This window comes from Ambystoma mexicanum, chromosome 5p, assembly GCF_040938575.1.
Source record: "Ambystoma mexicanum isolate Mex_15411 chromosome 5p, UKY_AmexF1_1, whole genome shotgun sequence".
NCBI lineage: Eukaryota > Metazoa > Chordata > Amphibia > Caudata > Ambystomatidae > Ambystoma > Ambystoma mexicanum.
In genome coordinates, this window is record NC_090930.1 from 311929326 (window position 1) to 313082758 (window position 1153433).

Sequence of the window (1153433 nt, forward strand, 5' to 3'; positions counted from 1 at the left end):
AGCATCTAACCCAAAGACAGGAGAAGCCTGCATGTGCCCAGCTGGAATACACAGTGGATGCATACGGGAGCCACACAAAGCACCACACTGTTAAAAAAAAAAGGCCATGTGTGGACCGGTGGGGGGAGGCCACCCAGGAGGGAAGGAGGGATGAGGTAGAGGGTGCACCCCAACACCCACATGCGTGGATGTTGAGAAAAAAACAAAAATACCTCCATGGGCTCATGGCCTGCACGGCTATGCTACAGTGGGAGAACTGCCGTCGCTGTCACCACCCTCTGGTGGTACATCAGAAGGTGGCCGTGATATGGGAGGCAGCCCACGCAAAGCCCTGGCATGCTCCTCCATGGCAGCAAGCATGCGGGTGTGAAAGGTTTGGTTCTGCAGGATGATGGTACGGAGATCCCCATGCAGCACCTCACGGGTAGCACGCATTTCTGCCTGCATGTCCTCGCGTGATGCCCGGATCTCCTGACGGGTTGCTTGGAGCTCAGCTGAGAGTGTGCGTGTCAGCTGCTCCAGTTGCTCTTCTGCCCCTGTACTCCAGGACACCTCAAGTTCACCCAGAGTATCTCTGAGGGACCTGTGTTCTAACCTGAGGGCTTCCCTGTGGGCCTGTGACTCTACAGATATGTCTCAAGTCCAGCCCGTCGGTCCCTGTCGGACGCCAACATGTCCTCCCTGTGTGAGTGGCAAATCGAGTCTGTTGCCTGCTGCTGGAGCTCCATCTGCCTTTCAGGGGGGAGAATGGAAGTGGCCACCTTATCCATTGCCTGAGCCATCATTTCACACAATGCCCCCTGTTGTGCTGCTATAGTGTAGATGGAGTTTTCCCACACAGTATTGCCTGGTGGCGCACAGCCACTGCGTTGGCGGGCACCACACCTGATTGTGGCAAGGCGATGTGCACTTTGTTGTGCTGGCACTGCCTGAGGCTGCAGGACTGCATTCCTCCTTTGATCTGCTGGCCCAGGAACAGGAGCAAATATTGTGGAGTGTGACCCTGAATCTGTAACCGCCACAGGCGGACTTTCCAACACTGAAATCCCCATAGAGGGGTCTACCCCGGTGCAGGTGGGTTGGACAGAACAGCATCCCTGCCAGAAACACTCACCTGCGACGGCACATATGTCTCAATGTCCGATTCAGCACCTGATTCATAGAGGTCTCCCGAGGTGTACCCAGAGACACCTGTGGACAGCATGGTCTGTAGGAGAAATGGGTTTTCACCCACCACCAACCAACATCCTCCACTGGTGCCCGGTTGTGGCTGTGAGTCCTCCTGGGTCTGCACCATCTCCCCCTCCTCAACAGCATCAAGTGCCTCATCATCTGCAAAAACATGAAAGATAACAAATGGAAACAGGCATGAACACCATAGCACACACACATAGGCCTGACGATGCAGAGATCCAGTACATAAATGACACATGTCCCACATGACAATAACTCTGGCATGCATGCACTGTCAATGATTTTGAAGGGGAGTCAAAAAGCACACACTGATGACTGCAAGATGGAAAACCAACATATGTGCTGCATGCTGGATTGCACTGGCGTCAAACATTAGCCTGTGAGTAGTATGGACAATCCACATACTTGACACATGCCAGCACACAGACGGCACGTACCATAGCCATGGCAGATTTGACAAGGACACCCAGATGGTAGCAAATCAGTACTGTCACCCGTCCATGTGAGATGGACATCATGAAATAAAACATGTAAATAAGAGTGAGAAAACACGCATGTGCCACACGCTGCAACAAAGCCAGTGTTCACTGATGCAGTGATGGCAGGCACATGGATACATCAATGGTTGGGCACTTCGACATGAGAGGATACAATTCTCATGTTCAACATTCAAACAGGGCCCCAAAATGATAGTGTGCAGGCCATGTGTAGGTGCACATTACTCAATCAGCCTGATTCTAGAAATGTTTCCCCAAATAAGTCCAGAAATGTGGCCCATTGTGTGGTGTAATCTATGACAGAAGTATGTCACATTTGGGACAGTAGGCCACAAAAATGTCTGGTAAATATGCTAATCATTTCATCAGTCAGTCTGAATGAAGAGGAAAAGAGTATGAACAATTTTGTGGCAAGAGGACAGCTGAAGGCCAAGTGGATTAATTATGAGCAAAAAGTGAACTATGTTCAGAAGGGATACTGTGAAAGGGAAACACAAGGCCGGGGAATGTGTTTGAGGGACCACATGGGAGCCCCAAAGCAGTCATGACTAGACAGCCTCACCTGGCACTCAATCAGAACACATCACCCAAGCAACATACACATGGATTGCACACACATGCACGGTCACTCACCGGACATTGCTTCAAGATCTGGTAGGTTTCCCACGCCTTGGATCTGATCCTCTGGATGAAGCCTCCAGCGACAGACTCATGTTCAGTGAGTTCTTCCTCCACTGGTGGAGACCCACTGCCAGTCATCAGAGTAGAGGCTTGATTTGAAGCCAGCTTGTTCTTTGCTCTGCGTTTCAGGTCATTCCAGCGCTTAGAGCAATCATCAGCTATGCGCTTCACAAATCCAAGGGAACTAATGTGGTCCGCGATGGTCTGCCAGTGGGCCCTACATTGAGCAGTCATAGTCTTGCACCCTGCAGGCACCACCATTTCGCGGCTATGGTCCGACACATTGCCCACAAGTGCATCTAGTTCGGCGTCATTGAAACTAGGTTTCCTTGATGTGCCGGAGTGTGTAGCCGTGTCTGGGGTCCCAGCCTGTACTGCAAGGGCACCTTCTTCTTCTTGGAAGGTGGTGCGGACCCTGAGTGGCTTACACCACTCTGGTTGCTAGGGGCAGAAGTGCAGGTGGACTGGGCACTGGAATTTTCCAAAGGCACGATGACCAAAGGTCTCACTGCAGGCATTGACCTCGGTGTGATGGACTTGGACCGACACTGTCCCGGCTGGGAGACTCAGAGCTGGGGTGGATTGAGCTGCAGCTGCCCCTGCAGCCTCCTCACCCTGGCTACTTGGGGCAGCAGATGACATTGTTGCCCCAGATCCACGTGGCCTGGTGACAGCAACTTTCACTGCCACACGTGGCTTAGACTTGGTGACACAGAAGTCAGCCTGGGAGTCATCCTGTGCTGGTTCTGTTGACAATATGGGCCAGTTTAACAAGGGCTGAGCTGGGATGGTGTCAGCTACATTTCCCTGAACCATTGGGGGGTAGAGGGGGCATAGGTGTCCCTGATTGGTCCTCCACAAACTGGCCTCTTGGGCCACTCTGCACATCCTGGCCACGTCACCTACCGTGCCCACCTCTTTAACCTCAGCCACCTTTGCCTCCCTTACTGCTTGGTCGCCTCCCAACCATGGCACTGATGTTGTTGTGCGAATGGGAGTTGCAGTAAACAATTGTCCTGGGCAATTGGGGTGAAAGGGGTAGGGTACTAGATGGAATTCGTACCCTAGTGCTCTAGCAAGGCTGTCTGTGACCCCTGGGGGAAGATGACGGGTCACGCAATGCACAGGCAACTCGAAAACAATATTTAACGTACATGCAACCCGTGGTAGACCACATGCATGGAAAAATGACCCCGCAGTATGATGTGGCACCCAGAAACACAAAAATAAGCAGATGCGTGATACACGCAGCCTACAATGACCTCTGAAGGGGAACGCGACACACGGAGGCCCCCACAGTTGGAATATACGTGCGGGACTCACTGTCTGCCTGAAAAAGAACGTGAAAAAGACGCGTGTGTGCGTGTTGGCAACACCCCGGCCAAAAGAAGAATTGAACGCTGTCTGAGTAAACAGGGAGTATGAACTGGAACCGCTGTGAAGTAATCGTGTGTGAACCGACAAGAAGTACAAGAATCACCCGCTCGCTCTCCACAAAAGGCACGTACAAGAAAATGGCGTCCTACGCGTACCTTTTGAGCCAGCCCACACGTGCAACGTCTCTTACACGCGTACGCGCTAAGGCCCTTTCCTCCAATTGCACGCAGTGACACCCGGACGTGCAGTTTTTGCACGTGTACAATCAACATGCACCCGTGTTGAGGGAAACACCCTTGCGTGTCATGTCACAGACGCGCTTACATGCTAAGGGCCTTTGCTCGAATTACACGCTGACGTGCAGATTTTTCACGTGCCAAATCACTCCGTATCAAGCTGGCCAAGCGACAACACATGGAAGACCACACTCCTGCCCAAAAGGCCATTTACCTGCCGCCCAGAGCCCCGAGCACGCTCCCACCTGCCATCTTCTGCTGCCTGCCTGCCTGCTGCCCACGTGCCCTGCTATTTGGTGCCTGCACATCAGCCATCTGCAGGGGTCCAGCTGCTGTGTCCACCCCTGCTGGAACTGATGACTCCCAACTGGGATACCATCACTCCACAGCCCAGCCCCAGGACCCAGTTGCCCACCCACACCTGCCTCGGGGGTCGCCATGTCGGGGCAAACACCATCCGAGACCACTGGCGACCCCCAGCCAGAGAGGCAGAGGGCTACCAGCTTCACCGATGAGCAAGTTGGTATCCTGGTGGAGCAAGTTCTGGGGCATTATGACGGGAGAGGATCTGGGAGGACGTAGTGGTTGCCATCAAGGAGGAGGGGGTGGCAACCCGCGACATCAAGCACGTCCGGAAGCGCTGGGAGGACTTCAGGTCCAGGACCCTCAGCAAGGCCCGGCGCCTCTTGAAGGCAGAGGATGCAGGGGGGGGTCAGCCTGAGGAACATCCAGATGAGGGTCCTGGAGCACATAAGCCCAGCGCTCCACGTCCAGATCCTTCAGAGGCAGACCCGTCTGGAGTTGAGCGGTAAGTGGCCATGCATTGCTGTGTGAAACAGGGCATGTTGCAGTGTGCTGGTAGTCAGCTACTTGCCTGTATGTGTGACATAGGCCATGTATGGATGTGTGTGTGCAGGGACATCATGGTAATGCATGTGAGACCAGTCATGCGTGAACCACATGGATGGTGCATGTGTTCCAATGCAACATGGGGAGCAGCATGCGGAATGCACACATGAATGCATGTCTGTCTCTGTTCTTGGACATGGATGGGGTGTGAGAGATGGGTGCTGCTCTCATGTACATGTATGCTGTACATGTCTGTGTGTCTGAGTAGCGTGTGTGTGACTTTGAAAGGCCATGGATGCATGACACATGTCCGTGACGATGTGTTGATTCACTTATGCAGTCTAGTCATCCTTGTATCCACTGTGTCAGTGGTGTTCGAGCCCTGATGCATGACCCTCCGGTGATGTGTGTGCATGGGATCAGTATGAGCCATGATGCATGTGAGTTTGAAGCCAACATTTATGTCAATAGAGGCCCTTGTACATGGATGCTGATGTTGATTGTATGCGCCGTGCCTGTTTCTGCATGTGTGTTGCCTGCATTGACCCATGTGTTGTGGAGGCACAGGATGGAAGTGACGTTTGACAGTGCCACTCATGTGTTATTGCTTCCTGTCTAGGGGACTATTGTACAGTACCCTGATGCTTGTGTTCTATGTCTCCCTCTACGCAGCGTCGAGTGAAGAAGAGGGCGGAGACGGCGCTGTGGAGCAAAGTGGCAGGGATGCCTCCACCAGGCGCCGACGCAAGGCCCAGCCACACTCCCAGGAATTGCCATCATATGGGAGCGAGGGGCTTGCAATGGCGGAAGACGGTGCGGAGCCATCCAGGTTAGTGGTCTCCACAGAGGAGGAGGAGGCCACTACTGAGCCGCACATGGGGCCTGGTGGGGGTAGTACCACTGGTGCAAGTGGTGCAGCCCAGGGCCAGGGGCAGGAGGCAGCACAGGTCGCCGCGGTGGGGCCTGTGCATGTCACTGTCCCTGACCCTGTGACTGCACCACCATGCACCAGCAGTGATGCCCCATCCCAGGCCCGTCCGCAGGTAGGGGGGAGGCCCATGTCATCTGGCACTCCACTACCTGCGGACGAGGAGACCCATGACCGTATGGGATCCGTCCTGACTGGTGTCGCATTGCGCACGCATGTCATTCGTGATGACATGCGTGCTTCCTGGGGGGACCACGCACGCCATCACGAGGAGCTGCGTGGCAACGTGGCCCAGTTGGGAGAGGCCCTGGTTGGAGGGTTCCTACATTTGTCGAGCACTCTGGCGGCCCTCTCCTCCTCTGTGGAGACTATGCGCCAGTCGTTCTCCCTGCCGTCTTCCGGCCCAGATTCCACCAGAGCCCCCTGTGGACCTGGCCTGACCAACGCAGCCAGCTTGGTGGAGATCACATCCCTGCCACAGTCGGGAGTCGGAGGTCTAGCAGGGGTGGACACCCCACCAACTGGAGACCAGCAAATGGAGGATGTACCGGCATCATCAGGCAGGGCACATGGACAGCAGCAGTAGGCTCAAAGTGGGAGCGATGATGGCTCGGGGCCATCAACATCAGAGGGGCAGGCATCGGCCGGAGGGCAGGTGGACCCTGGAATGGGAGTGTCTTCCGTGTGGCAGCGGTTGGGCCAGCGGATAGATGCAGTCAGGGCAGAGTTCTCCATGCGCAGGGCGTTGAGGCGGGCTGAGTGCCTCGAGGCAACTTGCAGGGAGTTGGAACAGGCCATGACTGCATCCCTGCGAGACCTCGGGGCCAGGGCAGAGGCCCGCCTCTGGGACATCGACATGGAGTTTGATGATGCCCTGGGCCGGTATATCATAGAGTCAGCCATAGGACTTGCACGCCACCATTGTATATAGTTAGTTAGTGTTAGGTTTCCTTTCTGTTTTTATTTCTTTTGGGGCGCTTGGACAATGCCCCACCTTTTTGTATATAGTTCTTCATTAGGTAGTGTTTTTTGTAGGTTTCATTTCAATGGTTGGGCTCATGGACCATGGATTTGTACTTTGTAAATAGTTATTCACTGGATTTCTCTTCTTATTTTTTATTTTTCCATGGAGCAATGGTTTTATCTTCTTTTTTCACTTTGGATTTGTTTTGCTGGACTGACACTTTGGACACATGCTTTTGGATTGATTTGGATTCTGCTTTCCTACATTTTTATTTTATATTTTGGACATGCAGCTTTTTAATCATTATTTACATTCTTGTGTGTTTCATTTAATTCCCTTGCTTTTGTGTTTAATACATTTTTATTTCCTACTTCAATGTGTGGTATTCTCTCTTTGGTTTCATGCATGTCACAATGTGTGTTTTCTCAATCACATGCACCCATTGTGTGGGTGTGACGGAAATGTGTTGATGTGCATACTTGCCATTTGGGATGTATCATGTGATGGGGATTTCATTGTGGGGTGGATGTAATAGCTGGTTGTGTTTTTGGACTGGGGTGGCGTGGGGTGTGATTTGGGTGGCCATATGGCCCATGATTGTGGATCGTCATGATATGTTGGGGGGACATGAGTCGGGGCCTGCTGGCAGGTGCCTGTCACTGCTGGGTGGGTGAGTGGGGGCGGGGACATGAGTCGGGGCCTGCTGGCAGGTGCCTGTCACTGCTGGGTGGGTGAGTGGGTGGGGGACATGGGTCGGGGCCTAGTGGCAGGTGCATGTCACTGCTGGGTGGGTGGGTGGGTGAGTGGGTGTGGGGACATGAGTCGGGGCCTGCTGACAGGTGCCTGTCACTGCCGGGTGGGTGAGTGGGTGGGGGGACATGAGTCGGGGCCTGCTGGTAGGTGCCTGTCACTGCTCGGTAGGTGGGTGGGTGGGGTGACATGAGTCGGTGCCTGCTGGCAGGTGCCTGTCACTGCTGGGTGGGTGGGTGAGTGTGTGGGGGGACATGAGTCGGGGCCTGCTGGCAGGTGCCTGTCACTGCTGGGTGGGTGGAGGTGCAGGGGGACATGTGTCGGTGCTCACTTGTGCATGGTGACATGTGGGCTGGCTGGAGGGCATGGCCACGGTGGATGGGGGGCTGCCAATGGGGCAATGCCAGGGGTGCAGGGTAGTCCCCTGTGTTGTGAAATACACGTATCCCGCTCGCACAAGGCCTATCGCGTGCGAGTCTCCCCGCGCACCCACGAAATACACGTACCCCGCTCGCACAAGGCCTATCGCGTGTGATTCTCCCTGCGCACCCCTTGGAATACACGTACCCCGCTCGCACAAGGCCTATCGCATATGATTCTCCCCGCGCACCCCTCAGAATACACGTACCCCGCTCCCCAAGGCCTATTGCGTGTGAATATCCCTACGTACCCCGCTAGCACAAGCCCTATCGCGTGTGATACTTCATGCACACCCACGAAATACACGTACCCCGCTCGCACAAGGCCTATCGCGTGTGATTCTCCCCATGCACCCCTCGGAATACACGTACCCCACTCCCCAAGGCCTATCGCGTGTGATTCTCCCTGTGCCCCCCTCGGAATACACGTTCCCCACTAGCCCAAGCCCTATCGCGTGTGATACTTCACGCGCACCCCCGAAATACACGTACCCTGCTCGCACAAGGCCCATCGCGTGTGATTCTCCCCGTGCACCCCTTGGAATACACGTACCCCGCTCCCCAAGGCCTATCGAGTATGTTTCTCCCCGCGCACCCCTTGGAATTCACGTACCCCGCTAGCCCAAGCCCTATCGCGTGTGATACTTCACGGCACCCCCGAAATACACGTACCCCGCTAGCACAAGGCCTATCACGTGTGATTCTCCCCACGCACCCCTCGGGATACACGTAGCCCGCTAGCACAAGGCCTATCGTGTGTGATACTTCACGTGCACCCCCGAAATACATGTACCCCGCTCGCCCAACGCCTATCGCGTGTGAAACTTCCCATGCACCTCCCAAATGCACTGTCCTGGCCCTGTGAACTGGTGCAGGGTTAGCGCGGCCCTTTGCGCTGCATTGGGGATTTCAATGCCTTATCCTTGCGCAAGGGGCGTTCTTGGGGCATAACTGGCGCTGCGGGATGTTCTCTGCGCCAGCGCTCAAAATGGCTTTGATATTCCATGGATACGCGGTGCGCCAGAATGCTGTTTAGTGCACCCGGCTGGCGCACGCTGGCGCACGCTAGCTCTCTGTGCTGCTCGCGTGCGCTGCCTCTGTGCTGAAATTTATGAATTACCCTGAGAATGTGAGAATTATCTCTAGCGTGAGAACACAAGCAATTTAGGTCAATGCCTTTCAGGCAGATGCTGGCTATGAAATGTAACAGCCAAATGATTCACGTTTTACCTTTGGACAGATAGCTATATAATAAGTTTTGTACATGTAATGAACCAAGAACAAAAACACTGTGTTGTATGCTATATTTGAGATCAGAATCTTAACGTCATAGTTAGACTAAGGTCATAAAATTTGACAGGGAAATAATTATCAGTAATAAAGTAAGGAAATAATTATCTTCTGACTGTTGCAACGATAGGCACATACGAAAAGGTTTACATGAGCAATGAAGCAAGGTTCATGATAAACATTGTGATTAGTTTGTTTGTTTGCTACGTAGATTACATGTTAATGATTCCTTCTGTAATTTTATAAGATAAGCGCCCAGGAAAGGGGCATGTTGCCCAAAAACACATGACGACTTGACTTTGATTTTTGACAATCATATCTGGAATATTTAATGATTGGATGGGTAAATTAAAAATGAAAAGACCTGTTAAGAGTATAATTTGATTTATGTGCTGAAAGTAACTTTTTTTGTAATTTGACAATCGTGTTCTAGGGCTGAAAGGTCGCCTGGTGATGAAACATAGTCCTAATGATAATTTGCTCTGCAAAAATCAGTGAAAGAATACATTATCCACCAGTGGGTGGGAATAACATTGCTGTTGTTTCAGTTGCTTGCATATCTATGGTTTATAATAATATATGTCGCGGCGAGCACCACAAACTCAATTGCTTCTAGACACTGCATTCTCAACAAAAAGACCAAGATAAAGGACAACAGAGTGAATAAAATATCGAAAAAAACATCAAATATACAGGAAATGGAGTAAGGGAAAGGGAGAAAAGTAGAGGAGGGAGAGGTTGAACAGGAACTAGGTAGACTGTCAGACACATAAACAAAAAAAGAGCCCAATCAGTGGGCCCTCCCGCCCCCTGCACAACTTGCTGCCAATATTGTGAATATTGAATGATATAAGATATTGGTTGTATTTGAAATATATGAACGCCATTTTTTTAAAGTGACTAGTGTGTTCTTTTCAATAAGTTTTCCTAGCCAGTATTCTGGCATCAAGGTGTGCAGGGGACGAGAGGGCCCATAGATTGGACTCTTTTTTTGTTTATATATCTACTGCTTTGTGTCAGGGCAGTTAGTCCTCACCTGCACCAAAGCTTTACTAAATCATCATATTTAATAGGTCTCGTTGAAGTGGTCAACTGATTGAGTGCACTGCAATGCCTGTCATTGTTTCTAGATTATATCTCTGCTTGTCAGTGTGACACACTTTAATTACACTAGCACTTCCTATAGAATGTCATTCTCTAGATTGAATTATCTCACTGAGAAACATGCCACAACTCTAGCCTTTTCAGCACAGTTGGCGACTAGAATTTTGACCCTAATTGGGTAAGTCACAAGACCACTTGATAATAAAGAGGGTCCTGACAAATTCATATCCAAATTAGAGAGGACCATAAGAAGAGAGATCTCACAGAAACTACACGCCACCACATTGGTTGAATATTACAAATCACATAAGATACCCTGCGGTCTTAGAGTCTATCTAGGACCAACTCTGTGCAAAGAGAGGGTTGATTTTGTCAAGAAATTGGACCACATACTCAATAAGTGTTCACTGGATTTGATACTTCTTACCACTGAAGAATAAGCCAAATCTGTTAAATCCATTGACACTGAAATAACAAATATTAAAACACCACTGAGTACATTCAAATCTGAGGCAGAGCTTAAAACTGTCCTAGAAGACATCAATTCCAAACGTGGATCATATCAACAGGATGTAGAACAGAGGAAGATAACATTTAAAAGGAACACTTTCGACTATATGGATGATATAGTGTACATCTGGCAGGAATACTACCTGAAAATATCATAGAACATATTCCGCCATCCAAGATCCAGTGTATTTAGCTGGGACAATAGAAGCAATAATAGTTCTGAGGAAAATGTTCAATCTGCAAGTTCGGATAGTTACACCCACAATTACAGGGACACCCTCGACTGCAACATTAGGAGCAGGATCATTAGGTGGAATCACCTCCTGATTAGACCAGATGCTATCCCATTTTTAGGAAGAAAAAACAAGGAGAGGAAACAAGAAAAACCAGACAAAGAAACAAATAGTCCATATGGACAACATTGTGGTGAACATATCCTCTAAATCCCTAATAGACGGTCAGATCGCTGTTCTGAACAGAGATCTGTCCTTTGTTCAAACATCTAATACTACGCTCTTTGAAGAGAAGGTCAACCTGCACAAATTCCTTTGTAAAATCTGTCTAAAACTCTTTTTCGACACACATCCACCTGTGGAAGAAGGATCGACATGTTTTGATGTTCTGGCGGTGCGCCCGAAGAGTAATTCTGATCCAGCCATTCAGAATCCAGCTTTGAATATGTTTGAAAAGAAGATGCTGATGGAATTTGATAAAATTAGCTATCAGAAGAAAACGCCCTGTAATATCAGAAAGAGGTAATTATTACAGGTTGAGAGATTGGCTAGTGGTGAATATCTCACAATCAAACTAGTGGATAAAGGGGGAGCAATAGTTAAAATGGACTCCACATACTACCACGAGTGCTGCTTACAATTCTTAAGAGATAAATCAACATACATCAGGCTAGACCATGACCTGATTCAAGAAATCAAGGGGTTAATACAAACTGTTATAGAGATAGCCTTAGAGATTGACTGGTTCAGTGAATAAACAAGAAGATTCCTCATTAATCTCTTCCCGGTCACTCAGGTCTTTTACAGCCTTCTGAAAATACACAAACACAAAACAGACCCACCACTTACACTGATAGTGGCAGGCATTGAAAGTGTCTTTGATCCACTGGCAATCTATGTGGACAGAATACTGCAACCTTTAGTACAAAAAATACCTATCTTTATACAGGACACAAGAGACTTTCTAAAAAGAATTGATACCATTGACAATCTTCATCAGGATCATATCCTGTTCTCATTAGATTTCAGCAGCATGTATACATTGATTCCCCATAATGAGGGCATTGAAGCCATATAATGGATGCTCCTGAATTCAGACAATGCACGAAGGAAAAAAATATTCATTATTGAACTCATCACCATCATTTTGTTTAATAATTATTTCAGATATCAAGAAACATTTTTTGCGCAGGCATCAAGCACCTTTGTAGTGTAGGCAATGGGCCCAGCATATGAAAACATCTTTATGTATTGGTTTTAAAAGATGTTAATTTTATATAATCCTCGGTGGTTGGACAAACTCATCATCTGGAAGCGTCATATTGATGATACTTTCTGGCATTTGGACGGGGAACAAACAAGAACTGACAACCTTTTTTGATCATATAAGCTCAGTAAAGTCTCATATTAAATTCACCTTGGAAAACGGAGAACCTACACTACATTTCTTGGATGTTGAGTTAATGATTACAGGCAATAAAATAGCCACAACCTTGTATCAGAAACCTACAGATGTAAACAACTTACTTGAGTATGCCAGTTTTCACACTAGAGCAATGACAAAAAGTCTTCCGTACAGTCAAATGCTGAGATTGAAGAGGATTATTTCTGAACCTGAAATATTTGTCACAGAATGCTCTCATTTGAAGGACTGGTTCAAGAAAAGAGGTTACCTGCAGGGGGTATTGAGAGAAGCAGTTCTGAGAACAGACCACATCTCAAGGGAGTCTTTGTTGGAACCAAAGCACAGAGAAGCAGACACTCCCCTTCTATATGTCTTTAAATACTCACAACAGAGTTTCCAGATTGATAGGACTTCCTTCACCATGACCCTCAACTATTTAAAATATTCCCAAAAGAACCCATGATGGCTTACAAACATGGTACTAACTTCAGGGATAAGCTGGTGGTTCAAGCGAAAAAAAACTCTGAGAGACAGACAAATGTAACAATGTGATGAAAGGCCACACAATTAGACACCCACACATGGGTGTGACACAATTAGACACCCACACATGCACAGTGTGTCAAATGTCTGTTTCCAAACTATTTTACTTGTGAATATGAATATCCCAAACAGACATTTGACACACTGTGCATTGCAACATTTCTATCAATACACATGTATATGCCCCGAATGGGATCCTCCATGTGTTTATCAATGAGAAGCACCTTGGTCATTCCTGTATTGGGGGACCACTAACGATTTTGACTAGTCAGCAGATGTTAGGAGATGAGGGGAACATTTCGTCCCTCTTTTGAGCTGACAAAGACATCACGTTATAGAGTGCATCACCATTTAAAGGTTGGGACACAGACACAGATCCTGGTTGAAGAGCGATCATTGACATAATTGAGTAGAGATGCAATGGCCAGGACCAGCAGTTCAGTCTCTTAAAGATGGCCAAGGGATTTCAGGTCGATCATCATGAGAATGGGAACAGTCCTTTCATTATTCATGTGACATGGACGTGTAACAGATTTCTGAAATCTCTCTTTTGCCACTGGAACCTTCCCATCCTTCCTTAAGCACTCCATTGTGCACCCCCTTCTTAAGAAGCCTTCTGCTGATCCTTCCTCTATAGGAAACTATCGCCCGATCTTTCCTGTGCAAACTCATGTCAAAGCTAGCCATCCCCTAGCTTAATCTCCATACTGAATATGTTGGTTATCTCCATGACCACCAGTCTGGCTTCAAAGCCGACATAAGCACGGAAACTGCTCTCCTGAATACCTGGGAAGACTTGCTCTCCAATATTGACTCTAACCTTCCTTCTGTCCTCATTCTCCTTTATTAAGGGCCAATGAATTTAGTGCCATGCACATTTTAATTTCATTGAAGACTTTGTTGACCACCAGTACATCATCCAAATATATACCTGTCAGCTCGAATAGGACATGGGTGTCATCAGCATAATTTGCGTATTGGACACCCAATCCATCCATGAGATCGAGTAAAGGCTTGGAATAAATATTGAAGAGCGGGGGGACAAACATGAGCCCTGTGTGACTCCACAGGTCAGGGAGATGGATGAGGCTTGAGCATTCTCTGCGGTCAAGGTTCTAGGGCCCAAGAATGATGTGATCCATGAAGAGGCCTTTTCGGAGCATTTGGTGATGGATTTTAGCCTGTCACAGAGCAAATTATGATTCACAAGATCACGCAGCAGAGAGGTACAGCAGCATAAGTAACGCAGCATGACCCTTCTCGATTACCCCTGTGATGTTGGATTTAAGGTCAAGAAGTACTGTCTCCATTCCGTGATTTGGTCTAAAGCCCGATTGATCGGGGTTGAGAATGTTATTTTCTTCCACCAATGTTTGTAAATTCAAATATGCTACTCTATCTATAATCTTCAGCAGGTAAGGCACGTTGGTGATTGCTACTGCTGGATCAAGGGTGATCTTTTTAAAGAGTGGAGTTACCCAAACATCCTTCAAGGTGGTGGGAACAATGCCTTTCTCAAGGGAGGCATTGACCAACTTAGTGATCCAAGGGATCAAAGTGTCCAGAGAGCCTTTCAGAATGCCAGCAGGACATGAATCTCCTAAACAGGAAGTAGACTTAAGTTTCATAACAATCTCGAGAACCTCTGTTTCTGAGCAGCTGTGAAAATCAAATTTAGTGGGTGTCGCAAGATTATCCAGAATTATGGTGTTATGATTATCTTGACCTGTTTTAGTGGAACGACAGGCTTGATGGTTTGCAATGGTCATCTGGTGGACAATGATTTTGTTCTGGAATTCATCTTGTATAAACTGACACCACACAGTCTTTAATAATAGGTGCAAATGGTGATGTGTGGCTCTCAAAGTCTTTGAGCATTTTGAAGAGTTCATTGGAGCTAGATTTGGCGTTCTCAATGTGAGAGTGATATGTTTTTGTTTTTGCTTTAGTAATTGCATGTTTATAGGGGTGCACAGATCTTGTATATTTCTCTAAAGTGAGGGGACAGGGGTTCTTTCGCCAATCTCATTCCAAGGCTCTTTTTACTTTCATATCTTCAAGGATATTATCACCAAACCATGATTTATTGATGGTTTCAGAATTAACTTTCTTTTGCTTCTCGTGGGCTAGGGTGTCGATAGTGGCCTTGATGGCTGATGAAAGATGAGATGCTAAATCGGGGGTGTTCTTGAAAATGTCTATAGTGCCCAACTTATTTGAAAGTAGAGTGGAGAAAGCATCCAATGAGATATTTTTGGTGTTCCTGCATGTAATCGTAGTTCTTATATTGCTGTCCAATCTAGCAGGGGGAATAGGTAGCAGGACAAAAAGTTTGACCAAGTAGTGATCGGACCAGGGACAGGCCTGAATATCTATTGCTTTGCTTTGCAGATTATGGGATAGAATCCAGTCTAGAATGTGTTATTGGTCCTCGGCTGGGGCTTCCCTCTGGAACAGCCTCCCTTCCTCTCTCAAACTTGAGCAGGATCACCTGAGGTTCCAGAAGCAACTCAAGACCTTCCGTTTCGCTTCTGCTTTCTTTCTCCCTCTCCCTTGCTGATGTCCATGTCTGCTGCGCATACTGGTTACCTTGCACCCACTGAACTTACGGGACCAGGCTCTTGCAAAACCGGTTGCCCTTGCACTGCCTCCGGCCCTCCCAACCACTTAAGGGACTGTATCTGCAACTCTACAATCTCCTGATTCTCTGCACTTATGAGCCATCTCCCGGCTGCACTTACTAGTAAACTTGCACTCCCCCTCCCCTTTCCCCCCTGGCACTTTCCCCCTGCTAGCCCCCCTCACTTGCATGATCTGAATGACACAAGGCCTAGTAAGATCATTGTTTTGTCCTCCTTCTGTCCTCCCTTCCTTGTCTTGTCACACCTAGAAACACTTGTGTACATGCGCGTTATAAATGAATGACCAAATCATATCATAACAGTATGTCATCACGATGCACAGCACTTCGTTGCTGTTGCTTCCGAGATGCACAGAGTTTATGCTTAGCGGGTTTGGTGAACAATTCTTACCACCGATCCACAGTGTTCCAGGTAAGAGAGAGACACAATTATTATTCCTTATTTAGACAAGGGGATTGACCTGATACCTGAGAGTAATAATGCACAAACTTTACTATATTGTAGAACTTGGATTATCGATCTCTATTGAGAATAAAAGGAGAGGGTGTATCCTGCCGCTTAACCATCATGAACATACGCTCGCTCATGCTTACCTCTGTATTTCAGTGGTCCTGGAGACTAGAGGTCGAGCCAAGTCACGCTAGTGACTACTGAGTCACGGAAGCAATTGCTTGATTGGTGTCCATTGCCAAGTCTTTGGCAATAGGTATGTTATTCACAAACCCTTGTGTTACACAATTAGGAGCCTAGATGTGGTACTTGGTGCACATATGAGTTAGAAATTGGAGTGTTTTAACATACACCATGTATCACTAGATGGCACAAGTCTAATCAGATGACACTTGGTTTGAACCACGGGTATTGAGGGGATTGTGGAACATTTTATTCAAAATGGTATCTTGGTTTATATGGAATGCCAGTGACTGTGAACCAATGGATGACTCTGGTGGTGGCACATTCGTCTATAAACCCTTGGCATGTTGGTTTGATTATAAATAGCTGATGTGGTGGTGACAATTGAAATACTTGTACACAATAATTACATTGAAGACATTATTTTCTGTTTATTATCTACATCTTAGCTCCTGAAGAAGGGGGTTTAATCCCTGAAACACATTGAGCATCAACTGAATTACTGTATCTAACACCAATTGTGAAGATTGAATGATATAAGATATTGGTTGTATTTCAAATATATGAACACAATGTTTTTGAAGTGACTAGTGTGTTCTGTTCTATAACTTTCCCTAGCCAGTATTATGGCACCAAGATGTGCAGGGGATGGGAGGGTCCATAGATTGGGGTCCTTTTTTGTTTATATGTCTACTGCTTTGTGTCAGGGTTGTTATTCCTCCCCTGCCCCCAAGCTTTACCAAAATCACCATATTTAATAGGTCTCGTTGAAGTGGTCAACTGATTGAGTGCACTGTAATTCCTTACGTTGGGCCTCATTACAACAGTGGGGGTACAGTGATAACGGCGCCCGTAGTGCTGTCGTTATCACTGTACCGCCACATTATGAGTTCTGCTTGCGGGTGCCGCTCTGCACGCCTGGTCAGACAAGGCGTGCAGAGCGACACTCACGTGCAGAACTGGATGGTAGCAACGGTACCGTTATGAACGGTACCGCTGCTTCCATCCTCCCCATTCCCATTGAGCCCTATATGGGATCAAATGGGAATGGGGACGTACCTGCTCTGGGTCCCGTGAAAGGGGAATTACCGGGCCTGCCAAGGTCGGAATGGCCCGGTAATTCCCCTTTCGCGGGACCCGGACCTCAGTTTGGGGGTAGTTATGCCGGTATAAACGGCATGGCTACCTCCAACCTCGTAATGAGGCCCATTGTTTCTAGGCTGTCAAACACAACAAGAAGTATAGCTCTTTCACTGGCAATAGATATCTTACAAAAGTTTTGTCTTGAGAGCCAGTTTAAAATCCAGGACAGATTTGGAAGCTCCCAGGTTCAGTGGTGTCATGCTCCAAAGGCTAGCACCAAGAACCAAAGAATGTTTGTCATCCTGACAATTAGATGATGGGGACCACAAGTATATTGAAGTCCTGAGATCTCAGAGGGTCTTCCCCTGTAGGTTTTCGTGTTGTTCTGCCATTGACACATTTAAGCATGAAATACAGAATTTTTAAGTGCTTTGTTAAGTGAACAGGGAGCCAGGTTAAGCTTCTGATCAAAGTGGAATGTTTTTTGTATTCCAAAGATAAGAGGAGTGACTCCGATTTCCATTCTTCTGAGTTTCTGGAGTTGATGGACGGGAAGGCTGATATAAAGGCAATACCATAATCCAGACAAGAGTTGGTTAATGCACCCACAACACGTTGGATCTTTAGAAGGGATGCTAGGAAGGAGCAAGCCTACCTTAACCTAAAAGCAATGTGCAATTGAATGGCATGCCTTCTACTGCCATCATTAGCAGATTTGTCAAGCAAGAGACTCTTCAGTCATTTTGTGATCAATCTGACGCCACGTTGGTGGATTGTGCAAATACTCACATATATTTCAATGCCTCATCTGCAAAAATGATCTGTCTGATAGCAAAGCAATTTTCTTTTAGAGAGGCACACATTTCATCCTGAAATAAATAAACCATGCAGGCACATAGCCAGATTAACAGGATTGACCTGATTCCCACCCTAGTCGTGCATTTTGATTCCAATTTCTACAACATTACCTACTTGTTACAAATTTGGGATGGGAAATTGTATAAACACTGTATTTTGTGATGTAGCGTTCAGCATATCCCTGGTCTTTCCACTAGATCTCCTTCCAGGATGCAGCTGCCTTTTGATCTTTGCAACCCAATAACATAACGAGGTGATATGCCATGAGGTGGCCAGCTGGCCCTGTAGGTAACGGCCCGCTACCCACGTTAAGGGCTTAAGCACAGCAAGGGTCCCTTAATGAGGGTGGTGGTGCTGTTAACAAAAAGGTTGGCATACCGCTGGGGGGCGTATCGCCATTAGAAGCTGTGTAGTTCCGGACACGGGTGCTAGGGGTGTCTTTTTTTTTTTTTTTTAAGAAACATACAGTACTGCTGCCAGCGGAGGTTGTTTAACAACAGGAAACCGGCCTCCACTGACAGCTGCACTGACCGTTGCCAGGCCATGGAAGAAATATACGTTTATTTGTGTTTTCTGTTTTTAAAGAATGACACCATTAGCAACACTGTAGGAAACTACACAGGTGCTAAGTGGTGAAGGGTGAGCCCGGAAGGAAAAGGGGTGCTGGCCACCCAGACTACTCAGAACGCAGGCTTGCACTAGGGAAAACAGTCCCCGTTCCGAGAATCCCGATGTACAGCAGTCCCTTCCAGGGTGCCACTAGTAAACAGTAAGGCGCCAGTTCTCCTTTTCACTCGTTCGCACTAGAGCTTGACACATTTTCTCCCCCGGTCCATCAATTTAATGGTCAATGACATTTATTGACCATCTCTGTTGGTGCTAATAGTAATGAGCAGGCAAACAAAAGGGAATCCTGGGAACACAATTCGGCGCAAGAAAACTCTATTTGCGATTGTAGTTTGCATCATTTGGCTAACAAAATATAGTAGAATGTGCGTCTACACCTACTACATTTTAAAGGTAGTTGCTGAGTTCTATAAAAGACGGCACTATGCAACTTACGGTTCAGGTATGGCATTAGACATAGAACACACGTCTTCTGTAAGCTAGTAACATTAATGCTTAAAGGTATGCCACTAATGACTCCGTCATCATTAACAGCCGCCTGACTCTTCAAAGGTGGATGTCATTCTCCCCGACTATTGGACCATGTTCAAGAACTTTGCCATTTATTGGGCTCTGTTGCATATAATTCAGTAAGCATGAACAATGTGCTCGTGGACTAGTTTACATAAGTACATCGAATGAATGTGTCTGTTCGTTCCTCGCGTCTCGGGAGGATAGCTCAGGGGCAACGTGCTCACCTTGGAAGCAAGACAACATGGAGCACCACAGGTTTGATCCCCGGGCCCGCGCTTAGAAACCTCAGGGTATTAAGCGCATTATAAATACCCTATCATATCATATCATGCTCCGTACCCATTTCTGGCAGCGCTTGAATACAACAGTTATTAAGCATCTTTTTTTGTGAGAGTAGTAACTTGTGATAGATCAAACCAAACATGTTTTCATTTTGTGGAAGCCATTTTCTGAACATTCCTTGGGGAAATATATGCCACAAACATTGTCTTATGGCTTTCTAGCTTCATTATAGAGCAATAAACAGAACCCTAACTGCTGATCATGCCTATTATGTTACAATATAAACACCATAGGCCTTCTGTAAATAGGGTCCGGTCGTTTGCATATAGAGAGGCATTGATCACCCATTTGCAGCCGGCTTGCCTTGTTCATCAAGTAATTATAAAACACTTCTATTAAACAGTAGAGACCAATGTTCTCATGTTTCTCGCTAAAAGTCCTCGAGTCATGATAGTGTGCTTTTATAAAGTCCCATAACATATAATAATGTATTATAATTTTTTTTTACAATGAACATTGATAGAAGGCTGTCTAAATCCACTTATTAGAGATGTCCCAGTCACAGAAGCTGCAGGATTACACTGCTATGAAGTATTGCTTCAGGAAAAGGTCCAAGCTCTACGGGGTAAACACCCTTTCAGGTGTATGGCCACCAGACCCAGAACAATATCCAGTGGCCCTTATATGGACACTGGGTACACCTGAGTAAGGTTTGGAAGGCACCAATAAAGAACACGCTGTTTCCCAATGCAGAGGGTGTACCACTTAAAAGCTTCATAGCGCACAACCCCATTAAACATTCATCCGTACCGTAAATTGACTAGTTTGACCTTAATGAAGCACAGCGTCACACAGAATGGGGCTATATGATAGTTCTGCAAAGGGCTTCTAAATTGCTATATAATCACAAATACCCTTTCCCAATAATAATGACAATAATAATAATAATAATAATAATAGTAATAATTCCTGAACACATTGATATCTAGGTCGTACAATGCACAATACTTCAGACTAGGGCACTGTACATTGAACACAAACATTTCACAAAGAGGAAAATAATTTTGAGGGATTCTGTTGTAAGCAACCGTGAAACAGGATACATAACTCAAAATCATGGACTAGTGCTACTTTATAAGAATTTCATAACAACATTTAGGACACCTGGTTTTCAGGTTAACCAATCAATGGAAGATTTTTCCCTCCATTTCCTCTAGTTCCTCCGTCATGGGTCTCTCCTCAGCTACATCTGGTCCACAGTTTCACAGTAAACAAGGGGCGCAATGTTAACATAACATCCTTCCTCCTTGTTCCTCTTCCCTGATTTGATCACACGCTCTGCCATATAATACCTTTAAGTTTCTTTCTGTCTGCCCTGTGGATTCTCCGTAAGGTTTGTGCCTCGGTTTATCTTAGTATAATTTCTCTTTGATTCTTCCCTATTCCCCCCCCTTCCGTGGAGAATCGCTCTCTCTCCTATCAATCTACTGGCGTTTTGGCTGCCTCAGGTAAGCCAGTGCCCTTCATTGCTAGTGGCAGAAAATGTTTAATGACACATATTCCCAGTAGGCAATATTTATGCTACGCAAACCATTTAAAGAAATGTAATGGAAAATAAAAGGAGAATAAGAACAGCTTGAGCATCTGGCAGACTGATTCGAATCAGCCTCTCAAGGTTGCTCTCTCTTTTCAAAGTTGGACGCATGCTATTTCCTGTTATTTTGTTCAACTGACCAGATCTGTTTAAAAGCCCCTGTACATTTCAATCAAACTATGTGCTTTCCATTTAAGCTGTTTTCGGTTATTGCAGTTTGCATTAAAACATGATTACAATAATAGAGCACCACCAGAGAAAGTTGAACCCAGCTGACAAGTCTGCTCCCTATTTTCAAAGTCCTCGTACTTTCTTGCCCACTCCTAGTGCTTTCACACACCATGGTATATTAGTATGCACGCAGTGCCATCATCGGAGGCCATCTAGCGCTCCTGCTGCAGAGCATTGGTTAATGTAAAGTGTTGAGTGTGACTAAACCTTGTACATTGCCAGTGCGGTTCAGTCTAGTGCCACACCATGGAGACAGAAGGGAGCAGAACTCAGCTTACTATTAGGTGTATTGGCAATACGGGTAAAGACATACATGCTGTGATGGTGACTTCCTAAGATACAGGTAGCTTCATTTGGCAAAGGGCTCCTCACGAGTTTGCTTAATCCCAAGTAATGTATTATCTTTGAACAGTGAAGGCAGCGTGGGTCTTCTTGATGATGAGGAGCCTGTGCCCAGAGCGAGGTTTATAGCTGCAAGATGATTTGCTGCTGTTGACGCACTGCTCTTCCTTCCCTTTGCAATATGTTGAACTGTAGCCAGAAGCTGCTTAGCACAAGCCTGCAGAGGAGCCTGGTAAGTGGTGAAGAATAGACTGCCCAGAAAGTCAAACAGCATTGCACTTATCCTACAGACACTGGCTTTGTCCCCTTGGACATACTTTCCTACAGCTATTCTGGGCCATTTCTTCTTGATAATTGTGAAATACGTCACCAGAGCAGCTGCATTCAATATTGAAGCCACCTACTCCACCAACTGTTACTGGGAACCTTTACCCACGTCTACCAACATACTGAGGTGAGACAGGTTAAAACCTGTACAAATTATGCTGATTTCCCACCTTGTTTTTGTAGTGTCAACATAAAGGGATTGTGGCTGTCAAATAAGGCAAGCTTCCTAACCCATTGTTGCTGTGTAGATCCCTGACAACATTCGCCTGTGCTGTTTCTTCACACATGACCCCATGCAATGTTGTCCTTTGATGCCCCTGTATATACCCACATTATCTGCCTATGTGGTGCTCCCTCCTCACCAACGTCTTCTCCGTCAAACCATGATCTGTGCAGCTTTCATGGCCCTTCTCCATATGCGTCTCCATCACACAGCCATTCATCCACTGTCTTACATGGCTAAAGGCTAACAGTCTCTGAATGCAGTCACTGATGCAGGCTTTCACTCATTAAAGGATAGTTCCGGGACTTTTTTTTTATTGTCCCTACGGTTCGGCCATGTGTTTTTAAGCATAACTCGGTAGATCGTAGAAAACTTTCCTATGGACCTTACCCGACTTTTCGTCCATTAACGCACTCGAAATCAGCCGCCATTTTCTGATAATCCTATCATTTCCGCCCATCGCCCTGGCTCACTTGCTTTTGCGGCACTAAATCAAATCCCCCGCCCCTGAAAAAGACTTTATCAAAACATTCATATTCCCCGCCTCTATCCGTGACGTGACTGTGCTGCGTAGGCAAACGCGCCCAGGCGTCTTCTACGCGACTCCACACAGAACCCGGAAACCAACACAGATCAGCTCACAACACAGCGCGCCACAATTCGCAATATGAAACTGTACTTTTAAATCAAACCGCAAGATTGTAAATTTGGTAAAGTACATTTATTTGACATCAAATGTTTAGAGAATATTCAGCGATTTGCATTTTTATTTGCTCAGGTTCCAAAAAGTTCGTTTTGAGGCATGCGATGTTCCTTTGCTGTACACAGGGTCTTAGATCATCTCACAATACAGCGCCACAATTCGGAATATGAAACTGTGTTTTAAAAGCAAACTGCAAGATTGTACATTTGGCAAAGTACATTTATTGGACATCAAATGTTTAGAGAATATTCAGCGATTTTCATTTTTCTTTGCTCTCGATCCAAAATAGTTCGTGTTGAGGCAAGCGATGTTCGTGTGCAGTACACAGGGTGTTGGTTTACGATAACATAAGCTCTTCGGTCGCACTGATAATCGCATGGCTGTTCCAACAACGAGGCACTAGGCCACCACAACGGTCTGTATGTTGCATCTAGCCATTAGTACCGCGTAAGGGCATACTTGTACTTGGCGATCGTCCCATAAAATGGTCAGGGTGGTAACGTTGTTCACGCGGAGAAGCAACTGGCGGTTATGAAAGCCATCCGCCGGTGTCTGGTACTCGTGACACAGACAATAATGGGTGAAGTACCTGTTTGAAAAACATAAAAAATGAAATTAGTCTCACCATCAGATCTTTATTAAAATTATTCATTTTATATATTCGGTCGGTAAATTATTTCATAGCTAGGACAGTGCAACTGGGTTTTAAACGTCAAGTGGGGGCTGTAGGATACTGAGACAGTCCCCCAGTGCAGGGGTTGACAGGGAGTGCAGGTGGAGAGTGGAAGGGCCCAGGACCGAGATCGCAGACAGTGGACCAGTTGTAGCAGGGGAGAGGGAGAGAGAAAGCAGAAGCAAAGAGGAAGGTTTTGAGGTGCTTCCGTAAAAGGAGACGGTTCTCCCCAAGATAGTGCGCGGTACAAAACAATATGCCACATAGAACGAACAAGTCCAACTTAACCCGTCTTTAAAGCTACTGTATAGTAATTAAATTGCGGTATAAACTCATCTAAAGAGTTACTTACATTATATTTGCATTTTCCATTGTGTCTGTGCGTAGGGCAGTCCCGAAATACCACTCCTTCTATGCAGACGTTATTTCTTCTAATGAACGAACATGAAATGGCTTTCGTTTCTGAAATTATATTCATTATCGTTTCTTACGTGGTCCCGGCCTGTCAAGGTCAAATAACAATAGAACCTTATACTGAGTCGTGGGCCATTCTGGCACCCTAGAAAAAATCAAAGCAGCTGACCTTCACTTTGAACGAGCACACATTCCTAGTTAGCTACATTCAGTGTAAGGCCGTCTCACAGGACTTGAAATTTACACTCCATCTTTGCATTTTGTCTGCGTGCTTTGCAGCCCCACAGAACCATAAATACGTAGACATTCTATATTTTTTGAAAAATGATTTATATTACTGTTTGGTTTAATTTAATGCGCAAATGAACAAGGGTGGAGAGACACATTGCATGTACACTGAGCAATCACTTTTATTTACACAATACATAGCTACACATATTCAATGGGCCTGCGACATGAGGAGACTCGAGAGAACAGACAATCAAATTACAATCATTTAAACCGTGATGTGTATTTCTCAATGAGTTCTTCTTTAGGTGGACATGGAACAGAGGCAATGTTGGGTGGCAATGCAGTTGTCCCCTGCACAGGTTCGTTCACAACTCCATTTATGTGCCTATCTAGGACGTCAACAATAAGTTTCTCAATAAACTCATATTGCATATCCTCAAACACTGGTTTGATCACCCATTGTTTACTTCTTTTAGTGAAGGCCTTATTGTAGCGAAGCGTCCCTAAAGTTCCGGTCGTCCTACTTTGTTGACGGCCAACATTATGGTTATGTGCCAAGACCGCTAAAAGAGTCCGATTTATCATGCCCTCCATGCCAAAATGCAATCGTTTTGGCCTGTACTTTAGGCACATATTGTGGAACACCTCCAAATCTCCTGTGTGGCAGAATTCCGTGAGTCCCCTCAAAGCTTTTGTTATAGTTTTATCAAATACAATCTTTTCAATGGCTTTGTGAGTGGGTGATGAAGGAATCAACCACTTCTTCTTCCGTGCCTCCTCTGTGGACAAATGGCCATGTTCGCAATTGTGGAAATGTTGGTTCGTGTTCCATCGGTGAACGTTCGTACAGTGTGGCATTACTGACCGCCATTTTTCCAGTAGAATTTCCAACGACCCTCCACATGTTTTTGAGCTCCACCAAAGATGGTTGCTGATTGACTTGGACCACTGTGAAATACCTTGCAATTGTTTTTTTTTACCTGCAGCCGACAATTTTTTATTGATTGATTTTGCAAGATGCCAAACGTCAAATTGGTGATTTATATTTTTGTACTGTTCTCTCATTGTCTTGGCAATTGAAACGTGTCTGTCCGTGGCTATCAGGTCGATCACCATTCCCCGCGATTGTAGTTCTTGCAATGATGCTACAAAGCCAACTTTCTCCATGGCCACTGAGGATGTACTTTGTGACACCTGCACGACCACCGAACTCACAATTTTCTTACTTTCCATGTCCTGAAAGTGGTAGGTGCAGTACTTGGCTGAAAATCCTGGGCTGTCGCACTGTCCATCACCGGCTAGCCTGAACCGTTTGCCCGCGAATGTACTATCAATAGACATTTTTTCCATTCTCCAAGCTTCGCTAATGGCTGGAAATAGATAATCGGTTTGGTATTTGTAGAACTGAGTTTTCGCAATGAAATGGATTCCCACAAACTGAAAGAAAGACTCTAATTTTTTAAAACTTGAACCACTAAAAAGTGCAGCCGCTGCACAAAGTAGATTGCCTGCTGGCAGTTGTCCCAGCATAGGTTGTGCAGACCATGAGAAAGGATGATATTTTGTACAGGTGGCATGTATTTTAAGGTTAGTGCCTCGAATTGCACGAGTCACATTAATGAATGGCTCCTCTCATACTTCCCCACCAACCGAATGCCCACATTTCATCCGAATAATAATATCAATCAAACAACTATCGAATACAATGAATTTGGCCTCTTTCCTTATACTGTCACTCTGCATCCCAGCTGGTTCGGCCTGTAACGTTGAGGACATGTCACTCACATGAAAGGTAGAATCTCTGATATCGTCTTCAGCTATGTTCAGTGATATTGATGGTGTTTCATTGTCGTCCACTTCATTCTCTTCCATTGCAACATCTGTTCCTTCTCCGGAGATGGGTGAATAAAACAATTTCTTCAACTTTCTCACGGTCTTAGTTTTTGCGGGTGTGGATTCTGTGAATTGATCTCCGACTGCATCCGAACTACCAGGAGGACATTCACTATCAATGGCTGGTGGTGGTATAGCTCCGTTGTCAATCACTTCATATTCTTCCCATTGGCACGATGCATCTCCAGTCTCAAGTCCCTGCCAAAAGGTTTGACAAGCAACATCTCTCGTTCGCTTCACTGTCTGTGTAGATCTAGTTCGTACACCCACTCGCAACTAGAGGACAGATTGGAAAAGGGATGTTCAGTTTAAACACAACTTACAGTATTGAACTATTAACAGTGAAAAACAACATAATATAGTGACCAGGACACTAACCTTCTTTTGCTTTCTTTTCTTTGAAACTTTCTTGCCTCGAACTTCAACATCAGGACGCTGTTGCTCCGACTCGTGTGTGCATGTCTCGACTTCCTCTTGCGCTGCAACGACTATATTTTCATGATAAGCACATCCATCACGCACTGACGCTCCATCGACTCCCTGAAACATAGAACTTTCATTAGTATGTATAATAATATCGAAAACACAAAATGTACTTGGGGACCAATACCCACGTACATCTCAATAGCAAAACACGAATGAACGCTTTGTGTAGAACATTCAAACGACAATTATTCACGCATTGTTGATCTAGTTAGATGGAACTGTCAAGATCCATACCTCGGGCTCCTCATAGACTTCCATTGATGATATTATTGAAGATGATGCTTCAGTGACTCCCTGAAACACAGTAATTGCATTAGTATGGTTTTCTATTTTGATAAAAAGAACAGAAACTTTGTGCAGGCGTGAACGGCTCATCTAAATAGACCTGCACAAATGATCAGTTGTCTAAAATAAATAATGGATATGTAAATATGATTCGATTTGCTCGATCGTTGGAAGTGTCACCACCCAGAGATCTGCATCAACTACTAGGGGTGATGTTCTTGTAGAAGAAGCTCCGTCATCTCCCTGAAACATAGTACTTGCGTTAATAAAGAAGGAAGTATAGCGGATGTAATCACGTCATATGATTTCGCTTGATTGAACTGTCAGTATCCATACCTCGAAATGCATAAGAACATCAAGGGACGATGTAACTGCGGTGCACACTTCTGCAAGCTGTTGCGCCGACCCGTAACTGCACGCTCCCCCTTCTTCTTGGACTAATGCTCCATCGACTCCCTGAAACATAGGACTTTCATTAGTAATGAACACAATATTGAAAAAAGAAGACAAATAGGAGGGCGACGACAGAAGGACATATCAATGGCTAAAAACGAAAGAAACATTGTGTGTAACAATCACGCTACAAGAATGCAAGATCTGATGATCTCCATCGATGGAACTGTCCTGAAACGTACCTCGAGCATCTGAGTGACATCAACGGTAGTCGTCAATACGTTGGACTCCTCAGCATCTCCCTGAAAGACAGTACTTGAATTATTTTGGATAACAATAATTATAACTGAAAACAAAGACTAGAGGACGAGTACAAGGGTGTACCATTAGGTAAAATAATTACACGATAAATTAAAACTATTGATTTACATGCCTAAAACAAGTCAGTGGCAGAATAGCCAAGTAAGATTACCCGATAGGCGCTTGAAGTGGCTGATGACTGCAATAACGACACGGATGGAGAATCTTCCGCCTTCATATTGAGTGGATACATAAATGGGGAAATTATTGTTAGCTAATGCTACACACTACCGCAAGGCCGAGAGATAAATACGTAAACTTGACTCACCAGTGGAGGGATGTGGACGAATAGAGTGGGAATAGCGGTTGAGAGCAATTTTCGCCTCGCTCGCGGTGTGTTCTTCTTTATTAGCAATGATGTGGAGTACATGTCAGAGGTAAAGTGCCTGCTGCAGATGCGGTATCGATCACCCCTCTTGTCCGCAAAGACTTCTAGGACTCTACTTTCAAGCTCAGAGGGTGGATATCCGCAATATCGGACCCATTCTCTTATCTGATCTATTGTCTTAGGGAAAACATGCATTATAGTACCTTCAGATTTATTATGGGTCTTCGAAGGGCAACCGCCAATGGAACAGGCAGGCATTGTGGAAAGTTCTGAAAAGTAAAGATCAACAATTCTCTATGAATATCAATGTGTTAAAAAATTAAATGACACATCAAAGGTTCAATGCAAGGTATGTTTTGGTTCTTGGAACTATACAAGTTATTCACATGCGGATAAGTATTTGAATAACTTTAAAAAAATAGAAAAATAATTTGACTAAACTCAGAACATGTGACTAGTTCCTTGCATGTACTGTCTTGAACGAAAAGAAATTGGACGCAAAATGAGTATGGTACATGGCCTTACCTTGACGAGCAAACAGTTAGATGCAGGGATCAGAGTAGTTTCTTGTCGTAGAACAGGGAGCAGTTCACAGGTTGCAAACTGAGGAGTTTCCTCGAAGTGGTCACGGAAGTTCACAGAGACGAAGAGCAGATAACCAGCACCTTCACGGGTTGACTAGCAAAGCGCAAAGAAGTTCTCATTAGAAATATGAAGTGGGTTATAAAGAATTCGAAACAGGGGTGTGTTTGTGAATGAATGACGTGTATATGCCGTGGCATTATGCGGTTTGCAGGGGGCCGTCCAGCGTGAGGGGGGATGCTTGGCAGGAGACATGGGGTCTGGAGGTATACATGGGAACAACAACCCATGCTCTATAGACCACTTTGAAGTGTACATGGTCTTTGGCACCTCTTGGCCTTTATCGCTCCCTGACAGCTCCACTTGGCAGCACAAGTACCCCGGTGCGAACTGCCTTTGATAGGGCGGGGGGTGGATTGGGGCGGTGGTCGTGCAGACAAGACACAGGAAGACTCGTGAATGGAGACACACTTATGTGGATTGCAGGGGGCCGTCCAGCGTGAGGGGGGATGCTTGGCAGGAGACACGGGGTCTGGCGGTAGACATGGGAACAACAACCCATGCTCTATAGACCACTTTGAAGTGTACATGGTCTTTGGCACCTCTTGGCCTTTATCGCTCCCTGACAGCTCCACTTGGCAGCACAAGTACCCCGGTGCGAACTGCCTTTGATAGGGCGGGGGGTGGATTGGGGCGGTGGTCGTGCAGACAAGACTCGTTTGCCGCAGGGCCTCACCAAGGAGAGGCCATCTAACTGCATGTAAGAGGCAGGCTGCAGGATCTAGTACATGGAAGGCAGGGGGGTGAGTTTATAAATACCTCACCCTCCCAGGAGAATATATGGGTGCAGTTCACCCTGGAGACCCTGGATGCCTAGGCAGTTAGTCAGCAGCAGGCTGGCCTGTGGTGGCAAGGCGGCACGGGCCAAAGGGGGTCATCTCTGTACCCGGTGCCCAAAAGGATTATTTATTATGATCAACCATATTGATTATTTACCTATAACCATGTTTTGTATCAATAAAATCCAACGGCCTTCCTTTTATTGCCAACGCTTGAACAAAGTGGTGTGGTAAGTATTTTTGGGGTCGGAGGCAAGGCCGGGAGGCTTGATGCCAACCCGCAAAATAACATATGTATGTCTGCTGCATATGGGTTCAACGGTTATGTGGATTGAAGGTGGGCGGCCAGCGTGAGGGAGGATGCTGGCCGGAGACATGTGGTGTGACAAGACAAGGCACAGGAAGACTATTCAATGGAGACACACTAGATTCATTTAAAAAATCAAAACAACCATTGTTAAAATATATGTTGGGTTTTATTTTAGATCTTAATTTCAATTGAACATAAATAATAAACATTACACATTGTAAAGTTGCGGTTGCAGCACATCCAGGGAAAATCCGCGGTATTGTCCACTGTCGCTGGGGAAATGTTGTCTAATGGCAAGTACCGCACAGGCAGGTATTACTCTCCGAACGCGGTGTCCGAGCCTCCCGTGAAGCCACCAAGTGAAGCAACGATAGGCCACCAGCCTGTACCACCTGTGAAAATGAAAGATGCAAACTGTATTAAAATGACAACTTTCTTATCACTGTCGATTCAGGTAAAAAATGTCATTCTGCTTTGAAAAAAATTCTATCTAGAAAATGCACAACATGGAACCAATTTACATGCATTCGAATGATGAGACGACCATGAAATAGTAGTGGCATCACTGACATCACAACCAGAGTATACTTACTCGTTACTCGGATTACGCGGACGAACAGTGCCGCAAAGTTCGTGCATAAGCACCATCATCATCCTCAACACGGTCCGTGAGAGGCAGGCTTCCCTGAACTCTGGCAGCTCGGTGATGCATTGCAGACTTGGCTCGCCTTCCGAAATGTAGGCCAGGCATCCCGAGTTTTCTCGGCAGCAGCAGTTCTCCTCCTCAGTTGGCATTAGCTCGCACCGATTGCACGTGCACCAGGTGGAGACGCCGTCCATGCGACATGGTCCAGGCTCTTCATCCGTTGACTGGTCCTCCCAACTGCCGTCCGAATCCCCATCGTTTTCGCGTGCTTGCCTTTCCAGTAGTTCTTCCTCGGTGTACTCGGGCTCGTACATATACGGCATTATTGTAGCCATTGTGTGGTAAAGAAAGTAAAATAATTTACAGAGATGGTACAGGTGTTCACAAGGCCGAGAAGCGGCGAAGGTAGCTGACCAGAGCACAGAAACGAGTCACAGAATACTCAAAGTAACACAGAGAGAGTAATGGAATCGAAAATCTGCTGCTGTGTGTTGTGAAACGGTGTGTTTATACTTATTGAGGAAAGAGGCGTCCTGCCATTTCCATGGCGACACGTCATTAGCTGAGGCGCAGCGATTGTTGACACAAAACGTGCTTTGGCGTTGGGAAATGGGCGGTACGCGTCTGCTGATGTCAGGCTCAGGGGCGGGGGATTTGATTTAGTGCCGCAAAAGCAGGTGAGCCAGGGCGATGGGGGGAAATGATAGGATTATCAGAAAATGGCGGCTGATTTCGAGTGCGTTAATGGACGAAAAGTCGGGTAAGGTCCATAGGAAAGTTTTCTATGATCTACCGAGTTATGCTTAAAAACACATGGCCGAACCGTAGGGACAATAAAAAAAAAGTCCCGGAACTATCCTTTAACTTACACACACTGCAAAACAGACATACTGACCCAAACAAACAACCCACTGTATGTAAAGAGACAGCCTGTGTGAAAATAAGGAAATATTGAAAGAAACTGAGCTAATGTAATTCCAGGGTTAGTAGAAATTCCAGTTGATGAGTTCATGTTGGGAAAGGTATTCTTTCTGCTGCTTTCTTTCGTTAAACATCAATGAGACACCCACATCTTTTGCTATTGTTTATAACCTGTTCTGACTTTTGGAGGCAAGTGAAGTCTTTTTACTTCTCTTGTGCTGCTAAGCTCATCTGTTATGGGGGCACTTAGCAGTCATTATTTTTTATTCATTTTATTTATTCATTTATAGGGCACCAAAAAGCCTGCAGGCATCAGGGTGATAAAAAAAACCCCAAAGACAATAAAAAGACGAGACAAGCTGAATTTAGAGCAGCGAATGGAAGAGCAGAAATCTCAGTGGAAGAGTCAGGTTTTCAGTCGTCTGCGGAAAGACAGGTGATCCTTCAATAGTCTCAGGTCTAATGGAAGAGAGTTCAATATTTTTGCAGCAAGAATGGGGAAGGATCTTCCTAGCCTGTTGGCAAGACTGAAATTTGGGTTTTTAACCGATGCTAATGCAGAAGACCGTAGCTCTCTTGGTGGCTGTTAGGGATGGACCACGTTTGTAATGTAGGTTGGAGAGGTGCCGTATAAAGATTTATGGACAAGTATTGCTGCCTTAAAATGTAGACAACCAGTAATAGGGAGCCAGCGTACGTCCTGCCGACTACGGGTGATGTGGTCTCTCCTGGACTTCCCCATAACGATGCAAAGAGCGTTGTTCTGTATATTTTGCAGATCTGGTATGTTTTTTTGCGAGCACCAATCAGGAGGGTGTTAACATAGTCAAAACTAGACAGAATATTGCCCGGGTGACCGCTGAGGAGTTGGACTCTGATAAAAGATGGTAGGAGCAGCTTTTTACTGTCTGATTGACATGGGTTTTAGAGCTGAGGAGGGAATCAAGGTGAAAACCTAAGGTTTTAACTCTCTTGGAAACTGAGATACAACAGTCATGGAAGGAGAAAGACTGGTATCTGTGGTCGAGTTTAAGTCAGGCACGAGCGGAGCCCAATATCATCAACTCAGTCTTGTTCCCGTTAAGGCACATCCAGTTGGAATTCATCCAGCTTGCAATGTGGCTATAGATGGATTGCACACTGTAGGTCTCAAGATCATAGTCCCCCAAAAGGTTGAGAACTAGCTGAGTATCATCAGCGTAGTTAGTGAAAAACACCTTTAGCTCAGCTAAGAGGTCATAGAGGGCCTTGATGTACAGGTTGAGGAGCACAGCAGATATACAAACCTGCTGTGGAACACCACAGTTAATCGAGGTCTGTGTGGAGGTGGCATCACCCCAACAAACTCTGGAAGTACGGTAAGATGGGAAGGGCTCCACCTACGTGATGGTGTAGAGGCTACGTATTCCAGTGTCTTTCAAGGGGATGAGGAGGCGGTCATGATCCAGAAGATCAAACGCTGCCGAAAGATCTAACAATATGAGCATTCCTGTGTTGCCCTCATCTTTAATATTCAACATGTGAGTCTGAAGATCTAAAAGGGTGGTTTCAGTACTAAAGGACGTCAAAAGGCAGATTGTCTAAAGTGTAGGATGTTAGATGATTCTACAAAAAACTGGAATTGAATGGTGTCACTTTTATCCAGTATTTTTAACAAAAAGTTGCATTTCACAATGGGCCTCAAGTTGAATGGATCTTTGGGATCAAGGGCAGGTTTTTGTGCCAGCAGTGTAATGGGGACATTTTGATGGATTCCGGAACATGCCTGCTAGAAAACAAGGAAATTACAAATCTGACCAAAAAAGGAGCAAATCTTTGTGGTCAAGAATTAGGTTAGGTGGAACTGTATTTTCTGGGCAGTGAGAGGGACGTAGAGTAAATAGTGTGTGGATCACGTCAGGAATGGTAATAGGAGAGAAGCTAAATTCAACATATCTCTCCTTGGATGCACCATTGGGGATAGGAATTGAATTAGTCATATCCTTAGTTCAAGTTTGAACTTTGAGCAGGCTTTGTCCACTGTTGCCTTGAAGGCTTGTTGAGTTTTGAGAAAATCCTGGTCCATTGGGGGAGAAAGGAGTGGATAGAGTACTTGGCTTCTTCAAGGAGTTTATGATTTCAAATAATATCTTAGGATTGCTATTTGCCTCCTCGATCTGCTTGTTGTAAAAATTATTTTTTGCATCACAGATTGCTAATTTATATACTTTGTATAAAGTTTTCCAGGTACTTTTATTTGTTTCTGTGGGGGTATTGCAGCCATTATACCCCAGTGTTCCTTTTGTTCTTCTTCACTGAGCAGAGATCTTGTGTATTCCATATCTGGTGGGTACATTGTCTCTTACCAATGTATTCCTGATTGGGGCCACTCTGTCAAGCATAGTGTCCAGAGTTTGGTTAAAGGTATCAACAGGGATGCTTGGGGGGTCTGAGTCTAAGGTAGAAGTCATGATCGAGATCAGGCAATCTTTCAAGTCATTGGTAGTGACTTTTTTAAAGTTGCGATTTGTTACTGTGTTAGCTGGGTTTTTGCCTTTTGGAAGCGGGCTTTGGAGGTGAATTTGGAAAACTATCGAGTGATGGTCCGACCAGATACACGGTCAATCTGTACTGATAGGTTCCTAGCTCAAATGTATTCACTTTGTCATGAGTATGTGCGTTATTGATTGCAAAGTAGTCAGTGTTGTTCAGACCTGTTTGAAGTCTGGCTTGTCCCTTTCACTATCAGTGCAGGAGAACTCCGTTCTCCATTGTAAAATTCTCTGTTTATTTTTTCTCCACATACAACGTTAATGTGAAGTGCGGTAGAGACACTTTGTGTCTCTATAACATTGTTATTTGCATCTTTATGGTTACTTGCATGATGTGTTCAGGATGGAATGGTGACAGCGGATACTTTTCTACCATTTTCATTCTCATTATCGTGCACTTTGGATTTTACTGCTTAATGTCAAATGGAGTACCTGTGATGAATCGACTTCTGCCTTGCAGGAGTACAAGGATGAACAGAGGCTAATGTGCCTACTCAAGCCCCACATTTCTACAAACCAAGAGCCAACACAATCATAAAAGTAAAACAAGCACAGTTAAGAGATATACCTCCTTTGCCTTTTGTGGTAATGTTGGATGAGGGAAGGCTATAATCTCAAGAGGGGTGAGCATGTCGTTCAGTAGCAACCCCAACAGAGAATTCTAACAGTTCAAAATAAAAGAAAGTCCAATCAACGTTCTATAAAAATATATACTTTAATCAAACACACTATGTAAAATAATAACACGAATGAAGAATACCAAAGGGAGCTCTGGAGGTTGCTGCTGATTCGAACAGTGCCGAACATGTTTGAATCACGGCTCAAAATGGTTTGACAGTGAAAACACAGGGATCCTTGCTTTTCTGGTCTGCAGGTGATTTAAGGCTTAAACTGGGGATTCAGGGACAAGAGGGGTTTTTGTTCTCATGCTCCCAAACTGGGACAAGCTTGTATACAACTGCAGGGTTCCAGCTGCACAGTGGAGTCATGGGTACCGCTGTGGCTGGCATAGAGGCAGGTCTTGTTCCAGCAGTAGGTCACCTCCAATGGTTTCTGGGGGTGATTAGGGAACAGAGGGGCTAGAGCTCTCTTCTGCTTTGGAACACCTGCCTTCACCTTACAACTGGAGGACTCGGGAAAAGACTGCTCACCCAGCATGGTCAAACTAAATATTCTCAAGTGATAATACAGAGATGCTTTAAGATGATTCAAATAAGTGATGGGAGACCCCTTCTTTTAAAGGTAAAAGTCAGCAGGTGATGGAACTAAATCTAGCCTGCCTTAGTGGTCCAATCCAGGCTCTTGAAATGAGTGGACTTTGCCCTTCTTGTATAACACCCATTGTGTTTTGCTGTAGAGGAAGTGGAGGGGACAGTAAGGAGAGAGAGATGCATAGAGAAACAAGATAGTGGAAGTCTTCCCCCACGGTATAAATTCTACTCTAAACACAATCATCTCACTAAGTATAAGGCCTTTATAAATGCAGCCCTCTGATGTGAGGCTGCTCCCTTTGTATGGGTGTACTCCTTTGATGCTTGGACCCAGGGCAGCTGGCTGTTGTGCTGGTGTCCCTGAAGGAGTGTGTCACCTGCCCTTACAAAGTGACCAAAGAAGAGGAATGGCCATTCAGATAGCTGTCATGTCATTTGGCAGGCTGAACCTGTCTGGCCAGAATACACATCTTTTTTAAAAAAAAATATTAAAAATGTGTAGGCTAGTTACCTAGCCTTTTACATATTTACTACATCTACATACAATTCATTTCATATACTTTTTTTCTTCCTCTAAAAAAAAAGTTATAAAACCAGTATAAAACAATCCATTATTCAAATTTAATATTTTTTCTTTTAAAATGCAGTATTCTCCTAACATATACACAAGTACAGATCTGAACCCACAAACCCAAAACAATTACACTTATTGTTTATTTTCTATAGCTTCTCAATTTCCATCACTCTGCATCAATGGCAATATTTTTTCCAAAACATGAAATGCTGCAGCCGTTATTACCAATCATTCTGCAGCATACAAAGTCAACCAAGATAGTCGGAGCAGAATCGTGCAAATCCTTTATCATAATATACTGCTAAACATCTGCAGCCTGTCAAGAAGTGCCCGTAATTTCGAGAACCGGGAGAAGATTTAGCCTCATTTGCAGGATAAACCGATGTAAATCCGGTCGGCACATCTTTGTCAGGTGGCTATGTGGAATGCCAGGTTCAAATCCCTGATGAACAAACTCATGATATCGTCTTTTCTTAGTAAACTCATCAATAGATCTCCTGCAGTCTCATGCTGCTGATTTAACTTTAGGTTTTTGGAGAAACCAACCTGGGTTTTCCAGTTCATTCTCAGACAGACCCATGGCCTCCAGGTGATCCCTTAGTGTGCTTACTAATAACAAATGGGCTATATTGGCTTCTTTACTCCGAACATAGTGCTCAAATTCTACTTGTGTAGTGGAGTAATGGGCAGAACCCATGTCTTTAATTTTTAATAGCCACTTGCACCAAGCAACTTTCCATTTAGTGTGTAGTGACATAACCCCCAATTCCAAACTAAGAGCAGCCACATACACATTCTGAGGGAGGCCCAGTATAGATCTCGATAGTTTACCATCAAGTTTGCATACCCATTTAACCACCTGCTCAGGCAGTGTTTGAAGACCGTACATAATACAGGATATAATAGATTTACTGTATAGCTCCCAATATGCATCAATTGAATTCCCTGCCACCCCTGAAAAAAAGTTCTTTACCACCTGCCAATTCCTCATAACTTTAGTTACTACACACTTTTTACCACACCCAATACTATGGACAGCGGAAAAGGGGAGGCCCAGGCATATGTAGTTATCCACTGTCTCTAATCTATCAGCACCCACGCACCATACGTATTGGATGTTTCTTTTTCACTTACAATATATTTGGAGTGTCTTTGACTTAGCCTGATTTTAGCTGGTTCTCAATGTAATACTCAAGAAGAGCATTGAATGTTCGTTGAAGGCCTAAGGGAGTCTGGTCCAACAGGACCAGATCGTCTGTGTAAGAAATCCAGATGGTTGGCACACCTCCATTGCATGAATAGAAAATGTCGGCATGGTCTTAAGGCATTATCTAAATCGGCCATGTAGAGGTTAAAAAGCAGGGGTGCAAAAACACACCCCTGCTTTAAGCCACTGTTGGGATTCATGGCTGATGTCAAGGTGCCCTCCTGGTCAATTCTAACCCTGAGCGTTGTATCCCTATAAAGGGCTTTACTGTAATACAGCAATTGATGGTCAATGACCCATTTTGTAGTTTCCCAACTTTTCTAGTTTCCTCCATAACTGAGACCTAGAAACACAGTCAAAGGCGACAGTGTAGTTGACAAAGGTAGAGGGATTCATCACTGCCGCCGTAAGTATCTGCAAAGAACTGTAGACACCACATAGCATGGACCGTTGAGTGCCCTTTTCGAAAACCAAATTGGTGTGGTTAAAGTAGCTGTCTCCTGTCCATCCACTCGGTCAATGCCTACAAAACAATGATGGTGAAAAATCTTGCTACTGGTGTCTAGCATTGCCAGTAATTGGTAATTGCTAGCTACAGCATATTCCCCTTTCTTATTAAAGGGCCTACCGTAGCGGCCCTGTAGTTATGGTTAAGTTGTTCAACTCATAGGAAGAGCACTTTTTGGGCAGCTTACATCCTTGATATCCCTGGACGAATTCTTACCAAACTTTGCAAACATAGTATAATACCCCCTCTGAATTTTTCTTACAAGTTTGGTGAGGTTTCATCAAGGGGGGACAAAGTTGTAGGGAGGTCCCAAAATCGTTTTTTTTCCATAGACGCAAGGGGAAAAACACTTGGCTCACGTCTACAGCCCAAACCACTAGACGGATTTTCACCAGATTGGCGGCAGGAGTGGTGGCTTGGTCCCGAAAGCGTGCTTTTGTAAATTTGGTGTAAATCCGGCAAATATTTTTTTTTAAAACGGGCCAAAATTAGGTATAAAAATGTGTGATATCTGGGTTCGGTCTGCAGACTCACTTCCCTGTTCAGTCCGTGTGACTGGTTCAGAAGGCGATGTGATGTCCGCGGACATCAGGCGCGCCTGCTGTTTAGATGGTGAAATGCGTGAAATGCGTCAGATTTTTGGTAGCACCGATTAAGTTGGATTCGTGGACATCCGCTGGTGTCCACAGACAACGCAGTAAAAACCAATTAAAAAACAAAACATTGCACTTGTCAAACTCATCAAACAAACTCTGGGGATATAGGGGGTGATGAGGATGGGATGGGATATCGCTGTAAGAAGCCAAAACAGGCGTTTTTCACCCCCAAAGTCCGTAAACAGGTGGGTACACTCCTGTGATATTTGCAAACACTTCAGATGTTCGGGGACATCTATGCCTATTTCTGCATTACTGGGTTGGTGAAAAGCAGTTTTTGGATGGCTTATAACTTTGGTGCCACTCAATGAAACTGCATGACATTTTGGAATTTTTTTCTAGACCTGATTCTAAATGGTTTAGCAAAGGGTGGATCTGTTTTGTCAAGTGGTAACATAATTAGAGGGGGGGTCCCAAAATATTGTAAAGGCTTTTAAATGTGGTGCCATTTGACGAATCTGCACAAAATTAGGGATAGCAATTCACAATCTGTATATAAATGTTTGTGCACAGTTTGGTGGGATTCTGTCAAGAGGGGGCAGAAGAAGGGGGGGGTCGCAAAATATTGTAAAGGCTTACAAATATGGTGCCATTTGACAAATCCACACAAATGTTTGCAAAAAGATTTTAGATCTAGATATACATGTATTTGTAAAGTTTAGTGGGATTTTGTCGAGAGGGGGCTAATTTAGAGGGGGGTCTCGACATTTTTAGATGGCTTATAACTTTGCTGCTGTTTGACGAATGTGGACAAACGTTTTCAGAAAGATTATAGACCCAACATTGAATGTCTGTGTAAAGTCTGAATGGATTTGGTCAAGTGACGGCTAAGTTATATGACTATTGTATGTACATACATTTTGACAGTTTTGAAAAAATAAAACATCGACAGATTTCCAGCAAACTTGTGTAAGGAGCATTGGCAAGGGCCTTAAAGCATGGTTTTGCAAATGTGCCTGTGTTTTATTTTTTGACTAGTGTCAAAATGTAGATACAAAAATTAGTGATATACCTTTGGTGACTGAGGTATAGCCTGTGGTCATGGGCAGTGGCCAGATTTTCTGCGTCATGGCATAAGGTCATGACCTGGACAATCTGGCTACTGGCCATGACCACGAGGGATGACAAATGGGGTTAAAGTGGCCATGTCCACCTGAGACCGGCTATGTGGTAAAGTTATTTGAAAGTGGTATAGGTTTGAAAAGGAAAAAAACATGTTCTCGTGGTGCTATGGTGATAGGGTTCTCTCTTCGCCTTATGCAGACTGCCATGCCAAGGGAAGAGGGGATCTGTACGGAGCCCCACCTCTCGTTTCAATGGTGGCCATCTTGGAAAAGGATTTTCCTTCCTACAGCGGGACGGTGTAGGAAGAAGAAAAATCCTTTTTTTTTAGAACCCCATGTTCCCGCCTTGGGATCCCGGTGTGCTAATGGCTTTGATCCCCCATTGCAGGGGCTGGAATGGGGGATAACATTCCAGAGCCCTCATTATCCACACTCACTTTGCTTGGGCCGATAACTTGGGCTGCCGGGATGTTATCCCCCGTTCCAGTGCCTCGAATGGGGGATGAAAGCCACATTATTCCCATTAGCATTACACAAAATGCTAATGAAAATCTTGTTGAGTCTATGTATTTTACTGAGAAATGAAAAGTTGATGGAGTCTATGCATTTTTTTTACTTCTATTTTTTAACTGTGAAAGGTGGTTCCTAAAGGGACCTTTCTTTTGTTGTTTTTTGATGTATTTTCTTTTGCAGGAGATGTTGGAATGTAAGATGGGGAGGGAAATGAGGGAAGAGGCACCAAGCACTAATATGGAGGGGCAAGTGGACAGGGGAAGATGTTGAGCGTGTGTTACTTCTAAGGTAGGGGGCAGTGTTTCTCATGCTCCTTGATTACAGCTTCAAAACCACTTTGAAATTGCTTCCCCCTGCAGAGTGGTGTGTTGCAGTATATGCAGAGGATTGTTGTCTTCGAAAGATATGTATCAACAGCCTCTTTTATTGCTTTCTAGGTAGCTGGTGGGATTTTGTGTCCCACAGAATTAGGCTGTGTGGTTACAGTATTGGTTGAGGAAGATGAGGTGGAGGAAGAGAGCATACTACTTGCTAAGAAAGGAACAACCTTTCCAAGAGCATTGCAGTGGTTGGATTTGTTATGCTGGTGCATAGAGATGGTCCCATAGGTTTATTGTCCAGGTAGTCCACAAATGATTACAAAGTTGGACTCGGTGCATTTCACTTTGGTAGCTTTAGCCTTTGGTACATTCCTAACAGTAGTAAAGAACTGCCCCACCCATGATTCTCTTTTAGTGCTAGAGGGAGGCACTTCCTATGCCTCATTTTCTTGGTCCTCTTCAATGTCTTTAGAAGTACTGCAGTTTTTATGTTGTTTAGGCCCTCCAGCTGGTGGTGCTGCTGGCTCTTGGGGAGGAGGGATGGCAATAGCGGATCCCATTTTCAAGCTAAATAACAGTTTTGCTAATATTCTGCTAAGTATGTGCTTTGTATTAGATTTGTAATGGATAATTAATAAAAATAGGTGTAGGAGCTGTGCAAGGGTAAATCTTGAGCTTGAAAGTTCCTAGATCAGAAAATGTCATCGAAGCATGGACCCGATCGCCAAGTGTGGGCGCGTTTGCAGAGACATCATCATGCCGCGCGCAAGTGCATGGTCACGTGGCACTGTCCGGAAGGTCTGCAACGACGTCAGCTGTTCACGGATGTCGACAACCCAAAAACAGTGGAAAAAGTTGCAGAAATTGTACAGAAGTGTTAAAAATTATGCTAGATGGTGGGAAATGGCAGAGTTTTAAGGTGAAACTTTGTAAATTGGACAAAAATGTTGCTATATTGGTAAGTAGTATATTAATACGTTGTAGGAAAATAGCAAGCACCAGTAAAAACCCATGAAAGTCACTGAAAATATGTTGTTAAAGGGACGTTATGGTTAAGTTACACTAATAAAAACCTATGAAATTCAATAAAAAAGCTTTGTTAAAGGGACTTTATGGTTACAAGTAAAACCAAAAAAACCTCAGAAATTCGCCAGTTATGGTAAGATAAGCAACCATAACTTGCACCACCTCCGTGCATTGCTAAGAGTAACACCCAGGACATGAAAGATGACATCACACATGTCATTGATGACATTACTGATGTATACACATGCGAAATTAATTTTGATGGAAAGTCCATACAACGGGTTGTGTTTATTTACAATTTATTTTATTAGGTTTTGAAAAACACAATATACAACATTTGCTTTTCAGTTGAAACATACCAACATCTTAAGCCCACAACCCACCCCTCCCATCTCTCCAACATACCAACATGAAGTCATTAAACCAAGTTTTCAATTTTTTCCCCTCCCCCCTCCTTCCTTCCCCTGGAACGTTGTCCCCTCGCATTGATAGGCTTGTTTCCCTGTTCATGTCCTCTATATTAGAGAGCATGATCTAAGTAAGCACATTCAGAGTTGCTAACTGTCCACTCTGTAACAATTGTGGAAATGGTATTGTTTTTTGATGGCCCTCAGGCTGTAGTTCTCTCCGATATGGGCATTACAATGTATCATAGCTGTACACGCAAGGGTAAATCAACTTTCATGTCTCTTCAGATGGTTCATGTGAGGTAGTGGCAATATATTAATTCACAAAGTCGCTCCACAGTGTTTCATATTGTGCAGCCTTCCCGTGGAAGGATGCTGTGATTCTCTCCATTACACAAATACATGTGGTGATAGTGATCAATTATTTCTTACTCGGAAGCGATTCAGCCTTCCACCTAATCACCAGGCATGCCCTCACCGCCAGGAGGAGCGGGGCCACTATTCCAGTTAACCTTCTCGTCTCACCATCACACTCTTCCAAGCCACATAGGATTAAGAGGGGTGATACCTCCCGGATGATCCCATCAACCTGCTTAATCCACCCGAGGACCTCATCCCAATACACCTACACCTGGGGGCACCCCCACCACATATGCCAGTAGATAGCCTTCTCCCCACACTGACGACAGCACATGGGACTCGTTGACTGAAACATTTTAGATAGTCTATCAGGGTCAAACTGCCACCTGTGGAGAAGTTTGATGGCATGCAACTTGTACTGAGCCGCTATGGATGTCTGGGAGGCCCCTCTGCAGATCCTCCTCCATTATTCTGTGTCTAATTCCAATTCCAAGTCCCGCTCCCATCATTCCCTCAGTCGAACTGTGGACCACTTCCCTGCCTCTATCAGTACTCTATACATGGCAGAGATCAAAGTTTTGGTTTCTGTCGTAGTATCAAGCAATTTCTCAAACGGGGTAAGGACCCGCCGTATCTGCCCCTTCCATTCTCTCCTCGTGAGGACCCCCTTAAGTTGCAGGAAGGAGAAAACTGATATTGTGTGTATCCCCAGAGATTCCTCATTTTCGAGGATCGTAAAGATTTGCCCCCCACTCCAGAGCTGCCCCACCCTTTCAAGTCCTGCCTCGAACCATGCCTGGAACCGGCTGAGGTTAGAGATCTCTTCACGGACTCCCAGGGCCCATATATGGCTCAGAGGAGATTGCCAAGTGGTTATTCCTCTCATATCCACCCCTTCCTTCCATGTCCCCCATAACGTGACCAATATTGGGAGGTTCCGGAGCCTTCTGAGCAATCTGTCTCTCGGGACCCATAACCACTCTGAAACGTTGGCCGGTGCCAGATTGTGATTATCGAGATCCACCCACTGCAACTCCATCTGCCCTCTCAGGTGGGAGTCCATAACCCTTAGTTGGAATATTTTTTGAGGTCAGGAAGACTCACTCCCCCCTTCTCCTTAGGCAGGACAAGGGTATCATAGGCTATCGTTTCTTTTTTCCCCTGCCATAAGAACTTTAGGATGGCTTTTTTGGTTTCTCTAAAGAATGTCTCCGAATGTTGTAAAGGAAGCATTTGGAACGGATAGAGGAATCTAGGGAGGCACACAATCTTGACTGTGTTGGGTCTCCCGATCCATGAGATCATGAGGTTCCGCCATTTGTTTAAATCTGCGTGCAAACTGGATATAAGGCTAGTAGCGGAGGGTAGCACCGCCGATCTCAAGGCCAAGAGTGGTTAATCTATTGGTGGTTTCTGGGTTAAGGTCTCGTAGTGGAAATAATATTGATTTGGATCGGTTGATTTTAAAACCCCAAAGTGCTCCGTAACTCTCTATCAATTGTATCGTCTTTGGTATTGACGTCATGGGATTTTTTATATTCAGGAGGATATCGTCAGCGTAAAGGGCCACCTTATATTCCTTCCCATTCACCTGCAGGCCCTCAACCTGCCGAACCATTCTAAGCGTCTGAGCAAGGGGCTCTAGGGAAAGTGCAAACAATATCACAGAGAGGGGGCACCCCTCTCTTGTGCCTCTCTCCAGATTGAACCACCTCGAGTACTCAGAATTGGCAACTACTGATGCCTTCGGCAAAGTATATACTGCCTTGACCCCTTTCCTAAATGTGGGACCAGCACCACCTCTAGGAAGCCCCATTCCAATCTCCTTACTTGTAATTGGGGCATCTAATAATTCTATGTCCTCATAAGGGAGCCGTGGCATGTCCACCCCTTGCAAGTATTGGCCTATTTCCGTTTGTTCCCGTGATGTTTCAGACTTGTATAACCTCTCATAGAACTTTGCAAACGCCTCTAAGATTTCCTTCGTGTCTGTTGTTAATGCACCCCCCTCCCTTTCTATGCTGGGAATCACTCGTTCAGCACGTTGCACTCTTGGTCTAGCCGCAAATAGGGCATCTGCCTTGTCTCCCGTTTTGTAGTGTTTTTGATTTAGGAAATGAAGCTTGCGAACAATCTGGGCCTCCTCCAGGAGCCAGAGCTCTTCTCTTTTCTGCCTAGCTGTTACGCTCACCTGGTTCCCACAGGGGTGTCGGGCGGAACTGGACAGCCACGGTCTCCACCAACGTGATGCGTAGTGCAGAGATGACTGACTGGACTGGCCCACCTATCTTCGTCTGCTTGACCCGTAGAAGTTGTCTCCTAAAGGCAGAGAAAGGGAATTAGCCACCCGTGGAGTTGAGTAATAGCCCCTCTCTGCGTCCCCGTTTATCACAACTGATATTCCCGTTCACAAAGCTCACCTTATAGTTTTGAATGATGAGCTCTCCATCCTGCGAGGAATGCTGGGGCGCGTTGATGGCCAGTTACTTCACTGGCTTGAGGATATTGGAAGAGTTCTAGACAAATCTTGGCTCCAAAACTCCTGGCGAAGGGCCGTAAGTATATAATTCTAAAGAGTTAAAAAATGTCTGAATAATCACTCTTGTCCAATTCCTTTGTTTATCTTGCAGCTTAGACCCAAAAGAAGATAGTTCTGTGGCAGCTGAAAGCGTTCAGGTAAGAGTCTGTGCTATCCCACACTGTCCGTTAAATGATGCCAAAGTTTAACTCGCTGCTGTCTCTTTTCTTATAGGTGCGGTGTAAGAAGATTTGGCGTGCTGGTGAATAATACCTCCGGCGGTAAAATCAGGTAAGTATATGGTGGCAAGAGATTGTCCTTATTTGTTTCCCCCTCGGCTCACCTTGTTGTTTTCTTGTCCCCCTTAGGTGCTGGAATGCGGCAACTTAATGATGGAGACAGCTGCTGGCGATGCACCGTGTTTAAAATAAAGTCTTTTTCTCGTTCAAAGGTGCGATGAATCCGGAATCAGGTAAGAAATCCAATAATGTTCTTCTTCTAACCTTTCTTCTTCTTTCCCTTCTTTCTAGGCGCTCTGGACTCGAGGGGGGCATGGCACGAGGCTGGATGCTGACTGCAGGCACGGTGAGCGTTACGCTGCAGGATGCAGAATAACGCGAAGCGTGTGCTGCCCTTCGGGCGTGGTTTAAATAGCCTCCAAAGTAGTCCCAGGTAAGTATTCCTCCACAACCATCCCAGAGTAACAAAATAGTTCCTAGGTAAAGTAGTCCCTTCCAAGCCTCACATGGGCTTGGATCTCTTGCAGCATGGTCTGCATCAGGTAAGTTTTAACATATGAGCCTGGCGCCTATGGCGCCAGGACTGTTCCCCCATACGAGCCTGGTGCCATAGACACCAGGACTGTACCCATATAGCTCCTAACAAGGGTTGCTGGGCTTTCTCTGGTTAACATGATGCTTGCTTCCGGGGTTGCTGGACTTGGTCTGGATGCCCGGGGGTAGGCATCATGACACTAGCTTAAGCTACCTTTTCTGCTCGGTCCACGTTGGACTCACGGGCAGCAGCGTCTAGCTGTGCAACGTTCTCTCTCAGTCCGTTCTCTATGAGTGCCCTTTCTCGCTTCTTACTCGCCCCTTCCCTAATCAATATCCCCGTCCATGTCGCCTTGCCAGCTTTCCAAACTGTTCTCTTGGTTACCTCCCCCCTATCATTGAGTTCAAAGTATTCCTCTATCCCTTTCTTCATTTCCTCACGGAAGACATGATCTTTCCACAACATCTCATTACAGTGCCATTTCGCTCCCCTATGTGGTAAAGTTTGGAGATTCACATTGACAGTAACCATATCGTGATCAGATCATGAAATTGGAACTATTTCTGAAGCCGTTGCAACTTGGCCCATTCCCTCAGAAAGGTATAGATAATCTATTCTGGTGTAGTGGAGTGGGTTGCCGAATAGAAAGTGTATCCCACCTCGTTTGGGTGCAATACTTGCTAGATGTCCTGCAGACCATATGTCCACATCAGCTCCACTACCCCTGGTCGACCACTATCCACGGATTCACGTGATTCTGGGTTACTGGACTTCCTGTCCAGCTCATGGTCTGGCCTAGTATTATGTGGCCCTTGGCCTCTAGCATCATCTTTGGAATTGTACGCTGTAAAAACCCTGTATTTGGAGCATAGAGTGTAGCAAATGTGCACATTCTATCACATACCTTCCCCACAATCACAAGAGCCCTCCCCTCTGTATCTGCCCACACCTTGGTCTCTTCCAACTTCAACCCCCTCTTCACTAGTATTCCCACCCCACTTTCCGCAGAGGGCCGGAGCCCCAATACTCTGTTCCCAGTCTGGAGTGCAGGACCTTGCGCTCTTCCTCCTGCATGTACTTAGTCTTTTGGAGGAAGAGCACATCCCATCATGTCCTCTTAAACTCCCTACAAACCAGTGATCGCTTTGTGGGCGAGTTCAATCCCTTTAAGTTGAGCATGCCCACTCTGAAAGGTCCACCCCTCAGGAAATCAAGTGTTGTTGCCATTTCTTATTACTTGTATGTACCATTCGCACAGTAAACCCACGCTGTTATCTTTTTCATTTTTTTCTCAATGCCCACAACCTAACTCTGGGGGGGTCTGTTGCTTTTCCCTCCCCCTCTCACCTTTCCCCCTCCCCCACCCTTCCCTCTCGGAGTCCGATCCCATCAGGTCATCTGCACCAGGCCTGTCTCGGACCACAGCGGGGACTGCACTCCTGGCTGCCTAAATTCATAATGTTCAACTTAACCTGGAGCCCCAACTACCCCCCCACCCTCAATAATCTTGTAACAAGTCAAGTCTATTAGAGAATGCCTCGCACTTAACACTATAGGTTGTGCCCTGGACAGGCTCATTCCTCCTTCAAGATCACGCCCTCCGAACAACGTCTCACATGGCTGCATATGTCTATTGTTAAATCTCACCTAGCTGTGGAACTGGTATTTCGGCACTCTTGGTGTGCCACCTCCAATATCTCCTGTCTGCCTCTCCAAGGTCATCTGATATTCTATTCATGTGTGCAAGTCCTCGCTCCCAGGGCACACATGCTATTATCCATTTAGTGTTCCATGTCTGGGGATGTGTTCATCCTTCTGGATTTCCTCGACCCAGGAATCTGTCTGCGTTTTGGGCCTTTGATTCGCCATTCTCTATCATCTGCCCTTCTATCTTCACCGTTTGCTTCCTCTCCTTGTGTGCCTAGTAGATCGGTTGTACAGCTCTGGATATCTCTCTCAGATTTGAGTCTAATCGTGCTCCCTTCCCATTCAAATGTTAGTGAGAAGGATTATCCCCAACGGTATCCTTCTCCTTCAGCCATTTAGTGAGCGGGACACATTTTCTTCTCATTGCCAGTTTGAGGGCCGACAGATCTTGGTAGATCGACACCCTTGCTGTATCAAAGAAGATCTGTGTTCTACGCTTGGCCTTCTCCAGGACCCTGGCTTTATCTGCGTAATTGTGGAACCATGCCAAGAACGTCTTCGTTCCACCCATAGTGCCCCTGGCTTTGTGTATACGATCTATTTTAGCTCATCAATGGAATCGTCCTCAAACAGGATCTTCATCAGCGTATGCAATGTCCTTTTTATGTCTAGATCCGTTTCACCTTCCCGTTCCGGGATATCAAAAATACATATGTTGTTACGTCGCTCGTGCTTCTCCAAATCGTCCACTTTGAAGAGGAATTCCTCTTCTCTAGCGTCAATATCCGCGATTCTTTCATCTATTTGAGATTCCAGTGTGCCAAGAGAGGATTGGTTATGTTCGACCTCCTCAAGTCTATTCTCCATCTTGTCTATTCTTTGTGTTATTTTGTCGACTTTCCCACCAATGTCGGCTCTCATACTTTTCATTTCATTCAGTAGGTCCGCGACATCTGCCTTGGTTGCAGCCGCGTCCGCTCCCTGGGTCACCATTCTGGTGTTCAAGGAACTGATCGTATGTAAGCTGTGTGGCGAGAATCTGTCTGGTGTGAGTTGCACCCTGATGTCCATAAGATCGTGGCACTGGGCACTTCAACTGACTGGTCTCGTTATGATATGTCTTTCTTCCAAATCGTGTGTTGTCTAGAAGGGTGTGTAGCTGCCCCTAGTGGAGAAGAGGGCACACGCCCCGATAGTGGGGGCCCAACCTTCTCGTAGATGAGGTTTAAAGTTCAGAGATTCGTGTGGAATGTCCCACGTCGCCTCAGGGTCCAATTCCGTGTCCGCTGGGTGCGCATGTTCTTGAGGAGGGAACATGCACTGCTACGCAGGGGCCAAACCCTCTCACACCTTTTTGTGGTAGAGGCTGAATTGAATGCACACCAAGGCTCGACTCTTTCCATTTTTTCTGATGCTCAGTTCCTTTCCTATATGGTCTTCTACAACCGTTAGATTCCGATCATACACCCCGGGGGCAGATAGTACCTCCTTTGGGTATACCTATGGGTGGTTTGTGCCATATAGCAATATCAAGTGGAGTGCTAGGGTGTGGGGAGATCTTCCTTTGGCACCCCCTGCATTGCCACTATATATGTGCATGGGATCGTGAGCATCCACTGCTTTGTAACACTTTTCTCCTGTGCTCTGAATAACCAGTACCTCAGAGCAAGAGGGGCGTTGCTACATAGCCCACAGTATCTACTGATGCTTTCAGAATGATTCCAGGGATTAAAACAGTCTCAAAGCACTCTAACTAGGTGCGAATCTGCATGTGGGGTCATCATAAACTCTGCCCCCTATTATGTGTGTTTTAGCGCCATCCTCATCCGCCATGCGCACAAGTTTCACACTTGTCTGCACGCTCTGTTGCTGATGTGGTGTGGTTAGCAGGTGGCACTTGTTGCAACAAATAGTCTCGTAGGTAGAGGGGCACACCTAAATTACTGTGGGGTAAGATGTACCGTTTGGGTAGGTGTGTGGTTAGCCATGTCTCCTTAAACTCTAGCACCTTTCTCCTCCTCAGTGCAACTTCTCTGATGTTCACCTCCCCCCTCGGTTTTACTTGTAACCATAGTGTCCCTTTAATAAAGCTTTTTCATTGAATGAACTGGTATGAGAATTGAGGTACGCCAATTATCTGGTATGACCCCTGTACTAAAAATGTTTTTTGTACAAAATTACTGCAGATTTGACCAAAAAATGGGATTTCTCTTCAACACTATATTTGCCAAACCGTCCGGCCCAGGTGCCCGGTACGATTTTAGACTCACAATAATGTTTGTTACTGTTAGTTCAAGCGCCTCACTGTTCAGATCCCGCAGGCCAGATTTAAAATGTTCTCTGTTGAGGAGTACAATGTAGAATCCCAGTACAGTTCATCAATATGGATTAACCATTGAGCTTCTGAGATTCCAAAAGTCTCCTTAGGAGCGGTGGTGGCAAGATGCAAGCCATTCGATTGAAAAAGGCTGAAGACCATCTTCTAATTGGAAGAGGCCATACCATACTTATGTCCTTGTAACTAATTCTTAAAGTTGGTACGTAAAGACGCTATCAATGCCGTTTTCTCCCCAAGTTTATGACCATCCTGCTGTTTAATTTGGTCAATACCCCTACTGAGAGCTCTTCTTCCCTATGTATTTCTCTTTCAAATAAAGGACGTGTGCTCCTCCTCATTAACAGAGGAGAATTCCTGCATTGAGAATGGGGCTAGACCATTTCCAGTAATGCGTATAAGTTATTATGACATATACCAAGTAAAAGCTCAACTGCGCTTTCTTGAAATTCCAATAATGTATTCAGCTTTTCAATATTACATTCCAAGCATACTATTCTATTGCCAAAGGCAAAAAGTACACCTTCGGCCGTAAGAATATTTATTTTACTAAAAACCTCCATACCAAAGGATACACACAATTTTGAGTGATCACTAAGTGTGGTCTCCCTGATATTGAAGTTTACTATCCGAGACTGCAAAATTCTGGTGACAAAAATACTGTCTAAGCAATAAGAACTTTCTCCACTATGCCTAGTTTTAGCTGCCACCAGTGAGTCAATTTCACTAGGAAAAAGGGGAGCCAGATGAAATTCTTCTAGCATGTTCAACCATTTCCTGCCTTTATTTAGCAGGCTACTATGATGCGTTTTCCCTTTAAATATAGCATTTGTAGTGTTATTAATTTCACACTCTAATAGCCATTCATCCAGTGCTGTTAGACAAAGTCTCCGCCCACCAATGTCTCCCCACAAGACTCAGACTGTTGCCACTTCTCTATTATTTTTTAATCTTAATTCCCATCATCAGGTCTTGGGTACCATCCAGGGGCGGGGGGGGGGGGCATATACATTCAAAATTAATATACAACTGTTCCTCCTTGGGAGGTTCATAATCTCAACATCCATGCAGTAATCCCAATCCCTTTCCATGTCCACTTGACGGGTTTCAATATAGCATCTGATTCCAATACATAAACCTCCCCTAGGCCGACCCACCTGCCGTTTTACTGCCGGCTGAAAGAAGGTTTTGTATCCATCTAGTATAACATCAGAAAGGAGCCATGTCTCCTGGAGGAGAAATAAATGAGCCCAGCACAGTTCCCTTAATCCCTCTTCATTGGCTGTGTATGATTTGAAGCCTTGTGTTTTTCAAGAAAAAACTGTCCATTTGGGTAGAATCCCAGCATTTCAGGACCTGGCCGAGCCACTTAATGTCAACAACCCTCTTTCCATTTGTGACTCCACCGCCCGCCCCCGGACCTTTGCTTGTAGATTTGGTTCTTATGGGTCCCATCACTTTCTAGGTGCTTATAACTTTTCTTTTTTCCAAACATAGTGTACGGAAAGGTTGAAGACTGCTCAATAGATGTTTCCAAAGTTTTACGAATTTGCAATCCAAACCCCAGTAACTTGTCTGCAAATCACAGCAACCGCTCCACTGTCAAGGGTGATACAAATGTCACCACCGCCCAATTTGTTGAACTATAATATTTCGGAAAATTCACAAACTCAATATCTTTAGAAGTCATTAACTTGAGTTTCCGAAATTTGATGAAATATATGCATCAAATTACTTTGATTTAGTAAAGGGCGACTGGCCGTGGTGTTCAATTCCTCTATTCTGATGGTCTGGCTGAGAGTGCTGACACCTTGGGATGTAGGTATATCTGTTTCATAATTCAAACTAGATGTGATAAATTGCTGCATGGGCTGTTGTAATAGCCCAGGCCCCTTTGGATGGCGTGATTCTGCAGTGGTCGCTTCCATTTGACCTCTTTCACTCAAATTAACTCCTATATTTGTCAGAGTTGTGTTAATGTGGTATTACACACGCCAGAGCTGTTAACCTCAGGGGCATTTAAATGCTTTTCAGACATTGTCACTAAATAGCATTGCACTCCAACACAAGTCACAGTTGGTGTGTCATTGTTCACAGCCTTTCACTATTCCTAGCCGCTTGCTTTCTTTCCTTCTTATTCAGCTTGGTTGTTCTTACAGGTTCTGGCACCAGCAGCCATTTATCTAGTGGGCCCACTTGCAAAGGTGCCGACTGAGTATCTTTGGGTGCCATGGGTAAATATTGTTTTCCTACTTGATGTTCACCCTCCTTGCTATTGTTCACAACTGGTGTGTTAGGAAGGGTGTCCCTCAATTTACCACCTTTCTCAGGTACAACAATCCTCTGTAGGTTTGTTCTTTTTCTTCTTATCTGCTTCCGTTTACCTGCTTGCAATGGAATACAAGCCCCCTCCCATTGGTGAAAGGGAGGTATCACTCTGCACCCCTGACAGTCGTGTTAACGAAGGATGGGTGTTCATCATGCTAGAATCACTTAAGCAATAAGCCCCGAGAAGGGGGTGCATTACCAATTCAGGTAATGCCCCGGGACCCATAGTAACAGGCCAAAGTAAAGTGAAGACCTTAACAAAGGCCCCGGGGCATCACCTGAAGTGGTAATGCCCCCCCTGTGAGGGGCTTATCGCTATTAGTACCCCAGCCCATAAGACTGGGGTATTAAATGCATTTTCTTTATGTTGCTAAACGCTGTGGCTTTTCTCAACAGAAAAAAAAGAAATGCGCCAAGGATGTGCCAATGTAGTCCGTTGTCCAATTCCATGGCTGCCACTGTAAAAAGTACAAAAAAGTTTTTTAAAAATGGCTTTCATGTAAAGGAGGAAGGGACTACATGCAGTCCATTCTCCCTTTCCATGGCGTCAATTAAAAAAATATGAAAAAATGAAACCAAAAAATGGCCGCCATGGAAAGGCAAGAAGGGACTTCACGTAGTCCCCTTTTCCTTTCCATGGTGGCGAGTCGCAGATTGGGAGTGGACGCGTTGGGAACAGAAGCGTTGCTAGCGCGTCGGCTCCCAAAGATGAGCAAAAAAGCAGGTAAATTGGGGCCTGGGGGTTGGGAATGGAAATCTGTGAAGTGTGAGTGGGGAAGGGAAGGGGAGCAGAGCACTTACCTGATCCCCCAGCAGGGGAAGATGGCGGCCTCCATCCTTGAGGAGGCTTCGGGCAGGGGCATTACCATGTGGTAATATCCCCATTACGAGCCTCCTCATTGGCTGGGAGTCCACCACAGCCCACCCCCCACTGGGTACTAATAAGAAATAGGACCTCCTCTGGGTCTCCCTCTCCATCCTATGCCAGCTTGTCCAGGTTTAATTCTTTAGGGGCACTATTAAGTAAAATGATATCTACAACCCTGACCAGTATATTTTTTATGTCCCTTTGTTCGCTGGCCAATGTGACACACATGCCAAAAAACGCATATAATTTAACCGTGATTGCGTTCAAAGTTGGTGCTTGGGTGGAGTCCTCTATGACCGTATTGTGGTGTCTTGGACTCTCAGTAGAGTCTGTGGTACATGAGTCAGTGTTTTCATTAGGCCTGCCTGCTATGGCAACCAAATCAGGAATCGCTGATGAGTTAGTGCCAGGTGGTGATCCCACCCTCTCCACTGATAAACCCTTGCATCCAAGTGAATTTATTCTCAAATTCAAGCACAAGTTGAGCAATGAATTATCATTGTCAACAGTGTTGCTCGCCTGCAGGGAGCTAGCCGCTGGTGGTACAATTGTAGAAAGTGCAGTGGACGAATCCATTTGCCATGGCGCCGGGGTGAAAAGATTTGGTACTTTGCTCATTCTTTGGGCTTCTCACAGACACACTTTCTTCATTACAAGTGGGATTTATAATCTAAGCTGTTCTTGAAGTGGACTCTAGTTTGAGCTCTGTGTAATATCCAGGACCACCCATGACTGCCGGGGATTTTGTTTAGACATACTCAAGAGCTCCTGTTTGCCCCGGCTGTGTAGGGCATATGCCTTTGGTAATGGTGGCTTCGGTCCCTTCCGCTTCTGCATCCCATTTACAATTTCAGTAATTTACTAGGCTTAAAAGAGATGCACAGCGCTGCTTGCCCCTAACGGGCACAGTAGTGTAAATAGACAGCTAGCAGGCAAAGAGCTTCCTGGCTTACCGATTTTGTAAAAGGAGTTAGCAGCTCCACCTCCTCAGTAACAGCAACAATGGCAGAGTTACTACTCAGCCTCCAGTCTCAGACAGCGTATCACACAGGCACCGCAGACCACTGTTCACCCTAGAAGTGCCTGAGACCCAGCAGTCAATGGTCTACCAGCTGATAGTCACTTAACAGACACTTCACAGGTTTTTTTTAGAAAGCGTGAAGAATCATACAACTGCAACTAATAGCTCGTGACCTGTTTAGCTTTGACCCAAAACAGTGAGAGCCCATACTAATGTGGAAACCGAGGAAGACTGCTTTAACCCTAATTAGGGTACTTGAAGGAACTCACCACCAAGCTCTTTTCAGCTTATCACACCTGCTTCTAGGGTGCCTAACAAGTCAGTCACTGGTGACAGCTAGGCAGGTACTGAGGGTAGGTAAACAGCAAGCCCACACGCCCAAATGCCAGCTGACAATTACCTGCACCCAGACTGCTAGGAGGTTAGGCACCTCGTTACAGGTTATCGCTGAGCACAATTCACATCCTCCTCCCATCTCAGCTCTGCTCACTGCTCCATTCCTGCTACGTGCACGCTGCACTGTTTCTAACCTTCACCTTCACTGTGCACTGTACACGCTGTAAACAGTGAGGAACCCGCCAGAACAGAGCAGGACACACAGGGAATCCGACCTCAGGTCAACACAAAGTACACATGGCTCCAGCCACCAGCCACCAGCGTTTGCTGCGAGAATTCCAAAGGATTAGAGGAAATGACCAAGCAGTGCACAAGACGCACGAGTCAGTCAAGCCGCACCAGGGCGGTACAGAGTCAACAAATATAGCACTGATCTGCTTCCGACAGACTCGATCGACAATGTTAGGCAGTATCAAAGACGAATGATTTGAACATGGATTTCTATTAATTTTATGATCTATTGTGTGTAATTGACGAATAAAATATGTATATATTTCACTTTACCTAACCAAATCTATCCCCTCTTGTATGCATATAGAAGTCGAATCTTCCAGCTGATTCCTTTGACATTAGCATTTGCCCGCTAATATAGAAAAAATATACCTACAATATCACCCACCCTGTGTTGCTACTCATTTATCGACCTCAGAAGGATGAAAATCTGAATCGAGGTGTTTAATAACAGACTAATTCAGTGGCTCACCCCCTGAAGTGTGCCTTAAATAAACCTTTAATGAGTCTAGCAATTATTGTATAGAATTCCAGAAAGACACATTATTTGGTATTCCTATTCTTTCTTATTTAGCGTCACTGCTGAAAGTGTTAGACTTGTGGAACCCCTGTTAATTTTATTTTAAAAGGCCTGAACAAGAAAGCCAGCCACTACAGAAGCAAAGAGCCACATGCCCAGGAGCTTGCATTTAAACAAAGAATCAAGGTAGACCACACGGGTATCAAGGGCGACCTGCGACACCTGGCGACCCCTAAATGACATCCCAGATCCCTGTGAACAGATTCTGAGAGCCATCCTATTCTGGTGAACAGGTGTAGGCGCTAATGTCTAGCCAAACTCTATTTGGGTAGTGTGACTAAGCAGTAAGGCTTATACGTAGGTAGTGTGGAGAGTGGGCAAGGGTTAAGTTAAACACACACAGAGCACTCAAATAATACAAGTTAAGCAGAGTGTATAAATATACTGTTATTTATTTCAACCTTAGGCAAGCTCTTTCCAATTAAACATCACTGATGGGTAACACACTAACACATTCACTACTATCATATACGCATTCACTTTGGTGTGTTCTGCTAAGAGCACAGATGCTTTGCTTTTAGAATACAGTTAGATTAGTTGCAGAGTACTGTAGGACAGCAAAGCAAGTGAAGAAAGTAACCCGGCGCATAATCATGAGTTAGGGAAGAAATATGTTGAAAATAAAGAAGTAAAAAATATATAAACTAGTCAATAGACCTTACGCCGTTGCCTGGCTAGAAAGGAGGTGCCATAGTGCCTTAGAACCACAAGTCCCAATGCATTTCTTTTCAGAAGGCTACGATTCTCTTTAAGAGTCTAAACAAGTGCTGGCAAAACCAACAGGCAGTGTGTAAGGGTCTCAAAGTTAGAAAATAATTGATAAAAGGTTCTCAGCAGAGCCTCCCCCAATCCACATCACACTGTAGGCGATTCCCAGGGGAGAATCCTTGACCAGAACTCCACTCATCACAATCAGGCAAGTGAGGGGTAGGTTAGGGAAATTATGCCCATTGAAATCTATGGAGGTAGGTGGGTAGGAGCAGCTCTATATGCTTACACACTTTACTCCGATTCACTGTAGATGCTCCTGAAATTGCTGGGCCCCCTTTCCTTGTTCATTGATTCAGATGAAGGAAGTCCTAGGGTCTCAGGTGCAGAGGTCACTTTTGGCATGGTTTTGGGTCCGGCTAGTCAGCAGTTCTGACTCTGATGGATCAGTTCTGGCACCGGACAGTTGGATACCTCTACTGGACTGTAGAAAGGAGCACCACTCCAGCAACTACCTCAGAAGATGCCAAGGACATGATGCAGGTGGTGATAAATGATGGCCCCTCAGAAGAAATGGTAGAAGTTTAACCTTGTGGTGGAAATAAAGAAACTGGTCCTTTTGTGCCCCTCTATGTGGTGGAGAGCTGCACGTGCAGGAGTATCCTTGTTGTTTCATAAGGCAAGGATCTGCGGAGACCCAAGCCTCAACTCGGTATGACAACCAATGCAGCAATGTTCCCAACAAATAAGCTGGTAAAGCCCACAAGATGGTTCCAGGACACTTCCATGGGCAAGGTCCTCAAGTAGGGGTCGAGACTGGTTGTTCCCACCAGTCCAGGGGTCAAAGCACCAAATAAAGCCTTCTGGAGATCAGTAAAGGAGCAGGACTTTGCAAGGACAGTTGATGAAAGCGATGCTGGCTCGCATCCAAAGACGTGTTCTCGGTCTTCAGCAGGATTCTCCTTTCATTATGGGTCCAATCTATTTAATGGTGCCAGGAATCCCCCTCTTCTCCGGGTTTTGAGATGGATGTGCTTCAGAACCCACCACAGGAAGAAAGCCAAAATGCACGATCGACAAGGGACCGGCAAAAACCTTGTGACACAACCATTTTAGAGTGTATGGTACTGTGATGAATTGTCAGCTGGAAAGGGTGTCAAATCTCTGGCTTTTTTTATTTTTATTAAATAATACAATTATGCGGGTAATTCCATCTCTGTAAGGGTAATCTGCTGATCAGATCCCCCTTTCAAATGCTCCATGCCAAAGGCATAGTGTGCATCTGTGTCCGGCAGCATCAGTATCCTGATTTGCAGAACCTTTTCTACCAAAGGCACAGAGCAGGCTCAGCGGTCACAGCGACCCATTTGACAGCTGTCGTGACAGACAGGTTTCTGCAGCACAGGAGCTGAATTTAAGATACGCACCCCTGTACCAAAACTATGATGATCATAGGTAGCACAGACTGGTGGCCAACTCTAAATATAAGTTAAGGCATCGTTGATGGCACTACTTATGATAATTTCCAGTACCTCCAATTTGATATCACACATGTCGCTCCTGTGAGCCAAGTTCAGTTGTAAATTGTTTTGTGGTGAAGTGTGGCTAAGTGCAGTCCTGCATTATTTTTCAGATGAATGGTGACTACTGTGGAGAAGTGCACCCCTAAGTGGAGACTCTGAGCTGTGGGAGAAAGCTAGTTTTAGAGCCTATCTACATCCTTGTATATTCAAAAAAGTACTAAAAAGAGGTCAGAGAGGCTCCACCATGCTTAAAAACTCGGTGCTGCCATGAAGTGCTGCAAAGTATGGCTAAGTGCAGTCCTGCAGGTGGCCGTGGGTCATCTGTTATCATTGGATGTGATTTGTATGGTGTATTGTAAGCACCTCAACAGCTTGGTAGAATGTAGCTATACCCCATGAAACAAATTGGCCTAGGGGCACACATATTCTCCTACACATGACTCACGGCCGCGAGAATGCAAACTCGGAAACCACCCTCCTTGCTCCGCACATTACACTGATCTCTCACATCCCCTGCACCTGCATTAGAATGCAGCTAACCTGTGAAAACCACTCTGGCTGCTCACATACCAACTGATCTGGACCGTGGTCCCCGAGGGCGTTCAACCAACAGTGCTTTGAGATCATACAAATGGCACATAAAAAGTTATACAAATGCACTATAACATAACATAGAGAGGGGTGGTGTGGCTGTCTGCGTGGTCAGATCTGCCCTGTTTGGTAGTCTTTTAATGGCATGTTGATGGTGGTGTAATCTTTGATGTACATGCACAGTAAACTACCTTTTCTAAAAATGATCACAGGTGTCCTATGTCTGCCTGTCTGGGGTCATCACTTTTGCTTTAACTTTGCGGTGGTGGGGCTTAATGCCTTTGTTACAGAATATATGCCCATAAAACATTAATTTCTTTTTTCAAACTCGCACCTGTCAGGATTTAGTATTAGTCCTGCTTTCATCCGTGCTTTGTACCTTTTATTTAGTGCAAAATTGAGTTCCTCCTGAGTTTTGCCGAATACCTGGATGTTATCACTGTAGTTGAGACATTTTGGTATGTGTCTGTTTACTTTCCTCTATGCTTCCTGAAATACCCCAGTGTCTTATGACACTCTAAAATGGAGCCTTTTGTATGTAATCCAGGGTGAGTTGAGAATGTTGTGATACTTCTTGACTCTTTCACTAGCTCTAGTTGGTGATATAGTTAGCTCGAATCTGGATCTGAAAATATGTCTTCTCTATCCAGGTAGCCAATCATATTGTTCATAAGAGGGCTACAGTGTCTTTGCCTTCTATTGCTGCGTTGCTTGTCACCAGTCTACGCATATGCAATTTTCCCTCTCTGTTTTCTTTTGTACTACCACAATGTGTGAAACTCATGCACCAGTTCTATTACATCTTGCTCTGTGAGAGCTTGTGTTTTTTCTACTTAGAACAGCAGATGCATGGGCACTCTTCTGCAATATTGGGATTACAGTTGCGGTTGATTCAATGATGTGAGGACCACCAGTGTCTCTCATAGTGGGTTCTAGTATGTCGAAATTTAACAATGCTGCTCCCATTTTCAAAGCTTTTGCTCTTCCTAGATACCTGCTTCCTTGCATCTCACTAGTAAGTACATCTTTTTTTCCTACAATTGTCCTTGTTTTGTAGTGTATGGTAACAGTTAATCAGCCTATGTTTTTCATCATTGAGCCTCATTACGAGTTTGGAGGTAACATGCCCTTAATAAGGGCATGGCTACCCCCAAACCCGGGTCCGGGTCCCGCAAAAGGGGACTTACCGGGCCATTCCGACCTTGGAGGGCCTGGTAAATCCCTTTCGCGGGACCCGGACCCGATACGTCCCCATTCCTATTTGAGCCCCCATAGGGCTCAATGGGAATGGAGAGGATGGCAACAATGGCCCCGTTGATAACAGGGCCGTTGCTGCCATCCGGTAATGCTTATGGGTGCCGCTCTGCACGCCTGGTCTGACCAGGCGTTCCAGGGCGGCACCCGCGAGCATACTTGGAATGTTGCGGCGAGGTAACAACGGCACCGGTAGCACTACCAGCGCTGTTGTTGCCTTACTGCAACACCCCAAATGAGGCCCATTGTCTTGGTCGGCAACATGGGTGGTGGGTTCTTCAATTTTTTCACATTCAGAGATGCAGATGATGTTTATTGTGGACCCAGGATAAATCATACATTTGGTATTGTATATATATATATACAATACCAAATGTATGATACAAAGCTACATATTGTAGCTTTGTATATGGATGGGGACTTTGGAGCATCAGCATCATTGCTAAGGGGGTTAGTGGTATATTTGTAAGTTTGTGCTATGAGGTCTCCACCAAGATGCCTCTGTCTTCTCCTGCATCATCGTCTTCTTCGTTCTTGGATATGTTTTCATTGTGATCATTGTCTTGTTATGTTAACCTCATTTATATAGTGCACAAACACTCAGGGACAACACGGTGGTAGCTCTAAGAAAGCCCTTTCTGCATTCTTTAGTATCATCTCATCTTCTGAATCTTCTCAATGTTGTGAATACATCTTTTCCTTAGCGAAGTGGACGACTAAGCCACTATTCTCTATTATCTTGTTGCAAATGTGTCCACAGATTTTCCTTGTAGTTGAAAAGCTGCGTTAATGTTTATCATTCATAGTTACTTTTCTCTTTAGGGATCAAGCTATTTCTCCAAGCATTCCTTTAGGCCTCTGTATGTTTTCACCATGTCTGCCAGAAATGTGTCAAACAGGTCTTCTACATTTCCCTCTACTAGATTTATGTGTAGCATTCTGCAAAATATGCTCGAGTAATCGTTTCAATTCTCTGTATTCATTTTTCTATTTGGGCCTTTGGGCTTGGGATTCCAAAATGTCAAAAGGGGAAAAGGCAGGAGTCTGCATAATGACAAAAGATCCTTGTTTTCAGAGTCAACATTTTCGTTTGTGCTTGTATGTTTGTGGGAAGTTCTGTGCACTTAACTTTCTTCACTCCCATTGTTTACTTTGGTTTTCTATTAACTGTCATGATGTCTATATATTTCTTTGTTTCTATATGTATTAGTTTATGTTACAAATATAGTCCAATATCCAATTATGTATATATATATATATAATATATATATATTACACGGCCCGTGGTAGAGGCCGTGTAGTTATGGTTAAGGTGCTAAATCCATAGGAAGACCTCTTTTTGGGCAGCTTGTAACTTCGCTCCCCCCGGACGAATCCTCACCAAACTTTGCAAAGAAAGTATATGGCCCACTCTGAATTTTTATGGTAAGTTTGGTGAGGTTACTTCAAGGGGGGGGGCAAAGTTCTAGGGGGTCCCAAAATATTAATTTTTTCCATAGACTGAAAAGAAAAGAAAATGCTCATGCCTATAGCTCAAACCGATGGACGGATTTTCATCAAATTTGTGGCAGGAGCAGTGGCTTGGTCCCAAAAGCATGCTTTTGTAAATTTGGTGAAAATATGTCCAGTACTTTTAAAAGAAATGGGCAAAATGTAGGTAAAATAAAATCTGTGATATCTGGGTCCGCTCCACGGACTCACTTTCCTGTTCGCTCCACTGATAGGACTCTGATTGGCTAGAAAGGCACCGTCATGTCCGCTGACATATAACATGCTCACCGATTGGCTGGAGTGAAGCGTGAGGTGTGTCACATTTTCCTGATGCACCTGCCATGTTGGATCCACGGATATCCGTGGACAGCGTGGCTTCAAACAGAACCGAAATCCAATTTTGGGCAGTGTGTTCACCAGGAAGAGTGGATGGAGAGGGTGGTGCGGGAGAGAAACATGGGTCAAATGTTGCATTTGTTTAGGTGGAAGAAGAATGTGCTGTGATCGCGGTGTCCGTGGACACCACGGTGGTCTGCGGACAACAGCACCACTGGGCAGATTGTTGGGTATTTTACTATATTATGATGTATTGCTTTTGGGTAGTTAGTAGAGTATTGGGTAGAGAGGGCATGCATTGAATAGTTTGTGTATTGGCTGCAATTACTGTCTTAGTATGTCAAATGAAGTGGATAGGGCTTGTTGTTATGTTTTTGGGTTGTGGTAAGTGGGCAGGTGTTTGCTTGCATGGCTGTGTTATTCTGCAGTGGTTGTGGCCAGGGCCTAGAGTCCTTTGCCACAACTGCCTTTCAGTAATTCAGAGGGAGGTAGTTTTGCTGTTTTTGGTTGAAGGCGTATTATTGCAAGATAAATTGTTGGAGTGGTTTTGGCAGTGGGAATATTTCCAAGTTTTTATTTATAGCACGTGAAGGTATTTGGTTGTTGTGAAGGTTTGCAGTTCAGTATCTGCAAAGTATTGAGGGGTTAGTGATTTCGTATTTGTTTTCTGCTGTAAGATACAAACCTAATTGGAACCACTGGGATTACTCGTTGTCTTCTATTTTGTACATTATGTCTCTAGTTTTTGTGTTCTTTTTATATAAAGTTCTGCGGCATCACACACACACACACACATGGTTTGGTACTTTAGCATTTCTTTTTTGTATGTGTGTATTAGTAGGTTGACATCTGCAAGGTTGTTGCTACTCTGTTCTAAAGATATTGAATTTTGTAAGTGGGTTTCACTTCCAAAATATTTGCTTTGGATGTGCTCTATTTCTTCGAGTAGTTCTTTTGCTGTACCATGTAGAAGAATGTTATTTAAATGGTCCAGTGCTAAAACAGGGCGTTTTGCATAGTACAGTTTATGAACAAGATTTTGTACAGTTGGTGTGTTTCTAACATTTTGATACAGTGGAAGGATCTTTTGCAAGTGGGTCCAGAAATGCAGGCTAAAGAATGTCCTCGTAGTCCTGTGTATTTGCGCACTGGACAGGAGTCTATAGTTTGTAATATTTGAATTTTTAATTTGTCTTTGCCTTTCACATAGTGATTGAGGAACTAGCGTAAAGATGTGAAAGATTTTTTGCGCATGTTACACATTGATGTTCACGGCCATTTGTAGACTGGACGTATTGGTTCGGTGGAATGGAGAGTTGATGCTAAGTTTGCTGGGGATCTTTTTTTGAGCAGAGATTCTTGTTCCATGATTGTATTGTTAACCTTTTCATACCCTCGTCCACTGCTATGTATGGCAATTGGGTTTGTTTGCTTTTGTTTGTATGCGTCTTCATTGAATTATATGGCTCTGTGCTGGTGGTTTGATTCCACTCACCTTCACAGATGTTTGCAAAGCTATCTTTGTTGATATTCCATCTGTTGCGAAGTACTTGTTCTGGTTTAGTAATTAGTTTTGTAAGTGGTTTCATTCTGTTTAAAACAAATATAAATAATTTCCTTTTGAGAAGGATTGCACTGTCAATGAGAGCTTCCAGGATTAGTTTTCTGCTGTAGGTTTTAAGGGTTCAGCATTATTTGTCCCCTGTTTTCATAAGGTTCTGAAGGACTATGTGGTTTAACAGTTTGGCTTAGTGACTGTATTAGCTGTTTTCTTTGAACTTTTTGTACAAATTCTGCTAGAGGCGGATTCCTATTTTGTTTCCTTCTAGTTTTATCTGCTCTATTTCTGTGTTGCTTTCTACGGAGTTGCTTTTTGGTAGGCATTCTTTGGTGTATGTAGGAGAAAAAAAGAAAGGGTGGGTTGGGAGGTTGTGCAATGTATATGTGCACTGTGCGTGAGTGTGTGAGTATGAGGGTAGGCATACATGTAGAGATGTGTGATTGTGGAATGGGCTGTTACTTCAGGTTGGGAAGACTGTACTCATATCTGTGTGTTACTATACTGGTGTTTAGATGATAATACAAAGTGTGCACCTGCTGAGGTGCAATCAGTAATACTGAATCAAATGCTGTAGGGTTAATACAATTGTGTGTCCTACAAAACAAGAACACTGCACTGTCTGAGTAACAGTCAGAACATGGATGCAAAAAGTAAGTTTCTTCTGGGTTCTGTTTTGTACTTGAGATGCCAATGGCTTTGAGGAGTGTGGGCTTCACTGCAATTGTGAAAGAAGGAAGTTAGTACATATGTGTGTTAGTGGCACAGTAATTTCACTTGAAGAACAGGTTAGTTAAATTTGCAGAAGTAGTTTTTGCCAGGAAGAGGTACTGTAAATGTTTAATTGCAGAGGTTTGTATATGGATGGGGACTTTGGAGCATCAGCATCATTGTTAAGGGGGTTAGTGGTATATTTGTAAGTTTGTGCTATGAGGTTCACTTTTGAAAGTGTATGTGTTGCTGTTGCACTATTTAGTGTGGAAATGGATTAGTGGAAGTTGTAGTAGGGCAAGAAAAAAGCTTGGAAAGATGTACCAATTGAAAAGGAGAATGTTTTTGTGTGTGTAATTCCATTAATGTTTCTGCATGCAGATGCTTGCTACATGAGTGGAGGAAACCTTTCAATTCTTTGATTTATTTATCCACATTTCAAATGGCACTGTTCTGAATGTACACATGTATTTGTTTGGTTTTGCAAGACTGGTACGTTCTGTTAATTGTGGAAAGTATGTACTTGCCAAGGTTTGCCAACATAATGCAGTTTCCCTTCTCTGCGTACATTCTGGGTATTTTACATAGGACCTGTCACTTCATCTTGCTTTAAACATGATTCCAATATGATTTACTTTTTTCATGTGTAAATAGATCAGAGAGAGTGGTGATGAAATGGAAATATGAAGTTTGAAACAATTATTCATGTAGGCATTAAAAGAAAAGTTTTTAAGCACACAGCTTTGTAAGTAAGTGCCACTTGATGTTAGGAGATGGGACAAATGAATGTATGATTATTTAGTAGATTATGGAAGGTAAGTGGCATGCACTCTGTTCAAATGCATGCAATGTATGTACTTGCAATGCTTTGGTAAGATACAAGCTAGTTTCCTCTTCTGTGTGCATTTATCGGATGTGTTAAGGGGGAAGTGGTTGTGAAAATGATAGAAGGAAATAAGAGAATAACAGTTTGCACATTAGAATGAGTGATATGGGTAAATGAAAACTTGGAAAGCACACGGCTTTTTAAGTGACACTTGATGATAGGAGATAGGAGAAATGACAGTATGCATTTTTTGTAGGTTAGGTACCCTGTTCAAATGCATTTATAAAAGAGTTGCAAATGTACTGTACACACAATATTCATACCTGTAGTTCGTGTCAATGCATGTAGATGTGGATGAATCTGGAAGCAGAAATCCTGGAGGGTTTTACAGTAGTTTTTGATGTAGGTGCATTGCAATCACAGGAGACTTGTACTCAGAGTGATGAACAGTACATCTAAAGTACTGAACTGTGATGACAGAGTTAGATGTAGTGTTCTTGGATATGATTGGTGGATGCTTGTGTGACTGCTTAACAGCAGCCAATGAGGGAGTGGTGCAGAGAGTGAAGTGGAAAGGGAAGAAGGGCTGCCACTGTGTTAAGGGTCCGCGGACACCGCGGTAGTCCGTGGACAGGATGTGCCACATCTGGGGCTTCTCAGTATGCCTGGCATGGATATGGAAGTGGGGGATTAGCCAATCAGGTGTTGAGGGTGTGGTTTATAGGGAGAGAGGGTAATTCTTTTTTTCATTGATGTGTGTAGTGAAGATGGCTGTGGTTGGAGAAATGGAGAGAGTGACTGTGTGGATGGTGGGAGATAGTTTTATAAGAAATCTGCAGATGTATGCAGAGATATGTGGCATTTCTGCCAATCTCAGATTGGAGGGAGTGGAGGCTCCATGGTGTAATGTGCCAGGGAGAAATCTGCAAGGTGTACTTACACTTTGTAAAACTATGGCTGTTTTCAATAGTCCAGATGTCTTGGTGGTTAGTTGTGAAGAAATGTTTTTGGGGTATGTAAGTGCAATAACTTTGCAGGGTGACCTGAAGCAGTTCCTGAAGGCATTAATGCACCTCTTTACATGTGCAAAGATCATCTTTTCCCAAATACCACCTTAGGCTGCATGGGTGAGTCACAGTATCTTCAATCCTCAACAAGACATATGAAGGTGTCTTCTTAATCAAGGGATATCTTCTTTTGTGTGTGCTGTTGGGATGTCATAATTCCAAAATGAGAACCTTTTCGAGGATGGTGCAAGTTACTTTTTTTGTGATGGCATTACTTTGATGGATTGTGGTAATAAATCCTTTCTTAGTAATATTCAAAATTCCATCAGTAGGTTGTTGTGAAGATATGTAGATTGCATTTAGTAGTTGTAGCAGAAAACATCTGAAAAGGTCCACAAAAAAAATACACTTTTCAGAGCCACCACCAAAGAGGAAATGTGCTACTCTGGTTGCAATTTCTGTCCCCACCCTCACACATTGCACAATATGTCCGCGGGCACCGCAGTAGTCTGCGGAATGCACGTGCCCCATTCAGGGATTTTGAGGCTGACAGGCATGGAAATGGAACTCTGCAGGCCAGGGGATTGGTCACTGGTTGTGATGTGTAAGGAGAGACTTTGGCAGAAGGTCTGTTTGCTGAGAGGAGAGCAGATGGCTATGGCTGTGTCTTTCAGGAGGCAGAGTGTCTGCATTTTGGAGACTCATGGATAAATTGGTTGGAGGTGCACGCAGAGCACTGTGGAGTGGTTGCACATCTTGGATTCAATCATGTGGAAGTCCACTGGTATGGAGTGCACAGAATGAAGTGGCTGGATTTGGTTCCTCTTTGTGCCACTTTGATGACACACCGTCATCCAGACATTATTATTATTCATTTTGGAGGGAAAAGTTTAGGACATGTTACTGGAATCTCCTTACAATTTGCAATGAAAGAGGGACTTGGGAAAGTCATGGACATGTTTCCAAACTCCCAAGTAATTTTTTCTTGTATTGCGCAGAGACAAATGTGGCTGCGTTCTTCTTCATTTGGTCCGCAAATGGAGAAAGCGAGGCGCAATGTCAACAAGGCTGTTTGCACTTTTTTGAGAGATGTTGGCATGTCCTCTTTCAACAATGAAAATATTATGTTTCGTAGCACAAACATTTTTCACAGAGATGGAGTCCATCTTACTGATGCTGGCAATCAGATCTTTCTGCGAAATATCCAAAATGCATTGCAGCCCTTTTTGCAAGTATAGCAACCATTTTTTCAGTAGGTGTCGGACACTTTTGAAACACAAAAAAAAACTACAAAAAGGCTCTTTTAAGAGCCGCCACTTCCCCCTGGAGAAAAGTGCAATGTTTTTGATAGCGCACCACCCACAAAATGTTAAAAGCCCACGGACTGTCCGTGGACTTCGCAGGTTGCACGGGGGCCTGCACTAATTTATTGGCACTTCTATTTTTGAACTGTGAAAGGTGGCTCTGAAATGAGCCTTTATAGTATTCTTTTTTTTTAGACATGACACATAAGGAAAGGAAGGGAAGGGAAGGTATGGGAGGGGCACCAACCACAGGGATAAGAAAGGACAAGTGTGGGAGGAAGATGTTGGGTGGGCCTCACTTGGGTAGAGGGCCCTTTTTCTCATGCTCCCGGACCAAAGCCTTCAAAGTACTCCAAAATGGTTCCGCCCTGCAGAGTACCGCATCGCAGTACAGGCACAATACAGTGGCCCTCGGAAGGTAAGGGTCTACTGCGTCAAGTAAGGCCTGAAAGGCTGGTTCATGAATGAGCTGCCCAATAGGAGGGTCTCTTGTGGTGGCAGGAGCAGATTCGGAGGAAAACACTGAACATGTTCAAAAAGCACCAAATAAATACATTGCATTTAATAATAAATAACAAGTAGAAACGGTATATGTAAGACACCAACCATACACTGAAATAGCGTTTGCAACATAATGGAATATACCAAAACAAAATAAATGTGCCTCCAACAGAATTACCTCACAGAAACTGCACAGCAAAAAGCAAGAGCATACCTACACAGCAGTAACACCAAAGGTTTTTAAGAAACCAGTAAGTACACTACATTTATTTCATATATTTATCAACTTTCTGTATTAGATACACTAAAACATTTTTTTTTTTTAACACAGAAATGTCCAGTACTTTGGAATGGCTAGAAGAAAATTGCCCACAAGATGAAATGAGTAAAGACAGTGATACTAATGGTAGACACAACATTTCTCTATATAAGCCAATTAATAACCATTACTTTATGTGTACTTAACACATTTTGTTTTAACAGACCATACAAAAACTACAAATAATATACCAAGAGAGACATTAGAAAATACACTGCAATGAACGGAACTAAACATGGATATGTTAATGAAAAATGTCATTCTTATAAAACAGTTTGTGGAGGACCACATTAAAAAAACATTAACTATCACCGTCCCACATGTACCTGTTCCCCCTCTCCATGTCCCAGTCAACTATCCCAAACCCTTCTTAGCAAGAAAAACGTCATGATGGGACTTCCATCCCTTCCTCCCCTCCCATACATCATGTCCAAACCCCTAATTCCCCTGTATTTGTTTCAGTTTCTGCTTCCCCCTCTCTTACGCAATTTCTATACTGTTATACAATAATACAATTTTAAGTGTGTTCTTACAAAATGCCTGTGTCTTATTTTTTAAAAAAAGGCAGTTAGGGGGTGCGCCTATGGTGCGGGTGTCCGGGATGTCCGCAATTAACCAAAATTGGGTGTCCTAAGGACAATATACCTGTTCCTACTGTTCATAATTAAAATGGGGGTGTCCTTAGAACACACAAGATGTCCGCCTGTCTGTAATTAACCAAAATGGGGGTGTCCTATGGACACTACAGCTGTTCGTACTGTTTGTAATTAAAATGGTGGTGTCCTTAGAACACACAAGATGTTCGCCTGTCTGTAATTAACCAAAATGGGGGTGTCCTAAGAACACTATACCTGTTCGCACTGTCCGTAGTTAAAATGAGGGTCTCCGCAGGACACCAAATCTGTCCGCATGTCCGTAACTATTCAAATTAGGGTGTCCTAAGAACACCCCCCCTGTCTGTAATGTCCACAACCAGAATGAATATATCTGTAGAACACATATCCCATCCGCTTGTCCGCAAATTTGTGACGCACATTTATTTTATTCAGGGACTTCAACACTGTTTGTAGAACACCCGCACACATGCGCACCACACCCTTGGGTCCTACGAACATCGCGCCTGTCTGTAACCGTCTGCCACATGTGTGTCTCACTTTTAATTAGTTTGGGGCCCTGAACACTGTCCGTAGAACACCCACATGCATGCGCACAACCGACCCCGCACATTTGTTGTCCTACGGTCAGCCGTCCCATTCGCGAACGTGTCCGCGATGTCATCATGTAACCAAACCCACTCTGAGCGTGTGTCCTTATTTGCGGACACTGTCTGGGCCCCTGAACATTTAAAAAGTTATTTTTTGAGCAATCCAAGGTATTTTCCAGTAAATGTTCACCACTGCACATGTCCTAGACAATGTCCCTGGTGATCTACATACTTTTTGGAACTTTTTGAACCCTTTCTTGGTGTTCGATCTGTCCGCAGACAGCACGGGTGTCCGCGGAGCACGCACCTATAAAAGGCCACACCCCAGAGCTCATCCTCATTCTGTCTTTCTACTACTGCAGATTGACCTGCTTTTGCTTCTTTTGCTGCTCTTGCTGCTTTTGCTTCAGCTAACCTGATGGCATCCATGGCTGCTGCTGGTGCTACTGCTGTCTCAGCACCACCCCCAACCCCTCCACCACCACCACCTCCCCAAGGGCCTGCAGAGGGGAGCAGGCGTGAGGAGGTAGATGAGGATGAAGCGGATGAAGAGAATGAGGTAGTGGATGTCCCTACTACTAACACTCATTGTGAGTCTTGGGTGTAGAGGTTATTTACCACTCTTGATGGAAAGCCAAAAGCTTGTGCGAACAAGGTGATCTGCACTCAGTGCCGCATGGTGCTGAGTTGTGGCAAGCCTGGTTCGTATAGCTATGGTACTACATCAATGAAGTGACACCTAAGGTCGTTCCACGGTGGGGCTATTCGTAAGGTTGTACCTTGTGATAAACGTAGTAGGTTGAGTTCATCTGCAGCATCCTCTGTTTCCGCTCATGCCACCACAAGAGACACTCCTGTGGGACAGCACATCCCTCCAGCTGCCTCACAGGCCATTCATGATGCTGCTGACCCTTACCTTTCGAGGGTCACAATATTGTGCATGTACTGCGACGCAGTACTCTGCAGGGGGAGAACCTTCGGAGTGCTTTCAAGACTGCTGTCAAGGAGCATGAGAAGGGCTGCCCACTACCTTAATAAGGCCCACCCTATATCTTCCTCTCTCCACCTGCCCTTTCTTATCCCCGTGGTTGGTGTCCCTTCCGTACCCTCCTTTCCCCTCCTTTCCTTGTGTGTTGTGTTTAAAAAAAACGAAAGAAATATAAAACACCAACCCCCCCCAAAAAGGCTCTTTTCAGAGCCACCTTTCACAGTTCAAAAATAGAAGTGACAAATAAATAGTGCAGCGCCCTGTGCATTTTTTAGAAGTCTGCGGACAGTCTGCAGATATTTCATTTTTTTGGGGGTACTGCCCTATAAGAACCATTGCACTTTTCTATGGGAGGAAGTGGTGGCTCTGAAAAGAGCCTTTTTTTGGTGTTTTGTTGTGTTTCAAAAACTTCAAATGGTCAACTCCTACTGCAAAATGGATTGCTGTAATTCCAAAAAAGGTTGCAATGCATTTTACTTATATCGCAGAAAAATCTGATTGTCGGCATAAGTAAGATGTTCTCCATCTCTGAAAAAAATGTGTGTACTACAAAACATAATGTTTTCATTCCGAAAAGAGGACATACCAAAATCTCTCAAAAAGACACAAAGAGCCTTGTTAACATTGCGCCTTGCTTTCTCCATTTGTGGACCAAATGAAAAAGAACGCAGCCACATTTGTCTCTGCACAATACGGGAAAAAATTACTCTGGAGTTTGGATAAATGTCCATGACTTTCCCAAGTCCTTCTTTCATTGCAAATTGCAAAGAGATTCCAGACACATGTCCTAAACTATTCCCTCCACAATGAATAGTAATAATGTCTGGATGACGTTGTTTCACCAAAGTAGCACAGAGAGGTACCAAATACAGCCACTTCATTCCACGCACTCCATGCCAGTGCACTTCCACATGAGGGTATCCAAGATGTGCAGCCACTCCACAGCAATCTGCAAGCACCTCCAACCAATTTATCTATGAATCTCCCAAAATCCAAACAATCTGCTCTCTGAAACACACAGCCATAGCTGACAAACTCTCTCCTTACACAGCACACCCAGTAAACCTTATTGACCAATCCCTTGCTCTGCCCAGTCTCATTTGCATGCCCCTCACCCTCAAATTCCCTGTATGTAATACATGCTGTCTGCGGAAAAACGCAGTGTTCGCAGACAAATCGTAAAATCTGAGAGTGGGGAATGAAAATATAAATAGTGTGCCCCATTTCCCCTTTGAGGTTAGCTCTGAAAAGAGCTTTTGTTTGTTTTTTTTGAAGATGCTTCAGAAACACCTTTTATTTTGTATTGTTTTATTTATTTTCCTCCAGAAATCTTCACATTAGCTTCTCCAAAGCAATCCCTATGTTCCAAAAGAGCATGGCATTTCCCATAAAAGATAAAGACATGCCATCTTCTTTAAAATAAATAACATTACCAGAATCAATGTTCTCATTATTACAAAAGAATATGCCAGCTCTAAGCATGAAAGCAAACATGCCTCGGTTGATTGCACACCTAGCAATATTTTGCTGAGGACAAAAAACAGAACTTTTGTCCTATATTGCCCTAGGTACTAAACCAGAAAAAATAACCTTGGCATTTGGAAGTATTTTCATTACTGCCTGAAACAAGTGTTCCAGATCTTCCAACACAGTAGGGGCACTGACATAGCCCAAATGCAAAGCACCACAGTGCAAAACAACTACATGTGGACTGTTCACCCTACCCATGTCTCCAGAAACTTGTACAATTCCCTGCACATTGAAACCAGGAACAGTGCTCCACACCACCTCCACTCCTTTAACATCAAAATTGATTGCCACATTCCTACATTTAGCATACTGCTCCAAACCATCCAAAAACATATCTCCAACCACCAACACCCTGACTTTCTCCACCTCTGCCATATTCACTACACACAGCCTCTTTCAAAACAAACCACAACCTCAACACCTGATTGGCTGATCCCTACAGTCCTATTTCCATACCAGATATGTTGAGAAGTCCCGTATGTGGCACGCCCTGTCCGCGGACAGCCATGGTGTCCGCGGAGCACGTAACACTGGGGAAGCCCTTCTACCCTTTCCACTTCACTCTCTGCACCATTTCCTCATTGGCTACTGTTAAGCAGTCACACAACCATCCACCAATCACATCCAGGAACTCTACATCTAACTCCATCATCACAGATCAGCACTTTAGATGTACTATTGATCACTCTCAGTACAATTGGGCTGTGACTGTAAAGGACTTACAGCAACAACTACTATAAAACTCCCCAAGATTTCTACTTGCAGATTCATGCACATCCACATACATGAACACAGACTACAGGTATGAATATTTTCTACTCAGTACCTGTACAGCTCTTCTAGGAATACATATAAACAGAGTAACTGCCACTTACCCTGTATAAACTGTAAAATGAACTTACTGTAATTTCTCCCAAGTGTCACTTGCAAACCTGTCTGCTCTCCAAATTTCTGCTTTCACGCACAGCTATCTAAAAATGTTTTATTTCATATTAATAGATGGGAGAAATAACAGTATAATTGTGGAAAAAGGCTGTGTATTGTGCTATAGAATTACACACAGCCAGGATGAGTACATGCATCTTCTTTCATGCACACAGACAGACAATATCATTAGAAAGGCTCCCAGATGAAACAACACCACTGCCTCTACATCATATCCTTCTTCTTTATTATGCAATAGCTTTAGAACATACTAGCAACTAATGTACAAATAGCAAACTTCTATTACACACATACAAAAAAGAAATACTAAAGTTTAAAACTACAACCGCTGAAGTATCAAACCATGTGTGTGTGTGTGTTGCCGCAGGACTTTCTATAAAAGTAGCACAAAAACAATAGACATAATGCACAAAATAGAACACAATGAAGATTCCAAATGGTTCCAATTAGCTCTCTACCTTATGGCAGAAAACAAATACGAAATTACTGATCCCTTAATACTTTGCAGTTACTGCACTGCAAAACTTGACAACAACCAAAATCTTTCATGTGCTATCACAAATAACTTTGAATTATTTTCACTACCAAAACCCCTGTAACAACTCAATTTGTATGAGAGCATCATAATTCAAACAGTGCAACTAAAAATAGCAGAATTACCTCCCTTTGAATTAGTGAAAGGCATTCGTGGCAAAGTAGTTTATTTACCATTACATTTTAAAGAAAATGTACACACTCTATGAGTGCAACGGCCAATAGATCAATCTTTAATTGTCTTAGTAAATGGCGTACCTACAAAAGGACAAAACAAAAGAATTTGCCAACAACTTGTGGACTTACATAAAGTTAAAGCCCTGCAATATCTAAAAGACAGTATTGAATACTACAAAGAAATTAAGATTGAAGAAAACCTGAGAGAAACCATTGAAATAATTCAAGAGTCACCAGAAACTGGTCAATTGCAACTTCTAAATCCTGCTACAGAAACCAACATTTTAGACCATTATACAATTCATTCTTTACACTCTAAAGACACTATAGATGATGCACTGGAAACGTACCAAATTCGACAAGCAAAAGGATCTCCATTCAGCAAATGGGAAAAAAGTATAGAAGCACAGGCCTTTCCTCTACTCTTTCCTACTGGAAAAGGAGGAAGGTACGATGATAGACCCACACAGATAACAACATCAGAATCTCGCTCTTTACTAATGTATTCTGACGACCCCAGATTCAGACAAAACGTGGAATACATATTCCACCTTCTCTTTGAAAGTGAACTAGCAACTCTATGCTACGGAGTGGCACACACATTAAAATCAGGTACCCATTTTCAAAATATGTCAGCTACGCAATTATTACAAAAAGTGCAGGAAAAAGATGAGGTTTTACAGTCAAGTATTACAAATCTTTTAGCAAACATGCGTGGTAAAAAAAGAATACTGGTTCTGACGTCACAGAGATGTACTCTGTATGATAAGAAACCATGGCCCACCCACTTGGTTTATTACATTAAGTTGTGCTGAATATGCATGGGAAGATTTACAGGATTTCCTACGCATAGCAAACAAAAACAAAACAAACATAGATATAAAAACACCAGGAGAACTCTGCTCTCTAGATCCTGTAAATGTATCAAGATATTTCCATCATCGCTTCATTGCTATGCTACACTTTATTTGTAATAAGACTGTTCCTACCCTCAGAGAAGTTCAACACTTCTTTTGGAGTAAAGAATACCAAGCCAGAGGAGCACCATACATCTACATGCTATTATGGATTAAAGATCCCCCTAAATTTGGTCAGGACAGTGATGCCACTGTTTTTCAGTTCATCCAAAAATATGTCACTTGTGAAATCCCTTCACAAACAACACATAGTGACCTTCATGTACACATTTTATATTTTCAAAGATACAAATGTGGGAAATATTGTTGTCGCAAATATAAAAACAAAGGGAAATACTACACCAAATGCTGCTTTGTTTTCCCTAGACCAGTTTCAACAACAGGTCAAGTAAACAACTTCATGTCCCCAGTCAGACATAGTGTCAAAGGTAAATCACCTAAGAAGACATATTACATAAAAAGAACAGAAGAATCAACATACATCAATGATTACAATGCAATCATTGCCCTCCTATGGAATGCAAACATAGATGTGCAGTACATTGCAGACAATTCCACTGCAGTTGCACGATACGTCACAGCCTACTTAACCAAAACAGAGAACACAGAGCTTCAGGACCTCTGGAATGATATATAATCTGAAAAAACACTATCAAAGAAATTGTACAGCTTAGTCATAAAAATGCTCTCTCATAGAAAATGTGGCTGCTATGAAGCTGCAGACCCTTTAACCGGTACTGCCTTGTATGGAAAATCTGACAATATAGTATGGCTAAGTCTTGGTCCTGCTAAATCTAGAAAAAGAGTTCTCAAATCATATGAGGATATAGAATCAATAGCCAAAAATGATCCCAACAGCCAAGACATTTTGAAAAACAATTTACTGGACACATGCTACCCAAACAGGAGTACCACTTTGGAAACCATGTGTCTCTACCACATAGCCCAAAACTTCACATACAAAAATAATATTAAACCAGATGAAAAGAAAGGTAATTAAAGTAGCAAATTGTGAAGGCAGCTTAGTGAAACTTAGCAAGCACAGCTTAATTAATCATATCAAATTGTTGTTAAAAACTCCTCAACATAAAGAACCGTATTACATGTCCCTGCTACAACTTTTTAAACCATGGAGAAAAGAAGAAGAGTTACTGGATACGTATGACTCCTATGAAGACGCTTTCAAAGCAAATGAAAGCACTATAACAGACGTAATCTTTACACAGTACCAAACAATGTTGCACAATGAACAGCAACACGAAGAAGAACTCCAGGCTCAACTACAGTGGACACTCCCGACAGTAGTCAACCTTCTGTAACAAGAAGCCAAGAACCACTTGGACAGCCACTAATAGAAAATGAGGCAGAATTAGCTATGACAGAAGTAGAAAACATGATGTGTCAGTATGAACAAGCTACAGAAGACTTCGCTGTACTGAAATCACAACTGAACAATGAACAGCGTAGCATTTTCCAAGAAGTAACAAAATAAATTAAACATGGTGTGCAACATGAAAATAAAAACTGTACCTCCCAAGACTACAAACCTATACTGCTATACGTGAGTGGTCAAGCTGGTTCAGGCAAAACATTCTTAATCAAAATCACCAGCAAGTTCATTCCAACAATTGACAAAGAACTGTCAGCTGTTGTTGGAATGCCCCACAGGTTTAGCTGCCTACAACATGGGCGGTGTCACTGTACACCGATTACTACTCCTTCCAGTAGAACAACAAAACAGATTATACTATTACAAACTTTCTACAGAAGCTGCAATGGAACTACGCAGAGTTTTGAAACAAATGAAAATGCTGCTAATAGATGAGGTGAGCATGGTCTCCAACCTAATGTTGGCTTTGATTCACCTCAGATTACAAGAGGTACTCAAAACAGACTACGAAGAGCTCTTTGGAGGAAAACACATTATTGTTTTCAGAGATTTTCTTCAATTGACACCAGTGAAAGGTGAATCTATTTTTAAAACCTTAGGGCACAAACTATGCCGTAAAGCTCTTGGCAGCCTAGGAAATGTCCACATTTGGCAACATTTCCAATACAGAGAACTAATGGAAAACATGAGCCAGTCTGCAGACCTCACATACGCCAACATTTTAAAAAGTATTAGAGTTGGTATGCTATCTCAAGAAGCATAATCAATATTAAAAAGGAGGCACATCAATGCACTCTCTGGTCATAACTCATGTGCAACTGATGTCATGGAACAATGAGCACACAAAAATGTCAGTTGTATGTCCTTGATGCCAACTCTTGCAAGCTGTTCAAAATTCAATGAAACAATGTTGAAAAAAGAAATGCAACCAATCATTGAAATTTGCTCCACAGAAACTGGATGTATATGGTATGACAATAACCATGTGTCAACAAGCCACAACAAGACGAAATACCTTAGAAAACTCTATCTCCAACACAACTGGTTTGGAGAAAATATTAAAATGATCTTTAAACTGTAGAGTATTCCTTAAACGTAACCTTGATGTGGAGCAAGGACTAGTTAATGGAACATTTGGTACAGTTGTTGGCTTTCAAACATACCCACGTGACAACAACATTCAGTTTGTCAATATTCTCTTTGAAAGGATAGGACGCTCAACAGCCCGCTTCCTTCTTTTCAAAGACATGCATGTACGCAGAGAACAATTTTCACTAACTCTAGCATATGCAGTTACCATTCACAAATCACAAGGTCTTACCCTAGATAAAACATTGATAGATAGCACAGTTGTTAAAGAAGGCATGAGCTATGTAGCACTATCATGCTTACGTACACTTGACGGGCTATTTCTAATCAACTTTGATGCAAGTGAAGTAAATGCTGATATTCCTTGCATTCTAGAATACAATAGACTGCGTTCACTCTACACCCCCATCTAAAAACCTATCCTGTTCCGCAAAAAGCACAACATTGTAAAAGAAAACTACTTCAAACTGAAACGATACAGGATCTCACTGCAATTCCTCCAAAGAAAGTAAAAGAAGCTAATACTTCATCAAGTACCACAACCAAAGAAGAATCAACTGCTCAAAGTAACTCAACTACTTCTACAAAGAAGCAACACATATACTCTGAACAAATGACTTCAACACAGAATGGTCAGGTCCATTCAAATTTTCAAATCCAACTGGTGTAAATTGCTACGCAAATGTAGAAATAAATATTCTATTCCATTTGCCACCAATTATTGACAACATTTACTTACACAGTACAGACCAATTGTGTTTGCAAATGTTAGTCCTTCATAGAAATGAAACCAACAATCCTGACAACACTTACAGTGTTCATGGAATAAGACAAGAATTGGACTACTGTGCTGGAATGGTCAAATTCACTATAAACTCACAAGAATATCCACAAGAATTTCTGATGTACTTACTACAAGTACTGGAAAACAAAAACATACCTATAAATGAAATCTTCTAGATTTCATACATGTGGAAACATACATGCACTCTTTGCAGCCATGTGGCACAGGAACAAGTCCCTAATGAACACTTTGTGTATGTTTCCATACCTAACTGTGAATCCATTCCATTTCAGCAACTTGTACAAAATGCAAACCATGGCAGATTATGTACTACCTGCAATTCAGATAATCACTCCACCTTACAAATACAAACACATAGTAAATACGTAATAGTAATGCTTTTACGTTACAATGGATTCACACATGGTCAAGTATCACTTGGTAAGAAAACCTTCACAACAATAGGTATAATCTACCATGCAGGAGCCTCAACCAATGCAGGTCACTACACTACATATATAAAAAAGAATTGTGGATGGTTTGATCGTAATGATACTACCATTACTGTAAAACAGAGATTACCAGCAAATCTTGTGAACGCTTACTCAATATTCTTAAAACCAAAATTTAATACGTAATCTGTGTATGAACATAAGCAAAACCTCAACTTTAAAACTATGCACAGTTAGAATATGCCAACATGTATCTAACTGCTCCAAGATTCTGCAACATCCAAACAGATAAATAAATAACACTAAAATGTGACAAGAAATAAACAGTTACAATGCGCCAACAGGTATCTAACTGCCCCAAGATTCTGCAACAACCCAACAGATAGATGAATAGCATACAAGTAGAAATAAACAATTAAGAATACACCAACAGGTATCTAACTGTACCAAAAATCTGCAACAAGCCAACAGATAGAGGATTAGCAAGAAACAAGAAGTAAACACTAAAACAATTAAAGAAATATAGTGTACCACAACATAGAAGGTTTTTGTTTTAATCCAGCATCGATTTTTTTTCCCACAGACCCAATGATTTAAAAAACAAACACAGAAACTAAGCAAATTGATCAGTAAACTGGTTTGAACTATAGTACTTTTAAAGTACTAAATATGAGGGTAAAAAAATACAGAAATTTCTAATATGCAATGCATTAACTCATTATGAATTACCTACACTAACATATGATCTTTTCTTTTATCACAGAGATCGAAAAAGAATGTCTGGTGGAATTACCCATGTCATGAAATAACTGCATACAACCACAAAAAAGTCAACCAGTAAGTATTTAATAAATGGACTCACAAATACTGCTGCATAACACACCCATTCAAGCAAACATCTAACCATACACCACAATCCAAAATGTTTACTTCCAAGGGTATCTTATGCTGCAGTGCTTGTTACATACTCTACACTCTTAACTGCCTAGCCTAGCCAAAACTTCACATACAAACTCTACAAATGAAACAGTACACAAACTTTTGGGTTGTGGATATTTGATGGATGTTCGATTCTATGGGTGTGTTATGCTGCTGTGGTTGTGGCCAGGGCCTAGAGTCGGCCTTCGGCCATGCACCCAAGACTCTAGGCCCTGGCCACAACCACTGCAGCATAACACACCCATGCTACCAAACATTTTGACTCTGGTATGTGGGATGCTTATAAGGAATATTAATTACAATCAATGCTCTACTAACAACCCAAAACCAACATCATACTAAAGTAAAATATCTAGTAGTGCGCCCAGCATTTAGTATTTCCGCGGACATCGCAAACACATCAGAGGCACCTGCCACCTAAACAAATACACCATTTGACCCATCTCTTACCCCCCCATCTCCACCAAGCACTCCTACACACCAACACACTCCCCGAAATTGCATTGTTCCTCTGTTCTCCGCCACACTGTCCGCGGATGTCCGTGGATCCAAGATGGTGGGCGCATCAAAACAATGTGACGCACTTTATGCCTCACCTCAGCCAATCAGCGAACACGTTGCGTGTCCGCCGACATGATGCAAGCTGATTAACCAATCGTGTCCTGTCCGCAGAGCAAACAGGGAAATGTGACAGCGCAGTGGACATAGATATCACTAATTTTTTTAGACCTACTTTTTGGTCGTTTTAAAAAAAATGACTGGATGGATTTCCACCAAATTTACAAAAGCACGCTTTTGGGACCAAGCCACTGCTCCTGCCGCACATTTGGTGAAAATCCATCCAGCGGTTTGAGCTGTAAGCGTGAGCAAAGTTTTTTCCCCATTCACTCTATGGGAAAAAAATACATTTTGGGACCCCCCTATAACTTTGACCCCCCCCCCGGACCAAACCTCACCAAACTTCAGAGTGGAGCATATACCTTTTTTGCAATGTTTGGTATGGATTGGTCCAGGGGGAGCGAAGTTATAAGCCACCCAAAAAAAGCTCTTCATATGAGATGAGCAACTTAACCATAACTACATGGCCGCTACCTCAGGCCTGCGGTAGCGACCGTGTAGTTATGGTTAAGTTGCGAAACCCATAGGAAGAGCACTTATTGGGCAGCTTATAACTTTGCTCCCCCTTGACAAATCATCCTCACCAATCTTTGCAGAATAAACATATGGCCCGATCCAAAATGTATTGGTAAGTTTGGTGAGGTTTCATCAAGGGGGGGCAAAGTTATAGGGGGGTCTCAAAACAGCCCAAACCGCTGGATGGATTTTCACCAAATTTCTGCCAGGAGCGGCGGCTTGCTCCCGAAAGTGTGCTGTTGTAAATTTGGTGAAAACCTGTCCAGTCATTTTTTTTTAAAACATGCAAAATGTAGGTACCGCAGACCCATTTCCCTGTTCGTTCCGTGGACAGGCATACGATTGGCCTAGAGTGTGATGTGATGTCGCAGACATCGGATGCACCCATTGATTCGATGGTGTAAAGCATGAAGTGCGTCAAATTTTTGGAAACGGCCACCATGTTCAATTCGCGGACATCCGCCGGTGTCCGCGGACACTGCGGCAGAAACATATAAAAAAACACAACATTGCACTAGTCAAACTTATCAAACAATCTATGGAAAGGTGAAGGGTGATGAGGATGGGATGGGATATGGCCATAAGAAGCCAACAAATTGGTGTCTGTCACCTCGCAAGTCCACGAACAGTCTGGATGTTTGAGAGGGATGGGGCAGTCCTGTGGTGTTCTCAAACACTTCAGATGTTCGGGGACATCTGGGCCTATTTCTGCATTACAGGGTTGGTGAAAAGCAATTCTTGCATGGCTCATAACTTTGGCACCACTCAATGAAAGTTCATGGTTTTGGAATTCTATTCTAGACCTGATTCTGAAAGGTACTGCAAAGTTTGGTGGGATTCTGTCAAGAGGGGGCAAAATTAGAGAGGGGTCCCAAAATATTGTAAAGGCTCATACATGTCGTGCCATTTGACGAATCTGCACAAAGGTTTGCAAAATGATTTTAAATCTAGATATACATGTTGTTGCAAAGATTGGTGCAATTCTGTCAAGAGGGGCAAAATTAGATGAGGGTCCAAAATATTGTAAAGGCTTATAAATGTGGTGCCCTTTGACGAATCTGCACAAAAGTTTGCCAAACGATTTTAAATCTAGATATAAATGTTTTTGTAAAGTTTGGTGGGATTTTCTCAAGACGGGGCTAAATTAGAGGGGGGGTCTCAACATTTTTAGATGGCTTATAACATTGTTGCAGTTTGACGAATGTGTATAAAGGTTTTTTGAAAGATTATAGACCCAACCTTGAATGCTTGTGTAAATTCTGAATGGATTTGTTCAAGTTGGTCGGCTAAGTTATATGACTATTGCATGTACATACATTTTGACACTTTTGAAAAAATAAAACATGGGCAGATTTCAAGCAAACTCGTGTAAGGAGCATTGGCAAGGACCTGAAGGCATGGTTTTGCAAATTTGCTGTTTTTTGTTTTTTGACAAGTGTCATAATGTAGGTACAGAAAATTGTGATACACCTTTGGTGACAGAGGTATAGCTCGTGGCCATGGGTAGTGGCCAGATTGTCTTGGTCATGGTATAAGGTCATGACACGGACAATCTGGCTACTGGCCATGACCGCGAGGGACGGAAAATGGGGTTAAAGTGGCAATGTCCACTTGGGATCGGCTATGTGGTATAGTAATTTGAAGTGGTATAGGTTTGAAAGGGAAAAAATGTGCTTGTGGTTATATGGTCAAAGGGTTCTGTCTTAGCCTTCTACAGGCTGCCATGGAAAGGGAAGAGGGGCTCTGTATGGAGCCCCACCTTCCCTTTCCATGCTGGCCATCTTGGAAAGGATTTTCCTTCCTTCAGCGAGATGCCGCATGCGTCCTGCTCTAGGAAGAAAAATCAATTTTTTAGCACCCCGGGTTCCCGCTTTGGGACCTGGGGTGCTAAGGGCCTTTATTCCCTATCACAGGGCCTGGAATGGAGGATAATGGTCTGGAGCCCTCGTTATTTATTTATAATGCGCTGAAGCCCGCAGGCATCAGGGCGCACACAAACACACTTCGCTTGGGCCGGTAACTTGGGCTGCCGGGCTGTTATCCGATGAACGCCACATTATTCCCATTAGCATAAGACAAAATGCTCATGGAAATGTTGGAAACACTTATTGAGTCTATGCACTTTACTGAGAAATGTGAAGTAGATGTTCTATGTTTTAACTGTGACAGGTGGTTCCTAAAACAACCTTCTTTTGGTTAAAAAAAAATGTTTGCAGGAGAGGTTTGAACATAAGGTGGGGAGGGAAATGAGGGAAGAGGCACCAAACACTAATATGGAGGGGCAGATGGACAGGTGAAGAGGTTGTGCATGTGTTACTTCTAAGGTAGTGGGCAGTGTTTCTCGTGCACTTTGAAATTGCTTCCCCCTGCAGAGTGGTGTGTTGAAGTATATAGATCAACAGGCTCTTTTATTGCTTGCAAGGTAGCTGGTGAGATTTTCTGTCCCACAGAAGTAGGCTCTGTGGTTACAGAATTGATTGAGGAAAATGATGTCGTGGAAGACAGGCTACTACTTGCTAAGAAAGTAACAATCTTTCTGAGAGCATTGCGGTGGATGGATTTGTTGTGGCGGCGCGTGGAGGTGGTCCCGCACGAGTAATGTACAGGTAGTCCGCGACTGAGTCCAAAGTTACTCTTAATGCAGTTCACTTTTGTAGCTTTAGCCTTTGGTACATTCCCAACAGTGGTAAAGAATGGTCACTCCCACGATTCTCTCTGGGTGCTAGAGGTAGGCACTTCCTTTACCTCATCTGCTTGGTTCTCTTCACTGTCTTTGGAAATACTACACTTTTTTGTTGTGTGGGTTGTTCAGCTGATGGTGGTGGTGGCTCTTGGGGAGGAGGGATGCAATAGCAGATGCCATTTGTTAGATAAATGGCAGTTTTGCTACTATTCTTCCAAGTATGTGCTTTGTACTAGATTGTTAATGGATAATGAGCAAGAATAGGTGTAGGAGCTGTGCAAGGGTACATTTTGAGCTTGAAAGTTCCTAAATCAGTAGAAAATGCAGTGCCGAACTGGCCTTGAAGCAAGGACCCAAACGTGAAGTGCAAACACGTTCATGAACACGTCATCATGCCGCGCACAAGTGCATGGTCATGTGGCACTGCCCGGAAGGTCCGCAATGACATATGCGGATGTCAACGGAAGCAAAAACAGTGGAAAGGTATAAAAGTGTTAGAAATGATGCTAAAAGGTGGGAAATGGTAGAGTTTTAAGGTGAAACTCTGTAAAGTGTACAAAAATGTTGCTATATTGGGGTAAGTATGATATTAGTAAGTTGTAAGAAAATAGCATGCACTGGTAAAAACCCATGACATTCTCTAAAAAAACTTTGTTAAGGAGACCTTATAGCTAAGTTGCACCAATAAAAACCTATAAAATTCACTCACAAAACTTGTTTAAAGGGACGCTTTGGTTAAGTTGTACTAATAAAACCTATCAAGTTCAATGAAAGAACTTTGTTAAAGGGACGTTATGTTAAGTTGCACTAATAAAAACCTATGAAATTCAATGAAATCAGTGATGTCATCAATGACATTTGTGATGTCATCTTTGATGTCCTGGGTGTTATTCTTAGCAGTGCACGGTGGTGGCACGTGGTATGGTTGCTTAGCTTAGCAAAAACAAAGAGGTGACGCCTGGAAGGTTTAGAATGAATCTTAACCTCTGGCATTGCTCTCGGAAACCCTCCAGACCATCGTTCTTCACCTGCCAAGCCATTACAGAAGGGGAAGACCGTATGCAAACCAGGCTTGGCCCCACCCCAAAAGGGGCAGTCCAGCCCAAACTGCTAGGTCACATCCCTTCTGCACGAGACCACAAGCATCCCCAAACATGTTTCAGCCTTGCTGCACCTCATCAGTGAGGAGTAGCTTGGGTCTCTAGGCCCAGCAGGCACAGGACCCACGTGTGAGCATCCCTGTCCAACTCGGGGTGACATCACAAAAACAAAGAGATGATGGTTTGAAGGTATAAAATGAATCTCAATTTCTGCCATTGCTCTGGGCAACCTTCCAGACCACCGTTCTTTGCCTGCTAAGGCATTACAGAAGGGCAAAGACCATATGCAAATCAGGGTTGGTCCTACCGGAAAAGGGGCAGTCCAGCCGAACTGCTAGGTCACATCCCTTCTGCACAAGACCACAAGCATCTCCAAACATGTTTCAGCCTTGTTGGGTCTCTTCAGTGAGGAGTAGCTTGGGTCTCTAGGCCCAGCAGGCACCGGACCCACCACGTCTGGGCATACCCCTCCCACTCAGGGTGACAAAGCAAAAACAAAGAAGTAATGGCTGGAAAGTATAGAATGAATCTTAACCTCTGGCATTGCTCTGGGCAACCCTCCAGGTCATCGTTCATCGCCTGCCAAGCCATTACAGAAGAGGAAGACCATATGCAAATCGGGCCTGGCTCCACCCCAAGGAGTAGCCATTTCTTGAAGATGACAGCCTTGAGCTCTTTCCTGAAATGTGAAAGTGAGGGGTGGGTCTGGTGTTGAACAAATCTCCTTTCTTAAACACAAGCAAGCAGTTATTTTCATGAAAGGAAACAGTGCAGAAATTGTAGTATTTTGTTGTAAATGTAAAGATAGTGACAAGAATTGTGGTCTAACGTGGTGGATTTGATACTGTAAAACAAGGAGAACGGTTACCAAATCCTGGCTTCTCTTCTTAACCAAACTGTGTGATCCTAGACACATTTTATGTTCGTCTAGGTCTTATTTTTCTTCACGAGATAAATAATTTATTCCAAAAATGCTGCACTATGGCACCAGAAAGTCCACTGCTCTACTATGTCCATTCTAGGCCCTTTTTGAGATTCTTGACTACAGTGCCATTTGCTCTTTAATCTGCCAAGTGTCAGAGGGCATGTGTGACCCAGTGACACAATGCTGTTTCTGTGTGAATGAGCCTACGCTTCACATGTGTTGGAAACATCTGGACATATGACGCTATCTGAAGCTAACCTGACATAACATGGCTGTATCTGGGTGACAGAAGCTGCATTTGGGCTTCTGAGCCTTTACCTTGCATATGATGACTATACATAGCGCATGAGGCTTTGCATGGGATAAAATGACACTACTTGAGTATACAAGGCTTCATTTAGAATATTATTTCACATATTATGACTCGCCTGGCATGTGAGGCTTTAACCGTCCTCAGATTAAAGTAACTGGCCATATAAGGCTGCAATGGCAAAAGAAAGCACTTGCTTGGCCTCTGATAGTTCTGCTGGGTGTGCTCCTGGCATATAATAACAGCACCCATGGCATATTGAGGGAGGACTATAGTAAATATATGGATGGAAACTAAAAGACCATCCACTGGCTCAAGATTCATGACACTTAACAACCTCATGCTCTCTCGCTGCCCTGACACTCCACCACTATGATTGTAAATATGTATACTTAGGTTGCCAACTGATCAGTGCAGTTACCTTGTCACTTGACAACCGATGTATTGTATATAGTATCGCCTATGTTGTATATTTCTGTAACCCATGCCTCTTCGGCGAGCGTTGTTTCTTTTTGGCGGGTCCAGCATTGTAACCCCGGCTGGACTTCATTACCCTGTATGTAACCAAGCTTTGCAATCCTCTTGTTGCCTCTGCGCCTTGCCACCCCTGTGGAGTTAGGTGCGCAATATAAATAAATAAATACAAAAAATAAAAGAGCCTCTTGTCTGCTTTAAACTGCTGAGCTTCAATCAAGTCTATGCAAAAAGGGCGAGCATACTCGATCTTAGCACTTAAGGGGTTAATACTTTTTGCAATGTTCTTAATCTTACACTTATTGCAGGTATTGTTATAATTTGTGATTTACCTAGGCATTCCGTGATGTTATCATCAGAGTGAAAGGTCATGTCATGACACTTTGTGATGTCATCAACAATGTGATGTCTCTTTCGCTACTCTGGCATTTTAGTGACTTGAGATAGCTGGTGTTTGTGGTTCCCTTCCTTCCATCATTTCGAGGCACCGGAAGGGGTTCCAGGTGACAGAGGCCATCCCTCTTTGTCTCAGCCTGCCCAAGGCACACGTGTGAACCACATTGTGTTTTTACGTTCCACTTTCTACCTTGTATTTTTTCTGCTCCCTTGTGCGAAGCTGGGCATTGTTCTTGTTATCTAAAACCAAAAAATAAACACATTAACACATTTTATGCATATCTATGTGCAGCTGCGATTTTTACAGGTTGAGCAGCTCCAGTCGAAAAAATCATCCAGCGTCAGCTATGTGTTGTGACCAGGGGCATGAACAGAGCCGTGCGAATCTGAACCAGTTTCCCATGACCTCAGCTTCCCAAACACAGCCGCAGAATCAGTCGCTGGGACGTAATGCGTTTGGAAGGCTTCTGAATGTATGACTCGATACAGTACAGTCGCACTGTGCCAGTGCCTCGTGGTTTAAAAAAAATCAGGAGTCACTAAACACAATATAAAGCATTTAACAAAGTCCCCTTAGCCTAAAATACAAACACGTAGATCGCAGCTACTTCAGAGAAGAAAAGTTCTTAAAACACACATTTCCACAAAACGAAAATGCTGATCCTAAATCAATCATATTGTATATAAAGAAAGAATGCGATTCGCTTGCCTTGCTGAGCTCTCACTGTAATTGCTAACCTTCTGCAACTCCAGGGTCTGAAATCATGAACGCTTTAAAACCTTAGACTGCGTAGAAATCTCCCGCTCCAAGAAAATGATGGTGGGAGAGGTTTCATGTTTTCAAAAGCAGATATGGCAGAGGAAATTCTTCAGAACAAAAAAATGAGGCTTTCACGTACAAACTAACCCCGGATTGGACTTCTGTCTGTTAGCTAAAGTGAAAGATAATATTTACTTTGGAATTGTGTTGTAAAAATCCAAAAAGCATTTGAGAACACGCAGTTTGGTATCCTTTTATACGGTCAGTGCGCATTTGCTCATGGGAGTGCATGCCACCGCGCGTGGAACCCGAAGAACTGAGCTCATGCTCCAGGCATTCTCACAGGATGGCGTGGGGGAGGGGTGCTTGGGATGCATTCTCCCAGTCGCCGGGCTGCATCTACATAAAGTCCATGTTATCATAGAAGAAAAATGTAAGAATTCCAGGAAGCGGTGGAAGCTGTTATGGTGAACTCTTGCAAGGGCAAATCAGCCCACCTCGTGCACGGCGACGGACACTACCAGAACCAATGGAAACAGGAGTTATCATTTTCCCTATTTGCAATGAAGTGCAGTGGCTTTTGCACACAAGAGCTGGTTTTCCAAAGCCTCAAAAGAGACCAGGCCACTGGAATGAAATTAAAGAATGGTTTTCCAAAAGCCGGGGCACCTGCGCCTGGTTCCTTCCTTGATGTCGCAGCAGGGCGAGCAGCACAGGCGTTGCCAGGTTTATCTAACTAGTGGGGCCTGAAGCTAATGTAGCTGGGCCCACAGCAGTGACATTAACATCTGTAAATGCCCACAGAGTGCTGCTGAGTGGTCATTTAGAGATTTTGGGTGGGCCGCGCCCTCTCAGGCCCTACCCTATCTATGCCTCTGGCGAGCAAGTGGGTATGTTTACACTTTGCAGCGTGCTACTGTGACAAATTGACTACTGCCCTGCAGGAGTACAAGGATGAGTATAGGCTAAAACGTCCACTCGGCCCTCACACCTCTACAAACCAAGAGCCAAAACACTCAGAAAGGTAAAACAGGCACAGGCAAGAGATATACCTCCTTCGCCTTTTGTGGTAACGTGGGCTGAGTGAAGGCTCTTAAGAAGGTTGTGAATGTGGTTCAGTAGCAACCCAAAAAGCAAAGTATAACAGTCCTAAATAAAGGAATGCCCAATCAATTTTGCAGAGGCATTATTTCATTGAACATGCGGGGGACATCCACGCAACGCCGAATTTCTTTATTTCTTTTTTTTACAAGGGGAGCAGGGGATATCCCTGCAGCCCATCCCCATACATAATGTCACCATATATAATGCCGCCAACGGCCTTGCCCAGCGACATTATGTATGGGGACATTATTTATGGGGACATTATTACCTGATACTGCTTATATTTAAAGTTGTATGTGCCTCCATGACAGCATCTTCAGAGTTACATATTACTAGAAAAGTACATATATTCCATAGATACAGGCAATGTTAATAGTCAACATAGTGCATTGCCATCTACAGTATAAGCAGTATGTCCCGTTGTGGCTATAACTGCACAAAGCTATTGGATTTGCAAATGTTTATCATGGGAAGTTTTCCTACAAGTGCTTCTGTATGCTGTGTGGCATGTGTCTGCTGGTCTATGTGCTTCTAGGCAGGTCTCCTTGCAATCGTCATGTCTGCGTATATACACGTGCTGCACCGCTCCAGGGATCAATGTCTGTTTTGTGTGTGCATTATTGGGGCTGTGTGCATGGTCATTGTTGAGTGAGTCATTGGTGTGTGTTCACCCATTCTCTGCCTATCACTGTCATGTGCTTGTCAACCTTACGTTGCACTCACTTTTATCATGTCCACCTCGAAATCTGTTACACTCTCCAGTTCAATGATGGGCAGCATCTTCTGTTCCCAGGTTATTCAGATGACTGTGTCAGGTCCCCCTTTGTCAGTGCTGTAATTTACCTCTTGGGTCTTTGAAATCTGCTTGTGCAGTGAATGCTCCAGATCATTAGAGCATTTCAGAGGTCTTCCTTGTCCCATGAAAGGGTGTACAGTGTATTGACAGATGCTAAAATGATGGCCCACTTGTCCCTCTTCTTATGACAAGTGATTGTATGGGTCTCTGATCCTAGGATCCATTCCTCCACAGCCATCACCTTCTTAGTTAGCTATGGGATTTCTGGCTGTAGATGTGTGCTCTGGACTGTTACAGATCCATCTCTTTGGCCGGAATTTTGTGGCCTGCTTGGTGTTTCTCTCATGCAGGTGGACATACTGGCATGGAGCCAGTGGGTGTAAGTCCAATAACAGAAGAGGTCTATCATCACTTCTGTGAGCTTACAGTCCAGTGCTGGAGTCCAGAGGAGATCGATACATTTTGACATTGATACCTTGATTTTGGGCAAGGATATCCCAATGGATGATTTGTCCAATGATAAAAATAAATGGATGTCCAGAGGGGCACTGACGGCTAAGAGGATGATTCTAAGAAATTGGAAGTCTATGATTCGCCTACATGTTGACACTTAGGTGGAGATAATGCGTAAGGTCTCACTTAGGCAAGGAGCCATTTATAGAACTCAGAGGGAGCATGAAATGTATGATGATATTTGGTGCAGGTTTTAGGAAATGATTATTATGTTTAAAATTTGAGGAGGAGGAATGGTGGGGACATTCGGGAATATTCTGTTTGTACAATGCCATTTGTTACTATAGTTTGTCTGTACTATAAATATGTAAATAAAATAAAAAGTCCAGTTCTCTGCCGACATCACTTCTGACTCTAAGATAACATGGAGACTGCTTCAATCTAAAGCGAGAGATGTGATGTCCAAAAGATAATGTTTATGCAAGATTTCAGCCTGTTACTCATAACCATGAGAAAGAGGATGCACCTGATAGATGCGGGTAACTGTTTGTGCACCCGAGAGACATCTTTCAATAAGTAAAAGGAAGCACCACAAACTATCATCATTTTCAGGTCCTTTAAGTACAGGCCTCCAGATAAGGTGCATACAAGGCTTTTTATGCATGAAAATATTGTAAATACGATGGCTTTATTATTTTCCTGTGCACATTTACGCACAAGTTTGAGCAAAGGGCACTGCAAAGGTCAGGTTACTTGACAGAAACCAGAACGCTTCTTTTGATTTTTATCTATATGGTTTTAATTGCAAGCCATGGAGAAAAGCTACATTGTGTGCATCCCTAGCTACTTAAACAAAATCAATCCTGTGTGCCAAAAGGAACACATGCAAGGTGTGTATCAACCCCCGCCGCAAAACAGGCCATCACAATCCCTGGTATGTCACCCAAACCCTCCCAACCCACATCACCCTTGTCTGCCACACCATGACATGGCATGCAATAGCAAAAGGCCAACACATGACCAATAAGATACGAAGTGACATGTCATAAATGAAAATTGGCATGAGACAATGATGCCTGACATGGAATCAGATGAAATGACTGACCAACAACCTCCCACACATACAAAGTCAGGCACAAATGCTTCCCACCAGTCGTAGCATGAACACAACACTGAATGCCTGTTCACATGCACATTGGGCATGGCAAAATCCCTACTCACGAATCCGTGTGCTGTGTGTGAGCATCACATGAAAATGACAAATCTAATCAATAACCAAATGACGCATGTACAGGATACCCAAATGGTAATAGATCATGTGCTGCAGGGACACAGCGGGCCCGAGAATGCAATCTGTGTGCACCTGTGGCCATGGAAGGGTGATTGTATGTGTGGTGGATCATTGTGCAACTGTGTGTGTCAATAGGGACATGCACTCAATATATGCATGTGAAATAAAGTGACCCTCAGTGTCCAGTACACATCACATGTGAACATTGCCCATGTGAACACCCCAGCATGTCAAACCACACCAATCCCCTGACACCTGAAAATTAAAGACAACACAGGAACAGGCATTGACCAGCACAACACATCATGTACATAGTACCCAACAATTACAATGTCAGAGTCCCCAAAACACTGTAGCCCAAGCCAACTGTCCAACAACAAAAGGCCCTCCCTCATTTACACATCACTGTGACCTTCTGAACAACTGTGTCTGTGGTATGTAGCCTTCTTCCTTCAAGTCTACCTGGCTAAAGGATCACCCTACCCCTTGGTCTCCATGTTCCAGCTTGCGTGTAAATAGGGTCCAGCCCCCTCAGAGGCCACCTTGACTGGTAAAAATACCAAATCGCAGAGAACTCCAAGGAGCCAAACCCACAAACCAGGGAAAAAACCTGTAGGCACCAAAAAACCCAGGAAGAGTTTCCAGTAGATGACTTGAAGTAGCAGGAAATGTCAAAGCACATGTACAATCACAATGATAGAACAACCAAGGTAGCACAGTTGAACAATGGTCCTACAGGATGGGTACCATTTACGGTACATAACATACAATGAGGATGCAACAAATGATGGGTAGTGTCACAGCTCCGGTGTCCAGGTGCAGGAGTGGCACAAACCAACCACCCCCTGCGTGGTCTGGGTGCCTGCAAGGTCAAACTTACACAGGCCGGTGAGACCCCAGCGGGGAAGGAGGGTCAGGGATATGTTGTTTGGACAGGCATTGGTATGCAGGATAACCGGAAAGAGGGGCAGGAGTGGGGAGTCGGATTGGCAAGGGAAAGCAGTCAAAATACATGAAACTACTATTCACAATAACACATGCACAATCTGAGAAAACATGTTCATCATGCACATTGTACCAAATGAGTCAAATGCAAGCCAAAGCGAGACTTATATCTGGGGTGACTGCTGGCCTCCTGCATGCGCACTCTCAGGTCTGGTAACAGGAGCAGTTCAATGCTGCAAAGAGAGCATGAGTTACTAATCTGAACAACACACACACACAACACCATCCATGCCCCAAAGTAAGTGACTCCTCCACAAACAAACACTCCTGTCAGCTGCTTTGTACCCATACATTAGCTTGGCCCCCTCATGCTTCATACACTGTCAATGCAGTAAGGCAGGCGCATGTGGGCACCCGGGAAATGGAAGACCAATGTGTCAAGAATCACACATGATACAATGGTCCCTGAGTGAGCTGCTACACGCGTATAGAGAGGTGCAACTTCAGTACAAGTTGTGTTCTGGCAGCTGCAGATTTCAATAGGTAGTGCAGGTGGCAATTTGCACATGCAAATGATATGCACTGCACACGAGTCTGTGCCTCGCAGGGTGTCCCCGTGCGCTGTATCAGTTTCTGGCTAGGAACGCTACTGCCCTAATAACTCCGCTTCAATGGAGCAGGGTGCACTCGAGGATATGTTCGATGGCCCCTGCGTGTGCCCCTGACAACTTGTAAAGCCACTTTGCATTTGGCCCTCAATGCATTTCAGCTGTACTGTGCGCTTCTCCAACAATGCCTGGCAAAGCACCCCAGAACTGGTGCTACTTAGCATGCATGTGCAAGTGGCCTGGTGGAAGTCTGGCTGCGGTGTGGGCCCTTGTGCTGCTCACCTTGCCTGGAGCTCCTGGAAACATGTCTGCTTCTGTCAGACGTCTGAGCACAAGCCCTGTGCTTCTGCTTGCGCACACATGCACACGTCTGCAGCACTGAACGTGGCCAGTCATCAGGATTACTCGTCCCTGTGTCTGCTGGCAAAGGTAGTGTGGAGGCTCATTTTCCTGCAGAAAGGGCATAAAAGATATTAATAAGGCTTGAAAGTTCCCTGTGTGTGTGTCTTCATGCTGGTTATCACTGGGCCAGGTTACAGACCTACATCCAAACTCCTCCCACCATCAGTGTGACATTGACAGGCCAAGGGTGCAGGCTACTGTGTACAGCATGAAGGGCATGAAGCACATACACAAGCAAGAAAATAACATACTTCACAATCCACATCAATTAATGGAGACATCAATCACGTACTCACCCAAATTGATTACAGACATGGGGTGGATAAAACGCTACAAATCCCCACTAGGGGTGTTAACAAAAGTAGTACAGCAGCAGACAGGCCACAGTTATGATGAAAGTCCAAAGCCCTTGTGTAAATGTTTGTTACACAAACCATCCTAGCAAGCCCATGGATAAGGGAAGCAGGAGTGGCCTATGTGAGTCAGGACCCCAAGCTGCAAACACATACAGACAAGCTTGAAGGGCCCAGCTGGAACAGACAGTGGATGCTTTCAAAAGCCACAAAGCACCACACCGTCACATCAATGCACAATGGACAAACAATATTAAACTACATTAATTAATTAAACTAACAATGAACAACCTACATAACATCATTAAAATAACTATCAAATAGTCAATATAAACTAACTAAACTAAAATCAAAAATCAAAAATGGCCACATACGACCCGGGGGGAGGCACTGAGGAGGTGGGAGGTACAGGGTGCACCTCAACACCCACATGCGATGATGTTGAGACAAAAAAAACCCCTCCATGGACTCAACGCCTGCACAGCCCGACCTGTGTGGGAGATATCTAGTTGTCCGAGTCAGCCTCTTCCTGGAAAGGTTGACATGGCACAGGAGCTTGGCCATGCCTAGGTGCAGCTTGCCCCTCGTCGGCAGCAAGTCTGCCGGACGGGTGAGCCTGGTTCTGTGCGGCGAATACACGTAGGTCAGCATGCAGAACCTCCCGTGATACACGTGCTTCCTCTTGAAAGGTAACACGTGTAACACAGAGTTCTTCCTGCGTGGCCTGGCTGGACAACTGATGCACCTCCCGGCAAGCATGTAGCTCAGCCGAGATGGTACGCTCAAGCTTCCAAACCTCTCCTCTGACCGCACCCTCTGGGACATCAAGAGGACACCCAGAGTGGATCTGAGGGACTCGTACTCAGCCCTCAGGGCCTCCATGTGTGCCTCTGCGTGAGCAGCAATTGCTTGACGCAAAGACAACATTTCAGCCTGGCATGCCCTGTCTGAGGCCGCCATGCCCAGCCTGAGCGAGCGGGCCGTGGACTGTGCCGCCCGCTGCTGGAGAAGCACCTGCCTAGCAGGGGGGAGCACGGATTGGGCTACATGCTCCATGCTCACAGCAATGTTTTCCATTGCTGCCCCCTGGCGTTCTTAATTGGCAGTTATGTCTTGCTCCCACTCAGTATACCTCGGTGGCGCGTGGCCACCGCGATCCTGGGCTTGACACCTGCGGGTCCCAAGGACCGGCCATCCTTGTTGGGTTGGCACTACCCGCGGCTGCAGGACTACATTGCCCCATCGACGTGATGTCCCAGGCACATCAGTGACTGGTTGGGAGGGTGACCCTGTGTCCCAATCCACCACAGGCGGAGGTCCCACCACCGTCTGGCCCCTCAGTGCAGGTGTTGTGGACAGAAGAGCGTCCACATCAGAATCACTCACCCCTGACAAATGGACCTGATGCACATACAACTCGACATGGACGTCAGAGTGGTCATCTGGGCTGGACTCATTGCCAACCATAGACAAGATGGTCTGTAACACATGAGGGTTCTTGTGGTGTACCACCCCACGACCCCCACTTGTGCTGGGTTGCTGTTGTGATAACAACCCTGTGCCTGGCATGACAACACCATCCTCTGGCTCCATTGCGTCATCATCTGAAAAGTGGAGAAAAATAACATCATTACACATGTCAGAATCACATACCACACACACACATAGACATCACACAGACAGCCAACACATCAAGCAGACATGTCAGACACAACTGAGAACCTGCCATGCATGCAAGGCCACTTTGACATGTCATCAGTGAGTAGGCATGTAGAACGGTGTAACACGACTAAGAAGTGGGTTGTTTGTTTGTTTGTTTGTTTTATTCACTTTTTGTGCGCGCCAGACCCAGGGGTAGCAGGGCACATTGGCAAGAAAATGCAAAACTTGATGCAGTGCAGTACACGTATCTAAATGAACAAGTGCATCATGATGTGCATCAATATATGTGAAGGCAGTGCAAGGGCAAGTTCAGGCATCATGTGAAATGTGCATGCAATGGGTTGCATGGCTACAAGCAAACCACCCCTCTCCCTAAGTGGAAATGTGGGGATGGCTTGCATGGTATCAAAAGGATGACCAGAGACCTGTGCATTGGCAGACAGTGTTGACTAGCATCAATTGCATCATCTGAGTCAACTGCCAACACAGCAGATGATGATGGGACAGTAAGCAGGACACATGATGAACCCTCAGTAGTACACCCATGTGTGCAGAAGACACTACACCAGTTGGACAGAGTCAGTGGGCCTGAAACAGGGTGAGGCCTGTGCCCCACACAGACTGTCACACCCTAAACATGTGTGGGATGCAGGACTGAGCCAGAGCGGGCATGGGAAGGCTGATGAAATGCCATGAAATGTAGGTCTCCCTGGACACGTACTACAATGATCATCCAGTCAAGGACACATAGGGGCATTCATGGAATGCACATGGAGCATGAATGGGCACTCATGTCTCTGCGGAGCATCTGCCATCTGCACAGTCCAAGTGAGACAGCCTGCATGAAGGACAGAGGATGTACCCCACTGCATGTGTCTGGCTGGTTGGCTGGTGGAAGTTTGCATGTACACAGGAGGCTTGAACAGGGCATTGCATCACGGCAAAATGATGCACACCAGTGCAATGGTGAAATTGGGTTGCAGGGGGGTGGAGGGGCAAGGGAGCATGCCCACGTGGAGTACCCACATGCTGGCAGAGGACACATGCACGTCAGTCATGCAGTGACATAGTCCCAGTGCTGAGAGCAAGGACACCTCAGGCTACATGCAGAAGGCCAGTGAGCTGGAACATGGACTGGAGGGGGATCCGGGTGACTAGCATGTGAGGAGGGTGCAAGTGTGATGATGAGGAGAGTCCCCGTCTGCTCTATATGTCCACTATGCTGCACAGCAGGCATGCATCAGTGAAGCATTGCATGACTTGCACATGACAACCATGTACACATGACATGTAGTGCCAGTCATGCACAACACATCACACAAGTAAAACACACATGGCCTCGACAAACACGCAACAACACTCACTGGACTGGGCATCAAAGTCCTGCACCTCTCCCACTCCTTCGACCAATTCTGGTGGTATGAACTCTGCAACGAGTGACTCGTGCGGAGTGAGGCCTTCCTCCTCAGGTGCCGGCCCACTGCCAGTCACCAAAGTAATGCTGTAATTTGAGGCACGCTTTTCCTTAGCGCTGCGTTTGAGGTCATTCCAATGCTTTTTGCACTCTTGCGCCGTGCGCACCTCATGGCCGAATGCACTCACATGTTCCGCAACTTGCTTCCAGTGGGTATCACGATGGGCAGCCGTAGTTTGACAATTCGGCCCCACTAGCATGTCACGGTTGTGGTCCCGCACGAAGTCCACGAGGAAGTCCAGTTCCTGCTTGCAGAAAGGCTTCTTCCTCGATGTGCCGGAGGACGTAGCTGTGTCTGGGGTCCCAGCCTGTACTGCAGGTGCAACCTTCCTCCTCTTGGACGCTTGTCCGGACCCTGGCTGACAAATGCCGCCCTGATCAGTATGGGCAGTGGCGCTGGTAGAATGAGCCGAGGGAGTTGCAGGTGGAACATGGAGTGAAGCCCTGACTTGCGTCAGTGGCTGCTGGGTGCCCTGGAATGGACCCTGCGCAGCAACAGCCACTGTGCCAGGGTCATTGACCGGGACTGTCCTGGTTGGTAGACTCAAAACCGGGGTGTTGTCGGCTGCATCTGCCCCTGCACTTGCCAACACCCAGCTGGTCGGGGCAGCAGATGACATTGCTGCCCCAGGGACACTTGCCTCGGTCAGGGCAGCCCTGCATGCACCTACGGTGTGCCTCCTGACCACCTGGGATTCTGTCATGGACTCTTCAAGTGCCAACGCAGCCTGCGCTGGCAGACCCTGAGCCTGGGTGGTGGTGTTCACAGCTGCACCTGCAGCTACCACTACCCTTGGGCCCGTGGCAGTCGATGAAACGGACTGCGGGGTCACATGGGCGCCAGTGTCAGATGCAAGAACGACATCTCCTGTAGCCGCAGGGGGTGGTGGCATGACTGCAACAACACGTGGCACATTGTGCTGAGCTGCTGCACCCCTGCCTCTTCCCCCTCTGCAGCCACCCTGGACACCCTGGAGTCCCCCTACTCCCTGGTCACCCGGCCACGTCCCTGACAACGCCCACCACGTGGAGTACGCCCAGCTGAGGCACCCCTCACCTTTCGTGGTCTCCCAGCCATGGCAAAAATGGAGAATGCCGGCACAGAGAGTAGTGCCAATGGGAGGTGTACACGACAATAGTCCTGGGCAATTGGGGTGAAGGTCGTGGGATACAAGATGTTAACAGCACCCCTACACCTGCAAGGCTGTATGTGACCCCTGTGATAAAGTGACGGGTCACGCAATGCTCAGGCACAAAAAAACTGCAGTAAAACCATGCACGCAACCCCCGGTAGCCCACGTGTGTGGAATTAACCTCCCGCAGTACGCGGTGGCACCCAGGGACACGAAAAACACGCACGCGTTGGATACGCAGGCTACTATGACCTCAAAAATGGGTACGCGATACACAGGGGCACTCGCAGTGGGAAAAATAGCATGCGCAACTCACCGTCAGACTAGTGTGATAATGAAAAACACGCGTAGCCAATACCCCCGCCAAAAGAAGAGATACGTCCTTGATCCGCTGTGAAGTTGTGATGGTGCATGAAACAACACGAAGTAGCAGCAAACACATCGGTCTCCACGAAAGGCATGTACAGCAAACTGCTGGCCCCGCTCACCTTTAACCTGTGCTGAGGGAAACGCTCGTTCATGTCACGTCACTTACGCGCTTAGGCTATTTCCTCGGATTACGCGCGTTAACACGCAGACGTGCTGTTTTTTCACGTGCTGAATCACTATGCACCCGTCACGAGTGAAACGCCCATGCGCGTAATGTCACAGACGCGCTAAGGGCCTTTCCTCGAATTACACGCTGACGTGCAGTTTTTTCACATGCCAAATCACTCCGTATCAAGCTGGCCACGCGACAACACACGGAAGACCACGCTCCTGCCTAGAAGGCCATTTTCCTGCCACCCATAGCCCCGAGCACGCTCCCACCTGCCATCTGGTGCTGCCTGCCTGCTGCCCACGTGCCCTGCTATTTAGTGCCTGAAGATCAGCCATCTGCAGGGGTCCAGTTGCTGTGTCCATCCCTGCTGGAACAGAAGACTCCCGACTGGTATACCATCGCTCCACAGCCCAGCCCCAGGACCCAGTTGCCCACCCACACATGCCTCGGGGGTCACCATGTCGGGGAAAACACCATCAGAGACCACTGGAGACCCCCAGCCAGTGAGGCAGAGGGCTACCAGCTTCAGCGATAAGGAAATAGGTATCCTGGTGGAGCAAGTTCTGGGACATTATGATGCCCTCTTCACACCATCGTGTGCCGACAAGGAAGGACGGCAGAGGATCTGGGAGGACGTAGTGGTTGCCATCAACGTGGAGGGGGTGGCAACCCGCCACATCAAACATGTCCGGAAGCGCTGGGAGGACTTCTGGTCCAGGACCCTCAGCAAGGCCTGGCGCCTCTTAAAGGCAGAGGATGCAGAGGGGTGCCGGGTCAGCCTGACCACCATCCAGATGAGGGTCCTGGAATGCAGAAACCCAGAGTTCCACGTCCAGATCCTTCAGAGGCAGACCCATCAGAAGTTGAGCGGTAAGTGGCCATGCATTGCTGTGTTAAACAGGGCATGTTGCAGTGTGCTGGTAGTCAGCTACTTGCCTGTATGTGTGGCATAGGCCATGTATGGATGTGTGTGTGCAGGGGCATCATGGTGCTGTATGTGAGACCAGTCATGCATGAGCCACATGGATGGTGCATGTGTTGCAATGCAACATGGGGAGCAGCATGCGGAATGCACCCATGAATGCATGCCTGTCTCTGTTCTTGGACATGGATGGGGTGTGAGAGATGGGTGCTGCTGTCATGGACATGTAAGGTGTTCATGTCTGTGTGTCTGAGTAGTGTGTGTGTGACTTTGAAACACCATGGATGCATGACACATGTCCGTGATGATGTGTTGATTCACTGATGCAGTCTAGTCATCCATGTATCCACTGTATCTGTGGTGTACGAGGCCAGATGCATAAGCCTCCAGTGATGTGTATGTATGGGATCAGTATGACCCATGATGCATGTGAGTTTGAAGACAACATTTATGTCAATAGAGGCCCTTGTACATGGATGCTAATGTTGATTGCATGCGCCGTGCCTGTTTCTGCATGTGCGTTGCCTGCATTGACCCATGTGTTGTGGAGGGACAGGATAGAAGTGACGTTTGACAGTGCCACTCATGTGCTATTGCTTCCTGTCTAGGGGACTATTGTACAGTACCCTGATGCTTGTGTTCTATGTCTCCCTCTACACAACGTCGAGTGAAGAAGAGGGCGGAGACGGTGCTGTGGAGCAAAGTGGCAGGGATGCCTCCACTGGCCGGTGACGCAAGGCCCAGCCACCCTCCCAGGAATTACCATCATCCGGGAGCGAGGGGACTGGTGCCGCGTCTGCCACTACAGCTGCAGTAGAAGGGCCGGGTGAGCCCCCACAGAGACTTGCGATGGCAGAAGACGGTGCAGAGCCATCCAGGTTGGTGGTCTACACAGAGGAGGAGGAGGCCGCTATTGAGCCGCACATGGGGCCTGGTGGGGGTGGTACCACTGGTGCAAGTGGTACAGTCCAGGGCCAAGGGCAGGAGGCAGCGCAGGTCACCGCAGAGGGGCCTGTGCATGTCACTGTCCCTGGCCCTCTGACTGCACCACCATGCACCAGCAGGGATGCCCCGTCCCAGGCCCGTCCGCAGGTAGCGGGGAGGCCCACGCCATCTGGCACTCCAATACCTGCGGACGAGGAGACCCATGACCGTATGGGTCCGTCCTGATTGGTGTCGCGTTGCGCACACGTGACATTCGTGATGATGTGTGTGCTTCCTGGGGGGACCATGCACGCCATCATGAAGAGCTGCGTGGCAACGTGACACAGTTGGGAGGGGCCCTGTTCGGAGGATTCCTACATTTGTCGAGCACTCTGGCGGCCCTCTCCTCCTCTGTGGAGACTATGCGCCAGTCGTTCTCCCTGCCGTCTTCCGGCCCAGATTCCACCAGGGCCCCATGTTGAACTGGCCCGACCAACGCAGCCAGCTTGGTGGAGATCACATCCCTGGCACAGTCGGGAGTTGGAAGTCCAGCAGGGGTGGACACTCCACCAACTGGAGACCAGCAGCTGGAGGATGTGCCGGCATCATCGGGCAGGGCACATGGACAGCAGCAGCAGGCTCAAGGTGGGAGCGATGATGGCTCAGGGCCATCAACATCAGAGGGGCAGGCAGTCCCTGGAATGGGAGTGTCTTCCGTGTGGCAGCAGTTGGGCCAGCGGATAGATGCGGAGCAGTGGCGGGCAGAAGAGGCACGACTCACTATGTTCAGGGTGGAGTTCTCCATGCGCAGGGCGTTGAGGCGGGCTGAGTGCCTTGAGGCAACTCGCAGGGAGTTGGAACAGGCCATGACTGCATCCCTGCGAGACCTCTGGGCCAGGGGAGAGGCCCACCTCCGGGATATCGACATGGAGTTCGATGATGCCCTGGCCCGGGACATCACAGAGTGAGCCATAGGACTTGCACGCCGCCATTGTATATAGTTAATTAGTGTTAGGTTTCTTTTCTGTTTTTATTTCTTTTGGGGCGGTTGGACAATGCCCCACCTTTTTGTATATAGTTGTTAATTAGGTAGGGTATTTTGTAGGTTTCCTTTCAATGGTTGGGCTCATGGACCTTGGATTTGTACTTTGTATATAGTTCGGATTTCACTTCTATTTTTGTTTTGTTCCATGGATCAATGGTTTTGTCTTATTTTTTCACTTTGAATTTGTTTTGACGGACAGACACTTTGGACCCATGTGCTTTTGGATTGATTTTGATTCTGCTTTCACACATTTTTATTTTATATTTTGGACATGCAGCTTTTTCTTAATTATTTCCATTATTGTGTGTTTCATTTCATTCCCTTGCTTTTGTCTTTAATACATTTTTATTTCATACTTCAATGTGTGGTATTCTCTCTTTGGTTTCATGCATGTCACGATGTGTGTTTTCTCAATCACATGCACCTGTTGTGTGTGTGTGACGGAAATGTGTTGGTGTGCATACTTGCTGTTTGGGATGTATCATGTGATGGGGATTTCAATGTGGGGTGGATGTAATACTTGGTTGTGTGTTTGGACTGGGGTGGCATGGGGTGTGATTTGGGTGGCCATAAGGCCCATGATTGTGGATCGTGATGACGTGTTGGGGGGGGACATGAGTCGGGGCCTGCTGGCAGGTGCCTGTCACTGCTGTGTGGGTGAGTGGGTGGAGGTACATGAGTCGGGGCCTGCTGGCAGGTGCCTGTCACTGCTGGGTGGGTGAGTGGGTGGGGGGACATGAGTCGGGGCCTGCTGGCAGGTGCCTGTCACTGCTGGGTGGGTGAGTGGGTGGGGGGACATGAGTCAGGGCCTGCTGGCAGATGCCTGTCACTGTTGGGTGGGTGGGGGTGCAGGGACATGAGTCGGGGCCTGCTGGCAGGTGCCTGTCACTGCTGGGTGGGGGTGCAGGGGGACATGTGTCAGTGCTCACTTGTCCATGGTGACATGTGGGCTAGCTTGGGGGCATGGCCAGGGTGGATGGGCTACCTGCGGGGCATGGCCAGGGGTGCAGGGTAGTACCCTGTGTTGTGGGCTGCCTGCAGGGCCTGGGGAGGGGTGAGAGGGCACACCTGGGAGGACACACACTGCCAATTTGCATTGGGGCACTCCAGGAATACATGTAACCCTCCCGCGGCAGCGAAAACGCATGTAAAACTCCCCACGCGCCCCTCTGAATACACGTACCCCGCTCGGCCAAGGCCTATGCCGTGTAAAACGTCACACGCAGCCCTGAAATACACGTACTCCTCTCGCACAAGGCCTATTGTGTGTAAAACACCCCATGCACCCCCAGAATACATGCACCCCTCCCACAGCAGCGAAAACACGTGTAAAACTTCCCGCGCACCCCTCTGAATAAACGTATCTATCCCGCATCAGCGAAAACGCATGTAAAACTCCCCACGCATCCCTCTGAATACATGTACCACGCTTGGCCAAGGCATATCACCTGTAAATCGTCCCACGCACCCCCAAAATACACGTACCCCGCTCGCACAAGGCCTATCGCGTGTAAAACATCCCGCGCACCACTAGAATGCACGTACCCGTCCCACGGCAGCGAAAACGCATGTTACACTCCCCGTGCACCCCACAGAATACACGTATTGTACACTGTATTGTATTCAACTTGAAAATAGTGCATGACTTTACATATGTATCTGGATCTAGATTGGAACAGTTAGTCCCAACTTCAGGAATTTGTGTCATATGACTACATATCATGAGTTGATATTTTGGTCACAGTAAGAATCACCTGCCTAATCTTGTATAAACCATTTTTGTCGGCTGTGATCACGTGACCTCTTTGTAAAATAAATAAATCACAGGTTTAAGCTTGTGTTAATCAGGATAATGGAAAAGAGCATGCTTGTACCTGGACCTCCAGTAGACGACATTGCTAGTTTTTTCAGATACATTAAAGTCACAGATGAACAAAAGCTTCATATTTTGCTGTGACCAAAATATTTAATCAATTGAAAATCCATAACTTTATAGGTAAAGATGCTTGGAACCTTAAATCCATTGTTATTGGTAGATGCAAAATATATGTTTAGCAAATATAAGATTCACCTGTTTTATTATTATAAAAGTATAAAAACCTATGAAAAACCTGTAACTCCCCAAATACGTATGCCACCGACTTAAGTAATATATCTTGGTGTGCAGGGCAACACACACAGCCCAATGATGTTCAGTTTATTAAATTATCACATTTGTGTCAACGGTCATGGGAATAAACAAAACAGCTATCTACAAGACAATGGGTCATTTTCCCCTCCCACCTTTATTTCAATTCATAAGATCAGGAGGCACATTCCATCCGAACTTTTCAAGTCACAAGATTTGGATTGAATAGCCCCTAGCTGTAGGTCTCAAGATTAGGTGAGGGGTTTTGGATTATAAAAGAGATTGCACATAGATGGGAGATTATTAATATTAAGCAAATGAGATGGCTGGCTGGAGTGACATCAACTGGGAGAGCTGGGATTTCCATAGAGATTTCAGAGAGATGGTCCCAAGTCTAAGGAGAGCAGCAGTCCATATGGGAACCTGGCCACAGAAAACTTGCAGATCTTGCTGATTGAGGAAATTCAAACTGTCTAGGCTGATTCCCAAAAATAGAAAGTAACATTAGAAATGTAAGTGCTCAAAGCCCCAAATGTAAATCCAGATTGCCTTATAGTGTTGTCCCTGGTAGTTCCCTGGAATTCGGTGGTAAAGTAACTGAAATGGGATGCTAATTTTGCAGAGACTCTGGTGCAGTATGAGATAATATGTATTGTGTTTTCTACTGCAGTTAAGTGCAAAGTGAGATTTCATTTCCACACAACTCAATGGATTATTTTATTGAGATGCACAATTTGAAAATTACAACATTTTGTGCAGCTTAAATGCATTTGTATTTGTTGAATGATACCCCCCAAAATAAATAAATAAATAAATGTTAATATCGTGCTTCATGCCAAAATCCAGCTAATACATTCAGGACTGGGTGTCACACCCATGATGCTTTGCATTGTCTTGCTTCCAAGACAAGTGCGTTGCCCCAAGGCTATCCTGTGGGCTCAAATTAAAACAGAATCTGTGTGTCCCACTGGAATAGTTGTTGATTCAGGCCATGCGGCAGTCATGAAGCTAAATAACCTGACAAGATATTATTTATAATTGGTTGCCAGTGGGAGACAGTCACAAAAAGTGTTGTGGATGAGGTCTAGCCTAGAGGAGTTATTTCTATTCACTGAAAACCATGTAAATGGAAAACCCACGCCACCCCTTATTCTGAACTGCACAGAGGGATTCATGTGTTAATTGATAGGGTAAGGGTGCTTAAATCATTTGAAGCCACTTGTTGGGGAAGCTGAGATGCTATGGTTTACACGTTATCATGTTCATATTGTAAACTGCATCCACATGTTGGTAAGCCTTCTACCACATTTATTCAAGGAGCTGTACATTTTATAATTGTGTTTTGATTGTGTAAATGATGGGTGTTATTGTGAAAAATAAAAACTGTATTATGATGTGTTTGTAAATGTTGTTTCATGCCTCATTTTGAAATGATTTTGTAAACTTAAGGTTTGTGAGAGATATATATTGACATACAGAAGTGCAATTAGAATGTCCAATATTATTTTAGTTTGATAAATATTTAGAAACAATCATAGAAGGAGTGATTGTGTGTGAATGTTTTGGCAATAGTGAGATTTAAGGAGGAAGGCCAATGTCTTGTTTGTAGATTATCTGCCTGTGGTTGAGAATCATGCAGGCATGACTTTTTCATTTTTCCAAAAAAAGCTGTCTGTGATTGTGTAATATTGTGATGACATCCCTGGAATAAGCCCAGAGACCACCTTTATTTGGATTTGACATTCATTTCTTTAAATACATTCGAGTTTGCAGACCACTGTCTCTTTCTTACCCGGAATTGTAGGGTGGGATTATATCAAGGTGTCCGACTAATGTAAGAGTCATACACTACCAGGAAAACATCATACATGCTGGCATACAATGCGACGCAGGAAAGGTGGGTGGGTTGGCATTGGCAAGTTTCCCTGGCGTACATGTGTCCTTTGTTGTATAGCACATCACCTTTCTGCTATTTCGATGTGCATGCCATCGTATATAGTGGCTTGCTAGCCTGCAAGGATGGCTGACGGTGGTTCCTTGCGTCTGCAATGGTCGGCATTTCAACTACCACACTCTAAATGAGGGAAAATGTTGCAACATTAATCCACCCCTAAAACATAATCCCATTAAGGGATAACATGTAACCATGTGACTGAATTAATAACATCCATTGACTACTAACAGCACATCACATCTCAAGCTTACAAAAGTTATAAATTCAATAATACAAACATCTATTGTTCACATTAAGCAAATACCATAGAAAGAAAAACACGCTAAGCAAAAAACATTTAATGACGATACACTTCTAATATTCACTTCAGAAACAATACACACAATTACAGCATTCACAATATTAACCAGTTTAGCCGAGTCCATCATTTTTCAATCAATATCAACCAATGTTGTAACACATCCTCTTATGAACAGCTTCATATTAATACAAAATTGATAACTACTAATTACTCTGTTTGCTTAAAACCAGAAAGCCAACTGCAGCAATAAATGACAATTCACACCATATGTGCAAAACTATTAAATTACAACAAAGAGGATGGATAGTGTACATTGGCTTTTACAACATTTCTAGAATTAGCTTACATGCTAATTTTAACCTTGCATTTAAAAAAATAAATTCTTACATTATATTTCAACATCAACATCTGTTGTTCACATTAAGCAAATTACATAGAGAATAAAGCATTGACAAAAACGAATGCATTGTTTTCTATGTGATAACCTTTTGCTAATAGTAGCCTTCTTATTTTTCACAAAACCTTTTCTTACAATTACATATGTGTTTGGGTGTGTGTTTGTGTGTTTGTGTGTGCGCCTGTGCATGTCTCTGAAGTTGTTTCTTGCAAAGGCAGTGGTAGTAGCTCTCTACTGATGGTAGGTTGGCTTTTCTAATATAAAGATAATTGTGGGTGGCTTCTAATGACAAATGTGCACAAAACCTTCCAGGAGTAAAGTAAAAGCCTGCTTCGAAAGATTTCTGAAAGTTACTTTCAGTAGGGAAAGGTTATAGTGAGGGTCCTAAGATGTAACACATCCCATTAAAAGTTCCATAGTGAATCTTTGTACTTATGTAGCACAAAAAGCACTGGGCAGATTAACACTAAGCTTTACCTAGTAGCTGCTGTATGGACCAACTTTAATTCTTCACTTGGTTTGGTGAGAATCCATCCATAGGTTTAAAAAATAAAATAAAATTATAGTGGGCCCAACAAATGATTGAATAGTCCATTCAATAAAGGGCTACAATTCTTAAAGTTTACCGTGCCAAAGTTGCCTCTTTTTCAGGTTACGTACGGGGTGGCTATAAAGGACTGGGATTACACCCTAAAATTACAAGACACAAAAATATGTTTTTCAAAAATCTGTTAGGCCTTCCACTCTGCACCCATCTTAGTAGCACACATAGAACGGGTAATTAATTATATTTACGATCTAGTGAGATCATGCTTATTATCCTAGTGTTTTTTTTGGGCAAATCCACAATATGCTCTAAAAAAAATATAATTGACACTGTGAAGAAAGGCAATAGATTTCATCTATCTCTTGGCTAACCCATATTCGAAGATAATAATGACAGGTTAATATCTCCTACCTTTGTGATACTCACACACCTTAGATGAAGGGCTTCATATTGAGTTTTAATGTATTAGTGGTGCTAATACATCGAAAAAAAATTAGCGTTATCATGACAGTAACTGTGCCATTTCCACATAACAATGAGTTTCCATGATTCCCTCTTGCTTGGTCTCATTGCACTGTATTATCGAATAGAGGTTTTTTCACCGTTGTTAAGACCGCCATTTTTTGGTTCTAGTAACAAAATGCACATGCAGGCAATTTTACTGTTTATGTTATGTTATGTTATGTTGATTCATATGGTGCACCGATCTTAGGCACTCATATGGCTGCGCAAAAAAATGGACAGGGTTGGTTAGCGAGGGAAGAATTTTAGGATAGTCCCAGAACCAGAAGAAACTGGTGTCTGTTTGTGTTGGCTTGCAGATGGTAGGTTGGGTGCATTGGCTTGTTGTATACGTATGGGTAAGGTCCGATGCCTGGGATATTTCTTGTGTGGCTGTTTAGTGTGTTGGGGTGTGTCTGTGTGTTTTATGCAAAGATTGTTGGTATTTAGGGTTGTGTACACTGGCTTGCTGTATCCATACGGGTAGGTCCAGTGCCTGGAAGGTTTCTATTTGATTGTATTTTATGTTGGGGTGTGCATGTGTGTTTTATGTGTAGATTGGCAGTTGTTTAAGGTTGTGCGCACCGGCTTGTTGTGTCCATACTGGTGGGGTCCAGTGCCTGGGTTTGTTTGTTGTAAGTGTGTGTTGCTTGTATTAGGGCATAGGTTGGCTAGCCCAGTAGGTGTGTTTGTGTTTGGGTGGTGTGTTTGAGGAAGTAGAAGTAGGGTGGTTAGTGCTTAGGCTACTCGATAACTTCTTCTATGTGGCTTATCTACACAGTCCAATATGTTGTGACAAATTACTAATCTCCATTATTCTATCTAATCGTGATGCATGCTTAATCTTCTCAATTAAATCTGAAGTGACCCATGGCTAAACTTCACAATACTATCTAAGTGTGATGCATGGTTAATCTGCTCAATTCTATCTGAATGGGACGCCTGGCTAAACTTCACAATTCTAAGTGTGATGCATGGAGAATCTCTCCAATGCACCATCCATAAGGCTGTCTGGGGCCTGGGACCCCTCTACCTTCAACTCTCTCTCACTAAATACTCTCCTTCCAGATCACTTCAATCTTCTTGCTCCAATTCTCTGCTGATCAAATGCTTTTTCAAGCAGACAGCTGGGGGCAGATCTCTCTTCTCGGCTGGCTCCCTTCTCTGGAACAGTCTCCCCCTCTCTCTCTGTCTTGAACCAGATGTCCTCAAGTTCCACAAACAACTCAAGACCTTTCTCTTTTTCTCCTACTTTCATCTCTCCCTCCCATGTTAACTATCCCCCCAGCTGCTGAAATTGCTGGCCTGGTCCCTCAAGAGTCCAATAGGGTCCTGGCCATCTGCCCAATTGCCAACAGCATCCACCCCCCCCCCCTGCACTGCCCTCCGGGCCCACACCTACCACTTGAGTGATTCATTTCAGGCCTGCACTTACCAGATGGGCGTTAGACCTTCCTCTTGGGATTGGGATATCTCCACCCATGCACTTACCTGATGCCTCCTCAACAGGCAACTCTGACACCCCCCCCGGGGGACCCGTTAGCTCTTACCTCCGCCCTCCCCTTTCTTTTTTCTCTGCACTTGCACATTCCAAATGTCACAAGGCCTAGTAGGACTGCTGTTTGTTTGTTTCCTTATTTATTAATTGTCATTTCCATTGTTTATTTGTTCCCTTGGTCCCTTCCCTTTTGCCTTGTGGCACTTTGAAACACTGGGCCTCATTATGACTCCGGTGGTAGCCTTGCTGGTAAAAATGGCACTGCTGCCGCCAGAGTAAAAAATGTTTTCCGGTGCCTGGCAATGGGGAATACCGGGGCATTACAGCCCCGGCGGTCCCGGTAATTCCCCATTGCCAGGCGCCGGAAAGAATTACTCCCCATTCCCATTGAGTTCCATAGGACTCAATAGGAATGGGGAGGATGGTAGCAACGGCACCATTCATGATGGTGCCCGTGCTACCGTCAAAGTCTGCGAGCGTGTGCCATTTCACCCGCCAGGTCAAACCTGGTGGGCGGAAAGGCACCCGCTCACAGAACTCAGAGCATGCCGTCCGGTTACAACGGTGCCAGTAGCTTACTGGTTTTGTTGTTACCGGACCGGCATACTCATAATGAGGTCCACTATCTTGCTTTATTGGTGCCATATAATTAACCAATACATAAAATAAATAAAAAATACATTCAATCTCAATGGACGCCTGGCTAATCTTCACAATTTTATCTAAGGGTGCTGCATGGTTAATCTTCACAGATTTATCTAGAAGTGAGGCATGGTTAAACTTCACAATTCTGTCTAGTTGTGACACATGGTTAATCTTCTCAATTCTATCTGAATGGGACGTGCAACTAATCTTCACAATTCTATCTAAGTCAGATACATGGCTAAACTTCACAATTCTCTCTGAGTGTGATGCATGGTTAATCCTTGCAGAGCTATCTAAAAGTGATGTCTGGTTAAATTTCACAATTCTATCTAGGTATGATGCATGGCTACTCTTCACAATTCTATCAAAGTCGGACACCTGGCTAAACGTCACAATTCTATCTAAGTGTGATGCATGCGTAATCTTCATAATTTAATCTAATTGTGACGCATGGTTAATCTTCACATTTTACTCTAGGTGTGACACATGACTAAACTTCACAATTCTATCTGGTTGGGACAGGTGGCTAAAATTAATAATTCTATCTAAGTGTGATGCCTGGCTAAACTTAACAATTCTATCTAAGTGTGACACATGGCTACATTTCACAATTCTATCTTAGTGTGATACATGGCTAAACTTCACAATTCTATCTGGATGGGACGCGTGGCTAACATTTACAGTTCTAAGTGTGACTCATGGCTAAACTTCACAATTCTATCTAAGTGTGATGCATGTCTAAACTTCACAATTCAATATGGATGGGACGCGTGGCTAAAAATCACAATTCACTCTAAATGTGGCTCATGGTTAAACTTCACCTGGACAGAGGGTGAATTCCTAAATTGGAAGCGCAAAAGTAAATGTGAAACAGCTAGATTTGAGATATCCCAATAGAAGGGGAATGCCTAAGTATGGGACGCAACAGTTAAATAAAACCACCTAAAGGTTGGATAAATGGCAGTGATTGGAATACTGTTTACTAGCAGGCTAATTTTGGTATGCTAGGTTATGTAGGTAAGAAGAGTGGCAGGGCTTATTGGAATACATTGTCAGTCGCTGCTGGTTGATGATTGGCTGCTGGCTTTGTCAATGCAAACATGGGCAAACACGGACTGGAGCTGCTTCTTTGGGAGCTGCCCTTTGCCTTTGGGCCCTCATCCGAAGGGGATGCACGGGCCGTAGCTGCCTGGGGGCTGCTCTCAAAAGGGTTACTCGGGCCAATCAGGGTTTGGGGGCGGGCGGCGACAGGGAAGAGGAAGTGGGTCAAGGTGCCTCCTGGGATAGGGCTAGTGCACAAAGGGACACATGACTGCCTCAGCCAATTGCTAAAGGGCTGGGTGGGGAAAGTAAAAAAGCCCTGTGCTTGGCTGCCTGGCTGCCAAATGAAGTAGTAAGGTAAGAACTGAAGTATCAATCACCTTCACTGAAATTGCCAGCTTGAAGCTTGAGGGAAGAGCTCCTGGTCTCTGAGGGGTGGTGGTAAAACTCAGGGTAAGTCAGTGTACTCATCCGGTCAACCCAAGTCCCACTCCCACAGTGGCAAGGCACTAGTACATTGCCACTGCCAGAGGAGGACTTGCACACCCACACAACAACACACAATTGTACTGGCAAATTACAGGGTGTACCTTTCCAGATAATCTACCCAATAAGCCATAGCCTCAAGATCTCCACCCCTAATTGTATCCAGTGTTTGGTCTTAACCCTGAGAGTTCTTCTGGAGAGGGGCCACCTACCCGTAACAGACTCACCTTCTAGGACCATACTGGAGTGTGAACAAGGGTAGCTGTGCCTCATTGCTCACCTTAGAGACTGGTCCAACTCAGAGCCTCATTTTAGAGTGTGCTACTTGCCTGTTATTGCCAGAGGGGGGACCCATCCATCTGCATACATGACACCCCCCCACTGGGTCTGTTGACTCCTTGGTCCAAAACTGTGTCCCTGACTGGGGTCTCCCACACAGACTCTCACATTTTGGCCAGCCTTCAACTTCCATAGTTTTCTGGTACCTGTGCCTCGGATAGAGAACCGGGTCTAGGTCCATAATCACCTGAAGAGCACCTTAATGCCTGCACATTCTCTGCCCAAACTCACCCTGTTTCGGTATCCTGTACTTTTCCCCTCTGTCTATTTACCATCTGTCCATACTCCCTCTTTTAGAATCTACAGCCCAGTCCCAGAAAAGAGGAGTTCCTGCCCTGAGAGCTGTCTTCTATACCTCTGCGTGGCTGCCAGATCCAGTAGTAAGATAAGAACTGAAGTATCAGTCACGTGCACTGATATTGCCGACTTGTAGCTTGAGGGGAGGGCTACCAGTCTATGGGGTGGTGGTGACACTCAGGGTAGGTCAGTATACCCATCCAATCAACTCAGGCCACACTCCCACGGTGGCATGGTGCTGGTCTACTGTCACCATCAGAGGAGGTCAGGCACACCCACCCAACATCACACAATTGTACTGGAAAATGGTAGGGTGTAGCTTTCCAGATAATCTATCCAACTAGCCATAGCCTCAAGGTCTCCACCCCTAATTCTATCAGGTGTTCAGTTTTAACCCTGAGAGTTCCTCTGGCGAGGGGGGTCACCTACCGATAACAAAATCACTTTCTAGGCCTATACTGAAGGGCGAACAAGGCGAGCTGTGGCTCATTGCTCACCTTTGAAACTGGTCCACCTGGGAGTCTCATTTAGGGTATGCTACCTGTCATTTAATTTAGTGTACTAGTACCAGGGCCTCCTAGTGTATACCAAACTCATCTCCTAGACACTCACTAGGAATGAACAAGGCTAGTAGAGGGCCCAACCTTACCCACTTACCGAGTTTGATTGTGTCCATATCCTGATATGAGAGCCGTCTATTTCTTGAGGACCACGAGAGTTGGCCTTAGAGATCTTCCTTGCCTGGAACTCTTTTGTGTGGAGTGCCTGACCTACCTGCCTGCATGAATCGGATCATTTTTCAAGGGACGCCTTGGAATTGCACCGGAAACCTCTTTTGGAAGTGGACCAGTAGCTTGGCATCACTGCGCTCCTATAGTGTAATAGTTTATCACCCAACCTCTTCCCTAGTTGAGCGCCTGTGTGTGTGCATCTGTGAGTGCCTGTGAGCCATTGTGAGTGTGCTAGAGTAATCCTGGTTGACAGACTTGAATAGTAGGGGCTGACCTATGCCCTGTAGTGATTTAGTATTTGTCAGGAAATGTTACCCCAGTCATAGATGTGACCCCTGCCGGTTCACAGTGTTACCCCGGTAACCCCTATTACCCCAGAGGATGTCCTAAACATTTTTGGGCTTGCTCCCCCACCCAGCTATTGTGCTCACTTGCCAGTCTTGTCCCTTGGAGTTGTACCCCTGATGCTTCAGCCCCTGTACTATCTGAACCGGACAAGACTGCCCTCTAGATCAGTAATCCCTATTGTGTAGCTCACAAGCAATATGATGCTTTCCTGACCCTAAAATGTTGCTTGCCAGTTGCTCTAGGCCATTGTGTGAAGGCTAAGAAGGACATTCAGGGATGAGACATCAAAGGCAGTGTACCCTGAGTCAGAATTTAGCGTGAAGGCTAGCCTATCAGCCTGCTCTATTTGACAGGCATGCCATAATGTTAGTTGTTGAAGAATTAGCTGTGGGGGCACCAATAGAGAGGTCTGTGTGGTGGGGCAGGCCACATGGGTGCAGGGAGCAAGGGGGTGGCTATGGAAATGTATCTCTTGGGACTTCAGATCAGACGCTCTGCAATGATTGAAGAAAACCTGAAGCACAGAAACTAGGCTACCCTGGCCATCCATGTGAATACCCATTGTACTGCTCTGTAATAAGAAGTAAAAACTACTCCCCACTAAACCCATCCTTATTGAGACAGTCACTATCTTAGCATTCAAAGGTTTCTATGCCACTTGGAGCTCTGGTACACTATGAGGTGCATCGCTGGCTGAATCAAGTACACAATCTACGAAGATAATGATGCTGCCAACTGAGCTTTCCCCTGCTGCACTAAGGTAGACAGTAAAGGGGTTAGTTGCCGAATAGTATGAAAATAAGTACACAAATAAGTGACTTGAATGTCCAACTGTCAAGGAAGTTCCAATAAGCTTCTTTTATACATGTATGATTTTCGTTTGTTGCCAAAATGCAATCCTTTGGACCAAAATGTTCCACACTAATTGCATAATCTTTGTGAAGACATTTTCATTTTCTGATTCTTCTTTCCAGCTTGGAAGTGCATTAATGGGAAAAATAATCAAACCAAATGCCCATGTTTGTGTTTTGGTGACAATTGCCAACTTCTGTGCCTTTATACAGCTGGTACCTGCATATTGGACAAATACGTGGCATGTAAGCTCAAACTTTCCTTCTTAAACAATTTTCTTATGCCAATATGTTACATGTAAAGTTTGTGTTTGCGGGCCCCATGCGTCTTAATTTGTACTAATGTTACATACTACTTGTATTGCAGTGCCTGGTGGGAAAATTCACATTGTATGATGCTTTGCTTATCTGTCACGTGTCTAACAGACTACTATGGGGAATTGGTTCCAAATTGTGCACAATTAATTAGTTTGGCTACCAATTTCAATTCACTTAAATTACTGAAAATAATTTCTTAGTGACATAGTAATTCTTTTTACTTTAGTATAGCGTTTCTTGCTAGATTCTTCCTGCTTCTAAATTCTTTAAGAACGGATATTACCCAATGTAATGTACTGAATTCATCAACCTCGAGCAATGAATGGCTAAGTCGACCCTGTCAAAGGTTTGAACTTGCGAAGTGCAGGTTAACCCCATGTCAAGGGAGTGCATTTAACAAGTGAAATATACAACCATAAACATATAATGTGTACAATATGAAGGAAAAAAAGCCACCCCTTCTGTAAAGTGGTCTTCAAAATTTCCAATTTGTGAACAATGTTACTGCCCCACTAGCATGCTTAAAAATGCACCACTTACACCTATATTTCCCATGAGATTGCTTGGGGAACGAGTACTCAAACCCATCACAACATTTTTTTTTATTTCTAATCACTTGTCTTCATAACAGACCCAGAGTGCTTTAAAAAGCACTATTTTCCGCTAGATTGCTTAGGTGGAAGACTCTCCCCTCACACAACGCCTTGTTGAAATGATCTTTAAATTCTGCCATATTTTGTCCAGTGTTCTCCTAAAAATGCACAATTTTCCCCTAGAGATCCTGACAATCCCTTTGGAGGAATGGGCAGGGCAGCACCAAAATAAGCCTTTATATTTTGGAGTAAATGCTACTGTTGAAACGTGCTCAAAACACATTTGCCATTAAATCGCTTGAATATTTCCTGGGAGAGAACTCCAAGCACTCAAATATTTTGTTACATTCAGCAATGTTTTTGAATAATTTTGCTGGCCTAGTGCCTAGAAATGCTCATTCTTCCACTTAATTTACTAAAGATTGTATTTCTACACCAATTTAATGTCAAATTATGTTTAAGGCCATTATGAATTGTCTGGCGAGGCTCACGCCTGGATGAGATTACTGTTGTCTCGGGAGGATAGCTCAGGGTCAACACACTTGCTTTGGAAGCAAGACGATGTAGAGGAACTGAGGCTTGATCCCCGGGTCCGTGCTTAGAAACCTCTGGGTATTAAGCATGTTATAAATAACCAATTACAGTTACAGTTAATTACTGATAATCAACAGTGCTATTACCAGTATTGCGCTTAGTACAGTTATGATTTGTTCCAATAATTTTACCACTGACTGAATGCTGATAAATTACATCAAATTACTGAAGTTGCTCACCATTTCATCTAACACTCAAATGTTGCTCATTCTTAGCAAACGGTTGGGGACCCCTGCTCTAGATGGTGCACACACCCTATGGAGGCCAGTATGGGGCTTCTAGAGGTCAACATGGATTTAACAGGGGAGGGAGAGGAAGAGGAGGAATCATTCACCAGTCCCAAATTCCCCCTCTGAACTCCCACTACTGGGACAATCGGAAGCCTAGGTATATGCCTCAGAATGTACCAAGCCAGTATCCACCCCCAGCCCGGTGCCCATCCCAGTGCGCTGTTGCGAGTTCTGTTTCCCTGGCCCATTCTCCCCCTTTCACCAGTGCAAGATCCTGTAGCAAAACTTAAACCATTGCTACACACACTGCAGGCTACCTTAGAGACGAAATAAAACACAAACATCTGATAAAACAGAAAGGAAGAATGGGGAGCTACAAGCTGGCAAACGTGTGCGCACAGACAGGACTAAGATGTCCAGGCGCGCTGCCCCTTGCCCTCATGTACTGGAGAGGTATGCCCAACCTTATGCCGGACTCACTCCCTTTGAGAACATGATGACAAGACCGATGCCCCTGACGGTTGCAGCTCCTCCCTCTGTGAACAGGTTGCTTTTAGCACAGACTAATGATTCAGTTCTGGCATACTTCAAACACCTTACTTCATTCATAAGATACATCTGCAGCTAGGTCAGTGGGGCACAACCTGTGCCAGGCCAGCAAAAATTACATTTAGGGCAGGGGGGGGAGCTAGGACCCTGCACCGCAAAGCATGGACTATTTTTCCCAAAATCTGCCCTAACCCCACCTCAGAAAACCTGCCGGAATGGGAACAGCCTATCTTTGCTTGGCATAAGGAAGTGACCTGTGTTCGGAAAACTGCATTGCCTGAACTGTGATATTCTCATTTTTTGAAATTTAGTTTTAATTTTTCTAGAATCACTTTTCTATTTTGATGATTTTGCAATTTGATTTTGGTATTTTGATACTTTAATTGTTTTTTATATTTCAAATGTTAATTTTCATATTTGTATTTTTGAAATTTGGATATTTTTGGATTTTGATATTTTTTTAATTTAATATTTGTATTTTGATTTTTGTATGTGGATAATTTTAATTTTGATATTTTGATTTGTGGTTTTTGATTTTTGCATTTTGATATTTTTTATTTTTTTTAATATATATATTTTTTTTAAATGTGGGGGGATTGTCTGACATTTGATATCTCTTTGGAAGATGACATTTTGTGAGTTGAGATGTTTGGATACAGTGTACCCAGCTCACTTTGTTTTAACTGTATTTTATTTTACATTTCTGTTCCAGCGTACCAGCCTCGCATTTCATCTTTCGTTATTGCACTATGCCATTCTCCTGCCTTTTGCACCAGTTTGTCTTTCAAGCTTGCTTTATTGTGAGAGCTCTGCTTTCCCCTGGATCTAGTGAACTTTTTATCTGTTCCCCGATGGTCTTGAAGGACAGAGAGGCTCTGACACATCTGTACCAACTGGGTGTTCTTGCTCTCTGTGGGTCCATAAAGCCAATCCTTAAATGTTCAACATCAGCCAATTTATGCTTGCTCTGCTGCTGCTGCTCCTACCTCCTGCATTGACAGACTACCAAGAGAACTCTTTCCTCTAGATCTGCCATTCGGCAGCCCATGAACTCAATCAAACCAACTGGTGGGTCTGTGCCCATATGCCTCCTAATCACGGCACCCAGTTCCCACTCCAGGTATGTTGATAACTGCCAGTGTCTCCTCTGCCATCCCAGGAAGCCCTGTGTTTTCCTGGAAAAAATAGGCACTAACTGTGTAGTACAAGGCCAACTTCCCTGTGTGTATCAAGGGAGAAAGAGAAGGATGCGCAGAAGATGTAGGGACCACCACCAGATGCCAGTCCATGGTGCTCTGGTCGCATGGATGCCCCTGGTTATAAAGAAACTGGAACAATGCAGCCCCACCTCATACCATACATTACCTGCCGGGTACGAAAACTGTCCTTACCTTAGTGCAACAGACACCTGAAGACCTCTTCTGGAACTGAGGCAACAAGGACTAAAAGCAGCTATCTGAACAGAACTTCAGCTATGCCCTGGGCCACATGAGGCCCACCATCAAATGCCTGTGTTTTACAAAAAGTCCATGAACACCTATACTCCTTTGATAGATGCACAGCAGTATGGCACCGCCCCAGATTTGTGTAATGAGAGTATGTTGCGCTGTATATCAGGACATTCTGAAAGTGGTGGCAAATGAGGTTGCTGCCTCACTGGGAACACTGGCCCAAATACAGAGGTAGTTGAAAAAATGGGCTCAATAACGACATCCTGAAATTCACTTCCCATAGAAGAGTGGGTCCACTTATTGGATCAGAGCAGTTTGTGTATTTGGTCCAGACTCCTCTGATAAAATCTTTGATGGTGCAACTCCTATCACATCACTTGGTGCCACCCGGATACATCCAAAGATTTTCTGGATGAAATAAGAGACTGCTTCAGCTACATCTGGTCAAGGAATGCCTTTATAGGGCCTGTATGCTGCTCTGGGGTTGCTTGCACTAACTATCATCTGCATACTGCTCTGGTGACTCATATCAAAGTGTTGCCAGACCCCTGAGCTTTTATCCCTCTCATTTCCTGGAATCCGGACTCCTTAAACAAAGAACTTTACACACTGTCCCAGATTGAGGAGTAACGCTGGTCCCCGGCCTAGTTGATACGAGCGCTTTTGGGACCAGAGTGGGCTGTAATGAGTGTTCACGGGTGGATACCTGTGTTTCACAAATAGGCCATTTGTTGCATGTTGCTGTATTTTAATGTACTGCATGTCACTTGGTGCATTTTAATGTAGTGCATGATTTTTCATTTCCACAAATGTATTTTCAAATCACAGTGTATATGACTGCACCTGCATTTCAATGTATTGCATGACTTTTCATTCCCCACTGTTTTTTTCATCTTGTAGGGGGGAAGTGACAGCTTTGGAGGGGCACCTCTGCCTGCATGTGCCCTCCTATATGCTGCCATCTCAGTCCCCTTCATCCTTGGACCCTGTAGGCAGGCCCTTCAGGGGTGGAGCAACAGCCTTATAAGTGGACAGAGAACCAGGGCTTGCTCTCTTTTTTGGCAGCAGTGCTGGACATGTGGGGGGTGGAGGGTAGGGGAGCTACAGAGACCCTTAGCAGGTGCACATCTCTCAGTCTGACCTATTCACTTTCCATCCCATTGTGCCCCTTCCTCCCCAACCTACTCTCCTCCGCCCCAGCCTCTCTCTGCCTCTCTCTCTTTATCTCTCTCTGTTTATCTCTCTGTCTCTCTCTTTCTCTGTCTGTCTCTTTCTCTCTGTCTCTCCCCACACTCTCTCCCTGTGCCACTCACTCTCTCTCTCTCTCTGCCACTCTCTCATGCTGTGTCATTCACTCTCTCGGTGCACTCCCTCTCTCTCCATTTCTCTCCCTCTCCATCCCTCTCTATTCTTCTCTCTTCCTCTCTTCTCCCTCTGGGTGTGCCTAGCCAGTATTCCTGCCATCAATGCCCCTCCTTGTGCCCGCAGCCCGGTGCAGACAATCATCCATGTCTAGTGTACCTACCTTACTCTGCTGGCAATGAGCCTACTTCCATGTCTGTAATAAATCTATTTCCTGATTTATGCAAATACGTTGGTGCCTTCTTTTGTGTTCCCACTTTCTTGGGTAGACTGCCTGTTATTGTGAGGGGGGACCCAGCCTACATAAACAACACACACCTCACAGGGTTTTGTTAATTAACATGTGACGCATCTTAGTCCTCAATAAAGTGAAGACACGTGGTGTTTTTCGGAAAGCATCATTGGGTGCAGATGCCCACATTAATATCATATAAAACTCCCAATATCATCTGAGCTCAAGCCATTCCTCTCAGAACAAAACTTTATTCAACTAGTTTGTGCCACTATACTCTCAAGAATACTTTGCTGCAATGCCCTATTAGGGGTGTAAGTAAATTCTGTATCCAGAAGCTGCAAGTAGTTTAGAATGATACCATTCACATGGCTAAAGGTCTCTCGTGCAAAACTTACGTTTTAGAAATCAGGAAAGAGCTACATTGGCTACCCGTGGCTGCCACAGTGCAGTTTAAGATAATCACCCTGAAACATAAATGTGTTTATGGTAAAGCTCCTGTATCCCTCATGGTTAGATTGACAGATATGAGCCCAAAAGAGTCTTACAGTCCACCAATACTAGCCTCCTTTATTGTCCCAGAATTAGACGGGTCAATGGAAATGGCAGATCTTTCTCCGTACTGACCACTTCTGCCTGGAACTCCATGCCATTGAACCTCTGCCAGGAAAGCAATTTGCTTTAATTTCGGAAGCTTCTGAAAACTTTCTTATTCAAATAGTTGTTCTTTTTCAAATAGTTCTTTCTGCTGGGCACTTACTGCTTTGTCTCTTCTTTGACGTTTTGTCTCAAGTGTTTGTGTGTGCTCTGATGCCTGCTGGTTTTTGGCACTTAACAAATAAATACATATAATAACAAATAAAATACCTCATACTGTAAAGATAATTAATGCAGCAGCCTGAAACATGGCATAACAATTTTGCTTTACAGTGTAATTTGTGTGTGGTCTAACATAAATAAAATGCAGCACCCTTTTGTTGAACAAAGGAAATTGACCTGTACTGCACTCTTTATCTCTGAGATCCATGCACACTTTCCATTTCTAGCAATATTCTAGAACAACAAACATTTAATGAAATACTATTTCCAGCTTATAATGAAAAACCTTTTTCCTTTGCCCCTATGCAGTGAAAATGTCCCACTTTCCTTTCAAGTTGGAGTTCCTTGCACACTTTATATAGAGGAGAATGTTTTTAAGTAAGCCATTTTCACTTTGTTTAACAATATAGGCACATTTCTGCATAGCGCAGACCCAGAGAGTCAGTTTACAATTTTGAACCCCTTCTACTTTCATGTAGGGTTTGGGGAATGTTGAACAATTTCGAATTTCATTTTTAAATGCACCTTTGCCCTTTAGGGGATTTTTGGGGTTGTCACAAGGTTAATAGGTGATCCAAAGCTACTTTAACAACTATATCATTATCTGCACTGAGAGAGATATAAGAGATTTTGAATTTGCCTGAGATCGCACGCGTCCTTTCACTATGTTGGAATTAATACAATTATTAAGTAATAAGAAAATGTTAGGGATGTACTTCTGTATGCCCACCATATTAAGGCCCATATAGGGAGAATATATTAATTCCAATATATCCTCACCAATAGTTTTTTCTGTTGAAGCAATGCACTTACTTTGCATCTCTTTGGGTTTGTGTGCAGCAAATGTCATCAGGCATCTTGGGTCATCTCATGAGAAGCAGGTGGCATGGTTCTGGATGAATATCGAAGACCTTCTGTCTGCCTCTCCTGGTCTCTGTCATGGATGGCCTCAGGCTCTGCCCTGCTGTGTACCTCTCCTGGTCAATATCATGGATGGCCCCCATCCCTTCTCCTGCTTTTCTCTCTCGATTTTAGTTCCAACTTTCCTCCTGGAAATGTTAGTTCTCCCTGCTTTCCATTGCGTATCCAGGTTTACACCCTCCTAGTCACACCTCATAATATTTAAATTAGGATGTTCCAGCTCATTGGCTAATGATCTAATGATTTAAATTACACATCTATTGCTCTCCCCCTTCACAAGGCCTAGGCCGTTCCCACAAATTGGTAATCAGTGCTCCAGGGCCCATTTCTGGGAGTTCTTGCTCCACCCATCTGGAATTGCATTTCTGAAGAACACAAATATGAAGTTAAAACTCTACAACATGGCATTTTTCTCCAATTTTCCACTAATGGCCACAACCCAGATATTTTTAAATTGCTCTGATAATACAGATTACAATGACCTGTGTCTGATGTCAATCATAGTTCAGCTTATAACCTAGAATCCCATTACATTCTCTTAGTTATATGCATACTTTTAGCTGAATTAAATAGCATATTTGTATCCCCAAATCCTGTAGCGATAGTGCTCTTCATGTGTTTTCCAAATACCTATGAACCATCTCTGTATCTATTACAGTTCACCAGTTTATGAGCAAAATATAATTTCCCATAGAATCCTATTACATTCTCTTAATTATATGCATACTTATATGCATATTTGTGTTCCCAAACCCTGTAGCGAGGCCTGATCATCTCATCTGTTGGCATAGTCTGCAATAAAGCATCTTAACATTCTTCCAAGGCTAATTACCTGAACATGTGTTTCCTTATCTCCTGGTGCAGAGGGGTATAACTCTGGTCCCTTGGGATCATGTTATCTCCTGTTGCATGTAAAATTGTCAGCCATCCCATGACCCCACCACAAACTGAATTACATTTTTTGTATTTTAGAAAGTTCTGGATCAATGGGCTGCAGTTTTGTTTACTCACTGTTTATCCTATCACACCAATAAACCCCTTTCGCAGGTCTATGCTCTGTCCCCTTCCTGGCTCTGCTGAGCATCGAAGGAGTTTGACCAAATGGAGAGGTGAAGGACTGTTTGACCTTCGTGAGCTGATGGGTGAAGATGTCCCTTTGCTTAAACACAGGTATACATAACCTCTTATGAAAAGAACACAGTGCTTTTGAATTCTGCATTTTTATTTCTTTACATGAGGCCTGCTTCAATCTCTTGCATTATATGGTGCCTTTGAATAACTATGGCAATGGGGTAGCATCTTTAATATGTTAATTGTTCAATCAAAGATGCAGAATACACCACATACTTCTCCTTGGCAGCTCTCTATTTTGGCAAAGCTGCACTTTAGTGCATCAGTCACATGTACTGGGAAGTAAGCCTGAAGCCTTTCAGCCTTGTCACTTGAACACAGGGCTCAGTGAGCTTTCCATATTTCTGCCCTTTGGCCAGCATCTTAGCCTGATGCATTTCACTTATATACTGGGGCTGAAAATAGCCCATAAGCTTCTCCCCCGGTTCTTCTTCTTACGCTGGAACTACTGTGAAAAGTCAGGGGGAGTGTTTTTTTTATTTTTTCACTCCAGTCACAAGCCTTTCTCCATTCCTCTCGAGCGAGAATGGTCAATTATCTATTTATCATTTGGGAGTAGGTAATCTGACTTCCATCCATTCCTGGATTTCCATCACTATTTCTTTGCTTTCCAGGTTTCCTTTCCATTTTTCTTTCCTTTCCAGGTTTCCAGGGTCCTCTTTGGACCTTCTAAAGAGAGGAGTAAAAAGAATTGTTAAGAATTTATGTTTAAACATCATTTCCCTGGATAAACATTTTATATAATTGGAGACACATTTTCTCTGTAACATCTTAAATACAAGACAAAATACAATTTTCATTTTTTTAACACTTCTTGATCTCTATCGTATCTTTCATTCCTCAGATGGTTCCTCAGCTCTAACTTCTGCGGGCTCCGCAATTACTCTTAAAACTAGTCTGGGATGACATCTTTTTAACTTCAAAATGGACCCACTTCTCTTCTATCTGTTCTCTTTTTGGGATCAGGATCTTATAGACAACATGTAATATTGTATCTAATATATCAAAACTGCAGCACCAAGATGGAAGGAATTTTCGTGTGGTTCCTCTAAAAGTTATAGAGATAGGGGGTCATTATGACCCTGGCAGTAGCCGTGCCGGAGTCATGAATTCACTGGCACCCAGCAATGGGGACGTACCGGGGCATTACAGCCCCGGCGGACCCGGTACATCCCCATTGCATGAATGGTGCCGTTGCATCCATCGAGGTCTGCTCGCGGCTGCTGGTCCGCCCACCAGGTCAGACCTGGCGGCCAGAAAGGCACCCACTAGTAGAACTCGTAGTTTGCCGGTCCGGTAACAACGGTGCCAGTAGCTTACCAGCACCGTTGTTACCGGACCGGCAAACTTGTTATGAGGCCCATAGACCTTTTCACCTACCTCATACTCCTTTTTCGTGGTCTTCAACTCATAGTATGACTTGATCCCTACAGCTGACTTTTCTAATTTGTGCTGGGCATAATCAAAAGCATGCTGGAGGTGCTTTCTTTGGTTGTCAATATACACATGAGTGGTGGAAACATTTATCGGAACTTGATGGTGAGTTCTAAGAGCAGATGCTGAGATAACACCATTTTTCATCAGTTCAAATGGAGACATTTTGGTTACAGAAGAAGGTGTAGACCTATGGGTCATCAGGACAAGAGGGAATTGTATGTCCCACTGGGTCCAGAGTTAGCCACAGACTTCTTTAGTATACTCACAATGGCCTTATTGTATCTCTAAACACTTCCTCTCAATGTCAGGCGGTAAACTATGAAGAGTTTTCTTTTTACCCCTAGAAACTCCCACATCTTGGTCATTACATCACTGTTAAAATTACTCCCTCTATCCGACTCAATCATTTGCGGAAGGCTGAAACGAGAGAATATGTGGTTGATCATTAGCGCAGCAGCTGTCTCTGATTTACAATTTGGGGCTGGAAGACACTCTACCCTCTTTGCAAATAGGCATGTTACCATCAACATATACTTATTTCCTCTACAGGAGTGAATCACTGGCCTTATGAAATCAACTTGCAAATCTCACCAAGGCAGTGTCTCCTGTAGGGGAGCCTGATGTGTGGGAGAACCTGGTTGAAATTGAGCCACACACCCTTTTAGATATGTATTGAAGTGTTGCCCAATATGTAGCCCTTATGCAAATGTCCAATGTCTTGTGAAAACTCCTTTGAGTCAGTGATTATCAGCAATTCTTTGAATTGGTGGTGTACTGCAGTGAGGGTGGCTTGATATATGGCCATCAACTCTGTCATCTGACTACTTAGGGGTCCTATTTGGTAACCAGCAGGGGGTATAATTTACCAATGCAGACCCAATGCCAGCGACTAGCTCTTTTCCCCCCATTGTTGACAACATGGTAGGAACACCCGTCCACATAGAATGTGGGTATCCTCTGCCAAGTGTCTTCTTGATAGACCTTGTGTGGGGATGCTAGGTATGCCTTCAGATTGACTTTTGTCACTAAACCTTCATCCATGAGACAGTTTTCTTGTATTAGCCATACCTGACCTCCACAGGAAAACCTTGCATGGACAGAATCCAGGAAGTAATTCTGGAACTAGATACATTCCCAGCCCCTATTTTGTCACTTTGTAAATATTGCAAGGGTTGGTGCATAGTCTATGCAATGATGTGCTCCCCCTGGATAAATGGGTTGTGGGTTTTCAATGCACATAAAATATGCCTTTCCACAATCATTGCATTTCTTCAAGAGATAACTTTTTCACTTGGATGCTTTGGTACTTAGAATACGTTTCCAGATGGCAGCATTTTCTACCATGGCTCCTGGATGCATTGGTACTTTTATTACATTTCCAAGCATACAGTTCTAGTCCTCTGTTTCTCTCACAATGGGCCCCATCAGAAGTCCCGCGGTAACCCTTAAAAGCGGCGGTAACAGTAATTGTTCCTCCAATACCACTCCTCTGGATCATGAGCTGGCACACATACCGCTGACTGTAAAAGCAGCCTGTGATATTACAGCTGGCGCAAATACGGTCAGCGCTATTACAGCGTCCACATAAGGCGCAAACACAGCCGCATCACAAGTCCATCCTTGGCAGTATTAGCACCGACAACCAGTGCAAATACTACTAATAACATAGGGCAGTTACCTCCAGCATCCAGCTGCAGGTAATGCACATACAATAAGCCTTTCCACAATCATTGCATTTCTTCAAGAGATAACTTTTTCACTTGGAAGCTTTGGTACTTAGAATACGTTTCCAGATGGCAGCATTTTCTACCATGGCTCCTGGATTTTTCGGTACTTTTATTACATTTCCGAGCATACAGTTCCAGTCCTCCGTTTCTCTCACAATGGGCCCCATCACAAGTCCAGCGGTAACACTTAAAAGGGGCAGTAACAGTAATTGTTCCTCTAATACCACTCCTCCGGATCATAAGCCGGCACAAATACCGCTCACTGTAAAAGCAGCCAGTGATATTACAGCTGGCGCAAATACAGTCAGCGCTATTACAGCATCCACATGAGGCGCAAACACAGCCGCATCACAAGTCCATCCTTGGCGGTATTAGCACCAAAAACCAGCGCAAATACTACCAGTAACATGTCACAGTTACCTGCAGCATCCAGCTGCAGGTAAATTAACACATGTGCCTGAAATTAAGCCACAGAGGATTCCAAACCATCCCAGAGAGCTACATAAGGCACACCCCTAACCAAAACACTGTTTCCAACACCATGATGCCACTAGCCATTGTGAGCTGGGAGAGGCAGCTGCTCATGCTGTGCCTGGAAAAAGAGAGGCAGGTTAAACAGCCAGAACACAAGGCATACCGGGGGGAAGGGAGGAGGAGTAGGAGAGCCCAAGCAAGACTTGCACTGATCCCTTGGGTTAGGCCCTCACCCTGGATCCTCACCAGCAGCCAGTTGGTCACCCTGTACCACCTCAAAAGGGAGACCATACCAGAGCTGCCTACCACAATACAGGATGGATCAATATCCGGACAGCTGTGCCCCCACTGCTGAAGCCATTGTCCATCCTACAATTCCTTGGAACTGGCACCTTCCAGAACCCTGCGGCCATGATGCATGGCATGGCACAACCCACATTTTGTGCAGTGTTGGGCCAGGTGCTTGAAGCCCTCCTGCAGCAAGTGCAATGCCACATCCCACTGCCTAATACCCCAGCCCAGCTCAATGCCATGAAAGCACAGGTCTATGCCATTGCCCAAATCCTAATTGCAATCACTGCGCTTGAGTGTACCCATGTTGCACTGGTGGCACCCCAGGAGCATGAAGCAGTGTACTGAAACCACAAGTATTACCACTCGCTGAATGTGCAGGTGTCCTGCGACCACAATATGTCCATCACCCACTGCTGTGCCCGCTACCCTGATCTTACCCACAATGCCATGGTCCTACAGAACAGCACACTGCCGGGATACATGGAGAGGCACAGAGGACAACCTACCTGGACAGTGGGTGAGTTGAAAAGAGAGTACTCATGCTCTGCGAAGCACAGGTCCAAATGGCGGGGAGGGTGCAAATAACTAGGCAAAAGATGGCATGACAAGTGAATGCAAATATCTATACTTCACCTCCTCCCGCACCAACATCATATCACAGGCCATGGAGCATGCACATATTAGACTAACCTGCATGGAGAAGCACAACAACCACCCTGCCAATACCACAGCTATGTTCCGATGTGCGGCCAGCCTACAATGCCAACCCATTGGCACCAGATGCACAGGGAGGGCCCATGCGGAACTTGGCATACCGCAGGCACGGAGGAAATACACTGACACATGTCAGCCACCATGTCCGCAGCACATGTCATCGACATACCCCTAACGTAACATATTCTTCAAGGTGACAGGGTGCATGTGCAGCACCAACAATGCATGGCACAAGTCACGCTGCATGTACAGACATGGAATTGGCCCATGCCATGGAATGAAGTCCCCTCCCACCACCAGCTCCTTAGCACACAATCCCCCCTCTTCCCTCCCACGACCATCTCCCTGGGACACAATTCCCCCTCGCACCACCAACTCCCCGGCACACAATCCCCCCACCACCAACTCCCCGGCAAATAAAAACCACCAGCTCCTTAGCACACAGTCCCCCCTCTTCCCTCCCACCACCATCTCCCTGGGACGCAATCTCCCCTCCCCCCTCCAACCTCCAGGCATAGCCACTTATGGTGGCCATTGACCCAGTGTCATTCACTGCCGGGGTCTCTCCCCCCATGCCGACCCCATGTGATTTCCGGTGCAGTAGTCGCTGTGACTGTTGTCATCGTGTGCCCTGCTGTTACCCCTCTGTGAGTGTGGTGGAGGTGGATGGAACAGACTCCGCCACCAGGTTCTGCTGCCACTGCAACTTATTACTTGCCGTATGGCTTCTGCTAGGACAGAGACACCCTCTGTCATGTCAAGGACATTTTGCCCATAGAGTGTCAGTGCGGACAAGTTTACACTGATCTCTGCCCTGTTCCACACCATCTGACGCACTACCCTGCTGGTGGTCACCTGAATACTGTGGATGCAGAGTGAGTGTACCTGATCGCTTCCATCTTGCACTACCTGTGCTCTATCACATCGAGCCTTTGCAGCAGCGCGCTGACAGATGGTCTAGGCTGTCTGGGTGTGGGGCGCTGCACTGGGCCACAGCTGTAAGCAGGTGAGCCAGGTAATGGGGTGTCCACCTCCAGCTTCAGTGTGGACATGCGCTGGCGGTGCAGAGGACTACCTAGGGAGTGTGGACCTGATGCTGGTAGTGACTCCGGCTTGGTGTCCCCCTGTGGCTCCTCTGTCGCCCTGGATGCAGGTGATGCCTCTGTGTCCATGCCTACAGCTGCTGGTGTTGCCACAGGGCCTGCGGTGCCACTGGCAGGTTTGGCCTTGCTGGCTGCAGGTGTTGCACGGCTGTCTATGCTCCATGGCGAGGACGGTGTGCACCTTCATGGGGTGGTGGTTGCAGACCTCAAGGGCCATGTATGGCCACTCCTTAATGGGCCTGTGATGTGCTCCTCCTCATCTGAGGCCTCTGGTGATGTGTGAGTGACTGTAGGGGACATAGGAATTGTTATCAGGTATGGTTCACCAATGTGTGTTGCCATGCAAGTCACAATTGCAATGGAGCAGAGTGTGACCCCCACACAAATGGGTAGATGGGCATGGTTGGCCCTGGGAGGATGCATGTTTCACAAGCATCATGGGGTTGCCTGTGGCGATGGATGTGTGATATCAATGGCCTGTTGATCATTGGCATGTTTGTGTAGGGCAGGGTGTCCATGCTGGGCTGGCTTATGTCTGACGAGCATGCTCTTGGACCGTCATCGCCCCACATCCCGTCCCTGGGTGGCACTGACATGGTGAGGTTGGGCGGTGGCTTATTCAATGACACTCTCATGGCTCCATGGGACAATGCTGCTCTGTCATAAGGGCTATACTGTAGTGCATAGAGATTGTCAGCCTGTGTGTGGGACATGTACTTCCCTGTGGCTTGTCTCACGTGACCTCATGGGGCAGGCCTACTGGGACAGCTTCTTGCTGCAATGATAGCTGCACAGTGTTATGGTAATTCATGCTGTCACAGGGTGCACCAGTAGGAGTGTGGTGTGCATAGCATTTGTTTTTATCACGTGCCTGCCCTTCCGGCTGCTGTGACGCTCAGGGGTGCTTTCGTGCCATGCCCCATGGCTGATGTGGATGCCGGCTGATGTTCCAACTCGTCCCTCTGCCCCTCAGCATGCTCAGCTTTGGGGTATGCTGACTTGTGTCCCTGTCCACTGGGGCTTCCAATGCTGGGTTGTCATTTATGCATGCATTTGGGGGAGGTCATTCGCCTCCTGCCTCCTCTCTTCTGACTCCCACCTCTGCACCGCTGACTCCCCCAATCCCCTCGAGGTCCAGCACTGTGTTGCATTTCTCCTCCCAAGTGGTGAGTGCCAGTGGCTCAGCAGTGCCTCCTCCTGTCACCAGGGACACCCGGCGGTGTTGGGACAGCAGGACCAGCTCCTTAACCCTCAGGTCATTCCACCTTTAATGGCAGTTCTCACCAACATGTGGTACACTGGCAACTGCTGTGACCTTCGGGCGATGTTGTTCCATATTGCTGTTTGCCGCTGCCCACTGGTCTTTCTTTGCCTTGCTCCATACAGCTCCTCACAGTGGGCCACTACCTCATTTGTGAGCACCACAGGCTCACCCTCGCAAAATGTTGACTTTCTGAGGCGATATTCAGGCCCTCTTGCCTCTTAGCCTCTCCTGAGGCATTTTTGGACAGTTTTCAGTGCTGGATGGCTGCAGGAAGTGGAGATATTTAATAGATTGTGTTTTCAAAATGGCCACCTTGATGCGACCTGTTCTGGCGCTGGTGCAATTTCCGCCGGCACTAACAGCGCCGGCGTCGTCGGCAGTAGTAGTATTAGTGCCGGTTTTCTAGCGGCAGCCTTTATTTTGGCAAAATTACCACTAGGCGCTAATAGCGTTACCATCAGAGTTGGGGGTGCGTGCACGCCAGGTTGTGATGCAGCACTGAAATCACAGCACAACCCGCCGGTATTTGCGCTGAGTTGTAATTGTGCTGATTTACCACCAAACTTGTGATGAGTCCCATTAATCCCTTGGAGGTTTTGGTACTTTTACTGCATTTTCAAAAATGCATTGCCAGTCTGCTGTTTTGCTCATAATTGGTCACATTACAGCCCTGGTAGATTTTATTGGTGGATTACCACAAACAGTAATTTCCATTATCACTGGTGGAAATCTGAGAGCACCACCTCATTACAAGCATTTCAATAAACCTGTATACAATGTGTTTCCCCTTCCATATTCCCATCCTCCTGTCGATGTTGCAAAAGTATTATGTACAGTAGTGGCTCATACCACCACTGTGATTAGTGGTCCCTAGTGGATGTCTTTGCATTTGGTAAGACTTGCACCTCCCTTTACATCAGGAAAATAAATCAGTGGAATTTTTAAAATACTTACCTCCACCTCTAGTTTGGAGGTACACGTTACTGGTATTACTGGTATTACAAGGTAGTAGTCCTACTAATAATTAGGCGGTAGTCACTACTATTGGTAAATATCAACATACGTAATATGGTGGGTGCTAAAACATCCTATTAATAGTGCCTGTTTTAGTGCTACCACCATTGTCTCTTGGATGCTTTGGTACTTTTACTTTGTTTCCCAGACTGCAGCATCAGGCCTTTTTTTCTCTACCAATTTCTTTTTAATGCTTTGGCATATTTCCTATGTTTTTGATGATCAAATGTTAGGCCAATCTTTCTCCCACACTGTTTTTTGGACACTTTGCTACTAACACTACATTTCCCAAATGGAAGCATCAGACATATTTTCTTCTTGGTTATCAGTGCTATGGGATCACCAACTTCCATAATGCATTGTCAACTGGCTCACCCACAGTCCTGGTGGCATACACTATGGTAGTATGACTCCATAGCTCAAATGTCATTTCTTTTACAAAGAGTTCTCTCTTAGATGCAAATGCTAGCAGAGAATCCAGCTCACAAAATTGTGCACATTACTTGCCATACACCGTTTTGTTTGCTCTGTCCGCAGTGCTATGTATTAGTCCAAATCCCAGAATTCAGCATGTCACTTGTTTTATGTCACTTGTTTTATGTCACTTGTTTTACACAATCATGTTCTCTCTATGGTCAATTCGGGAGTTTTAATCAATCTCTCATGATGCAACATGTTGCATGTCAGTCATTTCAGCACGTATTTACTTAGGGCCTCATTACACGGATGGCAGTGAACCATGGCGCTAAAATACCGGCACCACCTTGGTGGAAAGGGGAATTACCGCCCTATTCCAAGGTTGGCGGGGCGGTAATTCCCCCTTCCACCATTGCCCTTCCCCATTCCCATTTTTGCCCCATAGGGCTCTATGGGAATGGGGAAGGCGCTAATTACAGTACCGCAAATTGCGGTACCGTAATTAGATCCCTGGTCCCTTTGCGGGTTGGTTTTTACCGCCTGCAAAAAGCAGGTGTTAAATTCCCCAACCCGCAAAGGGACCTCGTAGTAAGGCGGTAAGGGTTTACCGGTACTGGTAAAATACCGGTACCGGTAAACCCTTACCGCCTACCGTGTAATGAGGCCCTTAGTCTGCCTCTAGTTTTTTGGCAGTTTCCTCAGCAGATTGGTAGCAAATTGTCCTTATTCCGGGTTTCGTCCGGCTTCACCCAAGCTTCGTGGATCCCCAAAAAGCTGTTCTTCTTCCTGTCTCTGTGTGACTGTACCCCAGCTTCTTGTTGTCACAGTGGCTTTGTTCAAGCTCACAGAGAGTTCCCTCCATCCTGCCTCGACGCTGCTTTCTGCAAGCCTAAGGTCTCACAGCAGGTTTCTTACCTCCTTCCTGCACAATTGCATTTAAATGTCGGGTTCTCACAACAGGTTGTTCTAAATCCTACCCCTGCACAAATCTACCCTAGCTTCTCTATCTCACAACGGGCATGTTCACGCTCTGTGAACTCAGAGTGGGTTTCTCGTCTTAACTCTGTGCAGCTTTGCTCAAGATTCTTACAGTAAATGTCTCTCCTTCACTCTGCTCAAGCTCATGGACCACAGGTTTCTCTCTGCATGGTTTCCCTCAGGGGAGTTGCTAGGTCTGGAAAAGACCCGGGGTTAAGCTGATGTCGGTACTGTTGGGACTGGGGGCTAGCTAGTCTTTTGGCTGTAGCTCCTGAGATTCTATCCGGGGCTACAACCAAAAGATCAGGGGCTATAAGCCCCTTAGCCCCCCCCTAGCAACGCCTCTGGTTTCCCTCAAGCTTCTCACAGAGGGTTACATTCCTTGTCAGTTCACGTCTCTGCTATAGCTGCTTGGACTCACGACAGGTCTCTTATCTTGGCTTCACTAAATCTCTGTGGACTTGCAGTATGTTGCACTTCTTCCCCGTCCTAGGGTTTTTCCATCATTCCAAGAGTCAAACTAACTGTTTCCTTCTGGATCAAGTCTCTGCCCCCAGCCCAGGCGTATCACTCATTTTCTTTTTTTTTATATATCAAACTACATGCTGACCCTCTGCTTCTAACTGTAGGACCTGGTATCGGACACGTGCTGCATGGTACCATCTTGTTTCCAGCCCTGAGTTATCCTCCCGGTCCATTTATTTTGATGCACTGTCTTTTATATTTGGTGGGTGATTTGTATAGCGCAGCAGACATCCATACGTATATTGGCACTGTAAAATCAGAGATTAGTCAGAACATACAAGCATGTTGCAAACTAGTAACACTAGCTACAATATTGAGAATTGGAAAGTCTTAAGATTCTTTCTGAATCTAAGGTGATTAGCTTATTCCTGAAGCGATTTTAGGAGTGAGTTTCATTGCTTTTCTGCCAAGAACATGAACATCGTCATACTGTTTCTTTCTTTTAATTTGGGGATAGTCAACAAGGCCAATCCCAATGTGGTTCACAAGTGTTAGGTTGAGATCTCTGATCAAGAATGAGGTTAATACAGTATTATAAACAGTTGTATTAGCCAAGCAAACTGATTTAAATAGGATCCTTTTATGAACAGGGGGCCAGTGCAGAGCCCTACGTCCAGCTGATATGTGATCAGATGTATTCAGCTTCAGTATAAGGTGGGCAGCAGTGTTCTACACCCTCTGCAGCTGAACAACTAATTTAGACTGTGCACTCGGATAGATAATGTTGCAGAAAACTAGTCTTGCTGATATAAAAGCATTGATCACTATAGCCTAATGTGGAAAGGGCAAGTATGATAGGACATATATTAATTTCTTTAGAGGATAGAAACAGTGTTTACTGCTAAAGAAATCTGTGGCTCAAGCGTTACATCTGAATCAATCAGAATTCCCAGATTTCTTCCTACTTGTGAAGAAAGTGGACAAAGACTGACATCTTCAGCCTAAAAAGCACTATCCCATGATTTAGTGGTTCCATTGACCACAAGAACATCTGTTTCAATAGGATTATTTTTTAAATTAATTATTGGCCATCCATAGTTTAGTCTTTCACAAGAAATGTCAAAATTTTTTAACTTTAGCATTCCTCTCCCAAGTTAGTTTTTTTACGAATGATTGGGTGTCATCAACTTAATTTAAAACGTAAAGCCCACTTTTACGTATCAAGGAGGCCAGGGGTGTAATGTACAGATTAAATAGTAAATTGATGCGCTCACTGCAAACCCCACATGCAAGAGATTTATCACAGGACATATATTGGAACTATATTGGTCCGCTCAATTTTCTGTTGTGATGGATGGATGTAAACCAGTGTAGCACCTGATTTCTGAAACCAGCATACGTCTGTCTGCCCAAAATGGGAGCATGATCTATGTTAACAACGGCTGCTGATGGATTTAACACTATAAAGGGCACTGGTACCACCAGCTGCTGCTTTTCCTTTTAATTGATCCAGGATTGCCGTGGTGATGTGTTCAGTGCTACAGGCAGATCTAAAACCTAGTTGGGCTTGATGTAGAAACTAAAGGTCCCACAAAAGGTCAGGTCTAAGACATTATTACCCTTATTGAACTGTTTTGAAAGAAAACTCTTTTTGAGAAATGGTGGTATAGCTACTATGGTTCTTTGGATTCAGAGAGGGGCTTTTCAATATTAGGCTTATTTTATTAGTCTTCCAGTGATTTGGTGCAAAGCCAGTGAATGGCAAAATATTGAATGAGGGCAGTATTTCATTGTAATAGATAGGATATATTTCTTTGGCTACTTTTGGAGGTAAAATATCCAGAGGGGGAAACTGAACACTTAGCAGTGGAAATTCATTTATTCACCATTACTGGGGAATGTTTCTCAAAGGAATTCAACAATTTCTCCTGTTGTTCCCTAGCCATCAGCATTGAACGTTGTCCCTTTTTAGGTTAGTACTTTGTTCCAGCATTAAAGGTTTTCTAATTGTCATGATCTTTTCCAGTTAGAAGTCAGATAGGGTGTCCACAACCACTTGTGATGGTAAAAATTTGGAAATTGGAGCTCTTGTCATAAATTTCAGTGTTAACTGCATGGCAGAGCCTAACCTACACCCCAAAGGTGGCCTCAATGTGCACCTGGGGCTGTGGCATGTTTTATGGTAGAATATAGTGCTGTACCTAAAGCAATTCCCTGGGAAAAGTTGGGACTCTGTGCTTTAGTGCAAGTGATTCTACAACCCCTCAGCACCTGACAGCATACTATTTAAGCCATAAGCCTTGAGCCGGGGGGCATTACCACTTCAGGTAATGCCCCGGGGCCCATAGTTGTAGGCCCAAGTGAAGCATTTGTTTTTCTGTTCTGAAATGCTCAAGCGTTTTGGAACAGAAAGAAAATGGCCGCCGGGGAAGGGAAATCTAAGCCCATTTTCCCTTTCCATGGCAGCCATTGAAAATAATTGAAAAAAGTAAAAAAACAAAATAGCTGCCATGGAAAGGGTGAAGCCATTAAAAAATGGGGAAAAAGTAAACAAAAAATATGGCTGCCCTGGAAAGGACAGAAGGGACTACGTGCAGTCCCTCGTTCTTTTCCATGATGGCTGTTGCAGATCGGAAGCAGACGCGCTGGGGACAGCACTGTTGCCAGCACGTCCGCTCCCAAAATGGACAGAAAAGAAGGTAAGTGGGGATAGGAGGTCTGGGAGGGAATTCTGTGGATGAGGAGGGAAAGACGTACATCATTTCACAGTGAGGGGAGAAGACGGCTGTGTGAGAAACTTGAATGTGTCTCACCACTAGTCCCCGGGGATCTGTGATCCAGGTGGCCAGCATATGGCCATCGCTATTGGATCCAGTTCTTGGGGGTGGACCAGTGCAGGAGGATCACATGTATGAGGGGTCTTCTGGGAGTGGAAGTGGGACACCGAAGGGTGAGACGCAGTATACCCTTTCCTGTAACACCTTTTCTCCATCTTACCCAGTAGGATACCTGGAAGCTTAGCCCCCCCTTTTCCGACATGAACACTTTCCAACAGACAATTTGTGATTGAACGGACTAACACCAGAGCTGTATGCCTGACATGTCCTAACACCCTGGTCAGGCAAAGTCAGGCAATTACTAATCACTACACACACCTGACTCCCATCACACCTCCCCACAGGAATAAAAGGCGAAGCACGAAACCACACTCTGAGCGCAGAAAAGCACAGGAGGAAGCAGCAATTCCAAGGTGGCGATTTAACATGATGAGTAAGCTGGCGAGACCGGAGAGGGTTGCAAGGAGGGAAGTACACATGAACTCTAGAAACTGCTACTTTTACAAGCTTTGGAAAGTGAGAAGCCTAAGACTGGCAACTGAAGCTGAGCAAGCCTACGCTGTGCATCAAAAGTATCCGGGGCACTCCAATGTCGATAACCAAGGCCGGGAGGAGCAATTGCCACTGTGGTACTGTCCTTCAATCCTTCAAGAAAGCGGCGCAAGTAGAAGCAGCACAGCCTGTGAGTCGGAGAAACCGATACGAAATCAGCTTGTGTTTGAACCAAGGTTGCAAGCAGCAACATTCTATGAATAAATCCACAAAGGACAGTGTTTGAAGCTCATGTGATGAGGGGCGTGAACAGGTGAAAACTAAAGGAGTGAATGTTCTCGGAAAAAGCCAAATCAGATACCGTTTAGAGAGTGGTCCTGTGCCACGTGGGTGCTCATTCCAAGGTCTCTTTTAGGTATCCAACTGAATGGCAACTGCATTGTAAGAAAGGAACTTTGTATCAAAGTGATCCTGCGACAGCTCACGCTAAACCCTGTGCACATTCAAAATTCTTCAATAAGTATAAAGTGAACTGCAATTGGTCCAAGCCCGGCTGAGGGAGATTAATTGAATGTGTAGAAGGGATAAGAGACCGGCTGAGGGGGAGCAGGGGTGAATAGTGAGTCACCTGAGGAGGATTATTTTTGGAATCTTAAAATAAAAGGATCTGAGCCCGGTTGAGGGGGATTCAGGGAGAGACACCCCAACTCATATAATTATAAGAAGAAAGGAACTTTCTATTTTGTACATCAGGCCCTCCAAATCAAGAGACTTTGATGGAAAAGAGACTTGCGCATAGACAGCCCTGATGCTGGAATTGGAACTGTATCCTCGTGTCAAGGAAGCCAGAGTTTGTGCTTGGCTCTAGTGAACCGCCTTGCCCAGTTGTGAAAACGTGGGCAAGGGAGGCCAATGGCCAGAATATCCTGACTTTTCATTTTGTGAACACTTCTTTCTTTTTCATGAACATTACCCCACACTATTTGTAAAGTAGCAGTAAGGATTGGCCATAGTTTTTGTTTTAGTATAGGCCCTTTTCTTTTGACAAGACTCCACTAGGATGCATTATTATTATTTTATGGTCATAACCTGCTCCCATCTGTAGATTTAAGTTTAGAGAGGCGTTTCTTACTCTCTTGTGAAAGCTCAATAAACACCCTTGAACTGTGGTCACTTGTGTCTGTCTTACTTCAATACCATGCCTTCCTTACAGCTGCCAGACCTGAGGAGGCTCAGGGCGGCAGGATTACCGCCTGGTATCGCCCGTGTTCTGACCTCCCCATTGGCTGGGATGCCGCCTCCTCCTTGCCCCCTCGCTGAGTACTTATGGACAGCAATATTAGCATGGATTGATCTCTAAAGTGTCTCTGCACAAATACATTTTACCTTTGTGTATATAATAAACCTTAGATGCTATCAACATCTTCCTTCACAGTTTTATCACTAAACCAACCTGCATTTAAACTTGTGATATAGTGTTGTTTATACTCACAAATAGAAACATATTAAGAATGCTCTCACTCTCTTTAGAACTTATGTATATTTATTCTCTATAAGAGATGATATATGATCAATAAAATGAGTTCAGCCAAATACTATTCAGTTCCCAATAGTAGCAATCAAATAGTTGAGTCAATATCTTGTATTCTATTTTTCTAATCACTTCAAAATGTTAAAACTACCAACAGCCAATGGAGAATGTGCGTGTAGCCATTGTGGCACAGTAACACTTTAAATCATACACACAATTGTGATGCTGTGGATTGGCTAGCCATGGGAGAGGTGAGGTTAAACAGACCAGTCTTTGAATTAACCCTTTGTTGGAAAGGGTTGGAAAATCTGTGTCAAAATTGAATGGCATTTGTGGGCAGTTAACTAAGAACAACCTAAAAGCAATATAATACAGCCATAGATGAAAAGATAACAGCTAAAGCATTTGAAATCCTTGTATAAGGATTCCTCTTGTGCTTTTTTTGTGCTTTGATGGATCCGCTTATACTGTGGAAGTACAAGGGCCAACACCGTTTATGTTTGCATACTGTGCCAAAACTCAGTACCACAATAATTATTATTCTTATTAGTATCAGGACATTTATTGAGCATGGACCTGGCTGCAGGAAGCAATAGAGTGCTTTACAAATCATAGGGAAGAGGACACAGAGAAGCAGAGATACAAGCGATGAGGTAGCTAACAAAGGGGTGGAGGGAGGATGGGCAATTTGGCAGAAAGGAATCTACAAGCAAACAGGGGCGGACACATGGGTGAGCAGATTACCCAGTTTCAGGTTAGGTTGGGAGCAGAGGTAATGTTGGCTTAGGCGTTAGGGAGGAGCCCTTGCTTGAAGAGGAGGTCTAGAGCTGCTTCCTCAAATGAAAAAGTGAGGGGAAGAGTCTGCTGTTGATGGAGAGGAGGTTTCAGAGTCTGGTGGCATAAACAAGGAAGGCCTCTCTCTTGGTTCTTTCCTTACTGCAATGTGGATTTCAGGTCGGCACATATCCTTACCTCTGGTAGATTGTAGGTCTCCAGAAATGCTGAGTTTATCAATGTAGTAACCTGGGGACATCAGGGCTACGCCTTGTAGATGAGGCAGCAGGTTTTGAAGAGGATACATGCGTGCTGCAGGTGTCAGTATTTGATTAGGGTGGGTTTGATGTGGTGGAATTTGTATGAGCCATGCTGCAACATACATATAGGACACATGTCAGGGGTGCCAGAGGGGGAGCAGATCAACCAGTCTCAGGTTAGTTAGGGGATGGATGGTATGTGGACCTAAGTGTAAGGGAAGAGCCATTCCTTGATGAGGAGGGTCTTGAACTCCTTCCTGAAATGTTAAAGTCAAATGGGAGGAGTCTGCTGTTGAGGGGAGGTGGTTCCATAGTCTGTGAGCGTACACAACGAAGGCCCATCGTCTGGTTCTTTCTTTACTGCACTGCAGAGTTTTAGTGGATCATAGGCTTCTAGAGATGGTGTGTTTCTCAGTGAGGTAACTTGGGGACTTCAGGGCGACAACCTTGTACATGATGCAGCAGGATTTGAAGAGGATACACGCTTCCAGCGAGAACCTGTGTTTGACGAGGGTCGGTGTGATGTTGTGGAATTTGCAGAGTCCTTTAATGAGTCATGCTGCAGCATGTTGTACACATCTCAGGGGTGCCAGTGTAGTCACTGGAAGGACTTCTAAAAGGGCATTTTTATCATTAAAAATCTTTGGTAGTCATTGTGGTTAATGTTTATTTGGGGATGGGGACTGATTGCCTTTATTACATATGTTTTTGTTACTGCAATGCAGATAGATCAAAGAAGGAAAACATAAATAAAGAAGTAGACCCATCCAATGCCCATTGAAAATAAACCTAAGAAATTAACTCTGCAAAGCCTTTCCAAAGCTGGGAAAATAATCCTCAAATCGTGCCCTACTAATCGGGGGAAATAGGTCCTATAGTCTCATACCTGCATGTGCTATATACATCCATTTATTGACTCCAGAAGCTAGGTCTGTGTTTGTTTGAGACTACTACTACAAAGAAAGGATAAAAATTAAAATCACATTTAATTTCTTTGTAATGTTGATAGAAGCAACAATTGGATGTCGACCTTCTCAACCATGGGCAAACGATGGGTCCATGGGAGAAACTAAAACCACAGCCAAGAAATATAAATGCCTAGAAACTCTGAAACAAAAAAAAACAGCATCCGGAGAATGGCAAATATGGCAAATATAGTCCTGCAATACTTTCCCAATGTACCACTAACTCCCCCAAAAAGTCTAAGTAAACAGTTTAAACCAATGTCACCACATGCATTTCTCTGGTTTTCATTTTCTGCTGGAATCACACGCCCTCATTGTGCACTAAACCTGGCAGAAACATTTTGGTTGGTTGTCCTACATGTTGCACTTCCTCAAACACACCGGAATCTAAATGGTGACCCTCAAACTAGAATGAAGTATAAATGTACAGAGCTGTATACGCTAGACCTGCTCCATGGCTAAGTACTGACTGGGCAGGATGAGCAGGTTTGACAGTTCACAATAACATACACTGTAAACATTGGAGCAAGAATCAGTGTGCAGGTTGGACAGTCAATAGGTCAGTAGCTAGAAAGGGGTATACGTTGGGATACTACTGATGTGCAAAGGTGTTTGTGGGCAGGAGAACCATGCTTATGGCACATCCACATGTTCATACTGTGCACCATAAGTCAAACATTTAAAAACATATACATATACAATGAGAATGTAGAACCATAGCATCCTAAATGGCCATGGACAAATTGAAGTGGAAGTAGTGCGAGGGCAAAAACAGAGTCCAAGCACAGGTAGAGTTTCCACAGAGTGTTTAAAATGTTATGGAAGGGATTGGACTACATTGCCGGCAGCTGGACGTATTATGAAGGCCATTTGTGTGTATACATTAAAACCACCAAGTACGTCAATTGACTTTCCTAAATGAAGGGGTCAATAAAGAAGCTAAACAAATTTGCAAAGACAGACATTGAGGTACAAGATGTCAGTTACATGTCCAAGGCAGTCCATATGCAAGTCTCTGTGAAACACAGTAAGCTCAGCGTTTCACCAGGACAGGGAAAGTTGAAAGGCTAACTCAACAAAAATACATCATAGTATCTCTTACTTGTGTAACCATGGAACAGAAAAATATATGTTGCAAAAATGGGTAACAATGGTTTATTTTCATGTGTATTCTTTTGTATTTATAGAGCGCATATGCCTAAGTGATTTACAAAAGAGAATCACAGTAAAATAAAAATTAGATATAAGCTCATAACACATGGGTAAGTTCTAGACAGGCGACAAAAGAAGATGTGACTTAAGAAGTGAGCAGAACAAAGATAGGGAAGAGGAAGAATGAATAGAAAGAGGGAACACATTCCAACATTTTGAAGCAAGAAGAGAAATGGCTCCATGACACTTAGTCTGGCTTTAGAGCATCCAGAGGCACGGAAACTGCTCTCCTGAAACTCTGTGAAGACCTATTTTCAAACCTTGACACTAACTCTCCCTCTTTCCTCATTCTCCTTGACCTCTCCTCTGCCTTTGACATGGTAAACCACAACATCCTGATCGCACGTCTCTGTGACACGCTGTGAATCACAGGTCAGGCTCTTGCATGGGTAACCTCCTTTCCCTCCCACCGCCCATCCCAGGTGGAACTCTGAGCCTTTCTCTCGACTATCGCTCTCTCAACTTGTGGCACTCCACAGGGATCTAACCTATCCCCTTGGTATTTCAACATCTATATGGTTGCCTTGGCATGTGTGATTGCCACTTTCACCTCTAACTTCCAGTGCTGCGCGGACGAGATGCAACTATCTTTCAGGCTACCCTCAGCTGTCTTCTCCTCCACTCTCATATCTGACTGTCTGTCTGCTATTCAGTCATGGTGTGTTGCAAACAACCTCTGCCTCAATGCCAGTAAGACTGAGATCGATCGCACTGGGACCCATGCTCACGCTGTCCCACCCTCACTCTGGCTGGCCTCCCTTGGCACTGCGCCCACACCCCCTGCAAGGCTAAAAACCTTGGGGTCATCTTCGACTCCACTCTCTTCTTCTCTCACATTTCAGACATCTCTAAAAGGTCTATCTGTCAGTTAAAGCTCCTCAGAAGTACTCTACCTTGTCTCACCTTCCCCCAGCAGCTCACTGTATCCAAAGCCCTGGTTCTCCCTAGGCAGGACTACTGCAACAGCCTCTTCCTCAACCTCACTACTTCTACCTTGCGCCCTCTGCAACTGATCCAGAACAGAACTGCAAGACTTATCCTTGGCCTCAAGCCCAGGGACCGCATCTCTCCGGTGCTGAAATCCCTTCACTGGCTCACCGTGGCTGCAAGGATCAAGTTCAAGACCCTCTGCATTGCCCACAAGGCTTTCGGGGGCCTGGGTCCTACCTACCTACAACGCTGCCTCCCTAAATACTGTCCCTCATGAGCCCTCCGCACATCTACCTCCAACCTTCTGTGAGTGAGCCGATTCTCCAAGCAGAGATTTGGAGGGAGATCCTTATCCTCAGCTGTTGTGCCTCCCTCTGGAACAGCCTCCCTGCCACCCTCCATCTTGAGCCTGATCTTCTTAAGTTCCATAAACTCAAGACCTTCCGCTTCTACTCTTCCTTCTCTCTCCCTCTACCCTCCTAACCTAGTTCTGTGCACTTTCCCACTCTCCCTCCTCTTGCCTACAGCTTGCTGAATGGATTCCTGGTATACCTCAGGGTCTCACAGGTCACGAAAACCCCCAACAGTACTCTCTCGCACTTGTCTCAGGGCCCTACACCCCACCCACCCTTACTGCACTTTAGAAATTACACTAGAGTGTGGCTCTCTCTGCACTTACCCCAGTCTCTACTGACTGGGTGCACTTGTACCTACCCCTCCCTGTGACCATCTGTGAACTTGCACGATCCCAATGCACTGCATCTGGAGATCCTCTGTCTGTTCTCCCTTGTCTTCACCCCAAAATGCACTTGGTAAAACTGCAGAATCGCCGTTCAGGCGTATTTGCTGTGCCTCAACTGTTAAATGTATTATATGCACTTACTCTGCCTTTGCAGACTATTATTGTCTCAGAAGTTCATGGGCTCTGAGCGACCGTTTGTTTTTCCCTATGTTACCACCCTCCTGGAGCGCTTTGAAACACTTGTCTGTGTATAGGCGCTTCATTAATAAACATTACCATACCATTACCAAAAGGAGTGAAAACAAGAATGTGGGAGTGCAGTTTGGGCACAGCAAGTAAGAAGAGGGATTCAGAATGTACAGGAGGGAGCAGATAGTACAAAGAAATAAAAGCAGCAAGATAGGGGGAGTAAGGCTATTAAGGCGCTTGAACACCAAGCAAATAAATTGGAAGGATACATAATTTAAGGAAAAGCCAAGATAATGAAAGGAAGGAGTAGGAGATGAAAGTGTGGGAAGTAAGATGCTTTGATTTATGATGTCATGTTTAATGTACTGGGTGTTAGTCTGAACAGTGCATGGTAGGGTCCAAGTTATGGCTACATACCTTACCATAGCTGGCGAATTTATTTGGTTATTAGATTTTGCCTTGCAACCATAACGTCCCTGCAACAAAGATTTTTCACTGGATTTCACTGGTTTTTGTTAGAGGTATTTTAACCATAATGTGCATTTAACAAAGTGTTCCTCTGAATTTCACACACCTTTCTTATAGCAACTTAACCATAATTTCCATGGACGTACCGGGGTTCAGGTGAAATAAATAGTACCCAAACACACAGGAAGAAATTCTATTGTGTATTTTGTCTATGATATATTATTTAGAACATATATTATATATTATATTATATTATCTCTTACCTTAAGTTTGGAAATAAAAATAATGTTTTACAAATGACAACACAATATTTTGGATTGTACCTTATATTGAACTAAACTCTGCACTAGGTGAAAACAATTCACTTCAACGCCTGACAGGTACTGAAACACAATATTTTCTTAAGTGAACAAATCTCATTCCAAGCATTCACTAAGTACAACTATTTTAATGAATTAAACATTCGTTTTTCATTGTATGTATAAACAAACATGTAAGCTTATGTATATTTTATGCTTCAAAATTTAGAACAACATCAACAAGACAGTGAAGAAAATCATGTAGAAGAAATAGAAGAAAAGTTAGAATCAGCAAATATTGAACATAGATTAGAAAATAAAGCAAATCATGTGAATCTACTGTGTCTGCATCCGAATGAAGCTAAAAATCAACTTGAAGAATTATGTAAATATGTGAAAAATCATGAAATTAGAAAATATTCTGCTTGTGGCTACAGCCTGAAGTGCTGGACTGGATTACTACAAACCTGAACAAGGAGCTTCAGCAAGGACCTGAAAGCATCTGTCTTGCGTTTTATTTTTCCAAAGTGTCCAAATGTAAGTACACAAAATAGTGATTTAACTTTGGTGCATGGACAGGAGGCCTGGCCTTGTCAAGGACGAATGCCTACTCTGATTTACTTATTGGCGCATGTGATATGGGCGAGGCTCTAACTTTCAATGCAAAAAAGAATTCTGCTTGTGGCTACATCCCGGAGTGCTGGACAGGATTGCAGCAAATGTACGCGAGGAGCATCAGCAAGGACCTGAATGCATGCTTTTGCAAATCTGTCCTGTGTTTTCCTTTTTTTGAAAGTGTCAAAAATTAAGCCCTCGGCAAGGACAAATGTCTACTCTGATTTGCCTATAGGAAATGCGGCATGGCCGAAGCCCATGACCCATGGATTGTGGAGACTGATCATGCAAGCCATGCGCACTGGCCATTGGTCACATTATGAGGGTATAGTGGGCACTGAACTAGGATGCAGGGTAGGTGTAATGGATAGCGTGGGGTAGTTTGGTGGGGATGGGGTCATGGTCGAGCCTCATGCCCTAGGCAATTCAACCATGGCTTGCATACCCAGCATGCGCTGCTGATAACTCCACACATCAGTATGCATTGGAAAACATTTGTTTGTTAAAGGAGGTTTACAGTTCTTTCATATATGTTAAAAGATAAATTATTAATAACTTATATACAGTGATGTAACATCATGAACATTTTTCACTCCTAAAAACCTATGAAATTCAGTGAAAAACATTGTTAAAGCAACGTTATGGTTAAGTTGCATTAATAAAAACCTATGAAATTCAATGAAAAAACTTTGTTAAAGGGACTTTATTGCTAAGTTGCACTAATAAAAACCTATGAAATTCTGTGAAAAAAAATGTTAAAGTGATGTTATGGTTACAAGTAAAACCAAAAACCCCTAGAAATTCAGCAGTTATGGTAAGCTAAGCAACCATAACTCACACCACCACCGTGAACTGCTATGACTAACACCTAGGACATCAAAGATGTCATCACAAATGTCACTGATGACATCACTGATGACATCACTGATGACATCACATGTGAAATTAAATTTGATGAAACGTCTCTACAAGGGGTTGTGTTTATAATGTTGGTAACAAGATGTCAGGGGTGATTGGGAGACTTATCATGAACTACTTAATGTATCAAAGAATGTACTCATCTAAACAAAATATTACATTGGAGTGTTGTTGTTAATACAGGAACCTAATCACACATACAAATAGGCAATGGCTGCAGCATGCACCAAAGAAGTACGATATCTTTAATCTGGTTATTTTGGATAGTGAAATAATGAATGCTACTTTATCAGAGTTTTGAGTAATGTTAAACATGGAATAAATAGCTAATAATTCAAGACTTACTACACACTTGTGTTAGTACAAACAACACATATGAAGAACCACTTTATTTCAAAGTGATTTTGAAGCTTTAATCAAGGAGCATGAGAAACACTGCCCCCTACCTTATATGTAACACACATGCAACATCTTGCCCTGTCCACCTGCCCCTCCATATTAATGCTTGGTGCCTCTTCCCTCATTTCCTGCAACAACAAAAAAAAAGATAAACAAGAAAAAAAGGTTCCTTCAGGAACCACCTTTCACAGTAAATAAATAGAACTAAAAAAAGTACATAGACTCAATAAGATTTTCCAACATTTCCATTAGCATTTTGTGGTTTGCTAATATGAATAATGTGGCGTTCATCCCCCGTTGCAGGAAATGGAACGGGGAATAACAGCCCGCCAGCACAGGTTATCGGCCCAAGCGAAGCAAGGGCAGATAACGAGGGCTCTGGACTGTTATCCCCCGTTTCAGCCCCTGCAATGAGGGATGAAGGCCATTGGCACCCCGGGTTGCCAAAGCGGTAACCCGGGGTGCTAAAAAAAAAGGATTTTTCTTCCTACACCAGGACGCGCTGCACCATGGAAAGGGAAGGCAGGGCTCTTTTTCCCTTTCAAACCTATCACAATTTTGAAAGACTTGACCACATAGCTGGTCCCTTGTTGACATGGCCACTTTGTCCCCATTGGTCGTCCCTCGTGGTCATGGCCAGTATCCAGATTGTCTGGGTCACGACCTTATGCCCAGACAATCTGGCCACTGCCCATGGCCACAGGCTATACCTCAGTCACCAAAGGTAAATTACTATTTTTTGTACCTACATTATGACACTTGTCAAAAAATAAAACAAAGACACATTTGCAAAACCATGCTTTCAGGTCCTTGCCAACGCTCCTTACACAAGTTTGCTGGAAATCCGCCCATGTTGTATTTTTTCAAAAGTGTCAAAATGTACATACATACAATAGTCATATAACTTAGCCCCCCACTTGAAGAAATCCATTCAGACTTTGCACAAACATTCAAGGTTGGGTCTATAATCTTTCTGGAAACATTTATCCACATTCGTCAAATGGAAAAAAAGGTACAAGCCATCTAAAAAAGTTGAGACCTTGCCTAATTTTGCCCCCTCTTTACAAAATCCCACCAAACTATCTAGATCTTAAATCGTTTAAATTGTTTTGTAAACTTTTGTGCAGATTTGTCAAATGGCACCATATTTATAAGCATTTGCAATATTTTGGGACCCCCCTCTAATTTTGTTGCCTCTTTTCAAAACAGCACCACACTTTGCAAAACCATTAATTATTAGATCTAGAATGAAATTCCAAAATTTCATGCACCTTCATTTAGTGGCGCTATAGTTATAAGACATCCAAAAACTGCTTTTCACCAACCATCTAATGCACAAATAAGTATAGATGCCCCCGAACTACTAAGATGTTTACAGACATTACAGGACTTCCCTGGACTGTTCACGGCCACCGGGGAAGAAAAAAAACACCAGTTCTTTGGCTTTTTAAGGCCAAATCCCACCCCATCCTCATCACCCGTGAAATCCCCAGACTATAGTTTCTTTAGTTTGACCAGTGCAATGTTGTGTTTTTTAATATGTTTTTACCATGATGTTTGGGGACAACAGGTGCTGTTCGCGAATCAAACATGGTGGACCTTTCCTTGGACACCATGGGCAAGTTCCATCAGTAAGCTTTATTCCTGTTACATTGACTTCCTTTAAGATGACAAAGGGCCTCATTACGACTCAGGCGGTAAGGGTTTTACGGCGGCGTAAACAGCGCCGACCCTTACCGCCTGAGTACGAGGTCCCTTAGCGCCATGGCGGATTTAACACCTGCTTTTAGCAGGTGTTAAAATCCATGGCGCTAAGGGACCATGGAGTTAATTACGCCACCGTAATTTACGGTGGCGTAATTAACGCCTTCCCCACTCCCATTATGCCCTATTGGGCAAAAATGGGAATGGGGAAGGGTAAATGGGGATTGGGGACTTACCGCCCCGCCAACCTCGGAATGGGGCGGTAAGTCCGCCAACCACCATGGCGTAAACGTAGTTTACGCCATGGTGGTAAAGTCACGGCCCAGGCGGTAACTTACCGCCTGGGTCGTAATGAGGCCCAAAGTATGAACCACTGGCTTCCATCACCCAGGTAGGAGCTCTCCAACTGACTGTCTGTGGAACCTTCACTACAAGCATTCCTTCACTCACACCTAAACATTCTCTCAGACATACCAACATTCTCTCATGCATTGAAAATAACCTGCATTCAGACCAAGCACAATACAACACCAAAAACTTGACGCACCTCACGATTTTCACCATCCAATCAGTGGGCGTGCCCTAAGTCCGCGGACCCCACGTTGTCCTCTGGACCAATCCGAGGCCCGTCCAAGGACCGAACAGGGAAGTGAGTCTGCAAATCGAACCCAGATATCACTAATTTCTTTTTACCTACTTTTTGGCCATTTAAAAAAGAAAATACTGGATGGATTTAGACAAAATTTACAAAAGCATGCTTGCAGGACCAAGCCGCCACTCCTGCTGCAAATTTGGTGAAAATCCATTCAGCTGTTTGGGCTATAGGCATTGGTAAAACATTTTTTCCATTGCATCTATGGGAAAAACCACACATTTTGGGACCCCCCCCTTCAAACCTCACCAAATTTCACAAAATCCATCTGGCTGAGCCATATACCTTTTTATGCAAAGTTTTGTGAGGATTCATTCAAGGGGGGCAACGTTATAAGCCACCTAAAAAGTGTTCTTCCTATGGGTTGAGCAACTTAACCATAACTACGGGGCCGCTACTGAAGTCCCTGTAATATATAATCTTTATGTTCATGGATATATAAAAAAAAAACTATTATTTTAAGTACATTTACGTAAAATCCCAATTTGGTGTCCTTACTCCCAGTCTGTGGACAGAAAACAATATATAGAGCTCTTACATTCCAAAGTACATAAAGAGTCACACATTTAAATTCACTATTAACAACATGTCATCAAAAACTAAGATCTTCAGGTCTGAACTTTAAATACAAGTAACAAACATTCAATTGTCGGTCACCCGTCCAGTTTTATGATGTCCGTTGTCAACAGACATCTCCGACCGGGCCGGTGATAGTTCGTAAATACACGCAATGTTTTCTGCACCATGACCCACTTTTAATTAGTTAATGGACGTCAACTCAGAGCCACGGTCAAGTTGAATTCTGTAATCAACATCACTGTGGGTGCACAGACATTCGAGAAGGGCGTGACCTTGTGGCGGACATCATGGCACATTTCGTAATTGATTCACAAATGTCAACATGGAGCCATGTTCACGTTGACTAGTCCAGTTGGCGTCACAGGGCTTGATGACATTTTGCAAACAGCGTGATTTGGTCAAGGACACAATGAGGCACTTTTAATTGGTTTGCAAATGTGAATGTGGAGCTGCAGTCCCGTTATTGTGTCCAGTTGATGTTACTGTGGTCACACTGACAATCGCAAATGCATGACATGGTTGTGGATAACCGCAAATGCTATAACGTAACCATACCTGTACAACATGAAGATATGTCTGCGGTTCATGTCCATGCTATGTGATCAGATATGAATTACATTTAGCTCATACCCTATCAACTCTTAAGTTCCACATTTGCTCTTCCACTACTGCTACTACCATTCCCTGTTTGTTTTTCTGTGTACTTTGTACACATTTCCTGCCTTTTTCAGGCCTCTGAAGTCAGCAGAAAGTGAAAAGTGACCATGGACAGCATCTCCAGGGGCACCAACCAATTTCTTCTAGTCATTCAAAATCTGACCCTCAGCTGGAAAAACCAACTTTGGGGAGTTCTGCAGTTCTACACCAATGGCATTTGTCAGGGGCCATCACCAACACCACCACCACACCGAGGACCTAGAGGAGGGAACAAAAGGGGGCAGCAAAGTGCGTAATAGTAGGAAGATGATGACATGGGGAAGTCCCTGAGACTTCCAACGGTCATAAATCATCTTGAATATAGTGATTCTTCGGAGGAGTGACAACATCTCAGGCTGCCTGCGTGCGCTGCTTGGAGTGTGGAGTCACACTCAGTCATGGCCAGAAGGGGCAGTGCTCTTTTGGCACAACATCATGTGCCACCACACCCATACTTTTCATCCACCCATCCTCAGAAAGGCAATTCCTTTTTACAATGCATTGAATCACCTCCTCCACATTTCCATACACCTCCGCCACTGTCCATACATGTACCATTTCAGCTAGACAGAGGTTTCATGTATATATTGTGACACACCAAATTGCAGAGTGGAGCAATTCCACAGTGCCTTTGAGGCGGCTGTGAAGGTACATGAGAAGAATTGCCCCCTTCCCTAGTATCCATCAGCCGTGCCCTATCTGTTGCCTTCTCTATCTGCCCCTCCCTTTGTTTTCCAGTGTTGGGTCCCCACATTCCCTGTCCTGCAAAAAAAGAAAAGAACCACGTGGAAATGTCTACAGACAACAATCAAAAAACGGAGAAAGGAAGCTGTATCAACACAACAGTTTTTTTTTACTCTTTCAAGTTGGCTCTTAAACTTTGTTATAAACATCTAAACAGGGTTACAGTTTCTCATTATGTATGGGTGTTTTGGCAATGGCATTTGTTCACCAAAAATAATTCACTGAATTCTGAATGTTGTACAAAAAGAAGCTAATTTCCAAGATTTGTTAAATATACTCTATCTTTTCTAAAACTATCCACTGCATCATGTCGAATGTCATTTTTTTCATTCCAAAAGAAATGCTCAGACAACTTTATTCACATTTCACCTGGCTTTTTCAATTTGTAGACAAAATAGTTTGTCTTTGTGTAATTCATAAAATAAATTAACGTGGTTTGTGGAAAAAGAGGAAGCAGGCATATAAATGTAGTTGTAGTTTTAGGGCAAACTGCAAAGATATTGCAGTTACATACCCTAAATGATTACCTCCGCAATGAACATTACTCATTTGTAGATTTTTGCAATTCACCATATCCTGACACATAGGTAACAGTTGATTCCACTTCATACCTAAAACTCCATGCCCTAACACATACAATTTGTCAAAATCTAGATTATGTGAGATACCAGGTTGCTTTGCATACATCTCCAACCAATAAACCCAGGCATCTCCTGGGATTCAAAATGTCTTCTTGTTCAGCTACATGCTGTTGGGTATTTTGTGTAGATTTGGGGCCTAACAGTATTTTCTTACCGCCAAAAATAAAAGTAATTTAGCAATAATCACTCCTTACATTTAGATTGGGTTGGTATTATGGTAGTATAGTGGTGAGCATTATTTCAGTACACAGATATATTTAGTTGGTATACCTTTTGTTGGTGGTTGTCGGTGGTATTTCTGGTGAGCATAATTCCTTTGTTTTATATGTGGCCCCAATATCCAAGAACCCCTTATTTTTGTTTAGATTGTTTGTGTGATCACTAGAGAGACCTCAGGCCTACATTTCAGAAACACCACATTTTCATATGGAGTGCCACCTTGGGTTGTTCTCACTGATTTATCTACACCAGCGAGTTAAACATGTGGTATATCATTGATTTATTTACATTAGTGAACTATATCCAGAAGTCTCTCTTTCTGCTGACTCATTTACCTCCAGCAGAGTATGTTGTTATGTTCCATTCAGAAGCCACACACACACTTATACACTGCTTAAAACTCTTACCCATATTGCCAGTACTATAATGGTAGATGCACTAAGAAAAGAGAAAAGCAAAAATACACTACACATCTGATTTCATATATTTTTGTGTATTATAAACAATTGCATTTCAATACCATATTATTACCCTTTTTACAGAAATAAATGGGAATTGCACAGCAACAGCATTATCTGTAACAAAATGAGAAGAGATGCAGCAAGAGAATATTCAATTTGCAACATTAGACATGTTGATTAAATCCAGGAATTTCCTCTTCTACTCTGCCTGAATAGGTTTCGCACACACACACACCGCCCCCGCACTCTGCAAGATAATTACCAAGCTTGTTCAGAATGCAAATTCCTCAGGCTGGTCGCCTTCTGGAAATGGCTCAGTGCTCCCTATCAAATCACCCCAGCGAGGACGTGCATCTGCCGTCACTCAAGCCAGGGCTTATTGACTGGAATTTCCCAGCCTGTGCAGCAGTGCACTGGGACCTTCTTCTCAATCAGGAAACTCCCCAGCCACACCAGCCAAGTCTTTCTCCGAGCTGTGCAAAATGTCTTCTAACTTTCTTTTCCGCCGAGATTCTTCAGAAAAGCTCTGTTACAGCCTACAAAACGAGTTCAACCAATAAAATTCTATCATGTCCTACCCCCCTTCTCTTGAACAATGGCTTGGTTTATACAGTTTAGAAACTGTATCTACTCATTTCCTGGCACATATTTTGCATCCTGCAAATACTGTGGACAGAGCACAGAGAGAGAAAAAAATAAAAATAAATCTGCACACAGGCTAGTGTGAGTTTCAGCCTGCCTCATTTTGCACTGGAGAACACATTACAATATTAAAAGTTGAAATTATGTTAGTACTGTTAATGGTGTTAATTCATTAATTCTCTAATGTGTCTCCTGCAACATAGGCATTTCAGATGAGAAAAGAAAAAAAAAATGTGCATTTTACATGTAAAAAAAAATGTTTGCATTTTAGATGTAGAAATTGTTTTTGACTGAATAGCCTGTCTTCATACACATATCCATATCACACTGGCAACACATGCCTTGCTGTACCACAATATAGCAATGCATTAAACCCATGCAGTGGCGCTGCATAAAAATGCTAAATAAAATAGTCTTACATATTCCCTCCTTTTTTAAAAAAAAATTCGGCTATAATCCAAGCCAATTGGGGAAAAAAAAACAACTTGCTCTTTTTCTTCTTTTAAACTGTATCAAATCAACAAAATCAATATTCGCATGTAAAAATGAAAATTGAAAAAACCACTGTTCAATCAACACAATATCAAAATTCATCTTTGGGTCCCTCAGTTCCTTCCCAATGGAAGTGTCCATAGTCCAGTGCTTCAATTTTATACTTGAAGTCAATCATAAAACAATAAAATAAAACAAATAGCTAAAACAAAGAATTAACATAACAGATTAAAATAATTAATTAAAATAATAAATACGTGGAACTCCATATGCCAGAACACTTGTCTGCCTCTGATATGTCCCGACCAGCGATGTCACATCATTTGGTTAATTCGGGGACTCTTTCATCTTCCATTCTTGGATCCTTTTTCCATAGGAGTCATCTCTTTTGGCATTCCGGTTATTTTGTCTTCATCTCCACCCGGAGGCAGGCATCATTTGATCTTCATCCAGGGGACTCCAGGACTCCATCGTCTCCCGTGGCCTCCGGTCCCGGAACCTCCGACTAAATTATGTTAATATTCTAAATCAAATAGAAAAGAAACAAATTATATAGCACAATACTAATTTCACCCTTTTGCCAAAAATAAAACATGCTTTGTAAAACATTTTGCCCTTTTTCTTTCGCCTTCTAAAATTAAGCACAGGTTAAAAAGAAAACAATCATACATAAAACAGCATTCAATATTTAATACATTTTCATTCTGCACACCAACTCCATAAACTTCAGCTTCTCATTTATTTTTTTTTATTTTTTTTTTTCATATATACATATATTACAGTGTTTATGTGCCATTATAATAATGAACCATCTTTATTTAACTTCTCTGTCGCTACCTTCTGTCTGGACCCACTTATTTCACTTTTTATGTTCAAGGGACTTTATCTGTTTCTACACGCTCAAGGCGTTTAACTTCATGTCTAGGATGACATGGCTTAATCTGATTCACATGCACAAACTGTTCTGTTGCTGTTTCACCTTCAGTCTTTATAAACTACAGGTGAGATTTTATCTATAATTCGGAATGGCCCCTGCCAGGCTGCTAGGAATTTGGAATGTTTCTGTTTACTTTTTCCAAAATGAAATTTATACACCTGATCCCCTACACAATATTCCTTTACTGTTGACTTTTTATCATAATATGATTTGGCACTGTCAGCATCTCTTTCTAGATTTCTCTGTACAAAAGCAAATGCATGTTCAATGTATTCATGAACTGTGGATGCACTCACAAGTGTCTGCTCATGTGTTCTGTATAGCAGGTGTTGTGGCAACACCATTTTCCTACCTGTCAAGACCTCATGGGGGCTAATACCTGTTGCTTTGGCAGGAGTTGATCTGATTGCCATCAAAACCAAAGGTAAACGTAAATCCCAGCTGGAACCTGCTTCTGCCACAAATTTCTTTAATATGTCCATAACAGACCTATTGCCCCGTTCAACTCCACCTGAAGAAGCCGCCCGATATGCAATATGTAGTTTTCTTTTCACACCCAGTATTTGCCATACCTTACTCATTAGAGCACTAGTGAAATGACTTCCTCTGTCTGATTCAATTCTTTGAGGTAACCGGACCTTGAAAACACATGATTCACTAATAATGTGGCTGCTGTTTGCGCACTACAATCTGGTGCAGGAATATACTCAATCCATTTCGACATCAAACACACCACACTTAAAATGTAACGGTTCCCTCTGCTCGACCTCTTCACAGGCCCTACATAGGGCCTCATCACGACCCAGGCGGTAAGTTACCGCCTGGGCCGTGACTTTACCACCATGGCGTAAACTACGTTTACGCCATGGTGGTTGGCGGACTTACTGCCCCATTCCGACCTTGGCGGGGCGGTAAGTCCCCAATCCCCATTTACCCTTCCCCATTCCCATTTTTGCCCCATAGGGCATAATGGGAGTGGGGAAGGCGTTAATTACGCCACCGTAAATTACGGTGGCGTAATTAACTCCATGGTCCCTTAGCGCCATGGATTTTAACACCTGCTAAAAGCAGGTGTTAAATTCGCCATGGCGCTAAGGGACCTCGTACTCAGGCGGTAAGGGTCGGCGCTGTTTACGGCGCCGTAAACCCCTTACCGCCTGGGTCGTAATGAGGCCCACTGTCTATTTGCAAATCTGACCATGGAAGAGTTAGGCCTCTTTTCATTAATGGGGCTCTATGCATTGGTGAAGCAGGTTTAAATTGGGCGCATACTAGACATCCTCTAGTATATAATTCTATATCTTGGGTCATATGTGGCCAATAAGCATAATCTTTTAGTATTTCCAATGTTGTCTGTGAACCTCTGTGGCCTGCAGTTATAGCATCATGGGCATGGTGTAGCATTAACCCTCTGAATGAAAGGGGTATCGCCCATTGTATCTGTCCTGTTGTGGACTCTCTAACCATGAGTGCATCCTGTAATCTAATTCGTTTTTTATTTTTTAATAGCACCCTCAATTCTTCTTTTCCCACACAAATCCTGGTCTGGTGTATTGTAACTCCATTGTACCACTGGTTGCTCTGTCTCCTTTGGTGCTTTAGAACATGTTACTGCATCAATCTGTATTTCACCCAGTAAATGTTCAAAAGGTAGTAATTCTCCCATCACAGCCCCAATTTTAGCCAGGTGATCTGCCTTATCATTTCCCTCCTTATCCTCTCCTGGAGTTTTTAAATGCCCACAAATTTTTCTCTAGTATATTGTCAAATCATTTTCTGACACCAATCTATCTATGGCTTGTATCATTTTCCCATGTTTAAGTGGCTTTTTGTTGTATGTAATGATGCCTCTCTCTTTCCAGCCAGGTAAATATTCCACGAAACTATTTCGTGCATAGTCAGAATCAGTCACTAGGACAATTTCACTGAATTTATTATCAACTGCAGTAGCAATTGCTTTATAAATGGCTGCCAATTCCGCTACTTGACTGCTCCTAGCTCCAATTCTCATCCCTATGCTGGCAATGCCTTCACATTTCAACCAGACATTTCCTATTCCTGACACTAATTGTTTATTACTGTCATTTTCAATGTGAAAAGCACAACCATCAACATATACAGTTTGCAACTCCTTGCATTTCTTTTCATCAAAAGCTTTGTGTGATGATTGTTCAAATTCCTGTAAATTAGGTTCCACTTCTAGTTCGTTTGATACTTGTTCAGCTGCAAAGTCATGTACATCTGCTAAACCCTGAGCGATTGGGCTCTTTTTATTTTGTCCATATCTCATTTCTACAGGAAAACCCTGTAATGCCAGCGTCCATGAAGTGATTCTGGACTGCGCTAGATTACCTGACTTAATTCTTTTACTCTCTAAAAATTGCAAAGGTTGATGATTTGTTTCAATAATCACCTTTTCTCCTTGAACAATGGGGCGGAAATGCTGTAGCGCCCACACAGTGGTTAATAGGGCCATTTCACATTCATTAAATTTCATTTCAACTTGGGAAAATGCCTTACTTGCATAGGCAATGGTTTTGTGATTCAAATTATGTTTTTGCGATAATACTGCTGACATACAATGTTCAGAGAAACCTATTTCTATAAAGAAATCCCTATCCTTTAGGGGGTATGCTAAACATGGTGCCTTTACAAGACATTCCCTCAGTTTGGCTACTGCCTCAGGCTGCTCTTTCTCCCATTTCCAGGGCATATTTATTTTTAGCAGTTTAGTCAATGGTTGAGTGATTTCAGCATAATTTTCAATGAACTTTCTGTTATAGCCTGTCATTCCTAATAAACTTTTCACCCCTTTCACAATTTTAGGGTCTTTTAGTTTTTGTATGGCCTCTATTTTCTTCTTTTGTGGATTTAGTCCATGTTCAGTTACTTCATGGCCTAGAAAATTAACTTTTTTCTTGCACCATTGTGCTTTTTGTAAAGATACTTTGGCGCCTGCTTTCTGCAATTGGCCAAGAACATGTCTTATTTTATCAAAATGGTTTTTCAAGCTTTCATTTTTTATCAGGACATCATCCACATAAACTATGGTTCCTCTTTCCGCTGCATCAGGCATGGCCTTCCTCAAAAATATTCCAAATTCACTCCCACTTTTAACTTACCCAAACAGAGTTCTAACCCATGCGTATTAAGTCCTGTCAAATGTAAAGGAAAATAAATTCTGTATCTCCTCTGCCAATGGCACGCACCAATATCCAGAGGTGAGATCTAATGTGGTAAACACTTTTGAACCATGTACCTGAGCTAGGCCCTGATCAATGAATGGCAGTGGCCATCTGGTCATTGGTACTCTTTTATTTAACTCCCTCAAATCTGCACATAGCCGCCATTGACCATTTGGCTTTAACACACCTAAAATAGGTGTATTGGATGTGCTATGGATAGGCCTGATGATTCCCTGCGATTCTAAATTTTTAATAATCTCTGCCAATGATTCTAAACATGCCAGCGGTAGTCTATACTGGCGTACAGATACTGGACTTCTGCTACACCCTTCCGGAAGTGTGGCCACATGTAAATTAGTTAGCCCGCAATCATAAGCGTCTTTTGCAAATACATCTTTAAATTCCATAAATATCTTCCTCAATTCATTTCTATCCTCATCGTTGTCACACGCATCTGCTAATAAGATCTGCTCCTCTACCATTTTGGAAAATTCTGGAAAATGTTCTGGTAGGGGAATCTCGGCGCTTTCCTCTAGCTGTATGGCTGTGCCTCTTTGTAAAGCTGCCACTTTTACATGTTTTGGCATGTCAGCTTCCATTTCAATGGGCTGATTTTCCATTTCATTTTCACTTAAGTCAAATGTTATACAATTCTCTTGATAACAGCACACTGTCTCACTTGAATCATAAGGGTACACAGAATGAATTTTAAATATTCCTTTGTGCTGAGAGTCCAGGTATTCTGGCAACTCACCCTTGGCATCTACATACTTTTCAGGGATATTTCCAATCACCATGTTATTTAGATCTGCAGTATAATGTGATTTTTGTATGGCAATTCCTAATGGGGAATTTTCCTCTAAATGAATATCTTGGCAACTTTTATTATTAATCATAATTTTTACAGACCCTTCACCAATATCTATCATTGGAATGTATTCATAATCCAGGCCTTGCTGTTTTATGGATTCATTCAGGCACACAAATGCATCAGAATCTTTCCTCTGCTGTCCATTTTTGCATTTCAGTGTTATTGCAAACTGTTTGGTAAATGCAGGGATAATAGTATCTTTCCTCATTTGTAATTCAATTGCATAAGGGACCAGTTGTGCACAGTGATAAGCCCTTCTTTTGTCTTCAAATTCAGGTACCGGCCCACCTAGGAGTGACCATATTTTTGATTAAGCAAATCTAACACCATACACATTCTGTGCATGATGTCATTGCCCATGTAAAAGTCATTTTGTGCTCCACTCACTATCCATACATTATGGTAAATTGTTTTCTGCCCAATACTAATTTTTAGCATGCATCTTCCTGCAATTCGGTTTTAAAAGTCTGGACTGTCCAACCCAGAAACATACTGGTTTTTAATCCTTAATTTCGGGATCTCCTCCCTCTCCATTATTTTTTGCAACAATTTCTCATTAATGAAGCTCCTTTCCTGTTCAAGCACTAAAGTGGCTTTTATTGTTTTAAAACAGTCACTTATACCCCCATGAACCCATGGTTGCTCATCTTCCATGTGTATTTCAGCAAGAGTGGTAATGTGTTTTTCTGAACCTACTTTGGGAGCAGTATCCTGTTTGCATGTCTTTTCCTTTAAATAAAAACGTAAGGTGTGCTCATCTATGGCAGTCTGCCATTTTTGCCTTGGGTCCAAGTATATTTGTACAGGTAGTTTTTCATTGTCGCTCTGCATTTTGTCTTGACACATTAATATAACAGTGACACTAGGTATGCAACTATTCTGGAGATATACTTCCACTACATCATTTGTTTTGGCAACGGTGTGACATTCATTTATGTTGCTGTTTTGTGATTTTAGTTTCTTAGGTCTCAATGGTTTTTTGGTTAAGGACCACAGCACTCCATTTACCCCATCTATGAGAGGAGACAATCTTTTCAGACAATCTGTCCCCATCAGAAATGGAATTTCCCAAAGAGATGTGATTAATACCTCTTGTTTCATTCTGTGTTTTCCTATTTTTATGTCAACCTCAGTTATACCTATAATGGGCACCTCCTCCCCGTTAAAGTTATGCACTGGACCTTGATTTTCCTTCACCGTGATCTGATTCTGTGGGGATCTCCCTTCATTGATACTCTTTACCATCTCCTTAGACATAATTGTGGCCTGTGCGCCAGTGGTAATCATTGCAAATGTTTGGCATTTTTCTTCTAAAGTGATGGGAGCATAATACCTGTCTTAAACTTCCTCTAACACACATAAGAAGTGTGAATTCTTACTGATTTCGGGGCTCACCTTTCTCAGGCCTTTTTCACTTTTTGCTAAACACATTGGTAAATGGAAAGACATGTTTCCCTCCTTTTTGTCCATTTTTGCGCAATAGATTTTATTCATTTCTCCATGTTCAGAGGTTTTTTGGAGTGTGGCCACTGTTCGCCTATCCATCCAGGTATCATCAGGGGCCACATTACAACCTTCCAACTGAACATGTGTAACAACATCATTCAGCAATCTGTCATTGTTTAATTCTGTGCATTTGTGATCATTTAGTGTGGTACCAGCCCTTTCAGCCTCTTCAAAAATATGTGGCTCAAAGAATTCTTCAGGTGATTGACCTGTACCCTCCTTTTGAGTATTTCCTTTTTCTGCCTGTGTTTGGTCATTGTTCTGAGTGTCCAGGGAAGAAATTATAGCATCCCCACTTACTCCCTGTTTACTGGTATTCCCCATGCATGAGTCATTTTTCTTAAATCTGTCTCTTTGTTCTTTTGGAGTTTCAGGTTTTCTTATTTCATTTGTACAAATCTTCAATGTTTAATTTAGCTCTAGGTTAAACCGTACCTCTCTTTCAGAAGTATTTGCACTTTCTGTTACATGTTCACTTACTGGCATTTTCATTTTTAAATCATTAGACATCTCAGAGTCATTATGCGGAATTACATCAGAGCAATCTGTCTTTTCCGCGCTGTAGGTATCCTGAGTACTTAGTCACTTTTCAGAAGCTCCCCGGTCATTGCTATCGCCATCTGCCCCCTCCTTTGATGGCTGTTTTTGTACTGTACAGAGCCTTCCTATTTGTTCAGTCAACATCTTCACTTGGGCCTCGAGACACTGGAATCTTTCCATCTCTCTAGAATCCTCTCTCTGTGGCCTAGATCGATATTGGTTGTTTTCTCCCTGATTGGATCTATTCTGATACCTCTCAGGTGAGTGATTTCTATTGGGATGGTTTCTGAACTCTTGATTCATTTGTGGAGGGCAGCGGGGTGCGCCCATCCTTTGATTATAGTCCCCTGGTGGGGAATCATTGTACTGCCGTGGGGTGTAATTCATGTTCTGTCTCATGTCCTGTCTCTCAAGTTGTGGGTACTGGCTCCTATGTTGATTCCCATTATCAGCAAATCGATCCACATATCGGGGTCTATCCTGATTACCATATATCATGGTGTTGTGATCAAATTTGCTCTGTGTCCCCAATGTCTGGTAGGGACCATCATTTCTTTGATCTTGATTTTGCCTCTGGTTATTGTTCATATTGGACATATCAGGCTGATAGCCTGCCCGGGGCCTATCTCCTAAATACCTAGGGCTGATGTAGCTCTCCCTAATTACTAGGATCATGTGATTGAAACATTGGTGCAGAGTGTGATGACCTTTGTTGATTAAACCTTTGTTCAGTTGCCGAATTCATTTTACCTAGACTTTGAGCAGATTCAAGGGACATTTTGGCTGACCTGATTTCCATCACTGTTGCTGAGAGTTCTTTAGATTTAGGTCTAGTATCTTTCATTTTATCACTTTCTCTACCCTGACAATAGAGTACCTCATATAGTTTTGTGCTTTGATGCACAATCCACTCAAGGGACTTGTCACGATCAAATTCATGGACCAATTGAGATATGATGTCTTTCTGTAGCCCATAGAAGTAGGCAGTTTTAAATTCATTAGAATTGGGGTCAGAAGATACATCAAAGCGAGAAAATGCTCTTTTTAAATCTTGTAAAAACTGGCGAGGGGATGTATTAGGCCCAGCAGTGATTGTGTAAGCAACTTTATTTACCTCCTGTAATGACTGGAAAGGAGAAAAATGACGCCTAATTTCTTTTTCAAACTCCGCCCATGTCATATTCTGCTGTTCATTTAATCCCCTTATGATGCTGGCCGTCGGAGCATCTAAAGTTAAATGAAAATACTGCCTGTACTGTTCCTTAGGGATCTGGACCGCTTCTAAGTGATCCTCAATGCAGCATTCCCCTCCTTTTTTAAATGGTTTGATCAGGGCTTTGATAGATTTCATTATCTTTATGGGGCTACTGGTTGCAATGCATGGAATTGCACTACCTGGTGACTCAACCCTAGTTCCAGGTGTATGGGATTGGTGGCGGCCCCCAATGGGAGTATAAAATCCCCCAAGGCCGCTGCAACCAAGTTCAGTCACCGGCCCAGTCACTGGAGCACTAGCTCTTTGGGTAGAAATAGAATTCACCTCCACTCCATTGAATGTGGTACCCTGCCGCCTCTCCTGGGACCTGGGAATGCACATTTGCTGTTCTAAGTCCTTACACTTTTTAAGGAGCCTATTTGCTTCATTTTGTAAATAGTTGTTTTCATCACTCATTCTATTAATTACCTCCTGCATGTCACACATTTGCATTTGGCATTCATTACATTCCGTATTTCGCTTGTCTCTTTCTTGAAGCATTTTAATCACCTGTTGTTCTACATTTTGGAGGTCACTTTCTTTTTCAAAATTTTCTTTTTGTAAAACTTGCATCTCTGAAACCACCTCATCTCAATCTTGTCTAATGTGGTCCACTAATGCTTTTAAGTGTACCAATTCTTGCTCACTGTCCTCAAACTGTTTCTTGCTTTTGGACAATTGAGCATCAAAATCTCTGCATTTTAATTGCATGTCTTTTTGGCATACATCCAACTCTGTTCTTAACATTTCCTCTTTCTTACTTACCCCATCTAAGTCAGTCTTTAACCTGTTAATTAGCTGGGTATCATTTTCCTGCATTCGCAGGGACATATTCAAAATAAACCAGATCTTGGCGCATAGCCGTATTAGACAATCTTTCTCTGCATTTTTATCGGCTGCATTCAATAACCTTGAAAGGCAGACCTGAATTATGCTGCCTTCTGCAAAAATATTGTCTAGTTTTTCTTTCTGCACCTCACCCTGAATGCGGTCATGCCATTCTGAGGTACTATTCGATGACCACGTCCCATGTGCAAATATCTTTGCCTCTAAAAATTGCACTAGGTCTGAGAATGTGGTTTCCCTTTGTGTCATTCTGAAATTCGTTTTTAGTGACACACTGCTATTATGAAATGGATTCCCTTTTATGTACAGATGGCAGTGTGAGGCATACTTGCCACGCCCAGTAGGTGCTCTGTGATCACTTTCCCGGCCTGCAACGCACCTTAAATATGTTGGGTATTTTGTGTAGATTTGGGGCCTAACGGTATTTTCTTACCGCCAAAAATAAAAGTAATTTAGCAATAATCACTCCTTACATTTAGATTGGGTTGGTATTATGGTAGTATAGTGGTGAGCATTATTTCAGTACACAGATATATTTAGTTGGTAAACCTTTTGTTGGTGGTTGTCGGTGGTATTTCTGGTGAGCATAATTCCTTTGTTTTATATGTGGCCCCAATATCCAAGAACCCCTTATTTTTGTTTAGATTGTTTGTGTGATCACTAGAGAGACCTCAGGCCTACATTTCAGAAACACCACATTTTCATATGGAGTGCCACCTTGGGCTGTTCTCACTGATTTATCTACACCAGCGAGTTAAACATGTGGTATATCATTAATTTATTTACATTAGTGAACTATATCCAGAAGTCTCTCTTTCTGCTGACTCATTTACCTCCAGCAGACTATGTTGTTATGTTCCATTCAGAAGCCACACACACACTTATACACTGCTTAAAACTCTTCCCCATATTGCCAGTGCTATAATGGTAGATGCACTAAGAAAAGAGAAAAACAAAAATACACTACACATCTGATTTCATACATTTTTGTGTATTATAAACAATTGCATTTCAACACCATCTTACCCTTTTTAAAGAAATAAATGGGAATTCCACAGCAACAGCATTATCTGTAACAAAATGAGAAGAGATGCAGCAGGAGAATATTCAATTTGCAACATTAGACATGTTGATTAAATCCAGGAATTTCCTCTTCTACTCTGCCTGAATAGGTTTCGCACACACACACACCGCCCCCGCACTCTGCAAGATAATTACCAAGCTTGTTCTGAATGCGAATTCCTCAGGCTGGTTGCCTTCTGCAAATGGCTCAGTGCTCCCTCTCAAATCACCCCAGCGAGGACGTGCATCTGCCGTCACTCAAGCCAGGGCTTATTGACTGGAATTTCCCAGCCTGTGCAGCAGTGCACTGGGACCTTCTTCTCAATCAGGAAACTCCCCAGCCACACCAGCCAAGTCTTTCTCCGAGCTGTGCAAAATGTCTTCTAACTTTCTTTCCCCCGGAGATTCTTCAGAAAAGCTCTGTTACAGCCTACAAAACGAGTTCAACCAATAAAATTCTATCATGTCCTACCCTCCTTCTCTTGAGCAATGGCTTGGTTTATACAGTTTAGAAACTGTATCTACTCATTTCCTGGCGCATATTTTGCATTCTGCAAATACTGTGGACAGAGCACAGAGAGAGAAAAAAAAAATAATCTGGACACAGTCTAGTGTGAGTTTCAGCCTGCCTCATTTTGCACTGGAGAACACATCACAATATAAAAAGTTAAAATTATGTTAGTACTGTTAATGGTGTTAATTCATTAATTCTCTAATGTGTCTCCTGCAACATAGGCATTTCAGATGAGAAAAGAAAAAAAAATGTGCATTTTACATGTAAAAAAAATTGTTTGCATTTTAGATGTAGAAATTGTTTTTGACTGAATAGCCTGTCTTCATATACATATCCATATTGCACTGGCAACACATGCCTTGCTGTACCACAATATAGCAATGCATTAAACCCATGCAGTGGCACTGCATAAAAATGCTAAATAAAATAGTCTTACAATGCTTTCTGCAATGCAGACACTGAATGAAGCACTTGGTACCCTGTCTTTTCCAGTAGAACTCCTTCCCTGCAAACAGAATGCTTGATTGGGTGAGTCCCCTGATGCCTGCCAACTTCCACGATGTCCAACGCAACAGGACATGCGATCCACCCGCGAACAACCACATGTGTCCGTGGATATCAAGCGAGGGGCACAGAGCATCCCTTCTTCTCTGTTTACCCTTATTTGTGTAATACACTCAGATTTGCTTTATTCAAGCAGTCACAGAGGCTTCTAACAATCACATACACACACCCTACATCTAACCTCCTCACCTCAGCACAACAGTCCAGATGTATCTTTCAACTCTGAGAGTGCATTTGTGCTCTGATTCAGGGCCTGCTCTATCACAATATCACAGTAATTTCAACTATAAAAAGAAATCTGTGCTGCAAAACCTGATTGCCTGCAGCACTGATCCCAACTTTAGAAAACCTTAGAAAAACTGTCATGTATGAAACATTTCTTAAAATGTTGCCAAGTTAACAACATTCTGTCTTTTACATTCCCATGGAAACAGAAGATTACACTTGTAATATAACCAACAAATCAACTTCCTTTCTTTCGCAAAAATATATATTACAGTTTAGCTAATATAAGTATACTTTGCATTAAACTAATCCGTTTTCAGCCTCATAAAACTATCCATTAATAATATACTCATTGCCACATTTCCCCCTCCCTGATCCCATTATTGTAGTCATATTATTTTGCATCACCCCCACACCCTTCTTCCTCATCCCAGTACACTGGGGTTCTGCAACCAGTGACTCTCCAGCTGTTTTGGACTACAGCTCCCACTACTGACATCTAGAGAGTTAAAGGTTGCTTGTTCCTGCCATACACACTACTAATCTATATCATTACCTCCACATCCCTCTTCCTCGTTGCAGTACTCACTATGAATTCATAAACCCTTGTTGCTCATCCTAATACACCAATAGTAATAAACAAAATCCCTCAATTGCTTCTACATCCCTCTTCCTTGTCCCAGCCCCCAGTCATAATCCATTTAATTAGCCCAACATCCCTCTTCCTTTTCCCAGTATTCAATACTCATCAAATGTGGTACCCAATTCCTCTTTCACATCCCATTGTGCAATCACAATCATTACAATTACCCTTTCATTCCTCTTCCTTGTCCCAGACCAAAAATGTAGTTCATGGCATTGCCCATGTTTACTTCTTCCTCACTCTAATACACAATTCTAGTCAATATCATTACCCAAACACCCTCTCCTTCATCGCATAACCCAATAATAATATCTATCATCATCCCCACACCCTTCATACTCATCCCAGTACACTAACAATCATCCATATCATTACCTCAACATGTCCCTTACTTGCTCACCCCAGTACCCAATAGTAATCCATATGCTTACCTCGACATTCCTCTTACTCATCTCAGTACCCAATACTAATACATATCATTACTCCCACATTCCATTTCCTTTTGCTAGCATCCAATAGTTATCCATTTTGTTACCCCTACATTCATCTTCCTTATCCCATTACACAATGACAATCATTATCATTACCTCTACATCTGTCTTCTACATCCCAGTACCCAAATGGTAATTAATGTCATCATACCTACATAACTTTTCCTCACCCCAATACAATATACTAATCAATGTCATTACCCGACATCCCTCTTCATTGTCACTGTGCCCAATTGTAATATATATCATCATGCCTTCACCCCTGTTACTCATCCCAATACACCAATAGGAATAAATGCCATTTTCCCTCAATCAAACTCTTTCTCATTATCTTTACATACCTCTTGCTTGACATTGTTCTGAGTCATAATCCATGTCATTACCCTAACCTCTATCTTTCTTGTCCCAGTACTTAATAGACCTCCATTTCATTAACCCTCACATTCATCTTCCTTGTCCCATTACACAACCAGAGGCCTTACCATTACCCCTTCATCTATCTTCCTTGTCCCGGTACCAAACAGTAGTTCATGCCATTACCCATTTATACCACTTCCTCACCCTAGTACACAATACTAATCAAAATCTTTACCCAAAAACCCTTGTTGTTGTTAAAGTAACAAATGATAATAATGATCAATATAATCATCCCTACACCCCTCTTCTTCATCCATATCATTATCTCGAACTCCCTCTTCCTCATCCCAGTGCCCAATAGTCACCCATATAATCCTCATGTAGTATCCAATATCAATCCATGTCTTCATTTTCTCCAGCAAATACAAACCAATGCCTAATAAAGCTCAACTCTGTAGAAAACAAGGAACACATCAGGCAGGTGAAAACAAGGGAGAGTCAGAAACTCGCCCTTCACTAAAAGAATGCATATGCAACATACAAGTAAGAGAACAAGTAACTCTGTTGTTGCAAAGTCTAACCACATTAAGCACAAACAAAACTGTTATTCCTCCACCTCCATCAAAAAAGAAAAGTGAGCAAGTACCTTCTAAAACTATTTCAACAGAAAATGTACCACCAACAAATATAGCTGTCAAGGAAACCATATCTTCTGCTGTCAATGTAGTCCCATTAAAACACTATAAAATTATATTTTACAAGACATTTTACATTGTAGAGACCTAAGCAATCTCATAAAAAATCTAAAAAGTATGTGTTATGATTGGTTTCCTTACTTGGCAAAGGCATGGTGTGTGAATGCATGATGTGATGCCATGAATGGAATTCCATGTGAGTGACTGGAATGTTTGGGGTTGAATGTGATTCCACCCAGGACAGTGGGAAGATGTAGCCTGGGTGGTGGGAGCCAGTTGGCTCCCATCTGTACTTTCTATCTCCTGATGTACCTGATGTCACTTGATCAACCTTGTATTGTGATTAAAGTAACCCGTTCATCATACCTGTTGCCTACCAGAGTATCCTTCACAGTTGAATGTAACAACTGGCATTGAGTCACACAATACCTCCACTGGATATGGGTTGGTTGACCTAAAAAACCTGACCTACTGCCGATTTGACCAAATATTTCTGGTCGAATTTTATTTTACCAACTGCAGAGGGAGACCCCCAGCAACCTCCACTAATGTCAGGGGAGACCCCTATGTATCCCCCAACTTCCCACCACCTCATCCCATTGCTTTACTCCACCCCACAACAATCTATTAAAATGTACCATTTGACCTACTAAATTCGACCAAAAAGGTGAGTTCAAATTGGAGTAAGTCAAGGTGGCATTAGGCCAACTATGCCAGTACCCTTCCAACCACCACTGCCACTGGTGGGTCACCAGACTATCATGCTGGAGTGCTACCTGCCCCACATTGACGCAGTGGAATAGTTCCATACTTTTTACTGCCACACAGGAAGACACAAGCCCCACTGCATTCAAAATCAAACACTAGCAAATGCCTCCATCCAGTACCACAACACACAGTGTATCCAGTACCACCACACACAGTGTTGGATGCGTCACTCACCTCACGTGAAAACACTTCCATCCAGCATACCACCAGGAAACGCCTTTTAACACTGGACAGTCTGCAAATGCGCAGACCACACAAACACCTCTCTCCATCCAGCAAACGCTGCAGCCACTGCCGCCTTTTACCACTGGATGCGCCACAAAACATACATTCCAATGTGTGGAGGCGTCCACACCACCCAAGGTGTGCCAACCACACCATTCACCACAATATCGTCTATGGTACATACTAACAGCCATAAGACAATCACACACAATCTTTATTGCATGTGCTCCACTAGGCTCCTAAAGTTGCATGTCGCCATTCTAAGGCAAATGAAACAAGAGAAAACATAAAACCAGTAAAACTAACAGTTCGAACATGCTACACCATAGGACATTGTTCAGCTGAAAATTCACTTACCTATGCATTGTTCTGCTATGAGTCCACAAAGTTATGAGTCCCCCAAAAAATCCTGGAATTCCTCAAACAGTTAATTCTAACACATTCATTTTACTACATTACAACCACTAGCATACTTCTCCCAACTTGCACCTAAATTCCTCTGAACATCCTTGCAGACGGCTTGGGTGGTGGGAGCAGGTGGGCTCCTCTCTGTACTTCCCATATCCTGATGTACCTGATGTCACCTGATCAACCTTATAATGTGATTAAAGTAATCTGTTCATCATATCTGCTGCCTACCAGAGCATTCTTCACATTTGAATGTAATAACTGGCAACAAGCTGGTCTTTGTAGAGGACCCAGGTGAACTCAGAGGAAGAAGTCACAAGGTACCTGTGAGAGAGAGAGTGAGGAGATTAGACTGCTGCAGAGCGATGTAGGAGTGGGGCCTCTGAATTGTAAAGGTGAGACTCTACATTTCAAAGGTTAGGTTCTTCACTTTAGCATGCACATGTCAGCATGGGTTTGAATTTAAATAGGTGCACAGGGGGTGAAACTCATTTCTGGACTCAAGAGTGTGAGTCTTAGGCAGAATTAAATAGATGCCAGTGCACAGTGCACATGCTTGTAATTTTCCCTTTGCTTCACGATGATATTTCAATTGTCTGAGCTGCACTTTAAACATAATACTAATATAAATTAACATACTAATTTAACCCAACCCCAGGTAACATGGAACTGAATCCCTTAATAACATTTAGTGCAAATGAGTCCATGATGAAATAAGCTGAATGCAGATATGGAAAATGCTTGATGCTTTGGAAATGGGAAATTAAACATGCAGGCTGAATATGCGCTGAGTGATAAACTAAAAAAAAAAGTGAAGATCCATTCTATTGAAAACAGGGCATTGTATTAGAGCAGGAAGCTCAGGGAGAGATGTATCTTTTGCTCTCCAGCAATGAAATCGTATGCCATTTCAGGGGAATTATCTGCTCAAGGGGAGGTGTTTCCCTTGAGTGACAAGGGGATTTGATAAAAAGGGTATTGAGAGGGAATAGTTGTCATTCATCTTTGGGCACTGGGAGATGAAGCAACAGATTACTGTCTAGAGATGGAATTCAGTGCTGGCAGGCTGTCTGATGCTGAAGCAGTCCTTATTTGAGTGACCCTGGGCGAGGCAGGCGGAAAGATTCGGTAAGATCTCCATGCCAAACTGAATCAAAAATACTGCCAACATATCTAGGTAAATATGAAGTTAAGTGAGGTGCTGCTGTTTTGAATGAGATCAGGTAGTCAAGATTAAGTAGGTCACTTAATTTTAGATGCTGTCCATTTTTAACATGCATGTAATCCTGTGTTTATGTTTTGCAAAGTCTCATGTGTTTTTTTAAAAGTGGATTTCTTATGCTAAATTCCACAATGCCAAGGACAGTTGGAAAGTCTTAGCGATGATAAAGCGCTAAAACCTACTGCACTCTGACATACAATGTCGGCAGCATAAGTGTCATTCTGTGTAAATTGCATATTTCTATTTTACAATAAAAAACAGATTCTAAAGAAACTTTTAGTTTCTTTATATTAATTCTGCATTCAGTCCTTTTTATTCGATATACACAGAGACAGGTGCGCAGTAAGAGATATCTCAAAGTAAAGTATCTGCTGTGTGCTGTTTATTTAGAGAGATTGAATGAATGTGCAGTATTTCAATCGGATGCTTTACAAATGTAGTGTGGTATTGTACATAATGTACCACAAGTAGGCATGTTTCAAAATCAGTTTGTTATACTACTATTTTAGTTATTGTCAGAAAAACTGCATAGTTCAGCAGTTGACCCACATAAATATGTACATTTTTGCAAAACCCTACATAAGGTACCACAAGTAGGCATGAGCCATTCATCCAGTGTGTATCACGTCCAGTATTATGCTTTTTATTAGTGACCCTGATAAAAACAATTATTAGGCAATATTCTGAAATGATTCTCACCATGATAAAAATACCCCAACGAGTTACCACAATACATTACCAATAATCATAAAATAACACCATAATAAAAAAAATACCATGAAGTAATAGATATAACCCCAACATATATCCAACAGGGAGCAGGAGGACAGAGATATGAAGGGGGATCCACTGCCCCCACTGTTGTCCCACCACCCAGGGAGAGAAAGAAGGGCACAAAATGTACGCCAGAAGAATTGGGGCCCCAAGACTGTGTAAAGGGACATTGGACCGAGAGTGTCCCTGTGCTTCAGGAAAGAGAGAGAGGCCCTGCTCCTCCAGTCTGGTAGAGGTCCTGTGACTGCACCCTGGGTGAAACAGGACAACATCCCAGGAGAGAGAAGTGGAAGTAAAGTCAGAGCGAAGATGCTTTTGTGTACCTATCTCCCATCTAAGTACTTATGCTTACGGATATGGAGAAAATTGGCAAGGGAGCCAACGCAGCACAGTACACTTATCAGCTGGTGGAGTTATTGGGAATGCCCTCAGAGCAGCTGTTGCGAGTTCTGGGCTGCTTTGCTGGTAAGGATGGCATCCCATTGCCAGAACCATTCTGATGCTGGCAATGATAACCACTGCGGCAGTTGCCATGGTGGAGATCCGCACCCAGCATAGGTGAGCCTTTGAATTGTGACATCATCTGGTTGCTGGGTATGCTGATAATGAAAGATTGCAAGCTCTTGAGCGCTATCCAAGTGCTTGCATCAGCTCGATGAGTTAGCCTTCCCCATATAGAAAAGGATCCCTGGGCCTGATACATGCGTGAAGTGGTCACTTTGTGCCCAGCCCTTGAAGCGTCCTGTCCGAGATTCATGGAGAAGGATGAAAGCAATATACTTAATGGATTTATCAGTTTTGTTTTACACTGTGCCCTGGTGACGAATTGTTTGGCATGAGAATAACTGCCTTTTCGCTTGGAATTTTTGCCAACATTGAACTTTGGTGTTGGTTATAATTATAATAATTGGTTAATTAGGATGCATATCTAGAGGTTTTTAAGCATGGACCCGGGGATCAAACCTGTGTTACTCTGCATCCTCTTGCTTCCAAGGTGAGTGTGTTGCCCCTGAACTATCCTCCCGAGACTATTGAGGCTATGACTCTGAGTAATCGGTTATCCTGCAGAGTGTCTGTTACCTGGAAGTGGCAGGCTCAGGTGTCGTACTTGCGTGTAATGTAATGACTAATGACACCTGCATCACCATTTAATGTATTAAGAACGGTTGACACCTGTTGCGTTTTGTTTTGACTGTGGGGTTATACTTTAGATTTCTGACTCTGCATGATTGCATTTTTTCTTTTTGTTTTTTTAGTAATGTTTCTAGGGATTTCAGTGTGTGTTGAGCTGCAGCAGAAATGATGCAACATGAACTTTGAGGTGTTATCCTGTAATATGTCCTTTTCATGCTAATGTTTTCAAGTTACCGATTTGCTTATTGACATGTACTGTGCTTGTTGGTGCAAGTTGTACAAGTGCATCATTCACTTGCATTTCAATGTAAATGGTTGCTCGTGAATGTAATGAGGTTGTGCATGCTTATATATGCATATTTTCGTGTGAACATGCTAGAAGTACCAGTTTTGAGGATTTGCAGGTGTGAAGCTACAAGTTGCCACATGGACTTATTGCTTCGTTTTTTACAGTAGATGCTGCCAGTGAGTGAACTCAGGGCTGCGTTCATGTACCATAGCTATGTTTAGAATATTGTAGTTCTAATATCTTGTGGAATTGCAGCAATTTAATTTGCGAAGAAAGCAACATGGACTCTTAGCAGTAAAGTATATATTTAGCTAGCACAAATGCTATACGGGTTATGTTTTGCTAATCTTGAATATATAAATAGTAATGTTATTGTCTGTAGCGCAGTACATCCTGTCTTGGATGTGTAGTGATGAATTGTGGTGTATGGTGAGCGCTTGTCTTGATATCTTCAACTGGTTGTGGGTAGGGACCTTCCCACAGTTGTGTGAGTATGCATGTGTCATTTGGTATGTAGTCACACCCTTATGTGTTTTATTGAGTACCCTGTGAAAGCACGACTTTATCTGCTGGGTGGTGTGACTTTATTGTACAGGTATGGTTTGCATGGTTGCTGTGTTTTGCCTGCGTATGGCAGTGGCCAGTGGAAAAACACTGCATTTGTGGTTGCAGGTCGAGATTGGTTTTGTTTGTGCCGAGCCCCATATAGGATTATCTCATTCTATCCAAAATTTGTATTTTTTGGTTTTCTGGAATCATCCTGGATCCTCATTCAGATAATAATTAGGCTTTTAGGCTTTTATATAGCGCTACAAACCCTCAGGTATCCGAGCGCTGCTTATTATTACCCACGGTGTGTGGTGCTCATTTATCGACCTCGGAAGGATGAAAGGCTGAGTTTGGCCCCGCCGGGATTCGAACCTGCGTTAACAGGCTCTGCACGGGTGTCAAAGCTCTACTCGCTGTGCCACTTGACCGGCTAGATGATTCTGGAGTACTTGTCAACTCTCACCATCTCTTCTTGACGATGCTCAGCTGGTATGGTTATGGGCAGTGTTGTCAGCTGAGTTTGACATAAGAGGCTCAGAGTGGCCAACACTCTTGGATTTGGTTGATTGGGCGTTTCTTAACCAAGCTGGTTTTACTGTGCAGTTTAGTTGACAGACTGCCGGGTGTTGAGTGTGTGTCAGATGAGAATGATGGAACAACAAAAATGAACCGGGGCGAAATGAGATCAGAACATCTGTACACATTTAAACAATACCAAGTCTTGTAAAAAAATATATATATTTATTTATAAGCAATTTACACAAATATTTATTGTTCTCAACATCCACATTTAAACACCACCATTCATTCCATCATTCATTCACAATCTCACTATACATGTCAATATTCCACACTTGTGGTACTAAGACCACCTAGAACCAATATATTAACATAAATTTCAACACCTCTTGGTGATTACAGTAAGTGTTAATACAAAAAAAAATAGCATATTGCTTATTTGCTGTAACTCAACATATGTTTCAGTTGTCACAATAGGCCCCTAATTCAAGCCGGTAAATATAAGCAACCTTCTTCAGGAGACGGATGGTTCTGTTGCAACCACTCTGAAATGTGTCCTTAACAGTCCTGTCCACCAACAGAAACAATCAGGGTTTATCAGCATTTATTGTTTTCATGCACGTAATAGGGTTAGGTAATTCATCCTTCACGCTGCATTGTTTCCCCAGATTTATCAAACAAACATTATTTGGTTCATGAAAAAAAGAAAAAAAGAAAAAAAGAAAAAAAGAAAAAAAGAAAAAAATGCTTTACAAAATGTTGTACACATGGAAGGACTACATGGCCCAGAAGTCTCTGGGAACTGGGGCTCAAGAGTCCTTTCACCATGTTGATGGCGTATTTGAGGAAGCTACGCCCAGGAACCAGCGCGAAATTTGGAGTGTGCGCAGGACAAGAGAGAAGGAACCCAGGGTAAGTAAAATGTGCGTGTGTGTTTGAGTGTTTAAATTCACACAGTTTGTTTGAGGTTTTGAAGAGAGGGAGAGCGCGAGGGTAAACTCGACCCTTTCAATTCCATTTCTGCTGACAATCAGCGTGCACAGCGCATGCGAATAGATGCGGGATGTGTCTTCTTTTCCCTTTTTCACGCATATAGAGGTGTTTGAACAGCCATGGAGCCCAGCTAAGGCAGCAGCCCAGTTAAGGCTGCAGTTGTGTGTTTTCCATCAGCATTATAAGCTGTTTGGCAGTCACTGTGCACACCGACCCATTATTATTATTATTATTTTTAGGGTCAGAAAAGCCTAATATGATAGTGGGGTCGTTATAGACCTCCAGCATGATTGAACAAAGGTTCATGAAGGGAATTTTTATCATCTGTTTCCTCCACAAAACTTTATGTAGGGAGGGGCAGGGGAGTGAGACAGCAGCATTAACAAAACTGTGACAATGTTCTGAGTTAGTTAGATATATGAGCATGACGTTTCGTTCCATGTATCCTTTCAGGAACATTGAACTGGAATCACAGCGCAGTGAGAAAAAACTGGGGTACCAGAATAAGAGTATATCTGGACTCGGCCACATGAGGTGAGGCGAATTGATAGGAGGTTTTGATTACCTCCAGTGTTGTCAAGATGAAAATATTTGAGTATTGAGTCTCTGTGTTGCATTTCAGGCGAGAACAGGAATTTTTCCTCTTTGGATTTATTGACTAAAGACGCAAGACACCCCCATACCTGAATTTTTGATCAGGTAAGATAGTGTGTCCATACCATATATATAATGGTGTATTGTTTATAGGGCAGGCTTACTAAGATGCTTTGTCCTCCTCTTACATTGCAGTATAGGCGCAGAGTTATCTAGCACCACTGCAGGATTTAGTCCATCGTTGACACGCGTCTCCATTATTTCACGTGGAGGTGAGTGTCAATCTGTATACACATAAACTGAGATATACACACAAGATATATCTGTGTCTAAACAAATAAGTGATCGGAATTCTGATGTTATGTATATTGTTTGTTTGTAGATTGAGGTTTGATGACATCCTCCACCTTTTGACATTTCGGAGTGGTTGCAACAGAACCATCCATCTCCTGAAGAAGGTTGCTTATATTGACCGGCTTGAATTAGGGGCCTATTGTGACGACCGAAACATATGTTGAGTTACAGCAAATAAGCAATATGCTATTTGTTTTTGTATTAACACTTACTGTAATCACCAAGAGGTGTTGAAATGTATGTTAATATATTGGTTCTAGGTGGTCTTAGTACCACAAGTGTGGAATATTGACATGTATAGTGAAATTGTGAATGAATGATGGAATGAATGGTGGTGTTTAAATGTGAATGTTGAGAACAATAAATATTTGTGTAAATTGCTTATAAATAAATATATATTTTTTTGACAAGACTTGGTATTGTTTAAATGTGTACAGATGTTCTGATCTCATTTCGCCCAGTTTCATTTTTGTTGTTCCATTATATTTAGCCTGTAGAACCTGTGGCAGTAAGGCAATCCCTATTTCGAAACTCTAGGTGAGAATGTTGTCCATTGTATGCTTGTGGTTAAGTAAGCATCCCGCTTGTGTGTCATCTGGTTGGAATGGTCTGTGATTAGGGGTGCCTTTCTACAGGTGTCACAGGGCACGTGCCAGCTCATTCTAGGGGTAGTTTATGCTCAGGAGTGGCAGCCCTAAGGTTTGCCTGTGGCAGTGGTGTACAGAAAGTGTTTTGGTTGTGGATGATGGTTATGAGTGTAGTTTGTTTGTCCAATGTGATGCAGGTAGTGCTCCAGCTTGGTAGGCTGGAGACCCGCCGGTGACAGTGGTGGAAGGTGTTGGTGATGACTTGGTGGTTGTGGTTTGTTGGAATGTTGGTGTGGTGCCGCTGAATGTATGTTAGTTACGCCTGGTTGGACAACCATTTCTCCTGCTGGTTGAGTAGATGTGCATGTGTCAGGTATACATGTGATTGTGGTGTGTGTGCCGGGCTGTCTTGCTGAAAAGGTATGTCTTGTTGTGGTGAAACAGAAGGAGGTGTGTTATGATTGGTTTTCCTTACTCGGTCCCTGTTCTTCAAAGGCATGGTGTGTGAATGCATGGTGTGATGTCATGAATGGAATGCCATGTGAGTGACTGGAATATTTGGGGATGAATGTGATTCCACCCAGGGCAGTTGGAAGATGTAGACTGGGTAGTGGGAGCAAGTGGGCTCCCCTCTGTACTTCCTATCTCCTGATGTACCTGATGTCACCTGATCAACCTTGTAACATAGTTAAAGTAACCTGTTCATCCTACCTGCTGCCTACCAGAGTATCCTTCACATTTGAATGTAATAACATGTTCTTCATTTATAAATTACCAAAGAAAACTGGTCCTAGAGGCACTTATTGACAGAGCATTCAAACTAACAACAAAACTATATTGGTTTTGAACAGAATGAAACCATTAATAAAATGTATTAAAAAATGTAAAACAAAACTTCACAATGTCAACATAGATAACTTTTGCAACATCTTTGCTTGTATCACACCAGTGGCATACATCTGAAAGCAAACACATCAAATTTTCTTAGGTACATATGGAGGAGGCAATCTGGCAATCTAAAAAAAAACTAATGTTAAAATGGAAGCCAGAAGCAGTATCAAGATTCTACAAAGCATTCTGTAAAAGCACCTTTCATCACATGAAATTGTTAGCAACACACCATTCTACAATGCTCACCCCTGTGCATACATTATACAGTGCTAAGAGTTCCACTCTAGAATTACAAACACTCAATGACAGTCTGCTAACTGGAACAGCACAAGAAGTGCTGCAACAAATAGAATACATACTAAGTAAAATATTTTTAACTGACATAGAAGTACAAAATACAACTTCAAAGTAGAAAGTAGAAACCAGCAATTTTCAACCACTACCCTTCTTTCAAACACATACTAAAAACAAATAGCAAAGTATCAAAGCTTCAAGCTGAAATTCCAGATAAAGAATGTGTCTGTTTTCTCAGAACTTTCTCAAAGTAAAGTACGAAAACAATAGATGTGTTCTACAAAATTGAAGAAAATCAGGAATCACAATGGTTCCAATTGGTCTTGTATCTAATAGCAGAGAATAAATACAAGAGAACAGATCCTTTAATACTTTGCACATACTGTAATAATAAGCTTCATGATAACCAAATGCTTTCTTGAGCTATCAATCATAACTATATTTTCCACTTCCAAATGCTCTCCAATATCTGAATCTATATAGGAATATCACAATTCAAACAGTACATCCATTCCAAGCTATAATACATCTGCACCCCAAGACTGCCAAATTGCCTCCATCCGGTTTACTTAAAGACATTTGTAAGAAGATAGTATACGTACCATTTTTATTATTTATTGTTTTCATGTTTTGCTTTTGTAGTGTGCTTTAGACAGAATAAACTGCATCCAAGTGCAGATGTAACCGGTTGAGGCAAAGTCGTGAAATACAAATAGGTGCTGGTTCAATCCTTAATAGGAAACCCTATTAGATGAACACATGTCTCATCAGTCTTTCTGAAAAAGACTGAGGAACTAATCCATGCATGGATTAAAAAATTAGGCAAAGGGTCTTGAGCTCAATTCTCTGTTTGACAGGAAGCCAATTGAGAGACCATCTTTAGGGGCAAGATCGTGGCTATTTTAGGAGCTTTAAAAATGAGTCTTACTGCCAAGTCTGTGTCCGCTGAATTCACGGCACTTGTCTGTCAGGGATGCCTGCTAGCAATGCATTGCCATAGTTTCATTTAGAATTAATCAACGATACGACCACTGTAGCATGGTCTTGCTGTGGAGCAAAAGGAAAGGCAAGGCACAAGAGACAAAGGGAATTAAACGCTACCTGCAACTTGGCTCCCACTAGATGTTCACTCCCAGAGTTAGACTGCCATATATAAGCCAGGTTTTTGACCTTTGAAGTGAATGTCAGACAGGAGCCCAGGAAGGGGGGTGGCAGACATTTAGATTGATCTGCCAAAAGATGTTTTGGTCCCAGCACAATCACCTCTGTCTTGGAGGGATTCAACTGAAATCAATGTGTCGACATCCAGTGACCTAACTCATCTAGACATTGTGGTACTTTGTCTAGTTACTCTACTGATTTGTTGACTCTGACATAGATCTGGGTATCATCAGCATACACATGAAAGCTCACATCGGATTTCCTGAAGATACCCATCAGTGGCTGTAAATATAAGTTAAATAATAAAGGGGAAAGTGAGGATCCCTGAGGGACTCTGCAAGGTATTACATCTGAAAGGTGCCCTCTAGTTTAACTCGCTGAGCCTGGTTAGAGAGAAATTACCTAAACCATTGTAGTGCATGGACTGAAACTCCTCCCACTGATGCCAATCGAGACAGGAGGATCCCATGATCCACTGTGTCGAAGGCCACAGAGAGGTCAAGCATCACTAGTACGGATAATTCACCACTATCAGCTGCTTTTGAGATGTCTTCCCAGACTTCTAGCAAGTCAGTTTCAGTTCAATGAGCTAGGTGAAAACCGTACTGAAATTTATGAAGTAGTGGATGTTTTTCCACATGTGTCTGGAGCTGGCAAGTTACAACTTTTTCTAGAATTTTGGCTGGCCAAGAAAGGTCAACCAATGGTCTGTAATTCTGCAGGTCGTACGTATCAAGCAAAGTATTTTTTAATAATGGAGAGACAGTTGATCATTTTAATTTTGGGGAAACATTACCTTGATATAAGGAGTGGTTAATGAACACTGTAACAAATGGGGCAATAGCCATGGAATGTGTTTCTGTTACGCAAGCACACATGGCAACCATTAGACGTAACTGAAAATGTTGAACCACTATGAGTATGAGTAGGATGACCAGCGCAGCAATCTTTGATTGTACTAGTTAATGGTGTGTCAACAGCTAGTTGACTTAAACAAAGTTCAAGAAGCCTTAGAGTATCTCAGACAGAACAATGACTACTAAAATGATACAATCATAGAAGATCGTTTAAAAGAAACAACAGAAATATATGAAGAGTCACCACAAACAAATCAATTTGAACATGCTGATCCTTGCAATATGGACAACATTTTTGATTAGTGCACTATCCACCAACTACATTCCAAAGACACCATGGGAAAAGAGTTTCAACCACACTGTTTTCCCATACTCTTCCCTACAACAAAAGGAGGAAGACATGATGAAAGATAAATGAAAATCAGTGCATTAGGGTATAATGTATTCTGAAGATCCAAAATATCACCCAAAAATGTAATACGTTTTCCATCATTTGTTTGACAGTGAACGAGCAACACTGCACTACAGAGTTTCACACGCACACTCAAAACTCTAACCCAATTTACGAACATGTCTACTGAACTACTTCAGAAGATAAAAAATGGAGCGTTGAAATTAAGTATTACACATCTATTGGCAAATGCATGTTGCACAAAAGAATACTAGCTCTGACATCACGCTAATGTTCATTGCATGTTAAGGAATACAGCTCCCCCGCCCCACACATGGCTCATTATGGTAAGTTGTTCAGAATATGCATGGGATGACTTACATGACTTCCTAAGGACTTGAAATGAAAATAAAGAAATAATAGACATAGGAAGCACAGGAGAACTCTGTTCTCCAGATCCTATAAATATTTTGAGCTACTTTCACCATTGCTTTATTGTCATGATTTGATTTGATTTGATTTGAACTATTTATGAAGAGCACAAGGACGAGCCAAATCGTATAGAGGCACAGGTGGTAACAAGGAAGGCGATGACTACAAAGCATTAGTCAAAAAGAGCAATTAATCGTGAAAAGCCTAAGGTCAATGTTAATAGGCAAGGTGTCTACTGTACCCATTATTTAAAGAGAAAGAATTTCAGGGCTCTGTGAAACTGCTGGAAAGAATCTAAGGACCTAATTTCTCGATGGATGCTGTTCCAAAACTTTGGACCATAGACAGCAAACCTTCTGTCACCCATGGTGATACACCGATAACACGGATATTTAACAACAGTTGATCTCTTGAGCGTAACTGCCTAGAAAGATGATATCGACTGAGTGTGTCCGCTAAATAAGCTGGAGCAAGTCCCTTCAAGTTAACATATGGCAAACAAGCAATCTTGAATTCGATCCTATCTTTGACTGCCAACCAATGTAGAGTACGGTGTGCAGTTGAGACATGGCCATAACTATTTAGACCACAAATTAGTCTGACCACTGCGTTCTGAGTCTTTTGCAGTCCCTGCCATTGTTTTGCAGGAATTCCAGCAAGGAGGCTATTGCAGTAGTCTAAGTGTGAATTCACCAGATACCCCACTACTACAGCATGGTCACAACTTGGTACATATGGCAATGCTTGCCCCAACATACATAGAGAGTAAAAGTCTGCCTGGACCCTCGCACTAACCTGGCTCTCACTGCCAAGATTATTTTGCCAAATACAGCCAAGATTTTTTATCTTGGTGGGAAATTTAACATCAGTCCCCAGACAATGGAAATCCTTTTTCCTGCCATGAGAAGATGTTTTGGCCCAAACAGGGCAATCTCAGTCTTAGTTGGATTCAATTGCAACGAATTTGGCAAAATGCAATGGCTGTCTTTCTCTAAACATTGATTAACCCTAACAAAGGTATGTTCAGCATCTTCGATTTTGATGAAGACCTGGGTGTCCTCGGCATAAAAATGGAAATTAATCCAATGACTCCTCAGGATATTCATCAATTGCGGCAGGTAAAGATGAAAAAATAAAGGGGAAAGGGAGGAACCCTGTGGAACCCGACAGATAATATCAGTGGGGTCTGAAAGAAACCCCCCAAATTTCACCTGCTGATGTCGATCTGACAAAAAAGAGGCAAACCATTTCAAGTCATGATCTGAGACTTTAGCAATCTCTTTCAGGTGGCTAAGCAATATGGAATGATCCACTGTGTCAACAGCCGCGGAGAGATCCAACATTATCTATACTGAGAGATCTCCATTATCTGCGACCTTCAACAAGTCATCCTGCACTGCTAAGAGGGCTGTCTCACTCCCAAACCGTGCTCTGAATCCCGACTGAAATGGGTCCAACTCCCTTTTAACAAAGCTATTTCATTGGTTGACAACAACCTTCTCCAGTAATTTGCCTGGTGTCAGCAATCGGCTGGTAGTTCTGCAGAACAGATGTATCCAGATTCGACTTTTTCAAAAGATGCGTGATAAGGGTTTTCTTAAGATCCCGAGGCACAGAGCTTTGCTCTAATGATATCTTAATAAAATCTGTCATGAAGGGGCGATCTCCAAAGCTAGAAATTTGATGCACAATCTGGCAGTGTAAGTAAGCAATGATGGTGGGTTTAAGCTGAGCTATCAGTGCCGATACTTCATCCTCTGTTACCGGTTTAAAGGGCACTGAGCACTCCAAAGCCACCAGACACCCAAAGGAATCCTGCCCTACAGGATCTGGGCCCTTATCAGAAGATTGGAGACTCGAAAGAATATTACTTTTAATCTTTTCTATTTTCTCTTTAAAAATAGGTTACATACATTAGCCTGCCTTAAGGATGGCCCCATAGAGGAGAATGTACACCTTGGGTGACAAAGATTTGAAATGACTGAAAAGAGCTCTCTAGGATGGTTCCTCGCAGTATCAATATTTGCATGAAAGAGGACAGAGTTAGCTTGAAAAATTGTCTGCTTACACAGTTTTAATGTATCTTAAGTATTGGTCTCTCCTCATCTCCACTCAGCTGCTCTACATTGTATCTATAAGGGTAATAGATCCTGAGTAAACCATGATTTAGATTTTCTTGATTTTGCGGTTTTAAATGGTGCAACTACAGAGCAGAAATTACCTGAAATGGTAGTGCTGCATGCAAAGAATTTGCCACATTGCAACTTTGGAGCAACGGTTGCTAGAGCTCGCTGTACTGCCACGACCACAATATTTGCTAAATCCTTAGCTCTGCGAGCTAACGCTTTAGAAATGTCGATAGGTGGCCGTTGCTTCTCTACAACATGCTTTAGCATAAAGAAACGGGCATAGTGACCTGACCACTGAACTGGCATTGTATTCATTAAAGTTACCATGTTCCCTGTGACAATAAGGCACCTATGCAGTGGCCCTTTATATTGGAGGAGGAGGTGGCCCGTAGATATAGGCTATGATTATCAGTAATCTCCTTTAGTTCCTTGGCATCCAAATTGGTTGTATCATCCAACCATATATTAAAATGCAGCCGGAGTTGCATTTTTACCGGTACCCGCGGATGTGCAAGAACCGGGTTATGCCGAGTTCGGCGGACCCGGTAATTGCCCATTTGCGGGTGCCGGCAATGAGGGACTCCCCATCCCCATTCGGCCCTATAGGGCCGAATGGGAATGGGACGTTGGATGCACCGGCACCTTTGAGAATCCTGCCGGTGCATCAGACGTGCAGTGCTCGTTGGTGCCGCTCTGCCCGCCAGGTCAGACCTGGCGGGCTGACAGGCACTTGCGAACACAGCTCATAATATGGCAGTCCGGGAACTATGGTACCGGCATGCTTACCAGTATAGTAGTCCCCGGACCACCATGATTATAATGAGGCCCTATGTCTTTATATTTACTTTCAGTTATAAGGAGAAATAGGTCCGGCTAAAAAAGCTTTGGCTGGGTCCAGAGGTCTGTAACCAAAGATGATTTTGAGGGAGCAGGAGGGGGTAGTCCAACTGACCAACTGGCCAACCTGTGACACCCCATCCCACTAGAGTAAATCTAAGTGACAGATCCGCAGTGAGGACCTATAAATCACTGCTATACCTCCCCCTGGTACAAATGCTATGCATGATGCTTCGGAGCTGTTTGTAAACCAGGTTGCTGTTACAAGTAAAATCTCCAAAGCGTGCTCGTCAATAAGCTCTTGGAGTTTGTGCCATGAGCAACAGCCGATGTGGCATTGATCAAGACAGCCTTAATAGTTCTACTCGCAACAGGTGGTAAGGGCTGACCTTGATCCAGTCTCAAAATCACCAGTGCACGCAATTTATTAAGCGCACAGAGCAAAAACAAACCTTTGTCATTATTCAAGGCCCGTAGAGCTAATCTCTAATATTGATAAAACATAGTAAGTGCAGCACAATTAAACAGAGGACTTAAATAAATACCTTAGCTCAGTCAGGAGAAAGATCTAAATCCACACCAGCAGCGTATCTGGCTGATGGCAGACACAGGCCGCAAATAGGCAAAACAGGCGGTGCATCAGCACAAAGCGCTGCTGCAGTCCTGTTATGCCTGCAGCATGGTTTGTTGACGCCACAAGCTGTGCGCCCGCCCGTCCGGCTGGAAAATTAAGTCCCAGACCATGTCAGAAATGCCAACAGAAAGCGTTTACAATGGAAAAATGAACTTCAAGCACCACTGAACGCTAATTGTAGAAAGTTCCCTGAGCAACTTTGTAAGAAAAATCAACCTGCTTTTCTCAAGTTATTAAAATAAATCTAGCACTTCAATTTAAAATGCAAATTTTAATATCCTCCTTTTCCCAAACACTAGTGATATGATGATCAACTCAGCACAACAAACAACGTTACTCTTTATCTGAAATAAAAAAATACCCCCCACTTGGAGAAGTACAACACTAATTTTGGAGCTAACGCTTTAGAAATGTCGATAGGTGGCCGTTGCTTCTCTACAACATGCTTTAGCATAAAAAAACGGGCATAGTGACCTGACCACTGAACTGGCATTGTATTTATTAAAGTTACCATGTTCCCCGTGACAATAAGGCACCTATGCAGTGGCCCTTTATATTGGAGGAGGAGGTGGCCCGTAGATATAGGCTATGATTATCAGTAATCTCCTATAGTTCCTTGGCATCCAAATTGGTTGTATCATCCAACCATATATTAAAATGCAGCCGGAGTTGCATTTTTACTGGTACCCGCGGATGTGCAAGAACCGGGTCATGCCGAGTTCGGCGGACCCGGTAATTGCCCATTTGCGGGCAATTACTTGGAGAAGTACAACACTAATTTTGGAGAAAGGAATACTGTGGATGTGGGTGGCAGGCAACAATGGGGAAGGCTATATGGGAGACCCCAGGCAGAGCCACAGTTTTGGCCCAAGAAATTAACGGACCATGTTGAGGGTACATTGGGCATGTGGACTGGGTTACCCAATCTGGCAATAACAGGCAGGCTACATTGAAAAGTGGGAACACAAATGAAGGCACCAACATCTTTGCAGAAATCAGGAACAGATTTATTACAGGAAGAGAAGTAGATTCATTGCTATCTGAGTAAGTTAGTCACACTGGACACAGATGATTGTCTGCACAGGGCTGCGGGCACAATGTGGGGTATTGGTGGCAGGCATACTAGCTAGGCACACCCATTGGCATGGGTATCCAGGGCGCCTGGGGAGTACCCTTGGATGCAGGGGGGAGAAGGGAGCCCAAGGAAATCACTACATTGGCTAAGAATAGAGAAAATAATTGTCTTCAAATCTATGACAAGTGTACATAGATGTCAATATGGTACGGCCCCTATGTTTAGAAAGATTTCTCTAAGATCAGAAGACCAGGACTGGTTGAATGTGCCACGTTTTAATCGTGTAAAAGGCATGGGGAAATCCTTCCTGGTACAAGCAGTGCAATGTTGGAACAAGCTGCCTTTGTCCCTTCGGCTGGAAAACAAATACCAGACTTTTAAGAGTCAACTTAAAACCTATCTGTTTAAATAGGTTTTTTATTTCCTTTTTTTGTCATTCTGGAAGTATGGTCTAAATTTATTACCATCAGAAATCTTTTGAATGTTTGTCTCGTAGGCCGTCTTTGTTTTTGTGTTTCACGCGCCCTGATCCCTGCGGGCTTTTGGCACGATATAAGCACACAAACATAAACATAACAGGAACATAAACAAGGGCAGAAGGGAAGGGTTGGAGCGGAGTGGGGAAGCAGCTGGGAAAGAAGAAAGAGGGAGAGAGAGAGAGAGAGAAGGTCTGGGGAGAGGGGAGGGAGAAGAAAAATGGGCAGCTGTGGAGTGATGAGAGGGAGAGAGTGGGAAGTGAAGGGGACATAATCGGTGGGCAAATAGTGGGAGAAAGGGCAGCAAGAGATGGTGAGGGTGGAGAAAAGAGGGGAAAGAAAGAGAGAAAGGAAGACAGAGAGAGAAAGCAAGAGTGAGAGAGGCAGAGAGAGAGGCACAGAGAGAGAGGTGCAGAGAGAAAAAGAGCCACCGAGAGAGAGGGGCAGAGAGAGAGAGGAAGAGAGAGAGGCAGAGAGAGAGAGGTACAGAGAGAGAGAAGTACAGAGAGAGAGGCACAAAGAAAGGCACAGAGAGAGAGAAGCAGGGGGAAGCAGAGGGACCAGGAGGCATACTATTGGAAAGGTAGAGCACGTTGGATGAGGGGAAAAGAGGAAGAATGGAGAAGGGAAGACAGGAAGAAGGTACCCAATGAAAAGGGCCTCCTCAGCTTCTCTGCCCCCGCACCCATCAGCACACCACCAGCAACCAAAAGAAAAGAGAGACCCCTGCCCTCCCTCCAAATGCTTATGTGAGGGGTTTGCTTCCACCCACTCCAGAGCCAGACCCACTACCCACCCCCATGATGTTTGGTGATATGAGAAACCAGAGGGTAATAACATACAAGTGTCCCTCCACAGTCTGCCCCCAACCATTCCCACAACAGGGGAGAACTAGTTTCTGTGTGCTTCCCAGTGAAGATGGAAATTACAGGGGCCAGCGGGTACACATTCTCAGGTAATTACAGGGAGGAGGACAAGTGTTCCTCCAGAGCCCGCCCCTGCCCATTCCCACAACAGTGGACAACTAGTTTCGGTGTGTTTCCCAGGGAAGGATTAGATGGAAATTACAGGGTGGAAGTGGGCAGGCCAGATTGTTAGCTCAGGAAGAGATGTAATTTACAAGCCATAGGTTGTAGATTGCACTTGCTGAAAATGTTGGTTACTGGGAGGAATGTAATCCCCTTGTCAGTGGCTGTAAGGTGTTTACTAAGCTGGGAATAGGTTTAACAACAGGGTTAACTGTATTTTGAAGGGAGTGGAGTCCTTTCCCAAGTATGGAGGAATTCCACAAATCCCCACACATACCACAGGTGCAGGGGATACAGGGTGGACTAAACACAATGGCAGGAATTCAGTACAGGTCCACATAGGAAGGCGGGTCACATGCACAGACACACTAACGACACAGGCAATTGTAGGTAATGTCCAGTGTGCCAGAAAACAAGCAACTATCCAGATTATAACATAAAGTACAAAACCTAGTAGGCAGGCAATGTTGGGACCAAGTACAGTGATGCATTTGTGCACTAACCAAATACAGATTCATCGGCAGGGAAAGAGAAATATAGAGTCACATAAAGTCAATAAACCAAGTACAGTGTAACATTCATAGGCAAGGAAAAGGAAATATGTTGTCACAAAGAGTGAAAAATGGTAAATACATTTGGGAAAATGCAATATATTGGTAAAATGAAAGAAATACAGACAACCCACAAGTGACACATATGTGTAGCACAGGTCAAAGCTGTCAGGGGTCCACACAAGGAGACTGTCATTTCCACTATACCAGTCTAAATGAGTACCACATATTTACATGATTTTGTGGATAGAAAATGCTCCCACAGTTGGCCATGACAGTGATGACACTGTTTTACAATTTATTGAAAAGCACATTGTCTGTGAAATCCCAACAGAAGACATAAATAATGACGTACAGACTCAAAACATAAATTTCCAATAACATAAGTGTGGCAAATACTGCCAAAGTAAGTCAATACAGAAACAAAGGAGAAAAAAACTGGTCTAGTGAGTCCAAAACTCACTAAATGTTGTTTTGGACTCACTAGACCAGTTTGTACCAATGGTCAAGTAAATAGTTTCATGTCTTCTGTAAGAAACAGAATAAAAGGCAAATGTACCCAAAACAAATATGACATTAAAAGAGATGAAGCATCCAAGTATTTTAATTATTACAATTCTATCATAGTACTCTATTAGAATGCTTATATAGACACTGAATACATTGAAGACAATTCAACTTCAGTTGCAAGATATGTCACAGCTTATCACATCAAAGCTGAGAAAACTGGTCGAAAAGACATATTGAACAGCATTGGTATTAAATGGCTGTCACATAGAGAGTGCGGGTCATACAAAGCTGTAGATTGTTTAACATTTACAGCCTTGTATGGGAAATCATAAAACATTGGGCCTCATTACGACCCAGGGGTTGGACCATGGTGCTAATAGCACCATGGTCCATGCCGGTAATTTACCGACTCCGCCATGGCGGAATGGGGAATTACCACCCCATTCCGAGGTTGGCGGGGCCGTAATTCCCCATGCCGCCATGGCCCTTCCCCATTCCCATTTTTGCCCATTAGGGCTCAATGGGAATGGGGAAGGCGCTAATTACGGCACCGTAAATTATGGTGCCGTAATTAGCTCCTAGGTCCCTTTGCGGGTTGGTTTTATAATGCCTGCTAAAAGCAGGCGTTAAAGTGCAACCCGCAAAGGGACCTCGTAATCAGGCGTTAAGGGTTTAACAGCGCCAACACCTTTTACGGCGCCGTTAACCCCTTAACGCCTGGGTTGTAATGAGGCCCATTGTCTTGCTCAACCTAGAGCAAGCTTCATTGTGAAAAAGAATACTAAAATCCTACCAAGACATTGAATTTATTGTTACAGAATGTTCCAACAGCCGAGACATCTAAACAAATTATCTTATTGATACATACAACCCAAACAGAAGTCCTGCTGTAAAAAATGTGTTTGTATGAAATAGCACAAAACTACAGATACAAATATAATGTCATGGCAAATGAACTAACTGGGAAATATTCAGTATTAAATAGTGTAGCAACTCTACGAAGACTTTAAAAACCTAGTCTAACCATGTAAAATTATGCTTTAAATCTAGGCAACATAGAGAATTCTATTATATGGCCATATTAAACTATTCAGACCTTGGAGAAAAGAGGAAGAAGTGTTGGCTGACCGTGATGCATTTGAAGCGTCTTTCTAAGCAAGTGAATGCATCATAACAAATAAACATTTTAAACAATACAAATACATTTTAGATAATGAACATCAGCAAGAACAAGAAATAGAAAGAGAAATTGATAACGAAACTCCCAAAGGGAGTCATCATCTCTTACTGGTAGCTAGGAGCCAATCAGAGAACCACTCTTCAAACTGAAGCAGAAATACCAATGACTGAAGTAGAATAGAAAACAACATGCACCAATGGAAGCAATCTGAAGATTTGCCAGTGCAAAAATCACAGTTAAATGATTAACAACTCACCCTTCACCTAGAAGTCATTAATAAAAAGAAAACAAGTAATTATAATAATTGCAAACCTCTGCTCTTGTATGTAAGTGGTGAACATGTTCCTGGCAAACTCTTTTTAATTACAACAATTTGTAAATCTTTGGAAAAAAAACAAATAACCTTTCAGCTATTAGAAAAGCCTCCACAGGTCTAGCTGCTTACAACAGTGAAGGTGTGACTTTACACTGACTACTACTCCTCCCAGTTGAGCACCAAAACAAATGAAAATGTAGCCAATTGGCCGCAGAATCTGTATTTAAAGTATGCTGAATTCTGCGACAAACGAAAGTCCTTCTAATTGATGAAGTAAGCATGGTTTCTAACCTAATGCTTGCTTCAATTCACTTAAGAATGCAAGAAGCACTTAAGACTGGATACTAAGAACCATTTGGACCAAAACATGTCATTGGCTCTCATTATGAGGTTGCCTGTAGGCCGCCCGTAGTACCAACGGCCTACTGGCAACCTCGGCTTACCGTTTCCACCACCCGATATACCAGTAAAACAAGGATATTACGGGCAGTGGTAGAACGGTAAGTTCCCATTCCTGTGGAGTCCTGCACTCCACAGGAATGGGAATGCTGAAGCACCAGCACTGTTTGTAATATTGCTAGTGCTTCAGTGATGCATCTGCTGGTAGGGGCCTGAACTACGGGCAGGTCAGGCCTGCCAGTAGTTCACAGACCCTACCGGCAGACTCTGAGTGAGCCGGTCTGGAAAATGTGACAGTAACGTTGTTATTGCCATCTTATTTGCAGACCGGCCCACTCCTAATGAGGGGGCATTATCTTTGGAGTACTCTTACAGTTAACACCAGTCAACAGCCAACCCATATTCAAAACATTAGATTACAAAGAATGCCATCCAACACTCTGCAGAATAGGCAACGTTAATGTATGGAGTCACTTTCGCCCAACAACTTGTACAAAATATGCGTCAGTCTGCAGAACCGATATGCTCAATTCAGGAGCATAAGAATTGCTGTGCTTACTGAACAAAGAAAATCATCCCTAAAACATAGACTGTTAGATGAACTGTATGGACAAAACACATCAGCCACTGATGTAATGGAGCAATTAACACAGCAAAATCAACAATGCATATGATTAATCGAAAAACCCTTGCAATCTGTGCCCAATTCAGCGAAACATTGCTCAAAAAGGAAAAGCAGCCCATAATCCACATCAGTTGCAGAGACAAACTAGAAGTGCATGGCATGAGACTCTCTATGTGTCAACAAGAAACAGCAGGCATAAATAACCTAGATCAATCTATATCAAACACAGCTGGTTTGGAAAAAGTATTAACTCTCTGCCTAAGCTGCAGGGTGATGCTAAAACACAATCTTGACATAGAGCAAGGTTTAGATAATGAAGCCATTGGAGGAGTTGTTGGTTTGCAAACATATCCAAACAAAAATAATATCAATTTTTCCTCATCAACTTTGAGAAACTTAAATAAACTAAAAAACATCCCTACACCATCTTTACTTCTTTTAAGGATATGTATGTATGCAGAAAATTATCCTTTCTCTCTCTTGCATACACTGTTACAATTCACAAGTCACAAGGTGTAACTCTTGACCATGCAGTAGTAGATGTTGACAGCACAATCTTCAAAGAAGGTATGAGTTACTTAAAACTTTCATGTCTTTTTACACTCACTGGTCTATGCTTACTAAAACTGATGTAAACAAAGTCAAAGTTGACATTCCTTGCATCCTTGAATACAACAGACCATGTGCACTGTACACTCCACACTTGTATAAGTACTTGCAAAAAGAAAACCTTTAAAGAGGCAACTAATACAAAAGGAAACTGAATCAGATCGCCCCATAATCTCTTTTTTGTTTTGCAACTACATGAAATCTACCACATGATAAATTCTCTCATCCTTTTAAATGTTACGCCCCCAAGAACGCCCTCGCGCAAGGAAAAGCCATCAAAATTCCCAATTCAGCGCAAAGGGCTGCGCTAATCCTGGACTAGTATACAGGGCTGGCAAACAGCAAAAGCCAAGCGGAGAACGTGTATTACTGGGGTGCGCGGGAAGTTCCACACGCGATTTCAGCAGGGTACGTGCATTTCTGGGGTGCGGGGAAGTTTAACACGCGATTACAGCAGGGTACATGTATAACAGGGGTGCGCGGGAAGTTCCACACATGATTTCAGCAGGGTACGTGTATTTCTGGGGTGCGGGGAAGTTCTACATGCGATTTCAGCAGGGTACGTGTATTACAGGGGTGCGCGGGAAGTTCCACACGTGATTTCAGCAGGGTACGTGTATTTATGGGGTGCGGGGAAGTTTTACATGCAATTTCAGCAGGGTACGTGTATTACAGGGGTGCGCGGGAAGTTCCACACACGATTTCAGCAGGGTACGTGTATTTCTGGGGTGTGGGGAAGTTTTAAACGCAATTTCAGCAGGGTACGTGTATTTCGGGGGTGCGGGGAAGTTTTACACGCGATTTCAGCAGGGTACGTGTATTACAGGGGTGCGCGGGAAGTTCCACAAGCGATTTCAGCAGGGTACGTGTATATCTGGGGTGCGGGGAAGTTTTACACGCTATTTCAGCAGGGTACGTGTATTACAGGGGTGTGCGGGAAGTTCCACAAGCGATTTCAGCAGGGTACGTGTATTACTGGGGTGCACAGGAAGTTCCACACGCGATTTCAGCAGGGTACTGTATTACTGGGGTGCGGGCAAGTTTCACACGCGATAGGCCCTGTGAGAGTGAGGTATGTGTATTTCGGGGTGCAGGGGAGTCCTACACGTGAATTGGCAGTGTGGGTCCTCCCAGGTGTTCCCTCTACACACTCAGGCAAACCACACCACAGGGGACTACCCTGCACCCCTGGTCATGTCCCGCCGGCAGCCCATCCACCATGGGCATGCCCCCCCAGCCAAGCCACATGTCACCTTGCACTAGTGATCACCAACGCATTACCCCCTTGCACCCCCACCCCACAGCAGTGCAGGGCACCTGCCAGCAGGCCCACACTCATGTCCCCCAGCACCCCCACCCCCCAAACAGTGCAGGGTACCTGCCAGCAGGCCCCCACTCATGTTCCCTTGCACCCCCACCCCCCAAGCAGTGCAGGGCAACTGCCAGCAGGCCCCCACTCATGTCCCCTTGCACCCACACCCCCCAGCACTGAAGGGCACCTGCCAGCAGGCCACCACTCATGTCCCCTTGCACCCCCACCCCCAGCAGTGCAGGGCACCTGCCAGCAGGCCCCCACTCATGTCCCACTCATCTCCCCTTGCACCCCCACCCCGCAGCACTGAGGGGCACCTGCCAACAGGCCCCCACACATGTCCCCTGCACCCCCACCCCCAAGCAGTGCGGGGCACCTGCCAGCAAGCCCCCACTTATGTCCCACTCATGTCCCCGTGCACCCCCACCCCCCAGCAGTGCGGGGCACCTGCCAACAGGCCCCCACACATGTCCCCTTACACACCCACCCCCCAGCAGTGCAGGGCACCTGCCAGCAGGCCCCCACTCATGTCCCATTGCACCCCCACCCCCCAGCACTGAGGGGCACCTGCCAACAGGCCCCCACACATGTCCCCTGCACCCCCACCCCCCAGCAGTGTGGGGCACCTGCCAGCAGGCCCCGACACATGTTCCCCAGCCAACACGTCATCACAATCTAGATCCCTGGCCCTTATGGCCAGCATCCACATGCCAAAGACCCACCCAAGTATTGCATCCACCCACATAGAAATGCAAATTACATGATACAACCCCAATGGCAAGTATGTAAATTAACATATGTCCGTCACACACACACAATGGGTGCAAGTGAATGTCAAAACCCATATCATGACATGCATGAAACCAATGAGATGATACCACAAATGGAAGTATAAAATAATATATATTAAAGATAACATGAACGCAAATCAAATTAAACACACAACAATGGGAATAACAAAAGAAATGGTCCATGTCCGATAAATTATGAAAATCAAGAAAACATAAGCAAAAGAAATCCAAAAAGAAATGTTGTCCAAAGTCACAGTTCAAAAAATCAAATGCAAGGGAAAATAAAAAACCATTGCTCCATGGTGAACACAAAAAAAATACCAAAAAAGATGAATCCAATGTAAAACTCTGTACAATTGAAGAATCCAGGGTCCATGAGCCCAACTTAAGAAATGAAACCTTCCAAAAACTACTACCTAATAAAAAAAACTATATACAAAAATGTGGTCCATTGTCCAAGCGGTCCAAAATAAAGAAAAAACCAAAGGAAACCTAATACTAACTAACTATTTACAAGGGCAGCGAGCAAGTCCAATGGCTCACATGTTGATGTTCCGGGCCAGGGCATCATCAAACTCCTGCTTGATGTCCCGAAGGCAGTCCTCTTCCATGGCCCCGAGGGTTCACAGGGACGATGACATTTGGAACTCCAGATCCCTGCGAATGGCCTTGAGGCACTCGGCCCGCCTCAGGGCCCTACGCATGGAGTTATCCGCCCTGACCATCGTGAGCCGTGCCACTTCTGCCCGCTGCCGCTCCGCATCTATCGCAAGGCCCAACCGCTGCCACACGGAAGACACTTCCCGTCCAGGGTCCTCCTGCCTTCCGGCCGATGCCTGCCCCTCCGATGTTGATGGCCCCAAGCCATCATTGCTCCCACCTACAGCCTGCTCCTGCTGCTGCTGCTGCTGTCCATGTGCCCTGTCCGATGGTGCCTGCACATCCTCCATCTGCTGGTCTCCAGTTGTGGTGTCCACCCCTGCTGGACCGCCAACTCCTGATTGTGGCAGGGATGGGATCTCCACCAAGCTGGCTGTGTTGGTCAGGCCAGGTCCACAGGGGGCCCTGGTGGAATCTGGGCCGGAAGACGATGTGGAGAACGACCGGCGCATAGCCTCGACAGAGGAGGAGAGGTCCGCCAGAGTGTGCGTCACATGTAGGAACCCACAACCAGGGCCCCTCCCAGCAGTGCCACGTCACGACGCTGCTCTTCGTGATGGCGTGCATTCTCCGGCCAGGAAGAACGCACGTCATTACGAATGACACGCGTGCGCAACGCGACACCCACCAGGACAAATCCCATATGGTAGCGGGACCCATCGCCCGCAGGTAGTGGAGAAGCAGGTGAAATGGCACTCTCCACTACCTGCGTACAGGCCTGGGACGGGGCCTCCCTGCTGGTGCATGATAGTGTAGTCACAGGGTCAAGGACAGCAACATGCACAGGCCCCTCCGCGGTGACCTGTGCTGCCTCCTGACCCTGGCCCTGGACTGCACCACTTGCACCAGTGGTACTACCCCCACCAGGCCCCATGTGCGGCTCAGTAGCAGGCTCCTCCTCCTCTGTGGAGACCACCAACCTGGATGTCTCCACACCGTCTTCCGCCATTGGAAGCCCCTGTGGGGGCTCACCCGGCCCTTCCGCCACATCCGTTGTGGCAGACGCAGCACCAGCCCCCTTGCTCCCGGATGATGCTAATTCCTGGGAGGGTGGCTGGGCCTTGCGTTGCTGCCCAGTGGAGGCATCCCCGCCGCTTGGCTCCACAGCGCCGTTTCCACCCTCTTCTTCACTTGACGCTGCGTAGAGGGAGACATAGAACACAAGCATCAGGGTACAGTACAAAATACCCTAGACAGGAAGCAATAACACATGAGTGGCACTGTCAAATGTCACTTCCATCCTGTCATTCCACAACACATGGGTGAATGCACACAACACACATGCAGAAACAGTACTGGCGCCTGCAATCAACATCAACATCCATTTAGAAGGGCCCCTGTAAACCAAGATGTTGCCTTCAAAGTCACATGCATCCATGGCGTTTCAAAGTCACACACACTTCTCAGGCACACACACACACATGTGCACCATACATGTACATGACATCAGCACCCATTCCTCACCCCCCCTCCATGTCCAGGAACAGAGACAGCCATGCTTTCATGTGTGCATTCCACATAGAGCTCCCCATGTTGCATTAAAACACATGCACCAACCATGTGGTTTACACATAACTGGTCTCACATGCATGACCATGATGTCCCTGCACACACACATCCATACATGGCCTATGTCACACATACAGGCAAGCATCAGACTACTATCACACTGCAACATGCCCTGTTTCACACAGCAATGCTTGGCCACTTACCGGTCAACTCCAGACGGGTCTGCCTCCGAAGGATCTGGGCATGGAGCACTGGGCCTACGCGTTCCAGGACCCTCATCTGGATGGTACTCAGGCATGCCCGGCCCCCCTCCGCCAGGCGCCGGGCCTTGTGGAGGGTCCTGGACCTGAAGTCCTCCCAGCGCTTCTTGACGTGCTTGATGTCGCGGGTTGTCACCGCCTCCGCGTTGATGGCAACCACTACGTCGTCCCAGATCCTCTCCCGTTCTTCCTTGTTGGCCGTGATGTTCCGAAGAGGGCATCATAATGGATAGATGGGTAAAAAATAGGAGGATGAGCGTGGTTTGTCCCTGTTGTCATGGAACTTGTGTGGGAGCTCTAATCTAAGGGCGTGGAATGGAGCACTTGATTGTGATTCTCGTCCAGGGATCTGCTTGGTCCAAGAAACTATGATTATGGGTGAGGTAGTTCTGGAAGAGTTTGACTCTTATTATCAGCCGGCATCAAGGGGGCAACTAGGACGTCCAGCTGGGGGTCTGGCGATCCTGATTGATAAAAAGCTGAAACTGATCTCCCATCTGCTGTGGGCTGATGAGGCTTTACTGGTTGTGGAAATGTCAAGCACGGAATCCCGATTTCAAGATTTTATTGTTATTAATTTGTATTGGAATCAGGTGGTGACTTCCTTTGAAACCCTAACAGATCGCATAAATTCCTTTTTGAAGAGATCATTAGGACCAAAGCAAACTTGAACGTGATTATAGGGGGTGACTTTAATGCCACTTGTATAGATGATCTTACGGCAGATACTCATTGTAAATCTGACTCTAGAAAGAAATCATATGCGAATGGTGTAAGGTGGGTGGAGTTTCTTATGCTTTGGGACATTCAGTTGATTCCGTTCAAGGCAGGACCTTATCATCATACATGGGCACGAGGTCTCTATACTTCAACGATTGACTATTTCTTTGTCTCCACAGGATGGTTACATCTAGTTGATCCAATTTTGATTGTTAATCTTTTTAAAGGGGATCATTTAGCCCTGAAAACTAAATTGAAGTTGGAAACATTATGTCTTGATGTGGAGCCCAACTTAAGGGCCATTGCCCATGATCGGGCTGGGTTATCAATCAAGTGGACCTCTAGAAGATGTCAATCATGTAGTGCTGCAATTCTAGAGGACCCGTTGATTAAAGCGAGTGTTGAGAGTAAAGGTGTTATGTGTGTGTGGCAAGAGGTCCAGAATTCCATTAGAATAGCGGTGCATATGTCAAACTTGAAGGCAGCGTCTGAGTGCAGGCATCCCCCTAAACACCAACACCAATATAGTCAAAAAATTGTCGATCTAAGGAAAGAAAAACGGTATCGAATCAGAAAATTAGGTTTCTGCAAACAGATTGACAGTGATTACGCGGAGACTAAGGCGGAGATTAATAAATGCTATAAATCCCAAATAAAACGGCTGAAATATGAGCTGTTCAATATTAAGAATCAGAATCTCATGGCTGTTTTAATTTCTAAAAACGCTAGGAATTTATGGGTGACTATGCGCACCCTATTTGGCACAGCCGAGCAGATTGAGGAATCAGCTATCTCCGCTGTTTCCTGGGCAAATCATATCAGAGTAAAATTTGCTATGCCTACTCAATTTATATTAGAGGAGAGATCGTCATTTCGTCCCATTTTCCAGGGTTGTCCTTGGTCTAATGAGGAAATACATCTGGCCATCACAAAATCTAAGTGGTCGCGAGCACCAGGACCAGATGGCATTCCGCCATGTCTTATCAAGCTTAATCCGGAAATGTGGGCGGCATTATTTAAAATCAAATTTGACGCTATTTATTATCTTGGGCACATCCCCGCTTCCTGGTGCTCTGCGATAATTATTCCAATTTATAAAAAGGGGCCAATGACTGACCCTGGGAACTTCAGGCCAATTGCTCTTATGGATGCCTCGGCTAAGATCTTTACAAATCTCCTACTACAAGCCATTAACCAATATATTAATCAGTCTAACCTACTATCTAAATTCCAAACTGGCTTTCGACGATTCATGGGCTGCCAGCTCAACGCAACTATTATTGCCCATTTGTACCAGCAAACCAAAATAGACAAGGCGGGTTGTGTTTACATGGCAGCCTTGGACCTTACTGCTGCGGTTGATTCAGTAATCAGAGAGCTACTTTGGAATAAATTGATTAAATTTGGTTTCTCATCCCAGTTAGTTTCAATCATAGCGGCACTGCACCACCATACAACATATCGCATCCGACTTACCAAGGCTGGTGTACTCACCGAACCCATTCGGACTGAGATCGGACTGAAACAGGGCTGCAATCTTGCTGCAGTCCTGTTCAACCTCTACTTATTGGATTTAGACGATCAATGACAAGAGGCAGTGATATTTCCTGGAAAATTGGGTATTATTGCATTGAACTGGCTAAGTTTTGCAGATGATTTACTGTTTTTCGATAGGACCCCCTATGGATTACAGATTAAATTGAACCTTTTCCATACCTTTGCATGCAAACATAATTTAACGATTAATACGGAGAAATCCTTTATTATTACATTCAATGAAGGACGTCAAAAAATTAAAAATTTTACATGGTCGATTGATTGCTGTGCGATTCCGAGGGCCCCATCCATGCGTTATTTGGGTTATCATCTGGCATGCAGTAATTCCTGTGAGAACTGGAAGTTGGTTTTAACCAAAAAAGCCCAATCGCTGACTGCACAGCTTAAACTGGTGTACAATCGCCTTGGGAAATTTTCAATGATACCAATGCTTACTTTTTACCTACAAAAGATCGAACCAATCTTGTTATATGCATTGGATCTTTGTTTATACAAGATGGATGATATTGTGGATACTATCCAGGGGAAAATGTTAAAAAAGGTTCTGGGTCTTGCAATGTCCATACCAAATGCTATTGTTTGCCATGAGTTGGGAATCCTACCACTATCAGTTAAATGGCATTGGCGAATGCTAACCAACTATGGGAAAATGCTGGCTCCTCCTAAGAATTCATTGTATGAAGAGCTTGCAATAATGACTGAGAAGGGGCATCCTCGGTCGATCTTGATAATTAAGAATAGGATGGAACAATTCCTTTCAGATGCTATGATTTCACATGAGGAGTTGGTATTGGGGTTACCATCATGTAAGACTAAATACTGCAGATACCACTGGTGTCTGTTGACTGAAAAGATTCAGGGGTATCAAACTTACACTGAATACGCGAAATTTATAGGACAATGGGGATTTCGCCCAAGGTATCAGATCGTGTTTCCATGCAATATTGTAAGAAGGATCTACCTAAGATTTCGTCTGAATCAGATGCTTACTAATGAAAAGATTATGTCTTGGCAAAAGTATAAAAATAATGCATTGAGAGGATTATGTAGATTCTGCCAATTACCGGATATAGTTGAATCCTTGAAGCACCTTACTGTATATTGCAGGTATTTCGAAGTGGAGCGAAAACGATGCTTTACCACCCACCTCTATACTGAGACGAGCATGATTAGGGAATCGCTTTGGCAACGATGTATGTGGGGAAGAAGTATAACACTTATCATCTGTTTAACAAACTTCCTTGTTATCATTGAACGGGAATTAGCCGGGAAAAACGATCAGTTGGTGTAATGTATGTATTGTCTGGTACTGTCACTACTTTGGATACTGTGGTAATATGCGGGTGCTCAATATTCCTGCTGAAATGTTAAATGTATGATATTTTCGATTTTAGGTTAATGATTTAACGGGATTGCAAAGGATTTGTAGATATTTTAAATTGCAACTCATATTAGAATGTGATTTTTGTAAAGGTTAAATAAACCATAAACAAATAAATAAATTCCCCAGGACATGCTCCACCAGGACACCAACTTCGGTGGCAGTGAAGCTGGTGGCCCTCTGCCTCTCTGGCTGGGGGTTGCCAGTGGTGCCAGATGGAGATGTGCCCGACATGGCAACCCCAGAGGCAGGAGTGGGTGGGCAACTGGGTCCTGGGGCTGGGCTGTGGAGCAATGGAATCCCAGTCGGGAGTCTTCTGTTCCAGCAGGGGTGGACACAGCAACTGGACCCCTGCAGATGGCTGACGTGCAGGCACCAAATAGCAGGGCACGTGGGCAGCAAGCAGACGGCAGCAGCAGATTGCTGGTGGGAGCGTGCTCGGGGCTCTGGGGGGCAGGAAAATGGCCTTCTGGGCAGGAGCGTGGTCTTCTGTGTGTGTACGCGTGGCCAGCTTGATACGGAGTGATTTGGCACAAGAAAATCTTGCACGTCAGCGTGTAATTCGAGGAAAGGCCCTTAGCGTGTAAGCGCGTCAGCACACAAACGCAATATCATTGGATCAAAGGCCCTTAGCGCCTAAGCGCATCTGTGACGTATTGTGCACGGGCGTTGTCCTTTCGCGTGTAAAACTTGCTGCGCGCCCCTGAAATTCACGTACTCCCTCGACCAGGGCCCTTTTGCGTGTGAAACTTCATGCGAACCTCGTAATACACGTACCCTGCTGAAATCGCGGGTAAAACTTCACGTGAACCCCAGGAATACACGTACCCTGCTGAAATCACGAGTGAAACTTCACTCGAACCCCGTAATACACGTGCCCTGCTGACATCGCGGGTGAAACTTCACGCAAACCCCAGGAATACACGTACTCTGCTGAAATCGCGGGTGAAACTTCACGCGAACCCCGTAATACACGTACCCTGCTGAAATCGCGGGTGAAACTTCACGCGTACCCCAGGAATACACGTACCCTGCTCGCTCACACAGGGCCAATATTCCTGGGGTTTGCGTGAAGTTTCACACGCGATAGGCCATGTGCGAGTGGGGTAGGTGTATTACTGGTGTTCGCGGGAAGTTTCACCCGCGATAGGCCCTGTGCGAGTGGGGTACATGTATTTCAGGGGTTCGCGGGAAGTTTCACACACGATTTAGCTGTCAGAGCGGGGTACGTGAATTTCAGGGGTGCACGGGGAGTCCTACACGTGAATTGGCAGTGTGGGTCCTCCCAGGTGTTCCCTCTACACCCTCCACGGCCCCTGCAGGCAGACCACACCACAGGAGACTACCCCGCACCCCTGGTCATGTCCCGCAGGCAGCCCATCCACCATGGCCATGCACCCCAGACAAGCCACCTGTCCGCTTGCACCACTGATCACCAACTCATGTCCCCCTGCACGCCCACCCCCCCAGCAGTCAGGGGCACCTGCCAGCAGGCCCCCACTCATGTCCCACACATGTCCCCTGTGATGCTGGAAATGCATTGGAGGGACAGGGCCTCCCTGTCCTTGTCCTGTAGTCCTTTTTCATATTGTGTACTGTGTTGTTTTCTGCCCAGGAGTCCATGTGGGACTCCTGGCAGTGCAGCTCTACCTAGTTTTGGTTTGGTGTACAGACCCATGGGATACCTTTATGGCACCCATGGGTGGGGGTACAACCCTGTGCCCCTAGTGTATGTTTTTGGGCACCTGTGGGTGGCCCACAGAGCAGGGTAGGGGCTGGTGGCAGCTCCATGCTGAATTTGACAGGTGCTCTGGGTGTCCCCATTTTGGGATACCCAGGCCCTGCCATTGGGATCAGTTGATTCCTGATAGGAAACAAGATGGCCCCTGTGGCCTCTTGCTTTCTATTGCCTGTTACCTTGTTTTCCCAAAGTCCAGGGAAGCCCTGACTCTGTCCCTTCCCCCTGACTGGCTGTTGGGTGGAAGTTCCATATATGGTGTTGTTGTGAAGGCCCAGCTAGACTGACTGGAGCCTTCCCAGTGAATGTATGTTGTGGGTACCTCCTGTGGGTGGGACCTGGGTGAATGGAGTGTGTTACCAATATACACTCCTTGTTGTGGTTGTCTGGTTTCTGGCATGAGAGACAAAGACTGAGACAGCCCTGCCCGAAACTGGCCTGAATGCAGTGTGTAGTGTTGAATGGCTGGGTACTTGTCCCAATCCACATTCCTTGTTGTGAGTGTCTGAAAGGGAGGAGTGTGGCCTGAATGCACTGTGTGCCTGATTGGCTGACTGCCTGCATGAATGCCCTTCTGCATGATTGGCTGCTGAGTGTGTGCCAGCAGTGTGGATGAGAGACAGAATAGTATATCTGGGGACCTCTCACCACTGGTAATTGTTCAGAAGCGTTCTGGAGCTGAGTCTCCACTCTAACAGTAACTGGAACTGCTGATTCTCGACGTCCAGCTGGAAGAAGAAGACTTGCTGCTGCATTTGCTTTGACCGATCCGAAGGCTGCCGAAATCGTCGAAGACTGACCCGAGAGAGGACCTGGTAAGGCGCCCTCTTCCCGTGCTCCGAGGGACCATCGAGCACCGCTCCATCTTCGCCGAAGCGCCCTGTAAGTCAGACCCTCGAAAGGCTGCCGACCCGAGACGGGACCGCCGAGGAGATCGAAGTGAAGCACCCGGACATCGCCGCTGTCGAAGTCCATTGCCGTCGACCAGGGTTCGCAGGTTTGTGTAACCGCTGGAGGCCCGTCGAAGTTGTGTTGCCCAGCCGTGGGGACCACTTGACGCCGTGCCGCCGACGACCGGAGCCACCCGCTCCTTTGCCTAAGAACATTCGAATCGAAGGACTCCCTCGCCCGCATCGTTGACCGCTTTGTCCTGCCGGAGAAAGTCGAGGATGACCAACGCGCCGAGGAGAAACCTGCCGGTGGGTTTCCCGCCACCCAAAGACCACAAAGACTCGAACGACTCGACGCCCTTGCTGGGCCCCCGTCTCCACAATCTTTGCGGTCCAGAACAATTGTCATCGAGGTGCCCCGCACGCCTCTTCCTTGCAGGACGCCGACGCTCCGACGCCTGCGAGCACCGCTTGGATCGAAGCTGCCGCCTCATCGACGCCGTTCTACCCTGTTTGTTGTCGGATGTTCGACGCCCCGTGTCTGCCGCTTGAAAGGGAAGGCATTCAAGAAGGGCCGTCGATTCCCTGACGCCGAACGCTGAGTTCCTCGACGGACGTTGGGCGCCCTGTGTCTCTCGCTTGAAAGGGAAGGCATTCAAGAAGGGCAGTCGATTCCCCGCCGCCGAACGCCGAGTTCCTCGACGCTCCTCGACGCCTCTCGACGATCCGTGACTCCTGCTTGAAAGGGGGTCGCTCAAGAAGGATCTGTCGACGCCTCTTCGAAGAACTCGACTCCACCAGGTACATTGGGGGGGGTAAAAACATTATAGGAGGGAATAAGACTTGCAGAACAATATATGGACTGGGCTTGTGCTATATCTTTATTTTACAGGTTGCCCAGGTGGGGGGATCTCCACACAGAACTGTGTCTAGTGGTAGGGGTCAGTATTCTGCCTATTGTTCAACCATCTTATTTTCTCTCCTCTCTCTATTGCTGGTTTCCCTCTATTGATCTGTGTGACATTGTTACAGTATTGTTGATGCACTTTAAGGAGATCTAATACAGAGGGTGGTACCACTTTAGAATTGTATATATTTGCCATTGTTGATTTTCCTAAGTACAAAGTGAGTTATTATAATAAGTGTACATAACCTTGAATATTGATTATATAAAGACTGTGTTCTAACCAATACAGTGTGTGGACATTCCTTTGTGGGGGCTTGGGGACTACACTGTACTTAAGAACCAGCCTGCATCACCTCCTGAGAAGCTAGGCCTTGATTGCTCGACCATAGCTACCGAATAGAGAATCTAGGCTGGGGTCCTCTGTGCCTCCCCTCTACAATATAGAGAGCAGAAGTACAGACCACCCCCTACCGGTCCTTTACATCCCCCAGCACCCCCACACCCCAGCAGTGCAGGGCACCTGCCAGCAGGCCCCCACTCATGTCCCCTTGCAGCCCCACCCCCCAGCAGTGCAGGGCACCTGCCAGCAGGCCCCCACTCATGTCCCCTTGCACCCCCACCCCCCAGCAGTGCAGGGCACCTGCCAGCAGGCCCCCACTCATGTCCCACTCATGTCCCCCAGCACCCCCACCCCTCAGCAGTGCAGGGCACCTGCCAGCAGGCCCCCACTCATGTCCCACTCATGTCCCCCAGCACCCCACCCCCCAGCAGTCAGGGGCACCTGCCAGCAGGCCCCCACTCATGTCCCCCAGCACCCCCACCCTCCAGCAGTGCAGGGCACCTGCCAGCAGGCCCCCACTCATGTCCCCTTGCAGCCCCACCCACCAGCAGTACAGGCCACCTGCCAGCAGGCCCCCACTCATGTCCCACTCATGTCCCCCTGCACCCCCACACCCCAGCAGTCAGGGGCACCTGCCAGCAGGCCCCCACTCATGTCCCACTCATGTCCCCTTGCACCCCCACCCCCAGCAGTTCAGGGCACCTGCCAGCAGGCCCCCACTAATGTCCCACTCATGCCCCCCTGCACCCCCACCCCCCAGCAGTGCAGGGCACCTGCCAGCAGGCCCCCACTCATGTCCCCTTGCACCCTGACCCCCCAGCAGTGCAGGGCACCTGCCAGCAGGCTCCCACTCATGTCCCACTCATGTTCCCCAGCACCGCCACCCCGCAGCAGTGCAGGGCACCTGCCAGCAGGCCCCCACTCATGTCCCCTTGCAGACCCACCCCCCAGCAGTGCAGGACACCTGCCAGCAGGCCCCCACTCATGTCCCACTCATGTCCCCCAGCACCCCCATCCCCCAGCAGTGCAGGGCACCTGCCAGCAGGCCCCCACTCATGTCCCCCAGCACCCCCACCCCCCAGCAGTGCAGAGCACCTGCCAGCAGGCCCCCACTCATGTCCCCTTGCAGACCCACCCCCCAGCAGTGCAGGGCACCTGCCAGAAGGCCCCCACTTATGTCCACTTGCAGCCCCACCCCCAGCAGTGCAGGGCACCTGCCAGCAGGCCCCCACTCATGTCCCACTCATGTCCCCTTGCAGCCCCACCCCCCAGCGGTGCAGGGCACCTGCCAGCAGGCCCCCACTCATGTCCCACTCATGTCCCCCAGCACCCCCACCCCCAGTAGTGCAGGGCACCTGCCAGCAGGCCCCCACTCATGTCCCCTTGCAGCCCCACCCCCCAGCAGTGCAGGGCACCTGCCAGCAGGCCCCCACTCATGCCCCACTCATGTCGCTCTGCACCCCCACCCCCCAGCAGTCAGGGGCACCTGCCAGCAGGCCCCCACTCATGTCCCACTCATGTCCCCTTGCACCCCCAACCCCCAGCAGTGCAGGGCACCTGCCAGCAGGCCCCGACACATGTCCCCCAGCCAACAAGTCATCACAATCTAGATCCCTGGCCCTTATGGCCAGCCTCCACATGCCAAAGACCCACCCAAGTATTGCATCCACCCACATAGAAATGCCAATTACGTGATACAACCCCAATGGCAAGTATGTAAATGAACACATGTCCGTCACACACACACAATGGGTGCAAGTAAATGTCAAAACCCATATCATGACATGCATGAAACCAATGAGATAATACCACACATCGAAGTATGAAAAAATGTATTAAAAGCAACATGAATGGAATTAAAATCAAACAAACAACAATGGGAATAAAAAAAGAAAAGCTGCATGTCCATAAAATAATGAAAAACAAGAAATCATAATCCAAAGGAAAGGTGTCCAAAGTCACAGTCCAACGAAGCAAATCCAAGGGAAAAACAAATCCATTGCTCCATGGGGAAATCAAAAAAAAAAAAGTTGAATCCAATAGTGAACTATATACAGATGAACAATCCAGAGTCCATGATCCCAACTGAAGAAATGAAACCTATCAATAATACTACATAATGAAAAACTATATACAGAAACGTGGTGCATTGTCCAAGCGCAACCAAAATAAATAAAAAACCAAAGGAAACCTAACACTATCTAACTATTTACAAGGGCAGCGGGCAAGTCCAACGGCTCACATGTTGATGTCCCGGGCCAGGGCATCATCGAACTCCTGCTCGATGTCCCGGAGGCGGTCCTCTTGCATTGCCCCGAGGGTTCTCAGGGACGATGACATCTGGAACTCAAGGTCCCTGCGAATGGCCTCTAGGCACTCGGCCAGCCTCAGGGCCCTACGTATGGAGTTCTCCGCCCTGACCATCGTGAGCCGTGCCTCTTCCGCCCGCTGCCGCTCCGTATCTATCGCATGGCCCAACCGCTGCAGCATGGAAGACACTTCCCGTCTAGGGTCCTCCTGCCCTCTGGCCGATGCCTGCCCCTCCGATGAAGGCCCTGAGCCATCATGGCTCCCACCTTGTTGCTGCTGCTGCTCTGCCTCTGCCCGTGCCCTGGCTCTTGCTGCCTGCACATCCTACTCTGGCTGGGGTGCAGTTGTTGAGGTGGCCACCCCTGCTGGACGTCCGACTCCCGACTGTGGCAGGGATGTGTCCTCCACCAGCCTGGCCGCAGGGTCAGAGACAGCTCCACAGGGCACCCAGGTGACACATGGGTGGGAAGATGGCACGGAGGACGACTGGCGCATAAGGGGTTCAGTTGAGGAGGGGGTCGGAACAAGGTCCAGAAAACAGAGGAATCCGGCCCTGGTGAGCTGTCCCAGTGGGTCAACGCGGTCAACGAGCCATGCGAGAAGACGTGCAGTCTCCTCATGAAAAGACTGCAGGACAGCTCGCATGGCACGTTGACGCAACGCCACCCCACCCAGGACAGGCTCAACCCGGTGCCGGATAGCCACATCCGCAGGGAGAGGAAGGCCAGTTGGTGTAAGCCAATCCCCTCCCTGAGAACGGGTCTGGACGTAGGTATCCCTGCTGGTGCAAGATGATGCAGTCACAGGATCGGGGACAGGATTACACACAGGCATCTCTGCGGCGGCCTGTGCTGCCTCCTGTCCCTGCCCCTGCACTGCACCACTAGCACCAGTGGAATCACCACCTCCAGACCCCGTCTCTGTCCCTTGCATGGCCTCCTCCTCCACCAAACCCCCACCAACCTGGATGACTCCGTGCCATCTTCTTCCGTCGGGCCCTGTGGGGTCTCAGCTGCCCCTTTGGCTGCCGAGGAGTCCAACTCCATCCTCCGCCTCTTGGACCTCCCCTCGGCAGCTGCGACCTGGGACGCGGCACCGGACTCCTCACTCCCCAACGAGATGACAACCTGGGAGGGGAGCCGGGCCTTGCATCTCCGGCTGGTGGTGCGATCCCTGCCGCTGTGCTCCACAGCACCTTCTCCGCCCTCTTCATCAGTTGACGCTGCAGACAGGGAGACATAGGAGACAGGCATCTGGGCACTGTACAATGGACTCATACCCACATGACAGTTGTACATGAGTGTCATTGTCAAACTTCAGACATGGCATCACAATCCCCAACACACATGTCATTGCAACTCACACACATGAGCTATTCCACAGCCATATCGCAACAGCCAGCACCATCCATACACATACAACAGCATGAGCAGCCAAAGGTGAGCCAGACATCACATGAAACACAGGGAGTGCACTAGACATGCACACACGCCACCACAATTTCATGCATGTGTACACCTCCGCCAACTGTCGCAGTGATGAGATTGGCATCCATGTCACACTGGCAATCAGTCTTCTACATATCAGTCTCACATGCATCCATGTTGCATCACTGTTGCACCCATGTCAAATACACACACATGCACATGTACAAGGTGCAGATACATGCAGCTGGAACCAACATCCATGTGTGACACCACAACCATGCCAACTTACATACACAGTAATCCAAACATGTGTGCTCACACATCTGCATTTGGCCTACATGCTTACCCACACATATACCATCCATGTGTCTCACACATGAAAGGACTTGCATGTGTCAGCCTCACAGCCCTGTACATACCCATCCATACATGGCCCTACAAAACCACATGTACAACCTGCACACTACTGGCACACCACCACACGCACAGCTTCCAATCAGTATGCATGTACACTTACCGCTCGACTCCAGACGGGTCTGCCTCTCAAGGACCTGGACGTGGAGCGCTGGGCGTATGCGTTCCAGTTCCCTCATCTGATGTTCCGACAGGGGGCCCCGGGGCACCTTAGCATCCGCTGCCTTCAAGAGGCGCCGGGCCTTGTTGAGGGTCCTGGACCTGAAGTCCTCCCAGCGCTTCTTGACATGTTGGAAGTCGCAGACTGCCACCCCCTCCGCATTGATGGCAGTCACGATGTCCGTCCAGATCCGAGTCCGTCCTTCCTTGTCGGCGGCCGAACTTCCGAAGAGGGCATCATACTGCCCCAGGACTTGCTCCACCAGGACACCAACTTCGGTGGCAGTGAAGCTGGTGGCCCTCTGCCTCTCTGGCTGGGGGTTGCCAGTGGTGCCAGATGGTGTAGTGCCCGACATGGCAACCCCAGAGGCAGGTGTGGGTGGGCAGCTGGATCCTGTGGCTGGGCTGCGGAGCGATGGAATAGCAGTCGGGAGTCTTCGGTTCCAGCAGGGGTGGTCACAGCAACAGCACCCCGGGCTGATGTGCAGGCAGCAAATGGCAGGGCACATGGGCAGCAGGCAAACAGGCAGCAGCAGATGGCAGGTGGGAGCGTGCTCGGGGCTCTGAGGGGCAGTAATTCGGCCTTCTGGGCAGGAGCGTGGTCTTCCATGTGTGAACGCGTGGCCAGCTTGATACGGAGTGATTTGGCATGTGAAAATCTTGCACGTCAGCGTGTAATTCGAGGAAAGGCCCTTAGCGCGTAAGCGCATCAGCGTACGTACGCGATTTCATTGGACCAAAGTCCCTTAGCACGTAAGCGTGTATGTGACTTGACACACGCGGGTGTTTCCCTCATAGCATGTGATGACAGAGCACATATGGAAAAGCTGCACGTCCGAGTGTCAGCGCGTGTAATTGGAGGAAAGGACGCGTACACGCGTAAGTGACGTGTACGTTTGGGCCGGTTTAAAAGGTACGTGTAGAACGCCATTTTCTTATACGTGCTTTTTGTGGAGAGCGAGTGGGTGAATTCTGTACTTCTTGTCGGTTCACACGTGATTACTTCACAGCGTTTCAAGTTCGTACTCCCTGTTACCTCTGACAGCTTTCATTTTTCTACTTTTTTTGGGCCTGTTTCCTCAAACAGTGTTCACTTCTCCTTTTGTCCTGTCTCCTCAGACAGCATACAATTCTTCTTTTGGCGGGGGTGTTGCCAACGCGCACACGTGCATATTTTTCACGTTCTTATTCCAGGCAGACGGTGAGTTCCGCACGTACTTAGCAACTGTGCTTGCCCCGTGTGTCGCGTTCCCCTTCAGAGGTCATTGTAGGCTGCGTGTATTACGCGTACGCTTATTTTTGTGTTTCTGGGTGCCACAGCGTAGTGCGGGTTCATTTTTCCACGCACGTGGTCTACGAGGGGTTGCGTGCACGTTTATTTTTGTTTTTGGGCTGCCTGTGCGTTGCGTGACCCGTCATCTTCCCCCAGGGGTCACAGACAGCCTTGTTAGAGCACTAGGGTACGAATTCCATCTAGTACCCTACCCATTTGACTCCCAATTGCCCAGGACAATAGTTTACTGCTCCTCCCATATGCAAAACAACATCAGTGCCATGGTTGGGAGGTGACCAAGCGGTAAGGGAGGCAAAGGTGGCCTACCTTCAAAAGGTGGATGTGGTGGGCGCGGTAGGGGACGTGGCCAGGATTTGCAGGGTGCCCCTAGACCCCCGTGTGTGGAGGACCAATCAGGGACGCCTATGCTCCCCCCCATGGTTGAGGGAAACGCGGCTGAGACCATCCCAGCTCAGCCCCTGTTGGACCAGCCCATTGTGGCTCCTGATCTGGCACAGGATGACTCCCTGGCTGACTTCCAGGTCAGCAAGTCTAGGCCACGTGTGGCGGTGCAAGTTGCCACCAAGGCACGTGGATCTGGGGAAGCTATGTCATCTGCTGACCCAAGTATGCAGGGTGGTGAGGCTGCAGGGGCAGCTGCAGCTCCATCCGCCCCAGCTCTGACTCTCCCAGCCAGAACAGTGTCGGTCCTGGACCATCATACTGATGTTCCCCCTGCCAACATCACACTTCAGACAATGCCTGCACCAAGTCCTATGGTCAATGTGCATTCGCACACTCCAACAACCGAGTCCACTGGTGATTCTGCCCCTACTGACCAGAGCGGCGTTAGCCACTCTGGCTCCGCTCCACCTTCTAAAAAGAGGAAGAAGGGTGCTCTGGCGCGACAGGCTGAGACCCCAGGCACGGCTACACACTCTGGCACGTCAAGGAAGCCTTGCTTTAATGACGCGGAGCTTAATGCACTTGTGAGCTATGTGTCGCAACATAGCCACAAAATGGTGGTGACTGCAGGGTCCAAGACCATACCTGGTCAACGTAAGGCACACTGGCAGACCATCGCCGACCACATAAGTGCCCTTGGATTTGTGAGGTGCTCAGCTGATGATTGCTACAAGCGGTGGAACGACCTGAAACGCAGAGCAAAGGACAGGCTGGCCTCAAATCATGCCGCTACTCTGGTGACTGGCGGTGGGTCTACACAAGAGGACAACAAACTCACTGGACATGAGTCTGTTGCTGGGACCTTCGTCACAGAGGAACAGATTCGAGGTGTGGGAGAACTACCTGATTACGAAGCATTGTCCGGTGAGTGTCCATGCGTGTGTGTGTAGTGCATGTGTATGTATTTTGGGTGACGGGTTCTGATTGAGTGCCAGGTGAGGGTGTGTACTCCAGAGTGTTATGGGTCACCCATTTCCTTCCTCACATGGGATCACGTGCCTTGTGTTTGGCTATGACTGCATCCCTTCTGCCCACAGTATCCTATTAGGTCCACAATTGTGCAGTTGACCTTGTACTGCCATCTTGCAACTACATTGGTCAGAATTTGTAAGTGTGCCTTCAGGATAATATTTTCCACTCTCCCCTTTTTTGCTAGACATTTATCAACCATATTGTGACATATGTGATATGCTTCGGTCATTGTTTACTGGCCACACTGGGGCAATGCTTTACCTGGTTATGTACACAATGAGACCATTCAGGCTGATGGAGTATTGGCCAGCACAAATGTTTAGATGAGTGCCTGTTTGCATGTGGAAAATGACAGATGTTTCCTGCGATGTCAATCTGAGGAAAAATAGATCAGCCAACTATTACTGTATTCTTGTACCTTGCATGTGTTGCAGTGAGTGGCACATGTGTACTTAGTCCCAGTATGCAGCATTTTTTATGTCATCATGTCCATCTCACATGGATGGGTGACAGTACTCAATCACTGACATATGGCTGTACTTGTCAAATGTACCATGGCTATGCTAAATGCCATCTGTGTGCTGCCATGTGTCATGTATGTGTATTGGACATGCCACTCACAGGCCAATGTGTGATGGCAGTGCTACCCAGCATGCGGCAAATGTGTTGCTCTCCCATATTGCTGTCATCAGTGTCTGCCTTTCGCCTCCCCTTACTACTCAGTGACAGTGCAGACATGGGAGGGTTATAGCCATGTGGGACATGTGTGAATCATGTACTGGTTCTGTAGCTTGACAGGCCTATTTGTGTGCTATGGTGCTAATGCCTGTTTCCATTTTTTCTCTTTCATGTTTTTGCAGGGGATGACGCTCTTGATGCAGTTGAGGTTGAGGAGATGGTGCAGACCCAGGAGGAATCCCAGGCACGACTGGGCACCAGCGGGGGACGTGGTGTGGTGGTGGGTGAGAACCCAATCCTCCTGCAGACCATACTTTCCAGGGGTGTCTCTGGGTGCACCTCCCCAGACCTCTATTCAGGTGCTGATTCGGATGATGAGACCTATATGCCGTCACAGGTAAGTGTTTCTGGCAGGGATTCTGTTCTGGCCAACCCACCTGCACCAGGGGTAGATCCCTCTATGGGGATGTCAGTGTTGGTAGAGGCGCCTTTGGCGGTTACGGATGCCGGGTCACACTCCACAGCATCCGATCCTGTTCCTGGGCCAGCAGATCAGAGGGGGGATGCAGTCATGCAGCCTCAGGCGGTGCCAGCACAGCAAGGTGCACATCGCCTTGCCCCAAACAGGTGTGGTGCCCGTCGATGCGGTGGCCGTACGCCACCAGGCAATAGCGTATGGGAGAACTCCATGCACGCTATGGCAACCCAACAGTGAGCATCAGTTGAAATGATGGCTCAGGCAATGGAGAGGGTGGCCACTTCCATTATCCCCCCTGAAAGGCAGATGGAGCAACTACAGCCGGCAACAGACTCCATTTGCCAATCACACCGGGAAGACATGTTTGCGTCCAACAGGGACCGATGGGAGGCACTGGAGACTCTGCGCCAATCCATCTCAATAGAGTCCCAGGCCCACAAGGAAGCCCTGAGTGAAGAACTCCATAACCTCAGGCAGACTCTTCTTGAACTTGAGACTTCCGCTAATTTTAGGGCAGAACAGCGACTGGAGCACCTCACAAGTACACTCTCAGCTGAGATGCGGGCAACTCGGGAGGAGATCCGGGCATCGCGTCAGGTGTTGCATGGGTATCTCAGCACTATAATCCTCCAGAACGAGACCTTCCACACCCGCATGCTTGCTGCCATGGAGGACCATACCAGGGCTTTGCGTGGGCTGCCTCCCATAGCACCACCACCTCCTGATGCAGCAGCAGAGGGTCATGAGGGCGACGGCAGCAATTCTCCCACATTGGCATAGCCGTGCAGGCCATGAGCCCATGGAGGTGTTTTTTTTCCCCAACATCCACACAGGTGGCTGTTGGTGCGCACCCTGTCCTCGGACCTCCTGGGTGCCCCCCCCCGGCCACCACATGGCCATTTTTGATTTTTGATTTTTGATTTTTAAAAAAAATAATTTGACAGTGTGTTGCCTTGTGTGGCTCCCCTGGGCATCCACTGTATTCCGGCTGGGCACATGCAGGCTTGTCCTGAGTTTGGGTTAGATGCTTGGGTTCATGAGACACACACCCCTCCTGCTTCCCGTTTCCATGGGCTTGCAAAGGGTGTGACCAAGTGAAAGTGATGTACACAGTGACGTTGGGCTCCCTTGAGCTGTGTGGGCAGTCTGTAGTCAATACTGTGTCGACATTCCTTGTGTATATTGTTGTTGTATTGTACACTGCATGGTGTATTAATGTATGATTTTGCTTCCATGTCTCCCTCTGAATTTGCAGGTTAATTCCTCATGTCTTCACAAGGCCGTCTACTTTGGAGATGGAGGTCATGTTGTATGCAGTACACAGACCAGTTTTGAAGGCTGCAAGACTACAGTTTGAAGGGGGCGATGTGGTGGCATATTCACGTTGTATGACTATGACTACTTTAACTTAGTACCGTCATGTTTTAGAAAGGTTTGAACTTGTCTAGATGCATTGTTTAGTTGGTAAGTATTTGGTCATGTGTGTTGTTAGTCCAACATTACTAGGAGCATATTGTGTGTGGCCAGTTTCCATTAGTGACACTGTACTTTGTGACACTTGTGTCAGGTTTTTGGGATTGCTTTGTTTGCTCTCACATAGCATGACATGCCATGGTGTGTTGGGTGGCGGTGCTGGCGAGGGGTTGGGTGACATGGCACTGTTCTCATGTTGTATTTTTCAAGGGGGTCATGCATTTAGCAGCATATGTGTCTTTTGATGACACAGCATTGGTGGTGTTTCTGTAGGTAGGGATGCACACATTGTGACACTTCCAGGTGACCAATCTCAGGATGGTATGGATGTGACAGTTGACTGTCCCTCATGTCATCATCATTGATTGTCAGCTGGTATGTGGCAGGGCTGTGTGCACTCCACAGGGGTGTGATTCTAAGTGAAGTAATTAGCCACCAGCTGTGTTCGGGCTGCCTCATCCCGTGCCCTTTCCCCTCCCATGCGCATCAGGCGTGCATGTGGTTGGGGATGTGGGGGCACCACCATGTCCACCGGCAGGCCCCAGCGTGTTGAAATGTTGTGCAGGACACATGCTGCCACTATGATCCTGCACACTACTGTGGGAGCGTATAACAGCTGCCCACCAGAACAGTCAAGGGAGCGAAAGCGTGACTTGAGCACTCCGAATGTGCGCTCCACTATGCCCCGGGTTGCAATATGGGCTGTGTTGTATCTTACCTCGGGTGGTGTGGTGGGGTTCCGAATTGGCGTCATCATGTGGGTGCTCAGAGGGTAGGCATTGTCCCCTGGGGAGGTGGTGATGGGTATCATTAGTGGGGTTGTGACATTATTCAGTATCTGGCATGCATGCATGTGCTGTGGCATTTATACTCACCAAGCAGCCATGTATCGCCATGCCACCCAGCTTCTAGGTCCCGGTTTAGGGTTGACATTCTGTAAATGAAACTGTCGTGGGTGGATCCTGGATAGTTGGCATATACTGAAGTGATGATTCCCTTGGCATCACATACTACCTGCACGTTGATGGAATGCCAGTGCTTGCGGTTTCTATAGATGTGCTCTGATTCCCTGGGGGGACGTAGGGCCACATGGGTGCAATCAATGGCACCGAGGACTTTGGGGAATTGTGCCACCCCGTAGAAATCCTGGACAACAGCCTGCCTTTCTGCAGGTGTTCTGGGCAGGTATATGAGCCTGCGGACTGATGGGCGTGCAGTCATGATGGCCAAGACCTGGTGTAGGCAGCGTGACTGTGTGGCCTGTGACACCCCCCCACACTATGGCACTTGTACGCTGAAATGATCCGGTGGCCAAAAAGTGCAGTACATTGAGGACCTTCTCCAGGGGGTGAGTGCTTGGGAGCAGAGGGTGGGTGAGGTGAGGTCATCCTCCCACTCACTGACCAGGTCGAGTATTATGTGAGGTGGAAACCTGTACCTCCCATACACCTGGTCATCAGGCATGCCAAAAAGGCTGGTTCTGGGTGTGAAAATTCTGGGCCTGACTATCCTCCTCCTCCTGCGGTATTCCACGATCACTGCTGCTAGGAACGGCATGTTCATCCTGGAGTCTGAGCTTGCTTGTTGTTTGCGTGCACTTTTATGCTGCGCGGGTCCACGTACGCCTGCTTCCTGCTGGCGTAAGTGTATCCGGATTAGCCCGTCTTTTTTGGCAAGTGCGTGTGGGCGTTCCGTGCATTTGCCTCCTGTACTTCCCCGCCCACCCCAGATTTACACGTACCCCGCTTGCACAGGCCCAATCACGTGTAAAACTTCACACGAGCCCAACTTCCCGCGAGCCCAACTTCCCGCGAGCCCCTGAAGTACACGTACCTCGCTCGCCCAGGCACAATCGCGTGTGAAACTTCCCACGCACCCACGAAATACACGCTATTGTTGACATAGCGGGTGTCCGTGTTTGTCGCGTACCCCTTTGCACGTCATTTGTCCTGGAGGGCCACCGTATGGGAAATTCATCAGAGCTGTATATACGTGCTTTTTGATAGCGCACATTTTTTTAATGTGCAAGGACACTATCGCCTGCCTTCGTGTGGCGGACATGTGTTGATGTACATAGTTGACTTTGGATTTGTGTCATGGAATCGCCATTTCACTGCTGGGGGGTGGGGGTGCTGGGGGACATGAGTGGAGGCCTGCTGGCAGGTGCCCCTGACTGCTGGGGGGTGGGGGTGCAGGGGGACATGAGTGGGACATGAGTGGGGGCCTGCTGGCAGGTGCCCCTGATGGCTGGGGGATGGGGGTGCAATGGGACATGAGTGGGGGCCTGCTGGCAGGTGCCCCTGACTGCTGGGGGGTGGGGGTGCTGGGGGACATGAGTGGGGGCCTGCTGGCAGGTGCCCCTGACTGCTGGGGGGTGGGGGTGCAGGGGGACATGAGTGGGACATGAGTGGGGGCCTGCTGGCAGGTGCCCCTGACTGCTGGGGGTGGGGGTGCAGGGGGACATGAGTGGGACATGAGTGGGGGCCTGCTGGCAGGTGCCCCTGACTGCTGGGAGGTGAGGGTGCTGGGGGAAATGAGTGGGACATGTGTGGGGGCCTGCTGGCAGGTGCCCCTGACTGCTGGGGGGTGGGGGTGCAGGGGGACATGAGTGGGACATGAGTGGGGGCCTGCTGGCAGGTGCCCCTGACTGCTGGGGGGTGGGGGTGCAAGGGGACATGAGTGTGGGCCTGCTGGCAGGTGCCCCTGACTGCTGGGGGGTGGGGGTGCTGGGGGACATGAGTGGGGGCCTGCTGGCAGGTGCCCCTGACAGCCTGGGGGGTGGGGGTGCTGGGGGACATGAGTGGGGACCTGCTGGCAGGTGCCCCTGACTGCTGGGGGTGGGGGTGCTGGGGGACATGAGTGGGGACCTGCTAGCAGGTGCCCCTGACTGCTGGGGGGTGGGGGTGCTGGGGGACATGAGTAGGGCCTGCTGGCAGGAGCCCCTGACTGCTGGGGGGTAGGGAGGAAGGGGGACATGAGTGGGACATGAGTGGGGGCCTGCTGGCAGGTGCCCCTGACTGCTGGGGGGTGGGGGTGCAGGGGGACATGAGTGGGGGCCTGCTGGCAGGTGCCCCTGACTGCTGGGGGGTGGGGGTGCAGGGGGACCTGAGTGGGACATGAGTGGGGGCCTGCTGGCAGGTGCCCCTGACTGCTGGGGGGTGGGGGTGCAGGGGGACATGAGTGGGACATGAGTGGGGGCCTGCTGGCAGGTGCCCCTGACTGCTGGGGGGTGGGGTGCTGGGGGACATGAGTGGGACATGAGTGGGGGCCTGCTGGCAGGTGCCCCTGACTGCTGGGGGGTGGGAGTGCAGGGGGACATGAGTGGGACATGAGTGGGGGCCTGCTGGCAGGTGCCCCTGACTGCTGGGGGGTGGGGGTGCAAGGGTACATGAGTGGGGGCCTGCTGGCAGGTGCCCCTGACTGCTGGGGGGTGGGGGTGCTGGGGGACATGAGTGGGGGCCTGCTGGCAGGTGCCCCTGACTGCTGGGGGGTGGGGGTGCAGGCGAACATGAGTGGGGGCCTGCTGGCAGGTGCCCCTGACTGCTGGGGGGTGCGGGTGCTGGGGGACATGAGTGGGGGCCTGCTGGCAGGTGCCCCTGACTGCTGGGGGGTGGGGGTGCAGGGGGACATGAGTGGGACATGAGTGGGGGCCTGCTGGCAGGTGCCCCTGACTGCTGGGGTGTGGGGGTGCTGAGGGACATGAGTGGGGGCCTGCTGGCAGGTGCCCCTGACTGCTGGGGGGTGGGGGTGCAGGGGGACATGAGCGGGACATGAGTGGGGGCCTGTTGGCAGGTGCCCCTGACTACTGGGGGGTGGGGGTGCAGGGGGACATGAGTGGGACATGAGTGGGGGCCTGCTGGCAGGTACCCCTGACTGCTGGGGGGTGGGGGTGCTGGGGGAATTGAGTGGGGGCCTGCTGGCAGGTGCCCCTCACTGCTGGGGGGTGGGGTGCAGGGGGACATGAGTGGGACATGAGTGGGGGAATGCTGACAGGTGCCCCTGACTGCTGGGGGGGTGGGGGTGCAGGGGGACATGAGTGGGACATGAGTGGGGGATTGCTGACAGGTGCCCCTGACTGCTGGGGGGTGGGGGTGCTGGGGGAATTGAGTGGGGGCCTGCTGGCAGGTGCCCCTCACTGCTGGGGGGTGGGGTGCAGGGGGACATGAGTGGGACATGAGTGGGGGAATGCTGGCAGGTGCCCCTGACTGCTGGGGGTGAGGGTGCAGGGGGACATGAGTGTGGGCCTGCTGGCAGGTGCCCCTGACTGCTGGGGGTGGGGGTGCAGGGGGACATGGGTGGGACATGAGTGAGGTCCTGCCGGCATGTGCCACTGATTGCTGGGGGGTGGGGGTGCAGGGGGACATGAGTGGGACATGAGTGGGGGCCTGCCGGCAGGTGCCCCTCACTGCTGGGGGGTGGGGGTGGAGGGGGACATGAGTGGGACATGTGTGGGGGCCTGCTGGCAGGTGCTCCTGACTGCTGGGGGGTGGGGGTGCAGGGGGACATGAGTGGGGGCCTGCTGGCAGGTGCCCCTGACTGCTGGGGGGTGGGGGTGCTGGGGGACATGAGTGGGGGCCTGCTGGCAGGTGCCCCTGACTCCTGGGGGTGGGGGTGCAGGGGGACATGAGTGGGATATGAATGGGGGCCTGCTGGCAGCTGCCCCTGACTGCTGGGGTTTCGGGTGCAAGGGGACATGAGTGGGGGCCTGCTGGCAGGTGCCCCTGACTGCTGGGGGGTGGGGGTGCTGGGGGACATGAGTGGGGGCCTGCTGGCAGGTGCACCTGACTGCTGGGGGTAGGGGTGCTGGGGGACATGAGTGGGGGCCTGCTGGCAGGTGCCCCTGACTGCTGGGGGGTGGGGTGCAGGGGGACATGAGTGGGACATGAGTGGGGGCCTGCTGGCAGGAGCCCCTGACTGCTGGGGGGTGGGGGTGCTGGGGGACATGAGTGGGGGCCTGCTGGCAGGTGCCCCTGACTGCTGGGGGGTGGGGTGCTGGGGGACATGTGTGGGACATGAGTGGGGGCCTGCTGGCAGGTGCCCCTGACTGCTGGGGGGTGGGGGTGCTGGGGGACATGAGTGGGGGCCTGCTGGCAGGTGCCCCTGATGGCTGGGGGGTGGGGGTGCTGGGGGACATGAGTGGGGGCCTGCTGGCAGGTGCCCCTGACTGCTGGGGGGTGCGGGTGCTGGGGGACATGAGTGGGGGCCTGCTGGCAGGTGCCCCTGACTGCTGGGGGGTGGGGGTGCAGGGGGACATGAGTGGGACATGAGTGGGGGCCTGCTGGCAGGTGCCCCTGACTGCTGGGGGGTGGGGGTGCTGGGGGAATTGAGTGGGGGCCTGCTGGCAGGTGCCCCTGACTGCTGGGGGGTGCGGTGCAGGGGGACATTAGTGGGACATGAGTGGGGGCCTGCTGACAGGTGCCCCTGACTGCTGGGGCGTGGGGGTGCAGGGGGACATGAGTGGAACATGAGTGGGGGCCTGCTGGCAGGTGCCCCTGACTGCTGGGGGGTGGGGGTGCTGGGGGAATTGAGCGGGGGCCTGCTGGCAGGTGCCCCTGACTGCTGGGGGGTAGGGTGCGGGGGGACATGAGTGGGACATGAGTGGGGGCCTGCTGACAGGTGCCCCTGACTGCTGGGGGGTGGGGTGCAGGGTGACATGAGTGGGACATGAGTGGGGGCCTGCTGGCAGGTGCCCCTGACTGCTGGGGGTGGGGATGCAGGGGGACATGAGTGGGGGCCTGCTGGCAGGTGCCCCTGACTGCTGGGGGGTGGGGGTGCAGGGGGACATGAGTGGGGTCCTGCTGGCATGTGCCCCTGACTGCTGGGGGGTGGGGGTGCAGGGGGACATGAGTGGGGGCCTGCCGACAGGTGCCCCTGACTGCTGGGGGTGGGGATGCAGGGGGACATGAGTGGGGGCCTGCTGGCAGGTGCCCCTGACTGCTGGGGGGTGGGGGTGCAGGGGGACATGAGTGGGGTCCTGCCGGCATGTGCCCCTGACTGCTGGGGGGTGGGGGTGCAGGGGGACATGAGTGGGGGCCTGCTGGCAGGTGCCCCTGACTGCTGGGGGTGGGGGTGCAGGGGGACATGAGTGGGGCCCTGCCGGCATGTGCCCCTGACTGCTGGGGGGTGGGGGTGAAGGGGGACATAAGTGGGGGCCTGCTGGCAGGTGCCCCTGACTGCTGGGGGTGGGGGTGGAGGGGGACATGAGTGGGACATGAGTGGGGGCCTGCTGGCAGGTGCCCCTGACTTCTGGGGGTGGGGGTGCAGGGGGACATGAGTGGGACATGAGTGGGGGCCTGCTGGCAGGTGCCCCTGACTGCTGGGGGATGGGGTGCTGGGGGACATGAGTGGGGGCCTGCTGGCAGGTGCCCCCGACTCCTGGGGTTGGGGGTGCAGGGGGACATGAGTGGGACATGAATGGGGGCCTGCTGGCAGGTGCCCCCGACTGCTGGGTGGTGGGGTGCAAGGGGACATGAGTGGGGGTCTGCTGGCAGGTGCCCCTGACTGCTGGGGGGTGGGGGTGCTGGGGGACATGAGTGGGGGCCTGCTGGCAGGTGCACCTGACTGCTGGGGGTGTGGGTGCTGGGGGACATGAGTGGGGGCCTGCTGGCAGGTGCCCCTGACTGCTGGGGGGTGGGGGTGCAGGGGGACATGAGTGGGACATGCTGGCAGGAGCCCCTGACTGCTGGGGGGTGGGGGTGCTGGGGGACATGAGTGGGGGCCTGCTGGCAGGTGCCCCTGACTGCTGGGGGGCGGGGGTGCTGGGGGACATGAGTGGGACATGAGTGGGGGCCTGCTGGCAGGTGTCCCTGACTGCTGGGGGGTGGGGGTGCTGGGGGACATGAGTGGGACATGAGTGGGGACCTGCTTGCAGGTGCCCCTGACTGCATCGGGGTGGGGGTGCAAGGGGACATGAGTGGGGGCCTGCTGGCAGGTGCCCCTGACTGCTGGGGGGTGGGGGTGCAGGGGGACATGAGTGGAACATGAGTGGGGGCCTGCTGGCAGGTGCCCCTGACTGCTGGGGGGTGTGGGTGCAAGGGGACATGAGTGGGGGCCTGCTGGCAGGTGCCCCTGCTGCTGGGGGGTGGGGGTGCTGGGGGACATGAGTGGGGGCCTGCTGGCAGGTGCCCCTGACTGCTGGGGGTCGGGGGTGCTGGGGGACATGAGTGGGGGCCTGCTGGCAGGTGCCCCTGACTGCTGGGGGGTGGGGGTGCTGGGGGACATGGGTGGGGCCTGCTGGTAGGTGCCCCTGACTGCTGGGGGATGGGGGTGCAGGAGGACATGAGTGGGACATGAGTGGGGGCCTGCTGGCAGGTGCCCCTGACTGCTGGGGGTGGGGTGCTGGGGGACATGAGTGCGGTCCTGCTGGCAGGTGCCCCTGACTGCTAGGGGGTGGGGGTGCAGGGGGACATGAGTGGGACATGAGGGGGGCCTTCTGGCAGGTGCCCCTGACTGCTGGGGGTGGGGGTTCAGGGGGACATGAGTGGGACATGAGTGGGGGCCTGCTGGCAGGTGCCCCTGACTGCTGGGGGGTTGGGGGTGCAAGGGGACATGAGTCAGGGGCCTGCTGGCATGTGCCCCTGACTGCTGGGGGGTGAGGGTGCAGGGGGACATTAGTGGGACATGAATGGGGGCCTGCTGGCAGGTGCCCCTGACTGCTGGGGGGTGGGGGTACAGGGGGACATGAGTGGGACATGAGTGGGGGCCTTCTGGCAGGTGCCCCTGACTGCTGGGGGGTGGGGGTGCAGGGAGACATGAGTGGGGGCCTGCTGGCAGGTGCCCCTGACTGCTGGGGGGTGGGGGTGCAGGGGGACATGAGTCGGGGCCTGCTGGCAGGTGCCCCTGACTGCTGGTGGGTGGGGTTGCAAGGGGACATGAGTGGGGGGCTGTTGACAGGTTCCCCTGACTGCTGGGGGGTGGGGGTGCTGGGGGACATGAGTGGGGGCCTGCTGGCAGGTGCCCCTGACTGCTGGGGGGTGGGGGTGCTGGGGTACATGAGTGGGACATGAGTGGGGGCCTGCTGGCAGGTGCCCCTGACGGCTGGGGGATGGGGGTGCAAGGGGACATGAGTGGGGGCCTGCTGGCAGGTGCCCCTGACTGCTGGGGGGTGGGGGTGCTGGGGGACATGAGTGGGGGCCTGCTGGCAGGTGCCCCTGACTGCTGGGGGGTGGGGGTGCAGGGGGACATGAGTGGGACATGAGTGGGGGCCTGCTGGCAGGTGCCCCTGACTGCTGGGGGGTGGGGGTGCAGGGGGACATGAGTGGGACATGAGTGGGGGCCTGCTGGCAGGTGCCCCTGACTGCTGGGAGGTGAGGGTGCTGGGGGAAATGAGTGGGACATGTGTGGGGGCCTGCTGGCAGGTGCCCCTGACTGCTGGGGGGTGGGGGTGCAGGGGGACATGAGTGGGTCATGAGTGGGGGCCTGCTGGCAGGTGCCCCTGACTGCTGGGGGGTGGGGGTACAAGGGGACATGAGTGTGGGCCTGCTGGCAGGTGCCCCTGACTGCTGGGGGTGGGGGTGCTGGGGGACATGAGTGGGGGCCTGCTGGCAGGTGCCCCTGACTGCTGGGGGGTGGGGGTGCTGGGGGACATGAGTGGGGGCCTGCTGGCAGGTGCACCTGACTGCTGGGGGTAGGGGTGCTGGGGGACATGAGTGGGGGCCTGCTGGCAGGTGCCCCCGACTGCTGGGGGGTGGGGTGCAGGGGGACATGAGTGGGACATGAGTGGGGGCCTGCTGGCAGGAGCCCCTGACTGCTGGGGGGTGGGGGTGCTGGGGGACATGAGTGGGGGCCTGCTGGCAGGTGCCCCTGACTGCTGGGGGGTGGGGTGCTGGGGGACATGTGTGGGACATGAGTGGGGGCCTGCTGGCAGGTGCCCCTGACTGCTGGGGGGTGGGGGTGCTGGGGGACATGAGTGGGGGCCTGCTGGCAGGTGCCCCTGATGGCTGGGGGGTGGGGGTGCTGGGGGACATGAGTGGGGGCCTGCTGGCAGGTGCCCCTGACTGCTGGGGGGTGCGGGTGCTGGGGGACATGAGTGGGGGCCTGCTGGCAGGTGCCCCTGACTGCTGGGGGGTGGGGGTGCTGGGGTACATGAGTGGGACATGAGTGGGGGCCTGCTGGCAGGTGCCCCTGACGGCTGGGGGATGGGGGTGCAAGGGGACATGAGTGGGGGCCTGCTGGCAGGTGCCCCTGACTGCTGGGGGGTGGGGGTGCTGGGGGACATGAGTGGGGGCCTGCTGGCAGGTGCCCCTGACTGCTGGGGGGTGGGGGTGCAGGGGGACATGAGTGGGACATGAGTGGGGGCCTGCTGGCAGGTGCCCCTGACTGCTGGGGGGTGGGGGTGCAGGGGGACATGAGTGGGACATGAGTGGGGGCCTGCTGGCAGGTGCCCCTGACTGCTGGGAGGTGAGGGTGCTGGGGGAAATGAGTGGGACATGTGTGGGGGCCTGCTGGCAGGTGCCCCTGACTGCTGGGGGGTGGTGGTGCAGGGGGACATGAGTGGGTCATGAGTGGGGGCCTGCTGGCAGGTGCCCCTGACTGCTGGGGGGTGGGGGTACAAGGGGACATGAGTGTGGGCCTGCTGGCAGGTGCCCCTGACTGCTGGGGGTGGGGGTGCTGGGGGACATGAGTGGGGGCCTGCTGGCAGGTGCCCCTGACTGCTGGGGGGTGGGGGTGCTGGGGGACATGAGTGGGGGCCTGCTGGCAGGTGCACCTGACTGCTGGGGGTAGGGGTGCTGGGGGACATGAGTGGGGGCCTGCTGGCAGGTGCCCCTGACTGCTGGGGGGTGGGGTGCAGGGGGACATGAGTGGGACATGAGTGGGGGCCTGCTGGCAGGAGCCCCTGAAAGCTGGGGGGTGGGGGTGCTGGGGGACATGAGTGGGGGCCTGCTGGCAGGTGCCCCTGACTGCTGGGGGGTGGGGTGCTGGGGGACATGTGTGGGACATGAGTGGGGGCCTGCTGGCAGGTGCCCCTGACTGCTGGGGGGTGGGGGTGCTGGGGGACATGAGTGGGGGCCTGCTGGCAGGTGCCCCTGATGGCTGGGGGGTGGGGGTGCTGGGGGACATGAGTGGGGGCCTGCTGGCAGGTGCCCCTGACTGCTGGGGGGTGCGGGTGCTGGGGGACATGAGTGGGGGCCTGCTGGCAGGTGCCCCTGACTGCTGGGGGGTGGGGGTGCAGGGGGACATGAGTAGGACATGAGTGGGGGCCTGCTGGCAGGTGCCCCTGACTGCTGGGGGGTGGGGGTGCTGGGGGAATTGAGTGGGGGCCTGCTGGCAGGTGCCCCTGACTGCTGGGGGGTGCGGTGCAGGGGGACATTAGTGGGACATGAGTGGGGGCCTGCTGACAGGTGCCCCTGACTGCTGGGGCGTGGGGGTGCAGGGGGACATGAGTGGAACATGAGTGGGGGCCTGCTGGCAGGTGCCCCTGACTGCTGGGGGGTGGGGGTGCTGGGGGAATTGAGCGGGGGCCTGCTGGCAGGTGCCCCTGACTGCTGGGGGGTAGGGTGCAGGGGGACATGAGTGGGACATGAGTGGGGGCCTGCTGACAGGTGCCCCTGACTGCTGGGGGGTGGGGTGCAGGGTGACATGAGTGGGACATGAGTGGGGGCCTGCTGGCAGGTGCCCCTGACTGCTGGGGGTGGGGATGCAGGGGGACATGAGTGGGGGCCTGCTGGCAGGTGCCCCTGACTGCTGGGGGGTGGGGGTGCAGGGGGACATGAGTGGGGTCCTGCCGGCATGTGCCCCTGACTGCTGGGGGGTGGGGGTGCAGGGGGACATGAGTGGGGGCCTGCCGACAGGTGCCCCTGACTGCTGGGGGTGGGGATGCAGGGGGACATGAGTGGGGGCCTGCTGGCAGGTGCCCCTGACTGCTGGGGGGTGGGGGTGCAGGGGGACATGAGTGGGGTCCTGCCGGCATGTGCCCCTGACTGCTGGGGGGTGGGGGTGCAGGGGGACATGAGTGGGGGCCTGCTGGCAGGTGCCCCTGACTGCTGGGGGTGGGGGTGCAGGGGGACATGAGTGGGGCCCTGCCGGCATGTGCCCCTGACTGCTGGGGGGTGGGGGTGAAGGGGGACATAAGTGGGGGCCTGCTGGCAGGTGCCCCTGACTGCTGGGGGTGGGGGTGGAGGGGGACATGAGTGGGACATGAGTGGGGGCCTGCTGGCAGGTGCCCCTGACTTCTGGGGGTGGGGGTGCAGGGGGACATGAGTGGGACATGAGTGGGGGCCTGCTGGCAGGTGCCCCTGACTGCTGGGGGATGGGGTGCTGGGGGACATGAGTGGGGGCCTGCTGGCAGGTGCCCCTGACTCCTGGGGTTGGGGGTGCAGGGGGACATGAGTGGGACATGAATGGGGGCCTGCTGGCAGGTGCCCCCGACTGCTGGGTGGTGGGTTGCAAGGGGACATGAGTGGGGGTCTGCTGGCAGGTGCCCCTGACTGCTGGGGGGTGGGGGTGCTGGGGGACATGAGTGGGGGCCTGCTGGCAGGTGCACCTGACTGCTGGGGGTGTGGGTGCTGGGGGACATGAGTGGGGGCCTGCTGGCAGGTGCCCCTGACTGCTGGGGGTTGGGGGTGCAGGGGGACATGAGTGGGACATGAGTGGGGGCCTGCTGGCAGGAGCCCCTGACTGCTGGGGGATGGGGGTGCTGGGGGACATGAGTGGGGGCCTGCTGGCAGGTGCCCCTGACTGCTGGGGGGCGGGGGTGCTGGGGGACATGAGTGGGACATGAGTGGGGGCCTGCTGGCAGGTGTCCCTGACTGCTGGGGGGTGGGGGTGCTGGGGGACATGAGTGGGACATGAGTGGGGACCTGCTTGCAGGTGCCCCTGACTGCATCGGGGTGGGGGTGCAAGGGGACATGAGTGGGGGCCTGCTGGCAGGTGCCCCTGACTGCTGGGGGGTGGGGGTGCAGGGGGACATGAGTGGAACATGAGTGGGGGCCTGCTGGCAGGTGCCCCTGACTGCTGGGGGGTGTGGGTGCAAGGGGACATGAGTGGGGGCCTGCTGGCAGGTGCCCCTGCTGCTGGGGGGTGGGGGTGCTGGGGGACATGAGTGGGGGCCTGCTGGCAGGTGCCCCTGACTGCTGGGGGTCGGGGGTGCTGGGGGACATGAGTGGGGGCCTGCTGGCAGGTGCCCCTGACTGCTGGGGGGTGGGGGTGCTGGGGGACATGAGTGGGGCCTGCTGGTAGGTGCCCCTGACTGCTGGGGGATGGGGGTGCAGGAGGACATGAGTGGGACATGAGTGGGGGCCTGCTGGCAGGTGCCCCTGACTGCTGGGGGTGGGGTGCTGGGGGACATGAGTGCGGTCCTGCTGGCAGGTGCCCCTGACTGCTAGGGGGTGGGGGTGCAGGGGGACATGAGTGGGACATGAGGGGGGCCTTCTGGCAGGTGCCCCTGACTGCTGGGGGTGGGGGTTCAGGGGGACATGAGTGGGACATGAGTGGGGGCCTGCTGGCAGGTGCCCCTGACTGCTGGGGGGTTGGGGGTGCAAGGGGACATGAGTCAGGGGCCTGCTGGCATGTGCCCCTGACTGCTGGGGGGTGAGGGTGCAGGGGGACATTAGTGGGACATGAATGGGGGCCTGCTGGCAGGTGCCCCTGACTGCTGGGGGGTGGGGGTACAGGGGGACATGAGTGGGACATGAGTGGGGGCCTTCTGGCAGGTGCCCCTGACTGCTGGGGGGTGGGGGTGCAGGGAGACATGAGTGGGGGCCTGCTGGCAGGTGCCCCTGACTGCTGGGGGGTGGGGGTGCAGGGGGACATGAGTCGGGGCCTGCTGGCAGGTGCCCCTGACTGCTGGAGGGTGGGGTTGCAAGGGGACATGAGTGGGGGGCTGTTGACAGGTTCCCCTGACTGCTGGGGGGTGGGGGTGCTGGGGGACATGAGTGGGGGCCTGCTGGCAGGTGCCCCTGACTGCTGGGGGGTGGGGGTGCTGGGGTACATGAGTGGGACATGAGTGGGGGCCTGCTGGCAGGTGCCCCTGACGGCTGGGGGATGGGGGTGCAAGGGGACATGAGTGGGGGCCTGCTGGCAGGTGCCCCTGACTGCTGGGGGGTGGGGGTGCTGGGGGACATGAGTGGGGGCCTGCTGGCAGGTGCCCCTGACTGCTGGGGGGTGGGGGTGCAGGGGGACATGAGTGGGACATGAGTGGGGGCCTGCTGGCAGGTGCCCCTGACTGCTGGGGGGTGGGGGTGCAGGGGGACATGAGTGGGACATGAGTGGGGGCCTGCTGGCAGGTGCCCCTGACTGCTGGGAGGTGAGGGTGCTGGGGGAAATGAGTGGGACATGTGTGGGGGCCTGCTGGCAGGTGCCCCTGACTGCTGGGGGGTGGGGGTGCAGGGGGACATGAGTGGGTCATGAGTGGGGGCCTGCTGGCAGGTGCCCCTGACTGCTGGGGGGTGGGGGTACAAGGGGACATGAGTGTGGGCCTGCTGGCAGGTGCCCCTGACTGCTGGGGGTGGGGGTGCTGGGGGACATGAGTGGGGGCATGCTGGCAGGTGCCCCTGACAGCCTGGGGGGTGGGGGTGCTGGGGGACATGAGTGGGACATGAGGGAGGGCCTTCTGGCAGGTGCCCGTGACTGCTGGGGGGTGGGGGTTCAGGGGGACATGAGTGGGACATGAGTGGGGGCCTGCTGGCAGGTGCCCCTGACTGCTGAGGGGTGGGGGTGCAAGGGGACATGTGTCAGGGGCCTGCTGGCATGTGCCCCTGACTGCTGGGGGGTGGGGGTGCAGGGGGACATTAGTGGGACATGAGTGGGGGCCTGCTGGCAGGTGCCCCTGACTGCTGGGGGGTGGGGGTACAGGGGGACATGAGTGGGACATGAGTGGGGGCCTTCCGGCAGGTGTCCCTGACTGCTGGGGGGTGGGGGTGCAGGGAGACATGAGTGGGGGCCTGCTGGCAGGTGCCCCTGACTGCTGGGGGGTGGGAGTGCAGGGGGACATGAGTGGGACATGAGTGGGGGCCTGCTGGCAGGTGCCCCTGACTGCTGGAGGGTGGGGGTGCAAGGGGACATGAGTGGGGGGCTGTTGGCTGGTGCCCCTGACTGCTGGGGGGTGGGGGTGGAGGGGGACATGAGTGGGACATGAGTGGGGGCCTGCTGGCAGGTGCCCCTGACTGCTGGGGGGTGGGGGTGCAGGGGGACATGAGTGGGACATGAGTGGGGGCCTGCTGGCAGGTACCCCTGACTGCTGGGGGATGGGGGTGCTGGGGGACATGAGTGGAACATGAATGGGGGCCTGCTGGCAGGTGCCCCTGACTGCTGGGGGGTGGGGGTGCAAGGGGACATGAGTGGGGGCCTGCTGGCAGGTGCCCCTGACTGCTGGGGGGTGGGGGTGCTGGGGGACATGAGTGGGGGCCTGCTGGCAGGTGCACCTGACTGCTGGGGGTGGGGGTGCTGGGGGACATGAGTGGGGGCCTGCTGGCAGGTGCCCCTGACTGCTGGGGGGTGGGGGTGCAGGGGGACATGAGTGGGACATGAGTGGGGGCCTGCTGGCAGGAGCCCCTGACTGCTGGGGGGTGGGGGTGCTGGGGGACATGAGTGGGGGCCTGCTGGCTGGTGCCCCTGACTGCTGGGGGGCGGGGGTGCTGGGGGACATGAGTGGGACATGAGTGGGGGCCTGCTGGCAGGTGTCCCTGACTGCTGGGGGGTGGGGGTGCAGGGGGACATGAGTGGGACATGAGTGGGGGCCTGCTTGCAGGTGCCCCTGACTGCATGGGGGTGGGGGTACAAGGGGACATGAGTGGGGGCCTGCTGGCAGGTGCCCCTGACTGCTGGGGGGTGGGGGTGCAGGGGGACATGAGTGGAACATGAGTGGGGCCTGCTGGCAGGTGCCCCTGACTGCTGGAGGTGTGGGTGCAAGGGGACATGAGTGGGGGCCTGCTGGCAGGTGCCCCTGCTGCTGGGGGGTGGGGGTGCTGGGGGACATGAGTGGGGGCCTGCTGGCAGGTGCCCCTGACTGCTGGGGGTCGGGGGTGCTGGGGGACATGAGTGGGGGCCTGCTGGCCGGTGCCCCTGACTGCTGTGGGGTGGGGGTGCTGGGGGACATGAGTGGGGCCAGCTGGTAGGTGCCCCTGACTGCTGGGGGATGGGGGTGCAGGAGGACATGAGTGGGACATGAGTGGGGGCCTGCTGGCAGGTGCCCCTGACTGCTGGGGGTGGGGTGCTGGGGGACATGAGTGGGGTCCTGCTGGCAGGTGCCCCTGACTGCTGGGGGGTGGGGGTGCAGGGAGACATGAGTGGGGGCCTGCTGGCAGGTGCCCCTGACTGCTGGGGGGTGGGGGTGCAGGGGGACATGAGTGGGACATGAGTGGGGGCCTGCTGGCAGGTGCCCCTGACTGCTGGGAGGTGAGGGTGCTGGGGGAAATGAGTGGGACATGAGTGTGGGCCTGCTGGCAGGTGCCCCTGACTGCTCGGGGTGGGGGTGCTGGGGGACATGAGTGGGGGCCTGCTGGCAGGTGCCCCTGACAGCCTGGGGGTTGGGGGTGCTGGGGGACATGAGTGGGACATGAGGGAGGGCCTTCTGGCAGGTGCCCGTGACTGCTGGGGGGTGGGGGTTCAGGGGGACATGAGTGGGACATGAGTGGGGGCCTGCTGGCAGGTGCCCCTGACTGCTGGGGGGTGGGGGTGCAAGGGGACATGTGTCAGGGGCCTGCTGGCATGTGCCCCTAACTGCTGGGGGGTGGGGGTGCAGGGGGACATTAGTGGGACATGAGTGGGGGCCTGCTGGCAGGTGCCCCTGACTGCTGGGGGGTGGGGGTACAGGGGGACATGAGTGGGACATGAGTGGGGGCCTTCCGGCAGGTGCCCCTGACTGCTGGGGGGTGGGGGTGCAGGGGGACATGAGTGGGACATGAGTGGGGGTCTGCTGGCAGGTGCCCCTGACTGCTGGAGGGTGGGGGTGCAAGGGGACATGAGTGGGGGGCTGTTGGCTGGTGCCCCTGACTGCTGGGGGGTGGGGGTGGAGGGGGACATGAGTGGGACATGAGTGGGGGCCTGCTGGCAGGTACCCCTGACTGCTGGGGGATGGGGTGCTGGGGGATATGAGTGGGGGCCTGCTGGCAGGTGCCCCTGACTCCTGGGGTTGGGGGTGCAGGAGGACATGAGTGGAACATGAATGGGGGCCTGCTGGCAGGTGCCCCTGACTGCTGGGGGGTGGGGGTGCAAGGGGACATGAGTGGGGGCCTGCTGGCAGGTGCCCCTGACTGCTGGGGGTGGGGGTGCTGGGGGACATGAGTGGGGGCCTGCTGGCAGGTACACCTGACTGCTGGGGGTGGGGGTGCTGGGGGACATGAGTGGGGGCCTGCTGGCAGGTGCCCCTGACTGCTGGGGGGTGGGGGTGCAGGGGGACATGAGTGGGACATGAGTGGGGGGCTGCTGGCAGGAGCCCCTGACTGCTGGGGGGTGGGGGTGCTGGGGGACATGAGTGGGGGCCTGCTGGCAGGTGCCCCTGACTGCTGGGGGGCGGGGGTGCTGGGGGACATGAGTGGGACATGAGTGGGGGCCTGCTGGCAGGTGTCCCTGACTGCTGGGGGGTGGGGGTGCTGGGGGACATGAGTGGGACATGAGTGGGGGCCTGCTTGCAGGTGCCCCTGACTGCATGGGGGTGGGGGTGCAAGGGGACATGAGTGGGGGCCTGCTGGCAGGTGCCCCTGACTGCTGGGGGGTGGGGGTGCAGGGGGACATGAGTGGAACATGAGTGGGGCCTGCTGGCAGGTGCCCCTGACTGCTGGAGGTGTGGGTGCAAGGGGACATGAGTGGGGGCCTGCTGGCAGGTGCCCCTGCTGCTGGGGGGTGGGGGTGCGGGGGGACATGAGTGGGGGCCTGCTGGCAGGTGCCCCTGACTGCTGGGGGTCGGGGGTGCTGGGGGACATGAGTGGGGGCCTGCTGGCAGGTGCCCCTGACTGCTGGGGGGTGGGGGTGCTGGGGGACATGAGTGGGGCCAGCTGGTAGGTGCCCCTGACTGCTGGGGGATGGGGGTGCAGGAGGACATGAGTGGGACATGAGTGGGGGCCTGCTGGCAGGTGCCCCTGACTGCTAGGGGTGGGGTGCTGGGGGACATGAGTGGGGTCCTGCTGGCAGGTGCCCCTGACTGCTGGGGGGTGGGGGTGCAGGGAGACATGAGTGGGGGCCTGCTGGCAGGTGCCCCTGACTGCTGGGGGGTGGGGGTGCAGGGGGACATGAGTGGGACATGAGTGGGGGCCTGCTGGCAGGTGCCCCTGACTGCTGGAGGGTGGGGGTGCAAGGGGACATGAGTGGGGGGCTGTTGGCTGGTGCCCCTGACTGCTGGGGGGTGGGGGTGGAGCGGGACATGAGTGGGGGCCTGCTGGCAGGTGCCCCTGACTGCTGGGGGTAGGGGTGCAGGGGGACATGAGTGGGACATGATTGGGGGCCTGCTGGCAGGTACCCCTGACTGCTGGGGGATGGGGGTGCTGGGGGACATGAGTGGGGGCCTGCTGGCAGGTGCCCCTGACTCCTGGGGTTGGGGGTGCAGGGGGACATGAGTGGGACATGAATGGGGGCCTGCTGGCAGGTGCCCCTGACTGCTGGGGGGTGGGGGTGCAAGGGGACATGAGTGGGGGCCTGCTGGCAGGTGCCCCTGACTGCTGGGGGGTGGGGGTGCTGGGGGACATGAGTGGGGGCCTGCTGGCAGGTGCACCTGACTGCTGGGGGTGGGGGTGCTGGGGGACATGAGTGGGGGCCTGCTGGCAGGTGCCCCTGACTGCTGGGGGGTGGGGGTGCAGGGGGACATGAGTGGGACATGAGTGGAGGCCTGCTGGCAGGAGCCCCTGACTGCTGGGGCGTGGGGGTGCTGGGGGACTTGAGTGGGGGCCTGCTGGCAGGTGTCCCTGACTGCTGGGGGGCGGGGGTGCTGGGGGACATGAGTGGGACATGAGTGGGGGCCTGCTTGCAGGTGCCCCTGACTGCATGGGGGTGGGGGTGCAAGGGGACATGAGTGGGGGCCTGCTGGCAGGTGCCCCTGACTGCTGGGGGGTGGGGGTGCAGGGAGACATGAGTGGAACATGAGTGGGGGCCTGCCGGCAGGTGCCCCTGACTGCTGCAGGTGTGGGTGCAAGGGGACATGAGTGGGGGCCTGCTGGCAGGTGCCCCTGCTGCTGGGGGGTGGGGGTGCTGGGGGACATGAGTGGCGGCCTGCTGGCAGGTGCCCCTGACTGCTGGGGGTTGGGGGTGCTGGGGGACATGAGTGGGGGCCTGCTGGCAGGTGCCCCTGACTGCTGGGGGGTGGGGGTGCTGGGGGACATGAGTGGGGCCAGCTGGTAGGTGCCCCTGACTGCTGGGGGATGGCGGTGCAGGAGGACATGAGTGGGACATGAGTGGGGGCCTGCTGGCAGGTGCCCCTGACTGCTGGGGGTGGGGTGCTGGGGGACATGAGTGGGGTCCTGCTGGCAGGTGCCCCTGACTGCTAGGGGGTGGGGGTGCAGGGGGACATGAGTGGGACATGAGGGGGGCCTTCTGGCAGGTGCCCCTGACTGCTGGGGGGTGGGGGTTCAGGGGGACATGAGTGGGACATGAGTGGGGGCCTGCTGGCAGGTGCCCCTGACTGCTGGGGGGTGGGGGAGCAAGGGGACATGAGTCAGGGGCCTGCTGGCATGTGCCCCTGACTGCTGGGGGGTGAGGGTGCAGGGGGACATTGGTGGGACATGAGTGGGGGCCTGCTGGCAGGTGCCCCTGACTGCTGGGGGGTGGGGGTACAGGGGGACATGAGTGGGACATGAGTGGGGGCCTTCTGGCAGGTGCCCCTGACTGCTGGGCGGTGGGGGTGCAGGGAGACATGAGTGGGGGCCTGCTGGCAGCTGCCCCTGACTGCTGGGGGGTGGGGGTGCAGGGGGACATGAGTGGGACATGAGTGGGGGCCTGCTGGCAGGTGCCCCTGACTGCTGGAGGGTGGGGGTGCAAGGGGACATGAGTGGGGGGCTGTTGGCAGGTGCCCCTGACTGCTGGGGGGAGGGGCTGCTGGGGGACATGAGTGGGGGCCTGCTGGCAGGTGCCCCTGACTGCTGGGGGGTGGGGGTGCTGGGGGACATGAGTGGGGGCCTGCTGGCAGGTGCCCCTGACTGCTGGGGGGTGTGGGTGCAGGGGGACATGAGAGGGACATGAGTGGGGGCCTGCTGGCAGGTGCCCCTGACTGCTGGGGGGTGGGGGTGCAAGGTGACATGAGTGGGGGCCTGCTGGCAGGTGCCCCTGACTGCTGGGGGGTGGGGTTCAAGGGGACATGAGTGGGGGCCTGCTGGCAGGTGCCCCTGCTGCTGGGGGGTGGGGGTGCTGGGGGACATGAGTGGGGGCCTGCTGGCAGGTGCCCCTGACTGCTGGGGGTCGGGGGTGCTGGGGGACATGAGTGGGGGCCTGCTGGCAGGTGCCCCTGACTGCTGGGGGGTGGGAGTGCTGGGGGAAATGAGTGGGGCCTGCTGGTAGGTGCCCCTGACTGCTGGGGGATGGGGGTGCAGGAGGACATGAGTGGGACATGAGTGGGGGCCTGCTGGCAGGTGCCCCTAACTGCTGGGGGTGGGGTGCTGGGGGACATGAGTGGGGTCCTGCTGGCAGGTGCCCCTGACTGCTAGGGGGTGGGGCTGCAGGGGGACATGAGTGGGACATGAGGGGGGGGCCTTCTGGCAGGTGCCCCTGACTGCTGGGGGGTGGGGGTTCAGGGGGACATGAGTGGGACATGAGTGGGGGCCTGCTGGCAGGTGCCCCTGACTGCTGGGGGGTGGGGGTGCAAGGGGACATGGGTCAGGGGCCTGCTGGCATGTGCCCCTGACTGCTGGGGGGTGGGGGTGCAGGGGGACATTAGTGGGACATGAGTGGGGGCCTGCTGGCAGGTGCCCCTGACTGCTGGGGGGTGGGGGTACAGGGGGACATGAGTGGGACATGAGTGGGGGCCTTCTGGCAGGTGCCCCTGACTGCTGGGGGGTGGGGGTGCAGGGAGACATGAGTGGGGGCCTGCTGGCAGGTGCCCCTGACTGCTGGGGGTGGGGGTGCAGGCAGACATGAGTGGGACATGAGTGGGGGCCTGCTGGCAGGTGCCCCTGACTGCTGGAGGGTGGGGGTGCAAGGGGACATGAGTGGGGGGCTGTTGGCAGGTGCCTCTGACTGCTGGGGGGTGGGGGTTCTGGGGGACATGAGTGGGGGCCTGCTGGCAGGTGCCCCTGACTGCTGAGGGGTGGGGGTGCTGGGGGACATGAGTGGGGGCCTGCTGGCAGGTGCCCCTGACTGCTGGGGGGTGGGGGTTCAGGGGGACATGAGAGGGACATGAGTGGGGGCCTGCTGGCAGGTGCCCCTGACTGCTGGGGGCTGGGGGTGCAAGGGGACATGGGTGGGGGCCTGCTAGCAGGTGCCCCTGACTGCTGGGGGGTGGGGGTGCAGGGGGACATGAGTTGTTGATCATATTGCAAGGTGACATGTGCATTGGCTGGGGGGCATGCCCATGGTGGATGGGCTGCCTGCGGGACATGACCAGGGGTGCAGGGTAGTCCCCTGTGGTGTGGGCTGCCTGCAGGTGTCGTGGAGGGGGTAGAGGGGACACCTGGGGGGACCCACACTGCCAATTCACATGTCGGACTCCCCGCGCACCCCCGAAATACACGTTCCCCGCTCTGACAGCAAAATCGCGTGTGAAACTTCCCGCGCACCTCAGATTTACACGTACCCCACTCAACCAAGGCCAATCGCATGTGAAACTTCAAGCTAACCCCTGAAATACACGTACCCCTCTCGCCCAAGGCCTAACGTGTGTGAAACTTCACGCGAACCCCTGAAATACACTTACCCCGCTCGCCCAAGGCCTATCGCGTGTGAAACTTCCCGCACACCCCCGAAATACCCGCACATGCTATTTTTCACACAGCGGGTGTCAGTTTTTGTCGCGTACCCCTTTGCACGTCATTTGTCCTAGAGGGCCACAGTATGGGACATTTATAAATGGCTGTATATACGTCCTTTTTGTTAGCGCACATTTTGGTGCACATTTCTTTCATGCGCAGGGACGCTACCGCCTGCCTTCGTGTGGCGGACGTGTTTAGGCCTGTGCGCATCTTTGCCCGTGCGCTGGTTTGCCCTATTCGATTCCATGAATACGTGTTGTAGGCGAGCGTGTGGGCGTTCTGCGCACTTGCCTCCTGTACTTCCCCCGTGACGCCCTCATTTTCACGCGTTGTTCCCATTCCGTGTGTCACGCCCCGTGTTACGCCTCCTTTTGTTGTGTGCGCCGTGCTATGTGTGCTTTCGCTGTGCGCTTAGCGCACGCGGTTTGAAGACGTGTGCGCCAGCGTGCGCCACGCAGTATTTTGGCGCACTTCCTGGGATTTCCTCGCGCACGGACTTCCATGAATCGCTGTGCGCGGGTCTCGCTGCGATTTTCGCACTGGCACTGCGATTCGCACGCTTTCGCACACTTTCGCAAGCTTGCGCCGAAAATTTCAGTGCACATTATTTCCATGAATCGGCCTGAAAATTGGAGAGCATTTTCCAATTAGCCCTAATGTCAATGAAAGGGGTAAAAGCCTTGAGCAAGGTTTGTACGCCTTCCATTGATGCCATAGCTCATTTTCATCCATTTTTATGATAGAGAGAAGGAGGGGGAATGCAACTTGCATTTCCGCCACCTCTCTTCCTCTCCGCCACACAAATGCCCCAGCATTTGAGCAGGAGCAAATGCTGGGGACCCCTAGGGAGCCTGCAGGCTTTATGCACCAGCATAAGGCAGGCGGACACCATAGGGATCCATTGTAAATGCTGCCAAGCATGCTCGCACTGCACGAAAGCATTTACAATTATATGTGCACATGGGAGGCAGCATTTAATTGTGACCATAAATGCTGTCTTCAATGTGACCATGGTAGGCAGCGTTTACTCATTTGCATGTTGGGGTGCCAATGTGCAGGTCAAAAGGCAGCATATGTCATATTTTGTCCTTCACAGTTGCACTTTGCTGCGCAAAAGCCCGTAATTTCGTGGCAGGGAGCCGCTTATGCGTGTCTACACGTAACAGCTCCCTGCCACCAAATTACGCACATGAGCAACATTTAGTATAATTGGTTATTTATAACGCGTTTAATACCCAGAGGTTTCTAAGCGCGGACCCGGGGATCGAACCAGTGTTGCTCCGCGTCATCCTGCTTCCAAGACGAGCGCCTTGCCCCTAAGCTGTCATCCCGAGAAAATGAGCACCATTGTGTTGTGAACAATGTTCTCATGTGTATAAAGCAGTAAGCAAGGCATTGCTTTTCACTTTGGATCCTCAATACCAAACAAGACTGTGTCTGTATGTGTGTGTGTGTGTATGAGTTTGTGAATTATGTTTTTTCTCTTTTCTTCATGCTACCCTATTCACAAAACTTAAAACACCTCATGCCATATTGTCCTTAACTTGTGACCCCACCCACCACCTCACAGTGCCATGATACATTGAATGGCATATATAATCTGTTATGGCTCATATAGGAGCCATTTATTTTACCACGTTCCAAATGCTGATGTTGAATGATCTTTACCAGGTCTCCTCTCCCATTTCACATGTATGTCCTTCCCCTCCATCCCCACTCCATCAACCCTCACTCCCTCCATTGTCCTACTCCCACCCTGGTTTTTTTCATAAAACCCATTACTAACCCCTCTCTCCTGTCATAGGCTGCATCCGTCTGCTGTTTCTGTTAAAGTAAAATTTCCATTTTGTCCTCTGCTTTTTGAAAAATGAATATGAGGTGAATGTAGGAAATGGGAAATTGTGGCAAAGAGTATATCTATGTGATGCCAAAGAGAACAATATACATTTAAGCTGTAACAACGTTTACCAATGTATCTATGTCTGTTTACTGGTATTTCTGAATGAATTAGCACTTGGGCTTTCACACTACATCCGAAAATGGTACATGGCTCCTATATTTTAGCCAGTGTGTAGTAATGGAGTTTGCTGTGTGCCCTCATACCAGAAGGCAGTTTAGTCTGGAAAAGGGAAGAAGAACGCCTGACTTGGGAGCCTAAAATGTTCAATTAGCGAATAGCCAGGTTTTTACAGTTTATGAAACTGCACATGATCCTCTATGAGTTATCGGGGGTATACTATGGATTTCCATAGTGGTAAACCTTTACTACAAAGGCTGTGTCACACAGTCTAGTTTTTTTTTTTTGGAGGAGGTACAACTACACATATGCTTGCAAAGCATAGATATCTGTTGGGTTGATGATGTTTAAACTTGTCACAGATACATTTAGGAATCAATACCCAATGTACAATGGAAGCAGATTTACTATCAACCCGGCTGGCCACAGGCAACTAATGAAGGATTCTCAGAAAGCAGGATATGTGGTCTCTTTGGCCTAGATTAAAAATAGGTGTGTGTGGGATGTTTTTATCCACGCATCCAAGCCCTACCTCAAAAACTGTACAGTACTGGCATTGAAAACATCTTGATGGCCAGAGATTCCCAGAAAATGCCCAGGGAAGTGCATGAAGAATAGGCTGGCACCCATTTTGCCGATGTTATGGGCACAGAAGGGCACTGCCTAAAACCACCATTGGACTACCCACACAGTAGCCTGAAACCATTGGGAATGGCAATGCTGATTGCCAAAAGCAACCTAGAATTGTGGGGAATTCATTTTCTTAAATCCCAAAAATGGGTGCATTACCAGTACTCACCACTATCAGAAAGCCGGCGTTTTAAAACAACACCAGACTTTTTTCTCTTTTTGTGTAAAACTGAATAAATGAACCCAAAACAGGCCAAAGAAAGACTTACTGAGAGGTGGATCCAATGTAAAGTTATATTCTGAAGTGACTTGAAGGTTTATAGAAGACTGGCTGAGCTGTGGATTTCAGCAGTTTAAGTAAATTTGGACTGAAAGACACTAAAAATCTAAATGTTTAAAAGAAATGAGTGACCTACTTTTGAGTGTCACATAGGTTGCAATTGTTTAAATGTCATAGTTTTAAACTTAGAATCAGAATTCTAGCTGCATATGTAAAAATGGTTAGTTTTATTTGAATGCAGAAAACTGGGTAACTAAAAGTGAGATTAGCTGGGGCCTGGCTTAAGGAACTGAATTCTGCCCACCAGCTACCCCCGACAGGAGATGAGACTTGCACTACAGCTGTGTTCCCAGGCCAGCTGCCTTTTGCTGTTCCCACCAAAAGGGATCTGACACTTCTCTGATTGAATTACCTAGGCTCTGCAGGAAATTGAACAAAGCCCTGTCCTGACTCAGGCAAATGTTTTATTGGTGGGAGTCGTAAATGTGGCTTCTTCCTGGAAGGAAAGGGGAGGAGCACTGCATGTGAGAGCAAGCTGGCTTGGCAGAAACTGGGAGGGGGAGAAACTGGAGACAGAGGCTGAGCTTGAAGAAAGTGGAAAAACTGGTTTCTGTACCATGTGACCTGGAAACCACACCCCTGTAGCCAGAATATGGTTTTAGAAAAAGATGAATAACTCATAGTACGGACTTGTCATAATTATTTAAATGATACCATAATTCTTGTGATTTTTCTGCCCACATTTTAAGAGGTTTTTAGAACCGGTGGCGTGGTCTGGGGGCAAGCTAGCAGTTAAGAGGGTATTACTTAAAATGTATGCATGTTAAAAGTCTGATACTTCATCAATTAATGCCTGCATGCCTTGCACACATTTGGGTAAATTTGAGTAAGAATCTGATATTGGTAACCTGACCAAAAAGTGAAATATGTTGCCATTTCTCAATGCAAGCTCCCAGGAAGAGCGGATTTGGACAGGGTATACCTCCTGTGATATGTGATGGGTGCATGTAATTTTAAACAAATGTGTACCTGTGCAAATATGTCTTTTGGGTCAAAATATAGATTGTGTGTAATTTGACAGGGGTGGGTCCTCTGTATCATAAACAGACCTCATCATGATGACACTTCATTTCATTCCCCCAATCAAGGGGAAGAGGAGGAAGTGGCCAATGACAAGTGGAGAGGGGCTGGCTAGTGATGCTGCTCACACACCCACTTTCAAAACACATAAAAGCAGACAGTCAGGACACATAGGGACATTCAATTCCATTTGCTGCGGAGCATGCTGCCGGACCATACAACAGAGATCCAGACTTCAAATCCATCAATCTCCAGAATCCAGAGAGGCTAGACCAGCAGAGCAGAGCTGACCCAGACCGCTGTTAGCAGAACCAGAGAGCTGACCCAGATCACTGTGAAGAGACCCAGACCAGACCGGAGTCCAGTCCAAAACCTGACCAGATCCGTGGCGAGGCCTAATTCAAAAATATATTGTGAGTACCTAGCAGAACTGTGCAGAACCAATCTCTTAGTTAAAATAATATAATTCAATCTATTTTAATCTAAGTAGAACTGCCTAAAAGCTGTCACCTGTCATTTTCTAGCTGCTAGCTGTCACTTGTCACTTTGAACTTTAAAATTTCAAATCGGAAAAACGACCTTTACCATATCGTTCATATCTCCGTGACCGTTTGTCTTATAGAGACTTGCAGTAACTTTCCTCTGAAAGCTGGGAATCTTGGCTTGGCTTTTCAACGAACCTAGAACCGCATTCCTACCCCCTATAATTGTGCTGCAATCGCGAAAAACGCACTCGCGAATTTTACCACGATTTGAAAATTTCTCCACGTGTGAAAACAGCAGTTTTCTTGCTTTCATTTGCCAAAAATTCGTTTAACCTGCTAGTTACTCCTAGATCCTTGCTAAAGTGAGCCTGAAATCATCCCAAGTATATTTCACTCACCCTGAACCTCTAGAGGGAATTAAAAGCATTTTAGCATATTTTTCACTTCATTGCCAGCACATATAAAAGCATTTTGGGCCTGTGTTTCAAACTTCTGTAGTTTAAGCTTGCTGGGGTGAACTGAATTACATTTGATTGCATTTCTGAGAACTGTGTGCTTTCCTTCCATTTCCTTGCATTGCATAAAGGGGGGAGGGGATTGCCAGAGAAAAGTGATTACATTGTTTTGTTGAAATCATATTGAGTATTTTCTGTATTGCATTTTCATTCAACATTACATCCATCTGAACTTATATAAAGCATTCTCTACCACCTTATTCTTCTGTTCCTATTCACAAGTGTGCTAGTGCCAGACTATCCATTATTGATTACTGCTCAGATTCAGTGTGATATTTAATTATTAATTTATTATAAAGCGTGATATATATATATATATATATTGTTTAAATTATCAAATAAACCTTTAAACAGAACTACTTCTTGGCTCAGTGGGGTCAGGGGGATTCCAAGAGAGGGGTGTTATATAGGGGTAGTCATCCAGAGCGCATGAACTGGACATAAAGATATATCCATAAGGGTTTCCATTCAGTATCCCAGACTAGGCATTGACTTAGCTGTAGTGTTGAATTGAATCCTCTTACATGTGCCACAGCATTTTAGATGAGTGGAAACTTGTCACTGGTATATTTGGGGATTCCTAGGTAGGCCACATTGAAGTTATGAAGTCTCATTGAGATTAAGGCAATTTACCAAAGAGACTTCAACTGAGAATGACAAAAAATAAAAGATTCTTCTTAGGACTATCTGCTGGACAAAATGGCTTCTGGTGATGGCTTGTATTTGTATTTGGCTGATTAATGTAATATCTTCTTTGACAGTTGTACCCATATTGTGCACTTCTGGTACTTGTGGGGTGGATGAAGCAGACTCCAACGGAGTAAGGGCAGAATAGTTCATGCAATTTATCCTTTTGGTGGAAACACAAGAGAATCCCGCTGCAGTGACAAGGGCACCGTTGTCTGCTGTTTCCTGCTGAGACTTCAAGCTCTGAACTGTATTGAGAGCGAAATCGACATTTCTCTTACCTGCAAAGATCCCGCTCCGAATCGTGTAAGTCTGTGCCCCTACACAGCAGTTTGAAGCGAGCGCTGTAAAGTTACGTGATCAAAGTCACATGAGCGGACTGAAGCCCCGCCTCCAGGAAGCCAGCATAAAACTCCGACCCAGCTGCCCTTGCATCGTTAAGCCCGCTGCGGTGACAAGGGCGCCGTTGTCTGCTGTTTCCCACTGTTTACGCAGTAAGTGAGCTACCGAACAATATATTGTTCATTTTCTCTCACCTATACACACACCAAACAAAATAGAGGGTACTAAACCCAGAACACGCCTCCAAGAGAAGTTAGAAGCAACTGTAGCAAACATTCCAAAACACACCTCAATTGTGAATCTCCAAGCCAATGTTGCAAAAGAACTAAGTAACATAACTGGTAAAATAAGGTCTACTACCGCAACACAACAAGAAGACAAGAAACTTGGAAAAGAAACTGAAATAAGACAGGCTGAACTTGCTAACCACCACTCAACACCAAACCCAATTCTAAACCCTGACAGTTCCCTACGAAACCCCAACATTAACAAAGGAAAATCCCCACTCTCCACTTCTATGCACCAAGACCCACTGCCTAAATTTCCTACCGCACTATCAAGCAATTCGCCATGTGTATCTAGTCATGTGGACATCGAACGGAGACATCCCAAATCTATAACTGCTTCAAGAATGCCAAACAAAGAGAGAAGCCAGAAAATAACATCCAATCTTACAGCAGAAATGCCTTCTAAATTATCTTCATCTGCTTCAGAAAAAAGAGGCTCTTCCTCTTCACTTCAACTTGACCTTCAGTTTCACACCCCTCAAAACAAAAAGTCAAAAGATTCAACGTTGAAGCTAACATTACGACAAAGAGCTCTTATAGCAAAACAACAATGGCAGTCAATTTATCACCTTACAGATATTTCCCAAGGCAACATCGTCAAATCTTCAAATCGAGGATCTCGACCTTCACTCGATATTACAGAAATAGACGCCATTATGGACTTTCAAGAGCATAAGAAAACGAAAGTCTTTATAGACGAGCACAAGAAGAACACTGATGCAATATCTAACACATTGGCGCCACTTCCCACCAAAGCAAATCTGTTTTTTCCAAATACATTTCCGGAGGAGAACCACCAGAATGTAACAACGACTGCCCTTAATCCACAAGAGCTAGACTCCCCAACACCAAAAGTTGAGAAGGCCCCGATCACCCCAGAATCTTGTAAATGCATTCTAATGACTATGCTGGATCTTCAAAATACGCTGGTGGCTGTTTTATCATTAGCAATGGTGCCCTTCTTAAAGATCCAAGAAACAACGGTTGATGCCACCAAAGACCAAGCCACCCTGCTATCAATGATCTTGACAAAACAAACAAATGCAGACTGTTTCATAACTTCAATCCAAGACCATCTGAATCACGAAGCAGAATCCACAAGAATATGGCAGAACCGGTTAGCTGAGATAGCAAGAACCGATCAACTTGACAAACAAACCCTTACAGAAACATTGGTAACATTCACCAACAAAATTATGGACGACAAAGCTAAAAGACACTTACATCCAACCACGCCCCAAGACCAAGGCACAATGTGCCAACAGACGGAGGATTCATCAATAAAGGGCGTATCTACGAAAGATCAAACAACCCAATACGAACTCCAAACACACAAACTACCAATTCACTTCAATATCCCCAACGTAGAACCTCCAGTATGCACCCCGTTTGATATCTTTGACTTAACTAAACACAGTCAGCTGGGCAAACAAATGACAACAAAAGAAAGAACCACAAAAAAACTTTAAACTGGCTCTCAAGCTTTCTTGAGAAAACTGCAACTCAAGCCAGAGCAGCACCCCCAACTTTGCCCCATAACAACAAAGAAAACTATCACTAACAAAAATGAAATGAGAACTAACCTATCCATCAAGGAAACGATAAAGACAAATATAAAGAACAACAAAAAACAGTTCCCTCAAGCACAAGGAGAATTGATCTAATCGAAGAACACAAACCCCTAGATGCATTACTAGATGCAATAGGCCACAATGTTGAGCTCAAATCACCAATGGCAGAATGTGCACATAACATAACATCCAGTTCACTCTCACCCCAAGCAGACAATCGGGAACTAGACTCCCAAGAAGAGTCAATGATTATAATAGACGAATATTGTGAGATTTCTTCAGAATCAATGTACACGAATACTGACAAATCAATGGCAAACATGTCGCTTGTTTATTCATTAATATCAACTGAGGAATCTTGGTTCTCGCCGGAATCCGATGCTCCTTCTGATACTACGGAAAGCAAAGAGATCAAAGCGAACACAGCTCTAACTAGACCTACGTTTATAGATCCACACAAGGAACCTAATACATTTAGACTATCATTAACAGCTTTAAATCTAAAACCGGCTGAAACACTAACCTTGAATAGAGCAAATATCCTTTGTCTATTCAACGCTATCCCGACATTGTCGAAGATCTCTACACAAGACATCGACGTCATACATTTCCCGAACAAGAAACAGATGGAATTTGTGCACATCGATTTCTACCACAACAAAACGATGCAATTAGTTATTTCTGCAAAAAACAATTTATCAAATGGGGCTTCAGTATAGAAGAAATCCAAGTAACATGATTCATGGCCCTTAAAGAAAAGAAATTTAATACCAGCATCAAACTTCAAACGGGGCCTATATATATTGCAAATTTGACTAACAACAAATTTCTAGTACACCACGATCGACTGGGGAATCACAACCAACGGAAAGTGGTAATTTGACCAGGCAAGCAAATTCATACTTGGAAAACAGAATAACAGACTTACCACGGGAGACAAACTCCCTAACAGACAACAACAGAAATCTACTAACTGGAAGTAAACACCAAAGTACACAAATCAAGACGTTTCTATAACAATCAACTTCTAATGGAAATTTAGCAAACGAGATTACACTATCTTCATGGAATATGAGAGGTTGTAAGCATCTCCACTCAGAGGGAGCCACCAACCAAAAAGAAATGTCCATAATATGTCTCCAAGAGACTTGGTTATCAACAGAAGTCGTTTGTGAGGGATTCTATAGTTACATGAACCCAGCGATCACCATCCAACAAGGCAGACCATCATCCGGAATGATAATCATGACAAAGTTAGATCCAAACTGGTCAATTGTAAAGAAGAAAAATATCCATCCCTGGGCCCAATACATTGTCATTTGCATTTCGACCACACCATCTGAATTAAATCAACGTCCAGACAAAACACACTTAACAATCTTCAACATCTACTGGAATGCAATAGCAATGAATGATAATAAGTTTATAGACTCAATCTGCGACGATTTTGACAAAATAGCAAACTCCTTTGTGCAAACCGAGTTTGTCATCGGTGGTGATCTAAACATCCATCTCTATAACTCTGAAGTCTTCCGACTGGACTTCCAGAAACTATCTCCAAGAGCAAGGAAATGGACCAAAGAGATCGAGATTCCAAAAATTAACCCTAACAGAACAACCCTTAAACACACAGGGTCAAATGCCTCCAACATGGTCAAGTGGTAAATCCAAATCGATTATTGACTATATTTATATCTCGGAAGGGATAAGGAACTATCTAATTGCTACTGATAACTCCTTACAACCTAACAGCGATAATTGCCAATTTCTAATAACATGGAAGACAGAGCAAACCCAGAATTTTCACTTAACTCTTCCAGACCTCGAAAAAAACAACGGCCTGAATAAACTAAGAATAAAACAGCATCAAATGATTGATCTAGTATCCAAATTTGAAACATCACTGCTGCCTGATCCTGCATAACTCAACTATGAATGAGTACTCCAAGACTACCAGACCTTGGCAAGTAGCAATACCACCGCTACACACAAACATGCATTCAATATGGAAATCAAAGAGAGGAAAAAAATGCTCAAAAAAAATATGTCTACTGAAAAAACTAAATACATCAGCTGCAAAAGTAGCCATAAAAAAAGAAAAACAGAACTACTCTAATTCAATCAAATCAGCCAAAGTGATACTACGTCAAGCAGACGCCAAAGCAATCTTAGCAGCAATCAAAGTGAAAAAGACGAGACAACTATGGTCGCTCCTAAATGGAAACAACAAAGCAATGAGCATGATCCAAGAAGTAGAATCAGATGCTTGGATTACACACTTCACTACCCTTTACAGAGCCAGTGTATCAGCAGCTACGACTCAAGAAAAACCCATTGGTCCTCCATGGAATCTGACTTGGGAAACTGAAGACATGATCAAGCCATAACAACTCTAAATTCATCAAGAGCACCGGGACCAGACGTACTATCAAATGCAAACTTGAAGGGCGCACCCGAAAATATTGGGCAAGCTTTTTATCTCATCTGCTCCTTATTATCGAAAGAACCCAACAAATTCCGCGTAGTTGGACCTTAGCAATCTTGATCTCAATTTTCAAAACTGGCAACAGAAAGAACCCACTCAACTACAGACCTACAGCCTTACTAGATCCGTTAGGAAAACTATTTGCAAACTTTCTAATGAAAAAACTCACCAGATGGGCAGCCACCAATGGAAAACTAGAAAAAAGGCAAACTGGTTTTGTACGCAAGATCGGAACGAACGTCAATTTGCTAATATTGAGCCTTCTAAAATACGAGGCTGCATTAAAAAATCAACAGGAATATGCCGTCTTTATCGACCTAAAAATAGCATTTGACTCAGTAAATAGAACAAAACTATGGACCAAACTAACAACGTGGGGATGTCCACCATCAATTCTTAATCCCATCAAAAACTGTATACCAACACTTAAGTCTGAGTTAGGCTAACAAAAAATGATAAACTTACTCAACCGATTAACACTTTCAACGGCCTGAAGCAAGACTGTCCTTTAGCAGCCTGTCTCTACAACTTATGCACTTGCGACTTTGTGAACTCAATCGAAAGGTCCACTTGCAAATCCACCAAAAATAAACAATGTATCAGTGCTATTTTTAATATACGCTGACGACATCACGGTCATGGATAAAACAACATCAGGATTACAGAAAACTCTTGATAAAATAGTTACCTATATGACAATTAACGAACTTCAGATCAACATAAAGAAAACCAAAGTAATGAAATTAACAACCCAAAAAAAAAGAAGAATCAGAAAATCTCCAAACTTTACCTTGAAGGCAAGGAAATTGAAACAACCAACGCCATCAAATATCTAGGTGTAATGATAAATGCTTCACCAACGGAGCACAAATAGAAAATGTATATCGAAGATAAAGCAAGTTCCCTAGCTAGACTAGGCCGATTTTACCACTGTAAATTTGGGACATACTCGTTCAAATCAACCATCACCTTCTATAAACAAAAAGTCATTCCCATCTTGACCTACGCTGGTGAAACCCTGGTCAACAAACAAGGACTGAAATGTCACCTCTACGATGCCATATTTTGGAGGAAAATGCTAGCACTACCCACAAATTTTCCAATGACAAGGATCCGTTTTGAATTGGCTTTACAATCACTACAATCCATAATACTATGGAAAAAAATGGACCTCTACAGGAAAATAATCAGCCAAGAAAAAATACCAGCTGTAGAAATATTAAAAACCAAAAGGAACGCACTGAATGCAACGGTTCTCCAACAATGGTTTAACAGGATCAAGACTCAGATGGATGTCGAAGGCATCACTGAGGAAATGCTAATAAACAGACCACAACACGCAAAACTAGCATTACAGAGGAACGACTGGATAAAAACCCTCGACAATCAGACCAAATATAAACGACATCAAGCATGTGAAATAGACACACGAGCTCTGCATGAACTCCCTCCATACTTGACATGTTTTCTAGATCGACATATCTGAGATCTCTTCCTAAGGTTCTGACTAAACATCTTACCGACCCGCCATTATCTGAGCAAGATCAAATAGGCAGATACTACATCCCCAGACTGTTGATTCTGCAAGACTGAAACAATCAAAGAGACACTGTTCCACATCATTATGATTTGTCCAGCACTACAAGAAAAAAGAAATTTATTCAAGAACTTTTTCAGAATATCAAAAAAGCAGATGACTAGAGAAGAACGGTGGAACCAATTACTAAAAGGGCACGACAAACATTTAATTTTAACGGCCATCACATTTTGGATGGAGATCGAAAAGGGCACGGAGAAATAGCAGGCACGTCTGTTTATTTCGATTTTCTTAACAAATTGTCCAAAGACCTACATAATGAAAAGTTTGGTTTACCAAACATACCATTTTAAATAAAACATTTTTTTTTTAAAAAGAACAAGGGAATCTCTGTCTTTTCTACGCTTCATTTTAATCTAAGATGGTTCATAAAAGTGATGGTCACTAACACACAGTTTCTGAAGTTGCTGCAATATCTTGCACATTTCCCTTCAACCGGCATGTCATGCCATATTATCATAACAACTGTGCCACTGCTTGGATGCAATAACGATGACAGGCACTGTAGCAATACATAGGTAAGCTTAAAAAACTGAGATTCACTTCCTTGCAGTCTGAAAGGAATGAGCCGAATCCCGTCTCAACATCATAACTATAAAGGTTGATTTAGGTAAATGGAAAGAAGCATTTCAAGAGTGACACTCGTGAAGCTGCTGGCAGATCCATAAGAATCAGTGTCCTAGTCTGATCTCTCAGTCATGAGTCGTCCAATAATCTCTGCCATGGAAACCATCACTGCTTGTACTGTGGGATGGGCAAAGCACATCTTGGCGTGGATACCACGAGGAATGCTCTTCCTCATATCTTGACAACTACTTTGTCACGGTAGAGTAGAGCAGTTTGTCTGGAAATGGTCAAAGATATTTCTCCAAAATCTGCAGGGTTTTGTGGGATCCAAAAATGGTTGTGTATGCAGAGGTTCAACTACTGCCACCTTCAACTCAGCTGCATCAATAGCAGCCTTAAGAGAGGATATGATGACTCCTCTCAAGTCACGATTCAACGGTCCAATAGGCAATTTGTCCATGGTTGATGTACAGGGGTACTTGGGAGAGCATGAGGGGAAGGCTTTGTTTAATAAATTGTCTAGGTCCTCATTTTCATTTGAAATCAGGTTATATTGCAATAATGGATGGGTAGGAATTTTGACCTTATCTATAATCACACCATTGTTAAGTTTGGGCCTTTTCTGCTCCAGATCGAATCTTATACTAAGTAACGATTAGACAATATTTTTATATTAGCTGTGGATGTAACTTCCCTTACCTTTATGGAGACTGCAAAGCGGTCTTTGGGGGTATTAACTCCTTTGGAGAGTTGGGATAAATAGTATTTTTGTTTGTGTTAAGTATTATTTGATATGCCCTAAGTTCAATTTTATGGTGCATTCACACCTGAGGGCTGTAATCTTTCCTCTGTGCTGATTATGGATATCTGAGTGTTTTCCTTGACTGGCTCAAGGCTGCTTAGTCCAAACATTTGATATTTATTTTCTTTCAGTCCTTGCTGCTTTTAAGAGGGGCAATCCAGTCTAAGAAACTCACAGGCCTGGTGTGATAAGAGACAATTACTTGTACAGGGTAGGTGAATTGTCTGAAGATGGGAAGAACTATGGTAGCCTCCACATAGTCTGAAGTAGTGATGGATTCAAACTCATTGCTCTCTCCGTACCTGCTCGTAGCAGCTTCGAAAGCTGTTGGTGGGGTACTAAGATGGCAAAAAGAACCCCAAAATGGTCAGACCAGGGTAAAGAAGGTGTTGTACACTCCTTATGATGATGACCCAAAAGAAAATGCAATCAAGGGTATGACCTTTGGGTAGGGATGCTGAACACCTGACTAAGGCCCATGTCTCCCAACATGACCGGGACAGTTCGGGCCTCACTTTTAGGGGCTTCCACCTGGAGGCTGAGGTCTCTCAAATGGGCCATCCTTGAACAGTGCGCATGAATACAGCCAGGGTGGCAAACAGGTTAGTTGCAAAACGAAAATAAGTTTAGGGGGTAGGCAAGTCAGTATTGTAGCCCAAGAGTTAGTGGGGAAAGTGTGTGAGGGTCATTGTCACAGACGATAGCCGAGATGCACTGGTGGTGTGGTTACTTTGCAGGTTCTGTGACTATGGCTAAAAGGTGGAAGTATAGCATAAATAAGCATCATCTTCATTAAGTATCTTTGTCAATGACAATTAAGCTTCCCTTGTATGGGTCTATAATAAGCATAAAGAGAAATGTACAAATTCCCAGGAATAAAACATCTGTTGAAGGGACATTATGGATACAACCACTGATGTAACGGGGGCCCCTCCAGCCCCTGCAGTTCGGGGCCCCACATGCCAAGGTGCTCAGGGGGTGCCCGCACGGCCGCCCAACTACATCGCACCAATCACTGCTCAATGCTCATCCTCTCTCTGCTGCCTACCGCCTGCACTGCTGCCACCAGGCCGGCTACTGCAAATGCAGTGCACACGCACCATAAAAGTGCACACAGCAGCACAGGCTGAGGGGGTCAGCAGTCAGGGCTGCCACCTGCTTGTCATTGTTGCTGCAGGCATGCACCTGCAGTGCACGCATGCGCAACTAGGCAAACACGCAAGCCCTGCCCCTGCCTTGCCCGAGCCTCACGAGTCAAGCCCAGCGGCACCCTGACCCCATACCAAAGAGACAAGGAGCCACACTGCTAGAAAGGTGGATGGCAGTAGGCAGCTAGGCTCAGTATCGCCATTTCCGGCTTTCCGACCCAGTTCCAAATAGTAGGAGCACTGCTACTGACCGACGTCTCTGGTGAGAAATGAGCACCTAAAACTGTATCCCTAAACCTATCACATCGCACACTCAGGCATGCCAATGCAGCTCCCTCGTGGCTGTAGTCCCAACAGCCACATCATATTAGATGGACAGGAAAGGAAAAGAGAAAGAATATGCCTACTCTATAGGACAACCGGATACATAGAACAAGAATTACAAGGACTAAGAGACAAATAACCCACCAACCCAAAAGCTCAAGTTTCTGCATACTTAACTCACACAAAAATCCACAGAGCCACCTTCTCGCACAGAAAACCGCATGCACTTCACCACACCGCAGCAACAAACAAATAACACATAAGTCACACCAACAGCACGCAAGGACTCATATAAATCCTATATTCACACCCAAGCTCAGCGCATGGTGAAAACCGAACAGAAGCTGCCAACAGGACATTACCTTTATCACTTTCCAACTCCCTCTTCACCCTTACTAACCCCGCTCCGCATTCGTTTTTACAGACCTGCCTGAGCGCCTGGGGACAAATTCCATTGTGACGTTGGGTGGTACAAATACCTTTATCATTAACATTAACATTAACATTATACAAAGAGTACATCAGTCATTAGTATCCTTACTCACAGGTAGACAGTGGCTTGCAGTTTCTGGCTCAAATTCGGTCAATATTGAAATCTTCTCTCTCCAAACAGTCCAGTGCTAACCGACTGATGGCAGTAACGATTAGTACCTTGTAAAGATATGCCAGGGTCGGATGTCATTCCCTAGAATCCATCAGAAGGGGCTCCAGTCATTGATCCCATTCCATCAAATAAGGGAGGCATAGTACCCTTTCTATATGTATACTGCTTTGCCAGGAGCAAATGTGAAAATGCGCTTTGTGTACGCAGGGAGATAGGCCTTCACAATACTGTGATATGGGAATCATTGCAATCAGAAGTCTGCATCCGGTGCATTATGAAGCTCAAAAGCATGTGCCTGGGAGATGATGCTCTCAGGATCCTGTGCCAGGAAGATAGTGGCCTTTGGAAATAGTAGCAGGAATCGCATGTGATTTACAAAGCACAGAGATGTATGCCTGGCCATCCAATGCTTTCAGTAGCATGGCTGATAGATCTGGACGTCCTATATAATACTGGTGACTGGTGAGGAGAAGAAATGCTCACGGAATAGGCTAATAGGTATTACGCGACTGCAGAAAGGGTCGCCTGTAGAATATCCTAATTTGTATCAGTTCTAGGTAGCTTATTCGGTCGTTGCAATTTCACCGTTGCATTACAATCATTTTCATCTTTCTTTTAGTGGTGGAGTGAGAGGGGGTGTTAATACTCCTGTCCCTACTCCCTCGTCTCCCCTTGTCTAGCCCCTGTACACCACTCCACCTCATGTATATACATATGTTCATCACACTCCCGTGACCGAACACTGCACTTTCAATGTTATGGGGATGAAACCACTGCAGACCGTTAGCTTCTACTTTTGGCCAAGCTAGTTCCCACCATGTCTACTGCCCCAAGACCATGCCCTCCATGTTGGATGTCTCTACTCCAGTCCCACTGGAAGTGACCGACCCTTTCCTGTCCCTATTTAATGCCCATCCCATGGATGCAGAATATAACGCCTGGTGCCATTCAAGTGCCTTCCGAGTTACAAAAACAAACTCACAAACCATGTGGCTGAGCAGAGCTCCCCATGAGGAGAAAATACATCCATTTTAAATGGTCTTACTGTTTAAAGGCGGCTTTTTTTTATGTCTACTATCTCTGTTCGTTTAAGCGTCTGTGCCTCCCTCTACTCCTGTCAGTGGACAGTAATGATGTCCTGGCCTTAGATCAAATGTTTTTTGATGAAATGTGAATATGTTCCCTGGCTGGACGGGACATTACCACAGCAAGGCCTTATGAGCACTATGTTATGCTATTCTGAGCATGGGCCTTTGTCTAGTGTTATTTAACATGACCTGCTCTAAGGCAGCTAAGTTACAGGCCAGGGTGGCTGTTTATGGGATATTAGTGAACATGGTGCTCGGGCTGCTGCTGGATGGGGCGCACAGGTATGCCTGATACAAGCCTACACCCCATTCCCTGAGTAGGCGTTTACCAGGGTGAAAATATATCTGTCCGAAAACGACTGCTCTTAAGGCCTAGTTAGTACCTGGCCAGCCATCGTGGGTTATTCTCCTTTCAATGTTTGCTACACTGTTTGGCAGTATTACCTCTCTCGCTTGCACCATTGCTGGCAGTGCTGTACACGTGGTCCTTGTGTGTGAGCTTGCCCTGCCATAACATGTGCTATGCAGTGCTTGGTCTCCGTTTGATGGGAAACATTCACTGCTGTTGCTTCTGCTGCCTGTTTATTACACCGCAAGAGCTGTATTTGTTCTCTGTGGAGACAGGACCTACACTGATGTCTCACGTGAGTGCACTTTTCGAAGAGCTACATTTTCTGTGAGTGCTGACTTTAGGTGACGATGAGTTTGCCATGGGCATTTTCCACTTCTTGTTTACTGTGGCAACAACGGTTGCAACTCTACTATTGCCCATGCTATTCTTGTTGGAATATGATTTGCATGTTCTAATGTTGCATGCAAAGTCTCATGTCCTTCTTGGGAACGTTTTTCCCATGGTTATACACGGGGATATGATATGATATTGTATTTGTATCGTGTTCGTACACAAGTGTTTCAGAGCGTGACAAGGCAAGGGAGGGGAAACTGGGGAGAACAAAACAGCGATCTTACTAGGCCCAGTGACATTGAGAACGTGCAAGTGCATGGGAAAGGAGGAACATTGTATGGAAAGGGGGAGAGTGGAAAGTGCGGAGCAGAGGAGAACAGAAATACATAATAATAAATAAAAGAAAAATAAATAGATAATGGAGGCAATAAACAGTGGTAGTGCAGCCAGCAAGTGGCAAGTTCTGTGTTTACGGCAGCAGACTGGGTAAGTCTGATAAGTGCAGAAAAAGAAGAAAATGTGGGTGGGGTCTATATGGGTACAGATACAGTCCCCTGTGCAAGAGGTGGCCAGGAGGCAGTGCAGGTGGGTGGCATGGTGAGCAGATACTTGGACACAGGGGACAGAGGGAGGCCATGTGTACAGTGACAGGAGAGAGCAGATCAACAGGGGAGAGGGGGAGGGAAGGCAGAAGCAAAGAGGAAAGTCTAGAGGTGCTATCGGAACCGGAGATGGTTCTCCTCAAGTTTTAGAGTGGCAGGGAGGCTGTTCGAGAGGAAGGCCCCAGCAAAAGACAGAGATTTACCCCCAGCTCGTTTCTTTGAAAAACGACCGACCCGGAGGGAGTTAGAGGTAGAGGAGCGAAGAGCTCGAGAGGGGAGGTATTTAGGGAGGGATAGCTGAAGGAATTTTGGACCCAGGCCCCAGAAAGCCTTGTGGACAATGCAGAGGATTTTGAATTTAATCCTTGCATTCACTGGGAGCCAATGGAGAGATTTCAGAGCGGGAGATATACGACCCCAGGACTTGAGGCTAAGGACAAGTCCCGCAGTCCTGTTCTGGATAAGTCCTGTTCTGGGGAGGAGTTTCAAGTTGCTGGCTTCTAGCCTGACCTTGGAAGTCACTTGCCCTCTGAATCCTTCTCATGCTCATCGCCTGCCATTTCTTGCTCGCCAGGAGTCAGTTGTTGTTCGCTGGTGGGCGAGTGAACATTTTGTGGCATGGCATAAATAGTGGCAGAAGTGTTTGAAACTTCTATGTTGAAAAATGGGACAGACTACAAGTCGTGTCCCTATGCCAGTTTTACTCTTGGTACATTGCTTTCTTTGGGTATGCATCCATTAACAAGCAACATCTGTTTTATTCTTCAGGTTTATATAGGTGGTTTGCCCTGCGACAGACATGAATGCTAGTTCGCACAGGCATTGGGGCAGTCAATCCACCACTGCTAATGTTGGTACTGATTAGGGGATCAGTTTGTAACATAGATATTTTTTCTACCTCTCACTTATAGGCTGTCTTTTTTTCATTTCTTTAAAAGTAGTGAATCTTTTCCCATTTCTTGCAGTGTTTTCAGGGTTTCTGGTTACTGCTCATAAAGATCATATGCCTAATTTGGATGTTATACTTGTGGAACATGGGACAACATACTCAGATTGTGACACGTTCATCCCGAGGGGGTTTCATGGGACCCATATTGGGCTTTCTGTCTGGGTCTTCCCAAGATAACTTATTTCATGTCTGATGGATCAGTGCAGTAGTATTCATGTTTCCTTCCTACAAGGTATACCTAAGTACGTATCAAACATATTCACCAAAAACCAATCCAATAGACCCACGCGCTATGCTCACTCGCTTTACTCACTATACCCAGATTCAAATTACAGAAAGCAGGGGGCAGCAGCTTCCTAGTGGTAGCTGCCAAACAATGGAAAGCCCTGCCTTCTTCACGAAGATTTGAATCTTCCTTATAGTCCTACCGTAAAATCCTGAAAATCTAGCGTTTCACAGGAGAACGGCTAAAGTAATACTTGCTCACAATTCCGCCTGGAATAGCTACTCTACTCGAAATGTTTAACCGCACACTTTACTCTGACCAGAACTGTTAACTATACCTTGCTACGCTTGTATGCATGTACTTTCTTTTGTCCATACTCTCAATAAAAACGGCACCTAGATGCCTCAGCGTTAGGTGCGCTCTATAAATGTCAAAATAAATAAATAAATACCCCTGATTCCTTCGCAGGTTTGTAGCTTAGTGGCTGACTGTGTTGTGCTACATGGTTTTATATCTCTCCTGCTTCGGCCACAGTCGTTTCAGAATGGACTGATCAAAGTGCCTCTTCCCATGTATTTTTGCCCCTGTTCGTGCTTTTGCTATTCATTGTTTGACCATCAGGCAAAGTACTGTAGTTTGCATTGCCCACAAAAGTATACTTGCACAGGGAATGCTCCCTTTGTGGAGAAACGAGTGTAAATCTATGGGTAGGGCAATAAAACACGAATATATAAGCTATTTAAGTCGTGAGTTTGACTTTACCATATGACTATGAATGTTACTACTGAATGTTGATTGATTACCCTGTAAATGGATGCTTGCTAACTACAATGAAAAGACACACTCTGCCATTATGTGGCAGACAGTTCTCTTTTATAAATGACTTTCTCAGTAGTTGTGTATTTTGTGTCTGCATTCAGAATACAGTGGATGGGTCATGCTGTTCTGATATAATGCATTTTCTACATCTGCTTGATTTGAGGTCTTACAGATTTATGTTTTCTTCTATCCTTCTGTTCATCTGAATGGGCTTTGGGTTCACAGGGCTATGGAACGGTTTTTGTATTAGGTTTGATATGCCTGACTTTTCCTGATAAATGTATGGTTTCCATTCTTCATGTGTGGGTTATTGTGTTCTGCTACTGCTGCTTTCCATGACCCGCAAGTTGAGGCATTGAAGACAGCCTTGAGAACAGCATCGGCATCCTGAACAACCTTTGTGGATGGTCACTTGGGCAACTATTCACTTGGAGTTTGTTGACATTTCCAGTTGATGACCAGCGGGAAGGATTTCTGAAGCACTAACCATGGTCTCATGAAGCAATGGTCAAAGATTGCACCTTTGGGCGGGGGCCCTGTTTCCAGGATACCGTTGATGGGAGGAATGAGTGTTACTTCCTCTTAGGTGGAAATATTTGGTTGTCATTTCACTTCTTGTGGGGTCTGTGTGGCTGTTATGCCTGTCTTTGTGACTGGCCTTTAGGTATCTCCTTTGTGCCTTTCTATACTGCATGTTCCCCGGCTCACTGTATAATGCCATGTTGCTTTGTTACACCTAAATTGTATCATATGCAGCTAAAGGTAGGCAGTGTTTTGTTTTCAAAGGCAAAGCTGGAAGATGTACCCTTAATGGGACATTTTGGGGCAGACGCTTGTGGCTCTCCCACAGTGTTTCTGCTCTTTAAAGATTTCACATAAGGGAGCTAGCTATATGCAAGGTCCCTAAACCTGCTGGTTTGTAAATAACTGCTGTTTGATGAGAGGCGTGGATATCCAGCCATGGTGTAGCACGTGCTTTCCTGGGAAGCTCCTGCTGATCCGAAGTTGATCCGCATCAAAGTGTGTTAAAAATAGCCTGCGGGCAGGGGGCGCTGTTGAACAGCTGGCAATATGGCTGTCTAACCTGGAAGTTCTGTGTGACACCAACTTGCATCTGACAACAACGGCGGAATCTTTGCTCCTTGTGCCCTGAAACTGTCCATACGTGCTGCCACGGGTGCTGAGGGAAATTGGTCCTTAAATCGGAGGAAATCGGAGGCCCGTTCGAAAGATATGGCCATTTGTTCCTGGGTCGGCTGACTGCGCATTGGATGGACCCACAATGCCTGTGCGGCCCGCACCCACTCCAGCGACTGGGGGCCAGCGCGGCCAGCTCCTGCGTCGGCTACCGTAGGAGATCCTCTGAACTACCTGTCCTTCCGGATACGGGCTTCTCTGCCTGACCACTGCGGGAGTCTGGAATGGCTGGAGTGGCTGTGGCTGCCGCACGTGGTGTGCAGTGCCCTCAGGCATACTCGCCGCCTGGAGCTGCGGCTGTGGGCGGTGCAGTGTCTGCCATGGTGGTGGGCTGTTGTGGATGATTGCATTGGGCTGCTGGAACCCAAGTAAGTGCCCGGGGGTGGTTCCCGCTACTGGCCTCGCGGCCCCGCAGCTATCTGTGGCCCCCTACCCTCACCCCTATGAGACACGGAGAGCGTACAAGTGGACTCCACTTGCCAGCCTGATCACTATTGTACGGGGGGGCTGCTCTCAGCCCCTCTCCTCTTGGCTGGCCACAGAGGGTGGGATTGGGGTCTCCCCTCCAACCTGCTAAGATCGCCGTATATCTGGCCGGGTCCTGCTGCGGGATCAACGGCCATACTGCATCGCCACCCTGCCCGCAGCTGCCTGTTTGCTGCTCTGCCTGGGCCCCACTCCTCTAGCGCTCCTCCCGCTCAATCCGGCCACACACTGCTGTGAGCAGCGACGTTGGCGAAGATACTGAGCCCATGCTAACTAATTGAAGGAGTTGCTACCTGACATGTGCCCCGCTGGGAGAGCCTACTACATCTGCAGTGGCTGCCCACCCAACAGACAAGCATTGCTGAGCGGACATATGCAACCCTGCTTTCCTGCTAATCTGGAAGCCCCTATGCATGCTATGCCGATTGTAGGTGCGCTGAGTTCGTGGGTGACTGCGCATCAGTGGGTGGGGGAGCTGCTGGTGTCTGTGACTGTCTGGTTCCCTGGTGCCTGTGAACTCCGGGACGGTGCCTCATGCACCAAGCCTCAGATCTGGTCACATAACCTCGGCTGGAGATATAACTGTAAGTGAAGTGGGATATTGCAATTGTGCTCTCATTCCTGTTCTATTCCTTACACTTGAGCTACCTGTGAATACTGCGTGGAAATCCCCAGAGCCACCTCCGGGTCTGCATTGTTTCCTGCTTCAGGCAACATTGGCTTGGTCCTGCTACCGTTCTGGAACGTAAGAGGGTGCCCTAACGGATGCGTGCCAGGACTATAGGAGGGCGGCATACCCTCCCAGGAATAAGGGTAATGTCTAACAGATCCCGCGGCACTGGCAAAACCGGCACCACAGACAAATGCACCAAAACAACAGCTAGAGTGGAGCAGGTGCAGCAGCCTCTCGCCCAAGAAGATTCTGACCAGCAGGGGTAGCAGTCCCGTCTGAACATGGCTGCCATGATGGAAACCATGACAACATTTTTTGCCTCCTTTCATGAGGAGCTTGATGATATAAATTCCAATGTTGCATCACTTAGAACCAAACTTGATCATCAGGGTACTAGAATAAAAGAGTCAGAGGCCAGAATCAGCACAAATGAGGACAATATAACAACGCTTCAAGATACTGTCTCCACACTGGTCCGCGACATGAAAGCAACCAAGTCCAAGTGTGATGATTTGGAGTCAAGGTCACGGAGGAACAATATTTGAATTATAGGAATCCCTGAAAATGCACTCAAGGGCAGGCTTGAATTGGCTACGGAAAATCTACTTAAGGATCTGCTTGGTGGCACCGGCTTGTCCCCCTTCTTTGCAGTTGAGTGTGCCCACTGAGCGCTGACCCCACGTCCCAAACCAGGCGATTTCCCGAGACCCATCATAGCCAAGATCCTATGTTACAGGTCATTCGAATATTCCCGGATTTCTCTATTGGTGTACAGCAGGAGCGACAACAATTTCTTGGAGTCAAAAAGCTGCTCAGAGAAAGGAGTATTGCCTATGCTATGTTATTCCCTGCCCGTCTGCAATTCACGTACAACAACAAATTGTACTTTTTCACGGTCCAGGAAGAGGCGGTAAAATTCTTTGAAGCACACATCCCCATACCAGCCACTGCTAGCGATGCAATGGCTGATAATTGAGCCTTATGGGAACTCTACGAGTTGGCAATTCCTTCTACTGTAATGCATCCTTTAACACGTTTGAGTCCTAGCAACCTGCTGTAATTTAATATATGCACTGTTGATTGTGGTATGTAAGTTGATCAGCCCATCGCATTGGTGACAGCTTCTGGTGCCTGGTCGGCCCCCTCACTCGAATATGGCTTGATGGTCAAGTGGCTCTATTGGTTTTGGTCAGCTGGACCCACAGTCACTGGGTCTCATCATACTTCGTTCATTGTGAGGCGGCGGCCAAAGACTTACTATCTTGTTTCTTTGTTGACGAACAGGGTCGCAGACGACTGCCACAAATCTAATCTAGAAGATGTAGGAACCTGGTTCCTTCATAAGGTGGTCACATGGCAGCAGTACATCCCACTGCGATCGCAAGGTTACTACAATGTTGGTATTGTGCGTCCGCCCCTGTTGGGCGGAAGCTGAGATTGTGTTGTTCTATATGGGGGAGGGGATATACACTGCTGGTTGGGGCTGGGCGGTGAGGGAGTGGGGGAGGTTGCGGGTTGTTATGCACCAAAAGGCAGGAGGGTGGCGGCACTACACACTATGAGAGGCCTGAGAGCCCAAATTATTGGCTATGCTTTGCATATACACTGTCGACTTTGATATCTAGGGAGCGACTTGTCGCTTCCCAATTCCTGTACAAGCTGGGATGTACATTGATTGGTGGCCATGGCACTGCGAATAATGACATGGAATGTAAGGGGGATAGGGAACTACTCTAAAGCTCATAGGATCACGGCGTATGCCCAGAGACACGGGGTGAAAATCCTACTGCTACAAGAATCTCATGCCCAGGACCGATTGTCAACACGTATAGCACCCTCTTGGGAGCCATGTAGGTTTTTTACTGCCTATTCCATGCAATCCAGAGGGGTCCTCACTCTAGTTCATAAGTCCATTAAATTCACACTCAAAAAAAGCCAATCTAGATGCAGAGGGGAGATATGTTGTTTTACATTGTGAGGTGATAGGTGGGGAGTACTTGCTGGTAAATACATATGGCCCCAATGTGGATACTCCAGAATTTTTTGATACTGTTGCTTCCCTGTTGATAGGGTACATTGGGGTTCCAATTATTTGGGGGGGATATGAATTTGATACTGAACACCGACTTAGATAGGACTGGAGCGACACCCAGGGTGTCATCTTGTGCTGCCAGAAGACTGCAATTACACATCCAGCAACTTGGTCTACATGACGCTGGGAGGTCTATTCACCCTTTTGAATGGGAATACACTTACTATTCCTCGGTAAATGATAGCTCCTCAAGGATAGACCATTTTCTAGTGTCGAGCAGTCTGGTGAAAGCGATGGCAGATATACAAATACTTGCACGCACTTTGTCTGATCATGCCCTGGTGAGGACTCTGATTGATATAGGTCAGGCCGCCCACCATATCCCATCTGGCGCTTCAAGTCGGCGGCTCTACTGGACATTGTCTTCAAGGCAGAGATACTGTCTGATATAAAAACCTTTTTCGAATGCAACACTGAGAAGTATATTTCCAAGGGAGTTTGCTGGGAGAGCTTAAAGGTGTACATAAGAGGTATGTCCATTTCTCGAGAGGCAGGAATGTTAAAAACCATTAGGAGGGATCTGCAACGCTCCAATACCACACTCAAGGTTCTGGAGGTTGAGTACACAGCGTCAGCGAGTCCCCAGGTGTTGGCACCGATCAGAAAGGAGCTAGAGGTGTTTGAATCGCATGCTTTACGGGAAGTGCGTTATCTCGCCCACCCTCATGCGGCTAGGCCATATGGGTAAGGTGACCAGCCTGGTAGAACCCTTGCAAGGTTGGTGCGGGCAGAGGGTGGTAGAACCCAGATAGATTGTATTAAAGATGAACATGGTAACCGACAATGGTTTGACCAAAAGATATTGGAGAGATTCCTAGATTTCTATACCAAGCTTTACACATCAGCCAACAAACATAACACCCGCGATAAAGGAGCTATTAGACCAAATCCCTATGACATACATCTCCCAATCTACCAGGGAACAGCTTGACATGCCAGTCACAGCCATAACTGATCTCCCTAGCGGGAAAGCCCCGGGACCTAATGGGCTCACCTCTGAATTTTATCAGGAGTATGTGTTGCTATTGGCGCCCAGGTTGCTTGAGGTATGGTCTGAATCCTTGGCCGAATCCATCCTTCCTCTGTCATTACGCAAGGCCATAATTACTGTTTTACTTAAACCTGGCAAGCCCGCAGATGAGTGCGGGTCGTATAGACCATTGTCACTCATGAATATTGACACCAAAATATTTGCCAAGACTATCGCAAATAGCTTTCTCCCCATCATGCCATACCTAGTACATGAAGACCAAAATGTACTTGTGCCCGGGAGATCAACCTCATTGAATATTTGGCGTCTCTTCAATGTTATTGCCAGGATTGACCAGGGGATCTCTGTCATGGCAGTCACAATTGACGCTCAAAAGGCGTTTGATATGGTGGCATGGCGTTACATATGGCAGGTTCTTGAAACAATGGGAGTAGGCCCTGCTATGATACATTACATCAAATGATTGTATACTCGCCCAATGCAAGAGTGTTAGTCAACTCCATGACCTCAGTGGCTATAACCCTACTCAGGGGCATCGACAGGGTTGCCCCTTCTCTCCCATCCTGTTTGCGATGGTCATCAAGCCCATGCCGGACTACGTCAGAGCCAGGCACTCTCGGAAGGGGGTACGACTAGCTGAAACTCCAGAAATTACATCATTATATGCTGATGACGTGTTGCTCTACGTCAGAGACCCGGACATTAACCTGGATCCAATCCTCTGGGATATAACTAAGCTTGGCACATTTTCTGGGTTTACTATTAATTATTCCAAATCAGAGATACTTCGTAATCGGCCCGTTGTTAGCTCCCTGCACCCATTCCCATTGATCCCTATGGGGGCACAAATGGGAATGGGGAAGGTCCGGGCCCGGGTTCCCTGAAGGAGGAATTACCGGGCCCTCCAAAACTTGGAATGGCCCGGTAATTCCCCATTCAGGGAACCCGGACCCGGTTTTGGTGGCAGCCATGCCCTTATTAAGGGCATGGCTACCGCCAAAGTCGTAATGAGGCCCCTTGACTCTAAAATATGGAAATGGCAAGCTTTACCTCTGTCGTTGGCGGGAAAACTATCCCTGATTAAAATTATACTAGTTCCCAAGCTCCTATATATCTTCGCTAATGTTCCGATTTGGCCTGGGAAAAAATACTTTGATGGTTTACACAAGAAATGTGCACAAATCCTATGGCACTCGGGTGCTGTCCGAAAGAAATGGGAGCAAATCATGTTGTCTTATGAAAAAGGTGACCTGGCTGCCGCTGACTTAGCTTTATACTGGCACGCGGCTCAAGCCCAATATGCCACCTATTGGTATAAACATCCAACAGCTCCACCACATGTCAGATTTGAAGCCTTGGCGAAGTCCATGGTGCACATCGTGCCTCTGCTCCTTTATAAAGGCTACGTAACTAATGCTGCCGCGGACCCTGTTGCTTCCACTCTGAGAGCGTGCCACCACCTTATTGACATATCATCAGATCTGCGCCCATACTACAAGTGGCTTCCACTTTGGGAATTTCCGGGGCTTGAATCCACACATGACACATCCATATCCCATCGCTGGCAGAAATTAGGCTATCATGCTCTATCTGATTTGTTTCCTGAGGGCAAATTCATAACACCACAAACGTGGCGGACCGGCCACTCGGGCTCCGCCCTGGATATGCTGCAATACTATAGACTGCATGCTGTGGTCAACATCATGTGGCCTACATGCCCAGACAAGCCCCCTGAGACACCTGGACTGCAATACCCGGCCAACTCCAGCGAGAGTCGTGGGAGGGTCTCCTCCATATATAAAATGTTATTGGCCAAATCCCCAGTTATACTGGCTATCGCCCGGGGTGAGTGGGCAAGTGAACTTGGCCTTGATATTGCAGATGACCTCTGGAAGAAGATGTGTGAACATACTCGCAGGGTATCCCTACATTTTAGATTCTGCTGCATGCAATATAAATTGCTCAATAGGGTATAGTACACTCCACACAAACTAAATAGGTTTGCTGTGCATAAGGCACACGCCTGCCCCAGATGCCATTTGGAAGACGCGGATCGCATACATATGTTCTGGTCTTGCCCGAGGCTGAACACATACTAGAGCGGAATCCTAAGCGTACTCTCCAAAATAGCAGAGACTGCAATTGACCCTACTCCGCTGGGTGTACTATTTGGGGTGTGGGAAAAGGAGGATGTTAAAAAAATGGCACATTTTTTTAATATAAACACCATGGTTGCCAAAAAGTGTATATGAATGAACTGGAAACGTACGGTGCCACCCACTGTCAAGATGTGGCTGAATGCTCTTACCTGGAAACAAACATGTGAAGAAGAATATATTGCATTACTACCCATGACTTCTCTCCCAAAAAACATATGGACAGCATTCTGTAGCTACATACAGAAATGTGCTGATGAAGATCAGTCCCCCTCTCCTTCCTTGGTGCCTGTATCTGATGTATGATTATATGTTACTGTGCCTGGCTCACGCAGTGCGGTTTGCCATGCTCCATGTACTGTTGTGTAATGATATGTAAGCTGGCCTGTGCATTGTTTGTAAATGACTGTTGTGTAGCTGTGCTGCCTCCTTGTACCAATTAAAATAAAAGTTTTAAAAAATAAAATATCCTCCGGGCTCCAGAAATGAAGGCAAGTGCGTCAGAAGATGTGCTCCACATAAACTGGAGGTGGCGAGTGCATTGGAACGTGGGTTCACGAGATAAGAAGCTTCTGAGATGCGACCACGATATATTAGAAACAAAATGGAGGACGCGGACAACAAAGGGACCGTAAGACACGGCCGCAGATACGGAAGACTGGCACTGTGGACCACGCAGTAGGAAACTGAGAGAGAGGTTGGCTTTCAGAGCTCACACGGAGCATTGACTTTGGCCCCGTCTAATTGGAGTATTGCAGGAGTCTGCCACCTGCCACATGACACTGCAGCAGTGGCACCCATAGACAAAGGAGCACTGGACTGCAGGGGGGGCGAAAGGAGCCTTTGTTGTAAAGTGAGCCAGCAAGTGGGAATCACGAAACTACGGCCCCTGTATGCATCGGCGTACAGTAACCGGAGCAGCATTGCAGAGAGCCACATGAGACCGAAGTAAGCGTAAAGGAAGGCACTGCGAAAGCGACTAGGCTTTGAAGATGTGACTGAACGTCACCTATCTGCCACAGCGGGGAAATACACAGTGAAGTTTGCATGTGAGTACCCGGGGCTGCGCTCCGTCAACACAATTGACCACGACGGAGGAGTTTAAGGTATGAAAGTGACAAGACGCGTGGCTGGTTACATAATGACAAGCACGCGAGCGCGACGTAAGAACTGCGAGGAAGAGGACTGTGTTGGTGTGAGGTGCAGCGGGGGCCGGCAGGTCTGAAGATATTGAAATGTGCGAGCTGCGCTCCTTGATACTGTTGCAGGCAGATAGAAGGAACGGAACGAACAGACACTCTGCAAAATACACTATAGCATTTAAGACGGGAGATAAAAATCAGGGGGAATGCAAATGTGCATGACAAGCACAATGTGTACTGGAAGGTCCAGGAGACACTAATGCATGCAAGGGCCTGCAAAGAGAGAGGTCACAGGGGTGGCCACTGGCACTGCAGAGATAGGCCAGGAGTGTGAGAGAGGCACTCCAGAAGTGATGTGTTGCTGCTGGTGAGACCATAAGCCACAAACGCGTCGATAACCCAACATCCTGAGAGAGACCAGGTGGGTCACATGGATGCAACACCGAACATTTACCCTGACATTTAGACCACAACGGAATATAAGTCAACCAGATGTGGGATGTCGGCTCAATGGACTCCTACGTACCGAGGAAGGACAAAGTGAGGTGGACGTCCCCCACAGCGGGACAGAGTGCCCGCAATAACAAGAAGCGCCAAACACAAGGGTGGGAGCAGGGAAGGATCCCTCAAACAAGTGAATATGGCGACCAAATTACCTAAAGTCAGAGGGAAACAATCCACCATGAAAGAGTTTGCCAAGTCACCGCAGGTGACCGAGGGGGCAAGCGGGAAAGGACAAGGCATACGAGAAAGCGACAAGACGGTGCCCAACAATCAACAGATATTGGACGCTATAACGTAACTGAAAACATGGTGGGAAAGCAAGATATTAGACTTGAAGACTGCACTGGTAGATAAAATTGACGCAGTGAGCATAGATGTGAATTTATTGCGCAAGATGTACGATCACTGGCTGAATGCATGGGAACCCTAGAAAAGGAAGTGAAACAGAACACTAGCACAAGCACGACCAATGCAAATGATGTCCATGTGTTACAGCAGCAGACGCAGAATCTGGAGAATAGAGCCGGAGAAGCGGAAGGGCGGCTCGCAGAAACAATGTGCTCATAGTGGGGCTTCTGGGAAGGTGAGGAGGGTTCTTACCCAATGAACTGTGTTGAAAGCATGCTGCTGCAGGAGATTTCAGGTGGAGCGTTAAGCCAAGGGTTTGCAGTGCAGATGGCGCTTCGGGCCCAAACAAGGAGGCTGCCACCGGGAGCCCCACCGCGGCCCGTCATCGCCACAATTTTAAACTATAAAGCCAGAGAGAAGGTCTTTGAGCACTTCCGCAAAGGACGAAAAATAAGTAGAGCATCAGCTACCATCATTGCGTACCTGGACTATACACTTTTGGTGCAGAGGCAATGCTTGAATTATGTGGCAGTGAAGAGGAGATTACATGAAGCAGGATACAGATACATGTTGCAGTATCCAGCAAAAATGAAGGTGCTCTTGAAGAATAAAGCTCTGTTCTTCGAGTCGCCAGAGGATGTGACAACATGGCTGGACTCGAGGAACTGTTCGACAGGAGATGAAGAACAAAAGGAGAGTGCGACGGAGAAATGAACAGGAGCCAAACATGAGTTGCACTGATGTACCAGATGACTTTTGCAGAGATAAGTATTGCACACATAGTGCCAATGGGACTAGATTATAGCAAGTTGCATGGGAGAACGAAAGGTTAGCTTATATGGTCCTACATTGAAACGGGCTGTGAGCGCATAGCAGGAGGCGTAGTACCAGGAGACATGCTACCAAGTCCCCAGGTAGTTTTTAGCTGGGATACTGTTAAGGCGGTATCCCCCTGCTGAGTACCGAATATCGGTTGTACCGAGAACAGGACTAGGTGCGGGGTAGCCTGAGATTCATGGATGGAGCTGGGCAACAAGTTAGGGAAGTTGGAGGGGGGTTGGGGTGGGGAGTGAGGGGGAGGGCATAAGGGTGGGATGTTAGAAGGGTTGTTGTGGGAACAAGCTTGCACCTGTACGCCATTACACATGGGATGGAAGACTAAGGGGGCGAGTGGGGGGACAGGATATGGATAGAATGGGTGACCTGATGATAGCCACCTGGAATGTCAGGGGGCTTAATAGTTATTTGAAGAGAAATAAGGTCATGATGTACCTGAAACAGCAAAGAATTGATATCGCGCAGGAAACACACCTCATTAAAGAGAAGCAAGAAATAGTGGGTAGGAAGTGGAGAGGCACCACCATAGGAGCAAAGTACTTGGTGTACGCCAGGGGAGTTATCACATGGATAGCACCACATGTCTCCTTTAAGCTGTTACAAACCACAGATGGGAGGATGGTGCTGATAAGAGGGCTGGTGGAAAAAGTGAGGTGAGCATTATTAACACGTACACCCCCAATCCGGACACACTGGGCTACGTTAAGTCCTTGTACAGTAAGATTAGCCCTTACATGGGGGGAGGTCATATGGTGAGGGCACTTTAACTGTACGCTAGATCCCAAAATGGACAGATTAGACAGTAAGATGGTGAGGCCTGCCCCAGCAGCCAGGGTTTGGGGGCCCTATTGGGGGACTTTCATCTAGTGGATGTATGGAGGATGCACCACCCGTGGGAGAGACAGTATTCCCACTATGCAGCACCACAGGACCTACACACACGGTTAGACTATATGTTTGTGTCACGGTCCATACCCCCAAACGTCAGTTACAGACCACCCTGCCCAAGTCGTTGGGTCCCATGGGGGCCTTGAAGGCCCCAAAGAATCTTGCAGGGGCTTCCTGGACTCGGTCCTGGCACCGTTGGCGCCAGGCTCATACTGCCATCACCAACATGGCACGTTTCAGACCCAGAGAGGCACGTGTGAACCAATATGAGCCAGGGTGAAGGGATCATTTGCCGTGGGACTATTTACTTGGGTGTGGTTGCTGGAACTACTTTCAGAAGACTATATAAGCCACACCCTTCATACAGAACACGCTTCGCGTTATTCTGCACTCCTGCAGCGTAACGCTCACCGTGTCTGCAGCTCCAGGCCAGCCTTCAGCCACGCCCGTCCAGCGGTCTCGAGCTACCTGCAAAGAAGAGTGAGAAAGAAGAGCAGAACAAGATACTTACCAGTCTCTTCATCGCGGCCGCTCGGGAGTCCACACTTCTTCAGAACTGAAAAGGAAAGAACATCAAATTAGCCTTACAGACCACACGCTCTTCATCACAGTTCAGCGCCGCACTAATACTTACCAGCGAATCATCGGAACGTCATCACTCGATCTCCGCTTCATCTCCCGATCGCCGCTCCGGGACTGCCGCATCTGTAAAACAGAAAGAAGACATCTGGTTAGCCTAGCAGTGGGAAAGCCTCATTCTGACTTACGATCCTGCACGAGGCAGCTCTCACCTGTAAGCAGCAATCCTCAGGGGCTCACAATTCTTCATCATGCAGCCTTTGTTCAGAAGATTCCGCACCTGCAGAATACAAAAGCAGCAGGTTAGTTGTGCAGAAAAACAGTATTGGGTGGAAAGACTTTTGCATATCACTGGCGTAAATCTTACCTTGGGAAGCCAGCTACCAAGAACCTCGCTCCATCGTATGCACGAAGAGGGAATCTGTAAAGAAAGGTACAGTGTGAACTTTTGCAACTTGAATTCTTATCTATCCATATCTTTGGAATAAGACTTACCATAGAGTCACAGTTGTCTGGAACTTTCAATAGGATCAGTGAAGTAACTAGATCCTAGAACTACGACGCACCCCTGCGAACAGTGGCAGGACGGAGAGCCCGCTATTTGTAAATCAAAGGTGAGCTATAGCGGGGGGATGCAAGAGGACGCCACGGGAGGGGGGAGCCACCCTCAACCACATGGTTGGGTAACCTGTGATTTAGCTTTCTAGGCAAGCCTGCTTTCTTATCGGAGGGGAGTACGGCACCACTCACCACCAGATCATCCAGCTCCGTTCGGCGCCCCTGTGGAGATCAGGTGAGCATAACAGTTTGCCACATTGGAACTGATGGGAGAGTTGGTACGCTTAGAATATAAGGCGAGAGTCCGATCAGACCACTCGCCACTGATTGTGGAATGGCAGTACTCTACGCCCAGAGCACGGATACTGACGTGGAGACTTAGGGCTGAGGCATTGAAAGATATGATGTTTAGGGAGTACCTGAAGAAAGAGACAGGTGGAGCAACAGCTGCAGGTCATGCAGTCATGCCGCTCCCACAGCCTGCGCATGGAGGCGCCATCAGGGGCAGACAAGCAGATCTGAGGTCTCTGCAGGCATTCCTGCTTGCAGAGGGTCAGGCACACAGAGAAGCCCTGAGGCATGAGTTGTTGGCCCACAGAGCTGCAATCCATGAGAAAGAGGCAATCACCAGGAGACTGCTCTGCCAGGAGATGCTATCACTGAGGGAGACAATCGCGGCCGAACTCCGTGCAACCCATGAGGTTGTGCATGTTGACCTCCAAGCCCTCAGTCTGCTAGTGCATTCATCAGTGTCACGCATGATGGAGATTTTTGATTTAAGAAAAAATGTAATACTTAAGTTGACCCCAGGCCCGGATGTTGGCATTTCATTTTTGAGTTGCCCTTTCCCATATTTTTTCCTTGATTTGTGATGTTAACATCTCAAGGCCATGACATTTGCAGTGGTAGACATGCAGGCATGCATAGTGAGGTCAACTTGCATGTTTGCATGGTGGTAAACAGGATTGCATGTGCAGGTAACTATGGGTTCAGTGTTCCCTCACACATGTATGCTGTGTGAATGATACTTCACTATGCCTGTTGTAATGTATTATCCCATGTTGTTTCAGTAATACGTGATCTGGCGGTCACTGCTGTCCCGGGGGAGACAACCTGCACCCTTTGACTTCCATGCTCCCCACACCTTCCACCAGGCACTGTCCCTCCTGTACCTAATTTGGAGACACAGTTCCAGATGAAGGTGATGCAGGATTCACACCATGCCGACGCAGTCAGCGGGTAAGCATTAGCACTGTCTTGCATTTTGAGCATGCGTCATTGGTCACCATGTTTGCTGCATGTGTAACTTAACCTATATGTGCTTTGCATGGTAACATGCCTGTATGGTTATTAAAGTGGTACTCATGTCACTGTGTTACCTACATTGGTCAATTAATCTATGGCCCCACATACTGTGGTGTAGTGTACTTAATTGGCCATTTCCAATTCAGACAGTGTACTGCTTGATGTGGCATTTGCTTTAACTTCCCTCTCAGTGTCACTCTCCATCCCTCCCTATCTTTGTTCTGGTACGCTGCACTCATGGGCAGATCATAATCTATATCCTGTCACCCTCTTGCTCCCTTTGGTGCTTCTGCAGTGGGTAATCTCTGCATATTTCCGGTATCAATTCATGTGTTGTCATGTATTTGCATGCTCTTTCTGTTGTTAATATGCATGTTATTGGATTTAGGGTAAGCGTTTCCCGATGGTGTGCATCGTATGCAAGGCAGGTTGGTAAACTGTGCAGGTAAGTGAAGGGCATTTGCAGACACTTCTGTGGTGTGGGCCTGGGAGTCTTGCACTGTGTGTGATCACTTGGGATTGGCTTGTGGCTCACCAGTACTTCTTAATGGATGCATGTTTCAAAAGGTGTAGTTCTGGTGATAGATCTGGGCATGGTGTTGTTGCTATGGATTGTGAGGCCACTGGTTTCATATTCTAAATCGTGGGAGTTTCAACTGTGTGGGCATTTCTTGGGTGTTTGGGAGTGGGTGGCAGGGTAGGCTGTTTGTGGCTGTGACAGGTGTTGATGGTTGTGCTGGTATGTGTCTCATTGCACTTTGACCATGTGTACCTCGAAATGTTTGTGGGTTTATGGATCATCGGCACATTTGGCCTCTCTTTCTTGGGGATCGCAGCACCAGTTACAAGCCACAACCATGTGAACATTGATGCACATTTTTGGGATGCTATGTTGTGTACCAGCACATTACATTAAGTGGTGTTGGTGTTTACACATGCATGCCCCATGCATGCTGCACCATGGTGTTTGCAGCTTCAAGTTGACCACAGCTGGGTGCATGGTACTGCTTCATTAAACTGAATGCAGTATTTGACCAATTTTATGCTGTCACAATGAAGTCTGCATTGACCATGCACTTTTTGTTTGCATCCTACATTAAGCATGCATTTATCCTTGCTTGCTGTGTTACATTGCTTTGTGTTGTCTGCTTACGTCTTCCTTGGAAGTTTCCTCGGTGGCCAGCCATCCATTCTGACATTGGCCTCTGTGAATTGAAGTGGCAAGCATGACCCTGCCAGGAGTGCAAGAGGTGAGTATGTGTGTACTTGTATCCTTGTGTTTTGCATCACAGCTGAACTCGACAAAATTATTCTCTGCCCCTACACCTTCACAGTCTCTTTGTAATGCACTTGCCTCTCACTTCTTTCAAAAAACAATGGACATACTGAACATCGTTGTCAAACACTCTTCCAACACAACCCTCCCCCTCTACCCCCACTACCACTCACCCTCCTCATTCCTCCTTCTCCTCCTTCGCTTCTGTCTCCCCTGAAGAAGTCATTAGAGTTGGCAACTCCATGAAGGTCTCTTCGAAACAGGTTGTCCCATGCTCATCGCGAACAATTAAGGGCAACATCTTCTCTCTCGCCCCTGCTCCTACTGATCTCTGCAACCACTACCTTGTTACTGGTTCTTTTCCATCCTCCCGCAAGCACTCCTTTGTGTGGCACAGCCTTACAAAACCACCTCCAAACCCTTCCAGCCCAGCTAACTACTGCCTCATTTCCATCACCACTTCCTGGGAAAACTGCTTTCAAAGTTGGACGTCCCCCAACTCAATGCCCATACCGAACTGGTTTGTAGTCTACATGACCACCAGTGTGGAGTCCAAGCTTCCGCCTCCACAGACACTGCTCTCCTGAACACCTGTGACGAACTGCTCGCATCCCTCAATTGTAAATCGCCTGCTGTCGTCATCCTCCTTGATCGCTCTTCTGAATTTGACACAGTGAACCATTCCATCCTCATAAAAAGTCTCCATGATCCACTTGATATCTCGGAGCGGGCACTGGACTGGCTTTGCTCATTACTAACCAACCATTCCACCTAAACCATTCTTGGCCCTTTCACCTCCCCTACTTCCACCTCCACCTGTGGCGTACACAAGGGCTCCATTATTTTTCCATGCCTCTTTAACATCTACATTTCCCTGCTGGAACACATCAGTGCCTCCATCTCCTCCAAAATCCAATGCTATGCTGACAACACACAACTCTTCTTCAAAATTCCTACTGATGCCCTTGCACCTTCCTTCATCCCTGATTGCCTCTCCGCCATCCACGTGTGGTGCACTGCAAATGACCTCTGCTTCTATGCCAGCAAAACCTAGAATCACCCTATTATATCCCCTGCACCCTTCTTCTTCCCTTAACTCTTCCATGGGCTTTCACCTGCCCCCTCATCTGAAGCCAGGATTCTTGGAGTCATCCTCTACTCCACCCTTTTCTTCATCCCTCATAGTCATGACATTGGCAGTAAGTGCCAATTTCAACTCTTCCTTCTCAAAGTAACTGTACCCTTCCACACCTTCACTCAGAGACTCTATGTTATCCATGCTATGGCTCTCTCCAGGCTAGACTGGTGCAACAGCCTCCTCCTTAATCGTGCTTTGTCCACACTGCAACCCCTCCAGCTTACCCAGAATCGGGCAGCAAGACTTATCCTTGGTCTCAGGCCCAGGGACCACATTTCTCCTGCCCTACAAATCCTTCACTGGATCACGGTCTCAGCACTGATTAATTTCAAATTCCTCTGTATCATCCACAAGGCTATCTGGGGCCAGGGACCACTCTATCTTCAACCTTTCCTGATGAAATACTCCCCTTCTAGACTCCTGGATTGCTCTGGCACCCACTCCTTGTGTGTGAGACTTTTTGTTAAACAAAGAGCTGGTGGTTGATCAGTTTCCTCAGCGGGCTGCCTTCTGTGTAATAGCCTCCCTCTGCATCTTGAAGAAGGACCTCCTTAAATTCCCAAAAAGCCTGAAGACCTTTGTCTTCTCCTCTTCCTTCTCCTCCTCTGTTTTCTGCTAATCATACAGTAGCGTGACTGATGTGCAGGGTTCTTATGTATCCTCGGGGCCCTGACCCCCCACATCTCTAATCCAAGCCAATGTCTACATATTGCACTTTCTCAGGCTCAGCCTCACCACGAGAGGATGGACTTCCATTTTCCATTTCTTTTCTTAGCACTTCACCCCATGCACTTCTCAATGTGCACCTCAGCAGCTTTTCCCTTACCCCCCTCCCCTCTACACTTGCCTGTTTTGAACACTCACAAGGCATGGTATGTTCTCCTCCCCTTCCAGTTATTCTCATGATTTGTTTGTACAATTATTTCAACTATTTATCTCGGTTGTAATTCATTGTCTAACTTCCCCTGTGCCCACCCTGTTGCCATGTGGGTGCTTTGAAATAGTTTTGATAATTGTACAAGTGTTTAACAAGTGACCAATACATAGATGAATAAATAAATGTGCTCCCATGACTGTGTTCAGTGGACTGTCACAATGCTACGCAGGTGATGGGATGCCTTGTCATGTCATTGTTAGTCTTCCAAAGTTGTCCCTGCTTTTTTGTGTGCCCGAATATTTGCATATTTATTTTATTATTTTTATTTGATTTATTTCCATGTGTAGAGCACGCCTAACCCAGAGGTATGTGGGTGCTTGTTACAGTACATAGGTGAAACTGTCAACTGGCACATTGCATGATATGGATGAGTAGGCATAATTCAATATAAGAATGCCCAAGATGATGCAGTTTAATGTAATGAAGCTACAGGTCTTGTGTAAAGAGTTAGGTTTTCAATTTTTGGCAGAAGGAGTATAGCTAATGTTCACATCTGAGTGAGAGGGCTAAGGCATTCCAGTGTTTGGCTGCCACTACTGGTAAACTGTAGCCACCTGCTTTAGCCCGTGTGAATGTAGGCGTGGTGAGGAGGCGGGAGGTGATGGCTTGGGTGGGTCTATCAGAGTGGTGTTTGGTAATTTTGTTGGTGAGGTAGCTGTGTTAGCGGGGCTGCGTTAGCGATGCTCTTGTATGTGAAGGAGAGTGTTTTCAATTTGATGCGGTTTATGATGGACAGCCAATGGGCAGTGCGTCTAGCGTCTGAGATATTTCCATTTTTTGGGATATTCAGTGCTGTTCTTAGGGTGTTGTTCTGAATGATTTGTATTTTTCTGGTGTTGTGATGTGTGATGTCTTCTCATTTTCATGCTGCATGTTGGCTGATGCGTGTGTTGTGTATGTGTTATCAGCTAGTGAATGGGGATATGTGACATGCACATTTGCTGCATGTCATTGAGGGGGACAGGCAGTGTGGGGGATGTTGTTGTTTGTGTGTGTGATTGTTTTGTGTGCTTGATTTATTTGCAGTGTGCAGGTGTTGCTGCATGTGTGCTGGGACACATGTTGATGGTTGTCTTGTGAGTAGTTGTTTGCATGTGTTTATGTCACTGAGGGGCTCCCGTGGATCTTGAACTTTTGGGTACATGGATGTGTTAGCTGCAGTCAGTTTCATTGTGTTCATTGTCTGTTCTTAGGGTGTTCCCAGACGGAAGATCCTTCCGTCTGGGAATGAGAGCTATATCCTGTGATAAAATTTGAATGGCGACTGCATTCCAAGGGGACAGGTAAGATATGCATTTATCTTGATTGTATGGAATGGATACTTTTGTTGCTGCATGTCTGGATGGGGTAATTCTGATTGGTCACACTCTTTGTCACAATTGTCTATTACCTCTTGTTAATATTTCTTTTGTGGATGGTGTTTATGGTCATGTTGACATGTTGAGTAACTTGTTGGTCAATACTGCACTGCTTTTCTACACCCCACAATAGGGACTTGTTTGTGCACATCATGCATATTGTAGGACATGTGTGCAGCTATTTGAAATTGCACTTGTATTTTGTGTCCATGTAAATTGTTGAGGACATGTATGGCTTGCAACTGAGGCATGATGTTTCAGGATTCATTGGTGCGTACACATTTGACAGGTACGTTAGTTAGTCAGATCCGCCAGAGTCCCAGGGGACCACTAAAGTGGGGATAGTGTACAGTATCAATATCCTTTAACTTTACACATGGGATGTTTTTGTGCCAAAGAGGTGATTTAATTAAATGGTTGGCATGGCGGTAGTGGTGTCATCACTCTTCAATATCTCTCTTTCGGAAACACTAAAAGAAATGTCTTTTTACTTCTAAGATATGCACACAAATGCTCACTTCCAATAGCACTTTCTCAGAGTGGTTTTGTGGGCACAGTCGATTGCCCCATTGTAATCAATGAATGGCACTTTGGATTTGGCGGGATTATGTGCACTTCACAGGGGAAGGATTTTATGTGAAATAAGATTGCACAAGCTGGGTACGTGCAGCCTCTCCACGTGCCCTTTGCCCAGTCATACGCAATCTGTGTGCCTGTGGGTATGCATGGGGTGCCACCACCATGTCCACCAGGACGCCACACTGTGTTGCAACATTGTGCAGGACACATGCTGCCATAATGATCCTGCAGACTACTGGTGGTTCATATAGCAACACACCACCAGAGTGATCAAGGGAGCGGAAACGTGACTTGAAAACTCTGAATGTGCGCGCCCCTATGCCCTGAGTTGCAATATGGGCAGTGTTGTACCTTACTTGGGCAGGTGTGTTGGGGTTGCGTATGGGCCTCATCATGTATGTGCTCTGAGGGTAGGCACTGCCTCCTGTAGAGGTGAGAATGGTTGTCATTGTTATTTTTTTACAGTATCTATTGGTCGGTGTGCCACATGCTTGCATGTGCATGTCCATTCATACTCACCAATGAGCCATGTGTTGCCATTCTACCCAGCCTCCAAAGCCCAGTGTAGCAGGGACATCCGGAAGATGTAACTGTCATGGGTGCTGCCAGGATATTTGGCATACACTTCAGTAATGATGCCCTTGGCATCACACACAACCTGAACATTGATGGAGTGCCAATGCTTACGGTTGCAGTAAATATGCTTTGTTGCTCGAGGTGGACGTAGACCAACATGTGTGCAATCAATGGCACCTAGCACTTTTGGGAAGTGTGCCACCCCATAATAATCCTCGACCACTGCTTGCGTTTCTGCCGGTGTCCTGGGCAAATAGATATGCTGGCGGACAGAAGGATGTGCAGTTATGATAGCCAACACAGACAATGGCAGTGGTCCACTGGAATGATCCAGTGGCCAAAAAATGCAGAACAGTGGGCACCTTTTGCAAGGGGCTCAGTGCTTGGGAGCACATGGTGGGTGATGTGAGGTCATCTTCCCACTCTGTGACCAGGTCTAGGATGATATGGGGGGGGCTATATCTGCCAAAGACCTGGTCATCAGCCATCCCAAAAAGGCTGGTCCTTGGGTGGAAGATAAGGGCCCTGTCCATCCTCCTCCTCCTGAACTGTCCCAGGATGACTGCTGCAATAAATGGTGCATTCATTGTGGCTGTATACGCGTGTTTATTGATTGTGCATGCTTTTTATGCATTTGTTAGTGTGCGCATTGACGTTTACGCTTGCTATCGCGTGGCGTAGGTGTTTTTGGCTTTGCGCTTGGTTTATTCGCACACCGGCGTTCCCTGTTCAATTCCATGAATACGTTGTTTTGCGCGCGTATGGGCGATGCAATTGTTTGACAGTGGAACGTCCCTCATAATGCCGATGTTGTCGCTTGTTCTTCCTCATCCCACGTTTTCCTCCCACTTTTTAGGTGGATGTGCTGGCCTGGCCTGGTCAGACCGGCTCTTGGAGTATCACGCAAGGCATTTGTCAGCTCGCAGTGACGTGTTGGACCGGCGCATATTCCTCGAAAGTCCAGGGTAAGCCCCGCGCATTGTGTTCCATGAATTGACGAACGGGACCTGCTTGCGATTTCACACGCAAGTCCCGTTTTTTCAGCGCAGATGATTCCATGAATCTGGCCCATTGTGTATAGGTGCATTATAAATACCCAATAAATAAATAACACACAAAACCGAAAGCATTCACATTTGCCAGTTATAATTAAGAATGAAACCATTATTCCCCCCTTCTACCATGCTCCGATTGCGATGCCACACATGATACCACGGATGACAACATGCTATATTGATTTCATCACTCGGCACACTCCTGGGTACTGTGCAAGGGACTTGCCCTGATACCATGCCCCACACACACACTCCCTGCACCTGCAATATCCACAGGCTATGGCCTGCTGCCAGCCCCTTTAAGCCCATGTGCTGGGAATAGCTGAAGGCCATGCGCTCAGTGCATTCATTGGGCGGTGTTAACAGTACAGACAGAGGATGCAGCAGGAACAAAGAAAGGCACGTTGTCCATTTTTTTCTTTCCTGCAGTTTTTGGTGTCAGCAAAGTTGGATGGGCTCTGGTTGTCCTGCCTTGTGGGTGATGCAGGCTGTTTTGAAGATGATGTGGGTTACTTGCGGTGGACATTGCAGTTCGCTTAGTGCCGGGTGATGTTCTGGAATTATAAGCATGTAGTGATGGATTAAGGCTCAGAACAGGATCAATACTCACATTTCTCCTATTCATATACGATGGCAGTATTGGCAGATCATGGAGGGAAAGTTGTCCACATATTATAACACATTTAATAAATCATACACCTGGCCAGAAACACTCTCTATTTCAAACATGTAAAAAGAAAGCTCTGAATGTTGAGTTAAACACTCTCAATTGTAGAGATTTATTTGTAATTTTGCAGGTAAACTATTGGTCTGAAATGCGCGTTTTTTTCTCCTGGACACGGTTTACGTGAAGAAATTAAAGTAGGAATTCAATAAGGGAGAAACTCATACATGCGTCTGGTGCTGCCCTGCTGTTCCCAAATTGTATGTAAAAACAGTAGGAGGAGAAGCCCAGCTCTGTGATGAATTTTGATTCATTAGAAAGTGCAGAAACTGCTGGAATTAATCCCTCGCGCGGGGAATACATCACTCGGATGCTCTTAGATTGCTGAGCAAGGGGTTTGGGTCCTGTAAACAAGCGCCGGGTGCGAACCGGTGTTTATGGTGAGGTCTCTCGGAATTTTGGGGGTTGCAGCACCTGCTTGCTGCCTAGTTGCACAGCGATTCTCATTGTTTGCGCAGATTGTGACAGCTCTAAACACAATACTTCACTGTTTATACATACTGTAGCATGAGACAAGTTGTGGCATAGTGGTCGGCCTTCAGGACGGCTACTGTAGAATCGAGGCTGCCAGACAGGAGGACACTGCCACGGTGCCAATGACTGGAATAGAGGGAACCAGCGCACTGACGTCACAGTGGCGTCGCTGGGGGAGGGCCTGGGGGAGCCGTGCCCCCCCTCTGAAATCCTGCCCCCTTTGTGCTCCCCCTACCTAAGGCGAGCAGTGACCATGTTCTCTGTTCGCTGTGTTATTTGTGACACTCAGTAAGGCAAATGTCTGCATATCACACGGCAGACAGTCTCCTTTTGTCTCAAAGCAAGCAGTGATCTTCTTATGCATTCTGGCATAGGTATGAACATGAGCACGAGCCACTTCTCATGTGTTCCTGCCTGGACTCTGCACAGCGACCTTCATAGTGTGCAGAGCAGCTTGCAGCCCCTCCCATCAGAATGTAGTGCACAAAACTGCTAACGTTGGGCCATTAGTCACTGAATGGTTTTGTGCCTGCATTCTGATGGGAGGGGCGGTGCACTGGGGTGTGGGTAGTTGGTGTGCACAAAAGCCTCTCAGCAGGAGTGCGTGTGACGTCACACATTACCTTCCATAGGCGGACCCCCCCTCCCCTTTGTCTGTGCCCCCCCTACTTTTGTCTTTGGCCCCCTCTGTGCCCCTTCTACATGTGATTCCTGGTGACACTACTGCACAGGAATGCCCGGCCATTATTGCTAGCAGTGCGAGCACTGCTGCATCATTTTTATGTGTTATTTCCATTATTGCTGTTTCGGAAAGAAAAGGTTTGATGCTGCATTTTAAAATCACACAAAATCCAAGTGTTGGTACCTTTTACTGGACTACCTGAAAATATTATGCTGAGAGGGAAACATACGTAGGGGCCCATTTTGACAGTCTCTGTAAATTTGGTGGCAGGGACCAGTTACGTTTCTGTTTTAGCATAGACAGACCCCCCGCCGCAAAATCTTCTTTGCATGGAGCAATGCAAAAGCTGAGTACAAAAAGGAGGTATACATGTTTGGACGCTGCCCTTTTGCACTCCACTGTGCACACAGCGTTTACAATGGATTCCTAAAGGGTCTGCCTGATTTTTACTGGTGCAAAAACATGGCAGACTCCATAGGAGGCAGGGACCACAGGGAGGTGGGCAGCTGGGTGTAAAGGCATCATTTTTTCTTGCAGCTATTTGGGGCCTGCTTTGGTTACCACTCAGTGAGTAATGCACAGGATTTTGATGGTGACTCTGTGTCCAATTGGGAGCCAGTGTAGGGTGCGGAGAGCGGGAGAGATGTGGTCCCTTCATCCCAATGCAAGCAGCAGTCTGGCAGCTGAGTTCTGCACTCATTGCAGTTCGTTTAGTTGGTAGGCCGGTGCGCCCAGGTCGAGGGAGCTTGCATGATTAAGTCTGGACATGACAATGGACATGATTGCATATTGGGGTAGGTGATGTAAGGGAAGAAGCGTTTCAGAAGCCTAAGGTGGACATTACGGGATTTGGATGGTGCTGAAGGCTCACTTGCTTAAGACATTTTTATCACGCCAGTAGCACATTTCACAGCTGCAATTAAGACATTAAATCTCAGCAGACAGATTAGAAATAATACTGGCAGGTTAAAGCTGGATCTTACTGCTTGATAAAGATAGCTCAAAGAGATCCCAGGAGGATGTGTTTTTGGCAGAGAAGGGGAGGTGCTGGGTGGAAATGGCCATAGAAATTTGCATGGCCATGGCAGATAACAGGTGGGCTAATGACCTAACACCACCTACCAACTGTGTACACCTCCTCACATGCCATCCCATTCCGCTGAAGCACCAATTTATAGCCAAAACTAAAAAGGAAGAGGGCATCAAACACACCACCACTTAATATGCAATGGAGAAAACTGACTGAGAAAATGCATCTGAAAAATGATTGTACTTGGCATCTGAGAGAACAATTCCCTGTGATCTTCAGGAGTCACAAATGCACACATTCACATATCTGTTTCCTATTAAAATCAGGTTGCTACAGCACCTTCTGAGTTATCAACCAGACTTCCGCACATGATTCTTACAAGATGAATCTTCAACTTGCCCCGTATGTTAACCGGCATGCCTATACCATGCTGCAAATGCAACAACCTTTGGTCAAGGAATGTGTTGATGGCTTCTGGATGCCCAAAGCAGTAGACCTAGCATTGGTGACCAAAAAAAGCCTTGAACACCTTCTGTTTCCTTTAATTGCAATATCATACAAATGTTGTGCATATACAAGGGGGTTCACAGGAATAGTCCTCAACTGGTTCACCTCGTATCTCTCTGAGAGATACCAAGCAAGCCAGACGGGTAACTTCAGATGCAACCATTGCCCAGTTGCATGCAGAGTCTCACAGGGATCAATACTCTCCACAGAGATCTTCAATCCCCACATAGAACCATTCGGTTAACTTCTCAATATCTTTAATACCACACTTCACCAATACCTCAATGACTCTCAGTTACACCTCAAAAATGCATGGTGCTCAAGACATTTCATGCCTCTGGAAATGACTCACCTCCATCCAAACTCGGATGACAAGCACCGACCTGAAACTCAGTCCCACCAATACTGAAGTTGTCTTGATTGTCAATCCATCAAAACAAGAGACCATCCAGGGTGGTTGAATGACATTCACCTTAAAGGATAAAGGATGAACACCTCAGTCGGCCCAATGAGGCAAATCACTCTGCATCATTATTGACAGCAACCGCACTTTCCAGCAACATGTCAACGAAAAAGCCCACACTGCCAGGCATGAACTTGTACTGTTCCAGAAGATAAAACCCTTCCTCCCACCTACTGATTTCAGAACCCCGGTCCAGGCCTTGGTAATCACATACCTAGATGGAGGGAACATCCACCATACCAGCATCCTGGCTACACACCGTGCCCCCATTGGGATGTTCAATATGCCGCTGCATACGTCATATTGGGAAATAAGATATTTGAAGTAAAGCACCATCCCGGTTGAAATCAGGACCGCTCAAGCGCCTCTGCAGTTCAGGAAGGAACTTAGGGCACGGATCTTTATGGAATACTTAGGGGTCACTTAGACCCTGATACTCCAGGTATATACCACAACAGTAGTATGGGATACCCAAGCTAATATAGCCTGTAACCTTCACTTCCTCCCACCCCTGTTAACCCGAATTTGCTTCCTATCTAGGTATGCACTTTATAAACACAAATACAAAAAATACAGTGTCCAGCTGTGAAGCTCATGAGTTAAGTGCCTGCCTCTGCCATAGGGCCGGCTTATATTTTGCAAGTCTGATTCCCTGCAAGGCCACTCAGTTTTCACCCTTCTGAGGTCAAAATATATTGAGTATCATGTGATTGGTTATTGGAAACAGCTATGATCACAGTGCTTAGACGTAGGAGTAATGACCCATGAAGCACTATATATCCCTTTTACAAGGCGGTTGGACTCACTTCTTACTAGGGTGATGTTTCACGGAAGCCATCCATAACCAGGAAGCTGTTCGCATTACCACTCCCGCTATCCTATGTAGAAAGAGAGAAGTATTCTCTGTAGAGCTGCCAATCTGTGAAAACAAGGCAAATAGAATGAAATCAGAGGGCTCATTATGAGTTTGGTAATATGGAAATACCGCCAAACGTCTGTGTGAGTAAAGCTTGTACATCTGGTACCCATGGCGTAACACTTAATGTGACCGCATATCTTAAAAATGTGGTTACGGGAAGGGCCTCCAAGATGGAAGCTGCGATTCGGAACTTTGCTATCGCTGCATGCTCTAATACTGCATGGTTAATACTGGCAGCAGTAGCACTTTTGCGTGCAGACATTTTCAAAAGCAGCCAATCCGAAAGAGTTTCAGTTGTGAAACTTGTGATGTGGTGGAGTAGTAAAACACCTGTCATTCCAAAATACTGAGGGGCCGATTCTGAGGTGCGTGGAGTGGTAAAACACCTGTCATTCCAAAATACTGAGGGGCCGATTCTGAGGTGCGTGCAAATGTAAAAAAGTAAACACCATATTCTGAGCAAGAAAGAATGTGGTGTAGGAACACGAAAAATGTGGCTTTTGCATGTGCCTGTTTTATGGCTTGACAGCAGCCCTAGCAACCATCAGGAATGCAGGGCAGCCACATGGAGGGGATTCTCCTCCCAGCAGCACTGGTTTTGCGGGACAGAGAAAGGAGTACAAATATAGTACCTTTCAGGTGCCATTAAACTGCACTGCGCACTTTCTCCCTTTATAAACAATCCATTTCTTAGACTGCAGCACCACTTTTCTAGTTAAATGAAAGTTTAAGAAAACTTTCTTACCTTAGAAAAGTGGCAGTCTATTTAGAAATGCTTGCAATGCCACTGGAGCACGTTTCCCCCACAACATGTGATTTTAGCAGCTTTTGCTGCTGGAAAGCACAACATACTTCCTCCAATATTTCCACCCACCTCAGAATGATGGTGCTGGAAACGGGACGGGAGAACGTCATATTTCCACACACTTTTTGTAATGAGCTCAGAATCAGGCCCCACACGTTTTACAACTACCTCCAAACTCATAATGGCGTATGTACACTCCTCATAATCAGGTCCCATGGCATATGTACATTCCTCATAATCTGGTCCCAAAGGTTTTACAACTACCTCCAAACTCATAATTGCGTACATCCCTGTGAATCAGGCCCCAAATGTTTTGCAACTACCTCCAAACTCATAATGGCGTACCTACAGTCCTCAGAATCAGGACACGCATGGTTTACAACAACTTCTGAACACATAATGGGCCTCATTACACGGATGGCGGTAAGGATTTACCGGTACCGGTAAAATACTGGTACCGGTAAATCCTTACCGCCTTACTACAAGGTCCCTTTGCGGGTTGGGGGATTTAACGCATGCTTTTTGCAGGCGTTAAAAACCAACCCGCAAAGGGACCCAGGGAGCTAATTGCGGTACCGTAATTAGTGCCTTCCCCATTCCCATTATGCCCTATGGGGCAAAATTGGGAATGGGGAAGGGCAATGGTGGAAGGGGGAATTACCGCCCCGCCAACCTTGGAATGGGGCGGTAATTCCCCTTTCCTCCAAGGCAGTGCCGGTATTTTACCGGCATGAACCATGGCGCTAATAGCGCCATGGTTCTCCGCCATCCGTGTAATGAGGCCCAATGGCGTACCTAGATTCCTCAGAATCAGGCCACGCGTGTTTCACAACGACCTCCAAACTCATCATGGCGTACATACATTCCTCAGAATCAGGCCACACATGTTTTACATCTACCTCCAAACTCAGAATTGCATACATCCTTGTGAATCAGGCCCCAAATGTTTTGCAACTACCTCCAAACTCATCATGGCGTACCTACATTCCTCAGAATCAGGCCACGCGTGTTTCACAACGACCTCCAAACTCATCATGGCGGACGTACATTCCCACGGATTCTGAGCTAGCTCATCATGAACACCGCCATCAGTGCTTGTTTACAGGACAAAAAAGCCTTGCTCAGCAATCTAAGAGCATACTAGTGATTTATTGCGCGTGAGGGATTAATTCCAGCAGTTCTTGGACAGTTCTAATAAATCACAATTCATCACGAATGTTCGCTTCTATTTCTCCTGTCTTTTTAAAATACAATTCGGGAACAGTGGGGCGACGCTTGACGCTATATGTTTCTGCATTTTACTGAAAATCACTTGGAAATCCTAGTTTCAAATTTTGCGTAAGGCGTGTTCTGAAAATAAAAACTCAAATACATGACCAATGTTTACCTGCAATGTCACATACACATCTCACAGGAAAGCCAGGCGTGTTTAACTCGGCAGCCTGTGCTTACCATTTGAGTACATCTTCGTTTTATATAGGTTTTAAATAGAGAGTGTTTTTGGGCAGATGAATGATTTATTAAATGTGTGATAATATTTGGACAACATTCACTCCATGATCTGCCAATACTGCCATTATGTATGAATGGGAGAAATGCGAGTATTGATCCTGTTTGGAGCCTAAATCAATCACTAGTTGTTATAATAGCAAATACGAATCCTTCAAATTGATCCATTCCAGCACTAACAGCATATTTTAGCTAACAAAATCATACGAAGCCTTGAAAGAAAAAACAAATTGCGCAGCAACAGAGTGGGGAGAGGAAGATTAGATTAAGATTAAGCACAGGTGAATTTCATCCTAGGGCCATTAGGCAGCCGCCTAGGGCCGCCTAGGGCCTAGCCGCCTAGGGCACCTCCAGCAGGCAGGTGCCAGGGGTTGCCAGAATGCCACTCCAGGCAGGCCATCTGCCCAAGTGAAAGGAACGGAGAGGAGGAGCGACTTCAAATGAGGCAGTGTAGACCCTTGCTGGCTACAGACTCTCTATTTAAAAAAAAAAAAAAAAAATTAGTAGCAAGAGCTCAGTGAACCAGAAACACACAAAGGGATGTTACAAGGAAACTGACGATTCTGAATCATATATTTTCAGCATATTTGTATATAACACGTCATGCTGGATTCCATCAGCTTCTAAGCACTTTAATAATAGCATTCATTATTACCCAATTTAATGGTACTCAATTTTTCCACCTCAGAAACATGAAGGGAATCGAGCCAGCAACCTGCAGAGGGAACGCTTAGCGGTCGAGCTATCCTTCCAACCTTAAAGGAGGTCTAAATAGCCAAGCATTGACTATAAAGCAAAGATCAGCCAACTGTTACAAGCGGAAATAGCGTTGGCTGCCAATAGAAATGCAAGGATGAGATTCATTTACACAAAGGCATCAGTGCATTGCTCAATCTGCGCCTGCGCTATTGTGTTGGCGGTAAATTATGGGAGAATTGTTGACGTTAATAGGATCCAAATAAGCTTATTAGAAGGAGCGAGACATAAATTAGTGTTTATATCAAAACGGATTTTCAGATAACACAGATCAGGAAAAGACAGATTGCTTGTTTAAAAGCACATCGGATGAGAGTTTAATTAAAGCTTTTTTTGTTTAAATAAAACCTGCCGTATATTTCTCTTCTAATTGACCCGGTCTGCTCCAGGGAGGAGTCTCCACGTCAGAGAAGCGGAAAGGCGACGATTCTGTCGACTGCTAGTGCAGCGCATTGTGTGTTCATGAAATGTCCTCCCCCAGCCATGCCCAACACCCATTGTGGATTCCAGAAATACGTGGGCTCGCAGCCAGTCATCACAAGACCTGAAGTAAAACAACCTCAAAAGACGGTTTTCCTGCCTCGGAATTTGCTCTCAGCCACAAAACGACGAGAGCTGCTTTTTCTCAAACGGAGATGTTTTTTGAAAGGATCCATTTTATATCGTCTGTGTTTTTCCGAGCAGATATATCTGTGGTAAATTACAGTTCATTAAGAGAAATAGGTTTGCATAGCAGATCCATGCTGTTGAGAGGAAGAATTCTGCTTAATTTGTATGGGAGCCCTGGCACTTATTTTTGAGAACTGTCACTTATTGTCTCAGACTCACTTGAATTATGAAGTGGTGAGCAGGTTCGAGCTGTATCATATTCATTTATTTATTTAGCATTTGTAGAGTGCTCCAACGGCCCAGAGGCATCTGTGCGCTAGATACATCAAAGGACAAAATCACAAACAGAATAGTAGGTCAATGTGCAGAGGGTATATGTCTGAATGCTGGTTACAGAGGTGTGCAGTCCAAGCACGTAGATATAACAGTTGTATGGGGGGTGAGCGCTAAGCCTACTTGATATGGCAGGGTGGTCTATAGTAGGGGGGAGGGTTACGTGAATAGCCATGTTTTGAGGCTTTTGGAGAAGGTCCACAGGGATGATTACGATCTCAGCAATAGCAGGATAGCGTTCCAGTGTTTCGCAACTACCACAGGAAAGCTGCAGCGCCCTGCCTTTGAGTGCTTAAATCTGGGGACGGCAATTAGGTGTGAGTGGGAAGTCCAGGTAGGTCTGTTGGATTGAAATTTGGTAATTTTGCTTGATAGGTATAAAGGAGCGGTGTTAGACCGACATTTGTGAGTGAGTGACAGCGTTTCAAACGCAATGCGATCTTGAACAGGCAGCCCGTGGGCATTCCCTCTGGCAGACAAAAGGTGCGCCCTTTTGGGAATGTTCAAGGCAGCTCTTAAGGCATTGTTTTGTATTACTTGGAGTTTTTTTTATATTGTGCATGGTTGAGCCTACAAAGAGAGCATTGCAACAATCGATTCTGGATAGAATCAGTGCTGTGGCTAGTGTGATGCAGCTCTCAGGGGTTAGGAAGGGTCTGCAGGCATTGATAAGTGTGGTCATGTATGCTGCCGCAGAGGCTTTTGCGTTCACATGTCTTGTTAGGGATAGTGAGGAGTCATCATATACCCTCAACGTTTTTGCTGATTTGGAGACTGGGATAGGGTGTCCATCTATGGTGAAGGATTTGTAGTTATCTTTCAGTTTGTTTTGTCGTGATTGAGTTCCGACAAGGAGTAACTCGTTTTTTTCGTCATTAAGCCAGAGACCATGTTGAGAAATCCAGATTTGGATGATTTGCTATATTTTACTCAGAGCAGTGGAGTCGGTGTTGTAGATACCAGTGATAGGGCCGAGAATTAGGGTGTTGTGGGCATAGTTGGTATAGGAGATGCCCAGTTTGTCCAGTAGGCCGAAGAGTGACTTTATGAAGATATTATAGAGAGTTGGGGAGACACAGGAGCCTTGAGGGACCCAGCAGGTTACTAGGACTGGGTGGGGGTCTGCATTATTAGAGAAGACCCTCATTGTGCGATTTGAGAGGAAGGATTATATCCAGGTTATGGCTTTAGGAGAGAAGTAGGTTGCTGATGGGAAGTGTTGGCATGAGATTTTGTGGTCAACTAAGTCGAATGCTGCTGAGAGGCGGTCTAGTAGGAGGAGCATGGCCAGATTCCCGCTAACTATGATATCGTCCATTGCAATTTTTAAGTCAAGGAGTGCTGTTTCGGTTTCACGACCAGGGCGGAAGCCAGATTGGCGCTGGCCAAGGAGGTTGTTAGTCTCCAGGTATTTCTGGATTTGTAAACAAGCTGCTCTTTCTAGTATTATGAGTAGGAAGCACACTGTCGTAACTGGGCCGTAGTTAGTAGGGCTGTTAGGGTTTAATGTAGGTTTCTTTAGGAGGGGAAGTACCCAGCCATCCTTGAGGTTGGTGGGAATGTTGCCCGAGGAGAAGAAGTTGTTATTGAGTGATGTGATGAAGGGGGCAAGTTCAGACATGCAGTCTTTAATGAGGGAGGCTGGGCAGATGTCGCCTTGGCATCTTGAGAGCTTAAGGCCTTTGATCATTTTGGTCACTTCTGGCAAGGTGATAGGGTTGAATTTGAAAGGTTCAAAGGAATGAACGGGTGGTGGAGGTGGGGTGATAGGTGTTTGAAGTCAGTGGTAGTTTTTTGTTTCAATTTTGGTCTGGAGTGTGGTGATTTTGTCTACGAGTGCCTTTTGAATGTTAGAGCACCAAGTGAGGTCTTTAGTGCAGATGTCTGGGTGAGTAACTGGAGATTCCAGCTCTCGCAGGATGGCAAAGAGTTCTCTAAGCCTTTTGAATTCAGTCATTATAGGTGGAGCTTTTGGCTTGGAGGATGGCTTGTTTGTAGGATTTGGCTGAGGAGGGGAAGAGTTCTTTGTTGGTGGGTTAAGGGGACCTTTTCTAAGAGGTCTCTCCAGCTCGCTTGGTGGAGCGTAAGACTTTGAGATTAGGGGTCTACCAAGCATTCACGTGAGCTTGTGGTTTTGATTTGCAGGTCGTTATAGGAGCTACTTAGTCGATGGCTGGTAAGAGTGTTTGGTGGTACAGCTCTACCATAGATTTGGGATCACTAGCTGAGTGTTGGTAGTTTGTTATAGATTGCAGTAACGGTAGCATGTTTGCTGGAATGATGTTATGTACATTTCTTGAGCGAGAGGCTGGTGCAACTTGCCGGGTTGTGCTTGGCTGATTATTTTTAGGAATAGAGAACAAGATAATATTATAGTCGGACCAAGGGCATGGGATGTTTGATATGAAGTTGGTGTTACAGTTCATATCGGCCAGCCAGTCTAATGTACGACCTTTGTTGTGAGTCGAGCCTGTGATGCGGTGGGTGAGGCCCAATGCTTCCAGAGAGTTGGCTATGGTCAATGTATTATTGTCCGCAGGGCCTAAATTTACATTGCCCAGGAGGATAATCCTTGAGGAGGGATTAGTGTTGTTGTTGAGGAGATTAGCACTGTCTTCCTTGAAGGAGGACAAGGGGCCAGGAGGTCTGTAGATTGTGTGGATTGTTAGTGTGACGGTGTTGCATAAGGATAATTTGATAGAGAGCAGTTCTCTGAAGTGGAACACTTGGCTTGGCAGTTCTCTGATAGCCATGTGCTTTTTGTCTATGATGGCTACTCCTCCTCCTTCGATGAAGAGTCTGTCCTTACGGAAGATGGTGTAGTTGTCAGGGATGACAAGTGAAAGGGTGGGTCCCGGTGGGTAACCCCAAATATGATATGATATGATATTTTATTTATATCGCGCTCATACAAAAGTGTTTCAGACCGTGAGTGTCGACATTGTGGGAAGCAACTACGGCTGGTGACATCAGTTGTGGGGAACCTTCCACCCGCAGTATCACAGGAGTGCTAGAAAATATTTTGGCCCTGGCACTTATTTTTTTCAAATTAAGCACTGCCAGGAACTATGGGCATGGTTTGGGCTTCACGTGTCAAATGCTCGCCTCCAGCTTCTGAGCTATAGTCTTAAACCATATTTGCATAAATACTGCCTGATTATAAACATTTGCATTAAAAACCTATGCTTAACTAAATCTAAACAGAATTGACTTTGCCGCCATTTTGGAAAACATCTGCCATTTTGATTCTGACTCTTGCTCTCTGTTCAGAAATGATTAACCATGTTTCCAGCTGCCAGAGCAGACTCACCTTTGAGCCTATGTCAACACTAGAGCTGCCAAGATCAGACTATTTATTCTGTGTAAAGAAACCTTGTAGTCAGAATGAACTCTCATTCAAAGTGTTATCTATGTCTACAGCCTCATCCACCCTCAAACAGTGACATACAATGCAAAGTAACTAATGCTGTGGGTTTTGGAAGAAATCCTTTGTGCATTTCTTGGAACAGGACTTATCCTAAAGCTCAAGAAACAAGGAAAGATCTACACAGCTGGATACAACAAAGTTTGCCAGCATATTTAAGAAACCTTGGAGCCACAGTGAACTTCAATTCAAAGTGTTGTCTGCATCAATAGCATCAGCCATATGCAAACATCATAACGGAATGGTAGACAAACTAAAAATATGTGCCTTAGCAATAAACTATTGGATGTATTTCTTGAAACTAGGATCAACCTAAGCTGGAGAACAAACATCACCATTGAATCTTCAAGGATAGGACAACATGTCAAAAGTGTACACTAATATTGTTATATTTGTTATATGAACTGGGCACAATCCCAAATTTGTAACTTATCAGTTTGGAGAAGGGCTGATTTATCACCAGGACTAAGCATAAATACTGCATGCTTTGTGATGACCAGTACTCACTCCCCTCACAGTGTCTGCTGGTACACACTGTGAGGCGCTTGGGAGCCAGAGAGCTATCTGCTTTGATATTTGAATCTGTACAGAATAAAGTTATATTCATAACTTTGACTTTGTGACTGGCGGATTCAATTTCTGGTGGTACTAAGCCTCGAGATTCCTTGCTGATCTATGAAATGTACTACCAGAAGCATGTGGGCTTGCATCCAGACCAGACCAGAATACACACTACAAGGCCTTTTTTGCATTCTTGGGTGTATTTCACCCCATTTGGTCCTTGCATTATCACGATTACAGATTTTAGGTGCCTTATAGCGAAGAACATTTCACACAAACCACCAAACTGAGACAAACAATTTGCCTTTTGCACATGTGCAATCAAGGGAAGGCAACAGATGGGTCCTGCATTCAGATGGGGAAGTGTGAGATATTGGAGGGTTGGCCTGTTAGCGTACTCCGTCCACCATTCACACGTGCCCCAAAAATGAGTTATACTTTGGCCAACAAGAATCATGCATTAATGAAGTGAGATAGCTCAATGGGTTCCTCAGATATCTGTGTGAAGCATGCAGTCATCGACTGGAATAATGCCATCACCATTGAAAATGTAATTTGGTATTAACACAGCTGATGAAAGCAGGAGTGATCTGGGATTAAGGCTACATAAAAACGCACATTTCTTTTAGTGACCGAGTTGGGGTCCTTAACTCAGCCAGTCCTGCTCCTCCACTTGCGTTGGTTAAGGGAAAGATCTATTAAAAAATGTGAACACTTAACTGTGTGTGTGGGCAAAGCCCACAATGATTCCTTAAGGGAATTCAGGGCGAACATGCACGCCCTTAGCACTTAAGGGAGGGCCAACCTCCCTGAAATGTTTATTTTTCATGATTTTTCACAGTTAACTCTAATAAATAAAGGTCTCCCTTGCTACCGCTGTGGTCTCCCTTGCTAGCCCCCTTTTCTTTTTAAATGGAAGCTCCTGTGCTGTGGCCAGTGACATGTGGCTCTTTGTTTCTGGAGTGGTAGGGTTTCTTGTTCAGGCCTCTTAAAAAAACAGGAGGTTCCACAGGTCTACCACTTTGAGCAGTGACCCTAAATCAGAAAGGGTCGGAATAACAAATATTTTGTCTTCCTGGAATTCTATACAATAATTTCTAGACTCATTAAAGGTTTATTTCAGGCACACTTCAGGGGGTGAGTCACTGATGTAGTCTGTTCTTAAACTCCCCAAATTCACAATGCAGAAAAAAACTTCCAAAAAGCATTTAGAGTAGAATACGCATCCATTTCGGACTTTGTATTTTGCTTTTCGCAAGTTGCAGTTATAGCATTCTTTTTTTCTGCCATTGTCCCTGTTACGATCATCACAAGACATTCCATCTCGGTATCCTCAGTCACATGACAACATCCTTGTGCCTAAAAGCTTGCGTACAGTGTAGAAACGTTTGACTATAGCACTTAAAGTGGCTATTGATTTAATTGTGCGTCAATTAATACTATGTTATAGTTTGCCTATCTTTCCTATCTCCCTGGCATGCTGTTCAGGATGTTTGTTTGTATATATGAGGTAACGAGTGCTCAGAGTACGGGATGCCGTGTGAGTGTGTTGCTTTCCTTGTGCTACTCTGTATTCTGTAATACACAGTTTCAAACCCTCTCAATGGCATGTATTTTGTCAACCTCTGAAGCCTGAAATGTAGATCCGTGCAGGCTTGACATGTGGACACCTTTACACTAGGCCTGCAGATGAGCTGGCCTGCTTTTAAATCTCAGTTAACCGTTTACTGTTATCCGCTACAGAGTGTAATTTGCTTTCTGACTTTGATAACATTCAGACATGTAATTTCTCATTTTACTATAGCCGGTACAATAGCTATAGTTAGTAAGATAGCTCAGTGGGTTGAGTTCTCACTGCTGCAATGTGCGATTGATATGCAGTTTGCAGGTTTGAATCCCGGTAAGGCCAACTCAGCCTTTCATCCTTCTGAAGTCAATAAGTGAGTACCAACACAGGTTGGGTGATATTGTATGTATACTTGTTCTATATAAAGTTCGAAAGCGTAAGTGCTATATGATAACACATGATTATCATTCGGCCTTGGACGTCTGCTTGCATTCACAGTAATTTGGTACACATTGATATTAATGATACATATGGTGATACATTCTTTTATGAAATGTTTATCACATTACAGTGATATCCTAACCATATTTTTTGTAGTGTACTTAGGAGCAATGCTATGTGATGTCATTTCCTGTTTTGTCAAGGGATGAAAGGTCATGTTCTATCGCTTCTTGTGATGCCACTTCAGGGTGGGGTCAAATGCCATCACTTCCTGTGATTTCATCACAGGTCAAGGGTCATGTGATGTCACTTCTGCTACCCCTGGCATTTTGGTGAAATGATGACCCTGGGGAGCGAGCACACCAGGTCAAGTGGCACAGCGAGTAGAGCGCTCGCTTTGACATCTGTGCAGAGCCTGCTAACGCAGGTTCGAATCCGGGCAGGGCCAAACTCATCCTTCCGAGATCGATAAATGAGCACCACACACCGTGGGTAATAATAAGCAGTGCTCAGATACCTTAGGATTCGTAGCACTATATAAATGCGAAATTATTATTATTAATTAATACCTGATGGCACAAGCAGAACCCGGGCTTCCACAAACAATTAGGTATCAAAGAGTAAAATTGTGTAAGTAAGCATGTCTTTTGCCAGATTGTATGTATTTGTTTTTAACCAATGGCATTATGTTCAGAATAAGTATAAGACAAGAAAAGGTCTACATCAAGTTACTTTACAGCCTAGTGAGGTAAGCTACTGTCAATGGTTGCAGAAAAGCCAACACAACTATTTTCTAAGGTGTGTGGTTTTACAAGTGTTTTCATCTTTGTTTTTCATTAAAAACATCATTTGCCGTCATTTGTTATGTTGTATTTTAACACTGCATTGATGAAAACATACTTAAAAGAATTGAACACCCTGCAAAGACCCACCACACTTCCACCTAATTGTGTGCCTTTTAAAATCATCCTGCATAGCACCCTGCATTGCACCACTGCTGCATTTGCATCTTAGAACTTCAACACTAGACAGGTCAGCAATCTTCCTTTGTACCCTTGGTACTAAAAGTGCCTTCTCAGTGTCTGAAGGAGCCTTTGGGTACACAAATAACCCATTCCAAGGTATTCCCTGGAATACCTCTCCAATATTACATGCTTAAAAACTATACAGATAATATCACATTTTATATATCGCTTCATGGTGAATAGTTTCCACTTCTAAGCATTCTAATACGTGTCGTTACTACAATATTTAATGTTACACAGACTGAAAAAGAGCTGACTCAGCTCTGTCAGAATTCTTTTCCGTGACTTCAGATTGCACACTTATCTCAGTAGCCAGCAGTTAATTTGCAGAAATCATGCAGGCAAATTTGGACCACATTATTCTTGCAATCAATATACTGGCCCCCAGTGGAGTAAAGAATCATCGATAAAACTGGTGTTTCACTCACTTGGCATACTGTGGCTGGGGGCTAAAATACTGATGCAAAGTAATAGCATACTACATTTTGCTTCAAAATCCAAGATACATCACTCCACCATAATTCATGCATCACCGTTTGGTGAACACACCGTTGACATAGTTGGTAAAACTGTGAGGTATACATTTTGCAGAACACGATTAAAACAAGATTCAGAGAAAAAGGGAGTAAGTGGATAAATATGTGTGTATTTGTCTGAGTGTGTAACTGTTTGGTGCGAGTTAAGCTTTTGGGCCTAATTTACAGAAGCGTTTTATGATGGTGCAATCCCATAGGAAAATGCTCTGTGTATCGGGCCCTTTATCTCTGCTGCCTATGACGTCCCTGTTGTGAGTGTGTGGGAGAAAACTTGCAATCCTGATGTCCGTGTAGCAATAAACATCATTTGTTTGGCCTGGATACATCAGCAGCTTGCTTCAGGTTTTCCTTACTCCTAAGCATTTATCTAGACTGTCCTTGCCTAGCTCCAACATGGCACTGCCAGGCACACCCTGATGGGATGAATATTCCGGTCATTCTCTTCCAACTCTAGTCTCTTCCCTGTCCTAGCCCTTTGATGCAGCTCAGCCAGGATTTCCAATCCCAGTACAGTGTTTACATGTCCCAAAAGAGGATGCCTTTATTTGCTCCTTGCTAGGTAACATACAGGGGAGGACTGGACCAGAGCAGTGAATTATTGCAGCAGAAACAACAAAGGACACATTTTACAAATATTAACAAAAATGAATAATGCATCCTTTCTGGCTGTACGTAAAACAGACCCTAGGAATCTTTTAAAAATACTAAAATGTGTTTTAATATTTTGTAACATTATGGAACTCGATTAATCAAATAGTATGAGGTATGCACACTGTTTTAAAATGCATTTATTTTATCAGGGAAAGCAAAAGGAAATGTGTTTTCAGCATTAAGGAACTCAAATAATCATAAAGCATGAAGCAGACTCACCTTGCAAAATGCATTGATTGATTTTCCCAGGATGGAAGCACTAAATTAAACCCTCATTCAATACTGTTTTGTCTCAGTCTTTAGACCTGTAATGTTACTTTTTTCCATTATACGCAGAACTACAAGCCCCAGAATGCAAAGAAGAAAACAGAACTGAATTGTCTAGAAAATTATGGCAACGTTTCCTGTAGAAATGTACTGCTTCTAGGAATAACATAGTAATCACTGGTCTGCTCCCTCTGCGGCCAATAGCTGAAACTCAAAGCCACACTTATTTCTTGCAGGACCCAAAATGCTAAGAGGCCCCTCAAGTAGTGGAAACAATGCTACAAAATGACACTGAAGTGAAGGACTTCCAGGAGTCAAGGTCAGTTTCTGGGAAGTAGTTTATATCCATGTAAAGCAGGCCCTCCTGTCTCAGGGCATCTCACCTCTGGAGGGTTATTATCATATATACAAGGTTATGGAACCTTGTGGAGGTTCTGTGTCTCCTGGGAGACCACACAACATGTTTATTTCGATTTTGGCACATGAATGGCAACAACAGACATTTACTTGATTTAAAAAAGGTATTTAATCATAACGTGTTTATACATACAGTTACTATGCGACCACAGCATGTTTGTTTACCACAGTTACTTCAATGTGTATGCCCTTGTATGGTATCCATAACCAAAACATGTTTATTATTTACAGTTGGTTAATGAAGTCTCCAAAGATGCATATTGTTGTAACTAATAATAACTTCCTTATAAGGTAATTAATACAATATGTGTTTTGCAAACATTAATATTGTACTAAGTATGATCATTACACTATCTCTAGGGAATTGCCAGAACATGACTCATTTAGTCATGATCTGGTATATATAACACACCTCCCTTCCTTTCACCAGGAGGATGTCTTTAATTCAGAGGACGCACAGCAATCCTGCACTTATTCCATGTACGCCCAGCATTTAAAACAACTGCATCATCTAGTACTCTATCCACTTTGAATGGACTACTGAATTTACTTTCACCTTTTAATTCTCCTATTGGCCTTTTAACCCGTACCTGGTCGCCTTGATCCACTCTTGATAGTCTAGTGCTACATTTTCTGTTGTATATCTATTTTGCTGATTCATTTTTGAATTGTAACTCTCTCTCTTAATTCTCTTTCATTCCAATCAATGAATCTCATTCTCCCCAATCAAGGAGGCCATACATGAGAAGCAGCTTTCCTACTTCTTAATAGTTCAACAGGACTCAATCCTGTCGCAGTATGAAGTGTCAGTCTGTATGTTAATGCAGGCCTTTCTATGTCATCTTCCCAATTTTCCCCTCTTGGATAGACATTCAGATTCCCTGCATTAAAGTTCTGTTGAACCTCTCAACTAATCCATTGGTGGAGGGTGAAATACGGATGATTTATGATGTTCAACACCCATATTCACTATAAATGTTTTCATTACTTTAGAAGTGAACTGCTCACCATTGTCTGTTAGTATTTTCTTTGGTATGCCTTCTCTCTGAAAAGTTTCGTCCATTAATTGAATTACCGCTTTTGAATCTGCCTCAAACACAGACATCACCTCTACCCATTTAGAATATAGGTCAGTTATCACTATTATATATGCTTTCTGTCCTTCCTTGGAATGCAGGTGACCTAATATATTTAAGCCAATGTATTGCCACAGAATATTTAGAAGATCTATGGGTTTCTAATGTTGTGTATGTGTCTTAAGTGCTTTGTCAGAGGAGGAGCATGTGATGTAATCGTCATCCTCTACCTGTTATTGCAGAGGTTTTGGCAACCTTGGGCAAGTCTAAGTTGTCTATTGGCAGCTTACCATCAAGTTCCTCTGGCCCCGGAGTGTCATCATCTTACCGAGTTCATCACCAAAGAAGGATTATTCAAATATTGTAGGATGCCCTTTGTCTAGCTTCAGCAGCCACTGTATTTCAAAGGGCCATGGAGAAGGGGCTGGAAGGGGTGCCCAATTAAGTTATCTTTCAGGATGACGTGATGGTCCATGCAGGTTCTCGGGAGGAGCATGATAATACATTGAGGGAGGGTCTCTGCAGGTTCAAGTTGTCAAGTTTGACTGTCCAGCGCAAGAAGTGCTGCATAGCTCTGGAGAGTGTAGAGTACCTGGGACACTGTGTATATCGGGCAAGGGAATAAGTCCCAATATGAGCCTGGTCGAGGCAATCAGCAAGGTGCCTTAACCCAAGGACAAGGAACAGCTGAGGTCATTCTGCGGCCTGGCAGAATATTACCATACGTTTGTTCAGGGATTTGTGATGATTTCTACACCCCTGAGATCATTGCTGAAGAAGGCTGTAGAGTTCATCCGGTCTAAGGATTGTGAGGAAGCCTTTCAAAGGATTAAGGAGGACATTGCAAAGGTGCCCTCCTACCTTGGAAAGCTTTGTATCAAGAAAAAAAATGTTTTCACAGTGGATTCTAGCATGCCGGGGTTGGGGGAATGTCCGACTCAGAGCAATAGCTAGAAGGATAAACAGATTGTGGCCTTTGCTTCAAGGTGTTGAGGGGAGTTGAAAAAAAACGATTTCGTGATTGAGAGGGAAGCCCTAGTGGTGTACTGGGCCATATTGCACTTTAAGTTATTCTTGTGGGGCCAGCGGGTCTCCCAGGATCAGTAGATGGTGGTTGGATTTGCAGTGTTATGACTTTCAGTTTTGCTATTTGCCAGGAATGAAGAATGCGGTAGCGGATTCTCTGCCGCGGTTGCCTATGGGTGTGATAGAACTCAATGAGGAGTGTTAGGATGATGAGGCCATCAATGCCAGTGTTGTTGTGGAGAGTGTGGGATAGGTTGAATGGGAGCTGGTGGAAGGTGTAGAGGATGTATAGAAATGTGTCAAGGAGTGGATGGTTTCAGGGTGGTCTGGCAGAGAGGTTTTGGATAAAAGGTTTGAAGTGTGGTGGGAAGTGAAGGATGAATTGCCTTGATTGATGGGAGGATTGGAAGGGGGTGGATATCGTTCCCCCAGAGGGACTCAGAGCTAGATTGGTTGAGCTGACACATCAAGTACATTTGGGCATAAATGGGACACAGAGAAGGTTAAGACAGAGTTTCTGGTGGCCTAGGATGGATAGTCTAGTGGAGAGAGTGGTGAGAGAATGTGTGCTGTGCGGCCTGAATGATAAAACCAAGGTGGTGTGTGAGACGCCACTCATTTCGGTGTTCGTTCCTGACCAGCTGAGGTGTAAGGTTGCAGTTGACGTTATGGGCCCCATCCAGGCTCTGGGTGGTGGTTTGAAATGTTTGTTTTGTGTTGATGGATTATCACACCAGGTGAGTGGAGTGGAAGGCGGTTAAGGAAGTTACTGTGCAAGATTTGATTGAGATTCTGGAGGGTATGTTTTATAAGGAAGGTTTTCCAACAGAGGTTGTTACTGACAATGGAGTGCAGTTTTGCTCAGAGCTGATGAGGATGTTTTTCTGTAGCTATGCCATGAAGGATACCCTCACCGCTGTTTACTACCACAGGGCCAATGGCCTGGTAAAGAAGATTAATAGATTCATCAAGGGTGGTTTCCAGCTAGCTTTAAGATCCAGTTTGCCATGGGAGTTAGTACTCAACCACATGCTGTGGCGGTATCTCACCATGCCTCATTTGGTGGTCAAACGTTCGCCTTTTGTTTTGTTGAAAGGCAGGGAGCCTGGGACTGATGTGTGTCCGGGTTGGTTGCATCTTGCCAACACAGTCTCGTTGGACAGGGGTGTGATTATGGATTTGATCAAGAAAAGGCAAGCACAATTAGAGGATGAGTTTGATCATGAGAAGTGTATGAGGGTGCATGACTGGAAAGTTCAGGATTGGGCGTTGATCCACAACCCCAGGGTAATTTACAAATGTCTGGACAGCAAATTCATAGGACCTAAAAGATTGCTGCTGTTAGGAGTGGAGTGGTGATAGTGGAGGTTGGTGAGGTTTGGTTTATGATAAACTATGGGCCTCATCATGAGGTTGCTGGTAACCCTGTAGCACGGAATCTGGCACATGACTTTCCGGTGCCACCGGGACATTACAAGTCCCGGCAGTGCAGGAAGTCAGGTGCCGGGTTTTGTAACTCCCCATTCCCATAGAATCCTACAGGACTCTATGGGAGTGTGGTGACAGAAGCACCAGCACTGTTGCTAATGGTGCCGGTGCTTCAGTGAAAAGTCTGCCTACCGGGCCTCTGCACCCTGCAGGACAGACCTGCAGAGCGCGATGGCCCCGGCAGACAAACTCATAGTGTGGTGATCCAGTAACAAGGGTGCCAGTAGGCTTACCGGCACCCTTGTTTCTGGACCGCCACACCCATGCATGATTGAGCATAGCATACTCACACATTTCCCCACCTGGTACAGTCCCCAAAGGGGTTTCCATATTTGGTTTTACACCTGTTGTAGGGTTGCGTTGTTATAAGTATTCTCTGTATGCTGCCTTGCCTGTACACTGCAGCCATTTGACATTGTTATTTTTTTGTCAGGTTTCATGTGTTCCACCCACAAGTTGGTTTTCTTTCACTCTGCATTACTACACCTGTTTGTTTTGTTCAATCATTTAATTGCATTTGTTTTGTTGGTTCAACTCTTAGGTTTTCATAAGGGGGTAGATGTGTTGAGGTTGCACTCCCAGTTATCTGTGATGAGGTATGTCAAATGTGGAACACTCGGGGAGTGAGGACGCGGTTGGGGGTTGGGACCAAATAGTTGAGAGTGTCTAGGATCGAGGTTATAAACAGAAAGGACTAGCTGTCAACTGAGAAAGATGAAAGGACATCCAAAGAAGAAAGAGACAATGTTAAAAAAGAAAAAAAGAAAGATATGTCAAAGGAGCGAAGGTGACAGCAAGAATATAAAGTTAAGGTAGGAGGGGAATGGGAAGGAAGAGGAGGAATAAGCAAGAAAGAAAGAAGGGAATGATCAGATAGGAGTAAATAGGAAGAACCAAGACTAAGGTAAAAGAAAGAGGTGAAGAGAAAATTAAATCCATGGATGAACCAGAAACATGGGAAGCTCAAGAGGGGACTGGTGCAAGGTGGTGGGAATCAAGAAGAGGAAGTAGTGGTATACCAGAATTGGTAGAGGAGAGATGGAGATTGAAGTCATCAAGAAGAAACAAAGGAGCTTCAAGTGGGAGGAGAAAGGATAATAGAAGGTCACAGGGTCATTACAGAAGGAGTTCAGATGCCCGGGGCGATAGATTAGGAGAAAAGCATTAGAAAGGGCCTAAGTGAAAGAGGAAAAATGATATTCAAAGAGAAGAGTGGGAGATGTGGGCGGGAGGGAAGCAAAATAAAAGTAGACTGGAATGCAGACACTTCCTCGCTAGCCGGAAGTGCCAGGGGGTATGTAAGAAATAGGTAGTAGAAGAAACAATGGCTGCAGGAACACAAGATTGGTAGGAGCTAGCCAGGTTTCCGTGAGACAAAGAAAATGAAGATTAAGGTGGAAAAAGATGTCCAAAAGAGAGTGCGCCTTGTTACAGGTGAAACGTGTATTCCAGAGACCAAGATTCAAAGGTGAGAAGGAAGAAGAAAGAGGATAGATGAGTTTATTAACGTTACAACCAGAGCATGAGCATTAAGTCTAGGTGCATGATGGGAGGTGTAGAATGAGGGAACTGGAGATGACATGGCAAGGGAGAGACTGGGAGGGCACAGAAAATGAATCAGAAATATAAAGGAGAAAAATCATTGCAATAGAAATGAAACAACAAGCGCCACAGAAGTATAGACTAGGTGGGAACCGAAAAACGAAGAGGGAGTGGGCACTGTGATAGATGGAGATCGAGGCCTGAGAGGTTGCATATGGGCGAAGGAGGAAATGGGGTGATGGCAGCAGCTCTTCAGGGAAGAAGGAGAGACATACATTACAGAAGACACAATAATAGTAAGGGATGGAGATCGAGGCTGCGGCCATTGGCACGCAGGACTTTGCCTGGGGATTTGCTCAAGACGGTATGATATAACATCCAGTGGGTGGTGGGCAGGTCAGCAGGGGGCAGAGCCCAGATCCAGTGGGAGGACCAGGATGACAATAGGCCCATCAGGGGGCCGGGCCATACGCAGTAATCTCGTGGCAGGTGAACACTCTGCCCCAACGCAGTCAGGCAAGTGGCAGGCAACTTTCCAGGCACCAGATGAGCAGCAGTTGATCAGGGCTCCCACACTAACCATGACACACATGCCGGGGCTGGCAGACAGCTCTGACTTGGCCAGCACTTCACCTGGGGCTTCACCCCAAGGCATTACCTTGTAATTTCAGGTGGGCGGTGGGTGGATCAGTCGGCAGCATGGGCCGGATCCAGGGGATAACCAGGATGACAACAGGTCCATGAGTGGGGCCTGGTCACACTGCTGCAATCTGGTAACAGGTGATCACGCTGCCCTGATGGAGTCAGACAGCCAGCAGGCAATGTTCCAGACACCAGGTGATCAGCAGTTGACCAGGGCTCCCACACCACTATGACACACACGCCGGGGCTGGCAGACAGCTCTGACTTTACCAGGACTCTGTCTAGGGCTTTGCCCGAAGGCATTATGATGTAACTTCCAGTGGGTAGGTCAGTGGGGGGGCATGCAGCAGATCCAGCAGAGCATCTAAGATGACAATAGGCCCACCAGGGGGGCTGTCCTGCACTGCAGCAAGCTGGTGGCAGATGATCACGCTGCGCTGATGGAGTCAGGCAGCAGGCAAGCAAGGTTCCATGCACCTTATGAATGGCTAACCAGCTCCTGGGAAATAAAAACAACAACTATCTCCCAACAGCAAATTATTAAGCATTTTCCTTCTTTTAAATTGTGTTTTAAAATTGTGTTAACTTTTACTGGAAAATGGTTTAAAACGGAGTTTGATAAAGTTATGTGTATGTTTTGAAAGGTTGAGTTCTTCAGGCAAAACAAATAAAAAAAGCAAAACAAATAATTATAAAGATTTTCTGCACCCAGCCATTGGCAATAGGGCCTCTTATAAACCTGAAAGACTGACTTCTGGACCTGAGTGAAGTGAAGGTGCATAGAGAGGGCTGAGGAAGACATAAGAGGCTACATTGCCCAACAGTTATGGTCATTAAGGTAATACCGGTGCAGGAAATGCCTGCTGTTTTTTGCTGGTGGGGGCCTGATTTACCTCCGGAACTTGGTTGGAGGTTAGTCAGAAACGTGCTGGTATACGGAAATGCCAGCATTGTTTTTCCGGACCAGCATACTCCTAACCTAATGACCCCCTATGACTATTAACTCTGAATACTTTGCAGGAACATTTTCCAAGATTAGAGACTCTCTCCTGACCTTCCTCACACTCCCTCCTCCTACATTTTACACTCTGCCTACTCTGCCATCACCCTCTGCCTCTCTCTCCCACTTTAATCACACTAGAACTGACAAAGTGATATCTCTACTGATGAAGGATAACCCCTTGTGCGGCCCATAAGACCCTTTTGTTCCTCAGCTAGTTAAATCTATTGCCCCTTTAGTGGCCTCTCACCTCAATGAACTCTTCAATCTGTCCTTCGACTCTGCTTGTTTTCCCTCTGTTTTCAAAACAGCCACGGTCATCCCTCTCCTAAAAATGCAAGGGGCTGACCCAAACCTACCAGCTAACCTTCGCCCTGTGTCTCTCCTTCCACACTACTCTAAAGTGCTTGAAAGGGTTGTGTTCAACCATCGTACCAATTTTTTAGACATCCACAACCTTTGGGACCCCCTGCAAGCAGGTTTCTTCTCCTGCTACTTCACGGAAACTGCTCTCATGAATATGTCCAACTTCATTGCCTCTGCTAAGCACTCCAACCGATCCTCAGTGCTAATTCTCCTTGACCTGTCTTCTGCCTTTGACACTGTTGATTACTATGATCTCCTTAATACTCTCTTTCTTCTTGGGATTCGTGATTGAGCCCTTGCCTGGATTGAATCCTATTGTGCACCTCACCATTTCTCTGTCTCCTGGAGTAACAACACCTCTCAACTCACTCCTCTAACTGTTGGTGTTCCACAAGTCTCTGTCTTGAGTCCGCTCCTCTTTACACTCTGCACCTCTGTTCTTGGGTCACTAATTTACTCCTTTGGGTTCGTGTACTAATTGTTTGCACGCATATAAATCTTCTTCTCTTTTCCTCAACTCTCCTCTGTTCTCTCTATCACAATTTCCAACTGTCTCTCTTCCATTAAATATTGATTGACTTCTCGCTCTCTGATGTTAACCTCTACCAAAACAGAGGTGCTCTTCTTCCCTGCCAAAAGCTCTCTCTCATCCTTTTCTCTGCCTATCCAGTTTCCACCTAAGACCCTCCCCATCTCTTCTACAGCTAGAAACATCAATGTCATCTATGACGCTTCTCATGCCTTCTCTACTTTCATCTCCATAACTGGAACAGCAGCTCAGCTCAATCACCTAAATATTAGCAATATCAGGCACCTCCTTCCTTTTAATACCGTCAAGCATCTCTTAACCACTCTTGTCTTCTCCAAAGTGTACTACTGTGCCAGCATCCTCTTTGCTCTCCCCTACTATGCTTTCTGTCCTCTGGACAATTTCAATAACTTCACTACGAGTGCTCTCTTTAAACGCCCTCACTTCGCACCAATGTTCTCGTATGGTCACCAGGCTGGATGGCTGACGATGCAAAACAGAGCCTGATTTACATTTCTTCTCCTGCTTCACAAATCTATCCACACTAAGGCACCACTGTATCTATCCTTTTCCATCCAACTCTACAAGCTTTGTGTAATCTCTGCTCTGTCCCATGACTACCCTTGTGGCATCTCACCCTGCCTGTGCTTCCTCTCGCTTCCGCTCTTTCTCTCTTCTTGCTCCGCTTGCATGGAATTCTCTTCCCCCGGACATCTGAGAAACAGTCCACACGTATTGGTTCAAAACCAAACTAAAAGCCTGCCTCCTCACCTCTGAGTTACCCTCTTAACCTTGCTACCTAACAGTTTTCCCTCACCTCTAACCTGCCTCTATCCCTCACTTTCTCTGCCTTCACTCTCGCACTTCACTTATCAGGGTCACATCCCGAGCACAGCTGGCTGTATCGACTACCTGCACTTCAAAATGTTCAATGTCGGTAGTCCTTATTCTACGTATGTCCACTTATGTGTGGTCCCTGGTGACTGACCATTTACTCCCCTCCACAACCTAGTCAGAATGTCCCTCAAAATCGCCCCAGTGTAAGAAGCTCACTGCTTCTCGTCAAATCTGATTTCATATCTATTGTATGGTCTTTTGTGATGTATATGAATATATAAATAAATACAATAAAATAAAATAAAATAATGATTTGCTGTTCAGATTGTGTTATTTGTATGGCAAGTGGGAAACTGTGCTACATGCATGCTGGTGTATAAGTATCAATGGCTTTATGACTTCACTGAAATTGCACATGCTTAATTCTGTATGCCTTCTCTTTTCTTTCTACTGGGAATTAGTCACGGATAAAGGGAACACTATTTATGGCCCATTCTGGGTTGGTATTTTCAGTTCGAAAGTATGTACATGAAGCACGAATACGAACTCCTGTTAACTACACAAATAGAGCAAAACCAGGCTGGTTTGTGCAATATTAGGAGCATTGTGTTCTGTCACTCATAAAAAAGTGGCAATGCTGCCACAGACATGAAAGGGAGTTTCAAAGTGTCAGTGTGGGGCCTCTAAATAATTAAGAAATATTAAAGGTGTTAGAAGAAACCTATGGAGAAAGAGCTACATCAGAAAATGATAAGCTGTTACAAGATGGAGAAGGTAAACAATGTAAGCACTGAAACAGCCAATACATTTAGCTTTGGGTGATGTATAGGCATTTGCAATTCAGTACATCTGTCAAAGTACTTTTTGGCAATGCACATCTTTTATTCAGACATACACACACCATCCTCAGCATTCCAGACACAAACACACACACACATCACACCAGCAATACACACACACATATATATAAATGCCCACAATGCCACAAATGCACACACATGCATGCACACAGACACAAACCAACCTTAGCACTGCCTTGAAAACACACACACACACACACACACACACACACACACACACACACACACACACACACACAAAGACAAACTGCCATAATAGAGCACACAACGCTCTGATTAGTCCACTCACACATCACCTTCAACTTTGTTGCACGTCTCCACAGCACTGTAGCATGTCACATAGGCCACAGCAATACACACACAAACAAATCCTAGCATTGCAAAAACACAACTTGCAGAAACACACACACATAAATACAGACCTAGAATGAAACACATGCTCACAACCACAGGAACCATAACCATTACACACAGAAAATACACTTAGCACTGCCTACACACCAGCAACATCAATGCACTACAAACAGACACAAACACACCACCCCAGCACTGCACTCACACTTTTTACTCAGCACCACACTGCTCTCTCCCCCGTACACACACACACCACAACAAATGCACATATATGACCCCAGCATTGCACACACCACACTACAACACTGCACACACACAAACACACACACACCTATCATTACACACACCACTCCACCAAAGTACTGAATGCACACACACATGCACACACTGCCCCAGCTCTGCCTTAAAAACACTCAGCACACACACAAACACACACTCACACACACACACACATTGCACCATCACTGCATTGAAGGGACACATACATAGACACACATTAATAAACACACCCTTTGCATCAGTGCACTATCCACACACACACACACACACACCACACACACCATCTCTAGTACTGCTCTACACACACACGCACATACACACACACACCTCCTCAACTACATGTATTCACACATCATCATGGGAATACCTAAAGCACTACACATGTAAATCTATACACACCACATTTTCACACCTTTCAGGTACCATACCAGGGCTCTACAACCTGTGGCTCTCCACATAGTTTGGACTATAACTCCCATGATTCCTCACCATTAACAACACCTTGAACTATAGTTCAAAACATCTGGAGAGCCAAAGGTTGCAGGCCCCTGTAATATGCAAACAGACACACACAAACACAATCTCCAGTACTGCACACACATACACCCTGCATCCCTAGCAGGAAACAAAAACAGCCCAACACTTCAAATATAGACACACACTCACATCTCTCAAGACTACACACACACACGCACGCACACACACACATTAGCACACACAACACCTCTAGCATGCACCCAAACACCTCGAGCACACACCCAAACACACACCACCCAAACACTGCATACAAACTCACAGTCTAGCTCCAGCATTGCACTGCAAAAACACACACAAGCACACATATGCATGCATATAAACCAACCCCAATACTACACAACTATGACCCTCAGCACCACACACATACACAGTCTAAGACATCTTGCCTTCCAGTAGTAACAGGGTACACAGCAGTCCAATCTCATTGTGGTTACCAGTGGTGATAACTGTATCTGGCTGATCTATGATCAGTATGTATTATCAAATGTGGTCTAGTTATGCTAAATGGCTAAAAAGGAATCTGGCATTGTTAGGCTTACTGGGCATAATAGTTTATGTCCTTACTGTGCCAAATTGGCATTATGGAACCTGCCATTATGTCCTATCTGGGAAAAATGAAATATTGCACTGATAACTGGGCAAAACCAATGCTGAAACTGTTTTGCGAACTGAAAATAATGGAATCTGGCACTACTCTGCTAACTGAGCTAATGGATTCCAGAGGTCTATTGTAACTTGGTATAGCTAAACCTGGCACTACTGTGCTGAATGTGTATAGCCTTGACAACTGTGAGTTCCTTGTGCTCGGATGGTGAGAGTGCACATCTGTGGTTTTGATGTCTATCCCTGGCAATAGTGCGAGTATCTTGAATTTGTATTACAAAATCTTTAGGACGTGCGAACACTGGAATTTTTGATGACATTACCAATGTCTGGAATGTGATGTGAGAACCAGACCACATCATGCTAATACCTGGCAAATCATATTACTTCCTGGGTGTTCAATGGCAATAGATGGCAAATGGTGTGAGTAACTCGTAGTATGATGGCAATGTCTATGCAATACCTATATGTTATCCAAGTTGTTTTGCTTTGTCAATGCTTGTTTTTTTATATCATGGGTAGAGGATGCTTCCAATAACCCTGCCTGTCTGGCCCCAAGTAGCATTCTTTGTTAGCAGTGCCTCCTATTTCCAACACTCCTTAAAGGCATTAGATTGCTCATTATGTGTGTTGGGAAGAACTCCCAGGTATTCCAGAGGGACACTGGAAGTCCTCAGACTTGTAGAGCCCAACTCCCTCCTTCCCAGAAACATGGAGGACTCATTCAATGGCACGTTCAAACTGTGGTTTATTACAGGCAAAAAACAACAGGGATCAGCACAGGGACACGGAAAATCCAGGAACAACACCAACCTCCCTCGGCTCGCAGGCCTGTTTTAGTGTGATATTTTGTCAGCAGGATGTCACAACCTGGGCCCTTCTCCAGAAAACCTATCATGCCACTCAATTGGGTATTGAGTATTATATGACCTATAGTGGACACCATACAGGTTATTCCATTGGCTCTTGCATGTCAGGTGGCTGGCCTGGTTCATCCCCAAGTCACTATCTATAATAATGTTGCAGTGGGGTGGGCCTACCCTTGGTTCTTGCCCATTGCTACACACCCCTAGGGCATTACGCTATGATTGGCTAGAGCTGACGTCCACAGGCCTGGGATCTGCAAAGATTCTCAGCTCTCTGTGTACCTTTTCAAGGTAATAAGAATAACTATGTGTCTGCAGTGTAACTTGTGTATACCACCTTAGTCTATGAGAGTGCTCCTCTGCTCGGTGCAACACGTGTCTCACATTGTAGCATATTTGTTGAAGTCTTATGTCTGGTAGCCTGAGACATTGTCTGCTTCGGCTGGGTCAAGTGTTCAGCTAACATGAGGTAGAGCTGTGCAGCTCTGAATTAAGAAGAATTACTCACATTTACTGCAGCTGGTGCCTTTGTCGTCTGTGGATTGAAATGTTATCTGTATCTGTTGGCCTTGCCTATGGGTCCTGTATCACACGTCTTGCTCCTTGTCCAGGTTGAATCGGCTAAGCTCGTCTCTGGCTCTGAGAGGCCTGTGGCCTGCTATCATTTTTCTAAACCATTATAATGTGCTTTCTACAGTGTCTACACTATACTACATTCTCCATTGGTTCATCACACTTGATTCTGTCAGGTCCCATAGGTGCTCCTGCAGGTCCATGGGGTTATTGGCATGTAAGTATCTGCAAGCTCTGTTCAGGATCTCTTTCTTCTTGCGGTTTTTGCATGCTACGTTTGGCTAATGGTAAAAATAATTAAAAGCAATGACAGTATGTATATGTGTGTGCCTTCTCGCTATAGAGCTGAAGGCTTGTGTTCTTTATGTATTCGAGTGTGTGTTTGGGTCCCGAAGTGCAGATGGCACGTGTGCTTCATGTCTAACGCTGCTATGTTGTGGTGTCTCTACCCACGTCAGCAACATGGCTTCATGGTGCTTAGTCCAGGCTGTCAATAGAGGTGTCCTTGATCACGGCCTGTGGATCTTCGGCCATGCTGCAGTAAATTTGCACCGCACCTGGTCTGAAAGGCTGGTTGAGGGAGTGTGGTTGGCTGAGGGGATATATTTTGACATATTTGTTAATCATGGGGCCACTGGGAATCGGTCCGAAATAGATTAGGTGATTGCTGTGCTCCCTGGCCTTCTTCCGTGTCATGAATTTTGTAGGAGGGGGAGGAGGGGTTAGGCTTCCCCATCCATCTTCATGTGTTGTTACAATACTGAGTGCTATAGTATATTTGTAGTCTTGTTCAACTGGTGGCAACGATGGGTCAACTAGTAACATGTGCTAAATTGTATTTAATAAGGACTAATCCTTGGCAATACGATTGTTTCTAAAATAAAAGTACAAAACAGTAAATGTGGCATTGAAGTTATCCTGTTCCATTTACTTACACTAGAATGGACACACACCCCTTAACTCAACGGGGGTACAACATAAAAATGCATAATTTAATTGATCTGGAGCTTAAGGTAAATGTAGAAAATGCTAAAATATGAATTATGAAACCAAGAAGGTCTTCTACTAAAAAGATGACATTTGCGCATTTCAAGCAAGTGCTTTTCTGCAAGTGCTGTTGAGGCTGGAGAGGCTGAACTGGATCCTGAGCTCTGTTGGGCTCTACTTCTGCCACGTTCACATTGCGGTGTATTTCCACACCAAAAATGTTTGCAAATTGCAAAGAGCTAAGCCCCGCCCACTTTTTTTAAAAACAGCCATGCACACGTGTATTTCAAGCAAGTGCTTTTCTACAAGTGCTGTTGAGGCTAGAGAGGCTAAATTGGATCCTGAGCTCTGCTGGACTCTACTTCTGCTACGTTCTCATTGCAGTATGCTAGCCCGGACTGTAAGCCCTGTGGAACATTTCTGAGTACTTTGAGCTGTATTACTACTACTTAACTTCGGTTTTGTATTATTCCAGGTGTATTTCCACACCAAAACTGCAAATTGCACAGAGCCAAGCCCTGTCCACTTTATTTTTAAAACAGCAGCGCACGCATTTCAAGCAAGTGCTTTTCTGCAAATGATGTTGAGGTTGTTGGTCTGTGTGGCTGCCTACCTCTTTTTCATTTTTTGTTTCTTCCTTCACACTTTTTTCCCATTCCTTTTCATCGACCAGCTCCTGTGTGCTTGTAGTAGTAATCCATCGTCCTGCACTCCACAGTGCCTAGCTTCTGGCCACTCAATGTTCAATTTATATTTGTTTCATCTTTCTGTAACCAATTGAGCTTGTCAATGCACCGGCAACAATGGACAACATTGTAGACACTCAAAACAGGCATGCCATCGAAATTAGAAACACTGAAATTAGTGGAGTGTCTCAAACACACCCAAGTGAAAGCTGCTAAGACATCTGCAGTCATGAAGACCAGAGTCCCAAGTACACAGGCTCGTGCTGTATCAGCTAACTCTCACATTCAACTTTTTTAATCAACTCAAAATGAGAAAAATTAATCAACTCAAAATTCTGTCAATTGAACCGCCTGCGATCACCCTAACCATAAGTGAACAATTACCTTTGCAGTTAACGTCCAAACCACTTGCACTGATTCCATTGCCTTCTGCACTGAGCCCGAGTGATACAAAGATGGAAACCGTTGTCGCAACTGCCAACTTTGATTTCACAAGGGACCTCCCGGACCAACTTCAATTGGGACGTTGTGCAAATGCCCCAACAAAACATAACCACGTCAGCACAGATTCATGGTGAAATGGCACCCCCTGTAGTTGACAGTGACTTAATTATCATTGACTCTTATTTGGAGAACCTTACTGAGCCAGCAGCAGATTTGCTCAACTGCCGCAATAAGCTCCATCTTTAAATCAATGGTCAGTAAATTTTCCAACACAATTCAGACTACTAGGCACTCATTACCTATGAAATCCCATTCAAACCTGTCTCAGTTGCCCATAATGTTCGATCTGTCGCTTCATAATTCTTCCACTCTATCCATATCTTTCAGTCGTCCCTCTCCCATGAAACAACAACCAGCTTGTAGCCATCAGCATTCTGTTCAAGCTACCACTGACAACAATATCGCTCTTAGCGGTGGGCCTCACGGCTATGAACCTGACTATTCAATACATAGCCAACCTCTATGCAACCCTAGATTCGAAGCAAAATGCGCAATCACTCTTGATCGAAAAACTCTCTTTAGAATTGGGGTACAGTCGAAAACAGTGCATCGATTCCATGATTCCTTGCAAGGTCTACAATGACGTTCAAATCATCAATAAGCTATTGCCTAGCAATGCATCTCCCCAGCCTACCAAATCCTATCCATTATCTCAAGGAACTGCTATCTCCATCAATGAATCTATTTCATCATCTGCTCCCATTCATCTTGCTGACCAAGTGAAAGTCATTACCCCAGGACCGGAGAGATACACCTCTGACTTTGGCATCTTCAGCACCTCTGACTTTGGCATCTTCAGCAAACAAAAGGCACAAGGCCCATCAAATAAGGAAAACCAACAACCGAAGAAGAGCAAAAATGTTAAATCCACACTGTTGCACCCTCATGCATGCTACTATTGTGATTACCAAAAAATATGTCAACTTAACTAGATCAAGTGTGACAATAAAGATCATACAACCAAATACTGAGATCGCAGTCCCCTCCCGTGAACCATTGGACAGTCTTCTGGGAGAGATTGAAATAGAAAAATCACAAACATTAAGCACCAATCAGATTGGAAATCTAAATCCATTTAATCTCCATCCAATAGTTCATCCACAGACGAATTCCACTCAGGAAACATTATTTCAGACACTGGAACAAAGGAGATCTGAAATCACGAAATCTGTTGCCCAGTACCTTCACAACTCGCAGCCGATACATAGGTCTGTCAATAATCGACCATGTGCTAATAACTTTGCGACAGGAATTCCTAGCATGGACCCAAAGTTAGCCCAAACTCCATTTAAGCAACAGCTCAAAATTCAGCAATCTTCTCAATTTAATAAAGCAAATAAGTTGCATGAAGTTCCCCCGGCTTATCACAGTCTGATTATTAAATGTCGATCAGACCTGTGCCCTTCGTATGGTCTCAATCGAACATCTACACTGAACATGGTTAGAGAAATCACAAGTCTTGAGGACTTATCAACATCTGATCTAGATCAAGTTGAATTCCCTCATGAACATGACCTTTCAGTGGCTAGAATATGGATAAAATCCACAGTCATTATGAACCTAATCTGGCAAGTGAAACACCAACTTTATAATCTTGGATTTTACATCATTCATCAACCCAGTACTCGGGACCACATTCGATCCAAACTTACATCTGAGCAGACTGTTTAACTTTCAGAGGTACAAAGACCTAACATCCAGAATTCATGCACAGAAAAACCCATGTATGAACGTCTCCAAATTCGATCTTCATTAAAAGTGACCTTGCAATTTCAAAATGGATCTCGATTTGAACAATAGCAACCAACAAGTCCGAATTCTCGATATTTCCAAATCATCATCTGGAACACCTGAGGTTACAAACATTGAATGAATACTGAAACTAATGGTTTACAACTGTTTGATATCATAGCACTTCAGGAGACATGGATATCAGACCGGCCCATATGGGATGACTATACGATCCAACTCTCACCAGCCATAATACAATCTAAGGGTAGACCAACGGCTGCTCTCTAAATTAGCAGCCAACATATCCTCGGGTTGTAAACCTCTGTCAAAATTACAATGGGTGTCAGAGTCATCGTGCTCTTAAATATCTACTGAAACCATATAGGCATATCAACACAAGTCTTTTAAGAGACATTGAAGAACTACTAGACCAGATTATATTGGAACCCACTATAACATTGACAATTGTAGTAGGCAACCTAAACCTGTATTGTCTGCCAAATACTGAAACGAAAGATCCTGTCTTAACTCGTGGATGGATTTCACTCATAGCTGGACGACAACTAATAATGCTAAATGGTGCCATTGAACCTGACAACCCATCAGCCAGCACATGGAGGAGACTCTTGCAACAGGCCACCATAGATTACATATATACAGACCAAACATTTTTTGCAACAGTTGAAAGCTTTAAAGTCAGGCAACAGAATGTTAGTGACCACGACCAACTGACATTAAAATGGCAATGGGGATCTCGACAGAAAACCCAAGTACAGTACGAGAGTCACTTCAACAGTTGGCCGCAATCGGCTCTACTGGTCCACCACTGATTAAACAAGTCTTTATAACATTGTTTTGACCAAATGTACCCAAGCCCCGATTCCTCCAATTCAAACGGAAGGATATTATGTTGCTGCGTTGCAATTATTTAAAGAAACAACCAAAACCTATAAAAACCCGGGATTCAAACATAAGCCTACATATGATGCAGACATCTGACATCAGAAAACCATACTAAAGAAGAACAATGCAAAAATCTACCCTTGCAAGAACGTTTAGATAAGATCAAGCAACTCAAGTCCAAATACAAAAGATGGCAAACATCGAGAAAATCATTGGTATATCAGCATGATGCCGAAGCAATGCTCCACACTATAGCAACCAAAACCACTAGGGAAATAGGGCAGTTGCTTAATCAAGCCACACATCATTCTCAAACTTCTATTCAATTGAATGCTCTGTCTGAGCAAGAATGAATAACCCATTTCACAGACCTTTATGCATCAATTGAACATCAATAATGTACAGACCCATCAATAACACAGACCACCACCTTGTTGAAAGTTGACTTAGAGGACGTAAAGTACTTTATGACAAATCTGAGCTCCTCAAGAGTTCTGGGCCCTGATGGCCTGACTAATTGCACTCTAAAAAGCAATACAGACCATTGGTCGAAAATACTATATAAAATCTTTCTAGATGTAATATCATCCCAAGTCATACCACCTACTTGGCAAAAATCAGTTATCATCCCGATTTTCAAAAAAGGTAATGGACATCTACCTAGCAATTATGTTACGCTCACCTGGTATCCAGAGGGACGCCACCCAGCCGGGTTACTCACTGGTATGCTTCTTAGCTTTGCCCTGATGTGGTCTGCGGGGAAGGTTCTGCCTGAAATTACAGGAGGACTGTGTTCAAGACTGACCGACTGGGGTAAGTATCCTCCCTCCACCCCCATGTGAGTTCAGTCCCTCTGGGGCCCTCTCCTCACCTTGTGGTAGAATTAAGCATGCTCTCCGTCCTGTCTTCTTTGCAGGGGCGCGTTGTCTTTCATGGGTGAGTGCGGTCCAGTTACTTCACTGACGCCGGCCCGTTTGATATTGTTCAGGTAGGTCTTATTGCTGTTCTTTAGTTTTGTTGCTATCCTGCATGCCTTTCTTTGTTTAAAATGTCTCTTTTTTCTCCCTTACATATGCAGAGCTTCAGCGCGGCAAACTGGCTTGGTTGAGCCCCGCTGGTAAATGATGGCGCATTAAGAGCGCTATTATGTGGTAAGTAAGCGCTATGCGCAGCGCTGCAAAGTCTTGCCTTTGCTAACCTGTGTTTTCCTTCCTTGTAGGTCACAGTGTTCTTCAGCGCGAGTGGACTATCCGGAGTGGTGCCAGCCGAGAGGTGACCAGCCAGGTAAGCCTTTTGAGCAGTTCGGAATTTGTAAATGTCTCTACTGCTTTCTTTAATGTTGCCTCTATCTTCCTCTTTCAGGTCGTTCTGTCTGGGAGGCGTGCAGATTCGAGGAAGCTGCAAGTGTTTAAAGATGAAGACTGCAGGTAAAATGCTGCTGCTAATGATGTTCCTTTTGTCTCCTTGCAGGTTCTGCTTCTCTGAGGTTCGAGGGAATAGCTCGACACGGTGAGCGTCACGTTGCAAGCTGCAAAGTAACGCAAAGCATGTTGTCTTGCTCGGGTGTGGTGTAATATAGCCCCAACAAAATAGTCCAGGTAAAGTAGTCCCTAGCTACCACACCCAAAACACTAGACCACATAGCTTGGTTCTTAGGAACCAAGCTATGTGGATGCCTCCATGTTGGCTGACAATACAATAAAGTAGTTCCCAAGCAAATTGTTTTTCATGGTGTATGAGCCTGGCGTCATAGGCGCCAGGACTGGCCCCATGAGGGCTTTTGAAGAGGATGCCAGGCTCTAGAGGCCCGAGTCCTGATTCCACCTGGCCAATGGGTTTGCCAGAGGGAGTTTTGGGTGAGGGTTGTGACAAATTATCATCCTGTGTTGCTGGATGCTTCAGGCAAACCCTTCGCCTGACTTGTTCTCAGGGATTTCAACAACTGGGTGAACTGCAACAAATTGAATGATCCTCATCAAACCGGATTTGTTCCTGGCATGTGTACCTCTATTAACCTAACTACCATAACTGCCATTCAAATACAAACATGAACCAGTAAACAAGCAATCTAAATGGCATATATAGACTTCAAAGTGGCAAGTTGATGACTAAATTAGTGAAAGAAGGATGCCCATGACATTTAGTAACTTTAATCCACTCAGACACATCCATCTGATTAAGGTTAATGCAAGAAGGCCACCCAACTGATGCCATCATGACTCACTGAGGCCTCAAACAAGGCTGCATGCTGGTGCCCATACTATTTAACTTTTTCATAGCAGACATGAGAAGAACCTTGCAGTCAGTGATATCTGATCCCCCGCATCTCGGAACATCATCAATAGTCTGGCTTCTCTACGCAGATGACTTTGTGCTCCTCTCAAAAACACCAAAAGGACTACAAAATCTGCTAACTGCCCTAGGGGTAAATGTCAATTTGAATCATTTGGAAATTAATGTACATAAAAGTAAGATCCTACATTCAAAACAGAAACGATCAGTAAAGAACAACACTTCAAAATGGCTGCTGAATGGAACTCCTATAGAAATAGTTGATGAATACAAATATTTGGGGGTCAACAGTAGCAACCACCATCTAGATCAGCCTTATTTGGACAGTCTACTATCAAAAATAACATCAGCTTCTTCGCAAGCAAAGATCATAAATGCACAGTATGGGAAGTTTTCATATTCTCCACTGAAAACATTCTACATTCAGAAGGCAGCACCAGTCATACTGTATGGTTCTGAAACTGAACCTCTTACTGATGAATCTCATTGGTCTAAGTTAGAGGGCCTCTACTGGATGCATGTTTTAGCCCCACCGGCAACACAGCCCATGGCACCAATTAGACATGAACTTGGTCTTCCCTCCTTATTCGCAATGTACAGCTGGAAAGCTTGTTCTCTGAATAGAAAATACTTGCAACAGGAAAATGCCAACTCTCTCCTCAGCTCACTGGCAAGTTATATGACTTCCTTCAACCATCGATTTCCAAATGAATGGAGGAGACAAATTGAGTCGCTCCTACTGGAAGCAGATATTCCAGAGGAACTATTATTGAGTAATCCCACCAGAGCAAAGCAGAACCTATACCTACAGGACTGGATTCTTACTATAGAGATATGCAATACATACAAATAATTCCATGAGAATCCATTATCTCCTACAAAAATTGCACCAAACTGAAGCTTATTTACTAAAATTTCCCAGCACACAGGAATATTTTTCAGCGTTTCCGTCTTAACATATGTAACACCAGAAAAATCCTAGCAAGACGGCGTCTGATAGATAAAGCTGAAAATAAATGCTGATTCTGTTGCGACCCAGCAGTAAAAGAGAATTTACAACATCTTTTGACAGAGTGTCCGAGCTTAATTGAACATTGGATTAGATACTTGTATCCGCTCTTCAAAGACTACAGACTATTGATTTCAGAATCTCTGTGGCAAGAACTCCTTCACACCCAATCATCTAAGGTTCAAATTGCAGTTGTTAGCTTCATATTGGCCCTTAATTTTGGGAAACTCGAGAAGTAAAGATGAGAGTGAACTTTAAGCTAGGATGACTTGAAGAGCCAACACATGGAAAACTATCAATATCATTGACGTTATTTTATTTGCTACCTATTTACTACCTCTTTCAACCCGTTGGTGATTGATAGATATCTTTAAAGTATAAGAGAACAATTCACATGTGATGCAAAGTTTCTTTTAAAATTGTTCATTCTTATACTTTGTTTTAGTTTTTGCATTTTTAGTTTGTTTATATTTGTATTACTTCTATTGAAGTGATTGATTTAATGAAAATGAAAATTATTGAAAGGTTGATGAACTCAACAATAACAATAAAGAAAAAAAAAGAAAAAAAAAGATTACATCGCATTGGTTTGTTAATGGCAACAAACTGGTGGTGTGAAGTATTTTAAATTTGTGGGTGTGACGATTGGATCGTTAATCTGGTAGACAACTTTATCCCTCCCCCAGGGTGTGCCTGTGGTGGTTATTTGCCACAAACTTGGAATAATATCGCTGGAAGCACATATTGACTGGAAACCTTTATAAATTTAAAGTAAAGTACGATCTCCTCCTCCTGAAAGTTTGTTTTTAAATTTGCAGAAAGAATTTGCTCACAATTATTGTAATGTGTTACAGATACAGGGAGCTAAATGCGACCCTAAACTGGTAGCCGTCAATTCAACGAAAGAGAAGATGAGAATTTTGCCAATGAAAGTAAAAAAGAAAGTATTAGAAGCTGATTGGACAGTGAACAGAGCATCATTAATGAAATATCACCTTTTTTTACCACTTTAGGCTGGAAATTAAATCTTTTAACACGATTTCAATGCATTTATTAAAACATCCATTGTGGATTTATACACACAAAGTTTTAAGAATTAAACTTAATTTGTTCTCACTATGGAGGTTGTAGGTGCAAAGAGTGATACGCCAAGATCTCAGAGGCTTTGTCGATATTGTTCATCTGAGTTGGAAACTTAATGGCATCTATTTATTGAGTGTGCCTCATTAAGTGATATACCCATCAAACTGTTTAGAAAATGGGTGTATTGTGAAGAAATACGATTTAAGGAGGTATTTTGGCATCGTATTTTGAATGCGCAAGGAATCTCGTTGTACATTACTGCCATAACATTTCTAAAATTATCTTAGATTGATTTGTCGTTTGAATTTTTAAGCTGATAGTTATTTATGTGTGCTAGATCTGCATTGTGTTGTGTGAAAGGTTTGTTGTAAATTTCTACACACAATAAATAAATCAGAAAATAACAATGCTTGATTAACATAGGCATGAGTGAACTTAAAAAGATTAAAGTTGGTTAAAGTGGGGAATAATTTGTTGTATATGTGTTCCATTGAACTAATTCAGACACTATACAACAATTAAAAGCTCATAACTCCTTGCTCTGACATCAAATCAGAGTAATATGGTAGCCAGATTTCACTGCAATGGTGTCATATACTCACCTGCACACCTATATACTCCATGCCGTGCACAGGACCAAAAGCTGGCACGGCTCCACGAAGGTCTGAACCAGGAAATGAGCAATGTCTTCAAGGAAAGGACCCTTACGTACCTCTGAAAAACTTTTATATTCACCTTATACAACATGAAATTGTACATGGGTGATTGTTAAACAAGGGACAATATTCCACCTCTAGGTTCAGAGTTACACCATAGACAACTTGAGCTTCTCTCTCGCTGTCTATCAGATGTGACTTTGAACCCCTCAGTGGAATATATATTTCCCTTTATTTGATAGTCACCAATGTACAAATCTATATAGCCTCAGTGAACCCAGTGGATTATGTAAATAAAACAAAATAATAACCAATCACACCCAAGAAGGTAACATGAGTGAGCTAAGGGACGATTCAGTGTGAAGTACAGAAATTATTATTATTATTATTATTATTATTATTATTATTATTATTATTATTATCAGTAAAAATAATGGAGCAACACTGTAGTCTGTTAGCCTCAAGTGCTAAGGTTGAGTATGTTTGAAACAATGTCCATAGGAATGTATACAAGCATGTGTCAGGCTTTTTGTGGTTTGCCCACTTAATGTAATCTCTTCTGCGTGATGCAGATTTTGACAGAAAAGGAAATAAATCCTGTGCTATTTGTGCAGAGTCAAACATTGGTCCAGCAGGGAATCTGGGCTTTGTTCACAGGTTGTTTGGCTGTCCACTATGCATATTTCTTTGGTATTATTGTCACATATCTTCAGTTTTCCAACATCAAGCAATGATTTTTACATAGTTATTTGCCATGAGCCAAACCAGTATTGTATGCATTGGTGCCAACTGCTAAATGTCCTGTATGGAGGAGGGGGCACAAGCTTTGATGCATTCAGTAACAGGAAAGGGGCAACCTGCTCATAACATGTTTGGTGAGAAGTTGGATTAGGACGTGGCTGATTTTCAGAATACTCCCTATTTAGTCCTGGTGGTCCCAAACATCCAAATAGATACACAAGACTTACTGCTTATTAAGACTATGGGCCTCATTACACGGTTGGCGGTAGGGATTTACCGGTACCAGTAAAATACTGGTACCGGTAAATCCCTACCGCCTTACTACGAGGTCCCTTTGCGGGTTGGGGGATTTAATGCCTGCTTTTTGCAGGCGTTAAAATCCAACCCGCTAAGGGACCTCAGAGCTAATTACGGCACCGCAAAATTGCGGTGCCGTAATTAGCTCTTTCCCCATTCCCATAGAGCCCTATGGGGCAGAAATGGGAATGGGTAAGGGCAATGGCGGAAGGGGGATTTACCGCCCCTCCAACCTTGGAATGGGGCGGTAAATCCCCTTTCCGCCAAGGCGGTGCCGGTATTTTACCGGCATGAGCCATCTCACCGCCTACCGGGTAATGAGGCCCTATTTGTTAAAATATATTCTGAAAAAAAGCTCTAAACTTCTTCCATCCAAGGGTAGAAATGTTCAACTAGTGTCTTTTAGCACACATTATGGATCCTTGTACAGCATTTGTTCTATTATCTTCCCACCATACAAAACAGACATCATTACGAGTTTGGTGGTAATTCGACGGTAAATCTGCTGAATGACCATCAAACCTGCTTACTGTTACTGCTACTTGGACCCATGGGTTTACCACGGGGTTCCAAGTGGTGGTTAGAAGGTGTTAGTCTCCATTTCTGGAGTCCATAAAACTCCATGGGCATTCCGTTGGAATTCCCATGAGCAGTATTTCTGTCACAGTAATTCTGATGATTTTTTACCTTCAAGTGACTGATTTACCTCCAGCATGCTGCTGGCGAAAAATCGTCCACTTCAACTTCACACTTGTAGTTTGGCAGTGCGGGAAAACAATGCCAGAGACAGTGGAGGGAACAGAATTACCACCTGCTTTTCCCACACCGCTAAACTTGTAATGAGGCTATCTTCCTGCAGCCTGTGTAAAGCTGCCTGCAGTGCAGGATGTCCTTAAAACACAGCTCCCAATACACTGGATACCTGCGTTCCTTTGCCTGTCCACTTTCCTGCTGCTTCTTGCTAGTCATCCATCTACTGCCTTTACTTTTCAGGGGAGCCCCCCACTGAACCTCCAACCCAATGTATTTACTCATTGGTGTCTGCGCAAAATTACAACCCACTGGGTTTCGTTTTCGGTAGCTTCCCCATTCCACCCTACCTGCTCTGTTTTCTTTTCGGGTTTCCCTGCTCCGAACCCACTATACTGCATCTACTCATTCCACCAGCCCCCACACATTTTCCTACATTCCCCCTTCCCACATCTTTTGGAGGTGGTTCCTCCCTCCATCCATCCTCATGATGTTTGTTGCTGTGCATTCTCGTCTGTGGCTCTTGCACCCCCCCCCCCTTTCTAATGTGCAGCATTCCCTCCAAGTACAATGTACTGAGTATTTATTGTTTGGGAAAACAGGACTAAAAGTATCTGAATACAAAATGATGATCAGGACTGGTTGAGCATCCACACTTTGTTCAGGGCAACTTGAGATGTCTGTAAGCGACTCTCTGAGCTGTACATGAGTGATAACGTCACATGCTCTTAGTTATTATTTGAGGGAGGCATGCAATTTGTTGTTATGCATGATGTATATTCTTGAAATAACATATGTCAAATGAGAAGAGGCATCACTCACATTTGCATGGAGCTGTGTGGATGAAAGTAGGGGCTCAAGGTCCTTTGTGTCTGTTTCCCATTTTTTGTTGGGAGTATTTTTACTCCCCTTACCTCTAGGGCTCGCTATGTGCAGTTTGAAAGAGAGATGACTGTCAATGTGGAATCTCAAGGTACTTGGCACAAGGTGTCAGCTGTTGGAGGATGTCCTCTAAGTTTATGGTGGACAGCCTGGTCTGGATTTGAGTATGGAGGAATTCTGTTTTGGTGGACTTCAGTTTAAGGTATACGTCGAGTATTCAGGTTTGTCAGAATGTCTTTGATGCAATAGATTTTGATTAAGAGTTGAGTATTATTTTGAACACAGGCTCTGTGAGGCTACTACAGACTTGTATGAATCATTAAACCCGCCTTCAGCTTTCTCCTAGACTTAGAATGAATGTTGGACAGTTTGTAATCCACATTCATCAAACTTTGCTTTTTTGTTATTTGTCCCATTTCTATTGTAATTTTGAACCTCGTTTTCAGCATCAATCAACTTTGCTTGCTAGGCATTTAGATTTTTAATGAACTTTGCGTGATAGCATGCACGCAGGTTTATTCTTGCGCTGATTATTAGACTTGAAGCAAATGTAGTTTCCAGGCAGGTGTCAAACTTTGTTTTCTTAATGTTAACTAGACTTTGAATAGTCTTACTTTGCTAATATGCACCCAGATTTACTCTCACTAATTATTCGACTTTGAAGGGTTTTGCAGATTTATCATAATTTAGCTCAATAACTTCAGTGATGGACTTTATTTCCCAATATGCAATAAATGTTCAAGTTCCTTACTTGTTCCGAGCCTCTTGTAGTTTCACAATAGGCATGAGACAGAATGTCCCAGCATGCATCAGACCCCTTTCTAACAATGCAAATCAGGCTTAATCTTGGCACTTAACCTTCCTGTCCCCTCTGACAATAAAAGCACAAACCCGCTTTCAAAGCTCTTGTAAACCATGTGTGTATTGGGCTACGTGTCCCAGAATGCATCAACTCACTCTCTCACATGGTGTCTCAGCCTTAGCATGGAATGTTGGACTTTATTTTCCAACCTGTATTGAAATGTTCAAAACTCTTTGTGCTGGGCATGACACTGTTTCTCTCCAACAAGCACCTACTCTCTTGCTCACAACCTAAGTTGCTCATAGTCATCAGTATTCAAAACCAGGGTACTGGACTTTGCTTGCTAATGCGTAAAACGTGGTTCTGCGTGGCTTGTGTTCTCATCTATCCTCCCCTGCCTTCTGCTCCTTTTTCTTCCCTTTGTCATTGACTCGTGTTCAAACAGTTGGTTCTTCATTGCATCCTCCTCTGTGTCAGACAGATTCACCTCGGGAGCCTACATCTTCGACTGGTTTCCTCCTTCCTACTAGTTCTCTGTAGGTATTGGAGATCCAGATTAATTTCACTGTTCTGTGCTCCTTCCAATATGGACTTCTCTCTTCATTAGTGTCTTATGCTCGGTGCGCATAGTCATCTTGGGCAACCTTTTACCACGTTCTTGCAGACTCTCTGTTGTTAGAAATGCAAATGGTGAATCTTCACCTTTTCCTAGACAACATGTCTTGTCTTTCCCCTCCAGGTGTTCTCCCTTTTCTCCATGCCTCATTAGCCTTCAAAAGCTTTGCTCACATGCTCAGTCATGTAGATGACCAACCCAGGTTTTCATTGGCACAGCTTCCCTGGAGGTGGCAGGTCCCACATAGATGTCAAAAAGAAGTTGATCTGATAATATCTCAAGAGTCCTAGTTTCCTACGATGGCGTATATCGGTCCAGAAACCACACCTTTTGATATTTTTCCATAAGGCAATTTTCTGCCTTAATGAACCTATATCTAAAAGGTATTTTGTCATTAATTTAAGTAGGGGTGAGGTAGTATGTTTTTTGGCCACTTCCTGATTTATCACTGACAACAATGGATTAGAGCAGCAACTAGTCATCTTTAGGAAGAACCCAGCCCTCTTTTTTAGTACTATCGCTTTTAGTGATGGAAGTCCCAATTCTAATTTTATAGGGGCCACCGGAACCCCTGGGGGCAACCCCAGTATCTGACGCCAGAATTTTTCTTCCATCACCAGGAGCCAAGTTAAATCAAAAGAGAGGAGGGACTCAAGGCCATAAGTGAGCATAGGGATTTCATGTTCGTTACAATTTGAAACTCAACCCACCATTCCCGAAAGTTTGGCAGTTCCCTCGAATTTCGAATTTAAGTTTATTCATACACACTTCAGCCAATGGCCTTTAGTGCATCATACAGGGACACAAAATATCAAAGACAAGCAATAATCTACATTTTGGTGACAAATGAAATAAAGGATGGGAAGAGGAATGATGGGCCTCATTACGAGTCACCTGGTCTGGAAATAACGGTGGTGGTAAAGCCGCCGACACTGTTCTTTCTGGACCGGGTGATCTCGAGTTCTGCAGGCGGGAGGTGTAATTCCCACCAGGTCTGAACTGGCGGGTTTAACACCACCCGCCTGCAGGCGGACGTGGGAACACCGGCACCATTACAAGATGGTGCCGGTGTTTCCACTTCCCCATTCCCATGGAGTCCTATAGGACTCCATGGGAATGGGGAATTACCGAATTCCGCCTCCGGAATTACTGGGTTACCAGGGTTGTAATGTCCCAGTGATTCTGGGAATCACGAGGGCGGAATGGTAATACGAGTCCGGCTGTAACCTGCTGGAAATTCCGGCACGGTTACCGCCGGACTTGTAATGAGGCCCAATAACTTTTGAAAATTGCTAAAACTGTAGAGGTTTTGAGGAGAGAGTGACTGGGGAGAAGGGGAGAAGCATAGATATCGCAAACTAGGGGAAGGTCGAACAGCTTACTTTTTCTACCGTTGTTACTGGACCGGCATACTCAGAGGTCTGCAAGCCGGTGCCTTTCAGCCCGCAGGTCTGACCTGGCGGGCAGAATGGCACCCACTCACAAACCTTGATGGTAGCACCGGCACCATTATTAACGGTGCCGGTGCTGTCGTCCTCCACATTCCCATTGAGTCCAATGGGACTCGAATGGGAATGGGGAGTAATATTTTCCGGCACCCGTCAATTGGGGATTACCAGGACCGCCGGGACTGTAATGCCCTGGAAAGTCCCCATTGCCTGGTGCCAGAAATAAAATGACTCAGGCGGCAGCCGTCCGTTTTTACCGGCACGGTTACTGCCAGACTCATAATGAGACCCATTGAAAGTTGGGAAGGTAAATAAAAGGGTAAGCAAAGTGGGAAGACAACATAAGTGGGGATTTGAAAGGACACTGGAAAAAGTTAACATAGGGAAACAGGAGTTCGTATACGTGGAATGGTTTAATGCGTTGCATTGCATGATATGGCTTAAGTGCAGAGAAAAGAAGATGATTTGAAAGATATTGGGCCTCATTACAAGTCTTGTGGTCCGGAAATAAGGGTGCCGGTAGCAACGTACCGGAACACTTTCTGGATTGCCAGACTGCGAGAATGCCTGCAGGGGCCGATGCTCCCGGCAGGTCTGACCTGCTGGGAGCACCGCCCCCTGTAGGCATGGTTCTTCATGGAAACACCGCTCCCATTAGCAACAGTGCCGGTGCTTCTGTGTCACTATTCCTTTGGAGTCTGATTGGACTCCATGGTAATCGGGACCTACACTTTCCGCCACCTGACATGCTGGGACTTGTAATGTCCTGGTTGCACCGGGATCACAGGCGGCAGAGCAGTGTTACAAGGTCGGCCGCAACCTATGGGTAGCACCGGCGGGTTACAACCAACCTTGTAATGAGGCCCATTATAAGTGTGCCGCTCTGGAATGAATGTGCCTGTAATTCCATTTACCAGCATGTTTCTGGACCGGCATACTCCACATTTGCTGTTAGGGAGCCTGCTTTACTTGCAGCCAGAGGTTGGAGGTAAGTCAGGCACCCCAACGCCAAAAAACTGCTGGTGTTTCCAGCACCGGTAATACTGGTGCTGGTAATTCTGTCAATTCCCCCCATGGAGTCTTTATGGAATCCATGGACTGGGGAATTCCCACCCTTCCCGCCACTTGGCGGGAATGTTATTCCTGTTTGATGGTATCCTGCCAGATTTACCAGCAGGATACCACCAACATTTTAATAAGGCACATCTTTACGTGATGTTTCTTTGGAACCAATTAAGATTTGAAAGGTAGACTGGAGAATTTGTAGGATGGCTGACCCCTCCCAGTAAGTCTAGGTAAAGGGGGATGAATCAAGGAGCAAATCTAGAGTGTAGTTTCAGACTTCCTAGTTTTTTGGTACTTTTTGGTGACATAAGCCAACACATTGCTTCAAAAAGAAAAGGGTTCCAAGAAGCAGTCTTTGTGGTTGGCATGACAACTGCAAGTGTTCATTCCCGTTGTGCTACGCGGATGTAATCCAATAGTGGCTTGGTTAACGTATTTTCACCCAATCAGGTGTACTGTCACATGTCACTTGTCTGTGTGACTTTCAACGCCGCAGAGTGATCCCTTTTTGAGATTTAGCCTTCCCTTCTCACGAGTGGGCAATGGCAGCCATCTTGCTCTAGAGTGCCAACGGCCACACTCTGCAATAAACTCCCTTCACAGGGAGCGCTTGCAGCCTTGGCCTTTGTGTTGCAGTCCAGATTGAGTGAGTTTGTTGCGAGGTACGTTAAATGTGAGTTTTAGCGTTGCTATAAAACTACTGATGTCGGGACAGGGAAAGGGTAACCCTGTTATATGGGATGATACAATACATGGCAACTGCCTGGCTGCGACTGACTGCACTTGCGAAGTTTGGGGAGCTCCGAGCCAGGGTTTCATGCTTAAATGCAGCTCTGTTTGCAATGGGATTTCTAGCCGCTGTCTAGCACCAACGGCCACGATGTTCCTTGAGCGTGCTGTCAGAATGGCAAAAATCGGTGCGCCCGTATGCTCCCCAATCATTAGACGAATGTGATTGTATGGGAAGTGGGAAAACATATAAATCACTCCACGAAAAATACCAGCAATATTTAAATTTATTTACAAAGTTAAAATGCACTTCTATATTTCGGGCAGGTACAGTACAAAGGGAATGCCGCACATAATACAATTTACCTAGTGTGTCTTCGAATGCACAGGCACTTAGTCCGCTGGGCCCCTAGCAAACAACGAGATGGGTAGACTACACTTGGGCATGGACAGGTTTACACTCATACACACACACAAAAAACGTGCATACTATAAAACCCGCACACCCAGTGCAACACAACACACACTGCTACAAGACACACACAGACACTGCAACACACAGACACTGCAAGGAAACCCACACATACTTTGAAATACACATACAGACTGCAACACACACACACACTGCAGCACAACACACACTCCAACGAAAGAAACACACCGCAGTGAAACACACACACACACAAAAACTGCAACAAACACAAACTTCATGCTCACTGACACTCTAAGAAAACAAACCTACTCACTGAACGCAGACAAGCACGCGAATAGCGCAAACGGCGTGACAATCTAGCGGTGCGAACACTTGCACCTCGGAATCCACACTTGGTTTTCGAAGATTCACCCCGTTCACACACCCACATTTCGTGCACAAGCCATTTTAACACCATCCTCCGACCCGCACTTCGCAGGGGGACACTGACTCAAAATTGGATTGGGATTAAGGTTACATAAATGAGAAATGTACAAATGTTTTTTAACGCCTGCTTTCGATTGTTACTATAACTCCCATTAAAACAGCACATTGTTTTCCAAAGTCGCAGAAAGACCCTAATGTGGAGAGGTCTTAACATAAGACTCCCAATAGAACCTGTATGACGTCAAGATAAACCTGCGGTACAAAGTTAACTCATCCTCGATCGCGTTGTGTAATTGCTTTGTAATTATGAATGTTTTTAATTCAGGGTTTACAATTGATGTGGATTGTGTGTTTGGTAAATACATATTTGCCTCCTTAAAGTTTTTAATTTGCAACATGTGAGTCTTTATATCACTTTTGTAATGGAAGAAAATGGTTACAGCGCTTAGAAACTGGATGAATCGGCTATGCAGCGCTGCACAAAAATGACGATAAAACGATGTCATGTTTTTTTTTCCTTTTTATCAAGCATGTTAAAAAGAAGAAGATGGAGCTTATAGAAGTTGGACACTGCACATTTTCTTCGCATAGTCACCTTTTTTCCCTTCTCGTTTCTGTTCTTGCACACCCCAATTGTTTTCTGACTTCATCCGATTTCCTCGGTAGTCTTTGTTGTTTTGGTCTCCTTCTTGGGTTCCACCTGTCTTTTATGGTTTTGGTGCATTTTTTCACCTTGTTGCCTATAAATGCAAAATGCAAATAACTTCAGTAAACAACCAAACTATTGGCGTTGCCAATTCCTGGTTGGCGTCTGTCGGCTAAAACGTTTCAGAACAGGGCTCATATTTTGTGGTCTTTGGGTGATGATTATGTTACTTAGATCATTTGTCAGTGCCTTCCTTCTACCTTATCTTCAACGTTGCTTCATTATTGCCATTTCTTTCAGGTTGCATGGAGGCCATTGCGTTCAGTGATCCGGGTGCTAGGGCCCGATGTATAGCCGACTCCTTCACCTATTCTGGTTGCTGGATCTGGTCCCCCACATTCACAATGTGACATTTGTGGTAAAAATGCACCAAGTGGTTGCTTGGTTTTTGCTGCTGTCTGTGTGCATTTATTTTTCCAACCCTGGTTTCATTCATTGTCACTTTATTCTGTGATACTGGTAGTGTCTGAATGTTCTGGCTGCAGCAGCTCAGTTAGTGGTTCCCTTTGTGGCCGGAAGTTCTAATTGTGTGTGCTAAACGGAGATTCTGCTTAAGGATCACAATTTCCCTATATACATTTTGATGAAGAGTAAATGTGTTTGGGTTCACACCAAAAGCTTTATATCCACATTTTCCTTATCAACCAACCTGCATATATTATGCATTTTGTCCACCATTTTATGGCAAAACCCAGAGTTCCCTGGAGAGAGAGAGGCAATACATGTTTGAGAGTCCTCTCTTATTGACATCGAAAGCAAGACCCATCTCCACCTCTTAACTATTCATTCCTATTCATTCCTGCTTTGATATAATGAAATCTAGTTGCACACAAACGTTCACACAAAAATGAATTTTCTCTCAATGAGACATGCATTAATGTAAGAAACATACACCTCATGTCATGTGTAATAAGGACTACTTCCTCGTGGAAGGAGGACACTAGACGTGTTACTCGAAAGTCTTTCTTTATTAAACTAATTCCCTTTTCTGACTCGAAGCTCCTCCTCTTCCTCCTCCTGCTTCATCCCCCTAACCCTTTCCTTACTGCTGCCTCCTCCCTAAAAATATCTCCCTCTCACAATATCTCCTTACGTCCATGTTACATTTCTTCAATGAGTCTGCATGGCTTCTTGACAGCTCGCCTGGCTAACCCCTCTGTCATGTCTCCGTCTCCCGCTCCGGCTGGGGTGGGGTTGTTCTCACTCTCTCTTCCACCTCCTTCGGATGCCCTTATCTCCTGTCTGGTGTCTTCATCCGGGTTGAAGTGTTTGAAGAACAATGCATTCCTTTGATGGCCCTTTGGGCGTTGGTGGTCGTTATCATAGTCCCTTTTATCTCAGTCACTTTGATGGGGGTGCTGTCGTATCTGGCATCTGTCTTTCTTCGCACATGCTGCTTTACTATTACCTCTTCTTCTTCAAACTCCTTGTCCTTCGGTCCTCTGGCCCTGTCGGTCCTTTTCTTTGCTGCTTCTTTTGACGCTGAATCCCGTGCCCGTACTTCATCCTGCAGCATCCCCCACTCTCCTGGTTCTCTTTGGGCCATGGTGGTCTCTTGAGGCAGGTGCGTCCTGGCTTGGTATGCCCTCATCAGGTCTCCAGGCGCTACTCCTGTCACTGAGTGTGGCGTGTTCCGGTAGTGACAGAGCATGCGGCATAGGGCTTGCTGGATTGGCATTTCTTCGATGGTCGCCTTCTGAATGGTCCTCTTGATGGATGACATAAAATGCTCCACCATTCCATTAACCTGTGGGCACAATGGGGTTATCCTCTGGTGGTTGAACCCTGGATGTTTCCCAAATCTGTGGAACTCATGGCCATTGAATGGTGGTCCGTTGTCTTTATTAATGGGGGTGGGATGCCCCACTTGCTGAACACTTCGTCTATGACTCCAGCGGTCTAGGCAAAAGCCATGGATGATGTGCGTTTGACCACCAGGAGGTAGTCCCCTGTTTCGAGTGGGACATAGAAGTCCATCACGACTCCTCTCCATACCTCTTCAGGGATGCTTGTTGGTTGCAGCGACAGTGAAGGGTCACTCTTTGCTGCGCATTGGCCTGGTAGGCAGCTTCTCACAGTATCTTCCACCATTGCGTCCCTGAGTGGGAACCATGCTGATCACCTGAGTAAGTTCTTGGTTGCCTCCACCCCCCTGGTGTCCTTCATGAACTTGCTGCACTACTCCTCTGCGGAGAGATGACAGGATGACTATTCGGCATCCTCTCAGAAAAATCACCTGTTCAGAGACTACAAGCTCCATGCTGATCTTGGACATGCGTTCCAACTCCTGTTTGTTCACTCCCTCGCATTGGCGCAAGAGTCTTTTAAAGTTCCTCCATTTGTTCATCACAGTGAGATCCCTGGTCCACTTGGTTGATGGGTCAGCTTGCGTTGCTCTAGCTATGCCCTCAATGGTGAGTGCGGGCGGTAGGGCCTGTTCAGTGATGTAACATAAGTATTCTGCATCGCCCCCCATGGCGACTTACCTGTCATTGCCGGTGTCTTGAAATGTAGTCTGCCGGGTTTCTGTCACCTCCTGGTCGGTGGATGATGGTATAGTTGGATTCTTGGAGGTGGATTCCCCACCTTTCGATCCGGGGAGCCATCTTAATTCTTGGTTTGCCAAACAGTGATAGGAGAGCCTGGTGTGTCACAAGGGTGAACTCCTTCCCTATTACGAAATGATGGAAGTATTTTTCACGCCCATACTGCAGCCAGGCACTCTTTTTCTGCTTGCAAATATGCCCTCTCTATCGGGGTTAGGGACCTACTTGCGTACGCTACGATGCAGCTTACTGGGGCGTCCAGACTTTAACTTTGAGCCAGAATGGCTCCCAAGCCGACCGGCTGGCGTCGACCACCAGTTCTGTGTACTATCTTGGGTTGAAGTATGCTAGATGTGTCGCTTTTGCCAGCTCCAATTTGATTGCATCAAAAGCTTTCTGTCATGCTCCTCTTGTGATGTGCCATACACCATGATATCTTCTGAGTAGTTAAAAGCCCCTTTGACAGGGTGGAGCAGGTGTCGGATGGTCTCTTGGAATATCTGAGCGGCGGAGGAGATCCTAAAGGTTCCACCTACTTGTACTGGAAGAGGCCATCGAGGGATGCAAATGTAGTGATTCCTCTGGAGTCGGGGTGTAGCTCCAGCTGGTGATACCCGTGATTGAGATCTAGCTTCGAGAACTTTGTTGCACAGTTCAGACTGATGATCATATCCTCTATTTTGGGTCCTGGGCATCTCTCTCTCTCAATGGCGCTTTTTGCCACTCTCATATCAATGCAGTGGTGCAGTCTGTTGCCGTCCTTGGGTACCACCACCAGGGGAGATATCCATGCTGTGGGCCCCGTTGTCCGTTCAATGATATCGTTATCCAGGATCTGTTGCAGTTCCCGTGAGACAGCGTCTTGTAGGTGAAACCCAGGCTGCGTGGGTGTTTGCGGGACAAGCTGGATTTGTTTTTTGATGTGGAGGCGGATTACTGTCCACTTTAGTTTGCCCAGCCCTTGAAATAGCTCGCGAATGTTACTTTGATCGATTCCTTGGTGAGCGGTTTTGTCGCCAAGTGGCATATGGACCCATAGTACTGTTGTCCTCCATTGCATATCACCATGTCATCGTCGTTGAAGTGGATGTCGATTAGACCCAGTGCTTCCGCTTTGCGATAGCTGAGTAAACATTTGCCTTGGACTGGGCTTCGTAGGACGTGAATGGAGGCCTTGACCTTTTTTTCTTTGAATGCAAATGATTTTTCAAACTGGCCTATTGACTGGAGTGGTACACTGGCTCCCCATTGACAAATTCTTGCTTTGGTTGGAATTAGCTTTTGGGTGTTTCCTGAGAGTCGGAATTCCTGTTCACCCATGATGTTGGCAGTTGCCCAGTGTCAATGAGGAATGTGTGCGTGACTGCGTCCATCATTACCATCACTTTGGGTGCCTCAATGTAGTCTAGTCCGCCTTGTATGAGGTTGACAAATTCGTCTGGGAATTCAGCATCATGTCTGTACGCAAACTCCTACCAATTGGCACATTGATCATCTGGATAGCCATAGGTATCCCCATAGTATTCTGACCTCAGCTGTGCCTCATTTGTGGGGGCTTCATTGTAATCTAGACCCTGTTCCATAGTTCTCACCATCCTCCTTGGCTGTTGCGGGTAGGATTGGGCTTGTCTCCACTGTGGGGTGGTTGCGCTGGTCTGTAAGGTAGTCTCCAATTAAATTGTGTCACCTGAGTTTGGCGTGTCAGTGGAAATGGCCTCCCATTTTAGCAGACTGTCTGGAAGTGCTGTCTGGAAGTGCCCTTCTCTCCCGCACCTGGAGCATCTCTGTGTCATTGCCAGGCATGGTCCTGCGTTTGGAAAGAGCTGGCCGCATTGGTAACACAGCCTATGGGGATGAAACCTTGTTCTCGATTGTGGGTATTTCTCCCTCTGTGGTCTTCTTGGCAGCGTCTTGTGGTCGGCAGTATTTCTCTCCCCTTCTCTGCCACTAGTCAGGGCTTCCACCGCCTCGCCTCTGTCCTTTTTCTTCTTTGGTGTTTCAATTGCAGAGGCTTGTATTTCGACCCTCTCATGCACCCTCGCCATCCCTATCACTTTGTCAATCGTTTATAGCTTTTTCAGGAGCTGCTTTCTGAGCACTTACGACAGGCATCACTCAGTGACGCGGAGCTGGATCGCCTCATCGTCTGAAAAAGCTGCAAATTGGCATTGTACAAGTTTTTGTCTGAGCCATGTGATGACCTCCTCCACCGTCTCATGGGATGCCTGGTGGCATTGGTTGACCACATAGAACTTGCAGTCCCCATTGGGTTATATCACAAGCTTCATGTCTAAGGCAGCCACCAGCGCTTCATAAGTGTTTCACTTTTCTAGCCAGATGGTCTTGATGATTCCGTTTATTTCTGTCACAGCTAGGTTGCTTGAAAATGTTCTTAGTACCAGGGACTTCTCTTCCCCAGCCGCCTTGAGGAACCAAGCAAAATCCTCAACCAATACCGTCCATCTAGGTCCTCTGTCTGTCTGAGGTTGGAGGCTGAATGGTGTGGGTTTTCTCAGGAACGCGATGCTGCTCGCAGTGTGTAGGGGCGCACCCTGACCTCCTGCCTGGTCTACCATGACTGCTGGGTCTCAGATACCCTGGTGTGGTGTGATGTGGTCTGTGAGGTGCCTCTGTCTGCCACCCTCATCCTTTGGGTGTCGGCTGCAGGTGTGTGATGGGCTGCTGGATGCTATTAATTTCCCCTTTTATTTTTTTTCAGTGTAGGGGATCCTTGGGTGGCTCTTGTGGCCGCTGTAGTAATGGTGCTGGTGCCCCACTGGATGTCATGTGACCTGTGACACAGATTGCACTCTGTCCCTCATCTGGGGCTGCAGGGAGCAGGGCTTCCTGCCTTATCGTTAACAGTGCCAGCGCTATGGCGGAGTGGCTCCTGCGGGCTTCCTGGATGGCCCGTGGTGCTCTGTCTCTCATTGCTCTGTTCGGAGCTGTAGTAGGCGGGGCTAGCCACCTTAATGTTAACGGTGCCGGCGTTTGTGGTCGGGCTCTCACCTCGATGTGTTCTGCAAAGTACGCTGGTGCATGCGCACAGCAAGGACGCCCCACTGGCCAAAGGACGTGGGAGGATGTGTGTGTTTGCATGCAAAAGGACGGCATCTTGCTGCCGGATAGAAGGGGTCTGCTGATCTTTTGGTTTACCTTTGTCGCCAGATGTTATGTATAATAAGGACCACTCACTCGTGGAAGGAGGACATGAGACGTGTTACTCGAAACTCTTTCTTTATTAAACTAGCTGCCTCTTCTGACTCGAGGCTCCTCCTATTCTGCCTCCTGCCTCATCCTCCTTAACCCTTTCCTTACTGCTTCCTCCTCTCTCACAAAACCACAGAACTTTATCAAACAAAATCTCCAATTTGAACCTACATTTCTCAAAGACGGAATTGTCTTAGGTTTTGTTTTTAGCCAAAACGATTCGATACATCTCGGAGGTGTTTCTCCTTTTTGTGTTTTAACAAATGTACTTGTAATCCCATACTGTACTTGCTGTTGTTTTTCTAATTGACAATGCCCACTACAGCAATCCAATACAGGTGTCTAAAAATGTGCAGATCACCATATTGCATAGCATGCCATGATCAAATGTGAAGTTCAATAATTCATTGAAATAAGTCTCCCAAAGTGTTATTCCCTTCTCTTGTACCCAACATGATCCTCGTTTTCTTTAGTACGACTGCCCAATAATATTTTTTACTTAAGGTGAATTTTAAAGATATTATGAATGTGACCAATCAAAGTCAGTTGTCAAGTGTTCTTGCTTGCGTATTGCTTCATTTCCTAGTTGTCATTTATAGTAGTTAATAGTTTCTGCTTGCTTAAACAGATTAGACCTAATATTAAAGAAAATTGAACTATTCCTATTTTAATTATAGCATGCCATCAGAAAACATTCAGTTGTTACATAGTCTTAAAGATAACACTTACCACTTTCAATATCTTATTACAGATCTGTGGTAGTTGCTCTAATGTGAAAGTTATCCCTTTCAATTGTAGCCTCTTATTTGATAAATTCGTTTAGAAGAAGCAATACTTTATTGAAGGCCTGAAATAGCTATTTATAAAGAATAGTTACATATTTTCAAACTCAAGGAAGAATCGAAAGAGCGATTCTCTTAGGTTGCAATATAACTACATATTTTGTTAGATTGAATAAAGGTTACCTGAACTATTCATCTGGTATTAGTTGAAATGTATGTGACAAGTAACTATTAATTCAAGATAGGTTTGAACCAGTTCTGCTTCACTTTCCCTGGTTTGCAGTGTGCCTTTTTCCAACGGGAAATAGCATCTTCCTTGCTCTTTATTTATTTATTTTTACATTTGTTTTGCGCACTAAACCATTAGGCATCACAGCACATCTTTTCAGAGAACAAAATAACAGACATTGTGAGAGAAGTTGCAAGATAGTGTTTCAGTGAAGACACAAGGTTACTTGGCGAAATGGAGAAAAGACGGGCCTCATTACAAGTCGGGCGGCCCGACATTCGTGGATACCAGCACTTTTCTGGACACCCGACTACGGGGTTGCCAGTGGGGCACCTTTGTTACCTCCAGCTGGAGGTAAGCAAGGCACCCTACCAGCAAAAAAAGCTGTTCCGGTAATGACGGCAAATTACCTCATGGAGTCCTCGGACTCCATGAATGGGGATTAACTCCGTCCCTCTGGCAATCATAATTCAGCGGCAATGCCGCCAGAGCGAGTGTCAGAAACAGTAATAGCCTTTGCTGGTATCCTGGCGGGTTTACCGCCAGGATACTGGCAAAGCTATAATGAGGCCCAAAGTGCTCTACAGGAAGAGCCAAGTTTTCTATAGTTTAGAGACGACCCAATATGATTGTTCTGCTCTCAGTGTTGGGGGCAGTGAGTTCCACAGCCTTGCTGCAATGACTGGAACGCTCAATCCACCTGCTCTTGACAGTATGAATTTGGGCAGGGTGAGCTTTTTGGCACAGCAACCTCTGGTCGGTCTTGTGGACAGTGCTCTCGTGAATTTCTGAAAGAGATGTGGGGTGTCTTGGAGTGGCACCTGTGGGTGAGTGACACACCTTTTAAGATAATTGTTTCTTGTGTTGGGAGCCAATGGGGCTCTCTTCTGGCAGTGGTGATGTGATCTCATTTTGGAATGTTTACTGCCAAACAGAGAGCGTTATTTTGGATCACTTGCAACTTATATTGTGGTAGAGATCAATTGATAACTTCTTATAGAAGCTCATTTTAAAATGGCTTTGCGGTTGTTGGTAGAGAGGGGCACAGCAGAAATGTGGAGGGATCACTACCCATTTTCACCCCCTATGGATGTCTATCTCTTCATCGTTCTGCAAGGTCAGAAGAAGTCAGAAATTATCCCTGTCTGCCCTGCACATTCTTCTTCAGCCTGGTTGCACCAGGTATAGGCAAAGGGCATGCCAGTTCGAGCACATACCTAGCAATATCGCTTTGTGAATCGAGGATGTGGATACAGAAATACACCTCTCCATACATAACTGCCCACCTAGAACTTGGACACGCTGAGCCTGCATGTTTGACTTTTCTGACAACCTGTGCCTCTGGGACTGCTGCTTCGCTGAACTACATTAGGAAAGCCCTTCTGCAAGGACCCATATATTTAATGGCATATGCAGAGCTGTTGTTTTTGAGTTATGAAACGTGATTGTATGACTTTCATTCGAATTCGCTGTAGAATAACAAATTTAAATCTCCACTCGTGTTTTTATGTACAAAGACACACATACATACATTAAAGGAGATTTACTACGTTTTATGATCGTGGGCACATCTTTTTATTTCCAACTGGCACATCTTCACTCAGTTGCATACATTGGGAGTGCCTTGAAGTGCAGGTTATCAAGTATTTACCGCTGTATAAAACACATTAAGCACAGCATAAGGCACTAGGGGAAACGCCCCATGCTACAGGAAGTGTACCCATGTGTAAGAGGATGCAAAGGCTGTCATTAGAGGGATTGTGCCACCTAAGCTTTCTCTTTCTTCCATCAATGCCCACCTCCTCCACACTTTCTTATTTACCCTTCCTCACACTTCAATTCATTGGGCAACTCTATTTTCCGAATTGCAGACGAGTGCTTTTGCAGTCCCCTTAGGACTCTGAAGTGCACTACACTTCCCAATAGGCTGTGTTTTGTCACAACCCACCTTATCATTATTCTGCTTCGGTCAGGCATAAAAGACGCAAAGCCTATTTTGCCTGTTGGCCATAGGGGCACAGCACGCTGTGCTTTTTGCACCAGACTGTTAGACTTTCTTCCCGCCTGTCTTCCTGTCTCCAGGTAGGTGCGTTGGCAGTGGGATGATAGCCTCAGGACTATTCTCGCCCCTTCTAAGGATGGTTACAAACCCCAGAGCTTTGAGGGTGCTGCAGGAGTATGTAAACTTGGCTCGGGGTTATGTTTTGGCCTATTCTGTGGTGCCGCAGACACAGATTACACTGACATTGGCAGATAACCGCTGATTGTCTGTGTCACTTTTCCAGACTAATACAATGACTCCTTCCCAGTTAATAATGCCTCTGATTGCCGTCAACCGGGTCAGGTGGACCGTCAGGCAGGTCAATGGATAGTTGACCTTCATCTAATCCTCCCTGACCCGGTGGCGTCATGGAACCTATTATGGCAGAAGGATTTGATTTCACCAGCTTTAGTGGAACCTTGCATGCTGACGGTGGCCATACACAACCAATTGTCCCCTGTTTGTAGTTTAGCTTCTTATGAGGCAAGTTCTCTGCCTCCCACAGTTCTGGAGGCAGCTGGGGACGTATCTATCCTGAGAGCCATGTTGTTAAACCCACGTTCGACAGTGAAGAACACATTTTACTTACATGACGTGATAGTAGATCTAAATCTGGATATCTTCTGCATTACTGAGACTTGGCTGGCAGAGCACTCAATGACAACATTGAATGTCTTGGTTCCTGTTGGTTATTTAGCTATTACCGCAAATTGATTGGGGTGACAGGGTGGTTGGATCAATTTATTTTACATAGACTCTCTAAACATTACCAAAGGTCATTTGACAGTAGCGTGGAAAGCGATTTGGCATGTGAAATGTCTTTGTAATGCAGTCTCCTCAGTGGATATGATGTTTGTGTATCGTCCTCCAGCGGCCAACTCTTACTTCCAGACAAACTTTGCAGACGCACCAATACCTTTTCCTTCAACAGCCCATGCGGGAATACCTTTTAATACTAGATTTAAAGTCATACAACCAACCACCCTGGCGGACAACCTGTCCTCTAACTATCATAATTGGGAAAATATCAATACAGAAAACCTGCAGCTCTTTTTTGTGGTCCCGGTTCCGGGTCATGGGTCCTCTCATCCATCTCTGGTTCTGGAAAAACTGTATTTTAAAGTTAATATGGTGCTTAACACTCTTGCCTCCGGCTCCCCGAGGAGACGTAGGGTTGTAGGTCAAAAGCAGAAACAATGGTTCTCCTGCACACTCAAAGTTGAAAAAAAGCTAATTAAGAGTTCTGAAAAGGGCCTGGAGAAAAAAACTACAATGAACAGGCAAAATATGTGTAAAAGCGACACCTGCATATGAACAAAAGAATATCACTGAGGCAAAACATTGTTATTTCTCCATTTGCATCTTCTCTAGCTCTAATGTTGTGGAAGGCGTTGTCTGAGTTTGTGGTATTACCGCCATTCGAATCTGCTGCTAAACCGGTGCCTTGTAGCATTGCCCAGGGCTTAGCTTTGAGTCCGCCCTTGTTTAATCTCTATAAGAGGCCCTTAGCGGACTTTATCAGATCATTTAGAGTCAGGTTCTATATTACGCCAGAATGATGGCTCTCTAGGGGACGATGTTAAAGGTTGCCTGGGACAGATTAGTTAGTGGGTGATTCAAAACTGGCTTTAATTTAACATCCAAAAAACTGAAATGTTGGTGTTCTCCCTGGATATGTCTAACTATAGGTCTTCTAAACACGAAGACCTCCCAGCATCGACTTGGCTCCATCCGTTTTTCCCGCCTTCTCTTGGCTCCTGTCTGACCCTTGTCCTGAAGGTCAGAAACTTGGGGGTGTGGCTAGATGAGCCACTATCTCTTGAGGTCCACATTTCCAGAGTCTTTGGTGCCAGCTTCTTTCATCTGCGTTCACTAAAGAGACTCTGAACTCTTCTGCTTTCCCTCATAAGATCCAAATGCTAAATGCTTTTATATATAGCAGATTGGACTTTTGCCCACTTAATCTATCTTGGATTGCCTAAACTATCCATTCAGACCTGTGCAGATTTAGCTGTATCTGGGTTCCAGAGGTCATGTTTCCTCTGCCCTGCATTCTTTACATAGAACAACATAGAGTTGAAAGGCTCTCTGTATTACTCATGAAGCCTTTTGGAATGCAGCTCTGTTTTTCTGTGTGTCCTAAGCTCCTAAGGTATCATCCTCCAAGAGCGCTTTGCTCTGCCTCAGCGTGCCTTCTGATTGCCCCTAAATTCAGACTTCAAAACCTAGCAACGAAGCTCTGGATTTCCCTGCGGGTGGCACTTCGGGTCATGTCAAACCATCTAGACTTTCCTTCTTGTTTCCATCTTGATGACTGTCCCCTTTTCTCCTGTATGGGCTGGGGGGTTAATATACCATTGTGTCCTATGGTTTCAGGGCTAGGATGCTTTTTCTAAGGTGTATGTTTGCCAAATCATACCACACTGTACCATATCATACCAAACCATTTTAGAATTGCCAACAAAAATTACAAAAGCGCAGTCATCACCCATAAAGCTCAGGCATATAACAGTTGTATCAGCAACACCACCTCCATTCTCAAGAAATTGGAAAACCCAATTCCAGTTACTATTCGTGCCAACTCCAGTAAGGAATGGTGAACTACCATCCAAAACGCATTAGCTTCCAAAATTGAACTACTCCAAAAGAAAATTCTCACAAAAAGAAAAATCCTAGCAGAATTTTTTTTATGAATACTAGTCTCAATAAAACCAAAGAAAATGTGAATCTGCAATTCCACTTCACCCCAGTGACCCAAGACATAGTGGCAGACACTATCGCTAAACTAAAAGCCTCAAACTGCAAAGGGGATAACTTCCCAGCCCACTTAGTTAAACTTTACACCCTCCTCCTCACCCCACCATCACTACCTTTGTGAATGCTTCATTTAACACAAATACAATCCCGGCAAGCATAAAAGAAGCATGGGTGACCCCTCTGCTAAAAAGAAATCCCTTGATGCAACGGTACCCACGAACTATCGACCTATAACTACGGTACTATTTCTGCTCAAAATCATCGATAAAATAGCCTATAATCAAATTCAAGCCTATCTTGAACACAATCAGCTCCTTGGAGATAGACAATCTGCATTCAGGCCCAACCACAGCACAGAAACGGCTCTCCTGGACTTGAAAATCCAGATAGATACCATTAGGGACTCAGGTAAACTCTGTATACTATTGCTGTTAGAGTTAGATCTGCAGCATTGGACTTAGTGGACCATGACAAATGATGTGCTACTCTAGCAAGCGACTTCTGCTTCTCTAAAGATGCCACCCTTTGGGTGAAATCCTTTCTAGCCGAACGCACGTCCAGAGTAAGCATAGGTAAAGAGGCTGCCGATCCCATACCAGTCCCCATCGGGGTACCCCTAGGGTCCTGTCTGTCACCCACCCTTTACAATGGGAACACTAAGCTTCTCTTCTCGGCTTTGGATGCCATGGGTGTCATCTACACTAATTTCACAGATGACACAGAGATCCTCATACCGATCTCAGGGCATTATGTTCAGGGTACAATGATTATTAACAAGATTTATGCAATAATTCAAAATTGGATGGCTCTGAACAGTCTTTGACTCAACGATGAGAAAACGGAAATTCTCATTGTAGGCTCCCAAAGTAAAATCAGTGCACTCCATTCAGATTACTCATCTATCAACATAGACGGTTCTCGGATCACAGTCTCGAAACAGGTTAAAACCTTAGGAGTTTATCTAGATACGAACCTAACAATGGCCAGACATTTAAACGCGCCTTCGTCGTCTACTTCCTACACTTCCAAATTGATTGCCCTGATTCGACTGTACCTCACGCCCATCAATTGTGTCACTCTAGCCAGAACTTTCATACTATCTAAATTGGACTACTGCAACATACTCCTACTAGGAACCTCTAACTCCAACCTACGGAAATTACAATTAATGAAAAAAAGCATTACGTGCAGCACTAGGCATCAAAAAGGCCTCGCATATTTCGAACATCTCTAGGGAGACTCACTGGTTACCCATCAAGGAGAGAATCATCTTCAAATCTCTGTGTATTACCCACAAATGCCATACCAACAAAGCTCCCATATACCTAAACAACACAATAAGCAGAAAAGCCTCCAAGAGAATGCTCAGATCTAAGAATTAGTCGCTCCTTGATGTCCCCCGTTTCAGAAATTCTAGAGCGGGAGGCAGCAGCTTCCTAGTCATGGCCCCTAAAAGTTGGAACGAGCTCCCACTTAACATCAAAAATGAAGAATCTTTCCGCTGTTTTAAAAAATTGTTAAAAGCTTGGCTTTTTAACCAATACTAGATGACCATACATAATCTGAAAATTCCACCCACTTTAGGCCTAAATACATGTATCCTTAGGGTAGGCTGCTACCAGAATTTGTAAATAATGTAAGTAACCACGCTAACCTATGTCATCTTTTTGGATCTTTGTTTTACTAGTATTTGGATTTTGTTAATTGGTTTATAAGATGTCTGTAAAAATGCTGTGATACCCGAGAGTTTGGGCGTTTAACAAATGCAATAAATAAACACACACACACACACACACATAAATCCGCGCTTTGCTGTTTGTGTGTGCCAGCTCAGTGTATTGTCATTGATTGATATATCTTTTGCTGCAGCAGGACCACAAATGGCAAAGCAGTAGATAAAGAGAGGTCTGGTTTTCTCTTTAAATGCAAACAAGAAAATAAAAACACGCCCAGTAAGAGCCGTCAACATGCAAACCCACGATTTTTCAAATGTTCAGCGCACTGATTCTGTTCCTTTGTCATATAATGACCCACTAAAGCACTGTCCCTTGGTTCATCTGGGATGTAAAAGCACCGTAACAACAAGTTTACAGCAAAGAGCTCATATTGGTGACCTCTTACCATATTTTAAAAGAATGTTCTCAGAACCGACGTTCCTTGCGAGCCAGGCTTGCATTGGTTTTAATCCTAAACAGCACTATCAAGGCCATGAACACACTAACATTATTTAGACGATATCAATCAATCACAATGTGTATGGGAAAAATGGGTGACAGATACGCCCCTCTCGCATCCCACCATTTATTTTTCCAAACATGAGTTTACTGTCATAGTGCCACTTCTGAGCATTGCCAGAGGAGCACAGAGAGCTGAGGTGAATCAGGGATATGTTAACCACATGAGTCCACGTCATCGGGATACCATGCCCCAACCATGGCCTTTAATTGCTACATTATTGGATTCTGGGAGTTCTAGTCTTGGGCTAGTTGAACAGAATATAATTGACTAACGTAAAACTAAATTTAAAGAAAAGGCCACAAGTGGAGTTGGGTGCCCCTGATGACATGTAGCCTTTTAAACTTAATTAGGAAAGGGTCAAACCGACAAATTGAGCTATGACTAAGCTCTCCTTTTTAGTCCTTTCACACTCCCCCACATCAATCGATAACCACACACAAATCAATTTAACCTATCAGATTTGGGATTCTGCCCATTTGGTAACATATCTCCAAGTGTCTGCACCCAACCCACGAAAGCAGATAGGCACACAGGGCCTGGTCAGGCCTGCTGGTAGTTCACTGCCCCTACCGGCAGACTTGTAGTTTGCCGGTCTGAAAAAGTTGCTGGTAACCGTTGTTACCAGCACTTTTTTTCTGAACTGGCAAACTTGTAATGAGGGCCTTATAAGTCTTTTGTATTTCACAAGGGCAAGGGTGAATAGCTCGTGGGACGGCATCCTTAGGCAGATAAAGCAAAAAAGAAAATACAACCTGATGCTTGAGTTGCTTGACAGCGATGTTATGTAGAGGGATCATGAGAATGTCATCCATTTGAGAAACTGATTCAGGAATTGAGTAGCCAGGAAGCAATCCAAGTTCACTGTGGACCTTTGTATTTTGCTGTGTAATGCAGCTATAGCCTATAATAGAAAAGTCTTTTGACACATTGGGCCTCACCACGACTTGGGCGGTAACGGTAACGCTATTAGCCGGGTGGTATTAGCCCTACCGCCGAACTCCCCAGTGCTAATAGCGCCGGATCACGAGTTCGGCGGTAATGTAAGTCCCCATTCCCCACTGAGCCCATTCGGGAATGCCCCATTCCCCATTGGGCTCAATGGGGAATCTTCACGCTAATACCGCCGGCGGATTTCCCGCCGGCGGTAATAGCACAAATTTTCTGCGGTTTTCCCCCCAGCTCAGAGCTGGGGCGAAATCCGCCGAAGCCCTGATTCGGCGGACCCTTAAATCCGGCTGTAATAACGCTACCGCCGGATTTAAGGGTTACCGCCGAAGTCATGATGAGGCCCACTGTAAGGACTGGATGTAAGAGGGAAAGTGAACATAGACCAAATAGTACTCAACCCTGAACAATGGTTTGACCATTTCCGGTCTCTATTCGACGCTGAAGACTTGCCATCAGATGCTCAGTGCGAAAACAACACCGTTTGTATTAAAGAAGCCACTGAAGCCCATTATAGGACCTACAGATCCCAGTAGTGGAAGTTGAACGTGCGATAATATCACAACATGCTGGCAGAGCACTGGTCCCAGATACTTTACCTGTTGAGCTATTTAAGTCCAAACCAGACATATGGGTCCCTTTTCTTGCAAACATTTTTGATGAGGTTCATAGAACGTCTAATCCCCTCAGGGATGGAAGGGAGCAATAATTCTACCAATGAATAAGAAGAGGGATAGGGAGACCCCGCAAACTATAGACCTACTTTCCACATTGATTTGCTAGCACAAATGTATTCTAAAATATTATGCTATTGTCTGGAGGAATGAGTTGAAAAGTCAGATATTCTTTCCCCAGCCCAGGCGGGTTTTGGGAAAAGAATCTCAACCGTAGATCAAACCTTTAGATTGCAACGTATTTTACAGAAATTCGTTAAACTGGAAAGGCAAACGATATATTTGGCATTTGTAGATCTGTAAACAGCATTTGACACAGTCCCCAGAAACCATCTGTGGGTAACCCTTGATGATCTCCAGGTTCCCTTTGACCATAGCAGTGCCATAACATCTCCATATTCTAACAATTTTGAACCATATTCGCTGGGGATCTAAAGGGTAATGTACTGAGCGAGGCCCCAATAAAATGGGTGCAAGACAAGACTGTGTGCTAGCCCCTTCATTATTTTTATTGTACATTAATGAAATAGCAATATCGCTTAATGAGACAGCAATGGATGCCCCAAGACTTGGTGGCTATAAAAGGGGTCTCCTATTTTTCACAAATGATGCAGTTCTTTTTGCTAAAAGTGCAAAGGGCCTTCAGCACCACCACGACTAGTAGGAAAAAGGGATTAAGCATTAATATAACCAAAACCAAAGTTAGGACATGCCACGCAGTTGGTGGAGGTCATCCTGCCCCACCCACATTTTACTTAACTTATTCCTAACTAGAATCTGTAGAATCCTTTGAATATCTGGGACTCACATTTTGTACCAATTTGAATTGGACCAAACAGATTATTAAGAGTGGTGTAAACATCTTCCAGGCATTGTAACGCAGTAGCTGATTTTTCATCTCACTTTGGGGGAGAATGCTCTCATTTGCCATGAGGGTCCCCTTTAGCATCAGTGGCCTTCGAATTAGGTCATACGACATACAATACGATATAATGCTGAAACCCTTAATCTTTTGGATTCAAATACAGAATAATGGTGCATTGTTACCCTATAAAGAAGGTCTCATGGAAATACTCCAATGGAATGGTGGTAAAACACTTGGGTGGTGTATATATGTTAAACTGATGTCGCAAAATATTGGCCTGGAAGTTTTATGGTTGGACCCAACAAGATATAGATCCCAGTCTAAAAAATATCCTAAAGACTAGCTTTAGAGACTGGGTGCTGAATACTAGAATGGATATTTGCTTTTCACAACGCTTGTCATATAGTTATATTCTACTTAAGGTTAACTTGGCGATGGAACCTTACTTAGATGATCAAAATGGGAGGCAGAAGAAATATTTATATACAAGATTTGGCCTGGGCATCTTAGCACTGGCAGCATTTACTGTACATTGGAGTAATGCTGAATTGCCTAAATGCCCTTTTTGTGCAGAGGTTGATGAAGATGAACTGCATCTCTTTTTTGCATGTCTTTACATAATGTTGCAGGGCAGGGATGGCTCAAACCAATTAATAACTGTTATGGCATTAGATACAGGGAAGATGCGTAGCTTTGTAGGAAATCACGAGAAAGAAGTAATGTAGTAGGTGAATTGAAGTGTAATTTAGGAGTTGGACCCCAGTTAAGACATGATTTTTAGAACTAATTAACTGTATTGCATTGAGGTCTAAATCCGTCAGGCAGGTAACATTTGCACCTGTTTTCATGTAGAATGTTTTGTTTTTGTAATTGTATGTTTTATATTACAATGTTATAATACTGATTGCTGTGGTTTTAATGGATGTATGCTTTTGTGGCAATGCACCGAAATAGAGGTTATTTGATTGATTGATACGTAGAATTTGTAAAGTGCTTAGCTGCCATTGGTGTGTCATCTATAAGGCATTGCAGCCGGAAATTACATCACACAATCAAGCAGAGCTTTGCATAATGTGGACAATTATAATAGACCAGACTATACAGATAACACGTTAGTGTTAAGAATCCTTTATTATGAGCCTGTTTAGGATGGGCTGTGTAGTGCTTGTGTTCAGAACATACTGTTTGGCTGAGTGAGGAGCATGAACAATTAAGTACATTTATTGACACTGCGTAGAATGGCGTGTGCATAGTCAGTTCGTATAACACATAGCTATATTACAGCTGTGGAATCTGTACAATTTTGAAAATAAGTTGTAGTTAATAAAAAAAATGCTTTTATGGATTTCAGAAAAGAGTTGGGGTGGGGGGCGGAGTTGCAACATTGTGTGCCTTTGCATACCTCTGAACTGGCTGAGTGCCAAAGAGGCTGAACTTAGTTGCTTTTGTTTTGGGGCAGTGAGAGTCTATTGAAGTTCATGGAGGGATATGGAACCTGCTGTGAGGTTGAGTTGAGAGTTATGGTATTTGTTGTAAGAACAAAGCAGATAGTGGTATGCACAGCAACTGAAACAGTTGCCCTAACTAACAAGCAGTAGATTATTTTTATATTATTATTATTATTATTATTATTATTATTATTATTATTATTATTATTATTATTATTATTATTATTGTATTTATTAAGGGTGTACCTAGCTTTGAGAAGCAAGAGAGTGCTTTACACAGGTATACACAAATATAGATACATAACGGAGAGCTTTATAGAGGTATACAACAGTACAGATGCAGAACAGAACGCCTTTTAGAGGCAACAACAGAACAGATATACAGCGAGGGCAGGGATACATAGGGGCACAGAGAAGGGGTACAGCTGTACCAGGTGGCGTCCAGTGAGTCAGGTGGCGTGAAGGGCAATGTGATGACCTAGGTATTGAGGCATAGAGATTCCTTGAAGAGGTGGGTCTTGAGTTCTTTTCTGAATTGTAGGAGCATGGTGGCGAGTCTGATGGTGATGGGGAGGTGGTTCCATAGTCTTGGAACGTAGGCAGAGAAGGCTTGTTTTCAGGTCCTTTCCTATTTGCAGCGGTGGATTTCAAGTCTGCAGGTATCCTGGCTTCTGGTGGTGCTCTGTCTGCCGGAGATGCTGAGTTTCTCAGCAGGTTTTTGTTCACTAGAGGGCAACTGATTTACAGATGATGCAGCAAGACTTGAAGGTTATTTGTGTGTGCAATGGGAGCAAGTGAAGGTCGATTAGGGCTGGGGTGAGTTGGTCATATCTGCATAGACCCTTGATGAGGCGTATGTGTGGGACACTTCTCAGAGGCACATGGGAGGACAACAGGAGGCCTTCGAGGAGTGCATTGCCCCCATCCAGTGCTTGAAGACGTCCTTATGGAAAAAAGACTTTGACCTTTTACAGGAGGGAGAGCTGATACCAAGCTGTCTGAGTTTTCTTAGCTATATGTATCTTAAAAGAGAGGTGTTTGTTGAAGTGGAACCCGAGGGACTTGGAGCAGGAGGTGAGCTTGGGTGTGAATCCCTCCGAGTTCATGGTTGATAGCCAGGTCTGTATGTCTGGGTGTTCGGTGTGGTTGATGAAAAGTAGGAATTCGGTCTTGGAGGGGTTGAGTTTCAAGTATGCACTGGACATCCAAGACTGGGTCAGTGAGAGGCAGGTTTTGAGTACATGGATGTACTTAATGGAGTTGATCTTGAGGTATAGCTGTGTGTTATTGGCCGATTGGAGGATGTGGATGTTGGGTGTGGCTGGAAGGCTCACAGTGGCTCCATGTATAGATTGAAGATCACAGGCAGAGGATGGAACCCTGCAGGACTCTACTGGTGACGGGTAGCATTGACGATCTAGAGGTGTCCTTCTGACCAAACTACTGGCAGTTGGTGAGGTAGGACTTGAATCAGTGTAGGAAAAGGTTGCTGATGCCCATGCACTGATGTAGGGTGTCTGTAAGTGCCTGGTGGTCTACTGTGTCAAAAGTGGCCGACAGGTCAGGTAGACCCAGGAGGCAGGGGTGGCCATCATCAAGGATGTTGAGGGCCTCATAGACCACCTGTATGGTTGCTGTTTCCGTGCTGCATCTGGGTCTGAACTCAGATTGGTAGGTTTGGAGGAGATTGTGTTGCTGCAGTTGTGCAGCTTCCTCTTTGTCATTGGTCTTACTTATGAAGGGAAGATGGTTGATGGGGTGAAATGTACCTAGGTTGTTGGGATCCAGAGTGGGTTTCTTTAGTAGAGGGAGGATTGTTCCTGTTAGAGTCGATGTGAAGGTGCCTTGAGTTAGGGAGCTGTTGATGATCACCAGGTAGGGAAGACGAGCTTCTGCAGGGAGGATCTTGAGGATGGATACTTGCAGCATGTCGCCCGTATATGATGTGGTTTTGAGGGCAGCCAGGGTTTCTACCAGGTCCTCTGTCAAAAGTGTCTCGAATGTTGTCCAGGCTTTGAAGATTTTGTGAGGAGGGACATGAGGTGGGTCTGTGGATGCAGAGCTGGTGTCTATGTGCTGGCGAATCTTGCTGATTTTGTCGAGGAAGAAGGTGTTCATGGCGGTGGATTTTTCAATGGAGTGTTGTATGGTAGGGGAAGCCAGTGGGTTGATGCAGTGCTTGACAGCTTTGAAGAGGGCTCTACTTTTGTTGTCGGCTTCTGCTATGGTGCTCTGATAGTAGGAGGCCTTGGCTGTGTTGATGAGTTGTCGGCAAATTGTTCGGAGTTCCTTGAGGATCGCCATGTCTCTGCTGGAGCAGCGCCAGGTTTTCTCTTGTTTCCTAATGACTCTTTTTCTGAGATTGAGTGCTTACGTGTACCAGGGTGCTGATGGTTTCGATAAGCTGGTGCGTTGTATCAGAGGCACGTGTAGGTCGAGGGAGCCTGAAAGAATGGTGTTGAGTGCTTCCAGTAGAGAGTCACATTTCGGTTGGGGCTGTCTGGTTCATATAAGGTGGAGTTTGGCAAGGCCTTCCAGGAGGGTGTCCACCGGGAAATTCTTGAAGGACCTGAAGGATTGTCTGATGGGTTACTGCTGGGAGTGCTTGACTGGAGTGGTCTGCAGGATGTTGAAAGGCATGGGTAGGTGGTCAGACCAGTCAAGCGGGAGCAGAGAGCTGTAGAGGAGGGAAGACAGTGCAGTGATGATTAGATCAAGGACGTTACCTCAAGGTCGAGGATGTTAATAGATAACCTACTCCTCGTTTCATTTCAAAATACCACGCCCTTTATTTAAAGACAACAATTGGGAGGTCAATTTGCACTCCTAAAGTGGCGAGACCTAACTGTCCTTTTGTTCTGAGGACAGCCAATTGAAGATGTTGAGAGGAAAGAGGCAAAAAAGGAGGAAAGTTGAAGAAAAAGTAGCAGACTCTGACTTCCACCCATGCTATGTTTTGTATGTTGTGGGCTGGGATGGCTTTTTTTTGTCCAGCAACATGCAGGTTTGCTGGAGTTTCGCTCTTTTGCTGATCTGGATCATCATTTCATTTGCTTCCTGTTTTAGTCTTCTTTGTTCTTGCTCTGTCTTTTCCATCCTCTGTTGTATTTTGCCATTTTTTTTTAAATTGTACCAACTCATTAAGGAGTGCACAACACTCAGGGGTAGGCTCTATAGAAAATGAATAAACAGAAAATCTTGCAGGAAAATAGCGACTGATGAACATGCTGTTTTATTGGTTATTTATGTTGAAACCTCACAGCTCTCAGGCAGTCTTAAGACACTGAAAGAGTATGGGGTGTAGGGCAGCAAGAGTAGGGGCAGGGACAAATGACAGTATACATGTCAAAGTTGCTTTGTCCAGCACATAGATGCCATTGGTATGACTTTGCAGCACTGCAACCTTGTCTGAAAGTGCAGTCACTGCACAGCATAATGGTTCAGTCCGGGACTCTGTGCGTGTTGCATGAGTGTCATCACATAATGTTATGTTATGTTGGCTGTTTGTATAGTGCTTTATAGAACACTAAGCCCTTCTCACAGTGTGGAAGGTGAGAAGTAGTAGGAGTAGCAGTAGTAGTAGTGAAGTCCTGATTATGAGTTTGGTGGTGTGGTAAAAAAAAGTGGTGGTAATCCCCTTACCAACAATTTTTTGGGCGGTAACTGAATTAGAGCAGTTTTACTGTACTACTGAATTCTGAGTTTGGTGGAAAAGTGGAATTACTGTGTCGGAATCACTGCACATGGAGTGATATGGACTCTGAAAAGGGGGATTTACACCACCCTATTACCACTTGTAATCTGGTAGTAGCCCCACGGGACCAAGTGGCTGTAACACTAAATGAGTTTGGTGATAATTTGGCAAAATTACCACCGATTTACCGCCACACGCATAATGAGGCCCATAGTAAAAGTCTGCAGGGTTGAACAGTTCCTAATAGAAATGGGTAATGCATTACAAAGTCAGCAGTCCATTAGTCGTTAAAACAAGCTCTATGGAGTTTGCCTACTGACAGTAGTTCTCTGGCACCGGATATAAGTGTGGGAATTGTGGCATAGCACTAGGCCATGTCAGATACATACTAAGAAGCATACCCACTGAGGCATTTTCCAGATTTAGAGAAAACCACATTCACCTGAGGGGAGAAAGGAAAGCAAGCAGTTGTAAGAAAAAACACTCAGATTTCTGACCGTCTCTAAACTGGTTGGAGGAGCACCACAACCAAGATGATTAGGCCTCGCGTTAGAGTTGACACTCAAGGCCCAAACTCCCCGCCACCTGGGCTAGAGGATACATATAGATATAGTATAGGAGAGGAGTCACTTAGGAAACCTCCACCTCTACCCTCTATCTCCTATCCCTCAAAAAAGATTCAATCCGAGGTAGAGCTGGGTCTTTAATTTCTGTTACATTTTTAATGTAATGGATTAGCAAACCATGGTCTACAGTATCAAATGCTGCAGACAGATCTGAAAGCATCAAGGCAACTGGTCCGCTCTGGTCCTCAGGTGTATTACGTTATAATGCATTAACAACGTTGCCGCTCAGTGCTCCGCAGTGGGCAAAGCCCAGATTGAGAGTCAGCAAGTAATCCTGCACACTCCACATAGTTAGTCAGTTGATCTGTGACCTACACCTTCAAGTTTCTACTTTCAACAGGGAAGATAGAGACGGGTTTAAAATAAGTAGGAATTACACAATCTTTATTTACTTATTTTCAGGAGAGGTGTACATACATGCTCTTTCAGCTGACTGAGAAATAAGCCTTTTGAATACTTTAAGATTTGTTCATCAGTATTTATTTTGGATTATTTAGGAGCCAGGTGTGTATATCATGATTCATTATGACAAATATATGTGAATAGAGATTGTGCAGAAAGGTGATATCTGGATTATCTGGAAAGTTGACCTTTGGAGATGTTATGTTGTGGTTAAGGTTAGTGATCATTATCTCTTAATAAGCAATATATACATATATAAAAATATTTTTTGAATTAGCATACTTATATACAACCATTGTTTTTATTAGAAATTTAGAGACATTAAAACCAAGTCCTCTTGAAGGTGAGTGTTTTGCCACCCCAAATGCTTCGAGATTACAATTGTGCAGGTCATCCAACATAGATGAAAGTTCAATAAAACATTGTTGAGATTGATCTAAAAAGTATTTTGGAAGTACAATGTCTTTATTGACTATTTGGTCAGGGTGACACAAATCACTACAGAAATGCCTAACACATATGCCTAACCTTTGATTATTCAATGACAATATTGTACTATTAGATTGTGATGAAAGTTTGGCAAATCATCTAATGCAATTAAGAATTGTTTTACTTGCTGGCTGAGAAAATTATCTCGCTGTGCTCCCCACAAACACACAAGATTTACAGAAGCATTCCGTGCTGACTGGGTCTGTCTTTGCGAGTGGAGCAAGGTCGCGTGGGGACTTCAAAGAAACATTTTTGGTAAAATGTACAAGTGAGGACACTGTGAAATGCTGCATGAATGGCTGAGTTTTAGAACAGTGTAGAAAGGCAGGGAAGTCACTGCATGTATTTTTTCGCCATGTTCAGAATGTGGGAGTATTAACCCATGTTTAACAAGATCTGTTAGTTCTATTTTGTTTTCTCTTTGTATTCCAGATGACGATGCAATGTATTCATGCTAAGAATTAACATTTGTGAATAGCATTTGCATATAATATAATGAGAGTATATAAAAACAAATGGTTTGTGTCATTCATGCATAAGTGAATCATTTTTATCAGACAAGGTCTAAAGGGGAGGCTCATTTTAGTGCAGTAGTGCATTAGCCAAACTACCAATGCAAGCCAAGTAACTGATAAAGCAGGTTTTTGGTGTGTGTGTGTGTGTGTGTGCTTTCCTTGCATGCTGACGGGAAAGGCATAGATTACTGGATGTAAATAAGCCAGTGATACTTTATGATATAATATATATTACTGGACGTCCATGAGTCAGTAACACCTAAGGGTACATAGATTACTGGATGTAGATAAGCCAGTGATACCAGCCACAAACTGTAGATGGCGCTCTGAATAAAATTATTGGGTTATAACAGTGCATAGGCCCAAGGCTCTCTATAGACCACTGGGAGGTATTTTACTAGAAAGGAAGGTGTAGCTTTATGATGGGGTTATAATATAAGGATGAAAGCTATGCTCATCACTAAATACCCAATCCAAATGCGTCTAATTGACCACCAAATCACCACCAACATTTTTACAGTAAGAAAATACTGGCAAACCCCAAATTTACCCCAATAAGACAAAATATCCTACAGGCCCCAACCCTGTGCCTTTTTAGTCAAGGCTTTCGCCCCTAGCTGAATTTCTAATAAAAGACAGTTCCTAGTGTGCTGGAAGATTATTCAGGTGTCCTAGTACAGGTATCTCCCACTCCCAGTTTTTCCCCCCTATGGTATTCTTTCAATCTGGGGTTCTCTCAGTCTCCACTCCCCACTGTGGGGATTTCTTATTCTCGCCCCCTCTCGAGCTCTTCATACTCCCACTCCTGACTCTGGGGTGTTTTCAGGGTCTCCTCGCTCTGAGGCTTTTCTTATTCCCCCGCCTCACTGCGGGGTACTCGCGACTCTCCCCACTCTGCGGCTTCTATTCCTCCTACTCTCTACAATGGGGTATTCTCAGGCTCTCCCCTTTCTGGGGCACTTCTTCTCACTCACCACTCTGGGGCGTTTCTTACTCTCACTCCCCACTCTGGGGCTTGCCCAGTCTCTGTGTGCTCTGGGGCTCTTTCCCTTCTCAATTCCCTGCTCTGGGGTATACTTCTCCTTTCTCGCTCTTTCACCGATCTCCCTTTCCACTGGGGCCTCCGCTTATCTGATATTCACAGATAGGGCTCCGTTGGATGGGTGTTGAGTTGGGGCAGCTTGGTCTTTGTGGAGTCGCTTACACAATGATTCAGCCAGGCTCCCGTTTTGGCCTTCCAAGGGTCTTCCCCCTCATGCTTGCAGCTCTCATGGCTGCTTCAGCAAACCGGCAGCTGCTCGTTGCTGCACTCCCCGGTTACAGGCCAAGGTTCTACCCACCAGTACTCGGCTCTCTCTCCGTTGCTGGGCACACCTGCTTTGGCCTGTTTGGCTTGGTTAAACTCAGAGGATCCTTCGTAACCCTTCAGCAAAAATGTTTACGTTTGCCTAGGAGATAAGTATGTGGTGGGCCTCGGGCCTAGATATTTCATTCAATAGATCGGCTATCTGTCTGGTGAAGATTGGGGGCAGCCAAATGGGAGCATGCAGTTATAGAAGAGCATTTCCTATCGCTGAAATTACTCGTTGATAAAGTATATGGTGACTTGATGCAGAAGTATCAATAGCATAGGATCAAAACTTGTAACTAACTTGCAAACTTGCAATTGTCTCCGGCTAGTTTGGCTTTCAGCATGTGATGGGAATCCAATATGGTTTCACCTTACAGATTATCCATATCATCCACTCCAAGCCTTTGCACAGGAATATATATTCCTTCCAAAGTTATTGAAGAGTTTAAAAGATGTGCATCAAGGACTGATTTTCTGCATTTAGCGTTGCATTTCCCAATTAACGCTGGCCTATGGTTTTGTCCACAACACCTCTCTGGGCTGTCCGTTTGGTATTTTTGAGTTTGGTAGATCAGTTAATGTTATATTTATCAGAGTTGCTAGTGAGGTTGCTTGAGGGGATTAGCTATGGGGTGGATGCATGCCCTCCTCCACTAAATGGAAGATCTTGAATACATTAATGTTGTTAACACAAGCTATATTTGGTTGTTCAGTGTCTGCTGCAGACCAAAATTTGTATCTGAGTTTCGTGTCTTAGTATGCAGCATAATGTAATAGCTGAGGTATGCTTCCCAATCATTTGGTGTATATTGGATTGGAGGTAATTGGAAAAAGAGACGTAGTTGCAAAATGCCTCCTGTTTTACCTCATATCCATTACAGGTTCAGAGTTATATACCTCTGCCAATATTCCATGGGAACATCAATGCCTGGAGATCCCACCAGATCATAGGGTGGATGTTCACCTTGAAAATCCTCCGATTTTTACCTCCACGGCAGGATGGTAACCTGCAGTAAATCTGTATTGCAAAATGGCGGGGTGCACTGACAACAACTATGATGGGGTTTGTAACCCGTGTGTTCTGTGCCATTATGTCACAAGGCATGCATATTTCCATTATTATCTCTCCATCATGGCCATTATCAGTGAACAACCCCCCATCTGTAAAATTGTGCAAAGCCTTGTTCGCCATTCACACCCGTGGGTGTCCAGTCCAATCTCCACAATACTTTCTGCCGATACCTGCACTCCCTGCAAGTGTAGTGCGAGCACTGTACCAGGTAATATGTCAGGTGTTGCTAATGGGCGGAAAACATAATTGGAAGGTACCCTCCACTCATTCCATGTTATTTCTGGCACTACTCTGGCCAATACCTGTATACCATATACGAACACATCTGCATTGTTTGGAATTCCTTGCACTGCTGTCTCATTTGCTATTGTTTGTATTATTAACATAACCCTTAGAGGCCACATGCCAGGTGTTGAACATACTACGCCCCTTTCTGTAAATGCAATGGTCTTATTGAGTTTACTGAGGAGATCCCTTCCCAATAAATTTACAGGTGAGTCTTCATGGTACAGTAGGGGTGCTCTCACTGTTCTACCCCCTATCTTTACATCTGAATCTTTAGTGTAAGGAACCATGACCACAGCCCCAGAGAATCTCTGTGTCTCGGAAATTTTACTAGATAGTGTAAACTTGCCTTCACATAGACTTGATTTCTCCACCCTGAGTCCACCATAAAGATGAAGTGTTTGTTTCCTATATCTGTCCCCACCAGTGGTTCCTCATCTGGCTATAAGGTAGTGGATAGGACTGGATACGCAAGGGGTCTCTGTAGGCTGTCCTAGTCTGGGTGACTGTCTGTTCTGGGGTATGAGAAAGCACTGTCGCTGAGCACACATGCACCCCAGAATGGACCCAGTGCACCATTTGCAGTCATAACAAAGGGGTTGGCGTGAGTGTGTGTCATTTGGTTTTGATGCGTGAGACGTGCCTGCATGTTTTGAGGTGACTGTCTGGATACATTGGGTCCTGCTGTGTATCTACTATTGTTTTTTGAATCCTGTACATATCCCCCAATAGGAAATCCATAAGGGCTCCCTGAGTGCAGGTGCCCATATTGGTTTCTCTGATTAGTCTGATAGTTAGCCATAGGACAGGTAAGACATTCCCTTGCAAAGTGGCACTGCCTCCCGCACGACCAACATGCACCTTGTCCTCCTCCCCTAGGTCCTTGTACCCTGTATCCTCCTCTGCCTTGCCCTTGGTACCCACCTCTTCCTCTTGTAGGCCTTCCTTGCCACTGGGGTCCTGTGTACTGCATGTGTCCATTGTCTGCCCATGTGAATGCCATTCTGGCCTGTAATGCTACTGTTCCCTTCCCATCTTCTCCCTGCCGCTCCTGGGGCGGTCCTGCGGGTAACGCTGCGACCTTCACTAACTTGCTCTGTACCAGTTTTGCTTTGTCTGCTAATCTTCTTTGTGCTATTTCTTTTTCTCTCTCTTCGATCCTCCTACAGTGGTGTACTATGATGCTCTGAATTTCTGGCCATCCTTTGGCTTCTATCCCAGCAATTTTATCAAGGGCCTTCTGTACCTCATTTGAGAGGCCTTTTTGATAATGAAGTAAAACAGGGAGGTGGATTGGTCCCAAGCTGTACCCGTTTCTGCCCCCACATATCCTGCATCCAAAGAATGAACTGCGGTGCCTCTTCCTCGTCACCCATAGTGCATTGCATAACTGAATGTAAATTTGGGGTATCGGGGAAGGTCCTCCGCAGTGCATCCCATACTTGTGCTCTTACGTTATTAAAGGACGCGCTGTCATGTCGATCATTGCCCATTATCACAGATGGGATCCCTGCCTTTACCCACTTCATCTGCTTGATCACCCACTGCCGATACCAAGAGGCTTTTTATGTCCCCAATTGCTAGGGGTACCCCCGCTGTGTTTTTTCTCAAAGGCATATATCCATTTTCCCGCCCCCCCTGAAAGTGGAGGAAGTGCTTTTAGTAAATTATTTTTGTCCATCAGCACCCACGGGACGTAATAGGGACGCCCTGTGCCCTTGTGAATGAGGGGCATTTGCAATGTTGACCTTACTTTTCCTTTACTTACCTTCAATCCTTTCTTTTTTGCTATTGCCATTCACCCTAGTCTATTGCAAAGCCTTCCATCCCACACCTGTTTTCCTGCTCCTGTCACCTTTGGAGTGGCCCACTTTATCTGTTGTGTTCCTCCCTCTGCCCCCTCTTCTAACTCATCAAAGTCGCCCAAACATTCCACTCCCTCATCTGATGCTACTGTATAATATCCTACACTCATTGTTTCTCCTTCTCGTTCCACCCAGACCTATCTGATTGGTGTGCTGTCTATTCGGACCAGGAAATCTCCAGATTTCCATTTATCTTCTGGTAGTGCAGTGGAGATCTGTGATGGGGCCAGTAACTGTGGCTGCCCTCCCCTCAGTGTTGGCAATTCTGTTTCGCATAATGTCCACAATCGCACTAAATCCCCCTGTGTATTTGTCATTGATACTTCAAAATATGGGGCACCTGTGGGGTTATCTGGAACATATGGGGGAGGGGGTGCAGCTGCTGGGGTTGCTGGTGAGCTTGGTTGTGGCAAATACAGTGGGTCACAATATCCTTCAGTGTGTCTTGTGAGTAGTGGGTATAATTTATTTGGTTCTGCTCCCTCCTTCTTCTTTTCCTTCACCCCATCCTTTGGCATGGCTGGTGTTTCTTGTTCTTTCTCTTTGTTATTTGTAGGGGGTGTTTCCTTGATCATCCTCCACAAATCTAATACTTTGCGCCTGTTTTGAAGCTTCTTCCCTTTATATTTGGCCATAAAATACATTTCTACATGGTCTAAGACTAATTTATCAAAAGACCCTTCTTCTGGCCAGACTCAGGGTGGCCCCTCCCCTTTTACCTCTGTTAACCACAGTCCATGATATTTCTTTATTTTGTCACTGGAAAGAGGTAGATGTTTACAAATATGCGAGAGTGGCTTATCCAGGCCCATGATATTACTATGTTTCTTTTCCCCGTAAAGTGTGTATGTTTACGTGCTGATGCCACTACCTTTCATCCTTCAATCTCTCCCTTATACTTTCAATTTCATAAACAGATCAAGTACTTATACATTGCAATGAAAGACAAATAGAAGCACAAATTCTTTTAAACAATTAATGTTTAGACATAATGGCCCAACACATTTTACCAACAATCGTTGAACATAAAAATATGAAACCTTTAGATCTGTCCCATATACCACAGCCTTTGTTTATTGAAAATCTGTTTCCCTTCACTCATTCAACACTCACTTCACCTCTGCCCCTGCTGGGCCTTCCTCCAAAAGATTATAGATAACTAAAAGAAGAACTATAGCTATTTTCCCGAGCTATCTAAATATATGAGGCTCCTATTTTATCCTTATCTCCACTTATATTCCTGCACTGGTCGGTACAGGGCTATGCCGCACTGGCTTGCACCCCACTTTCAGAGCCAGGTTCCTGTATCTCTTCTTATTTCATCACCTTATTCATGTAGAATCCTAATGGCCAGAGAAGAAAAATTCAACAATCTCTCTATTCACTCATATGCAACCCAACCCATAACCCTATTCCCTTAAATAAATCTGCTCCATTCCCTTCATACCTCCCACCTTTAATTCTTCTTGGAATCAATACTCACATATCCTTGGTAATCTGAGAGCCTCCATTCATGGTCTATCCAGAAGGGGCGCCTCCCCGTGGCTGGCCCTGCCCGGGTCCAGCGAGCAGTTGGGTATACGCAAAGCCGCGAGCCACAGGAACCTGCTTAGGAGCGTACACTTTTTGTAGAAGTCTCCCAGCGGTAGGTGGCTTTTGGCCCTCCTGGGGAAGCCCCGGATCTTGCTGCAGTACGAGGGCATCAAGAAATATCAAGTTGGGGTCACCACTTTGAAAGTGCCTTGTCCCAACATGACAAAAAATAGAACCAAATTAATGACGCACCACAGTAGGGAATGAGACCAGGAGATAGATTACAAGTTGAACAGTTTATATCAGTAAAACGCGCATGTAGAGGACACTGCTGCCAGGAGCGCGCTCTGCCAAACATTACAAGGGCATATTTTGAACCCAAGAATTGTCATGAGTGACGTCGTGACATACAGTATAATATGATAATTTCAGTTGGTCAGCCTGTATGGTCCCATATGGAGCATAGTAGAAGTAGGCCTCCAATTGGTTGTTGTAGCTGGGGCGGTTCAGTTGGCACGTGGGTTAGCTGGGCTCATCTTCACAGGGTGAAGGTCAGGCTTGTATCACAAGATGTCACACTCCTAACTACTCTAAACTACACAATGACCATTGGCATGCAAAGAATAATGTTATGCATGAAATGATTATTTACATGGAGAAGGCTATAAAATGTGAGCCAATATATGCGCATTCTAAACCATGCTTTTATGGGGGCAAGGGTTCCTTTGGCCTCTCTCCCAGCTGTCTTATCTTACAGAATCTCTGCTGTGATTTATTCTCCCTGGTGCCTCACGATTCAAACGAAATGGATGGATGTTATTTTAAAGGAGGATATATGATCACACAGGATTAGGTATGTGGGGGGCAATTTACGGTGGTCTTGGGGGGAAAGGTCTTCCAGCAGTAACTTCAAAGAGAGAGAGAGTGGGGAACGTGGGCAAAGTGGTCTGTAAACTACCCTGAGGTGGGGGTTGCGTTGTCACAGGTAGGTTTGTGGAGACGGACAAGCCTGCAGGCCAGAGTTTGCTCCGGTCACACACAGGGCAAATGAGTTCAGCGGAAGAGAGAAGGATACTGAATATTTGCAACAACACATGGCCAGGCGCTTCCGTGACAAATGGGGTTGTGCGGAGCTGCCAGGAGGCGGAAGAGGGAGGCTGGGCTTTCTGTGCACGGCACTGGATAGTGGGAGGGATGGGTTTTTTAGAAATCATGATGGGACCTAGAAAAAGATGGTGTTTTAGGGTGGCACAAACTGGAGTCTCTGTGTCTCCCCAAATGGCTTTGTTTGCCATCTGTTTTGTGATTCTGTTAAGGCCAAATTGCTAGATCCGTCAAATAAAAGAGGGGATATCTCCGACCTTTTGGGTAAACACAAAATCCATTTCATGCGGGAATGTCAGAGGGGTCAGAAAAGACCTTTCCTCCCTTACATAAGCCACACTGCAAATGTGGCATAATCATAGGAGTTTTACAGGGTTCACTTAATGTGCCATATAAAATTAGCCCCAGGTTGCTTAATACCGTACTGCTCTTATCCGTGCTGATCAGAATAAGCACTGTATAAGCCAAAGGTTAGCTTTATTCAAAATGAGTTGCTATGACAAGTGATTAATAAAACTTCAGCCTAAACCATCTTCACTGAAACAGTGTGCTGATTGCTTTACAATACACACATCCTGATTGGAGTTTAACTCAGGACACTGTCTTAACCATTCACCCTATCTCCATTCCCTGACTCAACATGTCACTTGATAAAATGGTGAACGTGGGGGTACACTTTGTTTGTTGACTGGGTCCCTACACCCCGGCATTGACAGGCAGGCTACATAGAAAAGTGGGAACACAAAAGAAGGCACCAAAGTCTTTTCAGACATTAGGAACATATTTATTACGGGCACAAACCTAGGCTCATTGCCACCAGAGTAAATTAAGCACAATGGACATGGATGATTGTCTGCACTGGGCTGCGGGTACAAGGCGGATAATTGATGGCAGGCATGTTGGCTAGGCACAGCCAGAGGAAGAGAAAGAGTAAGAGGGCGAGAAAGAGAGAGAGAGAGAGCATTTGGCACAGAGAGAGAGTGGCACAGAACGAGTGGCGGCACACAGAGAGTGGCACAGAGAGAGTGGCACAGAGAATGGCACAGCACAGCGAGAGGCACAGAGAGATAGAGGCAAAGAGAGAGAGGCAAAGAGAGAGAGTGGCACAGAGAGTGGCACAGAGAGAGAGTAGCAAAGGGAGAGGGAGCAGCACAGAGAGAGTGAGAGAGAGAGAGAGAGAGAGAGAGAGAGAGGGGCAAATAAAGAGAGAGCAGCATAGAGAGAGTAGCAGAGAAAAAGAGTGGCAGAGAGAGAGAGAGATTGGCACAGGAGGCGTGGCACAGAGAGAGTGGAACAGAGAGAGGGAATGGCACAGAGAGAGTGGCAGAGAGAGAGAGCGGCCAGAAAGAGGGAGCTGTACAGAGAGAGCAGCACAGAGAGGATGGCACAGAGAGAGTGGCACAGGGAGGGAGCGTGGCACAGCGAGTGGCACAAAGAGAGTGGCAGAGAGAGAGAGAATGCAACCGAGGGAGTGGTAGAGAGAGAGAGCAGCCTGAGAGAGTGGCACAGAGAGAGTGAGCAGCACAGAGGGTGGAACAGAGAGAGAGGGGACGAGAGAGAGAGAGAGGGGCAGAGGAGAGCAGGTGGGGGAGAAAGGGGCACCAGAGGAGGAAAAGGGGAGTAGGCCAGACTGGAAGACGTGTACCTGCTAAGGGACTCTGTAGCTCCTCTTCCCCCCACTCATGCATCCAGAACAGCACTGCAACCAAAAAGAGTAAGTCTTGGTCCTCTGCCCACTTATAAGGATAGTGCACCACCCCTCCAGATTCCGCCCGCAGGGTCCAAGGAGGAAGGGGGTGGGGTCACAGGTTGTAGGATGACACATGCAGACATAGACCCCTACCCCCTTACACAGTTATCCCGGGAAGGGAAGGTTTCAGATATTACACTGGATGGGGAGGCAGGTGGGCAAACATAGACAGGCCTTCTTGGGAGTGGAGGACACTCTTTCCAGGATTCAGGGACAACAGCTAAAGGAGGAGATGGAAGGACCCGCCTCCCCCGGGCCACAGTGAAAGCTCTCAGCTGTCTCAGCCGTTGCCTGGGCTGGGGGTTCTATGGGGATGGGCCAGGCCTTGGATGGGCTTCTACAGTGCAGTCATACAGTGCAAGGTAAAAAATACATTTGGAAATATGAAGTCATGCAATAAATTGAAACTGAAAAGTACAGTGGGGAAATCAAAAGTCATGTAATACACTGAAAATGAAAAAGTACACGAAACCCACAGTAAACAGCACGGGATATGGAGACTGAAATCCCCTGCCAACCCCTCCACCCCCACCTAAATTGCTAAATAGTACGAAAATATCCACACCAGTGCTCACTCCCCCAGAGTACTAGGGAACTGGCCAAAAAACAGCCAAAGTAATACCCCATCCACTCAGTTAAATGAATACATTGAGTTCCAATTTGTCTTTATCAACATCCCATTTGGATGCATCAATGTAGATTTGTTAACAAAAATGAATCTTATACTAAGGAACTGATGGCCATAGAAAAACTAGAAAGCCTCGTGATCACGAAAACTTGGTTCTAAAATCGTGATGAAAAATTGCAGAGAACAAATGGAGGAGGTCTCTGGCACCAAGCTCATAGATACAATCTTGTGGATTGGGGCTTCATACATTTCTGTTTGACCTGCGTGATTGCCCTTGTCTCTGTGATGTCATAGGGGAGGATGCCATGCTCAGAAAGAATCCCCCTGTTGAGGCCCCTTTTCAGTAAAGAGGAACAGCAGAGTGAGGAGGCTGACTGCATCAACAAACCTCCTTTCTTACCTACTACGTTGGCCCACTGTCAATTTTCACACTGGCGACGACTCCCAACACCTCCTCTGTCACTGATGCAGCCTGCCACACTGTATCCTGCCTGGCACTGCTGACTAAAGGCATCAGGGGAGATCCCACTCAGTGCACCATTATTGTTATGATATGATATGATATGGGATTTGTAACGCGCCTATACACAAGTGTTTCAAGACTCCTTTCCTCCCCAGCTCCCCTTGCAGCTGGCTACCCTGGGGAGCTGATGACCTTCACCTTTCAACACTTCTTGTGCTCCACATTGGGGTTTTGCAGGCACTGCAAATTGCAGCCTCTCACATGCTCCACTGGTGCCTCCTGTTAGTGCAGGGCCATTTCCTGCACAGACTTCAGCACTACCTTGTGTCCAGATGCTGTTCTCCCCTATCACTTCAATCAGACCTGTCAGTGTTCCACTTCTGCTCTGCACCACTGGCTACCCACATTTCTCTGTGACTGTTCTGCCTCCTGTCAGCTCCCTCCTCTTGATACCTGCCTTGTTGTGTGCCACACTTCAGACTTCTCAGGCATTGTGGTTTCTCCCATTCAGGGTACGTGCACCTACTCTGTCATTTGGCATTATACATGTTGGGTCTCCCAGTGCCCGCATTGTGCTGCTCCTTCTGCTCAGTTCTGGATAACACAGTTACTATTATATGTCACTGTCACAGATGGTCTCAAAAATACACCAACTCACAAAGACAGATCAAGGGGTTTTGTTGATAAGTTCCAAACCGGCTCTAAGGGTCGTCCCCCTCTCTCTTGCCTACTGATAGCAAGTCCCTTCCTAACCCATTTGTCGCTTTTCCCCATATTAGTATCAATTGATTATTGACCCCTACCGTCTAAGTTCTGTATATACCTGTGGTGATGGCTAAATGCAAATGCCTTATGAGCATAACCCCCCAGCACCCCTGGTTAGTTCTCAAAGTCGGGTTTGTGCCTTCCAGATACTCCCCACTCTCTCACTTCCCCTTTCACTCACACACCCTCCACGCACATTCAAAACGCAAGTTAAGGGCCCAAGTGAATCCTGAGTGTTATATCGCCACTAGCAACATGTAGTTCCTACTTGGGTGCTAAGGGTTTGTGTAACTTAAAAAAAAAGGAAAACTTAACTTGAGGTGCCGCACCATGCTCCTTTTTTCAAAGTCTGTTTCCTGTGTTGATGACTGTGACATCATCAAAGAAACAGACTCCAAAAAATGGAGCGCTGTGCTGTATCTTAAGATACGTTTTCTTTCTTTATTTTTTTTAAGTTGAACTAAACAGTGCTAAAGGGTGGGGGGGAGTGTGGAAGAGAGAGGGTATCGGGAAGGCAAGGAGCCCATAGCCAGCAGCACTCAGGCTGCTCGGAATGTGCGCTTATAACAGAGACGTCAGCCTGCGTTCTGAGCTTCCTGATTGGCCAGTTTCCGTTTGCAGTGTGCTAGTGATCCATCTGAACATGTGTGCCTCCAGGGGACCCCAGTAATGGGGACAAGTGCAGTGGCATATGCGTTTCCCGGGTGCTAGTGATCCATCTGAACTTGTATGCCTCCAGGGGACCCCAATAATGTGGACACATGCAGTGGCATATGCGTTTCCATTCCTCAAGCAGGGCGGAGGGGGATGCTTGTTTACATTTTTACACAGGAGGTATTTCTGAAATACCACTTTCGGTACTTCAGAAATACTGCTCTTTCGGCATGATGTTAGCATGCTAGCGGCAGTTTGAAGGATACTATGTACTTTTCTTCTGAGACCCCACGTGCTATGGTAATCACTACATATGGTATTCCATGCAGAAATATCTCTAAACTCCAACTGATACCTAATATAAAATGTTTGCAAGAACCTTAAACGTCGCCCAAACAGAGCACTGTTCATTTAACATGTCCCCGTTGGCTGTGGTGCCAGAGTGCTCAGGGGGGCTCCATCTTAACTATCACAATAAGGCATTGATACACGGGGAATGGATTTGATCCTTAACTCTAGAACATGAACACACAAAATACCCATTCTTGAACATCATGTCAGTCCTTAAAAGGCTGGGAAAGAACAGAGAGGCTTTTGTACATTTTAGCACAGAAGCACATCCTGCACTGATATTTATGTGTGAAACTGGATAGGATTGTGACCCCTGTCCGCCCATAAATGCACTAGTGCCTCTGGTTACTTCATACTTCATGTCCCAGAACCGGTTTATGAGTTGAAGGAGTACCTTTGGTTTTTAAATAAGCTTTCCTTAAAGTGTGTCCTTAACTTAAGGTCACCTTACGTCATCTGTTACCATTTCATGCACTGGCGAGAACCGACGTTTATTAAAATGTCCTACGTGCAACCCATGAACGATCACACTGTGCAGCATGTCTGTTATTTCAGAGTAGTTATGCTTTAGCAAGGGGCAGTAATGAATTAAGGGCTCAAGTGCTAGCAAGAACGATATTGATTTTGTTGCTGCTCACGCTGCTCAGTCCTATAATTAGGCACCAACTTTGAACAACACCTACATTGTTATCTCAATGGAGGATTCGCGGATTCGGAGGACACACAAAGGAATGCTTGCACCCACACACTCCCTTTCGATGTGCAATGTACACATGTGCAAAAAGAACATGATCCACAAAAGAAAATACAAACTGTTTTAATTCTTGAAATGTCCTTGTTGAATTGGCCATCCGGGAAGTGTGCGCTGTATGGACCTGATTCACAAAGATGTGTGCAGGTGATTTTTCTTTTTTTCTTTTTTCTTTGTTTTTTATTGTATGTATTGTATGTTTTGTAAATTGCTGATTTTCATGTGTTTTGTATTTTCGGAAAAGTCAAATGTTGACTGTATCACAAATAAAAACAAAAAAAAAGATGTGGGCCGCAGAAAATGAGGAGATGCCTCTGAGAATCACAGATGTGCCCCTGCGTCCTTAAAAATGATTCACAAAGCCCACGAGAGCACATTTCGATAACTCCTAATTCCAGTACACAGACACATACTTGCATTAATGGCACAGAGTCCAACGTTATGCATTACATACTATTTTCTTTATTTTTATGGCAGCAAAAGAAACCTCTTTGGTCACATGACTACCTCTCCAAACCATCATGATTAAGGTCCATGGGGTCCATACAAAGCCCATGTCCTACTGCAGTGTCCTCTTTCCTTCTTCAAACTTGATTGCACCAGTGGAAGCGCTATCAAAAAAGCCAAAACAACCACTATCCAATTGGAAAAGCAGGAACACCTGTATATGGCTGAATCGTCAGAAGAAACCCATCTGGTTGAAACCTCTCGAGGCTGTCAGAAAAACAAAAGTAAGAGGGCAAAAGTGATGGTATAATATTCACCCCCGTGCTATCAACAAAATTGCAACCTCAAACTATGAGTCATCAACTTTTTAAGGCATGGTACAGAGGCTTCCTATAATGCTTGCTTCCAAGCTGGGTTCAAACCGATGTGTAAGTATGATACAATTGAGGAACTACAAAAGCATTTGTCCAGTCTGCCACCCAGTGCCATGAACAGAAACATTAACTCCTGCTGAGACACAAGCCATTTAGCCCATCTGGCTACAGTGGTGGGGGAAACTGAGGAATGAGGCCTCCTAAAACAAACAGACACTTGAGAGGAGGAAGAAGTCTGGATACACAGTTCATGCAGGCTCAAACAACAAACTACATATCATTTAGGAAAGCCAGGGAAGCAGGGTACTCCATGGACCTTGAACCAGTTTTAGGCCCAAGTAAAATGTAAAAAGGGATTCTGGCTGGGCAGAACATACAACCGTTTAGATTCAAGTCTGTGATATCTGACACTCGAAAAAGTGAAATGAAACACAGCTAAGTCCCAGTTTGCCTGATAAAGTAGGAAGAGTCAAATCCCCATTCTCCAGCCGTACCTAAATCAGTCGCAGACCATATTCACATTCCATAAGATAGGGGTGTTCTATCAAGGATACATCCTCCACTAAACCATGCTTGGAAGAGATGGCTGAATGATAAACATTCAATGTGTCATAGTGAAGACATTTTAATAATTGCAAGAGATTCAATTTGTGAATTACATTTCTACTGAAGGTGCCAGGATCGAGTTGATGACACCAGCTACTCCAGCCCTCACCAGCAGAATTGTAGACATTGAGAGTGACCAGAGCACATGATATGCATATTGATTTGACAACCCTTGTCAAGATACCTATGGTTGACCATTGATCCCAATATATTCCAGGCCATCTGTTGAAGGTTTCCTGCCTCCCTTAAAAGATTGTGTCTGCCTTCTACCTCCAAAATCAGATCCATATGTGACAAATTGACTTCTGCCCTGCAGGAGTACAAGAAGGAGTAGAAGCTAAAGCACGTACTCAGCCCTCACACATAAGATAAGAGTGAACCCAATTATATAGGTAAAACAGGCACAGTTAAGAAATATAGCTCCTTTGAGTTTTGTCATAGCATGGGGTCGAGGGAAGGATATAATCTCAAGAGGGGTGGTGAATGTAATTTAATAGCAACCCAAGCAGCAAAGTATAGCAGTACAAAATGAAGGAATGTCATATCAAGTTTCTACAAAAATATATATACTTTTATTAAATGCACCATTTGCAGTATTAACTAAATATAAAATACTACAACAACCCACCTCTACAGAAATAGCACAGAATGTGCAATGTATCAAGATGCAGTACGCTACGCAATGAGACAGGGAGCGAAAAGCCAATAAAAACACTGTGTTCAAAAAGGATATGTTGTTGCGTTGCAATAGGGATTAATGAGACCTAGCCAGTCATCCAATGTCTGGATGGGCATGGTGAGTCGGTTTGATGCTGGGCACGTAGGTTGCGGTTCGGGAAGGACATCAGGGTCGGTTTGATCGTCAACTCATTTGGCGACGAAGAAGCTGCAGATTCGAACAACAGATCGAGCAGTGCAGGTGCAGCAATGCTTCTTTGTTCAAGCTGAGGCAACAGATGAGTCATGCAGCAGCGAATAGGTTTGAATGTGTGGGACAGAGGTTCGAAGATCGGCAATTGCCATAGGCAGTGCTGAGGGTCTTGTTGGTTTGATCAGGGTCGAATGGGCTCAAATTACGTTTTTCTGCCGTTGGACGGAAAAATGGCACGAATCCTGGCTGTATTGGCTCTCAAGATCTGTGAGTCTCCCTCCGCGGTCTCACGGGCAAGAGTAGTCCTTTTCATAGGCTCCCAAACATTGGGGAGGGTGGCACACACCTGCAGGATTCCTTGGGCATGGTGAGGGCCTGGGTATCAGTGTGGATGACGGAGAGGCAGGTCTTGCTCCAGCAGTCGGTCACCCCCAATGTGCCCTAGGGGTGGTTGGGCACAGAAAATGCCTCTGCCTTGGACTGCCTAGCTTTGCCTAACAACTGGAGGACTTTGGAAAGGACTGCACCCCCAACATGGTCCAAATGAAATCTTATTCAAGTCTGAAGTCCCAAGATGATGATTTAAAGAAGTAGAGGGGGAAGTAGAGGGGCACCCCTTCTTTTAAAAGCAATACTTTACAGTTGATCGAGCAAGAGCAATCCTGTTTTAAAGGTCCAATCCCTGTTCGTGGAACAAGTGAACTTTGCCTTCTGACAGCACACCCAAAGAGCTTTGTGTTAAAGGAAGTGGATGGGACAGGAAGGAAGAGAGGTAAAGAGAGAAAACAAGATGGTTGCATCTACCTCCAGAGGGTCTTCGCTCCCTCTGTCTACACTAACCATGCCCTGTCCCTTGTCAATAGCATCAAAGACTCTTTTGGTATGCAGCAACCTGGTGTGAAGCTTGTCCTTTTGTGAAGGCTGTGCCCTTTGATTCCTGTTCCCAAGGCAGATTCCTGCATAGTGGCTGTCTCACTGGAGATGGTGGTACCAGCCCTCACAAAGGATCGAAGAGGGACAGTCTCCATGGTTACACTCTTGCAGGGAGCAAAAGAGATAGACTGGGTGGGGGGAATACAAAGAACCCTTCCACAATTGAGCTGGCGTCACAGGGCTGACACATGTGGTATATCAAATTGATCAAATTGATGTGGCTTGCATAATTATGAGAGATGCTAGGTGCCATCCCTCAAACTCAGGTGTGACACATATTCACAATTTAACTTGCCACCAGGATAGCATTTACATAGTCATGTAGGTTTTGGAACAAGGGTTCATATCTTAAATGTAGCCCAGCCCTGTAGTGACCGGCTGTCACTGCAGTTGTTAAGAAGGTACCTGTGACCTGAACCTGATCTGTGCCACTGGACAGCAGGTGCTACGATCAGGCTACTGATTCAGCAGGGCACAGTTATACGCTGGGTTTGGCATAGAGCTTTTAGGAAAGCGGGACCTGGTTAGTAGGTCATCCTTTCTGAGATGAAATATTACTCTCATCCTTTTGTTAGTTAATACAATTTTTTTTAAAACAGGCCCTACGCCCTTCCCAGATGGCAATTCTTCATAATGTGGTCTAGTAGAAGACGAGCGGATGTGAATAATAGTTACAGAGCTGGCAGATCCCATGCTTGCAATGAACCTGAGGGAAAGGACAGGAAAATATAGTGGACACCTGACCACAGACCTGAGAGAAAGTGTCTGTGACTTCTGGGTAAGTCTTTCAGATGTAGAATTGGTTAAGCTAGGATTTGAGTTGAGACATAAATAGATCCACATGAAGGTGACAACCCTGTCTCTGCAGTCGTAGAACAGGGTTTTTGGGCTAGGCGTCAATCCCTTCTGTTCACCCAATGTTAAGAGTATCAATCCATGATCATGTTCTCTTACCCTCAAATGTATTTTGCCAGGTCACAGAGCGATTTCAATTGTGTTCCATCTGATATGTTTATGTATGTCACCAACAATCTGTTGTCTATCTGAAGGTGAATGGACCAGCAAATTCTGTGATTTGTCCAACTGTGAACTACAAATGAACTAGAAAGAATCTCTAGATATTTTGTATGCAATTGAGATTCCAACTACCACTCAAGATATGACCACACACCTGGTGCCCAAACCAGACATGTCTAGCGGCGGAAACAAAGAGAGCCTTGCAGTTCCATACTTTAATGTAACTTTACCACTATTGAATCCCTGATATGGCTTCCTTGGATATTGGGACCTACTTCGACTTGGCATGGTTGTTGTACTGAATTTGTATCTTCAGTCTCTGTAGGGCCCTTTATTGAAGAGTAGCTGGAAATATAGCTCATATGGTTGAAGCAAACAGCCTAAAAAGTCTTTTCAGAGATCCGAGGGATATCACTGGAAGCCTGTTAGTCTGTATGAGAACTTTTTATAACCAAAATCATCTTTGATTTGCCAAGATAAACAACGTGTGGACTTTCTCAAATCTTTTTTAAAAAATTATATTACAGCCTTATACTAGGTTTTTTTTTATAAAACATAAAACATCCTGCTACATTTATTTATATTCTTGGCACACTTCTAGTGGATCATAATATATGTTAAGCACTTTTCCAAACAATAGCTTATGTGTACACCTCTTTCCAAAATCTACATCACAGTTTACAACTGTTTCACATCTTCTCCTTGTGCTGTGCAGTTAGGACTGTCTTTTTTTCTCCAATGTGCAGTCTGATGATAGATAAATAGAACATCAATGCCCTCCAATAGACGCTGCCAAATGTCCTCACCATCTATGGGGTTATATTCACCGGATGCCTTAATGCTCTCTGTCTATTTAGCATAAATGCCCAGCAAGAACATATGAGATGTTTGGCGGTTTCAGTGATATTGTCCCTGCAGTGCCGGCACATTCAACATTCTTTAGATAAACCCATTCTTGGCCAAATATTACCCAGGGTATCCACGAGATTGAATTTCAATCTTAAATAGTCCATGCATATAAAAGAGTTAGGAAATGCCTTACAGTACTGCCCTGTTGTGGGCGCTGAGTGTTGAGCATTAATATAGTCTACGCTGCTGCTTTTGGTCACTAGCTTGATCAATTTCTGCTCACGATCGTAGTCCAGTGTATGGGCATTCAGAATCTGTTTGTATTTCACTAATGGGAAGTCCTCACTGATTAAGCCCAGTTTAGATTCCCACCAATTTCTCAAATCTCAAAAAACACTAGGAATTGTATTTTCTGAGCTGGATTCAAGACAGATTTATTCCAGTTTTTCACAAATCTCACAACCGCCAATGTATATATAGTGTAACTTCAGCGTATAATCCTCCATGTACCCATGCTCTGAGATTAACTGCTAACTTTAGAAGTGTCTGGGTTCCATTCCTTTGGTATGCCTGGCTCTACCTTCTTTTTGTTAATGCTCATCTTATTTGTGGGAAGAATGATCTTTTGACCCAAGAACTCTGCATAAAAAGTTGGTGTGTTAGTAGAAGAGAAATCAATTGCTCTGGAGAAATGTACAAAAGCTGTGGTAGCTGGCATAGGAAGAAACCTCTGTGGGTTAGCATATCCTTTATATTTATATATTTATATTTTTTATATATTTATATTTAGACAGATATCTAGGCTCTGTCTAATGAGGTAAATGTTGACATACATTTACCTGGATCCTTTTGAAAGTCACCTTCCTGCCTTGAAGTGCGTTGTGTGTAAGCGCTTTATAAATAAACAATTACAATTACAATCCACAAACAAAAATTGCCTGGAATTAAAAGATAGCTTTTGTTCCACCAGACTACCCAATTTGGATTCATTTTTAAAAGAATGCCTTTCCTTGTCCTCTGGGATCATCCACCCATCTCTGTTGTGTCTACACATGTTTCTTCCTGTTTGACTTGTTCAGCCTCATCATTATTTTGAGGCTCTATCAATGCCCTTTTCTAGGTCTTTCTGCCTCTTATCAAGAAACCGGTGTCCAAAAGAGGGTCACTACCCTTCCCTCTGAAGTACTAGGTCTGGGAAACGTCGACCACTATTCTGAAAGAGTGTCCCCATTTTACTCATATGAGCCCCAGCTTAATTAACAACACAAACAAAAGTTTACCACACCATGGAAATGGAATGTTGATGTGTTATTTAAGTTTTGCCAAACATGTCATCAGTAGCATCTGAGGGATCAGTGGGAGCTCATAGGGATCATCTAACCGGATTTGGTCACAAACAGTCAGTGCATTGGGCAGCATGATCAGTGTGACATAAATTAATGCAAACATCATCACCATTGCTTTGAAGAAAGAGAGCTGCAAGGCATGTGTCCACTCTCTCGCTTTTAAATTGCCTCTGATAATTCTCAGAGCCATAGGGTCTCTGCACTGGTCTATGACTGCCTGTCATATGCTGTAATAACTATATATAATGGTTCTTTAGGTATCTGCCTACCTACCCAATCCAGGGAGTCCCTATTTCCTATTTCTGGATTGGGATAGGAAAGCCGCCTGTGTCACAGACCTACCTAAGGATTTTGTCCAGTCTGAAAAAGAATCTGCCAGGGCTTACCCACTTTCTGCACTACAATGTTCCTGTCTAGTGGCAGAGGCTAGCACAGCATTTTGAGATTGAGTCACCTTCCAGCTCTCTGTGGAGAATGAAAGAACGAAATAAAAGAAAACAAGTGAAAAGTAGAGAAAGAATGAAAGAAAGGAAAAAGAAATGAACACACTAGGGAGGAAGGAAGGAAGAAACAAGCATTGGCAATGCCAACAATTTGGTTTTTTTTATAGACTTGAGAAAGGCACTTGCCAGGCACTGGCCATTGATGGTAGCAGTCGCAAAATGGTGCGAGTATCTGGGTATCTAATAGCAGTGCCTGGCAAAGGAGGCTTAATACTTACTTCAGTGAAGGACACGCATAGTGCTTACAAATCGAGTCGCTGAAGGCAGTCCTGGTAAATAAATGTTTTATTACACGGGTAGCGGGTTTACAACTCCAATTAAGTCATTAACTCTCAAAAGACTGCGTTGAGAAAATACTGGCAGGCACGTCAAGTGCAAAGTTTGATGGTAAGGCTTATTAAAACGAGCTCGAAGAGTTCCCATGAGGCGATGTTTGGGACAGGCAGAACATGAGCTGTGAGGGAATAGCCATAGGGTTTATAATGGCCATGGGCAGTCAATGGGTGTGCAAATAACCAAACACCTACAAGCTGTGTGTCCCTCCTAATATGCCATTTCTCCCTTTCTGTGCTCTAATGTAATAGTTTTCACTTACATGTGTCGCAAGCGACACCTATAGCCCAAACTAAAAAGGAAATGAAGGAAATAAGAAAGACAAATAGAAATAGGAAGAAACAAAGAAGGACAGACAGAAGAGAACTATGGATGGAAAGCATTGGAAAGGGAGACAGGCCCTGGCTTGTGGGTTCTGGGTTGTACAGTGTTGCCTGAGTGGCAAACATGTGAGCTATCATGCATTAGTGGGATGACTGTAGACTTGTGTGTTTCTAATGTAAACTGACCTAAGCAAAAGTAAACATTTGCAAAATAAAAGCAGTGAAGCGCAGGGGAGGTATTGCTGATAGTTAACGGATGCTGACCACTGGCACTGAACTGTTACCCTGACATCTGGCAATGAAACAATGCTGACTGCAGTACAATTATTGAACCTTAATGAATCAACCCTAGGTTGCATAATTTGCACTTTATTTCCTCTTGTGAATTATATGTGTGTTTTGCTCATGTACTATTGAACTTGGTGATATGGACTTTCAAACAAGGAACATCGAGCTTTTATGTAGTTCTTAAGAACGCCAATGTTTGGCCCGGAGTTTCCTACATCATGTGCTGGCTTTCCCCCTCGCATTCAGGTCTCCTATTGGTTGTGAACTTACACCTGCTTGGAGTGTTTGCTGTCATTGAACTTCACCAATTAATTTCTGCATTCCCTATTTCTTGATGCAAAATTGATTATTCCAGCATTGTAGGCTTGAACATGTTGTGTTTGTCCAACTACCAGTTATTCAGCATTTAGTTTAATCTCCAGGGCCCACATTACAGAAACCTTGCACCGGTGCAAGTGCAAGTGCAAATTTTGCTCAGTATAAGCACAAGTGCAAAAAAATGCACTAGTGTAAATACGTATTCGGTCAATGCATTTTTGCACCAGGACAATGTTTGCCCTATTGGTGATATTGGGACTGATTTACAAAAACATTTTACAGTGGTGCAGTCCCATTGAAAAACGCTTTAAAAATAAGGCCCAGAGTGTCCTACTAGTAGCAAAACAAACATATTCCTGTGCAAAAATGCATTGAAAGAATATTGTTTGCCACTAGAAGTAACTCCTTGCAGAATTTCACTTCAACATTTTTGTATTGGGGATGATGGAATGATGCCTTAGCCAGTGCACACATTTAGGGTCTAATTCAGAAAGAAGCTACCCAGAGGAACTCTGACTTACTTCTGACCTTCCCATAGTAACTCGGTAGCAACTCTGTTTTTATCAATTTGTCAATCAAATAGCTCTTTCCAGATTTAAGTCAAGAGTTAAGTCAAAACACTAAAAACGTGGCTCTTTCAACAATACCTCCCGGACGAATACAAATCCCTCCCTCCCTCCACCAACAGAACTGCACTACTGTATACAATACTAGCCCAATTCTGGCACCTTGCTGTTGTAAAGGGTTCTGCTGCTCTTATGCTAGGTTCGTTATAAGCAATAAAAAAACAAGTAAATAAGGGTACTTTGTGAATCATCCCCTTAGCATTTGGATGTCCCCTACATACGTAAACATACATTGCCCAATTAATCAGCTTGAGGGGCAGTGATACGCTAAACATGCACTTCCATGGAAATAAATCAAATTGGAAAGTCCCATTGAAAATTGGAAAGTCCCATTGAAAAAACGCTCTGTAAATTAGGGCCTAAGTGTTTATTTGTACATTTCTGCAAATGCTGATTCATTTCCATGAAGGCAAAGGCTACTTTAATATATTCCACCAGTATACTAAAGTACATTTTTGACTCAACATATTAAACATTTTACATTTTACATTCCACAGCAAAGTACTTGATAAACTACTTCTACCTGTCGCCAACTCCATTCGAATTGAATAGTAGATGTTATCCGGAGTTGGCCATAGAAGTTTAATCATAACAACAACCTTTTACCTTATTAAGGTTAATGTGTCTGAGGATATCAAGTTGTTATGTACCAAAAATTTAAATGTGACTAAGGTAATGTGTAGACAAAAGAAGAACCAGAAATCAATCTAGTTCAAGGTGTGCTCATGCATAGCTCTCCTACGGAGCTGCCGTTAAGTCTCATAAAGCTGGTATTATCATCCCCAGTATGCTCAACATTTTAAAAGGACAACAGCTTTCTTATGTATTGTATTGTTGGTCTTTAATTGCTTGGAGTCAAACATGCATCAACTAAGTCAGTGCCACTAAGCGTTGTGTGCCATTGCATTTCGGAACAAGTCCTTCCTCAGGGCTTGGGCCCTGTGCATAATTTCATAAACATAAACCATGTTCAAAAGTATCAAAGTAATAAAGTAAGGATCAAAGTTCAAAATTCAAAATACCAATCAAAAAACCAATGAATGTACCCATATCACAATTCGGATCACAATTAAAAATTCAGGATTCAAAGCATCAATAAGTGCATTTGCAGATCAGTTGGGCACAAACACCATATTCATAATAGTCATGACGGAAAAGTGTTTAATTGCCATCAGTCAGTGTGCCACGTTAAGGGAATAATTGTGAAAATTAGAGTTCGAGAGCTATGGACATTCAAACCTAAAATGTTCGTGTGTAATATAGGTAAGGTAATGTGTCCAATTAGGTGGACGTTTTTCGATGTGAAAGGCTCCTGGAAAAGCACTTTGTAAATGAAACCCTTGTTGTCAAGTTTCTATTTTATTTCATTTTAATGAACTTGATTGCTTTGGTCGATTAGGAGCCAAAAGGGAAAGTTGCAAAGAACAAAGGACACAGGTTATGTCCCTTCAATATGAAACTGAAGAAGATTGAACATTTGAAATATTTGTATGAAAAATAAAGAAATCTTGACTGATAGGATACATTTTTTTATGATGATTGTATATGGAGCAGAGGAATTTAAAAACAAAAATTTGTGCCATAGATTATTGAGGGGGCATCAACTTTCTCTGACTTTAGCTGTGTTTCATTATTGGGGAGTTAGACCGTATGAATTGATGTAAGAATTATTGGAAGAATTGGTATTAATCATATTGTATCTGCTTGTTGAGTTGCAAAATATTTAGGGGCTGATTCATGGAATTATTTGCGCCGGAAAACAGCGATTTGTGCGCCATTCTGCCCGCTAATCCCTGTTTAACAAAGGGGATTTGCGGGTCGAATGGCACACAAATCCCCGTTTTTTGGTGCAAATAATTCCATGAATCAGCCCCTTAATGTTTTTATTTGTAATGCCATTCATTTATAATTGTTTGTTCTGTGTAGCTATTTACACGTCAGCAATCACGTGTGCTACTTTGTATGGAAAGTTTCTGTAAACCAGAATATAAAATAAGTAGATAAATAGCAAGATGGCTCTAGAGTGCCCTTAGCCCAGGCATCCAAGTAAACAGCAGCACAATGAAGGACTGAAGGGTAAGGTTACCACCTTGCATGTTATATGCCTGTTGAGTGTCTGTTAATTCTAATCACTACCATGTTGTCCTGCATTGTAATGTCTAAAAATTATGGACATCAATACGAGTTAGGCGGAAAATCTGCAGAAAATCTGCAAACAAATTGCCCTACGGAATTATTATTACTGCCACTTATTGTGGAATTACCACAGCAGAATTACCGCTGCAGTAATTCTGCCAATTCTGTTGATTTTTCAGCATTGAGTGGGAAGATTCACCTCCAGGGTTTTCCTCTCCTCTCAAACCGCAACTTCATAATTTGGCATAATGGTAAAATTGGCGATAACTCAGTTACTGCCAATTTTGCCACTTACTGCCTAACTCGTAATAAGACTGTTTGTGTTGTTAAAACTCCTTTAACCCTGTTCTTATCACCCCTCGCTTGCCATCTGAGTGAGTGAATACACTCATGCACCCTTTTAGGATTGTTACTACTTCCAGATTTTTCTGCTTGTCTACAGCACTTTCTGGTGAAGGATGTTTAAAACGTATTCTTCTAAAAGTCCCCTTACCTATTTCTAACACAATTGCTAACCACAACCTAATTGTATAGCTCAATGATTTGTATGTATTATAGACTTTCAGGTTTTAGATTCTTTGTATTTCCTATGTTAGAGTATATAGGGCCTCATTACAAATTTGGTGGCACCGCGCTGGTAAATCCGGCAGGATACCACCAAAGGTAATGCTGTTTCTGGCACCTTGTCTGCCAGGATTACTGGATGCGGTAAGCTCACCGGCACCCTTGTTTTTAGATTGCTGCACTTGTAATGAGACCCCAGATTGGCCCTCCCAGCAGCTCATACGTCAGGAAGCAGCTCAGAACCTTGTGTGTAGCCTCAAGTCATTTCGAGCCAGCTGAATTGTGCTTGACACACTTTAAGACACTAAAGAACCTGCAGTGCTTCTTTTTGCACTTTAATGGCTTCAAATCGCTTACCTTCTCTTCAAGCCATCCAGACACCTACTCAACCCATCCAAGCAAACTGCCTCGACTCAGCACAACCACTGACTCATCATTGGCAAAGGACATCTTGACCATCCTAATACAAGCTAGACTGCAGGAAAGTGCACAGAAGCCTGGCTCAATGCTGTTGAGCCACACAAACAAGAAATGAAAGGCTTCTGAAAGGACCCTGTCCCCCCTGGTTTGCTTTGAAGTCCGTTAATGACTATTAAGCCCCCTGCCTTTTGAAGGCATATCCTTGAACATTGGCATTAGTGTTGAAATCCTAATTCCAGCCTGAGCACCACTGCCTATCAACCCAGAGTGCCCTTTATTCTCAAAGTCTGCATTGTCAGTGTTACCTTCACAGGTGTGGGTCTTTGGTGTTTTTAATTAGTTGTGTGCATAGGTTCCTATTTTTATGGAACCTTGGGTGTATGCTCTGTACTATTGTTGTTTGTGATGAAACTGTACCATCGCACATCCCAATTGATTATACCCTACACTCGGTTCACATTGCCAAAAGAGGTGGAGGAGGTGTAGCTGTTGAGATGTGCTTTTTACACCTTAATGATTGGGGTCACTGCTGGTTTAGTAGTAGTGTGGGACTGAGTAGGCACTTTAGCCACTACTCATCCCTGTACTCCTGCAGAGCAGTAGTCATTTTGTCATAAATTTACAATGAGTTAGTCATCTTACCTGGCCACTAAACGCCACATCTCTGGGGGGGTCAAGGCCCACTCACAGTTTGGTCATTCTAGGACTAACCATTCCTTACTTAAAAAATGCCCTTTATTGTGCCCAGGCATTTTCCGTTATTGAGTCCCGTGCACAAAATATTCCACTCCATCAACTTGCCCCACAATTTACTGGATTTTCGTTTAACAGATCTGCTTTCCCTTGCTTATACCTAAGGGTTCTACCCTCGAGATTTGGTTTTTAATAAATACCTGTTTCTGGTATTATTTTAATTTGTGTTACTGTTCTTTTGATTGATAGTTGTTGTTGCTATGTCCATATTTTGTATTTGTATTTTTTTGTACAAAGAAAGTGGGTTTATAGTCATTCCATCGAATTCTTAACATCGACAGACCATTCCATGGAAAAAAATGCATCGTAAAAATTGCATCGAATGCATTTTTTTTTATGTGGGCTACCCCTTCAGCCCCCCTTTTTTTACGCTTTAAAACCCAATGAAATTAAACTAAACCCTTTACCTTAAAAAAACATGCATTCAATGCTTTTTTTTGATGCAATGTTTTCGATGTAAAGGCATTCGATGGTATTGCATTCGATGCAATGACCAGACACCAGAAAGTGAGAAAGAAGGAAAGAAAGAAAGGAATGAGAAATAAAGAAAGAATGAAACAAAGAGAAAAGGAAAAGAAATGGAAAGAAGAAAGGAAGAAGGAAAGACGGAATGCAATCTTTTACTTTGCTGGGGTAAATTGATCTTCAGACTGCACAGGGGTGCAAATCAGTTCACAAAATGGAAGATAGCCAAAGTAAAACAATTACTTAAAAAATGCAAAAATAATTTAGATGGAAAGCATATTTAGTTGGGAAATAGGCATAACACATCAATAAAGGACCAACGTGATTTATTGTTTGCCAAACAATTTATGTCTCCATTGAAGATTGCTTCTTTCCTTTAAAATTCAAGGGGGATCATATATTGAGTCACCCAGGTCTTGGCCCACCCGCCGTGACTATTTAATGCCTACGTGCGTCTATTTATCCCCCATTCTCTAACACCACGGTATGCAGTGTCACACAGACCCTGCATACAAAATACCACCTGCTCACCCCCAGACAAATGGACCTGCTTATCACAGGTACACGCATGAATGCAATAACATAGTTTACAATGCAACCAGTCCAAGACTGAACTCTCTCACCCAAATCCAGTCCAAGCAATTATCTTTAAAGGACCCACAGTCCTTGGTTGACGGTCAAAACAAGGCATTTTGTAGTTATACTTGACTTATTACTGTCATTTACACTACTGGTGAATAGCGTGATTAGGAGTACACACCTCGGTTTATATCTGCTCAGTAAAATGGAACCGTGCTCATATTCAGCGCTTAGCTGGATTGACCTGCGCCTTTGTGCAGTGACAGATTTAATACAAGGGGCCCCTGAGGCAAGATTGATACAAATACCCCAGGTGGGGTGGAAAGGTGGGTAGGTGATGGGGTAAGGCTTTGGGTGGGCACAGTTGGGGGTGATCTTGGCTGTTATAATGGTGCATTCAAAGGGTAAATATTTAAAATCGCTCGTTTTTAATTTTCTCTTTTAAATTGCTCTTACAATGTAGTTTCTGATTCGTTGTATTCCAACCCATTTCCTCTCCCCAAGACCTACTGATGACAGAATCATTTATCACTGGCCCCCTCTGGCATCAAGCCTACGAACAATGAGGAGAAGTCCAGTTGCAAAGTTAATACATTCATTCAAGAACTAGTAAAAACACAACAATGGCAACAAATTCATTTTGTATGGCAAAATTCCATATTTATTTTCGTTCACCTTCAATCACATTTGAGCTGTTGGTTGAAAAATGCCCTTCCTTCACGTGCTCATGTGCCTTTTTCCTCACTCGTTAGTAAATACATGGTAATTGTGTCTGGAATTACTTTGAATTCTTTTGGAATCATTTGCTGTCTTTGCTAATCTTGGATGGGGTATAGTGCCGCGTTGGTTCTGCAATTCCAAATGGCTGCAGCTCCTGCCTAGGTAACCGAAATGCTAGGAAACATTAAATGATGCATGCTTGTTCCTAAACAAGAAAATGAATTCTAGACAAACCCCACCTTTAGGTGCGAAACATTCAAAGTACAGGGACTATATGTGCCTGCTCTCAAAGCATTTGTCTAGCACAATCCACAAAGGGCCAGACCATGCTATCCAAGCCATTGTTTGTCTAGCACAATCCACAAAGGGCCAGACCATTACTTGAGGCACTATATGAGCCTGCTATCCAAGCCTTTGTTTGTCTAGCACAATCCACAAAGGGCCAGACCATTACTTGAGGCACTATATGAGCCTGCTATCCAAGCCTTTGTTTGTCTAGCACAATCCACAAAGAGTCAGACCATTACTTGAGGCACTATATGTGCCTGCTCTCCAAGCCTTTGTTTGTCTAGCACAATCCACAAAGGGCCAGACCATTACTTGAGCATTTAGCAGTGGCGTAACACAAAATGTGGGGGCCCCCCTGCGAGCCATGCTGAGGGCCCCCCACCAACTCGACAACAAATCACAGGTCGCGCCACACTCTGGGCTTGCCTAGATTGTCAGGCTTGCGCAATATACACAAACGTGCTGCTGAAGGGGTATGCCGCACACTGCACTAGGAGAAAGATATAAATATGTATTTTAATGCAATATACAGCACACTTTCTGAGAAAAATTCGCTAGAAAGCCAGAGTGTTTGCAATTGTTTTGTAGGGTAACACCAATTCAATACATGTAAGTCACCAACAGTGCACAGGAACATTAATGATTTGCTGTTAAAAATGCCATGCCACAATGAAAACATGTCCTTCTGGCTGCACAATGTAGACCAGTGTAATAACATTACAGTAAATAATGCCAGGCCACATTTAGACATACCTAAACTGGGTGCACCAAAATGCCAGTCAAAGTAATAACACTCATCAAGAAGAGAGCACACATTAAAGCCTGCGTCTCCGCGGCCTCCACCAACATGGCCAAACTCTTTAAAATCTGCAAGGAACTGGTTAATCCTGTTGAGTTCTCTACCTCTTCTGTTCCCTCCAAGGCCCTCTGTACGGCTCTGGCCTCTCACTTCTCCGCTAAATCTCAGGACATCCTGTCCTCTATCGCCTCTTCCTCTCCCTCTTCCTCTCTCGGCCCCCTTTGGCCATCTCTACCTCTCCCCCTCCTTTTTCCTCTTTCTCTCTGACAACACCTGACAAGGTTTCTAGACAAGTCCGATCTATGAAAACGTTATCCAAACAGGTGCTCCCCTGCTCCTCCAGAACCATCAAGGAATACTGACACCCTCGCTCCAGCCTTGGCCGATTTCTGTAATCACTCTTTAGCCACTGGAACGTTCCCATCTCCCCTTAAGCACTCCCTTGTGCACCCACTCCTCAAGAAGCCGTCTACTGATCCTACCTGCCCTGCAAACTATTACCCAATCTCCATCACCCCTTTCTTGGGCAAACTCTTGCCACCTCCCAGTTCACTCTCTACACTGAATATTTTGGTTATCTCCATGACCATCAGTCTGGCTTCAAAGCTGCCAGAGACATTGAAACTGCTTTCCTGAACACCCGTGAAGATCTGCTCTCTAACCTTGATTCCAGCATTCCTTCTGTCCTCACCCTCCTTCTTTCCTCTGCTTTCGACACACTCAACAACGCCGTCCTGATCAATCGACTCTTTGAGAACCTGGGCATCACGGATCATGCCCTGGAGTGACTGACCTCCTTTGTCTTGGACCGCCACCCCCCAGGTCCACCCTGGTCCCATTCTCTCTGCCACCTCTCTCTACCTGTGGTGTTCCCCAGGGCTCTATACTCCACCCTGGTTTTTCAACCTCTACTTGGCCCCTTTGGCCCACCTAATCTCTACCTTCTCTTCTAACCATTAGTGTTATGCGGATGACTCAGCATTCATTCAGGCTCCCCTCAGCCTTCTCTCCTCTCTCACTCATTCCTGACTGTCTATCCGTGAATCAGGATTGATGCGCCTCCAACGATATCTGCCATAATGCCAGTAAGATGGAGATCCTTCTCATTGGGACCCTGGCACCAGCTTTCCCTCTCTCACTCTGGCCGTCCGCCTTGGGCCCTCTTCCTTCACCTTCCTGCGAGGAAAAAAACCTTGGTGTCATCTTCTCTGCCACTCTCTCTTTCTCTCCTCACATCTCGGATGTCACCAAGAAGTTCCACTACCAGCTGCTCATCCTCAAAGGGACTCTTCCCTTTCTCACGTTCCACCAGAAGCTCACTTTCTCCGGAGCCCTGGTTCTCTCTAGGCTGGACTACTGCAATAGCCTCTTTCTCATTCTGCCTTCCTCTACTCTCTGTCATCTGCAACAAATCCAGAACAGGACTCAGGACTGCAAGACCTATCCTTGGCCTCAAGCCCAGGGATCATATCTCTCCAGCCCTGAAATTTCTCCACTGGCTCCCGGTGGCTGCAAGGATCAAGTTGAAGACCCTTTGCATTGTCCACAAGGCTTTCTGGGGCCGGGGCCCGGCACTACATCCAACGCTCTTTTCCAAAATACTTTCTTTCTTGAGCCCTTCGCTCAGCTACCTCCAACTCTCTAAGGGTTAGACGCTTCTCCAGGCAGAGAGTGGGGCGTAGATCTCTCTCCTCTGCTGTTTCCTCCCTCTGGAATGGCCTCCCTGCCCCTTCATACTTGAGCTGGACCATCTGAAGTTTTGGAAGCAGCTCAAAACTTTCCTTTTCTCCTCTGTTTTCCCTCTCTACCTCCCCTGCTGACCTACCTGTCTGCTGTACCGACCGGTTGCTTGGATACCCTCAGAGTCTCTCTGAGTCCAGGCTCTTTCTTGATCGGTTCCCCTTGCACTGTCTCTCTGCCTACCATGCACTTAGGGGCTGTACCGGTAACCCTGCAGCCCCTTGTTCTCCTTGCACTACCCATAGCTGCGCTGCCCTGGCTACACTTACTCAGAGCATAGCAGCCCTGTTTTCCCCTCCCCTCTCCCTTGCACTTCCCCCCTCCCTTTCCTCTTGCATCCCTCGTTCTCACAATGACTCAAGGCCTAGTGAGATCATTTGTCTTGTCCTCCCTCTATCTTCCCTGCATTGTCTTGTCGCGCATAGAAACACTTGTGTACAGGCGCGTTATAAATTACTTTTATCATATAATTTCATCACAGATGCCCAGAAAAATATACAATGCCGCAGTAAGAAATGGCTAGGCTGGCAGCAACCCAAATGCCAATCTAGCCAGGTAATTACACTTAGCAGGACTGCTTTATCAGAAATTCCCAGTTAAAAGAAAGTCATACCAAACTGAGGAATGACTAGACTGGCTGCACCAAAATGCCTCTCTAGCCACTAATACCACATATCATGCCTGCTTAGCCTGGACATGGACAACCATCATGATTTATTAGCCAATGCCCCCCCCCCACTTCCCCTCTCCCTCCCTCCACCCTCCTACCCCAACCTCCAAAATCAGCTCCTTGGCCACAAATTACCTCCATGTCCCTCTTCCTTGTCCGAGAGCTTACGTATGAGGCTCCTTTCCTCATAGGTAAGTACTGGGATGAGCAAGAGTGGGACTAGAAGTAATGAAGATTACAGGTAGCTAAGTCAGGCATTACCTCCATGTACCTCTACCTCATCTCAGTACTTGTGTATGAGGCAGAGTACACAAGTACTGCCTCATACATACGTACTGGGACGAGGATGAATAGGGCTAGGAGTAATCAAGGCATTAAAAACAAGTAGTGGCACAACACCATTGAGTTGACTGGGCTTCAGCACTCCCCTCCTGACATTTTGGGCTATGTTTACTCGACCTAGCTGGCCCTTAGCGCAGTTTCCGGACAGAGCAGGACACAGATGTGAAACGGCACCTGGGTTTTGCTATTAAAAAGGGACCAGCAATTACCAACATAAAGCATTTCACTGTTAGTACCTGCATTCAAATGCAGATTTTTTTAGGCAATTGAAATTGTGATGTGGGTCTAGTACTTGCATGCCAGGGGAGTGATTGGAAGGGTAGAGAGGGAATAGGAGACTTAAAGGAGAGCGTTAAATGCTTGTAACATTGAAGCTGCACTAGAATAGTCTCATTAAAATGCGTAAAGAAGTTAGATGCCCCCACACAAATAAGTTTGCCCCTCCCTACCACCCGTGAAGTTAGCGCCTCTCCAAATATTTGAAGGGTTAGCCCCCCAAAATGTAGGTTCTGTTGTGCCCCTATACACAAGCACACAAACCATTCACCATATACACACCCAGCCATCCATACATTTAAGTCTCCACTCTTTCACCATGCACGCACACAGCCAGGCAGCCATCCATACATTTAAGTGTGCACCATTTCACCATACAGGCACACTCAGGCAGCCATCCATACATTTAAGTGTGCACCATTTCACCATACAGGCACACTCAGTCAGCCACCCATACATTTAAGTGTGCACCCTTTCACCGTACACACACACACGCACACCCAGCGACCCATACATTTGTGTGCACCCTTTCACCATACACTCACACAGGCAGCCACCTATACATTTAAGTGTGCACCCTTTAACCATACACTCACACACGCACACATCATGGGGTTGAGGTGATCCCTATTACTTCAGAAAGAAATTAGGGCTCATTACGGGTCTGGCGGGAACCGTGCTGGTGCTACCGGTGGGTTGCCGCCAGACCCGTAAAGAAATTACCGGCACCTGACTTCCCAGTGCCACCAGGCTCTCCCAAGTCCGGCGGCCGGGAAGTCAGGTGCCGGTAATTTCGGTAATCCCCATTCCCGTGGAGTCCCATAGGACTCCATGTGATTGGGGACATGGAAGCACCAGCAACGTTGTTAACGGTGCTGGTGCTTTCATAACAGGTCTGCCTACCGTGGCCGCTGTGCCCGGTAGGGTCAGACCTGTCGGGCACAGTGGCCACAGCAGGTAGACTTGTAATATGCCGGTCCGGAAACATCTGTGTTGGTAAGATTACCAGCACTGTTGTTTCCGGGCCGGTATGGTCAGAATGAGCCCCATTGTTTCTTTTTGAAGTCACTCTGCCTTCATAAAGAAATGATTTCTGTTACAGAAATAATTTCTTTATTAATGCAGAGTGAATTCAAAACGAAACTTTATTTTTTTTGTTGAGAAAAAAATAGTTTTTTTTTCTTTTTCTTCAAGTGGGGCCCCCTCCCAGGACATGTGCTGGCGTGGCCCCCCGCACCACGGGGGCTGCAGGGGCCCCTGTTATGCCAGTGGCATTTAGAAGTCAATGCAAAACATGATCTGCTTAGATTTGTAAAATACCATCTAACCGCATAAAATGATATGAAAAAATACTCCTGCGGCCAGATTACAGAAACGTTGCACCAATGCAAGGGCAAAATTGCAAGCTACAAGCACTAAGGCAACATTTGCCCTATTATTAAATACACTGGGACACACTAGAAAACTATTGCACCATGACAAGTGCAGTTTGGCATATTAAAAGCACCAGGGCATAAATTGCCCTAGTGCAAAACAGATACATTTTTAGCATTTTGGCCTCAGGACAAAGTTTGCCCTAGTGCTGATACCATTCCGTATTAGCACTAGGGCAAACTTTGCCCTGGTGCAAAAATACAGTAGAAATGCATCTTTTTTGCACTTGAACTATTTTTGCCCTGGTGCTTTTAATATGCCAAACTGCCCTTGTCATGGTGCAATAGTTTTCTAGTGTGTGCCAGAGTTTTTGAAAATAGGGCAAACGTTGCCCTAGTGCTAATACCGTGCAACTTTGACCTTGCATCGGCACAAAGTTTCCGTAATATGGCCCCAATGTGTTTTGTGCTTATTAGTGGTCATCAGACGATTGTAGCTAATTCAAAGGTAGCAGCTGCGAGCACCAATGGGAGCAAAATACTTACATTATTGATTGACTGATGCAGAAATCATGCAAGACAGGAAAAGGGATTCAATGAAAGTTTGAATTTAAGGTGGAATCCAGTCAAAGTAAAACACATCAGTGACAACAATTTTGCTTTCTATTGATAAAGCGGAAAGACCATTATTCTGGCAACTTCTTCAAGCATTGCATGGATTGCAATGAGGCAGAAACATGTCTGGGGATGGTTGTGGTCTGGTGCAGAATGGATATGACCAAGGAGTCGGGGGGGGGGTGTGCATTATATTGACCCACTCAGATGTGCTTTACCACATCACTTTGCTGCATTGGTGCAAGAAACAGCAAAATGGCTGTGCTAACTCCTATGGGGGCTCAAATGGGAATGGGGACGTACCGGGTCCAGCGAATGGGAATTACCGGACCCTTCAAGGTCGGAATGGCCCGGTAAGTCCCCTTTTGTGGGACGTAATGAGGCCCAATGACTCCCATTTGTCTTAAGACTATTTTATAAAGAACTTTAAAAAGACTTAGATCTCAGCTGTCAAAATTGGTAAAAATGTGGGATTTTCACAGTGTAAAAGTGGAATTGTGGGCTGTGTTTGAAAACTTGGTAGAATGTTGTGACACGCTCTGTACAGAAATGGTGATATATGTTGTATTACCAGAAAAGCATCCATGTTGTAAATGTCAAATTTTGTACATACATCCCTGGGGACAATTCGCATCTGTGTATAAAACTGTGGAATTTTAGGACAAATCTTTAATGTGTAAAATTACCAAAATGTGTCAGAAAGGCGAAACAAGGTCGCACAGACCGGAGGTTTGGACTAATCTGTGCTGCACAACATTTGTAACCTGTGTATTTGACTTACTAAGAGGTTGCAACTGCAGAAGTATGTGTTTTTGGCAAAATCGGATTTTCAGTAAAGTAAATGTGGAAGTTTCTAGATACAGTAAAAATCACCTCATAAACATGACATCGCTTTTCTGATATCCAACCAATTGTGAGCAAGGCGGAGACAATGCCCTTGCCCAATCCTATTGTTAGGGGCATGGCTAGTGAATCCTGCCCCTGTCATATAATGTAATTATGTCATCTGGCATTATAAATAAGGGCCCCTGACTAGTACTCAGGACACACACTGATTCCTGATTCCTATGCCAGCGTCCTGTTCCTGTCCTGTTCCTGTCTTCATCTTACATCTATCAATCTAAACTCCAGATCCCAATCACAAGGCCAAACCTTGCTGATCTTGCTTCAGCTAGGCCTCAATGCTAAAATAATCCCCATTACCAAGGGAAACTGTGGTACTTTTGGCATCCAAATCCAGTTTGGTTTGCCACCACTCATTTCATGCTGCTGTCATCCTGCTACCCTGATGCCCCATCTTATCCAGTAACCAGAAGAACTACCCTTTGGTATCCAGTCCATTCCCAGATGGCCCTGTTCCGCTGAATTTGTCCAGCTGCCCTGTGTTAGACCAGATCCGTGTGGTGATCCAGAGCACTGAGCGTCCAAAATCCAAACCAAAAGTGCACTGTGAGTATCAATAGGAACCATAGAACCATAATAAACCTTCCCTTGTTTTGCTCCATCCCCATCTCTCAGTCATCCTATCCTTATCCTGATAATTGTAATATTGTCACAATCATTCTTGCTACGCTACTTTGATTCCTTGTGCTAGCGCCAATATCTTTAATAATTTTGTCTTTTGATCTGGTGATCAGACTGGGTCCGCCAGAGCCGCCGTAGGGGTGCTAGGGTTGATTCCACGGATCGATCCCGGAGCTTCCTGTGTCTGTCTCAAAATGGTCGCCTAGCCTGAATGCCCTAGTGTAGAGTAAAACTTGATTTCTGGTCCTTTTTCGCGCCTTCACATTTCAAAAATGCACCTCACTAGATCTTACATAACTCCCTCAATTTTAGCTAGAGTCCTCATTTCACCTCCAGATTATACCTAAGACCTATAGCTACACCCCAACTAAAGAACCACACTCAAAATCAGTGAATTTCACCCGTTTTTATTAAAAACCGTTTGGTTAATTTCAGGCGGGAATGAGCATTTTTGCAAAGTTTTACATGTGCTATTTTTACTATCAATTGTTTTAAACCTTCCATTTATTTTCGGATTGTATGCTTTTGCTCAATCTATTGCTTATGATTGTGTGTAATTTTCCAGTGTTGCTCCCGTAAAGAATTGTACTTATTTAAGGATTTTGCACACATTCATTGTTTCATTCAGCCAATTCCGAGTGTCAATTTAACATTGCAAGGGTTTCAAATTTGCAGGTGGAAATCCTAACTTGAGTGCTATCTTTCCAAACATTCAAAAGTGTCTCTATTCTCTGGTGTTTTCTATCTGTGTTGCTAACGGGTTAATTTAAGTGCTTTGTTCACATTCCTATTTGTTATTGTCACCACATTGGTGATTGCTGCCCCATATATTAAAAAGTGTATGATTGATTTGAATTTGAAATAAATAAATATGACCTTTACCTACCAGCCTGGTTCCTGGTCCATTGTGACCCTGGGTATTCGAAAAGGGGGTGTCGTATGAGTGGTGAACCTATATATATATAACAGAATAAGCATTTCAGTTGTGTGCTGCATACTAGGCTGAGATCAGGGCGTATCGTCTGATTGAAATCCTTAACAGGTGGGATAAAGCCTGATCTGCATATGGTCTTTCCCCTTTGTGTAATGGCTTGGCAGGCGAAGAACGGTGGTCTGGAGGGTTGCCCAAAGCAGCCCCAGAGGTTACGATTCATTCTAAACCTTCCTGCCTTCACCTCTTGTTTTGCGGCAAAGCGCTTGTAAGCATTGAGTGACACATACTTCATGTAAAACAGGAAATTAAACTATAGGTTAGTTCCTATTTCAGCTTGAGACCATTAACTTCTATTATAGGGGCAGAGCTTTAATTGTAAACACACCAGTAATGCAAACTACATTTTGACAACGCTTGAACCCAAACAATATTCGAAAATGAAATATGGTGGCTCAGACTTTTCAAACATCTCAATGAAACTCTGGCACTCCCTCCCAAAAGAATATGTTCAATAGAGGAAAACCTAACCTTCAGAAAAGCACTACAATCATGGCTGGTTGATTTGCCGACTGAAGTCGCCAAACCATGGCCCATGGTCCAAGAGAAGCGTGCAGCTTTAACGCAAAGATGTACAGCACAAAATACTGTGTCTGGGCTCGGGATTCCCAGGTCATGTGACCCAAGCAGATTGATCTTCAAGTGAAAGAGAAACCCAACATTGTTAAACACAGCACAATGGGTTTCAGTTTACTCAGCAAACAACCAATGCAACAATGATTCAACCCTACACCCTGGTACGAGGATCACCCTCTTCTCCCACACTTACCGTACTAAAACTCTCCATACTCCTGCAAACATACCACACACCGAGGAACTATGCAACCCTTGTACGGCAACCACAACAGACCACACCCACACTGACACCAAACAGTAAAACTCCAAGGCTTCCCATATGGACTCAAGCCCCTGCATGGGCACCAACCCATACCATACAGGAGCTAACCCACAAACAGAGACTGTTTTTTTCTGAATTGGAATTACCAACACAACAGCAAAATCACTTGTGTGCTCTCCCTCTCTTCCCACGAGCCAACCCACCCATTCATCTTTTTTCAGATGTACCTGACCACCTAGGATCATGTAAATGGCAGCAGGCGCAGTATAAATCCACTATAAAACATAGCTTAACGTAACATAATACAAAGGCAGGTATTATGACAAAAGCTTATACTGGTGTTGTGCCCTCCACACTGAGCAAGACACAGACACGCGCCTTTACCATGCCAGAAATAAATCACCTCTTCTGGATTAGTAAAATACCAACCAAGCTCCCCTGGATAAGAGTAAAAGCAGCTACTGATGTATGTTTTCCTCTCATTAGAAATCATCAGAGGCGCATAGCGGAGGAGGGCCGGCGCAAGCACAGCAGCCATCACCAATGAAACCAAAATGCTTTTGAAATGCTTGTACGTATTGAATGACAAATAAATTATTCAAAACATGAAAGCAGTTCTGGGTAAGTTTCCATCTTAAGCAAAGTGCATTCCGAGTGAAACACATCAGTCACACCAATGGTGCTCTACAGTTTTACAGCTCAGATGTCTCTATTCCGTCAATGTATTTAAGGACTGAGTGAGAGAAGCACCCTCTACGCTGAGACATAAGCAATTACCATAACACAGAGAGTTTTACAGTGCCTGAATTAGTAAAATACCATCCAAGCCAATCTAGAATGGATGAAAAGCGAATCCGAATACGATGGAGTTCATAAGAGTAGTACACATCAGGCAAGACACTGCCAGGGCACCAGAACCAAAGGAACTAAAATGCTCTCAAGCTTTGATAGACACTCACATAAATTATGCAGAACAGGAAACTAAACTCACCTGATCAGCTCTAATGAGAGTGCAACACTTGTCAGGAGTTCCGTATGTACTTGGAATGCTCTACCTAAGATCCTACACTTGCATTATGCTGCATGTGTTTATGTGCAAGAGTTGGGACAATATTTCTGTTTTGAATACCGGCGTTCTGTGGATCTACGTGTGCTTGCCAACATTGGTGCTTCTTATTTTGGAACACCAAGCTATTTGATTGTGGCATTTAGAGTGGGAAGCACCTGCATTCTCAAAGAGCCGAGTTTACATGTATGCCATAATTCCCCAAGGGTAACAGTCTCACAGCAGCATATGTTCTTCCGCTAGAGGGCAGCCATCAGTGACTAGGCATCATCTTTCCTATGCACCTGCCACTATACTGACTCTTTGCCATCCATTCTTTCTGCATCCCACACCTGCATCTTCTAACTGATAACTTTTAAGGGAGGATAGCTCAGGGGCAATACGTTTGTCTAGGAAGCAAAACAACACAGACCAACAACGGTTCTAATCCCAGTCTTCTTTTTAGAGACTGGTATCCAGTACTAAGTGGTTTACAAAAGAATTATTATCACAATTGCATTAATTGCATTAATGAATCATGAGTAGGGTGGAAGGTCTTAATGTGGCATAATGTACCCGTACCATGGGCAATACTGGGGGGTAACGGGCCACATGACGCGAGTGAAGCGAGCACCATTAACCTGGACCCAGGGCGGTTACCCCCGGTGTTGCCCGTGGAATGGGTACATAACGCCATTAGCACCCCGGGTTGCCGCTTCAACGACAGAAACTTCTTTACAAAGATGGCTGCCATGGAAAGGGATGGCGGGGCAGAGCCCCTCTTTCCTTTCCATGGCAGCCGTGGGACGCTGAGAGGAAGGTGCGGCTGCAGCAGCGAGGGCCGCCACAACCGAAATAAGGAAAGTGGGTGGGGGGGAATACTTTTTTAAAAGAAACTTGGCAAGGGTGGGGGAAAGATGGCGGCGGGGGGAGCCGACCATCAGGCAGCTTGGAACGCGGGCTTGTACCGGTGGTTCAAGCCCATGGTCCTTTTCACCTGATTTGGCCTGCTCACCCCACCCGGGTGCTAATGTCCTGTATTTTACTGAAGGGATGTCTTCATGTGTAAGTCATATTTTTAGTAGTATTATTAGGATATTTATTGGGCTTGGACCTTGCCTTGGAAAGCCATGGGGTCAATCATAGGGGGGGGGAACACGGTAAGGGAGCAGAGAAACAAGGGAGTCAGAATCTAATAACAGGAGAGGGAGGACAATTGTCAAATATGGATCTACAAGTAATCAGGAGAGGAAACAGTGGGGGATAAGATCACGTAGTCTCAGGTATGGTTTGTAGTGGAGGGTGTATGGACCTAGGTGATAGGGAGGAACCATTCTTTGAAGAGGAGGGTCTTGAGCTCCTTCCTGAACTATAGAAGCGAAGGGGAAAGTCAGATTTTATATGGGGCAGAGGTTCCAGAGTCTTGGGGCATGCATAGAGGCGGCCTGTCTTCTTTTGTTTCCTTCCTACACTGGCAGAGTTTAAGTCTGTAAATGTCCTTACGTCTGGTGGATCGTAGGCCTCCGGAGATGCTGAGTTTCTCAGTGAGGTAGCTTGGAGACTTCAGGGTGGCAATCTTGTAGATGATGCACCAGGATTTGAAAATGATACAGGCCTGCAGAGGGAGCCATTGCATTTCGTTGATGGTCAGGGTGATGTGGTCGAATTTGCAGAGTCATTTGATGAGTCATGTTGCAGCATGCAGGACACATCTCAGGGGAGGAAGAGTAGTTGCAGAAAGTCTTTGAAAAGGGGCATTGTCACCATCCAGGTGGGAGAATACCAAGGCTTGGACAGCAAGTGCAGCCTTTTGAAAGTGCTTTAATTGAACTCCTTCTGTAAAAAAATACGTTGTGTTTATAGATCTGAGGCCCTTGGAGTAGGGCAAGTGAGAAGTCTGGGGTCTACTCTTAAGAAGTGTTACTGGGTAAATATGCCTCTTATCGGCATAATAACAGACACAATAACTGTAAGCCTAGACCTATTAATAAGAAAGGTTATTACACCCTCCGATTAATACAACATCATAGAAAAACAAGGACACACAAAAGCCAATGTCATCCTATTTTCCCCTTTTTTCACCGTAATAGCAATTTCTACATTTTGATAAAGTGTATGAAACTCGACCTAGCTTTACGGTGACTTCTGGCACCTGTAGACAGAAGTTGATTACAAGCCAGTGACAGTGAGATAACGTTGGAAGTTTAGAAATAAACCATGCAGATCAGAGCCATGCGTTGGTGTGACAGAAGAGCTACAGATTTGAGCCAAGAGACGAACATTGCCATCGAAATGTGTTGCACTATGAGATGTCCAATGAAAGTCTGCAGATATTAATGGAGCTGAATGTTCAGCACCACATAGAACATTGAGAAAGTCTGAAGGTAACAGATTATAAATAGGGAATGCTTGATTTGCACGTACCAGGTGTTGTAGGTATAAGGCCACAGGCAAAGGGTTGAGCTGAGCTTAAAGAGCCTTAAACTGGCTTACGCATACTGCGATACATGTGTGCGTAGGGCGTGGAATGGGAGACAGTGCCTTGTAGACCAGTATATGCTCTGTGCTTTATACAAAAGCTTGTTTTTTCAGGGCTGCTTTTCCTCCTTGCATATGAGGTTATCTCAAGATTCTCTGAAAGCAACACTTTTTAAAGGTAAGAGATGCTTGACTGTCAAAAGAGTGGATAGAAGTCAGCTGTCTTCGGTGGGTCACCATGTCTGCATGGGAGAACGCTGCATATGAAATGGTTAACTAGTCTAGCTATTCATGGAAAACCTGGTTTTGGAATTAGCGTCTTCTGCCTATCTTGAGGAACGTGATGATGATTTTTCTCCTTCTAAATCTTTGCCTCATCTTGGACAATGGCTCTCTCTCTCACATTAAGTTTAATGAACGAGAACTCCGCTTGCACCCCCCTCGCTGTTGGTGTCCCACAAGGGCCTATCCTGGGACTCCAGCTTTTTGCACTCTGCACTACTTTGCACAGCTAACTTATCTCATTTGCATTCTCCTATCACTTTTTGCTGATGACACCGAAATCCTCTTTGTTAAGATGGATTTCTAAACACTGACCTGATGGGCAGAAGTTTAGGAGGCCACCCTAGTTTAGTGGTACAGGGGAACCTTCTGGACAAACCAGACCAATCTACGGTAGCTTGACAGGCAGTCAAGACTAAGTCTAAGGAGGGGTGAGAGTGATCGGAAGCTCAAAATGAGCACACAAAGTAATACTCCACAGGGTACTCTTAGACAAGTGTATATCAAAAATACATTTATTATATGCCTTTATAACAAAACACAAATAAATCACATTAATAATAAAACAGTTACCACACACCCTTTTCACTATGTAACATATATACAAAATGCATTTAGCCTAATGATGATGAAACGGAATAAAATAACCACAACCTGCAACAGAAAAGTTAAGTTCAACATAGATGTCACATTAGGCAGTTCTTCAAAGTAAATCCCAATCTTATGCAGTCCAGCTCTAAGAAGTGAGGAGCCTTATGCTCAACAGTACAGTAGTGGCTTAACAACACGCAGTTGTGCGTAAAGTAAAATGCAGGTTCTCTTCAGGGAGCTGTAGCTGTTCAGGAAGGGGGATGAGGCGGTGAAGAATGAAGACCTAATCCTTGAGGAGGATCTACGCTTGCAGGTAGAGCGACTTTCGTAGTTTTGAAAAAGCTGGGGAGCGGCGGCTAGCCCAGCTAATGTCAGCATCTTTCAGGGATTCTTGTGCGTAAAACAGAAGGGTGTACCAGGGGGCGACCTTTAAGTGATGCAAGTACTCAGTGACCCTCGACATAGTCCGGGCCAAACTTTGCCAGTCTATTCCAGTTCACTAGTAGGTTCCTGCAGTTACAGGTCACTCCGGCTCTCAGCGGCTGCGGGATGGGATCATCGTCCTTGGCGGGACAGTAGCCTTTTCTCAGCTCTCAAAGAAAGGAGAAGGATAGCTCCGGTGCAGCAGAGGTCTCCCTGTTCTCAGGGCCCCATGATTACAAATGTGCTTTTATTGTGCTGACAGATGCCTCTGACACTGGGATAGGTGCTGTACTATCACAGGTAGATGAGAAGGGCAAGGAACACCCGATTGGATTTATTAGTCGCCAGCACAAGGACAGAGAGTTTAGATGGTCCACTGTAGAGAAAAAGTGTTTCTCTATCATGTGGATCCTAAGGAAATTGAGGCCCTATATGGGACCCACTTCACTGTGCAAACAGACCATAAGCCCTTAAAGTGGTAAATGAACATGAAGGGAGAGAATCCAAAGTTGTTCAGGTGGTCCCCTGGTACATTGCTCCTGTGTGAATTTTGTGTTTGCACCAAGCTGTCAAAGCAGGAGATAGTGAGAACAAGGGGGAGAACTGCCTAAGCAAAGTTCTTCCTCTTGCTGGGTAGGAGTCAGATGAGGGGCCACTTTGGCATGCTCAATGGAGCCATCTGAATGGCTACCTTGGAACAAGTCAGGCAGAGATTCGGATTCCTCTTTCTCCCTGTCTGATGCCAAAATTAGTGCTGCTATTTCAACCCTAGGGATGAAAGCCTTCAGCCTTTATGTGGAACACTTCAGGGGCTTGACCTAGCCCCCTAAGGTCCACTAAAATGTTTACCTCACCTAGCTGCTCCACAACTGTGTAAGGGCCTGACCATTTATCCTGTAGGGCTCTAGCCCTTGTAGGGTTCAAACTCGGGACTTGTTGGCCTCGGGTAAAGTGAATAAGTGAAGTCTTCTGGTCATACCAATGTTTCACGAGCGCCTGACCTGCCTTCAACTTATCACTGGGCTGAGCCATCATAAGGACCATTCTCTTCCTTAACCCCAGCACATACTCTACTGTATTGGTAGTGATGGAAGGAGTAAGCAGCCCCCACCCTTCCTTGACTATGGCCATTGGTAACCCTAACAGGGTGACCAAAAATAAGCTCAAAGGGGCTGAAACAACCAACCCCCTCTTGAGGTACCTCTCTGTATGCAAAGAGCAAGCATGGCAGCAGGAGTTCTCACTTTCTCCTTTGAGGTTCTTCCAGAGCCCTAATCATGCTTTTGAGAGTTCTATTATTAAACCTCTCAACTAAGCCATTAGTTTGTGGATGATAAGTCGATGAAAACTTGGTAGTGACCCCATAATTTTTCTACATGGCTTGCATGTACCTAGACATGAAGTTGCTGCCTCTGTCTGGCACAACTTCTTTAGGGAAGCCAACCCTTGTCAAAATGGCAAGTTATGCTTTTGCAACTGACTTGGCAGTCACAGTCTTCAATGGGATGACTTCAGGATGGCTGGTGTCATGGTCAACCAGCACCAAGATAACCCTATTCACAGAACATGTCTGAGGGTCAAGGAGACTAACAATGTCAATCCCTACCCTTTCAAATGGCACCCCCATCACAGAGAGTGGCATCAATGGAGCCTAGATTGTTGAGCCACTCTTACCAGAAATCTGACAAGTGGCACAACTCCTACAATGGCCTTCTACCTGGACCCCCTTCTTGGGCCAGTAGAAATGCATGGGTAGCCTCTGCTTGGTTCTCTTGATCCCAAGGTGACCAGCTAAAAGAACTTCATGCACCAGTTGTAGGAAGAAGTGTCTTACGTGAAAGGGGACCACCAACATCCTATGGTCATCTTCAGTAGACTCAACTCTGTAGGCTAACTGTACAGGAGCCCAGTTTCCCAATAAATCCTATGTTTCCCGAGAGGCTCACCCTCAGCCTGGAACAGGCCTGTATCCTGAGGCCTTCTAAAGATAGGCTCTCACGTTGGCCCTTACTAAGATTTTCCCTATCAGGACCACCTTCAACCACCCTATCAGGACCACTTTCAACCAATACACTTTGGGGGCCAGGATGGCCGTGTGGGTTGAGAATTTCATGCAGCACCTCTTCCTCTTCAGGTTCAGGTGTTTAGCCAACTACCTCCACCTCAGTGGCAGGTGAGTTGTGGGAATATTATCTTTCACTCTTTTTTGACTTCCTTAGCCTTGGGTTTCCCCTTTTACTTTGGCTCAACATTGGACTTGGCCAGGGCACCCTTTGTTTGTGACCTTGTGCATGGACTTTCTGCTGTGTCCCCCACAAGACCTAAGTCTCTGAGTTCATTTCCCAGTAGACCCATTCCAGGGACTTTCCCCTGAACACTCACAGGTATCCTTACTACTGCACCACTAATGATTAGATTTACAGGCATTACTGAAAACCTAAGAGGGGGGCCATCAGATAACTTGGTGGGCATCAAGGGAGCTCTGGCAAGCTCTTCTTGGTTTACCAAAGTGAAATCCACCACAGTTATGCTGGCCCCACTATCCCCAATGGCAGAGTATCAACTCCATTGATTAGCACACTGTCTTTAAAGTAGTGCTTGGTATCATCCGGAATACTATCACAGGCCTCTGAAACTCTAGGCTCCCAAGAACCCAGGGATACTAAGACTACTTCAGACTCTATCCCGCTCGGGAAGGAGCCTGAAGAGAAGAATGACCCTGTGACAATTTCTTCCTCCTCATGTGAGGGGAAGGCCAGACTCACAGAGTGGACCCCCAAGGTTTTGACCTTACATCTGGGTTCCCCCTTCATGTGGTCACTTGCTCCACAAGCCACACAATATCAACTGCATTTTGGGACATAGGGAGCCTTACTATAACCAGAGATAGGCTTGGCAGGATGATTCCCATTATTCTGACCATTCTCATGTGACTTACCCTTACTATGCTTTTTGTGGCCCTTATGGGAGGAGGTTCTATCAGATCCCCCACCCTCTTTATCTTTGTTCTTCTTCCCCGCCTCCTGCTTACCAGAAGTGGGTTTGTCCTTTTGGGACACTCTGTGTGACACCCATACATCTTTTGCAATGGATAACTTTGCTTGATCTATCTCCTTAGAATCAGCCAAGTGCTGCTTAAGCTCAGGGGAACAAGAAGCAAAAATATGTTAAAGCATTACTAAAATTCAAGATCCTTCTGCGAAAACAGCAGCTCTTGTCTTTTGAATTCCAGCGTGACCTCGACCTCAGAGCCAGCAAAAGAAGCATGGGACTCCACATCATCCCTATCATCATCTATCACCTGAATGATGGCAGCAACTACCCTTCCAACACTGTTATTGGGAGCAGCCCCAGCACCTTGTGCACTAGTATATGAGGAAAAAGCTGTTATCTGGCTTTCCTGCCATTCCATGATCTTTTGGATCATCTCAGCTTTTGGGCTTTAGTGTTTCTGATTTGGAAGCACTCAAAGTTATGTTCGTAATTGCTTCCAGTTAAATTTAAACTAAGGTCACTGTGTTTCCTGTGTAAGTGTAACATGGGTATTTCACCAGTGTGCAACACTGGGTACCTCTAATCTTATCCCACCTCTGTACACCAATTTGTTGAGAAGGATTTCTAAACTCTGACCTGGTGGGCAGAGGTCTAGGAGGCTACCCTGGTTTAGTTGAACAGGGGAACCTTCTGGACAAACCCAACCAATCTACGTTAGCTTGGCCGGCAGTCAAGACTAAGGGCCTCATTACGACCCCGGCGGTAAGTGAATAACGATGCCGGTAAAGGATTACCGGCATCGCTTACCTCTCCGGCCAATTAGGACCTGATAATCTGCTATTTGCGGCACCGTAATTAACGGTGCCATTAAAAGCGCCAAGTGCGCGGGCACGCGACCACCCATGCCACAAATACCGGCATGGCGCAAACAGGGGATCATCACAGGTCAGGCGGACATGCAAATAACGCCCTACTGAAGCCCGAAAAATACCTTACCGGCATGGAGCTAATTCCGCCATCGCGGACCACCCGTAAACGGCCATGTGCAGTGTTCCCAACTGCCACAGGTGCACACAATCAGCACAGGTGGAGGCAATACAGACTGGGCCAGCACAAAAGGAGCACACCCCACCCCTTCCCACACCCAGTCACACTCCACAATGATTCCAATACTACTAGCAATGCCAGGGCTGGAGGACATGATTGCAGTGGAAGTGCTACAACAACAACAACAACAACAGACAGCACATAGGTGACGCAGGAGGAGAAGGAGGGCAAGGCAGGGCCAGCATGCCCCACCAGTGCAGCCAGTGGCACCACGCAGGCAGCCCCCAATCCCTTGCATTAGAGCCAGTGCATTCAACCTAACCCCTGAGCAGATCCACACCCTGTACCGTCTGGACCGGGACACCATCACCACCATTGTGGACATGATACATGGTGACATTGTCAGCCTGATTGAAACACGCACCACCATCCCACCCCTACTGAAGGTAGTGTCTGTGCTCCACTTCCTGGCCACAGGCACCTACCAGCACACAGTGGGGCACATGCATGGCATTTCACAACCATTATTCTCATGTACGCTGAACCCAGTGCTTGATGCCCTCCTCAAGCACACAGAAGACCACATTTCCTTACCACGGTCTGGTCAGGAGATCTCAAACACCAAAGTTTGTTTCCATTCACTGGCCGGCATCCCTGGTTGCATTGGCGCCATCGAATTGGTGGTCCCACATGCCATGGAGGTAGCGTGCCGCAACCGTAAGCTATACCACTCAATCAACGTGCAAATGGTATGTGACTCAAACAAGATCATCACACATTGTTGTGCCCGATTCCCCAGATCAACCCATGATTCAATGGTCCTGCGGAACTCCACGATACCATGCTACATGGAGCGACATGCAGGGCACAGATCCTGGCTTCTCGGTGAGTCGCATGTTAGGCTCATGGAAATGTGATGTGGGTAGGTGATTGGGGTAGAGATGCATACTTCACCTGGCTGAGATGGGGGGAGGGGAGAGATGCATACTTCACCTGGCTGAGATGGGGGGGGGAGATGCATACTTCACCTGGCTGAGATGGTGGGGGAGATGCATACTTCACCTGGCTGAGATTGGGGGAGAGATGCATACTTCACCTGGTTGAGATGGGGGGGAGATGCATACTTCACCTGGCTGAGATGGGGGGGAGAGATGCATACTTCACCTGGCTGAGATGGGGGGGGATGCATACTTCAATACTTCACCGGGCTGAGATGGGGGGGAGAGATGCATACTTCACCTGGTTGAGATGGGGGGAAGATGCATACTTCACCTGGCTGCGAGTGCCTGAGGGAATGGACCATGCTCATACCCCAAAGCAACCCAGACTGGACCTGACACCTGACCACATAATGCAAGATGTAAGCAGCCCTACTATGTAAATGATGCAGTGTCACAACCATTCCATAGCCATCTGCATGTGCACTGTACCAAATCAGACCGTATCCCCTCAACACAATGCAGCTACAAGCAATTACTATGGCCAATACACAGGACCAAATACCATCAACTGAAAGGACAGTCCCCCATCACTGCGTACAAAGGAGTCACATGAGGGTCAAATACATCAATAAACCACTACACTGACACAGAGGTCCAACTGAATTGCATGTCACCATTTGTTGTGCATAGTGAAATCATCATGAGGCTGACATCAACGGTGCCAGGAGGAAAGCATACGAATTACTGGACATCAGCCAGATCATAGAAACAACCGCCGTGGACTAACACAGTGCATGAGCACTCACAAGGAACTGGACCCCCCTGCGCCCACTAGTTGATGGTACGCACACCAGTCCATAAGAGGAATACACACATAGCAGTCACAACGTGTGTCTCCATTCATGCATGGGAATGTGGTTGAAATCAAGAAATTAATGCATGCTATGGTGTCATTGAATGAGGTCCCATATGATGTGATGACTTACACATACATTGTTGCCCAACAGCAGGTGATGCAGGCTATCCCTTGAAGAGGTGGCTCCTTACCCCAGTCCGGAACCCACAGAACAGGCACGAGGAGGACTATAATCGTGCACATACACGTACCCGTGTGGTGATTGAGCAGACATTTGTCCTCTTGAAGGCACGGTTTCGCTGCCTCAGCAGGTCTAGTGGGGCAATTCCGTACCGCCATGAGAAGGTCGCAAAGATCGTCATGTCATGTGTCATGCTACACAATATGTGCATCAGACGGAATGTGCCCCTGCCCCCTGACGCAGAACTGCAACCACCTGACGATGAGGATGAGGAGGGTGGGCATGGGGCAGCACCTCAGGGAGGCAGCGATGCACAGGAGGGACGTGACATTCGTCAGACTCTGATCAACCAATGTTTCTGGCACACATGGATGGGGAGTGTGACATGGAGATGGCACTCGGGGCACTGGGTGTGTCAGGGACAGGGACACTGTAGACTGTACACCAATAAAGCACACATACGCAATAAACAATGTCCGCACATGTAAATTATGAGTTGCCAAAATGTGTATTGAAGAATTATAACAAAGTGAACAAGCCCTCCGCCCCACACACCCTCTCCCCCTCCCCCTCAACTCCCCCACACACCCTCTCCCCTCTCCCCCCTCAACTCCCCCACACACCCTCTCCCCCTCCCCCCTCAACTCCCCCACACATGGTGTGCAGTAGTGTGCACCAGTGGTCTGCATGGCACCAGTATGCATGGCTGTGCCTACTGGCCTCCCCCTCTTCCAGCACCAGGTGACCCCCTGTCTGATCTACACAGGTTCCTGCCAGACCTACGCACGGGGCTGGTCCTGGTTGAACTAGCAGTTGAAGATGTTCCCGGTTGTTCTGAAAAGTGTGGTGGACGCATGGCCTGCATCGTTGCCACCATCTCAGAGAGGACGTGCCGCACTACTGCCAATTCGGCACAAATGTCCTTCGAGGATGACTCTATGGCTGATTTCAAGGATGCAGCACATTCCCGGATGTCATCTCTTACACTCCCACATTCAGTTATGTGTTGCGTCAACAGGCCAGTGAGCTCCTGCTGGCGCCTCTGAATGTCCTGGATCCCCTCTTGGGTGGTTGGGGCTGCGGTGGATCTTTGAGGGGTGTCCAAGATACTATGTTCCTCTGGCACAGTTGGCATGGTGCTGGGAGTTGCAGGCCATGAATGATCCAGAGACAACCCGTGCATGCTGGTGTCGCGCATGCTGCATGGGGACAGTTGTGACGAATGCAGGGGGCCTGTGGCTGGAGTTGCAACATGCAGCTGATCCTCTTCCTCATCAGCAGAGACTGCTGCTGTGGCAGCTGTCTCGCCCACTGTGCTGCTTGCAGCCAATGCAGTCCCTTCTGCCGCTGCCACTTGGGTGCTGGTGGCTGTTGTGGGCGCTGTAGTTGGGGCCGTAGAGCACATTGGTGCTGTGGCCTGTGGTGTTGTCTTGGCCTTCCAATGTGGTGCCGGTTGGCCTATGCCCCTTGAAGTGGAGGGGCGGTGTTGTCCCTCCTCGGCCCTGGCCTTCTTACGTGGTGTGCCATCTTCCTCCCTGCTGTCCTCATCACCACTGTCTGAATGCGTGCCTGTGGGGGACCAATAGAGGGAGAGGGTTAATGATGGGTCTACAGGCATCGAGCATGCATTGGGGTGGCTGCATCCATATGGAATGGCAGATGATTGACATTGGGGGAGTGACATACGGGTTGCTTGGCTTTTGGGTGGGTGATGCATGGAGGCGTCTGGCCTTACACATATAGGGTGCATTCTGCATGTGGACAAGGTGATGCTCTGCACTGCCTGTAGGCAGTCTTGTACTTATGTATCTGGTGGACCCTGCTCTACATCATTGCACTGTTAGTTCAGGTGGACATCATCGTGGTGGTATTAGCATTGTATCATTTGGGACACCTAACTGCATCGGCCGATGACGGTGATCCTCGCTCCATTTCCCCGACTCCGTGAATTGCCTCTGCCCCTATGGTGGTGGCGCATATCTCCTCCCATGGTTGTAATTTGATGGGGGACTCCACACCTCCACCTGTCGCCATCCCCATGTTGCGGTTTGCGGAGAGTATGCTGTGCACGCGTAAACTCAGGTTATCCGAGCGCTTACGGCATTCTTTTGGTGTGCGGGATGTGGTGCCAATGGTGCTGACTTTCTGGCCGACCTCCGCCCAAATCTGCTTTTTGCGCTGCAGTGCTGGACGGGACATCTCGTTTGAGAAGACCTCATCTGAATGCTCCTGCAATGTCTCTGCTAGCATTGTCAGCTCCTCTCTGGAGAAGCGCTCCTTGCGCAGGCGATCTCCCATTTTCTTCACAACTTTTGGCATGGTTAAATGCAAAAGGTAGGGGTGGAGGTGTGTAAGAGTTCCGGGGGTCAGATGACTTCTGGTTGTGGTGGATGCAATGGATTGTGTTTTTAAACATGGCCGCCGTGCTCTTTCCCATTCCTGTATGATGACGCTAATTCGGGTTTCGCTTATTAACAGTCACCGCAAATAGTGGTAACCGCTATTGGCGGTGACCGCTAATGCCGAAGGCTTGGATGCCGGAGGAGCTATTTCCACTACAGACAGTGCCGGAAAGGGTTTTATTTGGGGGTTTTACGGCATGGCGGTGAGGTCTTTACCGGCATGGCGCAAAGCTTGTGCCTGCGAACTCGTAACGGGCCGCATTTAGCGGTCTATTGCCAGCACGGACACGGTAATTGCGCCATGCCGGTAATGACCGGTACTTAGCACCCGGGTCGTAATGAGGCCCTAAGTCTCAGGAGGGGTGAGAGTGATCGGAAGCCTACAATGAGCACACACAGTAAAACACCACACAGTCCTCTTAGATAGGTGTATATCAAAAATACATTTATTACAGGCCGTTATTACAAAACACAAATAAACCACATTAATAATAAAACAGTTACCACACACACTTTTCACTATGTAACATATATACAAAAGGAGTTTAGCCTAAAGCCAATGAAAGGCGAGAAATCAACCACAACCTGCAACAGAAGAGGTAATTTCAACACAGATATTGCATTAGGCAGTTCTTCGATGTAAGTCCCGATCTTATGCAGTCCAGCCCTAAGAAGTGAGGAGTCTTATGCTCAACAGTACAGTAATGAGTTAACAAAGTGTGGTCGTGTGTAAAGCAAGAAGCTTGTTCTCTTCAGGGAGCTGTAGCTGTTCAGAAAGGGGGTGGAGGCAATAAAGAATAAAGCCCTAATCCTTGTGGAGGGTCTACCCTTGCAGTTAGAGTGACTTTCGGAGTTCACGGATAGCTGGGGAGCGCAGGCTAACCCAGCTAAGGTGAGTGTCTTTTCAGGGATTCTCATGCATAAAACAGATGGATGTGCCAGGGGGCAACCATAAGTGATGCAAGTACTCACTGACACTCGACACAGTCTGGGCTAAACTTTGCCAGTCCAGTCCAGTTTGCTTGTAGGTTTCACTCCTGCAGTTACAGGTTGTTCCAGTCCTCAGCGGCTGCGGGACGGGACGATTGTCCGTGGCGGGGCAGTAGTCTTTTCTAAGCTCTTGAAGAAAGGAGAAGAATAGTTCTGGTGCAGCACATCTCAGGACATGGGGGCAGGTCTGCAGGCGCTTACAGTGACAGTCACCACAGCTGGGCGACACAGGAACCGCAAATGCTCGCAGTGTGGTGCCCTCTCATTAATCGTGACCTAGAGGATCCAGGACAACAGGTTTTGGCGGGACAGGGCCAAGGACCACAAGTAAGCAATTCCCAAAGTCTTGAGTTTCAACTTGGGACGGCAGTGTTCCTATATTCTACTCCGGGTTGGAGCTGGTCAGTTTGTTGGCTGGCCCAGGAACACTTACGAAGAGGCTCTTTGCAAGGGTAAGCAGGAGGTGCTGAGAGTAGTTGGTCCCACTGCTCCAAAGGGTCAAAACGCCCTTGCAGGCCTTCTTGGTACGAAGCAAAAGCAGGGGTCTGACAGGACAACAGTGGAATCAGGGTGCCAAACCTTCCAGCATGTCACTGGCAGTTCCACGGCTCTGCTCTTTTGTTCAGGATACTTGGCACCGTCTGTAGTTTGGTGTGAACTTCAATGGATGCAGAGCCCCTTCTCTTCTCTTTTCAAAGATTCATTCTGCGATCAAATCTGGGATAGCCATTGGAAGATCGGCTCTCTTGCATGCACGCCAGGCATGGGCAATCGTGGCCCCTGGTTGTTGCAGTCATTCAGGCATACCAGACATTTTGGCACCAGTAGTGTGGATTGGGACCACACAGTCCCAACACTCTTCCTGAGCACTAGCATACATGACATGCAGGAGCCAGTGAAAGATGCGATTTTTGCAGGAGGCTGAATGCAAAAACAAGGATTACCTGTGTCTCCCAACCTGGGTGAAGGCAAAGGGACAAAATGGCGAAAGGACAGAACAAAATACTTTTTGGGATGGCCATTTTCAGCACTGACCACGATATTGGGCCAAATGCAGTAAACACAGAATAGGCCATAAAAACAAAGTAAAAATACTTTAAAAGTAAACTGCTGCCAGCAGTTCGTCCTAGGCACACTTGTACATACACCAAAGAATCAGGGTGGCTTGGGCCATAAAACAAAAGGACCAAAACTAACACCACTGCTCTCCCACTTCGACGAAAATGCATGAAAGGTTCAGACATGAACTTATTGTGCATTGGGCCCTCCCATGCACCTAGTCCAAACAGGTGCAGCTGAAGATCATTCATTTTTGTGCATTGAAAAGTGCATCCCATTTGTGGATTCACGGATGAACATTGGAAGGCTAAATAATGGCCTTTTATTTGTGCATATGTACAAAGGGAATGAAAAATGCATTTGAATGTGAGCATCTAAGGTGCACTCATTCAGAGGCCTTCTGTGGATTTGGGTGAACTTTTATTTGGCGCAAATGATGAGATATGTTAGCGCATCCCATCATTTGTGCCCAAAAAAGGTTTAAGAGTCTGGCCCGCTGTGTGTTCTACAGCTAACGCAGAAGGCTTTGCAGGATTAATCATAAAATAATGTAGTTGTGAACAACATTCGGGGAGCAGGTTTAGAGCTGAGCACCTTAAAATATCCTGGAATGTTTTTATAAATAATGGCCACTGACATCTTTGAATCAGGCAGCCATGTGGGCCTAGCCCCCAAGGTGGGAGCCCGGGGCACTAGCCCCTTTTTCCCTCCATAATGACATCTCTGGTAAGTTTCAACAGTTTATCACCTCCTCTGATACAACTGCCTGATTCAAACTCCTGAACAGCTCAAGACTCTAACCCTATCTCGCCTGTCAATCTCCTAACAAGTCTCCACCTTCTTATACCCCTGTTGTCACCACTTTTCACCACCATCAAGTGGGCTTACCTCTTTAAAATGGCTTCTCTTGGTATTTAAATCCACTCAATTCCAGAGGCAATTTTGTTCCTCGATTTGTTACTGAATAGAAAGAACACCAAACACATAGCGTATTATATTTGCTTACTAAGGTTAAGACCTCCATATTTTAACTGATTGTTTTGATATTTTTAGTAGACATACATTGACGTATATACATTGACGTATACCCAACAAGGATCATTGTGTTACCTGTTCTTTTTTTAGATGGGAGTTTCATGCTGAGGTTACACAACTCATGGTGCAGAGATGTTGCGTTCATCAGTTTAGAGCACTCCCTAAACGGTCAAATAGTTTAATCTGAAAAACATTTTTCAATAAAAAAGTGTACTTTATAAAAAATAATTTCATGGTTTTAGAGGATATCAAACACAACTCAGAGATTTTTCTAGTCTTATTTTTCCCTGAAGGAATAATTGACCAAGATCCCAAAGACCCTATTGTGGCATCCCGATGAAGGCTTGGCTCAGAATGAAGTTTGTCTGAAAGCTAAATCTTAAGTGCTTAAGTATACGCATCACAAAACATTTTCTCTGAAATTAGGACTTTAACAGAACAAATCATACTGTTCTTCCACTCAACTACATTTTGAAATTTGTGATATGCCACAGATCTCAATAGCCAAGACTCTGTTTGGTGGTAGTACTTATTCAAAAAAATATCCTCTAAAGATATAGATTTCTATTGTGTATATTACAAGGCCTGCGGTAGCAGCCCTTTAGTTATGGTTAAGTTGCTCCACCCATAGGAAGAGCACCTTTTGGGTGGCTTATAACTTCACCCCCCCTTGGCGAACCCTCACAAAACGTTTCAGAAATAGTATATGGTCCGATCTTGCAAAGTTTGGTGAGGTTTTGTCAGGGGGGGAAAGTTATAGGGGATCCCAAAATGTGCAGTTTTTCCCATAGACGCATGGAAAACAAAATGAGCTCACACCTACTGCCCAAACCGCTGGATGGATTTTCACCAAATTTGCGGCAGGAGCGGCGATTTGGTCACAAAATCCTGCTTTTGTAAATTTGGTGTAAATCCATCCAGTAGTTTTTTTTTAAATGACCAAAAAATAGGTAAAATATAATTTGTGATATCTGGGTTCGGTCTGCGGACTCACTTCCCTGTTCATTCCGCGGACGTGCCTATGATTGGTCCAGAGGCCGACATGAGGTCCGCAGACATCGGACGCGCCTGCTGATTGGTCAATAAAAAACGCGAGGTGGATCAAATTTTTGGAAACACTTGCCATGTTGGATTCGTGGACAGCGCCCGTTGTCCGCAAACATTGTGGTAAAAACATATAAAAAAACACAACATTGCACTTGTCAGACTTATCAAACAATCTCTTGGGAGGCTAGGGGTGATGAGGATGGGATGGAATATGGTCTTAAAAAGCCAAAAAACAGTGTGTTTCTACTCTGGTGTCCGCAAACAGTCCGGGGCAGTCCTGAGATATCCGCGAACAACTTACACGTTCAGGGCCATCCATGCTTATTTGTGCATTATAGGGTTGGTGAAAAGCAGTTTTTGGATGGCTTATAACTTTGGCACCACCCAATGAAACTTAATGACATTTTGGAATTTCATTTTAGACCTGATTTTGAATGGTTTTGGAAAGTGTGGTGCTGTTTTGTCAACAGAGAACATTAGAGGGGGGGTCCTAAAATATTGTAAAGGCTTATAAATGTGGTGCCATTTGACGAATCTGCACAATTGTTTGCAAAAGGATTTAAAATCTAAATATACATGTTTTTGCAAAGTTTAGTGGTATCTTGTCAGGAGGGGGCAAAATTAGAGGGATTGTCTCAAAATATTGTAAAGGCCTATAAATGTGGTGCCATTTGATGAATCTGCACAAATGTTTTCAAACATATTATAGACCCACCCTTGAATGTGTGTGCAAAGTCTGAATGGATTTTGTCAAGTGAGGGCTAAGTTATATGACTATTTTATGTACTGACGTTTATTTTTTCAAAAAATAAAAGATGGGTGGATGTGCAGCAAACTTGTGCAAGGAGCACTGGCAAGTACCTGAAAGCATGGCTTTGCAAATGTGTCAGTGTTTTATTATTTGAAAATTGTCATAATATAGGAACAAAAAAAAGTGATATACCTTTGGTGACTGAGGTATGCCTGTGGCCAACGGCAGATTGTCCGGGTCATGGCCTAAGGCGCTGACCCTGACAATCTGGCTACTGCCCATGACCACGAGGAACTTGCAATGGGGACTGGCTATGTGGTAAGGTTTTTCGAAATTGGGATAGGTTTGACTGGGGAAAGAAAATTCTGCTTTTGGGTACAGGTAAAAAAACTGGATGGGATTGCAGAAAATATGCCGAGGAGGGTCAGCAAGATCTTCAAAGCATGGTTTTGAAAATATGTCCAGTATTTCATTTGTTGGAAAGTGTGTAAATGCAAGTACACAAAACAGTGATATAATATTGGTGTCTGGGCAATGGTCCTGGCCGTCAGCAAGGAGAAATGTGTACTGTAATTTGCTTATTGGAGAATGCAGCATGGGCAAGTTGTAGGTTTGAATGGGAAAACATATTCTGCTTGCGTTTGCAGTCTGCAGGGGTGGACTAGATTACAACAAATGACGAGCATTAGCAAGGACCTAAAAGCATTTTTTATTATTAAAAAATATAAGAATGTACGCAGAAAAACAAGTGATATACATTTGGTGTCTGGGTAGTGAACCTGGCCCTCGGCAAATGCAAATATGTGCTCTGATTTGCTTATTGGGGAAAGCGGCATGACCGAAGCCCATGCCCCATGGATTTGGAGACTGGTCATGGCTGCAAGCCATTAGCACTGGCCATTGGTTACATTATTAGGGTATAGTGGACACTGAGCTAGGATGCAGGGTAGGTGCAGTGCACAATAGGGGTGGTTCGGTTTGGCTGGGGTCATGGTGGAGCGTTATGCCGTAAGCAATTAAATGACGAATTACAACCCCTGCATGTGCTACTGATAACAACAGACATAAGTAGGTGTTGCAAAAAATATGTTTCTTAAAGGAGGTTTATAGTTCATTCATATATATGAAAAGAGGAATTATCAATAACTCATAAACAATGATGTAACACCATGAAACATTTTCACTTATAAAAACCTATTAAATCAACAGAAAAAACTTTGTTAAAGGGGTGTTGCAGTTAAGATGCACCCCTCCCTTGGGACTCCGCTCCCCCAGTAGTTAACCAGTGGCATTCCACCTTGGCATCCGAAATACAGAAGCAAAAGATTTATAGAAGCTTGTTAAGTAGGAGTTGGTGTGTGGAAGCCTAATATGGTCATAGGGTTATATGTACCATTTTTGGAAGTGATTGGTGGATTGATGTGACTGTTTGAAAGCATGTATTGAGGGAGTATTAAAAATACAAAATAAAAAAGGGTAGAAGGGCTACCCTGTGCGATGGTGTGTACGTGCCATCCAAGTCTTTTAATGATCCATGGCCTGGAAAGGCCACTGTGGAGACGGTGGATAGTTATAAAGGACCAGCGATTATGGTCCTTATTTTATGCTCGAGAAAAATATTTGAGACAGAAAATTATTTGTCCTTTTATATTTTTCTCTAGTATACAATTGTCCATTAGCACCCTGGATGGGGGAGCAAGCCAATCAGGTGTCAAGGAACGTGGGCTTGAACCGCTGGTTCAAGCACCCGTTCCTAGCCGCATGACGGCTGACTCTCCCCTTCGCTATCTCCCCCCCAGCCTCTGCTCCATTTCTTTTTTACTTGCCATATTTCTGCGCCAGCGAGTCCCACCGCCGTATTCACTCCTTCTCTTCGCCTCCCGCACGTCACCATGGAAAGGGAAGAAGGACTCCGTATGGAGCCCCGCCTTCTGTTTCCATGGTGGTCATCTTGGGAACGGATTTTCCTTCCTACAGTGGTACAACGTGCACGTCCTGTGCAGGCCGTTTTTTTTAGCACCTCAGTTTACGGCTTTAGCATCTAGGTGCTAATGGCCTTCATCCCCCGTTGCAGGGGCTGGAACGGGGTAAAATGGCCCGGAGCCCTCATTATCCAGTTCGGCCGATAACTTGCACTGCCAGGTCATTATATAACGATATATGCCACATTATTGCTTTTGCATAACACAAAATGCTAACGGAAATGTTGGAAAATCTTACTGAGTCTATCTACTTTATTGAGAAATGTAAAGTAGACAGAGTCTGTAAGATTATTTCTTTTAGTTCTATTTTTTACTGTGAAAGGTGGTTCCTAAAAGAACCTTTTGTTTGCAGGAGAGGTCAGAAAATAAAGTGTGGAGGGAAATTAGGGAAGAGGCACCAATTACTGATATGGAGGAGCAGGGGAAGATATTGCGCGTGTGTTACATCTAAGGTACGGGGCAGTGTTTCGCATGCTCCTTGATTACAGATTCAAAAGCACTTCGAAATTGCTCCCCCCTGCAGAGTGGTGTGTTGTAGTATTTACAGAATACTGTTGTCTTTGAAAGATATTGATCAACCGCATCTTTTATCACTTGCAACATAGCTTTTGTGATTTTGTGTCTCAGAGAAGTAGACTGTGTGGTTACAGTATTGGTTGAGGAAGACAGCATACTATTTTCTTAGAAAGGAACAACCTTTCTGAGAGCATTGTGGTGGTTGGACTTGGTGTGGCGGCACATGAATGTGGTCCCATTGGAGTACTGTCCAGGTAGTCCGCGACTGAGTACAACATTGCACTCAGTGCATTTCACTTAGGCAGCTGTAGCCTTTGGTACATTCCCAACTGGGTAAAGAACTGCCACACCCATGATTTTCTCTGGGTGCTAGAGGCATGCATGTCCTCAACCTCATCTTCTTGGTCCTCTTCATTGTCTTTGGAAGTACTGAGCTTTTTGGTGTTGTGTAGGTCCTCCAGCTGGTGGTGGCAGTGGTGGTGGCTCTTGAGGACGAGGTATGGCAACAGCTGATGCCATTTTTAAAATAAATAGCGGTTTTGCTAATATTCTTCCAATCATGTGCTCTGTGCTAGATTGTTAATGGATAATGAGTAAGAATAGGTGTAGGAGCTGTGCAAGGATACATTTTGGCCTTGAAAGTTCCTAGATCAGCAGAAAATGCAGTTCTGAACAGTTCACCAAGCACGGACACGTTCGAGAACACATCATCATGCTGCGCGCGAGCACATGGTCACGTGCAACTGTACAGATAGTTCACGATGTCAGACGTTCGGGGACGTCAACAGTGGAAAAAGTTGCAAAAAGTGTGTAGAAGTGTTCAAAATGATGCTACAAGTTGGGGAAGGCAGTGTTTTAAGGTGAGCCTTTGTAAATTGGACAAATATTTTGCTATATTCGGGTGAATATGATATTAGTAAGTTGTTGGAAATTAACATGCACTGGTAAAAACCCATGAAATTCCCTGAAAAAATGTTGTTAAAGGGACGTTATGGTTAAATTGCACTAATACAAACCTATGAAATTCAATTAAGACCTCAGAAATTCACCAGGTATGGTAAACTATGCAACCATAACTTACGCCACCACCGTCCCCTACTAAGAATAACACCAAGGACATGAAGGATGACATCACAAAAGTCATTGATGCCATCACTGATGACATCACACATTACATTACTTTTAATAAACAGTCCATATAAGGGGTTGAGTTTATAATGTTGGAAACAAGATGTTAGGGGTGATTGGGACCTATCATGAACTACTTAATGTATTAATGAATGTAAACAAATCGTTATATTCTAGTGTTGCTGTTAGTAGGGAAACCTAATTGTAGGTGAGAATTCATCCAGTGGGAGCACAGTTATATGCTTCCCAAAAAGTGCTCTTCCTATAGGTTGAGCAACTTAACTATAACTACACAGCCGCTACCACAGGCTGTGTAATATAATATAGGGCGGCGGTCGTCACCCTATAGTTAAGGTGATTTCGACTTCTATAGGAACCTCTGAGAATTCTATTGTTAATAACCGTTGACTTGTGTGATGTATTTTGCTGAAATTTTGAAGTTGGTTAGAGATGCGTAGGCCCCTTCAGACTGCAAAGCTCTGTAAAGATTAGTTAAAAAATAAAAATGTTAAGAAGACAAAAGAATTCAATTGTGCCTACTTTCCATTCATTTTCCCATAGACAAACAAGGTCAATTGCTGAAACCGCTGGACGGATTTGGACACAAAGCGTTTAAAAAGAGCCCTGCTTGTGGTTTGGGGTTATTCTGTGCAATGGATTTTTAAATATTTGACAGAGGAGGAGATGCCTCCTTCACAAAAACAGATAGCTATATCTCAGGTAAATTGCCAAAACCGGGGGTTTTCAGAAATGCAACAGCTGCCTTTTTTTTTCTTCTCAAGGCGAGAGAAAGCCACAGCTATAGCCAAGGATATCTGATATTGAGAAGTAGTGAAAAAGCTTTTTGCAGCTCAAAATACTTCCACAGGTCATTAGCGAAGAGGTGGGTGGCAAGAGGACACCAAGTAAAATTTGGGGGTTGGAGGAGGTCTAGGGACTCATAGCTTGCGGGAGCCTCGGCTGTAGCCGCAAGTATCCAAAATTTGAAATCAAACTGCGTCATGCAAACAGCATGTGCCGAGGGGTGAATGCGAGAGTGTAGGACAAGTGAGGGCAGGTGAGGAACCCATGAACAGAGAGGGATTTCTCATGCACGATCGTTTTCCTGATAACCATGGTTATAGAAGACTATGGATAGCCGAGGGTATGTGTAGTTCTGTACCCGCGGCTAAATATTTTTGGATGTTTGTGTTTTATTTGTTTTTTAAAGATATTTTTGCAGGTATTGTGACGTCAGGGATGTTAAATCACTGGCCATGACTTGGTAGGCATTTGGGATTGTTATCAATTTTGGAAGTGTGTTTTTATTTGTTTGACAGAAGACTGGAATGTATACATTTTAATGACATATTATCTAAATGTGAGTACATGGTAGGCATTTGGGACTGTTATTGATACAGTAAGTATTTTTTTTTAGACAGAACAGTGGAAACTGTACTTTTTAATGTTGTAGTGTATATATTTTATAATGTAAGTTACACATATGTATACAGAAACATTGATGTATGACCGCGGCTCTGGAACAGGACAATCAGAAGACAATGTTTGAGGTGCGGCTAATATCAGCAATGACTGGAATGCATATCCAACACCCTTCACTGCGTGCACACGTACCATCAGCTATAAAAGGTGCCCTGTATTAGCATAGCTAAATGCAGGCAAATGGTTAGTCGTGTGTTTGTTGATGTGTCATAAGCGCGGCTACCTGAAATTTTGAGCGAAACTGCATCACAGCTAAGATCGAATGTTATGGGGAATGGGGGAGAACAGGGAAGTAGAGGAGGACATTAGGGGAGTGGGGGCGCTGGTATCGACATTGGGGGCAATTGGTTAGGGTGTGGGCATGTGGCAAAACATTTTTTGTTGCCGAATAGCCATGGCTCGAAATTAACGCCCATCATGGGATGATTCCATACCCACATGTGCAGAACGCACAGACAGCTGCACGCATGCATGTTAACTTGTTTTGTTAGTTCATTAGCTGTTGTTGCGGTTATCGATGGTGGGCTAAAAAATTATTTCTGTGTGTTTCATTGTTTGCAATTGGTTGCTGTTACTGTTGAACTTGTGTACTTGTTTGTTATAGGTTGCAGTGAAAATGTGTTGTCCATTTTAGTACTTTGCTTTTTATGTAGTCTTCTATTTGTGGTTTTGATTTTGGGAAGTATAAAGGACACCATTTTATGCAGTTTTCTCATTTTGATTGCAGAAGTCTTACTGTACACATGTTGAGTGTCTGGCCGATGTGAACATAAGTGCCAATAAAGATTTACATATTTATAGGTTTATTTGTAGTGTTGTGTGTGTTAGTTATATTAACCACTGTTATCAGATGGTATTTTATGCCACTTGTTTCCATCTACTCAGATTCAGTAGCAGTTAATCTTCACTCCAGCCTTCCTTCTGTCCTCATCCTCCTTTACATTTCCTCTGCCTTTGCCATAGTCAATCACACCATCCTGATCAATTGACTATGTGAGAACCTGGGCATCATGGATCAGGCCTTGGAGTGGGTGACCTCCTTCTCTCTCGTTGGCCCTCCCAGATCCAACTTGGTTCCTTTCTCTCCACAACCTCCCTCTCCACATGTGGTGTCCCCAAGGGCTCTAACTCCTCTCCTTTGCTCTTTAATGTTTACTTGGCCCCTTTGGCCCATGTGATCTCGACTTTCTCCTCTAACTTTCAGTGTTACGCAAATGAAACCCAGCTCTCCTTCAGGCTCCCCTCAGCCTCCTCTTCTCTCTCGTTCATTCCTGACTGTCTATCCACTATTCAGGATTGGTGAGCCTTCAGTGATGTTTGCCTTAATGCTAGTAAGACAGAGATCCTACTCATTGGCTGCCCTCCCTGGGCCCTCTTCCTTTGCCTTCCTGTGAGGTAAAAAACATTGGTGTCATCTCCGACTCCATTCTCTCCTTCTCTCCTCACATCTCAGACCTCACCAAGAAGTCCCACTACCAGCTACACGTCCTCATAAGTATTGCTTCTTTTCTCACTTTCCCCCAGAAGCTCACTGTTTCCAGAGCCCTTGTTCTCTCTAGGCTGGACTACTGCAACCGCGTCTTTCTCAATCTGCCTTCTTCTACTGTCCACCTTCTGCAACTAATCCAGAAAAGGACTTTGAGACTTATCCTTGGCCTCAAGCCCAGGGACCATATCTTCCCAGCACTGACATCTCTCCACTGGTGCCCGTGGCTGAAAGGATCAAGTTCAAGACTGTCTGCATCATCCACAAGGCTTTCTGGGGCTGAGGCCTGCACTGCATCCTACTCTCTCTTCCAAAATACCTTCCATCGCAAGCCCTTTGCTCAACTACCTCATACTCTCTGAGGGTCAGACGCTTCGCTATGCAGAGAGTGGGAGTAGATCTCTCTCTTCTGCAGGTGCCTCCATCTGGAATGGCCTGTCTGACCCTCAAACTTGAACTGGACCACCTGAAATACCAGCTCAAGACCCTCCTATTCTCCTCACCTTTCTCTCTCCTTCCCCTGCTGACCTACCTGTCTACAACACTGACTGGTTGCCGGCTACCACCTGAGAATAATGGGTACCAGGCTCCTCCATGATCAGTCTCCCCTGCACTGCCTCCGGGCCCCTGTGCACTTATGGGCTGTAACTGTAACCTCTACAGTCCCCTGCCTCCTTGCATTTACCTAGAGCCGCGCTGCCCTTGATACACTAACTCAGAGGATTGCTGCACTGATCGCACTTCTCTCCTCTCCCTCTCCCTGGCACTTCCCCCTCTACCTCCCACCTTCACTTTTAAGCTGTCACACTTGCATGATCTGAATGTCACAAGGCCTAGTAAGATTGTTTGTATTTTTCTCCCTCTATCTTCCCTCCCTAGTCTTGTTGCGCCTAGAAACACTTTTGTACAGGCGCATTATAAATGACTGATCATATCATATCATATATCATATTATGTATGTTTATATTTTACTAATATGCAGCTAACACATCAGATTGTTCAATCAATAGTATTTATATGCAGGTATTTCAATTTTTGTATGCAGGTTTGTGGGGGTGAAGGTTTATTTGATTGTATTTGTTCTAAACTTTAACGCACTTCCACTATGAAGTACCTCAAGCTGTCTCCAGTTTTCTGTGAGGTGGGACAATTGATGGTTAATGCAAGTTCTTCTAAGTAACTTTGTTTGTTACTTTTCTTGTGGCTGCTTTTTTTTAGTATCTGTTGAAAGAAGGTGGGATTCTGTGCATTTATTTTCAGAATGGGATTTTATTGTTTCTATGGTGGGCAGGGGCCAATAGGATGTCAAGTACCTGAGGTGTTCTTTAGCTACTGAAGAAGTCATTGATATGGATATGAAGAACTATTTGCAGGAAACATGTCATTGTGTTTGGAGATGTTGTACAGTTAATTGCAGTGAAAGCCCAACCCATATTCAAAATGTAAGAATGATGTACAGTGCAGTGTTTTTTCAATCCTGTGTACCAATGTGAACCATACTCTGTCTTTATATTGAACCAATCATATCCCCTCATTTTTAACCACAGCGTCAATACCCTTGTTATAGATCCCCAGCTACTGGATTACTGTATTTGCAGACTGTGTACTTTCACCTACCCTACTGCATCCTGAGTACCTGTATCTATTAAATGTTCCCCACCCACTATACTCCCACCAGTTTACCTTATTGATGTATTAGTGTATGCATGTTTTAATCCAAGTTGGATTTTCTTTCCCTATGACCCAATGATTAATATGTGTGAAGAGAATAATAGTGTACTATGCACACATGTTGTATCGAATATAGTGCATATGATGCACTAGATATGAGTGTAACAAAATTAAACATATGTGTACAATTGTAACTAATAATTGTTTTTCCTAAAGTATGTTCTCTAAATAGTTATGTTTTCTTTTTTTTACAGACAGATATTACTGTGGCTTTGGTCATGGCAGGGACAATCTAATCATGGCTTATAGTTGACAGGATTTTCTTTATTCAATCTACCCTGTTGTCACCAACAGGTAACCCCAATGCACTCTGGTAGGGTCAAAAGACCTCCTATTATCTTTGGCATACACAAAAGTTAATATATAATATATAGGCCCTCATTACGACCCTGGCGGAATTCGGAAAACGATGGCGGAAATGCAATACCGCCATCGAATAGCGCTCGCTGCGACTATGACCCGTCACCGCAAAGTACGAAGCCATTAGCGACACCGTAGTGAACGCCAACGCTAACTGCACCAAGCACGCGCGCGCGCGCCATGCCAAACCGTAAACACCACCATGGCGCAAGGGTACGCTAATTCCGACCCTAGCGGACATGTACCTAACGCCATCAAGCATGGCGGAATGTACCATTCCGCCATGGTGAGAAGTACGGCCTCGCGAATCAACCGTAAACGGCCCCACTGAGTGCCTGTACACCGCTCCCTGCCCACAAAGTACAACTCCCCGTAGGTGCAATGAAGTCACAATGCAACCATTGAAATGTACAAGTCACCCATGCATGCCAACGAACAAAAGAAACACAACAGGGGCCAATGGGAGCTGCAGGGCACAGATGGCACGAATACAGAAGCCATCCCAATGGACATGACCACAGTCCCCCACCAAGAAACGCACGCAAACACAGGCACCTGTGACCAGCAATATTCCGAAAATCACATCATTCCACCAGTCCACCTGGCTGACCGGCATCTGTTACACAAAACCCAATCCCCCGCCCCTGAGCATGACAACATTCAAACAGTCATATTGGCAGCCCCCATCCCTGACCTCACGGGCTTCGTAGGCAAACGCGCCCAGTACAGTACCACGCAACTAAACTCCGAAGCTGGAACCCAATGCAGATCTCCTCACAATACATCGCTCCCCAAATAGGAATATGCCACATCACTTGCAAAGAAGAACGCTACACGGGCCAAATCAGAATAGAAATTTAATGCACAACAAAATCACCAAGCCCATACAGCCATCAGGCCATGAACTCCAAAACACATTTCACCATTGTGGGCTGCATCCGCAAGAAATGACCAGCCACTACTTGTGTGACGCCCTGATCCATCATGGTACACAGAGCCACATTCACGTACGAAAAGGCAACATGGAAGCGCACAGAACCGCAGGGCCGTCCCAATGGGGAGGCACTAGTCCAGCTGAAAGGCCGAAATGTTGCTCCGAGCCACCAGTACTGCGTAAGGGCATGTGGCCCATTGGCGATCGTCCCATAAGATCGTAATGCAGCTCCACTGATTAACACGAAGCAGCAGGTGTCGGGAGTAAAAGCCATCTGCAGGAGTGGCATACAGATGGCAGTGGCAAAAGGGGAGGAGATACCTGTCAACCAAAAGAAAAGAAAAAGAACAGAATGGCCATCAGAACTACATTCGAACAACTCACTTCAATGATCACACTAAATCCACAGCCATATGCATGCTAGCCCACTCCAAAGGTTCATCACCACCCAAAAACCACTTGCGACTCATAACTATCTATATCGAGGTGTAAACACCATCACAAACGAGTGTACCTGTGCATGCGTCTGTCAAAACAGAATCCATCAGATGGGATTGGTAACGTGCATGGACACAAGTGTCTGAGGGCGCGTCGAGACAGGGAGGGCTCAACAAGGCCAGATAGACGATGGTCCCACTATGGCAGCCCTGCATCACATAGCGAAGGGGAGGCGGATAGATTCCAAGAAGCCCTGTACATGGCAAACTCTGTATCAAATCACCTGCCCATGCATCCATTCATCATTCCCTCATCCCGGGATTAAAACGCCTGAATATTTACTCACATAACATTAGAAATATCCATTGAGTCTGTGCGTTATGCAGCCTGCAAAATCCACAGTGCCCCAGCCCGTAATTCCAGTGTAGTGAAGTAACATGTATTTGGGAACGTCCGGCCTCATCGCCCACGTCGCTATTGCGCATCCCAAACCATTCATATCAATCATTGCATCCTCGCCATGGCCCCTGTCCCAAGGACATTGAACAATAGTACGTTATATTTGCAGTCAGACCTGTGGGCATTTCCTCGCCGCTAGCAGAAAACCGAAAGCGCCGCCCTTCGAATTCCTCATTTGCAACATCACGTCGAAGAGGCATCTGTGGCCGTTTGAAATCACTAATTAATCCATCTAGTGCGGCTGTGTGTGAAAATGGCAACTGCCTTCACCCACAAATGGGACGCCCCGCCCGTCGTTGCAACTCGGTACAGTGATGCATGAGGGTCCACCGTTACTCGAGTACTACGTTCCACTGACCCTTCACAAGTCTGTTCGCGACTGCACAGATAGTATGTGAAACAATGGGACCACAGCAGAATGAACATATCAACCAATGTTACACGGCCATCGGGTACAAATACATGATTGCAATAGCAAGATGCCATTCCCTGAATTGCAGCGTTGTGTGCGGGACGTGCTCGGCCAAAGGGGAGAGCAGTTTGCACAGGTGGAATGAATCACCACAGGTGGAGGCCATACAGCCTGAAAACACATAAATTGCACAGCCAGTCTCCTCCCACAACCACACCGAAATGCTACCGGCAGGACTCGCGATGTTGGCCCTGGGGGACCTGATAGCACTGCAAGTACTCCAACTCCAAGAAGAAGACGAACACCAACTACAACCGGCCGCACGGAGGAGACGCAGGAGGAGGAGGAGGGCAAGGCAGGGCCAGCAAGGGCCGCCAGCACAGCCACTACCACCACGCAGGCAGCCCGCAATCCCACGCCTCCGAGCACATCCGTTCAACCTCACTGATGAGCAGATCCACACCCTCTACCGTCTGGACCGGGACACCATAGCCGCCATTGTGGACATGACACAGGCTGACCTTGTCAGCATGATAGATAGCCCAACCGCCATCCCACCCCTACTGAAGGTGGTGTCTGTACTCCACTTCCTGGCCACAGGCACCTACCAGCACACAGTTGGACAGTTGCATGGCATTTCTCAGCCACTGTTCTCACGGACACTATTGCAAGTGCTGGATGCCCTCCTGCAGCACGCAGACGACTACATCTCTCTACCACGCTCGGAGCAGGAAATTACCAACACAAAAGTGGGATTCCATGCACTTGCCGGCATACCGGGTTGCATTGGTGCCATCGACTGCACCCATGTGGAATTGGTCGTCCCACATGCCATGGAGGCCCAGTACCGCAACCGGAAACAATTTCATTCTCTGAATGTACAAATGGTGTGTGACTCCAACAGGATCATTACACATTGTTGTGCCAGATTCCCTGGATCAACCCATGATTCTATGGTCTTGAGGAACTCTACAATACCACGCTACATGGAGCGACACGCAGGGAACAGATCCTGGCTACTCGGTGAGTCTCATTACATGCATGATAATGTGGGGTATGTGATTCGGCAATGACCTGGCAGGAAGGGGGGGGGGTGTGCGTACGTAGCAATGGCATTCCACATCATACGTTTATCGTCCACATACAGGTGATGCTGGATATCCACTGAAGAGATGGCTCCTCACACCAGTCCGGAACCCACGGGACCAGCATGAGGAGGACTACAACCATGCCCACTCACGTACCCGTGTAGTCATTGAACAGGCATTCGGCCTACTGAAGGGTCGTTTCCGCTGCCTCAGCAGGTCTGGCGGGGCACTCCTGTACCGCCATGAGAAGGTTGCAAAGATGGTGATGGCATGTGTCATGCTCCACAACATGTGCGTACGTAGAAATGTGCCCATGCCCCCTGACGCAGAACTGCAAGCACCTGATGATGGTCATGATGAGGGTGGGGATGTGGCAGCACCTCAAGGAGTCTGCGAGGCACCGGAGGGCCGTGACATTCGTCAGCATCTCATTGATGTATGCTTCTAGCACTCACGCCTGGTGGCTGATACATGGACACGGGACTCGTGGCACTGTGTGTGTCTGGGACATGCACAATATGGACTGTACGCCTATGATGGCCTAGTACACAAAGATCAATGTCCACACATCTCATTGGTTGATCGTGCACTGTTTATGGCATATGTGATATCATGTTGTACACCCTATCAACCCGCCACCCAAGTGAGCCCAACACACCCCCTCCACCCTCCTACCTCCCCCCCGAACACCAGTGTCCAAAGATGCTCATTGTCAGTGGGCAGTCGCTATTGCAAGCCCCCTCTGCGGGTATCAGGGGCACCCCTGCCTGTGGAGCGCAGGTTCCTCCCAGATCTACGTTGGGGGCTGCCCTGGACGGAACTTGCAACGGATGATGTCTCTGCCTGCTCACGTCCATGCATGTCCCTAAGGGTTTGCGAGAGCTCAGTGAGCACACGGCGCACTGCGGCAAGTTCGGCACATACGTCCTTGGACGTCGCATGCAGTTCCCCCCTCAGGCTCTCGGTGCTTCTCTCCATTTGGACTCCCAGGCTCTCGGTGCTACTCTCCATTTGTGCCCTTAGTGTCTCTGTACCTCTCTCCATTTCTGCCCTAAGTTTCTCAGTTGATGTTTCTATGTCTGCCTTAGTGCCCCCACATTCATCGGCATGGTCCTTGAGGAGCGTGGCCAGTTGCTGCTGTTGCACGATTAACTGGTCGAGGGACTGTTGCCTCTGCTGGGCCATGGCCATTTGCGGGGGTGTCACAGAGGGGCTGTTGACCTCATGTTGCCTTGCCACAGGGCTTGTGGGGGATGGCCAGTCGTCGTCTTGTGGGTGCCCCTGCGTGGTATCCTCATGTTGTACGGGATGGGACAGACAGGGGGATTGGGACAGGTCATGGATGGATCTGACTTCGACATCCCCGTCTTCTGTGTCGGAGCATGCTGCCATCAATGGGGTGTCACCTATGGTGCTGCTGCCACCAGAGGCAGTGCCTTCTGTGGCATCCGTTGGGGGGACCTGTGGTGGTGTGGGCATGCTGGCTGCTGGGGTGCCTGTTGATGTTCCCTCCTCTGTGCTGCCACCTGATTTGTGCTGCTGCCGTGTCTTGATGCGTGCAGCTGAGGTGGAGGGTCTTTGGCCGTTGGTCTTGGCCCTCTTTGCAGGTGTGCTGGTAGGGGTGTCCTGATGCTCGTCGTTTGGATCGGACCCTGTGGTGGAGTAAAGGAGGGCGAGGGTTATTGATGGGTCTGTGGGAATTGGAATGGCATTGTATCACATGCATTGGGGTGGTACCTGAGGGTGATTTGGGTCGGGGCCTTGGAGGTGCTTTCATTTGTGTGTGGAGTGAGGGTGCAGTTGTTTGGCAGCCTGCAGTTAGGGTGTGCCTGCTGCACGTGTAGTGCGTGTTTTAGGGGTTTTTAATTATTTATGTATTTATTGTGGGTTTTAACGTGCGCTATCAGGCCGATGTGTGTGGACGTTCTCCTGGACATGTGTTTCTGTTGCACTATGTGGACACATGGTACTTCACATGGATGGACTTTGTGGATTTGGCATTGTTTTATCTGGCCCACCTACCTGAATCTTCGGATGTCTGCACTCCTTTCTCCATCCCTCCGACTCCCTCTATGCTCTCCATTCCGATGGTGGAGGCACAGATTTCTTCCCAGGGGGTCAACTTGATGGGTGATTCAGGACCTCCCCCGGTGGCTGTGGCAATGTTGCGGTTGGCAGAGAGTATGCTGCGGACGCGTATCCGCAGGTCGTCCCATCGCTTTCGGCATTGCTGTGGGGTGCGGGGTGCGGTCCCCACCGCACTTACCCGCTGTGCCACCAGAGCCCATATGGCCTTCTTGTTTGCAAGTGCCGTCCTGGTCATTTGCGTGGAGAAGACGACGGCAGCATTCTCCTGGAGGGTCTCTGTTAGCACGGTGAGTTCCTCACGGGAGAAGTGGACCTGCCGCTTGCGGTCGCACGCTTTCTTCGCTACTTTTCCCATTTTTCTTGGTTTCGCTAGGGTGGATGACGGGTTGGGGTGTGTCTCAGGGTAGTGTTTTTAGTGGTTGTGTGGTTTTAGTGGTTTTATAGGTGTACGGCGGGATGTTTCCCGTTCCGGGCCCATGTTTTTACTTCCGTTTCCGTATATTTACGGTCACCGTACTTTCCGGTAGGCGCACACTGCGGTGTCCGCTGTGATGGGTGGCGGTATTGCACCTAGGGCGCCGTACGGCGGCGGTGTGGGCCGTTTTGGGGTCATTTCCGCCATCGCAGACTTTGCACTTCCGCCATGCCGTGGTGCTCGTGCCCGATGGGTCGGAATGGGCCGCACTTTGCTCCTTCGTGCAATGGCGGAAACGCTATTTACGCTGTGGCGGTCCGGTCAGTCACTTTCCGCCAGGGTCGTAATGAGGGCCATAGTGTTTTAACAGAAGAGGAATATTCACAATTAATCCATTCAAATTAGTACACATTTATGTTAGTGGATCAAACGTTTTTACTCAAATTTAAAACACAATATTAAAATATAAGGTTCAATTTGACCATCAAAATTACATTGGTATTCACCAAAGGAAAAAGATTTCACAATATAGGACTATTGCTGTCCTTGCGTACATTTGTTGGTATGCAGTAATAATTAAAGAAAATCACTTTCCCTTGATCCTAATTCAAGTCAATTTACAATTGTGGTTCCAATTCAATTATTTAACAATTAGCCAATGCGTTTCGGATATACAATCCATCATCAGGGATTTTTTCAACATAAAATTCTAACTTGCTGTCTCGGTTTACATTCATCTGTGTACCTGAAATTAATAATAATGTGGTTTTTAGTATAGGTCATTTTGTAGTAACCATTTTAAGCTACTTAAGTATGTCCAAAGATGACGAACCTCTCAAGGTTTTTCTTCACTCCAACATTTATTAATTGCTCTCGTCCTTCTATGACCCTGTTTCTTCTCAGCTCAGACTGCTTGATAACCTACATAAGACAATATCACACATCACTATAGAGACCTAATCGATGGTCGTGTTCCATTCATCTCAAAAGTAAATAAACATAGAGTGCATCTAAGCTTCCTAATTTACCTGCATATTTACACCCCAGGTAAACTTCCAGTGGTCTTTAGTCTCTCACACTCTGGTGTCTTGATTCGGTAGGTGTGGTAAGCAGAAGCGCTTGTCTCTCTCTAAGTGTAAACCTAGGAGAGATGACACGAAGCGTCCGATCAGTGTCATTTCAACCACTGTGTTATATATTAAAGAAATTGGGCCTCATTACGAGCATGGAGGTAATGAAAAAAGGAAGGCGGAATGGTATTACCGTCATCGCTAACGGGTCCGGGCCATTACGAGCCGACAACCCGGCAATACCGCCACCGCCGGTACCATGCCCCTTCTTACCGGCATGTGTACGTACACACTCCCCTTCGTGGTGGAAATACCAGGATGCCGCTAACAGGAGGACATCACCAGTTACGCGGGCCTGCATTTACCAGCATCCCGAAGGCAGTAAATAGGGCCTGCACTATGGCAGCAATACAGGCATCGCGGACCACCCATAAATAGCAACATGCAGGGTAGCCAGCTGCCACAGGTGCACACAGTCACCACAGGTGGAGTCAATGGAGCAGAAGAAAGAAGTACAAAAGTAGCACACCCACACACCACACCCCTTCCTACACCAAAATTATCCCACTAACTGTTGCAATCCTGGGGCTGGAGGACATGCCTGTACTGGTACACCAGCAACAGCAACTACAACTACAACAACAACAACAGGCAGTACAGAGGAGACACAGGAGGAGAAGGAGGGTGAGACAGGCCCAGCAAGTCCCACCAGTGCAGCCAGTGGTACCACGTAGGCAGCCACCAATCCCTCGCATCAGAGCCAGTCCATTCAATCCAACCCCTGAGCAAATCCACACCCTGCACCGGTTGGGATTGGGGGGGCCGCATACTCTACCTGGGTGAGATTGGGGGATGCATACTCCGCCTGGGTGATATTGGGGGGATGCATACTCCACCTGGGTGAGATTGGGGGGATGCATACTCCACCTGGGTGAGATTGGGGGGCGCATACTCCACATGGGTGAGATTGGGGGGAACGCATACTTCACCTGGGTGAGATTGGGGGAGTCGCATACTCCACCTGGGTGAGATTGGGTGGTGAGTGGACAATGCACATACAGTGAAACACGGTAGCCCTGAACATGCCAACCTGAACATGACACATCACATGACATACATAAGACCAATATTGCACAGCAATGACAATATGCCAAACGTACAAGCAGGCCCCCATGGGAATGTCAAGCGATGGATGACAGAACATGATCACACCTGTGGCAATGCCGCTATTGGGAATACATACAGAGTAGCACACATCACCAACCTGGGTGTTTAAACATTGTTCTGCATCCACAGTACATCTGCATCAGCATGCAAGTGAACGCCCTGCATCAGCTGGACAATGCAATCCACACCAGCAGAACATATTACTGTACACATTGCGTCAAATGAACCTGCGCGCATGAATCCAGGGACATGTGCACCGAATAGCTGCAGCCATGGTAGTGATTACTAAGGTGTCAGGTCTGATATCGACTAACACATACCTCATTGTGCCCCCATGAAGGTGATGGTGGCTATCCCTTGAAGCCGTGGCTACTTCCCCTGTACGGGACCCGCAGAACATGCACGAAGAAGAGTACAATCGGGTTCATACCCGTACCCGTGTTGGGATCGAGCAGACCTTTGGCCTGGTGAAGGCACGGTTCCGCTGTCTCAGCAGGTCTGGTGGAGCACTCCTTTACAGGCCTGAGAAGGTGGCAAAGGTCACCATGGTCTGTGCCATGCTGCACAACATGTGCATCCGGAGAAACGTACAATGCCACCTGACATTGACCTGCATGCACCAGGTGAGGAGGATGATGATGATGATGGAGGAGGAGCAGCACCCCTGCCAGTTCGCGATGCACAGGATGGCTGTGTTTTGCGCCAATCACTGATTGACGATTTCTTCTGAACCACAGAGATGCTGATGGGTCTGTGTTAGTACTACACTGGGCACTGGGATCGTGTGGATATGGACACAGGGTGTGTGGCGAGTTGGGCACTGTGCACTGTCATGAATTGAACAAACACACATGAAATTAACAATGCCCAGTCATGATATGATTTTTAACACAACGGGTTGTAAGTGATTTCAATCCGGCACCCACCCAAGTCATGCCCAGCGTGTAGTGCACAATTGAAACCCTTATTTATTTTATCTATAAATTCAATATTCTGAACGATATACCACTCGTATCACACCCTTCTCCTGGAACCCCCCCAGTCACACTGAACCATGAATCAGGTTAGTTTGCAAAGGTAAATATTTATTCATGTATATAGAATTCAAATCACAATATATTTTAATAGGTAAACAAAAATCATCAATTGGGTAACAGAACACTGAATTGTATCTTTAATACACTAGGAATCAAGGAATGAGCACAAAAACAAATGCAGCACAGAAAAGAATACTTGTGTGTTGGTTTGGAACAGATAGCACTTAAGTGAGAGGTTCCCCCTGCAACAATCCTCAACCCACCAATAGGCAATGTAAAGAGATGGGAGGAGAGAGCAGGTATTCAGGAATAACACAAATCAAACAGAATATCACTCCCACCTTCCCCCTTCAAACACAATAGAAAAACAGAATTGACTTTTCCGCTGTCAGAATGGCTTTGAAATTGTCTCTGGAATTGACTGAGCAAAAACACCAAATGTGGTCAAAAATACTTAAATTCTTATAATTTCCTATGGGAGACGCTTTGAACAGTTGCAAACAATCTCAAGCAATGATTCAGTCAGAAGAAAACATTTGAAATCTTAAAGTCCAAATGGGAATTAAATTAAAGCTGTTTCACGCATGTAAAATTGCTCAGAATTTCAATTTGCGGCAAACTTTTCCTTGTGCGATATCCACTATAACGGGAGAATCACACTGTTTTACAATGCGGTTTTGGGTTCTAATGATAGCTAAGGATGTTAGGTACAAGTAGGAGTTGAAATTTTGTTTCTATCATAAAAACCGAGGGAGTTACATGGCCGGCGTAACCCTTCACTTGGTGGATTCTCATTTTCTTTCTGGGATTCACTTTAGTTACTCAAAATCACTAATGACTTATGATTTTATAAAACAAATAAGAAAAATCAGTGCAAGAAAGGTTCTGACAATACTATGATTCTGAATTTAAAAACAGGATAGGTTGAGTTTGGGATAAGAACATGCAGATATATTAGGGTCACTTTTCTTCCTATTAATACTCACAGAATAAGTTATTAAATTGGACCGTCAGTTCTGGTCATGGATTGGATCTGGTCTAGGAAGAACAGCACATCAGGCACGGGATTGGATCAGCTAGGCAGGTCACCGGATCAGCCCTCCTAGTCTGTGGGTATTTCAATCAGTTGGATAGCGAGTTCCTCAGGCAAGCCTTGTGGTAGCAAGCCAGAGAATTTCAGGATACCGGTCCAAAAGGCCTTGTCGCACCACAGAGCTTCACTGGGTTGCAAGAATACGTTTGAGGATTAGGCCTTGCAGAAAGTCAATAGTTCTATACTGCTTGCAAGAGTCTTGGCATCTGGATCTGGAAGGATGTTAAAGCTGGATGTAGAATGCTGGATCAGAGTGCTTCGCCGGAATAACGAAAGTCAGTGAATCAGTAAATCCCTATGGGCCTCATAAGTTACCCAGGCAGTAAGTTACCGCCTGGGTCGTACCTTTACCCCCATGGCGTAAACTACGTTTACGCCATGGTGGTTGGCGGACTTACCGCCCCATTCCGATGTTGGCGGGGCGGTAAGTCCCCAATCCCCATTTACCCTTCCCCATTCCCATTTTTGCCCCATAGGGCATAATGGGAGTGGGGAAGGCGTTAATTACGCCACAGTAAATTACGGTGGCGTAATTAACGACAAGGTCCCTTAGCGCCATGGATTTTAACACCTGCTAAAAGCAGGTGTTAAATCCTCCATGGCGCTAAGGGACCTCGGAATCAGGCGGTAAGGGTCGGCGCTGTTTACGCTGCCGTAAACCCCTTACCGCCTGGGTCGGAATGAGGCCCAATGTGTTGTCAGGTGTCTTTTCATCATTTCCTATGACATCACAAAGGGGGTGTATGGAACGGCTTAGCTAAGCTTGCCCCTGTGAGCTGGGATTGGATTAAAACTTCATCCTCACCTTGCATTTGAGTGATTGGATCAAGGCCGGATGATGTCACGTTTTATGGTTTGCTTTACAATTCTTAGAAACCTCCCTTTAGCCACTGGTCTCAAAATCGAATTTTATACTAAATACACATTTCTACATTGGTCACCTTTACACAAATCACACACAAAGATTCCATATTTTATGTAGCATCTGTTCCTCAAAACACAGCAGCTTTGGGATCTTGTTTCAACTTTCTACAGGATTTTGTTCTTTTTGCTATGAATGCAATTTCCAAACTTTATGCACATTTCCACAAATGTGTCTGTTTTACAGAGGAATGTGTGTGTAACTTTTCACAATTCTACACAATTCTAGGATTAATACCGTTCACATAAAACCACATATATTGCCATTCCCGTCCAGAACCTGTCACACAGTTCTGCCGCCTCTTATAACATGCAGCCAGAAATTAGATTAACAAATCTGTCCTTTGTATATTTTTCACCACTTTGAATCACAAGTTATGAGTCTTTGAAAATTGTTCATTTTCATGTTTAACAGCAAATGGTTGTTTGGCTCCACCCCTTTGTCTCTCCTGGGAGTCCAGGAGCAACCCCCTCCTTGGGGAAGTTCCTTCCAGGAGCAATTTATGACCCTCTCACACCTCCGTTTCCTGGGCTGAAGGGCCTGCTATTGTTCGTTCTCTTTCTGTAGACAAAAGTCTGGGTTAACCCACAATTATCATCTCCCCGTGAGTTTCAGCTGAGAGGATGTCCCTCCCCCTGGGAGAAACCTGTTTGTCTACTTCGAAAGGGTTTCAGCTCAGCCAAGCTAATTTATTCTTAATTAAAGATCCAGGAAAAACCAAACTTGTTGCATCAAACATAAATACATTACTTTCTTAGCTTTAACTCTGTGTGATAAAAAGCAACTGAGATCTGTATTCTTTTTAGCAACAATCCTTTTTATGTTTGCTAATCCGGCAGACTTTTTAGTTTAGGTCACTTTGAAGTTTCATCAGTAACTTCTCTGACAGCAGTCATTCACAGGTAGCCCAAGGTACTGCACCCATATTCTGACAGGGGCTGTCAGTTTACAGACAATCCATTTTTTTTGATGAATGTTTTGCTCTTCACATTAGGACTTTGTATGTTCGCAATGCTCCATTAGATTACATGAATTTTAGCGCCAAGCAAGGTTTTGGATGTTGAGAAGTGTTGTGTTATAGGCATTTTGGAGTTTTTAGCAACAAAGCAAATATCATTTATAGGCACATTTTGGAGTTTCATTTGCAAAGTGCTGCTTCTCTCTCTGCACTCTGTTTGCTGATCATGGAGCCCACTGGAACATTTTCTGCAGTGTGTGCTTTATTCCACCACACATGCACCATGGGTGTCCGGTTGCGCATCCATCTTTTTGTGTGTTTGAGAACACGGTTTTTGTAGGTTTTTGGCGCACACACGAGTTTTGCTGCCATTGTTGCAGTTCCTTGCACCATACTATCAGAGTGATGCCGCATAGCATAGCAAAGTGGGCCAATGCATCACACAGGGTGTATTGGAAAATTAACAATACAGTGCTAGAACCTTAAACCTCACACACACCCTCCCCCCTCTCTATTCTACCCAACACCCCCAACATTCCATACCCCCCAAGACCCCAAACACCCCCAACAGCACCTCCCCCCTCACCCATTGTCATCCCATACACAATGTGCCATTTGTGAGTTTTGCAAGGTGGCAGTTAGCACTTGCAGGGTGGTCCTGCTACTTCCGGCCTCTCTTCGGGTCTGGGGGCAGCATGTCCGTTTGGCGTGTGCTGCGGCTGGTCATGCGCACAGGACTTGAGGGAGTCGAACTGGCAGGTGTGGTGGATGGGGTGGAGGTTGATGGGTGTGCGACCACCAGCGCAGTTGGTTGCTGCTGCATATTCTCTACAATCCTGCCAAGGACCTGTGTAACAGCTCAATCAGACTGTCCTGCTAGGCCTCAACCCTCATGAGGCGGCCTCCATGTCTATGGGGGCTGTGGAGGTGGAAGATGCAGTGGCAGGGTGGCCCAATGCTGGACTGCCCTCTGATGTGGTGGACAGATGTGGACTGCCCAGTAATATGGCATATTCTAGCATGGGGCATACTGGTATGCCCTGGGTGGAGTGCAGGGGGGTGGGCTGGGGACTGGGTGTATGCGGACATACTACATGGATGTTGTTGTCCATGTCGGCAAATTCCGAAGAGTGGCCCTCCACATCGCTGTGGGGGGCAATGGCTGCTACCTCCCCTATGGAACTGGTGGCAGCGGACTGCGTTCCATCAACCTCTGCCTCTGGAAGTGTTGCCAACTCTGTAGTGGCAGTGTCGTTGGCTGGTGTAGCATCCTCCTCTGCTGGCCTGGGCTGTACTGCTGCCCTGGGTTGCTCTCTGGGCATTGGTGCTGGCCATGAAGTGGAAGGCCCAGACCTTCTTGTCTGGCCCTGGATCCCTTTGAGGATGTTGAGGCTCTTGGGGTAGGGTCCTGGCCTTCACTTTCTGCGTCTGTGCCTGTGGGGAACAAGAGATGCAGGGCATCAGTGATGCTGTTTCATACAAGATGCATGATTTGGTGCTGTTCAGTATTTCACGTTTCATGCATTGCATTCTTGTAGGTGTGACATACAGGGTACTTTCAATGGGGGGGCATATTAGCATACGCCGTGGGCTCTACATTCTGTACTGATGTGTACTAGGTGGCATACCGTTGTATTGCGGTTTGCGTGATGTGTGACATGTGATTGATCCCTGTGTGTTGGGTGTCTGTTGGTAATGGGATTGGCACGCAGCATGCATTTCATTGTGCCAGGGTTTGGTCCATCATTTGGACATGGATCTGTATATGTTTGTATGATGGCCCATGCATTGGCTTGGTTCACTTTCACATCTGTTGTGCTATGTCAGGCTTTGGTTCTCTGGGGTTTGTGGGGAAATTCACCTCCATCTCCCGATGACGGCACACCCGTCTCCATTTCTCCAATGCCCTCAATCGATTCCATGTTCATCATGGTGCTGCATGTCTCCTCCCATCGCATTAATTTGGTGGGTGAGTGGTCCCCGTCGCCTGTAGCCATGGCCTCCCTGCGGTTTGCTGATAGCATGTTTCGCACCCGGAGACGTAGATCGTCCCACCTTTTTTTGCAGTCTTTCACCGTGCGGGGGATGGTGTCTACCGATGTCACCGTCCGTGCCACCTCCTCCCATATTTGTTTTTTTCACAGTTGGGCTTCACGTTTCAAGTAATTGGCAAACACCTGTGTTAAGAGGATTGCAATGGATTTTGTTTTTTTAAGATGGCCACCCATGGTCGCCAAGGGTGCACGGACGCGCTAATACCACCATAATGACTGCGTTTTTTCCATGATTCTCATAATGAGGCCCATTGTTTTTAAAAATGCCGAAGCATACTGGCCGATGTGCTATAAAAGGATTCAGAATTAGATTTAATAAGGGAGTTGATAACACTGCATTAACACGAGGGTGCCCTCCTAGTTAATCCCAGTAGCTCTATTAATGCTTAAGATCAGATCAAATGTGCTAAACGCTAAACGCAAGATCCTTCTGAAAATGAGGCTACATAGGAATGTGAGGTAAGAATATTGCAATCGGGCTGTAGAATATACAAGCCCCTCCTTACCTCATGGTGTCTCTGTGCGGCGTTCCATCCACGAGCAAGATAGGGCAGTGTGTAAACCGGACCGATCTGTGTTTCGCAGAGATAAACACTCCATTGCCATAGACACTGCACGCAGGTGTGCGCGCAAGTGTGGCACACAAGATCTGCCATTTTACTTGGGGATTACAAACTCTAGAATTACTACGGATTAACTGCGTGGGAGCCGGCTCCCCACAGTGCCCTATTCTACCGTATAAATTGTCTTAGTGTCCCGGGTACATTTATTAGATTCTTAGCTGATCACACATATAAATATACACGGGTAAGAAGGGGGAACGAGAGTCGCAATCAAAAGATGGCAACCTCACGCCCCCTCCTCTTGTTTGGTCACTAAATGACCAAAAGTAGAGATGTTAATAAATGACTTTTAATAAGCAGATTCCCTTACTGCATTAGTCTATCTATCACAGTAGCCTAACCACAGGAATAGAAAGAATAGTGGATCAATAGTGACTTGCTATACTATACTGTTCAATTGTTGATGACAACAGGGTAGATTGGTATATGTTCGAGTTGGTCTCCTTGGGCCAGGAGATGATAACCTCTTGCACCAGAAGTCATTAAACATTGTTTTAAGATTGTAAACACTGGAAACAGAAAGACATGTAATTCACTACCATGCAATAAACATAGTAGTGCTCTTCTACGTATAACTACGTTACTCCTTTCTCTATTAGGATTTTCATTATTGAAATATTGAGTGCCGGTGGAATGGCAGCAAGTGTATGGAGGTGCTGCTGGAGGGTGTACTGTTTGTTGGCGACATAATGAATGACCTGCATGCATTTTGCTTTTGTGGTGTTGATGTGCTTTTCTATATTCATCGTCCCAGTGCATCTGTACCAGATGATTAATCAGCACTGATGTTCCTAAGATTTGGGATGTGTAAGGAAGGCATGGTATCAACAGTAAAACAGACACAAGTGACCACAGTTCAAGGGTGTTCATTCAACTTTAAAAAGGGTTAGAAAAACCCATATCTAATGCTAAATCTAAAGATGAGAGATGAGAGCAAGCTACGACCATCAAATAATAATAATGCAATCCTAGTGGTGCCTTATCAAAATAAAAGGGCCTATGCTAATAAACCTCTTGCCAATCCTTGCCTCTAATTACAAATAGTGTGGGAAACAATGTTATGTATTGTATTGTATTGTTTATCTATATAGCGCGATACACAGGCAAGTGTTTAAAAGCACTCAAGGAGGGTGGGAACACGGGGAAAAAACAACAGTCACTCAGAGCTCTTGAAACTCTGAGACGATAATATGATATGATAGATTATTTATATAGCGCCCATACACAATGTGTTTCAAAGCGCTTCAATGCAAGGGAGGGAACAAGCGAAAATACAATAACATTCTTACAGGCCATGAAAAGTAAGGATGTGAAATTAACTACCGTACTAGGCCTGATGACATTTCTAGGAGAGCCAGAGAAAAATAAAGGTGAGGGGGAGGGGTGCAGAAAGGGACGGAAGGAACAAAACAAGCGACTATCGTACTCGGCATGATGAAATTTCAGATAGTTCTGGAGTGGGAAGAAGGGGGGCAAGTAAGGGGAAGGGGAGGAGACAGACGAGGTTGCTATCAACAAGTTCCAGGGACAATTCTGATAGAGTAAGTGCATAGAAGAAAGTAAGGTGAGGAGGGGAGGAGATAGGAAAAGAGAGAAAGGGAGGGGAGGAGAGAACCGAGAGTAAACAGTCATAAAGATTGGAGAAGCAAGAGGTGAGAGTGAATACAATTGCAGAAGTCAGTAGTAACACATAATGTTGCAAGCCTGGATACAAGATGAAGATGAGAACTGCATGATTCAGGGCCACCATGAGAAAGGGTGACACACCGTGAATAAATGAAGATCATAAAAGTCAAATCCAGCAGTGGCCACAAGACGGTGATAGTGAAACCAGAATGTATCAGGACAGAGCGGGGGGAGAGGGAGCAGGGTTGAAGAATCAAGCAAAACAGGCAACACCTGTGTGCGAGAAGGGGGGCACAAGGGAACACCACAGGAGAACCAGAGGGGTGGGGGGGATGGCCTGTGGTGACAGAGGGAGTAAACACATGTTGGCGCATGCTTACCTGCTGTCTAAGCAGGGGTTCAGGCCCTGGGTCCTTCTGGTCCGAACAGAAATTGCCCTTTTCTTCGACTGCCCTTCGCTTCGGACGCCCGGGCGAGAGACGCCCTTGATCTAAGAGTTAAGAGCAGGAAGGAAGAGGCAGGGCTATGAAGGTGGGCAGTGCTTAGGCCAGATGACCAAGATCCACTTGCACCTGCTCCCCATTTGCAAAGGAAAAGAAGCTCGAGGGTTTCTTAATTAGGGAAAAAGAGCGGCAACCAGGAAGGCAACAGGTGGGCGGGGCTTGCTTAGTGGGGAAAAAGAGCGGTAACCAGGAAGGCACCATGTAGTGTGCACTAACAGTAGTAGTAATAGTCTGCACAGGCAGAGCAAGTGCATAAAATACATTTAACAGTGTGGGATACAGCAAATAGTCCTGACAGCGATTCTGCAATTTCGACAGTACAATTGGGTTGAAGACAGGGGAGAGACAGATAAGATGATCTTCAGGCATTTGATCGCCCTCATTCAGGCTCGTACCAACCTTATCCACTTTGTCATCAAATTTCTTTATTTTATCACATCAAAGACTTTCGATTGTGCACAGGATTTTGCTTGACCCATTGCAGGACCACTTCAACTCACAATCCTTTTCCACTCTTTCGCTTTTGCCAACTCTCATTTGAATAGCTTTCATAGACCTTCGAATGAGTGCGAAAGTGGTGCCGGACCACCCCGTCAACTGTATCGTATCTTGGTTACAAAGTTAAATCCATCAACTGTTGTTCACTTTTACTCACGCTGGTTATCACATGCATTTCATGCACTGTTCTCTTCAGAGTTCACCATACAATGTTGCAGCTTGCAACGTGGCTTCAACACAGACCGGTCTGATATCAGCCTCCCCAACTCACTGGCTGTGTTGATTTCACTGGTGCTGCTTTGTTGTAGGAGCCAAGGGGAGTACCACGGCAGCAGGCGATTCTCCCCGCCTTGATTATCGACGAGGGAGGGCCCCGGGTACCTCCGACACACAATGCAGGATTCTTCGGCCTGGTTTCCTGGTCTTACGCTCTCTATTCTCAAGGTTTTTTTAAAGTAACAGTTCCTCATCGAAAAGGTCCAGGGCACTTGATCCCCTTATGTTTTGCCTTCTTTCTCCTCGTGTTAAACTGCCATCTTGGAACTGCTGCTTCCTTGTGTGCTTTGCCTTGCTCAGAATGTGCTCTTGTGCTCTGTCTTTCATCCATGTGGGGAAATGTAATGGAAGTCAGGCATGCGAAGACCCCTCACCCAGGTGATCCTCCTGCCTTGGTCCATCCCCAGGAACTGGATCCAAAAGCAATGGCTTTGTCCTGGCCACCTGGATGACAGATCCCCGGGGACTAGTGGGTGAGACACCTTCAGGTTTCTCACAGATGTAACATTTGAAGGGCCACATCTCAGCATCTTTTGGCACATGGTGCATTGCACATCCTCTGCTTCTTTTCTGGAACAGGGTTGTTTTACTCAAAAGCACCTACAACTGTCCACTGTGGTCTTCATTCCCGTAGTTCTGATATGTGGTGGGGATGGATTCGAACTCACACCACATCGTCTTTACTGCTTCTATTTGTGTTCGACATTTTGTTAAAAGTCTAACATGGGAGGAAAATATATAACAACAAAAATGACAAGACTAAAAAGACAATGCTTCAAAAAATTGAGAACAAAAATGAAAAAACCTCTATCAAAAAATTGAGAAACTGAACAAATAACAAGGCACGAGAAAAGAGGATTAGATAAAAAGTGGGTAAAAAGGATGTAGAATTTAGGTATAAGTAGCCAATGTTCTTGTACTTACTAAGGAGACCTGTTCACTAAGAAGGACTGATAGCAATGTACAATATAAAGTTATTTGCTTTGGATGTGGTGAATATTCGCAGCTGCTGAATGTCCTGATTTGTCAGTTCCACGCATGCTGATCATCGTCATAACTGTGCATATGAAACTCATTTACTGTGGTTATTGGTAGTGTTTCTACCAGTCTGACTGTTTTATATCCCACCTTCTCCACGTTTACTTAACCTACGTCATACTCTCTACTGCAAACACCCACATTTAATTTATTAATTTGATAGGGTATGTATTTTTAATCCACCTTGGATTTTTCCACAATGACCCAATGATTATTATATTTCGAGACAACAACAGTATACTATACACAAATCTCTCTCTATATATAATAGAAAGAGTCCTGATTGACTCATCAATGCCCAGTTTAAACCGTTTAACATAGAAACGTGAAATTTGGAAGGCTCATTGTTTTCATGACATAGGCACCCACTAAGTAAGAATTTGTGGAAATTCCATCCCAAAGGCGGTGAAAGGGGGTGGGGGACTTTTTGACTGATTCATCAACGCCCAGCTCAAACCTTTTAACCTAGGAACATGAAATTTGGAAGGTATATTGTTTTCATGACATACGCACCCACTAAGAAAGGATTTCTCACAATTCCATCCATAAGGGTGTCAAAATAGGAGGTGAATTATTTTATGAGGATCCCTATATCTCAGAAACGGAAGATGTTACAGACGTGAATATTGGTATTCAGATTCTTATTCAAAAATAGAAAAACACGTGTTTTACCATATTCTGAGAATCCAGTAAAGGTAGGTGGAAAAGGGGGGTGCTTTTTTTATAAGGATACCCATATCTCACAAACCGAAGATTTTAGAAAATTAAAAATTCACGTTTTAAATCTTCAATATATAATAAGTTTCCGAACTGCATCTTAAAATTGGTAACGGAGTGTATCCTGTATTTGAGAGCAAAATTGTAATCCCTTCTGACATAAAAAAATCGAATGGAGAATTTTACAGACTGTTTATGTGAGCATGCCATTTTAATGCCAATGTACAGCATGGATGCAGTAATGAATAAGATACTTACCAATTATTTTGGAGGGGCCCAAATGGAATACAAATCTGTAAACACAGTAGTTAAAAGTGAGGACGCAGTCCACAACGCCGTTGAGTTCTTGAACATCATGATCATCAACAAATCTCAGAGGCATACTTTAAAGGTAGCAGGGATTGACCTAAGGGAAGACTGCTTCTCACATGCGCAGTTGTACATGGCTTGTTCCAGAGTGAGCTGACCAAACTCTCTGGTAATCCTAGCACATGAAGGGAGAATCACTATTGTACCAAATCACTATCACTGCGAAACCATGCGAGTGAAGCCGCAGGCAACCGCTAGTGTTGTATAAAAGATAGTACATATTATGTACTACTTATGAGGGTCAAACTATTTATATGTGTACATTCTTAACTAATTATATTTCATAAAGTATGTTTTGTAAGTAATTATATATACTATTTTTTACAGATATACATGCGCAAATTATGACATAATCACAGTGGACATATTAGTGTGGCCATTGCTAGCCTATGTACGTGTGTTCATGCATTGTACCCAATTTATACTGCATTCATTTAACCTACCCCACCTCTCTACTGCAACCACCCACCATATTGTCTCCTGTTTATCCTCACCCAGATTATTTAATGCTGATTACCCCCACCCACTCATTGTACTGACATTTTTTCTACCCTCATTGTTCCGGTAAGTCTATCATTATTGGTATAGCATATTGACAACCTCTATTCATGCTTGTGTATTCTATTCCCATTTTGCCTAACACTATATACATTGCAACATAGAAATTATAAGTACTACAGAATACACAAACATATATACAATTCTATTCTATACATTTTGTACATAGCACCTCACACACGCAGGCCTCAGGGCATCCTATTGTAATTTGTAATTTTTAAAAGAATATACATCTGTAACCGCGGCTACCACACCAGCCAATGAGGTGACGGTCTTTGAAGGCACGAACAGTGTCAACGGCTGGGAGTCATATTCATGGCTACAGACCACCATTCATGTTATCTATAGCCACAGCTAATATTGAACATTTTGGGAAATAAATTTCAGTAACTCAAACTATATTAAATTGATTACAAAAGACATTGTAATGTATTTTTGTAGTCTGTGTTTAATTTCATCTATTTTTATAACTTAGAGGGTGGCCCTTAAAAGGGCTGCTTCGGGGGATAGAAAAAGGGGTGTGGAACAGGGAAAAAATACATTAGGATAAAACATGTAACAAAGAGAATTCAAATAAAAAGGAACATGCCTTTTTTTGGTCATTATTTTATTGTTATTTTCTTTTTTCTACAAAAGGGGGGATATTGCCACTTAAAATAAAAACTCGGGATGGCAATGAATCTTATGTTCAGATATGCGCTGTAGCCAATCCTCTAGTGTGACGACTCCAGAGGCAACCCAATTGTGGCATAAGCTGCACATTACTTTGTTATGCCGGTAGTATAGCAACAGGTGAATTTGAACTACCAGCAGCAGACATTGTGGGTTGGGTGTTCATTTGAGTTGTTCTATTGGTATATTCAGGTGTTCATGGAGGATGTGCTGTTTGTCTGCGACATAGTGAATGAGGTCAATGTATTTTGATTTTGTGATGCTGATGTGCTTTTCTATATTAATTGTCCATATCGTCCCAGTGGACCCTTACCAGATGGTTGATCAGCAACGATGTTCCTAAGCTTTGGGATGGAACATTGGAAGGCCACTTCTCTGCATGTTTTCTGGAACAGTATTTTTTCACTTGAAAGTACCTCCAACTGTCGGCTGTGGTCTTCATCCCAGTAGCTTTCTTTTGTGGCGGGGATGGATTTGGTACCCACACCACATCGTCTTAACTGCTGCTGTTTGTATGTCAGATATTTTGTTAAAAGTCTGACAGAGGAGGAACATATAAACGAACAAAAATGACAAGCCTAAAAAGACAGTGCAAGAAAAGATTAAACACATTTTTTTTAAAAGACAAAAATCTAAAACAAAAAAAGGAGAAACTGAATAAATAACAAGACAAGGGCAAAGAGGATTAGGTAAGAAATGGGTAAAAGGGATTGAGAATTTAGGTATGAGTAGCCAGATGCTCTTGTAGTTACTTAGAAAACCGGTTCATCAGCAAAGACTGATAGAAATTATCAATATAAAGTGATTTGCTTTGGGTGTGGTGAGTATTCGCAGCTACGGATCTTGCGCATGCTGAATGGTCAGTTCTACACCCCCGGATTCCATCATACGGCGTGGGTGTAGCCATGTCAACAAAGCACAGCCTTTGATTGGCTCATTTGTTGAGCAGTTACAAGTCATGTGTAGGCATCACTGAAAAACCCAGCGCAAATAGCCTTGTCACACGTTGCCGGCAGTATTAATAATCATATTATTTCATGGATTTTACAGTACACAATTTTACATGTGTTTCTGATTCTATGCCCTCATCTGTATCTGAGTGTTGTTTGAACTTTTAAACCTTGTTAATATGTATTTTAGAGTATGTAAAAAATGGCTAACAGCTCCCCATTTGGATGTCAACCACTTTTGGCAGGCCGTTGTAGCCTCAGGTATACATGTTGTCTGTTACCTCAGCAATAGTTGCACATATTTTTGTGTTTGTGCAGTGATCGTATTATTTTATGGATGTTACACCACAGATCTTTACATGTCTTTCTGATTGGATATCCTGACCTTCAGACATGTGTGATTTATTTTTTAAACCTTTGCAATATGTGTTTTAAAGTCTATGAAAAAAAATTACGTGTACATACATTGAGCTCATCTGCATGCAATGGTGCTGTAAATTATGGTACCAAGGGTGTTCTGGATGCAATGCAGTGATGCAAACAATGTTTTTGTTTTTTTTTACTTGTGTATATCTACTTTGGTAGATTTTACAAGAAGGTTGAGCCAACTGGTCTTCATTGCTCATCATTCGTTAGCGACGAGCCTGTTCTCTTTGTCGATTTGTGAGTGTTTTTTACATTCTTCCAAAGCTGTTTGGAGAATTTTTGTGCTGCCACTATTGTCCAGGAAGTTTTGGAGCCACTCATTAGTCGGGGCCACCACGCCTCCTCTTCTGGTGTGTTGTAATCGGCTGTTACTGGGTGTAGGTATGCTTTCCTGATTTCTTTGATTTTTGTACAGTTCGTTAGGAGGTGACAAACAGTTTTGATTTTGTCGCTTTCCTTGCACAGTCTGCATGTGTTAGTGTCAGATTGGCCTCTGATGTAGAGGATTTCATTCGTGTGAAGAAGATTTAGTCAGGCTCTTAGGAAGACTTGGCAAAGGGGTCTATTTGGGAATCTTTTGAGGTATTGTGGAGGTTCGTTCAGTTTCTATTTTCTAGGCTGGCAAGTGGATCAGAAGTTTGTTTTCGTTAGCTATTTCTGAAGTGTGGATCCAGTCTAGCTCCGCTAGTTTTCTTTTGATTTTTGCAGGGGTTCCTGATTCGTTCCTCTTCGTAACAGGGGATTTGGTTGGGATGTTGATTGATTTCAGTTGCCCATTTTGTTAGCATGCTGCATCTTTCCATTTTCCTTTCTGTGTCAATGATTTTGTATAGTGGAGACCCATCGGACAGTCTCGTTTTTCTGAAGAGGGGGATGCTGTTAAAATTCACTCTGGCTTTGAGTGAGGTCAGGCCCAGTTCTATCCTAATTATTGCCATTGAAGTGGATTGTGGTAGATTTAGCAGAGATCTCCAAAGAAGCTTTCCAGTTTTTGCCAAAGTGAGTCTGGGATTGTGGTCATTGCTTCACCTCCGTATGTTAAGTCTGGGACGTCTTTTGCCCTGTGAATTTTAAAGTTGGAATTAAGGAGAAGCGGGTACATTTCTTTTCAAGAATGCAGGCCTGAGTTGGTAAGGATTGTGTTTTTGCCCAGAGATGCTTTTGCATGCTTGCTTCTGTTGGTGAGCTGTCCATAATTGCACCAAGATATTTGAACTTGAGCATTGTTTCGATCTGTGCCTTTTTGAGATTCCATTTGAAGGTCGTTGGTCTTTTTGCATTCTTCTCCAAAATCAGGTCCTTTGTCCTAATCTTGTTTATCTCCAGGTTTGCTTTGTTGATGTAATCTGAGAGGTGGTTTAGCTGTCTTTGGAGGCCGATCTGCGTCTGGTCTATCAGTGTTATGTCTTCGTACATAAGATGTGGCACAAGTGTTCCTCCTATTTTTGGGGGGAAGGCTCTGATGTTAGGGCACGTGTCTTTGTAGTCCCCCAAAAAGGCAACAAACAGAGCTGGTACGAGTGAGCATTTCTGATGATAGTAGTCCATTTCTGTTTAGTTTACTCTCATAGTAGTAGCCGTGTGGAGGGCTTTGATCGGAGCAAGGATGTTAGTTGGGCAATTACAAGAGTGGCGCTTAGACCATAAATGCTCTCTGTCGACCAGTTTGAAAGCTTGTGTTAGGTCTATAAATGCCAGGAACCATCTGGAGGAGCTTTCTAGGGTTTTGTTTTTGATAATACTTAGCAGCATTATATTGACTCTTGTGGCTGAATTTGTTTTGAAACCCGCTTGGAGTGGGTCTGAGCAGGGTGCTGATGATGGCCAGACTTGGAATCTTTTTAAGAGAAGCATTCTGAACATCTTGCTGATAGTGTCCAGAAGGGCAATTGGGCGATAGTTGCGTGGGTCAGATCTATCTCCTTTTTTGTAAATGGGTACTACTGTTGACGTGGTCCATGATCTAGGTATCGATCTTGAGCTTGAGCATCTGTTGAAGACTAGGCTGATGAATAGGGCCCACTTTGTCGGAACGTTTTTAAGGTCGACATTGGTGACTCCGTCGGAACCAGGGGCTCGTGATGCTTTAAGTTTATTGATGATTGTAGTTATGTCCACTATGTTGGAGACGTCTGCCCAGGCAGTGTCAAGGTCATCCAGGGAGGTCGTTGCAGGAGGAATGGGAGCTTGAAATAGTGCCTCGAAATGTTGTTTCCATCGCTCCTCACTAACCCTGTTTGACGGGACGGTTTCGCTCTGGTCAGCTGGCAAGTTCATAAGGGCCCAGAATTCCCTGGTGTTTCTGCCTACTCCTTTTCTTAGTATGTCTTCTGAGTCATTTTGATAAAGAAGTGCCCAGTGATGTTTTAACCATGCGTTGTATTTTTTTGTTTCAATCATTAGTTCGGATTTAAGTGCGGGAGATTTGGAGATTTTTGCTTTTCTCTTGAGTTGTCTTAAGGCCACACATTTGGAGACCACCTTTTTGTCATACTGGTGGACGCCCCTATTGCTTTGTCCGGTGTCTGGCCATGGTTTAACTTTGAAGGGGCTTAAGAAGGGTTGATAGTTGGCTTCTGCTGTAGGCAGTCTTCGGCGTTGAGTTTAAGTTGGTAGCTCCTGGTAAATTGTTCGACTCTCGCAGCAGTAATTCTCAAACGGTTGCCCTGAGTGATACATTCAATGTTTTCCTTCATTGATACTTTGGTAACTGAGGTAGAGTTCCATGTAGCTCATAGAAGATTGTGGTTGCTCGCCGATGTTCGAATTACTTTGAACGTTGTTATTAGTTTCAGCATTACGTCTGTGACAAAGATGTAATCTTTCGTTCCCTTTAAGTTGTCTCTCTCCCAGGTTGGGGGCCTGCCCTGGTCCGGGAGGGCCAAGTCGATGTTCTGGAAACCACGCAAGGTCATCGTTTCATTCTATAGCGTGCCTCTTCTCTCAGATGCAGTTTTGTGTCTCATCTGCTGATCTGCGGTTAGGTTTAGCTTACATTTGGCATTGAGATCGCTGCAGATGATAATATGAGTGATCTCATTATCTACGTAGATGGAGTCTATGGCTTCCTCGATCAGTCTCAGGAAGGTTTGCTCCTTGATCGCCTGTGGATTCCAGAAGGTGTTGATTATGGCCAGTTGAGTGGTCAGTTTTTTGGCTGAGGGCTGATCGTAGTGCACCCAGTTGGTTCTTACCGCCAGATGGTGGATTGAAGCTGATAGTGTTTCCTGGATTTCGATGCTGCTGACCACACGCACTGCCAATAACAAGCCAGAAGAAGGATGGCCCAGCCTGTTCTTGGCAGCTGATTTGAAGGCGATGTCGAAACCGTCTAGGTGTGGTTGTTCACGCAGCCACAGTTCCTGTAAAGCAAGTAGATCGTACTGGCCTAGGTCAATGCCTCCTGTGGTTGTCAGATGTCTGAAACCGCAGGTATTCCACGAGGCGATTTTGAGGGTCATTGCGGTTAAGTTGGAGAAGGATGCTGTAGACGTACGTGGCAGCCAATCTTTTTGGGCCTCTGCTTGCTATTTGTTTGTGGTGATAGATAGGGCTTTTGGCAGCCAGGCCCACAGCTGCTTCAGCAGTATTGGAGCAAAAGCCTTTTGCATCGCAGGGAGGGGGATCGTTTCTGGCGCATGTGGAGCCGCTCCTCTGATCATTTTCGCTGTGTTGCTGAGTGTTGGATCTTGAAAGAAACCTTTTGGGCGACTTCTTCTGTGGCTCCAAGTTGTTTTGCGTTTGTCGACGAAATGTTGTGATATATTCATCATTTGTTCATCAGCCAGAAATTCCTCAATGGTGATCGGAGACCCATCTCGCTGGCAGTCGTTGGCAAGGCTGCCTGCTGTAACTGGCTTTTGGTCTCAGGCTGTTGCCCCCAAGGTTCTGCTAATTGGGTTTGTTTGGATCTTAGCAACAAGGCTTTTTTTGATTCATGTGTAGTACTTCTTTTTTTGTTTGGCGGCTCTTGAATTTTTAAGAGCGTTTAATATTCTTTAGTTGTTTTTGTTGTTTCCTTATTTGTGGAGGCTGCTTGTGCAGTGGTAGCAGCCCGCAGTGTCTTCAATGATGCAGAGGGTCTCATCTGACCGCGCTTGGGTTGATTTGAAAACGAACAGGTCAGGCGGAGGCACTAGAGTGCGGGAGCCGCTCGCTTGTTTGTCATTGAATATGCGGAAGATTTCTTGCATTTGAGGTGCTTGTTGTTATGCAAAGTTGAAAGAGGCCCTCCCAGCAGCTGCTTGTGATGTCTGGGTTCCTGCGTGGTGTGCCACTTTGGCATTGTTTGAATGTGTTGAGTCCATTGGGTGATCCTGCAAGGCTGTTCGGCTCTTTTGTAGTTTGACAGCGTTTCTGCGTGTCTCCCTTGTTTTGTCCATCGCGGTCACGTATCCCTCGAGGAAAACAGTTTCGTGTGCATCATGGCGGATACGGTGGTATGGTCTTTCAAGGTTTTGTTAATCGACTCATACAGTTTTCTGAGAGGTGCAAGGGCGATTGTAATTTCGGACATGATGGTTAGCATGTCAGGTCTTTTGGATGGAGTTTCCCTTTGTGTGGTGTTTGGTGCTTCACTTCTGTTTCTGCTCCTTATGGGGGTGTTTGGGAACAGGTCTTGGGTCTTTCGACGGGGTGGAGTGAGATTTGTGGAGTGGTCACTGGGTTTTGGGTTTGGGCAGTGTTTTGGAATTCGAGGCCCGTTTGGTAGGTGTTTGCTGGTTGCCTGGTGTTCGCTGTTGTCAAGCTGCCCTCTGGGTGTGTCGTTCGGAGTTTGGCTCTTTTCTTGTGGAGAAGAGGTGTCCGTGACCGCGGGGGGGCAGTGGAGCGTCTGTACTTTTGCACTGCGGGGAAGAAGACTGAATGTGGGCTATTGGAGATGCTTGCAAAATGAAGGGCGTTGGTGCAGATGGGCTGGCAAGCTCAGGGAGCTAATTGCAGAAGTGCTGGGGATAGAAGTAGAGTCATCTTCTGTGAGATCTGCCCCTCTGGGTTCTATGCTTTCCTCTGAGGGCTGGTGGGGGCCGGTTGGTTCTGCTTCCACAGGGCTCCTTGTGTCAAGGTCAATCACTGGTGCAGTTTCCCAGGTGTCACCCGTTTTACAGGTATTGGGGCGAGGGGGATAGTCTTGAATTGCTTGCATCCAACAGTTCTAACAGGGCGTATTTTCTCTTGCTCTGTTTTTTAAAGAAGTCTTGCAACAAGTTGCTTTGTGACAGTTTTGTGAGTAGTTTTTTTACAGTTGTTAGTTTCCTCAATTTCTTATGGATTTGTTTTTCTTCTTTTTTCCTTTGTTTTTCTTTTTCTGCCTGCTCCCGAAGATGGCCGGGTTCCTTGTTGTCTGTGCTGGGTGGTTGAGATTGTTCTTGCACGTCTTGGGGTGTGTGTAATCGCTCAGGTCTTTTTTTCTTTGTGTTTTTGTTATTTTTCCTGCGAAGCGTTAAATTGGGGTTTATTATGTCTTTGTTCTTAGTCAAAGAGTTAATGTTTTAGGTTGTGACAAGGAGCTGAGTGTTTTCTTTGTTGCATTCTAAGTCAATCCATTCAACATCGTGTGCGGCTTTTTTTAAAACAGTGCCCGGTTTTCCCCTGTTGTGGATTTCTTTTCGGCAACGCTGGCTGCAATATCTGCTCACGGGGCGGTCATCTGAGCTGGCGTGAATCAGTGTGACAGTAATCACCCACTTTGTGGGGGAAGTCTTCTGGACTCCTTCAGCAGGGTGTTATAGATGTGGCGCAGAGCATGGCTTTTCCCGATGGCTTGGGGAGATTGCTCGTTCTTTCAGAGCAGCAGGCCAGGGTGTCTGCGGCAGGGAGCCGCTTCCAGTGGATGGTGGGATCCTTTTAGCATTTTCCTTTTCTGAGGTAAGCAGATCTGGGAGCGTTGGAGGTGGAGTGTTCTCCTCCGATCTGCGAGCGCTCTCTGGTCCCCACTTCTCCCTCCCCCGGGCAGAGCCCAGTGCCATCAGCCCTTCAGCTGGCGGTGGAGAGGACGCATGCGCGGCGGGTGCGGAGGTATGGAGGGGATCAGGGCGTGAAGGCGAGATGGTTGGCGGCCTTGAGGCTGTCCTGTGAGCGCCCAGGGGACTGACAGGGGCATCAGGCCTCGGTCTCTCCTGGTGCTGTTTTTTGGTTATGTCGACCAGTTTAAGGTCACAGTGTCTTGAAGTCGATATATTCAGCACTAAGGATACTTGCAGTGGCAGGAACCCAGCTGCCTGACTGCGTGATTTCTCAGTAGTTGTTGTTGGTGAGGAAAGCAGACGAGGGCGATCCAAAATGGTCCCTTGCCTTATAGGCATGCCCGAGCACTTCTCAGCGTTCTTTTTTCGACCAGACCTTCAGACATGATGTTGGTACTTGCGCTGGACGTTAGTGCTAGTTTCTCTGTGTCAGCCATCCGTCTGTCGGTCCTGACAGGGACTGCAGAGACTGCGACTCCCTCAGCAACTGGCTCCGTGGCCGCTCCACGGCTGGCTGGTGTCTTTTGAAGGTCCTCCCACACAAGGTGGAATAGAGGCTGTAGAAAGACTGCTAGCTGTGAAAACAGTGGAGGTGTGTTCATCCAGCTCACCTAAAAAACAATATACTTTCAAATCTGTGACAGAAATACCACACTCAATTTCACATATATTCTTAGTGAGGAAACTGTGGAACCCTAAGGTAAATAATGCAACAAAACTATTTCTTCAAAGTAAAATCCATGTTCTTCCCTAACAAATAACTTGTAAGAGTTGTGACCATATATTTCTTTAGATACAGAGCAGCATCACATTATCTTTAACAAATACAGAAAGATTTTTTTAAAAATTCCAAAGCCACATTATCAGCAAATTATCACAGAAACAACCTTTACTTGGAAAAATATTTTTCTCATGCATAACCATAGCATAACATGTGCCACTGCTTGACCACTCTCCTGAAAACACTGCAGTAAAATATAGAAAACCCTACGTTCCAAATAATATTCATAATCTTTCCTAAATCAGAAACCTAAACATACTTCTTCTGCTCCAAAGAATGAATAGATCTTCACAATTGCCAAATACAGAACATCTGCACAGTCTGGGTTCTGCAATCAGAATAACAAAAGGTTAAAAATGGTGGCTTTCATACTTTTCAGAAAACAATAGCACAAAAACAGGACTGTAGAAAGCAAACAAGTAAAATGGTCAAACATTTTTACGACAACTTATCACAGTCAACTAACCCCAAAACAATCCTTTCAAACACTACTTATATATCTATATGTAGAAAGACAATTGAATACAACCAAACAATTTTTTTTAAACACAGTTTATAGCCGCAGTGATAACCCCGGCTACAATGAGAAGCCCATCATACTCGCAGGTACACATATATTTTTTAATACAATGAAAAACACATATTGCAAAGGTTTCAGATTTAAATCACACATGCCTTCAGGTGAGAACATCCAAAAAGAAAGACGTGTACAATTCTGTGGTAAACCATCCATAAAATAATTTGATCACTGCACCAGTTGTAGCTGTTTGCTACCACTGTTTGCACTAAAAACAGTTGTAGCCACAAGTAAGACAAGAGGGCTCATACCCATGGCTACACCAGCCCACCAAAATGCTCGACGTCCAAATGGAGCGCTGATAGCCGCGTGTGTGGACAACGGTTGGTAGCTGCGACTACCCGTAACATTTTACAGATTCAAAAGGAAATATTAATAAGGTGCAAAAATTCAAACAACACAAAGGTTCACATGACAGCATAGAATCAGAAACACAAGCAAAATTGTGTTCTGTAAAATACATGAAATATCATGATCAATGCACAATAATTGGTATTGCTATACCTGCGGCTAAGCCTTAACCACTAAGGCATAGTTGTAACCCAAAAGGTTTGTGACTTCCCATTGGTTTACTGGTACCCATGGCTATAACCCTCCACCCCCTGACATGACACAATGTTTCATTGGCTGCAGATGTTGCCACAGCTACTTATAAATAAAAAAAGACATCAATGGTATTTTCCTTTTCCAATATACTTAAAAGGTTCCCGGGGTGGCTCTTAAAAGAGCCTTTGGATTTGTTTACCAAATTATAACCCAAAAATATATTTTCAATCAGAGAAATACTCTTCACCTCTATTACAATTAAAAAGACCTTGGACCATTTGTTTAGATGATTAATGCATTTTCTTTTCTCAAAGAGAAGAAAACCTATGCTCCCTGTCAAAAATATTTCACCACAATTGCAGCTTTTACCTCTCATTTCAAACACTCCATCTAAAATAATATTATAAAACCCAAAAAACGTTATAAGCCAATGCTTTGACAACACATCACCTATGTCTTCAACATCACTATTAACCCCATTCTCAAAATTCTGAAATTCTCCACAGTATTCTGAATTATGAAATATGGATATATTTTTTTTTAATACATTTTTATAGCCACGGCTACACAACAGACGATGCGCTGTTGGCTGCCTCCTAGCCAAGGCTGCACGGTATACTCACGGGTAACAACCCATGGTGTAGGGCGGGATTGGGATAGCCACGGGCAAACACCACCACTCATTGCTGTTCCTAGGCGCGATCCTTAATACACCAATGGCGTCCCTTTTTCATGTGGCTATAGGATTGTGGTTTCTTTATATAAAAAACTGAGTATGGAATATGAATGGCAAAAGAGACAGTAGTGATACAATGGTAGTTAAAAGGTATTATGGAAGGTACATAATATTTAATAGAGTACGCAAAATGTGCTAAAATACTGTAATCAGTGTACTCCCAAACACTCCTTTTAAGGACTACTTATTTCATATCATAACCTATCATTTCATATCACATATAAATATACAAATACAATGAGATAACATGCATCACATATAAATACACAAATACAATGAAATAACATCCAAAATCATTTTCTAAAATAGGTCATCACTCTTAGCCGTGGCTAGAGTTCATTGAATTTTTCTTCTAGCTACGGTTACAATATGAAGCCTTTTGTGAGGGTAGGTCACATAGATTTTATACATATATACATAATAGTTAATTCTTAGAAAGGACTCTTTCAGGTACAAACAGCATACTTTTTTACACATTGAGGCCTATAGCTAGGGGTATGGTCTAATTAACCCACAACTACGATCCTCCACAGTCAATGTTGCGGTTAAGTGCGCCTCTGAAATTCAACACCCCATTGGGAGATACCTTAGCCGCGGTTATTCATATATGTTTAAAACAAATAATATCCTTCTATCTGTAAAAATAGAAAACATAATTAGCTAAGGAACATAGACACTTTAAGAAACACAATTTAATAAATTAATTGTATGTACTATATAATAACACTACATAAAAGGGCTACGGGGAATGAAAATTGGTGCCCACATGGATAAACTACGCATACCTTTATAAGATGTCGATGAACTACAACTACATTAAAACACAGAACAAACTAACAATAAAAGTATAAAAACGAGCACTACAATAAACAAACAGGGATATACAAACTGGGTGAGAATAAACAAAGGACTTTATACTGGGTGGTTGCAGGACAGAGGATGGGGAAAGTAAAGTACACTTGGAGAACAAGAGAGAATAGGGTGGAGTAAGTACATTTGTAGAACAAGGGACAAAAAAACAATCACACAGGTAGAAACACTAGAACTATATTTTTTTAGCAGTCTTTTTCATCCCACAAAAAAACGACCTTGAACCTGAGAACTATGCATATCGGAAAATGCACGATCACCACACAATGAAAATGTATGTGCCTCATGCATTATATCATAGACAATCAACACCTCATCCAGCAAGTCCATCTACCAGTGGGAAACCTTCAACAATGATATGAAGGTTCCCGGTGATCACCGTCAAACTCAGGAACACCCTCCCTCTAGCCCTAATACCCGATGACTCCTTCTGGTCCTTTCGCAAAGGACGCAAAACTTGGCTTTTCTGACAAGAACCCCAAATGTACCTGAATCCGCCCAACCTGACAACTCTAGGCACCGCCACCTCCACCGTGTTCAGAAACCTATATGTATTATTCATGGTTATGACATTGTACCCGTTGCCTGTATCTAACTACTAATAAGCATTACCTGTAACTTTTGTACCACCTGTGTTTGCATCCTTGCTGTAACACCAACCACAGCCCTCTTGTAACCAGCCCCCAGATGCCCTCGGGCTCAATGTGCTTTATAAATGTCAAAATAAATAAATAAACCAGTCAACCCTCATCTTCTGTGGGTACTGCTTCAATTTAACCTCTTGTTGATCTACCAGCAACCAATGTATCAGTTAAGAAAATAAAGTGTTCCCTAAATCACAATTTGATTTCCAGGAATGGCGCAACAACATAGGATTCACACAGAGGTACATCTACTTTTTGTCTAATCTTTTTTTCCTTGACAAGTTATTTCTTCTGTTTTTCTTCATCCACTCCTACATTTTGAAAACAGGTTGACCTTTCACTGGAGTCAATTGAACAACTTCTTCAGTAGCCAGAGCACCTCAAGTACTTGACTCCTGTGAGCACCTGCCTACGATAAAAACAATAAAGATCCAAACAGAAAATAAATGCATATAATCCAACTTTCTTGCAACAGATAATAAAAAACCAGCCACAAGAAAATAAAAAAATAAAGAAATTACTAAAACGAACTTGCAAAACACCATCAATTGTACTACCTCACAGAAAACTCAAAACAGCTAAGAATACTGCATAGCTGTACATGCATTAAAATTACAACAGATGCAATCAAATAACCCTTCCACCTCACTAACATGAATACAAAAAGGAAATTCCTGCATATAAATGCCATTGATTGACAAATCTAATTTTGTAGGTCCATGTCAGTGAAAGTTAAAAATACATTAAAAAATACTTGCCACACAATCAGAGCAGATGAAAAAAAATTATAATGAAAACCATCTGATTGCAGTGGTTAATATAACTAACACACACAACAAGGCAAATAAACCTTCAAATATGTAAATATTTATTAACACTTACTTTCACATCAGCCACATTTCTGCCATGTGCACAGTGAAAGCTCTGTAAACAAAAGGATAACACTGCAGAAAAGGGTGGCTTTTATACTTTCCAAAATTAATACCAAAAAAAGAGGACTATATACTAATAAAACTACTAAAATGGATGGCACATTTTCAGTACAACCTACCACAGAGAGCTACACAGATACAACAGTAACAACAACCAATAACAAACAATCAAAATCACAGAAATATTGTTTTTAACGACCCAGCATCTTTCATAGCTGCCGCTATTTGATGCAGCTGCAGATCTCGCTTTGAAGAAGCTTCTACACGTACATTATTTTGCAAATTCAAAGACAAACAAACTAAGCCAACATTCAAAACTTCAAATAATAGAAGGGAACACCTAAGCACATAAAATAACACACACACATGAAATTATGTGCTGTATCATCCACATAACAATATGATTATTGCACAGAAAATGTACGGTTTAATAGACGTAGCTACAACCATAGCTGCGCCTACAGGTACAACTGATAAAATGACGCGTTTATAGAAAAGCCCCTTCATGGCTGTTAACTGATGCTGCGACTACATGGAGAATTCTTTTTAATAAAAAAAGTATTTCCTCTCCCCAAATGCCAAACAAGTGTCCCTAACACGCCTACGAGCCCCTCTCCGCTCCCCATGGTCCTCTACCTCTCCCCTGCACTCTCCCAATCCTCCAATACACTCCGGGCCTGATTCATGGAATAACCTGCGCTGAAAAAACTGGACTTCCCGTTCATCGATTCATGGGACACAATGCGCAGGGCTTAACCGGGACCTGCAAGCAGCTGACGAACGTCTTGCGCAAGATTTCAAGGGAAGGGGCGGCCGGGCCTGCGCAGCCAACTGAAAAGGGGGCAGAACACGTGGAATGAGGAATAACAAGTGAAAATGTGGGTGTTTTACGAGGGACGTTCCACCATCAAACAATTGCACCGCCCATACGCGTGCAAGGCAAACATATTAATGGAATTGAACAGGGAGTGCCGGCACGCGAGAAACCATGCACAAATTCAGAAACAGCTATGCAACGTGCTAGCAGGTGTAAACGTCAACGGGCACAGTAACAATGCATTAAAAGCATGCAGATCATCAAACGCATGGATAAAGACACGATGAATGCACCATTTGTTGCAGCAGTCATCCTGGCACACTGCAGAATGAGGAGGATGGCCAGGACCTGGATCTTCCACCCAAGGACCAGCCTTTTTGGGATGCCTGATGACCAAGTCTATGGCAGGTATAGGCCCCCCCATATCATCCTTGATCTGGTCACAGAGTGGGAATATGACCTCACATCACCAACCGTGTGCCCCCAAGCACATTTGCTCACTGCTCTGCATTGTTTGACCACTAGTTCATTCCAGCGGACCACCGCCATCGTAGGTGTCATCTCCCAAGCCACGCAGTCACGCTGCTTACACCAGGTGTTGGAAATCATTACTGCACGTCCTTCAGTCTGCCAGCATATATATATTCCCAGGACACTGGCAGAAAGGGAAGCAATGGTCTAGGATTTTTATGGGGTTGCACAATTCTCAAAAGTGCTAGGTGCCATTGATTGCATCCATGATTCTCTATGTCCACCTCGAGCAACAGAGCACATCTACCACAACCGTAAACATTGGTACTCCATCAATGTTCAGGTTGGTAGTGATTCTAAGGGCATCATTACTGAAGTATATGCCATCTATCCTAGCAGCACCCATGACCAAAGATGACATTTTGTAGCTAAGCATCACAAATCTCTTGGCAAACATGCATGGTACAAAAGAATACTGTTTCTGATGTCAGGCTGATGTACGTTGTATGCTAAGGAACCTAGGCCCTAGTAACCTGGCAACATGGTTTGTTACTTTACGTTGTGCAGAGTACACATGGGATGCCTTGCACGACTTCTTACACACTGCAATCCAAAATAAACATGGGATATAAAAACACCAGGAGAACTCTGTTCTCTGGACACTGTCAATCTAGCAAGATACTTTCACCATTGCATCATTGCCATGCTGCACTTTATATTTAATAAAACTACCCCTTCCACTCAGCGAAGTGCAACACTTCTTTTGGAGAAAAGAATATCAATCCAGAGAAGCACCAAACATCTATATGCTTTTGTGGCTAAAAGATGCTCCTAAATTTGGCCATGATAGTGACGCCACTGTTTTACAGTCTATTGAATAATACATTACCTGCCACATCCCTTTAGAAACCACAGATAGTGTAGTGGCCTACAATCACAAATCTTATGCTTCTACAAACATAAGTGTGGCAAATACTGCTGACGTAGATATAGAAACAGGCAAATACTATACCAGATGTCGCTTTGGCTTCCCGAGATCAGTTTGCACAAAAGGAAAAGTAAATAGCTTGATCTCTTCTGTTAGACATAGCGTAAAAGGTAAATCCCCTAAAACACATACAACATTAAAAGGGATGAAGCATCCAAGCGCATCAATGATTACAATGCAATCATTGCCCTCTTGCAGACATACAATACATTTCATACATTTTCACTAAAGTTGCAAGATATTTCACAGCCAAATCTGAGAAAACAGAGCTGAAAGACCTCTGGGATGACATATCATCTGACAAAACACTATCACAAAATGTCAGGTTTAAGATTTGGGCAAGGAGGAAGCGTGTGGGGCTGGGGAAACGCTAGCCTCACAGGTTTTGAAGGTAGAAACTACAATTCCCAGCAGCCCTGGGAGAGAATTGTAGTTCTTCAGTACATGCTCTTCCACAGCTAATTGCAATCAGGGGAGGACTGCTTTATGCACCGCCCGCCCATGCCCAGGTGCAGACTATTGTGGCGTTCAGGCACGGGAGGTCTCTGCAATGTTTTTGATGGACATTCAGAGGCGCAGGGACACTGGAGGACTGCTGGTGTGTGCTCCCGGCCCAAAGCTATGATTTTCCAGGTCATATGTTTTTGGGCTGCTTGCGGTTTGAGCCATGGCAGAGTGCAGTAAACTCAGATAGCCCGGTTTGCAGCGGTGAGGGAAACGCTGCAGGGGCATCTTATGGCGTCATCTCTTCAGGTTCGGGTGGTACCGCGACGCACCCGGACAGTAAGCTAACTACCCAGCATGTTTGGTGAAGCCATTACGTCAATGTTTCTGTGCCTATTTGACAACATGTGATTACACTGAGAGGTTGCTGCTACAGCATATGCATTTGCTCATTACTGTTCAATCAGTTAGCAAGTTGCCTTCCTGTGAACAAGGACAGCAGGCAACACAGAGGAATTGAGAATCTTATGTTTGGCATTTATACAAACGTTATTAGGTTGGAAGAAGTTTGCCGAACACCCATATCAATTAATGCAATGATTTAGAGATACCCACAGGACTGGGTCCATTTATGTTCGTAGAGTACAGGACTGCTCAGTGTTGCTTTGCCTGCCCAAAGGGCCATGAGTTTGTTTATTCATACAGGGTCATTCCCTTGTTTGTTACATTGCTATTGCTTAATGTGAGTATGTGCATTTCATGTTCATCATAATGTCTGCTACATTATATGTGCTACATGTCAGAAGGGGTATAGGGAGGTTTGGTAGGTGTCAGGTTTTATGGTAGCAGTCAGGAGACAGGCAGGACAGGAGGTGGAGTACTGGGTGATTCAGTGTATGTATGTTTTTTCCCATGTCCCCCTACCTATCCAATTATGCTTATCCTTAACCTCTTTCCATTTTCCCATATCACCCCCCTCCCTATTCACAACCTCTCCCTAATCCCTCTTCCTGCCATTGGCTGCCACGTGGCTTCCTGTAATTTCAGACATCAGGCGCCCATGCCAACCACGGTGGGAGGGACAAATCTTTTCAGCTCTGTGCTTCGGGGGAGAGTGTCGATTTTTTACATCAGAGTTTTTTTTTACACACTGAGAGACCATCCTAAAAAAACAGTAGCTAATGAACATCACCCCATTATACAGAGTTTACAGACAAAATTATGTATATGAATAAGCGGACTAAATGAAATGTTGCTCCTGAAGAAGGGATATAAAATCCTGAAACGCGTTGAGCTTATCATTATTAGTGTTATTATCTTGAAGATTGTTTTGATTTATGCATTATGAATTGTTGATATTTACAATGTACAATATGAATGAAATATTGTAATATGGCAATGATGAAAAACTTCTAATTACAAATATTTTAGAAAATATTTAAATTTGAGTCTATGAGATTATCTGTGTTTGCATAAAGCAAGTGGACATTCCTCTTTCGTTAATTCTTGGTTAAACTGAGATTTACACTTTTACGAATATACTTTGTTTATTCAAAAAACCTTGAGTGTGCATGGGACGCGATTGTTCCACAGACCGTGGACACTGTTTCTCTTTGTTCTATGTAAATTCAACCTAGTGTCACGGTTGCTACACACTCCCACGCACAGCACTACAACCTTAAAATTAGTGTGAAACCCAGACTACCACCAGGTGTGCATCTGTATAAACTCTTACAACAACATTCAATCTGTCAACATCCACTATGACAAACTTGCAGAAGTTAAAATGATTTGCCACACAATAGCACCTTTCCTTCTTTTCAAGGACATGTACGTACACAGAGAACAATTATCTCTATCTCTTTCAAATAATGTCGCTATTCGTAAATCATAAGGTCTAACCCTAGATCAAGCATTGATTGACATTGGCAGACATTGGCAGCACACTCAATGGTCTATTTCTAGTTCACTTTAATGCAAACAAAGTCAACACTGACATTCCTTGCATCCTTGAATACAATCCTGGAATACAACAGGCTACGTGCACTATACATCCCCATCTAGATATGTACCCTGCACCTCAAAAAAGGAAACCTTAAAAAGAGAACTAATAGAAACAAAATATATAACAGATCTCCCAACAATACCACTAAAGAAAGAACAACCAACTCCTTCTGCATCAAAGACTACAACCACAAACCAGTCTAGTAGAATGTCAACTGTACATTCACTACAAAACAAAGGCACACATGTCTCTTCTCCAGAAAAACCTGCAGGCCCATCAAACGTTCTACAAAGACAATGCTCTGGTCCATTTACATTCAGCAACACAACTGGAATAAATTGTTTAGCTAATTTGACAATCAATCTTCTTTTTCAATTGCCACCAATTGTTCACAACATTTACTTAAACGGCTCGGACGAGTTGTGTTTGCAAATGCTCGTCCTTCTGCCACAAATAATCCTGACAACACATACACAGGGTAATTCATAGAATTTCGCAGAAAAGTGTCGCAAGCAGCTGGCGCAGAGTGTCCACGTGCGATTGTCTGCGCCAGGCACGTGCGCAAAAACCGATTTCCGCGCACAGCGTATTCATGGATTTTAGGCTCCCAAACCAGCCGTGGCGCAGAGTATCGCAGCGACCCTGCAGCAGCGCCAGTAACGCCCCCAAGAACGCCCTCGCGCAAGGAAAAGCCATCAAAATCGCTAAATCATCGCAAAGGGCTGCGCTAACCCTGGACCAGTTTACAGGGCTGCCAAACAAGGAACGCAAAGCGGGTAACGTGCATATCAGGGGTACGCGGGAAGTTATACACGCGATTAGCCAGGGTACGTGTATTACAGGGGTACGCGGGAAGTTTTACACGCGATTCGGCTGGGTACATGTATTACAGGGGTGCGCGTGAATTCTCACATGCGATTTGGCCAGGTACGTGTATTACAGGGGTGCGCGGGAAGTTCCACACGCGAATAGCCTGGGCGCGTGTATTTCAGGGGTGCGCGGGAAGTTCCACACGCGAATAGCCTGGGCGCGTGTATTTCAGGGGTGCGCGGGAAGTTCCACACGCGGATAGCCTGGGCGCGTGTATTTCAGGGGTGCGCGGGAAGTTTTACACGCGATTTCAGCAGGGTACGTGTATTACAGGGGTGCGCGGGAATTCTCACATGCGATTTGGCCAGGTACGTGTATTACAGGGGTGCGCGGGAATTCTCACACGCGATTTGGCTTGGTACGTGTATTACAGGGGTGCGTGGGAAGTTACACACGCGATTAGGCTGGGTGGGTCCTCACAGGTGTTCCCTGTACACCCTCGGCGCCCCCTGCAGGCAGCCCACAAAACAGGGGACTACCCTGCACACCTGCTCATGTCCCCCTGCACCCCCACCCCCCAGCAGTGCAGGGGCACCCTCCACCAGGCCCCCACTCATGTCTCCCACCACCCCCACACCCCAGCAGTGCAGGGGCAACCCCACCAGGCCCCCACTCATGTCTCCCACCACCCCCACCCCCCCAGCCACCAGGGGCACCCTCCACCAGGCCCCCACTCAAGTCTCCCACCACCCCCACCCCCCAGCAGTGCAGGGGCACCCTCCACCAGGCCCCCAATCATGTCTCCCACCACCCCCACCCCCCCAGCCACCAGGGGCACCCTCCACCAGGCCCCCACTCATGTCTCCCACCACCCCCACCCCCCAGCAGTGCAGGGGCAGCCCCCACCAGGCCCCCACGCATGTCTCCACCACCCCCACCCCCCCAGCCACCAGGGGCACCCTCCACCAGGCCCCCACCCATGTCTCCCACCACCCCCACCCCCGAGTCACCAGGGGCACCCTCCACCAGGCCCCCACTCATGTCTCCCAGCGTGCTACGTGTATTTCAGGGGTGCGCGGGAAGTTCCACACGCGAATAGCCTGGGCGCGTGTATTTCAGGGGTGCGCGGGAAGTTCCACACGCGAATAGCCTGGGCGCGTGTATTTCAGGGGAGCGCGGGAAGTTCCACACGCGAATAGCCTGGGCGCGTGTATTTCAGGGGTGCGCGGGAAGTTTTACACGCGATTTCAGCAGGGTACGTGTATTTCAGGGGTGCACGGGAATTCTCACACGCGATTTGGCTTGGTACGTGTATTACAGGGGTGCGTGGGAAGTTACACACGTGATTAGGCTGGGTGGGTCCTCACAGGTGTTCCCTGTACACCCTCGACGGCCCCTGCAGGCAGCCCACAAAACAGGGGACTACCCTGCACACCTGCTCATGTCCCCCTGCACCCCCACCCCCCAGCAGTGCAGGGGCAGCCTCCACCAGGCCCACACTCATGTCCCCTATCACCCCCACCCCCCCGCCACCAGGCCCCCACCCATGTCTCCCACCACCCCCACCCCCCAGCAGTGCAGGGGCAGCCTCCACCAGGCCCACACTCATGTCCCCTATCACCCCCACCCCCCCCGCCACCAGGGGCACCCTCCACCAGGCCCCCATCCATGTGTCCCACCACCCCCACCCCCCAGCAGTGCAGGGGAAGCCTCCACCAGGCCCCCACCCATGTCTCCCACCACCCCCACCCCCCAGCAGTGCAGGGGCAGCAGGCAGTCAGGCAGCAGCAGGTGGGAGCGTGCTCGGGGCTCTGGGGGGCAGTAGTTCGGCCTTCCGGGTAGGAGCGTGGTATTCCGTGTGCTTACGCGTGGCCAGCTTGGTACGGAGTGATTTGGCACGTGAAAATCCTGCACGTCAGCGTGAAAACCGAGGAAAGGCCCTCAGCGCGTAAGCGCGTCTGTGACGTGACCCGCACGGGTGTTTCCCACACATCACGTGATGACAGAGCACACGTGGAAAGACTGCACGTCAGAGTGTAATCGCGTGTGATTGGTGGAAATGGCCCTACACGCAGAAGTGACAAAGCGTGTGATTGGTGGAAATGGCCCTACACGCAGAAGTGACAAAGCGTGTAATTGGTGGAAATGGCCCTACACGCAGAAGTGACAAAGCATGTAATTGGTGGATATGGCCCTAGCGCGTACACGCCGCGTAAGTGACGCTGGACGTGTGGGCCTGTATAAAAGGTACGTGTAGAACACGTTTTCCTTGTACGTGCTTTTCGTGGAGAGCGAGTGGGTGACTTCTGTACTTCTTGTCGTTTCACACGCGATTTACTTCACGGCGTTTCAAGTTCGTATTCCCTGTTACCTCTGACAGCTTTTTCTCTTTTTTCGCTTTTACTGGTTTACCTGGGCCTGTTCCCTCAAACAGTGTTCCCTTCTACTGTTGTCCTGTCTCCTCAGACAGCGTACAAATCTTCTTTTGGCGGGGGTGTTGCCAACCAAACGTGCTCCTTTTACACGCTCGTTTACCAGGCAGACGGTGAGTCACGCACGTATCTAACATCTGTGCTTGCCCCATGTGTAGCCTACCCCTTCAGAGGTCATTCTAGGCTGCGTGTGACACGCATACGTTCATTCTTGTGTTACTGGGTGCCACAGCGTAGTGCAGGTTTTACTTTCTGCACACGTGGTCTAGGAGGGGTTGAGTGCACGTCATCTCCCTTTTTTGGGGCTCCTGTGCGTAGCGTGACCCGTCATCTTTCCCCAGGGGTTACAATCAGCCTTGCAAGAGCACTAGGGTACAATTACCATCTGGTACCCAACCCCTTTGACCCCCAATTGCCCAGGACAATAGTTTACAGCCACTCCCATACGCACATTTACATCAGTGCCATGGCTGGGAGGCGAGGATTCCGTAAGGGTGGCAAAGGTGGAAGAGCCACAAGTGGTGGCCGTGGTGGATCCGGTAGGGGACGTGGTCGTTACTTGCAGGGTGAGCCTGTCCCCCCATGTGTGGAGGACCAGTCAAGGGCACCCATAATCCCCCCCCCTCCCGTTGAGGCTGATGTGGCTGACACCATCCATGCTCAGCCCTTGTTGGACCAGCCCATTGTGGCACCAGATCTGGCTGACTCCATGGCTGACTTCCAGGTCAGCAGGCCTATGACACGTGCGCTGGTGCACGTTGATGTCACCATGCCACGTGCATCTGGGCCAGCAAGGTCATCTGCTGCACCAAGGAGGCAGGGCGGAGAGGCTGCAGGGGCAGCTGCGGCTCCATCCACCCCAGCCCTCACACACCCAGCCAGGACAGTGTCGGTCCTAGTCCATGCTGCTGACATTCCCCCTGACACCATCACACTAGAGCCAATGCCTGCACCAACTCCCATGCTGAGTGTGCAATCCCACACTCCTGATACAGAGTCCACCAGGGCTCCTGCCCCTAGTGTCCAGAGCGGCGCAGGACACTCAGGATCACCACCACCTTCCAAGCGGAAGAGGAAGAGTGCTCGTCCGGCACAGGCTGATGCCCCAGACACGGCTACACAGTCCGGCCAGTCCAGGAAGCCCAGCTTCACGGATGACGAACTGAATGCACTTGTCGAGTATGTGTCCGCACATGACAACGAGATGGTCATTGTTGCAGGATCCAAGACCACACCTGCACAACGCCAGGCACACTGGCAGACCGTTGCGGACATCGTAAGTGCCCTTGGAATCGTGAGGCGCACAGCCAATGATTGCTATAAGCGCTGGAATGACCTAAAGCGCAGGGCAAAGAGTAAGCTGGCCTCAAGTCATGCCGCAACTCTACTGACTGGAGGTGGGTCTCCAGTAGTAGACATGGAACTCACTCCACATGAGTCAGTCGCTGGGACCTACGTCACGGAGGAACAGATCCAAGGCGTGGGAGATCTGGCTGATTACGAGGCATTGTCCGGTGAGTGCACATGCATGTGTGTGTCATCCATGTGCATGGTGTGTGTGTGAGGGCTTCTGTTTGTGTGCCAGGTGAGAGTGTGTGCGCCTGAGTCGTATGGGTCAGCCATGTGCTTCATGCAATACTTCCTGCGCAGCTGCATTTGGCCATAGCAGTAGCCCTTCTGCCAACAGTAGACATCTAGCCCAACTGCACGCCAGTTGCCCTTGAAGTGTCACCTTGTCACAACATAGTTGCTTATTTTTCACTGTTCATTCAGTCAGATTGTTTGCATTCGCCCACTTTTACTAGGCATGTCGCTGTCCACTAGTCACATGTCTGACATGGCTATGGTAAAGTGGAGTGACTTTGTTACCTGGACATCATTTGTACACACATGTCCCTGTGCAAATTGGACCATTTCAGACTGGCAGCTCCAGGTGAAAAATCTGACCTGTTAGAATTAGAAAAGCGATTACATGCGGGAACTGGACTGAATGAATTGGTGCTGCCCTCCTCTCCATCTTCACTCAATAGCAATGGTACATGCCATCTGTGTGATGGCATGTGTGTTTCACCTGGCAATCACAGGCCAATGTGTGATGCCACTGCCAGGCAGCATGCAGAAAATGTGTTCATCTTCCATCTTGGTGTCATCAGTGTGTGCCATTTGCCTGCCCTTCATACGCAGTGAGGGTGCATGCATGGGAGGGTTTTAGTCATGTGGGACATGTGTCAATCAAGTACTGGTTCCCTTGCTTCTCAGCCCTCATTGTGTGCCATGGTGCTAATGCCTGTTTCCATTTCTTTGTTTTTATGTCTTTGCAGGGGAAGACGCACCTGATACTGCTGGGGTTGTGGAGATGGTGCAGACCCAGGAGGGGTCCGAGGGCCGACCAACCACCAGTGAGGGACGTGGTTTGGTGGTGGGGGAGAACCCACAAGTGCTGCAGGTCGTGCTCTCAAGGGGTGTCTCTGGCTGCACCTCCCCCGAGCTGTACTCAGGTGTTGATTCGGATGAGACCTACGTGCCGTCGCAGGTGAGTGTTCCAGGGAGGGATTCTGTTCTGTCTCACCCACCTGCACCAGGGTCAGAACCCTCAATGGGGATGTCAGTGTTGGCAGCTACGCCTTTGGTGGTTACGGATGCAGGGTCACACTCCGCGACATCTGATCCTGTTCCTGGGCCAGCAGATCAGAGGGGGAATGCAGTCCTGCAGCCTCAGGCAGTGCCGGCACAGCAAGGCGCAGTTCGCCTTGCCCCAGACAGGTGTGGTGCCCGCCGACGTGGTGGCTGTACTCCACCTGGCAATACCGCATGGGAGCAATCCATTTACGGTATGGCAACCCAACAGGCTGCATCATCTGAGATGATGGCTCAGGCCATGGATAGGGTGGCCACTTCCATTGTCCCCCCAGAAAGGCTGATGGAGCGACTAGAGCAGGCAACCGACTCCATCTGCCAGTCACACAGGGAGGACATGTTGGGGTCCAACAGGGACAGGCGGGCGGCACTGGCGACTCTGCAGGAGGCCATCTCCATTGAGTCCCAGGGCCACAGGGAAGCCCTGAGGCAGGAGCTCCTTCACCTCAGGACGACTCTTGTTGAGCTTGAGGCTTCAACACACCAAAGGACAGAACAGCAGCTGGAGCGTCTCACCCGTACGCTCTCAGCTGAGATGCAGGCAATGAGGGCGGAGGTCCGGGCATCCCGTGAGTTGTTGCATGGGGACCTCCGCACACTCATCCTCCAGAACCAGACCTACCACACCCGCATGCTTGCAGCCATGGAGGAGCAGACTAGGGCCTTGCGTGGGCTGCCTCCCATAGTGCAACCACCTCCGGATGCAGCTGCACAGGGTGATAATAGCGACAGCAGTGATACTCCCACAACAGGGTAGCCGTGTGGGCCATGAGCCCATGGAGGTGTTTTATTTTCCCAGGATCCACGCAGGTAGGTTCTGGTGTGCATCCTGTCCTCGGACCTCCTGGGTGGCCTCCCCAAGCCCCCCGGGCCCATCAATGGCCATTTTTGATTGTTTCTTATTTTTATTTTTATTTTTATTTATTTTATTCCCTATTTTTTTGGGACGATTTGTTGGCTTCCGTGGTTCCTGTGGGCATACGCTGCATTGTGGCTGGGCACATGCAGGCTTGTAATGTATTTGGTTCAGATGCTTGGGTTTGAGTCACACACACCCCTCCTGCTTCCCGTTTCCATGGGCTTGCAAAGGGTGTGCCCAAGTGACAGTGAATTACACAGTGACGTTGGACTCCCATGAGCTGTGTGGGCAGTCTGTAGTCAATACTGTGTATACATTCCTAGTGCATATTGCTGTTGTGTTGTACACTGCATGTTGCATTGATGTGTAACTCATCTTCTGTGTCTACCTCCCAATTTGCAGGTCCCTTCCTCATGTCTACACAAGGACCTCTAGTCTGAAGATGGGGTCCATGTTGGCAGCAGTGCACCTACAACTCTACATGGCGCCTACACTGCACAGTTGGTAGTGGTGGGAGTGCAGGCATTTCCAGGTGGTGAGACTACTAATATGTAACATTTGTGATGTCATGTTAATGGTAGTACGTGCTCAAGTATGTTGTTGGTCCGGCATTGCTGTGAGCATTTCAGGTGTTGCAGGTTTCTAATAGGGACACTGTACATAGTGACACTAGTGTCATCTTGTGGGGATTACTTTGTTTACCTGCAAATAGCATGACATGGCACGGTGTGTCGTGTGGCGGTGCTGGGGTTGGGTTGGCTGACATGGCACTGTCCTCTTGTTGCATTTTGCAAGTGGGTATTCATTTTAGCTGCTTGAATGTGTAACTTCACAAAACTGCATTGGTGGTGTCTGTGTGGGTAGGGATGCACACATTGTGACACTTCCAGGTGAACAATCTCAGGCTGATATGGTATTCACGGTTCATTCTCCAGACATTCAGGATCAGTGTCAGGTTGAGTCATCATTGATTGTCAGATGGAATGTGCCAGGGCAGTGTGCACTCCACAGGGGTGTGATTTCTATGTGAAGTAATTAGCCACTAGCTGTGTACGGGCTGCCTCCCCCGTGCCCTTTCCCCTCCCATGCGCAGCGGCTGTGCATGTGGTTGGGGATGTGGGGCCACCACCATGTCCACGGTCAGGCCCCGGCGTGTTGCAACGTTGTGCAGGACACATGCTGCCACTATGATCCTGCACACTACTGGGGGAGCGTACAACAGCTGGCCGCCAGAACGGTCAAGGGAGCGAAAGCGTGACTTTAGCACTCCAAATGTGCGCTCCACTATGCCCCGGGTTGTAATGTGGGCTGTGTTATATCTTACCTGGGGTGGCGTGGTGGGGTTCCGAATTGGCGTCATCATGTGGGGGCTGAGAGGGTAGGCACTGTCCCCTGTGGAGGTGGTGATTGGTGTCATTGGTGGGGTTGTGACCTTGCTCAGTATCTGACATGCATGCATGTGCAGTGGCATTCATACTCACCAAGCAGCCATGTATCGCCATGCCGCCCAGCTTCTAGGTCCCGGCTTAGGGTGGACATTCGGTAAATGAAGCTGTCGTGGGTTGACCCGGGATAGTTGGCATATACTGAGGTGATGATTCCCTTGGCATTACATACTACCTGCACGTTGATGGAATGCCAGTGCTTGCGGTTCCTATAGATGTGCTCTGATGCCCTGGGGGGACGTAGAGCCACATGGGTGCAGTTGATGGCACCTAGCACTTTGGGGAATCGTGCCACACCGTAAAAATCCAGGGTGGCAGCATGCCTTTCTGCAGGTGTTCTGGGCAGGTATATGTGCCTGTGGACTGATGGCCGTGCAGTGATGATGTTCAAGACCTGGTGTAGGCAGCGTGACTGGGTGGCCTGTGATACACCACCCACAATGGCACTTGTCCGCTGAAATGATCCAGTGGCTAAGAAGTGCAGTACATTGAGGACCTTCTCCAGGGGGCTGAGTGCTTGGGAGCACAGGGTGGGTGATGTGAGGTCATCCTCCCACTCACTCACCAGGTCCAGTATAATGTGTGGTGGAAACCTGTACCTCCCATGCACCTGGTCATCAGGCATCCCGAAAAGGCTGGTTCTGGGTGTGAATATTCTGGCCCTGACTATCCTCCTCCTCCTCCTTTGGTAGCCCACGCCCACTGCTGCTAGGAACGGTATGTTCATCCTGGGTCTGAGCTTGTTCTTTTGTTAGCGCGCAAATTTATGCGTTGCGCGTGTTGTAGGTGAGCGTGTGACCCGCGCACCCCTGAAATCCAGTACCCAGTCCAATAGCGTGTGGAAATTCCCGGGATACAGGTGCGCTGACGTACTTGCGTTTGTAAGTGTCCGCGCACCCCTGATATACACGTACATAGGCCAATCGCGTGTACGCGCACTTTTGTCCAATTACACGCGATGACACTCTCACGTGCTGTCCAATTACACGCGATGACACTCTGACGTGCAGTCCAATTACACGCGATGACACTCTGACGTGCAGTCCAATTACACGCGATGACACTCTGACGTGCAGTCTTTCCACGTGTGCTCTGTCATCACGTGCTGTGTGGGAAACACCCGTGCAGGTCACCTCACAGACGCGCTTAAGCGCTAAGGGCCTTTCCTCGGTTTTCACGCTGACGTGCAGGATTTTCACGTGCCAAATCACTCCGTACCAAGCTGGCCACGCGTAAGCACACGGAAGACCACGCTCCTGCCCAGAAGGCCGAACTACTGCCCCCCAGAGCCACGAGCATGCTCCCACCTGCCATCTGCTGCTGCCTGACTGCCTGCTGCCCACGTGCACTGCCATTTCCTGCCTGTACATCAGCCAGGGGTGCTGTTGCTGTGACCACCCCTGCTGGAACCGAAGACTCCCGACTGGAATTCCATCGCTCCACAGCCCAGCCCCAGGACCCAGTTGCCCACCCACTCCTGCCTCTGGGGTTGTCATGTCGGGGCAAACACCATCTGTGACCACTGACAGCCCCCGGCCGGAGAGGCAGAGGGGCACCAGCTTCAGTGCCACCGAAGTTGGTGTCCTGGTGGAGCAAGTCCTGGGGCAGTATGATGCCCTCTTCGGAAGTTCCCGCGCCGACAAGGAAGGACGGACTTGGATCTGGACTGACATCGTGACTGCCATCAACGCGGAGGGGTTGGCAGTCCGGGACTTCCAACATGTCAGGAAGCGCTGGGAGGACTTCAGGTGCAGGACCCTGAACAAGGCCCGGCGCCTCTTGAAGGCAGCGGATGCCAAGGGGCGCCGGGGCCACTTGTCGGAAGAACAGATGGGGGTCCTGGAACGCCTATCCCCAGCGCTCCACGTCCAGGTCCTGGAGAAGCAGACCCGTCTGGAGTCGAGCGGTGAGTGTACATGCACCTGATTGTGAGCAGTGCGTGTGGTGATTATTCGGTATTGTGCAGGTTGCACATCTGTTTGTATGGGGTCGAGTATGGGTGGGGGTGTACAGGGCCGTGGGGCTGACACATGCGAGGGCTGTGATGTGCGAGACATGGATGGTGCTTGTGTGTGTAGGCTTGCATGGCAAATGCAGTTGTGCGTGCACACATGTTTGGATGAATGTGTATGTAAGTAGACATGTCCGTGATGTCAGGCATGTATGTTGTTTTGGGCTGCATGTACGTGCACTGTGTACATGTGCATGTGTGTGTATTTGACAAGGGTGCAACAGTGATGCAACATGGATGCATGTGACTGCGGTATGTGTAAGCCTGATTGGCAGATGTGACATGGATGCCCGTCTGAACAGTGCAACACTTGGCAGAGGTGTACACATGCATGCAAGTGTGGTGGTGTGTGTACATGTGTGGTGCACTTCCTGTGTTGCATGTGATGTCTGGCTCCCCTTTGGCTGCTCATGCTGTTGTATGTGTAGGGATGGTGCTGGCAGTTGCGATATGGCTGTGGTATGGCTCATGTGTGCGAGTTGCAATGACATGTGTGTTGGTGATTGTGATGACATGTCTGAGGTTTGCCAATGCCACTCATGTGCAACTGTCATGTGTGTATGTGTCCGTTGTACAGTGCCCTGATGCCTGTATTTTGTTTCTCCCTGTCTGCAGCGTCAACTGATGAAGAGGGCGGAGAAGGTGCTGTGGAGCACAGCGGCGGGGATCCGACCGCCAGCCGGAGACGCAAGGCCCGGCTCCCCTCCCGTGTTGTCATCTCGTCGGGGAGTGAGGAGTCCGGTGCCGCGTCCCAGGCCGCAACTGCCGGGGGGAGGTCCAAGAGGCGGAGGTTGCAGTTGGACTCCTCGGCAGCAGAAGGGGCAGCTGGGACCCCACAGGGCCCAACAGGGGAAGATGGCACGGAGTCATCCAGGTTGGTGGGGGGTTTGGTGGAGGAGGAGGCCGTGCAAGCACCAGAGACGGGGTCTGGAGGTGGGGATCCCACTGGTGCTAGTGGTGCAGTGCAGGACCAGGGACAGGAGGCAGCACAGGCGGCCGCGGAGGTGCCTGTGTGCAATCCTGTCCCCGATCCTGTCCCTGCATCATCTTGCACCAGCAGGGATGCCTACGTCCAGACCCGTTTTCAGGCAGAGGATGAGCTGACGTCAACTGGCCTTCCTCTACCTGCGGACGTGGCCATCCAGGTCCGGGTTGAGCCTGTCCTGGCTGGTGTGGCGTTGCGTCAACGGGCCATGCGAGGTGACCTGCAGTCTTTTCATGGAGAGACTGCACGTCATCTCGAATGGCTCGTTGACCACGTCAGCCTGCTGGGACAGGTTACCCAGGCCGGATTCCGCCGTCTGATGGGGCTTGCTCCGACCCCCTCCTCAACTGGACACCCTACGCGCCAGTCGTCCTCTGTGCCATCTTCCCACCCATCAGTCACCTGGGTGCCCTGTGGAGCTGCCTCTGACGGTGCGGCCAGGCTGGTGGAGGAGGCATCCCTGCCACAGTCGGGAGTCGGAGGTCCAGCAGGGGTGGCCACATCAACAACTGCACCCCAGCCGGCGGAGGATGTGCAGGCAGCAGGAGGCAGTGCACGGGCAGAGGCAGAGCAGCAGCAGCAACATGGTGGGAGCCATGAAGTCTCGGGGCCTTCGACATCGGAGGGGCAGGCATCGGCCGGAGGGCAGGAGGACCCAGGACAGATAGTGTCTTCCGTGTGGCAGCGGTTGGGCCACGCCATAGGTGCGAAGCGGCGGCGGGCGGAAGAGGCGCGGCTCACAATGATCAGGGCGGAGAACTCCATGCGGAGGGCCCTGAGGCGGGCCGAGTGCCTCGAGGCAATCCGCAGGGGGTTGGAGGAGGACACGGCTTCGTCCCTGCGGACCCTCGGGCCATGGAACTGGACCGCCTCCGGGACATCGAACAGGAGTTCGATGATGCCCTGGGCCGGGACACCACGGAGTGAGCCGCTGGACTTGCCCGCCGCCTTTGTATATAGTTCTTTAGTTTTATGTTTCCTTTGTTTCTTATTATGATTTGGAGTCGACGGACACTGCTCCACTTTTTGTATATAGTTGATTTTTAGTTAGGTTTTTTAGTAGGTTTCCTTAGTTCAGTTGGGCTCATGGACCCTTGGTAGTTTTTTACATAGTTCTTTCTTGCATAGAGATTTTTTTACAATAGACTTTGGACGGAATTTTTTTGGATTCTGATTTGCAGTTTTTTATTTTTATACGGACATGCAGCTTATTTTTTCTCATTCCCATTGTAGTTTGTTTCCTTTCTTTAGCATTCTTTGATTTTTTTCTATACATTTTTGTTTTCATACTTCACTGTGTGGTATCATCTCATTGGTTTCATGAATGTCATGTTGGGTGTTTTCCCATTCAATTGCAACCATTGTGTGTGACGGACATGGGTTCATTAGCTTCATGAACATTGGGGGTGTAACATGTAATTTCCATTTCCATGGGGGTGAATGGGTTACTTGGTAGGGCTTTTTGGCTGTGGAGGCTGACCATGACGCACAGGATTGGGGATTGTGAGGACCTGGTGGAGGGTGCCCCTGATGGCTGGGGGGTGGGGGTGGTGGGAGACATGAGTGGGGGCCTGGTGGGGGCTGCCCCTGGATGCTGAGGGGTGGGGGTGGTGGGAGACATGAGTGGGGGCCTGGTGGAGGGTGCCCATGCACTGCTGGGGGGTGGGGGTGGTGGGAGACATGAGTGGGGGCCTGGTGGGGGCTGCCCCTGCACTGCTGGGGGGTGGGGGTGGTGGGAGACATGGGTGGGGGCCTGGTGGAGGCTGCCCCTGCACTGCTGGGGGGTGGGGGTGGTGGGAGACATGAGTGGGGGCCTGGTGGAGGGTGCCCATGGTGGCAGGGGGGTGGGGGTGGTGGGAGACATGAGTGGGGGCCTGGTGGAGGCGGCCCCTGGTGGCTGGGGGGTGGGGGTGGTGGGAGACATGAGTGGGGGCCTGGTGGAGGGTGCCCCTGGATGGTGGGGGGTGGGGGTGGTGGGAGACATGAGTGGGGGCCTGGTGGAGGGTGCCCCTGGTGACTGGGGGGGTGGGGGTGGTGGGAGACATGATTGGGGGCCTGGTGGAGGGTGCCCCTGGTGGCGGGGGGGTGGGGGTGATAGGGGACATGAGTGGGGGCCTGGTGGGGGCTGCCCCTGGATGCTGGGGGGTGGGGGTGGTGGGAGACATGAGTGGGGGCCTGGCGGAGGGTGCCCATGCACTGCTGGGGGATGGGGGTGGTGGGAGTCATGAGTGGGGGCCTGGTGGAGGGTGCCCATGGTGGCAGGGGGTGGGGGTGGTGGGAGACATGAGTGGGGGCCTGGTGGAGGCTGCCCCTGGTGGCTGGGGGGTGGGGGTGGTGGGAGACATGAGTGGGGGCCTGGTGGAGGGTGCCCCTGGTGACTGGGGGGGTGGGGGTGGTGGGAGACATGAGTGGGGGCCTGGTGGAGGGTGCCCCTGGATGGTGGGGGGTGGGGGTGGTAGGAGACATGAGTGGGGGCCTGGTGGAGGGTGCCCCTGGTGACTGGGGGGGTGGGGGTGGTGGGAGACATGAGTGGGGGCCTGGTGGAGGGTGCCCCTGGATGGTGGGGGGTGGGGGTGGTGGGAGACATGAGTGGGGGCCTGGTGGAGGGTGCCCATGCACTGCTGGGGGGTGGGGGTGCAGGGGGACATGAGCAGGTGTGCAGGGTAGTCCCCTGTTTTGTGGGCTGCCTGCAGGGGCCGTCGAGGGTGTACAGGGAACACCTGTGAGGACCCACCCAGCCTAATCGCGTGTGTAACTTCCCACGCACCCCTGTAATACACGTACCAAGCCAAATCGCGTGTGATAATTCCCGCGCACCCCTGAAATACACGCGCCCAGGCTATTCGCGTGTGGAACTTCCCGCGCACCCCTGAAATACACGTACCCTGCTGAAATCGCGTGTTGAACTTCCCGCGCACCCCTGAAATACACGCGCCCAGGCTATTCGCGTGTGGAACTTCCCGCGCACCCCTGAAATACACGTACCCTGCTGAAATCGCGTGTAAAACTTCCCGCGCACCCCTGAAATACACGCGCCCAGGCTATTCGCGTGTGGAACTTCCCGCGCACCCCTGAAATACACGTACCCTGCTGAAATCGCGTGTAAAACTTCCCGCGCACCCCTGAAATACACGCGCCCAGGCTATTCGCGTGTTAAACTTCCCGCGCACCCCTGAAATACACGCGCCCAGGCTATTCGCGTGTGGAACTTCCCGCGCACCCCTGAAATACATGTACCCTGCTGAAATCGCGTGTAAAACTTCCCGCGCACCCCTGAAATACACGCGCCCAGGCTATTCGCTTGTTAAACTTCCCGCGCACCCCTGAAATACACGCGCCCAGGCTATTCGCGTGTGGAACTTCCCGCGCACCCCTGAAATACACGCGCCCAGGCTATTCGCGTGTGGAACTTCCCGCGCACCCCTGAAATACACGCGCCCAGGCTATTCGCGAGTGGAACATCCCGCGCACCCCTGAAATACACGCGCCCAGGCTATTCGCGTGTGGAACTTCCAGCGCACCCCTGTAATACACGCGCCCAGGCTATTCGCGTGTGGAACTTCCCGCGCACCCCTGAAATACACGTACCCTGCTGAAATCGCGTGTAAAACTTCCCGCGCACCCCTGAAATACACGCGCCCAGGCTATTCGCGTGTGGAACTTCCCGCGCAATCCTGAAATACACGCGCCCAGGCTATTCGCGTGTGGAACTTCCCGCGCACCCCTGAAATACACGTACCCTGCTGAAATCGCGTGTTAAACTTCCCGCGCACCCCTGAAATACACGCGCCCAGGCTATACGCGTGTGGAACTTCCCGCGCACCCCTGAAATACACGCGCCCAGGCTATTCGCGTGTGGAACTTCCCGCGCACCCCTGAAATACACGCGCCCAGGCTATTTGCATGTGGAACTTCCCGCGCACCCCTGAAATACACGTACCCTGCTGAAATCGCGTGTGGGACTTCCCGCGCACCCCTGAAATACACGTACCCTGATGGAATCGCGTGTGGAACTTCCCGCGCACCCCTGAAATACACCTACCCTGATGGAATCGCGTGTGGAACTTCCCGCGCACCCCTGAAATCCACGTACCCGGCCAAATCGCGTGTGAGACTTCCCGCGCACCCCGGTATACACGCACACGTAATTTTTTGTCAGCGTGTCCGTGTTTGTGGGTACCCGTTTGCATGTCATTTGTCCTGGAGGGCCACAGTATAGGACATTCATCATGGCAGTATATAGGTGCTATTTGTTGGCGCACCTTTTGGCGCACATTTCTTACAGCCGCAGAGACGCTACCGCCTGCTTTCTTGTGGCGGTCGTGTTTGTGCCTGTGCGCTGGTTGAGCGTGCGCTTTTTTGCCCTATTCTATTCCATGAATACGTGTTGTAGGCGAGCGTGTGGGCGTTCCGCGCACTTGTGCCCTGTACTTCCCCCGTGACGCCCACGTTTTTGCAAGTTGTTCCCCATTCCGAATGTTACGCCCGTGTTCCGCCTACTCTTGTTGCGTGCACCGCGCTATGTGCGAATTTCGCTGTGGCCTGTGCGATTTTCGCTGTGACCTGGCGCACGCTGTTAGATGGCCTGTGCGCCAACGTGCGCGGCGCACTTTTTTATCGCACATCCGCTGGTTTTCTCGCGCACGGACTTCCATGAATCGACGTGCGCTGCTTTTCGTGTGATTTTCGCACTTGCACTGCGATTTTCGCTATTCCACTGCGATTCGCACGTTTTTGCCCACTTGCGCCGCGCTAATTATTCCATGAATCGGCCTCACAGTGTCTCAGGTATAAGGAAAGAATTGGACTACTGTGCAGGAATGGACACATTTACCATAAACACACAGGAAGATCCACAAGAATTCCTAATGTACAAGAATTCCTAATTTACTTACTACAAGTACTGCAAACCAAAAACATCCCTATAAATGAAATCTTTCAGATTTCATACACATGGAAAAATACTTGCACTCTCTTCAACCATGTTTCACTGGAGCACATCCCTAATGAACGATTTGTATATGTATCCATACTAAATTCTGATTCCATTGCATTTTACCAACTTCTGCAGAATGCAAATCATGGCATATTATGACCTTCAGGACACTATACTGCATATCTAAAAGCAATAGTGGTCGGTTTCAATATAACGACACCTCTGGTACTCCAAAACATAGGTTACCAGCAAATCTAAGAAATGCCTACTTAATATTCCTTCAACCCAAATGTAGTCACTAAACTGTACCACAATTAACAGTTAGAATACGCCAAGAGGTATCTAACTACATCCGTAATAGTACAATAGTACTTTTAAAAAAGTCAATATAGTTAGAATATGCCAACAGGTATCTAACTACTTAAAAAATACCCATCACAATTCTTACACAACAAAACATCTTCTAAACGCAAATAGAATACACCAACAGGTGTATAACTATTTTAACCATTCCCTTAATCACAACATACTTCAAACAAACATACTATCACACTTAGACCCACATAATTGTAATTAATTGTTTTTTATCCAGTATGGATTTTATTTCCCAATGACCCAATGATTATTTAATGTCAGTACAACAGCAGTGTGTCATACACTAATGTTGTTCCAAACATAGTACTTAGAATGTACTGTTTATGAGGATCTAAAAAAGTAAATGTATATGTAAAAGTTCTACATCATCTGGTCCCCATTCATAGACTATGTGGAGAAATTCCCCGGAGTGGCAAGACAGCCACCGGCCCTCCGTTGGTTGTTGAAGATGGACTAACCCACCCCCTCAACTCATATACTTTGCTCCCTAACCCTCTGTCTTCCTTGAACACTGTCCCCGTAATATTTATCTGAGACTGCAGAGCCCCCCTTCTGATCCTCCCCCCTCAATAACCCCTCCCCCGCCCCTGTTCGCCTTAGTGGAGGCTAAGTTCTTTTGTTTGATTGAGGAAATAATAGGATAATACGTTATTGAGAATACTGAAGCTTTTGTTTCCTATAAATGCCAATAAAAAGAGTTTTGGAAAAAAAATGTTATACAATTAAAGCTTTCAAACTATCATGCTAAACAAATGATGCTGTTTTTTTTCCACAGAAAATGAACCAGAGATGAACCAGAGATGCCAGCTTCCTAATGATATGGAACTACTAAGTTTCAGATCGATAGAACTAAGTAACCATACCAAGTATAATCAAATACATATTATATAAGTGCTATCCTCAATTGTACTGCAATTATAAGTATCATATACAGTAGAATTATATAACTCCACCATATTACAAACACTTTATTCTCCTACTACATTACCTATAATTACTATACACATATTACTACTGTGGTGGACAGTTGCCAGATTATTAGAATCTGGCCACTGGCCACAACCACCACAATATAATTAACCATACAACAAGTACGTACCATACACCGTCAACTAATAAAACTCACCCTGAACCCCCTGCAATCGAAATTATGTTTTCGGACATCAAAGGTGACCGCGGAGTCTGCAGCATCTGCAAACTCTTTTTTCCACCTATTGAAACAGCTCCATATCATCTTTATTGCACTCTCCTACCCTTTCCAAACCATCTTTCACCCACCGAATAACTCTAATTGTGTTTCCCAAGCTGTCCATTCACGGCACTGTCGGAGAATGACTATGGTATCCGCGGACTGCTACAACACCTGCCCAACCTTTTTCCATCTACCAAAATAGCGCCATATCATCATTTTTCCACTCCCCCACCTTTCCCAGCCCCTCTTTCCACCACCAAATAACCCAAAATGTATTTTCTAGACTTTTAACCCCGCGCTATCCGCAGACACAGGCCAGTGTCCGTGGATCCAACATGGTGGGCATTTCCGAAAACATGATGCACCTCACACTCTTCACTATCCAATCAGCGGGCGTGACTGATGTCCATGGACATCACGCTGTCCTCTGGACCAATCGGAGGCCTGTCCGCGGACCAAACAGGGAAGTAAGTCCGCTGACCGTACACAAATATTACAAATACATTGTACCTACTTCTTGGCCATTAAAAAAAAAAAAAAAAACTACTGGATGGATTTACACCAAATTTACAAATGCATGCTTTGGGGACCAAGCCGCCACTCCTGGTGCAAATTTGGAGGGGATCCGTCCAACGGTTTGGGCTGTAGGTGTGAGCAAAAATGTTTTCCATTTATTATGGGATTGCCGTATAACTTTGCCCCTCAGCATGAAACTTCACCAAACTTCACAGAATCAATCTGATTGGACCATATACTTTTTTTAAAAAAAGTTTTGTGAGGATTCATCCAGGGAGGGCAAAGTTATAAACCACCCAAAAAGTGCTCTTCCTATGGGTTGAGCAATTTAGCCATAACTACATGACTGCTTTGATGTTATCAAGAAACACAGTATTTCCTTCATTAGTTAGGTGTACTCCATCATGTCTATACAAATTACTCTTATAGAACTATATGTTGTTCTTTGAAATTCATAATTGTTTTTGGTCTCTCATGTTAGCTGAAGTATTAACATTTCTCTGTGATTTTTAATGTTATAATTACATCTGGTGGTCCACTTCCATGTTTTGCCTCTGAGTCACATTTGCTAGTGTTTATTTTCCAAGTGACTACTTGGTTTTGATAAGTTGTAGTAAAAATGTGTCGGCTAGTTTAGTTGTTTGCTTTCTACTGTCCTATTTTTGTGCTATTGATTTCTGAAAAGTATGATAGCCACCATTTTATACACTTTTGTTATTCTGATTGCAGAACCCACACTGTGCAGATGTTGACTGTTTGGCATTTGTGAAGATCTACTCATTCTTTGGAGCAACTGAAGGTGAGTGATTGGGTATTTTCATATATTTCATGCATACTATGAACTGTTGTGTACATGAGATAAGTTTAGGTTTTTGATTTAGTAAAGTTTATAACTATTATTTTGAAAGTAGGGTTTTTCATATTTTACTTCAGTGTTTTCAGGGGAGTGATCAAGCAGTAGAACATGTTTTGTGGTATGGTTATGTGTGACTAATCATTATTTACAATTAAAGGTTCTTTCACACTGTTTTGCTGAAGGATTGATTCGATAACGTTCTGATAATGTGGCTTTGGGAGTTCTTTTTTTAATCTTTCTGTATTTGTTAAAAATAATGTGGTGCTGCTCTGAAGAAATGTGTGGTCAAGTTGTTTATTAGGGAGGAACTTGGATTTCAGTTTGAAGAAGTAGGATGTATTTTCTAAGTTTGGTGGGGGGCAGAGCAAGATTTTTTATAAATAATTGAATAGGGACATTGTGAGTGGCAGTATTTTAAATTTAATTAATCCTACAACTAGACAAGGTATGTGGCACAGTAATGTAAGCTTTACATATGTAGAAAAACTATGCTTCTAAGTTGTTCATATATAAATACATACAAGGTCAACATTAGTTTCTTGAATAGTGTAGGTTACAATTGGTTCTATTAGTGCAATACTTACCCAACTATATTAGTACTGAATTGAGCTCAGTAGAGTAAGTTTGTATAAATACTGCAAAAGAACATGGGTAACAGAAATGAATATTTACATCACTAGTATGTCATTATGGAGTGTAGCATTAATAGCGTACATGCTAACTTTCCGAGACACGTGGGAAGGAGATTTCTTCTGAGAAATCGGGAGACATAAAGTTTCCCATAGGAAATGAATGAATTGAGGCTAGAATTATTTTAGGTGAGAGAACTTGAAAAATAGCAACATTTTTCAACGAAAAATCAGGAGTCTCCTGCCTAAATCAGGAGGGTTGGCATGCATGTATAAGGTGCCCAGTCTTTGAAGAAGTCACTATAACCGTTAGTATTAAAATATTCTGTGAAGTGGAAAAGAGTCTTGTAGCCCATGTTGTTGTTATCTGCCCATCCCTTTATCAACTTTATAGAAGCATGACCCACTGAAGAGGCGGCATTCTTCATTTAGAATGGTTCCATTATGTCCCTCAGCCATGCACAGTTCCCTCGCAAACAATGTATGTAATATTGAGCCTAGTAGTTAAACCTGTACACATGAACACCATTAGAATTATCTCAGTAGTGAAATCTCTGATTGTGTGAAAGAGTTTCAGATTAGTTTGTCAGTGACAATCATCCCAATAAAAAAAGGCCCATTATGGACCTCAGTTCTGGAATGTCTGCTCACTTTTAGCAATTGCAGTATGTTTTCATTTTGCTTGGTCAGGTGATGTAGGATGCGTACTGTGCTTTAAGATATTCCCTGAAATTGAAAAGAGCTTTGTGAGTTTCAGTGGTGAAAGAAACCTTCTCATGATATAGGGCCTCATTACACCGCAGGCGGTAAGGGTTTACCGGTACCGGTATTTTACTGGTACCGGTAAACCCTTACCGCCTTACTAAGAGGTCCCTTTGCGGGTTGGTACATTAACGCCTGCTTTTAGCAGGCGTTAAAAAACGAACCCGTAAAGGGACCGGGGTGCTAATTACGGTACCGCAATTTGCGGTGCCGTAATTAGCGCCTTCCCCATTCCCATTATGCCCTATGGGGCAAAAATGGGAATGGGGAAGGGCAATGGAGGAAGGAGGAATTACCGCCTTCCCAACCTTGGAATAGGGCGGTAATTCCCCTTTCCTCCAAGGCGGTACCGGTAAATTACCGACATGAACCATGGTGCTAATAGCGCCATGGTTTACCGCCTACCGTGTAATCAGGTCCATAGACTTTATTTTAGAACATTAGCTTCTTCAATAGCATAGGTTACCATAGGTTTTATTAGATCAATATTTACCCAAATATATTAGGTACTGAATTGGACTCAGCAGGGTATGTTTGTATGAATAGTGCATAATCACATGGGTAGTAGACATGAATGTTTACATCACTAATATGACATTATGGATTATAGTATTGTAAGTTACACTCTCATTGAATAAGTCACTGATGCCTTTAGTATTACAATATTCTGTCAAGTGGAAAAGAGCCTTGTACGCTGTATTGGTGTAATGTAACTGTCTGTCTATTCCATTTGTAGAAGCATGAGCCACAGAAGTGGAAGCATTCATCTTTTGGAATGGTTGTTGTATGCACCTCAGCCGTGCATTTTTCTCTCACATGTAACGTATGTAACAATGGGCCTAGAAGTTAAACTGAACACATAAATAGCATTAGAATGCTCCCAGTAGTAAAATCTCAGATTATGTAAAAGACTCACAGTATCATTTTCTGTGTGAATTTTCCCCCCAAAGAATGCACACTATGGGTCACAGCAGTGCAATATAGCTCACATTCAACAGTTGCATTACAGGCTGATTTTGCCTGGTCATGTTATACAGAATAGGTAACGCTCTTTAAGATATTCTGTGGAATTGAAAAGAGCTTTATGAGGAACAGTGGTGAAAGAAACCTTCTCATGATATAGACTATATTAAGATGATTAGCTTTGTTAATATCTTAGGTTACCATTGGTTGTATTAGAGCAATATTCACCCAACTATATTAGGTACTGAATTGGACTCAGCAGAGCAAGTTTGAATAAATAGTGAATAATAACATGGGTAGTAGAAAGGAATGTTTACATCACTAATATGCCATTATTTAATATAGTGTAAGGTCCCCGCTCAATGGAGAAGTCACTGTTTCTCTGTTTCTCTTAATATTAAAATATTCTGTCAAATGGAAAAGAGCCTTGTAGCCCGTATTGGTGTAATATAACTGTCCCTCTATTCAGTTTGTAGAAGCATGAGCCACAGAAGTGAAAGCATTCATCTTTTAGAATGGTTGCTATATGCACCTCAACCATGCACACTTTCCTCACATATAATTTATGTAACATTGGTCCATAAAGTTAAATGTGTACACAAAAACACTATTAGAAAGCTCTACGTACTGAAATGTCTGATTATGTAAAAGAGTCACATAATAATATTTCAGTGTGAATTTGTCCAGGAAATAGTGGTACACTATAGGCCTCAGCAGTGCAATGTAGCTCACATTTAACCATTGTGGTATGGGTTGATTTTGTGTGGTTACGTTGTATGGAATAGGTACTGTGACTTAAGATATTCCCTAAAATAGAAAACAGGTTTATGAGGTACAGTGGTGAAAGCAAACCTTTTTGTAATCCATTTTATTTCAGTATAACTTTTAGAAATGGAAGCATTTATCATATACAACATAATGAATAAGTAGTGAAAGCTTTTGTGAAATAGAATAGTTGCAGTATGACTCTTACCAATGTTAAAACTGCCCTTCTGGTAAAATGTGAAGAATGAGTTAAATGTTTTTTAAGTTAGTATCGTCTGAGTTTGGGGGTAACAGAACAAGCATATTTATCATACACTGAAGAGGGAAATTGTGAGTAGCAGTATTTCAATGTTCATTAACTATATAAGGAGAGAAACCATGTGTCACAATAATGTAAGCTTTGCATATGTAGAACTCTATGCACTCTGCATTCATGTTATTGTTATTATTTGTATGTTATGTGTGTTGTTGTATGTATTTGTATGTTATGTATGTATTTTAAGTTAATCTTGGTTTTATGTTTTTTTATTTTAGACGACTAAGTATGTATATAGTAATTATCGTAATTATATTTGTTTCTTTACAGCTATTTTGACTTATGCCTATGAAGAAGCGTGGAACACGTGCTACAAGAAAGGATTGTTTTCAGGGAAGTAAAGCTTTGCAAAAATACAATTCTTAAAAGTGTTGTTTCTAATTCAGTACAATGTTGTAATAATGATAATACATCCATACCTGTTATTGATAATACTTTTGAACATTTAAATGTTCAGATAGTAAAATGTGGCAACTGAACAAATTAATGGTACCCAGAATATTTTAAGTGAAAGTGATGAAACAAAGAATGTATCAATCCCGTTAGTAGTTAGTAAAAAAACAAAGATTTTTAGACGAAAGGAAAGAAAATGTTCTACACATTTCAAACAGAGGAATAATAGAAACATTTTCCACTCTTGAGTCTTTACAAATCTTTGGAGAAGTGTGAAACCAAAATCTAGATATTTTGTGAAAAGAAAAAAGTAGAAATAATAATTAAGAAAGCTTTGTACTTAAGTACTTAATTAAGGTAACCATACCAGTTCACAGAAATATACAAACAGTGCATGTACTTACATGTGACAACCTCTGTGACGTGTTTGGTGGAAAGTGGAAACACACTTCTCGCACAGAAAGATGTTTTGAATGTAGAGAGTTGCATTCAAGGAAAGAATGTGCCCCTTGCTATTGATGACAGTGGACGTAGCTCAGAAGTCCACAACGGTGTGAGTTCTAAAAAAGAAGAGATACTAAAGTGTGAGTAGAGAAATTGAAAGTTTAGGACGGTCTGAAATAAATTAAATGAAATGAAATAAAACCTAGAAAGAAAAGTGAGGTATGGATGCGTAATTATTTGTGCAATATTTATATGTTTTTTTGTAAAGTCTTAAAGAGATTTCTGCAAGTTTTCCACAAAAATAATAATGTTCAAAGACAGATCAAGATGCTGCAGAGAATAGATAATTGTGAAGTTCATGACAAAAAATAGCACTTCTGGGTCACTCTTATTTATTTACACATTTATAGCAGTGCGCCAAACCCTCTGGCATCAGGGCGCTAGTTACATAGGTGTAGGTGATGTGTAGGTATTTCAGAAAATGCATACAGTAAGAAAACAACATTAATATGCAGGTGATGGCACAAGGAATTTTAGGGTGTATGGCCAGAAGAAGAGATTTCCTGTGAAAACAGTAAGGTTTTAAGGTCCTTGCGAAAAACCCATTATGACTGTTCAGAACTGAAGTGGAGTAGGAGGGCATTCCAGTTCTCAGAAGTGATGACCGGAAAGCTCACACTCCCAGATCTTTTCCTTCTGAATCTAGAGGTTACAAGTTTGTTCATATGTATGGACTGGGTAGGTCTAATGGAATTGGCCTTTTGGAATTTTTGCGATAAGTACCTGGGCACAGTGTTGGAAAGGCACTTGTGTGTGATGCCCAGGGACTTGAAAATGATCCTTTCTTTGATAGGGAGCAAGTGCACTTCTTTTCTGGCAGCTGAGACATGCTCCAGTCTAGGGATGTTCAAGGAGGTCTTGAGAGCATTCTTCTGGATGACTTGTAATGTATGGCGTTTCCGGGTAGAGGAACCTACAAAAGGGCATTATAGTAGTCGAGCCTGGACCGTATGAGGGCCTGAGGGATGGTAAGGCAACTGTCCGATGAAAGGAAGGGTCTACAGGCATTGATCAACTTTGTGGTGTGGGTCAAAGTGGATGCAATGGAGTTAACTTGCCTAGAAAGGTATCACCAGTGACAGGAGCACATTAGGAGGGTCACAGGGTGAGGCATTTTGCAAACCAGCAGAATACTAGGTGAGGCATTTTGTGAACCATCAACAATACAATGCGCTGAAGCACCATTCATAAACGTAGCCATCAAGACTCCAGAAGGTGGCAGGGGCACATGAGGCGGTGTCACAAGGTGAGGCTTCTAGTGAACCAGCAGCAATAATAGGTGAGGCATTTTGTGAACAAGCAACAATACAATGCACTGAAGCACCACTCACACATGTGAGCATCATGACTGTAAGTGGTAGCAGGGGCACATTAGGAGGGTCACAAGGTGAGGCATTTTGCAAACCAGCAGCAGTACAATGCGCTACAGCATAATTCCTAAATGTGGGCATCATGGCTGCAGGAGGCATCAGGGGCACATTAGGGGGGTTACAAGGTGAGGCATTTTGCAAACCAGCAGTAATACTAGGTGAGGCATTTTGCAAACCAGCAGCAATACAATGCACTACAGTGTCATTCCTAAATGTGGGCATCATGACTGCAGGAGGCGTCAAGGGCACATTAGGAGGGTCACAAGGTGAGGCAGTTAGCGAACCCGCAGCAGTACAATGCACTGAGGAGCCATTCATAATTGTGGGCATCATGACTGCAGGAGGTGGCAGTGGCGCATTAGGAGGGTCACAAAGTGAGGCATTTTGCAAACCAGCAGCAATACAATGCTCTATGGCACCATTCCAAAATGTGGGCATCATGACTACAGTAGGTAGCAAGGGCACATTAGGAAGGTCACAAGGTGAGGCAGTTAGTGACCCAGCAACAGTACAATGCACTACGACACCATTGCTTAACGTGGACATCATGACTGCAGGAGCGTCGCAAGGTGAGGCATTTTGCAAACCAGTAGCAATACAATGCGCTGAAGCGCCATTCCTAAATGTTGGCATTATGGCTCTAGGAGGTGGCAGTGGCACATTAGGAGGTTGAAAAGGTGATGCATTTTGCAAACCAGCAGCAATACAATGCACTACAGTGTCATTCCTAAATGTGGGTATCGTGACTGCAGGAGGCGACAAGGGCACATTAAGAGGGTCACAATGTGATGAAGTTAGCGAACCAGCCACAATACAATAGCTACAATGCCATTCCTAAATGTGCGCATCATGACTGCAAGAGGCGGCAAGGGCACATTAGGAGGGTCACAAGGTGTGGCAGTTAGCGAACCAGCAAATATACAATTTTCTATAGCGCCATTCCAAAATGTGGGCTTCATGACTGCAGGACGGTCACAAGGTGAGGCAATTAGCAAACCAGTAGCAATAAAATATGCTAAAGCACCATTCCTAAATGTGGGCATAATGGCTGTAGGTAATGTTTGGTAATGTTTATTTGTAAAGCCCCTATACACAAGGCAAGTGTTAATATTACTGAAACTGCACTGAATCTGCAACGGGGCCACTCACCTACCCCGGTCCGTGGCCCTGCCACTCTCCCCTGCACTGCCTACCTGGCAACACCTGCACTGTGGGACTCTGTATCCCTACAGCCCCTCCTCCTAGCACTTGTCTGCACTTATCTTGCACTTGCCACCAGCTGCCCCTTATTATTTATCTTGTTCTACTAAACCTGTACTGCACTTTCTCCTCTCCCTTTCCCCCCTTGCACTTTTCCCTTCCCCCCACCCTTCACTTGCGCGATCTGAATGACACCTGGCCTAGTAGGATCGTTTGTCTGTCTCCCCTTGATCCCCCCCGCCTCGTCGCACCTTGAAACACTTGTGTATAGGCGCGTTATAAATGCCATATCATATCATGTCATATCATATCATAAAGCACTCAAGGAGGGAGGGGACAAGGGGAAAAACAGCAGTCATTCAGAGCCCTTGAATTTCTGTGTGAAGGATACAAATCTGCCCGGCAGAGTAAGTAGATGTAATATACTTAACAGTGTAGATAACAGCAAATAGATCTGATGACGATTATGTAGTTTTTCCAAGTGCATTGAGGTGCCACCATGCAAGGAGGGGAGACAGGAAAGATAATTAGATGATCTTCAAGGAATGGAGCGTTCAGATCGTGCAGTGCACAGATGGTACAGGAGAGGGGGGGCAAGAACAAGTGCAGGGAAGGGGGGCAAGTGCGCCCAGTCAGAAACTGGGGTAAGTGCAGAGAGATGCCACTCTCATGGGCCATTGACCAAGTGCAGTAGCGATGAGGCAAGTGCAGGCCTGAAGGCAAGTGTGGGAGGACTGCCGAGGGAGCCAGGGACCTGTGAGACTTTGAGGTACACCCAGCGCCAGTCAGCATGCTATGTGGAAAAGGAGGGAGAGCGGGATAGAGCAGGGAGAAAGGTTAGCAGGGTAGGGGGAGAGAGAAGGAAGAGGAGAAAAGGAATGTCTTAAGGAGTTTCCTTGAACTTGGACATTGGGCTCAAGACGGCAGGAGTCAGGGAGGTTGTTCCAGAGGGAGGCCCCTGCTGAGGATAAAGATCTCCCTCCAAATCTCTACTTGGAGAACCGGCTCACTGGCTGGAGGTAGATGAGCAGAGGGCTCGGGAAGGACAGAATTTAGGTAGGCATCGCTGGAGATATGTAGGACCCAGGTCCCAGAAAGCCTCGTGGACAATGCAGAGGGTCTTGAACTTGATTGTTGCAGCCATGGGGAGCCAGTGGAAGGATTTCAATGCCAGAGAGATGCATTCCCTGGGCTTGAGGCCAAGCATAAGTCTTGCGGTTCTGTTCTGGATGAGTTGCAGTGGGCGCAGAGCAGAGGCAGGGAGGTTGAGGAAAAGGCTGTTGCAGTGGTCCAACAGACAGTGAGCCGGGGAACGTGAGAAAAAGAAGAATACCTCTGGGGAGGTACAGCTGGTAGTGGACTTTTTAGCAATGTACAAAATGTGAGTGGAGAAAGGGAGAGTGGAGTCGAAGATGACCCCAAGGTTGTTTGCCTCACAAGTGGGTGCGGGCTCAGGGCCAAGGGAAGCTGGCCAGAGTGAGAGTGGGATAGCAGGAGCAGGAGTCCAATTGCGAACAATCTCAGTCATACTGGCGTTGAGTAGAGGTCATTTGCAGCACACCATGACTGAACTGTGGACAGACAGTCAGATATGACCAAGGTAGAGGAGGTGGCTGAGGGCAGGATTGGCCAGTTCCTTACAGACTTCGAAAAGTATGGCTGTGTTGTTTGATGCCGAGGAAATGCAGGCTTGAATAAAGAGTCTTTTCTTGTTGTGGATGCAGAGTCGATATTGCCTTTGAAGGAGGCGGCAGGCCAGTTTGTCAGTGGTTCCGCCTGATGAATTCCATTTCTGCTCAGCTGCCCTACACTTGCGTTTAAGGGCAGCTAGATCAAAGTCATACCAAGATTTGCACTTTTTGGGAGGCTTCAGTCAGACCCTCTGACAGGGGCGGAGTATCAAGGGTGTTAGAGATAGAGAGATTGAAATTAGTAAGGGCAGTGTCAGGGTTGGGGTCAGCTGCAGGAGTAGGTGGCGGAGAGTAGATAGAGGCAAAGGAGGTTGAATCACTCTTTTCAAGGGTTTGGTGACTTTGAAACATAGTGGCCATGCCAGGGGTGCTGATGCGAGAGGAGAGCTTCAAGTGTGTAGAGAGAAGAGAGTGGTCCGTCCAAGAGCGAGAGATAGTCAGAGCAGTAGAGAGAGGGATGTCGGTAGAAATGAGAGAATCCAAAGTGTGGCCAGCTGTGTGCATGGGGCCAGAAGGTGAGATAGAGAGGGAGAGAGAATCGCATAGGTCGCGGAAAGGTCCTGAGGGGTTAGGGGCGCCAGATGGGTGTTGAGTTCATACAGCAGGAGGAGTTGAGAGTAGGAGGAGAATAGAGAGGAGGCCAGGTCTGCTTATTCCTAGAGGAAAAGAGTGGACTGTCCTGGTGGCCGATAGATGCTAGCCATAAGGAGAGAAGATTTAGGAGAGAGAGAGCCTGTAGACTAGGCACTCAATGGAGGAGTAGGCCTGAGTGGGGATGATGGACACAGGTATCCATTTTGGGAAGATCAGCGCCACTCCCCCTCCTGACCTCTTGGGCCTGGGCACAGAAAGGATTGTGTATCCTTCAGAGAGGAGTGTGTCAAAATTTGTGACAGAGCTGTCCTTAATCCATGTCTCAGTGATGGCGAGCACATCTAGATCCATGCGTTCAAGGAAGTTGCAGATGTCGGACGAGTGTTTGACTGCAGAGAGAGAGAGTTTAGCGTGGCAATATGGAGCAGCTTACCATCTTTGAAGGTCTTCTGCTGGGGGTGCAGGGGATGGAGGTCCTCCGAGGGTGGCAAGGGGGCCAGAGGGATAGTGGAGGATGGCTGGGGAGCCAAGGCCAACAAGGGACCCAGGATAATGAGGCAGGGCAAGGGCACCTGTACAGAGAAGGAGGAAGGCACACTGGGCAATGGAGCCTGTCCAGGGGGAGAGGTAAGGTTTGAGAGACGAGGTACAAGCCTGTCAAAGAGAAGATGGTTGGGTCGAGGACCCTGATGGTTCCATTCCGATAGACATTAATGATGACCGTAGAGATGGTGAAGAGGTCAAGGAGGACCTCCGAGCAGGTGCCACCATTAATGGGAGAAGAAGCGATAGGAGAGAGAAAGGCAACATGTACCGGGTCCATTGGTCGGGTGAGGTAACGACAAAGAGAATGTCAGTGAGAGTCTCTCTGGTGGAAGCCGTGACATAATTGTCTGCAATAGAAAGGCCTGGGTTAGAGCCAAGTATGTCCTTCTTAAGTTTCTTCTGGACAGATTTAGTGATAGGCGAGGGATAGGAAATAAAGAAGCACTTAGAGAAGATAGGGGAGCTAGCTAGCTGCAATGGTGAGAGGGACACTTACCGACTGATGTACTGAGGCACAAGGAGGTGGTCTGGGGGCTTGGGGTGCTCGGGTAAAACACACAGGGGAGAATGAGGGGGGCACAGAGGACAACGCTTTTCAGACAAACAGGGACTTTCAATGCAGGAAGGAGACACAGGCTAAACATGATTTTACATGCACAGCTACCCTCAATGCAGGAAGGAGACACAGGCTAAACACAATTTTACATGCACAGCTACCCTCAATGCAGGAAGGAGGCACAGGCAAAACACGATTTTACAAACACGGCTACACTTGATGCAGGAAGGAGGCAGATCAATTTTACATGCACAGCTACCCTCAATGCAGGAAGGAGACACAGGCTTAAAACGATTTTACATGCACAGCTACTTTCAATGCAGGATGGAGACACAGGCAACAAACGATTTTACAAACAAAGCTACCCTCATTATAGGAAGGAGGCACAGGCTGAAAATGATTTTACATGCACAGCTACCTTTAGTGCAGGAAGGAGACACAGGCTAAACACGATTTTACAAAACACAGCTACCCTCAATGCAGGAAGGAGCCACAGGCAAAAAAACGATTTTACAGCCACAGCAACCTTCAATGCAGGAAGGAGGCACAGGCTAAAAACGATTTTAATGCTCCCGTTTTAGAGCAGTTGCCACACAGGTAGTCATTTTGTGGAGGCCCATCAGCCCAGGCAGGAATGGGATGTGGGTGGGAGAGAGTCATCTGTGTGCGGTCAGGCCGAAAGTGGAGCTAGATATAACTACATGTGTGGGGCTGGAGAGATATTGTTAGCAGACACCGGCATAGAAGGAGAGAGAGGTGTATGGATGTCATGAGGGCTAAGAGACGGATAGAGGTGCCACTTCTACTGTCGATCGACAGGTGTTTTAGCACAGGCAGCAGGGCAAGATCTGTAGCATCTGTGGGCAACATATAGGGTTCTAGGAATTGGTTGATGTCCACATTCATTTCTGATAGCAAAGGCAAGCAGGGTAGTGTAGGCTTAATGCGACCTGGGCATACCAAGATTAGCAGACGGAAAGGGTTTTGGGATGGGGAAACCTTGAGGGGAATGTAGGGGAACAATTGAAGCACGAGCCGGCTATGCTCAGACAGTTCCAGACAGGGAATGCAGCAGGTGGCCTTGAAAGCAGGCCTTTGAAGAGGGCCGGTGCTGCCTGCTGGGTCCCATGGGGCCTTCTGTTATCTTCTTGCCACAGCCGATGAGCTTACACGAAGCGCGGGCAGAGTGGGTGCCAGCCCTCAGGAAGTCCACAGGTGTGAAATTGAGGTGCCATTTAGAGTGGCTATTCACCATTAGTTTGCAATGCCCAACAGAGCTTACCTCAGAGGCAGATGCAGGGCTATCACCGCAGGGCTTTGGGGGGCACTCCAGTGCCTCTCTGATGTTGGAGTGATAGGGACAGACAGGAAATGCACCAGGATGCCTTGAAAGCGGGCCTTTGAAGGGGACGGTGTCACCTTCTGGGTTCCCATGGGGCCTTCTGTTATCTTCTTGCCACGGTCAATCCACTTGCACGGAGGGCCGGCAGAGTGGGTGCCCGGCCTAAGGAAGGCCACAGTTGTGAAAATGGGCCAGCATTTTAGAGTAGCTATTCACCATTAGTTTGCAATGCCCAACAGAGCTTACCTCGGATGCAGATGCAGGGCCATCACCGCAGGGCTCTGGTGGGGACTCTGCTGACTCTCCGATGTTGCAAGGCCAGACAGGGAATGTTTCTAGCTTATCTTGGTTAAATTAGATGTAAGTGTCAGTTTCATCATATCTAGATGCAAAGCACCATGTATGTCACTTGCACTTTTAAATCAAACACTTGTGGCTGGAAGTGTAGAAAGTGTATTTGCATTTAAGAGTTGATGTGTATGTAAATGAAACACTTACAGGAAGTGGAAATGATGATCCTATGCTTTCAGAATATCAGATTTTTAAACAGGATAAAAAAAGTATTGCAATGTTTGAGTTGTCCTCTAGTTAAATACCTGACACTGTTTGCATGTCTAATTGATGCACATTTTATAAGTCTCAAGTGCAACTGGTGTACATTGAGGAGAAAATTAAACACAGTGTAGAAGATGTTTGGGAACAACTTTACCTGTATTTGTGTGCAGAAGAACAATTTGACACAAGTGAGGCAATATATGTTTGTAGACACTGCGTCAGGATTTATAATAGAACAAATATTCCTCCTATAAGTATTTTGAATTACATGATATTGCCTATTATCCCTGTTGTGCTTCAAAAACTAAACATGTCTGGAGTGATTGCATTGCACACTATTCATCCTTTCCAAGTTATTTTTAGATTGCAAACAAAGATGTCAAACTTGCCTAGAAAATCACTAGTGCACGGTCTGAGAGGCAAAGTTGTTAACCTCTCAATTTGCAAGAAAATAAGAATAATCTAGGAGAGAAATTTGATATTTCATATTCTTTGTTTGTTTTAGAAAATGGTGTTGCCACAAAAGAAAAGAAAATTTGGCAACTGCTTGTAGATATTGAAAAGGTGAAATATGCATTAGGGTTTCTATTATAGCACAATGATTTCTACAAAGGCAGTCTGTCTGTACCAGACTTGTCTATGCATGATGTTGAGTCAAGAAGCAAACGCAGTCAAGGTCAGTTCCAACATCTGTTGCAGAAGGGAATAGTTTGTATGAACATTACACTATTCATCCTCTAGACAAACATGAAGTCATAGGTGACAGTTTAGAATTGTACCTAATCAAAGCAACAAAAGGTGCACCAATCAGGGTCTGGGAAAAAACTTTCGGAGCTCGTTGTTTCCCTATCCTTTTTCCTACTGGAGCAGGAGGCAGATTGGATGATCGGAAGATTCCAATTTCTTCTTCAGAACATCCTTGTAAACAAATGTATTCTGAAGATTCCCGGTTCTGCACCGATGTTGAATATATTTTTCTCTTATTGTATGAAAATTAATTTTCAACATTATGTTATGCTGTTGCTCATACACTTTAAACCAGAAATTGATTTCAAAATCTTTCTGCATGTGAGATGCTGTAACAGGTAAAAGAAAAAAAATATAATTTTAGAAGGAAAACTTAGCAACATTCTTGCCTCAATGAGAGAAATTAAGGAATATTGGCATAGAAGGCACTTAAAGGTTAAATGTATGATCGTCCCTCCAACTTGCTTTGCGACTTAAAGTTGTGCTGAGTATGGTTTGGATGATGTTGAAGATTGGATTCATAAAAGTAATCAACAGAAAGAAGACATAGAACACATGACACCAGGTGAATTGTGTTCCATGGACCCTGCAAGTGTGTCGTAATTCTTTCATCACTGATTTTTAGTCATGTTACACTTCATATGTAATAGATAAAATGTCCCACTAGGCACTGTGGAAAACTTCTTTTGGAGGAAAGAGTACCAGGCATGTAAGTAATTTCTTTTGGAGGAAAGAGTACCAGGCACGTGTGGCTCCACATATCCATACACTGTTTTGGATCAAAGACGCTCCTCAATTTGGTAAAGAAAGTGATGGCTGTGTGATAGAGTTTATAGAAAAATATGTTACTTGTTCCATTCCTGCTCAGCATGCAAATGCTGATCTACAGAACAAGGTGGAAAGATTTAAAAGGCACACATGTGGCAATTACTGTCAGAGAAAATATAAAAGTAAAGACAATTACTACACTGAGTGCAGATTTGGCTTTTCAAGGCCTGTGACACCAGTTGGTCAAGCAAACAATCACCGGTAAACTTAAGAGAGAACATATCACAAACGACAGAAAGGACTTACATTGGCTGGCGATCGAGGAACGCATCACATTTAAAGCCATTACCCTAGTACACTGATGCTTATATGGAAAAGCACCAATCTATCTAAAAAAACAATTCATATGCTATGAATCACACTGCAACCTGAGATCAAATAAGACTGGTCTCCTCCGAGTTATTCCTGCAAAAAAAGCAAAAGGATTAGGTAGGACCTTCACGACCAAAGCAGTCCTTACATGGAACAAACTCCCTTCCGCACTGAGATTGGAAACTAACCATCTTCTCTTCAGAAAACAACTTAAGACACTTCTTTTCAAATAGGACCCTATCTTAGTTACTCAGCTAGCCCAACAGTTCCTTCTATATGTTTTGTTCTAAGTGGCCCTCGCCATGTCCTGTTCCCTATTTCTAGTCTGTCTCTTTGTAATGCGCTCTGATGCCTGCGGGCTGCAGCGCAATATAAACATATAAATAAAATAAAATTAAAATAATTTGATGTTATCTGTTCAACACCATGTTACTGGTAAGTAACCAAGGAATACATATCATTTAAAAAGAGATAAGGAATACCAATTCATTAATGATTTCAATCCTGTCATTGCTCAATTTTGGAATGCAAATACTGATGTACAGTACATTGCTGATAATACAACAGCTGTTGCTCGTTATGTTACAGCATACATGACAAAATCTGAAAAGAGCAATGCAGCTGAAGTCTGGGCAGATTTAGCAGATAAAAGTTTTAGTCAGAAACCTCTAAGCTTTTGTCTGAGGATGTTCTCACCTAGAGAGAGTTGGCGCTGCAAAGCTGCAGATGGGCTAACTAGTTTATCTCTCTATGGATGTAGCATTAATGTACTTTGGTTAAGTCTTGGGCCACCTACTACTAGAAATCAGGTATCAGGCCTTTGAGTGAAATTCAGCAAATATCTGAACGTGTACCCAATAGAACAGAGATTCTGAAAACCAGCTTGCTTGATACCTATTATCTGAATTGGTCTGTAGAGTTGGAGGAGCTTTGTTTATATGAAGTAGCAGAACACTACTCATATCGAAATATTTAAGCAAACAATGACAAATGTTTAAAGTACATGGATGTACTGATTGTCTAGTAAGACATGAGAAGCCAAGTCTCATCAACCACATGAAACTGTCTTTCCAAACTGCAGAGAAAAGGGAATTATTTCATTTTTGCCCTTTGCAGTTCTTCCCATGGTGTGCAGAGAGTGATTTACTTGGAAGTTTTGAAACTTTTGAACAATCATTTTTTGCTGAAAGGCGCTTAATAAGATATCCAAAATGTGAGCAGTACTTAGCGTTACTGGAAAAAGAACAATGACAAGAAGAATGTTTGACAGCTGAGCGCTGTCAAGTGTCTGCACCAGGAAGTCAAATGTGCTAGGTTAGCAAACTGATGTTGAGCTCGCCATGGAAGAAGTAGAACGTGCAATGCAACAAACTTCAGTTGCAGATGAAAATTCAGATATATTAGGAAGCAGACTCAATGTATAGAAGAAGGTAGTCTTTTGCAAAATCAAAGATAGGTTCTTGCACGGTTTAAAACATAACAAGAATGAAGGTTTCTATGTCCAATACAAAGCTCCATTGGTGTATGTTAGTGGACAAGCAGGAACAGGAAAAAAAATGTATGTATGCATTAAGAGCTATGATACAACATGTAACGGATTGCTCTCTGTCATGTATTGCAACTGCTCCAACGGGTTTAGCAGTATTCAATGAAGGATGTGCTACTTTGCATCAATTGTTGATGCTACCAGTGGAACATGACAATAGAGTATCAAAAACGTGCATCAAGTGCAACACAAGAAGTAGGGAAAGTTCTAAGCAAATGAAATACCTTGATTGTAGATGAAGTAAGCATGGTGTCTAACTTGATGCTAGTTTTCATTCACTTGTGAATGCAAGAGGTTTTGAACACTGACTATGATGTTTTGTTTGGAGGTAAACATGAACTTGTTTTTCGGGACTTGTTACAATTAACTCCTGTGAAAGGTCAACCAGTTTTCAAGATGATGCAATCTAAGGATAGTCCAAAAACTATAGGAAGTATTGGTAATGTTAATCTTTGGAATTGTTTTGAATTTCAGGAACTTACCATTAATATGAGACAATGTTCAGAATTAGAGTATGCAGAAATACTTAATAAGATTTGTATTGGTATTCTTAAGGAGAATGTGAAAGCAGTCTTAAAAGGAAGACTGATTTCTAATATGTTCCTGCAGATTGCACTGCGTATGATGTCATGTTGACTCTTCAAGAAATAAAGCATTCTTGTGTTGCTTTGATGAGTACACTTGGAGAGTGTAACAAGTTCAACTCTACAATGCTGCTCTCTGACAAGCAAAATATTGTGGAGATACAATCGTGCAATGTTGTAGAATGCGATCTTATGTCATAAGAGTTAGATAAAAGAGCAACAGCTCGATTAATTCAATGAAGTAATTCAATTTCTAAAACAGCAGGTCTAGAATCAGTTTTAAAAATGTGCATCAATGAATGAGTAATGTTAAAGAGAAACTCGAATATAGAAATTGGTCTAGTCAATGGAGCAATTGGAAGACTGATTGCTTTTCACACTTTTCCTCACAGTACATATATTGAACACATTGAAGTAACATTTGAACATGCTTTTTAAGGATACCTTTTTGAAAAGAGCACAATTTTCAATGTTCTCTGCATATGCAATTACTATTCATAAATCACGAGGGTTGACTTTAGAAGCAGCACTTACTGACAGTAGTCATACAGTGTTCAAAGAAGGAATGTCATATCTAGGCTTGTCACACGTGATAGATATTGAAGGTTCATTTTTAATAAATGTTGATGAAACAAAAGTGACAGCTGACATTTCTTGCATTGACGAATATAATAGATTACGTGTACTGTATGCTCCTCACCTTGACCGTATACCTTTACTTATCAAGCACTTATCAAGGAAAAATAAGGAACCAGTGAAACTACATTCAAATAAAGTGATTCCTCTTAAGACTAAAAAACAAGAGAATCTACCAGTGTTGCAAATTCAGACAATTATGACATACTTCTATTGTAGATTTAGTAATCAAACAGGAGTTGAATGCTGTTCCAATGCAGCTCTGAGTATGTTATTTCAAATGACCCCACTCATGCACACAACAGTTTCAACAGTAGACAAGCAGCTTTGTGTGGAACTTTCATTTCTTAAAATATATGAGATGAAAGACCACACAGTACACATTCGGCAATGTCCATCCGAAATGCAGTAGCTGTTGCAAGTGGAAATAAATACTTTTCCCAAAATACACAGGAAGGTAGTCAAGAATGTTTAATGAGTGTTTTCGATTTACAAGCTGCAAGAAACTGTTAGTGTAGATAGATATTCAGGAGTTAGTTATGAGTGGAAGCATAAGTGTCCACAACGTAACCAAGATCATACTACTCGGTATATTTCAGAAATAATGTTATATGTTCCTATTCCTGATCAGAAAAGTGTGAATTTGTCTGATCTTGTAACAAAAGCTTTTCATCACATGCAATGCAGTGACTGTGGTTATAATTTGCAGTCTACATTGCACAATCTAGTTTTGAATACATACCTCTTAATTATGTTTCAAAGATAGAGTGTAGATGGTAGGAAATTGAACACATCAATATAGAATTTTGTAAATAGTCAAGTTTCTATTAAGTAAAAAAACTTTTAAAATGTGTGCAATTATTTTTCATGAGGGAACATCTATTCACTGTGGACATTTTATAATATGTATGCATTTAAAGTAGATTGGCTTGTCTGCAATGACTCTATAGACACACACCAGGCTAGATTGCCAAATGATTTAAAGAATGCTTATTTAATGTTGATCCGGACCACATAATATAGATAGCAGTGGTAGTTTTCCTAATAACACACAGTGTTTTTACCCAGAAGAGGAGGAAGAGGTTGAAGCTGAGGTTTTACCAGTAATTGCCAGCCAGTCAAATGCAGACCAGCAGGGGCATAACCAGACAGAAGAACCAACCACTGTAATGGCGCTAGTGGTATTCAATTTATCCTCTAGAAGATTGACACCAACAGAGATAAACTTGCTGACCAAAGGTCTGTCATCTGTGCCTTCATGTTTTACCTACTATGCACAATTAAGGATAGAAATAGCTCAGTTTGTTTAGAAAAATAAGGTTGGACTTTTTTAAGATTCAACCATAGGAGGAAAAGGAGTGGAACACCTGTCTTTAACCAACTTCTACGTTCTATTCATCTACAGAAATTATGTCTCCTGCAATTATTACATTCGAGAACAGAACTTGGTTAGAAATAGAGAAATTGAAAAATAAAAAAACATATGTGAAACCTAACGTTTCTAAGGAAGAAAGACTAGCATTGAAAACATTGAGTCTTGGCTACGTTATAACAATTACATCAGTGGTTAAAGTGGGTGGTGTACTTATCGTGGATACAACTAAGTACAACGAATAAGTAGAAAGACAAATACAAAACCCTCCTTTTCATTCTCCAGTGCATCAAGACCCCACTGCTGAATTTCAGGGGTTTATTCATTCTATGGTCTCCAGAGCATTTGAAGAGGAATGGATCACTGTTAAAGAATGCAAATATTTCTTGAGGGAGGATGCCAGCATACCGGCAATATAGATACTACCTAAGATACACAAGGAACTGGTTAATTCTCCAGAGTATCCAATTGTATCAGTAACGGATTCACCTTTTGAGCCTCTATTCCATTTTGTGGACTTCTTCCTACAACCCTTTGTGAAACTGATCCCATCGCACATTAAGGACAAAACACGTCATCAATATTGCGGAAAACATGGAATTTGACAAATCCAAACAGTTGTTGGTCGCCCTTGATGTTGAAAGTTTATCTACAAATATCCCACAAAGGGAAGCTATTGACATAGATGAGTTTTTATTGGACCAAAGAATGATCTATGCATTTTATGGGCTAGTTCATTACATGAACAATTCCCTGCATTACACACTGTGACATTGCCCTTAACACAAACAGACTAATTCTATTTCTTTTATTTTTCATGATCTCATATTCTTTACTATATCTGCACATTGCACCTCCTTTTGTTGTTGTGATACTTTTAGAACCCAACACGTTTCTTGCCAAGGTTGAGTACATAAATGAATATACTTGATATGAATGTATGCATATGAAAAACTAGTGCTTCTTGTAGATGTATGTTTGTGGTACTCTATTTTAACCTTTATTTTAATACAATGTGTTAAGTGTCCTTACTACTTGACCTTGAAAGTGCAAGTGTCCTTAATAGAAAACATTTGTTTGCTCTATGGTCATATTATGTAAAGTACTGCAACAGTAATTTTAGACAGTACTGTGTGCACTCAAGTGACCCACCAGATCTGAGTCTTGTATGCAAAGGTGATAGTTTTGGTTTCAAAACTGGACTGTGTTGGGAAGATGAAGTGGGTTGATAGGGATATGAGGAAATCAGGAGCAGGAAGCACATGGTAGATGGTACATAAGAAAAGGAAGTGAGATGGGGTAGCAGTGTGATGGTGCATGTCCTCTTGGCTCCTCTAGTTCAGGCAAGGGGAAGTAATTAAAAAGATCTGTGAAGAGCAGAGTTGCTGATAACTTTATAGCTGTACCCTACATGGCAGATATGGTATTATCAGATCGGTGAACCTAGGAGTGCAGTTGGCTGCATGATTGGCTTAAAATTTGCTCAGGCATTCCTATGCAGATTTGAACCATGCGGAATTGCATTTAAGCTTCCAGTTCACCCACTAGACATAGATCCTGGGACTGCCAAGATATGGTGTCTAAACAGCGGTGTCTGTGGTGACTGTGCAAAAAGAGCAATGTGCAGAACAGGGTTAGGAAAGAGTGAATGTGACTGATGCAACCAGAGTGCCACACCTGCATGTCCACAATCTGATGTTTGTTGATACATGTACATGTGCACGCCTACATATTCTGTACACATTTGTGCATGTAGCGGCTTCATCTCCTTTAGGGAGGCATGTGCCTGTCCAACATGAGGAGAGCATTTCAGTCAAAATAATGAATTGAAATTCATGGACTGCAGAACGTTTTTTCCTCTAGAGTCCATCCACATAATTAAGGCTCTGTGAGGTCAGAACACAAACCCAAACCTGAGTGCAGAAAAAAGCTGAGAAGCCACAGAAGTTGCAACGTTAGTATTAAATATCTGGTTACAAAACTACCGGTACACGCTTTTCCCCAGGGTTGTTGAGCAATACTCCTCAAGCCAAGCACAGACAATAGCTTGAAGGTACCAACATGTAAATGTCAAAGAACTCTCTCTCACACAGGCTGGAGTTGGACTAGAATGATGACCCCACATTGAGGTTGTGTGTAAACTATGAGCGGTAAGGATAATGGGAGACGCTGTGTAGAAGCACCTCCACTCTAGGTAGGGCTGGTACTTTAGCTCTTCTCAGAAGGCAGGAGGCTAAAGTGTTTCTCTGGATGTGTCTGAAACCATATTGCTGATAGGTCAAGCAAGGAGGGAACCAATGATTCTGCATGCAGTTAAGACTATTCATTGCATGTGTTTATGTGGGTGGTAAGTTTGTATGCTTCTGTGTGTGTGAGTGGATGCATTTGTGCAAGGGAAGTGACAGGTGTTTAGGAATGACGACTTTGGGTGAGAAGTTGTGTGTGCGCTTGCAGGGGAGATTTTAGCATGAACAAATAGTTTAGTGGACAATGCTGTCCCATTTGTGTCGCTTTTATAATGAACATCTTTTTTGCAGTGAAATGTGGGCATGTATTGTAGGCACAGACATCATAAAACTGTGCTAAAAGTAGCCATGCTGGCATATATTCTGGTCACAGGCATCATAAAAACAGATTTAACAGTTGCGCCTTGCGCCCCGTGCCTTGAAGCACTTGTGTATTGGTGCGATATAAATGCAATATCATGTAAATTGTTAGCACAGGGAATGTTGAGATGCGTTGATAGCGCAGGCAACATGAAAATGTTTTACAATGGCAAGCTGGCATAAGCTGTGGGGAAAGGCATCATAAAAGTGTTTTATGGTTTCAATGCCGGCATATATATTGTGGGCACAGCCATAATGAAAATGTGCGGTAGAATGATCTAGTGAACTTTTGGTGTCCTAGCATCGACTGCATTTTTTCATATGCCCCCCTAAAATACCAATTGTAAATTGTATACCGTTCTGCCCATATTTTTTGAAATGTCTGCTATAAAATTGAAATGTCCAACCAATTATTCAAAACATGTTTTCAGGGAGTAACCTGCCACACTTTGGGAATATAGTTAGGCATCTCTGCTTTCAAAATTCAGCAGCAGAGTCTGAGGCATGGATTCATCTGATCATGCCTGTATAAGAATAGGACCCCTCTCTCTCCACACATTTTATTTTTGTCATTTATAATTGAGAGTTTTAAGTAACAATTTACCTGAAAGGCTCTTTAGAAATATAGGTGTTGTTAGCACTACAAGAATGTGTTTGAGTCAGTAGTGCCAGACTAGTGCAATATAATGTCAGCCATCTGCTCTGCAAGTATAGTTCATAAGGTAGCTCTACTTTTGGAAGACTTACTTTTGAGTCCCCTTGGAGTTGTTGTGAACACCTTAAAGATCAGGAACAAAAGTTATACATTAAATAAGAATAGCATGTTCATTAAATTTGCATAAGTAGCATTTAATGTTAGAATCATTTTGACAGAGGCTTTCTTTGGAGTTGCATGAAGAATTTAAATTCCTTTCTAGCGTGAATACATGCAGTAAATTGTCTTTGGAATAAACAAATGGTACATGTTGAAAAAAATGATGAAGTCACTTGACCAATTAGGAGCATTTGCTGAATTTTTACTGAGGACTAGGCAATATGTACATCAAAAAGTGCTTAACAAATCTGTAATTCCCAATCCTCCTCTTCTTCTGTGCCTGCATTTGTGCAATCCTTGCCATTGCAGGTTTTGGGACAGTGCAGAGCACAGCTGCCGAGCACAGCACACCATATCATCTGCACGTGCAAGTTCTACTGAATGGCTGAATGACAGAGACTTTGCAGATGTGGCCGATCATGTCCAGTCATTTCATGGGGCAGGATTAAGAGCCATAGTAACTGGCTGAATTATTTCTACAGTCATACTGTGCTGAGTCTGGAACATTCATGGGTATGTTCTTTCATACTATGAAGTGAAAATGCAAATGAAACAGATGGCACTGTACTGCACGTTCTCTAGATGGCAAAAAGCAATGTGTAGCAGTTGATAGAGTGTTTTGTCTGAAAGTGTATTGCAGAATTTTCAGGTTTTCGGTGTCTGGGTTGACACCAAAGAGGGACACTACAATTTGGCTTCTAAATCTCCAAAGGTCCCGTATAATACCTTCTGGTGTTCCAAAGAGAAGAACTCAAGGAAGGGACACATGGCCGCTATGCAAGTGTTTAAATGTGGAGCTTTACTCTCCACAAACAAAGCATTTGAAGCATCACACCTTGTCAACGTGTGGACAAATAGGATGCTCTAACTTGTTTCTTCTCGAGTTGCCTGATTCATTACGTGTCTCGGGAGAACAGCTTGCCTTGGAAACAAGACAACGTGGAGCAACACGGGTTTGATCCCGGATCGCGCTTAGAAAACTCTGGGTATTAAACATGTTATGAATAAGCAATTACAAAATAAATACCCAATTACAATGGCACGCCTTTTTTTGTGCAAATTTGAGGTGGATTCCGTCAGAACGTTCTCTCTTGCATGAAACTGAGGCAAAATCAGAATGTATCATTGGAACAACTAACATATATCTTCTGACATGAACTATGCTATTTTCCACGCATTATAAGGTCATTTGCATTATGATCCATGTTTATGGACTGTTGAAATCATCTTATCTCACAATGAGAAACACTGAACCCTAGTCTTTACATGTCATCCACAGTCTAAAGCCAAAGTCTCTATGCAGTTGTACATACATTTCAAGTGGAACCGGGCATGTCAGAGATTTTGGTCTCAATGTTTGCAGTGGATCATGGCACAGGGAACATTTCTACAGATCAGAATTGGCACCTGTCCTCAATATGATGATTCCCAAGGATCTCTTCAAAACCCAAAGAAGATGTTCCTATCTTTCTTTGCAAGCACAAGTTTGCTGTTGCAGGAAAATACACATTTATAGGTGTATGCATCAACTTAATGTTCATATGATTACTCTGGGAGTTGCTTCATTGAGACAGAATGTTTTAAGCTGAAGAACTCCAATTCTCTTTTTAGTGGAAGTTCTAAACGAATGGAGGAACTGAAGATCTGATAGTAACTGGATTATGCTTGCCTCCCAAAGAGGACATTATTTTGTTCCCATAAAGATCTTTCAATTTCTGCTGTAAATAAGCAAGACTATGGGCCTCATCACGAGTTTGGCGGTAACCCTTAAATTCGGCGGTCGCGCTATTACTGCCGGATTTAAGGATCCACCAAATCAGGGCTTCGGCGGATTTCTCTCCAGCTCTGAGCTGGGGGGAAATCTGCGGAAAATTCGCGCTATTACCGCCGAATGGGCTCAGTGAGGAATGGGGAATTCCATTACCGCCAAACCCGTGATCCGGCGCTAATAGCGCCAGGGGGTTTGGCGGTAGGGTTAATACCGCCGGCAGTAATACCACCGGCGTTACCGCCAGACTCGTGATGAGGCCCATGTCTCCCTGGACTGCAGTTAGGAAGTCTTGCATCTTTGGCAATGTTAACTGTGGAGATGCAGTCTCAGCCTCATTTTTTTCTTTAAGCCATTCTGAGACTTCCAAAATTGTATTTTCCGATGCCTGTTGAATGTGCTGATGCTCTGTAGGAGCTGGTTATCTCTTGATCCATTAACTTTGATTACATTGTCTATCCTCTCCCACAGTCGATGCTGTGTACCAGATAGTAGTGGACGATCGATAACACAGAGGAGACATGCTTACAAATAGTGACCATGCATACATTCCTACTGCACACAAACTTCACTGTTTCATCTGGACACTGCAGAGTTTCCACCAGGGTTACTTCTGATTTCACTTTCTTTCCATTGGTAAAAATGGTATTGCCAGAAAAACAGACACACATCTCTGAAACTAAACTAGTTCCAAACGCAGAATAGGGCCGCTGCTTCTGACTGCTTTTTCAATATTGGTTTGCGCATTTTCTTTCAGATCACCCTCAAATTCGAATACATTAGGGTTCCAAAAGGCACCAATGCCTGTGAACCTTGACAGGAAAAGCAGGCACAGTGATCAACAACTCATGGATGTTGTCCCTGCACTGCATGTTTGATGCACGTTATGTCGTATGGCACTGGACGTGGCATTATGCAACACACAACAGCCTTCTTCTTCATTCATGCTGAGGTCTTCCCATACCCAAGCAATCAATGATTGATCATCCGCATGCTTGCAAGAAATCCATGCTTGGCCTACCAATGCTAGTCTTTAGTTCATGTATCTTCAGCTATGCATTGGCTATCTTTCCAATATCATACATTATATAATTACATACAATGCATCTGTACACAGAACAGCTGCAGAAAAGCCTGTGGGTTGCCTATGCCTGGATACACCTACTTCAAACAACACAAAGCATAAAACCAATGACCCAGCCACTGATAATATGGAAGGGTATATATAGCGGGAAACACAGTGAAGGAGGGAGGGTCTGCTGATTGGAAGATGGGGATATATGGAAGGGTCTGTGATCAGCTAAATGTTGAGTACCCTCGAGAGGGATGGAAGTGGAGCTGTACGCACATTTGCGCAACTCTGTGTCGATGCGCAAATGGGCTCGGAAAGGGTACTGGCTGCATGGCAGGCAGGCAGGCTGGCTTCTGAGCCACAGGATGCACGCTGATGCAGTTCGGCCTTTTCTGGGTAAACAGCGCATGGCCCTTCGCCTGGGGTCATCAGTGGTTTGTCAGTAAGTCAAGTTAAATAGAGCTTACTCAAAGGGAGAGACACAAGAGCAGCCAATTTCCCGTTATAACCTCTTCTTCCAGCAGGTCTTCTTCGTCATTTTTGGAGATGCTGCAATACAATACAGATGCTTCAAGTGAACAGCAAAAGCTATCGCGGTAGCATTTTCCTGCTGCTTAACTCTCTATTCATATTCAAAAAAGTGTTTTACATATTTTATTGTGTAACCTGTTTTGCTGCGGATCGTTTTTTCCCAATTTTGGAAATGTTGCAATGCAGTGGAAATGAAGTACCGCTTTACGTACCTTGGTTATTTATACATAGTCATTTACTGACATGGTCAAAAAGACAACAAAATAACATTCAAATGTCCTTGGCTTTCTATTCACAAGTGCTTGTCCCCAGCCAGATGATTTTCAAGTCCTTTAAAAGACTTTCCAGGCACATATTATGTTTTTTGCCTTTGGTCTTTGCAATACGTATAAAGTAAATCTTCACACTATAAAGATCGCATTTTAAATGTGGAATTGTTAAGCTATGGGGATAAAGCTGCTATAGTGTATATGCTATGATACTCCAGAAAGACTTATTGGCACCTCTGTTCTTAGTTACAGTTATTATATTGGTTAGTTTGTCTACAGCAATTGGATAGTGAGGTTTGGACTTGGGTTTGGCATGCTGTGACACCAACTAGAAAAATCCACTCGGCTTTTCAAAATGACCAAAACAATATGCAATATTTTTGGAATGTACTTTGCACATGTATATTCTTTCTAACACCGTCATTTTATGTAATGTTTCTGTATTGCCATAGCCATGCAGCCATTTGGCTGCGTCGGAGCATGTTAGGACTATGTCGAGCCTGTGTGTGCCGTTTTGCGTCAGTACCCGTGGCATTAGGGGTGTCAGATCGAATGGACGTGCATTTGACATATTTGGAGGGTGCAGAGGTTGATATACAGCCACAGCAATGTGGCTCTTGAATGGAGTGCATTTGGCTGCCTGAAGAGCAGGGGGTTTGCCATGAATGATTGTCTGTTCTAGTTCCCATCCAAGCGATTAACCAGTGAGAGCCAGTGGGATAATCAGCATTCTTGTATGAAGGCTATTCTGAAAAGCACTGTTTTCAGCTCTTCTCTGAAGCTATGGCAAATGTTTTCAATTCAATGTATTCAATGTTACAGCTTATTCCGGAGCTCAGCCCCCTGGATCTTCAGTTTCTTTACATTATGCTCCATCACCTTTAGTCGGTGAATCAATGTTATGTTATGTTATGTTATTTGGCATTTATATAGTGCCTTATGTATCTTTGGTATGATCTCAAAGCGCTGGTAGTTTGAACGCCCTCGGGAACCGTAGTTCAGGTCAGTAGAGAGAGAGAGTGTCGAATGGTGCGTGGGCGCACCAGATATGTGTGCAGCTGGTGTGGATTATTATTTTTCTTCTTCTTCTTCTTCTTCTTCTTCTTCTTCTTCTTCTTCTTCTTCTTCTTCTTATTATTATTATTATTATTATTATTATTATTATTATTATTATTATGATGATGAGGATTATTATTATTATTACTATTATTATAATTTTGGTAATTTCTGAGAGCAGACTTTACTCCAGGAAGCAATAGAGCACTTTGCAAGTCAAAGGGGAAGCAGAGGTGTAGGGGCGGGGGCATCTATGAAGGGGAGGGTAGACAATTTTGCAATGAGGAATCTACAAGCAATTAGGGGAGGAAACACAAGGGGAGAAAAACAGCCAGTCTCAGGTTAGGGAGTGGAGGGTTTGTGGACCCAGGCATTAGGGAGGAGCTAGTCCTTGATAAGATTAGATGACTCTCAGGGTCCTAAACACGATGGCTGGAAATTTTAGCTTTTGCCTCTGGCATGTGGCCAGCCTGTATTTCACAAGCTTGACCCCGGGAATGACAGACACAGTCCTTTATCCTTCCAAGGTCTATAAAATATAGAACTATGTCATTTGATAATAACATCTATCATTAGCGTGCTTAGAAGTGGGAGGATTCAGACAGGAAGTGCTGGAAAACCTGGCCTAATTATTACTATTATGGTTAATGTTGGTATGGATGGCAGTTTCCGAAGGTAACAGGATAATTTGACTCAGAAGGAAGTATGAATGGGGCACAGAACCGCAAAGTAGAATGTTTGCAGTGAGTCAATAGAGAAGTTGCTGAGCAGGTTCAGCACGGTCCGCCTTAGCGGTTAATAAAAAAAATAATGAATTGTACTGAGTAAACCCAAGTTGCTAATACTTGCATTCCCATGGTCCTCTGTGTGCACTTTTGATTGGTTTTTAAAGGGATTTAAGCACAGACATCCAGGCGGTCTATTTTTTACTGACCTTTTTACACCGCCTCACAAAAAAAACACTGTTAATACCATCTTCCATGTATGTGCGTGCCAGGCTGCTTTAACACGAATCCCCATGGATTACAACTGCTTATTTCAGGTGAAAAAAGATACATGCTCCATAGAGATTCTAGCATCTCCACCCACATGAAAATACAATGCGTGTATTTGTATTTGTTTATTTGTAACACGCGAACCATCAGGCTCCGGGGGCATCAGGGCGCAATTTGTACAAGGTTACAGAAATACATATATACACACATAAAAAATTACATTGAGCGAAATATTTACAGAGTTTCTATTTACAAATAATACAGAGGTTTCAGTGCCGCTACGGCTTAACAGTGGATATACCAGAAAATAAATCGTGACGGATGTCAGGGGTCAAGAATACGTAAGCCAAAGGCGAGAGCATGTCTTAATGCTGGTCAAAATGCCAGGATTTGGTTTTGGCCTTGTATGTGTTGAATGAGTGTGGAGATGCAGGCGAATTTGCATCACAGCACTCTTGAGGTAAGCCTCCCTTTCCTCTGTGCTGCGAATTCATGAGCAGGGTTAGTGCAGTTCTCGTCTCTGCCAGTAAATCACAATCTTGCCATGTCGCTGTGCCGTACACGATGACCCCCTTATTGAGTTTGAGTAACAGTCTGGCTACTGACATGATCTTTTGGGGAGCCCTGCATATACGTTGGGGCAATACTTAAACTTCAGAGAGAGAAGTACTCTAATGAGCTTTATTTACATACGTTTTTGGAATGCACAAGCATCTCGCTTTTCAGCCAATTTAAAGGAATTCAGTCCTTTACATGGAGTAGTAGAAGGATCTTATGGAGCATCTTTAGTTGCAAAGACAGCATTACATTGGAAGGGTGAAGCTTAGAGTCAAAACATATTCTCCAGTTCATCACTGTTTGAAAAGGGATGCAGACAACACCTTAGAGTAAAGTTCCCCATCTCGAGCGAATTTGCTCATCTTCATCACATCTTTTCATCCAAATGAATCCGTGCCCCAAGCTTTGAAGTGATGTCCGATTGATTCTCCAGACCTCTTTGCAGGTGTATCCGAGGGTCATCTATATGCATTTTCAAATGAAATGGGTGTTCTTATATGACTCGTGGCAAGGGTTTCGCGCATATGTGCATAGCCCCTTCCTTGTCTTTCAGTGCTGCACTCACCTGACTCCAGTCGGCATCCAAAGTTTCGACATGATGCCAGGGCCATTTCAGAGACCCTCCTCCATTCATGCTCTCAGAGAGTTGGATAACCCATCAGGTTTAATGACTTGTAAACCCAGAAAAAACCTTTGGACTTTTCTGCCCAGTGGTTCGATGCACGCAGCCTTATCAACCGCACTAAAAGATGCTGCCTGACACAACATATGGCTTCCAACAAGGCCTTTTAACTTATTATCCAATGTCCAATCCAAAATGATTGGTTACTTTTGGACGATAACTTTAATGATATAAACCATTACACTCTACGGAATTACTTTGTTGACCAAGTTGTTCAATGTGGATCACAGATTTGTTGGCGGCTGATGGCACCCTTTATTGGACCAACCTCACTATTACATAGATGCCACATTTTGTTTGGGTGAGCATTTGTACGTAGCATAGCAACACCAAGGAGTGTACTGGCACTCCCAACTTGTAAAATGCTGTAACTCAAAAAGTCTTGAAGCTCAACTTGTACATGTTTGAACCAAAAAACAATTAGGGAGTGGTCATCATGAATTTGTCACTGTTTTCTGATGTAACCTACAACAGGCACACGTTGTGAATTTGTCTGATCATGAATTATTCATGAACAAGCTAATAACAGTCATGGTCCAACCGAGTGAAACGTATAACTAGGAACCAACCATTGAACAATGTCAGACTCACAAAGAAAGCACGCTTAACCCTGAAAGTATGTGCATAATGTGCCTAATGTGCACGATGCGCAATCGACACATTGTGTAATTGTAACAAGGAATATAAACCCTCTAACATTTCAAATCATTTTGTCTATTAGCTATTAAAAATTCTCACATCACTGTTTTCACTTCCTGCAGACATTTTGCCAATTTCACAACAGATGGGAACTTTCCTATGAATATTACACCACTTTACAGGTAGATCCCTATGGTAAAAAGAGACTGTGCAGTTAATTGTGGGAAAAGGAATTGAACATTTGTGTGAATGCCCATTAAATCATATCGTGTTGGTTGTTCTCCAACGTCTGCATTACCATTTTATGCACACTCTTTGTGAAGGCCAAACAAAGAATAGTCTTAATTTCGGTCAATGAAATGGGCAAACTCGTTTATTACAGTTAGTCTTGCAAGACAAACGGACAATTTCCAAGCATTAACCTATTCCTAAACCACTAACCCGTGCCACCCTCCAGGTTTGTTCCTTTAATACTATTCAGATTCTCGACACCGCAAGGTTGAAACGCACTTACCGGACTTACATGTGTTTCCGGTCACATCCTCCTCATGATAGCGGGTAGGCCCACCACCCTCATGCAGATGTTTGCTACAGATGAACAGTCTATTGTCCAGGCTCTTTTAGCCCAGAGCAATTCATTGGTAAATAAAATGGTTGCCCTGCCCCAGTCACCCGAGGCAGGCCAAATGATCATTTCTACAATTTGGGTGCAGTTTAAATTATAAAACACAGAAATACCTGTTGCAATAGGCGTCGGGTTAAATGTCCACTGGGATTTATGGAAAAGAACAAATACTGGGGGCACAGGGAACACATCATGATGAGGCAATACAACATTGTTCTTCTTTTTTTTTTTGTTTGCCAAGGAAATCCCTCCGTGACAGCCCCGGATTTTGTACACCCCGTCATTCCAATGATCAGTGTACTCATTTTAGTATTATAATTTGTTCTACTCAATCAAGGGGACTTTGTTCTTCTACACCTTTGTAACTTACACTTGTGCATGCCTCACAGCAACTTACATCTGTGTAAATTATGCCCAAATGCATATGTTGATTACAAAGGTGCAACTGTTGTATGATCGAAAGCTGTTTTAAAAATCAAGTGAATGATTTTTCATGAACAAAAATTAATATACATGCTGTAAGATACTAGGTTTTCAAGGAGTAAGTGTCACTTTCGCCTGGAAAAAGCTTTCTGAATCAGCCCTATAGGTTAGGTGGAGGTTTACAAAAATCAGATGGTCTGTTCAATGTAGACAGTTATGCATATGCCAGTTACACTCCTGGTTTGGCAGTATAAACAAGATATGATTAGTGTGGTTTACACAGCATTCAGCACTATCCAGCTGCACTTTCAGATAAAGAACTTCTAGGGAAGGCGCCCTGATGTTTGCTGAGAAGTGAGAGCTTTATCCAGTACTAGTTTCATTCATTGCATTTAAGTACTTGAAGTACTGGAAGGGCACTGAAGTGCAGTCTGATGCGTGGGCGTGGCGACTGTAGAAGGATTTATTTGCGGTTTTCCCTGCCCTCCCTTGGAGCGGACATGGAGTCTCGTGGTCAGCAAGGAAGAGCTGGAAGGTCAAAACCTTCAACTCAGCGTGGAGCGCGCACGGAAGTGCACTCATTGCAGTCTGCTGCAGTCCGCTGCAAGACTGCTCATAGCACTCAGCCTCCCTAGTAAGTGCTTCTGCCTCCATTTGCTCGTCTGTTGCACCTGGTTCTTCATGTACACCCTACGACCTAGTCAGCAAACAGATCACAGCTGATTTGTGAGCTTTATCCTCCAAAACGTAACAATATCAGCACAAAATCAGAGAAGCTGTAATGGAACACTTTCAATTGCTGTGTTTTTTCCAACTTGACCATAGACTATAACAGGCATTTTGGGCTCGGAGAGTCACGATATTAATAATGCAGATTGCATGAAAAAGAGTGTTAAGCAAGTGTGTCCTATGGGGTTGCAGGAAGTTGTTACAGCTTCTTATAATAACTGTGACTTCCCTGTACTGTTCTCCATTAAATACATCCTCTTTTGAACCTACAAACAGGGTCCCTTTGCTGTTATGGAATAATTTGCAAACAAAAGGACCTGATAATGAAACGCTTCTATGAATCAGTCCCAATGGGTCTAATAATGTTCAAACTCAAGAATAAAAAGTCTGTTCAAGATTTTCTTAATAGCCTTGTCGGATTACATCATTCAGTTCAATTACGTGCCAATGCCATCTCAGCAAAACATTTTATTTTATCTTCTTTGGTACACTTAGATACCATTTATCTTGATGTAAGAGAAAATAAAAACATACAATCGACTATAAGTACTAAAAGGAACTTTCTTGAAGATTTTGTCCTGGGCAAAATGAATTCTAAACAAAATTAACAAATGAAAGGAAACCTTAGAATGGAGGGCAGAGATCTGATATCCGCACCTTCCTTATCCTTAGGTCTTCTCCGGAGGATGATTTGCCTAACATATTATCTTTAGCCAACTTTAATTTGCGTGAAAAGATGCATTTAGGGCTGAATAATATACTAGCAGATCCTGCTCATTCAAATAGGGTCAATATTAAATATGGATGTAGCTTTATCAGTTACAGATGGCCAGTTGGGTCCTAAGGAGGGTTTGCAAAAAAAGAAGGAACAAAATGGATGTTCAAACAGAGAAGAAACCCAAAAATATTAAAAACAAACCAGTCAATAGGAGTAACGTTTCACAGAAATTCTTAAACGGATTACGTACCAAATTATCCATGAATACGCCTCAGGATCTACGGAAATCTACAACACTTAATACTGCTGCACAAAACATTACTAAATGGAAAAATAAAGGAATATCAAATCAATCTGATGATTTAAATACCATCACTGAGGAACTGTGCAATGATGGTCAAGCAAACATAAAGCAAAGTTAAATTCTTTTTACAGAAATATTTAACAAAACATTCTATTGAATTGAATGAGACTATGCTGCTAGATCTGCCATTTTATGATTACTATTTTCCTTGTCCCTCTTTAGATGGTAATACTGACCAGATCTCTCTATCAGGATTGAAATCTATTGTTAATAATACTGATAATTGTAAAACAAATGTTGAAGAGGTCAAAAAGCCATATCTGGGTGTTAAGGAATGTGTGCAATTAAAGACTCACTTTTAAAAATATAGTGAAAATATTGGACCTATAAATCATGTTCGTGTGGCAGTAGGTAGACTAGACCTATATTTAGAGAACACATTCTGGAATTGTCTTACACCGATCTACTATCTTGAATTTCGTGCCTGATGTGCCTAATCTGAGAATGTTAATCTGAAAGTATTTTAATCAGTTTTAATTTACTAAAACTAACCAAACTGATGTTGTTTTGATCCATATTTTCTCAAAAGAGGTGTACCATATGCCTTTGTCAGAAAAGGTTACCTTATTATCAATGGGTTTTGAAATGTCTGAAGGGCCCTGGGACCATTGAACCAAGCCTCAATTTTCTCACAGGCTAGGTGGAAAGGTGACTAGAAACAATAATGAGCCATCAAAGTTAGGCTTAAAGGTACACATTGAAAATGGTAAATCTTTGTACAGAACAGTTGAAATCATGCGTCGGAATGAGCCTCTTAAGGAAAAGCTTACAGATTGGACTTGGCTCTTATCTACGTTATGTTTGAATAATTCCAAATTTAAGTATGAAAAATCATAGGGCATGTCATGGGCTCTTTTGTCTTGAAAATGTATACTGGAACAAAACCACATTGCAGGTCCCAAACCTATTAGATACTATTGGCAAAAATGCTATGTGATTGGCATTGTGATGGTCAGTCAGATAACATCTTAATTGAAGGTGATTTAAAATGTGACTGCCAGCAATATCTGTCTTAAATTAAACACACTTCACCTTCCTTATGTGGTTTGAATGCAAAGAAGTGCTGTAATCTTATGTGGAGCTAGGATCTCCTGTGCCTTAAAACGGAATTCAACACAGGATCTAAATTGCCTCTGGCTTGGCAGAGGGAATCTTAATCTTCCACTGCAGATTATATATTTGTATCCCAATATCTATGTGATTTATGACATAATTCTAATACAGGATACTACACACTTATCACTGGATTCCAACTTGTACCTTTAAAATGGCCCTGGAAATTAGACAACTACATTCTATTAAAAACCTTGATGTTGATAAATGGAAAAGTGGCACGTACTTTGGAGACCTCATATCACTCATATATTCAATGCCACTTTGGCTAAATTCTAGATGATGAGGAATTTCAAATGATTTTTGGGGTCATCTCTTTTTCAGATTTATTTTAATTAAACTTTCCACACATTTTACAAGCTCTGCAAAACAAATCTATTACCATAAGCGCAGATGTGATCAGCATGTTCAAGAGAAAAAAAACTATTAAGAAACAATATTAGGTTTTTCCAGTAAAAATGAAGGACAGGATGCTGGAATTATTATTAGACGCTGAAGCAAAAATTGGATCGAAACACACAAACTCACATTATGGTTAGCAGGTTCCAATTCAATGCTTCAGTTCATCTTGAATAAACAAGATAGATGCTTTGGGAAATTGGTTAACTCATTATATGGGGTACTTGAGTGAAATTTAATTAACCCTATCTTGGACGATGAATGGATTAGACATTCTGACCAATTATATGCTAATCCTGATGGGGTGATAGAATCTATTCCTTGGAATTAGACATCTTGTACATCAATTGAGTATCCATTTGAGGATGTCTTAGAAGTGGTCACTGAATTAAATTCATCTAGATCTGTGGGGTCAGATGGATTGCCTAATGTAGCACTTAAGAGAAATCTTATCACATAGTCTAATATATTTGCTGTTTAAAAACATCAGTCAGACACAACAAATTCCTCCTTCATAGAAAACCTCCTTTGTCATACCCATTTTCAAGAAACTTCATACTTCATACTCAGAGATTACCCTGCTCTTGTGGGGCGTAGCACTGACTTCCACACTTTTGTGCAAGATCCTAAAAATGGCCCTGCGATTAGAAGATTATTGACAGCAATAATTGCGCACATTCGGCAGCTACCTGAGCATTTAATGAGGCTGCCTGATAGAAAAGTTGTATTCCTTCCTTAAAGGTAGTACACAGGCAAAATGTGATCTATTGAGCATACTGCAGTTACGGATACCAATGGTGGGGTTTTATGTATTGGTGCATAATTTATGTGAGCACAGCATCTGTCATTATTTTTTCTATTTCTGATAATTCATGCTGCTTATCTTGTTGGGTCCAGAAAAATCGAAGTCCCTCTGATTCTCCCTAATTCAGTGACCTATTCAGATTTAGATGTTGTAAGGATGCCAAGGTCATATGTGATTGTTCCTACACCAGGGGCACATGTGAAGTCACCCCTTTCTCTGACAAGTGTTTCTATGATTCCCCCTGTAGGAAGGAAGACGTATGATGTACTCCATGAGCATTTTGCAAATATTCTTTTGGAATGAAAGAAATCCAAGAAAATAGCAAGGTAAGATGATTATGAGTTAAACGATTATCTAGACGCATTTACGGAACAACATGTGGTATCAACACATGAAGGAGGTAGGAAAGAGAAATTCTGAGGAAGATTGCTATGTTTGTGCTCTCCTACCTTATGCTATGGGGAAGTCCAAGATATTCTTAGCTATAGAAATAGACATCCAGACAGCTCATTGCCTCACTCATCCTGCACTCTGCCATACAAGAGGTCAATTTCAGGGTCGAACAGCATCTTTGGTATGGGAAACTGAATGGACAGCTCCGGAAGAAGATGATTAGGTTCAAAATGAACCTAATTCACTCTACTCTATATTATGTGACATTTTTTCATCTTATTTTTCATTACTATGGATCCTAATGGTGTTGCCTTTCTGTTTACTCTTTGATTTATGTATTTCTTTTAGCCTCTTTTGGTCCCGTTGAGCTTGTTCTGTAAACTTTGCCTACGATTGGCTACACCTCGCTATGTTTCGACTTCCTGGTCTTAGCTTCTTACCTACCTTACTTTTGGTTGCCATCTGTTCATCCAGCTGACTTCGATTATACACTTCAGTGAGTTTCTCTCTCTTGCTCAGGTGTGCTCCGTAGTCTCTACTTATGGCACTGTGTTCTTTTATTCTTAGGCGGTTTTTGTCTTTACTTCATTTTCTTTGCAGCTTACTTCTGTTTACCATGGTGCTTGCAGTCTCTGGTTCGACTAGCAGCATACTAAGATACTAAAATGACTACTTCCATCTGGCTTTTTCATATAGTTCTATGATTGGGTTGGGTACATAATCATGTGTCACTGTGGATTTTTAACATGTACATCCTTTTTTTCATTCGAGACTGATTATGAGTCGAAGAATCTGAAGTGGATTGTACCTGGATGGGAGACATGTATTTATTTCCACTTTAGTAACGCTTTATTTTGCATCTTATGTTGACCGAGATGTTTTGGGAGATGATGTATTGAAGATGTGATTTTACTATTTTCGTCTTACTTTTGTTCACATTTTTATTCTGTTTTTCCCCCTTTTGTTTCTTCTTCTTTGATTTTTCTTCATATTTTTTGTATATATGTGCATATATTAATTTGTTCTAGATGTGCCCTGATGAGGGATAGTGTTCTGTATTAAATGCATTGGCCATGACCATTGTTCTCCGATGTCACATTACTGTTTTTCAATATTTGTTTTTACAAATATAACCACAATTGCATTTTAATGATTGATGAGTCTCTTGTATTGAATTCACCTTAAGAAGAAATAATGCTAAAATGGGGGGGGTGTCCCTCGTGGCCCTTTGTCGGTGTAGTGGAGGTCGAGGGTTGCAGGGGTGTCCCCCGCTTCCATTAGATGGTAGCGGGGGACAATAAAGAAAAGTTTAAAAAAAGAAAAAAAGGACGCTGCAATGCCAGTTCAGATCCACGTTAGTGGGCGGGGATTAACACTGCAGGGGTGGAGGAAAGACGGCAGCACACTTAATAGTGCCGAAAATAGGAGGGAGGTAGTTATGGGGATGCAGGGCACAGTGATCTATGTGATCACTGCCCGCGCCATAATGAGAGTTGGCAAATTTAATAGTCGACATTCTTTTTAAATTTTTTAAATGTTTTTACATTTATAAAGCGCACAAATCGTCCCTGTGTCATCGTGGCGCTGTTACAATAAGGCTTACTTAGTTACATGAAGACAACCAGAATGCCTGCCTAAGGTTCTTGGATACAGTGAACCCAGTACAAGACAATATATAGTTACATTGACATTTACATAGTGGGAAAAGTTATAGTCTCAACGGTTCCATGGTTACAGAGGAGCCAGAGATAATTCAAGCTTTCCTAGGATCAATGTAGATGTGGGCCTAGTGTGGTGGAGTGAGCTAATTGAAGGGCTTGCTTTTGAGTGATTTGCGGAAGGAAGAGTGGGAGGTCTCATTCCTTAGGGTTTCAGGGAGGGCATTCCAGTGTTGAGGAGCTAGGAATAGGAAGCAAGAGACTCCAGCTTTGGCCCTTTTGAAGGTAGGGTCGTTAAGCTGATTGGAATGATGTGCTTGCTTAGGTCTGGAGGAGGTGGCTCGGACTACTTTTTCTGATTAAATTATGTTCAGAGTGGTGATCACATAGATTCATTAAGAATACTGTATGTTATGGTGTGCCTCAATCTCCTTTAGTGTAAAATGATGTTACCTTGTTTTGTGAAAATGTCATAGAAATGCAGGGAAAATAAAAAATACTTTTAAAGGCTGTTTTTTTTAAATCAAGCAGCAGGACATGTAAAATGCTTACCCAGGAGAAAAGTGTGAAAACTGTCCTTTGAAGCTCAACTATAAAAGTGTATGACTTTGCATGGACCTGTTTCCCAAGATACATTTTGGGTAACAAAAACAAATGCTTCCCCTTTACAGCTTCCAGCTGCCAGAGGGCCCAGAACAATGCCACTCTGTTCTCCAAATAATCACAGTTCACCATGAGCTAGGTCTTTATATGATAATGTGACTCACACTTTAAAGACTGGGGCCCTCATTACGACCCTGGCGGAGTGGGTTTACGCCAGCGGTATTCGCGGCGGACCCGTCCGCCCTACTACGAGTTCCCGTAGCGCCATGGAGCGGTTTCCGCCTGGTTTTTCCGGGCGGAGAAATCCATGGCGCTACGGGACCTTGTTGTTAATTACGCCACCGTATTTTACGGTGGCGTAATTAACGCCTTCCCCACTCCCATTATACCCTATGGGGCAAAAATGGGAATGGGGAAGGGTAAAATGGGGAATGGGGATTTACCGCCCCGCCAAGGTCGGAATGGGGCGGTAAATCCGCCAACCCCCATGGCGGTATCGGCAGCTTTCCGCCGTGCTCCATGGTGCATTTTGCACCACGATCTCCGCCAGGGTCGTAATGAGGGCCTGGATGACTGGCAAAGGGTGGCCAGATCCTGGGATCATTCAAGGGAGAGGGAATGCAGTTGTAACATGGCTCTGCCAGGCCTATACTTCAAAGAATGTATGCCATGGCGACCAGGCCTCTCTGGGTTATATATACCCGATCCCTCACCTTTAAAAGGAACTGACAGCAGATGTTTTGTTACCATGCAGAGTAACTGGAGATGTCATGCAATATTATGTGAAATAGAAAGGAAAAAAATGCTCTGTTTACATTACAATACCATATGGAATCATATATTCTTGTATAGCTATTGAATCAAAGGTCATAGAGACTAAGGGGGTAATTCATAGAATTTCGCGCACAAGTGGCGCACGCGGCTGGCGCACAGTGTGCGCGTGCAAATGTCTGCGCCAGCCGCGTGTGCTAAAATCGATTACCGCGCACAGTGTATTCATGGATTTTAGCCTCCAAAACCAGCTGTGGCGCAGAGTGGCACAGCGACCTGGCAGCAGCGCCAGTTACGCCCCCAAGAACGCCCTTGCACAAGGAAAAGCCATCAAAATCCCCAATCCAGCGCAAAGGGCTGCGCTAACCCTGGACCAGTTTACAGGGCTGGCAAACAGCAAACGCCAAGCAGGGAACGTGTATTACTGGGGTTCGCGTAAAGTTTCACACGCGAAAGGGCCTGTGCGAGTGGGGTACGTGTATAACTGGGGTTTGCGTGAAGTTTCACACACGATTTGAGCAGGGTACATGTATTATGGGGTTCGCGGGAAGTTTCAAATGCGAAAGGGCCTGTGCAAGTGGGGTACGTGTATAACTGGGGTTCGTGGGAAGTTTCACACTCGATTAGAGGTGGGTACGTGTATTACGGGGGTTCGCGGGAAGTCTCACACGCGATTGGAGCCGGGTACAGGTATTACGGGGGTTCGCGGGAAGTCTCACACGTGATTGGATCCGGGTACATGTATTTTGGGGGTGCGGCGAGAAATTTCACAGGCGAAAGGGCCTGTGCGAGTGGGGTATGTGTATAACTGGGGTTCGCGGGAAGTTTCACACGCGATAGGCCCTGTGCGAGCGGGGTACGTGTATTACTGGGGTTTGCAGGAAGTTTCACACGTGATTTCAGCAGGGTACGTGTATTACGGGGTTCGCGGGAAGTTTCACACGCCAAAGGGCCTGTGCGAGTGGGGTACGTGTATAACTGGGGTTCCCGGGAAGTCTCACACACGATTTTAGCAGGGTACGTGTATTACGGGGGTGTGCGGGAAGTTTCACACGTGAAAGGGCCTGTGCGAGTGGGGTACGTTTATTCCTGGGGTTTGCGTGAAGTTTTACACACGAAAGGGCCGTGTGCGATTGGGGTACGTGTTTTCCTGGGGTTCGCGTGAAGTTTTACACGTGAAAGGGCAACGCCCGTGCGCGATACGTCACAGACGCGCTTACGCGCTAAGGGCCTTTGGTCCAATGAAATCGCGTACGTGTGCTGAACCGCTTACGCGCTAAGGGCCTTTCCTCGAATTACACACTGACGTGCAATCTTTTCACGTGCCAAATCACTCCGTATTAAGCTGGCCACGCATACACACACGGAAGACCACGCTCCTGCCCTGAAGGCCATTTTCCTGCCCCCCAGAGCCCCGAGCACGCTCCCACCTGCCATCTGCTGCTGCCTGACTGTCTGCTGCCCACAGGCCCTGCTATTTGGTGCCTGCACATCAGCCATCTGCAGGGGTCCAGTTGCTGTGTCCACCCCGGCTAGAGCAGAAGACTCCCGACTGGAATACCATCGCTCCACAGCCCAGCCCCAGGACCCAGTTGCCCACCCACTCCTGCCTCTGGGGTTGCCATGTCGGGCACATCTCCATCTGGCACCACTGGCAACGCCCAGCCAGAGAGGCAGAGGGCCACCAGCTTCACTGCCACCAAAGTTGGTGTCCTGGTGGAGCATGTCCTGGGGCATTATGATGCCCTCTTCGGAACATCACGCGCCAACAAGGAAGGACGGGAGAGGATCTGGGATGACATAGTGGTGGCAACCCGCGACATCAAGCACGTCAAGAAGCGCTGGGAGGACTTCAGGTCCAGGACCCTCCACAAGGCCCGGCGCCTCGCGGAGGGAGGCTGGGCGCACATGAGTAACATCCAGATGAGGGTCCTGGAATGCGTAGGCCCAGCGCTCCACACCCAGATCTTTCAGAGGCAGACCCGTCTGGAGTTGAGCAGTAAGTGGCCAAGCATTGCTGTGTGAGACAGGGCATGTTGCAGTGTGCTGATAGTCTGATGCTTGCCTGTATGTGTGACATAGGCCATGTATGGATGTGTGTGTGCAGGGACATCATGGTCATGCATGTGAGACCAGTTATGTGTGAACCACATGGTTGGTGCATGTGTTTTAATGCAACATGGGGAGCTCTATGCGGAATGCACCCATGAAAGCATGGCTGTCTCTGTTCCTGGACATGAAGGGGGGGGGTGAGGAATGGGTGCTGATGTGATGTACATGTATGGTGCACATGCGTGTGTGTGTGCCTGAGAAGTGTGTGTGTGACTTTGAAACGCCATGGATGCATGTGACTTTGAAGGCAACATCTTGGTTTACAGGGGCCCTTCTACATGGATGTTGATGTTGATTGCAGGCGCCAGGACTGTTTCTGCATGTGTGTTGTGTGCATTCACCCATGTGTTATGGAATGACAGGATTGAAGTGACATTTGATAGTGCCACTCATGTGTTATTGCTTCCTGTCTAGGGTATTTTGTACTGTACCCTGATGCTTGTGTTCTATGTCTCCCTCTACGCAGCGTCAAGTGAAGAAGAGGGCGGAGACGGCACTGTGGAGCCAAGCGTAGGGGATACCTCCACTGGGCAGCGACGCAAGGCCCAGCCACCCTCCCAGGAATTACCATCATCTGGGAGCGAGGGGGCTGGTGCTGTGTCTGCCACAATGGCTGTGGCTGAAGGGCCATCTGAGCCCCCACAGGGGCTTCCAATGGCAGAAGACGGTGTGGAGACATCCAGGTTGGTGGTCTCCACAGAGGAGGAGGAGCCCGCTACTGAGCCGCACATGGGGCCTGGTTGGGGTAGTACCACTGGTGCAAGTGGTGCAGTCCAGAGCCAGGGTCAGGAGGCAGCACAGGTCACTGCGGAGGGGCCTGTGCATGTCGCTGTCCCTGACCCTGACCCTGTGACTGCACCACCATGCACCAGCAGGGAGGCCCCATCCCAGGCCCGTCTGCCGGTAGGGGAGAGTGCCATGTCATCTGCCTCTCCACTACCTGTGGACGAGGGGTCCCACAAACGTATGGGCACCGTCCTGGTTGGTGGGTTCCTACATGTGTCGTGCACTCTGACGGACCTCTCCTCCTCTGTGGAGACTATGCGTCAGTCATTTTCCACACCGTCTTCCGGCCCAGATTCCACCAGGGCCCCCTGTGGACCTGGCCTGACCAACACAGCCAGCTTGGTGGAGCTAACATCCCTGCCACAGTCGGGAGTCGGCGGCCCAGCAGGGGTGGACACCACAACTGGAGACCACCTGATGGAGGATGTGCAGGCACCATCAGACACGGCACATGGACAGCAGGAGCAGGCTCTAGGTGGGATCCATCATGGCTCGGGGCCATCAACATTGGAGGGACAGGCATCGGCCAGAGGGCAGGAGGACCCAGGAATGGGAGTGTCTTCCGTGTGGCACCGGTTGGACCAGCAGATAGGTGCGGAGCGGCGGCGAGCGGAAGAGGCGCGGCTCACCATGGTCAGGGCGGAATTCTCCATGCGTCGGGCTTTGAGGTGGGCAGAGTGCCTCAAGGCAACTCGCAAGGAGTTGGAACAGGCCATGAGTACCTCCCTGCGAAACCTCAGGGCCAGGACAGAAGCCCGCCACTGGCAAATAGACATGGAGTTTGATGATGCCCTGGCCCGGGACACCACAGAGTGAGCCGCCGGACTTGCCCGCAGCCATTGTATATAGTTAGATAGTGTTAGTGTTTCCTTTCGTTTTTTCTTTATTTTGGTTGCGCTTGGACAATGCACCACGTTTTTGTATATAGTTTTTTATTAGGTAGTATTTTTTATAGGTTCCATTTCATCAGTTGGGCTCATGGACCCTGGATTGTTCATCTGTACATAGTTCACCATTGGATTGTTCTCTTTTTTTTATTTTCACCATGGAGCAATGGTTTTCACTTTCTTTTTTCCCTTGGATTTGCTTTGTTGGACACCATTTCTTTTGGATTTCTTTGGATTATGATTTCTTGTTTTTTATTCTTTTACGGACATGTAGCTTTTCTTTTATTATTCCCATTGTTGTGTGTTGGATTTAGATTACATTCATGTTGTGTTTAATACATTTTTTTCTTTATACTTCGATGTGTGGTATTATCTCATTGGTTTCATGCATGTCATGATATGGGTTTTCACATTCACTTGCACCCATTGTGTGTGTGTGACGGACATGTGTTCATTTACCTACTTGCCATCGGGGTTGTATCATGTAATTGCCTTTTCTATGTGGGTGGATGCAATACTTGGTTGGGTCTTTGGGCTGGGGAGGCTGGCCATAAGGTCCATGATTGAGGATCGTCATGACCTGGGGCAGGGGGACTTGAGTGGGACATGAGTGGGGGCCTGCTGGCAGGTGCCCTGCACTGCTGGGGGGTGGGGGTGCAGGGGGACATGAGTGGGGGCCTGCTGGCAGGTGCCCTGCACTGCCGGGGGTGGGGGTTCAGGAGGACATGAGTGGGGGCCTGCTGGCAGGTGCCCTGCACTGCTGGGGGGTAAGGGTGCAGGGGGACATGAGTGGGAAATGAGTGGGGGCCTGCTGGCAGGTGCCCTGCACTGCTGGGGTTGGGTGTGCAAGGGGACATGAGAAGGACATGAGTGGGGGCCTGCTGGCAGGTGCCCTGTACTGCTGGGGGTGGGGGTGCAGGGGGACATGAGTGGGACATGAGTGGGGGCCTGCTGGCAGGCGCCCTGCACTGCTGGGGGGTGGGGTGCAGGGGGACATGAGTGGGGGCCTGTTGGCAGGTGCCCTGCACTGCTTGGGGTGGGGGTTCAGGGGGACATGAGTGGGACATGTGTGGGGGCCTGCTGACAGGTGCCCTGCGCTGCTGGGTGGTGGGGGTACAGGGGGACATGAGTGGGACATGAGTGGGGGCCTGCTGGCAGGTACCCTGCACTGCTGGGGGTGGGGGTGCAGGGGGACATGAGTGGGACATGAGTGGGGGCCTGCTGGCAGGTGCACTGCACTGCTGGGGGCTGGGGGTGCAGGGGGTCATGCGTCGGTGATCAGTAGTGCAAGCTGACATGTGGCTTGGCTGGGGGGTATGCCCATGGTGGATGGGTTACCTGCTGGACATGAACAGGGGTGCAGGATAGTCCCCTGTGGTGTGGGCTGCCTGCAGGAGGCGTGGAGGGTGTAGTGGGAACACCTGGGAGGAACCACACTGCCAATTAACGTGTAGGACTCCCCGGCACCCCCGAAATACACGTACCCTGCTGAAATCGCATGTGAGACTTCCCACAAACCCCAGGAATACACGTACCCCACTCGCACAGGCCCTTTCACGTGTGAAACTTCCTGCGCACCCCTGAAATACACGTACCCTGCTGAAATCGCGTGTGAGACTTCCCGCAAACCCCAGTAATACACGTACCCCGCTCACACAGGGCCCTTTTGCGTGTAAAACTTCACGTGAACCCCAGGAATATTGGCCCTGTGCGAGTGGGGTACGTGTATTCCTGGGGTTCGCGTGAAGTTTTACACATGAAAGGGCCCTGTGCGAGTGGGGTACGTGTATTCCTGGGGTTCGCGTGACGCTTTACACACGAAAGGGCCCTGTGCGAGCGGGGTACGTGTATTCCTTGGGTGCGCGGGAAGTTTCACACGCGATTGGCCCTGTGCGAGTGGGGTATGTGTATAACTGGCGTTTGTGGGAAGTTTCACACGTGATTGGAGCCGGGTACGTGTATTCCTGTGGTGCGCGGGAAGTTTCACACGTGATTGGCCCTGTGCGAGTGAGGTACGTGTATAACTGGGGTTTGCGGGAAGTCTCACACGTGATTGGAGCTGGGTACGTGTATTCCTGGGGTGCGCGGGAAGTTTCACACATGATTGTCCCTGTGCGAGTGGGGTACGTGTATAACTGGGGTTCGCCGGAAGTATCACACACGATTGGAGCCGGGTACGTGTATTCCTGGGGTGCGCGGGAAGATTCACACACGATTTTGCTCTCAGAGCGGGGTACGTGAATTTCAGTGATGCGCAGGGAGTCCTACACGTGAATTGGCAGTGTGGGTCCTCCCAGGTGTTCCCTCTACACCCTCCACGGCCCCTGCAGGCAGCCCACACCACAGGGGACTACCTTGCACCCCTGGTCATGTCCCGCAGGCAGCCCATCCACCATGGGCATGCCCCCCAGCCAAGCCACATGTCACCTTGCACTACTGATCTCCAACTCATGTCCCCTTGCACCCCCACCCCCCAGCACTGAGGGGCACCTGCCAGCAGGCCCCCACTCATGTCCCTCTGCACCCCCACCCCCCAGCACTGAGGGGCACCTGCCAGCAGGCCCCCACTCATGTTCCACTCATGTCCCTCTGCACACCCACCCCCCAGCACTGAGGGGCACCTGCCAGCAGGCCCCCCCTCATGTCCCCCTGCACCCACACCCCCCAGCACTGTGGGGCACCTGCCAGTAGGCCCCCACTCATGTCCCACTCATGTCACCCTGCACCCCCACCCCCCAGCACTGAGGGGCTCCTGCCAGCAGGCCCCTACTCATGTCCCACTCATGTCCCCCTGCACCCCCACCCCCCAGCACTGAGGGGCACCTGCCAGCAGGCCCCCACTCATGTCCCCCTGCACCCCCACCCCTCAGGACTGTGGGGCACCTGCCAGCAGGCCCCCACTCATGTCCCACTCATGTCCTCCTGCACCCCCACCCCCCAGCACTGAGGGGCACCTGCCAGCAGGTCCCCACTCATGTACCACTCATGTCCCCCTGCACCCCCACATCCCAGCACTGAGGGGCACCTGCCAGCAGGTCCCCACTCATATCCCCCTGCACCCCCACCCCCAGCACTGTGGGGCACCTGCCAGCAGGCCCCCACTCATGTCCCACTCATGTCCCCCTGCACCCCCACCCCCCAGCACTGTGGGGCACCTGCCAGCAGGCCCCCACTCATGTCCCCCTGCACCCCCACCTCCCAGCAGTGAAATGCTGATCTCATGACACAAACCAAAAGTCAACTATGTACATCAACACATGTCCGTCACACACATACACTGGTTGGCATTGCTTGTGTAAACCCACATTTTCACATGCATCAACCCAATGAGCGAATCCCACATATGGAACTAAAAAATGAAAATGTATTATGTACATAAAATCAAAAATGAAATGAAAGCATAACAAAATATGAAACATGAAATGAAAAGCATGTAAAAAAGATGATTGAATGAAAATGATAACCAATCCAAAAAAATTAGAAAGAAAAACAGTCCAAAGACACCCTCCAACAACGCAAATCCAAAGGAAATGTAAAAAAAAATCTCCATTGCTTCATGTTCATAATAAAAAAAAAGAGAAATCAATCCATAGTCCAAATATTTATTATGTCCGGAAAAAATAAATCCATTACTCCATGTCCATAATGCAAAAAAAAAAAGAATACATGATGAAACTATATACAATCCATTGTCCAAGGATGTAAAGGGTCCATGATCCCAACCAAACAAATGAAACCTACCTAACAAGCTACCTAAAAATATAACTATATACACATTTGTGTGGCATTGTCCATTGACCACAAATAAAAGGAAAACGAAAAGGAAACCTAACTCTAAAAACTATTTACAAGGGCAGCGGGCTAGTCCAATGGCTCACTTTTGGATGTCCCGGGCCAGGGCATCACCGAACTCCTGCTCAATGTCCTGGAGGCGGTCCTCTTCCATGGCCCCGAGGGTTCGCAGGGACGACGACATGTTCTCCTCCAACTCCCTGCAAATTGCCTCGAGGCACTCGGCCCACCTCAGGGCCCTCCGCATGGAGTTCTCCGCCCTGACCATCGTGAGCCGTGCCTCTTCTGCCCGCTGCCACTCCGCATCTATAGCATGGCCTAACGCTGCCACACGGAAGACATTTCCAGTCCTGGGTCCTCCTGCCCTCTGGCTGATGCCTGCCCCTCCGATGTCGAAGGCCCTGAGCCATGATGGCTCCCACCTTGTTGCTGCTGCTGCTGTGCCTCTGCCTGTGCCCTGGTTCTTGCTGCCTGCACATCCTCCTCCGGCTGGGGTGCAGTTGTTGAGGTGGCCACCCCTGCTGGACGTCCGACTCCCGACTGTGGCAGGGGTGTGTCCTCCACCAGCCTGGCCGCAGGGTCAGAGGCAGCTCCACCGGGTACCCACGAGATACATGGGTGGGAAGATGGCATGGAGGACGACTGGCGCATAGGGGGTTCAGGTGAGGAGGAGGTCTCAAGGAGGTCTAGCACACGGAGGAATCCAGCACTGGTGACCCGTCCCAGCAGGTCAACGCGGTCAAAGAGGCACCCGAGATGACGTGCAGTGTCCTCACGAAAACACTGCAGGTCACCTCGCATGTCCCGTTGACCCAACGCCATCCCACTCAGGACAGGCTCAACCCGGTCCTGTATAGCCATGTCCGCAGGGAGAGGAAGGCCAGTTTTTGTAAGCGGATCCCCTCCCTGAAAACGGGTCTGGACGTAGGCTTCCCTGCTGGTGCAGGATGATGCAGTCACAGGATCGGGGACAGGATTACACACAGGCATCTCTGCGTGGTCTGTGTTGCCTCCTGTCCATGGTCCTGCACTGCACCACTAGCACCAGTGGAATCCCTACCTCCAGACCCCGTGTGTGTCCCTTCCACGGCCTCCTCCTCCACCAAACCCCCCACCAACCTGGATGACGCCATGCCATCTTCCTCCGTCGGACCCTGTGTGATCTCAGCTGCCCCTTCTGCTGCCGAGGAGTCCACCTGCAACCTCCGCCTCTTGGACCTACCCTCGGCAGCTGCGGCCTGGGACGCGGCACCAGACTCCTCACTCCCTGACGAGATTACAATCTGGGAGGGGAGCCGGGCCTTGTGTCTCCGGCTGGCGGGACGATCCCTGCCGCTGTGCTCCACAGCACCCTCTCCACCCTCTTCTTCAGTTGACGCTGCAGACAGGGAGAGATAAAACACAGGCATCCGGGCACTGTACAATGGACTGATACACACATGACAGTTGCACATGAGTGGCAATCTTTAACTTCAGACACGGCATCACACTCCATGAGACACATGTCATTTTAACTCACACACATGAACATTTCAACAGCAATATTGCACCAGGCAGCACCATCCATACACATACAACAGCATGAACAGCCAAAGATGAGCCTGACATCACATGAAACACAAGGAGTGCACTATACATGTACACACGCCACCACACTTACATGCATGTCTACATCTCTTCCAACTGTTGCAGTGATGAGATCGCCATACATGTCACATCTGCCATTCATCCTTCTACATAACAGTGTCACGTGCATCCATGTTGCATCACATTTGCACACTTGTCAGATACACATACATGCACATGTACACAGTGCAGATACATGCATTATGAACCACCATCCATGCCACAACCATGCCAATGTACATACACAGAAATTCAAACATGTGTGCTCCCACACCTGCATTTGCCCAGCATGCTTACCAACACATACACCATCAATGTGTCTCACAATTGAGAGAACTCACATGTGGCAGCCTCACGCCCATGTTCATACACATCCCTACATGGCCCTACATGAACACATGTGCAACCTGCACACTACTGGCACACCACGACACGCACAGCGTACTATCAACATGCATGTACACTTACCGCTCGACTCCAGACGGGTCTGCCTCTCAAGGATCTGGACGTAGAGCGCTGGGCATATGCGTTCCAGGACCCTCATTTGATGGTTCGACAGCTGCCCCCGGCGCCCCATGGCATCCGCTGCCTTAGCGAGGCGCCGGGCCTTGTTGAGGGTCCTGGACCTGAAGTCCTCCCAGCATTTCTTGACATGATGTAAGTCGCGGACTGCCACCCCCTCCGCGTTGATGGCAGTCACGATGTCCATCCAGATCCTGTCCGTCCTTCATTGTCGGCGCGCAAACTTCCAAAGAGGGCATCATACTGCCCCAGGACTTGCTCCACCAGGACACCAACTTCGGTGGCAGTGAAGCTGGTGGCCCTCTGCCTCTCTGGCTGGGGGTTGCCAGTGCTGCCAGATGGTGTTGTGCTGGACATGGCAACCCCAGAGGCAGGAGTGGTGGGCAACTGGGTCCTGGGGCTGGGCTGTGGAGCGATGGAATCCCAGTCGGGAGTCTTCGGTTCCAGCAGGGGTGGTCACAGCAACTACACCCCTGGCTGACGTGCAGGCAGCAAATGGCAGGGCACGTGGGCAGCAGGCAGTCAGGCAGCAGCAGATGGCAGGTGGGAGCGTGCTCGGGGCTCTGGGGAGGCAGAAATTCGGCCTTCTGGGCAGGAGCGTGGTCTTCCGTGTGTTTTCACGTTGCCAGCTTGATACGGAGAGATTTGGCACGTGTAATTCGAGGAAAGGGCCTTAGCGCGTCAGCACACGCACGCAATTTCATTGGACCAAAGGCCCTTAGTGCGTAAGCGCGTAAGTTACATTACGCGCACAGGCGTTTCCCTCATAGCACTTGATGACAGAGCACACGTGGAAAAACTGCACGTCGAGTGTCATCGCGTGTAATTGGAGGAAAGCGCCTGCATACACGCATATCTGACGTATACGTGTGGGCTGGTTTAAAAGCTACGTGTAGGATGCCATTACCTTGTATGTGCTTTTCGTGGAGAGCGAGTGGGTGAAATCTGTACTTCTTGTCGGTTCACACGTGATTACTTCACAGCGTTTCTAGTTCGTACTCCCTGTTGCCTCTGACAGCTCTTTTCTGAATTTTTGTTGGGCCTGTTTCCTCAAACAGAGTTCACTTCTCCTTTTGTCCTTTCTCCTCAGACAGCGTACAATTCTTCTTTTGGTGGGGGTGTTGCCAACGCGCACACGCACGTATTTTTCACGTTCTTTTTCCAGGCAGACGGTGAGTTCCGCACGTACTTAGCAACTGTGCTTGCCCCGTGTGTCGCGTTCCCCTTCAGAGGTCATTGTAGGCTGCGTGTATTACGCGTACACTTAGTTTTGTGTTTCTGGGTGCCACAGCGTAGTGCGGGTTCATTTTTTCACACACGTGGTCTACGTGGGGTTGCGTGCACGTTAATTTTTGATTTTGGGCTGGTTGTGCGTTGCATGACCCGTCATCTTCCCCCAGGGGTCACAGACAGCCTTGTTATAGCACTAGGGTACGAATTCCATCTAGTATCCTACCCCTTTGACCCCCAATTTCTGAGGACAATAGTTTACTGCAACTCCCATACGCACAACAACATCAGTGCCATGGTTGGGAGGCGACCAAGCGGTAAGGGAGGCAAAGGTGGCCGACCTTCAAAAGGTGGGCATGGTCGGCACGGTAGGGGACGTGGCCGGGATTTGCAGGGTGCCCCTATACCCCCATGTGTGGAGGAACAATCAGGGACACCCATGCCCCCCCATGGTTGAGGGAAATGTGGCTGACACCATCCCAGCTCAGCCCCTGTTGGACCAGCCCATTATGGCACCTGACCTGGCACAGGATGACTCCCTGGCTGACTTCCAGGTCAGCAAGTCTAGGCCACATGTGGCGGTGCAAGTTGTTGTCACCAAGCCACGTGGATATGGGGCAGCTATGTCATCTGCTGCCCCAAGTATGCAGGGTGGGGAGGCTGCAGGAGCAGCTGCAGCTCCATCCGCCCCAGCTCTGACTCTCCCAGCCAGGATAGTGTCAGTCCAGGTCCATCAAACTGACGTTGCCCCTGCCAACATTACCCTGAAACCAATGCCTGCATCAAGACCTATGGTCATTGTGCATTCCCACACTCCTACTACCCAGTCCACCGGTGATTCTGCCCCTACTGACCAGAGTGGCATAAGCCACTCTGGCTCTGCTCCACCTTTAAAGAAGAGGAAGAAGGGTGCTCTGGCACGACAGGCTGAGACCCCAGACACGGCTACACACTCCGGTACCTCAAGGAAGCCTTGCTTTAATGATCCGGAACTTGATGCACTTGTGGCCTATGTGTCAGCACATAGCCACGAAAACGTGGTGACTGCAGGGTGCAAGACCACACCTGGTCAACGTAGGGCACACTGGCAGACCATCGCGGACCGCATAAGTGCCCTTGGATTTGTGAGGCGCACAGCTGATGATTGCCACAAGCGGTGGAATGACCTGAAACGCAGAGCAAAGAACAAGCTGGCCTCAAATCATGCCGCTACTCTGGTGACTGGCGGTGGGTCTCCATAAGAGGACAACAAACTCACTGAACATGAGTCTGTTGCTGGGTCCTTCGTCACAGAGGAACAGATACAAGGTGTGGGAGAACTACCTGATTATGATGCATTGTCCGGTGAGTGCCCATGCATGTGTGTGTAATGAATGTGTATGTTGTTTGGGTGACGGGTTCTGATTGAGTGCCAGGTGAGGGTGTGTGTGCCTGAGTGGTATGGGTCACCCATGCGCTTCATCCAAAACATTCAGCGGCCTTGGATTTGGGTGTGACAGTATCCCTTCTGCCACAGTAGTAATTTAGCGCAACATTACGGCAGTTGCCCTTGAAGTGGCATCTTGCAACAACATTGTTTGTATTTTTCAGTGTTCGTTCAGGCTGATTGTTTCAATTCTCCGACTTTTGCTATGCATTCCTCAGCCCGATTGTCACATTTGTGACATGCTTCTGTCATTGATGAACCCCACATTGGCCCACATGTGTTACCTTGTTAGGTGAATGATTTGACCATTCAGGCTGATTGAGTATTGGCCTGATCACATACATTTTTGGGGCCTGTTTCAATGTGGAACATGATAGTTGTTTCCTGTCATGTTGAAGTGCACAACCATTGATGTGTACATCGGCCTGCAATCACTGTATTTGTGTACACTGGATGTGTTGCAGTGTGTGGCACATGCCTATGATGTCACACTATGTAGCATTTTTCATCTCATCATGTCCTTCTCACATGGATGGCTGACAGTATTCATTCACTGACATATGGATGTACTTGTGGAATGTACCATGGCTCTGGTACATGCCATCTGTGTGATGGCATTGTCATGTATGTGTATTGGACATGCCACTAACAGGCCAATGTGTGATGGCAGTGCTACCCAGCATGCAGCAAATGTGTTGCTCTTCCATCTTAGTGTAATCAGTGTCTGCCTTTTGCCTCCCCTTCCAACCCAGTGACAGTGCATGCATGGGAGGGTTATAGTCATGTGGGACATGTGTAAATCATGTACTGGTTCTGTAGCTTGTCAGGCCTATTTGTGTGCTTTGGTGCTAATGCCTGTTTCCATTTTTTGTCTTTCATGTTTTTGCAGGGGATGACGCACTTGATGCTATTGAGGTTGAGGAGATGGTGCAGACCCAGGAGGGATCTCAGGCACGACCGGGCACCAGTGGGGGACGTGGTGTGGTGGTGGGTGAGAACCCAATCTTGCTGCAGACCATTCTGTCCAGGGGTGTCTCTGGGTGCACCTCCCCAGACCTCTATTCAGGTGCTGATTCGGATGATGAGACCTATATGCCGTTGCAGGTAAGTGTATCTGGCAGGGATTCTGTTCTGTCCAACCCACCTGCACCAGGGGTAGAACCCTCTATGGGGATGTCAGTGTTGGTAAGTCCACCTTTGGAGGTTACGGATGCAGGGTCACACTCCACAACATCTGATCCTGTTCCTTTGCCAGCAGATCAGAGGGGGAATGTAGTCCTGCAGTCTCAGGCAGTGCCGGCACAGCAAGGCGCAGATCGCCTTGCCCCAAACAGGTGTGGTGCCCGCCGACGCAGTGGCCGTACGCCACCAGGCAATACCGCATGGGAACAATCCATGTACGGTATGGCAACCCAACAGGCAGCATCAGTTGAGATGATGGCTCAAGCAATGGAGAGGGTGGCCACTTCCACTGCCCCCCCGAAAGGCGGATGGAGCAACTACAGCAGGCAACAGACTCCATTTGCCAATCACACAGGGAGGACATGTTGGCGTCCAACAGGGACAGACGGGCGGCACTGGAGACTCTACGCCAATCAATATCAATAGAGTCCCAGGGCCACAGGGAAACCCTGAGGGTAGAACTCCATCACCTCAGGGAGACTCTTGTTGACCTTGAGGCTTCCAATAAATTGAGGACAGAACAGCAGCTGGAGCGGCTCACACGTTCGCTCTCAGCTGAGATGCAGGCAACTCGGGAGGAGTTCCGGGCATCACGTCAGGTGGTGCATGGGGATCTCCGCACTATAATCCTCCAGAACGAGACCTTCCACACCCGCATGCTTGCTGCCATGGAGGACCATACCAGGGCTTTGCGTGGGCTGCCTCCCATAGCACCACCACCTCCTGTGGCAGCAGCAGAGGGTGATGAGAGTGACAGCAGCAATTCTCCCACATTGGCATAGCCGTGCAGGCCATGAGCCCATGGAGGTGTTTTCTTTCCCCAACATCCACACAGGTGGCTGTTGGTGCACACCCTGTCCTCGGACCTCCTGGGTGGACCCCCCCCCTGGCTCCCACATGGCCATTTTTGATTTTTGATTTTTGATTTTTGATTTTTGATTTTTTTATTTTACAGTGTGTTGCCTTGTGTGGCTCCCGTGGGCATCCACTGTATTCCGGCTGGGCACATGCAGGCTTGTCCTGAGTTTGGGTTAGATGCTTAGGTTCGTGAGACACACACCCCTCCTGCTTCCCGTTTCCATGGGCTTGCAAAGGGTGTGCCCAAGTGACAGTGACTTACACAGTGACGTTGGACTCCCATGAGCTGGGTGGGCAGTCTGTAGTCAATACTGTGTATACATTCCTAGTGGATATTGTTGTTGTATTGTACACTGCATGGTGTATTGATATGTGCTTGTGCATCCATGCCTTCCTCCTAATTTGCAGGTTCATTCCTCATGTCTTCACAAAGCCGTCTACTTTGGAGATGGAATTCATGTTGTAAGCAGTGCACTTACACATTTGCGTGGCAGCAGCACTGTACAGTTGGAAGTGGTCGATGTTCTGCCATAATCAGGTTGTAAGACTACCACTACTTTAACTTAGTACTGTCATGTTTATGCTATGCTTGCGGTTGTGTAGCTGCATTGTATTGTTGGTAAGTATTTGGTCATGTGTGTTGTAAGTTCTACATTACTGGGAGCATATTGTGTGTGGCCAGTTTCCATTAGGGACACTGTACTTTGTGACACTTGTGTCATGTTTTGGGGATTGCTTTGTTTGCTCTCACATAGCATGACATGCCATGGTGTGTTGGGTGGCAGTGCTGGGGAGGGGTTGGGTGACATGGCACTGTTGTCATGTTGTATTTTGCAAGGGGGTAATGAATTTAGCAGCATAGAAGTGTGTCTTTTGATGACACAGCATTGGTGGTGTTTGTGTAGGTAGGGATGCACACAATGTAACACTTCCAGGTGACCAATCTCAGGCTGGTATGGTTGTGACAGTTGACTGTCCCTTATGTCATCATCATTGATTGTCAGCTGGTATGTGCCAGGGCTGTGTGCACTCCACAGGGGTGTGATTTTAGGTGAAGTAATTAGCCACCAGCTGCGTACGGGCTGCCTCACCCCGTGCCATTTCCCCTCCCATGCGCAGCGGCCGTGCATGTGGTTGGGGATGTGGGGGCACCACCATGTCCACAGGCAGGCCCCGGCGTGTTGCAACGTTGAGCAGGACACATGCTGTCACTATGATCCTGCACACTACTGGGGGAGCGTATAACAGCTGCCCGCCAGAATGGTCAAGGGAGCAAAAGTGTGTCTTGAGCACTCCGAATGTGCGCTCTTCTATGCCCCGGGTTGCAATGTGGGCTGTGTTGTATCTTACCTCGGGTGGCGTGGTGGGGTTCCAAATTGGCATCATCATGTGGGTGCTCAGAGGGTAGGCACTGTCCCCTTGGGCGGTGGTGATGGGTATCATTAGTGGGGTTGTGACATTACTCAGTATATGACATGCATGCATGTGCTGTGGCATTTATACTAACCGAGCAGCCATGTATCACCATGCCGCCCAGCTTCTAGTTCCCGGTTTAGGATTGACATTCTGTAAATAAAACTGTCGTGAGTGGACTCTGGATAGTTGGCATATACTGAGGGGATGATTCCCTTGGCATCACATACTACCTGGATGTTGATGGAATGCCAGTGCTTGCGGTTTCTATAGATGTGCTCTGATGCCCTGGGGGGACGTAGAGCCACATGGGTGCAATCAATGGCACCTAGGAATTGGGGAATTGTGCCACCCCGTAGAAATCCTGGACGGAAGCCTGCCTTACTGCAGGAGTTCAGGGCAGGAATATGTGCCTGCGGACTGATGGGCGTGCAGTCATGATGGCCAAGACCTGGTGTAGGCAGCGTGACTGCGTAGCCTGTGACACCCCCCACCCCACTATAGCACTTGTCTGCTGAAATGATCCAGTGGCCAAGAAGTGCAGTACATTGAGGACCTTCTCCAGGGGGCTGAGTGCTTGGGAGCACAGGGTGGGTAATATAAGGTCATCCTCCCACTCACTGACCAGGTCGAGTATTATGTGAGGTGGAAACCTGTACCTCCATACACCTGGTCATCAGGCATCCCAAAAAGGCTGGTTCTGGGTGTGAAAATTCTGGGCCTGACTATCCTCCTCCTCCTCCTGCGGTATCCCACGACCACTGCTGCTAGGAATGGTATATTCATCCTGGCGTTTGAGCTTGTTTGTTGTTTGCGTGCACTTTTATGCTGCGTGGGTCCACGTATGCCTGCTTCCTGCTGGCGTACGTGTTTCCAGATTAGCTCGTCTTTTTTGGCGCACGCGTTAGCCCCGTTCGAATCCATGAATACGTGTTTTGAAAGTGCGTGTGGGCATTCCGCGCATTTGCCTCCTGTACTTCCCCTGTGATGCCCACATTTTCACGCGTTGTTCCCCATGCCGTGTGTCACGCCCTCTGTTCCTCCTACTTTTGTTGTGTGTGCTGCGCTATGTGCGATTTTGCTGTGAGCGTAGCGCACGCTGTTTGGAGACGTGTGCACCAGCGTGCGCCATGCAGAATTTTGGCGCACATCCTGGGATTTACACGTGCACGGACTTCCATGAATCGCTGTGCGCGGGTTTCGCTGCGATTTTCGCACTGGCACTGCGATTCGCACGCTTTCGCACGCTTTCGCACACTTGCGCTGAAAATTTCAGCGCACATTAATTCCATGAATCGGCCTGTCAATTGTACAGCGTGAAAAGCTCTATCAGTTGAATGTAAAATTATATTTTTGTGATATTATGTTCATTATGTAAATTAGGTGAATGTGGATATCTTCACGAAAAAACGGTGCACACCAGTAATTTATATATCCAAGTGTCCGTGCAGTGACCCTGTTATCGTGGTATGGAAATATTATTTTTGCATATAATTGTGGGAAATAAAAATGCTAAAATCTTTTAATCATCCACCATACGTCGTCTTGGTGAGACTAATTTGATGCACTGATAAGTACCATGATGAGAAAGTTACAATTGTTTAATGTAAAAATCGCCAAGATGACATCACATAAAATCGGAGGGAAATTGGGTTTCAAAGTCACTCCCATTAGGCTGCCCTCTTCATTAACATGCTCAATGAGCACAAAGAGGATGGTTTAGTGTGATATCACATTTAGAACACTGTCCAATGACATACATTGACCAATTAGATTATATAAAGTATACCTACCTCTAAAGGGGATGTTTATGCTCTATATCATTTCAAACCACTACATTCTGGGGGCACACACTCACTCACACACTCACTCAATTGCTCACTCACTGACTGGCTGATGGAAGGAAAGAAGGTGGGAAAGTAAGATTGATAATAACAGACAGGAGAATTTAATAGACTGTTTTCCTTCCTTTGGATTACCAGTGGCACACTGTAGGAGAGGCCAACCAGGAGTTAAAGCCCAAAGCTTCTTCAGTGGGAAATACTGCAAACACGCCTGTCATCTTCATCCTTTCAATAATGCTAAACAACTAAAATAATATTTAGTACTTTCTTGATCTGACGACTGTGCCAGTCTCCTCTATAGCGTTCCCAACTAGGCCTTTTCACCACTAGACAAAGTCCTCAACTTCACGGTCCACACACTTGTCAACCTTTCTCACTTTACCTCTACCTCTTCTGTCCATTGCCAGATTGGCTGGATATCTATGAAATGATGGGATAAGTATACATCTCTTCATATCATCTACAAAAATGTCCATAGACTTGCCCCACCTTACTTATCTGTCCACTCATCTCACTCCCTACTCTCCTCCTCGCTTCTTAAGATCATCCTCAGCTCACCTCCTTGCCACCAATCAAGTTCCCTGTGCTCCCTCTCGTTTCTGCTCTCTCTCTCTCTCTCTCTCTCCTTTCCCCCCTACTCTGGAATGCTCTTCCGCTCCCTCTCTGTACTACTCCAACTCTACCACTATGTAAATCCAACCTCAAAGCTCTCCTTCATTCTGAAAAACCTGTTTCCTAGCACTCATATCCCGGTTTTCCTCTCTCCCTACCCTTCGTGGTCAACCCTACAGCACGTTTCCATCACCTCTCCATCCTTAATTCAGCACCTTCTCCACCATCCCATTACTATGTCATTCTGTCATGTCTGCATCCCTATTTTATGTTTCCATATTACCCTGCAACATCTGGTCTTCAAGTCACATTCTCTCACCCCATTGTGAGGGACCGATGTTCACCACTCTGTTAACAATGGTACTTTCTGTAAGCATGTTTATGGAAAAATGCATTGCTTTCCTGGTGATCTTTATTAATAAATAAATCAAAGAAAGAAGGGAACCAGCGAGTGGAGGTAAGCTGACCTCTTCTTGCTGATTGATCCCCACCTGTTACTGAGGGGGAGAATTGAACAAATCCTTGAGAGGGTGTCCATCTGTCAGTGAGAAACCCAAAAGAAATCCATTTACAAGTATACTGTCAAGGGGAAACATAATTCTAATGGAAGCAATACTCTAAAGAGGAATAGATTAAATCCCAGAACATTTTATTGATATGATATGATATGGCATTTATAACGCACCTATAAGTGTTTTCAAAGCACGACGAGGCAAGGGAGCGGGAACAGAGGGAAGACAGAGACAGCAATCTTGCTAGGCTAGGTAAAATTGAGATTGTGCAAGTGCAGGGGAGCGGGAAAGGAAAAATGCAGGGGTGTAGGGTGCAGTGCAATACATAGGATTAACAGTAAAATAAATAAAATAAATAGAACAGTAGGTAAAAGTGCGACCAGCTAGTGGCAAGTGCAGGGGTAAGTGCAGACATCAGGTGTCAAGAGCTGGTGGGGACAGTAGGGATACAGAAACAGCTCTCAAGTGTAGGGGTTGCCCGGGAGGCAGTGCAGGAGAGCTGGCAGGGGAGGGGACCTGGGCCCATGATCAGGGGGTAGCCAGGTGACCAGTGCAGTTTCAGTCAGGAGTTCAGCTGGGGATAGGAGGAGAGAAAGCAGAAGCAAAGTGGAAGGTCTTGAGGTGCTTCCGGAACCAGAGATGGTTCTCCTCAAGTTTCAGGGAGGCAGGGAGGCTGTTCTAGAAGGAGGCCCCAGCTGAAGAAATAGATCTACCACCAACTCATTGCTTGGAGAAGCGACTGACCCTGAGGGAGTTGGAGGTGGATGAGCGAAGAGCTCGAGAAGGAAGATATTTAGGAAGAGAGAGTTGGAGGTAATGAGGCCCAAAGACCCAGAAAGCCTTGTGGACAATGCAGAGGGTTTTGAATGTACTCCTCGCAGCCACTGGGAGCCAGTGCAGAGATTTCAGTCCTGGAGAGATACAGTCCCTGGGCTTGAGGCCAATGACAGGTCTCACAGTCCTGTTCTGGATGAGTTGCACATGGCGGAGAGTCGAAGCAGGCAGATTTAGAAAGAGGCTGTTGCAGTAGTCCAGCCTAGAGGAAAACAGAGCTCTGGAGAGAGTGAGCTTCTGGGGGAGGAGAGGAAGGGAAGAATACCTCTGAGGAGGTGCAGCTGGCTGTGTGACTTCTTAGAGACATCAGAGATGTGAGGAGAGAAGGAGAGAGTGGAGTCGAAGATGACCCCAAGGTTTTTAGCCTCACAGGTGGGAGAAGGAAGAGGGCCAAGAGAGGCTGGCCAGAGAGCGAAAGGAGAGAGCAGGTGTTCTGATAAGGAGAATCTCAGTCTTACTGGCATTAAGGGAGAGATCGGTGCCAGCACACGACTCCTGGATAGCAGACTGACAGTCAGAGATGAGGGAAGGACTTATATGATATGATAAGTCATTTATAACACACCTGCACACAAGTGTTTCTAGGCACGCCAAGACAAGGTAGGAGAAGATAAAGTGGAAAAAACAACGATCTCACTAGGCCTTATGTCATTCAGGTCGTGCAAGTGCAGGGGGAAAGGGAGAGGGGAAGTGCAGGGGATGGAAAGGGAGAGTGCAATATGCAAAGCTCAAGTAAGGCTGCTCAAGTTCAAGTGCTTTGCTCAATGGATAGAAGGGGCTTTTGCCTGTCGGGGCAACATTCATCGGGGCAGCAAGCAGCATGTGCTTGTCAGGTGTTTCATGGCATGGGTTAGAATCCCTGGTCATTTCTTCATGAAGTCTACCATACTATTTTCTACAAGCCTCACAATCCGTCAGACAAGCACAGGCAAAAGTGAAATTCCTCCCCACCCAAAGATTAAGAAAATAATGCTGAAAGTGAAAGAAAGGGCATTTGAGTGCGGAATAGGATGAATAGTTGTATAACATGGCAACCTCGGATTTTCAGGATCTCCGCACCCTTGCTAGTTAATGATCCCTGCCTACGCTCCTTGCAAATGCACTGTGCAGCAGCTGAAATATGAACAATAAAAAAGAAGGCATTGTGGGGCACACATTGATGCAGACAACCAGCTTTGCTTCCTAGAACTATCAGCACCAACGCATAAGACAGACCATTAATAGGTCTGTAATACTAGCATTCCCTTTGTGAGAAGAGGCATTTTAAATGGATATCAAGTAAACCTCTGCCAGTTCATGGCTATTTCAGAGCACTTGTGTATAGCATTGACATTTTGTCTGACCTACTGCAGTCAATGTATTTCTCACACAATGTCGGTCCCATTCAATCATACCTGCACTGCTAGAGGAGAAAGAAGATAAAGTACTGGATATAAATTATGCAGTGCACATTGACATGTGAGAGTATGTAAGGAAACAACACTGACAACTGGATGGTCAGCCCCAGATCATGTGCAATCTTTAATACCACAAACTGCTTTGATATGTGTTCAGCACCCATGAATGATGCATCTGTGTTGCATGCCAAATGTCTGTCTTGAATTAGTTGAATAAAGCATGGTACTTGGGAAAAAGAGTTATTAGATGGTGGAAAAAGAAACCAAGATGTAGAACTTGTGACACAAGGTAACAATCCAAACTAGGCAGTGTCTCCCAAGAAAGGAGACTATGAAAAGTCCATAAAATGATCTCACTCGAAAAAGAAGCATTCTAAAGCCCATAGAAACATATTTGGACTATTCGAACTGCACATCCTTTGCAAGCAATAGTACATTTGGAACCCAAAACCATATTGTTCGAACTATTGTACCCTTATACACCTTATTTTGCAATTGGAACTGTCTGCCAGTATAGCTTACTACCAGTAGTGTGCAGGAGTAAAACAGGTTCTGAGATCTGAGAGATGTTCTTTGAAGTGTAGCCTCTTGATATTATCCACTGAGCATGAGCTACCAAGCTTATGGAGAGACCAACAAAACGGGGGCCAGGATGGTTCTCTTTCCAAGAAATATTTTAAAATGCTAGGTGTTCCCGGGCATAACATACACTGTTCTAGCATATCTTCAAAGTCAATATCAATCGGTAATTCACAGGCTAACTTCTGTCCCCCTTCTTAAATATCATTATTGCCACTGATTGCTTCCAGAAAGGGGGCGTAGGTCCTTATGACATATTAATGGTCATTGAAAAGACTAAACATTTCAGATATAATGAGAGGTATGCGCGGTATAAGAACAGTATCTCTGTTCCATCGATCACGCAACATTGTCAACCTTATTCCATTGCAGAGTCCCTGTGATGGCATAAGATTGCGTAGTAGCACAATTACAGCACCTACTTTCAGTTTTAGCTCGTGAGGAGACATTCATCCTACAGCATTTCACACTTTAGAGACTGAAACATTGAGCTGGTAATTAACTGTTCATTGACACTGGAACTGCCATGCCCTGTGTGGAGAGAAGTGGGAGTGGAAAGAAGTAACTTTCAAATGTTTGTGATATTGGAAGGTGAAGGTGACCACGTAGAATCATGCTCTTTCTGTTTGTTGAAATGGTAGCTGTTGTTGAAGTGGCTGCACTTTGCCATTTCGACAGCAGAGGGCAAACTAACACTGATACATTGCATCAGTTGAGTACTGAAACATATCTAAGCGTTTTATATATATATATAGATTGAGTTAAAATGGTGCATTTTACAGCACGCTTTTAGTAGGAAATTGGGTAAAAGCCAGACAATTTACAATTGGTTTTGTAGGCTGACATATGAAGAAACCCAATAGGCACAGCTCATCAACAGTAGACATGAGCATTGTTGGATGCATTTTAATGCAGCAGGTGCCCACAATGTATGCCAGTACTGCCACTGTAAAGTTTATTTGAATGATACCTGTACCATAATATAAGCCAGCAGTGCCAGAAGTAGACACACTTTCATTATGCATGTACACACAATATATGCCATCAATGCCACTGTAAAACACTACCCACAATATATGGCAATATTGTGCCACTGTAAGAAGACATGTTCTTACTGGCTGTGCTAAAATATTGCAATATTGCTAATGCAAGGACACACACATGTTGGCTGTGAAAAATAGTGCTAATATTGCCACTGGAAAAATAACTTTTCATGCTGATTTTGCCAATAATGCCACTGCAAAAAGACATTTTCATATTGGCTCCGACAATATATGACAGTATTGCTCTTTACCAATATGCAAGATTGACCTTAAAAACACATTGCCCAACCCCTGTATCATGCACAGCTATCATCGCTGCCTTCCTGGATAAGCACACACACACACACACACCCACATGCACAGACACACTGATACAAACACACACGCTCACTCACAGTCACACACTATCATGCAAGCACATCATTTCTTTTACACTTCCCTTGCTTTGCTTGTACAATTGTAGCTGACAGTACAAGACATGCATGGTTGAATTGCACGTTTGTTCAGACAAAATCCAAATATTTCAGTTTTTTTGATTCAGCAAAATCCTATCTGTTAACCCCTGTTTAAGTGGCAATTACATGTTGTGTACAATCCAAGTCACATTTCAGCAACATACAAAAGTTTCACAAAACCCAATCCAGTGGAGAAGCTTACTGGCTCTGTTATATGGAAGAGAGAATCTATGCTTATGGTGTGGGACAAGAAGAGGAACCCTGTCATAGTTACTAATGATAATGATTTGGTATTTATATAGCGCATTAAGCCAAAGCGCTTTACAGAGAACATATTTACATACATTTATCATCCCAACCAAAATAGGTACTCATTTATCAACCTCAGAAGGATAGAAGGCTGAGTTGGCCTTGCCGGGATTCAAATCTGCGACCTGCAGATCACACATAGATCGCATCAGCAAGCACTCAACCCACTGAGATATCTTACTACAATACAGAACACTGTTAGCAACCAATCTAAGAGGCTTGCCACAATTCCAGAAAGACATGCCTGTGTAAACCTAGTTCAGAAAACTCTAACACAGCATAAAGAACATCTTAACATTATCGCAGGAGAATTTAGAGCTAACTCATGCTTGTATCCACCCCAAGAGATTGTGTTGAACTACTATATGCCCTACTAAGGATAACAAGACAGCTCTCCAATATAGTGGGCTGCGAAAAAGCACAAGCTTCAGCTCTTTCCCCGGTAAAGGCTCTATTTGCCTACCCATGCAAGCCACTTCCTGGATATTTGTCCTGACACCGTTTATGAATAAGGTATTCCACTGGTTAACCACTACTTGTGGAGGGTCTGCTGTTCAGCTACACTAGCACTTATGGGTAAGTAGGATGCCCTGGATAGGCCCATAATACAGTGGCATTCCAAATGTTGGTGCCATTGTAACTTTCAGCAATTCACAAATCGAAATTATGAGAAACATTGTGAATATGTCTGTGCCACGTCATTTTTATAGTCCCCAGTCACGCCCAACAGTGTATGTTCACACCTGTCAACAACATGTTGATAGTGCATTCTTTTCTTTGCCAAAATATAGCTTTGGTATAAGCAAAAAAAACACTCAAACTCATGGTAACGCCAACCTTATCTATCAGATTTTCTGATATGCAATATCAAAATTGTTTTGAAGTCCTTCCCTCTCTAGCCTATAACAAGGGGCTTCGGCGTCATTCCGCTTCAAGAATAATTATGCTTTATTCTAGAGTTGTAGAGAGCATATACCTCTGAATAACCTTTTAAAGGAGAATGTTCTTTGAGAAATACTAAATTACAAATAACGTAGCAGCCACAGAAGCTTTCAATCTGGTTGGGAATTGTAGAAAACCAATTAACATATTGTGTATTTCTTGAAATATAATGGGAATTCTAAAACAAATCTGGTTAAAAAGCCGTAGTGGACTTTATTCAAAGGCATATCTGCTGCCTGTGGGAATCTTTGACTGTATGCTGAATTTATATTAACAGGTTCAGAGCCTTCTTCCATCCTGCCAGAAAAGGGTCCAGCATTTTTACTGGATTATGGTTTAGCCCCATTAGTGTTAATTTTATTAGACACATACGTAAACAATGTTGGTCCAAATTATCCTGTTTATAGCATTGAAAACAAATGGTAATCTGAGTGTTGATATTTTAAACATTCATAATTATGGCTTGGAATCGGGCAGAGGCTCTACTACATTGCAGTCATTAACACCTTGTACAAAACCCCTTGATTTGAACAACTGGAAGCACATCCAGCTCTTTGGGGATTTTATTGCAGTATTGCTTGATGATAATTTTGTTAATGAAAATGATAATGAAGATATTGCAATACTGGATCAACATCTTAATGTTCCTGCATTTTGCTGTATATGTCCTGAGATTTGTCAACAGTCCTATCTTCTTAGCTAATTCATCTGCAATACTTTTAGGAGTTACATTAGAAACTCATTATTGATTTTATTTCAATCAATGCTCTTTGGTTGAATGATATATTAGTTTAGAAGTAGTAAAATACATAGAAATCAACCTTGATCCACTGGAATTGAGTCTTAAAAATAGATTTTTGACATCTTGCATTAAGCCAATATGGAATGATGGACACCAGACAATTGCATTTAGTGCTAAACTGATTAAGTGGTCACATTTTATCTTAAAGGATTTATTTCTCCACATGTGTGTGTAAATTATTACTTCTTTATCTCTGGAATGTAGCCAGTTAAAATATGCATTTACTGATATAATGGCAGGAATGAAGCTATATTTAAATACTACCTGTTTGCTTAATCTTAAATTGAGCAAATGGCTTTCCTGAATGTAGAGCAAAGCCAGCTGCTTTGAAGTCTTTTTTAAACATGGCAGATTCTAACACTGCTGAAGATAAGACATTGATAAAAATTCCAGAGCCTAATTTAAGTAGCAGGTAGAATGTAAGAAAGGGATAATGGTAAACCAAATGTGAGTGTCACGACTGTGCCACTGGAGACTGGCCTGTATGGTACTAAATCATCACCATAAACCTTCCTGAACAATAACTATTCATATTTTTGTCTTTACTTTCCTTTTGCAAGACTTTGGTGCTTCCTTATTTAATTTCACAAACTACACGTCCCAAAATACATGTTGTGGCACTTCCCACTACCCAGCTATTCCTATGCAGCACTACAATCCCCAGAAACCTTAGTGATCAGTGCTGCTTTCACTTTCCCAGGACCAGAGAGGGAGGAGGCCAATTACCTTCAGGTGTGCTGCTTCAGGTGCTGCTAATAAGACTGCTTCAGCACAAGGTGGGTCAGTATTTAAGCAGCTACCTACAGGCGCACAGGTCTCTTGCATTGAGCTTGCTACCAGCCCTTTAGTGCTTTGTTCCTTGGATTTCTGCCGTGTCCTGTTGTTTCCAGAACCTGCTCCTGTTCCAGAGCCCTGTTACCTGCCTTGCAGCCCTGCTACACTGCCTTCACTGCCCTGCCTTTTGCCATGCACCTCTGTGCTTCCTTCACTGCAACCCTGCTCCCATGCTCCCCTGCTTGCAGTCCTATGTTCCCTGTCTACAGCCCCTTGCTCTCTAACACTAATTATGTTGTTCCCTGCCTGCAGTTCCTTATTATGTGCCCATTACCCGTGTTACCTGGTGTTAGCTTTCTTGATTCCTCAGTCCTGCCCTTATTATCCCACTTCAGAGCTACAGTTCCTGATTACCAGTCTGCAGTTTCTAGTCTCCTTACCCCTGCACTTAGATTCTTGTTTTCTTGCTTTTCTTCTTTCTTCCAGTTTTCTGTCCTGGACCTTGCTCACTTTGACTTCCTTTTTTCCCTGGATATGCCTGTTATAGTTCTTGTCTTCACTTGTGTCTTGTGTAATTCCTTCCCTCAGAGTTTTGCGGCTGGGTTTCCAGTAGGCAATCTCTGCCCCTTTCCTTTGTTGCATTTCTGTATGGTACCTTGTGTCATTGTTAACGGTGTGCTGGTTCCTGTTTCGGGAGGCAGTTATTGTTCAGTTCCTGCTGGACACATACAGGCTTCAGTCTTGTGAGTACTGTTTCCTTAGGGTCCAGACACAGACACCCACTGCTGCTGCCCCTTTCCATGAGCATTCAGAGTGGTGCCCTGTAATGGTAGGTTGCTCAGAAGGCTGGAGTTTCCCTGGTTCTGTGGGAAAATCCCCCCCCCTTCTGCATACAACCCAAGAGGTAACCTAAAATGTTTGTTTTTTTGTTTAATTTGTACTCCCTGCGCTTTTCTGTACACTGCCTTTGTTGCCTATTCCTTCTTGTCTGCAGGACGCCTTGCACTCCTGCTTCTTGTGTATTTTTCTCCCTTCTGCTTCGTGGGCACATCTCTACCTGCAAGCCCCTTTGACAGTGGGAGAACCTGGGGTATTCTGCTTTAAACAAGGGTATACTGTCCTTTTGAAAGCGGGTAAACTGGTGAATGATCACTTATTCTACAAAAATATAGTCACATGTAACTGAAGACACACTTTTATACGCCATATAGTTTATCGATTACGACCTTGAAGTCAAAGTGACATAGTGTTTCTCTCAAAATAAGTGCCTGCTTAGGGAATATACAGTATTGGGTGAATTGAAGAGGGCATTATCCCAACTAAAGAATGACGAGTCAGTCATCTACAGTCCTATAAACATGTGTAGTGCTGTTAATGCTGCAAGATAATTTCCTGATACCGTGAGATCAGCAGTGAGTTTCACTATTTCCAAAAAAGGCAACCACTCAGATTCAGTCAATTACCAGCCACATTTCTTGATAGACTTAACCGTCAAGGTATTGGGCAAAGTACTTTAAACAGGCCCCATTAGCAGATTTAAAGGGAAATATACTGTAAAACACCCATGCCAATATGAGGGTGTGTGCATGACAGTCAGCCAGTGTAATATAGTATCAATAAGTAAAGAGTAGTCAAAAGAGAATCTTTGTTTTGATCTTTATAGCCCTGGAAGTAGTGTTTTATTCAGTTAATTGCAAAAACTGTGGTGATTGCTTCTTACATTGGCTTTAGCTGTAGGATTTGTAGATTCTCAGTACAATGTGTCAGTCAGATTAGGTCCATGGGGTGAATCCACGAAACCTTTTGAAATTGCAACAGGTTTCCTGGCCCCCACCTTGTTCCATAAATGCATACATTATCTGGGTGGCCCCTTACCAGGATACAGGTGGTAATACCCAATGCGGGTGACCTGGACATACCTGTTTTGCTATTTGCCAATGATTCTGTAGTTACAGCATGCACAAATATCCTACACCATTGAGTATTGTCGTCTTATAGATCAGGTTATAAACCTGGACAAATCTAAGGTAATTGCTCTAAGTAGAACCAAAACCCTAGGTTAAGCTCGTGTATCCATTGTGTTTTGGAAAGGGCAACATTATGTCATTATTTAGCAATGTTTTACAGACACCCTAACCGGGAAACTCACATTTTCAAAACTCACTAGTGCTGTATCATTATGCAGAAGTCATCAACCATTTTGCAAATAAATAAAGGTGGAGCTACAGAAATTGCACCAACCTGAGAATGCTACTTTTCTAAAGTAATCTTTGAGGAGTATTTGGTTCTCACATTTGGAGATACGTTAACACCATTACCACAGAAACTGAGGGGGATAGCCTTTTACAGACCCCTGCTCAATCTTCCATGTGGTACCGCTTAATTCCACTATAATATCTGAACTTGAGGTGCAAATTATTGGTGACACTATTAAATTACACCCACTTACACCCACTTCGCCTTTGGGGAAGATTATGGCGATTGGAACCGAGCAGCACAGATATGTTGACTCTGGCTGAAGTGATCAATAGGAAAATTGCACACAAAATGTCCTGGCTAAGGCATGATAATATTTATTTTACCAGAGTGGCTTATCTCCTTCTTTGAATAATCCACTATTGCTAAATAACACTGACATATATTCACCCAAGAATTGTTACTGGAACTGGGTGTTGCAAAAGCACAGATCCGCCACAAATCTTGGTGCCCTCAGTGCCCAGTACTTTTAAATGAAAACCTTTCAGAACAAAGAGTAATTCTTAAATTTAATTGAACCAAGTGATTTAGTGTGGTTGTATGTTAGATTCAGTTTAGGAGTCCTACAGTACATGAGAGTGATGTTTGTGCATATCATCTTTTATAGGACAAACTGGTCACATCGTCCACAGATCTCGATGCTGGTCTGGCCCCATTTTATCGTGGATACTGGTCATGCACAGTGTTTCGAGAGTCTCTTTATCATTTTAGCATTTCTTGTCCACTTACCATCAATTTTGGTGGAAGCACCTTTATTCGCTGGCCATGGACACACATGCACTGTGAGCGGCAGGAGAGTGTGACATATGCCTCTTTTCAGGGACATAGGCATTCAGATGCACGTCACTTTCGGGATTATTGATTACTGCAGGGTTGAAAGCCTATCTGATGCCCCCATGATAGATTGGGCTCCAGGTATGAAACCTGAAGTGAGCCTCATCCACGGGGTGACCCCTATTTCAACCGAGGCCATGATTTTATCCATCCCACTGTTGTTATTTTGAATTAATTCAAAAAAACATATATTTTAACAACTGTGAATGTATTAAGTACTTATTTAGTATTTTGGTTTTGATTTTTTTCCTCTGCTTTTGTGCTTGTGTTTTTGTTTATACTTACGTTTTTGCGTGCAGGAAAAAGGTCTCTTAAATCAGTGCCTGCAAATGTGTTCAATGTTACATGTTTATTATTATTCCCTTTAAACAACGTCCTTCTGTTTTTACTGTACATATTGAATCAAGGGGAATACTGTACTGGAATGGACTATATATAACCTGATTAGAAATAACATTTCTTGATGAAACCCCACTCCACCACCTTGTTTAAAGTGTTTTTTGTCTGAAGCTTAGCCTGTTTTTCTCTTGTTGACCACACCTCCCTAGGGTATCCAGTGATAAAGTCGTCAAGGAAAATGTCACAAGGGGGTGATATTTACCCAAATGAGCATCCTGAATATATTCAACCCTGGAGTTCAGAATAGAAAACAACACCACCCCTGGAATATGTTGGGGAAGGCTTTTAAGAGTTCAGGGAAAGAAAATCATCTCACTCGTGACATTTACCCAAAAACATTTTCACTGAGCACCATCCCCAGATCTTGACAACTAACAGCAATAGGATTCAATTAGTACTCTTCTGTCTAATTCGGGGAAGGGGAGGCTTTGCATTGCACTGTGACTTTTTCACCCGGTCACAAACAAGTGCTCCTAAGGCATCTAAAACAGATAAACGGTACAAACGGTTTTACTTTTCACTTTTAAAGTCTCCTTTCTAAATGTTTATAAATGCAAGCAAGGAACCCAACAGTACCATGCAAATACATGTTTTGTAAAATGACCCAGTTGGTGTTTGAGCAAACATTTTGAAAAGAGATTTTTGTGACCATAGAAGCCTGCTTTGTTCTGTTGGTAATTTCTGAAAAACCTCAGTGACTGTAATGCACTTCATTTTCTGTCAAATAAAAAAATTAAAAATAAATACTTCATAGATTAAGATCAAACCAAAAAAAGGAAAGTGCTCCAGGTTGTGCCCACATTTTTTCTTATTTGGTGTAAATCTGTCCAGTGGTTTTTGCTGTACGTGTACAAGGATGCACCTCTTTTACTTCTGGAAAATTGGGCTTGAAAGCAGCCGGTTTTCCCATTGCTTAACAACATTGCAACCATTTAACAAATCGTTCTGAAAATGTACAGTGTGATTGGCTCGTGCCAGATATTTCCTTCAGAAAATTGGTAACATTTAATTCAAATCTGTCCAGTTAGTCAAAACTTATTAGCAATATAATGTTCAGAATAAATGCAAATAGTTTTTTTATCTTAACAATATATATATTATTGGAAACAAATTACAAAAGAGTTAAGGTTAAACCATCAAAAATGTAAAGACTACAAACATCAAAAATAATAAAGTTAAGGTAACAACATAAGAAATGTAATTAATGAATTTAATAAATATGTGTTTTGTAGGAGCGCATGTTATAGTATTGCTTGTAGTAGGAGCATGTGTCATAGGGTGTGTCATAAGAGTGTGTGTTGCAGGAGAATGTGTTGTAGAAGCATGTGTCATAGGAGCATGTGTCATAGGAGAATATGTCGTACATGCATGAGCCCTAGGTGCATGTGAGAGCATATGTCATATGTCCACATGTTGTGTAGTATCCACACATATATCGGAGGTGTATGTGTTGTAAGAGTGTGTGTTGTAGGACCATGTGTGGTAGGACTGCGTGCCATAGGAGCATGTGTCGCAGGTGCATGTACCATAGGTGCATGTCAGAGCACATGCTGTATGTCCACGTTATGTGCAGTTATAGGGACATGCTTGACAGGAGTCACTTGTTATAGCAGCACATGCCATAAGAGCCCGTGTTGTAGGAGCATGTGTTATAGGAGTGTGTGTCATTAGAGTGTGTGTTGTAAATGTGTGTCATAAGGCTGTGGTAGGAGCATGTGTTGAAGGAGCATGTGTCATAGGAGCATGTCGTAGGTGCCCACTCTGTGTCTAGTTCATATGAAAAGTATACATTTATTCCATCATATTAAAACTTACATGAAAGTCAATTTGTATGTTCAGTGCACAGTTCATTTTGAAAGTGTACATTTCTTCCGTCACCTTAAAACTCACATTAAAATTAGAGACTTGACTTTAATGTGAGTTTTCTAGGAGATGTTAATTGTATAATGTACATATCGTAACAATTAACACACTCTGTGGACAGTTTGTATTGAAAGTGTACATGTATTCCATCAACTTAAAAGTGACACTGTGGCTTGCTTTTGATAGGTGATGTTCATTTTGCAATGTATTAACTGTAAAACTCACACACTCTGTGTAAATGATTGCAGCGCTTGTTGTAGTTGTCTCTGTGGTAGGAGTATGTGTTGTAAGAGTGCATTGTAGGACCATGTGTTGTATGAGCACATGCCATAGGATTGCGTCCTAAGAGTATGCATCATAACAGTGTGTGTGGTAGAAGCATGTGTCTTAGATTCATGTGTCATAGGTGCATTTGTCATTTGTGCATGTGAGAGCACCTGTTATGTTCAGAATGATATGACATGATAGGTCATTTATATCGCACCTGTACACAATTGTTTCAAGACAAGGTAGGGTAGACAGAGAAGGACAAAAAAAACTTTTACTAGGGCTTGTGTCATTCAAATCATGCAAGTGCGATAGGGTAGGAAGGCGAGAAACGCCAGGGGGGTGGGGGAGAGTGCAGTGGCAAGACGTGGCAAGTGCTGCCAGGGTGGTGGCTCAAGCAAGTGCACATAGGAAGAGGACTGCAGGGTTGTGGATACAGTCCTTAAATTGGTGGGAATCTTGGAGTGCAAGGGGCAACTGGTCGTGAAGGAGCATGGTGCCCGTGAGGTTCAGTTGATGGCCAGGTAACCAGTTAGCGCAGCAGACAGAAGCATCAGTATGGGAGAGAGAGGGAGAAAGCAGAAGCGAACAGGAAGGTCTTGAGTTGCTTCCGGAACCTTAGGTGGTCCTATCCAAGTTTGAGAGAGGCAGGGAGGCTGTTCCAGAGGGAAGCCCCAGCCGAGGACAGAGATATACCCCCCACTCTCTGCCTGGAGAAGCGTCTGACCCTCAGAGAGTTGGAGGTGGATGAGCAGAGGACTCGAGAAGGAAGATGCTTGGGAAGAGAGAGTTGGATATAGTGTGGTCCCCAGCCCCAGAAAGCCTTGTGGACGATGCAGAGGGTCTTGAACTTGATCCTTGCAGCCACCGGGAGCCAATGGAAAGATTTCAGGACTGGATAGATTCAATCCCAAGGCTTGAGGCAAAGGACAGGTCTCGCAGTCCTCTTCTGGATTAGTTGCAAAGGGCTAAGAGTAGAGGCAGACATATTTAGAAAGAGGATGTTGCAGTAGTCCAGCCTAGAGAGAACCAGGGCTCTGGAGACAGTGAGCTTCTGGGGGAAGTGAGAAAAGGAAGACTATCTCTGAGGAGATGCAGCTGGTAGTGTGACTTCTTAGAGATGCCAGAGATGTGAGGAGAGAAGGAGAGGATGGAGTCGAAGATGACACCAAGGTTCTTTGCCTCACAGGAAGGTGTGGGTGGAGCGCCCAGTGTGGGCGGCCAGAGTGCAAGAGGGAAAGCGGGAGCAGGGGGAAATGAGAAGGATCTCAGTCTTACTGGCATTATGACAGAGATCGTTGGAGGCACGCCATTCCTGGATTGTGGATAGACAGTCAGGAATGAGCAAGAGATCAGAGGAGACTGAGGGGAGCCTGAAGGAGAGCTGAGTGTCATCTGCAATACAATGAAAGTTAGAATAGAAGGTAGAGATGAGATGGGCCAGAGGAGCAAAGTAGTCGTTAAAGAGCCAGTGTGTGGGGGTAGAACCCTGGGAAATGCCACATGTAGAGAGAAAGGTGGGAGAGAGAAAGGACCCAAGTTGGAACTGGGAGGGTCGATCAGAGAGAAAGGAGGTCAACCATGCTAGGGGCTGGCCTGTGATGGGCAGGTTGTCACGGAGATGGTTGATCAGGATGGTGTGGTTGACTGTACTGAAAGCAGAGGATAGATCAAGGAGAATGAGAACAGAAGGAATGTTAGAGTCGTAATTAGAGAGCAGGTCTTCAGAGGTGTTCAAGTGAGCAGTTTCAGTGCTTCTGGCTGCTCTAGAGCCAGACTGGTGGTCGTGGAGACAACCAACAGATTCAGTATAGAGAATAAGCTGGGAGATAGCCAGCGTTTCCAGGTGTTCGCCCAGGAGAGGCGTGATAAAGATTGGGTGGTATTTTGCCGGAGAGCAAGGATCGACAGAGGGCTTCTTGAGGAGGGGGTGCACAAGGGAGTGCTTTAAGGGGGAAGGGAATGTTCCAGGGGCAAAATAGTGATTGCAGAAATTGACCAAGGCTGGAGCGAGGGTATCGATGTGGTCCTCAATGGTTCTGGAGGAGCTGGGGAGCACCTGCTTTGATGAGGCTTTCATAGATCAGACTTTTCTAGAAACATCATCTGGAGTGAACATGGGGAAGGAGCAGAGAGGAGGAGGAGAGACGGCCAGCTGGAGAGGGGCCGGGAGTGGTAAAGGGAGATATTATGAGAACTAGCGCCCCGCGCTTCTTGCATGTATCATTAAAAAGACAAGTCAAAATTATACTTTGGTCCATAATTTTGTATTTAAGCAAAAGTTGTATACAGGTTAATCTCATAATTACATAGTAATTCATATTGTGGTGTTAGTAGGTTCAGTGACTTGTTTGTTAACCTGAATGGCCTATTAGGCCATCAAATTTGTTCACAGTATCTAAAGTTGCAGAGGTGCACAGATTATGTATAAAGTAAAACCATGATCTTGCAACACATATAGTTGCCCATTAATACCTATAAAGTTCATAGCATGGAAGTTATATGTTTGGACATAAGTTGGATAAATCAAGATAGAGAAAAAGAAGGAAAAGGGTAAAGGGTAAGGGAGAGAAATATTAAAAAACATTAAAAAACGATTGGTAATATATTCATTTTGTAATTTTGTTGCTCATACTGAGAGGTGGTCCAAGTTTGGTAGTTGTAATGTTAGCCGGTCATTACACCCTGTGTCCCAACATAAGGCTGGCTATATCGGTGAGATGTTATCTCGATGATGTGAAAAGCAGGTGGTTGGGTAAGGTGCTTGTTGCATAATGTGGTTCTGAGGTGCTCAATACAATTGTGAGTAGTTAAGTGAAAAAAGAGGATTATTCATACCTGATCCTGGGTATAAATTGGTCATCTATAAGGTAGGTCTTTATATTTATCGGTCGTAGTGGGTGCAAGATAGTTATATCTCGATGTGCTCCCTGGGTAAAAATGTTTGTGCAAGTCAAAGCTTGTGGTTGATAAATTGTGTCAAGCTTATAAGTGTGGTCTGATATGTAATTTTAGCTTGGGGTCAATATACGCTTGGTGCTTAAAAAAACAGCGTTTGAAATTTGAATAATGTCCAGGATCTGTCTCTACTGGTGAGCTGTAAATCGGTCATAAATGGGGCTACAAAGAGAAAGAGATATAGAATACATTGGTCGTAGGTTGCCCTGAACGTCTATTCATAAGGTTTTCGTCTCGAGGGCATGTTTGGGGTAATTGGAGGCCTGATGTACTGTTTAAGAGTTTACATTCTCTGTTGGAGGATTCTATTCCTGCTGGATGGCTATGGTAAGAAATTGGGATGCTCATAGGCTTATGATTAGGTGATGTATCTCTAAATTCGGTATATTTATGGTGAACAGCCAAAACGTAGTGTACTTATTAGTGTTAAAATAAGCGTGTTCATGCTGTTTAGAACATCAGAACATATTCTTAATGCTTGTTTGTCAGCCCTCCGCACCAGACCAATAATTGGTGCAATTCGACTTTGCATTTTGACAGCTGTCTCCAGGAACATGTAATTAGAAATATCCCAGTGAGAACCGTTCATTTGAAAATGAACTGTTCATATGAATAGGGTGCATTCAATCTGCGCATGTGGAAGATATAGATACATTTCAAACGTAATATCTCCAAAAGTGGATTTTCTAAATTAATCTTCAGTGCACAAATCCCAGACCAAATTTAGGTGCCTACAAAATATTGGGAAAATCGAACTGAGCAATTTTGAGATATTTGGGTTGAATAATAATTTTGAACCGATCACAGTAAACCCTTAATGTAGAAATCCGGAATTGCATGCATGTGCCTCGAATTATTACTTTTTGATACAAGTGTCCGAAATCTATTGAGAAATGTACTTTTCTGAAACACCATACAGACTTTGTTATAATGTTAACTAATGTCCTTAATCCGGAACAAACTGTTTAATAGGTGCTGTCAATTCCTTTCACTATGTTCTAGTGAGGAAATATGGACATACCTATTAACCAATACAAGGACTTCCATACAGATTGCACTGGTACAATTTGTCAATGCTGTAATTCCATTTTAGCTAATTCAAGTTGCACTCTGGTTGCTTTCTGAATTGAACAATAGATGTGCAATATGACTGTGGGGAAATGAGGGGGATATTTTGCCTCACGTTGGAAACCTTGATGGTATCTGTGCTTTCTTCTTATGTTTCTTGTTTTGTTTAATTCAAAATTTCCTGACTAATGTTGTGTTGTGTAAAAATGACATTTTATTTAACATTTGTATAGTAATTTTGTTTTTTTGTTTTTAGTACAAAAGACCTTGACAAATAATTCATAAATAGAATACAATTAAAAACTGAAAAGACAGCAGAAAACATCAATTGTTAACCTATATCACCATTGTAGCATTTCAAAATTATAGTAAGCATGACATACAAATCATCTGCTGAGCACCATAAGTTCTTGCTGGCTAGTTGACTCTTTCAATTTCCCTCGCAATAACATTTGCCAACCTTATTGTTTTAATTATAGAAGCATTAGTGGATCCCCACATACATTTTAGCCAGATCCAATTTCTAGCTAGGATCGTATTTGCTTGCAAGAATGAATTCATGATTTTACAACTATCATTTTCAAAATAGGTCGCAATAAATAAAAAGATGTTTTAATGATTCCTGAGTTAAGTTACAGAAGCTACATATTTCCGTGTTATTGTCTGATTTGTTTTTGTGCCAATATTTCATTCTCACCCTTGTATGAAATAAATCTAATCGGAACAACATAAAAGTTCTACGTACGTTAGAACAAGGACACAATATTAAATAAGTCATGAGTGGTAATTGCTTATGCGAAACTTTTGAATATTGAGCAAATGAGGAATATCTTTGCATCTTCAAGCAACTATCCGCCATTCACATTCAAACAGTTTTTTCTTAATGTTTGCTTGAAACAACTCCAGATCTTAAACAGGAAGGTTAATTTTGTCCACTAACGCTAACATACGTCCTTTATATTGAACCATAGATGGTGGGTTGTTACTAGCTAACATCTTATTTAACCCAATATACAAAGAGATTTTGGGCGGAACCATCATTTTGGTGAAGTTCAAGAGTAAACGCCAGTTGTATCTAGCTGATAACGAGTTAAGGCCTAATTCATGTCTAAGAATAGCATTATGCATAGAGGCTTGAAGGCCCGAAGTATATTTCCAAATGAGACCTTGCAGTTGATCCAATAGGGGACCCAAATCGTATAAAAATAATTCCACACCAAACAACATGATTGCCTCAACTTTTTTCAGATAGAATTCTAGAAGTGGGATTAGCGAGAATTTACATATTTTATGCAGTAACATTTTCATTTGGCACTTTAGAGAGAGCAATTTTACCATTAGCAGTTCCTTCCTTCTTTTATATGGCATGTTATTTGTCAAGATAAGTCCTAAGTAAGGTAAGTTGATAGAAATTGCAACGGGAGAGGCACCAATCTTCCAAGCAAAGTGCCATACTTTTTCTTGTTAGAAAATATGATGATGTTAGATTTTTGAGGATTTATAGTTAAGTTGTTAATATTACAGTATTGCAAAAAACTTTCTAACTTCATTTGAAGTCCTGATTGCGTACAATCAAACAGCAGGATATCATCTGTGTAAGCTAGCCACGACAAGGAAAAAGCTCTTATACGAACTGCAGAAGATTTGTCAGTGTTCCATATCTCTTCTATGTCGGCCAAGTAAAGGTTGAAAAGGATGGCTGCAAGGTTGCAGCCCTGTTTAACCCCTGTCAAACTAGGAATAGCCTCTGTGAGTGAGCCTGCCCGATTAATTCTTACCTTAAAGTTCGTTTTAAAGTGTAGCATTTCTATTAAAGTAATCAGGTACTGTGGAAAATTAGCTTTATGCAATTTTTCCCAAAGTTTGCCTCTTATCACCCAGTCGAAAGCAGCTTTTAAGTCGAGGGATGCAACAAAGATGGGACTATTGGCAGGACAAGTAGCGTGCAAAATAATGTGTGCAAGAATACAAGCATTGAGGGGGGTCCCCATACCTTTACGAAACCCTACTTGCACCAGACACAGACAGTTGTTATTGCGTGAAATAATTTCTAGTTCTTGTAGAATAAGGGAGGCAAAAAATGTTGCTGCGACGTCAATGATAGCAACAGGTCTATAGTTGTTAGGATCTGAGATAGACCCTTTTTTTGTGGAGTGGAATGATGATTGACGTAAGCCAAGAATTTGGAATCATTTTTGATCGAAAGATTTCTTGAAACATGGTGTCAAATATAGAGGTCCAGAAAAGCGGATCATCTTTGATCAAACAAGGCAGGAGACCATCTGGACGACCTGCACATTTGGATCCCTTCAGTTTTTGTATTGCATTGAGTATATCGGTCTTTCCCCAAGGACAACAATTCGGAATTAGTTGACACTCGGGGGATGTTAGTCCAAGTTGAGCTGTCAATTCCCGAGTCAAATTCTCGTGCTTCTTCTTTATCTATGGATTTTATAGTTTTCCAGATGTCTTTGGTTTTACGATTACATAGTAAATTAACTATTATTTGATTTTGCTTTATTTTATTTACAACACGGATCTGCTTTTGGTCTTTGTAAATTATGTAAATTTTGAAAGGTTGATTTATCAGCCAACCAAAATAAAAAAATAAAATAAAACAAATAATGTTAACTATGTCTTGCGCAAATGCATAATATACATTTACATGAGTACATTTGAATACACTTGATTATTATGATGAAATGTAGTGTTTGGTAATAGACGATCTGCAAACTAAAGATATTCAAACAGATAATTGAATTGAAAAAGGCAGGCCAACTTCTGTTATATGTTTTTCTATAAAATGTAATTTCATTCTACAAGTTCAGTGATGAGTAAGATGACAACTGTTCTTTAGCTGTGTCTGTGATCATTTGTAAAATATTGGAGAGTGAGAGCCTGACAAAACTTTGTATATTGTTATCACAGATTGAAGAATAGCAACAGTTTTAATACATGCACTTATTCAAAACGTACTGTTCAGAATATATTTCAACAGCAGCAGTATTGCTGTGAGGTTTTGTTGCATACCAGCTACTGTTTGAGATGAGATTTCACTACTGCATCAGTGCTAGACAAAACTATTCACATGCTCTGGGCACATGTCCAACTCCTGCTGAGAAAGTGAAGAACTTGAGAATGTCATCGTAGAATCGGAACTTTCAATGGAAACTCTGGTCCCACTGGTGGGGAAAAAAGATCTGGTTATGAGAACATAATGTTCAGCTATTATAACACTGGTCTAATCTCATTTGGATTTTGCAAACAGTGCCTCTTTGGGACTCTCAAAATCATGTATACAGAAACTGCAACGACTACAAAATATGGCTGCCAGGATGTTGCTTTGTCTAGAAAAAATTTGCTGTGTGACAAATGCCAATATGCCCCGATATTGACTTGAGGTGGCTGCAAAGTAGAGTCAAATTCACGTTATCAACACACAATGTCACTTCTCCCATATCGTCATTTATGATCGAGGCATGCCAAACAGTAGACAGTACTCACTATTCATGTAGCAAGATGGGATGGACTCACGCTGTTTTATATAGTTACAAACGATGTAACACTGTCCTTTCCATGTTGACGGCAAACACAGATCATGGGATATTGAGAACAGTTTAAACCCCTATATTTTGGAATAAGTGAATAGTACTAGAAACACTGCTCAGCTCATTTCTTTTCCTGCGAGTTGGTAATGTGATTAAGAAATTACATATTGCACAACACAGCAGAGCACATTGTTGGATGGTTGGTTTTTATCACGTGCCCAAATTGGAATGATGTCAAACTTGCTATAGTAGAATCAGATGAATTATCATACACAAAAAAACGGGTCAGTCCTTAGTAGAATTGTTGAATCAATATAGTGTTGTTACTTCTAGATTTTGAGTGGAGCAATCTGCATGCAGGTGTAACCTGTTTTGGTCAATATTACAGGTTGCAAAACAGTATGCTCCTCAGTTATATATATTTCCTCTAAAAATGATCTGCAGGTCCTATTAATTTAACACACCAAATCTTTAAGTTGGACCCTGATATGTGGGCAAATATTGTCTTCATTCTATTCACTCAAATAGTTGAGTTCAATAGGCTCCCCACATCATTGCAAACTTCTTTCGTTCTCCCCATTTTTAAACGGGGAGGCCATGATAACCTGTTTAACTATAGACCCTCAATGATCATGGAATGCCCACAGCAAAGTATTTCCCGTATTGATATTTAAGCATTATGCCACGAGCGGTGGGGCCATTACCAACTGAGGTAATTCCCCAGGGCCCATAGTTATAGGCCCCAAGCAAAGCGAGGGCCTTAACGAAGGCCCCGGGGCATTACCAGAGTCAGTAATGCCCCTGCCGCGAGGGGCATATAGCTATTAGTACCCCAGCCCGCAAAAACTGCGTGATCGGGGCACTAAAAGATTTATTTTTTTCCAGAAACGCTGCGACGTTTCAGGGGGAAAAAAAAGACGTCAAAGAAAATGGCCGCCATGGAAAGGGAAAACTTAGTCTGTTTTCCCTTTCCATGTTGGCCATCGGGAGCGGACGCACTGGAAACAGAAGCGTTTCCAGTGCGTCCGCTCCTGAAAAAAAAGAAGGTAAGTGGGGTTGGAAGGGCGGAAGGGAAGGGAAAGGGAAAAAAAAGAAGAAAAAAAAACGTAGCTGGGTCCCCGGCGGGGGACGATGGAAATCTCCAGCCGTGTGGAGGCTCGGAGCGGGGATGGCCTTGCTCTGAGTCTTCACACGGCTGGAGACTTTCATCGTCCCCTGCCGGGTACCAAGGCATAGAAGGTAAGTGGGGTGGGGAGGGCAGGGAGGTGGTAGGTGGGAGGGAAGGAAAAAAAACCTTACCTCTGTCCCCGGCGGGGGGCGAAGGTAGCCTCTCAGCTTTGGGGACGCTAAGAGCGGGGATGGCCCTGCTTCGAGCCTTCTCATTGGCTGAGGGGCTGCCACGCCTTCTGCCGGGGACAAAGGCCATGGAATCCCGACGGAGGAATTCCCAGCCTGGTAACGATTCGGTGCGCCGTCGCCGGGTACTAATACAACATATAGAGGCATAGCCGATCAAAGCAAGTATATTGAAGAAACTGCAGGTAGGATTTAGGAGACAGCAAGGCACCTCAATGAATGGTTTTATCTTAAGGTGCCTTCAAGCTCTTGCCTGGGGAAAGATGTATGAACATGTTTTTGTCGCTTCCATTGACTCTGCAGAATTTCATTGCGTAAATTGGAATTTGCTGTGATGCAAATTGGTAAAATGGGGTATTAGCTAGGATTACTTAGATTACTCCTTATTTTGCACGACAATATGAATGTAAGGGTTAGGCTAGATCATCGGGGCTCACTCTCAAAATAAATGTACACTGAGACAGGATTGAGGCAGGTTTGCAGTTTGGCAGCCTGCCTCTTTAACCTGTATTTGTCAGATTCTGAAGAGGAGTGGTCAGTGTCTGCCTATGCATCTCGCAAGATAGTGTTTTTAAAATATTATTGGTTGGCATATGCTGATGATTTTACGTTATTTGATTGCACACAGCGTGGTCTTCCGCGTTTTTTAACTGCATTTGAACTTTATTCCGATAGAACATTTTTTGCGATCAATTCTACTAAAACAAAAAGAATGCACTTTACTTCCGTATACGTTCAACGTTATACCTGTTTTTTAAATAATGAGAAATTAGGTGTTTCTGGAAAAATAAATTATTTAGGGTTACCAATTTTTAAGAAACCAAATAAAACACACCTTTATGAATTTTTAAAACATAAAGCAGAGTATCTTACCGTGCAAATGTGCACTATAAATAATACATTTGGCAAACGTTCAATTTTGCGAAGGTAAAGTTGCACCTAAAATGTGATGTGCTGTTGATGTAATGCATTCATGGGTGTGTGACAAATTAGAATATTTGGACGCCTTGATGTCGAAGAAGCTTTTAAAATCACCATCATGCCTACCAATATCGACAATAAGAAATTAATTGAGTCTGAAGTCTCATGTGGCCAGGGTCTTTTGGACATATTGGTTATTGTTGCACAAATTCCTATGTCTTCTGGCTAATCCCCTATACTCTTATATTGGACAGTTGATTGGGGTTAAGAAGGGCATAACTGTGAATAATGTGCAATTTTGTTCTGATATATTAGGTGGGTTGGGATATACAGTTGATGATCTCCCAGTGAGTTTAATGAATATCAAACGATCACTGTATGCTGAGGATTGGAGGCTTACTGTTGATAAGATGGACATCTATGAGTCTTTGTCACATTTACAAAATGATTACGAGAAATGTGGAACTGTACATGAATTTTTAAGTCAGTTTAAAAATAAGAAAGATCGAGTGGCCTTTTGAGATTTCGTTCGAACTTGTGGCCCACAGGTGAGATTGTAGTTAGAAGGAAGTTGCTGCCTAAAGAACATGCCAGTTGTAGGTTGTGTAAAGATCATGCTACTACTGAAACTTTGAGACATGTTATGATTAATTGCCCTGTTTTAAGATACAGTCGTCTGCTATATGTTAGACGCTTTATTTATAGAACATATTTTATTGATTGTGAAGCTTATTTAATGAGTGGGCATATGAATTCAGTAGTTATAGCTGTTGTGGGGTTTTTGAATTCTTTAAAATTGGTCAATGTATGATGAAATTAAAGGTTTATTTTTTTAAAACCATGTACAATTTAGCAAATAACATTTTTAGAGGCAATATATGTCACTGTTTTGCAACCTGTAAAAATGTATTATTTTTCAAAAGGCAAAATGCGAAAATAATCAGTTCAGCCTCCACGGGAATGAGAAGATAAAGCAAGTGATAGAGATATGGACTGTCAAATACATGTGCATGTGGCCCTTCAAGTTTGGAAAATAATGTTGAAGTAAACTGCTACATCAAATGTCTGTACTTATGGACATTGTTCATATGATAAAGAACACGTGCTGCCTAGAGCATTTGCCGTTCTGCAATCAAATGTTCAGAAAAAAACCACTATGCCCATTGTTTGCAGACAAGAGAATTCATTTACTCATTCCACAGTCCCTTCCTGCTCTTCCCTCCATAACTCTTTTTCCTATGGAAACATGATGTGCATTTTAATTATACAGGTTTAAAAAAATAGAAAATGCAACGTAGGATCTTGCACCTTTATTAGGCTAATTACATAATTGTTCCTGCTGGCTTTCAAGACCACATGGGTCCCTGGCTCTGCAGTATTAGCACAACAGAAACTGCGCTTTTATTTATTGGGAAGGACAGTTTGAGGACAAGAGAGCACGGGAAAGGAAGCAGCATATGTAAGGGCTGGGTAATAGCTTTAAACATAGGATATTTTTCAGTACTTTTTGTTCTCATTTCACCTCCTTTAATGTCTCCACACCCCACCCTTCCAACACCCGACTTTTCAGTAGCGCATACTTTTTAACCCCTCTGATAAGGCACCCAGTAATGGCAGTACCTCGGTAGCTGATTATTACTATGCAGAGTGTTTCTGGTTGAAGCGCCAACCCTGTTACACGAATGAATACACACAGTGTACACCTACAACCTGAAATTCACATTAACTAGTCAGTCGAATGCTCGGTAATTGTTCATGTTTATGTCGGTAGTCTTTGAAAGAGAACATGTTGCAGTGCGTGCCCAAGATACTAATAAGAACATATTTGTGCAAACTGCTGTCATATTTCCCATTGTAATATCTCAAATTGTCATACTGTCAATTCCAATGCCTTGTTCACAGGGTAACTAAGAAGTGACAGGCTTACCCTGCAATTCAGAGGTTAATTGCACTCTTGTAATAAATTAAAGTGAACAATATGTCATTTGATGTTACTAAGGCCATTGCAGATGGTTCTACAAACAATGCTGAAACCACCGAGGCCAAGCCTGGCCACGTACCTATCAGTGGAACCATTTTACAACTCGAGGAATAATTGATCATGACGGATCAATTGATCTCGTAGTCTCGCAGTCTGAGCTAGCTGAGGATATTATCTTGACGAAAAGGGCAAACAGACTGTATGAAGCATTAGGAGTCATAGTGAAACAGAGCCTACCAAAGAACCTGACGGATACTCATCTTAGTTTCCTCATACAAGGTTTAAGTAAGTAAATCAATATGTACAGGCGAATACAACACATCGGAATATATGCATTCACATATAAAGTGTGTGTACAGTTGAGACTCCGTTGAGCACTTCATTGTGACCTCTTACGTCTACATACATAAGGTTGTGAGAGACTAATGAGATTTTAACATGTTTTAGTTTATTTTGCTCACATTAATGCAAACTTAAAAGTGCCCAATTCACAGCAGACAGGGGGTCTGGTGCAAAGCCAAGTCCTTTACTTACTGGTAAAGAGTTCTGCACATTTGGCATGACCTTAGGTATGGTTTTGGACACAATGTTTAAAATATGCAGTCACTGAACCGTAAAATAAATGCGCACACAAATACATATAACAATAAGTGGCGAAAATACATCTACCTTTAGAAAATGTAACTAAGGTCTTTTAGTGAAAATGTGTCCGTCCTGAAAATAATCGCCGTTTTTAATTTTATAACTCTTTTTAATTTTTTCAAAAACGAGGAACTGCGGAAGAGTGGCCTTTCTAGTTCTAGTGGTTGGTGAAGCAGTGGCCAGGGGCTCCCCCACCCACAGATGCGGGCACCTTGGAGTGGCATGGGGAGGGTCCCGTGCTCTTCCCTACCCCAACCTGTATGCTTGGCGGTGACGTGTCACCAGGGCAGCATAGTCAATATGGCCCCTTTAAGAAGGTTCATGCCACCAGTAGGATTTCAGAGAGGCACGCGAGGAACAACCACACAGACCCCCATTCTACAGAACAGACATTTTCAAAGGCACAATCTCCTAATGGTAGCTTGTGGGCCTCATGTCCAAACCTTCTTGTTCACAGGCTTAGACTCCAATGAACTTAAAAGCTCAGCTCAACCATGCATTAACACATGGCTTCAGGAAGTTGAAGACAAGAACACCCAGGTCCCAATGACCAATGGACGCGCCCGCTAGGTGCACGCAAAACAAAAGAGGTGATGGCTGGAAGGTTTAGAATGAATCTTAACCTCTGGCATTGCTCTTTGCAACCCTCCAGACCTTCATTCTTTGCCAGCCAAGCCATTAATAAACGGGAAAGACCATATGCAAATCAGGCTTGGTCCCACCCCAAAAGGGGCAGACCAGCCCAAACTGCTTGATCACATCCCTTCTGCACAAGACCACAATCATGGTCAAACATGTTTTGGCTTTATTGGGCCTCATCAGTGAAGAGTAGCTTGGGTCTCTAGGCCCAGCAGGCATGGAACCTACGTCTGGGCATACCGGTCTCAATCAGGGTGAACACAGCCAAATAAAAGATGTGATAGCTGGAACGTTGACAATGGATATTAACCTCTGGCATTGCTCTCAACATCCACCCAAAGCATTGTTTAACACATGCCAAGCCATTACAAAAGGGGAAAGACCATATGCAAATCAGGCTTGGTCCCAAAAGGAGCAGTCCAGCCCAAACTGATTGGTCCCATCCCTTCAGCTAATCATGCAGAAATGCTCCCAGGCAAGATACTCGAGCCAAACACATTTCCAGGGTCCAGACTCCACACAATCACAACCCATCACCCTGAAACCAAAACTGGTGTATGCGTTAGTAGAGTATAAAAAGCACACAGAGAAATCGGGCAGTGCAGTAGTTTGGCACAATCAGAGACTTGGAGCAGGAGTGTGTTAGAAGAGAGGAATAGGTAATTCTTTGGGTGGTTAGAGGAGAGGAGGTGACTGGGATGGAAGGGAAGGAGAAGAGTTGGAGGAGAGTAGAGAAGGTAGCTTGGCACGCCCCAGAGGTTGGGGTGAGATATACCCGCGAGATTGGGTAGTGGAATAACCTAGAGGCTGGGTGAAAATACCCCAGGCAAGAGCTACAGTCCACATTGGGGACGCACCATTTTGGATTCTCATGGCTCCCAAATGTCCTGTCCCTCTCCCCATTTCCTACAAACTGTGGTCTTTCGCCTAATTGAGGGGAGTGACCGTCCCCTTAGTTGATTTATCTTTGGACTGTGAAAGAAGATGGATTAACTTGACAATCTATTGGGAGTTCAATAAACTCCAAATTCCTTCCACAGAAGTACAGAGACAGTGAGCTCCTAGAAAGAGTCCACTGGTATCCAGGACCTACCCACTGGAGGTGACAGATCCATGCACGCTCTCTCTACAAACCTTCCTGGTTGTGCAGTGCAGGGGAAGGATTTATCTTGCCTCTAGAGATACTGGACTGGGTCTCCCAGCAACTCAGAAGCACAGAGCATCCCAAAGCCTATCTCCAACTGCAATATTCTTTCTGAACTGGCCCGACCATGCTCAACTCACTTCTAGCTGCTTTAGGACCTGCTTTTCAGCTTTATGGCACTCTTATTGTTTCCATCCACTTACCTGATTTCTGAGATATGCAGTTTTCAGACCATGTTAACTGGGCCACCTCTGAATGAGACTGCAAAGGTAAGGCCCCCTAGAGAAGACTAGAACCCGCCCGCAGCAGACCCGAAGCAAGAAGTTGCTGGTCACGAGGGAGCAGGTAAGTATTAGAGGGGCCTGTTCAAGGGGAATGGGGAAGTAGAGGGCTCAAATAAGACTGTTTTCTTTTGGCGCAGCCTCCAACAGGGGGGCTAATGAACCCAAGCCCTTTTTGACCCACCTGGACGTCAACTTAACCCTTTGAAGACAACCACCTTGACTCGACCACTGTCTTGATCCTATGGGTGCTGCAAACTCTCAACCGTGGGCTCGATACAATGGTAATTGACAGAAGGATAATTAGTAAAAAAGTTATTCCTGCAGCTGGAACCCTAGCAATAATTAAGTGGCCCCGTGTCAGGTATCTCCTACAGAAGAATTTGCAGTCATTGCCAGCCCTAGTCAGTGCTGGTGTGCCGACTACAAATGGTATGTGGAGGTCCTGACCCTTTGCTCTCTCATTACTTTCCTATATACTCCAGTTTCCATGCATACCTAATGAGGGTCGGTGTAAACTTTTAATATTACCGCCTCCAATGTATATGTCTTATAAAAGAAAAAGAAAAACGATCAATTCCGAAATGATCAGACAGGGGAATAAAATAACTTAAAAAGCTGATTTCCTATTCAACATTTGTTTGTTTAGTTGTAAATCGCTGTGATACTATTCTTTATACGAGCCCTTTCATTTTCATATGTGGGGTATCGGAGCCTGGGTTATCAGTCCAGAGCTACTTCAGAATAGGTCAACCGGTTTCAGCAGGATTTATTCTTTGGCCGCTTTCTTCAGGTCAAATGCATTGAGTTTGTAATGTTCTCTATACAATATCCAAATCATGCAGTTATGTGAGGATATCTTCAGGTGTCCACAGGGCTAATCAATCGTTCCCAGGTCCTAAGGGGTTAGAGAAAGACAAGAAAAGACAAATGGAAACTGCCATCAGTCTCAAAAGTGCTGCTGACAATAGATTCTTTGTTCCCACATTTTTTGTGTTTGGAATCCTTACCTATACTTAGGTACTTGGAACTGGATTCTCTATGTGGACTTGTTAGTGGTGGGGCAATACGTGGACTCTTCTTGACTCCTGTATTGTTTGTTATACTGGGGTCTGTAGAGTCAAAAGGATGTATTGGGCTGGAGTCATTATTTTATACTAAATCAGAATTACTCAAGATAGCCCGGGACATACAAAGAAGAAGAGGAGCCCTGGCACCCGCCCATGTCTACTAAATGTGAGTGCAGAGTGCCATTTCTCTATATTCTATCGACATCAAGGACCGCAGTGCATGTTCTTACCTCAATGGTTTCCATGTTCGCACCGTGCCTGCGTCGGTTGTTAGTACACGTCACCATGTTGAATGGCGGTTCGTTTATATAGCCACGCAATGGTCACGTGACAATGTAGTCTTTTCAGTCTAGTGGAGCTGAAATACACCTGAAGCCTAATTGATGTATAAAATATTAGTCTCTACATCTATGTATGTTCTATATTATAATTTTCAGTGTTCCTCGATCCACAGGTGACTATGGATCTCGCAAGGGGAGCTGGGATATGTGATACGTTCGTGCACTCCATCCTTTATTTATATGATGGAAGCGTTGCCATATGCTGGGATATGTAGCCCGTTCGTGAGCTACATATTATATTTATTTGTATGATGGAGGCATTGCCATATGTTATAACACGAATGTCGAGCCTCGTGTTTTTTGTCTCTATCAGTTCAAAGGCGTGACTCCAGGTTCCAGCCGAATGCCGAAATGTGTGGTCTCATTGTGCATGTGTTCCGATATTGTGGATTCTTTAGGCCATTTTTGAGGATTTTTGTCATGCATTTTATCAGGACAAGAAACACAGAGGTATGCAACAAGACGTTTATCCTATGTTTTAGAAAAAAATAAATGTTTTTTATACATCGGTTCTGTCATCGCTCCGGAGGCATGGCTCCAGATTGTAGGAGGATGCTGGTATATGTGGTCCCTTTGTGCATATTCTCCGGTTTTACTAGTCCATGTGGCAGCCTTTACCAGGCGTTATGGAAGGGATTCATTGAGGGACTTCAGAGATAATAACGGGCCCGCTAATAGCGGGCCCGTTATTAGCTCCATCCACATTCCCATTGGGCCCTATGGGGGCTCAAATGGGAATGGGGAATGGTTCCCGGAATGGGGATTTACCGGGTCCTCCAAGGTCGGAATGACCCGGTAAGTCCCTATTCCGGGAACACGGACCCGGAATGCGGTAAGGGGGTAGCCATGGCGCTAATAGCGCCATGGCTACCGCTTACCGCGTATTGAGGCCCAGTGTATTGTTCTTTCTAAAACTCATGCCGAAAAGCATAACTGTACCTGAGAACAACATGGTGATTTCTGAGCACCATGATCGGTGACATGTTGCTGACGGTGCCAGCAACTATGGTCCTAAAGTTCAATATTACTAAAGTCATTGTAAGGCTTGTTTATAAACAACATTTTTTGTTTCCCTTCCCGGTGAACACTGTCTCTTCAATTACGTTGGGCAGCAATTTTTTAACACATAGCTTTGTGCCATTACACAGCCTAGGTGGGTCGAGATTGCGATGCAGCATGATGGATGACCCAACTCTCAGTCGAAGGTGATGTGGTGGCATTCCCGGAGGGTTGAGTGAGTTGAGGAATTCTGTTTACGGCTTCGTCGGCATCCACCACCATATCGATTGAGTTGTACTCAGTAACTGTTCCCAGAACCATATCCTGAATCTGATCCTAAGGCCTGGACCTTGAGTTGTGTTCTTTGTGTCAGGTCTGGTCCTTCTAAAACCACATTGATGTTTTGCTGATTTTAGGGAACCGTCTCATGTGTGAAGGTGCTGAAATCCAGGGAAAGGGATGGGATGTACAAATGGCATGTAGCTATTAATATTTGGAGGGTCCTAACAGGAAACTATGTTCAGTTTGGTGCATATTGGTGAAACAGTGTGGAATTGTATAAGGAACAACGCTTCACCAAGCCACAAACCCACAAACAAATTTTGACTTTTGCTGAAATTTGGGGAATGGAGTGGGGTGTCCAAATGTCATGAAGACAGCAATGTCCAAAGGGTCCTAATAGGTAACTATGCAAAATGTGGTGCAGATTGGTGAAACGGTGTGGAATTGTATAAGGAACAATGCTTTGCCACACACCTACAAATACATTTTGACTTTTGCTGAAATCCAGGGAAAGGGGTGTCCGAATTTCATGTAGCCAGTAATGTCCGGAGGGTCCTGACAGGCAACTATAATACAAGGAACAAAGTTTAGCCACAAATCCGCCACTACCATATTAGTAATATAAGTAATTGCTGCAATCCTGTATATCCTTGAGGTGTACTTTATTTCTCTAGGGTTTTGGTTGAATATCCTTTAAAATGTGCATTTTATGGCACATAATACAAATATTTGCCAAGATTTTAAAACTACCAAATATTCTTTATTAAGGGATTTAATCATCATTGAACAATGTAAGATTTTAAAAACAGTTACAAGGTCTATGGTGCAAAATGAACCACTACTTGGCCAGTTAGGGGTACACAAGTACTCGTTAGTAGTTCATCCACTTTTGGTGAAAATGAAAGTGTTGGACCAATGTTGGCTTAAAACAAAAATGTGAATTGAATCTTATTTCTCATGTGAAGAATATGAGAAAAGTTGCAAGCGAACAGACTAATTGCCAGCTTACATAATACGATTTCCTTGCCCTTGGTATAGACTTTTATATTTAGACTCTGTTTAGGCGTGTTACCTACTTTAGACTTGGTCTGAGAAGCATTTTTGAACGTGTTGAATGAATATGTCAGTTTTGTAGGTCGAAATCAGCTGGAGACTATGGACATGACTTACAAAATTGTTTTCAATGGGACTTTCCCTTGTCAAAACATTTTTGTAAATCAGGCCCTATGAAACATTTATTAATAGAATGTGTGACGATTCAGGAATTAACACTACCGATTTTCAAAATGTTTGTATAAATCTATTTGTCCACTGCTTTAAAATGTTTGTAGAATCACTTTATGTCAGAAGAATAAGGGCCTGATTTACAGAAATGTTTCAACTTGGCAAAGACCCATTGAAAGCATGTTTGTAAATCAGACACTAACAGCCTCATTACGAGTTAGGTGGTAAGTGGTAACATTGGTGGTAAATGAGTTACCACCAATTTTACCACTACGTCAAATTATGAGTTTGTGTTTTGAGTGGAGGATTTACCTCCAGCAAAACCCTGGAGGTAAATCTTTCCACTCAATGTCGAAAAATCAGCAGAATTGGCAGAATTACTGCTGCGGTAATTCTGCAAAAAAAGCCCCATTTTGTCTAATGGACCCAAAATAAATGGGAATTACACCACTTTTAATCAGGTGGAAATTCCGCCTGACCAAGTGGCACTAACAGTAATTCCTCAGGGCTATTGTTGGAGGATGTACCTTTGATTTTTGACTTTCCGCCTAACTCATAATGAGGCCCTTAGTTTCTTCAAATATTGTATTAGATAAAGCAATACTTTTTTTTGCATGAATTATTGTCTGAAACATTTTTATGGCATTAGTTAGCTTTTTAAACTTTTTGTAATTTACTTTTCTTATGGCATTTTAGACATACATAGTAATGGTCATATTTATGGTCTCTGGGAGAGGTTGTGTGGGAGTGCTTTCGCTCCAGAGACACTAACAGCTGATCAGCAAAGATTCCTTGAGATGCACCTCCACACTGAGTAGGCCCTGTGTGTCAAACACATTGTTGTCTCGAAAATATATTCATGACATATTCATACAAGAGATTTACTTATAAATACAAACGCTTCAGTTCAATATCATTTCGGTGGACACGTAAAATTGTGTGTGATGTAAAACTAGATGGGTTTTTGATGTCATTAGGTCGCACGATATGCTGTTAGCAAAATGTTTACTTTTATTTGATTGCTTACAGCGCAAACCTAGCTCAAGAGCAACAGAGCGATTTACAACAGGAGTGTGCCAGAATGGGCTTTGCATTTTGTACAGTAAGGCAGTACTCTTGAGGGGGCAGAGGGGTGGCGGGGTTGGGAAGAGGGATTTGTATTCGCCCAGCAGGTATTGTTGAAAGTTTAATGTGTTATGCCATGTATGAGATCATGAGGTGTGCATGGTGAGCAAGGTGGACGTTATGGCTCTTTGGTTTACCACCCAGTATACATTTTAGAGGTGTTTATGTTTTGGATCAGAAACTAACACTTCCCATCAACTGACATGTTTTCACAGAATAAAATACACAGACATACAACATTGGCCGAAAGTGTGGAACCCCTAAGGATTAGTTGAATCCTATTTTAAAAATAATAAGAATATAAGTCACAATCCTTAAGTTTTCCCCTTGTGTATCTTACGGAGATGACTGAGTGTACAATCTTCATCACTGTGCCCAATTCCACAGAAATCTGACATTAAAATTGGGTTTAAAAACTCTGACACATATTGATATCTATGGCCAATTCAAGTGGTTACCGTGAAAAATGCAAGATATTGTTCACCAAGGACTCTGGAACCGTGAAGCCGAGACATTGCATTATGTGGACATTGACAAACTTTGTATTTGCAAGGAAATAAGGGGATCATTTATGAATGCCTGGAACAACTAAACAATGTTGTTCTGTTGCATGACTGTGGGACATCAGCAAATTCTAACTGCATACCTAGAATGGTGAGAAGTAGAAGGTGGATGCCTGTACTTTCTGCCGAGCCTTCACTTTGAGGGATTCGGAGAAATCATGCCGTGGGCATTGATATAATGCATTCAAAGCTTAGCTTCTATAGTCTGAATTAGTATGGTAGTATGTCAAAGAAAACAAACAGTTGGTAGGGTTAGCAGAGGGCAGAAGTTTGTTGTAAGGGTCTTTAACATTATATCAATTCACCCATTAGTGGGTTAATGGTCTATGGCCTGGAATGATGCATGAAATAAACTAAATAAGTATTATCAAATATAAAGTATGCCCCTTTCATGGAACTGCATCAACACATATATCATCCATCCACCCCTTCATTAAGCCCACTAAATATTTCTGTCGAATATTTAAAACTCTTCTGAGGGATTAAATGTAAAGCACTTAGAGGCAGTTACTAGTGAAGGGGTGAGCATTACATGCAGGCACTCTCAGTCCCTAACTCATTCTTTCTTTCAAGTGAAGGGTTTACCTCTACACGCTTTCCTACTGCAGCCCACAAAGACCTATTTTCTCATTCACCTTAGTGTACAAACTTCAAATGGATGAATAAACATTGCCCACAGTGTGACCTGCTTTACTTCAACTGCACCAGGCCCTTTTGCTCCAAAATAAGCAGGATACATGGACACCATTTGGGAGTAGCTAGGGGTGCCTGCAGCTACCCCAGGCAATCTCCTTTCTACTCCTGGTTCTGTTTCTGCAACACCTGGCTTACTGTACTGGCCCTGACATTTAAATGGCAAAGGTTTTTGGAATTGAATTATATTAATTGTATCATTATTTGTTATTTGGTTAATACAATAACCTTTAACACATTTTTACACAGGAAACACATTCAATTAATCCATATTGTTAAATCATATAAAACATATTACAACAATTGTTACATAAAGTTCAATCAAAGTCCGAGCTAGACCTCTGCCAATTTTAAGGATTCCCCTCATAACATTTTTTTTACTTTGAACAATTGTTTTACACACAAAACACATCAAATCCGTCCACGTACTTAAAGCATACAAAACGTATTACAACAATCATTTAAAATGATCAATCATATAAATTCATTTGCAACAAATATGTCATACCCTAAGAGGACCATTGATGGATAAATTGCAACGTGTGTAAAGTGCAACAAGCCTGCAGTAGACCTCTTCCCATTTTAAGGAGTCCAAAAAACCAGTCACTGCTAGTACAATTGCAGTGGTTCTACCTGGCAGGCAATATTCAAATATTTTCATCAGCACATGCAGAGAACAGATGACCATATTTTTTAAAACAATTCCACCTTTTTGCCTGAATCACAACACATGCAGTTAAAAGGTGTTTTAACGTCTGCTTATGCTCTTCCCCAATACAAAAATTACATCCACATTGGTCCTGGGCTAAAGGCCCATATCTAATCATTACTTATTTGGTTAGAGTTAGATTCCAGCGAAAAAGCAAGAAACTTCTTCTAATTTACATATCAGAATAGATTAATAGATACAGTGCTAGAGTTCCTAATCATTTATGGTCCCACATCAAGTGTTTCAATGATCGATAAGAATGCAAGCTATCTACAGTGTTGGAACAGGCATGGAGGCACAGCATCTTTTCAAGTCAAGAAAAAAGAGTTCTTAACAGGGCAAAACATTTTGGGTACAAACTAAGATACCTCCAACATGCCTTAGCTTTTAAAGAGGTAATTCCAGACTCATACCTGATTGCTACAGTGGGGACACTGTTGGGAACCTGAAGGATGTTCCTCCACACCAAATCCTCCAGAACAGGCAGAAAATCTAGGATCCAAAAATCCGTCAACTCAATCCCGTAGAGGAGTTTAGGGACAATCTGCCCATCAAAAAATGTCCACATCGAATACAATTAATATTTACCGTATTTGGAGTTAATTCGACACAGCTGATTTAATAATGCACACATACATATTTTAAGCTGTTCTCTAAATAGCCGCTTTTGTGGTTTTTGCTGGGTGGGAAAACCCAAATTGGTAAAATGGTCAACCACTTCAATCGACTCAGAATCCAAACTCCAAGTGAACTCATGATCATGTTTCGCCTAGTGCAGTGAAAGACTTTAGTCTTAGAAGGATTAACTTCCAGACTATGAACCCGTGCATAATTGGAAAAGGCATTTAGCAAGCAATATAAGCCCGTCTGTGTACAATCAAATAGGAGGAATTCGTCGACGTATGCTAGCCACATCACTTTAAGGTTTCCAATCATAGGGCTAGCAAACGCTGGTGACAAAAACACTCTCCCACATCAGACATGTACAAATTAAAGAGGCAGGGTGCCAACACGCAACCCTGCTTCATGCCTCGCACAGTATCAATGCATCAGGGGAGAAGTTCTTGATGATTCAAATGGATTCGCACATTTGCCCCTTAATAAAGGCGCAGATGAGCCATAGCAATCTTTCCGGAATCCCCCATCGTTGAAGTTTAACCCATAGGAGAAATCTATTGACAGCATCAAAAGCTTCCAACAGATCAATACTCGCCAAACAAATGGAGTCAGATTTGGCCTTCAATACTTGACTGATTATACTGTTCAGTACAAAACCATCCAATGATGTGCCCATGGATTCGCGAATGCACGTCTGCCATTTGCATATTCTACCAACCGATAATTGCCAATCCTCCAGATGCTTGAATGGCAAAGCCGCAAAAATCCTGCAGTCAGCATACAGGATTGCAATCAGTCAGTAGTTCTTGCGGTCCGATCTGCTTCCCCTTTTGAAAACTGGCACAATGTGCGTGGCTGACCAAACAGTGGGAAAACTAAAAGTCTCAGAGATCTGTTAAAAAAGTAAAAACAGAATGTTGGCCACATTTGAGGATCTCCTTTAAATAGGAAATTAGATAATTTATTTGGCCCCAGCACCCTAGAGTCACTAATTCACTGAATAATTTCCTCAATCCCACAAGGGGAAAACAGGAACTTCAACATTGTTCAGAAGCTGATTATTGCTACCCCAAACACCCTCCCCAGGATTATCAAAAACAGTGGAATAATGTGTTACCCAAAATTCTACAGGGATTGGATTGGGCTCCCGTTCCAAGAGGGGATTCCCGGGGTCATTAAGCACCTGCCAAAATGCTTCAGAGTTCTTGTTAGCTAAGGCTTGAAGCATTTTATCTGCTTCCCATTGGCATCTGATAGCACAAAAAGATTTCAGCCAGTTCTTACAGGACTGCCTGGCTCTATTAGTAGACATCCCTCTTGCTTTTGCTGATAGTGTAGGGGTTCTAATAATAATTCTTATGCATGCTCAGATGTTGTTTTCTAGTTGCAATCTCTACATCATAGAGGTGCACATGATTACCCGACACCACCCACCGGGGGGGGGGGGGCAGGGCCAGAACAAGCAGACTTCTATTAGATCCCCAACAGAGTTTAGACATTTCTCAATCGAGAAACAATCCTTCAACTCGCCAGCAGAAATAGTTTGTAGGTATAGTGCAAAACTCAAATTAACATGACAAGCACTCATAAGGTTCCAGCCAATCATAGTCCTGAAGCATATAAGCAGGTACCCCTGTCCATCTGAGCCGGCACTCCTATATTCCTCCCATCCAGTTCAAACTCCACATACAATACACAATGATCGCAAAATTCTGTCGGATGAACAGTCATGTGTTTACATTTCCCGAATAATTTAAATATGTAATCCAATGTGGAAGCATGAGAAGCAGTAAACCATGTGAAATGGCTCGGGACATCCCCTATGGCAGCCCCATTCAACATCACCAATCCCACCCCAACCAGAGCCTTTGCCCACACATAACCAAAATAGTCCTTCCCTTTAAGGCCTGTGATGGTGGTTCTGCAACTATCTACTTCAAAGCAGGCAGCATTCAGGTCTCAAGATAGGAAGATCAAACTACAAACCTGTTTGTCAAGTTACTCATTGATTGTATTTATTACAAGGTTGGTGAAGATATTTAAATTCCCACAACTTGGATGCCAATATATGTTAACAACCAATATATCACAGTTAGTCCTCATTAATGACCCAACATGAGTGGCTATAAAGCCAAACATGTGGTTTATGCTCTCAATAATGTTATAGAACTGACTAGATTCAACTAAAGTCTGTAGACCTCCCGGAGAACGGCCTCCCTGGGGTCCCTTTTTGGCTGACTGAAAGTTACAGTCATAACCTTTAATAATAGGGAGTGCCATTAGCCAGGTTTCTTGGAGGTTTTTGATAATTTTGAACATTATAAAGGCACCTACTGCTGCGTTAGTGAAAAGATGAGTGTTGCCATGCGTATTCCATGATATATAATATATTGAATTCATGTCAGTATTTAGAGGAATGTGAGTGTTAGGAGTAATGTGAAACCAAGCCTGATTCTGCCCTATTCAAAATCTCAAGCCATGACCAGTCTTTAGATTGAGACTGTCGACCCCACCTTCCCCCCCATGTCCACCCAACGGCCATGTCGGTGGTCCAATGCTGGGGTAACTGCTGTTTCTCTCGTAGGGAAGTTAAAATGAGCACCATCCCTATATCCGCTCTGATAAATCCCCCTATCATTATAGTGTGTATGGTCGAACCCAAATAGATAGATGGCATGTAGCTCATTCAAAACTGCCCTAAAGACCATTGTGGATATGAATGTCACATCCACTCTATCTGCTCAGAAATTAATGCTCTCAATGTCCCATGGTGACATAGTACCAAGGGACAGTGTAGCATGCAATAGTCAAAGTATATTAGTAGGATTCAAAATTATGTGTTTGTTTCCCTGTAACACACTCACTAGGCACACTTTAAATTCATCCTCTGGGGGCAAGTCCCTCAAAGAACACAAATGTTTCTTGACCCTGGGTTCTGGGTTCATACATGGCCCTGTAGATAGCGCATATTCTTAACGTTCCCTATGTCTCCACCCTTCAAACCCTTCAGAACAATTTTTGTCACAAATTGAGGTTTCACGAGAGAAACATTACCCTTGTTGTTTGGCCAATTTGGCTCAGTTAAAGAGGTGGATGAACAATTGTCTGCCACAACAGAGGTTCACAAAGACAAATTCTTACCATTTGGTACTTCCTCTAAGCGGGGAACTGTAAAGACTGGAGGGGGGTGTCTGTACTCCTGCTCTCTATATGGCAGAGGAGAGGCACAGAGGACCGCAGGCAAGATTCTCTATTGTTGGTAGCAATGTACGAGCAATCAGGGACTAGCTTCTCAGGAGGTGATGCAGGATGGTTCTTAAGTACATTGTAGTCCCCAAGCACCCACAAAGGAATGTCCGCACACTGTATTAGTTAAAACACAGGGCCTCATTACGACCCTGGCGCTAAGTGGTAAACGGCGCCGTAAAAGGCTGCAGCGCCGTTAACCACTTAGCGCCTTACTATGAGGTCCCTTTGCGGGACCCGACCTGAACGGCTGGTCAGGACCAGCCGTTAAAGTAGGGATCCGCAAAGGGACCTTGCAGGCAATTACGGTAACGCAATTTGCAGTACCGTAATTGCTGCCTTCTCCATTCCCATTGAGCCCTATTGGGCAAAAATGGGAATGGGGAAGGGCCATGGTGAAATGGGGAAATACCGCCCCGCCAACCTTGGAATGAGGCGGTATTTCCCCATTTCAGCATGGCGGACTCGTTACAACACCGGCACCAACCATGGTGCTAATAGCGCCATGGTTTAGCGCCAGTGTTGTAATGAGGGCCACAGTCTTTATAGAATTAATATTCAAGGTTATGTACAATATCACAATAACTCACTTTGTACTCGGTTATCTATAATGGCAAATATACAGTTCTAGGTGGTACCAATTTTCTATTAGATCTCTTTAAAGTACATCAACTGTACGGTTAAATGGCACACAAATCAGTTTGTAACGGAAAGCAACAATAGATATAAAAGGGAAAGCAGTTGGTTAGAACAAGTGGCAGAATACTGGCCCCGATACCTAGACATAGTTCTGTGTGGAGATCCCCACCTGGGAAATCTGTAGAATAAAGATATATCACAAGCCCAGTCCATATATTGTTCTCAAGAGACTTTCCAATAGTTCTGCAACCCCAAAGTACCTGGCGTTGTAGCAATCCTCATCGGGGAATCGATGGCCCTTCTTGAGTGCCCTCCCTTTGAGGCAGGAGTCAGGGGTCGTTGAACGTCCGACGGAGAACAGGGTGAACTACGACGGTGAAGTGGCAGCTTCTTTCCTAGCGGTGCTCATCGACAGGGAAGCGTAAACGTCCTGCAAGGAAGAGACATGCGAGGCACCTCGGTGTCAAAAACACAGGACCGCAAAGAGTTTGGAAAAACTGTGGCCCAGCAAGGGCGTTGAGTCGTCGGCGTCTTTGTGGTCTTTGGGTGGCGGGAAACCCACCGGTGGATGCTCCTTGGCGCGTCAACAGCCTGGCCTTCTACAGTGGGATAAGGGGGGCGGCGGTGCGGATGAACGCATCTGTGAATCGAAAGTTCTTAGGCAACGGGAGCACAGTGGCGGACAACAGTCCGGGCGCTTCTCTTTGGGATTCTGCGGCAGTCCCTGTCTCCTGTCGGCAGCCTGTTGTAGGTCTGTCTACCACAGAGCTTTGGCAAAGATCAGCTGGTGCACGATGGTCCCTCGTAGCTCGGGAAGAGGGCGCCTTACCAGGTCCTCTCTGGGTCAGTCCATGGAGACAAAGCAGCTTTCAGATTGATGGAGAAAGGCAACAACAATTCTTCTCTTCCAGCAGGGCTTCAAGGTCAAGCTTCAGTTTCACTCCAGTTACTCTTCGTAGCTTGGACTTCAGCTTTTTTAACACAAATTCTAGCAATGAGAGGCCCCCAGATATACGAGTTGATCTCCCCTACATTCTGCTGGGTCACACTCAGGCAACCAATCGGTCAGAAGGGCATTCATGCAGGCAGGCAGCCAATCAGGTGCATAGTGCATTCAGGCCATTCACCTCTCTCCACACACTTACAACAAGTTATGTGTATTGGGACAAGTACCCAGCCATTGAACACTCCACACTGCATTCATACCATTTTCAGGCAGGGCTGTCTCAGTCATTGGGCCTGATCACGACCTCGGCGGTAACGCTAACGCCATTAGCGCGGTGGCTATTAGCGCGATCGCCATAGCCCCCGGCGCTAATAGCACGGGATCACGAGTTGGGCGGACTTGGAAGTCCCCATTCCCCATTGAGCCCATTCGGGAATGCCCCATTCCCCATTGGGCTCAATGGGGAAAATTTGCGCTCTTACCGCCGGCGGATTTCCTGCCGGCGGAAATAGCACAGATTTTTGGCGGATTTCCCCCCAGCCAAGAGCTGGGGCAAAATCCGCCGAAGCCCTGATTCAGCGGACCCTTAAATCCGGCGGTAATAGCGCTACCGCCGGATTTAACGGTTACTGCTGAGGTCGTGATCGGGCCCATTGTGTCAAACACCAGAAACCAGACATCCGCAACAAGAAGTGCATATTGGTCACACACTCCATCCACCCAGGTCCCACCCACAGGGTGTACCCACAACCTACAGTCACTGGGAAGGCTCCAGCCATTCTGGACTGGACTTCAAAACAACACCATATATGGAACGTCCCCCCAACAGCCTGTCAGGGGGAACGGACAGAGTCAGGGCTTCCCAGGACTTTGGGAAAACAAGGTAACAGGCAATAGAAAGCAAGAGGCCACAGGGACCATCTTGTTTCCTATCAGGAATCAACTGATTCCAATGCCAGGGCCTGGGTATCCCAAAATGGAGGATACTCAGAGCACCTGTCAAATTCAGCATGGAGTTGCCACTAGCCCATACCCTGCTATGTGGGTCACACACAGGTGCCCAAAAACATACACTAGGGGTACAGGGTTGCACCCCCACCCAGGGGTGCCATAAGGGTATCCCATGGGTATGTACACCAAACTAAAAGAGAGCTGTACCACCAGGAGTCCCACATGAACTCCTGCATGGAAAATACGATACAACACAGGATAAAAAGCAGTAAAGGACAAGGATACGGAGGTCCTGTCCCTCTGATGCATTTCCAGCATCACAGGAACACAGAGATTTGGGTACTGAGTAGGTGCAACAAAGGAGTTATTACATTGATTGCATGTTGCAGTCCCCTTGGTAATTATTACCTCGCGTATAGGAGGTTTTGAGTAACCTGGCACCCAAATTGCAGAAATCTCTGGGATTTCCAAATTCCTAACCACAACAGGGCCTGATGGTCAGACTTCACTAGAAGTAGCAACCAGGTTCTGGTTAGGAGGTTAATGTGGGAAGTACCCCTGTCAAGTCTGAAACAGTGTTACTGGTGAAAGATGTTACCATGATACAATCATTCTCCCTATCACTCGGTGTCCCCCTACTACCAACACTCTTAACCTCTTCCCCTGTAACAACTACACTCATATCAGAGTTTCTTTTAGATATAGACTGTTTTAAGAAGCAATTCAAACATGTCTTGGTGGCCTGCTTATTCAGCCTACACATTGGCATGTTTTTTGTTCTCCTGAGTCATTTACCAATCAAATTAAAGAGGCCCTTTTGTGACCCATTAGAGGGCGGATTAACCTCAAGAACGCGTTCCACCTCAACAAAACTGGCCTGCCACCTGCTCCAAAGGCAATACAGACTCTCCATCCACGCCAAGAAAAGAGCCCACATTCAGGCAGAGATCTCCGGTGCTTCTAACAACATGGTTGAACTTTTCAGGATCTACAGGGAACTAACTAATCCACCCACAATCTCCTCCTCCCCTTCTTCTCCCCAGGCCCTCTGCAACGCACTGGCCACACACTTTGCCACCAAAACCCAGGAAATCCTGAACACCCCTGCTAGCCTACCTCTGATCCCTTCACCCCCTTGCCTCATGTAGCCCCTCATCCTCCTCCTTCCTCCTTCTCCTCCTTCTCCCCGTCACACCTGGCGAAGTTACCAGAGTTGTCCGCTCCATGAAGGTCTCTTCTAAACAGGTTTCCCCTTGCTCATCCTGAACCATGTAGCATAACATTGGCTCCCTTGCCCCCGCACTCGCTGACTTCTGCAATCACGCTTTTGAAACTGGATCTTTCCCCTCCTCCCTGAATCACTCCTTTGTGTGCCCACTCCTGAGAAAACCTACAGCAGACCCTACCTACCCTGCCAACTACCACCCTATTTCCATCACCCCCTTCCTGGGGAAGCTGTTGGAGAAGTTGACATTGCAGCAACTCAACTCACACACCAAACTTGTATGGTCGCCACGACCATCAATCTGGATTCCGAACATCCAGAGGCACGGAAACTGCTCTTCTGAACACCGGGACTCCAACTCCCTTTCTGTCCTCATCCTTCTCGATCTCTCTTCTGCCTTTTACACAGTCAACTATTCCATCCTCATACAAAGGCTCCACAATTCCCTTTGTATCTCGGAACGGGCACTGGACTGGCTGACATCTTTCCTTACTGACCGCTCTTCCCAAGTCATCTTGGGCACTTTCTCCTCTCCTACTCCCTTCTAAACCTGTGGTGTTCCCCAGGGTTCTATCCTCTCCCCTTGGCTCTTTAACATCTACCTTGATCTGCTGCTTGCATGCCTCATCTCCTCCTTCTCCTCCAACTTACAGTGTTATGCAGATGACTCACAGCTGTTTTTCAATTTTCCTTTTGACCCTCCTGCACCCTCCATCATCTCTGACTGCCTATCTGCCATCCAGTCCTGGTGCACCTCCAATTATCTCTGCCTCAGCGCCTGTAAAACTGAGATGCTTCCCATTAGGACCCCTGCTCCCTCCTTCTTTCCTACACTCTTGTCTTCCTCCTTGGGCTCTCCCCCTACTCCTTCTTCTGAAGCCAGAAACCTTGGAGTCATCTTCAACTCCTCTCTCTCCTTCCTCTCTCACACTGAGGTAATTACCAAGAAGCCCCAATTTCAGCTCTTCCTTCTCATCTTAAAGGAATTATCCCTTTTCTCACTTTCCCCCAGAGGCTCAATGTGACCCGAGCCCTGGTTCTCTCTAAGCTTGACTATTGCAATATCCTTCTCTTGAATCCACCTTGTTCCATGCTGTGACCCCTCCAGCCAATCCAGTATAGGGCAGCAAGACTTATCCTTGGCCTTAAGGCCAGGGACCGCATCTCTCCTGCCTTAAAAAGTCTTCATTGGGTCCCGGTTGTTGCACGGATTAAATTCAAATCCCTTTGCATCAGCCACAAGGCTGTCTCGGCCCGGGGACCACACTATCTTCAACTTTATCTTACTAAATACTCTCCCGCTAGACCACTTCATTCCTCTGGCACCAACTCTTTATTTATAAAGCGCTTTGCTAAACAATGGGTAAGACGTCAATCGCTTTCCTCAGCTGGCTGCCTCCTATGGAACAGCCTCCCTCTGCCTCTGCACCTCGAGTAGGACTTTCTTAAATTCTATAAGCTCCTTAAGACCTTCCTCTTCACCTCCTCCTTCCATTCTTCTCTTCTCTACTAATCCCACAGTTGCTGTGATTGGTGTCTGGGGCCCTTATGCATCCTCAGGGTCCCTGACCTACCAAACCCCAATCTTCTCAGCTCCTGTCTACCCTCAGAACATGCGATGGCACACACTCCGCCTTTCGAGGATCGCACTTACTCCTAATGTTGCCACTGGCCATGTAGCACTCAAAAACCCAAGCACTTCATCTGTGGCTCACCCATGAGCCCGGAGTCCCCAGCATTTATGCCCTCTGCCCTTTTCCTTGCACATTCTAAATATTCACAAGGCATAGTAGGTTCTTTCCTTCCTCCTTTTCCCCTCCACTGCTTTTGTGCTTTTTAATGTATTTCATTCCCTTGTTCCTTACCCACCCATGCCTTGCGGGCACTTTGAATACTTTCTGTATAAGCACCTAACAAGCAAACAATAAATAAAAAAATCCCCCCGGCAAGCCCAAACTTACCCTCACGGGAGCAGAAGCCCATAGAATGGTATGCTTAGGGGAAACATCCATGGTCGTCATTATGTAACTCTGTCCAGGTAATAACCCCCCTGGAGTTGCCCACTCCTTTACCACTTGGTGGTGTTCCAAGGGACAGGTGGAGAGTGTAGTAGTAGAGCCAACCCTGTTCCCTGACTCCATTATGAGAACCGAGTTTCCCATTTTGCCCTCAACACCCCACCAAATTGTTAACACACTCCCTCAAACGAGCTACACGTTATTCAGACAAATGCTTACTAATAACACCAGAATTTAAAAATGGTCCCTCTGTTTGTATAGAAATGTTTTCAGATTTGTTTCCACATTCAAGTTTTCAAATTTAAATAAAATGGATACTAGCATTGAGTGCAATCGAGTTTCTGATTTTAAGGCATTATATAGGGATACTAAAACACAAAGAACTTTTGTCACTATGTCTGTATAGGAACCATCCACCTTGCTGCTCAGGGCCGCGTTTAAGGGCCTCATCACGAGTTGGGCTGTATTCCCGGCTGTAATACCACTGACTGTAATAGCCCTAGCACCGACCGGCCCGGTGGCATTACCACCGGATCACGGGTTGGACCTTAACGGTAAATCCCCATTCCTGATTGGGTCCATTGGATCCAATGGGGAATTTTCGGTGCTAATACTGCGGTCTAATACAGCCGGCTGTAGTACTGCCGAAAACAGGGATTTTCCCCTCCAGAAAAAAGCTGGAGTTAAAACAGCCGATTTATCACCAAACTCGTGATAGGGCGAGCCCTTAAATGCGGCGGTAATACTGTTACCACCGCATTTAAGGGCTACAGCCCAACTCTTGATGAGGCCCTTAGTGTAGACACTCTACAAGATTGCACTTGATCCGATTTTGATCAAAAGAAGACGAAGATGTACCAGCATTCGACGATTATTAAAAATAGGATTAGGTGGAGAATCCAACATGAAACTGTGCTTGTTGTGTATGTAAACCTCTACTGGTATCATTAAGGGTTCCACCGAAAAAGAGAGATTTTGAAAAACCTAATTAGATGAAACGACTACTTTGGAAGCAGAGTCTAGAGTAATTGGTACAATTCCCGAAAGGACAAAAAAATAGACCGTATTTTTTTTCCAATGCAGTAATGTAGAAGCTTGTAACTTAAGTTTAGATGCTGTATCACACACGGAATCTGTTCCCTGGGTCACGGCTGGTTGGCATAACTCCTCACTCGCAACTAGAGGCAGGGAAGAAATTATTTGCAGGGGCATAGCTTGAAGACAATTTTCATCCGGCAAAGGGGCCACAGGTAAGCTAAGTCATAATCAAATATTTGAGTAGCGTGGGATGATTGATTCCTTTCCCACTATGTAGAAAGTACATTCAAACCGTAAAGGCAAATCCACTTGTTTATAGATTATGAAAATTCCTTCAGACAATTGAATTTATTCCAAAAAACAAAACAAACCCTCTGCCCCCCAAAAAAATACAGTTAAAACTGGGCCCGCCTCACACTTTTCTGTCAGAATACAAGGAGGCTCAGCCACACCTGAGGTCGATTAATTCGGAGACAGTAGCAACGTTGGGCGTATGACAGTGTGAAAGAAAGGGCTATGAGTCATTTTCCAAAACCCACACTCACAAACCCCCAAAAACAGTTTAAATTGTTAAAAATATTTTAGTAATTTGAGGTGCAGAAGCAGGGAGGGATTAGGGCTATGAATCCATGACCCACACTCCCAAATACCCACAAAGCATGTGTGTTCCGATCAAAAAGTAATTGCAGGTGCATGTTAAATGGTTATACGTTTAAGCAGTTTGTAGTTTGCTCTCTGCCGGGGAGAAGAGTCTGAAGTGGTGTGACCCACGGCAGCAGCCACCAAACACACTGCTCTACACACTGTGCTGTTCTCTGCACCAGTGTGGTGATTTTGTGCAGTGCACATGCTTCTTGCTGGTAGAAAGGGAAAAAAGACTGCAAGTTGAGGCAAGCTGTGTCTCAAAAACCGAGAGCAGCTGCCAATGCTGTCGCACCAAACACACTGCTCCACACATTGATGTCAGAGTGATTTGTTGCTCACTGAAAAAACTGTTGGCCTGAAATAACATACTTCAGTTTCACCACTTTAAGTGTGTTCAGTCCCATTCCTTTTCAAAGGTATGACTGTTTGAACCACAAATAATTCCTCTGGGGGTGAACACTTTGCCCATTAGCATAGGGAAACTATACATTTTACACAATATTACTTGTGATGGAATCTTCGTAATTATCATTTTGTGGGTAGCTGTATTCATACAAACACAGTGTTTGGGCCTCATTACGAATTTGGAGGCAGCCATGCCCTTATTAAGGGCATGGCTGCCTCCAAACTCGGGTCCGGGTCCGTGGTCCCTGAATGGGGAAATACCGGGCCATTCTGACTTTGGAGGGCCCGGTATTTCCCCATTCAGGGAACCCGGACTCGGACCTTCCCCATTCCCATTCGAGCCGCCATAGGGCTCAATGGAAATGGGGAGGGAGCTAACAAAGGGCCCGTTGTTAGCTCCCTGGTCCCCTCGCGGGACCTGCAAAGGACGTCTGGTAAAACCATGGTTGGTGCCGGTGTTGTAACGAGTCCGCCATGGTGAAATGGGGAAATACCGCCCCATTCCAAGGTTGACGGGGCGGTATTTCCCCATTTCACCATGGCCCTTCCCCATTCCCTTTTTTGCCCAATAGGGCTCAATGGGAATGGGGAAGGCGGCAATTACAGTACCGCAAATTGCGGTACTGTAATTGCCTGCGAGGTCACTTTGCGGGTCCCTACTTTAACGGCTGGGCCAGACCAGCGGTTCAGGTCGGGTCCCGCAAAGGGACCTCGTAGTAAGGCACTAAGTGGTTAACTGCGCCACAGCCTTTTACGGCGCTGTTAACCACTTAGTGCCTGGGTCGAAATGTGGCCCATTGTATTTTTTTTGCACTTTTTCAATTTCACTTCCTATGATGTCACCAGGGCAAAAGGACATGTATCATTCCTTCATGTCGTGGGGTCAGTGACAAAGGTCGTGTAATGCCACTTGATGTCATGTGGTACACAATATCACTTCTGCTCTTCCCTGGCATTTGGTGAATTGCTATCCCTGCAAGGCTTGTGTGCGTATACATATTCAGAGATGTCCTTGCTGTTTGTCCTATGGGATGAAAAACACTGATAAAGACTGCATGCTACTAGAATTCTGCATGCAGGCTGTAAGGCAGTGTGGCGCACAGTAGCAAATGTTCTTTTCCCAGGACTGCCATTATGTATTACTAGTAGGTGTGCCCAGAGTTTACAAGAATGAAATATGAGAGTACACATGTAAAAGTAAGCTTAGATAAACCAGCATCTTTGGCATCACAATGTGTTCATTGTCCTCGATGCAGTGCACGGGATTCTTTCATTGTGAAACTTTAACTGTATGCGATACCTTGCAAGTACAATCAACTATACTTGTTTACAAGTGGGATTTGTTGAAGCAAAGAAGGTGATATTATACACAACAGGTTTATTTAAGTCATGGAGTCACAGGGATAATTGTGGTTCTCCTGTTTTTTGGTTCGAAAATCATGAGACACACCACGCCACAGTCAGGTTTGCAAATAAATGAAAATTATATTTGTTATCAAAACAAGCTTTGTTGTATGAAACAGGGAGCTCTAGGTAGCACGCCTATTCTTCTTTCCTTCAGTGTTAAACACGAATTCGTAGCACGTATGAGTGGGACAACAACTATGCAAAAACAATTTCACACCAAAGACACAGTGTATGCAAATTCGTTGCCTTGAAATCAATAAAGGTACTGGGCTGTCACCAGCCCAGAAATAAAATATAAATTCTCCGTAGGATCCTACAATCGAGATGGTTTGCCCCTACTGTTTCGTCAAGCATGACCCGCAGAAATCATCGGTCTAGAAATGTTAATTTCATATTGGACTTAGCCACTAAGAAAAGGTCAGAGAGACATTTCAAAACAGCAGGGGCTGAGATAAACTAGTCCCATCCCAAGCAAAATGGATGTCTGTCATGCCACAACGATCGATATATACTTTGAATTTTCCCTTGGACAAAGAGCTTTTCAATGATTGTCTGAGCTTGTGCATGAACATTCATCTATGACCAATTGACAAAAACTGAAACCATAAAAAATTGAAATTCAGCTCTACAGCAAAGGCCTTCTCCTCTGGAGTGAGGCGTCAAGCTTTTGGAAACTGCCCCCCTCAACTAGATTTGTGGTCAAAGAAAGGTTTTAGGCTGCATTGGGCCTCTTTAAAAATTCACACAAAAAACAGCTTAAAATATTATGCTTAAATGGTACGATCCGTTTGCTTTCGGAGTCTCACCAGCCTTATTTTGTGAACACCATGAATGAGTCCATATGACTTTGAAAGCATACTGATTTTACTATTTCAGCCAAATGTTATCCTTTATTCTAATAAAAGGTATCACAACTTGGATTAGTGTGAGCCAAATCTGTAAAAGATCTTGGATTTATTATTGACCAAGACGTCTCCATCAATACCAAGTAAGCTTCTTCCAACTTAAAACTCATGGTTGAATAACAGAAATTCATTACTTCCCCAACCAAAACACCTCCATTTCCTCTTGCCAAGACTATGCAGGTCTCCAAACCAGCCAATTTCAATTATTCCAAAGGATCTCAAATGCAGGAGCCCAATGCTTTGGCTCAGCTTTTGCCCAGAAAGACCCAATTTCAAGGTTGCCTCCCATATATTTTGTTATAATGAAATGTTCAGGAGACAGCATGGTCAGTTCTTAGGTTACTGTATTATGTTGCACGCTTACAGGATACATCTCAGAACACCAAGTACAGGAGATAGATGGCAGGATCTTAGATAACACCTGGAGAGCCCACTGGCTCCCACCAACCAGGTGTCTTGTCTTTCCAACCGTCCTGGGCAGAACCTCAAACAAAGCATAACATGCTTGGCTCCTGCATCAGCACCTGCAGGACATCAAATGACATCACAGCTTCACAGGTCAACATGCACAGACACACCAAAGGGAAGCAGGATATAACATATTTCACACAGCTCTACTAGAACTAGGCTGTAATTTACTTCCCTGCAAGAAATGATGACTCATTGATGCTGGACTTGTAGGTATACCAAAAACCAAGAAGAGGGCAGAGTTATGGAAGGACGTCTTCTATCTTGCCATTAAATTGTGGAGCTCTGTACCCACATCACTCTGTCTCAAACCCAATCTCCTCAGGTTGACGAAAGAATTCAAAACCTACAAATTAAGCCCTCATAACGAGTACAGCGGTGGGGGAAAACCTACAGTAAAGTGTCAGTAATGTAGTGGTAATTCCATTGCCACCATTTTACCACCACATTACCACACCTCTGTGCTATGAGTTATGGCAGTGAGATAAAGCAAAGCAAGCAAAAATACTGGAGTTGAATCGTCCAACTTATGGCCAACCTCGTCAGATGTACTGCTCACCGTAAATCCACCAAACATCCCCAGCAAGTTCTATGGACTCACACAATGGGGACTACCACTACTGTGCTGACGCTCGCATCACTTGCAATAACGGTAAATGAGTGTGGCTATAAATTGGTAGATTCCCTGCTGGTTCACCACCAAGCTCGTCATGAGGTCCCTCCACTTGGACCCCTCTTATCTCAATATTCTGTTCTTCTCGCGTTTGTACTTTGAGGACAGTAGTAACATGCAGTAATTAATACAAATGAATATACACAAATGAATGAATCTGCACTTGACATATAACGCCTGACAGCAGCTGCACATCCGATGCTTTATTTTGCATCTGATGACTACACCTTAATTGGAAGCTATCACTGACATATGCTTACCTTACCCTGGCACGTGAGGCTGCACTTACTGCATGATGGCCACAAATAGATATGTTACATATAATCTTGCATATGGAGCCTATTTCTGTCATACCTGCAAAAGGATGCCTGTTTTGGGGAAAACAAAATTATGTTTGGCAACAATTAAATTACCTGGCGATCTGAGAACTTATTTCGCACATAGCGTCCACACATGGCATCTGAGCACAGTCTCACATACGAATGAGTGCCATCATACGATGGCCGAACTATTGCTCCTCACCCAAAGTGTTTTCGTTTTCTTTTAACTTACTGATTTTATTATTGAATATAGCAGCTTGATTATTTTTTCTTTTTCACTCTTAGACTTGGATATTTTCAGTAAAAGCTATTTGTACCTGTTTAATTCCAGTATTTATTCTTTTTGGGACATTCTCTTTACTTTGTACTGTACCTAGAAAAGTCGCTAGTTATTCGCAGCAGCCACATACAGTTATGTTTGTGCAATTTAAGATATTGCTCAAAGAAAACGCTTTACTGCAAACAGCTTTGATATGCCCCTCCTGTCAACAAGCACAATACTTTCAGGTAGTAAGAACAAGGACATTATTTTGAAGTTCGCGCCTGGCCAATATAACATAACACTTATAACTACAATATATGCCTATTTGCGATGACACTGGGACAGATGGAGCAACAGAACAATCGGCAAGATTGATTCACACATGTGCGAGGGACACGTGATTTGGTCAATTCAAAATGGCAGCGTTTTCTACCAATCGGTAAGCAGAGAATTTAGTTCACAGGCATTGCTGAACTGGAGGTTCTTATCTGATATCAATACCAATTTCTGCACAGCCGCAGCACACCAAAACTGCATAGAAATGTCTAGGATTCATTCCTGCATCTATTCACAGCCGGACAGGTTGAGTAATGCATACGAGATGGACACAAGTGTGACATTTTAACGCAACGACAATGAAGTGTCAGGGTTACGTTTTTAGGCAGTGGACAGTTTGAAAAAAGCTTGCACCTGTGTTTTGGCGTATTGTTGGTGCAGCCACATTTTGAGAAATGTCATAAAGGAGAAAGATTGCTGAACGTTCCTTGCTGCATGTAAAGTAGTGCATTGGAACACATGCTAAAAGGCAAAGGAAGCAAGCAGTCGTGCAAGCATAACGAGTGGAGGGGTCTGCAGTCCTGAAGCCACATGTTCATTTTACGCTCCAGAACAACAATATTTGGTCAATAGTGTAAGTACCTTGAGGCTTTAATGGCAAATCCTGGGAATGTTGATTTGATGGTATTACCTCATATATGACATCCATATCTGTGATATGATGTGCATACCATAGCGATTAGTGGTAGTACATGGACATATGACTAAACAATATATAATAATATTTGGTGTTTTAAATTACGCGGCCGACTGTACATTTTTGTTTCAGTGGCCACAGCATGGCTTTTGGCCTCATCCTGGGCTCTCCAACAGCAACTGCAGAGGTCCCTCAGAATGGTCTCTGGCCATGGCCTTTAGTCTTGGCCAATTGCCAGTTTCCCCAGAGCATTTCACGCCACCTGAAGTGGTCACTGGCCACTTTGATCACAACATGGCCTGCAGCCCTGCGCCGGCCCACTCAAAGTTAGCTGTACTGGCCATGGCCTGCAACAACTTTGTCCAGGGTATGGCCTTGCCCCGGGCCGCCCCAAGCCACCTGCAGCCAGACCCAGTGCCCATTTTGCCCCCATTGTGTGTTGGGCTTGTGACCATAGGCACGGCTGGTAGCCCACAGGCCACCATTGGACCACATGCAACCTCTTTGAGGACCCGTTCACAGACTGAAGGTTGAGGGTGACCCCAAACAGGATGCAACAGGCCCATTTTAAGAAATGTTCACAGCCGCACCCACAGTCTCCCTGTGAAAATACACAGAACACTATGGTGGCCCTTCCAAACCTATTTGCAGCCCCCCAAACCAACCAGATTGGCATCTTCAGACTAGTTAATCTGGTGGCCCTGTATTGTATCCATGGACGAGGGACAGGTCCATGGACACATCCTGCATGATTTGATGCTATTCGTTCATTTCATAAAGCACTTGTTCACCTCCAAAACAGTATATAACAATAGAAAGCAGAGAAACAGAATTAAGATCAGAGTCGATGATATCAGAGAGAACAGAGAACTGGTATTGGTCCAAAAAAGAGCAGGTCAAACGTAGGTTGCGTCCATCACCTCTCCTGAAAAGCAATGACAATATCTAAAGGCAAATAGCATCTGACTGCCTCAGGGCCAACAAAGAACCAGAGTCTCACACAGGATTTTAACACTAAGATTTATTTGGGTACAAACTGCAGGAAGGGTTGGAGCAAGGGCAAAGGTATATGGATGATTCGCATTAAAAGAGTGTGAGAGTTCAGGATCAAACTTGCAGTTCTCAAGGTGGTGGGCTCTCCAGACTCACAGTTGTCAGCTGCTGATGTACAATGGGGCTCCTGGGCTGTGGTCGTCTGGCGTTCTGATGACAGTTAATGTTTCTCTGAGCGGTCTTGTGTTGATTTTCTGGCTGTTGTCATTCTAGCCCCCAGCTAACTGTGGTGCAGTGAGATGGTGCACCTGTCACTGACTCACATGACTCCAGAGTCAGGGCCTCTTAGGATTTCTGGATATCTTGCTTGGATTCTCAGCGAACCTTCATTGCTCGGGTGGACCCACCTGGCACGAGTTCTCATGGACACAGAGGGTATGTATAGGGGAGGTGTGATGTCTCACATCACTGATTCATACAAATCACCTGCACTGTATAGAGGTATCCAAAATATATCTTTATTAGTTTTAAATAAAAAATCATAGTATTATAATATAATACATTCCTTAAAAAGGTAAGGCTTATGAGATAGGCCGCCACATGATAAAAGAAAAACAATATAAATGTAGACAAATATCCAGCACCACACCCAGTGACCCAGTGCGAAGATGCTACACTAGTCTTCTAAAGAAGGACTAGTTCATACTGAGTTATATAGAGCAGTATTGCTGACACCTAGTGTAAACTGCTCTTTTAACAACCCAACATGTTTCTGTTCTTGTGAATGAGAACATTCTTCAGAGGAACGATCATCAATAACGTTGATTAATGATGTAAATGCTTGTAGCTTAATGGACTCTGTGGCGTGTTCAACAATCATAACATGCCTATCCATTTAAAAACCCACTCAGGGTGAGAGTTTGAGAAGGGTTATGTAACATAATTCCAAATGCCTGAATGTCCAGTACACGTCCAGAACCTTGTGTTATTCTGGAGACTGACAGAAGGTGGGCCACTCCTAGAAAGCGACCTATGTAAGGGCAGTGGACAGGAGAGGATCTCCAATGACCATGTGCTTAATCACTGCAAATGGCCTGACTGATGCTGCAAAACAGCCAGTCAGCTCATATTGTGATTAGAGAGGGATGTGCGACACGGAACCTCAAAAATGAAAGTGAATCCATAATACATTTTGTAAGGCCTTGGAGAGTCGGAAAACATTCCTACAAGGGGGAGACTAGGCAGAGATAAGATAAGAGGAATACGAGGGAGCTAAGACCATACAACATTTGAAGACACTGCTCCAAGGCACTTCACAAACAGCAACAATGTAGGTGGTCAGAGAATGAAAATCATCTAATGGAAACTAAAAGATAAGACAAAGATAAGACAAAGATAAGGGAACAGGGTGGGAGCAGAAAGAGAAAATTGATATTAGAATCAGGCAGGCTTCCTGGCTTGGGTGATATCTCATGGCTCAAGTTAGGCAAGATCCTTCTTGGCATCGGGTCATTTTGGTTGTGTTATTTAGTTTCATTGGTGGGCTTATCAATTTCACCACACTATGGCTCCTAGCTAGCCTCTACCAGTCTCTTTCTCTGTTTCTGCACCTCGGTGTCTGCACCATATACATGAGGAGGCACTCTAAATAGTCTCAAAAGGTGGCATAAACCCATACTGCCCATATTCACTGACAGTTGTTGATATGCTGAGTTGCAATATGCTGTGAATTCAGGTTACTAAGAAAGCAAATATGGAATCTCGGAATGTCACAGAATTATTGGGCATCCTATTACAACCAAGTTCCTTGGCTCATCCATCCAGAAACACAAATGATTATCACACACTTCAGGTATTGGCATTCATGTTTTCTGTCAATCTAGTGTGACAAATCTAGCAACCTCATCACTAATCCTCTTGCATGGCCAGGGAAAGAAAGAAGCTACCTGTCTCTGACACTGGGGGTGGCGATCTGCAGAAGACCACCTGGGAGAAGACAAATTCCAGAGGGATAAGACAATAATTGATCGAAATAAACCAGTAATCAACATTTCTAATGAAATACATTCACCTATACAACACACATATATGGCCCATTGTGATATAGATTATGAATATATAGGTATTCCCAGTCAATCATAGTATGTATCCACCCCCTTTTTTGTACTGGAATGAGGACGAGCGACAGAGCAATGAAGATGACTAAGACCAGTAAACCAACACAGCAGTCTAGTCTATGGAAATTGTTCAGCAAGGCTGGGCAGTTTAAATCAGCCACAGCTGACAGATCAGTGAGAGAGAGGCAGAAACCAACTGAGCTGGTGATTGGTGCTGCTGCTGAGGTGAACGCTGAATGTGAGCAAAATGAAAGGAAAATGATTGTCGCTGATATGAGAAGCTTGTGGGAAAAGCAGAGCGAAGGAATCCCACTGCTCGATTGGCAAGAGCAGCGGAAGCCATATGCTGCAGGAAGAGGCAACACGAGGGCCAATCGGCTGACAGGATGCACACTGAGTCATTGAACCAGAGAAAACAAAGACACAAAGTCACAAGAGATCTGAAAGTGGTCTGATAAGCGATGGGATGCCGAATAGGTTACTGGAGTGCCTGCAAGTGAATGTTGTGTTACAGAAGCAGCATGAGGAAGGCGAAGCACGGCCTTCGAGCAAAATGGTATCTTTGCAAATAATTCTGAGAAAGGGTTGGCGAACCACTGCATGAAAAGGGATGTTAATTTGAATGTGAATAATGGTGAAAAGGGGGCAATAGTCCAAAACCTGAAAGAGAGTGTGACAAACCTTTGTAAAAGGGGGTCGGTGTGATGCTGGAAATGCATTGGAGGGACAGGGCCTCGGTATCCTTGTCCTTTACTGCCTTTTATTGTGTGTTCTGTCGTGTTTTCCGTGCAGGAGTTAATGTGGGACTCCTGGTGGTGCAGCTCTCTCTTCTGGTTTGGTGTACAGACCCATGGGATACCCTTATGGCACCAATGGGTGGGGGGTACAACCCTATGCCCCCAGTGTATGTTTTTGGGCACCTGTGTGTGGCCCACAGAGCAGGGTATGGGCTGGTGGCAGCTCCATGCTGAATTTGACAGGTGCTCTGAGTATCCTCCATTTTGGGATACCCAGGCCCTGCCATTGGAATCATTTGATCCTGATAGGAAACAAGATGGCCCCTGTGGCATCTTGCTTTCTATTTCCTTGTTACCTTGTTTTCCCAAAGTCCTGGGAAGCCCTGACTCTGTCCCTTCCCCCTGACTGGCTGTATGGTGTTGTTGTGAAGTCCAGGCCAGACTAGCTGGAGCCTTCCCAGTGACTGGATGTTGTAGGTACACCCTGTGGGTGGCACCTGGGTGAATGGAGTGTGTGACGAATACACATTGTGTGTTGTGGATGTCTAGTATCTGGTGTTTGACACAATGACTGAGACATCCCTGCCCGAATCTGGTATGAATGCAGTGTGTAGTGTTGAATGGGTGGGTACTTGTCCCTATACACATAAATTGTTGTGAGTGTCTGGAGAGAAGTGAATGGCCTGAATGCACTATGCACCTGATTGGATGCGTGCCTGCATGAATGACCTTCTGACCAATTGGTTGCCTGAGTGTGACCCAGCAGAATGAATGGGAGATCAACTAGTATATCTGGGTGACTCTCAGATCTAGAATTCATGTTCAGAAGCTGAAGTCCAAACTATGAAGAGTAGCTGGAGTGAAACTGAAGCTTGACCTTGAAGCCCTGCTGGAAGAGAAGAATTGTTGTTGCCTTTCTCCATCAATCTGAAAGCTACTGTGTCTCCAAGGACTGACCCAGAGAGGACCTGGTAAGGTGCCCTCTTCCTGAGCTACGAGGGATCATCGTGCACCAGCTGATCTTTGCCAAAGCTCCCTTGTAGACAGACCTATGACAGGCTGCCGAGCGGAGACGGGGACTGACGCGGAATCCCAAAGAGAAGCGCCCGGACTGTTCTCCACCACTGTCGATGACCGCCGTCGCTGACCGGAGTCGCCGTGCTCCCGTTGCCTAAGAACTTTTGATTCACAGACGCGTTCGTCTGTACCGCCGCCCGCCTTATCCCGCTGGAGAAGGCCAGGCCGTCCACACGCCGAGGAACATCCGCCGGTGGGTTTCCCACCACCCAAAGACCAGAGAGATGCCGATGATTTGATGCCCTTGCTGGGCCACAGTTGTTCAAACTCTTTGCGGTCCTAAACTATCGACACTGAGGTGCCCCGCACGCCTCTTCCTTGCAGAAAGTTTACGATTCCCCGTCGACGAGTACCGCTAGGAAAGAAGCTGTCAATTCACCATCGTACTTCACCCTGTTCTCCTCCAGACGTTCGATGACCCGTGACTCCTGCCTTAAAGGGAGGGCACTCAAGAAGGGCCGTTGATTCCCCGACGAGGAACGCTACAATGCCAGGTACTTTGGGGTTGCAGAACTATTTGAAAGTCTCTTGTGAACAATATATGGACTGGGCTTGTGATATATCGTTATTCTACAGGTTACCCTGGTGGGGGGATCTCCTCACAGAACTGTGTCTAGGTATCGGGGCCAGTTTTCTGCCACTTGTTCTAACCAACTGCTTTCTTCTTATTGATTTGTGTGCCATTTAACCGTACAGTTGATGCACTTTAAAGAGATCTAATAGTAATTGTGGTACCACTTAGAACTGTATATTTGCCATTATAGATAACCGAGTACAAAGTGAGTTATCATGATATTGTACATAACCTTGAATATTAAATATATAAAGACTGTGTTTTAACTAATACAGTGTGCAGACATTCCTTTGTGGGTGCTTGGGGACTACACTGTACTTAAGAACCAGCCTGCATCACCTCCTGAGAAGCTAGGCCTTGATTGCTCGTCCATTGCTACCACAATAGAGAATCTTGGCTGGGTTCCTCTGTGCTTCACCTCTACCATATAGAGGGCAGAAGTACAGACACCCCCCTTCGGTCTTTACACTGGTGGCAGTGGTGGGATGCTTATGGTTTTAAGAATCAGTGTATAAACGTGCCACTTACAAAATATCTGCACTTTGTTAAATTGAGGTTTACTTGTGTACAAGATAACTGCATTACAAGCAATGGAGTCTATTGCAAATGGTAAATTTACTAGGATGAGCTTAGAGCCTCTCCAAAGTGCTTGTGAAGCCAGGGAGTTAGACTTTGTGGATAGTTCTAGGGCTGAGCTTATAGCTGCCCTGGTGGACTACCAGAATGATGTGAAACTCTTGAAGGGGTGGATGCAACCAATGAGGACTCTGCCCCTGGGGTTTTAGCTGAATCTGATTCTGGGAATGCCACTATTCCTGCTGCCTCTGTTCCAAACCCCAGCACTGCTCTTCAGTGAGAAGCCCTGACGATTGAACATTTAAAATTGGAGCTACAAAGGGGAACAGTTAGCCTTTCAATACAAACAGTTGGCAACAGAAGCTGAGTTGAAGAAAGAGAAGTTGGCACAGCAAGTGATACTCAAGGATAGGGACACTGAACACCAAAGAATCCAGCTGCAGAAAGCTAGAGTGGAGACTTCAGCTAAACCAGTTGAGAGTGGCAGGACCCCAGCCACCAAGTTTATGAAAGATTTGGTTGGTGTGTTTGTGGACGGTTCTGATATCCTCCAGTTGATTGAAGCATTTGAGATGGCTTGTGCAATTCATGATGTTGATAAGGGAGATTGGGCTAAGTGTTTGTTTAGCAGAGAGCCTCAGACTGGATATGACTGTATTCTGAAACTGAGTATGGAGGAAAGGGGTCAGTATGAGTGCATGAAGTCTGCTTTCATTGCCAAGTTTGGCAAGACACCTACCCAATACCTTAAAAGGTTCAGGGATTTTAAGAAACGAGAGAATGTGTCTTGGGTTGACTGGATGAGTGCTGCGCACATGAACATGATGGGGTGGATTGATGGTTACAAAGTGAAAACGTTTGTTGAATTGTCCCACCTTTTGTTTTTTGAGCATTTTTCGGAAGCCAGTTCACCAGAGCTGCGTCAGTATGTTGCTGACCAGAATATTTTGGATCCCTTTAAGCAGGCTAGGTTGGCTGACAAGTGGGTCTCCCACCGGTTGTCCCCTAAGGACTCCAATCGGAAGGACAAAGACAAAGAAAAGGGGACGTCTCAGAAAGCTGAGGAGTCCCAGAAGCAATCACAGTCGAGTAAACCAAAACCTTCCTCTCCTAAGACCCAAAAATCTAGTGGGGATAAGTCATCTGTGGGTGGGAATAATAATAGTGGTCCACCTGCTGCAAAGCAGGCTCCCAGTGGTTTCAGTACCATACCCTGCATTCCTGGCACTTGTTGGGACTGTGGGCCTCTGGATCACAAAAGGGGTGACCCCAAGTGTAAAAGTAAGGCACTTGGAGTCCAGGCTGTCAGCCTGACCTACCCTTACCCCATGTCTGAGGTGGAGGCCACTGTCCTCCCCTCCTCTACAGGAATCACATTTGGTGCTCCTGTGGAGATTGCCTTAGTGTCCCTTGGGGCCTGCGACCAGTACGCAGAAGTACTGGCGACTATCCCACAGAACACCCGTAGGTTTTTTGAGAAGTGTCCTCTTGAATGGCCAGCCTTCTACTGGTTTGAGAAACACTGGGGCAAGCATGACAGTGGTGAACAGAACCCTGCTCAAGCCAGAGGACTATGTAGGTGCTCCTCTGAGAACCACCAGGTTAGCTGGTGGGCCTCTCAAATTATCGCCTGTAGCCTTAGTCACACTCACTCATGATTGGAGACAAGACAGCAAAGCTTTCTTTCCTGGTTCAGGACAATGTCCTGGCTAACATTCTGTTAGGTAATGATCTAGTGGAGTTGGGGTTGACCTCGGATGGTCTCCCCCTGACTGCTGCTGCAGTCACTAGGTCACACGTGACACAGGGTCTGGCTTTGAGTCAGGTACCTGAGCCAAAGGCGAGGCCTAAGGCAAGAAGACGGAAGACCAAGAAGACCACCTCTGTGAAGGGGGCTCCTTCTCTTCCTGCTGTTCCTACAACACCCATTGGGATCCATGTTCCAGATGGGCTGGGTCCAGTGGAAAACCCAAACTAAACTCCTGAGGTAGAAGAGACAGAAGATTCTCCTGTGGGAGAGGTTCTCAACCCAGAGGACCAGCCTGATCTTCAGTGCCTGCTGTCTGAAGGGGGACCCTTCTGGGCGGACTTCTGTAAGGGACAGAGAGAGTGCCACTCTCTCGAGGTTCTGAGGAAACAGGTCTTGTCCCAGGCACAAGGAGAAGTGCCTAGGACATTCCAGATCTATTGGGATGGTGAGCTCCTTGTTAGTGAGCCCACTAAGCCTGAACCTGGTGCCCTCAAGAGGTTGGTGATACCCCAAGTTTACAGGCCCTTGCTGCTGCAGTTGGCATATGAGGTGCCCTTAGCTGGTCATCTTGGTACCAAGAAGACTAAGCAGAGGCTCTCTGCCCATTTCTACTGGCCCCGGATGGGAGTGGAAGTGGAGTCCCACTGCAGGACCTGCCCAATTTGTCATTTGTCTGGCAATACTGGAGGCAGTGTCTTTGACCCACTGCTGGTGGAAATACCACACATGGAATGCCACATTTTTTCAAGTTCAATACATTTGAACCGTTAAACACTTACGATGCTGGCAATGATTGAAATGTAATGCCAGTCGTAATAGGAATAGTGCTATTTATATCAGATGTACAATGCAAGGACAGGATCTCCGTCATGGTGTTTACCGTTTGTGAGAACAGCTGAATTTATTTTCAGCGAAAATTCTTCTAGTTTTCAAGTTTTTTTTTCCTTCCTATATGCGGATAACCGTTGGTAATTCAATAACTAACCGACAGTTTTTTCCTGGTTTCTACAATTTCACACCACCCCTTTTTCATGACGAGTCCTGTACGTTTAGAAAACTACCTCATTAGGTAACATGGTGTTGTCTTTTGCCACCCCTCACCATGCCACAAAGCACATTATCTCCACATTTGTATGCAATGTTTAATGAGGCATGATGCATATTTTTACATTATGCTTCCCGTGTAAATTGGAACTGACCGATATCATACCACAATGAATGACCTAAGCATTGACACCATAATTATATTCCTCACTTTCAGGCGTTGCAAAATATAGGAATGTCCCAGCAAGCCTTGGTCAAGGAACCATATGTAGGGTTCCTCATTTTGGGCTGGGTGGTATTCATGAAAATGTGCCCAATTCGCAATGGTGAATAATCCAGCAAAATAACTTGCTGATTTTTTAAAAATATCCAATGCATTGAGACCCTTAATTCAATTCACTTGAGCGTCCCTACTCTACATGAAGAAACGTATATGGACTAGTTATCATGTTTACCTCCACTTCTTGGGTGGAGCTAAAAACGGTCATTTATTTCCTGGTTAAATTCCGACTCTTAATAGCTGTGCTTACTGCCAGCAGTATTCCATTGGAATACCTCCCGAGGTCATACATACTTCCTAACTCAATAAGGGGAGAATGGGTCACGGGTGGAAAAACCATTGATATTTGGCAATTAGCCAATTACCACCGGTTTTACCATTATCTCCCAACTCATAATAATGTCCAGACTGCTTTAGTAAGTAAGGCAAAAGATGTTCAACAAAGAAAAAAATAGGAGATAAGTGAGATGTGGTAGAGTATTTTGTTTACCTAATACTGAATTTTCAGGCACAACGTCCGCCCGATATTTCGAGTTGAATAAATGAGCAGTTTCTGCTGGTTTTGCAGTTCACTTCTCACACGCGATTTTGGCGCGCTCAAAATCTCTGCTTCAAAATGACCTATGAGAATAAATGAAAACTGACATGATAACCGCAGTTCTCTTCCTGTTCGGGTCTCTCTCTGTTACACAGGTGGTAATGCTTAATTGAGTGCGACCAGCTCCCCAAGACAAGCTGTGAAGCTGCATGGATATCCGATGCTATTTTTAGGCTCCCTCTCATTCTGTAAAATGCATGGATGTGTTTCCACCCCTTTGTAGAGCTAACCACAGATAACTGCAAATAATAACTGACTTCTTGTCTCTCTGCTTCCTTAACATGAACCACTTCCTCAAATTCTTGCGCTCTCCTGGGGCCTAACAGGAAAGCCAAATTGTCTGTCCTGTGACCCAGCACATACTATGCTACAATACAGTGGTGGTCACTTTCGATATTTGTTTAGAACATGTGTTATCATTTCCAAAGTGATCTAAATCCTGGCCGCCATTTTCTTGAAATCTTGACATATATATATATAAGCTCTTTAATATGGGTAGTGGAGAGATTGTGACCCTAATAAGGTGGGTCACCATATGATTAGGGCTTTACCATTTTACCGGTGGTAAAACACGCGTATCTTTGGAAATCCACATGCTTCATTTAAAAAATCAATATATGTTTTGCTTAATAAAAAAAAAAACAATTTCCATCACATTTTGGAGGAAGAAAATGATTTCCATACAATACCAGATTGTAGTATTACCGCACCATGGGCCAGATTACAGAAACTTTGCACCGGTGCAGGTGCAAAGTTGCACGGTATTTGCACTAGGACAAAGTTTGCCCTATTTTTAAATACAATGGTACACACTAGAAAACTATTGCACAGTGACAAGCGCAGTTTGACATATTAAAAGCACCAGGGCAAAAATTGCCCTAGTGTAAAAAAGATACATTTTTCATGCATTTTTGCATCAGCGCAAAGTGTGCCCTAGTGCTAATACCATTCCATATTAGCACTAGGGCAAACTTTGCCCAGGTGCAAAAATGCAGTAGAAATGCATCTTTTTTGCACTAGGGCAATTTTTTCCCTGGTGCTTTTAATATGCCAAACTTCCCTTGACATGGTGCAGTAGTTTTCTAGTGTGTGCCAGTGTTTTAAAAAATCAGGCAAACTTTGCCCTAGTACTAATACCGTGCAACTTTGCACTTGTACTGGAGCAACGTTTCTGTAATCTGGCCCCATGTGTGATGAATGCACAGAAGGGTCAACACTTTTATACATTGCAAGTGGGCTCCTAAAATGCATACTTTTCACCCCTTTTGAGGTCCTCAGCATATCTTGCGCATCTCTTAACTTAAAGGACAACTTTGTTTTACTGCTGGGGACATTACTACAATGTGGAATACATCAGCTCCCTCAACAAAACCTTGAGGGCATTCTGACTGTTTTTTCAGAACTATGAAGGACAACATAGGTTCCCCTGCCCCTGCACTTGCTAATTTCTGCAATCACTCTCTTGCTACTTGATCTTTCCCCTCTTCCCTCAAGCACTATATTGTGTGCCCCCTCCTGAAAAAGTAATTTGCCGACCCCTCATGTCCGGCTAACTAGTATAGCATCTCTATTACTCCCTTCCTTGGGAAACTGCTGGAGAAGCTTACCTTCCCCCAACTGACCCAGCATACTGTTACGCTCACCTAGTCTCTGCGAAGGCGTTGAGGCACGGTTGCAGCCCTCCCAGGGATGAAACTCCTCTCGTCTGTTCCTCCCTCTGCATCTTTGTGGGGAACTGCGGTGATGAGCAGTGCGGTTCCTGCGCAAATATAAGGGGGGGTCGTATGAGTATGCAGCCTGTGGTCCCTGACCCCTTCTCCAGACCTCTACTCCCTGGCTGTGGCTTCCCTGGGGTTGCACTACTCTTGAAGCTCACCTGCTAAATGATGATGATGAGCTCTCTGTCCTGTTGCTTCTGGCAGGGGCGCTTGTTGAAGGGAACCGAGTTCCTCCACTGGTCCCTTGTTGTGGAAGTCCAGGCCAGCTGCGACTAGTCTACTTTTCTTGGCGTGTTTCCCTTGTTTCAACTTGCCTGCTTGTCTTCCGACTGTTGTAATTGTATTTGTAAAGTTTGTTCTCTGTCCTTCGATGTAATGTCTCTGTTCTCTGCTCTCTCCCCTTCAGGTGGTGTAGCGGTGCCGGCGGTAGCTGCGATAGCAGAAGTGGAGCCGGCGGTACGGAACGTCGGGGCTGAGATGGTCCGACAGCTGGTAAGTAGCCTTTATGGTGCCTTAGGGTGCGCCTTGGGTTTTAAATGCGGCGCAACCCTGGGTTGGGTTTTTTCGGGAGTTCTAACCTTGTCTTGTCTTCTTTTCTCGTTTCAGGACTGCGGCTTCATGGGACAGAGAGCGCAGGTGCTGTAGTGTAGATTCGGGATCTGCCAAGAAGATGGAGCATTGCCGTGCGATGCGAGCCAGGATCCAGGTAAGGATGCTGTTGTTGAAGGATCACGAGGTAAGTGGTTTATGGTCATAATACCGAATTTTAAAATCTCGAAAAAATAAATCTCGAAACAAAAAGGCCGAAAAAAAAGGTCGAATTTTTTTAATGACTTTTTTATTCGAAATGGGGGGGTTCCCCCCCAACCCCCCCTTTTTTTTTTTTTTAACCATTTTTTTTTTAATCCCGGACCCCAAAATAAATATATAATTAAAACAAAAATCGACTTTTTTTTTCTGTCTTTTTTTTCGACCTTATTGTTATTCGGAATTATTTTTTCGAGATTTTGACTGACCACCGAGGTAAGTATCTGGTCCAGGTGGCAGTGAGCATCACGTTTACTTGAGGGATCGTGGGTTTATATAGTCTTGTTCCTGGCCACGCCCAGTAGCTCTGGCCTGCCTGCTGCCATGCCCTGCCATACCCGATGAGTCAGAACCTGAAGACCAGGCCTAGGGAGCCACGCCCGATGAGTCAGCACATGGGGATGTTCTCTGGAATAAAGGCTTCCAGCACCTGGAATGTTCTTGTAAAATAAAAGCACTCCAGCACTGAAGTAAAATAAAAGCACTACTGCACTGAAATAAAGTGTTCCTGCTCACATCTCTATATGAGTCTGGCGCCAAAGGCGCCAGGACTGAATCCAGCCAGGGCCCCTGTGTTTATGAGTTTATGACCCTCCCTCCCAGGTTATCCGGGGCTCTTTCTCCTCTCCCACTTCTATCTCCACCTGTGTGCTCGGCTCGCTCACCTTATTTTCACTTTCTCCCCTCACTTCCAGTGTTATGCAGATGACACCCAACTGTTCTTCAAACTCCTGGTTCCTGCAAAGATCAACTTCAAATCCCTCTGCATCATCCATACGGCTGTCTGGGGATGGGGACCACACTATCTACAACTTGCTCTCACCAAACAATCCACCTCCAGAACTTTACGCTCCTCTGGCTCCATCTCTCTGCATGTCAAGCATTTCTCTAAGCAGCTAGCTGGTCATCAATATCCTTCTTCAGCTGGCTCCCTCCTCTGGAACAGCCTTCCCCTTCCTCTCCATCTTGAGTCAGATCTCCTTAAGATCCGGAAACTCCTCAAGACTTTCCTCTTCACCTCCTCCTTCCCCTCTCCCTCCCGTGCTAAACCCACAGTTGCTAAGATTGGTGGCCTGAACTCGTGTGTGTCCTATCTGGGATCTGGCCTTTTGCCCAGTCGCCCTCAGCCTTCTGTCCTCTCCCAGCACTTGCCTTTGATCACCCACTGGCCTCTGTTGTCTCACAGGCCTGCGCTTATTACTGTGAGGTGGTTCACTCTGAACCAAGTGATCTCTGCCAGGCACTTACTGTTGCTCATAATTGTCTCACTGGCACTTCCCTCTTTGGAACTCCTAGCACTTACCCCCTTCCCTTGTCCCTCCTCTCTCTGCAGTTGCACATTCCGAATGCTCACAAGGCCTAGAAGGTCTGCCTCTTTCCAGGTCATCAGTTTCTATTTGCCTTTTTTTCCCAAGCTCCCTCCCCATTTGCCCTGTGGGCACTTTAAAACACAATTTCCTAATATATAAGCACCTTACAAATGCACAATAAATAAATAAATCATAGCCTCAATAATTGCTAACATGGTCTTTGTTTCTTGAGCAGCATTGGATAATCTGAATTATATTTACTGAAATGTCTTGCAATCCATACTTTTTGAAAAAGGTATACAATAAACTGACAATCTTGGAAGTTAAAAGATGGGGCCAACAAACTACATGATCTTCACCAATAGTAACATAATCCAAGGATAACTTAAGCTACCAAATCAAAATAATAAACAAATAGGTGATGGCTGGAAGGTTTAGAATTAATCTCAAACCTCTGGCAATTATTACTATATTATAATTGGTTTTGTATGACGCGCTTAATACCGAAGAGGTTTCTAAGCGCGGACCCGGGATTCAAACCTGTGCTGCTCTGCGTCATCTTTCTTCCAAGACGAACACGTTGCCACTGAGCTATACTACTACTCTGGACAACCCTCCAGACCATCGTTCTTCACCTGCTAAGCAATTACAGAAAGGGGAAAGACCATATGCAAATCAGGCTTGGTCCCACCCCCAAAAGGGGCCGCCCATCCCAAACTGCCTGGTCAAATCCCCTCTGCACGAGTCCAAAAGCATCCCCAGACATGTTTTGGCCTCATGGGGTGTCATCACTGAGGAGTAGCTTGGGTCTCTAGGCCCAGCAAGCACGGGACCCACGTCTGGGCATACACATCCCGATTTGGGGTGACTAAAGCAAAACGAAAGAGGTGATAGCTGGAAGCGTTAGAATTAACTTGACCTCTTGCGTTGCTCTGGACAACCCTCTAGACCATTGTTCATAAACCTGCCAAGCCATCACAGAAAGAGTTAAAACAATATGCAAATCCGACTTGGTCCTGCCCCAAAAGGGGAAGTCCAGCCAAGACTGCTTTGTCATATTCCCTCTGCATACAACCACAAGAAATAACATACGTGTTTCAGCCTCATTGGGCGTCATCAGTGAGGTGTAGCTTGGGTATTTAGGCCCAGCAGGCTCGGGACCCACATATGGGTGGATCCGTCCCACTTGGGGTGACTAAAGTAAATCAAATACTGACAACTGAAAACTGATATACATCTACTAGGTTAAATCACAGACTATTGCTTTTTATGTCTCAGAACTGTGTGAGTAAGAGAATGGTGAGCTTCCTCAGACAACGGAAAACCAATTTCTCAACAGAATGCTGAATTTTCCCAAGACAGCTCCAAATTATACGACTCACATCCGATGGACAGATATTGCTCATTTATGTCCGCCCCACATGTCTGATATTCCCTAATATAAGAGAGGGATTGCCTAGGCAAAATGATTTGTGAGATTCAGTACATTGTCTTATCCAATCATGCCTCATGCTGATTGTTCTGGATTGAGATACAAGGGTCGTGTGTGAGGGCATTGTCGTTTGAGTCTAAATAACAGGAGGATACCATTTTTTGTGACAGTGACACTCAACTGGATCCATGTATTGAAGGTATCTTGGTCTCAGTATGTTTTCTTACAGTGTGAGATGCCATGAAGGATGTTTTCACCACTTGGTCAGGACTTGCATAAAGGCCCACTGAAATCACATGACTGAGTGAGAAAATATGGAGATTGCTCTAAATAGATGTTTCCTACTGCTATGTTATTTGGTGACCTGTTAGTTGAAAATTATAAATAAAGTTAACAACAATAAAGAGCACAGAATGAGACCATTCAGAGGTACTGCCTATGGGGTTGTTCTCAACTCAGATACAGCAAGTACTAGTTATGACTATAGCAGCCATTTGACAGTCTATCAGGAGACGGTGCACAAGCAAAATCACTCATACAGAGACTGAATAGTCTCCTTATGAGTGGAGGGATGGGTAAGGTTGTACAGGTCCAGGCATTGAAATGTTGGGGGGCTTTATAAAGGTTAACAAGCTGTTTGTTTATTGTGATGATAGCCTATATAGCTTGAAATCCATTATAGAAGAAGTGATATTCAAAGTTATTTAGATCCACTTGGTCACCAATCCCTTTATCAAGAATAAGCGGAGGGAGACCTCTGCTCAGTTGATTGTAATGCCAGAGATTCAACAAGCTATTTATTTGTGACCTGATGGTAAAACTACCGGTCACATGGAATCCCCAGCATAGTTTAACAAGTATTTGGAGAGTCATGGAGCAGTACATTTTTAAGGTGGTTAAGGACATGGAAGAGCAGGCAATCATGAAGAGAGGAAGCCCTGATCATAATCCCTAACACAGAGAGCAATGCGAGCGCAACAAACTCTTACAACCAAATCTCCCTGCTTAATGCAGATTGCAAGGTATATGCAAACATCACTGCTCTCTAATCACCAAAACAGATTGGTAGCATTGTAAAGGAGGATCAGCATGGATGTACTCCAAACAGAAGCAAAGTTGAGCATATAAACTTGGCTCAGCTCATGATTAATGTCACCAACAGGTTATCCGCCTCTCTTGTGTGCTTACTAATGCAGAGAGCAGCTTTAATCAGTTGAAGACAGGTCTGCATGGCACTTTTATGCTTATAATTCAGAACTTCTATCACGATGTGTCCTTTCTTGTCTGATTGTTCAATGGGCTATTTGGTGCTTTTAAAATTCGAAGGGGTACTCAACAGGGCTGCACCATGCTTTGCAGCATACTCTGCGGGTTGTTCAGATCTTAAGGAGAGTGTACAGTTCAACCCTTCTCTATGGGAAGGAAGATCGAATCTAAATTGTCCCTGTATGCAGACAATGGGCCTCATTCCGAGATTGGAGGTAGCCATGGAGCTATTTGCGCAATGGCTGCCTCCAATACCGGGTCCGGCACAGGTCTGGTTCAATGGGGACTTACCGGTGCATTCAGACCCTGGAGGGACTGGTAAGTCCCCATTGGACCAACCATTCCCCATTCCCATTTGAGCCTCCATAGGGCTCAATGGGGAGGGCGCAAATAACAGGCTCGCGAATAGCAGGCCCGTTATTAGTACTCTGGTCCCTTAGCGGGACCCGAAAAGGACGTGTGGTCAGACCACACGTCCTTTACGGGTCCCGCTAAGGGACCTCCGAATTGGGCGGTAAGGGATTACTGGCACCAGTCTCCTTACCGGGGCCCGGTATCCCTTACCGCCCAACTTGTAATGACCCCAAATATCTTTAGGTTTACCGTTGACCCACCCAGCAAATGCTGAAGATTTTTCAATGTGCTCGGGGTTTGGAACTGCCCTAACTATCTCGATTTCAAGGTGATTAGTGTAAAATATTTCGGTATTTAAAGACTCAATGGTGATTCGAATAAAAATTCATATCAGAACGGCAAGGAAGTTATGGCCATCATGCAAAAATGGCATCATTGATCTACTCTGTTATAGAGAAGGTGAATTTAGTAGGAGTGCTTTTACCGGTAAAATGTTCTGATGGCAGATCATTTTCACAACAATCTTCCTGACAAAGTGGAGTAGAATTTTTCGAATTATCATCCCTCATGTAAGTGATTATTTCCTTACCACTATATCTCTTCAAATGTCTTTCTGTAGTAGATATAATAAAAAAAAGGAGAATGATCTGTTTCGTTTCACCACGTGGGTGAAAAGGTACTCAATTTTTGGTTAACACTAACCAACAGTAGAATGGCTCAAATACATTGAGGCTCATTACGAGTTTGGTGGTGCAGGAAAAAGGTGGAGGTAATACTGTTTACCTCAATTTTCCTTGCACCGCCAAACTACATGTTTGCTGGTCTTGCCGCAGCCGGTGTTACCAGAGGTAATAACAGCGAATTTTTAAGGTAAAGTGGAAGAGTTACCTCCAGCTTCAAGCTGGAGGGGAGTTACCTCCAGCTTTAAGTTGGAGATAACGCCTCCACTTTAACTCCCAAAATCACTGGTATTAGCATCCTGTAATACCAGCAGCAGTTATACAGACAATAATCCCCAATCGAGTACTATGGACTCCACTAAATGGGGATTCACACTGGCAAACCGCCACTTGTAGTTCTGTGGTATTACTGCCAAAGGTAATATCTCCAGCAGTAATACTGCCTGACCAAGTGGTGGTATCGATAATTCCATTTGACGGTATCCCTGCGAATTTCCCCTAGGAATACCGGCAAATTTGTAATGAACCCCATTGTGCCACCTGGTGGTTCTGTTTACAAAAATGTGCATGAGATCCATTAAAATGTTCTACTAACAGGGCATAGGTCAAATTACGGCCCTTTGACATAAATTGGTCTAAAAAACTTCAGTTTGATTTTTCCCCATCTTCACAATACATCATCTTTAATTATAGATGGCAACACAGGGTCACCCCCAAAGATGGGTGGAAGCAGATAGCTTATGGGTGTTGTGGCACCTCCTAAAAGCATGCCCGTTATGCACGAAGTCTTGGAAACATTCCAACCTAACGTTAAAAAAAATGTTAGTTCTCAAAATTGTAATCCCCCATGCGGTCTAGCCCCGTCCATATGAAGTAAAAGCCCCCACCAGCTATATGGTCAATGCTTCCCATTTGTAACATTTCAAATACGGGAAGAAAAGCCCCACTCCCCAGCTTCCATACCTGACAAAGGCATTGCTGGCTGTTCAGGGGAATTCCTGCCCCATCTCATCGTGAATACCAGTACTTCAGTGGAAAGCATAAAACTCGAAATAAATATAAACATTTTGCATTGCAGCCGGCATTTGCTTCTTATGTCGCTTCATTGGGTGAAACCCCTTTTCTTGCAAAGATCATTAGAAACCATTTAGGAGCAGCACTTGGTCATCATCACCCAATTCTCACAGATTTTTAATGGTGTAAGTGGTGTAAGTGGAATTTTGCACGAAGATCCCTTTCTGGATTCCGCCCATGGACTGTATGGCCATTTGCCATTTGCTTTTTGAGGAGCATAACTGCTGTTTTGCTCTTTGGGAGAATGATCATCCACCTCAAACAGTCAAACATTCACAAAATGTATGGACCAATGACAGAAGGCCCTTGTGTAAAGGCGCGTTATAAATGCCATATCATATCATATTCATATTATGATCTTCATTCAGACTCAAAGATGAGGTAAAAGACAGACTTGTCAGAGTCGCCCACCCACCACCTGGACCAACTCATGGATATAGTGATACACAAGGCTCACAGGTTGCAGGAGAGAGAGCAAAGTTGCAACACGATTCTGCTAAAAAAAGACATTATACTAGAGGACGTGGACTTTCGCAGCCACCAGACCCTATCAACGTGGGAGATACCAGTCAGATCCTTGCTGCCGAAGAAATGAAAAAGAGAAATGATCGGAGAATCAGTGTTTGCACTATCTGGACAGAGATCCCTATGTGTGAGACAGCACCAAGACACTCCTCAGCAGTTGCGGCCAGCCTTCAGAAGATGAAAAAGTACAAAAGAGGAAAAGAGGGGTGCCTTTGAGCAAGAGCACTACAGGACACCGTCCATAACCGCCACCAGCCTACCCAAACCTACCTTGCAGCAATTCATACTTTCAAAGGCTGTACGCCAGAGAAAGCACTTTGCGCCAACTGTCTCAATTAATGATTATTTCAGGAGCAGCGGAAAATGTCACTGATAAAACGTTCCACCAATTATACAGAATACAAACAATGTCCTAAGCCACAGTAGAAGCCTTTTTTGTTGTAGCCGGGTTGCCACTGATTCCTGGGCCTGTCTCCCGCAGCAGGCTAGCACTGCATCAGGGCATACTAAATCATCATCAGCACCACAGGTAAAGTCCTTCTAGCTATCACCTGTTTAACTCGATACAGTCCCTGGACTGAATGGTTGAGCATATGTCATGCACATGCGCCACGTGTCACATCAACGATTAGCAGTCATTGAAGAAATCATGGAACCGCATAAAGAAGTTGCCAACCAATCAATCAAAACACTATCCATACCATCCGAATATCAGCATTATGGGGACATTTTCTATTCCATTGAGGGCAGGACTGTATGTCCCATAGGGACTACTACTGCTCCATGAACCCCATACTTGACACCAAACTGCTGTTTGGTAGAACCTATGCACTAATTGAGAGGGAGACACCATTACTATGGAAACACTTAAATGAAAAGATACACATCGAATTCATCAGACACTTCCAGTCTCAAGCAGGTTCACAAGACAACAGAGGTCATATCAGGCCATGCATAGTTTACCATGAACTGAATGATAATACAGTAAAAAAATAATACCTGCTACTACTTTTTCATCACTTGATAAATCCCATCAGGCCGTGATCTACACTAAGCCGAATCTTATAGTTGCTACAATCTGATGTTATGCTAAGTGTTGGTATTTATATGGTTAAAGTATTGCTCCACACTCTAGAAGCCTGTGCCACACTTGATGATGCTGGTAAGGTAAAGTATCTTTCATGTATTTGCCCTTTATGGATAACACGTGTTTCGACACATGGAACTTCACTGATCCCCATTTCGGGGCTTTTTTGGCACTATTTTCAACCCGTGACTGTTCATGTTTCCATTAATTGCAAAAATTAGACTTGGAATATAGGTAAGGCCCATCACCAGTACCTTGGTGGTATGATCGTCATATATAATTTTGAATGTTTGTTTTTTCTAATATCTACTAATGTGCTTTTCGTTTTTTGTACTTACCTTCAACCTCCTCCCTTGTTCCCTTCCTACTTTTCTGTGAACTCATTACGTGATGATTATTTTATTTCATTTGTATTCATTATGCTTTGTACTTGTATATGATTTATGTTTACATTATTAATGGTTAACATATGCCTATTCTGTGAACTCAACCACATGAACGGTATACTTATTTTTGACTTAGCTACGTTATCAGCCCTGACTTGAAAAAGACACTGGTGTGTCGAAACAGGTGTTATCCATAAAGGGCAAATACATTAACGATACTTTACCTTACCGATTTAGTCTTTACAAAAATCATGCAGACTAATGCCAATGAGTTCGTGGAAACCACCTCCTCAGTGGCCTCAACAATGGCGGAATGACAAAAAGGAAGTCGTTTCTCTTACCTTTTCTTCTTCTTTTCTTCTCTCTTCTCTCCTTCTGCTGATCCCTGAAGAGTTTTGCCCTGGTCGGATCTGCTACTGTTTTCGTTGACAAAACTCAGTTTTAACTGTGTAAAGTTCAATAAAAAAAAAAAAAAAAAAATTAACGATACTTTACCTTACTAGCATCATCAAGTGTGGCGCAGTTTTCTAAATTTTCTCAAGGGGTTGGGGTCCAAAGTTCCCCCTTTTTTCTGCCCCACACTCACTGCGACATTTTTTTGAATTGTAAGAAAAACCAGGCACATGGAACGTTCTACAGTTGGCACAAAACTCATCCCCCAAATTGTGGTATAATTTGTTATTTATATGGTTGAGTGAATTTCATTTCCACAAACAGGACTTCTTCCAGCTGTGTCTGTGTGTTTATCTAGTCTGGTAGTGATGGGAAGACTTCTTTTCCTACCCGCCTTCACTACTTTGAATGCTTGCTAATGTCTTTCAGATTCTGTAATGGTCCCACACCAGTTCAACATTTCATTAGCAAAGCATATACGAATGTCTTGGACAATCAGGGGGTCATTTAAAATTAAATGCAAATGTCATGCAACGGACCGCCAGTGTGAGAATTGACACACTGATCCCCTTCATCATTTGCAAGGCGGAGTTCAATTGTGAAGAGTAAAACAATGCAAAATCACCTTTAATCCTCATGTTTACGCTGCGTTTTGGATAAAGAAAAGCTGCCTGAAAGGGATGCTTTTCCAGGAGCGTTTATTGATATAGCCCTGTGCAATCTGCATGCTATTTAGCAGGTGCAAATGGCAAATGTATTGCATTGTTTTTACGCCTGCATGAAAATCTGAAGACAGTGGGGGGAAAGCAAAGCAAAGATGCAAACTTCACTTTGCGGCCTCCTATGTCTTGGAAGAGCACCAAAATGTGGCAGGGCATTAAGTGGAGGCATAAAAGCATTATGCTTTGTTTTTATGCCTCAATGTAATGCACCACCACATAGTAAAATAAATAAATAAAAGACCCCTGTTAACGTTGTAGTAACTTTCAGTGGCATTCTTTGGCTCCCATCTACTTTGCAGCATCACATTCGTCCTGTATTTCACATTTTCCTTAGAACAACTAGACACGTGTTCTTTCAATTGTTCCATTGTTTACAGTTCTGGATGCATCGCAGCCCCTCGTGGAGCAGCAAGTAGCATTGAGAAAACACAAGCATGGACATCCCGGGCGGCTACGTCACCCAGCAACACAGGACGTCTGGAAGATACCTCAAGTGAATCCTGGTCAGCCTGACCCTTGAAATGATCAGATCTTATGTTTACTTCAGTTATAAACATGCTTTTTATGTAAGCAACAGGTTTTCAAACGGTCCCTTTGAGCCCTAGACACACTAACATTCCCATCTAGAGACAGTTGGACAGCTCATTAGTCAGTAAAGGGGTTATGTTTTTTGAGGTTCGCCATTTTTTTTTACAGATGCTTTACATAAACAAGTACTCCAAGTTGATTCTGTCTCCAGCCTATTTGCTGCAAAAGAACGGTATATACCATGGTAGCCCTCAGCAGACAAAGCATTCTATTTGCCTGAAAGGGCATTTGCCTCTTCTCTGAAAGTACAATACCCAAACGTGTACCAATGCTACTGTATGAAGACAGATGAGTCCGATACAGACAACAGAGCTGGTCTTCTCAGGTGTCCGTCGTCCTGTGGTGTTACTGGAGAGCGCTCATAGAGTGTGAATGCAAGTGCAAATCACTTTCAAGAAGGGGCTCCAACGAGTAGGAACAAGACTTTCTCAATGGAGACCCCACCTGCAAGGAGTACGACCCTTGTTCTAGCTATTAAATGCACATTGCCTTTAGCAAAGACACACTTGTGGTTGTTATACTTTCCTTGTTTTTCTTTTTGCTTTATGTATCACACTGGTGCCAGAGTCAGACTGCGCGTACAATGGTCTCGGGCACCAATTAAAAAGTGGCCCACAGGTGCAAATGGCTGTTCATTCCTTTTGTGACACGGCTTGAATAGTAACACGGGGGGGGGGGGAGGTTATTTTTTATAACGTGATACAAATTGTGCATTTTAACGCATATTTATTCACCAACACAGGTCAAAACTACTAGCTACAGAGTGAATTAACTAATCAAACTGGCCCAAATTGGCCAAAAAAGTGTCACACTTTGACCGAAAAATTAGCCCACACCAGCATTTTGTGTTTTTGGTTTGTCCATGGGCCTATTGCCCTATAGACCAGTCCGAGCCTATCCTGGTACCAAAAATGGAAAAGCAGATGCATTGTCTACGATCTCTCTGGAGAAAGAAACCAAGGAAATTGAACCACCTTTTTTGTTTACTGAGTAATATTTCACTTCCCTTGCTCATAAGACATAGGTCTGCACCTTCCTGGAGCCCATCCGATGAGCCACGCCACAGCCTTTCTGATCTAACTCCATTGGCATAACATAATATGGGTTGATGGCCTTCTATTGTACATAGGTGGCCAATGTGCATATCAATATACCCACTAGACCCTTCTGTATTGGGTGCCTGAAAATGAGCATTTGTTCCACCCTGGGGTGAAGAGAACCATGCAACTGGTGTCACTGTATTTTTGGTGGGATAGGAGATCTTAAAAGATGTTCAACCTAATGTTAAGCCAATAACGGATGAGAATGTGCAAACAGTCTCTTGAAACCTGTTGAGATGTCCTGGAAAGTCCCAAATTACACAGAGGTTCTCAAGCCAGTTCAAACTGTACTCAATACCATAAATAGACAAAGCAAAACCCAGCTTTATTATCATCAAAATAAAGCAGGGACAGCATACAAGCATTACATTTGTGGAGCTCTCGCTCGTTACATATAAAACAATGGTTTATATATTCAACATTTGTCATAGCTAACATCATACTGTAATCTTAAAAGGAGTGCGGGAGCCCCTCTAATGAGAACAAACATGGGTCAAATACCCTGTTCTATGGAATTTCTTCCACTCAAGAGGGTCTACATCCACGTTTTAGCTCACTGCACCCTTCACGGAGGAGAAATAACCTTTTGCATATCAGTCTCTGTCCCACCCACATGAGCAGTCCAGTAGCAACATTCTAGGCAATTCTTCCACGAAGAATACCACCAGACACGTATTTCAGGCTAATCAGTACTCATTTGTGAGCCTCTCTAAGGTACAGTGAGCAAGGGGTCCACGTCTGGATTACCCTTGGTTACATAGGGTGAAACCCCAAGTTTTACAAAATTCAAAAGGAGTGCAAGAGCCCCTCCACTGAGAACGGACATGGGTCAAATCCTCTGTTCTATGGAATGTCTTCCACTCAGGAGGGTCTACAACCATTTCTTATAATTTAAGGCTGGTGCCAGCAATTACTACACACATAAATACAATATGGTCGTCTTTTCAGCTCCTGGTGAGGTATTTGTCTCTTCTTATTACCCTGTAATGAGGTTTATTACGTGATCTTTCCTGACCATTATCAAAAGCTATCTCATTTACTATTTATCTTTTCATTTCATCACAATCTCCCAAAATACAAACAAACCCCTCCCGCAAATTTGCCAGGCACATGGCTTACTTACATCAGTGGATCTGCTGAAGGTCTTCCTTGTCGAGTCTCTCCTAACAGTCAGCTGCCCTCTGGGACTGTACAGGACTTTCTCCAAAGGGGCTGCTGTCGACCTCTCTTTGTTATGCGTAATCCCGCACTCCACAGGCCACCTCCGCACTCTGCGGTCCATGGCAGGGAACCCTTGACAATCCTATGACTCCTAGAAAATCATCATTTCTGCTACCATCTGTTAAGATGGCCTGGAAAGTCCCAAATTACACAAAGGTTATGGAGCCAGTTGAAACTGGTCTCAACAAAAGGAATAGACAAATTGCAAGGCAAAACCCAACATTATTATCAACAAAAAAAAGCAGGGACCAAATACAAGCATTGAATTCTTGGGGCTCTCGATTGTTACATAAAAATCAATTTTTTTATATATTCAACATTTGTCATAACTGACATCATACTGTCATTTTAGTTACCAAAACCTACGCGGAGCGGGGATTGGTGAATGGTGGTGATTACATATATATTCCATCTCTTCAATATGTAATTGGCTGGCACCTTACTTCATGGGTGGCGTAACATTGGAGACTTTCATTGGTTGGCTTCTTACTAACCAACCTTGGGCAACTGACAGGTCGTCAAGACATGAGCCAGACAGGATTAGGGGGAGAGAGGTCCATGGACTGCTTTCCTTTCAATTAAAGAAGATACCATTTCTTATTTCAAGGCCATGAGCCGGGGTGATTCATTTGTATTTGGCCTGCGTGACATCTCTCGTGTCTGGGGATACATGTAAGGAGTAAGGCAGGTGTCCTATCTGTGTTCGTTGCTAATGGATAGACAGTGTTCTTCAATTATGGCTCACATGTGATGGGACCGTGTTTGGAATTAATTGACCTTCCTTAATTCGCTGTAACCTTTGGTGTGGTTGCCAGCTCCTTCCTGAGCTGTGCACAGATCTGTATTTTTGTTATTTCAGCATGTTGAGTTCTCGGGAGGCCTTGAGGCCTTGTGTTTAATTAGAAGTATGTTATGATATGATATGATAGGTTATTTATAATGCGCTTAATACCCAGAAGATTCTAAGCACGCCCCGGGGATTTAATCTGTGTTGCTCCGTGTCGTCTTGCTTCCAAGGCAAGCACGTTGCTGCTGAGCTATCCTCCCGAGACATGTTGTGGCTTCCATTTTGGAAAAGATGGCTGCCGTCACTGTTGCATGTCTATGGTAGTGAGCTATATTTGTGTTTTGTTCATGTTGCATTCAGTGTATACATTGCTTATGTTAGTATTCTTCATGTCTTAAGGATGCTATATTAATATTCTTCATGTATGAATGCATATGTTACCTAGGTTATGCGTTCTTCATGTTGAGTGTACATCTGCTTCATGTCTAATTCATGCACATGTATTGTCACAACGTTAGTTTTGGTTACTTGTGGCATCTTCATCTTAGATTGTGTCCATCTCCTGCTGTACCTGCCAGGAATAAGGGCTGTACGGTTGTCTTAGTAAGTAACATTTCTCACATGTGCGGTATTGAGCTGGGGGAGGGGCATACACTATGGATGACATATTCATCTGCCTCTCAACACTCCCCCTTATGGTCAGGTTCTCGACTACATTCATCTCTTTGTGTATCTATATCTTAGTCACCGCCCTCAAGCAGCCTGTATGTCTAACATGTTCGTCCTGTTAGGGATGAGAATTCTGATCTTTGTCAGGAGGCAGAACAGCTTCATAGACAATGCAAGGGTCTGGAACAGCAAATATTTTGTTTTAAATCTCAGTAAAAGTGACAAGGCACTACATTTAATGGAGTTGAGATTAACCCCAGCTCTGCCCGAGGGAACAGTGTACCAATAGCTATTCTTGTTGCTAGCCCTGCTTATAGCCCGCTGGGGGTATGAGTCACCAGCCAGTGGTTACAATTATTCCTGCCCACCAGAGAACAGAAATGAGCAACAGAATGATGCCCCCCAAAATGCACACCAAAATGCACCATGTAGTCCTGTCAAAATCATGAAGTCAAAAAAACTTTGATTAAACCATTCAAAAAGGGAGGTGATTGTTGCATGGAAGACCATTTAGAAACTGTCCACAATATCTTCATAGCCCTCCAGATACCTAGGGAACAGTATAGACAGTACTTTCACCTAAAGCTTGACTCAGCAGCTGCTAGTGTAATTCAGGGTCACAATGAACAGGAAAACTACCTGCCACATGGTTTAACAAGTATTTGGAGAGTCATGGGCGCAGTACATGGGCGGACTTTAAAAATTAGGTTAGATATCAATTTTCATGTTATCAATCGATACAAGAGGCAAGAAAAGCAGTGTATAAAATGACTCCAAAGCCAGTTTGGTCCCTCGCCAGTTCCCTCAAGATTTAAAAAGGGCATTCTCATGCTTTGATGTGTCCTTTAATCCTAATTCTGTAGAATTTAAGACTGCATACTTTTATTGTCTCCAAAAAGATATTGGGCCTCATTACAAGTCCGGCGGGAGCCGTGCCGGAAAAAACGGCAGGCTGCCGCCGGACCCGTAATACCATTCTGCCTCCGTGATTGCCAGAATCACCGGGGCATTACAACCCTGGTGACCCGGTAATTCCGGAGGTGGAATTCTGTAAATCCCCATTCCCATGGAGTCCTACAGGACTCCATGGGGATGGGGACCATGGAAACACTGGTTCCGTCTATGACAAAGCTGGTGTTTACATGTTCGCCTGCACGCGGGTAGTGTTACTCCCACCAGGTCAGACCTGGTGGGAGCGACACCTCCCACCTGCAGGACTTGGATTCAGCCGGTCTGGAAACAACAGTGGTGGCGGATTTACCACCACTGTTGTTTCCAGACCGGCTGACTTGTAATGAGGCTGTAACGCTCACCTGGTATCCACGGGGACGTCACTCAGCCTATTCTGACCTCCTACAACCTCGAACGCTCCCCTGGAGGCTATTCGACTGGAGACTGGGCCTGAAACACAGGATTGGTAGAGTTTAACTCCCTATTGTCTCTGTGTGCTTCAACCCCTTCTTCCCCGGGGTCCAACCCTTCCCTTTGATCCACAGCTCACCTTGTTTTCTTGGATAGTGTACTCTCCGTCCTGCCTTTAGCGCAGGGGCGCGTTGATTGATGCGGGCTCATTGCTGCCTAGTTACTTCAATGGCAAGAATCCGACAGGTAAGTATAATGAGTCTTTTGAACAGTTATCTAACTTCGTTCCTTTCCTTCCTTAGATGATGGCCGGCGTCCGGGGATAGCTGAGACGAGTAGCACTGAAGGTGAGTGAGAGCGCGATGCGCGATGCACCCCTTTCGTATTTGCATTAAACTGAGTTCTTTTTCTGTGTCTTTTAGGTGCGACGTTTTCAGCGTGGATGCCGGTTATGAAGAACAAATGCGGTGGGTAAGCGCGGTATGCGGCACCTCTAGATGTTTCCATGTTAACCTGCAGTGTCTTTTCCCTCTTGCAGACGGATGAGAAGTTCCAGAGACAGAGTTCCCCCAGAGCGGCTGGGATTCAGGTAAGCGTTTGAAGCTTGTACAGTATTTAAAAATAAGCGAAGATTTGCAGAATGCTTACTAATGCCTTTTTTTCTGTTCTTTTCCCTTTTCCTTAGGAAGCGGCGTGCCGGGATGGGAATGACACCGCCGAAGATGCCGGCAGAACAGAAGGAGCGATGACTGATGGGCAGAAAGCGCCGCAAGGTAAGACTGTTCCTAACGGTGTTCTTGTTCTTGCAGGAGCTGAGCGCAGAAGAAAGATGCAGGCCTACTGGAGACCGATCCGAACACGGTGAGTGTCACGCTGCAGGTGCAGAAAACGCAAAGCATGTTTCTCAGCCTGGGTGTGGCTTAAATAGTCTCTGGGTATCCCAGGTGCCTCTGGGCTAAACCACACCCAAAAGACTATACCGCACATGCAGTTCTGGGAACCGAAATATGTGGGGCATCCATCTTGTCCCCATCAATGCACTACCAGTCCAATCCCCAATATTATCCTATGGGAGTGAGTGAGTCTGGTGCCACAAGCGCCAAGTTTGACTCCAAGTGGGTCTTTGGAGGGATGGAGAGGCCCTTGAGGGCCATGTAGGTGATCGTGGCCTGACTCCAGCCTGACACCTTGGAGGGCTGGGGACATGAGGGGAAGGAATCATGGCAGCACTCCCCCCAAGGCCCCTCTCAAGGTGTCTCTTCTGTCTGGCCCTGGTTTGGTTGGATGGTTTTGATGAAATCGTCTAAGCAAGCGAGGTGCATGGATGTACTCACAAGGCTCCCATGTCCTGTCTTGTGGACCATACCCCTTCCATTCTACTAAGTAGTATAATTTGGATCTGACGTACTTTGAATCTAGGATGTCCTTGACTCTGAATTCTGGCTCCCCGGCGACTACTACTGGCTGCGGTGGCGTTGCTACCCGTGTCCCAGGTTGAACAGGTTTAAGGAGAGACACGTGGAACACAGGATGAATTTGCATGTTTGACGGCAAAGCTAGTCTGACCGCCACAGGATTTATCACGGAGGTGACAGTGAATGGACCCAGGTATCTTGGACGGAAAGTTCGGGCTCCTTTAATGGACACGTGTTTAGACGCCAGCCAGACTTTGTCTCCCACTTGCTATTTGGGGGCCTTTGCTCGGTGTTGATCAGCAAACTTCTTTTGGCGATTCTTAGCTTGAAGTAGGTGTTCAGCTGCCCTTTTAAAGGTTTGAGAAATGGTTGTGTGCAAGGTTTTGACTGCTGGCATTTCCAGGGTTGTAGGAACGTGCAACTCAGAAGTACGTGGGTGCATGCCATACATGGTATAAATGGGTGTCTGCCCAGTGCTGGTGTGTAGGGAATTATTATAAGCATAGTCAGCTATCCATAATAGGTCAAATAAGCTTCCTTCAGCTTGGTGTAACATGCAATGCAGATGCTGCTCGAGCGTCTGATTTGTCCTCTCAGTTTGACCATCCGTTTGGGGATGGTGACTGGTGGATAGCTGGATGTCAATCTGGGCCATAGAGCAGCATTTTCTCCAGAAGTTGGATACAAATTGAGTATCTCGGTCTGAGTCCAAAACTGAAGGAAACCCATGGAGCCGTACAATGCCTTCAAGAATACCTTTGCCAGAGTAGAAGCATTTGGGAGCCCCTTAAGAGGAATTAAATGTGCCATTTTTGAAAATAGGTCCACAACCACAAGAATAGTGTTAAACCCTTGACTGGGTGGTAAGTCAGTAATAAAATCGAGGGACAACGTGTGCCAGGGTGCTGGTGGGATTTCCAATGGTTGTAATAGCCCAGCTGGTTTCTGCTTAGATGACTTGTTTTGAGCACACACTCCACAAGATAGGATAAATTGGATAATGTCTTTACGCCACATGGGCCACTAATAATTTCGTTTTACCTTGGCTAGGGTTTTAGCGATTCCGGGGTGGCCCTCGATCAAGGAATGATAACCGGCCATGACTTGTTCTCGTAGTTCTTGGTTTGGTAAGAATAAACGATTCCCGAAGTAAGGCAACTGATCTTTTATCATGTAATGTTCTCCTTGTGCACTCCACGCTTGTAATTGCTCTGGACTCTTCAGGTTTTGGATTTCTTCATGTAATTCTTTCTGAGTTATGGTTGCTGTGATTCCTAGGACCTTGTCACTCGGGATGATTGCTATTGGGTCATAGGTCTGATACCCTTGCTCTTCCACCTCCATACGGGAAAGGGCATCGGCCTTCCCGTTTTTCACCCCTGGTCGAAATGTAATCACGTAGTCATATTCAACAAAAAAAAGAGCCCAGCGTAGTTGTTGTGTGGATTGGGCCTTTGTTGTTTTTAGGTACTGGAGGTTCCGGTGGTCAGTTATTATGGTGATTGTGTGTCTGGCGCCCAAGGGGTAGTGCCGCCATGCCTTAAAGTCTGACTTAATAGCCAGGAGTTCCTTGTCTGTCATAGCGTAATTGAGTTCAGGGGGTGTGAATTTACGCGACCAGAAGGCAACAGGGTGTAATTGGCCCATTTTGGGGTCCTTTTGTGAGAGGATGGCTCCCATAGCCATGCTTGAGGCGTCCGTTTCCACCAGGTATGGGAGATCAGGGCGAGGGTGGCATAAAATTGGGGCAGATGTGAATCTTGCTTTGAGTTCCTGGAAAGTCTCCTCGGCTTCTGTTGTCCACTGGAACTTTTTGTTGCTTTTCCTGAGTAATGACGTGATGGGATGCACGATTTGCGAAAATCCTGGGATGCACCAGCGGTAGAAGTTTGCAAAACCCAGCATACTTTGAACCCCCTTGAATGAATTTGGGGATGGCCAGTTCAGGATAGCATCTGTACATCCATTCGGATTCCATTCGGGCTGAGAATAAAGCCCAGGAATTCCACCTCGCAGACGTGGAATGAGCACTTTTCGAGCTTGGCGTAGAGCTGGTGTTGACAAAGTTTCTCCAATATGGATCGGACATGTTTAACGTGGTCCTGCCTTGATGCGGAATATACTAGGATATCGTCGATGTACACTAGAGACCAGACACCAATCAATTCCTGTAGGACATCATTCATGAAGTATTGAAATGCAGTAGGTGCATTGCAAAGGCCAAAGGGCATTACTTGATATTCCTACAAGCCGTATTTGGTGCGAAAAGCGGTTTTCCATTCATCCCCCTGTTTTACGCGAACAAGGTGATATGCCCCCCTGAGGTCTAGTTTTGTGTAGATTTGGGCATCTTTGACTAGATCAAGCAATTCAGGGATCAGTGGCAGAGGGTAGCGATTTTTTATGGTAATCTGGTTCAGTGCGCGATAGTCAATGCACGTTCTCAAGTCTCCCTCCTTTTTCGGTACGAAGAATAGAGGACTGGCTGCTGGAGACTTCGAGGGATGGATGAACCCGTTGGCCAGGTATTGGTCAAGATAGGCCTTCAGGTGCTGGTTTTCTGGTTCCGGGAGTGCGTAAATTCGCCCACAAGGGATTTGTGCACCGGGTATCAGGTTGATTTGGCAATCGTATGGTCTATGCGGTGGCAGGGTATTAGCCTGTTCTTTCTGAAAGACATCTTGAAAGTCCTGGTACTCACTTGGTAGGGTGCTGATTGCCACAGTCGCAAGCGTGGAGGTTCTAGTGTCTATTGGTTGTTTCTCTTGACGATAACATGTGTGGGCGCAAGTCTCAGGAAAGGCCAATTCTTTTGCTCGCCAATCAATTCGAGGATTGTGAGCTACCAACCATGGCATTCCCAAAATCAACCGGAACTGTGGTGCCTTAATGAGGTCAAAAACAATAGATCCTTGGTGTCCGTCCTGGCACAGAAGGGTTAAAGCTGCAGTGCATTGGGATACTGGACCAGAAGCTATTTCCGTGCCGTCGACTGTGGTAACAGTGTCGGTGGTTGATTTAGGGCGTAACGGAAGCCCCATCTTTGGCGCAAGATCCTGGTCGATGTAATTCCCAACGGCTCCCCTGTCTATGTACGCTCTTACTGTGTGCATTCGAGATGGTTGTTGGTGATTGATCAAGACCACAGAGTGCAAAATGGGAGGTTTGTAGTTCACTTTCTTCGCTCCACAAGTGGACCCCTACACTTGCCGGGCTGGGGAGTTTTCCGATTCCTTGATGGTATCTTCTTTGTCCGTGGCCCCTACCGTCCTACTTGTTGGCTTCACAGGGCACTCTTTAAAGAAATGACCTGATCTTCCGCAGTGCAGACATAACTGCTGCTGTCTCCTTTTATCCCTTTCTGCTTTAGTCAAGGGGGATCTGACCCCCCCGATTTGCATTGGTTCTCCTAAACCTTCCGTTGTGTTGTTCGTGCAGTATTGTCCTTTTAACGCAGCAACATAGTTTGAGGGTCCGGTCTGGTTCGATCTGTTCTTCGGTCCTGCAACCTATGATCCAGTTGAACAACAAGGTCAATGAATTCTGAGCAATCTTTCGGGGGTTTCACTACTTGTGCGAGAACATCCTTTAGCTCCCCCCGCAACTCTTGATGAAATAACGTGGTTCTCTTCTTCACTGGCCATTCTGCTTCAACTACGAGTATATTGAATGTGGCTATGTATGTTAATAGGTCCTGATTCCCTTGGTGTAGGGCAGAAGTTTGTTGTCTAATGCCTGCCCATGAGTACGACGGGCGAACAGCTTTTCCATCTCCTGCTGAAAGCCCCTTAAGTCATGCAGCAAAGGATCGTCTTGAGCCACAAAGGGTACAGATCAGTCAGCGGCGCTACCACTCAGGTTGGATAGCACAAAAGCGACCCGTGATTGGTCATTTGGAGAGGCCCCTGGCCTACAAAGGAAGTGCAGGCGGCACTGGTTCATGAACGTTGCAAACCTCTTGGGATCCCCCGTAAATCATTCGGGCGGGGCCAAGGGAACTGCCCCAGGAAGGGTTATCTGAACAGGATTGGCTGATGGCGCTGGCATCGAGGGCACGCTTCCCGGCAATGGTGCATGCCCTGCTTGTGACTGGAGAAGTTGCCCGCTTAAATCATCAGTGCGTTCTTTGGCTACTATCAGCTCTCTCCTCAGGGTGTTGGTCTCCTGCCTGGCTGCATGTACTTCGTAACTTAGCTGCCCCAACAGGTGGGCTAACTGGTCGGTTTCTGAGGTTTCCATGACGCCCAGGTGGATATTGATGTGAGGCTTTGCATTCTGTAACGCTCACCTGGTATCCACGGGGACGTCACTCAGCCTGTTCTGACCTCTTACGACCTCAAACCCTTCCCTGGAGGCTATTCGACTGGAGACTGGGCCTTAAACACAGGATTGGTAGAGTTTAACTCCCTATTGTCTTTGTGTGCTTGAACCCCTTCTTCCCCGGGGTCCAAACCTTCCCTTTGATCCACAGCTCACCTTGTTTTCTTGGATAGTGTACTCTCCGTCCTGCCTTCAGCACAGGGGCGCGTTGATTGATGCAGGCTCGTTGCTGCCTAGTTACTTCACTGGCAAGAGTCTGACATTTAAGTATAATGAGTCTTTTGAACAGTTCTCTAACTTCGTTCCTTTCCTTCCTTAGATGATGGCCGGCGTCCGGGGATGGCGGCGTGCTGCTGAGATGAGTAGTGCTGAAGGTGAGTGAGAGCGCAATGCGCGATGCACCCCTTTCGTATTTACATTGACCTGAGTTATTTTTCTGTGTCTTTTAGGTGCCGCAACGTTTTAAGCGTGGATGCCAGTTATGAAGAACAAATGCGGTGGGTAAGCGCGGTATGCGGTGCCTCTAGATGTTTCCACGCTAACCTGGAGTGTCTTTTCCCTCTTGCAGATGGATGAGAAGTTCCGGAGGCATAGTTCCCCCAGAGCGGCTGGGTTTCAGGTAAGTGTTTGAAGCTCGTACAGTACTTAAAAATAAGCGAAGTTTTGTAGAATGCTTACTAATGCGTTTTTTTCTGTTCTTTTCCCTTTTCCTTAGGATGCCGCGTGCCGGGATGGGAATGACACCGCCGAAGATGACTGCAGAATAGAAGGAGCGATGACTGATGGGCAGAAGGGCTGCAAGGTAAGGCTGTTCCTAATGGGGTTCTTGTTCTTGCAGGAGCTGAGCGCAGAAGAAAGATGCAGGCCTACTGGAGACCGATCCGAACACAGTGAGTGTCACGCTGCAGGTGCAGAAAACGCAAAGCATGTTTCTCAGCCTGGGTGTGGCTTAAATAGTCTCTGGGTTTCCCAGGTGCCTCAGGGCTAAACCACACCCAAAAGACTAGACCGCACATGCAGTTCTGGGAACCAAAATATGTGGGGGCATCCATCTTGTCCCCATCAATGCACTGCAAGTCCAATCCCCAATGTTATCCTGTGGGAGTGAGTGAGTCTGGTGCCACAAGCGCCAAGTCTGACTCCAAATGGGTCTTTGGAGGGATGGAGAGGCCCTTGACGGCCATGTAGTTGATCGTGGCCTGGGTCCAGCCTGACATCTTGGAGGGCTGGGGACATGAGGGGCAGAAATCATGACAGCGGCCCATTGTATCGCAGTTACCTTGTGAATTTGACAGGGAAAAATCATTAGAATGGATAATAGAACAGGGGACCAAACTGTATGAGGTAATCTAAGGTCAGAGAGAGGAAGGGTCTAAGAATAAAGAGACAAAAAAATCTATATCTAAATAATACACACCAGCAATAATGGAGAATAAATCTGTAAAAATGCAACTTGAATCAGCCCAAACTCAGGCAAGGAACAACATGACACCTAATCAGAGAGGCATTCTACCACAGAGGACGCCACCCCAAACTCCTGTATTCCAATCTGTTGATCCGAGCAATAGGGAGTCTAATATAAGCCATATGTATCTGGGCCATGCTCCCAGGGTGGGATTTCACCCGGCTATGTCAGGCACAAATAATAATCAAAATCAAATGTACAATTGCTGTATCGGACACTGAGGGTGCAGAGCAGATTTTACCCTAATACAATGATATATGGCCACCAAGAAAGACCACGGTACGTGGATGGATTCATTGAAAATGGAAATCAGCAAAGGGGACAATTCCCACCAAATGAAAGATAACATATTAATTATATCCATTGACATTATAACCAATCACCACCACCAGTCGACCACAGTCAAAGAATGGTCATGCCGCGTTCCCCACCTCCTATGGCCCATGAGTTCAGAAGAAACCCAAATAGAAATCAGTCTCCTGAGAGGAACCAGAATAGGCCCAAACAGGGTGAGTTTAATCAATACCTGCCCAGGCCACAAAGAGAAGAATCTAGGGACACGGACAGGTTTCAATGCCTAGAGACCCAAGTTAAAATATTTTCTGAGCAAATAGGAAAACTCTGTGCAGTTCAAAAACAGCCGCCAAGTGAAGTTGCAGAATGTCATAGTAGTGATCTTGTGCGTTCTGAGAACAAGTGACTATTTAATAGCCCCTGCACTGATAAAAATACAGAAGCCCATGAATCACCTTTGTATAACGGTCCTGAATTGCTTGCTGATCGAAAAATAAGAATACAAACGAATGAAAGTGAGACAAGGAATGCCCCCACACACAAAAAAGGAATGTGGTTTAACTTAGAGTTGAATCAGACTATTCAAGTGTGTGCCGATGAAGAACAAAAAGGGGAAAATGTGCAAGAAAAACCTAAAGAACAGAGAGACAGATTTAAAGAGAGCATCCAATGTGAAAATAAAACACCAGATGAAGAGGTACGATTGGTAGTTAGAATATCCTCCCTTGATATTCAGAATAATGTTAAGCTCCTGACAGAAAAAATGGTAGCTCAAAGGGCGGGTGCAATTGAGTCACCTGAGGAGTATTTTGAACCACAAATATTCCAAGAGGCAGAAAGGACAGGCACCATGCAAAACACAAATATGTGTCCTGAGCTAGAAAATGACAGGCTGCCATGTGACACTTGTGAAAATGTTCAGTCAAAAAGCTGCAGTGTGAACGCCGATAGTCCCAGGTCAGAGGGGCAGTCAGTGGCTCCACTTCAAATGGGTTCTGAGCCCAGAAAAATAGATATAGAAATCCAAAACGAAGTGGGCAAAAAGGAGGGAAAAATATCAGTTTAGGTGCCCATGTGTTTAGCAAGGAGAGAGAAGGGGCTAAGAAAGGTGAGTCCTGAAATCAGAAAGAACTCACACTTTTTGTGTGTGCTAGAGGAAGTTGAAGACAGGAACTATGCTCCTATCACTGTGGAAGAAAAATGTAATGTATCTGCAATGATTGACACGGAGGCCCAGGCTGCGATAATGTCCAAGGAGTTGGTAAAAAGTATCAATAAAGGCAGATCCCCAAAAAATCATATAAAGGTGAGACAAAATGAAGACCCTGTGCACAATTTCAATGGTGAGGAAATACCTATTGAAGGTGTCATTAAGGTTGACATAAAGATAGGGAAGCATTGGATGAGACAGGACGTATTGATCACATCCATCAGTGAAATACCTTTCCTAATAGGGAAAAATTTCCTGAAGAGGTTGTCGCTCCTCATTCATTGGGTAAATGGGGTCTTATGGTTCCTAGCCAAAAAAACATTGAGGCCTAAGAAAGTGATGTCACAAAACAACAGCATAAAAAAATGTCATGCAGTGGCTAAGCCAGAAAATGCAGTGGAAGTATATCTTCAGAATGCTTTGTGACTAGTGTCACTGTCATTCTCATGTGTCAGGGTGAAATGTGAGGTGAAAAAGAGAAGCAGTCTCTGGAGATTTATTTGGACCTCAAGAAAAAATGGCAAATAGAAATAGATGAAAACACATTGCAAACACAGAAAAACACATTTCAACTCTTTCTGAAATACACATTGGAAATGGGCAGCCATTGATCCATATCCATATAATTGGGCATTCTGAAATGATAGAAGCCACTTTAGCACTTGAGCAGGAAAGAAGTTTCATTAATGAAAACATACTCTAGCAGATAATTGACAGGGAGGAGATCCCAAAATTCAGAATAAAGAACCAACACATTTTTGGGTTGGATGATTCAGAGTCAGGAAGTAGGGTTGTCGGGAGATCAATGTTAAAGATTACACTTGGTCCTAAGAGTATCCATCACAATGTTTGGAGTGGGACACAAAATACATTTAATTTGGGAAATTACATCATGCACAGAATGTGTATGGTGTTAGACTTCCTTAATCACAAGGTTTGGTCCAGATTGTGAGGGGCTGCACCTGAATTTGAGGACAAGAGACAAGCTTATCATTGCGCGCAGATGGCCCCATATGCAACTGAATTAGAGGTGAGAAAGGATATTACCTTCCCTGCGTTCACTAGAGAAGTTACAATAGCGCTAACATACAGAAAGGGACAACAGTTAAAAGCTTCTGATGCATTTGCCTGCCTAAATGAATCCACGAGGCAGCAAGGGCTAGAATGTGAATATACACCACTGATAGAGATTGGGGATGGGCCCATTAAAATTCTGGTGGACAATAAAGGATGCCAGGACATTCATGTAGAGGAGAATTCAATGATAGGAATGGCAATACAAAAATCTTATTATACAGCAGACTTCAGTAATGCAGTGATTGGGAACAACCCTGTAATGTATGTGACTGCACAGGGTAAGTTGCCGGAATCCTTGAACTCTCCACTTAAAGGAATTTTAAAAATTCAGTCAGTGTATCCTTATGTATCAAATGAAACAGTGTTCTGTCATCAAGATGATTGCATCCTATTTGATTTAAATGTGAATAAAACAGAAAAGCAGCATATTGAAATAGAAGTCAATGTTCCAAAATATTTAAATGTGTCAACTCTCTAAACAGATACAGCCACATGGTTAGAGGAGAGTACAGAGGTTCCTCTGTTGGAGGACTTCCCAGAATTCTCTAAAATGGCAGAAGAGCAGATTCAGGCTGCAGATGTGTGCACAATTGAAGATGAAAAGGACCAATTGAGAAAAATATTTATGGAATTTAAAGAGGTTTTTGCCAAAGATGAATATAATTGTGGGTTAGCATATTTGCATGTTGCCACATTACCAGAAGGACATGGTAGGGAACCAGTATTTGTGCAACAATATAGGTTGCCGCAGGCATGTTTGGAATCACTAGCTGAAATAATTAAAAATTTAGAATCCAGAGGAATTATTAGGCCAATTCATAGTACGTCAAACACTGCCATATTAGGTGTCTTAAAACCTAATAGACAATGGTGTTTTTGTGCAGATTTATGAGCATTAAACAAGAAAGTACCTGTTTCAAGGTGGCCACTTCCATTCATTGATCAGGCTCTTGCACAGTTTCACGGGTCAAAGGTGTTTACCACATTAGACCTTACAGCTGGATACTGGTGTGTATCACTGGCTGAAGATATCCAACAGTTGTTGCATTTTCTTTTGACAAATCCCAATATGCATGGTCCCTGACAATTTTTGGATATGTCAATAGTGGGAGTGAATTTGGCTATTCCTACGACATATTTGCAAGGCACTCCCAGATGCGGCAGAAAGGGGGACAATAGTTTACGTGGATGATGAGCTAATTAAAAACCAACATTTAAAAAATAATTTCAATGAGATTAGACATGTGTTTAGACAGGTACAGAAGGCCGGAGCCAAAGTATCTTTACAGAAAGTGCAATGGTGTAAGAAGAAAGTTAATTTCTTGGGTCATGAGGTGACTGAAAATGGGTTAACCCCACAAAAGAAGAAAGTTGAGGCAGTACATAAATTGAAAGATCCTACTAATTTCAAGGGGTTAAAAGGTTTATTAGGGATGACAGGTAATAACAGGACATTGTTTGAGAATGATGCAGAGATTACACAACCTTTAACAAGATTACTAAAACAGGGTGTACCGTGGAAATGGGAAACAGAGCAATGTGAAGCAGTGGCCAGGCTATGGCGTATCCCATAAAGAATCAGGATTTCTTTGTAGAGATAGGGTTCACTGATCAATGCATGTCAGCCATATTATATCAAAAGCATGATGTGAATTACAAAACTATTACAGATGCTATCAAGGCCTTGTAACAGGTTGAAACTAAGTTTAGTGAATGTGAAAAAGCACTCCTAACCACTGTCTGGGTGTTACAACATTTCCGTCCTGTATTTCAAGGGGACATAGTCAATATTGAAACAAATCATCAGCATCTGCAATTTCTGAAAAGTAAGAGAATTAGATAAGGCAATTTGGCCCAGTCCAGAATTACTCCCTGGATGCTAGCACTTCAGGGTTTTCCTGTAGAAGTGAGATATGGGCAAAATAAAAAAGCCTGTGTGCCCAAGGGCTAGCAGATTTGCATGATTGTGCAGCACAATGTGCATCTGAGGGCAAATAAATGGAATCAAGTTTGGAGGAGTTTGAACAATCCCCACACAAAGCGTTCAATGAAGGGGTATGTAGGGATTTACCAACTGTCTATGTAGATGGTTGTGCATAGCATGTGGAAGATTACACAGAAAAAGAGCTTGTGGCAGGAATAGGAAATATCTATTTTAAATGTGACAATATTCCAAGAGTAAGCATGAGGATTTGGCCTAGAAGTAGTCAAGTGGCAGAGTTCGCCGCTATTTACAAAGCAGTCACCACCGCAGTAGAAAACAAACTCAAAGTGGTAGTTCTAGTGACTGATTCTCACTATGCAAGGAATAGTTTTGTAGAATATTTACTTGGCTGGAAGGTAAAAGGTATGCTCACCTATAACAGGAAACCACTCAAACATGGTAAGATGATTCAAGCCGTAGACAAACGTGTATCAGAAAACGATTTGGTAATACACTGGAGAAAAATATGTGGCCATTTGAAGACACTGGTTGAGGCCAAAGAGGGGAATGACAAGGCAGATCACTTAGCCAAAATTGGAACTGTGACAGGAGAGTTGTTTCCTATTGAAAACCTACTTGGTGAAATACAGGTAGATGCGATAACAAGCTCCAAAAAATTGTTGAGCACCCTGTGGTCCAATGGAGATTTGATGCTCCAGACCAGACCTGGTCAAGGCACAAAAGGAGGATCTGATTTTAGGCATATCCTATAATCATCTGTTAGATGCTTAGAAAAATCCTCTGACTGAAGAAGATTGTAAAGGTAGAAAGGAATTGAAGGTGTTGCTAAAAAACCAAAAAGAGAATTAGGTTACAAGATGGACTGATGATTAGAGAATCCGTGACAGGTTAAATACAATGGGTAGTGCCTTTGTACTTTTGGGGACTGATGTTACATCATGCCCATGATGCTTTAACTGCAGGACATAGGGGTTCACAGAAAACTTTGGACATTTTAAAAGATTATGCTTTTTGGCCACACATGTCACAAGATGTTGAACTATACACCAGAGTGTGTCTAGTATGTGCTCAATTCTAACCTGCTTCTCCTATGCATAGAGCACCACTAATGAAAAGGGGTTTGACCCTCTCATGGTCTGATTTGCAAAATTACTTTGTCAGGCCTGTAAAAAGATCAGAAAGGGGAAACCAGTATATGTTAACAGTAGTTTGTTTAATGTCCAAATGGTTGGAGTGCATTTCAGCGCCAGATTGCAGTGCACAAACGGCAGCCAAATTACTTGGGAATCCTATTTTTTCAAGATTTGGGTACCCCAAAGGAAAGAATCAGACCGGGGAAGTCATTTTACTAGTACATTGATGAAAAAGAATGTCAGATTTTGGGTGTGAAAAGAAAACTACACATGTCATACCGGACTTCTTCTTCAGGTGGGGTAGAACGGTGTAACAAGTCAGTGGTGGAGATGTTAAAGAAATTTGTGGCTGAAGCAGGTTCTAGTTGGGACCTTCGACTCCCATTGGTATTAATGGCCATTAGGTCAACTCCCGCTAAATCAACAAATCTCAGCCCTCATGAAATACCGACAGGAAGGAAAATGGTGTTGCCACAGCAGTTACTTTACAAGACCCACGAACAAACCCTTGTAAATGCCTCCTCAATTTGCGAATATGTGGAAGGGTTGAGGGAGCACTTACAACATGTGTTTGCATTTGTGCAGCAGAATTTGGACAAAGCTGTCATCAGCTTTGTCCAAATTCTGCTGCACAAATGCAAAAATATATTATGATAGGATGACATCTACAAAAGAGTGTGAGGTAGGAGATCAAGTTTACGAATTTAATTTTGGAAAGGGAAGACATAAAAACTCAGAAAAAAACAAGAACGACAGAATTGGAACAGGGGCTACCATCAGTAAATGCATGATGTGTGTATGCAATGCCAAACAACTGTCTATCGGGGAAGTATGTATTTGGATTAGATATAGATTGTGTGCAAAGTTGACAGGGGTGGGTTCTCTGTATCATAAACAGACCTCATCATGATGACACTTCATTTCATTCCCCCAATCAAGGGGAAGAGGAGGAAGTGGCCAATGACAAGTGGAGAGGGGTAAGGCCTAGAAAGCTAGCCTCTCCACCCACTTTCAAAACACATAAAAGCAGACAGTCAGGACAGATAGGGAGATTCTATTCCATCTGCTGCGGGACGCTCTGCCGGGAAAATCCATACTTTACCTCCATCTCCTGAGAGCCAACATAGAGACTTCAATCTATCCACCTTCAGAGACCAAGACTTTACTTCAGAATTTGTAGCAGAGAGGTCAACTACAAGCTAAATCCCTCTTTAGCAGGCCTCAAATCATTGCAACTATTCACAGCCAGGCAAGCTGTTTGAATTCTTTGCAAGAACTCTTGCCATTTGCCAGAAAGCAGTGTTGTATCCAGAGAGAGACCAGCTGAACCCGAGACCGCTGTATCCGGACCCACAGACCTGATCAGAACCATAGACCCAGACCAGACCAGCAGAGTAGAGCTGACCCAGGCGCTGTGCGCAGAAACCGTCCGTGGCGAGTGAAGAAAACCTGTTGACCAGATCCGTGGCGAGGCCTATTTGTAAATATATTGTGAGAACCTAGCAGAACTGTGCAGAACCAATCTCTTAGTTAAAATAATATAATTCAATCTATTGTAATCTAACCAGAACTGCCTCCTAACTGTCACCTGTCATTTGCAAAGCTGTCACTTGTCATTTTCTAGCTGCAAGCAGAAACCTGTCGCTTTGAACTTTTAAAATTTAAAATCCGAAAAAATACCTTTATTTAATCGTCTGTATCTCTGGAACCGTTTGGGCTAGGAGCTAGGAACTTGGTTTAACTTTCCTCTGAAAGCTTAGAATCCCAGCTTTTCAATAAGCTGAGAACTGACTTGGTACTCCGTATACTTGTGCCGTAATCACGATTCTCGCACTCGCGAATTTTACCGCGATTTGCGATTTGATTAAAAATCCAGCCATGTGTAACCATCAGCAGTCATCTCTTTCCTTGCTAAAAATTTGTTTGCCTCTTAAGAACCATCCTAGATCCTTGCTAAAGTGAGCCTGAATTCATCCCAAGTATATTTCACTTACCCTGAACCTCCTAAAGGGAATTAAAACCATTTTCAGCATCTTCCTCACTTCATTGTCACCATATTCAAAGCATTTTGTATGTGTTTCAAAACTCCTACCTGTTGTATAAGAGTGCTGGGGTGAACTGAATTACATTTGATTGCATTTCTGAGAACTGTGTGCTTTCCTTCCATTTCCTTGCATTGCATAAAGGGGGGGAGTGGATTGCCAGAGAAAAGTGATTACATTGTTTTGCTGAAACCCTATCAAGTTATTTTCTGTATTGTATTTTCATTCCACCTTGCATCTATTTGAAACCATAAAAGTATTGTTGCTATCTTATCCATCCTATAACCACTCATCATTGATTATAAAGAAGTGTTCTAGTGCCAGACTATCCATTATTGATTAAAGCTCAGATTAAGTGTGAGATTCAATTATTAATTTATTATAAAGTGTGATATATATATATATTGTTTAAATTCTCAAATAAACCTTTTAAACTTGCAAAACAGAACTACTTCTTGGCTCAGTGGGGACAGGGGGATTCCAAGAGAGGGGTGTTATATAGGGGTAGTCATCCAGAACTCATGAACTGGGCATAAAGATATATCAATAAGGGTTTCCATTCAGTATCCCAGACTAGGCATTGACTTAGCTGTAGTGTTGAATTGAATCCTCTTACAAATTGGGGGCTCGAGCCGGACGTTTGGGTTAGATCTATCACTTGTGCAGATTAATACAGTGTGCCAGCTGACCAGATACACATATCCGGTCGGATCACCATGCTGTGTTACGCTGTAAAGCACTCCTCAAAGGAACGCTCTGTTTTGCAAAAATAAAATATAAACTTCTGTAAGTCAGGAGGGAACTCAAATTCCAGAATGACGACCTTGGTAGATATGAAAATAGCCAGAGAACACTTCTTACATAAGCTATTTGTGAGAGGTGAGTGGAATCATCAGGACCAAACGGTCTGATTGCAGGCAATCGCTCAACAGGTCACTGAAACAGGGTCAGATATATGGGGAGATCAGGGTCCCCTACATGTGGCCCTGAGTGAACTATACATGGCCCCGAAGGCCAAGGATGAGCACCACAAGATTGCCAGGGTAGCAGCATATTTATATTTACATATGGGAGCCATGCAGGACAAATGTGCTGAAGGCCAAGATCTGGCGAGTAGGCAACTGCTGGCACTACAGAAGGCCCAATCTGATCTGGGCTCCTCTGAGCAGAGGCTGCTCAGGAGCCAGGAGTCAGAAAATTACAGCAGGCGGTACATCACTAAAATAAAGGAGGATATGGATGTGCTGCAACAGGAAAAGGCGGACCAGGATACCAGATTTCTGGCCTTGCAGAAGGAGCACCAAGAAGGTTTGGACTCCCTACTGCAGAGCCAGAACAAGCTGGAGCAACAGTGAGACTTCAATAGGGCATGTGCTGAGCAGGTAGTCACCCTGCAAAGCCACCTAGATAGGGAGAAGGCAGAGAGCAATAAACTGATTTTGAAAGACCTGGATACCCAGGCAGAGTTTGACCAGGAGCGCCAGAAAACTGGTGCCTTCCAAAGGCAAAGGGACGACCTGGCGGCACAGATGCAGGCTCTTAGTCAGGAAAGGGATACTTTAGGCCAGGAAGTCTGCAACTTAAAAAGGAAAATGTAAGAAAATCACCTGTCCCTCCAGGGACTGGGTGACCTCCAAAAAGAACACCATAACTTGTTAGAGCACACCAGGAAGGTGGAGGATGCTCTGGCAAGAAAGGAGCAGGCCAATAGGGACACAGCTCAGGAGGTAACCCTCCTGCAGCAAAGACTGGCCCAGTGCTCCAGGACCAATCAGGAAACGCAGAGAGAGAATGAGGCTCTGTGCCAGCACAATGATAGGCTCCAACAACAGGTAGCGATGCAGGAGAGACTGATAGAGTCTAGTAAGGCCTTAACTGAGGAACCGAAGGCGCTGGCTCTTGCATTGCAACAGGCAGCAGGGGCGGATAGAGACCAGGTTCGCTCGGAAAGGGAAACTCCTGAGCATAATCTCAGGAGCCCTAGTACCAGAGGCCTTTATCTCTCTCAGTCCCTGGACTCTGCCACCCCCCTGTCTCCTGGCGCACATGAGCACCGGGCCACAGGGATGACAGATTACTATCCAGCCAGAAGCATGGGGCTCATAGGCCAGTACCTCCCAGGAATGGATGGACGGGCATCCGGTTATGGGCACCCAAGCACAGTGCAATTTAGTGGGGAACCCCAGGAGAATAGGCCCATTAAGGGCATCCTGAAAACTTCTGCCCAGTTAGGTCAGTGGGGGGGGTACCCATCAAATCCTGGCAGCAAGGAGGAATCTGAAGACTCCTCTGAACAGCGCAGGACACAGGAGACCAGGTCCCCACATTCTGCCAGCCACTCCCAGGCTCGCAGAATCCGGGAAAACCTGGAAGAGCAGACAGGAACCTCTGGGAGCAGTGCCTCTGAGTCAGAGGATGAATGGACCAGGGTTACCCAAACCAAAAAGGCCAATAAGGCAAAAAGGGCATTGCTTAAGGACCCATTGAAACAGATTAAGGCAATCAGGAGTGTCATCACGCCTTATCATAAGAACGCCAAGTACTCTGTTTGGGAACACTTGGAGCTCTATGAGCAAATGATGGAGACTTTTCATTTGAAGGACAGCCAAAGCTGTATCCAATATGTAAAGTGGACCTTCTCACCAGAATACTCCAGTTTCTTTGCGGGGCTGGAGGACCAAAATCATTTAAGATGGTCCACCTATAAGGCGGCCATCTTGAAACATTTTTCTGTTCACAGAAATCCTCAAGAGGCTCGCAAGGCAGCCTACAATTTGCAATGTGGGGAGGATCAGGCCCCACAAGAATTCATGCAAGAACTGAAACGTGCCTTTGTGCAGACCACCAGAAGGGTGCGCACAGACAGCAGAGAATTTGTTGATACTTTTTTCCATGCCTTGCCCAAATACATAATGACCCAGCTCGTGAGAGATTTTCATGAGAAAAGATCTTTAGAATGGGTCATTGAACAAGCCACCCGCATCTACGAGGTGCAGAAACCGGTGGAAAACAAAAACCAGCCCAAAAACCCCAAAACCAACAGCACCCCTGCTGCTGCCAAGGTGGCAGAGGTAAAGGTTGCCCCCGTTTTGGATTTGGAGATGGGGGGGCCTAAAAACCTACCTGCACCTAATAATCCTAAGCCCAGAAATCCCTCGGGCCAGTCACAGACAGGGAGTCGCGGAGGTAGTCCCACAAATGGGGTCCCCCGCTCCTCTGACTATGTAAGTCTCCGCTAAAAGGGAAACCGACCAATCCTGGGTTATGTGTGTACTCCTCCAGCCCAAGGGGGGGATCCAGCCAAGCACCTGACCTGGGGAACTTCCCTCCTAACTTCCCCCAGGAGGGCAGAAATTCTCCAAATCCTGGGCAGAACTTTTTCCCTAGGTATCCACCCAATTTCCAGCCCCAAAATCATCCATCCTTCTTTCCCCAATTCCCTGAGCTCAGACAACCTAATCCGGGAGAGGGGAGGCCAAGGGTGGAGGGGTACCAAAATCTTCCCAACCAGGGGTACTACCAGAGAAGGGATAGCTACCCTTCCCGGGATCAGCCCAGGGGAGAAAATAGAGCCCCGTATCAGCCTGAGCGGGTTTCCCAGTTGGAGCGCCAGGTCCAAAATATGGCACGGGATCTGGGTCACATACTGAGGGCTCAACAGAACCCTCAGATGAGCATGCCACCGCAGAATGCCCCAAACTCTGGACCTGGTACTCCAGAACAATGACGGTGGCAGCACCCCGATAACACACCGGTTCCCAGGGAGGAGGCACAAGGGGAAGGGGGTGTAAAGCCTTGGAGGAAGCTTCCTTCCCAACTTGTAAACAGCCCCTGGAAACCCAGGAACCGGAAACAAAATCTCCTGCCCCTGAAAGCCCGCCTCCCAAGGAGCAGAGTGGGGGTAGGAGAAACAAAGGACCCAAACAGACCCACTTTGTGGAGGAGGTACAGGTCTTCCAATTTGAGGTAGAGGGATCCTCAGAAGATCCTGGGAAAAGGATCTTATCCTTCAGAGATGGGGGGAACTCCTCCCAAGGAAAAATGGGTCCCAAGGGATGTCAATTCAGACTGGGGAGATATGGAGACTGAGCTACCGCCGCCCATCATCTCATCCCAGAACCCACAATACCGAAATCCCCTGGTTCAAACCCATCCTGGTGACTGCCTCCAAAAGGGGGGGTGGCCCAGAACCGGAACCAGGGGAACCCACAATGGCTCTGATCTCCAGTTGCCAACTTTTTCTTTCAGATTCCCAAGGCTCTCCACAGAATTCTGCCCAAATTTCTTCTCTTGCAATGTCCAAAACCAGAAAGTTAGCCCACCAGTTGTCCAAAAATGTGCATTAGCTATGCCCCCTTGAGGAGAAGGAGGGAAGATATTATGCCCCGGTACAAGTACAGGGGCAGGGTACGATTTCAGCGCTGGTGGACACGGGATCTCAAGCTACCCTTCTGTCCAGAAGGGCCTTTGATGAACTGAATGCAGGAAGGGGAGGGAATTACCAAATTCCTCTCACCTCACTTCCTGGACAACTCCAGAACTTTGACGGGAAGGAAATTCCCGTCTAGGGGACGGCAGATTAGGACATTAAAATTGGGCGACACAAGTTGAAACACCCAGTCGTAGTTGTGACTCCAGAGGGCACCCCTTGTTTACTAGGGAATGACCTCCTGAGAAGGTTGTCACCCCTAATAGATTGCGTAAACAAGGTCCTCTGGACCCAGACTTGCCGACCCATAAAATTAAAACAGAGTGTCAACCATGTTAGTTTAAACGGCACCTGCCACATGGTTGAACAAAAATCTGACCAAGTAGAATTTCACTTCCAGAACAACCAGATTCCAGACGTGACAGTAATAGCAGTAGGACAACAGACTGGTGATGGGGGGTCCTCTCTATTTCTGAAAATCAACCTTCCTTCCAGTTTAAGGTGGTATTCCACACTGGAAGGAAACACCCTGAAATTCTTCACCAATCCACAATCAGAAACTCCCACTCCTATAGTCCAGAAAGATGTGAAATCAGCTCAGAGCCTGGCTGATATTCAGCAAATTGGAGAGCAGTTGTTCATCCCTGTTCAGTTAAATGATGGGAAGGACTCTGTTCTCGCTCGAGTGTGTGTGAACAACGGTAAGAGCTTCATCAGCGAAGCCATGTTCCGCCAACTCCCAAAAGATCCAGCCATTCCCACATTCAAACTGATAGACAAATGGGGAATGGACCTGGAAGCACCTAATTCCAAACATCTCCTGCCAAGCAGATGTATGCTCAAAATCTCCATTGGCAACAAGAGCCTAGTCCATAATTGTTGGGTCGTGCGAGACGTCACTGCCGCCTTTTACTTAGGCAGTGACATTCTCAATCGCTTTGCCATTAGTTTGGACCTAATAAACTTCAAAGCTTGGTCCCGATTAGCGGATAATCCCATGGGCTTTGATGATCTAGAAAAAGCAGCTCAATTGCTACCATATGCAGTTGAAATTCAGATCAAAGAGGAAGTCACCATCCCAGAAAGGACCCGACAATTCTCCCTGGAAGTGAAAGTTAAAAGAGGACAACATTTGAAAAACCCTGATGCTTATATACATCTAAATACTTCTCTCCAACAGCAAGGGTTGGGGGTAAACCCAACTCCATTGGTCAACATAGAACATGACACGATTCTAATAGAGGTGGATAACAGCGACTTAAAGAGTATTACTCTAGCCGCAGGCACCATTATTGGAATGGCGGTTGATGACCGACATTTTTCCATCGATTTAGGAAATGAACTGTTAGGAACAATCCCCAAGGACTGTTTTGACAGTGACAGTGAGGACAATACAACACCAGACAGGATGTTTACCCGGCATGGGGGGAACTTCCTGGTGTACACTTCCTGCCCTTATGGTAAGGAAGATGTGACTTGTGACTTCAGGAGGGATGAGGTGATTTTCCAGGTCAATGAGGGTTGCCTTTCCCACCTGAAGCCTCCAGTCCAAATCAGCACTCTGACCAGGGACTTCTCCACCCAGCTGGAGGAGGCCGCTGAGATAGCCAAACCAGAAGTCTTTCCAGGATTCAGGCAGATGGTGGAAGAGAGAGTCAACCTAGCTGATGCCTGTGTGACTCTGGAACAAAAGCAAAAGTTGAAACAAGTTTTCTTGGATTTCCAAGATCTCTTTGCGGTAGACTCATATGACTGTGGTCACACTGACATCCACACAACAACAATCCCCACGGACCCTGGCATGACTCCAGTGTTTGTGAAGCAATATCGTTTGCCTCTCGCATCCATGGAGTCCCTTACTGAAATAATTAAGAACCTTGAGTCCAGGGGAATAATCCGTCCCGTCCACAGCACCTTCAATAATCCGGTGCTGGGAATATTAAAGCCAAACGGCCAGTGGAGACTCTGCGCTGACCTTAGGGATCTCAACAAACGGGTCCATACTTCCCGATGGCCTCTTCCCTACATTGACCAAGGGCTGGCCCAGATCCAGGGGTCACAGGTATTCACTGCAATAGACCTGACCAATGGATACTGGACTGTGCCTGTCAGTAGGGAGGACCAATACAAGCTGGCTTTTACCTTTGGGGGCCAGCAGTACACATGGACCCGGACTCTCTTCGGATACCTCAACTCGGGCAATGAATTCAACATTTTCCTACACAAGGCCATGCCCGACCTGGGTGCAAGGGGTAACCTGGCTTATGTAGATGATGTCCTCATCAAAAGTTCATCTGTGGAGGAACACATAGTGGAGATCCGTTATGTTCTGACGCAGTTGAGGGCCGCCGGAGCAAAACTTTCCTTTCAGAAAGCACAGTGGTGTAGAACCCGTTTTAATTTCTTGGGGCATGAGATTACTCCTCAGTTAATCTGTGCCCAGGAAAAGAAGGTGGAAGCACTCCAAAAACTGAAAGACCCCACAACTCTCCGGGAACTAAGGAGCCTCCTTGGACTGACTAATTACAGCAGAAAGTTCATTGAGGGCTACGCAGAAATCACCAGACCCCTGATTCATCTCCTGAAGGGGGGGGTCAAGTGGGAATGGGGTCCAGAACAAGCCAAGGCGGTAAACCAACTCAAGAGAAGCCTCTCACAAGCGCCTTGCCTAGCTTACCCTGTCAGAAACAAGGAGTTCTTCCTGGAGACGGGGTTCTCTAATACGTGCTTGACGGCAGTATTATACCAAAAGCATGACAAGGTCAATAAAGTAATCTCCTATGCGAGCAAAACTTTATCCTCTGTGGAGGAAAAATTCAACGATTGTGAGAAGGCACTCCTGGCAACGGTTTGGGCATTGAAGAATTACCGCCCGTTTATCCAGGGGGAACACATCATAGTGGAGACTCCACACCAGCCTCTGCAATATCTCCAAAGTGATAGAATCCGGGCCGGAAATGTGAGTAATTCCCGAATTACTTCCTGGATTCTGTCAATGCAAGGCTTTCCTGTGGAGGTCAGATATGGCCAAAACAAGAAGAGTCCCCTCGCGCAAGATCTGGCTCACTTGCATGATTGTGCCAGAGAAAACTGTCTCGAGGACGAAAGTCTAAAGATCAAGGACAACACGGAGGCATACCTTAATTCCCCACACAAAGTCTTTGAAGAAGACAAGTGTGAGGGAATGCCCACTGTCTATGTGGATGGATGCTCTTACCATGTTGACAACGACGGGGAGAAAGAACTGGTGGCTGGCGTAGGGAATGCATGGGTGAAGGAGTTTCCAGCACCCTCCGCTGGATACAAAATTGGTCCCCGAAGTAGTCAGGTGGCAGAATTGATGGCTGTGCATCAAGCCATCCTCACTGCATTCCAACATCAACTCCACGAACTGGTCATAATCACAGATTCTGATTATGTACGGAACGGGTTCGTGGAGCACCTGGTTAATTGGAAAACCAGAGGCATGTTATGTGCTAACAACAAACCCTTGAAACATGGGAAGTTGATCCAAAACATTGACGATCTGGTCACCTCGAATGAGATGACCATCTATTGGAAAAAGATCAAGGGTCATTCCAAAGTAGAGGGACCAGACAAAACTGGAAATGACTTAGCTGATCAGCTGGCCAAAACCGGGGCCATCCAAGGGGATCTAATTGAGATTGAGTCCCTGTTGGGGGAAATCCAGGTCACTGCTATCACTAGGTCCCAGACAAATGCTCACAATGATCTTTCAATTGCACAATGGAGTAAGGAGACCCCTGATGCTGATTTGAGAACAGCTCAGAAGGGGGATCCAATTATTGGTAAGTTTTACCAACACCTTGAGGACCCTGAGAACTTTCCCCTGACGGATACCGATTACATTGGGAAAGAGGACCTAAGAGTGTTGATGAAATGTCCAAAAAATGTTCCGAATCCAAGACAGTTTGCTGGTAAGGAAATCCAAAGCTGGCCACGATCAGTGGGTGGTTCCTACCTCATTCCGAAGCCTGATGTTAAGTCACGCCCATGATGCGGCCACCGTCGGTCATAGGGGGTTTCACACAACACTGGAAATCTTAAGAGAGGTTGCATACTGGCCACACATGGGGCAGGACCTTGACCAATACTTGAAGGGGTGTCTTGTGTGTGCACAATTTCAGCCATCATCCCTCACGCACCGTGCACCCCTCCAAAAGAGGGGGATGACACTGCCATGGTCAGATTTGCAAATCGACTTTGTAGGCCCTGTGATTCGCTCTGCTAGGGGGAATAAGTACATGTTGACTGTGACATGCTTGTTTACCAAGTGGGTGGAATGTCTTCCAACCCCAAACTGCAAGGCAGAAACGGCAGCTGCCTTGATGATTAACCACATATTTTCCCGTTTTGGTCTACCTCAAAGGATTGAGTCAGACAGAGGTAGCCACTTCACCAGTGAAGTGATGACAAAGATGTGGGAGATACTGGGGGTCAAAAGGAAGTTGCATATTGCTTACCGGCCAGCTTCTTCTGGTGCAGTAGAGAGATATAACCGAACCATTGTGAGCATCTTAAAAAAGTTTGTGGCAGATTCTGGGCCAAGTTGGGATATCCGATTACCTCTGGTCCTAATGGCCATCAGATCTACCCCTTCATCTGCAACCAAAATGTCACCATTTGAGTTGATGACTGGACGCAAGATGGTGCTTCCTCAGAATTTGCTCTACAGAACCCAAGAGCAAACGTTGATAAATGCCTCCACAACTCATGAGTATGTGAAGAATTTAAGGAAACACCTTCGGCATGCTTTTGCCTATGCTCAGCGGAATCTAGAAAGATCAGCTGAGAGTATGAAGACCCACTATGACCTGAAAACTTCCAGGAAGGAATATCAGGTGGGGGACTGGGTCTATCTATACAATTTCCAAAGGAACCAGGCCAAGCAGCAAAAATGTTTGCCTACATGGAAGGGACCCTATGAGATTATAGACAAGATCTCTCCTGTGGCCTACAAGATTCGCATCCCCAAAGGCGGTTTTGCAGAGGGGGAAGACAAGTGGGTACATATAAATCAGCTAAAGTGTTGCCATCCCAGGCACACTCTGCAACAACTGGAGGAAACCTCTGGAATCCTAGAGGGTACTGTCTCAGATTAATTCAGTTCTAACTTAAAATATCCTACATATCGCCTATCAAATTCTGAGTTTCTCAATGTGGGTGTTTTCGTTTTTGAATGCAAAAAGAAATGTGCATGTTTATATGTTTTGACTATAAATTTATATACCACCCCACTATATCAATGGTCGGGGAAAAATGTCTATGAATAGGTATTGCCGATCTTCCTTTGTCGTCCTAGGAGAAAGAAAACCTGGAGACTGGCCAGGGAGGACGATCCGGAGACCGGGAGCAGAGACGCAAGGAGCCCAGGGTACCGCCCAATCTTCCCATCAGGACCGGCGAGGAGAACCGATCGATTTGACCGGATGGAGAAAAAGATGCTGAACTGCGAGTTCCATCAGTGAAACAAAATGGCCATCGCAAGAGGGGGGCTTGTGGGATGTTTTTACCCATGCATCCGAGCCCTACCACAAAAACTGTGCATTGAAAACATCATGATAGCCAGAGCTTCCCAGAAAATGCCCAGGGAAATGCATGAAGAATAGGCTGCCACCCATTTTTGCCGATGTTATGGGCACAGAAGGGCACTGCCTAAAACCACCATTGGACTACCCACACAGTAGCCTGAAACCATTGGGAATGGCAATGCTGATTGCCAAATGCAACCTAGAACTGTGGGGAATTCATTTTCTTAAATCCCAAAAATGGTTGCATTACCAGTACTCACCACTATCCCAAAGCCGGCGTTTTAAAACAACACCAGACATTTGTGTAAAACTGAATAAATGAACCCAAAGCAGGCCAAAGAAAGACTTACTAAGAGGTGGATACAATGTAAAGTTATATTCTGAAGTGACTTGAATGTTCATAACAAGACTGGCTGAGCTCTGCAGGTCTGCAGCAGCCTAACTGAAACTGGATTTAAAACTACCAAAAATCGAAAATGTTTAAATTAACTGAGTGACCTACTTTTGAGTGTCACATAGTTTTTCACTGTTGAAATGTCATAGTTTTGAACTTAGAATCAGCATTCTAGCTGCATACGTAAAAATTGTCTTGACTTAAACTGGGGAACAAAAAGTGACATTTTATCTGAAACCTGGCTTAATGAAACTGAATTCTGCCCACCAGCTACCCCCGACAGGAGTTGAGACTTGCACAACAGCTGTGTTCCCAGGCCTAGCTGCCTTTTGCTGTTCCCACCAAAAGGGATATGACACTTCTCTGATTGAATTACCTGGGCTCTGCAGGAAATTGAACAAAGCCCTGCCCTGACTCAGGTAAATGTTTTATTGGGGGGGATCATAAAAGTGGCTTCCTCCTGGAAGGAAAGGGGAGGAGCACTGCCTGTGAGAGCAAGCTGGCTTGGCAGAACTGGAAAAACCAGAAATTCAACCTTGTGCTGGGGGAAACCACACCCCTTTGGGGCCAGAACATAAAAAGATGGATCATTCATAGAGCGGACTTGTGAAAATTTTATAAGTGATATCATTATTCTTGTGATTTTTCTGTGCACATTTGAAGACATGTTAGGACCCGGTGGTATGTTCAGGGGGGTTTTTAGCAGAAAAGAGGATATTACTCTAAATGTATGTATGTTAAAAATCTGACACTCCACCACCTAATGCCCACATGCTTTGCGAACATTTGTGTAAATGTGGGGACAAATCCAATATTGGTAATCCGCCCAAAAAGTGAAATATGTTGCCATTTTGTAACCCAAGCTCCTAGAAACGACAGAATTGGAACAGGGGCTACCATCAGTAAATGCATGATGTGTGTATGCAATGCCAAACAACTGTCTATCGGGGAAGTATGTATTTGGATCAGATATAGATTGTGTGCAAAGTTGACAGGGGTGGGTTCTCTGTATCATAAACAGACCTCATCATGATGACACTTCATTTCATTCCCCCAATCAAGGGGAAGAGGAGGAAGTGGCCAATGACAAGTGGAGAGGGGTAGGGCCTAGAAAGCTAGCCTCTCCACCCACTTTCAAAACACATAAAAGCAGACAGTCAGGACAGATAGGGAGATTCTATTCCATCTGCTGCGGGACGCTCTGCCGGGAAAATCCATACTTTACCTCCAACTCCAGAGAGCCAACATAGAGACTTCAATCTATCCACCTTCAGAGACCAAGACCAAGACTTTACTTCAGAATTTGTAGCAGAGAGGTCAACTACAAGCTAAATCCCTCTTTAGCAGGCCTCAAATCATTGCAACTATTCACAGTCAGGCAAGCTGTTTGAATTTTTTGCAAGAACTCTTGCCATTTGCCAGAAAGCAGTGTTGTATCCAGAGAGAGACCAGCTGAACCGGAGACCGCTGTATCCGGACCCACAGACCTGATCAGAACCATAGACCCAGACCAGACCAGCAGAGTAGAGCTGACCCAGGCGCTGTGCGCAGAAACCGTCCGTGGCGAGTGAAGAAAACCTGTTGACCAGATCTGTGGCGAGGCCTATTTGTAAATATATTGTGAGAACCTAGCAGAACTGTGCAGAACCAATCTCTTAGTTAAAATAATATAATTCAATCTATTTTAATCTAACCAGAACTGCCTCCTAACTGTCACCTGTCATTTGCAAAGCTGTCACTTGTCATTTTCTAGCTGCAAGCTGTAACCTGTCGCTTTGAACTTTTAAAATTTCAAATCCGAAAAAATACCTTTATTTAATCGTCTGGTTTAACTTTCCTCTGAAAGCTTAGAATCCCAGCTTTTCAATAAGCTGAGAACCGACTTGCGTATACTTGTGCCGTAATCAAGATTCGCGCACTCTCGAATTTTACCGCGATTTGCGTTTTGGTTAAAAATCCAGCCACGTGTAACCATCAGCAGTCATCTCTTTCCTTGCTAAAAATTTGTTTGCCTCTTAAGAACCATCCTAGATCCTTGCTAAAGTGAGCCTGAATTCCTCCCAAGTATATTTCACTTACCCTGAACCTCCTAAAGGGAATTAAAACCATTTTCAGCATCTTCCTCACTTCATTGTCACCATATTCAAAGCATTTTGTATGTGTTTCAAAACTCCTACCTGTTGTATAAGAGTGCTGGGGTGAACTGAATTACATTTGATTGCATTTCTGAGAACTGTGTGCTTTCCTTCCATTTCCTTGCATTGCATAAAGGGGGGGAGTGGATTGCCAGAGAAAAGTGATTACATTGTTTTGCTGAAACCCTATCAAGTTATTTTCTGTATTGCATTTTCATTCCACCTTGCATCCATTTGAAACCATAAAAGTATTGTTGCTATCTTATCCATCCTATAACCACTCATCATTGATTATAAAGAAGTGTGCTAGTGCCAGACTATCCATTATTGATTACTGCTCAGATTAAGTGTGAGATTCAATTATTAATTTATTATAAAGTGTGATATATATATATTGTTTAAATTCTCAAATAAACCTTTTAAACTTGCAAAACAGAACTACTTCTTGGCTCAGTGGGGTCAGGGGGATTCCAAGAGAGGGGTGTTATATAGGGGTAGTCATCCAGCACTCATGAACTGGACATAAAGATATATCAATAAGGGTTTCCATTCAGTATCCCAGACCAGGCATTGACTTAGCTGTAGTGTTGAATTGAATCCTCTTACAGGGGGCACAGGGGAGACACATGGGCATGAGCGGGGGGTGAGAGGGAACAGGGTACAAACAGGGCATGAGCAGGGGGTGGGGGGAAAAGGAAGGAAACACAGGGCATGAGCGGTGGTGGGGGGAACACGAGAGAGACACTGGGCAGGAACAGCGGGTGGGGAGGAACATGAGGGAGACACGGGGTATGAGCAGAGGGTGGGGAGGAACACGAGGGAGACACAGGGCATGAGCGGGGTACAGGGCACATACGGGACATGAGCGGGGGTGGGGAGGAAAGGAGAGAGACAAGGGGCATGAGCGGGGGGTGGGGGGAACACGAGGGAGACACGGAGCATGAGCAGGGGGGTAACACGAGGGAAACACGGGGCATGAGCGGGGGGTGGGGGGAACACGAGGGAGACACGGGGCATGAGCGGGGGTGGGGGGCAACAGGAGACAGACACGGGGCATGAGCAGGGGGTGGGGTCAACAGGAGAGAGACACGGGGCATGAGTGGGGGGTGGGGAGAACAGGAGACAGACAAGGGGCATGAGCGGGGGATGGGGGGACAGGAGACAGATAAGGGGCATGAGCGGGGGTGGGGAGAACAGGAGACAGACACGGGGAATGAGCGGGGGGGCAACAGGAGACAGACACGGGGCATGAGCGGGGAGTGTGGGGGGCAACAGGAGAGAGACACGGGGCATGAGCGTGGAGTGGGGGAATGCAGGAGACAGACAAGGGGCATGGGTTGGGGCAACAGGAGACAGACACGGGGCATGAGCGGGGGGTGGGGGGAACAGGAGACAGACACTGGGAATGAGCGGGGGGTGGGGGGAACAGAAGACAGACACAGGGCATGAGCGGGGGAGTTGGGGGCAACAGGAAAGAGACACGGGGCATGAGCGTGGGGTGGGGGGTACAGGAGAGAGACACGGGACATGAGTGGGTGGGGGGAACAGGAGACAGACACGGGGCATGAGTGGGGGGGCAACAGGAGATAGACACGTGGCATGAGCGGGGGGTGGGGGGTACAGGAGACAGACACGGGGCATGAGCGGGGGTGGGGGGTACAGGAGACAGACACGGGGCATGAGCGGGGGGTGGGGGGCAACAGGAGAGAGACACGGGCATGAGCAGGGGGTGGGGGGAACAGGAGACAAACACGGGGCATAAGCGGGGGTGGGGGAACAACAGAGACAGACATGAGGCATGAGCAGGGGGTGGGGGCAACAGGAGACAGACACAGGGCATGAGCGGGGAGTGGGGGGCAACAGGAGACAGACACGGGGCATGAGCGGGGGGTGGGGGGCAACAGGAGACAGACACGGGGCATGAGCGGGGGGTGGGGGGCAACAGGAGACAGACACGGGGCATGAGCGGGGGTTGGGGGCAACAGGAGAGAGACACGGGGCATGAGCGGGTGGGGGAAACAGGAGACAGACACAGGGCATGAGCAGGGGGGGCAACAGGAGACAGACATGGGGCATGAGCAGGGGGGATGGGGGTACAGGAGACAGACACGGGGCATGAGCAGGGGGTGGGGGGCAACAGGAGAGAGACACAGGGCATGAGCGGGGGGTGGGGGGAACAGGAGACAGACACGGGGCTTGAGCAGGGGTGGGGGGGAACAGGAGACAGACACGGAGCATGAGCGGGGGGTAGGGAGAACAGGAGACAGACACGGGGCATGAGAGGGGGGTGGGGGGCAACAGGAGACAGACAAGGGGCATGAGCGGGGGGTGGGGGGAAACAGGAGAGAGACACGGGACATGAGCGGTTGGGGGGAACTGGAGACAGACACGGGGCATGAGCGGGGGGCAACAGGAGACAGACACAGGGCATGAGCGGGCAGTGGGGGGTACAGGAGACAGACATGGGGCATGAGCGGGGGGTGGGGAGCAACAGGAGAGAGACACGGAGCATGAGCGGGGGTGGGGGGGAACAGGAGACAGACACGGGCATGAGCGGGGGGTGGGTGGAACAACAGAGACAGACACGGGGCATGAGCGGGGGGTGGAGGGCAACAGGAGACAGACACAGGGCATGAGCGGGGGGTGGGGGGAACAAAAGAGACAGACACGGGGCATGAGCGGGGGTGGGGGGCAACAGGAGAGAGACACAGGGCAGGAGCGGGGGGTGGGGGGCAACAGGAGACAGACACGGGGCATGAGCGGGGGGTGAGGGCAACAGGAGACAGACACGGGGCTTGAGCAGGGGGTGGGGGGGAACAGGAGACAGACACGGAGCATGAGCGGGGGGTAGGGAGAACAGGAGACAGACACGGGGCATGAGAGGGGGGTGGGGGGCAACAGGAGACAGACAAGGGGCATGAGCGGGGGGTGGGGGGCAACAGGAGAGAGACACGGGACATGAGCGGTTGGGGGGAACTGGAGACAGACACGGGGCATGAGCGGGGGGGCAACAGGAGACAGACACAGGGCATGAGCGGGCAGTGGGGGGTACAGGAGACAGACATGGGGCATGAGCGGGGGGTGGGGAGCAACAGGAGAGAGACACGGAGCATGAGCGGGGGTGGGGGGGAACAGGAGACAGACACGGGCATGAGCGGGGGGTGGGTGGAACAACAGAGACAGACACGGGGCATGAGCGGGGGGTGGAGGGCAACAGGAGACAGACACAGGGCATGAGCGGGGGTGAGGGGCAACAGGAGACAGACACGGGGCATGAGCGGGGGGTGGGGGGCAACAGGAGAGACACGGGACATGAGCGGGGGTGGGGGGAACAGGAGACAGACACGGGGCATGAGCGGGGGGTGGGGGGAACAACAGACACGGGGCATGAGCGGGGCGGTGGGGGGCAACAGGAGACAGACACGGGGTATGAGCGGGGGGTGGGAGGGACAGGAAAAAGACACAGGGCATGAGCAGGGGGTGGGGAGAACAGGAGACAAACACGGGGCATGAGTGGCGGCGTGGGGGGCAACAAGAGAGAGACACAGGGCATGAGCGTGTGGGGGGAACAGGAGAGAGACACGGGGCATGAGCGTGTGGGGGGAACAGGAGACAGACACGGGGCATGAGCGGTAGGGGTGGGGGGCAACAGGAGATAGACACGGGGCATGAGTGGGGGGTGGGGGGAACAGGACACAGACATGGGGCATGAGCGGGGTGTGGAGAGAACAGGAGATTGACACGGGGCATGAGCGGGGGGAACAGAAGACAGACATGGGGCATGAGCGGGGGTGGGGGGAGGGAGAGAGATACACGGTGCATGAGCGGGGGGTGGGGGAGGGAGAGAGACACACGGGGCATGAGCGGGGGGTGGGCGGGAGGGAGAGAGACACACGGGGCATGAGCGGGGGGTGGGTGGGAGGGAGAGAGACACACGGGGCATGAGCGAGGGGGTGGGCGGGAGGGAGAGAGACACACGGGGCATGTGCGGGGGGTGGGCGGGAGGGAGAGAGCCACACGGGGCATGAGCGGGGGTGGGCGGGAGGGAGAGAGACACATGGGGCATGAGCGGGGGTGGGGGGAGGGAGAGAGACACACAGGGCATGAGCGGGGGCTGGGGGGTGAGGGAGAGAGACGCACGCGGCATGTGCCGGGGGTGGAGGGGAGGGAGAGAGACACACGGGTGCATGATCGGGGGTGGGCGGGAGGGGGAGAGACACAAGGGGCATGAGCGGGGGTGGGCGGGAGGGTGATAGACACGGGGCAAGAGCGGGGGTGGGCGGGAGGAAGAAAGACACGGGGCAAGAGCGGGGGTGGGCGGGAGGGAGAAAGACACGGGGCAAGAGCGGGGGTGGGCGGGAGGGAGAAAGACACGGGGCTAGAGAGGGGGTGGGCGGGAATGAGAAAGACACGGGGCAAGAGCGTAGGTGGGCGGGCAGGAGAAAGACACGGGGCAAGAGCGGGGGTGGGCGGGAGGGAGAAAGACACAGGGCAAGAGCAGGGGTGGGTGGGAGGCAGAAAGACACGGGGCAAGAGCGGGGGTGGGCGGGAGGGAGAAAGACACGGGGCAAGAGCGTGGGTGGGCGGCAGGGGGAAAGACACAGGGCAAGAGCGGGGGTGGGAGGGAGGGGGAAAGACACGGGGCAAGAGTGGGGGCAGGCGGGAGGGGCAAAGAAACACGGGGCAAGAGCGGGGGTGAGCGGGAGGATGGAAAGAGACACGGGGCAAGAGGGTGGGTGGGCGGGAGGGGGAAAGAGACACGGGGCAAGAGCGGGGGTGGGCGGGAGGGGGAAAGAGACACGGGGCAAGAGCGGGGTTGGGCAGGAGGGGGAAAGAGATACGGGGCAAGAGCGGGGGTGGGCAGGAGGGGGAAAGAGACACGGGGCAAGAGTGGGGGTGGGCGGGAGGGGGAAGAGACACGGGGCAAGAGCGGAGATGGGCGGGAGGGGGCAAGAGCGGGGGTGGGCGGGAGGGGGAAAGAGACACGGGGCATGAGCGGGAGTGGGCGGCAGGGGGAAAGAGACACGGGGCAAGAGTGGGGGTGGGCGGGAGGGGGAAAGAGACACGGGGCAAGAGCGGGGGTGGGCGGGAGGGGTTAAGAGACACGGGCCAAGATCGGGGGTGGGCGGGAGGGGGAAAGAGACACGGGGCAAGAGCGGGGGTGGGCGGGAGGGGGAAAGAGACACGGGGCAAGAGCAGGGGTGGGTGGGAGGGGGGAAAGAGACACGGGGCAAAAGCGGGGGTGGGGAGAGGGAGACAGACACACGGGGCAAGAGCGGGGGTGGGGGAAGGGGAGAGACACACGGGGCATGAGCGGGAGGGGGAGAGACACACGGGGCATGAGCGGGGGGTGGGCAGGAGGGGGAGAGACACATGGGGCATGGGTGGGGGGAGGGAGAGAGACACACGGGGCATGAGTGGGGGGTGGGGGGAAGAGAGAGAGACACATGGGGCATGAGCGGGGGGTGGGCGGGAGGGGGAGAGACACACGGGGCATGAGCGGGGGTGGAGGGGAGGGAGAGAGACACACGGGACATGAGTGGGGGGTGGGCGGCAGGTGGGGAGAGACACACGGACATGAGCGGGGTGGGCGGGAGGGGGAGAGACACACGGGGCATGAGCGGGGGGTGGGCGGCGGGTGGGTAGAGACACACGGACATGAGCGGGGGGTGGGCGGCAGGTGGTGAGAGACATACTGACATGAGTGGGGGGTGGGCGGTGGGTGGGGAGAGACACACGGACATGAGCGGGCAGCGGGTGGGGAGAAACACACAGACATGAGCAGCAGGTGGTAGAGACACACGTGGGTGGGAGAGACACACGGGCAAGAGCGGGGGGTGGGCGGTTGGGAGAGACGAGCGGGGCACGAGCGGGGCATGAGCGGGGGGTGGGCGGGAGAGAGAAAGACACACGGACATGAGCGGGGGGTGGGCGGGAGGGAGAAAGACACACGGACATGAGCGGGGGAAGGGCGGGAGGGAGAAAGACACACGGACATGAGCCGGCGGTGGGCGGGAGGGAGAAAGACACACGGACATGAGCGGGGAGTGGGAGGAACAGGAGACAGACACGGGCATGAGCGGGGATGGGGGACTTACTGTGCAGGTGGGATACAAAGCCTCTCATGCGAGGAACAAAGATGGCGGGCGTCTCTGAAGCCAGACACACTGCACGCTTTCACGCATCCAATGAGAGAGCATGTCAGATATCCACGGACATCACGCAAGCTGCTTGCCCAATCACCGTCCTGTCCGCGGAGCGAACAGGGAAGTGTGTCCGCAAAGCGAACACAGATATCACTAATTGTTTTCACTTACATTTTTGTCATTTTTTAAAAACTACTGGACGGATTTACACCAAATAAAGCAAAGCACCAAATAACGGCCCACTCTGAATTTATTTGCAAAGTTTGGTGAGGCTTGGTCCAGGGGGGGCAAAGTTATAGGGGGTCCCAAAACTTTTGTTTTTTCCCATAGACATAATGGGAAAAAAATTTGCGCACGCCTACACCCCAAACCGCTGGATGGATTTACACCAAATTTGCGGCAGGAGCGGGGGCTTGGTCCCAAAAGCATGCCTTTGCAAATTTGGTGTAAATCCGTCCAGTTGTTTTTTTTTTTTAAATGAACAAAATGTAAGGCAAAATAATTAGTGATATCTCTGTTCGCTTCGCGGACGGTGCCCTGATTGGCCGAGCGGCTTGCGCGATGTCCGCGGACACCCGACGTGTTCGCTGATTGGACGGCGTGGTGCGTGAAGTGTGTCAGATTTTCTGTGGAGTATTTAGTGGAGTGTGTTGGCGTGTAAGAGTAATTGGGGAGGGTGGGGGAGTATGAGATAGGTTCAATGTTCTGTTTTTTTTATATGCTAGATGCTTTTGTTGTGTTCAATTTGTCTGCGGACAACACGGCTGTTCTGAAATGTTCTATATAAACTAAATGGTAGGGTGTTCTGAGGACGGAGTATGTGTGCGTTTTGTTCGCATGTAAGCTAAAATTGAGCTAAGAACACTCGCGGTGTCCTTAAATGTTCGTACATAAACAAAATGGGGATGTCCTGAGGACGCTGTCAGTATTGTACACTGGCAAGTTGAATGTGTTCTAAGAACACTCGCGGTGTCCTGAAATGCTCTGATTACTTACCGGTAATCTTCATTCCTCCTAGTCTTACTCTTCCTCGTCACAGTACTGACTACCCTCCTCACCCTCCCTGCGGGGAAGGTCCCATGCTCCGGCTTGGTAATATGAAACTGAGTGATGTGGATGTGGGGGAGGAGTTATAGGAATTTAAAGAAATAGAAGAAGGTCCTGTGTCGGAGGCAGGGGCCTCATGAAGTAAGTACTGGGACGAGGAAGAGTGGACGTGGAGGTAATGTTTGCAATTAAACAAAATGGGGGTGTTCTGAGAATGCTGTTCGTATTGTTTGTTGTCAGGTTGAAAGTGTTATAAGAACCCTCCTTATGTCCGTTGATATTACAATTTCCTATGGCCCTTACCCGACTTTTTGTCCACTAAACAAACAATAAATCAGGCTGCTGTGCGTCGACATTATGTGATAATCCTATCACTTGCCCCATCAACCTGGCTGACCTGCTTTTGCGACACTAAATCATATCTCCCGCCCCTAAGCCTGACATTATCAAAGCATTCATATTCCCGTCTCTCTCCGTGATGGTACAGGGTGCGTAGCCAAACGCGCCCAGTCGTCTCCAGTCCTACGCGACTTTACACAGACCCCGGAAAACAACACAGATCATCTCACAACACAGCGGGCAACAATTCGGAATATGAAATTGTGATTTAAAAGCAAACAGCAAGATTGTACATTTCGTAAAGTACTTTTATTTGACATCAAATGTTTAGAGAATATTCAGCGATTTGCATTTGTCTTTGCTGTCGATCCGCAAAAGTTCATCTTGAGTCACGCGCTGTTCCTTTGCGGTTTCTACGCGACTTTACACAGAACCCGGAAAACAACACAGATCATCTCACAACACAGCGCGCCACAATTCGGAATATGAAACTGTGATTTAAAAGCAAACAGCAAGATTTTACATTTCGTAAAGTACTTTTATTTGACATCAAATGTTTAGAGAATATTCAGCGATTTGCATTTGTCTTTGCTGTCGATCCGTAAAAGTTCATCTTGAGTCATGCGCTGTTCCTTTGCGGTACACAGGGTGTTGGTTTATGATAAAATAAGCGCTATGGTGGCACTGATAATCGGAAGGCTGTTCCAACAACGAGGCATTAGACCACCATAATGGTTGGTATGTTGCTTCTAGCCGCTAGTACCGCGTAAGGGCATATTGGTCCTTGGCGATTGTCCCATAAAATGGTGAGGGTCATGAAGTTGTTTAGAAGTAGCTGCACCTGGCAGTTAAAAAATCCGTCGGCCGGGGTATGAAAATCGTGGCATTCACAGTACGGGAGGACATACCTGTTTTAAAAAACATAAATTAGTCTCACCAGCCGATCTTCATTAAAAATATTCATTTTATTTATTAGGGCATGAAACTATTTGCTAGTGAGGAAAGTGCAATGGAGTATGTTAACTTATTCCCATTAACCCACCCTCTGTCCTCTGCCTTTTTCAGAGCCCTCTGAGCGACAGGGGACTAATTCGGCGATGATAGTGCGCGGTAGAAAACACTATGCCACATTGAAGGAACAAGTACAACTTAACCAGGCTTTAACGCCACGCTATTGTTATTATATTCCGGTATAAAATAATCTAAAGGGTCACTTACATTATATTGTCATTTTCCATTGTCTAAGTACAGTCCCAAAATACGACTCCGTCTGTGCCAACGATCTTTCTCATAGTGATATAATATATAAAAGTGGTTTTGTTTCAGAAATGTCATCCTTATCGTGTCTTACGTTTTTGCAACACTCCTTCAAAAGAAGTCTTTTAGCATGATCCCTGTCTGTCAAGGTCAAAAAACAATAGACCCTTATAGTGCGAGTTGTGGGCCTCTCCGGCATGCAAGCAAAAAATGGAAGCAGCTGACCTTCACTGTAAACGACCATAAATTCTTAGTTTGCAACATTCTGTGTACAGCCATCTCTGAGAAATTGCTTTTTACACTCCATCTTTGTATATTGTTCGCGTGCTAATAAAAAAAAACTTTGTTAAAGGGACGTTATGGTTCCAAGTAAAACCGAAAAACCCCTGAAATTCCCAAGTTATGGTAAGCTAAGCAACCATAACTCGCGCCACCACCGTGCACTGCTAAAACTAACACCCAGGACATCAAAGATGACATCACAAATGTCATTGATGACATCACTCATGACATCACATGTGTAGGTACTTTTCATGAAATATGTGTACAAGGGATTCTTATTATAATGTTGCGAAAAAAGTGTCAAGGATCATTGCAATAAATATCATACCCTAATTAGTGCTTTGAACAATGCATTGATATAAATAGCATTCTATTATGGGGTTCTATCTAGTATACTAAGCTGCTAATGCAGAAACATAGCATTGTGTGCAGCATACAAGATGAAGGTAATATATTCGTAATGTTAATATGTTGAATAATGAAATGATAATTGTTTTCTTAATAGATTTTTGTGTACTGTGAAATATGTAATACGTAGCTAATACAACCCATGTATTACATAATTGCATTACTATAGAGAAAACAGAAAGAGACAAGAACACATACCAATATACATATACATAGGGTAAATAGCAGCTTTGAAACAAAGAAATCATCATTTATTTGCTTGAAAATAATGCTGTCTTTAAAGCTTGTGTCTTCCCATATGTATATGTTTCATATGATGTGACTGGACTCTAAGGGAATTACTATAAGAACCTACTTGTAGGATAGGTCTACAAATAAAATAAAATTTTTAGTTTCTGACTGTTACTGAAGAAAACCATGTGGCCTAGATATGTCAGCAAAAGAAAAAAGAGTGAGCCATAAGAACACTCGCGGTGTCCTGAAATGTTCGTACATAAAGAAAATGGGGGTGTTCTGAGGACGTTGTCCGTATTGTTCGCTGGCAAGTTGCATGTGTTATAAGAACGCTCGCGGTATCCTGAAATGTTCGAAAATAAACAAAATGGGGTTGTTCTGAGGACGTTCTCCGTATTGTGTGACTGCTTAGCTGTATGGAATGAGGGAATGGCAGAGAGAGGGAAGTGGAAATGGTAGAAGGGCTGTCCAAGAGTTACGCGGTCTGCGGACACCGCGGCTGTCCGTGGACAGGGCGTGCAACATCTGGGGTCTTCCAGCAAATCCAGCATGGAAAGAAGACTGTAGGGATCAGCCAATCAGATGTTGAGGTTGTGGATTTGTGTTGAAAGAGACTGTTTGTAGTGAAGATGGCAGAAGTGGAGAATGTCAGGGTGTTGGTGCTCGGAGATATGTTTGTGCATGGGTTACAACAGTATGCTCAATGCAGGCATGTTGCAAAGAATTTTGATGTTAAAGGAGTGGAGGTCGTGTGGAGCACTGTGCCTGATTGCAATGTACAGGGAATTGTACAAGTTTGTGAAGATATGGGCAGGATCAACAGTCCCCATGTGGTAGTTTTGCACTATGGTGCTTTCCGTTTGGGCTATGTCAGTGCCCCTACTTTGTTGGCAGATTTGGAACACTTGGTTCAGGCAGTAATGAACATCCTTCCAAATGCCAAAGTATTTTTTTCTGGATTACTACCTAGGGCAATATGGGACAATAGTTCAGTTTTTTGTCCTTAGCAAAACAATGCTAGGTGTGTAATCAACCGAGGTATGTGTGCCTTCATGCTTAGAGCTGGTATGTTCTTCTGTAATAATGAGAATATTGATTCTAGTAATGCTGTTTATTTTAAAGAAGGTGGCATTTCCTTATCTTTTATGGGAAATGCCATGCTGTTTTGGAATGTAAGGGTTGCTTTGGAGAAGGTTATGTGAAGATTTTAGGAGTAAAGTAAGAAAAAAAGAAGAAAAAAAATACAAAATAACAGGTGTCTGTCAAGCATCTGCAAAAAAAATAAAAAAAACATCTCTTTTCAGAGCCAACCTCAAAGGGGAAATGGGGCACACTTTTTAAATTTACATTCACCACGCTCAGATTTTCGATATGTCCGCGGACATGGCGGTAGTCCGCGTACATCGAAATCACTAGCTAGGGGTTCAGTATGTTCTATGTTACATGTATTTAAAGCCAGGGATATTATGGTTAAGTTGTGCTACTAAAAACCTATGAAATTCAGTAAAAGAACTTTGTTTGTGATGTCATCTTTGATGTCCTGGGTGTTAGTGTTAGCAGTGCATGGTGGCACGAGTTATGGTTGCTTATCCTACCATAACTGCCGAATTTCAGGGGTTTTCCGGTTTTACTTTGAAACATAACGTCCCTTTAACAAAGTTTTTTCACTGAATTACATGGCCACGCTAGTGGCCATGTAGTTATGGTTAAATTGCTGTTTCCATAGGAAGAGCACTTTTTGGGCGGCTTATAACTTCGCTCTCCCTGGACGGATCCTCACCAAACTTTGCAAGTATTTGGGTCACTCTGAATTTTTTTGCAAAGTTTGGTGAGGATTCGTCCAGGGGGGGCAAAGTTATAGGGGGGACCCAAAACTTTTTTTTTTCCCATAGACTGAATGGGAAATATTTTGCTCGCGTCTACAGCCCAAAACGCTGGACTGATTTTCACCAAATTTGGACCAGGAGCAACGGATTAGTCCCAAAAGCGTCCAGTAGTCTTTTTTAAAATGACCAAAAAGTAGGTAAAAAGAAATTAGTGATATCTGTGTTCGGTCCACGGACACACTTCCCTGTTCGCTCTGCGGACAGTGTCCTGATTGGCCAATCGGCTTGCGTGATGTTCGCGGACATGCAACGTGTTCGCTGATTGGACGGCGTGGTGCGTGAAGCGCGTCAGATTTTTGGTAGCGCCCGCCATCTTGGATTCGCGGTCGTCCGCGGACAGCGAAGTTCAAAATTTGTATTTAGTAGATTGTGTTGGTGTGTAGGAGTGTTTGGGGAGGGTGGGAGTGCATGAGATAGGATGAAAGTTGTGTTTTTTATGTGTAAGATGTTATTTTTGTGTTCGATTTGTCTGCTGACATCACGGGTGTTCTGAAATGTTCTAAATAAACTGAATGGGGGGTATTCTGAGGATTCAATATGTGTCCGTTTTGTTCGCAAGCAAACTGAAACTGTTCTAAGAACACTCGCAGTGTCCTGAAATGTTCGCAAATAAACAAAATGGGGGTGTCCTGAGGATGCTGTCCGCATTGTTTGTTGTCAAGTTGAATATGTTCTAAGAACACTCGCTTTGTCCGGAAATGTTCGCAAATAAACAAGATGGTGGTGTTCTGAAGACGCTTCTAAGAACACTCGCAGTGTCCGGGGAATGTTCGTAGGGGGTGTCCTGAGGACGCTGTCCATATTGTTCTCTGTCAAGTTGAATGTGTTCTAAGAACACTCGCGGTGTCCTGAAATGTTCGCAAATAAACAAAATGGGGGTGTTCTGAAGATGTTTCTAAGAACACTCCCGGTGTCCTGAAATGTTCGTAGGGGTGTCCTGAAAACGCTGTCCGTATTGTTCGCTGGCAAGTTGGAAATGTTCTACGGACATTAAAAGTTTCCATAGACCATAGTTGAAATGTTTGACTCTATGGATGTGATATGTGATCTATGGATGTGATATGCTGCGGTGGTTGTTGCCAGGGCATAGAGTCTTTGGTGCATGGCCATTTGGCCCTGGAAACAACCACCGGAGCATATCACATTCATATTTGCTTATAACTTTGGGTGAAAAACAAATGTATAAGGAACGAATGTATTAGATACTATGGATGTGATATGCTGCTATGGTTCTCCTTATTATTGTATACTTACTGTTTGGTCTACTAACCGGAGTACATATATTTCTTGTTAATTTCTGTGATAAAATAAAATAGCATGTTAGTATTAGTATTTTGTAATGACTTATTTTTGGACTCTCATATCTAGTAGATTACAAAACAGAGTACTGTGCAATGTGCTCAGCTTCTGTATTTGTTGTAAAATCATTGGGTCTGTGGGAGAAAAAAAATCCATGTTGGATTAAAAAAAAACTTTTTCTGTTATGCTACAGTTTATTTGTTTGTTTGTTTTCAGTGTTCACTTGTTGTTTCTGGCTAATGCTTTATACTTTGGTTTGTTGTATTTTTTTGGAGCAGTAACATATTATTTATTTGTTTTGATATTATAAAATTTTGGAGCAGTTAGATACCAATTGGCGTATTCTAACTGTCTATTTTTGTGATATATTTTATTGGTATTGATTTATCTATTTGGATATTGTTAAATTTTCAGACAGTTAGATACCAATTGGCGTATTCTAACTGTGTATTTTTTGGTCTAATTTAGTGGTATTCATTTATCTGATTAGTTGTTGTAGAATCTTTGAGCAGTTAGATAGCTTTTGGAGTATTCTAACAGTTTATATTTTTTTAACACAAGTTTTACTTAGGGTTTAAATACAGTTTAGTTATCAAATTTTGGTTTTAAGAACATCAAATAAGCGTTTGTGAGATTTCCTGGTAATCTCTGCTTTAGAGTAATGGTACTATCATTACATTCAAACCATCCACATTTCTTTTTTATATATGCAGTGTAGTGCCCTGAATTGGTTGTGGCTCCTGCGTGGTAGATTATACCTATTGTTGTGAAGGTTTTCTTACCAAGTGATATTTGACCATGTGTGAATCCAGTCAGCTTGCAGTTGTTTTTGGTACCATCTGCATTGTAACGTAGAAGCATTAGTATTATGTATTTACTATGTGTTTGTATTACTAACGTGGAGTGATTATCTGAATTGCAGGTAGAGCATAATCTACCATGGTTTGCATTTTGTACATGTCGCTGAAATGGAATGGATTCACAATTTGGTATTGATATATATATATGAAGCGTTCATTGGGGATTTCTTCTTGAGTCACATTGTTGCAGAGAGTGCATGTATGTTTCCACATGTATGAAATCTGAAAGGTATGTTTTTGTTTTCCAGTACCTGTAGTAAGTACATTAGATATTCTTGTGGATCTTCCTGTGAGTTTATAGTGAAGTTCACCATTCCAGCACAGTAGTCCAATTGTTGTCTTATTCCATAAACACTATACGTGTTGTCAGGATGGTTTGCTGCATTTTTGTGAAGTACTAACATTTGCAAACACAATGGGTCTGTACTGTGAAAGTAAATGTTGTCAACAATTGGTGGTAATTGAAATAGAATATTCATTGCTACATTTGCGTAGCAACTTACACCAACTATATTTGAGAATTTAAATGGTCCAGGTAGTTCTGTATCTAACTGCTTTTTTTGGAGTTTGTCTTCCTTCTTTAACGAAGTACCTGGATTACTTTCCCTAATTGATTCTTTTTTGCTTGTGGTACTTGATGAAGTATTAGTTTCTTTTACTCTCTTTGGAGGATTTGCAGTGACATCCTGTTGCATTTCTGTTTGATTTATTTTTCTTTTATAACGTTTTACTTTTTGTGGAACAGAATATGTGTTTAGGTGGGGGGTGTATAGTGAGCGAAGTCTAATGTATTCTAAAATGCAAGGAATATCAGCGTTTATTTTACTTGCATCAAAGTTGATTAGAAATAGACCGTCAAGTGTACGTAAGCGTGATAGTGCTACATAGCTCATGCCTTCTTTAAAGACTGTGTTACCAATATCTATCATTGCTTTGTCTAGGGTAAGACCTTGTGATTTATGAATCGTGACTGCGTATGCAAGAGTTAGAGAAAATTGTTCTCTGCGTACATACATATCTTTGAAGAGAAGGAATCTAGCTGTTGAGCGTCCTATCCTTTTTACTTCTGAAAGTTTGTCAAAGAGTATATTGACAAACTGAATTTTGTTGTCGCGTCGGTATGTTTGAAAGCCAACAACTGTACCCAGTGCTCCATTAACTAGTCCTTGGTCCACGTCAAGGTTACGTTTAAGCATTACTCTGCAATTTAAGGATAATTTTAATATCTTTTCTAAGCCTGCTGTGTTTGAGATTGATTTTTCTAAACTATTTAGTCTTGTTGTGGCTTGGTCACACATGGGTAGTGTCATACCATGTACATCTAGTTTGTCTGTGGCGCTAATTTCCATGATTGGTTGCATTTCTTTACTTAGCACGATTTCATTGAATTTGAAACAGCTTGCAAGAGTTAGCATTAAGGCCATACAATTGACATTTTTGTGGGCTAATTGTTCCATAACATCTGTAGCACATGCCTTATCGCCATAAAGTGCATTAATGTGCCGGGTTTTCAATATTGGTTCTGCTTCTTTAGAAAGTATACCAACTCTGATACTTTTTAAAATGGTGGCATAAGTGAGATCTGCAGATTGCCGCATGTTTTCTGTTAATTCTCTGTATTGGAAATGTTGCCAAAGGTTGACATTTCCAATGCTGCCAACAGTTTTACGGCAGAGTTTGTGTCCTAATGTTTTAAAAATAGGCTCACCTTTTACTGCTGTTAATTGAAGCAGATCTCCAAAAACAATAATGTGTTTTCCTGCAAAGAGATCTTCATAGTCTGTTTTGAGTACTTCTTGTAATCTGAGGTGAATCAAAGCTAACATCAGGTTGGAGACCATTCTCACTTCATCTATTAGTAGCATTTTCATTTGTTTCAATACTCTGTGTAATTCCATTGCAGCTTCTGCAGAAAGTTTGTAATAGTCTAATTTGTTCTGGTGTTCTACTGGTAATTGTAGTAATCGGTGTAATGTAACACCACCTATGTTGTAGGCAGCTAAACGTGTGGGGGCAGTGACAACAGCTGACAGTTTGTTGTTTGTCAATTGTTGAATGAACTTACTAATGATTTTGATTAGGAATGTTTTGCCAGAACCAGCTTCACCACTGACGTACAGTAGTATAGGTTTATAATTATGGCAGGAACATTCTTTATTTTCATGTTTTACACCATGTGCAATTTGTTTTGTTACTTCTTGAAAAATGCTACTTTGCAAACATGGTGTTTTCTACTTCTATCATAGCTAATTCTGCCTCATTTATTATTAGTGGTTCTCCCAGTGGTTCTTGGCTTCCTGTTACAGAAGGTTGACTACTGTCAGGAGTGTCCTTATCTAGTTGGGCTTGGAGTTCTTCTTCGTGTTGCTGTTCATTGTGCAACATTGTTTTGTACTGTGTAAAGTTTACATCAGTTATAGTGCTTTCATTTGCTTTGAAAGCATCCTCATATGAGTCATAGTTATCTAGTAATTGTTCTTCTTTTCTCCATGGTTTGAAGAGTTGTAGCAGGGACATGTAATATACTTCTTTATGTTGAGGAGTATTTAATGACAATTTGATATGATTAATTAAATTTGGTTTAGTGAGTTTAACTAAGCTGCCTTCACAGTTTGTCACTCTATATTTACCTTTTTTTATCAGGTTTCATATTATTTTTGTATGTGTAGTTTTGGGCTATGTGGTATAGACACATGTTTTCCAAAGTTTTACTTCTGTTTGGGTAGTATGTGTCCAATAAATTGTTTTTTAAAATGTTTAGTCTGTTGGGATCATGTTTGGCTTATTTTTCTAAATCTTCATATGATTTTAGAACTCTTTTTCTAGATTTAGCTGGACCAGGACTTAACCATACTATATCTTCAGATTTACCATACAATGCAGTACCAGTTAAACGATCAGCTGCTTCATATGATCCACATTCTCTATGGGTGAGCATTTTTATGCTCAAGCTGTATAATTTCTGAGATACTGTTTTATCTGATGACAGGTCATTCCAGAGGTCTTGGATCTCTGTCTTTTCTGCTTTAGTTAAGCATGCTGTGACATATCGTGCAACTGCAGTAGAATTGTCTGCAATGTACTGCACATCCATGTTTGCATTCCATAAGTGGGCAATGATTGCATTATAATCATTGATATATTTGTCTTCTTCTTTTCTTTTTATGTAATATGTATTTTTAGGTGGCTTACCTTTAACACTATGTCTAACTGAAGACATGAGGTTGTTCACTTGACCTGTATTTGTAACTGGTCTAGGGAAACCAAATCGGCATTTGGTGTAGTATTTCCCTTTGTTTTTGTATTTGCGACAACAATATTTTCCACATTTGTGTCTTTGAAATTGTAAAATGTGTGCATGAAGATCACTATTTGTGGCTTCTGATGGAATTTCACAAGTGACATATTTTTCAATAAACTGTAAAACGGTGGCATCACTGTCTTGACCAAATTTAGGAGCATCTTTAATCCATAAAAGCATGTGGATATGTGGTGCTCCCCTGGCTTGGTATTCTTTTCTCCAAAAGAAGTGTTGCACTTCTCCAAGGGGAGGAACAGTTTTATTACAAATAAAATGTAGCATAGCAATGAAACGATGGTAAACATATCTTGAAACATTAACAGGATCCAAAGAACAAATTTCTCCAGGTGTTAGTATATCTATGTTTGTTTTGTTTTTATTTGATATGCGTAGGAAATCATGTAAATCTTCCCATGCATATTCTGCACAACTTAATGTAACAAACCAAGTGGGTGGGCCAAGGTTTCTGATCGTACAACGTACATCTCCATGACGTCAAAACCAGTACTCTTTAGTACCATGCATATTTGCTAATAGATTTGTAATATTTGATTGTAAAACCTCATCCTTTTGTTGCACTTTTTCTAATAATTGTGTAGCTGTCATATTTTGAAGGTGTGATCCTGATTTTAATATGTGTGCAACTCCGTAACATAAAGTTGCTAGTTCACTTTCAAAGAGTAGGTGGAATATGTATTCCACATTTTGTCTAAATCTGGGATCTTCAGAATACATCCGTAATGAGCGGTATTCTGAAGCTGATATTTGAATAGGTCTATCATCATACCTTCCTCCTTTGCCAGTAGGAAAGAGTAGAGGAAAAGCACATGCTCCTATACTTTTTTCCCATATGCTGATTGGCCATCCTTTTGTTTGACGCATTTGGTAAGTTTCCAGTACATCTTCTACGGTGTCATTACAGAGCAAAGGATGAATTGTATAATGGTCTAAAGTATTTGATATTGTAGCAGGATCTAGTAGCTCAAATTGACCAGCTTCTTGTATTTCTTGAATTATTTCAGTTGTATCTTTCAAGTTTTCTTCAATATTAATTTCTTTGTAATATTCATTATTCTCTTTAAAATATTGGAAGGCTTGTCTAACTTTATATAAATCTACCAGCTGTTGCCATATTTTTTTGTCTTTTGTAGGTACTCCATTTACTAAGATAATTAAAGATTGCTGCATTGGACGTTGCACTCCTAGAGTATGCACATTTTCTTTAGATCTAATAGTAAATAAACTACTTTTCCACGAATGCCATTTACCAATTCAAAGGGAGGTAATTTTGCTGTTTTTGGTTGAAGGCGTATTATTGCTTGAAATGGGTGTACTGTTTGAATTATGATGCCCTCATATAAATTAAGTTGTTGTAGGGGTTTTGGTACTGGGTATAATTCCAAATTATTTGTGATAGCACGTGAAGGAGTTTGGTTGTTGTCAAGTTTTGTAGTGCAGTAACTGCAAAGTATTAAGGGCTCAGTTATTTCATATTTGTTTCTGCTACAAGGTAGAGAGCTAATTCAAACCATTTAAAATCTTCATTGTCTTCTATTTTGCATGATAGGTCTACAGTTTTTGTGTTACTTTTATAAAAAGTTCTACGGCAACATACACATACATGGTTTGGTACTTCAGCTGATGTACTTTTAAATTTTAGTATTTCTTTTTTGTATGTGTTTAGCAAAAGGTTGCCATGTGTAGAATTGTTGCTTAATTGGTTTAAAGCTATTCCATTATGTAAATGGCTTTCACTTCCAAAATATTTTTTCTGGATATAGTGAATTTCTTCAAGTAGGTCTTTTGCTGTACCATGTAGAAGGATGTTATTTAACTTTGCTAGTGCTAAAGCAGGACGTTTAGCATAGTACAGCTTATAGACTAGATTTCTTATAGTTGAATGATGTGTTGATATCCTTTTGATATAATGGAAAGTGGTTTTACAAGTAGGTCCTATAATGCAGGCCAATGAATGTCCTTGTAGTCCTGTGTACTTGCGCACTGGACAGGTATCCATATTTTGCAGTAATTTAATTTTGATTTTGTCTTTGCTTTTTACATATTTATTGAGGAATTGGCGTAAAGATTTGAAACATTGTTTGGGAATGTTACACATTGACGTGCATGGCCATTTGTACACTAGACGTTCTGATTCAGTTGCATGGAGGGGTAATTCTAAATTTTCAGGGCATATTTTTGTAAGGAGTACTTCTTGTTCCATTATGGTATTATTCACTTTTTCATAACCTCGACCACTGCTATGTATGGCAATTATATTTGTTTGCTTTTGTTTGTACGCTTCTTCATTAAAATATGGTTCTGTGCTCGTAGTGTGATTCCATTCACCTCCGCAGATACTTAAGAAGTTCTTTCTTTTGACATTTCGCTTATTGAGAAGTCTTTTTTCTAATTTAGTTATTAGTTTTGTTAGTGGTTTCATTTTGTTTCACAGTAAAATAAATAACTTTCTTTTGAGAAGAATTGCACTGTCCATCAAACCTTCTAAGATTAATTTCCTACGATAGGTTTTAAGCATTGAACCTGATTTCTCTCCTGTTTTTGATTTTGAAGGACTTTGTGATGGTACATTTTGGCTAAAATACTTTTCTTGGTATGCTTTCTTTGCACTATATTAAAATTTGAAGAAGTAGTTTTATCTGTAGTGATAGCTGATTTTCTGTTAATTGTTTTTTGGTTTGTTTTACATTTTGATAGAGGAGGCAAAGTTTGTGTACTTCAAACTTCTTGTGTTTCACTAAATGACTGTATTAGCTGTTTTGTTTCAACTTTTTTTACAAATTCTGCTAGAGATGGATGCTTATGTTGGACACTTTTATTTTCATTTGCTCTACTATTGCGTTGCTTTCTAAGGAATTGACTTTTGGTAGGCATTCTTTAGGGTCTGTTTTAAAAAATAAAGAAGATATGGGTTGGGGTGTTCTGGAATGTATGTGTGCTGTGTGCATGAGTGTTTGAGTAAGATGATAAAGATGTATGTAATGGTGTGTGATTGTGCATTGGGAACTACAACTAGTAGGGATAGCTATTCTTGAATTTATGTGTTATTAAACTGGGGTTCAGATGACAAAAAAAGTAAGCTAGTGGTGTGGAAACGTACAAATAGTAAATCTAATGTATACAATTAAAACAGTTGTTTGTTCTATAATATGAAAATTGTAGGGGTTCCGTTGGGTAATTTGTGTGTCCAAAAATAGGAATTTGTGGGCCATTCTGGCTGTAAATCGCTGTTTAAGACATGGAGATTTTTGGACAAAATGGTACACAATCTCTATTTTTAGGCACAGAAATAGCTTGTATTAACGTTATAGTTTGTTTGATTAATAATACAAATATTATGGTGATATTCTACCTATTTCTTTTGTTAAATTAACAGGTAACTTCTTAGTTCTTCTTTGTTCTTCGAATTCGGCTGCTTCTTTTCAGGAGACTGGTCTTCACTGCAATTGTAAAAGCTTCAAATTAGTAACTTTGTTTGTATATAGCGCTGTTTTTAATTTAGATATTGATTTTTATAATTGATATCCTCGGTGCCTTCTTTAAAACCATTAAACTAATTTATTTACATAAGATACATTGCATCAGTTCAGTATATATGATATGTTCTTAATGAACAAATTGTATTGAATGACTGTACCAAAAAAAATATCTTTACTAGGACCTCATTACACGGATGGCGGTAGGGATTTACCGGTACTGGTAAAATACCAGTACCGGTAAATCCCTACCGCCTTACTACGAGGTCCCTTTGCGGGTTGGGGGATTTAAAGCCTGCTTTTTGCAGGCATTAAAATCCAACCCGCTAAGGGACCTCAGAGCTAATTACGGCACCGCAAAATTGCGGTGCCGTAATTAGCGCCTTCCCCATTCCCATAGAGCCCTATGGGGCAGAAATGGGAATGGGGAAGGGCAATGGCGGAAAGGGGATTTACCGCCCCTCCAACCTTGGAATGGGGCGGTAAATCCCCTTTCCGCCAAGGCGGTGCCGGTATTTTACCGGCATGAGCCATGGCGCTAATGGCGCCATGGCTCACCGCCTACCGGGTAATGAGGCCCTACTTGTGAAATGTATAATATACCAGTGAATACCACTATTTCTGTAACTAAGCTGTTCTAGGTAATAGCGCCTCAATGTCATGTCTAAATTAAAGTAATTAAGTAAATAAATACATAAAAACAAAAACAATATGAAATTGTATTTTTTTAAAGATTTAAACATAGATTGTGCTTGCATGCAATTTTGTTTGAATATATGTAGTCTATATATTTCATTTAAAAAATGTTAGTTTAACATGATTTGAGTGTGTGTGTATAAAGAAAGTAAATAGTATAAAGGTTTATAAGTGATAGTTGATTTTAGGAAATTGAAAAAAATACAGTAAAGTCAGTTTACAGATTACACAAGCTAAAACTCTGTTTGAAAATGTGTTCATCTACTGTACAGAAAATATGCATACCTGAAGTTTGTGTTCATGCATATGGATATGCATGGAGCTGCAGGTAGAAATCCTGGAGACTTGTACTGTATTTCTGGTAGATGGTGCTTGCCAATTATATGACACTTGTACTCAGAGAGATTCACAGTACATTTGCAGTGCTGATCTATGATGATGCAGTTAGATGTAGTGGTCTTTAATGTGATTGGTGCATGGTCATGTGATTTCTTAGCTACATCCAATGAGGGAATGGCAGAGAGAGTGAAGTGGAAATGGTAGAAGGGCTGTTCATGTTACTATATGTCCGCGGACATGGCGGTAGTTCACGGACATCGGGAGTTACATCTGGGAATTTTTGGGTTCAGAAGTCATGCAAATGAGAATGAGTACTAAAAGGGATTGGTCAGGAAAGTTTAGTGTGTGTGTTGTGCCAGAAGAGAGTTTCTCATATACTGTTTTTGGTGAGAGAACAACAGATAGCTATGTCTGTGTATTTTAGGAAAAAGATTGTATGGATTTTGGGAGATTCATGAAAATATTGGTTGAAGGTGCATGCAGAAAGCTGTGCAGTAGCTGTAGATCTTGGATTCCCACATGTGGAAGTACACTGGCATGGAGTACGTGGAATGAAGTGGTTGGACTTGCTACCTCTCTGTGCTACTTTGGAGACAGAGCAACATCCAGACATAATTGTAATTCATTGTGGAGGGAACAGTTTAGGACATGTGACTGGAATTTTTTTGCAATTTGCTATGAAAGAAGGACTTGGGAAGGTTATGGACATGTTTCCTAATTCTCAAGTGATATTTTCACGGATTGCGCAGAGACAAATGTGGCTTTGTTCTTCTTCATTTGGTCCACAAATGGAAAAAGCAAGGCGCAATGTTAATAAAGCTGTTTGTGCCTTTCTAAAAGATTTTGGCATGTCTTCTTTTCACAATGAAAATATTCTGTTTCGTAGTACAAACATTTTTCGCAAAGATGGAGTCCATCTTACTTATGGTGGCAATCAGATTTTTCTGAGAAATGTACAAAATGCATTGCGACCTTTTTTGGAATTACAACATCCATTTTGAAGTAGGTGTTAAGCATTTATAATTTTTGACTTACAAACACCTCCCAAAGGCTCTTTTCAGAGCCACCACTTCCTCCCAGAGAAAATTGCAATGTTTGTGATGGGGTAGCAACCCAATTTTTGAAATGTTCGCGAACTGTCCGCGGACTTCTAAAAAATACAAAGGGCCCTGCTTCATTTATTTTCACTTCTATTTTTTAACTGTGAAAGGCGGCTCTGAAAAGAGCCTTATTTTTTTGGGGATTTTTGATATTTTGTATTTTTTTGGGTTTTTTATACACGACACACTAGGAGAGGAGGGGAAAGGAAGGTAAAGGGGGACACACCAACCACAGGGATAAGAAAGGGCGAGCTGAGAGAGGAAGATGTAGAGTGGGTTTTATTTGGGTAGTGAGCATATCTTCTCGTGCTCTGAGACGATAGTCTCAAAAGCACTACGAAGTCGCTCCCCCTGCAGAGTACTGTGTCACAGTACATACATACAACTGTGACCCTCGAAAGTTAAGGGTCATCATCATTCTGTAGGGCCTGTGAGGCAGCTTGAGGAAGACACTGTCCCACAGAGATGGTCCTTGTGGTGACAGGATCAGAAACAGAGGATGAAGTAGAGGAAATCAACCTGCTATGTTCTTCGCAAGGTACAACCCTGCGAATAGTCCCAGAGTGAAATGACCTCAGGTGTCGCTTCATAGTAGTGGTCCCAAAGCTGTACTTACCGTGCTTCCCGTGACTGAGTATCATTTTGCACTCATTGCAGGTAACGCGAGCCTTAGGAACATTCCCATGAATGGTAAATAACCGCCACACCCAAGACTCACGCCTAGTGCGGGTAGTAGGGTTTTCTTCTACCTCATTCTCATCATCCTATTCTTCCTCCTCCGTATCCTCACTCCTGTTCCCCTCTTCAGGCCCTTGGGGAGGTGGTGGAGGTGGAGGGGATGGGGGTGGTGCTGAAGCAGGTGCAGCACCAGGTGGCAGTTCAGCAGCCAGGGATGCCATCAAAGATGCGATGGAAATCTGCAGTTGGCAGCAAAATTCGCTGTGCTCTGTAGAAAAGCCAGAAACACAATAAGAATGAGCTCTAGGGCGTGATCTTTTATAGGGGTGCATGTGCGCGGTCCACGGACATGCGCGCTGTCCGAAGACAGATCGAACACAAAAAACAGTTTGAAAAGTTTCAAAAGTTTCAAAAGGTATGTAGAAACTCAGGATTACTATGTGGGACTTGTGCCAGGGTGAGATTTTATTGAAAAATATTATGGATTAATTGAAAATGTACTTTTAATTTGTTCGGGGACCCAAACAGTGTCCGCATTCAGAACACGCGTCACCGTGGGCGCGGTCATATGATCCGTTCTCGAACAAGTCAGCGAAGGAAGCGCATGTCCGCAGGACACCAAATGCACGGAGATTGGCTAGCGCATGCGCGTTGATGTTCTACGGACACTGTTCGGACCCTGAACTAATTAAAACTGCGTCACACGTGAAACGAACATTTGTTTAAATTTGCTAGCGATCAGTAAGGACAGATATAGTGTTCTTCAGGACACGTTCAATTTTGTTTATGTACGAACATTTTAGGACACCAATTGTGTTCTTAGAACATTTTCAACTTGCTAGCGAACAGTACTGACAGGTATAGTGTTCTTTAAGACACCTCCATTTTCGGTTAATTACGAACAATTCAGAACACCGCATGTGTTCTTAGAACAGTTTGAACTTGCTAGCGAACACTACGGACAGATATAGTGTTCTTTAGGACACTTTAATTTTTTCTTTTTACAAACATTTCAGGACACTGCGTGTGTTCTTGGAATAGTTTCATCTTGCTAGCGAACAGTACAAACAGGTATAGTGTTCTTCAGGACACCTCCATTTTCGTTTATTTACGAACATTTCAGAACACCTGCACTGTCCGCGGACACCTACATTGTTTTTTTTTAAAAAAAAACGAAACTATTTACAACACAATATAAAAATTAAACTTTATTTCACATATATTAATAATTTATGACAGAGAAGGTGAGGCAGAAACAGAAACAAAAATAGGAGAAGTAGGGGTTTCATCATGATTGTTATTAGGTGAAGAAGGGATGGAAGTCTCATCAAAACGTTTTGGGTTATGGAGAGGGTTTGGGGATAATTGACTGGGATATGATGAGGAGGGACAAGTACATGTGGGGCAATGGTACAAGGTTTTTGGTTTAAAATGATCTTCCACACAAGTTTTCAAATTATTAAAACTAGTCAACAATAAATCCATTTTGTCTTCTATACTGTGAAAAGTGGTATCCATAACAGGTTTTTCTGAAGTATTTTCTATTTTGGTATGCTCTGTATATCTTGTGACATTTCTTCATGTGGGAAATGTTCCTCTAGCCATTCCAGAGTACTAGACATTTCTGTGAGAGAAAAAAAAAAGATAATATATATTTTTTTCTAATACAGAAAGTTTATAAATATATGAATAAAATTAAGTACACTTACTATTTCAGGTAAGATATGTCCTATGTACTCAGTGGGTCTGCTCTTGTTCTCAGTTCTGTCGTGTTTGTGAGGTAATTATGTTGGAAGCCAATTTATTTTCTTGTGGTATATTCCATTTTAGAACATAGTGCATTTAAATGAATGGTTAGTGTGTTGTATATATGGGTTACATTTCTTATGTATTAGTACATATAATATGTTTGTGTGCTTCTTTTTGAATTTGTTAAGTGTTCCTATGTTATGATATAACAATCAAACATATCCCCCCAGAGTTTTTAGGTATTGGTACTGTTCTTCGAACATGTCCGCTAACATTAAATGAGTTCGCGGACATCAAGTACAGTAGAAGAGATTGAGTCAGTTCCATATGATATGTATATAAAGTGAAAGTCATTATTGTTAAGTTGCACTACTAAAAATCTATGAAATTCAGTGAAAAAACTTTGTTAAAGGGACGTTATGGTTAAGTTGCGCTACTAAAAACCTATGAAATTCAGTGAAAAAACTTTGTTAAAGGGACGTTATAGTTCCAAGTAAAACCGAAAAACCCTTGAAATTCGCCAGTTATGGTCAACTAAGCAACCATAACTCGCGCTACCACCGTGCACTGCTAAGACTAACACCCACGACATCAAAGATGACATCACAAATGTCATTGATGACATCACTGGTGACATCACATGTCTGGCTCACTCTTTTTTCTTTTGCTGACATATCTAGGCCACATGGTTTTCTTTAGTAACAGTCAGAAATTAAAATTTCTATTTTATTTGTAGACGTATTCTTCAAGTAGGTTCTTACAGTAATTCCCTTAGAGTCCAGTCACATCATATGAATCATATACATACGGGAAGACACAAGCTTGAAAGACAGCAATCCTTTTTGTGCATAAAGATAATCAATAGACTTATGAGCACTTTCTGATAGTTCTGTTTTTTTTTTTTATGGCTGTCCTTTCCCTGTGGGTCCAATCCAATCAAGTTATACACATACATAGGGTAAATAGCAGCTTTGAAACAGAGCAATCATTTATTTCCATGGAAATAATCAGTTAAGTTATGAATTGTTTCTGCTACTGCTTGTGCTTTTTTGCTAACTTCACTTTCCCTGTATATACCCATATTGGTATGTGTTCTTGTGTCTTGTGCCCTCATTACAAGTCAGGCGTTAAGGGTTTAACGGCGCCGTCGGCGCCGTTAACCCTTAACGCCTGATTCACCCTTTAATGCCTGCTTTATGCAGGCGTTAAAGTCCAAGGCGCTAAGCGACCTTTGTGCTAATTACGGCACCGTAATTTACGGTGCCGTAATTAGCGCCTTCCCCATCCCCATTATGCCTTATGGGGCAAAAATGGGAATGGGGAAGGGAAAATGGTGAATGGGGAATTACCGCCCCACTCACCTTGGAATGGGGCGGTAATTCCGCCATCCACCATGGCGGAATCCGGCATGGACCATGGTGCTAATAGCACCATGGTCCACCGCCTGACTTGTAATGAGGCCTTTGTGTTTTGTCTATAGTAATGCAATTATGTAATACATGTGTTTTATTAGCTACGTATTACATATTTCACAGTACACAAAAATCTATTAAGAAACAATTATCATTTCATTATTCAACATAATAACATTACGAACATTATACCTTCATCTTGTACGCTGCACACAATGCTATGTTTCTGTATGAGTAGCTTAGTATACTAGATAGAACCCCATAATAGAATGCTATTTATATCAATTCATCTTTCAATGCACTAATTAGGGTATGATATTTATTGCAATGATCCTTGACACTTGTTTCGCAACATTATAACAAGAATCCCTTGTACACATATTTCATGAAAAGTACATACACATGTGATGTCATCAGTGATGTCATCAATGACATTTGTGATGTCATCTTTGATGTCGTGGGTGTTAGTCTTAGCAGTGTACATTGGTGGCGCGAGTTATGGTTGCTTAGCTTACCATAACTGGCGAATTTCAAGGGTTTTTCGGTTTTACTTGGAACCATAACTTCCCTTTAACAAAGTTTTTTCACTGAATTTCATAGGTTTTTAGTAGCACAACTTAACCATAACGTCCCTTTAACAAAGTTTTTTCACTGAATATATATAGATATATATATTACATGGCCACGATAGTGGCCATGTAGTTATGGTTAGGTTGGTGTTTCCATAGGAAGAGCACTTTTTGGGCGGCTTATAACTTTGCTCCCCCTGGACGAATCCTCACCAAACTGTGCAAAGAAAGCATATGGCCCACTCTGAATTTTTTTGCAAAGTTTGGTGAGGATTCGTCCATGGGGGAGAAAGTTATAGGGGGTGTCCCAAAATGTCTTTTTTTCCCATAGACTTTCCCTTAAACTTTGCTCGCGCCTACAGCCCAAACCGCTGGACGGATTTTCACCAAATTTGGACCAGGAGCAGTGGCTTGGTCCCGAAAGCGTGCTTTTGCAGATTTGGTAAAAATCCGTCCAGTAGTTTTTTAAAAAATGACCAAAAAGTGGGTCATAAAAAATTAGTGATATCTGTGTTCGGTCCGCGGACACACTTCTCTGTTCGCTCCGCGGACAGTGTCCTAATTGGCCGATCGGCTTATGTCATGTCTGCGGACTTGCAATGTGTTCGCTGATTGGACGGTGTGGAGCGTGAAGCACGTCAGATTTTCAGTGGCGCCCGCCATCTTGGATTCGCGGACGTCCGCGGGACAGCGCGGTGAAACTTGGTTCAAAATTTGTATTTAGTAGAGTGTGTTGGTGTGTAGGAGTGTTTGGGGAGGGTGGGAGAGTATGGGATAGGTTGAAAGTTGTGTTTTTTCATGTGGTAGACGTTTTTGTTGTGTTCGATTTGTCTGCGGACATCACGGGTGTTCTGAAATGTTCTAAATAAACTGAATGGGGGGTGTTCTAAGGACTTAATATGTGTCCGTTATGTTCGGAAGCAAGCTGAAACTGTTCTAAGAACACTCGCGGTGTCCGGGAATGTTCGTAGGGGGTGTCCTGAAAACGCTGTCAGTATTGTTCGTTGTCAAGTTTAAAGTGTTCTAAGAACACTCGCGGTGTCCTGAAATGTTCGCAAATAAACAAAATGGGGGTGTCCTGAGGACGCTGTCCATATTGTTTGTTGTCAAGTTGAAAATGTTCTAAGAACTCTCGCAGTGTCCATAAATGTTCATAAATAAACAAAATGGGGGTGTTCTGAGGACGCTGTCCGTATTGTTCGTTGTCAAGTTGAAAATGTTCTAAAAACCCTTGCGTTGTCCTGAAATGTTCATAGGGGGTGTCCTGAGGACGCTGTCCGTATTGTTCTCTGGCAAGTTGAATGTGTTCTAAGAACACTCGCGGTGTCCTGAAATGTTCGCAAATAAACAAAATGGGGGTGTTCTGAGGACACTGTCCGTATTGTTCGTTGTGAAGTTGAAAGTGTTCCAAGAACTCTCGCGTTGTCCTGAAATGTTGTTAGGGGGGTGTCCTGAAGACGCTGTCCGTATTGTTCGATGGCAAGTTGAATGTGTTCTAAGAACACTCGCGGTGTCCTGAAATGTTCGTATGGGGTGTTCTGAAGACGCTGTCTGTATTGTTCGATAGCAAGTTGAATGTGTTCTAAGAACACTTGTGGCGTCCTGAAATGTTCGTAGGGGGTGTTCTGATGACGCTGTCCGTCCTGAGGACGCTGTCTGTATTGTTCTCTGGCAAGTTGAATGTGTTCTGAGAACGCTCGCGGTGTCCTGAAATGTTGGTAAATAAACAAAATGGGGGTGTTCTGAGGACGCTGTCCGTATTGTTCTCTGGCAAGTTGAATGTGTTCTAAGAACTCCGCGGTGTCCTGATATGTTCGCAAATAAACAAAATGGGGGTGTTCTGAGGACACTGTCCGTATTGTTCGTTGTGAAGTTGAAAGTGTTCGAAGAACTCTTGCATTGTCCTGAAATGTTCGTAGGGGGTGTCCTGAAGACGCTGTCCGTATTGTTCGATGGCAAGTTGAATGTGTTCTAAGAACACTTGCAGTGTTCTGAAATGTTCGTAGGGGGTGTTCTGAAGACGCTGTCCGTATTGTTCGATAGCAAGTTGAATGTGTTCTAAGAACACTTGTGGTGTCCTGAAATGTTCGTAGGGGGTGTTCTGATGATGCTGTCCATCCTGAGGACGCTGTCCATAGTCTTCTTTGTCAAGTTGATTGTGTTCTAAGAACACTTGTGGTGTCCTGGAATGTTCGGAGGGGGTGTTCCGAAGACGCTGTCCGTATTGTTCTCTGGCATGTTGAATGTGTTCTAAGAACTCCTGCGGTGTCCTGAAATGTTCGCAAATAAACTAAATGGGGGTGTTCTGAGGACACTGTCCGTATTGTTCGTTGTGAAGTTGAAAGTGTTCGAAGAACTCTCGTGTTGTCCTGAAATGTTCGTAGGGGGTGTCCTGAAGACGCTGTCCGTATTGTTCGATGGCGAGTTGAATGTGTTCTAAGAACACTTGCGGTGTTCTGAAATGTTCGTAGGGGGTGTTCTGATGACGCTGTCCGTCCTGAGGACGCTGTCGGTATTGTTCTCTGGCAAGTTGAATGTGTTCTGAGAACACTCGCAGTGTCCTCTGTCCTGAAATATTCATAGGGGGTGTTCTGATGACGCTGTCCGTCCTGAGGATGCTGTCCGTATTGTTCTCTGGCAAGTTGAATGTGTTGCAAGAACCCTAGCAGTGTCCTGAAATGTTCGTATGGGGTGTTCTGAAGACGCCGTCTGTATTGTTTGATGGCAAGTTCAATGTGTTCTAAGAACACTTGTGGTGTCCTGAAATGTTCGTAGGGGGTGTTCTGATGATGCTGTCTGTCCTGAGGACTCTGTCCGTATTGTTCTCTGGTAAGTTGAATGGGTTCTGAGAACACTCGCGGTGTCCTGAAATGTTCGTAAATAAACAAAATGGGGGTGTTCTGAGGACACTGTCCGTATTGTTTCTGGCAAGTTGAATGTGTTCTAAGAACTCCAGCGGTGTCCTGAAATGTTCACAAATAAATAAAATGGGGGTTTTCTGAGGACGCTGTCCATATTGTTCATTGTGAAGTTGAAAGTGTTCAAAGAACTCTTGCCTTGTCCTGAAATGTTCGTAGGGGGTGTCCTGAAGACGCTGTCCGTATTGTTCGATGGCAAGTTGAATGTGTTCTAAGAACACTTGCGGTGTCCTGAAATGTTTGTAGGGGGTGTTCTGAAGACGCTGTCCATATCGTTCGATAGCAAGTTGAATGTGTTCTAAGAACACTCGTGGTGTCCTGAAATGTTTGCAAATAAACAAAATGGGGGTGTTCTGAGGACGCTGTCCGTATTGTTCGTTGTCAAGTTGAAAATGTTCTAAGAAGACTTGCGGTGTCCTGAAATGTTTGCAAATAAACAAAATGGGGGTATCCTGAGGACTCTGTCCGTATTGTTCGTTGTGAAGTTGAAAGTGTTCGAAGAACTCTCGCGTTGTCCTGAAATGTTCGTAGGGGGTGTCCTGAAGACACTGTCCGTATTGTTCGATGGCAAGTTGAATGTGTTCTAAGAACACTCGCGGTGTCCTGAAATGTTCGTATGGGGTGTTCTGAAGACTCTGTATTGTTCGATAGCAAGTTGAATGTGTTCTAAGAACACTTGTCGCGTCCTGAAATGTTCGTAGGGGGTGTTCTGATGACGCTGTCCGTCCTGAGGACGCTGTTTGTATTGTTCTCTGGCAAGTTGATTGTGTTCTGAGAACGCTCGCAGTGTCCTGAAATATTGGTAAATAAACAAAATGGGGGTGTTCTGAGGACGCTGTCCGTATTGTTCTCTGGCAAGTTGAATGTGTTCTAAGAACTCCCGCGGTGTCCTGATATGTTCGCAAATAAACAAAATGGGGGTGTTCTGAGGACGCTGTCCGTATTGTTTGTTGTGAAGTTGAAAGTGTTCGAAGAACTCTTGCATTGTCCTGAAATGTTCGTAGGGGGTGTCCTGAAGATGCTGTCCGTATTGTTCGATGGCAAGTTGAATGTGTTCTAAGAACACTTGCGGTGTTCTGAAATGTTTGTAGGGGGTATTCTGAAGACGCTGTCCGTATTGTTCAATGGCAAGTTGAATGTGTTCTAAGAACACTTGCGGTGTTCTGAAATGTTCGTAGGGGGTGTTCTGATGACGCTGTCCTTCCTGAGGACACTGTCGGTATTGTTCTCTGGCAAGTTGAATGTGTTCTGAGAACACTCGCGGTGTCCTGTGTCCTGAAATATTCATAGGGGGTGTTCTGATGACGCTGTCCGTCCTGAGGATGCTGTCCGTATTGTTCTCTGGCAAGTTGAATGTGTTCTAAGAAGCCTTGCAGTGTCCTGAAATGTTCGTATGGGGTGTTCTGAAGACGCTGTCTATATTGTTCGATGGCAAGTTGAATGTGTTCTAAGAACACTCGTGGTGTCCTGAAATGTTCGTAGGGGGTGTTCTGATGATGCTGTCTGTCCTGAGGACTCTGTCCGTATTGTTCTCTGGCAAGTTGAATGTGTTCTGAGAACACTCGCGGTGTCCTGAAATGTTCGTAAATAAACAAAATGGGGGTGTTCTGAGGACACTGTCCGTATTGTTTCTGGCAAGTTGAATGTGTTCTAAGAACTCCCGCAGTGTCCTGAAATGTTCACAAATAAATAAAATGGGGGTGTTCTGAAGACGCTGTCCGTATTGTTCGTTGTGAAGTTGAAAGTGTTCAAAGAACTCTCGCGTTGTCCGGAAATGTTCGTATGGGGTGTCCTGAAGACGCTGTCCGTATTGTTCGATGGCAAGTTGAATGTGTTCTAAGAACACTTGCGGTGTCCTAAAATGTTTGTAGGGGGTGTTCTGAAGACGCTGTCCGTATTGTTCGATAGCAAGTTGAATGTGTTCGAAGAACACTCGTGGTGTCCTGAAATGTTCGTGGGGGGTGTTCTGATGACGCTGTCCGTCCTGAGGACGCTGTCGGTATTGTTCTCTGGCAAGTTGAATGTGTTCTGAGAACACTCGCGTTGTCCTGTGTCCTGAAATATTCATAGGGGGTGTTCTGATGATGCTGTCCGTCCTGAGGATGCTGTCCGTATTGTTCTCTGGCAAGTTGAATGTGTTTCAAGAACCCTAGCGGTGTCCTGAAATGTTCGTATGGGGTGTTCTGAAGACGCTGTCTGTATTGTTCGATGGCAAGATGAATGTGTTCTAAGAACACTCGTGGTGTCTTGAAATGTTCGTAGGGGGTGTTCTGATGATGCTGTCTGTCCTGAGGACTCTGTCCGTATTGTTCTCTGGCAAGTTGAATGTGTTCTAAGAACTCCCGCGGTGTCCTGAAATGTTCACAAATAAATAAAATGGGGGTGTTCTGAGGACGCTGTCCATATTGTTCGTTGTGAAGTTGAAAGTGTTCAAAGAACTCTTGCATTGTCCTGAAATGTTAGTAGGGGGTGTCCTGAAGACGCTGTCCGTATTGTTCGATGGCAAGTTGAATGTGTTCTAAGAACACTTGCGGTGTCCTGAAATGTTTGTAGGGGGTGTTCTGAAGATGCTGTCCAAATTGTTCGATAGCAAGTTGAATGTGTTCTAAGAACACTCGTGGTGTCCTGAAGTGTTCACAAATAAACAAAATGGGGGTGTCCTGAGGACGCTGTCCATATTGTTTGCTGTCAAGTTGAAAATGTTCTAAGAACTCTCGCAGTGTCCTTAAATGTTCAAAAAATAAACAAAATGGGGGTGTTCTGAGTTTGCTGTCCGTATTGTTCGTTGTCAAGTTGAAAATGTTCTAAGAACACTCGCGGTGTCCTGAAATGTTCACAAATAAACAAAATGGGGGTGTCCTGAGGACGCTGTCCGTATTGTTCGTTGTGAAGTTGAAAGTGTTCGAAGGACTCTTGCGTTGTCCTGAAATGTTCGTAGGGGGTGTCCTGAAGACGCTGTCCGTATTGTTCGATGGCAAGTTGAATGTGTTCTAAGAACACTCGCCGTGTCCTGAAATGTTCGTATGGGGTGTTCTGAAGACGCTGTCTGTATTGTTCGATAGCAAGTTGAATGTGTTCTAAGAACTCTCGCAGTGTCCTTAAATGTTCAACAAATAAACAAGATGGGGGTGTTCTGAGTTTGCTGTCCGTATTGTTCGTTGTCAAGTTGAAAATGTTCTAAGAACACTCGCGGTGTCCTGAAATGTTCACAAATAAACAAAATGGGGGTGTCCTGAGGACGCTGTCCGTATTGTTCGTTGTGAAGTTGAAAGTGTTCGGAGAACTCTTGCGTTGTCCTGAAATGTTCGTAGGGGGTGTCTTGAAGACGCTGTCCGTATTATTCGATGGCAAGTTGAATGTGTTCTAAGAACGCTCGCGGTGTCCTGAAATGTTCGTAGGGGGTGTCCTGATGACGCTGTCCTTCCTGAGGACGCTGTTTGTATTGTTCTCTGGCAAGTTGATTGTGTTCTGAGAACGCTCGCGGTGTCCTGAAATGTTGGTAAATAAACAAAATGGGGGTGTTCTGAGGACGCTGTCCGTATTGTTCTCTGGCAAGTTGAATGTGTTCTAAGAACTCCCGCGGTGTCCTGATATGTTCGCAAATAAACAAAATGGGGGTGTTCTGAGGACGCTGTCCGTATTGTTCGTTGTGAAGTTGAAAGTGTTCGAAGAACTCTTGCATTGTCCTGAAATGTTCGTAGGGGTTGTCCTGAAGACACTGTCCATATTGTTCGATGGCAAGTTGAATGTGTTCTAAGAACACTTGTGGTGTTCTGAAATGTTTGTAGGGGGTGTTCTGAAGACGCTGTCCGTATTGTTCGATAGCAAGTTGAATGTGTTCTAAGAACACTCGTGGTGTCCTGAAATGTTCGTAAGGGGTGTTCTGATGATGCTGTCCATCCTGAGGACGCTGTCCATAGTCTTCTTTGTCAAGTTGATTGTGTTCTAAGAACACTTGTGGTGTCCTGAAATGTTCGTAAATAAACAAAATGGGGGTGTTCTGAGGACTCTGTCCGTATTGTTCGATGGTAAATTGAATGTGTTCTGCGAACACTCGCGGTGTCCTGAAATGTTTGTAGGGGGTGTTCTGAAGACGCTGTCCATATCGTTCGATAGCAAGTTGAATGTTTTCTAAGAACACTCGTGGTGTCCTTAAATGTTTGCAAATAAACGAAATGGGGGTGTTCTGAGGACGCTGTCCGTATTGTTCGTTGTCAAGTTGAAAATGTTCTAAGAACACTCGCGGTGTCCTGAAATGTTCGCAAATAAACAAAATGGGGGTGTCCTGAGGACGCTGTCCGTATTGTTCGTTGTGAAGTTGAAAGTGTTCGAAGAACTCTCGCGTTGTCCTGAAATGTTCGTAGGGGGTGTCCTGAAGACGCTGTCCGTATTGTTCGATGGCAAGTTAAATGTGTTCTAAGAACACTCGCGGTGTCCTGAAATGTTCGTATGGGGTGTTCTGAATACGCTGTCTGTATTGTTCGATAGCAAGTTGAATGTGTTCTAAGAACACTTGTGGCGTCCTGAAATGTTCGTAAGGGGTGTTCTGATGATGCTGTCCGTCCTGAGGACGCTGTTTGTATTGTTCTCTGGCAAGTTGATTGTGTTCTGAGAATGCTCGCAGTGTCCTGAAATGTTGGTAAATAAACAATATGGGGGTGTTCTGAAGACGCTGTCCGTATTGTTCTCTGGCAAGTTGAATGTGTTGTAAGAACTCCCGCGGTGTCCTGATATGTTCGCAAATAAATAAAATGGGGGTGTTCTGAGGACGCTGTCCGTATTGTTTGTTGTGAAGTTGAAAGTGTTCGAAGAACTCTTGCATTGTCCTGAAAAGTTCCTAGGGGGTGTCCTGAAGACGCTGTCCGTATTGTTCGATGGCAAGTTGAATGTGTTCTAAGAACACTTGCGGTGTTCTGAAATGTTTGTAGGGGGTATTCTGAAGACGCTGTCCGTATTGTTCAATGGCACGTTGAATGTGTTCTAAGAACACTCGCTGTGTTCTGAAACGTTCGTAGGGGGTGTTCTGATGACGCTGTCCTTCCTGAGGACACTGTCGGTATTGTTCTCTGGCAAGTTGAATGAGTTCTGAGAACACTCGCGGTGTCCTGTGTCCTGAAATATTCATAGGGGGTGTTCAGATGACGCTGTCCGTCCTGAGGATGCTGTCCGTATTGTTCTCTGGCAAGTTGAATGTATTCTAAGAATCTTTGCGGTGTCCTGAAATGTTCGTATAGGGTGTTCTGAAGACTCTGTCAGTATTGTTCTCTGGCAAGTTGAATGTGTTCTGAGAACACTCGCAGTGTCCTGAAATGTTCGTACATAAACAAAATGGGGGTGTTCTGAGGACACTGTCCGTATTGTTTCTGGCAAGTTGAATGTGTTCTAAGAACTCCTGCGGTGTCCTGAAATGTTCACAACTAAATAAAAGGGGGGTGTTCTGAGGACGCTGTCCGTATTGTTCGTTGTGAAGTTGAAAGTGTTCAAAGAACTCTTGCGTTGTCCTGAAATGTTCGTAGGGGGTGTCCTGAAGACGCTGTCCGTATTGTTCGATGGCAAGTTGAATGTGTTCTAAGAACACTTGCGGTGTCCTGAAATGTTTGTAGGGGGTGTTCTGAAGACGCTGTCCGTAGTGTTCGATAGCAAGTTGAATGTGTTCGTAGAACACTCGTGTTGTCCTGAAATGTTCGTAGGGGGTGTTCTGATGACGCTGTCCGTCCTGAGGATGCTGTCGGTATTGTTCTCTGGCAAGTTGAATGTGTTCTGAGAACACTCGCGTTGTCCTGTGTCCTGAAATATTCATAGGGGGTGTTCTGATGACGCTGTCCGTCCTGAGGATGCTGTCCGTATTGTTCTCTGGCAAGTTGAATGTGTTTCAAGAACCCTAGCGGTGTCCTGAAATGTTCGTATGGGGTGTTCTGAAGACGCTGTCTGTATTGTTCGATGGCAAGTTGAATGTGTTCTAAGAACACTCGTGGTGTCCTGAAATGTTCGTACGGGGTGTTCTGATGATGCTGTCTGTCCTGAGGATGCTGTCCGTATTGTTCTCTGGCAAGTTGAATGTGTTTCAAGAACCCTAGCGGTGTCCTGAAATGTTCGTATGGGGTGTTCTGAAGACGCTGTCCGTATTGTTCTCTGGCAAGTTGAATGTGTTCTGAGAACACTCGCGGTGTCCTGAAATGTTCGTAAATAAACAAAATGGGGGTGTTCTGAGGACACTGTCCGTATTGTTTCTGGCAAGTTGAATGTGTTCTAAGAACTCCCGCGGTGTCCTGAAATGTTCACAAATAAATAAAATGGGGGTGTTCTGAGGACGCTGTCCATATTGTTCGTTGTGAAGTTGAAAGTGTTCAAAGAACTCTTGCGTTGTCCTGAAATGTTCGTAGGGGGTGTCCTGAAGACGCTGTCCGTATTGTTCGATGGCAAGTTGAATGTGTTCTAAGAACACTTGCGGTGTCCTGAAATGTTTGTAGGGGGTGTTCTGAAGACGCTGTCCGTATTGTTCAATAGCAAGTTGAATGTGTTCTAAGAACACTCGTGGTGTCCTGAAGTGTTCGCAAATAAACAAAATGGGGGTGTCCTGAGGATGCTGTCCATATTGTTTGTTGTCAAGTTGAAAATGTTCTAAGAACTCTCGCAGTGTCCTTAAATGTTCAAAAAATAAACAAAATGGGGGTGTTCTGAGTTTGCTGTCCGTATTGTTCGTTGTCAAGTTGAAAATGTTCTAAGAACTCTCGCGTTGTCCTGAAATGTTCGTAGGGGGTGTCCTGAAGACGCTGTCCGTATTGTACGATGGCAAGTTGAATGTGTTCTAAGAACCCTTGCAGTGTCCTGAAATGTTCGTATGGGGTGTTCTGAAGACGCTGTCTGCATTGTTCGATGGCAAGTTGAATGTGTTCTTAGAACACTCGTGGTGTCCTGAAATGTTCGTAGGGGGTGTTCTGATGATGCTGTCCGTCCTGAGGACTCTGTACGTATTGTTCTCTGGCAAGTTGAATGTGTTCTGAGAACACTTGCGGTGTCCTGAAATGTTCATAAATAAACAAAATGGGGGTTTCTGAGGACACTGTCCGTTTTGTTCTCTGGCAAGTTGAATGTGTTCTAAGAACTCCCGCGGTGTCCTGAAATGTTCACAAATAAATAAAATGGGGGTGTTCTGAGGACGCTGTCCGTATTGTTCGTTGTGAAGTTGAAAGTGTTCAAAGAACTCTCGCGTTGTCCTGAAATGTTCGTAGGGGGTGTCCTGAAGACGCTGTCCGTATTGTTCGATGGCAAGTTGAATGTGTTCTAAGAACACTTGCGGTGTTCTGAAATGTTCGTAGGGGGTGTTCTGAAGACGATGTCTGTATTGTTCGATAGCAAGTTGAATGTGTTCTAAGAACACTTGTGATGTCCTGAAATGTTCATAGGGGGTGTTCTGATGATGCTGTCCATCCTGAGGACGCTGTCCATAGTCTTCTTTGTCAAGTTGATTGTGTTCTAAGAACACTTGTGGTGTCCTGAAATGTTCGTAAATAAACAAAATGGGGGTGTTCTGAGGACTCTGTCCATATTGTTCGATGGTAAATTGAATGTGTTCTGAGAACACTCGTGGTGTCCTGGAATGTTCGTAGGGGGTGTTCTGAAGACGCTGTCCCTATTGTTCTCTGGCAAGTTGAATGTGTTCTAAGAACTCCTGCGGTGTCCTGAAATGTTTGCAAATAAACAAAATGGGGGTGTTCTGAGGACGCTGTCCGTATTGTTCGTTGTGAAGTTGAAAGTGTTCGAAGAACTCTCGTGTTGTCCTGAAATGTTCATAGGGGGTGTCCTGAAGACGCTATCCGTATTGTTCGATGGCAAGTTGAATGTGTTCTAAGAACACTTGCGGTGTTCTCAAATGTTCGTAGGGGGTGTTCTGATGACGCTGTACGTCCTGAGGACACTGTCGGTATTGTTCTCTGGCAAGTTGAATGTGTTCTGAGAACACTTGCGGTGTCCTGTGTCCTGAAATATTCATAGGGGGTGTTCTGATGACGCTGTCCGTCCTGAGGATGCTGTCCGTATTGTTCTCTGGCAAGTTGAATGTGTTCTAAGAACCCTTGCGGTGTCCTGAAATGTTCGCATGGGGTGTTCTGAAGACGCTGTCTGTATTGTTCGATGGCAAGTTGAATGTGTTCTTAGAACACTAGTGGTGTCCTGAAATGTTCGTAGGGGGTGTTCTGATGATGCTGTCCGTCCTGAGGACTCTGTCCGTATTGTTCTCTGGCAAGTTGAATGTGTTCTGAGAACACTCGCGGTGTCCTGAAATGTTCGTAAATAAACAAAATGGGGGTGTTCTGAGGACACTGTCCATATTGTTCTCTGGCAGGTTGAATGTGTTCTAAGAACTCCCACGGTGTCCTGAAATGTTCACAAATAAATAAAATGGGGGTGTTCTGAGGACGCTGTCCGTATTGTTCGTTGTGAAGTTGAAAGCGTTCAAAGAACTCTCGCGTTGTCCCGAAATGTTCGTAGGGGGTGTCCTGAAGACGCTGTCCATCCTGAGGATGCTGTCCGTATTGTTCTCTGGCAAGTTGAATGTGTTCTAAGAACCCTTGCGGTGTCCTGAAATGTTCGTATGGGGTGTTCTGAAGACGCTGTCTGTATTATTCGATGGCAAGTTGAATGTGTTCTTAGAACACTCGTGGTGTCCTGAAATGTTCGTAGGGGGTGTTCTGATGATGCTGTCCGTCCTGAGGACTCTCTCCGTATTGTTCTCTGGCAAGTTGAATGTGTTCTGAGAACACTCGCGGTGTCCTGAAATGTTCGTAAATAAACACAATGGGGGTGCTCTGAGGACACTGTCCATATTGTTCTCTGCAAGTTGAATGTGTTCTAAGAACTCCCGCGGTGTCCTGAAATGTTCACAAATAAATAAAATAGGGGTGTTCTGAGGACGCTGTCCGTATTGTTCGTTGTGAAGTTGAAAGCGTTCAAAGAACTCTCGCGTTGTCCTTAAATTTTCGTAGGGGGTGTCCTGAAGACGCTGTCCGTATTGTTCGATGGCAAGTTGAATGTGTTCTAAGAACACTTGCGGTGTCCTGAAATGTTTGTAGGGGGTATTCTGAAGACACTGTCCGTATTGTTCGATAGCAAGTTGAATGTGTTCGAAGAACACGCGTGGTGTCCTGAAATGTTCGTAGGGGGTGTTCTGATGACGCTGTCCATCCTGAGGACGCTGTTGTGGTCTTCTTTGTCAAGTTGATTGTGTTCTAAGAACCCTTGCGGTGTCCTGAAATGTTCGCATGGGGTGTTCTGAAGACGCTGTCTGTATTGTTCGATGGCAAGTTGAATGTGTTCTTAGAACACTAGTGGTGTCCTGAAATGTTCGTAGGGGGTGTTCTGATGATGCTGTCCGTCCTGAGGACTCTGTCCGTATTGTTCTCTGGCAAGTTGAATGTGTTCTGAGAACACTCGCGGTGTCCTGAAATGTTCGTAAATAAACAAAATGGGGGTGTTCTGAGGACACTGTCCATATTGTTCTCTGGCAGGTTGAATGTGTTCTAAGAACTCCCACGGTGTCCTGAAATGTTCACAAATAAATAAAATGGGGGTGTTCTGAGGACGCTGTCCGTATTGTTCGTTGTGAAGTTGAAAGCGTTCAAAGAACTCTCGCGTTGTCCCGAAATGTTCGTAGGGGGTGTCCTGAAGACGCTGTCCATCCTGAGGATGCTGTCCGTATTGTTCTCTGGCAAGTTGAATGTGTTCTAAGAACCCTTGCGGTGTCCTGAAATGTTCGTATGGGGTGTTCTGAAGACGCTGTCTGTATTATTCGATGGCAAGTTGAATGTGTTCTTAGAACACTCGTGGTGTCCTGAAATGTTCGTAGGGGGTGTTCTGATGATGCTGTCCGTCCTGAGGACTCTCTCCGTATTGTTCTCTGGCAAGTTGAATGTGTTCTGAGAACACTCGCGGTGTCCTGAAATGTTCGTAAATAAACACAATGGGGGTGCTCTGAGGACACTGTCCATATTGTTCTCTGCAAGTTGAATGTGTTCTAAGAACTCCCGCGGTGTCCTTAAATGTTCACAAATAAATAAAATAGGGGTGTTCTGAGGACGCTGTCCGTATTGTTCGTTGTGAAGTTGAAAGCGTTCAAAGAACTCTCGCGTTGTCCTGAAATTTTCGTAGGGGGTGTCCTGAAGACGCTGTCCGTATTGTTCGATGGCAAGTTGAATGTGTTCTAAGAACACTTGCGGTGTCCTGAAATGTTTGTAGGGGGTGTTCTGAAGACACTGTCCGTATTGTTCGATAGCAAGTTGAATGTGTTCGAAGAACACGCGTGGTGTCCTGAAATGTTCGTAGGGGGTGTTCTGATGACGCTGTCCATCCTGAGGACGCTGTTGTGGTCTTCTTTGTCAAGTTGATTGTGTTCTAAGAACACTTGTGGTGTCCTGAAATGTTCGTAAATAAACAAAATGGGGGTTTTCTGAGGACTCTGTCCGTATTTTTCGATGGTAAGTTGAATGTGTTCTGAGAACACTCGTGGTGTCCTGAAATGTTCGTATGGGGTGTTCTGAAGACGCTGGGCCTCATTACACGGTAGGCAGTGAGCCTTGGCGCTATTAGCGCCATGGCTCATGCCGGTAAAATACCGGCACCGCCTTGGCGGAAAGGGGATTTACCGCCCCATTCCAAGGTTGGAGGGGCGGTAAATCCCCCTTCCACCATTGCCCTTCCCTATTCCCATTTCTGCCCCATAGGGCTCTATGGGAATGGGGAAGGCGCTAATTACGGCACCGCAATTTTGCAGTGCCGTAATTAGCTCCGAGGTCCCTTAGCGGGTTGGATTTTAACGCCTGCAAAAAGCAGGCGTTAAATCCCCCAACCCGCAAAGGGACCTCATAGTAAGGCGGTAAGGATTTACCGGTACCAGTATTTTACCGGTACCGGTAAATCCCTACCGCCATCCGTGTAATGAGGCCCGCTGTCTGTATTGTTCGATGGCAAGTTGAATGTGTTCTTAGAACACTCGTGGTGTCATGAAATGTTCGTAGGGGGTGTTCTGATGATGCTGACCATCCTGAGGACTCTGTCTGTATTGTTCTCTGGCAAGTTGAATGTGTTCTGAGAACACTCGCGGTATCCTGAAAAGTTCATAAATAAACAAAATGGGGGTGTTCTGAAGACGCTGTCCGTATTGTTCGTTGTGAAGTTGGAAGTGTTCGAAGAACTCTTGCATTGTCCTGAAATGTTCGTAGGGGGTGTCCTGAAGACGCTGTCCGTATTGTTCGATGGCAAGTTGAATGTGTTCTGAGAACACTCGCGGTGTCCTGAAATGTTCGTAAATAAATAAAATGGGGGTGTTCTGAGGACGCTGTCCGTATTGTTCGTTGTGAAGTTGAAAGCGTTCAAAGAACTCTCGCGTTGTCCTGAAATGTTCGTAGGGGGTGTCCTGAAGACGCTGTCCGTATTGTTCGATGGCAAGTTGAATGTGTTCTAAGAACACTTGCGGTGTCCTGAAATGTTTGTAGGGGGTGTTCTGAAGACACTGTCCGTATTGTTCGATAGCAAGTTGAATGTGTTCGAAGAACACTCGTGGTGTCCTCAAATGTTCGTAGGGGGTGTTCTGATGACGCTGTCCATCCTGAGGACGCTGTTGTGGTCTTCTTTGTCAAGTTGATTGTGTTCTAAGAACACTTGTGGTGTCCTGAAATGTTCGTAAATAAACAAAATGGGGGTTTTCTGAGGACTCTGTCTGTATTTTTCGATGGTAAGTTGAATGTGTTCTGAGAACACTCGTGGTGTCCTGAAATGTTCGTATGGGGTGTTCTGAAGACGCTGGGCCTCATTACACGGTAGGCGGTGAGCCTTGGCGCTATTAGCGCCATGGCTCATGCCGGTAAAATACCGGCACCGCCTTGACGGAAAGGGGATTTACCGCCCCATTCCAAGGTTGGAGGGGCGGTAAATCCCCCTTCCACCATTGCCCTTCCCCATTCCCATTTCTGCCCCATAGGGCTCTATGGGAATGGGGAAGGCGCTAATTACGGCACCGCAATTTTGCAGTGCCGTAATTAGCTCCGAGGTCCCTTAGCGGGTTGGATTTTAACGCCTGCAAAAAGCAGGCGTTAAATCCCCCAACCCGCAAAGGGACCTCATAGTAAGGTGGTAAGGATTTACCAGTACCGGTATTTTACCGGTACCGGTAAATCCCTACCGCCATCCGTGTAATGAGGCCCGCTGTCTGTATTGTTCTCTGGCAAGTTGAATGTGTTCTGAGAACACTGGCGGTGTCCTGAAAAGTTCATAAATAAACAAAATGGGGGTGTTCTGAGGACGCTGTCCGTATTGTTCGTTGTGAAGTTGGAAGTGTTCGAAGAACTCTTGCATTGTCCTGAAATGTTCGTAAGGGGTGTCCTGAAGACGCTGTCCGTATTGTTCGATGGCAAGTTGAATGTGTTCTAAGAACACTTGCGGTGTTCTGAAATGTTCGTAGGGGGTGTTCTGAAGACGATGTCCGTATTGTTCGATAGCAAGTTGAATGTGTTCTAAGAACACTCGTGGTGTCCTGAATTGTTCGTAGGGGGTGTTCTGATGACGCTGTCCATCCTGAGGACGCTGTCCATAGTCTTCTTTGTCAAGTTGATTGTGTTCTAAGAACACTTGTGGTGTCCTGAAATGTTCGTAAATAAACAAAATGGGGTGTTCTGAGGACTCTGTCCGTATTGTTCGATGGTAAATTGAATGTGTTCTGAGAACACTCGTGGTGTTCTGGAATGTTCGTATGGGGTGTTCTGAAGACGCTGTCCGTATTGTTCTCTGGCAAGTTCAATGTGTTCTAAGAACTCCCGCGGTGTCCTGAAATGTTCGCAAATAAACAAAATGGGGGTGTTCTGAGGACGCTGTCCGTATTGTTTGTTGTGAAGTTGAAAGTGTTCGAAGAACTCTCGTGTTGTCCTGAAATGTTCGTAGGGGGTGTCCTGAAGACGCTATCCGTATTGTTCGATGGCAAGTTGAATGTGTTCTAAGAACAATTGCGGTGTTCTGAAATGTTCGTAGGGAGTGTTCTGATGACGCTGTCCGTCCTGAGGACACTGTCGGTATTGTTCTCTGGCAAGTTGAATGTGTTCTGAGAACACTTGCGGTGTCCTGTGTCCCGAAATATTCATATGGGGTGTTCTGATGACGCTGTCCGTCCTGAGGATGCTGTCCGTATTGTTCTCTGGCAAGTTGAATGTGTTCTAAGAAACCTTGCGGTGTCCTGAAATGTTCGTATGGGGTGTTCTGAAGACGCTGTCTGTATTGTTCGATGGCAAGTTGAATGTGTTCTTAGAGCACTCGTGGTGTCCTGAAATGTTCGTAGAGGGTGTTCTGATGATGCTGTCCGTCCTGAGGACTCTGTCCGTATTGTTCTCTGGCAAGTTGAATGTGTTCTGAGAACACTCGCGGTGTCCTGAAATGTTCGTAAATAAACAAAATGGGGGTGTTCTGAGGACACTGTCCATATTGTTCTCTGGCAAGTTGAATGTGTTCTAAGAACTCCCGCGGTGTCCTGAAATGTTCACAAATAAATAAAATGGGGGTGTTCTGAGGACGCTGTCCGTATTGTTGGTTGTGAAGTTGAAAGCGTTCAAAGAACTCTCGCGTTGTCCTGAAATGTTCGTAGGGGGTGTCCTGAAGATGCTGTCCGTATTGTTCGATGGCAAGTTGAATGTGTTCTAAGAACACTTGCGGTGTCCTGAAATGTTTATAGGGTGTGTTCTGAAGACACTGTCCGTATTGTTCGATAGCAAGTTGAATGTGTTCGAAGAACACTCGTGGTGTCCTGAAATGTTCGTAGGGGGTGTTCTGATGACGCTGTCCATCCTGAGGACGCTGTTGTGGTCTTCTTTGTCAAGTTGATTGTGTTCTAAGAACACTTGTCGTGTCCTGAAATGTTTGTAAATAAACAAAATGGGGGTGTTCTGAGGACTCTGTCCGTATTTTTCGATGGTAAGTTGAATGTGTTCTGAGAACACTCGTGGTGTCCTGAAATGTTCGTATGGGGTGTTCTGAAGACGCTGGGCCTCATTACACGGTAGGCGGTGAGCCATGGCGCTGTTAGCGCCATGGCTCATGCCGGTAAAATACCGGCACCGCCTTGGCGGAAAGGGGATTTACCGCCCCATTCCAAGGTTGGAGGGGCGGTAAATCCCCCTTCCACCATTGCCCTTCCCCATTCCCATTTCTGCCCCATAGGGCTCTATGGGAATGGGGAAGGCGCTAATTACGGCACCGCAATTTTGCAGTGCCGTAATTAGCTCCGAGGTCCCTTAGCGGGTTGTATTTTAACGCCTGCAAAAAGCAGGCGTTAAATCCCCCAACCCGCAAAGGGACCTCATAGTAAGGCGGTAAGGATTTACCGGTAACGGTATTTTACCGTTACCGGTAAATCCCTACCGCCATCCGTGTAATGAGGCCCGCTGTCTGTATTGTTCGATGGCAAGTTGAATGTGTTCTTAGAACACTCGTGGTGTCCTGAAATGTTCGCAGGGGGTGTTCTGATGATGCTGACCATCCTGAGGACTCTGTCTGTATTGTTCTCTGGCAAGTTGAATGTGTTCTAAGAACTCCTGCGGTGTCCTGAAATGTTCGCAAATAAACAAAATGGGGGTGTTTTGAGGACGCTGTCCGTATTGTTCGTTGTGAAGTTGAAAGTGTTCGAATAACTCTCGTGTTGTCCGGAAATGTTTGTAGGGGGTGTCCTGAAGACGCTGTCCGTATTGTTCGATGGCAAGTTGAATGTGTTCTAAGAACACTCGCAGTGTTCTGAAATGTTCGTAGGGGGTGTTCTGATGACGCTGTCCGTCCTGAGGACACTGTCGTTATTGTTCTCTGGCAAGATGAATGTGTTCTGAGAACACTTGTGGTGTCCTGTGTCCTGAAATATTCATAGGGGGTGTTCTGATGACGCTCCCCGTCCTGAGGATGCTGTCCGTATTGTTCTCTGGCAAGTTGAATGTGTTCTAAGAACCCTTGCAGTGTCCTGAAATGTTCGTATGGGGTGTTCTGAAGACGCTGTCTGTATTGTTCGATGGCAAGTTGAATGTGTTCTTAGAACACTCGTGGTGTCCTGAAATGTTCGTAGGGGGTGTTCTGATGATGCTGTCTGTCCTGAGGACTCTGTACGTATTGTTCTCTGGCAAGTTGAATGTGTTCTGAGAACTCCCGCGGTGTCCTGAAATGTTCACAAATAAATAAAATGGGGGTGTTCTGAGGACTCTGTCCGTATTTTTCGATGGTAAGTTGAATGTGTTCTGAGAACACTTGTGGTGTCCTGATATGTGCGCAGGGGGTGTCCTGAAGACGCTGTCCGTATTGTTCATTGTCAAGTTGAAAATGTTCTAAGAACTCTCGCGGTATCCTGAAATGTTCGTAAATAAACAAAATGGGGTGTTCTGAGGACGCTGTCTGTATTGTTCATTGTCAAGTTGAAAGTGTTCTAAGAACCGCGGACATTAAAAGTTTCTATAGGCAATAGTTGAAATGTTTTACTCTATGGGTGTGATATGCTGCGGTGGTTGTGGCCAGGGCATAGAGTGTATAATATATTTACTGTTTGGTTTAGTAACTGGAGTACATGTATTTCTTGTTAATTTCTGTGATAAAAGAAAATAGCATGTTAGTATTAGTATTTTGTAAGGACTTTTTACATTGTATAATCAACATTTTTTTTTTTGGACCCTCATTTTTAGTAGATTAGAAACCAGACTACTGTGCAATTTGCTCAGTTTCTGTGTTCGTTGCTAAAATCATTGGGTCTGTGGGAGAAACAAAATCCATATTGGATAAAAAAAAACTTTTTCTGTTATACTACAGTTTATTTGTTTGTTTGTTTTCAGTGTTCACTTGTTGTTTCTGGGTAATGCTTTATACATTGGCTTGTTGCATTTTTTTGGAGCAGTAACATATTATTTATTTGTTTGGATATTATAAAATTTTGGAGCAGTTAGATACCAGTAGGTGTATTCTAACCACCTATTTTTTTATATATTTTAGTGGTATTGATTTATCTGTTTGGATATTGTTACATTTTGGGACAGTTAGATACCAATTGGCATATTCTAACTCTCTATTATTTGCTCTAATTTGCAGGTATTCATTTATCTGATTAGTTGTTGTAGAATCTTTGGGCAGTTAGCTTTTGGAATATTCTAACAGTTTACATTGTTTTACTACAAGTTTACTTAGGGTTTAAGTACAGTTTAGTTATCAAATTTTGGTTTTAAGAACATTATATAAGCATTTGTAAGATGTGCTGGTAATCTCTGCTTTAGAGCAATGGTAGTATCATTACATTGAAACCATCCACATTTCTTTTTTATATATGCAGTGTAGTGCCCTGAATTGGTTGTGGCTCCAGCGTGGTAGATTATACCTATTGTTGTGAAGGTTTTCTTACCAAGTGATATTTGACCATGTGTGAATCCAGTCAGCTTGCAGTTGTGTTTGGTACAATCTGCATTGTAACGTCGAAGCATTAGTTTTACGTATTTACTATGTGTTTGTATTAGTAACGTGGAGCGATTATCTGAATTACAAGTAGAACATAATCTACCATGGTTTGCATTTTGTACAAGTTGCTGAAATGGAATGGATTCACAATTAGGTATTGATATATATACAAAGCGTTCATTGGGGATTTGTTCTTCCGTCACATTGTTGCAGAGAGTGCATGTATGTTTCCACATGTATGAAATCTGGAAGATTTCATTTATAGGTATGTTTTTGTTTTCCAGTACTTGTAGTAAGTACATTAGAAATTCTTGTGGATCTTCCTGTGAGTTTATAGTGAATTTCATCATTCCAGCACAGTAGTCGAATTGTTGTCTTATTCCATAAACACTATGGCCCTCATTACAACCCAGGCGTTAAGGGGTTAACAGCGCCGTAAAAGGTGGTGGCGCCGTTAAACCCTTAACGCCTGATTACGAGGTCCCTTTGCGGGTGGCACTTTAACGCCTGCTTTTAGCAGGCGTTCAAAAACCAACCCGCAAAGGGACCTTGGTGCTAAGAACGGTGCCGCAATTTGCGGCACCGTACTTAGCGTCTTCCCCATTCCCATTGAGCCCTATGGGGCAAAAATGGGAATGGGGAAGGGCCATGGTGGCATGGGGAATTACCGCCCCACCAACCTCGGAATGGGGCAGTAATTCCCCATTCCGCCATGGCGGAGTTGGTAAGTTACCGGCATGGACCATGGTGCTGTTAGCACCATGGTCCAATGCCTGGGTCGTAATGAGGGCCAGTATGTGTTATCACGATTGTTTGCTGCATTTCTGTGGAGTACTAACATTTGCAAACACAATGGGTCTGTACTGTGTAAGTAAATGTTGTCAACAATTGGTAGTAATTGAAATAGAATATTTATTGCTACATTTGCGAAACAACTTACACCAACTATATTTGATAGTTTAAATGGACCAGGTAGTTCTGTATCTGACTGCTTTTATTGTATTCTAAAATGCAAGGAATATCAGCGTTGACTTTACTTGCATTAAAGTTCATTAGAAATAGACCGTCAAGTGTACGTAAGTGTGAAAGTGCTACGTAGCTCATGCCTTCTTTAAAGACTGTGTTACCAACATCTATCATTGTTTTTTCTAGGGTAAGACCTTGTGATTTATGAATTGTGACTGCGTATGCAAGAGTTAGAGAAAATTGTTCTCTGCGTACATAAATGTCTTTGAAGAGAAGGAATCGAGCTGTTGAGCGTCCTATCCTTTTTACTCCTGAAAGTTTGTCAAAGAGAATATTCACAAACTGAATGTTGTTGTCACGTGTGTATGTTTGAAAGCCAACAACTGTACCCAGTGCTCCATTAACTAGTCCTTGGTCCATATCAAGGTTATGTTTAAGCATTACTCTGCAATTTAAGGATATTTTTAATATCTTTTCTAAGCCTGCTGTGTTTGAGATTGATTTTTCTAAACTATTTAGTCTTGTTGTGGCTTGGTCACACATAGGTAGTGTCATACCATGTACATCTAGTTTGTCTGTGGCGCTAATTTCCATTATTGGTTGCATTTCTTTACTGAACATTATTTCATTGAATTTGAAACAGCTTGCAAGAGTTGGCATTAAGGCCATACAATGGACATTTTTGTGGGCTAATTGTTCCATAACATCTGTAGCACATGCATTAACGCCATAAAGTGCATTAGTGTGCCGGGTTTTCAATATGCCTTCTGCTTCTTTAGAAAGTATACCAACTCTGATACTTTTTAAAATGTTGGCATAAGTGAGATCTGCAGATTGCTGCATGTTTTCTGTTAACAGTTTTACGGCAGAGTTTGTGTCCTAATGTTTTAAAAATAGGCTCACCTTTTACTGGTGTCAATTGAAGAAGATCTCTCGAAAACAATAATGTGTTTTCCTGCAAAGAGCTCTTCATAGTTTGTTTTGAGTACTTCTTGTAATCTGAGGTGAATCAAAGCCAACATTAGGTTGGAGACGATGCTCACTTCATCTATTAGCAGCATTTTCATTTGTTTCAATACTCTGCGTAGTTCCATTGCAGCTTCTGCATAAAGTTTGTAATAGTCTAATTTGTTCTGGTGTTCTACTGCTAATAGTAGTAATCGGTGTAACTTGACACCACCTTTGTTGTAGGCAGCTAAACCTGTGGGGGCAGTGACAACAGCTGACAGTTTGTCGTTTGTCAATTGTTGAAGGAACTTACTGATGATTTTGATTAGGAATGTTTTGCCAGAACCAGCTTCACCACTGACGTACAGTAGTATAGGTTTATAATTATGGCAGGAACATTCTTCATTTTCATGTTGTACACCATGTGCAATTTGTTTTGTTACTTCTTGAAAAATGCTACGTTGCTCATTGTTTAGTTTTGATTGTAGTATAGTTAAGTCTTATTTATCTTCATACTGACACATGGTGTTTTCTACTTCTATCATAGCTAATTCTGCCTCATTTATTATTAGTGGTTCTCCCCGTGGTTCTTGGCTTCCTGTTACAGAAGGTTGACTACTGTCAGGAGTTTCTTTATCTAGTTGGGCCTGGAGTTGTTCTTCGTGTTGCTGTTCATTGTGCAACATTGTTTTGTACTGTGTAAAGTTTACATCAGTTATAGTGCTTTCATTTGCTTTGAAAGCATCTTCATAAGAGTCATAGTCATCTAGTATTTCTTCTTCTTTTCTCCATGGTTTAAAGAGTTGTAGCAGGGACATATAATATACTTCTTTATGTTGAGGAGTCTTTAATGACAATTTTATATGATTAATTAAATTTGGTTTAGTGAGTTTAACTAAGCTGCCTTCACAGTTTGTCACTCTGTATTTACCTTTTTTTCATCAGGTTTTATATTATTTTTGTATGTGTAGTTTTGGGCTATGTGGTATAGACACATGGTTTCCAAAGTATTACTTCTGTTTGGGTAGTATGTGTCCAATAAATTGTTTTTTAAAATGTCTTGGCTGTTGGGATCACGTTTAGCTATTGTTTCTATATCTCCGTAGGATTTCAGAATTCTTTTTCTAGATTTAGCTGGACCAAGACTTAGCCATACTATATTTTCAGTACCAGTTAAGCAATTAGCTGCTTCATATGATCCACATTCTCTATGGGAGAGCATTTTTATGCCCAAGCTGTATAATTTCTGAGACACTGTTTTATCTGATGACAGGTCATTCCAGAGGTCTTGGAGCTCTGTCTTTTCTGCTTTGGTTAAGTATGCTGTGACATATCATGCAACTGCAGTAGAATTGTCTGCAATGTACTGCACATCTATGTTTGCATTCCATAAGTGGGCAATGATTGCATTGTAATCATTGATATATTTTTCTTCTTCTTTTCTTTTTATGTAATATGTATTTTTAGGTGACTTACCTTTAACACTATGGGCCTCATTACAACTCAGGCGGTAAGAGGTTTACGGCAGCGTTAACAGTGCCGACCCTTACCGCCTGATTACGAGGTCCCCTAGCGCCATGGTGCTTTTAACACCTGCTTTTAGCAGGTGTTAAAATCCATGGCGCTAAGGGACCATGGAGTTAATTACGCCACCGTAATTTACGGTGGCGTAATTAACGCCTTCCCCACTCCCATTATGCCCTATGGGGCAAAAATGGGAATGGGGAAGGGTAAATGGGGATTGGGGACTTACCGCCCCGCCTAGGTCGGAATGGGGCGGTAAGTCCGCCAACCACCATGGCGTAAACGTAGTTTACGCCATGGTGGTAAAGTCACGGCCCAGGCGGTAACTTACCGCCTGGGTCGTAATGAGGCCCTATGTCTAACTGAAGACATGAGGGTGTTCACTTGACCTGTTTCTGTAACTGGTCTAGGGAAACCAAATCGGCATTTGGCGTAGAATTTCCCTTTGTTTTTGTATTTGCGACGACAATATTTTCCACATTTGTGTCTTTGAAATTCTAAAATTTGTGCATGAAGATCACTATTTGTTGCTTGCAATGGAATTTCACAAGTGACATATTTTTCAATAAACTGTAAAACAGTGGCATCACTGTCTTGACCAAATTTAGGAGCATCTTTAATCCATAAAAGCATGTAGATATGTGGTGCTCCTCTGGCTTGGTATTATTTTTCCAAAAGAAGTGCTGCATTTCTCCAAGGGGAGGAACAGTTTTATTACAAATAAAATGTAGCATAGCAATGAAGCGATGGTGAAAATATCTTGAAACATTAACAGGATCCAAAGAACAAAGTTCTCCAGGTGTTAGTATATCTATGTTTGTTTTCTTTTTGTTTGATATGCGTAGGAAATCATGTAAATCTTCCCATGCATATTCTGCACAACTTAATGTAACAAACCAAGTCGGTGGCCCAAGGTTTCTGATCATACAACGTACATCTCCATGACGTTGAAACCAGTACTCTTTAGTACCACGCATATTTGCTGATAGATTTGTAATTTTTGATTGTAAAACATCATCCTTTTGTTGCACTTTTTGTAATAATTGTGTAGCTGTCATATTTTGAAAGTGTGATCCTGATTATAATATGTGTGCAACTCCGTAACATAAAGTTGCTAGTTCACTTTCAAAGAGTAGGTGGAATATGTATTCCACATTTTGTCTAAATCTGGGATCTTCAGAATACATCCGTAATGAGCGGTATTCTGAAGTTGATATTTGAATAGGTCTATTATCGTACCTTCATCCTTTTTTCAGTAGGAAAGAGTAGAGGAAAAGCACGTGCTTCTATATTTTTTTCCCATATGATGATTGGTGATCCTTTTGTTTGACGCATTTGGTACGTTTCCAGTGCATCTTCTATGGTGTCATTAGAGTGCAATGGATGAATTGTATAATGGTCTAAAGTATTTGATATTATAACAGGATCTAGGGGCTCAAATTGACCAGCTTCTTGTGTTTCTTCAATCATTTCAGTTGTATCTTTCAAGTTTTCTTCAATATTAATTTCTTTGTAATATTCATTATTCTCTTTAAGATATTGCAAGGCATGTCTAACTTTATGTATATCTACCAGCTGTTGCCATATTTTTTTGTCTTTTGTAGGTACTCCGTTTACTAAGATAATTAAAGATTGCTGCATTGGACGTTGCACTTATAGAGTATGCACATTTTTTTTTAAATCTAATGGTAAATAAACTACTTTTCCACTAATGCCTTTTACCAATTCAGAGGGAGGTAATTTTGCTGTTTTTGGTAAAGACTTGAAAAATTGTTTGGGAATTTTACACATTGACGTGCATGGCCATTTTTACACTAGATGTTCTGATCAGTTGAATGGAGGGGTAATTCTAAGTTTTCAGGGCATATTTTTGTAAGGAGTACTTCTTGTTCCATTATGGTATTATTCACTTTTTCATAAGAGAAAATTCAGAGAGATTCACAGTAAATTTGCAGTGCTGATCTATGATGATGCAGTTAGATGTAGAGGTCTTGAATTTGATTGGTGGATGGTCATGTGAATTCTTAGCTACATCCAATGAGGGAATGGCACAGAAAGTGAAATGGAAATGGTAGAAGGGCTGTTCATGTTACGATATGTCCGTGGACATGGCAGTAGTTCGCGGACATCGGGTGTTAATGAGAATGTGCACTGAAAGGGATTGGTCAGGAAAGTTTAGTGGGTGTGTTGTGCCAGGAGAGAGTTTCTCAGATACTTTTATTGCTGAGAGAACAACAGATAGCTATGACTGTGTGTTTCAGAAAACAGATTGTTTGAATTTTGGGAGATTTATGGATACATTGGTTGAAGGTGCATACAGAAAGCTGTGGAGTAGCTGTAGATCTTGGATTTCCACATGTGGAAGTACACTGGCATGGGGTACGTGGAATGAAGTGGTTGGACTTGCTACCTCTTTCTGCTACTTTGGAGACAGAGCAACATCCAGACATAATTCTAATTCATTGTGGAGGGAACAGTTTAGGACATGTGTCTGGAATTTCTTTGCAATTTTCTATGAAAGAAGGACTTGGGAAGGTCATGGACATGTTTCCTAATTCTAAAGTAATATTTTCACAGATTGCACAGAGACAAATGTGGCTTTGTTCTTCTTCATTTGGTCCACAAATGGAAAAAGCAAGGCGCAATGTTAATAAAACTGTTTGTGGCTTTCTAAGAGATTTTGGCATGTCCTCTTTTCATAATGAGAATATTATGTTTCGTAGTACACACCATCTCGATGATGGTGTAATCTGCAGGTGGCAGCAAAAATTGCTGTGTTCTGAGGAATAGCCTGAAACACATTGAGAATAAGCTCTAGGGCGTGGTCTTTATAGGAGTGCTTGTACGCGGTTCGCGGACATGCACGCTCTCCGCGGACAGATCGAACACAAAAAAAGGGTTCAAAAAGTTTCAAGAGGTATGTAGAAACTCAGGATTACTATGTGGGACTTGTGGCAGGATGAGTTTTTATGGAAAAATATTGTGGATTACTCGAAAGTGTACTTTTAATTTGTTCAGGGACACAAACAGTGTCCGCATTCAGAACATGCGATTAGCGTGGGCGTAGTCACATGATCCCAGCGCAAACATGTCTGCGAAGGAAGCCCCTGTCTGCAGGACACCAAATGCACAGACATTGGTTTGCGCATGCGCGTTGATGTTATATGGACACTGTTCGGGTCCTGAAGTAATTAAAAGTGTGTCACACATCAAACAAACATTTCTGGACATCGCGTGTGTTCTAGAACAGTTTAAACTTGCTAGCGAACACTTCGGACAGATATAGTGTTCTTTAGGACACTTCCATTTTTGCTTAATTACGAACATTTCAGGACATCAATTGTGTTCTTCGAACAGTTTCAACTTGCTAGCGAACAGTACGGACAGGTAAAGTGTTCTTTAGGTCACCTACATTTTCGTTTAATTACAAACATTTCTGGACTCCGCGTGTGTTCTTAGAACATTTTCAATTTGCTAGCATACAGTACGGACAGGTATAGTGTTCTTTAGGACATCTCCATTTTCGTTTAATTACAAACATTTCTGGACTCCGCGTGTGTTCTTAGAACATTTTCAATTTGCTAGCATACAGTACGGACAGGTATAGTGTTCTTTAGGACATCTCCATTTTTGTTTAATTACGAACATTTCAGGACACCGCGTGTGTTCTTAGAACAGTTTCAATTTGCTAGCTATCAGTACGGACAGGTATAGTGTTCTTTAGGACACCTCCATTTTCGTTTAATTACGAACATTTCAGGACACCAATTGGGTTCTTAGAACAGTTTCAACTTGCTAGCGAATAATACGGACAGGTATAGTGTTCTTCAGGGCACCTCCTTTTTTGTTTATTTACGAACATTCCAGAACACCCGCACTGTCCGCGGACACCTACATTGTTTTAAAAAAAATAAAAAACGGGAACTAATTACAACACAATATAAAAATGTAACTTTATTTAACATATATTAATAATTTATGACGGAGAAGGTGAGGCAGAAACGGAAACAAAAACAGGAGAATTAGGGGTTTTAACATGATTGGTATCAGGTGAAGAAGGGATGGAAGTCTCATCAAAACGTTTTGGGTTATGGAGAGGGTTTGAGGATAATGGACTGGGATATGGTGAGGGGGGACAAGCACATGTGGGACAATGGTGAGGTTTTTATTTTAAAATGATCCTCAACAAAAGTTTTCATATTATTAAAATTGATCAACAATAAATCCATTTTTTCTTTTATGCTGTCAAGCGTGTTTTCCATAACAGTTTCTTCAGAGATATTTTCTATTTTGGTATGCTCTGTACAAAAAGAAATATATATGTTAAATGTATATAAAATAATAACAATTAAATGGTTTATATTGTAAAGTGTGTACCATTAGCTTCACTATCTTCTGACATTTTGTCATGTGGGAAGTGCTCCTCTAGCCATTCCAGAATACCAGACATTTCTGTGAGAAAATAAAAAAAAGATAATAATTATTTTTTATCTAATACAGAAAGTTTATAAATATATGAGTAAAATGATGTACACTTACTATTTCAGGTAAAATATGTTCTGAGTACTCTGTAGGTCTGGTCTTGGTTTTAGTTGTGGAGTGTCTGTGAGGTAATTATGTTGGAAGCCAGTTTATCTTCTTTTGGTATATTCTATATTTGAACATATTGTATTTAAATTAATAGTTAGTGTGGTACATGTATGGGTTACATTTCTTATGTATTAGTGCATATAATATGTATGTGTACTACTTTGTGAATTTTTTAAATGTTACAATGTTATAATATAACAATTAAACATACCACCTCCCAGACTTTTTAGGTAGTGGTACTGTTGTCCGAACATGTACGCGGACATCAAAAACGTTTGTGGACATCACATTCAGTAGAAGGGGTTCATTATGTTCCATATTACATGTACATTTTATTTTTTATTATTGTTAAGCTTTGTTAAGCGTTTTCAAACAAAAAAAGATACAATATATAATTTGCAAAAAAATAGAGATCAGACCACTGATAAAAAATGATAAAATCTGATAAAAAAATCCCAAAGAATTCTAAATATACACTATTTATTTATGTTAAAATGTTGTTACTGAATCTATGAGTTGGAATGATAATTGTTTGTTCACGGCAAGGGTGATGTGAATTGTTTTCTGATGCCCGAGGTTTAATGTATATAATATTTATCTTCAGATATAGAAAATTCAATTGGGAGTAACACATACATTTTAAAGTGTTTGTTTTTGTTTCTCCTGCAGTGATGTCCATTGGATCCAAGCAATAGAGAAAGGAGAGAGTATGTAGGGATAAGTATGTGCGGTGACATGTACTAAGCAAGGGGAAAGGTTATTCTTGAATGACAGCAGGAGGTTTTAAAAAGAAGCAGAGAGAGGGTGTGAGTTCAGACTTCCAGGTAGACATGCAGGAGTGACTTGGGAAGCAGGATCCTCTGCCGGGAGCTGGGCTGAGATAGTGCTGGGAGCTGCTAGGATTGTGACTTTACTTATCAGTGGCGAGTCAAGAGTGAAGGGTTTCCCACGGTCAGCAGTGCAAGGAATCTCATCAATTGCTAGGTAATTTTGGTTTTAAGTGAGTCGATGCTGGATGTGCCTGTCCGATAGTCAGTCAGGGGGGCTCATTTCATGTGCAATATTTCAATGTCAAAATTGAATGAATACGGTTCTGAATTTACAAGGTTTCGTTTTTATGGTTGGATATTCATATAATGTAACTCTTGCCAAGTCCTGTACTTCAAGGTCAGTTAACAGGACTGATTACAGTTCATTCTATTATTGAGATGTGCCTTTTGCAATTGATTCTTTTCCACATTCGCACTAATAAATGTGTTAATTGCAGAGCTGTTACCATGTGTAATTGGTACGTTTATCTGTCATGATAAAAACACATTACAAAAATGACTTCGTGTTCTGATGCACTTTGTGACCTTTGGTTATTCTAATTAATCTGCACACACAGACAAGTGCGCCATACTGGACACTTTCATGGGAATGATTTCCTGTGAATTCTATAGTTAGAAAGCAAGCAAGTGTGCAGTATTTCATTTTCCATGTTTACAACTGTGCAGATCCACCATGATGGCATTTTTTCAGCATCGTAGATAAAAATTGCTGAACGGTAAAGTTGCCGTCCAAGCCAAGTGTATTAAGTTCAGTAGCATATATCAAAAAAGAACCGTGATGAAGGACATTTGTAAGAATATATTTTGAGGAGAGTGCCAACATCATAAAAGGGGATTATCACAAGAGGTGCTATGCTGCAATAAATACCACTATTTATCACCATAATAAGCTGCCACAGAATTAGGCCTAACTTCTTCAGAAAATATATCTAACAGTCCACACGCCAGGTCATGTAGTATCATTCCCCATTGAATCACAATATACCCAGTGCTGTGAGTAATTTTGTGAGTCCTGAGGATAAATACATTTTGATACTGGAGGGTCTATAAGGCTTTTCATTGCTTGGGCACAGGTAGGTCATCTGTTTGGGTATACTTGAGTGTGTGAGCATCCAGGTTTATAACTATTCTCATTCATACTGCCTTTTTGATAGTCCTTTTGCATTGGCCTATTGCAATTCTTACAACACAGAAGGCAAATGGTACTAGTACTAAAATGGCCAATAGTAATTTGAATGCATTAGCCAACCAGGAGGGGATTCATGAAAACCCATAATTAAACAAGCCATCATCAGCAATACCGTCTACCTCCTCTGCCATTCTTGTGTGTATTTCTATCAAGGTGGCTGTGGCCTCTGTGAGGTTTCCATTCTCCTCATCGTGGGTGAATAGGTACGCCCACCAAGAAGGTACATTTTGGCGCATATGCCCCCTCCATGGCCGTTATCAGATCAACAACGTACCTGTTCTAGAGGGTCATGAGTCTTATTCCCTCCCGCTCTTCTCATATGGCATTGAAGCCTTTTACTGTTGTGTTTATTGTCTGCAACATCTCCCAGCTGGTTATTCGCAGCCATTTTGCATTTGTGTTTGCTTGCAACCCAGCAGTAAAGAGGGATGTAAAGAACATCTCAGTTTGGCTGAACAATTTATGATCATCTGGTATGGTGTCATATGCATTTTCCATCTTCATTGGGATGTAGTTACACTTCTTCACGTGTGCAAGTGTGAGGGACCTCTTATGCCTTATATGTGTTTTCATTTTGGGAAAATCGCCAATCTGTACTTTACTCTGGGGTATTGTCATGACCCTTGCCCCTGGCCATCACTGGCAAGTCAGCCTTCCAGTTAGGGCCAGGTCAAAGGCCTTAAAACCTCATCAAGACTCTCTTGGAGTCAGTCCTGGCACCTTTGGCGCCAGGCTTATAAACATCATGAAGACCAATATTAGAATGGGACTATTTACTTGGGACTATTTAACTTGGGGGGTTTCAGCCAACATGGAGGCACACACATAGCTCAGTTACAAGGAACTGAACTATGCGGTCTAGTCTTTTGGGTGTGGCAGGCCTGGGACTACTTTACCTGGACTACTTTGAGTGTGGCAGGCCTGGGACTATTTTACTGGGACTACTTTACCTGAGAATATTTAAACCACACCCAAACAGCAGAACATGCTTTGCATTATTCTGCTGTGGGCAGCGTAACGCTCATTGTGTCCGGGTTCTTTGATGCCAGTTTACCTGAAACCAAGGACCTGCAGAGAGAGAAATACCACTATGAAACTTACCTGGAACAGTATCGTGTCTTCAATCCATCGCTGACTTCAGTTCAACTCACCTGAAGGTACGAACTCCATCATCCGGCACCGAATGCATCCTGGAATACCATAACCTGGAAAGAGGAGAAAGAAAGACAGGATCAATAAGCGTTTACTCACGTTTCCTCCTGAATGAAGAAAGCCGCACAATTCTTACCTGGGTAGTCATCTCCTGGTCAGTATCATTGCTGGAACATTACGGCGCTCAGCGAGGAACATCACAACCTGCAAGGAGAGAAAAGACACAGGTTAGCAATATAAAAGGCGAAACAGAGCCGCGCATCGCGCATTACTCACCGGACAGTATCGCACACACCGCGCTTTCGCCTACTGGCCCATGCTCATCTTCAAACTGCATGACAACACCAAAATACCTTTCCATACCTAAAAGGAAAGAATCAAGACATTATTATTCGAACTAAGTGGAACATAGAACTGCATATAAAGACTGTAAAGCAGCAAACCTACAGAGTCGCAGCAGGCCTGGATTCCCACAGGGGGGCTTGAACCAGTGAAGTAACTTGGTCGCTGCTTGCTCCCCACATCTACGCTCCCCTGCCACGAGGAGCAGGACGGAGAATCCACCTCTTACAATATTAAGGTGAGGAGAAGGCCCAAGGGGGAGGAAGGAGTTGAGGCCAAGGGAGGTGGAAAAACATAAAGACAATCTGGTATTGAATCCAGCTCCTATATTTCAGACCCATCTTTAACCAGAGGCCTTACCAAGGGACCGGGAGAGGGTTCGAGAGTACAAATCATCCAACCAGGGCTGGGTTGCGTCCCCGTGGATACCAGGTGAGCGTAACAGGTATTACCAAGCCTGGTGTACTTATTACCACCACAGAGCACATGCCTCACCAATTTGGTGGGAGCTGCATATAATCCCTTGAACCACAGGCACACTCATGTTCCATTAATACGGCAGTGCCTATTCCCATGCCTAGCAAATCAAAAATGCGTTTGTACTCTTTGTTTTCCCCTACTTTCACTGAGCCAGTATTCCCGAAGCATAATGTGGCATTCTTCATGGATATTATGGGTAGGGGGCTTGCTTCATCCTCTACCCATGTGAGCAATTTGGAATATTCAGTCCATTCTTTGAAGCATATATCATTTGAATTCTGCACCACCTCTGCTGGTACTATAAGGAGTGCTTGTGATTTGCACGCCATCATCCCTTCGGCCCAACCTTCTTAGGTAAATACTTGTCTGTATATTAGTAGCTGTGGTATTTCCCAGCACCCAGGCATCTCTTTCCCTGCAGCATTCATGCACTGTAATAACGTATGGTCTATTATTTTAACCTCTCATCTGTTCAGGTCTTCAAATGTGTATTGCATCACCTTATTGTTTCTTCCAGGATCATCCATCATAGCCTTTTGTTTTATGTAGCTATCCTCATAAGGGAATGTCTTTTTTGTCATCCATCGCAAGGTGGCCCATCTTCCTTGGAATTTCCACCTAATTGTGCAAAGTGCTAAGTGCTTGGGGCAGTGTGCTCTATGTACAGGCATTTTTGTGGCCACAAATGTCCTGGAAGCGCTCATGGCATAGGGAATGAGGTAACACACATAACAGTTCTCAACTTTGCTCATGTGCTGGTACCACAAATTATTAGTGACATGGGCAGAGTCAGCAATATATTTGCTCAGTTACCTAGAGTCACCTAGCACACTTCTTTTTAGTTGCCTCATCTGTTTACGACACGTAATTGTTTTGGTGCCATTTCATTTATCACTTTGACAGTACTTATGCTCATGTTTACTGGTCTAGCAGAGTTATAAATGATCATTTATTTTGCTGCGATACACAATATTATATAGAGACTACGAAATGTAAAGGACATTTCTATGATCATTATTGCTAGGATATCTATTTTCTGCAAATCACTGTGAGTAAATTGTCTTGTAGTCACTAAAAGGAAATGTCTTATGTCATTCAACATATGTATTTTTCTATCAAGGGAAGCATTTCTTTTATTTCCTTAAAAAGCAAACGTTCACGGGAAAAACCTTATTAATATTGAGAGTAAATTTCTTTCCAACACTGTGTAAGTCTTTGGATTGAATAGTAATATGGTGATGCCTAGGTTCCAGCCTCCTAAAAAGGGATACGTGTTCAAAGAAAAGTACAAGACCAAGACAAATAAAATTTGCTGTAGGGAAAATCTGTTATTTTCCTTTTACTGTAGAAGTAACATGCATTGTGTTAGGCAAGCATTGTCAAACAATGTCAAACTAAACTGTCTGTATATCTATATGAAGAGTAATGTATCTTTCATTCTTCTTGTTGCTCATTCGCCCTCGTCATCGACCTAGTTTGGAGTCTTTTGCCTCTTCTTCATCAATGTTGGTGGACAGGGGGCTCTTTCCCTTGTAGGGTTTGACCTCGCTGAAATGCACCCAGGCACGCCTTCCTTGAACTTTCACTGCAGACTGTGTAACCGCCTCCTCTATGAATGGCCCCTCAAAGCGGGGCTTGTGTCACTCCCTTGTCAAGTTTCTGCACAAGGTCTTGTCCCCTGGAAATGATTCTAGTGGTCTAAGCAACACATCCGGCTCAGCTTGTTCAAATGCTTCACCAATCTTCTTAGAACCCCCATGCCACGCTCCTACCTGTCGAGACATACCTTTAAGTGATTCCATCATAGCTGTCAAATAATCATGCATTTCTTTCCCTAACACAGTGGCAGCATTCTCTACATCAGTTTGAGCTGGAGTGGGAGGAGCAAGGGTGTATATATTCAGTGTCCCGGGACAAGCTTGTATGGAGTCGGGTGATGGTCAAAGCCGGGCTGATTGCGTAATACAAATAGGGCTAGAGGATGACAATGGAGCCAACCTTTTTTCAATGTCTCTTTTAGTTTGGAAATTCATTGGTTGGCTTCTTACTAACCAACCTTGGACAATAAATAGCTTGTCAAGGCATGAGCAAGACAGGAGTATGGAGACAGAGGTCCACAGAATGCTTTCCTTTCAAATAAAGAAGATACATCTCCTCATTTCTAGATCATGAGCCATGGTGTTCTCCTTGCATTTGACCTGGTGTGGCCTCTTGTGTCTGAGGATATGTGTATGGAGTAAGGGAGGTGTCCCATCTTTGTTTGTTGCTAGTGAATAGACAGTGTTCTTCAATTATGGGTCATGTGTGAATGGACCGTGTTTGGAATTATTTCACCCTTAATTTATTGTGGTTTTAGCTAATATTGATGCAAGTGTTATGTTTTCTCTTGCCACTGGGAACACTCGAGTTATTCTTTATGGAGTTGTTTTGGTTTATAGTTGCCATGCGCCTGGCTTACAAAGTATGGTGTACTCTTATACAACTTTAATCTTGGAGTATCCTTGTTGTGTCCTGGGAATTGTTATCTCATGCTTTCACTGCAACATTCTGACCCTCTCTTAATTTGCAGTAACCTTGGCTGTGGTTGCCAGCTACTTCCTGATCTGTGCATAGATCTATAATATTGTGATTTCAGCATTTTGAGGTCTCGTGAAGCTTTCAGGCCTTTCATTTAATTAGACGCATTTTGTGGATTCTATTTTGGAAAAGAAGGCTGCCCATTACTGTTGCTTTTCTATGTTAGTGAGCTATTTTCATGTGTCGTTCATGTTGCATTCAGAGTATACATTGCTTATGTATACATTGCTTATGTAAGTATTCTTCATGGAAGCTTTGTTAATATTTTTCATGTATAAATGCATTTGTTACCAAGTGTATGCATTCTTCCTTCATGTTGAGTGCACATTTACTTTGTGTCTAATGCATGCACATGTATTGTCACAACGCGCCTCCAGTTTAGATTGTGTCCATCTCCTGCTGTACCTGCCTGTGTTAAGTGTGGTATGCTTGTCTTAGTAAGTAACGTTTCTCGCCTGTACAGTATTGAGCTGGGGAAGGGGCAGAAGCTATGGGTGATGTATTCATCTGCCTCTCAACAAACCTCTGGAAACACCTGCCTCTCTGAACTGTACTTCATTGTGGACCTATTGCCATCTCAAAAGAACATGTCAAAATTGTTGGTAGTAACTGCATTGACTAAAATCCCTCATATCATACCTAGTACAGAAGAGCCCTTCAGCAATACAGCTAACTCAATGTTTGTCAATGATATAATTTGCCTGCATGCAGTCCACACCTAACTAATCAACAATGGGGCCACAGTTGATATCCAGTTTTTGGAAATCACCAAGTCACCTCTTGCACATGAAACTGGCAGTCTCCACAGGCTCCCATATACATACAGATTTATAGACAAAGGTGTTAACCAAACTCTGAAACAATACCTACACTGTTAAGCTGATTGGTGTCATCATGACTGTATACCTCGGATGCCTATAGCTTAATTTGCCTACAACAATGTTTTAAACTCATCCATCAAGATGCCTCCTTCCTCTGCACCTTCTGGTTTCTATTCCAGCATTGTTCCAGGGAGATTTGCCCATTATCTCAGTCCTGCTGCTTGTGAGTTTGTTTAGGATGCCTAGAACACACTAACAAAGGTCAGGGAAATATTATGATAATCCAAGTAGTAATTTGTCTTTTGGCATCGTTATGCAGCACCCCCGCCCAAGTAGACTACGATGCATTCTTATCCACTTGGAACGTAAATGGCAATTAGAGTGGTGTTTAGAGTAGGTAAGGTAAACTTATATTAGGGCTACGCTGATCAATCCATTGGTTGGCAGTGTAGACCGGATCAAATTTAAAACATGTATCATTGTTAAGTGTCTGAATAACCTAGCCCCTAGTTCCCAACCACCATGGTCCTTACGATCAAAAGACATGCAGTTGCTGACCGTTCCACCAACCCGATGTTGCCAGAGGAGATTGTAGATTTTCTGTTTTTGGACCAAGATTTTGGAACAGCCTTTCACCTGAGTTAAGAAGAGAGGAATCCCTGACAGTATTTCAGAAACAAATTTAAAACGTATTTGTTTAAATAAACGTGAGATGTACTCCCGGTAAGGGAAGATTGTACATAAACTGTTAAAGCATTGATGGAGCTATTGCTCTCAGAACAACACCCTCGCAGTGATTCGATCTGATTTGTGATACGCGCGATATATAAATACCTCAATCATTCAATCAATCAATCAATCATAGCTGGGAGATCAACATTTGATCCCTGTTTGCATGGACCGTTGAAATTTCAAAACAAGCCTGTATTCGTAAAATTTTACCTACACACTGAAAATTCCATCACACATTCCATGAACTTTCTGGGTCACTTTCCAAGTTATGACAACACCTCCATGTCAAATAGAAATTGATGGCAAAATCAGATATGAAGTACAACACATTCTTGACTGAAAGCAGTACCAAGAACACTTGCTCTGATGGAAAGGAAGTTTTATGACAGCCAGCATGGCTTTCCTATTTTCCATCCCGAGAAATCCCATCCTAGGAACATTAGACTCCTCTGAGACTCCTCTAATGCTCTACATTAATCGTAGGAGGCTCTTTACCTTTTTCCAGTAGCTTCCCTCACTTTGCCACACTGATATTTCCTTCCAGTCATCCGTCCCCAAAGATTTCACAGTCTCTGTGGCTTCTGCTCACCGCTGTAACTTGCGTTCCTCATGATCACTCACTTTGCCGTACTGCCAGTTACTTATGATCTGCATATTCCCCACATCAGATGTATTTGCTTTCTGATCCCCACTGTCCTTTGCCTCTCTCATGGCCCTCTTTCTCCTTGCCACATTCCAATTATATTGCTGTCTATTCCTTCCATGGTGCATGCCTTCTCTAGCAAAACTTGCTTGACTGCATTCTCATAGCATGCTACCTAACACTTGTTTCATCCTCACGGGTCATGTTGTCTAACCACACAGCCCATTCCTTCTGCTTTCCATCCACTCCCCAATACCTCCTCTCTGAGCTCATTTGAGGGGACATGCTTTCTTCTGTATGCCCAATCTTCACATTTACTGTGCCTTACACTACCTGCCTACAGGTTTGTAAGTTCCACAGGTGAAGCGTGTTAGCACAGCATTATGTGGACCTGGTGGAAATGTGGCTTTGGACACTTGCTTAAAACTTAACTGTATGTTAAAAAGTCCTCAATATGCCACTGACTGCTGAGCCCTTTTATAATGGTGGGCATGCTCACAATTATGGTTCAGATTGGTGGGGTGGTTTCTCCTCACATGATTGGTAGCATTACTGTGGACAGCATTTAAGCACCATATTAATGTGCTATGTTCAAACAAACACAGCTTCAAGACTAGTGTACAGATCAGTTTCCTGCCACTTTCCTTGCTGACTTTTTCAGCATTCTTTTGTTGGGTCTTCATGCTGCCAGTCTCTTTCTTTAGTCTGCTTCAGGTTTCTCCTGTTGATGGAATGCATGCATTTGGTCTTTTCTCGATCTGCCTGTATTCTTCAAATTACATGATCTCCCAGAAGAGCCCACACTGGATGCTTTGCTTCAGACATCACACTGATGCAGAGTGGATCCACTCGCAACAAGGATCCAATGGGCCAGATCTGCATTCAACGGTCATTGCCAAGAACCACTGCATGGACATCCATGACAGCTACATCACCAGACAAGACAGAACCTCTGGAAGAAACCTTTGTGAGTAAAAATCAGCCTGACCCATGCCATGATCTAATTTTACATTTCCGTCATTGACACACGTGTTTGTTAGTGAGCGACTGGTTTTCCGGCCTGCGGTCTCCATCTTGCGCTTCTAACGCAGGCATTTCAAGATTATATCCCAATTGGGCAATGCACAGTTTTATATCCTCCTTCTCACCCGGGTTTTGTCAGCACACTTTTCAAACGAGGGATGAAGGACTGTTGCTGGATATCAACCCAAAAGGCTCCAATTCTTTCCAAGTTTTCAATCACTCATCAGAAAACTTTTCCCAGAAAATGCCTAAAAGGTGAGGCATTACAAGACGAGTACATGTTTTAACATATCTTTAACATATCTTTATGATCAACATCACTTTTCTTTTATTGGACCATTTCCCTTTGCTTCCTTTTAGTTTTAGTCATTTACGTTGTACTTCACAAAGGCATTGAAGCCAGTTATACCCTCTCTTCAATTATGAGAAATGTGGGTAATTGTATAACTTGACAATACACTGATCATTTCTCAGGATAAATACCAATTGAGGAAGCACTCCATTTGTGGAATACCAAGATTTCAAACATACACAAATCTATTTTTTTAACTACACTTTATTATTCTGGTCTCAAAGGCTAACATCCATTAGCACCCGGCAGGGCGGAGCCAGCCAATCAGGTGGCTAGGAACGCGGTCTTGAAATGCCGGTGTAAGCTTGCGTTCCAAGCCGCCTTATGGCCGGCTCCCCCGCCTCCATCTTCTATCCACCCCATCCCCTTTTTTTATTTTCAATCCCTCCCCGGCCCCCAAACTAACCCTATTGCGCCTGCGACAACACTCACCGCCGCACCTTCCTCTCTATTCACAACGGCTGCCATGGAAAGGGAAGAGGGGCTCTCTACAGAGCCCCGCCTTCCCTCTCCATGGCGGCCATGTAGGTAAAGGTTTTTCCTTCCTATAACGGAATGCCGCTTGCGTCCCATTGTAGGAAGGAAAACCCTTTCTTTTTAGCACTCTGGGTTGCTGCTTCGGTAACCCAGGTGCTAATCGCCTTAACACCTGATTCAGCAGGCTGGATCAGGAGTTAACACCACATTAGCACCCGGAAGGGCGAGGCAGTCAATCAGGTGGCTAGGAACGCAGGCTTGAACCAGCAGTGTAAGCCTGCGTTCCAAGCCACCTGATGCCGTCTCCCCACCACCCTGTCCCCTTCTATTATTTTTAACCCCCCGTACCCCAAACGTATCTTATTGCTGCTTATTCACTCAGGCTTTTAACTCAGGCTCCAGGCCGGATCGGGTGTTAACGCCACATTAACATCCTTAAACTTTCAAAAGAACAGTTAAGTGTACGAACGAAAGTTAACAGTTCTTCTCTTCTCAGAAAAAATCCCCAAAATAACTTTTGCACCTGTCATTTGCTTGCTCTAAAGCTTCATCCATCACTGTTTATTAACCTGCTGCATTGATACATTTTAACACAAATATGTTGTAAATACATACTGCACAATTTTTGGTCCCCGGAGGTAAAGATTGAGTAATGTCATGTCCACTGACCACATCTTGGGTGATGCCTTATGCTGAACTCTTAAAAAACGGCTTCAAATGCCATCTCTATCCCCCTCTCCTATCTCCTTCCCACCTGACCTTCTTGATCCCTCACCCAAGGCTCACAGTCTTGGGGTCCACTTTGAAAGAGACCTATGACAGCAACAATTCAACACTACTAACACGTCCGATGTTTGTATTAAACCTTTTCTGGACAATAAAGACTTTAAAATAAAATGGATCTACATAACAAATTAGTGCAGACGCGACTGGCTCATTTTGATTATTGATACTGCTCACAAGGTCTCTAAGCAAAAGAAATTGATCTTAATAAAATCCAAAAGGATATTAAAAAATAATTTGATCTAGAATCTTTGAAGACCGAACTAGAGTCACATATGAAAGAAATGTTGGACTTTAAACATGACACTACCCTAGAGAGAATTAAAAGAATGAAAAAAAATCCTTCAAAACTTTAACCATGAAAGAGTTTTTCCCTATCTCTCAGAGAATAATACATTTGGGAATAGTTTTGGTGAACCTAACAGTAGGAGATGTGTACACGTCATATAGCTCAAGTGATGACGGAGGAAGTACCGCTGGACCTAGCACCAGTGATACCACAGGCCAACAGGATACCAACACGAGAGGGAGAGGCAATAGAGGTAAAAACACATCTAAACAGAGACAAACTCCATTTTTAGATGGAGGTTCCCACAGTGGGAACTGGAACAACAATCAAATGAGGACTCAGAGCCAGAAACAATGGCAGTTAACTTTTCCAGCTATGAACTGAGTGTAGCATAAGAAGAAACTCTTAATAAAGGGCTGCATTTTGTTATCACTAAGAATCATGATACATTCGAGTTTAAAACTAAATTTCCTCAGTTCATGCAGAAAATACATTTAAGTGAGTTTTTTGAGAATCAACCCACTTTCAATACACAAAACAACAGTGGGTTACACAATTGTCCACCTTTAATACCCTCGTCCATAGCCATTCACCTGAATTCATAGTTTGTGAGAGAAGGGTGCTAAAGGAGGTTACCAGATTGGAGACTGTCAAGAGAGAGAGACCCAAACCAATTTCAGTAAATGTCAAAGAGATCTTATGCTTAAACTAGCAAGGAGTCATGAGGTGATTATATGACAGGCTGATAAAGGTGGTGTCATTGTCCTATTGAATCGAACAGCTTATATTACTGAGTGTAACCATCTGTTGGCAGATGAGAAAAGTTACTGCATTTTAAACAAAGATCCTGCAGAGAAATGGTCCAGGCTATTAAGGATAAGGTGACACAAGAGATGGATCATCCCATGATTGGGAAACAAGAGGCAGATGTCCTAATGAGAGAAATGGGAAGAATCTGAGTGTTCTATATCTTTCCCAAGATCCATAAAAATCTGTTGAATCTGCCAAGTCGACCAATTGTATCAGGAGTGAGTTCCATTTTGGAGCCCCTGTCTAAATATACTGACTGTTACCTGAGGCAATAAATGACTAGTTATTTTGAGAGATACCAATGACGCTATTAACAAAATTGAAGGTCTAACTTTTAATCCGGGCACCCACTTACTGATATGCCTGGACATCCAGTCATTATATACCATGATCCCCAGAAGGCTGCACTAGAGATGATTAAAGAGGTGTTAAGGGGTCGGAATGATGACCATACCGTGAGCAATAGTTTTAGCTTGGGGTGTGCTGAGATTGCCCTTACAAAAACAAAAGAAATTCAGGGCTGTTTTTTTCAATAATTGGAAGAGCCCGCAATGTGCATAGCCATGGCCCCTAATCTGGCCAATCTATATGTCGAAATGTTCAAGAAGACTATTGTATCATCTGACCATAATCCCCATAGAGAACATCTTAAACAATGGCTTAGGTACATAGACAACATCTTTCTTGTCTGGGAGGGGTCAAGACAGGAAGCAGAGAGTTTCATTGTGTGGCTCAACCTACATAATGATTTTTTGAAATTCACTTAGGAAATAAGCGATTTTGAGATACATTTCTTGGACATAACCCTTTTTCATCAGGAAGGGAGGCTATGGATCAAACCCTATAGCAAGGCGACTGATAGAAATGCTGTGCTACATTTCTCCAGCCACCATGCTAAACATATTAAATGTGTTGTTTGGACATTTTCTGAGACTTAAACGCATCAGCAGTAAGAAACAACACTATGAGATCAGTGCCAATGTACTGAACAACATACTTCTTGAAAGAGGATATCCTATGAAATTGGTAAAAGATTCGGCCAAACATGCTTACAGCAATAATTGGGACGCACTCCTGGAAAAGGCACCACTAAGAATGAGGAAGAAGACAGGGCCAGTTTTTGTCAATACTTTTTCTGACCTGTCCTATAAAATCAAAACAGTGATTGTCAAGAACTGGAAAAAAGATTACGCCAATATGAAACCTGCCCTTTTAGTAGCTTATAGAAGGTGCCAAAACCTGAGGAATATTTTGGTCAGGAATGACATAACAGAGAAACATCAGGTTTTGGTTAAACGGACAGCTCTAAAGGGTATGCCTCCGGTGTTTGGCCATTTTGCCTGTGGACAATGTGTGATGTGTAAATTTATCATGAAAACTAGTGAAGTTGACATTGGACTACAGGTGAAATGGTATCTAAAGGAACTCACCAACCATAACAGTGAAAATGCCGTCTACATGCTTTTTGTGTAAGTGTAAGACCAGACTCATTGAGCACCGCAGCTGCATTAAAGGCAAAATCATACAGGCACCAATGTTGAACATTTCATGGAAAAGGGTCATAGCAATGAGGATTTCAAATGGGTTATACTCAAAAAGATGCATGGTTCAAGCAAGGAAGAAATCAATCGTAGACACCTATTTATCGAACTAAAAATAATTTTTAGAACCCAAACTCATGTGATAGGGCCAAATGAGGAGGTTGAGTGGCATAATGTTAATTTCATCTAGACGAAATGTAAGAATATCCACTCAGATTTGCCGTACACAGTTTGGATGCTTAATGGGTCTGGTCAATGAAGTTGCACCCTAAATCTCGACCTTATGTGGAATGTGCACATGTGTCTGCCTAGTCCTGTAATACATAATTTTGTACTGCATTGAATATGTTTATACATGTACATTACGCTAACCCATGGTATTGATCAATCTGTAACGGGGTTGTTGATGTGTGCTAAACAATATATAATGTGCAACGATGTAGCCGACTTAAGTCAGACTTTGAAAAATGGCCAACATCTAATTGTTTATACAGACACTAGAGATTAAAGGGGTACATGTAGTCCGTTGTTTGTGTCTATACGGCAGTGCGGGAAGTGATTTAGGAGCTCGGTTCCCTGCACTGGGCATGTTTTTTCTGGTTACACACCATCCGTGAAGGGTGAAGGAAGTGCAGTTGCAGTTTCGCCATGACTTTAAAGGTAAATATTGCCTTGTGAATTTGATCGTGGGGGCACAAACAGGTGTCAATAAACGGAGCCTAGACAGGCACATGGTTTTTGGTCTTTGTTAAAGCAATTTCACGACTAGCTGCTTTATGGGTGTGACCATCGGTGTGCACGATACGTGGTCTAGCACATGAGGTGATTTTGTCATTCAGACATAGGACGTTAGACTTTGATGATTTTATTTTTCTGATGACACGGTGGTAGCTGATATGTGATTTCATAACATGTGGTGACATCACAGTAACAACTAAGAGAATACTTTTTTTCTTTTCTTTTTTGCACCTTCATATAGAGAATAAGCGTTGCTGGGTTGGCCCTGTTGGGAGTGAAATTGAGTCTGAAATGCCCCTGGAAAGTGATGTTTGATCCTATTTGTGTAGAACATTACGTTTTTCTACATAAAGGTATGTGTCTGATAAGAATACAGCCTTTGTAATGATTAAAGACAATGCAGTAGGGCTTGTTTCTCCGAAATTTTAATTTAAAAATGTTTTTTTCTTGGTAATTTAAAAGTGTTGATCAGCGTCCTTTTGTGTGTCATGTACATTTTGCAGAGGTACTCAAAGGGCAGTTGGAGGCCATGATGAAGTTGGTTTCCTATTAAATAGGATGGCTGAATTAACTTTTCAATGCGTGTATGTTACCATGCGTAAGGAACAGGTACCCATTTATGCTATGTTTGTGTTTTGACAAACTACATCAGATGAAACATAGTGTCATGCCCGTGCCGCTGGCGCACGCATTGGCAACCATCATGGACTACTTGGTACTCATTTATACTCCTTGAACAACTCCTTTTCATGCCTTGGTCTTTTATTTCCGTTTGCTCAACTTTGGTTCTTTCTTATTTTATTCAATTAACTACATTTACCATAATGCACCTGGCTGCAGTCCTCAATTCCTGGCTATTCTCATTCATCGTTATTGGGACCACAATCCCCAGAAGGCCTAGCAGCCAGTGCTGCTTACACCTGCTCAGGACCAGAGAGGGAGGAGGCAGATTGGCTTCAGGTGTGCTGCTACAGGTGCTGTCAATTAGCCTGCCTCAGAACAGGGCAGGGCTGTATATAAGCAGCTGCCTGCAGGAGCACAGTGTCTTGCATCTTGAGTTCTCCCCGCTCCTGTTTGCCTTGACCCTTTACGTTGTATGCTGTTCCTGTTGCTGCATTATCCTGTTTTGTTCCAGTGCCCTTTCTGGGCTCCCTGCCTTGCAGCCGATCACGCTCCGCTGCCTTCTACCTACAGCCCTTGTCCTCTGGGCTTCCTGCCTTGCAGCCTATTACAGTCCTCTGCAGCCCTCTACAGTCAGCGACCCTGCTCCTCTGGGCTCACTCCTTGCTGCCCTGCTCCTCTGGGCTCCTTGCCCTCCAGCCTGCCTCACTCCGGCTGCATACAGTCCTTGTCCTCTGGGCTCCCTGCCCTGCAGCCTACCTCACTCCGGCTGCCTACAGTCCTAGTCCTCTGCAGCCCGCCTTGCAGCCTGCCTCACTCCGGCTGCCTACAATCCTTGTCCTCTGGGCTCCCTGCCCTGCAGCCTGCCTCACTCCGGCTGCCTACTGTCCTTGTCCTCTGGGCTCCCTGCTCTGCAGCCTGCTTCACTCCAGCTGCCTACAATCCTTGTCCTCTGGGCTCCCTGCTCTGCAGCCTGCTTCACTCTGGCTGCCTACAATCCTTGTCCTCTGGGCTCCCTGCCCTGCAGCCTGCCTCACTCCGGCTGCCTACCGTCCTTGTCCTCTGGGCTCCCTGCCCTGCAGCCTGCCTCACTCCGGCTGCCTACAGCCCTTGTCCTCTGGGCTCCCTACCGTGCAGCTTGCAACCTTCTGCTGTCTCCAAGCCCTTGTTCCCTGGGCTCCCTACCTTGCAGCCTGCACCTCTTCGCTGCCTACAGCCCTGCTCCTCTGGGCTCCCTACCTAGCAGCCCTATTCTTTTGGGCTCTCTGTCTGTCGCCTTCTACTAATCTCTCTCTGTCCTGTTCTTCTGGACTCCCTGCCTTTCAGCCTACTACAGTCCTCCGCAGTCCAATACAGTTTGCCTGCACCTAGTGCCACTCTTAACTGCAGACCTGCTTCCTACTTTGCAGCCTTCTGTTTTCTTGACTGCTGCTCCTTGTTCTCTTCCTTGAGTCCTCTGTACTCCACCTTAGGTTATCTATTTCAGTCTAACTGCCTTTCCTTCATTTCCTTCTGCTAGATTGCTCATTGACTTCCTTTTCGCTGGATATTTCTGTTCTTGTCTTCTCATGTGTCTTATGTAATCCCTTTGTACAGAACTTGCCTGTTGGTTTCCGGCAGGCAACCTCTGCCCCTTCCTTTGTCGCGTTTTCAGTGTTACAGACACCCACTGCTGTTGTTCCCAGCCATGAGCATACAGCGTGGGCCTCTGTTATAGCAATCTGTGCAGAAGGCTGGAGCTTCCTAAGGTTCGTGGAACACTCTTTCCCATTTCAGCATACACCCCAAGAGGGAATCAAGTTTGTTTGTACCTTTGTATCTTTTGCCCCTTTTTGCTCACAGCTACTGTTTCCTACTCTTCTTTCTTGTTGAACTTCCTGCTGTGTGTGCCTATCTGCTACCTTACCTCGCACAGCCACCCAAACCCTACTTGGGTACCCTGTGCCACTCTTGACAGAGTGCAATTCCTGACACATAGTTTGTTTGTTTGGTGTTTAAAGATGAATTAATATCCACTAAGAATTTGTTGGTGACTTTTCTCCTCTCTCTTCTTCTTATTACCTTGATTGTTTACATGTGGGGATCGCAATGTCAGAAAGGGTTCTGAATGTGAACAACACCACCCATAATACAAGAGTCAGAGACTCGACTAAAGTTTACAGAGGACAGCCCCTGATAAATGTTCAACCTATTTGGTTTTAGGGACAGAAACATGTCGGCCCTAATAGTGTGGATACACGAATTGGATCAAGTGCAATTAATCTGTGTGTCCGATCGTGCCTTTGTATGATGTTTTATTAGGAGTTTACTATGGATAATGTGTATATGTATTTGATGCTTTCATTTTGGTTTTTTGTCAATAAGCTTGTGGGTGTTCTTAGATGAAAGTCTTTTAAAGAAATATTTTAGATTTGTTCGATGTTGAATTTTGATATGCAAATGTAATAAAATTGATGATGAAATTGTGATGTTTCTGACTACGAGGTCCATTTTTTCAGGACTGAGCAGTAGGAAGGAATATGAGATAGTTACTGGAAGTGATTAATTTGTTTGTCCCTATCCCTTCTTTATGCATACATGTATTAACCATCTCAACAAATGTCTCCTTTTCTTACTAACCACTATTCAAAAACCATAATCTCCACTCATGTGCTTAGCAAACTTGACTGATGTTCAAGACCAACTACTTATCCTTCCTATCTACTCTTTCCTCCCTCGAGACAAAGACCTCATCTTTGCTACCACAACTTTCTACACACTGCCCAAACCCCCTCCCCAACTTTTACCTAATGACACCATGCTTGTTGGCTCTCAATGCACAGTTTGTTGGCTCTCTTTTAAAGTTCCTTTGCTTAGACTATAAAACTATCAATGTTCTTGTAACTCAATACTTGTTGCCTCAGATCCTCCTCTTTACTCAACCTCACTATCCCATACCTCTCCTGTGCCTCCTCTCGCTTCCACTCTTTCTCCCTACTTGCCCAACTCCACTGGTACCCGCTGCCAATAACAATGAAAGCCAGTCAACTGTGGATCACTTCAAAGATCACGGTAAACTTCACTTACTTTCTTAAGAGGGCACTCCCCTTGTCCTCTCGCCACCCTCCTTGCCTGACCCGACCACTGCCTCCACTCAGCTTGAAGCACTTTCCCCCTTAGGTTAATGTTACCTTTGTAAGTCACAATTTTTCCTACATATATTTAATTTTTCGGTTTGTTTTGTATTGTCCCTGGTATATTTCCCACTTTCTATCACCCTCATAAATGGGCTCACTACATATTCTCATCTCTGCGCTATTGTAAAGGCACTAGCTATTTCTGTTTGAAGTTGAGATCCCTTTTCTTCAAATAAAAACACATAAATACAAATACTACATTTATGATTTAGGTGAATTAAGGACATTAGAAAGGGTGTGCATTTCATTTTCCAGTTCCCTCCCCCCAACTGTGGATAGCCCTCCCCTTTCCCTTCCTCTCAGACAGATAATAAGGCTTACTAGTACTGGCGTCACCACGGACTCTATTGGCACCTATTTGTGGGTAAAACACGGTTGCATTCTTGATCCATTACTGATTAACCTCTACCTTGGGGACCTTCATGAAACCTTGAATATTAGTAACATCTTTCCTCCAAGATTAGGGCCATTGAAGATCCTGTGGATTGGCTACGCTAATGATTTGGTTCACCTCGATTGCACACCACTAGGACTCCAGCAATCACCGGTATTAACAGTGCTGGAAATACCAGCCATTCCCCCCATGGAGTCCTAGGGGACATCATTGAATGGGGAATTTACCGCTATTTCTGCCACTTGTAATATCCCGGTAATACTGGGATATCAGGTGGCGGAAATGGTAAAATCGTTTGGTAGTATCCCACTGGAATTACCGGCAGGATACAACCAAACTTGGAATGACACACGTCACTAAAACCAAATCAATAGTTTTCGCACCTGCTAGGAAGAAGACAAAGGTAAGACTCTGGTTGCTGTTGGGCTTTGAACCAGTTGATCATGTTTGTACTTTTGAGTATCTTGGTCTTACCTTTGACAAATCTTTAACTTGGTGCTAGATTGAATCTGATGGAAAAGCACTTCCTTAAGGCTTTACTTAGACTTTCGCACTTCATCTCCGGCCCAGGTCCTCCCCCGCCAGTCTCACACTCCTGCACTGCCTGCCTGGCAACCCCCATACTTGGGGACTGTTTCAATATCCCGGCAGTCCCCCTACCAGCACTTGACACCTGTTGTCTGCACTTACCCTTGCACTTGCCTCTTGCTGGCCTTACCTTACTTATTGCTATTTATCTATTCCCATGTACTGCACTACCCCCTTCCCATGCACTTGCGCGATCTGAATGACACCTAGCCTATTAGGATTGTTGTCTGTCCTCCCTTTGTTTCCCCTCCTTTGCCTCGTCGCGCCTTGAAACACTTGTGCATAGGCGCGTTATAAATGCCATATCATATCATATCATATCACTCTGTTCCCTTTCAGTATGTATTATCAGAGGCCAAGAGGAATTCTATCCGCAGTGCTCTATTGCACTTAAATGATTTGATGACTATCCAAAGTAGCCATACTTGTCTTTTAGGCCATTTGTGTTAGTCAGCCATATCTCACATTAAGCCTAACAGTGTAAGGCAGACTTACCTTGCTTTTGGCCATTTGTGTTAGTCAGTAATATCTCACATTAAGCCTCACAGTGTAAGGCAGACCTAGCTTGAGTTTAGCCCATTTGAGTTAGTCAGCCATATCACGCATTACGCCTAACTGTGTAAGGTAGTCATACCTTGCTTTTAGCCCATTTGTGTTAGTCAGCCATTTAGTCAAATTGTGTACGGTAGCCACATTGTGCATTTAGCCTAACTATGTAAGGTAGCCATATTCTGCACCCTGCCTAATTATGTAAGAAAGCAATGTTCTGCATTTAGCAATTTCAAGAACTAGCCATGCGTCACACTTAGACAGATGTGTGAAGATTAGTCACACGTCACACTTAGATAGGATTGTGAAGATTAACCATGCATCAACCTTAGATAGAATTGTAAAAATTAACCACTGTGCCACTAAGATTTGCAACATTAGCCATGAATAACACTTAGATCTTTGAAGATCAGCTACGAGTCACAGTTAGATAGATTGTGAAATTTACCATGCGTACCACTAGATAGGGTTGTGAAAATGAATCACGCATCACATTAGACAGAATTGTGTAGATTAGTCACCTAGAAGAACTGGGAGAGTAGCCAATGTACTAACCACCCGGCTACTGCTCCCCTCCAACATACCACCCAAACACTATACAGCCCACAGGGCTAGCCAAATTATACACAAACACACACCCAACATTCGTAAGACACGCATACAACAAACAATCTCTGACATTGGACCATACCAATACGGATACAACAAGCCAGTGCGCAGAGCCACAACCTTATATACCAGCCAATCTACACATAACACACACAGACACAACCCAACATGACAAGCATTCACATAGAAAACATCCAAGGCATTGGGCCTTGTCCGTACGGATACAACAAGCCACTGTCCACAGCCACAACTCAAATACCAGACAATGTACACATAAAACACAGAGACACACCCCAACATAGCAAGCATTCACATAGAAAACCTCACGCATTGGGCCTTACCTGTACGGATACAAGACAGTGGACGCAACTAACCATCTGCAAGCCAACTCACACAGATGCCAGTTTATCCTGGTTCTGGGCCAATCCTATCACTTGAACCTCACTAACCAACCCCATCCTCTTTCTTGCAGAGCCATGTGAGCGCCTGCAGACTGCCCCTGGGTGGTAGCGGTGTGCAGTATACATCAACATAACATAACTAAACTTCAAATATTTGGACATGGAGATCTGTCAATCTATAAATGATACCATGAAGCTCGGGATTGGTTGCAAAGGCTGGGGCGTCCTTCTGCTAGTTATCAATTTGCTAAAATGAGTGTGAATCACAACAAGTCCCTTTATGCCACTGATCTGGATCAGTCTTTGGTTAACCTGGCATCCAAATTCTTGAGTGGTGTCTATATTGACCACCAGTTGAATTGTGAGGGGGAACAGCAAGACTGCTTACCCTTACAATTGGATTGTGGCGAAGTACCTGAATATTAATTTTAATTTGGTAAATTCTAACGAGGTTGTTGCCGGACAAACAGGACCCAGTGAGGCTACAGATTATGTGATGCTTGCAAACTGGAAACGACTAGATATCTGATCATTGAGTATGGGGCCCTATTGGAGATTAGACGCACTACGCTGTAGTTATGTACAAAAAGCCATTATTTGGCTGTAGTGCACGATTTTTTATAAAAAAATAAATAAAGCTATCCTGGCCTTCCGTCGACTTTGCAAAGCCTGGTTCTTTTCTAATTGGGCCTTGCATATTCACTCCCCCTTCTTTATGAGATATGAGATATGAGATATGATATGGTATTTGTAACGCGCCTATACACAAGTGTTTCAAGGCGCGACGAGGCAGGGAGGGAGGGAAACAAGGGGAAGACAGACAAACGATCCTACTAGGCCAGGTGCCATTCAGATCGCGCAAGTGCAGAGGTAAGGGGAAAAGGAGAAAGTGCAGGGGGAGGAGGTGGGGGGGAAAGTGCAGTACAAGGTAAGTAGCGTAATAAAATAATAAATAATAAATAAAAGGGCCAGCTGGTGGCAAGTGCGAGGTAAGTGCAGAGCAAGTGCTGGGAAGGGGGCTGTAGGGATACAGTGACAGTCCCACAGTGCAGGGGGAGCCAGGGAGGCAGTGCAAGTGGAGAGTGGCTGGGCCCTGGACCGAGGTCACTGAGAGTGGCCCAGATGCAGGTTTAGTGCAGAATTCAGTGGGGAGTTAAGCAGGTTTAGCAGGGGAGAGGGAGAGAGAAGGCAGAAGCGAAGAGGAAGGTTTTGAGGTGCTTCCGGAACCGGAGATGGTTCTCCTCGAGTTTCAGGGAGGCAGGAAGGCTGTTCCAGAGGGAGGACCCTGCTGCGGAGAGAGATCTACCCCCAGCTCGTTGCTTCGAGAAGCGGCTGACCATGAGGGAGTTGGAGACGGATGAGCGAAGGGCTCGTGAAGGAAGATATTTAGGAAGAGAGAGTTGAAGGTATTTAGGCCCCAAGCCCCAGAAGGCCTTGTGGACAATGCAGAGGGTTTTGAACTTAATCCTCGCAGCCACTGGGAGCCAGTGAAGAGATTTCAGTCCTGGAGAGATACGGTCCCTGGGCTTGAGGCCAAGGACAAGTCTCGCAGTTCTGTTCTGGATAAGTTGCAGAGGGCGGAGAGTGGAGGCAGGCAGATTAAGATAGAGGCTGTTACAGTAGTCCAGCCTTGAGAGAACCAGGGCTCGGGAGACAGTGAGCTTCTGGGGGAAGGAGAGGAAGGGAAGAATACCTCTGAGGAGGTGCAGCTGGTAGTGTGACTTCTTAGAGACGTCAGATATATGAGGAGAGAAGGAGAGTGTGGAGTCGAAGATGACCCCGAGGTTTTTAGCCTTGCAGGTAGGGGCAGGAAGGGGGCCAAGGGAGGCCGGCCAGAGAGCTGCAGGGAAGGAGGGAGTGGGTGTGCCGATGAGTAGAATCTCAGTCTTACTGGCGTTAAGGCAGAGGTCATTGGCGGCACACCATTCCTGGATAGCAGACAGACAGTCGGAGATGAGGGAAGGAGAGGAGGAGGCCGAGGGTAGCCTGAAAATGAGCTGGGTATCGTCCGCATAGCACTGGAAGTGGGGGCAGAGAGCGGCGATGCGGTGGGCAAGGAGTGCCAGATACTGGTTGAAAAGCCAGGGAGAGAGGTTGGATCCCTGGGGGACACCACAGGTGGAGAAAAAGATGTCAGAGAGGAAGGAGCCCATTTGGACCTGGGAGGGTCGACTGGAAAGGAAAGAGGTCAGCCATGCCAGAGCCTGACCAGTGATACCCAGGTTATCACGGAGACGGTTGAGCAGGATGGCATGGTTGACAGTGTCAAAGGCAGAGGAGAGATCGAGCAGAATGAGAACACATGGAGTGTTGGAATCGAGGTTCAGGAGCAGGTCCTCACGGATGTTCAGGAGAGCAGTTTCCGTGCTTCTGGCCGCTCTGAAGCCGGATTGATGGTCATGAAGATTACCAACATATTCAGCATGGAGGTTAAGCTGGGAGATGGCCAGTTTCTCCAGGAGCTTGCCCAGGAAGGGAGTAATGGAGATTGGGCGATAGTTGGCCGGGCAGGAGGGGTCGGAAGAGGGTTTCTTGAGGAGGGGGTGCACAAGGGAGTGCTTGAGGGGGGATGGGAAGACTCCAGAGGCGAATGAGTGGTTGTAAAAGTCAGCCAGGGCAGGAGCCAGGGAGTCGATGTGGTCCTTGATGGTTTTGGAGGAACAGGGGTGAACCTGTTTAGACGAGGCTTTCATGGATCGGACTTGTCTGGAAACCTCATCAGCAGAAAAAGGTGGAAAAGCAGAGAAGGAGGGCGGAGGGGCGGCTGCAAGAGAGCAAGAGGAAGAGCCGGGAAGAGAGGGAGGGAGGAGAGAGGAGGAGAGCGAGGACAGGATGTCCTGAGTTTTTGAGATGAAGTGCGAGGCCAGTGCAGTGCAGAGGGCCTGGGAGGGGACAGGAGAGGTAGAGACTGCAGCAGGGTTGGCCAGCTCCTTGCAGATTTTAAAGAGTTCGGCCGAGTTGTTAGATGCCTCAGAGATGCGGGCTTGGATAAGTGCTCTCTTCTTGGTGAGAACGGAGAGCCGGTATTGCCTTTGGAGCAGGCGGCAGGCCAGTTTGTCAGAGGATGAACATGAAGCACGCCATTTCCTCTCTGCCACCCTGCACTTGCGTTTTAGGGTGACGAGATCCGAGTCATACCAGGAGTTACATTTGGCTTTGGGCTTCAGGCGGATTCTCATGACGGGAGCAAGGATATCGAGAGTATCAGATATAGAGGAATAGAGCATGGAGAGGGCTGTGTCAGGGTGGGAGTCAGCCGAGGGGGGAGAAGGGGGCGAGAAGGTAGCAGCGAAAGCCTCAACTGACACGCGCTTCATGGGTCGGATGACCGAGAAGGTGGGTGGCAGTGAAGAGGGTGGCTTTGCCTGTGGGGTAGGGAGGGAGAGGTGGGAGGATAGGAGAAAGTGATCGCTCCAGGAGAGAGGAGTGGAGAGAGGGAGGGAGAGGGGAAGGTCAGAAGAGATCAGAGCATCAAGAGTGTGCCCTGCAGAGTGAGTAGGACCAGACGGGAGAATAGAGAGTGAGAGAGAGTTGCAGAGTTCGTGGAAGAGACCAGTGGGGGGACAGGAGGCATCGAGGTGGATGTTGAAGTCACCGAGAAAGAGGAGTTGGGTGGTTGAGGACAGGAGTGAGGAGGAGAGGTCAGCCCACTCAGAGAGGAAGGAGGAAATTTGACCAGGTGGCCGATAGATAGTAGCCACGGTAAGGGAATGGCTAGGAGAGAGAGAAAGTCGGCAGACAAGACATTCAAAAGAGGAGTAGGTCTGCGTAGGAGTGACAGTGGCAGGAATCCACTCAGGGAAGATAAGGGCAACACCACCCCCTGAACGGTTGGGCCTGGGCACGGAGAGGATCTTGTAGCCGTCAGGTAGGAGTGTGTCGAAGCTGGTGGCAGAGCTGGCAGTGAACCAAGTCTCAGTGAGACCGAGGACGTCGAGGTCCAGTTCCTCAAGAAGGCGACAGATATCAGAGGAGTGCTTGATGGCAGAGCGAGAGTTTAGAGTGGCAATGTGGAGAAGGTTGCCACCCTTGAAAAACTTCCGGGGAGGGGTACAGATCAGAGGTACGCCCTGCAGAGGTGTTAGAGAACGAGTTGAAGAGGGAGCAAGAGAAGGGGCAGGGAGGGAGGGGAGAGGCAAGGTAGCCGAGGACAGAGGAGGGGGGACAGCGGGAGCGGAGAGGAAGTTGATGAGGCATGGGAAGCGTCTATCAAAGAGGTGAAGGTTGGCCTGAGGGCCTTGGACCAAGACGGTCCCGTTAGCATAGACATTAATGATGGCTTTAGAGGAGTGGAAAGGGGCCAAGAGGACATCCCAACGGGTGCCACCATTAATGGGAGAGGTGGAGAAAGGAGAGAGCACAGCGACCATGTGAAGGGTCCATAGGTCAGGTGAAGGCACGAAGAAGAGAATGTCAGTGAGAGTTTCCTTGGAGCAGGCGCTCGTGTAGGTGTCAGCGATAGGGAGGCCTGGGTTGGAGACCAGGATGTCCTTTTTAAACTTTTTCCTACCGGATTTAGTGAGGAGAGCAGGATAGTCAATGGAGAAGCAGTTAGAGTAGATAGGCGAGATAGAGAGCACCATGGAGTAGGAGGGGAGGCGGACGACACGAGTATGCAGACAGGAAGTGAGTGGAGGGCACTAGTTTACCACAATGCAGAGCAAACAGTAATGCGTAATAGGTCAGGGCCACCTAAGTTTGAGAATCCTGCGAGGGGAGAAAAGCACCCTAGTTTAACACAATGCAGATCAAACAGTAATGCGTAGTAGGTCAGGGCCACCTAAGTATGAGAATCCTGCGAGGGGAGAAAAGCACCCTAGTTTAACACAATGCAGAGCAAACAGTAATGCGTAATAGGTCAGGGCCACCTAAGTTTGAGAATCCTGCGAGGGGAGAAAAGCACCCTAGTTTAACACAATGCAGAACAAACAGTAATGTGTAGTAGGTCAGGGCCACCTAAGTATGAGAATCCTGCGAGGGGAGAAAAGCACCCTAGTTTAACACAATGCAGATCAAACAGTAATGCGTAGTAGGTCAGGGCCACCTAAGTATGAGAATCCTGCGAGGGGAGAAAAGCACCCTAGTTTAACACAATGCAGAGCAAACAGTAATGCGTAATAGGTCAGGGCCACCTAAGTTTGAGAATCCTGCGAGGGGAGAAAAGCACCCTAGTTTAACACAATGCAGAGCAAACAGTAATGCGTAATAGGTCAGGGTCACCTAAGTTTGAGAATCCTGCGAGGGGAGAAAAAAGCACCCTAGTTTACCAAACAATTGGAATAGGGGGGCGAGGCATCATGTGGATGAGGTGAGCAAGGTGAGGAGGGGTGGGCCAGAGAGCGGAGGAGCTGGCGCCTGGCGTCCCCTGCGGACACCTGCAGACACACAGGGAGCCGCACTGTAGGAGTCGCCCTTGGCCTGGGGCCCTTTGCCGGGCAGAGGGCTGCCCAGGAGGGGGGAGGTTATAGGCAGAGGGAGAGGAAGGGGGGGGGTGTGGGCGGGCAGGGAGGTGGGGAGGGAGGGGAAGACCAGGAAGTGGGAGGGGGGAGCAGGAGCAGGCCAAACACCGCGCTAGGAGCGCGAGGGAAACAATTCAACTTTCCTTTTCCCTTATTTTTTAAAAAGCACAAAAAACCACACAACACTCACGGAGGCCCAGGCAGGGCTTTCCAGGCCTGCTGATCCCCTCAGGCCACCGGCGACCGCTCTCCACGCTCAGCTGGAGAAAAGAAGCGAGCGTGGGGAACGGCCGTCGAGTAGGCCAGAGGGGAGGCAGGCACACAGCCAATCAGAGGGGGGGGTGGGCGGGCAGGGAGGCGGGGAGGGAGGGGAAGACCAGGAAGTGGGAGGGGGGAGCAGGGGCAGGCCAAACACCGCGCTAGGAGCGCGAGGGAAACAATTCAACTTTCCTTTTCCCTTATTTTTTAAAAAGCACAAAAAACCACACAACACTCACGGAGGCCCAGGCAGGGCTTTCCAGGCCTGCTGATCCCCTCAGGCCACCGGCGAACCGCTCTCCACGCTCAGCTGGAGAAAATCACTGGGTGGTACACAGTACCAAGAGAGTTTTTAAAAAGACAATACAAATCTAATTTATTTAAAGTTTTCTGATAATTTGGGTGCTAAAATGTTGAAAATGTGTGTATTTTGGTAATTCGTCAAATGCATAAATCACCCAATCCACGGGGCAGCCGAACAATGGCCACGGGGAGAATGGAGAATCTACTCATTGTAGCAAACGTACTGCTACGGACGACAAAAGGAACGAGGGGAAATCGCAGGCAATGCACGCAGAACGAAATAAACATATCCGCATGGCCATCAAACACCTCTGGCAGCCATCTATCAAGGCTTAATTAGCAGGTGTGGGCGTACGCATTTTCACTGAAAAACACAACATTTTTGCGGTAAGAGATTCAGGCAGAAGTTCAAAGAAAAGTCATCAATCTAAGGCAGTGATGTTTTCCATCTTTTTAGACAAAGAATAACATTTCATCTTGTTCGTCACTCTTCAATGGGGTGCAGTTGACACGTTTTGGGAATAATGAGCCTCACAGGAAGGTACTACCAGACAACTTTAAGGGTATCTAATGTGTAGCATTATAGCATTCCAACTTCCCTCGACATGGCCAGGACTTTCTCTGCGAAAAACCGAAAGGTTTGAGGGTTCCGAGCCTGACAGCATTGGCCAGTTGAAAACACTCACTCACGGAGCCAGCTTACACATCCGCCATGAACACACTGAGGGCCAGAGGCGGATAGGGGCATAAGATTGTCTCGGGCACAAATAAAAAAGTGGCCCACAGTTGTAAATGGTGACAGACTGTTTGAATAGTATCCCAGGGGGAGTGTTTGATAAAATGTAATGCAAATTGTGCAATTTAAAGGATATTTATTCAGCAACAATGGTCAAAAAGTGGCTGACTTTGACCATGAAACTGGCCCCCACTTGCATGTTTCGTTTTTGGTTCGGCCATTTCCCTATTACTCAAGCCTGGGTCATTTTGTAAGTCGCCAAACTGATACATCATCCCAAAAAAACATGCATGAACGTTTTCTGCACAATTTTATACCTGTTTCAAAAACCTGGTGCGGTTTTGGCAATATGAGCAAGGGCACAGAAGAAAATTATAGTTTTCGATTCCCCACATTCTCTCCCAAAAACACATGCATTAACGCAAGCATCTGATTTTGATGCTGGTTTAAAGAATTGGATTCGTAGGGAATGTCTCAGCTTCTAACCCTTGCTAAATGCTGGCAAATTCCATAGAGATACAAATGATGCGCTGCCCGCCATTCATGCATGTGCGAGGCGTCGATACTTATTTGCAGCATAAAGTGCAAAAAACAAACGTAAATGTGGTTCATCTCGATGTATGGCCACAAAAGGTTCAGGGATTCCCCTGGACCCTCCTGATGCTCACAATAAATATATAATCATACATTCATCATGTTCAATCTCTATTAGTATATTCCTTGATATTTCAAGAATTTATTCTTCGTACTACAATCTATAAACTCATCCTTATTTATTTTATCATTAGAATGCAGTATGCAGTACAGAAGCCAATGCATTTTGGAGCAATGTCAGTCTTCAGGGCTAGAACCTGATAACCAAACCAGTACAAAAATAATATATCAGCCCAATGTTATATGTTGTGATACAATATCATGATCAATAGCACACAGAAGATGGAACAAGTGCAGACAGACACAGAGATAAAACAACAAAGAGGTTAGAACATCTTATCAGTGTCAATCCAATATACCATGTTGACTCATATGCATGTATCATGTACTCTTGTTTTACCTGCATTTAATGCATACCCACCCACACGTCGAACTACAAAAATACAACAAGATTGGAAATAAAAGTAAAAGTAAACTTAAAAACAGCACATATACATGTGTTTACCCAAAACCCCAATGCGAACTTCTTTTTCCAAAAAGTGGTAAAACTAAATGGTTTACCTGAGTTTTCTCTTGCAACCCGCTAGTGGTTGCTAAAAGCACTCCCTGTGTAAACAAACAAAGAAAAACATCCGTAATTAAGGGTAAATTACAACTGGTGAACCCAATTACTAATAAAATAAAAGCTAAATATGGTGGTAGTTGTCAATGGTAATGAGATTGTTTATGGGCTGATCTTAAAAGAGAGAAAAATAGCTGCCCTTACCTGTAGTGTTTGCCAGGTGGCATTCCTATTTCCTATATAGATGAGTGAGAGAATCGGTGACACTACCCTTTTGAATTGAATTGAATGGATTTGAATTGATATTTTATTTATATCGCGCTCGCGCTCATACACGTGTGTTTCAGAGTGCGACAAGACAAGGGAGGGGAACAGGGGAGAAGACAAAACAACGATCTTACTAGGCCCAATGACATTGAGAACGCGCAAGTGGAAGGGAGGGGGGAGAAGTGGAAAGTGCAGAGCAAGGGGAGAGCAGAAATAAATACTGATAAATACATGATGAAAACAGCAAACACAGAAAATAATAGTGCATCCAGCAAGTGCTAAGTTGAGGGAAGCAGACAGGGTAGGTCTGGTAAGTGCAAGGGACGAAGAGGGGGGATTGTGTGGGTACAGATACAGACCCCAGTGCAAAGGGTGGGCGGGAAGCAGTGCAGGAGGGTGGAAAAGATAAGCAGGAGCCTGGGCCCAGAGGACAGAGGGTGGCCAGGTGCACAGTACCAAGAGAGACCAGAATCAGCGGAGGAGAGGGTGGGGGCGAAAGCAGAAGTGAAGAGGATGGTCTTAAGGTGCTTCCGGAACCAGAGGTGGTTCTCCTCAAGTTTTAGGGTTGTAGGGAGGCTGTTCCAGAATGAGGCCCCAGCCGAAGAAAGAGATCGGCCCCCAGCTCATTGCTTAGAAAAGCGACTGACCCTGAGGGAATTAGAGGTAGTGGAGCGGAGATCTCGAGAGGGGAGGTTTTTGCATAGGGATAGTTGAAGGTATTTTGGACCCAGGCCCCAGTAAGCCTTGTGGCTAAGCAGAGGGTTTTGAATTTAATCCTTGATTCAACTCGGAGCCAATGAAGAGATTTCAAGGCTCGAGAGATACGATCCCAGGGCTTAAGGCCAAGGACAAGTCTCGCAGTCCTGTTCTGAATTAGTTGCAGAGGGCGGAGAGTAGAGGAAGGTAGATTTAGAAAGAAGCTGTTACCGTAGTCCAACCTAGAAAGAACCAGAGCTTGGGATACCATGAGCTTCTGGGGGAAGGAGAGGAAAGGTAGAGTACCCCTGAGGAGATACAGTAGGAAGTTTGACTTTTTAAGTCAACCCTTGTCCCTGATATGGATGTATACTATAGCTGACAGTATAGTGTGTTCCTCACATTCTCAGCAGAATGTATTAATCTTAACAATTCTAAAAATATGTGTTATGTCATTTTCTTTTTTTTACCAACAGCAGTAATTACTACTGGCAATATGTACGAATAGTAGTAATGTAATATTCCTGGCGATAATGCATAGTTGCAACAAGACAACCACGTCTTGGCATCAGGCTTTTTAATGGAACAAGGTTAATGAGTTTGAGAATTATAAAGCATAGTTTGTGTTTAACCGAGAATTAGCTGGTTGAAGAAAGTTACCTTCTGGCATAGCTCTGTCAAGCAGAAGCCTCTCAAAGACTGTGGACGATGAAGTCTTGCTGTTTCTCATAGAGTGTTCATTATGAAGAGACCTGAGACCTGAGATTGAATTTGCTGTAGTTCTTTAGAATTTTATTTATTTATTTGAATTTGTATAGCTCACATCGGCCCGGGGGCATCGTGGCGCTGTTACAGTATGCTCACTTGGTACAGGAATACATTACAGCAGGTAATTACTTGGAACAGGAATACATTACAGCAGGTAAGTACATTCATTATGTTACAGTCAATATGTAAATGAGAGGTGAAAAGACAGGTTATTTGAACAAAGTAGTTTTCAGCTGTTTACGGCATGCGGTGTAGGATTTTTCATTTCTTAGTGCAGTGGGAAGTGCGTCCAGCTTTTTGGTGCTAGGTGTTGAAAGCTGGACCCGCCAGCTCTGCTTCTTTTGAAGGTGGGTACGTAGATCTGGTTGGTCAGATACCATCTCTTTTGGACACACTGGAAAAATGTGGGATGGTAGTTGTAGTATTTATAGTAATAATCCTCGGCGGCACTTTAGAATATCATTTTGTTTAATTAAGCGTCATATTGAATTTTCCTAGTCCCAAAATTGGTTGCTGGTCTTCTTTGTTCATCGCGTTCACCAATTAGGAAAGGATGTCAAGGAGCTTTGTAAAACAATGTTTATTAAAGGCCTTCAGCTTAGGCTGGTTAAAATCTTCACATCTGCATCACGTAAGCAATGGGGCAACCCAAATTATTTATAGCTTCAACAGTGCGGGCACCGCTCTTCAATGGACAGGGAAAGTTCTACGACTTGCAGCATCTTCAAAGCAGTGGTAGAGTTGAAAGATGGCCCATCTTATCTTGTAAATCATTTTTTATTATTGTATTTACATTTTTATTCAAACATTTATATTACAACAGTAGAGACAAGCAGGCCAGACAAATTAATGTGAAATGCGTTTCTGTCAGATACGGGAACCTGTTCCAGATCTCTTCGTACAAATTACCCCTTTTCTGCTTACGCAGGATGACTCGCTCAAGTAGTGACATTTTCTGCAGGTCCTCGACCCAAGCTGACTGTGAAGAGAAGGTGGTACCTTTCCAATCCCACAATACAATCTTCTTAGCAGAGAGAGAGGCCCTAAAGAACCAACATTTTTGCGGCTAAGTCAAATCCTCTACAAGGTCATCCTCTCCCAGGTCAATAGTCACAAAATCAAAATGAAGTTCAGTTCCCAAGAGCCTGTTCATTGTCTCTTTAACTTCACACCAGAATGAGCTCACTTTACAACATTCCCACATCATATGCTCATACCTCTGGCACTCAACCTGGTTGTGGTCCAGTAAACATTGTTAAGAATCTTTATCTACCAGGCTCTCTCACCCTGAATCAATGAGGTCAGGGTCACATTTCGGCACAGTTTCTCCGACCTTCCCTCCATCATGTCCGTGCCAATTGTATCTGCCCATGTCCATAGTAATTGCTCATTTTACTTCCTACTGTTCATTAGAAGCTTGTACATGTTTGAAGCAAAATGGTCCTTTCCCTTAAAGTTCAATATTTGTTCTTTGAGAAAGTCTTCTCTGTTCACTTCAACATTTCCAAACACTGCCTGCAATCATCTGTATTCCCAATAGGTGGAGTCGTGAAGGTTCATCATCCTCGAAAGCTTGTTAAGGTATTGTTCATGAATAAGTCTCCAATCCATTTCACATGAACATGGGCTTCATGTTGATGTTCTAGGGGACATTGTGGGTTCCTCTACAGTCATTACCTCAAGCTTGTGCCAGGTCCTTCTCAGGAAATATGTTGTAGGAGAGGGGACACTACCCCTGAAGCTCCCAGTTGTCAAAAGAGCCTCAGGTACCAGCAGCATATTCATACTCAATTCTGCCCATGCCCAAACGCCAGGCATAGTATCAAGTGGAACGCTCTGAAAAAGCCGGATGGTACAATTCAAAGTCAGGGAATCCCCAGCCCTCTCGTTCACAGGGCAGCTGCAGTTTCCAAAGCTTCAGGCTCGGCTGTTTCTGCTCCCATAAAAGAAACGCGTGCAACTGACTATTTCCGACAAGATTGTCCTCTTCAAATGTAGAGACAGCGTTCATAATTGATGCATGGTGCCAACGTTATGTTTACATAATATGAAAATAGAACTAAAAGGAAAGGTCAATGAGAAAGAAAACTGTTTACATATTTTAATAATACAATCACATATATAAAAAAATGTTAAATGAGATACATTCAGAATATAATTTTCTAATGTAAAGCCAATTCATAGGCTACACCTCAATTTGGAGCAAAGACAGAAGACAAAAAAAATGATACATCATGTTTCACAATCATTAAACACTTTTAGTATCTCTCTGTTAGTCCACAGAAAAGAGCCATCTCGACATGTTTCAGTTCTTAATGTCTTTTATACAGAACTTTCGGCAGGAGAAAAAAGTGTGCATCCAGTTCCTATTGTGTGTCCAGTTCGAGTAGAGATAAAACCACATACAATACACGACCTGTCCAAAGTTAAAAGAAAAGGAGAACTTGTGAGCTATTATTGCTACAATCATTCTCAATACGTAAACAGTTTTCTTTCTCATTGACCTGCCCTTTTAGTTCTATTTTCATATTATGTATACCTTATTCTACCCAGAATAGAAAGAATAGACACTATTAGCAGGTGCTTATTGTGTGTCTACTGGGTTTCCTTCTCTATTTTTATAATGCCAAAGTTATGTTGACAGGATTGACTTTTACCAAAAGGGACAGGTTCAACTCCAACCATATTGCCAGATTCATGTTCATGTTCACCATCAAGTGTGTCATGGTTTCATTCATTGTCAGCCATACTCCAATGTATCTCATCCTTTCTGGACACCAACTGAAATCGAAGAGGGTAGCATCTGTACTTCTGCATTACAGAGAAACTAGCATAGCCTCAGATTTAGACCAATTTATTTTGTATCTTAAGAATGAAGTGAAGGCCTCTATTTGTTTCATCAAGGCTGGTAAGGGAGAGCTCGGATCCTTTGTCACAAGCAGCATGTGAATAGCATAGAGCCACACTTTCTGTAATGCTTCCCGATAATGGACACCGTTTATTTCCACATCTGAGCTGATCCTTACGGCCAAGGGCTCATCGCCAACACAAATAACAAAAGTGACAGTGGGCAACCTTGCCTTGTGCCTCTCATCAGTTCAAACTTATATGAGGACATGCCATTCGTGTTGACCGTCACAGTGTATAGTAATGACATTCATTCTCTTATCTCTTTTTCAAATCCTAATAACTCCAGCAATGCAAAGAGGAAGCTCCACTCTATCAGATCAAATGCCTTTTCAGTGTCAGGCTAGAGAGCAGCCACAGCCGACGTCTGCTTTTGATTTTCCTGAATTGTCAGTATTAGTTTACAGATATTGGAGGACAAACTTCTTCCTTTCCCAAATCCTGACTGATTCCCATCCACAAGTTGCAGCAATGTCCTCTCAATCCGAATTGATAGTGATTTTGCAAATATTTAATTTTCTGTTTTATGAGGCTTATAGACCTGTTGCTAGACATGGCGGTAGGTTTACCTTTCTTCAGCAGTAGTGATATAAAAGCATGCCGTGTCGATTGAAGAAGCATCCCCTTTAGTCTTGATGCTTGCAACACTTCCAGTAACAGTTCAAAACCCTTATCTGGCATGATCTTATAGCACTCGGTTGGCAGGCCGTCCAAACCAGGACACTTCCCCCCCATTTAGGCGATTTACTGCTCTTTTCAGGTCATCCACCATGAGAGCCGAATCCAAATCGATCCTTATAGAATCTGGCAGTCACCGTAGACTACAGCCATCAAAGTATCTCTTCGGAACCCCCAAGTCAGGCTTCACTTTTGACTTATATAACTTTTTGTAAAAGTCACAGAACTATGTGTTAATTTAATCTGGCATATACATCACCACACCGGAGGCACCCGTGATGTCGTTGATGGCTCCATCACTCTCTTGAACCCTTAGGTGGTAAGCCAGAAGTCTGTCATTCTTTTCCCCTCCTTCGTAATAACTGCATTTTGTCCTAAACTGGAGTCTGTCCGCCCTCTTGGTCAACAATATGTTCAATTGATATTTTGCATGTCATTTCCTCTTTTCATCAGTCGGAGTTGTCAAATAACCATGTTCCAGATGTTGGCTCTCTTCTTTCATTGTCCTCATCTCCTGCTCCTTATTCCTGTTCCTCTTACTGAGAGCTCTATCAGTACGTCACGCATGTAGCACTAAAAAGCCTCCCATATGGACACCACGCTCACCTCCAGTGTCCTATTTGTGGTTATAAAAAAATCTGCCACCTTCACCAATTTATCCATGATTTTGTTATCTTCCAACAGCACAGTGTTCATTTTCCAATAGTTTGTCTTGGGCATCGAAAATGACAATAAGATCTTAACTGAAACAGGAGCATGGTCAGATACAAGTATAGCATTGATGTCAGCATGAAGGAATTTCTGGGTGAATTGGCCTGTCACCAGAAGCATATCTATGTGAGAGTAAACATCATGGCATCCTGAAAGGAAAGTATAACAATTATCTGACGGCTGAGTAAGCCTACACACATCTTCAAACCAACATTCCTCTAGCGAGGCGTGCAAAGACCTGTGGTTGCTCCCAGTCTTATTAGAACCACTGCTCCTGACCAAGAGGGGGTCTACAGTCTGGTTAAAATCACAACCCAGCAATACATTGTTTTCACTGATTTTCTCAACAAATTGGGCAAGGGACCTGAAAAAAGAACCTTCCCCGCTGTGCTGGGCATAAATATTACATATCACCATCACAGAATCTTGCAGCTTAACGACAATCCGACCCTCATCGTCCCTGCTTGTAGAGAGAATAGACAGGGGGTGATCAATAAGAGGAAGAGTAAACTGAACGAACCCATCCCCTTCTCAGTGTCCCCACGTCAGTGTCCGCAAGAATGTCTCTTGTAGTAGGGCCACATCTGCCTTCAATCCATTAAGATACTCCAAGAATCATTTGAGCTTGTTGGGGTCTTTTGTCCCATTAACGCTCCAGGAGATTCCTCTTAAGCTTTGTTTACTGGATCCAGACAATTCAATAACTTTGTACATCTGGCCAAGCATATAACACAACAAAGACAAGGACAGTGACACACACAAACAGAAAACACTAAAACACCTATAAACTTCCTGTTGCCACACCAGGCTGCAGAGTGCTTCAGAAATGTGAATGCTCTCCAAACACTCCAAATGCCCCTATAGCCGCCCAAGAGCTTGACTCCCAAATATATATACACGTAAATAATTCTGGATCTAATACTGTTTGCACGCATCTGTTGATACTGCCGGTACTATTTTACTAAACACCATCCATCCACACAGGTAGCTGAAACAAACATCCTGTTCAAGCGAGACTCTGATTTGGAGGAACTGCCCATAAGTCATGGCCAAAGAACACACACCTATCAAGGGCTCCCATGTGCAATTACCTCTAATAAAGCAGCACTCTCAAATGCACCAAGCCCCCAAAACCCATCCTCCAATGTAACCATTCATGATGAAGCCTTATGTAATAAATGCCAGCTCAAGTGTTTAAGAGTTTTAACTTGGTTCCCGAAATTATAGAAAGCATGGTCACCTATTGTTTCAATTTACCCGAGAATGAAAAGGGCTCAGTTCCACTGAACACAGCACACCAGTCCCACGTTGCTTACAATCAGAGCCAATGAAACTCACAGGACCTTCACATACTATGTGTGCAAATCTAACAAAAGAGCGAAGCAACTCAAAACATGGCTTTGCTTGCTAATGTTTAAATTAAATGTGTGAAATGTAAATGACCTGTGACCTTGCAATTGGTGGCTTTCCTGAGCAACACACAGAGCAAACCCCATGTTCCATGCACAAATCCAAAGGCCCGCACAGCCCGACTCCAACACTAGGGCGATCTGGAACAGCGCAAAAGCCATCATATTGCAAAGCATCTTCTCACATAGCCCTCATACGGTCAGCAGCACTCAGCAGCCGAAATCAGGCCTGGGTCTGGGACTTTTGCCGGGGACGTCCTACTAGAGGAAAGCACCCTGTGAAGCCAGGCCACTAATAATGCTCATATATATTTCCTGTTTATCAGCGTGTTAGAGGAGTGAACCCTCCAAGACACGAGAGGGAGCAGCTCGAGCATGGGAACACGGGGGAACATTTAAAAAAAAAAGTAAGTTAGACTGCATCTTACAAGTTTGACAGAAAGACAGTTTAATAAAATAAAGAAAAAGTATTAACTGCATGAATAACACAGATTATCCTAGCATAACAAGGCATACGGTAAAAAAGCATACGGTAAAAAAAAAAAATAAGATCACCAAACTACGTGTCAGCAAAAGTAAAAAGAAGTAAACCTTTTCTCCAGCTTTTCTAAATAAATCCTGGATGGCGCATCCTTTATCCACTGTACAGCTTCATGAGGTTTTCTGTGGTACTTATATCATTTCCTAGAAAAATCTTCAGATTAGCAGGTTCCACAAAAATAACACAGATGTTTTTCTCACGGGCCAAAGACTTCACCTCCTTGAAGGCTCTCCTTTTCACCACCTCCTCTTGGGAGTATTCTGGGTACACAGATAGAGTAGATCCCTCAAACACCAGCTTTCCTTTTTCCATTGGAGCCTTAAGGATGTTTTCTCTCAAACTCGATTTTGTCACGACCAAGATAATATGCCTAGGTCTGCCATTGACATATCTGCCAACCCTATAGGCACAGTCCAGTCCATAGCATCGACCAGTCTTTTGCCAAAAAGCACATTTAGCACTTTGAGGACCCTCCCTGTCATGTCCTTCTCTGAATCAAAGGCCTCTGGCAAGCCCACAAGGTTCAGGTGACGGTATCTGGACATCATTTCCAATCTCATGTTCTTTGCCTTCAAAGAGGTTACCTCCCTCTGCAAATCTGTATAGGCCCTGAATCTCCCAGGAACCTCTAATGTTAAGTATGAGGTGTCAGCCTCTACTTTCGTCATCCTTGACTCCGGATGGCCAACTTTGGATGTAAACTCAGAGAGGGACAGCTTCATTTCTCCAGCATCCCCAGCCACTTTCAATAGAAGGTTGTAAATATCCCTAATTCCGAGAGTTTCTTCAGAGCCTGGAAACTGCTTTGATTTCCTGGGGATGGGGTTCTCTGAGGCATCAATCTTCTTTTTTTCATGTTGTGAGTCACAATCTGCAGTAAAATCTTCAAATCAGGGAGGGTGCAGGAGCTGCTGGATCAAGGTGCTGCCTGGTTCACTAACATTCAGGATCTCATCTTGTAAATCTTATTTAGTCTATGCAGTGCAGTAACAACACAGAGAAGATACAAACTTTGTTTCCCAAAGATGGTATACTGTTGTGAAGGGCACAGCCCCATCCCCCCCAGGTGCTTTAAAGATGCATTCAAGGCACTGTAATGAACCAGGGGGTGGGGACCCGTGAAAGGAGCGCTTTCCTGTCCAGTAGGACGCCATGCTAACATCATCAATTATAGCATATTCATATGGTGTGGTCCAAGACGTGGGCGGCATCACTATTTTTGTAAAGATGTTAATATTCCTAGGTAGAAGTGAAGGCTTGTGTGGTAAGCATGGTAAAGGCGGCATTTCATGCGCTAGGCCCAAATCCACAAGGCAACGGGAATCTCCAGTCATGCCCGAGCTCCTATGAGGACAGTTTTCACCCCCATCCGCCACACTTTGTCCATTGTTCTTGAAAGTGTTGCAAAGATGTGTCTTTCACCCAAAAGAAATGCGCTTCAGCCAAAACGAATGTTCCCTACAATGCCGCGATTAGAGGCCGGCACCTAGTGGGCATTTTAACTCACTTTGGCCAAAGCACGGCCCAGCCCAGTCCCGAGTTACCACGAGTTAGAGCCCATATAACTGACTACATCCTAAGATCCCTGAATTCCATGACATCAGGTGCCCTTTGACCATCAAACCCAAAGTAACAAGTCCTGAAATGTTCAAAAAGAATGGACAGGATGTATCATTGCAGTGACAAGCGTGTGATTTGTATTGCGAGGTGCAGGGAGGGATAAACTATGGTTCAAATGAGAGTGGAGACTTGGGAGTCGGATGGCGGGGAGGGAGGGAGTGAAATGTGTGGGTGAAGGTTAAAGTGCCCTGGAACCTCCTGTGCATCTGTTTAGAAGCCTGTCAAGTGCACAGTATGAGTGATAAATAAGCTGTGCAGTAGGAGTTTAGTTCATTTGCTTTCTGACATTCGATGTGAGAAGAAGATGAACCCAACAGTGCCCACGTGATGGAAGATGGACGGACTGGGCTGGGCTAATAAACTGCCATCCCATATGTATAGGGTCCATCCAATCAGCCGATGTTTTTGCCTTAAATGTTTCTGCCTGTACCTTTTTTGGCAGAACATTCTTGGCAATAGAGTTCTTTTACTGTTGCTCTCATCTGCACATGAGATTAAAACTTGTTATCCATACAAGCTCGACTTGGGTCTTTCTTCCCTAGCAGGTTTTATTTTCTCTGGTGTGAGCGTTCCGGGGCTTGCTTTCAATACGTAAGCAAAACTAATAATCCATAATAAAATAATTCTGTCGTATAGCTCCCAAGTCCACCAGTTTATTGAATTACCCAGTGGCGTGCACAGCAGAGACTGGAAAATAATAACAAAGTGCCTCCATAATTTCCCTTCAATCTTTCCTAAATCTTCCAGGTATCTGGCAGCCAAGATTTATACCGCATAGAAGGCCCCTGGGATTATGCAGCTCTTATAAATCTCCAATAACCCTTCCACCGAATAGCCCCCTTTGGAAGCTATATAAGAGCGAATTGTATTCAATTTTTTTGTAGTCTTACTTTCAATCACCTCGTGAAAAATTTTACGAGGAGGGTTATCCCTAACTAGCATCCCCAAATAAGGGTATGTTTCTACAACCTCAATCGGCGGCGTCTCAATTTTCCATCGGAAATTATGATTCTTTTTCATTTTCCTGCCACCCCCCAAAGATCATGATCTTCGTCTTTTCTACATTGATACTCAGATTATTCTCAAGAGCGTATCGATGTAATACGTCCAAAGATCTCTGTAAACCGATCAGAGTTTTATCATTCAAAACTGTGTCATCTGCATAAGACATCCAGCTGATAAGATACTCTCGGATCTTCAGAGGATGATTATTAATATTGTTAAACCTATCCCCCATATCAGCTACATACAAGTTTTAGAGGACAGGTGAGGTGACACATCCTTGCTTAAGGCTGAAATTTGTAATAATGGGAAGCAATCTATTTGCCCCTTTATTCAGACCGATGGCACCATGGTGTTACTATACATTTTTCTCTTAAACAGTGCAACACTAAGGGGCTCATTTTCCAATTTGCTAACTTACTCCACAATTTATCTCAGTTAACACAATCAAAGGCTATTGAAAAATCTATAAAACATACATATAAGTTCTTATCTTTATTCTTCCTAATGTCCGATATGACAAAAATGAATGCCCACACATTATCAAGAGTACTGAAACCTGCTCTAAACCCAGTTGGGCAGGCTGAAAGCAGTTTATTTTCAGTAATCCAGCCTTTTATTATTTGCAACAGCAATGAACAAAAGATTTTACAACTATAGTCTGCCATCGCCAGCAATCAGTTGTTCTTCTGGCAGAATCTATTTCCTTTTTTATAAATAGGAATGAAAATAGCTTTGCGCCAACATCCTATTTATAATTTTCCGGATATCAGTTATAGCGAAAGGGAAAATCCTATCCTCACCGACTATTCTGATTTCACTAGTAACCTCGGACCTATTTTCTACATAATACAATTTAGATATGAATTCCGTCCATGCCTCCATGGATATAATATTAATATCAGAATCTGCTTCTTCAATAAGAACTTGGCAATATAAATACCAACATTTTTTGGAGTCATGTGTGTGGCATAGTGTCAAAATCATTCTCCAGTTAGCATTATGTATATTACACCTGTGAGACCTGAGCCAATTCTTATATTTCATAACTTCATACATATTCTTGTCTTTTTTTATTAAATTGATGTCTGCCTTAAGCTTCTTTTTCCATTTAATTATCAGACTATCATATGAATTCTTGTGTTTTTTTCCCCGTCATGTGGGTCAAAATAATGTTCTTGTTAGATCTCTGTATGATGCCCAATAAATAGGAATGTAGGTCCCCCACTAGCATAACCAATGCTTTAGAGGATTCAATAAGCCAACCTTCAATTGTGTTGGTAATAATCTTGCACTCCTCCTCCATGCAACTCCCCCCGGCCGGGAGTATACTTTTATGAATAATAAATCCTCTTGAGCAACAAAGTTCCCAATTATGACACACATATGGAATCTGACTTATCAAATGTATCATATTCTGTAATAGAGAGCAGGCATCTTACTCCAACACATAGCCCACCCATAGGTCGACCCTTATTTCCAGCCATTGCAGGTTTCGTTAATATATCATAACCTTCCTTAACTATCGTCCCCCTTGCCCACGTCTCTTGGAGTGCAAATACATCACTACTTTTCAACAATAAAATACCTTCTTTCTGTGAAAAGGAGAGAAAACCTCTACTATTCCATGAGATGATGGAAAAGCTCTTTACTAGCTCCTCATCTCAATATACAGGCAAATAGTTCTCATCTGGAATCCATTTTTCTAAAAACTTTTGCTTACCCAGGCCTGGGGTCATATGCTCCCCAATTCTCACCAAATTTTTATTATTCTTCACCCCCACATTTTTAAAACTGTTACACTTAATTATTTCAAAATCATTATTCCACACAGCACAGGAATATTCCCTAAATAATTCCACAATTACTGCGGTGCCAAACTGTGTGATAGACCAGTTGTTCCAGCTCCCAACCTCAGGTAAGATGACCCTGTCAATATCTGAGTACTTAATACGTTGTAATTGAGGAACTTTATTGAGACAGTCCAGTAACTAGTATCTATTTAAGTATGGACTATCTTCTCTCGGGCATTTTCAATAATTGTAATGCTCCTTTCTCTGTTTCTAATCAGCGATTGGTGTTCTCCATATATATATATCACCATCAAAGTTAGCATTAACATTAACCTTACTGTTGCTACTCATAGCTAATCTTTGCATTTCCACCTTATAGACTTCCCTTTCCCTAGAGTTTAGGCCAAGCCTTTCAATATTAACGGGGACATCTACAAATTTAACCACCAACTCATTACATTCTTCTATTTCATTCTTATCCTTAATCTCTGGTGAAGTGATACTCTCTTCCAAGCCTAAGGTTTTATTTTTTCCTTTAAGCCATTTCTTCATCCCTTTTTATTTAGGCTTGAGCAACTTATTTCTACCTACAGCTATTAGCAGCCTCAAAACATTCCAGGTCATTTAGTGAGGTTTCTGCCAAAGCCTGACCATTCTTTTTAGCAGTTTCTTTCCTTTTAGATTTGCCCACCTTGCTTTTACATTTATTTCCTTTAATACTAATAATACTAATCATAATAATAAGTATAATACTACTAATAATAATAATGATAACAATAAACATCATCAAAATTAAAATATCCTTTTTTATATGTTAGGATACTCCCATTTCAAAGTGCTATGATAACAGCTGTTATAATTACCCATTTTAGAGGTGCTCCATTAATCTACCTCAGAAGGATGAAGAGCTAAGTGGGCCATGGATTAGGACTGACGAAGTGCAGGCTTTCCATATGTCAGTGGTCAATGGTTAATCCATGAGCTATCCACTTATAGGTATTTCTCCTTCTCCTGCCATCCTTTGAAATCGGCATAGAGATCAAAAAGGAACTTGTAGAGATGATAAAAACACTGGAACTGAACACAAAGACAAGGAACAGTTTCTGTCCTTTTGGAACATGGCAGAATATTATACCAGATTCAAAGTACATTTCACAGCTAGAATGTCAAACATGAGGACATCAGCAAAAAATGGTGAGAGATTTATTTATATAGGACAAAGTTTGCATAAAGGAATTCACACACAAGAAGGTTCTGGACAAATTGACATTCTTGAGGAACTATATTTTTGGTATCCCTATGCAACAGCAAGCCTGGTTATGGGCCTCAACAGGAGAGACCATTCATCACCTACCCTAAAAAAACTGAACTGGCTAGCAGTGGAAACAAGGATTATTTTCTTGACTACTTGTGTGATCCACAAGGTCATAGGGTCCACAGGTCCTTGGTTTACGCAACTGCAACTTTGCCCAAATGCGCCATATTTGTATGTCTATATACTGATTGTAACACTCTGTAACAGACTAAATTTAAAACGCTAAAGAAGACGGCAAAGCAGGGCCTGTTTTAGGCTGCGTGAAAAAAAAGACCACCTTTGTTGGAAGCCTCCAACGGGCTGAATTCGGCAGAATTCTGCTGCCATCTGATGGATCTCCCTCAGGCACATGCAGAATATGCCTCCACTCATCCCCCACCTTCTCTTTGCCCACTGCCCCAATGTAACGCCTCCCCATTATGCTTCTTCTGGGGTTTCACCCATGAGACCACATTTAAAGCCTCTGCATCCTGTTGTCCCACCCGAAGCATTCACAACCCTTGCACACTCCTCAAACTGCGCCCCCACTGCCACCTGTGTCCCTGTCACACACATACCTTCTCCCTTGCAACACTCCGCCTCCTGCTTTTCGGCGTGGTTCCCACCTATGCAGTCTTCTGTGGGTGGTGTTTCCTTGACAATCTCATTTAGAGGTGGCCCATTACAATGGCCTAAAGGGAGAATATCGATTTTTCAATGCCCAGGCCTCCCATTTCTGGAATGTTCTTCTGGAGGTTGACATTAAGCAAATCAAAAACCATACTGGACTTTTTTTACCATTGTGTTCCTTGGACATTGCGTGTGAAGTTATTCATTGGTCCACTAATGCCAGTGAAGAGCACAATTGCCCAGTCCAAACTGTAAATCATATCAAACTATGTACAATGCAGATACTCAGTTCCTGAGTGATAAGAAGTACATGATTTCTGACAACTAATTAAATGACATACATTGGAAGTTAAAGCAGCCCCCTGTATTCATATCATTTGATACATTATTTGCAGAATTGTTTAAAAATGTGCACATGATTATTGGCTTTTTTAAAGACACTGTTAGACATTAGTATGATTCAACTGAAAGTTTTTAAACACACTGATGACAGAACATATGCTATGAAACTAGTATTAAGGCGGCCCACAATCACAAATTGATATTCATAGTTTTACACACTCTGCGTATCCATGCCCCTGATTTTTTGCCAGATAGTGCATTTCAAAGCCATTTGACTAGCACTATATGTCACAATTAAAAGTTGCACATTGCACTAATTTATCAAGCTGTCCCATATTGCCCATAGTAGAAAACCACCCTTCGCTAGCCCACTGGACATTCCCTTGTTTCTCTGTAAGGTAGTCCAGGTCTGCTAATAATACTTGTGTTCTTATGTCTTTATTACAATTTCACAAGTTGTTCATTTTTTGATCTTTAATAGTGGCTGGTCTCTGTGGATTTTAAGAAGAATCTGTTCAAACAAATAACTGTCACTTCTTGATTTACGGGAATATTTTTGAATAGTTGCTCATACTTTCGAACCCTTCTGCCTGTACTTTGTGCTGGAGGACAAGGACTAGTCTTACCATGTACCCTTTACTTTGGTGCACAGTGTTTCACTTTAAAATGCAAATCACGCTCTCATGTCAGAAATTATATCCGAAATATTGTAAATCAAGGTCTTGAAATAACTTAGACTCAGTAATTGGCAGTATCTCCGTATATACATTGCACATATATGGCATCCGCTTTTGCCTCAGCATACTGAAGCTCCACCCCTTTTGGATTCAACTGGTTGGGTTCTCACATCTGCGATCATTTACTCAGGGGCAGCGGCCCTGTTCATGGTCTGTGCCTGGGTCAAACAGATGCGCATTCCATTCCTACAGAAAGAGACAGCTCAATCCGTGAGAGGGGTTTATGGATGACCTTTAGCCAGTGGACCTATCATCGCGAATATAATGCCTATGCTTGTGGTGATAAATCATCACTCCGAGACCTCGACCTTTGACTTCATCCAAGTAGCCCATTTTCCTATTATCCTCGGCATGCCTTGGTTGTTGAGGCAGAATCCTTATATCAACTGGAAGGTCCATAGCCTCTTCCTGCATGCTAAATATTGTTTAACAGGAAACACATTTGAAGTTGACACATTGCCAACTCTGGGTACACAAGCTGCTGAGATTCCTCTCTTAGGCATGGTGCTTGTGATATACCAACAGTTTCAGCAGGTCCAATGAACAGGAGCATGCTCTCCCACTCCACACACCAGAAGATTGGCAAATCAACCTTCTTCTGAATACAGAGCTATCGTTCCACTGGATGTTTAAACTGTCCCCCTTGGAAACAGAAGCCTTAAAGAGCTATCTACTGGAAAATCTTGAGAACGCCCTTATAGCTGTGTTGAAATCCTTCAGGGGAGTGTCTCTATTCCTAGCTACAAAAAAAGACACTTCGGAACTATGACCTTGCAGTGATTATCGCTTACTTGCATCACAAAGACAGACAAATACATTCTGCCCCTAATACTAGACATATTGGAAGGCGTTCGCTCTGCTAAAGTACTTCCAAAATTGGGCTTGAGGTTCGCTTACCAGGACTATAGAAGGCAATGAATGGAAAACAGCATTTTGTGCACATTTTGGCCATTATAAATATGCTATGTCCATGCAGCCAGCATTCTACACCCTCCAATCTGCTTAATGTGAAGCCTTACCTCTCTTTATCTTGATAAGTCCCGCTGGCTCATTTTTCACTTCAGTGGTCCAGCACCCCTTTCTCCCTGGACTACCAATCTTGTGAAGATCATTTCTGCAAACCTGAAGACCTTGGATCAGCAGGCAGGTTATAACTCGCCAATTGGGGCTTCTTCGTGGTTTGAGTCTGTGTCCAAGGATAGGATCAAGACCTTGAGATAACACTCCTTAGGCCGCAGTGACTAGCCAGGGAGGAGAGGCACCAGTTGCAAAAGGCTTCCACCAGTAGTAAGGTAAGGTGTGTGTTAGGCGTAAACCTGTGCAGTTCCCTCTGGGACCACTGCAAAAGATTTAGGACTACAGGTGTTTGGCGGTGAACCCACTTGGTAGCAGTCTGTACCACACAGATTCACTTGGTAGCTGTGGCTGAGCAGTCAGACTTCCCTCAAGAAGAGTTGAGCAGTATGTTGAGTATACAAAATAGGGCAATTCTTCACAGTAAGACAAGCAAACACGCAACAAGGCTTAGTGTAAAGATATTAAGGTATTTATTTATAACGAAACATCTATCAAAAACACTATGGCACTTTCACGGCAAACAAATCAAACACAATTAATCTACGAAGAAGAAACGATCAATCCCCCTAGCAATATTTCGACAAGTCTAGGCTCTACCGGCACCACTTATTTACAGACAGAGGTGTATACCTCAACCTAGATGGCACTCTAATATTAGTTAGGACGGGAGAGAAAAAGATAGGCAGGTTACGAAATCAACACAGTTCAATACTTCATGGGTAAAATGCAAGGCAGGAAGGCAGGAATCACAATAGAGCGAAAAGTTCAGAGGCCAGGCCCACTCGGAGAGAGGCAAGGCGAGGTGTCCCAGAAAGTCTCTAGTGGAGAGGCCTTCAAGTCCTTGTAGCAAATTGTTATCGGCAGATTGAACCAGTTCAGAACAATAAATGAGAAAAGCTTGGAGGCGACCCAACGGAAAGGAGAAGAGTAAGACACCTCACTCGAACCGATCGAAAGGGAAGCCAGGCGGACACGGTACCTTGTTGTGGAGAGACAGCTCCGGCGGGGGCAGTTGTTCCTGGTGGTGGATGCACGTCGGGTCTTTGCCAAGAGTAGAGACGATCTCGTCGTCGAAGAAAAGTGAAGTCCGGTGCACCACCAGGGAAGAGACCAGCCGCGGAGTGCTCCATCACAAGGCACCACCTTTTGGTCGCGGTACAGGGGTAGTGGCTATCCGGTAGCCGAGGTGCGCTGCACGGGCAATTCGACCACTGCGTCCGGAGGCGAATAAAAAGCAAAGGGGACTGGTTGTTCCCACCAGTCAGGGGAAGAGACTCTCCGGAAGGGAGATCTCCTCTGTCGTTGCGAAGTGGTGAGTCGGTTCCGCAGGGCTCTACCGGAGGTGTCGTCATGCAGGTCGGCTCAGCGTTACCCTCGTCGGATTCTTAGGTCCTGTGGCGACTTCTGAAGATCCAGTCCCAAAAGCCCTGCTTTTATGCAGAAAACCCCCATTCATTCAGCCTAGCTGTCAATCAACGCATGCTAAGTGGTGAGCGGGAAGGCTCACCACTTGGGCCAATCACTCCAGAGTGCGTCCGGAGTTGGCAAGGCAACTCGGTCCAGGGTGCCTAAACCCCCTCCCACACCCCTTTGGTAACCCAGACAGAATTGCACCACTTTGGAGGGTCTCTGTACAGAGCCCGCCAAAAGTGGAACAAAGGGCTCGAACTTTGGTTTAGGAGTCACAGAGACGAACACAGACGCCATTTTACAAACCGAGTTCTGGCAGAAAATACCCTCCGATAAACTTATTTAAGATAAGTAGATCGGTGGTATGTTAGAGATAAACGAAAAAAAGTATCAATCTCCAACAATGGGACGAATCCCATAGGGTTATGTTCGGGGTCGGACATAAGAAGTAGTTTCCACTGCCACCAGCCAAAACTCGACGAGGGGGGACGGGACAGTGCCCCCTCGAGTAACAGATCCAGGAGTAATCGAATTACCCCTACTAGTACGTCCACAATAAGATGGTTTGTACTAGTCCTGTTAGTAAATTTAGGTCTAGTAAAGCCAATGGTGACTTTACATGCCCGGGGAGACAGTAGTCAGTCCCCGGGTATGGAGTCTATGGTGGAGGTCCGCTAGGACGCCCCAGTGCTACGGCACATAGGGTGCGGTGTAACACACATAGAAAAACATATGAGACCCTATGGAGTAAAAGACCCCCTAACCCATAGAACACATTGACATTCAAAGGAATTACACACATACATGTCCAAGAGTGGGAGAAAAAGGGTCTCACTCTTGGCAGGATGGAAAAAACAAACTCCCGAAATCCAGCAAAGCTGCTGGGGGACTCATTAGGTTAAATTCAGCCTAAACAGAGAATTCCCCCTAACAGTGTGATGCTGACACCATGTTTCTTAAAGTGAAGGCCAGGCCTGTATTATTGAAATGTGCATCTTTTAAAAGCATGCAGCAATCACAAGTGAATTGTAAGTGATATTTGTTTCATAAGACAATAATTGTTATTTTCTATATAAATGTTGTATTATAGATGTGGTGTGATGCATTTGTAAATTAAAACCTGTGCATTTATAAATGAAACCAGAATACAAAATTCTACTTTAGAATGCTAGAAATAATACACACTTTGGATGTACTCATATTGTAGATAGTCAAATGCAAAGAAATACATTCTTGCTGGATCTGTCCTTAAGAAATCACTTACAGGGTGAAGCGTAGTTCAGGCCTGTTCTCATAAGGTAGATCTCTAGAGGCCAGGTGTTAAAGTGAAGCATTTAATTCATTATTTGATAATCACATTTACTTGGGCTGCACCCCAGAGTTGTAGGGCAGGTTGAAAAAATAGAACTAAATACACTTGAAAAATACATTACCATAGTCCACTTAGTCACATGTTAGGAAGCTCAGTTTTAAGAATCAAAGCCTCAAAGGACTTGGTTACACACAGTTGTTAAACTTTGACTTCTGTTTCAGTCATAAATCCACCAGCTGTTCAGTCTTAAAGGATGGTGATTTCCCAGAGACTTGGGTCAGATCTGTGCAAGTGAATAATGAAAATGAAATGGGGTCTCCAAGTACAACGTATATAAGAAATGAAATCACTGCTTAATTTGGGTGTGCACATAATGTCATCCAGAAAAAGAATTATAGCACTACAGCCAACTAATCTATTCAAATAGTGAAAACAGTGACGGATTTGGTGGGGCAATTCCCAGAGTAAGAGTCTTGACATGATATATTTGTATAAATAAAAGATTAATACATACACATATATTAATAACGTTGGCATATTTCCTGCTAAAGGGAAATGTTGCATATGCCTGAATTCAAGTTTGTGTGGTGAATCTGAAAATCCATTGCAAAACATGGGAAGACATTAGTTGAAAAGGCATTGGCTAAATATGGATTTGGGTCTAAAATTGAACAGTACCAACCATTTCCACATATCTAAATAAGATGGACCTATCAAATTAGAGGGTGTTGCCTGGAGTTGGCCAGTGGCCCTCCACGGTGCACTGCACATCCTCCTGTCTCTGTTCCAAGAGTGCAGCCTAAATCCCCTCCTCGATGTATCCACCCAACCTTGTGTGCTGGCCTTCATCTTCCTCCACCATGACCACCACCTCCATCTCCCTTGATGACTCCAGAGAACCTTCCTCCATGGATGGCCCCTCCGTCCCTGCTCCTTGAACTACAGCCACTTTGGAGTCCCCTTCCACACCAACCTCCTGGGACGTACCAGCAGCAGGTGGGCTCAAAGGAACATGCACACCCCCAGCCAACTCACCCTCAGATGAGGTAGAGTCAAGTCGTCTCTTCTTGGTTGTACGCTTACGCCTGCCGGTCATGTCCCTGCCATGTTGCTCCCCAATGACGCCTCTGCCCTCTCCATGAGCTGCAGCAACTGTGGAAACATAGGGGAGAAAACATTGACATCAGTAATGGGTGCCAATGGATGTCTGGCATACAAGAAATAAACATGGCAAGTCAGTCATCATGTCACATCCATGCACTGATTCATACACAATGCACACACGCAGGCATCCGAGCACCTGTACCACATCCATCACATGTGCCTGCATGCATGCACTGCCAGTCCTACTACACATGCACTAGCATATCATGCATGTAACTCACATGCACACAACCCATCCAGTACTCTTCTGCCACATCCAAGCCACTACACCCCACACACACCCTGCATGTGACCAACAACAAGCCATAGTTGCACCCTCCAGCAGTCGACACGCAATAGCTGCCATACAATGCCATACACAACTAATGTCGACCCTAGCCAGGGGACGCCAATCAGCTGCAACTCACAACACAGACAACACACAAATAGAATGTCGCACTTGCAAACATGCATGCCACACATATGCCACACCGTAGGGCACAATCCCACATGGGTACTCACCTGCATCACCCAGACATCTCTTCCAGGCCAAGTACTGTGAGTGGAGTTCCAGATAGAACCTCTCAAGTACCCGCAGCTCTGTCCAGTGTAAGCGGTGGCAGCCTGCATGGTGCACCTCCATGTGGGTTCCGCCCTGAGGGCTGCCAAACCCTTGGTATGGCTCGGGTCTTGAGGTCGTCCCGACATTTCCTCACCCGGTCCCTTGTGCAGACTGCCACCCCCTTCACGTTGATGGCAGTCATGATCTCATCCTAGATCCTCAGCCTTGCGTCGCAGCCCAACTGCATCCCTAGGTTGTAGAGGGCATCATAGGCGTCCAGGACCCCATCCACCAAGATCTCAACTTCAAGGTCTGTGAAGTTGGGTGCCCTCTGCTGTGATGTGCGTGTGCTGCCGTCACCAGATGACGCAGATGGGGCAGAAATGGCACCCCCTTGGTAGGTATGGGCCACCCAGGTCCTGGATTAGTGCCGTGTAGCAATGGTGGTCCTTGCAGAGTTTTAAGTCCCTGGAAGTACAGTGGAGGTGTTTGCAGGGACAACACAGGAGTGCAAGCAAAAGTGTGGTGGCTGGCACAAGAAGACAGTGCAGGTTGCAGGCACTCGGACCCGAGCATGCAGCAGCACTGTAGTGGTGAATGGGGCAAAGCAGGGCCAGGAGAGCAAAAACAGGCAGCAGTGTGTGCAGGAGGAATGGTGTTGTGCGTCACGCAACCACAGTTTCCTCCAGCACAGTAAAAGCCCTTGTCGCTTGATGTGATTAAACATACTTTACGTACAGCTTGTGTCTAATGTGCGCACCTAGGCATTACCCTTACGCGTTCACGTCATTAACAAATCCATAGAAGTCACAAAACGCATTGTATTGCGTACCCATGCATACGGGCGTGTATCCTCTACTTTTTGCCAGACGCAAACTTTGAGGCGCGCATGCATTATTCCCACTCTGGGTGCCCTTGTGTACCATGTACCCTGATACGTAACATCACAGTAGCTTATGTGTGCCTTGCATATGCATTCATCGTGTTGCAGGGTGCCACAGCGTACTGTGTAACATTTATTCTTTTCATGTGAGGTACCGAGGGGTCGCGTATATGTATTTTTCTTTTTTGGGGTGCTTGTGCGTTACGCGGCCCGTTTATCTGGTATGTTTAACATCGCGTACACTGCCCCCTCACTCAAATTGCCCAGGACAATTTATAGCTGCACCTCCCATTGCACTAATTCATCAGTGCCATGACTGGGAGGACAACAAGTGGGAAGGGAGGCAAAGGTGGACGAGGTGGCGGAGGTGGCCAAGGTGGCTGAGGTGGACAAGGTGCTCAGGCCCATGCAGGGAGAGCAATGCCCTCCACCCAACAGGGCCAGGGAGATGCAGCTGATGCTGACGTTCGCAGTGCCCACAATCCTGGAGCCGCATTGCCATCTGCTGTCCACACCAGGCAGGGTGAGGAAGCTGCAGGGGCAGCTGCAGCAACCACCACCCAGGCTTAGGGTCGCCCAGCCAGGCCTGTCGTGGTCCTGGCCCAGGCCCGCAGAGACCCAGGGGCGGATGTCCATGTCTCCAAGGGCAAGAGACGTGTGGTCAAAGGTCTAGCCACCAGCACCTAGGTACAGATGCCTGCAAGGCTACCTATAGTCAAAGCATCAGTGGGTGATGCCACAGCCCAGTCCACCAGTGCTCCGGCCCCTACTGACCCAAGTGGCCCCAGCCACTCAGGGTCTGCACGACCTTGCAAGATGTCAAAGCGTGCAGTAGGCGAACAGGCTCAGTCCTGAGGCATGGCATAGGTGACCCACACATCGAGGAAGAGGAGCTTTAGTGATGAGGAACTCGAGATCCTCGTGGACTACCTGCAGGAACATGAACATGTCATGCTTGTGCGGGCAAGGAGCACACATACGCCTGCCCAGCATATGGCCCACTGGCAGTGCATCACCTATTGTATCAATGCCTTGGGCAATGAGTGGCGCACAGCTTCTTCGGCAGTGAAGCGTTGGACTGACCTCCGCCACCGAGCCAAAGATAAGCTGGGTGCCAACTACGCCTCTACTCTGGTGACTGGAGGTGGGTCACCACGAGAGGACGAAGAACTCATTACACATGAAGAGATAATTAGTTATATGATTAATGTGGAGCCGATCCAAGGCATGGGAGACCTGCCAATTTATGAGGGAATGTCTGGTGAGTGGTATGCGTGTGTGTCCAGGACATGTGCATTTTGCTTGGATGAAGTGTAATGATTGTCTGGCAGTTCTGCCTGCATTTACAGTACTGCCATGGGTGAACCATGCAATGGTGGACTGACACGTGCTTCTTGTCCTGCAGACTGCATACGCACAATTTGCTGCACACTGTGACAAACCTCATCACCACACCTGCTCACTCCTTCCATGTCACTCTCTGTCCAGCCTCTATTGGCTCTCTTCCTGCTCCAACCTGTGATGGCGGATAGCCTGTGACAGACTCACACTCCACATTCGCCTTCTCTCCGCACATCCCTGACGTCTCTGAGAGGTCACCCTGCCAGCTCACCTCCTCAGGGGTATTCTTCCTTTCCTCTCCTTCCCCCAGCAGCTCACTGTCTCCAGAGGACTGGTCATTCCTATGGTGGGGTACTACAAGGGACTCTACCAAGATTACTGTGCTTCTACTCTCTTCCCTCTGCACCTCATCCAGAACTGGACTGTGGGAATTGTCCTTTTGTCTTGGGGCCAGGTATTGTATCTCCCTAGGACTATGATGATGGCACTGTCTCTCAGTGGCTATGACTGTTCATTTCCAATCCCTGTGCATTGTCCACAAGGCCTTATGGGTCCTGGCACCGCAGTTTCTTCAACTCCATCTTCCAAATTCGCTTCCTTCTCACGGTCTTTGATCATCCCTTTCCAACTACCTCATGGCCAGTTACTTCTCATAGCAATTAGTTGGTGGTTAATGTCTATCCTCGGCTGGGGCCTCCCTCTGGTACAGCCTCTCTGCCTCAATGGAACTGGAGGTGAACCTTCCCTGGGACTGGAGACACTTCTGATGCTTAATCATGTGTTGTGATTTCTCTCCCCCCTCCCCTGCTGGAGTCCTGGATGACTGAGAGAATGCACTAGTCACCTGCTCACACTCAGATCTCTGACACGGCCCTCTGAGCGACCAGTTGAACCCATGCACTGCCTCCCTGCCATCAAGTTGGTGACTGTTTACCGTATCCCTACAAACCTCTAGCAGCAATTGACATGTGATGTCTGCACTTACACTTCTACTGCCACCAGCCTGCTGCATTTTCATGACTGATTATGTAGTTGTATTTTATGTGGATGCCGTTTCCATGTACTGCACTGCCCACTCCCACTTCTAATGCCAGGCCCAACTTCACCGTGCATATTCACTGGCATGAAGTCAATGTGACCTGGCCTCATGGGATGGGGGTGACTGCCTTCTCTCTATTCCACCACCCTGCATCATAGCACCTTGTGACACTTGTGTGTATTGAGTTAGTGAATTAAATGTCATGTCATGTCACATCCAATGTACATTGCTCTGGGATAGTAGTCAGCAAGTTTCATCTCAAGCAGTTTGATAGTTCAGGCATGGCTATGCTACGTGGCATCTGTGTATTTGCATCAGTGATGTTGGTGACTGAACTATGCCAGTCAGGTGCTCGTATGTGAAGCAGGTGCTGTGCACCATGCACTATGCACTATATGTGGTATTTAGCCCTTCCACACACGTCCATGGCTGCTTTCATGCTACCCCTCACTTCCATTGACACTGCGTACATGCAGAAGTTTGTGACATGGCAGGTTAATGTGTTGCATGACGACATTGTGATGCCTATGTGTGTGGGCTATGCTATTTTCATGGCTCTTCTTGTGTTTTTATGTCCATTTACAGGTGATGAGGCACTGAATGCAGAGGGGGAGGTGGAGGAGGAACAGGATACTGATCCACAAACAAGCGCCAGTGGAGGACGTGATGTGGCAGCGCATGGTAAACCACTGGTGCTACAGTCCATCCCGGCCCTGACTCCATATGAGTCTGCCTCTGATGATACCTATGGCTCTGGTGGTGAACGTGAATTTGATTCCTCTGTGCTGTCACAGGTGAGTGCATCGAGTGTGGGTGCTGTTGTATCCCAAATGTCTGAAGGGGGCACGACCCCTAATAGGGCCATTCAGTGTTGGTACATCCGTCTGTGGTGGTTACGGCTGCAGGGTCACGCTCCACAAAATTGACTCTTGGTCCTGGGAGAGCTGATCAAGGAGGGATGCAGTCCTGCAGCCACAGATAGCACCATCACATCAAGGGCCAGGTTCCCTTGACCCAGGCAGGCGTGGGGCCGCCAACGCGGTGCCCGTGTGTTCGTTGGTGATACTGTGTGGGAGCAGTCCATGTATGCTGTTGCACAACAGGCAGCTTCATATGAGATGTTGACATGGATAGGGTGGCCAATTCCATGATAACCCCAGCAAGACAGGTGGAGCTCCATAAGCAGGCATTGCGGTCCAAATGACGCTCACACAGGCTGAACATGGTGGCCAACGGGCAGAACTGAGGGCTCTGCGTGCATCCATGGCTGCAGAGGGTCGGGCCCACAGGGCCGCCCTGAGGTTAGAGTATAGGTCCCTTAGAATTACACTGGCTGCACTCGAGAAAGCCAGCAGTAGACGGTCTGAACAGCAGATGCAACAGTTGACTCATGCCATCACGGAGGAACTCTCCAAGCCATCATGTTGCAGATAAATAACAATAGAAATAATTGTAGCTCATCCCCTACCTTGGGTTTGCCTACTTCATACATGTTTTAGATTGAATTTTCCTGCAATTTTAATCCAGTTAAGATACCGTTACATAGTTGCAAACCAGGTGTTAGTTACTTTCTTCCTACTGGCTGTTCACCTATTTGTAGATTCCCCTCAATGCAATGCTCTTAGCTTGTAATCTACACCCGAAGACTATATCTTTCTTCTGCATCTTTAATATTTCCTCTTTGATATTAGCTCCACACCCTTGCTCCCCACCGGGACCAGCTTTCACTGAAAGATGGACATGGAGCACTTTGCTTTGCAATTCCCCCACAGGATGTATTGCTGGTTTCTGAGAAGACCTGCAATGCTGAGCTCAGGTGGGGGGGTTGGCTGAATGCCCCTTAACATTGGAACCAGTTGTGGTCTCCCTGCATTTCTTCTTTTCTTTACAGGCTGGAGGTGGGTGGTATGGATTCCCTGATCAGAAGACATTGACGGAGCTTGTGAAAGCTGAGCAGATTCGGAGCTGTTCGATAAGTCAGCCATCTCATTTATTGAGAATTCAGCCTTCAGTTCTTATATATACAATTTTGACGGCATCTCTCTGGCAGCCACACCCATGTAATTCTATAGTGATTGCACTACACACTTAGAGTAAATAATGGCACATTGCTCTATTGTATTCCAACTAACACATTAGGTAAGAGATAATTATACGTTTTTGCAGTATCTATGCATTGCCAAGGATATATAGTGAGTTAACTGCAGTCGCTTATGCTTATTGCCCTGCATATGATATGACCAATACAAACATTTCTCCAACGTTTAAATAATGCAATTCCTAATTTTATAGCAGAGGGCATCATGTGTGATGATGGCGTACTGGCTTGCATACAAAGAGGCAAATACAAAATACGTTATCAATATTTGAATGCTACAATCCCCTGTGTTATCCCTGTGCACATCATGCTCGATAGTGGATCCCAATCTTTTGAGATTAGGCAACCTGCCCACTGCTGGTGGTAAGAGGTGGCACTGGCAAGTAGTATTGAAGGTCACCAGGTGAATGTTGTTCAAAGCTTGCCATACATCATATATCTATGTTCACAGCTCATTCTGTGGGTTGAGCATCTCGAAGTAGTTGGACTCCACCATTTCTCTGTGCGTTGTATTCGAGAGGTCTCCTATCCATACCGTCACTGACAGGTCCTGCATTGTGAGTCCAATCATGTGTGAAGTGGTGACCCACAGGCGTTTCCGCTATGTGCTTTAGGGTGAGGTATCCATGTAAGTGTACCTAGCTCCTGGCAAATCTTAGTACTTTGGCAACTGTACAAATTGGAAAGTGACCATGGAAACAAGTGGGAAAGGATGTTTATAGAAGCCTATTCGTTCCTATGAAAGTAGAACAATTACCCATTGTAAAACGTATTGCACATTGAATCCATGTCTACAACACACATTCTATGCCACCCCATATTACATTCCAGCCCGTAGCTCAGCTTTGTCATGGCTTTGAAATTGAATGAGTGCTATCTCTTTGCAAGAAAACATACACATCTCGTCCTTTTCTTGACACATTCACCTTCTTGAGTTAATAATGCTAAAGATTGAAACTTGGGTCCAACTCTAAAATCATGTGCCCAGATGTACTTGGCAAGTGCAGAAGCAGGTTGAAAGAAATCGCACATTTTATATCTAGGCTTAAACCCTAAACTCCTGTCATGCATGCATTTGCAGTTGTAGTTGTGTACACATACAAAGATGTGCACTGTGTGGGAGTGCTGGTGCTGCGAAGTATGCGTTCCACAGTGCACTCCATACCCGCAAAGTAATGCAATCTAGAACGGGCTCCCTCTGCAGTACCCTTTCCTTATGTCTGACCTGTCCTCCAGCATTCCAGATGAAGGAGAATGGGGAATGCAGAGAGGGATCTTTTCTGATCCTTGCCTATAAGGCGATGTTCATGAGCATTTCTATGCGTTTTTAGAATTGTCCCCTGAAATAAGAGTGAAAACTAAAATAATGCATTGGAACTTGCAGGTCATTGGAGGCCCATCATTTCAGGCACCTCGCAGCTTGGTGGTGGGGGATCCGCACAGACAAGTGCAAGTTTAGATGTCAGACCTGCACAGATCTAGATATACAACAGGTGCTGTAATCCCCTTGCAGATGCAAGCAGGCCTTCGTTCTGCACCCAGATGATTTCTGTGATTCAGGTGACCTGCATGCATACTGTTCTGTAGGTAATATCCGATTAGCACGTTGCTGCTTTCATCCAGCATTGCTTGCAAATCGGTTCAAGTCATGCAAATTTCAGTACATGTTATGACAAAAAGACAGGACGTGTCCAATTTCAAAATTAAATTCTAGGCTCACAAATTATCATCTTTAATTGGCTTCATCAATGTATAGTACACATTTCCACTTGGTCACCATTCTTGGGTGACTGTACCCATAGAATTACACTTTTGCAAAGTTACCTGATGAACACAATTGATAACCTGAAACTGGATCTGAACAAGCAGCATTGCTACAAAGACCAGCATTTGCCACCATATTTTGGGATTTGGATTGACTGGATATAGTTCAGGAATACAGGCTGTGCAGGTAAGGCAGGAACAAGAATAAGGGTAGCTTTACAATGTGGGAGGCATGATTGGATTAAGAGGCAGTGGCAAGTTAATCCATTGGTTTCCTTATGTCTATGCTTGTGGTAGTGGGAGCGAGCAGGGTGATGCCCGCCAGGCATTGTGGTCCAGCTGCCTTGTTGGAATAGTTGTATCCTGGGAAAAACACAATCTAGAGGCATACACACAGTTGGCATCACTTGTGGTCTCAGGATGATGGTTAAAATTAGTAACCAGACATTGGCAAGCTGGAATAGACTATGGGCACAGCAACAGGATAGTGCCACGGAGGCCCGTTCCATGTGCAGTGGCCAACCAATGTATACATTTACTCAGGTCTGTGCTCATCTGCTGGTAGGGAGTGGGGTAACACCTGCATGGAATATAAGGGGGCGCCCATGTTGAAACAGGTGAAATCCTGTAATATAAAGTAGCCTGGGACCACACAGGAAGCTGCCGTCCTTTGTGGCTTCTGTAATATAGTTAAAACTAAGAGTCAGGCAGGTGATTGGTGCAGTGAAATGACCGCAACGCAACATAGTCGTTTTGTAGAAGCAGATCACGGCAACTCAGCCCAGTCTCACGTGCAGCAGCTAGCCAATCGCAGGTCTAGTCTAGTCCATGCTCAAGCGGTTGGAGGGAAGGGGTGGGGAAGCCGCCATGAGGAAACTGACGCAAACCTCGGATAACAATCTTGAATGTTCTGAAACATCTGAGATACCCCTACGGCCCTTGGATGATGGTTAAACCAGCCTGTCATGGGAAGTGAGCGATATCTGGAAAATTATTTTAGAATTCAAACTGCTCAAATGAATTAACATAAGGCATTTTGGTCCTGATTTACAAAACAAATGTAAAAGTCCTGTTGAGAGCATGTTTGTAAAAGGCGCCCTTTGTCTTTTAATCTGTTTTATGAAAAAAATAACAAGTTGTTGAGAAATTCTAGTCAAACTGCTTTTCGGTGGTGATAGTGCTTTCAAAGAATACACATCTGAACACGCAGCATCAGAGGTATTGCTGGAAGCCTTTGCATGATTGCTGAGATTAACTCGTGCTTACATGCTGACAGGCATAGAGAAAAGAACATATGTGGACCTTGCACTGTCATAGAATAGTTTTATATGAAATCATTCAAGAGTATCCATAATCAGTCCAATCAACCTCAGATGCCACCAAGTCCTGGCACAGAAGACTTGATAGGGCATTTAAACTGCCATTGGTAGAATTTCTGCTCCATCGAAATCTTTCAAAATATTATCATTATACGGTTATATGGTTAATGTTTTGCTGTGTTGAATTACATGCAGTCTCTGTTCACTGAACATGTAAATCGCGTTTCATAAAAAACATGTTCAGCTGCCATGTGAGCCCTAGAATTCCAGGTACTCCTCCTGCACCATCTGACTCACTAGATGCCGCCTGCCCCTCTCCTCCCCGCCACACTTTACAGCTGTGCCCCTCTTCTGTGCCCTTTGTTGGGTTTCCTGACCCACGTTTGGACTATTAAGCTGCAACATTTGGTGCTGTGGGCTTAGAAAATCCAAGATGGCGGAAAAGGCCACAGTTGCGCCAGAATCCGGGAAAACCACACAGTTTGTGCGCACACCAAAATGGTTGCCTAACCTGCCACCCACCAGTGCTAGCATGATGGGCCCGGAGTGCCATGAGTGAAATGTGTGCCAAAGGAAAAACAGCAGTGCCGTTTGGCTAAAAAAAAAGCGCTTTAAAATCACCTTTGTTTCCCTGAATGCAAGCTCAAAATTTTAAACATCACAAGATATTCAAAAATCTCAATGAACACCAGCAGACATTTGGCAGAATGTATTCTTGAATGCATACTAAATCTGGAAAGAGAGAGAGCCCAAAACCATGTTCATAACAAAACTGGCTGAGCTATGGATGTCAGCAGCTTAAGTTAAATGGACAGAAAGCCACTAAAATCGAAATGTTTAAAATAAATGAGTGACCTACTTTTGAGTGTAACATAGGTTGCAACTGTTAAATGTCATTGTTTTGAACTTAGAATCAGCATTCTAGCTGCATGTGCAAACAATGTCAGTTTAATTTGAATGTAGAAAACTGGGAACTAACGTGACATTTAGCTGAAGCCTGGCTGGAAGAGAGTGCATTCTGCCTGACAACTGCCCCCGACAGGAGTTGAACTGGCTCAACAACTCTTCCCAGGCCTGGCTGCATCCTGCCGCCCCTGCCAAAAGGAGATGACACCTCTCTGATTGAATTAGGGGAGTGGCACCTGGGGACTACAGGAAACTAAACAAAGCACTGTCCCTGGCTCAGGCAAATGTTATATTGGGGGGGTCGTAAAATGGCTTCCTCTTGGGAGAAACTGGGAGGGGCAGTGCCTGTGAGAGCAAGCTGAGCTTGGGGGAAGTGGATAAACCAGAAATTCCACCATGTGCTTTGGAAAACCACACCCCTTTGGGGCCAGAGCATGATTTTAAAAAAGATGGATAATTCATAGTGCGGACTTGTAAAAATTATATAAACAACATCATCATTCTTGTGATTTTTCTGTGCACATTTTAAGAGGTGTAGGACCCCGTGGTATGTTCTTGGGGATAGTAGCGGAAAAAAAGGTTGTTACTCCAAATGTATGCATGCTAAAAATCTGACACTTTATCATCTGAAACCCATATCCGTGGTGCACATTTGTGTAAAATCTGGAAAGGTTTAGAGGTCGTTATCTGGATGAAAAGGGGAGAATTCTGTCATAAGTGGACACAACATCGTACAAAGACACGGATCGGATGGTTTGGTGCTACAGAAAATATGTTAACTGGACCTATAATATTAGAAAAATGGTACATAGATAAATATGTATTTGGATCAGAAATAGATTTGTGTGCAATTTGACAAGGGGAGGATCCTCTGACCATAAACCTACCTCATCACTCTGACTCACAACCCAGTTCCCTCAATCAAGGGAGAGAGGAAAGCTTGGCCAATGATAAGTGAGAGGGGCAGGCTTAGCTAGGCACACACCCATTTTCAAAACACATAAAAAGAGCCACTGAAACCCAGGTAGGGAGATTCACTTTCCACTTTCTTGCGGGACGCTTTGCCGGGAGACTCCAGACTTCAAATCCATCAATCTCCAGAGACCAGAGATCCAGAGAGACCAGAGATCCAGAGAGACCAGAACTGTGTAGTGCTGAGAGCAGAACCAGAGACCAGACCGCTGTGCAGTGCCGCTAGCAGAACCGATAACAGAACCGGAGACCCAGAGACCAGATCGCTGTGAAGAACCGCTAGAAGAAGTCAAGCCAATCCTGACCCGATCGGTGACAAAGTCGCATTCCTGTCCAAAATCTAGTGTGAGTACCCAGCTAGCACTGTGCCAAAACCAATCTCTTAGTTTAAAATAATCTAATCCAAACTATTTTAGCCTATTAGAACTGCCTCCTAGAATCGTGTCATTCTGTCATCTTTAAAACTGAAAACTGTCATCTGTCATTCTGAGCTTTAAAATTCCTACTCCTTATAGTTCCTCCGTAATTGCACTCGACGCACGTGACTAAATTTGCCCCGATTTGACATTTTGCTTAATTTCAGCCACGTGTAAAAATATTTGTCCTTGCTTTCCTTGCTGAAATTCGTGTGCAACCTGACAATCATTCATAGAGCATTGCTAAAGTGATCCTGAATTCATTTAAAGTATCTCTCACTCACCCTGAACCTCCTATAGGGAATTAAAAGCAATTTGAGTATATTTTTCACTTCATTGCCACCACATTTAAAAGGATTTTGCCTGTGTTTAAAACTCCTACCTGTTTTCCTCTAAGCTTGGTAGGGGGGAACTGAATTATATTTGATTGCATTCCTGAGATGTGTGTGCTTTCCTCCCATCTCTTTACCTTGCATAGAGGGGGCGGGGGAATTGTCAAAGAAAAGTGATTACATTGTCTTTTGTTGAAGTCATATCAAGTTTATTTTCTGTACTGCAATTTCATTCATCATTGCATTGTCCTTGAAGCCATAAAAGCATTCTCAGCTACTTTATCCTCTCTATATCACTTCTAAGCCATCGAAAAGAGTGTACCACTGTAACATTATCCATTGTGGATCACTATCCTCTTCACAAGTGGGCTATCAAACATTAATTTATTATAAAAGTGTGATATATATATATATTGTTTAATTTTCAAATAAACCTTTTAATTTGCAAAACAAACCTACTTCTTGGCTCAGTGGGGTCAGGTGGATTCTAAGAGAGGGGTGTTATATAAGGGTTGTCATCCAGAGTAAACGAACTGGACATAAAAATATATCAATAAGGATTTCCCTCAGCATCCTAGACTAGGCATTGACTTAGCTGTAGTGTTGAATTGAATCCGCTTACACCTTCTGTATCCTTCCCCCTCCCGCTGTATATCTGTTCAGTTGTATACCTCTGTAAAGTGCTCCGTTGCTTCTTGAAGCTAGGTCCATGGTAAAAAAATAAATAATAATAATAAATAAAACACTCGTCATATTATTGCGTGTTTCTCAACAACACACTAAGTGCCAAGGATGAGGTATCTTGTCCTTGGGATTACCTCCACAGTGCCAAGGACGAGATAGTTCGTCCTTGGCACTTAAGGGGTTAATGAAGGAGAAAATGTTTGAAGGCTTTGCATGGTGAAATACTGAAATCACCAAAAAAAGGCGTTGGCACTGGGGGGCGGGGGGAGAACCTATGGCAGTTTTAAACAAACCCTTCTCATTAAGAACCAAACACCTGATTTAATTAAATGTATGTGCATGTTAATGAGTACGTTCTAGGTATTTCGTTGAACTCATTGCAAAGATCAATGTTCCTCAAAACAAAAGCACGTTCCTCATTTTACTGGATAATTAATTATACGTAATATTTAAAATGTAAATTGTTTAGTCAAATTAGATAACATATTGGCTAATAAAATGACACAACTTAAAATATGTTTCCAATTACATTTCTTTCTCACTTTATAGAAACCTTGTTATCCAACAGTGAATACTCCTCTGCAAAACCTCTTCAAACTCAATAGGGAATGTAATAACAGCAAAGGAAATTTCAATTAATCACCAGTTTTCATTTCTGTTCCAGGCCAGACGACATAATCCATAAGTCTCCCCCAGCATTCAACCTTTGAACACGAGGCTAATGGTGTATTTTATTTTCTGTACGCCTTTCTGCAGTGCCATTAACCGATTATCTTAAACTGGAGTCATACTGCTGCTCACATCAATTCCCTGCAATTTTCAAAAATCCTTTGCTGAAAATGTAAGCAACTGCTACTTAAAACGAAAAGCAAACCTTTATTTTAGGACCTAGGGATGTTTTCCCTGTGATTATTCTCACACCATTTGCATTTGTCAGTCAATATTTATATCTCTTTAGCGATGCATTGCATTTGGTGTGATATCATCCATTACCCCTAAACAAATATTCGATAGACGTGTTGCAGAAAGTTAATATGAAGCGCCAATTGATGATGTAATGTGTTCTCCTTGTGATTTAATCAAAGTCATACAATTACTTCTTTTGGCATTTCCGAGCAATACAGCTAGTAACGTGAGTGAGTGAGCAATTGAGCAATTGACTGAGTGGGTGTGACATATTTAAATATTGGGTGCAGTGTACTATTTGTACATAAAGCTCTTGGTATTACATGGTTGGACATTTACATATCCCCTTTTCTGATCTAGTAACTACGCATTAGTCAATTAATCTGACAATGACTGTAGATTTTTACATCGTGATGTCACGTCCTATAAAGCGTTTAGGTCAATGACATGCTCCAACCTTCAGTGGCATGATGATGACACTCAGCTCGTTTTCAGGCTCCCCTCTGCCACCTCTTCTCCTTCTCTCATCTCTGACTGTCTGTATGCTATCCATGAGTGCTGTGCTGCCAACGATCTCTATAATGCGATTAGGTCAACGACATGCTCCAACCTTCAGTGCCATGAAGATGACACTCAGCTCGTTTACAGGCTCCCCTCTGCCACCTCTTCTCCTTCTCTCATCTCTGACTGTCTGTATGCTATCCAGGAGTGCTGTGCCACCAACGCTCTCTGCCTTAATCCCAGAAAGACTGAGATTCTCCTCATCGGCACACCTGCACCCTCTTTTCCTGTCACTCTCTGTCCGGCCTCCCTTGGCCCTCTTCCTGCTCCCACCTATGAGGCTAAGAACTGCGGGGTCATCTTCGACTCCGCACCCTCATTTTCTCCTCACATCTCCAACGTCTCTAAGAAGTCAAACTGCACCTCCTCAGATGTATTCTTCCTTTCCTCTCCTTCCCCCAGAAGCTCACCATCTCTAGAGCTCTAGTTCGCTGTAGGCTGGATTACTACAATAGCCTCTTTCTAACTCTGCCTGCTTCTATTCTCAACCCTCTGCAACTCATCCAGAACAGGACTGTGAGATTTGTCCTCGGCCTCAAGCCCAGGGATCGTATCTCTCCAGGACTGAAATCTCTGCATTGGCTCCCAATGGCTACAAGGATTAACTTCAAGACCCTCTGTGTTGTTCACAAGGCCTTCTGGAGCGTGAGTCCTCAATAACTCCAACTCTCTCTTTGTAAATACCGTCCTATTCGAGCTCTTCCTTCCTCCACCTCCAACTCCCTCAGGGTCAGTCGCTTCTCCAAGCAACAAGTTGGTGGTAGATCTCTATCTACGGCTGGGGCCTCACTCTGGAACAGTCTCCCTGCCTCTCTGAAACTTGAGGGGAACCATCTCAGGTTCCAGAAACACCTCAAGACCTTCCACTTTGCTTCTGTCTTCTCTCTTCCTCTCCCATGCTGATTTCCTGTCTGATACTGCACTGGTCACCTGGCTACCCTGTGATTTCGGGCTCACGTCCCTACCCGCCCAGTTGCACACCCACAATGCTTCCCAGCAACTCTTGCACTTGGGTCTGTATCTGTAACCCTACAGTCACCCTACCTGCACTTTTGGACACCTGCCATATGCACTTACCCTTGCACCTGCCACCTGCTGGCCACACTTCTTGTTCTTGTTTTGATCCCATGTACAGCACTGCTCTCTCCCCTTTTCCCTGGCACGTTTCCCTCCCCACCTCCCCTGCACTTGCATAATCTCAATGTCACTGGGCCTAGTAAGATTGTTATCTCTGTCCTTCCTCTGTTCCCCCTTCCTTGACTCGTCGCGCCTTGAAACACTTGTGTATAGGTGTGTTACAAATGCCATATCATATCATATCATATCATGCAACATTATTTCCTATGATGCCCTCAGGGTCAGAGGTCATTTTATGTTACTTCTGCTACCCCAGGCATTTTGGTGAGTTGACATTCTTGGGTAAGCCTCTATCAATTGGCTCCTAGTGGATGCAAGGATTAAATTCAGCCTCTCTTGGCCCTCCTCCTACCCCACCTGCAAGGCGCAGAATCTCGGGGTCAGCTTTGACTCCACACTTTCCTTCTCTGCCCACATCTCTGAGGTCTCTAAAAAGTTAAACTTCCTACTTGACCTCCTCATATGTATTCTGTCTTTCCTCTCCTTCCCCCAGAAGCTCACTGTCTCCCAAGCTCTGGTTCTCTCTAGGTTGGACTATTGTAACAGCCTCTTTCTAAATCTACCTGCTTCTACTCTCCGCCCTCTGCAACTAATCCCGAACAGGACTGCAAGACTTGTCCTTGGCCTCAAGCCCTGGGATCGTATCTCTCCAGCTCTGAAATCTCTCCATTGGCTCCCAGTGGATGCAAGGATCAAATTCAAAACCCTCTGCATTGTCCACAAGGCTTTCTGGGGCCTGGGTCCAAAATACCTTCAGCTATCCCTCTGCAAATACCTCTCCTCTCGAGCTCTTTGCTCCTCTACCTCTAACTCCCTCATGGTCAGTTGTTTTTCAAAGAAACAAGCTGAGGTAGATCTTTTTCTTTGGCTGGGGCCTCCCTCTGGAACAGCCACTCTGGCACTCTAAAACTTGAGGAGAAACATCTCTGGTTCTGGAAACACCTCAAGACCTTCCTCTTTGCTTCTGCCTTTGCTCCCCCTCTCCCCTGCTGATCTGCTCTCGCTTGGCACTGTGCATCTGGCCACTCTCTGTCCCCTGGGCCCAGGTACCTGCTCACCCTGCCACACACCGGTACTGCCTCCTGCCCATCCCTTGCACTGGGGACTGTACCTGTACCCATACAGCCCACCCCCATTTTTCTTCTTTTTCTGCACTTATCAGACTTACTCAGTTCTGCTGCCGTAAACACAGCACTTGCCACTTGCTGGCTGCACTACCACTGTTTATTGCCTCCATTTCTATTTATGTGTATTTATTATTATGTATCTGTTCTACTCTGCGCTGCACTTTCCACTCTCCTCCTTCCATGCACTTTCCCCCTTTTCCTTTTCCCATGCACTTGCACGTTCTCAATGTCACTGGGCCTGATCCCCTCCCTTGCCTTGTTGTGCTCTGAAACACTTGTGAAGTAGCGCCATACAAATAAACTATCATATCATATCATATCATATCATATCATATTATATGGTGTGTTCAGAGACCAGAGGATGAATAGTGCTGCTTACATGGAGAACATGTGTTTGAGGAGGGCTGATTCCAAGGTTATTGCGCTCAGTGCAAAGAGGCCCAGGCAGTTTGTTCCACTGCAAGATGGTGGGGCAGGAGAGCAGCCTTCAGGTTGCTTGGTTCATGGGATTCAGCTTGCGATACGAGCAACCTGATTGGCTGCCCCCCCACCAGGTGCTAATGACCTTTTCATTCATTCAGCCTACCTATAACGTTTGTAGACAGAACTGTGAAAGGAGAGTTATTTAATCTACCCAAAAGCAATAAGGGCACTCACCACTATGGCTTGAAGAACATGCGAGATGAAAGGGATGGTGAGATTCAATTCTCTTAGCTGAAAATAGCAGACCTTTTTTATTTTCAAGATGTGGGGCTCAAAGGTCATGGTTTGTTCCATAAATAACCATAGGTTGTAAACGAGATAAGAGCCTTGATCAATTGATTGCAGAATGTATTAAAGGGTTAGGAAGGGGTAAACATCACAATGGATGTGTAATTGACTGGCTGCAAGGTGTTCATACATGATTTGTTAGGGAGTGGGTGCACAATGGCATGCTTGAAGCAGGCAGGAAAGCTTTCCAATTCAAGTGATGCATTGAAAGTCTTGTGAAGAAAGAGAGTCCAAAGACCTCAATTGGATCTAATCCCAGAGAACGGATCAGATCGGCTATAGATGCTGTAGGTTTAATCATTTTTAATGTATTAGACATGCCCACAATAGAGAGGGGAGGAAATTAATAAAATTGGGAAGGCAGTTAACATCCGGGCAGCGTTTGTGAGAAACCCATCCACTGTATTAGCTGTAAAAATAAGCCTTAATGCTGAGGATTTCTTCCAACAAAAGATAGAGAAGATTCCATTTATAATTTTTTATCAATTTTCTGTGAGCATCAAAAAGGTTACATTATCTAAAGCATAGAAAAACAAAAGATCTGCACAAATGACAACAGGAATCAGCCAAAATGAATGAGTGATTTGGCCTAATTTCAGCTGTTTGAATATTCCAAATGGCCAAAACCTTTGACCAGATCCCGCATTTGGTGCTGGGGGCTGCGGGGGTGTCCCCCGCATCCTTGCTCACTATATTGTGGCCTGCAGGTGTGATTCATGGAAGTGAAAGGGGAACAGGCATTGCAGGGACACAGCGAGTCGGAAGCAAGGTAAGTACGGGTCTGGGGGTGTGTTGGGGGTGTGGGTAGGGGTGTGTTGGGGGTGTGGGTAGGTGTGTAGGTGGGGGTGTGGGTAGGGGTGTGGGGATGTGTGTAGGGGTGTGGGCCAAGTCAGAAATGTTCAGGGGAGCAAAGACTGAAGGTTATTTCGGAAAAATAATCTTCAGTCTTTTCTCCCTCGAACATTTCTACATCGGTCTTTCAATTCCGATTCATGACAACATGTTACAACCAGGCTTCAATGAGAAACCATTGTTTTAAAAAGAAGGTTACTGTTGTTAGGGGGGCAAACACTTTAATAATAATAATAAACCACTTATATAGTGCTCATTTATCGACCCCAGAAGGATGAAAGACTTAATTTGGCCCTGCCGGGATTCGAACCTGCGTTAGCAGGCTCTGCACAGACGTCAAAGCAGCGCTCTACTCGCTGTGCCACTTCACTGGTATATCCCAAATATTTAGTAAGACCAGCTTTTGTGTGCATTTCAGTCCTCAACAAGCAGTGGTAGATGTGTTCCAAATGAATTAGTGGAACTGTGACTGTGGTAGGACATAGGGTATTCAACACATGTTTTAAGGGGTTGCGCATGGACCAGGCTGGCAGCCAAGTGGGTGGAACAGGCTAAATTAGGTCCTCTGTATTCCTTTTCATTAATTTCTATCGGGTAGTCAGTCAGTTGGAACATTTATATTTCACCTTTTGGAAATCAATCACGTTTACTCACTGATCTTAACTCTCCTGGAACCCATATGTAACCCATACCTAAAGACCTGCCACTAAACAAATATATGCTGTCATGAAAATAATGTGGTAACTTACTACAAAGCCTGGATCCCAAGACTGACAGTCATTCATGTCCACTGATCTGACAAAGCCCTAGGGATGAATAGTTTGTGGTCCAGACGTATCCCACCAGAGTGCATTACAGTAGTCCAAGTGACTAGTAACTATTATTCCTACTATTACTGCACATTTGTCCAGTGGCACAAAGGGGCAAATCCCATGTATGCACCTAATGTTAAAATAAAATCCCATGGAAATGGTCAGAACCTTTAACAACTGTATCATCAAAGCATTTAACCTGAGACAACAACTTGACACATTTTCCAAAAATCAGGTGGTTATGTGGTGTCGCGAGAGATATTTTCTTAGTGTTAGCAGGAGCGCCTTTATCTTCTAATTGGTAAGAGGAAGCCAGATAGAATCCATCCAGACTGGGATATCGCCCACGCTCTGTGAAAGTGTGGTGAAACAGATTTCAGTTTGGCTGTAATTGCCATAGGGTGGTAAAATGATGAGTCATGCTTTAACTTCAAAAATAACAGTTCCACAATGGTGCAAGTGGCTGTAAAAAGTAGTGAACTGTCTAACAGTAAAAAATAAAAGTAGTGGTACTCCGCTCCCGATAGCTTCTGCTCACTTCAACCTCTATCAACAAGTACATTTTCTGGCATTTTGTTTATAATGTTCAGGTGGTTTTACTCGTTTTTTCATGTTGGTCAAAAAACCAGGGGGAGTTGTGGTGTTTTAACTTACAGTTATTAGCTGGAGAGTAGCACCTAACTACCTCATCAATGTGTTTACTGGTCAGCACATTGTACACTGGGTAAAAGAGCTGGACAGGGGAGAGGGCAGAAGGGGAGTATGCTGATATTTCTTCTAACAAGAAAGAAGTGGCTGCCAGAGCAGCAAGGTACAGTATAGGTCTTGCGTGTGCTAGAATTGTCAAATACTACTGGCTGCTGGTTGGGCCAGGTGATGATGATGGTAATATCATTTGTAGAGCTGATACTTTTGAAAATGACGTGGTTTAATTTGTGACCTCTGACATGTGTGCAATGGGATATCTGACGAATCGCAGGATTCCGTCACTTTTCCTCCGGGGGAGCCTTTCCGTGTGAGGCAAGGAATTTGAGCCTGCTCGACAATGCCCTCCCTAGGGGTAGAGGCAAGTGGGACCTCACTGAGAGAGACCCACTGTGGGGTCAAGGACTCCTATTCCGAAGAGGAACTCCCTAAGCAACTTATCACTAGCCCACCTTCAGAAACATGCCATGAAGAAAAATACGAAGAACAAACCAGATTCTTTGTATAATGATACTGGTGAAGGAAAACACATATGGTACTGAGATGTAGAAAACCACTGGAAGAATACAGAGTATGAACAACACAGAGAAGAAGGACTTTGACCTCACACTAGGGAAATCCCACATAGAGGCAGCAACACTGTGAAAGAGAGAACCTGTGAGTTTCAAATCAGCTGAAAAAGATATACTGAAGGTAACTTGGACTTGTGGCATCCAATGCTAGAGAGAAGCCTAAGTGTATCTTCCGACGTGTGGTGTTGAAAAGGAGAGGCAACGCGAGAAACAGAGGTGGGCACAAGGCATCTTTAGCCTGTGCGAGAGATAAGTGGTGGCGTTACCGCAAGCAAGTCATGGTGTACCAGGAAGTCTTTGAACAATGTCGATACCACTTTGAGGTGTCGCAGACGAAACTGACCGAAGAAAGGACAGGTAAACTGTGTGTGACACTACAGAAGCAATGAGAAGCCAACCAGACAAACAAAGGCAATGGTTTTAGCCTGTTGGGAATCCCAGTGATGTTATCCCTGAACAATCCAGATAACAGGTAAAGTAGGAGACCTGCGAGTGGGTCCAAAGATCATTACTGAAATGCTCATACTCATCCCAGTCAAGACAATGGGCCTCATTACGAGTTCGGTGGTAACCTGCCGGTTTTTCTGGCTCGGTTACCACCGGACTCGTCTTACCATTCCGCCACCGTGATTACCGGAATTACCGGGGCATTACGACCCCGGTGTCCTGGGATCACCGGAGGTGGAATTCGGTAAATCCCCATTCCCATTGAGTCCCGTAGGACTCAATGGGAATGGGGAAGTGGAAACACCGGCACCATCTTGTGATGGTGCCGGTGTTTCCACGTCCGCCTGCAGGCGGGCGGTGTTAAACCCGCCAGGTCAGACCTGGCGGTAATGCCACCTCCCGCCTGCAGGACTCGAGATCGGGCGGTCCGGAATTAACAGTGGCAGCAGGTTTACCGCCACTGTTATTTCCGGACCGCCCGACTCATAATGAGGCCCAATGTTTTAAGAGTAAATGAAGAGATTGAAAATCATTACTGGAACGCTCATACTTGTCCCAGTCGAGATAAAGTGTCAAGAGTAAGTGAAGCAAGTGAGGATCATTACTGGAACACTCATACTCATCCCAGTTGAGATATAGTATTAATAGGGAATGAAGGACCAGAGAATCAATACTGGAGCCCTCAAATCCGTCCCAGTCAAGATAAAGAGTGGACATTAAATTAAGGGAAAATCTTATATATATGAATGAAGAGAAAGAAATGATCTTGTCCCGTGAAAGGAGAGGGGCAATCACAACTATAATAAAACAAGAAGAGAGCCAGAAGGAAAGAAATAGTGAAAGAGACGGTTGAAACCTTGATGAACCCAGTATCAGAAATGTGTGTTTGATAAAAGTAATAATAATTTAGCATTTATATAGTGCTACGAACCCTCAGGCATCTGAGCACTGCTTATTATTACACCCATGGTGTGTGGTGCTCATTTACCGACCTCGGATGGATGAAAGGCTGAATTTTGGTCCTGCCGGGATTCAAACCTGCATCAGCAGGCTGTGCACATATGTCAAAGCGCTCTACTCGCTGTGTTATCGGACCGGCTACCAAGTAGTTACAAAGAACTTCTTAGGGATACTTTCTTGAACTGAACTTGGTGAAGAACCACCTCACAGGTAAAGGGAGTCATTCTCCTGTGCATTTGTTGTTCTAATAGTGTTGGATTTAGGATAGGTTAATTTGGACAGTGGACTGATCTTGATTTGGGCTCTCACTGACGACTGACGAGCACCTTAGTCCATTTTGTTAGATAGGTTATACCCTTAGCATAGGGAAAGATCGGAGTTTTCACCTTTCATTTCATAAATATCAGCAGTGAGATGGAAAATAAGACTCTGTGTTCTTCTTCTGACACGCCTCAGTTGCTATAGGTAAAAGGCTGAATATTTCATCTACCTATTACAAGTAGGAAATTAGTTCTAGATAGAATGGGATGAGCCATGATTTTATGTGGTTGGTAGCTCTCTACTTGTGTCACAGGATGTGGGATATAGACCAGTAGGCAAGTGGTGCAAGCTGTGCAATAAAGTTGCATTTTGGCTATCAGAATGTCACAATGATATATCCCAATCAGAGTAGACATTTCTGTGTCAAGTACTGTCTTGTGGAAGACCAGGGCCTACCACCTCATTAACCTTCAGGCCTATTTTCCAGACAATGGAATTGTTGGTGAGAATAAAGGAGCAAGGGATAGTGAAGGTGCAGTCACTCAACCAAGTTTCATTTAAGGTAGCGAGACATGACGGGAATTTGGGGACTGCTATGCAGCAACAGCAGCTGACTAGCTCACATTTTAGTAGGTATATTTACTAGGATTTTGGGCATATACCCAGCACTGAGATATGCCTGAGAACAATATATGATAACATTATTATTGCTGAATTTCTGAAGGGCATTTATGGAGCACCATATGAAGAGTAAACTGCATCAAGGTACTGAAATCTCAAACTGTGTGACCATAGTCCTGTAAAGGTTTAGCAAAGCAAATATGTCTTGAGGGATTATAGTTAGTTCTCTGGGATAAGGGCACCATGATGTGAAGTTGGCTGAGTGATGCAATTAGTAGTGAGTAGAGCCTAGTCTCGATATCCCAAAGGCGCTAACAAACACCACCCTTCTTTTTAGAACCAGAATTGAGTGTGATTCGCGGGGGCATCTCCTTTTTACTCCACAGCTCAATTTCCAAGGAGCTCTGATTGTCTGAAAATCATAGCATAATTGGAGCACTAAGTGCTAGACAATATGTTTTTTTTTCTGTAGGCAGCAAATTGCAGTGGTATTGAAAGATATGGCCCTGATCTTAACCCAGTTGCCTGATGGACACTGGAAAAGTGTCGGAAAATGATGAGTCTAGCAGCAGGTGGGACCCAGCATCTAGGTCTCCCAATTATTAATCCCATCACTGAACACGCAACTCAAAAATCGCTGTATGACCTTTCCTTCCATGAACCCAAATTTTGGGTGTTTTTTGGGATCAAGGATGAACCTCGCACAAACATTTTGAAACCCTGAAACCGTGGTTGGGGTCTACGCTGCTAAAATAGTGAAAAGCTGGGATACTATAGTGCTGTACATAGTTGTGCAAACATGTTAAGAAACACTGAATGGTGAGGTTGAATAATATCAAGGAGTGTTTATCAGGCCATGTGAACACAAAGGCATTGACAATACAAAAAATAGCGAGAGATTCTAAATTAAATCATTGAAGAAATGGGATTTCCACATTCGGCTTTTAAGATTGCACCTAATTGGTTTTGGTTCTTCATTTCTGGGAAGATGTGTATTTCATAATTCCGAAAGGCGAAAGATGATTGGCACATAACCATTAATGTATTGTCTACTAGCGGTACCACCCGGCCTTGCACGGGTCTGTAGCTGACATGCACATGGGGGTTTGCTATAGCCCTGTGTATGTTTTATTGTGTCATAACTTCCTATTTTTGAAAAATAATAAAATTGGCAATATCCTGAAATCGCCTTTACTGATAGCACAGGGCCGGACCAGCCTTGTGCAGTGCGAATGGGTGGGGTTGGTCAGATTTCACTATCGCCAGTACACCCTAGACAGGTAAACCAACCTCTGGCCAAAATTTCAGCCCACCAACTGTTGTGGGTCTGGAGCCAACAATCGAAAAATCACCCATCTCTCGAAATCGCCTGTACTGATTGCACAGGGCCGGACTCCGCTATTGGTGGGTTTGGTCAAATTTCACTATCGCCAGTACACCCCAGACTGGTACTGGTATATATATATATATAGTCATTTTAACAATATTGATTAGTGCATATATGTACACCCCTTAAATATGAATGGACATGAAAATATATATTTGTTTTACATTTCTTCAAATGATTTTCTACATCTTCGTAAACATATTTGTGACAGACTGCCATCTGTGAGGGTATGCAATTCCTGGCTTTTTATGATTTACATTAAATACCGTTATACAGGTAATTCGGTTTACTTTTTTATTTTTCCTATTTATGTGATTGAATCAATAACCGTACACATTTTTTATACAAATCTTTCAATTAATTTACATAACGATTAAAAGTATTATAATCACTTCACATATTTTCAATATATGAATTGGTTAATCAGAGTGCCTCCCGATTGGTTGGAGGAGAAGCATGTGACTGGTGATGATCCGCACCGGATGGCAAAGCCAGCCTCATTTGAAGGCCGAGTTCAAAGGCCTCTGGAGCTCTCTGCCGCTTCGCTGCACCCTGGGCCGGATCCAAGACCCCCAAGTGCCCCCCTGCACTGGAGATGCATGGGCCCCCCACCAGAAACTACACAACGCCCTGGAAGCGATAAGATGGCTGCCGCCATTACCTTCATTTCAACAAAGGGCTGCCACCCTTTAGCATGCCTCCCGATTGGCTGGAGGAGAAGCATGTGAACTGCGATTATCCCTGCCAGATGACAAAGCAGGCCTCATTCGAAAGCTGAGTTCAAAGGCCTCTGGAGCTCTCTGTAGCTCTGCTTCACCCTGGGCCTAATCCGAGCCTCCTAACAGCCCTCTTTAACATGAGATGCATGGGCACCCCATTAGAAGCTGCTACACAATGCCCTGGAAGTGATAAGATGGCCTCTGCCACTACCTTCATTTCAACAAAGGCCTGCAAAACTTTGAGCGTGCCTTCCGATTGGCTCGAGGAGAAGCATGTGACCCGCGATGATCCGTGCCAGATGGCGAAGCCGGCTTCATTCGAAGGCTCAGTTCAAAGCCATCTGGAGCTCTCTGATGCTCTCTGCTGCTTGCCAGCATTTCCCCAGACACAACAGACATCATGCCGGGATGCCCGCACCTCCATAAAGTATGAAGGTAAGCCAGTCATACCCATGTGTATTGCTGTCATGTACCTATCAGTCAATTCAGTATTCTGTCACCCGCCTTGTCCATGTCACTCCCAGGGCCCGTGCCTGTCCCCTTTACTACCACCCGCAATATCACCCAGTATGGTTAACCACGCCCCCTCCTACAAATACACAACTCACATCAGGTCATCCACTAGGGAAAGTCTGTACTATACCATTCGCCCTGCTTCGTACCCGCACACTCACTACCATCCTAACCCTCGCTTCACGCTAGCCAGAGTCTCAGAGATCCATAGCAATGAAGCTAGGGTCCCCCCTCCAACACCCTCACCAGTCCTTACCCTTCTGTCACAAACTCTCCAAATCCGCCATCTGACCCGAGTGCAGTCCAACTACGCTGTGAGACTTTACACACAACCCCCCCTTAACGAACATCATCAAGCTAGCCAACACCAGAAAACTTCAAACTTCCATGCCCCTCCAGACAAGTACCTACCAGCCTCATGCCTAACAGCCCTGACTGGACCGAGCAGTGCCCATCGGGCACTCTACTCACTAAACACACCCATAACCACAAGTTTTAACTTGCCCTTGTCTTTGAACCCAAATCAAGACAAGAAATGACAGGCTCCGCTCCAGCAGCTCAGAGACATACCCCCACACCACCCAGCACCAACCTCCAAGAGAAACAGCATCCTTAGTGAAAGGTCACCCCCAGACCCCTCAACATGAAAGTACAACTGCATGCCCACCTCAAAGGCACAATGCCCAATAATGTATTCGATTGCCCTCGGAACAAGAGCATTTTGAGACTAAGAAATACCCTCCACCCCATCACTCTCCACCATAGCGTGCCCCACTAGTCAAATATGAAAGTGAACACCATCCTAAGTGAACCTGCTGCAACTACCCTTGCAACAATTAATATTTCACTGCCCTGTCCCCCAACGCACACAGGCAACACAGACCCACCACAATGACCCACGCTTAACAGAGCCCTCATCAACGCTAGGTCCCTCACACTCATGCCTTGGATGTCCATGACCTGATCTTAACTTTAATACTTGACCTCCTAACCATCACGAAAACTTGGCTTTATCCAGCGTCAGGGCCAGCCCTGTCTCTCGCACTCCCGGAGGGGTACACTATCCTCAGTTATGATACAACTGAATCCCATGGAGGGGGGTTGTCTTCATCCATAGGGACTCCCTCAACATTAGACCATGCAGCCAATCCACTGAAGGTCACTGCAAACGGCTTTCCATGAAACTGCTCACCGCCCCCACTGACACAATCACTATACACCTACTCTATCACCGCCAGACGCATTAAGCACATTCAAAGAAGACCTTATACTCACTATTGGATTGGAGAGAACATCAAATCTTCATCCAGAGTGCTACTCCTCGGGGGCCTCAATTTAGGTCTCCATGACCCTACAGACTCCCAGGTCACAAGTGTAGCCAATGCCTTTATCAAACCTCAGCTTTATACACTGCAGATCTTCACCCACTCAATCTAAAGGTAGAAACTTAGACTGGGTAGCAGACCTCAAAAGCCATGTTACTATTACCTCCAACACCCCCTGCCCTTAGTCGGACCATCACGTCCTGGCCTTCACAGTCCCCACTACAAAACTAACACCTACTCTCTAACCCACCCTTCTACCTACTCTGGCCTGGAGCTCCTAGAAAACATCCAGAGAATCTGTCACTCCTCACCTAGCCCCCCCTGGGAACCAGGAACTTGGCATCCTCTGATCCTCAACTACTATCAGAACTATACACGAGCACCCTGGTGAAAGCTATAAATGCAATAGCCCCCCCTCCACCTGTGCAAATCCAAGCCTTCCAATCACTGTAACCCTTGGTTCACCGCTGACCCCCAAACCCTATGATCAAAGAATAGACAGGTGGAATGCCGCCTGGCTAAAAAAAACATCAGAAACCCTCAAATTGGCCATCAACAACATAGCAAAAGAGTATAAGCAGGCTATCACCACAGCCAAGGCTCAAATCTATAATGCTAGAATAGAGAAAGCAAGTTCCAACTCGCAAGAACTTTTCAAAATCCTTAGAGAACTAGAGAGTCCTGCCTCACCACCTACCCTTATTAACAAAGATGAAACTGGGTGTACTGACATACAGAACACCATGCAAGCCAAAATGTGCCTGTTAAGGCAATAAATAGAACAGAAACTATCCAAGACGCATCCTCTTAACCTCCCAACCTCCAACACATTTCACGATACACCTACCTTCCGGTTTAGAGAAGTCACTGAACTTGAAATCTCTTTCATTCTCAGAAACTTGAAGCCAAGATGTAAAGGCAAGATCTGCCCAGCAAGTCATCAAAGATTGTGCGGAAACACTTATCCCATTAATTACTAAATTCATTAACAAGCCCTTCTCCAAGAATAAGGTCCCATCATGCCTCAAGGAATCTTGGGTACTCCCCCTCCTGAAAAAAACATCCCTCGATCCAGCAACTATCGCCCTATCACCACTGCACCATTCCTGTTGGAGAACCTAGACAGAGCAGCTTACAATCAGATTCAACATTACTTAGAATCTAACCACATTTTAGGGATGGGGCAATCAGGTTTCCAGTCAGGTCACGGTACTAGACCTGAAAATCCAAATGGACACATAAAAGGATGAGGGCAAACCAACTCTCCACCTACTACTAGACACATCTGTGTCTCGACCTAGTCAACCACAAAATCCCCTCACACCATCTCACCTCTGCAGCCAAAGTCCCTCAGGAAGCCACACTCTGTATTGCCTTCTTTCTGGAGGGCCGATCTATGAGAGTCTTCTCAGACATAGCTGCAGTGCGCCATCCCCATTCCCTGCTGGGTCTCCCAAGGATCCTGTGTCTCCCCGTCGCTTTGCATTTATTCAATCTCCTGGACCAGCTCAGCATATTCTACACAAATTATGCCGACGATACTCAAATCCTCCTCCCCTCACTGGCATATACGAAGAAGACTAACGAATGATAAAAAATAACCTTGCCACTATACAATCTTGAATGGCATTCAACTACCACCACCTTAATGATGATAAGACAGAGATATTGCTTGTGGGATCACCCACAATGTAAACAAAAACTCGCCCTCATTTCTCCACCTTCTGAATTGATAGAATGCAGATCCCAATCTCCAAGGCAGTAAAAACACTGGGGGTAACCCTTGACTCCTCCCTCTCCCTCAACAAACAAGTCAACTCCATTGCATCAGCAGCTGCCTACACAGCAAAACTCATTCATGCAGCTAGACAATGCAAACATTTCCAGAGCAATAAAGGGTGCAAGACTGGACTATTGTAACATTCTGTTTGCAGGAACCTCTAAACAGGACCTTAACAAACTTCAAATTGTCCAGAACAATGCACTACGATTGCCTCAGAACATCCCTAGAAAGGACCACATTACAGCAGTTAGGAAAATGGCGCACTGGCTCCCCATCCAGGAAAGGATTATTTTCAAAACCTTATCAAACACTCACAAACGCCTGAGCAGAACCGCCCCTCAATACAAGTCTCAGAAAATAGAAAAACATAAATCGACCAGACCAACAAGACCCATCTACACCCACAGGCTGGCTTTACCCAAAGTCAAAAGAGCCAAAGGAGGAGGAGCTAGCTTCCCTTGTGTCGCAGCAAGACACTGGAACTCCCTTCCTATGGCACTAAGAGCTGAAGTCTCTTATTGGGCCATCCGTGAAGCACTGAGAACATGGCTATTTGCCTAATCAGCTGTCCCACTCTTAAAGGAATGTGTTGAATGATCTATGTTAGCATGCTAGCACACGCCTTAAGAAGTTGTTTCATGTAACTGGTCTGCAACCGTGCCCTGATGCCTGAGGGTTTAGGTGCTTTAAAATTTTAAAATAAATACATAAATACATAAATAAATAAATAAATACATAAATACTCAAACCTATACATCAAATACAATCATCATTTCTTCATTTGTATAAAAATAAGATGGGCTAGTTAATATGATTTTATTCCCATTTTATATTCTCATCCAGAAATCATGGGTGATAAACCACTTTTCATTAAGGGCAAATCTGCCAAAGGCATGCACTCCTACATCATGGACAGTAGTGTATTCAACCATTGTATGTATTAGGGTTTGAGCACAATTTTCATTACTACACAACATGCAAAGGTTTGTATAGAGGTTGTCCGATCACGGATCGATTGCGTTTGTCCCATTGGTAGTAGATTAATTCTAAAATGAAGAAATTGCTCCTATAATATGGCTTTGGAAATTTATGGGAAATAACAGGGCTGGTTGGCGAAGTGGCTCGTTAAGAATTGACATACTAGTAGACATTTTTAAAGACCGAATTTGATTAATTGTCTCTGCCCAATCCTTTTGAAATAATATTGTTTCAGTTTCATTGGATTTTCGCACAGATCTTCCACCTTCTGACCAACCTTCTCTAAAATTGACTCCACTCATGTTCCTTTTTGAATGGGTTACATTTAAATTGTGCATGATCTCCTTTATATCAATATTCAAAGAATTAGTAGCTGGTGACATAATATTCTTATAAAACGTCAACACCTTTCACTCAATCCAGCCTCTCATAGCTGTCAAGCCCAATTAAAATCAGAAAGCATTAATGGGTAATGAGTTGAGTACATTTAGCACCTTTTTCCATATTACATATTCCAAAATATCTGAATCCACAGAGTTAGTAATGTAAAACATCTCCTGTCCATATGACCCATATTGCATTACTTTTGCCTTGTAAAAAGTGATTAGAGGTATTCTCAATAGCATCTGTTGAGTATTGCAAGCCGTGTTGTGTATGAGCGAGGAGTACCACATCATCTGCATATGTCATCCATGATATTGGAACCTTGCCAGTTTTTGGAGTTACAAAGGAAAGTGCAGACAATGCATCCCCCATGTCAGCAAGATATAGATTGAATAGACATGGTACCAGGACACATCCGTATCGAAGTCCTCTTTGAACATCAAATCTGTCAGTTAGTCCTGCCTGCCTGTTCAATCTGACCTGCATGCCTAGGTGAAGTCAATAGATGCTACATACAATGGAGATCGCCCCTCCTCCAGGCCTTTTCATGTAGGCAATTCACAAGGAAGCCATTTAATAGGGTACCCATCTGCTTTCGGAAACCTATTTGGTATTTACTTAATAACCCCATTTCACAAGCTCAGATTTCCAAGTCTCGCAAAATGAAGGAGGAGAAAATCTTGATATCAGCATTGATCAGGGCTATTGGTCGATAATGCAATTCTGACAACTGCCCTTTTTATAATTTGGGACTATTATCAAGCCTTTCCAATTATTTGGGGTAGTTTTATGTTCCATGATATTTTCAAAAAGTAATGCTAAAAGGCCAGCCCACTTAACCTCCTGATACAGGTTTCTATTTGTTCAATGTCGATGTTTAATGTCTGTGTTGTTTTGGGTGATTTTATATATCCTCCACTATTTGGTGGGCAATATAGATTAAGGAAATGTGACCTCCAGGTATCCTCTGGTATCAAGTTACAATGAGCATCAATATTGTAGGAGGGGAGATTGTTAACAACATCCCAGACATTATGGTTTTTGGTTATAATGCTCTTCAACATGTGCTCGCTATCCTTCTGCATCAGGAGTTAGCAATAGCCCCAATGCCAGTTTGTGTTTGCCTGTTTCACTTGGTGCACTTTCTTACATTTCTTTTCCATATAAAGAGAACAATCCTGCAATTGCCACAGGGCTCTCCTTAAAAGTGATTTCCCCTGCACTGTAGTATCAAAGTGATGTATATTTTGTCTAGGCATATTTAGAGCTATTTTCCTCACACAGTTATGATCTATAATACATTTAAAAAATCCTTCTGTTGTAATAGAGGCTAGTTTTGATTCAAGTGTTTTCTTGATAAAGGTTTGTCTGAGGTGGTTGTTAAATCCCTTAACATCAGACACTCTCTCAGCAATCCTATTGCCCCTAGCATTTATTATCAGGTTTTCTAACCGTGCTGCCTTTTCACAAACCATTCCTACTCTGAAGCGCACGTTTAAAAATGAATGATCGCTAGTGTTCAGGCAGAGGCTATTACTGTTTCTGGCACTCGGTCCGGCGACACTGCCACACGGATTATGATTGCTGGAGTGTCGGTGTTAATCCCCATTCATGGTGTCCAGTAGGACTCCATTAGGGGATTTGCCATCATTACAGGCTCCGGAAATACCGATGCCAGTAATGACAGCTTTTTGTGCCGGTACGGCACCTGCCTTACCTCCAGCTCTTAGGTGAATGTAACAGAGGCGCCCCACTTGCAAACCTGTAGCCGGCCGGTCCGGTATTATGCCTGACTGGCCGACTTATAATGAGGCTGTAAGAGCTGTGTGCATCTTTCAAACAAATCAGATGTTAAAACTAAATAGTCTATACATGTTGAGTCCTTTCCATCTTTCAAGGTATTCCCCACTGGAATGTGCCCTTCCACACAACCATTTGCTACATGCAAATTCCATTAAAAATAATTGCATCTCCAAATTCTTCTATGCTTATTCGAACACTGTAAAAAACTATTTTCTTTTAACCCCTTGTATTTACAGTCGGAATTAAAATCCCCTGCAATCATCAGATGATTGCTCCTCATAGGTAGCTATTATTTCATTAAATTAGAATAGAATTTCCTCCAGCTTACTTTGAGTTGGATTCCAGTGTAGATTGATTAAAAACATTGAGGCATACCCGGCATCTCCCTTAAGGGCAATCTTAACTGCAAGCAATCCATAATGTAGGTTGGAACATATCTCATATTTTACTATGCCATCAGATTATAAAGCAACGATAAGCCCCTCCCGAAGGTCTACCTCCCTTGCATAACACAGCGTCCTATTGCACAATAACATAACCATCCAACAATATTGAAGTTCTAATCCGAGTTTCCTGCAAAAGAATCACTGTGTGAGTACTTAATATGTTGGCCACTTGTTTTTTAGAAAGCAGGTAGTGCCCCTTGAATTCCATGAGAAGACAGTTACCTTTTCCACAATATGATTCGGGTTAAAGACCCGTTCCTAGATCTTGCATCCTCCTAAATCCATTAGACACGTTTCTTGGCAGCCAGGACCAGTCCTCTTGTTGTTTTAACACTTGCCTGGTTGTACCTACTAATTCTATCACTCGACTTTCAGACGGCCCCGCCATTAACTTAATTTTTATTAATTTGCTGTAATGATCTTTATTGAGCTTCATACCCGGCAATTTATACAGTCTTTTTATGGAATGATAATTCATCATAAGGCAATGGCCCTCATTAGGCGTAAAACCATGCTATTAGCACCATGGTCGATGCCGGAGTCCGCCATGGCGGAATGGGGAATTACCACCCCATTCCAGGGTTGGCGGGATGGTAATTCCCCATGCCACCATGGCCCTTCCCCATTCCCATTTTTGGACCATAGGGCATAATGGGAATGGGGAAGGTGGTAAGTACGGTACCGCAAATTGAGGTACCGTACTTACCTCGAGAGTCCCTTTGCGGGCCCCTACTTTAACGGCTGGTCTAGACCAGCCGTTAAGGTCGGGTCCCGCAAAGGGACCTCGTAATCAGGCGTTAAGGGTTTAACGGCGCCGACACCTTTTACGGCGCTGTTAACCCCTTAACGCCAGGGTCCTAATGAGGGCCAATATATCATTACCCATATGTTGGATTACATCAAGCTCTGCAAGGAACACATTCATAACTATTTTTGAACTGATTGACAGCTTAACTATATCAGTTCCATCATCAATAGGGAAATACGCCCAATCTATGTTTCTGGAGGTTAAAAGATGTAATCTCAGTATTTCATGGAATAAGGCCAAGATATTTGAACGGCTTCAAACAATCCTTTTTATGTGCACAGCAAGAATTCAAGTAAAGAATGTTGTATGCTGTCACTTTTCAATAACCGACTCATATCTTGATTGATCACGCTTTCGTCTCTTTCTTGTTCTCTACTTCACATTGACAATCCTTGCTGTTCCGTTGCCTCCCAATAGGACAACTTCAGTCGGTCCTCTGTCTAAGTTTCAATTGAGCACTACATGATGTTCATTAGGGTCTCGTTTCATTGCATCACAGGGCCAGTTACGTCCCCCTTGGCTCCCCAAATCATTTGCCTGTGAGTGGATTTTACCTTAAATTGAGGGATTAGCTCCCCAGTCCCAGGTGACAATTTTTCTGGAACATAATCAATACGTACTGCCTTAGGCTGCACTAGAGCTATAGACTTTTAATGTTGATGTCGGATTCTCTTCAATTCTTTGGCTATCCCTCAAGTTCGATGATTCTGATGCTTGTGCGGCCACTACTTCCAGTATGTGCATGCTTCTTAAAAATGCTCTTGAACATCGATTGTATATTGGAGCCTCTTTCCAATTTTTTTTATTTCTTGGTTGCCTTCTTTGGTCGAGTATTGGGAGCTTGACAGACTTCCTGGAGTGGGTGTGAGGTTGTCACATAAGTAACTTCTTGTTCCTGCATACTGGAAACTTCAGGTATCGGAGGCATGACGGTTCACTTAGAATTGACCAAACGGTCCCCATTTTTGCTCACCATACAGGGTTTCAGTAATAAGCCCATCGATTACAGACTTAATTTTATATCACTAAGAACTAGCGTATGGGCCTTCAGTTCCATTTTCATATTATCATCATCATCATCAAATACTTTTATTTCGGCATCCACCATAAAAAGTACATACAAAACAACAATCGGCATAACACAAAAACACAATGAGACCTTCCAGACATAAGACATAATGGAAAAATGTCAATAAATTGCATTTCATATTCAAAATAACCTAAAATTAATACATTGATAATTTAAAAAATAATCATTATGCCAAATATCAGCATGTCAACACAAAATATCAATGTAAACATTATTTTAGTTTACAATATGCCCATCAGCAATACACGTATACATAGAATACATATTGCAGGAAACAATATGCATTGAATAATTTTTAAATTGCCTCCTAGGTATTTCTACTGAACCTTTACCTAAAAAACAAGTATTATAAATGTGAAACGCAAAAATCACCAGAATATTGACTGTACTCTTAGATATTAATAGAGTTTCATGTATATGCCTGATGTGGAGTTTCAGCATGATTGGTTTTAACAACCTTTTCCTAAAACCAATCTAGTACGGACATATAAATAAAAAGTGTGTAATATCTTCCCTCCCAAAAGTGCAGACGGAACAGACCTAAGATTCAGTTACACCCCATTTAGTAGCGATTGTAAGGTCAACAGTCCTAACCTGTGCTTCACAAACAATGATCTCATCAGTGGTATGATATATTATCCAGGTATACTTCCTTGCCCAAAGTTAGTTTACAACTTTGATATTCCTGGGTCTGGGCGGATTATGTAAAGTAGCTTTCAATGTTGCGCTGTGACCTTCACAGATATTCATTCCAGATCAGGGATTTCATCTGAAATTTTATAGAGACAGGGTCAGACAAGAGATGGTTCAAGGCCAAAGTACTCTGTTCTTCCCTAAAGTGGTTACACCACTGGATGTTTCTACCACCTGGCTGTGATAACACATCACATAAAGCATCTCTATATTTGGACAACTCTTGTGTAGCCCAGAGTCGTATCCAATATAGAGTCGCTCTACTGGCCAATGCATTGGCTATAAGTGGCTGTGATAATTCAGTATGCAAGGTGCTCTTGGGTACCCATAATGGATTTTGAAGAAGGGTGTTCTCAATTAGTTGCAGCTTGGTGCAGTTAGCATAACCCCAAATATCAACCCCGTAAGTCGATTCTGCCTTTGCTTGCATATTGCACAATTGAAGCGAAGGGTCAATGCTTGACCACCAAAAGAACAGGTCAATTTCAATATGACATTGCTTGTTCTGTCCAAAGTCTTCATCATATTTCCAATCTAAGCAGACTATATACCCTTAGCAGAAAATCTAATTCCCAAATAATCAAAAGTGTCCACTAGTTCAATAGCTTGCCCCCCTATCTTCCTACTGAACCTAGGTCTTTCCTTGCCATTTACTGAACCGAATACCATTATTTTGGTCTTTTGTATGTTGGTTGTGAGTCTACTCTCAAGACAACCCTTATGAAAAATGTCTACCTGTCTTCATAAGCCAACAGTGGTTTTAGAAATCAAAATTTCATCATCAGCAAAGAGCAGGAGAGGAATGAAGTCACAACCCAACCTGGGTGCATCAATATCTATCTGAGCTAAGCCGATGATCAATATATTCATATATATGGAGAATAATGTGGGGGCAAGTACGTATCCATGGTGAGCACCAAGGTTGACATCAATAGGACAGCTTATATAACCAGCCAAGTTCAATCTTACTTTCCCTATATTCTTTGTGTATAAAATCATGATGGAGCATAAAATGCTAGAGGAATGGGACTACATCACATGCAGCCGTGAGGTTGATGAAATGGTATAAAAGGTTTGCATTCCACAAGGCCTCATACTTCTGATAAATCAAAAAGAGCCTAAAAGATGGCTCTACAGTGATCAGGCCAGGTTGGAAGCCTGCTTGAAGGTGGCGGATTACCGATGACTCTTTGGCCTATTATCATAAAGATTTACAAACAAGCTTAAGGCCATATTTAAGGCTGATATAGATGTTGAGGATACGTTGTCTAAGTCCCTCAATGTGTCGTGTAGGTTAGTTTGATAGATAAAGCTTACTAATGATAACAGGTCCAAATCCTCACCAATGTCATGCTCCGCCAGAAAAGACGGTGTTTCATCCAAATGTAATATATTAATCTAAACTGTGTTACCTTTTGCATGATTTTCAGATGTTGGCAAGTTTTCGGAGCCGGCATAATTATTATTAGTTTCCTGTGGCAGATTGAGTATGCTAACATTGTTAATAAAAGGACTCTCTTCATGTGCCAAATGTTTTCCATCAAGTTTCAGCCGTTGCATTGGCGCACAGTGTTTTCGATGTCGGATCCTCAGGGAGTTCAGTTTTTGTAACTCCACAACGGGTCCCACAGATGTTTGTTTTATAGCCAACCCCAAAGCTGGTTCTGTCATGGCTAGAATTGCAGGTATAAATATATGATTGCTTGGAGGGTGGGATTTGTTTTATTGAGCGGTTGGCCCAGCAGGATCGAATGATTTATTTATGGATACATCATCCTCCTGTAAGTCCGAGACTTTGGCAGTAGCATCAGAGGCGTGAGACTCCAATGAGTAACAATCATCAGGGACAGACTTACTTCTTAAATTATACATCTTGCACACAAGGGTGATAGTTATAGGTTAACTGTTCCTACAGTATACAGAAAGTCACCAGTTGTTGCGTCCTAGACATATTCAGACCTCCAACTGCCACTAACTACCTTCATACTCCGCATACTCTGCGGCACTCTGCACTGGATTGGGGTGTTTATTGGAAGGTGGTGCTCCGGTTCCAAGAGTTCTCAGTGAAACCACGATCAAAGAGAGAAACGTTCCTCTCTACATAAAGCACTGCCTCTAACTGCCTTCACACTCAGCACACTACGCCTTTTTTTAAATGGGAGGCTGGATAATCATGTCATCTTTTATAAATGCTCCATGACAAAAGTAGAGTACAAATGTGCCTTTGCTCTAACCAGGCTACTGGCATCTGCAGCCCCAGCGATGCAGTGGCACAGAGTGGGTTCAAAGGTCACATGTGCATCCTTGACAGTGACAGCTGCTGGGGCACAAAGTCCCACCAGGCAGAGTTGGCATTTTAACTGACTGTACTTCTGATCTACATTCTACATGATGGTGGAATCTAGACAATCTGGTGGCACACACATCTGTCAATATAAGCCATGCCTAGTTTGGCATGGTGACTGTTAGAATCATACAGTTATAAAGCCACATCAATTTGGTATGACACCAGTGTCAGCTTTGTGAGAAGGGCCTAAGCATGAAAGGACTGATGTATATTGGCTTATAGGCTGACTGTCTCCACAGCTGCCATGTGGAAATATAATTACCCCAGGGCATAGAAACTTCGCCAGGAGGTGTCCAAAGAATAGTGCTTTAGAGGCAAAACTGGCATAACAAAGCCAGCCTCACAACAGAGTGATGATCATCAATGTCCTTTTTGAAAACAGCAGGGATGGGAAGGGGCTGGGGTTAGAGTAGCCATAGAGAGAGAGGGTAGGCCTGGAGAAAGTGTGCCACCATCTGGCTTTCTGTTGGGGTTTTCTTCCTTTCTCCTTCCCCTCAATTTCCTGCAAACAGTGTATTCTAGGTGTGATGTCATATGGCAGAGGGCGCTTGTTGCAACAAAGGGGATTGGACCTGTAAGGGGTCAAGAATGCGCCATGTTTATTAATTAAAAAGGGGTGAGATTAATCCCTATCCGTTCCTAACCTAACAAGGATGGCCCGGACTTGCAAACCAAAACTAAAGAAAAATGACATATTGTCCAAATACTCTCTAACCCTCAAACTAATACAAACAACAAAATCAGTTCAACAAAACAAAATACCAATTCCAACTCAAAGCTTTTAGAAGGTATTCCTTGTGACCAGGCTTTCACTCCCTGCCCCTGGATCCATTCAGACATACCTTGAGCAAAGTTTGCATTTAATGAAGTTCTTTGCAATAACAAAGTTCCATCCAACGTAGCAAAAAAAGTTTTTTTCCATTCACTGGATCCTTCCACTTACCTAAACAAATGTTTATTTCACAAATGCTTGGTCACAAATCAAAACAACTGTTATTTTCCCCAGTCTCGTACGTAGCAAAGTGATTGTTTTACCTCGAAGCACAAGTTCAGTAACCAAGGCAATTGTTCTCTTCAAAAATGCCATCTAATTATTAGCACATCACACTTCTTCTTCAAAGGAAACACTTTTGTCAGGATAGCACAGCAATTACTTTTGATAGTGCAACAGTACATCAAAAAGGTGATACATTATGACGCTCTTTCCAATAGACCTTTCTACCATAACCACAGTACTTGATGATGATCTTCTTTCCTTTTACACTCGCCTGCCTGGACTAACAATTATTGGTCCCTTTCCATGTATACTCGCCTGACAGGATGAAAAGTCGTACAACTACAATTGTATTCAGTGGTAATGCTTGTTCAAAGATGCTCCACACCAGTATCCTATGTGAGGAGGTTTTGAACAATAACTGCTTCTCTTTATAGTCTCTGGACTCTTGACAACATGGATTACAGATCTCCCCAGTTTGGTATTCAATAAAAGGGAAATTGTGCCCTTGTTGTCTCTGTATTACTCTTCTATAGCCTTTTGGCTTTTGGAAATGTAGGTAACAGGTTTCTCCCCATGGGTGTTTCATATAAGGAGATCTGTGCTCCTGCGACCTTTGTGTTATTCTTATGCAGCTTCTTGGCTGCTGGCAATTCAGGCTACTTTCATCCCCCAATTGGAATCCCTTATCAGGAGAGTTTCACCCTGGCTCCCTTATTTCAATTGTTCGGTGTTCAAAATCATTAGTTCCAATTAGACGTCTCATTCGGAGCACCCCAGCATCACCTTGCTTCTCTGGCTAACTTGTCGGTCTCCCCTTGCATCTCCTTCTTGCTTGCGGGTACTGCAAAGGATCTCCTAGGGTCTGCCTCCACTGCTGCCATCTCCAGTACGACTGTCATGTCAGTGGAGCTCTGACAGCTCTGTGAACTCTCCGGCTCTGCTTGCTTACTAGAGTGGTTCACAGCGTGTTGGGAGCTCGTCTCCAGCACAGTGTAGCTTTCTCCAATGCTACTTCCAGCTGTGCTCTCTCTAAACGGCCATGAGTCTTCTCCCGCGTCAGCTTCAGCTGGTGCTTCTATGCTTCCACAGCAAATCCCGCATTCAGTCCTGCTCTCACCTATGCTACTCAATTCATCCTTGAATTTAAAGGTCCCGCTCAGGTGCTTCACACTACAACAACTAGACTGCTCATTATGTTCCATGGTACCTTTAATCTTTAATCTTCATCAACTCTGAGACCCTCTTCCTCGTCTCAGTCCCACAGGCATTATGGGTTCTGAAGTCCATATGGGTTTTTATTGCAGAAACATCAGTTTGTTTACAGTAAGCCATCAAGGCTTTAGGAAATTTAGGGTAATCATGAGCTAAAGAGGTCACCAACTCCCCCTGATATGAGTCCCATCCCATGCGATCCTCCAGCATAATATAACACCCAGGGTCAGGCAGCAGACTACTTTCCCTGGCCACATGAGAGGAGGCCATACCGGGGTCTTGGTGATGATCTCACTGGATTCATCACATACCGTACCCCTAATGTCACTGGTTTTCACAGCCTCTATTGGGAATCGAGGAAGGAAATCAGCATTACCCTGTTCTTTATCTTTCCTAGGTTCAATCGAAAAACAATAGGACTGTAAATTCAAAAAACAGCGCATGACTCTGCCTGTGGGATGTTTTAACCCACTAGGCTCTGCCCTGCGACATCCCTGTGTGCTGATGGTGCAAGTATCATCAAAATGGCCGCAAAACCCCTATGAGCGCCAAAACCTATGAAAATTGCACTTTGAAACTGAAAAAGATGGCTGCCAAATTTACCCTGCCTATTTTCAGTGGTGGAAGGAGACCTCACTGCTGAAACCTGTCACTGGGCCGCCTACCAAGGAAAAATGCAAACTGCATGAAAGGCAGTGCTTTCTTGAAAGAGACCCAGAAATTGCTCTTAAATCCTTTTTTCTTGGTTCCTAAAAATACAAAATATCGGTTCAAAACACCACAAAACATCCAATATCTTTGCTGGGTGTTACCCGCCACTTAATCTAAGGAATCAATATGAACATACAATGTCATGGAAAGCGGAATCTATCATCAAAATATCCACAGTAAAAAGTGTGCTTGCCTGTGAAAATCTATCAAAATATGGGCGCAGTACTAGCGGCCGCCTGTATGACAGCTGTCATTAGTTGCATCAGAAGCTTAAACTTGTGCAATTGTAATCAGATGTTTGAAATTAAGTGACCTGTTATCAAAAGTAATATAGGTTGCAACTATTTAATCTCCATGGTTTAGAGACTGGAATTAGAGTTCTAGTTGCCGGATTAAAAATTGTAAGTTTTATTTTAAACCTAGTAAAATGTAATAAATTGACAGTGAATTTAAGCTGAACTCAAAAGTCACCAAACCAGTTCCTCCCAGCTTCCCCCAACAAAAGGCATCTCCCTCCTGCTTCCCACCAAGGTCGGGAACTCACACCTCTGTGAGGAGTAGATCAAAAGAGGAGATTTGGGCTGCTGCAGCAGAAGGGGACAATGGACCTTCCTTGGCTGAAAGGATATGCAGATTGTGAAGTGTCAACAGTGGCCTCTCCTAGAAGGAAGGGGGCGGATTGCTTCAGACTTGTCAGGAGGAAATGGAGGCGGGGATAGACGACCACTTGTGGATTCACAAAGCACAGAAAGCATATTTTTGAAAAAGACTGATAAATGACTGTGCGAATTTGTAAAAATTATAGAATTAAAAGCATTGTTAATGTGATTTTTTTGTGCACATTTTAAGAGGAGCCAGAACTCTGTGCGATGTTCTGAGAAGGTGCAGTGAACATTCTGGTTTTGTAGCAATTGTATCTATGTCAGAAGCATGAAACTTCGTACGGTTATGCCCATATATAATGCGCACATATGCACAACATTTTGGACAAATTAGATATCGTGTCCCAGACAAAAGTGTGAAAATTTGTCAAATCCAGACCCAAGATCCCACGGCAATGGGGCTTGGAAGAATATTTGCTCCACAAAATATGTGATCTATGTATGTTATTGGTATAAAGATTGCACACATGTAAAGATGTATTATATAAAAAATAGATTTTATGTGCAAAAGGCAAAGGGGAGGATGTTTTGCCTCATAAACCGCATCATCATGATGATACTCTGTTTTCTCCTCCAATCAAGGGAGAGAGCAGACTCTAGTCAATAGACTACGTAGGAGGTGTGCCTTGGATAATTCAGCATACCCACCCTTTTATCAAACACATAAATAGAGACAGCTGAGGAATCAGAAAACACACTGATCCACCCACCGTCCCAAATTTGGCGAAGCACTTTGAAGGAGATCCATTCATACTCTTTGCAAGCAGAAAGGCTCAGAGCATAGCTGAACCACTTTCAGCTGGCCCTACTTCCAGAACCCATCCCTCAACTTAAAGGGGAAACCAAAGAAGCAGCCAGGCTGTGCTGTAACTGCTTGCCTGCTAAGAATTATCTTCATAACCAGAAGGGCAGATTAAACCCCGTCTGGTACCATGTTGTGCTGTGCAGACCAGAGAGCCATTGCAGATCCAGTCCAGTCGTGCTGTGCAGTGTAGACCAGAGCAAGTTGCTGTCCAGTCCTGCCATGCGGTGTCCAGAACGCCTTGCTGATCGCTGAACCAGACCAGTCTGGTGTGCCCAGCAGTCTGTCCAGAAAGAATCCCTGACCAGAACCAGATTCCTGACGGTTCCATTCAAAACATTGGTAGTGAGTATCCATAGTATAGGATTGTCACTAGCCTCTGTAGTGTCCATAGTCATCCCTATCCAACTCAAATCTATCTTATATCCAGAACTGTGTTGTTAGAAATCCTTTTTGTCTTGCCTGAACTCTCTCTCTTATCCTATAGTCTTTCTGTAATAATATTGTTAAAATCATCTTTACGCTGATATATTGCATCTGAAGAAGGCAAGCGTCTCGGCTGGTAGTTGCCTTGATCAAGTGGCTGAGCATCTGTGTAGTTTGTTTCTTCATAAAGAAACCTTGTTTGAATTTTAAAAGCGCATTCTTTTTTTATAATTTTGCCTCTATCTGAAATAAACAACCACCACGTAAATGTCCATAACTTCTTCATATTTTATGCTAAGTATCTACTTGTAGCTAACATCCCTTGTACCTATTCATTCAAAGCCAACTTTAAATCCATTTTTGACAAGTTTGCCAATCATCCCTGTTTCTCTCTTGTGTTTGCTGGGGGGAAATTGGGATTGATATATTGTATTGACTTCTGCATTCCTGAAACCTGTTCTCTCTCTCCTTCTATTTCTTCAAATTGCATATTGGGGGGACTGAGGGTGTGCAGGGGGAAAGAGTAACCACATTGCTTTGATTTGAACAAACCCACAAAAGTATTATTGCTGTGCTGCATTATTTTTTGCTCCTTATTACTCTGTGTGATTAAAGAGATTGTTTAGTCTGACATCACCCCGTTGGTGATTACTGTATACCCATTCATAATAGTGGGATGATATTGTGAATATATATAAATAAATATTTCAACTTTGCAAACCAGCCTGATTCCTGGTTCAGTGTGACCAGGGGGATTCAAAGAGAGGGGCGTGATATAAGTGGTACATCGTTCAGAAATAAAAGAACTTATAGACACAAATAAATAATTAAGGGTTTCAGTTGTGCATCCCACGCTAGGCATTGACTTAGGTGAAGTGCCGGATTGAAATCACTTACAAGATGTTGGTGTTCTTTTGAAGGATCAGCCAAAGGGGCATGATCTGTAATAAATCAGAACTATCCACCCATTAGATAATATTTGAAATAGTTCATGACCCAATTAATTGGCTTCACGTTCAAGAATAGCATAGTTCTTCTCTCGAAGAAAGAGCTTCCTAGGATGTTATATACCATAATGTCATTGTGAGAGTACAGCCCCTAGACCAGTATGTGATGCATCAGTTTGTAGAATAAACTCTCCATTGAAGTCTGCTACCTTCAAGACAAGTTCACTACAAAAATATGCTTCAGTTTATCAAAACACACTTGCTCTTCAGGGCGCCATTTAAGTTTCTGTGGTTCTGAATTTCTAAGCTTGTCTGTTAAAAGGAAAAACTGGTTAATATCACTGAAGTGTTTTTAGTAGGATTTTCTTTCAAATCGTTAGGTGATTAATATGATACATGTGCATTTTAATCTTTCTATCAGGTTGTGATATTCGATAGTTGGAAGGTTCTGTTTGTTCTATAATTTCATAAGGGCCACGCCATCTGGAGAGCAATTTTTTCTCGGAGTAGGGAAATAAAAATGATACCTTTTGGCCAACAGAAAAAGATATGATCACTGCTTTTTTCTGGTGTTTTTGGGTTTTGGCCATATTAGTCTGAACTATAATTCAAACTGCTGCCATATGTTCTTTTAATCGCTGAGCAGTTTGAGGTAGGGAAGGCTATCTCTCTCTCTCTCTTTTTAGGTTTCCCACAACATATCCAACACATCACTTGGTTCTTTCCCATGGAGTTTGAACAGGGAGAATGCAGTAGAAGACTGTGGTGTTTTCCTAATGGCAAATAGGGCCCATGGTATCATAAAATCCCAATTCTTCCCATCTACCTCTACTTGTGTTTTCAAGATGGGTTTCAAAGTTTGATTAAATCATTCTACCAATCCATCAGTTTGGGGATAGAAAATGGAGGTATGTCAAGTTTTAATCTGGAGGATCACCTTAACTTCTGCCATAAGTGTACACATGAACGTGGATAGCTGATCATTCAGAATCCCATTTGGAAACCTAATTCTAGAGAAGAAGGGAAGTAAGTGTTTTAGGATCTGTTGTGAAGTATTATTTTTTAAGGGAAAAGCCTCAGGGTAAAAGTTTGCAAAATCTAGGATTACCAGTTTATATGGATTCCCTAGTTTTTATATTTCTAGAGGACCCACAATATCCATCCCTATCAGTGAAAAGTGGATATCTATAATTGGCAAAGGTTGTAAGTGAACTGTAGGGGGAATTTGAATACTGGCTTTCAGGAACAAGGCACACGTACTGATAACATTCTTTATATCAGCAAACATTCCTGGTCAGTAAAAACAGGTCACAATTTGTGCCTGAATTTTTGTAGTTCCCATATGTCCTCCTTTTAAATGAGAGTGAGCTCTCTCGAGAATGATATTCTTATGGTTTGAAGGTACCATCATTTGTGACTGAGGCATACCCTCTGGTCCCACATCTACAGTATATAATAATCCAGACTTTAGAAAAAAAGTGACCCAGTCTTTTCCCTGCCTTCCTATTCTGGTACTATGTGATGAAAGGGCTCTGCTAGCAAGGGATAATGTCTTTGAGCAAAAGCTAAATGAGGAATACTCTGAGCCTCTTTGTTAACAATTTCAGATGTGGTCGCCTTTGTTTTGGAGACATAGGGCCTCATTACACGGACGGCGGTGGACCAAGGTGCTATTAGCACCTTGGTCCATGCTGGTAAAATACCAGCACCGCCTTGGTGGAAAGGGGAGTTACCGCCCTATTCCAAGGTTGGTGGGGCGGTAATTCCCCCTTCCCCCATTGCCCTTCCCCATTCCCATTTTTGCCCCATAGGGCATAATGGGAATGGGGAAGGTGCTAATTACGGCACCGCAAATTGCGGTATCGTAATTAGCTCCCTGATCCCCTTGCTGGTTGGTTTTTAACTCCTGCAAAAAGCAGGCGTTAAATTCTCCAACCCGCAAAGGGACCTCGTAGTAAGGCGGTAAGGATTTACCGGCACCGGTAAAATGCCGGTGCCGGTAAACCCTTACCGCCTACCTGTAATGAGGCCCATACAGTAGAACTGGTGTAAGATATTGCTGATAGTACTTGAGAGTTGGAGTTATTGAAAACTTGCCACACTTGGCCTGAATAACAATAGCTTGTGAATGGGCCGTGATTCTTTTTACATTTTTTATTTATTTAAAATGGTTTAGTTTTTTTACAAAAACTTTTCATTTATACATAAAGGGCCTCATTACACGGTAGGCGGTAAAACACGGAATTTACTGGCATGGCGCTATTAGCGTGTCCGCCCTCGCAGGCGACCGTTAATAGCGTCCCATCCCGAGTACGCGGACACGGGCATAGTGCCATGCCGGTAAATGACCCTACCGCCATGCCGCAAAAGTCCCCCAAGAGCACCTTACCGGCTTTGACCAAAGTGCTGATAGCACCTCTGCCCTCACGCTACATGGAAATAGCGGTTACCGCTAATAGCGCTTACCGCCATTAGCGGTCACCGTAAAAAAGCGGAACCGGAAATAGCGTCATCGCACAGGAACGGGAAAGAGCTCGGCGGCCAACTTTAAAAACACAATCCATTGCCATCCTCTGCACCCAGGACCTGCAGCAACACCACAGCTGGAAAAACGTCTTCCCACGACATCAAAGAATGCCCAAGGCCCTAAAGAAAGGTGATCGCGCCAGCGCAAACAACGCTTCTCCGACGAGGAGTTGACAATGCTAGCAGACACACTAGCTGAAAACGCAGATGTAGTGTTTGCAAGCGACATGCGGCGTCCCGCACTGCTGAGAAAAAAGGAGATCTGGGCAGTGGTGGCGCGGAAAGTCAGTGCGGTGGGCACCACCCGCGGCACCATAAAGGACGTGCACAAGCGGTGGGACGATCTGCGCCTCCGTGTACGCAGTATACTATCGGCCAACAGGAGTCTGGCCATGGGCACAGGAGGCAGAGGAGGATCCCCGATGAAGATGCAGGAGTGGGAGGAGACATGTGCCAGCATCATTGGCATTGAATGCATCGAGGGAGTGGGCCAAATGGAGCGTGGTGTGGCAACAACGTCAGATGGAGGTGAGTGTCCACGCAAAACACTGCAATGCAAAGCATGAGGTCCTCCCCCAAATGTGACATGGGAATTATCTAATGGATGGGGGCATCACACACACATGTATAGAACCCTGCACATATGCCGTGCACATCCCCACACAACCACATGCATGCAGCACCTCACACACGTGTCGCCCTGACTCATGTCTGGATGACCCATGCATCTGGCCAACAACTGCATGTCCAAACTAGATGTCCAAATCCATAGAACTGCAGCAACAACAACATATGCATGATGCACGTTGACCCATCACTGATGCTATCCCTGTCTTGCTCCCCCACAGGCTCACAATCTGACAGTGAGGAGCTGGACTCTGCAACGCAGGCCCCACCTCCCAAAAAGCAGGCTAAGGGCAAGGATGCAGGCACCAGGCCCAGTACATCGAGGGCACTGGGAAATCTGGAGTGGCCCAGCGGTCCAAAGCCACACACACACCGACTACACCAAGGGTTGATATCCCATCTGACACTGTGGTAGCACCCACACCACCCACCCCCACCACTCAGGAGCCAGTGGCATAAGGCACGCTGTCCGCAGCCAATAGCTCCGTCGGGGAAGCAGCTACCACGGCACCCATGAGTGATGTGGAGGACCCATGTCCGACACCGGAAGTGCAGCGTACACCCAGTCCCAAGCTGTCTTCACACCACAGCCCATGCAACACACCAAATGGCAGCATCCATGAGGTGTATGCCGGAGAATCACTGGCAGGGTTATTGAGTCCCATGGCGAGCTCACCTGATGGCGGCCACATGCAGCAAGCTGCGCCGAGGAGAAACAGGGGCAGGGCCACAGACGAGAGCATAAGCCTAATACGACAGCGCCAGGAGGAGCTCAATGCCCTGGTTGGCCGGCAAGTGAGCGAGGCTGCCTTGTCCAGGGAGGAGATTCGGGAGTTTTCAAGGGACATGAAAGCCGCCATGGACAGCAACACGACGCGCTTATGTAATGAGATGGCCGCTGTGAGGCAGGTCCTAACCCGCATTGCTGAGGCGATGGAGAGCATGCGTCACACACATGGACCTGATCAACCAGGCACCTCCTCGTCTGCCAGCTCCGACCAAACAAGCACCCTGCGCAGGTCCAGCCGGTCCTTGCGGCGGCCAGACTCACAACCCCCCACGACGCGCTTATGTAATGAGATGGCCGCTGTGAGGCAGGTCCTAACCCGCATTGCTGAGGCGATGGAGAGCATGCGTCACACACATGGACCTGATCAACCAGGCACCTCCTCGTCTGCCAGCTCCGACCAAACAAGCACCCTGCGCAGGTCCAGCCGGTCCTTGCGGCGGCCAGACTCACAACCCCCCAATGGTGGTAGTGGAGGAGGGAAGTAGGGCCAGCCTGTCACTGTTGACACTTGCAGACTAATGCAGCACTGATGTGCACACCATGTTTGTGGGAGTTGCGGAGGAGGGGGGTGAGGGTGTTTGGGGGAGTTGTGGGGGGAGGAGGGAGGGTGTTTGGGGAAGTTGTGGGGGAGGGAGGGAGGGAGAGGATGTTTGGGGTGGAGGGTACATGCACTTTTGATTCACATAATGCTCAATACACACGTTATGGCATGGATAATCACATGACTGGACATTGATTATTGTGTATGTGTGCTTTATTGGTGAAGGGTGCACAGTGTCAATGTCCTCCCAATACCCAGTGCCCTGAGCTCCACATCAATTGCACCCTCCTAATCCATGTGTATCAGAAACAATGGTCTATCAGGTGCTGGCGCACAGCACGTCCCTCTTGGGCATCGCCACCTGCATGACCTGCAGCCCCCTCTCCTCCATCCTCATCCCCGTCATCATCCTCAGCAGGTGGTTGCAGTTCAATGTCAGGGGGCATTGGCACATTCCGTCTGATACACATATTGTGCAGCATGACACATGCCATGGTGATCTTGGCCACCTTCTCATGCCCGTACAGGAGTGCCCCGCCCGACCTGCTGAGGCACCGGAAGCGTGCCTTCAAAAGGCCAAATGTCTGCTCAATTACCACGCGGGTACGGGTATGTGCACGATTGTAGTCCTCTTCGTGCCTGTTCTGTGGGCTCCGTACAGGGGTAAGGAGCCACCTCTTCAGGGGATAACCAGCATCACCTGCATGGGTGCAACAATGGGTATGTGTAAGTGTTTACATCAAGTGGAACCTGTACATATCACACAAACAATCATAGCATTGTGAATGACATCCACTGATCCAAGCACGCATGGCAATCAGGGTAACTGCAATGTGGGAAGGTGAGGTAGTCCTTGCAAGTGGACATGCACCATGCATGCATACGGCAGAGATTGCCATGTCCTGGCTGAGTTTAAGTCATTCATGTTTCCCGGCCCTGGCAACGTTTGTACCACACTGCTAGTATACTGCCATTCCTCATTTGAAGTCACCATGCTGTTTGATGGCAATTCAGTGGTGGGGTACGGGTGTGGCTCACTTCAATGGCTACAGGAGATCCATTTGTATGCACTCATGGGCGCGGATCATTTCTGATGTTGTTCAGCGTACATTTCTGATGTGATTTTTCCATGCATGTTGCTGATTTGTGTTATGGGGCAAATGGTGTGTTGTGCGGTGTACATGTGGTTGGAAATGGCATGTTTGGCGTAATGGATTGATATCTTTGTCCAGCAAATCACAACTTGCATGTGGTTTTGTGTCTGGTCCATTGTGGGCTGCCTCACTGGACAGTGATGCTAATATGTATGTCCATTCTTCTCCTGACACCAGTTCACACCCAGTTGGAGTATGCATCCCCCCCACTCACAACCAGTTGGAGTATGCACTCCCCCCCACTCACACCCAGTTGGAGTATGCATCTCCCCCCCACTCACACCCAGTTGGAGTATGCATCCCCCCCACTCACACCCAGTTGGAGTATGCATCTCCCCCCCACTCACACCCAGTTGGAGTATGCATCCCCCACACTCACACCCAGTTGGAGTATGCATCTCCCCCCCCACTCACACCCAGTTGGAGTATGCATCTCCCCCCACTCACACCCAGTTGGAGTATGCATCTCCCCCCCACTCACACCCAGTTGGAGTATGCATCCCCCCCCACTCACTCCCAGTTCGAGTATGCACCCCCCCACACTCACAATCCACATCACACTGCCATGTGGTTGGCCTGCTACTCACCAAGTAGCCACGAACGTTGTCCAGCATGTCGCTCCATGTATCGTGGTATTGTCGAGTTACGCAGGACCATTGAATCATGGGTTGATCCGGGATATCGGGCACAACAATGTGTGATGATCTTGTTGGAGTCACATACCATTTGGACGTTGATGGAGTGGTATTGCTTTCTGTTACGGTAGACTACCTCATTGGCATGTGGGACCACCAGTTCAACATGGGTACAGTCGATGGCCCCGATGCAACTTGGGATGCCTGCCAGTGAATGGAAGCCAACTTTGGTGTTGGAGATCTCCTGGGCAGTCCGTGGCATGGCTATGTGTTGACTTGTGTGTCAGGAGGGCATCGAGCACCTGGTTCAGCGTGCCTGAGAATACTGGTTGTGATATGCCATGCATCTGACCTACCGTATGCTGATAGGTGCCTGTGGCCAAGAAGTAGAGCACAGTTACCACCTTCAGTAGAGGGGGGATGGCAGTACGGATGTCTATGAGACTCACAATGTCGTCGTATATCATGTCTACAATGGTGGTGATGGTATCCCGGTCCAGACGGTACAGGGTGTGTATCTGCTCAGGGGTTAGGTTGAATGGACTGGCTCTGATCCTGGGAATTGGTGGCTGCCTCTGTGGTATCACTAGGTGCACTGGTGGTGCTTGCTGCGCCTGTCTTACCCTCCTCCTCCTGCGTCTCCTCTGTGCTGCCTGTTGTTGTTGGTGCTGCACTGCAATCATGTCCTCCAGCCCATGTAATGCTGCTAGTATTGCATCCATCCTGGTGTGGAAATGGGTGTGGGAAGGGGTGTGGTGTGCTCTTTTGTGCTGCCAGTCTCCATTGCCTCCACCTGTGCTGATTCTGTCAACCTGTGGCAGGTGGGAACACTGCTCAGGTCTTTTAATGGGTGGTTTGCGATGCTGGTATTACCCCATTGCCGGTAAGGGGTTTTTTGGGTCTTCGCCATGCCGGTATTGCCATGTCCGCATGGCTTGTGATGGCGTGCTATTAGCGCTATGGCGCTATTTCCGGACTGAGGGGTCGCGCGCCCACAGACTTGCCGCTAATAGAGCCACCGTACTTAGCGGTGCCGCTAATAGCGGTTTGTTCGGGTCGTAATTGTGGAGGGGATTTAACGGTAAATCCCTACCACCTACCGTGTAATGAGGCCCATAAAATCTAATACTCCACAATTTACAGTACAGAAATAGAGTTAAAAGTTTTCATCCTTTTTTGTCTGTTGCTCTCCATACTTCATTAGTTCAATTTTCTTTTGTGCTTTAAGTCCACAATACCAGCTGCCCCTTTAAGCTTTGTGGGGCTGATGTGGTTCCAAAATTGAATGATGATAGAAGTGAGACTCCTATTGTTCCCTGACAGGATAAAGTTCCATCTATCATGACTATTTAGCTCAGGCCCCAACGTGGATATCATTCCTCGAAACCAATTTCTCTTTTCAGCTAGCGCAGGGCAAATCATGATGAAATGATGAAGATTCTCAAGCATCTGTTTGTCCTTACAGAATCTGCAGAAGGCATCTTCTTTTGGGATGTGCTTGTTATTTGCCATAAGTTCTCGTGTGGGTAATTGGTTCAATCTTAGTCTAATAAATTGATCCCTAATCATCCCATCCGGAAATTGTTTCAGGTATGACGGCAGATCAATAAGTGCTCGGCTATCTAGCTCACAATTCAAATTCATCTGATAATGCAATTTTTCTGCCAAAGTACGTATCCAATCGTTTCGCTGTACATTTTGTTTTGCACATTGAGGTCGCTTCAATAACATCTCTTGCGTTATGTTGTTTGCAGCTATTACACCAATCATGATATTTTTACATATTGCTAAGGCTGTATTAGCGACTGTGTTGTTCCTTTGTTGGAATACTCTATATGCTGGAATGTCTTCCTCATTGATCATTTTTCTATATAGATCTATATAGATCGATTTTTTTCCACTCGACTATTGATGTTAGGGATTGAATGGCGATCTCGTGTCTAATTCTTCTGATTGCGAATGATTTTGGTAGCGCCAGAATTTTCCGCCAAAACATGCCTTCCAGAAAGTCCCAGATCGATTGATCAATGCTTATCAGAGACTCACTCCCATATGTTAAAATGGGAGTCACTTTTTTTCGATAGAAGATGACAATCGGCTTTAGCGAGAATTGTCCGAATTTTCTATGTAAAATTAATCCTTGTCTTGCTAGTGACGCTGTTTTTATTCTTAAATTATTTGTCCATGGTATTTCTACTTTCGACTGACTCACTATAATTCCCAGATATTTGATTGTTCTGACTGTAGTCAATTTTTTGTCATTCATATGGAATTGAAAAAGATTTTTTGTGGTTTCTTAACCATCAATTCCAGAATTTTTGTTTTGGCGATGTTTATCTGTAAGTTGTTTTCCAACATATATTTTTCAAGCTCTCCTAAACTTCTTTGAAGCCCTATCTGGGTTTTATCCAAAATCACCATAATGTCTGCATACATAAGATGGTGGATGTGCTGATTGTTCAATTTAGGTGGGTTAGCCCTCTGAAAACGAGGTGGAACAGGCAGGTCAGTGGTGTAGAGCTTAAACTGTGTTGCTGCAAGAGGGCAGCCCTGTTTGAGTCCATTGTCAGCATTAATAGGGGCCGATAATTGTCCTTGTTGGGAGAGTCTGACTCTAAATGTTGTGTTATTGTATAGTTGTATGATTGGCTCAATACCGTTGATGGACAATTCCACTTTTTTAATTTTTGACATAGTGTTGTTCTATTTACCATGTCAAATGCCATATGCAAATCTATGAATGCTGCATACGTGTTGTATTTATTAGCCATCGCTTCATGTTTCAGTAGATTCAAGATCATGAGATTTACATGCGTTCCGGTACTTTTTGTGAATCCAGTCTGTCTGATGTCAAATATTTTACTTTCTTTGATCCATATATTAAGTTTGTTGAGCAGTATTATGGCAAAAACTTTCCCAATAGGGTCCAATAGGGCGATCGGTCTGTAATTCAAGGGTGATTTCCTGTCACCTGCTTTGTAGATTGGTAACAAGATCGCTTTTGTCCAAGTAATGGGAATTTGCTTCCATTTTTCGATGGCGGTGAATAGTTGTAAGCAAAATCTGGACCAATCCTCAGGATGTTTCTTTATAAGGGCGTTACTCAGGCCATCGGGGCCTGGGGCTCTTGAAGTATTTAGCTTCTTTATGATTGTTATGATGGTCTCAAGTGTCCAAGCGTTTGTCCATGGGGTTGTTTCTGTCTGCTCCATACTGTTTAGATGTTTGTTCGCCGTGAGTTTGTAGATGGTCCCATAGTGACTGATCCATGAGCCTTCCGAAATCCCTTGAATTATTTTGTGATGATTGTCTGTTTGCAGATTTAATAAATTCCACAAACCTCTCGTGTTATTAGTTTTCAATTTTACTAACATAGTTTCTGCATCATGTTGTAAAAACAGAGCTTTTGCATTCTTTGTCCAGTTTCGGTAGCTTTGTTTTACTTTCTGAATGTCACTCCATATGTTCGCACCGTTTGTTGTTTTTAGTTCCGAGATCTTTCTCTGCATTTCTTTTTTCTTTTCCATTAGTTGGAAATTATATGCATGAGTATGCGTTTTCTTATTTGAGTCTTGTTTATGTATCTTTCGTAGGAATGGTGTAAGTATCCATTCGTAATTTATTTGTTTGCCGCCACTCTGCGTGGTGGCCAAATATGTACTAATTAAATTCTTAATTTCCTTATCATTGATACACAGTCGGGTAACTGCAGTATTAGTTTCCATCTGGGGTAACTGTATTTTCTCTCCTGCGTAATACGGCACTTTCCAGGTGATGCTGATTATGTGATGGTCACTATTATCAGAGCTTGTATTATCTTGGCTTTTATTTTAGAGACTAGATCTGGAGAGATGTAGATGTAGTCTAAGGTTTCTGCTACTTTTCCATTTGTTCAGGTGATGGTTTTTGGACTGTGTCTCAACTTGTACGTACAATGGAGTTGCCTCAAGATCGTTTCTTTAGACCATATTTTTGCTCTCGCTGATAGTTACCTTTTATCTACAAATCGACCCTGCTTATCAAGTAGATGAATCTTAAGATCTCCACATAATATTATTTCAATCTCCTTCATTTCCAAGATAAGGTTGTCCATCACAGAGAATCAGGTGTCAATGAATTAATCTGTTTGAATCACTGCATGATTCCAATATAGATTGAATATAGCTGACCTCTGCGCTGGAACTTTATGTGAAATTCCATTAGTCATCCTTGTACTTAGAATTTCTAGTATGGTTAGTTGGATCCACGGTGAGATGTTGGTAGTGTCTACCACGTGTATATTTTCTTCAATTTTAATCAAGGTTAGGAGATCTGCTGAAGGTCGTCCTATTTTACTAGATATTGCAGGGTTCATTGTCACTGTATATCCATCACATCCAGGCACAGTGTCAATCCATGTCTCTTGTAAGCAGATGAAATTATATTTCCACAGGTCATCCGTATTTGTGCGAAAGAGGTGAGAAAATCCTCTAGAATTCCAGGTGCAGAGGGTCAATGTATTATTATTCTTTTTCGTTGATGGTTACGAGTCGGTTGTTCTCGTTGAGGACGTCATATTTGAGAGATCTGCCTCTCTCCAGAACGGTGTATTAGTAAGATTTGCTCGAGTATATTTGTTGATCACTCTTTCTGCTGAACTGAACATTCTATATTTTGGTATGGTCTCTGAGACATGAGTACCATCCGCTCCCTGTTTCTCCTGCTTGATTGATCTGTTCTCATATTTCTGTTGGGAGCACGATATTTTCCTCTTGTTTGTTATTACGGAGGTACATAAAAAAACCTAATTTCAAAAATTGTTGTGCATCCTTAATTATCTTTTGAATGTTCTCTATGTTGTGAAAATGTACATGTATCACGTCTAATTTCTTCTCATCAATAAATTCCACCAATTTAATATCTCCTGTATTAATCCATCGTAGCCCGGGAATAGCATGTATCAGTCGTAGAGTATTTGTTCGGTTTAATATCAGATCATATCGATATTTATCATCTTTCAATTTTTCAATTTTGAATTGTGTGTTTTGTGATTTCTCCAGCGGATCAATGAATATAGGTTGGCATCTGGGTTTGTACTGTTTGCTTGAGTAACTCTTTGAGTACTTTGGGTTCTCTCAATTGTGAGTAAAAGTATTTGCTGTCTGAGATTGATTCCACACTGAGTATTGATATCTCTAACTCTATATCAGATATATCTTCACAAGTGAGATCTGTATAAGTAGAGTCTATTGTGTAGCCTTCTTCATAAGAGTCAATGATTATTAAAGATTGGTCGTTGTTAGGCATTCTGGCGTCCAAATTGTTTTCTTGCTCTTCTTTGGAGTAAGTAGATAAGTTTAGGAGTTCATCTTGGGTAAGTGAGTCTTCTTGGTGTTGGACTTCATTTGAGTTCGATATCATATTCTCATTCATTGATATCTCTATTTGCATTTTCTCCTCTACTTTTTGTTCCTCCAGTATCACATTTGGCAGTACAGCTTTTTTCCCCCTTGTTGTATAGTTTTATTCACTTTGGAAGTTGTTAAGTTTTGTAGGAAGGCTCTTGAGCCATTTGATTTATTTTTCTTTATTGTTTTCTTTTTTGTTTGCGTTTGATGTGGTGTATCCAAACTGTTCTTGATATTGTCAAAAATAGCAAAGCTTTCCAGCTGTTTTTCAGGTAGTGAGGACAAGTCCTTGCTAGCTTGAATAGCTGAGGCTTCTAGCTGATTTATGATAGTACTTGGTTTGACAGTTATGACCTGCTCATTGAGAGACTGTACAGGGGCTGGTGATAGGGAAGTGCCTCCTTTATTTCCATTTTCATTTTGGAGTTTTGCACTGTTTGTCTTGTGCCCATTTACCATGATCTCCACCATACCTAGTGTCAGTGTTGCCTTCCTTTCATGTTCTCTTCTAGCTATTTCAAACAACCTTGACTGCCATTGAGCACTGATTTCGGCCTCTTGGTTAAGTCGGTTATGTATGGTATTCATGAAGGCCTCCAGAAAGATCTGTTTTGTATGGATTAAAGCAAGTAATGTAGCTTGGTCTTTTTGCGCGTCACTATTGCTTTCTAATAGCTTCATGAATGGTATCATTGCCTGTGAAGTTACCGCTAGGAGTAGGTTTTGTAGATCTAGCATGGTAGTAGGTATTACTTCTAGAGCTTTTGGAAGTGGTAAGTTCTGTTGGCATTGACAGAATCGATTATTGTTCACAGTGTGGTCTACTGCTGGAGAGGTGTCACCAGGTTGAGTATTGGTCTTCGATGCAGGCAAGGTTTGATGCACCTTAGTCCTTGTATGGAGGTTTATGTTTCGCGGCGTTGAGGCTAGCCAAGACAGCTCACCCTTAACTTCTGTCTGTAATTTGAATACTTCATTTCTTTTATCCTGGTTATTCATTAAATCTTCAATTTCTGTAATGTCCATCGATAGTCGTGCCTGCTGATATTCTTTTCTGTTAGGGCTCATATGTCTTACATTTTCCTTCATTATGGCCTTGGTAAATCCGTGTTCCCACCGTTTTTTTGCCGCAATTGCTTTTTCCTTTTGTGAGAGTGAGGACTCACATATTTCTGACTGCTTCTTCTGTACCTGTTTTAGGGGCAACCCTGTCGCTACGGGTTCTCTATCTTGGCGATTCAAGTCACTGCCAGCCGGGGATGATTGTTTATTCTCCTGTTTTTTACCATGTATATTGGAATCAATATTTTGTAACCAAACTAAGCACAACCTTAGTGACATCAATTGTGTAGTTTAAATGATTGATTTTTTCCAAAAGAAAAACATGAAGTCGTCAGCATGGGTGCCTCGCATATAATTTTGTGGCTACTTCACAAGCTAATTGCATTAAATGATTGGTATGCAAGAAATCGTCACTCTAATGCGCCAACTCAATAACTGGTTAAATGAAGACTTTTTTACTCAGTACGGTGAGTCAAATCAAGTTTGTTGTCTTAGTGTTATTTTCACACTGATCTGGATTTGACTACAAATTCTATTTCCAAAGTGCAATTTTGTTCATTATTCCCATTGCCTTAGTGTTATTTTCACACTGGTAGGACTTTGACTTTAACTTTAATTACCAAAGTACAATTTAATTCATTGTCTCGACACGTGTTTCCCCATTGCCAATCCCAATGGTTCCTCAGGAGAAAAAGAGCAATAGTTTTGGTCTGTAGACAAAAGAAAAGTGAAAGAAACAGAAGGAAACAAATGTGATATTAGAGTTTCCCATTTGTTTTAAAACAAATTATTGAATTAATAATAAATGTTGCTGACTCACCCTATTAATATGACTGTTAATGCTTAAATTTCTTGTTCCAATATGATTATCCAGCAAATTTTCATTATGTCTAATTGCTTCTGTAATGGATAACCATTTAATCTGGCTGTAGGGAAGAGGAGAGTAAAAAGAAGAAAAGTCTTTTGTTTTTAAATGTTTAGGAAAAAGTGCCTCCCATTTTGGTTTAGGAGAAAATTATTTAGTTGTAACAATTAATAAAATGCATATTTGAGTCTGGTTTTAGCCTTACCTTGGTTAAATTGAGCTTTCTCTTCAAAAATCGATATTTCCTGGCCTTGGTAAGCCGCTCTTGTATCCTCGGCTACTTTCGCAATGGAAGCTTTCCGAAATGCGCTTTTATAGCGTGCAATGACATCATCACGCCACGTGCAATGTTTTATTTGCATGACGTGATGACGTCATCACGCCAGCACGTTCCTTGCGCTCCGGCCGCCTTATTGGAGCGAAAGGAGTCCGGTGGATTGTACTTAAAGCATGGTGGTGCCTATTTTTGCACCCTTTTGTTTATTTATTTGTTTTTTTATTTATTGAATATAGTCGAAATAAATCAACTTTTTCAATTAGTACAATCTTATCACTTCTATTATCAAAATATTCCAAGAGAATTTTTTTTTTACACTAAAAGAACAAAACACAATTATAGTTACAATTTCAATTACAACAACATGATACAACCATTAAAATGATCATATAAGAAATGGACAGTAGACAATACATAAAAACCTTAAAAGTCATATTCATGTTCAAGACATTTTAGGAATACAGTTAGAAGGAAAATTAAATACCATTCATTCCATTTTCAATGCCATGGGAAAATTCATCGTTGCTAATCTGATGCTCATGCATTCAGTAGCTGCTAAAACAACCCATCGATTTTTGTTTATATAAACCCCATCTAGTGTGATCAGTTAGATTTAGATGGTAAGTAGTTCTTGCTAGCCGTTTTGAAATAAAATGATCCTAAATTCTTTTTTAGAGATTTGTTGAATCACAAATTGTATATTTTGCACGATTGAGAAATTTTAGTACTGGTCAAAGGTAATCTGTTAAATGTAATAATTAGCCAAAATAAATTATGAACAGGCAGTAGTTACCTTATTACTAATTTTTAGACCTTTAGATTGCTATGTAGGTCCAATAGTTCTTTTTCAGGGATGGTTTAGTGACATTAAATTGACTGGAAAGAAAAGAGTAGTAAAGTATAAAGAGAAAGACAGAGATAAAAGCAAATAATTTTCCAAAACATATTAAATACTATAAACTTTCTTGCAAAATGTTGTGCATATTGTTAAACAAGCAAAGTTTATAGCCAATTATACATTTCTGAATCACAATTCAATCCAGAGACACAAACGTCCATGATACAAATCCATTTGCATTCTTGTTTTCTTAATAGTTCCTCTTTGTTACCCCCCCCCCCTTGGTGCGGAGGACATTTTCTCCAAGCCAAAGATTTTGAGCGATGAAATTTCAAAATTTGGATGTTCGCTGATAATATGTACTGATAAGGGATATCTGAGGTCTTTGTGTTTGATTGCTCTGATATGTTCAAAGATTCTCACCTTCAATTTTCTAATTGTACTCCCAATGTAGAGTTTTTTGTAAACACATTTGATTCCATATATCACAATATTCGAGTTGCAATTGATCAATTGGTTAATTTGCTTTATTTTTCCATTCGGTAAATTAATTTCTTTCTTTCCTTGGTGCATTAGTGAACATAGCTTAGAGTGTCCACATTTATGGGTTCCCCTGATTGAGGTTTGAAAAAATGTTTTTATGATGTTGGGGATCAGGCTCGAAAACAAATGCTTCGTGAGATGTCCAAATGTTTTTGAAGACTCGGATCTGTGAGTAGAATGTTCCAATTTTCTGCTAGTGTACGCTTAATTTTCTTAGCTGTAATGAACTGTATCTTTGGTTCTAATCGTTTAGTTTTTGGTTTATCAATTAGTAGAAATTCTCTTGGGATATTATTTGCTTTATTGATGGCAGTTTTAATGTTTTCGGATCCCTATCCTCTCTGTTTGAATTTAGAAACTGTTTTTTTCAGGTTTTCTTGGAAGGGGAGTTGTGTACTGCAATTTCTTTTAATCCTTAATACCTCCCTATAAGGAATATTCTAGATGGTATGTTTTGGGTGATGAGATGAAGCATAGAGGAGACTGTTATCAGCTGGTGGTTTGGTACATAGTTTGGATTGGATCTGGTCATCTTCCACAAATAATTCTAGATCCAAAAATTAAATGTTTGTTGAGCTAGCTGTTTTTGTAAATGATAGGTTGAATGTATTATTGTTCAAGTGGGTAACATACATATCTAGTTGTTGAATATCTCCTTCCCAAATCATCAAAATATCAACAATGAAGCATCCCCAGAACCGTATGTTTTTTGCAAAACTGGGGTGCTTGAATCAGGTGCACTGCACGGGCTCACTCGTATCACACAGATGACACGATTTAAGGTAGGAATGGTCAGGGAAAAAGGATGGGGGGACGGGACAGGGACGGGACAAGAAAGAGAAATATCAACAATGAAGCATCCCCAGAACCGTATATTTTTTGCAAAACTGGGGTGTTTGAATCAGGTGTAACTCCTAGCGGTGTCCGTCTCTGAAGAATATTAGCTACTGTGCTTTCGTCTACATGATTAATGCTCAGGCACACCTGTTCAGCGAGAAGGCCAGACTTGTTCTTACATCTGGTCGCCGGTCCGGTTGTGGCAGCCATTAGAAACAATGTATATGCTGGTAGGTTATATCCGGTAAAGTTAATAAAGGACGCTTAGTCGCTCAGAATTGTAGCAAACTCAGCAACACTGCACCCCCGGATAGGTCTGGGAGAAAAGATGAGCACACAAAGGTAGTGGTCTAAATAAGTACCTCGGCAGGATCAAAGGACCCAAGTCCCGCAGTCTCCTGCTCTTCTTTGCTAAATTTTACTTCAACGATGCACCACTATATATAAAATACGTTCACAGGCAGGATCAAAGGATCAGCTCCCGCAGTCTCCTGCCTGTGTAATCACCACTTTCCTATTATATTGTTATACGTCAGCGCTGTTCACAGAAGAGGAATCGGCTAATTCCAAGGTTCTACAGAGGCGATTTGCTGTTTCAGTTATTTTTTTAAAAACATTTTTTTTTTTTAGGCAACTGGACCCACTTTCGTGTGCCGGTGGATATCAGCACAGGAACATGCAGGCAATCACCTCAGAGAATCTATACTTCCACTCTGTGGCGGTGTTTGTCACTCGCGGATTGCCTGATTCTTCGTACTGTGCGGCAATGGAGCGAATAGAGGCGGGGCCAGCCTCTTGTATCCGTTGAATCCTTGTTGGCACCCGCTCTGCAGCACTGCACGGGGCTCACTCGTATCACGCAGATGACACGATTTAAGGTAGGAATGGTCAGGGAAAAAGGACGGGGGGGACGGGACAGGGACGGGACAAGAAAGAGAAATATGCTGACACAATACGGTTCCTCTTCAACAGCAAACAGCTGCTGCTGCACGTGATATGTCCGTAGTATGTTCGTTATGCAGGGTGCTGTAATACGAAGTTCGCCAGTGGCAGTGATATAAATGATGGCAAAGGTTAACTTTCGTTGTTCCAGCGCTCAAAAGTCTAGGAAAGTTTTTGTGGCATGCCATACATCAAACGTACTTCAGACCACCAATACAAGATAGTTTGCAGTAATTCCGAGATGGGGGGGATGGCAGGCGGCAATGTTGTTCTCTATATCAAAGAGTCAATACAATCATAATAGTTTGTGGCAGCGTCTTACCGTCAGCCCCGAAGGCCAGAGACAAGAGACTCTGCAACCCGACTCCGCGGCCCGCTCCTCGGCTGAGTCTGGGTTTTGGAGAGTCAGCTGGTTTACAACAGAACAATGGTAGTAGAAAGCAGACTGCAGCTCCTCTCAGGCAACAGGCATCAATCCCTGTTTACTTTGCTTTTCATGCTTAGGACATACATTTCCCCATCTTTCTGATCAGCAATAACCACCCCCAAATATATAAATTGATGGACAAGCTCCATTTCCATATTTTGCAGGACCCATTTTGGTTTCCTTGTCTTTTTTCGTTTTGAGAGAATTATAAATCATGACTTAAGTTTTTTTCAAGATTTATAGTCAGCAAGTTTTCTTGCACATAAACTGACAAAGCATCTAATAATCTTTGTAAACCCTGCGGCATCTTGGATATTAAAACTAAATCGTCTGCATATGACAAAGCTGGAATGGACTTTGATGCCAATCTTGGTGCATCAGTTATAATGTCTTCAAAGCACTCACTAATGTCCGAACTGAAAAAATTGAAGAGCGCTGAGGCAAGGATACAACCCTGCCTAAACTCTTTGCACGTATTAATCAAAGACTTCAGGTCACCTTCCAATGTCAGTCTGACCTGTATTTTGGTATTGGTATGTAGAGCTTTCTACCAATGCAGTGATATACTGAAGGCATTTAGCACAATGTAATTTGTCTAATAGAAGTTCTCTAGATACAGAATTGAATGCCGCACGAAGGTCGACAAATGCAAAATTAAGAGGTTGTTTCGTTTCAGAGAAATGGGATATAATGGATGTAATTGATAGCAGATTAATTGACGTTCCCATGCCTGCAATAAAACCCTTTGATATGGATGGATCATAGTTGTTTTTCCGTCATAGCTAGGTCTTCTAGCATGTCCCGACATGCTCTTCTCCAGTCCTGCAGGTCTTTATCACGACCGCCCACAATTGCTTCTTTTAAAATGCCACAGCCTCTAACTGGTGTCCCCAAAATACAATTCTGAAACAAGGTTTTCCAGGTGGCCGGTGCATGCATCGAGACCAAGCCAAGCTCTTGTCTTATTGTTGCTGCAGGTATACAGTTCAGGATCTTTAGTATTTTTTCCAGAATTCAGCTTTTAACATGTCCCATGTTTTCGATGGTATTGCCCCAACGGCTTCTGCCCCAAAGGTCTCAGTTGCAGTGGCAGCCGCTTATTCAGGGGGTTGGGGTGCTGCCCCCCTCCTCGTTCCCCCAGGGAGTACAGAGAAAATAAATGTGTTCCATTTTACCTCTCTGTATTGCTTTTATTTCGGCAAAGCGTTACAGCAACTACATAAATAAAGCGGCATCTCGGCTGGGCCTGATCAGTGTAATCACAGAGACACCCAGGGGCGCGTCCCATTTTACACACTTTTCCATCATATTACTGCGCAGTTTACGTAAGTCATTATCATGCAGGTCCCTTAGGAAGCTGGCGGGGCGCTACAGCTATGGACCCGCCAGTACAATGTTTGTGCAAACATCTTAGGCTTTGCAGCTCTTCCATAGAAACAGAATGTTTGGAATTGTTGTCATTGGCTGTTTGTCAGGCAATGACAATCCCATGGGGGAAGGGTGATGATGATGGCGCACGTGCGCCTCCTCAATTGACTTGCAGGGCCCCCAACCAGGGTGTGTCTGCTTCGGGTCGGCAAGCAGCAGAGCAGGGCCTCTCGGTATTGCTGTAAGTTGTGGACCGACCGAGGACTCCAACTTAATGGTAAGTACTGTTTAGTGATATGATCTATCAGTGGGGAACTGTTTATTTCTGCGATCGTTTTTAAAAACGCTTTGCGAATCAGGCCGAACTGCCAGTAATTGCAGTTGACACTATGAAGAATAGTCATAACAACAGGCCCACATTTAGGATTTTTTATTCATGGTAGCACAGAATATGACAGCTGACACTGTCGGCTGCACTCAGTGTGTACGAAAAAGACAGCTCAATGTAAGGTGCCAGTGAACACTTTTAATGCCTTATTAACCCATGTTTTTGATGTTGAGAACGGCCAATCAGGAGGGTGGAATTCCGGAACTAATATTCATTTATCTGACGGTCAGTGCTTTGGATTCCTTCCATCGCTGGATTTACTTCCCTAGGGTGAACGGTCAAACTGTTTCATGCATTCAAAGTGGTGAGGAGAAATGTCCTGCTGTAGAGGCTACCTTCAATCTCAATTAATCTTTGCCCATCTGAGTCAGTCCACGACGCAGCACAATATAGTGAAAAAGTACTTTACGGCAGGAAGATAGCTGAAAGAATGTACCGCAGGGTTCTCATTTACTAGTTGTGATAATGTCTGTGTGTTGCAGTTGTGTGAGATTCGATACTTACTTTGCGTGACACACGTTGTGGAATAGGTGATTTCATATATTTAACCAGGAGTAGTTCTGAAGACTTTATTGCACTTCTGGAATGGATGCAGTGCATCAGGGACAGTGCACGTTGAATGGATGCAGTACATCAGTGCACGTGAAATGGATGCAGTGCAGCAGTGACAGTGCACATGGAATGGATGCAGTGCATCAGTGACAGTGCACGTTGAATGGATGCCGTACGTCAGTGCACTTGAAATGGATGCAGTGCAGCAGTGACAGTGCACATGGAATGGATGTAGTGCATCAGTGACATTGCACGAGGAATGGATGCAGTGCACGTGAAATGGATGCAGTGCAGCAGTGACAGTGCACGTTAAACATGTCAGTCTCTGATGCTAAACCCTCTAATTCAGAATGTAGATGGGAAATGGAAGATGCGGACATACCGCGGGGTTCCAGCTGGTTACATATGCACATAGAGTTTTCTATGAATGACCAAATATTTCACCTGCGTTCCAGTCTACATTTTCTTATCCAATGTCAATTTTTTAAGTTCTCAAGAACTCAAAAACAAAGTCACAATTTCTTGCGAGATGTGCTATTATGTAGCTCGACTGGCATTTTAGTACAGCCAGTTTGGACATGTTTTCATACTGTGGCAAGGCATTTATAATGGTAAAGGCAACTGGAGTATGTCCTTATGTGAGGATACTGAAATATATTGGCAGCACAAACATGGACACTTTTTCTAGTATCATTACTGACTTTATGCACAAAGCCAACATGAGTATGTTCTTACATTTGAATAATAGGGTATAATGTTGCAGTCAAATGTACGGGCACAGCCAGTGTGAACATGTTTTATACTGGCACATAAGGTGGGAAAAGGCATCAGGAAAATGTGTTTGAGAAATGCTCTTGTGCACTGTTGGTGACTTGCAGCTATTGGATTGCTTTCATGAGTTACCCCACAAAACCCAATTGCAAACTGCTTGGCTTTTTAACCAATTTTACTATTAAAAAAAAGTGTGCTCTGAAATGCACCATTGTCACCCTTTTTTTAAAAAAATCTCGGGGGGAGATAGCCCCAAACCCCCCTGGCTTGGTGTGGGCTCCCTCGCTACACTCGGTCACTCGGTCACTCGCCCATATCAGGGACAGATATTTACACAAAATTCACCAGCCGCCACTGCTCAGTTGGAACTATCTTCATTTTGTAGAAGGTTAAAACTGGAATGATTGTGAATTTGCCAAGTTTCTTCCCGCTCAACCTTCCCTGGTTCGCTAGTGTTTGCATTTTGGACATGCACATGTTTAAATGTGGTACCTCTCTCAGGGCTATGCTTATGCAGATGTCCAGGTACATAAATGATGAGACTTCCATTAGCCTTTCGCTTTCTATGTACCATGTTTTTCTGCTCGATTTCCTCCCTTTGACGGATTGAATCATCAGGATCTATGATTTGTTTATGTTTGCTTTCAAATCATTCTCTTCTACATATACATTTAGAGCATACAGTTGGCATCGCAGGACCACCAGGGTTTGGTATATTAGGACCAACTCATCCGTGTACAGGAGATGGTCAATAGGGACTCCATCGATGTTTGGGAGGAAACGTCTTGCATTATTTAAAGTGCCTGCAAGGTCTGAGAGAAAAAGATTGAACAGGGTGGGCGCCAACAGCCAACTCTGTTTTAGACCTCTTGATGTATTTATTGGACAAGACAGGGTTCCACTTTGTTTGAGGATGATCTGTAACTCAGTGCCTGTGTGCAGTTCTTTTAGTGCTTCTAGAATGTCCCAAGGACACACCCATTTAGCCAGTTTGTTCCACAGCTTCTTTTTCAATTTATTGAATCGAATGCCTGTGATAGATCGATAAAGGCCAGGTAAGTTCCTGTTAAGGTTATTAAGCCGATATTTCATAAGGTTTATTACAAACGCATTCAATGATTTTCTTTTAAAGTTGTGAGTGCATTAATCTCATTTGGTCTAAGATTTTAAGTGAGGAACATGTTTTCTTTTCTTAGTTTAGACAAATCTCTGAGAACTCGATTTTTAAATGTCAAAAGTTAATTTGGTATGTAACAATCCTGAGGAGTAAAATTAGATTAATTCCTTAGTATGGAGTCAAATATAGGTTTAGTATTGAAATGTTCATTAAAATAACTTTTGAGTCAGATTTCTTGAAAATAATCTGCCTGATCTCTATCTCTGTATGGAGCCAATATGTCTGTGAGTTTGGAACACAGGATTAACCTTTGGTAGGTATTTGTGATTTAAAGTTTGAAATAGGCCTATCAGGCCGATTGAAGATAGATTGTACTGGTTCATTGTCTCTCTCTGTTAGGCCCTCCTCCTAGTGTGAGAGATGCCTGGTTCGGGTACAATTTGGTACTGTGTATCCCTATATCTGCAGGGGCATTTTGTTAAAAATGGTTGCCTTTTATTGTAGGTCAAATCCTCCCTGGGTTCACATGTTTCCATGTGGGCTGACTCACTCCCAGAGAAGTCTAAGAATATCAACCAACGTTGTGAGACAAGGTGACCTCTGTCTTGTAATTACCTCCTAGGTGTTCTTTTGGTTGTTGAGTTAGGTATTCACCGGACAAGTATAGATACATAATTTCAGCTTTTCACTCTCTTATGTCTTTTGTTAGCCTTCTTATTGACTGTAAAGGATCTAAATTAATCAATTTGCTTATTAATTTCAGGCAGTTTGTCCTTCAAATGGATGATAGTAATAAAGGCCCAAAATAGTTTTTCAGCCTCATCTAGTTTTTGCTGGAGTTGTATGCTAACTCTCTGTGCAGTTGTAATTATTAAAGAAATCACATCTCTGCTACACTTTGTGGATATGTAACTAAAGTTATTTTTATATTCTTTGTCATAAAAAACAAGGTTTGTTCTTTACTGCAAGAGCAGCTGGTATGATATTTGTTTTGAGGTATTCTCTCAGAAAGTGACCCTGTAGTTCTGTCCTAAACCATTTTTTCTTCTTCTTTAAGGAGCTCAGTACTAATTGTGTGTGTGTTATTAGCTAGATTTCCAAGCCCAGCCATATCCTTCAATAGTAATGTTGGATGCAAATTCATAAATGACTATATCCTGGGACTAATTGAAAGTAGAGAGCACTTCAAGCTAGATAGTAAGGTCACATCGTAATACCACTGAGTGGGGATTCATCTGAAAATAAGGTGTAAAACACAGATATGTGCCCAAATCATAATCCTTCTGTCCATAACAATGAAAATGAGGAAGACAGCCTAATATTTGAGAAATGCAAGGGCAGCCATGTCCAAGGGCTCATAGGGAGAACCTTGCATACACTTGAGGACCAAGGGAAGATCCAAAGGATAGATTAAGGACCTAGCCACAGCCCTAGCAAATGTGAAACCCATCAGCAGTCTGGAAACTAGAGATGCATCCTTCTCAATCCTTAGCCAATGTGGCTTAACCACCCTAATGGATGCCAACTGTGCCCACAGGTAAAAAGCATACCGACCCAAATCAAACCCATCCTAAAATAACTGGGGCATATGGGAACGCCAAATTCTACAGGGTGAATCTGTCAACTTTTGCATCAAGAAGCAAAAGTTCTCAAGTGTCTGTCATACGAGCAGCTAGTGGATGGTCACCTCGACTCCTGAATTCCCTGTGAGGCAAGCCCCTCCCTTTCAAGGTCCATACTGCCAAAAATGGAATGCTTCTTGGCTGACAAGAGTAGGGAACAACTACTGCCGCAGAGACCCTCTGTAGCTGAGGAGAAAAGGGAACCAGGTCCTCCTGGTCCAATGGGACATGACCAGCAAATACCCTGCGTGGGGAAACACTGATTTTGCACACAATCCTTGCAATCAGGTGATTAGGAGGGAAATAATAGAACAATTCCATTGGCCACATGGTGCAAAATATATTTTGATTAATGTATGGCTTCTTAATTTGCATATTTAAGTAACTTTGGGTCTCACCCTAAATTACTAGGGGAATCCAGACGTGGACCCCTTGCTCACTATTCTTAGAGAGGTACAGATCCACCCTACTGATGAGGTCCAACCAGACCGAAACACGTGTCTGGGGTTTCTGTTGGTACTCTTGTTCAGAGGAGAATTGCCTAGCATTTCGGTGCTGGACTGCCCCAGGGCAGGACAAAGATTGATATGTTTGGGATATTTCTTCTCTGTGAAAGATAGTGATCTAAAGACTCTGGATAAATCTCTAGTAACCAGGACTAATGTCTGGCAGAGGGACTCACAGGACCCCCCCTTGTTAATTTTCATATTTAATTAACTTTGGGTCTCACCCTAAGTTACTAGGGGAATCCAGACGTGGACCCCTTGCTCACTATTCTTAGAGAGGCACAGATCCACCCTACTGATGAGGTCCAACCAGAACGAAACATGTGTCTGGGGTTTCTGTTGGTACTCTTGTTCAGAGGAGAATTGCCTATCATTTCTGTGCTGGACTGCCCCAGGGCAGGACAAAGACTGATATGTTTGGGATAATTCTTCTCTGTGAAAGATAGTGAGCTAAAGACTCTGGGTAAGTGTCTCGTAACCAGGACTAATGTCTGGCAGAGGGACTCCCAGGACCCCCCCTTGTTAATTTGCATATTTAAGTAACTTTGGGTCTCACCTTAAGTTACGAGGGGAATCCAGACATGGACCCCTTGCTCACTATTCTTAGAGAGGCACAGATCCACCCTACTGATGAGGTCCAACCAGATTGAAACACGTGTCTGGGGTGTCTGTTGGTACTCTTGTTCAGAGGAGAATTGCCTAGCATTTCGGTGCTGGACTTCCCCAGGGCAGGACAAAGACTGATATGTTTGGGATATTTCTTCTATGTGAAAGATAGTGAGCTAAAGACTCTGGGTAAGTCTCTCGTAACCAGGACTAATGTCTGGCAGAGGGACTCCCAGGACCCCCCTTGTTAATTTGCATATTTAAGTAACTTTGGGTCTCACCCTAAGTTACTAGGGGAATCCAGACATGGACCCCTTGCTCACTATTCTTAGAGAGGCACAGATCCACCCTACTGATGAGGTCCAACCAGACCGAAACATGTGTCTGGGGTTTCTGTTGGTACTCTTGTTCAGAGGAGAATTGCCTAGCATTTCGGTGCTGGACTGCCCCAGGGCAGGACAAAGACTGATATGTTTGGGATATTTCTTCTCTGTGAAAGATAGTGAGCTAAAGACTCTGGGTAAGTCTCTCGTAACCAGGACTAATGTCTGGCAGAGGGACTCCCAGGATCCCCCTTGTTAATTGGCTTCTTCACTATGCATGCGGACACCCCTGATCTAATGCCCACTATAATACAGGCCCACCCTACAGTTCAAGGCAAGAAACAGGTGGTTTAATCAAAATGTAAATGTATTTAAATACATGAATTAAAGGTGGTGCACAGGATGATGACATGTATATATTTATTTATATCACTTTGCTTCCGTTCGTTCACCCAAGTGTAAATGTGGGGATGTGCATTTCTAGTTTGTGCATGTAATTGAATGTAGGCTAATATGCATTGCATTTACCTTTTGCAGATTTGGGTTAGGGAAACAGTATTATCAGTTTGAAATGCACAGACTATTTGACTCACCCAGCCACCCAATCTGGGAGAATGGTGTCACAGAATCTTTATGGGAGTAGAAATGACACCATTTACTTGTTCTCATTTCCCATTCCCTAATAAATAGATATGGCCTTAACAAAACACACATTATCAAACATATCTTCATAAGGCTATGGTATGGACATCTTATCGCACTTGGGGTAAAATATTATGAGCTTATAATTTACACAGAATTGCACACCGACTGCATAAAATGCTATCTGTATCACTGCACACACAGCTCATAAATGCATGTTAGTCTTGACATTTCACTTGATCTTACATGTAGTGCGACTGCACTGTTCATTTCTCATTTAAAATCAATGTGTGTTAGTAGCACCCTCTGCAGACCACCCCCTATCTGAGACTTATTAGAAGAATACTTGACCTGGACCAGCTGATTTTCTGGAAGCAGATCAAAATGTTCCTCTTCTCCTCTGCTTTCTCTCTCTCCTTCCCCTGCTGACCTACCTGACCTACCTGTCTGCTGTACCAACTGGTTGCTTGGCTAACCTTAGAATCTCACTGGGTACCAGGCTCTTTCTTGATCAGTCACCATTGCACTGCCTCTGGACCTAGCGCACACTTAGGGTCCCTGGCTGCACTTACTCAGAGCATTGCTGGCCTTTTTTCTCCTCCCCTCTCCCTTGCACTTCCCCCCTCCCTTTCCCCTTGCACTTCTCGTTCTCACACTTGCACAATGTGAATGACACAAGGCCTAGTAAGATTGTATGTCTTGTCCTCCCTCTGTCTTCCCTCCTTTGTCTTGTCGTACCTAGAAACACTTGTGTACAGGCGCATTATAAATGACTTAGCATATCATGTCATATAATATCATATCATAACAAAAAGTCCAAAGAGCACTTTTATCAGCGAATTCTCATACACCCCTAATCTTCATTGGTTTATTATAACTATTATATTTGTGACCAGAAAAAGGTGGGGCCAATCTGCTCTTAATACTTTAATGCTAAATACTTTGCACTCCATAATTCAAGGTAGCAACCAGCCACTTCAGTGAAATTAGGATTTCTGGAATCTGTCCTTGCTGAGTATGTGACAAAAATTTGTAGCATATTTATTTGTAAATGTTAATCGTTTCAATCATTTTTGATTAACATATTAGTGCCAAAGGGGAGACTCTTAGCTTGAAAACAGACTCTTTGTTTTTTCTCTGAGTCCTATTGTTCCAATGTTATGAGCCAAATTAGTTTTTTTGTATAATGTAATATTTGAATCATGGCCTGCATTTGCCCTGTGAACAACCTCTCATGCTTCAGCCTACGACCCATATAAATAGGCATATCTAATCGGTTCAGTGAATGATTTATTCAAAATGAGATGACAGGCCTTGTTTGTTCTCCTGCATTACCTTAACAGTTGGCTGGCTTTATTACGGGCAAAAAACTGTAATACAAATAATAATAATTTTGCATTTATATAGCACTACGAACCCTCGGGTATCTGAGCGCTGCTTATTATTACCCACATGTGTGGTGCTCACTTATCAACCTCGGAAGGATGAAAGGCTGAGTTTGGCCCAGCCAGGATTTGAACCTGCATTGGCAAGCTCTGAACGGATATCAAAGCGAGTGCTCTACTCGCTGTGCCACTTGACCAGCAACCTGGGGTGTGGAAGGTTGCCTAGAGCAGTGCCAGTGGTTCAGATTCATTCAAAACCTTCCACACATCACTTTTTTGGTCATAGTTTGTCTCCCTGTGTGAGAGAGGGTATGTCCAGATGTGAGTCTTTGCTTGCTGGGCCAAAGGGAACCAAGCTGCACCTCACAGATAATGCTTAACAAGGCTGCCACATGACTGGGGGTGCTTGTGTTTCCATACAGAAGGGACCTGGCCTAGCAGTTTGGTCTGTGCTGCTCCCATTGGTGGCAGTACCTGACTGATTTCCATATGTCTGGACCCCTTTTGCAATGACTCAGACAGGCTAAAAAGCAGTGGCGTGGAATGTTGCGAGAGCAGTGCCAGTGATTCATTGCAATTGAAAACCTTCCAAACATCACTTTTTCTGGTTATAGTTTATCTCCCTGTGTTATGCACAGACATGGGTCCCTTGCTTGCTGTGCCCTAGAGAACCCAGCTGAACTTCAGTGATGAAGCCCAACAAGGCCAAAATATGTCTGGGGCTGGTTGTGTTTTCATGCAGAGGGGACCTGGCCTAGCAGTTTGGTCTGATTAGTGGCAGTACCTGACTGATTTGCACATGGCTGGGCCTCTTTTCAAATTGCCCAGACAGGCTAAAAAACATGGCTGTGGAAGGTTGCCCAGAGCAGAGCCATTGGCTCAGATTCATTCAAAACCTTCCCCTCATCACTTTATTGGTTCTAATGTGTCTCCCTGTGTGAGGCAGGGTAAGCCTAGACATGGGTCCCTTGCTTGCTGCACCAAGGGGAACCAAACTGCACCTCACGTAGGAGGCCCAGAAAGGCTGAAACATGTCTGGGTTGCTTGTGTTTCCATGCAGAGCGGACCTGGGCTAGCAGTTTTGGATGGGCTGCTCCCATTTGTGACAGTACTTGACTTATTTGCATATGGGTGGACCCCTTTTGAATTGTGCAGACGTGCTAAAAGAATGGTGGTGTGGAAGGTTGCCCAACGCAGTGCCAACAGTTTAGATTCATTCAAAACCTTCTACCCATCAATTTTTTGCTTATAGTTTGTCTCCCTGTGTGAGTGAGGGTATGCCTAAACGTGGGCCCCTTGCTTGCTGTGCCATGGGGAACCAAGCTGCACATCACTGACAAGGCCCAACAAGGCTGAAACATGTCTGGGGTTGTTTATGTTTCTGTGCAGAGGGGATTTGGCCTACAAGTTTGGGTTGGGCTGCTCCCATTGGTGGCAGTGCCGGATGGATTTGCATATAGCTCGACCCCTTTCACAATGGCACAGATCGGCTGAGAAACAGTGGTGTGGAATGTTGCCCAGAACACTGCCAGTGGTTCAGATTCATTCAAAACCTTCCCCCCATCACTCATTTGCTATAGTTTGTCTCTGTGTGTGAGGCATGGGTCCTTGCTTGCTGTGCCATAGGGAACCAAGCTGCACCTCACTGATAAGGCCCAACAAGGCTGAAACATGTGTGGAGTTGGTTGCGTTTCCGTGCAGAGGGGACCTGGTCTAGCAGATAAGGCTGAGCTGCTCACACAGGTGCCAGTAAAAGACTAGGTGACTAATTCGCATATGGCTGGACTCCTTTTGCAATTGCAGAGGTGGGCTAAAAAACTGTTGTGCGTAAGGTTGCCCAGAGCAGTGCCAGTTGTTCAGATTCATTCAAAACCTTCAAACCATATTTTCTTTGGTTATGGCTTTGTTGTCAGGCAATGTACAAATAAATAATTCCAACAAAAGCTAATCTCCTGGAGGACCATAGATTTGATTCATATTTAAATTATTTTCTAACCTTTTCTCTTCCAAGTATTTCCAAAAGCGGGGCTGATCTGAGGTGAAACTGTGGACAACTTGAAGTCAGCACCTTATCAGACTCAATTGAACACAAGTGTTTTTCAAACCAATAAAAGTAGCCACTGCTTCTCAACATATTAACACTAATATATATTATGTAATATACAACATGTTTTTATAAACTTTGTAAAATAATCAGACAGTTGTTGGAGAAATGTATACACTATTACATTAGTGAAAACAAATATAGTGAGGATTCATTTTGGCTTAATTTTTGAGGTACAGCGTGGAAACTTCACTTCAAAAAGAAGATTTCTGTTCCATTTTGGATATGCAGTTCCATGCTTGGTAGGGAATAAAACAATATCTGTTGACATGTAATGCTGCTCCTTATTTTACCAATACTTTGGAATAATATTGCTTTTGATCACATTGTTACACTGCGGCAGGCACAGTTCTCCGTGAATGTAGAGAGTGTTTTTACTGTGGAGATTTTCGGCATTTCCTGCTTTCAATTTAAAGTTATTCAAACTCAGTCTGTAGGCAAAATGTACTCAAGGCCCAATGATGTTACTGAGCTGGTTTAATTTGTGGCATTAACCTGACCATGTGTTTAGTGCTGTTTCGTAGGTGCGCAGGTGGCTACCTGCATTGCACAGGTGGAGCCTATTCATAACAATGGAAAAATATAACATGAGCAATGCAGGGAAAAGGTACTATTCAGGCACATAAGACTTTGAATTTAGGCAGCTGTCACGTTCCCTTGATTCTCCCCACAAGAGTCATCAGGGCATATATCCCCAATGCTTTCAGATCCTGAAACCTGGAGATGAAATGAGGCAAAATGACATTCTCCCTGGCTGCCAAAAGTATGTCTGGCTAAGAATACAAGCCATCTGAGGAAACACCTTAGGCAAAGCTTCCGAAAAGATGGAAACTTCCATCTTAGAGAGTTTGGTCAGGACTTCTCCACAGCATGCTATGAGAGGCTAAGAGGCAGATGTTTCTCCACCCAGCACCGCAGCCTAAAGGAAACCCTTTCCAAATGGGCTGATCCTATTACCCCGTTGCTGCTTGACATAAGCCACCCCATTGTGTGGCCAATTCTCACCAACACTGGAAGGTCTTTGACGTGGGAGACAAATAATCATAATGCCCTGTGAATCACATCCAACTACTTCCAATTGTAACTCATGACTTTCTCGAGAGGATAATGCTCTGCACAGATGCTTCTATCAAGAAAGCCCATACACAAGCCTCCTGGCATCAGTATTATACATCACTGGGGCTAGATGGGTCAATGGCAATCCTTTCAGAAGATTTGATGGATCCAATGTATGAGGTTGCTTGTGGTCTCGTGCAGAAGGGATGTGACAAAGCAGTTTGGGCTGGATTACCCCCCTGGGTGGGACAAAGCCTGATTTGCATATGGTTGTTCCCCTTTCTGCAATGTCTTGACAGACATAAAACAATGGTCTGGAGGGTTAAGGTTAATTCTAAACCTTCCAGCTATCACCTCTTTTGTTTTACTATCATCACCCTGAGGGGGGTGGGTATGCCCAGGCATGGATTCTGTGCCTGCTGGGCCTAGCAACCCATGCTAGACCTCACTGATAACACTCAATGAGGATGAAACATGTCTGATGTTGCTTGTGGCCTTGTGCAGAAGGGATATGACCAAGCGGTTCGGTCTGGACGGCCTCTTCTGGGGTGAAACCAAGCCTGATTTGCAAATGGTCTTTCCCCTTTCTTTAATGACTTGGCATGCAAAGAACAAAGGTCTGGAGGTTTCCCAGAGAGGTGCCAGAGTTTAAGATTAATTCTAAACATTCCAGCCATCACCTCTTTTGTGTTTCTACCAACAACCACTGCAACAGGGTGCTCAACACCTATGTCATAGTAACCAGAGTCTCGAAGTTCAGTGATGACAGTATCTTATAAGGTGAAAATGTGCTAACAGTGGTCGGAAGTGGATGATGGCCCACATGGTCCTAAAAACATATGTAGCCATCAAACCCTGTACCCTGTGCTACTGCCTTATTGGAGTTACCTCCAAGCTGCCCAGCTTCATCACCTGCCTGATGATGGATGTAAACCTGTCCCAAGGGAGGTGTACCAGTCCTAATTGGGTTACAAACAGTGCACCTATAAATATAAGTTCCTGGGCTTGCTAAATGTAATACTTCTTATTACTGAGAAACCGACACTCAATTAATGATCTCGTGGTCTTTAACAAGAAGAGTGGTATCTTGGAAATGCAGACCAATGAGCTGTAAATCACAGAATCCTGCAATCATTCTGCAAAATGAAAACCTGAAGAAATGTCAACGCGAATAGAACCAAGGACTTTTTCCCTAAAGCAAACAGATTCCTGTGAACATTGAACTGTGCTGCTCCTTTTGAGTCTGAGGCAGATGTCTTAGTGTAGAAAGAATACAAAGACAATGTAGGCAGTTCTGAGTTTCATTGGGAGAGGTGACATACAAATGCATCATATTAGTTATGATTTGCATCTCTTACACACAACTATGACAATGGTGCACCTGCGGGATGCAGGTAATCACCTACATATCTGAGAGATAACACCAGGCACATTTGGCTTTTGAGTACATTCCACACAAAGACTGGGTTGTTTCCAAAGTCAAGTGAAAACAGTAGATGAAGAATGCGCCAGTTTAAAAAGGATCTTTATTTCTAAAAGTGCAACGAAATATGGATCTGTTAAAAATATAATCCTATTAACCTGAGAACACAGACTTTGATACAGAAATGTTCAAATAATAGAATTCCAGTGGTAGGATGTTGTAAAGTGTCAAGTGTTCTGAATGACACACTGATGCATTTCTTACTGTTCATCAAATGAAGGAAAGCACGCATCATTCATTTCCAAAAGCTGTCAGATTGTTCTATAAAGCTTAAAATAATATAGTGGACTTAAATAATATTTTACAGTATAAGTACGTAGAAAAATAGTGTTTCTTTTGTGTGGTTTGAATAAACTTGTGTTCGATTCAGTCTGATATTGTGCTGATTTCAAGTTGACCTGAGTTTTAACTTGGATACAGATTGCTTTCCTAGCTTTGGAAATCTGTGAGGTGAGGGTGTTAGAAAAATACTCGAACATTCCAGGAAAACATAATTTACAGTCTATGGGCCTCATTACACGGTAGGCGGTGGACCAAGGTGCTATTAGCACCTTGGTCCATGCCGGTAAAATACTGGCACCGCCTTGGAGGAAAGGGGAATTACCGCCCTATTCCAAGGTTGGCGGGGGCGGTAATTCCCCCTTCCCCCATTCCCGTTCCCCATTCCCATTTTTGCCCCATAGGGCTCTATGGGAATGGGGAAGGCGCTAATTACGGTGCCGCAAATTGCGGTACCGTAATTAGCACCCTGGTCCCTTTGCGGGTTGGTCTTTAACGCCTGCTAAAAAGCAGGTGTTAAAGTACCAACCCGCAAAGGGACCTCGTAGTAAGGCGGTAAGGGTTTACCGGTACCGGTGCCCTTACCGGTACCGGTAAACCCTTAACGCACTACATGTAATGAGGCCCTATGTAGGGAATACAATCTGCTGGTAAATATCTGTTCGTTTTTTATTGCCAGCTTTAAACATTTTCATTGAAATTAATGTGACATGTTGAAGCATATATCATCATGAAACCCCACATGTGCATGGTCTAATGCAAGCAGAACAATATAGACCTGTCAACTGACTCAAACTAATCATTAATTAAGGCATCAAAAAGAGCTGTTTATTTAATGAATGTGCTGACCACAAGACTCTGAGTTAAATTACATAGCATGTCTGGGCATGCACATTTCTGTTGGTGTAAAAAGCACTTGTTATTTACCATTATCTCTATGTGCAAAAGCAAATATTCTATAACTAAAATACCTAGGAATATGAAACTTAAAAATGATTAAAATGAGAACAATTACTAACGTTATGAAGCAATTTGCGAAATAGAGATATCACATTTTGAAATGTGTGTCTCCAGGCACAGATTCAAATAATCTTGGTTTCATTGAGTCGGGAGGTCACTACAATGAATTATAGTAGAACAACAATTTATCATGTAAAGCATTTAGGAGTAGTTTTGGTCCAACCATTTTCTGATCACAAATATAGAAATTATGATAATCCAATTGGGACATTGTGGAGTACATTCAATAGAAGTGTATACCTATGAGGTAGGCCAATTCACAAACTTGGCCAGTCACATAGTGTCTTTGTTCCTGTAATTGATTAATTTGATACTACAGTTGGATCATGGCTTTTATTAATTGTAATTGTATCGATATGTAGAAAGCAATGGGATGGGTTGGTGATAACTTTTTGCCCCTACCATTCAGGAATTTTACATTCCCCTGGACCATGGTTTTTATCAATTGTAATTGTATCTACTTTTAACAATTGTGACTCAATGAATGTGCACTAAGAAGAGAGCCCACATCAAAGCCTGCGTCTCTGCAGCATCTAACAACTCGGCCAAATTCTTTAAAATCTGCAAGGAGCTGGCCAATTCTGCTGCAGTCTCTACCTATCCTGTCCCCTTCCAGGCCTTCTGCATGGCCGTGGCTTCTCATTTCATCTCTAAAACCCAGGACATCATGTCCACTCTCTCGTCCTCTTCGCCTCCTACCTCTATTCTCTCCTCTACCGCCCCCCCCCTGTGGCCACCTCTCCTCCCTCTTTGTCTTCCTTTGCTCGGTTCTCCCCAGACACGGATTCTAGACAAGTCTGATGTATGAAAGTCTCATCAAAACAGGTTCTTCCCTGTTCTTTCAAAACCATCAAGGGCCACAATGACACCCTCGCTACTGCCCTGGCTGACTTCTGCAACCACTACTTCCCCACTGGAGCCTTCCCTTCTCCCCTGAAGCACTCTCTTGTGCACCCTCTTCTCAAGAAACCCTCAGCTGACCCCCCCTGCCCGACTAACTATTACCCCATCTCCATCACTCCTTTTTCTGGACAAACACCTGGAAAAGCAGGCCATCTGCCAGCTTAAACTTCACACTGAACATGTTGGTTGTCTCCATGACCATCAGTCTGGCTTCAGAGCAGCCAGAAGCACAGAAAATGCTCTTCTGAACATCCAGGAAGACCTGCTCTCTAACCTTATTCTTATCTCCCCTCTGTCCTCATCTTACTCGATCTCTCTTCTGCCTTGGATACGGCAACCATGTCATCCTGCTCAATCGTCTCCATGATAACCTGGGTATCACCGATCAGGCCCTGGCCTGGCTGACCATGTTCCTCTCTGATCGACCCTCCCAGGTCCAACTTTGTTCCTTCCTTTCCTCTATCTCACTCTCTACCTGTGGTGTTCCCCAATGGTTTAACCTCTATCCCTGGCTGTTCAACCAATACCAGCTACCTCTCTCCCACCACATTGCCGCCCTCTGTCCCAACTTTTAATGCTATGCGGATGACACTCAGCTCATTTTTAGGCTCTCCTCTGCCACCTCTTCTCCTTCTCTCATCTCTGTCTGTCTGTTATCCAGGAGTGGTGTGCTGCCAAAGATCTCTGCCTTAGTGCCAGTAATATGGAGATTCTCCTCATCAGCAGACCTGCACTCTCCTTTCCTGTCACTCTCTGGCCAGCCTCCCTTGGCCCTCTACCGGCTCTGACCTGTGAGGCTTAGAACCTCAGGGTCATCTTCGACTCCACACTCTCCTTTTCTCCTGACATCTGTGGTGTCTCTAATAAGTCAAACTACCAACTGCACCTCCTCAGAGGTATTCTTCCTTTCCTCTCCTTCTCCCAGAAGCTCAATGTCTCTAGAGATCTGGTTCTCTCTAGGCTGGACTACTGCAACAGCCTCTTTGTAAATCTGCCTGCTTCTACTCTACGCCCTCTGCAACTCATCCAGAACAGAACTGCAAGACTTGTCCTTGGCCTCAAGCCCAGGGATAGTATCTCTCCAGCACTGAAATCTCTGCATTGGCTCCCAGTGGCTGCAAGGATTAAGTTCAAGACCATCTGCATCGTCCACAAGGCTTCTGGGGCCTGGGTCCTCAATATCGCAACTTTCTCTTCTTGAATACCTTCCTACTCAAGCTCTTCACTCCTCCACCTATATCTGTCTCAGGGCCAGTCGCTTCTCCAAGCAATGAGTTGATTGTACATCTCTTTCTTTGGCTGGGGCCTCCCCCTGGAACAGCCTCCCTGCCTCTCTGAAATTTGAGGAAAACCATCTCCGTCTCCAGTTCTGGAAGTACCTCAAGAACTTCCTCTTTGCTTCTGCCTTCTCTCTTCCTCTCCCCTGCTGATTTCCTGTCTGTACTGCACTTGTCACCTGGCTACCCTCTGATTTTGGGCCCAGGTCCCTGCCCACCCAGTTGCACACCTGCACTGCCTCCCGGCAACCCTTGCACTTGGGTCTGTATCTATAACCCTACAGTTCCCCTACCTGCACTTTTGGACACCTGCTGTCTGCACTTACCTGTGCACCTGCCACCTGCTGGCTGCACTTCTTGTTATTGTTTTGAACCCATGTACAGCACTGCCCTGCACTTGGGCGATCTCAATGTCACTTGGCCTAGTAAGATCGTTGTCTCTGTCCTCCCTCTGTTCCCCTTTCCTTGCCTCGCTGCGCCTTGAAACACTTGTGTATATGCGCATTACAAATGCCATATCATATTGTATATCATTATGATGTTATGTATGTGATTGTATTTATGCTTTTATGGCTTTCCGCCAAATAAATGTTATTCAACACACATAGTATGACATAATTATGACTTGGGTGTGATCATTGTGGATATTTAAAATATAGTTGGAGCACAGACAACAGCACTCTGATACTGGGAAGGGATGCAGAAAAGAATATCACCTGTTCCTATTGGAGGTATTAATGAAAAAGACCAACTTAAGGGCTTCAGGAGGGAAGGCACCTGTTTGAGGGGATAATTCCTGTCCACAAGGGAACCTGCAGAAGGGATCCTAATGATGACTGAGACATCCCTGGGAATACATGAGGGTTTCTCCTGGCTTCATGCCTCTAAAGACTAATTATAAGTTTGTATGAGATGTCCCTAAAAGAAGTGATATATGCTCCCTATAACTATTTTCCTGCTAAATCCAAAAAAGGCAGTGGTTTGGGAAGGTGTTATCAAAATACATTGACTTAAATAGAAAATAAACAGCACAATCTCCCTACATTTCAAATTAAGTGAGATGTCAATTCAATCCAACCTTAAATTATTTTCTGAATTGTTTGTGCAATGATTAAGATAGCACTTATGTACATTTGGTGTGACGCCCTTTAAAAATTATAATTCATTAATTTGTACCCACAGTGTTTTCACAGAAATAATTCATATTTGGCTCTGATATGCTGATGGCTGTAGCAGAGCCTAATGAAGATATGTTTGATAGTGTGTGTTTTGTGAAGGCCACAGCTATTTAATAAAGAACTGGCGTTCAGGGAAAGTTTATTTGAGGAATTTCTGCTTTCATAATAATAATGCAAATTTCATATACCCCTCATTCTTAAATCTGAACAGTGGGGCTCTATTGGTGAGGTGAGAGTGAAGGGACACCCATACCTATGTAATACAATTCTAAAACCATTCTTCCAGATTTTTATTTTGTTATTATTTTAATTTTTACATTTATAGCAGCACACAAAGCCCTCAGGAATCTAGGTGCTAGTTACAGTAAGTGCAAAGGGACATTCTCCTAAGTGCAAGATCATGCATAAGGGTTATAATATATCGGTCGACCTAGAAAGCATAACTGGCACAGCCACGCCTCATGTTACGGGAGGCTACATCAGGAATGCAGAAAGGCAAAAAGATAAAGTTAGAGTATGTGTACAGGCTGGAAAAGCCACACCACATATTACAGGGGGCTTAGGGTGACCAGACTTCTGGGTTTTCCTGGACTGTCTGGGGAAATCACCATCTGTCCCGGGGGTTATTTCATTTTAGAAACCCGTCCATGGTTTGCATGGTTGGGTGGCTACTGTAATTAAAATTGCAATTATTTTTTTCAACAGAATTTTGAAGTGGGAGGATTGGCTCGAACCCCCAATCTTTCACATACAAGTCACAGCACTTACTGACTGTGCTACAGAGACTGGCTTGGAAACAAGTGTTCAGCAAGCCATGTGATATCAATTAGAACAAACGCTTGTTTTGAATTAACATGCCAAGATTCACAGATAAAACTGCATAAATGAGATCATATACAGTTTATAGAAAGGAGAAGTACCGTAAATATGATTGGGTGGTGGTTGTGGGGGCATGTTGGGGGAGGGTCGGTAATTGGTGGGATGCGATGGGGTAGACCCTCTTTTATGTTTTTGGTCATCCTGGTTTTCCGTTTTGGAAATTTGGTCACCCTACAGGAGGCTACATCAGGTATATAGATAGGCAAAAAGACAAAATCAGAGTTGGTGTACAGTCTGGAAAAGCCACACCACATGGTGCGGGGGGCTACATCAGGTATACAGATAAGCAAAAAGCCAAAATTAGGGGGGGTGTACAGTCTGGAAAAGCCATACCACGTGTTATGGGGGGCTACATCTGGTATACATATAGGCAAAAGGACAACAGTAGAGTAGGTGTATAGTCTGTAAAAGTCACACCTCATGTTATGGGGCTACATCAGGTTTCTAGATAGGCAAAAAAAAATGTGAGTAGGTGTGCATCTGGAAAAGCCACACCTCATGGTGCAGGGGGCTACACAAGGCATACATATAGGCAAAAAGACAAAATTAGAGTAGGTGTAATGTCTGGAAAATTGGTGCCAGGGGCTGCATCAGGTATACATATAGGCGCAAAATGACAAAATTAGGGTTGGTGTACAGTCTGGATAAGTCACACTTCATGGTGCGGGGGGCTACATCAGGCGTACATATATGCAAAAAGGCAAAATTAGGTAGGTGTACAGTCTGGAAAATTGGTGCCAGGAGCTGCATCAGGTATACATATAGGCAAAATGACAAAATTAGAATAGGCGTACAGTCTGGAAAAGCCACACCACATGTTAAGGGGGCTACATCAGGTATATAGATAGACAAAAAGACAACGATACTGGACCAAGTCCGAGTATGGTGGAGTAGAAAAGGACCCAGCAAGCAAAGGTGACAGTAATACTATGAAGCATAAAGTTCCAGTGCCACAACACCACAATAGTACATTTCAGATCAAAGCAGCACAAACACAGGCATGGTTGAAGCAACCCAGCATAGGGAGAAATGTGTGTTGGTAGTGGCTTAGTTGATAAGGTGAAAGAAGTAGAAATTTTCCATTGGGAGGAGCCAGGACGGAACATGATAGCAGCGCCTTGGCCAATATGAGTGGGTGCTACCGTTGGTGTGAATGTTTAATTTTTTATTGTGTCACAGATTAGTCAGAGTTAGTGCTTTGCCCAAGAAGCACCCAATGAAGCGATCTGCAGTGTGCGTCTGGCAATATACATCAGAACGGTCTCAGAGCAACTATAGGCATCAGCGTCCTTCGCAGCCATGAAGAGTACCAACAGGTACAGGGTGGGAGGTGGAGAGAGGATGTAAGTGAGACAGAGTACAGGATCTGGTTGCAGTGGGCAGTTTTACCTGCCTAGGGGTAGTAGTTGGAGACAGTGATTCCGTCATTGCATGGAACAGGTCCCAATGATAGAGGTAATCTGCAAGAAGGGCATAGGGCCTCTCCATGACCAGACAGGGGCAAAGGGCCTTAAAAGGGGCCATGCATGGGGGCCGGCATCCCCTGCCAGCTCCCTATGGATGGACCAGGAAATTATGTTGTTAGCCTATCCGGAGCTGTCGGAGGCGAGCCAGGAGCATTTTAAACCCCAGCCAGGGCTGCTGAAACTACAGGCACTATTTTTAAATTAAGCAAGTGCTTGAGTGCGATATTGCCAAATGCAGCAGAGCTCACCAGAGGCAGAGCCTTCATCCTCATGGCGTGGACCTCGGTGTAATAGTGGGATGTGCACTCAGATGCTAGTGCACCCTCTGCAGCTTCTTCCTTGTGGGGTGCTGGCATGTTGGGTTTGGGAAGTGAAATTCCTGTGTGTTCTGAATCAATAACACAGCTTCCATAAACCAAAACCTGCCAAATGCAAATGCAAGTTATTGTAAGCCTATTTAAAGTGCACAAACATGTTAGCAGCCCACAGCACAGGATCTGCATGGAAGTGGGAGATGTGCAACCGTTATCTGATCCTATAAATTGCTGGTCTTATTGGGGGTAGGAAAGTTATTTGATTTATTTGTAAATGTGGTCATAGAAGAATCGGTCTCGACACGAGGAAAAAAACGTGTTCCAAGGCCCTATGATGCATGGTTTCTGAGATATCTGCACCACAATGAACTGCACCACACCATGGTGAGGCGAGGTGACAGGTGGTGAGAGCGCACAGAAGGTCCCAGTATGCAGCATCACACCAACTCTCACCTCCCCTGTATGCTCTGGGGTATGTCAGCCAGCCACACATGTCCATTCTCAGTGAAGTTTACTTCAGAGTGAAAAGCAAAGCAAGCAATAAGCAAATTGGAACAGCGACCTACATGATCATTGATTTTCAACAATTGATGAGGGTGTTATCATGCATGTCTACAGAACCCGTTCAAAGAATAGATACTTTTTGCTATTATTAACATATAAATAAAAATATATCATACAGAAACACATCTCATAAGTCCACGGAGGCCAGACACTCACCTCGAGGAATCAGGGAAAGGAATTTCTGGAGGGGCTTCATTTTCAATTTTACATATGAGATTAGCAGGTTGACAACTTTCAGGTCCAAGAACATCCGGTAAACCCTTGATGTTTTTGACAATAGAAAGGTAAACAAATATTACCCCTTGCCACACTGGGATTGGGGCACTCTGCTGATAGCCTACTCTAGCGGATTCTGAATTTCAATTTACAGTGCCATACTTTTCTGAGGATCCCTTGGCCTTGGCATTCTGAAGGTTCCTGTAGGAGGGAAAAGACATCAATAACATAACTTCTTATGATGTCCAGAAACCAAGGATTTGCAATGGAAGCCTCCTACTGCTTCCTAAAGAATCAAAACGTGCTTCTAGCTCTCCTGTCTCAGGGAGTACAGTCCCAATCAAGCACAAGTCACATTGCCTGTGAATCTGTATCTGATAGGGGGGGAGGGTATCCTTCATTGACAATGAAACCCTGAGTTCTTCTTAGTTAAAACGAGGGGTTAGCACACAATTTCTCAGACGGTCTGGAAGTGGTCGAGGGCTAGACTTCTTGATAACTGTGTCTAACGATTTGTCCTCTTTATGAAACATATGGACCTTTCCTTCAGACTCCCTGTTGAACGGAAGATGCAGCTCCATAGTCTTTTGGGAGGAATCTGTATTCCAATCTCAGAGATGGATTTGCCTCTTGGCTGCTACAGCAGTATGCTTGATAAGAACCACTGTGCTCACCCTATCTTAGGCCAGATCTGAAAGAAATTCAGCTTATCGGCTCATTCTTTCTATCTGCTACCTACAATCTCTACCTTCATCCAACTTGGTCTAAAAGTAATGAATTTCAACAAGCATCGCTTGGGTGGTATAACAAGTATAGGTATTGCTCCTCATGATGAGGTATGCACAAGTATACTTTATATTGAGTGTCAAGACGACGTTCTTGTCTATTGAATCTTGCATGGCTTCTTTCTTGGATGCCATGGAAGGCCTTCCATTAAGGGAAGACAAGACGAAGTTAGAATATTCACCGATAAGTATATACAACTTTGCCATAAAACATTTTTTAGGAAAAGTGTTTTTAATGTCTGTCATCAGGGTAAGACCTTTCTTGCTGAGAACCTGAACTCTATAACAGCTGAACTTGTAGCAACACTGCGATCAATCTCATGGAACTTCATGCACTGGAACATCCGTATCAGGACCCCTTACACCATCCTTGTATCCAAGTACTTTCCAGCGGGCTCTTTCCTTTCATCTCAGTAAGATGAACATGCGGAAGAGGGAGAAGGGGGAGAACACGCTCTGTATTCACCATTGACGTGCAATCTTGTCTTTGGCCATCTTTTCTTATTTCATAGTTTCTCTAATAAGCTCCACTAACCTGGGAACAGCCCTGGAACTATGCTTCTTTCCCCTTCTCCCCAGTGGAGTAAAGACAAAAGGGGAAGCAGAAGCTGAAAAACGCATCTCCCTATCCCCTTCATTTCCCCCCAGCTGTTGGTTCCAATGATACAGTTCCAGGGCCTATCGATGAACGGGATGCATGTGTGGCACATCCAGACATGCGCACACACATCATCAGGGAAACTTCATAAGAGCAAAGTAGAGGGGCATAACGGACAGTTCTTATGTCACAAACACAGTTTTTTTCCTTGTGAACCTCTAGCAACGGTTCACAATTCATCTCCAAAGGCCCAGCTTACTTACCAGGGGTGAATGCAGGATGACCTTGTGCAATTTCCCAACATCATCCTGCTATGGTCCAAGTTTCACAGGCAGTGCAAGAATCCCCAGGTTTTTCGAAGGCATCAAGCCTGGCAGCGCCCTCCGCCCCCCAAGAGACATCGGGGCTCATAACAAGTTTGCCGCTATTCCTGCTGTAAATACGCCGGAATACCAGCAAATGGAATTACTGTTACTGGAACTTGGTCTGCCGGAATTACTACCAGATTACAAGTGCCGGTAAGGGCGGTAATCCCCATCCTATGGACTCCATGGGGCGATTTTGCTTCAATTACCTAAAGGCAGTTTTTTGCCGCCAGGGGGCAGATTTACCTCCAGCTATATGCTGGAGGTAAATCGTTAACCCCTACCGTCAAAGTCGTTGTTGGCTGGTCCAGTAAAAGTGCTGCTAAACGTTATTACCAGCGCTTTTACAGTGTAACAGCCAACTAGGAATGCGGCCCACTGTCCGTTCAGAAAGAAAGAAAAACAGGATGCGATACAGCAAGGGTAGGTCTATTATACCCCCATTTAGGGGGAGCAGAGCATCAGAGACTAGAAGAAAGGTTTGATTGAGAGATTCTGGTGGGAAGACGGATCGTATTCATATGATTAACTACTGGGGCTGAGGAAGCGGGACATAGGGTTAATATTATTCATGCCCGGGGAAACTGAAGCATCCCTTGAAGGAGCAGGAGACCCAAGTGTGGCACTTCCGGATAACACAATACACTATAACTAAATCCAACATTTTAAATGTAAGGGGCACCATTTTAAAGAGTAAATCCTCAGAAGAAAATATATTAATGGCGAGAGAAGGAAACCACGGTATCAACGGGTAGATATTCGCAAACATATCAGGCTGAAACGCGAAGGCCAAGAACATACGATGCTTTGTATTGAATGCTGTTCGCGAAAAGGCTTTTCCCGTTCATAGTGGCTGTTTCCTGGAGCTTGTGCAAACAGGCCTGTTTTACGACAGTCTATATATCACACAGCTTAATGTGTTCAGATTGTCAGATCATTCAAGAGGTTGAGAAACCGATGCTGCATCCCTGCTCGGAATAAAGACTCTATTAATACCAGAAAGATCCACATCTCTGCCAGCCCCTACTAGGAAACATAAGGTGGAGAACAATTCTACACATAACCTCTCCAACTGCAGACTGCCGCAAATAACGTTGGCTAATTGGCACTGCCTGGCTGATATACAGGTGGGTAAATGCACGCTAAGCCTAAAAGTACACCGCTGCAAAAATGAAGCAGGAATTCATTACCAAATAAAACTACATGGTTAACTGGCAAACTGCGCCCAACTGTGAAAAATGGCCTGTCAGAGCTCTCACCGCAATGATTTACAGAGTGAGCTGCGTGACCCACTGCCTGGCCCGCAGCGGCCCAGACAACATATTTTACAGCACTTCTTTCTGAGTAAATCTATGTATCGTGTGTAAATTTGTATTTAATAGATGTCGAGGTTATGGGTGTATCTCGAAGTTTTGAAGTATTTGCGAAATAAAATGAAATGGCTCCATACTCAGCCGAGTTTTATGGACGCAGGCGCTTCAGCGGCAAGCTGTTGGGTTAAATGAAGCAACGTAAACACAAATAAGCAGGTTTTTGTTGTAAATCTGATTAACTGTGCGCACTCGCCCCACAAAAACAAATCCACACTAGCTATATTTGTCTTGTTTGTGAAGGGCTTTGTGGGATTTCCGTTTTTTTTTTTGCATGTGCAATGCAGAGTGCATTTTAATACAACTTGGGCTTTTTACACACGTTTGACTGTGCTTGCTGGTCATGCCAAATTACGTACACAGTAATACGTTTAAAAAGCAAGAAAAACATGCAAACTCAGAAATAAGAGCAAAGGCCGCTTTCAAGGTGTGCCTTACAAAATGAAGGGAGCATCCACGTCAGAACTGATGGAGAAGGTCTGGCCAGGGAACCGGTGTCACACATTACAGGGAATTCACTGGATGAGCCCTTCCACATGCAGCAGGATTTGGGGGAGCGCGTCCCATTCAGGCTCGTAGCCAGGATGTTTGGGGGATACTCCCAGTAAAAAAGATAATACAAGGTGGAACGGTGGGATCTCCATTCCCTCTCATATTCATGGAATGCTCTTTTTTCATTAGACAGACGATGGCGCATTTCAGAAGGCGTAGTTGGCTAAAGGGTAGGTAGCAAAGGCGGGTCGGATGGAGAGCTCCCGAGGCAGATCGATACTCTGCAATCTACCAGGGCAACATTACCTACGGCAGTCGAAGACGGCAGCATGTGTCCATCAGACACAACCGCTGCCCGCTGCTCAGTACAAAGTCATTCCACCATAGTCCATGTGCCAGAAAAATATGTCCATCAGAATTCCGGGAATGGAGAATGCAGAGATGGGGATGCTGTACGACTTCTGTACACATCTGAATTATTGTACACAATAATATATGTCGGTGCATATTTGTTTTTTTTTAATTTTTTTATTTTTTATTTGATTTAGTTGAAACGACAACTGTACAAATATTTTTTTATACAAAAACAGAATAACTAAAAATTGACAATAGAGGATAACCATCATTCCGTTTTTAACAATAAAATAATTAATACGACATTATTTAAAAGAAGGAGAAGGAAAACCAGAAGAAATGACAGAAGAAATAGAAGACTATAGAGTGCACGAAGTCATATCATTCTACTGTGATATGTATCATGATTGTTATTTGTATACTTTTTATATGCATATCTAAGAAAAGTAGAGAAATTTATAACAGATTTTCACAGGCATATTGAGCATTAATTTTGGCACTGGATTGTTTTCCATTAGTAAATAATAAGACCTTTTTGCTCTTCTGGAAACGCTGCATCTAGAATTGCAATGGTTGCTATTCTCACAGATAATTTAGGAGAGTTAAAGATTGCCGCCCAAGTTTCGGCATCTGAGCGATTACAGTAATTCAAATTCACACGTTTAGCAAGTTTGACATGATTATGTGTTGTGATGTTTTATATAGTGGTTATATCATTACAAAACCGACAATGCCCCGATTCTTTTTTAATCAATCCTCGTCTTAATAGAATTTCATTAACCGGCCATAGGTTAAAGCGGAATCTTAACCTTTTCAATCTTAATTGTGGAGATGGGCATTTCATCAAATAATCAGCCATTGTACGTAAATGTTTATGACCGAAGAGGAGTCTATCAAAATACTTAAGTTTAAGGCATTTCTCCTGAGTTGTCACCCAATCCATTTGATGAAATTTAGCTTTAGCTCGATTAGGATTTGTTATCAAAAGATCAATTGAGATATCCGCTTTTGCTAGGGCGTTTATAGTGTGGGTTCTCCATTGCAGTGGGAAAATATGGTCTGAGGATATTAAGTAGTCAGCCAACACTGCGAGGCTATTTCTCATCGAAATTCCCATGACACATTTTCTGAACAGGCTACACATTTTCCAAGTTATTTGGGCTTGAATTGATATAAGTCCCAGTTCAAATCTGAGAAGCATGTTAGGTGTACTTTTGGGTAAATTTAACACTGTTTTCCAAAACTTTGCTTCGATTCGATCCCAGAATATAACAGATTTGGGTAAAACAGTTTCGAGCCCATATGTAATGACAGGTATGATTTTTTGCTGATAGAATGACATAAGAGGGGCACACGCGAACTTCCCAAATTTTGCATGAACAATTCTTGCTTGCGAGGTAAGCATCAATAATTTAGCTCGCAGTGTTATTTCAAATGGTTTATTGGATGTTATATTATTGAAATTCGTCCCCAAGTATTTATACACCGAGACCACTTCCAATTTATGGTTAGATATTGTACAATGAAAATTGTTATGCAAGGTTGTTTTGGGTTTACCCAAAATAATGATTTGGTTTTTTTTCTGATTCACAATGAGATTGTTTCGTGAGACATATTGATCAAGTGCATCTAACAGAGTTTGTAAGCCAGAAGGCGTCTGGGAGATTAGGACTAAATCATCCGCATAGAGGAGCCATGCTATCACGTGTCTTCCTAGTTTTGGTGAATCGGAATGAACTGAGGCAAAAACGTCAGCAAGGTCCAGCAAGAACATGTTAAATAGTGTAGATGCCAAAATACACCCTTGCTTTAGGCCTCTCGCTGTCATTATTACTTTGGATAGTGAACCTTCCAGATTCAACTTGATCTGTACAGAGGTATTTGAATGGAGAAGACTCACAATCTTGACCAACGATTTAGGACAGTTGTATTTTACCAATTTTCTGATAAGTAAATTTATATCTACCGAGTCAAAAGCCATGCGAAATCGATGAAGGCAACATATAAAGGTTGTTTTCGCAGGGCATATGACATCTTTAATGCATTCACAATAGTGAGATTTATTGAGGTTCCTAATCCTGAGACAAACCCTGACTGAAAAGGGTCTCTACGCTGGGTCGTAAGAGACCAGGCATTCAGATCACGTAGCACTAGTCTACAGAACATTTTTCCAGATACATCCAGCAAGGCTATTGGACGATAACTCATCGGGTTTTGTCTGTTCCCTTTTTTAAAAATCGGAACAATGATCAACTGAGACCATGATTTTGGAAGGTTTTGGTATCGAATGATTAGTCAAAATAGTGTGTAAAGTATGGAAGTCCACACATCGACATTTTCCTTCAATACTGCATTTGAAAGTCCATCCGGACCTGGGGCTCGAGACCTGCTAACTCTATTAATGAGGTCTCGAATGTCATCTTCATCAAAATCAAGGTCAAACTCGGAGCAAGGCATGTCTGGAGCTCCAGAACCGGAAGGAGCTGCATATATACTTGAGAAATGAGATACCGAGTCATTCTCTGAAACCCCATTTACCTGAGAGGCGAGTTGCGGTGCTGTCGTAACTGAGTTAAGTAATTGTCAGATTTGTACTGTGTTCTTTCTTAGAACTTGATTTAGCATTAGTTCGCCATTCTTTTGATAGTTAGTTATCTTATGCTCCCGCATCCAATTTCTGTATGCAGTTTTAATAGTTCTCAATGCCAAAACCTTGGCTGTTTCTGATAGATGTTGGGTTTGTCTCTTTTGTTTGCGAAACAGTGCTTTTCTTAGGCGAACTGCATTGTCGCACACCTGAAATGTTTTTCCATGAGACTTATGGTGCGTGGCATATAGCTGCATTAGCTGAAAAGGTCCTAGATCATGTGTGCTATTACCTTTGAAATCATCATTCACATACATTTTTAGATGGTCACGATAATGTATTAGTGAATGTTCAGCCCATTTCAGCCGGTTTAGGGAATTATTGATGTTGACTGACCCATTACAAGTTTTTCTTGGCACACCTGGAACAATATTTAGCACAACTTTGCATGTAAGATGCTGATGGTCACTATACTCTGATATTTTAACTGCAAAATCAGTTATGTGATCACAGAGACACCTGGAAACAAATATATAGTCAATGATAGCAGTTTGGTTTCTACTGTGCCAAGTCGCAAGAGGTGGCGAATCAGCCACACTGGTGCCATTTAGCATAATTAGATTCCAGGCTTTCGCAAACTTGTTCCATAATTCAGCCCGTTCCAATTTTTTAACAGAGTTCCCTTGCAATAAGTGTAAATTCAAGTCTCCTGCCAAGATGATGTATGTAATACCATGGCCCAATATAACATTTTCAAGAGCAGATGTGAGATTTTTGAAAAACAAAGTAGTTGCGATACCCATGGAGTTCCAATACACATTGACACATGCAATCTTGCAAGAGTGAGCATAGATAATAGAACATTGAATAAATGGGTTTATCACAGGTAGTGAAGTGAAATGTAAGTTTGCTCGTGTGTTTATAGCAGTGAGTAATCCAGACATACCTTTGGCTGCTCGTATAGCCGGCTCAAGTTGTATTTCATAGTTATTCCAGCTTGGAGGAATAGTGAGCCAGGTTTCCTGTAGGAGGATAATGTCAAAGTCACACAGTATGCTCTTGGGGTTATTAATCAAGTGACTGTGGCCTCGTGTATTCCAACTGATTATGGAGAAACACACTTGCTCATCAATCGGGTCTAGTTATACTCTTGTGATCTTGGTATGTTCTTGTGGGTTCTCCCTTCGCTCTCCGTTATTATAATTTGAGATATAATGTTGTGGTTTTTGCAGTGTTTTAAGGCAAGATTTCAGGGGGTATTTTACATCACCATCTCGTGAAAGAATAAAGCCCAGATCAAACAAAACTTCCCGCGCAGCCCATATCACATTATGTACGATCAAAGAGGCAGTCCACACGAGTACCACGCCAAGGTCATTCTTGTTTTGAAATTCAATTTGGTCAATGTCTTGCGATTGAATGTCTCTAAGCATTGTTATGTCAGAAAACAAGTTGAGAACACTCTGACGATTCATAATGTATTGATGGTCCTGACGACACGCTAGAAGCAAGGCATGTCTTGTCTCAATTTTACCTTGTACCTTTTTTGGTGTCATTTTCTTGTGCTTTTCCAATGCACCGCCAGATGGTCCAAGGGCTTTGTCTGCATCAGCCTGTGTTGTCGCAGTTTTTTTTTTTATTGTAATCATTTTTTTTTGTGGCGAGTTGATCTGCGAATTCGAGTTTAACATCCACAGGCGAGCAATAGACTCTTTTATTTAGTCGAGATCTTTTTGTCTGTCATTACTATTATTTGCTGGATCTTGTGCCAAGTTATGTACACTCGAGAGTTCTGAGTCAGCAAAAGACACTAGTTTGAGAGTAGTCTTTTTAGATTCTATACTTTGCGTTTCCGTTAACGGTATCATAGTATTAGCAAGAGTGCTTTTAGCAGGTCCATTAACTATAATAGGGAACCTAAGAGGTTCAAATCTTTGACTCTCTAAATAACGATCAATCTCTCGTCTCAAATTTTGCCTTGATAAATGCGTGTTGTCAGGCATTTCACTCTTGCTATTTGCTATTGGATGTGAAGGAATTGGAATATCAGTTTCACCAGTATCTTGCGGCTCTGACATCAAAGACAGAGTATATAGATTTCTCAGATACAGTCAATCCCTTTGCTTTTTGTACTGGAGTTGTATGAGGAAGAACCTGAACCGGATCATGAGTCTTAACCGGTATAGATCTATCTGTGATAATACCATCTACAAACGGGAGATGTGTATACATTTTAGAAGGCCGCATGACAGTTGGGTCTTGATGTGCATTTTCAATCTCGGCGCTAGTTTCCACATTCTGATTGTTTGAGTCTTTATTTGTTTGTGTGTAAGCGTTTATGGAGGCTAAAGTTTTACTTAATTTTTCTGGTTGTTTTTTACCAAGAAAAATGGTAATTTTTTTTGGGAACTCAAGACCCTGATTGCATTTTTCATTGGAGTCACTTCGAAAACATGATAGTTCGGAACTAAGTTTGAGTATCTCAGAGTTAAGCAATTCAAATTTTTCTGTAAGTCCTCTAAGTGTGCCATCAGTAGATTCGAATAACTTGGCAAGTGACATGAGTGCTATATTCATGACCTCCAGGGTTAAATTGGCGGGTTTAGGGATGTCAATCAATTTAGGAGATGAGGCCTGTTGACCATCTTGAACCCTGTGGGGAGTTGGAGGGATAAATGATATGTCAGCTGCGGTACTACCATTAGATCGCTGAAACAGATCGGGGGATTGCGAGAGATTCAACCTTTCTGTGCTGGCTGAAAAGGAAGAATTAGTCGAATCCAGATCAATTATAGCCTCTTCCGCATTTTCGTCCACTGGTATGCCTATGTGCGGCGCTCCAGACAGTGCATTCCTCAACAGCATGCTATCAGACATGAACGCGGACAGTTTTTCATTATCAGTCATTAAAGAAAGATTAGATACAGCCTTGGGCTGCAGAATCAACTGTTTGTACATTACAATGAGTAAGACCAGCGTCATTGGTGGGGGTTACCAAAGGTTCTTTACACAAAAGGATGCATGCTGAATCAGCATTTCTTAAAGTTCCAAAGCCATATTTTCGTATGTCCACATTGTTCACCTTTAGATCTTTTTTCTTATTCAGCATTTTGGATTTATGTCGAAAGTTTCGCTGAAGTGGCGTTGAACACATAGTGGCCGCAACAACATCTGTGGTGATGTCTTCACGGCCGGGCTGGGACTCGGACATAATTCTTTGCCTTGTGTTATCCGGCATGCCCGTTGTCAGCCGGTAAGGACCATTAGGACGTGTGGACATGGTTTCAAACAGACCCCAATGAGCGGCAGCGTGGATTAACAAATCACTTGATGCTTAAATTACAAGGAAGAGAAATAGCGAAAAATAAACACCCACCCCTGACAAGGAACCTTGTATGATTGTGTGCCGCGGTCCCACGGAGCCACGGATGCCGCAGCGAAGTGGAAAAGCGGGACTCCATGGGACTCACTTCGGTGCGCGCGCGTGGTGCGCGCGGCTCCTTCTTTTTATGGGCCTGCCTCCAGTAAAAGCCACAGAGCCAAAACAAACAAAATAATGGGCATGAATAAGTGACGAACTAAATTCAAGGCAACAAAGTCCAGTTTTCTTGATAAGGGAGTCACCTTGTGGTATATGAAGGCCACAAACGTTGTTTGTTGGTTAATCAGCAGACGAAGGTAGAGTAACGTGGCAAAGCGGGACTCCACGAGACTCACTTCGGTGCGCGCGGTGCACGCGGCTCCTTCTTTTTATGGGCCCGCCTCCAGCAAAAGCCACAGAGCCTTGTGGTATATGCAGTCCACAAACGTTGTATTTTGGTTAATCAGCAGACGAAGGTAGAGTAACGCGGCAAAGCGGGACTCCACGGGACTCACTTCGGTGCATATTTGTTCATGTAGACTCTCTCATGTATCTATGACATACTTCTTAATGTCAATTACTGTAATTCAGAAGATTGCTTGCACATCATTTGTAGTGCCACAAAGTGCAGGTCGAGCACTTACACAAACAATTCACTCTCAGCACCACCATCTGTGGTACAGCAGGCATGCCCACCAATCACTAGGCCGCGGAATGACTATCTACAGTTCCACTCCTAAATGCTTCACCAACAGCTGTTTTCACAGGTATTCATGCCGACCAGTATATGGGCCACAGAACACTTACCAATTAGCTACTGTGCCGCCAACTACCTGTCCTTTATTTAATATGCAAATACATCACTTCCTGTATAAAGTACTTTTTACCCAATGACTCCTACCACTTGTTCTAATATTAGGTAACATTACCCCATGAGTGACGTCAGAAAAATGAACGGCTGAACTGATGCTGCCAGGATTTCAGCATTTGTCCTAGTAGCTGAACACAACGTTTTGGTTGACCGCTTAACTCACAGAGCTATCTTATTCATAAGTTACTATGCATATAATCCCTAGCCATCACTTAGTGATAAAGAAGAATTGCCAATGTTACATAATGCATGCCCATACGTTATTTTCTCAAGGAATGCCTGCCCATTAACTGCTGTACTTAACAACCAATTTCTATCAATGGATTAAGTGACCATCAGCTACAGTGCCACATATGCCTGCCTATCAATACGGCATATGCAACCGAGTACTGCATACAAAAGCATAGCATAGTGTGTTGTCGATGTAGCCTTTCTCCATTTCATTTTTCCTCTTTGTACCGTTCTTTCCACATAGTTAAAGATATTGGGCCCGATTCGTGGAATGGCGTGTGGGATGTATTGACCCACTCTGCTATGCTATGCGGCCTCACTCTGCTATCTATGGTGCAAGAAACAGGAAAATGGCAGCAAAACCCTTGTGAGCGCCAAAACCTCCAAAACCGCGTTTTTTCAACACACAAAAAGATGGCGGCACAACCTGCCACCCATTGTGCATGTGTGGTGGAACAGAGCACACGCTGCAGAAAAAGTGCCAGTGGGCTCCATGACAAGTAAACATGGAGTACAGAGGGAGAAGCAGTGCTTTGCAAGTGAAATTCCAAAATTTGCCTGTAAATGACATTTACTTTGCTGCTGAAACTTCAAAATGCCTGTACATAACACTTTCCAACACTCAAAATCTTGCTTGGTGCTAAAATTCAGTTAATCTAATGAAGCACTGTGAATTTACAAAGTCATGAAATGTTAAGAGCAAAACATTTTCTCAGCAAAACTGGATTGCCTGTGAATGACAATTCCTGTAAAATATCTGTGTGCAGCCACACTGGGCTACTTGTGAGTGACAACCCCTGTCAAATGGGCTCTCCTGATTAAACTCTAAAATTGTCTAAAACTAAAGATCTGCCGGATTAGCAAATATAAAAGGACTGTTGCTGAAAGGAACATGGATCTCAGTTGTTTTGATCCCACAGGTTTAAACCTAAGGATCTAATTTATCTATGACATCTGATGCAACAAGTTTGTTTTATGCTGGATTTCAAGTCAAGAAATAAAAAGTTAACTTAGGCTGGCTGGGCCTGCAAGAGGTTGAGAAAACGGTTTTCACCCAAGGGGAGGGCATTGATCTCAGCAGATGCTCACTGAAACATGATAATTGTGGGGTAGACCAGACCTTTGTCTGCTACCATGGACTGAACAATGGCAGATTCTCCAGGCCAGGAAATGGACGTGTGAAGTGGTCGTAAACTAGGCTTGCAGAAGGAAATCCCAAATGTGGGGGCTGCTCCTTGCCTCCAGAGACAGACAAAAGGCTGACCATTTGCTGCTAAGAATATGTAATGGACATTTTTTTAGAGACGTATAAACTTGCTATCAGAAGTGGTGAAAAATATAAAAAGGGCAGATTTGTTAATCTAATGTTTGGCCCTATATTTCAATACTTGGTGAAACTGTGTAGCATATTCTGAACAGGAATGGCAATAAATGTGGTTTTATGGGAACTGTATTTATGCTAGAATTGTTAAACTTTGCACACATATTCCTATGGTAAATATGCATATCTGTGGAAATTTGGAGAAAATTTGGAAAATGTGTTCATGGCAAAATGGACAAAATGCTGCAAAAAGGCGAACAAGGTCTCACAGCTGTGGAATTTTGATGAACAGATACTCCATAAAATATGTAATCCTTGTATGTGATTTTCATAGAGGTTACACATGTATAAATATGTATTTAGGACAACGTTTGACTAGTGGCTAGAGGAGGTTTCTAAGGATTGTAAAAACTAAACCATTAACTTGACATCATCTGTCTTTGATCCAATCACTCGGATGCAAGGCAGAGATGAGGCTCTGATTCAATCACAGTTCACAGGGGCGAGTTTAGTTAAGCCGGCCCATTCACCCATTTTTGTGATGTCATTTGAAAGGATAAATAGGGATATCTGACAACACATACAGACTCTCTCTTCTGATTCCAGCAAAAAACTCTGATCCAGCATTCAACAGCCAGCCTTTAACATCCTTTCAGATCCAGATGCCAATCACCAGGACAAGCAGTAGCTGAACCATTTTCAGCTAGGCCTCAATCCTCAATTGATCCTCAACTAATCCTTACAACCCAGTGAAGCGCTGTGGTGTGGGGAAGCATCCTGATAATATCTGGCTTGCTACCATAACGCTTCCCTGATGAACTGACCATCCCGCTGATCTGAAATATCCAGAAACAAGAAGGGCTGATCCTGTGGAGTTCCGGTGACCGGCCTAGCTGATCCTAGCTGATGTGCTGTCCTTCCCTGATAGACCCGATCCATTGACCAGAATCTTGACGGGCCAAAAATCTTAAATCCCAGTGGATTGTGAGTATTAACAGGACGCTAGAGAACTATTGTATACCTTGCCTTATCTTGTTCCACCCTAATATCTGAACTATCCTTACTTTCATAACCAGTGACAGTGTCAAAATCTTTAGTGCTATCTTTTTCTGTTTATTTGCTGAAGCATCATTTTCATAGTCATTTTTATTTGTGTAACTCTGATCCAAAAATCCCACTCCGAGTCGATTGTTTGGACTGGTTCTGCCGGGGAAGGCACTGGGATCTGTTACTGAAGTTATGAATCAGTCTCTGAGCTTACCTCATCCCAACATGGTTGTCTAGCCTGCATGTTCTAGTCTTGAGTAAAAGCATAATCCATAATTTCTAGTTTTAAACTCAAGTTCTTGTCAAAATTCATGTCTTTATTTTCGAAAACCACCTCCCACTAAAACCTCCATAACTTCCTCAGTTTTAAAGATAGAAAGGACATTTCAACTCCCACTGATACCTGACATCCTTAGCTACACTGCAAAACAGTGTAGTTGACCTGTTTCTATCGAACATCTCATAGTAAAATTTTGCCGCGAATGTACATTTTGCAAAAGTTTTAAACGTGTGAATTGTCTTTAAATGATTTCCCACTTTGCCTTTGAGATTCCAATTGTTTTCTTTTGATTAAATCATTGCTTTTGATTGATTGCATCTGTTCAAAGCGGCTCCCATAGAAATGTATAATAATTTAAGCATTTTTGACCACATTTGTTTTTGATCAGCCAGTTTCAAAGCCAGCCTGAAAAGTCAAATCTGTTTTTCTCTTGTGTTTAAGGGGGGGAGGTGGGGATGATATTCTGTTTGGTCTGTATTATTCCTGAGTACCTGCTCTCTCCTCGTATCTATTTAAATTGCCTATCGGTGGGTCGAGGGGTGTCACAGGGGGAACCTCTAACCACAGTGCTATCTGTTCCAAACGTATCCAAAAGTATTCTTTTCTTTGCTGCATTCTTTTTGTGTTCATTACCTAATTCCCAGTGCATTAAAGATATTATTCATTGTCCTTGTCACCCCTTGTTGATTGTTGTTACCTATTAAAAATATATAGGGCCTCATTACGACCCTGGCGGAAGACCATAGTGCTATTAGCACCGTGGTCCATGCCGGTAAGTTACCGACTCCGCCATGGAGAAAGGGGGAATTACCACCCCATTACAAGGTTGGCGAGCGGTAATTCCCCCTTCCTCCATGGCCCTTCCCCATTCCCATTTTTGCCCCATAGGGCTCAATGGGAATGGGGAAGGCGCTAAGTACGGTGCCGCATATTGCAGCACCGTAATTAGCACCAAGGTCCCTTTGCGGGTCCCTACTTTAACAGCTGGTCTACACCAGCCGTTAAGGTCGGGTGCCGCAAAGGGACCTCGTAATTAGGCACTAATAGGTTAACGGCGCCGCAGCCTTTTACGGCACCGTTAACCCATTAGCGCCTGGGTCGTAATGAGGCCCATAGTATTTTAAATCCTCAATCCATAAATAAATATTTACTGTTATAAACTAGCCTGATTCCTGGTTCAGTGTGACCGGTGGTGTATTTTGAGAAGGGTGTGATATGAGGGGTATATCATTCAGAATATTGAACTTATAGACAAAAATAAATAAGGGTTTCCTTTGCGCTCTACATGCTGGGCGAGACTTGGATGTGTGCCTGATTGAAATCCCGTACAGCTTGGGGGCTCGTGTGCCGGATCCTGAATTTGACCTACCACTCATGACAGTCTAACAAAGTATAATAGCCGGCAGGGTACATACACCTTGTTGGTTTGGCGTACTGTGCTATACTGTACAGGCACCCCTCAAAAGAAATACTAAAAAGAATTGGGTCTGTTTGCAAAAGTAAATTATTCCTGAGATAAGTCAGAAGGAAATTGACATTTCTGAGATGGTTACCTCAGTGGAAATGAATATTGCTAGGGAACACTGCCTACACAAATTGTTTGTCAGGGGTGAGTGGCCAGAACAGGATGAACAGGTATGGATGGAGGAAATAAAACAACAAGTCACTGCAATCGACCTTGATAACTGGCAGGAGAAGGGTCCATTACATCAAGCACTTAGCAAACTATACATGGCCCCAAAAGTAAAAGAGGAGCAGTGTAAAGGCAAGGGGAAGCACTGCAGAAAAAAATCCAGACCGATATGGACTCTGCAGAGCAAAGGCTCCAGGGTAGCCACGAATCTGAAACAGAGGCTAGGCAGTATATTACCAAACTCCAAGAAGATCTGGCTCTCTTGCAGCAAAAGAATGTAGAACAAGAACTCAAATTACAGATATGATATGATATGATATGTCATTTATAGCGCGCCTATACACAAGTGTTTCAAGGCGTGACGAGGCAGGGGGGGAACAAAGGGGAGACAAACAACGATCCTACTAGGCCAAGTGTCATTCAGATCGCGCAAGTGCAAGGGTAGAGGGAAGGGAAAAGTGCAAGGGGAAAGGGAGAGGGGAAAGTGCAGTACAGGGTTAGTAGAATAACAAGATAAATAATAAGGGCCAGCTGGTGGTAAGTGCAGACAAGTGCTGGGAAGGGGGGCTGTAGGGATACAGAGACAGTCCCGCAGAGCAGGGGTTGCCAGGGAGGCAGTGCAGGGGAGAGTGGCTGGGCCAAGGACAGAGATCGGTGAGTGGCCCAGTTGCAGATTCAGTGCAGTTTCAGTAAATTTTAGCAGGGGAGAGGGGGAGAGAAAGCTGGGGCAAAGAGGAAGGTTTTGAGGTGCTTCCGGAACCACAGATGGTTCTCCTCGAGTTTCAGGGAGGCAGGAAGGTTGTTCCAGAGGGAGGCCCCTGCTGCGGAGAGAGATCTACCCCCAACTCATTGCTTGGAGAAGCGGCTGACCCTGAGGGAGTTGGTGGTGGATGAGCGAAGAGCTCGAGAAGGAAGATATTTAGGAAGAGAGAGTTGAAGGTATTTTGGCCCAAGGCCCCAGAAGGCCTTGTGGACAATGCAGAGGGTTTTGAACTTAATCCTCGCAGCCACTGGGAGCCAGTGTAGTGATTTCAGTCCTGGAGAGATACGGTCCCTGGGCTTGAGGCCAAGGACAAGTCTCGCAGTCCTGTTCTGGATGAGTTGCAAAGGGCAGAGAGTAGAGGCAGGCAGATTTAGATAGAGGCTGTTACAGTAGTCCAGCTTTGAGAGAACCAGGACTCTAGAGACAGTGAGCTTCTGGGGGAAGGAGAGGAAAGGAAGGATACCTCGAGGAGGTGTAGCTGGTAGTGTGACTTCTTAGAGACGTCAGATATGTGAGGAGAGAAAGAGAGTGTGGAGTCGAAGATGACCCCGAGGTTTTTTGCCTTGCAGGTAGGAGCAGGAAGAGGGCCAAGAGAGGCCGGCCAGAGAGCTGCAGTGAAGGAGGAAGTGGGTGTGCCGATGAGTAGAATCTCAGTCTTACTGGCATTAAGGCAGATGTCATTGGCGGCACACCATTCCTGGATAGCAGAAAGACAGTCAGAGATGAGGGAAGGAGAAGAGGAAGCCGAGGGTAGCCTGAAAATGAGCTGGGTATCATCCGCATAGCACTGAAAGTTGGGGCAGAGAGCGGCAATGCAGTGGGCAAGAAGTGCCAGGTACTGGTTGAACAGCCAGGGAGAGAGGTTAAATCCCTGGGGGACACCACAGGTAGAGAAAAAGATGTCAGAAAGGAAGGACCCCAGTTGGACCTGGGAGGGTCGATTGGAGAGGAAAGAGGTCAGCCACGCCAGAGCCTGACCAGTGATACCCAGGTTATCACGGAGACGGTTGAGCAGGATGGTATGGTTGACAGTATCAAAGGCAGAGGAGAGATCAAGCAAAATGAGAACACATGGATACTGCAAGAGGAGTATCTGGAAAGAGTTGACTCTCTACAACAGAGTCAACAGAAAGTGTACCATCAATTGAATTATAATAGAGTCTGTGCAGAACAGATAGTCACCTTACAAACCGCCTAGAACCCTTGAAAGAGGAATATAATAAATTAATTATTGAAGACATCCACTCTCAAAAGGAATTTGATGAGGAGCGCCAGAAATCTAGTGCAATAAAAAAACAGAGGGATGACCTGGCTACACAGAGGGGCACTCTAACTCAGTAGAGGGACGCCTTAGGCCAGGAAGTCAGCCAATTAAAAACTAAGTTAGAGGAAAGAAAGCTGGCCCTTCAGGAGTTTAGTGAAATTAAAAATGCTCTGGCAAAGAACACTCAGACCAATAAGGACCAAACTCACGAGGTGAGTCTACAGCAGCAAAAATTGGCCCAATATTTCCAATCCAGTCAGGAAGCACAGAGAGACAATGAGGCTCTCTGTGAAAAGAATGACAGGCTCCACAAACAGATAGCCATGCAGGAGCAAATCATTGAGACCAGTAAGGCCTTAATAGAGGAGCAAAAGGGTCAGATTTTGGCATGTCATCAGGGAATAGGGGGTGAAAGAGATGAGATAAGAAGGGACAGAGAAACCCCTGAGCGTAACCTCAGGACCCCTGTCATCAGGGACTTTAATCCCTTCTGTTCCATGGACTCTGCCACCCTCATGTCCACTGGCTCATATGAACCAAGGGCCACAGGGATGGTAGACTTCAGCACAATGGGAAATATGGGACTGACAGATCAGCGCCTCCCAGAAATGGATAGACGGGCATCGCTGTACAGATTCCCAAATGTGAGGGCTAGCCTCTCTGATCAGGAAGACTCCAGTGAGGGGAGAATCAGAGAATTGGATCCTCAAAAATATTGCCTACCCAGGAATCAGTCTGTCAAATTTGGTGGGGAACGCCATGAAGCTAGACCCGCCAAGAGTATATTAAAAACCTCTTTCCAACTAGGGCAGTGAGGGGGGGGGTGGTACTCAACCAATCCTGGGAGCAAAGGAGAGTCATAAGACTCTTCTGAGCTCCACAGGTCTCAAGAGACTAGGCCCCCACATTCTGCAAGCCATTCCCAAGCCCGCAGAATTAGGGAGAGCATAGAGGATCAGATAGCCACCTCCTGTAGCAGTGTCTCTGGGTCAGAGGATGAGTGGACAAGGGTGACGAAGACAAAAAAGGGCAACAAAATTAAGAGGGCCCTACTGAAAGATCCCCTGAAAGAAATCAAAGCCATTAGGAGCGTCATAACTCCCTATCATAAAAATGTCAAATATTCAGTTTGGGAGCACCTCGAGTTGTATGAGCAAATGATGGATACTTTCCACCTGAAGGATAGCCAAAGTTGCATTCAATATGTCAAGTGGACATTTTCCCCTGAATACTCCAGCTTCTTTGTGGGGCTGGAGGACAGAACCACTCAAGATGGTCCACCTATAGGGCGGCCATTTTAAAGCATTTCTCCATACATAGGAACCCTCAAGAGGCCTGCAAGACGGCCTACAATCTGCAATGTGGAGAAGACCAGGCCCCACAAGAACTTGTACAAGATTTAAAATGTGCCTTTGCACAGACCACCAGGAGGGTGCGCACAGACAGTAGGGAGTTCATTAATACTTTCTTTCATGCACTCCCTAAATACATCATGACCCAGCTGGTGAGGGACTTTCATGAGAAGAGATCACTAGACTGGGTCATTGAACAGGCAACTTGCATTTATGAAGTGCAGAAACCGATAGATCTGGAGATGGGGGGGGAACCTAAAAATATTCCTGTGCAAAATCCTCCTAACCAAAAACCCAGAAGGCCCTTGGGCCAATCCCAAACAGGTAGTCAGGGAGGTAACCCCACAACCCCTAACTCACTATATCAGCCCCCGTTACAAGGGCAGCAGACCGATCCTGGGCTATGTGTGGACTCCCTCAGCCCAAGGGGGGGGGATCCAACCAAGCAGCTGCCAACCCAGGAAACTTCCCTCCTAACTTTCCCCAGGAGGGCAGTAATCCCTCAAATGTACCCGCCAAACAACCCTTCTTTCTTTCCCCACTTTCCTGAGCCCTGACAGCCCATTTTGGGAGAGAGGAGGCCAAGGGTGTAGGGGTACAAGAACTATCCCAACCAAGGGTATTATGGGAGAAGGGACAGTTACCCTTCCCGTGATCAAACTAGGATGGACCAGAGACCCCCGTAACAGCCAGAGCGGGTGTCCCAACTGGAGTGCCCTGTCCAGAACTTGTCACAGGATCCGGGTCGCATATTGAGGGCTCAGCAGAACCCTCAGATGAGCATGGCGGCCCAGAACCCCTCAAATCAAGGGCCTGGCACTCCAGAGCAATGACGGGGAGAGAACCCCAACAACCCACCGGTTCCCAGGGAGAAGGCACAGGGGGTTGGGGGGTGTAAAGCCTTAGAGGAAGCTTCCTTCCCCACTTGTGAAAAGCCCCTGGAAACCCAGGAACCAGAACCAAAATCTCCTGCCCTGAACGACTGCAACCTAAGGAACAGAGGGCGGGTAGGAGAAATAAAGTGCCTAAAAAGATCCATTTTGTGGAGGAGGTTAGAGTCTTCCAATTTGAAGGAGAGGGCTACTCAGAGGATTCTGGGAAAATGATCTTCTCCTTCAGGGATGGGGGAACTCCTCCCAAAGAAAAGTGGGTCCTAAGAGATCCTAATCTAGACTGGGTAGATGTGGGGACTGAGTTACAACCCCCCAACATTGAACCCCAGAATGACAAACCAGAAAATCACCTTGCCCAAACCAATTCTGGTGCCTCCAACAAGGGGGGAGGGGGCAGCCCAGAATCAGAACCAGGGGAGCCCAAAACTCCCCCCATATCCAACTGCCACCTTTTTCTTACATAGTCCCAAGCTCCCATACAAAATCCTGCCCAAATTACCCCTCTGTCAGAATCAAGAATGAAGAAATTAACCCACCAAGTTGCCCAAAATGTGCATTATCTTTGCCCCCTGGAGGAGAAGGAGGGAAGATTTTATGACCCGGTCCAACTACAGGGGCAATGTACATTTTTGGCACTGGTGGACACCGGATCCCAAGCCACCCTTCTGTCAAAAAGGGCCTTTGATCAGCTGAATTCGGGATGGGGGAGGGATACCAGATCCCTCTCACCCCTCTTCCTGGACAACTTCAGTACTTCGATGGGAATGAAATTCCTGTCAGTGGGACTGCGGCTTTAGAAATTAAAATTGGGCGACACAAGGTGGAACACCCGGTCACAGTTCTGACTCCAGAGGGCACACCATGTTTACTAGGGAATGCCATCCTGTGTAGATTGTCTCCCCTCATAGATTGTGTAAACAAGGTCCTCTGGACCCAGACTAACCGACCTATAAAATTAAAACATAGTGTCAACCATGTTAGTTTAAATGGCACATGGTTGAACAAAAACCTGACCAAATTGAATTCCATTTTCAAAACCACCAAACCCCTGACGTGATAGTAATTGCAGTAGGACAACAAACTGGTGATGGGAAGTCCTCTCTATTTCTGAAAATCAACCTTCCTTCCAGTCTCAAGTGGCATTCAATACTGGATTCTCAATCAGAAAATCGCACTCCTATAGTCTAAAATGATGAGAAATCAGCTCAAAGCTTGGCTGATCTTCAGAAAATTGGAGAACAGTTGTTCATCCCCATTCAGGTAAATGGGGGAAGGACTCTGTTCTCGCCCGAGTGTGCATGAACAACAGTAAGAGCTTCATCAGCGAGGCTATGTTCTGAAAACTTCCAAAAGATCCGGCCATTCCCACATTTAAATTGATAGACAAATGGGAAATGGACAGGGAAACACCCAAATCCAAACATCTCCTGCCTAGCAGGTGTATGCTCAAAATGTCCATAGGCAACAAGAGCATAGTCCATAATTGTTGGGTCATGTGAGATGTCCCTGCTGCATTTTATTTAGGCAATGCCTGGTCCTGATTAGCGGGTAATCCCATGGACTTTGATGACCCAGAGAAAGCATTTCGGTCAGCTCAATTGCTGCCATAGGCAGTTAAAATTCAGATTGGAGAGGAAGTCACCATCCCAGAACGTACCCGACTGTTCACAATTAAAGTAAAAATTAAAAGAGTACAGAAACTGCAAAATCCTGATGCATATGTTCACCTCAATGCTCAATTCCAACAGCAAGGGTTGGGGTTAAACCAGAACCACTAGTCAATACAGAGCACAACACCATTCTAATAGTGGTGGAGAAGAGCGACCTTAGGAGTATCACTCTGGGCGCAGGCACCATTATTGATGCCGACATTCTTCCATAGATTTAGTTAATGAACTGATAGGACCAATACCCAATGACTGTTTTGACATTGATAGCGACAATGACACAACACTAGACAGGATCTTCACCCGGCATGGGGGGAATTTCCTGGTGTATTCTTCCTGCCCTTATGGTAAGGAACAGGTGACCTGTGACTTCAGAAGGGATGAGGTGATCTTTCAAGTCCACCCGGACTGCTTTCCCCATCTGAAGCCATCAGTCCAAGTCAGTATTTTAACCAGGGACTTCACCACCCAGCTGGAGGAGGCCGCTGAGATAGCCAAACCAGAAGTCTTTCCAGGCTTCAGGCAAATGGTTGAAGAGAGAGTCAACCTAGTTGATGCCTGTAAGACTCTGGAGCAAAAGCAAAAGTTGAAACACGTTTTCTTAGATTTTCAAGATCTCTTTGCGGTGGACTCATAAGACTATGTTCGCACTGAAATCCATACAACAATAATTCTGACGGACCCTGCCATGACTCCAGTGTTTGTGAAGCAATATCGCTTGCCTCTCGCATCAATGGAGTCCCTTACAGAAATAATTTAGTCCTTGAGTCCCGTGGGATAATTCGTCCAGTCCACAGCACCTTCAATAATCTGGTGCTGGGGATTTTGAAACCAAACGGCCAGTGGAGAACCTGTGCTGACCTAAGGGAGCTCAACAAACGGGTCCACACTTCCCGATGGCCTCTTCCCTACATTAACCAAGGGCTGGCCCAGATCCAGGCGTCAAAGGTATACACTGCCATTGACCTGACCAATGGGTACTGGACTGTTCCTGTCAGTATGGAGGACCAATACAAGCTGCTCTTTACCTTCGGGGGACAGCAGTACACTTGGACCCGGACTCCTTTTAGATACATCAACTCTGGCAATTAATATAATATCTTTTTGCATAAGGCCATGCCCGTCTTGGGCGAAAGAGGTAACCTGGCCTATGTAGATGATGTTCTAATCAAAAGCTCAACTTTGGAGGAACACATAGCGGAGATCCATTATGTGCTGACACAGTTGAGGGCTGCCGGAGCAAAGCTCTCTTTCCAAAAGGCACAGTGGTGCAGGACCTGCGTCAATTTCTTGGGGCATGAGATAACTCCTGATGGTCTCTGTCCCCAGGAAAAGAAAGTAGAAGCACTCCAGAAACTAAAAGACCCCACAACTCTGTGTGAGCTAAGGTGCCTCCTTGGACTGACTAATTACAGTAGAAAGTTCATTGAGGATTACGCAGAAATCACAAGACCCCTGATTCATCTGTTGAAGGGGGGTTAAGTGGGAGTGGGGTCCAGAAAAAGCTGAGGCAGTAAGACAACTCAAAAGAAGCCTCTCACAAGCACCTTGCCTAACTTACCCTTTCAAAAACAAGGAGTTCTTCTTGGAGACAGGGTTCTCAAATACCTGCTTGACTGCAGTATTTTACCAAAAGCATGACAAGGTCAATAAAGTCATCTCCTATGCAAGTAAGACATTATCCTCTCGCGCAAGGTCTGGCTGATTTGCATGATTGTGCCAGAGAAAACTGTCTCGAGGACGAAAGTCTTAAAATCAAGGACAACATGGAGGCATACCTTAATTCCCCACACAAGGTCTATGAAGAAGACAAGTGTGAGGGAATGGCCACTGTCTAAGTGGATGGGTGCTCCTACCATATTGGAACAACAGGGAAAAAGAACTTGTGGCCGGCGTGGGGAATGCATGGGTGAATGATGCCCCAGAACCCTCCGCTGGGTACAAAATCGGTCCCCGTAGTAGTCAAGTGGCAGAGCTGATGGCTGTGCATCAAGCCATCCTCACTGCTGTCCAACACCAACCCCACAAACTGGTCATAATCACTGATTCAGATTATGTACGTAACGGGTTCGTGGAGCACCTGGTTAACTGGAAAACCAGAGGCATGCTATGTGCTAACAATAAACCCCTAAACATGGAAAATTAATACAGAATATTGATGATTTGGTCACCTCAAATGGAAAAAGATCAAGGGTAATTCTAAAGTAGAGGGACCAGACAAAACTGGAAATGACCTAGCTGATCAGCTGGCCAAAACTGGAGCCATCCAAGGGGATCTACTTGAGATTGAGTCGCTGTTGGGGGAAATCCAGGTCACTGCTATCACTTGGGCCCTAACAAATGCTCTCAATGAACTCTCAACTGCACAATGGAGTAAGGAGACCCCAGATGCTGATTTGATTACGGCTCAAAAAGGGGATCCAATAATTGGTAAATTTTATCAACACATTGAGGACCCTGAGAACTTTCCCCTGACGGATACCGATTGCATTGGGAAAGAGGACCTCAGAGTGTTGATGAAATGTCCAAAAATGTTCCGAATCCAAGAAGGTTTGTTGGTGAGGAGATCCATATCTGGCCATGACCAGAGGTTGGTCCCTACCTCATTCTGAAGCCTGATGCTAAGTCACGCCCATAAAGCGGCCACATTCGGTCATCGGGGGTTTCATACGACATTAGAAATCTTGCGAGAGGTGGCATACTGGCCACACATGGGGCAGGACCACGACCAATACTTGAAGGGGTGTCTTGTGTGTGCACACATTCAGCCAACATCACTCATACACCGTGCTCCCCTCTAAAAGAGGGGATGACACTGCCTTGGTCAGATTTGCAAGTTGATTTTATCGGGCCCGTGATTCGTTCCTGTAGGGGAACAAGTACATGTTGACCGTAACATGCTTGTTTACTAAATGGGTGGAATGTCTCCCGGCCCCAAATTGCAAGGCAGAGACAGCAGCTGCCCTGATGATCAATCACATATTCTCGTGTTTTGAACTACCCCAAAGGATTGAGTCAGACCGAGGTAGCCACTTCTCTAGCAAAGTGATGACAAAGATGTGGGAGATACTTGGGGTAAAAAGGAAACTACACATTGCCTACTGGTGTCCTCTAGTGGTGGAGTTAAGAGGTACAATAAAACTCTTGTGAGCATATTAAAAATGCTTGTGGCAGATTCTGGGCCAAGTTGGGACATTCGATTACCCCTTGTCCTGTTGGCCATCAGATCTACCCCTTCATCTGCAACAAAAATGTCTCCATTTGAGCTGATGACTGGACACAGGATGGTGCTACCCCATCATCTGCTCTACAGGACCCAAGAGCAGACCTTGATAAATGCCTCCACAACTCATGAGTATGTTGAGAATCTGAGAAAACACCTTCAACATGCTTTTACGTATGGTCAGCGGAATCTAGAAAGATCTGCAGACAGTATGAAGATCCACTATGACTTTAAGACAAAGGAATATCAAGTAGGAGACTGGGTCTACTTGTACAATTTCCAAAGGTACCAAGCCAAAGAGTGCAAATTCCTCCCAAGTTGGGGGGGCCCTTTTGAAATTGTAGACAGAATCTCACCAGTCGCCTACAGAATCTGCATCCCCAAGGGCAGTTTGACAGAGGGGGAAGACAAGTGGGTCCACATAAACCAGCTAAAGATTTGCCACCGCAGGCATACTTTGAAAATCCGAACAGCTAGAAAAATTATTAAATATTAATTGATTACACCTGTGAAAATGGGCAAATTATCACTGAATAATAGATGGGAAATATTGCCAATTGTTAGGGAATGCAAGTGTCTTTCCCACTGCTGAGATCCCCCAAAGATGTGTGAGCACAGTAGTGGGAAAGTTTTCATAAAGGTGTTATGTTCTGTTTTCTAGTATTGGCACTAAATCCCAAGAATCACCAAGGAGGGCCACTCAGGGACTGGGAGGAAAAACCCAAGGAATCCAGAGTATCGTCCCATCGCAACACGAACCGGCGAGGAGAGCGTGCCGCCTCAATCGCTGACGGGTGAATCAACTGAATTTCTCCACATGGACAGAAAAGAACATCCCACTCGCCTGACTCCCCCTCGACTAGAAGTCAAAACAAAGTTGGGAGTGGGAATTTGTGGGATGTATTGACCCACTCTGCTATACTATGCGGCCTCACTCTGCTATCTATGGTGCGAGAAACAGCATAATGGCGGCAAAACCCTTGTGTGCGCCAAGACCTCAATTTTTTCAACACACAAAAAGGTGGCTGCACAACCTGCCACCCATGTTGCATGTGTGGTGGAACAGAGCACACGCTGCAGAAAAAGTGCCAGTGGGCTCCATAACAAGGACACATGGAGTGCAGAGGGAGAAGCAGCGCTTTGCAAGTGACATTCCAAAATGTGCCTGTAAATGGCATTTACTTTGCTGCTGAAACTTCAAAATGCCTGTATATAACACTTTCCAACACTCAAAATCTTGTATGGTGCTAAAATTCAGTTAATCTAATGAAGGACTATGAATTTACAAATTTACAAAATAAAAAGTCTGTTAAGAGTAAAACATTTTCTCAGCAAAACTGGATTGCCTGTGAATGACAATTCCTTTCAAAAATCTTTGTGCAGCCACACTGGGCTACCTGTGAGTGACAGCCCCTGTGAAATGGGATCTCCTAATTAAACTTTAAAGTTGTCTAAAACTAAAGATCTGCCAGATTAGCAAATATAAAAGGACTGTTGCTGAAAGGAACACGGATCTCAGTTGTTTTGATCCCACAGGTTTAAACCTAACAATGTAATTTATCTATGTCATCTCATGCAACAAGTTTGTTTTATGCTGCATTTCAAGTCAAGAAATTTAAAATTAACTTAGACCGGCTGGGCCTGCAAGAGGTTGAAAAACAGGTTTCCACCCAAGGGGAAGGCATTGATCTCAGCAGATGCTCACTGACGCATGATAATTGTGGGGTAGGCCAGACCTTTGTCTGCTACCAAGGACTGAACAATGGCAAATTCTCCAGGCCAGGAAATGGACGCGTGAAGAGGTCGTAAACTAGGCTTGCAGAAGGAAATCCCAAAGGTGGGGGCTGCTCCTTACCTCCAGAGACAGACAAAAGGCTGACCATTTGCTGCTAAGAATATGTAATGAACATTTTTTAGAGACTTATAAACTCGCTATCAGAATTGGTGCAAAATATAAAAAGGGCAGATTTGTTAATCTAATTTTTGGCCCTATATTTCAAATCGTGGTGGAACTGTGTAGCATATTCTGAACAGGAATGGCAATATATGTGGTTTTATGGGAACTGTATTTATGCTAGAATTGTTAAACTTTGCACACACATTGCTATGGTAAACACACATATTTTTGGAAATTTGGAGAAAGTTTGGAAAATGTCATGGCGAAATGGACAAAATGCTGCAAAAAGGCAAAACAAGGTCTCACAGCTGTGGGATTTTGATGAACAGATGCTCCATAAAATATGCAATCCTTGTATGTGATTTTCGTAGAGGTTACAAATGAATAAACATGTACTTAGGACAAAATTCGATTTTGATTCTAGTGGCTAGGGGAGGTTTCTAAGGATTGTAAAAACTAAACCATAAACTTGACATCATCTGTCTTTGATCCAATCACTCGGATGCAAGGCGGAGATGAGGGTCTAGTCCAATCCTAGTTCACAGGGGCGAGTTTAGTTAAGCCGGCCCATACAGCCATTTTTGTGATGTCATTTGAAAGGATAAATAGAGACATCTGACAACACATACAGACTCTCTCTTCTGATTCCAGCGAAGCACTCTGATCCAGCAATTAATATCCTTCCAGATCCAGATGCAATCACCAGGCCAAGCAGTAGCTGAACCATTTTGAGCTAGGCCTCAATTCTCAATTAATCCTCAACTAATCCTTACAACCAAGTGAAGCGCTGTGGTGTGGGGAAGCATCCTGAAACTATCTGGCTTGCTACCATAACGCTTGCCTGATGAACTTGCCATCCCGCTGATCTGAAATATCCAGAAACAAGAAGGGCAGATCCCGTGCAGTTCCGGTGACCGGCATAGCGGATCCTAGCTGATGTGCTGTCCTTCCCTAATAGACCCGATCCATTGACCAGAATCTTGATGGGCCAAAAATCTTAAATCTCAGTGGATTGTGAGTATTAACAGGACGCCAGAGAACTATTGTATACCATGCCTTATCTTGTTCCACCCTGATATCTGAACTATCCTTACTTTCATAACCAGTGACAGTGTCAAAATCTTTAGTGCTATCTTATTCTGTCTATTTGCTAAAGTGTCATTTTCATAGTCATTTGTATTTGTGTAACTCTGATCCAAAAATCCCACTTCAAGTGTTTGGACTGGTTCCACCAGGGAAGGCACTGGGGATCTGTTACTGAAGTCATGAATCTGTCTCAGAGCTTACTTTTTCCCAACCTGGTTGTCTAGCCTGCATGCTCTAGTCTTGAGTAAAAGCATAATCCATCATTTCTGGTCTTGTCAAAATTTGTGTCTTTATTTCCGAAAAACACCTCCCACTAAAACCTCCATAACTCGCTCAGTTTTAAAGATAGAAACAGAATTTCAACTCCCACTGCGAAACAGTGTAGTTGACCCGTTTTAATCGAAAATCACATAGTAAAAGTTTGCAGCAAATTTACATTTTGCAAATGTTTTACACGTGTCAATTGTCTTTAAATTATTTCCCACTTTGCCTTTGAGATTCCAATTGTATTCTTTTGATTAAATCATTGCTTTTAATTGCTTTCATCTGTTCAAAGCGGCTCCCATAGAAATTGATAATAATTTAAGCATTTTTGACCACATTTAGTGTTTCCTGTCAGTTGAAAATTTAAATCCGTTTTTCTCTTGTGTTTAAGGGTGGAAGGTGGGGGTGATATTTTGTTTGGTCTGTATTATTTCTGAGTACCTGTTCTCTCCTCACATCTATGTAAATTGCCTATTGGTGGGTCGAGGGGTGTCACAGGGGGAACCTCTAAGCACAGTGCTATCTGTTCCAAACCAATCCAAAAGTATTCTTTTCTTTGCTGCATTCTTTTTGTGTTCATTACCTAATTCCCAATGCATTGAAGATATTATTCATTGTCCTTGTCACCCCTTGGTGATTGTTGTTACCTATTAAAAATATATTGTTTTTTAAATTCTCAATCCATAAATAAATATTTACCATTACAAACTAGCCTGATTCCTGGTTCAGTGTGACCGGGTGTTCATTTTGAGAAGGGTGTGATATGAGTGGTATATCATTCAGAATATTGAATTTTTAGACAAAAATAAATAAGGGCTTCCTTTGCGCACTACATGCTGTGCGAGACTTGGGTGTGTGCCTCATTGAAATCCCTTACAGGGGCACAGAAATGGTGCAACATCCATGTGCTGAGAAGGACCCGGCATGAGCCGTGGCACAGAAATTTGTTTGTGAGTCACGTGTATTCATGGAATTAAAGACACATTACTAGCTGTCATGAAGGTAAAAATAAGCATGCAGCCTCCTCCAGACTGGGCACCAGCCCCCTCACCTGTGACACCCCCCCAGGCAGCTCCGGTCCAGACTGGGAACCCCACAGGCAGCCCCTGTCCAGACTGGACACCCCCCAGGCAGCCCCCACCGGACTGGCCACCCCACACAGACAGCAAACTCCATACTGGGCACCACCCCAGGCAGCCCACTCCGACTGGACATACCCCACAGGCAGGCTCCTCCAGACTGCACACCCCCACGTGCAGCCAACTCCAGATTGGACACCCCCCACCTGCAGCCCGCTCCATACTGGACACCCCCTAGGCAGCCCTCTCCAGACTGGGCACCCCCCACAGGCAGGCCCCTCCAGGCTGGACATCCCCCACAGGCAGCCCATTCCAGACTGGACACCCCCCAGGCTGCCCACTCCAGACCGGACACCACTTACAGGCAAGGCCGCCCCCATCCAGACTGGACACCCCCCAGGCAGCCCCTCCAGACTAGACCCCCCCAGGCAGCCCACTCCAGACTGGGCATCCCCCCAGGCGGCCCACTCCAGACTGGACACCCCCCACAGGCAGGCCCCTCCAGACTGGATACCCCCCACAGGCAGCCGACTCCAGACTGGAGACCCCCCAGGCAGCTCACTCCAGACTGGACACCCCCCAGGGCGCCCCCTCCAGACTGGGCAACCCCCCACACGTAGACCCCCATCCAGACTGGACAGCCCGCACAGGCATCCTACTCCAGAGGACACCCCACAGGCAGCCCACTCCAGACTGGACACCACCCCCACAAGGCAGCCCCCATCAAGACTGAACACCCCCCACAGGCAGCCCACTGCAGACTGGACACCACCCACAGGCAGCCCCCTTCAGACTGCATACCCCAGGCAGCCCCCACCAGACTGGACACCCCATGGGCAGCCCACTCCTGACTGGACACTTCCAACAAGCAGCCCCCTCCAGACTGGATACCCTCCCAGGCAGCCCCCTCCAGGCTGGACCCCCCCCAGACAGCCCCCTCCAGACTGGATACCCCCCCAGGCAGCCCCCTCCAGACTGGACCCCCAGGAATCCCCCTCCAGACTGGATACCCCCACATGCAGCCCACTCCTGACTGGACATCCTCCACAGGCAGCCCACTCCAGACTGGACAATCCCCAGGCAGACCTCTGACAGTCCTCCAAATTACCTGTGCAATGCATGTCTGAAGCTCACCTGACCCTCTGTGATCTGCCAGCTACATGAAGTGTGACACCAATATGTCAGCTGCAAACATGATCAACTGGAAGCACCGCAGATCCATACAGGACTGGAGCATCTGCTGAAACACACCACAAGACATTAACCAGTCCACCCCATACACACGTGACAAGTGAATGCAATGGCATGTGCATGTTGGCCATGGCACATTTGCAAGGCATCAAAGCACACTAACTGATGACGCCCACAACAGAAGTAAACATACTAATAAAAAAAACACACAAACAATGCCCATGTGCGTCACCGCCTGAGCAATCAGTGACCTGGGTGGAAGGTGCATCAAATTACCAGACAGGGAACAATAGCATGACAGGGTCATGCCTGGATGATGGGAGGGCAGTTAGAGAGTGCATGAGTCACAGAGACAGGAGAATGGTGATGCCATTCCGAAATAGCAAACATGGCTCACTATTGCATTCCAGTGTCCGAGGTGGAGCAACACATGAGAGAAGGCAGTGTGTGACTGCACATGCTGGTGGGTGTGTCTGCATGACATGGGTTGAACACAGCAATAACAAACAAAAGTGCCATTAACGGGACCATGGAACACCTCCGCAGTGAGCCCACCTACCTCTACCCCAACCACAATGATGGCAAACGCACAGTGATGCTGCACAGCTAAAACAAATGAAAACATACAGTGCAGAAACAGCCGTCTGATGGACCCACCCCCACATGCCAGGCACATGTGCATCCTTTCAGCTGCAAACATCACAGCAAAAACACACATGCATACACGCACGCCACAAGACACATGACTTGCGATGGCGAGATGCACTGGCTGAAAAGTGAAGTATCAAATTTGCACACACACAAATGAACTGCATAAAGCGTTGAATGTAACCAGATGTATATTTACAATAAAAACGTGGAACGAAGTTGAAAGTAGTCCAGGCGGAAAAAAGAAAAGAAATAAAAACCTTGTGCTAACTAAATATAAAAATGAAAAACTGGGAAGGAAAGTCTGGCAAGTCCGGGGAACATAATAAAATAAAAAGTAAACTGTTTACATAAGCAGCGGAATAGTCCTCCTTCCAGATCTTCATCAGCCTTTGCCCAAGCAGCGGAATAGTCCTCCTTCCAGATCTTAATCAGCCTTTGCCCCAGGGCTGGGTCCCAAAACACGTCTCCCCCCTCAGACAGGCCTCTATTCTTGCCTGGAGGGCTTGCACGTCCTCCAGCATCTGTGTCTCTATCACCTCTGCCTCCCTGCAAGTTGCCTCGAGGATGGCAGCCCGCCTCCTTGCATGATGCAGTGCAATCCCAGCCCTGGTTATCAGCACTCCTGCTTCCTCTGCCACGATCTGCCTGTCATAACGTCTAAACACGGAAGACAATCTGTGCCTGAGGCATTCCTCCTGCCTCACTCTTGCCAACTACCTCCTTTGGGTGTTCTGCCCTGTGAAAAATATCTTCCTCTTTATTTCCCGCTGCTGCTCCAGTGCCCAGTGCCTGATACGCAGGTATGCCCACCGAGCTGATGATGATACCTGAGGCATACACATCACATGGTAAAGGGGTGTCGGTGTGGGTGGACACACCCGCCGACAACGTGGGATGTGTCTCGGTGGAGGCATCCCGGCAGACACACACTGCTGCATTTGATTGATCAGGGAACAGATTTTGAGCAGGCACCTCCATGGTGACCTGCACAACCTCATTCCCCTGGGCCAGACAGCAGTACACACGCCCACATCAACACCACCACCTGACCCCATGGGTTGGGCTCCTCCACCTCCCCCTCTGCCAAACTAGATGACTCTGGGGTGTCTTCTGCCATGGGGACCCCTATGTGGCTTCACCTGGCCCCAACGCTGCTGAGGAGTCCACTCCCACGTTCACGTTCTTTGACTTACCCCCAGCAGCCATGCCCAATGCCACCAGCGCTGGCCCAGCCACATCGCTCCCCGAAGATGAGCTGTCATGGGTTCCTGGCTGTGGCCTGCGCCTCTGCCTGGTGGACGCATCCCTGCATCCCTGCTCCACAGCACTGCTTCCACGCTCTTCATCAGATGCATCTGTGGAAAAGGAGCCCCCCCTCCACGTTGATGGCATCCATGATCCCATCCCAGATCTGCTGACGTCCTTCCTTGCCATGTTGCATCACAGGGTCGAAGAGGGCATCATAATGCTCCAGGACCTTTGCCACCAGTAAGTCACCTTCCCTGGCGCTGAAGTTGACAGATCTCTGCCTTGCTGCCAAGGGGTTGCCGCTCTGGTCTGATGATGATGGTGCAGACATGGCAACCCCTGAGGCAGGTGTGGGTGGGCAAATTGGTCCTGGAGCTGGGCTGTGAAGCATTGGTGGTGGAATGGCACTGTGGGAGTCCAATGTACCAGCTAAGGTGGTCACAGGGCCAAAGACAGGAGTATAGGCAATGGCTGGACAGCAGGCACACCAAACGAAGGGCAGATGGGCAGCATGCACACACACTGGACAGGCAGCAGCAGATGGAAAAGTTGGAGGTAGCACTGGGCAGGTGGAGGCAGCTAAATTGGCACGGTGGCAGGAGCATGGGTCTTCCGTGCACATCAATGCTGGCAGATGTGAACAGGGTGACGCTGCATGTAAAAAATGCAGAAAGCGTGGACACGTGAAATCAGAGAAAAGGTCCTCAGCGAGAAACTTATGTGACACACGCTGTGCGCAGGCGTTCAACATGCCATATTCGGGGATACTTTAGTACATGCAGAAGCAACTCCGAAAGTGCATGCGAAGGGGAGGAGACGGACGAGTGGGTTACTGTGTATTTTGTGTTGCCACACACTCCGTTCACTTCAGGGACCGTATAAACTTCTTTTTTTGGTGGAGGATTTGCCTCTGCGCATACACCCATCTTCTTTTGATTTTTGCAAGGCTATCAGTGAGGTAGGTAGCCATTTTTCAAACTCTGGGTGCCCCTGTGTATCACATACCTCTATTCTTACCTTTCGGGTAGCTTTCCAGGGTTCGAGTATGCATTTTTTGTGTTGCTGGGTGCCACTGCGAATGGCATACCTCTTTTTTCTGTTTCCAGAAGATATCCTGGTCTCCATTATTTATTTTTGGTGTGCCTGTGCATTACGCATACCATATTTCTTACACCTGGAGTACATTTAAGCCTTGCTGGACCACAGAACTATGGGGCTCATTACACGGTACGCGGTAAAAAATGGCATTTACCGGCATGGCGCTATTAACGTGTCCGCCTTGGCAAGAGGCCGCTAATTGCATACCATTACGAATACGCGGATACGAGCATAGCGCCATGCCGGTAATGACCCGACGGCCATGCCGCTAAAGACCCCAAAAAAAACCATAGCGGCACTGACGAAAGCGCTTTTAGCACTTCCGACCTCCTGCACCACGCAAATAGCAGTCACCGTTAAATAGCGGAACCGGAAATAGCGACATCGCACAGGAACGGCAAAGAGCATGCCGGCCATCTTTAAAAACACAATCCATTGCCATCCTCTGCCCCCAGGACCTGTTTCCACACCAGTGCCATCCCAAAGCCTCAAGGATCCCCTCACCATGCCAAAGGCCATAAAAAAAACCACAGACCGGCAGCGTAAAGAGAAATTTACGAATGAGGAACTGATAATGCTGATAGAGACCCTTGCAGCAAACTCTGAGGACGATTTGCCAATGACATGCGGCGGGAGACCCTGATCCAGAAAAAGCCCATCTGGGCAGAGGTCGCCCTGAAAGTCAGTGTGTTGGGCACCACCACCCGCACCGTTAGGGAGTGCAGGAAGCGGTGGGACGACCTCCGCCTCCGGGTCCACAGCATATTGTCTGCAAACCGCAAGCTGGCCATGGCCACAGGAGGTGGCGCAGAGTCACCAATTAAACTCAAGGAGTGGGAGGAGACCTGCTCCAGCACGATTGGCGTCAAATCCATCGAGGGAGTAGGGAGCATGGAGCATGGTGTGGCCACAACATCAGATGGAGGTTAGTTTACACATGAAACAATGCACTGTGAATGGTGAGGCACCCCCCAAATGTGAGCCCAGATTCACCTCATGGATGCGGCCACAAACATACATGCACACAACCCTGTCCATGTGAGTGTCACACCCGAAAACACACTCATGCACGCATCACCACAGACAAGTGCCACACAGACCCATGCATGGATGACCCACTCAACAGCCCCATGACCTGAATGCCCACTAATGAAGTCCCAATGCACAGAACAGCATGATGAACTGAATCTGCATGAAGCACATTGAACCATCACCAATGCCATCCCCCTCTTTGTCCCCCACAGGCTCACATACCGACAGCGAAGAAACTGCCACAGCGACTCAGGCTCCCCCTGCCAAGAAAAAACCCAGGGCACAGGAGACAGGGCACACCTCCACCACATCAAGGGGCAAAGGGAGGAGTGAGCACCTGCAGAGGGGCAAACATCGCACGAGCGCCACTGCACCAATACCGCAATCTACGCCAGCAACAATTGCCACACCCACTGATGTGAACCCCCCAACACAGGTTACACCCACGGAGGGCCCAGCCTCCGCTGCCACAAGTTCAACTGGTGAGGCAGCAGCCACAGCGCTGCTGTCAGATGTGGAAGACCCCAGTGAGTTCACCATGCAAATGCACACCCCCACCCCCAAGCAAGCCCAGAAGCAACTCTACGGCCAACACCAGGATCCAGTATCCATGGCCAGTCTGCCGAGGTGAACATGGGAGGGTGCTGGAGCCCACCGGTGGCCTCACCTGATGGCCGGGACATAGAGGAAGGTGCAGCAGCCACACCACGAGCTAGCCACAGTGGCCATGACCTGGCCACCATGGCCATGACCTGGCCACCATCAGGCAGCGCCAGGAGGACATTACAGTGCTGGTTGGGCAGCATGTGGAAGAGGCTGCCCGTCTCAGGGGGGAGGTCACGGAGACTGCAAGGCACTCAAGGTTGGCGATGGAAGCCTGCACCAACAGGCTGTGTGAGGAGATTGGCCAACTGAGGCAGGTCCTCACGCGCATAGCAGACACGATGGACCACCAGTTCCCACCACCACCACAGGGACAATCAGCCACCTCATCATCTGCAAGTTCAAGGCAGACAAGCCCCCGCCACCGCTCCATGCGCACCACGAGGCACACACCCTCCCAACCTCCTAATGGTGGTGGTGGCAATGGGAATTAGGGACAGCAGGGTCTAGCTGGCACGTGTGCAGCAGGACACCAACATTATGCAAGCCACGCATGGGGTTGTTGTGGGGGAGGGGGTAAAGGGTGTTTTGGGAGTGTTGTGGGGGGAGGGGGGAGGGGGAAGGAGGGAAAGGGTGTTTTGGGAGTGTTGTGGGGGGATGGGGGTGGGGGAAAGGGTGTTTTGGGAGTATTGTGGGGGGTGGGGTGGGGGAAAGGGTGGTGGGATAGTTGGGGACATGCACTTTTTCATCTCATTATACCTTAATACAATGGTGACTAGTTAAAACACAGGCTTGCACTTCGTCATTGTGTATGTGTACTTTATTGGGGACAGGTTCCATTGTGCGCTTCACCACAGACACCAGTGCACTAATACCCATATCCATCCTACAGAGTTGAACCATGTGTCTCAGAATATTTGGTTGATCAGATGCTGTCGCACATTGCGTCCCTCCTGGGCATCGCCTCTTGCATGTCCAGCATCCCCGTCCCCTCCGTCCTCATCACCATCATCATCCTCATCAGGTGGTTGCATTTCAACATCAGGGGGCAGTGGCACATTCCGTCTGATACACATATTGTACAGCATGACACATGCCATGGTGATCTTGGCCACCTTCTCATGGTCATACAGGAGAGCCCCATCCGACCTGCTTATGCACCGGAACCGTGTCTTCAAAAGGCCAAATGTCTGCTCAATCACGACGCGGGTACGGGTATGTGCACGATTGTAGTCCTCTTCGTGCCTGTTCTGTGGGTTCCGTACAGGGGTAAGGAGCCACCTCTTTAGGGGATAGCCAGCATCACCTGTATGGGTTGAAGAATGTGGACCTGTTACTGTTGACCTCAAGTGCGGCCTGTACATATCACACTAATCGACTTTGCATTGGGATTGACATCCACGATTCCCATCATGCATGCAGACGATCTTTGTGACTGCAATGTGCAAAGGTGAGCTCGTCCCTGCAAGTGGACATGCCCCATGCATGCCTCCAACAGTCATTGACATGTCCTGGGTGAGTCCAGGTCTTAGGTGTCCCTGGGCCAGGCAAATTTGGTACCACACTGCTAGTGTACTGCCATTCTGACACCAATGTTGCCATGCTGTGAAGCATCGCTTCAGTGGTGCTATCGGTGTGTGGTTCAGTGCTATGGCTAGGGGTGATCCCTTTGCATGCATTCAAGGGCGCATTGCTGTATTGATGTTGTGCTGCGCTAATTCTGTATTACTATCTTGATGCCATGTTGCTGATTTGTGTAATATGTGGTGTGGCATGATGTGCAATGTGGATGTGGATGGATGTGTCATATTTGGCAACCTGGATTGTTCTCAATGTTGTGCAGCTTCAAATTGCATGTGGGTTCTTCTCAAGTAAATTGTGGCCTTCCCTGATGGACATTGGCGTACATCTGTATGTCCATTTCTCAACGGACGGCAGTCAACACCCAGTTGGAGTATGTATCTCTCCCCCCCAATCACAACCAGTTGGAGTATGTATTTCTCCCCCCCAATCACACCCAGCTGGAGTATGTATCTCTCCCCCCCAATCACACCCAGTTGGAGTATGTATCTCTCCCCCCCAATCACAACCAGTTGGAGTATGTATCTCCCCCCCCACAATCACACTGCCATGTGCTTGCCCTGCTACTCACCAAGTAGCCACGAACGTTGTCCGGCTTGTCGCTCCATGTAGCGTGGTATGGTTGAGTTCCGCAGGACCATTGAATCATGGGTTGATCCGGGATATCGGGCACAACAATGTGTGATTATCTTGTTTGCGTCACATACCATTTGGACATTGATAGAGTGGAATTGCTTTCTGTTTCGATAGACTACTTAATTGTGATGTGGGACCACCAATTCCACATGGGTACAGTCGATGGCCCGATGCAACTTGGGATGCCTGCCAGTGAATAGAAGCCAACTTTGGTGTTTGAGATCTCCTGGGCAGTCCGTGGCAGGGATATGTGTTCACGTGCATGCTTCAGGAGGGCATCGAGAACCTGGTTCAGCGTGCGTGAGAATACTGGTTGTGAGATGCCATGCATCTGTACTACGGTATGCTGGTAGGTGCCTGTGGCCAGGAAGTGGAGCACAGTCACCACCTTCAGTAGAGGGGGGATGGCAGTTCTGATGTCTATGAAACTCACAATGTCATCATGTATCATGTCCACGATGCTGGTGATGGTATCGCGGTCCAGACAGTACAGGGTGTGTATCTGCTCAGGGGTTAGGTTAAATGGACTGACTCGGATCCTGGGGATTGGTGGATGCCTCTGTGGTATTACTAGGTGCCCTGGTGGTGCTTGCTGCCCCTGTCTTGCCCTCCTCCTCCTCCTCCTGCGTCTCCTCTGTGCTGCCTGTTGTTGTTGGTACTGCACTGCAATCATGTCCTCCAGCCCATGTAATGCTGCTAGTAATGGAACCATCTTGGTGTGGGAAGGGGGTGTGAAGGGGTGTGGTGTGCTACTTTTGTGCTGCCACAGTCTCCATTGCCTCCACCTGTGCTGATTGTGTCTACCTGTGGCAGGTGGGAACACTGCTCAGTTCTCTTAACGGGTGGTTCGCGATGCCGGTATTAGCGCCTTACCGGTAAGGGGTTTTTGGGGCTTTATCATGCCGCTATTAGCATGTCCGCATGGCTTGTGATGGTGTGCTATTAGCGCCATGCCACTGTTTACGGGATGAAGGGTTGCGCACCCGTGGACTAGCCGCTATTAGTGGCACCGTACTTAGCGGTGCCGCTAATAGCGGTTATCCGGGTCGTAATTGGCATGGGTATTTAACGATAGTGGTATTCCCTTACCGGTAACATTAATCCCTTACCGCACAACGTGTAATGAGGCCCTATGTCTTCCATCACATAGACTGCCCCCTCACTCAAATTGCCTAGGACAATTGCTTGGTATGCCTTCCATTTTTCAATTACACCTGGAACATGAGTGGAAAGGCCCCAAGAGGGAAAGGGGGCCAATGTGGCCGGTTTCAGGGACATCCTACGGAAGCAGCTGTCCCAGTCCCAAGGGTTCAGGGATATCCTGCGGAAGCAGCTGTCTCAGCCCCAAGGGTTCAGGGATATCCTGCGGAAGCAGCTGTCCCAGCCCCAAGGGTTCAGGAACGTCCTGCGGAGGCAGCTGCCCAAGCCCAAAAGGGTACGGGACATGCTGCGGAAGCAGCTGCGCCAGCCCAAAAGGGTAAGGGATGTGCTGCAGAAGCAGCTGCCACAGCCCAAAAGGGTAAGGGATGTGCTGCAGAAGCAGCATCACTGGTCCCAGGGCGTAATGCCATGATCCAGGACACTTGTGGTCTGGCATCTGGACCCCAGAGTGGCCCCAGCCACACAGGGGTGACAACCAAATCTTGTGGTAAGAAGGTAAAGCCTGCACAGCAGGAACAGGCTCAACCCCATGACACGGCACAGGACACTAGCACGTTGAGGAAGAAAAACTTCCATGATGAAGAAATCAAGATCCTCATGGACTATGTAGGCATTCACCACCGTGACATGTGCCACCAATTGGGGACTCCACATACAACTGCTCATCGTATGGTGCATTGACAGCATGTCACGGAAGAGATCAACGTCTTAGGGTTTGAGAAGCGCACTGCTGCACAGGTAGTGAAGCACTGGAATGACCTCACCCATCGCAACAAGTCCAAGCTGGGTGCCAACCTAGCCTCTGCTCTGGCAACTGGAGGGTGGTCAACAGAGGAGGAGCTGACCGAGCATGAAGAGGCTATGAGCTAATTCATTCTACTGGAGCAAGTGCAAGGCATGGGAGGCCTGGAAAATTACAGTGAGTGACCAAGATTGTGCATCCTGAGTATAGGTAGTGAAGCATCACCTAGATGTATAATTGTGGTGCACATTTTGCTGCATTTGAATGACTGCCCCTGGTGAGCCATGTTGTGGTGTACTGACTCCTGTCCAGAGTAAACAAGAGTGGGTACAACCCATGTGTTGTACATCAGTTGAACATGGCCGTGTGACAGCACTCATCCCCCACTAGTATATTCTCACAACCTCTGCAACATGATACAACGTGCACTCTTGTTAGCTCCATCCGTGATGTCAGTGACTCTGCTCTGCTAGACATGTGCTTGTGTCCGAAATATGAGTTACATTTCATCCCCTGCAGGGTATAGATTCTCCTTTCACACATGTATATAGGTGCTTCCATTCTACATAGAACGTACAAGATGACAACCAACACGCCTTATGGTGTGTCCTGAGTGAGTGTGCATATATCTAAACTGTGCATATCCCTGCTGCCCAAATGGCAAATCGTTGTGAGGCCTGATCTCTCTTACCCTGCCACACTCAGCCCACACTCCATGGGTCCATGCCCCTCTCCCTCTTGTGAATCACTGTACCTCGTTCCTATCTACAACACCATTGACTTACTCTCTCCCCTTCACAGACCTTGGCTAGGTGGTACTCTTACAGCCATACATCAACTGGGACTGTTTTCTTTTTCACACATTTACAACATGTTCCCATTGTTTTCAGTCCCTGTACCAGGTCCACACTGGTGTGGCATGTGATGGATGCAGACTGGGATGTGGATATGTGTGTCTTCCTGTTGCCATGTGATATAATTGCACGTCACAGAGCCACATGGCCATGCCCATTTCACTGGTATTAGTCACCAGTTAGCTGTGCCATGGGCCATAATGTGCTTCTTAATGACCCTGTTTGTTGGCAATGTGTGCATTGGCAGCATGGCCCTGAGCATGGAATGCTGTTGCCAGTCTGCATATGCCATGATCAGATTGCTTGCTGTACATAGTGTGTGTATGCTGTATTTCTTATGGTGACGTGCCCTGCATTCTGTTGCATGACAGCAATGTGATACACATGTTTACTGTATACACGTTGCACATGACTCCATATGTCTTTTTCTGTCCATGTGCAGGTGAGGAGACACTGATGCAGATGAGGAGGAAGAGGAGGAAGAAGAGTCTGTGACGTTTCAGACCACCAGTGGAGGACGTGGTGTGGCAGGCCGTGAGAATCCACTGGTGCTACAGACCATCATGAGCCGTGCTGCAGACAATTCAGACTCTTTCGACTCCAGTAGCTCTGATGCTTAACTGGATGTGCAGTCATCAATGCTGATGGAGGCGAGTGCACCAATGGGTGGAGCGGTTGACGACTGTGAGTCTTCACGGGGTCAGGTGCCTTCACAAGGTCAGTCAGTGGTGTCACGCCCATCTGTGGTGGTTATAGCTGCAAGGCCACACTCCCTTGTCTTGGTTTCTGGTCCTGGGGCAGATGTCCAAGGGAGGCTTGCAGTCCTGCAGCCAGAGACAGTGGCATCACAGCAAGGGCCATGCTCCCTTGGATCAGGCAGGCAAGGGCCCTGCACACGTGGGGGTGTGTGCAGGCAGTGTGCTGCCTATGTGAGTTTGACTGAGGGCATGGGTAGGGGGGCCAGTTCCATGATCCCCCCAGCAACACAGGTGAAGCAACAGCTGCAGACCATGCGGTCCACATGCTGCTTCCACAGGCTGCGCATGGAAGCCAACATCAGGGGCAGACGAGCAGATCTGCAGTGTCTGAAGGCATCCATGCTTGCAGAGGGTCAGACACACAGGGAAGCACTGAAGCGTCAGTTGTTGGTCCACAGAGCTGCAATCCATGAGGAAGAGGCAGTCAGCAGAAAACTATTCCGCCAGGAAACTTATCATGGAGGCAGACAATTGCAGAGGAACTCCATGCAACCCGTGAGGTTGTGCATGGTGACCTCCAAGCCCTCAGTCTGCTGGTGCATTCATAAGTGTCACGCATGTCTGCTGCCACTGAGGACCAGGCCAGGGCACTACGTGGTGAGCCTCCAGCACCACTTCCACCTTCTGATTCAATGCAGGATGGTGGTGCCAGCAGAGACATGCCTCCCGGTCCACCACAACTGTGCGGTCCGTGAGCCCATGGAGGGAATTATTTATTATAATTTCTTAATGTCCACCCATGTGGACGTTTACACGCACCCTTGCCCCTCAACCTCTGCTGGGTGTATCCCTCCCCGGTCCACGATGGCCATTTTTGATTTTTTTTGTAAATTGTTTGATACTTTAGTATTAATTGCTCTTTCCAGTTTTCATTTTTATTATTTTACTTATTTTTTCTTTGAGTTGTGCTATTAACCTCTCAAGGCCATGACGTTTGCAATGGTGGGCAAGCAGGGATGCATAGTGAGGTCAACTTGCATGTTTGCATTGTGGTGCATGGATGGCACGTGCAGGTAATTATGGGTTCAGTGTGTCCTCGGACATGTGTGCTGTGTAAATGGTACTTCACTGTGCCTGTTGTAATGTCTTCTCCCATGTTGTTTCAGTAATCCGTGATCTGGTGGTGACTACTGTCCCGGGGGAGACACCTTGCACTCTTTGACGTCCATGATCCCCATGCCCTCCACCAAACACTGTCCCTCCTGTTACTCATTTGGAGACACAGTTCATGGTGAAGGTGATGCTGGAGTCACACCATGCCGTTGCAGTCAGCGGGTAAGCATGAGCACTGTCTTGCATGTTGAGTATACCTCATTGGTCACCATGTTTGCTGCATGTGTAACTTTCCTTATATCTGTTGTATACAGGTTAAGGCTTTGTAGGCAAAGTCTGTCAAGGAGACCGATGTGAATTGTAGGCACAATTCTTGTGAAACCAAAAATGAATTAAAGTCTATGTCGCGTCTAGTCTGAGTTGTGGTTAGAAAAGCCAATTAAACCACAAGAGTAGGTTGTATAATTCAGAGAACTCAGATAAAAGACAGCGCCAAATCCAATTTTGCAGTGAAAAAGTGGTTTTAATTGTTCATGTTGCCCTTGTATGACATGTGTTTCGGCTATATCCACTAGCCTTTTTCAAATCAGGGCCTTATTACTGTACATTTTCAAGTATTTGTAGAGGGACAGGTTCTACGATAGATGGGTTCAATCCCCACACCATTTCTTCATAGCACTCTCGCTCTTCGGTCTTATATCTTCTCTGCATGCTTCCATGCCGAGATGGTTATTTAAGTTCTACTCATGTCACTGAGTTACCTCCCTCAGTCAATTCATCTATGACAGCACCTACTTCGGTGTAGTGCATGTCATTGGCCATCTCCAATCCAGGCAGTGTATTCCTTGATGTATTTTTAACTTGGCCTTCCCTCTCAGTGTCATTCTCTCTCCCTCTCTCTGTTGTGGTACGCTGCACCCATGGGTAGATCACAATCTATGTCCTGTCAACCTCTTGCACCAGGTGGTGCTTCTGCAGTGGGTGTGCTCTGCATATTTTCAGGATCAATTCTTGTGTTGTCATGGATGTGCATGTTCTTTCTGTTGCTACTATGCATGTCATTGCATTTAGGGGATCTGTCGCCCGATGGGTTGCATCATATGTAAGACAGGTGGGGACCCTGTGCAGGTAAGTGAAGGGAATTTCCAGACACATGTCTGGTGTTTGGCTGGGAGTCTTACACTTGGGACTGACTTGTCCTGTGGGGATCAGTACTACTTCATGGCTGCATGTTTCACAGGGTGTGGTTCTGGTGATAGGTCTGGGCATGGTGTTGTTTCTATGGATTGGTGGGGCCACTGGTTTCTTTTTCAAAATTGTGGGAGTTCCCAATGTGTGGCCCTTTCATGGGTGTTTGGGAGTGGTTGGCAGGGCCGGCTGTTTGTGGGCTGTGGCAGCTGTTGTTGGTTGTGCTGCTGTGTGTCTCATTGCACTTTGACCATGTGTACTGAGTGACACTTCCCATCCCTTGTAATGTTTGTGGGGTAATGGTTCGATGGCACATTTGTCCTCTCTTGCTTAGGGTTCCCCAATGATGTTGTGCAGCCCCAGTTACAAGCCACTACCATGGGAACATTGATGCACATTTTTGGGATGCTAAGTTTTGTACCAGCACATTATGTTTAGCGGTTGTTGACGTTTTCTCATGCATGTCCCATGCATGCTGCACCATGGTGTTTGCAGCTTCAAGTTGACCGCAGCTGGGTGCATGGTACTGCTGCATTGAATTGAATGCAGAACTGGACCAAGTGTATACTGTCACAATGAAGTCTGCATTTAACTTGCATTTTTTGTTTGCATTCTACGTTTAGCATGCATTTATCCTTGCTTGCAGTATCACATCGCTTTGTCTTGTCTGCTTATGTCTTCCAGTCTGACATCGGCCTCTGTGAATTGCTCCATCAAGCATGATCCTGCCAGGTGTGCAACAGGTCAGTATTTGTGTACTTGCATTCTTGAGCTTTGCATCACGACAGAACTCTACAAAATCTGCAGGGCACTGCCAACCGGTCTGCAGTATCTTCTGCCCGTACTCCTTCCCGGCCCCTTTGTAAAGCACTCGCCTCTCACTTATTTTCCAAAACCCAGGACATACGGAACAGCCTTGTCACACACTCTTTCAACCCAACCCACCAGTCTTGATTCCAAGCTTCCAGAGGCACAAAAACGGCTCTCCTGAACATCCATGAAGAACTGCTCACATCCCTCAATTCCAACTCCCCTGCAGTCCTCATCCTCTTTGATCTCTCTTCTGTATTTGAAAAAGTGAACCATTCCATCCTAATAAAAAAGCTCCATGATACACTTGGTATCTCGGATAAGCCACTAGACTGGCTTACCTCGTTCCTAACCGACAGTTCCTCGAAAATAATTCTGGGCCCTTTCTACTCCGCTACTTCCTCCTCCACCTGTGGTATCGCCTAGGGCTCCATTCTTTCTCCGCGGCTCTTTAACATATACCTTTTCCCTGCTGGCTGACTGCCTCTCCGCCATCCATGCATGGTGCACTGCTAATGACCTCTGCCTGAGCGCCAGCAAAACAGAGATTCTCCGTATTGGATCCCCTGAACCCTACTTGTTAGTCCATTTATGTAATAAAGGCACAATAACCATATACTAAATGGCACGCCAGTCGTGAGGTTCATATTCCAAACAGATCTGGTTTATTAGTCAAAGTATCTCAGTCGGCCGACCGGGTCTCAACGTCTCACGACGTGTGTTCCCAGACACCCTGAGATGAGAGAGAGTGAGCAGCCCAGAAGCAGTCATATATGTACATAATACATCCTCCTTTACAATACCATTCGGCCCACCCTTATACATGACAAACAAGCTAGGGTTCAGTAATTGACAGTTATGACAAATCTTCATTCAGTATAAACATTAGCATTCTAGCAAAGGCTGCAGGGTCAGTTCTCTGTTATGGGGAACATGGTGCACTGGCGCAAGGGAGGATATCATGTTCTTAGCAGGGAGACATTCCAACAAACGTTATCTGTTTGCTGTGACTCATGAGCCAAGGGTCAAACAGTTCTGGTACAGAGAAAATACCATCCTCCATGAAGGAGCACCTTTAGTTGAATATAATTCACATTTAACTGCCTTTTACAACAGCGCTTGCAAAACAAACCGGCACCTGGGCTACTGATTAGGCGCGGCTCTTTGCACAGCTTCAAGCCTCAATGAGAGAAAAACAATGTATTTCTGTACGGCTCTACATTCCTGTCTACGTTAGCATTTCAGAGTTCAAGCTGTGGCCTTGCAGCGTGCGTGGATTAGAAGCATAGAATGTTTCCAAAGCGTTACATAGAAAAAACAAAATGGCTGGTATTCAAAAAATGGACTCTCAATGATCACATTCAGGTTTCACGGTTTGCAATGTTTGTCACATGATGCGATTTGCTTCTGGCCAACATACTATTCATATCATTTGGGCTATGCATTTGCATTTTCAGTATAACATACTTTTTCCCTTCACACTGGCCTTTCTCCATGGGCTCCCCCCATGCACCCTCCTCTGAAGCCAGGAGTCTTAGAGTCTTCTTCGACTCCTCCCTTTCCTTCATACCTCATGTTCAGGACATTGTCAAGAAGTCCCACTTTCAGCTCTTCCTTCAAAAAAAAGGGACCCTTCCTCACTTTCCCCCAGAAACTCAATGTTACCCGTGCTCTGGTTCTCTCCAGGCTAGACTACTTTAACAGCCTCCTCCTTAATCTTCCTTCATCCATCCTGCGACCCCTCCAGCTTACCCTGAATAGGGCAGCAGGACGTATCCTTGGCCTCAAGCCCAGGGACCGCATCTCGCCTGCACTACAAAGCCTTCACTGGCTCCTGGTCTCAGCACATATTAAATTCATATCCTTCTGTATCATCCACAAGGCTATCTGGAGACGGGTACCACTCTCTCTTCAACTCTTCCTGACCAAATACTCCCTTCTAGACGCCTGTATTCCTCTGGCACCAACTCCCTGCATGTGAAGCGGTTTGAAAAACAGAGAGCTGGTTGTGGATCACTTTCCTCAGCGGGCTCGCTTCTGTGGAATAACCTCCCCTCTCTCTGTGCGACTTGAACTGGACCTCCTTAAGTTCAGATGTAGCCTCAAGACCTTTCTCTTCTCCTCTTACTTCTCCTCTCTTCCCTGCTAATCATACAGTAGCATGACTGATGTGCAGGGACCTTATGCATCCTCAGGGCCCTGACCCCCCACATCTCTCTTCCAAGCCGCTGTCTATATACTACACTTGCTCAGGCTCAGCCTCCCCAAGGTAGGTTGCACTTAAGTTTTTCTTTTCTTTTCTTTTCTTAGCACTTCACCCCGAGCACTTCTCCATGAGCACTTCAGCACCTTTTCCATTAACCCTCTCCCCTCTGCACCTGCACATTCTGAACACTCACAAAGCATAGTAGGTTTGTCTTCCCTCCCTGTTATTCTCATTATTTGTTTGTACTATTAATTCCATTATTTATCTCTGTTGTAATTCATTGTCTACCCTTCCCCTGTCTGCACCCTACTACCCTGTGGCACTTTGAAACAGTTTTGCTAATTGTATAAGTGCCTACCAAGCGAACAATACATAACTACATTAATAAATGGGCTGCCATGACTGTGCACTGGCCCAATACCACGCAGGTGCTGGCATGCCGTGTAATCTCCTTGGTAGTCCTCCAGGGGTGTCCATGCTTTTTGGTGGTCTCATTCATCTGCATATGTGATGTCTTCTCATTTTCATGCAGCATGTTGACTGATGCATGTGTTGTGTACGTGCCATCGTCTTGTGAATGGGGATATGTGACATGCACATTTGCTGCATGTCATTGAGGGGGACAGGCAATGTGGGTGTTGTCGTTTGTCAGTGTGTGTGTTGTGTGTATTTGTTTTGCATGGAGTGTGCAGGTGTTGCTGCATGTGTGGTGGGACACATGTTGATGGTTGTCTTGTGAGTTGTTGTTTGCATTTGTTGTATGTCACTGAGGTGGGCCCGTGGGTTTTGAGTTTGTGGGTGCATGGATGTGTTATCTGCACTCCGTCAGGGAATGATGGCTATTTCATGGGATGAAATTTGACTGTTGACTGCATGCCAAGGGGACAGGTAAGATGTGCATTTAGCTTGATCATTATGGAATGGCTACTTCAGTTGTTGCATGTATGGATGTGGCAATTCTGGTGTGTCGCCCTTTTTGTAACAATTGTAAATTACCTTTTGTAAAAAATCATTGTCAGTTTATTGTGGTCATGTTGCCTAATTGAATAACCTGCTGTTTGCTACTGCACTGCTTTTCTACACCCCACACCAGGGACATGTTTGTGCACATAATGCATATTCTAGGACATGTGTGCAGATATATGTCAGTGTGCGTTTTAATTTTTGGGCCATGTATGGCTTGCGGCTCAGACTTGATTTTTCTGGATTTATCGCTTACACATTTTACAGTTATGTTAATTAGTAATATGGGATGTTTTTGGTGCCAAAAGCGATTTCATGGAATGGTTTGCATGGTCGTAGTGGGGTCCTCCCTCTTCAATGTGTTTCTCTTGGAAACACAAAATATACATTTCTTTTTAGTTCTAAGGAATGCACACACATTTGCACTTCCAAAGGCACTTTCTCAGGGTGGTTTTGTGGGCACAGTGGATTGGCCCATTATCATCATTGAATGGCATCTGGGATTTGGCGGGATCGTGTGCACTCCACAGGGGAAGGATTTTATGTGAAATAAGATTGCACAAGCTGGGTACTCCAACTCTCTCCACATGCCCTTTGCCCAGCCATACGCAAGCGGGGAGCCTGTTGGTGTGGATGGAGTGCCACCACCATGTTCACCGGGATGCCACGACATGTTGCAAGACTGTGCAGGACACATGCTGCCACAATGAATCTCCAGGCTAATGGTGGTGCATATAGCAATACACCTCCAGAGTGGTATAGGGAGCGGAAACGTGACTTGAGCACTCTGAATGTACGCTCCACTATGCCACAGTTGCAATATGGGTAGTGTTGTACCTTACCTCGGCAGGTGTTGTAGAGGTGAGAATGGTTGTCATTGTCATTTGTTGGTCTGTGTGCAACATGAGTGCATGTATGTGGCCTTTCATACTCACCAATGAGCCATGTGTTGCCACGCTTCCCAGCTTCCACAACCCAGTGTAGCAGGGGCATCCTGAAGATGTAACTATCATGGGTGCTGCCAGGATAGTTGGCATACACTGCAGTAATGATGCCCTTTGCATCACACACAATCTGAACATTGATAGAGTGCTAATGTTTCCGTTTGCGGTAGATGTGCTCTGTGGCTCGAGGTGGACGTACAACAACATGGGTGCAATCCATGGCACCTAGCACTTTTGGGAAGTGTGTCACCCGTACAAATCCTGGACCACTGTTGCTTTTCTGCTGCTGTTCTGGGCATAAAGATATGCCGGCAGACAGAAGGATATGCAGTTATGATTGCCAACACCTGGTGTAAGAAGGGTGACTGTGTGGCCTGGGAGATGCCACCTACTATGCTGGTGGTCCCCTGGAATGAGCCAGTGGCCAAAAAATGCAGACCATTGAGCACCTTCTTGCAAGGGGCTCAGTGCTTGGCAGCAAATGGTGGGTGATGTGAGGTCATATTCCCACTCCTTGACTAGGTCGAGGATGGTATGGGGGGAACCTATACCTGCCATGGACCTGGTCGTCAGGCAACCCAAAAAGGCTGGTCCTTGGGTGGAGGATCTGGGCCCTGGCCATCCTCCTCCAGCGGTTTCCCTGTATGACTGCTGCAACTAACTGGTGCATTCATTGCATTCATTGTGGCTGTATCCATGCGTTTGTTGATCGTGCATGCTTTTTATGCATTTGTTAGTGTGTACGTTGACATTTACGCCTGCTATCGCGTGGTGTTGGTTTTTCTAGATGTGTGCATGCTTTTTCACGCACCAGCCTTCCCTGTTCAATTCCATGAATATGTTTGTTTTGCGCGAGCATGGGTGGTGTGATTGTTTGATGGTGGTACGTACCTCATAATGCCCAAATTTTCGCTTGTTCTTCCTCATTCCAAGTTTTCTGTATCCTTTTTAGGTGGCTGCGCAGGCTCACCCGGTCCTTCTCTTGCAGTCTCGTGCAAGGCATTTGTCGATTTTCAGTGACGTGGTGGACCTGCGTAGATTCCTCGCAAGTCCCAGGTAAGCCCCGTGCATTGTGTTCCATAAATTGACGAACGGGGACTTACGTGAAATTTCACGCACAAGTGCCGCTTTTTTAGCACAGATTATTCCATGAATCGGGCTGTTTTATTATAAAAACCTTCTGGGAATCAGGCCCTATGGTTGAGTGTGTGTCTCATATGTGACTGCACATTCTTACACAGTGGCTGTAAAGCTCACTCCTGGGATGGCAGTTATAATAATGTAATATTAATTATTTGTTTTTTATATAGCGCTTTAATGTATTTACATACATTACTATGCAGTTCCAATTCGTGCGAGTGTCTCACAATGTAGCACAGTCTTACACACTGGGGACGATTCACAAATAGTAGCACTGGCTCTGTGTTTCAAACCATATAGCACTATAATTAATTTTGGGTGTAAGCTCACACCTCATGATAAGCTCTTATTTGTTGGGTGCGAGTCCTATTTCTGGGACTGGTGCCTCAAATATTGGATTTGTGTCACACAGTTGACAGCACAGTCTCACTCACTTAAAGAAAGTGTCACAATATGCAGAATAGTTGCACTCATTGGGTGAAAATCAAACACCCTAGAAAAATGTGTGCACAGGCGCGTTATAAATGCCACATCATATCATATCACTACAGCCCCTCCTGTTGGCTGTAGGTCTCACAACATGTGCATGTACTTTACTTCACTCAGGGAATAATTGCCATAATTGGCCGTTTCTTACTCTCGGAAGAGCCTACCTCATTTGGAGTAAGTCTCAACACTTGGACAACCGTTCACATCTTAAGTCACCGTTTTGCTGATTATGTATCAGTGGCGCACATTCGAGCACAATCTGACTCAATGTCTGAGTCTCACAAATGAGTGCACAATCTTATTCATTGGGTCACTCTCATCCCTGTGACCAGGATCACTCACATGGTGGTACTCTTATCATGGAGCACTGTCTGACCTATTGTTTATGAGCCTCAAGCCTCTGAACATTGCCTCACTCATTGACTATGAGCCTCTTACACCCTTTTATGAAAATGTCATACCCTGCAGCAATGTTACATTCATTGATTGTGAACTTATCGTGTGGGAGTACTGTCTACGTCATTGGGTGAAACTCTCAGACCATGGACCATAATGCCACCCAGGGAGTGTTTGTATCACACCTCAAAGCATGGGCCCATTCGTTGAGTGATAAGAGCACTATCTCGCTCTTTTTAGGCACAGTTCACACCTTAGAGCGCAGGGCGACTCATTGTGAGCGTTATGTATCTTGGTTGATTCAGTGTAAAACTCAAACTTTAGCTCATTGGGTGTGAATCTGTCTCGTGGGAACAGTCTCTTTCATGATCTTAATGACTCAGGTATTCAAAAAGTGTCGTCTTTTGAGTGGGAGCTCTTGACCTGAGACCATATGATCACTCTTTTGTCAATAATCACACATCTGAGTGTCCAGCTTCACATTCAGTTTTGCTACTGGAGTCAGTTCCACTGCTGGAAAGAATCATGTTTCGATTAAAACATTCATATTTTTACTAACACTCTGAAATATCACTCTTGTGGCTTTTTATATTCATATGACATGATATGTCATTTATAACTCGCCTGTACACAAGGGTTTCTAGGCGTGACAAGACAAGGGAGGGAAGGCAGAGGAGGGGCTGGACAAACAATCTTACTAGCCTTGTGTCATTCAGATCGTGCTAGTGCGACAATGTAAACTGGAGGGGGATGGGAGAGGGGGAATACCAGGGAGAGGGAAGGTGGAAGTGCAATTAGGGCAGCATTGTTCTGATAAAGTGCAGCCAGGGCAGAGCGGACTGGGTAAGTGCAAGCAGGCAGGGAACAAATCCATATTGTATTTGTTCACTTTGTGTGCAGGGGAACACACCTATTTTTATAAGAGTTCAGTTCAGGAGTGTTGAGGGGGTAACAACTCGATTTGTATTGGTTCAGACTAATTTTGCATTAATAGCCCTCACTGAACAATTTCTGGACAGACTCTGAGAACTGCTTAGTTTCCTATCCAAAAAAGCTTGAAGATTCTTTGACTTGCCCCTCATGGGTTTCAAGTCCCGCTGCCTGTCTCTTTGCAACATCTTGCTGAAAAGCGTACATTCAGAAAGTACCTCAAGACATGTCTGTTTCCAATATAGCCTCATCTTCTCATTACACAATGGACAAGGCATAAGAATTACCAATGTTGGGAGGAGAAGAAGGACACAATAAATCTTTAACAAACTTATAAGTATTATATAATATAATTGCCTTGCAAAAAAATGACTTTTCTGTCCCAGTTGCTAGGAAAGATTTTCTTTTTGCAGCTTTCTCCTCATTGATATCACTGGAACTGCCTTAGCCCTCACATTTTTTATGTCCATTGACTCTTGACTTACTCATGCAATGTAAAGCCTGCTTGCTTTGTATACCTTTTTTAGTTCATCTGTTTAGGGCACTGGGCAGTCGGTGAGCCTCCCATTACAGGGTGACCCTGTCTTCCTTTATGACATTTCTTGTTGTTCTTAGGCTGTACACACTACTTTAAAATAAAAATGTAGTGCATCCCTTTTCTGTTTTCATCTAGTCACATTCTCGTTACATGGATGATGTGTCCAAGATGGGCTGTTGGCAGTGGATATTTTTCGACCATGTTGTTCGTGTTTCATGTATGCGCATTTGAATTGTAACGCATAATTCCATTGCAAGTATCTCACTACTCAAATACTCAGAATGGATGTGTCACACATTGTTTGTCCTGTCCTTTGGCCATCTTGTCCCTTGAACTTCTTCCTGACTTCTCAGATGAGGAAGCACCATATAAGGAAAGCCCTTTCGTGGTTAAAGCCCAACTTTCATAGGCAAAGTGTCAGTGTGTGTAGCTAAATGGATGTGTGGGCTGGAATTGCGTGGTCCCATTTCACATCAGGTCAGAGGGATGTCTGTTTCTGGGAAGATGTGAGGATAGAGAATGTCGAGTATTGGACAGTCCTGACCAGTTTGAATGGTGCGGATCCTTTCAATTGGAGGGCTAGGGATGACCCTAGCTCAATATATAGAATTAAAGGTGGCCGACTGCAGCCATTCTTCATTTCATCTTTAGAGCCCAAACTACTTTGAAGAGTTGCATCCAGCTGGAGGCCCATGAAACGCCATTGAAGACTTGCAGTATTGCCTCCAGTCAAGTCGTGGTGAAGCCATGTTGCCATGGACTGATCTTGTGAAAACATTTTATGGTGCTTTGAGCTTTGGGCTAGTGAGACCAATGAGCTCCGCTGCCTGCATTTGGATCCATCCCTCTGTGGCCTTCCAAAGTATCCTGGGAGCATCCTTTGGGCTGACCACCTCTGTCCAGGTCGCCTGCTGAGAACTGATCACCATTGTTTTGCGTTGGAAATTCTACAGGTATCCAGCTTGTGGCCAAGAATAATCATCCTGCTGTTGCTGCTTTCCACCTCAAAGAGGGGCCTTACAAGAACAGTTACTTTGTGCTCGCCTCGTGCACCACCTGTCACTGATTGAATGCGATCATCATTGCTGCCGCCCACTTCCACCATATCCTTGGGATCTCCTTACATTAAAGGAATCATGGTGGTATGCCTCTAAGGGTACCTGGGTCATCCAGCTATCCTGAATCTGGTACCATCTTACTATAGTTTACCTAGTCCCAATATTTCACATAAAGGAATAGTGCGCTCAAAAATATTATTTTCCCGAGGGTTCGGGCATGTGTTTTTAAGCAAACTTTGATCGATCGTACAAACATTTCCTATGCACCTTACTGTAGTTTTCCTCTTTTTTACACATGCGAACACAGGCAGCAGGGCGTGGCCATCTAGTGATAATCTTATCCGTTGCCACATCGCCCAAGGTGGACTTCTCTGGCAGCACTAAATCATATCTCCCGTCCCTGAGGCTGAGATCACTGGACGCATACCGCCCATTTCACAATGCCAATGCACGTCTCGTGTCAATATTATTTGCGTTTCAGTTAATGACGTGTCTCCATGGAAATGGCAGGACGCCTCTTTCCTCAATCAGTATAAACAGACTGCTTCTCATCAGACAACATCAAATTTGCTTTTCCAATCGTTTCACTGTCTTTTTTTGAGAATTCTGTGCCTCGTTTCTGTGCTCTGGTCAGCTACCTTCGTTGCTCGTAGCCCGTGCAAACAGGTACTAGTACCATTACTATCCATTTTTATATTGCCCCATAATGGCAACAATACAGCCCTACCAGTACAAGCCGGAGTATTCTGAGGTGGAATTACTTAAAAGAGAAAGATGCGCAAACGATGGGGCTTTGGATGACAGTTGGGAGGACGATTCAACAGATCAACAGCCTGAGACTAGGCACATGGATGGCGTTTCCACCTGGTGTACCTGCAATCGGTGCGCGCTAATGCCAACCGAAGAAGAGAACTGCTGCTGCCGCGAAAACTCAGGATGCTTGTCCTACATATTGGAAGGCGAGGCACGGCCGCAATGTATTACCGAGCTGCACGACTTCAGGGCAGCCTGCCTCACACGGTCCGTGTTGAGGATTATGATGGTGCTTATGCACGAACTTCGCGCAACTGTTCGCCCTCGCAATCCAAGTAACGAGTAAGTGTACTCTAGTTGTGATGTCACTTAGGGCACTACCATTTCATGGTTGTCTCCTGTATTGTTGTAACTTTGATCTATCAATGCCAAACATAAATCATTTGCAATTTGGGGAAATCATAGTGGTCTGCTTATGTTTATTTCATGTACAACCATGAAGCAATATTTCTTTGTGTCCCGAATGTAATGGAATGCATAGTCGTTCAATATTGTACAGTGTCTAAGTAACATTTGTACTGGCCACAATGCCATTGGATACAAGATTGCATTTTCAACTAAGGTTTAATACACTTATCTTGTACATTTAAAAATAGTTTGTATCTTTCTCTTTCACAGGTGGTACAGGCTGGTGGCCTATCGTTTGTTTACATGGTGGCTTCATGGGAGGCTTAGACACCACGTTCGATGAGTAATACCCGCCTGTGTCGTTGGTGCCATTAGAGAAACTTTCCTCAGTGACAGCAGTCAGTACAGGGGATTTTCCCACACTGCGCTGCAACCCGAAGTTTATAATGTGTAGTACATTTGTGCCAGCAAATTCAGCAACAAAATAAAACACAACAGAACTTTTATCAATGGTTGTTTCAATTTTTCAGTGAATCAAGTGTGTCTCCATTCAGCAGTGTTCTGGGCCTTGTCTGCATGCCTCATGCCCATCCATCCCCCCTCCATTATCAAAGGTAGTTGGCACCAGTGAATGTGCGCTGCCAAAGGGGGCTGGCAGGGGTTGGAACGGCCAAGGTGCCAAACACCATGTACACTTCAAAGGTATCTTACGCGCAGGGGTAATTGCTCACATGCCCTTCTCAGACCCAGTGTCTCTAGGCAGGGACCCCATGAAGGAGGCCGTGCCCCTGCAATCCAAATAAGTGTGTCTCCATTCAGCAGTGTTCCGGCCCTTTCCTGCACGCCTCAGGCCCCTCCATCCACCCCTTCAGAATCAATGACTGTTAGCACATGTGGATGTGCCCTCCCAATAGGGGCTGGCAGGGGTGGGAACGGCCAAGGCGGCAAACACCATGTACACTTCAAAGGTATCTTACGCGCAGTGGCCATTCTACACATGGCCTAACCAGACCCCGTGTCTCCATGCAGGCTCCCCGTGAAGCAGGCCGTGCCCCTGCTATCCACATAAGACCAGGCCATATACACGTCATTCATTCACACACACACACGCTTTTCTAATTCTTTATAAACCACTTGATATTTATCATGAGAACATCTTGGAGCACTACAAGTCAACTCGTGAACGTGCTACCTGAAAACTTCTGTGACCACTGCGAATCAGCTCATCATCGTGCGACCTGTGAACATCTCCCTGTTCTCCTGCTACTAACTACCCTGCTTTCTGAATCTGTTTGTTGTTCAAGGTAAGGGCAGGGCATCTAATCATATTTCCTTGATCTTTAAAATTCTATATACTTCGAAAGAACGTACCCAGTAGTGTAATGTTCATTCATCTCTTTGTCATTGACTTGTTTTTAATTTGTTATGTTATCGATATATAGCAATTGTTATCAGTGTCAATTGGGATTGAATTGCATCCTTTGCGGACTGTGTCTATAAGCAGGTTTCCTTTTGATGCACAATAGTAGATTCAAGGGCTGAGTAACATGTTACGATTTGCGTCACATCAATGAATTGTGTATGAAAGTTATTCTATAATACAGCCAGTTACGCTACACAGGTTTTGCTTTGGTGACCAAAACATAGATTGCATAGAAAAAATGTATGATATAATTCCATCTATGCAAAGTAATTTTCTAATAATGTTGACCTTTTTTTTATACAAGATTTCCAACAATGCCTGCATGCACGGTTTACGTTTGCCACTCTAAGACCCATAACAAACCTAAAGGCACTACAATGCATCTATTCCCGAGGAATATAGATCTAATAAGAGAATAGGTCAGATATTGCGGATTTGCGTCAGAAGAGCTTGAAAGTCGGGGGTGGCGCTGTGGAGCAGCCCAAGATGGCTGCCTAGCCACTGAGCTCCGTGTGGGATCGGTGAAAATCTGCTTACATCTGCGGCCACAACGTGCGTTTCGTTCCTGTTTTTACAGTGCCGCTACCCTACATCACTGTGCTGCCGCCAGGGGAACTCCGGCTATCCTTCGTCCCTGGGAGCCCCGGACTGGGCCTTCTGCCGGAGCGGCCCTCTACATCGCGGAGGCCGCGGCGCTGACCCGGATCCCGCCCCTGCCTCTCTGCCCGCCTGCCCCTCCTGGCGCTCTGTTGGGCGGACTGCGGCCCGATCGCGATCCTTGAGGCTCCGCGGCGAACCGGTGGTCTGCGGCTGGGGCCGTCGCGGGAGCGCGCCCCGGCTTCGCCTGCCCATCCGGCTGTGGACCTTCGTCGCCGTCCCCCGCGGGGTGTCGCGGCCCCTGGGGAGCGCGGAGCGGCTCCCCCCGAGGTGAGGAGTGGCTGCCCATACCAACTTGGTCCCCTCCAGGGGGTGATCAGTTTGCCCCCCTTCCTCCCCCCGCTACTCCTTTGTCCATCCTTCCTGGGGGGGGCGGGCGGACTGCGGCCCGACCGGACCCTGTATTGTGTGGCGCGCTGCGGCGGCCTTGTCCGGGCGAGCTGCCGCATTTGCGGGTTGCTGCCGGGGCCATCGCTGAGCGGCCCCGTCGCCCAACATCTCCCGACTGGCTCCGCTCCCCGGTGGCGTGGAACGGCCACCTGCTCACGTCCTGCTGGGGGCGGTACAGGGACCCCTCGACGTGGGTTCTGCCCGGGGCGCGCACCTCTTGCCCCTGCAGCCTGGTAGACACTGGCTCCAACCCCTGTGTGACTCTGGTGTTTCAGCGGGGCGGCAGGCGGGATAACAACTACTAAGCCATACCCCGCTCCCTCATCTGTGCCGCGACGCCACCCCCCGGATCCTTCTACTGAGGCGGCTGACCCTGTGGTCTTAGCACCTTCTCATTGACAGTCCCTGGAACCACCTTACGCCACCGTACCAGTTGATCTCTGCCTACCCGTGCCCCTCCTGGGCCCTGCTCCCATCTCGGCTGGGGTAATCCCAACATCTACAGTCTGCACCCCTGACCTGGGACCACACTCTTCCCCCCTGTGGCCGGGCCCTCTGTCTGCATTTTCCGTGGTCCTATAACAACAATGCCTGGCAAGGTCAAGGGGAACCATAAGGGGGGTGCCATGGACAGATTCGCTAAAGCTGTCCCGAGGGGAGAGGCGGAACAGGACTCGCCCATTCAGGATGATCTGGAAGTTGACCATCACCCCACTCCCGCACCCCCAGACCTGACTACGCTCATGGAATCGATGGCCAAAAACTTTGCGTCTTTTCACGAGAAATTAGACGACATCAATGCCAATGTTGCCTCCCTAAAAACGCGGATGGATCAGGCGGGGACCAGAATCAGCGACGCTGAAAATCGTATATCCACCAATGAGGACGAAATACATGCACTACAGGACACAGTGGCGTCCCTATCACGTGACATGCGCAGTGTGAAAGCGAAGTGCGACGACCTTGAATCGCGCTCTCGCAGAAATAATCTGCGGATCGTCGGTGTCCCTGAGAGTGCCCTCAAGGGACGCATGGAAGACGCCGTGGAATCCCTGCTAAAGGACCTCCTGGGCAACCCAGTCCTGTCCCCATACTTTACCGTTGAGCGCGCTCATCGGGCTCTGTCACCGAGGCCCAAACCGGGCGACATCCCAAGACCCATTATAGCCAGGATCCTCAACTATCGGGACAGAGACCTCATCCTCCGGCTGTCACGAGAGAAAGGGGACCTGCGCCTCGAATCTCATACTATAAGGATCTTCCCGGACTTCTCAATAGCGGTCCAGCAGGAGAGGCGTCAGTTCATCGGAGTTAAAAAGCTGCTCAGAGAACGTAACGTTCCGTATGCCATCCTGTTCCCGGCTCGCCTCAAAATCACACATGATGGGAAACTTTATTTCTTCACTGTTCCAGAGGAGGCTGTGAAATTCATTGAGACGCACCTACCGCTCCCCAACCCAACGGGGGCCCCGGTTGATGAGGGGTGAGGAGTGGTAACACAGGCCGGACACTATTTCTCCATCCGGAACATCCGTCACCTTGAACGTGCATATGGAAACAACACACTACAGATCCATCGCATCAGGCTCCCCCAGCGCCTGACCGGGCTGAGACTAGACCCAACCACGACGGACAATGCTCCCCCTGCGGTTCGGAGCATCGTATTGTCTACGAACCCTAGAACTTCCTTCATTCTGGTCTCTCCCGCAAAGCTCTGCTGGACATGGGCTCCTGTCTTTAGATCCGCTCATCGCAGAACCTACTCACGACAGCCTAGGCTGTCCTACATCTTTGTCTAAGAACCGCCCACACGGCTACAGCACACCTCGCTGCAATGGCAACGGTTTTGGTTTATTGGTTGTCACTGCTTCGGTGCCCCTGTTGGGCACAGAATGGGCCTTATCCCTGTTGGATTTCGCCCTCCGAACTCCACCCCTCGGGGAGATTCGGACCTGTTGGTGACACATTTTTTGGGGGGCAAGGGATTTACACTGCAAGTTGGGGGTGGGCAGTGAGGGTGGGGGGAGGTATGGGTTGTTACCCGGGAAATGTTTTAGAAAAAGGCAGTGGCGGAATGGCAGGGCGCTACACACCGGCTCACCTATATTTGTGCATGCTCACTCTTTTATTTGAAATTCAACAAATTTCGTGGGATGTACATTAAAACCGTAGAGATGCATGCAATCGTCTCAATCACAATCACCCTGGGATCGGGGGTTCTGGAGACAGAGTTTGCGGCACACGGAGGGGGACACTGGCGCGAGTGTCACCTAGTGGGAGATTGTCCTCCATGGGTATTGTGTTTAGTGATATTCTTGTCTGATGCGCTAAGATGTCAGTGACGATAATGTCATGGAATGTCCGAGGCCTAAGTAATTACACCAAGGGGCGCAGGATCATGGCTTATGCCAATAGACACGGCTGCAAGGTACTGCTCCTGCAAGAGACACACTCCACTGGTCCACTGGCCAGAAGCATTGCGCCTACCTGGGGACCCCACAGATATTTTACCTCTTATTCCACACGCGCCAGAGGAGTCCTAACATTGATCCACAAGTCTCTTAAATTTGTCCTCCATAGGAGCTATATAGATCCTTGTGGAAGATACACTGTGCTGTACTGCGCCATTGCCAATAGAGATAAATACTTATGGCCCCAACGTCGACTCCCCCAAATTTATTGACCAGGTGGTCTCCATACTGCTAGGATACACTGATGTGCAAATCATCTGGGGTGGGGATATGAACTTTATTCTGGACACCTCCCTAGACAGGACTGGCATAGCGCCCAGGCCCCCGTCGGGCGCAGCGCGCAGACTCCTATCTCACTGCAAGACACTTGACATTCATGGAGAGCTCTACATCCGTTAGCACAGGAATACACCTTCTACTCATCGGTCCACGACAGTTCGTCCAGGATCGATCTATTCCTACTATCTGGTCCTATGCTAGGCAGGGTTTCCAAGACATGTATACTCGCTCGCACACTATCTGATCACTCACCGATCCTGTTGTCTGTTGACATGGGCATGCCAGCCCCCACTATTAACACATGGCGCTTTAAATCTGCTGCCCTACAGGACATAGTTTTTAGAGCAGACATACTTGCAGATATCCAGTCCTACTTTGACAACAACTCACCACAGGACACCACCCGGGGGATCCGCTGGGACGCCTTCAAAGTCTTCATTAGGGGGGCGTCTATCTCTAGGGAGTCGGGGGTACTCAAATCCATAAGAACCACCCTATCACGCACTGAAACTAAGCTACGAGACCTGGAACAGGCCCACCCGGCCTCCGTTGACCCTGTTATACTCTCCCAGATCAGTGAAGAACTCAAGATCTTCAATGAACAGGCAATCAGGGAAGTGCAGTACTTCAGTCGGCCACAGGCTGCACGGAAATACGGTGAGGGAGATAGACCCGGCAAGACACTCGCTGCCCTGGCCAGGGGGGAGTGGGGCCAAGCCCACATTACCAGTGTTAAGGATAATCACGGAACGACTCAGTGGTCCGACCAGGACATACTGGAGGTCTTCACAAGCTTCTATTCCAAACTATACTCTCAACCCCCTGAACATAGTGAATCCCATATGCGCGAGCTTTTAGACCAGATACCCACCACTATCATCTCCCCGGCAACGAGAGAACAGTTGGATTCCCCCGTTACACTAGATGAGATGGTGGAAGCCATATCTAGTCTCCCGAAGGGGAAAGCGCCGGGCCCCGACGGGCTTACGGCTGAATCCTTTCAGGAGCATGTGGCCATTTTGGGACCCGAATTGCTTGAGGTATGGAATGAGGCCCTCCGGCTGGGATGCCTTCCCTCGTCTCTACGTGAAGCCGTTATTACGGTCCTCCTCAAGCCTGGCAAACCAGCCGATGACTGTGGTTCGTATCGGCCCCTTTCACTCATGAACTTGGATACGAAAATCTTCGCCAAGGTGCTCGCCAATCGTTTCATTCCTATTATGTCATACATGGTACATGAGGACCAATCCGGCTTTGTCCCTGGTAGATCCACATCGCACAATATTAGACGGCTCCTTAACGTCATGGCTCGTATCAATCAAAACGTGTGTGCGGTGGCGGTCACCTTGGACGCCCAGAAGGCCTTCGACATGGTGTCCTGGAAGTACATGTGGTTGGTCCTGGAAAACATGGGCGTCGGACCCGGGATGATCGCATACATCAAACTATTATACACATCCCCAGTCGCCAGGGTTCGCGTCAACTCCCAAACATCTGCCTTGTTTCCTCTCTCTCGTGGCACCCGACAGGGCTGCCCGTTTTCCCCGATCCTGTTTGCCCTTGCCATCGAGCCCATGGCGGACTATGTCAGGGAGCGTCACTCATGCAAAGGGATACGCCTCCAGGGTACACCCGAAATTATCTCACTCTACGCTGACGACATCCTGCTGTTCATCAGGAGCCCAGATCTCCACCTTGACCCTCTCCTTCGGGACATCACTCGTATCGGAACATACTCAGGCTTTACTATCAATTACACCAAATCCGAAATTTTCCCCCTCACACACTCCACGCTCCAGCCGGCCACTGAATACCCACTCCGCTGGTCCCCCAACGGGATTAAATATCTGGGAGTTCAGGTGTCTTTGACCAAGGAGACTCTCTTGACTAGCAATTACCTAGCAGTGGCAGAATTAGCCGAAACCAAGATTGCGCGCTGGCGCCCTCTCCCGTTGTCACTTGCTGGGCGGTTATCACTGGTTAAGATGATACTGCTTCCCAAATTATTGTACACATTCACAAATGTTCCCATATGGCCTGGCAGGAAATACTTCACTGATCTGCACAGGCTGTGTGCGCAGTTCCTGTGGCACTCCGGTGCTGTGCGGAAAAAGTGGGGGGATATGACTCTGCCCTACGACAGAGGCGGGTTCACGGCCCCTGACCTGATGCGATACTGGATAGCAGCGCAGGCACAATTTGCCACTTACTGGTACCCCGGACCCTCCCCTCGCCCGCACGTCAAGCTTGAAAACCTTGCTGCCTCCGGCGCAAATATCATGACTCTAATTTTACATCGTCGGTACGTACCTGACTCACCTATAGATCCAGTCCAGTCCACACTATCAGCCTGGGGGCGGTTGTTTGCTGCAGGCTCCGCGGAACACCCATACTATAAGTGGCTCCCCGCCTGGCAGCTCCCCGGGTTGGAACCCACGAATGACATAGCCCTGGCGAGTCACTGGCGGTCCCTAGGATACCTGGCCCTAACTGACTTCTATCCGGATGGGGTGTTTATAACACCACAGACTTGGAAGCCATCCCACTCTGGTACACCGCTGGAACTGCTGCAATACTACAGACTCCGAGCAGCGTTCCGGACCGCTTGGCCTGTGTTCCCTAACGAACCCCCTGACCATCCCGCTGTTGCCTATATCGCCAACTCCGGTGGGGCCCGAGGGGTAGTTTCATCGCTATATAAACTCCAGCTCACAGCTGCCACACCACCGCCCTTACGGGCTCGGGACGACTGGGCCTCTGAACTGGGGGTTGACATTACAGACCATCTGTGGGGTAAATTGTGTTCCCATACCGGCAAGGTATCCCTGAATTTCCGATACCGCACAATACAATACAAGTTGCTGAATAGGCTATACTATACCCCGCGTAGACTCTCCAAGTTTGCCCGCTCCGAGATGCGGCTCTGCCCCCGCTGCGGAGCGGAAGACGCTGGCCATCTCCACATGTTTTGGGACTGCCCCCAACTTGCCCCATTCTGGGATGAGATCTTTAAAACACTGTCCGAAATTTGCGATGTGACGATTGAGCCTGACCCGATGGGGGTGTTGTTCGGAGTGTGGGGTGAAGAAGGGGTCAGAGGGGAGGCCAAACTCTTGAATATATGTTGTATAATAGCCAAAAAATGTATCCTTCAAAATTGGAAATGTGCTGCTCCTCCCACCTTTCAGAAATGGCTGAATCTACTGACCTGGTCCCGAAACTGTGAGGAAGATTATATTACTACTCTCCCATTCCGTTCCCGGCCAAAAAACATTTGGACTGCCTTCAACAGTTATCTTAACGGTCTTGATGTCCCCTCCTCCGGTGTCGGTTCTCCCTAGGTCTCTACTGTTATGTACTGAATTCTCTGCAACACTGTTTTGCTTTCCTCATCTTGGGGGTCATCCCTCGCTGCCTATGTACATCCCCATGTATTACATTTGTCTTGCACTGTTATCTTATAATCGGCCTAATGTGTGTGTATGTCATCTACCACTGCCAGCAAAAATAAAAGTTAAAAAAAAAGAAGAGCTTGAAAGTAGAGCCCATGAAGTCTTGGGGGACGCAAGGGGTGATCGATTCCATATCTGCAGCGTGCACTTTTCCACAAATATGTTCAACCAATCGCAGTACACAAAGAAGCACCGACTCAGAGCGTCTCGTAAATTGCTTCCAAATGCAATTCTGACTCTATTCATGCACAAGCTGCCTGAGGTGAGTCACGGTTCTTGATTTAGCTGTAGGCCTTCGGGTACTGAACAGATACCTACATGGACGGATTGGTGTTTTAGGTGTAAATGTCCCTTATAATACTTTTCAAATTTATGAGATTGTATTGCTTTATAACTGAACCCCATTTTGCTAAACATCTGTCCTTGGTTTTAGGAGCATCATAGAAAGAGATTTATGGGCACAGATAACTATGCTATAGTGCCCTTGGAAATAAGCATAATCTTTTTCATAATTGGTCGCGTTACATGTCAATTTCTTAGGTTATCACTTCTAAATCAAATCTACTTTTCCCTTTACAACTCCATGACAATGCACCGAATGTGAAGGAGCAAGATTTTGCATCCATGTCTTCCCTCGGAGTAAACAACAACTTTGAGCGCGCATCAGGTAGTTCTATTTAGCTATTCAGTTCCGGAACTGTTTTATGCATGGATTTTAAGATAATATGATCAAAAATACGTAACCTGTCGTTTGTTTAGATAATGTTTCATTTATGGGTTTTTAGTGATTTGTACCATTGTCTGCATCATAATTTGTGTTTTCAATTTCAGTTGTTTCATCCATACTAAAACAAGTACTGTGTTACATGGTGATGCTGGTACTTTGACTACAATTACATCATACTTCGGAGCTGATACAGAGCCAGAGGTATGCGTACTGACAGTTCCCTCGAATGAAAAAAAGTAGGTCCTAGATCTGATACCATTAGACATTGACATTATTATAAATGAGCATCTTTTGCAAATTGCTTCAGTGCAACATTTCCATCAGTGGGTTTCGCACATTCATCTTTGATCGAGTAAACTAGCCATCAATCAGGTGAAATTTGTAATGTATATTTAGACTAAGTGACGTACATGGTGTATGAGGGTATCTGTGTAAGCCATGTGTGCGATGGAATAATTTGATTTCAAATACGAATGACTTATTTTTAATGAATACTCTTTTCAGTGATGTATACAAGATAGGGATATAGAAGAGGAGGCACCTGAATCTGAGTTGACGGGCCAGCTTGCTGGTGCAGTTACAGTGAAGAAGAAGGTTTCACAGAGAACCAAGAAAGCAAAGGTAACTAACAAACATTTTCATTTCCAAACAGTTTTTTGTGCCATATACTTATGTTGAATTTACATTGAACATGTTTTTCCAACCCATCTTCTAGTTGCCCGATGGTGTACGAACTATGCAGACACAGACAGCTACAGAAATCAGAAAAGCTGCTTGCCAAACTGATTTCACCATTGAACAACTATTATTTGAGGCGCAGCGTGTTCAAATCAATAAGCAGACTGGAAATGCTTTTGCCCAATGACCAGAAAATTAATTGAATGTTACCGGCGAAGCCAGCAAAGTGTTGTTGGACCATTGCTACAATGCGAGAGCTCCACCAGATGAAGATAAATTTGAATGTAATGAAGATGCTTTTGAATAAGTCGCAGACCACTTGACACAATTGACACCTGCCAAAAAAGGGCCACCCAAAAAACAATTGACATTGATATATTCTCTGATTCGTGTTCAAGTAACAGTAGCTGAACTAACATGGACTGAAGCATCAACACAATTGACCGAGGAGCTAGCCAAAGATCCTGACTACAGTTTGTCCAGTTGGGCTGATAGGTCAACCACAGTTGAGTCAGAAACAACATTCATGCAGGATGAGAGTCTAATAAAGGAGCCCAAATACATTCGACAGCTGCTTGATGGAGATTATAATGATGCTGAAATGTGTGTGCATCCAGTGAGAGGGGAAGTATGCGGGAAGCCATTGGTGAATGTGATTCGTGTTTCACAAGGCAGTAACCTCAAAATAGAAGCGACCTGTGAAATGTTCCATGCAAAGTTTTCATGGTCCGCTCAACAAAGGCTGGGGAAACTGCCAGTTGGAAATCTTCTGTGTGCAGCTGCTTTACTTTTCAGTGGCTCTAGTTTCAGTAAATTGTCCAGTTTCTGTCAATTTGTGGGACTCCAGTTCCTTTCTGCAGTACTACAAATATCAATGTCAATATCTCTTCCCTGCTATTAGTGAAGCTTGGAAAATTGAACAAATGTCTATTCAAAGTACATTCTCTGAAAAACGGTTCAGGCTAGCTGGTGATGGACGGATTTTCAGCAAAGTACTGCACATACCACTTTCAGGACATGGAAACTAAAATAATTGTGATTTTGGTGGTCTTGCAGGTGCCCAAATGTAAATCCTCAGTGGCCATGGAGAAACTTGGTTTTATAAAATCCCTGGAAGATCTCCAATCAAGGGGAATGCAAATCGATCTCATAGCCACAGACAGACACATTTCAATAGCCAAGACAATGAGAGAGCAGTTTCCAAATACTCACCATCAATTTGATGCATTGCACGTTGCAAAATCAATCAATAAAAAAATCTCAGCTGCAGGAACAAAAAAAGGTTCTGAAAATATTTTACAGTGTTCCCAGTCTTTCAGCAACCATCTTTGGTAGAGGTCCAAAACTTGTGATTCACTGTTGGACAGAAAACCAACATTTCCACCAATGTGCACATGGCCCTTTGTTGCCGGTGCAGGAACAGAAGAAGAAGTGGTTGATTCCATCTTCACCTCCACACAAAGCTCTTGAGAAAATTGTGTTTGATAAAACTCTATCAAGAGATCTGAAGGGACTCACAGAATTCTGTCACACGGGAGATTTGGAGGTGTTCCACAATATGGGCCTCATTACGAGTCGGGCGGTAGGGGATACCGGGCACCGGTAAGGAGTACAGTGCCTGTAATCGCCTACCACCCGATTCCGAGGTCCCCTAACGGGAACTGCTAGGAACGTGTGGTCGGACCACACGTCCCTTACGGGTCCCGTTATTGAACCAGGCTGCTAATTACGGGCCTGCCATTAGCAGGCCCGTAAATAGCACCTTCCCCATTGAGCCCTATGGGGGCTCAAATGGGAATGGGGAATGGTTGGTGCAATGGGGACTTACCGGTCCTGCCAGGGTCGAACTAGACCGGTAAGTCCCCATTGCACCACACCGGACTCGGTCCCGTTATTGGTGGCAGTCATGGCGCAAATAGCGGCAGGACTACCACCAATCTCGTAATGAGGCCCTAATTGCCTAAAGTACAGGCTAAAGAGATTGCATTTCGGCATAGATGGGGTGCAATATAGGACATTACTAGCGGTATGAGCGCATAACGAGAATGTAGGGCGTGAACAATTGAGGACTGTGGGAAACTTTGGGATGCTTCGCCACACAATGGCCTTTATGAAAAGAAGCAAAAAATGGGTGGTCAAGCCAATACACGAGGAAATGGAATTTGATTTTGGGAAAGATCTTATTCTGACTGTCTTGGACATACATACTCACAGAATTGCGCGCGATTTTGTTCCGAGGACACATACATTGCCATAAAACATTGCCAACGTGCCCTGTTCACCTAAAGCAGAGCTTGTGGAACAGTTCACTTCCCGGTTCAAATGATTACCATCTTTTTCTTTCTTCAACAATGTTTATATAAAGTGTCCAAATAAAGCATCCAATTTATCTTTTGAAATGTATCTTATTTGTCCATTTTTCTTTCAACAAGTGCCATTTTTACGAATGCCATTCAATGTACCGCTGTGCTTTCACACTTCCCAGTTTCTTCGAGCTACTGTGGGACCTTCACTGAGCATGGTCAGATGGATAACAGCATGAAAGCAACTTTGGGGTTCTGCAGTTGCCTTACCAAACAGTTGCCCAAATAGATGAATAACTACTCATCCCACAAAAGGAATGAGACCTAGGCTAAATAAGATACTTGGCAACCAAGAACTACTGACTGTGAGCAAAACAGTGCATCAAAGTGGGTTGTTGGTGAGAAATAGCTGCACTCTGACCAATATATTCATGGGGGCATGTGTTAGGGGTCGTTGCCAATGTAAGGAAGGAGTGGGTCGGTTGAGCCCCGGCCCCCATACATTATACGCAGTAGTGACACCCTGCTCTTGCACTCGTGGGGGATGCCTCCTTTGCCCTCCTGCAGCCATGTGGAAGAAGGCCCTGACATAAGCAGAGGTAGGGCTATTGCTAGACACACTTGGACTCCATTTTGTGTACCATCGACTCCAACTTTGGACTAGTCCGCATTCTGTCATTGAGAAGTTTCCCCATCCCCCTCAGCAGCGCCGCGAACAGCGAGCATGGACAGCCCCCACCTTTTTTCTCCTGTGCCTGTGCCTCACATGTCCCTTTCTCATGGATGCGCCGAGACAAGATGTTGCAAACTAAGAATGTATTAATCTAAATATTCCTCTGAGATCACTGTCCTGTGTGTGTCAGGGCCAAACCATGACTTGTAGTTGTTCATTCATCTCAACAAATGTTCTCCTGCACCTCTCACACCCGCTGCTGGAAAATTACTGCTTGTTCAACCGTGTGCCCCTCTAAAGCTATTCTTTTCATGTGCCAGAATTGTGACCCTTCCTTGTTGACCACCCCAGAGTGCCTCCCAATAAAACAATACCCCAGTCACAGTATATTCTGTCCTAAACTAACATGTGTCACTCCACCCCCTTTCTAGCTCTGACGTGCCAGACCTGTGAGCTATCAATACCGACCCCCGCTGGTTGCCTCAGGCGCAAGACCTCCACACCCTTCACCTCGCTAGTGACCCAAAGTGGGATAGTACAAACACACGTGTGCAATTTATAGGCCTCTAATATATAACTGCGGTCATGGGTTCAGGGAACCGCTGCCTGGCAGGAGGGGGTTGTAGCAGGGCTTGCTCGGACATTCTCGTACGAGCACATTTTGTCAGGGCTCGAGACTTGCTCCTTGCGAAAACTGTTTACGTGATTTGCCATGTGAACACGAGACAGGCTGAGCTGACAGGTGGTGTGGGCTGGCTGTGGCAGTCACTGGGAGAGTGCGAAGTTCTCCAGAGGAACCAAGTAAAACCCTAGAAATGTTGCGCACCATTGGTGGATGGCAGCAAATAATTCATATGTTTTTCAAAAATATTTCTAATGCCACTATTGTCTGAAGTGTTATTGGCTCCCATTCTGAGTAAAAGTCAGCGGCTTTGAATTTTTGCTTGCAAGTTGAGCAAACCCATGCATCGTACAGAGTATAAGGTTCAATTGTTTTTCAACCTTGAAAGAAAGGGATGATTCCGAAAGTAATGAATGAAGTGAGGGGTGTAATACCATCAAATATGATAAGGTTCACCATTCCAAAACTGGACAAAGGAACACGTAATTTCATTTTATGAAAATTTGTTGATCTGAACGGAGTCTCTGCGTTACGCTGAGAGAATGGAAATGCCAAATATTATGTAAGTTTTACTTCAGCGATTTTAAAGACCAACAGTGTCAACTTACCATTAGCCGACAGTTATTGCTGGTTACATTGTACTGGGTTGTTCTTTGTGGCATATTGCAATGACACGTAAATACAACCTGTGTGTGTACTTGTCTTTGTCCCGGGTACATGGGCAGTCCAGCATCGAGATGCATGTAGCCCACCACTGGGTTACCCCAGGTTCCACAAACTCCTAATTCAACTCTAATATTTAATTAAAATGCTGTCTATGTGTTCTTCGAAATTGTAGCGTCAGCTTCTGCATCCCATTTCGAGCTAAACATACTCCATAGCACTAACCTCTGAAGCAAATTGTAGACTACTTTCCACGTTGTTTTCTCTGTGTTCCCATTGTTTCACGTCTGTGTTCATCATTAGTTTTAAAACGGGGCTGAATTAATGGGTAAAATGATAAACTGTAATAAAGATCGGCTACTGAGACACATTTCTGTTATGTTTTTCAAACAGCTACATCCTGCCTTTCTGCAATGATGCTTTTTGGCACAATCACCACAGGCCGATATGCCCTTACGCGGTACCAGCAATAAGGAGCGACCTGACATCGTTTACGGTGACCTAGCGCCAAGCTGATGCCCAAGCCTTGCGATTCACGGTGCGTCCAATGCACTTCTTATACCCAAAAGGAACACTGCGTGACTCACGATAAACATTTGTGGATAAAGAGCAAATAAAAGAATTACCCATTTGCTTGAATATGGCAATCGCAGGATGTTATCGGAGCATTTATTGTGAAATAAAAGTACTTTACAAATTGTACAGTTTTGCTATTTCCTTTAAAAGTATAGTTTTATATTTAAAATTGGGACGCGCTTTGTTGTGAGATGATATGTGTTGATATTCCGGGTTCTGCGCCAACTAACGTTAACACGTAGGTGATTACTGGGCGCGTTTGGTTACGTTGCCCAGTAACGTCATGGAGATAGGTGGAGAATATCACTAGGTTTGGTGATGTCAGCCTCAGGGGCGGGGGAAGTGATTTAGTGCCACCAGGGCAGTCTGCCTTGGGTGATGCGGCAACGGATAAGATTATCACAAGATGGCCGTGCCCTGCTGCCTGTTTTTTCATGTGTAAAAAAGAAGAAAACTATGGTTAGGTGCATAGGAAATGTTTGTACGATCGATCAACGTATGCTTAAAAACACATGCCTGAACCCTCGGGACAATACTATTTTTGAGCACACTATTCCTTTAAAGTTAGCACTGAATCCACGGGCCTGAAGCCCCTGTAACAGGACCTTTGACAGAGATAAGTGGGTCAAGTGGATTTAGCTGAATCGGAGTAAGGGGGTCAAACCTAATGAGTGGTACTCAGTGAAACTGAAGGCTGCAGCACCAGACCAGGCCTTTTTATTGTGGGGTGTCTGACTGAGATAGTTAGGTGCAGCGAAGGCTGGAGTGTTCCTGATTTGTTGAGTGGTTGTAGTACTGATGGCAGGCAACAGCAGATCGATGCCTTGCTAGATTTCTTGCCTGTTTTAGGGACATATTCACTCGTACGTTGAGTACAGTCAGTCTGTTTCTAATGCTGGAGTTTAGGTGCTATTGGGCCCATTTTTATGGGACCCAGGTATTTGATTACAATGGGTGGAAGGGTAGTTCTGTCGTTGTACATGGTTTGAATTGTGGAATTATGCTGCATCCTTGTCTTTGCGAGAGCTGAGTGTGCTAGCGAGGTCATGTGAAAGGATAGCCTAGTGCATAGCTGCAAAAGCCAGAAGAGCAAGCCCAAACAGAGTTTCAGAGCATAGGTGATACTGGGTCCCAGGTAAAGGAGTTCAGGGCATTACTTCCCAGACAGATCAGGGTGTTTATTTAAAACAATTAATTTTGCTGAAGAGATCTCAGGATTTCTCTTCAACTGGGTTTTTGGGGAATGTTGCCTCTAGGGCTGTCCCTCTCGCTCTCTCATTTCCCTTGGGATGCTGCTACCCTAACCCAGGTGTCTGTGACAGGTGTGAGTATTATGGCCAGGTGACCTCTACGGTATGTTTCTATCTTCGGCTGTTGATGTTTTTCCTAAGCCATTGGCTAAGTGACTACCTAGGAGCCTTCTATCTATCCCTCTCCTAGCCCCACTTAGTGGTCTATGGTGTTTGGGGATGGTCCCTTCTTCCACATGGTTAGAGCCTATCACCCTGCATGCCACACCACTCCTTGCTCTTCTACACTGGTGTACCATGTTCCGCCCCACCAACCTATTATTCTTCTGATATTACAGTCTGCCTATCTCCACCCTAAAATGTCATCTTTCTTTCTTTCTTTCTTTCTTTCTTTCTTTCTTTCTTTCTTTCTTTCTTTCTTTCTTTCTTTCTTTCTTTCTTTCTTTCTTTCTTTTTTCTTTCTTTGTTTCTTTCTTTCTTTTTCTTTCTTTCTCTCTTTCTTTCTCTCTTTCTTTCTTTCTTCCTTTCTTTCTTTCTCTCTCTTTCCTCCTTCTCTACTGCTCCACTTACCACAACCACTACCTTCTACTAATACTCTTTAATGCCACCAGTTTGTTACCTCTCTACTCTCCAACACTACTACTTCACCTCCTCACTACTGCTAGTTTTCCACTACTACACTACTACCGCTTCTGACTGCTACCACTTCTCCTCTCTTCTACCGCTACCATTTCCACTACTTTGAGTCAACTACTACTTCTCTTCTACTCCTACCTCTCTCTTGATTCACTACCAAACTCTACTACTGCCACTACAACTGCCACTCATCACTCCCACTTTCCACTCCCACTACCACCCCTCTACTCCTCCCTGCTCTACCACTAGTTTACTGTCCCTCTCACTCACACCCACCCATTCCACAAACCCCTCTCTCCAACAACCTCCACACTCCTTCAAATCTGTCCCCCTCTAGTCTATCAGTCCTCCTCCTTCCACCTCCTGACCCCACCATTATGCAAACCACAGTAAACTGTTCTCAGCTTCTGTTTTGAATAAGCCTCCTCCTCCCAGGATTGACCAACTTCCCATTATCAATCACACACCTAGCTTAAGGGTGTGTGGCATGGGAAAGGCTGGGGAAGGCCTCATACGTGTTTGTAAGCCACGGCTCCTTTCCCCCATGTCCCTGCAACATTGCTGACATGTGCTACACAGTGGCCCATAGGGAACTGCTGTTCCCTTTTTGTATGCCTATCTGAAAGGCTCCTCCCCTCAAGGAAATGCCTAGTGGGCATGTGACTCCCTAAGCGTACGACTTTCCAGCAGGCCTTTGTTTGTGGTTGATCATCCAGGGCTGCTGGGCCGCGTGCTATATTAATGGCAGGAGCCACAATCTTTGCAGGTAAGGAGGGGCTGGCAGGGGGTCCGTTCACACATACTCTGGCAACCAAATGAGTTTTACGAGGTGGGCTCCATCCCTCCCTGACAGTGCCGGATAAGCATCCCTGTCACTTCAGGCACCTTCAGCCCTTTCCCCATAGCTACGGTCCTGATCCAGTCACCATAGAAAATGTTTGGAAAGAAATGGGGCAAACCAGTTCCATTCTAAACCATATTTTGGATATATAGACTGAATGAAATGTCATATGTTTTATAGCACAGTTCAAGATGCCAGAGTACATCTTGATCGTCAGTGATAGTGGGAACAAAACAGTTCCTTGCGTAAAGCTCAACCTTCCAATTCCTTTTGTGAAGACAGTTCAGATTACCCAGTGTGTAGTTTGATCTCTAAATGTGGGATTTCAGTGCTTCACATTTGGGATTGGCAGTGAGTGTATCCACTACTCTGTATTTATCATTTCTAGTGAAGAACACATATCTACAGGATCTGTTTAGCATCCTTTAGATGCCCAGCCAGAGCACAGTCCCTCCAATGACTCACATCCATAGAGTGGGATGAAATATGTCCAGAGAGGCAGTAAAAAGAGAAATAAGCTCAAGAAGATGGATGGAGAGAAGAAAAATACATAGAAACTGAAATGCAAGGCTGGTGCACCGGAATGGACAGTGAGAAATAGAATGTGGGAGCTCAGAAATGGAGTGAAGGTCAGAAAAAGGAGCGAGCTCGGGTCTAGAGGAGATGGAAAAAGAATTTTGGAGATCAGAGCTAAAAAGAGAAAATTAGGTAATGCCATTGTAATATACAGTTCAAGCAAGCTGGGAAGACTATCTGCAGCATCTCACAGCTGTCTACAACCAGCTGAGGATACCTCACCTGATGACTAACCCCAGTAAGTGTCATCTAGCACAGACTGCAGTAAAATATTTGTGTTTCCATGTCAGAAATGGCAAATGTTACTATAACGAGCCAGTGCAGCAAGTGCTGAGCTCCGGAGGACATACAGGACTTTTTGGGTTTAGTCAGCTATTATCGGCCTTCCATACATATGTTCTTAGAAAGTGTAGACCTGTGATTAACAAGTTAAAGAAGAAACACCCCAACATTGTCAAGTGGGACGACAAAGCCCAGAAGGATTTTGACCAACTCAAGCAGTCCTCATTAAAAAATCTGATCCTCATAATTCCATACTTCTCTGAAGCATTCATCCTACTGACAGAACACTCATCTGTAGGGCTGGGAGCTCTACTACCACAATCCAAAAATGGAGAATTGAGCCCCATCATATACAACAGTCAAAAGCTCCAGTTTAGAGACATTAATGATTATATAATTGAACTGGAAGTCCTTGACATCAAGTGGGAAGTATACAGCCTGAGATACTATCTCATTGGTCAGAAATTGAAATTGGCGACAGATCATGCTCCACTAGCCTGCATCGACAAGAATAAAGACACCAACCACCATGTCCTCAGGTAGTTCTTGGCCTTACTGACATTTTAGTTAAACGTAAAGTTCCAGGTGGGAATGAAACAAGTTAACATAGAGTTTCTGTCACGTTAGAGGAAGAAGAGGATGTGGGAGAAAGGGTGTGTGTGACAAGGCCTTGTTTAGAGAGGATGGGAACCCCTCTTAGGGAGGCCTACCTGCAAATAATCCAGTGCCAGTCCTACCCATGAAGTGGCTCGCAACAGCTGACACAGTCCCGATTTCTGGCCCATTCTTGTACCAGCTTGTTTCTATGCATACCACTGTTTTCTCCAGCCTTGCCTCCAATGTCAGATACTTGGTAGTGTCATTCTATTGCTTTCAGAACTCCAACTTCTGAATCAGAAATTAAGAAAAACCATGAAACAGAAGAGAGATCGGAAGCATTGCTGTGATCAGCCACAGAGAGACAGAAAAAGAGATATAGAGAAAGAGAGATACATTGACAGGAGAGGAAACAGAAATACTGATACAAATTTACACTGGAAGAGATAATGCTTTGGGACAGAGAGATAGAGAGCCACACTGAGAAGCTGCTTCCATGTGCTGCAGCACAGATGACCTTGTAGAGCTGCCAAGCAAAGCAGGCAACCCTGAACAACATCCCAGATTGCTTCAAGACTTCCCGGGACAAAAAGTGGTGAACAGCCCACCCTCCCCAAAAGAACTTACCAGCAGACCTGTAAGAGAAGGGTCCCAGATCATGTACATGAACACTGGCCTTTTGGGCTGCCATCGTGTAACGCTTACCTGATGCCCTGCAGGAGACCCAGTCTTCGGTGGTCGCATCCAGGTGTTTCAGTGCAGGTTGCGTGATCCAAACCACTCCCTCCCCACTGTCCAGCTGAATGGTCAAATGGCCCAGCGCACGGTACAGTTGGGAGTGGTTTGGTAGAATTTCCCAGCACTAGTTGCAGTGGTTGTGCCGTGATCAGGGTGTGAACATATGGCTAAACAATTGGGGACATTAGTAGCTATCCCACCTTCTCTCCTCACGTCCCATGATGCTTCCTTCCAGTTCTGTAATTTCTATGGTGGCACTGCGAAGCGAGTCCTTGCATTGTAAGTCTATGTTAGTGATGTTGCTTGGCGCACGAGTTGAGTGGTTGTAATGTTCTTGTGTCTCTTACCGGTATGCTAGCATTGGAGCCGCGGCATCAGGTAAGCAGATTCTCCTCAGGGAATTCAAAGAGGGAGTAGTCCAAGAATAAACGCTTTCCTTACTGTGTGTTTTTTCCTTTCAGGAAGCTGGCGTCGATGGAACGAAGCAGCATGTGGTGTCCCTCAAGTTCAGAAATCCGGTAAGTATGCTGGATACGCAGGAAGTCCAGTAAGTATCTGGAAAGCTGGAATCAAGCAGCACAGAAAGCGTTGCACTGCTACCACAGACAGCAGGAAAAATGCTAAGCACAGGGTGTTGTCCAGGGCATGGTTTTATAACCTTAGCTTAACCCTGTGACACTAGACCACCAGACAGAGATACTGATGCATGGGCTGCCTGGGAGCCATCTTGGTTTGCTGCATGAGGCTGAACCCGGTGGCCATCTTGGTTGGGGCTGCCACTGCTTGCCATTAGGTGCCTGCGCCAGCCAGCAACCCTAATGGCCCATACCTTGCCTAGGTTGTTACGCTTCACCCCACTGCCATATGATGATATGAATGATGCATTCCTGCGGGTCATGACACATCTCCAGTATACAGCAGTCCCAACTAGAAATGGTGGGCAGCGCTTAGACCACTACTTATGAAATTCAAATTAACACACACCCCTGGAGGCGAAGACAGGAAAAGATTTACTAGGGAAAGAGATCCAATCATGGTCGAGAGAGAGGAATATAAGGAGGTGGACGATGACCAAGAGACCAGCAGGATGGAGGAAAGAGCAGTGGATTGTGGAGGCAATTTTTGTGAAGCAGGTGAGGTATTGGATAGAAAGTGGAACAGGTAGTGGAGTGTAAGTGTGCATGTTTGTGTGACAAGTGTGTAGGACATTAGTATAAGGAGTGATTCCAAGGTGGATAGTGAAAGGAGGGTGTTCAAGTAGTGTGGCGGAAGAAGTAGTAGCGGTAGGAGGGAGTAGTCATGGGAGTAGTAGTGGGATGAGAGAGTAGTGGCATGGAGGAGGGAGTAGTAGTGCAGAGGGAGGAGTAGTAGTCGGTGGAGAAGTGGGTAGTAGTGGGATGAGAGAGTAGTGGAATGGAGGATGGAGTAGTAGTTCAGAGGGAGGATTAGCAGTGTGAGAAAGGAGTAGTAGTAGGAGAACATGAGTAATGCAGATAAGGGAGTAGATGTGTGGAGGAGGTAGTAGTGGTATTGCAGTAGGAGAATTAACATAGAAGAGTGGAGGCAAGACATAGGAGGAGTGAGAACCTCAAATAGACAAAGGAATGGTGTGAAGAGTGAGGCAGAGTGGAGAATTAGTGGGAGAAGAAAAAGGTGAGGTATGAGTGAGCGTACTGGTGGCAGACCTGAATAAAACATCGTATTTGCAAGGCACCATCCTAATACTGTTAGAACACTGACCGCTGTATAGCTAGGGAGAGTTAGGAATTCCCTGAGAGAGTCTAGTGAGATAAGGCATACAGCCTTTTGGTCATCGCCTCTAGTAGAAGATAAAATTAGTCAGTAGGGGTCAATCTTCTGCATCTATTAATCTATGGTCACTGACACCTGGATTATGGTGGAGGTGACATTACTCGATGAGAAAGAGAGAGGGGAATGGCCATAGACCCCATAACACATTAAATAAAAACCCCTGTTGTGACACCTTTGCCTTCCTTATCCATGCTCATTGACCCTACCGTTCTTAAATGTCAGAAAGTTTCTGAACATATATGGGATCACCATATCTATTTCTTTACGTATCTATTTAGTTTTAGTTATGCCTTGTGTAGAGGTGGAGCCAAGTACCCCCACTCAAAGCCCCCCGATGCTGCTTATATGTTGGGCGCCAGACTGCGAGACATGTGTAGTACCAGTGAAAATACCTATACCGAAAGAAATCTTGGACGTAAGTTTCCCATTGTGGAAGTCATACACGCATTCACGACAATGTGATGGTCATTGGAATGAAATCCTGGAAGAAGTGTGAAAACTGAGCAAAAGAGAAGATCAGTGACATCATGAAAAGCAGAGCCGACACACCTAGGGAAGAAGCAAGAGGCTGAAGATTATGGACATTCTATAGGCTCCAAAGAGGAGGTATCAAAGATGAGTAACCTTTCGGGCTTGAGATGAAGATGCTCATTCTACAGAAATAATGAAGAAGATATCAAGTCATTTTACAATTGTACAGATTCAGTAACGCAAGTACAAAAAGTATTCTTAAAGGCTGGTTATGTAGCGAATAGATAGCAGCGATGCGCCAACATATATGCATAGGAATGTATGGACTATGGATGATTCCACAACACATTTTAGCAAAGCTGAACCCCGTGAGTAGAAAGGCTTTTCCAGTGTGTCGCAGTTGAAAAGCAATTGAATTACAAAGGTGGATTGAAGAAAAGCTAGGCTGGCCCAGCGCCAGGAAGTCAAGGCCACTGTGAGCCTGATTGTTCGTGCAGTGCTTACAGAACATGTGAAAAGAACAAAACTCCTGTCTTAGGTGAGGAGCGAGAACATTGAAGACATAAGAGGTTCATCATTTAATAGTAGTTTAAATGCAGAAAGACTCTTAAAACCTGGTCTGCAGTCACGTGGATGGATGAAAATAGAAACTGGGACGAGATGTATCGAAACCAAGGGAGAGAGTATGCCTATAGTTCCTCTTTTGCTCAGGCACAGAGAACATTTCCAAGGCCAAGTTCAAAGCCTTAATTGACTGGCAGAAGGCAAGAGTGATGATAGTTGATAGGCTAATTGGTGGGAAACTACGGGTATAACCAGCCCACCAGCACGTGGATGCCAGCCTGTGTGCTGCTTGCATGTGTGGAATATTACAGAGGGGTACGAGGGTGCCAACCAATTATAGAGGGCCACGTAATAGAGAGCCCTATAGTTTGTATAACAAATTTGATGTTGTGTATTTGATGAAGTTCGTAGAAACTTACACTAGAGGAGGGCTTAGCTGCCAACCTTATGTTAGAGTCCCAATCACTTTCCCTGACAAGAATGGAACGTATATCTAGATGTTCCCATTATCCAATCACTTTCCCAAGTAGGTTTTTGTAGTTTGACACATAGATTGGCGTCAATGATGACGAGTTTTTAGTACATAAGCTACATTTTTTATTAAATGCGTTGAGTGACAAGATCGAGCAAATTCGTTGATGTTCTTTGTAACTCTCAGTTTTAGATAATTGATATTAAAACAGGCGTACTTTGCCAACTTCCTGAGTCAGTTTGATTATTGATGTTTGAGTATATTCTGCATCCCCATCCATCTCAAAGAATTGTTACTTCATCACAAGGGCTTGTGTTGGATAAACAAGTTCACTTGTAATACACAAATGTACAAAGATGATGTTTCAAAGTGCTAGAAGCAGATGAAATAATTGGGAGCAGGGAAGTGCAAATCAAACAATCAAGGTATAGCACAGACTAGCATACATTCCTAATTTACAATCATTTATATAAATAAACTAAACATCAAAACAACAATTGAAATTAGATGATTTTAACAAGGAGGTGCAAAGAGCTGTAAATTAATGTCAAGCATTCTTAAATTTAAGGAGAGGTCTGAGAGGGGACACCTAGTGAGAGAAGGCATAGACAATGTCCTGGGTGTTAGTGTTAGCAGTGCACGGTGGCGTGAGTTTTGGTTGCTTATCTTACCATAACTGCCAAATTTCAGGGGTTTTTCGGTTTTACTTTGAACCATAACGTCCCTTTAACAAAGTTTTTTTACTGAATTTGAATGGTTTTTAGTAGCGCAACTTAACCATAACATCCCTTTTAACAAAGTTATTTCACTGAATAACTCGCGCCACCACCGTGCACTGCTAAGACTAACACCCAGGACATCAAAGATGACATCACAAATGTCATTGATGACATCACTGATGACATCACATGTGTATGTACTTCTCATGAAATATGTGTAGAAGGGATTCTTATTATGTTGCAAAAAAAGTGTCAAGAATCATTGCAAGAAATATACCCTAATAAGTGCATTGAACGATGCATTGATATAAATAGCATCCTATTATGGGGTTCTATCTAGTATACTAAGCTACTCATACAGAAACATAACATTGTGTGCAGCGTACAAGATGAAGGTATGATATTCGTAATGTTAATATGTTGAATAATGAAATGATAATTGTTTTCTTAATACATTTTTGTGTACTGTGAAATATGTAATAAGTAGCTAATAAAACCCATGTATTACATAATTGCATTACTATAGACAAAACACAAAGACACAAGAACATATACCAATATGGGTATATACAGGGAAAGTGAAGTTAGCAAAAAAGCACGAGTAGTAGCAGAAACAATTCATAACTTAACGGATTAGTTTCATGCAAATAAATGATTGCTCTGTTTCAAAGCTGCTATTTACCCTATGCATATGTATCACTTGATGTGATTGGACCCTAAGGAAAGTAGTGTGAGTACAATGTATACAAATAACCATATACAGGGAAAGTACAGCCATAAAAAAAAACAACAGAACTATCAGAAAGTGCTCATAAGTCTAGTGATTATCTTTATGCACAAAAAGGATTGCTGTCTTTCAAGCTTGTGTTTTCCCATATGTATATGTTTCATATGATGTGACTGTACTCTAAGGGAATTACTGTAAGAACCTACTAGAAGGATACGTCTAGAAATGAAATAAAATTCTTAGTTTCTGACTGTTACTGAAGAAAACCATGTGGCCTAGATATGTCAGCAAAAGAAAAAATAGTGAGCCAGACATGTGATGTCATCAGTGATGTCATCAATGACATTTGTGATGTCATATTTGATGTCCTGGGTGCTAGTCTTAGCAGTGCACGGTGGTGGCGCGAGTTATGGTTGCTTGGCTTACCATAACTGGCGAATTTCAAGGGTTTTTCGGTTTTACTTGGAACCATAACGTCCCTTTAACAAAGTTTTTTCACTGAATTTCATAAGATTTTAGTAGCGCAACTTAACCATAACGTCCCTTTAACAAAGTTTTTTTCACTGAATTTCATAGGTTTTTAGTAGCGCAACTTAACCATAACGTCCCTTTAACAAAATTTTTCACTGAATTTCATAGTTTTTTAGTAGCACAACTTAACAATAATGACTTTGACTTTATATACATGTCATATGGAACTGACTAGATCTCTTCTTATGAACTTGATGTCCGCGAACTTATTTAATGTTCGCGGACATGTTCGGAGAACAGTACCACTACCTAAAAACTGTGGGGGGGTTTGGGGGGGGTATGTTTGATTGTTATATCATAATATAGGAACATTTAACAAATTCAAAAAGCAGCACACAAACACATTATATATAGTAATACATAAGAAATGTAACCCATATATGTAACACACTAACCATTCATTTAAATACAATATGTTCTGAAATAGAATATACCACAAGAAGATAAATTGGCTTCCAACATAATTACCTCACAGACACAACAGAACTGAGAACAAGACCAGACCCACTGAATACATAGGACTTATCTTACCAGAAATAGTAAGTGTACTTCATTTTACTCATATATTTATTAACTTTCTGTATTAGATTAAAAAATATATTATCTTTTTTTTTTTTCTCACAGAAATGTCTAGTACTCTGGAATGGCTAGAGGACAATTTCCCACATGAAGAAATGTCACAAGATAGTGAAACTAATGGTAAACACTTTATAATATAAACCATTTATTTATTATTTTTTTTATATACATTTAACATATATATTATTTTTTTGTACAGAGCATACCAAAATAGAAAAAATTTCAGAAAACCCTGTTATGGATAACAGTCTTCACAATATAGAAGAAAAAATGGATGTATTGATGGCTAATTTTAATAATTTAAAAACTTTTGTAGAAAATCATTTCAAACCAAAAACCTCGTACCATTGCCCCATATGTACTTGTCCCTCCTCACCATATCCCAGTCAATTATCCCCAAACCCTCTCCATAATCCAAAACGTTTTGATGAGATTTCCATCCCTTCTTCACCTAATACCAATCATGTTGAAACCCCAAATTCTCCTGTTTTTGTTTCTGTTTCTGCCTCACCTTCTCTGTCATAAATTATTAATATATGTTAAATAAAGTTTAATTTTTATATTGTATTGTGAATAGTTTCCGTTTTTTTTTTTTAAAAACAATAAAAGTGTCCGCGGACAGTGCAAGTGTTCTGAAATGTTCGTACATAAACGAAAATGGAGGTGTCCTGAAGAACACCACACCTGTTCGTACTGTTCCCTAGCAAGTTGAAACTGTTCTAAGAACACACGTGGTGTCCTGAAATGTTCGTAAAGAAACAAAAATTAAAGTGTTCTAAAGAACACTATATCTGTCCGTAATGTTCGCTATCAACTTAAAACTGTCCTAAGAACACAATTGGTGTCCTGAAATGTTCGTAAATGAACAAAAATGATGTGTCCTGAACAACAGTACAGCTGTTCGTAGTGTTCGCTAGCAACATGAAACTGTACTAAGAACACACGCGGTGTTCTGAATTGTTCGTAAACAAACAAAAATTAAAGTGTCCTAAAGAACACTATACCTGTCCGGTACTGTTCGCTAGCAAGTTCAAACTGTTCTAAGAACGCTATTGGTGTCCTGAAATGTTCGTACGTAAACGAAAATGGAGGTGTCCTGAAGAACACTATACCTGTTCGTAGTGTTCGCTACCCAATTGAAACTGTTCTAAGAACACAATTGGTGTCCTGAAATGTTCGTACATAAACAAAATTACACGTGTCCTGAAGAACACTATATCTGTCCTTACTGTTCGCTACCAAGTTTAAACTGTTCTAAGAACACACGCGGTGTCCTGAAATGTTCGTTTCACGTGTGACGCACTTTTAATTACTTCAGAACCCGAACAGTGTCTGTAGGACATCAATGCGCATGCGCTAACCAATCTCCGTGCACTTGGTGTCCTGCGGACAGGCGCTTCCTTCGTGGACTAGTTCGCAAACGGATCATATGACCGCGCCCACGCTCATCGTGTGTCCTGAAATGCGGACACTGTTCGTGTCCCCGAACAATTTAAAAGTACATTTTCAGTTAATCCATAATATTTTTCAATAAAATATCACCATGGCACAAGTCCCACATAGCAATCTTGAGTTTCTATATACCTTTTGAAACTTTCCGATCCTTTTTTTGTGTTAGATCTGTCCGCGCACAGTGCGCATGTCCGCAAACCGCGCACACGCACCCCTATAAAAGACCATGCCCAAGAGCTTATTCCCATTGTGTTTCTGGCTATTCTTCAGAACACAGTGATTTTTGCTGCCACCTGCAGACTACACCATCATCGAGATGGAATCCTTGGCTGCTGAACTGCCACTTGGTGCTGCACCTGCTTCAGCACCACCCCCACCCCCTCCACCACCACCACCTCCCCAAGAGCCTGAAGAGGGGAACAGGAGTGAGGATGCGGAGGAGGAAGAAGAGGATGATGAGTTTGAGGTAGAGGAAATCCCTACTACCCGCACTAGGCGTGAGTCTTGGGTCTGGTGGTTATTTACCATTCATGGGAATGGTCCTAAGGCTCGTGCGAACCGTGTTACCTGCAATGAGTGCAAAATGATACTCAGTCGCGGGAAGCACGGTAAGCACAGCTTTGGGACCACTACTATGAAGCGACACCTGAGGTCATTTCACTCTGGGGCTATTCGTAGGGTTGTACCTTGCGAAGAACGTAGCAGGTTGATTTCCTCTACTTCATCCTCTGTTTCTGATCCTGTCACCACAAGGACCACCTCTGTGGGACAGCGTCTTTCTCAAGCTGCCTCACAGGCCATACAGAATGCTGATGACCCTTACCTTTCGAGGGTCACAGTTGTATGTATGTACTGTGACACAGTACTCTGCAGGGGGGAGCGACTTCGGAGTGCTTTTGAGACTATCGTCTCAGAGCACGAGAAGACCTGCTCACTACCCAAATAAAACCCACTCTCTCAGCTCGCCCTTTCTTATCCCTGTGGTTGGTGTCCCCCCCTTTACCCTCCTTTACCCTCCTCTCCTAGTGTATCATGTCTGAAAAACCAAAAAAAGTACAAAATTACAAAAATAAAAAAAAAATAAGGCTCTTTTCAGAGCCGCCTTTCCCAGTTAAAAAATACAAGTGAAAATAAATGAAGCAGGGCTCTTTGTATTTTTTAGAAGTCTGCGGACAGTTTGCGAACATTAAAAAAATTGGGTTGCTACTCCATCACAAACATTGTAATTTTCTCTGGAAAGAAGTGGTGGTCTGAAAAGAGCCTTTGGGTGGTGTTTGTAAGTCAAAAGTTGTAAATGCTTAACATCTACTTCAAAATCGTTGTTGTAATTCCAAAAAAGGTCGCAATGCATTTTGTACATTTCTCAGAAAAATCTGAATGCCAGCATAAGTAAGATGGACTCCATCTCTGCGAAAAATGTATGTACTACAAAACATAATATTTTCATTGTGCAAAGAAGACATGCCAAAATCTCTTAGAAAGGCACAAACAGCCTTATTAACATTGTGCCTTGCTTTTTCCATTTGTGGACCAAATGAAGAAGAACGAAGCCACATTTGTCTCTGCGCAATCCGTGAAAATATCACTTGAGAATTAGGAAACATGTCCATAACCTTCCTAAATCCTTCTTTCATAGCAAATTGCAAAAAAATTCCAGTCACATGTCCTAAACTGTTCCCTCCACAATGAATTACAATTATGTCTGGATGCTGCTCTGTCTCCAAAGTAGCACAGAGAGGTAGCAAGTCCAACCACTTCATTCCATGTACTCCATGCCAGTGTACTTCCACATGTGGGAATCCAAGATCTACAGCTACTCCACAGCTTTCTGCATGCACCTTCAACCAATGTATCCACGAATCTCCTAAAAACCAAACAATCTGTTTTCTGAAACACACAGCCATAGCTATCTTTTGTTCTCTCAGCAAAAAGAGTATCTGAGAAAATCTCTCCTGGCACAACACACCCACCAAACTTTCCTGACCAATCCCTTTCAGTGCTTATTCTCATTTGCATGACTTCTGAACCCAAAAATCCCCGGATGTAACTCCCGATGTCCGCGAACTACCGCCATGTCCGCGGACATATCGTAACATGAACAGCCCTTCTACCATTTCCACTACACTCTCTCTGCCATTCCCTCATTGGATGTACCTCAAAAATCACATGACCATGCACCAATCACATTCAAGACCTCTATATCTAACTGCATCATCATAGATCAGCACTGCAAATGTACTCTGAATCTCTCTGAGTACAAGTGTCATATCATTGGCAAGCAGCATCTACCAGAAATACTGTACAAGTCTTCAAGATTTCTACTTGCAGCTCCATGCATATCCATATGCATGAACACAAACTTCAGGTATGCATATTTTCTGTATAGTAGATGAACACATTTTCAAACAGACTTTTACCTTGTAAAATCTGTAAAATGAATTTACTGTACTTTTTTCAATTTCCTAAAATCAACTATCACTTATAAATCTTTATACTATTTACTTTCTTTATACACACACACTTGAACCATGGTAAACTAAAAATTTTTAAATGAAATATATAGACTACATATATTCAAACAAAATTGCATGCAAACACAATCTATGTTTAAACCTTTATAAAAATACTTATACAATTTCATATTTTTTGTTTTTATTTATTTATTTACTTAATTACTTTAAATTAGACATGACATTGAGGCGCTATTACCTAGAACAGTTTACTTACAGAAATAGTGGTATTCACTAATATATTATAAATTTCACAAGACATAGTAAAGATATTTTTTTTTTGCTACAGTTAGTCATTCAATACAATTTGTTCATTAAGAACATATCATATGTACTGAACTGATGCAATGTATCTTATGTAAATAAATTAGTTTAATGGTTTTACAGAAGGCACTGAGGATTTCAATTAAAAAAATCAATATCTAAATTAAAAACAGTGCTATATACAAACAAAGTTACTAATTTGAAGCTTTTACAATTGCATTGAAGACCAGTTTCCTGAAAAGAAGCAGCCGAATTCGAAGAAGAAAGAAAAACTAAGAAGTTACCTGTTAATTTAAAAAAAGAGTAAGTAAAATATCACCATAATATTTGTCTTATTAATCAAATATACTATAACATTAATACGAGCTATTTCGGTTTCTAAAAATAGAGATTTTGTACCATTTTGTCCAAAAATGTCCATGTCTTAAACAGCGATTTACAGCGAGAATGGCCCACAAATTTCTATTTTTGGACACACAAATTACCCAACTGAACCACTACAATTTTCATATTATAGAACAAACAACTGTTTTAATTGTATACATTAGATTTACTATTTGTACTTTTCCACACCACTAGCTTACTTTTTTTTTGTCATCTTAACCCCAGTTTAGTAACACATAAATTCAAGAATACCTATCCCTACTAGTTTTAGTTCCCAATGCACAATCACACACCATTACATACATCTTTATCATCTTACTCAAACACTCATGCACACAGCACACATACATTCCAGAACACCCCAACCCATATCTTCTTTATTTTTTCAACAGACCCTAAAGAATGCCTACCAAAAGTCAAGTCCGTAGAAATCAACTCAAAAGTAGAGCAAATGAAAATAAAGGTGTCCAACATAAGCATCCATCTCTAGCAGAATGTGTAAAAAAAAGTTGAAACAAAACAGCTAATACAATCATTTAGTGAAACACAAGAAGTTTCAAGTACAACAACTTTGCTTCCTCTATCAAAATGTAAAGCAAACCAAAAAACAATTAACAGAAAATCAGCTATCAGTACAGATAAAACTACTTCTTCAAATTTGAATATAGTGCAAAGTAAGCATACCAAGAAATGTATTTTAGCCAAAATATACCGTCACAAACTCCTTCAAAATCTTATAAAATCATTCCAGAACACCCCAACCCATATCTTCTTTATTTTTTTCAACAGACCCTAAAGAATGCCTACCAAAAGTCAAGTCTGTAGAAAGCAACGCAAAAGTAGAGCAAATGAAAATAAAGGTGTCCAACATAAGCATCCATCTCTAGCAGAATTTGTAAAAAAAAGTTGAAACAAAACAGCTAATACAATCATTTAGTGAAACACAAGAAGTTTAAGTACAACAACTTCGCTTACTCTATCAAAATGTAAAATAAACCAAAAAACAATTAACAGAAAATCAGCTATCAGTACAGATAAAACTACTTCTTCAAATTTTAATATAGTGCAAAGTAAGCATACCAAGAAAAGTATTTTAGCCAAAATATAAACGGTCACAAACTCCTTCAAAATCTTATAAAAACAGGAGAGAAATCAGGTTCAAAGCTTAAAACCTATCGTAGGAAATTAATCTTAGAAGCATTGATGGACAGTGCAATTCTTCTCAAAAGAAATTTATTTATTTTACTGTTAAACAAAATGAAACCACTTACAAAACTAATAACTAAATTACAAAAAAGACTTCTCAATAAGCGAAATATCAACAGAAAGAACTTCTTAAGTATCAGCGTAGGTGAATGGAATCACACTACAAGCACAGAACCATATTTTAATGAAGAAGCGTACAAACAAAAGCAAACTAATACAATTGCCATACATAGCAGTGGTCGAGGTTATGAAAAAGTAAATAATACCATAATGGAACAAGAAGTACTTCTTACAAAAATATGTACCCCTCCATTCAACTGAATCAGAACGTCTAGTGTACAAATGGCTATGCACGTCAATGTGTAACATTCCCAAACAATGTTTCAAATCTATACGCCAATTCCTCAATAAATATGTAAAAAGCAAAGACAAAATCATAATTAAATTACTGCAAAATATAGATACCTGTCCAGTTTGCAAGTACACAGGACTACAAGGACATTCATTGGCCTGCATTACAGGACCTACTTGTAAAACCACTTTCCATGATATCAAAAGGATATCAACACATCATTCAACTATAAGAAATCTAGTCTATAAACTGTACTATGCTAAAAGTCCTGCTTTAGCACTAGCAAAGTTAAATAACATCCTTCTACATGGTACAGCAAAATACCTACTTGAAGAAATTCACTATATCCAGAAAAAATATTTTGGAAGTGAAAGCCATTTACAGAATGAAATAGCTTTAAACCAATTAAGCAACAATTCTACACATGGCAACCTTTTGCTAAACACATACAAAAAAGAAATACTAAAATTTAAAAGTACATCAGCTGAAGTACCAAACCATGTATGTGTATGTTGCCGTAGAATTTTTTATAAAAGTAACACAAAAACTGTGGACCTATCATACAAAATAGAAGACAATGAAGATTCTAAATGGCTTGAATTAGCTCTCTACCTTGTAGCAGAAAACAAATATGAAATAACTGAGCCCTTAATACTTTGCAGTTATTGCACTACAAAACTTGACAACAACCAAACTCCTTCACGTTCTATCACAAATAATTTGGAATTATACCCAGTACCAAAACCTCTACAACAACTTAATTTATATGAGAGCATCATAATTCAAACAGTACACCCATTTCAAGCAATAATACGCTTTCAACCAAAAACAGCAAAATTACCTCCCTTTGAATTGGTAAAAGGCATTCGTGGAAAAGTAGTTTATTTACCATTAAATCTAAAAGAAAATGTGCAAACTCTAGGAGTGCAACGTCCAATGCAGCAATCTTTAATTATATTAGTAAATGGAGTACCTACAAAAGACAAAAAAATATGGCAACAGCTGGTAGATTTATATAAAGTTAGACAAGCCTTCCAATATCTTAAAGAGAATAATGAATATTACAAAGAAATTAATATTGAAGAAAACTTGAAAGATACAACTGAAATAATTCAAGAAACACAAGAAGCTGGTCAATTTGAGCTACTAGATCCTGCTACAATAGCAAATACTTTAGACCACTATACAATTCATCCTTTGCACTGCAATGACACCGTACAAGATGTACTGGAAACTTACCAAATGCGTCAAACAAAAGGATCGCCAATCAGTATATGGGAAAAAAGTATAGAAGCACATGCTTTTCCTCTACTCTTTCCTACTGGCAAAGGAGGAAGGTATGATGATAGACCTATTCAAATATCAGCTTCAGAATACCGCTCATTACGGATGTATTCTGAAGATCCCAGATTTAGACAAAATGTGGAATACATATTCCACCTACTCTTTGAAAGTGAACTAGCAACTTTATGTTACGGAGTTGCACACATATTAAAATCAACATCACACTTTCAAAATATGACAGCTACACAATTATTAGAGAAAGTGCAACAAAAGGATGAGGTTTTACAATTAAATATTACAAATCTATTAGCAAATATGCGTGGTACTAAAGAGTACTGGTTTCAACGTCATGGAGATGTACGTTGTATGATCAGAAACCTTGGCCCACCCACTTGGTTTGTTACATTAAGTTGTGCAGAATATGCATGGGAAGATTTACATGATTTCCTACGCATATCAAATAAAAACAAAACAAACATAGATATTCTAACACCTGGAGAATGTTAATGTTTCAAGATATTTTCACCATCGCTTCATTGCTATGCTACATTTTATTTGTAATAAAACTGTTCCTCCCCTTGGAGAAGTGCAACACTTCTTTTGGAGAAAAGCATACCAAGCCAGAGGAGCACCAAATATCCACATGCCTTTATGGATTAAAGATGCTCCTAAATTTGGTCAAGACAGTGATGCCACTGTTTTACAGTTTATTGAAAAATATGTCACTTGTGAAATTCCATCAGAAGCCACAAATAGTGATCTTCGTGCACAAATTTTACAATTTCAAAGACACAAATGTGGAAAATATTGTCATCGCAAATACAAAAACAAAGGCAAATACTACACCAAATGCCGATTTGGTTTCCCTAGACCAGTTACAAATACAGGTCAAGTAAACAACCTCATGTCTTCAGTTAGACATAGTGTTAAAGGTAAGTCACCTAAAAATACATATTACATAAAAAGAAAAGAAGAAGAAAAATATATCACTGATTATAATGCAATCATTGCCCACTTATGGAATGCAAACATAGATGTGCAGTACATTGCAGACAATTCTACTGCAGTTGCACGATATGTCACAGCATACTTAACTAAAGCAGAAAAGACAGAGCTCCAAGACCTCTGGAATGACCTGTCATCAGATAAAACAGTATCTCAGAAATTATACAGCTTGGGCATAAAAATGCTCACCCATAGAGAATGTGGATCTTATGAAGCAGCTGATTGTTTAACTGGTACTTCATTGTATGGTAAATCTGAAAATATAGTATGGCTAAGTCTTGGTCCAGCTAAATTTAGAAAAAGAGTTCTAAAATCATATGAAGATATAGAAACAATAGCCAAACATGATCCCAACAGCCAAGACATTTTAAAAAACAATTTATTGGACACATACTACCCAAACAGAAGTAATACTTTGGAAAACATGTGTCTATACCAAATAGCCCAAAACTACACATACAAAAATAATATGAAACCTGATGAAAAAAAAGGTAAATATAGAGTGACAGACTGTGAAGTCAGCTTAGTTGAACTCACTAAACCAAATTTAATTAATCATATCAAATTGTCATTGAAGACTCCTCAACATAAAGAAGTATACTACATGTCCCTGCTACAACTCTTCAAACCATGGAGAAAAGAAGAACAATTACTAGATAACTATGACTCATATGAGGATGCTTTCAAAGCAAATGAAAGCACTATAACCGATGTAAACTATACACAGTACAAAACAATGTTGCACAATGAACAACAACACGAAGAAGAACTCCAGGCCCAACTAGATAAGGACACTCCTGACAGTAGTCAACCTTCTGTAACAGGAAGCCAAGAACCACTGGGAGAGCCACTAATAACAAATGAAGCAGAATTAGCTATGACGGAAGCAGAAAACACCATGTGTCAGTATGAAGATAAGGAAGACTTAACTATACTACAATCAAAACTAAACAATTAGCAAAGTAGCATTTTTCAAGAAGTAACAAAACAAATTGCACATGGTGTAAAACATGAAAATAAAGAATGTTCCTGCCATAATTATAAACCTATACTACTGTACGTCAGTGGTGAAGCTGATTCTGGCAAAACATTCCTAATCAAAATCATTAGTAAGTTCCTTCAACAATTGACAAACAACAAACTGTCAGCTGTTGTCACTGCCCCCACAGGTTTAGCTGCCTACAACATAGGTGGTGTTACATTACACCAATTACTACTATTACCAGTAGAACACCAGAACAAATTAGACTATTACAAACTTTCTGCAGAAGCTGCAATGGAATTACGCAGAGTATTGAAACAAATGAAAATGCTACTAATAGATGAAGTGAGCATGGTCTCTAACCTGATGTTAGCTTTGATTCACCTCAGATTACAAGAAATACTCAAAACAGACTATGAAGAGCTCTTTGCAGGAAAACACATTATTGTTTTTGGAGATCTGCTTCAATTAACACCAGTAAAAGGTGAACCTATTTTTAAAACATTAGGGCACAAACTCTGCCGTAAAACTGTGGCAGCATTGGAAATGTCAACCTTTGGCAACATTTCCAATACAGAGAATTAACAGAAAACAGGCGCCAATCTGCAGATCTAACTTATGCCAACATTTTAAAAAGTTTGAGAGTTGGTATACTTTCTAAAGAAGCAGAAGCAACATTGAAAACCCGGCACATTAATGCACTTTATAGCGATAATGCATGTGCTACAGATGTTATGGAACAATTAGCCCACAAAAATGTCAATTGTATGGCCTTAATGCCAACTCTTGCAAGCTGTCTCAAATTCAATGAAATAATGTTAAGTAAAGAAATGCAACCAATAATGGAAATTAGCGCCACAGACAAACTAGATGTACATGGTATGACACTACCCATGTGTGACCAAGCCACAACAAGACTAAATAATTTAGAAAAATCAATCTCAAACACAGCAGGCTTAGAAAAGATGTTAAAATTATCCTTAGATTGCAGAGTAATGCTTAAACATACCCACGTGACAACAAAATTCAGTTTGTCAATATACTCTTTGACAAACTTTCAGAAGTAAAACGGATAGGACGCTCAACAGCTAGATTCCTTCTCTTCAAAGATATGTATGTACGCAGAGAACAATTTTCTCTAACTCTTGCAAACGCAGTCACGATTCATAAATCACAAGGTCTTACCCTAGACAAAGCAATGACAGATATTGGTAACACAGTCTTTAAAGAAGGCATGAGCTACGTAGCACTATCACGCTTACGTACACTTGACGGTCTATTTCTAATCAACTTTGATGCAAGTAAAGTAAACGCTGATATTCCTTGCATTTTAGAATATAATAGACTTCGCTCACTATACACTCCCCATCTAAACACATATTCTGTTCACAAAAACTAAAACGTTGTAAAAGAAAACTAAATCAAACAGAAATGCAACAGGACGTCACTGCAAATCCTCCAAAGAGAGTAAAAGAAACTAATACTTCATCAAGTACCACAAACAAAAAAGAATCAATTAGAGAAAGTAAACCAGGTACTTCTTTAAAGAAGGAAGACAAACTCCAAAAAAAGCAGTTAGATACAGAACTACCTGGACCATTTAAATTCTCAAATATAGTTGGTCTAAGTTGCTATGCAAATGCAGCAATGAATATTCTATTTCAATTACCACCAATTGTTGACAACATTTACTTACACAGTACAGACCCATTGTGTTTGCAAATGTTAGTACTTCACAGAAATGCAGCAAACAATCCTGACAACACATATAGTGTTTTTGGAATAAGACGACAATTGGACTACTGTGCTGGAATGGTGAAATTCACTATAAACTCACAGGAAGATCCACAAGAATTTCTAATGTACTTACTACAAGTACTGGAAAACAAAAACATACCTATAAATGAAATCTTTCAGATTTCATACATGTGGAAACATACATGCACTCTCTGCAACAATGTGACACAAGAAGAAATCCCCAATGAACGCTTCATATATATATATATCAATACCAAATTGTGAATCCATTCCATTTCAGCAACTTGTACAAAATGCAAACCATGGTAGATTATGCTCTACCTGCAATTCAGATAATCGCTCCACGTTAGTAATACAAACACATAGTAAATACGTAATACTAATGCTTCTACGTTACAATGCAGATGGTACCAAAAACAACTGCAAGCTGACTGGATTCACACATGGTCAAATATCACTTGGTAAGAAAACCTTCACAACAATAGGTATAATCTACCACGCAGGAGCCACAACCAATTCAGGGCACTACACTGCATATATAAAAAAGAAATATGGATGGTTTGAATGTAATGATAGTACCATTACTCTAAGGCAGAGATTACCAGCAAATCTTACAAACGCTTATTTGATGTTCTTAAAACCAAAATTTGATAAATAAACTGTATTTAAACCTTTAAGTAAATTTGTGTTAAAAAAAAATATAAACTGTTAGAATACTCCAAAAGCTATCTAACTGCTCAAAGATTCTACAACAACTAATCAGATAAATGAATACCACTAAATTAGACCAAAACATACACAGTTAGAATACGCCAATTGGTATCTAACTGTCCCAAAATTATAAATTTGTGTTAAAATAATATAAACTGTTAGAATACTCCAAAAGCTATCTAACAGCTCAAAGATTCTACAACAACTAATCAGATAAATGAATACCACTAAATTAGGCCACAAAATACACAGTTAGAATATGCCAATTGGTATCCAAATAGATAAATCAAAACCACTAAAATATATTAAAAAAATAGACAGTTAGAATACGCCAATTGGTATCTAACTCCTCCAAAATTTTATAATATCAAAACAAATGAAGAATCTGTTACTGCTTCAAAAAAAAATACAACAAAGCAAAGTATAAAGCATTAGCCAGAAACAACAATTGAACACTGAAAACAAACAAACAAATAAACTGTAGCATAACAGAAAAAGGTTTTTTTTTTAATCCAACATGGATTTTTTTTTTCTCCCACAGACCCAATGATTTTAGCAACAAAGACAGAAACTGAGCACAGTACTCTGATTTGTACTCTACTAAATATGAGGGTCGAAAAACAATAAAAGTATATTGCTTATACAATGTAATAAGTCATTACAAAATACTAATACTAACATGCTATTTTCTTTTATCACAGAAATGAAGAAGAAAAACATGGACTCCCATTACTAGACCAAACAGTAAGTATACAATAATAAGGACAACCATAGCAGCATATCACATCCATAGTATCTAATACCTTTGTTCCTTATACATTTGTTTTTCACCCAAAGTTATAAGCAAATATGAATGTGATATGCTGTGGTGGTTGTTGCCAGGGCATACAGTCTTGGGTGCATGGCCAAATGGCCAAATGGCCATGCACCCAAGACTCTATGCCCTGGCAACAACCACCGCAGCATATCACATCCATAGAGTCAAACATTTCAACTATGATCTATGGGAAACTTTTAATGTCCGCGAACAATGTGCGTGTTCTTAGAACACTTTGAACTTGCCAGCGAACAATACGGACACCGTTTTCAGGACACCCCCTACGAACATTCCAGGACACCGGGAGTGTTCTCAAAAACGTCTTCAGAACACCCCCATTTTGTTTATTTGCGAACATTTCAGGACACCGCGGGTGTTCTTAGAACACATTCAACTTGACAGAGAACAATACGGACAGCGTCCTCAGGACACCCCCTACGAACACTCCCCGGACACCGCGAGTGTTCTTTGAAACGTCTTCAGAACACCACCATCTTGTTTATTTGCGAACATTTCAGGACACCACGAGTGTTCTTAGGACACATTCAACTTGACAGAGAACAATACGGACACCGTTTTCAGGACACCCCCTACGAACATTCCAGGACACCGGGAGTGTTCTCAAAAACGTCTTCAGAACACCCCCATTTTGTTTATTTGCGAACATTTCAGGACACCGCGGGTGTTCTTAGAACACATTCAACTTGACAGAGAACAATACGGACAGCGTCCTCAGGACACCCCCTACGAACACTCCCCGGACACCGCGAGTGTTCTTAGAAGCGTCTTCAGAACACCACCATCTTGTTTATTTGCGAACATTTCAGGACACCGCAAGTGTTCTTAGGACACATTCAACTTGACAGAGAACAATACGGACAGCGTCCTCAGGACACCCCCTATGAACACTCCCCGGACACCGCAAGTGTTCTTAGAAGCGTCTTTAGAACATCCCCATTTTGTTTATTTGCGAACATTTCAGGACACCGCAAGTGTTCTTAGGACACATTCAACTTGACAGAGAACAATACGGACAGCGTCCTCAGGACACCCCCTATGAACACTCCCCGGACACCGCAAGTGTTCTTAGAAGCGTCTTTAGAACATCCCCATTTTGTTTATTTGTGAACATTTCAGGACACCACGGGTGTTCTTAGAACACATTCAACTTGACAGAGAACAATACGGACAGCGTCCTCAGAACACAACCTACAAACATTTCAGGACACCGGGAGTGTTCTCAAAAACGTCTTCAGAACACCCCCATTTTGTTTATTTGCGAACATTTCAGGACACTGCGCGTGTTCTTAGAACACATTCAACTTGACAGAGAACAATACGGACAGCGTCCTCAGGACACCCCCTACGAACACTCCCCGGACACCGCGAGTGTTCTTTGAAACGTCTTCAGAACACCACCATCTTGTTTATTTGCGAACATTTCAGTACACCGCGAGTGTTCTTAGGACACATTCAACTTGACAGAGAACAATACGGACACCGTTTTCAGGACACCCCCTACGAACATTCCAGGACACCGGGAGTGTTCTCAAAAACGTCTTCAGAACACCCCCATTTTGTTTATTTGCGAACATTTCAGGACACCGCGGGTGTTCTTAGAACACATTCAACTTGACAGAGAACAATACGGACAGCGTCCTCGGGACACCCCCTACGAACACTCCCCGGACAACGCGAGTGTTCTTTGAAACGTCTTCAGAACACCACCATCTTGTTTATTTGCGAACATTTCAGGACACCACGAGTGTTCTTAGGACACATACAACTTGACAGAGAACAATACGGACAGCGTCCTCAGGACACCCCCTACGAACATTCCAGGACACCGGGAGTGTTCTTAGAAGCTTCTTCAGAACACCACCATCTTGTTTATTTGCGAACATTTCAGGACACCGCGAGTGTTCTTAGGACACATTCAACTTGACAGAGAACAATACGGACAGCGTCCTCAGGACACCTCCTACGAACACTCCCCGGACACCGCGAGTGTTCTTAGAAGCGTCTTCAGAACACCACCATCTTGTTTATTTGCGAACATTTCAGGACACCGCAAGTGTTCTTAGGACACATTCAACTTGACAGAGAACAATACGGATAGCGTCCTCAGGCAACCCCCTACGAACACTCCCCGGACACCGCAAGTGTTCTTAGAAGCGTCTTCAGAACATCCCCATTTTGTTTATTTGTGAACATTTCAGGACACCACGGGTGTTCTTAGAACACATTCAACTTGACAGAGAACAATACGGACAGCGTCCTTAGGACACCCCCTACGAACATTCCAGGACACGGGGAGTGTTCTTAGAAGCGTCTTCAGAACACCACCATCTTGTTTATTTGCGAACATTTCAGGACACCGCGAGTGTTCTTAGGACACATTCAACTTGACAGAGAACAATACGGACAGCGTCCTCAGGACACCCCCTACGAACATTTCAGGACACCGGGAGTGTTCTCAAAAACGTCTTCAGAACACCCCCATTTTGTTTATTTGCGAACATTTCAGGACACCACGGGTGTTCTTAGAACACATTCAACTTGACAGAGAACAATACGGACAGCGTCCTCAGGACACCCCCTACGAACACTCCCCGGACACCGCGAGTGTTCTTAGAACAGTTTCACTTTGCTTGCGAACAAAACGAACACATATTGAGTCCTTAGAACACCCCCCAGTCAGTTTATTTAGAACATTTCAGAACACCTGTGATGTCCGCAAACAAATCGAACACAAAAAGAACGACTAACACATAAAAAACACAACTTTCATCCTATCTCATACACTCCCACCCTCCCCAAACACTCCTACACACCAACACACTCTACAAAATACACATTTTGAACAAAGTTTCACTGCGCTGTCCGCGGACGTCCGCGAATCCAAGATGGCGGGCGCTACCGAAAAATCTGACGCGCTTCACGCTCCACGCCGTCCAATCAGCGAACATGTTGCATGTCCGCGAACATCACGCAAGACCATTGGCCAATCAGGACACTCTCCGCAGAGCGAATAGGGAAGTGTGTCCGCGAACCGAACACAGATATCACTAATTTCTTTTACCTACTTTTTGGTCATTTTAAAAAAAACTACTGGACGGATTTTCACCAAATTTGCAAAAGCACGCTTTCGGGACCAAGCCGCTGCTCCTGGTCCAAATTTGGTGGAAATCCGTCCAGCGGTTTGGGCTGTAGGCGCAAGCAAAATTTTTTTCCCATTCAGTCTATGGGAAAAAAAAAAGTTTTGGGACCCCCCCTATAACTTTGCCCCCCCTGGATGAATCCTCGCCAAACTTCGCAAAATTCAGAGTGACCCAAATACTTTTTTTGCAAAGTTTGGTGAGGATCCGTCCAGGGAGAGCGAAGTTATAAGCCACCCAAAAAGTGCTCTTCCTATGGAAACAGCAACTTAACCATAACTACATGGCCACTATCGTGGCCATGTAATATATATATATATATATATATCAGTGAAAAAAACTTTGTTAAAGGGACGTTATGGTTAAGTTGCGCTACTAAAAACCTATGAAATTCAGTGAAAAAACTTTGTTAAAGGGACGTTATGGTTCCAAGTAAAACCGAAAAACCCTTGAAATTCGCCAGTTATGGTAAGCTAAGCAACCATAACTCGAGCCACCACCGTGCACTGCTAAGACTAACACCCAGGACATCAAAGATGACATCACAAATGTCATTGATGACATCACTGATGACATCACATGTCTGGCTCACTATTTTTTCTTTTTGCTGACATATCTAGGCCACATGGTTTTCTTCAGTAACAGTCAGAAACTAAGAATTTTATTTTATTTGTAGACATATCCTTCTAGTAGGTTGTTACAGTAATTCCCTTAGAGTACAGTCACATCATATGAAACATATACATATTGGAAAACACAAGCTTGAAAGACAGCAATCCTTTTGTGCATAAAGATAATCACTAGACTTATGATCACTTTCTGATAGTTCTGTTTTTTTTTTTTTATGGCTGTACTTTCCCTGTATATGGTCCTATTTGTATACATTGTACTCGCACTACTTTCCTTAGGGTCCAATCACATCAAGTGATACATATACATAGGGTAAATAGCAGCTTTGAAACAGAGCAATCATTTATTTGCATGAAACTAATCAGTTAAGTTATGAATTGTTTCTGCTACTACTTGTGCTTTTTTGCTAACTTCACTTTCCCTGTATATACCCATATTGGTATGTGTTCTTGTGTCTTTGTGTTTTGTCTATAGTAATGCAATTATGTAATACATGAGTTTTATTAGCTACTTATTAAATATTTCACAGTACACAAAAATCTATTAAGAAAACAATTATCATTTCATTATTCAACATATTAACATTACGAATATCATACCTTCATCTTGTACGCTGCACACAATGTTATGTTTCTGTATGAGTAGCTTAGTATACTAGATAGAACCCCATAATAGGATGCTATTTATATCAATGCATCGTTCAATGCACTTATTAGGGTATATTTCTTGCAATGATTCTTGACACTTTTTTCGCAACATAATAAGAATCCCTTCTACACATATTTCATGAGAAGTACATACACATGTGATGTCATCAGTGATGCCATCAATGGCATTTGTGATGTCATCTTTGATGTCCTGGGTGTTAGTCTTAGCAGTGCACGGTGGTGGCGCGAGTTATGGTTACTTAGCTTACCATAACTGGCGAATTTCAAGGGTTTTTCGGTTTTACTTGGAACCATAACGTCCCTTTAACAAAGTTTTTTCACTGAATTTCATAGGTTTTTAGTAGCGCAACTTAACCATAACGTCCCTTTAACAAAGTTTTTTTCACTGAATTTCATAGGTTTTTAGTAGCGCAACTTAACCATAACGTCCCTTTAACAAAGTTTTTTCACTGAATTTCATAGTTTTTTAGTAGCAAAACTTAACAATAATGACTTTGACTTTATATACATGTCATATGGAACTGACTAGATCTCTTCTTATGAACGTGATGTCAGCAAACTTATTTAATGTTCGCGGACATGTTCGGAGAACAGTACCACTACCTAAAAACTGTGGGCGGGGGGTGGGGGGGTATGTTTGATTGTTATATCATAATATAGGAACATTTAACAAATTCAAAAAGCAGCACACAAACACATTATATATAGTAATACATAAGAAATGTAACCCATATATGTAACACACTAACCATTCATTTAAATACAATATGTTCTGAAAAGGAATATACCACAAGAACATAAATTGGCTTCCAACATAATTACCTCACAGACACAACAGAACTGAGAACAAGACCAGACCTACTGAATACATAGGACTTATCTTACCAGAAATAGTAAGTGTACTTCATTTTACTCATATATTTATAAACTTTCTGTATTAGATTAAAAAATATATTATTAATTTTTTTTTTCTCACAGAAATGTCTAGTACTCTGGAATGGCTAGAGGACAATTTCCCACATGAAGAAATGTCACAAGATAGTGAAACTAATGGTAAACACTTTATAATATAAACCATTTATTTATTATTTTTTTATATACATTTAACATATATATTATGTTTTTGTACAGAGCATACCAAAATAGAAAAAACTTCAGAAAACCCTGTTATGGATAACAGTCTTCACAATATAGAATAAAAAATGGATGTATTGTTGGCTAATTTTAATAATTTAAAAACTTTTGTAGAAAATCATTTCAAACCAAAAACCTCGTACCATTGCCCCACATGTACTTGTCCCTCCTCACCATATGCCAGTCAATTATCCCCAAACCCTCTCCATAATCCAAAACGTTTTGATGAGATTTCCATCCCTTCTTCACCTAATACCAATCATGCTGAAACCCCAAATTCTCCTGTTTTTGTTTCTGTTTCTGCCTCACCTTCTCTGTCAAAAATTATTAATATATGTTAAAGTTTAATTTTTATATTGTATTGTGAATAGTTTCCGTTTTTTTTTTTAAAACAATAAAAGTGTTCGCGGACAGTGCGAGTGTTCTGAAATGTTCGTACATAAACAAAAATGGAGGTGTCCTGAAGAACACCACACCTGTTCGTACTGTTCGCTAGCAAGTTGAAACTGTTCTAAGAACACACGTGGTGTCCTGAAATGTTCGTAAAGAAACAAAAATTAAAGTGTTCTAAAGAACACTATATCTGTCCGTAATGTTCGCTATGAACTTAAAACTGTCCTAAGAACACAATTGCTGTCCTGAAATGTTCGTAAATAAACGAAAATGATGTGTCCTGAACAACAGTACAACTGTTCGTAGTGTTCGCTAGCAACATGAAACTGTACTAAGAACACACGCGGTGTCCTGAATTGTTCGTAAACAAACAAAAATTAAAGTGTCCTAAAGAACACTATACCTGTCCGGTACTGTTCGCTAGCAAGTTCAAACTGTTCTAAGAACCCTATTGGTGTTCTGAAATGTTCGTACATAAACAAAAATGGAGGTGTCCTGAAGAACACCACACCTGTTCGTACTGTTCGCTAGCAAGTTGAAACTGTTCTAAGAACACACGTGGTGTCCTGAAATGTTCGTAAAGAAACAAAAATTAAAGTGTTCTAAAGAACACTATATCTGTCCGTAATGTTCGCTATGAACTTAAAACTGTCCTAAGAACACAATTGCTGTCCTGAAATGTTCGTAAATAAACGAAAATGATGTGTCCTGAACAACAGTACAACTGTTCGTAGTGTTCGCTAGCAACATGAAACTGTACTAAGAACACACGCGGTGTCCTGAATTGTTCGTAAACAAACAAAAATTAAAGTGTCCTAAAGAACACTATACCTGTCCGGTACTGTTCGCTAGCAAGTTCAAACTGTTCTAAGAACCCTATTGGTGTCCTGAAATGTTCATACGTAAACGGAAATGGAGGTGTCCTGAAGAACACTATACCTGTGCGTAGTGTTCGCTACCCAATTGAAACTGTTCTAAGAACACAATTGGTGTCCTGAAATGTTCGTACATAAACTAAATTACACGTGTCCTGAAGAACACTATATCTGTCCTTACTGTTCGCTACCAAGTTTAAACTGTTCTAAGAACACACGCGGTATCCTGAAATGTTCGTTTCACGTGTGACACACTTTTAATTACTTCAGAACCCGAACAGTGTCCGTAGGACATCAATGCGCATGCGCTAACCAACATCCGTGCACTTGGTGTCCTGCGGACAGGCGCTTCCTTCGCAGACTAGTTCGCAAACAGATCATATGACCGCGCCCACGCTCATCGTGTGTCCTGAAATGCGGACACTGTTCGTGTCCCCGAACAATTTAAAAGTACATTTTCAGTTAATCCATAATATTTTTCAATAAAATCTCACCATGCCACAAGTCCCACATAGCAATCTTGAGTTTCTATATACCTTTTGAAACTTTCCGATCCTTTTTTTGTGTTCGATCTGTCCGCGCACAGTGCGCATGTCCGCGGACCGCGCAACAGCACCCCTATAAAAGACCACGCCCAAGAGCTTATTCCCATTGTGTTTCTGGCTATTCTTCAGAACACAGTGATTTTTGCTGCCACCTGCAGACTACACCATCATCGAGATGGCATCCTTGGCTGCTGAACTGCCACTTGGTGCTGCACCTGCTTCAGCACGACCACCACCACCCCCTCCTCCACCACCACCTCCCCAAGGGCCTGAAGAGGTGAACAGGACTGAGGATGCGGAGGAGGAAGAAGAGGATGATGAGAATGAGGTAGAGGAAATCCCTACTACCCGCACTAGGCGTGAGTCTTGGGTGTTGCGGTTATTTACCATTCATGGGAATGGTCCTAAGGCTCGTGCGAACCATGTTACCTGCAATGAGTGCAAAATGATACTCAGTCACGGGAAGTACAGCTTTGGGACCACTACTATGAAGCGACACCTGAGGTCATTTCACTCTGGGGCTATTCGCAGGGTTGTACCTTGCGAAGAACGTAGCAGGTTGATTTCCTCTACTTCATCCTCTGTTTCTGATCCTGTCACCACAAGGACCACCTCTGTGGGACAGCGTCTTTCTCAAGCTGCCTCACAGGCCATACAGAATGCTGATGACCCTTACCTTTCGAGGGTCACAGTTGTATGTATGTACTGTGACACAGTACTCTGCAGGGGGGAGCGACTTCGGAGTGCTTTTGAGACTATCGTCTCAGAGCACGAGAAGACCTGCTCACTACCCAAATAAAACCCACTCTACATCTTCCACTCTCAGCTCGCCCTTTCTTATCCCTGTGGTTGGTGTCCCCCCTTACCCTCCTTTACCCTCCTCTCCTAGTGTGTCGGGTCTGAAAAACCAAAAAAAATACAAAATAACAAAAATCAAAAAAAAATAAGGCTCTTTTCAGAGCCGCCTTTCCCAGTTAAAAAATAGAAGTGAAAATAAATGAAGCAGGGCTCTTTGTATTTTTTAGAAGTCCGCGGACAGTTCGCGAACATTAAAAAAATTGGGTTGCTACTCCATCACAAACATTGTAATTTTCTCTGGAAAGAAGTGGTGGCTCTAAAAAGAGCCTTTGGGTGGTGTTTGTAAGTCAAAAATTGTAAATGCTTAACATCTACTTCAAAATCGTTTTTGTAATTCCAAAAAAGGTCGCAATGCATTTTATACATTTCTCAGAAAAATCTGATTGCCAGCATAAGTAAGATGGACTCCATCTCTGCGAAAAATGTATGTACTACAAAACATAATATTTTCATTGTGAAAAGAAGACATGCCAAAATCTTTTAGAAAGGCACAAACAGCTTTATTAACATTGCGCCTTGCTTTTTCCATTTGTGGACCAAATGAAGAAGAACGAAGCCACATTTGTCTCTGCGCAATCCGTGAAAATATCACTTGAGAATTAGGAAACATGTCCATAACCTTCCTCAGTCCTTCTTTCATAGCAAATTGCAAAAAAAAAATTCCAGTCACATGTCCTAAACTGTTCCCTCCACAATGAATTACAATTATGTCTGGATGTTGCTCTGTCTCCAAAGTAGCACAGAGAGGTAGCAAGTCCAACCACTTCATTCCACGTACTCCATGCCAGTGTACTTCCACATGTGGGAATCCAAGATCTACAGCTACTTCACAGCTTTCTGCATGCACCTTCAACCAATGTATCCACAAATCTCGTAAAATCCAAACAATCTGTTTTCTGAAACACACAGCCATAGCTATCTTTTGTTCTCTCAGCAAAAAGAGTATCTGAGAAAATCTCTCCTGGCACAACATACCCACCAAACTTTCCTGACCAATCCCTTTCAGTGCTTATTCTCATTTGCATGACTTCTGAACCCAAAAATCCCCGGATGTAACTCCCGATGTCCGCGAACTACCGCCATGTCCGCGGACATATCGTAACATGAACAGCCCTTCTACCATTTCCACTACACTCTCTCTGCCATTCCCTCATTGGATGTACCTCAAAAATCACATGACCATGCACCAATCACATTCAAGACCACTACATCTAACTGCATCATCATAGATCAGCACTGCAAATGTACTCTGAATCTCTCTGAGTACAAGTGTCATATCATTGGCAAGCAGCATCTACCAGAAATACTGTACAAGTCTTCAAGATTTCTACTTGCAGCTCCATGCATATCCATATGCATGAACACAAACTTCAGGTATGCATATTTTCTGTATAGTAGATGACATAGCTCTCAACCATTTTTGTTTTACAGGCGGGTGAAATCACCCGATTTTGTTTTTGGCGGGTGAGACACCCATTGGAATGAATGGGCGTGCAGGAGGCTTGGCGGGTGAGTCTGCCCTTTACAAGGCGTGTGACACCCGCCAAAAGCGTGTGAGTTGAGAGCTATGGTAGATGAACACATTTTCAAACAGACTTTTACCTTGTAAAATCTGTAAAATGAATTTACTGTACTTTTTTCAATTTCCTAAAATCAACTATCACTTATAAACCTTTATACTTTTTACTTTCTTTATACACACACACTCAAATCATGTTAAACTAACATTTTTTAAATGAAATATATAGACTACATATTTTCAAACAAAATTGCATGCAAACACAATCTGTTTAAACCTTTATAAAAATACTTATACAATTTCATATTTTTTGTTTTTATTTATTTATTTACTTAATTACTTTAAATTAGACATGACATTGAGGCGCTATTACCTAGAACAGTTTACTTACAGAAATAGTGGTATTCACTAATATATTATAAATTTCACAAGACATAGTAAAGATATTTTTTTTTTGCTACATTTAGTCATTCAATACAATTTGTTCATTAAGAACATATCATATGTACTGAACTGATGCCATGTATCTTATGTAAATAAATTAGTTTAATGGTTTTACAGAAGGCACTGAGGATTTCAATTAAAAAAATCAATATCTAAATTAAAAACAGTGCTATATACAAACAAAGTTACTAATTTGAACCTTTTACAATTGCAGTGAAGACCAGTTTCCTGAAAATTCGAAGAAGAAAGAAAAACTAAGAAGTTACCTGTTAATTTAAAAAAAATAGTAAGTAAAATATCACCATAATATTTATATTATTAATCAAATATACTATAACATTAATACAAGCTATTTTGGTTTCTTTAAATAGAGATTTTGTACCATTTTGTCCAAAAATGTCCATGTCTTAAACAGCGATTTACAGCCAGAATGGCCCACACATTTCTATTTTTGGACACACAAATTAGCCAACTGAACCACTACAATTTTCATATTATAGAACAAACAACTGTTTTAATTGTATACATTAGATTTACTATTTGTACTTTTCCACACCACTAGCTTACTTTTTTTTTGTCATCTGAACCCCAGTTTAGTAACACATAAATTCAAGAATACCTATCCCTACTAGTTTTAGTTCCCAATGCACAATCACACACCATTACATACATCTTTATCATCTTACTCAAACACTCATGCACACAGCACACATACATTCCAGAACACCCCAACCCATATCTTCTTTATTTTTTTCAACAGACCCTAAAGAATGCCTACCAAAAGACAACTACGTAGAAAGCAACGCAAAATTAGAGCAAATGAAAATAAAGGTGTCCAACATAAGCATCCATCTCTAGCAGAATTTGTAAAAAAAGTTGAAACAAAACAGCTAATACAATCATTTAGTGAAACACAAGAAGTTTCAAGTACAACAACTTTGCTTCCTCTATCAAAATGTAAAACAAACCAAAAAACAATTAACAGAAAATCAGCTATCAGTACAGATAAAACTACTTCTTCAAATTTTAATATAGTGCAAAGTAAGCATACCAAGAAAAGTATTTTAGCCAAAATATACCGTCACAAAGTCCTTCAAAATCTTATAAAAACAGGAGAGAAATCAGGTTCAAAGCTTAAAACCTATCGTAGGAAATTAATCTTAGAAGCATTGATGGACAGTGCAATTCTTCTCAAAAGAAATGTATTTATTTTACTGTTAAACAAAATGAAACCACTAACAAAACTAATAGCTAAATTACAAAAAAGACTTCTCAATAAGTGAAATGTCAACAGAAAAAACTTCTTAAGTATCTGCGGAGGTGAATTCAATCACACTACGAGCACAGAACCATATTTTAATGAAGAAGCGTACAAACAAAAGCAAACAAATACAATTGCCATAAATAGCAGTGGTCGAGGTTATGAAAAAGTGAATAATACCATAATGGAACAAGAAGTACTCCTTACAAAAATATGCCCTGAAAACTTAGAATTACCCCTCCATTCAACTGAATCAGAACGTCTAGTGTACAAATGGCCATGCACGTCAATGTGTAACATTCCCAAACAATGTTTCAAATCTTTACACCAATTCCTCAATAAATATGTAAAAAGCAAAGACAAAATCAAAATTAAACTACTGCAAAATATAGATACCTGTCCAGTGCGCAAGTACACAGGACTACAAGGACATTCATTGGCCTGCATTACAGGACCTACTTGTAAAACCACTTTCCATGATATCAAAAGGATATCAACACACCATTCAACTATAAGAAATCTAGTCTATAAACTGTACTATGCTAAAAGTCCTGCTTTAGCACTAGCAAAGTTAAATAACATCCTTCTACATGGTACAGCAAAAGACCTACTTGAAGAAATTCACTATATCCAGAAAAAATATTTTGGAAGTGAAAGCCATTTACAGAATGAAATAGCTTTAAACCAATTAAGCAACAATTCTACACATGGCAACGTTTTGCTAAACACATACAAAAAAGAAATACTAACATTTAAAAGTACATCAGCTGAAGTACCAAACCATGTATGTGTATGTTGCCGTATAATTTTTTATAAAAGTAACACAAAAACTGTGGACCTATCATACAAAATAGAAGACAATGAAGATTCTAAATGGTTTGAATTAGCTCTCTACCTTCTAGCAGAAAACAAATATGAAATAACTGAGCCCTTAATACTTTGCAGTTATTGCACTACAAAACTTGACAACAACCAAACTCCTTCACGTTCTATCACAAATAATTTGGAATTATACCCAGTACCAAAACCTCTACAACAACTTAATTTATATTAGAGCATCATAATTCAAACAGTACACCCATTTCAAGCAATAATACGCCTTCACCCAAAAACAGCAAAATTACCTGCCTCTGAATTGGTAAAAGGCATTCGTGGAAAAGTAGTTTATTTACCATTAAATCTAAAAGAAAATGTGCATACTCTAGGAGTGCAACGTCCAATGCAGCAATCTTTAATTATATTAGTAAATGGAGTACCTACAAAAGACAAAAAAAATATGGCAACAGCTGGTAGATTTATATAAAGTTAGACAAGCCTTCCAATATCTTAAGGAGAATAATGAATATTACAAAGAAATTAATATTGAAGAAAACTTGAAAGATACAACTGAAATAATTCAAGAAACACAAGAAGCTGGTCAATTTGAGCTACTAGATCCTGCTACAATATCAAATACTTTAGATCATTATACAATTCATCCTTTGCACTGTAATGACACCGTACAAGATGTACTAGAAACTTACCAAATGCGTCAAACAAAAGGATCGCCAAGCAGTATATGGGAAAAAAGTATAGAAGCACGTGCTTTTCCTCTACTCTTTCCTACTGGCAAAGGAGGAAGGTATGATGATAGACCTATTCAAATATCAGCTTCAGATTACCGCTCATTACGGATGTATTCTGAAGATCCCAGATTTAGACAAAATGTGGAATACATATTCCACCTACTCTTTGAAAGTGAACTAGCAACTTTATGTTACGGAGTTGCACACATATTAAAATCAGGATCACACTTTCAAAATATGACAGCTACACAATTATTAGAGAAAGTGCAACAAAAGGATGAGGTTTTACAATCAAATATTACAAATCTATTAGCAAATATGCGTGGTACTAAAGAGTACTGGTTTCAACGTCATGGAGATGTACGTTGTATGATCAGAAACCTTGGCCCACCCACTTGGTTTGTTACATTAAGTTGTGCAGAATATGCATGGGAAGATTTACATGATTTCCTACGCATATCAAATAAAAACAAAACAAACATAGATATTCGAACACCTGGAGAACTTTGTTCTTTGGATCCTGTTAATGTTTCAAGATATTTTCACCATCGCTTCATTGCTATGCTACATTTTATTTGTAATAAAACCGTTCCTCCCCTTGGAGAAGTGCAACACTTCTTTTGGAGAAAAGAATACCAAGCCAGCGGAGCACCACATATCCACATGCTTTTACGGATTAAAGATGCTCCTAAATTTGGTCAAGACAGTGATGCCACTGTTTTACAGTTTATTGAAAAATATGTCACTTGTGAAATTCCATCAGAAGCCACAAATAGTGATCTTCGTGCACACATTTTACAATTTCAAAGACACAAATGTGGAAAATATTGTCGTCGCAAATACAAAAACAAAGGCAAATACTACACCAAATGCCGATTTGGTTTCCCTAGACCAGTTACAAATACAGGTCAGGTAAACAACCTCATGTCTTCAGTTAGACATAGTGTTAAAGGTAAGTCACCTAAAAATACATATTACATAAAAAGAAAAGAAGAAGAAAAATATATCAATGATTATAATGCAATCATTGCCCACTTATGGAATGCAAACATAGATGTGCAGTACATTGCAGACAATTCTACTGCAGTTGCACGATATGTCACAACATACTTAACTAAAGCAGAAAAGACAGAGCTCCAAGACCTCTGGAATGACCTGTCACCAGATAAAACAGTATCTCAGAAATTATACAGCTTGGGCATAAAAATGCTCACCCATAGAGAATGTGGATCTTATGAAGCAGCTGATCGTTTAACTGGTACTTCATTGTATGGTAAATCTGAAAATATAGTGTTGCTAAGTCTTGGTCCAGCTAAATCTAGAAAAAGAGTTCTAAAATCATATGAAGATATAGAAACAATAGCCAAACATGATCCCACCAGCCAAGACATTTTAAAAAACAATTTATTGGACACATACTACCCAAACAGAAGTAATACTTTGGAAAACATGTGTCTATACCAAATAGCCCAAAACTACACATAAAAAAATAATATGAAACCTGATGAAAACAAAGGTAAATATAGAGTGACAGACTGTGAAGGCAGCTTAGTTAAACTCACTAAACCAAATTTAATTAATCATATCAAATTGTCATTGAAGACTCCTCAACATAAAGAAGTATATTACATGTCCCTGCTACAACTCTTCAAACCATGGAGAAAAGAAGAACAATTACTAGATAACTATGACTCATATGAGGATGCTTTCAAAGCAAATGAAAGCAGTATAACTGATGTAAACTTTACACAGTACAAAACAATGTTGCACAATGAACAGCAACATGAAGAAGAACTCCAAGCCCAACTAGATAAGGATACTCCTGACAGTAGTCAACCTTCTGTAACAGGAAGCCAAGAACCACTGGGAGAACCACTAATAACACATGAGGCAGAATTAGCTATGATAGAAGTAGAAAACACCATGTGTCAGTATGAAGATAAGGAAGACTTAACTATACTACATTTTTCAAGAAGTAACAAAACAAATTGCACATGGTGTAAAACATGAAAATAAAGAATGTTCCTGCCATAATTATAAACCTATACTACTGTATGTCAGTGGTGAAGCTGGTTCTGGCAAAACATTCCTAATCAAAATCATTAGTAAGTTCCTTCAACAATTGACAAACAACAAACTGTCAGCTGTTGTCACTGCCCCCACAGGTTTAGCTGCCTACAACATAGGTGGTGTTACATTACACCGATTACTACTATTACCAGTAGAACACCAGAACAAATTAGACTATTACAAACTTTCTGCAGAAGCTGCAATGGAATTACGCAGAGTATTGAAACAAATGAAAATGCTACTAATAGATGAAGTGAGCATGGTCTCCAACCTGATGTTAGCTTTGATTCACCTCAGATTACAAGAAGTACTCAAAACAGACTATGAAGAGCTCTTTGCAGGAAAACACATTATTGTTTTTGGAGATCTGCTTCAATTAACACCAGTAAAAGGTGAACCTATTTTTAAAACATTAGGGCACAAACTCTGCCATAAAACTGTTGCCAGCATTGGAAATGTCAACCTTTGGCAACATTTCCAATACAGAGAATTAACAGAAAACACGCGCCAATCTGCAGATCTAACTTATGCCAACATTTTAAAAAGTTTGAGAGTTGGTATACTTTCTAAAGAAGCAGAAACAACATTGAAACCCGGCACATTAATGCACTTTATGGCGATAATGCATGTGCTACAGATGTTATGGAACAATTAGCCCACAAAAATGTCAATTGTATGGCCTTAATGCCAACTCTTGCAAGCTGTCTCAAATTCAATGAAATAATGTTAAGTAAAGAAATGCAACCAATAATGGAAATTAGCGCCACAGACAAACTAGATGTACATGGTATGATACTACCCATGTGTGACCAAGCCATAACAAGACTAAATAATTTAGAAAAATCAATCTCAAACACAGCAGGCTTAGAAAAGATGTTAAAATTATCCTTAAATTGCAGAGTAATGCTTAAACGTAACCTTGACGTGGACCAAGGACTAGTTAATGGAGCACTGGGTACAGTTGTTGGCTTTCAAACATACCCACGTGACAACAAAATTCAGTTTGTCAATATACTCTTTGACAAACTTTCAGAAGTAAAACGGATAGGACGCTCAACAGCTAGATTCCTTCTCTTCAAAGATATGTATGTACGCAGAGAACAATTTTCTCTAACTCTTGCATACGCAGACACGATTCATAAATCACAAGGTCTTACCCTAGACAAAGCAATGATAGATATTGGTAACACAGTCTTTAAAGAAGGCATGAGCTACGTAGCACTATCACGCTTACGTATACTTGACAGTCTATTTCTAATCAACTTTGATGCAAGTAAAGTAAACGCTGATATTCCTTGCATTTTAGAATATAATAGACTTCGCTCACTATAACTCCCTATCTAAACACATATTCTGTTCCACAAAAACTAAAACGTTGTAAAAGAAAACTAAATCAAACAGAAATGCAACAGGACGTCACTGCAAATCCTCCAAAGAGAGTAAAAGAAACTAATACTTCATCAAGTACCACAAACAAAAAAGAATCAATTAGAGAAAGTAAACCAGGTACTTCTTTAAAGAAGGAAGACAAACTCCAAAAAAAGCAGTTAGATACAGAACTACCTGGACCATTTAAATTCTCAAATATAGTTGGTGTAAGTTGCTATGCAAATGTAGCAATGAATATTCTATTTCAATTACCACCAATTGTTGACAACATTTACTTACACAGTACAGACCCATTGTGTTTGCAAATGTTAGTACTTCACAGAAATGCAGCAAACAATCCTGACAACACATATAGTGTTTTTGGAATAAGACGACAATTGGACTACTGTGCTGGAATGGTGAAATTCACTATAAACTCACAGGAAGATCCACAAGAATTTCTAATGTACTTACTACAAGTACTGGAAAACAAAAACATACATATAAATGAAATCTTTCAGATTTCATACATGTGGAAACATACATGCACTCTCTGCAACAATGTGACACAAGAAGAAATCCCCAATGAACGCTTCATATATATATCAATACCAAATTGTGAATCCATTCCATTTCAGCAACTTGTACAAAATGCAAACGATGGTAGATTATGCTCTACCTGCAATTCAGATAATCGCTACACGTTAGTAATACAAACACATAGTAAATACGTAATACTAATGCTTCTACGTTACAATGCAGATGGTACCAAAGACAACTGCAAGCTGACTGGATTCACACATGGTCAAATATCACTTGGTAAGAAAACCTTCACAACAATAGGTATAATCTACCACGCAGGAGTCACAACCAATTCAGGGCACTACACTGCATATATAAAAAAGAAATGTGGATGGTTTGAATGTAATGATAGTACCATTACTCTAAAGCAGAGATTACCAGCAAATCTTACAAACGCTTATTTGATGTTCTTAAAACCAAAATTTGATAAATAAACTGTAGTTAAACCTTTAAATAAATTTGTGTTAAAAAATATAAACTGTTAGAATACTCCAAAAGCTATCTAACTGCTCAAAGATTCTACAACAACTAATCAGATAAATGAATACCACTAAATTAGACCAAAAAATACACAGTTAGAATACGCCAATTGGTATCTAACTGTCCCAAAATTATAAATTTGTGTTAAAATAATATAAACTGTTAGAATACTCCAAAAGCTATCTAACAGCTCAAAGATTCTACAACAACTAATCAGATAAATGAATACCACTAAATTAGGCCAAAAAATACACAGTTAGAATACGCCAATTGGTATCTAACTGCTCCAAAATTTTATAATATCAAAACAAATGAAGAATCTGTTACTGCTCCAAAAAAAATACAACGAAGCAAAGTATAAAGCATTAGCCAGAAACAACAAGTGAACACTGAAAACAAACAAACAAATAAACTGTAGCATAACAGAAAAAGGTTTTTTTTTTAATCCAACATGGATTTTTTTTTCTCCCACAGACCCAATGATTTTAGTAACAAATACAGAAACTGAGCAAATTGCACAATACTCTGATTTGTACTCTACTAAATATGAGGGTCGAAAAAAATAAAAGTATATTGCTTATACAATGTAATAAGTCATTACAAAATACTAATACAAACATGCTATTTTCTTTTATCACAGAAATGAAGAAGAAAAACATGGACTCCCATTACGAGACCAAACAGTAATTATACAATAATAAGGACAACCATAGCAGCATATCACATCCATAATATCTAATACCTTTGTTCCTTATACATTTGTTTTTCACCCAAAGTTATAAGCAAATATGAATGTGATATGCTGCGGTGGTTGTTGCCAGGGCATACAATCTTGGGTGCATGGCCAAATGGCCATGCACCCAAGACTCTATGCCCTGGCAACAACCACCGCAGCATATCACATCCATAGAGTCAAACATTTCAACTATGATCTATGGGAAACTTTTAATGTCCGCGAACAATGTGAGTGTTCTTAGAACACTTTGAACTTGCCAGCGAACAATACGGACACCGTTTTCAGGACACCCCCTACGAACATTTCAGAACAACGCGATAGTTCTTAGAACACTTTCAACTTAACAACGAACAATACGGACAGCGTCCTCAGGACACCCACTACGAACATTCCAGGACACCGGGAGTGTTCTTAGAAGCGTCTTCAGAACACCACCATCTTGTTTATTTGCGAACATTTCAGGACACCGCGAGTGTTCTTAGGACACATTCAACTTGACAAAGAACAATACGGACAGCGTCCTCAGGACACCCCCTACGAACACTCCCAGGACACCGCGAGTGTTCTTAGAAGCGTCTTCAGAACACCCCCATTTTGTTTATTTGCGAACATTTCAGGACACTGCGAGTGTTCTTAGGACACATTGAACTTGACAGAGAACAATACAGACAGCGTCCTCAGGACACCCCCTACGAACACTCCCCGGACACCGCAAGTGTTCTTAGAAGCGTCTTCAGAACACCACCATCTTGTTTATTTGCGAACATTTCAGTACACCGCGAGTGTTCTTAGGACACATTCAACTTGACAGAGAACAATACGGACAGCGTCCTCAGGACACCCCCTACGAACACTCCCCGGACACCGCGAGTGTTCTTAGAAGCGTCTTCAGAACACCCCCATTTTGTTTATTTGCGAATATTTCAGGACACCGCGAGTGTTCTTAGGACACATTCAACTTGACAGAGAACAATACGGACAGCGTCCTCAGGACACCCCCTACGAACACTCCCTGGACACCGCGAGTGTTCTTAGAAGCGTCTTCAGAACACCCCCATTTTGTTTATTTGCGATCATTTCAGGACACCACGAGTGTTCTTAGAACACATTCAACTTGACAGAGAACAATACGGACAGCGTCCTCAGAACACAACCTACAAACACTCCCCGGACACCGCGAGTGTTCTTTGAAACGTCTTCAGAACACCACCATCTTGTTTATTTGTGAACATTTCAGTACACCGCGAGTGTTCTTAGGACACATTCAACTTGACAGAGAACAATACGGACAGCGTCCTCAGAACACCCCCTACTATCACTCCCCGGACACCGCAAGTTTGTTTGTTTGTTTGTTTGTTTATTAATTTGTATAGCGCACCTGACCCAAGGGTATATGGGCGCTTAAGCTTCGTGTTCTTAGAAGCGTCTTCAGAACACCCCCATTTTGTTTATTTGCGAACATTTCAGGACACCGCGAGTGTTCTTAGGACACATTCAACTTGACAGAGAACTATACGGACAGCGTCCTCAGGACACCCCCTACGAACACTCCCCGGACACCACGAGTGTTCTTAGAAGCGTCTTCAGAACATCCCCATTTTGTTTATTTGCGAACATTTCAGGACACCGCGAGTGTTCTTAGAACACATTTAACTTGACAGAGAACAATACAGACAGCGTCCTCAGAACACCCCCTACAAACATTTCAGGACACCGGGAGTGTTCTCAAAAACGTCTTCAGAACACCCCCAATTTGTTTATTTACGAACATTTCAGGACACCGCGCGTGTTCTTAGAACACATTCAACTTGACAGAGAACAATACGGACAGCGTCCTCAGGACACCCCTACGAACACTCCCCGGACACCGCGAGTGTTCTTAGAACAGTTTCACTTTGCTTGCGAACAAAACGGACACATATTGACTCCTTAGAACACCCCCTAGTCAGTTTATTGAGAACATTTCAGAACACCCGTGATGGCCGCAAACAAATCGAAAACAAAAAGAACGTCTACAACATAAAAAACACAACTTTCATCCTATCTCATACACTTTCACCCTCCCAAACACTCCTACACACCAACACACTCTACAAAATACACATTTTGAACAAAGTTTCACCGCGCTGTCCGGGGACGTCCGCGAATCCAAGATGGCGGGCGCTACCGAAAAATCTGACGCGCGTCACGCTCCACGCCGTCCAATCAGCGAACACTTTGCATGTCCGCGAACATCACGCAAGACGATTGGCCAATCAGGACACTGTCCGCGGAGCGAACAGGGAAGTGTGTCCGCAAACCGAGCACAGATATCACAATTTTGTTTTTACCTACTTTTTGGTCATTTAAAAAAAAACTACTGGACGGATTTTCACCAAATTTGCAAAAGCACGCTTTCGGGACCAAGCCGCTGCTCCTGGTCCAAATTTGGTGGAAATCCGTCCAGCGGTTTGGGCTGTAGGCGCGAGCAACATTTTTTTCCCATTCACTCTATGGAGAGTGAGTATAATGTATACAAATATGAGCATATAGAGGGAAGGTAGAGTAATAAAAATAAAACTATGAGAAAGTGCTGATAACCATAATGATTATCTTCATGCACAGAAAGGATTGCTCTCTTTCAAGCCTGTATCTTCCGCTATGTATATGTTTCATATGATGTGACTGGACCCTAAGTCTCCAAATATAGTACCTTTTCAATTTTTACTTCCTGACTGTTACTGAAGAAAACTATGTGGCTTCGATATGTCAGTAAAGGATAAAAAGGGAGAGCCAGCCATGTGATGTCATCAGTGATGTCATCAATGACATTTGTGATGTCATCTTTGATGTCCTGGGTGTTAGTGTTAGCAGTGCACGGTGGCGCGAGTTATGGTTGCTTATGTTACAATAACTGCCGAATTTCAGGGGTTTTTCGGTTTTACTTTGAGCCATAACGTCCCTTTAACAAAGTTTTTTCACTGAATTTCATAGGTTTTTAGTAGCGCAACTTAACCATAAGGTCCCTTTAACAACGTCTTTTTTACTGAATTTCATAGGTTTTTAGTAGCTCAACTTAACCATAACGTCCCTTTAACAAAGTTTTTTCACTGAATTTCATAGGTTTTTAGTGCACAACTTAACCATAATATCCCTGACTTCATATACATGTAACATAGAACATACTAACCCCCTCGTAGTGATTTTCATGTCCGCAGACTACCGCCATGTCCGCGGGCACATCGAAAATCTGAGCGTGGTGAATGTAAATTTAAATAGTGTGCCCCATTTCCCCTTTGAAGTTGGCTCTGAAAAGAGCCGTTTTTTTTTTTTTTACAGATGCTTGACAGACACCTGTTATTTTGTATTTTTTTTCTTACTTTACTCCTAAAATCTTCACATAACCTTCTCCAAAGCAACCCTTACATTCCAAAATAGAAAGGCATTTCCCGTAAAAGATAAAGAAATGCCATCTTCTTTGAAATTAACAGCATTACTGGCATCAATATTCTCATTGTTACAGAAGAACATACCAGCTCTAAGCATGAAGGCACACATGCCTCGGTTGATGACACACCTAGCAATATTTTGCTGAGGACAAAAAACTGAACTATTGTCCCATATTGCCCTAGGTAGTAATCCAGAAAAAAGTACTTTTGCATTTGGAAGGATCTTCATTACTGCTTGAACCAAGCGTTCCAAATCAGCCAACAAAGTAGGGGCACTGACGTTGCCCAAATGGAAAGCACCATAGTGCAAAACTACCACATGCGGACTGTTCATCGTGGCCATATCCTCACAAACTTGTACAATTCCCTGTACATTGCAATCAGGCACACTGCTCCACACCACCTCCACTCCTTTCACATCAAAGTTCTTTGCAACATGCCTGCATTCAGCGTACTGCTGTAAACCATGCACAAACATATCTCCGAGCACCACCACCCTGACTTTCTCCACTTCTGCCATCTTCACCACACACAGTCTCTTTCAACACAAATCCACAACCTCGACATCTGATTGGCTGATCCGTACAGTCTTTTTTCCATGTTGGATTTCCTGGAAAAACCCGGATGTAGCACGCCCTGTCCACGAACAGCCGCGGTGTCCGCGGACGGCGTCAACTTTACTCTCTGTGCCATTCCCTCATTGCATACAGCTAAGCAATCACACAATACGAATAACGTCCTCAGAACAACCCCATTTTGTGAATTTTCAAACATTTCAGGACAATTATTATTTCATTATTCAACATATTAACATTACAAATATTATACTTTCATCTTGTACTCTGCACACAATGCTATGTTTCTCCATTAGTAGCTCAGTATTCTAGATAGAATCCCATAATACAATGCTATTTATATCAATGCATCGTTCAAAGCACTAATAACGGTATGATATTTATTGCAATATCCTGGACACTTTATTCGCAACATTATAATAAAAATCCCTAGTACACAAATTCCATGAAAAGTACATACACACGTGATGTCATCAGTGATTTCATCAATGACATTTGCAATGTCATCTTTGATGTCCTGGGTGTTAGCCTTAGCAGTGCACGGTGGTGGCGCCAGTTATTTTTCAAAGCTTACCATAACTTGCGATTTTCAGGGGTCTTTCGGCTGTACTTAGAACCATAACGTCCTTTAAACAAACTTTTTTTAATATCACGCAAACAATATACAAACATGGCGTGCAAAAACCAACTTCTACAGATGGCTTTACACAGAATGTTGCAAAGTAAGAATTTATGCTCGTTCACAGTGAAGGTCAGCTGCTTTCACAACTTCTACAGATGGCTTTACACAGAATGTTGCAAAGTAAGAATTTATGCTCGTTCACAGTGAAGGTCAGCTGCTTCCATTTTTTTCTCGGGCCCCGGAGAGGCTCACGAAGCGGACTATAAGGTTGTATTGTGTTTTGACCTTGACAGACAGAGATTGTGATGAAAGACTTCTCTTGAAGGAGTGTTGCTAAAACGTAAGAGAAGATAAAGATGAAATTTCTGAAACAAAACCACTTTTATATATTATATCACTATGTGAAAGATCGTTGGCACACGCAGAGTCGTATTTTGGGACTGCACCACTCGTAGACAATGGAAATTGCAATTGTACTGTAAGTAACCCTTTAGATTACTTTATACTAAATATAATTACAATAGCGTAGCATTAAAGACCGCTCAAGTTGAACTTGTTCGTTGAAAGTGGCATAATGTTTTCTACCGCGCACTATCACCGCCGAATTGATCCCCTGTCGTTTAGAGGGCTCTGAAAAAGGCAGACGACACAGGGTGGGTTAATAGAAATAATTTAACCGGTCTATAGGCGGTCAAGCGCTCTACTCGATGTGCCACTTCACTGTAGCCTGTCAAGTGGCACAGCGAGTACAGCGCTCGCTTTGACATCCGTGCACAGCTTGCTAACGCAAATTTGAATCCCGGCAAGGCCAAACTCAGCCTTTCATCATTCCGTGGTCGATAAATGAACACCACACACCGTGGTTAATAATAAGCACCGCTTAGATGCCTCACAGTTTTTAGCGCTATATGAATGGGAAAATATTATTATTTTATTATTAACATACTCTGTTGCACTATCTTCGATAGCAAATATTTTCACGCCCTAATAAATAAAATGATGATTTTTAATGAAGATCGGCTTGTGAGACTAATTTATGTTTTTTAAAACAGGTATGTGGCTCCATTTTGCCTATGTCACGATTTACAGACTCCAGCAGATGGGGTCTTCAACTGCCAGGTGCAGGTCCAAATATGCAACTTCATGACCCTCACCATTTTATGGGACAATCGCCAAGGACCAATATGCCCTTACGCAGTACTAGCGGCTACAAACAACATACCAACCAATAGGGTGGTCTAATGGCTTGTTGTTGGAGCAACCTTCCGATTATCAGAGCGACCATTTACTGCTTTTATCATAAACCAACAGCCTATCTACCGCAAAGGAACAACGCGTGGCTCCAAATAAACTTTTGCTGATCGACAGCAGAGACAATAGCAAATCGCTGAATATTCACTAAACATTTCATGTGAAATAAATGTACTTTACCAAATGTACAATCCTGCTGTTTACTTTTAAACCACAGTTTCATATTCCGAATTGTGGCGCACTGAGTTGTAAGCTGATCTAACACCCTCTGTACCGCAAAGGAACATCGCGTGTCTCAACATGAACTTTTGCGGATCGACAACAAAGACAAATGCAAATTGCTGAATATTCTCTAAACATTTGATGTCAAATAAATGTACTTTACAACATTTACAATCTTGCTCTTTGCTTTTAAATCACAGTTTCATATTCCGAATTGTGGCGCGCTGTGTTGTGACATAATGTGTGTTGTCTTCCGGGTTCTGTGTAAAGTCGCGTAGTACTGGAGACGACTGGGCGCGTTTGATTACGCACCCTGTAACGTCACGGGGAGAGGCGGGGAATATGAATGCTTTGATAATTTCAGGCTTAGGGGCGGGAGATATGATTTAGTGTCGCAAAAGCAAGTCAGACAGGTCAATAGCGCCAGTCATAGGATTATCACATAATGTCGGCGCACACCAGCCGGATTTATCATTTCTTTAGTGGACAAAAAGTCGGTTGACGCCCCTAGGAAATTGTACTATTAGCGGACAAAAGGAGTGCTCTTAAAACACTTTCACCCTGACAACGAACAATACAAACAACGTTCTCAGAACACCCCCATTTTGTGTAATTGCAACCATTTCAGGACACTGCAAGTGTTCTTAGAACACATTCAACTAGACAGATTACAATACGGACTGTGTCCTGAGGACACCCCCAGTTTGTGTATTTACAAACAATTAAGTACACCGCGAGTGTTCATAGCTCATTTTTACCTTCCTTGGAACAAAAATGACACATACTCCGTCCTCTAAACACCCCACCATTTAGTTTATTTACAAAATGTCAGAACAGCCGTGTTCTCCGCGGACAAATCGAACGCAACAAAAACATCTAGCACATAAAAAAACGAAACATTGGACCTATCTCATACTCCCCCACCCTCCCCAAACACTCTTACACACCAAAACACGGCACTAAATACAATTTTTTATCCACGTTTCACTGCGCTGTACGCGGTCGACTGCGAATACAAGATGGCGGGCGCCACAGAAAATCTGACGCGCTCCACGCCCCTCTCCGTCCAATCAGCGAACACGTCGCATGTCCGCGGACATGACGCAAGGCCATGGGCCAATCGGGGTGCTGTCCGCGGAGTGAACAGGGAAGTCCGTCCGCGAAGCGAACACAGATATCACTAATTTTTTTGCCTTACCTTTTGGTCATTTTTAAAAAAACTACTGGACAGATTTACATCAAATTTACAAAAGCACGCTTTTGGGACCAGGCCGCCGCTCCTGCCGCAAATTTGGTGTAAATCCGTCCAGCGGTTCGGGCTGTAGCCGTGCGCAAAGTTTTTTCCCATTCAGTCTATAACTTTTCCCCCCCTGGACGAATCCTCACCAAACTTTGCAAAAAAAAATCAGAGTGACCCAACTACTTTTTTTGCAAAGTTTGGTGAGGATCCGTCCAGGGAGAGCGAAGTTATAAACCGCCCAATAAGTGCTCTTCCTATGGAAACAGCAACTTAACCATAACTACATGGCCACTACCATGGCCATGTAATGTGTATATATATATATATATATATATATATATATATATATATATGAAATTGCCTTGTACCACAGTATAAGGCTTTCGGAGTGCACTCCAGAAAACGAACCCACACTGGACCCAGAGTTAAAAAAGACCAGCAGTCCTCCAAACGTCCAAAATTATTCTTTTAATGAAATGCCAAGGACAAAAAGAGAAAGTGCGCGAACAACGACGCGTTTCGCGGCAAAGCTAACCGCTTGATCACGTTGAGGGTGCTGAAACAAAAGAAGTACATTTAAACCTGTGTATACTCTATGGTGTACATGGATAGAGCGCCCGGCACAATGATAGCCATTTGCTTACACGAAATCCGCCATGTTTCAGTGTGTTTTTTAAACCCCAGTGGGTTACGTGAAAAACATTAAATTGCATAAAATACATTTGTTAGGCATATCAAATTGGCTGGCAATATGTGTCACTTTCTCAACATGTAAACCCCACATAATAAACTTTAAAATATCCTCCAGTTGTACATATTACACTTGTTTTGTAATGCTGCGTGTAACGTGTTTGTTTATAAACCTGAAACACGTATGTTTCCGATGTCAAGAACACGCAGAAGGGGGCCAGTAAATTTCAAGGTGTTGACTTGTCGCAGTCCTGGTTGCTAAGCAATTAGTATTCCTGCAATTCGAAAACGTATTACCGAAAACTATGTTTCAATATAGCTTGTATCATTTGTTGAAATTTCCATACATCAGATTATTTGTAGTTTAGGCTTTCCAGTTAAAGTGAAACTGCCTTTAGGCTGCTTCTGCAATGAAACCTAAACCAGCCTATCACTAATAAAGTGCTAGTGCATCTATGGCTACTTCTTACATATACCACATGTAAAGATGTATAAAGTGCAAGTGCCTATGTGCAAAATCGCAATAATTAGCCCCAATGGCTAGTGTGCAAATAGCAATATAGCAGCATAGGAATCCTATACAGAGGTATGACAATAAAGTGCTTAGTGCATTCATAGCCTTAGTGTTGGATCAACAGGTTATATCCACTACCATGTGGATAATGATACAATAAAATACAAGACTGCGACAATGGATAAAAACCTGAGTTAAAGAAACACACCAAAAAATAATGATATACTGATCTTTGTGCATAAAGGAGGGGGACAAGTATAAAATCACTAGGATAGGATATAACCACAGGTTTAACTAGAGTTCCTAAAGAACACAGCAATAAAGTTGCTCACCCTTCATAAGAAATAAGATAGAAAATGTGTAGAATTAGATAGCTAGAGATAAAAAGAATCTAAAATTCATTCAATTACTATCATTAAAATATTGAATTGATAGACTCTAAAACCTATAGGCTAATGTGAGAACAAACAGTGGTGTAAACAAAAATTATAGCATAAAGAAGCCCTGTGTACAATTTAGATAAATAACATAAAGTAATCCCATATAATCTATCTGACTAGTGGAACTACAAATTATGTTAAAACGTGTCCCAGAGGGTTTTAGGGAAATGCAAATAATCAGCATGGGAGGGTCTCTAAGTAAACACTCAAGACTAACAATGTCTCCTCATCTTAAAGCAAGATAAAAAAATACAAAATACACAATACATGATACTAATGCAGGTAGTTGATTTAGGTCCTGAGAAAGGTATAGAGTTCCTCATCCAGGTTATGTCCCTTGGGTTTCTTAGTTTCTAAGTCCAAAATGTATTTTGTCTCAGTTTGTCTAAGGAGCAATTCTCGGGTTCCTCCTCTTGATGTCTTTGGAATGACATGTATCCCAAAGTAGGCGAAGCCTTGAAGGTTACCTCCATGTGTTTCCTGAAAGTGGAGAGCCATCGGGTACGTAGGATCAATATTCTTGATGGCTCTTATGTGTTGCAGTATCCTCAATTTAAATTTGCCAATAGTACTACCTACGTACCATTTGTCACAAGGACAAGTGAGCACATACACAACATACTCAGTTTCACAAGTGATATGAGATTTGATGATCATGTTTTTGTGTAATATTGGATGGAGATCGTTTTTGGTATTCTTGGCAAATTTGCACGCCTTACATTTCATGCACTTCTGGAAGCCGTCTGGTACTGCTCCAAGCCAACTTTGGCCTGTTGAGACAATTTTGGAACTCATATAACTAGATACAAGGTTATCCCGGAATGAGGCAGAGCGTCTAAAGGTGATGTTGATGTTGTGACCCAGAATGCTTCTCAGATGTTCATCTTGTTTCAATATATGCCAATGTTTATGCATTATATGACGTATATTGTTGGAAGCTTTGCTATACGTTAAAATTAATCTGGTGTCTGCTGTCTCCAAACTTGTAACTGTTGTGACTTTGGGCATCAGCAAGATAGAGCGATCTTTCTCTTGTGCCTTGTTATACGCTCTTTCCAGCACTTTCTTAGGATAGCCCCTTTGTAGGAACTTTAGGGCCATACTTCCACATTCTTTGTCGAAGGTTTCAAGTTGGGAACAGTTACGTCTTATGGAAATGAATTCGCCGTAAGGTATGCACCACTTCAGAGCTGTGGGGTGGTTGTTTATGGCATGAAGTGGTACGTTAGAGCTAGTGGGTTTGCGGTACAGTTCTGTTATTAGTTCACCTTCTGCCACAATAACAAGAATATCTAAGTAGATGATAGCAGTCTTGCTATGGGACTCGGTGAACTGTAGATCGAATTCATTAATGTTAAGTAATTTGACAAACTCCAACCATTCAATAGTAGACCCATCCCAGATGATAAACAGGTCATCTATGTAACGTAACCAAAGTACAATCTTATCTGTCTTTTCAGCATTAATGGATGTCCAAACTTTAAACTTCTCCCACCAGCACATAGTAAGATTGGCATACGATGGAGCAAACGTAGTTCCCATAGCTGTACCTTGCAACTGGGTGTAGAAGTTCTTATTAAACAAAAAGCTGTTATTTGTCAAGCATAGGTTGATCATTTCCAGAATCATCTTGCCATGTTCTAAATAGTTAAGTGATCTGGTTTTTAGAAAATAATCACATGATTTGAGGCCATCTGTATGCTTGATGGATGTGTATAGAGAAACCACATCAAGTGTGGCTAGTATGTATGATTTTTCCCAAGGTACCCCATCAATTTTGTTGAGGAAGTCTTTAGTATCGCGTAGGTATGACGGTAAAGTGGTGACAAATTGAATTAGGGTTTCATCCACTAATTTTGATATGTTTTCAAGTAGTGCACCACATAGCGTAACTATCTGCCTCCCTGGTGGTTTAGTTTTGTTCTTATGCACCTTGCGTAGGAAATAATAGTAGGTATCACCGGAAATTGCGGATATAGGTATTTACACATGTCCTCATCTAGCAGGCCTTTCTCTTTCCATTTGGAGAGCAGATCAAAAAGTTTACTATTCATCTCTGCTGTAGGATCTGTGGCCAATAGCTTATAGCAGTCAATGTCCTTAAGTTTTCTATTGGCCTCGCAAATACAATCCTGCCGATTCATAATGACTATGTTAGTGCCCTTATCTGAGGGTTTAATAACACAGTCATCCATTCTGCGTAGATTAGACAAGATCTCCTGTTCACGACGAGTGAGATTATCTTTCATATTCATTTTCTTTTTCCTGAATTTTTTCAAGTCACTTATAACCAGATCTTGAAAAGCCTCAACATGCCCTCCTGGGTTAAATATCGGGTTGAAGCGTGATTGTAATTTAAGTTTGCTTTTGCTGGGCCAATCAGTTTGTATATTCATTAGTTCCCATTGTGGGTCACTAATGTCTTCATTGTCTTGCCATTCCGATTCGAGGTGGATGAGGTCACGCAATATATGTGAATCCTCGATTGTCACAGGGGTATAACCACACAGAGGCTCATCTTTTTTGGGTATGGGTGGATTGATGGCAAAAAACTTTTTCAACCGGATTTTACGTATATACTTGTCAAAGTCAATTCTTGTTTCAGCGTAATTATATGGGGACGTTGGGCAGAAATTAAGGCCCAACCTGAGTACAGATTGTTCTTCGTGGGAAAACTCTCGTGATGTGAGGTTAATGATGGACATGTCTGGTGTTTTACTTTGTCCTTCCATTCATTTTTTGTCCCAGAGCGTGTTTTTCTGTCTGTCTTTTCTGCTGCTGCGGTTTCTGTGGCAGTAGCTCCTCCTTGTTTTATTGATCCTCGCATCTTGGTTGGTTTTCCTCGCCCTTTTCCTCTGGTTGTTTTGCCGTTGTTTTTGTTTCTGCCATCCATTCCTAAAAGTTTAATTTCTTCTAAAAAATTCAACTTTCTCTGGGGCTGTTCACTTTCGCTTTCTGTGGTGTCAATATCCGAGGATGACGGTTCGCTGGGCATATCATTTTAGCATTGGGTGTGACTATTGGGAATTTCTGTCTCAGAGTGTCGAACCTTTTAGCAAATGTCAATACTCTTCCCTTCTCGTAGTCATCTCTGTCCCGCAAGAATTTCCGCTGTTTTCTCAGCTTGATTTCTTCCTTGAATGTCTTGTACCCCTTTTCCATACTCAACCGGATGGTTTTTCCTTCCTCACTTGGACTGATGGCCTGTAAAGCTTCTTCTGTTTCCTGTATTTTTGTCAAGAGTTTTTCTCGATCAACTTTAGCATATTTGATGAGGATTCGAAGAAAAGTCACTGAACAAGTGTTACTTGATTGCCCCCATTCTTCCAGCATTGCGGGATCCTGATCTTAGTATGTGGGTGTGGTTAATATGCGCAGACCTCTTGGGATGCGTCCCACATCGATGTAATTTTGCAAAGAATATTCTTCCCACCATTTACTGATTTCCCGTCTTTGCAATTTTTCCAATTCTATCAGTAGCCTCACTTCATTATTAGGCTGGATTTCTGGCATTTTTTTGCTAGATTTATTAGTAGCACCTCCAGTTTGTTTCTCACAAAATAAAAACACTGCTTGTTCCTTACGCGCACTTTCTCTGTCCTTTTGTGTAGACATTATGTTGTAGCTGATGTTTGGGTGTTGGTCTTGAACTCTCTTGGAAAATGTTTTCCATTTTTCATACAAATGCCATTTGTAGCTAAATGCTTAGAAAACTATCCTTAACGGATGTCCAGTTAGTATGAAGCTGATGAAATACAAGGCACAGTCCTCTGCTGTCAAAATGGGACTCACCTGAGCGGATGAACGCGCCTCCACCCTCCGATGGCAATGGCTCCTCCAATCCATTTTCAGGCAGGCACCCAGGTCGACACAGACGCTGTAGCTTCACAATGCCTTGATGGCTCTGGCAATCCAGAGCAAAATTCCACAGCTCCTCAAAAAAGAAAGCGGATGCTGCGTAGCGCTGCTAATCAGGAGCAGGTGCACCTTCCAACGCCGTTCTTCCCTCGGTGTGTACAGATATGAAATTGCCTCGTACCACAGTATAAGGCTTTCGGAGAACACTCCAGAAAACAAACCCACGTGGTGATTCCACAACAGACCCAGAGTTAAAAAAGACCAGCAGTCCTCCAAAAGTCCAAAATTATTCTTTTAATGAAATGCCAAGGACAAAAAGAGAAAGTGCGCGAACAACGATGCGTTTCGCGGCAAAACTAACCGCTTGATCACGTTGAGGGTGCTGAAACAAAAGAAGTACATTCAAACCTGTGTATACTCTATGGTGTACATGGATAGAGCGCCCTGCACAATGATAGCCATTTGCTTACACGAAATCCGCCATGTTTCAGTGTGTTTTTAAACCCCAGTGGGTTACGTGAAAAACATTAAATTGCATAAAATACATTTGTTAGGTATATCAAATTGGCTGGCAATGTGTCACTTTCTCAACATGTAAACCCCACATAATAAACTTTCAAATATCCTCCAGTTGTACATATTACACTTGTTTTATATATATATAACATGGCCACGGTAGTGGCCATGTAGTTATGGTTAAGTTGCCGTTTCCGTAGGAAGAGCACTTTTTGGGCGGCTTATAACTTCGCTCTCCCTGGACAAATACTCACCAAACTGTGCAAAAAAAGTATTTGGGTCACTCTGAATTTTTTTGCAAAGTTTGGTGAGGATTCGTCAGGAAGGCAAAGTTATAGGGGGGGGGGCAACACTTTTTTTTCCCCCATAGACATAATGGGAAAAAACTTTGCTCACGCCTACAGCCCAAATCGCTGGACGGATGTACACCAAATTTGCAGCAGGAGCGGAGGCTTGGTCCCGAAAGCGTGCTTTGCTTTATTTGGTGTAAATCCGTCCAGTAGTTTTAAAAAAAATGACAAAAATGTAAGTGAAAAAAATTAGTGATATCTGTGTTCGCTTCGCGGACACACTTCCCTGTACGCTCCGCGGACGGGACGGTGATTGGGCAAGCAGCTTGCGTGATGTCTGCGGACATCTGACGTGCTCTCTCATTGGATGCAGTGAAAGCGTGCAGTGCGTCTGGCTTCAGAGACGCCCGCCATCTTTGTTCCTCGCCGCCTGCACAGTAAGTCTTGTGTCTGTCTGCTGTTCCTCCCACCCCCGCTCATGCCCCGTGTGTCCTTCTTGTCCCCCCCACCCCCACTCATGCTCCGTGTCCCCCCTGTTCCTCCAGCCCCCCACTCACGCCATCGGCGCACGGTGGCCAGTGGAGGGCCAAGGAGCCGGATCTGCCGCCTGCACGTGTGTCTCTCTCCCTCCTCCCCACCCCCCGCTCATGCCCCGTGTGTCTCTCTCCCTCCCCCACCCCCTGCTCATGCCCCGTGTGTCTCTCTCCCCTTCCCCCCACCCCCTGCTCATGCCCCGTGTGTCTCTCTCCCTCCCCCCGACCCCCGCACATGCCCCGTGTGTCTATCTCCCTCCCCCTCACCCCCGCTCATGCCCCGTGTGTCACTCTCCCTGCCCCTACCCCCCGCTCATGCCCCGTGTGTCTCTCTCCCCTTCCCCCCACCCCCGCTCATGCCCCGTGTGTCTCTCTACCTCCCCCCTCCCCCCGCTCATGCCCCGTGTGTCTCTCTCTCTCCCCCACCCCCGCTCATGCCCCGTATGTCTCTCTCTCTCCCCCTCACCCCCGCTCATGCCCCGTGTGTCTCTCCCCCTCCCGCCCACCCCCCGCTCATGCCCTGTGTCTCTCTCCCCTTCCCCCCGCTCATGCCCCGTGTGTCTCTCTCCCTCCCCTCGACCCCCGCTCATGCCCCATGTATCTCTCTCCCTCCCCCCACCCCCGCTCATGCCCCGTGTGTCTCTCTCCCTCCCCTCCACCCCCTCTCATGCCCCGTGTGTCTCTCTCCCTCCCCCCCACCCCCGCTCATGCCCCGTGTGTCTCTCCCCCTCCCGCCCACCCCCGCTCATACCCCGTGTGTCTCTCGGCCTCCCCCCCACCCCGCTCATGCCCCGTGTGTCTCTCTCCATCCCCCCACCCCCGCTCATGCCCCGTGTGTCTCTCTATCTCCCCCCCACCCCCGCTCATGCCCTGTGTGTCTCTCTCTCTCTCCCCCCCACCCCGCTCATGCCCCGTGTGTCTCTCGAAACTCCCCCCCGCCCCCGCTCATGCCCCGTGTGTTTCTCTCCCTCCCCCCACCTCCGCTCATGCCCTGTGTCTCTCTACCTCCCCCCATCCCCGCTCATGCCCCATGTGTCTCTCCCCCTCCCGCCCACCCCCCGCTCATGCCCCGTGTGTCTCTCCCCCTCCCGCCCACCCCCCGCTCATGCCCCGTGTGTCTCTCCCCCTCCCGCCCACCTCCCGCTCATGCCCCGTGTGTCTCTCTCCCCTTCCCCCCACCCCCCGCTCATGCCCCGTGTGTCTCTCTCCCTCCCCCCACCCCCACTCATGCCCCGTGTGTCTCCCTCCCCCCCACCCCCGCTCATGCCCCGTGTGTCTCTCCGCCTCCCGCCCACCCCCCGCTCATGCCCCGTGTGTCTCTCCCCCTCCCGCCCACCGCCCGCTCATGCCCTGTGTCTGTCTCCTATTCATCCCACCCCCGCTCATGCCCCGTGTCTGCCTCCTGTTGCCCCCCACCCCCACGCTCATGCCCCGTGTCTGTTCTCCCCACCCCCTGCTCATGCCCCGTGTCTGTTGTTCCCCCCACCCCCCGCTCATGCCCCGTGTCTGTCTCCTGTTCCCCCCACCCCTCGCTCATGCCCCGTGTCTGTCTCCTGTTACCCCCACCCCCGCTCATGCCCCGTGTCTCTCCTGTTGCCCCCTACCTCCCGCTCAAGCCCCGTGTCTGTCTCCTGTTGCCCCCCACCCCCAATCATGCCCCGTGTCTGTCTCCTGTGCCCCCCACCCCCCGCTCATGCCCCATATCTGTCTCTGTTGTTCCCCCCACCCCCCGCTCATGCCCTGTGTCTGTCTCCTGTTCCCCCACCCCCTGCTCATGCCCCGTGTCTCTCTCCTGTTGCCCCCACCCCCCACTCATGCCCCGTGTCTGTCTCATGTACCCCCCATCCCCCGCTCATGCCCTGTGTCTGTCTCTGTTGTTCCCCCCACCCCCCGCTCATGCCCCGTGTCTGTCTCTTGTTCCCCCCACCCCCTGCTCATGCCCTGTGTCTCTCTCCTGTTGCCCCCCACCCCCCACTCATGCCCCGTGTCTGTCTCCTGTACCCCCCACCCCCCTCTCATGCCCCGTGTCTGTCTCCTGTACCCCCCACCCCCTGCTCATGCCCCGTGTCTGTCTCCTGTTCCCCCCACCCGCTCATGCCCCGCGTCTCTCTTCTGGTGCCCCCCCGCTCATGCCCCGTGTCTGTCTCCTGTTCCCCCACCCGCTCATGCCCCGTGTCTCTCTCCTGTTGCCCCCGCTCATGCCCCGTGTCTGTCTCCTGTACCCACCACCCCCCCGCTCATGCACCATGTCTGTCTCCTGTTGCCCCCCACCCCCCGCTCATGCCCTGTGTCTGTCACCTGTTCCCCCCACCCCCTGCTCATGCCCCGTGTCTGTCTCCTGTTCCCCCCACCCCCCGCTCATGCCCCGTGTCTGTCTCCTGTTGCCTCCGCCCATGCCCTGTGTCTGTCTCCTGTACCCCCCACTCCGCGCTCATGCCCCGTGTCTCTCTCCTGTTGCCCCCCACCCCCCCGCTCATGCCCTGTGTCTGTCTCCTGTTGGCCCCCCCCACTCATGCCCCGTGTCTGTCTCCTTTTCTCCCCACCCCCGCTCATGCCCCGTATCTGTGTCTTGTTCCCCCCATCCGCCGCTCATGCCCCGTGTCTGTCTCCTGTTCTCCCCACCCGCCCCGCTCATGCCCCTTGTCTGTCTCCTGTTGGCCCCACCCCCCACTCATGCCCCGTGTCTGTCTCCTGTTGCCCCCCACCCCCCGCTCATGCCCGTGTCTCCCTCGTGTTCCCCCCACCCCCCACTCATGCCCCGTGTTTACCTCGTGTTACCCCCACTCCCCCGCTCATGCCCCGTGTCTCCCTCGTGTTCCCCCACCCCCCGCTCATGCCCCTTGTCTCTCTCCTTTCCCCCCACCCCCGCTCATGTCCCGTGTGTGCCCTGTACCCCCCCACTCATGCCCCGTGTCTCCCTCGTGTTCCTCCCCACCCCCCACTCATACCCGTGTCTCCCTCATGTTCCTCCCCACCCGCTGCTCATGCCCCGTGTCTCTCTCGTGTTCCCCCCTCCACCGCTCATGCCTCATGTTTCCTTCCTTTTCCCCCCCACCCCCTGCTCATGCCCCGTTTGTACCCTGTTCTCCCCCACCCCCCGCTCATGCCCTGTTGTGTTCTTTATACACCCCGCCTTCCCTTTCCACGGTGGCCATCTTGGTAAAAGATTTTCCTTCCTACACCGGGACGCCTGTGGCGTCCCGGTGTAGGAAGGGAAATCTTTTGTTTTTTTTTACCACCCGGCGTTCCCACTTTGAGGACATAAGATGTTAGTGGTCTTCATCTATTGAAAAGGATGTTATGGTGATGTTGCACTAATAAAAACCTTTAAAATTTAGTTAAAAAAAAATGTTACAGGGACGTTATGGTTAAGTTGCACTAATGAAAACCTATGAAATTCAATGAAAAAACTTTGTTAAAGGGACGTTATGGTTAAGTTGCGCTACTAAAAACCTATGAAATTCAGTGAAAAAACTTCGTTAAAGGGACGTTGTGGATAAGTTGCGCTACTAAAAACCTATGAAATTCAGTGAAAAAACGTTGTCAAAGGGACGTTATGGTTCCAAGTAAAACCGAAAAACCCTTGAAATTCGCCAGTTATGGTAAGCTAAGCAACCATAACTCGCGTCACCACCGTGCACTGCTAAGACTAACACCCAGGACATCAAAGATGACATCACAAATGCTCGATTTCTCGATTTCTCTCAGCGATCTTCCCATAAAGCATAGCTTTTATATGAAAAATACACCAGAGGTGACGTCATACTACATGGCAATAATGAAAAACCTACTAAGGGTCGAGATTGGCTTATGGGGAACATCTAAGTATACTTTCTATGGGAACTAGAATTGTAATTGGCTGCCCACTATCAGATGGACAACATATGCCTACCTCTAAAATATGTCATATTCAGAAACATTAGATACGCAGTTTATCGAAGGTCCTTCATTTCATGGACTACTATAATTGGTTGGCACGCTTGTACCAAGTCTGGAACATTCGGTTCACTAAGCAGCATGTAAACCCAGACCCAGGTGCACGGAGATGGGGCATGACACTACCTCCCCACCCAATTAGGCCAGCATCTCTCATTGCCCATGCCTTCTGCCATGAAGATTGTCTTTGAACTTGGCCTTGAAAAGTATCCTCGTCTTTCAGAATACATGGGAGTAAGAGCACTCACTATCGTGTTATGGGACTTCAAGTTCAAACTCTATCTTCATCCTTGGCTAACGTGACATGAGACCACAATTTGGTCCATTTTGCAGGTTTTAAATGCTCTAAATGAATTAAACTTGGCATTCTTGGTGTTCTTTTGTTGCACCTTAACAAGGGATGATTTATCCTACGCACTTTCGCTCCTTTCCAGAATAGATAGCTGACCTTGGCTGCTTCAGTCTTGACTCCAGGCCAGACAACCTTGTCTTGCAGTCCATGATTCCAGTTATTCTTGCTGCAACATAGTTTTCCCTTCTCGCTTCTTGGGTCTTGGCTTACTAAATTCATAATACTTATGTCCAGTTTCTATAAAATGGCAGCTTTGCCTGCGTTCTAATCACTACATATAGCCAGCTTCATGATGACATGTTCTACCTTGCATTTCAGCATCTGTACATTTATTAAACAGATGATTTTCTGCAGCACTTGTAATCTTCTTTCTTTATATTTCAGAGTTCACTTGGATCTTTACTTCATCATTAGTTTCTTTAGGATCCAGACATTCTCTTCAGTCAGTATCCCAAGACAGCGTGCATACTTTTTGTGACATCACTGACTTCTTTTCTCTGCTCCTTCTCACTTTCCTTGATGGAGTTCCTCAAGTTGTCATCCCTTTAGGGATACAGTTGGTAATGTTGTCTCAATGGGTATCTTCTTTCGAACACACGCTGTGGCATTGGCACAACTGCAGGCGTCAAACATGGTGCAATCTCAGGTCTCCAAAATTTGGGAGGTAGGGCGGCAGGGTTTCCAGCAGAGGCATGCAACTGCTCCTCTACATTCCCCCCTCTTGCCCAGTCCTCGACCACCTCCTCAATCATTTCCAAATCCTGGTATTTTTTCTTGAAGAAGTGTTTCTTTGGTGTCCATATCTTCATTTCCCCCCTCATGGTGTCTGCTGATTTGACATGTTCATCTACACTCCAGGTCATGTAGTTACATTGTCAATTCGGGGTATAATGGACCCATCGTCCCACGTACTTCTTATGGTTCTTTGGATAGAGAAACTTGATTCCTTCAGGTGCTATGATGCTAGTCTCTATGTATTTTCTAACAGTGTCATCAGTCAGCTCCTTAGCGTTTGGTTGAGCGTTTGGTTCAGGTTTGACATCGATCATGATCTTCATCCCTATGACCTTCTTTGCCATTTTCTTGCATTGGGCAATCACCATCCTGACTACACAGAATCCAAACATTACTAGCACCAGTATTACTCCAAGAACCTTGAATATATTCCCCAACCACTGTGGAATTCATAAATGCAGAGAGGCAAACCAACTATCATCTTCAAAGTCATCTGTCTTGTCTTCGATCTTGGCATGCAGGTCTGTCAACAACGTTATGGCCTCTGTTCCAGTCATTGTGAGAAGGTATACATGTGCAACCTGATGGCCCAATTTGGGCGCAAACTCCTCCTTCCATCGCTGTGATCATATTAAGGACATATCTATTCTGGAGGGTCATCAGTCGTATGGCCCTCAGCTATTATTTAATGGTGTTGAATCCCCTTATGGTAGCATTGTCTGCAAATGGTAATTTGCAACATCTTGTTATTCAACACTGTTTGGATTACAGGCATGAATATAGCTGTCATTATCATAGCAGTCTTGCTGAACAACTTGTTCTCCTCAGGAATGGTATCATACGCTGTTAACGACTTGGCTGAGAAATAATGTTCTCTTTTCATCCATCGGATGAGTTCAAGCGATCTTCTTTTTCTCAAGTGATCATCCAGTTTTGGAAATTCACCAATGCTTAGATCACTCTGAGGAATCACTAATCCTGGAACATGGATGAGTACCAGGGAACAATCCTTGGGCAACTTCATATAGGCTCTAGATCTACAAGCCCAATATCGATCCATAAGGACGGCTGTCCCTTCTCTCATCCCAGGAACGTCAATGGTGGCTTTCCATTCTTTGTTATATCTCACATGGTTCTCTGCAAGTCCTTGCGCTCTTTGCTAGAATATATATAAGGAGTGTCTATAGAATTCCAGTCCAAATAAAGTATGTGTTAATCACTCATCATTTTATCATCCTTCTTCTTAGTTATCGCTCGGGTTTTCACACATGGAATTTCTTCTTCTTGTCTTGCTTCTGGATCAGCAATGGTGGGAGGAAGGGTTTTGCCTTTATAAACTTTCACGTCGCTCAGATGCAAATAAGCTCTTCTTCCCTGAACCTTAACTGCTGAAGGGGACACTTCTTCAACACAGAATTGGCCCTTGAAGGGAGGCTCATGCCACTTCTGGGTAAAATTCTTGATTAACACTAGGTCCCCAACATATACCTTGGTCGGTGGTAATAGCTCACATGGATTGGTTGCCGAATTATCTTCTTCCGTGTTCCTAGACCGTCCCCCTGATGCTTGACTTGAATTGAAATGAAAGAAATACTGGTAGTCATACATGTCAAATAATTGTGCATCTCATCACCTAGAGTTTTGGCATCACTCCTATTTCTAGATGGAGGGGTAAGGGGCATTCTCATTTGACACCCTGTTACTAGCTCATGCGGGGTGAGGTCGTGGTCCGAGCCTGGCTGATACCGAAGGGCATATAAGGCCAGGGATAGGGAATACAGCCATCCCTTTTTCAAAGTCAATTTAATCTTGGCAGTCCTCTCTTTGAGGGGGCTGTTGAGTCTCTCACAAACTGTGTTTGCTTGTGGGTGATATGCAGAAGAGAACTTGTGCTTCATACTTAATAAAAGCCTTATTTCCTTGAATAGTTCATAGACCAAGTTTGGCCCATTATCAGATTTTAGCACTTCGCACATACCCCAGCTCAAAAATACTTTGCGCCCTTAGCTGCACAACTGCCATCAGGGTGTGTACATGGACCTGCCTCGATCCACGATGTGGACTTTTCAATTGTAAATGCGGCAGCTGCCAAAAATTATTTGCAAGGGAAGTGTCCTCTCAAAACCCGATCTGAAATCCGACAGCAAAATACCAAAGGTTTATACCCCAATGCTGTTCTTTGTGTAAGCAATGCTGTTGTTACTGACCCATTTATATGTGAAATAAATAAAATTCCTTGCCATCATTGGGAATCTCTAAAACGGGGGCTGTACAAATTGCTTTTTTCAATTCCTCAAATCCTTCGTCCATTTCTTCGGTCCATTCTAGTTTTGATTTACCAACTTGTGCTTTCTTTAATGCTTGCAGAAGTGGTCTTGTGTATGTGCATTAATCAAACACCCAGTCTCTAACGCAATTGCACAAACCCAGAAATTGTTGCATCTGTCTCACTGTATTCCGGTTTGATGTTTTCATGATTGCCTGAGTTCTTTCAGGTGGCACTTTCTTTCCTTCATTCGAAATCAACTGACCTATGTATAACACCTCTTCCCTAGAGTACTGTAACTTCTCCTTGTCCACCTTATATCCTTGACCTGCTAAAATAGTAATTAGCTGTATAGAGCCCTGTCTATACTCATCCTCTGTTTCACTGCAAATCAATAGGTCATCTACGTATTGTGGCACTGCACTTTTGAGATCAATATTGCCCAGGTCCATCTGTAGGACTCTGTTAAAGATCAATTGGGATTGACAGTACCCTTGAGGCAAATGAGTATGTTTTATTCTCTTTTATCGAACCGCAAATGAAGTCAAGTTTAGGGAGTCCTTATGCAAGGCGATCGAAAAAACACATTTTTCAGATCGATCACCGTGAAGTATCAAGCTTCTACTGGGATACTACACAACATTGTCACCGGATTAGGAACTAAAGGAAACTCAGTATCTACAATCTGGTTAAGAGGACTCAAATCCTGGATAAATCTCCATGACCCTTCTTTATATTTTTTAATCAGATACACCACAGTATTACACAATGACTCCTGGCTTAAGCTTAAACTTTATTTTAACCTCTCCTATTCCCTTCAATACACCTACATCATAGGGGCCTGTGTTCCATAGGGCACTCAGCACCTTTTCAACATCCTCCTGAAAAAATGCTGGTCGCTGCCACATTATCGCCATTCGCTGTGGGACTTCCCTTTTCTCTATCCTTATCCAGTATGTAATGCTCATGAAGAACACTACTTACATCGCTTTGTTCTGAACATATCATCATCGGTTATGCCAGTCAGTCTGTACCCCTCCTCAAGAGCTTGCACTGTTCTCCATGGTCTACCCTCATTGTCTATTTCTTTGAGTATTGCCATTTCTTTTCATACTATAGCTGCTTCCAACTCTATATGAATAGTCTGTCCACCTTCCCCATTCATAGGTATTTGTGGTGTAAACAAAAACTCATCAAGTATCTTTACAATCTTCCCTACCAGGGCAGGTAGCCATGTCAGTAAAATGCTTACCCCATATAGAACAATTGCTGGATCTACTGGAATACCTTGCAGAGCCCCTTGCCCTGTAAAGACCAATATAAACTCTCCCACGTTAAAATAGTGTATTCCTGGAGTGGAGAACACTATTCCTTGATCGGTAAATCAAATCATCATATTATGTGTCACATTCACCTATGGAGACTGGTAATTTATCAGTAAAAGGAACTCGACTCATAGCTCCTTAGAACCCTTAAGCATTCACAGCAATACCTGACATTGGATATTTTCCCTCTCGTATACACAAACGAGTTGCTCCAGTGTCTACAAGAGGAAGGAAAAGGATTTGCCGTCACATTGACACCTTGGTTCCTCTTGGGGGTATTGTGTCACAGATAGCACTGAACACATCGAGTCACCCTGTGAGCTGTCCTATTGTGGGTACAAGCTCATCCCTGTCCCTGTAAAAGAATTTCCTCCCACAACAGTGACACCTCCTATTCTAGGTGTCAATACTTGGCCTGTAATTACATACTGCTGTGTCTGCATAGGGGCTTGTTGCAACTGTCCCTGGGGTGGATTCATTTGTGCTTGCCCCTGCTATGGCACCTGCTGTACTTGTGGTACTTGTGTCTGATAAGATGTGTGATATTGCGCAAAGCCCTCTCTGTTCTGTGTGCTGAATGGCGGAGGATATGCTGTCTCCCCTCTGGAAAACTACCATTTTGTACATTCCCTTTGCTTCCACATATGAGCACAATATGTCATGTCATTCCACAATTCCAGCATAGTGGAGGAACCCTTCTGTTAATCCCTTTTTGGATATATCCTCACTGAGCACTCTGGTTCTCATTCTGTGTGTTTTGAACACACATTGGTTATTCTGAAATCAGGCCTCCTCTTCCCCTATAACCACTACCTCTGATTTGTGGTGTAAACCTGTACCCACCTTGGTACATCAAGTGAAGATTATTTGCCTGTGATGTACCAATTGCTTCCTGCATTCCCATTCCTTCTCCGCTTGTCAATACCGCCCTTTCTATGGCAAATTTTGACAACATTTTCTGAACCAGCTTGGCTTCCTCAATCTTTCTTTTTTCATCTTTCTTTTTGTTCTTTTCTTGTAATAACCAACAATGGTGTACTATTGTCAACTGTAACTCTGCCCATGGTTTCACGTCCAACCCCAGTTGTTTTTCATCTGTCTCTGTACTTGCTCAGGCAACACCTGATAAAAAAATGTGGTAAAATAATGCCACTTTCTTTTCCCACGGCTCGTGAGTTTCAAGCTGGCATTTCTCCTGAATATCTTGAATATAAGCAATAGGGTCCTCATCTTCTTTCATTTCGTGTCTTAATTGCACCCATATTTGATGTGTCAGGATACTGTACTGTAAGAAGCCTGCAAACATCTGCCCTACTATTATTAAATGGCGCTCCATCATGTGCAGTGTTTTGTGCAGTCACACTTGAATATCCACCTCTTCTCCTTATGTCATCAGCCTTCTCTCCAAGAATGGCTGCCAGGAGACCTTTTATGTCCCCTATGCCCAGTGTATTTCCTCCTGTCATTTTCTCAAATTTGTGTATCCATTTCCCAGCTCCCAAAGTTAAACTAGGAAGCTTATATTTTAAGTTATCCTCATCAATCTGTGGCTTGGAATATATTGCGTTCTTGCTCCTCCCTTTTCTAACAAGGGGAACTGCGCGAACCCCACCCCACAATCAGATCCAACTATTAGTCTATCCATGGCAGGGATAATCATTCCTGTCTGTCTCCTTGTTGATAATGACCATAACCTACTAACATATGGTGGAGATTCTCCCTTCTCAGTACATGTCCTTGGGAACGCTCAGGATATGCTATGGGATATGGCGTTCTATCTTTAGGCTGCTCCAGATCTGACCATCTCACTTCCTTATCCATTGGCGGACTTCCTACAGGGGCGCACGCGCTCCCTCCTTCTGCCCAAAGACTGGACTCTCTTTCCCCATCCGAAATGTCTAGGCCCCAACTGGTATGATTAACATCCTCCTCTCCTTTGTCTAGGTTCAATCTGCTCAAAGACAATTCTCACCATTCATCACTGAACAGGTTTCCCTCCTCACTTCGTGATTGAGATACTAGGGATTGATCATCAGCCCTTTCGAGCTCCAAACTCACTATCTCGGCTTAACAGTTGATAGACTTTATCAATCCTTTCTCTGATGCTCTCTGCATCATATCTTTCTTCTTCCAGCACTACTCTAGATGCTGCTGGCCTTACTTTCTTTATTAGAAGAATCTCTTCCACTTTGTCCATCATATTTCTGGGCTTAGCCTCATTTGTTCTTTACAAAGAAGACTGGCATCGAAACCTCACTCTCTCCTTTTTTTGTTCTATTTCTTCATCTATTTCCTGTCACTTTCTCGCATCTCTTCTAACTCTTTCTTCCCCTTCCCTTTGTTCTTCCCTTCTTACTCCTTCTCTTAGTTACTCTTCTTCCCTTTCCCTCTGTAATGATTTGTCCCTTAATATTTGCGCTTCTTCCTCTTCTCTCTTTCTTTCCATTGTGTCCCTTTCTTCTATCGCTCTCAGTCTATTGTCGTACTTTCTCTGTTCTTCGGCTCATTCTTCAATTTTCACTTGTTCCTCCTGATATATCTGTTCTCGCCGCTGCATACTTTTCCTTCTCTGCTCATCCTCTTTCAATCTTTTCTCTCATTTTTTATCCTTCCTTTCTTGTTTGTCCTTATCTTCTCTTTTCCTAACGTCCTCAATACCTTTCCCATCTATCTTGAGTAATATATGTCCTCCCATCCATTCATTTTGTACGAGCGCTGCCTCATCTGCCTTACCTTTTTCTTCTTTCCATCTCTTAATCTTCCTGTCTATTTCTGTCAACAAATTCAACCGTTCACATCTTCCTTTCTTGTCTTACATGAGTTTAAAAATATCTTCCTTTCTTTTATTCTCATCCGGACTATCGTCACTACTGTAAGCGGGGGTTTCATCTATCAGATAACTGTACCCTGTTGCTGCTCTTAATTCGTTTGAAGGATACACTCCTATCTCTTCTGTAGCAACACTCTCTGCTTCAGGCAAGGTAAGGGGAGCTGAGGGCTCAATGCCATCCCTCTTATTCTGATTAAGCATTCACTCCTCAGGTGGCGGGTCTTCTCTTTCCTCTTGATACATCTTCCAAAGCTCTAGAATTGCTAATCTTTTCTCCAATTTCTTTCCTGTGTATATGCAAGTATGTGGTCATGTGTTGCAATACAGCGCTTGACAATGATGCCCATTTTGGCCATGGCATGAACATCTTATCTGGTGTGCCTTTTACCCATCTGCACCGTACTGTTTGAGCTTGGGAATATGTTTTGACAGTGTCTTGCATAGGTACATGAGAGGAGTACGCCCCATAATGACAAGTCTCAATTCACTGTCAATACTTACCAGATTGTTAAATATACCTTTTACCTTGGCTTAAATCACCACTTTTAAAGTTTAAAGCAACAAATATGAGCAAGCACCATGAATCGCTGCTCAATCATCTCATTTCAATAACCTATCTATACTTTTGATTGGCAGCAATCGTTTCACTACACTTATCTTTAATCACTGTTACTTCATCACAATTCTATTGCTCCTCGATACTTTATTCAACAAACAACATTTAGATTAGTCAGACATTTACATTATAAACACTATGATGAACTTTTCTCTCGCCTTCTTTTTACCCTGTATATGATTTGAGACATTACCTGTGCAGTTTATATTTCTCTTACCTCCTGTTGGAGTTTGAAATGTCTCCTTCTAATTTCCTTGTATTAGGACTCTTAGGTAGTCTCTCTTATCTCTACAATTATTTTCCGTTACTCAAAATTATCACAGTACTGTCCCCTTATTTGCAATTCCCCTTAGTCTACTTACTATTTGTTAATCAACCTTCGGTATCGACTCCTCTTCCAATCCGACCACTTCGCCTTTCGTATGCAGAGTGCCCGTGGAAACAGGGCAGGGATTTCTTCAAAGGGGGACCTGCCCACTGTCTCGGTTCTTCTTGCAAGTTTTTTTCTATTTGGCCGCTCTCCACAGGAATCTCTGCGTTCTTCCAGCTAATGGCGGAGGATACCCGGTCACCTGAAAATCTGGAGCTGAACTAATTTGAATCTTTAAACCATCCACACCGCTACCACATGAGCTTAGGGCCCTTTAGGAACGTGCATATGTAATGGATGGGATCACACAGATAAATTGAAATAACAGAACCAACTCAGGAAGATAGCACAGTACTGTTTTATTAACAATTACATAAAACAGGGAGTTACAACGAACATCAACGGACGTACGCTCGATTTCTCTCAATGATCTTCCCACAAAACATAGCTTTTATATCACAAATACATCAGAGGTGATGTCATGCTACGTGGCAATAATGAAAAACCTACTAAGGGTCGGGATTGGCTTAAGGGGAACATCCAAGTGTACTTTCTATAGGAACTAGGATTGTAATTGGCTGTCCACTATCAGGTAGACAACATATGCCTACCTCTAAAACATGTCATCTTCAGATACACATTTTCTCATTGGTTTTGAAATGATGAGGTCCTTTGTTTTATGGACTACTCTAATTGGTCGGCACACTTGTGCCAGGTCTGGAACATTCGGTTCACTTAGCCGCACGTAAGCCCAGACCCAGGTGCAAGGAGATGGGTCATGACACTACCTCCCCACCCAATTAGCCCAGCATCTCTCATCGCCCATGTCTTCTGCAATGAAGATTGTCTTTAAACTTGACCTTGCAAAGTATCCTTGTCTTTTATAGTAAAAGGGAGTGAGAGCACTCGCTGTTGTGTTCTGGGACTTCAAGTTCGAACTCTATTATAATCCTCGGCTCACGTGACATGAGACCACAATTTTGCATGACAATTAAATCCTCTAAATGAATTAAACTTGGCACTCTTGGTGTTCTTACTTTACACCTTAACAATGGATGATTCATCCTTTCCAGAATAGATAGCTGACCTTGGCTGCTTCAGTCTTGACTCCAGGCCAGAAAACCCTGTCTTTCAGCTCCATGATTCCACTTATTCTTGCTGCGACATAGTTTTCCAATCCCGCTTAATGGGTCCTGGTTTACTAAATTCATGATACCGATGTCCAGTTTCTATACAATGGAGGCTTAGCCTGCGTTCTAATCACTACTACGCTTCGATGATGACTTGGTCTACCTTGCATTTCAGCGTCTGTACATTTATTAAACGGTTGATTTCTGCAGTATTTTGTGCACATGTAATCGTCTTTCTTTATATTTGAGAGTTTACTTGATTCTTTACTTTGTCATTAGTTTCTTTAGGATCCATACATTCTCTTCAGTTCAGTTAGTATCCTGAGATGCTGTGCATACTTTTTGTGACATCACAGTCTTCTTTTCTCTGCTCCTTCTCATATTCCTTCAGGGAGTTCCTCTCTCGGTTGTCATCCCTTCGGGGATATATTCGGTAGGGCAGTCTCAATGGGTATCTTCTTTCAAACTCACGCTGCAGTATTGGCACAATCTCAGTTCTCCAACATATGGGAGTTGGGGGGGAAGGATTTCCTGCAGAGGATTGCAGCCACTCCTCTACACTGCAATTCTACAAACAGAGATCTGGCTGGGGGGCACAAGAAAGCTTCTATACAATTGCATGGTTCTCCAATCAGTCATCGTCTGAATCGAGGTAAGACTTAATATGTGTTTTATGGCTGACACTGGAGTAACTTGGGGCAGGGAAAGAACTCTCTGCCAATTCTTGCCCTCAAGAAGGGACCACTGTGCTTCATTAACGCCCCCCTCTGCACCATGGATGATGAGAGGGATGATCTTTTGCTTACAAAACTTTAATAGTGGGAGGAGGGAGAACCGTACAAATTTACTGGCCAGTTGTTTTAACTGTGATATAGAAGGAATTAATGCAGTCTTGAAGTCTGAGCATTGTTTATGACATTTCTAAGTGCTGCAAAAAGAGGTTGCAAGGTATTTAAATGATTGCCTTCGATATAAATTGTGCTCATTACTCCACCAGTGGTGTTTCTTAGTCTCCTTCTTTATAAATGTGTTTAGGGCAAGAATTTTGTACTTAACCTCATTAATCTCAAATCCCATGCCCCTAAAATATAAGTCCACCACCCACAAAGCTCGCTGTAGACCTACTTGAGTATAGTCAAATAAAACTAGATCAACTGCATACAGAAGATACGGGATGGCCACATTTTCAGGTTTTGGCGGTTGAGTGTTCACACCTTCCAAAGCAGAGCCCAGATCGGCTATATAGGCATTAAAGAGGGAAGGGGCCAGAACACATCCTTGGGGCAGGCCCCTCTCACTCTTTATCCAGCCTGAAGAATTCCCGGTGTCAACCAACCTCACCTTAAGTCTTACTTCCTCATATAATTCCATCATCATATCAAGTACGGGAAGAGGGAGCCTTGATACTTAAGTTTTGGCCACAATAATCCACGATTTACACAATTGAATGCTTTTTTTTGTCCAAAAAGGCCACAAATACCTGTCTCCAGTCCTCCTGCGCCTGCCTCATCAGAAAAGAGATAATAAGGCAATCCAATGAAATGCTCACACCCTTTTTAAAGCTCGACTGGAAGATATCGCTCTGCATAGGTATCTTAGTTTCGTTGCAAAGGTACTTCAGAACCAGAGATCAGAAGATCTTATATGAATCGTCCAGTAATGAGATTGGGTGGTAATTGATTGGATCCAGTCTATCACCTGCTTTATAAATAAGTATCAGTGTGGCATCTCTTCACTTAGGTGGAATTTCCTTAGTTTTTTCACATCATTAAATAACTCAACAAGTAGATGCAACCACCGACCACCCTAACACCACAGTCAGAAATCTCAGATTAGGAGCTCGACTTCAGACTAAACCGCCTCAGCCTTACCGTTATAAGATAAATAAACACTTGCGCTTGCCCAACAACCTAGCCAATCAGGCTAATGACCCGGACACTATTCCGACCCCTATCACCCTACAAAACTCACCCCCGCCGCCACAGAAAACCCCTGCAAAAACACCTTTATCAAAGCAGCCTTGGTGAATGCTAGGTCCCTCCCTGCCCACACCTTTGACATTAGAGTTATCCAGGATCTACAAATCCCCTCTTCTGAATCCTTGTCCATCAAATTACCGTTATCACCCAACCATACAGCAACAGTGCACCTCATCTACCATCCACCTTGACCTATCTCCACATTCACTAAGGATATTGCCTCCGTTATATCTACAAATACCAAACCTAACTCTCAAAGCATCCTAGTTGGGGATTTTAATCTTGGTCTTAATGACCCATTGAACACTAACGCCCTTGAACTAGCCAACACCTTATCTGCCCTTGGTCATACCCATATCATTCATGAGCCCACTCACATTAAAGGAAGAACACCGGACTGGCTCACCAACCTTAATTGCACCATTGATCTTCTATCTATTGAACCATGTATTTGGTCTGATCACCATAAAATAACCTTCTCCATCAAAGCCACCAGACAACGTCCAGCACCAATCATTGCTCCAGCCATTCTCATCAGGAACAAGAAAGACATTACGCCTGACAAACTCCTTCCTTTATTACTCCCCCTACTCAACAATACTGCCACCTCTGACCCCACAGCCTTAGTGGACACTTACAATCAGGCTATACTTAAAGCTTTGAATACCATCGCCCCTTTAATATTGCGGAAACCTAAACCTCAACGTCATCTGAATTCGTGGTTCACGCCTCATCTAAGAGAACTACATAAAATTAAAAGAACTGCAGAAGCACACTGGAAGAAGTGCCCCTAAGCAACTAATAAGAATGAGCTAACACTAGCATCTTCTAATTACAAAGAGGCCATTATACTTGCTAAAAAAGACATCTACAACAATAGAATCATACAAGCTGAATCAAATACAAAAGAACTTTTTAAGATCCTAAAAGAACTGGAATCTCCTATCGCCCCTGTGGACAAATGTATCACAGATGCCTTATGGTGCGCTAATATTCAGAAGGCGCTATTAGATAAAATAGCTCTGCTACAATCTAAAATCAACGTGAAAAAATGCTTGCTCTTTTCTGACCCAAATTACAAACAATACCCTAACAAGACATCCACCACTGAGCCCACCTGTAAACCATTCAGCTTCTCACCCTTGTCTATCTGGGAAGTGGAAAACATCATTAGGAAACTCAAACCCTCAAATTGTCAAGGCGACGCCTGCCCGGCCCCGATCATCAAAGAAGCAGCACATGAACTTGCCCCATTTATCACTAACATCATCAATGCCTCCTTTAAAACTGGGGTAGTGCCTGATAACTTAAAAGATGCTTGGGTCATTCCTCTAATTAAAAAACCGACCCTCGACCCAGCCAACCCATCCAACTATAGGCCGATAACAACGGTACCCTTTTTACTAAAAATATTGAATAGAGCAGCCTACCTGCAAATACAGGCGTACCTAGAATCTAACAATCTATTGGGACTAAGGCAATCCGGTTTCCGACAAAGACACGGCACGGAAACTGCCTTGATAGATCTCACCACCCAAATTCAAGTACTAAAAGACAATGGTAAACTAGCACTCCTCCTCCTGCTTGACCTGTCAGCAGCTTTTGACTTAGTGAACCACCAAACGTTATGTCATCATCTAAAATCTGCAGCACACTTCTCTGACTTAGCCACATCTTGGATCAACTCCTTCTTGGCGAACAGAACTATGAGGGTTTTCTCTCCTACTGACGCTGCCGAACCCTCCCCGGTACTCTGCGGGGTTCCGCAAGTCTCTTGTGTGTCCCCTACGCTCTATAATGTCTTTACAAAGCCTCTATTCGATATTCTTGACTATCTGGGTGTCACATATACTAACAATGCGGACGACACTCAGATACTCATTCCTATCTCCGGAGACTATGCAACTGACAGCAAAACCCTCAACGAAATCTACACAGTAATACAAGCATGGATGGCTCAACATGGCCTTTGTCTTAAAGACGAAAAAACTGAGCTGCTCATCCTTGGCACTCACGCTAAACTAAAAAAACTAAATACTGCATTCAAATCATTAACTATAGATGGCAATCCCATCACCGTCTCAAACAACACCAAAACCCTTGGCATTCACCTTGATGCCACCTTATCCTTCTCTAAACAAACTAATGCGGTGGCATCATCATCCACCTATACTTGTAAACTTATCACCGCCTGCAGGCCATTCATTTCCACAACTAACTGCATTACACTTGCTAGAACGCAAGTTCTGTCCAAAATAGATTACTGTAACGCCCTCTGTTTAGGTACTAGCCTCAAAAACATTAACAAGTTACAAGTAATAAAAAATAACGCCATCAGGGCAGCCCTCAACATCCCTAAGAAGTCGCATATTTCTGAGATTAGATGCAATCTGCAGTGGCTCCCGGTTGAGCAGAGAATATTTCTCAAAACCCTTGCCCTAACACACAAAGCCAGGGCCAACGTTGCACCAGTCTACGTTACTAACCAACTCACCCCACATACGTCCTCACGACCACTAAGAACAGCTCAAGCAAACACTATGTCCATACCGAGATTCAAACTCCATAACTCTGGAGGAGCTAGCTTCCCTGTACAGGCCTCAAAGCTTTGGAACACAGTCCCCGCTCTCCTCAGAGCAGAACCTTCCTTCCATTTATTGAAGCGCAACACTAAGCGATGGCTTCAGGATCTGGATGCAATGACAGCCTAACTTCCTGGATCTTAGACTGGTTGCCCGTATCTATTATAAATACTATACTATATTATTTAACTGTAGTTTCCACTGTCGACTATATGTAACTGCAACATGTATGTACCTGTAACACTAATGTATCTCCTTATCTGTATGTAACTGTAACGTTTTGCAACTTGATTCAAACTTACGTGCCCGTATGCCCCTGGGTTTGGCTGCGCTTTATAAATAAATAAATACTAAATACTAAATACAAACCAGGGTTCGATTTTAAAGTGAAGTTCGACAGGTCCTAGAGCGTTAGAGTTTTTGGATCTCAGTTGAGTGGACTTACTCTAGAGTGATGTTAAAACAGTCCAAATCGACTGAGGCTTCTCTTGAGACCTTCTTATGCCCTAGATCATTAGGGAGGGAGCCTCCACATAGAGTTTCAAGAAGAAGTCAACTCAATTATTAGCTGCAATAGGATTAGTCTGCAGAGACCTTTGTAAGCTCTTCTCTTTCATTAGATACCAGAAAGAGGCCCAATTTTTTCGCATTCAGAGACGCTAGCATTCTCTCTGCATCACATGGATACTTCAGGTGTCACTTTGCTTTCACCCGGTTCACATATACGCGCTTTACTTTTTTTAGGGGGCGAAACCTACACTCCCCATTTTCCTAATTGAGTTTATCTTTCAACAGAATCTTTTGTATTTGTATTTGTATTTATTGTGCTTATATAGTGCTTTAATCCAAAGCGCTTTACGTTATAACAACAAGTTACATAGAAAAATATAACAGTAGAAGCAATTTACAAGACATGAATCAAACCAATAAAACAGTAGGTAGAGCAATTAACCTGTGAGGGTAAGGGAAGGAGGGGGGTGAGAAAGGGAAGGAAGAGGTAGACAGAAAGGGCATTACGGTGAGGATGTAAGGAGGGAGAGGTAAGGGTAAGGGACAGGAGCCGGTAGGAAAGGTGAGTAGGGGAAGATGTGAGGGAGGACAGAGAAGTGAGAGTGGGTAAGGATATCAGGGTGGGGGATGTAGAAGGAGAGATTTCAAGGAAGTACGGAAGGAGGAAAAGGTGGTGATGGAGCGGATAGAGAGGGATTATTTTTCCATATTAGTTTCAGAGTTGAAACATGTTTGTGTGTGCTCTCTCTACCACCCCGTCCTAACTTTTACAGGGGATCAAACCCAGCAGGGTATCCTGAATAAAAGTGGCAAATATCTTTGGAGTTAATATTGCTTTGTTACCTAGAAGTAGACACTCTGTCATCATGGCATTAAGCCTGAATGCAAATTTCGGCTTCCAAAGAACTCTATTGTTCTTGCCACCACTTATTTTAACACACAAACTGTTGAATGTAGGTTCATATTCAATACCCAGGTGAAGCAAGAGGGTCAAACAACATTGATCACCCCCCCAAATCTACCACCATTAGAGATTCAACCTGATAATAAAAGGTCATTTGACAGAAAAATATAGTCCAGCATCGGATGCCCACCCAGAACCAACCTTGTTAGATTTGGGGGAATGCCTCCCTTAACATTGCAATGAACTAATGTAAGATCCCAAGAACCTAAAGCTTCTTTCCACATGCGCTCCTTTTTCCCAGGACTCCCAACCTTTTGCCTGTTGTCCCAGATAATACTTCTCATGTAAACACTCACTGTTCAAATCACCTAGTAGTATACAGCTACTATCTTCCGTCAAGTATGCAAGTATGTCTCCATCACATTGTCTATCAGTCCTAAAATGTCATTTACTATCAATCAAACATGCAGATCACCTTCCCCATTCATCTGCCTTAATAAGTTAACCACTAATATATCCTTTCTTCCAATAAGAGATTTTCCATTAGCAGGTTACAGTCATTGCGAACAGCACACACCAAACCTCCAAAGGGTCTGCCCATCAAATCTTTTCTTGCTGGCTCATAGAAAACAGTGTAGCCTTCTAAAATTGGTTGATCTAAAATCCATGTTTCCTGTAAAGCTATGAAATCCGAGGTACCTCAGAGTGAATAAAAGGAAGCCAAATGGGCAAAAACACTCTGTATTCCAGGAGGAGATTTTAAAGGTTTTTTCTCAGAATTGCCCGTCTCCCCCTCCATTGCTCATATGTAAGGTATTCAAAATTGAAGACCAATCATAGGTAATCAACCTTTTGGAGCCTGTTAAGTTTGCCATTCTACTGGGATTTTGGTCTTCACAGTTAACTTTAACCACCAGTAGTTGTTGTGTTCCCTCCTCCAAGTGGACAGTCTTGCTAACAGGCACTCCATCCTCCCAAGTATAGAACTCATAACCCAATTCTTCAAAGGCCTGATTTCAGCCAGAACTGCATTTCTAATCAGTTCTGATTTGAATCCCAGCCCTACTTCATCAACCTTACCTGGGTAAATGAATTGTACCTAGGTTAAGTCACCAGGGATAATTTCAGTATTACCTCAAATAGCGCTAGCACATAGGATCTATTAAGGGGTTGAAATGCTCGTACTTTAAGTATCCTTTCGACTTCTAGAAAGTATAACTTTTTATGCAACAAGTTAATTTTCACTTTTCCAGTGTTCATTTCTGGAGCTACATGTGTCTCTCCCAAGTAGTCTTTTGATTTTTCAGGGCCAAATTTCTCCTGCACCATTCTCCTACATTCTTCCAGTGATAAAAATACAGCTTAATTATTCTCCACACCTTGCTTAGGTACAGCCTTATGGGATGACCGGTCTTTGGAGCAGGCAGAATTTCTCTCAGCTATAAAGAGACCATTTGGTACAAATGTATCTTCTGTTCGGACCATAGGGTTATCGCCCCTCTCACTATCGTAGATATTTCTAGGAAGAAATTTGCAGGTGGTGGGTTTTAGTGGTTGTTTTATGCCTCTAGATTTTGTACTCAAACTTCGTTCTCGAGGTCAGACAAGAGCCCTTCATCACAATATTTGTTTATATTTTCCTCATCAATTTCTGTGACCAAGAGGATTGTTAGAATACTCAGATCCAAGGATTCATTCACAGTTTTTATGGGCTTTAGAATTTGGTAATTACTCCTTTTTCCACCGGCAGTGAGTTTCATTTGACCTTTGCCCCCTTTTTGTGGACTTCTTCATTACATCGCTCATTAGTGTTATTTCCTCCGCTTTTAGCGTCTCAGCAACAAGTGGAATAGGAGATACAGTAGTATCACTTCCTTCAGCACTCACTTGATCATCAGCATGCCCTGTTTTTACAAACGGTCATCTAAGTTTCTGCAAAAATAACTACGGGAACCCCTAGTTCATTTTTTGGTTGGATTTTTCTGATAGTTTGATTTTTAATGCATGGACATGGGTTTGTCCTTGGCAACTCTGATGCATAGTGGTACACTGGTCATCAAACCCTTATCCACCCAGTATACTAGAGGCTTATTAAGAGCCTCAGTGGATTTTTGATCACTTGAGTGGCCACAGAGGTAACATTCAATGGTTTTGTAGGTGTTTCTTCGGTTTGGGTTCCCTTGGATGAGAACTTTCCACCACTCAAAGGTGTAAGCCTAACTAACCCCCCCACATGTCCAATGGAGGTTGAGGGTGGCCACTTCTCACAAGAACTTAAGCCTGGCACTCAGCCAAATCAGCACGAGTAAGTGGCTTAGATAGTGAATTAGCCGCAAAAATGAAGCCTTCCAAAAAATACATTTTCATCATCAGTTCTTTTAAGGTGTGTCTGACATCTCTGATCTCAAATTGTACCACTTCATGGTCTCTGTCAATTGAAGACAGTTAACGAAAGAGCACAGGGAATGAGAAAGTGTCTGTAATCTCCTTCATGGGAGATAAAGCAACTTGTAGACTTTGATGGCACTGATCTGTGCTTTTGGACCCACCGACTCTCCTGCATTACTGGTGGCATGGCAAACTGGGAACCAAACAGTAAAGGGCCTATATATTCTGATTGTACTTTATTTTCTGGATTTGGTTAAGATTCCCCTAGACCCACCGGAGTTCTGAACAAACAGACATTCTCTCGTTTGTCCCATGCCGGAGACTCAATCCTCTCCGAACCCAACTAAAGCCGGACCTGCTTGGCTAGGTCATGAAAAACAATGGGCCCCAGCATGGATACATTGGTAATAAGGTCTTTATGGGGACAGTTATTAAAATCCTTCAAATCAATGTGATCCAATGAACATGACGCCTCTGAAAAGTTCTGGGTAGACACCTCTGAGTGGTCTGAACACGTGTAAGCAATGGTCTTGAGAAATGTACTTAATGAGGATGGTGACGGTGGGATTCCTTCCTCGTTCTATTTTCCTGCCACAATTTTCACAAACGATGGGAGCGGTTGCTTATTATCCTTACTATGCCATGTTTCAATTGCTATCAGAGTATTGTCAAAATTCAAATTTACCATTTCACCTTTACCTTCACTAGTCCCATCACTCAAGATTTTTACCATTAATTCCATTTTTGTCAACATGACGACCTCTTGAGGTAACATTCTATGGCAAGGCATTCTGGAACACAATGAGTACGACATTGTTATCCAACCGTGCTGTATAAATAAGTGTTTTTAACATCAGTATGCATTATATTGGCATTCAGAGTGGATGAGGAAGAGTTAATAACCCTAACGGGCATCAACATTTTGAGGGTGCGAAGGCTCAGGGAACTACACCTCCACACCTCCAACGCCACCCTACTGATGACGTCCAACCAGACCGAAACACATCGCTGGGGTTGCTGTTGGTACTCTTGTCCAGGGGAGAATTGCCTAGCATTTTGGTGCTGGACTGCCCCAGGGCAGGACAAAGACTGATATGTTTTGGCTATTTCTCTTCTGTGAAAGATAGTGAGCTAATGAATCTAAGTAAGGCCCTTGTAACAAGAACTAATGTCTGGCAGAGGGACTCCCAGGACCCCAATTGTTTTTCCCCCTTCCCAATACTGGCAGAATAGTGGAGTGTGAGGCGCCCGGCAGCGCTGCCAAGAGGGACGATTGATAGTTGTTACCCAAGGTACTACAACCCAAATAGGCAAATCGTCTGTAGTAATTGTCTAAAATTAGGTTACCCCATGAAATTCTCAAGGTCACGCCATTTTTTGCAATCGAGATATGTTAAAACAGGAGAGCTTTCTGCCTTAGAAATTAATACAGAGTATCTAGCTTCATGTTATCTGTTGTTATAACTGCAGAAGAATCACCAGCATTACTTTTGATTAATGTATATGTCCCACCATGAGAAATGAGTGGCAAATATAATTAAACAAGAAGTGCTGAGCAGGGGGGGCATTACCGCTTCAGGTTATGCCTTGGGGATATTGTTACAGGCCAGAGTGAAGCGAGGACCTTAACGGAGGCCCTGGGGCATTACCTGAAGCGTTAATGCCCCCTCTTCCGCTCAGGGCTTATTTCTATTAGTACAGCGGCTTGTAAGACCATGGTACTAAAAGCAGTTATTTTAGTTGCAAAACTCTACTGTGTTTAGCAACTAAAAATAGTAAAAAAAAGTAAACAAGCAAAATGGCCACCATGGAAAGGAGAGAAGTGACTACACATAGCCCCTTCTTCCTTTATATGGAGGCGTGTCGCAGATCGCGAGCGGACACGCTAGACTCATAAGTGTTCCCAGAACCAAAAAGAAGGTAAATGGGTTGTGGGGGGAATCTGTGGATGAGGTGGGAGGGAGGGAGTAGATAGGACGCACTTATCGTGTTTCCCAGCGGGGGGAGATGGCAGCCTCCAGCCCTGAGGAGGCTCAGGGCAGCGGGATCATCACCTGGTAATCACCCATTCCGAGCCTTCTCATTGGCTGGGAGGCTGTCACACACCCCCGTTGGGTAGTTATGTGCAGTATTGATAAAAATACTTTGGAAGATTTAGTAATACTAATTGGGGTAAATTTAACAGCTGGTGTGGTACTGTTGTGCATGCCAACTTAAATTTGTAATACGGAATAACAATCTCCCAATTGCAAGATTGATCAAGCCTAGAGGCAATGAATATGGCAGCAAGTGGCTCCACTTTATGGACTCATTCAGTTTGGTCATGCTTAATGGGAGGATGCAAGGTGCTATTCATGGGCCATTGACCTGGGTCTCTAGTAGGACGAGTTCACGCCTTGATAATATATTCCTATAACCAAATTATTATGAGAATGTAATTTCTTTACACTTTTTCTAAAATACACGAGTTAGTGAATGCTGTAAGATTGGAGAAAACGATTTCAATAATAGCAGGGGTGGATTTTGGTATCCTACTATTGAATTTATATATCTCTGAAATGCCAGGCTACCTTGGACAAGTGCATGCTTTTCCACCCAAAATTGCCAACTGCTATGTCTCATGTATAGGGCATGCAAATGATGTAGTCTTGCTAAATCATACAGCTATCAGGACAAGGTGTGTGACCAATGTCAATGTCCTTATGGACGAGTCCTGGGAAATTCCCAAATATGATACTGGAAAGCACTGAATCATACCCATACCTTTGAAGTCTGACAACCGCTAAATAGCTAGAAACTAAGGACTTTGAATTCAGAAGAATTCTCCTCTTGCAAAAAGCAGGTAAGATCTGTGAATTTATAAATATAAATGGGGGCTACAGTTACAAAGGCCTACTGCTAATCTACAAACAAAGACTGATTCCAGTCCTATTATATGGGATTACAGCACATCCATTACACAAGCTGGATTGCTTTGATAGATTGGAAGGCCTCTTCTGGAATGGATTTTGGAACTCCCAAATTGTGTACGTTTACACATAATTAGGCAGGAATTTGGTTTCATCTCCATTGGTACAATGGCTAAAATTAGATGCATTTTTTTAATTAAAAATTTTGCAGCAAGACTTACCTGGGCAAGGTATTGGCAGACATCATGAATACTACTGAATGTCCTTTCACCAAATATCTATTTTCAGGCTGAGAATTGCAAATAGCTTTGCATAAAAGTATAGAGTCTTATCAAACATTGGTTGCTTTGAAATTATGAAATTATGAAGAAATAACTGGTAAAGAAAGTGGAGGGATGTGCTTTCTCTATAAATATAGTGACTGCTGAAAAACTTTAAAATATCCAGGAACTGATCACTTCTATATATCTCTTCAATCAGTCCCAGCAAAATCTAATTAAATTTCCATCACCAAAACTTACAAGGAAATATTTGCTTTTGAGATTTCATTTACTTTACTGTGTCTCCGATATAATATCCCTAAAAAATATCGTTATTGTCGACCTTGTTAGAACAAAAAAGATCTGGAAAGTGTAAGCATTTACTAACTTCATGTGATAACTTGGTGGGTATTGATGGTAGACACTTCAGCACCTTCATAACAACTTTAAATACTATTAAATCTACGACTTTTTGGCTGCAATTTCTCACCAGCAATCAATGATCTTTTCTGATTGCACTTATTAAATTATGGCATGAAATTCAGCACTATTATATCAAATATGAAAATTTAAAAATAGTTTTCAAGTTCAAAGGGTATTGTATATTATATATGTTTTTTAGTGTGTGATGATAAATGTTTTTTTGTTTTTTATGTGATGCACATATCTTTAATTTGTATTTGTATTTTGTAAAAGTGTGAAAAGTTTGATAAAAATTAAAACACACTATAAATATATTAAATGGCCTGCCGTATCGCCCGTGCAGTTATGGTTAAGTATCTGAATGTTATTGGTAAGTTTGGTGAGGTTTCGTCAAAGTTATATGGGGTTCCCAATTTTTTTTTCTTTAGTCTGAATGGAAAAAAACTTTGCTTGTGCCTACAGCTCAAACCGCTGAATGAATGTTCACCCAATTCATGGCAGGAGAGGAGGCTTGGTCCCGAAAGCGTGGTTTTGTAAATTTGGTGAAAATACATCCAGTAGTATTTTTTAAAACTGGAAAAATGTAGGTAAAAACAATTAGTGATATCTGGCTCCGCTCCACAGACCCATTTCCCGGTTCGCTCCACAGCCCAGACTCCAATTGGCCCAGAGGGCCGCATCATGTCCGTGGACATTCAACGCGCCCGCTGATTGGCTGGAGGGAAGCGTGATGCGCGTCACATTTTTTTTAAACGCCCACCATGTTGTTCACACAGATATCCGCGGATAGCGTGGCGGCAAAAACTGCTGGAAAACATGTTTTGGTGCATCTGGTGTTGGGTAGAGGGGCTGCAAAGGGTGGGGAGTGAAAGTTGGTTCATATGATGTATTTGTTTAGGTGGAAGAAGACTGTGTTATGTTTGCAGCAGTAGGCGGTCATTGCAGCAGTTTGCAGGTAGGCCCTCAGGTAAGCCGGTTGTATGGCGACTTCAGGCAGGCTTCTTAACGTATATTATATGAGGATGTTGGTATAGGCTGTATTATGCTGTGGTGGTTGTGTCCAGCTACTAGACTCATGGGTCTATGGCCTGAAGCCATGCCCCGAAAAGTCTGCCCACTGGTTGAGGTACTGTAATAGCATGTGTAGGGAAGTGTACAGGTCCGCAGGCAGTTTAGGGTAGGGGAGGGGAATGTGATTGGTTGCAAGTACTGAAAATGTATGTGTAGAAGTGGACATGGCCTCTGGTGGTTGGCTTTTGTGTGGGTTGTGGCCACTGGGCAGATTATTGGGTGCATGGACAGCTGGCTTATTGCACCCAAGAGTGTGCTGACTAGTTGCACGCCCTGCAATACTATGTGTACAGAAGTGGACAGGGCCTTAGGCTAGCTTATGTGTGTGGGTTGTGGGCAGTGCACAGATTGTTCGGTGCATGGCTGTATTATGCTGTGCTGATTGCGACCAGCAACTAGACGCTTGGGTGCATAGCCAGAGGCCATGCACCCAAGAGTCTGCCCACTGGCTGCAAGTAGTGTAATAGTATGTGTACAGAAGTGGAAAGGGTGTGTGGCTGGTGGCTTGTTGGAATGCTCTTAGATTCTTGGGTGTATCATAGTCTGTGTAGTGGGTGCAAGTCATGTAATAGAATGTGAACTGAAGTGGACACAGTTTAGGTGGATTCCCTTTGTGTGTGGGTTGTGGACACTGGGCAGATTCTTGGGTACTTCATTCTATTATGCTGTATTGGTTGTGGGCGATCAGTAGAGTCTGGGGTGCATGGCCATACCCAATAGTCTGTCCACTGACTGGAAGCACTGTAACAGGTTGTCAACTGAAGTAGATAGGGCCTCAGGCTGCTGCGTTATGTGTGTGGGTTGTGCTCAGTGGGCAGATGTTTGCATGCCTGGCTGTATTATGCTGCAGTGGTTGCGGCCAGGCCCTATACTCTTGGGTGCATGGCCGGAGGCCGGTTGTGGCCAGGTCCTAGACTCTTGGGTGCATGGCTGGAGGCCGTAGGCCATACACCCAAGAGTCTAGGTCCTGGCCACAACCACCTCAGCATAATATGACAAGCACTCATGATTGTGAGACTGGCATATGGATTGCACAAATATGTATATAAAATGCAATTAGCAGATTACAAAGAAGCATGACACCAATAATTGTATACTCACTGTATGTATTGTTGATGCACTGTACACCTTTTTTGAACGCAGTACAAATTACTGTTCAAGTGGCAATAGAAGATTGAATATTGTGGCATTTGGAAATGCAGGAGGAATCATTGTTTCATTGTCTGTGATGAAAGAAAATATAACATGTTAGCGTAGGTACTTCATAATGTCGTATTGCATTCCATTGCAGACATTTGTGTACTTCGTGTACCTTTGTATTCGAACTGTTTATCTGTTTCACCTTTTTAGCAGTATATGTTTATGCATTTGCTTGCTGTTGGTGTTTTCTAAGTACTGTGGTAATGCAAACTAAGATTGCAGGATTGGGGGCAGTTAGATACATGTTAGTGTATTATAACTGCTGCTGGTTTGAAAGTTGTTTAAGATATGTTTGTAGCACTGTGATCGCTGAAGGTTGATTTTGGCAGTTTGACCGCTGGAAGAAATATTGTAGTAAAGCGGGTGCAGTGAGATACCAGTTGATGTATTCTGGTTGTTTATACTTAATAAGTGTTGAAGGATTTCCTCAGAAGAACTTTCATTTTTGCTTGTGGATTTCAAATTGTGTAGTAATGGGAAGTACTATTGTAGTATTATGGTTTCAATTAGATACCAGTTGGAGTATTCTAACTGTTTACAGTTTCTCGGTTTTGCAGGGTATGTCTTCAAGCACGTTCATTCCTTTTGGTGGAATTGCATTTTTCACTATTGTGAAGTGCCTTAGCATTGGTATGGGTATTGTTAGACAGCTGTTGCCTGGTTGCACGCCCTGTATTTTTCTTTTTAAGTACTATGTGGGAAACAATATTAGTGTGTCCTTTGTACAGTTGTTTCTGTGACTATAATCATTGGGGAAACAACTCTATAGCAGCGCAACTGATGTCTTCATGGGCCACATGCTGTATGCTAAATTGATCCAGTTTCACAGGATAGAAGGTTATTTTCCTTTTGCAATTTCATATGTGATGGTGGGTATTTGCAGTAGGTTATGCTACTGTAGATCAGTGAGTACATTTTGGCTTCAAAAAGATTAAGTTGGCATTTGTAAGATTTGCTGGTTATCTCTGCTTCAGAGTAATGGACATATCATTGCATTCAAAGCACCCACATTTCTTTTTGATATGCAGTATAGTGACCTGCGCTAGTTGTAGCCCCGTGTGGTAGATTATGCCTACTGCTGTGAAGGTTTTCTCTGTGTGTGAAGCTTGTAAGCTTGCAGTTGTTTTTGGTACCATCTGCATTGTATCGTAAAAGCAATACTATTACATATTGGCTATGTGATTGTATCTGTAAGGTGGAACGACTGAATTGCAAGTACATAATATGCCATGGTTTGCATTTTGTACGTGCTGCTGAAATAGAATGGATTCACAGTTAGGTATACATACATACACAACACACTCGTTAGGGACTTGTTCCTTCACCACATGGCTGCAGAGAGTGCATGTATGTTTCCACATGTATGAAATCGGGAAGATTTCATTTATAGGTATGTTTTTGCTTTCCAGTACATGCAGTAAGTACATTAGAAATTCTTGTGGATCTTATTGTGTGTTTATAGTGAATCTCACCATTCCCGCACAGTAGTCCAGTTCCTGCCTTATTCCTGAGACACTTCAAGTGTTCTCAGGATTGTTTGTTGCATTTCTGTGAAGGAGTAGCATTTGCTAACACAGCTGGTCTGCGCTGTTTAAGTAAATGTTTTCAACAATTGGTGGCAATTGGAATAGAACATGTATTGCTACATTTGCATAGCAATTTACACCAGTTGTGTTGGAAAATTTGAATGGACCAGACAGTTCTGTGTCTGACTCATTTGATGGAAGTTCATGTGTTTATTTTGAAGTGGTAGTTCTCTTTGTTTGTGCAGTTGGGTATGCATGCGCGTTTTCAGTGCATCCTTCTGTGGTTGTGGTAATTGATGCATTACCAGCTGCTTTAAATTTCTTTGGGGCTACTGTTGGGAGATCATGTATAAGTTGTGTTTGCACTAGTTTTCTTTTACAAAGTTTGCCTTTTTGAGGAACAGGGTTCATTTCGAGTTGGGTTGTGTAGAGTGCAGGCTGTCTGTTGTACTCTACAATGCACGGAATGTCATCCTTGACTTTACTTGCATCACAATTGACTGGAAATAGTTCTTCAAGTGTACGTAGTTGTGACAGTGCTACGTAACTCATGCCTTCTTTAAAGACTGTGCTGCCAATGTCAATTCTTGATCTAGGGTTAGACCTTGCGATTCATGAATAGTGACTGCATATGCTAGATACAGAGAAAACTGTTCTCTGCGTACATACATATATACAGTCTTTCTCCAACACGAGCAGGAGCTCCACCCTCCTGCTGCATGCTGCCGGAGCAGCTACAGTGGCCCCCGAGATGCCGGGATGCAGAGGTAAGCTCGAGGCATATTACCAGCTGCCTTAGAGCCCCTCTCAACATCGCGGTTCGTCATCGCCGAAACTCCTTCTAAATTTGAAATCATCTTGAAGCATGTTGCCAGTAACAATCTGGCAAGCTACCTTTCTCATTCACCTGTCGATTCCACGTGCACTTTGCCCGTGTGCAGCTCGTAATCACTGAATCTCGACTGTTTGAGTATTCCAAGATGGCCGCTGTGCTTTGTGCTGGCCGTGCCTGACCATGTCCAGAGTGTACGCCTGACTGCATACGAGCTACTGCTGTCCTCGGATTGGTTGCAATTAGCAACATAGTCTGCCACCTATCACCGATAGGCGAGAGCCGGCCCGAGCATCACCAGCGTCTCGGCGTGTTGCGCTGGCACTGGAGATTCTTTTCCGTGATGTGGAACACTTAACTGACTTAAGGTACTATTGCTCTTGTACAACTCACCCGAACCATGCACACAACTATATTGTAATACCTGTATAGACTCGCCCCATACATGTGCTGCCAACTCCCATTTCCATCACACATGTCTCTTATGATCTGCTGCACGCCAGATCTTATGCTCTATATGACCATGACTCCCGCTGAATCTGCTACCGTTGCGATCAGTGAATGATTAACTGTAACTGGTCAGTCACTCTGTACTTAACCTAGACCTACTGTTTACTCTATATTCGCTAACGCTGCGGATGTTCACATCATTAGTACTTTAGCCTGCCTACTCACCCCTTAGTTGTATCTGCGCACTGCGCACCTCGATAACGTCTATGCAACTGTATATAACATGGCAGATCTGCATAAACCCATTTAGCCCTGCCTGCTTTTAGCCATTAGCACTCTCGCCTACTCTATTGGGAGTAATCTAAATATAAGGTGCATCGACAAACAATCACTAGTCTCCGTACCTTACCTGGCACTTCTATTACCGAGTGAGTCTATCACAACCTGTGCGAATCCAGAGCCAGCTGTCACTGCTGCATTACAACTTATCATCACTTACTCCGAGTGATCTGCCAGGCAGTAGCCCCTTGCTGTATAGTACTTGATATTATTCCAGTTTGTGTGATTATCAGTCATCAGCTTTTTCTCTGCACTGTATTCCAATGTATTGCAGCCTGTATTTCAATGTAGTTCAGCTTGCGTGATTATCAGTCATCAACTTTTCGCTGCACTGTATTCCAATGTATTGCAGCCTGTATTTCAATGTATTTCAGCTTGCGTGATTATCAGTCATCAGCTTTTCGCTGCACTGTATTCCAATGTATTGCAGCCTGTATTTCAATGTATTTCAGCTTGAGTGATTATCAGTCATCAGCTTTTCGTTGCAATGTACATGCCACATTTCTGATTTACCAGACATTAGCTCACACAGCATTTTATTTGCTTTTATTCTAGCCTATGCAAACTTGAGTCATTAGCTCTTCATTGCACTGTCCTTGCCATATTTGTGACTTGCCAGACATTAGCTCACATGGCATTTTATTTGCTTTTATTCTAGCCTGTCGTAGCTTCTGACCTGCCATCACTTTAACAGATGTGGTCTGCCTTACAGCAGCCCACAATCCTCTTCACTGGCATTACTCTACTCTGTGTACCCTTGACTAAATCCCGAGACTGCAGATTTGCACACCTACAGGCCTATACATATGACCTTAATTCTAGGTCCCACTTTAGATCTTAGCTTACTAGCACACAGACCTTACTGTCTACTCAACACACATAGCCCTACACATACGCCATGTACTTACCACAGTTCAATACGATTCTACTAAAGGTTTCCTTTATATAATTACCTTACAAGATCTCATTATGACACAATTCCCTCCACTACCGTTACCTGCACTCAACCCCTCCAAGCAGTCTAATACGACTACTAGACCTTGCACCTTAATACAGAGGAACCTTAAACTACGCGCAAGGCTACCTAGACTGTATGACCCCCTACCTAGAAAAGTGGCCAATAATGCCACCACCGATCCTTGCAAAACTAGTCGACACCACCTTCAACTCAACAGTAGACTCTTCAGAAAAACTACAATGGCCCTGAAATGCACTCATAAGGAACTGCCCCAATCAGTTCAGCCGACGATAAAAGGCTCTCTAATAAATTCACTATCTATGGTCGCCCACGCAACAGAGATTGCAGACTTACTATAAAATGAAAACACAGATTTCTTAGCCATTACAGAATCCTGGCTCCACCCTGCAGCTGGCCCAGCTATTATGCTAGCCATCCCAGATGACTATACCCTCCTAAGACTAGATTGTACTACCTCTCGAGGCGGAGGTCTTGCCATAATATATAAAAGCAACCTAACATTAAAACTTGCTCCACCGCACAGCACAGACGCCTGTGAAGCCCTTACTGCCAAACTAATCTTAACCAACACACAGTCTGTAACTATCCACCTTATTTACCGACCACCAGGCCCCCTAGGACTTTTTGAAGAGGAACTCACAAACATCTTATCCAACAACCTGAAAAGTGCGTCCCAGAGACTTTTACTAGGAGACTTTAACTTGGGATTCAATGACCCTCTAGACCTTAATGCCACTCAAATCAACAATTCCTTAGAGGAATTAGGATTCACTCAAAAGATTACATGTCCGACCCATACGAAAGGTAGAACTCTTGACTGGATTGCCGAGCACAATTGCCCAATCACGGTCCTATCTATAACGCCCCAGCCTTGGTCTGACCATAATCTGATCCTGTTCTCATTAGAGGCCTCACATCCTCTGCATACTGACAGAGTAGCCCCAGCAGTCCCCACTAGAAATAAAAGAAACATTACCTCAGAAAACCTCATCCCCTGATTTTACCTACTCTTAATTCTATCCCAGATCACACAGACCCATTCACTATGGTTGATTCGTATAACAAAGTGATGTCATCATCCCTTGACGCCATAGCACCCCTAAAGATGAGAAAGAACAAACCCTGCAAACACGTGAATACCTGGTTCTCTCCACAATTAAAAGCAATTAGACTTAAGAAACGTCGTTGTGAGAAAATATGGAGACTTGATCCATCAGAGACTAATAAGAATAACCTAAGCAAGCAATCGACCCTCTACAAAAAAGAAATTATCTCCGCCAAACAAACATCATACAACCTCCGAATTACGCAAGCTAAATCGAATACTAAAGAGCTTTTTGCGATTTTGAAAGAGGTAGAATCTCCCATCCAAACCCCAGACTCCTGCCTTAAGGATAAAAATTGGTGCACAAGCATCCAAAATGCCCTGGCTAACAAAATCACTACTCTGCAAACTAAGACACCCTTCTCATTACTTCTAAACTTAGCAACAGCAATGTGTCAGTGACGCATCCCACTGCGACCCTCCCACATGAGTCCACCCCACACTTCAACTTCCGCAAAGTCTCTATCAAAGAGGTTGAGAAAGTTATCCTCACCCTCAAACCTTCGAATTGCCATGGTGACTTATGCCCAGCACAACTCATAAAAGATGCAGCTCGCGAACTCTCACCTTTTATCACAAAATTAATGAATGCATCCTTCACATCAGGTATGATACCCAGCAATCTGAAACAATCCTGGGTCCTCCCACTCCTTAAAAAACAAAACCTAGGTCCGTCCATTCCCACAAACTACCATCCCATTACTACGGTGAAATTCCTGCTTAAAATCCTCGACAAAATTGCATACCTACAAATTCAACATTATTTAGAACATAATCACCTCTTAGGAATCCGACAGTCAAGTTTCAGACCTCAACACGGAACCGAAACCACTCTAGTCGACCTAAAGACACAAATAGACGAGTTGAGAAACAAGGGCAAGACAGCACTACTGCTGCTCCTTGATCTCTCAGCAGCATTTGACTTAGTCGACCATGATATCCTGTGCAATCACCTTGAATCAGCCGCGTACTTCTCCCAAGAGGCAATAGATTGGATTCAGTCTTTCCTCAGTAATAGAACTATGCGAGTCTTCTCCCCTCTTGCAGCCGCTGACCCTACGCCTATCACCTGCGGCGTGCCACAGGGCTCATGTGTCTCTCCCACCTTGTACAACATTTTTACAAAGCCCCTTTTCGATAATCTCGATGGTCTAGGTATCACCTATACGAACTACGCAGATGATACCGAGATCCTCATCCCGTTGGCGGGGGATTATGACAAGGATTTTGCCTTTGTAAATAGAGTGTACCTCATCATCCAGGCATGGATGGCCTCACACGGACTATGCCTGAATGATGACAAAACAGAACTCCTCATTCTCGGCACTACAGCTAATATTAACAAACTTGACCAAAACTACTCATCATTTGAAATTGATAACAACATTATCAATGTGCCCAAGGAGGTAAAAACTCTAGGTTTCTACCTAGATTCCACGATATCATTCAAAAAACAGGTAAATGCAATGGCCTCCGCCACCTCCTATACCTGCAAACTTATCATAGCAGCCAAACCATTCCTATCCTCCAACAACTGCATCACTCTGGCAAGAGCTCTGATCCTTTCCAAATTAGATTATTGTAATGCCCTATATGTAGGTAGCAACAAATATATCACAAACAAGATTCAAATCTTGCAAAATAACGCTCTAAGAGCAGCCCTAAATCTCCCGAAGAAAGCCCACATCTCAGACACTAGAAGATTGGTCAATTGGCTTTCCACGAAAGATAAGATCTTTCTCAAATCTGTCTCTCTGATTCACAAATGCCTCCATGACTCGGCCCCTCAATATCTGATAACGAGATTTACTAGACAGTCATCCTACCGCCCCTCCAGAAAGGCCAATGCCAACCTATTATCAGTACCAAGATTCAAACGCACTATGACTGGAGGGAGTAGCTTCCCTGTCAAAGCAGCTTTACATTGGAACTCACTACCGCCTTCCCTTAGAGAAGACCTTCCTTACCTACAATTCAGGATGAGTCTTATTCAATGGATTAAGGATCACGATAATTAATACACTGGCACTCCTCTCGCTCTGCGAATTTGCTACAACTCAAACTTGTAAATTGTAAATTGTAAATTTTGTATGTTACTACTTGTAATATTGTAATGACTACACCTTTATGCCAACTGTCTTGGATAACCTCTGCTCGATACCGGCTCCTATGTTGTCTATACGTCCGCCACTGTAACCCTATGGGACGATACCAAATATGCTCTATGTAATCTAAGCTATACAATCCTCTTGTTACTCCTGCGCCTTGCTACCCTTGGGTTATGTGTGCATTGCAAATAATAAAAACAAACAAACAAACAAACATACATGTCTTTGAAAAGAAGGTATCGGGCTATTGAGCGTCCTATCCTTTTAACTTTTGAAAGTTTGTCAAAGGGAATGTTGACAAACTGAATGCTGTTTTCACGTGGGTATGTCTGGTAGCCAACAACTGTATCAAGTGCTCCATTAACTAAACCTTGCTCCACATCAAGGTTACACTTTTGCATTACTCTACAGTTTAAACACAATGTTAACATTTTTCTCCAAACCAGCTGTTTTGGAGATAGAGTTTTGTAAGGTATTTAGTTGTGCTGTGGCTTGTTGAAAAATAGGTACTGTCATACCGTGCATGTCCAGTTTGTCTGTGGGGTAAGTTTGCAATAGTGGTTGCATTTCTTTTTTTTAAATTGTTTTTATTGAATTGTGCACAGCTTGCTAGGCAGAGGTGTAGACAGGGTTGAGCCTGAGCAGGCAAGGCTCACCCAAAATCTATAAATGCCCACTCATCAGTGATGTGTGGCCATTTGCAGCGTTAAGTCACTGTGGTGGGCTCAACTGCATTAGCTTCAGGCCTCACTTGCAAGACGTTCCTGGCTACGCCTCTGTTGCTAGGGTTGGCATTAAGGACTTACAGTTTATATTTCTGTGTGCTAATTTTCCATGACTTCAGTAGCACATGTGTCATGCCCGTATAGCTCATGGATGCATCTGCTATTTGAGATATATTGTGCTTCTTAAGAAGGCACACCAATCCGAATGCTTTTCAATTAGTTCTCTGTATTGGAAATGTTGCCAGAGATTTACATTTACTATGCTGCCAAGTGTTTACGGCACAGTTTGAGTCCTAAAGTTTTAAAAATAGGTTCATCTTTCACTGGTGTTAATTGAAGAAGATCTCAGAAAACAATAATGTGTTTTCCTCCAAAGAGTTCTTTGTATTCTGTTTTAAGGACTAATTGCAATCTGAGCTGAATCAAACCCAACATTAGGGTGGAGACCATGCTCACTTCATCTATTAGGAGCCTTTTCATTAGTTTCAAAACTCTGCATAGCTCCATAGCAGCTTCTGTCGAAGGTTTGTAGTAGTCTAATTTGTTTTGGTGTTCTCCTGGAAGGAGAAGCAATTGGTGTAAAGTAACACCACCTATGTTGTAGGCAGCTAAACCTGTGGTGGCAGTTACAACAGCTGCAAGCTTGTTGTTTGTCAATTGTTGGAGGAACTTGCTGATGATTTTTATTAAGAATGTTTTGCCTGAACCAGCTTGATCACTTACATACAGGAGTACAGGTTTATAGTTTTGACAGATACAAGTTTTAGTTTCATGCTGCACAGCATGTTCAATTTTTTTAGTTACTTCTAGGAATATGCTATTCTGCTCATTGTTTAGTTGTGATTTCAGTAGAGCAACGTTTTCTTTAGAGTGCTCATACTGATACATGGTGTTTTCTAATTCAGTCATGGCTAATTCTGACTCATTTGGTATGAGTGGCTGTCCAAGTGGTTCTTGGCTTCCTGTAAGAGAAGGTTGACTGCTCTCAGGAGTGTATACATTTAGTTGTTATTGAAGTTCTTCTTGTTGTTGGCGTTCATTGTCCAACATGTTTTTGTACTGTGTAAAGTTTATATCTGTTATAGTGCTTTCCCTTGCATTGAAAGCATCTCCATAGGAGGCGTGGGTGTCCAATACATCTTCTTTTTTCCATGGTTTAAAAAGTTGCAGTAGGGACATGTAGTAAAGTTCTCTATGTTGATGAGTTTTTAATGATAGCTTCATATGATTAATCAGGCTGTGTTTGGTAAGTTTAACAAGGCTGCCCTCACAATCTTTGACTATGTATTTACCTTTTTTCTCATCTGGTTTAATATTATTTTTGTATGAGAATTTTTGGGCTATGTGGTATAGGCACACGGTTTCCAAAGCAGTACTCCTGTTTGAGTAGTATGTGTCCAATTCGTTGTTTTCAAAATGTCCTGGCTGTTGGGATCATTTTTGGCTATTGGTTCTATGTCTTGGTACAATTTGAGAACTCTATTTCTGGATGCAGCAGGACCAAGGCTTAGCCAGACTATCGGCCTCATTATAAGCATGGCGGTCCAGGAACTACGGTACCGGTAAGCATGCCGTTACCGTAGATCCCAGACCGCCATACTACGAGCTGGGGTGCGGGTGCCTGTCAGCCCACCAGGTCTGCCTGGCGGGCAGAGCGGCACCCGCGAGCACAATTCGTGGATGGACCGGCACTGTTGTGAATGGTACCGGTGCATTCAAGCTCCCCATTCCCATTCAGTCCTATGAGGCCGAATGGGGATGGGGAGTCCCTTATTGCGGGCACCCGCAAATGGGCAATTACTGCTTCCGCCGAACTTGGCATGACCCGGTTCTTGCCCATTCGCTGGTGCCAGTAAAAATGAAACTCTGCCGTCAGCCGTGCCGGTTTTGCCGGCATGGCTACTGCCGGAGTTGTAATGAGGCCCTATGTCTTCAGATTTCCCATACAAGGCAGTGCCGGTTAAACAGTCTGAGGCTTTGAAGCAGCCACATTCTCTATGGGAGAGCATTTTTATGCCAAAGCAGTATAATTTTTGTGACAGTGTTTTGTCAGATGATATGTCATCCCATAGGTCTTTCAGCTCTGTTTTGTCTGCTTCGGTCAAGTTGGCTGTGACATATCGTGCAACTGCAGTGGAATTGTCTGCAACGCAATGCACATCTATGTTTGCAATGATTGCATTGTAATCATTGATGTAATTTGATGCTTCAGTTCTTTTTATGCAGTATGTGTTCTTAGGCGATTTGCCTTTCATACTGGTGAAACAGAAGACATGAAGGTGTTTACTTGTCCTTTTGCTGAAAATCGTCATGGGAAACCAAAGCTGCATTTGGTGCAGTATTTGCCTTTGTTTTTATATTTGCACCGACAATACTTGCCACACTTGTGTCTTTGAAATGTGTGCATGTAAGTCACTATTTGCACTTTCTGAAGGGATTTTTCAAGTGACATATTTGTGAATGAACTGTAAAACAGTGACATCACTGTCCTGACCAAATTTAGGAGCATCTTTAATCCACAAAAGCATGTGTATGTGTGGTGCTCCTCTGCCTTGATATTCTTTTCTCCAAAAGAAGTGTTCTATTTCTCCGAGCGGAGGAATTGTTTTATTACAGATGAAGAGCAGCATGGCAATAAAGCAATGATGGAAGTACCTTGACACATTTACAGGGTCAAGAGAGCAGAGTTCTCTTGTTGTTTTCATGTCTATCCCTGCTTTGTTTTCATTTGCAATGCATAGGAAATTGTGCAAGTCTTCCCATGCATACTGTGCACAACGTAAAGTGACAAACCATATGGGTGGGCCAAGGTTGCGTAGCACACACCGTACATCTGCGTGATTTTGGAAACAGTATTCTTTCGTACCACGCATGATTGCCAAGAGATTTGTAATACTTGAAAATAAAACTTAATCTTTCTCTTGCCCCTTTTGATGTAGCTGCGTAGCTGACATGTTTAGAAAATTGGAACCTGTTTTCAATATGTGTGAAAATCCATAACATAGAGTTGCTATTTCGCTTTCAAAGCGGAGGTGGAATATGTATTCAACGTTTTGTCTTTATCCGGGGTCTTCAGAATACATTCGTAAAGAGCCGTATTCTGATGCTATTATTTCTGTGCATCTTTCATCATACCTTTCTCCTTTTCGAGTAGGAAACAGTAGAGGAAAGGCATGGGCTTCTACACTTTTTTCCCATATGCTGATTGGAGATCCTTTGGCTTGCCGCATTTGATATGTTTCTAGTGCATCGTCTATGGTGTCTTTGGAGTGCAGTAGGTGAATTGTATAGTGGTCTAAAATATTGGAGGCTGTAGTAGGATCTAGAAGTTCAAATTGGCCAGTTGATGAGGAATCCTGAATTATTCTGGTGGTTTCTCTCAGGTTTTCTTCAATGTTTATTTCTTTGTAGTATTCATTGTTGTCTTTAAGATATTGCAGGGCTTCTCTAACTTTGTTTAAGTCTACTAGTTGGTGCCGATTTGTTTTGTCTTTTATAGGTACACCATTCACTAGGATAAACAAAGATCAATCTATTGGCTGTTGCACTCCTCGAGTGTCTACATTTTCTTTAAGATCTAATGGCAAATAAACTACCATGCCATGCAAATATTGGAGGCTGTAGTAGGATCTAGAAGTTCAAATTGGCCAGTTGATGAGGAATCCTGAATTATTCTGGGGGTTTCTCTCAGGTTTTCTTCAATGTTTATTTCTTTGTAGTATTCATTGTTGTCTTTAAGATATTGCGGGGCTTCTCTAACTTTGTTTAAGTCTACTAGTTGGTGCCGATTTGTTTTGTCTTTTATAGGTACACCATTCACTAGGATAAACAAAGATTAATCTATTGGCTGGTGCACTCCTCGAGTGTCTACATTTTCTTTAAGATCTAATGGCAAATAAACTACCATGCCACAAATGCCTTTCAGTAATTGAGAAGGAGGCAACTTAGCTGTTTTTGGTTGAAGGCATATTATCGCTTGAAATGGGTGCACTGTTGGATTACAATGCTCTTGTACAAATTAAGCTGTTGGAGTGGTTTTGGCAATGGGAATATTTCCAAGTCATTACTGATAGCCCGTGAAGGCATTTGGTTATTGTCAAGTTTTGCAGTGCGTTATGTGCAAAGTATTGAGGGGTTAGTAATTTCATATTTGTTTTCTGCTATAAGATAGAGAGCTGATTAGAACCATTGGGATTGCTCATTGTCTTCTATTTTGTACGTTATTTCTACAGTTTTGGTTCCCTTTGTATAAAAGGTTCTGTGGCAAGACACACATACTTGGTTTGGTACTTCAGCAGATGTGCTTTTAAACTTTGCTATTTCTTTTTTGTACGTGTGTAATAGAAGGTTGACATCTGCAAGGTTGTCGCTGTTCTCTTCTAAAGTTACTGGATTTTGTAAGTGCTCTGCAGTTCCAAAATATTTGCTTTGGATGTGGTCTATTTCTTTGAGCAGCTTCTTTCTACATGCGCTCCTCTTTCCCAGGCCTCCAACCCTTTGCCTGTTGTCCCAGATAATACTTCTCATGTAAACACTCACTGTTCAAATCACCTAGTAGTAAACAGCTACTATCTTCCATCAAGTATGCAAGTATGTCTCCATCACATGGTCTATGAGTCCTAAAATATCATTTACTATGAAACATACATGCAGATCACCTTCCCCATTCATCTGCCTTAATAAGTTAACCACTAATATATCCTTTCTTCCAATAACAGATTTTCCATTAGCAGGTAAGAGTCATTGCGAACAGCGCACACCAAACCTGCAAGGGGTCTGCCCATCAAATCTTTTCTTGCTGGTTCATAGAAAACAGTGTAGCCTTCTAAAATTGGTTGATCTAAAATCCATGTTTCCCGTAAAGCTATGAAATCTGAGGTACCTCAGAGAGAATAAGAGGAAGCCAAATGGGCAAAAACACTGTGTATTCCAGGAGGAGATTTTAAAGGTTTTTCCTCAGAATTGCCCGTCTCCCCCTCCATTGCTCATATGTAGAGTATTCAAAATTGAAGGCCATCATAGGTAATCGACCTTTTGGAGCCTGTTAAGTTTGCCATTCTACTGGTATTTTGGTCTTCACATTTAACTTTAACCACCGGTAGTTGTTGTGTGCCCTCCTCCAAGTGGACAGTCTTACTAACAGGAACTCCATCCTCCCAAGTATACAACTCATAACCCAATTCTTCAAAGGCCTGACTTTCAGCCAGAACTGCATTTCTAATCAGTTCTGATTTGAATCCCAGCCTCACTACATCAACTTTACCTGGGTAAATGAATTGTACCTAGGTTAAGTCACCAGGGATAATTTCAGTATTACCTCAAATAGCGCTAGCACATAGGATCTATTAAGGAGTTGAAATGCTTGTACTTTAAGTATCCTTTCGACTTCTAGAAAGTATAACTTTTTATGCAACAAGTTCATTTTCACTTTTCCAGTGTTCATTTCTGGAGCTACATGTGTCTCTCCCAAGTAGTCTTTTTGTCACATTTGCCCCTTTTGATTTTTCAGGGCCAAATTTCTCCTGCACCATTCTCCTACATTCTTCCAGTGATAAAAATACAGCTTAATTATTCTCCACACCTTGCTTAGGTACAGCCTTATGGGATCACCCACTTTGGAACAGGCAGCATTGCTCTCAGCTTTCTCTCAACCACTCAACTCCTCCTCCTTGGTGACCTCAACATTCACCTCAATTCTCTCTGTCCCTCATCGCTGCTCTTTCGCAACCTCTGCAATACCCTCTCCCTCTCTATCCTCCCCTCTGGCCCGACGCACTCTGCAGGACACACACCTGATGTCTTGATCTCCCCTGCCCTCCCCTCTTTATTCCTCTGACCACTCCTCTCTCCTGGAGTGACCACTGCCTCCTCTCCTCCCAACTCTCACTCTCTTCTCCCCAAGCCAACCACACCCAACACTTCCACTTACCTTCTCGGACATCCAACCTATGAAGCATGTGTCAGCTGAGGCTTTCGCTGCCACCTTCTCTCCCCTCCTCCTCCCCTGGCTGACTCACACCCCGACTCAACCCTGTCCCTTCTCTACTCTTCCATCTCTGATACTCTTGATGCTCTTGCCCCTGTCATGAGGATCCGCTTGAAGTCCAAAGCCAAGTGCAATTCCTGGTATGATTCCGACCTAGCTACACTTAAACGTAAGTGTAGGGCGGCTGAGAGGAAATGGAGGTCTTCTTGCTCATCCTCTGACAAACTGGCCTGTCGCCTGCTCCAAAGGCAATACTGACTCTCTGTCCACACTAAGAAGAGAGCCCACATTCAAGCCTGTGTCTCTGCGGCATCCAACAACTCGGCCAAACTCTTTAAAATCTACAAGGAGCTTGCCAACCCTTCAGCAGTCTCCTCCCCTCCTCCTGCATACCAGGCTCTCTGCAATGCCCTTGCCTCGCACTTTATCTCTAAAACCCAGGACATCCTGTCCACCCTCGCCTCCCCCTCCTATTCCCTCTCAGTCTGTGCTTGGAGACCCTCCTTTAAGCACCCCCCCACCATCCTTCTCTTCCTTTCCTATTTTCTCCCCTGACGAGGTCGCTAGACAAGTCCGATCTATGAAAGCCTCGTCAAAACAGGTTCATCCCTGTTCCTCCAAAACCATCAAGGACCACATTGACACCCTCGCTCCTGCCCTTGCTGATTTGTGCAACCACTCGTTTGCCTCAGGATCCTTCCCCTCCCCTATGAAGCACTCCTTTGTGCATCCTCTTCTCAAGAAACCCACAGCTGATCCTTCCTGTCCGGCAAACTATTGCCCAATTTCCATTACCCCCTTTCTGGGTAAACTCCTAGAAAAGCTGGCCATCTCTCAGCTTAACCTTTATTCAGATTATGTTGGTTGTCTCCATGACCACCAGTCTGGCTTCAGAGCGGGCAGAAGCACGGAAACCGCTCTCCTCAATATCCGTGAAGATCTGCTCTCCATAGTTGATTCTAACATTCCCTCTCGTCCTCATCCTTCTTGATCTCTCTTCTCCCTTCGACACGGTCAACCACACATTCCGGCTCAACCTTCTCCATGATAATCTGGGTATCACTGATCAGGCTCTGGCCTGGCTGACCTCTTTCCTCTCTGATCGACCCTCCCAGCTCAAACTGGGGTCTTTCCTATCATCTATCTTCCTCTCCACCTGTGGGGCTCCTGTGGGGCTCCCCAGGGGTCTAACCTCTCACCCTGGCTTTTCAACCAATACCTGGCAACTCTCGCTCACTGCATTGCCATTTTCTGCTCAAATTTCCAGTGCTACCCTGATGACACTCAACTCATTTTCCGGCTGCCCTCGGCCACCTCCTCTCCCTCTCTCATCTCTGACTGCCTAACTGCCATTCAAAATTGGTGTGCCACCAATGATCTTTGTCTGAATGCCAGCAAGACAGAGATCCTGCTCATCGGCACACCATCTCCATCATTTTCCCTCACTCTCTGGCCGGCCTCCCTTGGCCCTCCTCCTACCCCTACCTGCGAGGCTAAGAACCTTGGCGTCATCTTTGACTCCACACTTTCCTTCTCGGCCCATATCTCTGATGTCTCTAAAAAGTCAAACTTCAAACTGCACCTCCTCAGAGGTATTCTGCCTTTCCTCTCCTTCCCCCAGAAGCTCATGGTATCTCAAGCGCTGGTTCTCTCTAGCTTGGACTATTGTAACATCCTCTTTCTAAATCTACCTGCCTCTACTCACTGCCCTCTACAACTTATCCAGAACAGGACTGTGAGACTTGTCCTTGGCCTCAAGCCCTGAGATCGTATCTCTCCAGCTTTGAAATCTCTCCATTGTCTCCCAGTGGATGCAAGGATTAAATTCAAAACCCTCTGCATTGTTCACAAGGCTTTGTGGGGCCTGGGTCCAAAATACCTTCAGCTATCCCTCCGCAAATACCTCCCCTCTCGAGCTCTTCGCTCCTCTACCTCTCCCTCAGGGTCAGTCGTTTTTCTAAGAAACGAGCTGGGGGTAGATCTCTATCTTCGGCTGGGGACTCCCTCTGGAACAGCCTCCCTGCCACTCTAAAACTTGAGGAGAACCATCTCCGGTTCCGGAAGCACCTCAAAGCCTTCCTCTTTGCTTCTGCCTTCGCTCCCCTTCTCCCCTGCTGATCTGCTCTCTTGGCACTGTGCACCTGGCCACCCTGTGTCCTTTGGTCCCAGGTACCTGCTCACCCTGCCACCTTCCTGCACTGCCTCCTGGCCACCCCTTGCACTGGGGACTGTATCTGTACCCATACAACCCCTCCTTCATTTTTCTTCTTTTTCTGCACTTATTCAGACTTACCCAGTCTGCTGCCTTAAACACAGCACTTGTCACTTGCTGGCTGCCCTACCACAGATTGCCTCAATTTTCTATTTATTTTATTTATCTGCGCTCCTCGGCTTCTGCACTTTCCACTCTCCCCCTTCCATGCACTTTTTCCCTTTTCCCTTTCCCATGCACTAGCGCGTTGTCAATGTCACTAGGCCTAGTAAGATCGTTTTTATGTTGTGCTGTGTTCTCCCTTATTCCCCTCCCTTGCCTAGTCGCGCTCTGAAACACTTGTGTACGAGCGCGATACAGGTGGTGGGTTTTAGTGGTTCTTAGGCCTCTAGATTTTGTACTCAAACTTCGTTCTGGAGGTCAGACAAGAGCCCTTCATCACGATATTTGTTTATATTTTCCTCATCAATTTCTGTGACCAAGAAGATTGTAAGAATACTCAGATCCAAGGATTCATTCACAGTTTTTATGGGCTTTAGAATTTGGTAATTACTCCTTTTTCCACCGGCAGTGAGTTTCATTTGACCTTTGCTCACTTTTTGTGGACTTCTTCATTACATCGCTCATTAGTGTTATTTCCTCCGCTTTTAGCGTCTCAGCAACAAGTGGAATAGGAGATACAGTAGTATCACTTCCTTCAGCACTCACTTGATCCTCAGCATGCCCTGTTTTTACAAACTGGCATCTAAGTTTCTGCAAAAATAACTACGGGAACCCCTAGTTGATTTTTTTATTGGATTTTTCTGATAGTTTGATTTTTAATGCATGGACATGGGTTTGTCCTTGGCAACTCTGATGCCTAGTGGTACACTGGTCATCAAACCCTTATCCACCCAGTATACTAGAGGCTTATTAAGAGCCTCAGTGGATTTTTGATCACTTGAGTGGCCACAGAGGTAACATTCAATGGTTTTGTAGGTGTTTCTTCTGTTTGGGTTCCCTTGGATGAGAACTTTCCACCACTCAAAGGTGTAAGCCTAACTAACCCCCCCACATGTCCAATGGAGGTTGAGGGTGGCCACTTCTCACAAGAACCTAAGCCTGGCACTCAGCCAAATCAGCACGAGTAAGTGGCTTAGATAGTGAATTAGCCGCAAAAATGAAGCCTTCCAAAAAATACATTTTCATCATCAGTTCTTTTAAGGTGTGTCTGACATCTCTGATCTCAAATTGTACCACTTCATGGTCTCTGTCAATTGAAGACAGTTAACGAAAGAGCACAGGGAATGAGAAAGTGTCTGTAATCTCCTTCATGGGAGATAAAGCAACTTGTAGACTTTGATGGCACTGATCTGTGCTTTTGGACCCACCGACTCTCCTGCATTACTGGTGGCATGGCAAACTGGGAACCAAACAGTAAAGGGCCTATATATTCTGATTGTACTTTATTTTCTGGATTTGGTTAAGATTCCCCTAGACCCACCGGAGTTCTGAACAAACAGACATTCTCTCGTTTGTCCCATGCCGGAGACTCAATCCTCTCCGAACCCAACTAAAGCCGGACACGCTTGGCTAGGTCATGAAAAACAATGGGCCCCAGCATGGATACATTGGTAATAAGGTCTTTATGGGGACAGTTATTAAAATCCTTCAAATCAATGTGATCCAATGAACATGACGCCTCTGAAAAGTTCTGGGTAGACACCTCTGAGTGGTCTGAACACGTGTAAGCAATGGTCTTGAGAAATTTACTTAACGAGGATGGTGACGGTGGAATTCCTTCCTCATTCTATTTTCCTGCCACAATTTTCACAAACGATGGGAGCGGTTGCTTATTATCCTTACTATGCCATGTTTCCATTGTTATCAGAGTATTGTCAAAATTCAAATTTACCATTTCACCTTTACCTTCACTAGTCCCATCACTCAAGATTTTTACCATTAATTCCATTTTTGTCAACATGACGACCTCTTGAGGTAACATTCTATGGCAAGGCATTCTGGAACACAATGAGTACGACATTGTTATCCAACCGTGCTGTATAAATAAGTGTTTTTAATATCAGTATGAATTATATTGGAGTTCAGAGTGGGTGAGGAAGAGTTAATAACCCTAACGGGTATCAACATTTTGAGGGTGCGAAGGCTCAGGGAACTACACCTCCACACCTCCAACGCCACCCTACTGATGACGTCCAACCAGACCGAAACACATGTCTGGGGTTGCTGTTGGTACTCTAGTTCAGAGAAGAATTGCCCAGCATTTCGGTGCTGGACTGCCCCAGGGCATGACAAAGACTGATATGTTTTGGTTATTTCTCTTCTGTGAAAGATAGTGAGCTAGTGAATCTAAGCAAGGCCCTTGTAACCAGGACTAATGTCTGGCAGAGGGACTCCCAGGACCCTCCTTGTTTTTCCCCCTTCCCAATACTGGCAGAATAGTGGAGTGTGATGCGCCCGGCTGCGCTGCCAAGAAGGACGATTGATAGTTGTTACCCAAGATACTACAACCCAAATAGGCAAATCGTCTGTAGTAATTTATCTAATATTAGGTTCCCCCATGGAATTCTCAAGGTCACGCCATTTTTGGCAATCGAGATATGTTAAAACAGGAGAGCTTTGTGCCTTAGAAATTAATACAGAGGAATCTAGCTTCATGTTATCTGTTATAACTGCAGAAGAATCACCAGCATTACTTTTGATTAATGTATATGTCCCACCATGAGAAATGAGTGGCAAATATAATTAAGCAAGAAGTGCCGAGCAGGTGGGGCATTACCGCTTCAGGTTATGCCTTGGGGACCATAGTTACAGGCCTGAGTGATGCGAAGACCTTAACAGACGACCCAGGGAATTACCTGAAGAGTTAATGCTCCCCCTTCTGCTCGGGGCTTATTTCTACTTATTTCTATTAGTACCTCGGCTTGTAAGACCATGGTACTAAAAGCAGTTATTTTAGTTGCGAAACTCTACAGTGTTTAGCAACTGAAAATAGTAAAAAAAAAGTAAACAAGCAAAATGGCCACCATGGAAAGGAGGGAAGTGACTACACATAGCCCCTTCTTCCTTGATATGGAGGCGTGTCACCGATCGCGAGCGGACACGCTAGAGGCAGAAGTGTTCCTCGCATGCCCGCTCCTGAAAAAATAAACAAATAGAAGGTAAATGGGTTGTGGGGGGAATCTGTGGATGAGGCGGGAGGGAGGGAGGGGATAGGAACACTTATCTTGTTTCCGAGCGGGGGGAGATGGCAGCCTCCAGACCTGAGGAGGCTCAGGGCAGCGGGATCATCACCTGGTAATCACCCATTCTGAGCCTTCTCATTGTCGTCGGGTAGTTATGTGCAGTATTGATAAAAATACTTTGAAAGATTTAGTAATACTAATTGGGGTGAATTTAACAGCTGGTGTGGTACTGTTGTGCATGCCAACTTAAATTTGTAATACGGAATAACAATCTCCCTATTGCAAGATTGATGAAGCCTAGAGGCAATCAATATGGCAGCAAGTGGCTCCACTTTATGGCATCATTCATTTTGATCATGCTTAATGGGAGGATGCAAGGTGATATTCCTGGGCCATTGACCTGGGTCTCTAGTAGGACGAGTTCACGCCTTGATAATATATTCCTATAACCAAATTATTATGGGAATGTCATTTCTTTGTATATGCATGAAACCCTATGAAGGGATCATGCAAAACTAAAATGCACGAGTAAGTGAATGCTGTAAGTTTGGAGAAAACGATTTCAATAATAGCAGGGGTGGATTTTGGCACCCTACTATTGAATTTATATATCTCTGAAATGCCAGGCTACCTTGGACAGGTGCATGCTTTTCCACCCAAAATTGCCAACTGCTATGTCTCATGGATAGGGCATGCAAATGATGTAGTCTTGCTAGATCATACAGCTATCAGGACAAGGTGTGTGACCAATGTAAATGTCCTTATGGACGAGTCCTGGGAAATTCCCAAATATGATACTGAAAAGCACAGAATCATACCCATACCTTTGAGTTCTGACAGCCGCTAAATAGCTAGAAACTAAGGACTTTGAATTCAGAAGAATTCTCCTCTTGCAAAAAGCAGGTAAGATCTGTGAATTTATAAATATAAATGGTAGCTACATTTACAAATGCCTACTGCTAATCTGCAAACAAAGACTGATTCCAGTCCTATTATATGAGATTACAGCACATCCATTACACAAACTGGATTGCTTTAATAGATTGGAAGGCCTCTTCTGGAAGAAGATTTTGGAACTCCCAAATTGTGTACATTTACACATAATTAGGCAGGAATTTGGTTTCATCTCCATTGGTACAATGGCTAAAATTAGATGCATTTTTTTAATTAAAAATTTTGCAGCAAGACTTACCTGGGCAAGGTATTGGCAGACATCATGAATACTACTGAATGTCCTTTCACTAAATATTATTTTCAGGCTGAGAATTGCAAATAGCTTTGCATAAAAGTATAGAGTCTTATCAAACATTGGTTGCTTTGAAATTATGAAGAAATAACTGGTCAAGAAAGTGGAGGGATGTGATTTCTCTACAAATATAGTGACAGCTAAAAAACTTTAAAATATCCAGGAACTGATCACTTCTATATATCTCATCAATCAGTCCCAGCAATATCTAATTAAATTTCCATCACAAAAACTTACAAGGAAACATTTGCTTTTGAGATTTCATTTACTTTACTGTGTCATTATTGTCGACCATGTAAGAACAAAAAAGATCCGGAAAGTGTAAGGCATTTACTAACTTCATGTGATAACTTAGTGGGTATTGATGGTAGACACTTCAGCCCCTTCATAACAACTTTAGATACTATTAAATCTACCACTTTTTGGCTGCACTTTCTCACCAGCAATCAATGATCTTTTCTGATTGCACTTATTAAATTATGGCATGAAATTGAGGACTATTATATCAAATATGAAAATTTAAAAATAGTTTTCAAGTACAAAGGGTATTGTATATTATATATGTTTTTTAGTGTGTGACGATAAATGTTTTTTGTTTTTTATGTGATGCACATATCTTTAATTCGTATTTGTATTTTGTAAAAGTGTGAAAAGTTTGATAAAAATTAAAACACACTATAAATATATTAAATGGCCTGCCGTATCGGCCGTGCAGTTATGGTTAACTTGCTCAATTCATTGGAAGAACATTTTTTTGGACGCTTATACCTTCACTCCCCCTGGACGAATTCTCACCAAACTTTGCAAAAAGAGTATCTGAATGTTATTGGTAAGTTTGGTGAGGTTGTGTCAAAGTTATATGGGGTTCCCTATTTTTTTTCTTCTTTAGTCTGAATGGAAAAAAACTTTGCTCACGCCTACAGCTCAAACCGCTGAATGAATTTTCACCAAATTCATGGCAGGAGAGGAGGCTTGGTCCCAAAAGCGTGGTTTTGTAAATTTGGTGAAAATCCATCCAGTAGTATTTTTTAAAACTGGAAAAATGTAGGTAAAAACAATTAGTGATATCTGGTTCCGCTCCACAGACTCATTTCCCGGTTCGCTTCGCAGCCCAGACTCCAATTGGCCCAGAGGGCCGCATCATGTCCGCGGACATTCAACGCGCCCGCTGATTGGCTGGAGGGAAGCGTGATGCACGTCACATTTTTCTGAAACGCCCACCGTGTTGAACCCACAGATATCCGCGGATACCGTTGCGGCGAAAACTGCTGGAAAACATGTTTTGGTGCATCTGGTGTTGGGTAGAGGGGCTGCAAAGGGTGGGCAGTGAAAGTTGGTTCATATGATGTATTTGTTTAGGTGGAAGAAGACTGTGTTATGTTTGCAGCAGTAGGCGGTCATTGCGACAGTTTGCAGGTAGGCCCTCAGGTAAGCCGGTTATATGGCGACTTCAGGCAGGCTTCATTAGGGTAGGGGAGTGGAACGTAGATGATATGAGGATGTTGGTATAGGCTGTATTATGCTGTGGTGGTTGTGTCCAGCTACTAGACTCATGGGTCTATGGCCTGAAGCTATGCCCCGAAAAGTCTGCCCACTAGTTGAGGTACTGTAATAGCATGTGTAGAGAGGTGTACAGGTCTGCAGGCAGTTTAGGGTAGGGGAGGGGAATGTGAATGGTTGCAAGTACTGAAAATGTATGTGTTGAAGTGGACATGGCCTCTGGTGGTTGGCTTTTGTGTGGGTTGTGGCCACTGGGCAGATTATTGGGTGCATGGACAGCTGACTTATTGCACCCAAGAGTGTGCTGACTAGTTGCACGCCCTGCAATACTATGTGTACAGAAGTGGACAGGGCCTCAGGCTGGCTTATGTGTGTGGGTTGTGGGCAGTGCACAGATTGTTCGGTGCATGGCTGCATTATGCTGTGCTGATTGTGACCAGCAACTAGACTCTTGGGTGCATGGCCAGGGGCCATGCACCCAAGAGTCTTCCTACTGGCTACAAGTAGTGTAATAGTATGTGTACAGAAGTGGAAAGGGTGTGTGGCTTGTTGGACTGCCCTTAGATTCTTGGGTGTATCATAGTCTGTGCAGTGGGTGCAAGTCATGTAATAGTATGTGAACTGAAGTGGACACAGTTTAGGTGGATGCCTTCTGTGTGTGGGTTGTGGACACTGGGCAGATTCTTTGGTAATTCATTGTATTATGCTGTATTGGTTGTGGGCGGTCAGTAGAGTCTTGGGTGCATGGCCAGGGTCTGTCCACTGGCTGGAAGCACTGTAACAGGTTGTCAACTGAAGTAGATAGGGCCTCAGGCTGCTGCGTTATGTGTGTGGGTTGTGCTCAGTGGGCAGATGTTTGCGTGCCTGGCTGTATTATGCTGAAGTGGTTGTGGCCAGGCCCTATACTCTTGGGTGTATGGTCGGAGGCCGGTTGTGGCCAGGTCCTAGACTCTTGGGTGCGTGGCTGTAGGCCGTAGGCCATGAACCCAAGAGTCTAGGGCCTGGCCACAACCACCTCAGCATAATATGGCATGCACTCATGATTGTGAGACTGGCATATGGATTGCACAAATATGTGTATAAAATGCAATTAGCAGATTACAAAGAAGCATGACACCAATAAGTGTATACTCACTGTATGTATTGTTGATGCATTGTACACCTTTTTTGAACGCAGTACAAATTACTGTTCAAGTGGCAATAGAAGATTTTAATATTGTGGCATTTGGAAATGCAGGAGAAATCATTGTTTCATTGTCTGTGATGAAAGAAAAGAGAACATGTTACTGTAGGTACTTCATAATGTCGTATTGCATTCCATTGCAGACATTTGTGTACTTTATGGACCTTTGTATTCGAACTGTTTATTTGTTTCACCTTTTTAGCAGTATATGTTTATGCGCTTGCTTGCTGTTGGTGTTTTCTAAGTACTGTGGTAATGCAAACTAATATTGCAGGATTGGGGGGCAGTTAGATACATGTTAGTGTATAATGACTGCTGCTAGTTTGAAAGTTGTTTAAGGTATGTTTGTAGCACTGTGATCGCTGAAGGTTGAATTTGGCAATTTGACCGCTGGAAGTAATATTGTAGTAAAGCGGGTGCAGTGAGATACCAGTTGATGTATTCTGGTTGTTTAAACTTAATAAGTGTTGAAGGATTTCCTCAGAAGAACTTTCATTTTTGCTTGTGGATTTCAAATTGTGTAGTAATGGGAAGTACTATTGTAGTATTATGGTTTCAATTAGATACCAGTTGGAGTATTCTAACTGTTTACAGTTTCTCGTTTTTGCAGGGTATGTCTTCAAACACGTTCATTCCTTTTGGTGGAATTGCATTTTTCACTATTGTGAAGTGCCTTAGCATTTGTATGGGTATTGCTAGACAGCTGTTGCCTTGTTCTACCAGTTGGTGGTTTGACAGGTCTTTGAGGACAGTTTGTTGAGCCTCATACTGAGTACTTTTCTTTTTAAGTACTATGTGGGAAACAATATTAGTGTGTCCTTTGTACAGTTGTTTCTGTGACTATGATCATTGGGTCATTGGGGAGAAAACTCTATAGCAGCGCAACTGATGTCTTCATGGGCCACATGCTGTATGCTAAATTGTTCCAGTTTCACAGGATAGAAGGTTATTTTCCTTTGGCAATTTCATATGTGATGGTGGGCATTTGCAGTAGGTTATGCTACGTTTGTAGATAAGTGAGTACATTTTGGCTTCAAAAAGATTAAGTTGGCATTTTTAAGATTTACTGGTTATCTCTGCTTCAGAGTAATGGACATATCATTGCATTCAAAGCACCCACATTTCTTTTTAATATGCAGTATAGTGACCTGCACTAGTTGTGGCCCCCTGTGGTAGATTATGCCTACTGTTGTGAAGGTTTTCTCTGTGTGTGAAGCTCGTAAACTTGCAGTTGTTTTTGGTACCATCTGCATTGTATCGTAAAAGCATTACTATTACATATTGGCTATGTGATTGTATCTGTAAGGTGGAACGACTGAATTGCAAGTACATAATATGCCATGGTTTGCATTTTGTACGTGCTGCTGAAATAGAATGGATTCACAGTTAGGTATACATACATACACAACACACTCGTTAGGGACTTGTTCCTGCACCACATGGCTGCAGAGAGTGCATGTATGTTTCCACATGTATGAAATCTGGAAGATTTCATTCATAGGTATGTTTTTGCTTTCCAGTACATGCAGTAAGTACATTAGAAATTCTTGTGGATCTTATTGTGTGTTTATAGTGAATCTCACCATTCCTGCACAGTAGTCCAGTTCCTGCCTTATTCCTGAGACACTTCAAGTGTTCTCAGGATTGTTTGTTGTATTTCTGTTAAGGAGTAGCATTTGCTAACACAGCTGGTCTGCGCTGTTTAAGTAAATGTTTTCAACAATTGGTGTCAATTGGAATAGAACATTTATTGCTACATTTGCATAGCAATTTACACCAGTTGTGTTGGAAAATTTGAATGGACCAGACAGTTCTGTGTCTGACTCATTTGATGGAAGTTCATGTGTTTATTTTGAAGTGGTAGTTCTCTTTGTTTGTGCAGTTGGGTATGCATCCTCGTTTTCAGTGCATCCTTCTGTGGTTGTGGTAATTGATGGATTACCAGCTGCTTTAAATTTCTTTGGGGCTACTGTTGTGAGAGCATGTATAAGCTGTGTTTGCACTATTTTTCTTTTACAAAGTTTGCCTTTTTGAGGAACAGGGTACATTTCGAGATGGGTTGTGTAGAGGGCAGGTTTTCTGTTGTACTCTACGATGCACGGAATGTCAGCCTTGCATCAAAATTGACTGGAAATAGTTCTTCAAGTGTACGTAGTTGTGACAGTGCTACGTAACTCATGCCTTCTTTAAAGACTGTGCTGCCAATGTCAATTCTTGATCTAGGGTTAGACCTTGTGATTTATGAATAGTGACTGCATATGCTAGATACAGAGAAAACTGTTCTCTGAGTACATACATTTCTTTGAAAAGAAGGTATCGGGCTATTGAGTGTCCTATCCTTTTAACTTCTGAAAGTTTGTCAAAGTGAATGTTGACAAACTGAATGCTGTTTTCACGTGGGTATGTCTGGTAGCCAATAACTGTATGAAGTGCTCCATTAACTAAACCTTGCTTCACATCAAGGTTACACTTTTGCATTACTCTACAGTTTAAACACAATGTTAACATTTTCTCCAAACCAGCTGTGTTGGAGATAGAGTTTTCTAAGGTATTTAGTTGTGCTGTGGCTTGTTGAGAAATAGGTACTGTCATACCGTGCATGTCCAGTTTGTTTGTGGGGTAAGTTTGCAATAGTGGTTGCATTTCTTTTTTAAACATTGTTTCATTGAATTGTGCACAGCTTGCTAGGCAGAGGTATAGACAGGGCTGGGCCTGAGCAGGCAAGGCTCACCCAAAATCTATAAATGCCCACTCATCAGCGCTGTGTGGCCATTTGCAGCGTTAACTCCTGGCTACACGTCTGTTGCTAGGGTTGGCATTAAGGACATACAGTTTATATTTCTGTGTGCTAATTGTTCCATGACTTCAGTAGCACATGTGTCATGCCCGTATAGCTCATGGATGCATCTGCTATTTGAGATATATTGTGCTTCTTAAGAAAGCACACCAATCTGAATGTTTTTCAATTAGCTTTCTGTATTGGAAATGTTGCCAGAGATTTACATTTAGTATGCTGCCAAGTGTTTACGGCACAGTTTGAGTCCTAAAGTTTTAAAAATAGGTTCACCTTTCACTGGTTTTAATTGAAGAAGATCTCAGAAAACAATGATGTGTTTTCCTCCAAAGAGTTCTTTGTATTCTGTTTTAAGGACCAATTGCAATCTGAGCTGAATCAAACCCAACATTAGGGTGGAGACCATGCTCCCTTCATCTATTAGGAGCCTTTTCATTAGTTTCAAAACTCTGCATAGCTCCATAGCAGCTTCTGTCCAAGGTTTGTAGTAGTCTAATTTGTTTTGGTATTCTACGGGAAGGAGAAGCAATTGGTGTAAAGTAACACCACCTATGTTGTAGGCAGCTAAACCTGTGGTGGCAGTTACAACAGCTGCAAGCTTGTTGTTTGTCAATTGTTGGAGGAACTTGCTGATGATTTTTATTAAGAATGTTTTCCCTGAACCAGCTTGATCACTTGCATACAGGAGTACAGGTTTATAGTTTTGACAGGTACAAGTTTTAGTTTCATGCTGCACATCATGTTCAATTTATTTAGTTACTTCTAGGAACATGCTATGCCACTTATTGTTTAGTTGTGATTTCAGTAGAGCAATGTTTTCTTCAGATTGCTCATACTGACACATAGTGATTTCTAATAAAGTCATGGCTAATTCTGACTCATTTGGCATGGTTGGCTGTCCAAGTGGTTCTTGGCTTCCTGTAAGAGAAGGTTGACTGCTCTCAGGAGTGTATACATTTAATTGTTATTGAAGTTCTTCTTCTTGTTGGCATTCATTGTCCAACATGTTTTTGTATTGTGTAAAGTTTATATCTGTTATAGTGTTTTCCCTTGCATTGAAAGCATCTCCATAGAAGGCATGGGTGTCCAATACATCTTATTTTTTCCATGGTTTAAAAAGTTGCAGTAGGGACATGTAGTAAAGATCTCTATGTTGATGAGTTTTTAATGATAGCTTCATATGATTAATCAGGCTGTGTGTGGTAAGTTTAACCAGGCTGCCCTCACAATCTTTGACTATGTATTTACCTTTTTTCTAATCTGGTTTAATATTATTTTTGTATGAGAAGTTTTGGGCTACGTGATATAGGCACATGGTTTTCAAAGCAGTACTCCTTTTTGAGTAGTATGTGTCCAATTCGTTGTTTTTCAAAATGTCCTGGCTGTTGGGATCATTTTTGGCTATTGGTTCTATGTCTTGGTACAATTTGAGAACTATATTTCTGGATGCAGCAGGACCAAGGCTTAACCAGACTATGGGCTTCATTATAACCATGGCGGTCAAGGAACTACGGTACTGGTAAGCATGCCGGTACCGTAGATCCCAGACCCCCATACTACGAGCTGGGCTTGCGGGCGTCTGTCAGCCCACCAGGTCTGCCTGGCGGGCAGAGCGGCACCTGCGAGCACAATTCACGGATGCACCGGCACTGTTGTGAACGGTACCGGTGCATCCAAGCTCCCCATTTCCATTCAGTCCTATTGGGCCGAATGGGGATGGGGAGTCCCTTATTGCGGGCACCCGCGAATGGGCAATTACTGGGTCTGCCAAACTTTGCATGACCCGGTTCTTGTCCATTTGCGGGTGCCGGTAATAATGAACCTCTGGCGGCATGGCTACCTTCGGAGTTGTAATGAGGCCCTACTATGGGCCGCATTACAACCCAGGCGGTAAGTTACCGCCTGGGTCGTACCCTTTCCACCATGGTGTAAACTATGTTTACACCATGGTGGATGGCGGATTTACCGCCCCATTCCAAGGTGAGTGGGGCGGTAAATCCCCATTTCCCATTTTACCCTTCCCCATTCCCATTTTTGCCCCATAGGGCATAATGGGAATGGGGAAAGGCGGTAACTTACGGTGGCGTAATTAGCACCAAGGTCCCTTTGCGGCATGGGTTTTAACGCCTGCGCCGTAAACCCCTTAACGCCTGGGTTCTAATGAGGGCCTATGTCTTCAGATTTCCCATACAAGGCAGTGCCGGTTAAACAGTCTAAGGCTTTGAAGATGCCACATTCACTAAGGGAGAGCATTTTTATGCCAAAGCTGTATAATTTTTGTGACAGTGTTTTGTCAGATGATATGTCATCCCATAGGTCTTTCAGCTATGTTTTCTCTGCTTCGGTTAAGTAGGCTGTGACATATCGTGCAACTGCAGTGGAAAGGTCTGCAACGCAATGCATATCTATGTTTGCATTACATAGGAGGGCAGTGATTGCATTGTAATCATTGATGTAATTTGATGCTTCAGTTCTTTTTATGCAGTATGTGTTTTAGGCGATTTGCCTTTCATACTGTGTGAAACAGAAGACATGAAGGTGTTTACTTGTCCTTTTGCTGAAAATCGTCATGGGAAACCAAAGCTGCATTTGGTGCAGTATTTTCCTTTGTTTTGATATTTGCGCCGACAATACTTGCCACACTTGTGTCTTTGAAATCGCAAAATGTGTGCATGTAGGTCACTATTTGCACTTTCTGAAGGGATTCTGCAAGTGACATATTTGTGAATGAACTGTAAAACAGTGACATCACTGTCCTGACCAAATTCAGGAGCCTCTTTAATCCACAAAAGCATTTGTATGTGTGGTGCTCCTCTGCCTTGATATTCTTTTCCCCAAAAGAAGTGTTCCACTTCTCAGAGGGGAGGAATTGTTTTATTACAGATGAAGAGCAGCATGGCAGTAAAGCGATGATGGAAGTATCTTGACACATTTACAGGGTCAAGAGAGCAGAGTTCTCTTGTTGTTTTCAAGTCTATCCCTGCTTTGTTTTCATTTGCTATGCATAGGAAATTGTGCAAGTCTTCCCATGCATACTCTGCACAACTTAAAGTGACAAACTATATGGGTGGGCCAAGGTTGCGTAGCATACACCGTACACTGCGTGATGTCGGAAACAGTATTCTTTCATACCACGCATGATTGCCAAGAGATTTGTAATACTTAACAATAAAACTTAATCTTTCTCTTGCCCCTTTTGAAGTAGCTGTGTAGCAGACATGTTTAGAAAATTGGAACCTGTTTTCAATGTGTGTGAAACTCCATAACATTGAGTTGCTATTTCACTTTCAAAGCGGAGGTGGAATATGTATTCAACGTTTTATCTTTATCTGGGGTCTTCAGAATACATTCGTAAAGAGCCGTATTCTGATGCTATTATTTGTGTGCATCTTTCATCATACCTTCCTCCTTTTCGAGTAGGAAACAGTAGAGGAAAGGCATGGGCTTCTACACTTTTTTCCCATATGCTGATTGGAGATCCTTTGACTTGCTGCATTTGATATGTTTCTAGTGCATTGTCTATGGTGTCTTTGGAGTGCAGTAGGTGAATTGTATAGTGGTCTAAAATATTGGAGGCTGTAGTAGGATCTAGAAGTTCAAATTGGCCAGTTGATGAGGAATCCTGAATTATTCTGGTGGTTTCTCTCAGGTTTTCTTCAACGTTTATTTCTTTGTAGTATTCATTGTTGTCTATAAGATATTGCAGGGCTTCTCTAACTTTGTTTAAGTCTACTAGTACTAGTTGGTGCCGATTTGTTTTGTCTTTTATAGGTACACCATTCACTAGGATAAACAAAGATTAATCTATTGGCTGTTGCACTCCTCGCGTGTCTAGATTTTCTTTAAGATCTAATGGCAAATAAACTACCATGCCACGAATGCCTTTCAGTAATTGAGAAGGAGGCAATTTAGCTGTTTTTGGTTGAAGGCATATTATCGCTTGTAATGGGTGCACTGTTGGATTACAATGCTCTCGTACAAATTAAGCTGTTGGAGTGGTTTGGCAATGGCAATATTTCTGATAGTTATTACTGATAGCCCGTGAAGGCATTTGGTTATTGTCAAGTTTTGCAGTGCAGTATGTGCAAAGTATTGAGGGGTTAGTAATTTCATATTTGTTTTCTGCTATAAGATAGAGAGCTGATTGGAACCATTGGGATTGCTCATTGTCTTCTATTTTGTACGTTATATCTACAGTTTTGGTGCTCTTTGTATAAAAGGTTCTGTGGCAACACACACATACTTGGTTTGGTACTTCAGCAGATGTGCTTTTAAACTTTGCTATTTCTTTTTTGCCCGTGTGAAATAGAAGGTTGACATCTTCATGGTTGTCGCTGTTCTCTTCTAAAGTTACTGGATTTTGTAAGTGCTCTTCAGTTCCAAAATATTTCCTTTGGATGTGGTCTATTTCTTTGAGCAGTTCTTTGGCTCTACCATGTAGGTGAATGTCATTTAAATGCTCCAGTGCTATAGCAGGAGTTTGCGCATAGTATAGTCTCTGAACGAGATTTTGTACAGTAGAATGGTGTGTTGCTAACATTTTGATGTGGTGGAAAGTGCTTTTGCAAGCAGGTCCGGAAATGCAGGCTAATTAATGTCCTCCTAGTCCTGTGTATTTGCGCACTGGACAGGAGTCCATAGTTTGTAATATTTTAATTTTTAATTTGTCTTTGGCTTTCACATACTGATTGAGGAACTGCTGCAAATATTTGAAAGATTGTTTTCGCATGTTACACATTGAGGTGCACAGTCATTGGTAGACGGGATGGATTGGTTCGGTGGAATGGCGAGTTGATTGTAAGTTTGCTGGGGATATTCTTGCAATCAGCGTTTCTTATCCCATAATGGTATTTTCTACCTTTTCATGCCCTCGGCCACTGCTATGTATGGCAATTGGCGATTGGGTGTGTCTGTTCTTGTTTGTATGCCTCTTCATTGAAAGATGGCTCTGTGCTGGTGGTGTGAATCTATGCTGATATTGCCTCTGTTGCGAAATTCTTTTATAGTTTACTAATTAATTTTGTTAGTAGTTTCATTCTGTTAATATAAATTATTTACTTTTGAGGAGCATTGCACTGTCTACGAGAGCTTCCAGGACCAGTTTTCTGCGTTAAGTTTTAAGGGTGGCGAGTGATTTCTCCCCTGTTTTTATAAGGTTCTGAAGGATTCTATGGTGGAACATTTTTTTTTAAATATATTTTTTGGAATGCTTACTTGTGACTATTTTACTGTTGGTAGATGTAGTGTTTGCACTACTGGTATTTGCATTTGTAACACTTTTATTCCTGGTTCCTGGTTCCGTTTTGCTAAGTGACTGTATTAGCTGTTTAGTTTGAACTTATACAAAGTCTGCTAGAGGTGGATGGGCATTTTGTATGGCTTGAGTTTTATCTGCTCTAGTTCTGCATTGTTTTCTACAGAGTTGCTTTTTGGTAGGCATTGTCTTGTGTCTGTTGGAGAAAAAGGAAAGTGTGGGTTTGGAAGTTGTGCAATGTATTTCTGTATACTGTGCATGAGTGTCTGAATATGAGGGTAGGTATACATAGAGGAGCATGATTGTGCAAAGGGCTGTTAGTTTTGGTTGGGAAGGTTGTAGTGCTATGTGTGTGTGTGTTCCTGTGGGAAAGGTTTGCTTCAGTGTGCATGACAGTGTAATGTGCTTGAAGAAGTAAGGACATTGCAATGTTTTTATAAAACTAGTGGGTGTTAACATACTGGTGTTCTGATGATAATCTAAACAGTAGACCTGGCAAGATACAATGAGTAATGGTGAAGCGAGTGTTGTGGACTTGGATAACAATGTCTAGTCTACAATACAACACTGCACTGGCTGAGTAACAGGCAGAACACTACAACAGTACTGCACTTACTTTTTTTGCATGTGAAGAGTAGGTTTCTTCTGGGTTGTATCTTCCAGCAGAGATGCCACTGGTATTTGGCAGGTGTTCTTCACTGCAACTGCAAAAGAAGGAAGTTAGTGGGTATGTGTGCTAAAGGTACAGTAAAAGCAGTAGAAGAACACATTGTTTTAGATTGTAGGAGGATTTGTTGGCAGGAAGAGTTAGCGTACGTGTGCAATTGTACAGCACTGCATACGAGTGGGGACATAGGAGTATTAGCATTGTTGATATGAGTGCCAGTGTGCAGTGATAACTTTGCCCTATGGGGCTGCAGTTTTGGAGTGTGCGAGATGTTTTTGCACTGTTTGTTTTGTAAATGGATTAGTGAAAGTCATAGTAGAGTGAGAAAAAGGACAGAAAGATGCAAAGTTTGGAAAGGAGAATGTTACCGTGTGTGGAATTTTGTTAAGTTTCTCACACATAGATGCTGGCTACATGAATGCATAAATTCCTTTCAGTTGTTGAAGCTATGTATCCATATTTACAGATAGCACTGTTTCCAATGTACACATGCATTTCTTTGCTTTCCTCCGAATGGTGCATTTTGTCAATTGTGTAATGCATGTGCTTTGCATGCTTTCCTAATGTATATGCAGTTTCCCTTGTTTGAGTGCATTCTGGGCATTTCACATAGGATCTGGCACTTGCATGTGCTGGAGAAATGTTCCCAGTCTGGTTTTTTTATAAAAATAAAAATCACAGGCAGTGGTGGTGAAATTGAAATATGCGGTTTGCAGCTGTTACGCTAGTGGGCAGTACAAGAAAAGCAACTGCCAGTTGATGTGAGGAGATGGTACAAATGACAGTATGATCATTTGGTAGGTTATGCAGGGCAAGTGGCAGGCACCCTATTTATATGCATGCAATGTATGTACTTGCTATGCTTTGGTAACATACATGCAGTTTTGTTTGTTTGTTTATTTATTTCTAATGCGCACCAGACCCAAAGGTAACAGGGCACAGCAGTAAGAAAATGCAAAGCTCACATAGTTACAAATATGGTTACATTGGGAGAGATATAATTACAGGTAGGGTCACAGTAGAGACATATATACAAATGTACAAGTTGTAGCAGGTAATGCCAGGGAGGGAAAAATAGACACAGGAGCAAATGTTACAGTATAATGGAGGGAAGGGCTGGGCAGCCATGTGAATATAGTAGAGCAGGCCGAATTAGTGGTCGGTAGAGTTGAGCAATTTGATATAATTATTTTGAAAGTGTATGTACGGTTGATCTACTCTGAGCCCGTGTGGCAGGGAGTTCCAAAGTTTGGATGCCTTTACAGGAAAGATGTTGCCACCAATCTTGGTAAGTTTGTATCTCGGGACCACAAGGCAGTTTGCTTTGCCAGCTCTGATGGGTCTGATGGACGTTCTTCTATTTAGTCTGTCTGCTAGGTACCTAGGGGCCACATTATGTAGTGCTTTATGTGTCAGAGAGACCATTTTTAGAAACATTTGCTATGAGTAGATAGCCATTTATGTTGGCATCTGATGGAAGAGATATGTTCTCTTTTGTTCATACCTAGTGCGGCTCTTAAGGCATTATTTTGGAGTGTTTGTAGCCTCTGGACAATGGCTTTATTAGCACTACTGTATTGAGCGTTATAGTAATCTAGCCTGGAGAGTATTGGTGCTCTGGCCAAGATCATACAGCTAGCATTTGAGAGAAATGGTTTGCCTGCCCCAATCAGCGTACAGGTGTACGCCGTAGTGGAGGCTAGGGATTTCACTTGTTTGTCTGAGTATCATCTGCATAGTTAGTGTAGGTGATACCCAGAAGGTCCAGATCATCGAACAATGGCCTGGTGAATATATTGTATAGCGTGGGGGGGACACAAGAGCCCTGCGATACACCAAAAGTGATAGGGGCAGGGTCTGCTGCTGCCGATGGGGAGAAGACCCTCATGGTTCTATCACTCAAGATTGATTCAATCCTTCTGATAGCCTCTGCTGAAAAGTCGGCTGCTGAGTCCAGTGCCTACATTGTACCTTGTGGTCCACTAGGTTGAATGCAGCTGAGAGGTCTAGCAGTCGGCGGAGGGCTGTTTTATTCATCGATCTGTGTTGTCAGGTCGATAAGGGCAGATTCTGGCCCATGTAGTGGGTGAAAGCCAGATTGTCTTACTCCCAAAAGCTTATGTGATTCAAGACATTTTTTAATCTGGGTGTATGCGACCTTGTCAAGTATTTTAAGTAAGAAAGGTATCGTTGTGATAGGACAGTAGTTGGTGGGAATAAGAGGGTCTAAAGTTTGCTTTTTTAGGTGAGGGAGTACCCAAGATTGTTTCAAGTCAGATGAGAAGGATGCATTAATCAGTTTAGATATAAAAGGTGCAAGATCTCTCACCGCATCTTTTATAATCTTAGCTGGGCAAAGATCACCTTTACAATTGGATGGTTTGAGAGATAGGATGACCTTCTCTACCTCTAGTATAGAGGTTTTGGTAAAGTGGAATCTGGCAGAGGGAGTTGTTTGATTGAGGTGGTAACTGCAAGGTATCTTTTCTTGTTTTATTTTATTTTGGAGAGTAATGATTTGATTGGATGGTGTGTATTGAATATCTGAACAACAAGTCTTGTTTTTAATACAAATGTCTAGTGTAGCTATCGGGGATTCTAGTTCTTTTAGTATGGTGAATAATTCCTTCATACTAGAATTGGCATTGGCAATACGTTCGTTGTAGGAATTTTGTTTTGCCTGGCAAATTTCATTTTTGTATTGCAGATAGATTTTGGTAAGCTTGGTTTTATTACCAATGGAGGGGCATAATCTCCAAGTACTTTCACATTTCCTTTTTAGGTGACCTAAGTCCTTTAACTGGGGGGTGAACCACTTGTTTAGATGAGCTTTAGGTTTGCTAGGTCTATGTTTGAGTTGGGCAATTTTGTCAAGTATGGTGAGCATTATTTGGTTGTATTCATGGACCAATGTATCTAAATTATCAGCCAGTGAATTTAAGGTGGGGAGAATAGCCAGGATCACTTTGTCCACTGTAATATTTTTTTTGTTCCTTGTTGGGCAAGGTGGAGCAGTATGTATTGCCATCGGGGGTGGTCTGGTGGTTGATAATGTGAAAGACACAAGGAAATGTTCTGTCCACAGTTGTGGCATGATAGAGGTGATAGTGGCATTGCAATTATAGTCAACTACCCAGTCTAAGGTTCTCCCTTTGTTATGGGTGGGTTTTTTGATTTTTTTTGACAGGTCTAGTTCTGTGAGGATATTGGTTATTTTAATTGTGTGCTTATCTGCTGGGTCATTGAATCCTAGGTTGAAATCACCTAGTAGTAGTAATTGGGTAGTCAATTTGAGGTTGTTAGATAGTAAACTGTAGATATCTTCCTCAAAAGTCCCAAGTTGACCCGGCAGTCTATAGATTAGATGGATGGTAAGTGACTGGGAATTTGTTAGAGAGAGTTTTGCAGTAAGGACTTCACAGGTTTGCATAATTTGTGGAGGGGCTAGTCTCAGTGAGAGGCTCAATCTGGATATGATAGCGATACCTCCACCTCGTGTTTCATCTCTATCTTGTCTGGTTATCATGTAGCCGTCTGGGATGGCTAGCATCCTCGTGTTTCATCTCTATCTTGTCTGGTTATCATGTAGCCGTCTGGGATGGCTAGCATAAGCGAGGGTCCTGCAGCGTCATGTAGCCAGGTTTCCGTTATAGCAAGGAAGTCCAAGTTACCATCCAATATTAGGTCAGAAATGTCTGTAGCATGAGCGACGAGAGATCTGGCGTTTAGGAGTGCTCCTTTCAGGAGGGGTGCCTCAGTTTTTGCTGTGGCATGGATAGGAGTAAGTGAATTAATGTCAGCTGACTTTAGTATATGCACCTTTTGATTAGTGTTGGCATGAGAAGGAGGTGAGGAAGTCGCCCGGTTACACCTTTTAGGCTTCTCACCACAGGGTAGGTTAGTTTTCTTATTTATCGGTGGAAGTGATCTCGTGAGTGGTTCATGTAGTTTGGTAAGTCTGGCTCGGAGTTTGAGATTTCTGTCATTTGTAGTGCACGGGTGAGTTGCATAAGATCCTGAGCCTGTTACCATAAGGTAATTGGGTAGGACAGTACTAAAGTTGTTAACTGCCATTTTGGTCAAGATACATGGGACTTGTGCAACCTCAGATGGTGGGGGCAGCCAGTCGCAGTATTCTGAGATGTAGGTTGTAAGGAGTATAGTGGCAATGGCTATGCTGTAATTAATGTGTAGGTTTGGCATGTTAGCAGATGTTAGGCTGGGTCTTAGTGAGCCTATGTGGCAGATGAAAGCCCTGAGCAGATTCAGAATGGCAAGTGCGCACGATGAGCAAACTCAGATAGTATGGACAATGTAGCAATCAGGTTTCAATTAAGAACAGTGCACCAATTCAAATGACATGGGTGGTGTGAACACAATCAGGATGCAGGTAAGGGCAATACAGCAATTCGATTGACATACCGCATCGCCGCTCTCTGCCCCAACTTTCAGTGCTATGCGGATGACACCAGCTCATTTTCAGGCTACCCTCGGCCTCCTCTTCTCCTTCCCTCATCTCTGACTGTCGTTCTGCTATCCAGGAATGATGTGCCGCCAATGACCTCTGCCTTAATGCCAGTAAGACTGAGATTCTACTCATCGGCACATCCACTCCCGCCTTCCCTGCAGCTCTCTGGCCGGCCTCTCTTGCTCCTACCTGCAAGGCAAAAAACCTCTGGGTCATTTCTGATTCCAGACTCTCATTCTCTCCTCACATATCTGATGTCTCTAAGAAGTCACACTACCAGCTACACCTTCTCATAGGTATCCTTCCTTTCCTCTCCTTCCCCCAGAAGCTCACTGCCTCTAGAGCCCCGGTTCTCTCGAAGCTGGACTACTGTAATAGTCTCTATCTAAATCTGCCTGCCTCTACTATCCGCCCTCTACAACTCATCCAGAACAGGACTGCAAGACTTGTCCTTAGCCTCAAGCCCAGGGACCGTATCTCTCCAGGACTGAAATCGCTACACTGGCTTGCAGTGGTTGAGAGGATTAAGTTCAAAACCCTCTGCATTGTCCACAAGGCCTTCTGGGGCCTTGGGCCAAAATACCTTCAACTCTCTCTTCCAAAGTATCTTCCTTCTCGAGCTCTCCGCTTATCCGCCTCCAACTCCCTCAGGGTCAGCCGCTTCTCCAAGCAAAGAGTTGGGGGTAGATCTCTTTCCGCAGCAGGGGCCTCCCTCTGGAACAGCCTTCCTGCCTCCCTGAAACTTGAGGAGAACCATCTCCAATTCCGGAAGCACCTCAAAACCTTCCTCTTTGCCTCCGCTTTCTCTCCCCCTCTCCCTTGCTAAAATTACTGAAACTGTACTGAATCGGCTACTGGACCACTCACCGAACTCGGTCCTTTGGCCCAGCCACTCTCCCCTGCACTGCCTCCCTGGAAACCCCTGCACTGTGGGACTGTCTCTGTATCCCTAGAGCCCCCCTTCCCAGCACTTGTCTGCACTTACCTTGCACTTGCCACTAGCTGGCCCTTATTATTTATCATTTATATTTTTTTTGTTATTCTACTAACCCTATACTGCACTTCCCTCTCCATTTCCCCCTTGCACTTTTTCCCCTTCCCCCTACCCTTGCACTTGCGCGATCTGAATGACACCTGGCCTAGTAGGATCGTTGTCTGTCTCCTCTTGTTCCCGCCCTGCCTCGTCGCGCCTTGAAACACTTGTGTATAGGCGCGTTATAAATGCCATATCATATCATATCATATCACGGGCAGTGTGAGCACAATCAAGATGCAGGTAATAACAGTGCACCAGTTCAAATGAAATGGGCGGTGTGAACACAATCAATCAGGATACAGGTAAGAGCAATGCAGCAATGCAGGTAAGATGCAGGTAGGAGCAATGTAGCAATTCGAGTTACATGGGCAGTGTGAACACAATCAAGATGCAGGTAAGAACATGGGCGGTGCAAACACAATCAATATGCAGGTAAGAACAATGCCGCAATTCGAATGACATGGGTATTGTAGGTACACACGGGGAGCAGGTACGAGCAATGCGCCAGTTTAAATAGTACGGGCAATGTAAATACATCAGGTTGGGAATAGGAACAATGCACCTGTATAGATGGCACAGGCAATATATGCACAATCACGTGAGAGGAGGCATAGTGACCGAATTGGAGGTCAGTATGATTCGAACTAGTGGGCCAGGCAGTATGGACAAATTGAAGGCAAGTGTGAGCAATTAGTTAGCAGCAAGAGGCAATTGGGCCCTGGATGCAGGATAATATGCAGGGTGGCACTGTAGACAAGTTCAAATACACAAGGATGTTAATCATTGTGCTGACTCGCATAGCGCTGCTCGGCCAGCAGTAGCGTCATTTGTTATGGAGTGGCCACGTAATGTGAGGTACAGTGGAGGTGTGGAGGCAAATTGCTTAAAGTTGAGCAGAAATACAGCAGCAAAATCTCTTTACAGTAAGGACATTCAGACTTGTAAAGGACACACTTAATAATTGGCAGGAGGCGGCAAATGGCAATCATTGCAATGTGACGTGGCAAGATGGCATAAAGTTCATGAGGCAATGGGAGATGTAGTGGCAAGGATTTAGTAAGCACCTTAAGCTTGAAAAGTCTTAGAGTAGGTGAACAAGTTCATCAGTGAGCCGATGGAAATGTACAGTGGTAGTTAACACATTGCCACTTAGGCGCCGTGTTGGATAACAGAACAGGCTATAACAGGCTAAAGAAATTACCTTTGTTACATGGATGGAGATGGCAAAGGCAGCCCGGGCAGGGGGTCTTGTTGACAGCGAGTACGGTTTGGACAGGCTTGGGACAGGTATCAGCCTTGACTCCTAGGCCTTACTGATGATTGCCGGCTTTGCCTGCAGGCGCGTGATTGGCAATGTAAAGGGCACAAAGTCAATCACAGCGCGGCAGTGTGGGCTGGTCTGGGTTTAGGCATAGGATGCCTGGGCCATGCGGCGGGTGGCCATCTTAGAAGGTGGTGCCTCCCTCATGGTAGGCAATAGAGGTTACGTGCAATATCTCCAAAGTAGAGCACATAGAAGGCGCTGGGTACTGCAGACTGGTTGCCGGTGCTAGTTAGCAATGTATTTTGTATGTGCATTACAAAACATATGCACACCTGTATTTGTTACTTTTGTCGATTTTAGCTCTGCATTTGACAGGGTCAACTGCAACAAATTGTGGGAGATCCTGTCCTCTTATGGTTGCCCCCCCCCCCGGTTACTCGAAATCCTGATTAAGTTACATAAAAATAACTCTGATTGTGTGCGCTGCAACACCAATGGGAGATTATCTGACCATATTAAAATCAACAAGGGTGTAAAACAAGGTTGCCTGCTGGTGGCACTCCTATTTAACCTGTATACCCCCGAATTAATGTGGCGCCTTGAAAAGCATGCTCATTGTCCCATCATATTTAAAACCACCAAGGTTTTGGCGCTATTATACTCTGATGACCTTGTGATAACTGATCACACGATCCTGGGCATGAAAGGCATACTGGAAGAGCTAGGTTGTTTTGCTGCTGAGCATGAAATGATAATCAATCTAACTAAAACCAAAACCATGTTTTTCACATCCCGACAAGTCAATAGACCTGAAATGAAGATCGGCTGGGGAGTCATCGATTACACCTATACCTATAAATATCTAGGGGTAGAGATGGACTGCATACTCTACCCTAATAGAGAGAAAAAGCCAGATAGCGAGACATATCACTAATTTGGTTCGTAAGTATGTCACGCAATAGGCTGGGTATACTCTGAAAGGAATTATGTTGCGGTACCGGCAATTGTTCATACCCGTGCTTGTCTATGGCCTTGAAGCCCTCACTCTCACTAATCTATCCTGGCTGGACAAAGTAGAGGGCCACTTTTGGCGTACACTATTTAGCCTTCCTTTTTCCTGCCCTATACAACATATAAGAGTTGAATGTGGCTTGACTTCCAAAAAGGCCATTGTTCAATATCAAAGAAATCTGAACCCATTGAAAGCTTTGTGTCATCAAACAAGCGACAGGTTGAGGATCATGGGTAAAGGAATCATTAATTTAGAGCAAGATAGGAGCCAGTCCAGATACGTCGACTCTTACTCGATACTCAATTGGTCGATTGATCGCTCCAAATGTGGGAGATACACTACCATTAAGAGTGCATTCATACATAAATCCAGGATGAAAGATTGGAGTGATAATTTTGAATATATGAGTAAACTACATACTACTTAGAAGGGATTACTCACTCATATCGATGTCCACAATGGTACTTAATTTGATGTCCATCTCCTACAGTGCGCAGATTCAGGTTGCTCATGCAATTACCAGTGAGATCAACCCATGGCACTCAATGGCAACTGGCACTAGGACAAAGGCACTGTGGAATCTGTGCAATTCCTAGTAATCTTGAAACAGCTAGACATATATTGACCATGTGCCCCAAACTCATAATTCTATACAGATGTATGTATAGCCGTCATGTGTATAACCATGAATATATTGCGTCTTTCCACTTTTGGGTTCAATGCCTAAATACATCGTCTGAAACCTTGATTATAGCCATGTATCATGTATGGAAAATCGCTATGCATACTATTAATACTGATGTGAGCACTTAGATCATGCTCTCACTAACTCCTGCTTGTTAAATGCCAGTTGATTCCCTGTCCAAAGTAATGGTTAACTCATATGAGTATAGGCGCCCCGAGACATGCTGAACTTTCATTGTTCTCTATGAGAATGATTAATGGTTATGTGTTTTATAGCAGAACTGATTATGTGTGTGCTTGTGCATATGTCTTTTATAAAGCATTTACTTATTATTTAGGATCGTTTATGTTTATGTTAGTTTTGTTTGTTTCTCTTTCATTCACAAGTAAATGTTTTTGCTGATGTAAAAGTTCACAATAAATAAATAGGATCTGGCACTTGCATGCACTTGCATGTGCTGGGAAATTTTCCTTGTGTGGTTTTTTATAAAAACAAATCACAGGCAGTGGTGGTGAAACTGAAATATGTTGTTTGCAGCTGTTATGCTAGTGGGCAGTACAAGAAAAGTAACTGTCAGTTGATACGAGGAGATGGTACAAATGACAATATGATTATTTGGGGGGCAAGAGGCAGGCACCCTATTTACATGCATGCAATATATGTACTTGCCATGCTTTGGTAACATACATGCAGTTTTTATTTTGTATGTGCATTACAAAACATATGCAGTTTGTGTTGCTGGATGTAGATGTGGATGAACTTGGAAGTAGAAATCTTGGAGAGTTTTACAGTTCCTTTGGATGCAGGTGCTTGTGAATCATAGGAGACCTGTGCTCTGAGTGTTGAACAGTACATCTACAGTGGTGTACTAAGTAGATAGAGTTAGATGTAGAGATGTTGGATGTGATTGGTGGATGGTTTTGGGACTGCTTACCAGTAGCCAATGAGAGAGTGCTGCAATGTGTGGAGTGTAAAGCGAAGGAGGGCTGCACCCATGTTACGGGATCCGCAAACACGGCGGCAGTCCGCGGGTCACATGTGGTACATTCGGGGCTTCTCAGCATGACTGGCATGGAAATGGGAGTGCACTGTGGGGATAAACCAATCAGGTGTTAAAGGTGTGCTTTACAGGAAGGGAAGGTAATACTTATTTTCATTGCTGTGTTGGTTGTGTAGTGAAGATGGCTGAAGTTAGTTTATGGATAGTAGGAGATTGCTTTGATTCTGATCTGGAGAGGTATGCAAAGGCACAAGGTGTTTCTACAGATCTTGGTTTTCCAGGTCTGGAGGCTTTATGGTGGAGTGTGCCTGGCCTCAATTTGCAGTCACTGCTTGCTCTTGGTAGAAACATAGCTACTTTTGGTAGTCCTGATGTTTTGGTGGTGCACTGGGGAGGAGAGCATTTGGGGAATATCAGTGCCCCAAGTTTGATTCCTATATTGAAGTTGTTGGTGAAGGAACTAATGCTCATATTCCCTAAGGCAAAGGTGTTTTTTTCTGAAATGCTACCAAGAGCAAAATGGAACAACCCCAATGTCTTCAATCCTAGGCAAAATGTTGGAAGGTGCCCTGTGAATAGAGGCATGGGTATAGTTCTGCGGCATGCTGAGATGTCTGTTTTCTCCAATGACAACATTGACTCCCTTTGCGTGCACTATTTTACTGCAGTTGGTGTTTCGTTGTCCATTCTTGGAAACAATTGTTTTTTTTTTTAATCTAAGGGATGCTTTGCAGAGTTTGATGTAAGGCAATAAGGAGGAAAATAAGAGAACCCCCCCCCAAAAAATAGAAAATGAAAGATGTTTGATTTCAAGCACATTTTTTTAAAAAAGCCTCTTTTCAGAGCCACCACTAAACGGGAAATCTGCTACCAGAGTTGAAATTTCTTTCCGCACACCCGTTCATTGCATGATATGTCAGCAGACACTGTGGTAGTTCACAGATCACACGTGCCACATCAGGAGCTTTTGAGGATGGCAGGCATGGAAATGGGACTGTGGAGGCCAGGGGATTGGTCAGTAAGGTTTCCTGGGTGTGGTGTGCAAGGAGAGACAGTGGCACAAGGTCTGTTTGCTGAGAGGAGTGTAGATTGCTATGGCTATGGCTGTGTCTTTCAGGAGGCAGAGTGTATGGATTTTGGGGGATTCGTGGATACATTGGTTGCAGGTGTGTGCAGAGCACTGTGGAGTGGCTGCGCATTTTGGATTCCCTCATGTGGATGTGCACTGTTATGGAGTGCGTGGCATAAAGTGGCTGGATTTGCTTCCGCTTTGTGCCACTTTCGTGACACACCATCATCCAGCCATTATTATTGTTCATTGTGGAGGGAATAGTTTGGGCCACATTACTGGAATCTCTCTGCAGTTTGTGATGAAGGAGGCACTTGGGAAAGTCATTCACATGTTTCCAAACTCTCGTGTCATTTTTCTGCGCATTGCTCAGAGACAGATCCAGCTGCGCTCTTCATCATTTGGTCCGCAAATGGAGAAAGCCAGGCGCAATGTCAACAAGTCTGTTTCCGCATTTTTTGCGAGACGTTGGTATGTCTTCCTTCCACAATGAAAACAATAGATTTCGTAGAACCAACATTTTCCGCAGAGATGGCATCCATCTTACTGATGCTGGCAATCACTTTTTTTTGCACAATACACACAATGCTTTGCAGTCATTCTTGCAAGCATAGGAGGCATGTGTACAGTAGGTGTTGGCCATTTCAAAACTTCCAAGAACTAAAAGACCTCCCAGAAATGCTCTTTTCAGAGCCACCACTTTGTCCCGGAAAAGAATGCAATGGTTTATATGCTGCCACCCCCTGCATGCTTTGGAAGCCCACAGACCGCCACACTGTCCATGGACTTCCCAGACTGATCAGGGCCTGCACCATTTCATTGGCACTTCTATTTTTAAACTGTGAAAGGTGGCTCTGAAAAGAGCCTTTTTTGTTGGATTTATTTTATTTTGTGAATTTGGTTTGTATTTTATAGACACGACACACAGGGGAGGGAAGGGTGCGGAGGTAGGGAAGGGGCACCAACCACAGGGATAAGAAAAGGCAGGTGGAGAGAGGAAGATTTTGGGTGTGCCTCATTAAGGTAGGGGGCACTTTCATCATGGTCCCGGACCGCAGCCTCAAAACCACTCCAGAACTGCTCACCCCTGCAGAGTACTGCATTGCAGTACACACAGAAAACAGTAACCTTTGAAAGGTAAGGATCTACTGTTGGGTGTATGGCCTGTGAAGCTGCTGGTGGAATCCTCTGCCCCACAGGAGTGTCCCGTGTGGTGACATGAGCAGATGTCGAGGATGCTGCAGTGGGACTCAACCTACTACACTGTTCGAAGGGGACGACCTTCCGAACTGCTGCTTTGTGGCTGGATCTTAGGTGTCGCCACATGGAGGTAGTCCCATGACTGTAGAGCCCAGGTCTGCCGTGACTGAGTACCATTTCACACTCATTGCAGCAAACCTTGGCCGCACTAGCCTTGGGCTTACCAGCCATGGTGATAAAAAGCCTTCACACCCAAGACTCACATCGGCAGCAGGTAGCCGGGACTTCCACTACCTCATTCTCATCTTCTTCTTCTTCCTCTTCTGCATTATCACACCTGTTCCCCTTCCCATGCCCTTGGGAAGGTTGTGGTGGTGGTGGTGGAGGTAGTGGGGATGGTGCTGAGGCAGAGGCAGCAGCTGAGGTAGCCATGGATGCCATTGTCGAAGAAAAAGTAGTTTGGAACCAGGAATAGACCAGTCTGCAAAACAGCAGGAACACAGTTGTCCTGGTCAGCAATGGAAATTGTAGGCAAGTAATTTAGCAATGGAATGCAAATGATTGCAAGTGCTCTGTTCTGGAAATCCCAAAACAGAATGACGAGCAGCACTTGGGTGTGGCCTTTTATAGGGGGGCTGGGGAGTGCTTCGAGGACAGTCACGTGCTCTGCAGACACTTTGAAGAGGATCAGGCAGATGAGATAGTGGCAATGCCCACCTTCAGCACCCAGAGAGAATCATAGGTGTGGCGGTTCTTTACCACCATTGGGGGTGTAACAATGGCTAAGGTTACCAAGGTCAAATGCACATTGTACTCAGTGACAGACAACCTGGGCAGTACTCCTATGGTACGACCTCCATGAGCCACTGCACAAAATCCAACCACCGGGATCCTCTGAGAAAGCCTGTTCCTTTCTCATAAAGTAGCAGGCTATCTTCCTCTACCTCATCTTCCTCAACCAATATTGCCACCACACAGGCTATTGCTGTGGGGCACAAAATCCCACCAGCTACCTTGCAAGCCATAAAAGACGCTGTTGATCCATATCTTTTCAAGACAACAACACTCTGTATATACTGCAACACCCCACTCGGCAGGGGCGAACAGTTTCAATGAAGGAGCAAGAGAAACACTGCCCCCTACCTTAGATTTAATATACGCCCTACATCTTTCCCTGTCCACCTGCCCCTACACATCTGTGGTTGGTGCTCCTTCCCTTATTTCCTTCCCCACCTTACTTCCGGGCCTCTCCTGCAAAAAAACCAAAAAAAACATTACAAATAAAAAAAGGTTCCTTAAGGAACCACCTTTCACAGTTAAAAAATATAAATAAAAAAATAAGCTGATAGACTCCATCTACTTTACATTTTTCAGTAAAGTAGTTAGACTCAATACGAATCTCCAACATTCCTATTAGCATTTTCTACTATGCTAATGGAAATAATGGACAATGTTATACTAGAGAAAAAGAAAAAGTCACAGAAACAAATTTCTGTCCCAAATACGTCTCTCTTGGATACAAAAAGGAGCAGAATCCATGGACCTTCATGACTATCTTAGGTCTCCACAGTACCTTCTCCAGGCCATGCATCATTAAAAAACCTAATTGCACATGCACACCATCGCATAAGACAGCCCGTCTACCCTTTTTATTGTTATGTTTGTAACACTCCCTAATTGCCTGCTTTCAAACAGTCACACATCTATCCATCAAACAGTTCAGAAAACTCTACATGCAACTCTATTAACATATTAAACTTCCATACACCAACGGCCACTTAAGAATGTTCTAGAAATCCTTTGCATCTGCATTTCCCTTGCTTATCCCAAAATATTGCACACACTGCTGCTATAAATGCACATATGTATCATGCAGTAAGAGAAGTGCATGAATGGAAAGGGGATTAGGGATTGCCAATTGCTGATAGGAGCCGAGAAGGAAAGTGCCAAGGGATGCCAAGGTGGGATGTCTTTGGTTAGCTGCTGGGCAGAAGAGTCCTGAGGTTAGGGTACACAGCTGCCAGGCGGTAAACCCATGAGGACAGTTCTGAAGGGGGTGTGCGGTGTACTGGTGTCGACTAGATATAGGTCCTGGAACCTGTGAGGTTCATTAGAAACCAGGCCACCAGTCTCAGTGACAGTAGTATGAGTTTTCAGGGAAGGGATTAAGTAAAACAGGAAAAGGAAATCAGAGTTTTTAAAAGTTTCCAAAACTTAAAAAAGTCCAGCTGAAATATAAGAGGAGCAGGAAGGCTGTTCCAAAGAGAGGAACCGGCCAAAGAGGAGAGACATGCTTCTCGCTCTCTGTTTCAAAAAGAGTTTGTCAAGCAGAGAATGGAGTCACAGGAGTGGCAGCCTCTAGCAGGGCAGTATTTAGGGAGATCAAGTTGGAGATATTGTAGTCCCAGGCCCCAGAATTCCTTGTCAATGATACAGAGGATCTTGAATTTCATCCTTGCAACCGCCAAAAGCCAATGTAGACATTTTAGGGCTGCAGCGATAAGATCCCCGGGCTTGAGGCCAATGGTAAGGTTTGCAGTCCTATTTTAAATTAGCTAAAGGTGGCATAGACAACAAAGGGGGAGGTTAAATTAGGGAAGGACCAGGCCTCTAGAGACAATAAGCTTCAGGGGGAAGGTGAGGAACGTAACATGGCGTGTATAAGGAGGTGAACCTGAAAGTGGGCTTTCGTTTATAAGATCCAAAATTCAAGGACTAAAGGAGAGAGAGAACTTAAAGATTACCCCATGTTTTTTTGCATCAGAGAATGGTGAGAGTAGAGGGTCCAAAGAAGGCAGTCAGAGGGTAGGAGAAAAACAGGGCACAAGTGCCACAATAAGAAAGATCTCTGTCTTACTGGTATTGAGACAGAGATTGTTAGCTACACACAATGCCTCGATACTGGTCAAATTATCTGCGATAAAAAAAGAGGAGACGAAATTAGTTGAGGGAAGTTTGAGGAAAGCTGTGTGCATTAACATAACACTGGACATGAAAAGAAAGAAGGACATCAGGTGAGCCCTAGGGACAAAAAAGACAATTGAAGAGTCACAATCATAGGATAAAAACCCTAGGGTACTCGAGGTAGGCATGTCCTATGGCCATGCGCCTAAAAATCCAGCCACTGGCCACAACAACCACAATATGATTAAACCATATAACAAGTACGTACAATACACCTTCACATAACAAGACTCACCCAGACCCCCCTTCCATCCAAATGATGTCAGCAGACACCAAATGTAACCGTTGACGCAGCACACCTGCATACTCTTTTCAAGTATAAAAACAGCTCCATATCAACTTTATTCCACTCCCCCATCCTTTCCAGGCACTCTTTCGGCCACCAAATAACCCAAAATGTGTTTTCCAGACTTTTTCCTCCACCGTGCTATCCGCGGACACCGGCGGCTGTCCGTAGATCCAGCATGGCGACCATTTAAAAATGATATGACGCACCTGCGGTTAGATAGGAAGGATTCAATCCATTTTATGGCATTGGCTGAGGAGTGGGCAGATAGGGTGAGGTGTTGGTATAGTATATTTTGGTTTACCAGATCAAAGGTTGATGATAGGTGTAGTAGGAGGAGGACAGCTAGATTACCCTTGTATTTTATCTTATCCATATAGATTTTGAGGTTAAGGAGGGCGGTTTCCATTCATGACCAGGACACAAGGCTGATTGGCAGAGGCCAAGGAGGTTATGCGTTTCTAGTTATTTTTGGATTTGTACGTAAGCCACACTGTCCAGTATTTTCAGGAGGAATTGTACTGTTATGATGGGGCAGTAGTTAGTGGGGATCTTGGGGTCCAGTGTGGGTTTTTTGATAAGTGGGATTACCCAGGCTTCTTTAAGGTTTTCTGGTACATTGCTGGTGGAGAAGAAGTTGTTGATCAGGGCTCTGATGAAGAGGGCAAGCTCTTCTGTGCAGTCTTTGATAAGGTAGACTGGGTAGATGTCTCCTTGGCATCTGGTGAGTTTCAGGCCATTGACGATTTTCATGGTTTCTGTGATGGTTACGGGGGTAAAGTCAAAACTGGGTGTGGGGCTATGAGGTGTGAGGCGTGGGCCTGGGGTCTGGATGAGGGTCTGGATGACTGGGTCAAGTTTGGATTGTTTGGCATTGATTTTATTTTGAAGTAGGGTGACTTTGCGAAGGAGGGTTTCCCCTTCTGCATCCTTACAATGGAGAAAGCAAACATCTTCCACATAAGATTAAATCCAAACACGTCAGAACAGTTTTTGCATGTAAATCAAGGAGAAGGAGACACAAACATAAGAATATATAGTAAAGTATTTACAAGATAATCTGGAAGACTGGCAGGATTTGTTATTGAAATAGTACTGACAGAAGGGTGTGTATCAGTTGCTGGAAAACTATATTCCATTAGGTTTGCAAGAGAATGTAAGTATTTTATTGTACAGACTGTGTAAGGAGGGAATAATAGAAACAACAGATGCAGTTGAATGGACATCCCCTTTGGTTATATCATGAAAATCGAATGAAGAAATTCGATTATATGTAGATCTTAAACAATTGAATACATGTGTTGTTGTTGAAAGTCATCCCCTACCCAATAGTAATGACGGAAATGCTATTCTTGGTGGGGGAAAGGAAAGATATTTACAAAACTGGACCTGTCTTTGACCTATCATCAAATATTGCAGCACTGTAAGTCCAGAGTGATGACTGCTTTCATAACCTACAAAGGTATGTGGGGTGGGATTGTATACACAGGTTGTTAAATTAGGGGTTACTACTCGGTGAGTAACCCCTCCCTGTGTCCTCCATGTGCCTCCTCTTGCTACCCCTTTTTCTTCCATCACTATCAAAGCCAGCCCAACTGTGGATCTCTTCAAATGTTGGCTTTAAATGCACTTACTTGCTGAAGAGGGAGCTCCCCCGGCCCTCTCTTCCATCGTCCCTACCTGACCCCACCACTCCATTCTGTGATGTTTAATAATGTAATTCGGTACATTTATGCAGTACTCCACTTTAGTTTGAAGTAAGTTTCTCCCTTACTTTAATTTTACCTTTGTAAATCACCCGTTTTATATCTATTTTTTTCTGTTTGTTTTGCATTGCCCCTGGTATATGTCCCACTCTTTATTTACGCTCTCATAAACTGGTTCTCATCTTTGTGCTATTGTACCGCACCCTCCAGAGGAATGCCTCGGCCATCTGTCCATGTGTTATTGTAGGTCTTTTCTGATAAAAAATGACATCCCTGTTCTTCAAATAAATACAAATGCAAAACAAATACAAATATCTTACAAGAAACTACCAATCTATTCACCTGCTACCTCTTTTTCACCTCAACATAAACTCCATCTCACTGCTTAATTGTCTGTGAAATTTAGGCACACATAATTGTTTGTATGTGTTCCCCTACATTGTAAGTGTGGGATTGTGGGTGTCTCTCTTTTGCATGCAATTGAATGTAGGCTATTATGCTCAGCATTTGAGTTTGGCAGGTTTGGGTTAGGAAAGTCTAGAGGAGGAGCAAAATGCCTCTACTGGAAGTCCCGCCCCTATTTTACCTATATGTTGGAAGCCGAAAATTGCGACATGCACAACTCCAATGATTGTACCTATACCGCAAAGAATCCTCTAAACAAGGTATCCATTGAGAAAGCCCTACATGATGTACCCGCAGAGAAATGACAGTCTCTTAAAGGAGGTTCCTGAGGAAATGTGAAGCGGTGAAGGCAAGAGACTGGTGACGTCACATGAATCAGAGAAGATTCACCAAGAAGAGATGCCAAGGAAGAAGGTGAATAGACCTTATAGAAATGGATGGCAAATTAAAGAATCATGTAACATTTCATGTGCGGAATGAAGATTGCGGAGAGCACTGAAGAAAACGCAAGATGTTTTATAATTGTACAGTTGCTGAAACGCAAGTAGACTAAGTAATCATGAAGGCTGGCTATAGGTAGTAAATAGACTGCAGGCTATGCTGCTATTATATATATATGTATATAGAATCTGGATGTTGCATGTCACATTTTAGCCAACTAGGACCTCAGTTGCAAAAAGGCTGAAAGTGTGGCGCAGTGGAAAAAGACAGCTGACGATGAAGGAAGATTCAAGAAGGCTTGTCTTGCCAAGTGTCAAGGGTTGGGGCAGCCAAGAAACTGGTTATCTATTCAAGAAGATACAATGAACGTGAGAAAGGTGGGGAGGTCTTGTTGATATGCAATGGAAAAACACTATGAGTGCCAGGTTTTATTCATTTAATAGTGTTAAATGGGAAGAAGGAGCTAAAACACGGTCTCCTGTCACATGGGGTAGATGAAAATAGACTTTGGGCAAGCTACATCGAAACTGAAGATAAGGCCGTGCTCACACTCCCTTCTATTCTCAGGCACAGTGATACTTTGCAAGGCCGAGTTCAAAGACAATTCGAATGGCCAACAGCAGGAGTGATGATGGATGATGGGCTAATTGGGTGGGAAGGCATGGTTAAGTCCACCCACAAGCACCCAGGGTACCAGCTTGCGTGCTGCTAGCAAGTGGAATATTGCAGAAGGCTACTAGCATGCCAATCAATTATAGAGGGCCACGTAGCAAACAGCCCTATAGTTTTAAAGCCAAAGAAACGTTGTGTATTTTATGAAACTAAAGATGACTTGCACTAGGGGTAGGCATATTTGTCCACCTGACTCTAGAGATCCAATCACAATCATGTTTGCCATAGAAAGTATACCTAGATGTTCCACGTAGACCAACCACAATCCAGTTTAGGTTTTCTTATTTTGCCACATAGTATGACATCAGTGATGATGAGTTTTTACTATATAACTGTGAGACATTGATTGATGTCTGTTGTACTCCCTTTTTTAGATAAGTGTAAATAAAACAGCTAAGTTTTGCCAACTTCCTGAGTCTGTCTTATTGGTGTAAGAGTAAAAATTCTGCATCCCCATCTAACCCAATGAGTGCTACCTCGCTTAAAAGGCCTATGGGTTCAGAAGCAATGTTATCAATTTAGAGTGCAAAAATGATTGGTTCACTCAGCTAATCTAGGAGACACCCAAAAAAGGAGAATTCTATTTTGAAAAAGAAAGGGACATTATTTGTAGTTGATAGAGTATATATACACTAACTAGTGGTCATAGATAATGTGCCATGATAATGTTCCATCTGACTCAGAAACAAGTCTCAGAACACTCAAAAGGAAAACGTTCCTTTGGGATGCCAAAGTCAATGCGGGTCATTACGACCCTGGAGGTAGCCATGCCGCTATTTGCGGCATGGCTACCCCTATTCCGGGTATCGGGTTTGGGTTCCTGGATAGGGGAAATACCGGGCCATTCCGACCTTGGAAAGCCCGGTATTTCCCCATTCCAGGAACCCAGCCCCATTCCCATTCGAGCCCCATAGGGCTCAATGGGAATGGGGAGGATGTTAACAATGGCCCCGTTAATGACTTGCGGGACCCGCTAAGGATGCCTGGTAAAACTAGGTGTCCTTAGCGGGTCTCGCAAGGAGACCTTGTAATGAGTCGGTAGGGGGTTAACGGGGCCGGCAGCTCTACCAGCCCATTAACCCCCTACTGCCAGGGCCGTAATGATCCCCAGTGTCATGAGGATGGTATTGTTCACAGATGGCCTCAAAAATCCACAAAGAGTGGTTTTACTGTGCTTTATTAAAATGTTAAACAACTTGTCTACGGAGTTGTGAGAAACCTGTAGGTGTCTCACACGCTAGTCCCCGGGGATCTGTCATCCAGGTGGCCAGGACAGGGCCATTGCTTTTGGATCCAGTTCCTGGTGGTGGACCAGTGCGAGAGGATCACCTGGGTGTGAGGTTTCGCGGAGTGGAAGTGGGACACTGGATGGCGAGACGTGGCATCCCCTTCCCTCTAACACATTTACCCCATCCTGCCAGGTAGGATAATTAGAAACTCAATCCCCACCTCCCATTTTCCAACACAAACACTTTCTCATGGACAGCTCACTGTGAGAGAAAACAGACTAACAACGAGCCGTATATCTGACACGTCCCAATACAATGGTCAGGCAGAGTCAGGAAATTACTGATCATTACACACACACCTGAATTACACCACACTTCCCCACATGGATAAAAGGCAGAGCAGGAAAGCTAACTCGCAGCAAGGCAAAGCACACAAAGAAGCAGCAGTTCCAAAATGGCAGTTTAATACAAGGAGAAAGACGGCAAGACATGGAGGGAAGTGCCATTGACCTTTTTTTATTTTTATTTCATTTAGTTGCAAGCAACTTTTCAAATTAGTATACAAAATACATACCAATACAATTCATATATTATACAAGGTACATACAAAAATAAAAATTCCTATGTTACTCAACACAATTGATCCAATATACAGTAAAAACAAAATAAATCCCTTTAAGAAGGAGAACAGACTTAATATTAATTGCCACGCCAGTGTAGCCTAGACTAGTCCGACCTCAACCAATCTTGGCACATACTCATATTTACATTTCCTTTACACATGGCAATGTTATTCGTAAAAATTGGACTAGGGCAATCTGAACCCTCATGCGCATATTTGTAAACAACATTTGCCAAATGTGGTCACTCTCCCACTCTGTGTGAAGCAAGAACACGTTATTAAAACACCTCACTCGCACTTCATTTATGGCATTACATTCCACCACCAGATGTTGTAGTGTTTCCCTTTGTTGTACTGATAGACAATATCTGCAATAATTTTGGTTGCTCGTCAACAATTTCCTTTTGCAAAGCACCTGACGCGTACTCCATAGAGTTAATCTGAATCTTAAATATCAGAACGGACCTTTGGAGACGAGTACTTTAGTAAATATGGCGCTGTTAAACCATACCGCTTTATCCCAAACAACCATATGTTGATATCATTATATTGGGTACACCTTGACAGGTTCCTGGCCCAATCAGCTTGATACATTTTCAGCTTAGTTTGTGCGGGATTCAGGATTAACAGATCTAACGAAATATCTGCTTCTGCCAAACTATTCACAACATCATTTCTCCATATTCTTGGGAAGGCTTTACCTGATTTAAGCATATAGTATGGCCTAATGTTTCTAGAATGTTCCCACTCTTTAGCCCCACCAAGCATTTGCAAAAAAAGTCACACTGCCTCCAGCGTGCCTGCGCATACAAGGAGACCAAACCAAGCTCATAGCGTAGAATGGGTATCGGGACACACTTGGGAGGACAAGGACCTGCTTCCAGTATGTTGCTTCTAAGGCATCCCAATATTGCTGTTCCCCCAGATGTCTTCCCTCTGAGCCATATAGGGTGATTGGAATCACCTTCATTTTATAAAATAATATGATATGTTTCAGTGAGAATTTCCCAAATTTATAAATCAAAATACGGGACTGGGGAATAAGTTGCTGAAGTTTGTTCTGTGCTATAGCCTCCACATCACTCCAGGCATGTTGGTATTTAATAGTGACCCCAAGATATTTTTATTGTGTGACATTTAGTAACTTGACGTTCAGCAAGACCCAAGAATATACGGACCGCATGCGCCCATCACCAGGGCTTGTTATACAACTTAGGGTTTGGGATTTCAAAGTATTGATGACCAAATTATTAGCCACCACTAAGGCTCCCAATCGAGACAAAATGCGTTGGAGGCCATGCAGGGTCTGAGATAACAAGACTAGATCGTCCACATATAACAAATAAGGGATTTTCTGCGAGCCTTACTTTGGGGCATCGTTGTTACAATTCATAAATTCTTGGCCCAGATCTACAATGTAAAAGTTGAATAGAAATGCGGCCAGGGCACAACCCTGCTTTACCCCCCGTTTCATTGGAATTTCAGGAGAGAGCTTGCCGTCGATGGTGATCCGCACTCTCATAGGTGTTTCAGAGTGGAACCAAATTATTAAGGCCAAAAGCGACGGCGGGCACTCAAATGCTTCCAGTTTTTGATACAGCAATGTTCTATCAACTGTGTCAAAGGCAGCTCTAAAATCAGCTCTAAAATCTATGAACGCCATATATAGTTGCTGCCTTTGTTCAGTCTGCTGAGCCTGGATCATGTTCAAAGCAATTATATTTGGCACCGTTCCAAGACCCTTCACAAATCCGGATTATAAGGGTTCCCGTAGATTTTTAGACTTCACCCATGACTGTAGCTTTCCTAAGATTAGCCACAGTACAATTTACCAGAAACATCCAGTAAAGAGATTGGTCTATAGCTACTCGGGGCTTGCCTATCCCCCTTTTTGTAGATTGAAATGGTAATTGCTTGTGCCCATGACCTAGGTAGAGTCTGTGTTATATTTATAAGCGAAAATATTTTGAACAAAATTGACGCCCATAATTCCGGATGTTCTTTAAGAGTGTAGTTGGATAGCCCATCAGGTCCACTAGCTTTAGAATTACTCGCGGTGTTAATTAAGTAAAGAATATCTGACAACTCGAACTGCAAGTGAAAGTCCAACGTATATACCGCCAGACTTCTTGGGTAGAGGAGGTCACAGGTAAGGCATACAAGGAGGTAAAGTACACCACCCAAGCGTTGGTCGGAACTGCACTGGCCTGAAAAGCTAATTGAGGAGTGACAACCGCATGATTAATCACTGCCCACATTTTCGCAATGTTTTTACTGGCCAGGATCTTTAACATATTAGCACCATCTTCTTGGGACAAGACTGCGCGATTATTTTTGGACCAGTTCCTATAGGTTGTTCTTAATTTAGTAGCTAACTGATTTCGCAAGTGGGCAGGTTCTTTTTGTGCTCATCTCAAATCCACACAAAGTTGTGTTTTCTTTGCTTTAACCGCTCTATCGAACCCATGAAGGTGGTGGGTAGGGTTCATGGACTTGTGTTTTTGCTGCTGGAACACAAGGAAAACCTCAGATTGGACACTTGTCACATTCTCAGGCTGTAAATCCATATCTGGTAGCCCTAATCTTAACAATCGTTCCAGCTGATATACTTCTGACTCCGACCATCAGAGTTTATTCCCTCTTGCATTCACCACACAACTCCCTTTCATGGATGCAATATTAGAGTGACTAAGCATTGTGCGGTCGGCCCACTTTGTTACCATGATGTTATGATCACTCGCCGCAGATTTCACAACCTCAAAGCTCGATATTACAGACCACAGGCCCTCATTCACGTGAATGTAATCTATGATTGAGTTACTTTCCCCTTTTTGCCATGTTGGAGCCGGGGGGATGTCTGATTCGAAGGCCCCATTAAGAACCACCAGGTCCCTCGCTTTAACCAATGAGGACCAACTTCTAAATCTCGCTTTATTGCGATTACCTAACTCAGTCAGGCAATTTAGATTCAAGTCGCCTGCCAGCACCAAACCACTCACATTTGGCGCCACCGCTATCAGGTCTGGAATTGAGTTTAAATCATGAAAAAACCTCTCATCCGACATGGCAATTGGGTTCCAGTAGACGTTAACAATTGCATACCCCATCTCCCCAGCCATAACTTTCACCAACAGCATATATTTATTGGGCATCAAACACAGTTCAGAGGTCAAGCCTCTGCCCATTTTCACTGCTGTCACTAGCCCTGAGGTTGGACGTCCCAATGCCGGTTTTCCGGCTGGATTTAAGCACACATCATGATTATCCCAGATTGGAACAGTGGTCAGCCATTTCTCTTGCAAGGGCACTATGTCACTACTGTTCAACACACAATGGTCATTGTTTAGGAGATGGGTGACCCCCTAGTATTCCAACTTGATATTGTTACAAGGTTCCCTCCCTCCCCCTCCTCACATTAGTTCTGGGAACTGAGTCGCTCAGAACTTCCAGCAATCTTCATGATCTGGGGTATCCGTGCTCTGTTACTACCAACAAAGTGACCCATTTGCGAGCTCTCTTGAGATCTTAATTTAATTAAGTTAGGCGTTGGGTTTGACTCTGTATACAGAGTGAAGCCCAACTTATCGAGCTCCAGTTTGGCCTGCCATATTACATTTTGAATTACTCGAGACTTTATCCAGATTCTTACAGCGTTTAGCTGGCCTTTCACTGTGAACTCCACTAGCGCCAAGTCCGAGGATACAATGTCCTCTAATAGTGGAATCTCGGAGAATATAGCCATCACTGCACGTCTGTTTAAATCGTATTGTGTAGATGGCAGACTCTTACAGGCAAGCACCAGTGAATAAGGCGGCGCAGGCAGTTGTCTAAGTGGCGCTCTATAAGCCTTCCCTGCCCATGTACAGATTGAACAGACTGGGACGATGCAGATCTTTGAATACTTGGGGCTTGTATCTTATTTAATGCGCTCTCTATTAAAGTCATAAAGCGTCTGACATATGCGCCAAGTCCCCAGCCTTTTCTTTTTGGGGACATTGTTCTTGATTTTGAACCTGGCCTATTAAGGGTACCACTTGGGGCTGAATATAATTTGTGTTCACTTCAACCGCTTTTCTCTGGCTTAGGTCAGTCACGGACACATTACGAGAGTCCCCGTTCTGGGTCACCACAGGGATCTCCAATCTGTCACCACACACCCTCATTTTAGGCTCATACATATCTGGACAAGATGTCTTATGCAAAGGGTAAGCAAGCGGAGCGGAACCAATGCCGGCCATGTAGGCATCCACAGCCTTCCGTATTTCGGCCATCTGCACCTCCAAGTGCGCTTCCACTGTTTTAGGAGAATTACCTGGGAGAGCGGGGGCCTCTTTTGGAGTAACTTGCTCTAGATTTTCTACAGAGTTATCATCACTACAATTTTGATTTGTAGATAGAGCTTCTACTAGTTCCTCCAATGGTGGGTACTCCAAAGCATGAGCAGGGACACATTTAAGGGACTCATTTCGTTTCCCTTGGCCCAACTGTTGGTATTTTTGCTTAATCACCTCAATGCAGATGGAACATTTCGTTTCAGGACAGAGATAACCTTGAAGAACTGTTTCACCGAGGATTTGCCAATCTTTTTTGGCATTTGTTGGTTTTTAGGTAGTTTTTTAGTCCCACTCGAGTTACTTTTTTTACCACTTTTCTCAGCTGGCAAAGGGGCCAATAACGCCTTATTCGGGCTTACCTCATTGGATTGCTCAGCTGTGGGTGCTACTGCAGCTACACTTGGACACTTGCACTCATGACCTGCCTGGGACTGTGTGCCAGCTCCACTTCGTAGATAATTTCCTTAAAACAAGGTACCGCTGATTTAACTACCTGCAATTCCTTGTCAGCTTGTGCATTTTTTTCCAGGGGATACTTCTTAATAACAGCCCCCTCAGTTTGGGACCCCACAGTGACCATACACACTTTCAACTTCCCTGTCAAAGTTTTTTTGTCCAACCCCCTAGGCGTATTACCAACCCTCCACCCTTGCCAGGATATGATTTTTTCCAGGCACCGGTCTTGGATGGCTAACCTCTGTTCACAAACTGCCACAGATTTGACCAGACTTGACAACACTATGTTCATAGCTCGTAATGTAATTCCCAGCATGCCATCAGACTGTTGGATAATGACTGAGGTATTTGTGCTATGGTTGTTAGTTATTAGCTTTGGTGGGAAGGACGCCTCACTGGATAGTGAGGAAGGTGCACACGTACTGCTTTCCGAAAACATTATTGGGGAAGCAGACAAATTTTCCGGTAGCAGGTTATTTGAAAACACAGAGTCGTTAGCATCAAGGTCAATGACCACCACATCGGCAGCTTCCTTTACTTTCCCATAGGTAGCTAACTGGAACTCTTTAATTAGCCCTGTAAGAGGTTTAACATGGCTGTATCGGAAAGCAAGCCCTCCGCTCTAGGGCTCCTTAACACAGGTATTATAACAGACTTGTGAGCTTTGGTATTATTACATTCATTCACGACTCTTATTTCAGCAGCCATATTTTCCAAGAATAACATTACTATGTCATTGCGAACTGCTGACATGTTAACAGATTGGGCACGAAATGCAGACAGAGAGCCATTACAGAATTTGCGGATATCTGCGTTGCCCTGCGGGGTAGACTTCAAGCCCCCTCACCCAGGAGTAAAGCTTACATGAGACTCTGATTTCACTTTCCCTTTCCGCACCATATTTTCACTTTTTAAAGGGCTATGTGCCGGCATGCCAGATTTCAACGTTAAGCGTGACTTGCTCAATATGACAGTATTAGGCCACAGAATACCATACACACTCAGAAATACCAGCCCGCCTCGCCGAAGAGGCAATGCGACACTTCCAAGGTACTTCCCACAGGTGCACGCGCGCAGGTGCTCACTTTTGAATGTTTCCCTTACAGGAGGACGTGGCTAACTGCTCCACCGTTGTATTTCATTAAAGTCCATGAAAAAAGCTTGTATCAAAAAGTCACTGCACACTCCACGGCAGCCGTCCAGGCAAAGAGGCACTTCCAGGGTACTTCCCACAGGTGCACGCGGCAACTCGTGGTAGCCCCAAACAATGCAGTCTAGCACACTTCCGCCAAAGCTGGTACTGTCTGCCTTGCTAGGCTCTCCACCCTAGTGCCTATGGTAACACCATAGACAAACAAATAAGTGAGGGTGTGTCCTTATGTGGTGCCAGTTTGCCAAACCTGCACCTAACCCCGGGATCAAGGGCTGTGCCCACAGTCTCCCAGGTGTGGCCTTCAAGTACTTATCACTATTGCACGTTACTCCTTACGCCTAACGCCTAACACCAGGATCAAAGGCAATGCTCACAGTCTCCCAGGTGCGGCGATCAAGTAGCACATTTAAGTTTCATAGGCTCTGCATGATAAGGCCAGAGCAAATATGCAAGAGTTAGAAGGGCAGTGTGGGCTTGTCGGGGCAAGAGTCTTTTGTATGGTCACCACCCTGGCAACCCAATAGGTTGTGAGCTGCGCTGGGCTGTTCCCCCCCCGTTCACCCACAAAATGCGTTTCATGCAGGCCACTCCTTTCAGTGAGTGAAGGCACTCTGCCTTCAACACCTGTATGCTGGATTTACGGTAGCTTTGGGGGTAGGGGTAGCCAGTTGAAGTCCTCTAGAAGGAGGTACCTGGCTGCCAAGGCCGCTTGCTGTCTCTGCGGTCCTCCATGGGCCACAGGCCACGGGCCACAGCAGACTGCAGCGGTCCTCACGCTCCTCGCTGATCTCCAGTCCTTGCAGATCCTCGTTGCAGCTAGAGGAAAGGACCTTGTCTCGCGCTATGTTACGTTATGTGCCGCGTAGTGACAGAGTAACGCTGTGTGTGAGAATCAAGCCGCACTGATACTGAGTCAGCCGCCTCCGATTCCGTCCATTGATCTTTTCAGAGAAAGACTGTTACTTTCACAAGCCTTGGTGAATAAGAAACGTAAGACCTGGCATCAAAGCTGAAGAAACCTGCATTGTGTGTCGGAGATACCCAGGGCTATGCTGTGTCGATAATCAAGGCGGGGAGGATCGTTTTCCACTGTGTAGCAGTCCTTGGCTCCTACAACAAAGCAGCGCCAGTAAAGTCAGCACAGCCAGTGAGTTGGGAAGACTGATACCAGACCGACCTGTGTTGAAGCCAAGGTTGCAAGCAGTAACATTCTATAGTGAAACCTGAAGAGAACAGTCTATGAAGCATATGTGAAAAGCAACGAGAATATAATAAAACAGCTGACTGATTGAACTTTGAAGCCAAGATACAATACCATAGACAGAGTGGTTCACCTCCACATGGGTGCTCATTCGAAAGTCTCTATTAGGTATTCGACTGAGAGGTGGAAAATGTTACAAGAAAAGGAATTGTGAAGTCGAAGTAGTCCTGCAACAGGCCAAGCAAAACCTGGGCGCATTTGAAAGTCTTTGATAGTAAGAATATAAAGAAAGTAAATAAAGTTGGTCCGAGCCTGCCGGAAGGAGATCAGCTAAGTGCTTTGTGTTACAAAGTTTGTGTTTAGAATGTACACATGTAAACGTGAAATGTAAATTGGTCCGAACCCGGCTGAGAGAGACTAATTGTGTTAAAAAGGGTCTGAGTCTGGCTCAGGGGGATCCGGGGCAAACCGTGAGTCACCCTTGAAAGAATATCATACGAACATTGTATAAGGATGATCTAAGCCCGGGTGAGAGGGATCCAAGTTGAAGAACTTTGTGTTAAAAGGATCTGAGCCCGGTTTAGGAGGATCCTGGCTGAATGGTAAATCACCTAAGAAATGGACTACTTGTGAAATCAGAAAGAGGAAAGAACTTTTCATTTATTTGTTGCATCAGGCCCTCTGAAGAAAGAGACTTTGGAAGACAAAGAGACTTGGGCACAGAAGGCCCTGATGCCATTGATAGAACTGTATCCTTTTGCTAGAGAAGCCAGAGTCTGTGCTAACCTCAAGTGAACCACATTGTCCCGTGCTGAAAATTTGGGGAAGGGATGCCAACAGCCTGAACATCCTGACATATCATTTTGCGCACACTTCTTTCTTTTTGTAACCTTGTTTCCCACACTATTTGTATTTAGAGTTAAGGATTGGCAATAGGTTTATTAGTATAGGCCCTTTTACTTTGACCACACACCACTAGGACCACGTTATTATTATTTTATGTTAGTAGCTTACTCCCATCTGTTGATTTCGGATTAGACAGCCATTTTTCAACTCTTCTTTGAAATTCAATAAACACCCTTGAACCGTGGTCACTTTTGTATGTCTAACTGTTGTTGATACCATGCCTTCCTTACAGAGACTGACAGTTGAAACAAAGGCGGTCACTATAGCTCTCTTGATCTTTCTGTAGGCTCCCTCCACCCCCTTGCAGGAATTCCTAGTCGCCAGAATGTCCCTAACATATTTTAAAACATTGTAACCACTACTATCTAGGCATTTTGTGATCTGAGAGGGAAGCCTTAAAACAATGGCCTTCTCTGTCTATCTACATCTGTGAATGCCTAAATTATCATATCCCTTTTGACAGAAAACTGGTTTCACTAGGGTTTCTCCACTTGTCTTTCCAACACACACTCTCTATCTTTCCCTCAGTCTCCATTGCCTCTCTCCTCCCACTGGGATTTCCGTCTCTCTCAACCTTTACCACGCTCCTACTCCTCTCACTTCTCTTGCTTCTCTTTCTTTCTGTATACTCCCCTCTCCTTCACCTGCTTCTTCTCTCACACTTCTCTCCCTCCTCTTTCCCCTAAGTAATCCTCTTGCCTTCTCCTTTCTTCTCTCTCCCTCCTCTCTCTCTCTACCTGTGCCCCACATCTCTCCTTCAATAGCCCCTCTCTACTTGTCTATCTCCTAATCTTATCACACTTTCTCTACCTCTCTACCAACTACCTTCCTTCTTCTCTCCACCCTCCTGACTATTACTCCTAATTCCACCTTTCACTTAGTCACCACTCTCCTGCCCCACACCCTGCTCTATCACTTACACTCACTCTCAGTCTCTCTCTAAATCCCCCTACATTTCTCTCCCTCTTTACTCTATTTATTTCTCTCATCGTTCACGCCCCTTTAACACTACACTACACTACACTAAACTGGTACCACTCCTTCCTACACACAATACCTTACATGCACCCTCTTAGAATGCTGGCACAAGCTCTGCAGTACTCCTTTACACCGTCCATCTTGTGCCTGGCCTCTTGGTTAACTACCACTTCACCTGACATCAGCTGAACATCTTTCAATTGCCTGTGTGCTGGGAGGGCTTTTATAGCCCAGCCTTCCCTCATGCAATACTCCTTCCAGCTCCCATTGTTCCCCCTGGTCATATGCTCCCCTTTGCCAATCGCTGGCTAAGCTATCACTCTGGGGGTTGGGACTTCACCTGGAAGTCTTTAAGAAGGCTTCTAGCCATGTGCTCAGGCTACTTTATTTCCTTTGTTTTCCTGTGCTGGTGAGTCTTGTTTCCAACTGGTTTTGTGGGAAGTAGGGGGCGGGGCAGTCATGTGTCTCCTCTACTCCCCTGCATCCTCTTCTCACTTTCAGTTACATTTCTGTTGGGGGCGTGGCTGAGAGGCCATGTAGTGGGACACGTTCTCTGTGAAGCTCCTGCTGATCCGTGATGATCCTGCTACGAGATGGTGCAAATACTGAACGTTCTGGCATGCAAATTGAACGCCGGACGCATGAACGAGTGGTACATATGAGGAAGGATGCTGGATGCTGACAGCCTGATGAATACGTGATTATTAGCTGTGGGCAAGATTGTATCCAGCGAGGAATGAAAAGTCAAGATGGCCGGCGCTGGCAAACAAAGAAATTGACCGTAACATTGTGCAGTGCTAAGAGCTTGTACGGCGCAGCTGAGGGATGTGCGGGCATACAGCCGAAATATGAGCCGGACCGGCATACGCGAATCACGGAGCCATTTGGAGGTTGCAATGTGATGGATACAGTGTAACTGGTAGACTACCTGGCAACGAAGTACGGCCGCATACAGCCGGGGATCAGAGACTACAAAGGAGAGCTCCCTGTGTGCTCCCTTGGACCGATAACAAACCGGACCCCCTACGGGATCCCAAAGTGTAATGACACAACCATGTACGTTAATGATAATGCAAATATCTGATGGGGTGCAGCAGAGAAACAGACAGCCACTAGATTGAAGCACCGATGTTCTGGACTCACCACATTCGGCAATACAAATCTTACAACAATGGAGGCTTGCGGATCCCTCGTCCGATCACACAGAAGATGGGATATCGTTGGCCCCCTGCCCCCCCCCTTTTTCGTGGGTTTGCCTGCTGCAGTGCCAATGAATAAAACCCGCTCGCGGCCAATGGTTCCACTCTGAAATACACCCAAAATAAGGAGCATGGACACGGAGCGAATTACAAAATGGCGGGACAGATTAGAAGGGACAGAGGACAGCTCGTCAGGCGAGAATGCAGTGAAAGTGCACCACTGTCATAGCAAGCCCGCTCGAGGTGCATACTACATATCAGGCTCTGGGAGACAGTCTGTTACCACAGATGCAGCCATGACCCAGTAAGCTACGTGGGGCCTATATACAAGGAGACGGAGGAGCAGTAAGAAGCCCAAGGCACTGCTGCAGGGGAGTAGTTAACCTCTAGCAGGAAGATAACACCAGCAACGAAAGGTGTGCCACATTGTGTCCACAACTATGCATATGGGGGCACTATAATATACAAGGAAGCGAGCCGAAGACCACAACAAGGAGCACGGTACAAATGAAGCCACAAGAGATCGCACCTATTCAAGGCTCCAACTATATGACTGCAGAAACACAATAAGGTACAGGTGGAGATCCCAAGGACAGAAGGGGGAAAGTTGGGTTCTATGAGAGATATCGGGAAGCAGGCCATGCAAGGCAGCTAGTGCACAGCGGAGCTAAGAAGTCTTGAGGGCCCAGACAAGGCCATCAGTGTTGAAAGAGAAAGTGGTCAGGTACTTGAAATGCTTAGGAACACAGTCAAGCAAGCAATTAAGGCCAGCAGGAAGGAGAGAGAGAGCTGATGTCCAAAAATAGTAGGGTTAAGGGGAAACAGCCTTCGATGGACATCTTTACCAAACCGCCACATTCACCAGATGTGTCCACACATGTAAGGGAGACACACGAGGGACGAACACCCACCGCGGAACGATCACCAGATTCTGGAAGCCATAGCAGAGCTGAAATCCTCATGGGGGAGCAAGATCAATGCGGCCATGGCAGAACTAAAATCTGCACTGGAATTCAAAATGAACGCGGTCAGTTTGGACATTAACCTCTTAAGACAGGATGTAAGAGCGCTGGCAGAGCGCACGAGTGGCCTAGAAATTAAAGTGAAAACCAACACAGATGTCAGCACGGCCAACGCCAAGGAGGTTCATATACTGCAGCAACAGGTGCGTAATCTGGAAAGCCGAGCAGAGGAGGCGGAAGGGCGAGCACAACGTAGCAACATATGGGTGATGGAGCTACCGGAGGGAGAGGAAGGCACAGAACCGACAAATTTCATGGAGAATATGCTGATACAAGAGATAGGAGCAGGCGTGCTCACCCAAGGATTTACATTTGAGAGGGTGCACAGAGCCCTAACCAGGAGGCCCCAACCAGGAGCCCCTCCCCGAACGATCATCGGCAAGATACTGAACTATAAAGATAGGGAAAGGATCCTGGAACATTTCCGCAAAGGTGGAACAATAAGCAGAGCGTCAGCGAATGTCACAGTGTACCTGGACTGCACCATGCTGGTACAGAGACAACGTCTACATTATGTGGCTAAAAATACGACTAAGGGAATATGGGTTTATCTGTTATCTGTATCCTGTGAAACTGAAAGTCTTGCATAAGGGCAAGGTGTTCTTCTTTGATACACCCGAGGAAGTGACGAGCTGGTTGGACGTACAGGGTTGACCGGCTGATGCAGATGGCCATGACTAGAGTGAACAGGATAAGTGAACCGGCTTTCTACTATTGACTGATTAGGCCAATGTTAATTTAGCGGCTCCAATACTGATATGGTTACAGGGGAGAATTGAAACCCAAAAGGGCTCACTGGGCATGTAAAAGAGAATGTAAATATTGGCCGCTATGTATGCTCACAAGTGGACCTTTGTACTTGAATATAAAACATAATTAAATGTCACGCATGAGTCGGTGCGAGATGCAGGCGTCCATAGTATACGGTGGCACTAATGCAGGAGACATGGAGGAAGTGCAATCTAACCCCCGTAGTTAGTTTAGTTGAGATACCAGTAGTGTGGTAGCCCCCTGCTGTGTTCCAAGTACCGGCAAAGACAAAGAAAGGACTAGATAGATGCGGGGTAGCCTAAGATCCAGGGATGGAGCTGGGCGACAGTTGTGGATGGGCAGGGTGGGGTGTCGGATGGGAGTTGTGGAGTTTGGAGGGGTATTAGGAAAAGTTGGGGAGCAACAAGTTAAGAAGGAGGGGGACGGTGGGGGGAGGGGAGTTTGGAATGTTGGGAGAGGGAGAGCCTGCAATTAATAACCAGTTCTACATAAGAGGAAGACATGAGCGGAGTATGGGGGAGTAGGGAACGGATGATATGGAGGACCTGAAGATACTGACCTGGAATGTAAGAGGGCTAAACAGTTACATTAAATGAAATAAGGTCATGATGTATCTGAGGAGACAGAAGATAGACACTGCATTGCTACAAGATCTGACCAGGGATAAACTAGAAGTAGTGAAAAGTAAATAGAAATGGACCACAATAGACGCAACATACTCTATGTATACCAGAGGGTCATCACGTGGATAGCACCACATGTCCCGTATAAACTGTTACAACAAGAGGCAGAGCCAGTTGGCAGAATGGTATTATTAACGGGTTAGTGGGGAACAAGGAGGTGAACATCATTAACATATATGCCCCGAATAATGACACCACAATATATTTCAAGAACCTGTATGCTAAGATCATCCCATATATAGATGGTGCAGATATACTTGGGGGGGAATTCAACTGTACACTAGACCCCAAACTTGATAGATCGGATGAGAAAATGGCCAAGCCCACCCCCGTGGCAAAGGCCCTGGGGGCACTGTTGAATGATTACTGTTTGGTTGATGTGTGGAGGAGAATTCACCCACATCACAGAGAATACTCACACTATTCAGCCCCACACAACCTACACACCAGGTTGGACTATATATTTTCATCCAGTACATTAATAGAAAGCATGAGAAGTGCAGAATACAAAGCAGCAGTCCTCTCGGGCCACGCACCATTGATTGTAACGTGGCAGATCTCGCCTCCCAGGTCGAAAATCCCGACATGGAAGCTAAGAGCTGAGGCATTGAGAGACACAATATTTAGAGAAGACCTGGGGAGGGTAATAAAGGAATACTTTGAGCACAACACAGGGAGTGTGAGGTCAGCCGGCATGCTGTGGGAAGCATTTAAGGTGGTGGTGAGGGGGGAAGCAATTTCGAAATCGAAGGGACTACAGGGCCGCATAGTGCGGGAATTGCAAGACATAGGAAAGGAGCTAGAGGCCAAAATGCAAGAGGGGTCATGTTCCTGGGGGAAGCTGAGGTTATACTTCAACTACAAGTGAAATGCAGAGGACACTGGGAGAGATTAAGCAACTTGAACTATAGGAAATATATAGAAAGGCAACATGCGGAAGGTGATAAGCTGGGTAGGTTACGAGCCTGGTTGTGTAAGAATGAAGCCCCCAGACAGACAATCAGGGAAATACAAAGAGAAGACGGGTTGATGGTGGACACTCAGGAAGGGGTGAATGAATGTTTTTATGAATATTATCAGAGGTTATACGCAAATAAGATTGAGGAGGAGGAAATTGATATATCGGATACACTGGCTGAAATCATTTTGCCCAGGCTCGGGGTAACAGATAGGGAGAGTTTAGAGCTGGAGCGCGTGGTCCAGACACTACCCACTAACAAGGCCCAGGGGCGGACAGTCTCCCGGACGAGTGCTATGAAACATATAAGGCTGATGTGCTTCCACCGATGTTGACCATGCTAAATAAATTGTTTGACAAGGGCAGGCTGCCAGAGACCCTCAGGGAAGCGATTATTTTTCCGCTCCCCGAGCCAGATAAACAGAGTACGGACTGCGGGTCTTACAGACCGCTAGCGATGCTCAACCAGGATAGCAAGATCCTCACCGCAGTGAGTCAAACAGACTAAGGCCAGTGATATATAAACTGATACACCCTGATCAGACGGGGTATGTCCCACGCAGGTGTATCTCTGATAATCTCAGGAGGTTTTACCATGTCATAGATCGGACAAATGGGAGCCCACAGGAAGTGGCGATAGTCTTGCTAGACGCGGTAAAAGCCTTCGACTCAGTCAAATGGCCATGGTTGATGGCTGTCCTGAAAGAATGTGGAATGGGACCGATGTACCTGAAGTGGGCCCAGCTGCTGTACAGTGAGCCGGTGGCTCGAGTCCGAACATGACCGATCACTTGGGAACGGTGGACTCTGAGCAGAAGCACCAGGCAAGGGTGCCCTTGGTCCCTGATGCTCTTTATACTGGAACTGGAACCCCTGGCGGGGTATCAGAGGCAACAATATGGTGAGGTGGGAATCAGCACAAAAGGGGGACAGCATCTCATATCACTATACGTAGATGACATGTTCCTATACTTGAAATACCCTGAAGAAAACTTGCAATACATTCTAGAGGTAATGGACCGATACGCGATAGTCTCCGGTATAACTATTAATCCCAAAAAGGCTATCATATTCCCTCTAGGAAGATATGTGGGAATACCACGGCATGAGCTACCAGTGTTACAGATAGGATGGTCAACTGACACATTCAGGTACCTGGGAGTGGATATATACAAACAAATTGAGGATGAACACAAACATAACACAGAGAAGGCGGTGGGAAAAATCAAACACAGCATGATATTCTGGGCCCGGTTGCCTTTAACTATGATGGGCAGAGCAGCATTACTGAAGATGATAGTATTACCTAGGTTACTGCACTATTTTTTGATTGTTCCGTACATGATACCTAAGTGGTTCTTCACCAAGGTACAGAGTATATGCAGGGGGTTCATTTGGCATAATACTAGGAACAGGATAGCATTGTGGAAATTGCAGAACCCGTACGCGCAAGGAGGGATCAGACTGCCCAATTTCAAGGTGTACTACCTGGCGGGCCAGCTTCAATACGTGGCAAGATGGTTATCCGAGGACCCCACACCAGAGTCTAAATTGTTGAGGGCAGAGTGTTCACCTTATTTCTTGAATGAATGGATATGGTTAGCAGAATCTCCGAAGGGAAGAGGGTCCACATTACTAGACCTGGGAGGAAGATTTGGCATAGAGCCTGCCAAGTGATGGGGAGCCCGCTTCTGTGCTCCCCACAGGTACCACTGGTGGCATGGGAGGGGGTGGTCGAGCAATTGAAATGTTTCAGGCCATGTATGATGGTGGCCATGAGGTCTCCCAAATCTATGAACTAATGATGGCCAAAGTCGGGAAAGAGGTGGTTCAGTTGAGGCGAGACTGGGAGGAAGAAGGTGGGAAAACAATAGGAGACATGCTATGGGTCAGAAGGCAAAGATACAATAAGAAAGTTTTAAGAAATGTGAGACTTCAACAGATTCGGGTATACGTTACCCATAGGGCCTATATGACCCCAAAGAAGATTGCTTAGTTTACGAATGCCAGGACATAGGCATGCCTGAAATGTGGAGAGGTGGATGCAGGGATGGTACACATGTTTTGGGCATGCCCGGAAATAGCGAGATACTGGAAAGAGATAGCAACCCGCTTGGCAAGTAAAGGGATAAACTTGGATGTGGAATCTCTGTGGGCGTGCCTGGTGGGTGGGATCCCGAGGCCGCGCAAACTCAAACATATGAGCAAACTTAAAGATCTGGCGTATATTTGTATATGGAAGGCAAGCAGTAGACCGAACACAGAAGCCTGGTGGCGGAATCTCCTGAAATGGGCGGATGCTGAGAAAGTGGTGTGGAGCGAAGCAGCGGTCAGAGGGGGAGAAGAGGAAGCAGGAACACGTACAGCCTGGCTACACTTGGTCGCCTCATTGTCGGGTTCTGTGCAAGAAAACCCGAAGAAGATAGCGCCTCGGAAAGTGGGGGAAGTGTTATGCCCATAAATTAGGAAGTGTAAGCTGTAGAATTGCGCGGCTATAAGGGGAGGGGAAGGATGTTTGGGAAGGGGAAATGTTGGGGGACTTTTATTTGTGTACCCTTCCCCAATGGCAATTACCGTTCTCCATGGCATGCCCTCGTTATCGGTTCCTTCGAGCATGGCCAATTCCCCTCGCACTATGGCTGCCTGTAACTCTAGGGGAATAGTCTGTTGCCCCTCTTTGTCCATAGGTACCTGTGGCCTGAACAAAACCTCATCAGGTATCCTCATAATTTTGCCTACTAAACCGGGTAGTGTCACGATCCATACTCCTGACCCCCTCTGGTACAACAGCCCGCTGACAACAGTGGGGCTACAGCCCTCCACAGTGGCTCCAAGGACCCTAAAACTCCATCATCGGAATACATGGAGTCAGTCCTGGTGCCTTTGGTGCCAGGCTCAGTATCAGGAGTTAGTCAAGTACCCACTTTGGACCTTACTTCAACATGGAGGCCTGTTACACAGCTCAGTTCCTAAAACCAAGCTGTGCAGACTAGTGTTTTGGGTGTGGCTGGGTCTTCAGGTGTGTCTGGCTGTATAAGCCACGCCCAAACTGGAATCCACGATTCGCGTTATTCTGCACTCCTGCAGCGTCATGCTCATCGTGTCCAGCTCCAGCTCATCTCCTTCTCCCGGCAACCGAACCTGAAGCCATCGACCAGAATTTCACCAGCTACTTGGAAGAACAAGAACAGCATTAGCAAGCGGACACACTTACCTGTGAGTAGCAGGTCCTGCATCCATCCAGCGCTCATTTTGTATCGCCCATCTCCGAGTTGCACCGCAGCCTGTAAAGGTAAAGAAAATAAGGACAGCATTAACAATAACCCTTACCTGGCAAGCAGCGGATCCTGACATCGCCCTGTGCCTCGTTTACCTCACCCCAAACTCTGGATTGCACCGTGCCCTGCAAGGGCGAAGAAGAAACAAGCAAGCATCAATAAAACACTTGCCTGGAATAGCAGTGCTTCGATCAACCATCACTCTGGAACATCACCGCACCGCAACCTGCATGAAGAAGAGAAAGGAATGCAGGTTAGAAACTGATTCTAAATAAACAGCGCTGCACTCAACAACTTACCATAGTCTTCTCCATCCGGCGCTGCAGCACCGCAACCGCAACCATCCCTGTAGAGACAAAAAGAGACATTATCAAAGAGCGTAGTAGTGAAAAGTAACACCGAGAAGACACAGCGAGCGAAGGAAAGAAAAGGGACAGAACAGAGACTGAAAGACTCACCTGAACACAATAAGCAGAGTCGGAGTCACAGCCGGTCTGGACCCGACACAAGGGCACATAGACCAGTGGAGCAACTAAGTCCTCGGAAAGCCCGCATCCATCAAGCACCCCTGCACAGAGACGCAGGATGGAGAGCTCAACGCACAAAAAACCAAGGCGCTACCCAACGGCTGACATACAATCCAGGCAGAGAGGGGTCCAGGATAGCGTGCAACCTTCCATCCAGTTTCGTGTGGCGCCCCATGGATACCAGGTGAGCGGAACAGCCGGGAAGCCATGTCAACAAAATGCATACCCCATAAAGAAAGACTTCTAGCTCTAATGGCATCCCTCGCATAGCTATTAGCCCTGTAAATACCATTTTAAGTTCCCCCACATTTAGATAATGTATACCTGGAGTGGAACACACTATGCCTTCATCAGTAAAGGAAATCATCATATTTAGCTTTCTCATTAAATCTCAGCCCAGAATGTTAACCAATGTCTGCCTTGAATACAATAATGGAACAGACACATCACACTCTCTTATAGAGACTGGTAATTCATTAGTAAAAGAAACTCTACTTGTACCTCCAGAGAAGCCCTGAGCATTCATGGCTTTTCCCGATAATGGATATTTTCCCTCTCGTATACATGAGAGAGTCTACTAAAAAAGAAAAAGATTTGCCTCCTATGTTAACATCAACCCTTGGTTCCTCTTGGGAGTTTGGTGTCACCGATAGTACTGAACACATCAAGTCACCCTGTGAGTTGTCCTATTGTCCTATTGTGGGTACATACATATCCCAGTGCCTGTAAAAGGACTTCCTCCCACGACCGTGACACCGCCTTCTCTAGGTGTCAATAACTGTCCCGTGTTTGCACTCTGCTGTATATGCATGGGTGCGTGCTGTGACTGACCTTGCAGTGGATTCAATGGTGCTTGCTGTGGTTACAAAGCCTGTTGCATTTTTGGCGCTTGTGCTTGATACACTGTCTGATCTTGGGCAAGCCCATCCCTATTTTGTGAGCTATATGCTGGAGAATAAGCTCTTGAGAATTGCCCATTTTGTACATACCCTTGGCTCCCACAAGTTCGCGCAATATGCCCTGTCATGCCATATGTCTAACATATAGGAGGGGCTCTTCTGACTAGCCCCCCTTGATTAAAACCTCCTTATACATTTTGGTTATCATTCTGCACATTCTGAAACCCGCCTTGGTTATTTTGAAAACCACCCTGATTATTCTGGAAACCACCTTTTCCTCTGAAGCCCATTCCTCTGCCTCACAGCGTGAATCCATTCCCTCGTTCATCTGTTTGGCGTTGATTATTCGCCTGAGGTGTACCCTCTGCTTGATGCATTCCCAGCCCTTCTGCGCTTGTTAGTAGCGCCCCTTCTATGGCATACTTTGACAATTTCCTCTGAACGAGCTTAGCTTCTTCGAGTTTCCTAGCATCTTCCTTCCTCTTTTTTTCTCTTGTAGCAGTCATCAATGATGCACGATAGTCAACTGTATCTCTGCCCATGACTTTGCTTCCATTCCCACTAGTTTCTTGAGCTGTCTCTGTACCTGCTCTGGCAATCCCTGACACAAAATATGGTAAAATACTGGCACTGATTTCCCCCATGGCTCTCGTGTTTCCAAAGTCCAGCATTCAAGAATATTTTGAATGTAAGCAAGTAGATCTTCATCATCTTTCATTTTATGTGACATGATTACACCCACATCTGAAGTATCTGAGTGCTCTCCAAACGTCTGCTCTGCAATTATTAAATGGCGCTCCATTGTGAGCTGTGTTCAGTGCTGTGACACTTGAGTAACCTGCTCTCGTCCAAATGTCATCAGCTCTTTCCCCAGGAATGGCTGCTAGGAGACCCTTAATTACCCCTATAGCTAGAATATTTCCTATTTTCTAGCTCATAAATCAGTTTTCGTGCAACTGCCGTTAAACTAGGGAGTTTACATCTTAAATGATCCTTGTCCATCTGGGGCCAAGGGATATACTGCGGTCTGGCCCCTTGTTTCTCCAATAAGGGGAACTGTGTGAACCCAAATCCACAATTGACTCCCATCATCTTCCTATCCATAGTGGGGATAATGGTTCCTGATTTACCTCTGCCTGGCAATGACCTCAACCTGTTCACATATGGTGGCGATTCCCCTCTTTCACTATGCGATCACCGTTTAGGTCGCTCTGGGTATGCCATGGGGTCTGGCATCCTATCTTTAGGTTGCTCTAGATCCAATAATCTCACTTCCTTGTCTGTCTGCAAACATCCCTCAGGACCACATGCACTTTCTCCCTCCTTCCCACAGAGGGTATCTCTGTCTTCGTCTGATAAATCTAGTCCCCAACTAGTAAGCCTTTAACCCTTCTCATCCCTATTTAATGTCAACCTGTCTAAAGACAAGGCTCTATGCTCAAGACTAAACAGGATTCCTGCTTTACCTTGTGACTGGGAAACTATAGATCGATCTCCTTTTCCTATACTTCCCGATTCACCTTTTGTCCTCATCTCCTGATTAGCTTTATCGATCCTAATTCCCATGCTTCCTATCTCAGAATTCCCATCTAGGTTTACCCTAGATCGTCGTGGCATTACTTCTTGTGAAGGGAGACACTCCTCTTTGTCGCCCCATGATATTACTGGACTTGGTTCTATTAGCACTTTCTCAATGCAAGCAATATTGCGTGCCCTCTGTCTTCTTTTTTGCTCTATTTCTTCATCTAATTTCTTTCGTTTCTTCACTTCCCACCTAATTCTTTCCTCTTCTTGTCTTTTCTCTTCCCTTCTTTCCTTTACTCTACGCACTTCTTCTAGCCTTCGTCTTTGCATTCTTTTATCCCGTAATCTCTGAGCTTCTTCTTCTTCTCTCTTCTTTTCTAACCTGTCTTGTTCTTCAATTTCGCTCTGCCTGTTGTCATACTTTCTTTGCTCCTCTGCCCTTTTTTTACTTTCTTAGCTGCTCCTCCTGATTCATCTGCTCTTGTCTTTGTCTACTCTTCCTTTTATGCTCATCCTCTTTCAATCGTTTCTCTCGTTCCCTGTCTTTTCTATCCTGTTTGTCTTGATCTTCCCTTTGCCTTACTTCCTCGATACTCTTCCCATCGAGCTTCAGCAGTATCTGTCCACCCATCCATTTGTTCTGTACGAGCATAAACTCATCAGTTCTATCTTTTTCTCCTTTCCATCTCATAATCTCCCATTAACATCTAAGGATACATTTGGTTGTTCGCTTTTCTCCTCTTTGTCTCGTAAGACCTTAATCGTCTCCTCTTTTCCTTGAGCCTTTTCTGAGCTATCATCACTGCTATAAGTAGGCAGTTCATGTATTGGATTACTATATCCTGTCGCTGCCTTTAATTCCCTTAATGGATGCAATCCATCTTTTGTACTATCGCCATTTACTTCGGGCGAGATAAGGGGAGCAGAAGGCTCACCACCTTCCTCCTAAACTGATTAAGCATCCAGTCCTCAGGAGGTAGATCTTCTCGTTCCTCCTGGTCCATTTTCTAGAGCTCTAAACAAGCTAGCCTTTTCTCCAATTTCTTCCTGTGTATGCAGTGTGCAAGTATGTGGTCATGTGTTGCAAAACCGCTTTTGACAGCGATCCCCCTTGCGGCCATGGCATGAACATTTTATCTGCGGTAACCTTAACCCATTCCGGACTGTACTGTTTGAGCTTGGGTGCGTGTTTTGGCAGTTGATTGCAAAGATGCATCAGTGGAGCAACATCCCCCATTGTGACAAGTCTCAATTGACTGTTGATACTTACCATTGCTTTACACAAACTAAGTTTCAGAAAAATAACAAAGATGAGCACGCGCCACCCCCAACGCTGAAAGCCTCTACTTCTCAGTTTACTCCAGTCTACTTGTTCAGTCGACGCCGACAATGACTAAAAAGATAGATAACTTTTTCCTCTTTATTCAACACAGCCTATCTTTGTTGCTCTTCCACACCTCACTTTTTCAATACACAAAATACACAAACAGACAAACTAGTCAACTTCACACATCCTCAGCGCTCTTCGCTGCTATCTCTTTCCCCTAAAATACTCTGATAGGAGTTTTAATCATTTCCTCTCATAGACCTGTCTATGTGCCGCCTAAGTACCCTCTTTGTGTTTTAAAATTACTTCTTCTAAAAGCTCCTTGAGCTTAGGACTCTGGGCTTCTTCTGATGCTCCTCATCATATATCTTTGACGCTCCTCGTCATATATTAACCAACCTCGGTCTTGGGAGAATAGCTCAGGGGCAAAATGCTCACCTTGGAAGCAAGATGACACTGTAACGCTCACCTGGTATCCACGGGGAGGTCACTCAGCCTGTTCTGACCTCTTACGACCTCAAACCCTTCCCTGGAGTCTACTCAACTGGAGACTGGGCCTTGTTTTCTTGGAAAGTGCGCTCTCCGTCCTGCTTTCAGCGCAGGGGCACGTTGATTGATGCGGGCTCGGTGCTGAATAGTTACTTCACTGGCAAGAGTCCGATAGGTAAGTATAATGAGTCTTTTTAACAGTTCTCTAACTTCGTTCCTTTCCTTCCTTAGATGATGGCTGGCGTCCGGGGATGGCGACGTGCGGCTGAGATGAGTAGCGCTGAAGGTGAGGGAGAGCGCGATGTGCGATGCGACCCTTTCGTATTTGTATTGAACTGAGTTCTTTTTCTGTGTCTTTTAGATGCTGCAACGTTTTCAGCGTGGATGCCGGTTATGAAGAAGAAATGCGGTGAGTAAGCGCGGTATGCGGCGCCTCTAGATGTTTCCACGCTAACCTTGAGTGTCTTTTCCCTCTTGCAGATGGATGAGAAGTTCCGGAGACAGAGTTCCCCCAGAGCGGCTGGGATTCAGGTAAGCGTTTGAAGCGCGTACAGTCTTTAAAAATAAGCGATGATTTGCTGAATGCTTACTAATGCATTTTTTCTGTTCTTTTCCCTTTTCCTTAGGAAGCGGCGTGCCGGGATGGAAATGACACCGCCGAAGATGCCCGCAGAACAGAATAAGCGATGAATGATGGGCAGAAGTGCCGCAAGGTAAGGCTGTTCCTAACAGTGTTCTTGTTCTTGCAGGAGCTGAGCGCAGAAGAAAGATGCAGGCCTACTGGAGACCGATCCGAACACAGTGAGTGTCATGCTTCAGGTACAGAAAACACAAAGAATGTTTCTCAGCCTGGGCATGGCTTAAATAGTCTCTGGGTATCCCTGGTGTCTCTGGGCTCAACCACACCCAAAAGACTAGACTGCACATGCAGTTCTGGGAACCAAAATATGTGAGGGCATCCATCTTGTCCCCATCAATGCACTACAAGTCCAATCCCCAATGTTACCCTATGGGAGTGAGTGAGTCTTGTAAGAGGATTCAATTCAACACTACAGCTAAGTCAATGCCTAGTCTGGGATACTGAATGGAAACCCTTATTGATATATCTTTATGTCCAGTTCATGAGTTCTGGATGACTACCCCTATATAACACCCCTCTCTTAGAATCCCCCTGACCCCACTGAGCCAAGAAGTAGTTCTGTTTTGCGAGTTTAAAAGGTTTATTTGAAAAAAAATTAACAGTATATATATATCACACTTTTATAATGAATTAATAATTAATATCACACTTAAAACATGAGCAGTGATCAACAGTGAATAATGTCCTACTAGTAAACTGATTTGGTTACCCAGGAGTAGTATAAGGATGAGGTAGTACACTTGTGAATAGGAACAGAAGAATAAGGTGGTAGAGAATGCTTTATATAAGTTCAGATGGATGCAATGTTGAATGAAAATGCAGTACAGAAAATACTCAATATGATTTCAACAAAACAATGTAATCACTTTTCTCTGGCAATGCACTCCCCCCCTTATGCAATTTAAGGAAATGAAGAGTAGCACACAGTTCTCAGACATGCAATCAAATGTAATTCAGTTCACCCCAGCAAGCTTAGACTACGGATAGAAGTTGAAACACAGGCCCAAAATGCTTTTATATGTGCTGGCAATGAAGTGAGAAATATGCTGAAAATGCTTTTAATTCCCTTTAGGAGGTTCAGGGTGAGTGATAGCTACTTTATATGAGTTCAGGGTCACTTTAACAATGCTCTAGGAGTAACTAGCAGGTTAAACGAGTTTTTGGCAAAGTAAAGCAAGGAAGCTGCCGCTTTTCACACGTGAGAGAAATCAGCTGAAATCGCAAATCGCGGCAGAATTCGCGAATGCGTGAATCGCGATTACGGCAAAAGTAAAAGGAGTAGTTTAGATTCGTTGAAAAGCTGAGATTCTAAGCTTTCAGAGGAAAGTTACTAGCCCAAACGGTTCCCGAGATATGAGCGATTTTGTAAAGGTAATTTTTCGGATTTAAAGTTAAAAGCTCAGAGTGGCAAGTGACAGCTTTTAAAAATGACAGGTGACAGCTATGCGGCTGCAGAATTGACAAGTGACAGTTAGGAGGCAGTTCTACTTAGATTAAATAGATTGAATTATATCACTGGAAACTAAGAGATTTGGTTTCACACCGTCCTAGCTGTACTCACAATGTATTTGGAAGGTCTAGGTCTCACGGATCAGGTCAAGATGGCTCCGGTTCTGGTTTCGCCCCGGACGGTCTCTGCGCACAGCGTCTGGTCTCTGCTCTGCTGGTCTGGTCTGACACTGCTCCTGGCCCGGCTCCTGGATCTCTGGGTACAGCGTCTGTGCACAGCTCCTGAATCTTTCTGCACAGCTTTCTCTGGACACAGCGCTGATCTGCACGGCTCCTGGATGCTGCTACCGCTGTTAGGTTTGCTGGATGCTGAGGCCTGCTGAGAAGAGTTCTCAGTTTGTGGGTTTAGGCCCTTGCTTTGAGTTCTGAATCAAGTTCTTTGGAGTTTTAAAGTCTAAGTGTTGGATCTGGTATCTTCTGGATGTTGTGTGGTCCGGCAGAGCGCGTTGCAGCAACTGGATTTGAATGTCTCTACCTGTCCCAGCTGTCTCTTTTTATGTGTTTTGAAAATGGGTGTGTGCCTGGGCCTAGCAAAGCCTACCCCTCTCTACTTGTCATTGGCCCAATTCTCCCCTCTCCCATGATTGGGGGAAGGAAATGTGAGTCAGAGTGATGCTGTAGGTTTTATGGGCAACATTTTGCACTTTTTAACTGGTTTTGCAATATCGGACATTTACCCAAATTTACACACATGTGCGCAAGGAGTGTGGACATTAATTGATGAAGTGTCCGATTTTTAACATGCAGACATTTGGAGTGAGACCCTATTTTCCGCTAGCAACCCCCAAGATCATACCACCAGGTCCTAAAACCTCTGAAAATGTGGGCAGAAAAATCACAAGAATTATGGTATCATTTAGATAATTTTGACAAGTCCGCACCATGAGTTATACATCTTTCTTAAACTCATATTCTGGCCAACAGGGGTGTGTCTTCCCAGGTCACATGGTGGAGAAACCAGTCTATCCACTTTCTTTAAGCTCAGCCTGTCCTCAGAGGGGCTGCTCCTCCCCGTTTCTGCCAAGAGGAAGCCACTTTACTACCTCCCCTATAAACCATCTGCCTGAGTCAAGGAAGGGCTTTGTTCAAAAGGAAGCCATTTACAACCACCCTAATAAACCATCTGCCTGGGCCCAGGACAGGCCTTTGTTCAACTCCCTGTAGCTGCTCCACCCCTAATCTAATCAGAGAGGTGACAACTCCTTTTGGCAAGGGGAAGAGTGGCTGAGCAGGTTTTAACTCCTGTGGGGGTAGATGTCAGGCAGAATTCAGTTTCATTAAGCCAGGTTTCAGATAAAATGTCACTTTTTGTCCCCCAGTTTAAGTCTATTACGATTTTTACATACACATTAAATAATTACTTCCTTCAAGTAATTTCAGAGTATAGTTTTACATTGTATCCACCTCTTAGCAAGTCTTTCCTCGGTCTGGTTTTGTTTAATTTGTTCAGTTTTACACAAAAGTCTGGTGGTTTTAAAACGCCGGCTTTCTGATAGTGGTGAGTACTGGTAATGCAACCATTTTTGGGATTTAAGAAAATGAATTCCCCACAGTTCTAGGTTGCTTTTGGCAATCAGCATTGCCATTCCCAATGGTTTCAGGCTACTGTGTGGGTAGCCCAATGGTGGTTTTAGGCAGTGCCCTCCTGTGCTCACAACCTAGGCAAAAATGGGTGGCAGCCTATTCTTCATGCATTTCCCTGTGCATTTTCTGGGAAGTTCTGGCCATCATGATGTCTTCCATGCCAGTACTGCACAGTTTTCCTATTCTGGCGTACATGTGGGCTTTTTGGCCATCTTGGATTTTCTAAGCCCACAGCACCAAATGTTGCAGCATGATAGCTCAAACGTGGGTCAGGACACCCAACAAAGCCCCCCCACGCGACTGCACTTTGAATTTGAGTCGATGGGGAGTCGGTGCACAGAAGGTGATGACCCACGCACTGGTATGTCCGCATAATCTTCTTCCAATTCTGCAAATGGCACAGTTCAGCATCTTTTCTTCCATCCGGTACTGATCGATCGGTTCTCCTCGCCGGTCCTGATGGGAATATTGGGCGGTACCCTGGGCGCCTCGGGTCTCGGCTCCCGGTCCCCGGATCGTCCTCCTTGGCCAGTCTCCAGGTTTTCTTTCTCCTAGGACGACAAAGGAAAAGCGGCAATACCTATTCATGGACATTTCTCCCCCACCATTGATATAGTGGGGTGGCATATATATTTTAGAACTCAACAGATATGAACATGCACATTTTTTTAAATTAAGAGACAGGAACACATAAACTCGAGAAACACAGAATTTGATAGGCTATATGTAGGATCTTTTAGGGTTGGAATTGAATTACTCTGGAGCGGTACCCTCTGGGATTGCAGAGGACTCCTCCAGTTGCTGCAAAGTGTGCCTGGGATGGCAACACTTCAACTGGTTTATGTGGACCCACTTGTCTTCCCCCTCTGCCAAACCGCCTTTGGGGATGCGGGTCTTGTAGGCCACAGGGGAGATCTTGTCTATAATCTCAAAGGGCCCCTTCCATGTAGGCAAGAATTTTCGCTGTTTTGCCTGGTTTCTTTGGAAGTTGTATAAATAGACCCGATCCCCCACCTGATATTCCTTCAGGTAATAGTGGGTCTTCATACTCTCGGCTGAACTTTCTAGATTCCGCTGAGCATAGGCAAAAGCATGTTGAAGGTGTTTCCTTAAATTCTCCACATACTCATGAGTTGTGGAGGCATTTATCAACGTTTGCTCTTGGGTTCTGTAGAGAAAATGCTGAGGAAGCACCATCTTGCGTCCAGTCATCAACTCAAATGGTGACATTTTGGTTGCAGATGAAGGGGTAGATCTGATGGCCATTAGGACCAGAGGTAATCGGATATCCCAACTTGGCCCAGAATCTGCCACAAACTTCTTTAATAAGCTCACAATGGTTCGGTTATATCTCTCTACTGCCCCAGAAGAAGCTGGCCGGTAAGCAATATGTAGCTTCCTTTTAACCCCTAGTATCTCCCACATCTTTGTCATTACTTCACTGGTGAAGTGGTTACCTCTGTCTGACTCAATCCTTTGAGGTAGACCAAAACGGGAAAAGATGTGGTTAATCATCAGGGCAGCTGCAGTTTCTGCCTTGCAATTTGGGGCTGGGAGACATTCCACCCACTTGGTAAACAAGCATGTAACAGTCAACATGTACTTGTTTCCTCTAGACGAGCGTCCAGTCATCAACTCAAATGGTGACATTTTGGTTGCAGATGAAGGGGTAGATCTGATGGCCATTAGGACCAGAGGTAATCGGATATCCCAACTTGGCCCAGAATCTGCCACAAACTTCTTTAATAAGCTCACAATGGTTCGGTTATATCTCTCTACTGCCCCAGAAGAAGCTGGCCGGTAAGCAATATGTAGCTTCCTTTTAACCCCTAGTATCTCCCACATCTTTGTCATTACTTCACTGGTGAAGTGGTTACCTCTGTCTGACTCAATCCTTTGAGGTAGACCAAAACGGGAAAAGATGTGGTTAATCATCAGGGCAGCTGCAGTTTCTGCCTTGCAATTTGGGGCTGGGAGACATTCCACCCACTTGGTAAACAAGCATGTAACAGTCAACATGTACTTGTTTCCTCTAGACGAGCGAATCACAGGGCCTACAAAGTCGATTTGCAAATCTGACCATGGCAGTGTCATTCCCCTCTTTTGGAGAGGTGCACGGTGCGTGAGGGATGATGGCTGAAATTGTGCACATACAAGACACCCCTTCAAGTATTGGTCAAGGTCCTGCCCCATGTGTGGCCAGTATGCAACCTCTCTTAAGATTTCCAGTGTTGTGTGAAACCCCCTATGACCGGCGGTGGCCGCATCATGGGCGTGACTTAACATCAGGCTTCGGAATGAGGTAGGAACCACCCACTGATCATGGCCAGCTTTGGATTTCCTTACCAGCAAACCGTCTTGGATCCGGAACATTTTTGGACATTTCATCAACACTCTTAGGTCCTCTTTCCCAATGTAATCGGTATCCGTCAGGGGAAAGTTCTCAGGGTCCTCAAGGTGTTGGTAAAACTTACCAATAATTGGATCCCCCTTCTGAGCTGTAATCAAATCAGCATCAGGGGTCTCCTTGTTCCATTGGGCAGTTGAAAGATCATTGTGAGCATTTGTCTGGGACCTAGTGATAGCAGTGACCTGGATTTCCCCCAACAGGGACTCTATTTTGATTAGATCCTCTTGGATGGCCCCGGTTTTGGCCAGCTGATCAGCTAAGTCATTTCCCGTTTTGTCTGGTCCCTCTACTTTGGAATGACCCTTGATCTTTTTCCAGTAGATGGTCATCCCATTTGATGTGACCAGATCATCAATGTTTTGGATTAACTTCCCATGTTTCAAGGGTTTGTTATTAGCACATAACATGCCTCTGGTTTTCCAATTAACCAGGTGCTCCACGAACCCGTTCCATACATAATCCGAATCTGTGATTATGACCAGTTCGTGGAGTTGATGCTGGACAGCAGTGAGGATGGCCTGATGCACAGCCATCAATTCTGCCACCTGACTACTTCGGGGACCAATTTTGTATCCAGCGGAGGGTTCTGGGAACTCCTTCACCCATGCATTCCCTACGTCAGCCACCAGTTCTTTCTCCCCGTCGTTGTCAACATGGTAAGAGCATCCATCCACATAGACAGTAGGCATTCCCTCACACTTGTCTTCTTCAAAGACTTTGTGTGGGGAATTAAGGTATGCCTCCATGTTGTCCTTGATTTTTAGACTTTCGTCCTCGAGACAGTTTTCTCTGGCACAATCATGCAAGTCAGCCAGACCTTGCGCGAGGGGACTCTTCTTGTTTTGGCCATATCTGACCTCCACAGGAAAGCCTTGCATTGACAGAATCCAGGAAGTAATTCAGGAATTACTCACATTCCCGGCCCGGATTCTGTCACTTTGGAGATATTGCAAAGGCTGGTGTGGAGTCTCCACTATGATGTGTTCCCCCTGGATAAACGGGCGGTAATTCTTCAATGCCCACACCGTTGCCAGGAGTGCCTTCTCACAATCGTTGAATTTTTCCTCCACAGAGGATAAAGTTTTGCTCGCATAGGAGATTACTTTATTGACCTTGTCATGCTTTTGGTATAATACTGCCGTCAAGCACGTATTAGAGAACCACGTCTCCAGGAAGAACTCCTTGTTTCTGACAGGGTAAGCTAGGCAAGGCGCTTGTGAGAGGCTTCTTTTGAGTTGTCTTACTGCCTCGGCTTGTTCTGGACCCCATTCCCACTTGACCCCCCCCTTCAGGAGATCAATCAGGGGTCTGGTGATCTCTGCGTAGCCCTCAATGAACTTTCTGCTGTAATTAGTCAGTCCAAGGAGGCTCCTTAGTTCCCGCAGAGTTGTGGGGTCTTTCAGTTTCTGGAGTGCTTCCAATTTCTTTTCTTGGGGACAGAGACCCTGAGGAGTAATCTCATGCCCCAAGAAATTAACACGGGTTCTACACCACTGTGCTTTCTGAAAGGAAAGTTTTGCTCCGGCGACCCTCAACTGTGTCAGAACATAACGGATCTCCGCTATGTGTTCCTTCACAGATGAACTTTTGATGAGGACATCATCTACATAAGCCAGGTTACCCCTCGCACCCAGGTCGGGCATGGCCTTATGTAGGAAAATGTTGAATTCATTGCCGGAGTTGAGGTATCCGAAGGGAGTCCGGGTCCATGTGTACTGCTGGCCCCCAAAGGTAAAAGCCAGTTTGTATTGGTCCTCCCTACTGACAGGCACGGTCCAGTATCCATTGGTCAGGTCTATTGCAGTGAATACCTGTGACCCCTGGATCTGGGCCAGCCCTTGGTCAATGTAGGGCAGAGGCCATCGGGAAGTATGGACCCATTTGTTGAGCTCCCTGAGGTCGGCGCAGAGTCTCCACTGGCCGTTTGGCTTCAATATTCCCAGCACCGGGTTATTGAAGGTGCTGTGAACTGGACGGATTATTCCCCGGGACTCAAGGTTCTTAATTATTTCAGTAAGGGACTCCATGGATGCGAGAGACAAACGATATTGCTTCACAAACACTGGAGTCATTCCAGGGTCCGTGGGAATTGTTGTTGTGTGGATGTCGGTGCGACCACAGTCATATGAGTCTACCGCAAAGAGATCTTGGAAATCCAAGAAAACTTGTTTCAACTTTTGCTTCTGTTCCAGAGTCACACAGGCATCAGCTAGGTGACCCTCTCTTCCACCATCTGCCTGAAGCCTGGAAAGACTTCTGGTTTGGCTATCTCTGCGGCCTCCTCCAGCTGGGTGGAGAAGTCCCTGGTCAGAGTGCTGATTTGGACAGGAGGCCTCAGGTGGGAAAGGCAACCCTCATGGACCTGGAAAATCACCCCATCCCTCCTGACGTCACAAGTCACATCTTCCTTACCATAAGGGCAGGAAGTGTACACCAGGAAGTTCCCCCCATGCCGGGTAAAAATCCTGTCTGGTGTTGTATTGTCATCACTGTCACTGACAAAACAGTCCTTGGGGATTGGTCCTAACAGTTCATTTCCTAGATCAATGGAGAAATGTCGGTCATCAACCGCCATTCCAATAATGTGCCTGCGGCTAGAGTAATACTCTTTAAGTCGCTGTTATCCACCTCTATTGGAATGGTGTCATGTTCTATGTTGACTAATGGAGTTGGGTTTACCCCCAACCCTTGCTGTTGGAGAGAAGCATTTAGATGTATATAAGCATCAGGGTTTTGCAATTTTTGTCCTCTTTTAACTTTCACTTCCAGGGAGAATTGTCGGGTCCTTTCTGGGATGGTGACTTCCTCTTTGATCTGAATTTCAACTGCATAAGGTAGCAATTGAGCTGACCTAAATGCTTTTTCTGGATCATCAAAGCCCATGGGATTATCCACTAATCCGGACCAAGCTTTGAAGTTTATTAGGTCCAAACTAATGGCAAAGCGATTGAGAATGTCACTGCCTAAGTAAAAGGCGGCAGTGACGTCTCGGACGACCCAACAATTATGGACTATGCTCTTGTTGCCAATGGAGATTTTGAGCATACACCTGCTTGGCAGGAGATGTTTGGAATTGGGTACTTCCAGGTCCATTTCCCATTTGTCTATCAGTTTGAATGTGGGAATGGCTGGATCTTTTGGGAGTTGGCGGAACATGACTTCGCTGATGAAGCTCTTACCGTTGTTCACGAACACTCGAGCGAGAACAGAGTCCTTCCCATCATTTAACTGAACAGGGATGGACAACTGCTCTCCAATTTGCTGAATATCAGCCAGGCTCTGAGCTGATTTCACATCTTTCTGGACTATAGGAGTGGGAGTTTCTGATTGTGGATTAGTAAAGAATTTCAGGGTGTTTCCTTCCAGTGTGGAATACCACCTTAAACTGGAAGGAAGGTTGATTTTCAGAAATAGAGAGGACCCCCCATCACCAGTCTGTTGTCCTACTGCTATTACTGTCACGTCTGGAGTTTGGTTGTTCTGGAAGTGAAATTCTACTTGGTCAGATTTTTGTTCAACCATGTGGCAGGTGCCGTTTAAACTAACATGGTTGACACTCTGTTTTAATTTTATTGGTCGGCTAGTCTGGGTCCAGAGGACCTTGTTTACACAATCTATTAGGGGTGACAACCTTCTCAGGAGGTCATTCCCTAGTAAACAAGGGGTGCCCTCTGGAGTCACTACTATGACCGGGTGTTTCACCTTGTGTCACCCAATTTTGATGTCCAAATCTGCAGTCCCCTCGACAGGAATTTCCTTCCCGTCAAAGTTCTGCAGTTGTCCAGGAAGAGAGGTGAGAGGAATACGGTAATTCTCCCCCCTTCCTGCATTTAGTTCCTCAAAGGCCCTTTTGGACAGAAGGGTAGCTTGGGATCCAGTGTCCACCAGTGCCAAAATTGTACCCTGCTCCTGTACTTGTACCGGGGCATAGTATCTTCCCTCCTTCTCCTCAGGGGGGCACAGATAATGCACATTTTTGGACAACTGGTGGGCTAATTTTCTGGTTTTGGACATTGCTAGAGAAGAGATTTGGGCAGAATTCTGTGGAGAGTCTTGGGAATCTGAAAGAAAAAGTTGGCAACTGGAGATCAGAGCCATTGTGGGTTCCCCTGGTTCCGGTTCTGGGCCGCCCCCCCCTTTTTGAAGGCAGTCACCAGGATGGGTTTGAACCAGAGGATTTTGGTATTGTGGGTTCTGGGATGTGATGATGGGCGGCGGTAGCTCAGTCTCCATATCTCCCCAGTCTGGATTGGAATCCCTTGGGACCTATTTTTCTTTGGGAGGAGTTCCCCCATCTCTGAAGGAGAAGATCCGTTTCCCAGGATCTTCTGAGGATCCCTCTCCCTCAAATTGGAAGATCTGTACCTCCTCCACAAAGTGGGTCTGTTTGGGTCCTTTGTTTCTCCTACCCCCCCTCTGCTCGTTGGGAGGCAGGCTTTCAGGGGTAGGAGATTTTGTTTCCGGTTCCTGGTTTTCCAGGGGCTGTTTACAAGTTGGGAAGGAAGCTTCCTCCAAGGCTTTACACCCCCCTTCCCCTTGTGCCTCCTCCCTGGGAACCGGTGTGTTATCGGGGTGCTGCCCCCGTCATTGTTCTGGAGCACCAGGTCCAGAGTTTGGGGCATTCGGCGGTGGCATGCTCATCTGAGGGTTCTGTTGAGCCCTCAGTATGTGACCCAGATCTCGTGCCATATTTTGGACCTGGCGCTCAAGTTGTGAAACCCGCTCAGGCTGATACGGGGCTCTATTTTCTCCCCTGGGCTGATCCCGGGAAGGGTAGCTATCCCTTCTCTGGTAGTACCCCTGGTTGGGAAGATTTTGGTACCCCTCCACCCTTGGCCTCCCCTCTCCCGGATTAGGTTGTCTGGGCTCAGGGAATTGGGGAAAGAAGGATGGATGATTTGGGGGCTGGAAATTGGGTGGATACCTGGGGAAAAAGTTCTGCTCAGGATTTGGAGAATTTCTGCCCTCCTGTGGGAAGTTGGGAGGGAAGTTCCCTGGGTTAGGTGCTTGGCCGGATCGCCCCCCCTTGGGCTGGAGAGGTCCACACATAACCCAGGATTGGTCGGTTTCCCTTGTAGCGGGGACTTACATAGTCAGGGGAGCGGGGGACCCCATTTGTGGGACTACCTCCTCGACTCCCTGTCGGTGACTGGCCCGAGGGCCTTCTGGGCTGTGAATTATTTGGTGAAGGCAGGTTTTGAGGCCCCCCCATCTCCAAATCTAAAACGGGGGCAACCTTTACCTCTGCCACCTTGGCAGCAGCAGGGGTGCTGTTGGTTTTGGGGTTTTTCGGCGCGTTATTTTTATTTTCGATAGGCTTCTGCACCTCATAGATCCGGGTAGCCTGTTCAATGACCCAGTCTAAAGATCTTTTCTCATGAAAATCTCTCACGAGCTGGGTCATTATATATTTAGGGAGAGCATGGAAAAATGTATTGACAAACTCTTTGCTGTCTGTGCACACCCTTCTGGTGGTCTGTGCAAAAGCACGCTTTAATTCTTGCAGAAACTCTTGTGGGGCCTGATCCTCCCCACATTGCAAATTGTAGGCTGCCTTGCGAGCCTCTTGAGGATTTCTGTGAACAGAAAAATGTTTCAAAATGGCCGCCTTATAGGTGGACCATCTTAAATGATTTTGGTCCTAAGCCCCGCAAAGAAACTGGAGTAGTCTGGGGAGAATGTCCATTTGACGTACTGGATGCAGCTACTGCTGTCCTTCAAATGGAAAGTCTCCATCATTTGCTCATAGAGCTCCAAGTGTTCCCAAACGGAATACTTGGCGTTCTTATGATAAGGCGTGATGACACTCCTTATTGCCTTTATTTGCTTCAATGGGTCCTTAAGCAAGGCCCTTTTTGCCTTATTGGCCTTTTTGGTTTGGGTAACCCTGGTCCATTCATCCTCTGACTCAGAGGCACTGCTCCCAGAGGTTCCTGTCTGCTCTTCCAGGTTTTCCCGGATTCTGCGAGCCTGGGAATGGCTGGCAGAATGTGGGGACCTGGTCTCCTGTGTCCTCCGCCGTTCAGAGGAGTCTTCAGATTCCTCCTTGCTGCCAGCATTTGCTGGGTACCCCCCCACCGACCTAACTGCGCAGAAGTTTTCAGGATGCCCTTAATGGGCCTACCCTCCTGGGGTTCCCCACTAAATTGCACTGTGCTTGGGTGCCCATACCCGGATTCCCGCCCCTCCATTCCTGGGAGGTACTGGCCTATGAGCCCCACACTTCTGGTTGGATAGTAATCTGCCAACCCCGTGGCCCTGGGCTCATGTACGCGAGGGGACATGGAGGTGGCAGAGTCCCTCTGCCAGCGAACCTGGTCTCTATCCGCCCCTGCTCCCTGTTGCAATGCAAGAGCCTGCGCTTTCAGTTCCTCAGTTAAGGCCTTACTAGACTCTATCAGTCTCTCCTGCATCGCTACCTGTTGTTGGAGCCTGTCATTGTGCTGACAGAGAGCCTCATTTTCTCTCTGTGCCTCCTGATTGGTCCTGGAGCACTGGGCCAGTCTTTGCTGCAGGAGGCTTACCTCCTGAGCTGTGTCCCTATTGGCCTGCTCCTTTCTTGCCAGAGCATCCTCCACCCTCCTGGTGTGCTCTAACAAGTTCTGGTGTTCTTTTTGGAGGTCACCCAGTCCCTGGAGGGTCAGGTGATTTTCTTCCATTTGCTTTTTTAAGTGGCAGACTTCCTGGCCCAAAGTGTCTCTTTCCTGACTAAGAGCCTGCATCTGTGCCACCAGGTCATCCCTCTGTCGTTGAAAGGCACCAGCTTTCTGGCGCTCTTCATCAAACTCTGCCTGGGTATCCAGGTCTTTCAGAATTAGTTTGTTGCTTTCTGCCTTCACTCTATCTAGATGACTTTGCAGGGTGGCTACCTGCTCTGTGCATGCCCTGTTAAAGTCTAATTGTTGCTCCAGCTTTTTCTGGCTCTGCAGTAGGGAGTCCAAACCTTCTTGGTACTCCTTTTGCAAGGCCAGAAATCTGGTATCCTGGTCAGCCTTCTCCTGTTGCAGTCTATCCATGTCCTCTTTTATTTTAATGATATACTGCCTACTATCATTTTCTGACTCCTGGCTCCCCTGCAGCCTCTGCTCAGAAGAGACCAGGTCAGATTGGACCTTCTCTAACGCCATCTGTCGCTTATTCGCCAGATCTTGGCTTTCAGTCCATTTATCCTGCATGTCTCCCATATATAGGTACAGGTATGCCGCTATCCTGGCAATCTTATTGTGTTCATCTTTGGCTTTAGGAGCCATATATAGTTCACTCAGGGCCACATGTAATGGACCCTGATCTCTCCATATGTCTGACCCTGTTTCAGTGACCTGTTGCGCGATGGCCTGCGACCAGACCGTTTGGTCCTGGTGAGTCCACTCACCTCTCACAAATAGCTTATGTAAGAGGTGCTCCCTCACTATTTTCATGTCTACCAAGGTCGTCATTCTAGAGATTGATCTCTGTCCTGACTTACAGAAATTAGTATTTTATTTTTGCAAAACAGACCTTTTCCTTAGAGTGTCCCTTTGAAGAGTGCTTTACAGCGTAAAACAGCGTGGTGATCCGACCGGATGTATGTATCCCGTCAGTTAGCACACTGTATTAAACTGCACAAGTGATAGATCTAACCCAGACGTCCGGCTCGAGCGCAGAAGAAAGATGCAGGCCTACTGGAGACCGATCCGAACACAGTGAGTGTCATGCTTCAGGTACAGAAAACACAAAGCATGTTTCTCAGCCTGGGCATGGCTTAAATAGTCTCTGGGTATCCCTGGTGTCTCTGGGCTCAACCACACCCAAAAGACTAGACTGCACATGCAGTTCTGGGAACCAAAATATGTGAGGGCATCCATTTTGTCCCCATCAATGCACTACAAGTCCAATCCCCAATGTTACCCTATGGGAGTGAGTGAGTCTTGTAAGAGGATTCAATTCAACACTACAGCTAAGTCAATGCCTAGTCTGGGATACTGAATGGAAACCCTTATTGATATATCTTTATGTCCAGTTCATGAGTTCTGGATGACTACCCCTATATAACACCTCTCTCTTAGAATCCCCCTGACCCCACTGAGCCAAGAAGTAGTTCTGTTTTGCGAGTTTAAAGGGTTTATTTGAAAAAAAATTAACAGTATATATATATATATATCACACTTTTATAATGAATTAATAATTAATATCACACTTAAAACATGAGCAGTGATCAACAGTGAATAATGTCCTACTAGTAAACTGATTTGGTTACCCGGGAGTAGTATAAGGATGAGGTAGCACACTTGTGAATAGGAACAGAAGAATAAGGTGGTAGAGAATGCTTTATATAAGTTCAGATGGATGCAATGTTGAATGAAAATGCAGTACAGAAAATACTCAATATGATTTCAACAAAACAATGTAATCACTTTTCTCTGGCAATCCACTCCCCCCCTTATGCAATGTAAGGAAATGAAGAGTAGCACACAGTTCTCAGACATGCAATCAAATGTAATTCAGTTCACCCCAGCAAGCTTAGACTACGGATAGAAGTTGAAACACAGGCCCAAAATGCTTTTATATGTGCTGGCAATGAAGTGAGAAATATGCTGAAATGCTTTTAATTCCCTTTAGGAGGTTCAGGGTGAATGATAGCTACTTTATATGAGTTCATGATCACCACTTTAACAATGCTCTAGGAGTAACTAGCAGGTTAAATGAGTTTTTGGCAAAGTAAAGCAAGGAAGCTGCCGCTTTTCACACGTGAGAGAAATCAGCTGAAATCGCAAATCACGGCAAAATTCGCGAATGCGTGAATCGCGATTACGGCAAAAGTATAAGGAGTAGCAAGTCGGTTTTAGATTCGTTGAAAAGCTGCGATTCTAAGCTTTCAGAGGTTACAGCAAGTTTCTAGCCCAAACGGTTCCCTGGATATGAGCGATTTTATAAAGGTTGTTTTTCGGATTTAAAGTTAAAAGCTCAGAGTGGCAAGTGACAGCTTTTAAAAATGACAGGTGACAGCTATGCGGCTGCAGAATTGACAAGAACTTAAATTCTGGAACTTAAATTCTGTTCCCAATTGCTTATTGATTTATTCTCTTTGAGACCTTTTTCTTTCTTTCTTTTCTCTTCATATACCAAGTGAAAAGTGGACGTTGGCAGACCTGTATATTGCTTACAAGTGCATTTATATTTTGCCTAGACCAATTGGCGGACTTTCATAAAATGCACTTAGATTTTGCTTAAACCGTAATTGCACTTAGATTTTGCTCAAATTATAATTGTATGTCTTTGTTGAAAGCAATGAATTTTATGTATTTGTTAAACACACTCTCTCTTTTTTGTGAAATAAATAAGTCAGAAAGAAAATACGTTTTTCTTTGTGTAAAATGATGTTGCTCTATGCTTCTTATGGTGACCTTGGGTTGTTCTAAGTTGGAATAAGTAGGATATCCTGCTGGATACCATTTAAAATCATTTCATAAATTTTCAAATTTAGTCTTTACGGCTTTTGAAACCCTTGTTATGTGAATATTGGTGACCCCATCATTAGCTGTACCACGTTTGGGTCAGTCCCCATTTTGTGTACCTGCAGAATTGACAAGTGACAGTTAGGAGGCAGTTCTACTTAGATTAAATAGATTGAATTATATCACTGGAAACTAAGAGATTTGGTTTCACACCGTCCTAGCTGTACTCACAATGTATTTGGAAGGTCTAGGTCTCACGGATCGGGTCAAGATGGCTTCGGTTCTGGTTTCGCCCCGGACGGTCTCTGCGCACAGCGCCTGGTCTCTGCTCTGCTGGTCTGGTCTGACACTGCTCCTGGCCCGGCTCCTGGATCTCTGGGTACAGCGTCTGTGAACAGCTCCTGGATCTTTCTGCACAGCTTTCTCTGGACACAGCGCTGATCTGCACGGCTCCTGGATGCTGCTACCGCTGTTAGGTTTGCTGGATGCTGAGAAGAGTTCTCAGTTTGTGGGTTTAGGCCCTTGCTTTGAGTTCTGAATCAAGTTCTTTGGAGTTTTAAAGTCTAAGTGTTGGATCTGGTATCTTCTGGATGTTGTGTGGTCTGGCAGAGCGCGTTGCAGCAACTGGATTTGAATGTCTCTACCTGTCCCAGCAGTCTCTTTTTATGTGTTTTGAAAATGGGTGTGTGCCTGGGCCTAGCAAAGCCTACCCCTCTCTACTTGTCATTGGCCCAATTCTCCCCTCTCCCATGATTGGGGGAAGGAAATGTGAGTCAGAGTTATGCTGTAGGTTTTATGGGTCAGAGGATCCTCCCCTGGTCAGTTTGCCCACAAATCTATATTTGATTCAAATACATATTGCACAGATACACAGTTGTTTAAAATTACATGCACCCATCACATATCACATGAGGTATACTCTGTTCAAACTCTGCTCTTCCTGGGGGCTTGCATTCAGAAATGGCAACATTTTGCACTTTTTAACTAGTTTTGCAATATCGGACATTTACCCAAAGTTACACACATGTGCGCAAGGAGTGTGGACATTAATTGATGAAGTGTCAGATTTTTAACATGCAGACATTTGGAGTGAGACCCTATTTTCCGCTAGCAACCCCCCAGAACATACCACCAGGTCCTAAAACCTCTTAAAATGTGGGCAGAAAAATCACAAGAATTATGGTATCATTTAGATAATTTTGACAAGTCCGCACCATGAGTTATACATCTTTCTTAAAATCATATTCTGGCCAACAGGGGTGTGTCTTCCCAGGTCACATGGTGGAGAAACCAGTCTATCCACTTTCTTTAAGCTCAGCCTGTCCTCAGAGGGGCTGCCCTTCCCCGTTTCTGCCAAGAGGAAGCCACTTTACGACCTCCCCTATAAACCATCTGCCTGAGTCAAGGAAGGGCTTTGTTCAAAAGGAAGCCATTTACGACCACCCTAATAAACCATCTGCCTGGGCCCAGGACAGGCCTTTGTTCAACTCCCTGTAGCTGCTCCACCCCTAATCTAATCAGAGAGGTGACAACTCCTTTTGGAAGGGGAAGAGTGGCTGAGCAGGTTTTAACTCCTGTGGGGGTAGATGTCAGGCAGAATTCAGTTTCATTAAGCCAGGTTTCAGATAAAATGTCACTTTTTGTCCCCCAGTTTAAGTCTATTATGATTTTTACATACACATTAAATAATTACTTCCTTCAAGTCATTTCAGAGTATAGTTTTACATTGTATCCACCTCTTAGCAAGTCTTTCCTTGGTCTGGTTTTGTTTCATTTGTTCAGTTTTACACAAAAGTCTGGTGGTTTTAAAACGCCGGCTTTCTGATAGTGGTGAGTACTGGTAATGCAACCATTTTTGGGATTTAAGAAAATGAATTCCCCACAGTTCTAGGTTGCTTTTGGCAATCAGCATTGCCATTCCCAATGGTTTCAGGCTACTGTGTGGGTAGCCCAATGGTGGTTTTAGGCAGTGCCCTCCTGTGCTCACAACCTAGGCAAAAATGGGTGGCAGCCTATTCTTCATGCATTTCCCTGTGCATTTTCTGGGAAGTTCTGGCCATCATGATGTCTTACATGCCAGTACTGCACAGTTTTCCTATTCTGGCGTACATGTGGGCTTTTTGGCCATCTTGGATTTTCTAAGCCCACAGCACCAAATGTTGCAGCATGATAGCTCAAACGTGGGTCAGGACACCCAACAGTCTGGTGCCACAAGCGCCAAGTCTCACTCCAAGTGAGTCTTTGGAGGGATGGAGAGGCCCTTGATGGCCATGTAGGTGATCGTGGCCTGGCACCAGCCTGACATCTTGGAGGGCTGGGGACATGAGGGGCAGGAATCATGACAGACACAGAGCAACAGAGGTTCGATTCCCGGGTCCGTGCTTAGAAACTTCTCGGTATTAAGCGCGTTATGAATAACCTATCATATCATAACCCCCGGTTACCTTACACTTTTACCACAATCCCCATTCGCTTATTTTGCCAGTTCCCTTAATCTACTCACCATTTGCCTTTTCAGCTCCTTACCTCGGGATCATCTCCTCCTCTAACTGGCCACTGTCGCCTTTGGTCCGCTAAGCACCTGTGGAAACCAGGAGGGATTTTGTGAGAGAGGGACGCTTCCCACCTGTATCAGTCTTCTTGCAAGAGTTCTATATCGGCCGCTCTCCACAGGAAGCCTCACAATCCTCCAGCTAAATGGCAGATGACACCTGATTTTCCGAAATTCTAAAAGTCTACAGGGTCGATGGGTTTTTGACTATCCTCTGCTGCCACGTGAACTCCTAGGCCCTGTGAGACGAGGCAACAGTATCTAGGATGGATGGGGATGCAGATCATATTCATACATCAATAATCAGACCGACTCAGGACGTTTGGCAAAATCACGGGTGTTTTAATGACACTTGTTAAAACAGGGAGTACAACAGGGATCAACAAACACCACACAGCACAATCTCAATACAATTCATAAAAAATGATACTTTTATAACAAAAACTCATCATACGTGAAGTCATACTACGTTGCAAAATAAGAAAACCTACTAGGGGATATGATAGGCTTAAAGGGAACATCTAAATATACTTTTGATATGGGTGGCATCGTGATTGGGTCTCTAAGGTTAGGTGGACCACTAAACTCACCTCAAGTGTAAGTCATCTTCCATGTTAGACTAATACACAATGTTCTATTGGCTTCTCAAACTATAGGGCTCTTTGCTATGTGGCCCTCTACCATTTGTTGGCACGCTTGTACCCTCCCGGAATATTCCACTTGCTAGCAGCATTCAAGCTGCTACCCCAGGTGCTGGGGGGTTGGCCTGGTCAGGCCTCCCCACCCAATTAGCCCAACTTCCATCATCACTCCTGCGGTTTGCCATTCAATTACTGCGTTTGAACTTGGCCTTGCGAAGGCTCACTGTGCCTGAGAATAAAACGAAGTGAAGGCTTGGCCTTATCTTCTGGTCTTGGTGTAGCTTGCCTCAAAGTCTATTTTCATCTGACCATGTGACTAGAGACCAAGTTTTGAGCTCCTTCACTACATTTAACACTATTAAATGAAGAAAACCTGGCACTTATAGTGTTTTTCCATTACACCTCAAACAGGAGTTCAGCTCGCTTCTCATGTTCATTGTATCTTCTCGAGTAGATAACCAGTCTCTTGGCAGCCCCGAATCTTGACACTGGGCCAGGCAAGCCTTCTCGAATCTTCCATCGCTGTTAGCCATTCTAGTCTGATGCACCACACTTCCAGCCCTTTCATTCACGGGGTCCAAGTGTGCTAAAATGCATCATGGAAAATCCAGATTCTATACATTCCTATATATATATATATATATATATATATATATATATATATATATATATATATATATATATATATATATATATATATATATATATTTGCGGCAAAGCCTGCAGACTATTCACTATGTAGCCAGCCTCATGATTACTTCGTCTACTTGTGTTACTGAGTCTGTACATTTGTAAAAATGGCTTTGCATTTTCTTCAGTGCTTCTATGCATGTGCAATCTTCATTTTGCTCCCAAAATGTTGCTTAAATCGCTACCTCGCCATCAGATTCTATAAGATCAATATTCTTTCTTCATTGATATCTCTTGTGGGTGCGTCATTTCTGCTTCTTGTGACATCCTTGTCTTCTCTTCCATTCATTTTCACACTTCTTCAGGAACTTCCTTCAGAAGAACTTAATTTCTTCATGGATATATATAGGGCTTTCTCAATGGCTAACTTGTTTCAAGGACTCTTCGCAGAATAGTTACCATTGCTGGATCTGCACCTGTCGAAATTTCCGGCTGCAAACATATAGGCAGAATGGGGGCGGGACTTCCGGTAGAGGTACTTGGCTCCTCCTCTGCACCTTCCCATCCATCCAGCCCCCTTGCAAGCACATGGTCACAGGTGACAACTGCCATTGATACTGGAGGGGGGATAAATGTGGATGAGGCATGCGCAATAGGCCTGGAACCTTGTCAAAGGAAACAGAGATGTGTTGATTGCAGGGATGGGGTATTCAAAGGGGAGTCTGGAAACACTGGGTCTGTGGTGGCAATGTGGACAATGGTCCCCATGCTAAAGAACCCTTTCAGGTGTACATGGTATTCAACACATTGTGCCTTCCCGTCTACCCTTGACCCCCTTGTGAGTGAACAGTCAGAGGTGACAACTGCCATTGATACTGGAGGGGAACGGATGTGGGTGAGGCATGCACGATAGGCCCAGAACCTCTTAAAGGACACAGAGATATGATGATTGCAGAGACGGAGTCTTTAAAGGGGAGTATGGAAACACCAGGTCTGCGGTGGCCGTGTGGACAATGGTACCTAGAGGCAAGACTCCTTTGACTTGTACATGGTATTCGGCACCTTGTGCTTTCCCATCCACCCAGTCCCCTTCGAGCGCACGGTCACTGGTGACAACTGCCATTGATACTGGAGGCCGGATGGGTGTGGATGAGGCGTGCTATATAGGCCTGCAATCTCATCAAAGGACACAGAGAAATGTTAATTGCAGGGATGGTGTCTTTAAAGGGGAATCTGGAGAGACTGGTTCTCGGGTGGCAATGTTGACAATGGTCCCCATGCTAAAGACCCCTTTCAGGTGCACATGGTATTCAGCACCTTGTGTCTTCCCATCCACCCAGCCTCCTTGCAAGTGCACAGTCACAGGGAACAACTGCCATTGATACTGGAGGGGGCATGGATGTGGATGAGGCATGCTCAATAGACCCAGAGCCTTGTCAAAGGACACAGAGATATGTTGATTGCAGCAACAGGGTCTTCATAGGGGAGTATGGCACACTGGGTCTGCGGTGGCCATGTGAAAAATGGTCCCTAGAAGTAAGACTCCTGTTACTTGTACATGGTATTTGGCAACTTGTGCCTTCCCGTCCACCCAGTCCCCTTGCGAGCGCATGGTCATAGGTGACAACTGCCATTGATATGGTTCTATGTGATAATGTCGAATATTGAAGGTCGAACAGACAAAATACAATTTTATTTCAATCGATTTGGTGCAGCTTCATTATTTGCCATTTTTGCTTTTTCCCACCCCTGTCCCCTCACCTCTGAAAACAGAGCGTTTCACCCCCCAAACACCCCTCCCATTATTCCTGCCCCCTACCCCGTCCCTATCCCACACCTAACACATTTAAATATACCCTAACGCATACAAATACACACATAGCTTCCCTCTACCCCCTCCCCACACTAACATACACACACACACACATAACCTTACCTCTCTTCTCACTTCTGCATTCTCCTGCCCATCTCGATCAGCCTGTCAGCCTCTGCATGCACTTGTGTGCGGTAGGGGCATGACAGTTAGATTTAGAAAGACTGCTCTGTGCATTCACAGAGCGGTCTTTCTAAATTGTTTTTTTTTTCGATTTATAAAAAAAGACCTTTTCACTCCATACAATTGATACTGGAGGGGGGATGAATCAATGGACGCAGTGTTATGTTGATTGCAGGGACAGGGGGGGTCATACCGAGTTGGGTGGTAAGGGAAAATCAATGCCGATAAAGGACTACCGGCATCGTTTCCCGTTACGGCCCATTCTGACCCACCAGACCGTTATTTACTGCGCCGTAAAGTACGAGGCCGTAAATAGCGGTTTAGTGGCACGCGCCCGACACGCCATGCCGAAATTAGCGGCATGGCGTAAACCGGAGCTGATCCCAAGTAAAGCAGACATGGAAAAAACGGCCTCCACAAGACTGCAAAGTACCTTACCGCCATGGAGTAAATACAGGCATCGCCGAGAAGGTGTTAAGAACCCTGAGCAGTGTTTCCAAGAGGAACAGGTGCACTCAGTCAGCACAGGTGGAGGCAATGGAGTCTGGCACAGCACAAAAGGAGCACACCCACACACCACACCCCCTCCCACACCAAGATGATACCAATTGTAGCAGCATTCCTGGAGCTGGAGGCCCTGCTTGCAAGGCAGCAACTACAACAACAGCAACAACAACAACCACAGCCCCCACCACAGAGGATACACAGGAGGAGAAGGAGGGTGAGACAGGCCCAGCATGCCCTACCGGTGCAGCCACCATTACCACGCCGGCAGCCCCGAAACCCCCGCATCAGAGCCACCCCCTTCAACCTCACACCAGAGCAGATCCACACCCTGTACCGGCTTGACCAGGACACCATTACCACCATAGTGGACCTGATACATGATGATACAGTGAGCCGCATAGAAATCAGCACTGCCATCCCCCTCTACTGAAGGTAGTGTGTGTGCTCCACTTCCTTGCCACAGGCACCTACCAGCATACAGTGGGGCACATGCATGGCATTTCACAGCCCATATTTTCCCGGATACTCAACCAAGTGCTGGATGCCCTCCTCAACCACACAAGGGACACATATCCCTACCCCGGACTCCCCAGGAGATATATGACACCAGAGTTGCCTTCCATGCACTGGCAGGCATGGCAAATTGCATAGGTGCCCTCGACTGCACCCACGTTGAATTGGTGGTCCCGCATGCCATGGAGGTGCCGTATCGCAACCGCAAGCAATAACACTCCATCAACGTCCAGATGGTGTGTAATGCCAGTAAAGCCATCACACATTGCAATGCCCGATACCCCAGATCAACTCATGACTCCTTGGTCTTGCGGAACTCAACACTACCACGCTACATGGAGCGACATGCTGGACGACGTGCCTGGCTGCTTGGTGAGTAACCTGAATGGGCCATGGCAGTGCATTGGGGCTGTGAATAGGTTGTCTGCATACTCCACCTGGGTGGGAAAGGGGGGGGGGAGATGCATACTCCACCTGGGTGGGAGATGCACACTCCACCTGGGTGGGAAAGGGGGGGGGATACATACTCCACCTGGGTGGGAAAGGGGGGGGAGATGCATACTCCACCTGGGTGGGAAAGGGGGGGGGAGATGCATACTCCACCTGGGTGGGAATGTTCACGCCAGTGCACGATGTGTACCTCACAGCACACTTTGCCCCAAGGCAAGTGACACAGCACATGACCACATAACCACACAGTGATGAATTCGAGCCGACACCTAACACTACATGACTAACAGGAAACCTGGCCAGATACCACAACACATGCACCACTCATTGGCGGCCCTTACACACCGTAGGGGCATCCTGCACCATGCAGTGCAATAGCACCATGTCGCTGACTCCTGCATCTCAACACACAGGACAGTCATCCCTGGGAGTGCATAGAAGTGAGTCTAACAGGGATCCTACAGCGTGTCACTGGTCCTGCACCCCCATAGGATTGCTGCAAGTCACCATGGTAGGGATTCGTGCAGAATGACAAGTATGCTACCAACTACAGCCAACACCCCCTTTCACCAAGTCTCGCGCAAGACATCAATGAATGCAGTCCAACACTGCTGCATGCATATACGATGCACATGCAAGACGTGAGTGCACACCATGACCCATCAGGGAGAAGCTACCCCCTCTATCATTCCATTGCACATGACACATAGCCGGGCCAGTAATGGGGTGACTGTATCCTGGGACATGTGTGTATGGCCAGCAATCACCTGCGGCCATGTAAGACTAGTACAATTCTCCACCATGAATGCACAAACACTTACCTTCATTCCACTCTCATGCAGATGATGCTGGCTACCCTTTGAAGCCGTGGCTCATGACCCCGGTCCGCAACCCACAGAACAGGCATGAGGAGGACTACAATAGATCCCATACCCGTACACGGGTGGTGATAGAGCAGACCTTCGGCCTGTTGAAGGCACGATTTTGTTGCCTCAGCCGGTCGTGTGGGGCACTCATCTACAGCCACGAGAAGGTGTCCAAGATCACCATGGCATGTGTAATGCTGCACAACATGTGCATCCGTCGGAACGTGCCACTGCCCCCTGACGTGGAACTGCTACCACCAGATGATGATGAGGGGGAGGAGGAAGGAATGGCAGGACAGCATCACGGTTCCGATGCACAGGAGGGACGTTCCGTGCGGCAATCATTGATCGGACAATATTACTGACTCACAAGTCAGCTGAGGGTGTGAGGATGACAGGACATTGGGCACTGGGTGTGGATCCCCACACCCAGTGCCCAATGTCCTGTCATCCTCACACCATGCACTGTGAGACATTAAAAGACACATGCACAATGATCAATGTCCACTCTGTTTTTTAGGGATGATCAACCAGTGTATTGAATAATAATGTAGAAACGTGTACAACAAAACCTCCACCCTCAACCCCCTCCCTCTCCCCACCAACTCCCACATACACCCTTAACCCCCTCCCCCTCCCCCCCAACTCCCACACACACCCTCACCCCCCTTCACCTCCCCCCACAACAACCCCACAATAGTCCCATCAGTGCAACATAGGCCACATGTGTGTGGCAGTATGGTCAATGTGCACTCCCAGAGCCAGGGGGATCCATGTTGTGGCGGCTCAATGTACGCAGTGACCGATGGACAGGGCTGGTCTGCGTGGAGGAGCTTTGGGAGGGTGGGTACTCCCACTGGGGCTGTGGTCTGGGGGGTGCTGCCTCCAGGGCATCTGCGATCCGGCCCAGCACCTCACAGAGCCGGTTTGTGCTCGCAGTGATCACCTCGCCCAGAGCCTGAAGGTCATTGTGCCACTCCAACCTTGAATCGCGGTTGTCCCGGATGAACTCCTCAATCAGGCCCGTGAGGTGCTGGGAGCGCACTGCATCCATGGGCGGTGTGACCGATGTGCTTGGCAGGCTTGGTATTGGGACTTTCTGCAGGGGAAGTGGGTCCAGGACAGGCAGGTGGTACTCCTTGGCCTGTGAGCCCTGGGGTGTCACTCTCCCCGGAGTCGCTGTGTGCCACCTGGCTGTATGATGGAGTGTCTGGGCTATGTCCAATGTCATTGGGGTCCTCCACGTTGGCCACGGAAATTGATGTGGGGCTGTCTGGCACATCGAGGAGGCACATGGCAGCATTCTCCCCTGCCACACTGGACTCCTCAGAGTGCACCGTGGGGCATGTGTCCGGCGGCACTGCAGGCATGGGTAGGGGTGTGGGTGGGGGTTGTGCACCCTCCATGGGGGTTGCTGGAGCAGGTGGTGTTGCATGTGTTTTCTTCCTGCTTCCTGCTTGCAGGTATACAGTGTCCCCTGGCTCTGCCCCTGGAGGTACTGGCCCGGGTGGCTTCCTGGTCCTCACTTTCATGCCCGCTGCCTGTGGGGGGGAAGAGAGAGACGGCATGAGCAATGATTTGGGGGTCAGCATTTCTTCAAGCCTATGGTATCACAATGGGATTGCAGCGTTTTGTTGACATTTGGGTGGTGAGTGGGACAGTGATCTGGGCTTGGATGGAAAATGCATGCAGATGTCTGGGTCACTCATGTTGGCGGAGTACTGTGGTGACGCACATTGACAGCCTCTTTGTGTGGTATGGCCAATATGGGTTGCAGCCTTGCACCTGACATCAGCCTGGGTCCCACTTGTTACGGCATGATTTCATTGGGGGGGGGGTTTCCCATACATGATGTGACAGCTTGCCCAGCCCTTGGCGGTGCCTTACATTAGGAATGCATTTACTGTCTTGACTCATGACACTCACCTCCATCAGCGGATGACGGAGTACCGCACTCCATTTCACCAACCCCTTCTATGGCTTCTGTGCCCATCATGTCCGCACCCATTTCCTCCCAGGGCATCATTTTGATGGGAGAAGCTGGGCCTCCTCCTGTCTCCAGGGCCTGACTTCGGTTGGCCGATAGGATGGCCCGCACCCTGAGATGGAGGTCATCCCACCGTTTCCTGCAGTCCTTCGTGGTGCGGGGGGTGTTTCCTACGGCGCTCACCCTCTGTGCAACCAAGTCCCAGATCTCCTTCTTCCTGACGACGGTGGGCCTACGCATGTCACTGCTGAATACTATCTCTGCATGTTCGTGCAGAGTGTCCACCAGTACCTGGAGCTCGTCCTGTGTAAAGCGCTCCTTCCTTATGCGGGCGGCACCCTTTTTCAGTGCTTTCAGCATGATGCTGGTCTCTAATGTCTATTTTTCCGATCCAAATATGCCTCCGGGTCCTGTATGAAGAGGATGGCAATGGATTGTGTTTTTAAAGATGGCCGCCGCGCTCCTTCCCGTTCCTGTGCGATGACGTAATTTCCGTATCCGTTAATTAGCGGTGACCGTAATTTACGGTATACGTAAATTACGGTCACCGCTAATTACGGACGGCGGAGCTTCGATGGCGGTGTTGTTAAGAACGTCTCGCTTCATGCCGGTAAGGGGTTTAACGGGCCCTTTAGCGGTATGCCGCTAGGGATTTAGCGGCATGGCGGAAAGCTCGTGCCCGCAAGGTCGGAATAGCCTGTAAAATAGCGGCGTGGTACCAGATCGGATTTGCTCTTTCCGCCATGCCGGTAAAAACAAATACTTACCGCCAACCTCGGAATGACCCCCAGGGTCTTTAAAGGGGAGTATGGAGACAACGGGTCTGGGGTGACCATGTGGAGAATGGACCCCAAGTGAAATACCCCTTTGTGGTGTACATGGTTTTATGCACCTTGTGTGTTTCCATCCACCAAGCCGCGTTGAGAGCTTATGTCACAGGTGCACACTTCCATTTACAAAGGGAGAGGGGTGGATGTGGATGAAGTTGTTATTGTTATTGTTATTGTTATTTTGCATTTATATAGCGCCTTATATACCATTGGTATGGTCTGAAGGCGCTGGTAGGTTGAACGCCCTTGGGAACCGAGGTTCGGGTCAGTGGAGAGATTAGAGAGGGTCAAAGGTGCGTGTGCGCACCAGGTATGTGTGCAGCTGGTGCGGAATTTCTGTGGTAGCTGCTTCCTAGCGATAGGTGTGGTGGTTGAGGAATCAGGAGTATGTGTTCGATCTGGCAGGAGATTATCCAGTCCGAGTGAGGCAGCGTTAGGCCTGACGAGAACGCTTGGCTGGGGGTGAGAAACCAGCAATGTTTACTTAGAGTGATGGGGAGTGAGCGGCGGATGTTGATATGAGAACAGATATACCGAATGGGTTCATAGTATCTCTGTGTTCTACTTGAGTGGTGGTGTAAGGAGAGAGTAAGCGTGGGGTGTGAAATGAAGTATGCTCTTACAACGGTTCCTTGCGTTCCACATCAAAGTCTGCACATTACGCAGTTCAGGGGGGTCCGGTCCGGTCCGTGCGATGTGTTTTGTTTCTCATCTGCTCTTATGCACTATTCATCGGGTCGGCGAATTCTTCCGTATAGCGTACTCCTCCATCTAGCATGGAGGAGTACGCTAATCATGCGCTCTGGTCCATTCTTTCATTTGTTTCGTGCGTTCACCCGCTCCCAGGCTCATCTGTTACGCACTCAATCGCATCAGATGCTCCACAGGGCATCTGCCCTCCGCCGTCATCCGCCCTCCGCCGTCATCCGCCCTCCGCCGTCATCCGCCCTCCGCCGTCATCCGCCCTCCGCCGACATCCGCCCTCCACAAACATCCGCCCTCCACAGACATCCGCCCTCCACAGACATCCGCCCTCCACAGGCATCCACCTTCCACATTCATCCGCCCTGCTCAGTCGTCCGCCCTCCACAGTCATCCGCGCTCCACAGTCATGTTCCACAGGCATACACCCTCCACAGGCATACGCCCTCCACAGTCAACTGCCCTGCCCAGTCATCCGGCAATTATCCCAGCTTTGGACTGACTGGACGCACTTGGTACCCTACCCAGCCCTCCCCCTTCCTCTCCTGTACCAGTCTGCACACTTGCACAATCTGAATCCACCATGCCTTGAAGAGTCTGTTTTTCCCTTGTCTCCTCTCCTGGCATGGTGGCGCCTCAATGCACTTGGAAAAACTGCAGCATCGTCATCAAAACTATATGCGTTTATCTATACTGTTAATTGTATTACATATGTACTTGTTCCTTGTATCCATTCTGCCTGTGCATAATTTTATCATCGAGAAATTGAAGGGCTCTGAATGACTTTCCCCCTATTGCCTCCCTCCTTGAGCGCTTAAAACACTTGCTTTGTGTATGGGCGCTTTCCAAACAATACCATACCAAGTTTTTTTTAAAGTTTTTTTATACATGCTTGTCTGCGTTCCTTGACTGCTTCATTCTGTACTCCTTGTGGACCCCTTACAAGCTCACCACCTCTTGAGACTTGGCTAAGACCACTCGCCTTGCTACTTTGAATTGGTTAGATTACAGAATGCCGTTGTCACAGTGATCGCTCGGGTGGAATGGGCTCTTGGACGGCCGGGCAGCGGTCGGTTTGCCAACCGGTGACTGATGCAGCCAGAGAGCCACCTGAAGATAGAAACCTTGGACAAAGCCTTCCCATGGTTCACAGGACCAAACTTCACGAATAGTTTAACTGGTAGTGCCTTCCCTGCACCACGAAGCACAGGAACTTCCGATGCCTCGTGAATGGGGATAGGGAAGTATGCGCCCTCCAGATCCAGCGACAAGAAGTCTCCTTCCTCCAGTTGGCCGAACACGTGCTGCAACGTGACCATCCTGAATTTAAGTGAGTGCAATAGGCCCAGAACCTCATCAAAGGACACAGAGAAATGTTGATTTCAGGGACAGGGTCTTCAAAGAGGAGTATGGAGACAACAGGTCCTAGGCTAGAACATTCACTTAGACTGTGTTGGGCCTGCTGAACCAAAAATAAAAACCTTAAAGGCTTTGAATAAATCAGTGCATTAATAAGGGATAACTCTTTAGTTACATTATGATATAGTATGAATGATATTTAAAAATGATCTATTTCAGTAAGAGTAAAGTTTATTGATGTAGATGGTAAGGACATACATTTTTTTAAAATTATACTTGGAGGTGTTTGATGTCTTCTAAATTACTTTTATTCAATTGTCATATTACCACATTCATTTTATTTATTATGACAGTAAAAAAGTTATCATTGTTAACTTTTATTGAAAGAGTTGTTTATTCAGAATAAATCCATGTATTCTAATGTAGAATACATGAAGGTAAAAATTACCATGTAAATATATGATAAGAAAATGATTTTCATTCGCCCTTTTGATGCAAGTACAGATTATTTTTTTATTTTCACTGCAGTGTATGTGCCCTGATGCATGTTGTTGTTGAAAACTTGGGATTTGAGAGGAAAACTGAAAACTTCTAATGAAACACATAGTAAATTAAAATAATGTGAAAAAATCCAATCCAAAATTATTTTATACATGTGTTTTATATTGAAAGTTACTTTTTTAGTACAATGCTACTTCTTTAAAGCAAAGTTGATGGAATATATCAACTACAAATGATACTGCTGTGGTTGAGGTAGTGGCTGTATAAATCCTGTGTAGTGTCCAGAGTCACTAGGAATTGTTCACGAACGGCTCGAACCACACAGGCAGGTATTACTCGTCGAACGAGGACTCTGAGTCTTGAGTGAATCCACCATGTGAACGCCTGATAGGCCACAAGCCTGTACCATCTGTGGAACAAAATACAGAAAAATGTTTTGTAGAATTAATCCAATGTTTGAAAAAAGTACCTTTGAGTGTAAAGTACTGACAGTACAATTCTTTTCAAGGGTGATCTATAAATGTGTACGCCATTTCGAACAATAAAATATAGGAACATAGGTAATGGTTTTCATAGCCTTAAAAGAAAAGACATTTTAATGCAACATCGTTGAATAGTTTGGCTTTAAGTAAGAACTATACCTTTTTTCAATCAAATGAACATTTGTATTGTCAGTCACCCATCATACTCACAATTTGGTAAGAGAACTACATAAACAGCTACATTTCAAGGTTGTCACAAATAAAATGTATAAACACAAAACATACTCATTACTTGGAGAACAAGGGCAAACTGTTGCTCTAAGTTCGTGCATCAGGACCATCACCATTCTCAAGACAGATCTGGTAATGCAGTCTGCACTGAAGTGATGCAGCTGAGTAACGCATAGCGGTGGAGGTTCTTCTTCAGCTATATAGGCCAGCAGTTGGCATTACCTCACATCAAAGGCAGATACACTAATTGGAAACAGTTCTCAATGTGACTAGGATCAGGATCCTGTGATTGATTGTCACGACTTACAGTAGATTACCCATCTTTTCACCTTCTATCTCTCTCAAGCATGCATTTCCTCTTCTTTATGCTCCGGCTCGTATAGGTAGGGCTATTATTATTATTATTATTATTATTAATAATAATAATAATAATAATGGAGCACTTCAGAGACATATAAAACAGTACAGATGCATGACAGAGCTCTTTTCAGAGGTAACAACAAAACATATATACAGATGGGGAAGGATACAGAGGAGCACAGAGGAGGGGTAGAGCTGTACTGGGTAGCGGGGAAGTGAGGAGCGGGCAGCATCTAGTGAGTCAGGTGGAGGGAGGGGCGACGTGATGGCCTAGGTGTTGGGGAGGAGAGATTCCTTGAAGAGGTGGGTGTTGAGTTATTTTCTGAATTGTAGTAGCGTAGGGGCAAGTCTGATGCTGACGGGAAGGAGGTTCCATAGTCTTGGGGTATAGGCAGAGAAGGTTTGTTTTCTGGTCCTTTCCTTTTTGCAGCGGTGGACTTCAATTCTGGCATATGTCCTGGCTTCTGGTGGTGCGCTGTCCACCAGAGATGCTAAGTTTCTCCGCAAGGTCGCTGTGTGACTTGAGGGCGACTGCTTTATAGATGATGCAGCAATACTTGCTAGGCACTGGGGCTGAATGTTTGCCATAATGCTTCAGTATTGACAAAGTATAAAAGCAACCGTGGGAGAAAAAGTAAAACATTTGGACTTTAGCTAAAGTAATGCAATGAGGTTTTACTTTAAAATGCAATGTTAAATAAAATGATGAGAAGAGACATAGTGCAAAGTCAAAAGGAATAGGCCCAAACTTTGAAAATGTGCATTGGCATATGTAAATATACAATTTTTAAATGGTTTAGTAAAACATTTGTACATTATATAAAAAAACGTTTAAATATAAAGCGCTAACACAGTTAATTAATTTGAGGTAGTGTAAGTACCTGTTCTAGTATGTTGTACTTGGTAGATAGCTGAAAAGAGCTAAAAGAAGTTGTGGAGGCTCAGAATGAATTAATAGACTGACACTAAGAAAGAAGAAACTCCAATGTTGTCTGATCAGAAAGAGTGTGTTGACACTGGTAGTATAGCTCAGTGGTAATGCATTCTTCTTGGAAGCAAGATGATGCAGAGCAACACAGGTTTGAATCCGGGGTCTGGCTTAAAAATCTCTGTGTTATTAAGGCATTATAAAAAACGAATTATAATAATTATAATATATTTGAGGAGAGAGATGTCTTGACATTTCCATGGAGGCATATAATGATGTCAGCAGGTGATCTGAATCACTGCCTCAAGGCATTTGAACTTGAGAGAATGGATCAATGGTATGATTTAAGATGGTGGTATCCGACTTGTGAGTTTCACATGTGTAAATATGAGAAAACCGAAGGTAAGATGAATTGTGAAAACAATTTGGATCCATCAATATATGCTCAAAAGTACATGCACGATCCATCCATTGGGCCAATACAATTCCTGAGAGAACTTCCCATATTACCATTGCGTAGACATTAATTATCTGATATCATTTTCTGTAATATCACTGATGTCACGATTTATGCAAATAAGGGTGGGGCACACATAGTCTCCCGCCCAAGGCCCACAAATCATTGGGCCAACCTGCCTGGAAGGCTCATTTGCTTTGGAGGCAGGCCAAGAAGAGTAGGACTCATGAAAACTATTATTAAATCATCACAGCGCTTTTCTTTACCCCTCTTTCGGATAGAACTCCATTCAACTTTCCTGCCACCCTTCCCCACTCACCAACTGTTCCCCCGCTCAACCTGCTACTGTGCTTTCTGGTAGCATAACTAGGCTGTCAGATATGATAAAGCTTTGCAAACATGCATTGTGGATTTTCTTTCGCCTTGATAGCAAACAGGAAAAGTCGTTTGTCTCAACAGCAGCCTTTGCATTTTTCTTTCGGAGTGTAATTGTTGGCAGTCGCGTGCGCTCTGTAAAGCCTCATCCCCGAAAGCATGACTAACGTTCTTGCAGCCCTCCCTCTTCGAGACTGTCTCCGACTGGAGTCTAACAGCTTGACTCATTGACTATGCATGAGCCGGGGCTGTTGCAACTCCATTACGAGTCACGAATCTGCACTGTGCCAGCACGAAACGTGTGCGATCCCCAGCTCTCGCGCCTCAGAATGCGTATTTAGTGGCACATGAGGGATGAGATGATAAAGAAATGCGATTGTTCACACAGTCCTGCATATTTCTGAATTATACGTATGATGTTTATGAGTCCAATAACGGTCATAATCCCTTTTATAAGAATTGGAATTACCGCAGCACTCTTAAGCGGGACAGGTTACATGTGTCAGCAGGAAGGAAACAGGAATTCACATCATCTCAGCCACTCATTCATTTCACTACATTGTGAAAAGAAGCTGGTGGAAGGCGATAACAATCAAAGGGACACGTGTGTTACGCCATTCCCATCGTCTCGCGGTTGCGGGACATTAGTAAATGTTGAAAGCTAGCTAAAAATTCGCCTTAAAAAAACCTGAAGCAAATGTTTACATTGGAGTTTGTACACAAAGTTCGGATGTGGGCACATTAGAAATATCTCTGAGATGGCATAATGCTGCCATGTGGGGAAGGGGAGTTGCGGGTTGACATAATACTGTATATTTTTTTGTCAAATTAAAACGAGAGCCAATTACAATCGTGGTGTTCATATTGCAAATAATAATATTAATAATAATAATAATAATAATAATAATGATAATAATAAAAATAATAATAATCTAGTGATTTATATAGCTTTTCATGTTTGGAGTACTTACCGGTATCCTTCATTCTCCTAGTCCTACTCTTCCTTGTTCCAGTACTTTCGTGTGAGGCACTTTGCCTATCCCCAAGAACCCTTTTACTATTTTTTGCTTTTTTCCATGACCCGGCCCCATCTCCTCCCTTTGGGGTATATCGAGCCTAGGCATCCAACACTTCAACAATTAATCCCAACTGCCTCAGCAGGCCCATTCCAATCAAAACCAGTAGGGAAGGGGTGGGAGGATGCAAGTACTGGAACGAGGAAGACCAAGACTATGAGTAATACACATTACTGGTTAGTAATCCAGGCATGGTGGGGCAGGAAGCTTTGTTGATTAGTTTGGAATATTTAAGGGTCCCCCAATGTATATCAGTTGGGCCAAATACCACACTGACACCGTATATGAGGGTGCACAAAAAGTAGACTGACAAGTAGGGGTCATTTTGAGGGATATACACTTTTATTGCATAACTCAAGAAAACCAAACTCTTGCTACTTCTAAGGAGTTTGTCCTGCCCCCTCCTAGGAAAACTTTAGTGAACGGTCAGAATGTCTGTCAAAAATAAATGTTCTCCATCAGAAAGCAACTAATCTAACTCTAACACTATAAACACAAGTCTTTAAATAAAGTGAAGTTCCTGTTTCCTCCCCCAGGGAATGACTCCCTTCTTCTCTGGATGATTCAGTCCTATACTAGAAGTAACTCCTTCAATGTCCCATCACAAGGGACCAGATGAATGACTCCCTTCTCCTGGTCCTGCTATAAAAGTTTTCCACAGTGGTCTTTAAACACTCTTGTAGAAAAATTGGATTAGTGTCTTTAGCTACTTCCAGGAAGTAGAAAACTCTGTAAAGGCTCACTCCCCGACTTACACATGCATATCCAAAAAATAGAAGACACCCTAATGGGGAATAAGACTCAGAGAACAGGTTGCAGGAGTTAGTTGCTTTATATAAAGTTGGCATCCAGAGAACTCTGCTGCCTCGAGAGCGCTCTGGCAAACATTACAATTACATGACAATATAAAGTAAAACAGCATCATAGATGACGCAACTAACATAGGGTACTATACCAGTGCTGGATTAGCTAGGCAATATAGTTACATATAGAAATGTAGGCGCGGCTTCGTCTGGATTGGTTGCCCAGTTGGCAGGAGGGTGAACATCACGTGGTCCGGCTGCCAGCATCCAGGAGGGGTGAGCGTTAGGTCACGGTGAGATAGGGCGGACCCTAACTAAGCTAGAATGAAAAACTACCACTAGACACACAATAAACAATAATGATTGGTATACCTTTGAGTAAAGCTTACAAACCTATAAATCACATACATGTAATTATACCATCATTCATTGGGACTCATGTGAGGTACCGGGCTTAGGGGTCTTGATTGGTGTGATAACCTTAGTCATAGGGTGGGCTTGTGCGCATCAAAGAGATTGTGGGACACACTGACATTTGTTAGTTCTAGGGTGCAATATACAGTGACAGAGGTCTGTTTTAGTATGGGGCACTCTGGGGTGGGCTGCACAGCAGGGTCACACTGCTGGTACATCAAGAGAATACCTTAGGATGTCACAGGGTTATAGTGGCAGTAATTTTCCGACAGCCGGGGTAGGTGGGCACTGGCAGGTTTGTAGAGGTGGATGATCTACAAGGCACGATTCAGGCTGGTTCACACACAGGACAGTGATGTCAGAGGAAGAGTTAGAAGCTTCATTTGAATATTTGTTTCAATAATCCCCAGCTCATCCGTGAGAAAGGGCTTGCAGACAGAGTGAGAAAAGGTGGGGGCCAGGAGCACGGTGTGCGTAGCGCTGCAGAGGGGATAGAAGCCTTTTCGTGTTATCGAAGTGAGGCCTAGTGCAAAAATGGAGTCGAGGGCACACAAAATGGAAGCCAAGTTTCCCCCGCAATAGCCCCACTTATGCTAATGTTAGCATACAGGGAATTAAGGCGTCCCCTGCTATTGCGCGAGCAAGTGGTCCATATCGTGCTGAAGGTGTGAGGGGGGTCCAAACGACCCCTCACTCCCACACAACTCTTAGCCTTATTTGGCTTACATCAAACTCTCTGATGATGATATCTTTTCCAGGGTTCTCTGTATGATATAATATGATAAGTCATTTATAATGCGCCTGTACACAAGTGTTTCTAGGCGTTTGTTTCGTGTATGTTTCTCTACTGGTTTCTATATTATATTGAGGGGATTGTTACCCAAATCTCTTGGGCTTTCCAATGATGTTTTTTGGGCAGTGGTAGAAGTCTACGAAAAAAGAAGTGGAACCGTGCCCCCAGTGGGGACACAATATGGGGACGGGGAACAACATCCAACACACTTTTCTAAGGGTTCCTTAGACAGCGAAATGAGCTGAAACATTTTTAAGTTTAGCTGTAACTGCTATTGGGTGGTAAAATGGAGAAGTGTGCATTAACTTCACAAAGAGCAGTTCCAGAATGATAAAAATAGTTGCAAATGTTAGTGGAACTGTTAACAGTCAAAAATACAATTAGGGGAACTCTGTTCCTGAACGTTCCTGTTCACTTTGAAAACTGCTGTTGGTCCACAGCGATGAGTGAGACAATTTCTAGTGCCCTCTGTTTTAACAGAGGTAATTGATGAATCGCTGTAATTAGGGAGATGCCTCCTGTTCAGCTCTACTTGGGCAGCGGTATTGGGTGGACCACTGCAATGAGGGAGATGACTCCTGACACAGGCATCACTCCGCTTGAGCAGTAGTATTGGATTGGCCATGGGGTGAGGGAGATGACTCCCGGTGCACTCTGCTTGAGGATTGGCATTGGACTGACCATTGAGACGATGAATATGGCACCTGATGTACTCTGCTTGCGCAGTGGCATTGGACTGACCACTGCAATGACAGAGATGGCCCCTGATAAACTCTCTTCAACTTGGGCCTCATCCCGGACCTCACCCCTTCTTCCCTACATTTACATTACCTGTGGTTCCTTGGTAACATGGCTCTGGTTCTTCACAGGGTCGCAGGGGCCTCTCCTCCTCCTTCTTTGTTCCTATGTGGCTTTGCGGCATGCTGGTGATCTCAGTGTGGTTTCTGGACCCGACGGTCCACATTTCTGCTATCACGCCACCACCAAGTGAGTCGGTTTCCTGGCGGCACCCATGATGCTCCAGCAACATCCAGGTCTTCTTGTCCCCCTCCTGGAGAAACATGGCTGCTTCATCTGCAGCATTCCAAGTTTGAACTTCCCTGGTGTCGTTTGAGTACTGCTGGCTTTGTGATGATATCTCCTTAGTCCGTTCTTGCCTTCTAAGTTATACTGTTGACTCAAGCCTAACGTAATGTCAACACCATCTTGGAAAGTCTCTTTGGCACTCTTCATGCCTCCAGTGAGCCACCTCGTTACAGTACTTGGCTAGCTTTGCATGCAGTTATTCCATATGCTTCTCATCTTCTTCTTCGTCCCAGTATGTTTTAGATTTGTCACAGTCATGCCTTTAAAATAACACATGGTTCCTTAATCAATGGTAGGGGTAAGGGGTCATGAGACAGGGTTTAGGGAGGCTTTCCCCCAGGTGGATGTCCTGATGCCCAGCAGAGGAGTCCCTCCCAATGGCGGCCTTCCACATATTACCACCACTAGGTCTATTGGGTGACAGCCTCACTTCCCTATCCTCATAGTAATGGGCTCCACTCTGGGGAGAAGTGACAAGACCTGTTGAATCATCACAATACATACAGGTTAGCCATGCAGAACAAAAGCAGTTATCATCACGTTACTGTCTTCTTTGTAGTATGATTTGGTGGTACACTTTCTGGAAAGACATAGATATTGGCTGAATGGCATATTGTCACAGAGGTTGCTAGGGTGTTGACTACTGTAGTGTAAGATGATGTTTTTGTCAGTAGGTTTCTTGAAAAGAGAAGTGTATAAACTGGTCTCCATGTGTTTAATTACAAGGTCAGGAAAAGCAATTTCAGAAGAGCTGAATTGCATGGAACATTTCAAATGGGCATTCTGCCCGTTGAGCAAATCCAAAATCTTTTGGAGCCGGTCTCCAAGAAGCCATGTGAGCAATATGCCATCTGTGTAGCGTTTCCCACATTTAATGTTGGAAGCATACATATGATCTGCAAAAATGTATTTGTCCTCAAAGTATGCCATATACAAATTGGCAAAAATGGGAGCAAAGGATACTCTCATAGCAGCACTTTTGGTTTGAAGTTACTGTTTGTTGCAGAATGTGAAATAATTCTGACCCAAAGCTCCCCTGTGATGTCTGATGAGAAATTATGTGGGCACTTCCTGGGGCATAGGTCGCTGGTTTAATGCATGTTCTGTGATTTCTATGATCTCATCTTGAGGGATCTTAGTACATAAAGCACTGACGTCGGAGGAGACAAGGAGTTGTTGGTGAGGATCAAACAGTAAGTGTTCCAAAAGTTTGATGACATCACATCTGTCTTTCAGAAAGGCTTTGTGGAGGTGGCAAGGGGTTGAAGGAAGAAAGCCAGATATTTCCCTATCGGTTCCAAAACTGATCCACAAAGTGAAATGATTGGTCTGCCTCAAGGGTTGCCTTTATGCATTTTAGGGAGAGTGCAATGTTTCGGGCTTCTGGCATCACTGAGGGTTAGAATATGACTGAAAAAGCCCTCATTAATGTTGTTAGTGCTAAGATCTTGGAGAAAAATCATGATGCATTCTGTGGAATAGTTTTCTAGTAAAACATAGTTTTGTGGATCTGAAAAAAGCTTACTGACTATGTGTTCATTTTTGTCCATATTCTGTTGAAGACACAAGTTCCAAATTTAAAAAGAATGTTCTGAGTCTAACTGTGCGGAAGAAATTATGGATTTGGATCTCAGTTTGATACTGGGTTACTGATTGTGTGGGAACAAAAGATAATCCCTTGGTAAATGCAGAAAGATGGTCCATCGTGAGTTCTAGTAAGAACAAATTGTAAACAGGAGATTCTCTCTCGGATAGGTCATTTCCTAGTCTGGAAGATTTCTTGGTTGCCTGAACTTAAATTGGGTTTGGGGATAGATGTCGTCATCCCCGTGGTTGATCATGCCCTAAAAGAGATTGGTTGCTCATGGAGGGATTTTTGTATCCGTCTGAAGACAATCTTGAGTCTGAGAAAGAGATCTACCTTGTTTGTTGTAATTGGCATTGGAGGGGCGGGGGCTGTGGGACTGCAGGATTAAGGTGTCCCCAGAATGCTATGTGCATGCATCTATCTGCATTAGGGTGCTTCGCCTATTTGGAGTTATGGCTAACAGGCATGTTTCAAGATTTAAAAGCTTATTATACAGCATGATTTACTATGGGACACAGGCCATTCTGATTGTGTACAGTGATGACTATGGTAACTCATTCAATATCAGTCTCTGTTTTTCCTGTATCTCTTTTGTATTCTTTATCTGCCCACCCATCATGCCATTGGTATGTATCTTTATCTTATATATTTTTCTGTTATTGTGTTCATTTAATGGTCACATGTTTTTGATTCTTAATATGGTCATCGTTGTCAGCCTTGAGAAAGGCGCTGTGTCAAAACATGTGTCGGCTGAATGTACTGCAAAGTCAGAATATTAAATAAATCCTAAACCTAACTCATATCTCACGAGTCCAATATTAACAGTTGGTTGATACTAGAATGTAGAACTGCTTTAAGATTTCAGAATGTTGGGCAAAGCGTATGCAATTAGTATAAACCTGTAATACTGTTATTTGAGCTTATGGGTAGAACCTTGTTGTACTAGTTCTGCAACTTGCCACTGGGTTTACTTTTGGTTACAGTGCACTGGCAATCCGGTTTACCCAATTTCTTTGTCCTGTTCCTCTATAGTCACTTAAATTTGAAGTGCTGTGTCATCACACTGCGGTTCAGGTTATTGAGGTACATAATGAGTCGGTATTTGCTGAATGGTTTGGGTAGTAGGAACACAATTGAGTAGCACCATACTCCCTCTACTAAGAGGAACTCTCCTGATAGCTCTGTTTGACTTCAGCTACTGTATCTCTTGTTGCTTTGGTGGTCTCTTGGCCTGTACCCTGAGTAGTGGCGTACAAATGGTTTCAAGATGGCTGAGGGGTGGATGATAATTGTAATTTGTAACCTCAACAGACTAGCTTGTTGACCAAGGAAGCCATGTTTAATAGGTCCAGAAGATTGAAGGTGACCTGTGCCTGGCCTGATGTCAGAAGTTCAGCTGTTTTGCTAGAGAGGGCCAAGGGGACTGCCACTTCTGTCCAGTGCTGGGGTGTTGATGGTACCTCATCACTGTTCCTTGGGGCTTCAGCGGCTGCTTGGTATTGTTGGAGGCCCTGGATCATGGGTCTGACTCTTTTCTGAGCTTCCCTGCATGCTTGTCAGCTTTTAAGACCCAATGCACCTTGTCTTCCAGAGTATCACAAAAAAGCATTTGTCCCTCAAATAGAATTTTCATGGTTATATTCTCCTGGTGAGAATCCATTTTCCAATCTTTGATGTGTAGGTGCCTATTTCCCATCACTGCGGAACCCATAGACAACATTGATACCTTCAGGTATAGTAGATCTGAAATAAACTCAACCTTGGTTATGACCACCTTAAGAAATGGGTGAGGGTCAGTGCCACCCTCAACTGCCTTTGTAGTGGCTTTCACCCCTCCCAGTGTAGTCTATGCACTACATGAAGAGTATTTGGCAGTCCTAAGAGTTAGATTGGACACCTGCATAGGCTTTTCTAAGCCCCCCATCCTTTCTTTGGGCCCTTGATGGCCTCCTCTGGTGCCATGGAAAAACTCCCCACCCCCCTGGGAGGGATACCCTAAACCTGTGCCATCTGCAGCGTCGTCTTCTCTTCCCAATTTAGACGATATAGTTCTGCCAGAAACCTGGGAACAGATGTTTTTTCTGGCTTTGCACACACACTGAGGATGTCATCCTTCATATCCATGAGAAGGGGAAGCAGTGCCCGTAGGGTGCATTTAAATTAGGGGGTTCTTGTGCCCCCTGATGTAACCATGCAATGACCTGACTGCAGCTGAATTAAGGCATTGGTCACCAATTCCATGTCCAAGTATTTGCCCTTCGATTCTCTCCAGTTGAGGGAAGAAGGCCTAGTGAGGCATCAGAAGTGGAATACTCTGAGGATGAAGAGGGGGAGGGAGAATCATGTCTGTGTCTTTTCCTGCCTTTTATCACCTTTTCATTGGTGGCACTTTTAAAAATCTTCAGAAAGCATTCCACTGAGACCCTCATGTATTTTCCTCTTGTGGGGTCTGACAGGGGGAGAAGAGGCAGAAGAGGAGGCACCATTCCCTTAAGTGGTGCCTTTCCTCTGCATATTTCCCCCATAACTTGATTGGAATCTGCAAAGGATAAGAATACACCAAAAACACACTACCAGGTGGAGCAGACATCTTTACTATCTTCCACCTGTGGTTTACATGAGCATGTCTGCCTCCAGGCAGGCCGTCAATGCTTGCACAGGGATTGCCTAGCAACTCCCCTTCTGCCAAACAAAGCAGCTTGTGTGGTGCTAGGAAACCACTCACAGCTCTTACGTAGGCCCAGGACAACTTGTCCGGGCATGTACAGCTCCACCAAAGTTCTGCTCTGCAGTCCCGGTGTCTCCCTGACACTTGAGATTTCCACTGAACCAATTATAAGCCACTAAGTGCTCAACCAATAGGTCCTCACTTCGCCAGGCCTCCATGTGCCTGGGGGCAGACAAGGCTCAGCTCTGCATGGTGTACCTAGTCCCGCAGTCCTGGAAGGTTGTACCCCCTGGCCTAGCCAGAGAAGGTTCAACATCATGGCTACCGCACAGGTGCCTGCCGGAGGCAGGACATTTTAAAAACTGTTTAGGTATCAGAAGCCAGTGATCCAGATGCCCTGAAGGAAGGGGGTGAGGCTGAATGGGAAAAAGTGTAAAAAAAGTAGAATGGTTCCTGAGGAGAGGCAAGGTGCCTCACTCATATGTTCTGGGATGAGGAAGAGCGACTTGGAGGTAACGCAGACCTGTTCTGTGCACTGCAATACTTATTACCCATGCAGGGTACTCAATTCAATTAATTGACCTGGGCGAAGGAGAAGCTGGTGGGGTAAAGGGCTTAGTTGGTCCAACCATTGTATCAAACCCAAATAATATGTTTTTTTCCTGTTCCCAGGGCAAGCAAGTTGCTCTTGAGTTCCGCACCTGGATTATAAAGCTGTCAGCTGGCCACATTTGCTCATTAGCCAGTTCTATCTTTTACCCAAACTACATTTTTGGAATCTGTGACTTGCCACTTTTGTTCAATATTGATATATTTCAAGTTCCAGCAGGCAAAGTGATGCCAGTTAGCAACAACCTAAAATACAGTAACATAAGCTTGATGTGCCACTGGACCTGCAGTCATAAGAAAGCATGTTATGCTATAACAGTGTTGATTATTGTTATTATTGTTCTTATTAATATTTAATTATTGTTATGTTATGGAGTCACATTTATCCTTTGAGCCACATACATCCCTAGCCAAGCCGGCCTTATTTCTCCAAGACCCATGGCTAGCACATTTCACACTTCAAGCACCTTCCCTGAATAATTCAAAACCTCCTACGTCAAGCGCCCCCGCTCAAAAAACCCTCCCTGACCGTCTTGTCCCAATCAATTACAAACCCATCTCTTACATCTGAACAGATCCTCAATGCCACCCAATCTGACATCAGAGCCTCTTGAGGAACTGAATCCTGCCAGTCTCTATTTGGGATGGTCATAAACGGCTCACTGACTCGCAAGACTGTGCCGCCCTAATACTGCTTGATCTCTCGGCAGCACTTGACACCATTGACCACTCCATCCTCACTGACAGACTTCACACACCGTATATCAGGCACTCAGCCCACAACTGCATAGCCTCCTTACTCTCCAACAGATTCCGTATATTACGCATGCCACAATTCTCCACAGTTCACCACCCAGTTGGTATGGAGTGCTGCATTGTGCCTCACTCTCCCCTCTCCATTTCAACCCATGTTCTTTTGTGCTACAATTACGCAAACAACACCCAAATCATCTTCAAAATCTCTCAAATACACATCTCTACCTCCCCCAATCTCGCAACATGCCTCTCAGAAATCGAACATTGGATGACGGCCAATGACGACCTACTTAATCCAGGCAAAATCTAGATCATGCTCTGCAGGAAAACCACCCTCTTCCTTCAACCCACCCAGTGTCCACCCTCCCTAGGACCAACTCCCACCAGCTCCAACAGAGTAAAAAATCTCAGTTGCATTATGGACACAGACCTGTCACTATCGCATCACATGACCTCTGTGATCAAATGATGTTAGCTACACATGCACATCCTCTGCTGCCTTTTTCCTTAGCAGACTCTCCCACACAGGGTCTTGGTGAACATTGCTATCATCCTGTCACACCTAGATTATGCTAATGCGCCATACCTTTGGGCCCTAACATAGCAGATAAGACAACTCCAACAAAAGAGATGTGCGAGGATCCTACTAGTCCTAGGTCCCAGAGAACATATCACCCCTGCCCTCTGTGTCCTCCACTGGCTCCCGATCGTGTGACGATCCTCCTTCAGGGCAATGTGCATCACCCATAGAGCTCTTAACAACAAAGGGACGGAATGCCTGCAGCATTAATGTACACGCTACAGACTTAACAGAAATTTCAGATTAGGCTCACTACTTCTTCTCATCATTCGCCCGCCCCCCATTGGGGGAATTTCGGCACAGAGGAGGAGCCTATTTTAGGTGGGACATAGCATTGCTTAACCAGGCCTATATGGAACGCTCCACATGACTACATCACACTAGCTTTTAGTCTTCTTCACCAGACCCTCATGCACTGCATCCCAGGGAATAAACCTGTGGCCGTCCAGAGTTACAGCCCGCACAGCCACAAACAACTGCGATTCACACTGCCTGACTACATCCACTACACCTACCCTAAAAATATTTCACCCTCGGTCTGAGAGGCACCCCAAATATTATACAGCTGAGTAACATACACAATTCAGTCCAGCTGTTCACATAGCTTGACTCTTGTGATTCGTATTACTCTTCTGACTCTTTTGTTAATTTTCATAGCACCCATCCCCTGCCCTGATATTTACGGGCTGCTGTTAGGGACCTAGCCACTCCCTACTTACCTTCATAATGGGTTTTCATGTACATACGCAAAACACAAGAGGTGATGGCTGGAGCTTTTTGAATTAATCCTAACCTCTGGCATTTAAATGCACACATGCATTTTACAACTCCTTTCATCACTTCTCAGTCCTCTGACTACAGTCTTCCAAAGGGCTTTCATCCTCACAGCGCTTCGAGGCCATACCAATGGCAGTAGGCGCTATACAAATACCACATAACATAAGATAAAAAAACTCAAAATGCTAATGAAATGTTTCCCTTTCCTAGCTTTCCACAAAAATATGTATCCATTATGGCAATCATACTATCCAGATTGGACTACATGAATGGCCTGTACTTGGTGCTCTGGCACGCTTACCTGCAATATTTCAAAGAGTACAGACTGCAATGGCTTAGTTCCTATTGACACTGGATAACATAGAGCATATAACTCTGACCTTATATCTCTGCAATGGCTCCCAGTGGGGCATCAAGTGGCCTTTAAGTTGCTCTGTGGGTTGGAACCACCATTCCTGGAATCAAAAACAAAGAAACCTCAGGCCACCAAGAGTTTTAGATCTGCATCGCATACAACCCTTGGAATGCCTCCATATTTCAAAAGGCACTAGCACCTCGGTTTTGGAACTCACTCCCAATACATAACAGAGACATTCACTACTACCTGACTTAAAGAAAAAACCTAAAAATCTGGTACTTTTGACAAAATGACTACTGCTCTGTAGGAGTACAGGGATGAGTGGTGGCTACAGTGCCTACTCATCCCCACACTGCTACTAAGCAAGAATTGATCCCGGTCAGAAAGGCACAGCCTGACAGGTATACTTCTTTTGCAATTTGAAGTAGCGCAGGCCAATCACTGACTTTACTCTTCTGGGAGGTTGTTAGCTGGAAAGGAAAGTACCCAATCATCAATAGTTATGTGGTACGAAAATAAAGAATATCCAACCAACGGTCTATAAAAGTAGGACCTCTATTTAAAGTAACAAAATATACACAACAAATACAATCACTAATTGCACACCCCTGTAAGGGAAAACACAGAAAAGGCAGGCTATACATTAAAAGGGCTAGTAACCAAGTGCTACTGGGTTGGTAGACATGGATGCTCAGACAAAGAATTCAGTAGCGAAATGTCAAAATTAATGAATATGTCTTTCAAAATATAGAGAAGGTGGTTTAAATGTCACTAGGTGCCTTTATGGCAGACCAGGAGGACAGGGTCACTAAAAATAGCTTTTTTTAAATTAATTTTAATTGTGATTTGGTTTAAAAATAAAACCATGCACAACATAACACACAAACACACTATAATAAATATGAAATACAATGATTGTTACTTAACATTCTTCTTGACAAACCATCTACACATTATTACAAAATTTCATGACCACATTACGTCATTCAATGAAAAAAATAAACATATAAAATGTGTCAATTAATATTTATCTGGAGTAATTCAAAGAGGGCAACTACACATCTTTAAAGTGGTAATACAAGTGCAATGCTACATTCTTCCATCAATCTAGAACCAAGTAATTTGATAGCTTGATCACATCGATAATATATAAAAGCACTAAAATGCAATTGCCTAATTTACCCCATTTTTGGATAAGGGGGAATGAAATGTTTGAGTGTTTCTAGCTGCTGTGAGAAACCAGGAGGTGTCTCACCCACTAGTCCCCGGGGATCTGTCATCCAGGTGGCCAGGACACAGCCATCACTTTTGGATCCAGTTACTGGGGGTGGACCAGTGCGGGAGGATCACCTGCGTGAGAGGTATCTGGGGAGTGGGACGCTAGATGGTGAGACGCAGTATCCCCTTCCCTGTAACACTTTTACCCAATCCTATGAGGTAGGATATTTAGGAACTGTACCCCATCCCCTTTACAACATGAACACTTTCACACGGACAGCCCACTATGAGAGAAAACAGACTAACACCTGAGCCGTATACCTGACATATCCCAAAGCATTGGTCAGGCAGGGTCAGGAAATTAATGATAATTACTCACACCTGACTTCCATTAAACTTCCCCACACGGATAAAAGGCGGAGCACGAGAGCACACTCTGAGCGAAGCAAAGCCCACAATGAAACAACAGTTTCGAGACGGCAGCTGAATAAGAAAAGGAAGACGTGAAACAGAAGGGGATTGCAAGGAGGGAAATTCCATTGACCTTTTCGACTGAGAACCTTTATTTTCCAGAAACCTCAAGAACTGAAAGCGAAAGACCAGGAAACCAGGCAGAAGAATCCTGCATTGTGTGTCAGAGATATCTGGGGTCCTCACGCATCAGTAATGAAGGCTGGGAGAAGCGGCAGCCACGTCATACTGTCCCTGGCTCAAAGATCAAGGCTCCGTCAGTGAAATCAACATAGCTTGTGTGTTGGTGAGACCGATACCAGACCGGTCTGTGTTGAGTGCTGGAATGAACATTGTTAAAACGTGTGAGATAAGAGTCTCAGGTAAAGTTGAACTTCTGATAAGTATTTTAGTATTTTTTAGTATTTATTTTATTTGTATAGCGTGCCAGGCCAATGGCATACGGGCGCATCACTTAGTTACATACATATAAACAGAGCAATGTGTGTTCATGAGTGATCAATGAGTGATTGAACTTTCAAAGCTAAATGCAATACCTTTGACAGAGTGGTCCAGCACCGCGTGGGTGCTCAATCGAAGGTCTCTGTAAGGTGCCCAGCTGAGCAGTGGCAAACGTACATGTCAGAAAAAGGTTACATCAAGAAGAGAATGAATATTTGTGAATCAAAGTGGTCCTGCGACGGGTAGAGGATGACCAATTGAAGGTTTTGTGCTAAAGTGGGTCTGAACCCGGCAGAGGGAGACCCGGGGTGAACAGAAAATCACTGGAGAAGTTGTACATGTGAGATGCTAAAGTAGAAGTTAACTTTATCGAGCGTCGCATCAAGCCCTCTGAAATAAGAGACTTTGAATAGCAAAGAGACTTTGGCACAGAAGGCCCTGATGTTGACATTTTGAACTGCATCCTCATGCTAGAGAAGCCAGGGACTGTGCTAAGCTCAAATGTGCCGCCTTGTTGCATGCAGAAAACATGGGTAAGGGAAGCCAAGGGCTTGAATATCGGGACATACCATTTCTTGAACACTTTTCTTTTGCATACCATTGTTTCCCACACTATTTGTATTTAGAAGTAAGGATTAGCAATAGGTTTGTTAGTATAGGCCCTTTTATTTTGACAGACTGTACTAGCCCTGTGTTATTATTTGACGGTCGTAGCTTGCTCCCATCTTTAGATTTAGGAACTGATATGCACTTTTCAAACCCAATTGAAGTTCAATAAACACCCTTGAACTGTGATAACTTGTGCCTGCCTTGCTGTTTGATACCATGCCTTCCTTACACTGGTCACTACGGATACACAACCAACAGACCTTTGCTCCTTTGTCCAGTCCAATTCCAGACCCAACGCACTCAAGGGTTGGCAGTTGTTTCAGCTTAAACCTAATATAATTAGTACAAACCACATTACATGGGAACACATAAACGTATTTCGAGAGCCGATCACGCTGCCTAACAGATTTAGAATGTTCTGCAAGGGACGTGTATTTGCCTAATTGAGCAATCGTTGCCCACCAATCATGTGAAAAAAATGCAGATATACTTTTGCTAAATCTGTTAAGAGATGGAATTGTTGAGTCGACTAAAGCCAAGTTGATTTTGGTGGAGAATTAAGAACTTGGAGATAAAACTCAATTTCTTCCATAATACCACTGTATGAGGTGAGATCAGGCCAAGCTCATGTCTAATGGCAGAGTTGGGTAAAGAAGAAGGTAGACGTAAGATTTCCTTCCGAATTAGACCTTGAATGGAATTGAATTACATTCCAAGAGCTATCAAAATAATATCCAGATCATATGTTATTTCCGGGACTATTTTAGTCTCAATAAAATTTAAAAACTGGGATGAGCGAAAACTTGCTCAGTCTCAAATAAACTTGTATCATTTGAGCAATGAGAGTCTGTGTCCTTCCTCTCAATCCATGTTTTATTTTGGATATTGAGCTATTATTAGAAATGTTAAAACCAAAATATCAAATGTAGTGTACTCTATCCAAACTGGCACAGCCACCATCCAATTCATTACTTTTAATTTCCTCTTAGTTGCAAATACTATAACTTTGGATTAATTCCCGTTCATAGCCTTATAGAATTAAGTTGTTATCTACTGCATAATGAGCGAACTTGGATAATTTCCTCTGAAGACCGATGAGTGTGAGATCAAAAAATATCAAGTCATCAGCAAATGCTAACCAGTCAAGCCTCATGTTCCCAAGTCTCACTGGATAAGCATTAACAGACTTCCATAAGGTAACAACGTCAGCAATATACAAATTAAAAAGGAGTGAGGGAAGGACAAAGCCTTGCCTCAACCCTCTCAATTGGTCTCAATAGCACACCATCCTTTGTCAATCTAATATTTATGTGAGTATTGTAGTGCAGTAGCGAGAGAAATGTAACCCCAACACCAGGCATGCCTCTACTTAACAGTCTATACCAGAGCCTCTGCGATTGACTCGATCAAAGGAACAGAACATGTCAATTGACGCTATGTAAACCGATCCATTTGTTCCTTCGTAAAGAGAGGCCTGAATATGGTCCTAAATCACCCCATTTAGAGATGTGCCTAAGTTCTTACAAAATCCCACTTGGGACTAGATCAATATATCAAATTCTTCAACCATTTTCTCCAATTCTTTCAATATTAGTGGGGCAAAGATTTACTCATTACTCATAGCATCTAATATAGCTATCATTGATAAATAGCTTTTTGGGAATGATTGTCCTTCTTGAATATGGGTATTATCTAAGTGCCAAGTGGAAGGAAATATATTGGTTCTTATAATTTCTCTAAATAGGTTTTAAAGAATATTTTAGCACAAGTCTGGCACAGTCTTTAAAGTTATCGGCGCCGAGTAATCTGGACCTGCAGCCCTAGATGACTTAATATTACAAATAATTTCCCAAATAGTTCCTTGCTGACGGGATGGGATTCTCTAGTACTGTCCTGAATTGGTTTACCTCCTACCTCTCTGGCAGTCTGCAGGCTGTTCAAATGAACTTGTTGCATTCTAACAAACCTGTGGACTCCTGCAGAGTCCCCCATGTATCCATCCTCTCACCAATCCCTGTTAACTTTTACATCAAGTGTTTGGGCACACTTCTCAAAGATCCCAACATAGCCATCCACCAACATGCAGACGATACACAGTTGTACATGAGAGTAAATAGCACGTAGGGCATAATTTATCTTCTTGATTACCTTGCCATTACCCAGTCCTGGATGTTGACTGCCTACCTAAAACTAAAGCCATCCAATACTGAATTTGTCCTCATCGGTCCGCCCGCTAAAAAAGAACGTGTCCAACAATGGCTCAATAACATGCACCTAGAAGGATTTGATCCACAGACTCAGCAAAATCCTTAGGCCTCATCATTGACAGCAACCAGTCCTTCCAGGAAAACATAGCCAAGAAGGCCAAATAGCAGTCACGAGTAGCACACCAGAGTACTTGGCGGATAATCCCCTCATATCTGGTGGCACATGCTCCTCGCGCAATAAATCGTCCAACCGACTTGAATCACAACTTGTCCGCAAAGAGAGGACCCACAAACAATCCTTTCCTTGTCATGCACCCATTTTGATGGCGCTCGATCCTAGTGTCATCTCAGAATGCCCCCACAATTCTCCAATTTTTCAAATCTCTGAAAACAAGTCTCATTCAACAGCACCCGACCAAGGACAAATTCCAATGAATGCACATAACTATGCACAGGCCTCACAGTACTGCTCTACTGTTAAAAGATGGCAGCTCAAATACTCGATACCTACACTCTGTACAGTGCTCTGCTTCTCTCGAGCTAGGTCCGCGCTTCACCAGTAAAAATAAAAAAATGAGATAAAATAGTTTGAACATCTAGGGTATTATGTATAAATAGTCATTTGTTCTCATCTATAACACAAACTGCAGACAAGGGATCCTGTTATGGTTCAGTGAGCTGCTGCAGCAGGAACCCTTTAAGGAGCAACCTCGTCACATGAAAGAGTTGAGTAAGACATGGGGAGTTTCAGTTTCAAGTTAGCTATATTAAGAAAGTAGGTGAGTGCAGACTTTGGCTCTGCGTCTTCTGTGCTGAAGGCCAGGGTAACAACTGACGACAAGGGGAAAGGGCTCACGCCATGCCGAGAGTGCCCACTGCATGTCCACAGTGTCCTGTGGGTCCCGCCATGGTCTGTGGCATCATCTACAATTACTGACTGTGAGCAACATCCACTAAGCCTGCTGCATCCGTGGCGTCATGCAAAAGTGCCTGTTGCACAAAGACGGCGGTGGCCGTCGGCTGCATTCCGCAGCATCTTTCATACAGATTGGGCGTCTGTGGCGTCCTGCTCCATTACAGCTGCTGGCTGATGGGGTGACCTGCTCGTGCACTGGGACCGTGTGGGGAGGCAGCCGCAACTTGCTGGTGTTCCCCGCCGTATCTACACAACTACAGTACACCGTGCCACCCGATATCTACTGCGTATCCGTGGGAGAGCATTTGCCTATGCAGATCAGGAGCACTGAAACAAGCATACTGGCAATAATGCAGGCACAACCTGGTACAGGCAGTCAAGTGCATGTGCCTGGCTGGGAGATGCCAATTGGAGAGGATAAGTTACCCCCCATCAGTGAAATCTTCACCAACCTGGCGGGAAAGGAGATTTAAGGATCATCAAAACTATCCAGGATGTGGAAAGGGCATCGTACGACAACCTAGAGGCATTATGAATGCTACGTATTTAATCAGTGCTTGCAGCTGGCCCATGAAACAATTGACAAGTTCATCACCCGGTTTTTGATGATGAAGCCATACGCCTGCGTGTGATTGAGGGGTGAATGTTGTCAGATTTTCGAAAGCAGATTTTAAAGAAGCCCCTTTGAAATTGATGAGGTGATCGAATTGGCGAGGGTTCATGATGAAGTGGAGCTTTAGGCAACTTCGATAGAGACAATGAATAAGAAGTTGGATAAAGAAGCCATGGTAGCGGCATCACGTCCACTAGTAAAGTTGCCAGGGGATGACAAGCCCCTCAGACCATGACAAGAGGATTTGGGCGAGAGAAGATGGAAGCACCGAATCTGATGTTTGAGATGGACACCACCGCTCATTGCTTCTTGATTGATAGAGGCACCATTGTTAACATTATGGGGCAGCAGGGGTTCCTGCAGACAGGCGACTAGTGCTTTCTGTCACAACCAACAATATCAATTTTTCAGTCGGGTGCCAACACTCTGATGCTGTCCCTTGGACAATTTCAGTTCACATTGTCTCACAGGTGAAAGACAACAGACACTACCATTCACATCCTCACGAGCACTGTCAGCAGAACATGCCTGCTCAGCTACCAGACCATCAAAGACCTGGTGTTGATCGATTTGCACTGCCTGAGTAGACTACAAGGGACTGTCATACTGTTGCACATTGACGAGAAGGTGTGGCCAGTCCTGCAGCACCCCGGGCAGGTGGGTTTCCCAAGCGCTGCAACAGTTTCTGGACAATGGAATAATTGAGAGAGCAGATGGACGACCCCCATGGATTTTACCTGAGGTGGTGGTGCCCAAGGATTGGGTAAAGATCACATTATGCATAGATATGAGAGTAGAAAACACGGCTATCCACAGGGAATGACATTGTGGGTCCAAGATAGAGGACATGATGGTGCAGTTGAACAGGACTGTAAGGTTCTCCATGCTCAACCGAAATCAGGGTTACCATCAACTGGACCTACACCTCCAGTCCAGACCCATAACAACATTTGAGATGCATGAGGGCCTCTGGTACAAACACCTCAACTTCAGAATTTAATCGGCTGCCGACTTAACTATAGCGATTATATATTCCTCTACAACACATCTCAGGAGGGGCATGACCAGGTGCTGATGGAAGTTTGCGAGACCTTGAGCCATGCCAGTCTCACCCTACAGGACCTACTGGCACCCAAGCAAGCGAACGTAAGATCCTTTTTGGGGATATCCGTCTACCGTGCGCAATACCTCCCAAGATACACCATCATCATGGAACCCCTACGACGGCTGTTGAAGGAGGAGCCATTTCTGTGGTCACCGGATTGTCAATATGCCATCTCCCGGATCATGGAGGATCTAGCGAATGCCCTATACTTTGCATATTTCAACCCTGCGTGGCTTATGGAAATAGTGGTGGATGCCAGCCCTGTGGGATTTGGGGCCATCATGGCCCAGAGGGAGGAAGCAGACTCCACACTGAGTCACTTTGTAGCGTACACCAGCAGGGCCCTAGCTCACACCGGGAATACTTACTCCCAGGCAGAGGAGAGCCTGGTGGTCGTCTGGGTATGTGAGCATTTTCATCACTGTGATTGGGAAGAACTTTACATCATTGATGGGCCGCCAGGCCTTGATCTCATTGTTTGGGAATTTGTAGACGGAGATGCTGCCGCGCTTCTGGAGTTGGGGGATCCACCTGCAGGAATATAATTATCACATTGTACACCGACCGGGTGGGGAGCACAACCAGGCTGATTGTATCTCAAAACACCTGGGCCACAGCAGCAGGCACAAAGAGAATGAGATGCAGCATATCTATACTACATCACAGAGAATGTGCTCCAGCCGGCACTAACCCTGGAGAAACTGGCCCAGGTATCACAGGCAGATCCATCCATTGTCATAGTGATGGAAATGACCAGCACGGACAAACGGAGGGATTACAAATGTCAGCTACTGCACCACAAGGAGACAAACTGGAAGGAGATGCAACGGCTGGCCAAGAAACACACTGGCCATGTCAGCTGAGGGGATCTCTAACTCTTACCTCTGGTGCCCTGCAGGAGTGACTGGTCCGGATTTTCCTCTACGTGACTCCTGGTGATGTGCTGCTTGCCCCCACCACCTCCCACCTACTGTTCAGCTGCAAGGCTATTTGCCCAGCGTATAGGGAAGTTAGGAGTGGTTTGGAGGTCTGGACTATTTGCAAAGCTTGAGAAGTGCGCCTCTCATGTGACCAAAGTGGAGTTCCTAGGATTCATTCGGACTCCCCACGGAATCCAGATGGATAACCACAAGGCGGAAACAATACTACAATGGCCTTCACCATCATCCGTCAAAGCAGTCCAAAGTTTCCTGAAGTTCGCTAACTTTTACAGGTGATTCATTGCAGACTTCTCGGATATAGTCCATCCCATCACTTCCTTACTCCGAAAGAACTGCATGTTTAGTTGGACCACCAAAGCAGAGCAGGCCTTTGTGCAACTGAAACACTGGTTTACCACTGCCCTAGTACTCAAGCACCTGGATCCTGAACTCCTATATCTGATCGAGACCGATGCATTGAGTGTTGCTATGGGGGCGGTTTTGTCCCAACAGGATCATGATAGCCACCAATTGCATCCATTAGCATTCTAGTTCAGAAAATTCAACCCAGCAGAACTAAACTATGCCGTAACTGATAAGGAATTACTTGCTATCAAAACTGCATTTAGGGAGTGGCAACATCATCTCCTTGGGGCACGTCATACTGTCATGGTACTTACAGAGCATCGCAATTTGTAATTCCTGCAAACAGCCAGGGCACAATCTCCTTTCCATATATGGTGGGCGCAGTTCTTTTTCGGAGTACGATTTCACAGTGACTTATCGCCCTGGTGGGAAGAACGGAAAGGCGGATGCGCTGTCCCGGATTGGTTGGGATGGTGATGGAGAAGATGTTTATACAAGTCCTATGCCCATACCAAGCATACCAGAAGAAAAGGTGTTGGCAATCACATGAATTAGATGAGCTGCAGGATGAAGTCAGAGAACTCATGGAACCTGAACAAGTAAAAGCCTGGGTCTCTCAGGGAACGCAATGGACAGAAGTGAATGGTCTCCTGTATTATCTGAACCGCTTGTATCTGCCACATCCTACGATGCATAACCAGATCATTAAGACCTACCATTATGCATTCACAGCAGGACATCCAGGTATTGCAAAGACAATGGCGAAGGTCCGGCAGAATTTTTGTCGGCCTACGTGGCGGAAATACATTATGCAATATATAAAGACCAGTAACATCTGCACCAGAAACAAGACACCAAGAAGCAAACCACAGGGGTTACTCTGTCCATTATCCATTCCACCGGCTCCTTGGCATACATCTCTCTGGACTTCATTACTGAGTTACCGCTTTGCAACGGTTACAATACCATATTAGTTGTTGTCGATCTCTTAACCAAGGTGGCACACTTCATCGCCCTAAAGGGGCTAACGGGCGGGGGGGTCCTGGTGCAGACTTTCTTAACAAACATTGTCACACTGCATGGCTTTCCCTCAGTGGTGATATCCGACCAGGGAAGTCAATTCATTTCCAAGTTCCGGAGAAACTGCTGTGCCAAAGCACAGATTGAAGTCCGTTTGTCCACCAGTCACCACCCACAGATCGACGGCCAAACCGAAAGGATAAATCAAACTCTCGAACAATACCTGAGATGTATGCTCACTCAAGTAGACTCAAGCTAGGTAGAACTACTATGGGAAGCTGAATATCCATATAATAACACCATCCATACTTCTACAGGTTTTTCACCCTTTTTCTTCCTACATGGGAGGGATGCACGCACCTCAGCTCTTGATCCACCAGTACCCTTAGACATGCTTGCCTTTAGCACCTTACACACAAGCATAATGGAAACCCTGAAGAAGGCCACCCAAATCCTCCGGGAGTCAAAAATGTCTCACAAGTACTTTGCAGATAAAAAGAGAACTAAGGTACCAAGTGGGGGACACAGTGTGGCTTGCTACAAGGCATATCCAACTGAAAGGGCCTAGAAAATTTCACCTGAGGTATATTGGTCCCAATCCCATAGATAGGGACCATCCATGTCTACGGTATCCTTGGTGATCTAGTGGTGCTGGGTGCAGAGACTCCCACGGTTTGCCAATTGGAGCGGCTACAGAATTCTAATCAGGTGAGCATGAATACTACAGTGAAGCCGCGGCACATGTGGAGTCTGCTGTCGGCAGCAAGCATTACCCTGCCTGTAATCCTCAGCCAGGGAAAACGCTATGCACTGGTTGTGGCCCAGGGCATGGCTTATGTAGCCCTGGTCTGCACCCAGCACCACTCGACCACCAAGGATACCGTAGACAAGGATGGCCAGGGGCCATCTGGGTTTCCATGTAGCATCCTGCTGCAGGGGCCATTTTGGAGGTGGTAATTATCCAAATAAGCGCATTGCAACCTGCAATTGCGCCAGCCAGCAATGCGTGGTGTCCAGCCTTTGTCAACGCTAGCTGTTTGTTGCTCGGGGGTCCTGCTAGGGATCATGACAGGATCCTACTGAGGGCGTGTCGATTGGTCATCCCAGACGGCCTCTGGAGGCAAATGGTGCAGACTGCACATGAGGGACATCGAGGACTGGATACCACGAAGCAAATGGTGTGTCAGAGTGTGTTGTTCCCATTCATGGATGACATGCTGGAAGAAATGACAGTGAAATGCCTCCCCTGCCAATGCACAGCAAGAAGGGACCCCTCCCTGCCACTGCAAGGAACAGTGATCCTGGAGATGGTCTTGCCATGGATGCCATAGATTTTTACAGACCTTTGGAGACAGGAGAGTACCTGCTGGTGTTCATGAACGAGTTCTCGAAGTTCCCCATTGTCAAGAGAACGAACACCAGTGCGTTCACCCAGGAGGCAGGGGTGGGCGACAAGGTCTTTAGAAAGTAAGGCATTCTCCCACACAGTGAAGATGGACAACGGGCCCCCTTTCAACAGCAATGAGTTTCAAAAGTTTCACAAGTTTGTGAAACACCTGGGGTTGTGCACCATAAGATTACACATCTGTGGCCCCATGAAAACGGGATGGCAGAGCGGTTCATGGCATGCATAAAGAGGACAAACCAGAAGGCCATGATTGAGATGATGCCAACTCAGCAAGGAATACACCCCACCCAGTGAGAGGGAGACCCACAGGGGAACTGGTGTTTGCTTACAAAGCGAGAATGAGGATACCACTGGTGGTGCCAGAAGAAGGGAGAGGAGATGTTATGCTCACCTGGTCTCTGCGGGGGCATTGGGGCACGGTTGCAGCCCTCCCGAACTTGAATCACCCCCTTCAGGCATCACCCTCAGTAGAAAAGCTGTGAGCGGTGGTACATGGTGATACTGCTCCTGCGCAGAGATAAGAGTATGTGAGAGCATCAATCTGTGATTGTTGTACCTCTCGAACCCTTCACCCCAAAGTACGGTTTCTGTGAGCATACGCAGGCCCATAAAGCTCACCTGTGAATTATGGAAAATAAGCTCTCTGTCCTGCTACTTCTGACAGGAGCGCGTCCAATGGGATCTAGGACCTTCACTGATCCCTGATAAGGATTAGTCCAGTCCAGCTGCGACTATGCTTCTCCTTATGATTGGTAAGTCTTTCTTGAGCTCTTATGATGCTGTTCGTTCTGTTTAATGTCTTTATATGTTGCTCCTATTTATGCCCGCAATAATGTCTCTCTTCTGTTTTCTTCTCTTAGATGGAAATGCGGCCTCAATGCAGCTCTGAGAGGCGAGACGCGGGGCCGGATGGAAGATATTTGCTACCGCAATGTTCGACAGCAGGTAAGTGATGGTTTAAGGAAAAGTGCGAAGTATGGCGAAGCGCAACCTTAAACTGTTTTTTCGATGTCTAACCTTGTCTTCTGTTTTTCCTTGCAGGCGCTGCTGATGACGATGGAGCGTGTCGTGCTGTGGTGCCAAGATGAAGGTGTCGGCGTTCTGGAAAGTGTAAAGATGAATACTTGGTTCGCCGAAGAGATGCACAGGTAAGAACAACTTCCCCCAGTTGGTAAGTATGCTGGCAGGAAGCAGGATGTCCATCAAGCAGGATCTTCAAAGGTAAGTCGAACTCAGGCGACCGTGAGCGTTACGCTGCTTGCAAGTGCAGAATAGTGCCAAGCGTCTGTCTGGAGGATCAGGGCTGCTTATATAGCTGAGATCGTGGGCACTCCCATTAGGGCCGGCTTGCAGCCACACCCTGCCACTCCTAGAGAGTGAGCACGTGCAAAGGCAATACACTAGCAGCCATACCCAAGAATACACTTGGGGCTGCTTGATGGATGGAATGTTCAAGGTTAATGCATCCTGCTTAATGGATGGAATGTTCAAGGTTAATGCATCTGAAGTGCTATGTCCATAATAAAAGCTTTTTGGTGTTAAATGGATGCTCTTGTTTACTTTTGTTCATGAGCCTGGCACCAAAGGCGCCAGGACAGTGTCCACCCAGGTCTCCTGTGCATGCAACCCCTGCATGCCTGTGCCCCTGACTTCATGACCATGACAGGTGATCACAATACTAATGAGGAAGAGGTTATGGAGAGAGATGCCAGGGGGAAGGAACATGCCAAAGAATGGACGGACTAAAATCGCAAGCCAAGATGAAACAAAGAATTCAGAGAATTAAGAGAAAGACAGACTCCAGATGTAAAGTTGAGCCGCTATGAGTGGCAGCGGTGAAGGGAACAATGGTGACGGCCAAAACGAGAGCAAGGAGATAACCTGAAATGCATCACTCTTCAAACGGCTCATCAGAAACAACGAGAATGTCGATGAGCAGGGGGACCTGGAAAGAAACCAAGAACGGACCAGCCAGGATCTGGTAGGTGACAAAAGAGGATGAGACAACCTTAGAGACCAAGAGCTGTGGGAGAGCGAGAGAAAGAACGACAAACTGCCCCGGAGGACAGTTAAGAGACCAGTCAGACTGACTGAAGAGATATGAGTGGATACAAGGTGATATGTGAGGGGAAGGTGTTGTGGGTCAGTGAGCCGCTGCAGCAGGGACCCTTTAAAGAGCAATCTCATCACAGGAAAGGGTGCACTAAGACAGGGGGCGTTTCAAGTTATTTATATTAATAAAGTTGTGAGTGCAGACATTGGCTCTGTTTCTTCTATGGTTAAGGCCAGGGTAACAGATCCTTCCGTATAGTAGAATTGGTCAATATCTGTTGTATTGTACTCCAACACTGGACCAAGCAGAGTTTTGCAGCAGTGCATCTGTATTTTTTGCATGGCTTAGTAAAGCAATATGGTTATGCCAGGTGAACCTGGTCCACCCACATTCATGCCTAGTCAGGCCCATTAAAAATTAAATTGGAGCAATGGAAGAAATTATTCATACACTATAAGAGAGCTGCATATGGCAATACTCTATCGACAGACCGCAAGGTCGCATTATTAATGTGTTTTTTAGGATATGAGGGGCAGCGCATATATGAAACTTTATCAGGATCCGTCAAGTGAGGAGTCCGTTTTCAACTAATTTGACCTTGCCCTGCAGAAATTGGATATGCATTTCAATCCCAAAACCAGTACTATCCTGGAGAGATAACATGTTGGTACTAGACTGCAGGAAGACAGGGAGTCAGTGACAGAGTATCTGACAGATCTTCACAATTTATCCCTAACCTGCAAATTTGGTGAAAAATTAGATGGATATATAAGAGATCAGTTTATGATTCATTGTAGTAATGACAAAATATGAGTTGTATTGTGTCTCAAAGACAAGCCAAGTTTGGATGAGTTTATAGGTATTGCAAAAAGGGTTGAACACTCAATGGTATTGGCAAAGAAGGAGAGTAAAGCACCCACCTCTGAAGTGCTGAGGCTGGGTGAAGTTGGTAAAGGGAAGAAGAAGGAGGAGATGGGAAGGGGTCAGCATGTGCAAGAGACTCCTGATTTCAAGGGTAATAAGCTTAAAGGGCAGGAAACAGAATGATTGTGTTTAAGATGTGCTAGTGCAAAACATTTTGCTGGGTCTCACGCATGTACAGGAAGGAAGGTCACGTCTTCCAAATGTAAAAGATGGGGCCACTATGCAAACTGTTGCAAAAACCTTTTACTTGGGGGAGTACATATAGTGTTGTATGTGACAGAGGAGGGGTAGAAATCCTCCGGGGAGGAGGACACGAATCAAATAGAAGTGATTTCAGTCAATATGGTGAAATGTGCTGATGATGAAGATTGTGAAAGTCTGTTTGCTGAGGTTTAAGTCAATGGGAAGTACTTGAGAATGATGACAGATTCCAGGGCAAAAGTTTTGTTGATGTCACAAGTGGTGTTCCAGAGGGAGGTGGGTGGACAATTAAAAGAGTTATTGCCTCATGACATCAAACCGGGTGGATATCATTTGGGGAATATTGATGTCATTGGATACTTTGTTGCAAGGTTAGATTTAAGTCACTAAGAGTGGCAAAACACTTCTGTGGTGGAGGAAGCAGAAAGGATTAGGTATAAGACTTGACCCCAACACTGTTGAACAAGTGTTGCATGTAGGAGGGGGTGTGAGTGCAGTTGAACTATATCCCACTGTGTTTTCGAAAAAATATTGGACTTGTGAAAGGTATAAGGCACAAAATAGTGCTTACAGAAGACAGTGTCCTGATTGCAACAAAGTTGCATTCGGTTCCCCTCATAATGAGAGAAGGGGTAAGAATGGAATTGGAGAAACAGTGGATATCGGGTGTTATGGAGAAGGCAGGAAGTGTTGAATGGGTGTCTCCCTTGGTGGTGGTAAAGAAGGCGAGCGGCGAGTTGAGGCTCTCCATAGATTTACGAGAAATCAAGAAGTGTGTTGTTAAGGAGAGACATCCCCTGCCTAATATGACGGAAATGCTAACAATGGTGCACAAGGAAAAGTATTTTTCAAAACGGAAAATGGCGTCATCCTACCATCAAATAGAGTTAGATGAATAGTTAAAGAAGTTGACTGCTTTTATCACTCATTAAGGTGTATTTGAGTTCCGCCGCATTGCATTTGGGCTGGTTTCAGCTTCATCTGTTTTTCAAAAGATGATAGATACATTGTTGAAGGGACTAGAGAGAGTACATTGTTTCCAAGACAATGGGCCTCATTACGAGTTTGGCGCAAAGGGATACCGGGCACCGGTAAGGACACCGGTGCCGGTAATCCCTTTGCACCCTATTCCAAGGTCCCTTTGCGGGTCCTTCCCTTAACACCTGGTCTTACCAGGCATTAAGGACGGGACCCGCACAGGGATACCGGGGTCATAACTTTACTGCAATTTATGGTACGGTTATTGACACCTTCCCCCTTCCCATTGAGCCCTATGGGGGCTCAAATAGGAATGGGGAATGGCTTTACAAATGGCGACTTACCCGTCCCACCAAGGTCGGACTGGACCGGTAAGTCCCCATACCACCAAGTCAGTGGCGCTACCTGTATTGGTGCTAGTCATGGCGCTATTAGCACCAACTCGGAATGAGGGCCAATATCTTGGTGTGTGGAGAGACTCTAAAAGAGCATGACGAAATGTTGAAGAGAGTGTTGGACATTTTGCAAGAGCAAGGTATTACTCTAACAGTGGAGAACTGTGTTTTTAGGCAGGATGCTGGTGATTACTTGGGGCACAAGATTTCTGCTGAAGGGTTGAGGCCCAAAAGTGACATGGTTGATGCAATAAAGAAGGTGCCCTCCCCAAAGAACAAGGGTGAATGGAGATCATTTTTTGGAATGATCGAATTTTATCAGAAATGTGTGCACAACTTTGCCGATAAGGTGGGTAAAATGAGAAGCCTTTTAAACAAAGGAGTAGTGTGTGTGTGGAATGAGAAGTGTGAAAAAGATTTTGTGCAAATGAAAAGCAAAATTGACTTGGCTAGGCCACTTGCCCAGTTCAGTACCAAGAAAAGGTGTGTGAATACAGTGAATGCCAGTGACTGGAATTGTTACCATTTTGGCACAAGTTGGTGTGGATGGTTTGGAACATCTGATCACTCATGCTTTGAGGATGTTGAGTGGGGTAGAAAGAAACTACTCTGTTCTTGAAAAGGAAGCCCTCACATGTCTCTGGGCAGTAGAAACATTTAAAAAATGTGTGTGGGGAAGAATTTACCATAAAGACAGATCATAAGTCTCTTAAGCTTAGTTTCAAAGAAAAAGGGGTTAGACAAGGCATCCAGGAGAGTTACTGGATCATTGACCAGAATGCAGGGACACAATTTTGTGATGGTGCTGATACCAGGAAAAGAACATGTTTTGGAGGATCATTTGTCGGGGTTGAGTAGTGTAATTGATGTGGAGAATTCAGAAGTGACAGATACAGTGTTTATGACACAGGAAGAAGTAGTGTCTCAGGGAGAATTGAGTACAAAAGACAGTGTTTTGCATCAGTGGGACCATGCTTTTGTCGGAAGAATTTGCAGAGCAAGATGGTGGAGATCGCACATCAAGGTCACATAGGAATTACCAAAACCAAAGCTGTATTGATGTGTGAGTAGTGGTGGCCTGGGCTTGACCATAATATAGAAATTATTTTAGGGATATGTATTGAGTGTAAGAAATCGGGTAAAGGTGTGGTGGCCCGTTTGCCGCCAATGGTGAAAGTGGATGTCTCAGTGAAAATGTGGTATGACTTGGCTTTGGATGTTTTGGGCCAGGGCGAGCTTGGTGCCAGTCGTGGGAAGTTCATTTTGGTCCTAGTTGATTTGTTGTCTTGGTGGGCAGAGTTTAAGATTGTGCATGTGACCACAGGGAGTGCTGTGGTTGAATTTCTACAGGGCGTATTCGAGAGAGAGGGTATACCCAATTCCGTGTTGACCGATAATGGGAGACAATTTGTAGCAGGGTGTTTTGAGGAATATCTGAAGCATTGTGGCGTGAAGCATAATAGGGTGGTGCCTTGTCCCTCCAAAGGGAACAGTTCTGTGGAGAGAGTAAACAGGTGTGTGATGTAGGCAGTGAGGATGGCAGGAGTATGTGGAAAAGATAAAAAGGGTGCTGTGAGGGAGAGGTTGTATGCGCTGCGCATGGGCAAGAGAGACAGATTGTGTTGTGGAGGAGGTGAGGAGGACACTGGAGAGAAAGAAAGAAAGATGCATGGGTAAGGAAGGTAAATGAAAAGTGTGGTTGGAAGAAACTTGATGTGTGTGTGTGGATGATTTGGTGTGGAATAACAAAGGGGTGGTGAGGAAGAAGGGGGAGTTCTTGTATTCTGACCCTGTGCAAGTGATGGAAGTGCTAAGAGGTGCGGTGAGAGTGCATGGAGAGCAGGTTTGGAATATGGCCAGAGTGGCACTGATCAAACGTAATTGAAAGGAACTTAATACGACACATAAATGTAAAATCAGTTGTACATAGTTGAGGAAAGGAGATGTGTTGTATTGTGCATTCTCTATGTTGTGTTGATCATCCTTTGGCTTTGGAAATTGCAGCGTTCTGGAATCTGATGGTGGAATGTTTATCCTTGAATCTGGTCAGTTGGGAGTTGGAGACAAGCTAACTGGAGCTGGGGGTTGCAGTTTGTTATCTTGTGTAATAAATAAGCAATAAAACCCACACCTGATTGTGGTGCGCTTCATCATTTCAATTTCCACAATCTGGAAGAATTTAAATGACCTAGATAAGAAGAGATTTTTTACCGTATATAATACATAATTGGATCCTAAGACTTAGTAAAATTGTATTGTTGGCAGATCTTTTTCTTTGTCTCATAGAAAAGTATGGAATCTAGAGATTGGCTTGTTTAGATTCCTAATTGAAGTACGCTCATCTCTTTTTGCTTTAGCTATCCTCGTGTCAAACACGTGGGAAGCCATTCTCGATAAGTATCTGGGTCCTTTCCCAATTAGTCATTGCAAACACCTAGCAACAGTATCATTACTAGTCTCCACCCCAAATAGCCAGAAATGTTTACAAGGATAGTTAAAATTGAATTGATCATTCATGAATTTCCTCAATAGACATTGATTGCAGTTGAGGCTACAGCCTCTCATCTGTGGTTCAATTAGTGCCAGTGCGTGCGAGGTTTCTAGTATTTCAACTGCAACATGAATGTAAAATTTGATCATATGAAGATCACTCAGACCTACACTATCGATTAATAATTCTGAATAAATTGCTAGTAAATTACTGGATACAAAACCATGGTCTATCCAGGAAGAGACAGTCCCTCTACTCCATGTAAAAACATTGGGCCTCATTACGCGGTAGGCGGTAAGGGTTTACCGGTACCGGTATTTTACCGGTACCGGTAAATCCTTACCGCCTTACTACGAGGTCCCTTTGCGGGTTGGGGAATTTAACGCCTGCTTTTTGCAGGCGTTAAAAACCAACCCGCAAAGGGACCAGTGGAGCTAATTACGGTACCGCAATTTGCGGAACCGTAATTAGCGCCTTCCCCATTCCCATAGAGCCCTATGGGGCAAAAAATGGGAATGGGGAAGGGCAATGGTGGAAGGGGGAATTACCGCCCCACCAACCTTGGAATGGGTCGGTAATTTCCCTTTCCAGCAAGGCGGTGCCGGTATTTTACCGGCATGATCCATGGCGCTAATAGCGCCATGGTTCATCGCCTACCGTGGAATGAGGCCCATTGTCATGTATTTCTGCTCCATTCAGAAATAAGATATGAAGATCCCATCTTTCCATGTAATCTTTATAAAGTTTACCTTTGTCTGACCCACGTATGGCTGAAGTGTGTACTCATTGATTTTTTGTAACTAGATCATTGGCACAAGCCAAATTAAAATCACCACATATGACAATATTATTTTAATGGAAAACACCTTTAGTTCTTGGATTTCCAGGCTCAACAGTTTTGAGCCAGGCCTTTTGGCATCTGAGCACTTTTAGTTCTATGGTTGAGTTAATGCAGTGCTGTTCAGGTGACAGCTTGTGGGTCAAAGAGGCTGGTAGTGGCAGGCAGTATTGGGTCAGTGACGCTGGAAGACTCTGTGGCCTTGGGTGCAGAGAAGCAGAGACTAGTCTTTGGCAGCATGCAGGCTCAACTGGTTAAACACGGAATCGTGGTAATGCAGCGATTTGAGCTTAAAGAGGGTGGTAACTAGATAAGCAGTGTTGAGGTGGGGATGCTAGAAGAATTGGATGGTCTCAGATACATAGACTGTAGAGCTACAACGTTGACAACAGGCAAATCTCTGAGATGAGGCAGTTTTGCATCAAAATCAAAGATGACTCAAGGGGTTCTATTGCAGCATCTCAGACAGCATCAAAGGTGTCCGGCTTTTATCATGGCATTTTGGATATACAGGGAGCTACAGTTTGCTTCCTGTTTGTTGGCTGCTCGGAGATGCCGCCCAGGGTCTAAGGGGCAAGGTGGGCCCTTTATTCTGCCATTCTCAACCAGGAAGGTCTGTAGAGAGCACTTGCAGGGTTCTTTCCCCTCCAGTGAGCTGGTTCCTGTGTACCAGTATATCCATTACAGTTGGCCTTGTCTAGCCAGCTGGTCATCCCAAATCGACCTATGGAAGGGTAACAGGGAAGAGCTTTCCTCTCCCTTGGCACCCCTGATCTTCACTTGTCTGACATAGGACTTTGGAGTAGAATGTACACCCAACCACGTTCCAGTGAATACTTCTCAACGCAGTGTCCAAAGATGAATCAACTAAAGGCCATTACATTGATAAAATATCACCACGATTAGTGCAGAGAATGCATATTTCTCAAATCCAGGCTGCAGAAACCAATGTCTTTTTCCTTCTGATCCCACAACCAGAATAATTTGTCTGCAGCGAGTGAGGAAGGAGACATGATGTTTGGGAGCCATAGCAAAATCCAAGATGCTTAGACCCTTCTGTGTACTGACACTGCTGGGGATGTCAGTAGACTGTCATTGCAAGGTACGTGATTGCATTATGCTTTCTATCACGTAGCATCATGAAAGTGGTTAGCAGATCTCACATTTCGAAAAAGAGTTTCCCTCATAATTTTTGTTATTACAAATCAAAAAATCGCAGGCTACCCTCCCATCACCACATTCCATTAGGTCACAGTACTTCCCATTCTAAGCATTATGGCATTTGTTCACAACAGCAATGGGATTTCAAGAAATTTTAAAACTTGACAAGACATGAATAAAATGGCCTAGGTTCATGGGGGGTGGTAAAAATTGAAGGCAGAGCTAGGCAGCCATGTATCTAGTCAGCAAGTCAGTGCTCACTAATGTACTCTTGCATTTTTAGTATGGTTGGGCCAAGTAGAGCTCCCTTAAAACTGAAGAGGACCTAGAGTGCAAGGCACAGATATGTTGTGAGAAATATACCATTGGCATAATGGATAATGTGAAAAGGGATTGTATCTCCCAGTAGTGAGGATTGATTGGGTACAATAAACGATGATCTTTTTATGAAGCAGAAAACTCACAAAAGTCAGTGATATTTGGAATCTAGGGTCACTGGAAGGCTAAATAGAGCATTATGCCCTTACAAAGACATGAAGTGGTCCTGATGGTCTTTCACAGCCTTAACATTCAATGGTACCTGTGGAGAAGGGTTTAAGGAATCTTACACATTGCGAGAGGAGATGTGCAAGGAACCGTCATACCCTGAACTGCCTGCCAGACGCCGGGGCATTTTACCCATTCGTAGAACATGGCATCAAATGGAGATTGAAAATTCATGGAGCAGCAGCTCAATCTCCAGGGCCTTGTGGAGTGGAAAGGCATTCTGCCCCAAGGCTTCTGTAGCTACTTCACCACAGTCTGCTGTAAAGATCATGTTGCCTCCATGCGATAAACGTACCCAATGGTTCATTGTTTCTGCTAAACATTTTTCAAACAAGGTTATTCTATTCTGTTCATTTTGAATTATATTCATTTAAAATTCTATTCTGAACCTATGAATTTTAAGATAGACCAGCTGCTTAAAGAATGGATGTGTTGAAACTATATTAAACTAAAAAGAAACACTATCAAATAATACCATTTTACAAAAATGCTAATTTAATTCGATTTTTCATTGTTGTAAACCAACACCAATACATGGATAATTTGTAGTCAAAGACACATAACAGAAATGAAATTACGCAATAAACTCTACATAGAAAGACATCTCATTGCACTACACAACCAAATAAACATATTGTAATGCATGTACACAAATAAATAGGTGATATATATATAAAAAATAACCAGGCTACCAGTACAACAAAGACTCATTCTAATCTCCCAAAATGTACATTAACATGTACAGTACATTTTTGTTAATGACAATCAGAAATAGTGAAACTAAATCTTGTGAAATAAATCCAAAAGAGAGTTAACTAACTAGAATATCTAAACTGGTCAAATGCAGATAAATCATGAATCCACTTTAAATTATCAAAATTCATTTAAGGAGTGAGTATACATTAATTATACATTAATTACGCAGAGTGTGGCATGAGAGTGTGCAGTCTACTGCAGTCTTCCTTTCATTTCATTGCTACATTGTTACTTGCAGAGGCGGAGCTATGTTTGCTGTGCGAGCGGAACGCTGCTTTAAGGACTCTCTATACTGCAGAGAGGACACGGAGTGTGATGTGAGAGGGTGCAGTCTACTACAGACTTTCTTTCATTTCATTTCTAAATTGTTACTTGTGGAGGCGGAACTGCATTTGCTGTGCGAGCCAAATGCTGCTTTAAGAACTGCCTACACCGCAGAGCAGGCGCAGAGTGTGGCGTGAGAGTGTGCAGTCTACTGCAGTCTTCCTTTTATTTCATTGATACATTGTTGCTTGTGGAAGATGAGCTACGATTGCTGTGTGAGCCAAACGCTGCTTTAAGAACTCTCTATACCGCGGAGTGTGGCATGAGAGTGTGCAGTCTACTACAGTCTGCGAAGCCTGTGAAGTCTGAGAAGGTAACAGATACTTTTCAGGTGACTGTTGATAGTACACGTGGTATGGCTGAACTGTGAACCGAGCTGGTACTCATTCAGCGATCTGCGTGAAGCTTGAAGCGTGTGCCCTCACTTACTGAAGACAGAAAACCAAAGGCGACTGATACTAACCGCTCACGGTGCTTGCTGAAGCCATTCCTTTTAAAAGTCATACCGTTGCTGCATTGTTAACCAATATTGGTGCTCCTGCAGCAACATACAGAAATTACAGCTCTGCTCATTTAAAAGCATGTCTCGTGTGTGCTGACTGTCTTTTGCGACTAGGACCACTAATACTTTGAAACCGCAAGACAGATACTGTTGGTGACGTGTTTGGACCTAGGACCCTGATCTTGCTGCTCTGTTACTTTCACCTGGAGGCAATCTTATTTTCATCGACTCGCTAGCCGTGTCTGGTCTTCGTGGCATACTTCTCCCTTAGCAAATAAAAACACACCTGAGCGTGTCAGCGCACATGTCGAGTGGGTGCTGAGTGTATTGTGTCTAGTGGGCTGTGGGCAAGGTTTTTTTTGGTGTATCCTCCCTAACCCCCAGCCTGCAGACCACCTGTGTAGCCCTGGGTCGCACTGAAAGGTAAGAGCATCTAACTTTGTTGCATTTGTAGAAGTAATCATGCGTAAAGCAACCCTGCTTATTGTAGATACACATAATGCACAGCATTCTAGAAGAGGCCAAACTAAACATGACTTGGCAAAAAATACTACGCACACCCTGCCCTCAAAAGCGCAAATCACGGCCTTTTTTGGAGCCAAACCTTCCTCCTTAACCTGCCACTCATCTATATCCCTGGATGAGGATCAAGATCATTCCCTTTTGCAGACAATAAATAACAATCCTTTGCTGAAACTTGTGGTGAACCTGAAACGGCCATCCATGGGTGGTGAACTGTTTTTGCCAGGGACAAATAATCTTGAGGATGCTATAGATAACAACCTTTCGAACACACCAGACATGGCGGTTTTCGCATCACACTCTGACTGGGCTAGTTCAGACGAGTCGGTAAGTGTTTGTGATAGTATTAATCACAGTGACCTTCCTCGGTGTGAACAGAGTGATTCTAAGGCCTCCTTTACTTTATTAGCAACCAAGATGGATGCTCAGTCTGTTACGCTGGCCTTGATATTGGAGGAGCAGTGTCAAAGTAAACAACTCACGCTGAAACTAATCGACCTCATCTCTTCCTCCATAAAAAATACAGAGCTGCAATCTTTAACCAGAAATACAGCCAGCCGGCATTGAGGTACAAACAGCCCACCACGTTGCTCAACAAAGATATTAGCCCTCATTCAGAGGTTGGTGCTAGTCATAGCGCTACTAGCCTGGCCATGACTAGCACCAATACCGGTACCGCCACCGACGTGGTAGTATGGGGACTTACCGGTCCGTTCTGCCCTTTGCGGGACCGGTAAACCCCATTTGAAATGCCATACCCCATTCCCATTTGAGCCTGCATAATGCTCAAGGGGAAGGGGGAAGGCGGCAATAACGGTTCTGCAAAACTGCTAAAACCAGGTGTTAAGGAAGGACCCGCAAAGGGACCTCGGAATGGGGCGCAAAGGGATTACCAGCACCAGTGTCATTACCGGTATCCCTTTGCGCCCGGGTCCTAATGACCCCCATTGACTGACAAGAAAGATAAAAATGATTTAAAAATATCAATAATCCCTGAGAAGAATACGAAAACAAATCCGGTGAATTGGGATTTTGAGGAGGTGCATATTCCCCCTCTGACAGAATTAAAAAATGTCCTCAAGAACAAGCGCCAACCACATATCAATCAAAGCTGGCAAATATAACAACTAAGACAAAATATACCGACATTTCTGGTATTAAGAGCGGCTGTTGCTGTAAGGGGGCACTAATCCAAAAACGTGTCCCTGATGGCATTAAACGCCAGGCAAACTTGAAAGGTTCATTGAAACTTGGGGGAACAAGACCCCCGGGAAACATCTTTTCTGCTAAAGAGAACTCTAAAAAAGAGCAGACAACTGGGGCAATGGAGGCTCATGTTCTGCATTTGGTTTCCATTGAAGATTGGCCTGTTAAAATTGAGCGGGCACAGATGCAAATAAATCATACGACTCCAGAATCCAGTGGCAGCAAGATCTCACTACCTGTTATACACCCTAACGCTCTAAAAGACAAGGGAACCTGGATAATTTTGGAGGAGAACGTGCCAACAACTGGTAGTCCCTAACTAAACAGGTCGACTCTCTTGTCTAATTTCAAACAATTGCCTTCCCTGGAGGTAATTCAAACTGGCAATATATTAAAAATTGTGCTACCTCTATGGAACAGCACCAGCAGTTGGGCTTTGGTGGAGTTTGCATTCCCTTTAATGGTGGCTCTTTTGAAAACACACGCTGAGCAGTTGATGCACGCTGGTTACACCCTGATTGCCAGTAGAAAAATGCAAGGTCTTAATCAACATGAAGAAAAACAAAGATCTGTTGGGGGCAGTCAGGTTAATACACAATTTGTATTTGTATTTGGTTTATTTATAAAGCGCAACCAAGCCCAGGAGCATACGGGCGCGTACGTTTTTTGATCATGTTACATAAGAGTACAGTTACATTAGCAAGCAGTAGGCAACAGTCAATAGTTGGGGTTACAAATAAATACATACATTGGTATTACAGGTACAAGCATACATGTTGCAATTAAGGCGGTGGGCCGAAGGTGAGACAGATAGTAATATTATTTACAATATGTACAGTGGGTAGGCAGTAAATCTAAGCTCTAGGATGTTAAGCTGTCAATGTGTCCAGGTCATGAAGCCAACGTTTGGTGTTGCGTTTAAATAGGTTGAAGGAGGTTACAGACATGATTGGAACAAGTAGTGTTTCCATAGCTTTGAGGCTTGTTCAGGGAAACCAACTCCTCCCGAGTTATGGAGTTTGAATCTTGGTATAGTCATAGTATTACCTTGAGCTGTTCTGTAAGTTGGTTAGAGATGTAGGATGGTGCGGGTTTAGCCCTGGCTTTGTGGGTAAGGGCAAGAACTTTGAGGGATATTCTGTGCTCTATTGGGAGCCAATGCAGATTACGTCTAGTCTCAGAGATATGCGACTTCTTAGGGATGTTGAGGGCTGTCTTAATAGTGTTATTTTGAGTTACTTGTAGTTTGTGAATATTTTTTTCTGCTAGTGCCTAAGTAGAGGGCATTACAATAATCTACTTTGGACAAGACTAACGTTCTAGCAAGAGTAATGCAGTTGGGAGTGGAGATAAACGGCCTACATGTGGTAATAATTTTACATGTTTAAGCGGCTGAAGACGCTACTGCATTGGTTTGTTTGGTGAAGGATAATGTGGCATCGAGGTAGATACCAAGGGTTTTAGTATTATTAGAGACAGGGATGGGGTTACCATCAATAGTGAACGATTTGAAAGCAGTATTTAGTTTTTTTAGTTTAGCGTGTGTACCAAGGATAATCAACTCATTTTTTTCATCATTGAGACAAAGTCCATGGTGTGCCATCCACGCTTGTATTACTGCGTATATTTCATTGAGGGTTTTGCTATCAGTTTTATAGTCGCCAGAGATAGGAATGAGTATCTGAGTGTCATCTGCATAATTAGTATACGTGACACCCAGATAGTCAAAGATATCGAAAAGGGGCTTTGTAAATACATTTTAGAGAGTTGGGGACACGCAAGAGCTTTGCGGGACACCGCACGGGACTGGTGAGGGTTCAGCCGAGTCAGTAGGAGAAAAGACCCTCATGGTTCTGTTAGCCAAGAAGGAGCTGATCCAGACATTGGCTGCGTCGGAAAAGTGAGCTGCAGATTTCAGGTGGTGGCAAAGCATTTGGTGGTTGACCAAGTCAAAAGCTGCTGACAGATCAAGCAATAAGAGGAGTGCTAGTTTGCCATTGTCTTTTAAAATTTGAATCTGAGTAGTGAGATCTATTAGGGCAGTTTCCGTGCCATGTGTAGGTCGGAAGCCGGATTGCCTTAGTCCCAGAAGATTGTTTGTTTCTAGATAAGCCTGTATTTGCAGGTAGGCTGCTCTATCTAGTATCTTTAGTAAGAAGGATACAGTTGTTATCGGCCTATAGTTAGACCGGTTGGCTGGGTCGAGTGGGTTTTTTGATTAGTGGGATGACCCAGGCGTCTTTTAAGTTATCAGGCACTACTCCCGTTTTGAAGGAGGCGTTGATAAGGTTAGTAATGAATGGTGCCAGTTCATGAGCTGCTGCTTTGATAATCGGAGCAGGACAAGCGTCGCCTTGGCAATTCGATGGTTTAAGTTTCCTAATGATGTTTTCTACTTCCCAAATTGAGAGGGGTGAGAAACTAAATGGTTTACAGGTTGGCTCAAAGGTAGGTGACTTGTTAGGAAATTGTTTGTGATCAGGGTCAGCGAGTAACAGGTTTTTTTTCGTATTGATTTTAGATTGTAAACTGGCTATTTTATCTAGAAGTGCCTTCTGGATGTTGCTGCACCATAGTGCATCTGTGACACATTTATCAATAGGGGCAATCAGGGATTCTAATTCTTCTAGAATCTTAAAAAGTTCTTTTGTGTTAGATTCCGCTTGTTCGATCCTTTTGTTATAGGTGTCTTTTTTGGCAAGTATAATAGCTTGTTTATAGCTAGAAGTTGCTAGAATTAGTTCATTTTTATTATTTACTGAAGGGCACTTTTTTCAATGTGCTTCTGCAGTTCTCTTAGTTTTATGTAGTTCTCTAAGATGCGTTGTGAACCATGAATTCAGATGACGTTGTGGTTTAGGTTTCTGCAATTTTAGGGGGGCGATGGTATTCAAGGCTTTCAGTATTGCCTGATTGTAAATGTCTACTAAGACTGTGGGGTCGGAGGTGGCCACGTTGTCAAGAAGGGGAAGTATTAGCGGTAGGAGTTTATCTGGTGTAATGTCTTTCTTATTTCTAGTGTGGGTGGCTGGAGCGATGATAGGAGCAGGGTGTTGTGTGTTGGTTTTGATGGAGAAGGTTATTTTATGATGATCCGACCAAATACATGGATCATTGGCTAGAAGATCTATCGAGCAGTTAAGGTTGGTGAGACAGTCCAATGTTCTTCCTTTGATATGTGTGGGCTCATGAAAAATATGGGTATGACCCAAGTCTGATAGGGCATTAGCTAGATCACAGGCATTATTATTCGTGGGGTCATTAGAACCAAGGTTGAAGTCCCCTAGTAGGATAGTTTGTGAATTAGGTTTAGTGTCGGTGGATACAAGGGATACAATATATGAATGAAGGAATGGGTCCTGGTGGTCGGTAGATAAGGTGCACTGTTGCTGTGTGGTTAGGTGATAGTGGCAGTTTGATCGACAGGGATTCGGCAGAGGGAATTTCAGCGTCCTGAATGACTCTAATGTCATAGGTGTTTCTGAAGATGAGGGCAAGTCCGCCTCCCTTCACTTGGTTGGTGTTTCTATCGCATCTTATGATGGCATAGTCATTTGGTATAGCAAGGGCCAGAGATGGTCCAGAGGCTGCATTAATCCAGGTTTCCATAACTGTGAGGAGATCAAGCTTTGCATGAGTTATGAAGTCAGCGATGTCCAGTGCGTGGGTGGATAGGGACCTAGCATTCACCAAGGCTGCTTTGATGAATGTGTCTTTTGCAGCAGTTTTTTGCGATGGTAGAGATGGGCCATGTATGGTGATGGGGACTAGCTTGCTGTCTAAATCAGTGGCCAGATTAGCTAGAGTATTGTTACTCCGCCGAAGTTTGTTGCTCTTGTCAAACTTCTGAGCGAGATGCGTTGACAGCATTGTAATCTCAAAGCTCCCAAGCACGTGAAAAAGCACCAATGACTGAATATTGGATATCATTGTGCCCATTTAATGGGGCAAACTGACCATCAGAATTAACCTCATCTTTACGCTGGTTATCTTGAAATACAAAGGGTTTTCAATCATTTTTGGTTTATTCAGAGGGACAAAGGCTGTTGGTTGATGTGGACATATTTATCTTACAGGGAAAATGGTACATTAAACCATTTTTCATCGATGGTTTCCAAATAATATACAACCATGTTATTCCCTATAAGAAGGGTATGGCGAGAGGAGGCTTAGCAATAGGCGTAAAATCAAATTTGAAATGAACTTTTGTTTCCCAATGTGATGAAATCCACAAATATTTTAATGGGAATTCTGAAATATCCTCCATGCAAAACTGAAGAAATTTTGATTATAAATGTTTATGACCCTCCTGGTGAGGTGCAAACCTGCACAATTCAGAATATTGTTGTAGAGGCCATCTCTAATTGGTTTGAGAGAACACCAAGTGGTCATGTCTTATTTGCGGGTGATTTATTAAAAGAGATCTACATTTACTTGATAACCCTTCTACTGGGAGCCCTACCTCCTCGTCAAGAATTATAGACTTCTTTGACCTAAAGTCCTTGGAACTGTCTTATGTCTGTGACCATGAATTGCAAAACACTTGGTCTAATGGAATAGTAACATCTTTTATTCATTATGTGATGATTGATCCAGAGCTGGGTCCCCTATGTAGTTTAGTTTCTATCACTCACAATAATCTAAGTGACCATGGAGTACTAAGTTGGACCATGAGGGTCAAAACAGGTTTCCCATCAGTGGGCAAATGTCCATCAGAAGGTCACGACATTTATTACCCAAAAATACTATAAATTATGAATTTGCTTCCTAGACTAGAAGCAAGATCTCAGAGAATTGATTTTGTTATTTTGTTGCTGTTATACTTTATCACTACTGTTAATGTTTATGTTCATCTTTATGTTTTTTTAATGTGTTTTTATAAAGGTTTTGTAAAACCAATGCAAATAAAAAAGATTTTAAAAAAAATGTCCATCGTAATGTCTAACTATGTGGGTAATAGGCTCCGCTGGGAACCTAGTAATATCAAAATCATTAATGGGTTTGTAAACCAATGTTCATTGGATTTGGAGGAGATTCTGATGGCAGCTGAATGGGACCTGGGAAATATGATCACTGCCATGAAGCAATTGCCCAGAAATGTGAAGTGTGAAAGCAGAATGAAAGTCATTGCAAATTATCCAAATCACTTTGATCACATTATCTCAGAAAGAAGGAAACAATATCGCCTAACTCGTAAGGGGATTAGATATAATTCCAATATTGATCCTCAACAGAGATTCAAAATGCTAACTAATTTGTCCACTAAATATCAGGATTGGCACCAATTACACAAATCTTCCAATTGGCTAAAACTATTTCAGTGGTTAAAGACGGATAATACGGGCACATATACTATATGTTCCTCTCACCAGTAAAAACCAATCCTATATCCCAGGATGTATGGTTGTTATGTATCCAATGCCTTTATTTTACTTGGTGATCTCTCCTGGAGAAACCAGATGATTTATTAGTCTTAAGTTCACGCTTAGCGAGGAAAAGATGCTGGGCTCACTGGAAGAAGATATTAAGGATGACAATTTTGTGTGTCTTGTTGGCAAAGTCAAAGCCTCAAGGGCTGACGGAATTCCAAATTTGCTTTTTAAGAGTGACAGCATACTGTGGACTAGGGTATTGGAAATCTTTTTTAACCACATAGTACAGGCTGGTAAATTGCCAGACAGTTGGCGGAGATTCATTAGGGTCCCGATCTATAAGAAAGGCAGTAGACTAGAACCATCGATCTACCGCATTTTGGCCATGATGGACTCCAGCCAGAAACTGTTTACCAATATTATATTAGAGCAGTTGTCTGGTTGGTTTGAAGATAAGAACATCCTGAGTATATTCCAAACCGGCTTCCAAAAGAGATATAATACTATTACAAGTATTGCCACGCTACAGTTTCTTATCCATGAAGGCACTAAGGGGGTAGGCAGACTTCATTGTTGCTATGTGGACTTCTCCAAACCATTCGACTTGGTCTCAAGACCTAAATTATGGACTAAACTAAAAGAATGGGGCATTGATCCTCTATTGCTGTATTTCATACAATCTTTATATACAAATACATCAATTGATATTCGTCTCAGCTCTGAGGCTCACCACTCCAAATATATGCCAACAAATTTGGGCCTCAAGCAGGGCTGTGCACTCAGTCCAATTCTATATAATGCTTATACAGCTGATATGGAAACAGCCTTGAAGTCCATACATAATTTCCCACCGAGGATCAATGGCATAAAAACAGTCACTATGTTATACGCTGACGATATTATGTCTATTTATGCCAGGGAAAATGAAATTGTCATAAATAAAATAAAGACCAAGACGATGGGCATCATTCCGAGTTTGGAGGTAATCATGGCGCTATTATCGCCATGACTACCTCCAATACCGGTACTGAGTCCGCCCTCGTTCAATGGGGACTTACTGATAAAACCAGGCGTTAAGCAAGGGACACCCTAAGGGAACTCGGAATAGGGCGCAAAGGGATTACCGGCACCGGTGTCCTTACAGGTGCCCGGTATGCTTTTGCGCCCAACTCATAATGAGGCCCGATGAGCCTAGGGTGTTCTCACAGAGCTGTTGAGAGATTTAAGTGGCAGATGAACACTACCGTATTGGAAAGTTCTCTATCTGGGTTTTCCCATAACGATTAGGCCATCCACATCCTATTACGAGGCGTTTGTTTATGCAAAAACTTTTTTTGAAACAATGGTTGCTTATAAAAAACTACATGTGGGGGTTACAATATAGAGGGATTTGTGGAGATTTACAAGCTGAGCATTGTTCCCTCAGTATTATATGCTCTAGAAGCTCTACCGCTGACTCACGTAACTTGGCTGGAAAAACTTGAGACCACATTTTTATGATCAATCACAAGCCTTCCTAAAGGAGTACAAGGTGAAGCTTTAAGACTTGAATATGGTCTCCAATCCCTGTATTCAATGAGGTCAGTTAAAAAAAAGTGCTATTTTTTGCCAAACTGGGTACAGCTGATCAGTTATCCAATGACTTATTGAAGTTGTTAGGTCAAATGAGGCATGGAGATTGTCAAAATCATTTCATTGGTGAACTTTTAACCTTCACCTAAAGATACTTGTCAGATTTGGGCTTATATCTGGAGGTGTTTGAAACTCCCCCTGATTATGAGAAAGTTATCAAAAGTAAGGCACAGCAAATGGATTTGGTGGGTAGTGTCGATAAACTGCATGAATTGAAATTGAAAAGATACAGGGAATATTCGCTCCCAATTTTTAAGGGTGGGGTGCCACATAGCTATCTAATTAAATGCTCTAGCCCATAGATGAGGCGTTCAAAATGCAGCTCCGCTTCAATACCTGCAGACTAAAGAATATGTTACCCCCTGGCAAAATATTATAGTACAGGACAGATTATGCAGGTGCTGTATTTGGTACTCGAGACCTCTAGACATATATTTGCCTCCTGTCCGGCTTTAACATCTCATTATAGAAGGGGATACGGAAGGCATGTGAGTACATTGGAAATATTAGGGGGGATTAACTTTGGGCCACATTGGTGGGGGCGCAATCAGTAGTGATAAATGCTGCATTCTTTTTTTATTTGGAAATTGGTTTTGAATTTATAAACTGATGAATAACCACACAACACATTTTACCTGAATTTTCAAGGGTGATGGAATGTTAATCAAATCTTCGCTTGTATTAGAGTGTCCAAATATTTTGTTTTTTACCTTTTATATGATTATATTTTAATCTAGGTGTTTAGCTTTTATGGTCAAATGTAAATGTATTTGTTTTTAGTGATGTGGCTATATTATAAGATGTTTCATTGTATTACGTGAATATGTAATCCTTTTTAAATGTGCTTAAAGTTTAAAAATTAACTAATGCACAGTAAAAAGAAATTACAAAATAAAAAGAACAAAACAAAAAATAAACCAAAAAACATTAATTAATTGAAACACATTTATACAGAAGAAATTCATCTTAAATCATATTGAAATAGAAGGTACTCTAGAAGTAGGTCAAAATGGAAGTTGATCAAATAGTTGGTCATATTTGTGTCCTAATTTCTCTGGGTGCAGTTCAATGTCACTATAAGAGAGGCTGTCTCATTCTGTCCGTGACCAGTGACCTTGAGGTAATGAGTTTTAGCCAGGAGAGAGGATTCTTTTCAGGAAGATGCACTCCATAAACCCATCCAAGTTCTTTTGAGATCCTGGACACAGAGGTCAACACCTTAAATTGAGCAAAAGAGGCCAAGCATCAATACTGGAAAATTGGAAGATATGGGACTGAAATAAACCAGTGCCGGTGGCGTCAGGGTACTGTTCGAGTTAAACACTATAGTGGCTGTCCTAGAACACAGGTTTGATTCACCAAAACATGTTTTGTACATTATCACATATGCTTACTTTTCATCATTGCAGCACCCATGTCTGATGTTGAAAGCAAAGATGTGTCTGGTTTCCATCTTCTCATTCTGTGGGATATGTCTGACTTTCAAGTGCTAAGGATTAAATGTGAATGCAGAATTTGACAATTTGAAAATTGACTGGAGTCACAATATGAAGATTAAAATGGCAAATATGCTCAAGTTCTATTCATTTATTTGTTTGTTGATGGAATAGGTCTCATTCCAACATTTTAGCATCACAAAACATAACTCGTACACATATTTGGAGCCTCAGAGAAACATTAACCATGAGATATGTGTACAATTTAACATGTCAACTATCGGATGAATCATTTTGGGAGACCTACTGTAACTTTCACGAATTCAGTAATGAAGAAGCAATACACCAACACATTATAGGTGTTTGTTTATCCTCATCTCTCTGGAAAGGGCTGCTAAAGAAGCCAATTACATTTACCCATATCCTCAAAATGTTAAGGAGTGAAGCAAGGGAAAAGGGTCAAGAGGTTCAGAGGAATTAAATCATATCAAAATGAATACTGTGTGAGGTGTCTGGTAAATCAAGATACACAGAGAAGAAAAACTGACAGTAGTCAAGATGATCCATGGAAAAATCTGCTATACATGTGGAAACTCTATCCCATGGCACATGTCACATGACGGATCAAAGACCGGAATTAAGGCATCTAACCATATACTAATGACACGCCAGTCACGAGGATCAAAAGTCAAATATATTTATTCAATATTAGCATTTGATCAAATGGATCTCAGCGCCCCACAATGTAAAGGACAGTGTGAGGAGAGAGAGAGAGCACAAGTACAACAGGCACATATATAGCAAACTTTGCAGCATTAGAAGGCATTGCCCGGGCCCATTTGTCCAGGCATCATCAGGCTAGGGTTCAAGGGGTTACTGCATAATTCATTATACCAAAAAATTCTACACTCTTATTGCCAGTGCCAAGACAATTTACTATCTGAGAACCGGGTGCATCAGGATGGAGGAAAACATATCATGTTCCCTATAATGAGGTGGTATTCCTTGTCTTGCCATCCAATGTTATCTCTCTGTGCTAAGGTCAGACAGTTCTCAAGCAGAAAACAATAAAAACTCCCATGGGGGAGCACATACAGCCATGTATAATTCTTTCTAGCTGCCTGCTATAATGGCCTACCTAGACAGAACGGCACCTGGGTTTACAGATTATTCATGCTAATGTATAGCTTCAAGGTTCTCTCATTATAAGCAAAACCAAATCATGTGGCAGGCTGGCATTCCTAACTATGTAAGCAACTCAAGGTAAGGTTCAAGCAGCGGTCGGTTACTGTGCTCAAGCTAAAAACCAGAATATATATATGCAATGAGCAGAGAGCAGAACAAAAACTCAAAATGGCCGCCTTACACAAAATTGCTTCTCAAGCAATGATTTTCAGGTTCACATGTTGCAACATTGTTTCATGATGTGAAAAGTGATATGAGTGGCCTAGGCCAACATACAATCAGACGGCATAGTTGCATTTATATTTCTACATCACACACTAGGTCTGTGATAAAGATAACCATTCTGGGAAACTGTGGAATTCAGTTTCCAAGAAAACAAATGGAAAAACATTCTAAAGATTGAAAATTTTGATGGCTGAGAGTACATCCTTCATCCTAATTTCAATAGGAAATAATTGAAGCTCCGCCTGGTCCGGCACTTGCCTCCGTAACAAGAAATGAAAGGCCAAAATATCTCCCTGTAGATTTTGAGAGTATCTCAGAATAGCGTAGATGAGTATCAGAGTAGGTGATGACTGGTGTGGATCAAGGTCAGAAGGAAGACAACGTGCTATTGGAAGGTGATAAGGCAGCCAGACATATGATAGTCACTGGGGTCATGCTCAATATCGTAGGTACAATGGAACATAAATGGAACGAGAACAATCATGTCCTGTCACCATTGGACTTGTGGGTTATTGTGAGGGCACATAAGGGACCGATATAGATACATTCCAGAAGTGTATATGCTGCAAGCAGAAGTTGCAGTAAACAATTTATTGGGTTGAATACATCATGTATCACACTCGAATCCGAGTCATATTTATTCAATTATTACTTCATTCTTAGAATTAATCCAAGGTAGTCGGTTTTTGAGTTGTGCCTTCAAGGTTCCACAAGTTTTATTTTATGTTATTTACTGTGTTGTTTTCCAAGTCAACATTCATTTTTTATTTGCGTTTCTTGGATTTTACAACTGCTTAAAAATATGTTTTCTTTATAAAAATATAGAGGAGTTAAAAAGAAGAAGAGACTGGAATCTCAGACCTAAACCAAAAAGATGGTGGTCATTAATGCTGACTTCTATTGTTGAATGGATTCGGAGATCTGTTTCTTTCGTATATGAGCTCCGTTCGTCAGTAGGTTTTTGGAGAAAAGAAAAGAGAAAGGTGATCCCTTCTTGATGTTGGAATCTGATGTGGGAGTTTTAAAAGAAACTCCCATTTATCAGGGTCCTGAATTCGGATAACGTGCGTTTTCTGTTTCTCGAATCCAAAGGGTTCACTTGCCCACCTTCCACTAGCTATGGAGAACGCCGCAGTCGTGCCGTAGCTCGAAAAAGAACGGTTCGTTTTCGAGCTACGGCAACTCTATTGGGGCGACTTTCCACTCCTGGATATTAGAGACCTAGTTCTCCCAACAAGAATTGATCAGACCGCACAATACAAACCAGTGCATGTCAATAGCCCTGAAGAAAGTGGTGACATCCATTCTCATACCACTGAAACCGGTCGGCTTCTTCTGCGACCTGAGTAGATGCACTTGGATCAGACAAGATCCCTACATCAGATTGCTTGTAATGCCATTTGAAATGCCATTCCCCATTCCCATTTGAGCTCCCATAGGGCTCAATGGGAAGGGGGAAGGCGGCAATAACGGTATCACAAATTGCGGTACCGTTATTGACCCCGGTATCCCTTTGCAGGTCCTGTCCTTAACACCTGCTCAAAGCAGGCGTTAGGGGAAGGACCCGCAAAGGAACCTCGGAATAGGGCACAAAGGGATTACCAGCACCAGTGTCATTGCCGGTGCCCGGTATCCCTTTGCGCCCGGGTCGTAATGACCCCCTTAGACATACTATATTTTCACATTGTCCATACAAGGCAGTACCGGTTAAACGGTCTGCAGCTTCATAGCAGCCACATTCTCTATGAGAGAACATTGTTATGCCTAAACTGTACAATTTATGTGATAGTGTTTTGGCAGATGACATGTCATCCCAGAGGTCCTGAAGCTCTGTTTGCTCTGCTTTGATTAAGTAGACTGTGACATATCATGCAACTGCAGTGGAATTGTCTGCAATGTACTGCACATCTATGTTTGCATTCCATAGGAGGGCAATGATTGCATTGTAATCATTGATCTATTTTGATTCTTCTGTTCTTTGTATGTAATATATGTTCTTAGGTGATTTACCTTTGACACTATGTCTAACTGAAGACATGAAGTTGTTTACTTGACCTGTTGTTAAAACTGGTCAAGGGAAACCAAAACAGCATTTGGTGTAGTATTTCCCTTTGCTTTTATATTTGCCATGACAATATTTCACACATTTGTATCTTTGAAATTGTAAAAATATGTGCATGAAGGTCAGTATGTGTTGTTGTGAAGGGATTTCACAAGTGACATATTTTTGGATGAACTGCAAAACAGTGGCATCACTGTCCTGACAGAATTTTAGAGCATCTTTAATCCACAAAAGCATGTGGATTTGTGGTGCTCCTCTGGTTTGGTATTCTTCTTTCCAAAAGAAGTGTTGCACTACTTCGAGGGGAGGAACAGTTTTATTACAAATAAAGTGTTGCATAGCAATGAAGCAATGATGGAAATATCTTGATACATTTACAGGATCTAGAGAGTTCTCCTGGTGTTTATATATATATATATTTGTTTTGTTTTTGTTTGCTATGCGTAGCATACCGTGTAAATCTTCCCATGAATATTCTGCACAACTTAATGTCACAAACCAAGTGGGTGGCCCAAGGTTTCTTATCATACATCGTACATCTCTGTGACATCAGAACCAGTATTCTTTTGTACCCCACATGTTTGCTAAAAGATTTGTAATGCTTGACTGTAAAGTCTCATCTTTTTCTTGCACTTTTTGTAGTAATTCCGTAGCTGATATATTTTGAAAATGGTTACCTGATTTCAATGTGTATGCAACTCTGTAGCATAGAGTTGCTTGTTCACTTTAAAAGAGAAGATGAAATATGTATTCCATGTTTTGTCTGAATCTGGGGTCTTCAGAATACATTCGTAAAGAGCGGTTTTCTGATGCTGTTATTTGTGTGGGTCTATCATCGTACCTTCCTCCTTTTCCATTAGGAAAGAGTAGAGGAAAGCCACTTGCTTCTATACTTTTTTTCCATATGCTGATTGGAGATCCTTTGGCTTGTCGCATTTGATACGTTTCCAGTGCATTCTATGGTGTCTTTAGAGTGTAATGGATGAATTGTATAATGGTCTAAAATACTGGATTATGTAGCAAGATCTAGAAGTTGAAATTGACCAGTTTCTTATGACTCTTGAATTATTTCAGTGGTTTCGCTCAGGTTTTCTTCAATATTAATTTCTTTGTAGTATTCATTGTTGTCTTTTGGATATTGCAGGGCTTGTCTAACTTTATGTACGTCCACAAGTTGTTTCCACATTTTTTTGTCTTTTGTAGGTACGTCATTTACTAAGATAATTAAAGATTGACCTATTGGATCTATTAAAGCGTATGTACATTTTCTTTGAGATCTAATGGCAAATAAACTACTTTGCGACAAAGGCCTTTCACTAATTCAGAGGGAGGTAATTTTGCTGTTTTTGGTTGAAGGCATATTATTGCTTAAAATGGGTGCACTGTTTGATTTATGATGCTCTCATATAAGTTGAGTTGTTGCAGGGGTTTAGGTAGTGGGAATAATTCCAAGTTATTTGTGATAGCATTTGAAGGTGTTTAGTTGTTATCAAGTTTTGCAATGCAGTAACTGCAAAGTATTAAGGGGTCAGTCATTTCGTATTTGTTTTCTGCTATAAGATAAAGAGCTAATTGCAACCATTTGGAATCTTCATTGTCTTCTATTTTGTATGTTATGTCTACAGTTGTTGTGCTATTTTTATAAAACATCCTGCAGTAACACACACACATGGTTTGGTACTTCAGCAGATGTACTTTTAAAATGTTGTATTTCTTTTTTTGTATGTGTGTAATAGAAGGTTGCCATCTGTACAGTTGTAGCTAGTCTGTTGTAAAGCTATTGCATTTTGTAAGTGGCTTTCACTTCCAAAATATTTTCTCTGGATATGCTCTATTTCTTCGAGTAGTTGTTTGGTTGTACCAATTTGTTAAGGATTTCAATCAGGCGACGCACACCTTAGTCTCGGCCTAGTATGCAGTGTGCAATTGAAATGCTTATGTTTTTATTTTAGATTCAATATTGAGATGGTACACCACTCATATCACACCCCCTTTTCAAATACCCTGGGTCACAATGGACCATGAACCAGGCTGCTTGATAAAATGTAATATTTATTTATTTATTTTAAAATTCAAAAGAAATCATACAATTTTTAATTTGGGGCAGCAATCACCAATGGGGTGATAAGAACAATAGGAATGTAAGCAATGCACTCAGTTTAACCTTCTATTGACACATCTACAAACACCAGGGAAAAGGAGTACTGTTGGATTATAGGTAAGATAGCGATCAAGTTAGAATTTCCTCTGCAATTTTCCCTTAATGTTCCCTCAACCCACAAATAATCAATTCTGAGTGGATAAACAGAAGCAGAAGGTAATCAGGAATGACAAATGGAAAACAGAATTGAAATCTGACCTTCCCTCCCCAAACAAGAGAGAAAAACAGATTTTAAACCCTGGCAATGCTAAAAATGACACTCGGAAATGGATAATTAAATAATGAATGTGTGCAAAAACCTTGAAGCAAATATAATTCTAAAGCAACAATGTAAAGGTGCAAACAATTACAAGCAATGGATTAGCACAAGCATACAGTTCGAAAATGAGTGGCAGGTTTTCAAACATGTTTGCAGCAAATGACACGTTGGAAAATGAGCAAACTTTGCAATTCCCGTCTGAAATTACCTAAATGGTTTTTAATAAAAATGGGTGAAATATTGTGTTGGGGTGTAGCTATAGATCATAGGTACAATATGGAAGTAAAATTAGGTCTCTAGCTGGTAACATGAATGAGTTATGCAAGACCTAGAAAGGTGCATTTTGAGCAAAATCGAGCAGTGAAAAAGGAAAGGAAATCAGTTTTGATAAGAACAGTTTTACTCTACACTAGAGCATACATGCTGGACTACCAAAGAGGGACAAGGTAAGCTCCAGAGTTGATTCGCGAATTCAACCTATCTCCCCAGGGCCCGCCCTGGCGGAACCAGTCCCATCACTATAAATAGGATTAATAGTTTATGATTTACACAAGGCAGAATTACTACAGAGATGGCGCTAGCATGAGAAATCAAAGGCAGGGTAGAAAGACTGATTGTGACAATATTACAAGTTATCAGGACAAGAATAGGGTGACTTAGAGTGGGGAACTAAGGACAAGGCAATGCAAGGTATATTATGGTTTTCTATGGTTCCTATTGATACTCACAGTCCACTTTTTAGTTTTGGATTTTGGACAGTCAGCGGTTCTGGTCACCACACGGATCTGGTCTAACAAAGGACAGCCGGACAAAATCAGCGGGACAGGATCAGCTGGGCAGGGACTGGTTACTGGGTAGCAGGATTGGAGCAGCATGCAGTGAGTGGCAGCATGCCAGTTTAGATCAGGATGCCAAAAGTACCACAGTTTTCTCCTAGTTAATGGGAGATTAGTGTTTTTTATATATTGGAGACCATGCTGGGAATGGGTTCAGCACTGCTTAGATTTTGCATCGGGCCCTGGAGTAGGAACAAAAATGCTTGGCCTTGTAGTTGGGATCTGGAATCTGGATAGATGAAACAGGAATGCAGTGCAGGAAATCAGGAAGAGAGTGTGCCTAGGGTCTTGTCAGGGACCCTTATTTATAGTGCAAAATTACATCATGAAAGTATAGGCCCGGACAGGGTTAAATACGCATGCCCCTAAACGACTGGGATTGGCCAGGGGTGCTAGTCTCCGCCTTGCTCTCAACTGGTTGGGTTTTCAAGGGAATTATGTTAGGTTTATGAGGTTAGTTTTACAATGTCCTAGAACTCCCACATTTACTTAAAATCAGATTTGGACAAAAACATACATTTAGACCTTTGCAATCTCTTGGCAAAATATACACACAGGATATTATGTGCAGCACAGATCCGTCCAATCCTCCAATCTGTGCGACCTTGTTTTGTCTTTCTGATACATTTTGGTAATTTTAAGCATGAAAAATGTGGCATAAATTCCATAACTTTGTACACAGATGCAAATTATCCCCAGCGATGTATGCACACAATTTTATGTTTGCAATATCAATTCTTTCCTTTGAATCTGTCATATTTTGTAACTTATGTTCCCCATGCAGCAAAGAGTTCTACCAAGTTTTAAAAGATAACCTATAAAATTAGATTTGAAACTGCAAACTTTTTACATTTTTACTAATTCTTGCTGCAGAGATAAAAAGTCTTTAAAGTTTCTTTATAAAATAGACTTTGGCATCAAAAGGCAGTTCCTTTGTCGGGTCATTTTTTTTCTTTAACGTCAACTGCTGCCAACTGTCATTTCCGGCAAGGCAAAGTGGGGATTTCTCATCTTAATTGAAGGTTTTATTGCCCCTTAGACTTGACAGGTTAGTGTCCCAGGACTTCTATTGTCCCAGCCTGGAGCACATATGAATGTCTGATGAGCATGTGAGCTTTCTTTGTCCTGGCTCATTCAAAGTTTTTCAAGCTGGCAATTATCACTTAAGTGTCCTGGATTTATGGTGTATCTCCCTTCCTTGGGGAAGTTTAATTGCTGGCAACTGGAAGGACAGGTTTTTCTGAGAGCTTGTAAATCCAGACTATGGCCCTCATTACGACCCTGGCGGAAAGTAACTGACCTGACCGCCATAGCGTAAATAGCGTTTCCGCCATTGCACGATGGAGTAAAGTGCGGCTAATTCTGACCCATCGGGCACGAGCATTACGCCATGGCGGAAGTGCAAAGTCCGCGATGGCGGAAATGTCCCCAAATCGGCCCTCACCGCCGTCGTACGGCGCCCTAGGTGCAATTCCGCCACCCATCATAGCGGTCACCGTAATGAGCGCTAATCGCAAAATACGGTGACCGTAAATATACGGAAACGGAAGTAAAAACATGGGTCCGGAACGGGAAACAGCACGCCGTACACCTATAAAATCAGAATCCCAACACAACCATCAAAAATCTGACCCTGAGACACATCCCAACCCGTTAGCCACCCTAGTTAAAACAATCAAAATGGGAAAAGTTGCTAAAAAAGCGTGCAACCGCAAGCGGCAGGTCCACTTCTCCCATGAGGAACTCACCGTGCTCACAGAGACCCTCCAGGAGAATGCTGCCGTCGTCTTCTCGACGCAAATGACCAGGACGGCACTTGCGAACAAGAAGGCCATATGGGCCCTGGTGGCACAGCGGGTAAGTGTGGTGGGGACCGCACCCAGCACCCCACAGCAATGCAGAAAGCGATGGGACGACTTGCGGATACGCGTACGGAGCATACTATAAGCCAACCGTAACATTGCCACAGCTACCGGGGGAGGATCGGAATCACCCATCAAGTTGACCCCCTGGGAAGAAATCTGTGCCTCCACCATTGGAATGGAGAGTATAGAGGGAGTCGGAGGGATGGAGAAAGGAGTGCAGACATCCGAAGAATCAGGTATGTGGGCCAAATAAAACAATGCTAAATCCACAATGTCCAATCATGTGAAGTACCATGTGTCCACATAGTGCAACAGAAACACATGTCCAGGAGAACGGCCACATAAATTGGCCTGATAGCGCACTTTAAAACTCACATCAAATACATTAACAATCAAAAATCCTAAAAACACCCTCTACACGTGCAGCATGCACACCCTAACTGCAGGCTGCAAAACAACTGCATCCTCAATCCACACAAAAATGAAACCACCCCCAAGGCCCTGACCCAAATCACCCTCAGGTACCACCCCAATGCATGTGAAACATTGCCATTCCAATTTCCACAGACCCATAAATAACGCTCGCCCTCCTTTACTCCACCACAGGGTCCGATTCAAACGACGAGCTGCAGGACACCCCTACCAGCACACCTGCAAAGAGGGCCAAGACCAACGGCCAAATTCCCTCCACCTCAGCTGCACGGATCAAGACACGGCAGCAGCACAAATCAAGTGGCAGCACACAGGAGGGGACTTCAACAGGCACCCCAGCAGCCAGCATGCCCACACCAGCAGCACCACAGGTCCCCCCAATGGATGCCACAGAAGGCACTGCTTCTGATGGCAGCAGCACCATAGGTGACACTGCATTAATGCCAGCATGCTCCGACACAGACAACGGTGCTGTCGATGTAGGACCCATCCATGACCTGTCTCAATCCCCCTGTTTGTATCATCCCGTACACCATGAGGATACCACGCAGGGGCACCCACAAGACGACGACTGGCCATCTCCCACAAGCCCTGTGGCAAGGCAACATGAGGTGATCAGCCCCTCTGTGACACCACCGCAAATGGGCATGGCCCAGCAGAGGCAACAGTCCCTCGACCAGGTGATCGTGCAACAGCAGCAACTGGCCACGCTCCTCAAGGAGCATGCTGATGAATGTGGGGCTTCTAAGGCAGCCATAGAAACATCTACTGAGACACTTAGGGCACAAATGGAGCGAAGTACAGAGACACTAAGGGTACAAATGGAGAGAAGCACCGAGAGCCTGAGGGGGGAACTGCATGCGACGTCCAAAGACGTATGTGGTGAACTTGCCGCTGTGCGCCGTGTGCTCACTGAGCTCTCACAAACCCTTAGGGACATGCATGGACGTGAGCAGGCCGAGACATCATCCGTTGCAAGTTCCGTCCAGGGCAGCCCCCAACGTAGATCTGGGAGGAACCTGCGCTCCACAGGCAGGGGTGCCCCTGATACCCGGAGAGGGGGCTTGCAATAGCGTCTGCCCACGGACAATGAGCATCTTTGGACACTGGTGTTCGGGGGGGAGGTAGGAGGGTGGAGGGGGGTGTTGGGCTTACTTGGGTGGCGGGTCGATGGGGTGTGTAATATAATTTCACAAATGCTATAAACATCACATAATCATCCAATGAGATGTGTGGACATTGATATTTGTGTACGAGGCCTTTATAGGCGTACAGTCCACATTGTGCATGTACCAGACACACACAGTGCCACAAGTCCCGTGTCCATGCATCAGCCACCAGGCGTGAGTGCTAGAAGCATGAATCTATGATATTCAGACAAATTTCACGGGCCTCCTGTGCCTCGCGGACTCCTTGAGGTGCTGCCACATCCCCATCCTCATCATGACCATCTTCAGGTGCTTGCAGTTCTGCGTCAGGGGGCATGGGCACATTTCTACGTACGCACATGTTGTGTAGCATGACACATGCCATGACTATCCTTGCAACCTTCTCATGGCGGTACAGGAGTGCCCCGCCAGACCTGCTGAGGCAGCGGAAACGAGCCTTCAGTAGGCCGAATGCCTGTTCTATGACTACACGGGTACGTGAGTGGGCATGGTTGTAGTCCTCCTCATGCTGGTTCTGTGGGTTCCGGAGTGGTGTAAGGAGCCATCTCTTCAGTGGATACCCGGCATCACCTGTATGTGGACAATAAAGGATGTTTGTGGAATGACATTGTTACGTACGCATCCCCCCCCTTCCTGCCAGGTCATTGCCGCATCACATACCCCACATTATCATGCATGGAATGAGACTCACCGAGTAGCCAGGATCTGTTCCCTGCGTGTCGCTCCATGTAGCGTGGTATTGTAGAGTTCCTCAAGACCATAGAATCATAAGTTGATCCAGGAAATCGGGCACAACAATGTGTAAAGATCCTGTTGGAGTCACACACCATTTGTACATTAAGAGAATGATATTGTTTCCGGTTGCGGTACTGGACCTCCATGGCATGTGGGACAACCAATTCCACATGGGTGCAGTCGATGGCACCAATGCAACCCGGTATGCCGGCAAGTGCATGGAATCCCACTTTTGTGTTTGTAATCTCCTGCTCCGAGCGTGGTAAAGAGATGTAGTCGTCTGCGTGCTTCAGGAGGGCATCGAGCACTTGCAATAGTGTCCGTGAGAACAGTGGCTGTGAAATGCCATGCAACTGTCCGACTGTGTGCTGGTAGGTGCCTGTGGCCAGGAAGTGGAGTACAGACACCACCTTCAGTAGGGGTGGGATGGCGGTTGTGCTATTTATCATGCTGACAAGGTCAGCGTGTGTCATGTCCACAATGGCGATTATGGTGTCCCGGTCCAAACGGTAGAGGGTGTGGATCTGCTCAGCAGTGAGGTTGAACGGATGAGCTCGGAGGCGTGGGATTGCGGGCTGCCTGCGTGGTGGTAGTGGCTGTGCTGGTGGGCCTTGCTGGCCCTGCCTTGCCCTCCTCCTCCTCCTGCGTCTCCTCTGTGCGGCCGGTTGTTGTAGTAGTTGTTGTTCGTCTTCTTCTTGAAGTTGGAGTACTTGCAGTGCTATCAGGTCCCCCAGGGCCAACATCGCTAGTCCTGCCGGTAGCATTTTGGAGTGGGTGTGGTTGCGGGAGGGGGTTGGGTGTGCAATTTATGTGTTTTCAGGATGTGTAGCCTCCACCTGTGGTGATTCATTCCACCTGTGCCAGCTGCAATCCCCTTTGGGCAAGCACTGTACCGAGGTTCACCGACGGGCGGGGCGTCCCATTTGTGAGTGAAGCCAGTTGCCATTTTCACACACTGCCGCACTACATGGATGATTTTGTGATTTCAAGCGGTCACAGATGCCTTTTCGACGTGATGTTGCAAATGAGGAATTCGAAGGACAGCGCTTTCGGTTTTCAGCTAGCGGCGAGGAGACGCCCACAGGTCTGACTGCAAATATAACGTTCTATTGTTTAATGTCCTTGGGACAGGGGCCATGGCGAGAATGCAATGATTGATATGAATAGTATGGGATGCGCAATAGCGTAGTGGACGATTAGGCAGGACGTTCCCAAATACATGTTACTCCGCAACACTATTATTCCGGCCTGGAGCACAGTGGATTTTGCAGACTGCATTACGCACAGACTCAATGGAGATTTCAAATGTTATGTGAGTAATTAATCAGGCGTTTTGATACCGGGATGAGGGAATGATGTATGGATGCATGGACAGATGATTCAATTGAGAGTTTGCCATGTACATGGCTTTTTGGAATCTATCCCCTTCCCCTGCGCTATGTGATGCAGAGCTGCCATAGTGGGACCATCGTCTATCTGCCCTTGTTGAACCCTCCCTGTCTCGACGCGCCTTCCAACACTTGTGTCTATGCACGTTACTAATCCAATCTCATGGATTCTGTTTTAACAGACGCATGCACACAAACACTCGTTTGTAATAGTGTTTTCACCTCGATTTATATTGTTGTGATTGGCAAGTGATTTTTGGGTGGAAATAATCCATTTGAGTGGGCTAGCATGCATATGGCTGTAGATTTAGTGTGATCATTGAAGTGAGTAATACTAATGAAGTTCTGATGCCCATACTATTCTTTTTCATTTAATTTGGGTGACAGGTATCTCCTCCCCTTTTGCCGCTGCCATCTGTATGCCACTCCTGCAGATGGCTTTTACTCCCGACACCTGCTGCTTCGAGTTAATCAGTGGAGCACCATTACGATCTTATGGGACGATCGCCAATGGGCCACATGCCCTTACGCAGTACTAGTGGCTAGGAGCAACATATCAACCTTTCAGCTGGACTAGTGCCTACCTAATGGGACGGCCCTGCGGTTCTAGGCGCTTCCATGTTGCCTTTTTGAACGTGAATGTAGCCCCTGTGTACCATGAAGGAACAGGGCGTCACACAAGGAGTAGCTGGTCATTTATTGCGGATGCAGCCCACAGTATTGAAAATATTTTGGGGTTTATGACCTAATAGCTTTGTGGGCTTGGTGAATTTGATGTGCATTAAATTTTATTCTGATGTTACCCGTGTAGCGTTATTCTTTGCAAGTAATGTAGCATATTCCTATTTGTGGAGCGATGTATTGTGAGTAGATCTGCATTGGGTTCCGGCTTCTGAGTATGGTTGCGTGGTACTGTACTGGCCGCGTTTGCCTACGAAGCCAGTGAGGTCAGGGATAGGGGCTGCCATTGTGACTGTTTTAATGATGTCATGCTCAGGGGCGGGGGATTAGCTTTTGTGTAACAGATGCCGGTCAGCCAGGTGGATTGGTGGAATGATGTGATTATCAGAAAATGGCTGGTCACAGGTGCCTGTGTTTGCGTGCGTTTCTTGGAGGGAGACTGAGGTCATGTCCATTGGGATAGCTTCTGTATTCGTGCCATCTGTGCCCTGCAGCTCCCATTGGCCCCTCTTGAGATGAGCCTGGCTGCTCAGTCACTCTGCCAACTTGTGTGGTACATGCTTATGCTGATGGTTGGTTTGTTTACTGGCAAGAGTACAGGGCTGGTGCAGTCTCCCTCAGGATACTGCTTTGAATGTTGCCTTACACTGGTGTCATGCGATGGGGGCCTGTTGTTGTTTTGTCTCATATTTCAGTTCATATTGCAGTACTTGAACCTTCACATGCCTGTGCTGCATCAGTACGGCAATGGTGACATGCCAAATATGGATGGCCACTCACAAGGCACTTGGAGCCCCTACATTCATTTGTTCGTTGGCATGCATGGGTGACTTGTACATTTCACTGGTTGCATTGTGTAACTTCATTGCACCTACGAGGAGTTGTGCAATGTGGGCAGGGAGTGGTGTACAGGCACTCAGTAGGGCCATGTACGGTTGGTTCACGATGCCGTAATTCTCACCATGGCGGAATGGTACTTTCCACCATGCTTGATGGCGTTAAGTAAATGTCCGCTGGGGTCGGAATTCGCGTACCGTTACGCCATGGTGGTAATTACGGTTTTGCATGGCGCGCGTGCGCGTACTTGGTGCAGTTAGCGTTGGCGTTCACTACGGTGTCGCTAATGGCATCGTACTTTACGGTGACGGGTCATGATCGCACCGAGCGGTATTCAATGGCGGTATTACATTTCCGCTATCGTTTTTCGATTTCTGCCAGGGTCGTAATGAGGGCCTATGTGTTTTAAACTCTTTAATTTCTTATTTTGGGTCCTGAATCAAAACAAACCTGTGAAAGAGGATAGCCTATGTGTGTATTATCACCACTAACATAATCCCTTTACATTGCTAAGCAAGCAGGCTTTCATTCACAATTTATTTTTAAACAGGCCAATTTTTTATTCAATGAGCAAAGACCGTTTTTCCACATGTGTTAAAACTGCTAGCATTTGTTTCTTTAAATTCAGTTTGGCAGCTCCCTCAGATGCCCACACTGTTTTTGCCGCTGTAGTCATTTCCTTGAATGCAGGAGTTTTATCTAAAGCATAGATACATTTGGCACTGACCTGTCTCCGAAAGTTAACGTCTCTTTGAACTGCTGAGCCTAGATACATTTGGAAAGAAATAAGTGTGTGTTCCCGTGCGAGTGATTTCTCTCAGAGCTGGTTTGACTGGGCCTGTCACTCAGGATTTATGCCTGGTTTTGTGAAGCACAGTGAAAAATCTTGGGCATGACAGGGCCTTTTTTTACACAGTGTTTTCAGAATGAACAGATGGAATTAGCGTCAAAGCAGCACTTTGAAAGGGGGGAAATGTTTCATTTTGAGGGGGGGTTTTGGCTTTTGCAGCAATGGCAGGCTTTTCTTTTCACTTGATTCTATTTATAGGTTTCAGAACAAACTGGCATACTTGTTCTGTGTGTCCTCTTGGTTCATCTTGCCTGAAGTGTGCTAGGCAGGATGGTGCAGCCATCTTTTTGTTGCTGCCAAAATGCAGTTTTGAGGTCCTGGTGCGCACAGGAGCCAGCGCATCCAGGTTGCTGTTTCTTGCGCAAATGAGGCTTAGTGAGGTGGGGCAATGCCGATTAGTGGGTCAATATATCCCACAATGTAGAAAATTGTTGTTTAAATTGGCTAGCGCTAAAGCAGGACTTTTGGCATAGTACAGTTTATGGACCAGATTTCTTATTGTTGAATGATGTATTGATATCATTTTGATATGATGGAAGGTGCTTTTGCAAATAGGTCCAGAAATGCAGGCCTGTCCTTGTAGTCCTGTGTATTTGCGCACCGGACATGAGTCCATGTTTTGTAGTAGTTTCATTTTGAATTTGTCTTTGCCTTTCACATACGGATTGAGGAACTGGCGCAAAGATTTGAAAGATTTTTTGGCAATGTTACACATTGATGTGCACGGCCATTTGTAGACTGGACATATTGGTTCAGTGGAATGCAGATTTGATACTGAGCTTTTTGGGGATATTTTTGTGAGCAGCGTTTCTTGTTTCATAATGGTATTATTAAGTTTTTCATTACCTCGTCCACTGCTATGTATGGCAATTGAGTTTATTTGCTTTTGTTTGTATGCTTCTTCATTGAAATATGGTTCTGTGCTCGTGGTGTGACTCCATTCACAACCACACATGTTTGTGAAGCTATCTTTGTTGATATTTCATTTATTGAGAAGTCTTTTTTATAGTTTAGTACTTAGTTTTGTTAGTGGTTTCATTCTGTTTAAAACTAAAATAAATAATTTCCTTTTGAGAAGGATTGCACTGTCTATGAGAACTTCTAGGATTAATTTTCTACGGTAGGTTTTAAGGGTTGTGCGTGATTTCACTCCTGTTTTTATAAGGTTCTAAAGGACTCTGTGGCAGAAATTGTTTTGTAAAATAATTCTTTTGGTATGCTTACTTGCCGCAACATCAGGATTTATAGGTGCAGTGTTAGCACTAGTAGTAGTTGCAGTCTTGTTAATCACTTTCTGTTTCATTTTACTTTTTGAAAGAGGAGGCAAGGTTTCTGTACTGGAAGCTTGTTTTGTTGCGCTAAATGACTGTATTAGCTGTTTTGTTTGACATTTTTGTACACATTCTGCTAGAGGTGGATGCTTATTTCAGAGAGTTTTAGTTTGATTTTGTTTACTTTTGCATTGCTTTCTACAGAGTTGCTTTTGGGTAGGCATTCTTTGGGGTCTGTTGGAGAAAAAAAGAAAGTGTGGGTTGGGATCTTGTGCAGTGTATGTGTGCTTTGTGCATGAGTGTCTAAGTATGATAGTAAGGATGTATTTAGAGGTATGTGATTGTGCAATCGGCTGCTACATCAGGTTGGGAAGGCTATTCTTGTATTTGTTTGTTACTATACTGGTGTTTAGATGACAGTACAAAGTATGCAATTGGTGAGGGGAAGCACTAATTCTGAATCTAATGTTGCAGGGTAAATACAATTGTTTGTTCTACAATACTAGAATTCTACAGTGTTTCAGTAACGGTTAGAACATTATGGCAGTATTGCACTTACTTTTTGGATGGAAAGAGTAGGTTTCTTCTGAGTTCTCGTTTGTACTTAAGTCACTGCTGCTTTTCATGAGAGTGGTCTTCGCTGCAATTGTGAAAGAAAGAAGTTAGTAAATATGTATGTTAATAGCACTGTTGTTAATGTAGACATGGGTTTCTTAGTTTTTTCAGTAGTAGTGCTTTCTGATGATAACTGTGAATAGCATGTACATGCACTTTCCTTTGCCTATGTTCATTCTGCATATTTTACTTAGAATATGTTAGTTGAATGTGCTTGAGAAATTAGTACAAAAGTAAGCACACAGAGCACACTTGGCTTCTTAAGGCAGTGTTATTGGATGTTAGGAGATAGAAGAAATAATTGTATGCTTTTTTTGCTATTTTTACAGGGTAAATGGCATGAACTGTACGGAAAAGGATGCAATGTATGCATGTGTGAAGGTGTGGGAAATAAACCAGAAGGATTTGATGGGGTCAGCAGCTTATTACTCAGTAGGTGATTACCAAACTACTGGGTGACTCTGTGGTGCTTGGAGATGGGAGAGTCAGAAATAAAGTAAGGGTTGCAAGGAAGGATCTGGTGCTTGCGTTGCAGACTGAAGGGAAGGGGGAGATGTTTTATGTCTTGCTTTACAACACTGTACATAATTGTAGATAATGTGATAGACATGACTGCACCTGTGCATAGTTGCATGCTGTTGTAAATTCTAGAACAGAATGGGCAAATAGCTGGAATGAGAGAGCTGTCTAGATTGGAAGAACAGTTGTAGACGCAGTGGTGTTGTTTCAGCTGAGAGCCTTTGATATTGGCTATCTGTGTGCATGAATAAAGATGCATGTACTCATCCTGGCTGCGTGTCATTTTATAACACACTAGAAAGCCTTCTTCATAACTATACTGTTATTTCTCCCATCTTTTAACATGAAATGACACTTTGTTAGATAGTTGTGTGTGTTGTGTCTGATTACTATTATAATAATTTCTAAAGGAAGTTCAAATGATAGAATGTATGTTAAATATGCATAATGTATAGACAGCAAATTGTATGTACATCATATGCACTATAATGCATTAAATGCTATAGTGGTTGAAATGTGGCTAAATAGGTGGCAGTGGTTACACAAATGATAGAATGTATGTTGAAAATAAGAGTTTGCAAATTGCAGTTAGTAATATGGGTAAATCAAAATTTGGAGAGCAGACAGCTTTGCAAGTGACACTTGATCATAGCAGATGGGAGAAATGACAGTAAGCTTGTTTTACAGGTTATACAGGGTAAGGGGCAGTTACTCTGTTTATATTCATTTATACAAGAGATGTACAAGCACTGTGCAGAAAATATTCATACCTGTAGTTTGTGTTCATGCATGTGGATGTGCATGAATCTGCAAGCAGAAATGTTGGCGAGTTTACTAGTAGTTGCTGTAGGTGCTTTGCAGTCACAGCCCAATTGGACTCAGAGTGATCAACAGTACATCTAAAATGTTGAACTGTGATGATGGAGTTAGGTGTAGAGTTCTTGGATGTGATTGGTGGATGGTTGTGTGACTGCTTAACAGTAGCCAATGAGGGAATGGTGCAGAGAGTGAAGTAGAAAGGGTAGACGGGCTGCCCCAGTGTTATGTGATCTACGGACACTGCAGCTGTTCGCGGACAGGGCGTGCCACATCCAGGGTTTCTCAGAAAATCCAGCATGGAAAGGGCACTGTAGGGATTAGCCAATGAGTTGTTGAGGTTCTGCTTTGTATTGAGAGAGGTTGTGTGTAGTGAAGATGGCATAGGTGGAGAAAGTCAGGGTGTTGGTGCTTGAAGATATGTTTGTGAATGGTTTGGAGCAGTATGCGAAATGTAGGAATGTGGCAAACAATTTTGATGTGAAAGGAGTGGAGGTGGTGTGGAGTACTGTGCCAGGTTTCAATTTGCAGGCAATGGTAGAAGTCTGTCAAGATATGGCTAGGGTTAACAGTCCACATGTGGTTGTCCTGCACTGTGGTGCTTTTCATTTGGGTTTTGTAAGTCCCTCTACTTTGCTAGAAGATCTGGAAAACTTGGTTCAGGCAGTAATGAAAAACTACTTCCAAATACCAAGGTAATTTTTCTAGTTTGATACCTAAGGCAATATGGGACAATAGTTTTATTTTTTGTCCTCAGAAAAATGTTGCTAGATGCTTAATCAACTGAGGCATGTTTGCTTTTATGACTAGAGCTGGCATGCTCTTTTGCAACAATGACAACATTGACTCTGGTAATGTTGATTACTTTAAAGAAGATGGCATGTCTTTATCTTTTATGGGAAATGCCATGCTGTTTTGGAACATAAGGGTTGCTTTGGAGAAGCTAATGTGAAGATTTTTGGAGGAAAATAAGAAATAAAAATACAAAATAAAAGGTGTTTCTGAAGCATCTTCAAAAAAACCAAAACAAGGCTCTTTTCAGAGCCACCCTCAAGGGGGAAATGGGGCACACTATTTAACTTTTTATTCCCCTCTCTTAGATTTTTGTATTTTGTGGTTGTCCTTGGATGGCGCATATTACATACATTGATTTTGAGGCTGAGAGGCATGCAAATGAGACTTAGCAGACCAAGGGATTGGTCAATAAGGGGCACTGGGTGTGATGTTTAAGGAGAGACTTTGTCAGAAAGTTGTTTCCCTGAGAGGAGAGCAGATAGCTATGGCTGTGTGTTTCAGAAAGCAGATTGTCTGGATTTTGGGAGATTCGTGGATAAATTGTTTGGAGGTGCATGCAGATCGCAGTGGAGTGGCTGCACATCTTGGATTCCCTCATGTGGAAGTGCACTGTCATGAAGTGCGTGGAATGAAGTGGCTGGATTTGGTACCTCTTTGTGCTACTTTGGTGACACAGTGTCATCCAGACATTATTATTATTCAGTGTGGAAGGAACAGTTTAGGACATGTGTCTGGAATCTCTTTGTAATTTGGAATGAAAGAAGGACTTGGGAAAGTAATGGACATGTTTCCAAACTCCAGAGTAATTTTTCCCCGTATTGCGCAGAGACAAATGTGGCTGCATTCTTCTTTATTTGGTCCACAAATGAAAAAAGTGAGGCGGAATGTCAACAAGGCTGTCTGTGCCTTTTTGAGAGATGTTGGCATGTCATCTTTTCACAATGAAAATTATGTTTTGTAGTACACACATTTTTTGCAGAGATGGAGTACATCTTACATATGCTGGCAATTCGATTTTTCTGTGAAATATACAAAATACATTGCAACCATTTTTGGAATTACAGCAATCCATTTTGCAGTAGGTATTGACCATTTGAAGTTTTTGAATCACAGAAAACACTACAAAAAGGCTCTTTTCAGAGCCATCACTTCCTTCCAGAGAAAAGTGCAATGGTTCTGATAGAGCAGCACCCCAAACATTTTAGAAGTCCGCCGACTGTCCGCAGAGTTCTAAAAATGCACAGGGCCCTGCACTATTTATTTGCCACTTCTATTTTTAAACTGTGAAAGGCATCTCTGAAAAGAGCCTTTTTTGTTTTTTTTTGTTGTTTTATATATTTATTTATTTTTAAACACGAAACACCAGGAAAGGAAGGGGAACGAGGGTAAGGAAGGGCCACCAACCACATGGATAAGAAAGGGCAGGTGGAGAGGGGAAGATGTAGGGTGGGCCTTATTCAGGTAAGTAGCAGTTCTTCTCATGCTCCTGGACCGCAGCCTCGAAAGCACTTCGAAGGGTCTCCCCCTGCAGAGTACTGCATCGCAGTACATGCGCAATACTGTGACCCTCGAAAGGTAAGGGTCAACAGCATCACACATGGCCTGCGAGGTAGCTGGAGGGATGTGCTGCCCCACAGGAATGTGTCTTGTGGTGGCAGGAGCAGAAACAGAGGATCCTGCAGAGGAACTCAACCTACTACGTTTATCGCAAGGTACATCCTTACGAATAGCCCCACCGTGGAACAACTTTAGGTGTCACTTCATTGAGGTAGTAGCGTAGCTGTACAAACCTGGTTTGCCACGACTCAGTACCAACTGACACTGATTGCAGCTCATCTTATTTGCACAAGCTTTCGGTACTCCATCAAGAGTGGTAAATAACCTCCACATCCGAAATTCATGCTGAGAACTAGTAGTAGAGACTTCCACTACCTCATCCTCATCATCCTCTTCATCACTCTCCTCTGCATTCTCAGACCTGTTCCCCTCTGCAGGCCCTTGGGAGGTGGTGATGGTGGAGGGGTCGGGGGTGGTGCTGAAGCAGAAGTAGCACCTGCAGGAGCAGCAGCAGCCATGGTTGCCATTTTCAATGGTGTCAGGAACCACCAGAATGCGAGCAGTCTGCAGATAGGAAACAGCACATAAAAGAGCAAGAACAATCTAATGAAACAAGGAGCAGTCTCTGTCCTGGAAGCCAAAAACAGAATAAGGAGCAGCTCTGGGGTGTGGCCTTTTATACAGCTGCTGGGGCGTGCTTCGCGGACACTTGCGCCGTCCGTGGACACTTCGAACACTAAGAAAGGGCTCAAAAAGAGCCAAAAAGTATGTGGATCCTCAGGGACATTGTCTGGGACATGTGCAAGGGTAAACTTTCACAGGAAAATACCTCAGATTGCTCACAAAAGCACTTTTTAAACGTTCGGGGGCCCGGACAGTGTTTGCGAACAAGGACGCACGCTTAGCGTGGGTGCGGTCACATGATGACATCGCGGACACGTTTGTGAAAGTGACGGCTGTCCATAGGACACCGAATGTACGGGGTCGGATGTGCGCATGTGTAGGGGTGTTCTACGGACAGTGCTTGTGTCCCCGAACTAATTAAAAGTGCAACACACATGTGGCAGACAGTTGTAGACAGGCGCAATGTTCGTAGGAAAAAAAATAAGACACAGAGGAATATAGCAACAACACACATAATATTTTATTATTGTATACAATATAAAAATTATGAAAGAAAGGGGGAAGGAGAAACTGATACAAATACAGGGGAATTAGGGGATTGTACATGATGGATGGTTTGAAGGGTTTGAAGTCTCATCATAATGTTTTTCTTGCTGGGGAGTTTTTGGTGATGGTTGGGTGGGACATGGAGAAGGGGTACAAGTACATGTGGGACAGTGATATTTAATTTTTTTGTTTTATATGGTCCTCCACAGCGTTTTTTAAAAGAATGAAATTTGACATTAATACATCAATTTTTTGCTCTATTCGCTGCAGATGATTTTCTAAGGTTTCTGTTTCTGTATTATTTTTAATGTCTGTGTAGTCTGTTAAGTACACATAAAGTAATGGTTATTAATTGGTTTATATAGAGAAGTGTAGTGTCTCCCATTAGTATCACTGTTTTCACACATTTCAACCCGAGGAAAATTATCTTCCATCCATTCCAAAGAACTAGACATTTCTGTGTAAAAAAAAAAAATACTTTTAGTGTACCTAATACAGAAAGTTTATAAATATATAAAATAAATGTAGTGTTCTTACTAGTTTCTTGCTAGGTTTTGCTGTTACTGCTCCGTAGGTGGGCTGTTGATTTTTGCTGTGCAGTTTCTGTGAGGTAATTCTGTTGGAGACATATTTATTTTGTTTTTGTTATATTCCATTATGTTTCATATGCTATGTAATTGGACGATTGGTGTCTTACATATACAGTTTCCACTTCTTATTTATTATTGAATGTAATGTATTTATGTGCTGCTTTTTGAACATGTACAGTGTTTTTATTGCATGATGCAACAATGTAAGATACCCCCTCAGTTTTTGGATAGTGTTGATGTTGACCGAGTCCGTCTAAGGAAATGCGCACGGTCTGCGGACCTCAAAATCACTAGAGTGGGGCGGGGTGTTCAGCATTTTATATGTTACATGTATTTAAACTAAGGGAATATTACTAAACACCTATCACATTCATGCTATCTATATCTATATATTAATTGAAAAAACGTTGTTAAAGGGGTGTTATGGTTAGGTTGAGCTACTAAAAACCTATGAAATTCAGTAAAGAAACTTTGTTAAAGGGATGTTATGTTACGTTGTGCTACTAAAAACCTATGAAATTCAGTGAAAAAAATGTTGTTTAATGGACATTATGGTTCCAAGTAAAAATGGAAAACCCCTGAAATTCGCCAGTTATGGTAAGCTAGGCAACCGTAACTCGCGCCACCACCGTGCACTGCTAAGATTAACCAGGACATCAAAGATGACATTACAAATGTCATTGATGACATCACTGATAACCTCACATGTGCATTTACTTTTCATGAAAAGTCAGTACAAAGGATTCTTATTGTATTCTTATTGTAATAAAAAAGTGTCAAGGATCTTTGGAATACATATCATGAGGTACGTAGTGCATTAAGCAATGCATTAATCCAAATAGCATTCTATTATGAAGTTTTTTCCAGTATACTAAGGTACATATGTAGAAACATAGGTATAGTGTGCTGAAGACATGACGGAGGTGCAATATTAATAATCCTGCCATGTTAAATACTAAAATTATAAATGCTTTCTTATTAGAGTCCTACATGCTGTAAACATTTAATAAGTCCCTAATAAAACCCACTTACTACATAATTGCATTATGTCAAACAAAACACAAACAGACAACAACACATACAAACATGAGCATATACAGGGAAAATTAAGTAAACAAAATAACAGCAGTATTACCAGACAATCTTCATAACCTAACTGATTATCTTCATGCACAGAAATGATTGCTCTGTTTCAATGCTACTACTTCCCTATGTATAGCTATCACATAATGTGACAGGACCCTCAGGAAAGTAGTGTGAGTAAAATGTATACAAATATGAGCATATCCAGAGAAAGCACAGTAATAAAAAAACAGCAGACCTATAAGAAAGTGTTGATAACCTTACAGATCATTATCATACATAGAAAGCATTGCTGTCTTCCAAGTCTGTGTTTTCCCCTATTTATATGTTTCATATGCTGTGAGTGAACCGCAAGTGAATTACTGTAAGACAAAAGAGGGAGCCAGACATGTAATGTCATCAGTGATGTCATCAATGACATCAGCTGTGACATCATTTGTGATATCATCGTTGATACCCAGGTGTTAGTCTTAGCCATGCACTGTGGTGGCGCGAGTTATGGTTGCATAGCTTACTATAACTGGCGAATTTCAGGGGGTTTTCGGTTTTACTTGGAAACATAACGTCCCTTTAAAAAAGTTTCTTTCACTGAATATATATATATATATATATATATACACACGTTGGCGTTTGCCTCAATCTATTCACTACATAGCTAGCCTCAAGAATACTTTGTCTGCTTGTGTTTCTTTGCATCTGTACATGTGTAAAATAACTTAATAACTCCTTCATTTCTGTAGCATAAGCTTCTTCATTTCGATCCTGAAATGTTATTTATCGTCAATGCTTATAACCTATCTTCATTTTCTTGTCTCTGCATCTCTTCTAGGTGCAGCAGTCTCACTTCGTGTGACGTCACCAATCTGCTCTTTTGCTCTTTTCTGACTCTTCTTCTGGAATTTCATTCAAATGGCCATGATACTGTCTTGTATGCAGGTATGGCTTTCTCAATGTGTACCTTGCTTCCAGTATTCTCCTTGGTATTGGTATTTTCACTGGTACTGTACATACTTCACAATGGTTCCCAACATATAGGCAATTTGGGTGGGATGCTTGAGGTGGGGGTACTTAGCTCCTTCTCTACACTCCCTCCTCTGGGCGATTAATCAACCACTCTCACATCATTCTTCACCTCTAGACATCCTTGTCTGAAGAAATGCTTTTTCGGGACCCATATCTTGATTAGTCCTTTCAGACATTCAGCTGATTTCACATGCTTACCCTTGTTCCAAGTCATGAGCATCCACTGTCCACTTGGACTGTAATAGATCAGTTTTCCCCACATACTTCTTATGGTTCTTTGGATACAGGAACTTTGTTCCCCCAGGTGAATGGATACTGGTTTTCACAAAATCTTCATAAAGTTCTCTCTCTTCATTCGATTTATCAGCTCTACAGATCTCTTCTTCTCAGGTGAGCATCTGCTTTTGGAAAGTTACCAATGTTCAAATCATTTTTCGGGATCACCAACGCTGGAACATGAACGTTTACTATGGAGCATTGTCCTCCCCAATCCTTGGGGAGCTTCATGTAAGATCTGGATCCACAAGCCCATTAATGATCCATTATCACTGCTGTCCCAACACCCATTCCAGGTGCATCAAAGATTTGACCACAATTCTGATTCTCTCCAATTTTTCTTGTGCCATTATTTCTAAAGCACAGCTTTGCACTTTCCAAGGGCACTATCTGCAAGGGTCCTCCTCTGTCTTCAAACCATGTCACTAGTTTAGCAATCTTTGGCCATAAAGGTTTGCACAGTGTTTCCGCATTTTCAACAGTTGGCTGGAAATAATCAACTATTGGCCAATCTCTCCAAATTACCACACCTTCTTCCCTAACATCTGGAGAGAGTACTAAACCCCAGATCTGCATTTTGACTCTTTCTTTCCATGTTCGGATCTCCTCTTTAGTTTTTCCTGGGCTTTCCAGCTTTCTGTTCATTTCCCATCTGATGCCAGCTCCTTTTACTCCAGGTTTTTCGTATCTGATCATGTGATTCTTAGTATGAGCTCTTAGTCTTGTCTTTGTGTCTTGGATATAATCGTCTTCTTCTGGATCTGTCCATTCAGTTGCCCATTTGAGATAGGCTGTTCGGCCCATGGACTGACCCCTTGTACAGCAGTATGCAATGTGAGATAGACATGTCTGGACGTCTATTCAATAGCTATGAAGATTTTAAGCTTTCTCATAAAATAAGGCAGGAGTGCATATACAAAGCATTCCTCCTCAGAAGTTTGCCCACTTCTTTCATATGTTGATACCATATGTTGTTTCCCAAATGTGCTGTACTATTCAGGTAATTGTTCAACTCATGATCATCTTCCCTAGGACTTCTTTTAGGTCTCATTCTTTTCTTATGAGCTTCTATAATCATCTCATAAAATATGTCAGCATAATTCCTCATTACTGGGACAATCATAGGAACATTTGTCAGTAAACCTGGTGCTTTACATGTGCTAATTGTGTAGGACCAATCATATAAGGTCTCGGCCGCCTTGTAGTTGCTATATCTGTATCCTCCTTCTGCTTTGGAAGATACACAGGGATCCTCACTTTATTTGGATCTACATAGTAAACAGTGTGCACTGTAAGTGAGAGAAGAATTACAATAAACAAGATGCAGGTAAAAATAATATACTAGTAGGCCCGCTTGACGTAGCAGTAGCACCTTGCTCGTTGTGGTCGCCTCTCGTTGTTAGCAACATTATTATTGCTGTCGATGTTACCCATTCTCAATCTTTTTTAAGGAAGGAAAAATCAACATTTATTCGGGTGACATCCTTAAATACTCTGGCATATCTGGATCTGCTTCACAAGTTCTTCAAGCAGCTGGCTGATTGCAGGACGATTAACAGGATTCCTTATGTATACAAAGGAGTCCTCCTTCTGCTAGACAAAGTAAGGGTGTCTCTCCAGCAAGAAATAAAAGACTATGGACAGTTAGTTCTGGATCTCTTCTCTCGAAAGCCTCATTCAGGACATTCTCAATGTTTTCTCAGAATATAGTTTGACTTGTTCACTGATGTCACATAGTAATTAATTAAGTGCCATTGTATTTCTTGGATCTCTCTAGAAAGTACCAACATCAGTTTTGCTTCCAACAAGATGCAGGCATTCTTCAATCAAATAATAGAAGACCATTCCAACCAGTCTATGAGCGTTATCATCGGATAGGGGCATTTGTGTTTTCACCACTGTACTTAGGAAGCTGGTGAACTTACTCTATTATTGCTGCGGGCAATCTCCTCATGATTGGACCATTCTTTGCAGGAACAGATGCACACTAGCAGTTCTCCCCTCAAGGGCAGGGTATGCACGAAGAATAAAGAAAAAACTGCAAGAACAATCCGACAAATGTGACCATTAGACACTACCATGGGTGCCTCCAAAAAGAAACTCAGTGAGATAGAAATCAGGGAACTATTCCCTCTTCCAGTCGTCAAAAAGGAACTCCAGATCTGGCATCTTTCCTTCTCAATCAATACTTAAATGTGTCTCAATCCAATGTTAACAAGCTCCTGTGGCTCAAGAACAAATAACCTTCTTTCACTCCTTTTTTAGCAATTGAAAAGAGTGTCTTGAAAAGAATCACAGTCAAATTTATTTTCTGTCTATCTATTTGACAGTTTCTGTGTCTTTCTTCCTCATCATGGATCTAGTCTACACATGCTGAGGTTCTTCCCCAATGCTTGCTTCCGGCTCTGGTGGGGGTGAAGAGGATTCGCCAGAGTAGATTTTTAGATCTCTGAGAAATATTCACATGCGTCTTCCTAGCACCTTCACGGCTAATAGCGTTACGTCTTCCATGACATATGGGTAGCTGAATCGCGGCTCGTGCCACTTTCGAGTGAAACTCCTAATTACGATCTCATCTCCAGGGAAACATTTGGGAAGACGTAATTCTTCAAATCCGGTTGTTGTATGGTCTCCATCTGTGTTCTGAGACCCACACCCCTTCCTCTTGAGGTGATCTGAAATGACAGAGATACTTGAAGTTATACATGTTAAATAAGCATGTAACTCCTTTCCTGACAATTCTGCTGTCGTCTGGGCATCACGTCTAGGTCTAGATGGAGGTGTGAGGGGTGTCCTCATCCGTCTCCCTATTACAAGTTCATGGTGCGTAAGATGATGGTCAGAGCCTGGTTGATTTCTCAATGCATATAATGCAAGTGGCAGGCATTGCAACCATCCTTTCTTCAAGGAAAGCTTCAATTTGGCTAGTCTTTCTTTAAGCAGGCCGTTGAGTCCCTCAGAGATTCTGTTCGCTTGTGGTTGATAAGCCGATGGAAACATGTGCTTTGTGCTAAGCAACAAGCTTATTTGCTCAAAGACTTAATTGACAAAATGAGGGACATTATCACATCTAAATACTTCACATATTCCCCATCTAGGAAACAGTTCTCATACTAAACGTTTCGCTGCACAGGTGGAATCTGTAATTCTGTACATGGACCAGCTTCAAATCACCTTGAAAAGGGACACACTACCATTATCATATATCTGTATCCATTACAGACCTGCAGCATGGCAACTCCTCTAACTGTACACAGTGTGTGACCAGCAGTAAACATTTGACATATGATGCAGTTCACTACATAAAATGCAACATGTTCTAACAGATTCGGAACAAACCAGTCCTCCGCAATAGCTGCTGCAAGGCTTTCTCTAGTGACATGTGCAAGGTAGTGCAGCTGTTCCAACGCCACCCTCAATAAGGTTTCATGCATCACCTGTTTGCCAGTGCTTTCCTGTCGCCACAATGTTTAGGAAGGAGTTAAAGAACACACCCTCCGCGTCCACAGGTCTTTCTCTTCCTGCGGCGTTTCCCCTCATATTTCCATTAGTTAAGTTTTAGACAAGCTGTTAAAGCTATCAGGCACTCCCATCACCACCACCATGATTTCATTCACATCAGGCGTATCAAAATTCATTATAATTTCTGAACATGCAATGCATTTTGCTTCCTCGTCTGCTGCTTAATTTCTGCGTGAGATAAAGTCTGCTTTCTTGGCGTGAGCTGCGCATTTAACGACTGTGATGGCTACTGAGAGTTGTAGTGCTCTAATGAGTCTGTCCAATAAGGTAGTGTGTTGCACTGGAGTGCTGTCCACTCGGAGGTAGCCCCTCCTTTTCCAACATGCTAAGCCTGCGTGTACTATCGACATCACATAGGTGGAGTCAATGTACACGGTTACTTCCTGGACTGTTTTTTTCTCGAGTGCGACAATCACTGCCACTAATTCTGCAGCCTGTGCTGAAAAGTGAGATGGTAGTCGTGCACTTATCAATACTTCGAACTCCCCATTGGCCCTGCGCTTCACCACAGCGGCAACTGTATACCTTTGTCCCTTATTCTGATTGATTCTAGAGGAACCATCAATAAAGAGAATTTAAATGCAATAGCATTTTCTTTCACCTTCGGGATCTCATCATAGAATTCTTCATAATTCGAGCAATCATGAGCACGCTCATCTTCTGCCAGTGGTTCTGCTACAAACATGATAGGGTTCACTATTCTACATCTGACTATCTTAACCGCTGGATTCAATATAAGTAGCTCATAGGCAGAATCCCTTTGGGAAATCAACGTACCCTTAGGTTTTTCCAAAATGGCAAACAAAGCATGTTCAACAAATAACGTCATAGAACACCCCATTTACACCCCACCCACTTCTTTCATTTGCCCTACGTATTTCTTCATCTTTGTATTCTTTTATCCCTTCATTTCTGTTCTTTCTATTCTTCTCTTTCATTCAAGTTTGTCCCATTCTTCAATTGACCTCTGTCTATTATCGTACTTCTTTGCTCCTATGCCCTTTCTTGATTTTTCTGTTGGTCATCTTGATACAACTGTTCCCGTCTTTGTCTATCCTTCCTTCTAGCCCCTTCTCCTTTCAATCGTTCCTCTTGTTCTCTATCTTTTTTATCTTGTTTGTCTCGATCTTCCTTTTGCCTTACTTCTTCAATGTTCTTTCCCTCAAGTTTGAGCAAAATCTGACCGCCATCCATTTGTTCTGTATCAGTACTACCTCATCAGCTTTATCTTTCTGTCCTTTCCATCTCTTTATTTCTTGTCCTATATCTAAGGATTTACTTAGTCGATCACTTCTCTCCTTATCCCATGAGACTCTGGAGATCACCTCTCTTTCCGGAGTCTTCTCCGGACTTTCTTTGCTGCTATGCACAGGTCACTCATATGCTGGATTGCTGTACCCTATTGCTGCCTTAAGTTCTCTTAATGGGTACACTCCGTCATCCTTCGTATTAGTGCCTTTTACCTCAGCATGGTGGGGGGAGCAGAAGGCTCCTCACCCCCTCTTTGCATCTGTTAAGTATCCAGGCTTCAGGAGGCAGCTCTTCCCATTCTTCCTGGTACATTTTCGAGAGCTCTAAGCTAACTAACTTGTTTCCTGTGTATGCTATGTGAAAATATGCTGTCATGTGTTGCACAACTGCCTTTGATAGTGATCCCCCTTGTGGCCATGGCATGAACATCTTATCTGCCGTGCCCATAACCCATTCCGCACTGTACTGCTAAAGCTTGGGTGCATGTTTTGACAACTGCTTGCATTGATTTATAAGCAGAGTAATATCCTCCATTTTGACTCGTCACACTTGACTGTCAATACTCACCTTTACACATGTATTTTTCAAAAATAAGTTTCAGAAAAATAACACAATATGAGCGTGCACCAATCGTCGCTGCTCTGAGCCTTTTATATCATGTTTTACCTTAATCTACTTATTCGCTAAATATCATCAAGTCATTTAAACAACCAAATAGATAAATTTCAAGTCTATGTGCTTTCTTTTTTTCACATCTCTTAATTTATCTATTATTTCTTTACCACATATTCTTTACACAACACATAAAACAAACGGACAAACTGACAGACTCGGCCGGCCTATGTATATTATATTTTTAGCCTACACTCTTTGAGACCATTTCTTCATTCACGTTCTTCGTGACTTATCCTTACCTCTTAGAATACTCCTACGGAGTTTGCGTCATTCCCTTTGAACAGTCTGTAAACTTGTCCGCCGTGGCCTACGTAATCCGCTAATGGGACTCTGGATATGACTCCTTTTGATACGTGACATGACGCAGGGTACTGGGCTTAATCCACTATGAAGTTCTTCGTCTCACAGTTTCTTAATTGCTTGGTAATTCTTTCCTCAAGTCAATTACTTAATAACTCCTCGACGCTCATCGTCTCGAGTTGTTTTACCCCAGCCTCCCTCTGTTACTTATTTCCCCTTATCACTCTCTCCATTCACTGCCCATTCATAGTTTGTCACCTCACTCAGTTCCACTCACCATTTGCTTTTTCTACTTCCGACTCTCGGGACTGTGACCTCTTTAACCAGCCTTTTCAACCTTCTGTCCATTCAGCTTCCTGTAGAAATCTGGAGGGGATTCTGCCTGAAAACAAGGTAAAATAATAATAATAATAATAATAATTAGGCTTTTATATAGCGCTACAAACCCTCAGGTATCTGAGCGCTGCTTATTATTACCCACGGTGTGTGGTGCTCATTTATCGACCTCGGAAGGATGAAAGGCTGAGTTTGGCCCCGCTGGGATTCGAACCTGCGTTAACAGGCTCTGCACGGGTGTCAAAGCGGGCGCTCTACTCGCTGTGCCACTTGACCGGTACCCATCTCACCTATGCTTGCAAGCTTTGTTTTTTTAAGCTAGTTTCCGCCATCTACCGGGAGCTTCACGTACTTTCAGCAGAATGGCAGATGACATCCGATTTTGCGGGGACCCCAAAGCTTACTATGTCGATGGTCTGTTAGCCATCATCTCTCTACTACCATGTGAACCGGGGCAGCCGACTCAGCCCTTTAAGACAAGGTAGCAATACTTTGAGATGAATGGGGATGCAGAAGATACTCAAACATCAATAATCAGACTAACTCAGAAAGTAGGCAAAGTTTGACTGTTTTAATGTCAATTATCTAAAACGGGGAGTACAACGGACATCAACGGACATTAACGGACGACTCACAGCATCATCTCAATGAAGTTCATTAAAACATTACTTTTATAGCAAAAACTTGTCTTTGCTGACATCAACCTTCATGTCAAACTACAAAAACCTACTGGCAAATGTGATTGGGTCTAAAAGAACATTTAAGTATCCTTCCATACTAATCTAAGAAAGGGATAGGCTCCTTAATGTCAGGTGGAGCAACTAAGGCCTACCTTCAAACAGGTCACTATGAATGTCACTAAATACACAACGTCACATTGGTTACACAAGCTATAGGGCTCTTAACTACGTGGCCTCCTATACTTGGCTGGTACCCTTATATCCATCAGTACTTTTTCACCTGCACCAGTAGCACTCGGGCTGGTCTCCAGGTGCTGGTGGGTTGGTCTTGACCACAATCTCCCACCAATTAGAATATCATCTATCATCACCTCAGTGGTCTGCATGTCAATTAAGCCTCTAAACTTCGGTTGGAAATGTTCTTTGCTCTGGAGAATATGGGGGAGTGGAGGCAGGCTCTGTCTCAATGCGCAGGTGTGGTTCATCACGATTGTCCATTTTCACCCCTCCACATGACTGAACACCACAAATTTGAGCTCTGGTGCATTTAAAATACTATTATTTAATGGACCTCTGATGTCTTCCTTGTTTTCGTTCACATCTTCTGAACAGGAGTTTTGTTCTTTCACATGATTGTAACTAATGTCTGCTCATCCCAGCCTGACACGGCTGTGGCTTCTTGGGGCTGGTCCAGACTCGCCCTTCTGAGATTCACTGCTGTAATTCAATTCCTTTCTTAAGTTTGACACACTAGAAAATGCCTTCCTTCTCTGGCCCAGAAGAGCACTTTTTGGTTGGCTTATAACTTTTCTCCCCCTGGACGAATTCACACCAAACTTTGCAAAAAAGTATATGGCCCACGCTGAATTATTTTGTGAGGTTTGGTGCAGGAGGGGAAAGTTATAAGGGTGGGTCCCAAAATTTCTTTTTTTTCTCATAGAGTGAATGGGGAAAAACTTTGCTCACGCCTACAGCTCAAACCGCTGGACGGATTTGCACCAAATTTGCGGCAGGAGTAGCGGCCTGGTCCCAAAAGAGTGCTTTCGTTAATTTGGGGGAAATCCATCTGGTAGTTCTTTTTAAAATAACCAAAAAGTAGGTCTGAAAAAATGAGTGATATATATGTCTGCTCCGCGGACACATTTCCCTGTTCGCTTCACAGACAGGACACCGATTGGCTAATTGGCTTGTTTCATGTCCGCGGACATGCGACGTGTTCGCTGATTGGCTGGGATGAAGCCTGAGGTGCGTCACATTGTTTTGATGCGCCTGCCATCTTGGATCTGCTGATATCCGTGGACAGCGCGGCAAAGAACGGGGAAAAAATACAATTTTGGGGAGTGTGTTGGTGTGTAAGAGTGCTTGGGGAGGGTGGGGAAGTAAGAGATGCGTCAAATGCGGTATTTGTTGTTTCTAAGGTACCCCTGATGTGTTTGTCATGTCTGAGGTCTTCACGACTGTACGCGGACATAACAAATGCACTACTGGCTATTTTACTTTAGTATGGTATTGGTTTTGGGTTGTTAGTAGAGCGTTGATTTGTAATTAATAACCCGTATAAGTAGCTTATATACCAGAGTTTCAATTTTTAATTGTATGGGTGTGTTATGCTGCAGTGGTTGTGGCCAGGGCTGAGAGTCTTGGGTGCTGTAGCCTTCGGCCATGCACCCAAGACTCAAGGCCCTGACCACAACCACCGTAGCACTACACACCCATACAATCAAACATCCATCAAATATCCACAAATCAAAAGTTTGTATACTGTTTGATTTGTAGAGTTTGTATGTGAATTTTTGGCTAAGTCATGCAATTAAGATTGTAGAGTTTGGTAACAAGCACTGCAGTATAACAAATACCATGGAAGTAAACATTTTTGGATTGTGGTGTATGGTTAGATATTTTCTTGAATGGTTGTGTTATGCAGCAGTATTTGTATCTTGAATTATTATATACTTACTGTTTGACTTTTTGTGATTAGATATATTTTTTTCATGACTTGGTAACTGGAGCAGATTTTCTTTCTCAATTTCTGTGATAAAAGAAAAGATCACATGTTAGTGTAGGTAGTTCATAATGAGTTATTGCATTGCATAATAGACATTTCTGCATTATGTCGACCCTCATACTTAGTACTTTAGAAGTACTATATTTCAAAACAGTGTACTGTGCAATATGATCAGTTTCTGTGTTTATTTTCTAAATCATTGAGTCCGTGGGAAAAAAAATCCATGCTGAATTAAAAGAAAAACTTATTTTGTCACGGTACAATATATTTCTTTCTTTGTTTTCAGTGCTTATTTGTTGTTTCTAAGGTACCCCTGATGTGTTCGTCATGTCTGCGGTCTTCACGACTGTACACGGACATAACAAATGCACTACTGGCTATTTTACTTTAGTATGGTATTGGTTTTGGGTTGTTAGTAGAGCGTTGATTTTTAATTAATAACCCGTATAAGTAGCTTATATACCAGAGTTTCAATTTTTGATTGTATGGGTGTGTTATGCTGCAGTGGTTGTGGCCAGGGCCGAGAGTCTTGGGTGCTGTAGCCTTCAGCCATTCACCCAAGACTCAAGGCCCTGGCCACAACCACCGTAGCATAACACACCCATACAATCAAACATCCATCAAATATTCACAAATCAAAAGTTGGTATACTGTTTGATTTGTAGAGTTTGTATGTGGAGTTTTGGCTAAATCATGCAATTAAGATTGTAGAGTTTGGTAACAAGCACTGCAGTATAACATACCCATGGAAGTAAACATTTTTGGATTGTGGTGTATGGTTAGATATTTGCTTAAATGGTTGTGTTATGCAGCAGTATTTGTATCTTGAATTATTATATACTTACTGTTTGACTTTTTGTGATTAGATATATTTTTTCATGACTTCGGTAACTGGAGCATATTTTCTTTTTCAATTTCTGTGATAAAAGAAAAGATCACATGTTAGTGTAGGTAGTTCATAATGAGTTATTGCATTGCATAATAGACATTTCTGCATTATGTCGACCCTCATACTTAGTACTTTAGAAGTACTATATTTCAAAACAGTGTACTGTGCAATTTGCTCAGTTTCTGTGTTTGTTTTCTAAATCATTGGGTCTGTGGGAAAAAAAAATCCATGCTGAATTAAAAGAAAAACTTATTTTGTTACGGTACAATATATTTCTTTCTTTGTTTTCAGTGCTTATTTGTTGTTTCTAACAAATCTACTATCTGTTTGCTTGTTGCAGATTTACAGGGCAGTTTGATAATTGTTGGTGTATTCTAATTCTTTACTTATAATTTTATGCTAATCTTTTATCTGTTAGCTTGTTGCAGATTTTTTGGGGCAGTTAGATACCTGTTGGTGTATTCTAACTGTATATTTTTTGTCATATTTTAGTGGTATTGATTTATCTGTTTGGTTGTTGCAGAATCTTGGGGCAGTTAGATACCTGTTGGCGTATTCTGTTTATAGTTTTCTAAATGAAGTTTTGTTAATGTTTATGCACAGATTAGTTATTAAATTTTGGTTTTAAGAATATTAAATAAGCGTTTATAAGATTTGCTGGTAATCTCTGCTTTAAAGTAATGGTACTATCATTTCATTCAAACCATCCACAATTCTTTTTTATGTATGCAGTATATTGACCTGCATTGGTTGTGGCTCCTGTGTGATAGATTATATCTATTGTTGTGAAGGTTGTCTTACCAAGTGATACTTGACCATGTGTGAACCAGTCAGCTTGCAGTTGTTTTTGGTACCATCTGCATTGTAACGTAAAAGCATCAGTATTACGTATTTACTATGTGTCTGTATTTGTAAGGCGGAGCGATTATCTGAATTGCAGGTAGTACATAATCTGCCATGGTTTGCATTTTGTACAAGTTGCTGAAATGGAATGGATTCACAGTTAGGTATTGATACATACACAAAGGGCCTCATTACACGGAAGGCGGTGATCCAGGGTGCTATTAGCACCCTGGACCATGCCAGTAAATTACCGGCACCGCCTTGGCGGAAAGGGGATTTACCGCCCCATTCCAAGGTTGGTGGGGCGGTAAATCCCCCTTCCGCCATTGCCCTTCCCCATTCCCATTTCTGCCCCATAGGGCTCTATGGGAATGGGGAAGGCGCTAATTACGGCACCGCAATTTTGCAGTGCCGTAATTATCTCCGAGGTCCCTTAGCGGGTTGGTTTTTAACGCCTGCAAAAAGCAGGCGTTAAAACACCAACCCGCTAAGGGACCTCGTAGTAAGGCGGTAATGGTTAACGGTCACTGTTACCATTAACGGTGGCCGTTAACCATTACCGCCTTCCGTGTAATGAGGCCCAAAGTGTTCATTTGGGATTTGTTCCTGTGCTACATGGTTGCAGAGAGTGCATGTATGTTTCCACATGTATGAAATCTGAAAGATTTCATTTATAGGTATGTTTTTGTTTTCCAGTACTTGTAGTAAGTACATTAGAAATTATTGTGGATCTTCGTGTGAGTTTATAGTGAATTTGATCATTCCAGCACAGTATTCCAATACTTGTCTTATTCCATGAACACTGTAGTTGTTGTCAGGATTGTTGTTTGCGTTTCTATGAAGGACTAACATTTGCAAACACAATTGGTCTGTATTGTGTAAGTAAATGTTGTCAATAATTGGTGGCAATTGGAATAGAATATTTATTGCTACACTTGCGTAGCAATTTACACCAGTTATATTTGAACATTTGAATGGATCTGTTAGTTCTGTGTCTAAGTCATTTTTACAGAGTGTGTGTTGCTTACTTGAGTTACTTTGAGCAGTAGATTCTTCTTTGGTTGTACTAATTAATGAAGTATTAGTTTCTTTTACTCTCTTTAGAGGATTTGTAGTGACATTTCTGTTTGAACTAGTTTTCTTTTCAACGTTTTGCTTTTTGTGGAACAGGATAGGTTTTTAGATCAGGGGTGTAGAGTGAATGTAGTCTATTGTATTCTAGAATGCAAGGAATATCAGCATTTACTTTACTTGCATCAAAGTTGATTAGAAATAGTCTGTCAAGTTTACGTAAGCGTGATACGTAGCTCATGCCTTCTTTAAAGACTGTGTTCCCAATATCTATTAATGCTTTATCTAGGGTAAGACCTTGTGATTTGTGAATGGTGACTGTGTATGCTAGAGTTAGAGAAAATTGTTCTCTGCGTACATACATGTCTTTGAAAAGAAGGAATTGGGCTGTTGAGCGTCCTATCCTTTTAACTTCTGATAGTTTGTCAAAGAGAATATTGACAAACTGAATGTTGTTGTCATGTGGGTATGTTTGAAAGCCAAAAACTATACCAAGTGCTCAATTAACTAGGTTTGCAAAGGTAGCGGGCGCCCCTCTCTTGATAGAACAAAGCTTGATAAACAGTTCAGTGGTTATTAACCACTTGAGAGTTCGCAGCCACTGCTTTTTCTCACTGTGCCTTTCACAGATGGAAAATATCCATTTGCATATCAGTCTTTGTCCTGCCCAGGGGCAGTCCAGCACTGAAATGCAATGGCAATTCCAACCTGAACGAGAGTACCACCAGCAACCCCATACACGTGTTTCACCCTTGTTGGGGATCATCAGTGAGCTGAAGCTGATGCCTCTCTAAGCACAGTGAGGGGGAGACCACGTCTGGTTGCCCCCAGGAGACCTAGGGTTACCAATCCCAGGTTCCTTGAAATTTGGTTTGCAAAGGTAGCGGGCGCCCCTCTCTCAATAAAACAAGGCTTGATAACCTGTTCAGTGGTTATTAACCACTTGAGAGTTCGCAGCCACCGATTTTTCTCACTGTGCCTTTCACAGATGGGAAATATCCCTTTGCATATCAGTCTTTGTCCTGCCCAGGGGCAGTCCAGCACCGAAATGCAATGGCAATTCCAACCTGAATGAGAGTACCACCAGCAACCCCATACACGTGTTTCACCCTTGTTGGGGATCATCAGTGAGGTGAAGCTGATGCCTCTCTAATCACAGTGAGAGGGAGACCACATCTGGTTTCCCCCAGGAGACCTAGGGTTACCAATCCCAGGTTCCTTGAAATTTGGTTTGCAAAGGTAGTGGGCGCCCCTCTCTCGATAGAACAAGGCTTGATAACCTGCTCAGTGGTTATTAACCACTTGAGAGTTCGCAGCCACTGCTTTTTCTCACTGTGCCTTTCACAGATGGGAAATATCCATTTGCATATCAGTCTTTGTCCTGCCCAGGGGCAGTCCAGCACCGAAATGCAATGGCAATTCCAACCTGAACGAGAGTACCACCAGCAACCCCATACAAGTGTTTCACCCTTGTTGGGGATCCTCAGTGAGGTGAAGCTGATGCCTCTCTAAGCACAGTGAGAGGGAGACCATGTCTGGTTGCCCCCAGGAGACCTAGGGTTACCAATCCCAGGTTCCTTGAAATTTGGTTTGCAAAGGTAGCGGGTGCCCCTCTCTCGATAGAACAAGGCTTGATAACCTGTTCAGTGGTTATTAACCACTTGAGAGTTCGTAGCCACTGCTTTTTATCACTGTGCCTTACACAGATGGGAAATATCCATTTGCATATCAGTCTTTGTCCTGCCCAGAGGCAGTCCAGCACCGAAATGCAATGGCAATTCCGACCTGAACGAGAGTACCACCAGCAACCCCATACACGTGTTTCACCCTTGTTGGGGATCATCAGTGAGGTGAAGCTGATGCCTCTCTAAGCACAGTGAAAGGGAGATCACGTCTGGTTGCCCCCAGGAGACCTAGGGTTACCAATCCCAGGTTCCTTGAAATTTGGTTTGCAAAGGTAGCGGGCGCCGCTCTCTTGATAGAACAAGGCTTGATAACCTGTTCAGTGGTTATTAACCACTTGAGAGTTCGCAGCAACTGCTTTTTCTCACTGTGCCTTTCACAGATGGGAAATATCCATTTGCATATCAGTCTTTGTCCTGCCCAGGGGCAGTCCAGCACCGAAATGCAATGGCAATTCCAACCTGTACCCTATGGGGGCTCAAATGGGGATGGGGAATGGCTTTTTCAATGAGGATTTACCGGTCCCGCAAAGGTCGGACTACACCGGTAAGTCCCCATTGAACCACACCGGTGCCGGTACCGTTATTGGAGGCAGTCATGGTGCAAATAGCGCCATGACTACCTCCAATCTCGGAATGAGGCCCATAGTGTCCTTAGGACACCTCCATTTCGATTGCTTATGGACATCCCGGACACCACGCCTGTTCTTAGAACAGTTTCAACTTGCCTGCGGACACTACTGACAGGAATAGTGTCCTTAGAACACCCCCATTTTGGTTAATTGCGGACATCCCGGACACCGCGCCTGTTCTTAGAACAGTTTCAACTTGCCTGCGGACACTACGGACAGGAATAGTGTTCTTAGGACACCCCCATTTTGATAAATTGCGTAGATCCCGGACACCGAATGTGTTCTTAGAACAGTTTCAACTTGCCTGCGGACACTACGGACAGGAATAGTGTCCTTAGGACACCCCCATTTTGGTTAATTGTGGACAACCCGGACACCACCCCTTTTCTTAGAACAGGTTCAACTTGCCTGCGGATACTACGGACAGGAATAGTGTCCTTAGGACACCCCCATTTTGGTTAATTGCGGACATCCCGGACACCGCGTACGTTCTTAGAACAGTTTCAACTTGCCTGCGGACACTACGGACAGGAATAGTGTCCTTAGGACACCCACATTTTGGTTAATTGCGGACATCCTGGACACCGAATATGTTCTTAGAACAGTTTCAACTTGCCTGCGGACAGTACGGACAGGAATAGTGTCCTTAGGACACCCCCATTTTGCTAAATACAGACATCCCGGACAGCGTGGCTGTCCGTGGATAAGATGAACAAAACAGGGGTGCCTGCCACCTAAATAAATACAATATTTGACCCATCTCTTACCCCCCACCCTCCCCAAATGCTCTTACACACCAACAGTTGTATTTCGACACCATTTGTCACCGCTCTGTCAGCGGATCCAAGATGCCAGGCGCTTCCAAAAATCTGACGCACTTCACGCTCTTTGCCATCCAATCAACAAACACGTTGCATGTCCGCGGATGTGACGCAAGCTGATTAGCCAATCAGGACACTGTCCACAGAGCGAACAGGGAAATGTGTCCATGGAGCGGACATAGATATCACACATTTTTTTGCCTTACATTTTGGTTGTTTTAAAACAAATGACGCAGCTCCTGCCGCAAATTTGGTGAAAATCCATCCAGCGGTTTGGGCTCTAGGCGTGAGCAAAGTTTTTTCCCCTTATGTCTATGGGAAAACAGAAGTTTTGGGATCCCCTATAACTTTGCCCCCCCTTGACCAAAGCTCACTAAACTTGCATAAAAATTCAGAGTTGGCAAGATACTGTTTCTGCAAAGTTTGGTGAGGATTCGTCCAGGTAGAGCGAAGTTATAAGCCGCCCAAAAAGTGTTCTTCCTATGGGATTAGCAACTTAACCATAACTACACATCCACTACCGTGGCTGTGTAATATATATATATTCAATAAAAAACTTTCTTAAAGCAACGTTATGGTTAAGTTGCACTATTGAAAACCTAGGAAATTAAACGAAAAACCTTTGTAAAAAGGACGTTATGGTTACAAGTAAAACCGAAAAACCTCAGAAATTCACCATTTATAGTAAGCTAAGCAACCATAACTCACGCCACCACTGTGCACTCATAAGACTAACACTCAGGACATCAAAGATGATATCAGAAAGGTCATTGATGACATTGTTGATGACATCACATATCTGGGCCACTTGTTTTTGTTCACTGACATATATAGGCCAGGTTGTTTTGTTCACTGACAGTCAGCAGAATATTAAAATTGAAAAAGGTGCTATATATCTAGACGTTAACCTTGTCATATGTTCTTTAAGTACTTTCCACAGGGTTCGGTCTCAGCTCATGGTGCACATACATGGGGAAATGAGCAGGCCTCAAACACACAATTCATTTGTATACATGAAGATAAACTTTAATGCCATTAACATTTTCTGATGATGCTGTTTCTTTCCTCATTAGTTTAGTTTCCCTGCATGTGCCCCTGGTTTATATGCATTGTGGTTCTTCATATGTATTGTTTGTACCAGCACAAGTGTTGTAAGCCTTGAATTGTTAGCTAGTTATTAAAGGTTTAACATTACTCAAAACTCTGATAAGGTAGCATTCGTTATTGTACTATCCAAAATTACAAGATAATAAATAGTGTACTTCTATGGTGCATGCTGCAGTCATTACCTATGTTTATATATGATTAGTTTTCGGTATTAACAACAACACTCTAATACAATGATTTTAGATGAGCACATTCTTTAATAGATTAAGTAGTTCATGATAGGTCTCCCGATCGCCCCTGACATCTTGTTACCAACAATATAAACACAACTCCTTGTAGGGACTTTTCATCAACATTTATTTCACATTTGATGTCATCAGTGATGTCATCAATGACATTTGTGATGTCATCTTTTATGGCCAAGGTGTTAGTCTTAGCAGTGCACGGTGGTGGCGCGAATGATGGTTGCTTGGCTTACCATAACTGGCAAATTTCTGTTTTTTTTTGGTTTTACTTGTAACCATAATGTCCCTATAACAAAGGTTTTTCATTGAATTTCATAGGCTTTTATTAGTGCAACTTAACCTTAACGTCCCTTTAACAAAGATTTTTCATTGAATTTCATAGGTTTTTATTAGTACAACTTAACCATAACGTCCCTTTAACAATGTTTTTTCAGTGAATTTCATAGGTTTTTATCAGTTCAACTTAACCATAACATCCCCTTAACAAAGTTTTTTCATTGAATTTCATAGGTTTTTATTAGTGCAACTTAACCATAACGTCCCTTTTACAAAGTTTTTTCATTGAATTTCATAGGTTTTTATTAGTGCAACTTAACCATAACGTCACTTTAACAATGTTTCTTCATTGAATTTCAAGCAAAGCGAGGGTGGATAACCAGGTCTCTGGACCATTATCACCCCATTCCAGCCCGTGTAATTGGGGATGAAGGGTTTTAGCACCCTAGATTCCCAAAGCGGGAATCTGGGGTGCTAAAAAAATTATATTTCTTCCTACCTCTGGCGTCCGGTGTAGGAAGGAAAATCCTTTTCCAAGATGGCCACCATGGAAAGAGAAGGGAGGGTTCCATACAGGGCCCCTCTTCGCTTTCCATGGCAGCCTGCAGAAGACAAAAAGAGAACTCTATGACCATATTACCACAAGCACAAATTTTCTTCCTTTTCAAATCTATCCCAATTTAACCCCATGTTTTGTCCCTCCTGGTCATGGCCAGTAGCCAGATTGTCTGGATCATGATCTTATTCCATGACCCGCACAATCTGGCCACAGCCGATTGGCCACAGGCTACACCTCAGTCACCAAAGGTATAGCACTATTTTTTGTACCTACGTTATGACACTTGTCAAAAATAAAACACAGGAACATTTGCAAAACCATGCTTTCAGGTCCTTCTCAATGCTCCTTACACAAGTTTGCTGGAAATCCACCCATGTTTTATTTTTTCAAAAGTGTCAAATGTATGCACGTACAATCGTCATATAACCTATCCCCCCACTTGACAAAATCCATTCAGACTTTACGAAAACATTTGCATCTAGATCTATAATCTTTTTGCAAAGCTTTGCATAGATTTGTCAAATGGCACCACAGTTATAAAATGCACAGTTAATGGAAGCAAACCAAGTCTCATCATACACCACATTTATAAGCCTTTACAATATTTTGGGATCCTTCCCTCTAATTCTGACCCCTCTTGACAAAATCCCACCAAACTTCGCAAACACATTTATATCTAGATCTATTATCAGTTTGCCAAATTAAGTGTAGATTTGTCAAATTGTACCTCATTTATAAGCCTTTACATTATTTTAGGAGCCCCCCTCTACTTTTGACCCCTTTTTACAAAATCCCACCAAACTTCGCAAAAAAATGTATATCTATATGTATTATCAGTTTGCCAAATTAAGTGTAGATTTGGCAAATAGCACCTCATTTATAAGCCTTTACATTATTTTGAAACCCCCTTCTTATGTTTCCCCCTCTTGACAGAATCCCACCAAGCTTTGTGAACACATTCGGGATCAGGTCAGGAATATAATTGCAAAATGTTATGCAGTCATTAAGTGACGCCAAAGTTAGAAGCCATCCAAGAACTGCTTTTCACCAACCCTGTATTGCAGCAGTGTCCGTGAACTTCACAGGACTGTTTGCGAACATCCGGACTGTTCGCAGACTTTCGCGGTGAAAAACACCTGTTATTTTGCTTCTTGGAGCCATATTCCATCCCATCCTCATCACACCTCACCTCCCCAGAGATTATTTGATAAGGTTGACAAGTGCAATGTTGTGTTTTTTTATATGTTTTTACAGCGATGTCCGCAGACACCGGCCGCTGTCCGCGAATCCAAGTTGGCGGGCATTGCCAAAAATGTGACGCACCTCACGCTTCACTCCAACCAATCAGCGAACACGTCATGTGTCCGCGGACATGACGCAAGCCGATTATCCAATCGGCGTCCTGTCCGTGGAGCGAACAGGGAAGTGTGTCCACAGA